The sequence below is a fragment of the Bos indicus x Bos taurus genome, chromosome 6 (genome assembly GCF_003369695.1).
Source record: "Bos indicus x Bos taurus breed Angus x Brahman F1 hybrid chromosome 6, Bos_hybrid_MaternalHap_v2.0, whole genome shotgun sequence".
NCBI lineage: Eukaryota > Metazoa > Chordata > Mammalia > Artiodactyla > Bovidae > Bos > Bos indicus x Bos taurus.
The window spans coordinates 68,529,576-69,663,001 of record NC_040081.1 but is presented as its reverse complement, the minus strand read 5'-3'; the positions used below and the strand labels follow the sequence as shown (position 1 = coordinate 69,663,001).

At 41.9% G+C, this 1,133,426-nt stretch overlaps 4 protein-coding genes, 1 non-coding gene and 1 pseudogene across 19 annotated transcripts; 3 read left to right on the top strand and 3 right to left on the bottom strand.

Annotated features, from left to right (window-relative positions):
• The first annotated feature begins 131,156 nt into the window (after positions 1 to 131,156).
• LOC113894292 lies at positions 131,157 to 132,602 on the top strand (annotated as a pseudogene). Its single transcript, XR_003511530.1, has one exon. The product of XR_003511530.1 is annotated as a ubiquitin-fold modifier 1 pseudogene (transcript).
• Positions 132,603 to 341,950: 209,348 nt separating this feature from the next.
• On the top strand, positions 341,951 to 528,312 carry LNX1 (ligand of numb-protein X 1). Of its 2 annotated transcripts, XM_027544502.1 has the most exons (12): positions 341,951 to 342,326; positions 401,235 to 401,361; positions 420,778 to 421,269; positions 491,483 to 491,721; positions 492,210 to 492,362; positions 498,750 to 498,952; positions 501,318 to 501,689; positions 514,562 to 514,696; positions 518,216 to 518,393; positions 519,388 to 519,616; positions 527,165 to 527,323; positions 527,724 to 528,312. In XM_027544502.1, the coding sequence occupies exons 3-12, from the start codon at positions 420,878 to 420,880 to the stop codon at positions 527,857 to 527,859; spliced, it is 2,196 nt and encodes a 731-aa protein (XP_027400303.1). In that variant the 5' UTR covers positions 341,951 to 342,326; positions 401,235 to 401,361; positions 420,778 to 420,877; the 3' UTR covers positions 527,860 to 528,312. The 2 variants fall into 2 exon arrangements, with proteins under 2 accessions (XP_027400303.1, XP_027400304.1); XM_027544503.1 differs by lacking the exons at positions 341,951 to 342,326; positions 401,235 to 401,361; positions 420,778 to 421,269 and adding an exon at positions 429,614 to 429,994.
• FIP1L1 (factor interacting with PAPOLA and CPSF1) lies at positions 526,215 to 594,284 on the bottom strand. 13 transcript variants are annotated; one of them, XM_027544504.1, is made up of 18 exons: positions 593,937 to 594,261; positions 592,737 to 592,781; positions 592,594 to 592,633; positions 589,331 to 589,388; positions 588,185 to 588,288; positions 583,462 to 583,526; positions 582,683 to 582,793; positions 582,116 to 582,246; positions 581,757 to 581,825; positions 574,642 to 574,751; positions 559,117 to 559,210; positions 557,214 to 557,370; positions 545,185 to 545,211; positions 543,124 to 543,178; positions 541,415 to 541,470; positions 537,681 to 537,894; positions 530,351 to 530,488; positions 526,215 to 529,577 (listed from the first exon to the last, which is right to left on the bottom strand). In XM_027544504.1, the coding sequence occupies exons 1-18, from the start codon at positions 594,019 to 594,021 to the stop codon at positions 529,430 to 529,432; spliced, it is 1,707 nt and encodes a 568-aa protein (XP_027400305.1). In that variant the 5' UTR covers positions 594,022 to 594,261; the 3' UTR covers positions 526,215 to 529,429. The 13 variants fall into 13 exon arrangements, with proteins under 13 accessions (XP_027400305.1, XP_027400306.1, XP_027400308.1 ...); XM_027544505.1 differs by having other exon boundaries at positions 582,683 to 582,790; positions 593,937 to 594,248; XM_027544507.1 differs by lacking the exon at positions 592,737 to 592,781 and having other exon boundaries at positions 593,937 to 594,284.
• A 4,765-nt stretch (positions 594,285 to 599,049) lies between these two features.
• SCFD2 (sec1 family domain containing 2) lies at positions 599,050 to 994,808 on the top strand. Its single transcript, XM_027544495.1, has 9 exons — positions 599,050 to 600,023; positions 613,601 to 613,769; positions 646,301 to 646,428; positions 668,847 to 669,022; positions 756,215 to 756,464; positions 948,180 to 948,325; positions 965,449 to 965,583; positions 982,356 to 982,475; positions 993,275 to 994,808. Exons 1-9 carry the CDS (start codon positions 599,186 to 599,188, stop codon positions 993,365 to 993,367), a joined length of 2,055 nt encoding a protein of 684 aa, XP_027400296.1. The 5' UTR covers positions 599,050 to 599,185; the 3' UTR covers positions 993,368 to 994,808.
• Positions 994,809 to 998,864: 4,056 nt separating this feature from the next.
• RASL11B (RAS like family 11 member B) lies at positions 998,865 to 1,003,347 on the bottom strand. The gene is made up of 4 exons (XM_027544496.1): positions 1,002,996 to 1,003,347; positions 1,002,334 to 1,002,390; positions 1,001,101 to 1,001,177; positions 998,865 to 1,000,320 (listed from the first exon to the last, which is right to left on the bottom strand). Exons 1-4 carry the CDS (start codon positions 1,003,135 to 1,003,137, stop codon positions 999,850 to 999,852), a joined length of 747 nt encoding a protein of 248 aa, XP_027400297.1. The 5' UTR covers positions 1,003,138 to 1,003,347; the 3' UTR covers positions 998,865 to 999,849.
• Positions 1,003,348 to 1,127,889: 124,542 nt separating this feature from the next.
• On the bottom strand, positions 1,127,890 to 1,128,011 carry LOC113894824. Its single transcript, XR_003511669.1, has one exon. It is a non-coding gene; the product is annotated as a small nucleolar RNA SNORA26 (small nucleolar RNA).
• Positions 1,128,012 to 1,133,426: the final 5,415 nt, after the last annotated feature.

Genomic DNA, 1,133,426 nt, shown 5'->3' with positions numbered 1-1,133,426 from the left:
AATGGGCGTTCATATTTCTAATGAATATATGGAAAAGAGCTGTGAATGCTTTAATATGTGACATTACCATAAGCCAGTTATGCTTTGTGCAGTTAGATTTCCATGCTTGGGTTTTCATTAGTAGCCCCCAGTGTAAGCCCTTTGGTTTACCCATTCTTGAATCATGAATTTAAGTGTCCATGTTACTGGAAGTTAGGAATGTTGGAGATGCCTGTGTTATATGAACATTAGTCCAAAGGAAATGTTTTAAATGATGATCTTTAGTTTCTGTTTTCTAACTTAAAGTTTGTGAGACATGAACCATAGTACATAATTATAAAAATGGCCAAGAAAAGGTATTATCGGCAGAAAATCTAATGTATAGATTTTACATAGGTTAAGTAAATATCTTATGATCTTCATTCATATATTACTGGCATTTTACAATTAGTCCAGCATCCCTTTGTAGAAACATTCCTTTATCAAACATTGTACTTTGCAAACCCTATTATATTTTAGGGACTTCCCTGGTGGCTCAGACGGTAAAGCGTCTGTCTACAATGCAGGAGACCGGGTTCGATCCCTGGGTTGGGAAGATTCCCTGGAGAAGGACATGACTTTTGTATACCTGAATTAAAATGTATGGTCATCCAAAATCTAATGACTGTAGTAAAACTGAAGTAACATTTAGCTCTTAAGGTAAATAGGCCCTTCTCGCACAACCTTACTTATATAAAATGGTCCTCAGATGCTCTATTATGACTCTTTAATGACTAGGTTTCATCCATTTAAAATATAAACATGTAATTTTGGCCTGAAATCAAGAAGTGTTCAACCTTGAAAACTAGTAAACAGTGATTTCCTTTCCTGACTAGAGAAGCTAGTTTTGTAATCGAATAATTTAAAATCAGGAAGAACCACAAGTTTCTCCATAGTTGTATTTTCAGTGTTACACATAGAGAGCTTCCGATTGCCTCTTTATGTTAATAGACACAGACCAACCGTATAAAATATTGACTGCATTCCATATCAATCTTTGGTTATAAAATAATGATATTAAGTAGTAACATGTACAATTGAATCCATGACTGCATCCATAGCTGCATGATTTCAAACTACACTACTTTTGTTATTGTTGTTGCTCAGTCGTTCAGCCATGTCCAACTCTTTGTGACCCCATACTTTTATTTATTAATATGTATATAGACTGTTTCAACTTTTATGGTAAGTGCTTCACTATTATAACCATTAGCTGCTTGCCTTATATGTTGCACTGTAAATATTTGCTTTGGCTCAACTCTTGTTCACTAGTACTTAATCAGAAGTACAGTGTGTTTAAAACTGTCTTTGAATTCTAGCATTTACTCCTGGACTCTCTTTCAAGCTTCTCCTATCCTATTGAAGTATTGTGGGTCCTTTTGCTGCCCTCCTGATGTCCAGAATCTTCACCCAGTTGTGGACATAGTTCAGAATTGCCTTTCTATCTTCCTTACTCAAAGCTTCCAGTAAGAATGTTAATTTTTTGGCGCTGTTAGCTAGGTGTTTAGAAAGCCAATTAAAGTGAGTCAGTGACATTAAGTGATGAATGGCTAACACTCTGAATTCTACTAAAGTGGTACTTGCATTTTTAAAAGGGAATTTCTTAACCTAAATTTTCAATTGGTTTTCCTTTTCAAAACACCCTATCAGTCTGGACTTTCCCAGGAAGGAAGTAGTAGAATGGTTGCATGTGAGGCTTCTCAAACCATTATTTCTGAAGAAAGCTGATTTGTATCTAGTAGTAGGGTAGAAAGAAAAGGCTCAAGACCAATCCCAAACCAAACTATTCGTTATCCCATATAGTTTGTATTCAGTTCAGTTCAGTTCAGTCGCTCAGTCATGTCCGACTCTTTGCAACCCCATGAATCGCAGCATGCCAGGCCTCCCTGTCCATGACCAACTCCCAGAGTTCACCCAAACCCATGTCCATCGAGTCGGTGATGCCGTCCAGCCATCTCATCCTCTGTCATCCCCTTCTCCTCCTACCCTCAATCTTTCCCAGCATCAGGGTCTTTTCAGATGAGTCAGCTCTTCGCATCAGGTGGCCAAAGTATTGGGGTTTCAGCTTCAACATCAGTCCTTCCAATGAATATTCAGGACTGATTTCCTTTAGGATGGACTGGTTGGATCTCCTTGCAGTCCAAGGGACTCTCAACAGTCTTCTCCAACACCACAGTTCAAAACCATCAGTTCTTCAGCACTCAGCTTTCTTTATAGTTCAACTCTCACATCCATACATGACCACTGGAAAAACCATAGCCTTGACTAGACGGACCTTTGTTGGCAAAGTAATGTCTCTGCTTTTTCATACGCTGTCTAGGTTGGTCATAACTTTCCTTCCAAGGAGTAAGCGTCTTTTAATTTCATGGCTGCAGTCACCATCTGCAGTGATTTTGGAGCCCAGAAAAAAAAGTCAGCCACTGTTTCCACTGTTTCCCCATCTATTTGACACGAAGTGATGGGACCAGATGCCATGATCTTAGTTTTCTAAATGTTGAGCTTTAAGCCAGCTTTCTCACTCTCCTCTTTCACTTTCATCAAGAGGTTCTTTAGTTCTTCTTCGCTTTCTGCCATTAGAGTGGTGTCATCTGCATATCTGAGGTTATTGATATTTCTCCTGGCAATCTTGATTCCAGCTTGTGCTTGCTCCAGCCCAGCATTTCTCATGATGTACTCTGCATATAGGTTAAATAAGTATGGTGACAATATACGGTCTTGACGTACTCCTTTTCCTATTTGGAACCAGTCTGTTGTTCCATGTCCAGTTCTAACTGTTGCTTCCTGACCTGCATACACGTTTCTCAAGAGGCAGGTCAGGTGGTCTGGTATTCCCATTTCTTTCAGAATTTTCCACAGTCTTCCAACAACACAAGAGAAGACTCTGCACATGGACATCACCAGGTGGTGGACACCAAAATCAGATTGATTATATTCTTTGCAGCCAAAGATGGAGAAGCTCTATACAGTCAGCAAAAACAAGACCGGGAGCTGACTGTGGCTTGGATCATGAACTCCTTATTACCAAATTCAGACTGAAATTGAAGAAAGTGGAAAAAAACCACTAGACCATTCAGGTATGACCTAAGTCAAATCCCTTATGACTATACAGTGGAAGTGAGGAATAGATTTAAGGGACTAAATCTGATAGAGTGCCTGATGAACTATGGATGGAGGTTCATGACAGTGTACAGGAGACAGGAATCAAGATCATCCCCAAGAAAGAGAAATGCAAAAAAGCAAAATGGCTGCCTGAGGAGACCTTACCAATAGCTGAGGAAAGAAGAGAAGCTAAAGGCAAAGGAGAAAAGGAAAGATATACCCATTTGAATGCGGAGTTCCAAAGAATAGCAAAGAGAGATAAGAAAGCCTTCCTCAGTGATCAGTGCAAAGAAATAGAGGAAGACAACAGAATGGGAAAGACTAGAGATCTCTTCAAGAAAATTAGAGCTGCCAAGGGAACATTTCATGCAAAGATGGGCTCGATAAAGGATGGAAATGGTATGGACCTAACAGAAGCAGAAGATATTAAGAAGAGGTGGCAAGAATACACAGAACTGTACAAAAAAGATCTTCACGACCCAGATAATCACAGTGGTGTGATCACTCACCTAGAGCCAGACATCCTGGAATGTGAAGTCAAGGGGGCCTTAGGAACCATCACTATGAACAAAGCTAGTGGAGGTGATGGAATTCCAGTGGAGCTATTTCAGATCCTGAAAGATGATGCTGTGAAAGTGCTGCATTCAATATGCCCGCAAATTTGGAAAACTCAGCAGTGGCCACAGGACTGGAAAAGGTCAGTTTTCATTCCAATCCCAAAGAAAGGCAATGCCAAAGAATGCTCAAACTACTGCACAATTGCACTCATCTCACATGCTAGTAAAGTAATGCTCAAAATTCTCCAAGCCAGGCTTCAGTAATATGTGAACCGTGAACTTCCTGATGTTCAAGCTGGTTTTAGAAAAGGCAGAGAAACCAGAGATCAAATTGCCAACATCTGTTGGATCATTGAAAGAGCAAGAGAGTTCCAGAAAAATATCTATTTCTGCTTTTCTTGCCTATGCCAAAGCCTTTGACTGTGTGGATCACAATAAACTTCAAAATTCTGGAAAAGTTCGTGTTAAGTAAACTCAGACTCTCTTTTTAAATAAAGAAACTCTTCATTTTCCATAGATATAATTGCCAACTATATATTGTTTATAGGATCAGACCTTTTGTAGAAGTTGAGGTTTGAAGGAGATTTATCTTTGAGATCTGAAGGATATCTTGAGTTACCTTGTTCTGTACTTTTATAGGCTTTTTAGATAGTTTAGCAGAAGTTTAGCTAGTGTTTACATTATTATAATTCTGTGTACTTGATTCTGCCATAGGGAGCAATACCCCCCTGCCCCCAACCCTCACCACCTCACCTTGGTAAATTAAAACAACAGAGATTGATTGTAGCTTTAATAGACAGTAATGAAAACAGAAGTTCAGATTACTAAACCTGATTTTGAATTGATTTCTCATGTCCTGCAAGATCAAGTTTACTTGGGCTCTTCGCTTTTCATTTTCATGGAAGGATACTATGACTACCTCATATTTTTTAATCATTTATTTTGCTGTTGTTTATTATGTCCTATATGGACATATAGGACATATGTCCTATAGCTAGATGTTTAATAGTAATGATTGAGTAGCTTTTTAAACTTAATGATACCAGCAGAAACTTGAGTTATTATCAAATTTTGCTTTTAAAATTGAAGAGTTATAGTCAGTACTCCTTATATATACTTATAATAATGTTTGCTTATTTAAAATGAGGTAAACATTAAATATAATATTTGAGAAAGATTTCTTTCTAATAAGACCTTTTAAAATGTAATTATATCTCTGATATTTAACCAAATTATGCCTTTGTTTTGGTGTGTTTTAACATTCTACGTCATAAACATGGTGCTCTGAATTTAAGAATTGACAACTTTTTTCACTTCATGAAAGATACATTGTATATTGATTTCTTAGCTCTTTATCTCTGAAATATTTCATTGAATTAACTATACTAATTCTCAACTTTGGCAGATAGGTATCTATTCCTTAAAAAAAAAGGAAAAGAAACAACCACAATGTCAACCAGCCTTCAAGAGAAAATGAGGAACAGGTCACTGTTTTGGCCACTCTCCTGTACTGGACCATAATGTACCCTTAAATTGCAGATATTTCTTTACTATTATTTTTCCTACTGGTTCTTAATTTAGTAGGAGTGGTTAGATTTTAAACATTTTAGAAGAAAAGTATACTCTAGTTTGGCAAGAAACCTTTTGTACTAAATAAAAGACCACCTCCTCTTTCTTCCCTTTTAATAGCAGCTTATTTAATTAGGTAATTACTCCAATCTCATTGTATTGCCATAAAGTCTTCATAAACAGAAGTTTGTTGTAACTGAAGTTATCAAAGCCCTTTTAAAGTCTCTATTTCTTTTTTACATTAATTAGAGCTAATGACATTTTGACCTCTCAGAAGAGTTAAGCGTTGTAGACTACAGGTGGAAAGCAAGGTAGATGATTGGAAAAATGTGTGCTGAATTCTACTGTTGGAGAGAAATAACTGCATTGTTATTCTACAATTTGGTTTACAAAGGGGAAAGTTATGCAATGGCCAGGAATTGCACACAGCTTTATACTTCCTTTTATATATGCTTTATGTATTACAGGGCACTGGGAAGTATTTTTTTTTTTTTTTTTAAGAAAAATATTGTTCTAAAGTTTTCCTCTTGCTATATAATGTTTTATGAGAAGATTGGAGGCTACCTTGAATACAGTATTCTTCTGTTTATCTTTTATAATTTAAGTGTGACAAACAGTTTGAAGAGTACCAAATAAAGGATTTTAGGAATTTGTTCCTATGTCCTTAATGAGCATGGAATAGTTTTCAAATAAACTAATTCATTAAAAATTTTTGATGAGTGAGCAGTTATGCAGACCCATGATCAAGGTCCCTATGAGTTATACCTTCAGTTTATTCTAATTACCCCCAGCTAAGTCTAGTAATGAAAATTATTGGTAAATTGGTAAATATGCAGTTGAATTTTAAAGATAGATATTTTTCTTTATTGAGAAATTAAAGCCATTGTCAAATGAGTATCATCTGTTTTTGTTGATGAGATTTTTCTTTTGATAAAAATTTGTTGGTTTTTATAATTGTGAAAAAAATCTGTATTTAAGGTGGCTTGGTCTTTGTTCCAGCTTGGCTGCAGAATATTTAGTCGTGTAAAATTAAGTCTTCATTGACATTGATTTTTTTCTAGTAAACAAATGGAGACCTAATTTGAGCTAGGCGTTTTTTGTTTGTTTGTTTTTTACTTGCTTACTTTGCCTAGTTGAGTTTTTATTATTCTTAAGTGAATCTGTTGTAGCACATGACTTCAAAACATGATTCTATGCTCAAAACTGAAATATGGGCTAATTCACAGCATTTGGTCCCTAAAGACTATATAACGTGTTAAATAAAAATTTAAGTCAATTTAGGTGAAGTTGGAAAAGGGAGTCTGGAATTTAGAGAGCAAATCACTTTAAAAGAAATTGACCAAAGGTAGTCATGTCTGTTGAAATGACTGTGTGAGTGAATACACACACACATGTTTTTGGGAATAAAATATTAGACATTACAAATATGAGTTTAGGAACTGTGAGCAACAAACTTTATTAAAGAAAATTGTATATTATTGTGTTCTTTATAGTTGGAAACTTGCTTTATAGTTGGAAAACAAAAGTACAGTTTTTATATTAGCTTTTTTTCCCTCCAAAGATCTTATTTAAGTTGTCCTTAAGTTTTAAAAGCCAATATAGCTATTAAAGTTTAGCATTGATATTGAAGTTTTGGGGGGAAACATATAATTCTAATCACTACTCCTGTAAATATACATATTTAGCACTTAGGTAAAGTTTGTTATACTGTATCAAGTGACTTTTTGTCATATAAGCTATTTTTTTCATTTTACTAGATTGACCCAGGTTCCAGTGCAAACCTTTAAAAAGTTCCGTATATACGGAAAAAAGTGTGTATGTGTGTGTATATACATACATAATTCTAAAATAGAATATTTATAAGTAATTATATCTCGGTTCATTAGGACATCTCTCCAGTCAGCAGTATAGATGCTTTTACACTCTATCACCTGGATTGTTGTAGTTAAAGTGCAAAATGACAATTGATTCTATTTAAAGCATTTAAAAACTAAGAGAGAAATTTTGTGCTTGTGGATTATTTTTGTTTCCTTGAATCATCTCAGTATTGTAGTTTTGAAAGAATTGATCTCTTATTTTCTGAATTTTTAGTCTTTTACTCTTTTTTCTCCATGCTAACAAGAAAAATGCAAATGTTCTCAAAAGTAAATGAAGTTTCCCTTTTCGCAGATGGAGACCTAAGCAAAAATGCCATTACTGCTTGCATTAGTTACTATCTTAGAATCCATCACAGAAAGCCCAAAAGATAGCCTAACCTTTTGTACCTATAGTCTTAGATATTGTTAGATAGCCATTCAGTTTTCTTTACATCATGTGTGAGATGAATATTTCTTTAGACTTTTTTGTTTGCTTTACTAAAGAAATCAACGAAGGGGAAAAAAAAGTCCAAAAAACAAAACAAACAAAAAACACCCTGTAACTCATGTGAAGCATGCAGGGTGTTGTAATTTCAGTTTGCAAAGTGGTGTGATACAATGTTACTGAGGCAAAAGCACACGATAGATTTAATGTAGCCAATTGTATACTTTTGAAAAAAAGAGTAACTGTTCCCTGTGAGTTAATTTTGGATTTTTTCAAAATCTCTCTTTTAGGCTTTGTGCTGGATTCTTCCAGACAAATGCGTATTCCATGTGGGCCACTGTTCTGCTAAATGCTCTCAGTTCTCCTTTTGCAATCAAGATTATGTTGCTAAGGAGATTTTGCTTTTATTGGTGCCATTGATTTGTGTTAATACGTTTTGAATACCTCTCCGTATTCTTCCATAGACAAGGCCAAAAGAAAAACTTCCCCGAGTTTCCCAATTTACATTACAAATGGAGCGGTGGTGTAATGAAGCCGATATAAAGTGGGCAGTTGAAAGGGAACTAAAGAAGGGCACTCAAGTGAGAAATGAAGAAATGTGCCGGGTGTAGTCTGTGGGCTGCCTTTGGTCCAGCTGCAGGAACTGGCTCAGGCCATAGGTAGACTGAGTGAGCACCTCCCTCTGCAAAGACCACCCACTTTTTGGAGCCCAGGCTAGCACACCGCAGATTACCTCGTTGACTGATACAGGGCCATTTAAAAAGTGAGAAACTCTTCTTCTGAAGTGGCAAAGAGATGATTCTCTCTCACCCTCAGATCTCTTTTTGAGTCCTTCCTAGAGCATGACTGAGGCTAGACTTCCTCTGCCTTATGAGTTCAAGTTGTCTTTTAATGGAAGCCTAGTGGATGATTGTGAGGACTAGCATTTTCAAGTACTGCTGGTATGTCTCCAGGTGGGAAGGATGGTAACTAGATTAAGGGTTTAGTTATATGCTCCTTCCTTTGTATCATATCCTGGACTCCAGAGATGGTCTTCTAATTAAAAAAACTCAAATATTCTGCTGTGAATGGAAGGGGAATCCAACTTGATACGTCTTAAATCAGTGATTTACTCACAACATGGTATCTGAAGGTGCCAACGAATACCTCTGTGGCACAGTCACACCCTTTTGGTTTACATTGTTCAGACAATCTGTTATTAACCCATATGGTTTTGTTTTGTTTGTTTTTTAATCAAAACGCAAATTCTGCACTGATAAAACGTGAAGAATTTTCAGACATTTTGAATTAGAAATGCAAAGAATTAGGAACTATGAAAAAAATTGCTATGTAAGTCTGAGAAAATAAACTGATCACAAAGCAATGGAACAAGCTTGAGTTATTTAGAGATGAAATATGACTGTTTCTGTCAAAATAATTTACTGATTACTTCAGCAGAATAAAAGTCTAAATTATCAGTCCTTTAATGTTGTATGTATGATCTGGGTAAAAAGCATAAATTGCAGAGGCATTCTGCTTCAAGTGGGAAATACAAAATTCCTATAAACATCTGAAAAGGAAAAATCTTATTTCCTATATTAATGGTGTCTCCTCAGTAGTTTCTTTTCCCCAAAAGATGCTTGTCAACTACTGTGTTTCATGGTTAAAATTCTAGTTTGCACACTAAATATAGTAAGAATTTTTGTCTTATGTCCCAGGATCTTTGTCTACTTGTACTTCTGGGGCATGGTTTTCCTGTAATTTTTTTTTAAGTCTTTTAAAAGTAATTAACTATAGTTTAAAGACTAAACTTGAAAAACACAGGGATGAATTTATATATTCTGCCTGGTATTTTTGGCTGTATTTCTCAATGATTTCTGTATTAGTGATACCATTCTTCCATGGTATAATCTTACAGAATTTATTATAGGTAAAAGGTAGTGAGACAAATAACACAATACTTTTGTACTATGTATTGAGAACTTTTTTCCTCCAAATTGGAATTAATCTATGGAAATGGACTTAAATTACTTTAAACTTATGCTTAGAAAGACTGACCTGAAGAAATAGGCAGATGTGTTCTATTTGTGTACATAAAGCATAAGCAATATAGTTTTACTCTGTACATCGAACATGTAACAAAAACTAATGAAGTTATTTTCCAAATATGACTAAAATTTATCAGACATATTCTAAGGTTTATGAACTTTGAAAAACCAGTTCTTCATAGTCTTCTGTTTATAATATACTATTCCTGCTGGAAGGTATTTCTGTATAAGAACGCAAGGGTAGCAAGTCAATCATTCTGCCCAGCTTGTCTGACCAATGTTTTTTCTGTCTACTACTTAGAGCAAAGATGAGTTAGATGCTCTATGAACACATAGTACATGTTTAAATACTATCAAAGCCGTCAATAATTAGGCTGCACCAGGAGAACCTTGCAGAAAGTGTCTGTCTAGAAGGGCACTATCTTCTTTTCCAGTTCTGTCAGCACTGGGTATTGGTCTTTAGCCATATAGGCCACATGCATTTTAAAAAAGAATCTCAGAGCTGGAAGAAACCCCTGTGGGTGATGTACCTTGGAATCAACTGGGATGTTTTTGTTTTTGTTTTTTCAAGTTCAGTTGGCTGTCCCGTCACTCCCACCCATTAGAATTGGGAGGAGAGGGAAGGAGAACATGTATATTTTGAAAGATTTCTCTGTTATGATGACATCGTCCCTCCCCATTGTAACCTTATAATGACCTAAGGAGTTTGTCATTTATCTATGCTCACAGATTGTTTGTGACAGAGCTTTTGTGTGGGGGGGTGGGGGGAGGGGCGGGGGGGGCGGTTTCCTGCAGTAAATGTATAATATAAATAGAATCTTCCTTTTTGCAAATTTAGCAATTTGAAAAAAATCCTAAAAGCTATTTATCATTTGAAATCAAGAAATGTTACCAAGATTTATTCTTTGCAACTAACTGAAAGACTGTCACCTAGAGTACCTAAAGGCAATTTGTTGAAGAAAAACAACCCCAAATTGTTATCTCCCTAAGTGGTGAAATTCTAGCTCTATGTACTGTCCAACCTGAAAACTGTGACTTAAACATTTAATTATTTATTGCTAGTCCATGTGAAAACATTTAGAATGGCTGGCAGCCTACCAGGCTCCGAGTTAAACATTCTACAGCCTGACTAGATTTGCTGGGTAGCCAACTTCACATCAGATTAAACACATTCTCTTCATGATGAATAGCTTGGAACCTAAAAACTTGATTTTGTTACAGGAAAACGCAAGGGGTGTGTTGTTTTCGAAATTAAAATTATTTTATGTTTTCCTACCACCATCCTATTTGTGATTGTCAAAAGTATTTTCTTTGGTGGTGGTGAGATGGAGGAGAAATGGACAATAAGGGACTTTTGGTACTAATAAAATATAAAAAGGACTCCAACAAGGTTGGACACAATGCAGCTTAGAGATGAACATTCATGAATTTTGTACAGAAAAAATTTACATTTCATTAACATTTTAAATTACAAAGGCAGGTCTACAAATACTCATTTGTGTGCTTGTGTGTTCTCATTGCATTTTCTAAGCAAATGGTGAATAATGTAATGCTAACTATATTCTGTTTCCTTACCATTAACTTCCCTTTTAATTTTAAAGTTTTAAGCTAATTGTAATGCGTAGTAACTAGTAACACTCATTTCAGTGAATCATACTTTATGGATCTATCCATATAAGCTCTATGTAATGTTCCCTTATGTAATAAATGCTTAGGGATAATGAAGGGTACTCTGAGCATCACTGCTCAGCTATGTTGTACACCAGTTCTCCACAGACTTACCATTCTAGTTCTGCATCCACATGGAGAGAAATCAATAAACTGTCTCGATAGTGAATGACAATAGGAAAATACAATATTTGATGATGAAATTCACTAGACTAGGATAGAATTCAATCGAGTTTGCTGTTCTTTCAAATATGTTACTTTGGGAAATTCTGTGAAATTACAAAGAATTTGAAAGGGTTATAGAGGAAATGGTGACTGACTCTGTAATGAGTTGAAATGTTGGAACTAAGAACTCTGCTCAAGGGAGCTGGCTGTCCAGCAGGCTGCCAGTTGAGGGTAATTGACAAGCAGGTGCCTGAAAAAACCACAGGAAGGGTCCTATTTTTAGTTATTGGCATCAATAATGACATTATGGCTTTAGGCCATGATCGAAGAAGGTATTTTCTGAGAGTAGTGTATCTTGAATTTAAAGTGTATTAACTGTTCAACTGCAGAAAGTTAACGTCTAAAAATTTTTAGTAACTGAAAGCTCTTCAACCAGAATCATTCATTTAAAAATTTATTCATGTGCAGTTTAAAATCTTAGCAGCTTAAAGAAAAATCAGCTTTAGATATTTTTTTTATAAAATGTACTTTTAAAATCACAAAATGTTTAATATTTTCATGAATGTGTTGTTTCACTTATTAAATGTTTGGAGCACTCAGAAATATACCTAGTTTTGGAGTTCTCAAGGAAGCAGCCATTAGTCAAGAATATTGGTATTGCAGACTTCAGTGAACTCTGATATTTGTCTTTTTTACACTGTCTTCTAGCAGGATGGAGTCCTTATAACTATGCTTCAAATGTGCTATGATTCCTAAATGCCGTGTTTTCAACCATGAAAGGGTAAACATGAACAATTTCTTGGTTATTTCCTTTTTTTTCTGCATTGAACTACCATGATTTACTCATCAAAATTGCATTCTTGGAATAATTTATATCAAGATCACAAATGAAATTTATCAAACCATTCAAAATCAACTGGAAATGTTTTTAATTAAGAAGATGAAGTATAGGAATTGGCAGTGTTGAAGCCTAGATTCTTAAATAGTATGTTAAAATTTGTTAAAGTATGCTTTGGGGGATAAATTTGCATAGCTTAAAAAGAATACAAGAAAAATGATTTTTGTTTTTAAATAATTCTAAGTATTGGCCAGAGATAGTCAGTGGTGATCCTACTTTGAAATAATGCTTAGCTTTCAAAATTAGAGTTTTATTTTTATTTATTCTTACAAAAAGGGTACTTTGCTTCCTTCAACAAGAGAGTGTTTAAGATTGAACTTTTTGAAACTGCTAGATGAAATTTTTTTTTAAAACAAATACTGTAGAAATAAAGAGAATATCAAATATATTTCAGACAAACTTATAACAAATCTGTTTACTCACAGAATTGCTTTTCAAAGATACCTCAAAAAACAAAAGGGAGAAACAAATTTTTAAGATTTATTGTCATTTTAGTGCCACTTAAAGCATGTTTGGGCTTCCCTGGTGGCTCAGCTGGTAAAGAATCTGCCTGCAATGCGGGAGACCTGGGTTTGATCCCTGGGTTGGGAGATTCCCTGGAGAAGGGAAAGGCTACCCACTCCAGTGTTCTTGCCTGGAGAATTTCATGGACTGTATGGTCCATGGGGTCGCAGAGTCAGACACGACTGAGTGACTTTTACTTCACTTAAGCATGTTTTTGACCCATTTTGTTCTTAATAATTTTAAAATACATGATGGTAATATTTTTTCCTGAAACAAAAAGGAATCCAGCTCAACTTTTAAAATCTACTTTTAAAAGCTGCCCTGTTAACACACTTTTCTTAATAGGATTATCCATCACATTTGAGTGGATAAATAGTTGCCTCTTAATTGTTTCACACTGTCTATATGAATTTTATTTCATTACCTCTAATAGTTAAAACTTTAGCTTTAAAGAATAGTTTTATCAGTTTTTTTTTCTTTGCATCTATTCAAAATTCAGAAGATAAAAAAGAAAAAAAGAAGGTAAAAAAGAGAGTAGTGGCTAGTTTCTATTCTCTTTAGTTTGCTTTCACAAACTGGTCCTTCTATTGTGAATTTAGTTTTATTTTTGTTATTAGTATTTATTTTCCATTGTTTTGAAAGAGATTTGTTACTGAACTATGTCCTCAAATTGTGTTAACAGTCTGTGGCCTGGAACAGCAGATGAAAACTTCCTTTAAAAGTATATTAGTAAGTTTATTTCCAAGAGAGAACACTGCTGTTCCTGGGTGAGAAAAATAACCCAGTTAATATCTTCCACAATAGATCTTAGGAAAATAGTCTGAATACCAGTTGTCCACCATCATGGCCAATGCACAGACTGAAAGTGCAAGTGTTAGATCCTCAGTCATGTCCAACTCTGTGATCCCACGGACTGTTGCCCTCCAGGCTCCTCTGTCCATGGAATTTTCCAGGCAAGAATACTGTAGTGGGTTGCCATTCTCTTCTCTAGGGGATCTTACCAACCCGGGGATCAAACCCAGGACTCCTGCATTTCAGGCAGATTCTTTACCATCTGAGCCGCCAGAAAATCTCAATTCACAGATTACTAAATCAGTAATGTCGATTTTGAGTACCAGGTAAAAGAGCTAAAAATATTAACAAAACTGGAGACACTTGACTTGTTCTTAATAGAGCCATACTTTAAATTGGTTTGGTGAGGGAAGGACTTAAAGAATGTGTGTTAAGCTTGGCCTATTCCCAGGGGCATTGTGCCAAGTGCAAAGGATATCAAGAGAAATCACATCACTCTACTGAAGACTTGAGGCTGGAGGAATAAATGTAATGTGGTATAAGTGCCAGTAATCAAGGGATTTAGTTGGTATGGTGGGGCTACAAAGAAGCAGTAAATTTTGTGTTGGGTGAGAAGGTCAATGAAGTCCTCAGAGGAGATAGTTAAGGTGATTTTGAAGGATCAGTTGAAAATGGACAGATGCAAAGGCAGAGAGGGTTATAAATATGTTGCATTCAAAGATGGGTTCTGCATGCCTGGAAAACAGGGAAAGATTATCTGGTATATAGTAATCATCTTAAATTAATGAATTATGGGGAAACATCAAGAGAGAAGGTCAGCAAAGGGAGAAAGTTCATGTGTTTCATGCTGAAATTTTGACTTGAAGCTATTGGAGGATTTTTAAGAACTCACTGTTTTAGCAATAAAACCAAATCATAGGTAAGATGGAAGAACAGAGGTGTAGAAAAACAGTTCTGATGTTTGTTAAACAGACTAGCCTTCTAACAATTCTGGATAATTATTATCTATATATAATTATATAATATTATCTGGGACATGACAAAGGCATCTCTGGAGTCAAACCTGGTCTCTAATTACAGCTCTGCCACTTTCAGGCTGTGTGACCTTGGAAATGTTAATCAACAGTTTTGTCCCTGTTTTCTCATTTGTAAAATAGGTTTATAATAGCACTTGTTTCAAGAAATAGCTGTGAGGATTAAATAATGTAATACTTATGTTCTTTTGGCAGTGCTACCCAATCTAAGATTACCAGGAACACATGAGGAGTTGAACAAAATTGGGTTTATTGTTTGTTGAAAGTAGAGCACACACAGTGGGGTTCCATGGAGCTGTTTCAATCAGAGGGTACTGAAAAGGCCTTTTAAGATACGGGTTCATGTTAAGTGATTTGAAAGAGGCCAAGGAACCAAGGGTTTGCTCTGGATTGCATTCTCTCAGGAAGTGGGATAATTTTATGACTGGGTATCTTAATGGATCTTGTTTAGAAGGTGAGAAGAAGGAAGGGAAGTTAAAACTGTAATTGGTAAAGAAGCCACAGACACCTAATATTAAGTGGGCAGGGGGATGCTTAGTATTTTGTGCTTTGCACTGTGATTTTGCATATACAAAATTATCTATGCATATACAAATTTGTGAAGAAGACTTGTCTGTCTTACTTCATCACAGTCAGAGTGACCTTGTCTGATGTTGTTGTTGTATGAGATTAGATTTTATGTTCAACTAGAGAACACTAAGACATAGCTAATAGTAACAAGTCAATTCCCAGATGCCAGAGGCTGCTTTTCCTTAATCACCACTTAGCATAATGCCTATTATAAATTTAAAGCTTATAAAATATTCCCTAAATAATTATAATATTGAAGCCACCTCTCAAATAGTTTGGTCCATTTTTGGCCTGTCCTATTGGCCCGCACCTTCTTATTCCTTTTCTATGTGAGTAGATTTTTCTTATGTTTTAGATTTTTACTTTCAGCTGCTGCTGCTGCTAAGTCGCTTCAGTCGTGTCCAACTCTGTGCGACCCCATATACGGCAGCTCAACAGGCTCCCCTGTCCCTGGGATTCTCCAGGCAAGAACACTGGAGTGGGTTGCCATTTCCTTCTCCAATGCATGAAAGTGAAAAGTGAAAGTGAAGTTGCTCAGTCGTGTTCAACTCCTAGTGACCCCATGGACTGCAGCCTCCCAGGCTCCTCCGTCCATGGGATTTTCCAGGCAGGAGTACTGGAGTGGGGGGTGCCATCGCCTATTTTTCATATGCAGAAAGGATAGAATGTTAAACCTCTAACAACAGATTCTTTGAACATTTTCATAAAGGTTTAAAATTTTTTAAATATAGCCATTCCAACGTCTCCATTTTATATAAGTTGACACTGGTCAACCTTTATACTGTTTCTCAGACTGAACTTAAATATTTACTAAGTATAGTTATTTGTCTAATATTTGTGTTCTGTTACATACCATGAGATCTGTTAGGCTTGTCTTATCGCTAGCACTAAGTGCAGTGCCTGACACACAGTAAGTGTTGAAGAAATGGTTGTTGAATAACTGAAGGAGGAAGAGAAAACTTCTGTTTGGGAAGCAGAACTGAAACTAAAATATACTGAGCGGTTACTCAATGCCAGGTACTGTTCAGTTCAGTTCAGTTGCTCAGTCGTGTCCGACTTTTTGCAGCCCCAAGAAGTGCAGCACGCCAGGCCTCCCTGTCCATCACCAACTCCCGAAGTTCACTCAGACTCACGTCCATCGAGTCAGTGATGCCATCCAGCCATCTCATCCTCTGTCGTCCCCTTCTCCTCCTGCCCCCAATCCCTCCCAGCAGCAGAGTCTTTTCCAATGAGTCAACTCTTCGCATGAGGTGGCCAAAGTACTGGAGGTTCAGCTTTAGCATCATTCCCTCCAAAGAAATCCCAGGGCTGATCTCCTTCAGAATGGACTGGTTGGATCTCCTTGCAGTCCAAGGGACTCTCAAGAGTCTTCTCCAACACCACAATTCAAAAGCATCAATTCTTCGGTGCTCAGCTTTCTTCACAGTCCAACTCTCACCTCCATACATGACCACAGGAAAAACCATAGCCTTGACTAGACAGACCTTTGTTGGCAAAGTAATGTCTCTGCTTTTTAATATGCTGTCTAGGTTGGTCATAAGTTTCCTTCCAAGGAGTAAGCGTCTTTTAATTTCATGGCTGCAGTCACCATCTGCAGTGATTTTGGAGCCCCCAAAAATAAAATCTGACATTGTTTCCACTGTTTCTCCATCTATTTCCCATGAAGTGATGGGACTGGATGCCATGATCTTCATTTTCTGAATGTTGAGCTTTAAGCCAGCTTTTTCACTCTCCACTTTCATTTTCATCAAGAGGTTAGGGATATTATAAAAGTTATAAGGAAATTCTGGACATAAAGGTTAATTTCTATTCTGCAAAGGAAACTTTGACTTAAGCTAAAGATAAGTAACTTGTTCTAGGAAATGATAAATAAAGCTTGATTCCAGACCTTTGTCATGCATCAAACATTTAATAAACACTTATCTTGTATTGCACTAGGGATTGAATTTATCAAAGCCTATCATTAGCAATTGCTGCTTTGTAATTACATCGACTCCTTCAGCTACTCTCCCTCTGTAATAGTCAGCTGGGAGTCTGAACTTGTTTTAAACACAGCTATGTTGTTACTTTGTGCTTGCATGTAAGAACTGAATGGGGCTGGAGAAAAACCTATAACCAGTGCTAATTTCATTTTCAGTTTATTATTACCACAAATGTCAAATAGCCACTACCCAAAGATTTGAACATAGTTCACAAATATACTCTCCAAAATTTGTCATATCTTCACTTCCTACTTCAAATGTTCAACACCAACCTTCACTTACTACTGGATCTTTTCATTAGCATATTAACATTCTCTTTGCCTTCCCTTTTTAATAAATAAAGCTTCCTCAGTGGCTCAGCAGTGGAGAATCCACCTGCAATGCAGGAGACCCAGGTTTGATCTCTGGGTCAGGAAGATCCTCTGGAGAAAGGAATGGCAACCCACTGCAGTATTCTTGCCTGGAGAAGCCCATGGACAGAGGAGCTTGGGGGGTTACAGTCCATAGGGTCACAAAGAGTCAGACATGACTTTAATAAATAAAATCCTCCCTGGACCTCGTATCTCCTGCCGTTTCTCAGGCCTCACAGAAGGCTTCTCAAAAGCTTCCTCACATTTCAGCTTACCTCTACTGATGCTAACTGGGTTTTGATTATCCACTCCCCTAAAGTTGCTTTTGTCAAGATTACCAAACACCTCCACTTCGCAGATCAGTACTCTGAAACAGTTACTCCATTGACCACTGCATCCTCTTCATACACCTCCTTCTCTTGGCTTCCCTGAGAGCATGTTCTCACAGTTTCTTGCTCCTTGTTCCATCCATTGGCTCCAGCTCCTCCTCTTCATCCTTGAATGTTGGAGTGCTCCAGGGCTCAAGTCTAGGACTTGATTTCAGCTCTTCTCTTTTTTTACCCAGTCTCATGTAATCCATCTATTAGTGTATGCAAATTTATAATACCAGCTCTGGCCTTTCCACTGAGCTATAAATTTAGATATCTAGATGCCAACTTAACATTTCTCTCCTTGAATAGCAAGTGGGCATTTCACACTTCTGGGTTTTCTCCCTTGTGAAAACTGTTCATTCTTCTTAACCTTGGTTATATGGTACCTCCTTTCACATAGATATTCAAGACAAGAACCCAGGAGTTGTCCTTTCTCCTCCATCTCCCCAATTCCCCACACTCTACCTTTAAAATACATCCTCAGTACATTTCTCTCTGTATCCCTTGTTTTCACTTCTGTCTCAGCTTCCATTATCTTACGTCAGTTCTTATCTGAATTATTATGAGGACTCTAACTATTTAGCTTCCTTCCCAATCTGGCTCCTGCCTTACCTTTTGACATTTGCTACCACTCAGCACCCAGTCTCACCCACTGCAATCCAGCTGGATGGTCTTATTCAAAAAGACAAAATGTAGTTCTCCTTTGGGCTCTGGTTCATTGTTGCCTCTGCCTGGAATGACTAACTACTGTCATTCAGGTTTCAGCACAAATGTCCTTTAATCAGTTGAAATCTTCCCCAGCCACCCAATCTGAATTACCATCTCCACCCAGTCAGTATCCTACTGTATGTATGTATTCTTTGGATTGCTTTTCACTGTCTGCATTGATCTTATTCATATTTTTGTCATTTGGTATTCCTTTTATTAGGGTATCAGCACTATAAATTGGGTTCTTACCACTATATTCCCAGTGTTAAGAACATTGCTTGACACATAAGTACTCAATATATTTGTTGAATAAATACATAACCATGTTTTTTTTAATATAAAGCCAATTCCAGCCTTGCAACTTTGACCCTAGGAAAATATGCCTTGTTTCTCCCATGGCTCTGTGTGATCATGGCTTCATTACCTCATTTCTTAATTTGAGAAGCTTTGTCACTCTTTTTCACTTACACCAACCGCTGAAAAGAAGGACCGTAGTATCTTTGAATAAATATCATTGAAGAAGATCATCAGTAAATTATCCATATTGTTGTTCAGTCACTCAGTCATGTCTGACTCTGCAACCCCATGGACTGCAGCACGCCAGGCTTCCCTGTCTTTGACCATTACCCAGAGTTTGCTCAAACTCATGTCCATTGAGTCGATGATTCCATCTAACCATCTAGTCCTCTGTTGTCCCCATCTCCTCCTGCCCTCAATCTTTCCCAGCATCAGGGTCTTTTCCAATGAGTCAGCTCTGGTTGCCTACTACTATTATGTGATACTGATTTGGCATACTCTGGCCATAATTTTGCTTTTATTCTAGCAAATCCAGCCCCTGTGGCACTTAATACTGCAGTTGTCAATCAGTCTACAGTAGTGACTGCCTTTAAGGCTCCTGCGGTGTGCCATGTCCAGTGTTCACTGGGCTCTGGGGGACACTGAAGCAGAGGCCATATAGGACTCTGCTGAGGGTGAATCAGCTCTCATAGCCTAGGAAGGAGAGCTTATTAGTATAGCACGGAAAGGCCTTGAACATTCTCACTTCTGATTGGATTAAGACTAAAAGGTCACAATATCAAGGCTTTTCTACAAAGAAGTGATGCACGTTGAAAGATAATACACAGCTCTGAAGAGTGAATGTGGAAGATACAGGGACCTCCCCCACCAACTTTCCACACCTTTTTCTAGTGACAAGCTTGTGGGGCATGGCTGGCTGTTAGAGAATGAAGTAGGGGAGTTATTGATTTACTTTACTTCCTTGCACTGCATGTTTTAAAAGAACGGAAGAGAACAAATGAGCCAGATGAACTTTTTTTTTAATGAGGCAGGGTATACATTATTTAAAAAAAAGAAAAATTGACCTTGAGTTCTTGCAAACAAGGAGCCAGTCAGACAAGTGCGGCAGGGGAGAATGTAATGGAAAAATGGTGACGCCTATTCCTTTTAGGGGAGCAACAAGGGCCGCTAAGAATGGCACTGGTTTTCCTGGAAATATGGACCCTATGGAGCAGGCAGTATGACTCATCCACAACTGACATGCAAGACAAAGATGAGCCAGGGAAGGCAGTGAAGCACTGAAGTGCATTTATGTAGATCCTGGACCTGTACTTGTTGCAGGGTCTGCATCCCTCTTCTCTGAAAGCCTCTGCACATTGTGAGGAGAGAGCAAAAGAGAAGGGGGAGAAAAAGCAAGAGGGCAGGGCCAGCCTTAAATATCTGGTAGTGTATTGTCCTCAGCTCACCAAGAGAATTCTGTACAATTCAGCTCCTATTAGTAAGGAGAACAAGTAGCTATTGTTGAGGCTTAAACAGCTCGAGTGTTTCTTCTAGAGATAATTAAATTAATTAAAATGGTCCCTGAAGCCAAACTGAGCTTCATATTGAGCACTACATGCATTCCTTCCAGATTCCAGCCCAGGCTATTCAGAACGAGCAAGGCATCAGCCGTGTAACTCAGCCTGGGCCCCGCAGACTAGCCTTTTCACTTCCCTTGGAATAGAGGCCCCAGGTCAGGGGCTAAGACAGGAGGAGTCTTTTCCTATGCTGAGGGGAGGGCCGTTAGTTCTTGGGCTATTAAAGAAGAGATCATCTTTTATTCTGTGTGTTTAGTTCCAAAAGTGATGGGGGCATTTTTCTTCCCTTAGGGTTCAAGTAGGAAATTTGGCTTACTGGCTGCATCCAAAGCAACAGTCCTCACTCAGTATAGTCTTAGAATGTTGGTGCTCAATAAATATACATTGAATCAGTGAGTGGATACATGAATGAAAACCAGTCCCTTTGACTTTCATCCTATTTCCTTCTGGAGTAAGAAAGTGAATGGTAGCATCTCATCTTAGATCAAAACGACAGAACTGTCATGTGTCCCAATGGACATAGTACAATGCTGTGGCGTTGTTCAGCTGCTCAGTCATGCCCAACTCTTTGCAACCCCATGGACTGCAGCACGGCGGGCTTCCCTGTCCTTCACCATCTCCGAGAGCTTGCTCAAACTCATGTCCATTAAGTCGGTGATGCCATCCAACCATCTTGTCTTCTGTCATCCCCTTCTCCTCCTGCTCTCAATCTTTCCCAGCATAAGGGTCTTCTCCAATGAGCTGGCTCTTTGCATCATGTGGACAAAGTGTTAGAGCTTCAGCTTCAGCATCAGCCCTTCTAATGAATATTTAGGGTTGATTTCCTTTAGAATTGACTGATCTGATCTCTTTGCTATCCAAGGAACTCTCAAGAGTCTTTTCCATCACCACAGTTGGAAAGCATCAATTCTTCAGCACTCAGCCTTCTTTATGGTCCAACTCTCACATCCATACATAACTACTGGAAAAACCATAGGTTTGACTATACAGACCTTTGTTGGCAATGTAATGTCTCTGCTTTTTAATACGTTCTGTAGGTTTGTCATAGCTTTTCTTCCAAGGAGCAAGTGTCTTTTAATTTCATGGCTGCAGTCACTGTCTGCTGTGATTTTGAAGCCCAAGAAAATAAAGTCTGTCGATTGTGGTTTATTTGTGGTGGATGTAACTCCATATGTTTGGAATAAACAAACAGAATTTAAAAAAACTTTTTTGGCTGTGCCACACAGCATATTGAGATCCCCCCACCAGGGATCAAACCCATGCCCCCTGCAATGGAAGCACAGAGTCTTAACCACTGAACCTCCAGGGAAGTCCCCAGAATAAAGATCTTGACTTTGTGATGCTTGTTGTCTAGCAAGAGCATGGGGATGGGAGGCAAACAAAAACCATAAACATATTAAAGTACATGCTAAGAGAATAGTCGTGCAGGGTATGAGTTACAAAGGCAGAGTTGGGGGATATGGGAAGGTGGGTGTGGCTTGCAATTTTATAGAGGGTAGACAGCATGGGTCTCTCAGAGGGTGATGGTTAAGCAAAAATTAGAGTGGTGAGGGAGTAAGCCATGTGGGTATCTAGAGGCAGAATGTTCTAGGCACCGGGAAGCCAGCACAAAGTCCAGAGGGCAGGAGTATGCCAGGCGTGTTTGAGAGCAAAGAATAAAGAAGGTAATGTGGCTTGAAGAAGGAGCAGTAACTGCATCTCTGTGGATGCACAAGGAAAGAGGCAGAGAACCTGGGTGCAGCTGCTGGTAGGTGAGTAGATGTGGGAATCTGTGGAGGTTTTTTCTGATTCTCTCAAACATCTTGGAGAAGTAGGAAGCAAAGTAATCAACTGAGACAGAGGGGAGAGAGGTAAGTATGAGCTTGTCCTCCAGGAGAACAGAGAGTGAATGGAATGGGGGAACATATTATGAATGCCAGATAGCACTGAGGTCCCACTTAATGGGTTAACAATCAAGCTCAAAATAAGGCCAGTCAGCACAGTTGAGTCTTTCAGCAAGCATATTCAGCTGTTCTGGTAGACACAGAGCTGGGTTTTGCCAGGCTGGTAGTTCTGCTAAGCAACTTTGACAAAGTGAGAAGAGGGTAAGAGATTTCAGGGGTTCTGAACTGAGTAATTACAATGATAATGACTAGAGAATTTATGCTGAGTAGATAGGACCCCACGTAAAAGGAGGGAAGGACTTTCAAATGGATTAGAAATCCCCATGATTTAGAGGGATTGGAGGAATAGGGGTATTAGAAAGAATGAACTGGAAAAAATAAGAGGTAGGGTCAGAAAATGCTTCTGTTGTAAGGACTGTGCTAAAAATGAATGGGGATTTCTCTGGTAGTACAGTGGATACCATGGTAGCTCAGATGGTAAAGAATCTGCTTGCAATGTGGTAGCCCTGGGTTCAATCTCTGGGTCAGGAAGATCCCCTGGAGAAGGAAATGGCAACCCACTTCAGTATTCTTGCCTGGAAAATCCCATGGACAGAAGAGCCTGGCGGGCTACAGTCCATGGGGCCACAAAGAGTTGGACATGACTGAGCGACTAACACATAGGGTCAGAATGGAATGTGTCCAATTAAGATTTTGAAAATGCATCTAAAATGTTAGGGTAGTAGCTGGCACAAATCAGATACTCAATAATAAATAGCTATTGTTTGGAGTTCATAATACCTGTCCGAAACCTTTGAGGCCAGATATGTTTCATAATCCAGAGTCCTTCAGATTGTAGGATGAGGTCTTGGAAAGCTTTCCATAGTCAAGTACACTTGTATTTCTTCAGTGAAATATATGAATATTATATGAATATATGAATATCCCACATTAAGTGGGATACATAGCCAAAGGTAGGCTTAGGCCAGATTTTGCTATCCAATAAGTTTTGGTACTAAACTTAAAAAGCAGACAGTTTTTGTTTTGAGGACTTCCCTGGTGGTCCTGTGCTTAAGAATCTGCCTGCCGATTCAGGGGACATGCTTTGGATCCCTGCTGGTTCAGGAAGATCCCACATGCTGCAGGGCAGCTAAGCCCGTGTGCCACAACTACTGAACCCATAAAGCTCTAAGAGTCCATGCTCCACAGCAAGAGAAGCCACTACAATGAGAAACCTGTGCACCGAATACAGAGTAGCTTCCCACTTTTCCCAACTAGAGAAGGCTGTGTGCAACAATGACCCAGCACAGCCAAAATAAATAATTAAGAGCCTTTGAGATTTAAGAATTGCAGACAAGAGAAGGTGAACCTATACTGGCATTTAGACTAAGAGTTAAGGAATTATGAGCAATCACTTAATCTCCCTAGATACTAGTTATTTCTGTATGAAAAGAGGACTTTGAAAAATTTCTTAGTTACTTTGAGCTCAACATTTTGTTTCACTGATACCCTTTGCTGGGCTTTAAAAATTTTACTCATAAACTATTTACAATTGAATAAAGAGGGTTGGCCTAAATTTTATATTAATAAATGAGCTTATTTTGATTGACTGTTACAGTCTTGGGGATTCCCTGGCAGTCCCAAGGACTCTGTGCTTCCACTGCAGGGTGCATGGGTTCCATCCCTGGTTGGGGAACTGGAATCTCATATACCTTGTGGTATGGTGGAAAGAAAAACAAAAGCACAGCAAAACAAACAAAAAACTATTATAGTCTCAGAAGAGTTTAGAACCTTTTCTTTTGCATTTTCAAGGCTAAGAACAATATAAATCAGTCACAGGCATTTGAACATCTATCAAATTTGGTGAAACCTCACAGGTCAGATAAGTTAGAAGGAGGTCAGGGTGAATTCATACAAAGTTTTAATGAAAGTACTTCTGAAATGCTGCATTATGTAATTCAATTCAAGTTTATTTTAATAATGACTGTTTCCCAGTAGATGTTAAGCCTTGACTTTCTTTGATGACTAAATGAGGCTGATTTTTAATTTAATGCATCATTTGCATATAATGTGCTTATAAAATGCTGAGGAAAAAAAATGTGTCCTTGAAGTGTATTAAATACATTGCCTGCCTTTGGTTGTTCTTTTCATTATCTTAGCAAATCCTTTCTTTGTAGGTACAGCAGCTTTGTTCAATTACCTCATATTCTCCAGGGAAGCTTTCCAATATGGAGTTCACTTTCTGTAAGTGAACACAATTCTAAAGAATGGAGCAAAACTCCAAATACTAAAGAATAGAATGTGTTGCATTTTCTATCATATTTTCTGTAAATAATGATAAGATATAACTAGTTTAAAATAAAAAGGCCCCAGGGACTTGTTCAAATCCATTTTCAGCCCAGATTGTGCTCTGAGTTTCTATCCAAATTCCCGATAGCACTGACACTTGGATTTGAGTTTGATTCAATGATTTGTTTGAACTGCCTTTACACAATCATTTTTCTCCTTCAGGTGCTTTGCTACCCTTCCCTTTCTTTTTGCTTAGCTTCACTGTTACTCATTCTTTAATATCCAGCTTTGGTGACATCTCTTTAGGAAAGTCTTTTCTGCTTGTCACCCACCCTCATTCCCAAGCCTGGGGTGGATGTCCTTCCTGAGTGCTTTCATGGTAACACTGACTGTTCCCCATGATAGTATATCTCTTTTAGTGTGCATGTGCTTGTTTTGATCTCTCACTATGTCCTTCTCACATCTTTGCTTCTTCAGGGTTTACCTGTCTTAAGCTAACTAAAGATCAAGTTTAGAGTTCCAGAAGTAGGCCTTTGCACTAAAAACCAGGGTCATGTAACCCAAAGCAAGATGTAATCCCACTAAGCTCTTCTAGAGGCCTCAAGGAAAAGAAAGGAGGTTGAGAGAGGAGAATTACAGTTCCTCACCACTCCCTATCAGAGGAAGATGGGGCTGTCCTTACATCTGACTGGTCCCTAGGGACATGATGTCCTTTATCTAGTCACAGGAAAGACAGCATTCATCTTAGGAGGCCTCAATAGGTAAGGAAAGGGGACACAAGGTAAAGATTTCATTTTCAAGGCATTCAACGAATAATACAACAACAAATATTTTCCAAGTACCTCTGCCAAACAGTGTGTGGTGGTGTCTATCTAGGGAGCCCTAGGGCATCCTCTTTTGGGAGCCTGGTCTTTCTAATGAAAGACTGAAGCAACTCAGGTCAAACAAAACAACTCTCTGGCCTTATTTCCATAGTCACCTGTGTTCATCCCTGCTTTTATTAAGAAAGGGGTTGATCTGCCCAGGCACACACTTTTAAAGACACAACATTTCAATCCATACAGATAGATAAATGATAACTACACTTATATATTTATTTCAAACACAACATTGGCTTCTAAACGCAAATTTTGCGTTTAGATGATGTAATACAACAAAATGATGCAATTTTGCTGTATTACAGTAAAATTGCATCAGCCAGCGTTACATTTAAAGCCCACAGGCTGCAACTAATTAAAGAGACTCTAATGACTAGAGAAAGAAAATGTCATTATAAAATGATGTTGGCTTAGTTAGTCCAGGTCCCCCAAAGAGGATGGGTTTCCCTATCTAGTTACTCTCATACAGTGTTTGGCATAGGTGCTTGGTAAACACTTGTACTGAATGAATGCCTTGAAAATGGAATTCTTATCTTTTATTCTTTACTCTCTTTTACATTGTTCCTGGGTTTCACTGGTGGCTCAAACAGTAAAGAATTTGCCTGCAGTGCAGGAGACCCGGGTTTGATCCGTGGGTTCAGAAGATCCCCTGGAGAAGGGAATGGCAACCTACTCCAGTATTCTTGCCTGGAGAATTCCATGGACAGAGGAGCCTGGCAGGCTACAGTCTATGGAGTCACAGAGAGTCAGACATGACAGCGACTTTCACTTTTACTGGGTTAAGCATGATGAGTTTACAGCTATACAAGACTTCAGATTTGTCTGTGTGCAGGAGTGAAGGTCATTGATAAGTGCACAGCTGAGGCTTCCTATTTGGCTGAAGAGTCTAGCCATGACCCACATCAGCTCTGATCATTATTTATGTGAATGGGGAAGCGGGGGATAATTGCTTCACAGACTAGCCTAGAGCTTGCTACCCAAAGTGTGATCCTTGGGCAAGGAACATCAGCATCCCCTGGGGGCTTATGTGGAATGCCGCCTTTCATGAAGGTTCTACCCTAGACCACCTGGACCAGAATCTGCCTTTCAACAAAACCTTCCAAAGATTTTTAAGATCACTAAAAGTTGAACACTGGCCTAGGGAGTCAAAGGAGGGCCAGAGCTTGGACCTCACATAAAGATTACCAAGAAAGTAGCTCAAAGAAGAGCAGAAAGGGCAGTCTGGAAGGGGTACTAGAACCAAAGAGAAAGAAAGGAAGGCAGTCAGCTCAAGGGTGGTGGGTGGAGGAGGCAGAGGAAAATCAGAAATGACTTGTGTGTTGTGTGTTATACTAGGCTTAGAGCTGGAACTTGGAGAGGAACAGGTAGGCCCCAAACCAGTGATGGAGCATCAAGTTAGGGTTTGCAGAGTCGTGGCTTTGGGCTCAGAAGAGGTTTAAATCGGGCATCCTTGGAATTCAAATCTGACTTAGTCCTCTGTTGTTGGCATAGCAAACCACCCTATGTTTTAGTAGCTTAAAACAGCACCTATATACTTATGAATGAATCTGTGTGCTGGCAATTTAGGCAGGGCTCCTCTGAGATGGCTCGTCTCTGGCCCATGTGGTGCTGGCTGGGCTCACTTCCGTGTCTGCAGTCAGTTGTCAGATCAGCTGGAAGGGGGCTGGTCCCAGACAGTCTCATTGTTTTCGTGTGTCTTGTTTGACTGGAACAACTGGGATTACTGGGCCTCTCTCTCCATGAAGTCTCTCATCCCCAATGAGACAAGCCTAATTTTGTTCACATGTTCACAGTGTTCCAAAAAGGCCAGAGTAAAAGCTGAAAGACTTCCTGAGGTTCAAGCTTGGAAATCACTTCTGTTACATTCTTGTAGTAGAAGTTGGTCAGAAGACCAGCCTGTGGGATGTCTTCAAAGACTGTCTGACCAGCTGTCATACTCTGTCATATACTAGCTCTTTGACTCAGGGCAAGATTCTTAACCTTCTGAACCTCAATTTCCTATTCCTTTAAAATGTAAATAATAATACCTTTTTCATAATATTATATTATGTGAGACAAATTGTCCTAGTGATTGGCATGTGATTAGCATATAATAAATGGGAATTGGAGCTTCTCCACTGGCTTAGTGGTAAAGAATCCGCCAGTGCAGGAGATGTAGGTTCAATCCCTGGGTCAGGACGATCCCCTGGAAAATGAAATGGCAACCCACTTCAGTATTCTTTCCTGGGAAATCCCATAGACAGAGGAGCCTGGTGGTCTACTGTCCACGGGGTTGCAAAGAGTTAGACACGACTGAGGGTCTTCATTTTCTTTTTTGAGCTACTAAGCACGCACAGCACAACACAAACTGCATGGCCAGGAAAAAAAAGAATCAGGCATTAATAAACTATTCTAGCCAAAAAGTGGTGAGCAAATGGGCAGGATCTGAATTGCAGACAAACTAGGTAATGATGTACCTTGAAACTGAGAGACCAAAAAAAAAAAAAAAAGAAACTGAGAGACCAACATCCTCAAAACAAGTCATTATGTTGTTCATCATTGTCATAATAAGATCTCATGCATTGGCCCCAAACCCCCAGCCAGTGTGAACACTCATTCCATTAGAGTGGTGACCTTTACTTGTTTGGGGATGGTGTAATTGTTTTCTTAATGGGGCTTTTAATCTGGTTAAGATTTAGAGTTAAATAGGTAGTGAAGTAAATCAAACCCACAGGGTTAGCATTTTTGTGTAAGTTCAGGAAGAGATTTTTATAATCTTGAGGATGATGTGTGTTGTTTGGTATTTCAAATATTTGTAAGGGAGGATTTAACCTGTTAGAGAATTGCAGTCCTAATTTAAAGAGTGTAATTTGTAATTTTTAGGTGAAACGTATATAAAGAGAACTTTAAAAAGTTTTTGATTAAGGTTCTAAACCGTTTTAGTTTAAAAGAACTGCAGATTACTCTAGTTATATTGTTCTAGAGTCATATAAGTATTTGAGAAAATTTTGCTTAGAAGCATTTGAAGGGTAAAAAAGCACCACTATATGAAACATATAATGCAGCTTGAAATTTCTCATGGAATTTAATTAATTAAGTATTTAAATGAGACTTTAGGAGAATTTAATTCCTGCCGCTTTAGTTGACAGATCTTTAATCCTCTTGAAAATGATGGTTAAAATTTGCTTGGCTTATAAATAGAATAATAAGCTTTCTACATTGAACTTTAGGTTTAAGGAAGACAGTTTTAGAATTATTTAAATTTTATTCCTTTAATACATTTCATATCCATTAAAAAAAAAAAAAAAAGGAATCTGCAAATAGTCTGCTGCTGCTGCTGCTGCCAAGTCGCTTCAGTCGTGTCCGATTCTGTGCGAGCCCATGGACTGAGCCTACAAGGCTTCTCTGTCCATGGGATTCTCCAGGAAAGAACACTGGAGTGGGTTGCTATTTCCTTCTCCAGCAAATAGTCTGCAGTATGCTCTAAAACTTCCATTAAGGGTACCAAAAACTCATGTTAACATAAATAACTTAAATTGTCACCAGTATCTGATAAGTTTAGACATTTTAAAGCCAAGGGCAAATAAATAAATAAAGCCAAGGGCATGTTTTTTGGTAAGTGTGGGATACTCTTCCTGCACTATGACTCTCAAAGCTGTAACCTTCAGGCTGACAGGTAAAATATTCCCATACACCATCTGTAGATAACTTGCCAGCAGACTGCACAAGCAGCCTTTACTGTGGTTCTCCTGCAGTGACTGCCATCACAAAGCATTGGTCTCAAGTCCCCTCCACCTCACACCCAGAAACCCATGACAGCAGAAGACAAAAGCCAGACAATGAACCAAAAGCTGAAGTTTTTCCATGATGTCTACTGATCCATGCCACTGATTAGAATCACACAGTTTTCTGACTTTCCCTTCTCAAATAGCTCAGAACTCAAGTCTGTATTACAAATTGCAAATGGTTTGGAAATTTCTGTTTTAAAAGTGATGTTTGAGACTTTCCTGGCAGCCCAGTGGTTAAGACTCTGCACTTTCACTGCAGGGGAAGAGGGTTTGATTCCTGGTTGGGTTACTAACATCCTACGTACTGTGCGGTGCAGCCAAAAAAAAAAATGGTGCTTGGCATCCTGAGGAGTGCATTTTTCTTGGGGACAAGGCTGCCTCCCTGCTGATGGTGATGTCAGGGAGCCAGCTAGGTATCCAAATTCAAGGAAGACTTGGGCTTCCGTGGACTGCCCAAAAGACCTGTCTTAGAGACCTTGATTCTGTTGGCTCCTCTGAAGACTTAAAGCGGAAAAAAAGATTTGCCCTCAACCCTTCCTACAGAAATTGCTCTGCTCCTGAGGACTTGATAAATACAGCTGGCTTAGTAAACAGAAGTCACCTTGAAACTGGTCTGCTGAAGGCCCATTGTGTGCTTGATGTTGAGAGGTCTATTCTTTTCCCCACTCTAGAAGAATTGGAGCTAAGAAGGGAAGAAGCCCTTGAAAACAGCAAGTGAAAGTGAAAGCGTTAGTCACTCAGTTGTCACCAACTCTTTGCCACCCTACGGAGCATAGCCCGCCAGGCTTCTCTGTCCATGGGATCCTCCAGGCAAGAATGCTGGAGTGGGTTGCCATTCTCTTCTCCAGAGGATCTTCCTGACCCAGGGATTGAACCCAGGTCTCCTGCATTGCAGGCAGAGTCTTTACCTTCTGAGCCACAGCATGTGTTCTTTTAATCCTATATGGTGAAAGGTGAGCTCAGAAGGCTTCTGCTTCTAAGCTGATGTGCTTGGTGCAGAATTCATCGTCATCGTTGTTGCCCCTCTGCCCCCTTCTTCCTGAAGCTTTCGCTAGGTTCTCCTTGGTTCCCTCCTCATATCACATAGCACTATAATGTGCGTTTACTTATTTATTACCCTTCCACCACAGTACCTCAGAGCAGAGCTTGCGTTTTATTCATCCTGTATTTCCTGTGACTTCTTCTGGAACAGTTCACACATCCTGAGTGTTCAAAAAGGATCTGCATAGTAAACAAGTGAAGAACTAGAATAGCCTCTAATTACAGTAGAAATGTTTACAGAGAAGTATATGAAAGGGTTGTTTTCTCAGTTTGCTTCGAGTTCTGACTTTTTCCCCCATATATATTTTTTTTCTTTTTCTTTTTTTGGATGAGCTGTGTTGCATGTAGGATCTTATGTCCCCAATCAGGGATCGAACCTACCCCTTGATAGTGGAAGCACAGAATCCTAACCACTGGACCACCAGGAAGTTCCCCCATTTGAAAATTTAAGTGTAGGTTTAACCCTAACTTCATGGCTATAGTTTATTATCAAATATGTGCATATTTTATAGGAAAGGTCTGCCTGCAGTAGTGGAGAAAAAATCATAGAACTTAACCAGACTAGGTCTCAGAGTTTATGTAGTTGGCTAAGAATAAGCACTTACTAAATGCAAGGCTTAGTGGTAAGCACTGTATATACCTTAACTCATTAAATGGTTGAAACAACCCTAAAAAGTAGGCAATATTATTAGTTCCACTTTACTGATCAAGAAAACATACTTCAAATATTTATATAATTTGCCTTGTTTAAGCAAAGATCATTCAGTTTTTTTATGTTTGACTTTTATCATAGCATATTTATCTTTCCAATACATTTTATTAATGCTAAAATGAAAATAATTTTATATTAAAAAAAAATTAGATATAGTCCCTCCCCTCAAAGAGCAAAACCTCCAACAGTGAGGGCACGTACTGATTCAGTGATACAAGGTAGAACACATTGGCCCACGAAAAGAGAACAGATGAAAAGTCAAGGTCAGGTAAGGAAACCACAGCAGAGGGAGTTGGTATGTGTCTGGGGGACCTGGGAGGGAAGCCCTGAAAGATGTGAATTCTGGTTTGGAGTCAGTGGGGCAGAGGGACAAAGGGGAGCCCTACCAAGAGAGAGAATAGCAGAAGCAAATGCAAACACAGCTTGAAACAATTAACCAGTGCTTCGGCTACTCTCTCCCTAGCCCTACTTCTTTGACCATAGAGAAAAGTAGTTTGTACCCAGAGTACAAGGCCAACAACTTCACTTGAGCACCTCTGACTCACCACCGTCTATTCCCTCTGACTACCCTCTCTCGACTGGTTCCCACCCTATACCTCATACGTGGGTTCTGGTCTTCTCCATTAAAAAGAAAAAATCCTCCATTAGTGGGCATCTCATTGTGGGTTGTTTCTTTCCTTCCTATCCCAATCTTAAAAAAACAAAAAAAGTCTCTGTTTATAGTCTCAACACTCTCAACCTCTATCCTCTCCTCATCCTAGTGTAATTCAACACTTCTACTCACTGTCTAGATTCTTTTCCACCAGCACCCTACCTCCACCTGCCGAAAGAGAGCACTGCTTGCTAGGATGTTCATGACCTCTTCATTGTCAGCTCCCATGAACACATGGTCTGTCTGGTAGGTGACATTGTTGCTAACATTCTTCTTCATGAGAACTCTATCCTCCCCTGGCTTCTGACCACTGCTCTTTTGCTGGCTTGACTTTATTTATATGGACTTCCTTTGTGGCTCAGCTGGTAAAGAATCTACCTGCAATTTGCAAGACCTGGGTTCAATATCTGGGTTGAGAAGATCCCCTGGAGAAGAGAAAGGCTACCCACTCCAGTATTTTGGCCTGGAGAATTCCAGGAACTATATAGTCCATGGGGTCGCAAAGTGTCAGGCACGACTGAGCAAATTTCACATAGCATGTGGGATCGCAGTTCTCCAACCAGAGATTGAATCCACATCCCTTGCATTGGAAGCACTGTCTTAATCACTGGACAGCCAGGAAAGTCCCTCTGTATCCATTAAGAGTGGTGTCTTAGTCCATTTGGGTTGCTTTAACAAGAATACCATAGACTAGGTAACAAACAAGAAACATTTTTCAGCTCTGGAGGCTGGGAAATGTAAGATAAAGACATTGGCAGATTTGATGTGTGGTGAGAGCCCGTTTCCTGGCTGATACACGCTGTCTTCTCACTGTGTCCTCACATGGCCAAAGGGGCAAGAGAGCTGTCTGAGGTCTCTTCTTATAAGGGCACTCATCTCATTCATAAAGGCTCCATACTCATGACTCACTCACTCCACATTCACAACCTAGTTACCTCCCAAAATTTCCAAGCATTACAACAGGAATTAGGCTTCAGCATATAAAGTTTAAGGGGACACAAACATCCAGCCCATGACAACTGGTGTCCTTTTACTCTGGTGTTCAGCCTACATTTGGTCTCACCACACATAGTCCCTGAGTGACTATATCAAGTCCAATGAATGCAGTATCTGTCTCTCTTCAGGTGAGTACAGAACAGCTCTAAGGGTAAGTACCAAGTCTATTTCCTGAGCTCCCTTTGAGCCAGGTCATGGTACCTGAATACTCAAACTCTCTACAGAAGACATCTCTAGACTAGACACCTCCACGTGGACATCCCACTGTTCAGGATCCTGAATAGTACTGATCAACTCTTCCCTTATTCATTCCCTAATCCATTTTTCCACTGAATCCCCCATCTTTATTCATGGTACCATTCTTTACCCATAAGCCCATGGACATAGTCTAGCCTCTCTTCCTTATGTCTAATTAGTTGGTAACAGGTGTCTTGCCAAACCTTTACTCTAAAGCCCTCTGGGACTGGTTTCTTCCTCCCATGCGCTCTGATATGCAGCCTCAGCGTCTCCTACTTGGAATATCCTAAGGGTTTTCCCCTCTTCAACCTCTTTTCCTTAAAGTCATGCTGTAGGAGTACAGTGGCACCCCACTCCAGTACTCTCGCCTGGAAAATCCCATGGGCGGAGGAGCCTGGTGGGCTGCAGTTCATGGGGTCGCTAAGAGTCTGACGGCTGAGCGACTTCATTTCCACTTTTCACTTTCATGCATTGGAGAAGGAAATGGCAACCCACTCCAGTATTCTTGCCTGGAGAATCCCAGGGATGGGGGAGCCTGGTGGGCTGCCGTCTATGGGGTCGCACAGAGTCGGACACGACTAAAGCGACTTAGTAGTAGTAGTAGTAATATCACCAATGCTATATTACTCTTCGCCATGACCACGCTCCTCTGTCCTCTGCTCTAACCTCCCCCCCCTCCACTCCTCTGTAGCCACCCCAAGCACTGATCCTACCCAACTTCTAGCAGGTCCCCCTTCAGGTCCTTTGTGTGCCCTTTGCATGGTTCCCTCCACCCAGAATGTCCCTGCCTCTTGCCCCGCTAGAGAACTAGCACTCCCTTGAAAACCTAAACATTCCTGAGGTCTCCCGACAGGATGACTGCTGTCAGACTGTGAGGAGTTCCTACAGGGTCCAGCTTGGTCTCATTCTTTTTATCAAGGATTGGCTGGCATGGAGAGGCCCTGTGAAAGTGAAAGTTGCTCAGTCATTTCCGACTCCTTGGACCCCATGGACTATATAGTCCATGGAATTCTCTAGGCCAGAATACTAGAGTGGGTAGCCTTTCCCTAGGAAATGCCAAAAGAGAGATGAAAACCTAACCATCTCAATTTTCCACCCTAATCTTAAGCAACAAGCCTCCATGAGGGGTTAGCTTTTTTATTAATTCAAAGGTTCATGAACACTAAAGGGTGGTTTTCACTGGAGCTGAGATTCACTTTTTCTTCCTGCTAGATTCTTCCCTGGGGCTTGTCATGAGGGAAGTGAATTCACTCTTGTGGGAACAAGCAGGCCATATGGGGCCTCTGTGTCCATCAGCAACCTCTCCGGCCTTGTGCTCAGGATCTCCTCTGCTGGCCGTTCAAGGAGCCGGCTCCCCTGCCCCACCCCCACCTCTGGCATTAGAAAGTGAAACTAAGAACCAGATTATTGACTCTATTTGAAATGTCACTTCTCTAGGTGATCTGCCACCTTGCAAAGAGATCGCTATTGTTACACAACATCATTAATGGTAGCAGCCTTCCGGAGGATTAAACTGTTATCCATCTTTCATTTTTTAAGAATGCGTTTGATTTGCAACACAGAAGAGTGAATTTACAGCATTCACTCTTCAAACCAAATAAAAGATTAGAGCAATTAAATGAAAACCGCCACCAATTAATTTAATCTAGGCTAAAAACTGCAAATTGGTTACTAACACTGATCATAATTACAATGACATTAAGATGCCTTTTTTGGGTTGTTTTTGTTTCTTTGTAAATGGGATTTAAGTAACATAGTCTATGAAGATGATAAACCTAACTGCATGACTACCAGGTGCAGGAATTCTATTTGTGTGGCGTGAACAGGACTGCTAATCCCTCCCTCGTTCCTTTCTGTTTGGCAGCTAAACACTTCCTGGTGTGCCCTGTAATAACAGGCAGCTGTCCTGTCAGCTCTGAAAAATGAGATAATAAGGCAGGCAAATGATGTCCTTTATGTCCCGAATCTACCACTTCCTGCAGTTTTCTTCTTAAATGCTTCAAGTAACAAGGATCGGTGCAATTTTCACACTTACTTCTAAAAAAGTTTGTCCGAATTCTTGGTGAATGTCATTTCCCTTTGGACATTTAGTGGAAAAAGAGGCAGCCTGCTTCATTGCACCAGGATAGAAGGCTTCCAAAAAGCCTCTGAATGGAGTTTATGAATGGAAATCCCCCCTCAAAAGCCACCGAGGTGATCGGAGCTGGAACTCCTGTCTGGAGAGACAGGGTTGGCTTTCCTAACAACAACTGCTGTGGCTTTGCCATTCTGCCCCTGGGATAGCTGGAGGTAACAGCAAGAGCAGCAATATCCTGCCACTTGAGAAAGTGGCCTCCTGGCTGGGAAAATTGTAGCTGTAAGGGTCTGTGCCTGACGACTCTCCCAGGGATCCCCAGTGGTGTAGGATATGTGAGTTTTGAGGCATCCTGGAGGCATCCGTTATCTCTCCTGTCCTTTACGAAAAAGAAAGTGGAGTCTGTAGGTCAGAGGGCAGAATTGGAGCTTGAACCCAAGCATCCTTTTGGCCAGGCTGGTAATGGTGTCTTTTCCTAAAGCAAGGATGTGTTTCTTGGCTTTATAATTCACACTGACCCAAGGCTAATAACAATTGAATTCTCCGTTTTAAATCCTATTCATAATGTAGAAGGTTAATTTCAGAGAATGCATGTTTTAGAGTATGTTTTCAGGGACTCAATTATGTCACTCATTCAACCATCCGTCTGTGTGAAGGAGTTAGAGAGACAAATAGATCAGTTGATCTTGCTGCCTGCAGTGCTGCTTCAGGAGGTGGCAATAACCAGAGAAACACATTCCAAGAATTCTAGACACATGGTTTTATATGTGTGTGTGTGTTGTGTGTGTAGTGTATATGTGTAGGCGGGAAGGCTAACAGTCCAAATGAATCCATAAACTCTTAAGCAGCCTGAGCACTTTATTCCAATTATCCAGACTGTTTTCCCCATGGAAGAGAAATCCACTTCATAGATTCATCATCTTTCCTGCCCTTTACTGGAATTAGCCTTAACACAGCCACAGGACAGAGGCTGCCCTGGGGGCTGGGAACACTGTGCCCACTGTTTGTTGGCAGTCCTGGGAGGCCTGTGCAGCCCCCTGGGCTCAGAGGCCTAGGCCACAGGGCTATGGGCAGGCACGGAGCAGGGCTTTGTCTTGCCAGGCCCTAGGAGGACTTCAAGCTGGGCAGAGGGGTGGAGCGGCCTCCACAGGGAAGGAGCAAAGAGAGGAATTTAATACCCCTTTGAAGGAGTTCACTTTTCAGATCACACTTTTTACTGACATCCCTCTATCTGGGGGCAGGTCTCAGCATGCTGAGCATAGGTGGTTTATTTGCACTGTTGACCTCCCTGTCTTTCCTGAGGGAATAAGCACCCCTTTTATTCACTCAAAAGTTCTGTACTCTAGTCTCCTCCCCTCCTCAAGTTTCTTTTCCCCTTTCCACTTGTATTCTTAGGGAAGAATGGTATACCTAGTATTGACTGAGCTCTTATTATGTGCTTTAGCACTCGTTCAACTGTTGTTGTCCAGTTGCTGAGTTGTGTCTGACTCTTTGCAACCCAATGGACTGCAGCACACCAGGCTTCCCTGTCCTTCACCATCTCCCTGAGCTTGCTCAAACTCATGTTCATTGAGTCAGTGATGCCATCTAACCATCTCATCCTCTGTCATCCCTTTCTCCTCCTGCCTCCTGCATTCACCTTTTAGAAGTATTTACTCATGGAATCCTCGTAACAACACAGTAAGGATTACTGTTACTACCCTCATTATACAGATGAGCAAATAGGCTCAGAGAGATTGAGTGATGTGTGCAAAGTCCCACAGCTGGTAAGTGGAAAGAATTGGGGTTCAAATCCAGGATGTCTGGTTTCAAAGTTTTTCCTACATATAACTCCTCTAGGAGCAAATGATGGTTCATCCTCAATTTTCTAGAAATGTGCTGTCCAGTATAGCAGCTACTGGCCACATGGAGTTATTTTATTTAGCATCAGCATGCGTGTGTGCTAGGTCACTTAGGTCGAGTCCAACTCTTTGGGACTCCATGGACTGTAGCCTGCAAGGCTCCTCTGTCCATGGAATTCTCCAGGCAAGAATACTGGAGTGGATTGCCACGTCCTCCTCCAGGGAATCTTCTTGACCCAGGGATAGAACCCGCATTTCCTGCGGCTCCTGCATTGCAGGTGGATTCTTTACTGCTAAGCCACGGGGGATGCCCCAATTTAGCATCTAAATAATTCTAATTAAGTAAAGTGAACACTCATTTCCTCAGTAGCAGCAGTGCCATTTCAAGAGTTCAGTAATCACAAGTGGCTAGTGGCCACTGTACTGGAAAATACAGAATGTTTCCATCACAACAGAAAATGCCCTAGAATAAAGTGCCTTGACTTCCTATAATTTTATTCTGTTTGATAAAGACCAAGGACAATAACACAACCATGAAAAAGTGAAAATCAAAGTTGCCCAGTCGCGTCTGACTCTTTGCGACCCCATGGACTATAGAGTCCATGGAATTCTCCAAGCTGGAATTTGGAGTGGGTAGCCGTTCCCTTCTCCAGGGGATCTTCATGACCCAGGAATCAAATCAGGGTCTCCTGCATTGCAGGCAGATCAGGGAATACATGGAGAAGGCAATGGCACCCCATTCCAGTACTCTTGCCTGGAAAATCCCATGGATGGAGGAGCCTGGAAGGCTGCAGTCCATGGGATTGCTGAGGGTCGGACACAACTGAGCGACTTCACTTTCACTTTTCACTTTCATGCATTGAAGAAGGAAATGGCAACCCACTCCGGTATTCTTGCCTGGAGAATCCCAGGGACGGGGGAACTGCCGTCTATGGGGTCGCACAGAGTCGGACATGACTGAAGCGACTTAGCAGCAGTAGCAGCAGCAGGGAACACAACTATGGTGATCTGTAAAATCTATATTAAGTGAAATTTAACTTTTGAAGATTTTTCATGTGATGTTGTTGTATGGTCACTAAGTCATGTCTGACTCTTTGTGACCCCATGGACTGACTGTGGCCTGCCAGGCATCTCTGGCCATGTGATCTCTTAGGCAAGAATACGAGTGGGTTGCCATTTCCTTCTCCAGGGGATCTTCCCAACCATGGGATCGAACCCAGGTCTCCTACATTGCAGGCAGGTACTTTACTGCTGACTCACTAAGGAAGCCCTTCACGTGATAGTAATAAACTAAAACAAGTTCTTCCTGGATAGATGTTTCTAATGCAGTGAGTGAAAAAAATCAAATGCAGCTTTCCCTATCTGAAAGTAGAGGTTCCTGTGAAACCTTTTCTTAGTTGAAATGGCCTTAAGTGAAGAAGCAGTTACCTGAGGACATGTCTTGGTAGCAGATGCACAAAATCAGTGGAAATGAAGCACAGCTGCTCACAGACACAGTTCAGCGCCATGGCGGCTGATGCTGAGTGTGTCCCCAGGAAGGAGCTTGGCGAGGCCACTCTTTTTACTGAATGTGGCTGCCTCTGTAATGACTGCTGCAAAACCCATGCAGAATGCTATTTTTGCTTTTCCTCTTTTTTCATAAAGCTGGAAATCCTCTTTGAATTTCTTTCCAGCCCATCCCCCACCTCCAAAGCTAGTCAAGAGTAAGATGCCCCAGGACAGGAATTACCCTTCCCTGCTCAGCTGAGCACCTGGCTTCACCATCACCTCCACTTACCCTCCTGCACTCTTCTTCAGCTTTTCTCTTCCACAATAAAGAAAACCCCGACCCCCCAAATACACATATACACACAGAAAAGTGAAAAAGAAAGTGTTCACACATACACACAGAAAAGTGAAAAAGAAAGTGTTAGTTGCTCAGTTGTGTCCTACTCTTTGCGACTGCATGGACTGTGACCCACCAGACTCCTCTGTCCATGGAATTCTCTAGGCAAAAGTACTGGAGTGGGTTGCCATTTCCTTCTCCAGGGGATCTTCCTGACCCAGGGATTGAACCTGTGTCTCCTGCACTGCAGGCGGATTCTTTATTGTCTGAGCCACCTGGGAAGCCCCTATACACGCAGAATGCAAATATTTTCAGAAACAATTTTAAAAGAAAAAGAATGAAGACAATCTGTGCTGTGATAAATCCTCTGAAATCTATACCTGTTGGGTCTGGGTTCAGTCCCAAGGGTGGCCACCCTCCTAGTCTCACCTGTTACTTTAGATCCATGCTAGCTCCCCTGTTTCCCCAGGGAGCAGCAGCTGGGCTTTTTGTGCAATGGAAAGAGTCGGACACTGACTCTTCTGAGCGACTTCATTCTGAGCAACTTCACTCACTGAGTGACTTCACTTTCACTTTTTACTCTCATGCCTTGGAGAAGGAAATGGCAACCCACTCCAGTGTTCTTGCCTGGAGAATCCCAGGGACAGAAGAGCCTGGTAGGCTGCCATCTCTGGGGTCGCACAGAGTCGGACATGACTGAAGCAACTTAGCAGTAGCAGCAGCAGCCACAAACCAAAGGAGACTTCTCAGACAATCTTCTTAGAAGACTTGCTATGGGAGCGAGCCGTCGGCGAGCAGGCAAGAGAGGCACGCGCTCTGGGCCAGGCTGAGGGCTGCAGCAGGCCTGCTGAGGATACAAGCCCAAGCTGATGAATCCTGACGGCTCCCTGGTGGTGGAGGGAGCTGCTCCCCTGTTCTTTTCGCACCAGCGTGGGCAGACAGCCCAAACCATCTGCTGAGGCAAGGACCAAAGAGCCAGTCCCTCACATACTTTCATCATGAAGCACATTTGTGGTTTATAGCTTCAGCTGAGGGATTGAAAGGTCTGAGGTTCAAACTCTTGGGGTCTCAAGGGAAAAGAAAAGGACTCTTGTTAAGAAAACATTTCTAGCAGCTCATCTCCAAGGCTGCATTTGTGAGGCCCCAACTCTCGACCCCTGTGTGAGAAAGCGTGTCACTAAGTAGAAAAACCGGAAGGCGTTTGACCCCAGTCCCCAGTTACAAATTCCTCCCTGGACTCAGCCACGTGCACTGCTCTGCTGGGAGATGCTGGGGCGGCTCCTGAAGGCCCTGAGGGAGGCCAGACTGCGGGGCCTCTGGGCTGGGGGAGGCTGCACTGAGAGGCCTTTCAGTTCTTTTCTGTGAGAAATGTGTGTCTGGGATGCCGAGCTCAGGATTGTGGCATTTAAGAGCCCAGGGAGCCTTGAATGGTGGGGAGGGAAGCTTCCTTTTTGTCCCATGAATTTCAATGCAAAGAAAAGAAATTAACCACAACTTAACTGAAAGAGAAATGCAAAGAGACTCTGTGTCACCTTGAAATGCCTTTCCTTCCGGGAAAGCAGATTTCAGCTAACATTTGAGCTCCGGAAATCCTCAGTGTATTTAAACAACTTTGGAAGGTGAATTACCTGGTATCATTGCTTAAAAACACACACGGGCTTCTTGTCTTAGGCTCTGTGCCCTAGGGATTAGGACGCGTAAGCAGCTTCTATATTTGCAGCGGGATCCAGGTGTCCTTTGAATTGATTCTAGAATGTCATCTGGCTTCCATTCCAATCAGGATAATTCTGGGTTAGAAGGGTCAGAAACAGTCAGACTAAGTGCCAAATAGAGATGTCCCTCTCTTGATGACTGAATCAGACCCCCTACCCTCTGCTAGAGGAGGAGTAAGGAGTCCCTTGTAAACCTCTATCCACCTGTCTCTGTCCTGGACCCAGCTTTCTACTTAGAATTTCATGTGGAATCTATGTGAACTTATTGATGAAATTATTGAAATTGTTAGTGAAAAATTAGTGAAATTATTGATCACTGAGGAGTCTCTCTCAAGAGTTTTACACTCACATCAAGAATCTGTTGGGGACTTCCCTTGGTGGCTCAGTGGATAAGAATCCACCTGTCAGTACAGGGACATGGATTCGATCCCTGGTTCAGGAAGATTCTACATGCTGCCAAGCAACTCTAATCTTGTGCACCACAACAACTGAGTCCATGTGCTCTAGGGCCCATGAAGCACAACTGTTGAAGCATGAGAGCCCTAGAGTCTGTGCTCTACAACAAGAAAAGCCGCTACAATGAGAGGCCAGTACACCGCAACTATAGAGTAGCCCCCACTGTCCACAATTAGAGAAAGCCCAAGTGCAGCAACGAAGACCCAGTGCGGTCATAAATAAATAAATAATTAAAACAAAACAGAAAACTCTGTTGAGGGAGGAGGACCCCTCAAAGCTGTAGGACAGTTTAAAAAAAAAAAGAAAATACAAGCAGAATTATTGCAGCATGTCTTTTTATGTCAGTTTCTGTAACAGTGCATCCAATCCTGAACAGGCCATTGTATTCCTGACTTGTCAATGAGACTTATAGGTCATGCCTGTGAAAAGGTTAAGATCTTGGAAAATATTTCCAAATATTTTCTTTTTTTTTGCAGCAGTTGTGCAGAAGGTCCCTGGTAATGCTGACAGGATGAAGAAGTGCTTGGAGATAGACCAAGTATAGCCCATTCTCATTATTTGCAGTAATTATGCTCCAGAAAGTCACTGTGAACCACAAATTAGCAAATTCTGAACTGTTGTTCTTGGAGAAATACAGAGTTAGCTTCTTTGGAGTCTCTGCTCACAACAAGGCTTTCATCCATCAAGCAATATATAACTTTGCTTTATGTATGTTTCCATGTAAAGACAACTTATTTAATATATACATAGATAGAGCTGATTCATTCATTTTGAACTCATGGCCAACAGCACCATAAAGCATGCCTGAAGGAAGCTTGTCTAACTTTTCTCCTTAAGGCATGTCTCAGCCTCCTGGCACTTAGAAGCACTTAAACAGCACTTCAGTAATATGTTGGGGTCTATTAAGCAGTAAAATCACCCACAAAAGCACAAGAGTGCAAAAAAACATGGAACTACATAGATCATGAAAAAACTCTTGTTTTCAGTCTGAGAGCTGAAGCAGGAAGGCAGAGCCTATTTAATGATGCTCTGGGTGGGACTCATTTTTTACCACTCTGCACATCTGTGAATGACCAAAAAATCCCTGCCAAGTATTGATTTGGGGGTGACAAGTGAATTTTAGTGGGTAGGTGAAGTCAGAAAAACAGAATCCTCGAATAAAGAGCATCTGTATATCTTTCAGGGTGAGACCTCATTATCCTGGTTCCTGATCCACAGTACTTCCCTAATGTAAATTCATCACTATTAGTTTGCTCATAAAAGGACAACAACCCCTGAGACAGGAAACAAATGATTATTTGAGTATCATATGAGCTTGTTTATCAGCTTCCTTGCTGGAAAGGACTTATCTGAGAGCAGATTTAGAGGGCAGTATTTAGAGAGTTGATATGGGCTGGAGGCGATGGAGAACGATAAACATACAGAGAGAAAATTCTGAAAGCAAACTCTAATGTTCTTCATTCTCCCTGAGGGATGGTGGGACACTAGAAGTTCACCTTTTTATGGCTCGAGTACTACCCTATCCAACTCCCTTCCCACCCTTCCCCACACCCTCAGACAATTTGCCAGGATTCAGCTGACCTCAATTCTTTGTCCTCAGTCAGCCAGAACCATTCTCCCCAAATGCAACTGATTTGCTCACTTATGAAAACACTTCCTGCTTATCACTGGGGCTGGAAGCATCTGTTCCAAGACCAGGTTTAAGTGGATCTGATGCAACAACTATTTCTGAGCTTCCACACTGTGCAAGGGCGTTGAGTTAGCTGAATTGGAACCTGAACCTCATCTTACCTGTTAACCTGAACTCTGAAATTTTTCTCTTCTCCCTTGGACCACAGCTTTATGAACTGTGGACTCTTTAGCCCTCGGGCTAGACTTCCTGGCTTCCGTCCCTGCCTTGTGACTGACCTCTGCCCTCAGAATTCTCTGTGGTCCTGTCCTAATTTTCCAGTTTCCTGACCTTTTGCTTGGCCTAATCTGTAGCAGCCCCAGGGTTTGTAACCCTCAGCTTGCCAGCTCAGCAACTTCCTAATGTAGCTTCGTCCCACTAGTGTTACACCCTCCCTGCTTCCAATGTTCTGCTCCTGTGGTTCAGGTCCCTCTTGATGGATGGCTCTGGATCCCACGTCCAGCACGGAGCATTCTGCCAAATGGGTTAAACCAAGGAAGGTCTGAGACTGGGGAAAGAATCTTGTTAGTTCCAGGTGTGTGACTGGCTTGCTGTGAACTGCAGAGCTGCAGCCTATGTCATGAGATGTGGCATATGCAAATGCTTGACTAAAAACACAAAGCACCATGAAAATAGGGCTTAAACTATTAGCAAATTAGTTAGAAATTATCTTCTCTCTCACCATTTTATAGGGAGAGAACTAAGGCCCAGAGAAGTGAGAGGATCTGTCCCAAATGAAATCATTGTTTTCAAACTAGAACTAAACTAGAACCAGTCTAATGCTCTTCCCAATGCAGTAAAAATAACCAAAACACAGGCCGTTGATGGTTGAATCTTCAGATTTTCAAAATAAGTACCAAAAAATGTAATGAGTTTCATTTTTTAAACCGCTCTGCTTTGTAAATATAAACAGATTGAAAAAAAATTCATTATTGTGAAAAAAAAAAAAGCATAATAAGTGCTCTCTCAAATAACAGCCAACACTATGAAAAGTACAATAGTAGAGATAATCCTCTGGAGAAGGCAATGGCACCCCACTCCAGTACTCTTGCCTGGAAAATCCCATGGATGGAGGAGCCTGGTAGGCTGCAGTCCATGGGGTCGCTAAGAGTTGGACACGACTGAGCGACTTCACTTTCACTTTTCACTTTCATGCATTGGAGAAGGCAAGGGCAACCCACTCCAGTGTTCTTGCCTGGAAAATCCCAGGGACGGGGGAACATGGTGGGCTGCCGTCTATGGGGTCACACAGAGTCGGACACGACTGAAGTGACTTAGCAGCAGCAGCAGCAGCAAAAATAATCCTCTTGGATCAGGAATGAGATGAGGTTCATCCTGTCATCATTAAAACTTAACATTATCCTGCAAGTCCCAGCTAACTTTTGAAAGAAGGCTAAAAAAAAAAAAAAGTATAACTGACAGTAGGGAACAGGCCAAATTATCATTATTTGCAAATCTCTAGTATTCTATATAAATATATAATTGTCTACCAAGAAAACACAAAAGAATCAATTGAAAAACTACAGTATTTTTTAATTTACTTTTTTATTGAAGGATAATTGCTTCACAAAATTTTGTTGTTTTCTGTCAAACCTCAGCATTAATCAGCCATGGGTGTACATATATCCCCTCTCTCTTGAATCTCCCTCCCGTCTTCCTCCCCATCCCACCCCTCTAGGTTGATACAGAGCTCTGGTTTGAATTTCCTGAGTCATACAGCAAATTCCCACTGTCTATCTATTTTACATATGATAATGTAAGTTTCCATGTTACTCTTTCCATACATCTCATCCTCTCCTCCCCTCTCCCCATGTCCATAAGTCTATTCTCTATGTCTGTTTGTCCATTGCTGGCCTGTAAATAAATTCTTCAGTACTATTTTTCTATATTCCGTATATGTGTGTTAGAATATGATATTATCTTTTTCTTTCTGACTCACTGCACTCTGTATAATAGGTTCTAGGTTCATCCACCTCATCAGAACTGACTCAAATACATTCCTTTTTATGGCTGAGTAATATTCCATATTGTGTATGTACCACACCTTCTTTATCCATTCATTTGTTGATGGACATCTAGGTTGCTTCTATGTTCTAGCTATTGCAAATAGTGCTGCAGCGAACAATGGGATTCATGTATCTTTTTCAATTTTGGTTTCCTCAGGGTATATGCCTAGGAGTGGGACTGCTGGGTCATAGGGTGGTTTTATTCCTAATTCCATAGTGGCTGTATCAATTTACATTCCCTCCAACAAGAGGGAATGTAAGAGCGTTCCCTTTTCTCCACACCCTCTCCAGCATTTATTGTTTGTAGACTTTTTGATGATGGCCGTTCTGACAGGTGTGATGTGATATCTCATTGTGGTTTTGATTTGCATTTCTCTAATAATGAGTGATGTTGAGTATCTTTTCATGTGTTTGTTAGCCATCTGTATGTCTTCTTTGGACAAATGTCTGTTTAGGTCTTTTCCCTACTTTTTTATTGTTTTTTTTTTTTTTCCTTGCACTGAGTTGCTTTTAGTTTGTTTTTCGGGTACGAGCTGCTTGTATATTTTGGAAATTAATCCTTTGTCAATTGTTTCATTTGCTATTATTTTCTCCCATTCTGAGGGTTGCCTTTTCACTTTGCTTATAGTTTCCTTTGCTGTGCAAAAGCTTTTAAGTTTAATCAGGTCCCACTTGTTTACTTTTGTTTTTATTTCCATTACTCTAGGAGGTGGATCATAGAGGATCTTGCTTTGATTTATATCACTGAATGTTCTGCCTATGTTTTGCTCTAAGAGTTTTATAGTTTCTGATCTTAAATTTAGGTCTTTAATCCATTTTGAGTTTATCTTTGTGTATGGTGTTAGGAAGTGTTCTAATTTCATTCTTTTACATGTAGCTGTCCAGTTTTCCCAGCACCATTTATTGAAGAGGCTGTCTTTGCCTCATTGCATATTCTTGCCTCCACTGTAAAAAATAAGGTACCCATAGGTGCATGGGTTTATTTCTGGGCTTTCTATCTTGTTCCATTGGTCTATATTTCTGATTTTGTGCCAGTACCATACTGTCTTGATGACTGTAGCTTTGTAGTGTAATCTGAAGGAAGGAAGATTGATTCCTCCAGCTCCATTCTTCTTTCTCAGGACTGCTTTGGCTATTTGGGGTCTTTGTGTTTCCATATGAATTGTGAAATTTTTTGTTTTAGTTCTGTGAAAAATGTCATTGGTAATTTGATAGGGATTGCATTGAATCTGTAGATTGCATTTGGTAGTATAGTCATTTTCACAATATTGATTCTTCCTGCCCAGGAACATGGAATATCTCTCCATCTGTTTATGTCATCTTTGATTTCTTTCATCAGTGTCTTATAATTTTCTGTGTACAGTTCTTTTGTCTCCTTAGGTAAGTTTATCCCTAGATATTTAATTCTTTTGTTTCAATGGTGAATGGGATTGTTTCCTTAATTTCTCTTTCTGATTTTTCATTGTTAGTATATAGAAATGCAAGTGATTTCTATGTATTGATTTTGTATCCTGCACCTTTTGCCAAATTTTGTATCCTGCAACTTTGCTGATTAACTCTAGTAATTTTCTGATACTATCTTTAGGGTTTTCTATGTACAATATCATGTCATCTGCAAACAGTGAGAGCTTTACTTTTTCTTTTCTGATCTGGATTCCTTTTATTTCTTTTTCTTCTCTGATTGCTTTAGCTAGGACTTCAAGAACTATGTTGAATAATAGTGCAAAAGTGGAGACCTTTGTCTTGTTCCTGATCTTAGGGGGAATGCTTTCAGTTTTTCGCCATTGAGAATAATGTTTGCTGTAGGCTTATAACTCACAGGAAACTAGTCAATCTAATAACACTAGGACCACAGCCTTGTCTAACTCAATGAAACTAAGCCATGCCAGTGGGGCAACCCAAGACGGGTGGGTCATGGTGTAGAGATCTGACAGAATGTGGTCCACTGGAGAAGGGAATGGCAAACCACTTCAGTATTCTTGCCTTGAGAACCCCATGAACAGTATGAAAAGGCAAAATGATAGGATATTGAAAGAGGAACTCCCCAGGTCAGTAGGTGCCCAATATGCTACTGGAGATCAGTGGAGAAATAACTCCAGAAAGAATGAAGGGATGGAGCCAAAGCAAAAACAATACCCAGCTGTGGATGTGACTGGTGATAGAAGCAAGGTCCAATGCTGTAAAGAGCAATATTGCATAGGAATCTGGAATGTCAGTTCCATGAATCAAGGCAAATTGGAAGTGGTCAAACAAGAGATGGCAAGAGTGAATGTCGACATTCTAGGAATCAGTGAACTAAAATGGACTGGAATGGGTGAATTTAACTCAGATGACCATTATATCTACTACTGCGGACAGGAATCCCTCAGAAGAAATGGAGTAGCCATCTTGGTCAACAAAAGAGTCTGAAATGCAGTACTTGGATGCAATCTCAAAAACGACAGAATGATCTCTGTTCATTTCCAAGGCAAACCATTCAGTATCACAGTAATCCAAGTCTTTGCCCCAACCAGCAACGCTGAAGAAGCTGAAGTTGAACAGTTCTATGAAGACCTACAAGACCTTTTAGAACTAACACCCAAAAAAGATGTCCTTTTCATTATAGGGGACTGGAATGCAAAAGTAGAAAGTCAAGAAACACTGGAGTAACAGCAAATTTGGCCTTGGAATATGGAATGAAGCAGGGCAAAGACTAATAGAGTTTTGCCAAGAAAATGCACTGGTCATAACAAACACTCTCTTCCAACAACACAAGAGAAGACTCTACACATGGACATCACCAGATGGTCAACACCACAATCAGATTGATTATGTTCTTTGCAGCCAAAGATGGAGAAGCTCTATATAGTCAACAAAAACAAGACCAGGAGCTGACTGTGGCTCAGATCACGAATTCTTTATTACCAAATTCAGACTTAAATTGAAGAAAGTAGGAAAAACCACTAGACCATTCAGGTATGACCTAAATCAAATCCCTTATGATTATACAGTGGAAATGAGAAATAGATTTAAGGGCCTAGATCTGATAGATAGAGTGCCTGATGAACTATGGAATGAGGTTCGTGACATTGTACAGGAGACAGGGATCAAGACTATCCCCATGGAAAAGAAATGCAAAAAAGCAAAATGGCTGTCTGGGGAGGCCTTACAAATAGCTGTGAAAAGAAGAGAAGCAAAAAGCAAAGGAGAAAAGGAAAGATATAAGCATCTGAATGCAGAGTTCCAAAGAATAGCAAGAAGAGATAAGAAAGCCTTCCTCAGTGATCAATGCAAAGAAATAGAGGAAAACAACAGAATGGGAAAGACTAGAGATCTCTTCAAGAAAATTAGAGATACCAAAGGAACATTTCATGCAAAGATGGGCTCGATAAAGGACAGAAATGGTATGGACCTAACACAAGCAGAAGATATTAAGAAGAGGTGGCAAGAATACACAGAAGAACTGTACAAAAAATATTTTCATGACCCAGATAATCATGATGGTGTGATCACTCACCTACAGCCAGCCATCCTGGAATGTGAAGTCAAGTGGGCCTTAGAAAGCATCACTATGAACAAAGCTAGTGGAGGTGATGGAATTCCAGTTGAGCTATTTCAAATCCTGAAAGATGATGCTGTGAAAGTGCTGCACTCAATATGCCAGCAAATTTGGAAAACTCAGCAGTGGCCACAGGACTGGAAAAGGTCAGTTTTCATTCCAATCCCAAAGAAAGGCAATGCCAAAGAATGCTTAAACTACCGCACAATTGCACTCATCTCACATGCCAGTAAAGTAATGCTCAAAATTCTCCAAGCCAGGCTTCAGCAATACGTGAACCGTGAACTTCCTGATGTTCAAGCTGGTTTTAGAAAAGGCAGAGGAACCAGAGATCAAATTGCCAACATCCATCGGATTATCGAAAAAGTAAGCGAGTTCAGGAAAAACATCTATTTCTGCTTTATTGACTATGCCAAAGCCTTTGACTGTGTGCATCACAATAAACTGGAAAATTCTGAAAGAGATGGGAATACCAGACCACCTCACCTGCCTCTTGAGAAATTTGTATGCAGGTCAGGAAGCAACAGTTAGAACTGGACATGGAACAACAGACTGGTCCAAATAGGAAAAGGAGTACATCAAGGCTGTATATTGTCACCCTGCTTATTTAACTTATATGCAGAGTACATCATGAGAAACACTGGGCTGGATGAAGCACAAGCTGGAATCAAGATTGCCGGGAGAAATATCAATAACCTCAGATATGCAGATGACACCACCCTTATGGCAGAAAGTGGAGAGGAACTCAAAAGCCTCTTGATGAAAGTGAAAGTGGAGAGTGAAAAAGTTGGCTTAAAGCTCAACATTCAGAAAACAAAGATCATGTCATCTGGTCCCATCACTTCATGGGAAATAGATGGAGAAACAGTGGAAACAGTGTCAGGCTTTATTTTTTTGAGCTCCAAAATCGCTGCAGATGATGACTGCAGCCATGAAATTAAAAGATGCTTACTCCTTGGAAGGAAAGTTATGACCAACCTAGATAGCATATTCAAAAGCAGAGACATTACTTTGCTAACAAAGGTTCATCTAGTCAAGGCTATGGTTTTTCCTGTGGTCATGTATGGATGTGAGAGTTGGACTGTGAAGAAAGCTGAGCACCGAAGAATTGATGCTTTTGAACTGTGGTGTTGGAGAAGACTCTTGAGAGTCCCTTGGACTGCAAGGAGATCCAACCAGTCCATTCTGAAGGAGATCAGCCCTGGTATTTCTTTGGAGGGAATGATGCTAAAGTTGAACCTCCAGTACTTTGGCCACCTCATGTGAAGCGTTGACTCATTGGAAAAGACTCTGATGCTGGGAGGGATGAGGGGCTGGAGGAGAAGGGGACGACAGAGGATGAGATGGCTGGATGGCATCACTGACTCGATGGACGTGAGTCTGAGTGAACTCCGGGAGTTAGTGATGGACAGGGAGGCCTGGCATGCTGTGATTCATGGGGTTGCAAAGAGTTGGACACAACTGAGCGACTGAACTGAACTGAACTGAGGCTTATAATATATGGACTTTACTATGTTGAGGTAGGTTCCTTCTATGCCCATTTTTTGAAGAGTTTTAATCATAAATGGGTGCTGAATTTTGTCAAGGCTTTTTCTGCATCTATTGATATCATCATTTGGTTTTTATCTTTCAATTTGTTAATATGATGTGTCACATTGATTGATTTGTATATATTGAAGAATCCTTGCATTCCTGGAATAAACCCAACTTGATCATGGTGTATGAGCTTTTTGATGTGTTGCTGAACTCTGTTTGCTAAAATTTTGTTGAGGATTTTTGTATCTATGTTCATCAGTTATATTGGCCTGTATTTTTCTTTTTTTGTGTTGTCTTTGTCTGGTTTTGGTATCAGCATGATGGTGGCCTCATAGAATGAGTTTGGAAGTGTTCCTTACTCTGCAATTTTTTGAAAGAGTTTTACAAGGATAGGCATTATCTCTTTAAATGTTTGATAGAATTCTCCTGTGAAGCCATCTGGTCCTGGCTTTTGGTTTTGGGGAGATTTTTGATCACAGCTTCAATTTCAGAATTTGTAATTGGATTGTTCATAATTTCTTTTTCTCCTTGGTTCAGTCTTGGAAGATTGAACTTTTCTAAGAATCTGTCCATTTCTTCTAGGTTACCATTTTATTGCCATATAGTTGTTCATAATAGTCTCTTATACTCCTTTGTATTTCTGCATTATTTGTAACCTCTGTTTTTTCATTTCTAATTTTGTTGATTTGATTCTTCTCTCATTTTTTCTTGATGAGTCTGGCTAAAGGTTTGTCAATTTTGTTTATCTTCTCAAAGAACCAGCTTTTAGTTTTATTCATCTTTACTATTGTTTCTTTCATTTCTTTTTCATTTATTTCTGCTCAGATCTTTATGATTTCTTTCCTTCTACTAATTTTGGGGGTTTTCTGTTCTTTTTCTAGTTGTTTTAAGTGTAAAGTTCGATTGTCTATTTGATGTTTTTCTTGTTTCTTGAGGTAGGATTGTATTGCTATTAACTTCCCTCTTAGAACTGCTTTTGCTGCATCCCATAGATTTTTGACTTGTTGTGTTTTCATTGTCATTTGCTTCTAGAAATTTTTTTATTTCTTTTTTTATTTCTTCAGTAACCTGTTGGTTATTTAGAAATGTGTTGTTTAATTTCCATTTGTTTGTGTTTCTTACAGTTTTTTTCTTGTAATTGATATCTAGTGTCATAGTATTGTGGTCAGAGAAGATGCTTGATATGATATTAATTTTCTTAAATTTATTGAGGTTTGATTTGTGACACAAGATGTGGTCTATCCTGGAGAATGTTCCATGTGCAGTTGAGGAGAAGGTGGATTCTTCTGCATTTGGATGGAATGTCCTAAAGATACCAATGAGATCCATCTCATCTAATGTATCATTTAAGACTTGGGTTTCCTTATTAATTTTCAGTTTTGATGATCTGTCCATTGGTGTTAGTGGGATGTTAAAGTCTCCTGGTATTATTGTTTAGTTCAGTTTAGTTGCTCAGTCGTGGCCGACTCTTTGCAACCCCATGAACAGCAGCACGCCAGGCCTCCCTGTCCATCACCAACTCCTGAAGTCCACCCAAACCCATGTCCATTGAGTCAGTGATGCCATACAACCATCTCATCCTCTGTTGTCCCCTTCTCCTCCTGCCCTCAATCTTTCCTAGCATCAGGGTCTTTTCCAATGAGTCAGCTCTTTGCATCGGGTGGCCACAGTATTGGAGTTTCAGCTTCAACATCAGTCCTTCCAACGAACACCCAGGACTGATCTCCCTTAGGATGGACTGGTTGGATCTCCTGGCAGTCCAAGGCACTCTCAAGAGTCTTCTCCAACACCACAGTTCAAAAGCATCAATTCTTTGGCACTCAGCTTTCTTTATAGTCCAACTCTCACATCCATACACGACCTTAGGAAAAACCATAACCTTGACTAGATGGACCTTTGTTGACAAAGTAATGTCTCTGCTTTTGAATATGCTATCTAGGTTGGTCATAACGTTCCTGCCAAGGAGTAAGCATCTTTTAATTTCATGGCTGCCATCACCATCTGCAGTGATTTTGGAGCCCCAAAAAATAAAGTCAGCCACTGTTTCCACTGTTTCCCCATCTATTTGCCAGGAAGTGATGGGACCAGATGCCATGATCTTCATTTTCTGAATGTTGAGCTTTAAGCCAACTTTTTCACTCTCCTCTTTCACTTTCATCAAGAGGCTCTTTAGTTCTTCTTCATGTTCTGCCATAAGCGTGATGTCATCTACATATCTGAGGTTATTGATATTTCTCCCGGCAATCTTGATTCCAGCTTGTGCTTCATCCAGCTCAGCATTTCTCATGATGTACTCTGCATATTATTGTGTTACTGTCAATTTCTCCTTTTATTTCTGTTAGTGTTTGTCTTAAGTATTGGGGTGCTCCTATGTTGGGTACATAGATATTTATAATTTTTATGTCTTCCTCCTGGATTGATCCCTTGATCATAATGTAGTGTCCTTCCTATCGCTTGTAATCTTCTTTATTTTAAGTTCTATTTTGTCTGATATGAGGATTGCTACTCCAGCTTTCTTTTGCTTCCCATTTGCATGGAATATATTTTTCTATCCTCTCACTTTCAGTCTATGTGTGTCTTGAGGTCTAAAGTGAGTTTCTTGTAGACAGCATATATATAGGTCTTGTTTTTGTATCCATTCAACCAGTCTGTGTCTTTTGGTTGGAGCATTTAATCCATTTACATGTAAAGTAATTATTGATATATATGTTCCTATTGCCATTTTCTTAATTGTTTGGGGTTGATTTTGTAGCTCTTTTTTCTTCTCTTATATTTCTTGACTATATACGTCCCTTTAACATTTGTTGTAAACCTGGTTTGATGATACTGAAGTCTCTTAACTTTTGCTTGTCTGAAAAGCTTTTTATGTCTCCATTAATTCTGAATGAGATCCTTGCCGGGTACAGTAATCTTGGTTGTAGATTTTTCCTTTCAGCACTTTACTTTAAATATATCATGTCATTCCCTTCTGACCTATAGAGTTTCTGCTGAGAGATCAGCTGTTAAGCATTTGGGGTTTCCCTTGTATGTTACTTGTTGCTTCTCCCTGCTGCTTTTAATATTCTTTCTTTGTGTTTAGTCTTTGTTAGTTTGATTAGTATGTGTCTTGGAGTGTTTCTCCTTGGGTTTATCCTGTATGGGACTTTTTGTACCTCTTGGACTTGATTGACTATTTCCTTTTCCATGTTGGGGAAATTTTCTACTATAATCTCTTCAAAAATTTTCTCATACCCTTGCTTTTTCTCTTCTTCTTCTAGGACTCTTATAATTCAAGTATTGGTGCATGTGATTTTGTCCCAGAGGTCTCTGAGATTATCCTGAGTTCTTTTCATTCTTTTTACTTTATTCTCCTCTTCATAAGTTATTTCCAACATTTTATCTTCCAGCTCACTAATTCGTTCTGCTTCAGATATTCTGCTATTGATTCCTTCTAGAGTATTTTTAATTTCAGTAATTGTGGTTTTTGTTTCTGTATGTTTATTCTTTAATTCTTCTAGGTCTTTGTTAATCGATTCTTGCATTTTCTCCATTTTGTTTTCAAAGTTTTTGATCATCTTTACTGTCATTATTCTGAATTCTTTTTCAGGTAGTTTGCCTATTTCCTCTTCATTTATTTCGACTTCTGTGTTTCTAGTTTGTTCCTTCATTTGTGTGGTATTTCTCTGCCTTTTCATTATATATTTTTTTAAATTCATTGTGTTTGAGGTCTCCTTTTCCCAGGCTTCGAGGCTGAATTCTTTCTTCCTTTTGGTTTCTGCCCTCCTAAGGTTGGCCAAGTGGTTTGTGTAAGCTTCATATAGGGTGAGATTTGTGCTGAGTGTTTGTTTATTTGTTTGTTTTTTCCTCTGATGGACAAGGCTGAGTGAAATGGTAATCCTGTATGCTGATGATTGGATTTGTATTTTTGTTTTGTTTGTTGTTTAGATGAGGCATCCTGCACAGGGTGCTACTGGTGGTTGGGTGATGCAGGGTCTTGTATTCAAGTGGTTTCCTTTGTGTGAATTCTCACTATTTGATACTCCCTAGGGTTAGTTCTGGAGAAGGCAATGGCACCCCACTCCAGTACTCTTGCCTGGAAAATCCCATGGATGGAGGAGCCTGGTAGGCTGCAGTCCATGGGGTCGCTAAGAGTCGGACACGACTGAGTGACTTCACTTTGACTTTTCACTTTCATGCATTTGGAGAAGGAAATGGCAACCCACTCCAGTGTTCTTGCCTGGAGAATCCCAGGGACGGTGGATTCGGTGGGCTGCCATCTATGGGGTCACACAGAGTCGGACACGACTGAAGTGATTTAGCAGCAGCAGGGTTAGTTCTCTGGTAGTCTAGGATCTTGGAGTCAGTGCTCCCACTCCAAAGGCTCAAGGCTTGATCTCTGGTCAGGAATGAAGATTACACAAGTGGTTTATTGTGACATTAAGAGAGATTAAAAGAAATATCCAAAAACAAGAAATCAAAGATGAACTCCAGACTAATGACAGATACAGAATCAGGCAAATAATAATTGAAATAATGGGATATACACATATACATATACACCCATGAGCAAAGTCAAAATAGTCCAACAAAAATAAAGTACAGTAGACTGACCTGGCGAACAAAGGCAAACAAAAATTATATTTACCAGTTAAGAACAAAACTAACTAAAGCACAAAGTGGAAAACAAAACAAAAGCAAGGTGTCAAGTGGGAAATAAAACAGTGAAAACAAAACTAACAAATATATTGAGAGGAAAGGAAAGAATAGATAGGCAAAGTTAAACAGAGGTAGATGAAGAAGATTTATATACATTAAAGATTAACTGCAAGGGGGGAAAGTACAGTAGGAAAGGCAAACAAAGGAATAAATGTAGAAAAAATTAAAAGTAAAAATTATTGAAAAAAGAAGAAGAAAAAAAAAAAAACTGGGGTTTGCTCCTGAAGCTGCCCTGGAGGACTGCGGTTTGCCCCTCTGAGGGCCAGTTTTGGAGGTGGTGCAGCTGCTTGGGTCACAGGGGTTCTGGCAGCACAAGGTACTCAGGGGAGTTGGTGGCTAGGGAAGCAGGAAATTTGGTGCTCTAGAAGGGTATGGCAACCAGTATTGGCCAAGATGCTCCAGTATTGCCTGGAGAACCTCCGTCCCTGACAGGGAAGCCTGGAAGGCCACAGTCTACAGGGTCACAAAGAGTTGGACAGGACTGAAGTGACCCTACACGCATAGAGGCAAGACTTTTTTTGCCTGTGGCAGCTCTGCTTCAGTGAGAGTTGAGAATGAAGGTGGTGTAGCTGCTTCGCTTTTGGGGACCCTGGTGGCACCAAGTGTGCAGGGACATGGACTACCTCTGCCACAGGCGTTATGGCCCTATCAGAGTCTTTTTTTCGAGCTTTCTTGTAGCTGGCGATCAGAAGGCCTCTTTGGCCCGTCTTTCTCCATAGCTCCACCCATTCAGGCACATAGAGGGGGCCCTCCTGGCTGGAGTCCTACTCAGTAGAGCAGCTTGTCAGGCACTTAAAGGGGCTCACTGGGTAAGGTTCTACTCTGTAGTTCAATGCTTAGGCATTCGATGGGCCATCCTCTCTATTGTTCAGCTGCTAATGCTGGTATGTGGGGGGAGAGAGGCTATGGTGATGGCTCCACCCCTTCTGTGTGACTCAGCAGCATCACCTTGCTTCCATGGCTGCCCAGCTTTACTTCACACAGACATTTCCCACCACAATCTCTTCCCTCCCATCCCCTCAGTCCATCTCTCCTCAGTCAACAGCAGCCCTCGCCCTGGGATTGATTGTTCTACGATCCCTAAACTCCAGCTCCCAGCCACTGCACCTTCCAGGAGATCTATGTCCCTGTCCCGTGTATGTATGGCTGCAGCCAGGACTATCTGATTCTCATTCCATTTAGGCTGCCACAGCTCAGCTGATTCACTCTCAGCCTTAAATGTTTCTCCTCTGACTCAGACAGTTGCCCCGATGTGGGGATCCGACCCCTGCTTCAGTTCCCCCACCTGCCGAGGGCAGGTCCAGTCCTACTAGCACTCCTGTTTTTTCCCCCTAGTTCCTTCATCCTACCGAGTTTTGCATGATTTTATATATTCTTTCCCTCTGGTCAGGTACTCCTGTCCAATCTTATCTAGTGTTCTGCATGCACTTATGTGTCTGAAGGTATATTCCTGATGTATCTGTGGAGACAGATGTACTTCACGTCCACCTACTCCTCTGCCATCTTGTTCTCCCCCAAAACTCCAGTATTAAATGTAAGAATCCAGTGATATGGCCAGTTACAAAATAAGTATTTTAAAAATAAACTGCTTTTTTTATACTAGTAAGAATAAATTAGTTATTATAATACAAAAATAAAATGCTATTTTCAATATGAACACAAACTATTACCTGCAAACATTTAGAAATGTGCTAAACTTATAAGAAAGAAAGAATAATAGTTTATAAATGGACATATCAGAGGCTTGAATAAATGAAATATATACTTTGTCCCTAGAGGGGAAAACTAATAAAGATGTCAACTCCTCTCCAAAGCAATAAATTCCTTTAATGCATCTTCAGTGAAAATCGATAAGAGGAGACTATAGGCATTGTGACAAGATGATTCTAAAATTTAACTGAGGAATTTCCTGGCAGTCAGTGGCTAGGATTCTGTGCTTCCACGGCAGGGGGCACGAGTTCGACCTGTGGTGGGGAAACTGATATCCCACATGCTCCCACATGCCACTCAGCACAGCCAAAATAATAATAGTAATAAAATAATAGTAAATAAAATTCATCTGGAAGAATAGATAAGTGAAAACCCATAAGACAATATGGCATTTTACTTATGGGTAGATGTACGTGAAATTAAATTTTTGGAACATATACTGAAAGGTTCCACATACAATTCATGTTGGTGGTTACTTCTGCAGTAGGATGAAGCTGGAGTGGGCCAGGGATTTGGAATCAATCTGTTACATTTTATATAGATACATCTTTTCCTAAGATACATGTCTGAAGCAACTATGTTACAGTATTAATATGTATTGATAAAATGTGAAATGTGAACAAATGAAAATGTCATTCAACCATGTCTGACTCTAGGTTGCTGCTGCTGCTAAGTCACTTCAGTCATGTCCGACTCTGTGTGACCCCATAGACGGCAGCCCACCAGGCTCCCCCATCACTGGGATTCTCCAGGCAAAGAACACTGGAGTGGGTTGCCATTTCCTTCTCCAATGCATGAAAGTGAAAAGTGAAAGGGAATTCGCTCAGTCCTATCCGACTCTTCGCGACCCCATGGACTGCAGCCTTCCAGGCTCCTGCATCCATGGGATTTTCCAGGCAAGAGTACTGGAGTGGGGTGCCATCGCCTTCTCCATTAGTAGGTGGTATTACATTATCCTCTGCAATTTTTGTTTTTGGCTATGCTGCATAGCATGTAGGATCTTAGTTCCCCAACCAGGGACTGAACCTGTGCCTCCTGCATTGGAAAAGCAGAGTAATAACCACTAGACCATCAGGGAAGTCCCTCTCTGCACTTTTTTGTTTTTATGTATTTTTTTCTAAAAAGAAGACTGAGGGGGATATGAAGTCTGCACTGCAAGATATTCTGAATTCTCAATAATTAATAATTAAATTTATTTGTTTTCTTGGGCTCCAAAATCACTGCAGATGGTGACTATAGCCATGAAGTTAAAAGACACTTGCTCCTTGGAAGAAAAGCTATGACCAACCTAGACAGCATATTAAAAAGCAGAGACATTATTTTGCCAACAAAGGTCTGTCTAGTCAAAGCTATGGTTTTTCCAGTAGTCATATGTGGATGTGAGAGTTGGACTATAAAGAAAGCTGAGTGCTGAAGAATGGATGCTTTTGAACTGTGTGTTGGAGAAGACTCTTGAGAGTCCCTTGGACTGCAAAGAGATCAAACCAGTCCATCCTAAAGGAAATCTGTCCTGAATATTCATTGGAAGGACTGATGCTGAAGCTGAAACTCCAACACTTTTGCCACCTGATGTGAAGAACTGACTCATTTGAAAAGATCCTGGTGCTGAGAAAGATTGAAGGTGGGAGGAGAAGGGGATGACAGAGGATGAGATGGTTGGATGGCATCACCGACTTGACGGACATGAGTTTGAGTAAGCTCCAGGAGTTGGTGATGGACAGGGAAGCCTGGCTTGCTGCAGTCTGTGGGGTTGCAAAGAGTTGGACATGACTAAGTGACTGAACTGAACCAAACTGATTACATTATCCTCTGCAAATTTTTTTTTTGGGGGGGGGCTATGCTGCCAGCATGTGGGATCTTAGTTCCCCAACCAGGGATTGAACCCGTGCCTCCTGTATTGTTAAAGCAGAGTATTAACCATTGGTCTGCCAGGAAAGTCCCTCTCTGCACTTTTTTGTTTTTATGTGATTTTTTTTTTTTTTTTCCAAAAAGAAGACTGAGAGGGATGTGGAGTCTGCACTGCAAGATATTTTGAGTTCTCAATAATTAATAATTAAAGGGGCATCATTTTGTCCACAAATAAACCAATGACACTGAAAAGAAAGCTAGAAAAGGGGGAAGGAGGTATTTCAAATCAGTGAGGAAACCAACAGAGGTTCTTAGTGATGTTCTCACCATCATGCATCAGAACTTCTTCTAGAGGTTAAAGAAAGTGAAAAATGAAACCATGAAAGAGCAAAAAGAAAATGCTATTGCCTATTCATCTGATCGCAGGGTAGAGAAGGTCAAAATCTCCTCACGAAACCTTTGCCACCCCTGGGCCTTTGCACAGGCTGTTTCCTGTCTGGAACCCTCTTTCCTCTCCTCTTCCTCCTGCATTGATTCCCCAGGAAGCCTTCCCTCTCCTCCCTCATCTACTGACTGCATAAGGCTCTCTTGGCACCATGTACCTCCTTTGTGTCATTTGTCACTTCTGTCACTTTGTATTTGGTTGTGTGATTATTTGATTAATGATCTAGAAAACCAGCTCCAAAAGACATGCTTGGGTTTCCCAGGTGTTGCTAGTGGTAAAGAACCTGCCTGCCCAATGCAGTAGATGTAAAAGATGTGAATTCAATCCTTGGGTCAGGAAGATCCCCTGGAGGAGGGCATGGCAACCCACTTCAGTATTCTTGCCTGGAGAATCCCATGGACAGAGGTACCTGGTGGGCTTCAGTCCATGCGGTTGGCAAAGAGTCGGACACAACTGAGCGACTTGGCACACTTGCATACAAGGACAGGCCTTACCTGTTTTACTTCATTCAAAAGTAACGTGCCTCGCCTACACTGTGGGATATATTGTAGGAGTTGGCTAACTACCTGTTGGCTGAATGAATGCATGAGTGGTGGCTGAAAAGAGCTGTTTCTTCCTGCTCATTTTCATATGTGGTATACATACGGGATCTCTGTAATCCAGCCATCTGAGCACCACACCTTTTACAGGTTTGGAGCATCTGTGGTCTTTGTGATTGGCATGGCTGCACGCTGGGCACATGGGGCAAATGACTTCTCAGCCTCTCATCACAGACAACAGATTCTAGAAGCGACTCCTTTTAGAGCCACTGAAAAGCCAATTTTGCCTTAGCTTCTAGAAGAAGGAACCAGCTCACGTGTGGGACCGTGAACTTGCTGCTAGATTTGTCTTCCTTTCCCCAGTGAGTTCTTTTTACCCATGGCAATTGTCCCTGGGAGATGATGGAGTTAAAGTCTCGTAGGCATAGAGGACCACAGTCTTTATCCAGATGGGTCTCCCTGGGCTTTGGGACATAGCCAGAATCACAGCTCTGGCCATTCCATCTCACAATAGTCCGTTCCTGTGGAAATAACCAGATGTCTAGTTCTCCAGTTGCTGGTGTGTGGTCTCCTTAGGATTTTTTTGTTTTTTTCCTCTAAAGATTTATTTGTTTATTTTGGGCTGTTCTGGGTCTTTGTTGCAGTGCTTGGGCTTCTCACTGAGGGGCCTTCTCTTGTTTTGGAGCATAATCTCTAGGCACACAAGCTTCAGTAGTTGTGGCATGTGGGCTCAGTACTTGTGACTCGCAGGCTCTAGATCTCTGGCTCAATAATTGTGGCACATGGGCTTAATTGCCACCTGGCATATGGGATCTTCCTGGATCAGGGATCAAACCCATGTCCCCTGCATTGGTAGGCAGATTCTCAACCACTGGACCACCAGGAAAGCCATCTTAGGTTTTTAATCTTTCTGGCAAATGCATTTAGAAATACAGTTTTGAGAATGAGATGATGTGTATTCATACTAGAGTATATATAAGAGCTGAGTAGATGACTGTTGTCTTTGGAGGGGCAGCCCCTCAAGGGGAGAGAGATGCTGAGGGAAATCTGAAGTGGGCACACATCTTCCTGGGCAGGGCTACATCGCTGGAACATAAGGATGTCAATGACATGAAGCTCCCAAAGAGGAACAGGTGGGCATTTTCTCTGACCTGCACACTTAGCCAAATCAGTGTTACCATCCCACTGGGCCTCAGACCCCTAGATGGCCCTGGAGTTAAGGTTGTGGGGTCTGGAACCCAGGTGTCCATCCAATTGTCTCTAGATGAATAAAGGCTCTGTCTCACACAACTAATGCCCCACTATTTTCAAGGTGGCTATTGCTGAAGCTAATAGAATATATTTAAAGTGTGACTGAATGTAGAGAGGCTTTTTGATCTCATGTGTGTTTTTCAATCAAGGATTTTGGAATATATAATTATTACTCATGCATACATGCTAAGTCACTTCAGTCATGTCCGACTCTATGTGACCCTGTGGGCTGTAGCCTGCCAGGTTCCTCTGTCCATGGAATTATCCCATCAAGAATACTGGAGTAGGTAGCCACGCTCTCCTCCTGGTAGGTACAACAGCAAATAACAGACTGAGGAGCCAGAGGACTTCAGCTGTATTCTCTAAATACAGCTGTCTTCTGTGGTGTAGCAGGTAATAGTACTATTTAAAACAATAGCTTTAAGAGAGCTTATTTTTGAAAACTTAACTTGGAGTGAAACCCTTCTCAAAGAATGTGCTCTGTTAGGGTTTTCCTTTTATGTAATGAAAGAACAGTAAAAGGCAGGTGGAATTATACCAGGAGAAAAAAATAGAAATTACATCTCTCAAGCAGAAGTGCTAGGATGGAGTGAAGAAAAACGATAATAACCATTACTATCTGAGGTGGTACCTATTTTAATGTACTTAAAATGCATGACTATGACTGAGTGATTATGTAAAGGCTATTTGTCATCACCAAAAAGTACAGGGAGACATTGATGTAGATGCCATGATTCAAATGAATAAAACTTCCTTCCCACTATCTGTCTAAGGAATCTATCAGAAGAAATTCCACTCTGCATTGTGAGAAACCCAGCCAAGCCTTGAGGTGTAATAACAAACAGTTGCCACCATCTATTGAATGCTTACCATGTGCCAGGCACTGTGTTGTACATAAACTACTCTATTTGATCTTCTTGACAAGGCTGGGAGGTACGATCATTCATTTCACAGGTAAAGAAGCTGCGGATGGAGTTACTTGCCCAAGGTCAAGCTGCGAGTAAGGGATGGATCTGGGATAGTGTAGCTCTAAATCTCACATTCCTAACTGCCATATTTCATCCAGTCCATGGGCACTGGGCTTGGCACCAGGCATTTCCTGGACCACAAGTGGACTTGCTGGAGCAAAGAGCATGTACCTTTTCACCTTTGACAGGAGTAGCTTGAGACCCCGGAAAAGTTAATATTCCAGTTTGAGTCTGAAGACAGGGAAAAAGCCAGTGTCCTGGTAGAAAGACAGTCAGGCAGGAAGAATTATCTCTTCCTTTCTCTTCCATTCAGGCTGTCAAGTGATTGAATCCTCATTTTGATTTCACATTAGTATTTATGATGACTGATTACCAGATATGCTGCTTTTGTCTTTTGAGCACCTGGTAAGGTTGTAATTCTTGGTTCCCTCTCCCCTCTTGGGGTTGGTTGAGACCATGTGATAAATTCAAGATCAAGCTTTTATTAATAACTGCTGTTTGGAGACCCTCCAGAGCTCTTTTTTTCATTCCACCCCCATTTCAGAGAATGGGTGTTTCCATCATCTATCTTCCAAGATAATGTATGTAATAGATATAATAATGTCTACTGTAATGGACACGCAGTACAAGCAAGAAACAGACCTCTGTCACTTTGAGCCATGAACATATAAATCTTGGGAGTTTATTTGTTATAACATTGACTATCCTGACTGCTGCCCACTCCTTGAGAAGGGTGGCTGGGGAGACTGCTTTCTAGAAAGCCTCCTTGCCCTCTATGGGAAAAGTCATTATGCTTGTCTGTAAATGCTGTATCCTGTCCCCATTCCATGTTATTTTCTGGGAGTACTTCTTAAGGTGACAGTCCACCTCTCTCTTGGGGGGACTCGGCCAATTCAGAGTCAGAATCTTGCAAACCAAGCATGCGGCCACAAGTTTTGATGACCAGTTTCCACAAAGGAAACATTGAAGACTATTCTAGAAAATCCAACCTTACCTAATCCAGAATGACACTTAGATGGCAGCTGTATTAGTTACCAAAAAAAAAAAAAAAAAATCATGAAATATTGCTGAAGAGTTATTAAATAGTCTCTAGTCCCTAATGGCGAATTCATTTTCATTTAATAGCAAGTTATTGTGAAGTATAATGAAAAATAGAGAGGCATGCAAAATAAGCTGGCCTCTGTTTCCATTGACATAGTGCCAGTTTCTTGGGTGCAGCGTTACAATATTATCCATCTTCATAAAGCACTCCTTGGACAGCATTATGAAACAGCAGGAAGGAATGGCAGATGACAGCTTCATTAGTCATGACTAGGTAATCCTGGCCAATTTCTCCTGGGAATTATTAACACATTCCTAAACACCCCTTGGTTGATGGCATCCAAAAAAGAAGAGAAAGGGATCAGTTATGAGGTCTTGGATGTTATCCAAATCTGGCTACGAGTGAGCTGCAGAAGGCCACTCAGCATCCCTTTTTCCCAGAGCTCTCTGGAAGGCCCTGGAGAATGAGACCTGCCGAGCCAGGATGGACAAGACTGCAAACGCTCGCCCATTGCTGAGCACCTAACGGAAGGAAAAGAATTGGGATGGTTCTTTTGTCTACCTCGCAGACAGATGAATCTGTATCACTTGGTAAATGGTAAATGGATGAATTAGCCCCAAATTCAGTCTTATTGCTGGCTAGAAAACAGGAACTCCAACAGGGTAAGTGTACAATAAACACCAGAAATTGAGAGGCTCCAATGAATCCTGGCAACCAGGATCTCACTTTCGCCAAAGATTACCTAATCCCCCCAGAGCTTGATCACTTAGCCTGGAGGACTGAAGGAGAAGGTGGCTACTGCCAGTCAAGATTTCCCATGTTTTTGTGACCTCTGTAGTGAAGCCGCCCTTTCAGTTTCTTGGTGAGCCAGCTGGGTGGGGTTGTGACAGGGACTGGCAGAGAAAATGGTTTATTCTGCAGGTCAACTGAGCCTGTATCTGTGGGTTAAGTTCCGTGGTGCTTTGTGGTGTTGCACAAGGACTCATGAGTTGGTGTGAGACTTGAACTCAGTCAGGTCTTTGCTCAGCTGCTTAATAGCTGTGGCAAGTTAATTAACCTTCTCAACCTTAGTTTCCTCATCAGCAAAATAGTGGTAATGGTATCTATCTCACAGAGTTTTGTGAGAATTAATTACTACAGCTAGTTAAAGCACTTGGAAGACATCCTTAGTAAAGATTTCTTCCATTATATGCATATATGTAAGCTATGTCCTGCTTAAAAAGCAAAACTGGAAATAATCGGGTTTATAGGAAAGAAAAATCAGTGTGAGTTATTTATATCATCCTCCTATTGCCCTTAACTAAATGATAAGCTCTTGTTTTCATTTACTGTTTTTTTGGTTTGTTTGAGCCAGGTGGGCCCTCAGCAGTGAAAGTGTGGAGTCTTAACCACTGGACTGACAGGGAATCCTCCCTTCATTTTCTTTTAAAGAACAGTGATGGCCAAAAACATCTGTAGGTCGTCACCAGACCCTTGTTGTGGAGAAGGCAATGGCACCCCACTCCAGTACTCTTGCCTGGAAAATCCCATGGACGGAGGAGCCTGGTGGGCTGCAGTCCATGGGGTCACTGAGGGTTGGACACGACTGAGCGACTTCACTTTCACTTTTCACTTTCATGCATTGGAGAAGGAAATGGCAACCCACTCCAGTGTTCTTGCCTGGAGAATCCCAGGGACAGGGGAGCCTGGTGGGCTGCCGTCTATGGGGTCGCACAGAGTCCGACATGACTGAAGTGAAGTAGCAGCAGCAGCAGCAGCAGACCCTTGTTGAATTTTCACATCAACTCTGTTGTTGTCCCCATTTTCCAGATGAGGAAAGTGAGACACAGAGGAGAGATAAGTTCCCCAAAGTCACACTGGCAAGTAAGCTTTGGAGCTGGGATAGGACACCAGATTGTCTGCAGATTCTGTCCTTATCCATCATAGGTATGTCCATGAATCTCTGTTAAATTGGATTGGATTGAATCTAGTAGAGAAGTCCTATTTAAACATCAAGTTTCCTAAGGGCATTTAAATGTTTATACATTGCTATCCTAGGGTGTCTCCCTGGTTCCTCTGTGCTGAGCTAAAGCCTACTCACACTCCCAGTTCTAGATCCTTCTGAAATCTCTCTGGATTTGTTCTATTTGCTCTTTCAGCAGTCCTGGCTGGCCTCAGCCCCATCACCCACTCAGAGCTCTCACATCATTCATTAGTGGCTCCTGAGAAGATGAGAGGGAATGACAGCTGCAGAGGATGCCAGAGACAGGCAGAGAGGACAGAAGCCAAAATGTAGAAAGAGTCTGGGGGAAAAGAAGATAAAAAAGAACTGTGCATATGTGCTAAGTCACTTCAGTCACATCTCTGCAACTCTAAGTTCTGTAGCCCACCAGGCTCTTCTGCCCATGGGTTTCTCCAGGTAAGAATACTGGAGTGGGTTGCCATGCCTTCCTCCAGGAGATCTTCCTGACCCAGGGATTGAACCCATGTCTCCTCTATCACCGACTCAATGGACATGAGTTTGAGTAAACTCCGGGAGCTGGTGATGGACAGGGAGGCCTGGTGTGCTGCAGTCCATGGGGTTGCAAAGAGTCAGACATGACAGAGTGATTGAACTGAACTGAACTGAACTCGTGCATTGACAGGCGAGCTCTTCACTACCAGCACCACCTGGAAAGCCCATAAGAAAGAACTAAAGGTACTTAAATCTCAAGGTGGATTTTATTTTAAGTATTCTATATTATAAAGTCTGACTAGAACTTCTTTCCCCTGCGACCTCTGACTTTTGTGAAACAGTGATGTGTTTTCACTTTAGCCATCAAGGAAGACTCTTATTTTTAGTGATTCCTGATACCAACTAGATTTTTAGCAATGATGATCATGAAAATTTTTAAAATATTTTCTTTGAAATCAATTTAAGTGTATTCTTTTGTTTCATTTTGTTTTTTGGTTTGAAGCTATTTCAGTGATTTCTTTTAAAAAATGTAAAAAAGTTTGAATCCAGTTGGAATTTAATACCAATTCTGATAATTTGGTAAATCTTTATTAAGTGCGTCCTACATGTGTGGCACTGTGCCGAGTCCCACACCAAGAATAAATAAAGATCACCTGTGACTCAGTGGTACCAAATCTGTCTGCCAAAGCAAAAAATGCAGGATTGATCTTGGGTTGGAAAGATCCCTGGAGGGGAGGGAGATGGCAGTGGTGTTCAGGATGGGGGGACACATGTGCACCCGTGGCTGATTCGCAAAAACCATCACAATATTGTAATTATCCTCCAATTGAAATAAATTAATTAATTTAAAAAAAAAAGAAAGATCCCCTGAAAAAGGAAATGGCAACTCACTCCAGTATTCTTGCCTGGGAAATCCCATGAACAGAGGAGCCTGGTGGGCTACAGTCTGTGGGTCACACAGAGTCAGACACAACTGAGCAATTCAACAACAACTACCTTGGTAGAACCTCTAGTCTAGCCGGAGCTCCTCAGGCTTGCGGGGCATCGGTCTCTTGGGAAACATGTTAGAAGTTTGCCTTCGTGGGCTCCTCGCCAGGACTGCCTGAGTCAGTAGGTGATTCTGATGCATCTAAACATTCAAGACGCACTGGTGGAGGGTAGGCACCATTTGTAGCAGTCATACACCCCAGCTTTAGAGAGATACCCAGGACTCTGAAAGCACCTTAGCTACCTACCCACTGTCTTCACGCAGCTCCTCAGAGTCCACGCAGGCTCCACCCTGAAGGGGGTGGCATGGGTGGGCTGGGGCCAGAGACCAGATCAATCTTTATGTATCATACGTGATGGAGACCTGAGTGTTCTGGTTAAAAATTCAGGAGGTCCAGAGTTCACTTTGGGTCACTGGTAAAGATCTTTTAGAATTTAAAAATCAGAAAAATTTGATTTGAAAAAACTATTTAAAAAATTATTTGTTTATATATTTTTGGGTGCACTGGATCTTCATTGCTTTGCATGGGTTTTCTCTAGTTGCGGTGAGCAGGGGCTGCCCTTCATTGTTTGCTCAGGCTTCTCCTTGCAGTGGCTTTTCTTGTTGCAGAGCGTAGGCCCTAGGCGTGCTGGCTTCAGTAGTTGCAGTGCGCAGGCCCAGTAGTTATGGCACACAAGCTCAGTTGCTCTGCGGCATGTGGGATCTTCTCAGACCAAGAATCGAACCTGTGTGCCACCAGGAAGGTCCTGGAAAAAAAAACCTTTTTGCATGTGCCTATCTTAGCTCCTGATTTGCGTGAGAGAAGCCTGTCTTCTTTAATCAAACTTGTACATCTCTGGAAATGCCAAATATAGTAAGTTCATAAGTGACTGTATAACATAGAATATATACTTGTGCTTCTAAACCACCAGAGTGCCAATGGAAAAATATTCTTGAAGTTCTAATTGTTCCCTCTTCCATGGCTACAAATTTCTATAAACTGTTTTTCTGATAATATTCCTGCCCCACCTTATTTTTTTTTTCCTCCAAACTAAAATAAAGGCAATGATTCAAATGACTGGCTCTTCATTTCTAAGTAACTTGGGTGAGGTCACCACAGTAAGTTTTACTTTACACAGTTTGAATCAGGTCAGTCTGAAAAACAAGAGCAAGATTATGTAACAGCAGAGACTCGTGTGTGTGTGTGTGTTGGGTTATTGGAACCATTTTTATAGAGTAGTGAGTAGTTTATAGAGAAGCTAGTTGGTGATACTTTTCCATCGTATTTGAACTTACTATGTCAACAAGCCATATTGAGCACTGGCTGAGGACTACCCTTATTCCAAGGACATAAATATTCTTTTCCTACATAGAATATAAGTTCCTCAAGAGAGGATCAAGATTATATCTTTTTTTCTCTCCGTATAAGAGGGGCAGGAGACATGAAAAGGGGTGAGGGGGGAAGGAGGTGGGATTTCGGTGATAAGGCTCTTGCCCTACAGGTGAAAGCAATGTGATTTTAGCACGATAAAGATGTAGGTCAGTGAAACTGACTAGAGAGCTGGACCTGGATCTAAAAATATATAATAATTAAATAAAGGGTTTTGTGAGCATCACAAAGGGAAAGAAAAAATGATTCAATAAATGGTTTTGTACTCAAAGATTAAAGTTAGGGGGAAAAGAACTTGAGATTAGTACATTAACCACATCCTGAAATGAATTTACCCTGACACTTGTTAATTGCTCCTAAACCTTCTCTTTTTCCATGTGCCGGTATTCAGAGGCCCACTCAGACCCCACACTGAACTAGTTGGTCAGCAGGGTGGCTGCTTCATTACAAGTGAACCATTACTACTGTCACAGCACTGGGGCTGACCTGGGAACGAACCCAGCTGAATTCCAGAGTGATGTGGTGCTTGGATAAAGGACACATTGCAAATTGACTAGACATCAACTCATGGAAACCTAAAGAGGGTAATCATGTTTGTGATCTGGGAGGATGGCCAGGGTGGGGAGGGGGGTGGCATTTGGAGCCTCTCAGCTACTCTGTTAATCTAGCTTCTAATAGAGTACCTGGCACACAGCAGGGGCTGAACACATGTTTGTGGACTGAGTGACACTTGTGTCTTGGTGCTTTGCTGGGTAGACCTCAGTGCTGACAGTTGTGGTTGTTGTTGCCTGAGCCCAGAGATCATTAAAGTATAAAGAGTCTTCACACTCAAGGTCCCCTGGGAGCATTTCTCTGATATTCCAGAGTGGAACCCGGGATCAAGAGAAGCAAGATCGAAGATTAAATTCAGCATATTAAAGACACAGGCAGAAGACCAGGGCCAAGATCAACGCCCAGGCTTCCAAATGCCTGGCTGGCTGCCACCTCTGGCAGGAAACATTGCCCTATCCTCTAGGGATGGAATGGCCCAGAAAATTTTGAACAGAAAGGGGAATGAGAGTTGGGTCTGGGCCTTCCTTCCCCACACTGGCTGCACAGGCGTTCAGCCGGCTTTGCTTCCTGTGTCTCAGAGGACACTGTCTCCGCCAGTTCCTCTCTCTTCCCCTCCCCCTTGCCTGGAGTGTAACCAGGCGTTCTCAGATCCCCGGGTTGGAGCGAGGCGGATGGTGAACACATGTGAGCCGATTGCCTGCAGCTTCAGTTGATCCTGGCTTGGGAGTGAGGAGAGGGGGCTGGAAAGAAAAGTCAAGTCTCATTCTTAAGTGATGTGGAAATGTATTGCCATTGGCTCTTATTAGGTAGCTCTAAGCCAGTGAGGAAAGAAATGTTTTCATTGGCGGAAGAACACATTTGACATCCACATATATGTGTGCCTACTTTTGAGCAGACTGCAGAAACGTGTGGCTTCGGTCCTTGCTGCTCCTCTGTCTAGTGAATTCTACCAGTGGGTTCAAGGTCTAGCTCAGTGCCTGCCTCAAACAGAAGGGTTTTCTTGATAAACTCAGTCTGTACTGATTTGCCCATGATCTCAGCTCTTGATGCAGTTACCATGTTCACCACAGTGAGGGCAGATTTACTGTAAAGTGAAAGAAGTTTAGGCTTTAGAACTTCTAATAATTTAGTCCTTTCTTGGGATCATATGGTCATATGCTTTTGATAAAATTGCAGATGTAAGATATTTTAAGTGCAAGGGCTAAGGATATTGTCTTCTCCCACTCAAGCTTCCCCCTCCCTCAATTTTCCCTATAGGAGTTGTGTGTTGATGGGGACCCCAGCTAAGGAGAACATGAATTGGAGATTTATTTGTTTGGGGTTCTGTGGATCTATTCAGGTGGTTCACACTTATTTCTATGTTATCAGAATCAGAATGGAATACTACCAATGTCCTCAGGACATACTCATCTGGCATCATGGGTCCTATTGCAATATCGATGTGTCCCACTGTGCCTGACACTGGAAAAGAAGAAGAGTCAAATGTGCAGAAATAGAAGCTAGTCTGAGGAATGTTCTTTTAACCCCCAGATGTACAAAATTGTTAGTGGAATATTTGGTTCTCATTGATGTCTACTCAAAACAGAAATCACCTGCAGGAAAATACTCAATAATGTGGTGTATATGATTTCAACACACCTTACTACCATGATGTTAAAATGAGAACCAATGCAAAATAGAATTGACCAGAATTATTGTGTTAGTGGGCTTCCCTGTGGCTCAGGCAGTAAAGAATCTGCCTGCAGTGTGGGAGACTTGGGTTTGATCCCTGGGTTGGGAAGATCCCCTGGAGAAGGGAATGGCAATCCATTTCAGTATTCTTTTTTTAAAAAATTCATCTATTTTTTTAATAGGAGGCTAATTACTTTACAATATTGTGGTGGTTTTGCCACACATTGGCAAAATTTGCCATACATTGCCATACATGAATCAGCCACAGATATACATGTGTCCCCCATCCTGAACCCCCCTCCCACCTTTCTCCAATCACATCAGTATTCTTGCCTGGAGAATTCCATGGACAGAGGAGCCTGGTGGGTTACAGTACATGCGGTCACAAGAGTCAGACACAACTGAGCCACTAACGTTTCCTTTCACTTTCTTGTGTTCAGTTCAGATCAGTCGCTCAGTCGTGTCCGACTCTTTGCGACCCCATGAATTGCAGCACGCCAGGCCTCCCTGTCCATCACCAACTCCTGGAGTTCACTCAGACTCACGTCCATCCAGTCAGTGATGCCATCCAGCCATCTCATCCTCTGTCGTCCCCTTCTCCTTTTGCCCCCAATCCCTCCCAGCATCAGAATCTTTTCCAGTGAGTCAACTCTTCGCATCAGGTGGCCAAAGTACTGGAGTTTCAGCTTTAGCATCATTCCTTCCAAAGAAATCCCAGGGCTGATCTCCTTCAGAATGGACTGGTTGGATCTCCTTGCAGTCCAAGGGACTCTCAAGAGTCTTCTCCAACGCCACAGTTCAAAAGCATCAATTCTTCGGCACTCAGCTTTCTTCACAGTCCAACTCTCGCATCCATACACGACCACTGGAAAAACCATAGCCTTGACTAGACAGACCTTTGTTGGCAAAGTAATGTCTCTGCTTTTGAATATGCTGTCTAGGTTGGTCATAACTTTCCTTCCAAGGAGTAAGCGTCTTTTGATTTCATGGCTGCAGTCGCCATCTGCAGTGATTTTGGAGCCCCCAAAATAAAGTCTGACACTCAGAAAACAGTAGCAATGCTATAACTTCAAGGTAGGATTTTTATGCATGCCAAATTGCATTTTTATGCCTCCCAACATGAAAACTGCGGAGGATCCCAACCAGTTCCCACTGGACTGATCTCAGCACATCCGAGGTGCCTGGTCCCGATGAGGCCTGGCAAGTTCAGAGAGAGAAAAAAATGACATTCAAAAGCCCTAAAATCACAGCAAAGCAACCTATGTGTTCCCATGACTAAACTCCTATGCGTATTCACCTATGTTAGTGTAGGTAGTTTAAAGGTAATTTGATTAAAAAATTATGTAGCTCAATCCAATATAATGGTATTTCAAAAAGCATTTGAATTGCTTTATCTTCTTTCCTTGAAAATGATATTACAGAATTATTGTCATATAAAGAGATGATCATATGGAGTATACAACCAAAAAAATAGGGAAGATATTAATAGAAATAGGCTATGTAATTTTTCCCTGTTTGGTTGTATTTGTGGTATTTGTCTCCTTCTAAATTTGTCATTTGACTTTCATCCCTAATTTTGTATTCCTGTTTTGCATTCTTTTTCTTAAAGAGACTCCCCTCCCTGGGTGACCCACATAACCTGAATCTGTCCTTGACCACAGTTGACCAATTTCTTCTTATATTATTCTTACAGCAGATATTGAATTTTATTTTGTTTTAAAATTTTTATTGAAGTATAGTTGATTCACAATGTTGTGAATCAACATTGTGAATCAGTTATACATACTGATTCACAGCAAAGTGAATCAGTTATACATACACATCTATCCACTCTTCTTTAGATTCTTTTCCCATACAGGTCATTACAAAGTATTGAATAGAGCTCCCTAGTAGTTATTGAATTTTAAAGGTAACCCATAATAGTTTCGGAGAAGGCAATGGCACCCCACTCCAGTACTCTTGCCTGGAAAATCCCATGGACGGAGGAGCCTGGGAGGCTGCAGTCCATGGGGTCGCTAAGAGTCCGGCATGACTGAGCGACTTCACTTTCACTTTTCACTTTCATACATTGGAGAAGGCAATGGCACCCCACTCCAGTGTTCTTGCCTGGAGAATCCCAGGGACGGTGGAGCCTGATGGGCTGCCGTCTGTGGGGTCGCACAGAGTCAGACATGACTGAAGCGACTTAGCAGAAGCAGCAGCAGCAGCATAATAGTTTATGTATGGGAAATAATTTTCAACAATGCAGAACTTTTGTGTAAGAAGTAAATAATGCAGTCTGCTAATACTTCTTGCTCCCTGGGCATCAGTTCAGTTGCTTAGTCGTGTCTGACTCTTTGCGACCCCATGGACTGCAGCACGCCAGGCTTCCCTGTCCATCACCAACTCTTGGAGCTTGATTTTCCTTAAGGATACCAAAGGTTAAGACTCTTGAGAGTCCCTTGGACTGCAAGGAGATCCAACCAGTCCATTCTGAAGGAGATCAGCCCTGGGATTTCTTTGGAAGGAATGATGCTAAAGCTGAAACTCCAGTACTTTGGCCACCTGATGCGAAGAGTTGACTCATTGGAAAAGACTCTGATGCTGGGAGGGATTGGGGGCAGGAGGAGAAGGGGACGACAGAGGATGAGATGGCTGGATGGCATCACTGACTGGATGGACGTGAGTCTGAGTGAACTCCAGGAGTTGGTGATGGACAGGGAGGCCTGGCGTGCTGCGATTCATGGGGTCGCAAAGAGTCGGACATGACTGAGCAACTGATCTGATCTGATCTGATCTGATCCTCAAATGACTTTTTTAAAAAAAAGTTCATGATGAGTAAGTGTGGGCTTTGGAGCTAGTTGCCTGGGCTTGACTTTAACCTCTACACCTGTCACCTTGGGAAAATTATTAAATCTCTTAGTGCTTCACCTGGAAAAGGAGGGTTTGATTGTTCAACACCTGTCTCCGGGGCTGTGACAAGAGTTTAGGGCTTAGAAGAGCGCCTGACAGGTTGTATTCATCATATGTTGGTTTTATTGGTAAATGAATATATTACAACTTCTTATCGGTTATTTTATGTGACCAAATGTATTGCTCTCCCTTCCCCCAAGACTGTAAGCTTCTTAAATTTGAGTATGAATGGAAACGTTCAAATCTCTTAATTCCTCAGCATCATGAGGATATGAGCGCCCTCTAGCTGCATTATTTGTGGCTCTGCTGGTCACCAGGCGCAGTTTGCTCATCTGACTGTTCAGGCTCAAAGAAGAGCATTCGCTTTGTCAGAGACCGGAGGGAGGCTGTGGATGTGACAGAGATTCAGAACCAACCTATCAGGAGGCACTCCTGAGAAGCTAGAGGCCAATCAGAAATAGAAGGATCTCTCTGATAAGAGGATGAGAATGTCCAGAAGAAAATAGGAGTGTTGGAAGTATACAAAGCTCCAAGGAGCACACAGTAAACACTTGTCTCTTCATTCCTTTGAAATAGCACCCAGAAATGTTGCTGAAATGCTCCTCAGTGAAGGCCTGGGGAAATGGGGAAAGGGAACTGACTTTTCCAAGATAATACAGCTCCACAGTTACTTACAAACGTAGCCCCAGGCGTTGAGGGGAAAGGAGGAAGTGGTCAAAAGATCCAGGGATAAAGAGAGTTGGGTGGGGGAAGCTTGTTTGGGTTTGTACCTTATCATCTTAAAAGATTCTCCTTAGGAAAAAAAAAGTGTTTCCTGGGGCCAGGGATTGAACCAGCACCCCCTGCAGTGGAAGCACAGGGTTGTAACCACTGGACTGCCAAGGAAGTTCTTTATCAGATATCTAAACTCCTCACCTGAAGTATAGTTTCCTGTTTTTAGCTTGAACTTGTATTTGAATCTGGCTCCGTGGGTTACAGCTGCCGTATGACCATGAAGATGAAGGGCTGCTCAGGAAAACAGCTGCCCAACAGAAACTGTCTGTGATTTCTCTCCCTGTCTTCTGATTTCTCTCACTGCAGTTCTCCTGTGGTCAGGGCAAAGACCCTCGTCCTGTATTCTGCTCGCAAAGCCCTCATGGTCTAGTGCGATAGGCTAAATTGGATAGCTGCCATGGGCTCATCAAGGGCAAATGTCTCCCACCGGGGCTGGGGGCCACTGACACATGCTCTATGGAGGGCTCGTGGGCTCCATGGAGCTGGGTTGGGGGTACGGTATGTCTGCATTGGTGGAGTCTTCAAGGTGAGCAGGACCGTGGACTTGCCTCTATTTGCCACCCTCACCTGCTGTGCTGGCCAGAAGGGCTCCTGTTGACCTGGGCCTCATGGCTCACATCTCAGGATATCCTGTCGCAACGCTGGCCTGTCCTGTGTCTCTGCCGCAAAGGCCAAGGCTGTCTTCACTGACCTCAGGTATCGCAGGTGTTTTGCTGTTTTCCTGGTTGTTTAGTTACTTTGTTCAGCTGTTTCTTACCAAAGACTCCTTGGAGACTCAGAAACCTGAGTCGAAACCCCTCTAAAATTGCTAACTCCCAGTTTCTGCCTGACTTCAGCTGATTCTAACCTCAGTCTTGGGTCAGCCAGGCCGCCACCCTGTGCCTGTCTCCTCCTTTCTGCTGATAATGGTGGTGACAAGACGGTGTAGCTGGCTCAGGGCCTGAAAACAAGAAACAGAGTCTAAGTTATGTGTTATGGGGGGGTGGGGGAGGTGCCCTCAGGAGAAGAGGGTGAGGAAGCAGGATGGGAAAGGGGAGTGTGCCCAGGGGGATTCCAGCTCGGTCTGCTCCCACAGCGGCTCTGGAGCACAGACTGCACCTTGAAGTCTGTTGGGTTGGGGTGGGCCTGTGCGGCCCACATCAGCCAGGCATTAACTGTGAGCTCTGAGGGGGCAGTTCAAGCACTGGGGAGCCAGAGGTCAACCATCTGGGTGAGGCTGAGGCTGTGGGTAGGACCATTTGCAGCCAACCTCACTGCAGTGGCTCAGCAGGTAAAGAATTCGCCTGCAATGCAGGAGCCCCAGGAGATGCAGGTTTGATTTGTGGGTTGGGAAGATTCCCTGGAGGAGGGAGTGGCAACCTGTTCCAGTATTCATGCCTGGAGAATCCCATGGACAGGGAGCCCGGTGGAAACAGTTCATGGGGTGGCAAAGTATCACTGTAAAGATAATGATAAACTCTGCCATTCACCGAGCACTTCCTGTATACCAGGACTGTTTTAAGTACCTTATATATAGTAACATTTGATGCTCACAGCCACCCTATGAACAGATGTATCATTCTATCATCTGCATTTTATTTTATTTTGTATAAGTTTATTTACTTATTGACTACTGGGTCTTCATTGCACACGCAGGCTTTCTCTAGTTGCAGCGAGTGGGAGCTCCTCTTTGTCGAGGTGCTCGGGCTTCTCACTGCGGTGGTTTTTCTAGTTGCAGAGCACAGGCTCCAGGTGTGCAGGCTAAGTAGTTGTGGTGCAAGGGCTTTAGTTGCCCAGTGGCATGTGTGATCCTCCCGAACCAGAGGTCAAACAAGTATCCACCAGGGAAGTTCCTGTATCTACATTTTACAGATGTAAAACCTGAGGCACAGAGAGCCTGAGTGACTTACGAAGGCCACACAAGTGGTAAGAAGTAGAACTGTGCTTGGAAAAATGATCTTTAATATCTTTCTGTGACCTTGTAGAAGAGTCACTTTTGTTAGCAAGTTGAGAACAGTGTCATGTATTTATTCGGCCAGTTACCCACTCATTTCACATTTATCAGGAGACCAGAAATTACAAAAGTCAATCAAGCTCATCTCCAGTCTTCCAGGAAGTTCAGGGAGGAATACTGGAGGGGACAGTGCACTAGGCCCCCAGGGGAGAGGGAAGTACAGACTTTGAAGGGAGTGCCTCAAAGGAAAGACAAGGATCTAGTCTGGTCTGGAAAGATGGCAGATATTAACATGTGAAGGAAGGAGCAGGGCTTTTCCAGTGGAGAGAACACCTCAGGCAAAGCCTGGGAGGGACTGAAGCCTGGGGGAATTGAGGGGGAGGATAGTAAGTGCTTAGAGACAGGCTAGAGGGTCTGGGGAGATGGTTCAGACAAGTGTCTACCAAACCATACCGTCTGCTAGGCTGGCCTGTGGTCTGTCTTCAACTCAAATAACCTGGTTTGGTGCAAGTGGCCAAAGATACCAGGCCTGGAACTCTCACTACCTGGAGAAAGCTCCCCTCACCCGCCACCTACCCTTGACTCAGCCTGGTGCTGCCGCCTCTCTCTTCAGTCGCTCAGTCGTGTCTGGCTCTTTGCGACCCCATGGATTGCAGCACGCCAGGCTTCTCATTCCTTCACTATCTCCCAGAGTTTGCTCAAACTCATATCTGTTGAGTTGCTGATGCCATCCAACCATCTCGTCCTCTGTCACCCACTTCTCTTGCCTTCAATTTTTCTCAGCATCAGGGTCTTCGCATCAGTTGGCCAAAGTATTGGAGCTTCAGCTTCAGTGTCAGTCCTTCCAATGAATATTTAGGATTGGTTTCCTTTAGGATTAACTGGTTTGATCTCCTTGCAGTCCAAGGGACTCTCAAGTGTCTTCTCCAGCACCCAAATTTGAAAGCATCAATTCTTTGGTGCTCAGCCTTCTTTATAGTCCAACTGTCACATCCGTACATGACTACTGGGAAAACCATAGCTTTGACTATGTGGAGCTTTGTTGGCAAAATGATGTCTCTGCTTTTAATACACTGTCTAGGTTTGTCATAGCTTTTCTTCCAAGGAGCAAGTGTCTTAATTTCGTGGCTGCAGTTAGCATCTCCAGCAATTTTGGAACCCAAGAAAATAAAATCTGTCATTTTGAATATAATTTAAATAAGCAGGGTGACAATATACAGCACTGACGTACTCCTTTCCCAATTTTGGACCAGTCTTTGTTCATGTCTGGTTCTAACTGTTGCTTCTTGACCTGCATACAGTTTTCTCAGGAGACAGGTTTTATGGTCTGGTATTCCCATCTCTTTAAGAGTTTTCCAGTTTGTTGTGATCCACACAGAGGCTTTAGTGTAGTTAATGAGACAGAAGTAGATGTTTTTCTGGAATCCCCTTGCTTTTTCTATGATTCAACAGATGTTGGCAGGCTTCCCAGCTGGTGCAGTGGTAAAGAATCCGCTGCCAATGCAGGAGGCACAAGAAATTTGGGTTCAATTCCCAGGTGGGGAAGATCCCCTAGAGAAGAAACTGGCAACCCACTTCAGTATTTTTGCCTGGGAAATCCCAGCGACAGAGGAGCCTGACAGGCGGCAGTCCAGGGGGCTGCAGAATAGGACATGGCTGAGCATGCAGGTAATGGATGTTGGCAATTTGATCTCTGGTTCCTCTGTGTTTTCTAAATCCTGCTTATAACGGTTTCTAGCTTGAAGCCTAGCTTGAAGATTTTGAGCATTACCTTGCTAGCATGTGTTGTTGTTTAGTCGCTCAGTTGTGTCTGACTCTTTGTGACCCTATTAACTGCAGCACACCAGGCTTCCCTGTCCTTCACCATCTCCCAGAGTTTGCTCAAACTCAAGTCCATCGAGTCAGTGATGCCATCCAATCATCTCATCCTTTGTCATCCTCTTCTCCTTTTGCCTTCAATATTTCCCATGCTGCTGCTGCTGCTGCTAAGTCGCTTCAGTCGTGTCCGACTCTGTGCAACCCCATAGACAGCAGCCCACAAAAGTCATTCAGTCATGTCTGACTCTTTGCGACCCCATGGACTATACAGTCCATGGTGAAATGCCTGCAATTGTACAGTAGTTTGAACATTTCTTTGGCATTGACTTTCTTTAGGCTAGCTTGATATAGATTGGAAAAGTGATGCTGAGTAAGGTCCACAGGCAGGCAGGGGTTAAATTTCAGAGATCATGGTCTCTGGAGAACATTTGGAATCGGCTCCATAAGAAAGCTGTATTTTATAATCAAGAATGGAGTTGGAGTAGAGATACCTTGCCAGGTGTTTCTCTCCAGCTATTTTGGGTACTTATCTTTAAAAAAAAAAAAAAACCAACCAACCAAACAAGGAGCACAGTGCTGGCTCTTATCTTTCTACTCATCCTGTCAAAATCTAACTGTGATCTTTGGCAGGTCTAGCACACACTCCCACCTTTATCAACGCCTTTGCTTGGGGCTAGATAAGTGCCTCTGGGGAACGTGGGAGTGGTGGCCTGACCACATGAAGTTCACAATCCACTCCCAGTTGGCTCTCTGGATATATTTATGAGGTAACCAGGATCAAGGGAAAATATTACCAAGAACTGGGACACCTTCTTTGTCTCATCATTAACGGATGATACAATTAGTTAAATTTTCAGAGGGAGTATGTGAGTCTACAATTACTAAAAACCACTAAGAAAGCAGAGGCTTAATGCTCAGTCACGTCTGATTCTTTGTGACCCCATGGACTGTAGTTCACCAGTCTGCTCTGTCCTTGGAATTTTCCAGGCAAGAATACTGGAGTGGGTTGTCAGTTCCTCCTCCAGGAGATCTTCCCGCCTCAGAGATTGAACCCAAGTCTCTTGCATCTCCTGCAATGACAGGCGGATTCTTTACTACTGTACTACCTGGGAAGCATGGAAGCTTTGTCTAATTCACCGAGATGTCTTCAGTGCCTTGCACGGTACCTGGCGAATCGTGGGTGCCTAATAAATGTTTATTACTCCTTGTGAAATATGAGCTTTTGTTTTTCCCTGTGTCTCTTTCTTTCTCATGACTATACACAGCCTGTTGATGTAGCCTATGATCTCAGGGTTTTAGACGATTGCCTGAGATTTTCAGGTCTACCTTGGGCATAAGTTTTAATGGTTAATATTGATGGAGTATTAATATTATGTGCCAGGCTCTGTGCTATAGTAATAATAATACTATATGAATAATACTATCATGAAATCATATGTAACACTTACAGAAGGTACAATTTTAAATGCTTTACCCATAGTGTTGTTGCTCAGTTGTGTCTGACTCTTTAGGACCCCATGGGCTGTAACCTGCCAGGCTCCTCTGTCCCTGTGATTCTCCAGCCATGAATACTGGAATGGATTGCCATTCCCTTCTCCAGGGGCTCTTCTTGACCCAGGGATTAAACCCTGGTCTCCTGCATTTCAGGCAGATTCTTTACCCTCCGAGCCACCAGGGAAGCAGCTCGTTTAATCCTTACAAGAACTCTGAAGTAGCTATTGCTATCCTCATTTTATCAGTGAGGAAAATGAGGCTGATGGGGTTGTGTGATCTGGCCAACGTAACTTAACCTGGGACTCCAAGCCAGGACTCCACATCTACAGTGTGGAAGAACAATGCTTAGGCTTGTTCTACACCCAGCTCACTCCCTGGGGTGGTATCGCAAGGATTCCCAGAGTCTGGTTGGAGGTCTGGCCCCTGTGACACCCTGCCCAGGGTCTTCAGGCGTGGGATGGATATGGAAGCACTCCCTGCCGCCATCTTGGTACCACTGGAACCATTACTCTGGACCTGGAAGGCAGAACTGTGCCTTGAATCATTTTCTGGGGTGGTCTGTCTATTGTCCTCAAGCCTATTTGTGTTTCCTTTTGGGGAAGACCACTTAAAAAAGCTTCCCAGTGGATTTCTGGGAGCAGCTAAGCCCAAGAGTAACAGTTCCATACCTTTCTCAGAAAAAGGAATGCTGTATCTCTGAAGCACTTGGTTTCCTTTTAGTGGTCAGATAGGGGCTTGTCTATAGATTTGAACAGTAGTGGCACCTGTGAGAGAGGTGAAGGTCTGAGATGTCAAGGGCAGGCAGCGCTCATCTGGACTCAATGATTTCTGGGAGTTTGGTCAAATAAAATCTCTTCTCCCTGCTGCTGCTGCTGCTGCTAAGGCGCTTCAGTCGTGTCCGACTCTGTGCGACCCCATAGACGGCAGCCCAGGCTCCCTCATCCCTGGGATTCCCAGGCAAGAACACTGGAGTGGGTTGCCATTTCCTTCTCCAATGCATAAAAGTGAAAAGTGAAAGTGAAGTCTCTCGGTCGTGTCCGACTCTTAACGACCCCATGGACTGCAGCCTACCAGGCTCCTCCGTCCATGGGATTTTCCAGGCAAGAGTACTGGAGTGGGGTGCCATTGCCTTCTCTGCTTCTCCTCCCTACACATTGTTATATATGGACTATAATCAACCTGAGGACAAGGAGGGAGGCAGGCTCCAGCACCCCATGCTGCCTGGTTGGACATAGAGTCACAATAAAGGTCTGGAGTCAACTGTCTCGACTTTCCTTTGGTTGGCTGTCTTTTCACGTTGTGCTGTTGGCTGTTCATTTAAAATTTCATTTATTTTAGTTTCGGCATGTTGGGTCTTCACCGCTGCTGGGGCTTTTCTCTGGTTGCAGCACGCATGGGCTGCTGTCTAGTTGTGGTGCGAGGGCGTCTCATTTCAGTGGCTTGTTGCACAGCACAGGTTCTGGGCATCCAGGCTTCAGCAGTGTGGCACGTGGGCTCAGTAGTTGTGGCACATGGGCTTAGTTTCTCTGAGGCCCATGGGACCTTCCTGGAACAGGGATCAAATCCCTGTCTCCTGCAGTGGCAGGTGGATTCTATACCACTGAGCCACCAGGGAAGCCCCCAGATGTTCATTTTAACTAAACTTTTCTTCACTTGGTGTTTTTGCAAAATCTCTCAAACACCTTTAAGTGAATTGTCCATTAGTCCTGAACTATTTGTGTGCAAGTTTACAAAGTTAGGAGACTTTCTAAGGTTCCAGTGACAGCGGGTGTTGGTGGTTGGGTGCTTGGTTATTTATCTCTCCATAATCATTCATTGATTAAATGAATGAATGGATATTTTAGTAAATTAATGGAGCCACCATGAAGGATGAAATATGAGTCAAATATCACAGAACTAATTCTTTTCCTAACAGTCACAGATAAAATTTATGCGAAAAAAAGGAATGAGGAAAAGGGACAAATCAAGGCAAACTCTTAGGTTTGGTGTCTGGGCAGATGGTGAGAGATAGTAGATAGTGCCTTTTACACAGAGGAGAAATGGATTTGGGGCACAGAAATCGAGTTCTATTTTCAGGGCTTCTCAACTTTGGCAGGGTTTGAGCCAGATAGCTCTGGGTTGTGCGTGGGGGGCAGTGCTGTCCTGTGCATTGAAGGATGCCTAACAGCCTCTCTGGCCTCTGCCCTCTGGGTGCTGGTAGCCTATCTCCTCCCTCAGGTGTGACTCCTAGAATATCTCCAGACACAGCTCCATGTCCCCAGGGTGGGGTGAGGTGGGGGCAGAACTCCCCTGGTTGAGAAGCACTGGGATGGAGTGACACCCTATGCGGTCACCATGGGGGGCGGGGTGTCAGCTTGGCAGGGAGAGGAGAGGGGGAGAGAGAGAGACACACACACACACACACATTATAGCAGATGAGATGTATAGTAGATCTTGAGAACTTTCTGGCACATGATAAGATCTTGAAATGGATTGCTTTCAGTCTCAGAAATTATAGGGAAAAGCACCAAAAGCTGGCTGGACACCCCAGGAATGCTGAGGCTGGAGCCAGATGGGTCTGGTTGGAACCAGATTCAGGCACATGGTGACACTTAGCAACTCCAGGCCCATTTCCTTGTCTGTCAAATGGGGCTAATAGCATCTGCCTCCTGGAACTGATAAGATTAGAGGCATGCATAGAAGATCCCTAGTGCAGTGGCATGAAGTAGGGCTCTCAAAAATAGTAGAAATCACTGTTACTGTTATTACTCTCAGGTTTATGTAGGCAGGCTTTCTGGGGCTTGGACACTAATAGCAGGCCATCTAAAGCCTTTTCGAGTCTATCATCTTCACTGAAATCTGTGCAGATTTTTCTGTTGCAGTTTTGGGGATGGAAATGCAATTGTCTAGAAAGCAAATATTTAGATGGTCACAGAAGAGGTTAGCACCACACTGTGGGTCTTTTTTTTTAATTAAAAAAATTTATCTATTTATTTTTATTTTTCGCTGCACCGGGTCTTCGTTGCCACATGCAGGCTTTCTCTAGTTGCAGTATGCAGGCTTCTCATTGCAGTGGCTTCTCTTGTTGCGGAGCATGGGCTCTAGAGTTTGTAGGATTCAGTGGTTGTGGCTCATGGGCTCAGCTGTCCTGTGGCATGTGGGATTTTCCCGGACCAAGGATCAAACCCATGTCTCCTGCAGTGGCAGGCTGTCTTTTAACCAAGACACTGCACAGTTCACTTGAAGGTTGAAGGGAAAACTTCTGGAGACATTAATATCTAGAGGACTATTTTCTCATTTATTATCCTCTTGTCCACACACCCTATTTTATTTTCTTACACACATACACACACACACTCACACACATCTGTTGGCATTCCATTTAATTTCAATCCTTTTCATCTTTTTCCCCTTAAGAAGTATTTTACTCTCATATTTTAATACTATATTTAAAACATCAGGCACGAGAAGACCCTTCAAAAGAAAAAAGCACAGAGAGTCTGTCTGAAGCGAATGCTTATGGAAGGGTCTTTATCTCACACAGCTGAATATAATTTCCCCCCCAGATGTGACTTTAGTAGCTTATTAATTTAATCCTTAGTGCTTCAAAACCAATGGAAACACTATCACCATCTGAGCTAGCCAAGCAGACCAGCAAACCTGGGCAGATGATGAGTTTGTAAACAGCTCCTTGGGCCTGTTTGATCTTTACCCAAACCTTTTAATTAAGCTAATTGAGGACAAGACAACTGGAGCTTTTGCATATTCAAAACTTCTAGCCTCCTCTTCCTTGGTGTGAATGAGTGGGACAGTAAGAGTGACCCCACTGACTCAGCCAGAAATATCAGGTGGGTGGGTCCTTTCCCAGGGCAAACATGGAGGTACCACTGCTGGCACTTTCAGGGGCTCTTGACTGAGTGTCTGACCAGTTGTGCTGGAGCCAGGAAGGAAGTGGGTATCACTGGGGCACATGGCTGCCTGTGCCCCATGTGGGGCTGGCTGGTGTGTATATGGAGACCTTTTGCTTCCTGTAAGGCCCATTAGCAACTTTTTTGGAGCAGAGCTTCAGGATTTTTCAAAAGGAAAAGACTCTACCCAGGCTGGCTTCCAGGAGAGGAATCCACTAGGCTCCTCTCGGGATGGATTGAATCCCTGCTGATCTCTGCTAGGACTTTGACCCTTCTGAATTCACACATCACCACTACTCGTTCTGTCCCACACATTCGTTGTTTGCTTTTTACGGGGTCGCAGAGGAAATTATGATTGAAGACTCTGTTTATGACACGAAGAAAAGGTCTACTAGGAAAAAAAGAGGATTTACAGGGGTCTTCATGTACCTTCTCTGCCCTGCTTACCCCCACCGCTATACACAAACTCACAGAGAATAATCCAGACCCTGGCTGGAGGTTAGCCCTGAGGAGCCAGGCCTCTCACTCTCCTAGGGTGGCTGAAGTGCCCCCACACCCCCCCTAAAGGAGGGCTAACAAGCTTTGATGAGAAAACAAACAGAACAAGCCCCAGGACAGAAACTGTCAAAGGGAGTATTTTAGGAGTCTCCCACTGGAGCTTGTCTCCAGGGTTCACTAAGAGCTGTTAAACTTTTTAAATGTTGAAATCATTAGCCCTATTATTGTGTCATTCTGCCACATTTACTTCCCTCCTTCCATCACTCCCCACCCACCAGCCACCCCCCCTCCCCTGATCCTCCCCACAAGCTGAATAACACCCTACTCAAATCTTCTGAGATGGAACTCCCTAAAATATGCTCTTCTTTCAAAATATGTTGATATTCAAGTCACTCAAGTGCTCTGCCGCTGAGTCAAAGACTTAAGACATTTAAAGGAGAGGAGAGAGAGATGGTTTGTGACTGTTCTCTGATGCAGGGAGTTCAGAGGAACACAGAGAAGCTGGGGAGCACAGTCAGAACAGAGCACAGAGTTAGCAGGAGCCGAAAGGTTCAAGTTTTGCTGGTTTTGCTGGTGTTGGGACACTAAAGTGACCCCAGAGCCCTTCTGCTTGGACCCTGCCTCTGGACAGTGCTTCTCTCCTTTTGAACCACCCCCAATCCCCCTCATCTCTCAGTTCTCCCAGGGTCCACACCCAACTCTGAGCCAAGGCTTTGGAGTCAACCAGACCCTGGCTTCAAGTCTAATATCTGTGTGACCTTGACCAGGTCCCTTACCCACTCTAGCCTCAGTTTTCTCATGAGAATAAATAGCATTAGTACCAAATTTGTAGGGTTTTTGTGAAGATGACATGAACAAATTTATGCCTGTGTTTTTTTTACCAAAAAACTGAGATGAAATTCACAAAGGTTAAAATTTACCATTTTAAAGTGAACAGTTCAAATGCATTTGTTACATTTACAATGTTATGCAATCCCCACCTCGGTCTATTTTGAAACAGCTCTCCTCACCCCAGATGGAGTGCCATATTCATGAAGCAGTCAGGGCTCCCAGCCTCTGCTGCTGCTGCTGCTCAGTCGCTTCTGTTGTGTCTGACTCTGTGCGACCCCGTAGATGGCAGCCCACCAGGCTCCCCCGTCCCTGGGATTCTCCAGGCAAGAACCCTGGAGTGGGTTGCCATTTCCTTCTCCAATGCATGAAAGTGAAAAGGGAAAGTGAAGTCGCTCAGTCGTGTCCGACTCTTAGCGACCCCATGGACTGCAGCCTACCAGGCTCCTCCATCCATGGGATTTTCCAGGCAAGAGTACTGGAGTGGGGTGTCGTTGTCTTCTCCCAGCCTCTGGCAACCACCGATTTGCCTTCTGTCTCTATAGATTTAGGGGCATTTCCTATCAGTAGAATCATACAATCTGTGACCTTCTGTGCCTGGTTTCTTTCATTCAGCATAATGTTTTTGAGGTTCATCCTTATTGTAGCAGGTATCAGGACTTTCTTCTGCTTTATGGCTGATGATATACAATTGCATGTACCACAGTGTATTATCCACTTATCTGTTGATGAACATTTGGGTTGTTTCTACCTTTTGGCTCTTTCAATAGTGCTGCTGTGAACATTTGTGTATATGTGTATGTTTAAAAAAAACAGTATGCTCTTTTTTCTCTCTCTCATTTTATTACAATGAAGTTTAATAGGACAGAAAAGTCACATGACCTTGGTAGGTCAGAAAGCAGTAATCTCTTAACAAATGTCAAAGAAACAAACCAAAATCCAGGGCCCTGTACTGATGACCAGAAGATTTCTGTCTCCCCAGGAACCCCCACAGAGGTTATTCACAGTTTTAATTTTCACAAGTGCTAGGGCTTTTCAAACCTGTGCTTATGTAAGGTCCAATCTTCATGCTATGGTTTTTCCAGTAGTCACGTATGGATATGAGAGTTGAACCATAAAGAAAGCTGAGAGCTGAAGAATTGATGCTTTCGAACTGTGGTGTTGGAGAAGACTCTTGAGAGTCCCTTGGACTGCAAGGATATCCAACCGGTCCATCCTAAAGGAAATCAGTCCTGAATATTCATTGGAAGGACTGATGCTGAAACTGAAGCTTCAATCCTTTGGCCACCTGCTGCGAAGAACTGACTCATTGGAAAAGACCTAGATGCTGGGAAAGATTGAAGGCAGGAGGAGAAGGGGGCGACAGAGGATGAGATGGTTAGATGGCATCACTGATCCGATGGACACGAGCAAGTTCCAGGAGTTGGTGATGGACAGGGAAGCCTGACATGCTGCAGTCCATGGGGTCGCAAAGAATTAGACATGACTGAGCAGCTGAACTGAACTGAGTCTTCTCTCACTGACATGTTACACATGGGTATGAATGTGCATAAAACATGCTGGGTCCTGCTCAGGTACACTTGTACCTCCAAGGTACACTTGGCTGGATGACTTAGCCAGGCCAGTGCACAGCTAGTCTTTCTAAGGAATTAGAAAAATTAGAATCTCACTAAGCCTCAGTTTCCTCAACTGTAAAATGAGGTGATAGTAGAAATGACCAATTGTCCTGGTTTATCTGGGAAACTAGTTATCAGCAGAGGATTGGACCTGCTCGTGGATTTCCACTTCCCTGCTCTTGTTTCGTGCTGAGGTGCTTCAGTCATGTCTGACTCTTTGCAATCCCATGGACTGTGGCCCATCAGGCTGCTCTGTCCTTGGGATTTTCCAGGTAAAGAATACTGGAGTGGGTTGCCATTTCCTCCTCCAGGGATCTTCCCAATCCAGGAATCAAACCCAGGTCTCTTCAGTCTCTTGCATTGATAGGCAGGTTCTCTACCACTAGCTCCACCTGGGAAGCCCTTCTTCTTCTTTGCTGCTGCTGCTGCTAAGTCGCTTCAGTCGTGTCCGACTCTGTGCAACCCCATAGACAGCAGCCCACCAGGCTCCTCTGTCCCTGGGATTCTCCAGGCAAGAATACTGGAGTGGGTTGCCATTTCCTTGTCCAATGCATGCATGCATGCTAAGTCGCTTCCTTCAAGTCTGACTCTGTGTGAGCCTATGGACAGCAGCCCACCAGGCTCCTCTGTCCGCAGGATTCTCTAGGCAAGAATATTAGAGTGGGTTGCCATTTCCTCTTCCCCAGTTCCTACTAAAAACAAATATATATTGAAACAATAATTCCCATATGAGAGAAAGACAACATAATGCACTTTAATTGGCTCAGCCAAATTTGAACCCCTATGATGTGCCAGGCACGATTCTTGCCTCTGGAGATACAGCAATGAACAAAGCTGACAAAATCCCTGTCTTCATAAGGTTTATTTTCACGTGGAAGGGGATGGATAAAATGGAAATAAATTAGAAAGATATTAGTATATTAGAAGGTGCTAAGAACTTTGGAGAAAATAAAGCTGGTGAGAGTGGGAGGGGGCATGTTGGACAGAGGGGAAGAGTGGAGTTCTGCAGTTTTCCAAGAGTGGTACAGCCAGGATTGATTTTCTTGAGAAAGTAACATTTAGACAATGATTTGCAGGAGGTGAAGGGGAGAGGCAGGTATCTGGAAGATGAGCAGTTCATACTGAGAGGATGGCAGGGACGCAGTCCCTGAAGAAAGAACAGAGCTGGAAGCGTGAAAGGGCAGGATAATCATCATGAGCAAGGAGGCACCCTCGTAGGGGAGGTCAGAGAGGCAGTGGGAGCCGGAGGGTGTAGGGCACGAAGTCAGGACTTTGGCTGTTGGACGGAGAGAGCTGGCAGGGCTTGGGTGAGGAGTGGCAAGCAGCCCATACTCCGGCTCACTGGGACGAAAGCCAAAATCTTTGCAATGGCTGCTAACAACTTCCATTACATAGAAATCAGGACTCATGATCCAACCCCCAGCCCAAATTTCAACCCCTAGCTCTCCTTTCCCATCTTTATCCCAGTGGGTGATGCCACCACCCACCCAGGTCTTCAAGCCAAACATTTCAAATGTCTTCTGATTATTCTCATTCTCACACACCTTTGTCCATTCTGTCAGCAAGTTTGGCCAACCCTGCTTCCCAGACAGATCCCGAATCTACCTGCTTCTTTGCCTCACTGCTGCCAGCCTCGCACAAGTCACCAGCGCTCTGGCCACACATGCTGCTGTGGCCTCTTCATACTGTTCCCACAGAGCACCTGGAAGGGTCAGTTTAAAACCTGATGAATTGATGAATCGATTGCGCCACTTCCCCTTCTTAAAGATACCCAGTGACTTCCAGCCTCAGGGAAACGTTCAAGCCTTTTACTGTGGCTGATGAGGCACACGTCTGGCCAGGCTGCCCCCTGACATCGTCTGCCTCCCCTCTCAGTCATTGCAGTCACACTGACCTTCATCCCACCCCAGGGCCTTTGTCCTCTGCTCCAAATTCTCTTCTCCCAGTTTCTGAGTCACTTTGGTCCCAGCTCACATGTCACTGGGGTTTCCAAGGCCACCCAATCTAAAGGTGGCCCCCCTTCTCAACAAACCTGCTACACTCTAGTCAGTATTCTGTTTTATGGTCTCTATGACTTCTTAGAAGTTATCTTATTTATTAGGTATGAAAAGGGTTTGTTTATAAGGCATGCAAACTACTTGAGAGCTGGGACCTTGCCTGCCTGTCCACTATTGTGCTCCTAAAATCCAGAGCTATGCTTTGCCCATAGTACATGTTCAATAAACACATGAGTAAATGGAAGTATAGGGGGCTGTAGCGATAACACAGCATCTGCACTTTCCTCTGGGGTCACACAGCCCCGTGTCTTGCCCTCATTAGAGCTCATACTACCTTATTGTGACAACTTGTATATCCTGTGTCTCTCCCTCTCGTTCTCTAAGAGAAGGGACATATTATTTTGCATCTGTCTTAGCACCTAATGTTAGCCTGGCACATGATAGATACTCAATAAATGCTCTTTGTAACAATGGATGAATGAGGATATGCCCCCAAATAAGTGGCTTAAAAAAGTTATTTCCCTCTTATGTACAAGTCTAAACTGGAGCATAAGTGCTTAAGGGCCTTATTTGCGCCTTCCTCTGCATGGCCAGGAAGGCAATGGCAACCCACTCCAGTACTCTTGCCTGGAAAATCCCATGGACAGAGGAGCCTGGTAGGCTGCAGTCCATGGGGTTGCAAAGAGTCAGACATGACTGAAGTGACTTAGCAGCTGCATGGCCAGAAATGGTTCATTTCCTTCTCTGCTTCCAAAGCTCAGGAAAGGGAAAGGGGAGGAGGGCACATCCCTCTCTGTAAGGGTAGGACCTTGAAATTGCCACATCACTTCAGCTCATATCCTATTGGCCAGAATTAAGTCACACGGCCTCTTCTAGCTGCAAGGGAGGCTGGGAAGTGTAGTCTTTTACTGGGAGGAAGTAATTGTATTAGAGTGGAAGAAGGGGAGGTTGGCTATTGAGGGAAGACTCAGTATCTCTGTTGCACATATCCATTACTTCATTGGACCCTTGCACTAGTCTTATACCAGTAGTGCATGCGTTATGACCTCCATTATACTGATGAGAGAATTGACACTTAGGTTAAGTGCCTGAGCTGGCAAAAAACAATGCGTGAGAAGCAGACTGAGAACTTGTAACCAGGCCCTTTGATGCCATGCTGGAGAGAGGACCATTTTGTTGGTTGTGTGGCCAACATCTCAGTTCAGCAACAGGAGGATGTAGCCACTGAATCATCCCAGTGTCCACTGAGCACCTACTCCATGCCAGGCTTCCTGGGGTGACACCTGGCCAGATGCACAGCTTCTCCAGGCCTAGATCCTCTCTGGGGGAAATGCCAGCCCCAAGCCTGAGCCTTGGTGAGGCAGCAAATTCCACCCCTCTTCTGCCCAGAAGCAGTGAGTGAAGACTCAAGTATACATAATCAAGTCTGATGCATGCTGGGCGTTGAGTATATCTGCAAATGTGGGATTTCCAGTGAGTTAGAAAGGTGAGGGATAAGGCAGAAAGCTTAATCATTAAAATGAATCACCATTGCAGTCTGAAAATACGTATGTGCATGGTTGAGTTAGATGTATTAAAAAATAAACATTAAAAAAAATAAAATCTCATCATTAATCCTAGACATGCAAACTAAAATCATGATGAGTTTTTAGCTCATATCCACCAGACTGGCAAAAGTTTGATAATAAACTATAAATCATTACCTCCCACGCATTGCAGAGGTAAAGAATCTGCTCGCAAATGCAGGCGATACAAGAGACATGGGTTCAATCCCTGGGTTGGGAAGAGTCCCTGGAAGAGGAAATGGCAACACATTCCAGTATTCTTGCTTGGAGAATTCCATGGACAGAAGAGCCTGGCAGGCTACAGTTCACAGGGTCGTGAAGAGTCAGACACAACTGAGTGACTGAGCTACATTAATATATATGTATTGTATATCCTGATAATTTAGCTCCTCTAAATCTATACCCTCGAAAAAATGAGTGTGCCTAGCAGGCAACTTTGTTCATAATATCAAAAGCTTCAATATCATAAATAAATAAATAGTGAATATAAAAGTATTATACATATGTAGAAATGAAAATACTATGAGTTCTCACAGTAATGTGATTGCATCAAAAAAGGAAAAAAAAAAAAAAAAAAAAAGACTAGATGGGAAGGGGCAAAGACAGAAGCAGGGAGCCAAAGTAGAGGATTTTGCAAAGGATGGTGATTTGGCTACTTGATGGCATTAGCCTCCAGGTGCCAGTCTGGAGGCGGGGAGCCTGGTCCACCACCTAGCAGTCACAGACCTGGCTGAGACTTTTCTGGAACGCTGTTGTAGCAGATTGCAGCCCCCTTGAGAAGTACAGTCTGAGAAGACTTGGCCTGTGTGGGCACATGCCTCCCTCATCCATGGAGGAGAGTGTGCCTCTGCCCTGTTATAACACTGCAAGTCACCGTTCACTGAGCATCTACTATGTGTCAAGCCCTACGGCAAGCATTTTGCACACCCATCTCTTTACACCTGGCATGAGGAATCTCAGAAGGAAGCTGTGATGGAGAGGACTCAGATACTTGCCCAGCATTGCAATGTGGTAAGTGGTAGAGCTGGGATGCAAAGCATGTTGCTCTCACCGAGGCCTGGGCCCTTCACCATCTTGTTATGCGGTATCTTCCCAGAAGGCACTGCAGGGAAGGAGGAGGGGATGGCTCAGCTCTGCTCTGAGCTGTTAGATTGCAAAGAACGAGCCTCCCCCAGCTTGATAGGAATCTCTCCCAGGCCTTTGCTTTCTTGTCTTCCAGATAAGTTAGCCAGACAGGCAGCTGATTAAGAAACCGTCCTATTTTTAAAGAAAAGAACATTCCATAATAACTCAGTTGCTTTTGGTGAACAATGACTCTTCTAATGACCTAATGGGGTGGAGCCATATCTTTTCATCTAGTGCCTAATAGGATGCTGACTCAATTAGTATTTGCCAAACAGATAAACGGAAATAATAAGGTTATCAGAGAACTTGACTGAAGATGAGCAAGCCCCGCAGAATGGACTGGCTTAGGGTGAGAAAGTGGTAAGTCTGAGACTGATCCCAATACACAATTTTCCTGCAAAACCTGACCTCTAACCTTTTGGGGGACCACAAAGGGAAGAAGAGGAATGAGCAGGACAGAGGTGGCTCCAACAGGGGAAGTCTCAATGAAAAGAGGAAACAGAGAGCCCTTTATTTTGCTTTGTCTTCATCAGATTATGTGTGGTTGTATTTTTCGAGAGTTCTGGGTTTAAGCTTCAGCTTTGTCATCAAAGGCTTGTAGTACCAAGCTAGTGCCTAACCTTTCTGAGCCTTAGTTTCCTCCCTGGGAGAGTGGGTGACCATGCACTTTTAGAATGTGTACTTGCTGTGTGGCAGGCCCTAGGGGCTTTCACAGTTATGTTCCCTAAGTTCCGTGAGAACTGATGTCTGTCCATACTACCAATAGTTCTACTTTGCAGAAGTGGTACTGAGTGACAGAGAGAGTAAGAGACTTCCCAGGGCCACATGGCTAGAGAGCAGTGGAGTGGGATGTGATCCACTCACTCTGTGCCTTGTTAGTTTCACACATGAAACTCATGAAGATACTGCACATTGTAACCTAGGATCCAGAATGGTGCTATGCAGGTTGTTAATACTTAGTGTTCAGTCAAGATTTTGAAGACTGTCTGACTCTTTCTTGGAGGCCAAGAGAATAAGGAAGGGCCCCCTCATCCGGTGCTGGAGTGTGGGAAGAAGGGTCTGGGGGTCATTTGAATTCTAAATTCCTAGAAGTAACATCTCTGGTTCAACCCAGGGATGGCTTCCCTAGTGACTCAGACAGTAAAGAATGCAGGAGACCTGGGTTTGATCCCTGGGTCAGGAAAATCCCCTGGAGAAGGGCATGGCAACCCACTCCAGTCTTCTTGCCTGGAGAATTCCATGGACAGAGGAGCCTGGAAGGCTACAGTTCATGGGTCACAAAGAGTTGGACATGACTGAGCGACTACACACTTACTCATGCCTCTGGTTCAAGTCTAAAGTACTTGTCCTCTCGTTAGGACAGGGCCTGCATTCCATTATATTGATTAAAGACAAATCAAAACCAAAAATATCTACAAGAGAGAAAAGCTCTGAAGAATCATGGCCTGGGGGAGGTGGTATGCCCTGTATAGGCTCCATAAAGATGGGAAGGAGACAGAAAGGAGACACTCATTTGGGACAAGAATGGTTTCCAACTGGACTATGCAAGGAGGCCTCAGCACTCAAGCAGCTACACTGTGCCAGGAACTGTGCAAAGCAATTTCATGTGAATTTTATTGTATAATACAATCGCTTTGGGCAAAGCACTCTATTTTCTTATGTTTGTGCTCACAAAGCTATTAATAGTAAGACATTAAGCCAGGCCTGCACCTGATTCCAGATCTTTCCATTGTACCATACTACCTCCTAAAGTCCCATCTTCATTTCCAACAGCATTGTTTCAATTTGCCCCACGAATGGAGCAGCAAGGCTGTGTGACACATTAGAATATATTTTGCTTTTAAACGAAGGTTTGCCTTGAATGCTGTGTTTAAATTGATTATATACAAGTGGGATTATATTTGAAAAATGTCTTCAAAGCCCTTTAATGGGATTTAATGATGAAACATTTAGTAATCCCTTTGTAAAGCAAATAAGAATTTCCTTCCCTCTTTCCAGGACTAATTTATGTTTCACATTAATCCTTTTGTAAACTGGGCTTTCTTAAGAGACTGCACACCAATATCAAGACAAGTAGAAACCAAAAGGGATGCAAGAATACAACATTCCCAGATCAGCAGCACCATGAGACAGGCCTGCAAACTGCCTTAGGCCACGGTTTAGGGTGGCAAGTCAGTGGAGCCTTCCAGAATGGCCATCTTCAGGCATCACCTTGGTTTACTTCAATTTGGAAAGTGCCCTACTTTGGACCTATCTCTGAGCACCCGTCCTGGTTGTCAGCCATCCCCTGGACATCTTGATATTGGTATCTTCTAGAAATCTCCAAATCAACACACCCAAGCCCAAACCCTGATCAGCTTCCCCCAAACCAGCTTCTTCACCTTCCCTTGTGCCTCCACTGAGGCCACTCTCACTCCAGCTCACCCTGTCCCACTGCCTGCAGCCCCGCCTTCCCCTCTCAGCATTTGAGCTGCTACTACTGTGCCCTTCTTTCCTTTTGCTCTGACCACCACAGCACTTCCTCCCATGTGTTCTTGCAATAACAGGGCCTTAACTGGTCTCCTTATTTCCCACTACCCTCCTTAGTTCTTTAAACATTTTTTGGCTGCACCACATGGCATGTGGAATCTTAGTTCCCCAACCAGGGATCAAACTTGTGTCCCCTGCATTGCATGGAAGAATCTTAACCACTGAAACACCAGAGAAATCTGCTGCTATCCTCCTTGAATCTGGTCTCTTCTTCATGTCAAACTGATTTTCTTAGAATTAACTCCAGTCGTGGTCCTGCTTTCCTCAAACCTCTAATGGTTACCTATTGTTGCTTCTCGGAATTAAGTCCACTGGCCTGATGCTGAAGCTCTCTGCAGTGTGGCTTTTGTGACCATTTCCAGGCTCTTCTTTTATCTCTTTTGATGGTTTAAGCGGTAAAGAAACTGCCTGCAATGCAGGAAATGCGGGTTCAATCTCCGGGTCGGGAAGATCCACTGGAGAAGGAAATGGCAACCCACTCCAGTATTCTTGCCTAGAGAATCCCATGGACAGAGGAGCCTGGTGGGCTACAGTCCACGGGATTGCAGAATTGGACACGACAGCACAGATGCACATGAACATCTACAAGTATAAACATCAGGTTGTTGGCTGCTCAGGACTGGTTCCAGCCTCTTCTGCCTCCCTGCCTTTGCTCAGGCCTGGGATTCTCTTCTCCAAACATCCATCCATCTGCCTTTGGAAACCCACTGTTTTTCAGGACTTCTTCAAAGTCTCTTTCTTTTACGATGTTTCCCTTCAGCCCCCAACTCCAGATGAATACAACCTCTCCTTTTGCTATTTGTTTGTATATTTCTTCTAGGTAAACTCCATCCTGCTTTGTTTCATGGTTCTTTTTGGCCTTGTCTGATTCTTTTTGCTTGATGGTGGTGGTTTAGTTGCTAAGTCGTGTCCGACTCTTGTGACCCCATAGACTGTAGCCTGCTAGTTTCCTCTGTCCTTGGGATTCCCCAGGCAAAAACACTGGAGTGGGTTGCCATTTCCTCCTCCAGGGCATCTTCCCCACCCAGGGATTGAACTGGTGTCTCCTGCATGGGCAGGTGGGTGCTTTTCCCACGTGGGACACCGAGTATCCTTTTCACCTTTGTGTGTCCAAGGCAGAGCCTTACACGTATCAGGAGCTCAAAAATACATATAGAAAGGAGGGAATTAATCTGAGATTAAAGAGTACTTTCTTATCAGAAGAGAAGACAGTAGATGTATAAAGCTAAAAAGAGGCAGATATGTTGAGAAAATACACATTTTTGAATGCTCAGGTTGTAATCCTTTATTAGGTAAAATGACATGTCCATGGAAACTCTTTCCTAAAATGTAAATCTAGTCAAACCCAATATGATGCCATCCGGGCAGGAGACAGGCTTCCCTTGTTAGGACCTAATTTCCTTATGCACAGGGCGGTCTTATTTTGAAAAGACTGAAAATTCTTGAAGTACCTCCGAGAGGAAACTCTGACTCCCTTTCCCCACATGCTGATAATACAATCTGAGCACAAAGAGAAGCAAATGATAAATGCACAGAGCCAGTCCTCGTCCACACAAGGAAGGACTGAGACTCAACGAGCCTTTATGAGACGTTAGAGTTGAAGATGACATCGTCCTTTATTTTCTTTGAGAGGCTGAGTCCATCTGAATAAAAAACAATACCAAAAAGCTCTCCACAGGTCAGAAGGGAAAAAAGCGACTTTTACAAATGCACTGCTTATTCTGCGGTGACTGCAGAGCCCAGTATCTAATCTACTTCCCCACTTCCTGTGTTATGAAATGCTGGGCATAGTTTTCTCTTGGCTCAGTTGCATTTCGATAAAGAGCAAAGAGTCTGAATGAAAGACACAGCGAACACTGCCCTCTTTTGTCCACCAAGGGTTTCTGCCGACTTTTTTGGATGAGTGTGTGTCAGGCAGAAGAGAGTTAAAGTGGGACTGAGTAAACCTTGGCGCTGTATTCTGTTTTAGTTGTTCTCTTCGTGACTCTGAGGTTTTAGCAGCGTGGAGCATCTTTATTTTGGTGTCACAAACATTTTAGCTTACCCAAGGCTGCTGCTTTGCACCAAAACCCATTTAATGATGGTTGTTCCATGCTGACCCCAAAAAAGTGGGTGTAAAGCAGAAAAGAGGCTCTATTCTTTGAGGTTTCCCTGTTCCATTTGGATTACCAGGGAGCTAAAGATAAAACCCAGGCAGAAAGCAACGTGTCAGCAGGAATGGAGCAAGATTCCCTCTCCTGTTGGGTAACCCCTTGCTTGGAAGATATGTTTTTGTCTGAGCAGCTTGAGAAATTCTTCTCAAATAATTGATTATGATGTTCTTGTAACTGTGTTGCAGGAGATGGGCAGGAAGAGAGTTTATAAACGAAATATACTGTCAGAGTGCTTGAACTGATGGAAGCAGTACTGGCAAGGAAGGGCATTTCTGTTTGTGGAACAGCTTATGCATTTTTCAGAGGCATATGCAGAAATTAAAAATTAATATGACCTCCTTTCTTGGTTGAATCAACCTTGACAGTTACTTCTTTCCTGTGAGAGTGCATATGAGTTTGGAGGGGCTGCAGAGCACACCAGGGGTAAAGAAGGGCCAGGGACACTGCTTAGAAAGGTGCATTGCTCAGTCCTCTGGGCTCTGTGCCCAAATGTAAACTACTTCATTCGGTTTGAAAGCTTTAAAGGTTGTATTGCTGAAGCCTCAATGCATCAATTAATCATCTACTGTGTCTGTACATATGTTGTGTACACAACGAGGCATCAAGGTGCATAGGAAAGATGTGTTCTGGTGGGGAAGGGAAGATTTAATTGCAGATTCTAGTTCAAGGAAATGGAGTTTGCAGTCCCCACCCTGTCACTTTGTTCTTAAATTTTAAGAACAGTTCCAGCAACTTTGGATCCTTCATTTCCCAAGAAGCTTCCCAGGACAGATATTCAGCTCCATTGTGCTCCTAAGGGAACTTGTGTTTTGATGGGTCATTTGGAAAACACAGTAAGATAAATTCATTATCAGTGCAAATGGAGCGGTTGGGGAATGGGTCCCAGGGAACTTTTTCCATTACTCTTTGAACGCCCTGCAAAGATGCTGTTGCCAGTTCCTGTCTCATCAAGCCAAGGATGTCACCTTAACAAAAGGAATGTCAAAAGGATGACCTCTTCTCATCCATGATACCTCTCACCAGACATAGACCTCTAAATTATCAGGGGTAAAGTATATTTAAGGGTAAGAAAATACCCATCAAAGAACAAAGTCAGGAAACAGATCTGTTTAGTTGTTTTCTTTCTGCTAAGTGTCTCTGAGGGAGCATTTGCAATGGCTTATGCCCAGGTGTCTAGAATCAGTCAGACACAAGCAGGGAATTTTTAGCCCTATGGTGGTCAGAATGCTTCATTTACACGAGTGCTTTCATTCAGATACACAGAGCTGGCATCTAGAATTCAGATCTTTAGTAACTAGTTGTATAGAGCTCCACAGCAGTCTGGTTAGGAATGGTTAATGTGTTGAAATATTTTGAAAATATTGACACCAAAAAGTTTTATTCTGAAAAATTATTATCCAATGAGGAAAAAGAAAAGGGACAAATTAAAGAGAATTCTATGGGGATTGATTATAGAGCACATCGTTCAAATGAGTGCTACTTAAGAGAAAATACTGAATTTAAAGTGCTTTCTTTAGAAAATACAAATTTTTAGTCTTTGTGTCCAAATTCTTAGTCTGTGTGTCCAAATTCTTAGTCTGTGTGTCCAAAACAGGCAGGCTAGAGGGAGGAAATCTCTGTTTATTAACAAGAAAAACTACATTTGCTTCAAAAACTACTGGATGTTTCCTTGTAATACCCTTGTGAGTTTCTTTATAATATCCTTGTAAGTTTCTTTATTGGCAATGTGAATGAAATACTGAACACGAATTTGTTTGCTTTTACATAGCACTCTACTTACTGAAGATGTTTCTCAAGGATGGGATCATTTGGCAGTAGAGATGAGCCGTGAGGGGTAAGATTAAGAAAAAGGACGGTTTACCGTGTTAATTCATGAAACAAAACGCAAACAGAAACTAAAGAGTATTCTTTTCCCTCATTTGAGTAACAAGCTGGTGTTTGGCAAACTGTCTCTGGAGATATTCAAAGAAAAGAGCAAGCATCGTGATTAAAGCCTTCTCTCTCCGCTTTTCCTCCCTACACTTCTTCTCTGACCACAGTTTGAACACATTTCAATCACCAGCAGTCGGGACTAGGGCAGGGCTGCCACGTGCTTGCTAATAGCGTCCCAAAGGCGGCAACCCAGTGGCTCTTCCCGGAAGTGCTGTCGTAGACCAGTGCGTTACCGTATTTCCCCTGCAACTGCCGCCTGCGACACTGAAGCAGCAGGACTTGGCTGCCAGCTGCTACTCTGCGCTGGCAACTAGATGTACCACTTTTCCAGGTCCTGCTTGATAGTCCAAAATAATAAAGGGCAAGCCGGCAGCTATAAAGTATAACGACTGTTTAGTTGGAATGGACTGATTTAGAGCTAGTCTAGGAATCTCTCCTGGCCCTGAGGTCCCAGTGTTCAAGGACATTTTCCACAGACCGGCTTAAGCCATTTCACGTAAAATAAATAAATGGAAGCACAAAGCTGCTCACTTCTCGGGAAGACAGCGCTTCTTCTGGGCATAGGGGAACGGAGTGAGCTGTGCACGGAGCCGCTCTGAACCATTAGCGGCCAGCTCCCCGTCTGACAAAACAGATTTGTTAGCTTGACTTTGAATTTAAGTCAACAATGACAGAAAAAGTGGGGAACTGCAGTCATTTAAAAGGAGGGCCCAGAGACTGTTTTGCAAACTGAGTAAGGCTCTTTACAAGGGTATTAGTGGTTTATTTTTCAGAGCTTTTTGTGAGACATTGCATATGAAAATATTTTGTAAACTGGGGAATCTTTCATGAGTGGCAGCTCCTATGCTGAGACATTTCTAACTCATCAGAGCGAAAGGAGTATCAGGCAAGGGTGCTCAGAAGCACAAAGAGACACTGACAAGTCCTCTCCAGGCACAAGACAGGTCTTATTAGGACACAATCTCCACCCTGGCAGAGGCTGATGCAAAATTATCAAAGACGAAGGAGAACTTAATGTTTTAGCCATTCTTGCAACAGTTCCCATTATGCTATTAAACCCTCTCTGTCCTTAGATTAACAGCTCTTCGAAATGGGGGAAATTAAAATCTTACTCAGCCAGGAGGACCTAGCAGCTTTGCTGGGTGTTGCTGTTGAGGCTTACCCGATGTTCTCTGATTTGCTCACTTGGGTTCAAGAAGCGGGCCAGGGAAGGGTGGGCCATCCCAGTCTGGGGGAGAGCTAAGCTGTGGGATCCATGACTGTCTCCCCCACTCATCAGCCATTAAGCTTGTCACCAGCTGCTGACATCTAAAGCTGAAAAGAGGGATGTTATGGTACAATAAAACGGACAAGCCCATAAACCCCTCCTTGGTGATTGGTCATGCTCTCCTGCATCCTGCCTGGCCTTTGCCCATTTTTATCACTGGGTGTATGGTAGGCCTCCACTCAGAATCTGTCCATAACAAAGGCACATTAGTTCCAGGCGGAAGCATTTCCCCTAAAATAGTCCCTACCTTCTCTTAAGCAAGAAGACCAAGGGAAAAGCAACAATAGCAGCAACAATAACAATGCAAGAATTCAAGACTGGACACTCACTAGCAATCCCTTTGACTGGGGAGACATGGTCTGGGGTGAGTTGGGTGTTGGTTCCCAGGAAGGAGTATTTTGTATCTACATCACCATTGCTGGAGAACAATGCTGAGGGTTCTTGGGGTGCCCAGGCCATGTTTGTTTATCTGTGGAGACTTAAGCCCCATGTGGAGAGAGTGCAGGACTTGGAAGGAGCAATTCAGCAGACACACTAGCCAGGCCCCAGGCTTTCTGTGGAATGTCCACATTCCTGGCTCAGGGAGATGCTGCCTGGGTCTGAGTGTTCAGTGCCAGGAGTGAGAGATCTCTGTGCTGTCATATGAGCTATTGTGGCATGTTATTGTTCATAGAGAACTTCTACCTAGACCCCCAAACCTCTTCTCAAGATGGGTCCATTTTCACTGCATATGTGACTTTAAATCATAAAGCCTTGGTTCTTGTGCCAACCCTGTCACTTTATGTAGTAGAGTTCTTAGTCGCTCAGTTGTGTCCCACTCTTTGTAACCCATGAACTGTAGCCTGCCAGGCTCCTCTGTCCATGGGTTTTCCCAGGCAAGAATACCAGAGTGGGTTGCCATTTTTCCAGGGGATCTTCCTGACCCAGGGATTGATCCCATGTTTCCTGCATTGAAGACAGATTCTTTACCATCTGAACTATAGGGAAGCTCGCTTTGTAGATATGTGCAACCGTGAGCAAAACACAGGCAAGAAAACAAAAGTTAAGTGGCTTGCTTCTTCCTGGCAGCAGAGAGGGCAAGTGCAGAGGTCCTGAGGTAAGAATGGGTGTGGCCTGATGGTCCCTATGCTAAGAATACATCTGTGTTGGTACCTGATCTGATCTCATGGCTGCTTCCTTCTCTTCATGTAAGTCTCCATAGTAAGGAGTTCTCTGATGCCCATCACGTCTCCATCCCATCCTCCTGACAGAGTTTCTTCAGCACATTTATCTCCCTCAAAAATGACCTCATTTGTTTGCTTCCCCGTTATTGCCTAGCTAGTGGGAAAGTAAACTCTGTGAGAGTGAAGACTTTGATTTTCTTCCACCCATCATGATATTCTCAGTCCCTTCAACAATGCCTGATACATACCCACGCAGAGGCACATCCCAGACCTCTTATCTGAAACCTGTGGGGTCCAAGTATTTTTGGAATTTGGAATTTTCACATTTTAGGAAGGTCATAGGATCCACTTAGGTTATGTAACACCCCCAAGACTCTGGGGCAGCCTCCTATCATCAGACACATTTGCAGGTCTGCAGGGAAAGGTGCAGAATATATGAGTGTTCACATTAAAGGAAATCGATGAAGACTTTAAGTAGCCTCATTCCTGTTTAGGTCAGGAGTCCCTGTCAAAGGAACTTACTGTCAACGTCAGAAAATCTTTTGGTTTTCAGAGTTTCTTGGACTTTGGAACTACAAATAAAGTACTGTTGACCTACATTCAATTAATATGTATCAAATGTATAAATTAACAAATATGATTGCATGCCTCCTGTGTGCCCAGGCACTGTGGTGGAGCTGGTTGCACAGCAGTTGAATAAAACAGATATGATCCCTTCCAGCTCAGACCTGCAGAGAAAATGGGTGGTTGAAAGATGAATTTCCACAGCACTTCAAATGAGATGCCTTTTACTAAGGAGAGCAAACTTGTGGTTTTTACAGGCATCACATAAAAGCTTATTGACCACCTACCTCCTCCCACACCTTGAACCTATCTCAGGGATCTAGGCAAATACAGTCATGGGAGAGAGGGAGTTTTCACCCCATATTCCAGTGTTTCTCTGTCCCTTCCCTCCCTCTTCTCTCCCCAGCAGGTCACAGCGTGAAACCATCCAGGGGCTAGTGGGAATGCAAACCCTGTGAGAACGAGGACTTTGACCTGACTCCTTTAGGGTCCATTTCTACTAATGCCAGGAAGAAATGCTGAGATGCCTACAGATATGGTGGAATGCTCCTCTGTCAAGGAAAGGCATTTGTGATGCCAGCGGGATTTCTCAAAGAGGCAGGAAGCCGATTCTCTGACTCCACAGTGCCATGGTCATCCATCTCATAAGGGGAAGGACCATTGGCCTTTCTACTCTTGATGGTCTTCAGAGAAGCCCTCCCTCCCAACCAAGCAGCCAACCAAGCAGCCAACCAGTATTCATTGAACACCTGTTCTGTGCCTGGCCCTGTCCTGGATATACTGGCAATCTGGCTAAAATTAGAGCATGTAGATTATAGGGGAAAAAACCCACCATTGATTTCATTTCCTCTCCTAAGAGACAAAACTTTTGCTGAGTTAATTTGTCTTATGGGAATTTGGGAGACTGGAAGGTGCAGCAATAAGAGGATCCAGACCTGGATTCAAACACTCGTTCTGCCTCTAACTAGCAAGTTTTGAAACTTGAAGTTACTAAGACTCAGTTTTTTCATCTGTAAAATGTGGGTTATAATCCAACTACAATGGGACTGTTATGATGATGCGACAGGAAAGATCATGAATAGGGAAATGACGAGCACAGCATCAGGCACGTAATCAATACACAGTCACCCATTCCTTGAGAGTCCACTTTGCGCCAGGCTCTCTGTTGGATGCTGAGGACACACAAATAAGTAAAACAAATCTCCCATCTTCCAGAACCTGTATGAGCCAACACTAATTAGATTTTGTAATTAGAGTAGAGTTTGAATTCAGGTAGGTAGATGTTTTCTTTTAAGAGAATAAATGTTATGATTATGATAAACGAAATCCATGCTCATCAAAGAAAAATTGGAAGGAAAGTAGAAGAAACACAGTGGTTATTCATTCATGTTCAATTCACTCAACAAATATTTAAGCGTTGAGCACCTACCATGAGCTGGCACTGTTTCAGGCACTTGGGACACAGCAGTGAAAAGCCAGACAAGACCTTTGTGCTCAGTATTTTGTGGGAAGAGAGATAATAACAAAATACATAAGATAATTCTCAGTGGTGGTAAGTGCTGTAGAGAAAGAAGGTGATATATTTAAGAGGACAGGGTGAGGTTGAGTATCAGAAAAAGGGACTCTGGGGTGGTGACAATGAAGCCAAGACCAGAATGACGAGGAATCGGCCACGTGAAGGTTTGGGAAAAGTGTTGTTAACCATTGTGAGTTTCTCCAGTGGTTTTTCTATCCAAACATCCAGCTGTTTCTCATCTACTCCCAGAGGAAAATGACGTAGAGAAAACTGTGTTGGCAAAGATTTATAATTTAACCTTCCTAGCTCTAGAGCCAGTTCTTCCAGCAGCAAAGAAACGCTCTTAACTCTTTAGTGCCTTCTGTTCATCAGAATTTGAAGATCCCTCTGAGAGAGGATCCCTTGACTGGCAGGGAGACAGTGATTTGTGCTTGTAGTAACATGACACACAAGCCTCAGGAAACGATCCGTCTCTGGGCTTGGCATCTGCCAGGCTCTTTTCCAAAGTTTTATGTTCTTGGCTGGTCTCTGGAGAGATTGGACCATAGCCAGCACAATGTGGCCACTCCATTTAAAACAGATAAAGTTGAAGGGCGTCCTCAAATATATGGAGATTTATGAAGAGGGTAACGCTGAGTGCTTCCACCGAGACGCGAGGATGAACACTCCAAGGAGGATTTGCCCAGACAGATGGTCAGTCTTTACCTTGGCTGTCCAGCACAGTTCTGATTTCATCAAAGTTAATTCTTTTCAATAAAAGCCATTTATTTATTAAAAGCATAAGTAAGTGTGATATAACTTTTATGCCTTTTTGCAAGAGTTTTCAAAAATCCTTTGTCATAAAAAGTGTTTCCATGTTAGGTTCTAAAAAGACGATTGGTGTAGTCAAAGGAAAGCGTTCTCTTGTGGATTAAACTTCGGAAATATAACACTGATGGCAGTTATTTGATGGCAACTATAAAAAATAGGATAGGAGAGCATACCCCTTTGCCTTCATGGAAGAGATGTTGTCCTGCCTTCAAGTAAGGAGACTTAGAGATGAACTCACTCTCCCTATCCCCAACATTACAGCAAAAAAAAAAAAAAAGCTAGAGGTGGCTCAGATGGTAAAGAGTCTGCCTGCAATGCAGGAGACCTGGGTTTGATCCCTGGGTTGGGAAGATCCCTTGGGGAATGGAATGGCTATAGCAAAAGCAACATTAAAAAAATAAAATTGCAGATAAGGATTACTGACAATCCTGTCACATAATCAAAACAATGTTTCATGCATCCATATTATCTTCTGTCACGTTTATCTTTCAGTTGAGTTCAGTCACTCAGTCGTGTCCAACTCTTTGTGACCCCATGGACGGCAGCACACCAGGCCTCCCTGTCCATTACTCAAACTCACATCCATTGAATTGGTGATGCCATCCATCCATCTCATCCTGTGTCATACCCTTCTCATCCTGCCTTCAGTCTTTCCCAGCATCAGGGTCTTTTCCAATGAGTCAGTTCTTCATATCAGGTGGCCAAATTATTGGTGTTTCACCTTCAGCATCAGTCCTTCCAATGAATATTCAAGACTGATTTTCTTTAGGATGGACTGGTTGAATCTCCTTGCAATCCGAGGGACTCTCAAGAGTTTTTTCCAACACCACAGTTCTCCAGGTCATAGTACTGGAGTGGGTAGCCTTTCCTTCTCCAGGGGAACTTCTCATCCCAGGGATCGAACCCAGGTCTCCCTCACTGCAGGCAGATTCTTTACCAGCTGAACCACAAGGGAAGCCCATGCTTATCTTTATGCACATATAATATATGCATCTTTGTAATAATATTATAGGTAGAGTTTTGATGGAGAAGGCAATGGCACCCCACTCCAGCACTCTTGCCTGGAAAATCCCATGGACCGAGGAGCCTGGTGGGCCGCAGTCCATGGGGTCGCTAAGAGTCAGACACGATTCAGCGACTTCACTTTCACTTTTCACTTTCATGCATTGGAGAAGGAAATGGCAACCCACTCCAGTGCTCTTGCCTGGAGAATCCCAGGGACAGGGGAGCCTGGTGGGCTGCCGTCTATGGGGTCGCACAGAGTCAGATATGACTGAAGTGACTTAGCAGCAGCAGCAGCAGAATTTTGAAATAACAAAAAACACTAATTTACTACTAGTTGTGCCAGGCTCTGTCCTAAGCTCTTTAAATACAATAATTCATTTGATTGTTACTATAACCTACTTTGCCAACAAAGCTCCGTCTAGTCAAGGCTATGGTTTTTCCAGTGGTCATGTATGGATGTGAGAGTTGGACTGTGAAGAAAGCTGAGTGCCGAAGAATTGATGCTTTTGAACTGTGGTGTTGGAGAAGACTCTTGAGAGTCCCTTGGACTGCAAGGAGATCCAACCAGTCCATCCTAAAGGAGATCAGTCCTGGGTGTTCATTGGAAGGACTGATGTCGAAGCTGAAACTCCAATACTTTGGCCACCTCATGCGAAAAGTTGACTCATTGGAAAAGACCCTGATGCTCGGAGGGATTGGGGGCAGGAGGAGAAGGGGACGACAGAGGATGAGATGGCTGGACGGCATCACCGACTCGATGGACATGAGTTTTAATGAACTCCGGGAGTTGGTGATGGACAAGGAGGCCTGGCATGCTGTGATTCACGGGGTCGCAAAGAGTCGGACACGACTGAGCGACTGAACTGAACGGAACTGATAACCCTCTGAGACAAGTACTATTACTGTATCACTTTACCTATGGGGAAATTAAGGGAGTATTTTCTATTATTTAGTCTACATTTGGCTTTAGATTATAATATTTTTCTCAAATTATTTTACCTATTTTTTCCCCTTCCATCTTCCTCTCCCTTCCTCCTCAGACTATATCTATTTTCCCCCATCTTGTTTTTCTCACCTAATAAATGCATTGTAGACATTTCTTTAAATCGATAGATATGGATCTCACTCTTTTTACATTGCTGCTTAATGCTCCATAGTATGACTGTTACACATATAACCTTATATACTGGGAAACTTTATCTCTAGCAGATAGATTTCCAGAAGTGAAAATGCTGGATGAAGGAAAATGTACGCTTTTAATTTTAAAAGATACTACCAGATTAATTTCCAAAATTGTGCAAAATTCAAGTTCCTGCCAACAAACTATGAGCATGTATGTCCTTGTATCTCTGTCACTTTCAGTTTTTGATATTCAAATGGGTGAAATGATACCAAGATGACAATTTAAACTTTCCTCCAGCTTTATTATGGGCTTCCCTGGTGGCTCAGACGGCAAAGAATCTGCCTGCAGTACAGGAGACCATGGTTCTATCCCTGGGTTGGGAAGAACCCCTGGAGAAGGAAATAGCAACCCACTCCAGTATTCTTGCCTTGAGGATCCCATGGACAGAGGAGCCTGGTGAGCTAAGGTCCATGGGGTCTCAAAGAGTTGGACACAACTGAGCGACTAACATTTTCTTTCACTTTGGAATATTATAGTTTCATAATTTTTTGTTTTATTACAGAGGTCAACTTAAATCAGATTGTTACCATGTGATATAATCACCAAGGTAACAAAAATGCAAATTATATTTGCATTTTTTGCAAATTATACAAAAAAGAGTAATTAAAAGGAGTTTTCATGACAGGTCAGTCTGGCAGACTGAAGGGACAGTGAGAGCCACTGAGATTTGACCTGGATGCTTGGGGCAGGCAAAGGAGAATTTTCTGAGTGGATAGAGTTCTGGTTCTCAGTGACCATTCATTCCCAAGCTGGCTCAGACCTTTTCTCTTACTGAGGAATCACTTTTTGTCTGAGACAACTGCCCAAATCCCGTGTAATTTTGCTTTTCTACTTCAATAAGGCAAACCATGGGATTGCTTACTCTCATTTCTCTTTAAGTTGTAATCTTCCTGGTGATGCCAATAGTATAAGACAAAACAATTGTTTCTGATGGAATGGATAGACAAATGAAATTTTTAAAAGGAAGATCCAGTAAGAAGGAAACAGGAGTTGGAGGCAGCACGGTAGTACTTTGCTTATGCCTTCAACCTGAGAAAGTTACTGAAACACTCACACTCAATGCATGGCCTTCTACCTACATTAGGTTTTGGAAAGATAGGTGGATATTAGGAACCAATAGCCTGTTGCCTGTAAAGCACTTAATTTAAAGATGGGGTGAGAAGATATTTTCACCACTCACTCAGTGGGTCATATCTTTGTTTGCATGACTATATAATACTAGCTGTAGGGTATCTCTTACGAGCATGGACACAAGAATTGGACAGACCTGGGTTCAAATCCTGCTCTGCCATTTCCGGCATGCTTTTGATGTCTGTGCACCTCAGTTTTCTCATCTGTGAATGGGGATAACACTCAGGTTTCCTCCATGATTGTTATGGAGGATTAAATGAGTTATAGAAAGAACCTAAAAATTGATACATGCTTATTTTTGATATTAATTTAATTTTCCCCAATAAGAAAAAAAAATCATGTATAACATCTATATTCTGACAGAAATAATCATAACACTGAATTTTGTAGAGAGTTACAGATTTTAAAAATTCCTTATAGCAAAGTTGGGTGGTTAAAATCTGGGCATTGGGGTCACAGTAATTTGGGTTTCAGTTCTAGTTTTCTCACTTACTTGCTGAGTACGTTGGACAAATTACTCAAGCTTTTAAAGTCTCAGTTTGTAAACTAGAATTTATGTTTCCCATCTCATTCAATTGTTTTGGCAATAAAATAAGAAAATGTCTGTAAAGGGCCTGGCACAAATTAAAAATGGTTGACAGCCCTTACTCCTTTGGTTTTGTTCACTTTGGCATCAGAATTTACACACTGATTATCAGAGAGAGTGTCCACAGCAACCATAACTATTGTTGAGGGGGTTCTTTTTCTTTACTACTATTTTTTTTAAACAAGGAAAGCTTTTTAAAATTTTATTTATTTATTTATTTTTGGCTTCCCTGGGTCTTTGTTGCTATGTAAGAGCTTTTCTGTAGCTGGGGTTGCTCCCCGCTTGCATTACGTGGGCTTCTCAGTACGGTGGCTTTTCTTGTGGAACATGAGCTCTAGGGCACGTGGGCTTAGTAGTCATGGTGCCTGGGCTCAGTTACTCTGTGGCATGTGGGATCTTCTTGAAACAGAGGTCCAACCCATGTCCCCTGCTTTGGCAGGCAGATGCATAACCACCGGACTACCAGGGAAGTCCAAGGAGGTTCTTTATTTTTTTTTATTTCAAGAACGTTATGAAGCCGACAACAGGTTTGTTGAAAATAATTGAAGTTTAGAGGAGGCATCATCTCCATGTGCCCCTCCCTAGGGAAAAAAATGGATCCTCCAAAAAATTGGCCTGGGCCAGCCTAGATTAATTTAGTTTTAGTTTCAGGGACTCGCATGTAGATAGCATTTTGTGTCAGGTCATATACACCATCAGATGGACTTCATCTAATGTCAGGGTTTTAAATACTCAATGTGGAAACTGACTTGGCTTTCTTGCGAGTCCAGTCTTCAGGTACTGAGTTGTCAGCAGTGTTTCCTTTGGAAGGCTGGGCTTGCCTCCCCATGATATGCTAAAGGCTGTCGTTTGGCCTCGCAGTTGAGTAGAAATGGCTGTGTTGCTACAGCTGTCTCTCTGCCCCGGCTGACTCACTCTGTGTCTTTGCATTCCTAGGCCTCTCACCTCTGCCAAAATAATTCTAAAATAGCATTTTTGGTGTGCTCCGGTAACGAGGTGGGGGTGTGTGGGTGGGTGGGGGCATTTCAATCTCTTTTGGGTGGAAAAATCCACTTTTTGTGGGAGTCAGAGGCCAAAATATTGCCACCCTTGAGTGGCCCCTTATACTGCCGGGAAACGCAAATATTTGCTGTAACTTTTTCCTCACACATGTAGTCCTATAGTTTGTATCTGCTTAATCACCTACTGTCTAATTTCTAACACTATGTAAGCAATTCATGCTTATTGTAGAAAACTTGAAAAAATGCATGAAAAAGGGATAAAAGAATTACTTTCCAAAGACATCTGCCACATTTTAGCATATTTCTCTCTAGTCCTTTGAGGTTTGATTTTTTTCCCCGTTTTATTATTATTTTAAAATATGAAGTAGAGAGCATATTGTTTACATAATTTCCTTATGATTCTTTTTTGCTGGACGTTACAATAAGCATTCCTTTGTGATTTCTGATGTTCTTTGTGAATATAGCCAAGCTGATCTTTACTGAGTTTTTACTTATTACAAGAGTAGAACTTTTTTTTAAATTAAATTTGAAAGCACAGATACACGTGAAAGAAAGCACTCTTTCACTTCTGGTTTCCTCAGTGTGTATGCCCAGCAGTGGGATTGCTGGATTATAAGGCAAAGTTTTTTAAGGAATCTCCATACTGTTCTCCATAGTGGCTGTACTAGTTTGCATTCCCACCAACAGTGTAAGAGGGTTCCCTTTTCTCCACATCCTCTCCAGCATTTATTGCTTGTAGACTTTGGATCGCAGCCATTCTGACTGGCGTGAAATGGTACCTCATAGTGGTTTTGATTTGCATTTCTCTGATAATGAGTGATGTTGAGCATCTTTTCGTGTGTTTGTTAGCCATCTGTATGTCTTCTTTGGAGAAATGTCTATTTAGTTCTTTGGCCCATTTTTTGATTGGGTCATTTATTTTTCTGGAGTTGAGCTGTAGGAGTTGCTTGTATATTTTTGAGATTAGTTGTTTGTCAGTTGCTTCATTTGCTATTATTTTCTCCCATTCTGAAGGCTGCCTTTTCACCTTGCTAATAGTTTCCTTTGTTGTGCAGAAGCTTTTAAGTTTAATTAGGTCCCATTTGTTTATTTTTGCTTTTATTTCCAATATTCTGGGAGGTGGGTCATAGAGGATCCTGCTGTGATGTATGTCGGAGAGTGTTTTGCCTATGTTCTCCTCTAGGAGTTTTATAGTTTCTGGTGAAAGAGACACGTGTACCCCAATGTTCATTGCAGCACTGTTTATCATAGCCAGGACATGCAAGCAACCTAGATGTCCATCAGCAGATGAATGGATAAGAAAGCTATGGTACATATACACCAGGGAGTATTACTCAGCCATTAAAAAGAATACATTTGAATCGGTTCTAATGAGGTGGATGAAACTGGAGCCTATTATACAGAGTGAAGTAAGCCAGAAAGAAAAACACCAATACAGTATACTAACACATACATATGGAATTTAGAAAGATGGTAACAATAACCCTGTGTACGAGACAGCAAAAGAGACACTGATGTATAAAGCAGTCTTATGGACTCTGTTGGAGAGGGAGAGGGTGGGAAAATTTGGGAGAATGGCATTGAAACATGTATAATATCATGTATAAAACGAGTTGACAGTCCAGGTTCGATGCACGATACTGGATGCTTGGGGCTGGTGCACTGGGACGACCCAGAGGGATGGTATGGGGAGGGAGGAGGGAGGAGGGTTCAGGATGGGGAGCACGTGTATACCTGTGGCGGATTCATTTCAATGTTTGGCAAAACTGATACAATATTGTAAAGTTTAAAAATAAAATAAAATTAAACTAAAAAAAAATGAAAGCACAGATAAACTCAAATTAGAAATCCATTAAAACCATGCATAATCCCACCACTCAAAGACAACTTCTGCTAATATTTTGTTGTATTCTTCTGTATTTAGATTACCTGTATTTTAGGCCTACATAGAGAACATGTTCTTCATTCCATTTTTAAAAACAAATTTTTTTTTTTTGGATGAGGACCATTTTTAAAGTCTTCATTGAATTTGTTACAATATTGCTTCTGTTTTATGTTTTGATTTTTTGACTACGAGTCGTGTGGAATCTTAGCTCCCTAATGAAGGATCAAACCCACACCCATCGCATTGGAAGGTGAAGGCTTAACCACTGGACCACCAGGGAAGTCCCTACATTTCATTATAAAAAGATGTTATTCACTTAAAAATACTTGAAATCATCTTTTTAATAAAACCTTACAACTGTTGTGAAGGAGGGGGGTGGACAAAACAGGTGAAGGGGGAAGAGGTACAAACTTAAATTTATAAAATAAATGAGTCCTGGGGATATAATGTACAGCATGGTGACTCTAGTTAATAAACTGTCTCATATATGCAGTTGCTAAGGGTGTAGATCTTAAAAGCATTGAAACATATACATTACCATATGCAAAATGGATAGCTAGTGGGAAGTATAACACAGGGAGCCCAGCCTGGTGCTCTGTGACAACCTAGAGAGGTGGGATGGGGTGGGGCATGGGAGAAAGTTTTAGGAGAGAGGGGACATATGTATACCCTGGCTGATTCACATTGTTATGACAGAAACCAACACAACATTGTAAGTCAACTATCATTAAAAAAAGGTTCTCACAAGAAGAAGAAATGTAACTGTGTGTGATGATGAATGTTAACTAGATTTACTGTGGTGACCATTTTGCAAGTATATACAAATATTGAGTTATTGGTTAGACATCTGAAACTAATACAATGTTTATGTAAATTGTATTTCAATTTTTTTTAAAAAAAGACCTATGATTCTACCATCTATTCTTCTATTTGCATAGAAATCCATGGAATGGGATGATTCTTTCTTTTTCGGGGGGGATGATTCTTCTATTCAAAGAATTTCTATTGTTGGACATTTAACCTTATTATATTGTTGGACTTAGTTTGACATTATTGCTTGATGGCCTAAAGTATCCTGTGGGTACCTGCTGTCTCTTCCATGAGCCTTGGGTACCTGGAGGTCAGAGAGAATTCCTAAGTCAACTCAGTCCCCAGCCTGCTGCCCAGCACCCAGCACATGATCCACATGATAAATACTGGTCAGATGAGTGAATCTTACTGAGCTTGGATGGCCTGGGAGTCACCATAGCACAGAATAGAACAGTGTGCTGGCCTTGGGGGAGCTGCTGTCCTGGGGGCCCAGCCCGGTGCTCTGTCTGGTGCTCTGTGACTAAGTCTGTCTGCCCTTCTACCCTCATTTGAATTTCCTCCAGGACCATGCAGGTTACACATGCTTATTCTTTAATTATGGGCCACTGGGTGCTATCTGCCTCTTTCTAAAGCTGAGAATCATAGTGAATTATTTGGGGGAAGCATTTTGGAAGAAGATAGAAGACCCCACAGTGGAAATAACTCTGATTTTGGAGTACAAAGACTTTGGTTTGACTCCTCGCTCACCACTCAGCTTTGCAGTCTTAGGAGTCTCACCCAACCTTCCAGACTTTCGTGTCCTTCTTTAGCAAGTGGGAAAATACAAATATATACTCTTCCTCTTTGTAAAGGCTTATTGAGAAGAGCGACCGTCCTATAGATGTGAGCTGGGCCAAGTGGGTAGAGGAATGAGGTGGGGAGAGAAGCCAACGAGGCCCTTTGGCCTCATATTCACAAATTACCTCAAATTTATATTTTTAAGGATTACACACACACAAGTATGTACATATGCTATCAACGAGATGCAATTGTGCGACGTAGCATGGCATTTGTGTATGTATGCTGAAAGTAATAATTTGCACAGGATAAATGTTTCAACTCTTCCATAATTTTTATAACTTTGTTTTTGGTCTTTTTTCCCTTTATTTTGAGTATGCTGGCAGCCTCAGTCAAAGGAAGTGGCTGAGGTCTCCTGACTTGTGGGAAACCCTGTTTGCCAAAGCACCTCATAAACGACACACCACAACACTGGAAACAAAACACAGGAAGGAGGAGTAGGCTGTTCTTTGGTAGGAACGGGCGGACGACGGAGTGAAAGCTGGAGAATGAATAGGAAGTTCTGGGGCACCAGCTCCCCTAGGGTCGTCTACCTGAGGCTATTCCAGCTGGAAGCAGAGTTGGTAAAGTGATAGCAGCAGAGAAATTCATTTTGAACACTGCCTTTTCCCCCAGAAAGACCATTACTTTTCAGTTAGCAGGAACAATGATTTTCAGAGGAAAAATTTTGTTGCAATAAAAAAAAAATAGGAGAAAATAGAAAACCCCCAAAGGCAGTTACCCACTACTCCCACAGAGTCATTTAGGACCCCTTGAAGGCACTAACTGTAATGATAACAGTGTTATTGTGGATGAACTCTGTGTCCCAGGCAGCAATCTGCAGTGGGCCCAAGGTCAACGGTTTTCCTCAAGCCATTTTACCCTAGGCTCATTTTATGCCACCATTTATTAGAAGGGACAGTTTGTATCACAAATCTCATAAAGTTTCTATCATTCCAAGTTTAATCATGCAATCAGAAAGGAAGTTACCTCACAGTTTAACAAGGTGAAAAGGAACATTTTTACCATTATCATGTGTTCTATAATTGGCTTGAGAGAACAGTTCTCCCCTTTCATTACTGAAAGTGGGCCTCGGTTGTCTCACATTTGGAAATTTCCAAGGAAGCGTCAGCCTTTGAATCCTCTGTGCTGATGGCTGTCTCACAGCCATTGGTTTATGTTAGGCCTTCACATCCTGGTCTGGTTCTGGAGATTTGATGGTGATGGCGTACCCCCTTTTGTGTGGGAAGCAGAGACCAGTTCTTCCCTCAGGCAAATGCCTATCTCTCACTAAGTCACTGTTCCCAGGATCTCAGTTCAGTTCAGTTGAGTTGCTCAGTCGTGTCCGACTCTTTGCAACCCCATGAACCGCAGCATGCCAGGCCTCCCTGCCCATCACCAACTCCCAGAGTCCACCCAAATCCATGTCCATTGAGTCGGTGATGCCATCCAACCATCTCATCCTCTGTCGTCCCCTTCTCCTTTCATCTTCAATCTTTCCCAGCATCAGGGTCTTTTCCAATGAGTCAGCTCTTCGCATCAGGTGGCCAAAGTATTGGAGTTTCAGCTTCAACATCAGTCCTTCCAATGAACACTCAGGACTGATCTCCTTTAGGATGGACTGGTTGGATCTCCTTGCAGTCCAAGGGACTCTCAAGAGTCTTCTCCAACACCACAGTTCAAAAGCATCAATTCTTCTGCACTCAGCTTTCTTTATAGTTCAACTCTCACACCCATACATGACCACAGGAAAAACCATAGCCTTGACTAGACGGACCTTTGTTGGCAAAGTAATGTCTCTGCTTTTGAATATGCTGTCTAGGTTGGTCATAACTTTCCTTCCAAGGAGTAAGCGTCTTTTAATTTCATGGCTGCAGTCACCATCTGCAGTGATTTTGGAGCCCAGAAAAATAAAGTCAGCCACTGTTTCCCCATCTATTTCCCATGAAGTGACGGGACCAGATGCCATCATCTTAGTTTTCTGAATGTTGAGCTTTAGGCCAACTTTTTCACTCTCCTCTTTCACTTTCATCAAGACGCTCTTTAGTTCCTCTTCACTTTCTGCCCTAAGGGTGGTGTCATCTGCATATCTGAGGTTATTGATATTTCTCCCGGCAATCTTGATTCCAGCTTGTGCTTCCTCCAGCCGAGTGTTTCTCATGATGTACTCTGCATATAAGTTAAATAAGCAGGGTGACTATATACAGCCTTGACGTACTCCTTTTCCTATTTGGAACCAGTCTGTTGTTCCATGTTCAGTTCTAACTGTTGCTTCCTGACCTGCCTACAGGTTTCTCAAGAGGCAGGTCAGGTGGTCTGGTATTCCCATCTCTTTCAGAATTTTCCACAGTTTATTGTGATCCACACAGTCAAAGGCTTTTGCATAGTCAATAAAGCAGAAATAGATGTTTTTCTGGAACACCCTTGCTTTCTCGATGATCCAGCGGATATTGGCAATTTGATCTCTGATTCCTCTGCCTTTTCTAAAACCAGCTTGAACATCTGGAAGTTCATGGTTCACGTACTGCTGAAGCCTGGCTTGGAGAATTTTAAGCATTACCAGGATCTCAAGCTTGTTTCAAAGGAGGAGGGCCCAGAATCCTTGGTCCTCTTTTGCAGAACTTTTGTCATAAAGTGATGATCTATTTTACACCATAACTGGAATTAGAAATGCTTTTAATGGAGTTAAACCTGACCTTCCTATGCAAGTTTTTTTTTTTAATCTAAAATAATAATAGCATATACATGGCCTTCATAATATATTAATACAAATTGTTAGAAACGTAAAAAAAATATTGGTTTATTTTTGGCTGTGCAGTTGTGGCGAGTGGGGCTACTTCTCTGGTTGTGGTGCATGGACTTCTCATTGTAGTGGATTCTCTTGTTGTGGAGCATAGGTTCTAGGGAGCATAGGCTCTAGGGTGTACAGGCTTAGTTGCCCTGAGGCATGTGGGATCTTCCCACATCAGAGATGGAACCAATGTCCCCTGCATTGCAAGGCAGATTCTTAACCACTGGACCACCAGGGAAGCCCTGTTAGAAACTCTTGACTAACTTTGAAAGGTCACCCAGGGCCTCCTCCTCAACGGCCAGATCTCTGAGCTAAGTTTCCCCAAATCAGGTGATGAGCAGCACTCGACACAGTAGCTAGCTCTCTTGCCTGACCTGCTTGCTCTCTCATCATGGCTCCCAGGACACCTCTATGCCTTGGTCCCTCCAGGCTTCAATGGCTGCCCTGGGCTGGGCAGGACGTGTCTACCTCCACCACCAGCATGGGAAGGTACTGACATGGGAACCAGTTATCTCCCTTCCTGAAAGCACATCTTGCTCTTCCCCTTGTCCCTTCCCCACTCCCCAGGCCTCTACAAAGGAGACCAGAGATGGTCCAAGCAACGCTTCTCCAGCTTTGTAGGCAGAAGGGGTCCAGATGGGTCTGGTCCCTCACTTAGCTGCTCAGATACTCAGCCTCTTCACTTCCAAGCTGGAAACACCAGTTGTTCTAGCCTTATCCTTTTGTTGTGAATATTAAATACTCTAAGTCAGTGGTTCTCAATGGGGTGTGGTTTTGCCCCTAGCAGATATTTGGCAATGTCTGGAAGTGTTTCTGGGGTCACATCACGAGTTGGGTGGGGTGGAGAGGTCAGCACTGGCATCTAGCCCAGAGAGGAAGCTGCTCTACATCCTACAAGGCACCGGCCGGCCCCGCAGCAAAGAAGGGTCTGGCCCTGAAGTCAGTAGTGCCGAGGTTGGGAAATTCTGCTATGAGGCGTGAAGAGTGCTTAGTTCAACACATAAGAAATGTCATTGTTGCTGTTGTTGCCATTATTCTTTTATGCAGCTGCTCTCTGTCAGAGCAATGGCCATGCCTTCTGGTACTTTTAAGAAGAAAATTTATTTTAACCTTTTGATCTGTGATGCAAGAATGCTAAAGTACACACATTGGTGGAGACACTGTGCTTGTGCATTTACAACATGGCTAGGTGAAACACGGAGAAAGCCAAAGGGCTGTATGCCTCAATTAAGCACTAACCAGGGAAAATTATAGATTATAAAAATAACTATACTTTTACATATTACCACTAATCCTCTCTGGAAATTAGGCATGTTATACTTCCTTTAGCGGAGAAAGCCTATACTTGGGACAGTTAATGTGATTTGTCCCCGTGATATAGGGTGATGAGGGATGAAGCCAGACTATGAACCTAGCTATTTTGAATCAGTGACTCTTCTACCTGACTGCTCTCCCCACAAGCTTCCCCTCCCCCACCAACTCTTGCCCCCAGGCCTTTGTGCTGAAATAAGATCAGATAGAGCATATCCAGATGTTCTGTTTTACAGCCTGAAAAGGACACAAGGACATCAGAAGAATCACTACCTTAAGGTGGTGAATTGATTAGTGTTTACTTGAAAATGTTTATTTTTATAAAAGCTCATAGCTGATACAGGGCTTTCCTGGTGGCTCAGATGGTAAAGAATCTGCCTGCAATACGGAAGACATGGCAGGAGCTGTGGGTTTAATTCCTGGGTTGGGATGATTCCCTGGAGAAGGAAATGGCAACCCACTCCAGTATTCCTGCCTGGAAAATCCCTTGGATGGAAGAACCTGGTGAGCTACAGTCCGTGGGGTTGCAAAAGAGTCAGACACAACTTAGTGACTAAACAACAGTTGATCTAATCATAACAAACTTTAAAAAAAGAGAGAGATGCATACATGGCCCCGTGTGACACTGACTTCCAATCCTGGTGCTCATGCAAGACTCTCAAAGTCAATATTAAAGTTAACCAAATGTGATTCAGATTTAATCAAGTAGCTGGACTGGGGATTCCTTGTTTTGTGAAAATGCTGCCAAAATATGTTTCTAATCTCCCAGCCTCCTCTCTGCCTACCAATGCCTCCCCTCCCCAAGACACACGCGCGCGCGCACACACACGCACACACACACACACAAAGGATGATGTCTTTACAATCTTTCATTCTTTCTGAGTCCATTTACTTCCTTGATATCTCTCTCTCTTCCCTCCCCTGTGAAACAGGTTAGCATCTTAATGGAGGGTAAGTGGTTCCAGCAATTCCATTAGCCTTCTGGCTGGGTAGGGTAAGCATGGAGAAAGTTTAGCAAGGAGGAAAGCCACAGTTCTGAGACGAACTAGTGTTTTACATCAAAAACAGTCTTTTTTTTTTTTTTTCTTTTAAGAGAGCAGCCGAGTGGTGAGTTACAGAAGAGGGCTCAGAGGCTGGGTCCTCCACAGTGTTTCTCTGAATGAAGACAGTCACATAAGCAGTAACATCTGGATGGGGAAAGCCCACTTTGAAATCTGAATATAGGCAGGCAGTGCTTATTTAAACATCGCCTGTGTTTGAATAATGGCAAGAGTAGAGCCCATGAGGGACTCTGGTTTTCAGGCTTTTGAAAAGGGGCAGAGAGAACTTCCAGCAGTTTGAGGCCATCTGGAGTTGAGGGTGGGGGCTCTGCAGGGATGTGGGGCAATGGCGAATTTGGGCAACTTTGTTCACAGCCTTTTTGGGTTCTGTTTAAGTTTCTCGTTTCTCCTTCATTCAGCAACTAACCGTCAAGGGCTATGAGGTCCATCCCCCACATCTCGTGGGCTTGTATGTGAGTTGAGCAGATAAGATACAGAAAGATATCTCACCAGATGAGGGAACAGCTTCGAAAACTCCCAGCGCGATTCAAAATCTCAGCCAAGTATGAGAATCAGTGTGTCAGAGAAGTGCTTCTCAAACACTAACATGCATTCATAATGTATGAGAATCTTATTAAAATACAGATATTAATACAGGGAGTCTGGGTTGGAGTCTTAAGTTTTTTTTCTTCTTTCATAATTTTTATTGTGATATGATTCACCTACTGTATGATTTGCCATTTAAAGTGCAGCATTCACTTTCACTTTTCACTTTCATGCATTGGAGAAGGAAACCCAGTCCAGTATTCTTGCCTGGAGAATCCCAGGGATGGGGGAGCCTGGTGGGCTGCCATCTATGGGGTAGCGCAGAGTCGGACATGACTGAAGCGACTTAGCAGTAGCAGCAGCATTCAGTGATTTTCAGTATATTCATAAGGTGTGCAAACATCAGTACCATCTAACTCCAGAACCTCTTCATCACCCCAAAGGAGACCTTGTACCCATTGACAGCCACTCCCTAATTCCTCTCCCTCCAGTCTCTGATGAACTCTAAACCCCTTTCTGTCTCTGTGGATTTACCTATTATGGACATTTCATACAAATGGAATGGTTCAACATGCTGCCTTTTGTGTTAGGCTTCTTTTGCTAAACATAGTGTTTTCAAGGTTGTATCATGTATCAGTACTTCATTGCTTTTGATGACTGATTCCATTGTATGGATATTCCACAATTTTGTTTATCTATCCATCAATTAATGAACAAATGGATTGTTTCCTCTTTGGGGCTATTATGAATAATGCTAATATGGAACTTTGTGTACACATTTTTGTGTGTACATATATTTTCAGTTCTGGTGGATATATAGCGAGGAGTGGAGTCTCTGGGCCACATGGCAACTCTATGTTTACCTTTCTGCGGAACTCCCAAACTAATTTGTATCGTGGATGCACATTTTACATCCCCATCAGCAGTGTGTGAGAGTTCCACTTTCTCCACATCCTTGTTAACCCTTGCTATTGTCTGAGTTTCTTTTTTTTTATGATAGTCTTCCCAGTGGGTATGAAATGGCATTTCAGTGTGGTTTTGATTTGCATTTCCCTAATAACTAATGTTGAGCATCTTTTCATGTGCTTATTTGGCTATCTGTGTATCTTCTTTAGAAAAATGTCTATTTAAATCCTTTGGACATTTAGAAAATTGGCTGTCTTTATTGTTGAGTTGTGTTTTTTATATATTCTAGATATTAGATTCTTATCAGATACATGATCTGCAAATATCTTCTCTCATTTTGGAGGTTCTGTTTTCACTTTCTTGATAATGTTCTCTGAAGGCATAAACTTGATGATATTTCCTTTTTTAAAAAAATAGAAGCACTTCTTTCCTGAATTACATCTAAACTTTATCTATCTCACATTATATTGGAATTAGTCTTTTTTAAAAAATATTAATGTATTTGTTTTTGGCTTCCCTGGGTCTTTATGGCTGCACACGGGCTTTCTCTAGCTGCGGTGAGTGGGGGCTACTCTTTGGTGCGGTGCTGGGGTTTCTGGTTGCAGTGGCTTCTTTTGTAGCAGAGCACAGGCTCTAAGGCATGTGGGCTTCAGTAGTTGTGGTTCATGGGCTTAGTTGTACCTCGGCACGTGGAATCTTCTGGATCAGTGATCGATCTCTTGTCCTTGGCATTAGCAGACAGATTCTTAACCACTGGGCCATCAGGGATGTCCTCCACTTTTCCTTTTGTAGCTTATGATGTCAGTGTTACATCTAAGAGACCATTGCCTTATTCGTGGTCACAAAGATTTTCATCTCTAAAAGTTCTCAGGTGATGCTGCTGCTGGTTGAAGATGCACAGTTTGGGTAGCAAGGGTTTTTTGTTTTTCTTTTCAATGATCTGATGGAGTAGGAACTGCTGATCTCTTTGGATGGCCTACTAATCAACTCCAGTGTAGTCTGAATCAAACTGGAGTTTTTCTTAGTCTGTCAGGGCTCTCTCATAGGGTTGCAGGTGGGGATGGAGGAAAGTGGTGGTCTGCCTTTTCTTCTTGTTAGAAACTCTGAATTTAAGAGCTTGGATGAATTCAAACTCAGGACTATAAACTCTAGGTAAAGAGTGCTTTCGCCATATTGGAATTCAGCTGTTGAAAGAATAACTTACATGAGTGAGCCCTTGTCTGCAGTTCTGATCATAGAAGTTTCCTGTTTCGGCAGCATTTGCTCTAATGAGATTTGAGATGCATCTGCAGGCAGCACTGTGTCCAGAATAAATTACAGGTTTGTATGAGCAATACACGGAGAAGACGATGGCACCCCACTCCAGTACTCTTGCCTGGAAAATCCCATGGATGGAGGAGCCTGGTGGGCTGCAGTCCATGGGGTAGCTAAGAGTCGGACACGATGGAGTGACTTCACTTTCATTTTTCACTTTCCTGCACTGGAGAAGGAAATGGCAACCCACTCCAGTGTTCTTGCCTGGAGAATCCCAGGGACGGGGAGCCTGGTGGGCTGCCGTCTATGGGGTCGCACAGAGTCGGACACGACTGAAGTGACTTAGCAGCAGCAGCAGCAGCCATGAGCAATACAATTGTGTGATTCCCTCAGATATGCCCCATTTCAGAGTGTAACATTCCCTTAAATTGTAAGCTTATTAGCAGAAAGTTTAGCTTGGATTCGTCTGCTTTGTTTTATTTTTTTCTTTAAATTTGGTTGGTGGTTTGAAACCGTCACTTTCAGATTCAAAGCTCCAAAAAGAATCCTGGGGTGTTGATGGCTCTCTAGATGACGGTCTTTCTTTTCCTGGACCATTTCTTCTCACAGACTAAGTAAAGATGACCCCCACTGTTTGCTGGGCTCCGCAGAGCCCTCCTTGGGGAGCCCTTTGGCCAAGGGCTCAGTCAGCCTGGCTGCCGAATAGGAAACACTGACCATGGACACTCTCTGGAGGCGAAGTAGGAGTTTGTGGGTGGCACTTTCCTGGCAAAGTCAGAATGTGTCCAACTCTAGGGGCTGCAGAGAAGAGGGGACCACAGTGAGTTAGGCTCGCAGGGTCCAGTCCTCTGCCTGCAGGCTAGACCCCCACCAGCCTGGCCTTCTTTCCACACTGCCACCAGGGCTGTCCCTCAAAGCCCTTTCCATCTCTGCCTTCTCTGATCTGCTTCCCTTGGAATGTTTGCGGTCTTCTCTCAGTTTGGTAAGGGGGTATGGATGAGATTCAACTGTTCATCATTCACTCATTTGCTCTTTCTTACATAATTAATGAGCCCCTACTATATGCAGGGCGCTGTGTTTGTCACTGGAGGGATTTCAGAGACTGTCTTTGCCCTCACAAAGTTTTCAGTGTGATGGAGATAACCACTCTAAGTTCAGCAAATATTTATTGAAGGCATACTATGTGCCAGGTACTGTTCTAGGAAAGTGAAAGAAAAGGTGAAAGTGTTAGTTGCTCAGTCGTGTCTGACTCTTTGTGACCCCATGGACTGTACCCACCAGGCTCTTCTGTCCATGGAATTCTCTAGGCAAGAATACTGGAGTGGTTAGCCAGTCCCTTCTCCAGGGGATCTTCCCATCCCAGAAACTGAACCTGAGTCTCCTGCATTACACGCAGATTCTTTGCTGTCTGAGCCACCAGGGAAGCCCACTCACTGTTCTAGGTGTGTGCTGGCCTGTGCTAAGTCGCTTCAGTTGTGTCCGACTCTTTGTGACCCTATGAACCATAGCTGGCCAGGCTCCTCTGTCCACTGGATTCTCTAGGCAAGAAAACTGGAGTGGGTTGCCATGCCCTTGTCCAGGGGAGTCTTCCCCACCCAGGGAATGAACCTGTGTCTCTTAAGTCTCCTGCATTGGCGGGCAGGTTCTTTATCACTAACACCACCTGGGAAGCCCTGCTGTTCTGGGGATTTTAGTTAAATCAGTGACAGAACAGGCCAGGGTTCTGCCACATGGCGGTTACAAGGGCAGCTAGTAGCTAGCTGTAGCACAGGGAGGTTCAGTTAAAATGATATTGAAATCTCGAAAGATGGTACTGTTGAACCTATCTACAGGACAGCAGTGGAGATGCAGACATACAGAACAGACTTTTGAACACAGTAGGGGAGAGAGAAGGTGGAATGATTTGAAAGAGTAGCTTTGAGACACATACATTACCGGATGTAAAATAGAGAGCCAGTGGGAATTTCCTATATGACACAGGGAGCCAAAGCCAGTGTTCTGTGACAATCTAGAGGGGTGAGATAGGGAGGGAATGTTAAGACAGAGAGGACATATGTATACCCCTGGCTGATTCATGTTGGTGTATGGCAGAAACTATCATATTATTGTAAAATAATCATCCTCCAGGTAAAAATAAAATAAAAATGTAAAAAATGCTATTGACTACACATCTGCTCTCTCCATTTATTCATGCATCCATTCATTTCAGAAGTTCTTAACTAGCTCCTACTGTACACCTGGCACCCTATTAAATTCTGAGGAGCAAGTAAGGACCAGATTCTTTATTTCTTGGTACATACAGTCTAGTGGGAATTCAGTCATGAATCAAGTAATTGTATTTGTGATCCAGTAATGACAGACAGATGAACTGTTTGAAGAGCAATTAAAACAGAGTTGCCCACACCTGACACACATCCCTGGGACTTGACTGATTCCACGGACTCCAGGAGACTTCCAAATGTCAGTATCTGCACCTCCTCTCTTGACGACACAGCAACCTTCATCCAAAGACTTTCAGGGCTTTGGGGCACTTTGTTATCATTTAACTAGTAGGGTCAGGATAGTTATCTCCCATGTAATGACTTTTCCAGCCACCTGAACCTGATCTCTATGTGTCAAAGGTTCACAGCTCCCCTCCTTTTTTTGACCTTTTTGCTAGAAATCCTCCTGAAGTATTATGTACTTTTTATGCTTTTAAATACAGTATATATATTGAGTTTAATCTTATCTTGATGAGTAGGCTAATATTTATAGAGCTGCTTTTGTCCAATATTTTACCTGGATCCATTATTAAACTGAGAGTTCATAAATAGTGGTTTTCAGATTTTGTCATTCCTTTTGTGCTTATTGGCTGGCATTCTTTTGTAAGGAAGAGAGCCCATCACATTTTCTTCCTCCTACTTCTTTCTCTCTTTTTTTGGTGTCACTGTCTCATGGATAATTTTTGTATTCTATCCAGTGCCAGTATTATTAATCTTTTAGCACAGATTATCCTAAAATTGGACAGTGGAAGCCCACATTATCAGCTCTTATACTTTTTTGACAGTTTCACTGAGATATAATTGAAACACAGTAAACATCACATGTTTAAAGTACACAGGGACTTCTCTCGCAGTGCAGTGGTTAAGACTCCACACTTCCAAAGCAGCAGGTGCAGGTTTGATCCCTGATCAGGGAACTAAGATCCCACATGCATGGCAAAAAAAATTAAAGAAAACAAAACACCTAGTATACAATTTGGTACGTTTTGGCATATGTGTGCCTCATAAAATCATCATTACAATCAAGATAATATATCCATTACCTCCCCCATGAGGTTTCGTTATGCTGCTTTGCAATCCTCTCTCCTATTTCTCCTTTCTCCTCCAGAGCCCCCATCCTCAGGCCCTCAAGGAAACATAGATCTGTTTTCTTTTACAGGAGTTTGCATATGTTTGAATGTGATAGAAAAGAAATCATACAGCATATACTCTTATTTTGTTTGGTTTCTCAGCATAATTACTTTGCAATCTATTCAAGTTGTGACGTGTGTCCGCAGTTCTTTCCATTTTATTGGTGAGGAGTATTTCATTGTGTAGGTAACCACGAGTTGTTTGTTCATTTGTTGATGGACGCTGGTTGGTTCCAGTTTGGGGGCTGTTACAAATGAAACTTCTGTGAACATTCAGGTATAATTCTTTGTGAGTGACACGTACTCATTTGTTTCTCTAGAGTGATTACCTAGGAGTGGAATAGCTACATGGTTAAAGTTTAAGAAACTGCCAGTTGTTGTGCCATTTACATGCCCTCCATCTGTGCAAGAGTGTTCTTAATCTTCTGCATCCTCACCAACACTTGATACAGTCATTTAATTTTTTTTAGCCATTCTAATGGACATGTAGTGGCATTTCATTGTGATTTTAACTTGCATTTTCCTAATAACCGGTGATGTTGGGGACATGTTTATCTGCCTTTTTGCCATATATATAGTTTGATAGATAAGAGAATCGTATGTTCAATTGTTCAGTGTTTTTGCTTTTTAAAATTGGATTATTTTCTTTGAGTTTTGTGAGTTCTTTAGTACATTGAAGAGTCTTGCCTTCAAAGTGGAAAATAATTAGTTCTATAGGGAGCATTCTCTGTCCCTGTTAACAAATCTTAAGGCAAGATTCCCCAAAGATCAAATTCTTTCCATTTGACCTAACTTTGCCTTCAAACAAGCTCAGTTTATAGGAGTATAAAAATATTCAGCATGCAACAAGGTAAAATTTATAATCACTGACGTCTAAATAAAAATTATCAGCCGTGCAAAAAACCATAAAATTATGACCCGTAATGGGGAAAGAGAAACCCGTCAACTGCAATTTACCCAGGACTGACAAAGAAGTTAGAATGAAGGGTCAAGGACATAGAGATAGTAATTATAACATACAACATATAATCAATGGTTAAAGACATGGATGGTATAAGAGACTCAAATAAACCATTTACATGAAAACTACAATATGTGATAAAAAATATATCAGGATAACAGCAGATTAGATGTTACAGAAGACAACATTTTGGAATCTGAAGACATAGAAAGAAACTATCCACAATGAAATGAAGAAAGATACAATAATTTTTAAAAATGAAATAAGCATTAGTGATCAGTGGGAAAACTTTAAGCAGCCTAAAATATTTATAATTGGAGTCCCCACAAGAAAGAGTGGGAAAAAGAAAAGATACTTGAGTAAATAATGGCTGAAAATTTCACAAATTTGATGAAAACTATTAACCCACAGATCCAAGAAGTGCAATTAACCCCAAGCACAAGAAACATGAAGAAAACTAGACCAAGTAACATCATAATCAATGTTAAAGAAAAAAACGTTGAAAACTGGAGAAGAAAGACCCCAAGGAGCTTAGGGTAAGAATGACAGCAGGTATTCTTTTTCATTTCAGTTCAATCGCTGTTGTGTCCGACTCTTTGCAACCCCATGGAATGCAGCATGCCAGGCTTCCCTGTCCATCACCAACTCCCGGAGCTTATTCAAACTCATGTCCATTGAGTCAGTGATGTCATCCAACCATCTTATCCTCTGTCATCCCCTTCTCCTCCTGCCCTCAATCTTTCCCACCATCAGGGTCTTTTCCAGTGAGTCAGTTCTTCGCATCAGATGGCCAAAGTACTGGAGTTTCAGCTTCAGCATCAATCCTTCCAACGAATATTCAAGACTGATTTCCTTTAGGATTGACTGGTTTGATCTCCTTGCAGTCCAAGGGACTGTCAAGAGTTGTCTACAACATCACAGTTAAAAGGCATCAATTCTTTGGCACTCAGCTTTCTTTATAGTCCAACTCACATCCACACATGACTACATAACTTTGACTAGACAGGCTCTTGTTGGCAAGATAATGTCTCTGCTTTTTAATATGTCATCTACATTGGCCATAGCTTTTCTTCCAAGGGGCAAGTGTCTTTTAATTTCATGGCTGCAATCACCATCTGCAGTGATTTTGGAGCCCCCCAAAATAAAGTCTCTCACTGTTTCCATTGTTTCCCCATCTATTTCCCATGAAGTGATGGGATTGGATTCATGATCTTAGTTTCTAAATGTTGAATTTTAAGCCAGCTTTTTCACTTTCCTCTTCCACTTTCTTGATGAAAGAGGCTCTTTAGTTCTTCTTCACTTTCTGCCTTAAGGGTGGTGTCATCTGCATATCTGAGGTTATTGATATTTCTCCTGGCAATCTTGATTCTAGCTTGTGCTTCATCCAGCCTAGCATTTCGCATGATGTGCTCTGCATATAAGTTAAATAAGCAGGGTGACAATATACAGCCTTGACTTACTCCTTTCCCTATCTGGAACTAATCCATTGTTCCATATCTGGTTCTAACTGTTGCTTCTTGACCTACATACAGATTTCTCAGGAGGCAGGTAAGGTGGTCTGGTATTCCCATCTCTTGAAGAATTTTCTACAGTTTGTTGTGATCTACACAGTCAAAGTTGGCATAATCATTAAAGCAGAAGTATATGTTTTTCTGATATTCTCTGGCATTTCTAATGATCCAATGGATGTTGGCAATTTGATCTCTGGTTCCTTTCCTTTTTCTAAATCGACACAGAGGGATGGTATGGGGAGGGAGGAGGGAGCAGGGTTCAGGATGGGGAACACATGTATACCTGTGGCAGATTCATTTTGATATATGGCAAAACCAATACAATATTGTAAAGTTAAATAAAATAAAATTTAAAAAAATAATAATTCCAGCTTGAACATTTGGAAGTTCATGGTTCATGTACTGTTGAAGCCTGGCTTGGAGAATTTTGAGCATTACTTTGCTAGCCTGTGAGATGAGTGCAATTGTCCAGTAGTTTGACCATTCTTTGGCATTGCCTTTCTTTGGCATTGGAATAAAAACTGACCTTTTTTAGTCCTGTGGCCACTGCTGAGTTTTCCAAATTTGCTGGAATATTGAGTGCAGCACTTTCACAGCATCATCTTTTAGGATTTGAAATAGCTCAACTGGAATTCCATCACCTCCACTAGCTTTGTTGGTAGTGATGCTTATTAAGGCCCGTTTGACTTCACATTCCAGGATGTCTGGCTCTAGGTGAGTGATCACACCATCATGATTATCTGGGTCATGAAGATCTTTTTTGTATAGTTCTTCTGTGTATTCTTGCCACCTTTTCTTAATATCATCTGCTTCTGTTAGGTCCATACCATTTCTGTCCTTTATTGTGCCCATCTTTGCATGAAATGTTCTCTTGGTGTCTCTAATTTTCTTGAAGAGACCTCTAGCCTTTCCCATTCTATTGTTTTTCTTTATTTCTTTGCACTGATGGCTGAGGAAGGCTTTCTTATCTCTTCTTCCTATTGTTTGGAATTCTGCATTCAAATGGATATATCTTTCCTTTTCTCCTTTGCCTTTCACTTCTCTTCTTTCCATAGCTATTTGTAAGGCCTCCTCAGACAACCATTTTTACCTTTTTGCATTTCTTTTTCTTGGGGATGATCTTGATCAATGTCTTCTGTATAATGTCACAAACCACCGTCCATAGTTCTTCAGGCATTCTGTCTATCAGATCTGGTCCCTTAAATCTATTTCTCACTTCTACTGTATAATCGTAAGGGATTTGATTTATGTCATATCTGAATTGTCTAGTGGTTTTCCCTACTTTCTTCAATTTAAGTCTGAATTTGGCAATAAGGAGTTCATGATCTGAGCCACAGTCAGCTCCCAGTCTTGTTTTTGCTGACTGTATAGAGCTTCTCCATCTTTGGCTGCAAAGAATAAGACCAATCTTATTTTGGAACTGACCATCTGGTGATGTCCATGTGTAGAGTCTTCTCTTGTGTTTGTGGAAGAGGGTGTTTGCTATGACCAGTGCATTCTCTTGGCAAAACTCTGTTAGCCTTTGACCTGCTTCATGCTGTACTCCAAGGACAAATTTGCCTGTTACTCCAGGTATCTCTTGACTTCCTACTTTTGCATTCCAGTCCCCTATAATGAAAAGGATATCTTTTTTGGGTGTTAGTTCTGGAAGGTCTTATAGGTCTTCATAGAACCATTCAACTTCAGCTTCTTCAGCATTACTGGTTGGGGCATAGACTTGGATTACTCTGATGTTGAATGGTTTGCTTGGAAAAGAACAGAGATCATTCTGTCATTTTTGAGACTGCACATTGTAATTGCAACTATTTATATAACATTAACATTGTATTAATGAAAGTGAAAGTGACAGTCACTTAGTCGTGCCTGACTCTTTGCTACCCTATGGACTATACAGTCCATGAAATTCCCCAGGCCAGAATACTGGAGTGGGTAGCCTTTCCCTTCTCCAGGGGATCTTTCCAACCCAGGGATCAAACCCAGGTCTCCCACATTGCAGGCAGATTCTTTACCAGCTAAGCCATCAGGGAAGCCCAAGAATACTGGATTGGGTAGCCTATCCCTTCTCCAGCGGATCTTCCTAACCCAGGAATTGAACCTGGGTCTCTGGCATTGCAGGTGGGTTCTTTACCAACTGAGATACTAGAGAAGCCTACATTGTATTAATATTAGGTATCAAAAGTAATCTAGAGATAATTTAAAGTGTGTAGGAAGGTGCACCTAAGTTATATACAAATCCTAGACACTTTATTTTTTTAAACATTTCTCTGAGAATATTTTATCAAGTGTAGAAAAAATAAGAATAGGATCATCTTGAATGATATGATTAATAATTTAAATATAATAGATTTCTGTCTGTGTTATGCGCTCAGTTGTGTCAACTCTTTGTGATCCTATGGACTGTAGCCCATCAGGTTCCTCTGTCCATGGAATTCTCCAGGCAAGAATACTGGAGTATGTAGCCATTCTCCTCTCCAGGGGATCCTCCAGACCCAGGGATTGAACCCATGTCTCCTACATTGCAAGCAGTTTCTTTACCATCTGAGCTACCAGGGAAGCCCCATAACAGATTTGTATTTATATTAATCTTATATCCTACACAAATATATTTAAAATTGCATATCTCATACATTGTTATTAGATGTCCATAGGACATTTAGAAAAACTGGAAAAAAGATAAACATTATTAAATTTCAAAAAGTAGAATTCTTTTTTTTATTGTGATTCAGTTATACATATACACATATATTATTTTTTAAATTATTTTCCATTATAGATTATTATAAGATATTGACTATAGTTCCCTGTGTTATACCAAAAGAAAAGTACTTTAAATATGAAGCACAAATAGGTCAAAAACAAAAAAAGATGGGAAAATCTATACAATCTTAATACTAAGCAAAAGAAATTTAGAATCATTATATTAATAGTAAATTTCAGAGCAAAGAATATTTCTAGAACTTCCCTGGTGGTCCAGTGGTTAAGAATCTGCCTGCCAATGCAGGGGACATGAGTGTGATCCCTGGTCTGGGAAGATCCCACGTGCCAAGGAGCAACTAAGCCCATGCACCACATCTACTGAGCCTGTGCCCCAGAGCCTGTGCTCTGCCACCACAATGAGAAGCCTGCTCATTGCATCTAGAGAAAACCTGCATGTGGCAATAAAGACCCAGCAGAGCCAAAAATGATAAAAATTAAGTGTTTTAATTTAAAAAATTAAAAATTCAAAAACTTTTAAACAAAAAAGTATTTCCAATGATAAAGTCACTTCAAAATGATAAAGAACTCAATTCATCAAGAGACTATAACAGTTTTAAATGTTTATGCACCTGGTAACATGGCCTTGAAATACATAAAGTGGGAAGCTGGAGGGAAATTCTGGAATGTTTACCTAGTTCAACTTCTTTCTTCTTTTCTTCGTTTCCTCCTAACCTTCCTTCCTGTTTACTCTCGTTTCCTGCTTCCTTTTTATTTCACCCCCCTTTTCTTTTTTCTCCTTCTCCTCCTCCTCCTTTCACAAAAGTAGGAACTGAGGCCACAGGTGAAGCGGCTGCAGAAGTACACATCAAGTGAGAAGCTGAATTAGGTCTAAGCCTCAGGCCCTCCAAATTCTTATCTAGCACACTTTCCTCCTCACTGCACTTGACTGGTCTTGAACAAACTCTGTCTTGATACACTAATAACTCTTAAAATGAGGGTATTAATGATGTAAACACTAGCAGATGGAAATCAGAGGTGTGACCTAAGCACTATTCCTCATTTGTTGATAGTTGATTGGCATCAGCTAGCACAGAAACCAAACCAAAGGTTGAAAAGAGAACTGCGAAAACTCTTGTCCTATTTCTTGAGAATTGCTCATTGAATTTCTGCTTTCGGGAGAAGTCTTTATGAGAATCCTGGGATGTGAATTCTTAGTAGTTGTTTTACCTTCCTGGCACTGGGTAGGCAATGTCCCCTTAAGTACGGGTCTTTATTTGAAGGAAACATTCTGGTGACCTGCTCTAATATGATGGGTGCCATAGGCTGCCTCCTGTCTGTGCTGTCAGTGTGCCCAATGGCCCAGTTCTGCCAGCTGGCCCATGAATTCACATGGAAATTAATTACCGACTGAGCAAGAGTTATGGGAATCTCTGAGTGCTGACCTGTGTACTGAGATGAAGGCAATCAAACACAGGGTCATCTGGGGTCAAGCCCATGGCTTTGGAGAGCCGTTTGTCACTTGGAATTGGGCAGAGAACCGTAAACAGAAGAGACAGTGAGTGAAGTTGACTAATTATACACAATTGTGGCCACAGCTTGGCCTGATCAGACAGGGCAAGACAGAGACAGTTAGAATGAAAAAGTATGTTTAAAAACACAGCCTTCTCCAGTCAGAAATGGCTCAGGCAGTGCTGGAAAGACACGAGTAGGAGTTAGAGCAGCTCAGTCTTTAGTTTGGAGACTGTGAAGTATGACCTTGGAGAGGAGTGGAGGATAATTTCAAGGCTACCTGATAGTTAAACCAATGAGAGCTGCATTGTGTCAGCCTTCAGTAACTACCATGACAGCTGAAGTCAAAACCCGAAGCTTCTAAAAAAATGCTTCTCCTCCAACTACTTGCTCTGGGATAATGTCATCCACAATTTCATGAAGAGAGGTTAGCTTGCTGGACAGTCAGTTCAGGTAAGCTTTATTTTTATAAATAGATGGGAAAAGAGAAACATATCCAACAATGGCATGAAGACTTTGGAGTTAAGCTGTTGTTCAGTTGCTCAGTCTTGTCTGACTCTTTGCAGCCCTATAGACAGCAGCATGCCATCCTTCACCATCTCCCGGAGCTTGCTCAAACTCATGTCCATCAAGTTGGTGATGCCATCCAACCATCTCATTCTCTGTTGTCCCCTTCTCCTCCTGCCTTCAGTCTTTCCCAGCATCAGGGTCTTTTCCAATGAGTCAGCTCTTCATAGCAGGTGGCCAAAGTATTTGGAGCTAAGTAGTGCTGTGCTTAGTCTTTCATTCATGTCTGACTTTTTGCAACCCTATGCACTGTAGCCTGCCAGGCCCCTCTGTCAATGGGGATTCTCCAGGCAAGAACAGGAGTGGGTTGCCGTGCCTTCCTCCAGGGGATCGTCCCAACCCAGGGATCGAATCCAGGTCTCCCGCATTGCAGGCAGATTCTTTGCCACCTGAGCCACCAGGGAAACCCAGAGCTAAGCAGATATTGGTTTAAATCTCATCTCAAGCGTTAGAAACATGTGACGAGGGTCAAATTAATCAATTGTTCTTAGTCTTAGTTCCTTCATCCATAAGAGGAGGATGATTGCATGTACCTCACAGGGTTGTTGTGAAGGTTAGGAGTAGTATATGCACGTACATGTAGCAGGAGTGAGGAAAACTGTCTTCCTCCTCTTCTTCATCATCACATCATCACTTGGATGATTTTGGGCAAGCCGCCTCCTCTCTTTGCCTTTTGTATTTGTCTCAGTGTAGAAAGATGATGAGCATAATCCTGGTCATCAGACCAAGCTGTATTATCCTAGGTGCTAAACCAAAACTGTGAGCTGAGAATGAAGATCAGGATCCTCTCTCCTCTGAGGGTCATATAACACTGCCTTCCCCACCACCAAGGTAGTAAAATGGGCTCTGACACTTGCTGTTTAGGGGTCAAATATGCCTCTGCCTCCTACACACACAGCTAGTACCTCTGGCGCTAAGTTACGTCTCTGTCCTCTGTTTGACTAGAAGAACTGAAAGTAGCCACAATTAAATGTACTTATCAAAATATCTGTCTGAAAGCAATAACATCTCAGCTAGTCAATCGCAACACATCTATTACATAATTATTACACATACATTATATTTGATTTTGTTGATGGAGTTTGGAAGCAGTGAAGGATGTCTGCAAAGGAATCCTGCCCAACAAGGATAATTTGCCCTGCCTGTAATTTCCAGTAGTGTCCTATCCTAGTCACATTACACATAAACATCAGATCAGATCAGTCGCTCAGTCGTGTCCGACTCTTTGCAACCCCATGAATCGCAGCACACCAGGCCTCCCTGTCCATCACCAACTCCTGGAGTTCACTGAGACTCACATCCATCGAGTCAGTGGTGCCATCCAGCCATCTCATCCTCTGTCGTCCCCTTCTCCTCTTGCCCCCAATCCCTCCCAGCATCAGAATCTTTTCCAATGAGTCAACTCTTCGCATGAGATGGCCAAAGTACTGGAGTTTCAGCTTTAGCATCATTCTTTCCAAAGAAATCCCAGGGCTGATCTCCTTCAGAATGGACTGGTTGGATCTCCTTGCAGTCCAAGGGACTCTCAAGAGTCTTCTCCAACACCACAATTCAAAAGCATCAATTCTTCGGCACTCAGCTTTCTTCACAGTCCAACTATCACATCCATACATGACCACAGGAAAAACCATAGCCTTGACTAGACGGACCTTTGTTGGCAAAGTAATGTCTCTGCTTTTGAATATGCTATCTAGGTTGGTCATAACTTTCCTTCCAAGGAGTAAGCATCTTTTAATTTCATGGCTGCAGTCACCATCTGTAGTGATTTTGGAGCCCAGAAAAATAAAGTCTGACACTGTTTCCACTGTTTCCCCATCTATTTCCCATGAAGTGATGGGACCAGATGCCATCATCTTCGTTTTCTGAATGTTGAGCTTTAAGCCAACTTTTTCACTCTCCATTTTCACTTTCATCAAGAGGCTTTTTAGTTCCTCTTCACTTTCTGCCATAAGGGTGGTGTCATCTGCATATCTGAGGTTATTGATATTTCTCCCAGCAATCTTGATTCCAGCTTGTGTTTCTTCCAGTCCAGCGTTTCTCATGATGTACTCTGCATATAAGTTAAATAAACAGGGTGACAATATACAGCCTTGACGTACTCCTTTTCCTATTTGGAACCAGTCTGTTGTTCCATGTTCAGTTCTAACTGTTGCTTCCTGACCTGCATACAAATTTCTCAAGAGGCAGATCAGGTGGTCTGGTATTCCCATCTCTTTCAGAATTTTCCACAGTTTATTGTGATCCACACAGTCAAAGGCTTTGGCATAGTCAATAAAGAGCCTCAAAGTCAACCCCAAACTCCAAGTAACAGACACGATTGCCACTTCTCCTACCCCTTGCTACCTTGTTTTTTTTCCCCCAAATTTCTACTGGATTAGGTAGAAACTCTTATTCTAATTCTGCCAGCTAAAATTTGGGCTGGCATTTCTTTTTTCTTTTTTTGAACATAGAATAAAAGAATAATACTGTGATTAATGCCTCATTTTTTTCCTTGAGAGAAAGAAGGAATTGCAGTTGGAAACCTTCTCCTCCACATTCTGCTTCCTGACATACAGTGTTTGCAGAAGTCCCAGAGTAGAATATGTGATGAGAGACTGAAGGCTTGAGGTAGCATATTAGTTAGGATTCTTCAGAGGAACAGAACCCAAAAGAAAGAGATTTATTACAAGGAATTGGCTCATGCAATTATGCAGGCTGACAAATCCCAAGATCAGATTCTCAGGGGCCAGAAAAAAGTGTCTTCCTTTTAAAAAGAAATTCTGATTCTAAAATATAAAAAGAAAGCTTTAAAATTGCAATTAAAATGTTTATTATTTTAGCTTGCGGAAGGAGACGTGGACCTGAGTTGGAAGAGACGCTAGGGTGCAAGTGTGAGGTTCAGCACGGGTTTGCTGCGAGGTTTCGGTCCCGAACGGCGGCACCATGTCGAAAGTTTCTTTTAAGATCACACTGACGTCGGACCCGCGGCTGCCATACCAAGTACTCAGTGTTCCCGAAAGTACACCTTTCACAGCAGTGTTAAAATTTGCAGCAGAAGAATTTAAAGTTCCTGCAGCAACAAGTGCAATTATTACCAATGATGGAATAGGAATAAATCCTGCACAGACTGCTGGAAATGTTTTTCTAAAGCACGGTTCAGAACTGCGAATAATTCTAGAGATCGTGTTGGACATTGTTAATATCTGCTGTTTGGAACATAAAACCCCCTTCCAGAGTAAATATTGGTATTGTTATTGTAAAATTGGAATCAGGCATTTGAAATCCTATGAAAATACCAGTAATTGAAGACATAATGAAAGGTGACTATCTGTCCATGCTGCTTGTTCACACTTCATGTGAGGAGAGAACGCATCCCGGCCTAGGGCCCCATGACCACAGAGGATCAGTCTTTCATTGCTGCCTCGCTGCACACACAGGTAGTTCATCAGGGGTGAATGGATCAACCATCTGTGTCTTATAACTGGAGGATGCTTCTGGTCATTCTTTCTGAGAACATCTGGAAAATTAAAATTTACTGAATCTTCCTCCTTGTCCCTGAGTTAAAAATGTAAAAAAGATTATGGATCCACACATGACGGTTGGCTTGATAGCATCTGACTCACAGACACAAACATAGTTGAATTCCTCCTTATATATCATTTATGGTAAAGGATCATATCAATGAATAACTTGTCTTATCATTTAGCTTGTTTTAAAGTTTCAGACTTCTTGAGTTCTTAATAAATTTTAATTTGATATCAAAGAGCCCCAAATTGCATTTTCCATCTAGCCCTTATGGGTAAAATTGGTTGGTATCTCACACCAAGGAGTTTTAGCGATGATCTTGCAGACTCCAGTACTTGTAATGATGAAAATTAAGAATAAAGTAGAAGCATCAGTTGTTGAACTATGCATTCCTTTATTGATCTCTTTTAAAACAACCTTTAAAATAGGAATCCTCAAGAAACCATCATCTTTTTTAAGATAATCCTAAATAGCCTTCAGGGAGAAAGTGTAAAGAAGAACATCTGAAAGTTCACAACAGAGCTCATAAAAATGCTAATTTAAATTCTGGTTAGTTATACATAATGAAGACCGAACATTTAAGGAAGCATTAAGACTATAGTTGTGGGGTGAATAAGAAGCTAGGGAAGAAAAATGGGGAAGCCCAGATGACCAGGCTTCTAGCAAGAAGGAAAGAAACAAAAGGGAAGGCAAGCAGAAACCTGTAACGAGAGTGTCACAGAAAAGGCCAGACTGGGTAGACAAAGCCACAGAGGCAATGGAAAGAACTGAAGGGAAAACAAAATACTTGACATTGTTATAAGGAGCTGAAGATGATCAGAGAAAGCACAGCATAGGCATTGTCAACATACGGTTTTTGGAATTCTCTTAGTTTAAAGAAAGATACACATAAGGGAAGATTATGGTTGCCCTTAGTGAGGGCATCAGTATCTCTGCATATCTTGAAAGGTGAAGGCTTATAGTGATTGAGAACCAGCACTTGACCTGCTGTATTCTAAATGCTGAGGTCTCTGGAGGCAGGCCTGGTTGGTTGGTATCTGTTTTGCACTTTGGAGGCCTGGAAAATGTAAGCTTCAAGATATAGGTGTTGAATTATTCATGAATAAAGTATTTCTAAAACCAATTTTTATTGAAATGTGCATAGGCCCTAGGTTCATTGGGGAAAAAAAATTATGCAACAGAATCAGTATCCGAAAGATGATATTGGTTAAGACTAAGACATGGTTCAGATATTTGACAATGACTAGCAGTCTTCAGAATTGTAAAGGGCAAAAAATTTGTGCTGAGGTAGAAAAGTATGTTAACTAATGTTCGTGGAATTTTTTATTTTTATAAGCAGATTTTTATTTTCTGATGCCTAAAGACTCCTGGTCTTTAACAACATTAAACCTCCATTAATGAGAAATTTATGAATGCCTATTTTCTGAATTTTTTGTCTTATTTAGATTTTCCCTCATTCTGTTTCTAGCACAGAATTCTGCCTGATTTGTCACACAGATAGGTTTTATGATGTCTCATAAATTTAAAATTTTTGTTCTTTGGTTGGAAAATTTTATTGCAGTCAGGTCTTAAAAATATTTCCTTGTATAGAACTAGACATGTTATTAAATATGATCTGTAACTTCTTTGTGCAAAATGTTTCAAAGTGGTGTATTTAGTTTAAAGTGCTTTATTGGTACATGATTCATATCTTGTGAAAATACATTTTCTTACACCATAAAAAAAAAAATGTTTATTTAAATGTCTATAAAAAGTAGTCATATGTCAGTCATATGCAACTCAATTCCTCTGTTATTAGATGGAAATTATATTCAATGATGGGAAGTGGATGCAGTTTAGGATGTCTTCTTTGATGTGGGGTGGAGCCTCCAGAAGTAAGAATGCTTAGGGTCTAGAAAGGTCTTAAAATAACCCCAACAAAGGCTGGGAAATGTGCATTGGCCAGGAATGGAGAGCAAATGGAAGACATTTGGAGTGAGGAATATGGGGGGAATTGGAGACTGACTGGGTGTGCAGGCCACAGCCAGTGAGGCTCATGAGTGCCAGGAGAGGGGATGGTTCTGGATACACAGTGGGAACAAAGCAGGGGGGTGGGGGTGGGGGTCATGGAAACCCTCTGATGGTTCTACGACCAGTAGTTTGACATCTAAGTCAGTGGAGAGAAAGATTCTTTGCCCAAGCAACTTTCAGCAAGTGGGTCAGGGCAAACCATCTGATGAAAAAGCAATAAGTAACTGCTGACAGGCTGAACCACAAATACTTCTAGCTAAAAGGGAACAATCAAGTGGAGGCTGATGCCAAGAGCAACTCTAGCTCTAGTAATTCATTTAACCTTTATCAGATCACCATGGATATTCCCCATATTTGTTCCCTTTCTCTGGCTTTCATGTGGCACACAACCCATCTTCGTTGAGCAGAGGTCTAAATATGCCAACAAAAAGCCACAGGGACTGAGGTGGCAGGGACTCTCCACCCACGAGTGATGGCTGGAGCATGGGATCTTTGGAAAGGAGGCAGTAACTGTGATCCAGGGAGACTCCCCCTCAGCAGGTTGCCTGGCCAGAGCTCATACTGCCACCTGTGTGCCCATCACCAAGGGCAAAAGGTACCCCACTACTGGGGGAGGCAGGAAGCGAGCGGCTGAGATGGCAAAAAGAGGGAAGGATGGTGTCCCTGGGTATGCCTTACTCTATCAGGCAGCACACAGGGTCCCCAGACCTGAGGGGGTGGGGCCGTCCTCTGTCTGTAGAGTTTTCTTTTTTTAATTTTTTTATTTTGTTATTTATTTATTTTATTATTTTGGTTGCCCTGGGTTTTCATTGCAGCGTGAATGCTTCTCTCTAGTTGCGGTGAGCAGGGGCTAGCAGTGCACAGGCTTCTCACTGCAGTGGCTTTTCTTATTGTGGAACACAGGCTTTAGGTGCAGGGGTGTCTGTAGTTGCAGCACGTGGGCTCAGGAGTTGTGGTTCAGGGCTCTAGAGTGCATGCTCAGTAGCTGTGGCACATGGGCTTAGTTGCTGCATGGCATGTGGACTCTTCCTGGACCAGGGATCCGAATCCATGTCCTCTGCATTGGCAGGTGGATTCTTATCCACTGTACCACCAGGGAAGTCCTCTGTCTGTGGTTTAAGATAGCCTGTCATTGCATGGATCGCTGGACCAAAGCCTCATTGCCCTTGGGGAAGCCTTATCCTCCTCTTCTGAAACAAAATAAATAAGGGTCAATTGACGGAATTGACCCCAAACAACCATGACACAAGGGCCCTGTTGGCTGATTTCCTTTGATCCTCTTCTTGGTGTCAAACGGCATGTGGTTAGCTAGGCAAAGTTCATATTTGTTATTGAGAGATTTTCTTGTCTTTTCCAAAAGACTTCCTTTCCAGGCTAAACCACCTCAGGTTCCCAAGTTTGTCTTAGGGGAAACATTATTTATTTTAGCAAACCCTTATACAGCCCTTGCTGTGTGCCAAGCATGATTCTAGGTACATTATAAATACCAAACTATTTTATCCTCATGACAGCCCCATGAGATAGACATAGGTACTGTTTTCATTTCCATTTTAGAGAAGTGGTGAAAATGTTGCAGAGAGGTTAACTAACTTTTCCAAGCTCACACTGCTTCTGAGAGGCAGAACATGGCTTTGGGTCCTGGTGGTCCCCTAGCCATATTCCACGCTCCCTCACTTCTCTCACTCCACGCTGCCTCAGATTCTCTTAAGGTTGTGGAACGTAAAGTTAGTCACACTGCGCTGACGACCACTGGGCATGCACTAGTTTTGAGGAAGTGGCACTGGTTTGTGTCATCTCTGTTCTTAGATTCTCGTAGCAGCTTGTCTTTAAGCCTGAGATTCACCTTATGCCTTTGTCTTTCCAACACTACCTGTTCAGTGGCCCAACAGTTTTCTCAGATTGTGTCAGAAAACTCGCAAGAACAAGCAGGGGAGGCCAAGGTGGGGAGGTCAACAAGGCATGCAAGACACCTGTCCCTACCTATGAACCCAGACCTTAGGTAGATGCCTGGATTGTTTGTATTTGCTTATTTGCTTATTAGCGGCAGAAATGGACTCTGGTTAACTTAGGGGGGAAATGAAGAAAAGAAAAAAGTAAAAGAGAAAATATTGGAAGGATTCTGGGTGCGTTGATTTATCTGACCAGTTGGGTCTCGGAAAGGACTGGCAACAAGGCAGCCTTGGAGATTTCAGTAGGAGAACTCAGGAATGGTCTTTCAGGGTGGTCCTAAGGAATATATTCGCTCCAAATATTCCTCATGCTTATGTCATTCCAGTAAAGGCTTTCTATTCTCAGCAAAGAGAATGTGGCTGGAATAGGTCCATCTGTAGGGAAAGTGCTTGGTCAGGCTGTGGACCTAGCACACAGGATGAGGGAGCAGAGGCCTCCAGGGAGGAAAGCAGGGAAGAAGGACAGGGGCTGGGTGGGCACCACAGCAGCTGTCCACTCAATACCCAGCACCCTCCTCGCTGGCCCCCAGCATCTCTGCATCCCAGGCCTGCTGAAGGCCTCAGCTACCCCTAGCCCCCATCCGTCTGTTTCTGCTCCAGCCTGTTGACCTGGTGCTGATCTGTCTGTCTCCCCTCTTGGAGATTTGGTGTTTGCACTCTGGCACGGCTGCCAATGGGTTTCCAGTGTCTTTGTAGGAGGGCCTCACACAGATTTTATTTCTAGTCCTGTGTTTGTGCCTGTTGATCATTACCAATTTTTATTCTGTAATTATTAATGTTTAAATGACATTTTCACTTCTGTCATCTCATTTAGTCTTCTCAAAACCCCTATGAAGTTGACAAAATAGATATATTTCCACCGTCTTGTAGATGCACAATCTAGCGTTTAGAGAGACGGGCCAGCTCAGTTGTCAAGTAATTAAGAAGCCAGTGATTGCACTAAAATGTAGGACTTCCAGTTTTGCAATTCTGAGTTGCTGCCCATTTCTCCTAGTGTTATGGGTTCCAGATTGCTATGCATGTCCCAAGAATAGCATCTTTGATTAATAAACATTCTCTTATTTTTGAAAAAGGAGAAAATAAACAAGAAAACGGTAGAAAGTGGAAGACAGTTTCCACTGCTGAACAATTTTTCATGGTCAGGCAAGAATGACACATGTTCATGTCTGGGTGTTTGGAGTATCCAGCGTTTTGTTCATAAGACATTCCTTTTTTAAAATCCCTTGACAAAGAACAGTTACAATTCACTCAGCAGGCAAGCAGGACCCAGCTCTCACTGTGGCCGTTCTTCAGCTGACACGCACAGCTCCATCGTATTTCCTTCGGCTGTCACAGGAGACCCCCTTGCCATCTGGACCTCTGTCAACACCCACTGAAGGACAAGCACAAATGACAAATAGGTTGTGATTATCAGTGTTGTCAAACCTCAGTCCCCATTGAGTCCGTTCACATGTGCTGATTTTCCAAAACTAGTTTAGCAGATACAGCAGGCTGTCTGGGAAGCCAGCAGCCTGGCTGCAATGGGTGTTCAATGATCTTTAATGCTACCTGGAGATTACCTCGGGGATTCCTCTAGTGCTAAGGTCTTGGGGCTGTGACCACCACTAGGCTACCTTTTAAATTAAGGTATTTAGGGAAACATCTGTGAATTTATTCATTCATTCAAAAGATATTTATTAAGGGCCAACTGTGTGCCAGACGTCGTCCTGGGGGTTGGAGGGAACAATTTAAATTCCCTGCTCTCGTTCAAAAATCGAGTGCTCATAAATGTGAGTGTGTGTATGTGTTTACACAAACGTACATGGAATGGATCTTTGACACCTTAAAGTAGGAGTCACAGACTTGAGTGATTTTAATCCAGGTATTAAGGTAGACCAGAGAGGCCTGGGGTGTGCTCTCAGCATAACAAAATACCTCAACATCAAGTGGCTTAAGACAAGGAGGATTTAACAGTAGAACTTGGTTTGGTCTCAGCTTGGTGTGTCTCCCTCTGGTTCATCCCCGTGGCTATGGTCAGCGGTGGCCCATTTGGGGCTGGATGGTCCAGCATGGCTTTCCTGTCTCGGGTATAGCCCTGGGTTACCAGCCAGTGTGCTGGGTTCACCTGCTCATGCGCCTTCTGGCAGGCCAGCTTGGTTTGTTCGCACGGTGGCCTTAGGGTTTTCAGCGAAGACGAGTCACCATGTTCGAGCACTGTTCAAGCTTCTGATTGTGCTTGCATTTGCTAGGGTCTCGTGGAGTGAGTCACATGTGTGAGCCTGGAGACATGAGAGTTTAAGATGACAATGAAAGGGTGGGGTGCCATGAGGCCCTACATTGTGGCCATAATTGCAGCAGTCTACCTAGATACCATGCCACAGGAGAAGGGGAGCATGTGAACAGTTAGACAGCACGCCTTTCCAAACACCCAGCTCCATATTCTAGAGGGATTAGAGGCCCGGTGAAGGATCTGCTGCAACGTGGGAGACCCGAGTTTGATACCTCGATTGGGAAAATCCCCTGGAGAAGGACATGACAACCCACTCCAGTATTCTTGCCTGGAAAATCCCATGGATAGAGGAGCCTGGTGGGCTTCAGTCCATGGGGTTGCAAAGAGTCGGACATGACTTAGCAACTAACATTTTTCACTTTTCACAATTCAGATCCCTGGAATTGTAAAGAAAAGCCAGAAATCCAGATTTGCACATAAATCCTTTCCTAATGTAAATATTGTCAGTTAATGTAGAATGTTAAAATACGCTGTGACCAAGCCAAAATACCTCTGTATTTGGGCTGAATTTGACTCAGGAACCCCCAGTCTGTGGACTCTGTCATTGGGGGTGGGACACCATAGTGTAAGGGGCTTTGTTTCTTAAATATTGGGAGTTTTCAAATAGCAAAACTGTAGGAGAGGACAATCAGTTCTTATTTTTACCAACTAAGGATTTTTTAAAAAAATAATTGTCATCTATTAGTTTTGATTTTATAAAAGAGCTAAACACACAAAACTAGGAATGATATGAGCTCAAAATAAATGCACAGTTCTTATGACAATCTTACACAATGTTTCTACTTTTTAAATTCTAATTCTTATGATTTAATTCTTTATCATATATAATTTTGAAATCATCACATAGCTTAATTTTTTTAATCAAAAGGTACATTACTATATACTTTCCCCTTCTGATAGGTTATTAAACAATCGTTTATTTTTATAAAAGATGATGTAAAATTAAGTAAACTATGATATTCTCATTTTGTCATGAATCAGCAAAAGCTGTGTTTTTTGTGTGGGCTGGTGTCTGAACTACTGGTGTGGCTGATGGAGCAAGGGCTATGGAATTATGGATCTGAGTGTTAACCCCGGCTTTACTCTTTACTATTCATTACGTCTTTGAGCTCCAGTTTCCTCTTCTGTAAACTGGAAATAATAATAATACGTACTTATGGATTAGGATAATATGAACTGCCTTGCAATACTGGGCACATAATCGACACTTAATACATGGTAGCTATTGTCCACTTTCTGTTCAAGTAGTCAAGGGAGTTGGTACAGCAGATGGGTTGGCTGAATTACAGATGCAGAACCCATGGATACATAGGGTTGAGGTACATTCACTTCTGTGCAGTGTAGTGGTTGACCTCAAGCCTGAAGGCAGTGGTCAGTGCTAGCTGTGTCATTTCCTAGGAGCAAGTTCAGAGGGAAGCCAAGTGTAATTCTACAGTGGAGATAGCAAATACAGAATGTCTGGGGCCCTGTGCCACCACCTCAGCAGACAAGCTGAGTGATCACATTGCCATTTGCAGCTGGGACTCACTCTTGTTCAGAGTTCATCTCAAAAGCCATTTCCACTGAGTGGAGGCCCATTTTCTGGGCCTCGGTTTCCTCATCTATAAAATGAGCTTGACAGCACTTGTCACTTAGCATGGTCATAAGGATTAAATGCGACATCATAGGATGTCATCATCATGGAAAGAGCACAACTTGATGCTGGAGGTAAAGTAGACACTTAGCTTCTGAGCAATAAGCATCTGTTCAGCTTTGGCTCTGTCCAGGGGGCATTTTAGCAGTGAGGAGTGGTGGGGAGCAATGCATACAGCTTCCTGCTCAAACAAACTTACTGTCTAGAGGGAGAAACAGACACAGACAGGGAAACAAATAAGGGAATAAAAGATGCTGGATAGTAAAATGCTCTGAAAAGAATATGTCAAGGCAAGGGGACGGGAAGGAATTGGGTAGGAAGACCAGCCACAGCCTCCCAGAGAAGGAGATGGTTGAGCCAAGATCTAGTTGACAAGAAGGAGCCAGACATGGGAGAATGTGAAAGAGGCACTTTCTGAACAGAAGAATTGGCGAGTACAAAGTCCCCATGGGCCAGCAGAGCCCAGGTGAGTGTGGGTGAGAGGCTAGTGTGGATTTAGAGAGGGTGGAAAGTAGAAGACCTGGGGGAGGCGGATGGCACTTTGGAGGCTCAGGTACTACAACGTCTCTTTCTGTCCTTCCTCCCAAATCTGGTCTCAGGCTGGTACCTTGTTATCTCCTCTGCCTTACAATTCAGCTTGGGAATCTTAGCCTGGTATCAAATTCTGACCCTGTTCCCAGTGTCTTAGTGTTAAGGACTCAAGGCTCTTCCCCATCGCCCCCCACCCCATACAACCAGATGCACAATTTATTCCCAGTTGCTAAGACTCATCTTTTGAGAAACCTGTCCTTTCTTGCTGTTGCTTGCTCCAGTCACTGCCTTGTGAAGGAAACACTGTCCCATGCTTCCAGGTTTACATGTAGGTTTTGCATATTCATAATTTCTTCTGAACACTTACACTCTTCTCTCATCTCTCCAGCTACACACAAGGTCCTTCAAACAGAACCATCACTCCTTCTCTTTCTTTGGTAACCCTTCATGACTACTACCTTGTTTAGCTACTGAGTGAATGAAAGCTCTCCTCTTTCCACTCAAGCTACAACAGGCATCACTGTTGACACCACCTTTCTATTTTATGTTCTTTATAGCACTATCCAAGTTTGTCTGGTCTGTTCATCGGCTGCCTGCCCCAATGGAAATGTCGATGCCACAAGAGCAGGGCCTCACTGTGCTGCCCCAGGAGAAGCTCAGTGAATGAATGAATCTGCACTGAAGACTTGGCCTTTAGTGGGTGTGTTGGCCAAGTTAGCCTCATTGTTCAGGTGCTCCTGACTTCATTGTGCAAAGGAGAAACTTGTTCTGGAAAGGCATTTTATGCCTTCTCCCTGACTCTACTTCTTGGAAATCAGACTCTGGGGGTCTGCCAAAGGCTTGTTGCTTTGGGTCAGTGGCAAAATTGTGCATGTCCTGTTATGTCCCTGTGGCCTCTTTCAGTACTTGATCTAGAGGTGAAAAGTTTGGGAGGGTTGGCAGCAGCTGCCCTGAGGTATACATGTTCCCTGAAACTGTGACTTCATTTGTTTAATTCATTTCAACCATCTCCTTTTTAATTGACCATTTACAATCCCCCGGGACTATAGTAATGACCTGTGGGGTTAAGAGAAAATAATGGTGTGTCAATGATGAACCTGCTCTCTGCGCCTTGACACCCACTTTGCCTCCCCCGCTGGCTCAGGGAAGATGTGGTTTATATTAGTGACCTGGAGAAAGTTCGTGCCCTCTGGGAAAAGTATGTCCATGAAATGGCAGAGTGATTAATGGTTTACTTGCAGCCCTGACATCCAGCCTGTCAGGACCCTTCAGTGGCCTTTGATGTAAAACACACTGAGAGGCCTTGGGCCGTCCTTATCTGCTCAGAGGAGAGAAATCAGAAATGAAGAATGGTGGGCTGAGGCTCTGAATGGGGGACCTCAGGGGTTTAGATGGTGAAAACAGACACCCGGGCACGGGGGTGGGCAGCACTCAGCAGGGTGCTCTAATGTCTTCTCTGGGTGCTCATTTTTTCCTTTTTCAAAATCTTGTGTCTTCTTCGTTGAGTACCCCCACATCAACTCAGATCCCTCAAGTCACACAGGGTAATGATTTCACAAATTACATAGGGGTGTTCCCAGGAGTAATGTCATGGATATTTGTACTTCTCAGGGTCCTTAGGTGGGTGGGCCGGTAATGGCTATGCCTTAATGTTGAACCATTAATGATCATTTAAAACTCTCTGGCCTGTGGAAGGAGCCATGTTTCTTTAAGAGAACAAAAGAACCCCAAATGATCCCCAGTTGCCCAGGACAGAGGACAGAGTCTGCAAACAGGCGGTCTACAAGCTGAAGCCAGCCCACAGCTGTATTTTGTTTGGCTGCAGAGAGCTGAAAAACTTTTTAATAGCTGCCAACATTTAACAATAAGATTTCAATTTCACATAACAATTTGGATTTCTGCTTTCTCTTGAAAGACTGGAGATCTGGAAAAACTGGGCTTGGGTTCCCTCACACCAAAAGGGGCTGCAGTTGAAGAGAGGTTTCTCCCCTTTAACCTGAGCAAGGTCTCTCTTCACTGATTTCCCTCAAATGGTGCTGTATGTTCATTGCCATTTATCACTGTGTTTGAACTGTTGTTTCATTTATTTCTAATCTACTTTATGCATATTTTGGGTGAGTTATTTAATCTATTTTCTTTGAAATTTCAGTGTTTTGATCAGTAAACTGAGGATACCAAAACCACCCTGAATGGTGATGTTCACAAGAGATAGCGCCAATAAAGAGGTTAGCGCAGTGCCTGGCCTATAGAACATGTTTAGCAGATGGTAGCGATTATCTTATTGTAGACATGAATTTAGGCCCTCCACTCAGTAGATTCTCTCTGGTGATTCCATCTTGGTTTTGAAGCTAAACTATTCAAATCAATGCTTTAGGAAAAGGTTCTGCCTTCATAAAGACACTCCCCCACCCCTTCCTCTTCCCTGCACTGAGATCAATAATATTTCAAAGTAGCCTGGATTTTGGAGTTTTAAAGAATTCTTTGAGGATGCTGATTGCAAATACTCCACCTTCTGAGGTGAGAATTTAGGAAGCACCATGTGCCTTATCATTTCATGGTAAATTGGTGTTGAGCTAACCAGAAATGTATCTGGCTGAGAATGAATAGATGCAAAAAGAAATAGTCCTTAAAAAAGGATGTTAGGATAGTCTCTCGGAGAAGGCAATGGCACCCCACTCCAGTACTCTTGCTTGGAGAATCCCACGGATGGAGGAGCCTGGTAGGCTGCAGTCCATGGGGTTGCTAGGAGTCGGACATGACTAAAACGACTTAGCAGCAGCAGCAGCAGCAGCAGGATAGTCTCTAGCAGTTCTCTATCCTCCTGTGGAAAAAATGAGGCAAAGGAGAGCAGCAGTTGGTCTAATGAGTCACGACCCATAACGAGACACATGTGGCCTAAAGCACTTGACTCCTAGCAGGCATTCTGTTTGCCTTCCTTACTTTGTAATTCCTCCTGTGGTTCTTCCCAGGCCTGTTACCTACAGCGTAGCAATCTGGAAGCAATGGTGTTTAGTACAATTTGATGTATGGTTTCAAATATTTCTGTCTATAGCCATGAAACCTCACTTCAATGCAAGAGGGAGGTTGGCTCATTTGGAATCAGGTCCACACAAAGGAAATGACCAACTCTTGATTCTTTTGCCCACATTATTTCCTAACTAGAAAGAGGTCTGTGCTTTTGGATGTGTGCCTCTGAGATGTTGATTTCCATCATGGCTGCTGTGCCGTGCTTAAATTGGCATGAACCAGAATGCTTTTGGCTGCAAGTGACAGGCGGATAAAGGTATTTTGTTATTTCATTCATCAAGAAGTCAAGTGTGGGTTTAATTCTTTCCTACCAGCAGGGCTCGAGCTTTTGCAGATAGTTGAGCTATGTTTCCCAGTGGCACTCATGGGAGAGTCTTAGAATAAAATTCCAGGAATAGAAAAAAAAAATTGGTCTAGTACTAAAGCTCTGTTCTATGTCACACGTAAAATTCTACATTGAGGAACAGTTGATAATTCTTAGATGAAGTCTGTTAGGGCCTTATTTAAAGATTTGTTTCTGTTGCTTGTGAGAGAAGAAAAGCCATGTTGGATTTTGTTGACAGCCATCAAAGGAGTAGAGTATCAGGCTTTCCTGGTGGTTCAGGGGTAAAGAATCTGCCTGTCAATGCAGGAGACATGGGTTCAGTCCCTGATCTGGGAAGATCCCATATGCTGTAAAGGAACTATGCCTGTGTGCCACAACTATTGAGCCTGTGCTCCAGAGCCCAGGAACCACAACTACTGAGCCAATGTGCTGCAACTGCTGAAGCCCAAGCGCCCTAGAGCCCACGCTCTGCAACAAGAAAAGCCACCGCAATGAAAAGCCTGCATACTGCAACCACAGAGTAGCCCCTAGCTTGCTGCAACTAGAGAAAAACCTGTGCAGCAATGAAGACCCAGCACAACCAAAAATAAACAAAATTTAAAAATTATAAGAAAAAGAGAAGAGTATCCACAAGCTTGTGTAATGTGGCAGACATCATCTGAAATTTCTGGCTGCAGTGGTAGTGAGATGGCAACTGGATAAGCAAGGAATGCTCTGTGTTGGGTGGTTCAGAGTGCTGGCATCTGGAGCAATAATAGCTGGTGCATGGTGAGGATATCTCCTGGGGGTGGGTTGCATCTTTTCGAAGAGAATTGAAGCCTCAAGCAGCTGACCAGCTCCTCACTTGGGACTTCTGCATAAACGGGGGGCTGTACTGGATGGGAGGCCACAGGAGGTCAAGCGCCTTTGAAAATCAGAGCAGAATTTCAGCATCTGGCAAGGCCAAGATTCATGTTCAGGACCTGCCAGGAAGACAGAGTGTGTAGAATACACCAGCCTCTCAGCTGAAAACCCCTGTCAGGGGAAAATAAGTTGTGATGTGGATGAAACTAGGGCCTCTCATGCAGAGTGGAGTAAGATGGAAAGAGAAAAACAAATATATCATATGTTAATGCATGTATATGGAATCTAGAAAAATACTACTGATGAATCTATTTGCAAGGCAGGAATAGAGACACAGATGTAGAGGATGGACTTATGGACACGGGGAGGGGGAAGGAGAGAGTGGGATGAATTGAGAGAGTATCACTGACATATATACTACCTTGTGTAAAATAGCTAGCTAGAAGGAAGCTGTCATGTAGCACAGGGAGTTCAGCTTGATGCTCATTGATGACCTGGAGAGGAAGAATGGGGGGTTTGGGAGGAAGGCTCAAGAGGGAGGGGATATATGTATACTTATGACTGATTCACATTGTTACACAGTAGAAATCAACACTTCATTGTAAAGCAATTATATTCCAATAAAAAATAAATATATTAAAATTACAAGAACTACAATAGAGCTTTCATAGAACACCACATTTATTGGCCTAGTGAAAGGTAGGGTGCACCCTCTTTGAAGGAACTTGCCATCACATGGAGCTTCTACACCCTTTAATATGCAATGTCCCTCCTTCATTCAGAAAAACTATTAGTCATGGCACAAGAGGGCATGACAAGAATAAAAATCAAGAAATAAAATAAATAATAGAAATAGTCCTACATTGGAGTAGCTAACTAGAAATTTAAAATAACTATGACTACTATATTTTAAAAAATAGGGGAAAAGGTAGAGAAAATATACGATAAAAGAATTTCACCAGAGATTTGGAATTTGTAAGAAAGAATAAAATCAAATTCTAGGAGCAAAGAACAATACCTGGAATTAAGAACCTGTTAGATAGGCTTAATGTCAGTTTAGATAAAGTGAAATATGGGAACAGGGTGATTGAAGATAACCAAACAGAAGCACAGAGAGAAAAAAAAGAATGAGACTGCAGGAAAGATGATTGAGACATGTAGGGCACATGTGATTGGAGTACTAGGAAAAGAGGAGAGAGAAATAATTGGTCAGAGAAAGAATAAGACAGAAGAATATTTGAAGACATAATATTTAAAAACATTTCCCAAGCTGATGAAAGATATTGACCCACAGATTTGGGAAGTTTTTTGAACCTCAAGCAAAATAAATATGAAAAAAAAAAACCCACATACAGATGCATCGTAGTAAGATAGTTGAACATTATAGACAAAGAGAAAAATCTCAGAAAGAGCTAGGAAAAAGTGCGTATTACCTTCAGAGGAGCAAAAATTACTCTAATAATTAACTTCAAGACAATGAAGACATTTTTAAAGGGCTGAAAGAAAAACTATCAACCCAGAATGTTATATCCAGACAAAATATTCTTCAAAAGTCAAGGGGAAAAAAGAAAAATGAGAGAATTCATTTGCCAACAAACCTCAATAAGAGAAATTCTAAACAGAGTTCTTGTGACAAAATGAAAATAATTGCAGGAAACCCCCAAATTGTAATAAAATTGAAATAAAGGTGACAGAATTGCTGTTATACAAATGTATAAATGCAGATGGTGACTGCGGCCATGAAATTAGAAGACGCTTACTCCTTAGAAGGAAAGTTATGACCAACCTAGACAGCATATTAAAAAGCAGAGATATTACTTTGTCAACAAAGGTCCATTTAGTCAAGGCTATAGTTTTTCCAGGGGTCATGTAAGGATGTGAGAGTTGGACTATAAAGAAAGCTGAGTGCAGAAGAATTGATGCTTTTGAACTGTGGTGTTGGAGAAGACTCTTGAGAGTCCCTTGGACTGCAAGGAGATCCAACCCGTCCATCCTAAAGGAGATCAGTCCTGGGTGTTCATTGGAAGGACTGATGTTGAAGCTGAAACTCCAATACTTTGGCCACCTGATGCGAAGAGCTGACTCATTGGAAAAGACCCTGATGCTGGGAAAGATTGAAGATGAAAGGAGAAGCAGACAACAGAGGATGAGATGGTTGGATGGCATCACTAACTTGATGGACATGGGTTTGGGTAGACTCAGGGAGTTGGTGATGGACAGGGAGGCCTGGCATGCTGCGGTTAATGGGGTCGCAAAGGGTTGGACATGACTGAGCGACTGAACTGAACTGAAATTTGTAATTTTAAATAAATTTTAAATAAATATTAACTCTATGCTACATATGATCATGGGGTTTCCCTTGTGGCTCAGTGGTAAAGAATCCACCTGCCAGGGCAGGAGATATGGGTTTGATCCTCAAGTTGAGAAGACCCCCCTAGAGAAGGGAAAGACTACTTCAGTATTCTTGCCTAGGAAAGCCCGTGGACAGAGGAGCCTGGCAGGCTACAGCCCATGGGGTCACGAGAGAGTCGGACATGATTTAATTACTGAACAACAACAATATATGATTATATATGATATTAATATGTATAGTATTAATCATATATATTTCTGTATATATAGAGAATTAAAGTTTAGGATAGCATTAATGCAAAAGTTGAAAATATTATAAATGTAGTTAAAGTTTTCTGAAGTTTTGGCATTGTATAGGAATTCATAAAAATAATAATTTAGATAATGGTAAGTTAAGGAAACATTTTGACATGTAAATTATCATTAAACCAGTTGTAAAATGTACATAGGAGAAAATGGAACAATAAAGATAAAAATTATGATTAATTATTAATCAAAAAAAGCAGGAAAAGAGAAAAAAATATGGGTTACATATAAAATAAATGGTACTATGGTAAATAAAAATGCCAATATATCATTAACTACACTAATATAAGTGGGCTAAATGGTCCAACTAAATCAAATGACAAAGTTTTAGTCGTCAAATGGCAGGCAGTGATATTGGAGGTTGGCATATAGTGACCCAAGTCTTACAGTGACAAACACATTTGTTAAAACTGTGCCTGAGCTCTTGTGGCAGGAAGACCATGCTACCAATTCTTTAACTTCAAGGAAAATGTTTGGAAGACAGAATGTTAAAAGTGTGTGGTTGTTGTGACTGGATGTATTATTAGAAGAAAGAAATACATTCAGACTAGGATTTGCTGATTTGAAATCATAAATAACAATGGATCTAAGGAGTCCAGATATTTGAATACTGAAAGATTAAAAAATCCATCTGCTTTTAGACTCCAAACACTAGGACATAAGATGGAGAAACCCTTTGAACTACATTGGTTTATTAAGATGCAGATTTATAGCAAAGATCAGATTATATGGCTTTTTAGATCCAAGCTGGATGGCCTGAAGTTGGTTGCCATTATGTTGAGAGAGTCATGAGAGCAAGAGAGCAAAGAAATGTATCAGACTATAGAATGAAATCTAAAAACTGATGTTTGCAACTTGTAGGAGGCAGAGAGATGGGAAACATTACTCTTTTTGAGGAAATTTTACCAAAGAAATATGAATAAAGAACCATGAAACTAGACTAAAAATGCCTTTTCCTGTTTAATGCATAAGATAACATTTGGACCTCACAATTTGAACCTGCAGGAATGTTTTCACGTCTGGGCAATCCCTAAAAGGGCATTCTTTCCAATGTCCACTTCAGATGTAGCCAAGGAGGCCATGGTGGACGTGGAAGAATGTCCCATAGGGTGGAGCCTTGAGTTATGGAGAAAAATAGACTTCTGTCTAATGTGCTCATAGCAAAATCAGGGTCTAATCAAGAAACCTGTTCTATCTTCAGGATAGAGATTTTTCTAATACCTGTCCAGCAAAATTCCATCATTGCTATGGCATAATTATGCTGAGTATTCCCCATGCTTTCTATTTGTGAATGGAAATTTCATTGTGGTTATTCTATCTCCCTCCCCACTGTATAATGGTGTGTGTGTGTGAGAGAGAGATGAGTTCATAGGTGATTGAATCATAAGGACCACATTTGGTCATGATCGATAGATAATAAGGGGGAGTCAGCATTCCTTTGGGGGTCCTGGACTTTGAAAATAATTGGATGGGACTTTGGATTGCCTCCCTTGGGGAGAAAAAGTGAAATGGATATTCAATGACTAAAGTGTTGGACAGACACTGAGAATGGTGTGTGTTCACCAAAACCTGTTTCCTCTACTTCTTGAGCCCACAGACAGACAGACCCGTTGTCCATCTTCCCTTGTAGTTACATGGGGCCAAGTGCCCAAATTCTGTAGGTAGAAGTGCGTTGTGCCACTTCCAGTCCTGGCCCATAGACACTTCATAGTATCGCCTACTTTCTGTCTTTATCCATAGGCTGACTTGACAGCAATGCCCCGGGGGACTTTGGAAGATGTATTCTGATGGTGGAAACTCAATCAACCTTTGTCCCTGAATAACTGCATGGCACCTCCCTATACGCCCACCCTGAGCCACTGGTCTTTGTGAACTTCCACTGTATTAAGTCAAAGACATCTGGAGGTTATCTATTTTAGCAGCTACCAGTATTCCCTACAAGTCATCCCCTACATTCTTTGATACCCTTTAACTTGTATTAATACCCCGATGGTTACAGAGAGCAAAGAATGAGCTTTGGCAGCTGGGTAGCCAATAGTACAGAAAGAAGTAGATTACCTTGCTGCATTTGGACATCCCAGAGAATGGAAAAGTTAAAGCATATGGTCATGGCTCCAGACATTGAGTGGAGTTATTTTACAATCCTGTTTCTGAGCCACCCCCATGACCTTAAAACTCTTTCCACAATTCCGGTCACTGAAGCGGCAGCAGGGCCTGTGAGAGAGCCACCCCTTACTACCACTGAAAACCTTTATTCTGCTGCGGATGTGCTTACAACATGTCTCTCTTAGAGCAGTTTTCTGCAATGGGGTCAACATATTTTTCCACAGAGCGTAAATTCTGGAAATGTCTGACTAACTCTAGCATCATGTCTTAAGGGGGTAAAATAGTTTTGCTATCTGGCCCCAGGAATGTAGGCCTGCTAATTTCAAGTAATTCATCTCATAGGGGTGTTTTTGTGTGTTTGCATGTTTTCCTTGGTCAACTATACAGTCATCTCATTGCAGCCAGAAGCAATTTGTTTCTCTGAAACCGTCCAGCTTACATGTTTTGCTTTCCAACCAGGAAGGGCGTTGTGGGGAACAGTTCTGTCTGACATAGACTGATTCATGATTGCATTAGGGAAATAGTTTCTTGTCATCTTATTAGAATATGAATTTGGCTGCTGAGTGAGGCTTCGGTTCAGTTTGCACAAGAACAGAAGAGAATAAGGTTGCTTTTGAGTCTGTGTGTGATTCTGTGTGCCTGTCTTTTATTATGCAATGAGACAAAAAAAATAAATAAAGTGGATTCTCAGAGCCCTAGAACATGCATGATTTGTCATGAAAACGGGAAGCAGGTTTCTGGGAAGCCATGCTTAGGCCCAATTCAAGAGTTTTGAATCTGATGATTTATTTAAGAAGTCTGATGGGAGGAAGCCTGGCCCTAACTGGCTGAGGCCAGCATAAAAAGAGCTGACAGGAGGTTGTACTTCATTTTTGTCAATAAAAGGAAGCCTCCACCGCTTGCCTCACACCTTCTGAAAGCCTGAGGAAGATAATTTCAGAGACTGTGTCTTGGATTGTATTATACCATTCATCTGAGAGATTCCTCCCTGGGGAATGAGAATTTGAGATTCGGGGATCTGGTGATAGAATTTTATGGTTACGCATGGCAGCAAAGCTGAGTTGGATCCACTGACTGATCCTTTCCTTCATCATGTATTTATTAACAGTTGCCACAGTAGAGGTCCTAAGCCAGGACCTGGGGGTACAGTGGGGAGCAACACAAAAAGCTTTAGCCCCTTTGAAATTTACAGGCCAAAGTGGGAGACAGATCAGTGCAGAGACTCAATTATAGTGAAGCATAGGGAACGCTATGAAGTGGGTAGCAGAGCTGTGAAGGGATGCCAGAGAAGGGTCAGCCCATCCAGCTTTGTGGAAGGGCCGGGGAGGGCTTCTTGGAAGAAATGATGTCTAGACTGTGACACATGAGATGAGGGGAAAGCAGCTAGGTAAAGGACTGGGGTCAGGGTCAGGGAAACTGGGTGATTGAATGGAATGGGCTGATGAGTTTTAAGAGAGGGGATCACAGAGACTGTATTGTGGGAACACAGTGCAAGTAACGAATGACTAGATTCTAACACGGGAGACAAGAAAAGTTGAAATCTGATTGAAGGCAGGAGTCGGATCTTGCTGAGCCTTGTGGAATATTTTTAAAAAGGCTGCCCTGTATTTCAAGAGAGATGAGATATATATTCTTTTTCAGATTCTTTTCCATTGCAGGTTATCACACACAAGGTATTGAAAATAGTTCCCTTTGCTACACAGTAGGTCCTTGTTGTTTATTTTATATATAGTAGTGTTTATCTGTTAATCCCAAACTCCTAATTTCATGTGTGCATTTTTCATGTAAAACAGTATTATCCAGGGGACCTCAAGTTCTTAGGTTTTCAATCAGATAATATTGAAAAAATGGGCTTCCAGGTTAAACAATTCCAGGTAGCATGAGAAGAAGTTAAATTTCTTTACTAAGAAACTGAATATGTTAATGTGTCTTGTGACTCTGAGAAAGGAACACGATCTGCAACACTCTTTAAACTTTAAGATTCTCCTAGTGTGCCTGACTACAGAAACCTTTTTAGTTTTGGGTGGAGCATCGTAAAGCATAAGGCTGATTGTAAGCCATTTAGAAAAAAGACACCATGTCTCTGAGGCTGAGCACTGCCTCTGGGGTGGGGGCATCCCAGCCCCACTCCGGCCCCCTCCCCTGGCCTGGGCTTTGCATGTGTGTCTGTGACCAGGGCACCCAGTGGCTAACACAGTAACGACTATTGGATTCCTCTCTCCAGGAGAGACAATTTGTCGGTTTGCTAAAGTCTCCGGGGATTCATTCCGAGAGTGAAGGAACAGGACTCAGAAATGCCGTTCCTTTGTCAAAACAAACACAGGCGCCCCTGCGTCAGCAAACCCCACGGAGAGTAACTTGCTCAATATTTGAAATAGAGTTTAGGGGAGGATTTGGGGTCTTAAACTTGACATTGAGGAGAAAAAAAAAATCTTTGTTAAGAAAGAGCATATGTGACACAAGCGCTGGGCAGCTGAAAATCCTGGTTAATTTTGACACCTCCAGATTTTTAATTGAAAATAAGATATAGAAAATTCTCTCTTAAAAAAACTCACCTTTCAGACAAATAAAACCTGTCATAAAAGGCAAGAAGCTCCAGGGGACATCTGCCTAAGGACGTGATGTTTTGAAAACAGCCAAAGTAGGAGAGAATTCAACATTTGTTGAAAATCTTAAAGGGCCACAACCCCATATCCAGAGGAGTTTCCTGAAATGTACTTTCTCAACATATTCTTACCAATACATATAATTTTCACCAGCTCTTTGTCTTTGGATCTTACAAATATCATTAGAAGGGTGACTCACATTAACTGAACGGATAAATTTATGATTTAAGAAAGATATTAATAGTAACAATACTCAAAGAATAGAAAGGCTCAGCGGTTTACATAATATCACCACCCCGCCACCCCCAGTCTAGTATGAATCCTTGACCAGGTTTTCAAAAACTGTAAGAAAACCTGTTAAATGCAGGCAGGTTAAAGTAAAAAGATAAAGGCTGAATCTTATCAGGAAGAGAACTCTCCCTCCCTCTACCACAGCCAACTGTGTATCGCCCCAGTCACGCCAACTGGACTATCTGCCAAGTACTTTCCACAATAACTTTTATTAATTTCATAATCCTAAGGGGCTCATATTATTCCCAATTTGCTAGTGAATAAATTGAGTTCAGAGAACTTAGGAAACTCTCTCAAGTCCTCACAGTTGAGTGTTGAATTCATATTTTAACCCATATTCTTCAATGAATGCATGATCTCTGTTCAATGTTTTTGCTTCCAAAGCCAAAGTTGTCCCCCCTAAATACATTTAAGTTGAAAGTCAAAAACAATAGATCTGGGACAAGTAAGGAAACTACTACTGTTTTTAAATCAAATAGAATCCACGGATGGAAAGAAGTGGCACTGGAAATGAAATCATTTCTGCAAATCTGTTCATTTTATTCAGCACACATTGATCTAACTCTGACCAGGCATAGGTTTAAGCACTCTGCAAATAAAGGTCCTCTTACTAGCCCTATGAAGTAGGTGTGATTACTACTACTACTAAGTCGCTTCAGTCGTGTCCAACTCTGTGCGACCCCATGGACTGCAGCCCACCAGGCTCCCCTGTCCATGGGATTTTCTAGGCAAGAGTACTGGAGTGGGGTGCCATTGCCTTCTCCGAGGTGTGATTAGCATCTCCCTTTTACAGAAAAAGAAACAGAGAGGTTAAGTAATTTGCCCAAGGTTCCCCAGCTCATAAGTTGCAGAGCAGAGTTCAGACCCAGGAAGGCAGGCTCCCAAGTCCGTGTTTTTAACCTCTCGGTTAGGTGCATCTTTGATGGACCACGCCGGGTCTCAGGAACAGCTGCATTAGAGTGCCGGGTCAGATGTTCGCCTTTACAGCGTGTCTACTTGCCTAACATAAGTTGCGCTTTAGGCCAAAGCAGATTTTCAAAGCTTTCCTGACTCCTGCTTTGTCAGGGAACAGGAGGCCTGGATGTCTATATCTGATGAGGATCTCGTAACCCCACACAACCTGACTGTGCTTTTCTCAGGGGTGGTCTATTTTCCTCAGCCATGGTGAATTAAAACCCCACCGGTTTCCCATTTGGGTGGGCAGTGGGTGGGAGGTTTGTATTGCCCAGAGGGTCAGAAGCATCTTATTGGCACAGAGTAATAAAGAGGATCACTTTGTGTTCTCCATGTTCTAGGAAAACCCGATTAAGAGTAACCCTTGCCACTGCTAACACACACACACTCACACACACAGCTGAGTCCGGATCCATATGAACAAACATCTGTGCAGAGGCCTGACAGAGCAGTATTGTGCTTGGGCTAAGGGCTGGGAGCCCTCCCAGCAATCGTTTTACCAGAGTTAAACCTACAACTGGCCCTATAAATAATTACCACATTGAAAAATAAAGGGATGTAATCATACAAGCACTTTTGAAAAGCAGCTTACTGATTGACAAAGTACTTCATGATGTTAAAACCTTCCCACTGAAGTCACTTTCCTCTATCTAGGTCAAGGCATAAACAAGCAATGTTTTTTTCCTCCCTGCTGAAAGACAAATTACACAAGCCATGAAGCAAAAGACAGCACAAGATATAAATACAATTCTCTTTAAATTGTGACATAGACACTCGCTTCAGCTCACCATTTTCTTTTATGCAAAATAATGGTAAAAAGTTCCTTTGACTTTTATTTTCCATTGGTCTTCTAACTTTAATAAAATTTCTGTTTGTTTCTTTTTCACATTTTCACTTCAGGAAGGTCTGAGACACAAGATTTAAATTGTCAAGTTTAATCGGTTTTTAAAAGACACATGAAGTATTGGTAGAAAAAGTTTTTCAAATAGCCTATTTAATCTAGGGAGTACTATGTAAAATATGTCTCCTTTGACCAGAAACTAACTGGTAGCAGATCTACGCAGCTCTGGATTTTTCCAGCCAAAGACACTGGAAAATTTCACCTTCTGGGCTGAACGTGCAAACCCATTCTGTTTTCAGAAAGTCAATTGCTGGAATGCCCTGGGCGTCTGGAAAGAAGAGTGCTTGCCTGCGAGGTATGTTGACGTTTTGCTGAAGAAGAGAATGACCGCAATGCTGAGAATCATGACTGACCCTCAGCATTTCCAGATGTGGAACCAAGTGTCAGCATAAATTTCCCCAGATTCGTTTCAGGTCCAGGCTTGGTTCCCAGTGCTGCCCGGAACACACAGGCAGAAGGCACCGAGGTAGGGACTCTTAAGCCCTGTGTCCACCCAGCATATATCTTATGTGTAAACCAGCTCTACAGAGACAAAGCAGAGACACAATGTTGGCTGTAGGTAAGATCTTCCAAATCTCCCATACCAGAGAAAGAAATTCCAAGAAAGCAAGGAGCATGGGGAACCAAGAGAGAGTCCATCCTTTGCTTACGTATCTTAAGCTTTGTTTCAAGACAAAGATATTTAACTCTCTTCCCTTGACATTTCTGTTCCTACACATTCCCATGTGTATATATGGCTATATAATCTTTACAATCATAATTTAAATTATTGATAATATTCCTTTGGGTAGCTATCTTGTAACTTAATTCATCATTTTTCTGCTCTTGAAAATTGGGCACCTTCTGATCATTTAATGAAGTAAATACTCTTAATTAGTATTTCCATGGATATGATTACCCTCAAACCATTTTGTGATGTTTCCTATTTTCAGAGTGCTTCTTTCAATGGAATTTACATGGGTCATTGGTATACATATCCTTTTAGCTCTTTAGTCACACTGTTGCTTGGAAATCCATTAACAAGCAAGTCAAAAAATAAATCTGGGAAAATGTTTAATAAAATCTGAAGGTAAATAAATCTGTTGTGAGATCTATGTAAGCCTCTAAAAATCAAAATAATTTTTTAAATGCAAAAATGGAAAAAATAGACAAAAGTTCCCACAATCTTAACCATCCTAATTAATTACACAACCACATATACCAGAATGACACTGTTGTGTTATTTTTGTCGAGCCCTTTTGCATTTGCAGAGACAAAACAGCATAGCAAACATATATTAAAACATTAAATAAAATGCTTTCTCTGTGCCAGGAATTTTTGTATAAGAGTTTTATGTGATAGTAACTTATTTAACCCTTGGGGGAAAAAAACCTATGAGGAAGCCATTACTGTTTTTCCTAATTTACAAATGAGGAAATGAGTTTCAGAGAGATTAAGTAAGCTACCCATGGTCACAGCTGGTAAGTGACAGGGCTGGGACATGAACCTAGCCAGCTTAGCTCAGTGATCTCTGCTTTTAACCACTATACTTACTGACTTTCTAGAATGCACATATAAGTCTGTATTTGGCTCTCTTCAGTAATGTTACATCATGTATATACTTCCATATGTATATGTGGTTATATAGATTTTATAACAATCATTTTAATTCTTGCATAACACCACCATAAAATTTTCCATAATAATTCAATGCACCCACTACTGAAAATTGAGTTTCTCTAATTGTTCAGTTATTAATGATCTATGATAAATTATTCCATGAATATGATTGTTCAATCCATTTTCAGAATTTCGTTGGCATAGATTCCCATAAATGGTACTTCTAGATCAAAGAGTAAACATTTAATGACTCGATACATATTTCAAGAATGATTTCCAAAAGAGTCATTCCAATTTACATCACCAACATTACCGTATGAGAACACTAGATTCTTTGAAACCTAGCCAGGATTGGATATTTGTAATAGTTGTATTTTGTAAAATTCATTATTTTCAGATGTATGGCTTTGGCAAATGTCTGTAATCATGTACCCACTACCTCAGTCAAGATATAAAATATTTTCTTCACCCTCACCCCCAAAATTCTCTTTGTAGATGATCTCCTCCCCAGATCGCCAGTCCCTGGCTTTCTCTAATGTGTCTTCTGTCCCTACGGTTTTTCTTCTTCCAGAGTGTCGTGTATATGGAATCATAAAGTGTGTATGGCTCCTTGGTGTGGTTTCTGTCACAGCATAATGATATTTGAGATTTTGCCATATTATTGCATATAGCAGCGACTGTTCCTTCTTCTAGCAGCATGGTATTCTTCTGTACGAATGCACTGCCATTTGTTTATCCATTAGCCAGTTGGGCTGTTTCCTCTTTGGACAATTATGAATCAAGTGGCTATAAATATTTGCAAACAACTTTTTAAAATCTTCTTTGAGGAATTTTTGTCCAAGTAATTTTCTTTACCAGTATCTTTGGTTTTTGTTATCTACTTATTTCAGCTCTGGGTTGAAATTTTTTCTCTTTTTCAGCCATTCCATATTTGTTTATCCTGGCCTTTAAAGTTATTTTTCACCTTTAGTTCTAAAATGTGGTGAAATCAATCAGTCTCTTCCCTTGTTAATTATTCTGTTACGTCTGTGCTTAGAATCTTACTTTGTCTTCTATACTTAGTAAATTACACCTATGTTTAGAATTTTGAAAAATATTACGTTTCCGTCATTGGTAGTTGGTTGGAATTTTTATATTGAATTTCTACTCACTTGGAATTGATTTTGATTCATGGGATAATAACTTTAATGTTTAACTATTCTATGATACTATTTGTATTGATAAATATCCTACCACAGAAGTCCACAATGACAGTAGGTAAAGCCTGTGAAAAAGACATTTTCAACCCCTTGTGTTCTTACAGGCTTCAAAACGATGGAATTAGTAAAAAACATATCCACTCTTGACTAGCTTTTAGAGGAGTTAAAAATCAAATGATGTATTCGTCAGGGTTTTCCAGAGAAAGAGAACCAATAGGAGATGTGTGTGTGTGTGTGTGTGTGTGTGCATGTGTGCTGTTTTTTATAAGAAATTTGTTCACATAACTAGGAGGCTGTGAAGTCTTAAGGTCTGCTGTCTGAAAGTTGGAGACCCGGGAAAACTGGTGCCATAGTTGTAGCCTGGGTCCAAAGCCTTGAGAACCAGGTGGAAGCCCCAGTCCCAGAGCAGACGACCAGTGCCTCAGCTCTAGGAGTCAGGCAGAGAGCACATCCTCCCTTCCTCCACCTTTTTGTTCTGCTAGTTCTAGGCTCTTAAAGGATTGGTTGGTGCCTGCCCACACCGGGGAGGGCCATCCACTTTACCTGGTCTACTGATTCAAATATTAATCTCATCTGGAAAGCTCTCACAAACATACCCAGAAACAATATTTAACCAAATATCTGGGTGCTCCCAGGACCCAGTCAAGTTGACATGTAAAACCAACCATCACAGATGTCTAGTTAAGTGGCAGGATAATTCAGGTTAAATATTTCTGTTCCTGTCAGTAGCTACAGTTGCTGTAGTCCTAGAACGTATACGAATGGAAGGTATTTGACAGCTTTGATTTCTTGTCAGATTAGGGCAATGGGACGTGAGATAGGCCCACCATCAGAAAGGAGAGATCTAAGTGTGGGTGGGTGGAGGAGACTAGGAAGCTTTCAGAGAGGAGGTGGGTTACTTGAGGGGAAAAAAAAAGAGAGAGATTGAAGCTCTCAGGCGTCATTCAGTAATTGAATGTTGTCTGTGGAATCCACTGGCCATCAATCTTGATGAGCTGCCCTCGCCAAAGGGGTCAAGCTTAAGCTCCCCCACCAGAGCTCTTCATCTGCTCTCTGGGTAGGATGCTGGGCAGCCATGGTTGCTGCTCCTGCCTGCCCATCCACTCCCTCCTACTTGTGGTAGAAGAATCTAATCCTAGGGAGGCTGGATTATATCAGCATCTAATGTCTGAAATGAATAATCCATGGCTGTCAGACTCCCACAAGAAGTGTGATAATAGATTTAGGAAAATACGGGAATATACTCACCCTTACGCGTTTGTAAAGATGGTTGCCTCACTTTAATGGGCAGATAATTCGAGGCAAAAAATATCCAGACTTGGAATATAGAGACTTGCTATTTACTTGCTGTGTGACTTGGGCATGTTGCCTATCCTCTCTGAGTCTTGGTTTTTGCTAAGGTAAAAAAGGAATTCAGTTCTCTAGAAACAAGTTCTGTGAAGTTTTCTGTCCAGGCCCTTGAGATCAGTAGCTGTGAGCCTATTATTGGTTTACTTAGCTTTACAAACTCACAATAGATGTGTCCATCGCACTGAGGTAAGTTGATTCATTTTCTAAAGAAATAGAGCAATTCACCATTTGAGTGAAACTGCTGGTAGTTCCTCTGGTTAATCCAATGGATTTTCCCTTGATTATTAATTAATTAATATAGATAGGTTGTTGTTGTTGTTGTCGTTTAGTCACTAAGTCATTTCCATTTCTTTGTGGCCCATGAAATGTAGCCCGCCAGGCTTCTCTGTCTATGGGATTTCCCAGGCAAGAATACTGGAGTGGGTTGCCATTTCCTTCTCCAGGGGATCTTCCTGATTGAACCCACATCTTCTGCATTGGCAGGAGGATTCTTGACCACTGAGCCACTCACTCCCCTATTCAGGGGAGCCTAGATAGATACATAGAAAGTAAGAAATATTTAGCCAGTAGCCTTATTTAAAATGAGAAACTATGTTGGTCAGCTAGGCAATCCTCTTCCTCCCCTGAGTAATTCTCAAAGAGGCACCACTAGACATGAGCCTCCCCCAGTGGGTCTCCCACATTTATTACCTTTGGGATAAATTTCTTGGCCATCTTCTAGGAAAACAGGAAAGGTGCCTCCAAAAGTCAGATTTGAGATTTGCATCTGTGCTTTACCTCTAGCCCCCTTCAAAGCTATTGCCATGACAACCAGCATCACTCTGGGTATCTTGTCCAGAGTATACTGACATCTAATCCAGTGTGACAGAGCATAGGACCACAGCCTTCAACTTTAGTACTGAGACTCAGTGAAAGGATGAGCCTCTGGACAGCCTGGACTAGACAGTGAGGGACCAGAAAGGAAGACCACGGTGGCTTAGGTGTGTTGACTGTAGCTGGCATATTTGTGAGCCTGCGTGAGAACGCCTTTGAAGATGCCCCCAGTGAGCTGAGGGGACTCTGAAGGGGGTGAGGACTGTTGTCTTGAAAACAAACAAGTGGGAATTCTAATTTGGCTTTAATCTTAGTGTGATCACACGGGAGTTCACAAGTTGCTGAAGCCGTAATGCGGCCTCTTTTCAATTTCCTCCCAACTAGCAGGCTCAACCCACTCCAGTATTCTTGCCTGGAGAATCCCAGGGACAGAGGAGCCTGGTGGGCTGCCATCTCTGGGGTCGCACAGAGTTGGACACGACTGAAGCAACGCAGCAGCAGCAGCAGCAGTAGGCTCCAACTTTGCCCCTGGGGTCAGGGTGCTCTTATGCCTCTTACACATCATCATCACTCTACTTCCACTCTCTGGGCCAGAGTCAGCTTTTTCTCTCAGCATCTTCGGTCCCTTGAGAAAAATATTCCCTCAATCTGGGCTCCATGCCAGCAACTGGTCAAAACTGCCCTCCTCACAGCATTTTATCCAGTAATCTAGTTTATGTCCACTGGCATCTGTACCTGGAGGCATTTTCATTTTTAATGTAGTTTTAAAAAGCAAGGATATACTGCACAGGATTTAAAGAATCAAATGTATCTACAAAGTTTCCCCAAAACATAGCAGCCTCTCCCCATCCATATACCATGTCTCCAAAGCCCTTTCAACTCCTTTGGCCTTTCTTGTGGTTCAAGACAATTCTTGATTTTTCAGTGTTAAGCATCATCTATTGACTTTCAACTATGGAAAATGAGGATTTATTTTTCTTTCCCATCCCCACCTACCTCTGCCACACAGAGACTTTTTTGGCTCCGTGTACTGTAATTTTGGTTAGACTGATGTGTAGTACTTGATGACTTTGTAAACTTCATACCTGAGTCACGTATGATTATCTTCTAGCACAAACATTTGTTGTCCTAAAGTTAATAACAGTTTTGGTTTTACATGAACTTAGTTTCCTGTGCAGTTGTCGTTACCATATTCCTAAACCGTCCCCCAATTGTTTCACTCTTTCAATGTCTTCACATATATTAGAGAGTCTATTAATTTTATATGCTGTGAAACGGTCCCTCCTGGAGTCTGCCCTGTGGGCCTCATCACAGTTGTCATCTTGGGATTGCCCTTCCTCATTTTCCTGAAGTTTTTCTTCACTTCTTCTTTTCACTGGGTCTCCTATTTTCTGCGTTCTATGTCTGTCTCTTCCTGGGTGTACTTTCTTGTTCTGGTGAACCATCTCTGAGAAAAAATGAAACGGAGGTAGACTTTTGGAGATCTTGGAGTCTAAAAATCCAAAATCCTTTAATTTTCTTTTCCCCTTCATTTATCTTGGGTAGGGCTTGCCAGGTGGCTCAGTGGTAAAGAATCCACCTGCCAATGCAGGAAACTCAGGAGCCATGGGTTTGATTCCTGGGTCTGGTAGATCCCCTGGAGGAGGAACTGGCAATCCTCTCCAGTATTCTTGCCTGTAATATTCCATGGTCAGAGGAGCCTGTTGAGTCACAGTCCATGAGGTCACGAAGAGCTGGACTCGACTGAGCACACATGCACTCGTGCACTTAACATCGTTCCACGTTGGAAATCATTTTCCTTCAGAATTTTGAAGGAACCTCTCCCTTGTCTTTCAGACTCCAAGTTTGAGAAAGCCAATGCCATTCTGCTTCTTGAGACTTCGGATAATCCTACTTTTTATCTCTGGAAGCTTTTAGAATCCTCTTTGTTTCCTATTACCTTCCGTTGGGTTTCCTGGAAACTGAGAGTGAGACAGGAGTTTGAGTGCATGTGACTAATTGAGGGATTCATCTCAGGAGATGGTACATGAGGGAAAAGAGCTAAGGATGTGGTTTTGGCTGGAAGCTAGCTTTGGCCAGTACCCAGCACTGTTCTGGTGCACAACTTGTACAAACATTGGTTCCTTTTTGGGGGCAAGGCTCTAGACCTTTCTCATCAGTCATTGGTGTGAACTCTTCTATGCAGAAGCTGGAGTGGTGGACAGATCCTTCCAGGAGACACAGCTGCCCCAGAGAAAGGGGCTATGAGCCCCGAGAGGGAAGCAGTTGAATGTGCTGGGCAGGTACAGGAGATCTGGACAAAGAACCTGCAGTGTCTTCTAAACACGTGCTCTGAAGCTTGCAGTGATTCTCTTTCACTCTGGAAACTCACATATTTCAGTTCTGAGAACTTTCCTCCCGTCATTTTGTTGATAACATCATCTTCTCTGGAACTCCTTTTATTCAGATATTGGAGATTCTGGAAAGGTTCTCTGACTTATTCTCTGTTCTCTCCTGTTTTCCTTCTTTTTTAAATTTTGTTCCCTCTTTTTCTCCCTTTGAGTTTTAAAATCTCTTCTATCTTGTTTTTAATTTCTGAGACCTCTTCTTTGTTCTGAGTATTCTTCATTTAGTCTCCCGCTTCTATTTCATGCTGCAATATCTTCTTTTCCTAAAGATAGTAATTATAGTTTTTTTTTTTCTTTTCAGCTTTTCTCTGCCTCCAAGTTATTTTCATCTGTGTATTGGTTTTGTCCCTAATATTTTATAATTGAGAATTTCCCCTAATATGTCTGGCTTGGACATACACTCATATTTAAAAGCAGGACACTCTAAAGCTGACTGGAAATTCTGAGTCAGTGGGGTTATCAACTCTGAGCTTCATGGTAGGGTGAGCCAGATGAGTCATTTTCTCAGTTCAGTTCAGTTGCTTAGTCATGTCCAACTCTTTGCGACCCCATGAACCGCAGCACGCCAGGCCTCCCTGTCCATCACCAACTCCCGGAGTTCACCCAAATCCATGTCCATCGAGTCGGTGACGCCATCTAACTATCTCATCTTCTGTCGTCTCCTTCTCCTCCTGCGTCAATCTTTCCCAGCATCAGGGTCTTTTCAAATGAGTCAGCTCTTCGCATCAGGTGGCCAAAGTATTGGAGTTTCAGTTTCAACATCAGTCCTTCCAATGAACACCCAGGACTCATCTCCTTTAGGATGGACTGGTTGGATCTCCTTGCAGTCCAAGGGACTCTCAAGAGTCTTCTCCAACACCACAGTTCAAAAGCATCAATTCTTCGGTGCTCAGCTTTCTTCACAGTCCAACTCTCACATCCATACATGACCAAATGAAAAACCATAGCCTTGACTAGATGGACCATTGTTGGCAAAGTAATATCTCTGCTTTTTAATATGATGTCTAGGATAGTCATAACTTTCCTTCCAAGGAGTAAACAACTTTTAGTTTCATGGCTGCAATCACCATCTGCAGTGCTTTTGGAGCCCAGAAAATAAAGTCAGCCACTGTTTCCACTGTTTCCGCATTTATTTCCCATGAAGTGATGGGACTGGATGCCATGATCTTAGTTTTCTGAATGTTGAGCTTTAAGCCAAATTTTTCACTCTCCTCTTTCACTTTCATCAAGAGGCTCTTTAGTTCCTCTTCACTTTCTGCATAAGGGTGGTGTCATCTGCATATCTGAAGTTATTGATATTTCTCCCGGCAATCTTGATTCCAGCTTGAGCTTCCTCTAACCCAGCATTTCTCATGATGTACTCTGCATATAAGTTAAATAAGCAGGGTGACAATATACAGCCTTGACGTACTCCTTTTCCTATTTGGAACCAGTCTGTTGTTCCATGTCCAGTTCTAACTGTTGCTTCCTGACCTGCATACAGGTTTCTCAGGAGGCAGGTTAGGTGGTCTGGTATTCCCTTCTCTTTCAGAATTTTTCACAGTTTATTGTGATCCACACACACAAAGGCTTTGGCATAGTCAATAAAGCAGAAATAGATGTTTTTCTGGAACTCTCTTGCTTTTTCCATGATCCAGCAGATGTTGGCAATTTGATCTCTGGTTCCTCTGCCTTTTATAAAATCAGCTTGAACATCTGGAAATTCACAGTTCACGTATTGCTGAAGCCTGTCTTGGAGAATTTTGAGCATTACTTTACTAGCATGTGAGATGAGTGCAATTGTGTGGTAGTTTGAGCATTCTTTGGCATTGCCTTTCTTTGGGATTGGAATGAAAACTGACCTTTTCCAGTCCTGTGGCCACTGCTGAGTTTTCCAAATTTGTTGGCATATTGAGTGCAGCACTTTCACAATGTCATCTTCCAGGATTTGAAATAGCTGAACTGGAATTCCGTCACCTGCACTAGCTTTGTTCGTAGTGATGCTTCCTAAGGCCCACTTGACTTCACATTCCAGGATATCTGGCTCTAGGTGAGTGATCACACCATTGTGATTATCTGGGTTGTGAAGATCTTTTTTGTATAGTTCTGTGTATTCTTGCCACCTCTTCTTAATGTCTTCTGCTTCTGTTAGGTCCATACCATTTCTGTCCTTTATTGAGCCCATCTTTGCATGAAATGTTCCCTTGGTATCTCTAATTTTCTTGAAGTGATCTCTAGTCTTTCCCATTCTATTGTTTTCCTCTATTTCTTTGCATTGATGGCTGAGGAAGGCTTTCTTATCTCTCCTTGCTATTCTTTGGAACTCTGCATTCAAAGGGGTGTATCTTTCCTTTCCTCCTTTGCTTTTCACTTCCCTTATTTTCACAGCTATTTGTAAGGCTTCTTCAGACAGCCATTTTGGTTTTTTTTTGCATTTCTTTTTCTTGGGGATGGTCTTGATTCCTGTCTCCTGTACAATGTCACAAACCTCCATCCATAATACTTCAGGCACTCTGTCTATCAGGTCTAGTCCCTTAAATCTATTTCTCACTTCCACTGTATAATTGTTAGGGATTTGATTTAGGTCATACCTGAATGGTCTAGTGGTTTTCTCCACTTTCAGTCCGTATTTGGCAATAAGGAGTTCATGATCCGAGCCACAGTCAGCTCCTGGTCTTGTTTTTGCTGACTGTATAGGGCTTCTCCATCTTTGGCTGCAAAGAATATAATCCATCTGATTTCAGTGTCGACCATCTGGTGATGTCCATGTATGGAGTCTTCTCTTGTTGGAAGAGGGTGTTTGCTATAGTGCGTTCTCTTGGCAGAACTCTATTAGTCTTTGCCCTACTTCATTCTGTACTCCAAGGCCAACTTTGCCTTTTATTCCAGGTAGCTCTTGACTTCCTACTTTTGCATTCCAGTCCTCTGTAATGAAAAGGACGTCTTTTTTGGGTGTTAGTTCTAGAAGGTCTTGTAGGTCTTCATAGAACTGTTCAACTTCAGCTTCTTCAGCGTTACTGGTCGGGGCATAGACTTGGATTACTGTAGTATTGAATGGTTTGCCTCAGAAAAGAACAGAGATCATTCTGTCATTTTTGAGATTGCATCCAAGTACTGCATTTTGGACTCTTTTGTTGACCATGATGGCTACTCCATTTCTTCTAAGGGATTCCTGCCCACAGTAGTAGATATGATGGTCATCTGAGTTAAATTCACCCATTCCAGTCCATTTTAGTTTGCTGATTCCTAGAATGTTGATGTTCACTCTTGTCGTCTCCTGTTTGACCACTTCCAATTTGCCTTGATTCATGGACCTAACATTCCAGGTTCCTATGCAATATTGCTGTTTACATCATCGAACCTGCTTCCATCACCAGTTCCATTCACAACTGGATGTCATTTTTGCTTTGGCTCCATCCCCTCATTCTTTCTGGAGTTATTTCTCTACTAATCTCCAGTAGCATGTTGGGCACCTACCGACCTGGGGAGTTCATCTTTCAGTATCCTATCATTTTGCCTTTTCATACTGTTCATGAGGTTCTCAAGGCAAGAATACTGAAGTGGTTTGCCATTCCCTTCTCCAGTGGACCACATTCTGTCAGACCTCTCCACCATGACACGGCCGTCCAGGGTTGACCCACAATGGCCTGGCTTAGTTTCATTGAGTTAGACAAGGCTGTGGTTCATGTGATCAGATTGGCTAGTTGTCTGTGATTGTAGTTTCAGTCTGTCTGCCCTCTGATTCCCTCTTTCAGTGTATACCATCATTTTCTAGTGAACCCTCATTATCTTTAGGTCTTTTCCTGTGAGTTGATCAGATTCCAGAGAGAAGGCTGTGTTAATGGAAGATATAAACCTGATTTCCAGTGCTTTGAGAGCCAAGTAGGGTGAGATGAATGTTTGAGTTTCAACATTAAGTAAATATTCATTTAATCATTCTGCTTTTTTTTCTTTTTTAAAAATTAATTTAATTGGAGGCTAATTACTTTACAATATTGTAGTGGTTTTTGCCATACATTGACATGAATCAGCCATGGGTGTACGTGTGTTCCCCAACCTGAACCTCCGTTCCATCTCCCTCCCCGTCCTATCCCTCAGGGTCATCCCAGTGCACTGGCCCTGAGTGCCCTGTCTCACGCATTGAACCTGGACTGGCAATCTATTTCACATATGGTAATATACATGTTTCAATGCTATTCTCTCAAATTATCCCACCCTCGCCTTCTCCCACAGAGTCCAAAAGTCTGTTCTTTACATCTGTGTCTCTTTTGCTATCTTACATATACGGTCATTGTTTCCATCTTTCTAAATTCCATATATGTGCATTAATATACTGTATTGGTATTTTTCTTTCTGACTTACTTCGCTCTGTATAATAGGCTCCAGTTTCATCCACCTCATTAGAACTGATTAAAATGCATTCTTTTTAATAGCTGAGTAATATTCCATTGTGTATATCTTATCCATTCATCTGCCGATGGACATCTAGGTTGCTTCCATGTCCTAGCTATTGTAAACAGTGCTGCAATGAACATTGGGGTACACATGTCTCTTTCAATTCTGGTTTCCTCGGTGTGTATGCCCAGCAGTGGGATTGCTGGGTCGTATGGCAGTTCCATTTCCATTTTTTAAAGGGATCTCCACACTGTTCTCCATAGTGGTGGTATTAGTTTGCATTCCCACCAACAGTGTAAAGAGGGTTCCTTTTTCTCCACACCGTCTCCAGTGTTTATTGTTTGTAGACTTTTTGATAGCAGCCATTTTGACCAGCATGAGATGGTACCTCATTGTGGTTTTGATTTGCATTTCTCTGATAATGAGTGATGTTGAGCATCTTTTCATGTGTTTGTTAGCCATCTGTATGTCTTCTTTGGAGAAATGTCTGTTTAGTTCTTTGGCCCATTTTTTGATTGGGTCATTAATTTTTCTGGAATTGAGCTCCATGAGTTGCTTGTATATTTTTGAGATTAATTCTTTGTCAGTTGCTTCATTTGTTATTATTTTCTCCCATTCTGAAGGCTGTCTTTTCACCTTGCTAATAGTTTCCTTTGATGTGCAGAAGCTTTTAATTTTAATTAGGTCTCATTTATTTATTTTTGCTTTTATTTCCATTACTCTGGGAGGTGGGTCATAGAGGATCCTGCTGTGATTTATGTCAGTGTTTTGCCTATGTTTTCCTCTAGGTGTTTTATAGTTTCTGGTCTTACATTTAGATCTTTAATCCATTTTGAGTTTATTTTTGTGTATGGTGTTAGAAAGTGTTCTAGTTTCATTCTTTTACAAGTGGTTGACCAGTTTTCCCAGCACCACATGTTAAAGAGATGGTTTTTTCTCCATTGTATATTCTTGCCTCCTTTGTCAAAGATAAGGTGTCCATAGGTGCATGGATTTATCTCTGGGCTTTCTATTTGTTTCGTTGATCTATATTTCTGTCTTTGTGCCAGTACCATACTGTCTTGATGACTGTAGCTTTGTAGTATAGCCTGAAGTCAGGCAGTGATTCCTCCAGTTACATTCTTCTTTCTCAAGATTGATTTGGCTATTTGAGGGTTTTGTATTTCCCTAAAAATTGTGAAATTATTTGTTTTAGTTCTCTGAAAAATACCGTTGGTAGCTTGATAGAGATTGCACAGAATCTATAGATTGCTTTTGGTAGTATACTCATTTTCTAATCCATGAACATGGTATACTTCTCCATCTATTTGTGTCATCTTTCTTTCATCAGTGTTTTATAGTTTTCTATATATAGGTCTTTTTTTTTATTTAGGTAGATTTATTCCTAAGTATTTTATTCTTTTCATCTCAATGGTGAATGGAATTGTTTCCTTAATTTCTCTTTCTGTTTTCTCATTGTTAGTGTATAGGAATGTGAGGGATTTCTGTGTGTTAATTTTATATCCTGCAATTTTACTGTATTCACTGATTAGTTCTAGTAATTTTCTGGTGGTGTCTTTAGGGTTTTCTATGTAGAGGATCAAGTCATCTGCAAACAGTGAGAGTTTTACTTCTTCTTTTCCAGTCTTGATTCCTTTTATTTCTTTTTCCTCTCTGATTACTGTGGCTAAAACTTCCAAAACTATGTTGAATAGTAGTGGTGAGAGTGGGCATCCTTGCCTTGTTCCTGACTTTAGGGGAAATGCTTTCAATTTTTCACCATTGAGGTCATTCTGCTTTTATTACATCATCTTCACCCTCAGCTATGACTGGTGTCCTCCAGTCCATAAACCATGGTTTATCTTTTCCAAAGACCAGTCCTCTTTCTTCTTCTCACTTTGGTAGAGCCTGTCACCTGGCTCCATAAGAGAGAAGGGATATGAAGGGTATAAGCTCTTCTTAAACAGATTTTCATTCAACACTGTTAGCCTCACCTCTTCCCCAAATTCTACAAGTGCCTCCAATTCCTCAGACTTTTGTGAGTTCTTCACTATAAATTGTGTCTCCATTTCCCTCACTTAAGATTTATCTTTCTTGAGATGATCAGTAACTATGCAGACATCTGCTTTCCAATTTCCAAAATTTCATTGCTATTGTATCCTCTCTGGAATTCTTTATTTTTATGTGTTTATGCCTTTTTTTATACTTTTATTGTTATTTGAGAGAAATTTCAGGAGGGACTAGATACTAAGGCATGGATTCAATCCAACATCTTCAGTTGAAAATTCCCCATAAAATCTTGTAATATTTCTGTCAATGGAAAGAAATTTTCCCTGAAATTTCTTTCAGCTCCTTATTATTTATTTTAATTGTGTTGAGCTTGCTTTCTTCGTGGATAAGGACTGTCCTCATAGTCCAAACTTCTTTCCTAGAATGTACTTCATCTCAGGTACATAATAATAATAATACATTTTCTGTTAAATGCTTATGCAACATTGTACACAATCCTCAAAGAGCTTATCTAGTTGAAGAAACACACACACAGTACAACAAAGGGCTGTTCTAATGTGTTAAAGAAACAATAATCTGTTCAGAGATTCTGTAGCAATAGACTTTTAAACAGCAGATTCAAAAGTCCACATTAACATTTCACTAATTCACATGCATAATCTAAATTACCTTGATTCACACACTTTACAAGAGATGGAGTTTTCATCATGTGCTTCTCAGTTGTGTTCCAATGTGGAGGAGCTGACCTGAACTGTAGCATCAGAAATGGATATGGTGGTGAAATACAAAGCTATTTCCACCTTCCCTTTCCTCACACCTGAAGGTCATGAAAAACACTAGTGCCTAGAATCAGGAGAAAGAAATGTCATAAGCTGAGTACCACAAAGACAACAGTCTAGCACATACCACTGGCACTCTTCCCAGTGACCTTAACTTTCACCTCTACACACCCAAGGCTGCTTGCTGTGAACATTGACAACTCTTTTCCTGAAAACTTTCTACCTGATTGCAGGATCAAGCTCTGTTTGTGCATAGGATGGGCTAGAAATACCAGAGTTAATATCCTTGGTAATCCTTGAATCAGTAGCAGATTCGAGATGTTATTGATGGGTAAATTCACCAGCTTCCTAAATCCTTCAGTTGAGATAACTCTGAGGCATGTTCTATACTACCATCCAGCAGAACTGAATTCCAGTTGCCCACCCTGCTGACTCTGAAATGTACCATTCACTGGCTTCTTTCCTTTTCTTATCCCTTCTTCACTTCCTGAACAGTGCTTCCCATGGTCACCCCCAAAATAAATGACTGGCACTCAAATTTTTGATTTAGTGGCACTCAGACCCAGATCAAGAGCTACCCTAAAGACTATATATTTCAGAGAGGTCATATTCTTACTTTTAACTTTACAGAAGTAGAATGAACCTAAAAAATATATCAGGAGACTGCCACTCCAGATACACATAACATTAGAGAAACTCAACAGCCAACCAATGCTTACAAGGCTAAATCTTGGAGCTGGAAAGGGTTCAAATAGTAATTTGGTACAACTTCCACTCAAGATGAGAGCTGTCTTCTAAAGATCCCTGATCAGTGATCACTTCAAGTCTTTATTCAAAATACTGCAAAACAACAGAAAACCTGAAGAAACTCAGCCTTTCATAAATAGGTTCCCACTTTGAGTTGACCTTGGTAGACCCTAATGAAGAATATAACAAAAGATGTCCACAATACATGGGTGGCTTTGAGAACAATTTGGACTGTCATCTACAAGAAAACCAGTGAAAACAGACTTTATACATATTACCAAGCCATTAAACTAAGTTATTTCTTTGGCAATGAATTTCTAAAAGATCTCCCTCTCTAGCTTCTAACCCATCCCTATTTTCCTTGGATAGAAAATTTCCTTCCCCTCTCTCTTTTTCTATCCTTTTCTGTTTGAACAAGTATGTTCTTGACAGCCACCCAGTGGACCCTGTTGACACTCAGTAGATAGTAAACAGTTTTAGCAGCACATGTCCACTCCTAGTCACATAAACCTCATTAGAGACTGCTTATCACAAAGTCTCACCCCCTGGGTAAACAAAGAAAAGCTAAGAAGTAGTGTGAATATATAAATTATTGCCAAAACCAGGAGCAGCTTAGACAAAGCACAGCAGCAAACCCAGCCTTCCATACAGTTTGCTAGAACACTGGGTGGCTTGCCATAATTCTCCTCCTTTCCCCCAACACAGAAACACTCTCAGAGCCAGTGAATATTTTCAAGGGATATTAACATGCAAACTTCTGAAACAGAAGGCAACCAACCAATCTAGGATGTACTAGAATCCAGTCACAAAAGTTTAGGAGCCTAGGACAATCAACTTCAGCAGCTGAGTGGATGTGAATGCACAGGGCAACATGATGGAAAGAGCTGTAATCTGGAAAGTGTTAAGATGTAGATTTCAATCACCAGTATGTGAGCTGAGGCACACAGTTAGGCTCTCTTAACCTCCATTTGCTTCAGTACAGTGGGAATGATACTGATGTTTAAAAGATTCTTTGGGGAGTAAACAAATGAAATATGTTTAGTAAAATATCAAATTATACGGCAAAGTATCCAGATTACTTATTACCTTTCCTTGCTGCTGTGCTGCATTTGGTGACAGCAATGCCCTATTGTTATTTGAATGATCCAATCTGAATCAGGTAGCCTTAGTTGATCCAAAGCAATTATCAATTTTAATTAAAAAAATCATTATTACCATTGTTAAGACTATGACTTACATGTCACTTCCAGCATGTTAGGGACTGTTAAGCTCTTTTCATGATCATCTCAGATTTCTTAAAATAGACCTATGAGATGAGCTATTTTTCCTGTTTTATAGCTGTGGAAACTGTGGTTCAGGGAAGTTGAATTTGTTTTATGAAAACTACAACAGACATGTGGTAGTGCCAGGGTTAAAACTCAAGTCTGTCTGACTTTAAAACCTGTGCTCTGAACCATCAGTAGATACAACCATGGTGGTTGGATTTGGTGAGAGTGGGAGCCATGGCTTCCTCAAAGGAGAGGGAGCTGGGGTGGGGATGCAGAGGAAGCCACTGGCCAGGGCAAGCAGATGGCCAAACTTTACACTGTGATGGGGCTAAGTGAAGAGTTTTGCCAAGGAACTAAGTGGGAGCCTAAGGTATCAAGTTGTTAGATGTGTTTTATCAAGGGAAAAAGCTCTTACCATGAAACATCTAGCTGCAAACAACCAAAGACTCAGCTTCATGTGGCCTAAGCAGAATGGAATTTAATCTCAGTTAATACCAAGTCCAGGGGTGGAGTGGCTCCAGGGTCACTTTGGCCATTTGACTGCATCATCAAGGATCCAGGTCTTTAACATCCTGCTGTTCTGCCATTCCCAGAATGTCTACAGCCCTCTCTCCATTCTCTGACAAGCTGTATGATGCTTGCAGTAGTTTTGATGCATCACAGAAAATCCACACTCAGCAAGTAGGTGTGTTTCTTTACACGTGTCTGCTGCTGCTGACTCGCTTCAGTCGTGTCCAACTGTCCAACCCTATGGACTACAGCCTGCCAGGCTCCTCTGTCCGTGGGATTCTCCAGGCAAAAATACTGGAGTGGGCTGCCATGCCCTTCTCCAAGGGATCTTTCCAACCCAGGAATCGAACCCAGGTCTCTCACGTCTACCTGCATCAGCAGCAAGGTTCTTTACCACTAGCGCCAACTGGGAAGCCCTTCCATGTGTCTGTCTCTTCTTATTATGGAGAAAAATCTTTCCAGAAGTCCTGAAAGGACCACCTCAACTTCCACTTGTCAGATTTGTGTTATGTGGTTGCACCCAAACCAGTACATGGCAAAAAGTTACTATGATTAAAAACTATTATAATGTGCATCTTCTGGGGCCAGGATGATGTGTTCCATCGAGAACATGGGAGGGGGGCACCTAGACAAAATCAAGGCTCTACCAACAGGGAAGAAGTATGTGTGTGTGTGTGGGTGTGGATGTGATGCATGCGTGTGCAAGTATGAGCTCTAGAAGAGGCAAACAACAGGGTCTGCCACAGCAATTTGTGTGCAGTGTGTCTCCTGAAAGTGAGAAACCTTTCCTGGAATTACATCAAGGAAAGTTAGTCTGCACTAAACTCTCTCAGCCAGAGGTCTGTTTTCTCCCTGAGCATTGTCATTTTATTATTTGTTGAACAGACCTACTTCTGCCTGGTCTGTATCTGACCTGCGTCGGACATCACTCTTCCATGACTCTGTAGCCTTTGTCACCACTTCCCATGGTTGGTCCTAGAGCCCTTATTCCCCTGATCTTTATTTCCCTAGGTTTTAAAAAAAATCTTCTTTCTATATTTTTTTAAAAGAAACATCCACTGACTCCATGGATCCCAGTTTAGGAACTGCAAAGTCTACAATTAATTCAGCAGTAAATGATTATCGAAAGGAAAGACAGAACCATAAAGGCTATCTTAGGGAAAGAGCATTTCCTCCAAAATATTCCCGTATTTTTAGTTCCTACTCCCCAAAGCTGCTCTCTGTGTCCCATTAGAGAAACAGATGCCACCACGCCACTTACCCAGCATGCATTCAGCCCCGTGGCACCCTCGTTTGCTTCCCTGGCAGGCACTGAACACGATGGTGTTCATCCTTCCTCATGCAGATGGTGGCGGGGGTGGGAAGTTTGACCTAATATTGAACAGAGCTGCAGCTAGTCCTGAAATGAGCAGTGGCCAGGAGCCCAGCATTAAAGACATAAATAAGCTGCAGGTTTTTAGAAACTTGCCAGCAACCCTCTGAAACAGGAAGAGGATACTTAGAGCTGTTCTGCTAACTCTCAGTCATGAGCCTGCCGTTAAGGTCTGAGGCTCCCTGGCTGCTGAAACCACCAACCTTGGAGCTGACTCCGAGGGCACCAGGCTGAGAGGATACCTGAGGTCCCAAGGACCGCTGATGGGGGAACCGCTAGATAATCCCTCCATTTGCAGGAGCAGAGAGGGGTTGTAAATGTCATTCCTTTTCTGGGAGGTGTAGTATCTGTCTCCATTAGACTTCCAGGAGAGTTCAAAACAAACAAACAGAAAAGGCAAGGGCTTAGGATAATGGAATAGGGTCAGTGCCGCCACTGGAGTGTCATTCCCTAATGTTCCACAGTTCCCTAAACTGACCCACGCTTGGTCTGGGACCCCAGCTTGACTGGCATTGAGAACTATGCTGCTCACATACAGATGGGCTGGAACAAGTCTTTGAAACTCTGCTGCAATCAAACAAGACTTTTGGGGGGATGTTTCTCAAGTCTGAAAGCCATTAGTTTTGTGTGAAAAGCCATCATGGATGAACACAGTAGTTAAAACAGATCCTTTGTATGAAAACAAATGATAAACAATCAAATGTAACAGATGGTCTATTTAGTCAAGCAATGGTTGATACCATAGAATTCCTATCCAATAGGAGACTGGGGATCATTCCTTAGAGTTCATGGTGCTTAGAGTCAAGCCTAGGAGATAGAACTCTAAATTTCATCATTCAATAGGAAATATTGATATTAACAAGCACTATGGCCACCTCATGTGAAGAGTTGACTCATTGGAAAAGACTCTGATGCTGGGAGGAATTGGGGGCAGGAGGAGAAGGGGACAACAGAGGATGAGATGGCTGGATGGCATCACTGACTCGATGGACGTGAGTCTGGGTGAATTCCGGGAGTTGGTGATGGACAGGGAGGCCTGGCGTGCTGCAATTCATAGGGTCGCAAAGAGTCGGACACGACTGAGTGACTGAACTGAACTGACTGATGTGCTCAAAGACACAAAAGGTGTCTCCTGTTCTTCAGAGCTCAAAATCATCACAGACACATGAAGTTAGATAATGATTTAAATAATAGGATGAGAGTACATGAGGAGTCTTAGGCGCTATCTGAGAAATTAGTATGTATGTGTTAAGACATGTATATGCTTGTCCTCTCAGTCTTGTCTCTTTGCGACCCTACAGACTGCAGCCTGCCAGTATCCTCTCTCTATGAAATTCTTCAGGCACGAGTACTAGAGCAGTTTGCCATTTCCTGCTCCAGGGGATCTTCCTGACCCAGTGATCGAACCCCCTTCTCTTGCATCTCCTGCTTTGGCTGGCAGATTCTTTACCACTGTACCACCTGGGAAACCCTAAGACATTCATAGGTGGGTTCAATTATGAGGTGGAGTGGCCTGTGAAGGCCTCTGAGAGAAGGTGGGACTTAAGGTGGGGCTTAAAAAGGAAGGGTCTGGATAGATGAAGGGGAAGAGAAAGGAGGGGCTTTAAGAAAACTGCAAGGAATAGTCATATGTGAAGTGTTTATACTGAAGTTTTCATACACCCGCATGTCCATCCACTTATCATCACCAGCCTGAAAACCATTATTATTATGGTCTTTTTGTTGCTGTTCTACAAGTGAATTATTTTCCTTTTTAACTGCTTTATTGAGATACTACTGAAATGCAATAAACTATATTCATTGAAAGTATATAGTTTGATATGTTTGTTTTTGACATATGTAATACAACTCCACGATCAACACAGTGAACCTATTCATCACCTCTACTAAAAAGTTGTAAACTTCTTTCAAATTGGAAAGCCCAATATATGGCTTCAGGACACTCATTCTACTCAGATTCCAAAAGCCAGTTCTCTCATCTCTGACATGAGGGCTTCTTTCTTCCTCTCCCACCAAAGAACACAGGTTTCATCTTTTAATGATAATCGAAGGGACTACCCTTCATTGAGGGCATTTGGCAACCTGGAATTGTGTTTATTTCTTTATTATTCCTAAGGAGAATCCATGAGAAAGGAATTAACTTTATTCCCATTTTGGAGGCAGAGAAAGCAAACCTTAGGAGGGCAGTCACTTGCCCAGGTCTGATAGACTTACAGTCAGTAAATGGCAAAGTCTGATAGACTTACAGTCAGTAAATGGCCAAGCCGCTGCTGGATCTCAAGGTTGCCTCCTTCAGGCATATACTCATACATATGTACTCTTAGACCTTTATAAACCTTTTCCAGGACAAAGGGTCCTGCCAGCCTGGCACATAGGGAAGGAGGATATCGAGGACTGAGTTTCTAAATCATTGAATCCTGACCATGGATACAACAGTAGTCAGGTTGGCTCGTTCAGCTTTCAAAAGTATCAGTTTACATTGCCTCAAGAGTGCACGTGGGTTTGCTTTTCTCCATATCCTTGCCAACATTTGTTGTCTTTGTCTTTCTGATTACAGTCATCTTAACAGATGTGAGATGATATCTCATTGTGGTTTTACTGGCATTTCCCTGATAATTAATCTACACTCCCTCGTTCAAATCAGCATTATTCACAATAGCAAAGATGTGGAAACATGGAAACAACCTAGATATCAGTGGGAAAGTGAAAGTCTCTCAGTTGGGTCCAGCTCTTTGTGACCCCATGGACTATATAGTCCATGGACTTCTCCAGGCCGGAATACTGGGGTGGGTAGCCTTTCCATTCTTCAGGGAATCTTCCCAACCCAGGGATTGAACCCAGTTCTCCCACATTGCAGGTAATTCTTTACTAGCTGAGCCACAAGGGAAGCCCAAGAATACTGGAGTGGGTAGCCTATCCCTTCTCCAGTGGATCTTCCTGACCCAGGAATCGAACCAGGGTTTCCTCCATTGCAGGCGCATTCTTTACCAACTGAGCTATCAGGGAAGCTCTAAATGTCAATAGATGAATGGATAAATATATTTGCTTTATATATACATGTATAACAGAATATTACTCAGCTTTAAAAACAAAAAGGAGGGAATCTTGCTATTTGCAACCACCTGGAGGAACCTGGAGGACATTATGCTAAATGAAATAAGCCAGATACAGAAGGCAAATACTGCCTGATTCTATTTATCAGTGAAATCTAAAATAGTCAAACTCACAGAAGCAGAGTTGACTGGTGGTTACTAGAGACTGGGAATTATCAATTGTACGTCAATAAAGCTGGAAGAAAGAAGTTAGATTATGACTTCTCCTCTTCTGTTTCCTATAAAAGAGCTTCGGTGGTCCTGAGTGGGAATAGGATGACGTCTCCTCCATCTACTGCTGTCCCTGCAAACCCACCCCATCGCTCATCCTTCCCAGAAACTCAGCCAGGATCTTTCCTAACTGCCAGAAGAAGCCCATCTCAGAAAGAAGAACAAAAATGGATGTCTAGCTCTCTAGATCTCCCCTGCTGGCCTCTAGCACACCGGGGAAGGGGGACCCAGCTCTGCTTGCTGCTGTATAAATGTCCTGTCAGGCTGTTTATACTCTCAATGCATTTTCTTGGCTTCCCCAGTTCTGTTAATTGCCCCCCGTTTAGGAATCTTTGAAGGGACGAAAGCCAGATTGCAGAAACACACCAGTGTTTATCATGAGTGACTTTCCAGGCATCACCATAACAGCAAGGGGCAGGTCCTTTTCTACAGAAGCCAAGGCTTTGCTGCCTCAAGTCTGGGCCTGACTTTGGCTCCTGCACCAGCTCTCTTTGAACAAGGGGCTTCTGGTTCACCGGAGATGGCTGATTCCTTCTCTCACTCAGAAACTTGTGTGAAGTTGCAGCTCATAATGTGAAATGCTTGTGCTGTGTAAATGGATCTTTGATTGTGCGCTTTTACATTACAATATTTCACCCTCCTAGGTCTTCTAGACAATGCGTCATTCAGCCTCCGAACACTGATCTTGCCCCTGTTCCTTCCTCCCAGCAATGTCTCACTCCTGGGCTTAGGCACTTCTTTGCTGCAGGTATTGATACTCAAGGAGGGTGTTTAAAAGTATGTATTTGCAAAATACTATATCAGAAGGATCCTTCTTTCTTCCCTTTCATTTATTTATTTATTTTTATTGACAATTGATATACAATATTATATAGATTGTGCTGTGCTGTGCTTAGTTGCTCAGTCATGTCTGACTCTTTGTGACCCCATGGACTGCAGCCTGCAAGGCTCCTTTGTCCATGGGGATTCTCCAGGCAAAAATACTGGAGTGGGTTGCCATGCCCTCCTCCAGGCATTATATAGGTAAAAAGTGTACTATTATACATCAGTTCAGTTCAGTTCAGTTTAGTCGCTCAGTCGTGTCCAACTCTTTGCAACCCCATGAATCACAGCACCCCAGGCCTCCCTGTCCTTCACCAACTCCCAGAGTTCACTCAGACTCACGTCCATCGAGTCAGTGATGCCATCCAGCCATCTCATCCTCTGTGGTCCCCTTCTCCTCCTGCCCCCAATCCCTCCCAGCATCAGAGTCTTTTCCAATGAGTCAACTCTTCGCATGAGGTGGCCAAAGTACTGGAGTTTCAGCTTCAGCATCATTCCTTATACATAGTGGTTCACAATTTTTAAAGTCTATACTCCATTTATAGTAATTATGAAATATTGGTTATATTCCCCACTATATATCCTTAATCCCCTTCCCCCTATATTGCCCCTCCTCCCTTCCTTCTTCCCATTGGTGATCACTTGTTTGTTTTCTATATCTGTGAGTCTGCTTCTTCTTTGTTATATTCCACTAGTTTTTAAATATTTTTTAGATTTCATAAAAAAGTGATATCGTACAGTATTTGTCTTCCTTTGTCTGGTTTATTTCACTTGAGCATAATGCCCTTCAAATCCATCCACGTTGCTGCAAATGGCAAAATTTCATTCTTTTTATGGCCGAGTACTATTCCATTGTGTGTGTGTGTGTGTGTGTGTGTGTGTGTGTATCACATATTCTTTATCCATTCATCTGTTGATAGACACTTAGATTGCTTCCATATCTTGGCTATTGTAAATAATGTTGCAGTGAACATTGGGGTGCATATATCTTTTCAAATTAGTGTTTAATATACCCGGGAGTACAATTGTTGGGTATATGGAAGTTCTGTTTTTAGTCTTTTGTGAAACTTCCATGCTGTTTTCACAGTGGCTGCATCAGTTTACATTCCCACCAACAGCGTATGAAGCTTCCCTTTTCTTCACTCTTTGTCAGTGTTTGTTATTTGAGTTCTTTTTGATGATGGCCATTCTGACACCACCCTTATGGCAGAAAGTGAAGAGGAACTAAAAAGCCTCTTGATGAAAGTGAAAGAGGAGAGTGAAAAAGTTGGCTTAAAGCTCAACATTCAGAAAACGAAGATCATGGCATCTGGTCCCATCACTTCATGGCAAATAGATGGGGAAACAGTGGAAACAGTGTCAGACTTTATTTTTCTGGGCTCCAAAATCACTGCAGATGGTGATTGCAGCCATGAAATTAAAAGACGCTTACTCCTTGGAAGAAAAGTTATGACCAACCTAGAGAGCATATTGAAAAGCAGAGACATTACTTTGCCAACAATGGTCCATCTAGTCAGGGCTATGGTTTTTCCAGTGGTCATGTATGGATGTGAGAGTTGGACTGTGAAGAAAGCTGAGCGCCGAAGAATTGATGCTTTTGAACTGTGGTGTTGGAGAAGACTCTTGAGAGTCCCTTGGACTGCAAGGAGATCCAACCAGTCCATCCTAAAGGAGACCAGTCCTGGGTGTTCATTGGAAGGACTGATGCTGAGGCTGAAACTCCAATACTTTGGCCACCTGATGCGAAGAGTTGACTCATTGGAAAAGACCCTGATGCTGGAAGGGATTGAGGGCAGGAGGAGAAGGGGACAACAGAGGATGAGAGGGTTGGATGGCATCACCGACTCGATGGATGTGAGTTTGGGTGAACTCTGGGAGTTGGTGATGGACAGGGAGGACTGGCATGCTGCAATTCATGGGGTTGCAGAGTCGGACACAACTGAGCGACTGAACTGAACTGATTCTGACAGGTGTGAGGTGGTATCTCATTGTGATTTTGATTTGTATTTCCCAGATGATTAGCTATGTTGAGCATCTTTTCATGTGCCTGTTGAGAAGGCCCCTTTTGTTAAGGAAAGCACTGTATGTACAAAGATAACTAGAAGATGAGAAAGTGTGACAAGTTCTTAAGAGAGTCAATGTAATATGGGTGTTCAAAGGAGGAAATGCTAGATACCTAGTTAGGGAGCAGTAGCAGAGGTGTATTAATTAAGCATATTTCAGACATCATATTATTTCACCTTCACAGGAATCCCATTAGATCAGGAAACTAAGGCTTAGAGATATGAAGTAAGTTAATCAAGGTCACACAGTAAGCAAGCTGTAGAATAGGGATTTGAACTCCAAAAGCCTGGTTCTTAACTGCACTGTCATACTGCGGAAGTAGCAGTGGAGCTGGCCCATGGAAGGTGAATGAGATCATATTTAGTAGGGTTGGGAGGGGGCATTCCTGGTTTGGAGAACAGGAGGAGAATAGTGAAAGACATGTAGTAAGAATATTGTTAAAAGCATCCCTAGGGAAATCCATCCATCCGTCTATCCACCTATTCATCTATCCACCCATCTAGCCAATAAATACTTTTTGAGAATCCACTGTGTACCAGGCACTGTGGAGGCTGATAGAAGCTATAAGGGTACGAACAAAGATCCATGTCCTCATAAGGCTTACATTCTAGAATGAAAAGACAGATAATAAAAATAAAGTATGTTGGAAGTCATAGAAATAGAAAAAATACGGCCTGGTGAGGGAGGGGTGGGCATGCAGGGGGAGGTGGAGTCAGTAACAGTTTACAACAAGGTGGTGAGAGGTCGGCCCGCCCCTCACTGCTCCCTCTGACTCTCCCTTCTCCTCCTTTCATCCATCTGCTTATCCATCTATCACACCAGACTCAGAAACCCTGAAATTCTTGAGGTGGCATCTTAGGACAAGTTCTTCCTGCTGCACTGACAACTCCAAGCTGCTGGAAGAATCTTCAAACCAGCCTGGGAGGTGTTGCAAGCTCAGATGGCTGTGATCCGGGCCCAGGGCTGAGCGTGGTCGCTGATGTTTCCTGCTCTCCAGGCCAAGCAGCGCTTGCTGCCTTCCTGTTTACCACACCCCACTCAGCCTCCTTCCATACCGGAGGGTCAGCTGCTAGGACAAGGTTGGGTGCAAGCCCTCCATGGGTCATGCAGCCAATAGTTTTGCTACCCAGTGACCCTTCCTCAGAGGAGGCATCAACGGAATGCAGAGTGTGACTCAGGGAGGGGCGTGCAGAATTCCGCTGGAGAAATACAACCCGTCCGCAGCACCCTGGCCCGGATTCTGCAGTAAACAGACAGATAGCAGCGTGCTGAGGGGATGTGTGGACAGAGACACTGTCTCAGAGCAGAGACTGTCTCTTAGGGAGTCACTGGGGAACTCAAAGTGAACCAGAGCAAAGCTTCTGCGGGGAAGGACATGGAGGAAACTCAGAGTAGGGGTCTTTTTAACTAATGACTCAGTGACGAGGGTGTGGAGTAACTTGGTTTTGGTCTAGACAGGCAGCATGTGAGTGCACAGAAGGTGAAAGCAAGAGAAGATGACGTCTTTAGTCCTTTGACACCTTGTGAGTCTCCCCCGCCCCCGCCCAATGGTGTATCACCCTCCCCTCTCCACCACACCAAACTAAAACATCTCCTTTCCTGACCTCCAACTAAGTAGTGGATCAAATCACAGACATGTATCAACACAGCATCCTTGTTGGCACCATTCTTTGCCAGTGGGCCCTGGTGACCACCCTAGTGTTTTCCAGCAAGATTTCATTATTTTCTCAGGGAAGGGGTGTAGGAGAGGGGCAAGGATGTCATGGGCTGGTTGAGACAATGTTAAGGTTGAAAACCAAGTGTTGAAAATTCACAGAAAACCCAGAAAGGGCTTTTTGTAATCAGATATTGTTTAATTTCAATGACCTGAAGACCCCTCAAACTGGTTTAAATGAAAAAAAAGGAAGGGGTGAGGTGAGGACATATCTTTGGAAGGGTAAGAAGGCATGTCACACACCTGAGATGGGGGAGAGCCAGGCTTAGACAGCACCTGATGCAGGAAGCCGTGAGCTGAACGCACTCTGAAGGCCTCTCCCTGCGCATCTGCCTCCCCCTCCCCTCTCTGCAGCTGGCTTCCTCTCTTTCCATGTCTGTGCAGACCCAGTTCTGGCATCACACAATGCCCAGGTGTTCAGGGCACTGACCAGGGTCTCTGGATTCCATTTCTAAATGCCTGTGGGGCAGAGTTGGCCCATCTTAGTTCAGCTGTTTAACCTTTCTTTAATTGGATGGAGCCAGGGAGGACTGAAGTTATTTATTACAAAAATGGTCACAGAAATTCCCAGAAAGGAGAAGCAGGGCAGAGGTGGAGGAAGGGGGAAATTTTCTGAGAAAAGAGTTTAGTTGGGCACTTGTTCCAGGAAGTGTCTATTGCAGGATCTTCACTAGAACGAAGCAAATTCAATACTATCAACTAGAACGCAGGTGTGGCTACTGTGATGCACACCGTGTTTTAAAGGTGAGTGTTTATTTAACCTCCCCTAATGATTATAGCGGAGAAGGCAGTGGCAACCCACTCCAGTACTCTTGCCTGGAAAATCCCATGGAAGGAGGAGCCTGGTGGGCTGCAGTCCATGGGGTCTCGAAGAGTTGGACACGACTGAGCAACTTCACTTTGACTTTTCATTTTCATGCATCGGAGAAGGAAATGGCAACCCACTCCGGTGTTCTTGCCTGGAGAATCCCAGGGACGGGGGAGCCTGGTGGGCTGCCATCTATGGGGTCGTACAGAGTCAGACACGACTGAAGCGACTTAGCAGCAGCAGCAGCAATGATTATAGCAGAAACAGACCAACAAGGAGAGGGCAACTTCATGGCGTCAGGACCCATGGGAGGCAGCCTCTGAAAACTCTTCCAGGGACCCTCTCCTCCTCATCCTTCATGCCCTTGTGGAAACACTTCCTCTCAAATGTAGGCTGGACCTGGAGACTTCCTTCTATTAATAGTGCACGGCAGAGGTAATGGGATGTGGCTTCTGAGAGAAGGGTATGGAAGGAATGTCTTCCATTTTGCTGGCTCTTTCCGTCTCTCTTTCACTCTCGGGGAAGCCACTGCCATGCTGTGAGCTGCCCCACGGAGAGGCCCACAGGGCGAGGAACTGATGTCCTGGGTTAACTGCCAGCTGGGACCTGACGGCTGCCAACAACCACAGGAGTGAGCTTGGACATGGGTCCCACCTCAGTGGATCTCTGAGATATAGCAGCCCTGGCCAGCACTGTGTTTGCAGACTTGAGAGAGACTCTGAGTCAGGAGATCCAGATTTCTGACCCAGAGGGAGACTATAAATGTTTGTTACTTAAGCAACTATATTTTAGAATGGCTTATTATAGAGAAATAATCATCTAATACAGGATACCAGGCTTCTTCCATCCCATTTCTCTGCCATCCTTCTCATCTACATGGTACGAGATGACTCACCAGCAGAAAGGGGGAAGAAAAAGAGCAGGGCTCGCTTCTTATTTTTCAGAGCATAATTCAGAAGGTGCACACATCACTTCCGCTCACACCCCATTGGCCAGAATTTTGTTGCTACCAAGAAGGGTGGGAGGGGTGGCCTTGTGCCCAAGTGAAAATCAAGGATTATTTTACAATGAAAGAACAGAAGGGACGCTGGAGGACAATTAGCAGGCTATGCCACAAACACCCACGCCCATGTTTGTTTGCTTTGTGTGCATGGTGAGATTTCTGGTCCACAGAAGCTGGGATACACAGAGCATCAGGAAGACTCCAAGAAGGTGGTGAAGAGAAGCCGCCTCCATAGTCCTAGCACAGAGCCCGCAGGGCAGGTGACAAATGCACGTTCATTGGAGGAATTCTTGCACCAGAAACCTGGGCTCCGTCTGTTATTTCTTCAAGGTCATGCAACCAGTCAGCAGCAGAGTCATTACATAAGCCAGGGCTTCTGTCTCCTAGCCCAGCTCTCACTGTCTCTGCTCCTAAAGGACAATTTTAAAGAACTGTTTTTGAGTTAGGACTACACGTGCAGTGTGAATACGAAGAGAGGATGACACGCAGCAGAAGGCTTCACTTGCAGTCCTGGACGTGACTTTTCCTGCCAGACCAAAATGGTTAGGTTTCCAGCACCTGGTGAACACTATGCCTGCTCTTCATATTTCCGTGAGCTCACCCAGTGCTGCATCACCGCTGGGTGTTCAAAACATTTTAATTCAACTGATGCCAGGTGAGAGGGGAATGGGTTCACCTTCACTGTGCTCTCTCTCCCACAGAGAAATGAATATATAAGGGATGATCTATCTGTGAATTTAGTTAAAATAGGTTGGGATTTTCCTTTTAAAAAAGGCATCACACTCACAAAGTCTTTTTTTCTTCGAAGTTTATCTCTGTGGCAAAATAGAGTACTGGCACACAAGAAATACCCAATAAATGTTTGTTAAGTGAAATTACAGACTGAATTCTTTTCTAATAATTACTGAGTCATAGAGGAGACTACTGTCCCCCAAGTACTTCCTGTATCCATTCTCCCACTTTTTATTTAGTAACAGAACTCCTGCATTTCACTGGGCATGTTGGTGACCAGCCACAGACTGTATTATCCAGCCTTACTTGTGGCCCTGTGACCATTTTGTGACCTTTTGACACATTTGGGCCATGGGAATGTGAAAGCAAATGACGTGAGCAGCATGGGGTCGGGGGGACGTCCCTAACCACTGAGAAATGGTGGCGGTGCCGTTGAGTAGCGTTCTTAGACTCAGCAATGGAAGCCACATGTTGATAATGGGAGAGATATCAAGCCTGGTGTGTGGATGAGCTCGTGGCTGGAAATACCTGCACCCAAGATCACCTGCTTCACTCTGGGCTTTTATACAGGGATGAGTACATTTCTATTTTCTATACTTGGGGCCATTACTTTCTACTATAATACATTACTAAGTTCACTAAGTAATGTATACTAATATTACTATTGTATACTACTAGTGTTACTATTGTGTACTAATGTACTATTAGTAACTAATGTTAGTAACTAACATATACTAATGTTAGCATTACTCTTAGTAATATATTCTAATATTGCTAAGTTTGAGACATTCTTTAATCAATATGTTTTCCTTTCTTCTAAGACAGTGTGTGCACTCAAGCATGTTTCACCTAATGTACAAACTATTTTAAGAGCTGGATGCTAACATTTCTCTAAGTTGGTCCCTGAGTGCCAAGGTGAAAGACAGATCGGCTAGTCTGCTACTGCTCCATGGATAATAACATTGATTACCATATGACACACATCTGTCTGCCTTGTCAAAATAGAGATTAGGGTTCTATGACTACACAAAATATCTACTCTGTGAAGGATAGGGTCTTTTAAGAGAAAGCGACCTCATTACATTTTATGAGTCAAGAGTGTAAGAAATTCCATGTAGGTGATGAAAATGCTTATTGTTTAAAAGACTACCCATATGTCCTGATGGTTCCAAGCACATTGTGAGTGTTCACAAAACATCCACTAAAAACCATGAAATAATTGATCCCCTGTTACAGAGATAACTGATCCCCATTACACTTGGCCCTGCATTGACCACACTGAGGTTTCAGCCTGGGTACCTATTCCTAGGTACCAGCCTCTTCCCATCATCTTCTGTATACTTGTCATGTGTTGACTTTTCAATGACAAATTCTTGGCATATGGCCATGCTCTCTCTGCAAGGGTCCAAGACATATCCTTGGCATTTGCTTCACCCTTTGCTGACCTGAATTTTTCCTACAAATATCCCATCACTCCTTTTATAATACTGTATCACCTTTCAATCACATAGTATCAATATGTCTTTTTTGGACATCCTTATACTTACAAATATATATAAAGAGAGATGTGAGTATGTGTTTAATATATGAAGATGTATGGATGAATGAATTGAATATCAAAAATTCTACCTAGAAAGCAGCATCTTTCCTTTCTTACCATTTCTCATCAGATACTCTGAAGACTTGAATTATTCTTCACTACCCATTGGGTAAAGTCTCCGGCAATCCAATAGCTTTTTTGGTCAAGTTCAAATGTTAAATGTCCAGGCCTATCCATTAAACTCTGGACTCTCATCCAACGAGAATGTTTCCTCCTTCAGCACTGACCTGCCTCAGGCAAGGAGACTGCAGTGGACAAGGATACAGTAATGCCTGTTTTTTCCTCCCTTCCTCACTAGACCTCCTTCTTTTCCAGGTTTTGTTTAGCTCTGAGGGTCAGGATAGCATGCGGTGGGAGAGGCTGGGTGAATTAGAGACAAGGGCCAAGTTGTCACTGCAGTCTCTCATTAGGACCCTCTGTGTGCTGCATGCCCCAGAGCTTATGCTTCCCTGGTTTCTTGCATCCTCAGCATTGGAGATTTCACATTTCCCACCTAAGATTCCTTTGAAGCAATGTCTGCTTTGACTGGCTGCAGTTGCCCCCTGCCCCCACCTCTCTGGCTTCTGGATGGGTCTCTGTTGGGTTCACCTCATCCCGCCTGCAGCTCCCTTCCTCAGGTCCACATTTGGCTTGGGAAACATGAATGGATCCTCTTCTTCCCTGTCCCAAAAGCAACAAGCATTGACCTTTCTCAGGCAAGCTGCTACTCTACCCCCACCTGCTTTTAGAGTTTTAGATGAAAATACCAGTCTCTACAAATTTCAGGGAACATAGTTGTGGGGTGCTTGAAGGACCCAATTGTAGAGTCCCCACCAGCCTTTTCACTTTGTGCTGAACAAGAGGGGGGCTGGGTTCACATGCTCTCTCCACATCGCCTGCTGAGAACTGTCCATCTGGTTCATTTCTTACTTGGCTCCTCACTGCAGGGGTCCCCACAACCCAGCCAAGTCCCCAAGGGCTGTCTTCCTAAAGCCCTTCTTGGTCGAGGAGGGCATCAGGTGGAATGTTGGCAGCAGCCTTGTGCCCAGCTGTGTGGTGCCAGGGGCACAGCCTGCAGGTGTGCAGGAGTGGCGCCCCAACTGCTCACTGAGCCGGGCCAGCTGTTAGCACAACCGCCAGCAGACAAGCAGCATGCCAGGCCCCAGGAGTCCTGCGTGCCAGGGCAAGGCTCACCCAGGGCTGTGGCTCCAGCTCTGGGGTGGTAAAAACATAGCCCAGGAAGGAGGCCCCACTAAGCCCTCCCAGGCTTTTTTCTGATTTATGGTTCACCGGATTCCCACCAAATTGAACACATGTGCCATTGTTGATTTAGCCACCATTTGTTGGTCAAGTTTAGTTTTGTTTTAACCTACAGCACCTTGATTATTTCATCCATAGACACTAACATCTTCTCTGGGTTGTGGCTGAGGTCCAAGCCAGGTGAAGTTCTGTGGCTCTTATTTATTTATAATTTTTCATTTTTGTTGTAGTATAGTTGACAGAATGTTGTGTTAGTTTCAGGTGTACAGCAAAGTGAATCTCTGTGCCTCCGTTTAGATCTGGTTTCTGTTGGTGGCTGAGGTCAGGGCTGGGATGGTGGGGGGACTCAAGGCGCATTTCTCTCTGAAGCCAACATCTATTTCAGGTCACATTGAAGAGGAGGTAGGGGTGGGGTTAAGGGCCCAGACTCTGGAGCCAGAGTGCCTGAGTTCGATTTTTGGCTCCATCAGTTATCAGTTGTATAAGCTGGAACAAACAAGACCAAGGCATGCGTGCACGCCAAGTTGTGTCAGTCGTGTCCAACTCCTCGCCATCCTATGGACTGTAGCCCATCAGACTCCCCTTTCCATGGGATTCTCCAGGTAAGAATTCTGGGGTGGGTTGCCATGCCCTCCTCCAGGGGATCTTCTAACCCATGGATTCAACTCAAATCTCTTACATCTCCTGTATTGGCAGGTGGGTTCTTTATCATTGTGCCGCCTGGGAAGTGCATTAACCAATATACATTCCCATTTCCTCTTCTGTTTCAGTTCAGTTCAGTCACTCAGTCATGTCCAACTCTTTGCGACCCCATGAATCGCAGCACGCCAAGCCTCCCTGTCCATCACCAACTCCTGGAGTTCACTCAGACTCACGTCCGTCCATCAAGTCCATGTGCCACCAAGCCATCTCATCCTCTGTCGTCCCCTTTTCCTCCTGCCTCCAATCCCTCCCAGCATCAGGGTCTTTTCCAATGAGTCAAATCTTCGCATAAGTTGGCCTAAGTATTGGAGTTTCAGCTTTAGCATCATTCCTTCCAAAGAACACCCAGGACGGATCTCCTTTAGAATGGACTGGTTGGATCTCCTTGCAATCCATGGGACTCTCAAGAGTCTTCTCCAACACCACAGTTCAAAAGCATCAATTCTTCAGCGCTCAGCTTTCTTCACAGTCCAACTCTCACATCCATATATGACTCCTGGAAAAACCATAGCCTTGACTAGATGGAACTTTGTTGGCAAAGTAATGTCTCTGCTTTTTAATATGCTATCTAGGTTGGTCATAATTTTCCTTCCAAGGAGTAAGCGTCTTTTAATTTTATGGCTGCAATCACCATATGCCATGATTTTGGAGCCCCAAATAATAAAGTCTGACACTGTTTCCACTGTTTCCCCATCTATTTGCCATGAAGTGATGGGACCGGATGCCATGATCTTAGTTTTCTGAATGTTGAGCTTTAAGCCAGCTTTTTCACTCTCCTCTTTCACTTTCATCAAGAGGCTCTTTAGTTCTTCACTTTCTGCCATAAGGATGGTGTCATCTACATATCTGAGGTTATTGATATTTCTCCCGGCAATCTTGATTCCAGCTTGAGCTTCTTCCAGCCCAGCATTTCTCATGATGTACTCTGCACATAAGTTAAATAAACAGGATGACAATATACAGCCTTGACGTACAGCCTTGACGTACTCCTTTTCCTATTTGGAACCAGTCTGTTGTTCCATGTCTAGTTCTAACTGTTGCTTCCTGACCTGCATATAGGTTTCTCAAGAGGCAGGTAAGGTGGTCTGGTATTCCCATTTCTTGAAGAATTTTCCATAGTTTATTGTGATCCACACAGGCAAAGGCTTTGGCATAGTCAATAAAGCAGAAATAGATGTTTTTCTGGAACTCTCTTGCTTTTTCCATGATCCAGCGGATGTTGGCAATTTGATCTCTCATTCCTCTGCCTTTTCTAAAACCAGCTCGAACATCTGGAAGTTCATGGTCACATATTGCTGAAGCCTGGCTTGGGGAATTTTGAGCATTACTTTACTAGTGTGTGAGATGAGTGCAATTGTGCGGTAGTTTGAGCGTTCTTTGGCATTGCCTTTCTTTGGGATTGGAATGAAAACTGACCTTTTCCAGTCATGTGGCCATTGCTGAATTTTCCAAATTTGCTGGCATATTGAGTGCAGCACTTTCACAGCATCATCTTTCAGGATTTGAAATAGCTCCACTGGAATTCTATCACCTCCACTAGCTTTGTTCATAGTGATGCTTTCTAAGGCCCACTTGACTTCACATTCCAGGATGTCTGGCTCTAGGTGAGTGATCACACCATCGTGATCATCTTGGTCTTGAAGATCTTTTTTGTACAGTTCTTCTGTGTATTCTTGGCACCTCTTCTTAATATCTTCTGCTTCTTTTAGGTCCATACCATTTTTGTCCTTTATCGAGCCCATCTTTGCATGGGCTCTCTTCTGTTTAGTTAGGATGATAATCCATGATGTGTTCAGAACAGGGCCTGTCACACAGGAAGTTCTCAATAAATGTCAGCTGTCATCATAAGCAGAGAATGCTTGCATACTTTAGTAATGGCCTACTTCCATTGCATCATGCTGTGTTGTAGTTCTGTATCAGCTTGCTTGGTCAACGGTGCCCAAAACTCAGCAAATGGCTGTGTGGTGCATGTCAGTCTGATACGGATGCTGACCTTGATCACATTACATCCCAGCTATGCCCCATGAAGACCTAGCAGCGTGATCTCAGTGGTCCCCATTGTCCCAGCTCAGGCTGCTATAACGAAACACCCAAACTGTATGGCTTAGAAAGATCATCCATGTAAAAGAAGTTAGAACAGTACCTGGCAAATAGAAATGTTGAATAAACTTGGTTATAAGCATTGTGGTCATTCTTAAAATGCTTATTGTTGAAAGTGAGTGGTGTGATGGTTTACTATTACTGGTTCCTGCCTTCACAGTTTCTGATTTAATAGATCTGGGGTGGTGCCTGGAATTTGCATTTCTAACCAGTTACTGCTGCTGCTGGTCTGGGGACCACACTTTGAGAACCACTTTCTTATTTCTTTCAAGGGAAATCAGGAGTACACAGAGTGGGCACTTTCACCCTGACCTTAAGCACTGGGCTGAAATTTTAAAGACAGTGATGAGTAGACGAGCCTTTGAGCTCTGTGTGGGGACAGCAGAAGCTCTCACACTGTAGGAAAAGAAGTGCCAGCTCCTAAACTTTGGGGGCAGGAGAGAGGGAGCCCCCACTATACCCTTCCTCCCACTGACAGCCACATGTTCCCAGGCAGGAACGTTTGCCCAGTTTTGCCTGGACTTCAAAGGAGGGTCTGGTCACCAAATGTCTGCACGTGCTGAGCAGTTGCTGTGGGCTGGGGGTCCCTGGGGTGGGCCAGTCTTACCTTGGCAGAGGCTGGCTCGAGCACTTCTAGGCTGTGCTGAGTCCCACGTGTGGTAGCGAAGACGCTGTGTTCCTCTTGTGCAACCTTCACAGCTGTGATCGCTCAAACCCACGGGCAAGGCAGAGTTGTATTTGAAGCACTTTGGGGGGCTCACAGACAAATATTTTTGGAATGATTGTGGTGAGAAGCCCAGCTGGGGAGGGTACTGGGATCGCAGAACAGTTCCCAGTCACTGCTGTGTCTGCTCTTGTCTTTCAGCCCCGGAGCTGGGCTGGACAGGAGGAAGCAGCTGATTTTCTCTGTGGAGCTGGCCCTCCCTTGACTTAACCACTCTACCTGATAGGTGGCTTGGAGGTGGTTGAGACAGTGACTGTTGAATGAATGTCTGGGAGTCGTCTTATGATTTCCCCCAGGATTGGACCCCTGGCTGGTGCTTCCTTTAACACAAGTATACATCAGCTATGGGGATTACCCTCCAGGTGACATAGGGGCAGCTTCCTGCCTGTGTGACACCTACACCGTCACCATGACCCCACCCCCACCCCCACTCAGAAGAGTCCACACCAGGTGCTTAATGTTCTGTGGTCACTGTCTTGAAATTCTGAGTAAATTTTGAAAGGGTCCTGAATTTTCATTTTGCACTGAGCCCTGAAAATTATATAGAAGTCCTGGGTGGCAGTGTCAACCAGAAAGTGAGAACAGAGACATGAGGAAGGAAATGGATTTCGATTAGAGCTCCTGCATCAAGTGAGCTTTCAGCTCGGCCCTGCTGAAATCCTGGGGACCACCAGTGAGGAAGGTCACTCACTCCATCCTTCCACTCAGCTCCAGGGGCTTGGAAACTTCTATGTTGAAATCTTTTTGGGAGTAAATGTTAGGGTGGTGATTAGAATCTGGGAGAATTTTTCACTTTTCATGTACGCGTGCTAAGTCTCTTCAGTGGTGCCCGACTCTTTGCAACCCCATGAACTGTAGCCCACCAGGCTCCTCTGTCCATGTGATTTCCCAGGCAAGAATACTGGAGTGAGTAGCCATTTCCTTCTCCAGGCAATCTTCCTGACCCAGGGATTGAACACACATGTCTTAAGTTTCCTGCATTGGCATAGGGAGGCAGGTTCTTTACCATTAGTTGCTGCTGCTGCTGCTAAGTCGCGTCAGTCGTGTCCGACTCTGTGCGACCCCATAAACGGCAGCCCACCAGGCTCCCCTGTCCCTGGGATTCTCCAGGCAAGAACACTGGAGTGGGTTGCCATTTCCTTCCTTCAGTGCATGAAAGTGAAAAGTGAAAGTGAAGTTGCTCAGTCATGTCTGACTCTTAGCGACCCCATGGACCGCAGCCTACCAGGCTCCTCTGTCCTTGGGATTTTCCAGGCAAGAGTACTGGAGTGGGGTGCCATTGCCTTCTCTGTTACCATTAGTACCAAGCTCTTATTCTTTAACCAGTGTGCCTTGAAGGAAATCTGGCCAGATTGAGTCGATTCAGATGGAATTCCATTTGACAGATTCCTCCCATGATGGAGCAAGGAGAAGACAGACCACAGTCCAGGCTCACAACCTGTCGGCTAATCATCTCTAGTGAGAGGAACTCATCTCTTTTCTAATAATATCAAAGAGAGTCTAGAAATTGAATTGTATTGGTCTAGCTTTATGGGTCACGTGCCCATCCTTGAACCAATTACTGTAGCCAAAGGGAATGACAGGCTCTGATTGGCTAGGTCGGACTTCTCTGTCTATATAGTGTTAGAGGGTGGTCTCAGTGCCTCCATCCCAGATTTTGTCCTGCAGTGAGATCATAGCTTTTCTAGAGCACTGACCTGACCTTATACTTCCCATAGTTTCCCCCAGCACTGGGCCTAGGGCAGGTGCCTTTAGTGTTTGCTGTTTACGATGATGGTCCTGACAATGAACACAGTTTCCCCTCATCTCTCCTGGATTCCCCAGAAGCTAGAGCCCCTTGTCAGCCAGAAAGATCCCTCCTACTGAAATTGCCACTTACTCTCCAAATTGCTTTCCTCAGTTCAGGCAGAGTCAACCCAAAACAAATTAAACCAAACCCCCAAAGATATTTACAGCCCTTGACTGTATTGCTTACCTCTGTTACTATACAATGCTGTGTAAGAAAACGCCCGAAACTCAGTGACTTAAAACAGCGATCACTTGTTCTCATGGGTCTATCACTGAGCTTGGTTGATTAAGTTTGTTGTGTCTGGGAGGCTTTGCTTCAAGCTGTAGGGTCCACTCAGACTTCTCTTGGAAGCTCTGCTCCAAATGTGTTACTTTGGGCTTGGAATGAAAGGTGGCTTGCCTCTACTCAGGGGAAATGTCTTTCAGGGATTTGGCAAAAATGGGAGAGGGCAAGTGGAGATACTGAAGGTCTCCAAAGGCCCAGATTGAGAACTGTGTATGTTACATCTGTCCACATTCCATTGAGCAAGGCAAGATATATGGGCAAACTCAAAGTCAAGGGGTGGGCAAGTATTCCCTGCCAGTATAAGGTGAAGAATTGGGGCTGATAATTCAATTTACCCCAATAATCCTATTACCTAAAGTATTTCATTTGTACTCTAGCCATAACCTGGGGTCATTTTTTCTTGTGCATATGGCATCAACAAGATGTCAACTAACCAGGTAGTGAGCAGATAGCAAGTGGAATTAAGCGAAACATAAACCCCATGGTCTAAAATCCCCAGATTTTTACCATGTAAGCCAGTTTATTAAAATTTTCCTAGTGAGTATGTGAAAATGTTGATATCCTATTCCCTGATAGCATGACAAAGAGGTCTGGGCTCCAAGATTCTGCATTTTTATAAGCACCTCAGGTGAAACAAGGCCAATATTTTTCTTTTTCTAAAGTTTGATCTATGCCTTTATTTTGGCTGCTCCGGGTCGTCGTTGGTGCGCGTGGGCTTCATCCAGTTGTGGTAAGCAGGGGCTGCTCTCTGGTTGCAGTGTGTGAGCTTCTCACCGTGCTGACTTCTCTTGTGCGGCACAGGCTCTAGGGTGAGCAGGCTCAGTAATTGTGGTGCACAGACTTAGTTGCCCCGTGGCATGTGGAATCTTCCTGGACCAGGATCAAAACGTTTCTCCTGCATTGGCAGGTGGATTCTTTACCACTGGACCACCAGGGAAGTCCAGGGCCCTGAAGTAAGTTGTCTTAATCCTTAACAATGCTATTAGGTTAATCGACACTAGGATGTTAGCAAATTTGAGCAGATCTGCTGAAATTCTTTGTGATGGGTATTTAATAAACTTCTACACAAATGAACTCTTTTTTTAATCTCTCCCATCCTCTTAATTTCTTGGTATGTCACTACCTACCAGTTTGACAGGCAGCTTCTGGTTTCTAGATGCTCATTCAGCACATCTATCTTAGTGTCATCTTTGGAATCTGAAAACAAGCTTCTTGTGTTTGTGCATAACTATAAAAAGTGTCTTAATCAGCAACTCCAGCTTTTGTGACTTCACTCAGACTTTTTTCTGGTAGTCACACCTCTCCCTCTTTCAACAAGGGAAGGCACCCAAAGTCACCATGATTATTGTGAACAGCCGTGTATCCCAGTCTCAACCAAATCTCATTCTGCAATTTTGCTGGTAGGAAAAAAAAAAAATGTCTGGAGCTGCTAGAGTTCATCTTGACCACCACAAAACTAAAACCTGCTGAAGAGTGAAGTCAGTACAAAGGAAAGGAGAGCAAAGGATTTCAGCACCAACTCTGAGCACCTGAATCCAGCTGTGCCTGAAGGCGTTCCTCCTGGACCTTTCCATTATGTAAGCCAATGCCTGGTCTGTGTTGTTTAAGCTAGTTGAGTTCGGTTTGTTTCACTTGCTACTGAAAGGGTCCTAAGGGATATATCATAGTGTGGTAGTGAGGCCAATAGGACCAAAGCAAAGGAACCGGCCAGAACTTAGCAAAGCCCAGAATTCACTTAGCTAGTCATACACAGATACAAGTTTATTCTGATAAATCAGACCAGACTTGGGACCAAAGCTTATCAGTAGTTACTGAGGTACTTTAAACCAAAATAGATTGAAAAATGAATACAACTATTAAATATATCTGTGTATTCTTAGCAAGGTCTAATTGCATTTAAAAAAACTACTCCATGGCAAAGGCATAAACTTATTTTATGAGTACTTTGCTTTGTTGCATTTTCACAAACTGTGTGTGTTTAAAACAAATTGAAGATTTGTGGTAACCCTGCATTATTAGATGATGGTTAGCTTTTTTTTAGCGATAAAATATCTTTAATAATTTTATGTACATCATATTTTTAGACATAATGCTATTGCCCATAGTATAGTATAAACACAAGTTTTATATGTACTGGGAAATGAAAAAAATCGTGTGACATACTTTATTGCAATAGTCTCTTTATTGTGGTGGTCTGGAACCGAACCCTCAATACCTCTGAGGTGTGCCTGTGTTTACAGCTGCTACAAGAGTTACAGTTTCTCTCTCCCAACTCCCATTAGTAACACAGTCAGTGGCTTCTTCCCAGGTATTGCATAGAAGGATCTCTCTGAAATCTTTTTTTTTTTTCTGCTTGGCTGTGCTAAAAGGACAGAAGCCTCACTCTGGACAGCAGGAAATAATGCATCACTTTGAACAAGTTGTCTTTTTATTATAAATATGATGATATGGCTAGGTGGGACGGCTTCAAAGAGGCAGGATGTTACCTTAAACATTTACAATGCTGTGGTTAAAACAGTCTCCTTAAATTACCGTTTCAACCCATGGATCTTGCATAAATATTTGGCTGTTGGTGACAGGCCTAATAAATCTGTTTAGGATGTCGCAGCAATATTTACTTACAAAGTAAAAGCATAAGCCCGCTTTGGCCAATAATTTTAAGACGAGATGCTACTTTTTAGCACCTTGTGTAAATATTTGCAAGACCTATAAATCCAAGATAACCTTGCCTCTTCTCTAAAGCTATTTACTATTAATACTTCCTATCATGGTCCAGCCAAATGCCACTTTTAAATGCCTTTTGATTCACTTTGCAAAGCTTGACATTTACTTGAAATATATTAGAAAACATCAACTGATTCTTGGGCAATGGAGGAATTTCTAATTGCCTGAAGTTCTTCTTTAAAAAAAATTAGTTTAATTGGAGTATAATTGATTTACAAGGTTGTGTTAGTTTCTGGTATACAGCAAAGTGAATTGGTTATATATGTATATCAGATCAGATCAGATCAGTCGCTCAGTAGTGTCCGACTCTTTGCGACCCCATGAATCGCAGCACGCCAGGCCTCCCTGTCCATCACCAACTCCTGGAGTTCACTGAGACTCATGTCCATCGAGTTGGTGATGCCATCCAGCCATCTCATCCTCTGTTGTCCCCTTCTCCTCTTGCCCCCAATCCCTCCCAGTATCAGAGTCTTTTCCAATGAGTCAACTCTTCGCATGAAGTGGCCAAAGTACTGGAGTTTCAGCTTTAGCATCATTCCTTCCAAAGAAATCTCAGGGCTGATCTCCTTCAGAATGGACTGGTTGGATCTCCTTGCAGTCCAAAGGACTCTCAAGAGTCTTCTCCAACACCACAGTTCAAAAGCATCAATTCTTCGGCACTCAGCTTCTTCATAGTCCAACTTTCACACCATACATGACCACAGGAAAAACCATAGCCTTGACTAGATGAACCTTGTTGGCAAAGTAATGTCTCTGCTTTTTAATATGCTATCTAGGTTGGTCATAACTTTCCTTCCAAGGAGTAAGCATCTTTTAATTTCATGGCTGCAGTCACCATCTGCCGTGATTTTGGAGCCCAGAAAAATAAAGTCTGACACTGTTTCCACTGTTTCCCCATCTATTTGCCATGAAGTGATGGGACCAGATGCCATGATCTTCGTTTTCTGAATGTTGAGCTTTAAGCCAACTTTTTCACTCTCCACTTTCACTTTCATCAAGAGGCTTTTGAGTTCCTCTTCACTTTCTGCCATAAGGGTGGTGTCACCTGCATATCTGAGGTTATTGATATTTCTCCCAGCAATCTTGATTCCAGCTTGTGTTTCTTCCAGTCCAGTGTTCCTCATGATGTACTCTGCATATAAGCTATATATCCACTCCTTTTTTTAGATTCTATTCCCATATAAGTCATTGGGAGTACTGAATAGAGTTTCTGTGCTATGCTGCTAAGTCACCTCAGTCATGTCCGACTCTGTGCGATCCCACAGACGGCAGCCCACCAGGCTCCCCTGGGATTCTCCAGGCAAGAACACTGGAGTTGGTTGCCATTTCCTTCTCCAGTGCAGGAAAGTGAAAAGTGAAAGTGAAGTCACTCAGTTGTGTCCGACTCTTAGAGACCCTATGGACTACAGCCTACCAGGCTCCTCCGTCCATGGGATTTTCCAGGCAAGAGTACTGGAGTGGGGTGCCATTGCCTTCTCCGTTCTGTGCTGTACAAGGGTTCTTATTATCTATTTTATGTATAGTAGTGTGTCTATGTCAATCACAATCTTCCAATTTATTCCTCCTCCCCTTCCTTTTTGGTAACAATAAGTTTGTTTTCTGTATCTGTGGCTCTACTTCTGTTTTATAAATAGGTTCATTTGTACTGTTTTTTTAGATTCCACACATAAGTGATATTATATGCTATTTATTTTTCTCTGTCTGACTTGACTTGGTATGGCAGTCTCTAGGTCCATCCATCCTTGTTGCAGCAAGTGGCATTATTTTATTCTTTTTTATGGCTGAGTAATATTGCATTGTATATATGTACCACTCCTTTATCCATCCCTCCATCGATGGACATTTAGGTTGCTTCCATGTCCTGGCTATTGTAAATAGTGCTGCAATGAACATTGGGTACAAGTATCTTTTCAAGTTATGGTTTTCTCCAGATATATGCCCAGGAGTGGGGTATCTGGATCATATGGTAGCTCTAGTTTTAGTTTTTAAAAAATATCCATAGTGTTCTGCATAATGGCTGTACCAATTTACATTCCCACCAACAGTGTAGGTGAGTTCCTTTTTTTCCACATCCTCTCCAGCATTTGTTCGTAGATTTCTTAAAGACAGCCATTTCAATTGGTGTAAGGTGATACCTTTTGGAGTTTTGATTTGCTTTTGTCTAATAATTAGTAATGTTGAGCATCTTTTCATGTGTCTCTCGGCCATCTGCAGGTCTTCTTTGGAGAGATGTCTATTTAGGCCTTCTGTGCTCTAATGGCCTAAAGTTCTGCATAATACTTCCAGACTAGGGGAAGGGGCAAACTTCCTTTGCCTCTAAAGCTTGTGAATCAAAATATGCACAGTTACGGGAAACATCTTATTATGTCTCATCAGAAACTGAAGGACACTCTCTTTATTTGATCTTCCACATTATAGGGATTGTAGAAAACATGAAACAAAAGTAGAAAGGATAGTGGCTGGTTGGGCAACTGTTTACTCTGGAAAAACTGAGATGTAACCTCAGTGTTTTGGGCAAGGCTTTTACACAAATTGGAAAGGACTCTGGTCTTTCTCAAATAGAATGAAACACCATCTGAATTCTCTCTTGGTCTTTTCAGGAGTTGAGTTTCCTCCTGATTTTAAGAGATGGCTCCCCAGGGGAAAGACACCAACAGTGGCAAACATCTCTTTATGGAGGTCAAACAGCAAAATAAACTCTTGATTGCCCAACTCGTCCCTGTGCTGGTTTTTTTTTTTCCCCCATAGTTGAGTTTTTTCAAAAACTTTAAGAGGTATTTCCTGTTTACTACATGGTAGAAAAACAGGCTGTGGACAACTCACCCCAAGCCCAGACACCAGAGAATTCCAAAGTGCTTGTCATTTGCGTGTTAGTTACATTATCAGATTTGACTTCCAGTGAGTGTTAACTCAGCAAGTGGTCACCATTTACAGGAAAACAGAATGACTGATTTAGACAAAAAAAATTTTTTTTTCCAGGTATCATGTAAAAATTACTTTTTTTCTTCAAACTCATAATGAGGCCTCCTGGTCTGAATATTTCTGAGGAAGGAGAACAAAAGAAGTTTGCTTTGGTATTTACATTATCTAGGGGTGGAAGAAAAGGCTACAACCAAGGCTTTGATGTTTCTGAGGAGGACGGGAGATGATTTGATATTTATCCCTTCTTAGTATGTGAATTTATACCAGATGGCCCATTTAAAATAGTTCCCATTGCAAACCACTTTGCATTAAGCAGGGCCAACCAGAAAGCTCTCATTTCCTCTCTGGCGATAGCTGGTGTGAGACCAGCCTCCTAGGAGTGGCAGGACTGCCACACTTGCATCTGCTGCCAGGCTGCAGGAACTTGCCTGCCCTGCCACCCACTAATGCCAGTGGCTGCCGTCGGGGTCACAGCCTCTCTCCTCTCTCTGGGAATGGTGGATGCGAACAGTACTGTCTTGATGTGTTTCATTTATTCCTGGGAGGATTGTGGACGTTGTCACAGAAGATTCAAGGAGTGGATGAGTCAGGCTGGGCTAGGTGTTATAACAAGCATCCTCAGGATACAGTGCTAGGTTATGGAGACACAAAGCAAAGAGAACAAAGTCCTTGTTCTCATAGAGCTTCCATTTCAGTGCCACTTTCAGGGTTACACTGAACCTCTAAAGTGAACAATCCTTTCCATCAAAGATCAGTTCTGGACTCTTTCTACATCAGTGTCACTCTCTGTAAGGAATGGGCCTGGATGAATGGATGCTATTTACATATAGAAACAAAGAAAGAGAAGCAGAAAATTCAAGTAATTCTGTTTCCTGCCCACTAGAAGAAATACCTTCCAGTTCCTCTCACTTGAGTCTCCTTCAAACATCTCAGCCTCTCCTGTGGTTTTCAATTCTTGCTGCACATTAAAGTCACTGTGTGTGTGAGACAGTGTGTGTGTGTGTGTGTGTGTGTACACACTCAGGCAGATCCAACCCTTTGTGACCCCATGAACTGTAGCCTGCCAGGCTCCTCTGTCCATGGAATTTTCCAGGCAAGAATACTGGAATGGGTTGCCATTTCTTCCTCCTGGGAATCTTCTAGACCCAGGGATTGAATCTATGTCTCTTGTGTCTCCTGCATTGGCAGGCAGATTAAAGCCACCTGGGAAGCCTATTGAAGTCACTCTTCCTTCTCAAGCACCACCCACCACCACCTCATCAAAACCGACTGCTCTGGGAATTTCCCTGGTGGTCCTGTGCCGTCCTGTGCTAAGTCGTTCAGGCATGTCTGACTCTGCAACCCATGGACTATAGCCCACCAGTCTCCTCTGCCCATGGAATTTTCCTGGCAAGAATATTGGAGTGGGTTGCCATTTCCTTCTCCAGGGGATCTTCCCAACTCAGGGATTGAACCCATGTTTCTTGTGTCTTCTGCATTGGCAAGTGGATTCTTTACCACTAGCGCGCCACATGGGAAGCCCTGTGGGAGGTAGGGTATACAGGAACTCCGTATTTTCCACAAAACTTTTTTATGAGCCTAAACCTGCTCTGAAAAATAAGGTCTGTGGATTTTCAAAAAGTCAATTATTTTTTTTCTTCCCAGAAAAGAATCAGTGATTCATAATTACAAGACTCATCATGGAGACTGCCTCTCAAGCAAGTTTTGCCATCTCCTCTTTTCCCTCTTGAGGATAAAAATCAAGGTTGATATTCAGGCCGCTAGATAAATAATATTTCTGGATTAAAGTATGACCCTAAGAAGTTATTTAACTAGCATTTCTTCTGAAATGTTACTCCTGGACAACTGAGAATGCTGCGCTTTTGATAGTGCTCATTGGAAAGGAGAGGCTAATTTCACAGCCCGTCTTTTAAGGACAGCCCACGGAGGGAACAACAGTGTCTGGCATGAGCGTTACAAAGAAGGCCGTGTTCCCCACATGGCATTTCCCCAGGCAGCTGGGCAGAGTCCTACGGACTTACTCTATGCTGAAAAACTGAAGTGTTTGGCATCCAAAAGTGATGTCATACGCACCTAACTTTTGGTAAATGCGGGTTTAGTTAGATTGGTTGCATTTCAAGACTAAGGGGAAAACTGGAGGATAAAGTTGTTTCCTTCTGATCACACCCTGGTACACACAGACAGAAATCAAATAGAAAAACCAGCTGTCATCAAGTAGTGAAAATATTGGGATAAAAAATAGACTGTGAGGCATTGCAAAGAAATTCTACAAGGCTGAATTAGCTGCAGTCAGCCACTGGGGGTCTGATGAATGCCTTGAGCATTTCTCTCTTCTGCTCTCTTCTGAGTATTCTTGCCCTCATTGAGGTTAACTCGGGATCAAAGAATCTTTGAATTCACCGAATGTTCAAGAACAGCCTGCTCTTGCATGGCCTGAGTGACCCCCATAGCCCCCGCACACTCAGCCACTCGGGTGTACCAACTCAGAGCCACCCTAGACTGAGAATTCTGACAACCATGCACACATACACTATATATATATATATATGTCCTCGTTTTATTCTTTAAAGTTTGAAGGTCTTAAACTTTTTGGATGTGTTTCAGAGATAGAATCTTCAAAATATAGGTACAGGTAGCAAGTACTTTAATAGTAAACCACTTAATAATTTATTAATGAGAGATAGTAAATGAATGTGTTTCCCTGGAGGCTCATATGGTAAAGAATTTTCCTGCAATGCGGGAGCCCCAAGTTTGATCCCTGGGTTGGGAAGATGCCCTGGAGAAGAGGCATCCTTCTCAAAATTCTCTAAGCCAGGCTTCAACAGTACCTGAACCATGAACTTCCAGATGTTCAAGCTGGATTTAGAAAAGGCAGAGAAACCAGAGACCAAATTGCCAACATCCACTGGATCATCCAAAAAGCAAGAGAGTTCCAGAAAAACATCTACTTCTGCTTTATTGATTGCACCAAAGCCTTTGACTGTGTGGATTACAAAAAATGGGAAAATTCTTCAAGAGATAGGAATACTAGATCACCTTACCTGCCTCCTGAGAAATCTGTATGCAGCTCAAGAAGCAACAGTTATAACTGGACATGGAACAATAGACTGGTTACAAATTGGGAAAGGAACATCTCAAGGCTGTATATTGTCACCCTGCTTATTTAACTCATATGCAGAGTACATCATGCGAAATGCCAGGCTGGATGAAGCACAAGCTGGGATCAAGATTGCCAGGAGAAATATCAATAGCCTCAGATATGCAGATGACACCACCCTTATGGAAGAAAGTGAAGAAGAACTAAAGAATCTCTTGATGAAAGTGAAAGAGGAGAGTGAAAAAGCTGGCTTAAAACTCAACATTCAAAAAAAACTAAGATCATGGCATCTGGTCCCATCACTTCATGGCAAATAGATGGGGAAATAATGGAAACAGTGACAGACTTTATTTTCTTGGGCTCCAGAATCACTGCAGATGGTGACTGCAGCCATGAAATTAAAAGACGCTTGCTCCTTGGAAGAAAAGCTATAACCAACCTAGACAGCATATGAAAAAGCAGAGACGTTACTTTGCCAATGAAGGGCCATCTAGTCAAGGCTATGGTTTTTCCATGTGTCATGTATGGATGTGAGAGTTGGACTATAAAGAAAGTTGAGCGCTGAAGAATTGATGCTTTTGAACTGTGGTGTTGGAGAAGACTCTTGAGAGTCCCTTGGACTGCAAGGAGATCCAGCCAGTCCATCCTAAAGGAAATCAGTCCTGAATATTCATTGGAAGGACTGATGCTGAAGCTGAAACTCCAATACTTTGGCCACCTGATGCGAAGGACTGACTCATTTGAAAAGACCTTGATGTTGGGAAAGATTGAAGGCAGGAGAAGGGGATGACAGAGGATAAGATGGTTGGATGGCATCACGAACTTGATGGGCAAGAGTTTGAACAAGCTCTGGGAGTTGGTGATGGACAGGGAAGCCTGGCAAGCTGCAGTCCAAGCAGACTTGGACACGACTAAGCAACTGAACTGAACTGAACCCACTCCAATATTCTTGCCTGGAGAATCCCATGGAGAGGAATAAATAAATAATATTGTTCATTTGAGGAAGCCTTAATGGCACCCCACTCCAGTACTCTTGCCTGGAAAATCCCTTGGATGGAGGAGGCTGGTAGGCTGCAGTCCATGGGGTCGCTAAGAGTCGGACACGACTAGGTGACTTCACTTTCACTTTTCACTTTCATGCATTGGAGAAGGAAATGGCAACCCACTCCAGTGTTCTTGCCTGGAGAATCCCAGGGACAGGGGAGTCTGGTAGGCTACCGTCTATGGGGTCACACAGAGTCGGACATGACTGAAGTGACTTAGCATAGCATAGCATATCAGTGCCAGCCATGGTGCTTGGTGTTGGGACAAATCAGAGATGACACAGATGCAGATCAACACGCAGAGACTTGAGGCCCAGGCGGGTAATGGGGTGTATTCCCAAGTAACAATAATGTGAGGCAGACAGTGGTAAATGCCATGAAAGAATCTCAAATGACAAACAGCAGGAGCGTGGGGCAGTGGGCCTTACTCCCAGCTGAGGGAATGGAGGAGGTAGTATTAGTGATGTTAGACGTTGGTCTGGGAGGCCAGGACTGGGTCTGCAGACAGGGAGCACCCTAGATGCCACTTTATCAAATGCTCCGGGAGAGGAAAGCCTGCTTTCAAGAGCAGGAGGGGAAGAGGGGCTAGGTGGGGGAGGAAAATCAGGACTACCCAAAGGTATTTTGCCCTGAGTGGGCACCACAGACATGGAGATAACGGGCACTTCCAGGAGGAGTTGTGGGGAACATAGGAAGGAGATGGGGAGAGTGGTGAACAGGTGATCTCTGGTCAGAAGAAGAATTTTGTTTTTTCCTTTTTTTCCCTTTATTTTCTTTCAAGTTAGAAGTGTTCAGATTTCTGGCCACATGTGCAAGATGAGGCAAAGAAATGGGAAGGGAAGGGATTAGAAACACGAGGAGAGATGGGGAAGGGTGTGAGGAATGATCAAACATTTGGACAAGAATGCTCACAGCAGCTGTATGTGAAAGAGCCCCAAACTGGAAACCCTAATGCCCATCTATGGGGGAGTGGTTAGAGAAATTGCAGCATATATTCAGACAATGGAATGCTACCCAGCAAAGGAAAAATAAAATACTGGCATTTTATGAACAACATAGATTAATCTCACAGATATGGTGCTGAGTTTGAGAAGCACAAAATTGAAATAGTACAGATGCCAAAGAGTTCCTATTGTGTGACTGCATTTACACGAAGCTCAGAATTAGGCGTAACTAGTCTATGGTGGACAGAGGTAGGATGGTGGTTACCCTTGAGGTGGATAATAGCTGGAAGGGGCCACAAAGGAGCCAGTGGGTGTGGGACTGAAAATGTTCCTTATCTTGACTCGGTGGGGGTATACATGTGTGTGCCTGTGGACAATTATGGTGAGCTACAAGTAAGGCTTGTGCACTTGATGGAGTTTATTCCTCAATAGGGAAAGAGAGACAAGAAACTGGGGCCAAAGAGGTGAATGAGATAAAGCTAGGAGACTGGGAGGGTGTAAGGACAGGGATTTTAAGGTAGAGTGAAGTCAAATTGCTCTGTGGCATCTAACTTCTTCATCCATCTAGGTATGAGCAGGTAATGCCTCACCTGCAGTGGTGGGAATGATGGAGGTGGAAAGACAGGGACAGCTTCTTCAAGGGCATGATCTACAAGAAGTGGCAGCTGAGTACAGGACTTGGAGGGCATCTGAAGAACAGGAGGGAGTCTCAGGTGCTCCCAAGGCCTAGAACCTAGATGTGTGCCCTACATCACTGTGTCTGATAGAAAGGTGTTAACCCACCTACTGGGTACTTCTCCCAGTGATGGAACATGACCATACATCTAATTCATGGGCTCCATCCTGTCCAGTATCAACCTTGATTTAGCTGGCTCTAGCTGAGTCATCAGGAGCCTTCAGAGGATAAACAAACATGTCAGGGAATACTGTTAGTTTAGTTTTAGCAGCAGCTCTCATCTTATCCTGGGTAAGACTGAGTAGGGGTGGGGCTTGGAGTTGTCCCCCAAATCTGTTAAATGCAGTCGCTTGCAATGCAGCTGATGCTGGTGTAAATTAAGGGGGCCTGAGAACGACTTCACAATGGACACACAACAGAGAGCCTGTGCCTGCCGATACCGACTGGGGAAGCCAGTTCAGAAGCCCTGGGCAGAAAGCAAAGGGAAGGAGAAGCAGTGAACCCACCGTGCGTGCAAAGCTTCCCTTCCCCTGGGCAGCATCAGAAAAACCAGGGAGGCACAGTGAGCTTGGCCCTGCTCTGCCAGTGGTCTCACGTCCTTCCTAAAGCACCTGGAATTCCATATGGATGGTGTCCTTTCTTTAGGCGACAATGAGATTCAGAAATCCCATCCACCTGGGCAAGTTTGGGAAACTGGGCCATCAGGGATGCTGAGAACCGGGGCAGAGATGTTGCCCAGCTGGCATCTCCTGGACCCTGACCCTCCCTTCTCCTCCCAGATGAGGATGTGGTTTTACTGGTGTTAAGTCCAGGTCAGATCCAGGAAAGCTTGATGCTTGTGAGTGCTGAGTGCTCAGTCGCTCTGTTGTGTCCGACACTTCGCATCCCCTTGGAATGTAGCCCACCAGGCTCCTCTGTCCATGGGATTTCCCAGGCAAGAATACTGGAGCAGGTTGCCATTTCCTTCTCCAGGCTGATGCTTGTGATCAGCCCCACAAATGCAAGTCCGTTGGTTGTTAGTGTAAGTTCTTCCTGGGGAGGGGTGAGCCTAAGGCTAACAGTGGCTGAGCAAGGCTTGGGCCCTTTCCTGAACTCTGGCAGAGCCCCATCTGCAGTGCTGCCTGTAAGAGAACTCAGGAGCAAAGAAGAAACGTCATCCAGACGGGCCACACCTGCTCCTGCCTGGGGTGACCATTTCCCTGTCCTTTTGCTCTGTATCTTGCCTAAATAAACAGGATTGTCCCACAAACATGTGCACGCAACACGCGAGAGCGTGTGAGAGCCTTTCAGGGAGCGTGTAACCCGCTGAACCAGTGCTGTCATTGTGACTGCATCACGGGCTGTGGAAAGAGGTGGGCACAAAGGGATGCGGGGGACTCAGGGAACCCAAAAAGCAGGAGATCGCCATCGACCTTCTGAAAATGCATGGCTTAAAATACGTACCGCCTGATGTGGGCCCCAAAGACAGCTCCAGGCCAAGGGGGTGGTACTGAAAAGAGGTCCAGAGAACTGATGGGGGTGAGGAGAGAGAAAGGAACACAGGAAGGGAGGAGACAGGAGAGGAGAGCTGTCAGCAAGGGCAGTCAGAGAAGGCGGACAGCGTGATAAAAGGACTCTGGATCGGGGGTCTTAGAGGAAGCAGCTTAAACTTAGGATGAGAGAGAAAGGAAAGGATTCTCCCCCCAAAAGAGTCGGTAGGTACAAAGGCGTAGGGGTGGGCAAGTGGACAGTGTTCAGGCAGAGAAGGAGCAGAACTTTGTGCTCTGGGAGTCAGCTGTGTCTGGCAGAGTCCACCTGCGGCTTCACGTGTTAGTCAGGCAACAATCAGCAGGGTAAGACAAGTGTTTTATATTCACACACCTCTCTCTATATATAATTCACATGTAATTGTATATATGAATATAGGAGGCCGTGGGCAAAGTAGAAGGTGGGAGGATTAAGAAAGTATTTTTAAAGGAATAGAAACATATAACACAGCATCAACTCAATGGACATGAGTTTGAGCAAACTCAGGGAGAAGGTGAAGGACAGCAAAGGACAGCCTGGTGTACTGAAGTCCATGGGGTTGCAAAGAGCTGGACACGACTGAACGACTGAACAACCACATACAACAGAGATGACTGCAAAGTCAGTATTGCACATCTAGTTAATGTAGCAACAAGGAAGAAAAGGCAGCTCTCAGCGGTGCTCCCACAGTAGTGCTGTGGACCTCAGCCCCCTCCTTCAGCCTCCTCAAAGTCTCAGAGCAGCCCCATTGTCATGGAGGCTGGGCTGTGCGGCAGGCATACCTGGTTCAAGCTTGGCTCTGCCACTCTCCAGCCATGGGACCGCTGGCAAATTACTTGCTCTTCCTGAGCCTCAGTTTTCTCATCTGTAAGTGGGAATACCATAATGTAATCAATCTCAGAGGGTTGTTGTCAGTTTTATTGAATCTGGAGGAAGCAAGTCCAGTGTCGGAGAGCCCTCAGCAAATGTTAGCTTCTTTTATTATCAAACATTACAAGTTAGAGGAGGTGACAGTGTTCTCTGCCTCAGCCATATGAGTGCCAAGACGTGTGGCTTACAAGGCCCCTGTGGTAGAGTAGTTGCCCACCCAATATCTAGTCTCCCCTTCTTCCTTAGTAATTGACCCTTTATTTTGTTCAACATGGATTAAACACACACACACACACATACACACACACACATACACACACACACATCTGTTTTGCTTGCTTTCCTTGCACCTATGGCCCATCCTATTCTGACCAAAGAGATGTAAGCACTAGGTGTACTCTCTATGAAGCTCTTTAAATGAGTTGACTGAGGAAACACACACCACTTTGCCCTTCCTAATCTTCCTCCTCCTTCCTACCTAGAATGTAGATGTGATGGCTGAAGCTTCAGCAGCCTGGTTGAACCATGTGGTGACTCAAGGATGGAAACCTTAAACTAAGGCTGGACAGAGAGACAAGGAGCAGAAGGGTCCCAGACAATGAAGTGTGTGTGTGTGTGTGTGTCTGTGTGTTAGTCACTCAGTCATGTCCGACTCTTTGTGACCCCATGTTCTGTAGCCCACCAGACTCCTCTGTCCATGGGATTCTCCAAGCAAAAATACTGGAATAGGTTGCCATTTCCTTCTCCCCCAGACAATGATAGAGCAGCATGATAGTTTTAAGCTGCCTATCTCTTAACTCTCATTGCATGATAAACATACCTCATACACGATAAACTTGATAAACACCTATGCTGTTTGAGTACTGTATGTATGATACTCACCACTAATGATGTTTCCCCAGTCGTGTCCAACTCTTTGCGACTCCATGGACCGTAGCCTACCAGGCTTCTCCGTCCATGGGATTTTTCAGGCAAGAGTACTGGAATGGGGTGCCATTTCCTTCTCCAGGGGATCTTCCCGACCCAGGGATCGAACTCAGCTCTCCTGCATTGTAGGCAGACGCCTTACCCTGTGAGCCACCAGGTAAGCCCTCATTGCATGATAAACATATCTCATACATCATAAACTTGATAAACACCTATACTGTTTGAGTACTGTATGTATGATACTCACCACTAATGACATTTCCCCATGACTGAAAAATGGGATTAGGGGCTGGAGCTGGCTGGAAGCTGAGATCCCTGGGTAGGCAACTGGTTTATTCCATGCCCTTGCCTCTCTCTCTTTCTCTCTCTTATACTAGTACACACCTGCAGTGGGCTGAACGTCCATGTCCCAATCTCCAGCAACTGTGAATGGTACCTTATTCAGAAAAAGAGATCTCTGCAGATGTAATTAAGTTAAAGTTCTTAAGATGAGGTGATGATCCTGGATTAACTGGATAAGACCTCAGTCCAGTGACAAGTGTCCTTATAAGAGGCACACAGAAGAGAAGACAGACGAGAACACAATGTGACCACCAAGGCAGAGATTAGAGTGATGCAGCCAGGAGTCAAGGAAAGCTGTCAGCTACCAGAAACTGCTGCTGCTGCTAAGTCACTTCAGTCGTGTCCGACTCTGTGCAACCCCATAGACGGCAGCCCACCAGGCTGCCTCGTCCCTGGGATTCTCCAGGCAAGAATACTGGAGTGGGTTGCCATTTCCTTCTCCAATGCATGAAAGTGAAAAGAGAAAGTGAAGTTGCTCAGTCGTGTCCGACTCCTAGCGACTCCATGGACTGCAGCCTACCAGGCTCCTCCGCCCATGGGATTTTCCAGGCAAGAGTACTGGAGTGGGGTGCCATTGCCTTCTCTGACCAGAAGCTGTAAGAGGCAAAAAAGACTGCTTCCTGGAGCCTCCAGAGGGAGTGTGGCCCTGCTGATGCCTTGATTCGAGGCTTCTGTGTTTCTCTCCAGAACCACAAGAGAATACATTTTTGTTGTTTTAACCAATCCAGTTCATGGTAATTTGTTATGGCAGCCACAAGAAACTCACACATACCCACGGCCCACTGCACCCAGGCTTATATTGTGTAGAGTGGGAGCCTTGAACCCTTTGCGGTTCTTCAATAAATTCTTGAACTAAATGGGCATTGGAAACATGAAAGCCTGGCTGCTCTCCCCTCCTCAGGGAGGAAGGAGCAGGCCTACAGCTCTGACATTCCCCGCATACTGTCCTGCACAGACTCTAAACAGCTGTATTCCAGTGGCAGCTGTGACCCAATGGTACACAGAAGAGGAAAACCGTTTGTACCATCTGGAGGACGCAGCCTGATCCTCTTTGCTCTGAAACATCTCTGAGTTTAGAAATCTAAACACATATTCCAGTTTGTCAAGCTTCCTGAAGGACTGGGATCTATTACATGGTTTCATAATAGAGTTAAGTGACCGCACTGCCCTGGCCTCCCTCCACCCCCACGTTGGGACCAAGGTTAGGATAGGAAGTAGGCTGGAGAAGACGGGCCAGAGGATGGGAACCAGAAGGGCAGGAAGCATGGGCAAGCACACTCAAGATTCTAGAACCTTCCAACGAGCTGTGGAAGGAAAAGCGGTTGCACTACCCACTACTTTTGTCAGAACTGGAAAGCAACATAGGCTGGTGGTGATGTGCACGGTGACTGTCTTGAATCTGAGACGAGGTTCTTCCTCTAACCTGCTGTGTATCCTGGACCAATCTGATCTGTAAGATTTGTCTTACCTGTCCATAAACTGGGGCTAGTAACTACATTTTCTTCTTGGAGTTGGTTGTGAGGATTAAGGGAGATAAAATGCATGGAAAGTGCTTTGGGCAGTACTTGGTGCTAGATAAGAATGTGTTAACAGAAACACCAAGTGTTTCAGAATCCATGATAATTAAAAATGCTAGGCTTCTCCCAGTCACAGAAGTTCATCAGCAAGGCATCCATTTCCTGTGGGTAAGCTGTTCAACCACAATTTTTCAAGGACTTCCCTTTGTATTTTTTTTGTTGTTATTGTTTGTTTTTATTTACTTATGTGTTTTTATGGCCACACTTGTACAGCAAATGGGATCTTTACTCCCTGACCAAGGATCGAATCCTCACTCCGTGCAGTGGAAATGCAGAGTCTTAACTACTGGACCGCCAGGGAAGTCCCTCTTTTTTTGTTGTTAAACAGTGCTGGCCCAAGCCTCATACCACAAAATTCCTCCACCCCCCATTCATGCCTGCAATTCCATTGCTAAAGGCTTTATTCCTATTGAATCCAGAGAGGTCAGCAAACTATTAAAAGCTAGAGAGTAAATATGCTAGGCTCTGTGGGTTACATGTGGTCTCTGTCACATATTCTTCCTTTTTTATTTTTAACTTGAGAGGACTACAGAGTCTGGATTTGGCCCAAGGGCCGTGATTTGCCAAATCCTGCTAGATGAAGATTTAAAGAGCCTCGAAGTTTTCCGATGAGGTTAGTCATCTAGATAAAGAAAGAGGTTTTCTGTCTTCTCTCCCTTTAGCAAGAGAGGAGGAGATGGCAATGGTGGCCCCCAAGGGGAAGGACTCATTGAAGGGATTAACTGACTAAAGGACATAAAGCAGACCTTGAAGACAGAGCAGATGCTGGCACTGCCTGATTTTGCCTGAGGCAGGCCTGTTTCAGAGTTTGCAGCCATCAGTGAGGAACAGGTGAGAACCAGACTAACATCTGTGCTTCAATATGGCTCACATCCCACACTAAAAAGTGCTGTCATTTCCCAGCAATCTAACCTAGTAAAATGCTCAGAAGTTAAAATGCCAAAACCTGATTTTGTAAGTAATCCACCCCTGTTGATAGGTTCTCCTCATCCTATGACCTTTCATTCGAAGTAGCAGAAGACAGGGCTACAATTTTAACTCTGACAGCAACAAAGAAACTCCCTGGATGATAGAATGAGATCACAGATGCAATCTGCAGGGCCAGAAGACTCCCATCTGCACTTGGTGGAAAACTGGCTTGTGAAGATGCTGACCACTGGGCCAGGATCTAATGGATATGACTGCACAGAAAAGAAAAGAAGAATGCTGTAGATTAAGTAAATTCAGCCTGGAAGGAATGTAGACTACTCTTTGATCAAAAGAGAAAGTAGGATAGATCAAGTTTTTCTTTATCCAAAAATGACCAAAAAAATTTATAAACATGCTCAACAAAGTTTGGAATGACAGTTCTTATTGGTTTCTGCTGAGGTGGATATTTCAAGGGATCTTTGCTTCCTACTAAAAGTTTATTCCTTACCTGAGTTTCTATGTATACCCAATGTATTAGTATGAGTCTCTGGGGGAAAAGAACCAATGATATATATTGGTTTTGTTTGGTTCTGTTTTATATATATATAAATACATACATACATACATACATACATATATATGAGAGAGATGACTTGATTGTAAGGAATTAGCTTACACAATTGTGGGGGCTGGCAAGTCTAAAATCTATAAGGTAGACCACAGGCTGGAAACACCAGAAAGAGTTCATATTGCATTGAAGTTCAAATGCAATATACAGGTAGAATTCATCCTTGGGAAACTTCAGCATTTCTCTCTTAAGGCCTTCAGCTGATTGGGTGAGGCTCATACACATTATGGAGGAAATCTACTTTATTGATTTAAATGTTCAGTTCAGTTCAGTTCAGTTCAGTCAGTTGCTCAGTCGTGTCTGACTCTTTGCAACCCAATGAATCGCAGCATGCCAGGCCTCCCTGTCCATCACCAACTCCCAGAGTTCACCCAGACTCGTCGTGTCCATCGAGTCAGTGATGCCATCCATCGATCTCATCCTCTGTCGTCCCCTTCTCCTCCTGCCCCCAATCCCTCCCAGCATCAGAGTCTTTTCCAATGAGTTAACTCTTCACATCAGGTGGCCAAAGTACTGGAGTTTCAGCTTTAGCATCATTCCTTCCAAAGAAATCCCAGGGCTGATGGTTGGCTCTCCTTGCAGTCCAAGGGACTCTCAAGAGTCTTCTCCAACACCACAGTTCAATAGCATCAATTCTTCGGCGCTCAGCCTTCTTCACAGTCCAACTCTCACATCTATACATGACCACAGGAAAAACCATAGCCTTGACTAGACAAACCTTTGTTGGCAAAGTAATGTCTCTGCTCTTGAATATGCTATCTAGGTTGGTCATAACTTTCCTTCCAAGGAGTAAGCGTCTTTTAATTTCATGGCTGCAGTCACCATCTGCAGTGATTTTGGAGCCCCCCAAAATTAAGTCTGACACTGTTTCCACTGTTTCCCCATCTATTTGCCATGAAGTGATGGGACCAGATGCCATGATCTTAGTTTTCTGAATGTTGAGCTTTAAACCAACTTTTTCATTCTTCTCTTTCACTTTCGTCAAGACGCTCTTTAGTTCTTCTTCACTTTCTGCCATAAGGGTGGTGTCATCTGCATATCTGAGGTGATTGATATTTCTCCCGGCAATCTTGATTCCAGCTTGTGTTTCTTCCAGTCCACCGTTTCTCATGATGTACTCTGCATATAAGTTAAATAAGCAGGGTGACAATATACAGCCTTGACGTACTCCTTTTCCTATTTGGAACCAGTCTGTTGTTCCATGTCCAGTTCTAACTGTTGCTTCCTGACCTGCTTACAAATTTCTCAAGAGGCAGGTCAGGTGGTCTGGTATTCCCATCTCTTTCAGAATTTTCCACAGTTTATTGTGATCCACACAGTCAAAGGCTTTGGCATAGTCAATAAAGCAGAAATAGATGTTTTTCTGGAACTCTCTTCCTTTTTCCATGATCCAGCGGATGTTGGCAATTTAATCTCTGGTTCCTCTGCCTTTTCTAAAACCAGCTTGAACATCAGGAAGTTCACAGTTCATGTATTGCTGAAGCCTGGCTTGGAGAATTTTGAGCATTACTTTACTAGTGTGTGAGATGAGTGCAATTGTGTGGTAGTTTGAGCATTCTTTGGCATTGCGTTCCTTTGGGATTGGAATGAAAACTGACCTTTTCCAGTCCTGTGGCCACTGCTGAGTTTTCCAAATTTGCTGGCATATTGAGTGCAGCACTTTCATAGCATCATCTTTCAGGACTTGAAATAGCTCAACTGGAATTCCGTCACCTCCACTAGCTTTGTTCATAGTGATGCTTTCTAAGGCCCACTTGACTTCACATTCCAGGATGTCTGGCTGTAGGTGAGTGATCACACCATCATGATTATCTGGGTCATGAAGACTTTTTTGTACAGTTCTTCTGTGTATTCTTGCCATCTCTTCTTAATATCTTCTGCTTCTGTTAGGTCCATACCATTTCTGTCCTTTATCGAGCCCATCTTTGCATGAAATGTTCCCTTGGTATCTCTAATTTTCTTGAAGAGATCTCTAGTCTTTCCCATTCTGTTTTTTTCCTCTATTTCTTTGCATTGATCACTGAGGAAGGCTTTCTTATCTCTTCTTGCTATTCTTTGGAACTCTGCATTCAGATGCTTATATCTTTCCTTTTCTCCTTTGCTTTTCACTTCTCTTCTTTTCACGGCTATTAGTAAGGCTCCCCACACAGCCACTTTGCTTTTTTGCATTTCTTTTCCATGGGGATGGTCTTGATCCCTGTCTCCTGTACAATGTCACGAACCTCCACCCATAGTTCATCAGACACTCTATCTATCAGAGCTAGGCCCTTAAATCTATTTCTCACTTCCACTGTATAATCATAAGGGATTTGATTTAGGTCATACCTGAATGGTCTAGTGGTTTTCCCTACTCTCTTCAATTTAAGTCTGAATTTGGCACTAAGGAGTTCATGATCTGAGCCACAGTCAGCTCCTGGTCTTGTTTTTGCTGACTGTATAGAGCTTCTCCATCTTTGGCTGCAAAGAATATAATCAATCTGATTTCAGTATTGACCATCTGGTGGTGTCCATGTGTAGAGTCTTCTCTTGTGTTGTTGGAAGAAGGTGTTTGCTATGATGAGTGTGTTCTCTTGGCAAAACTCTGATAGCCTGTGCCCTGCTTCATTCTGTACTCCAAGGCCAAATTTGCCTGTTACTCCAGGTATTTCTTGACTTCCTACTTGTGCATTCCAGTCCCCTATAATGAAAAGGACATCTTTTTTGGGTGTTAGTTCTAAAAGGTCTTGTAGGTCTTCATAGAACCATTCAACTTCAGCTTCTTCAGCATTACTGGTCGAGGCATAGACTTGGATTACTGTGATATTGAATGGTTTGCCTTGGAAACGAACAGAGGTCATTCTGTTGTTTTTGAGATTGCATCCAAGTACTGCATTTCGGACTCTTTTGTTATCTAAAAAATACATTCACAGCAAAATAGCTGGATGGCATGGCCTAGCCAAATTGAAAACATAGAATTAACCCTTATACCCTGAAATAGTAGCCTGGCTTTGCAATTTTCCCTTTTTTTCTTTGGAGAGAAAAGGTTTCTCAGAAACCTCCCTGGAAGTGCTGATTTGCTTCACTGGATAGGCCTCTCATGTGACCACCTTGAGCTGCAAGGGAGGCTGGAAACACTGCTGCTCCAAACAGAACTAGGTTTCTGTTAGCAAGAAAAAAGGAGATAAGACTATCAAGTGGGTAACTTATAGTATCTGCCACAAGGATAGTGTACAATTACTTTTATCTGGATTTTAAAAGATATTTCTTTTTTAAAATTAATTTTTATGAGAGTATAGTTGATTTACACTTTGTATTAGATTCTGTTGTACAGCAAAGTGAATCAGTTATACATATACATATATCCTGGGGCTGTCCCAGGTGGCACAGTGGTAAAGGATATGATTGCCAATGTAGGAGATGTAAGAGATGCAGTTTCAATCCCTGGGTCAAGAAGATCCCCTGGAGAAAGGGATGGCTACTCACTTCAGTATTCTTGTCTAAAAAATTCCGAGGACAGAGAAGCATGATGGGCTACAGTCCGTGGGGTCACAAAGAGTCAGACACAACTGAGCACGCTCACATACACACACACTCTCTCACACACACATATCTACTCTTCTTTAAGAGACTATTTCCATTTAGGTCATTACAGAGTACGGAATAGAGTTCCCTGTGCTATACAGAATGTTCTTGCTAGTTATCTATCTTCTATATAGTAGTGTGTGTATATATCAATCCCAACATACATCTGTGACTCCATCTCTGTCTTGTAAATAGGTTCATTTGTAATTTTTAGATTTCACATATAAGTGAAATCATATGATATTTCTCTTTGACTTCAGTTAGTATAAGAAGTATTTTTTAGTTTCACATTTTGCCATTTGTCTAATAAATATTATGTTTTCTATAGGATAAGTCTGTGATACCACAATGAATACTACAGTGTACTTGCTCTTAAGAAAATTAAATCTATAGTGGTTTCCAAGAATAAACCATTATTATGAGAGAGATGTGATAGAGGAGGGTACCCAATTAATTCTTTAGAAAGAAGTGGGTGGGAAACTGGGACAGTTTCAAAGAGGAGGTGACAGGAGAATAAAGTCTTAAAGGATGACTAAGAGTTGGCTTTGGGGATGAGGAGGCAAAGGAAGAGAGTAAGCAAAGGCCTGTGGTGGGAAGGCAGGTTATGTGAATAAGTCAGGGTCTCTGCAGGAGAGCAGACCTCTTCAAGTACTTACAACAGAGGAAATTTAAGGCAAGGGACTGGCTGTATGGTAGAGAGAGATGCTGAGAGCTAAACATGGGATGATGAGTCCATGCAGAAAATGGCATCAGCAAGAAGCCATTATCACCTCGAATGGTAAAGAGTCTGCCTGCAATGCATGAGACCCAGGTCCAATCCCTTGGTTGGGAAGATCCCCTGGAGAAGGGAATGGCAACCCACTCCAGTATTCTTGCCTGGAGAATCCCATGGACAGAGGAGCCTGGCAGGCTACAGTCCATGGCATCTCAAAGAGTTGGATACGACTGAGCAAGTAACAATAAACTAGAGGGAAAAGGAAGGGACCAGAAGCTGAAATCACACTGGGCCTATTTGGTAAGGGCCAGAACTACAGAAGAGACATAGTTACTGCTGTGGAAGCCACCGAGGCAGCAAGGAAAGAGATACCCTCTCCCTTCTTGCTATCCTCCCTATTTCACCAGTGCCTCCCTCTGGCCTAACCCAACCAGCTGGCCATCTGAAACAATGTGGCCTGCAAGTGTCAGCCATGGTGGATAAAAACAGAGCAAGGGGAGGGTGAGCTTGGATTCCCAGGTGAAGTGAGGGACCAGAGATGATGCATCTTTGGGAATCTACGAGTTTCACTAATGTGCAATAGTGATAGTTGACATTTATAAGCATTTACCAAATGGTAGGAAGCGTGCTAAGTGTTTTATATGTATAAACCTATTTACTTGGTATAGGTTAGGTACGTAAAGAGGAATGGCAGGAGTTGATGCTGCAATATGGAATTAACAGCAAGGGTCACACCACTAAGGGATTATATACCATATCAAGATTTTTAAATTTAGTCCTGAAGGCACTGGGGAATCAATGAAGCTTCGAAGCAGAGGAATGATATGATTTGGTTTGTATTTTTGAAAGATCACTTCATGACCATGTCTAAGTTCTGACCATCAATAATTCATCAAAGTAAATAATGGAGATGTGACTAAAGAGACTTGGGAGTGTGACCAGTTTCTCTTCCTGCTTTCTCTGTTCATCTGCTTGGAGCAGACAGCATCACTTCTGAACACTTGTGTCATCTGTTGACATGCTGGGAACTTCGTTTACTTTAGCTCAGCAAAACTGGAGCAGTAGACCTTTTAAAAGCAAAATATTTATTACTAATCTATACAATAGCTATGACAGTTAATGTATTAGTGTATTACTCACTTCATTAACACACTTCCGGAGGAATCTACATCCTAGTAATGTTCTAGAGATAGACTTTCTCTATCTACTAGTCCCTTAAAGTGTATGTGGTACTTATGATTTGGTTTTCAACTTTTAAAATAAATCAGTGTCATTTGTCATTGGGTGTAGAGGTGGCAGTTGGAGACAGAACTTCAGATTAGCTTGAAGTGTTGACACAGTGTTATCACAGAGCCAAGACTTATGGCCCTAGAAGAGACATTTAGAGTTTTTTTCTTCCAACAACCTCTTTTAGATGAGAAAAGTGAGCCCACACAAATAAAGCCCAAGCATTTTAAAGTGGTTAGTGGAGCTAGGGCCACAACCCAGACTCTCAGATCAACTCTTTTCACACTTGGTTTTATTGCTAAGGCATCCAGAGGTAGTAAGAAATTGCCATTTTCAGAAATACTGCTCAGGTGACCAGTTTCATCTCACATGGACTTGAGTGAAAAAAGAAAAAATAAATAAAAGGGTTTATTGGCTCAGGAAACAGTTTAGGGGATATTTCAATTTCAGGCATGGGTCAGTCTACAGGCTTTCTCTTGTAGTTAGGACTCAGCCACTTTCTTTTCCTTTTTAAAAAAAATTTTTATTTTGTATTGGGATAGGGCCAATTAACAAGGTTATGATAGTTTCAGTTGAGCTTCAAAGGGACTCAGCTGTACGTATTCGTGTATCCATTCTCCCCCACAAGACCCTCCCATCCAGGCTGCCACGTAACACTGAGCAGAGTTCCAGGTGCTATATAGTAGGTTCTTGTTGGTTATTTTAAATATAGCACTGTGTACATGTCCGTCCCAAACTTCCTAACTATCCCTTCCCCCCATTCTTCTCCCCAGTAACCATAAGTTTGTTTTTTAAATCTGTGAATCTGTTTCTGTTTTGTAAGTAAATTCATTTGTATCATTTATTTTTAGATTCCACATATAAGGGATGTCATCTGATATTTCTCCTTCTCTGTCTGACTGACTTCACTCAGTATGACAAACTCTAGGTCCATTCATGTTGCTGCTAATGGCATTATTTCATTCTTTTTAATAGACCCAGCCATTTTCATCTGAGTAGGTTTCATTCAGATAGGCTCTTCCCATGATGAGGCAAGAAGGAGACCAAAGTCCAGGCCTACCGCCTGTCTGCTCAGCATCCCTAGTGAAAAGAACTTGTCTCTTTCCTAATAATATCAGTGAAAGTCTTGGAACTAAATTTTATTGGTCTAGCTTGGGTCCTGTGCCCATCCCTGAACCAATCACTGTAGCCAAGGGGAATGAAATGCTCTGATTGGCTAGGTCTGACTCCTATGTCTATACCGTGTCAGGGGGTAGTCTCAGCACCTCTGTCCTGAAATTGTGTGTTTGGAGAATGAGGGCAGTTAAATTCCCTGGAGAAGATTCAAGTTTCATCAACCCAAGAAGAGAAAATAGGTGCTAGACAGGCACAAAACTGAGATGGACTCTAGACTCTTATGTTGAATAAGAGTGGATTTCTAGATATTATTGGTGAGGTTTGCCCGTTGGCTATTACCCCGTTGTGGAAAATAATCCCCTTAGGTAGAAGGAATTTCTCACATGAAAGCACATGTCCCCCCCACGGAATTCAGGGAAGTTGATTGTTTCTGCGGCTCTGAGTCTTTGGAAAGATGGTGATTCTGAATAGAGGACTCTACCCCCTATGCTGACCCTACCCTATGGATTGATCACTTTTGAGAAACACTCCGTTAACAAAGAGACTCTTGCCTTGGGCCTCCGTTAGAGGCAGTCACTCCAACAAATTTAGCAAACTGAGTGTTTAACACAGTAAGGTGCTCAGGGGTGAGAAAGAAACTTGAGGTAAGGTGAGTGTGTCTGCTCAGAACTCCCTCCAAAGAAACAAGGTTCCAAATGAATCTGAGCATTCAAGTGAAGAAGCAGCACGCCTTTGGGCATCATGGTCTATTGAGGGGCTTTACTGGATTTTTCATGTTCTGTGACAAATTAGCAAAAGCAAACCAACTCTAGTAGGAAAAAATATATAAAACTTTATTCCACTGTAATTTAAGTCTCACTGAGTCTCTTCATTGCCTCTATTCCTTTTGTCTAAAAAATGCATAAAACATAGCCCTGGAGGTTTGTTGAAGCATTGTCTAAAAGCCTCCACATCTCCTCAGAGAGCAAAATGGAGAACTTTGTAAGCATGATTCCAAGGCAGAAACCTTCTTTTTTCCTAATTAAAAAATTTTAAGTATATCAGTTCAGTTCAGTCGCTCAGTCGTGTCCAACTCTTTGTGACCCCATGGACTGCAGCATGCCAGATTTCCCTGTCCATCACCAACTCCCGGAGCTTGCTCAAATTCACATCCATCAAATCGGTAATGGCATCCAACCATCCCATCTTCTGTCATCCCCTTCTCCTCCTGTCTTCAATCTTTCCCAGCATCAGGGTCTTTTCTAATGAGTCAGCTCTTCTCATCAAGTGGCCAAAGTATTGGAGCTTCAGCTTTAGCATCAGTCCTTCCAATGAATATTCAGGACTGATTTCCTTTTAGGATTGACTGGTTTGATCTCCTTGCAGTCCAAGGGACTCTCAAGAGTCTTCTCCAACACTATAGTTCAAAAGCATCAATTTTTCAGCGCTCAGCTTTCTTTATAGTCCAACTCTCACATCCATACATGACTACTGGAAAAACCATATAGCAAAACACTATTAAAAAGTTAAAGGACAAAAGACAAACTTTAAAGAAATATGTAACATATTAAAAGCTGATAAAGAATATCTTTTACATGTAAAGGGTTCTTACGAATAAAAAGATGAAAAATGTATCACAGTCAAAAAATAAGGTAAGGGAATGCATAGCTAGTTAATAAAAAAATGGACAATACATATATGAAAAATAATTTGTTTTACTAGTAATTAAAGAAATGCAAATTAAAACAACAATTAGATGCCACTGTTGCACAATCAAATTAGCAGAAGAAAAGAGTGATGCAACCTGGAGTTAGCACAGGGAGAGTATATGGAAGTGAAGATTGATGAAACTTGACATGGAATGTGGGTGTTGGGAAAGTTGCAGTTTAGTATCAACCATTCTAAGAAGCCTCACAATATGCACAATATTGGCTTGACACCTCTAGGAATGCATCCTAAGGAAATGAGAAATTTGCACAAAGATTTAGGTTGTTTATAAGGATAAAATACTGGATATAACCAGGCTGTCCAATACAGGGGGATTAATTAAACATTATGACATGTTCATTGTAAGTGGAAGAAATGAGAAAATTATTTAAAAAAAGTTTAGTGTTATCTTCCATTTGGTTTTCTGCAGAAAGCTTTGGAAGAATATTTAAGAAAATGTTAACAGTGGTTTTCTTCTTTTTGGCCCATTTGTACTTTCTCATATATCTTAAGTGAACAGAAATGAAAATTATAATATTAAAAAACAAAGGAAAGACTGAGGAATGGTAAACTGCCTAGTTGAACAGGCACCTACCCTTAGGCAGCCCCCTCCTTGACGGGAGAGGGACAGATACTTCTGCTTCCTTTTGGGATGTCCTCACAAATCTGAAATACCCACTGCCCTGCTCAGACAGGCTTCTGATTTCATGGCATGGTGTCTATGCCCAGCTCCCCTGGGTTTTGGGGGAGCCCCTGAAGCAAGGATAAGCAAGCCTGGCTGATACCAGGGGCTTCTGATCTTTATGCCTTGACAAGCAATTCCAAGGCTTAGCAAAGTCTTGCTCACAATGCAAACACAAAGGAGAAGGGGCTTTTTACATATGCCAGGGCCATTTTTCTTTTTACTTTAAGAAATACAATGTTTCTTGGATTCCTGCTGTCACTGCACGCAGATATACATCAGCTGTTGCAAGAGAAAAAGGCAAGTGGAAAGAAAGACAAAGGGAATTCAAGTCAGTCCAATTTGTCCCCAGGTCCTATCTTGTGTATATTTTAAGTCTACTAGTTTATATCTCTTTCTGGATTCTAAAACCGCTTGATAAGATTCCCTTTGGGTATCTCTATGCTTTTCAGGGAAAGAGATTCAGAGCTAGCCAGACCCTTTCATCTCTAGCTGATAAAGCTGTGTGTTTATTTAGATTCAGTCATATTGAATCCATCTCAACAATTACGCCTTAAGCCTCCCACCCCCTGAACAATAGATGCTCCCTTTGCCCCTCCCATAGGCCTGGACTTCCAAGGAATTTGAGAGATGTGAATCAGAGCTCTGAGAGGGAATAATAGGCTTATTTCTAAGGTCCAGGAGTATACAGAACTGACATGTTTTCCAATGCTCCCATCCTTCCCAATCCCTCACTTTAACCTCATGTCCTTTGATTTCATTTGGTTTTGTTTCACTTTTCAACATAGACTCTTCATGGCTCTGATCGTGCCTCATCTGGATGGAATTGCAGGGTTACCCTCTCCCACCTGATGGATAATTTCCTGCACAGCACGTTGCAAGACAATCTGGTGAACACTCCTTCCTCCAGCCCAGCCAAAACATTTCATAATTCTTTAGCCCTTCACTAGGGGATCCAGAAGCTGCCGTGACTCAGAAGAGAATGAGCGTTTCCATTGGTTTCATCTTTTTTTTTCCCTTTTAGTTTAATTTCTAAATATATATCTTGAGCTTTATCTGAACCTGTTGGGTCTCGTGGGTTGAATTTGGCTGCAGAAATCAGGGGACAGCATCCTTGTGAGCGTCCCCTTCACTGCCGTCTTTCTAAGTGACTCCAAAAAGGTCACCGAGAGTCGATATACTTTCTTTCCCATCTGTTTACAATAAGACCTCAGAGAGCCCCATCGGGTTGGATGAGCCTAGTTTATGGAGTGCTTAGAAATCCCTGAAGGACACTTGTGCTCCAAAAGCCTTTTTCATCATTAGCAGACATGCAGCTAGCTGAAAGCAGAGCGTCTCCATAATGGGGTAATTAGTTCCTCTTAAAGTTCTGAAAGTCAGCTTTGCAATGGAGGTGTCACTCCACTCCCAGTTTCTCTGCCGAGTTTCCCTATATGTATTAAAAATCTTTGCTTATAAACCGTGTTTGTCTTTACCCTAGAAAAGTGAAACAAATTTTAGAGGAAGGGGAAAGGAATTCTGGGAGTGACTTTTATCTTATTCTTAATTGTAGTAATGATTTCACAGGTGTGTACATATGCCAAATCTTATCGAAGTTGACACTTTAAATGTGTATAGTTTATTATGTCAATTATGCCTCAATAAAGCTGTTAAAACAAGGACAAAACAAAACACTGTAACATTCCCTGCTTCCACTGCCAAGAGTCTGCTGTATTGCTCTCCATTGTTACCAATAAATAGATATTTAAGTGGAAAAAACAAATAAACAAAATGCCATAAAGAAATAGTGTTGATCTAGGCAAAACTTTCTAAAGTATTAAAATTTTATTCAATTATTATTTTGCCTACTTTGAGAATCTAAGAGTATTTAAAGCAAGATTTTGTTTTGGGGAAAAGAGATTTGAGAGTAACTTGAAATGGCAACCCACTCCAGTACTCTTGCTTGGAAAATCCCATGGACAGAGGAGCCTGGTAGGCTACAGTCCATGGGGTCGCAAAGAGTTGGACACGACTGAGTGACTTCACTAGTCACTGCCATCAGAAAGAAGGCAAAGTGATAAAGTTCCACCAGAAATTATGATCTCAAACAGATCAGATCAGATCAGATCAGTCGCTCAGTCGTGTCCAACTCTTTGCGACCCCATGAATCGCAGCACGCCAGGCCTCCCTGTCCATCACCAACTCCCAGAGTTCACCCAGACTCACGTCCATCGAGTCAGTGATGCCATCCAGCCATCTCATCCTCTGTTGTCCCCTTCTCCTCTTGCCCCCAATCCCTCCCAGCATCAGAGTCTTTTCCAATGAGTCAACTCTTTGCATGAGGTGGCCAAAGTGCTGGAGTTTCAGCTTTAGCATCATTCCTTCCAAAGAAATCCCAGGGCTGATCTCCTTCAGAATGGACTGGTTGGATCTCCTTGCAGTCCAAGGGACTCTCAAGAGTCTTCTCCAACACCACAGTTCAAAAGCATCAATTCTTTGGCACTCAGCCTTCTTCACAGTCCAACTCTCACATCCATACATGACCACAGGAAAAACCATAGCCTTGACTAGACGAACCTTTGTTGGCAAAGTAATGTCTCTGCTTTTGAATATGCTATCTAGGTTGGTCATAACTTTCCTTCCAAGGAGTAAGCATCTTTTAATTTCATGGCTGCAGTCACCATCTGTAGTGATTTTGGAGCCCAAAAAAATAAAGTCTGACACTGTTTCCACTGTTTCCCCATCTATTTCCCATGAAGTGATGGGACTGGATGCCATGATCTTCATTTTCTGAATGTTGAGCTAATTTAAGCCAACTTTTTCACTCTACTTTCACTTTCATCAAGATGCTTTTTAGTTCCTCTTCACTTTCTGCCATAAGGGTGGTGTCGTCTGCATATCTGAGGTTATTGATATTTCTCCCAGCAATCTTGATTCCAGCTTGTGTTTCTTCCAGTCCACCGTTTCTCATGATGTACTCTGCATAGAAGTTAAATAAACAGGGTCACAATATATAGCTTTGACGAACTCCTTTTCCTATTTGGAACCAGTCTGTTGTTCCATGTCCAGTTCTAACTGTTGCTTCCTGACCTGCATACAAATTTCTCAAGAGGCAGATCAGGTGGTCTGGTATTCCCATCTCTTTCAGAATTTTCCACAGTTTATTGTGATCCACACAGTCAAAGGCTTTGGCATAGTCAATAAAGCAGAAATAGATGTCTTTCTGGAACTCTCTTGCTTTTTCCATGATCCAGCAGATGTTGGCAATTTGATTTCTGGTTCCTCTGCCCTTTCTAAAACCAGCTTGAATATCAGGAAGTTCACGGTTCACATATTGCTGAAGCCTGGCTTGGAGAATTTGAGCATTACTTTACTAGCGTGTGAGATGAGTGCAATTGTGTGGTAGTTTGAGCATTCTTTGGCATTGCCTTTCTTTGGGATTGGAATGAAAACGGACCTTTTCCAGTCCTGTGGCCACTGCTGAGTTTTCCAAATTTGCTGGCATATTGAGTGCAGCACTTTCATAGCATCATCTTTCAGGATTTGGAATAGCTCAACTGGAATTCCATCACCTCCACTAGCTTTGTTCATAGTGATGCTTTCTAAGGCCCACTTGACTTCACATTCCAGGATGTCTGGCTCTAGGTGAGTGGTCACACCATCGTGATTATCTGGGTTGTGAAGATCTTTTTTGTACAGTTCTTCTGTGTATTCTTGCCATGTCTTCTTAATATCTTCTGCTTCTGTTAGGTCCATACCATTTTTGGCCTTTCTCAGGCATCACCTTAATTCTTATCATATGGCTAACTTCTCTCCAGTTCTCATGGCCTATGATTTAGGCAGTGATTATTGGTCATTTTTAAGGCTAAAATTTCCAACAGGCCTCTATGGATTGGAACAGGAAGCATATAAGCAGGGAAAAGTCGATGATCATTTAAATGGTGAAAAATTGCCTTTTTTCATTAACTACCAAAAAGCACACTGAATTTGCTCCTGTACTTAGATCAAATGTTAAAACTGCTTGTGGATGGGGAACAACCAAAGGGGTTCTTGCAGTGACTGAATATTCAGGAGTTATATGGGATAACATTCATTGGAAGGGAATCAACAGCAGGGCTTTCTTTCCCACTAGGTCCTGATTCTTTTTCCATGGTCAGGATCCAGGGATGGGGCCGGAAATTATGAAGCAAGAACATTTTCCATCTGATGATGGCCAACTTTGTCTTTCTGCAATATACTGCGGTCTATATAACTTCCCTGGTGGCTCAGACAGTAAAGAATCTGCCTGCAATGCAGGAGATCTGGGTTTGATCCCTGTGTTGGGAAGATTCCTTGGAGAAGAGAACAGCAATCCACTCCAGTATTCTTGCCTGGAAAATTTCATGGACAGAGGAGCCTGGTGGGCTGCAGTCCATGGGTCGCAAAGAGTTGGACACGACTGAGTGACTTTGGCCACCTCATATGAAGAGTTGACTCATTGGAAAAGACTCTGATGCTGGGAGGGATTGGGGGCAGGAGGAGAAGGGGATGACAGAGGATGAGATGGCTAGATGGCATCACTGACTCGATAGACATGAGTCTGGTGAAGTCCAGGAGTTGGTGATGGACAGGGAGGCCTGGCGTGCTGCGATTCATGGGGTCGCAAAGAGTTGGACACGACTGAGAGACTGAACTGAACTGATCTGAACTGAGTGACTAACACACATGCTTTAGATGGGGGGCTTCCCAGCTGGCACTAGTGGTAAAGAGCCCACCCACCAATGCAGGAGACATAAGAGATGTGGGTTCAATCTCCTGGAAGAGGGCATGGCAAGCCACTCCCGTATTCTTACCTAGAAAATCTCATAGAGGAGCCTGGAGGGTTACAGCCCATGGGGTTGCAAAGAGTCAGACACGACTGAAGTGACTTAGCACTCACACATGTCCTCTGTATGTGTTGTTTTTACCTAAATCTCACAGTTTTTTTTTTTTTTTTAAGGTGGTAAGATTTTTTGATTAGGTTATTCTTTAAAAAATTTTTTCCTTTTTCTTTATTTACATTTGACTCTGCTGGGTCTTTGTTGCTGAGTGGGTTTTGCTCTAGTTGTGGTGAGCAAGGGCTACTCTCTAGTTGCGGCGCGAATGCTTCTCGCTGTGGTGGCTTCTGTTGTTGCTGAGTGTGGGCTCTAGGGTGTGTGGGCTTCAGCAGTTACTGCTCCTGGGCTCGAGAGCACAGGTTCAGTAGTTGTGGCACATGGGCTCAGTTGCTCCTCGGCATGTGGTATCTTCTCGGATCAGGGATGGAACTGTGTCTCCTGCACTGGCAGGCAGATGCTTTACCGCTGAACCACCAAGGAAGCCCCTACACCTCACACTTTGAAAGAGGTGTACCTTTTCCATTTTCCAGAGAGGAATCTGAAGCACAGACATATGAAGCTACTTGTGCAAGGTTACATAACATGAATATTAATACTAATACTAAAAAAAAATAACACAGCATTTATTAGGAGCCAGGCAGTCTCTATATCAATGGCTTTACATATATTAACATGTTTATATTACTATGAGGTATGGAATACAGTTATTCTCACTAAAGACAAGAAAAATATGAAGGGATAGTAGCTCTTTCACTCACACATTTGATAATCAATACAGTCTGTTCTGCACTGAATAAGAAATTGTGTGTTTTTCTAGTCTATTGGAGGTGCTCTGTGGGTGTTTGTGTGTGTGTTTGTATGTGACTTTTTTGTGTGTATTATTGGGCAAATAAGTTATGGAACATAATAAATTATTTTTAGAGCCCAAATCCCCTAATTAGCTAAAATGATTAAGGTTACATTCAAGTTGATCTTTACTGCAGTTTCTGCTCTGCCAGGGCCACAGAGGAGAAGGCAATGGCACCCCACTCCAGTGTTCTTGCCTGGAGAATCCCAGGGACGGGGGAGCCTGGCGGGCTGCCGTCTATGGGGTCGCACAGAGTCAGACACGACTGAAGTGACTTAGCAGCAGCAGCAGCAGTAGCAGCAGGGCCACAGATTGGCCATATGACACTAGCCACTTTCTATTCACAGCTTTCAACTGCCTCTGGGCACTAGGCCCACTCCCTCTCCTGTGGGTTCTTCTTCCCAGAGAAGGGTAGTTAATGACAGCACTCAGCCCTTGACCACAGAAATGGTCATGTACTCTCTACCTGGCCAACCTCAAACCTGTCCGTGGCCACAGCGACTGGTCCAGGAAAAAGCATTTGACCAAGTAAGAACCAGTTAGAGTTTTTTCTTGAGTTGTTTATATATGTGCTCAGAGAGAAAACCTCTTCGTTAAGAGTAACTATGCTTTAAGCTGTATGAGGCCACGTTCCTCCTCATGGCAGAGGTTCAACCACGATGGGAGGAACTGAGGCCCAAATACCCTGAAAATCAGAGACCAGAAGGACACAGAGATGGAATGAGGGAGCAGATCCCATCATTTGAGACTTAAAGGATCCTCAGGCCCTCTTGATTTCTGAATTTCCTAATTATATGAATTCATTTCCTTTATTATTTAAGATAGCTTTATTTGAGCTTTTTTAATTTGTTAAAGAAATGAAAGGCTTAACAGTACTGACACATATAGGAAATATTCTTTTTTCTTTTTCTTAAATATTAAAATTATGCCTCCTCCAAAGTTACTTTTAATAATGATAAGCTTAAAGCTTAACATTCAGAAAACTAAGATCGTGGCATCTGGTCCCATCACTTCATGGGAAATAGATGGGGAAACAGTGGAAACAGTGTCAGAATTTATTTTTGGGGGCTCCAAAATCATGACAGATGGTGATTGCAGCCATGAAATTAAAAGATGCTTACTCCTTGGAAGGAAAGTTATGACCAACCTGGATAGCTTATTAAAAAGCAGAGACATTACTTTGCCAACAAAGGTCCGTCTAGTCAAGGCTATGGTTTTTCCAGTGGTCATGTATTGATGTGAGAGTTGGACTGTGAAGAAAGCTGAGCGCCGAAGAATTGATGCTTTTGAACTGTGGTGTTGGAGAAGACTCTTGAGAGTCCCATGGACTGCAAGGAGATCCAACCAGTCCATCCTAAAGGAGATCAGTCCTGGATGTTCTTTGGAAGGAATGATGCTAAAGCTGAAACTCCAATACTTTGGCCACCTGATGAGAAGAGTTGACTCATTGGAAAAGACTCTGATGCTTGGAGGGATTGGGGGCAGGAGGAAAAGGGGACGACAGAGGATGAGATGGCTGAATGGCATCACCGGCTCGATGGACGTGAGTTTGAGTGAACTCCGGGAGTTGGTGATGGACAGGGGGGCCTGGCGTGCTGCGATTCATGGGGTTGCAAAGAGTAGGACACGACTGAGAGACTGAACTGCACTGAACTGAACTGAAGCATTATACCTACAGCATTATGAAGGAAGGTAATTGCAATTCTTTAAATACTCATAGTGAGAATACTATTTTATTTATTTTTAGCTAAGTCCAACTATGGAATGTAGTATCATTGTTGCTGTTGTTTAGTCCCTAAGTCGTGTCCGGCTCATTTGCAACCCATAGACAGTAGCCTGCCAAGCTCCTCTGTCCATGGAATTTCCCAGGCAAGAATACTGGAGTGGGTTGCCATTTCTTTCTCCAGGGGATCTTCCTACCCCAAGGATCGAACCTACATTGGCAGATGGATTCTTTAGTCACCAGGCAAGCCATGTAGTATCATTAGAGAGGAAAATAGGATCAAAGGATCAGTATTACCCTCTCTATCCAAGTCAAAACAGAATCAGAAGAGCAGAGACATGACTTAGATACAACTAGTGAAATGCATTGGACATGAAAATAAAAACAGACTCTGTGTTGAAATGATTGCTTTAGGCAACATGAAAGATGAACTGGGATCAGTAAAAATTGGGGCCAGAGTCTAGAACTTCCCTCTAAACCAGAACGCATTTGAAAATTTTCCAACAAAATCTATTCCAGTTTCAGAGACTAGGGACTTCAGGGCAGAGAAGTTATTATAGAAAGAGACCTTTTTTAAAAATCCCCATATGTTTCTGAAAGTCCTCCTTTAGAGGGTCATCCTTTTGATTAGCATTCACTCTTTCTCTAGTTTTCCTTGAAAAAAAACTTCTTTGCAGGGTAATATTACATCACTTTCATTTTAAGACGGTAATGTTATAGTAGTTAAGTGGTTAATTTTAGCCAAAGAGCTTGGGGTCCCATCTTGGTTGCACTGTTTATTAGCTATGTGACTTTCCCTCTCTCTTTACCACTCCCACACCATACCTTATTTTACTCATCTGTAAAGTGGGGGTAATAATAATTATATATATATATAATTATTATATATATACATATACATACATATATATAATTATTATATATACATATACATACATACATATATATATATATGTAGATAGCATATTCAAAAACAGAGACGTTACTTTGCCAACAAAGATCCATCTAGTCAAGGCTATGGTTTTTCCAGTGGTCGTGTATGGATGTGAGAGTTGGACTGTGAAGAAAGCTGAGCACCGAAGAATCGATGCTTTTGAACTGTGGTGTTGGAGAAGACTTTTGAGAGTCCCTTGGACTGCAAGGAGATCCAACCAATCCATTCTAAAGGAGATCGGTCCTGGGTGTTCTTTGGAAGGAGTGATGCTAAAGCAGAAACTCCAATACTTTGGCCACCTGATGAGAAGAGTTGACTCATTGGAAAAGACTCTGACGCTGGGAGGGATTGTGGGCAGGAGGAGAAGGGGACGACAGAAGATGAGATGGCTGGATGGCATCACTGACTCGATGGATGTGAGTCTCAGTGAACTCCGGGAGTAGGTGATGGACAGGGAGGCCTGGCATGCTGCGATTCATGGCGTCGCAAAGAGTCGGACACGACTGAATGACTGAACTGAACTGACATACACATATACACTCTTGGAGCATTATGGTGGGATTAAAGAAGATACCATATGAAAAGCTCTCAGCATGGTGCCTGGCACACAGGGTGTATTTGATAAATGTTAGCTATTCTCCTGAGTGAGGCATTCTAGCTGGGTGCAAAGGGCACTGAGAAACCAGCCAGGAGCACTGATGCTAAGCCTGCATCTCCAAATACTGTTCAGGTGACTTTAACCAAGTGTATCTTGGGTTCCATTGTGCACCCCCCCCTCCCCGCCGCCCCGATGAAGGGCAATACTAATGCTTCTCATGCTAGGTTTCCAGTGGTGGCAAACCTGAAATAGGTGTTTTGAGGATAAAATGAAGTGACTGAAATGAAAGAGGTTTGGAAAGAGTAAATAGATTTTAGAAATAATTGGCGGGGGAGGGGGGGTGGGATAGTTTATTCATTCAGCTAATATTTACCAAGTGTCTACTAGGTGCAAGGACCAAAAACAGTTTTATTTTCAAGTGAATCTTACTCTGTGATGAAAGAAAGTCAGACAAGAGCATAAAAGTTAGACAAAATTAAGGGAAATGTAAGAAATGGGAGATGAGGGAAAGACCAATCTTGCCTTCTCCACACGTTTGCATCAGGTTAACTCTGCAAGGTTTTCATGAATCTTCCTCAGTGTGGCCAGCCCAGAGTCAGCTTCTTCTGCCCTGTAAGCCAGTGCAGGCAAAGTGAAGTTGGGCCTGGAAGAGAAGCTACTGCTGCACAGCATGGCCACAGCTCTAATTAATGCAACCTGTGCTCTGGGGACAGAATACATGCACATACACAGAGATTGTATATATTATATATATAATATAGAAGTATATAAATATATTTTACATATATTTATATATGTGTGTATATAGAAATACTTAATTGTAATAAAATACACAAAAATTTACCATCTTAATTATTTTAATGGCAGTTCAGTGGTATTAAATGCATTCATAATATTGTCCGACCATCACCACCTTTCATTTCTAGAACTCTTTTATTTTGTAAAACTGAAACTCTACCCGTTTAAACAACATTCCCCAACTCCTGTTTCCCCAGCCCCCCGGCAACCCGCATTCTGCTTTCTGTGTCAATAATTTGACTGTTTTCTGAGCCTCATATAAGAAGTGTCATGCAGTATTTGCCTTTTTGTGATTGGCTTATTTCACACAGAGCTCTTTTGGAAAAGGTCTGAGGTCCCTGTCCCTGGAGGTTTGGGACATGGCCACTGTCTCTTCCTGTATCTGCAGGCCCACCAGTTTATGACAAGTTCTCTCGCGAGGTTCCAACAGCAGCCAGGCTTCAGTAAGATTGGGGAAGGAGATACTCTGTGTTTCTTACAGCTTTTAACCCAAGCAGCAGTGTCTGGTTCCTCAGATTCCACCTTTTTTTTTTGCTTCTCTCCATTTTCCTTCACTTTCCACATAAACAAGGACTTGGGGGACGGGGTGGGTGGTGTGTGAGCCGTGGCCCCTCAGACACTTTTGTCCAAGGAGTTTAATGGAGGCTTCTGAAGTCTATAAAGCACAGTGAGAAACAACAGCTGCTTGTTCACCCCCAGGCTCCATTAATAATGAGATGTGCCTTTGTCGTAAAGGTAAACACACTGAAATGGGAAAGTTACCAAGAGGCCCTGAGTGAGGCTTATCAGCAGGGGGAGAGGCCAAAGGTACAGGTCACCACCGATGCAGGGCCATCAGACAGAGAAGTGATACCGCTGTTACCCTGGGAACGGGCCTCGGCACCTGAACCTTGGAAAGAACACAGGGTCTGTGTGTCCTCATCTGCTACATCTGGGCTCCCAAGCACATTCTCAGCTAAACAGATCCCACCTCCTTGTACAAATGGTATTTTAAGAAAGCCTGCTTCAGAATTTACACTCCCAAATGGAGATTGCCCTCTAAAGTCGCCACACCATGGGGATGTTACCTTGTCTACCAGGGCCTCCAGCATTCCATGTGGAATGCTGCTTTGCACAGACCTACAAGCAAAGATGAAGTCCTCTGAGCTTTCTCAATGGTGTCAAGTCAAACTTTGGCTTGGATTTTGAGACAGATGGTGAAATAAGATAGAGGAAGCATGTTATCCACACGGTTAAGTTATTTGGGGTGGAAAAACAAGGCACGAGTTCATGTAAAACAATAGGTGATATTTATTGTGACAAGCTGTTCTAAGTGTTCCGGATAGACTATTCTATTTAATTCTCATAATAACCCCATGGGTTGAATTGTGTCATCTCAATCTTACAGAGCATGAAACTGAGATACAGAGAAGAAAGTAATGTGCCCAAGGTCATAGTCACTGAGCGGTAGAGTCAGAGTTCAGGTCAGGTTCTTAACCAGTCTCTATACTCCATGATTTGCTTGAGTGAATTCCTTACTGGAATTGCTGACTTGAGAGGTTACCAAAGGGACTTCTGACTAAATCTCTTACTCTTCCCCAAGGTCCCCAAGGCCTGGAGTTTCACTATTGAGTTACTCCTCAGGCATTTGGTTTTGACAGAGGCTCCTATTAAAATGCACATGATTTGCTTTGGAGAACATTTATTCAGGTGTGTTTAATCAATTAAAAAGAGCAAAGAGACATAAATATGGAAAACAGAGCCATGCATTTTGATGGGACAAGAAGTAGTGAGAGAGCCTAATCCTGGAGTTCCTTGGGATGATAGTCTGGATACCCTGTCCATCCATCCATCCATACATTCATCCATCTATCCCTCCATCTAACAGATATTTATTGAAGGCCTGTGATGTTCTAGGAATCATGCTAAAAGCTGAGACACGATACTGAGCAAAAACAGACTGAACCCCTCTGAGAGTTTAGAGTCTGAAAAGGGAGAAGTAAAATTTGAATTGTGATAACATCTGGGAAAGAGAAATACAAGGTGCTATGCGAACAGATAACAGAGGGCTGGGATGGAATGCTCTGAGGGCACTGGGCGTTGGGAGGAGGGAGAAAGAGAGGCCAGAGAAGAGGCAGGGAGGCGCTCAGCATGGCTGATGGTGCTGAATGCTCAACTCGTGCATCTAGGTCCCCCAAGGGAACTCTGCCTAGATGTTTGGTGGTGGACAGGCACGTATGTGTGAAAACTGCTTTAATCCTGTGAAGGAAGTTATTGTGCGCATACAGAGTGTTATTTAGACAAGAAGAAATAATGACTTTGAACACACACTCAGCCTTGACTCTTTACCTCCCTAACTTTACTTCTCCATCACTTCAACATCCTCCACTGTAGTTGCCTCATGGATAAAATGGTAAAGACAGACAGACAGACAGACGTTTTCTCTAAGCTCCCTTGAGAGTCTGCATGAGGCTGTGACAGGAGCCCAGAGGACAGTCTCCACTGTCTGTCTTTGGTTGTCCTGGTGTCTCTGTGGAGCCTGAGAGACACAAGGGACATTGCAAGGCAGCATGGTAGCCGAGGCATTTGGTGCCAGGGAGTCCGAGATGCGGAGTGGCAGGGAGAGCAGAGACGATTTTCTTCCCTCTGTTCTTGGGGGGAGGTAATCAGACAAAAAAGTTTCAACACTGTATATACTATAATCTGAAAGCTGGGCTCATTTAACCGGGGCCAAACCAATTCATTTTGGAAACAAAAGACAGGGTTCGTGTGGCAAATTCATAATGTAAGAAAGAGTGCAGTCCAACCTCTTGCTAAGAGTACATGTTTCAAGCAGTCATTTAGTTATTAATAATGTTAATAATAATAATAGACAGTGTTCATTGCGCATTTACTATACACTCATGTGGGCTTCCCAGGTGGTGCTAGTGATAAAGAACTTGCCTGCCAATGCAGGAGATATAAGAGACACGGGTTCAGTCCCTGAGTTGGGAAGATCCCCTGGAGAAGGGCACGGCAACCCACTCCAGTATTCTTGCCTGGAGAATCCCATGGATAGAGGAGCCTGGTGGGCTACAGTCCATAGGGTCGCAAAGAGTTGGACACAACTGAAGCGATTTAGCATGCACACACTCATGCTCTCACATTCACTTTCTCATCCATTTCTCACATTAACTGTGACGTGAAGTAAAGTGGCTCAGTCGTGTCCGACTCTTTGCGACCCCATGGACTGTAGCCTACGATGCTCCTCCATCCATGGGATTTTCCAGGCATGAGTACTGGAGTGGGGTGCCAAAGAAACAGATTATTGTTATTTAGTCACTAAGTTGTATACAACTTTTCATGACCCCATGGACTATAGCCTGCCAGGCTCCTCTGTTCATGGGATTTTCCAGGCAAGAATACTGCAGTGGGTTGCCATTTCCTTCTCCAAGGGATCTTCTAAACTCAGGGATCAAATTCACATTTCCTGCATTGGCAGGTTCTTTACCACTGAGCCACCTGGGAAGCCCTAAGAAATAGATACTGTGCTGTTATTCAGTTCAGTTCAATCACTCAGTTGTGTCCAACTCTTTGCGACCCCATGAATCGCAGCACGCCAGGCCTCCCTGTCCATCACCAACTCCTGGAGTTTACTCAAACTCATGTCCATCGAGTCAGTGATGCCATCCAACTATCTCATCCTCTGTCATCCCCTTCTCCTCCTGCCCCCAATCCCTCCCAGCATCAGGGTCTTTTCCAATGAGTCAACTCTTCACATGAGGTGGCCAAAGTATTGGAGTTTCAGCTTTAGCATCAGTCCTTCCAATGAACACCCAGGACTGGTCTCCTTTAGGATGGACTGGTTGGATCTCCTTGCAGTCCGAGGAACTCTCAAGAGTCTTCTCCAACACCACAATTCAAAAGCATCAATTCTTCGGCGCTCAGCCTTCTTCACAGTCCAACTCTCACATCCATACATGACCACAGGAAAAACCGTAGCCTTGACTAGATGGACCTTTGTTGGCAAAGTAATGTCTCTGCTTTTGAATATGCTATCTAGGTTGGTCATAACTTTCCTTCCAAGGAGTAAGCATCTTTTAATTTCATGGCTGCAATCACCATCTGCAGTGACTTTGGAGCCCCCCCAAATAAAGTCTGACACTGTTTCCACTGTTTCCCCATCTATTTGCCATGAAGTGATAGAACCGGATGCCATGATCTTAATTTTCTGAATGTTGAGCTTTAAGCCAACTTTTCCACTCTCCTGTTTCACTTTCATCAAGAGGCTTTTTAGTTCCTCTTCACTTTCTGCCATAAGGGTGGTGTCATCTGCATATCTGAGCTTATTGATATTTCTCCTGGCAATCTTGATTCTAGTTTGTGCTTCCTCCAGCCCAGCATTTCTCATGATGTACTCTGCTGCGATTACATATTATTATACAATATTATGTATTATATTGTAATATTACCCCCATTTTACAGATGAGGACACAGTGGTCTAGAGATGTCATGTGACTTGCCCAAGGCCTTACTGCTGTAAGTGGTATACCCAAGGTTAGAATGGAGGTCTGACTGCAAAGTCCAGGATTTTAAATACTACTCTCCACTGCCTTGTGGTGAAAGCTATTGATATCCAGATATTTACCAACCTGTAACTTGTTCATTAAGAAAGGCAGGTCTCTAAAGACATTGAGGCCAACATTGTTAGATTTTACAGATGCATAAAATTTTTAAAATATTTGGGAGTCAAAGGGGTGTCAAGTTTTTGCTTTGCTAAATGAACACATTCTTCTTTTGTTAAAAAAAAAAAGCCTATTTCACCATTTTTCTTGAATAGTTTAAAAATCAAAACATTAAGAATTAAATAAACTTAGAATTTAAAAGCTGGATAAATATAACCCCATGAACAAACCACTGCACGGTTCTTGCTTTTCTCTTTTTGCTTCAAATCACTGAAAACAGAGTCCCAACCTATTGACTGGCACCAGGGTAAGAATTAATACTGGGAGTATCTATCCTTTGGCCACTTATTAACAACACTTTGATTTTGAATATAGCTTGGAAAAAAATAGGATGGTATTTCTTAGAATCATTTATAACTCAGACTTTCCACTAACTTCATCTGGTTTCTATCCTCCCCCACCATACAATTAGTCTGAATATTTGAGGTTTTCCTATTGTCTCCAGTAAGGTTCTTGGAGACAAGGTCAAACTAAGGGCAAGTCTCACAGGTCAGAGTATTGTTTTGAACCATATGAATGTTTCTCTAAATAATTTTTAAAAAATAAAATCACTGAGTAACTGAAGTTTTTTCAGTGTTCAAACCACATAGGTGACTAGGTTGGGGCCAAAACTCAAGACCATATTTTAAAGATGATCGGTGATTTAATAATGGTAATTCATCACAGCACAAATTGGCAAAGAGAATCCACTCCAGCCATGAGGAAGGCATGGATCTGATCAATGTTTGGGTGAGCCTGATTTGTTTGGGGCCAGTGACCTTTCCCTGCTCTGGTATTTTTTCAGACCTTTTTTTTGACCACAGCATCACACAGTTCTTAGTTTATGAGTCACAGGGTATCTCCAGGGCAATGCCTCTTTTTCTGGGGGTGTACATGAAATTTCAATGCTGTAAGCTGTGTGCTGTCAACTTACTTCTTTATTTGTTTGTGTCACTTTGGAAACGATCTGTTAAAAGTGTGCAAAACACCTAAACATCTTCCTTTAAAATAACAAAGCACATGAGGAAATACTACCTGGGTGAAATTTTTTAATATTAGAAATAAAATGCTGCACTTGCTATAAGAGTATCACCAATCTTAAACACAAGTCTTCATATCTTCAAGTCACCCAGATAATTTGGATGGTGCAAACATCATACTTCAGGATTTTAATCTTTCATTTTTCCCTCAGGTTTCAGAGTGATTCAGAAGACAAGTAAAAATAAAGGTAAGGGCTCTGAGGTTTTTAGGAAAAATTTTCCATCAGTATAGCCTATGCCTTTGGACTCTTGGAAATAGACATATCTGAATCCCCATGTGGGTTCTACCATTTACTTTTATTTGACCTTGGGCAATATAAGCACTTAAGTTTCAGTTTCCACATTTATAAAGACGGGATGAAGCAAAACTCTATATGTAAAGCTCTTAGCACTGTAACTAGTACATAATGAAAGTTCAAAAAAAGGACAGAGATCCTCATAGTTCAGCAAATATTCTAAGCACTCCCTTACATTTCCCAACTTCCCTTGATGTTAGTAGGAACAAAAGAAACATGAGCGTATTTTCACACTGGGTCTAGGCAATTAAAAGCTGATATGTATGCTCTTTTTCTCCCCCTGCCACAGTGATCTTGAAAGTCCCATTTTAAAAATTGATTTTTAAAAGTAAAGCACAGTCCCTGTACAATATTATATAAGTTCAGTTCAGTTCAGTTCAGTATCTCAGTTGTGTCCTACTGTTTGCTACCCCATGAATTGCAGCACGCCAGTCCTCCCTGTCCATCACCAATTCCCGGAGTTCACTCAAACTCACCTCCATTGAGTTGGTGATGCCATCCAGCCATCTCATCCTCTGTCGTCCCCTTTTCCTCCTGCCCCCAATCCCTCCCAGCATCAGAGTCTTTTCCAATGAGTCAACTCTTTGCATGAGGTGGCCAAAGTATTGGAGTTTCAGCTTTAGCATCAGTCCTTCCAATGAACACCCAGGACTGATCTCCTTTACAACGGACTGGGTGTATCTCCTTGCAGTCCAAGGGACTCTCAAGAGTCTTCTCCAGTTCAAAAGCATCAATTCTTCAGCACTCAGCTTTCTTCACAGTCCAACTCTCACATCCATACATGACCACAGGAAAAACCATAGCCTTGATTAGATGGAACTTTATTGACAAAATAATGTCTCTGCTTTTTAATATGCTGTCTAGGTTGGTCATAACTTTCCTTCCAAGGAGTAAGCGTCTTTTAATTTCATGGCTGCAATCACCATCTGCAGTGATTTTGGAGCCCAGAAAATAAAGTCAGCCACTATTTCCACTGTTTCCCCATCTATTTCCCATGAAGTGATGGGAACAGATGCCATGATCTTGGTTTTCTGAATGTTGAGCTTTAAGCCAACTTTTTCACTCTCCTCTTTCACTTTCATCAAGAGGCTCTTTAGTTCTTCTTCACTTTCTGCTATAAGGGTGGTGTCATCTGCATATCTGAGGTTATTGATATTTCTCCCGGCAATCTTAATTCCAGAGTTTTCCCATCTATTTCCCATGAAGTGATGGGACCACTGTAGTTCCTCCAGCCCAGTGTTTCTCTTGATGTACTCTGCATATAAGTTAAATAAACAGGGTGACAATATACAGCCTTGACGTACTCCTTTTCCTATTTGGAACCAGTCTGTTGTTCCATGTCCAGTTCTAACTGTTGCTTCCTGACCTGCATACAGGTTTCTCAAGAGGCAGGTCAGGTGGTCTAGTATTCCCATCTCTTTCAGAATTCTCCACAGTTTATTGTGATCCACACAGTCAAAGGCTTTGGCATAGTCAATAAAGCAGAAATAGATGTCTTTCTGGAACTCTCTTGCTTTTTCCATGATCCAGCGGATGTTGGCAATTTGATCTCTGGTTCCTCTGCCTTTTCTAAAACCAGCTTGAACATATGGAAGTTCATGGTCCACATATTGCTGAAGCCTGTCTTGGAGAATTTTGAGCATTATTTTACTAACGTGTGAGATGAGTGCAATTGTGTGGTAGTTTGAGCATTCTTTGGCATTGCCTTTCTTTGGGACTGGAATGAAAACTGACCTTTTCCAGTCCTGTAGCCACTGCTGAATTTTCCAAATTTGCTGGCTTATTGAGTGCAGCACTTTCACAGCATCATCTTTTAGGATTTGAAATAGTTCAACTGAAATTCTATCACTTCCACTAGCTTTGTTTGTAGTGATGCTTCCTAAGGCCCACTTGACGTCACATTCCAGGATGTCTGGCTCTAGGTGCGTGTGAGTGATCATTGTTATTACAAAATATTGGCTCTATTCCCCATGTTATACAGTATATAATTGCACTTTATTTTATACTTGATACTTTGTATTAATTCCCTCCATGTTGTATTGCCCCTCTTTGTTCCCTACCCGACTGGTCACCACTAGTTTCTGCTTCTTTTATGTTATATTCACTAGTTTGCTGCCACATAGAAGTGATAACATACCGTATTTGTCTTGAAAGCCTCATGTTACCATGGCAGCATCACAGGATAGAGGGATCCTTGATCCCTGAGTCACCACTTGGAGGAGAACTCCTGCTGAGCCACATCAATTTTTATTGTAAAGACTTATCAAACCTTTTCATATAAAGGCCCTAAGGCTTTGAGGATTGTCTGTGGGTTGCTATTTAGTTGCTAAGTTGTGTCTGACTTTTTCACGACCCGTTGGACTGTAACCTGCGGGTACTTCAGTCCATGAGATTTCCCAGGTAAGAATATTGGAGTGGCTTGCCATCTCCTTCTTCAGGGCATCTTCCCAACCCAGGGATTGAACTTGGTTGTTTACCATTTAGCCAACAAGGAAGCTCTGTCTGTGGATAGTTTACATTATTTACATTTATGTACAATATATTTATATTATATTAATTAACCTAGTGATTGAGATACATATGTCCTTACATCCATATGATCAAACCACATTGCATTTACCAGAACCCCATGTGCCTAGAGTTACCTCAGCTTCCTGGGGTAGGAAACTCAGAGAAGCCTCCAGCTCATGCATAACTGGTCCCCTCCTGACCTGTAAGAGGAGAAGCTCAGTTTAAGAGTATGAGTTCCAACCAGTCAGTTACCAAGTTCCTGGGAAGAATCTGCCTACCTGATGGCTATGTGTTTGCCAAGATTTCCAAATTCTCTTCTTAAATGATCTCTAAGCATATGTAACAATTAGCATATGTAACTTTTAAAGTTCCATGTATTAGTTTTTAGCCTAAGTAGTAAATTTAAGACCTGAATGAAAGTTGAGTGTTTTAGCTTCCATAAAAAAGTACCACAAATTGAGTGGCTGTTTAAACAACAGAAATTTATGTTCTGACAGTTCTGGAGGCTGGAAACCTAAGACCAGGGTGTCGCAGGAGTAGCTTCTTCTGAGGCCTCTCTCTTTGGCTTGTAGATGGCTGTCTTCTCCTTGTATCTTCACATGGTTTTCCTTCTGTACATGGCTATGTCCAGTTTTCCTTTTAATAAAGACAGTAGTCATGTACGGGTGTGAGAGTTGGACCATAAAGAAGGCTGAGCGCTGAAGAATTGACACTTTCAAACTGTGGTGTTGGAGAAGACTCTTGAGAGTGCCTTGGACTGCAAGGAGATCAAACGAGATCAAACCAGTCAGTCCTAAAGGAAATCAACCCTGAATATTCATGAGAAGAGCTGATGCTGAAGCTGAAGCTCCAATACTTTGACCACTTGATGGGAAGAGCCGACTCATTGGAAAAGACCCTAAGGCTGGGAAAGATTGAAGGCAGGAGGAGAAGGGGACAACAGAGAATGAGATGGTTGGATAGCATCACCGACTCAATGAATATGACTTTGGGCAAACTTGGGGAGACAGTGAAGGACAGGGAAGCCTGGAATGTTGTAGTCCATGGGGATGCAAAGAGATGGACATGACTTAGTGACTAAACAACAACAGCAATAAGGATAACGGTCATCTTGGATTAGGAACCACCTTAACAACCTCAGTTTAATTACCTCTTTGAAGACCATATCTCCAAATCCAGTCACATTCTGAAGTACTGGGGCTTGCTTTGATGTATGAACTTGAGGAGAACATAATTCAACCATCACACTGGGTAGCAAGGATTTCATTGAGAAATGAAGCCCAAACATGGGTGTCTCTTGGGCTTTCAGCCTCCATGTATGAATCTCAGACAAAGGACTCATATGAAAAGTAAATGTACATGTTGTGACCCAACAGTGAAATTCTTAGTCCCTATTACCAGGCAGTAGCAGCTGGTCAGAGCACAATTTTTACTTGTGCTAATTTGGGTAATCTCAAGATTGATCATTGATCCATCTAGAGCCAGTCTGAAAAGTACACACTTTTAAAACTCATTTAAGATAGAAAGAGGAGTGGACTTTTCACTTGTCTCTCTGCCGCAAATTAGTAAACAATAGCAGAGAATGAAAAGAAGCAAAGAACAGTCCATTCCCACTTTGCTCTTTAGCTTTCAGGCTTTTGTTTACTTTGTGTTAATCAGTCAGCTGGAACTGGAAAACTGGACCAGTCCATTGATTGACTTAGTCTGAGGGGCTGGTTAATGTGCCTTCCTCGGGGGCATACTTTCAATTCTGCCTAGGAGAGACTGTATTTGCATAAATAAAACTTGGTCATAATCTTTTCCAATTTGAGGAAAATATGTCCTTTTAAATGGATTTTGCTCCACTTTTTGAACATGCAAAATGCCAATTTGAGGTTTCATATATGCTTCGGCATCGTATCACTGTTTCAAACTCATGTATGAGTGCAAAGACATAAAAAGGAAGTTAAACTGAGACTCTTGGAGCAGGAAGATGTGATTCATTGCTGGCTTTTCAAGTCAAGTCACCACACAAAGCGAAGTAGTAAGTTAATAATGCCTCAGATAATGAGTTAATAAAGACAGCTTTGCCTGAGAGGCCTGGGCAGGCAGCATGTCCTGCACAGCCATTAGGATGTAAGACAATTGGAAAGAACATCCACCGTGACAGCACTCACTTTTACTGTAAGAAATGCAGCAAACAAATCTCAGATCACAGAACTCATTCAGTTTAGATTGGAAAGAAACTTTTGACCTGTACCAATTTTGGGCACCAGTTTGATGGACACAAGTTTGAGTAAGCTCCAGGAGTTGATGATGGACAGGGAAGCCTGGCGTGCTGCAGTCCATGGGGTCTCAAAGTGTCGGATACGACTGAACGACTGAACTGAACTGAACTTGGGCAGGGGGTGCCCTGACAGCTCAGTTGGTAAAGAATCTGTCTGCAATGCACGAGACCTGGTTCGATTCCTGGGTCAGGAAGATCTGGCCTGGAGAATTCCATGGACTATAGTCCATGGGGTCACAAAGAGTCAGACATCACTGAGCAACTTTCACTTCACTTCAACTTTGGGCAGGGATGGGGGGCTATTTGGTGGTGGTATCAGAGGATCTCCAACAGACACCTTAGTGATCTGGGTCAACATGCCTAGTATTTGCTGATGGCCCAGACGTCTATAAGTGGGCACTGGGAAAAATAAAGGTGATCAGTCCGTTAAGCCAGGGGGTGGGTTTGGCGGCAGGGGTCTGTGCCCCGGCCTCCAGCAGGGAGTGGGCTGGGCTGTGGTCTGCAGCACTCTCTGACAGCCACAGTCACCCAGTTCAGCCTCTTACTGGACTTATTTGAGGCAAACAGGTTCAGAGCACTGTGGGAAGAGTGCTGTGTTCAGGGTCAGGGAGGCTGGATCTTAGTCCTGACTCTCATAAATGTATCCTGTGAGTGTTAGCTAGTTCCATTGCCTCTTGTGGCCTGTGTTTCTTCATTGGTAAAATACAAGTTAGAAGATGGTTTTCAAATTTTTTTTAGCTCTCTACCATTTTCTTCAACCCAAAGTTTAAGTAGAAGCCAAAGGAACTGAGCCTGTGGTTGCAACAGGACTGAAGGTGACCCCTCCTTCCTCATGCCCACCCCACCTCAGGGATGTGCTGAGACCATGGCTTAAATCCGAAGTCTAAAGCAGTGCTCCTCAAATTTCAACCTGCGTTATCACCTAGCTCTTGTTCAAACACAGATTCTGACTCATCACTTCGGGGTTGGAGAGGGAGACGTGGGATCAGAGTTGAGATTCTGCATTTCAATCAACCCCCCACCCCTACCCCTGCCAGGGTAAGCTGATACTGCTGGTCCATGGACCCCACTTTGAGAAATGAGATCATCTTTGTTTAATTCTAAAAGCCTATGAAGTATTCTGACCCCCACCCCAGGACCCATCGCTACCCAGGGTCCCCAACAGTGATGGGAGGTACCAAGCACTGGTTCTCTGTCTCTTTCACTCTTAATGGAAATGCGTGGGAGCACTTTTGGACACCTTCAAGGTAGATATCAGAGTTTAGTAGTTTCAAGCTCAGGCAAAACTAGATGCTCTGCAAAGCACAGAACTGCCTCAGGTGGCAAAGAATTATCCCATATCCTGCATAATTTCCCTTTCTTAAACTCAATAGCCACTTCCCAGGTGGCACTAACAGTAAAGAACCCAAGACACAGATTCAATCTCTGGGTCAGACAGAGCCCCTGGAGGAGGGCATGGCAACCCACTCCTGTATTCTTGCCTGAAGAATCTGATGGACAGAGAAGCCTGGTGGGCTACAGTCCATGGGGTCACAGAGTTGGACATGACTGAAGCGACTTAGCGTGAATGCATAGCCAGCAAAAATCTTTCTCCCACATTCAACTTTTTATTTTGGAAAATACAGGTGTCCCTCAGTATCCATGGGGCATTGATTGTAGGAACCCCATGGATACCAAAATCCATGATTGCTCAAGTCCCTTATATAAAATCGTGTAGTATTTGCATATAATCTACACAATCCTCCAGTATACTTTAAATTTTCTATAATGTAATACCTGATACAATATAAATCCTAGGTAAACAGTCACTAGGGCTATGAAAATTCAAGTGTTACTTTTTTGGAAATTTTTAGAATTTTTTCCCCAATAATTTTGATCCCTGGTTTGTTGAGTTCATGGGTGTGGAACCCGTGGGCTGACTGTACTCACAGGCTTCCCAGATGGCGCTAGTGGTAAAGAATCTGCCTGACAGTGCAGGAGATGCAAGAGACGCAGTTTGATCCCTGGGTTGGGAAGTTCCCTTGTAGGAGGAAATGGCAACCCACTCCAGTACTCTTGCCTGGGAAATCCCATGGACAGAGGAGCCTGCTGGGCTACAGTCCAGGGTTGCAAACAGTTGGGCATGATTGAGCAGGCACACACACACAACTGTATGCACACCTACAGAAAAGGTGCAGGAGTAGCTCAAAAAACACTTGGGTGCCTTCCACTTATATTCTACAACTGGTAATATTTTGGCACATTTGCTTTATTATTGTTACCGTATGTATATAAGAAAATCTCTTCCTGTCTCCTTGTCTGAATCATGTGACATTTCATTGCAGATATCCTAATGTTGTCATTCATTGCTCAGTTGTGTCCAATTCTTTGTGATCCCAGGGACAGCAGCACACCAGGCTTCCCTGACATTCACCATGTCCCAGAGCTTGTTCAAACTCATGTCCGTTGATAGTGATGCCATCCAACCATTTCATTCTCTGTCGCCTCCTTCTGCTTTTGCCTTCAATCTTTCCCAGCATCAGGGTCTTTTCCAATGAGTTGGCTCTTCCCATCAGATGGCCAAAGTATAGGGGCTTCAACTTCAGCATCAGCCCTTCCAATGAATATTCAGGGTTGATTTCCTTTAGGATTGACTGGTTTGATCTTCTTGCAGTCCAAGGGACTCTCAAGAGTCTTCTCCAACACCACAGTTCAAAGGGCTTAATTCTCTGGTGCTCAGCCTTCTTTATGGTCCAACTCTCACATCTGTACATGACTACTGGAAAAAACCATAGCTTTGACTAGATGAACCTTTGTTTGTAAACTAATATCTCTGCTTATCAATATGTTGTCTAGATTTGTTATAGCTTTTCTTCCAAGGAGCAAGCATCTTTTGATTTCATGACTGCAGTCACCATCTGCAGTAATTTTGGAGCCCAAGAAAATAAAGTATGTCACCGTTTCCATTGTTTCCTCATCTATTTGCCATGACGTGATGGGACCAGATGCTATGATCTTAGTTTTTTGAATGTTGAGTTTTAAGCCAGCTTTTTCACTCTTCTTTTTCATGTTCATTAACAGGCTCTTTAGTTTCTCTTCACTTTCTGCCATAAGTGTGGTGTCATGTGTATATCTGAGGTTATTGATATTTCTCCCTGCAATCTTGATTCAGCTTGTGCTTCATCCAGCCCAACACTTTTCATGACGTGCTCTGCATATAAGTTAAATAAGCAGGGTGACAATATATAGCCTTGATATATTCCTTTTCCAATTTGGAACCAGTCAGTTGTTCGATGTCCGGTTCTAACTGTTGCTTCTTGATCTGCATACAGGTTTCTCAGAAGGCAGATAAGGTGGTCTGGTATTCTCATCTCTTTAAGAATGTTCCTGTTGGTTGTGATCCACACAGTCAAAGGCTTTAGCAAGCATAGTGAGTGAAGCAGATGTTTTTCTGGAATTTGCTAGCTTTTTCTATGATCAAACGAATGTTGGCAATTTGATCTCTGGTTCCTCTGCCTTTTCTAAATCCAGCTTGTACATTTGCAAGTTCTTGGTTCACATGCTGTTGAAGCCTAGCTTGGATTTTGAGCATGACCTTGCTAGTGTGTTAAGGGCTTCCCTGGTGGCTCAGAGGTTAAAGCATCTGTCTGCAATTCAGGAGACCTGGGTTCGATCCCCGGGTTGGGAAGTTCCCCTGGAGAAGGAAATGGCAACCCACTCCAGTATTCTTGCCTGGAGAATCCCATGGACAGAGGAGCCTGGTGGGCTACAGTCCACGGGGTCGCAAAGAGTCGGACACGACTGAGCGACTTCACTTTCTTTTTTTCTTTCTTTCTTTGCTAGCGTGACAAATGAGTGAATTTGTGTGGAAGTTTGAACAGTCTTTGGCATTGTCCTCTTTGGGATTGGAATGAAAACTGACCTTTTCCAGTCCTATGGTCACTGCTGAGTTTTACAAATTTGCTGACATATTGAGTGCAGCACTTTCACAGCATCATATTTTAGGATTTGAAATAGCTCAGCTGGAATTCTATCACCTCCAATAACTTTGTTTGGAGTGATGCTTCCTAAGGCCCACTTGACTTCACATTCCAGGATGTCTGACTTTAGGTGAGTGATCACACTATCATGGTTATCTGAGTCATTAGGATCTTTTTTGCATAGTTCTTCCGTGTGTTCTTGCCACCTCTTCTTAATATCTTCTGCTCTGTTAGGTCCATACAATTTCTGTCCTTTATTGTGCCTATCTTTGCATGAAATTGTCCCTTGGCATCTCTAATTTTCTTGAAGAGATCTCTAATCTTTCCCATTCTATTGTTCTCCTCTATTTCTTTGCACTGATCACTGAGGAAGGCTTTCTTATCTCTCCTTGCTATTCTTTGGAACTCTGCATTCAAATGGGTTTACCTTTCCTTTTCTCCTTTGCCTTTTGCTTCTCTTCTTTTCTCAGCTATTTGTAAGGCGTCCTCAGACAACCATTTTACCTTTTTGCATTTCTTTTACTTGGGGATGGTTTTCATTACTGTCTTCTGTACAGTGTTATGAACCTCTGTCCATAGATCTTCAGGCACTCTATCAGATCTAATCCCTTGAATCTATTTGTCACTTCCACCGTATAATTGTAAGGGTTTTAATTTAGGTCATACCTGAGTGGCCTAGTGGTTTTCACTACTTTCTGCAATTTAAGTCTGAATTTGGCAATAAGGAGTTCATGCTCTGAGCCACAGTGAGGTCCCAGTCTTGTTTTTGCTGACTGTATAGAGCTTTTCTATCTTTGGCTGCAAAGAATATAATCAATCTGATTTCAGTATTGACCGTCTTGTGATGTCCATGTGTAGAGTCATTTCTTGTGTTGTTGGAAGAGGGTGTTTGCTGTGATCAGTGCGTTCTCTTGTCAAAACTCTTAGCCTTTGTCTTGCTTTATTTTGCACTCTCAGGCCAAACTTGCCTTATCTCCAGGTATCTCTTGACTTCCTACTTTTGCATTCCAGTCCCCTATGATGAAAAGGACATCTTTTTTTGGTGTTAGTTCTAGAATATCTTGTAGGTTTTCATAGAACCGTTCAAATTCAGCTTCTTCAGCCTTACTGGTCAGGGCATAGACTTGGATTACTCTGTTTACTGAATGTTTTGCCTTGGAAACAAACCGAGACCATTCTGTCAATTTTGAGATTTCACCCAAGTATTGCATTTCAGACTCTGTTATTGACTGTGAGGCCTACTCCATTCCTTCTAAGGGATTCTTGCCCACAGTAGTAGATATAATGGTTATCTGAATTAAATTCGCCCATTCCCATCCATTTTAGTTCACTGATTCCTGGAATGTCGATGTTCACTCTTGCTGTCTTCTGTTTGACCACGTCCAATTTACCTTGATTCATGGACCTAACATTCCAGGTTCCCATGCAATATTGTTCTTTACAGCATCAGACTTCACTTTCAGACATCCTGATACTTTACCCCTAAATAATTCACCTTGTTTTTTCTAATTACAAGGACATTCTCTTACATAACTACAGATTATATACTCAGGCAATCTAACACTTATACAATTCCATGTCACATTAATAGTTTATAAATAGCCCATATTTATAAATTTCCCAAGTTGTACCAAAAATAGTCTCTCTAGATGTTTAAAAAAATCCATAATATAATCAAAAATTTTCTCTACAGGGCTTCCTAATACCCACTGGACATTTAGGTACATAACAAATTAAATCTCTTTGTTTCTGAGCCCAGAATCTAACTTTATAAATAAGCATAAAGAAAATTTTCCATAGTTTTAATAAATATTAAATTTTATACAAATGCATTTCCTGGGTAACAAAACAAAGAATACACTTTGTTTTGCCTGAAAGTTTAGGTAAAGTTGTCCACCATTTTGATAAATCACATCACTGATGGCATGCCACTTGTGGGGTTTGGATTGCCAAAATGACCCACCTCTATTGATCTGTATTTGTCATAGGAGGCCTCATAGGGACTCCACACGCAAGTGTGAGCATTTGACCACTTAACTATGGCTTCCAGTTTATTATGCCCACTTATTTACATACTGAAATACACATTATTTTATTAGAAATGTTCTATTTCTCTTTCACTTACAGTTAGGGCATTGTGTTGACTTTCTGTAATTATTCATTATGAATAATGTTAATGTCTCAGTCATGTCTGACTCTTTGGGATCACATGGACTGTAGCCCACAAGTCTCCTATGTCCATGGGATTTCCCGGGCAAGAATACTGGAGTGGGTAGCCATTCCCTTCTTCAGGGAATCTTCCCGACCCAGGGATTGAACCTAAGTCTCCTGCACTGCAGGCAGATTCTTTTACCATCTGAGCCACCAGGGAAGCCCCGAATATGGGTAGGTATAATAACAAATTTTATTTCTGAATAATAGAAAGGGTGTTACAAAGTATTGATTATAGAAAGGAGTTGTTGACTTCTGTGACATCAGAAAGACTGACCATATTGAGTGCTGGTGAAGATGTGGATAGTTGGGATTCTCAAACAGCACTAGTAAGAATATAAAATGATACAGCCATTGTGGGAAACAGTATGTTAGTTTCTTAAAAAGTTAAACATGCACCTACCAGATGATCAGTCATTATCTTCCTAGAGATTTCCTCAAAAGAAGTAAAAGCATTTGTTCATAAGAGGACTTCTACACAAATGTTCATAGCAGTTTTACTTGCATAGTCCAAACTAGAAATAATCCAACCAAATATCCACCAACAGATGAATGGATAAACAAATTTCAGTATATCCACACAATGGAATACTACTAAACAATAAAAGGAATGAACACGATACACACAAAAATCATGGGCAAATTTCAAAATAATTTTGCTGATTGGAAGCAACCAGGAAAAAAGAGTATACTTTGTATGATTATTGAAAACTATAGAAAATTCTAGAAAATAGGAGCTAATCTACAGGGATAGAAAATCAATTAATGGTGCCTAGGGGCAAAGGGTGGGTAGGAAGGGCCCTGAGGGAGAAAATTTGTAAGAGAAGTAGTTATGTTCGCTATGTTGCCCTTTCAAAAGTGCATACATATGTCAAACCATATCAAATTGTTATACTTCAAATATGTGAAAATGTAAATATGTCAGTTATACCAAAATACAGCTTTTAGAGAAAAACTGGGGTTGTTGTCAACATCTGCCCTATTAAATGCAGCCCATACAGCATCCTCCACAACCTGGGCCTTAATTGCCTTTGTTTAGGTAACTTCTCTTGTGTGGTGGATCCCTAGTGGTCTAGGTTTATTACGGTGTTTTTTTAAATCCCTTTGTCCCTCAAAGGGATTGAATTAGGCGTGGGAATAAATAGCCATTCTGCACAATGAAATACAAGGGACAAGGGAAAGTGTAGGGCAGAAAGAGAAGAGGGTGTCAGAGGATGAGCTATCTGGATAGCATCACTGATGCAATGGACATGAACTTGGGCAAACTTCAGGAGATGGTGAGGGCAGGAGGACTGGTGTCCTGCAGTCCATGGGGTTAAAAGAGTCGGACACAACTGGGCAGCTGAACAATGAACAACGCTGTGTAGGGCAAGGTTCTGTGAAGGATTTACCTCCTTCAGAGAAAGACCGAAAGAGGAGGACCCCTCTTTCTTCCTGGCATGGGTATATCCACATGAAATATCTGGAATTTCTGTAGCCATCTTGTGACCATGAGGGATCCTTGGTGTTTGAGAACACAGCTAACATGTTGAGGAGGGCAAAAGGGAGACATGGAAAGAATCTGAGTCCTTGACAGTCTCCAGACTCTATATTATGTGGTATAATGAGTTCCCCTATCATGTGAGGCAATTGAGTTTAGATTTGTTGTTACATGCAGCCAAAGGCAACCCAGCTAACATATTCCTTATCTTTAAAGACTCAACTCAAGCACTACCTCTTCCAGGAAGTCTTCTCTGATACCTGCTCCCTTCTACGCCTGGGCTGAGTTATATACCCCTACTCTGTGTTCTCGGGATATCCTTTTAATGGTCCTTTTAAAAAAAAAACATTGCATGTAATTATCTATTTACAATTCTCTCCTGAATTGATTGAACTGGGAGCTCCCCAGGGCAGGACTGGGTTTCATTGGTCTCCACTTCACCAGAACATAGACAGTAAGTAAAAAATAGTAGGGATGTAATAAATGCCAGAACAACTGAATTGAAACTCTCCTTTTCATGCACTAACAAATGAGAATCTCACTGCCCCTAGTCATTACAACTTAATTAAATTTTTCATATCTGAGAATTCCTTTCTTCTATTCCTCAGTATTTTGTGGTTGCTCTTGAGTATCTTTAGAAACTGGAGTTATTTTTGAGGTCTCCCTGGACTACAAAAGATCATCTTCCAGGGGTGCCCTTGCAGGCTGCAAGGGAAGGAGGAGAGGGGGGTTCCCCGTTCTCCATGTTTGGGGCACCACCTCTTCAATTTCTCCAACTGTGGTCTTGGCTCTTTGGGGGAGTGTGGCTTTTCCGTCCCAGCAGAACAGTGGACTGAAAGCCCTGTGCCTTCACCTGCCTCTCCCTGCCTCCTCCCTCAAGTCCTGACCAGGATTATTTTTTTACAGCTGTCTTGGCTCAAGTTGGCCAGGATTTCTGAATTCCCTCTATTAGATCCTTCCGTGTGTCCTGTGGGACTCTTCGTAATAGCACAACTCCAATGACACTGACAGGTAATGTTTTTTCTGTTTCCCAGATCATTACCAATGAAAAAGATGTAAACCCGGAGCTGGCCAACCCCTGGCCCCTGGGGGTCCTGCTCAACATTTTTCTTCCCTTCCTTCCTTGGAACCTCAGGCTGGAGGCAACACTATTCATCATTTCTTTGGCTGCAAATTGTGCAAGAAGATGCATTCCACTTTCAAAAAAAGAAAATGGAATAAACAGAAAATGGCATCTTCTCTCTCCTCCCCATCCCGCTCCTTTCTTACATCTGTCCCCTCTCATTCACTCCCTCCCATCCCCAGCATTTCTTCCATATCTTCCCTAGATTAGTACTTCAGTGCATAGACTCTGGAATGAGAAAACCTGGTTGTGGATCCTTGTTCCATAACTTCATAGCTCTACTGTCATCTGGATGAAGAAAGTTAAACCTCTGTACTGTGATGTCCTCATTTAGAAAGTGGTGATAATTATGCTTCTTAGGGTCATTTTAAGTATTAAAATGCAGTATGCACAGGGTTTACAAACACACCTAACAAAAATGCCAAACACACCTAATAAATGCAATATAGGTGTTCGGCATTATTGCTACTACTACCATCATTAATACTACTACTAGCCAGCATTATTGAACATATACTGTGTATTGTGTGCTCAGTGTTTACTATATTAAACTTCAAAAACATGGTCCCTTTTAATCTTCATAACAGCCCTCACAGATGGTTCCCCACACCCCACAGTTTCTGAATCCTCTGTGACTGACTCTTTGCTAAGCTCTGTACACTTATTTTATCATTTAATTTTCATAACAATCCTATCAAGTAGCTACTGTCAAGGTCCAGCTGACACAGATGGCAAAACTGAGGCTTAAATTAAAAATCTTGCCGATGTCACACTGATTATAAGTGGAAAGGCCAGGGTTTGAATTCAGGTCTGTGTAAACTTGGAATTCTCAAACATTAATATGCATCTGATCATCAGTTGGTTAGTCACTCAGTCATGTCCAACTCTTTGCAACCTCATGGACTATAACCCGCCAGGATCCTCTGTCCATGGAATTCTCCAGGCAAGAACACTGGAGTGGGTTCTCCAGGGGATTGTCCTGACTCAGGTCTCCTGCATTTCAGGCAGATTCATTATACTGTCTGAGCTACCAGAAAACCTCTAGATCCCCTGGGGGCTTGTTAAAACATATATTGCTGGGCCCCATACCCAGAGTCTCTGGTTTAATAAGTCTAGGATGGGGCCTAAGACTTTGCATTTCTAATAAGTTCCCAGGTGATGCTGAAACTGATGGATGATCTGGAGCCGTATTTTGAGATCTATTTTATTAGTGGTAGGCATTGCTTTATTCTTTGAATAGGCATAACCCTTTGGTTGATATCTTGAGTTTTGCTATAGACTCTTAACTAAGAGCTATTTCTCATCATAGGAACAAAGGGGAACATATGTTCATCATTCCACTCATGATGTTCCAGAGACCTTCTGACTTCAGTCTTATTTACAAGCTAGTAGTTTTGTGTTAGCAGTGCTATCACCTACATCTCATGCTCTGGTTTAGATTTATATTCTTTTATTCTTTCTTTTTCTACAAAGAGGCCATTTATTTCAGAAGCTTTCCTTGCAAAGGAGCCATGAATCTGATCATCAGAGATGCTGATGTTGTAGATTTCAAATGCCAAAATGTGAAGAAAATCAAGCACCAGGTTGAAGGGGTGATGGTTACTTTTATATGTCATCTTGACTGGGCCACAGTGAGTGCCCTGATTCTACATTATTTCTGGGTGTGTCTGTGAAGTTGTTTCTGGTTGAGTTAGCATTTGAACAGTTGGACTCAGTGAAGTAGATTGCCCTTCCTAATGTGGGTAGGCATCATCCAATCCACTGAGGACCTGCATAGAACAAAAGGTGGAGGAAGACGGATTCTGTTCCCTTTTCCCTATCTTATTGCTTTCCTGGGTCTCCAGCTTATGGACAATCTTGGGACTTCTCTGCCTCTATAATCCCATGAGCCAATTCCTCATAATCAATTTCTCTTTCTCTCAAGGTTTCTGTCCTGACCTCACTCAGGACAGAAACCTTGCAACGGGTGTTTCATTCTCCTAAAGACCCACCAGTTACCCCTTGATGTCATTAAAACAGTTCAGTTCAGTTCAATTGCTCAGTCATGTCCGACTCCTTGTGACCCCATGGACTGCAGCTTCCCTGTCCATCACCAACTCCTGGAGCATACTCAAACTCATGTCCATGGGGTCAGTGATGCCATCCAACCATCTCATCCTCTGTTGTCCCCTTCAATCTTTTCCAGCATCAGGGTCTTTTCCAATGAGTCAGTTCTTCACATCAAATGGCCAAAGTATTGGAGTTTCAGCTTCCACATCAGTCCCTCCAATGAATATTCAAGACTGATATCCTTTAGGATTGACTGATATGATCTCCTTGCAGTCCAAGGGACTCTCAAGAGTCTTCTCCAACACCATGCTTCAAAAGCATCAATTCTTCAGTGCTCAGCTTTCTTTATAGTCCAACTCTTACATCCATACATGACCATTGGAAAAACCATAGCCTTGACTAGATGGACCTTTGTTGGCAAAGTAATGTCTCTGCTTTTTAATATGCTATCTAGGTTGGTCATAACTCTCTGTCCAAGGAGCAAGTATCTTTTAATTCATAGATGCAGTCACCATCTGCAGTGATTTTGGAGCCAAAAAAATAAAGTCTGTCACTGTTTCCATTGTTTCCCCATCTATTTGCCATGAAGTAATGGGACCAGATGCCATGATCTTAGTTTTCTGAATGTTCAGTTTTAAGCCAACTTTTTCACTCTCCTCTTTCACTCTCATCAAGAGGCTCTTTAGTTCTTCTTTGATTTCTTCCATAAGGGTGCTGTCATCTGCATATCTGAGGTTATTAAAACAGTAACTAGGATCAAATTTCGGTATACGCAGGGGTCCAGAACCTAGGAGGAGGAAAGAACATATACACACTATAAGATTTCACTGATACCTAAACCTGAAGAATATGTATGGTAGTGGATTTTTAAAATAAAATGCTATGTCTTTTCTTTGGGACATAATCAAGAGTCTTTTTTTTTTTTTTTTAAAGAAAACAAACTTCATTTTATGGAAGAGTTATGGGGAGATTAATGTTTATAGAATACATTATAAAGCTATAGTACTTGAAAAAGAATGATACTAGTATATAAATGAACAGAATGATCAGTGAAATAAAATAGAACCCAGTGAAATGCCTAAGTATGAAAAGTAACTTGATTTATGGAAACAATGACATTTCATATAACTGATCAAAGAGCAAGCCAATCAATCAATCAATAGCATTGAGACAATTAGCTAGTGATCTGGGGGGAAAAAGGAAGAGAAAAAAAGAGACAGAAAGAGAGAAAAAGGGGGAAAGAGGAAACTGAGGCCTACATTATTGCTTGCCTAAAATAAATTCCATTTTTTGTCTGTTATTTGCAACAGAGAGAAAATCCATAAAAGATTTAGAATAGAGATCGAATTTTATTCTCTGGAACAGTGAAAATCTCTCAAAGCATGAAATAAGATGCAGGAGGTATAAAGAACAGATTTGTAAAGTTGACCATACAAATGTTTTAAATAGGAAAACAAATACACATAGCCAAGAGGCAAACAACAAATGGGAAAATATAGCTACCACCCATATACCAAAGATTCATTTATTTAATTTACAACAAAATGCTATAATCCAATAAGAAAAGGGTGAAAAACAAATGGAAAAATGGGGGTGGGGAGACAAAAACAAGCAGATCACACAAAAATAATTTTAAAAAGCTATTCACCTTACAAATGGATGTTCAATTTTGCTGAGTCAAGAATATGCATTAAAACAGCACAAGGAAAACAGCAGAAAGATGTGCTGTGCTTGGTAGTGTCCAGTTCTTTGTGACCCCGTGGACTGCAGCCGGCCAGGCTCCTCTGTCCATGGGGCTTCTCCAGGCAAGTATACTGGAGTGGGTTGCCACGTCCTTTTCCAGGGGATCTTCCCAACCCAGGAATTGACCCAGATCTCCCACATTGCAGGCAGATTCTTTACTGTCTGAGACATCAGGGAAGTCTAGGTGAGAAAAAGGGGAATTGGCCTATACTCTTGATGGAATTGGGGCTTCGCAGGTGGTGCTAGTGATAAAGAACCAGCCTGCCTAGGCTGGAGACAAAAGAGGCATGGGTTCGATCCCTGGGTCGGGAAGATCCCCTGGAAGAAGGCATGACAGCTCATTCCAGTGAGTTTGCCTGGCGAATCCCATGGACAGAGCAGCCTGGCAGCCTATAATCCATAGGATTGCAAAAAAATGGACATGACTAAAGTGACCTAGCATGCAGCACACTTGATGGATATACAAATTGATTCAGTCTTTGAAAGCACAGTTAGGCAAATCTATCAAAATTCAAAATGAGTATGTTGTTTGATCCAGTTCTAAAATATTTCTGAGAGATATGCTCACACAGGTGGATGGGGTATTTGAACAAGATGCTCATTGCTGGCTTGTTTGTATTAGTGAGAAAAATGTTGGATGCAATTAGAATGCCCATTATTAGAGAGCTCATTAAGTAAACCACCTTACACCAATAATATGACACTGTGGGGAGATTTGGGAGAATAGCATTGAAACATGTATAATACCATGTATGAAACGAGTCGCCAGTCCAGGTTCGATGCACGGTACTGGATGCTTGGGGCTGGTGAACTGGGACGACCCAGAGGGAGGGTAGGGGAGGGAGGAGGGAGGAGGGTTCAGGATGGGGAACGCAGGTATACCTGTGGCAGATTCATTTCGATATTTGGCAAAACTAATACAATATTGTAAAGTTTAAAAATAAAATAAAAGTTAAAAAAAAAAAGAAAACTAAAAAAAAAAAAAAACCAAAAAACTATGTGCTGAGCAGCTAGTGTCCAACTCTTTGTGACCCCATAGACTATAGCCCACCAGGGTCAGATTTTATCCATGGGATTTCCTAGGCAAAAATACTGGAGTGGGTTGCCATTTCCTTCTCCATAAAGCAATGAGGTAGATCCATTCAATAGAAGTAACAACATGGAATTGAATATATTATTATGTCAAAAAGTAAATTTCCTGAATGGTATTTATTTTATAATCTCATCTATGGTCAACCAAAAATATACATATTAATATGTAGAAACACTAGAGAAGGGAATGTAAACCACATCATTATTCTTGCCTTGAGAACCCCATGAACAGTATGAAAAAACAAAAAGATAGGACACTGAAAGATGAACTCCCCAGGCCAGTAGGTGCCCAATATGCTTCTGGAGAAGAGTGGAGAAATAACTCCAGAAAGAAGGAAGAGATAGAGCCAAAGCATAAACAACACCCAGTTGTGGATGTGACTGGTGGTGAAAGTAAAGTCCGATGTTGTAAGGAATATTATTGCATAGGAACCTGGAATGTTAGGTCCATGAATCAAGGCAAACTGGAAGTGGTCAAACAGGAGATGGCAAGAGTGAACGTCAACATTCTAGGAATCAGCAAACTAAAATGTACTGGAATGGGTGAATTTAACTCAGATGACCATTGTATCTACCTCTGTGAGCAAGAATGCCTTAGAAGAAATGGAGTAGCCATCATAGTCAACAATAGAATCCAAAATGCAATCTTGGATGCAATCTCAAAAACGACAGAATGATCTCTGTTCGTTTCCAAGGCAAACCATTCAATATCACAGTAATCCAAGTCTAAGCCCCAACCAGTAAGGCTGAAGAAGCTGAAGTTGAATGCTTCTATGAAGAACTACAAGATCTTCTAGAACTAACACCCAAAAAAGATGTTCTTTTCATTATAGGGGACTGGAATGCACAAGTAGGAAGTTAAGAAATACCTGGAGTAACAGGCAAATTTGGCCTTGGAGTACAGAATGAAGCAGGGCACAGGCTATCAGAGTTTTGCCAAGAGAACACACTCATCACAGCAAACACCTTCTTCCAACAACACAAGAGAAGACTCTACACATGGACACCACCAGATGGTCAATACTGAAATCAGATTGATTATATTCTTTGCAGCCAAAGACAGAGAAGCTCTATACAGTCAGCAAAAACAAGACCAAGAGCTGACTGTGGCTCAGATCATGAACTCCTTATTGCCAAATTCAGACTTAAACTGAATAAAGTAAGGAAAACCACTAGACCATTCAGCTATGACCTAAATCAAATCCCTTATGATTATACAATGGAAGTGACAAAAAGATTCAAGGGATTAGATTTGATAGACAGAGTGCCTGATGAACTATGGACAGAGGTTCATGACATTGTACATGAGGCGGTAATTAAGACCATCCCCAAGAAAAAGAAATGCAAAAAGGCAAAATAGTTGTCTGAAGAGGCCTTACAAATAGCTGTGAAAAGAAGAGAAGTGAAAGACAAAGGAGGAAAGGAAAGATATACCCATCTGAATACAGAGTTCCAAAGAATAGCAAGGAGAGATAACAGACTTCCTCATTGGTCAGTGCAAAGAAATAGAGGAAAACAATAGAATGGAAAAGACTAGAGATCTCTTCAAGAAAATTAGAGATACAAAGGGAAATTTTCATGCAAAGATGGGCACAATAAAGGAAAGAAATGGTATGGACCTACAGAAGCAGAAGATATTAAGAAGAGGTGGCAAGAATACACAGAAGAACTATACAAAAAAGTTCTTCACAACCCAGATAATTATGATAGTGTGATCACTCACCTAGAGCCAGACATCCTGGAATGCAAAGTCAAGTGGGCCTAAGAAGCATCACTACAAACAAGGCTAGTGGAGGTGATAGAATTCCAGTTGAGCTATTTCAAATCCTAAAAGATGATGCTGTGAAAGTGCTGCACCTCAATATGCCAGCAAATTTGGAAAACTCAGCAGTGGCCACAGGACTGGAAAAGGTCAGTTTTCATTCCAATCCCAAAGAAAGGCAATGCCAAAGAATGCTCAAACTACTGCATAATTGCACTCACCTCACACACCAGTAAAGTAATGCTCAAAATTCTCCAAGCCAAGCTTCAACAGTATGTGAACTATGAACTTCCAGATGTCAAGCAAGGTAGAGGAACCAGAGATCAAATTGCCAGCATCCGTCGAATCATCCAAAAAGCAAGAGAGTTCCAGAAATACATCTACTTCAGCTTTCTTGACTATGCCAAAGCCTTTGACTGTGTGGATCATAATAAACTGTGGAAAATTCTGAAAGAGATGGGAATACCAGACCACCTGATCTGCCTCTTGAGAAATCTGTATGCAGGTCAAGAAGCAACAGTTAGAACTGGACATGGAACAACAGACTGGTTCCAAGTAGGAAAAGGAGTACGTCAAGGCTGTATATTGTCATCCTGCTCATTCAACTTATATTCAGAGTACATCATGAGAAACACTGGGCTGGATGAAGCATAAGCGGGAATCAAGATTGCCGGGAGAAACATCAATAAACTCGGATAGGCAGATGACACTACACTTATGGCAGAAAGCGAAGAAGAACTAAAGAGCCTCTTGATGAAAGTAAAAGAGGAGAGTGAAAAAGTTGGCTTAAAATTCAACATTCAGAAAACTAAGATCATGGCATCTGGTCCCATCACTTCATGGCAAATAGATGGGGATACAATGGAAACAGTGACAGACTATTCTGGGGGGCTCCAAAATCACTGCAGATGGTGACTGCATGAAATTAAAAGACACTTGCTCCTTGCAAGAGAAGTTGTAACCACCCTAGACAGCATATTAGGATAAGGCAATGGCACCCCACTCCAGTACTCTTACCTGGAAAATCCCATGGATGGAGGAGCCTGGTAGGCTACAGTCTATGGGGTCGCTAGGAGTCGGACACGACTAAGCGACTTCACTTTCACTTTTCAATTTCATGCATTGGAGAAGGAAATGGCAACCCACTCCAGTATTCTTGCCTAGAGAATCCCAGGGACGGGGGAGCCTGGGGAGCTGTCGTCTATGGGGTCACACAGAGTCGGACATGACTGAAGCAACTTAGCAGCAACAGCAGGAGCAGCAGACAGCATATTAAAAAGCAGAGACATTACTTTGCCAGCAAAGGTCCATCTAGTGAAAGCTTTGGTTTTTCCAGTAGTCATGTATGGATGTGAGAGTTGGACTATAAAGAAAGCTGAGCATTGAAGAATTGATGCTTTATAACTGTGGTGTTGGAGGAGACTCTTGAGAGTCCCTTGGACTGCAAGGAGATCCAACCAGTCCATCCTAAAGGAAATCAGTCCTGAATATTCATTGGAAGGACTGATGTTGAAGCTGAAACTCCAGTACTTTGGCCACCTGATGCGAAGTACTGACTTATTTGAAAAGACCCTGATGCTGGGAAAGATTGAAGGCGGGAGGAGAAGGGGTTGACAGAGGATGAGATGGTTGGATGGCATCACTGACTCAATGGACATGAGTTTGAGTAAACTCCGGGAGTTGGTGATGGACAGGGAGGCCTGACATGCTGCAGTTCGTGGCGTCACAAAGAGTCAGAGATGATTGAGTGACTGGACTAATACATAGAAAAAGTCTGAAGGACACACTAGAACTTTACAGTTTTTACCTCGGGTGGGGGGGGGGGGGCGGGATGGGGGAGGTTGTACTTGATAAGCAGTGTGAGATTTTTACTTTTTATGTTATACAGTTGTCATTTTTGTGAGCATATATCAATTTTATATTTTAAAATGCATTCCTTTCTCTTTTTCTCACTCTTTTTTTTTTTTTTTTTTAAAGAACTTTCCAAAAAAAAAAAAAAAGAACTTTCCTTTCTCTTTCTTCTTTAGTGCTCCCTGCCTCAGAGAGACTTTCCTCTCCTCCAGCCTGGATGTTTCCCAGAGGGATCCCTCTCCAGCTCCACCTGGGTAAGAGGACCCCAGGAGACATGGAGAAGGCACTGGCAGGTTGAGAGGCAGCTTTGCCTCCCTCTAAAGAAATGATCTCGGGTAGTTTACTCGACCTCTGGGAGCCTCAGTTGGGAAATGTGGCCACCGGGAAGGTTTTCCCAGGGTTTGTGTCATATTGATGGCCCCAGGAGTGACCTACTGCAGGTCAGTAGTTTTCCAGACCCTGCCCTTGTCTCCTGGAGACCATCTCCCGCCTTATATGGGAAGCTTGCAGCACCTTTCACACTGAGGTGCTGCTGACACTGATGGGTAACAGAGCGCTTTATCCCACCTCAGGTCTGTTCTATTTCGGGGCTGCCGTCAGCCATTTCTCATCTCAGACTTGCCTCTGTTATCTAAATGGCCCCTTGGGGGAGGAGAAGCGGATGCTTCAGGCCTCAAGGAGAGCTGCTTTTGTCCAGGTTTGAAGTTGGTTTCTCTGAGTAAGCCTGTCACTCAAATGCCCTGGTGGCTCCTGAGTTGCATCTAGAGACATTGTTGGTTGAGTCACCTGTGTGTGAAGACTGTAGCCCCAGGCTTTACTGCCAGCTCTCTAAATGTGACATAAATGACTCCATAAACATGACATTGTGTGAGTGTGTGTGTGTGTGTGTGACTACCTGGTACTAAGCACTCCCTCTGTGCCCGCCAGCCTCCTTGGTGCTTTACATGGGACCATAACCTAGGGGCTATGTGTTATTAAGCACATTTCACAGATGAGGAAACCTGAGACTTAGAGACAGCGAGTAAGTTCATCTATAAGAGATCCTTTAGTTTTAAGAAGTTGAGTTAAAGAGTAGCCACAAAACTTGACTCACCTTAGTCAAGGCTGCCCCTTTCTTTTGCTTTTGGCAAGTACATAACAAGTCATCCAAAACACCCCAGTAACTACTGGAGGAGAACGAAATTCATTACTGATCTTTTCTCGACTCTTCCCCCACCCCCACTCCTCAACCGCCACCAACATTTGATTATTTCCATTTTCTTTCTTCACCAGATATTTGTTCAAAGAAATAAAAACCTTATGGTTAGCAGTATCTGCCAAGTTTTGGCGGCTGGGTGGGGGAGAAGAGGACCAGCACTGAGCAGACAGGGTACAGAGCAAATGCTTATGTGTCATTTGAAATATGGTCTGTGCCTGTGTCAGACATTTGCACAACGCTCTGAATCAATTTTGTTGATTCGGGCGCTTTTAGCAGAATAACAAGCCTATCTTGAAATACGGGGCCAGGAAACAACTTCCCTGGAGCTCATTTTCCAGTGACAAGTTCCACCTTATCTCAAGTGGCTCCACTCCTGAAATTATAAGCATATGTCCTACCGCCATTGAAAATAAATTTGTCGAGACAACAAGCTGGCATGGAGAGAGACAGTGTGCAAAACAGGAAACCACGGCAAGTGCTGCCGTACTTCTCCAGGAGACAAATTGCTTTGTAATTTTCACTCAAAACAACTTATAGAAGTTAGTACTTTATTCCCCAGTCCTGTAAAAGCCTAATTGGTGCCCATATATGAGACTAATATTTTTTCCAGCCCTTTAAACTCTGCCGCAAGATTAGAATGGGGGAAAAAGAATAATTGAGTTCTCCTTGGAATGAGATGACATCACCTGAAAAATGCCCAGATTTCACCTATAAACTGTTGGGATAGTTCCTTGATTGTTTCATGGCTCTTCTCTTAGCCTCTCTCATCTTCACCAGGAAAACTCCATGCAGCCTTTGCATATCCCTTCTCTATGATTTAAAAGCCCCACTTGCTTCTTTGTGGACCTAAAGATTATTCTCTAGCCCCTGGTGTGTTTGGTAATATTCCCAGAAGAAGGTACACATAAGCTTTTTAAGAGGTCGCAAGAAATTGCTTCATCATTCTTGAATGTGTGGACCTTTCTGGGAGAGAAGGGATTTTTGTCTGCTTTATTCAGTCTGCATGCCCATTGCCTAAGACAAGGTCAGGTACATTCTTGGTGCTCAATAACTATTTATTAAAATCAAGGAATAAATTACAGTAGACATCTGCGGTTATTGCCTGCCTGCACTCTTTCCTTTCTTCCTGGTAAGAGCACCTGGAGCTTTTCTGGGAAACCTCATCTTTCTCATTCCCAGTGTGCCTGAGTGTGAACTATAAAGGTGAATTATCCCCCGCTCCGGGGGTGGGCACATGTCCCAGGCCTGAACCATGACCCACAGTGATTGGTTCAGAGATGGGCACATGATCTACGTGAGTTCAATGAGAGTGAGCCTTGAGGATTTTATGGGAACTCTGGGGATAAGAGTTTTTGTTTTGTTTCCCCCCACCATAACTGCGATCTCTAAGGATACTGTGAGCCAGGAGTTTCAGCCTTCACCTCATAGAAAAGCCCTCCCTAGGAATCAATTTAATACAGAGAAATGCAGAGCCAAGAGAGGGAGAAAAGGATTAAGTTCTACAGTCATTGTTTAATCCTTGAATCTAACTATATCTGGGCCCCAAAATGCCCTGGAGTTTTTAATCATATGACCCAATAAATTCCCTCAAACTGGTTTCTAGAAATCTAATATTTTTAAAAATAAAGAACCATTGGAAATGTCAGAGATTTCACCATTCTGGTAACCATGGTTTCTATTAGAATGTGTCCATACTTGACTCATAGTAGCCAAGAATCAGGCTGCTATTTCTAACAGACACCAAGATGCAACAACTTAAACAAGATAACTTTTTTATTCCCCCATACTGAAATCTGGGAAGCAATCCAAGCTGGAACAGTGGCTTAGCTAGTATTCTATTTTGTTACTTTGCCATCCTCAAAATGTAGCTTTCCTTTCGTGCTCTCATGGTCTGAGATGGCTGTTTGAGCTCCTACCATCATGCGTCTTGCCACCAGTGGAAAGAGTAAAAGGAGAAAGTGCAAAACCTGTTCATCCCTTGGCACGGTGGACTTGGAGAAAGGTATAGGTGGGTGGATCAGAAGTGAAATTGAAGATAATTCCTCCCTCCTTTTTTCCTTCTCTGCTTTTTTCTTCCTTCCTCTCTCCCCACTTCCCTTCCTCCTGCTTTTCTTTCTCCCTTCCTTCCTTTCCTTCTTCCCTCCTTCTACTTTCCCTCCTTCGCCCTCTCCCTTCTTCCCATTCTCTCCTTTCCTCCAAGGATTCACTGAGGACCCACTATGTACCAGCTACTGTGATGGGTACTAGAGAGACAACATTGAATAAGGTAGAGTATTAAAAATGCCAGAGGTCCAGTTTTAGGAGGTAGCAGCTCTCTGAGTTCTGGGACTTCCTTTTTACAAGATTGAGAAAACCCTGCCACCTTCAACTTCCAAAAGCCTAGAGACTGCCAATCTACCCTGTGTCTACCAAACCAGGAAAAGATCTATTACCTCTATTTGCATTTTGAGTAGCATTATTCATGTGTATATATTACTTTTCTCCATCCCATGGATATTATAAACCTTTGATGTTTAATCATGTTGTTAAAGACTTTCTTTTCCAAGGAATTTCAGGAAGTCACAGAAAGGTGAAAAAGATATTTCTCTATAAAATGGATACAATATTGTTACCTGCTTCATAGATGTGTTGTGAAAATTAAATGAGGTAATACATATAAAGTGCTTAGCATAATAAAGATTTAATAGTTTTAAAAATGATATTTATTATATTTTCTGACCAAAGAATATTCTTTCTTTTTTTCCCCTAATTCTATTTGGGGCACTTGGTAGAGAAAATGTTTAGATTTTTTTTTGGTAATGAATATATATGACTTTTATGTTTAACAATTTAATATTGAAGAAGGATGACTATTCTGTGTTTGTAAAAATGAAACATTCTCATTGTAAAGTATTTAAGCAATGGAGAAATGTCCATGCTTTATAATAACCCCAAATGATTATCATTAAGTGAATGATATTTCACATCTTTCTAAGCAGATGAATCAATTACAATGTTTTTAGCTCCAAAAAGATGTGTATAAAATCTGATTCAAATGGGTTTAACTCATATGGAAATGTGTTGATTGCCATAATTGATGTTCAAAGACAGCAGTCTGATCCACTTCATTTTTCTGTGGCTCTACCCTCTGTGTGTGGGGGCCTCAGGCTGGCTTCATTTGTGGTAAAAATGGCTGTAGCCACTCTGGGCTTTGCACTTTTCCATACCAAGTCCAGAGGGAGAGAAGGAGCCTCCCCTGGTGAGTGTGGTGTGTGTATTGTAAAAGCTAGAATACCTCTTTTCCCAGAAGTCCCCAGCAAACCTTCCCTCAAGCTATGCTGGCCTTACTCAGCTGGGTCACAAGCCTAGATCCTGAGGGAGGACTATACCACACTCTGGTTGGCTTTGCCTGAGTTCCCTGGGTTAAGGAGAAATGGGATTATCCTGGGATGAGTCACTGCACTGCAGAGATAGAGCTGGGTTCAGAGTCCCCTGTGCGGGTTCAGTCCCTGGGTCAAGAAGATCCCCTGGAGGAGGAAATGGCAACCCACTCCAGTATTCTTACCTGGAGAATTTCACGGACAGATGAGCCTGGCAGGCTACAGTACATAGGGTCGCAGAGAGTCAGACGTGACTGAAGCGACTTAGCACACACGCATGTACGACATATATTATCTGGTGGAGATAGCTAAATGAAAATCAGGGCACTGTTTAGAGGGGAGAAGACAGGAGAGAAGAAGGTATGCTTAAAAGAGACAAGATGACACAGACCTAGAGAGGAAGAAATCTTTTTACAGAAATGTGAGAATACTACACATGCTATTTTTAATAAAATAATAGATTTAATATGACTTGAATTTAATGGAAAAGCAAAACTAAATTAAAACTGAAGGAGTTGCTGCCCTTCTGTTAAATGTATCTTCACCACAAAGGCTATTATTTCCTTAAAATTCCCTATTGGGGAAATAAGGTTAAGAAAAGAAATTATGAAAGATTTTAAGATGTTGGAATCATTACTTTTTAAGAATTGGTTTCAATTTTAGAGAGTATTGAATGACTCAGGATATGAAAGATGAGTAAACCTTTTGTCTTGCACTTCCTCCCATCTCCCCACCCCTCACCTCCCTGTGCTGACTCTGTTACTGTTTTTTACAGTATCATCATTTGTAACATTCACATTCTGTTGTGGAAACATTACTCCCATAATGGTTTCATATCATCAGTTCGGTATTCAAGAAAATGTTATGTTCATGACCCATCCTTTTTTCCCCATCCTGTCCCTTTCCAGATACTTTGTTTTGCTTCATCTCTAAACTGACTAAGTTTAATCACTGAATAATTTTTTCAAGAAAGATTATAGGTGTGTCTTCTGTGAGTCCCTTCCTATGTCCCAATATTTGTCTGAGATTTTTATGCTAGAAATCATCTTGGGTGAGTAAACAATTCTTGAGTCACTCTCCCGTAGAAGTTCTAGACGGTGCTCCATTCTATTCTGGCATTGAGTACTGATTATCACAGTTAAGTGCAGACCTAATTAAATTCCCTCACTTTTAATGTCAGTACGCCAAAGGATTTTTTTTGTTTTCCCTTCAAGTCCTTGATGTTCAATAAGTTAAAGAGGCTGTTCTCAGTGCTGAGCATTCAGTTTTTCCTTTCCTGGATCCTGCTGTGCTCTTTCAGTCTTTGCTTCATTTCATCAGGTGTCAGGGCAATTTTCTTATTTTATATCTTTGCATATTTAGTCTGTCCTATTTGTGGATTCGCTATTTTAAGAATAACAAACAGGTTTAAATTGCTTCGCGCTTTTCATATTTACTGTTTATCTCAAGCATTTTTTTCTGTCTGTAATTTTATTTTGAGCTGTGTCTATTCAGCTTTTTGCTATTTTATTTATTAGTTTCATGATAATGTTTTGGTCTTTAATTTCTTTCAATAGACCTTAAATCTCCATTTTAAAAAAAGATCATTCTCTTATTATTTTTCCCTTTGGGCCTCAGTATGTTGAATTCATATTACTATTAACCTGTTTTATAACCTCATATACTCAGCTAGTTCTCTTCTTCCCAGATGTGGAGCTTTTGATGAAAATGCTCAAGATTTTTGATAATTCAAAGCCTCTAGGCAGAGCACAGGGTTGTACACTCTTCTAAAAGTTCCCATGTCTTCCCTGTCCTCCTCTTTTTTAAGTACTTCACTTCATTTCACTTGACATTACTCCACTTCCTTGTTTGTTCCCATTTCCTTGTTTGCTTGCCGTTGCTGATTTCCTTTTCTTACTGGTTTTTATTATTTTTGTTCATATACTATATATTAAGGGAGGAGAATATTTTGTCTTCATTCTGCCTTCTTTCTTCAGAAGTTTGTATTATTTCTATTTACTGACACTTATTATAAACTCAGAAAGAAGTGATCTCCATTGCTTAAAAATAAATCAATGATGGGGCTTCCCTGGCAGTCCAGTGGCTGAGATTTCACCTTCCAGGGCAGGGGGTGCAGGTTCCATCCTGGTCTGGGAACCAGGAGCCCACATGCCTCTCAGCCGAAAGACTGAACATGAAACAGAAACAGTTTTGTACCAAAAAATAAAAATAAAATAAAACTAAATCAATGAGATCATGTGAGGTTTATTAAATACTTTGAAGTCCTATGCAAATATTATTTTTAGAAGATGAGATCATAGAATCTTAAGCTTAGAAAAGGCCTAGGATCTTGTGTTTTAATCCCACAGCCAACTCAGAAACCGTCCTGCAGCATTTCTCATGATGACTTCTCCTGCTCTCTGTGATGGGAATTCACTGTTGGGCAAAGCCAAACAAATTCAGGGAATAGACAGCTCTCAGTGTGAGTAATTACCTCTGTGTATTAAGGCAAAATGTGCTTTCCTGAACTTCAGCCTAGAGACTCTAGCTCTGCTCTGTCAGCAGGTGGCAAAACAGGCATCATTTGAAGTTGTCACAATGTGGAGACATCAGCAAACTAAAAAGAAATAAATAAGAAAGAAAGATTTAATGGGCTTGTATATGAACAAGACAGATCACAATAATTTGTGTGAACTGTTTTCTACTTGTGCCCCCAAAACACAGCAGAAAAAAAAAAGGATTTTAGCTGTAAAAATGATTAATTTTATAGCAAGTTTTTATCTGAATTTAACTGAATCCTACAAAATTTTGTTAAAGGCTCATAGATAGTTGCTCCTATAAACGTAGGCAACCTTCAAAGAAGAAAGACTGCTCCTGATATCTGGCCCTTATCACCTCTCTCTGCCTCTCAGGCTGCAGAATAAGCACTTGCTGAGTGAGAAACACATTTCCCAGTGGGTCAAGAACTTCTCAAGAGGACACAGCCTGAGGATCACTTCCTAACCTACACACCCCTGCCAGGCAGTGCCAAATAACCCATTTGGAAATAGTTTTTGAACAAATAACTGTTCCTGTAGCCAAAAGCTTTTTGAAAAATACTTCCAAAAGAATCTTTTCAACAATGCTGATTCTAATCTGTAACAGAAATGCATTTGTATTTGATGAATTTTTTTCTTTTTTTGCATCAGTTCAAATTTCCCTTGAAAATGCTTAGGAGCTTTGGGCAGTCTTTTGTTCTCCTTTTTAGAGTAAAAGTTTCCAAAAAATTTGTATGGCACTTCAGTACTGACACTTAGGCGTTAAATAAGAGACTGATGGAGGGCGATGTAGAGATCCACAGTGATACAGGTTGCTGCTGCTGCTAAGTCGCGTCAGTCGTGTCCGACTCTGTGTGACCCCATAGACGGCAGCCCAACAGGCTCCTCTGTCCCTGGGATTTTCCAGGCAAGAATACTAGAGTGGGCTGCCATTTACAGGTTAAGAGTCCCCTGAACCCCCACAGTGCCAGCCCTGCCTTCAGGAAGGTTCACGTGGTTTGTGAATTCTTTCTGCAACCTCTCTATATGAGGTTGACACCTCTGAGCTTGAGAACCACTTGAAATCCTTCTGTGGAGTTTCATTTTTATTTTTTATTTTTTAGTGAAACAGTTGATTTACAATGTTGTGTTAGTTTCTGGTGTATAGAAATCGATTCAGTATACATATATATATATGTATATATATCCCTTTTCATATTCTTTTCCATTATGGTTTATTTGAGTAAAGTTTCATGCACACACACCTTTAGGTAATCCTTACCCAAGTCTATATTTTCAAAGGGACTTTTTAAGAATCTTATTATTTATTTATTCATTTTCCTGAGGACTGGGTCAGAATCTCTTCAGTTGCAAAGGCGATGATCTCAGGGTTGTTGTTGTTGTTTTTTTTCACTCTCCTTGTTTTTACTTCGGAGAAGAGGCAGGACAATTCTGTCCCTCCGTCACTGGTCTGGGTTATGAGAGGGCTTAGAGAAGAGCCGCCCCAGTGCAGGGCCTTCTCCTGGCACTCTCACCCCGTGCCAGGCCCTTAGTGTGCACTGCTGTATCTAATGCTCTCAGCAACTCTCTGGGGTTAGTTCTATCTTATTCCTGCTTCACACGTTGGGAAACGAAGGTGCAGAGAGGTTCAATGGCTTGCCCAAGGTTACTCATCTTGGAAGCAGAAGAACCCAAATGTGAAACTCAGTCTGATTCTAGAGCTTGTACTCAGAACATTCCCACCCCCACTACTGTGCTGCTCCCCTACAACGAGGGTATCGAGTACCTACATCAGCAGCCTGGTAACTAGCTCAAATGATCATCTCCAGTGACCCTCTTGCAAGCAGCTCATGAGGTGCTATTATAGGACATAAATAAAGTGACAAAGGAAGATGTCTGCGGGTGGCACATGATGCTGGCAGATTCTTACACAGGATCTCAGGGGCCTAATGGGCTTTCTATTCCCGGCAATGTGGTGGATCGAAATACATAGAGCCCTCCTGCTATGAAGACACCTGGAAATGCGATCTAAAATAGAGCTAGCATTCCTTTAAATGTCACACTGGACTCAAAAGAGAGAAAAGGAAATCCCAGCGACCAAAAAAGAAACAAAAACTAGAAACCAGAGCACAATCTGCAAACTAAAGCTGGAGCTACCTGGGGGGATTTGATGATCTCAGAAACCGAGGAGCTTGGGGTATAGTGGTTACTCTGGGACAGAAGGAAAACTCAGTATCGCTTGTAAAGCTGTTACCCATAGTGAAAGGGTAAAGAGAATAGAAAAGACCCTCAAAAGACCAAGAGAAATGACAGGAAGGCTCACATTCCTTGGAGTGAGCTCTCAGTGGTGGAAAAGTTTGAAACTCCAGGCCTGCCCTCTCTAGCCTTGGGGTTCAACAGTGAACTCCCCATATGGTACCAGACACCCCTGGATGTTAAATTAGCATAGAAGCACTTCTTAGATGCTCCCCAAGTTCCTGACAAATGCAGAGGTGAGGCATTACTAGAGAGACATCCCCAAACCTGGAGCCTCAAGGTTCCCATGGATCAAACAGTAGATGAAATGAGTTCACAATACAAGGTCTTTAAAAAAAAAAAACCATGAAACATATGAGCCAATGCCAGCAGGCATAGCAATAGAAATATCCATCTTTCCAAAACCAGATATCAGATAGAAGCTATAAAATAAGAACAAAGAAAGTGATTAAAGGTAAGAAAGGATTAATGAGAAAAAAGAAACCATCAAAACAAAACAAAACAAAACTAAGCAGATTGCTTCGTTCAAATAGAACTTTGAACAAAGGAGCAAGGCTACATACTTAAGAGCAGCTGAAGGAAGAACCAGGGGAGCACTTGATCTAGCTCTGTCTGACATCTGAGACAGATGGAAAAATTTCCAGAACCCTGCACAGGGGAACAAGTGGTCCCGGGAAGGCAGTCTTGGGCCTTTTACTGGAAAAAACAGACAAGAGTAGCTCTTTTTGTATTGGACTGCCCTGTCATCAGCAAACTCTTTTTGTAAAGGGCCAGATAATAATTCTTTTCAGCTTTGCCAGCCACGCGTGTCACACAATTGTCTTCGCGTTTTTCTGCAACCCTTGAAAAGGCAAACATTTTCTTTCCTTAGCTCACAGGCCTCAGGTGGGTTTTGACCTGAGGGCTATCATTTGCAGACCCTGTGCTGAGCCATAGTCTGTTGTTCTCCTGGGCATTTGTCACCACCATGTGCATGGGGAGAGTCTGCCTGTGACTGGAACTGCTCGAAGGAAGGCCTTGCCAGGAAGAGGACAAAGAGAAACAGATTCCTGATGACAGGGTTTGAGTGTCTGGACCCACCACACACAAAGGTCCAACCAGGAATTCTTAGTTATGTGAATTAATAAATATTCTTTTTTTTTTTTAAAAGCCACTTTTCCTTGATTTTATGCCACTTATAAACAAAAGACCAACATGCACATTTAGCAATGCCCTTGAAGCTCATTTTAAGAGAATCTTGAAATCCTTTGTGTGTTATAGTCTGCTTGCCTTAACACTGTCTAAACAGAAATCGATTTCATTTGGAAATTATAGAAGATATAATGAATGCACCATTATTCTACAATCAGCTGCTATGTGGAGGGAAAAAGAGAAGAGAGGAAAATAGTATTTTTGTATGTGTCCAGCACCATACTGAGTGTTTTACAAGTTGTCTCATTAAAGCGTTATGATGACTTTTTCAACCCCATATTGCAAATATCCTAGATCAGGGGTCATCAAACTTTTCCTGTAAAGGGCCAGAGAGTAAATACTTTTGGCTTTGTGGTCTACATACAATCTACTGAAACGACTTGACCCTGCCATGCAGAGCAAATGTAGCCATAGACAATATGTAAATAGAACAGGTATGGCTGTGTTCCAATAAAACTTTATTTGCAAAAACAGGTGGTGGAAAGCAATCATCAATCAATAAAAATACATAAATATTAAAAAGCAGGTGGTGGGCAGGATTTGGTGTGTGGGCTGTAGATTGTTGACATTTGTACAAGACGATCATTGCCCTCCTAGCAAATGAACTTAACTATTTGAAAAGAGCACTTCCCCCTAACACTATAAAGGTTGCTTGTGCTTCATCCAATATTGCATTAAGAAATTTCTATTAAAATGTCAGCTTGGATAACCTGAATTGTTCATCTGGAACTTAGCACTCATGACCTCTTAAAAATTAGTGGTCTTCATGTTTCTGCTTGTTTGCCCTGACTTGACTGGAAGCTTTTTAAGGATATGGTTGTTTGCTCACTTATTGTCTAAAACAGGGTGAAAGTGAACATGTGAGTTGCTCAGTCCTGTCTGACTCTGTGACCCCATGGACTGTAGTCCACCAGGCTCCTCTCTCCATGGAATTCTCCAGACAAGAATACTGGAGTGGTAGTCATTTCCTTCTCCATGAGATCTTCCCAGCCCAGGGATCAAACCTGGGTCTCCTTCATTGCAGACAGATTCTTTACTGTCTGAGCCACCGGGGAAGCCCCACACAGGGTAGTCAGTAACTACCATCCTTGGGCTAAATCCTGCCCCTGAGCAAACTCTGGCCTGGGGATCAAGCCTGCCTCCCCCACTGCTTGTTTTTACAAATAAAGTTTTATTGAAGCATACTAATTCACTTTCATATTTGCTATTTTAGTGCTATAATGGCAGAATTGAGTAGTTGTGGCAGAGATCAAAGCCAAGATTATTTGCCATCTGAACCTTTGCATAAAAAGTTTCCTGGTTCATTCTCTAGACAGAAGGTGAAGTTATAATTACCTTAATTCTGGCTGAGTAGTTTCTTAAGTAGGAAGTTGTCTTTGCTTGGGAAAATAGCTTGGTGAGTGTTTGGTCTGGAGAACACCCAGCACATAGGTATTTGGAAGAGCCCAGGCAGAAAGATGTACCATTATATGTAAGAAAATGAGAAGAATGTTGGGTTTGGCTCCTAAAACAATGGAGGGGAAAAGCAGGGTGGGTGGTGGGAAAAAGATTGGAGAGAGAGGAGCTGGGAAGTTTTTGAGAGGTAGGAACATTACGTGAGGTGGTAGCCAGGCCGAAGAAAGAGCTAATGCGTGATTTTAAGTTGTTTGCTCTGCTGTATGCAATGTCACCCTTCCTGTGATCACTTGGTCTTTAGGAAAATGCCTTGTTCTCATGGTTGCTTTGTGGGTGGGGTGGGTCAGAGAAGAAGCTGTATGCTATATAGCAGCTGATGCCAGAGCAGAGTGAAGAACTAGCTACAAGACATAGAGCAAAGCAAAGTTTGGTTAAGTAAGGACATGAGAACTAATCATACAACTAACATGAGAATTAACTATAAGTCTATAAGAACTTCTCCTCGAATTTGAAGAACCCTTGGAAGTGCTTTAGGTGTCCTTAATCTATGGAATTGGGTTTGGAGCAATCTTATCTAGAATTTAAGGACCCGGGTGACCCTAGCTGATAGCTGAGTTAGACCCTTACTCGACAAGCATGAGTAAAGCATTCTCCTTGCTTCCAGGAGCTCACACTCTGTGGGAAGCAGATTTAGAAACACATGTGCAATAAGGTCTCTGACAGAAGGATGCTGTGAGTGCACGAATGGCAGAATGACCCACTTTGCCTCAGGTGTCATGGAGGAATTCCTGTAGGAAGGGATCTTTGAGCTGAATCTTGAAGGATGAGAAAGGGTTAATTGCTCAGCGAGGGAAAGGGAGGATCTCCCAGCTAGAGGGAACCAGCGGTGCCCAAATGGGAGTCAGGAAGGTTTCTGTGAGGCAAATTGAAGAGGAAGACTGCAGAGATGGGTCAGGGCCAGGTAATGTTGTTTACTTCTTTTTTTTCCTCCATAATGTTTATTATACGAGGAAGATGCTCAATAAAAGATGGGTTAGTGAAATCGCTCAGTCGTGTCCAACTCTTTGTGACCTCATGGAAGGTAGCCTACCAGGCTTCCTGGTCCATGGGATTTTCCAGGCAAGAATACTGGAGTGGGCTGCCATTTCCTTCTCCAGAGGATCTTCCCAATCCAGGGATTGAACCTGGGCCTCCTACATTGCAGACAGACGCTTTACCGTCTGAGCCTCTAGGGAAGCCAGGGTTAGGAAAAGATGGGTTAGCATCTATTATTTAATTCATCTATTATTTAATTGATGTTGGGAAATATTTAAGGCAGGAGAAGACAGGGATGACAGGATGAGATGGTTGGATGGTGTCACTGACTCATGGATGTGAGTTTGAGCAAGCTCTGGGAGTTAGTGATGGACAGGGAAGCCTGGTGTGCTGCAGTCCACGGGATCACAAAGAGTCGGACATGACTGAACGACTGACCTGAAATGATTTAATAGGACCTGGGCATTGATGAGGTGTCTCTTGGGCTTTCCAGGTGGCGCTGGTGGTAAAGAGTCCGCCTGACAATGCAGGAGACATAAGAAACCTGGGTTCCATCCCTGGGTCAGGAAGACCCCCTGGAGGAGGAAATGGCAACACACTCCAGTATTCTTGCCTGGAGAATCCTGTGGATGGAGGAGCCTGGCAGGGTACAATCCATAGGCTCACAAAGAGTCGGTCGGATACAACTGACTGACAGCCTGTGTGCACACGAGGTGTCCCTTTCTCATTGCTCTTTAGACTGTTTAATATTTGGTGGCCTTATAGCTGTTCTTACTGTGAACGCGTGTCTTGAGTGAACATCATGATCTATATCCAGGACTGGGGGATTTTAAGTGATCTTTTAAAGTTTTTTATTAATGTATAGTTGATTTATAGTATTGTGTTAGTTTTAGGTATACAGCACAGTGGTTCAGTTATACATCCATATACATTCTTTTTATATTCTTTATATTTATATTCCTTATTTATATATGTTGCTTTTCAGATTCTTTTCCCTTATAGGTTATTATAAAATATTGAGACTAGTTCCCCATGCTATGCAGTAGGTCCTTGCTGGTTATCTATTTTTTATACAGCAGTGTAGTAGTGTGTATCCTAACCTTCTAATTTATCCCTCCCACCAACCCCCTCTCCCTTTTGGTAACCATAAGTTTGTTTTCTATATCTATGAGTCTCCCTCTGTTTTTGAAATAAGTTCATTTGTATCATATTTTTAGATATCATAGATGTGATATGATCATATCATATCACATATAAGTGATATCTTATGATATTTGTCTTTCTCTCCAACCGTGTTGCTACAAATAGCATTATTTCATTCTTTTTATGGCTTAGTAGTATTCCATTGTGTACATGTACCATATCTTTATCCATTCCTCTGTTGATAGACATTTAGGTTGCTTCCATGTCTCGGCTACTGTAAACAGTGTTGCAATGAACACTGGGGTGCATGTGTCTTTCTAAATTATGATTTTCTCCAGACATGTCTAGGAGTGGGATTGCTGGATCGTATGGTTGTTGTGGTTTAGTTGCTAAGCCGTGTCCCATTCTTTGCAACCCCATGGACTGCAGTGCAGATCATAAGGTAGTTTATTTTTAATTTTTTAAGAAAGTTCCATATAGTTCTCCGTAGTAGCTATACTAACTTACCTTCCCACCAACAGTGTAGGAGGACTTCTTTTTCTCCACATCCTCTAGCATTTATTGTTTACAGACTTTTTGATGATGACCATTCTGACTGGTGTGAGGTGACACCTCATTGTAGTTTTGATCTGTATTTCTCTAATAATTAGTGATGCTGAGCATCTTTTCATGTGCTTTTTGGCAACAGGTATGTCTTCTTTGGGCTTTCTTAGCGGCTCAGTCGGAGAAGGCAATGGCACCCCACTCCAGTACTCTTGCCTGGAAAATCCCATGGGCAGAGAAACCTGGTGGGCTGCAGTCCATGGGGTTTCGAAGAGTCGGACACGACTGAGTGACTTCACTTTCACTTTTCACTTTCATGCATTGGAGAAGGAAATGGCAACCCACTCCAGTGTTCTTGCCTGGAGAATCCCAGGGATGGGGAGCCCTGTGGGCTGCTGTCTCTGTGGTCTCACGGAGTCAGACATGACTGAAGTGACTTAGCAGTAGCAGCAGTGGCTCAGTGGTAGAGAATCCACCTGCCAATGCAGGAGACGCAGGTTCTATCCCTGGGTAGGAAAGACCCCCTGAAGAAGAAAATGGCAACCCACTCCAGTATTGTTGCCTGGGAAATCCCATGGACACAGGATCCTGGCGAGCTATAGTTCACAGGGTCACAAAAGGTCAAACACAATTTAGCAACTAAACAATAAACATCTTTTTGGAGAAATATCTATTTGTAATTGATTATTTATGTTGTCAAGGGTTATGTGTTAAAAAACCAAAAAAGCTCAGGCTTGAGTTTAAAACCTGACTTTGAGCACTTCTTAATTGTAAAGTACAATTTAGTTAACCTCTCGGTTTCCCTCTCCGTGGAGGGGGGATGATGATATCTGTGTGGCAGAATTATGGAGATGAGCAAATTACGTGACATAAGTAAAACTGTCAGCCCAGTGGCTATCACATAGCTGTTGCTCCATAAATATGAGTTCCCTATTTCCAATTAAATCTCTGTATATGACTCTTTGATAGTTGTTTACAACATTCATATTTTCCAGTAGAGTAGCCACCAGCCATCTGTGGCTATTGAGCACTTGAAACATGGCTCATGAGAACTGGATGTGTCATAAATGTAAAATGCATACCACGTTTCAAAGACTTAGTATGAACTTAAGAACAGAAAATATCCTATTAATACATTTGCATATTGATTACAGGTTTAAATGATATTTTGGATATATTCAGATAAAATATATATTCTTTTAAAAAATATCTCACCTCTTTCATTTTTAAAAATTGTGTTTGTTTATGTATTTATTTTTGGCTGCACCATGCCTTTGTTGCTGTTTGCGCTTTCTCTAGTTGGGGCGAATGGGGGCTGTCCATGGTGATGCTTTGGCTTCTCATTGTGGTGGCTTCTCTTGTTGCGGAACACGGGCTCTAGAGCTCGCGGGCTTCAGTAGTTCTGGCGTAGGGTCTTAGTTGTTCTGTGGCATGTGGGATCTTCCCAGACCAGGGATTGAATCCGTGTCCCCTGCATTGACAGGCAGATTCTTAATCACTGGACCACCAGAGAAGTCTCTCACCTGTTTCCTTTTAATTTTCTAACAATAGAAAATTCCAAGTTAGATTCATGGCTCACCTAATATTGCTGGTGGACAGTTACAGAAGAGAAACTCACCTAATATTGTTGGTGGACAGAAGAGTGATGGAATTAAATTTCAAGGCTTCTCTAAAGCCCCTAGATGATCAATTAAATATTCCAATTTTTCTATAAATATCTATTGCCTTAAATTCAATGGGGTTTTGAAAGTAAAGTACTTAACCATTAGAGAATAGGCTAAATGACTTTAATAGAAAAAAACTCAGTGGTTAAACCTTTTCTTTTTTTGCATTTTTACCACCATCTGTGTCATCTGAATGCCATGTTCTCTAATGCAAGGATGAAGGTTCAAGAACTGTCTCTCTGTCTCACTTCTGATGGATGGAATCCCGAAGCCCAGCTGCACGCAGTACTCTCTGTCCCTTCTGGATTGCACAGTGAATTCGTTTTCTTTTTATGTGCGACAGTGCCTTCACTTTTTGAACTCCCCATCTTTCTTAGAAACCACACAGGGATGTCCCTGGACTATGGGGGAGATTCTTTTGAACTCTAAATCAGCAGTAGGCCTTGGGCTTGACATCAAAATCATTTAAACACACAAATGAGGAAACCCAATACAGGAGGTATGGTTTCTATCTAAAATCCAGTACACTAGCTGTCTTTGGGATGCAGAGAAAAGCTGAAGCATTTCTCCACACACTGTATCTCCTCTTCCTTGCTACCTTCTGTTGATCTTTTTGCTGGGGGAGGCAGAGGGTGAGTGAGGCTTCCATTAAACACTTAATGTGGGTGGAGGCAGAGAGACAAAGGAGAGGGAAGTCAGTTTTAATTATGCGGCCACTTCGTTTCCACAGTCTCCATTTCCTTTCCCATCCTCAATTCCTCTAACCTCTCTTCCAACCCTCATACCCTCCAACAGTGGCTGCTTCTTCCTAAGGACACCCATGACCTTTGTATCACTAAAACCCACAGACACTTTCTGTCATATCCAGGCATAACCATAAAGTCCACATCACTTATCCACTACTGGCCTGGGATACCACAGCTGTGCTCAGTCTCTCCCTATCCTCATCTCCCAACCAACACTCTCAAGTGGGCTTTCTTCTACGACGCCCAGCAGTCTTCTAAGCGGCGCCTTCAGAGGTTGCTCATGACACATGGGATGCTACATCAATGGCACCTGTCAGTTTCCATCTTTCTTAACCTCTCATCAGCCTATCACTCCTTCCACCTTGAGACCCTTTGTTCCTTGGCTTTCCAATACAATCCTTGCCTCGTTTGCTCCTAGATCTTTGGACACTACCTCTCTATGTGCTCTGTAGGCTCAGTTTTTTCTTGGCTACTAAGTGTCAGCTTCCTGATACTTGGACATGAGCCCTGTTCTCTACAATACCCCTTGTTATCCAACAATCATAACATTTCCAGAGTTTCAACAACTAATAATCCTAATATTTTTCAAATTTACATCCTCAGCCCAGAAAACTTTTCTGAGCTCCAAACCCATATACCTAACCTCTTACTTGACATTTCAGCTTGAATGTCTCAAAGAGCTTCAAAATTAACAAGGCCTAAATGAACCTCCAAGGCCTGGTTCTCCCTAACTCTTTCCTCTTTCAAGGAGTAATAGTACTATTCATTTCTTGCATGAGCCACCAATCACTTTGAAAGTCTCCCTTTCCTTTGCCTTTACTATCTCTTCCATTATATCATCTAATCCCGACACTCCTATATACCTATAGTCTCTCAGATCCATTCACTTCTTTCCATCCTCCCTGCCAACCCTGGGGCCACAGTTCCCATCATCTCTTGCTTGGATGGCTTCAGTAGCCTCCAGTCATCTTCCCATTCCTCCCCAAACACAGTAACCAAAGTCATTTGGCATACTGAGTCTCAGGCCTGTTGAGTCTTCCACAACCTGGTTTCCTTCCTGAGTGTACAAGTCCTGGGCACTTTGGGATATGTGACCTGGGAGCTCTATGATTTCTAAAAGCCTGAGGGTTTTACAGGAGTTCAGGGAAGAATAAAGTTACTTCTGGCAAGAGGTTGGGGGTCTTCACAGAGGAGGGGCTTGACTGTGAAGGATGGTTAAGTCCCAATCATGTGGATATGAGAGAAGGTCAATTTAGAGAGTGGAAACATGTGCAAAAATAGGGAAGTGGAAAATGTAAGTATTGGTTCATTGATTTATTGAACAACGAATTATTGAGCATTCATCATGAGCATGGCTGGGAAGGGCTGGGAATAGTTTGATGAACAAAACAGACATAGCCTCTGGCCTCATAAAACTGATAAGAGGTGTGGTGTGGGGAGTGTTTGGGGCACAGAGCACATAACGGCGGATCATGGAAAGTTAATGTGGAAGAGAGAACAAAGGCAAGTTAGTAGGAGAGCCTTAAAGAACAAGCAAGGATTTTTAGACTTTCAGTCAAGACTCATAACCTCAAGTCCTTACAGGAGATGCTCAGGAAATGTAAATTAGGGAGGTGGTCTGGGTGTGAAGCAATAGGACGAGTAGGTAAGGATTGGGGCAGACTGGAAATCCCAAATTCTATCCAGAGCCATGAGTGATTACTCACCGCAACTATTATTGCCATTCAGGGGTGCAGGCCCTGAGTCTCTGCTATCAAAAGAGGGAAACACAGGATTTTAGAGCGATTTTTGGTTTGTTACATTTTGATAAGTAGTTCAATTCACTTATTTTTCAAAATACATGAAGGTCAATCAAACTCTGTTGGCTGGATGCTGCTTGTGAGATGCTAGTTTGTGGGTTCTGCTCAAAGGAGATGGGAGACACTTAACACATTATTGACCAGGGGATTTTTGCAGAAACTAATGCCTGTGGCCATACAACATCTCCAGTCAGTAGTGTGTTAATATCCTGGAAGACTATTAATGTGTAAGGTGAGGTGAAGGTGGGAACCTTAGGCAGAGAGCCCACGAGAAGTGGCCTAGGAGACAAAGAACGAGAGATTGCATTAAAATTAGATAAAGAAGATGGGCCTATCCCAGAAAGATTCAGCCTCAATAACCAAACCCCATGCAGGATGCCAGTGTCCCTTCTAGCTGGGGTGTGTGGCCATGTCAATTGTTCTGGCCCATGGAATGACAGCATGTTGCTGGGTGGGGTTTCAGGAACAGTATTAAAGGAGTGTGCCTTTTTGCCGTTTCTCCTTCCTACCTTTCATCTTTCTGGAATGTGGGTGTGATAATGGCTGAAACTCCAGCAACTATCTGAAGCCAGAGTGAAAGATGATAGAGAAGAAAGATGGAAGGACCAGGGTCCACAGAGCCATCATCTCGGCCTGGGCCTGCTGCCTCAGGATTTCTACTTGGAAGAAAAATAAATTTCCTCCCTTTGACTCCTGTTCTTTATTTTCTGTTATATACAGTTCAACATAATCGTAAATGAGAAAGCACCTAACTAAATGTAGAGAGCGGGGAGGGGGAGGCGGGGTGACAGGAGCTGGTTGTGGGTAAGCGATATTGGAGAAACAGAAGTGGCAGGAAGCTTTACATATATTAGGAAGAGAGTAAAGGACACATTGAGTCCTTGCAATGTTTCAGGCATTGCTTTACACAGGCTAACTTGTTGAAGTCTAACAACTGCTCTATGAAGGCACGATTCTATAACCATTTTACAGATGGGAAAACCAAGGCACAGAGGAACTAAGTAAGTTACCCAAGATGTCCCGGGTAGTAAATGGTAGAACCATGGGTGTCCAAGTGGCATATTCCAGAACCCACACCTAAAACCTCCATGCAGTGCCACCTCGCAGGGCAGGTGGTCTGTTCCTACCATCATTCCTATAGCAGCACCTTCTCCCTCCCTCTTCCATGCTGCTTTCCACACTGCTTCATCCCTTCCTGCCTCAAATCAAAGCTTTGTCCTAGTTGAATTCTCTGCCCACAAGGCCCTTCCCTCTGATCTCTTGATTGGCACTTTTTCCTAATTTTGATCTCAGTTCAAAGAACACCTCCTCAAAGAGGAGGCTTTGTATCAGTAGTTGGAATTAATTATAAGCTGTGTCCACAGACACAGACATCTATGGTTATATTTCTGCTTTTAAGCTAAAGACAGCGATCTATTTAATGGAAAAAAAAAAAAAAAAAAAACAGAAACCTGGGACTTGAATGCCAGACAGTCGTCCATGCCCTCAAGAAATTCTCTAATGGTGAGGCACACAAGAACATCTATGTGTCTGGTGCATAATCAGTGCTCTTAGGGACATGCAGGTGAGATGCAGACCAAGGGCAGAAAGAACAGCTTCTGCAGAGGTTGCTGCAAATAATTGAGAGGGAAAGTGTCAGAGTTTACTACTTGTCCCTCAGTACTTTGCTGGGTATGCTGCTGCTAAGTCGCTTCAGTCGTGTCCGACTCTTCGACTCCATAGACGGCAGCCCACCAGGCTCCCCCGTCCCTGGGATTCTCCAGGCAAGAACACTGGAGTGGGTTGCCATTTCCTTCTCCAATGCATGAAAGTGAAAAGTGAAAGTGAAGTCACTCAGTCATGTCCGACTCTCCTCCACCCCATGGACTGCAGCCTACCAGGCTCCTCCGTCCATGGGATTTTCTAGGCAAAAGTACTGGAGTGGGGTGCCATTGCCTTCTCCGTTTGCTGGGTATATGACCTCCCTAAACAGTGACTGCATTTCCCAAATCTGTTTTGCAGCAAATGCGGCCATGTGACAATTACATGGAGCCTAAATGAAGATTACTAAGTGGCACTTCTTAGAAGGGACCATCAGGGGAGGAGTAAGACTCTCTTTGGTCCCTCTTCCTTCCTGTGGTTTAAAATGTAGGTGCAAGAGCTGGATCTCAAGCAGCCATCTTGGCCAATGATGTGGAAGCCACATGATGAAGAAAATGGAGCAGTGAAGAAGAACTTGAGTTTTGGAGACTTGATAAAACATTCTTGTCATATGAGAAGGGGGGGAAAATCAATGTTTAATAGTTTATATTACTTTTTAGTTTTCTGTTGAAAGAAAGATAGTGAAGTCACCTTGCGATCCCATGGACTGTAGCCCTCCAGCCTCCTCTGTCCATGGAATTTTCCAGGCAAGAGTCCTGGAGTAGACTGCTATTTCCTTCTCCAGGGGATCTTCCTGACCCAGGGATCGAACCTGGTCTCCTGCATTGCAGGCAGATGCTTTACCGTCTGAGCCACCAGGGAATCTCTAATCTTAAGTAAGGGAGTATTACATAGTAAATGAATCTGGAAAGATAAAACCAAAACAACAGTGTCATTTCAAGGAATATCAAGAAACTTCAACTTTATCCTGAAACAATGAAAAGAGAGTGAACTTTTTTAGTAGTAGGTAAGATAGGGTTCAGGTTTTTCAAAAAGTTACTCTTGGGAGTAAAAACATTTTTGGGAAGCATGAAAGGGAAGGGGCAAGCCTAGAGTCAGGGAGGGCAGTAAGGAGGCTGTTATAAGTAATGCAATGAAATGATAAACTGCTGAATTGTAGTCACAGACACAGAGTGGGAGAAGATGGACTGCAAGGAAATCAAGGGGGCAGGACCTCTAGAACTCTTGTTACTCTAGCCAAGGAGAAGGGAGCACCTTTACTAACTTGCAGGTTTCTGACTTGAGCAGCTCTGTCACTCACGAGTGGAAGATGTTACAAGGAGAAGCTCACCAGGCTGTAAAAGGATCTCTAAGGATACAGAATCAAAGGGTTGGAAGAGTCTGGAAACCGAGTATTGTTAATCCAGTTTCAAAATTTCAAATCTGCAGAGTCAAAAGCTTGCACCAAATAGACTGGTTCCAATTTTGGACAAACCAAGCCATGTTGCTTGATGTTAGGCCCATTTATTAACCTCCCAGATCTTCAGTTCCCTTAACTATAAAAGGGACAAGACCACAAAGACCTCACTGGTTTCTGTGAAGAATAAATGAAATTCCCAGTAGATGTCCAGACATACTAAGTGGTCAGTACATGGTAGTTATTGTTATTTGCTGCTTGCTCAATATTCAAACACAATAAGCTGTGGAAAATTCCGAAAGAGATGGGAATACCAAACAACCTGACCTGCCTCTTGAGAAACCTATATGCAGGTCAGGAAGCAACAGTTAGAACTGGACATAGAACAATAGGCAGGCTCCAAATAGGAAAAGGAGTATGTCAAGGCTGTATATTGTCACCCTGCTTATTTAACTTATATGCAGAATACATCATGAGAAACGCTGGGCTGGAAGAGGCACAAGCTGGAATCAAGATTGCCGGGAGAAATATCAATAACCTCAGATATGTAGATGACACCACCCTTATGGCAGAAAGTGAAGAGGAACTAAAAAGCCTCTTGATGAAAGTGAAAGAGGAGAGTGAAAAAGTTGGCTTAAAGCTCAACATTCAGAAAATGAAGATCATGGCATCTGGTCCCATCACTTCATGGCAAATAGATGGGGAAACAGTGGAAACAGTGTCAGACTTTATTTTTGGGGGCTCCAAAATCACTGCAGATGGTGATTGCAGCCATGAAATTAAAAGGCACTTACTCCTTGGAAGGAAAGTTATGAACAACCTAGATAGCATATTCAAAAGCAGAGACATTACTTTGCCAACAAAGGTCCATCTAGTCAAGGCTACGGTTTTTCCAGTGGTCATGTATGGATGTGAGAGTTGGACTGTGAAGAAAGCTGAGCGCCAAAGGATTGATGCTTTTGAACTGTGGTGTTGGAGAAGACTCTTGAGAGTCCCTTGGACTGCAAGGAGATCCAACCAGTCCATTCTGAAGGAGATCAGCCCTGAGATTTCTTTGGAGGGAATGATGTTGAGGCTGAAACTCCAGTACTTTGGCCACCTCATGTGAAGAGTTGACTCATTGGAAAAGACTCTGATGCTGGGAGGGATTGGGGGCAGGAGGAGAAGGGGTCGACAGAGGATGAGATGGCTGGATGGCATCACTGACTCGATGGACGTGAGTCTGAGTGAACTCTGGGAGTTGGTGATGGACAGGGAGGCCTGGTGTGCTGCAATTCATGGGGTCGCAAAGAGTCAGACATGACTGAGTGACTGAACTGACTGAACTGAAATATTCAAATCATCCATGTAGGAGTATATTTTCTCCCCCGTGCTGCGGATTGAATGTTCATGTCCCACCCCACCCCCACAAAAGTCATGCGTTGAGAGGTGATTAGGTTTAATGTGGTCACAAGGGTGGAGCCCCTCTGATGGAATTGTGTGTGTGTATATGCTCATTCAGCCATGTCCAACTCTTTGCTACCCCGTGGACTTCAGCCTGCCAGGCTTCTCTGTCCATGGGATTCTCCAGGCAAGAATACTGGAGTGGGTAGCCTTTCCCTTCTCCAGGGGATCTTCCCAATCCAGGGACTGAGCCCACTGAGTCTCCTGCATTGGCAGGCAGATTCTTTACCACTGAGCCACCAAAGAAGCCATGATGGGATTGTGAAGTGAAGTTGCTCAGTCGTGTCTGACTCTCTGCGACCCCATGGACTCTAGCCTACCAGGCTTCTCTGTCTATGGGATTCTCCAGGCAAGAATACTGGAGTGGGTTACTATTTCTTTCTCCAGGGGATCTTCCTGACCCAGGGATCGAACTTGGGTCTCCCACATTGGAGGCAGGTGCTTTAACCTCTGAGCCACTAGGGAAGCCTCTTTTATGATGGGATTAGTGCCCTTAAAAGAAGAGGAAGAGACTTGACACCTCTCTCTCTTCTTCCCTCCCCTCTCTCTGCCATATGAGGATACAGCAAGAAATCACCTGCAAACTAAAAAGAGGGCTCTCATCAGGAACATAATTGGCTGCCACCTTGAACTTGGCCTCTCCTGTCTCCAGAAATGTAACAAATCAATTTCTGTTGTTTAAGACACAGGTTTTATTATAGCATCTTGAGCTAAGATACCCTACATAGTCTCTTGAAGGTTTTTAGTACACAGCACAGCATGTAGGACCTTCAGTCTCAGCTAACTCTCAATATACAGCACATTCTCAATAAAAACACAAGGAATAAAAGAGCCCAGTGTATCCTCCCTGGTCGAAGGAGAACCTACTCGGGTTTACTCTCACCTTGATTCTCTTCCTGCCCCAAGATCTCTCTCAGCTTCTCCCAGACTGTATACTCTACCTAGAAGTTCTGGCAAAGCGTTTTTAAAACTAAATATTCCTGATAAAGATTTTGGAACATTTCTTGATATCTTAGTGTGGCAAAGAAATGATTCCTTCTCTTTTATAAATGTTTTTTTTTTTTTCCTTTGGAAGAATCTCAGTTGATATTATTGGATCCCCCCAAAAAAATCAACTTGGCATATATAATATTAACCAGCTATGAGTCTGGAAGAAATTCAAAAACCAGACAGAAGTTTTTGATTTTTAAAGCATATTTAATCATGTTTTAAAGCAAAATGAAAGACCACAAATCTATTCAGACATTCCAAACAGTGAAGGAATAATTTTTATCAAAATCTGTAGCCTTACTCACGCAGAAAGAAATTGTCCCTAAGCAGTGCTGACAACTCTGTCTGAGACATGAATCTAAAAACACTGCACATTTTTTCAATTATATTTTGGAAGCATTGAGTGTGCTCAATGAAATTCCAGAATTAATCCACTCTGGTTTTGCAATAGACACTGACTCATCCAAACTCCTCCCCTCTTTCCTTTTGGCAAAGTCTCTCTCTTCTACTACCCGCTTTAACACACACACACACACACACACATAACTTAAGCTAGAACCAATGACTGTGAAACAGCAAAATATTCAGTTAACCCAAAGACTTTCATTTCTGTTTCCTGCCATTGTTTTTCTACCCAAGATAAATGGAAAACACCTCATTTACCACCTGCAACATATCCCAGATGAGCTGAGATCCAAGGTACCCTCCCATCTAAGGGCATAGGCTGCCTCTTCCTGCCCATAAATTTTATGGAGTGACAGAGAGCTACTGATAACTACAGATGCTGAGATGGCAATGGGTTGACAGTTACTGGGCAGTCATCAGAGAACAAATGATTCACCTAGAAAGAGACACAGTCTTCCAATGAGATGGATCATTCTGATTCCAGTGCTGAAGAGGTAGAGAGTCCATGAAACAAATTAGCTTCAAAATTCATGGTTTTAGTTCATAATAGATAGCTATTTTTTTAAAAATTAACAAATTTTGAGAAATAATTTACATATATTTTAAAGTGTACAATTCAGTAGGCTTTAGTATATTCACAAATTTATATAACCATCACTATTAGCTATTTCCAGAACATTTTTATTATTCCCAAAAGAAATGCCATATCCACTGGCTGCTGCTGCTGCTAAGTCGATTCAGTCGTGTCCAACTCTGTGCGACCCCATAGACAGCAGCCCACCAGGCTTCCCCATCCCTGGGATTCTCCAGGCAAGAACACTGGAGTGGGTTGCCATTTCCTTCTCCAGTGCATGAAAGTGAAAAGTGAAAGTGAAGTCGCTCAGTTGTGTCTGACTCTTCGAGATCCCATGGACCACAGCCCACCAGGCTCCTCTATCCATGAGATTTTCCAGGCAAGAGTACTGGAGTGGGGTGCCGTTGCCTTCTCCAATATCCACTGGCACTCAATCTCAATTCCTCCAACCCTGCAGCCTTAGGCCATCACTCATTTACTTTCTATCCCTGTGTGTGTGTGTTGGTTGCTCAGTTGTGTCCGTCTCTTTATGATGCCATGGACTGTAGCCTGCCAGGCTCCTCTTGTCCAGGCAAGAATACTGGAGTGGGTTGCCATAGCCTTCTCCATAGATTTGCCTATTTTTAACACACATTTGGGAGAAGGCAATGGCACCCCACTCCAGCACTTTGCGTAGAAAATCCCATGGATGGAGGAGCCTGGTAGGCTGCAGTCCATGGGGTTGCTGAGGGTCGGACACGACTGAGCGACTTCACTTTCACGCATTGGAGAAGGAAATGACAACCCACTCCAGTGTTCTTGCCTGGAGAATCCCAGGGACGGGGGAGCCTGGTGGGCTGCTGTCTATGGGGTCACACAGAGTCGGACACGACTGAAGTGACTTAGCAGCAGCAGCAGCAACACACATTTTGTATAAATGGCTACATGTGGGCTTTGTGTCTGGCTTTTTTCATTTAATATTTTTAAGGTTCCAAATGAGATTTTTTTGATGATATGTTGAATTTCTCCTCTAACAGTCTTCCAATATTGAATGATTCTCCATCTTGAAGTGCTGTACACACATTGTCTCACATCATTCTCACAGCATGGGATGAGGCATATACAACTATATCTATTTTACAGACAAAGAATTGGGGTTTAGAGAGAAGTCAAGTAACTTGTCCAGGGTCAGACAGCTAATAAGCAACAGAGCAGGATTTCAATCCAGATCCATTTGACTCCAAAGCTGGTGACCATAACCTCCAGGCTCCAGGATTTTTAGAGATGTGTTCTGATTTGTCTGGCCTTTCCAGTCACTTCTTTTGCACAGGAAAATGTAGATTGAGAAGATTCTCAAAAGTGAAGGCAGTTCTCTGGGGCCTGGACTGGGTGCAATGAGTCTGAAATGCAGGATAGCCAGTCAGTGAACTGAGTATCAGTGAATGATGGCTGGAAGTCTAAGGCCACAGGAATCTCAGAAACTTTAAGGAGATTGACTGCAGAGCTTCCATCATGCCAGAGCAGCAAACAGCTTGGGGTGTCTGGTTGAAGCTTGGAATGCCATTAACATCCCTGTTTGGGTCTCCAATTGGTAGGCTCATAAATCAGATTATTCACCAACAGAAATGGTCTTCTTGATGAATCTTAGAGAAACATAAAAGAAGAGTCATCTTGCCCATCACATTGCTATGATCTGCAGCAAGGCTCAACTTAAGAATCTTGGGAGGAGATTCAACTTATTTTTTTCATATTTATTTTATTTTTTAATTGAGATGTAGTTGATTTACAATCAGAGTTTATTTCTGAAGACTCTCCAAACAGTGACAAAACTTCCATGCAGAGATCTATCAAAGGCCGTCAATTTTCTTGTTTCTCCCAGAAGAAATGACAAAAATTCTAACTGAAACCCACAGCTCAATCTTTAACCTTCTTTCAATTTTTGGTTCCAACTCCTCCTTTGAAATTTCAAGAACCAAGGAATGATTAGCCTCACTTCTCCTTGTTTCCACCTCCTGACTTTGAGACACCTTGACATCCTTAAACTGTGACATGGCTCAGAATAGGCTGCATTTGAGCAAATGAGAGGCTGTGAGCAATTCTCCCTTAAACACTGGCCCCTGTATGCATTTTGAATGCAGGTGCGGAGGAAACGGTCTTTCAGTGACGATAGATTATTAGGCCCATTGTTAAAGCAAAGCCAACCAAACTCAAATGCTGAATTCTTCCTCTTGGTGCAGCTTTAAGCTCGAGTTGAATCTTTTAAAAAAATTAAAAAAATTTTTTTAACTTATTTTGTATTGGAGTATAGCCAATTAACAATGTTGTGATAATTTCAGCAAAGGGATATTGATAGTGAACAGCAAAGGGACTCAGCCATATATGTACATGTATCTGTTCTCCCCTCAAACTCCTCTCCCATCCAGGCTGCCATATAACATTGAACAGAGTTCCCTGTGCTTTACAGTAGGTCCTTGTTGGTTATCCATTTTAAGTAAAGCAATGTGGAAATTTTTCTTTTTTTTATTGTAGTATAGTGGATTTACAGTATCCTGTTAGTTTCAGCTGTAGACATAGTGATTCCATACTTTAGCAGATTATAATCCCTTGGGTGCATGTTATCATTTTAGTTGTGTCTGACTCTTTGTGACCCCATGGACTGTAGCCTGCAGTCTCCTCTGTCCATGGGATTCTCCAGGCAAGAATACTGGAGTGGGTTGCCATGCCCTTCTCCAGGGGATCTTCCTGACCCAGGGATCGAAACCGTATCTCTTATATCTCCTGCATTGGCAGAAGGTTCTTTACCATTAGCGCCACCTGGGAAGCCCTCATGCTCCCTAACTACTACTAAGTCGCTTCAGTCATGTCCGACTCTGTGCGACCCCAGAAACGGCAGCCCACCAGGCTCCCCCGTCCCTGGGATTCTCCAGGCAAGAACACTGGAGTGAGTTGCCATTTCCTTCTCCAATGCATGAAAGTGAAAAGTGAAAGTGAAGTCGATCAGTCGTGTCCAACTCTTCGAGACCCCATGGACTGCAGCCCATTAGGCTCCTCCGTCCATGGGATTCTCCAGGCAAGAGAACTGGAGTGGGGTGCCATAAAACAATGGCTATAATTTCCTGTTAAATCCTTGTTGCATATCTATTTTACATATTGTAGTTCATTAATCCCACACTCCTAACTTCCCACTCGTCCTCCTTCGAAGGGAAGTGAGAGCAGTGTTTTCCCTCCACCCCAAAGGCAGGGGCAACCGGCTGCCGGGGCCCTGCTCTCCTTCCGCTGTTTCCAGCAGCAGGAGCCTTTGCCTGAAAACAAGTCCTCTGACATCACACCTGAGAGAGCTCACTCTAGCTCTGTAGTCAGTCAAGAGCACCTCGGCAATCCTACTCTGCAAATTACTTAACCTCTCTAAGCCTGTGTTTCCTCCCTGTGTTAGGAAGATTGAATGAGATCAAAGTATGTGAAGTTCTCAGCAGAGTGTCTGACATGTAGTGAGTCCAAGTAAACCCTGGCTTTTTTTTTTTTTAATAAATTTCTCAGAGCTATTTGGAAGCACGTCCCAGTGAGATGTTACACTGTCCTTATTTTGGCCTGCAGAACACACACATGATTTAGAGAGGCTGCTGCTGCCACTGCTGCTGAGTTGCTTCAGTCATGTCCGTCTCTGTTCGACCCCATAGATGGCAGCCCACCAGGCTCCATCGTCCCTGGGATTCTCCAGGCAAGAACACTGGAGTAGGTTGCCATTTCCTTCTCCAATTTAGAGAGGCTAGGAGGGAATAAAAATGTGAGCTAACCCTCCTATGTGCTTTCTGGTATGAGCACTGAATCTCAAAGGCAATGCTCAGAAATGGGAGTGTTTCTGTCACTGATCTCCTCCAGGAGGAAGGAATTAAGGAGCAAGGAGCCCAAAGAATGGAAGATTCTGAGGCAAGAGGTGAAGGCCTCGCTTCAGACAGTGAGAGTGAGGAGAGGAGGGCGCAGGCCATAAGGGTAGAGGCCGGGAGGCCTCTTGGCCACTGCTAGCCATGGGCTCCCGGGAGCCAGTTAGGGACAGGCACCCCTCCACCCAGGGCCCATGATTTGGTGAGGGGAACACAGGATGGATTCCAGTCCCCCACCCTTTCTCTTGTCTCCTCAAATAAGTCCTTTATCAGGACCCAGACTTCGCAGCCTCAAGCAGTAGCTTAGGACTGGGCATGGGTATCTGAGTTTGGATTTAAACTGAGAGTCCAGAACCATGAGGATAAGAGCAAGTAGGCTGCTATCTGTGGAGGGCAGGAGGGGAAGAAGGGAGGGTCTTAGCAAAGTGTTTCTCTATATGTAAAGGAGCAGGACCCTATCAGGCCTTTCCCAGGACAGATTCCCACCCCTCCTTCCCCACTCCATGTCCTCTGCCTGCATCTTTTTCATAGAAAAACTTTAGCCTCCTAGGCTTTCTCTGAGTTCCAAATAATAAATTTAATACAAGAAATGAGAAAACGCAGAAACAAAGGAAAACAGTCAAGAAGGCAAAATAATAATAGTTTAGCCATTAAACAAAGTCAAGGATCTTTAGTTCCTCCTCAATGGCCATAGATAGTATTCTGAGCCATGTCCTTTGAGCTGTTTTGCAGATACTGAAATCCCCACCAGGTGGGAGAAGTTAACTACATACTGATCACGATCACTGATAACTACATACTGACCCCAGGCCAGTTGGAACCAGGAGGTCAATGATGATGTTGATTCTCGATTAACTCACCACCCACCAACCAGAAGAATGTCCACGAGCTGACCACACACCCCAAAACCCCCTCCTTACCATGTCTTGGAAAACTTTTCCCTGAAAGCCATCAGGGAATCCAGGTCTCTTAGACACTAACTGCCTGAACTCCTAGCTTGATGCCCTGCAATAAACGCTGCACTTTCCTTTACCGTAACCAGTGTCGGTAGACTGGCTTTACTGTGCTTGGGCAAGTGGGCTCAAGTTTGGTTGGAATAATGTATAATTTGCCAAATGTGTGAACCACCTCATAGGTTGGGTTCTTCAGAAAATGAAGCTGAAATGAAGGTTGGAATTGTGTTGTCTCTAAGTCGTGTCTGACTCTTTTGCAACCCCATGGACTGTAGCCTGCCAGGCTCCCAGTCCATGGGATTTCCCAGGCAAGAATACTGGAGTGGGTTGCCATTTTCTTCTCCAGGGAATCTTCCTGACTCAGGGATCGAGGGTGCATCTCCTGTGTTGGCAGGTGGATTCTTTACTACTGAGCCACCAGGGAAGCCAAAAGTTTGGATATGAGATGTTTATTAAAGATAAATGTGAAGCACAGGATTGGGCCTAGAGGAGCCACCAGCTGAAAGCTGTTGACCACACCGCCTCCAGCTGGGCAACAAGGCCTTCCTAAAAGGGCGGTGTGGCGGCTGCTTTCCAAGTGAACCACAGTTACCAGTCAACAGCACTGAGTTGGCAAGTAGTGAAACGTTGCTCCTGGGGAAATACAGGGCCTAGGTTCCTGTGAGCCTCTGATCACAACATTGTCACCAATAGATCAATACGTGACCTCGTTTGATGTGAGTTTCTTTTTTAAGGCAACTTTTAGAATATATATTATTGATTCCTAGCGGTTGAACTCATGGTCAACAAGACTACAACTCAGGCCTGAGCGAAGCTTAATCTAACACACGTGTTTCCTGTTTTCTACGAAAGGCTCATTACGGCCTTCTAGTACTCAGAAACACAAGTCCAGCTTCGGAATTGAGCCTGGGGGCCATTTTAAAACAGCAAAACCACCAACGAGAAGCACAAAATATAGCACTAAATAGAGCTTGAAAAGGACACATTTGCAGGGTGTGAACTGAAAAAAGAAGTCATCAAGTCCCCTGTCCAGTCTCAGCTGAGAACTTGCGGGTCCGGCAATACAATTTTTTGCTCCTCTGCACATCTGCAAATGACTGTGGAAGCATTGTAAGTACTGGCTTTGGAGTCACAGGTACATTTCAACAAGAAGGCAAATTCACAGATTCAGAATCCATGAATAATGAGGATCAATCGTGCTTAATATTAATTGCCTCCTTAATAATTTAAAACGTTACTTTCACTGTAGGTAATATTATTGATGAAATCATGGTTTAATTGTGCAGGATATGTTTTTTCTAACATACATTAATTTGAATAAATTATTGTTAAAATTGTTCATCTTTACACCTGAATCATCTCACAAACCACCCCAGTGGTGCACAGACCTCAAGTGTCCATGGTTCTTTGAAGCTGCATTTTTGTGAGTGTCACGGATTTGATACATGGATGATTTGGTCTGACCCACTCTCAGGATATCCTTCTCTCCTCAGGTTTCTACAGGAATCATTCATTTGTTCCAGGATCTCTGGACTAAGAAGAAATTCTCTTCCACATTCCACTCAGCATAAGCTATGCTTATCCTTTACTTGCTAATAAAACAGCAGCTTGTGTTTAATGTGGATTGATTCAAATAAGAGAATTCAGCGACTTTCCAAACCCACCAACTTCTTCCTGTGTGGTTAAACGTTCCCATATTTGGTGAAAATGGAGAAAGGAAATAACAAAGGATTGGATATTATCCTAAAAGCTATTTGTTTACTTTAAAAGTCTTAATAAAAAGATTTCTCCAATTTATTTTTCATAACTTCGTAGGAAGCAAGAACAATTTCTGAGAAAGAACTGGTTTTTAGACCAAAATGTCATTTAATCTCCAAGTATACTGTATATTACTTTAAAGTGCTACCTGGGGTTTGTAATCTAAGATGTCCAGCATCGGTAACATTGCAAAGATTCTCTGATAATCATGAGGATGCAGGTTTATTTCCTTCAGTGGGGTGTCCGTTAAAAGCATACGAACTTTTTAACTGGCCTCCAGCCTCTGTGCCATGTGATCTACCTGCATTTTTCCATAATTTGTGAGCACCAGCTGAGGTTTTTTAATAGTTGAAGCTAATATTTGTTAATTCAAAGTGGAGGTGATTTAAACCAAACCAAAGATAGCATGTATATATATTTTTTAACAGTGAACCTATGTTGGGACCTTTGTTCTGTTTTCTTCTTCTTTGTGCTTTTCTTGTTTTTGTAAAAAAAAAATGTCAGCTTTATTAAGGTATAATTGACAAATTATAAGGTATATAAGTGTACATGTGATGATTTGATACATGTTATGAGAGAATTCTCCCCATCTAGTTAATTAACACATCCATCACCTCACATATTTATCCTTTTTTTTTTTTTAAAGAGAACATTTAAGTACTACACTCAGCAAAATTCAGTTATACAATACAGTGTTGTCAACTATAGTCACCATGTTTGAAGTTAGATCCTCAGACCTTGTTCATCACACATCTGAAACTTTGTACCCTTTTTATCAACATCTCTCTATTCCCCAACCCCCCAGCCTCTGGCAACCACTGTTTTACTCTGTCTAGGAGTTAGTTTTTGTGTGTGTGTGTTTTTAAGATTCCAGGTATAAGTGATACTTTGGAGTATTTGTCTTTCTCTTTCTGGCTTATTTCACTTAGCATAATACCCTCAAGATCCATTCACAAATGGCATGATTTCTTTCTTTCTGAGAGCTGGATAATATGTTACATCTCTATCCATTCATCTGTCTGGACATTTAGGTTGCTTCCATGTCTTGGCTATTGTAAATAGTGCTGCTATGAACATGGGGCTGTAGTTATCTCATTTGATACCCTGTTTTCATCCCCTTTAAATATATACTCACAGTTGGAATTACGGAATCATATGGTAATTATATTTTTAATTTTTCTGAAGAACCTCACTATTGTTTTCCACAGTGACTGAACCATTTTACATTCTTACTAACACTGCACAAGGGTTCCCTTTTCTCCACAGCCTCGCCAATACTACTATCTCTTGTCTATTTGGTGACAGCCAGTCTAACAGTTTGGAGAAGGCAGTGGCACCCCACTCCAGTACTGCCTGGAAAATCCCATGGACGGAGGAGCCTGGTAGGCTGCAGTCCATGGAGTTGCTAAGAGTTGGACGCAACTGAGCGACTTCACTTTCACTTTTCACTTTCCTGCATTGGAGAAGGAAATGGCAACCCACTCCAGCGTTCTTGCCTGGAGAATCCCAGGGACGGGGGAGCCTGGTGGGCTGCCATCTATGGGGTTGCACAGAGTCGGACACGAATGAAGTAACTTAGCAGCAATCTAACAGTTGTGAGGAGATAACTAGTTGTGGGTTTGACTTGCATTTCCTTGATTAGTGATGTTGAGCCCCGTTTCGTGTACTCATTAGCCATTTGTCTTCTTTAGGAAAGTCTCTATGTAGTTCCTCTGACCACTTTTAAATTGGATTGTTCTCATGCTACTGGGCCTTATGAGTTCCTTTCATATTTTGGCTACAAATATAACATAATTGATAGTCCAGCTTGCTAATCCTGCTCACCAGGAGGGACTCTCCCATTCTGAATGTGGCTTCCAGATAAGGGCAAAGTCTGTGGTCCCAGCACCTGAGCATCCTCAGAGCCTTCACGACAATTCTGCTTCCCCAGGTTTTTATAGTCCTGGTTCCCTTCTTGTGGGTCGTAGCCCATGATGGCAGCAGTAGGTTTTGATCATCACAGAATACACTCCTGGTGTACGTCACCTGCTTCGTTCTCTGGACCACAACTTTGCGCCCTGAGCGGCAGCTCACAACTATGTTGCAAACAGGTCGTCAGTATATGTTCCTCCTCAGCCTTCACAGTGGTCACGTGGCCCCCAGGTCGTCAGTATATGTTCCTCCTCGGCCTTCACGGTGGTCACGTGGCCCCCTGGAGAGGTTAGAGCCCTGGAACTCTCACCCCTGGCCTTGAATAGCCTCATTCGTATCTCACACATAGAACACAAATGATCATTTTCCACACGTACTGGGAGGTGAATAGGTTGGGAAGCACCTCTGAAGACTAAGATTCAGCTTGGCTTTGGGAATCTCGAAGCATCCCTCACTACCTCAGTTCTGTGTGCTAGACTCTCTCTCCAGTACCCGGTTGCCAGTTCCCAGAACAACTGGCCCATCTTCAGACTTGAGACTCACTTGCTTCATTCCCGTGGCAGAGACTGACTGGATGGTCACCCAAACCACTTCTCTCCTGGGTTTAGACACAAACTGCATCTCCAAGGCCCTTGCATCCAGGCAGGGGTGTGAGGACTAACTCTGGCTGATGGACTATAAGTGTAAATGATGTATCACTCCTGGGTTAAGACCAGTAGAGCTGTATGGTCTACACACTTTCCTTCTATCTTCTTTGTCCAAAGTGTCCTTTGCAGGTGTTGAAGATGGTTACTAGATCCCTGAATGCCTACCGTTTGTCCAGCTGCCCCACAGCCTCTAACTGAAACAAACTTGGACTTGAATGAAAATAATTATTTTTATTGTGTTAAGCCCTAAAACTTCAGGACTTATCTGCTATAATAACTAGCATTATCTACAGTAATCAGTACAATTTCTCTATCATAGACATTCATGGTGTTAGGGGATTAACGATGCCACCCTAAAATTAATGCATGGAAGTCCCAACCCCCAGTATCTCTGAGTGTCATGATAAGTTCTTTAAAGAGGCATTTAGTTAGAATGAGGACATTGGAGTGGGTTCTAATGACATGACGGTGCCCTTATAGGGAAAGACATAGACCAGAGGTGGTAGTACACAGGTGGACAACCATGGGAAGAGGCAGCGAGAGGGTGGCCACCTGTGAGCCAAGGAGGGAGACCTCTGAGGAAACCAAGCCTGCCAGTTCTTTGACTCCCCACCGCCAGAGCTGCAGGCAATAAATTTCCATTTTTTTTAAACCACCTAATCTGTGGGATTTTTGTTACAGCAGCTCCAGAAAACTAGTACACATGGTCCAGTCTCTCTGTGTATCATTTTGTTTCCTTATTTCCCAACAGATGTGTTTATTTAAAATACGATCAGTCCTCAAAGATGCTGGTTTTGCCAGCTTTCCTGTCTTTGCCATTGTTATCTTTCAAGTGTTGCAATCAATTTTGGTAATTCCTATTCTTACATAAACCCAAACATGTGCACACATATATTGCTTCTGCTTGATATTTTCCAATTTCACAATAGTCTTGCTGTTAGAGGTTTGCTCAATAAAAGTCTTTATTGAGGGCCGCCCTGGATTTGAACTTAGCCAAGTCCGAGTCTGTACAATGAGCTAATGGGTTAAGTGAATACCAGCTCCAAACATTCTGTGAGATCCTCCAATCACTGTCTTCCCTTCCCATCCACTGCCCTCAAAGGTAGTCGCTAGCAAGCTCCCTAAGTTGTAGGTTTCTCTGACATAGAATCTATCTTCAGAGACCATGAACATGAGCAGCCCTGACTGTGTGTGTGAGTGCAAGGTCAGCACAATCGCCCATTTCCCTCACTGTGCTGGAGCCAGGCCCTGCTCTGGAATCTGTGAGCCTGTCAAATTGTGGCAACTGTCACACTGAGCCAAAACCAAGTTTTGCTGATGGAAGCAAGCTGCACAATCCAGGGCAGCCCACAAACCCCAAGATACCACCTTGCAGAAGTTTTGCTCTTGCTCTGAGCTTTTGACTAGGTAACCACCTATTGATAAATGGAGCTGCCAAAATACACACAGGGACCACCTGTTTGGCTAATGTCAAGTATTTTACATTCGACTTCAGTAAATTGTTTAACACGGCTCCCTCTACTGGGCTGTTAGTGACGCTGAAGCTTTTGGTTTCAAACCTAGGGAGAAAGGTTTGAAGCCAAAACCTTTCAGCTACCACCAGTTGAGCTGACAAAATCAATGAGGAAATAGCATTGCCTGATGTGAAAATCCTAACAGGTATATGAGTGGGACCCTTCAGGGTTTTGCCAATGCTTTTTGGGTCTGCCACCTTGCATCTCGGTAACTTGTCATCTGGGAAAAGGGGGTCAGCAATCCTGATGGGCTTCCCAAGAGGTGCATGGATTAATACAGCGTTTGTTTCTAGGAACAACTGTGATTCCAAGTTTAGCTCCACAGGAAGTCAACAAGCACAAGAAACAACAGGGCAAAGGTGTTTCCAAAAAATGAGCCAAAACACATTTGCAAACGGGGGCCCTTTCAAAATAAAGGCAGACTGAAAGTAAGGCAGGCTGCTCTCCCAAGAGTCTAATCTGGGACAATCAGTGTGAGTTCCAGGTTTGAACCGAAGACCATTTGTGACCTTTTTCTGACCATTAAAGACTCTTAAAAAGGACAGTTCAGATTTGCTTCTTTCATCCTGAATCAGGAAGCTCTGTAGTAAGGGATGAGGCAAAGAGAGTCCCTGAAAATTTGTCTCCTTTGTCTACAGGGCTCAGGGTGATTCTGGTCTCATTGAGCATGTGGAGTGAAGATTTCCTTCAGCCCAGGCTAAGTGACACATCCCCCACTCTGCACCTGTCTACATGTCTGCCCAGACCTTAAGTAAGCATCATCTGTGTTGGGGATTGAGAGAATCCAATGAAGCAAATGGAGATCAAAATGACAGTGCTGATACAAGCTGGCTTGGTGAGTATGGCTTTAATTATATTAGCCAAGTGGCATTTTAATCTCTCCCTCTGTACTGAACGTTCTTCCCAGGCTCTTGCCGGGAAGATTACAAAGAGTATGTTCCCCGCAAAAGCCTGGCTCTGTAAAGTTTACGGCACAGGGGAGCAGAAGGAATGATCCCCGCCAAAGAATGACTGACTCATTCTCCCAGTTCCCTCTCCTGGACTCACAGATCAGATAAGTCATTCCTCTCCCCCTGGGGAGATGAATAAAGTGGTGGCAAGAGTCCAGGAGCTGTGCTGTGCTGGAGGTGTCCACATGGAAGGAAGCATCAAGAGACAGAAGTAAGTGTCCCCAGCAATCTCCTCTTGGAAGCCCCCATGCAACCTCACCCTACCTCCCTGTGTATGGATACAGGTGGGTGTACACACACACACACACCCCAGCACCTCCTGCACAGATCGACTCAAGGCTCCACCCTGTGCTTCGTAGCCTGTGATGATGTCTGTGTGTGTGCTAAGCCACTTCAGTCGTGTCTGACTCTTTGCCTCCCTATGGATTGTAGCCCACCAGGCTCCTCTGTCCGTGGGATTCTCCAGGCAAGAATACTGGAGAAGGTTTCCATGCCCTCCTCCATGGGATCTTCCTGACCCAGGGATTGAACCCGCGTCTCACATCTCCTGCGTTGGCAGATGGGTTCTTTACCACTAGCGCCACCTGGGAATCAGTCCCCTTAGCATTGTGCTCCACCACTGTTTCCTTTCTACCTCCTCCATCAGAACTTGAACTCCCAGAAGGGAAGATTGTATTCCATTACTTTTTTTTCTTCCAATTTTATTGGGAAATAATTGGCATATATTATTGCATAAGTTTAAGATGCAAAATGTGATGATTTGATTTCCATATATTGTGAAATGATTGCCATGATAGATATAGATGCATTTTACCATCTCATTAATATACAATTAAAAAACTTTCTTCTTGAGAGAAGATTTATCTGGACTTTTTCACTAATCATGATTTTAAGATTCTTCTATATTGTTTAACATATTAATATTTCATTTCTTTTGCTTGCTGAGTAGTATTCCATTGTATGGACATACCAGACTTTATTCTTGGGTTCAGGAGTTGATAAGATATTTTGTTCCTTTTCTTTCTTTTTCTTCTAGTTTTATTGAGAAATAATTGACATACGGCACTGTATAAGGTTAAGGTATACAGCATAATGATTTGACTTACATGTCATGAAATGATTATCACAATAAGCTTAGAGAACATTCATCATCTCACATAGACACACACAAAAAAAGAAAAAAATATCCTTGTGATGAGAACTCTTAGTATTTACTCTCTTAACTTTCATGTATAACGTACAGCAGTGTGAATTCTATTGATCATGTTGTATGGATTACTTATCTCTGTTTATCTGGAATTAGCACATAGCGGGGAGAAGGCAATGGCACCCCACTCCAGTACTCTTGCCTGGAAAATCCCATGGACAGAGGAGCCTGGTGGGCTGAAGTCCATGGGGTCACTAAGAGTCGGACACGACTGAGCAACTTCACTTTCACTTTTCACCTTCATGCATTGGAGAAGGAAATGGCAACCCACTCCAGTGTTCTTGCCTGGAGAATCCCAGGGACAGGGGAGCCTGGTGGGCTGCTGTCTATGGGGTCGCACAGAGTCGGACACGACTGAAGCGACTTAGCAGCAGCAGCAGCAGCACATAACAGATGCTCGAGAAAACTTTTCTGGGCTGGGTGGATGGATGGACGGATAGACAGATGAATAATATGAATAAAGAATAAAGCTTTGGGAACCCAGAGAGATAGGGCTTTTTTCTAGATATAAACTAAGGCTTTGACTCAGTCTTAGGGCTGCCTCAGACCTGGGGTGAGCCTAGAGCAACCCTGGAAGCAGCCAGCTGCACAGAGGCTGCCAGAGATCTGGTGTGTGTGTGTGTTAGTCGCTCAGTCGTGTCCAGCTCTGCAACCCCATGGACTGTAGCTCGTCAGGCTTCTCTGTCCATGGAATTCTCTAGGCAAGAATACTGGAGTGGATTGCCATTCCCTTCTCCAGAGGAAGTTCCCAACCCAGGATCAAACCCTCGTCTCCTGCATCACAGGCAGATTCTTTACCATTTGAGCTACAGGGAAGTAAGATCTGGATATGAACTAAATTCCTCTGAATGCCAGGGTTTCCCAGGTTATATCAGTCCCCTGCTGGACCTCCACGGCCTGGCTCTGGCCCCTTGGTCTGAGTGTGGACCTTTCCAATGTAGGGTTCCTCCTAGCTCCCCACATGCTTCCCTCCCTCTCTCCTGCAGACTGGCACACCTGCTAGTTCTTAGCCAGAGACTTGGTTTGGGGATCTTCAACCTGAGAAATGTAAGACCCTCTCACAACCGGAGTACAACTGTCAATAAAATATGAGCTAAATATTCACATACACCATGCTATTTCTTTTTGGCCTTTGTAGGCTTAAGTAGCATCTTGCCTAGAGAACATAACATGCCCAATAAATATTGGTGAAGCAAGGAATTGAACAATATAATATATTTAATTACACTGAGAATGAGTAGGGGGGCTTGGATTTTGACCAAGGAAGACTATGGAAAAGAGGTGCTATAAGCCCCTATGGACTGTTTTCTAGGACATCTGAGGCAGCGGTTAAGATGTGAAAACTAGCCCTACAGGCTTGGGTGTGTTCCACCTCTGCTGTATCATCAACACACCCTATAATACTTCTATAAATATAGGAAATTACAGTTTACTCTTCTGAAGTCTTCTGGAGATGACCATCATACCTATCTCATAGGCTTGCTCAATGAGAAATAAAATGAAACAGCATAAAATGCTTAGTATAGTATCAGGCACATAGTTTTTAACCAATATCTTTTTAAGTTGCTGATGCTGGTTTGTTATTTTGTTTTGAGTCAGGATTCTGGGGCAACACAGGGGGAAAAGATCATTATCGGTGTTCAGGGGCTGTGTGGAGGTGGTAAAGCCGAGGGCGGCATCACAGCTGTGTTACAGCTCTGTGAAGCTCCAGATGTGCACAGATGGAATGGTTTTCTGCAAAAAGAAGAAATGTAAATGGAGTCAGAGGAGCTTACAGGAGCTCAGAGGAGTTCGAAGAGGGTTCAATCACGAAGGCACATAGGAAGGCTCGAAAGGAGAAGGCACAAGGCTCAAAAGAAAGCCCTGACAAGGAAGCCTCGTGGTCTGACCTGGAGAGCTGGCTCGTGGTCTCCCACTCACACTCCATCCTGTGAAGTGGGTGGAGAGAGAGAGAGACAGAGACTCAGAGAGAGGAGCCGGCCCCTCTCACACCTGTTGCCGGCCCACCCAGCTATCCCTCAGACCTGGCTTCCTGCCTCTCTGGTGAGGGATGTGTCCCTTGGCTCAGTAGCCATCAAAGGTCTTAGAGCATAGAGGGACATCTGCCAGAGAAAACAAAGGGACCCCGCCCTCTGCTGCCGGGGAAATCTCTTGAGGATGCTCTAGAGTACTGTCTGCATATGGAGGCAAGCAGCTCATCAGCGCTGGGGACCTTGAGGGATGCTGGAGAGACTCTGCAGAGTCTAAGGGGGAAAGCCCGCGGGCTATTTTAGGCCAGGCCCAGACTGGAGTCAATGGAAGTTTTGTTTACGTAACATCTGCTGAAGGCCCTTTGGAGAGAATGACCCCGGGCTCCCCGCCGGGGCTGTAGTGAGCAGGGGTGGGATGGAAGCTTCCTGTTGTTCTTGGCCAGGCCGCCCAGCTGGTGGTGCAGCTCCCCTCCTGGAGCTCTTGGTTCTGCTCCGCCTGCTCCTTCGAATCGCCCTCACTTCAGCTTCCTTCCTCCGGCGCAGTGCAGGCAGGGTGTCCCTCAGAGCGGGTGACTCAGGCTCTGGACCCCACAGAGCTGCCCTCTTGACCCCAGGCCTCCCTGCTCATTCTATGCCTTGGATGTTCCAGGGAGTCCTTCCTGCACGGTTCCTTGGCTTCGGGTTTGCTATCAGACGCTGCAGTTAGGGAAAGGGGCGGGGTCTAAATCTAGCGCCGCCATTGGGTCCTTGCTGGTCTAGGGCAACTTGTAGGATCCCCTGAGTTTTTATTATATTCAATACTTATTTATTACATTCAAACATGTATATAAATACATCAGACAAAGCATATATGTCTGTTTCCCTCCTATCAGCCTTATTCAAAGGTATTCAGACTATTTTGGTATATTTTTTAAACACAGATTCTCTTGGTACTAAGGTATGTTTGTGTCCCTCCAAAATGTGTGTGTTGAATTCCTAACTCCCAAAGTGCTGGTATTAGGTAGTGCAGTCTTAGATCATGAGGGTGGAGCCCACATGCATGGAATATTTTAAGGGTGGAGTCCTTACAAAAGAGCCTCCTGAGAGATCCTCGATCCCTTGGCCAAGTGAGGACACCACAGGAGGTCTGTAATCCTGTGGAGAGCCCTCCACATTAATCCTGGCATTCTAATCTCAGATTTTAGCCTCCTGAACTGTGAGAAATCTACTTTTATTATTTATAAGCCCCCCAGTCTATAGTGTTTTATGACAGCAGCCTGACCTAAGACCATTGGGAAGATGATAGTAGGAAGAAGAAGGACTTTTTAAAGGTTAAGACATAAAGATGTACAAATCTGAAATGGACAGTTTGATGCAATCTGGTTATCTATATATCTACCCATGTAACCACTAGTCAGATCAAGATACAGAGTATTTCCTTCACCCTTATGTGAAAAGTTCCATTGTGTCTCTGTCTAATCAGTAACTTGTGCACACCCAATCTGCCCTTCTTATTCTGCTTAGGCTGCCATAACAAAATAGCACAGGCTGGACTGTGTAAACAACAGAGACTCATCTCTCTGAGATCTGGAGGCTGGAAGTCTGAAATCAGGGTTCCAGCTTGGTTGGGTTCTGGTGAGGGCTCTTTTTCTGGCTTTCAGATAGCCCCCTTCTCACTGTGTGTTCCCCGGACCTTTTATTTGTGCACCGAGCTCTTTGATGTCTCTTCTTATAAGCACACTGTTCCTATCAGATTAGTGTGCTTGTGTGCATGCTCAGTCATGTCTGACTCTTTGTGACCCCATTATCGGTAGCATGCCAGGCTCCCCTTGTCCATGGAATTTTTTTCAGGCAAGAATACTAGAGTGGGTTGCCATGTCCTCCTCCAGGGGATCTTCTTGACCTAGGGATCAAATTCAGGTCTCTTGCATTGGCAGGTGGATTCTTTACTACTGCGCCACCCAGCCAGGCCAGGGCCCCACCCTTATGAACTCATTTAACCTTAATGAGTTCTATAAAGGCTCTGTCTCCAAATACCATCACTTTGGAGGCTAGACCCTTAACACAGGCATTTTGGAGGAACACAGTTCAGACCTCAGCATAAATACCACTCCCTCCTCCTCCAGCCCCTGACTATAGCCAATGCTTCACTTACAATGCTTCAAATCTGAAAGCAACCCAATTGTCCATCAACACAAAAATGAATAAGAAAACATTGTTCAAGTAAAGTCACGCAAAGGAATATATGCTACTGCAATTAAAAAAAAAAAAAAAAAAAAGAATGTGTACTGATACATAGGATCCATTCTGGGTATTCCTCTGATCAAGTTATGAACAAGGCGAAGTAACACAGGCCTTTGGAACTTACATTCTAATCTCTGCCTCCTCTGCTCCAAAGGCTGGTTCATTCAGACCAAGTTAAATTATCCCCTCACATCTGAAAGCAAAATTTCAAGTCTTTTGGGACCTTGGCTAACCACTGACATTCCTCCCACCCTGGGGTCATGATGGAGACCCCTGCTCCCAGCACGAGTGAGTGGTTTTCAGTAGAGCTTTGTTAACATAAAACATAGCTTTCTTGGGGCAGAAACTGAATTTGAACTTTCTGTTGTTTTTATTAAAAAACAATAGAGTACCCCATTGGCCTAGGAAAAAGCAGTTGTTTCAAATTAGGTGTAACTTTGAATTAAGACAATATTGGCTTAACAGATTTTTACCCAAGATATTTTTCTATATATATACATCTATATACATTTTTTTTTTCCTGAGAAAAATTGTGGTAGATTTCCATGTCCATTGTTATCTGGCTTTACATTTTGTAAAGTATCAAAGTAAGTTTATTTTTAGCAATTGTGCTTTAACAGATTGGGCTAAACTGTTTGAGAAAGGGTTCTTCTGATAATCATCTCTTTTGAGGTGGAGAGTTTTAATTCACTGATATAATTGATTTTAAAGTGAAGGCAGCTAGAACTTGAGATCTGAGATAACAAGCCAGTCCAGTTCACTTGCTCAGTAGTGTCCGACTCTGTGACCCCATGGACTGCAGCATGCCAGGCTTTCCTGTCCATCACTAACTCCTGGAGCTTGCTCAAACTCATGTCCATAGAGTTGGTGATGCCATCCAACCATCTCATCCTCTGTTGTCCCCTTCTCCTCCTGCCCTCAATCTTTCCCAGCATTAGGGTCTTTTCCAATGAGTCAGTTCTTCCCATCAGGTGGCCAAAGTGTTGGAGCTTCAGCATCAGTCCTTCCAATGAATATTCAGAACTGATTTCCTTTAGGATTATCTGGTTTGATCTCCTTGAAGTCCAAGGGACTCTCAAGAGTCTTCTCCAACACCACAATTCAAAAGTATCAATTCTTCGGCACTCAGCTTTCTTTGAGGTCCAGCTCTCACATCACACATGACTACTGAGAAAACCATAGCTTTGACTATTGCAGTTGTGCAAATCACAGCATTTCCCAGGCAGTGGATTGGATATTCTACTTCCAGATGTTTCATTCTGATTTCTGTGAGTCTGGATTTTTTATCCAGAGGCCTTGCTTTCCTGAGATACCAATTTACCTTTGTTTTTTTTTGCACTAAGAAGATATTTAAAAGGCCAGAAGCAGAGAAGCTAGTGAAGTAGAGGCAGCATCTGTGTGTTCACATCAAAGACCCATGTTTTGGGTCCTGTTTATTCCCTCTGCCTGGCTATGTGATCTTAGTATCCATTATCCATATCTATCCGTATCTATAATCCATAGAATAGGGATGCTGATGCCTCCCTCTGATTTGATAAGAATTTGGAAAAAATATCTGTTGCATGCCTGGCACATGGTGGCTTATTCATTCAAAAATATTTATTAAGTGCCTATCACTTGTCAGATTCTTTAACAGTGAGGACAGAGCAATGAACAAAATGATCTCTGCCCAACGGAGCTCACAGTTGTTCAGTAAATAGCCGCTATTCCAACTGGTACATGAAAAGATGCTCAGCATAACTAATCATCAGGGAAATGCACATCAAAATCGTAATGAGATTATCTCGGGCTGTTACATTTCTTTAAGGTTGTGTTGCTAAGAATTTGGAAAAACTGGAACTCCTGTTGGTGGGGATATAAAATGAAAGAGCCACCATGCAAGACAGTGTAGAAGTTCCTCAAAACATTACAAATAGAACTGTCATCTGATCCAGCAGTTTCACTTCCAAGTAGTTATCCAGAAGAATTAAAATCATGACCTTGAAGATACATTTGCATTCCTCTGTTCATGGCAGCACTGTTGACAATAGCCAAAATGTGGAAACAATCTAAATGTCCATTGATGGATGAATGGATAAGGAAACTGTGGCATGTACATGCAATGGAATGCTATTCAGCCTCAAAAAAGAAGGAAATCCTACAACATGCAACAACATGGATGAATCTGCAGGATATTACGCTAAATGAAACAAGCCAGCCACAGAGCATGATTCCACTCAAGAGAAACAGAGAATAGAACAGGGGCTGAAGAGAGGTAGAAATGGGAAATAGCTGTTCAACAAGAATGAGGTTTCAGTTCTACAAGACGAATAGAGATCTCTGTGCAGCAGAGTGCCTGGAGGTCACAGGACTGTGCAACATATATGAAAACTGTTAAGATGGTTGATCTCATGTGAAGTGTTCCTACCACAATAAAGAAACATTCTAAATCTGGATTATGGCAATGTTTGCATAAGTGTAGATTTACTTAAATTCATCGAATTTTATGGTATGTAAATTATATCTCAATAAGGCTGCTTTTAAAAAAATCAATGGAATATTATTCAGTGCAAAAAAGATGTGAGTGAGCAAGCTGTGAAAAGACATAAGACAACCTTAAACTTATATTACTAAGTGAAAGAACCCAGTCTGAAAGGGCTACATCCTTTATGATTCCGACTATAAGACACTGGAAAAGGCAACATAAGGGAGACAGTAAAGAAGATCAGAGGTTGCCAGGGGTGGGATGGAGGAGAGGGATGAAGAGATGGGCCACAGAGGATTTTTAGGATAGTGAAACTACTCTGTACGATATAATGATAAATACATGTCATTATATGTTTGTTAAAACCTATAGAATGTACAACACCAGGAGTGAATCCTCTGCAGGGAGAGAAAGGAGATGCAGATGTAGAGAACAGACTTGCGGCCACAGTGTGGGGAGGAGATGGCGGGTCGAACTGAGAAAGGGACATTGACATATATACACTGCCACGTGTCAAATAGCTAGAGGGCAGCTGCTTTATGATGCAGGGAGCCCAGCCTGGTGCTCTGTGATGACTTAGAGGGGTGGGATGGGACAGAGGCTCAAGAGGGAGGGGAATATATATATAGTTATAATCGATTCGCATTGTTGTATGGCAGAAAGCAATACAACATTGTAAAGCAATTATCCTCCAATTTTTTAAAAAAGGGTGAACCCTAATGTGTTAACAGTGGGCTTTTGGTGATCATGATATATCGATGCTGGTTCATCCCGTGGCAAATGTACCACTCTGACGACAGATGTCCATACTGAGGAGGCTACGTGTGTGTGGGGGCAGGGGGCATATGGGAAATCTCTGTACCTTTCTCTCAGTTTTATTGTAAACCTAAAAGTGCTATAAAAAAATCAAGTCTTATAAAAATTTAACAGCTCTATCTCCTTCAAGTCTGTTCCATATCACCACTTGTCTTCCCAAAGCTTCTTTGCCTGCTCTGCTTTTGTTTCTCATGCTGCTAAGTCACTTCAGTAGTGTCCGACTCTGTGCGACCCCATAGACCATAGCCCACCAGGCTTCCCCATCCCTGGGATTCTCCAGGCAAGAACACTGGAGTGGGTTGCCATTTCCTTCTCCAATGCATGAAAGTGAACAGTGAAAGTGAAGTCGCTCAGTCGTGTCCAACTCCCAGTGACCCCATGGACTGCAGACCACCAGGCTCCTCTGTCCATGGATTTTCCAGGCAAGAGTACTGGAGTGGGGTGCCATTGCCTTCTCCGTTGTTTCTCATTGTCACCTACTATACTATATAATTTATCTTCTATAGGTAATCAGGGCTCCCCTGGTGGCTCAGACCATAAAGAATCTTCCTGCAATGCAGGAGACCTGAGTTCGATCCCTGGGTTGGGAAGATCCCCTGGAGAGGGGAATGGCTACCCACTCCAGTATTCTTACTTGGAGAATTCCAAGGACGGGAGCCTGGCAGGCTACAGTCCATGGGATTGCAAAGAGTCAGACACGATTGAGTAACTAACACTTTCACATAGGTAATCAATTCTGAGTTGCACGACATTTTACACACTTTGAAGTGAAATGAACTGCTAGTCACTCAGTTATATCCGACTCCTTGTGACCCTATGGACTACTGTAGCCTACCCTCCAGGATCCTCTGTCCATGAGGTTCTCCAGGCAAGAATACTTGGCAAGATTCTCCTGGTGGGTTGCCATTCCCTTCTCCAGGAGATCTTTCCAACCTAGGGATCGAACCCAGGTCTCCTGCATTGGAGGCAGATTTTTTACCATCTGAGCTACCAGGGAAGCTGTGAAATTAGGATTTTTAAAAATAATTGGCAGCAATCATTAGCATCAATTTCTTTTTTTCATGGCACACAGAATAATGGTATGCTTATATCATTGCCATCTTAGAGATGGTAAACTATGGCGTTATTTAATTGTTTCTTGGCCCTTTCTGCCTTCTAGAGTATCAGCTCCACAAAGGTAGGGGTCTTTACTTTGTTCCCTGCTATATTCCAAGTCCCTTGAACAGTGTCTGGTACACAGTAGGTCCTCAGTAAACACTTGTTGCATGAGTGAATGAATGATTAGATGCCATGCTTGCTGTTAATAAACTGACAATAAAGCAAAGGAACTGAAATAAAAAGACAAGATGAGTTATGAGCAGAAAAACCTACTTCCATTATTTCCTCACTGTTCTATCCCCTGGATACCAGGAAAAAAGCCTAGTTAAGAAAAATGTCAGCAACTCACCAAGACTCATCCTCCAGGGCAAGAGACCCCCAGAGACATTTGAGAGGGTTGAAAAGAAGGCTACCATACTTAGTTAGCTCAGTCCCAGAAGCTTCTGTCCATACTGTCTCCCACTGAAGTACTGATTCACAAAGCTCCCTAGAGATGATGCGAGAAGCCCTGTCCTGTAGTAAAGTGTTCGGGTTGCCCTAGGAGGTCAGTTCGTCTCTTTGCTGCACTCCCCAGTGGTCTGGGAATCACCTGTCCCCCAGAGCAGGCCCAGTCTTTTGGTTTTGTTAGCCAGTTATGGCGGTTGGCTCTCAGGAACTGAGACATGAGAACCCTGAGTTTGGTCTGGGGGTGGGTGGCTTCCTGGGCTTCTGGAGGGGCTGTGGGCATTCATTCCTGATATCCTGGAAGCACGATTTACACCAGGCCAGGGTGTGCAAAAGTTGCGTAGAGGAACCATTGCTCTAGTTCACATTAGCCCCATCTCAAGTTGCCTGTTTATTTCCCTTTAGTTTCAAGGGACAAATCTCATAATGTCCCTCCCCCGCTGGCCCTCTAGAGGGGACGGGAAGCGGGGAAAGGTGGGGAAAATCCACTTTAGGAGACGAGACCCCTTCCTCATGTAGCAGCTTCCTCATTTCTGTCTCTCCCAACCACTCACCCATCAGGCACAGTCCCTGGGGCCTGTGATGCTTTTAGAGCCCACAAAAATGTTTTCATTTCTTTTAAAATCAGAAGAAAAAGAAAAGAACTTTCAAAGGTAAAAAATGTTTTTATCTCACAGGGAAAAAAAAAAAAGAAAATTCTAGGATTTCTAATAATCAATGGCATTTTGCCCGAAATAGAAATAAAATGTTGCAGTATTTAAAGCTCTATCAAAAACTTTTAATTTTGATATTATAATGAGGAAGGGGCCACAAAAGTCACATGGTGGCCCTGCTTGTTATTAAATCAGAAAAGCGATCGTATCATTCATGGGTGGCCAGGTGGATCAAGAACACTCGGGGCTGTGGCAGATACAGGGGGCATTTAAGGGAGAAGGCAAGGGGGCTGAGCATTTCTTGAGTCCCACTCTGTGGTCAGCATGATGCGGGGTATTTTAGGTTCATTATCTCATTGAAGCCTTTCAACTCCAGGAGGCCATTTAACCACTGACTTTTATTATGATTTTAATGAACCACTCCCTTGTCTAACTCAAACTATGAGCCATGCCATGTAGGGCCACCCAAGACGGATGGGTCATGGTGGAGAGTTCTGACAAAATGTGGCCCACTGGAGAAAGGAATGGCAAACCACTTCAGTATTCTTGCCTTGAGAACCCCATGAACAGTGTGAAAAGGCAAAAAGATAAGACACTGAAAGATGAACGCCACAGGTCAGTAGGTGCCCAATATGCTACTGGAGAAGACTGGAGAAATAACTCCAGAAAGAATGAAGAGACAGAACCAAAGCAAAAGCAACACCCAGTTGTGGATGTGACTGGTGATGGAAGCAAGGTCCGATGTTGTAAAGAGCAATGTTACATAGGAACCTGGAATGTTAGGTCCATAAATCAAGGCAAATTGGAAATGGTCAAACAGGAGACGGCAAGAGTGAAGGTCGACATTCTAGCAATCAGCGAACTAAAATGGACTGGAATGGGTGAATTTAACTCAGATGACCATTATATCTACTACTGTGGGCAAGAATCCCTTAGAAGAAATGGAGTAGCCATCATAGTTAACAAAAGAGTCCGAAATGCAGTAGTTGGATGCAATCTCAAAAACAGAATGATCTCTGTTTGTTTCCAAGGCAAATTATTCAATATCACGAAAAGCAGAGACATTACTTTGCCAACAAAGGTCCGTCTAGTCAGGGCTATGGTTTTTCCAGTGGTCACGTATGGATGTGAGAATTGGACTATAAAGAAAGCTGAGTGCTGAAGAATTGAGGCTTTTGAACTGTGGTGTTGGAGAAAACTCTTGAAGTCCCTTGGACTGCAAGGAGATCCAACCAGTCCATCCTAAAGGAGATCAGTCCTGGGGGTTCATTGGAGGGACTGATGTTGAAGCTGAAACTCCAATACTTTGGCCACCTGATGCAAAGAGCTGACTCATTTGAAAAGACCCTAATGCTGGGAAAGATTGAGGGCAGGAGGAGAAGGGGATGACAGAGGATGAAATGGTTGGATGGCATCACTGACTCGATGGACATGGGTTTGGGTGGACTCCGAGAGTTGGTGATGGACAGGGAGGCCTGGTGTGCTGCAGTTCATGGGGTCGCAAAGAGTCAGAGAGGACTGGGTGACTGAACTGAATTGAACTGAATCCAAGTCTATGCCCCAACCAGTAAGGCTGAAGAAGCTGAAGTAGCTGAAGTTGAATAGTTCTATGAAGATCTACAAGACCTTCTAGAACGAACACCCCCAAAAGATGTCCTTTTCATTATAGAGGACTGGAATGCAAATGTAGAAAGTCAAGAAACACCTGGAGTAACAGGCAAATTTGGCCTTGGAATACGGAATGAAGCAGGGCAAAGGCTAATAGAGTTTTCCCAAGAGAACACACTGGTCATAGCAAGCATCCTCTTGCAACAACACAAGAGCAGACTCTACATGCACGATTGAAGGCAGGAGGAGAAGGGGACAACAGAGGATGAAGATGGTTGGATGGCATCACTGACTCGATAGGCGTGAGTTTGAGTGAACTCTGGGAGTTGGTGATGGACAGGGAGGCCTGGTGTGCTGTAGTCCATGGGGTCGCAAAGAATTGGACATGACTGAGAGACTGAACTGAACTGAACTAATGAATTATTTACTACCAAGTTCCTCCGACACCTCCCTGTGTATTTCCCTTTTCTTAGAAAAATGAATTCACAGGTTCATGAATCCTTCTCAATGATCTTATCTAAATATTATTTTGGAATCATTTTTAAAATGCATTTTCCTTTTTGATCCTTAAATTAGAACCAGAATGATGGGTTTTGATAGTCAGAAGTGAAGTGAAGTGAGATCGCTCAGTCGTGTCCGACTCTTTGCGACCCTGTGGACTGTAGCCTACCAGGCTTGCCTGACTTAAATTCCAAACAAGTTTTGTCTGTATTCTAAGATGCTCCTGGGGTCTTGGCTGGGGGGAGCTTGATTACCTAAGGCAGCCTGCCTTGAAGAAATGTGTGATTTTTTTTTACTGATCTTTTTAAGACACAAATTTCAGATGTCCGAAGGTAATTTAAAATCAATTTCACTGTCAGACTTCAGTGGTGTTGGCCCCCATGCAAACACCCACACCATCCTCAAAATGTGGCCTACAGGCCATTCAATTAGGAAAAACAGAAAATAAAGCCTACCCACTGGAAACAAAATCCTGCAGTTATCTTGTCCTAGAAAAACAAACAGTGATGACTCTAGGAGCTCTGGTTTCTTGACTGAACAACTTGATTCATTCATTTAGTCAGTGTCCTTGAGTGCCTGCTGTTATGTGTTTGGTTCCATGCTGGGGTTTCAAACATAAATGGGATTTTGTCCCAGCTCTCATGTCACTCCCAGGCTAATGGGACAGCCTTTCATCTGGACACTGGCAGAGGCCTCCTAACCAGTCTCCCTGCCTCCACCCTGGCTCTTCATCCTCCAAACATTAGACAGAGGGATCCTGTGGCAGAGGGATTCAAATGTGCGGCAGCTCATCCCCTCTAGCCACCTAGTGCTCTGTTCCTGCTCTCTGGTCTGGCTCCTGTCTCCAACTCTTGCTGACCGTGCTCCAAGAATTCTGGCCTTTTCTAGAGCAGGACAGACCCACTCCCACATTCAGAGTTCTCCACTTGCTATTCTATAGGCCAGGATGCTTCTCCAGCAGAGGTCCAGGAGGCTCACTCCTCACCTTCTTCAGGTGTCATTTCAAAGATGCCTTCCTTGACTGCCTGTTCAGTCCTGCAGTTCCCACCTCAAGCCTCTGTTTGGCTACTCCTGAATTATTTTATTCCACTGCACTTATCATCATCTAACTACCCTGGATTTATTTTGCTTATTTTCTTCCATTGTCTCCCCTTTGCTTCTTGAGAACAAATATTTTTGCCTTTTTATACCTAACCATATCCTTAGTGCCCAGAATAGAGCTTAGAATATAGCATTCACTCAGTACGAACTGATCTTTTGAATAAAGAGGTGACTGAATGGGACAGTCATGTAAAACCAAACCAGAAAATGCTATGCAGGTATGGTTTTTTGAGAGCACAGAGGTAAAAATAAAACCATCTGCTTACAGAAATCAGGAAGGCTGACTCAAAGAGGTAACTTCATGCTGAATTTCAAATGATAAGTAGCAACTAGCTAGGTGAAGAAAAGGGAAATGTACTCAAACAGAGGGAATGGTGTAAAGAACATGCCTGTTTGGGACCTACAGGTAGTTTGGATACAATAGGAGAAAAGGATGCATGAAATGAGATGGGAAATGTGAACCAATATCCGCTCATGTCCAGCTAAGGAGTTTTGATTTCCTTCTTCAGGTGAAGGGGAGATACTGAAGACTCAAGCAGAAGAGAGACATGATAGGATTGATGTTTTTAGAAGGACTCTCTGGGGAATTCCACAGTGGTCCAGTGGTTAGGACTCTGCGCTTCCTCTGCTGTCCTTGGGGAAAGAAATGTGGGGAAGCTAGGAAGACCAGCCATAGAGGTTGCTTCAGTAGAGCTGTTGAAAGATTACAAAGCCCTGCAGAATGACTGCAGCTGTGACAGAGAGGAGGGATTTACGAGACATTGGGGTAGCAGCTTCTAAAGGATTCGATGAACCATGGTGGGGGTTGGAGAGGGGACTGGCTTGAGCAGAAAGAGACAAGAATGACTCTCCCTAGTGTCTTTTGGGTAATTGAGTAAATATTTAAATTCGTCCAACAAATATTTATTGAAAACCTACTATGTAGCAGGCACTAATCTAGGCACTGGGGTTATGGCTTTACACAAAATAGGAAAAGCCCAAGTAGAAGAGGCTGCAAATAAATAAACAAAGAGATAGTGGAATTTCAGACTGTGATAAGCCTTCTGGCAAAAGATATAGCTTGCTAAAAAGTTGGAACATGATGTTTATTTTATGGAGGAGCCAAGGAATGATTCTCCAAGGAGACAATCTGAAAGCACAGAGGAGCCATGTGAAGATCTGGAAGGAAAGATATATCCAGGTGGCGGGAAGAGTGGTGTAAAGAACCTGTGACTGGAACTAGAGGTCTTGTCTGACAAACAATGAGAAGGTGAGTGTGGCTGAAGCTCAGTAAGTTATGTTTCAGGATAAAGGAGAGTAGCAAGGGAGGATACTTACAGCTTTGGCCACCATGACAATGAGTATGAATTTCATTTGAAATGTGAAGGGAAGCAACTGGATGGGGTTGGGTAAGGGAGAGACATAACCTGACTTATGTTTTTGATGTTGGTGTTAAGTTATTCTGGTTGTAGAGTATAGAATGAATTTGAGAGATGCATGAATGGAAGCAGTAGTCCAGGCAAAAGAAAATGGTGGCTGAGACTTGGGTTGTAGCACTGAGAGAGTGGAGAAGTAGGGATCCTTTTTGGTTTTTTGAGGGTAGAAAAATCAGGATTTGCTGAGGGATTGAATGTGGGAGAAAACAAAATTAAAAATCACTCATAGGTTCATCACCTGAGAAAATAGGTGAATATTAGTGCTCTTTACTGAGGTTGGAAAGTGTTGGGAAGGAATAGGTTTTAAGGCAATGGAGGAGGGAACCAAAGATTTTGTTTCAGACATATTTTACTTGGAAAGCCTGTTAAACATCCAAGGGGAAATATGGAAAAACACACAGATCTGGAGATCTTAGGAAAGGTTTGGGTGGAGATAAAAATTTGTAAGTGTTTGATGTCTTGAGACTGAAGGAGGTCACCAGGGAGCTGAACATGGATTGGAAAGAGAAGGCTGTCCAGGACTGCCCCTTGTTCACTCAAGATGGTAACTGTTGAGTGGAGAAGGAGCAGCCAGTGAAGGAGATTGAGAAGGAGATACCAGTGAAAGAAATGTGCAAGGGTGGTGTCCCAAATACCAATGAAGAAATTTATTTTCAGAAGGAAGGAGGGCGTTTCTATGCTGGATGATGCTGAGAGGTCTAGTGAAATGAGACCCGAGGATTGACCACTGGACATGGCGAGACGGACATGATTGGCAACCTTGACAAGAGCTGTTTTGGCAAAGTGGTGAAAACACAAGGATACTGGGAGCTGAGAAAGAAGAGAAGGCCTATTGATGACACTTTGAAAACGATTGGCTTTAGAAGAGTAGAGAGAGATGGAGTAGAGCTGGATGGGGATGAGAGGTCAAGGCGATTGGATCTTGCTTTGTTGTCACAGCATATTTATGTACAGATGGGAATTGTCCAGTAGAGAACAGAAAGCTAGTGATATGGGAGAAAGAGGAGCAAATCGTAGGACTAAGCAGGAGGATGGGATGCAGTGTGTAGTGGAGGGACTGGTCTTGGGAATGGGTTCTGTCCCACCTGTTTTAAGAGGAAGATTGACAGACTGTAAGTGCACAGGTGCTTGGTCTTGCCAGGAGGAGTCCTCTCTGGTTGGCTTTACTTTCTTAGAAAAATATTCAGCTGAGATTGAGGAAGTATTATAGAAGGGATGCTGGAAGTTTGAGAGGCCAGTGGTGGGTGGGTGAGGGGAGTATGAGGAGTAGCTGCAGTATTGAGAGAGCAAGTTGGATGGCAGTTATGTTAGGATTGCCAGGCAGTTGTGATGCTCACCTAAGCGATATATGATCTTTTAATGTTTTTCTAGCTGTATTGAAGTTTAACTGACATATAGCATTGTATAAGTTCAAGGTGTGCAATGTTGATTTGATACACATATATTCTGAAAAGATTACCACAGCAGCCTTAGTTAACACCTTCATCATGGTGCATAATTACTATTTCTTTTGGTGGTGAGTACTCCCTTAGCAACGTTCAAGTATACAATACAAAGTTGTTAACCTCAGTCACCAAGCTGATCCCCAGAACTTGTTCACCTTACAATTGGAAGTTTGTATCCTTAGACCAGCCTCTCCCCATTTTTGCCACCCACCAGCCACTGTCAACCACCATTCTACTCTCTCTCACTTTTCTAAATGAAAGATTTTATGATGTGACTTCAAACTGGGCAGCTCCAAATTACTTTTAAAACCTTTTATTGCCAGCATTGATGATAAATTAAGTGGATAATGCAACAGCTATAAGGACAGAGAGCTTAAAATGGATACATCTTGGTTTCCTTTTCAAAAAAGAAAGAAAAGATTATTACTCCATATTTACATAGCTCTGTGTATCTTCCTTCCTACACCCCTCCATTTCTGATCACCTTCCATGCACTGCCAAGAGTGCAAAATTAAGATCCAGGAGATACAAGTTTCAATATTCTTGCTGCCCCTGCTCTTGAGAGCTCTGCCCTATTTCTCTGAGTTTGGCATCTTTAGGTTTCACAGATGAGATTGTACAGTACTTGTCATTCTCCGACTTGTTTCACTTAGCATAGTACCTGCAGGATCCATCCATGTTCTTCCAAATGACACAATTTCTTTCTTGTGGCTAAATAATATGGTCTCAAGTAAGCTCAGTCAGGCTGATTGTGTTTAACTCCAATGTGTTTAGCCACATGGGGCTACGTGTAAAGTAGGAAGAGAAACAAAAGAGATGATGCTTTGGTGGACAGAGACATTATGTGGCGGGAAGAAAAGAACTCAGCTTGGAATATGCTGGGTTTAAAATAGCTACAGAGATGCAGGTAACGCTGTCTGGTAGACAGTTGGAAATGAGTTTATGCTATACATAGAGGTTTGCTGATTCAGCAAACATTTTACTGAATGTGTCTCAAACGTTTTACTGAATGTGTCTTGAGTGCCAGACACTGTTCTAAATTATGGGATGTAGCAGCAAACAAGAGACAGGCTCTCTGCCCTCATGTGGAGCTTGCATACTGGAGAGGAAAATCATCGTGTGTAGTTCAGAGGTTTCCAAAGAGAGAGATGTGCAGCCCAGGGATGGCCGAGATGGTCTTTTGGTATGTGGCTAGAAAATAGCTGAACTTCCACTTCTATATTTCTTATCTCCTTTAATATCTATCTTTATATGTGTTTCATTTTATAATACATTAACACAGTGGTGCATATATCATTACATAATAAATATGTGTATGTCGGGGGCTTCCCAGGTGGCACTAGTAAAGAAATTACCTGCCAGTGCAGGAGATGTAAGAGACATCTGATCCCTAGGCCAGGAAAATCCCTGGAGGATGGCATGGCAACCCACTCTAGTATTCTTGCCTAGAGAATCCTGTGGACGGAGGAGCCTGGTGGGCTACGGTCCAAAGGGTCACAAAGAGTCAGACATGACTGAGGTGACCTAGCACACACACACATACATGTGTATGTTGGGAGCTGCATGCTCAGAAATTACTTACTGAAGGAGGTGCTTCATCAAAACAAACTTGGAAAACACTAGCCATATGTGAGTAGTAAAGGAAGAAGGATTGTATCAATATATAAGTTCCTTCCAAATAATACTGTTGAGAATGTATATAAGGAATAAGATTCACTTTCTATGGGGCACAACCACTGAATTATCCCATCCTGTGTATAACATTTCTAAGTGATGAGGCTTACAGAAATGGCACAGGATGAAAACATCAAAAAGAACACTATTATGAGTGTGCTGTTGAAAAACAGGACAAGCTGCCATGTGACACAGTGGAGACTCTTCATAGCGGCAAGAAGATCATTGGTGAGGTTGGCTGTGGACAAGCCTGGTTCTTGAAGGACCCTGTTGATGTGATAGAGAAGATCTGATCACACAGCCTTCAAGTGCCTTGTAATGCTAAGCATCATTGGGGAATTATAATTCCAAAGAGTTGGATAGAGAACGGGTGAATCATAGCCTTACGTCTACAAATAGAGAGGCAACAGTCTGCCCAGATGGGAGCCCAGGGAGAGCAGGAGAGCATGTCAGCATTTCCAGCTTACTTCGTGGGAGAGGGTGCTGAGGAGCAGATGTGAACATTCTGGTTTCTGTGGTTGGTGTCTTCCTGTAGTGGAGGAGAGTGACTCATGGGGTCCCTGAAGCCTGATGATAATCAGCTCGAGGCAGTTTGGAATCATGGAAAGATGCTCCAGGTTTACAAGTAAGGAGACTGAAGCTCAGTTCAGTTCAGTTCAGTTGCTCAGTCATGTCCGACTCTTTGCGACCCCATGAACTGCAGCACACCAGGCCTCCCTGTCCATCACCAACTCCCGGAGTCCACCCAAATCCATGTCCATCGTGTCAGTGATGCCATCCAACCATCTCATCCTCTGTCGTCCCCTTCTTCTCCTGCCCTCAATATTTCCCAGCATCAGGGTCTTTCCAAATGAGTCAGCTCTTCACATGAGGTGGCCAAAGAACTGGAGTTTCGGCTTCAACATCAGTCCCTCCAATGAACACCCAGGACTAATCGCCTTTAGGATGGACTGGTTGGATCTCCTTGCAGTCCAAGGGACTCTCAAGAGTCTTCTTCAACACCACAGTTCAAAAGCATCAATTCTTCGGTGCTCAGCTTTCTTCACAGTCCAACTCTCACATCCACACATGACCATGGAAAAACCATAGCCTTGACTAGACGGACCTTTGTTGGCAAAGTAATGTCTCTGCTTTTGAATATGCTGTCTAGGTTGGTCATAACTTTCCTTCCAAGGAGCAAGCGTCTTTTAATGTCATGGCTGCAGTCACCATCTGCAGTGCTTTTGGAGCCCAGGAAAATAAAGTCAGCCACTGAAGCTCAGAGAGGGTAAATCACTATTCCACAGTCACCCAGCTGATAAGTGGTGGAGCTAGAATTCAAAGCAGGGGCTATCCAACTTAAAATCCCATGGTTTCCCTGCTATATGTAAATGGAGGATGTGTCCTAGGGAAAAAAACAGGGGCTGCGGGAGGAAGGTACAAGAATGCATTCATTTGGATGAGGTGGGCTGCTATAAAGAAGAGACCCCCAAATCATGAAAACCAAACAGTGGTTCAAACAAAATGCAATACTTCTCTCTCACACATAATGGTCCAAACATAGGCAGCCCCAGAGTGATATACCAGCTCCACTGGGTTGGAGACCAGGCTCCTTTTAGTTCCTGGCTCTGCCATCACTGTGGCATTGCCTTCAGCTGCTTGGTTGAAGATGGCATTGCATCCCACCACATCCACTGGGTCTGTATTTCATGCCGTATGAGGGACAGAAGGGGGTCCTGCATCCTCTCGGTTGTGATCATCACTGCACACTTTGCTTCTGCTTCCAGATCATTGGCCAAAACTAATCACATGGCCACACCAAGTCAGGAGAGAAGCTAGGAAACATCTTCCTTCCAGGGATCTGTCTGCCTAGTTAAGCCTCAGAACCTCTTCCTCTAGAATAAGAAAGGGAATGGATATTGACAGACAACCAGCAGCCTCAGACCCAGGAAGTTACATCTGTTAAAAGAACAAGAAGAGGTACACAGAGGAAAGATTGAGACTATTCTTGCTTAAAACGAGGGAGGGCAGTCCCGGCACTGGGAACAGCCTGGGCAAGGGCAGAAGAGACAGGCCTCTTGTAGAGAAGAGCTTGTGGTCAAGTTGGCTGAAGAGTTTAGTGGTGCACACAGGGAACATTCAGAAACAAGGCTAAAAATTTCCACCATGGGCCTTCAGTAGATTGGGGAGGAATTTGTCCCGCCTCTTGGTCAGCAAGAGATTGCAGGAGTGTAAGCAGAAAAGGTTCTGATTAGGGTTACACTTGTTAGAGATTTGTTCTCGCAGTTGTATGCAGAGTATAGATAGAGCATGGCAAGATAGGAAGCAGGGAGGGATTGTGGAAAAACACTAGATGGTGTTCAGAAGGCCTGGCTGCAAAGCCTCTGCCTCTAAGCCACTCTTGTTCAGTGGTTACGAGTCTGGCTCTGGGGCATGTCCATGTGTTCCGTCTCAGCTCCACTGCGTACTAACCACTCAGAGAACCCAGATGCTGATGGAGAGTTCTTAGCACATGCCAGCACATGGCAAATGTTAGCTTGGCTGTAACCTTGAATAAACCTCTCTCCTTAGTGAAACACAGATTCCTTAGTTAAATCTAAAGGTTCAACAAGTTGATCTCTAAAGACACTTTTAGCTTTAATACTCTCTGATTCTAAAATCGAAAATAAAGTTCCCTGATTACATGAGTATAATACAAATGTTTAACATTGGTTGAAGAAATATGAGAATAATACTTTAGAATAGTGTTCTTTCCCTTGGGTAATGTGTTAGTATTGTTAAATTCACCTCTGCGTCTTCCCCCACAACTGAACGGTGGCTCAGCGGTAAAGAATCGCCTGCAATGCAGGAGACACAGGGTGGGAAGATCCCCTGGAGAAGGGAATGGCAACCCACTCCACTGTTCTTGCCTGGGAAATACCCTAGACAGAGGAGCCTGGTGGGCTGTCACAAGAGCTGGTCACGACTTAGTGACTAAACCACCAACACCCAACTGAATTGTAATGATTTGTTGATTAGAGGAAAAGAGAATTATTTTCAAATCATATTTTACTGAATACAAAATAATGATGCTAGTCCAGGACATTGAGGAAATAGTGCCACCCAGCTGTGTGTTTCTGTCTCTTTCCTGTCTTAGAAGAGGAAGGAGGATTCCGTATAGCCCATTAGTTTCCTAAATCAAATCAGGAAGTAGTTTCTTTATCATAGTCTTTTGAGAAAGCTACTAAAGAGATCCCTAGGTCCAAATGCACTTTCTAGATAGATTTTCTACTTCCTGGAGAGTTACTGGGGACTCTTGGACCCCAAGGCTGGAAGAGCACAGTGTGCAAAGGAGCTACACCTCTGTAGCTAAAAGGGTGGATGGATAGAAGGGAAACAGGCAGCCAGTCTGATATCATTTAGTCCATAGTAAGGGTTAGATTGTGTCCCTGCTAAAGTTGTATGTTGCATCCTGACCCAGTGCCTGAGAGGGAGATAGGGTCTCTACGAGGTAATCAAGGTAAAATAAAGCCATTCGGGTGACTTGAATCCAGTTCAAGTGGTGTCCTTATAAAAAGGGGAAATTTGGAGAAGACATTCATGCAAGGAGAATGTCATGTGAAGATGAAGGCAGAGATAAGGGTAATGTTTACAAGCGAAAAAACACCAAAGATCATCAGAAAACCACCAGAAGCCAGGTGAGAGGCACAGAACAGAGTCAAAGAAGGAAGGAGCCAAACCTGACAACACCCTAGTCTCAGGCTTCCAGCTCCCTGAACTGTGAACGGTGTTGATACATTTCTATCATTCGAGCCACCTAGTCTGTGGTGCTCTGTTTCAGCAGCCCTAAGAAATGAATACAGTCCTCATCACAGAGAAGTGAAAATGACCAGCTCATGGAAAAGTGCCTGCCTGACACATAGTAAGTGTTCAATAAATACTTGTTGGCTGGATAATTAAATTCATGAGGAAACAGCTTTGAACAAACCCATGACCTGCCCTCACTTTAGGAATCTGCCCTCCGTTGTAAATGGCACACCCTGCACCCTTTCTGGAGAACACGAGAGCAGGAAGAAGAAGCAAAAACCTCCATTAAAAAAAAATTTTTTTTTCTCTCCAGGTTGCAAAGCACCAGCCTTGGCCAGCCACGCTCAGTCCAGGGAACTCACCTAGGAGGTTGACAAGTTGCCATTTATTATTATTTATTATTAGAGCTCAGAACACAGTCACCTCTATAAATTCCCTTAGTTATTAAAATCAGCAAAACAGCTTAAAATATGTTCGGAAGGTTTGCAGACCGAGGGTAACCTCTGGTGTGTATTTTCAGAGCAGTTTTCCACTTTATTGTGAAAGACATCTGAGTTTCTGAGAAAATTTAATCCATATGTTTCTGGCCCCTTTATCCTGAAAACCTTGGGAAGACTTGCTCTGTGAGCTCCATGCAAAAGAAACTCTGGAGATCTTTCAATCCATTCCCTGTGAATGAGTTGTATTTCCTGTCGCCAGCTTCACTGGCAAAGCCTTTTGATTCAGTCCTGTTTCCCAGTCTACTCTCAGAGCTCACTTGTGACTTTTCTGGTTGTTTCTTCTTCAGAGAACAGACCTATTCCTATTTCCCAGTGGGTCTGCCTCGAATGAATCTCACACATAGGTTATACAGCCCGAGACCCAGGCTTTGCTCTATTTCTTAAATAGCAGAGATTTGCTTCAATTCTCTAGCCACCTCTCCTCTGTGTATCTCTTTATGGAAGGTGGTAGATGATTTCTTGTGGACCTTTTTTGATATTAAAAAAAAAAGGCAAAGTACTAACAACCCCCCAAAATTGGACAAGAGAAGAAATTGCTCAAGTGTTAATGGAAGCAAAATATTTGTTCCATGCAGACCAGAGGAGAATCATTTCATAGTAAATTTTTATGTCTCCTGTTCAGAGAAATGTGAAGCTCTATTCCAGGAAAACTCCAGATTATATAAACCACGTGGGACTGAGCCCTTTCAGTTTAATACCTCTTACGACAGGCCTCTTTGGAATTTGTTATATTCAGTTATTCATTTCTTTGTGTAGGTAGGCAACTTCAGTCAGTTAGTTTAGTCACTCAGTCGTGTCCAACTCTTTGTGACCCCATGGACTGCAGCACGCCAGGCCTCCCTGTCCATCACCAACTCCTGGAATTTACTCAAACTCGTGTCCATTGAATTGGTGATGCCATCTAACCATCTTATCCTGTTGTCCCCTTCTCCTCCTGCCTTCAATCTTTCCCAGCATCAGGGTATTTTCAAATGAGTCAGTTTTTCACATCAGGTGGTCAAAGTATTGGAGTTTCAGCTTCAGCATCAGTCCTTCCAATGAATATCCAGAACTGATTTCCCAAGGACTAGTTGGATCTCCTTGCAGTCCAAGGGACTCTCAAGAGTCTTCTCCAACACAACATTCAAAAGCATCAATTCTTTGGTGCTCAGCTTACTTTACAGTCCAACTCTCACATCCATACATGACCACTGGAAAAACCATAGCTTTGAGTAGATGGACCTTTGTTGGCAAAATAGTGTCTCTGCATTTTAATATGCAGTCTAGGATGGTCATAACTTTTCTTCCAAGGAGTAAGTGTCTTTTAATGTCATGGCTGCAGTCACAATCTGCAGTGATTATGGAGCTCCCCAAATAAAACCTGTCACTGTTTCCATTGTTTCCCCCTCTGTTTGCCATGAAGTGATGGGACCAGATGCCATGATCTTAGTTTTCTGAATTTAAGCTTTAAGTTGAGCTTTAAGCCAACTTTTTCACTCTCCTCTTTCACTTTCATCAAGAGGCTCTTTAGTTCTTCTTTGCTTTCTGCCATAAGTGTGCTGTCATTTGCATATCTGAGGCTATTGATATTTCTCCCGGCAATCTTGATTCCAGCTTGTGCTTTATCCAGCCCAGGATTTCTCATGATGTGCTCTGCATGTAAGTTAAATAAGCAGGGTGACAATATACAGCCTCGATGTACTCCTTTCCCGATTGGAAACAGTCTGTTGTTCCATGTCCAGTTCTGACTGTTGCTTCTTGACCTGCATACAGATTTCTTAAGAGTCAGGTCAGGTCATCTGGTATTCCCAACTCTTTCAGAATTTTCCACAGTTTGTAGTGATCCACATAGTCAAAGGCTTTGGCATAGTCAGTAAAGCAGAAATAGATGTTTTTCTGGAACTCTCTTGCTTTTTCGATGATCCAATGGATGTTGGCAGTTTGATCTCTGGTTCCTCTGCCTTTTCTAAAACCAGCTTGAACATCTGGCAGTTCATGGTTCACATATTGTTGAAGCCTGGCTTGGAGAATTTTGAGCATTACGTTACTAGCATGTGAGATAAGTGCAATTGTGCAATAGTTTGAGCATTCTTTGGCATTGCTTTGGGATTGGAATGAAAACTGACCTTTTCCAGTCCTGTGGCCACTGCTGAGTTTTCCAAATTTGCTGGCATATTGAGTGCAGCACTTGCAGAGCATCATCTTTTAGGGTTTGAAACAGCTCAACTGTAATTCTATCACCTCCACTAGCTTTGTTCATAACTTCAAAACCCTCAAAAACTCCATCATCATTTTTAAGCAGCAAAAATAAATTTAAATGAGAATTCTGTATTTGAATTGAAAACATTTTACTGGTATGAGATGTGAGAGAGAGAATAACAGTGAATGCTCAGGGCAAAAAACCTGTGGGTCTTGGGACAAGCTACAGGATGTGAGTAAACCACTTGCAGAGTTGGCTGACTCAGTCAACTTGCAGATGAGAGGCATCACACCCCTGAGCAAGGCACAGAGCATCCTAGTCTAAGTCCTCTCAGGCCTAACTCCTGTATCATTTACCCAACCTGAACCTGCAGTTCCCCACTGGAGGAGTGAAATCACAGTAAACCATCTCTGATCTGATCTGTGAAAGGGAAGAACAATTTGAGTTAGCAAAATTACTGAAGTGCATTGTTTTTTTTAATCTCACATGCCTAGTGTGGAATTAGCTCACATTTCTCATTTCATGATGCATTGTTAGAATTTGTCCTTGGAAAGTCCCTTCCTTTCTTTTCCTCCTTTCCATTTTGTTTTTTCTTCCTTATTTCTTAACCTTTTAACTGTCCTCCACATCGCCATCCATTCTGGCATGTTATGTGTGTTTTTGTATGTACGTGTAGTTTGCCAACTGAGAACTATGCTTTTGTGCACATGCGCTTTCGTTTTGCACATTGTATTGTGTTACAGATCTTATGATATGCTACATCAATACTTAGTCATCCAGTGTCCCAGGGATAGATATGGAGACGGCCTTCAACAAGTCAACCCACAAATAAGCCTGCAATTAATTCATTTATTCAGCAAATACTTGTATAAGCATCTACTATGTTTCAAGTGTAATTCTAGGTACTTAGGATGTACCAAAAAACAAAACAGATAAAAATTCCTCTACTTGCAGAGTTAACAATCCAGCAGAGAGAGAGAGAAAATAAATAAAAACATAATATATAAGTCATTTACATAGTATGTTAGAAAGTGATAAAAGTGACAAAAGAAAAAAAGTTGGTCAGAGAAAGCAGGACTGGTGTTGTGGGGAGGGGGTGGGCAGTGATTTAAATACTTAGTTTATCAGGGTGGTCACTGGAGCCTAGACTTTGAAGGAGATGTGGGGATAATCATGCAGAGACCTGCGGGCAGGGAGATTCAAGGAGCAGGCCCAGCCGTTGCAAAGCCTTCAGAGTTAGAACATGACTGACCTGTTCTGAGTACAGCATGCAGGCCAAGTGTCTAGAGCAGCGTGAACAAAGTGGAGGGCAGGCCATGGAAGGCCCTGGAGGGCACCTCAAAGGACTTTGATTTTGGATGGGGATTTTTTGGGGAATATTGAGCACGAAAGTGTCATGATCTGATTTGTGTTTTAATAGGATTAGTCTGGCCAACATGTTGAGAAAAGACTGCCTGAAAAACAAGGTAAAAGCAGTGATTCTGGTCTGATTATTTTGTAATAAATTGAGCATGCGATGATGATAGATGAGATCAGAATAGAAGTGGTAAAGGTGGTTAAAGGAGGTCAGATTTGAGACAAACTTTAAATTTAAAAATGATAAATGTCTCAAAGTTCCATTGTGACTTAGGATGTAGAAAACCACAAGAATACTAATAATGAGAAAAATCTGGAACATCTATAAAATCATAACTGAAGTCCATCAGAGAGCTGAGGTCTCAAGGCAACCAAAGAGATGGAATTTTAAAAAATGAAAAGATTCTCCCAGCAGAAATGAGATACATAAACAGTTCCACTTTCAGCAAGACACAGGGAGAAGAGGTGGCTGCCATAGAAGTGAGTCAAAAGAAACAAGCTAAAATTTTAGGAAATTCCCAAAGCTCTAGAGTGACTAGTGTGCCAGTATAACTGGAAGCTATAGATACAAGGGGCACTTTCACTCTTAAGTTTTTTCTCCATGAGCCTCCAACGGGTATTCACGGGGACTGAGGGCAGGGCAGGGACCAGAGAGAGTATCCATCAGTAGCCCGCTTGTGTAGGAAATGACTAGACGCCCCTGGAAACAGGGTAAAACAACTGCATGCTCTCCCAACGTTTCTGCCATTCCAAGCAAAAGCCTTATGTTGCTGGGGGAAGCACAGAGGAACTAGCTCACCTCCAGAGCTCCTTGTTGGGAGTGGGAAGGGAAGGAAACCCCATCTCCCTTTGAGGGAAGTGTATGAAAGTCTCCTTCCTGCCCCCCAGAAACCAGGCAGAGATGCACTGCTTCTAGGGGAAGGGTAGAAGCCAAAACCATCTTCCCTAGAGAAGGGACAGGGAACTCTCTTGGTACCTGGATCTCATACCAGTACAAAGCAGAGGTCTGCTGCTGCTGGCAAAGGGACGGGAGAATCTCTCCTGTCCAGTAGTGCACACCACTGTGAGACAGAATTCTGCTGCCATGAGGGTGGGGAGGGAAAGAGCAAGAATGCTGAGAGGCTTTACTTGCACGGTCAAGTGCACAGCCTTGCCCAAGATCAAGGCTGGACCAGGACAATTGACAATCCCCTCCTGTCTGCTGATCAGAAACCAAGCACCAAGCCACAAGCAATAGCAGTGTCCACTGCAGGAGAAGGGGTCAGGGACGGGAAAGGAGCGCCCTTCTGTGGTGACTGCACAGAGACTGCTGAAATCTGAGGGTGGAGAAGGCATACAGGAAAAGTTACTCTGGTGCCCGAGGCCTCTCACCACAGAAGGTAAGACAGTGTACCTTGGAGGAACGTGAGGTAATGTACTGGAGCAACAGTGAGCCCCAATCCAGCTCAACTACCGAGCAGACTGACTGCTCCCCAGTATGAATGGCCTGACAGAAGAGGCATGCCCACTTTTGGAACTGAATACTACTTGTCCTTACTGTTCTTTAAACGTAGTGCCTGGCAGTCAATGAGAAATGATGAGATACAAAAGAGCAAGAGGAAAAAAAGACATTATTTTTTGTTTTCCCTAGTTTTATTGAGATATAGTTAAAATATAACATTGTTTAAGTTTAAGGTGATTTGATGGATGTATATATTACAAAACAATTACCACAATTAATTAACATCCATCACCTTCTATTTTTTTTTCTTGTCATGAGAGCTTCTAAGATCTTGCTTAGTAATTTCAAATATATACTACAGCATTAAAAACTATAATCACCAGGAGGTCTTTATGTTACATCCTCAGGACTTATTCATCTTAAAATTGAAAGTTTGAACCTTTTGAAGACCTTCCCCAACTTTGTAACTTTGGACCATCTTCTCCTTTCCCCCATTATTCCCTCTGCCTCTGGCAACCACTAATCTATTCTCTGTTTCTATAAGACCCATTGTTAAGAGAGAAAGCCATTAATAGAAACAACTCAGAGATGCTGGCATTATCACAAAGTGTCTTTAAGATAACTATGATAGCTATGTTAAAGGAACAAGTAAAAAGTTGAACCATGTGCATGAACAGACAGGAAATTGACCACTCACAAGCAAGAAGGATGATTCTTTGAACAATTACAGATGACTTCTTGTGACTGGTGGATTGGTGTGTGTGGGTTTCAATCTATAAGCATAAACAATTCTTCCTGTAAACTGAAAAACATCAAGGCTCTGCTAGCAAAGAAGAATGAAGAAATGATTATAATGGAGGCAACCAACAGCAACATTGCAAGAATACTTATAGGACATGAAAATCACGACTCTTTACAGGATAATTTTCAAAGACTTAAGGCAAATTCTATGTTCTTATCTTCCACTACCTTCCAGGTGTGTGTGTGTGTGAAAGTTAAGGTAATATAAGAAGGAATGTCCACAATGACACCGAAGCCACATTGTTATTGTCCCTGGACTGAGTCAGAACTCATCATACACTAGATGAAGAAGCCTTAATACACTAGGCTGGACCTAGAGGAGAAAACAGACGTGGAGGTAAAAACTCAAAAAGGAAATGAAATTAAGCAGAAGCACTGGACAGGGAAGTGATCCATATAAACAGAGCTCAGAGGAGAAACAAATGGACTTACAATGCAGTAAAGGGGAAGAAAAGGAGAAAAACCTAGACAGCACAAAACTAAAACCAACTCCAACATCATTGTGAGTTTTACCAATCAGAATTACATTACTAAGACTAACTGTAAAATTGACTATAGTGGCTTAAACAAGGAGTTATTTGGATTTTTTTCATATAATATGAACTATGCCATGCTATGCTATGCTAAGTCACTTCAGTCGTGTCCGACTCTGTGTGACTTTATAGACAGCAGCCGCCAGGCTCCCCCATATGAGCTATGGATGTTGACAATTGCTAACATAGTTTCGGCAGTTTTGTGATGTTAGGGCTGACATCTTTACCATTGCGATATGGTTGCTACAGCTCCAGCCATTACATCTGAATTTCAGGAAGGAAGATGACAGAAGAGGTTGGGGTAAGGAAAGCTGCCTCTGTCCTCTTTATCAGGAAAGCAGCCACTGTACCAGAACCAGCCCTCACCATCAATATACTTCTATTTACATTCATTGGCCAGCTGGTCACATGGTCACCTCTAGCAGCAAGGGAAAGTGGGAAAGAAAGTCCATTTCCTCTGCAAACAAAATCTAGGTTCTGTAAACAAGAAGGAAGGGAGTATATGATATTGGATAGACAATATCAACAGAGTCTGCTCTGTGAGTATTCACTGAGCCAGTGTCTGCAAAAGAAGCTAGCATAACATCTGGCATGTATAGGCACTCAATAACTTGTGTTTTTATAAAGCTGAAGAGATGGAACTTATTGGAGATGGGAGGATAGGAGACAGCCTGTACATCAGAGGTCAGGTTCCCACACTGTAAGACTGACAGATTCAAAAGTTTACACTTGATTTTGTGAATCCTTAAAAACTCAGCAAAAATAGAGCCATACACTTGAAGAGCAGTATTAACAGTTGGAGGGCGGTGGTTGTCTATATATCCTTAACGGGTGGGATGGTTATTGTAAACCGAGAGAAAGAAACAGGGCCAGATGCAGAGAAATAGCAAATGTCACAGGAAATAAGCAAATGCAGAGGTAGCCTCAGTTCTGAAGAGGACTTTTGAGAGGTGGAAGACAAATGGCACACAGAGTCTGTAAGTGTATTGTATATACACACATGTGCTCTCCATAAATATTTCACAGGCCAAGCCATTCTTCAGGATCGTGATATAGGAGAGGTTTCTATACACCAAAACAAATCATCTCAACATATCCCTTCTATCAACTTTGCAAAGTTATTACAGACTATTAACTTTGTTGCTTTTAAGAAAGTTTAAGGGATAACTTTTAGAGTCTGTGTCTACACAGTCTAAGCAGAAAGAGGAACTGAATTAAAACACTCAGCTTTTTTTTTTTTAACAGTGATAACCGAACAGCATAATGAATTTAAGCGGACCACAAAATCTCTTCCATAGTAATAAATTCTTTTTGTGACATTTCTGATGATAACAGTTATAGAGCATAATTTTCATCCCTGCTTAATTTCTTGAGGCTGCATGAGTCTACAAGTCAGAAGTATCACAGACACCATGGGTACCTGGCCTTTTTCCAGGGGGCATTCTGAATCCCCAAGGCCATCTCCTTTTCTATCAAACAGAAAATGGCAGAGCAGGGTAACTACAGAGATGCACCAGAGGTCCCTGAAAGGATAGCCGTTAAGAGAATGTATCTTTAGTTGAGATCATCCTGTTGCAAATAATTATCTTCAGTCAGTGTCCTGTTAGGGATCTTAATCAGGTGGCAAGACAAAAAAGATTGGTTTGAAAGGATTTCTTCACTATGGATGAATTATTAACTAACATTACCATACAGTTAAGTTAAACATTGTAACTAATTAGAAAAGGCAATGGCAACCCACTCCAGTACTCTTGCCTGGCAAATCCCATGGGCAGAGGAGCCTGGTAGGCTGCAGTCCATGGGGTTGCTAAGAGTCGGACACGACTGAGCGACTTCACTTTCACTTTTTACTTTCATGCATTGGAGAAGGAAATGGCAACCCACTCCAGTGTTCTTGCCTGGAGAATCCCAGGGATGGGGGAGCCTGGTGGGCTGCCATCTATGGGGTCGCACAGAGTCGGCCACGACTGAGCGACTTAGTAGCAGCAGCAACCACATAGGAATGTTTCCCTTTGACCACCAACCCTTCTTTACCTAGGATGATTGCTGTATTAGCTTGAACACAAGCTTTGATGCTTTAATAAAGACCCCCAAATAACAGTGATTTCATAGAAGTTTGTGTATAACAACTTCACCACCACCATTATCCCAGGCTCCTCCTAATCTTATTGTCCTGTTATCCTCAACATGTGACTTTTATCTCATGGTCTATATCAGCCTGCTGGGGCTGCTACAACAAAATACCACAGATTGGGGAGCACAAACAAGAGAAATGTATTTTCTTGCAGCTCTGGAGGCTGGAAGTCCCAGATCAAGGTACCACCAAGGTTGGTTTCTGGTGAGGCCTCTCTTCCTTACTTGCCAATAACCACCTTTTTGCTGTGTCTGCACATGAACTTTTTTCTGTGTGTGTGCACATCCCTGGGGTCTCTTCTTCTTTTTTCTGTTGTTTTTTTTTTAAATTGGAGCATAATTATTTTACAATGTGTGCTTAGTTTCTGTTGTACAGTGAAGTGAATCAGCTATATATAGAGATATAGATATAGATATTTCCTCCCTCTTAGATCTCCGTTCCACCGTCTCTCCAATCCCACCCCTCTATATTATCACAGAACACTAAGCTGAGCTCCCTGTGCTATACCACAGGTTCCCACTAGCTATCTCTTTTACGAATTGGGTGTTCCCTGGTGGTCTAGTGGTTAGGATTCAGTGATCTATTCCTCTTCTTATAAGGGCACCAGCTGTATTGGATTAGAGCCTCACCCTTATGACCTCATTTAACTTCAGTTACCTCCTTAAAGGCCCTATCTTCATATACAATCACATTGGGAATTAGGGCTTCAGGATATAAATTTTAGGAGGATACAGTATGGCCCAGCATAGCTGCCCTAGCTCTCACCACAATGTCCACATCCCAACCAGAAAGCAGAGAAAGAAAAAAGGGAAGGGCACAAGTCCTCTCTTTAAGGGCATAGCAAGAAATTTAAACCTATCACTTCTACTCCAATCTCATTCAGTTCAGTTCAGTCACTCAGTTATGTCTGACTCTTTGCAACCCCATGGACTGCAGTATGCCAGCCCTCCCTGTCCATCACCAACTCCTGGAGCTTACTCAAACTCATGTCCATTGAGTTGGTGATGCCATCTAACCATCTCATCCTCTGTCATCCCCTTCTCTTCCCGCCTTCAATCTCTCCCAGCATCAAGGTCTTTTCAAATGAGTCAGTTCTTCACATCAGGTGGCCAAAGTATTGGAGTTTCAGCTTCAACATTAGTCCTTCCAATGAATATTCAGGACTGATTTCCTTTAGGATGGACTGGTTGGATCTCCTTACAGTCCAAGGGACTCTCAAGAGTCTTCTCCAACACCACAGTTCAAAAGCATCAATTCTTTGGTGCTCAGCTTTCTTTATAGTCCAACTCTTACATGCATACATGACTACTGGAAAAACCATAGCTTTGACTAGATGGACCTTTGTTGGCAAAGTAATGTCTCTGCTTTTTAATATGCTGTCTAGTTTGGTCATAACTTTTCTTCCAAGGAGCAAACGTCTTTTAATTTCATGGCTGCAGTCACCATCTGCAGTGATTTTGGAGCCCAGAAAAATAAAGTCAGCCACTGTTTCCCCATCTCTTTGCCATGAAGTGATGGGACCGGGTGCCATGATCTTAGTTTTCTGAATATTGAGTTTTAAGCCAACTTTTTCCCTCTCCTCTTTCACTTTCATCAAGAGGCTCTTTAGTTCTTCTTTGCTTTCTGCCATAAGTGTGGTGTCATCTGTCTATATGAGGTTCTTGATATTTCTCCGGGCAATCTTGATTCCAGCTTGTGTTTCATCCAGCCTAGCATTTCTCATGATGTACTCTGCATATAAATTAAATAAGCAGAGAGATAGCTCCTAACCACATGGTCACGCTTAACTGCAAGGCAGGCTGGGAAATAGATTCTTTAGTGGAACTTCCATGTGCCTGGCTTAAATTTCTATTCAGAAAGGGAGAACAGATGTTATGAGATGACCAGCAGTTTCAGCCACAGTTGGAAAGATTCTATTGCCTGGAATAATCTTAACATCTCCATTTTGTCCATTCTGTTTTCATTTCCCTTTTGTACCCCTCTGTTTCCCCTCCAGAGTCTTGGTTCCATTCAGTGCAACCTGGGAGGAGCCTGTTGCATACTTAGAACTAAAGGCTTCTTTATGGCATCCATAGAAGACAAGAAAGTATTATTATACCAAAAGTTCTCTTTCCTTTCAGGGATGAAGGAGATAAAATATGGGAGGGGATGATGCAACTAGCCATGTAAGAGTAATTAGGGGAGAATGTAGGGTCAAAAAAAGATAAAGGAGATTGGCAACATTAGAGCACTTAGTCTGCTAGTAGGAGTGATAACCCTTTGTCCTATTTTTAAATCTCTGCAACAAGAACAACTTTTTGTGCTGGAGGAAACATTTAGAGCCAGTTGATTTTCTATGCTATTTCACTCTGAGCAACAACGGGCTCTTGCCTCCTGCTTCATGTCTCTTGAAAGTGGAATGTCTCCTTTCATTAGCGTTTTTAATCTGGTTCCTCCAACATTGTGCAATTTCCTGCTATTTTTTCTCCAGTAATCTAGCCAAGTTCTGCTTTGGGGGGACTCTCCCCTGTTGCTTTAAGGTCTCCCAAAAGGTCTCCGTCAGTCTCTGACTCTTCTATGCCTTTGCGGGAACACTTTGTTCTGGTACTCATAGAACAGCTGAAAGTGCATCTTGTTACCTTGGCCCCATTTCAATCAACAAGTATTTATTGAGAGCTGCCTTTGCTCCAGTGCTATTCTAGATCCTGTCAAATGTAGACGTGAAAGAGTCTTGAGGTCTGGAAAGCACCTTAGAGATAGCTGCTCATTTTCCAAATGAGGACACTGAAGGCCAAAGAATAAACAACTTGCTCCAGGGTCATGAGGCCATTTAGAAAAAGAACCTGCTGAGTTTTCTCATTTCCTACTCTCATGTATGATTTATCCTTTGATTGGGAAGATGAAAGAAAGTGTATGGAACATTATGTCACCTTTTCCAAGCCAAACTTCATGTTTTCAGTATGTTATGTAAATTGCATCATCTTCTAAATAATTTAGTAAGATTATTTACTAACCCCACCCCCCTAAAAATTAATAAAATTATGCATAATAGCTTCTCCTACCCCATGGTCCTATCTAGATGAACTCATAGTCCAAATTCTGGACATATAAAGCTAAGGGCCAGATTCTGGATCCTCCAGGTGCTGATACTTTGCAGGGACTCTTGGAGAGCAATAAGCCAGACCTCTTGGGGTCTACCTTTCTCTTGACCTTATGTAAGTTGGTAACTATATCTTCCAAACATCCCTGTGAAGTGAATATCACTATCCCCATTTCATGGATGAAAACATCCAGGCTTAAAGGGGAATTCCTACGCAGGAGACTGGGCTGATTGCCAAAAGATTATGAAGGGATTCAAGCTTTATTGATGTCTCTTCTTATCCTTAAGTCACATCTGTCTTTTCTTTGTACAGTTTCCCCAGCATGGAATAGTACAAGAGCATGGGGCAGGAGCACATAGGTGGACAGGGACTTGGCTGTCAGGACGAACTTGATGGTGAGTTCTGACCCTCACAGCTGAGCTCTGTGTGCAGCTCTAAGTCTCATGCCCCTCCCTGCACAGGAAGAAGAGCTCTTTCAGGGTGAAGCGCAATAAGCCCCTGACCCTCCAGAATGGAACTGAGGCCCCTGGAAACAAGCAGAGGCTAGAAAAGACTGTCAGAGCCATGTGGGGGTGGGGAGTAGAGGACTATAGACCAGAGAAGATGCTCAGGCCAGGTTCCCACCTGAGATGGCTCTGTTTGGCCTGAAATGAGAGTCCAGGGGAAAGGCAACATTTTGAACCATCTTCCAGAGTCATATGATTGCTCTCTGTGTGGAACTGAGTTCTGCCTCCCTAATCTTCTAGATGGTGCAGGCCTAAGAATGGAGTTTTATATTTGTGTATACATGCAGGAAAAAAATGTCTGAAATAATATCCATAAAAATATCACTGGTTATGATTAGAGTGGAAGGGTTTGGTGTTTTTTAATTTCTTCTTTCTGCCTATGCTTTCTGTGCTTTTAAAAATAATAAGCCAAAATTATTTTTTAATCAGAAAAAATGAAAATTTCTTTCATTGTTGTTTGGGAAAGAAAGAAACCACCACATGTACCCACTAGCTTCTAATGTGATTGCTGCCTTGGGGATATTTGGAAGTTTCAAAATGACTTTGTGTGTAAAGTGATATTCTCTGGCCACACAAACAATTTCAGAAGACATAGAAGAAATGTAATCTGAGAGCATGTCTAAGAGCATGTCTGTACTAAACCGGCTTTTAATCTGAGAGCATGTCTGTATTAAACCAATCATACATCCCACCTTTTCTGGTTCCCAGAATAGGCTGTCTGATGTCCCCATACATCATCACCTTCAAACTTTCCAGCTACTTGCTCACTGTCCCTTAGGGCAAAGAGAGCAATTTACAGCTAATTGTGATTAGCTAGGATCTAGTATAAGAAGCTCACAAAACAAATGGGGGACATGAGTGAGGATTTTCCAAATCGGGATCCAAGAAGAAAGATGATGACCACTCCGCAGTGAGGAACAGGAGGTAGACAAGAGTCAAAATAAATAAGAACCAAAATGCCCACTTAGTACTTTAGAGTGAGGCCAGTTAAATGTTGGCATGGAAACTGTGGCAGGCTGGGGATTTCCTTCTTTGCAGACCTCTTCTCTGTAAACATGTGAACATCCAATAAGATTTGTTTATGTGATTGTCTGCATAAAAGGCACAGAGATAGACTCCATCAATTTCCCAATGTGTGGTTACAGACAATTTGTATTTTACTGTATCTCAAGAAGAAAACAGCAATTGCAGACCTACCCGCTTCTCCCTCTCTATCCTGACTTCCAATGAGTGTGGCATTCTTAAAATTCATCATCTATTCCTAAAGGCTGTAGTTTTCAGAGTCCAAGTTATATAATGCATCAGGGCTGGATCACTGAAAAGGAAGAAGGAGGTATTACTCCCTGTATTCCTACCAGGTAGAGGGGAGCAAGGGGACAAGGGTCAGATTCCCACCATTTTTGAAGAACTGGATCTTTGTTGGAGAAAGAGTGCTTTCTTAGGCCTTGGCTGTCCCACATGTAAGCATGTGTGAGTATGTAAATTTATGTTAATTAAATTAGGTGAGAAAGTCTTGGAGACACAGACACAGAAAGAAAGTTCCTGAGCTAGGACCTCCTCCTGCTTTCATCTTTCTTACTTGTTTGAGAATTCTAACAAAAAGTATTGATTACCTCCAAAAAACTGGGCAATGAATTTTTGTTTTAAAAGAGTCTACTTTCTTTTCATGCGACAGAAAGAAGCTTAGAGGGAGGCACAGTTCAGTTCAGTTTAGTTCAGTCGCTCAGTCGTGTCCGACTCTTTGTGACCCCAAGAACCGCAGCACGCCAGGCCTCCCTGTCCATCACCAACTCCCAGAGTTCACCCAAACTCTTGTCCATTGAATTGGTGATGCCATCCAACCATCTCATCCTCTGTCATCCCTTTCTCCTCCTGCCCTCAATCTTTCCCAGCATCAGGGTCTTTTTGAATGAGTCAGCTCTTCGCATCAGGTGGCCAAAGTATTGGAGTTTCAGCTTCAACATCAGTCCTTGCAATGAGCACCCAGGAGTGATCTCCTTTAGGATGGACTGGTTGGATCTCCTTGCTGTCCAAGGGACTCTCAAGAGTCTTCTACAACACCACAGTTCAAAAGCATCGGTTCTTTGACGCTCAGCTTTCTTTATAGTCCAACTCTCACATCCACACATGACTACTGGAAAAACCATAGCCTTGACTAGAGGGTCGCTCAGGTCTCTCGCATTGCAGGCAGACTCTTTACCATCTGAGCCACCAGGGAAGTTCCTCTGACTAGAGGGAGGCACACCCAATAACTAACTATGGGACTCAGAGCGGGACAGGAGGGCCATGGGTCAGAAGGAGAATGGGGTGGGGGGAGATGCCGAGGGATTTTCACTTGTTCCCATATCTACCTCTGGGTTGTTGAGCTTTTTTTCTTTGATGAGGTTATTTTCATTTTTAGTGTGAGAAAACTATTACAGAGACTTAAAAATAAATAAGCAAGCAAACAAACACATGGATCCAAAATGCTAGCTAATCTCATTTTTATTCTCTAAGAACAAAGATTGTAAAGAATAATAAACAAACATTTGGGAGGAAATCTTGTTTGTTTCCACCCTCCATATGTTTTGCCTGGTCCAAAGCAGCTGTCATGGCATTGTTTACCCATGATGTGTGTGTGACTTGGGTTGGCTTCATGTCCTGGGCTCTGCAATTCTAAAATTAATAGGAGGCTAGCTAGGGAACTTCTCTGCCTTCAGTGCTATGGGGGGAAAGATTTGACTTCTTGGATTTGCTTGGTAAATCCTTTCTTCCATTTTAAGAGATAACTCTTTGTCTTATTTAGGGGTCAAATTCACTGAGATGCTGAGGTTGCTCTTTATCAACATGGTCATAGAGATACGTCCTATCTATCTATCTAAAGGAAATCAATCCTGGGTGTTCATTGCAAGGACTGATGTTGAAGCTGAAACTCTGGTATTTTGGCCACCTGATGCGAAGAGCTGACTCATTTGAAAAGATCCTGATGCTGGAAAAGATTGAAGGCAGGAAGAGAAGGGGACAACAGAGGATGAAATGGTTGGATTGCATCACCAACTCAATGGACAAGAGTTTGGATAAACTCTGGGAGTTGGTGATGGTCAGCGAGGCCTGGTGTGCTGTGGTTCATGGGTCACAAAGAGTCGGATATGACTGAGTGAACTGATCTACCTACCTACCTATCTTCAACCATCCAAGTCTTTTTCCTGTTAAGTAAGTTTAAAAACTTCCCAGCTAGTATATATGGAACATTGTAATTCACTAAAAGCTGAATACAAATGGAAATTGACAAATAACTGAGAAAACATCAAGCAGGAATCTCATGATTATTTATGACAGTTATGCTCTGATTCTTCTCTCAAGATTTCTTAGTTCTTTTTAAAATACAGTGTCAAAAAGAGTGGATATATGTATATGTGTAACAGGTTCACTTTGCTGTATACCTGCAACTAATACAATATTATAAATCAACTATACTCCAATAACGGATAAGGCAATGGCAACCCACTCCAGTACTCTTGCCTGGCAAATCCCATGGACAGAGGAGCCTGGTAGGCTGTAATCCATGGGGTTGCTAGGAGTCGGACACAACTGAATGACTTCACTTACACTCTTTACTTTCATGCATTGGAGAAGGAAATGGCAACCCACTCCAGTGTTCTTGCCTGGAGAATCCCAGGGATGGGGTAGCCTGGTGGGCTGCCATCTCTGGGGTCACACAGAGTCGGACACGACTGAAGCGACTTAGCAGCAGCAGCAGCAGCAGCATACTCCAATAAAATTTTTAAATGAAATCTCAAAACCCCAGGTTTTAATAATTAAATTTTCTGGGAGGCAGCATAATGTAGTAATGTTTCAGTCCAGTTGCTTTCAGTTACAAGTAACAGAATACCTCCATTAAAAGTGGTTTTAAACAGAAAGGAATTTAGTAATCTCACAAAACAATAATTTGAGAGGTAGGTGGGCAAGGACAGAGCTGAATCAGCAGATCAGCAGCATCATTAAGGATGGAAGTTCTTTTCCTCTCTCCATTCTGCCACCTTCAAGACTGGCAGCATAGCTGCAAAAATGCTGTTAACTTGCCAGGCAACACAGTTATGCCCCACAATATCTGGAAGAGAGAGATTGAAAAGATAGAGTCAGAGATTACTTGCCCAGCATCTTCTTCCATTAGGAGAGAAAGTCTTCCCCAGAAACCCCCCAGCTGATGTCTCCTGAGGTCTCATTGGCCAACACTGGGTCACATATTCTAGCTGCAAGGGAGGCAGGAAGAGAACACTACTCCAGTCCCTTCCAGGAAGGAAGAATGGCAGCCAAAAGGTCAGCCACACAGAGATTGACAGGATCAGAGCCTCTGGTACCAAACTGATGAGAATGCTGTCTCTTCCACTTAATACCACTGCAAACTTGAGCAAGTTACTCAATTACTCAGTACCTTAGTTTCTTCCTCTGCTGTGTGAAATAAATTCTACCATATATGTAAAGCCCTTTATAGTGTCTGCCATGTGCTGCCTTTTAGGCATCATGGTTATTTGCATATCTAGGATGACAGAGGGTCTCCTGGGGTTTGGAGTTCATCCAGATGCTCCCGCTGAAAATGTGACAGACAAGTTGGATTTAAGTTGCTGTGATGTTAAATTCTTATAGGACCCTAACCACAATGGCTGTCTTCAATTCTTCAGACTTAATGCTTAATATTGTCATATATTTTTAAAAGCTTTTAGCTGACAGCCTTGTCTATTAAACTTATTTCCAAAAAAAGCTCTCAGAGATAGAAAGAGTGTCTTTGGTTCCTATGGGAGGTGCCAACCTCCTCCAAGACTCCATCTCTTCCTCTCTCGCATTACTTCTGTGTCTGACTTTTTAGTCTGTTCTCATTGCAGCTTAAAGCAGGCACCAGTTTCACACAGTCCTATACCTCATCTCAGCTCTGTTTCCCAATCCCCTGGCTTCAAATGAGGGCAAATTCAGGATGAGGACAGAAAGTAGCTATTAGGAGTTTCCTTTAAAATTTGATACACTGTTAAATGGAATGGAAATTGGTACAACCTTTCTGAAGTGCAATTTGACACATGAAATATTTAAATACATAATTCCCTTGACCCAGGAATTCTACTTCTATGCATGTATGCAAGAAATAAAATTCAAAAAGCATTGCTTGCTTTAGCAAAAAAAAATTTTTAACAACCTAGATGTCCATGAATAGTAAATATGTTAAATAACTAGACCATTACCATAATATGAGATTGCTATATCGAACATTTTTTAAAACATGAGGAAGATCTTTATGTACTGACATGAAGGGGTGCCTATAGTATATTATTGAGCTTAAAAACAACAAAATACAGACTCTTGTTTACCATATTGTATCAGTTGTCTATGGTTGCATAGTAAACCATTCCAAAGTTTGAGTTGGGCTCAGCAAGAACAGCCTGTCTTTACCGTATGTGCCACTGGCTGGACTCACTCATGTATCTGAGGCCTCGGCCGGTATGTCGGGGACAAGTCCCTCCCTCTTCCTGTTCTCTCATCCTCAAGGAGGTGAGTCCAGGATGCTCTCATGGCAGCAGCACTCCAAGAGGGTGGGAGCAGCGAAAGGAAACCTGGTCGCTTGGCTCAGGACCCTGACAGCATCATTTCCCCCAGTTTCTATTGGTCAGAGCAAGTTTCAAGGTCAGACCAGAATCAAGGAGTGGAGAGAGAGACTTCACCTCTTCATGGGAGTTGCTGTCTCAAAGGCATCATCCAAAATGCCCTTCAACCATCCTCACTTCCTGAGACCCATGCCTCTGTGTAGCCCCTCCCTTATTGAACCTGGACTGTCTGTGGGACCAGCAGAATGTCTGAGTGTGTGTTGGAGTGTGACGTCAGAGGCTAGCTCACACCAGGTCTTGCACCTTCCACCTTGCTCTCTTGGTCCTCTCCCTGTGGGGGAAGTCAGATGCCATTTCATGAGGAAGTTCAGGCAGCCTGTGGAGAGGCCCGCATAGATAGGAAATGAGGCCTCCTGCCAACAGCCGGCACGAGTATGTCAGCTGTGGGAGTGAGCCACCATGGAAGCCAATCCTCCAGCCCCGGTCAGGTGTGCAGGACTGTAGCCCCAGCCAAACTGTGACTACAGCCTCAGGAGAGCCCCTAAGCCCCCCAGAACCTAGAACTACTGCTCAAGCCACTCTTGTCCATGGAAGCTGAGAGATAGTAAATGATTAGTGTTTTTTTTAAGCCACTAAATATTAGAATAGCTTGTTATACAATGTTCAAGAATGAATGGGATGCAAATAATTTGTGGCTTCTGTGTGAGTGTGTATATACATAAATATACACAAAGATAAATGTTGTCTATCTATTTAATGTTTATCCCTAGAGACCAGGAATAAGGGTGTGTGTATGTTTGTGTGTGTGTGTGTTGTTGTCTGGCACTAAGGGGCAGGCAGACATACTTATGAATTAAGGCCCTTTTTTCCTTCAGACTTGTTTGAGTTTTTTACTAAGAAAGTTTACTTCTATAATTGTTTAAACAAAAACAATTTCCCTGCTATTTCAAAGCATTTGTATATACACATGAATATGAGCACCTGGGCTAGGTACAGAAGGAGGAGGTACAGATCCATGGAGGAGTCTTTAGAGAGGCCCCCTTGCACGATTGTTCTGGACACTTCAGTTCTAGTAATGGTGCCACATGCCCCCAGAACATCAGCACAGGCTTGCTCTACGGAGATGAACACTGTCCAACCAAGCATAGCATCGAGACTGCAGTAATAAGGCAACTCCAGTGAGATTTAAGCGTCCGTTTTCTTTTTAAATGAGATTTTCCCAAAAAGACGACATCCAACCGAGTCACTGAAATGCAATTAGTACATACAGCTGGATTGAGTTTAGAACACTGAGAATCTGTTTGAAAAAAACACATGAAATGGGGTCCAGCTGTCTGAACTTTTTAGTTTTGTGAAATCCCACATTTAAAGACAAAACCCGCCTATATGTTTTCTGATCGTTTTTTCATTGCAACGTGGTTTTAAAAATCAACCAACCCGATCAATTCATCAGTGCAATTGACCAGGCCTCTTAAAAATAAGGAATCTAAAGCCTTTTGTCCCTTGAAAATAGACATAAATGTCATAGAATCCTGGGTTTTTTCCCTAAAGTCTGTGGTAACTCCATGCATTTCTGGATTGTAAGAAATCTGAATGCCTGTCACATCATTATTTCCATTCACAATATTTATTATTGCTATATTTATTTGTTATTTACCAAGTATTGACGGTATCCTCAGAGCTGGAAACAAAATTCCAGAGGAGACTATAGTTTTTGCCTAAAAGATTACAGTCTTGTCTTCTCCGTTGATTGTCCCAGAATGTACAATATTTACTCGCATGGCATTTTATATAGCCCTGAAAGAGGTAGTTTCCCCTCAAATGGATATATCTCTAACTTTTTAAAAAAGTATGTGGTAAAGAAATATATGTGTAAAGATGACATCTTCCTAACCCCTGGGAATCATAAACAGAACACTGAGAATTTCTAATATTTGTGACACAGTGGAAGAGTTCAAAGCCACGTGGTCTTTCTACTCAGGTTAAGTTTAGAAACATTTCAAAGAAAATTGGATTTTTCTTAATGTAACAACTCATTTTATTTATTTTTATTGCCCAACCTCTGCCCCCAAATCCAATTTAAGACAGTAATCTGGGGCACCTCATGTGTTTAAATATGAAAAAGAACATTTCTTCAGAGATTGCAAACAATTTTTCAAGGAACTGTTAGGAGAAATTCAGTGGTAAAGAATCTGCCTGCCAATGCAGAAGCTGCAGGAGACGTGGGTTCAATCCCTGAGTCAGGAAGATTCCCCTGGAGGAGAAAATGGCAACTCTCTCCAGTATTCTTGCCTAGAGAATCCCATGGACAGGGGAGCCTGGTAGGTTACAGTCCATGGGGTCTCAAACAGTTGGACATGACTGTGACTACACATGCATGCATGTACACACAGCCACTGCCCAGTAATTTGGGATTTCTGGTGTGCAGGTTTGAGAGCTACATATCTAATTCATGTGCCTAGCACCAGGACCTGCCGTGGTTTTGAGCAAGCCCCCTATATCCTTCTAGCCTATTCCCTTCAATGACGTGATACTTATTTGTGAGCAGAGCTTTGTAAAACTATGATTACACGGATGACAACATGTGGAGTCAGGATGCATGGCTGTGTGAATTTGTTTGGGTTAACTCAAGGGCAAAGCTGATTCATATAAAATTCCTCAGGGAGTTTTCCTGGGTTTTGTTGAAAAATCTAGGATGTAGAAAGACTTCATTTTAACCCTGATTTTGGAGGCTTAATAACTGGCAAACACTTGATGTACACACTTTATAACTCAAGTGTTAGATTTATTTTCACATATATTTTACACATAGATATAGAAAAGTTGTTTATGAGGGGCTTCCCTGGTAGTCCAGTCATTAACAGTCCACCTTGTAATGCAAGAGATGTAGGTTTGATCCCTGGTCTGAGAAGATTCCACATGTCATGGAGCAACTAAGCCTGTGCACCTCCATTACTGAGCCCTCGCTCTGGAGCCCATGAGCCACAACTAGAGAACTAAACTAAACTCACTAAAACTGAGACTCAATGCAGCCAAATAAATATATATTTTTTTAATGGACGTGATTTTTTTTTAAGTTGTTTATGAAATAAAAAAGTTAAAATACAACACAAATTACTGATTCTGGTTGAGGACAGACATCTAGAGCAAGGGGGATCTTGATACAGCGTCTGCTTTCTAAGGAGGTAGATTGAGAACGAAGGATTCCTGCCACCTTCCCTGAACTATAAGACCCACAGGAGTCTGACTCTTCCAGCCAACGAGAGGGAAGAAAATGGAAGCAAGAAAGCAGAGGCCTGTGTCCACTGGCCTGGCATCCCCACACCCCCTGCCTCTAACGGGGAGATAGGGGCTGCATAGTCACCACCTCCCTTCATCCGAGTCTTGCCAGACAAGATCCAGGAGGCAAAGGAAAAGAGGTCTTTGCTTTTCAATGCAGCAGCCAAGTACCTGGCATAGGGGGCCCAGGAAGGACCTTCTCACCCTGTCTTTCCAATCAGATTGGCCATCACTTCTCCTCTTGGGAGCAGCACCAGGAAAGCTGGTGGGAGGGTAGCTAGAAGTACGGTTCTAGATTGCTCCTTCCTGGGGAATGAGTCACAGGTTCCTTCTGAAATATGAACAGGAAAATAAATGTTTCCTGGCTGTGCCTCAACACCAGTAAATAAAATGCCTGTGAGAATAAATGATCTCATGGGCCTCCCCAATGCCATCCAACACATGCTCACCAGGACCCAAATTCAACGAGCAGTCAGGGAGGGTGTGGCTGGTGATGAGTCTCCATATTTTAGAAAATTTACAAGAAACACAAAACGCTCTCCTGCTTAGAAGTTTGGTTTTTTTATTTGGGTTTTTTGGGGGTATGTCGGTTGTTAGAGAATTTGGAACAGATTTTTCCATATAAACTGATGTTCTAAATCTAAATGGTGTTTAGCTTCCCGAAGCTGGCCCCCCAAAGTTTTTATAGTAGTACAGTCTGTGCCTTATTGTTTTCATGGGAAATTAATTACAAAATTAACACAGTCAGAAATGCATTAGTCCTGGGTCCACACCAGTCCACCCACTTCTCCCCCGACATCTCCCTGGGCCATGTGGTGGCACTCCCAGATGTAATAGCCAGTGGTCCCTCGGAAGGGAGAACGTGGTTAGATTCTCTGAGACCACAGTTCTTTGCTAATTCTCTACATCTACAAATTCTATCTGTGTCTGAATAAGAACTAGTAAGTACCGCTCAATAGCTATTTAACAAACTCTTCCTTAAGTGATCCGAATTGAGAGGAAAAGATTTTTCTCATTCAACTACTCATTCCTTCATTCAACTTAAAAAAAATTTGGAACCTGGACATGTAGTTGTGAACCAAACAGACATAGTTCCTGCTTTCCTAGTTGTAGGTGGAGGGGTGGACATAGGAGGGTAAACCATATAAGTTCTATATTAAGGAAATAGGCAAATAAATAATATACTTACAAATCACGTCAAGTACTACAAAGAAAATAGGTGTTGGGAGGATATGACTCTAGGAAATGACATTTGCGCTGAGACCTGAAAGATGAAAGAGGCAGGAAGAGAGTGAGTTTTTGTGCTGTTGGCAGAAGATCTGGGAATGGGGGTGTGAAGGTCAGTACATGCCAGCCCAAGATTAGCAAAGCTCTGAGTTGGAGAAAAGTTTGGAGTGTTCAAGAAACTGACAGTAAGCTAGTGTTGCCAAGGCAATGTTGGAGAGGTGAGTGGGGATCAAATTATGCCAAGACTAGCTGGCCAGTTCAGAGATTTTATATTTCCTCCTTATTGCACTGGAAAGCCTTGAGGCTTTTAGGTAAGTTAATGGCCTCATCTGACTTATCTTTGAAAAATCTACTCTGGCTGGAATGTGGAGCATAGATTTGGTTAGGGGGGCAACATGGGCAGCAAGAAGACCAGCTAGGAGCCAAGACAAGGGCTAAAGTTGGGGTCGGCATTTGTGGTGGTAGGAATTTTGAATAGAAAGTTGCAGTTGATATCAATTTCGGAGATGAGATTGACAGAACAGACTCATGGGTTGGGTGTGGGACTGGAGGGAGAGACTGGAGCACTTGGGTGGCTGAAAAGATCATTGACTAAGCTGGAGGCAGCAGCTGTTGCTGCTAAGTCACTTCAGTCGTGTCCGACTCTGTGTGACCCCATAGATGGCAGCCCACCAGGCTCCTGTGTCCCTGGGATTCTCCAGGCAAGAATACTGGAGTGGGTTGCCATTTTTCTTCTCCATGGAAGCAGCAGGAGGGGCAGAAAGAGGTAGAAGACTTGGCTTTGGCTGAGTGGAGTTGGAGATGGCAGTGACATTCTGAGAACATGGTTGGAAACTCAGAAGAGAGTTCTGAGCCAGAGATCCAAATATGGGAGTTGCTGGCACAGAGATGGTGTTTAAAGCCTCAGGGTGGAACTTTGCACTCCTCATGGCCTCTCCCATTTGCAGGCACAGGTGGACAAACTATCAGTGATGTGCGTGGAGGAGGATAAGGAAAGCAATCAGGCCATAATGGTCTGAGGAAACCGTTTTCTGCCTCCTATTTTGATAAATCCACGTTCACCCTGAGCATCTTGTAAGCATACAAAAGAGCCTAAAAGAAAGCTAGTTCAGGTTCTGATTTCTTGATCACAGAATACTGAAATATGGAGGGGAGAGATAAATTAGGAAGTGGGGAATAACACATACATGCTATCATGTAGAACATAGATAAATAATAAGGACCTACTGTATACCACAGGAACTATTCTCAATATTTGGTTAAAAAATCTACGTGGAAAAAGAATCTGAAAAAAAATATATATATATATATATAACTGAATCACTTTGCTGTGAAACTATCACCCGAAACGAATACAACAATGTAAATCAACTATACTTTGATAAAAAATAAAAAGAATCCTGAAATAGCTCCTCTAGCATTTTACATAATTCAGTTTTAATATTCCTCCTTCAAAATGCACCAAAAATGAGGACATTTTCTCTGCATACAAGTGGACACGTTACTTTTAGGGACACTAAGAATGGCCATATTTCCTTGCATGGCAAAGTTGTGCTTGCTTTCCCATAATAATTAAAATCCGTGAGGACTCTAATTGCATCTGGATGTCTCTGCCGAGTTGGAACCTGTCACTCATCTAGAGCATCCCACACCAAACGGAAAGGACACGCTGAAGCCATGGCATTTGAGCAGACCCAGGTCCCACATTGTGAGCTGCCAGGGAGTGAGTAATTCTGGCCTTGGAAAGGGCACATTTGTAAAGCTAAATTAATACGTCCTGTTTTTCATCTGTGACTTCTCTCTGTTTCCAGTTTTAAACAGTCAGCTGCCTTGGTTACATGACCATGCAAAAAAAAAAAAAATGGGGTGGGGGGAGGTTTGTATGTTTATTGTCAATCCCAGAATGGACTCAACTCTTGGAACCAACTCAATCAGTACTGATCCAGATGCTCAAAGGAGAGGAAGGAGAAATAAAATCCATCTACCTCATTACCTTTCTGAATTGAAACCCCCAAAGCATCTGACAGTCCCCAAGTCTGCTATCTTTATTCCCTGGTGGTGAAAAGCTGTGAAGCAGATGAGGAACATGAAAGCTTTCATTACATCAGCTCCCTTCCAACATTTTGGTTTTCATTTCATACGATAAGGTTGAAAGGCCCATTTGACTGTTATAAATTGCCTTTCCTCATCAAAGAACTCCAAGACCAGAGTCTGTAAACATATCTGGACACTGTGTTTAGTTGTAAACCACTGGGAAAGAAAAATGAAATGACATCTAAACTAAAAGCCCGGCCCCTTTCCAATCTTCTTTTTTTATTGCTATAAACCCAGTAAATAAGTCTTTAGTTTCTGTTGAGAATGAAAGCTGACCAACCTCAGACTTAAAGGCATATGTGGCCCCAGAGCAAAGTACCCCCAAGCTCCACAAAACCAAACCCAAGTGTCCCATGCACAAGCAGAGGCCCTGATGTCGCAAGTTCTATATTTACAAAAACGGACAACTTAGACGTCGCTGGGAGGCATCTCCTTTTCTCCTAATTAAAGGTTTTACTTTCCTTTGACCAGCGGCCAGTTGCCCTAGGTAACTGCGCAGGAGAGCTACATGCTAACAGAAGTAAAGATGAGGCAAAAAAAAAAAAAATGTTGCAGCAGGACCTGAGGACTGAAAATACATGTGCTGATTTCTTCTCATCAGGCAGAAGTTTCCAAGCTGGAACTTAAAATTATTCATCCCCTGGATTATTGATTAAAAGAAGCTTATAACTGTTAGGCTTCTAGAGTCAAAAAGACAAATTTGCGTGATCAGGCCATAACTGAAGCATACGCAGAGGCCAAGAGATTTACAGGGCCCTTCCTTCTGGGTCAGTCAGAATCACAGTGGAGAGCTGGGTGAAAGCAGCCAGCAGCACCCCCTTGGAGAAGAAGAGAGGGTGCACGCTAGGTGTGTCTTAGGTACGAGTCGCATAAAGGTAGCACCACTTCGTAACTCCTGGAAGAGATCATTTAACTAAACCATGAGCCATGGTTCTGTTTAGAATTCTATTCCCGGGCCTAAGAGTTTGTTTAAGCAACTCTTTGGCCATCACAGGAGCTGTCAGCCCACCAAAGTGCTTAAGCTGACTGTTGGGAAAAGCAAGACTCAGAAGAGCATCCTTCCAGAAAGGCAATTTCTACATTTTTAACCAGTGGGATCACTGTGCAGGAGTGACTTAATCTCTCTAATCCTCATTTTCTTCATCTACAAAATGGGAATGAGGATGATAGAATTATGTTGAGAATTAAATGAAACAACACAGTTTGAGGTCATTAGCACAGCACCTGGCAGACAACAAGCTCTCAATAAATGCTGGCGAAGATGCTGCCGCTGATGATGACCTTGACGTTGAAGAGCAAGTAGAGGAAAACTTTATTCAAGCAATAATCCTGTACCTTTAGAGGATGCCTTTGAAAGTCTTACCTGTGTCTTTAAAAGTCTTGGTTTGTGTCAGCCATAAACTTGCTCATTCTTTTTCTTTGGCTACAAACGTTTGCCAGTGTTTGGTTACAAGAGATGCTGCCTATGGAAAAATCTTTGAAAGATTTGGCAAGGCATTGGAGCGAGTCAGGATTGCCTGATTGGTCCAACATAGATTTCACACTTCTGATAGAAATGCACACTTCTTTGCATATTTAAAATTTTTTAAATGCCTGGGGCAATTAAAAAATGTCTGGGGCCCCTTCAGGCAGCGGCCAGCTCCTGCCTCTTTAGGAAGTGATCCCAGCGTGATGATGTCCCAGCCTGGTGATGACCTGGAGGGGTAATGACCCTGTGTTTATTTCCTTGTTGATTTCCCTTCCCTGGCTCCAAGCTCATTTTCCCATTGCCTGCAGGAAAACAACATCCAGGGGTGCGGTAGGCCTGACTTGGCAGCCCTAAAGGTGAACAAAAGGACCCTGGCTCTGGCAGAGAGCAGAAGGAAGTTGGAGGGAGCCTCAGCCCATCCAAACCAGAACAGACACGTTGATGCTCTTGAGCCGCTGCTCAGTGGGAGCCATTCTCCCTGGAAGCTCCCCAGAGGCTGCTCTCGGGTTTATGGCTCAGTTCTGTGCAGAGCCTGCAGCAGGGGCATGGCATGCACTGATTGAGTCCAAGGTGGAGTAGATCTCATGCGTGTCTGGAAGACGGGGCACGGGAAAGAGAAGGGGAATTTTCCCGGGCTACTGCTGAGTCAGAAAAACTCAGTTCCCAAATGGACTTTACCCGGAGGCCTCACACGGCTGAAAACTGATCCACAATGCAGCAAAGGTAAGAGGCCTGCCACCTCCAGAGGGCTGCGTCTCAGGCAATTGGAGAAAACTTTGTCCCTGACACTCCTAGCCCAGCCCCCACCCCACTCCTGCCGTACACCACACACACACACACACACACACACACAGGTTAAGGAGAACTTGTTAAGGAGAGCCTAGAAATATTTTCAACACTCTAGAAAGGCCTCAGGACATTTACTGTCTTTATGTTCAAGGATACCATTTCCTTGACTTTCAAAAATAAAAACTACTTTTTAATTTCATTTTTCACTGGCCAAATTGGTCAGTTAAAATGTAAGTAATCCCAGTAATGGTGACTGGGTTTCAATAACATTATTCTTTATCCAGTATTCAAAACACATTCACGTGTTTTTTCCCATTTCTGTGGTAGAAATAGGCATTTCTGTTACTATTTTACCCACAGAGGCACTTAGGTGCAGAGAAATTGTGACCTGCCCAGCAGTGTGTAGGAAAGTGACAGACAGCTCATCTTGTCTCCATTCCTGCCTCTCTTCAGTAGAATGGTGACTCTACTTTCTAAACCAAATGCCAGACGACACTGTCTGTCGCATATTCTGGCAAATGGTCTGATGAGAGGATAGAATTTTAGCAACTGGAACTCTCCTGGATAATCCAGAAATGGAGAGTCACAGCATCCAGGACAATACGCCACTGTGTCGTGTATCCTTATTCACTTCCATCCCTGGACACTGAAGCCAGTTCAACAGATATTGGTAAGTGATGGCGCCAGTGCCCAGTTCTGGGTCTCACATCAGTGCAAGGTGCAGACCCTATGCCCAGCGGGTGCTGAAGGAGGCAGAGTGGGGGCTGGGGGAGGGGGTATGAGTGAGAAAGCTCTCCGTGGGAGGGGAGCTTCACACTCGGGCTTAGCATGCTGAAGGAGAGGTTTCAGATCAGCACAGCCCCCGAGTAGGGAGGGAGTGTACATTCACAGCAAGACTACAGCAGCAGGGCAGGAGGTGAAGAGCACAGACTGAAGAATTAGACCATCCAGGGGTGAATCCTGGTTCCACCACCTACTAGCTCTGTTGTTGCTGTTGTTCATAAGTCATGTCCGACTCTCTGTGACCCGGTGGACTGCAGCACACCAGGCTTCCCTGTCCTTCACTATCTCCTGGAGTTTGCTCAGACTCAAGTGCATTGAGTCATTGATGCCATCCAACCATCTCATCCTCTGCTGCCCCCTTCTCCTCCTGTCTTTAATCTTTCCCAGCATCAGGGTCTTTTCCAATGAGTTGGCTCTTTGCATTAGGTGACCAAAGTATTGGAGCTTCAGCTTTATGTCTGGGGTAATTCAGGTAACACCTCTGACCTCAGTTTTTTGACATGTAAAATGGGAACAATTGGTGATACCTATCTTAAGGAGTTGTTGTTGTTGTTTTAATTTAAATTTATTTATTTTAATTAGAGGCTAATTAAAAAAGTATAAATGAGATAACACGTGTGAAATCTTTGCTGGCACACAAGTGTTCAATACATAGTAACTGGCTCCATGGGAGATGCCAGGGATAAAGACAAGAGGAGCCCTACCCTCAATTTGATCACAAGATCATGAGTTCCTTGTGTGCCACTATCAATATATGCAGTGTGGTAAGGGCTGTGGGATCGCAGAGGAGGGATCCACTCAGTCTGGGAGATTCTGGATGGAGGTTCTGGGCAGCCTGTTGGGGGAGGTGGGGAGAAGTGACACAGCAGAGGCCCTGTGTGTAGGAGGGTGGCAGAGAACAGGACTGCGCTGATTTGATTTGAACACCAACTTCATCCTCCCCCAGATGCCTCCACCTGTAAGGCTGCTGGGACTGCCATAACAGTACCACAGCCTGCATGGCTTAAACAACAGAAATGCATTTTGTCATAGTTCTGGAGCCCGAAGTCCAACATCAGGGTGAGGCCTTTCACCTTGGCTTGCAGACGGCCACCTTATTTCTGTGTCCTCACGTGGTCATTCCTCTTTAAGGAGAGTGTCTGTCTCTGTATGTCCACATTTCATCTTCTTAAGAGAGACGGTCATTAGTTGGATTAGAGTCTACCCTCAAGGCCTGTCTTTAATTCAGTCACCTCTCTCAGGGCCCTATCTCCAAATCCAGCCACATTCTGAGATATGGGACTTCAGCATATGAATTTGGGGGGATACAATTCACCCCATAATGCTGAGGCTGTTACTAAGACTTCCCAAGCCTTACTTCCTCATTTATAAGATGAGGACGATTTACTTAACAAGGAGAACCATTGTAATGATTATAAGAAGAATCTGTGAAGCATCTGTCCCAGTTTCTGGCCCTTAGAAGGTACACAGTAAGCAGTGGTGGTTACTATCAGCCCTTTAGGCCAAGTCTCAAAAGAACATAGGGTCCCCTGCACAATCCATGCTCCAGATGGACATCGGAGAACTGGCCTTAGGTATCCTGCAGACTTTATGACAGGGCAAGGGGGTATTCAGTGCTTCCACTTCCTTGGTTCTGGCAGAAAGCCCATCATGAGATAAGTCAAGTGGCTGGCATGTGTCCTACAGAAACTGTGTTCTCTCTGTCTAGTTATTCAAGAATCCAGATGCCCATTCTTTACTAAATGACTTGGACGAGAACGTCCATCTCTGCACCTCAGCAGAGGAACAACACTTGGCAGATACACCCTGACTCTACTCCTGGGGCAGCCACTCCAAGCTCTGTCCACCCAAGGCAGGCCCCAGGTACCTGTGTCCTGGCAAGTCTGGAAAACAGTATCATTCCAACCTACATCACTAGGTATAGATATATTATTTTGAAAAATCTCAAATTTACAGAAGAGTTGCTAGTATAATACGGTACAAAAAATTCTATAATGTATTTTTCCTGAACCCTTTGAGAATAAGCTGCCAAAGAGATTCCTCATCTTCCACAAATACTTGAGTGTGCATTTCCCATACACAGCACATCTCCCACACAACCACAAAACCAGGAGCTTAATGTTGATACATTACTATTATCTAATCCTCAGACTCTAGGAAGTTTTCATTAATTGTCATTGGATCCTCAGACCAGTTCAAGTTCTTGTTACTTGTCCCCAAAATATTCTTTATAGCAAAAAGAGTACTTTCAAATCAAGCGTTGCATTTAGTTGTCACAGGTCCTTAATCTACTTCAACATAGACCCTTTCCTCAGTATTTCCTTCACTTTCATGACCTTGACAGTTGTTTTTTTTTTTTTTTTTAATACTGGCTGGTTATTCTGTAGAATGTTCCTCTCTTGGAATTTGTCTGAGTTTTCTCACACTTAGATTCAGGTTCTACAACTTTGGCAAGAATATCACAGAAGTGATGCCATACTCTTCTCATTGCATCCTATTAGATGGCAAAAGATTTTAAATTCTTTTGAGAATTTCACTGAGGCCCCGGTCTCCAAATAGGAGATCACTGAGAGTAGGTGGTTAAAGTGATATCTTCTAGGGATCTCCACTGGAAAGTTCCTCTTCCTCCTTTTTTAAATTCATAAATGTTCTGTAGAAAAGGACCTTGAAATTATGTAAAATCTCATTCCCATAAAACTGTCAATGTGTCCTTTTGATATGTTCCCATCATTATTTGCACTTCCTTACTTCCTGTTACAATGAGATGTTCCAGCCTTATAGTCAAGGAGCTCTGGTTCCATTTAGTGGGAAATTATTTAGAATCCAAATTCTCACTGTTAGGTAGGCTCATTGCTGCATTAGGTATTGCTGTTCCCCGACTCTTTCAGTAGAAGAGCTAGGGTGTATGAGTGCGTGTGTGTGTGTGTGTGTGTGTGTGTGTGTGTGTGTGTATCTATGATTTGTATGCATTGAAAACCAGAATTTCACTCATACTTTCAATTCCAATCCAACCCCTGATGTTTCTTTCTAGCTTTCTCCCTTTCTATATTGTAAGTCCCTTCTCTCACATTACAGAGCTTGGTTTCCGTTATCTTAATATACTTGCTTGTTTGATCAATCCCCTGAATGTAACCAACCGCTATCATGACCACTGCTGTCACGACCTTCCCTACAGGTGCCCTCCTCATCCCGCTGGGATTCTGACACTCGAGCCAGGCTGTCCCTCCAGAGGAACCCCTTCCTCTGCCCATCCAGGGTCTGGCCCTTGTGCAGGGCAGCCCCTCTAGGTGGTTAATCTCCTTACTTTATCTGGGCCAGCATACCCTCTCCACCTCCCACGTGGGTGATTACCTTACCCCGTTAATGGCCTTAAGTATTATACTAAATTAGGAAGAGAAGAGAAGATGAAGAAGACATTCATTCAATTTTAACATTTTTTTTAAAACTTGGAAGTGGCTCTATGACCCATGGTATGCATTTGCATGTATGTAAGCATTGTCAGTCTCTTTGATTAGTGGGGAGCAGTCTCTGCCATATGAATCAGGCACATGTTTTCAGTACTAGCACTGAAGGCATGGGGTTCACACCACTGATTCAATTCCATTCCAGAACTCTCCAGTCTACATAGATGTGGACTTCCCACCCCACTGTCTGCTCAGGGTACCAACAACATTTCTAGGGTGAAAGCTACTATTTGGACAATCATTGCTCCATCTTCTACACCAAGTCCCAGTCTGGGCTCTGCCTCCTTTATTTCCTTAAGACCAGGTACCAAGCATTTACTACGAATCAAGTACTTAGCTAGGTTGGGACACAGAGATTTAAAACCTTGTTCTCTACCCTCAGGGAACTCTCCGTCCACCGTGAGAAACAGACAAGAGTCAGCTACAATTCCATGTAGCAAAGTGCAATGTGAGCTGTCTGAACAGCCAGCCACAGGAAGACATAGGTGTCCCCAGACAGGGAAGGCAGAGAGGGGATACCCAAGGGGAACCCTGATGGGGGATTAACAAGGTGGGACAGGCAGGAAGGAAGACACAGGGAGAGTTGTGTAGAGGGCCAGAGGTGAGGGGAGAGCTGGAAAGGCAGATGCAGGCTGGTAGAGGTGGGCACACATTCCAGGTTAATATGCCTGGATTTTAGACTTTAGGACAAGAGGCTCTGAAGCCCAGCGTTCTGGGTTCAAATCCTGGCTCTGCCACTTACTAGCTGTCTGATCTTAAGCAAGTGACTGCCCTGTGCCTCAGTTTCCTTGACTGTAAAACCAGAGATTATAGTCATGCTTATCTCATGGAATTGATATAATGATTAGTTATTTTATATAGCACACAGAAAAAAACTTAGCATATAAACAGCAAGTAATAAATATTAGGTGTTATTATCATTTCCCAATAGATGGCTCAAAAGAGATTGTGGTAGTTTAATCGCTCAGTTGTGTCTGACTCTTGCAACCCCCGTGGACTGTAGCCCACCAGGCTCATCTGCCCATGGGATTTCCCAGGCAAGAATACTGGAGTTGGTTGCCATTTCCTTCTTCAGGGGATCTTCCTGACCCAGTAATTGAACCTGGGTCTCCTGCATTGCAGGCAGATTCTTTACTGACTGAGCTACGAGAGATTGGCAAAGCCAAGGCAGCAAACATATCATTAGTTAAAAGAAAGAAGAGTTTTTAAAAATAGATACTGGCATTTCAAAAGAAACTCTATGCTGCTATTTTGGAAAAATCAGGACTTTGTTGTCTTTCTAGAAGCATATTTTGTGGTTTACTGTTGTTTTTCCTTTGCCATACTTGGAGGGATGGGGGACCACCATAATCTTTCCATTGTTGCAGGGATGGTCCCGGAGAGGTGTTACAGAGAGACCCACTGTGGAGACCTCCTCTCTCGTATTTCACTTAATATGTAGCATTCTCAAGGTTCATTCAGGTTGTGGTAGGTGTCAGAATTTCCTTCCTTTTTAAGTCTGAGTAGTATTCCATTATATGTTTATACCCTATTTTATTTATTCATTAATCTGTTCATGGATATTTGAGTTTCTTTCATCCCATGGCTATTGTGAATAATGCTTCTATAAACATGGTGTACAAATATCTGTTTGGTTTCCTGTTTTCAGTTATTTTGGACATATACTCAGAAACAGAATTGCTGGTTCAGATTGTAATTCTATTTATAAGTCTTTGAGGAGTCACCACACCAATTCCCCATTTTCCTTAAGTGTTCTTGCTCATTCCTGGAAGTGGGGTTGTCGGCAAGCTGGTTCCTTCAAGGGGATGAGGGTGGGAGTTGATAAGTGGATTGAGCTGCAGGGTTGGCTTAGGTGGTCTGCCTAACACCTTGGTGGTGCTGTGTGCAAAGATCATGTGTAGTACCCTGCTTTTGCTCCTGGCACTTCAAAAGTGGAAATTAGGTTTTAGCCTTTTTATTTTTTTTAATTTTTATTTTATATTGGAATACAGTTGATTTGCAGTGTAATGTTAGTTTTAAGTATACAGCAAAGTGACTTAGGTACATATATACTTTTATCTATTCTTTTTCAGGTTTTTTTCCCATATAGATTATTACAGAGTATTAAGTAGAGTTCCTTTTGTTATAGAGTAAGTCCTTGTTGGTTATCTCTTTTATATATAGTAGTATGTATATATTAATCCCTACTTCTAATGTATCCCTCCCCTCCCAAACTTTCCTCTTTGGTAACCATAGGTTTGTTTTCTAAGCCTGAATCTGTTTCTCTTCTGTATTATGTTCATTTCTATCATTTTCTTAGATTCCATATGTAAGTGATATCATATATGTCTTTCTCTGTCGGACTTCACTTAATACAACAATCTCTAGATCCATCCATGTTGCTGCGAATGGCATTATTTCATTCTTTTTTATGGCTGAGTAATATTCCATTGTATATATGTAGCACGTCTTCATTATCCATTCATCTACCATGGACATTTAGGTTGCTTCCATGTCTTGGCTATTGTGAATAGTGCTACAGTGAACATTGGGGTGTCTTTTTGAATTATGGTTTTCTCCTGATATGTGATCAGAAGGAGGATTGCTGGATCATATGGTGGCTCTATTTTTAGTTTTTTAAAGGAAACTTCATACTGTTCTCCATAATTTTACCAACTTACATTCCCATCAACAGTGTACAAGGGTTCCCTTCTCTCCACATCCTCTCCTGCATTTATTGTTTGTAGACTTTTTGATTATAGCCATTCTGACCAGTGTAAGGTGACACCTCATTGTAGTTTTGATTTGCATTTCTCTAATAATTAACAATGCTGAGAATATTTTCATGTGCTTTCTGAGGTTTTGGCCTTTTTATACCTATTGTTCATAATTTGCCCCAACTGTGCATGCACACAATTACTTTTAGTCCCTTAATAGTTTCTTTGTGCTCTGTTGCTTGAGGAGATATTTGTCCAGTTGCAAGCACTCCAGTAGAGGGTCCCAGGTCCTATCCTGTCTCAGCTATAGCTTGAAAATATGAGGTAGAACAATGGTCACATGCTAACATGGCCCATTTCTGGCCAGCAGAGTGTTTTTTAATTTTTTATACTTGCCACCAATATCTAAAAATCAGATTTTATATAAAAATCCAAATTCCAAACTGTTAAAATGTAGTAAAAACATAGCCACCCTGGTCCCACTGAGTCATTAATTCACTCAACAGATGTGATTGGGTGACAGTTCAGAGCCAGGCATTGCTATGGGTTCTGGGGATATAGTAGAGGTGAGAGACAGTAAACAGATAAATAAGATAATTTCAGAAAATGATGAATAAGCAGGGTTAGGGGCTAGGGATCGACAGTGGCAGGAGGTGATGCTATTAGAGTAGAATGGCCAGGAAAGACCTCTCTCCATTTGCCACAGTCTACACCATGCTCTATTACCCCCACTTACTTCAATCATTTACTGCTACTTGCCTGGCAATTAAAGGCATCTGAGATTATGAACTCTGCAATAACAATGATTGGAAATATAATCAAGAATTTAAACTGGGAACAAGGAAAATAAAAATAAGATTAGGATGACAAGACCAGAGGAATAAGAATCAAGTATGAATGCCCACTCCAGTGTTCTTGCCTGGAGAATCCCAGGGACAGGGGAGCCTGGTAGGCTGCCGTCTACAGGGTCGCACAGAGTTGGACATGACTGAAGTGACTTAGCAGCCGCAGCAGCAGCATGAATGCCAAAAGAGCCTTCATCATCAATACAGCTGGGCATCAGATTGAACCCTAAGCTTCCAGACAACTAGAGCAAAAGAGAGATATGTCCAATGACATCATCCTCATTTTCAGAAAGGAAGAAAGAGAGCCATTCCTTTATGGGTACAAAGCTTTCCTCACTTAAACTTGGAGTAGAAATTGACCATATCAGGCTTTTTATAAAGGGAACTGTGAGTGATATAGTGATCAGTATCCTCATGAACACATGCACAGAAGTATGATACATTCTACTGATTGGTCATTCATTCAAAACCCCTTTGTTGAGACACTAACATAAGCGCTATGGATGCAAAAATGCCTATTGTTTTCTATTCCCTTAGTGTCCATAGATAAGAGATGAGGGTATCTCTTATGAGAATGCTGTTGTATGAAAGGTCAAGATAATGCCATGCAGACCTCTTCTCCTGCTGATTTCAATTCACGGAGTATCAGAAGAATGCACAGAATGCCTGTCACTCAAACTCTCATCCTTCCATGAAACGACCTTCTCTCAGCTGGTTAGACAGGGGGATTAAGAGTAGAATTAGCAGTTCTACATGACTTTCCTCAGTGACAGCCACTCCTACTGCTAAAACACAATTTTTGCGGCCCTTGAAACTTCTGATTTAAGTAGATAAACCTCTTTCTTTCTCCGGACTAGCCCAGTGGGGGAAACGCCTATGGATACACATTCTGACTGCTTAATACTGAGAATAACCCTCATGAGGGAAGGAAATTCCTACATCTATTTATTCACCCCCTCCATGAGAAGTCTCTGCCACACTCCTGGGCTGGTGACCTAATACTGGGAAATCTAGTCTGTCTTCTAGAGTGCTCCTAGGAGCTCTTTCATGGCTTCAGTGTCCAAAGCTCCTTAAGGGCTCCCTTGCTAACAGAGCCCAGAGGATTCCTACATTGTATATCCCCCAAGTACAGTGCATACCCATGTTTTCAAATATATCTCCTGCCCCACAAGAAAACACACCGGCAGAAATAGAGTTAAGCAAATTTTCTACCCTTAATTTTTTGCCTGGGGGTTGCCTAGCTGAGTCCTTATCACCAGGATTATCTCTTGGCTCACTGGCAATTTTGCGGACTCACTCTCCTACACTTGGCAAGAACGAGGTATTGTCTGAAGTCCAGGGCCAAGCTTTACTTCTCCCTCACTCTTCTGAAAGCTGAGAAGAGCCTTTGGACTGTGCTGGTTGTAATCCCTACCCAGACTTCCTCCACTCCATTACCATACCTCTCTGTTACTCTGACTAAATGTCCCCTTTGAGCCAACCTCACAGAACTGGTTCTCTGGGTTTGCAACAATGACCTTCCAGAAACACCCTGAGCTCAGTCTGGCTCGAGCCTCATAGTCTCTGCTTGGCCATCTGGCAAAGAGGCCCTGCTGGTGCCAAAGTAACCGACCCCACCTGAGATCTGATCCAAGTCACCTGACATGGAATCCTGCCTCATCCTGCAATGGGACAGCCCAAGAGTTCCCAAGGATTTGCTATAAGAGTCCAGGCTAGTGCTGTGTTTCTGACAAACTTGACTGTGTAAATTTCTTTCCATGGACACTGAAAAAATATATAGGCTTAAATCTATATACATGCATAAATACCTCAATACAGACTACATTGTTTCAATTTAAATCATTTTTCATTCATTTCTTTTTATCACTAAAGTTCTAAACAGTACATCCAATGTACCCACTGAGCTTTGTTTCTAAACAGAGAGGATTAATATTATTAAGACTTTTTAGAGTAAATGCTTTGGAGACTAATAAAAAATTGTCACCAGCTGGCACTGGGGGGCTAGGAAACACCTAGAAAAGGTGCTTTAAGTTCAGCAGGTGCTTGATTCACAAAATAATGATAGTCACTTCTGAGTTCTTTTCACGTGCCAGATCCTGTCTGACTCTTCACGTGGCTTGGCTTATCTGGTTTAATTCTCATGATTCTGAAATGTACTAAGGTAATTTCCATGTTTCAGATGGAAAACTGAGGCTTAAAAAGGTTACATCACTTGCCCAAAGTCACTGAGCAGCAGGACTGGGTTTGAAGCCAAGTCTGTTACACGGCAGTTCTTAACAGGAGGGAGAAGGCAAGGCAGGGGAAGGTGGTGAGAGGGTCAGAGGTTTTGGGCAGCTCACTGCTCACGACCCCTCAAGTTCTGTGATCAACTCTCCATGTCTGTACTGTGGAGCTCGTCTGCTTAATGGACACAGAACCAGTTTTTTAGAATCTGCAGTCATATTCTCTGTCCATTCTTGTTGACAGTTGATTGAGTCATACAAATAACAATTTCCCAACCTCACCAACACTGGCATTTAGGGCTGGATAATTCTTGGATGTGGGGCGCTGTCTTGTAGAATATTTTGCAGCATCCTGGTTTCTGCTCACTAGATGTCAGTAACACCTCCCAAGTTTTGACAATCAACAAGGTTTCCAGACTTTGCCAAATGTGCCCTCGTGGAGAACCCTGCACTGGATACTATGAGAAGTGAGAGGAATTGAAAGTTTCTCAGAGGTGATGGCAAAATTCCCCAGAGGACAGGCGCTTCTGTGGGTGTTGCTGGGAGGCCTCTGGGATTTCTTCACACAAAGCTGCCCCTCTCCTAGTCACCCCGCAATCCTGACCTCAAGCTAAGTGGAAAAGGTCAAGACTCCAATCACCCAAAGGACTTCCCTGTAGCTCAAACGGTAAAGAATCTGCCTGTAATGCATGAGACCAGGGTCGATCCTTGAGTCGGGAAGATCCTCTGGAGAAGGGAATGGCAATCCACTCCAGTATTCTTGCCTGGAGAATTCCATGGACAGAGAAGCCTTGTGGGCTACAGTTCATGGGTTGCAAAGAGTCGGACATGACTGAGCGACTAATACACATGCCAATCACCCAAAGGAAGGCCAACCTCAGGCTCCATAGTCTTGCAGGTGAGTAGAGCACAGGGTCCCTCCAAAAGGCCCTGATGGCCATGATTGACCTTCCCAGTGTCACCATTCTGGTAGGAAATTTGCATTGATCTGGGAAATGGTCCTTTCTTCCATAGCCATCTCTGTAGCATTCATTTGACCCCAAGTATAAATGGCTATGGAATGACCATGCCAGATGTGACTTTAGGGTACACCAGGTATGTGAGAAGTATCCAAGCTGGCACTGGTGTTTCATGGCCCATCACAAGGTAGCCAGTGAGACACCAGAGTCCTTTGTCTCAGGCCCCACATTGGACCTCAAATTTAAAATGTTGACATCCTCTCCAATGTTACATACATGCTGAATTTTTGCATGTGGTCAAAAGCACTCATTTGTTCAACATATACATTTAAAATGCATCACCCTTTTCATATGTCTATTTTGGAATTTCTTTTATTTTAAATATCTTAAGATCCTCAAAAAGTGGGCATGACCCAGGCCTGTCAGGCATGGCCTGCTTGCATCATGATAAGACTGAGCCAGGCACATAGTGAGAGTGATCTCCAGGGGCTTGAAGGCCCTAGGCCCCCAAATCATTCCCCACATGCTCTGGTTTGTTGCTGTTGTGTATTTGCTAAGTCATGTCCAACTCTTTGCAACCCCATGGACTGTAGCACACCAGGCCCCTCTGTCCATCACTATCTCCAGGTTTGCTGAAATTTCGTGTCCATTGAGTCAGTGATGATATCTAATTATCTCATCCTCTGCTGTCCTCGTCTCCTTTTGCCTTCAATCTCACCCAGTATCAGGATTTTTTCCAACGAGAGCTCTGATTAGTTCTATCAAAATCGTCTATGCAGTGTCTTACATTCCATGATAACTCTTTAAATAAAAATATCTCTGGGAGAATGTATAATGACCTCTAGAAACTCAATCATGAGAAAATAGACAAGCCTATTTAAGAAATGGTTAAAAGATTTACACAGTCACTTTGCCAAAAGATGATTTACAGATAATAAGTAAACACATGGAAAAGATGCACAACATGATTGGTCATTAGGGAGAAGCAAATTAAAACCAGACTGAGACACCATTACATACATATTAGAATAGCTAAATCTAAAAAAGAATGACCATACCAAACGCTGCAAAGTACAGGACCAAATACAGGAACAGCGCCTACTAGTGGGGGAAAAAAATCGTACAACTACTTTGGACAAGAGTTTGGCAGTTTCTTAGAAAGTTGCACATATACCTGCCGTACGATCCAGCTATTGCACTGCTCAGAATTTACCAAGAAATGAAGGCTTATATCCACACAAAGACTTGCATACATATATTCACAGCAGCTTTATTCGTAATCACTTCAAACTAGGAACAACCCAAATGCCCATCAACAGTGAATGAATGGACAGACTATGATACATCCATACAATGGACTACTACTCAACAGTAAAAAGAAACAAACCATTAATACATACAATTGAATGAATCTCAAAAAGTATTGTGCTGAGTAGAAAAAGTCAGACAAAAAAGATCATACTGATTCCATTTATGTGGGGCTCTAGAAAATGCAAATAATCCATAGTTATAGAAAGCAGATTGATGGTTGGGGATGCAGAGTGGAGGAAAGAGTGAGAGGAGGGATTATAAAGGGGCATAAGGGAACTTTAGGGGGTGATGGACAGGTTCATTATCTGGATTGTGGTGTGGATGAAGAGAGTCACCTGTTATATCAATAAACAAAGGATGTTGCAACCATCAGGGAAGCAGCCACTGCAGCAACCCCCCACCCCCACCCCAGAATTCAGGATGGAGGAAATCAGCATCCTGGCCCTAGATATTACTAGTTAAGATGCATATCAAAGGAATGATTTTAGTGAGCCCAGACTCTTGCATCTTCCCATACATAAAAAGGCACTAAATTCATTAACTTGAGATGTCAAGTTTTCTTTAATAGTAATCTTTTGATGTTTGAGTACCTGGTTTTTGTTGCAGAACTTCTGTACATCCTGACTCCTCCCTTACCTTTGTGGAGCAGTCCCTCAGAGCTATCTGAGAGGCTGTCTTCCATGCTTATATCTTCAGTTTTGTCCACCGAATAAAACATAACCCTTAACTTTTAGGTTATGCGTTGTTTTCAGTCCACACTGGTGATTTCATGACTTATCTGGATGCCAAAATTGATCATACTGTACACATTCAGTATGTGCATCAGGATGGAGATCGGGCACTAGGGTGTTGTGAGGGGAACAGAGGCACAGACATTAATTAAATCCACCTGGGCAGTTTCTCCATCTCCCTCTCCCTGGGCTAAGCACAGAGCTGTAGCCATCACTCTTGAATGCTGCCTGGATTATGTCACTAGTCAAGTGTGAGAAACCCATAAAAAATGCAGCAGCTTCTGGGTAGGTGAAAGCCAGGCTGTGACATCCTCTTATACTACCTGAAGGGTGCCTCTTATCTGGGTAAGTTCTCTTGGGGCCAGAAGAGATTAGATCAAAATGTATTAGATTTATTAATACTTGCAGGGCTAAAAATCCCTCCTTCTTAGACAGGAGAGAAAAGAGGGTCCCTCTCCACTACACCAGAGAAAGTGGCTGAGCAGCTTGGATCCCCTCCAGATGATTCAGGCCAAAAGAACTGTGCCGTGTCCCAGTGTTCATTGAGGAAATCAAATGCACACACACACACACACACACACACGCACACACAGAGCGGCACCAGAGCCCAGCCGCCTTCAAGGCTGGGGTCTGCAGGTGCAAACTCCAATTAGAGCAGCCGGCCTTCCAATACCTTTTCATCCCAAACAAGGACTGGGTCTCAGCCCCCGCCAGGGATTGAAGAAGGGCCCGGAAGGACTGCCGACCAGACTGGAGAAAACAAAGACTGTCCAAATAAAAGCAGTTCATGTGAGTCGAACCTGAAACCCTCCCTTCATTTTTAATACTCTTGGGAGAATTAACCAATGCGCACTTAGTGGAAAATCAGTCACTGGCCACAAGGAAACAAACCGCCTTCCAAGGCGCTCCACTTCCTCCCCCAGGTTGGGGAGATTTCTTTTGCAAACCAGCGAGGCGTAGTATTTCTATAACGGCACAGTCTCCTTGGTTGTTTCTACTGGCAACAATGGTTCACCCTAAGCTGATGTTTCTTTCAGGATTACGGATGCAGTGTGGTCCCTTTGTAACTGGTGGCTCTTTATCATCAATTTCCCATCAAGGTTTAAGAGAAATAAGCCTTCCTTATGGTTAGCAAATAAGTGTGTGCTTGATATGCTTACCAACCCTCTAGCCTCAGCAGAAAAATATTAAGACCATAGACTCATTTTCTCCAGTCCTCTTCTTCTTCCTCCCTATTTTCTTTTATTGACTTTTAAAGAGAAGGCTAGAAAGATCAAGAAACTTAAATGGAGCTCGGTGCTTCCTCTATAGTCAAGCCAGCTTGTACCACAGCTAAGGAAGCACTCCAGAGGTGGGAAGACATCTCTGCAGGGGAGTCACTTCCTTCTGAGCTCTTTGGGTGCTTAGCCACCAAGGCCACCACCCCCTTTCAGCGAGTGCTTCCTCCCCTTCCTGACAATCTTGCTTGTTTTCTACTATCTAAATCTCTGAAGGAGTATCAGCAATTAGAAATATAAACAAAAGAATGTTTAAACCATTCTCGACCTTTTTAGTCTTCTCTTTAAAACTTTAAACATTTGTTTGAGGTCAGAGGTCTGCCTTTGAGTGGTGCTTCAGTCTCCATTGGCAGCCTGACCTTGAGCAAGCCGTACATTTCCTGCTCTGTAAAAGCGGAAGTCCAGAGTTCATCAATTCAAAGACACTCACCCACTCCAGTGTTCTTGCCTGGAGAATCCCAGGGACAGGGAAGCCTGGTGGGCTGCCATCTATGGGGTCGCACAGAGTCAGACACGACTGAAGTGACTCAGCAGCAGCAGCAGCAGCAGCATTCTTTCACATCTTAACATATCTGAAACTACGTGGTCTTTTTGTTTTGTTTTACAACTGATAGTGTGTCATGGTTTAACTGGCAGCATTCTGTTTTCTTTTTGGGTGGTACATAAAATAAAGGTGAATATTCCAGCCTTTGGCCTCTTAAAAGCAATGAAATATAAGAATAATGATACCCACCTCATGATATGTTGAGGACTGGGAGATGCTGCAGCTTTACAGGGTTGGTGTGAAAAAGTAAACAGAGTGTGAAAGGATATGAACAGTGCAGAGCACTTGCAAATGAGGGCATTGTTATCATGACGGGGGGTATTTTCTTGCTCCTGGAATAGACGAATCTTTTTTACTTTTGAAGTTACTCAGGAAATTTCATAAAAGCTGCACCCGTGATCCCCTATGACTATATTTTTCATGCAATGGTTGTTACAAACAAATTAGTTTAGTGGATCATGATATGTTTTTGTCATTGGAAAAAGATTCCAAAAAGCATGTGAGAACTACTGCTTTGGGAAAAGCAAAACACAAGTTTCTGGGGGCCAGAGCAGTCCTTCCTCCATGTCTATGATGTTGCAACTGTGGGGTTGTATGGGACCTGATTATTGGGATTCTATTATTTGCATTATGAGATTCGTTGCCAGTAGAAATTGGATTTCCTCTCATAAAACTGCTTTTGCATATGTTCTGTTGTTTCAGTGGAAAAAGGGATGTGAAACAATTGAGGTAATAATTCAGTCCTAAATTATTAATATACCCCAAGATTCTTTCACGTAGTTCATCCAGATTATCACCTCAATTGCCCTTTTTTGCAGAGGTTGGGGGAGATGGGATGGGGAGGGGGAGGAAGGAAGGTTACCTGGATCCTGTGTACAAGAGAAAGCTTGTAACACCTTCACTCCAAACAGATGTCTTAAACTACAGATCTTGGCCATGTTTCCTTATACATGTTTGTTTCTTCCTTGATGTAAAGGAACAGTATAAATCCAAGACATTTCTCTCAGGTCTAAATACAAATTAAGGGTGGGATCTGTTGATTGAATGTGTAGGACTGAATGTCTGCTGAGGGTTTGCTCCCTGAGAGCAAAATACAGCGGTCTGCGGTCCTATTGCCGACTTCCTATCTAAGTAAGTAAATAAATGGGAGGGCTAGAAAACCAGGATTCATCGGGCTCCTTCTGAGTGCCATTTTGTTAGGTGCTTGTGCTGTTTCAACACACTTAAACATGAGCGTTACTGTTTCCACATCTCTATGATCAAAACCTGGCACTTGAAGGTAAGATGATTTGTATTAAGGTCACAAGAGTTTCAGAACAGAATCACCCTAACATCCAGGTCCTGTCTCAGAGCTCAGCTCTTCTATTCTAAGGGGCAAGAAGGGCCAACCAGTGTCCCAAAGATGTGACAATAGCCCTGCCATCTGCTTGTCCTACCACCTTCTCTAAAGGGAATTGCAAACCTGACCACTTTATTCACATGGTTATTTTCACAGTGATATGCAGAAGCAGGTGCTTGCTACTTTTTTTGAGACCACAAAGTTTCATTTTTCTCTAAGACTGAAAGGATATATCCCTTTCATCCCATCACTTTTCCTCCCTTAAAAAAAAAAAAAGAAAAGTTAATAGAAGAGCAGTCTCAATGAGAGTCCCCTTCGGTTTCCATTCTGAAAAGCAGATATTGTCCTCAGAGGTTATTACTTTCGGAGAGCTGGCCAATAGAGATTAGTATCTCCTTTGTTTAAATGCAGTACGAGAACACAGATTTTAATTGACCTGCTCAAGGTCACACAGGAATTAGCAGTCGAGCCAGAAGTGGGGCCCAGTGCTCGAATTTCCCTTCTCTGGCCGTATCAGCCCACACTGCTGTTTTATGTACACTCAGTAAATATTTACAGCCTTCAATATCTTCCCCACTGCAGTTAGGACAAGAAGTACTTTCATATACGTGCATGTGCATGCAAAACAGATGTGAAAAATGTAAACTTGAATTATATGGACACAACGCCGCTGATAGTTAAGTACAGAGTAAAACCCAGAAAACCTAAGATTCAAGACTACAGTTTTGTCCTTTCCCACCTCTTGGTGGTTCTTCAAAGTTCTGAACCGAGAGTACACCTTTGACTAAGAGACCTAAAATCTGTGCCCACCTAGAAGAGCACTGATGAGAAAGGATGAGGAAAGCCTTCTCTGTGTTTCGACCTTGCCAAGTTCATGATGCCCTAAAACAGCCCATTATAAGATGGCTGAGTTTTGTGTTGAAAAGAATATTGATCAAATCATGCCCCACTTCCTGAGACATTTGTTATGTTAAATCACATATAACTCACACCAAGATAGTGATTCTACTTCTCTTTATATGTGTGTTAGTTGCTCAGTCATGTCCGACTCTTTGCAACCCCATGGACTGTAGCCCACCAGGCTCTTCTGTCCATGCAATTCTCCAGGTAAGAATACTGAAATGCGTAGCCATTTCCTTCTCCAGGGGGTTTTCCTGACCTGGGATCAAACCCTCTTCTTCAGGTACATTCTTCTCCAGGTGGATTCTTTACTCTCTGAGCCTTGAAATACAATTGACCTGTGAATAATGTGGGGATTAGGGCCCCAACGGTAACCAAAGTTGAAAATTGCCTATCACTGATAGTCAGCCCTTAGCATTCATGTTTCCTCTGTATACACAATTCACATCCACAGATTCAATCAATGTTCAATTGGGTAGCACTGTATTTACTATTGAAAAAAATTGCATTTTAGTGGACTTACGCTGTTCAAACCCATATTACTCAAGAGTCAACTGTAACTGATGGACGTGAGTTTGAGTGAACTCTGGAAGTTGGTGATGGACAGGGAGGCCTGGCGTGCTGCAATTCATGGGGTCACAAAGAGTTGGACATGACTGAGCGACTGAACTGAACTGAACACTAAATGGACTCATTCTAATCTAATTACATATATTCTTTAATATAAGATACTTGAAGGATCTGAATGGAAGATTATAATTTAAAATTAGATTTTTTTTTCTTTTTTTAAATTTTATTTTATTTTTAAACTTTACATAATTGTATTAGTTTTGCCAAATATCAAAATGAATCCATCACAGGTATACATAAAACATTGTAGTAAGTTATGTCGGAGAAGGCAATGGCACCCCACTCCAGTACTCTTGCCTGGAAAATCCCATGGACGAAGGAGCCTGGTGCGCTGCAGTCCATGGGGTCGCTAGGAGTCAGACACAACTGAGTGACTTCCCTTTCACTTTTCACTTTCATGCATTGGAGAAGGAAATGGCAACCCACTCCAGTGTTCTTGCCTGGAGAATCCCAGGGACGGGGGAGCCTGGTGGGCTGCCGCCTATGGGGTTGCACAGAGTCAGACACGACTGAAGCGACTTAGTAGCAGTAGTAGTAGTAGTAAGTTATGTGCTGCTGTTGCTGCTAAGTTGCTTCAGTCGTGTCTGACTCTGTGCGACCCCATAGACGGCAGCCCACCAGGCTCCCCCGTCCCTGGGATTCTCCAGGCAAGAACACTGGAGTGGGTTGCCATTTCCTTCTCCAATGTATGAAAGTGAAAAGTGAAAGTGAAGTCACTCAGTAGTGTCCGACTTTTCACCACCCCATGGACTACAGCCTACCTATAACCTCAATTCTGACTAAAGAAAAAGAGAGATTTCATTAGCTCACGTAACCAGGCAGTCCAGAGAGGAATTCTGGCTCAAGCAGTGTCAGCATTTTCTTCTCTCTCCACATCTGGCCTCTGTATTTGTAACACTTTGGTTTCTGAGTGTATTGGTAGCATTCTCTCCACCCCCACCCCTGTGACAGGAAAAATGGATGGTGGGCTTCATCCTAACAGCTTGTGTTCAAAAAGATGGGGGATACTACCCTTCTAACTCTTATTCCAAGATACTGGAGAAGGATTCTGATTCACTTGATGAGCCGGCCACCCCTTAGACCAGTGCCTGTGACCAGGGAGAAGAGGACTGCTGTCAATGGAGGCTGAGTCGCATGCCCATCCTTCCTGTAGGGGATAGGGTGAGTCAGCAGGGCAACAAGCCACCACGATCACAGCCCCACTAGGACTGGGGATTGGAGACAGAGCTCTCCAGAGGAAAAGGAATGCCACTGCCAGAAGGAGGAGAAAGAAAGGAGCTGGGCAGATACAAAATATTAATTAGCTCCAGCTGTTCCATTAAACTTATGGTAATAATTATTATAAAAATCCACTTGAGCAGCTGGTATTGGGTTAATACCAATTGAACCAAAGCTAATGTGTGACTTGCAGATTTCCCTCCCTCTTCAGCGGAGCATGTGATCGTGACAAACATGATATACTTCATGTCCCACAGAGTTGAATTGCAATGGTTTCGTAACATTATTAACAAGAATATTTGTAACAATATACATTGTTCTCAGTTGGTTTCTGCACAGGGTTCCAGTGTTTCCCTCCCAAAACATTTTATGAATTCTAGGAGGTCCCTAGTGAAGTAGCTGGCACATATTCTGCTATAGAGCCTTCCTGGTGATGGAGAAACTAGACTCCAAGGAGGTTATGTAATCTCCCCAGTCCCAAAGCTAGTTTGTGGCTGAGCCAGTAAAGTCTTGTCTCAGGTCCTGACTGTGGTGATCAGCTCCCTTCTGCTCCACTGTTTGGCCCAGAAGTTGAAGTCTGATGTTGATGAGGGTTCTTTATGTCCAGTGCTAGTGTAATTGGTTTTTAATGGCCTTATTTTCATCTCACAAGGAAAATAACATATCCTTTCCTGGCTAAACACTATCTCAGAAAGAGCCACAAATCAACCCCCTGAGTCTTGTTTACAGAACTGAACTGAACCTAATTCTGCTGAACTGGCAAAAACTGATAACTTCACTGCTGCTTCACCGGCCATGGCCCACAGAACAAGGATCTGTGTTTCTGGATATTACTGTATATCTTTGTTAGTCTGTCATGGCTGGAAGAAGTGAAAAGCACTATAAAAAAGTGAGGTGAGGAACCCTGGGGAAAGGAGATAGTAAAAGGATAATATAGAAGAGAAGAAAGAGAATGGAGGGACTAAGAAAATCATAGCGCAGGGGCACCAAAGACATCAGTGGAGAACCAAGTTTGGAGAGAGGTGGCAGGAAGGTTCTAGGAAGCAAGGGAAATTAACATTACTGGATCCCTACTATGTGCCATGGAATTTCACATCCATCCTTTTGCTGCCTTTAATATCATCACAACATCCTGGCAAGGGATGCATGGCCATCCCACATTTTATTGATAAAGAAATAGAGTATCATAGCTTCTAGGTAATTTGATGGATTCATGCAACTAAGAAGTGCTGACATTGGGGGTGAATCCAGACATATCTGACTCTGAGGTTCATATTCTTTCTGCCCCACCCTCCCCATCACCCACATACTATCTAATCATTACTTGTCCTACAAATTATCTACAGAAGTGGAGCCTGAGTCAAGGATTTTTATACAAAGGATGTCTTGAGGAAGGGCTCTCAGGAGAAGGGGAATGAGGGAAGCAGGATGGGGCAGGGAACCTGTAAGCAAGGATAGAGCCACAGTGAGTCTAGCTTTAGCCTGATCAGACAGAGCACACGGATCACCCTTCAGAATTCATCCCACCTTGAGGCAAGAGGCACCCCAGCTACTCAGTCATTGTCTGTGGACCGTCCCACCTGGCCAGAGTGGGGAACACTGGGGGGTGTAACATCTCAGGGGAGCATCTATTTAGGAGAAGGGGGCCCTGAAAAGAAGAAACCACCACACTAGTGGTCACTAAAGACCCATGCAAAGTGTTGATGTCAGTTCCAAAGGCCTGACCACTGAACAGCCAAACTGTGGGTAACAAGATTTACACTGGGGTAGTTCCTGTGATCGGAGAAGGCAATGGAAGCCCACTCCAGTACTCTTGCCTGGAAAACCCCATGGATGGAGGGACCTGGTAGGCTGCAGTCCATGGGGTCGCTAAGTCAGACATGACTGAGCAAATTCACTTTCACTTTTCACTTTCATGTATTGGAGAAGGAAATGGCAACCCCCTCCAGTGTTCTTGCCTGGAGAGTCCCAGGGACGGGGGAGCCTGGTGGGCTGCAGTCCATGGAGTTGTACAGAGTCGGACACGACTGAAAGCGACTTAGCAGCAGCAGCAGTTCCTGTGATAATGCAGCCCTAGGTCTGTTCCCCCCTCAAATCCCCTGCTCCCCTCAATGACCCACCTGCCTCCCCTCCCAGGTGACAGTTCAATGGATTAGAAGAATCAGAGGACCAGGATCTTTGAAGGTAACCAATGGCTGGTCTCACTTTCACTACATTCATATGTGTATTACTTTCAAATATTTTACCACATTCATATTTATTACCAACTCTTTCTCCACTCTCTATCTTGCTTTTCTCTAGCAGATTTTATTTCAAACATATGATTACTATGGCATCTCACTAAACCAAGGATTCTCAAGGACTTTAAAAAATATACACCAATGCCCAGGCTTTCTCTACCTTCAAGGGGGTTTTGAATTGATTCACCTGAGATTTAAGTACCAGAGTGATTCTAATGCAGCCAAGATTGAGAATCACTATATCAGACATACTTCAGTCACCTGGGGCCAGTATATTAGAATCACCAGGGCATTGAAAAAATTACCCATGCTTAGGGCCCATCCCCCAGAAATTCTGATTTGATTGATCTTAAGTGGGGGTCTGACATCAGGGTTTTTGAAAGCTCCCCAGATGCTTCAAATGTGCAGCCAAGGTGGAAAGTTGGGGGATTTTTGAATTGTGCCACAGGGAAGCATGTCAGGATAGGAGGTTTGGAACTGTGTTGGGATCAGAGTGCTAACGAAAAGAGGACTCTGAGGACAATTGCAACAGAGGTGAAAGGAGAGACACTTAATTCAACAGCCAATAGCCTGTTTGATTACATTTCCTATCAAATGCAAAGTAAAACCTGGAGAAGGAAATGGCAACCCACTCCAGTATTCTTGCCTGGAAAATTCCATGGACAGAGGAGTCTGGCAGGCTCCAGTCCAGGGGGTCACAAAGAGTCAGACACAACTGAGCCACAAATGTGTGGGCACACGCGCGCGCGCGCGCGCACACACACACACACACAGTAAAACCAGATTTTTCAGAAATCTTTATGTGTCTTCAGGTCTTGCTGGAGAGCTTTCTGGTAGTAGTTTTCTACCGGAAGTCCACAGGAGAATCCCCCCAAGTGATAGATCTTTGTGCCTGAGATCAGGCCCAGAATCAATTTACCTGATCAAGACGGCTCAGGCTCCTGTATTATCCCACCAAACTCTTGATCCTTCACCCATGAAAACCAGCCACTGGATACTGAAAATCTTTCCAAGGGTCTCCCTCCCTCACACAGCCCTCGGCCCTCCTTCCCTACCCATCTCTCTTTCTCTCCCCCTCTCTTTCACACACACACACACACACACACACACACTTCTCCATATTGACCCAATCCATAAGACTATATACTTCTATCCAGTGGAGACTTATTGCAAAGTTCTCACCTAATTCCCCTCATTGCCTTTCCTGGACTGGCTTTGCATGAACTGGCAAAAATGCACAAAACTGCACAGAAATGTAAAAAACAAAAAAAATGTAGCATTAAACAGATCACAAAAAAAACATGTTTATAGTGTGAAAGCTGATAAAAGAAGGTAACTGTGTCTGAGCACTTCTACAGATGACTGTGAAAGTGTCACAGGCACTGAATCTGGGATTACAAATACATTTTAGTAACTAGGAGAATCCACAAGTATGGAATCTACAAATAAAAAAGATTGGTGGTGTAAGCATCATGTTCTGAGTGACAAGATGTTTTAATGACTTGTGTCGCTATTAATTTAAAAGCCTCTGTTAAACACGAAGCAAGAATTCCTGAAACACTACATAGCTCAGGTCAAGAGAAAACTCACACAGTGATATTACATTTCTTTATTTTTTTTTAACCAAGAAATAATTTTTGTGGAAAAATGCTCATACTTCCAAAGATGATTGAAGGTACCCGCCCCCTGCCACCAACCAATGAAACATAATAGAAAAAATTAGAATCAGTATATTGTGTAGATTTTGGCTTTTCTCTAGGATAATGTTTTGTCCTAAGGAGAAAAACAGTCATTTAGGCTCTATTGTGGATACATGGAGAGGTTCTTCCCGCCCCCCCGCCTTGTGCAACATTGTATCATTCATTTAAAAAAAATCAAACCATAGTGTCTGTGTCATGTAAAACAAAAGGATCCCGCCAAGCCAGGGGTGTTGGTCTCAATGTTGTCCCACTGAGGTCTGCTGGAAAGAGGCACAGACTTACCACCACCACCCTGATCACCCCCAAAGACTGAGCAGATTTCAGGAGTGGGTGTCTTTTTTCCACCTCCCAGGTCTGAGCCTGTCCCTGACCTCTGGTTCAGTTCTATTACAAACGGCTTTGCCTTTGGTTCAGAGCACCCTTGAACTGGGCTGCAGCCTGTGTACAGATGGGCCATTTGGCAGGCACACGCCTTTCCAGGTCCAAGAGTGAAGCCGCACTTTGGCACTGCCTTGAAAAAAATTGTTAATCGCTCAGTCACGTCCAACTCTTTGTGATCCCCATGGACTGTAGTCCGCCAGGCTCCTCTGTCCATGGGATTTTCCAGGCAAGAATACTGGAATAGGTAGCCATTACCTTCTCCAGGGGATCTTCCTGACCCAGGATTCGAACCCAACTCTTTTGCATTGCTGGCAGATTCTTTACCGCCTGAGCCACCAGACATTGCCTTGGCCACATTTGAAAGGATGGGTCAACACAGGTCAGAAGGAGCTAGAGAGAGTTCTTAGCACTGAAACCCTGCCCCTTTGCTGGATGGTGTGATACTGGTCTGTTTCTTAGTGGCAAGAACTTTGTAGCCATCATTCTGTCTGCCCCGCCCCCGGCTCATCTAGGGGCAGCTTCCAGTCTTGTGTTTGTGGATGCACTGAGGAATGGCTGGAGACACGGGGGGTAGGGGCTTCCCTGCCCTGCCCATCTCAAGTAGCCCCCTCATCAGCCCACAAGCATTCAAGACCTGTGCACTTGTCACGTGCATTCAGCTTCAAGAAGTCTTTACTTGCCCCATCCTCACAACCAAATGGCTGCCTCCACAGTTTCCCTAATGAAAATCCTGGAGATGATTCTGTTCCCAGTGAATTTAATTTTCACTCCCACTTGAAAATGAGAAAAGGCGTTAAAGAAAAATGCCTTCAGGTTGGAGTGCTGTGAACCAACACCCACGTCTTCTCTTTTAGTTGCTTCCTAATGCAGTTTCCTTCAGAGACTTGTGAAGTTGGAATTAGGTAAATCCCAGGTCCACTTGATCCAGAGCTGAACACTCCCACTGGGCCCCCACCTGGAATCCTCCCATGGGAAGTACAAAGAAGGAGGCTAATAAGGAAGGTGCTGCTAAGTCGCTTCAGTCGTGTCCGACTCTGTGCGACCCCATAGACGGCAGCCCAACAGGCTCCCCCGTCCCTGGGATTCTCCAGGCAAGAACACTGGAGTGGGTTGCCATTTCCTTCTCCAATGCATGAAAGTGAAAAGTGAAAGTGAAATTGCTCAGTCATGTCCAACTCTTTGCGACCCCATGGACTGCAGCCTACCAGGCTCCTCCGTCCATGGGATTTTCCAGGCAAGAGTACTGGAGTGGGGTGCCACTGCCTTCTCCAAAGGAAGGTGCAGGCTCCTTAAAAACCATGTCTGGATACTTCAGAGGGCCAGCAATGGCAGTGGAGGCTTTAACAGGCTCTAGGTCGGCTCAGAGTATTACATTTTTTAAAAAATAAATTTTAATTTAAAAGTTTTTTAAATTTCTTAAATTAAAAAAAAATTATACAATTTGAAAGGTTACTTTCCATTTGTAAATTGTAAGATATTGGCTATATTCCCTGTGTTGTACAATATATCCTTGAGCCTATTAGACATGCAGTAGTTGTATCTCCAACTACTCTACCCCTCTATGCCCTCCCCAGTCCCACTGGCAACCACTAGTTTGTTCTCTGTATCTGCGAGTCTGCTTCTTTTTTGTCATAGTCACTCGTTTTGGTTGTAGCTTTTAGATTCCACAAATAAGTGATATCATATGGTGTTTGTGTTTCTCTGAATTATTTCACTTAGCCTAATGCCCTCCAAGTCCATCCATATTGCTCAGAGCAGCATCCAGGTTACATCTGAGCAGACTATGGTATCTGTCTTCCAGAGGTGTGCTAACTCAAGCCTGCTTGACCCTTTACCACATTTAAAAAAGAGCCACCAATTACTTTGCTTCCATACACTCAACAATTATTTGATTTCTTTAATATTTAAATTTTCTTTAGGTTGAGAGAATCTAGTCTGGGATTATTTCATTTTATTGGAGTCAGTGAAGTGAAAGCGACGTTGCTCAGTCGTGTCCAACCCTTTGCGACCCCATGGACTGCAGCCTGCCAGGCTCCTCTCTCCATGGGATTTTCCAGGCAATAATACTGGAGTGGGCTGCCATTTCCTTCTCCAGGGGATCTTCCCAACCCAGGGATCAAACCCAGGTCTCCCATATTGTAGGCAGATGCTTTTTACCAGGGAAGTCCCTATTGGAGTCAAAGGAACATCAATTCCAAGTTAAAAAAAAAAATCGCATTTTTTGGAATAAGTTGTTTGCAAGTGAATTCCTTTCAACATAAAAACTTGCCATAGGTAGGAATTCTCATGGAAGAGATGTGTGTCAACCCAAGTTATTTGGCAGCAAATTAAGCTTTCAACAAGATTGCTCAACTCTGTTAGAATCAGTTTAACACCCCTTGATTCAGCTTTCCTTGTAAATGTTAATGAGAACTGAGAAGGGTGATGAATACATTCTGAGGACCACATTGTACCTTCAAGGACTGTGATTAGAGAGTTGAGAGGATGGGGCAGCCCATAGGTAATCCATAACTCTAAACCAAGTCTCTTCACGCCATCTAGGAGAGTCTCATTACACTAGCTAAGTTTTCCTTCTCCCTGAAGACATAACTGGCCTAGGAGACAGAGGCTGGGCGACAGCTTGAACTGTCCTGTGACGCAGCCCCATTAAGTACCCGGGGACACATGAGGTCAAGGGGACAAGAGGGAGACATGTTGGAGCAGTTGGCGCCCCTGAGTGCTGCTCCTGTGCAAGCTGGCCTGGGGTCCTCGGCACTCATTCCATGCTGTGGTTTGTCAATAATGTGTGAGGAATAAAGGCCCAGTCCTCCAGATCTCTTGCCATATTCCCATCTCCACTTCCATTTCAGACTCTTGGCAAAGGTGGGCCTATGTCATGCTTTTTATTAGGTTTCAAAGGTAAAATTAATACTCTTTCAGTTTTATGATTATAAAGCTCTTTTCTGAAGCCCCTGAGAAACCCTGGAGCTTTTTTTTTTTTTGGATCACAAAAAGGCTAGAGAAGAGCTTATTTCCCTTCCTTGCTGTGTCTATGGTGAAAAGAGTGTAAAGAAATGCTTTTTGACTAGCATCAACACTATCAAATTTCAGAACATCTTCATCACCCCAAAATGAAATCTAGACCCAGTCACAGAGCCTCTCCATTCCCTGCTCTGCTCAGTCCCTAAAAACTTGTGATCTATTTTCTATCTCTATGGACCTGCTTATTCTGGACGTTTCTTTTAAGTGAATCATATGATATCTGTCCTTTTGAGTCAAGCTTCTGTCACTTAGTGTAATGTTTTCAAGATTCATCTGTGTTGTAGCATGTATCAGCACTTCATTCCTTTTTATTAGTGAATAATATTCTATTATATGCTTAGCAGGGCTTCCCAGGCAGTGCTAGTGGTAAAGAATCCACCTGCCAATGCAGGAGACAGAAGAGACGCAGGTTTGATCCCTGGGTCGGGAAGATACCCTGAAGGAGGAAATGGCAGCCCATGCCAGTATTCCTGCCAGAAGAATCCCACGGGCAGAGAAGCCTGGCGGGCTATAGTCCATGGGGTGGCAAAGAGTCGAGCACGACTGAGTATCTGAGTGCACATATGGATATATCCTATTTTCTGTACCCATTCATCAGTTCATGGAAGTTTGAGCTGTTTCCATTTTATGGCTATTATGAAGAACGCTGCTATGAACATTTGTGTACGTATTTTATATGGATATATATTTTAAATGTTCTTAGGGATATATATTATATAGGAGTGGAATTGCTGGATAATATGTTATCTCTGTTTAACATTTTGAGGAACTACAGAACTCAAAAGTGGCTGTACTATTTTACTATCTCGGCAGTGTATGAGGCTTCCAATTTCTCTATATCCTTATCAATGTTTTTTTTTTTTTAATTTGCTTGATTGGTTTTGCTTTGTTTTTGCCAAGTTTAAGGTGTACTGTGGCATTAAATACATTCACTTCTTGTATAACAATCACCACCATCCATCTCCAGAACTTTCTCATCTACTCAACCTGAAAATTTGTACCCATTAAACTATAACTTTCCATTCCAAGCCCCTTGCAACCACCACTTTACATTCTGTGTCTATGAATTTGAGTACTCTGGGTGCCTTATATGAGTAAAATCATACAGTATTTGGCCTTTGTGACTGGCCTGTTCCATGTAGCGGTGTGTCTTCAAGGTTTATCTATGTCATAGAATGAGTCAGAATTTCTTTCCATTTTAAGGTTGATTAATATTTCATTGTATGTACATACCACATTTTCTTTATCCATTCATCCATTGGTGGAACTTGAATTGCTTCGACTCTTCTGCTATTCTGAATAATGCTTCTCTAAACATGGGTGTAGAAATATCTGTTTGAGTCCCTGATTTAAATTCTTTTGGATATGTATCCAAAAGTGGAATTTCTGAATCATGTGGTAGTTCAATGTTTAATTTTTTTTGAGGAACTACCATACTGTTTCCCACAGTAGCTGCACAATTTCACATTCTCATCAATAATGAACAATAATGAATGGATTTCTTCACATCCTGGCCTGACTTGTTATTTTCATTCTTTCTTTTCTTTCTTTTGTTTAAATAATAACCAATCTGATGGAAAGGAAGTGATATCTCCTTGTAGGCCAATATTTGTCCTGTCTTTTTTATTTCAGATAACCCTAGTGGGTGTGAAGTGGTATCTCATGATTTTGATTTGTGTTTCACTAATTTGTGATGTTGAACATCTTTCCATGTACTTATTGACCATTTGTATGGTCAATACAAATGTCTATTTAAGTCATTTAAGAGAAATATCTATTTAAGTCATTTGCCCAGTTTTCAACTGGCCTGCTTGTCTTTTTGTTGTTGAGTTGTAAAGGTTCTTTTAAAATTGTTTCTATTTTATTGCTCAAGCACAGAAATTGAGGCAGGCCTGGAGAGTTCTTTATATTAATATATTCTGAAGACAAGTTCTTTATCTTATATATGATTTGCAAATATCTTCTTATGTTCCATGGGTTCTTTTTTTGTTTTCTTGATGGTGTCCTTTGGAGCACAAATATGTTTAATTTTGATGAAGGCCAATTTATTTCTTCTTTTGTTGTTTTTTCTTATGCTTTCTATGTTTTTTTCTTATTTCTAAGAAACCATTACTTAATTCAATCTTCAAATCATAAAGATTGACTTTTATATTTTCTTCTAAGAGTTTTAATTTTCACTCTTGCATTTAAACCAATGATCCTTTTTAAAATTTGAAATGTCATTGACATATAACATTGTATTCATTTTATATGTATCACATAATGATTTACACATATTACAAAATGACTACCATTAGGTTTAGTTAATATCTATCACCACACATAGTTACAAAAATATTTTTCTTGTAATAAGAACTTTCATAATGTACTCCATTAAGAATTATCAAATATACTGTACAGTATTGTTAACTATAGTCACCATGCTAATAATCCATTTTTAGTTAAATTTTTATATATTACATACCTATAATTTTAAAAGTACTAATCAAAAACATATAAATCTGTTTTTTAAAAATTGAATTTATTCCTTACTCTATAAAAGAGGGCTGTTACTGAAATGTTGGGCAGTTGCCTTAACTAGAATCATTTTCTTATGAATTATTGAAAAATATAGATGGATGTTTATGTATAAAAATTTTTTTCTGATCTTTAACCATATGCACATTGTATTTAAGAATTTTTAAAATCTTTGAATATATTTTTAACCAATCATTTAATAAATTTTTGTGTGTCTAATGTGCACAGACAGGATTCCAAGCAGTGGATGGTCTGCAGGGCCAGAGGCTGCAGAAAGGTCAAGGTGAAGGAGAGCCAGGGAAAGCCTCCAGGTTTGGTGGTTGAAGATCATGAGTGGCCGAGAGGACGCAGCTTCAGCAGAGTTGGCGGTGCAGGGGCGGGGGCGGGGGTGTGTTGTGAGGGCCATGAAGTCGAAGCAAAAGAGCCTACTTATTGAGGAAAGGACAGAACTAGGATAATTATTAAAAGGTACAAAAGAGTCAAGAATTATTCAGCATAAAGGTAACTGGAATATGAATGTGTTGAGAGGAGACAGCGAGTAGGAAGATGAGCCTGAAGGTTCTGAAGGAAGGAGAACAGGAGAGCCCAGTTCTTAGACGGAAGAGGAGAGGGCAGAGTTAAGAGCATAGGTTACTGAAGTAACTGGGAAATCAGGAAAACCTATATTCCTTTGATAAGTAACTATCTACAGATAGACCTTTCAATGCAAGACTGTCATTTAAACTATTATGAAAGAGGTTCAAAATGTATAACTTGTACTCCAGGTGGAAATAGAACTGGGTTTAGATTCTGGCTTGGCTACTCATTAGCTGAGCAACCATGGGAACGTTATAACGCCACAGGGCTTCAGTTTGCTTGTCTATAAAATGGGAACAAAGTAGACCTACCTCATCAGACTGTGTATGTGAGGACTCTAAGGAGGACTACACATACATGTCTGGATAATTATACATTCTCTATAGCTCTAGCAGAAATGAAACACACCCGTGTTACTTCAGTTGAGAATTCAGTGGGTTGAAATGATATTTTATTCATGTTCTATGGAGTCAGACCTCTGCCCCTTCCACCCTCTGGTGTAATGGAGATGAAGCTAGCCCTTGTTTAAGTCAAGCATTCACAGTAGCTGACCTGGACATCTTCTTGCCATATGATGTATGCAGCATTGGGTGCTCTGTCTAGAATGGTGGATCCTGAGTGGTGACGTCAGCACACCATTTTGAAATCTCTTTCAGCCCCAAGTTTGGATAAGTTATTAAAGCTTTTTAAGACTGAATACCACCATACACCATGTCCCTTAATCTCTGGCTAATGAAAGGACAAGCTCTTTCCATCTTCATTGTACAACCATATTCACTTCTAGGCAAAATTCATGAAAACTCCCCTCCCAAAGAATAATGGTTTACTTCTAAGAGAAATGAAATTGTAAAAGAAAATGCTGCTGATTTCAAGTTAAATTAGATTTTTAAAGCCCTATAACGTAGACAAGGGTGAGGGATCTTTCTGGCAACATATGTGACAGCTCCACTCGGTCACTCATTTCTCCAGCAATGCTGTTTTTTCCCCAGCAAATGCAAGAAACTGTGCTGTGCTAGAGGTATTTGGTTTTCTCAAAAATTTTTCATTTACACTTTTAAACCTTTTCCTTCTCATGAGCATCCTTCTGTGTTTTCTTTACTGTATCCTGTTGTAATAAGAGGATTTTGTTTTTATACCGACTTGGAAAACTTCCTTCCTGGCATTCAGATTCTCTCTTCAGATGTCAGGATGAGAGATAATGGTCCCTTGCCAGCCCTTGGGTGGGGGAGCAGTGGAGAGACAAGGCGAGCCCCAGTCTGCCCAGGCCAGCCAGGTTGGCGGTCTCCGTGGGTAAGAACGGCCCAGTGTGCGGCAACAGTACCTCACTGTTCCCTCCCGCAACGCCGGGCCATTAACATGCAAGGCCAGTGTTCTGAAAATTGTCAGTATTTTCCAATCGACACACTCGTTGAGGCGTCAGTCGGTTTTCTAAGGAACTTAGTCACTCAGAACAAAGTTGGGTCTATTGCAAATGCCAACTTTCTTGATCAAAATCCACTCTTCCTGGCTTGCAATATGCCTAGGTCTTTCTGAAGCAAGTTCCATTCAATAGATTCCTTTTCATGAAAAACTAAAAATACAATAAGCCGTGATTTAAGAAAACGTCTGAGGAAATAGCGAAAGCATATAACTTAGTATAACTCGCCTATGAAAGAGATTTTGAAAACTGATTACCCTCCAGAGGCCTGTTTAAATAAAACCTGCATTTCCCAAAGTTGCTTGCATTAGATGGCATTAATATCTCAGAAATATTAGAACTTAAATGTTTAAAGTGATCTATGGTGGGGTCGGGGAAGACTGAGGGGGTTTCTGAGCCCAACTCCCTCACTTATTAATGAAGGGACAGAGCCCGAGAAGAGGAAAGGAAAGGACCACAGTGATTCACCCCAGATCAACATCGTATTCAGAGCCCAGCTCTTAACCCTGTGCTCATATCCTGTCATGTCATGGCCTCTGTCTTTTGAGGTGGGATCTGGGAAATCAAAGTAGAAAGAGAACTCATAATGCGATCTTTTCAAAAGTAGGAATTGGATTAACCCCTGGCCACTACCCAGTCCCCTGTTGTTCTAACTTTCTGTCTGCACCCATTATGTCCAATGAGGCCAGTATGGCCTGAATCTCTGCAAATTACAGAGAAAAATAAAATGAGCTCCCTGATCTTGAGAAACTCTCAGACTAGTACTAAAGACAAACAGATAAATAAACAACTGCAGTCTGGTGCTGTCATAGAATGATGTCCAATTTCTCTGTGGGTCAGAAGAGCCAAAGGACGGAAGGATATTCCGGACAGAGGGCGTTACACGGGATATAATTGGACAGTTTAGGAGAATGGCTTCGGAGAAGGCAATGGTGACCCACTCCAGTACTCTTGCCTGGAAAATCTCATGGACGGAGGAGCCTAGTAGGCTGCAGTCCATGGGGTCGCTAAGAGTCAAACACGACTGAACGACTTCCCTTTCACTTTTCACTTTCACGCATTGGAGAAGGAAACGGCAACCCACTCCAGTTTTCTTCCCTGGAGAATCCCAGGGACAGGGGAGCCTGGTGGGCTGCCATCTATAGGATTGTGCAGTCAGACACGACTGAAGCGACTCAGCAGCAGCAGGAGAATGGCTTGGTCCTTTCCACTAGCTAGAGCTGTACTTTTGAAACTTTATTATACATGCAAATCACCTGAGGTTCTTGCTCAAATGCAGATTCTGATTCTGTAGTCAGGAGTGAGCTCTGAAACTCTGCATTGCTAAGGAGTTCCCAGGCGATGTCAGTATGCTCTGTGCCCCCTTTGAGTAGCAGAGGCTATAGGAGAGATGAGGTGGGAACAGAAGTAGGAGCTGGTTAGTAAAGTGTTTTAAAAGTCATGCTATAGAATTTGGATTCTCTCCTGAAAGTAACAGGAGTAACCAAAATATTTGAATAACCTCAAACTGATGGCTTTCTAAGTTTATTGGAAGCCCAATAAGGTATTTCCCCCAGGAAGCTTTCTCACTCTTCCCTGGGAGGAGCATCATGTGCATACCTTAATTTAGAACCAGCTGTACTATAAGGTAACACTGAGCTACCCTTCTATCAAATTCACTTGATTCTAAACCCTGGAAGGACAGTGATGTCTTTTTCAGTATTGAAGGCTCAGATAGAAATCATCAAACTCCTGCCACTGTATCTGACTCATAGGGGTTTATTTATAAACTGTGATCCTATGACATTCTTGCTCTGGATCAGTGATTTTCAAATATTCACATGCATCAAAATGACAGAAGGCTTGTTAAGTCAGAAATTGCTGGATCCCACCCTCAGAGTTTGTGCTGCAGTAATTCTGGACTAGAGCCCAAGAGTTTGTACTTCTCACATACTCATATGTGATGCAGACACAGTTGGTCTGGGGACCACATTTTGAGAACCACTGGTCCAGAGGAGATCATGAATTACTTCCTACAAGTTGTACTAACAAATAAGATAAAGCAAATTACTGCCTTAAAAGCATGGCCCCTAAGCCGTGGAATCTTGAGCAATTAGTTAACATCTTCAAGCTTCAGAGTACTCATCCATAAAATGAAGATGGTAATTCTAGCACCTACCCCCTAGGACCAATGTGAGGATTCATTGAGCTAATATATATGTATATAATATATAGAAAACACTCAGGAATCACAGATAATAATTGTCATTGCTAAAAGAACTCACCTCACTTGCTGATGGCTCAGAGAGAATAAAACAGCTTCTTAGCAAAGCTAAAATGTGCTTCCCTGATGGCTCAGAAGGTAAAGAATCTGACTGTAATGCAGGAGACCCAGGTTCAGTCCCTGGGTCGGGAAGATCCCCTGGAGGAGGGAATGGCAACCCACTCCAATATTCTTGCCTGGAGAATCCCCATGGACAGAGGAGCCTGGTGGGTTACAGTCCATGGGTCACAAAGAGTCGGATATGACTTAGTGACTAATACTTTCATGTTACAAGTAAACTTGGCAAATGTGAGTTTTACCCCTCTTCTTTGAAATCTGTAGAAATGCAATAGCTCCTGTTGCATTTTTGTAAGCACAGTTTTCAAATTTTTAATCTGTAAAACATTAGCTAACCCCACATTTGTTAAAAAGATTTATACTTCACACTCATCATGATGGCTATAATAAAAAAAAAAAGTGAAAATATTAGTCTCTCAGTCATGTCCGACTCTTTGCAACACATGGACTGTAGCCCACCAGGCTCCTCTGTCCATGGAATTCTCCAGGCAAGAATACTGGAGTGGGTAGCCATTCCCTTCTCCAGGGGATCTTCTGACACTGGGATCAAACTGGGTCTCCTGCACTACAGGTGGATTCTTTACCATCTGAGCTACCAGGGAAGCCCTATAATAAGAAAGTGGATAATAACACACATTGATGAAATTGGAACCTTCATACACTGCTGGTGGGAATGTAAAATGGTTCAAACACTTTGGAAAACAGTTTGGCTGTTCCTTAAATTGTTTAACACAGTGTAATGATTTGGCCCAGAAATTTCATTTCTAGGTAGAATTGACGGAGAAGGTGATGGCACCCCACTCCAGTACTCTTGCCTGGAAAATCCCATGGATGGAAGAGCCTGGTAGGCTGCAGTCCACGGGGTCACTAAGAGTCGGACACGACTGAGCGACTTCACTTTCACTTTTCTCTTTCATGCATTGGAGAAGGAAATGGCAACCCATTCCAGTGTTCTTGCCTGGAGAATCCCATGGATGGGGGAGCCTGGTGGGCTGCCGTCTATGGGGTCGCACAGAGTCGGACATGACTGAAGTGACTTAGCAGCAGCAGGTAGAATTGAAAACATATGATCTCACAAAAACTTTTACATGTTCATAATAGTATTGTTCATAGTAGCTAAAATGTGGAAAGAACCCAAAGTCCCATCTATTGATGAATATGTAATTAAAGAAAATGTAGTATATATCCATACAAGGGAAGAGCAGTCAACCTTAAAAAGGAGTGAAGTTCTGATACATGCTACAACATGGATAAAGCTTTGATAACATTATGCTAAGTGAAAGAAGTCTGATACAAAAGGCCACATATATTGTATAAATGAGTCCATTTATATAAAATGTCCAAAACAGGCAAGTCCGTGGAGACAGAATGCTTTGTTGGGGCTGGGAAAAGAGGGGAATGGGGAGTGGCTGATAATGGCATGGAAATTCTCTGGGGAATGATGAAAATGTTCTGGAATTAGTGGTGATTAAGAGTGGTAACAAACAGTCTTGTGATAATAATAAAGAGCATTGGACTGTATGCTTAAAATGATGAATTTCAGTGTGTAAATTATATCTCAATATAAAAAATTATTTAAGATGCTATAATCCTACTTGGTGAGAAAAACATTTTCATCCTAGAGGGGCACTGTCCCATAAGATAGCCACTGGTTACATGTGGCTCTTGAATACTTGAAATGTGGCTAGTCCAAAGTGAGCTGTGCTATAAGTGTGAAATGCACACTGCAATTGAAAGTACATTTTTAAAATTGAAATGATTCTATTTTGGATACATTTAGTTAAATAAAATATAATGGTAAAATTAACTTACCTGTTTGTTTTTACCTTGTAAAATGTGGCCACTAGAAAATCTAAAATTCTGTAGGTGGCTCTCGTTTGTGGCTCACATGATCCTTCGATTGGCCTGATCTGCCTCCAAGGTCCTCCTCACTGGGTTCGAGGCTTTGTCGAGACACATGAAAGTATTTGCATCTGGGGTTAGTGAATCTGAAGCTGGTCCTTTTCCTTTACATAAAGGGCTTTGTACCCAGGACTTGATTAGCTCTGTTCCATCAGCATGACTCAACACATGTAAACAGGGCAATTCAATGGATGCTTCCAGTTTTTGTTCTTTGAGTAGAAGGCCACCTGCAAAAACAGAGCCTTGTTATCTCAAAGAGCAAGGTCCTGGACCATTATTATTTTAGAAAGTACTTTTTGTGTCTCTTGCTAATGAACTACACAGCAAGTCATCTGAAAAAGAAATTTTTAAGGCATAATTTCTTTCCTCTTCACAGTTAATTTTTTTTCAAGGCTCAAGTCCTATGTCAAAGTTTTCTTAGCCTAGATATAAATTTCTAGATACCGGTGAAAATTGATCATAAGAATTCTTTGGAAAGGGAAAATTGCTTTTAAATAAACTGAAGACAAGGATTTATTTGGTAGGCAAAGTAGTTAAGAGCAAATTATTTAAATATTGCAGGAACGTCTATCAGTAAGTTAAGTAGGTTAATTGCTTTTAAAAATTGTAATTTTTTAATTATAAATGCTCTTTTGAAAACAACAATATATGCTCTTTTGAAAAATTTAAAAAACAACAAAAATCAAAGAGAAGTAAATAGCCAACACTCCTAATCATACTACCAGAGATATTCATTGTTAATATATACTAATAGATGTTTATCCTCCTGGGGACAGAAAGGTTCAAATTATCCTATATAGAGAAAACTGGCCCCAGTTCTATTAACTTTTGGTCAAAAAATAGTAAAACAGTGATTTTTCATCCAATAAAAATAATCCTATTGGCACTCTAAATTTGAGAAGATAAATCCAGTTTTTATAAGTTTGGTTATAATATTCCCGTGCTACAGTTTACTTGCTGGGCTGAATGTAATCCTTTAGCCTTTACTTCAATAAAACAAGAAAGATATTAACACACATCAAAGATGTGGGTGGGCATGTCTATACATTTTTCTCCTCTCTTCACAAACAAGGTTGTATAAAAATATTTACTGCTTCCCCATAGGCTCATGTATGTGGTGTAGTGTCCACGTCATGAGGCAGAAGGATGGATTATTCACTGGAGTTTTTATGGACCCACATTCAAGTATTTCCCCAGCTGTGTTTACAGCTTTGGGTTTCTAAGCCTCTTGAAAAGTAATCAGTTTTGATCATCTTAAATCCCAAAGTAAATTTTCTTTTCTGGAGATTATTCTAGTTGCTAACACAGGTTAGTCTGGCCTATTGAGCCATCTTTTAGTGCTGTAACATCCAAACATGAAAGCTGTGGTTTTGCTTCAAGGAAACAGGGAGCTTTGAAATATGACTCAGATTCTTCCCTACAAGAGGTGAGGTCTCAGAAATGCTTTGCTCTTTTTTAAATTGTATCTTGTCTTATTCTCTGGTCATTTCATTTTATAAGGCTGGTCACTTCAAAATAGTGTAAATACCCTTAAAGCCAAGTTCTCATATAATGCTATTTTTTGTATTAGTTTATATGTTTTAAAACTTTGTGTGTACAACTGCAGTAATGCCGTCAGTAATACTTGTTCTTGACTAATGAGAAGTACAGTGATACTTAAAACTTTGGGGATTGTCATTTATAGGTGATTTCTTGTTAGATAACTTTTATAAATTACTGTGTTTAATATTCTTTAGTTTAAACCTTTCTGCTGTAACCATTTTAGCTACAAAAAGCCAGAATGTTTGCTAAAAGCAGGAAAGCTAAGACTTTACCATGTAACTGTGCTAGCTTGAGCAGATAAATAAGTGCATCTGTGCCTCAGTTGCCTTATGGAAATAATAATGAACTAATTGACTCAATTAGCTAATTTATGTAAAGTGAATAGTGTGATGACTGATATATTGATAAGTGCCAATAAACTTTAGCTGCTGCTCCTGCCACCAGTAACTATAGTCAGAGTCATGTCCAACCCTTTGTGACCCCATGGACCATAAGCCCACCAGGCTCCTCTATCCATAGGATTTCCCAGGCAAGAATACTGGAGTGGATTGCCATTTCCTTCTCCAAGGGATCTTCCTCAACCAGGGATTGAACCTGGGTCTCCTGCATTGCAGGCAGATTCTTTACCACCTAAGCTCCCAGGGAAGCCCATAGTCAGAACGGTCTTGTCCAATGACATCAGTTCCTCCACCAAGTGGAGACGGGCTCACTTCTTCCAGACTGGCAACTGTGAGAACTTTCTATGTGGAAAAGTGAAGCGACAAGGGATCATCTGCCGGGCTGTCCAGGTAAGCCAAATCACCCGCAAGTCACCATTTGTTCAGTGACACATACAAACACTAAGAAAATGAGATGAAAGCGGCAGCAGGTGTCTCACGAGACACTTAATTTGGTCAACAAATGCTGACCATCCATGGGTCATATGGTGCTGTTCTGGGTATGGGATACTGAAGAGCAGACACGTAAGACGTACTGCCTGCCTTTAGAACCTTCTGTCTCTAAGGAACTTTTAAATGCACGGTACTTAGGAGTTATTTGTATCCATGAAGAGAATGTATTTCCCAACATTTCTAAGGAAAAATATTTAAAAGGAGCCCCATTATACACAGAACACTAGAAAAAGAGAAAGAAAAGATAGACACTCAGTTAAAATATCCAAGCGTCTATCTTCATCACTATTGCTGTTACGATAAACTGCTTCAAACTCAGTGACTAAACCAACAATCCTCTGTTATTTCTCATAATTCTGGGAGTTGGCTGAGCTCTCCCACTCTGGATTTTGCCTGAGATCACTCGTGATCCTGCCTTCAGCTTCCAGGCCTGAGATGGCCTGACTCCCACATCAGGGAGTTGGTGCTGCCCATTGGTGAGAGCCTCTGTTCTCTTCCAAAGGCCTCTCATTCACCAGTAGACTTGCCTGAGCTTCTTAACAGCATGGCCATCTCAGGGTCCCAGGAGGGTAAGAGTGGAGGCTGCCAAGCCCCTCAGTGCCTAGGCTCTGGAACTCCCACAACATCCTGAGACCTGGGCAGGTTGATTCACGGGGGTGGGGACATGGTCCCTAATTCTCATTGGGAGAAGCATATCATATTGCAAAGGGGTTGGACACAGCATCAGTTAACTGCTGCATAACAAACCACCCCAAAAGTTAAAGGCCTAAGACTAACCTCCCACAGCCCATTCACCTCTCTTTAACTTGTGTCATGTTCTCTTCAGTGGCATGTGTAATTATCCCTCCTGTTTCTGCAGTTCATCAGTTTGAAATGTCATGACAAAGTTAGGGTCAATGACTTGAGGAAAAAAGAAAACTACACTTCTTCCTCACTCTGAGAGTTCAAAAGCAGATGAATGCATTGAGGAATAGCTCCAGAAGTCAACTTGGGATAAGATGAAGAGAGGACATGTTTCATTAAGAAGAGGAGCCAGATTTGGAGGCGGGGCCACAGCCTGGGGTCCTCCCTGCACCTGGAGCTTCCTTTGAAGTGAAGGAAATTGCTCCACCAGGAGGAGGCGGAGGGAGGCGGACAGATGGGAGCACGGAATGTAAAACTAGTAAACGTTCTGTACACACCCAGGGGGCAGTCAACAGCGTAGGCTGACTAATAGTAGCTCCAGTTCCTTTTCTTGGCTTCTGGTATTTTACCTCATATTTGATGCTGAAGAAGTTCACAATTTAGACAATCTTTAAAGTTCTTGGACTTATGATCTAAAGAACAACTGGTCATTTTCCAGAACCCTCACCTTCTGCTTCTCTGTTGTGGGGAGAGAACCATGGTCTGACACTCCTAGAGAAGTAGCCCCAAATCGTGTATTTGCTTTAGTTACAAAGGTTAACCTAGGAGTCACTTCACAGAAGGAAGTACAGACAAAAAGCAACAGAAGTAGAAACCCCAAAGGATATGCATTTCCAGAAGGATGTTGGAGCCTTTCTGAGTGCTGTTTCTGAGATGAGACACTATGCCAAGAGGAGTGTGTTAGTTGCTCAGTCATGTCTGACTCTTTGTAATGCCATGGACTGTAGCCCATCAGGCTCCATTGTTCATGGGATTTTCCAGGCAAGAATACTAGAGTGGGGTGCATTTCATAAGTCTTTGGATTAAGAATGGGAATCCCAGAAGCAGAAATTCTTTCCTGAGGAATGTGTTGGTGCAGGGATACAAATGGAACAACCAGTGTTCCTAGAAAGGAAGAAGTTTTAAGGGAGACAGAATCCTTCAAACTGGCTGGCTGAGGTCTTCATGTCTGAACAGTACACACTCATGTATTTTCACAAATGCATGTATGAGATCAGTTTAAACATAGGTGTGTGGTTGTGTGGGTGGTCTTTTTGCTTGTTTTCCTTTTTATAGACTTGGTGCTTCCTCTTCTCTTACATGCATATATATCAGTTCCCAACCCACCCACCTACACAGATAACTGATATTAATAATCTAATATGTATCTTTCCTACTTTCGCTGATGACTGTATAGTCATATAAAATGTATGCCTACACACACATGCACTTTTGATAATTGTTTGACAAAAACAGAAAAATATTACCCTTATTTTTCCTGCATTGTGCTTTATTCAGTCAATAATACTTTCTGAAACTTCCTGTCAACTAGCAGAACTCTGTCCTTCTTTTTGATAGCCCTGTTGTTCAACCACAGGGCTCCCCTATAGTTTATTCAATCACTCTCCTATTGCCAGAAACATTGTAGCTTTCAGAGACAATTTGCAAAAAAGAACTAAAACAATCCTCCCCTTCCAAAAAAACACTTTATATAAATCCTTAGGTTCTAGCAACTACATCTATTGGGAGTGTTTCCCAGGAAGAATATTGCTGGCCTGTAAAGTATGTGTATTTTAAATTTTAGTAGGTATTGCGGTACCGCTTCCCCAAGAGGCTATAGCATTTCTCATTCTGACTATGAAAGTGATCTCTTTCCTACAACCCTGCCAGCAAGAAGTGCTTCAGATCTTTTAAGTTTTAGAAAATCTGGTAGGTACAAAATGATAAGTGAAAGTGAAGTTGCTCAGTCATGTCCGACTCTTTGCGACCCCATGGACTGTAGCCTACCAGGCTCCTCTGTCCATGGGATTTTCCAGGCAATAGTACTGAAGTGGATTGCCATTTCCTTCTCCAGGGGGTCTTCCTGACCCAGGGATTGAACCCAGGTCTCCCGCATTGTAGACAGACGCTTTATCATCTGAGCCACCAGGGAAGTCATCTCATCATTGATTTGCATTCCCCTCACTTTGGGTGAACTTGAACATCTTTCCGTGTTTCTTAGCCATTGGATTTGCTTTTCAACGAGTTACCCATTCATATGCTATGCCCATTTTCCTACTTGTTTGTTCTCATTCCTCTTGTCAAATTACAGTAAATATTTGTATATTATACAAGTGAAATAAACTATCTACACAATATGTATTTCTGCAAACCTACCATGGTTGATGATATTTTTACAATAGCTTTGCCTTGAAGTTATAATTTCAGAGTTAAATATGCCTGCCTCTTCTCTCATAGCATTTGACTTCTCAGTTTGGATCAGGAAACTTTTCCTGCACAATGTAGTACATATAATCTAGATTCTTCTTGCAAGAGCTTTGCTTTACCTTTCTATTTTTACTGGTGCATTTTACTCGTCTATTTGTACCTTTAGATATACAATAAAATTGGGATCAAATAAGGTACCTATCTGAATACAATGCCTGCTAGAGAGTTCTGATAACTGGTGAGGACGTCTCCGCCCCATGCTTACTTTTCTAAAATTACCTACCTTTTCTTCAGTATTTCATTTTTTTTTCTAGAAACGATAAAATCATCTTATTTAATTGCCAAAGCCTAACAAACCAAAATACCCACCTTGCTGTGAGTGTTAGTGAAATACATACACAATTTGAGGGAATATTTTTATGGCATTGAGTCTTCTCATCCAAAAATATGGCATGTCTGTCCATTTCTCCTTTTACATACATATTTTAGTATGATTTTGTTATTTCCTCTTTTTTGTTGTATCTAAGTATTCCATAGGGGTTGACTTGGAATGTTTTTTTCCATTCCTATTTTATTACTAGAGAAAAGTTAATGATTTTTGTTTTTTGCATATTTTTGGATCCGTCTACTTTACAAAATTCTCTCCTTAAATCTAGGAGATTTTTACCAGATTCCTTTGGGTTTTCTAACTTTACAATCATATCATCTGCAAAAATAGATAATCTTTCCTCTTCTTTCCCAATGTTTTCTCCAGTTTTCAAATTTGTTGCCATAAAGTTTTAAATTATATTCTCTTTTAATACTCTTGGTCATTTTAATATTTGATCTTTCTACTTTCTGATCTTTTATAATTTTGCTTTTTTTCCTTTTAAAAAATTAGATTGTTTATCAAGTGGATAGAATTTTAATATAATAAGATTTTAAATTTATTTATATACTTTATTACTTTTCTCCTTTCTATTAAGATTTTACCTTTATTCAGTTCAGTTCAGTTCAGTTCAGTTCAATCGCTCAGTTGTGTCCAACTCTTTGTGACCCCATGAATTGCAGCACGCCAGGCCTCCCTGTCCATCACCAACTCCCGGAGTTCACTCAGACTCATGTCCATTGAGTCAGTGATGCCATCCAGCCATCTCATCTTCTGTCGTCCCCTTCTCCTCCTGCCCCCAATCCCTCCCAGCATCAGAGTCTTTTCCAATGAGTCAACTCTTTGCATGAGGTGGCCAAAGTTTATTAATCATTCTTTATTGTTATTTTTCTAATTTCTTAGAATGTAGACTTAGTTGCTTTACTTCTCATCTTTATTCTTTCACAAGGAAGGCCTTTTGACTGTAAAATTTCTACAACTCTATAAAATTAAAGTAGAAAAATTGTACAGTCAAAAGGCCTTCCTAGTGAAAGAAGGTCAGTAATTTCCCTTTTGATTTCTTCAAGTCAATTGTTTTCTATTTTTTCATTTTCAAGAAGACAATTTTTGGCCATCTTTTGATAATTTTTTTTTTTACTAATTGAATTAGGATCAGATAATGTGACCTATAAAATCTTTGTTTTTTGAATTTCTGAAGCTTTTTTTTTTTTTGCCAGCTATATGATCAGTCTTTATAAATGTTCTATAGACACATAAAAAGTAATGAAAATTATCTATATTTGAAATGTAGGGTATTCTCCAGTTATTGTGTGTGGAAGCAGTATGGCACATAGATTAAAAGCAAAGAATAGAGGAAAATGTCTACTTTCAATCTCGAACTTACCATATGACCTTGACTGTGTTTGTAAGACATAAATAATAATGCTATTTACCTCATAGGGTATTTGAGAGAATTAAATTATTTAATATTCTTAAGTACTTAGAATAGAAATTAGCACATACCAAATGCTATATAATTAATTTTGTAAACAAAAAGAATTCATATATGTCAGTTCATATATGTCCTTATTTCTTCTTTTCTACAGAATTGCCCAATACAGTCCAAAGAGATATATATTGGGTTTATTTAAGTTTTTGGTGTTTTTAAGGATGGCTCTGTATCAAAACATTGTAAGTGAAAGTGAAAGTCACTCAGTCATGTCCAACTCTTTGTCACCCCATGGACTGTCCATGGAATTCTCCAGGCCAGAATACAGAAGTGGGTAACCTATCCCTTCTCCAGGGGATCTTCCCGACTCAGGAATCAAACCAGGGTCTCCTGCATTGCAGGCAGATTCTTTACCAACTGAGCTATGAGGGAAGTCCTTACCAAAACATCATTCTGATTCTATTTTAAATTTCAAATTATTAAAGTGATAGATTTTAAAACGTAATCCTTTTTTTCTTCTTTAGGTTTTCATTTTACTTCCTTGAATTTTTTCTTATCTCTATTACTTATTTTTACATTTGATGCACAATTTAAAATTTCTTTGCCCTTTAATAAACTTAGTCTCAGTCTCATTCTTCCTTAATTAGGTTGCCTTTTCTCCCAAATCATACATAAATAACCATTCTCCTTATGCTTTAGAATGCTGGATTTCCTTCAGAGCAGTTCAGGCAAATTAAGTAGCCTGTGTAATCAGATTGGATTACAGGTGTGTTCCCAAAATGACATTAAAGTGTACTGAGTTCTGTAGTCAGTTCATTCTTACAATTTCCAGTGTCCTTCATTTTTTGTGTAAGTCCAAGTTTTTGTCTCATATCATATTCCTTCTGCCTAAAGAAATCCCTTTAAAATTTCTTATAGTTCATGTCTGTTAGTAATGAATGATCTAGGTCTTTGTTTTTCTGAAAAGTCTCAATTTCCCTTCATATTTGCTATAGAATTTGGGATTGACAATTTTCCCCTTCTAGCATTTTAAAGATATTCCTCTGCAGCCTTAAGCTTTATTCCTTTCTCATGAGAAGTCTGATCTTTCTTATCTGCCTTCCATAGACCTGAACCATGAGGAAGGCTTTCTCCTACCTTCTACTCCACCATTGTCAAATCCAATCATTGAAAACAGCTTACCAACAGGGGCCATTTCCAAAGGTAAGCAGAAGGCCAGGGCAGACTCCGAGCTAGAGACAGTATGCTTTTCAGGGGCTGTATAGTCGTATTGTAGTAGTGCTCAGTCATGTCTGACTCTTTGCAACCCCATGGACTGTAGCCCCCCAGGCTCTTCTGTCCATGGGGATTCTCCAGGCAAGAACACTGGAGTGGGTTGTCGTTCCCTTCTCCAGGAGATCTTCCCAACCCAGGGATCAAACACACGAATCTTGCATCTCCTGCATTGGCAGGCAGATTCTTTGCCACTAACTCCACCTGGAAGCCCAGCGGGTGTGGGTGCAGCCATTACCATGCAGGAGAGAAGCAATGATTAGAACTCTGAGAGAAAGAGAGCTTGTGCCCTATGTCAGAAAATGCACCACTCCATTACCCTGGAAGGGGAGTTTAAATGCATGGAAGAAAACATGTTACTTCCCTCAGAATTCTATACCTCCAAAGCATCATCTTTTCAAGTTTCCTGCTTGTGCATCTCTCTTTTCTTGGAAGAAGTCACCCATGACCTGCTGTTTCCCACCGAAGCGGTCCAGGCCCATTCCAAACATGAACACAGATTTTCAGTCTCGAGGAATTAAATGAAAGAAAAATTAGTCGGTCTCTGCCTGTGGACTGATATTTATAATTCATTTCTGGTGTAAGAAATAACAAATCCAGCTAGCCTAAGTACACCTCGGATATGAAGTATGCTCACATGCCGTTTGGAGCTCTAGTTAAACTTGGCCTGAACCCCAGTACCACCTCCTACGAGAGTTCAGAGTCCTTGGTACAATCTCTGAGGGTCCTGGGTTCCTTTGTCTTACGTCTCCCTCTCTCCAGCTCCTACATCCACGTGGGCTCTGCTATTCCTGCTTAAGTCTAGACAGTTTATCAGTTTGCCCCCAAATACCCCCATTACTTCAGTATGTTGTAAGTATAAAAACTTTAACAACAGGTCACATATCATTTGGTCTCCATTTATTTTTTCTTCAAACACTCTCCAGTTTAAGGAGGATGTCCTGGGCTTATGATAAGAGAACAGAGAAGTCCACCAGCAGTAGTTGCTGGTATATTTTTAGTGGGAGGGTGAGGGAAAAGTAATATAAATTCTTTCCTAGGGAGAGTAGAGCAAAAATCAGCAGCTCATCAGAAACTTGGAATGGACATAGCCTCAAGTGATAAATAGCCCTCCACCAAATTCATAGAACAACAAATGGATTTGAGCAGCTCCCCTGACTTCAGCACTACCACCATCTGTGAGAATTGTTAATACGTGTGGAGGCCCCATGTTGCAGTGAATGGCCATCAGAAATAACTTACTTTCCATTTGTGAAAACATTGCCAAATATTCTAGGCAAATATGATTGTCCGTATAATTGGGTCGATTTTCAAAATATTTAGTAATCAGTACAGCAGAGGCATCAACCAATCTGGATAGACCTGACCAATCATTAGAGATGTTAGGAGTAAGGACCCACTACAGCCCCATGGTGTACACCAGCTGAATACCTACCCTGCCTACAACTTAATAACAACTCTGCTAATTCATATCATTTTATACCCAGATGCTTCTTTCTCCTTCCCTTTCCCAACTATATTTAACTGGCCAAAAAATTTTATGGAAAAACATTTTGGCCAACCCAATACTTTGTTCATTCATTCATCTATCCATCTATTCAATAAAGATATCATTAAGCTCCTCCACATGCTTTCCCAAATTTTCTCAGCTCCTGTCCCATTATCCCTCATACAGGTATCTTCCCTAATTAAATCCTTGTGTGCTTAGCCTCATCCTGGCATCTGTTTCTCACAAGACCCAGACTAACTCCTAATGGTGGTATCACAGTCACAGACAATAGAGTAGTTTGTTATATTTGAAACCATCCCTGTATCACTATGGAGGGTAACTTCCTCTCCATTTCTTTGGGCATGCGCATTAACAGACCTTGATTGCTGTTTCTTACTCTGTTCCTCTTCCCATCCCACCAGCAGATTTCTACAGCTTCCCAATAAGGATCTACTTTTGTTTTTTTATGCAATCTCATATGATCGCTTCCAGGGGAGGATAACAGTGCTAACAGAAGTCAGCCGTTTAAGCAGGAGTGAAGAGAGTAGGTAGTATTCGAACAGGAAGATTTGTAGGAGAGGGACTGGTGGAGCAGGGCAGGGAGAAATAATAGCAATCAGTTTAGAAAAGACTGAAACTTGGAACAGACCTCTTGGTGAACTCTGGCATGTGGTTCCTGGTTCATTTATTCTGGAGAAGATGCTACCTTAAGTAGAGGATAGACCAAAGAGTCACAGATCTTTTTCCAACGTCAAGTTCATAGGAGTTAGTGTGTGCAGTGTTCTCTTGTGGCAGAGATGAGGACAGGACATGCCCAACATAACTGCTGCCCCCTCTGCCAAAACCCTACAGCAACATGATATTGAAGAATAAGCATCCTGAGGTCCACCTGGCTTGCTGCCACACACACTCCAAAATCACAGCTGTGAGTTTATGGATGGGTGGTGCACCAAATCACTGAGAAGGACTGGCCACCCTGGGGAGACACTTTAATGAGAGTCACCCAACACGGAGGTGGGAATACACCTGTGGAAGGACTTGCCAAAGACATGCTTTCAGTCAGCCTCTGGGGCAACTCAGAGAAAATGGGAGAAAGGATTGGAAGGGCAGCCTCTCCCTTGCCAAGTAAACCATGCTGCTTCAGGGGGACAGGATGAGCTGGAAGGACCAGTCTAGCCACCCTAGGCTGATAGCCAGTACTGATATTGACAAAGCCTCAAATTACAACAGGGCAAATGGGGAACTTAGTGACCCAGGGCCTGTGGATCACTGCTTCTAGCTCTTCAGTTCAGTTCAGTTCAGCCGCTCAGTCGTGTCCGACTCTTTGCGACCCCATGAATCGCAGTACGCCAGGCCTCCTTGCCCATCACCAACTCCCGGAGTTCACTCAGACTCACGTCCATCGAGTTGGTGATGCCATCCAGCCATCTCATGCTCTGTCGTCCCCTTCTCCTCCTGCCCCCAATCCCTCCCAGCATCAGGGTCTTTTGCAATGAGTCAACTCTTCACATGAGGTGGCCAAAGTACTGGAGTTTCAGCTTTAGCATCATTCCTTCCAAAGAAATCCCAGGGTTGATCTCCTTCAGAATGGACTGGTTGGATCTCCTTGCAGTCCAAGGGACTCTCAAGAGTCTTCTCCAACACCACAGTTCAAAAGCATCAATTCTTTGATGCTGTTTTCTTCACAGTTCAACTCTCACATCCATACATGACCACAGGAAAAACCATAGCCTTGACTAGACGGACCTTTGTTGGCAAAGTAATGTCTCTGCTTTTGAATATGCTATCTAGGTTGGTCATAACTTTCCTTCTAAGGACTAAGCGTCTTTTAATTTCATGGCTGCAGTCACCATCTGCAGTAATTTTGGAGCCCCCCAAAATAAAGTCCGACACTGTTTCCACTGTTTCCCCATCTATTTCCCACGAAGTGATGGGACCGGATGCCATGATCTTCATTTTCTGAATGTTGAGTTTTAAGCCAACTTTTTCACTCTCCTCTTTCACCTTCATCAAGAGGCTTTTTAGTTCCTCTTCACTTTCTACCATAAGGGTGATGTCATCTGCATATCTGAGGTTATTGATATTTCTCCTAGCAACCTTGATTCCAGCTTGTGTTTCTTCCAGCCCAGCATTTCTCATGACGTACTCTGCATAGAAATTAAATAAGCAGGATGACAATATACAGCCTTGACGAACTCCTTTCCCTATTTGGAACCAGTCTGTTGTTCCATGTCCAGGTCTTATTGTTGCTTCTTGACCTGCATACAGATTTCTCAGGAGGCAGGTCAGGTGGTCTGGTATTCCCATCTCTTTCAGAATTTTCCAGTTTATTGTGATCCACACAGTCAAAGACTTTGGCATAGTCAATAAAGCAGAAATAGATGTTTTTCTGGAACTGTCTTGCTTTTTCTATGTTCCAGTGGATGTTGGCAATTTGAACTCTGGTTCCTCTGCCTTTTCTAAAACCAGCTTGAACAACTGGAAGTTCACGGTTCACATATTGCTGAAGCCTGGCTTGGAGAATTTTGAGCATTACTTTTCTAGCGTGTGAGATGAGTGCAATTGTGCAGTAGTTTGAGCATTCTTTGGCATTGCCTTTCTTTGGGATTGGAATAAAAACTGACCTTTTCCAGTCCTGTGGCCACTGCTGAGTTTTCCAAATTTGCTGGCATATTGAGTGCAGCACTTTCACAGCATCATCTTTCAGGATTTGAAATAGCTCAACTGGAATTCCATCACTTCCACTAGCTTTGTTCGTAGTGATGCTTTCTAAGGCCCATTTGAATGGTTGAACCCAGTTGAACGGTTCTATGAAGACCTATAAGACCTTTTAGAGCTAACACCCAAAAAAGATGTCCTTTTCATTATAGGGGACTGGAATGCAAAAGTAGGAAGTCAAGAAACACCTGGAGTAACAGACAAATTTGGCCTTTGAATATGAAATGAAGCAGGGCAAAGACTAATAGAGTTTTGCCAAGAAAATGTGCTGGTCATAGCAAATACCCTCTTCCAACAACACAAGAGAAGACTCTACATATGGACATCACCAGATGGTCAACACTGAAATCAGACTGATTATATTCTTTGCAGCCAAAGATGGAGAAGCTCTATACAGTCAACAAAAACAAGACCAGGAAGCTAACTGTGGCTCAGATCATGAACTCTTTATTGCCAAATTCAGACTGAAATTGAAGAAAATAGGGAAAACCACTAGACCATTCAGGTATGACCTAAATCAAACCCTTTCTAGCTCTTTACTCTCTATAAATATTCATGGAATTAAGCTGAATGGATTTGAAAATTAAGTAGAGGCATGTTTCAGACATTCTCATACCCTAGAGAGAATGAGTTCCTGCTGTCTCACCTGTACTTTGGCACTTGGTTGCAGTTGAGTTCAGCATTTCCAGTGCAGGATTAGATGAGCCATCCAGGGGTGGAGGACTCGAGGATAAGTCCACAGTGATAACAACTCCACATTCTCATGACTTGTAGGAGGGGAAACTATTCAGTACTCTGTGATCATCTAAACTTCAACTGGAAGTGCAGTTTCTATGCTGGCCTTGGGAAGAGCAGCAGCTCCTAGGGCCAGAGGTACCAGGACTGGCCATGGAAATGCCTTTGTCCACGTCACCCGAGCCTGTGTCCATGGCTCCACCTTGTTGTGGCTTTACGGCCACAAGGAAGTGCCCTTACTTACTCCAGACCCCTCATCATGGCTTAGCGGCAGGTGCCCAGGGAAATTCATCTCTAAGAAGAGCTGAAAAGAGAGGCAGTCATCCAGGTTCATTGTCCAAGTTGAGAAGGAAAATCTTCACCTGCTTGTGATTTGAGAAAAGCCAAATGAATTGCCCCTTGCTGAGATTCTGTTGGAAGGTTAACAGCTGTCTCTCCATTAATGGTGAGTAGTTTTCAAGATATTCTTTCTTATATTTGACTTTGGAGAACTGAAGGACTGGATTCTTGGCAGTGAACCCTGTTTTTGAGGACCTGCCCTCTCTTGGATGGAGGCAAAATTTCACTGGGAAAGAAAACACTTCTCCATCTAGACGTTGGCTTCTTCTATGCTTATAACACCCAAAGGGATCAGCAGCATGTTTTGCCTCTTGTTTTTGTCTTTTCCACGCCATCTCTTATTGGGCCATTTTGGGTGTGTATCTATGAGTCACTGTACATTATTAGTTATTGTGACATTTTAACTTTATCAGGAAGAAGTTTGAAGAAGTTGGGCTCTCAGGCCTGGACAGAGCACTCTATTAGACAACATAAAAGACAGCAAGTATAAGGAGGTTTTGTGAAGAAAATGGTCCTTTGGTCTTATTCACTGAGGACTGAATATACAGAAAGTAGAATTAAGTGGGGCTTAAATTATGCAACACTGAAAGCTTATGAAGTTTAAGGTGGGGATCTTTAATAAAGGTTTGCCAACATTGTCAATTCCACTTGAAAGAAATTTCATCTAAATAGCTACAGATGTTACTGTCACATGAGAGCACAGGTCTTTTTAAGTTCTTCCCAAGGTACCAGCCAATCCTGACTGTGAGCATGAAACTCCAAGACCACATTTGAGGCACAGTTTTTCTACCCACTCAAGATAAGCCACATCTACATTTGTGAAAGTCATTAAGGTGTAAGAGGATCCCCTGGAGAAGGAAATGGCAACCCACTCCTGTATTCTTGCCTGGAAAATCCCATGGACCGAGGTGCCTGGCAGGCTACTGTCCATGGGGTCAGAAGAGCAGGACATGACCACGTGACTAAACCACCACCACCAGGAAGACTCAGGTTCTCTGAAGCAAACCTAGAGGCCCAATGGGTCCCTGTTCTCACGGGCCCCCTTTTGGCAAAGGGCCAGGGCAACGCCATGTGGGCCTGGGAAGGTCACGGGCGCTAAAATGGACCTGCACCCCAGTGTAAGCTCTGTCATTATCAGTGGGGCGACCTTGGGCAGAAGTTTTTAACAACTTAAATCTTTTAAATGAGAAGAAACAAGCCACCCTTCCTCTTTCCTATAACTGTCTGAATACCTGGCAGTCTCCACCTTGGGCTTTAATCCTCTGTCTTTAACTCTGCTTCTTCATGGATGAGGAGTTCCTGAAAACTGAGATTCTTCTCATCCTTGACAGTGACTAGACATCAACAGTTTAATGTGTTTTTTGAATATCTGAATGAATGAATCATGGAGGTCTAGGTGGTGGCATTACTGTGAAAATTATGTGTAATAAAGGTAGTCTCCTTTCTAAAGTCCATAGACTTAGACTTCTAGGAAAAGGAAGGGATCCTCCCAGAGGTGACCTAACAATGAGGATTCCCTCATTCACCCACTTGCTTTACACTCACCTTTAGTTCTTTTGACTAATGTCTGTTGAAGGCACCGGGCTGTGTTCCTTCCAGACACTGGGCCAAGTCCTGCAGGTCTATGAGAAGTCATGTTCCCTAGCTGACTATCTAGAGAGAAGATAATTTTAAATATTATATAAATATATAAAATTATAAAATAATATTATATAATTTTAAAAATTGTAATCAGGATAATAACTGCCTGAGTAGGGCATGCAGTGAGCACAGCACAGGTGTGGATGTCTGCTTGGGAAAGTGAGGAGAGGTTCTATAAAGGAGGTGGCACTTATGCTGAGCCCTGAAGATGGAGTAGGAGTTTCCCAAACTGAGGGAGGAGAAATACCTGAGTGTCAGGTCTGCCTGTGACCCACTGGGCAATTTGGACAAGTTACTTTACCTCTAACAGACTCAGTCTCCTCACCTGTTAAGTAGAGTTAGCTCCTGGGGTTTCTTCCAGGATCCTGTAAGAGAACATTTAAAAGTGCACCACATCAATGCAGGTGATGCTAGATGAATAAGAATTGTTAGGGTGGTGTTGCATGAGTAAGAGCCTAGCAGTGAGAGACTCTGGTTGTTATGGGAATCACATTCAGGTTTTCTTGGGTATCTAAGAGGGACCCCAACAAATAGTGCTTCCCTTTCCCACCTGAGTTTGGAATAATTAGAGAAAAATTGAAGAGTAATTACTGAGGCCAAAATATCACCTTTCAAATGGTAATAGCTAAGTTGGAGAACAAGACCTGGAACAAGGTAAAAAGAGCTTGAAGGCACCCAGCCCGGGCAGATCTGGGCATGATGTCTTCTCAAATAGAAGCCTGCCCTGGGAAGACTCAGCATATGGAGCGGCAGAGGAAAACTCCCAAGACAGCCAAGGGAGGAGTGCAGCTGAGCTGGCCCGTTGTTCTTTCCTATTTTTTCACTGAAGGACTTGCAGGGGGCAGAGTGAGTGAAGGGCGATGTACGGCTGGAGTTTTCTTTGGAAACCACTTTCTTGTGGAAATGTTGGGGTGGAGAGAGGGGCAAGGGCAGACCCCTTTAACACAGTGTTACTAGGGCATGGGGGCTGGGGCACGGGCAGTATTCTGAGGGTGGAAAGGATATAGAGATGTTGCTGAGGTATGATAGGCAGGCAGGGCCCAGGGTCATGTCAAGCCTGGTGTGCCAGGCCAGGCAAATGGACTGCAGGTGGGCTGACCGCAGAGAAGAGACATGGTGGACCAGGACTGCTGAAGAGACCAACTAGAGGGGCTGGCATTGCAGATGTATGGATACAGTGGCTCCAAACCTCATGCTTATAGGAAGAGAGAAGGCTGGAGCCCTGGTTCCGCCAGGCCATTGGGAAGTTGAAGATACAGGCAAGGAAGTGGGACCTGGGTCAGACAAGCTTGAAGTGAAAACAGAAGAGAGAGATACTCTTGGGTGAGCTCTAGAAGTCAAGAACCAGGAATACAATCCATTCAGAGAGGAAAGCAAAATTTGATAGGGGAGTGGAAAATCTGAACAGTTAAAAGAATATAGAAGAGAGTAACATTCTCAGATTTTTTTGAAATGTAAGATTTTGGGATGATAAGAAAATGCAAGCGGCAGCCCTGAAAATAGGCAGTTTCAGAGGAATAGAGTGTCCTTAGAGTGGGTGGGGTCAAGGATGTAGAGGGGTCATCCACAAGGACATGGACTCCTTTAGAATGACATCAAAGTTCAAAAGGAGAGGCAACATTTTACACTTTTGACATATGGTATTGGGTCAATTGGGCTTCCCTCATGGCTCAGATGGTAAAGAATCTATCTGCAACGTAGGCTACCTGGGTTCAATCCCTGGGTCAGGAAGATCCGCTGGAGGAGGGCATGGCAACCCACTCCAGTGTTGTTGCCTGGAGAATCCCATGAACAGAGGAGCCTGGCAGGCTACAGTCCATGCAGTTGCAAAGAGTCCAACATGATTGAGTAACGCACACACACACACACACACACACACACACACACACATTGGGTTGATTTTAATAGGTATATGGGAAGATCCCCTGGAGAAGGGAATGGCAACCCACTCTAGTATTCTTGCCTAGAAAATTCCATGGACAGAGAAGCCTGGTGGTCTACAGTCCATGGAGTTGCAAAGAGCTGAACATGACTGAGCAGCTAACACACAAATGTGATGGAACCAAGAAAAACAGACACAACAACCTTCAAAATATCAACAACCATCAGCAAAAAAATTAAATAATCCACCAGGTTTATGCAAGAATGGAGTCATATAAACACAGATATTTACAGTTGTGGAATATAGGCCTTGTAACATTTATAGAAGGAGCAACAATGAAGTCTTTTTTTTTTTTCCTACTAAAGAAGAATGCACTGGCTGCAGGCCCATGGAGGAAATCTTCACCAAATATGTGCCACCTCCAATGGCTAATGTACTCCCTCTTACCTCCAAAGCACACAACCTGGAGCAGTGTCTGCCCCCAAACTGTAAATCCATCCAGTATCCTAGAAGCTCATCTGCAAACCAGACTACACATGGGCTGTGAGTTTGTGAGAGAAATGCAATCTCTTCCACATACACAGAACCAGATGGCATTTATCCCATCAGCTGATATTTGTGATTATTACTATTATTTTCTGTAATTGCCCTTCTGGGTCCTGTTTACTCATATCATGCTAAGTAATTGTAATTAACCAATGAAATATTTGGAGCTAAGCTAGTTCAAAGCTATGGTTTTTCCAGTGGTCATGTATGGATGTGAGAGTTGGACTGTGAAGAAGGCTGAGCGCCAAAGAATTGATGCTTTTGAACTGTGGTGTTGGAGAAGACTCTTGAGAGTCCCTTGGACTGCAAAGAGATCCAACCAGTCCATTCTGAAGGAGATCAGCCCTGGGTGTCCTTTGGAAGGAATGATGCTAAAGCTGAAATTCCAGTACTTTGGCCACCTCATGCAAAGAGTTGACTCATTGGAAAAGACTCTGATGCTGGGAGGGATTGGGGGCAGGAGGAAAAGGGGAAAACAGAGGATGAGATGGCTGGATGGCATCACTGACTCGATGGACGTGAGTTTGAGTGAACTCCGGGAGTTGGTGATGGACTGGGAGGCCTGGCGTGCTGCGATTCATGGGGTCGCAAAGAGTTGGACACGACTCAGCGACTGAACTGAACTGAAGCTAGTTCAAAAAAGAAACTGAGGCCAACATGATGGAATGTGTATAGCAATTCCATCTCATAATGCTATGTACTTTCAGCTAAAGTATATAGCATTTTATTAAAACCAGATGGAATTTGTTCATTTTTGTTGTGGCAGTCAGTCATCTTAGACAACCCTACAAATATGCTATGAAAAAAAAAAGGAAGCCAACAGGGGCAAAGTAATTCTAACAAATCTTGAGGTACTGTCTTAACAACAGTTCTTTTCCAGGAATGTCTTACAATAGTTTTCTGCCAGGAAGAATCCTTGAGAATGCCAACCTTCATTGTGGTGATCTAGAAGGAAAGAGCTTTGAAAAACAGACCTCCTTTCCCCCATAGATTTCCCTGTCAAGATACATAAAAGAATTCAGACTAATCAAAAAGCCCAATTGAGCTGGCTGCCTAACTAGGACAGGCCCAACCTTGAGTTCAGAGAGCTTTCTAATGCGTTCCATCCGTCTCTCCAAAGAACAAAATTTACAGGATATGTTGGCTGCTAAGGAGGCTTGCTTCTAATGAGAAAGATGATCACATAGTAGCTGAAATGGCATATCGTGGAAGTTTAACTCAACTCTGAAAATACTGTTGCTCTGAATAAATGACCCATGCCCAAGATGCTGAATTTTTTTCTCTTTCTTCTTCCCTCTTTCCCTCCTCCCTTCCTTCATTCTTTCCCTCCTTTCTTTCTCTCTTCCTTCTTCCCTTCCATCCCTCCCTTCCTCCCTTCCTCCATTCCTTTTTTTCTTTCTGCCTTTTGCTATTTAATCATCATGAAACAAGTAGCCAGAAGTCATGTGAAGACCTGAAGAGTCAGCCCTTGAGGTTCTTTATCATCTGGTCCACCTTTCCCGTGCAAACCGAGCAGAGGATGGCTCCTCTTCACCCCAGCAGGATGAACACTCTATTGTCTTGTCTTTTGCCTTGTTTCCACTCACACCTTCCTCCCCAGCACTCACAGGCTGTGATCACCCCTGTCTCCACCTGCTGTCTGCACTGGCTTTTTTTTTCTTTGTTTTCATTGCTGCACAGGCTTATCTCCAGTTTGAGAGAGAGGGAGGGGGCACTTTAGCTGTGGTACGTGGGCTTCTCACTGTGGTGGCTTCTCTTACTGCAGACATGGTCTTAGTTGCTCCAAGGCAGGTGGGATCCTCCTGGATCAGGGATCAAACTCATTTCTCCCACATTGGCAGGCGGATTCCTTACCACTGAGCCACCAAGGAAGGCCCCTGCCTGGATTTGTCTGCCCCTCTCAACTATCTCCCTATATCCTTCAAGGTCTAATTCATGTTCCATTCTCCATGAAATCTTGCCTAATGACACCAGCTAACACCAATCTTATCCTTTCCTGGTTATCCTCCCACTTACTATCAAATCAAGGATAGAAATTGTTGCTGTGCTTGGACCTCTGTCTTGAAGATTCCTAGGTTACCTCTGAGCTGAAGGCCTTCTAGCAATAATGATGAGAATGGTATAGGAGCAGTGTGTGTCTAGTACTTGCCAAACCTGGTCTAAACTGTCTAACTTGGTAGAGGTTGCGTTGGAACTTAATTTTACATCGTCTCGTATTATCCCATTATATAAAGTTCTAGGCTCTTATGGCCCTTCTGATAACATTTGCAGCTTTTAAGGGATAAACCATTAAAGTTTTAGAAAGAGATAACCATAAAAGATGTCATAGAGAGTTACAACTGATCCCTCTGGAGGGGCCCCTCAAGCTGGCTTTCCCTTCTTGGGGTTGGTTTGACAGAACCCAAAATATGATTTTGAGGATGCACTCAGGGATGATGGATTTCCTGGTGTGTTTTCTCACAAATACGTGTATAAACGTATCCATCTTCATCCTCAATATATAAACCAGATTAACAATTCTTTTGTAATTAGAGATAGTCCTTCCCAGAAACTATGCTTCCCAGGGCTACTTCTACAAGGCACTTCCTTCTAAATAGAGGATGGGTAAGAACTTTGATTAGTGCCCAGGAAGTTGCCAGGGAACATGAATCAAACCCTTTCCACATTTTTCCCCAGTGGATGAAACTGCTCTGGCCGTGTCACTTGTTGGCCGTGCTGGCCTTTAGCATGTTCTCAATATCTCTGTGCCTTTCCAGTTGTCTACACAAATAGTACGTAACTCAGTGTCGTTGTAAAAAGTGCTCACAACAGTGAGTAGCACCAGCTAAGCACTTAGTCAATGGTAGTTTTTTATGTTTATTATGTATATCTTTTCACCAGTATTTGAGACATATTTCCATAATAACACAACAGCCCTAATGGAATAGTGAAGCCCACACTGATTTTTTTGAAACTTCAAAGATTATTCTAAATCCAAGAGCACCAAGTCAAATGGCCTATTTTTCCTTTGTCTTTTGCACACTTCTCCACTCTTTTTGCTTTATTGACCGTGATCTGTACTCCTGGTTGAACTTCTTTTCTCAATTTTTATTCATCAAACCACAGGAGCAGAATGCTGTGTGTCTCTGAAGCCCTTAACCTCAAGGACTTGTCACTTCCTGAAAATGCTTTTCCCCAGAAATCTTTCTCCTCCTTTTACTATATTTTCTGTGAAAGTGTTTGCTGCTCAGTTATGACCCATTCTTTGAGACCCTATGGACTGTAGCCCGCCAGGCTCCTCTGTCCATAGGATTGCCATTTCCTTTTCCAGGGTTTCTTCCCAACCCAGGGATTGAACCCGGCTCTCCTGCATTACAGGCAGATACTTGACCCTCTGAGCCACCAGGGAAGCCTTGTGGCTTCCCCCTACCTGGTGGGACCTGCCGCCTTCAAAGGTGATTGTCACACATGGAAGGCAGCTGTAGGCGGGCCTGGATGATTCATGAGGCTGGCGGCTGGCCCTGCCCCTCCTCCTGTCTCGGGGGACACTCAAGCCAGCATAGAACCCTGTTTTGCAGGTGTTTCTTAGTTGAGTATCAAACCAGTGGACCAGTACTTATTCCTGAAACACCGGCAAATATATAAAAGACTTTGCTGCCTTATTCTTTTTATATAATCGTTGTTAATAATAAAGGAGTAGCCACACCTACCATAGTTTCTATTGGATGAAAACGTGAATGGGGAATTTTTTTTTTAAGCTTCCAGCTCTCTACGAAGTGCAGGCAGTTCCCAGGTGGGGACGGTGGTCTAGAGCTGCCAGGGACAGCTCGTGAGAGCAGCCAGGGACAGCTTGGGAGAGGACCCAGCTCTATTGCAAGAGAAATATGCAGAGCCTGCCCTGCAGGCCCGTGACTAGAATTTTTCCTCCTTCCCTCCCTGGTTGTTTTACAAGGTATCGGATGACTGGCAGCACCCAGTCAATGTGGAGAACTAGAGACTGGAGTCAACACCTTCCTCCCTTCCCCCTCCTATTTATTTTTCTTCCTCTACCCCTCCCCCTCAGTCAAAACACCAACCCACCAGCCCAATCCAAAAACCTCTGAAGAGGTAAAGTGTTAGAATGTATGAAATCAAAGGATTAACAGTATCAAGAGAAGAGGGAGTAGAGTAGAAAGGAACACAGCATTGTAGAGCAACTATACTCCAGTAAAAGTTAACTTAAAACAGAGAGAGAGGGAAGAGGGAGACAGAATAAGAGGAAAAATCAGAATTTCAACATTTTTTTCTCCTTCCAGGGAAAAAATAGAGTCTAGCTCTCTGGGCAAGTAGGCCATCTATCTGGGAGGGAGAACCCACGTTTTCCCCAGGTAGTACATTCCAGAGAGTGAATAAACTGTCAAGAGATGCTGGACTGGGGCCATAGAAATACATGACGTTAAAATGCAATGATAGAAGCTGTTGACAATCCTTCGAAAGATGCCAGAGGGTTTAAGAGGCAGACGCAATACTCGCAGGTGCTGCTGCCACACCGGCTGAGTTGTAGAGTTCCTGTCTTTTGCTGCTGGAAAAGCTGAGGCAACACAATGACTTGCCCAGGGTCACACACCATGCTTGGGACAGAAATAACCCTGACTCCCCCTTCCTGGCTCTAATCAGCTGACAACGCCACTTTATTACTGTACTATCATTCCAATCTGAATCATGTAAATTGCTCCTAATTGCAGGTCTGCGGTGAACTGTAACCTCCGTGTGACTTCTAGCTGCCAGACCATCAAGCTAGGAAGTGACTGAAGTTTCACAAACTCCTGAACATGGGATGAACTGCTGGGGCAGGGAGTCAGGGAGTGTTTGAAAACTTGACTCTGAAAGTTCTGAGAAGCATCATATTTGGATTTTTTTTTAATGAATTTGAAATGTCACCTCTCATTTATTAAATTTGAACAAAGAAGCACTTGGGATCCAAATGGATGACATTCAGAAAAGCATTCAGGAATAAATCTCAGATATTTTCCAAGCATTCAATCTTCACACAGTTCCTTTTCATGCTCATTAAGTGACTGTTTTTTTATTTAAACATCCTAGGTTATCACATGTGAAATCTAAAAGATAAATGAACAGACTAGTGATGACCAGTGGGAGAGGGAAAAGGGGAGGGGTAAGACGGGGTAGGGGAAAAGTGAAAGTCACTCAGTTGTGTCCAACCAGTCATGTCCGACTCTCTGCAACCCCATGGACTGTAGTCCCCCAGGTTCCTCTGTCCATGGAATTCTCCAGGCCAGAATACTGGAGTGGGTAGCCATTCCCTTCTCCAGGGGATCTTCCCAACCTAGGGATGGAACCCAGGTCTCCTACATTGCAAGTGGATTCTTTACCATCTGAGCCACCAAGGAAGCCCTAAGTGTAGGGGACTAAGAGGTAAAAACCAGTATATATAAAATAAATAAGAAAAAAAGATATATTGTACAGCACAGGGAAATATGGCTGTGATTTTGTAAGAACTTTAAATGGAATAAAATATAGAGACTAAAATAACATTGCAAATCAACTATACTTCAATTTTTTGAAAGCTGTCAAAATGATAAAAGTAAATAAACTTTCTTTTTAACTCTTTTATAGTCTACTATTGGAAGGGGGTGGGAGGAGGGGCCCAGGAAGCAACCAGGCATAGAAATTCAGATCTGTCCTTGGGGCTGGACACGTGCCATGCAGGAAAGAAAGTAAATTCCAGTTGGCAAATTGCTCTAACTGATTCATTTGTCCACCCAGAGACGCCACCTACCTGCTCGCAGGTATTCAGGTGAATGACAGGTGGGCGGGACCTATTGAATGTTTGAATAACTAAGGTCCCAGCAATGTTTTATCTGTCGAGGCTCCTGTGATGTCACACATTTCCTGGTTTCCACCAACCAATGCCCTCCTCCTTCCTCTAGGCACCTGTAGGACGGAGGTGGAGGCCGGTTACTGCCGGGGCAGCCCAAGGAGTTGCTGGACTCAGCCACAGGCGTGAGAACGGCTGGGGTGCTGCTGCTTTGAGAGCCCCAGGCAGCACTTGGAAAGGTGAGCTGAAACCCTGCTTGTTCCTCTCAGGACGTTTAGACTGTGGACCCCTGACGGATCTGAAGGAAGAATGTGAGTGAAAAATAGAAGCTGAATGGGTGTTTGTCCCAGAGGGAGAAGTTCTTTTTGAAAGGAAAGAGATGGCTTTGACATTTTGGATGCAGAGGAAAATTCTCCCAGGTCAGATATTTAATCCTTTTGGTTTCTCTTAATCATTAATCCAGCCTCTGCTTGTCTGGGAAGTTGAACTGATTACTATTATTTTTAAACTCTGAGGAGGAGTGGATACTTTTTTTTGAAACTTCAAGATGCAGACCTGTGTTAGGAGGGGGCTGAAATTGGAGTTGACTTATTTTCCCTTACTTTCTGCGTTCACCAGAGGCAATTTCCATCTAGACCTATGAGATGACCTTAATTATGACCCCCCCCCCCCAACACACACACCCTCTGAAAATCTGTTCCTCCAGCAGGTAAATTCTATTGCCCTTACTCAGAAGCCTGCACCCCAGGCTTCTTCCTTCTTTCTTCTCTAGAGAAGTCTCCTGTTTTCTTTGTCCTTTATTCTTTTTAAAACTACTTCACAGACTTGGATTAGAATTGTTTACATTCAGACCCTGAGTTGGTTGCCTGCTGACCTTTGGCTAAAGTAAAGATCATTTCCTCAGTGTTTACAAGAATATAGATTCAGGTCTGATGTGTAATTTTTTGGAACTCTTCCATTTTTTTTCCCCTCTCTTTTCTTTGCAAATATACCAAGGAGACTGTTCTGCCAGGCCCTTTCTTTCTTAAGTAATTTTACCTCTAGGATCCATTTTGTTTTCTTAATCCTGACCACACAGACTGCTACCACTTCTGTTCTGAATGGCCCAGTAGCCACACACACTCTCCATCCAATACTGCTGTTAGAGGAAAAGAAACCATCTCCAAACCTGGCTCCCTACTGGGATGAGCTGGAAAACTGGGAGAGAAAAGTCAACCTGTGAGGGAGGCATTTCATCCTGAATTCCTTCATGGGCTATTTTTCTGAGATTTCAGTTAGCAAGGGAATAATCTGTTAGGACTATTCCTGTTCCTATAGATATTCATATTCATCCACCCAGAAATTCAAAGTTCGTATCAGTTCTCCTAAAGTATAAACTGACACAAATTGAGAACACTTTAATCTCAGATGTTTGCTTCTCCCCCGAGACTCTGCCTCACACTTGTTGCCAGTTTCTCTTACTCCTCAGAGGCTTGTATTGCTCTTCAGGTGACCTTTGTCTGTCCTTTTCCCCTGAGCCTTGTGTTTGGATGGTGGTGGCTGCTTGTCCTTCACCAATAGCCTCACTTGATTCAGAGTTTTGTCAGCACAAGAGAGAAAAAGATCTCTTAGATCCTAAATCTTCTGGATAGAACTGTGTCCTTAAAGTCACAAACCTCTCCACCATATTTCCTTCCCCCTGTGGGCCGTGGTTCGTTAGGTCTCTGAATAGTAGGTAATGTCTGACTAAGCCAATCATTTTATCACTATATGCCAGGGCTCCTGACTATTAAATGAACAAAGCTATGGATACTATGCCCCCAGATATAAGAAAGAAAAAAAAATTACAGAGACTGGAATTCAGAGTCAGGTGATTTAGAATGCAACTGGTATCTTGGATAATGTGTACATGAGTTTTGTTCACAGGGATGAAAAGACCCCCAGTGGTTCCCTTCCTGTAGCAACTCCATCCCTTGGTTAAGTGCAAAATGGCTTGATTGAAAACTGTACAGTCTCTTCCATTTACATCTTCCTTACATTACTTCTCTGAGTCTCTGTTTCTTCATCAGTAAAACAAGAACTAATAATCCCAACAATATAAAATGGTCCTGAGAAGTACGTAGGGTAACATATATAGAGCATCTAGTGGCCAGTGCCTGGTGTTAAGTGGGTACCAAGCAAAGGCTAGATCCAGCCTCCTTGAGGGTGTTTATCTGGATTGCTGGAGGAAATAGTCTGACCTTTCTGAGATAAAAGGTCTAATGTGGTTGCACTTGTTAGGAACCCTGATAGTTCTTGTTATGGTTATTAGTTGTAAGTAATTAACGCCGATGTTCACAGTGTAGAGAAAGGAGACAGGCAGGAGGGAAGAAAATCCTTAAACTGTGTCATTAAACAGGCCAGGCAGATTGGTTCCTGCCATTCTCTCAGGCCAGCTTTAGAAGCTGCTAGCCACGCTGTTACTCCTGCCTTTTCCCTCCTCAAGACTCTCATCCCACAACAGCCCACAAAGTGTGGTCCTCTGCAGGCTTTCGGGGGAAATGGTCTGTTGGCATTTGTGCAATCTGACTTGGCAGACAGCCCTCTCTGCTTTCAGTTGTGTTATCTCCAGGGCAGACTGCTGCGTGGTCTCCTCCAGTCTTGCAGGTAAACACCCTTGGCTGCAGCCTGGTGAGCTGCAGGGCTAAGTCCCTGGGAGGAGGAGCCTGCCCTCGACTGAGGAAGGGGAACTGGGAGGTCTTGCAGACATGATCATCTCCTTAATGGACTGTCATGTGCCCTCTGATGACCTTGAGCGATTGCATGAGAGCAGGTGTGTTCCTAGTGCCCTGGGAACTTCTCCAGGTCTCACCTTATCCTGACAAGATAAGGTCATCATCAAAAAGATAATTTTCAACATCAAGAGCAAGGTAACAGCCTAGTGGATTGAGATCAGGGGTTCATAACCTTGAACTGATTACTAGCTTGCTCAGTGGAACCTGGAGATACGCCTCAACCTCGCCATCCATCAGTTTCCGTATTTACCTTTTCCCCCAAAAGGGATGTCAGTGTGTTGTGGTTCACATCCCCAGGCCCCATAACAGAAGCTGGATGGGCTGTGCACCTATGTGAGTAGGTCAGGTTGACTGCAGGGGAGTGGCCATATGCCTCATTAGGAAATATTAGTCTTATTTATTGAATTCTAGGTGGAATGGTACTACTGCATTAGAACAGTGGCCTGTTCTTTGTCATCAGTCTCCCTGAGTTAAAAAACCCAGCTCCACCTCCTACTAGCCTTGTAACCTGGGATGGGTTATTTAACCTCACTTTACCTCAGCTATAAGAAAATTGTGAAGCTGAAATGCACTGAAATGTTTAAAGTGCTTAGAATAGTATTTGGCACAATGTCAACTATTATTTTCTTGAAAGGAAGGCATAGTGGCTAGAATCAATCAGATCTGGGCCCGTTCCATCAGGTAATTATTAAACTAAATAAGTAATTGAATATCTCTTTGTCTCAGTTTCATCATCTGGAAAACAGAATACTTACCAAACCCAGTGCTATTGTGAGGAATAACTGAAATGGTTTCATATAAAGTGGCTGGTATATAGAAAGCACTCAATAAGTGTTAAATTGTGTAGTATTAAAGGAAGCAATTGTTATATTGGATACAGCTAGACTTCCTAGGTCATGCTACAGTTTGGCTATAATAATGATGGAAACAGTAGTAAATTGAGAACCAAATACTCTCTGAGCAAAACAGATTTCCCAAAAGGCCCCCAAAGGCTTAGAGGGAGAACCTGGTAACAAAGATTATTAATATCTTGTTTATCTTGGAGTTCCAGGCCAGGGGTGCTGTCAGTTGAAATGCCTGGTCCTTTGCAGAACTGTGGGTAGTAGGGTTCTATGATGTAAATAAACAGTGGGGTATCCTGGAGTGGTGATTCCTGGCTTCCAGGGACTCCTTAAAGTGGGGAAGATAAGGTCTGCTAGGATTCTAACTACTTAAAAGGCCATTCTGTATGATGCTGCCGAGAGGGGATGTATGAGAGATACTCTAAAATGTGTCCTCCCCCTTGCCTCGGCATTCATGGACTCTCTGATGTACGTAACTCGTCCTGATATTTGTGCGCTGGCACCGCATAGACTCACTTTTATGTGGGTGGCAAATTTATTGTTCTCTGACAGGGCCTCTAAATAACATGGGCTTTTCAAAACCATTTGGAAGGAAGACTACATCACTCTTTCTGGGTTAATAGGATTTAACCATCTATTATCTCCTATACAGGTTTACATGAAAGCCATACAAATTACAAAGCACAAAAACTTCATTGAGCTGAAATAAGAAACAGAAATGTTGATTCTCCTCTATAAACTTCTTCCATTCATCTTTTCCTCTTCTTTGGTTCTAAGATGAGGACAACACAGTGACCTGTTGCTTACCCACAGATGTATTTCCGATCAACATGAGGCAGAACTTTCTAAGAATTAGAGTTGTCTAAAAGTCCAGTAGACTGCCTTGCAGTGCACTGAGTTCCCTGTCTGAAGGTGGTTGTTTTTTGCTATATTTAGTACCTAGTACAATGGCATCCTACTCCAGTAGTCTTGCCTGTAAAATCCCATAGATGGAGGAACCTGGTAGACTACAGTCCATGGAGTCCGAAAGAGTCGGACACGACTGAGCAACTTCACATGTTTACTGAATGAACGAATGACAAAGAAGACTTGCATCTCTTTAGCAGCACATACCACTCATCTGTACAATAAAGATTAGATCACAGATCTCATAGGGTCATTCTAAAGATTAACTGAGAAAATACATGAAAATTATCCAACATAGTATCTTGCACTTAGTGAACTGCTCATTAACTAGTAATAATTATGTTTTTTATTTTACATTATAAAATATAATCTAAAAAGGAGGGGAGAGAAGGGATTCCTGGGATTCAAGTAGAGGATAGAAAAGATGACCCCCAAATTTGAGGTTTGTGGTTTTCTATTCCTGTTCTCTTCATCCTGCCCTTCTGTGTCTGCCTTTCCAGAAGAATACCTCATCCCCTCCCCCTCCTTCCAGTTTAGGGAGCCACACTCTTTGACATGGTGGATTGACAATACACTTCTGTCAGTGGCTAAGTTCTGCCCCAATTAACCAGAGATCTTTTATATATATATTATTAATATGTGACTTAGAATGTGTGGACTGCAGTTCCACCATTATTTTCCAGTGACTCTTGGTCGCTTCTTGTGTTTGAAGCATTTGTCACAGGGATGGAAAAGACTTCACCAATAGCAAAGAGTGGAAACTCTACAAGAATTTTCTCTAATAGCCTCTTGGCATGGAGCATGGCAGTAATACATATATGATGGTGAGGTCTAAATATGTCATTGCTATCTGTTGAGATGATTTACATAACTTGCTGATGACTGCTCTCACAGTCACGTGGCCATTTTTGACTAGTACGCTACATGTTTAGGCTCCAGCATACTCACGTTAACACATGAGTCATCTGGTGTTTTCAGATTCCTCATTAACTATTATCATTATGCTTGTCTTATGCCTCCCACAACACACGCACAAACTCAGCTATTCTACCTGTAGTTCTTTTTTCTCCCTTGGGGCCCTAGAAATTTGGTTTAATAGTCATCTCTGGAGACATCTGTGTTCTCACTTAGGTATGGATTAAAAGAAAATTAGGTTTTTATAGTAGCTCAGAACTGCTATCCAGAAGTATGTATTAATAGATGTCTAAATGGCTGCCGCTCACCATATTGTCCCTAAATCCTGTAGAGAAGCATTGGAAAAGATCATGGGGAATGTGTACCCCCTTCTGGGTATACAGAGCCCTGTATTCATTTCCTATTGCTGCGGTAATGAATTACCACACACTTGCCATCTCAAAACAACATGAATTTATTTCCTCACAATTCTGGAAGCTAGAACTGTGAAATCAAGGCATTGGCAGAGTCCTGCTTCCACTGGAAGCTCCAGAAAAGGATCCTTCTTTGCCTCTTTCAGCTTCTGTGCCTCCCGGTGTCCCAGGCTTGTGGCTGCTTCATTCCAGTCTCTGTCGCCACATCACCATCTCCTCTATGTTTTCTCTTCCTCTGTCTCTTAAAAAGACACTTGTCATTAGATTTGGGGTAAATCAGATAATCCAGGATGATCTCATTTCAAGATCTTTAACTTAATTTTATCATCAAAGACAAGACTGTTTTTCTAAGTTCACACTCTCAGGTACTAGGAGTTAGGATGTGGGCATATCTTTGGGAGGGACAATCCTACACGTAGGCCCCTCCCACTTCTTATGATGAAATTCCTTATCTACTTAGAGATTGAAATATTGGGCAAAGTACAGGCAGGGAGAAACAGAATTGGCAACCTTCACCACTACCATTATTTATTCCTATGTTCAAAGTTCAAAATACAATTGTTAAGTGCTTTATATGCTAAAGACCTGCTGAATCTTTTCACAGTCACTAGTATGATGAATCTACAAAAACAAATCAGTGAAGGTCATCTTAGATTGCTTTAACAGATAGGTGGTATTCTGGCTAAGGAAGTGATTCCTCCACTCAACCCTGAGCCCATGATTGGAGATATTTCAAACAGAAGCTGGTAGGTCATCCCCCGGCATGTCATAAAGAGGATTCTTGCTCTTGGTGAGAATCTAAGATTATCACCCAACTCAAATCCCTGTGACTTCTTAATAATTTTAGGATCTCAGACATGTGGGAACACCAGACACCAGTGGGTGGATTCCTTTTCCTTGAAGAATTTGCTCAGTTTCTTCCTTCTGCCTGGATTTCTTCCAACTTTCCCAAATTTCATTTATCTTTCATGACCCTCCCTAAGGACAATCTGTTCCAAGAAATTTCCTTGACTGTTCTGAGCCATGCCACACTGCTTTCTCACTCCTTTTCCTCCACACTTGTCCCTGGCTCCTATTTCCAAAATAGGACCATACTTATTGTGTGTTTTCTTACATTGTTTTGTTTGTTTTTTTCCTATATGAAAGCTCCATTTTCCTAATTAGAAAAACTCATTGAGGATGAAATTGAATTGCCTATGGGAACTCCCACAGAAATGCAGACAAGAGAAGGCAATGGTACCCCACTCTAGTACTCTTGCCTGGAAATCCCATGGAGGGAGGAGCCTGGTAGGCTGCAGTCCATGGGGTTGCTAGGAGTCAGACACGACTGAGCGACTTCGCTTTCACTTTTCACTTTCATGCATTGGAGAAGGAAATGGCAACCCATTCCAGTGTTCTTGCCTGGAGAATCCCAGGGACGGGGGAGCCTGGTGGGCTGCCGTCTATGGGGTTGCACAGAGTTGGTCACGACTGAAGCGACTTAGCAGCAGCAGCAGCAGCAGCAGTAGTCAGGCACGTAAGAAGTAAATACCTATAGAATTGAAACAGTAGAGATATGTTGAGCACTTAAATATCTTCCTCCACCTTGTCCTTTCTTCCTTAAACCTTGGTTATAGGTTAAAAAAAAAAAAAAAAAAGCATTTCCTAAGTATGTTTAGGCTACCCACTCCAGTATTCTTGGGCTTCCATGGTGGCTCAGATGGTTAAGAATCCACCTGCAAGGCAGGAGACCTGGGTTCAATCCCTAGGTTGGGGAAATCCCCTGGAGGATGGCATGGCAACCCACTCCTGTGTTCTTGCCTAGAGAATCCCCAGGGACAGAGGAGCCTGGTGGGCTATGGTCCATGGCGTCACAAAAGGTCAGATATGACTGAGCGACTAAGCACGGCACAGCATAAGTGTGTTTTTCAGCCTTGAGTGTAAAAAGGCCAGTCTGCTTCTTTACCATACTTATCATCTGACATCAGCCCTGCCCAGGACCCTGTGGCAACTGACTGTAAGAGCCATGAGCCATTGGTCAATGCAGAATATTCTGCTTTCATTTTGTTGTTGGCAGGGGGTCAATTCCATCTCAATATGTTGGTAGACCAGGAAGCAGAAGGACATCTTTTATGGGCCAGAGTTCTTACAAACAAACCCAAGTTTGAAAGGTGTGCCCTGACACCCCAGGGGAAAGGCAGTAAAGTCTTCTGACAAGAGAGACAAAGCTCCTTTCCAAAAGGAGCTTGTGCAAGTCCATCACTGACTTCTAAAACTTGAATTTCTTCTCATTTAACACTCCCCTTGTTTTTCCCACTTTCTGAACATCTATCTTCTCAGTTATTGACTCCAGATATATCACATGTTCTCCTTTTAGTTCAATTTTCCTTGAATTTCCTGACTATATTTCAACCTCTTTAAAGATCATTTGTATTTTTTTTTTCTGTCTTTTATAGTGTTGGCAACACTATACAGACAGGTGTCATTCACAGACTGCATTAATGAATTACTCTCTCTAGAGACTGGTGATTTAGATATTAAGTAGGAGCAGAGCTAACCCTGACCTTTGTAGCCCATACACACCTGCCCTCCCTCTGTCCTCTTTCCCCTGCAAGGCACATGGCACCCTCGTCTCCCCACCTCCACTTCAAACCCAGTTTGAAGATAGCTTTTATCCTGTGCATGACTATTTTTATTCAGATCACTAAAGTACCTGGAAATGGAAGTGTGAGTCACTTAGTCGTGTCCAGCTCTTTCAATCCCATGTACTGTAGCCTGCCAGGCTTCTCTGTACATGGAATTATCCAGCAAGAATACTGGGGTGGGTTGCCATGCCCTTCTCCATGGCATCTTTCTGACTCAGGGATTGAACCCAGGTCTCCTGCTTTACAGGCAGATTTTTTACTATCTGGGTCACCAGTGTGCTAAGTTGCTTCAGTCATGTTTCTGAGCCAACAGGGAAGCCCATTAAAGCCCCTAATTTCACCCCACTACAAATTTAAGTTAAGGTATAGCCCCCAGAGCATTTGTCTAGCCTCTTATATATCTTAATTCAAAGTTGGTATTTATAAAAAAAAATGATGGCACTTTGATACCTGCAAGTCTCATACAACTTATCCATAATTTAACATGTAACTGTAAATTTACACTGTTTAATAGAGAAAGAATGAAGCAGGGCAAAGGCTAATAGAGTTTTGCCAAGAGAACACACTGGGCATACCAAACACTCTCTTCCAACAACACAAGAGAAGACTCTACACATGGACATCACCAGATGGTCAATACTGAAATCAGATTGATTATATTCTTTGCAGCCAAAGATGGAGAAGCTCTATACAGTCAGCGAAAACAAGACTGGGAGCTGACTGTGGCTCAGATCATGAACTCCTTATTGCCAAATACAGAGTTAAATTGAAGAAAGTAGGGAAAACCACTAGACCATTCAGGTATGACCTAAATCAAATCCCTTATGATTATACAGTGGAAGTGACAAACAGATTCAAAGGATTAGATCTTATAGACAGAGTGCCTGATGGACAGGAGGCAGGTGTCAAGACCATCTGTAAGAAAAAGAAATGCAAAAAGGCAAAATGGTTGTCTTAGGAAGCCTTACAAAATAGCTGTGAAAAGAAGAGACGCGAAGGCAAAGGAAGAAAGGAAAGATATACCCATTTGAATGCAGAGTTCCAAAGAATAGCAAGGAGAGATAAGAAAGCCTTCCTCAGTGATCAATGCAAAGAAATAGAGGAAAACAATAGAATGGGAAAGTCTAGAGATCTCTTCAAGAAAATTAGAGATACCAAGGGAATATTTCATGCAAAGATGGGCTCGATAAAGGACTGAAATGGTATGGACCTAACTAACTCTCTTAATACCTAGAAGATATCAAGAAGAGATGGCAAGAATACACAGAAGAACTAGTCAAAGAAGATCTTCATGACCCAAATAATCAAGATGGTATAATCACTCACCTAGAGCCAGACATCCTGGAATGCAAAGTCTAGTGGGCCTTAGAAAGCATCACTACAGGCAAGAGTGCTGGAGTGGATTGCCATTTCCTTCTCCAGGGGATCTTCCCAACCCAGGAATCGAACCCAGGTCCCCCGCATGGCAGGCAGACGCTTTACCATCTGAGCCACCAGGGAAGCCCAATAGAATTCCAATTGAGCTATTTCAAATCCTAAAAGATGATGCTGTGAAAGGGCTACACTCAATATGCTGGCAAATTTGGAAAACTCAGCAGTGGCCACAGGACTGGAAAAGGTCAGTTTTCATTCCAAGCCCGAAGAAAGGCAATGCCAAAGACTGCTCAAACTACTGCATAATTGTACTCATCTCACACACTAGTAAAGTAATGCTCAAAATTCTCCAAGCCAGGCTTCAATAGTACGTGAACTGTGAACTTCCATATGTTCATGCTGGATTTAAAAAAGGCAGAGGAACCAGAGATCAAATTGCCAACATCTGTTGTATCATCAAAAAAGCAAGAGAGTTCCAGGAAAATCGTCTACTTCTTCTTGACTGACTATGCCAAAGGCTTTAACTGTGTGGATCACAGCAAACGGTGGAAAATTTTGAAAGAGATGGGAATACCAGACCACCTGACCTGCCTCTTGAGAAATCTGTATGGAGGTCAGGAAGCAATAGTTAGAACTGGACATGGAACAACAGACTGGTTCCAAATAGGGAAAGGAGAACATCAAGGCTCTGTATTGTCACCCTGCTTATTTCATTTATATGCAGAGTACATCATGAGAAATGCTGGGCTGGGTGAAACACAAGCTGGAATCAAGATTGTCAGGAGAAATATCAATAACCTCAGATATGCAGATGACACCACCCTATGGCAGAAAGTGAAGAACTAAAGAGCCTCTTGATGAAAGTGAAAGAGGAGAGTGAAAAAGCTGGCTTAAAACTCAACATTCAGAAAACTAAGATCATAGCATCTGGTCCCATCACTTCATGGCAAATAGATGGGGAAACAATGGAAACAGCGACAGACTTTATTTTGGGGGGCTCCCAAGAATCACTGCAGATGGTGACTGCAGCCATGAAATTAAAAGACACTTGCTCCTTGGAAGAAAAGCTATGACCAACCTAGACAGCATATTAAAAAGCAGAGACATTACTTTGCCAACAAAGGTCCATCTAGCCAAAGCTATGGTTTTTCCAGTAGTCATGTATGGATGTTAGAGTTGGACTATAAAGAAAGCTGAATACCGAAGAATTGATGCTTTTGAACTGTGGTGTTGGAGAAGACTCTTGAGAGTCCCTTGGACTGCAAAGAGATCCAACCAGTGTATCCTAAAGGAAATCAGTTCTGAATATTCATTGGAAGGAGTGATGCTGAAGCTGAAACTCCAATACTTTGGCCACCTGATGGCAAGAACTGACTCATTGGAAAAGACCCTGATGCTGGGAAAGATTGAAGGCAGGAGGAGAAGCGGACAACAGAAGATGAGATGGTTGGATGGCAAAAGTGACTCAATAAACATGAATTTGAGTAAACTCCAGGAGTTGGTGATGGACAGGGAGGTCTGGCATGCTGCAGTCCATGTGGTTGCAAAGAGTCAGACACGACTGAGCGACCGAACTGAACTGAATAGAGAAAGAAAGAGTTTGCCCTGACCTTGACAATTCCTTTCCCCCAATAATCTAATTTAGGTGTTGAAGCCAGAACCAGGGCAGTGGTTGGACTGATAATCATTGTAGAAAGGGAGACAAAGCCATTGGTGTTACAAGAATTTACTGGCATTGTTCTACCCACCCTTTTCCTCAGTGGCTGTATATCTAGTCTTCACAGTTTCAGTGTTCCTGACTGTGAGTGTGATCTGTACTGTCTCTGTACTGAGACATGGCCTCAGTGACCAGTTCGAAACCAGCCCTGCAGCCATTCTGCCCTGTGGAGCTTCATCCAAATTTTATAACATCATCAACAACAGGAAAACCTTAAGCTCAGTTTCATTTTTTTTTTAAAGGCTAATTCATTTTTAAAAAAATTTTTAAAAGTTGAAGTGTAGTTGATTCACATATCATGTTAGTTTCAGGTATATAACACAGTGATTCAGTTTTATATATACATGTATATTCTTCCTCAGGTTCTTTTACCTTATAGGTTATTAAAAATATTCAATTTAGTTCCTTGTGCTATACAGTAGGTCCTTGTTGGTTATCTATTTTATATATAGTGGGGCATAGTGTTAATCCCAACCTCCTAATTTATCTCTCCCCCAAGGAGGGCCAAGTCTCACATTATTTGTATAGCAACAGTTCATACAGTGTCCTTCCTTGAGAGAACTATTTCTATAACTTGAATGGGCTCTCTTATATACTCACAAATCAAAGCTCTTTCAGGATTCAGTTGTCTTGTGATTGTTTTGGGGACCTGGCCTTAGGTTACATTTTCTTCCTCTCATTTGAAGAAAGTTCTTCCTCCTGCCTCATGAACCCGTCAGCAGATTGCTCACCTGGTGCCTCTATCAAGCATGTATCAATACAATGGTCAGTCAGATCAGTTTAGACCTTGGTTAAATGTAGTGGTGCACCTGTGACAAGGTTGTAATTCTTTGCCTTTGCCTTTGCACCTGACTGGGAATCAGGGCAGGTGCAAGGAAAATACTGAGACGCACAGAGGTAGGTGGAAGCAGAGCTGAGTCCTAACCATGGCCTCAACACACAGCTCTACCTGAGTCTCTGAAATAACAACAGTCACAGGGCCATGAGTTGGTGAGGCAAATGCAGCACTTACCTTTGGGTGTAAATTTTAGGGGGGCCCCCAAAACCCTGGTAATCATGATAAGTACTGTTTTAATGCATTATTTTAAAAAAGCAAAACTAATGCAAAAATCCATGATGAACAAATGATTAACATTTAAATAAATACAAGGATCAGTAGCTCAAATTATCTAAAGATTATTTAAGGGTATCACTTAGTCAAAAAAGATCGTCAAACAGCAGTTTCCTCAGCTGAAAATCAGACAAAAGAATAGGTAGATTTTTGAAAATAGTATTGCTGGGCTTGCTTCCTTTAAAGCCAGGAAAGTGAAACTATGGGGGAAAATTTTTTGTTTTTATTATAAATAAAATATTTAAACTTAAAATAATGTTGTACATTTAATATATGTGTTTTTCATGTTTCCCATGTTTTTTCAATTATTTTAATGATCTAGGGGAAATTAACCATTAAAAAATACACATGTATATCAGGACTCATATCTCCTTTGGCCTTAGGCTGCAACATAGGGACTTCCTCAATGGCTCAGTGGTAAAGAATTCACTTGCAATGCAGGAGACACAAGAGACATGGGTTTGATCTCTGGGTGGGGAAGATCCCTTGGAGGTGGAAACAGCAATCCACTCCAGTATTCCTGCCTGGAAAAATACCCCATGGATAAAGGAGCCTGGCGGGCTACAGACCATGGTGTTGCAAGAGACGAACGTGACTGAGTGACTAAGCACACACTACATATTGCAATGTGGAGCACGCAGCACTGGTGGGATAAGTGTATCTGTTATTTAGGAATGTCTTCAGTGGATTTTTTCCTGTGTTTGTCATAGGCTAAGTAGGAATTTTCTATAAGCAATGCTTTCTGGCAGATAAATGTAGAAGCCTAATGTTCCAAGGTGACTGGCTAGTAAGCCTCCTTAGGTACACTTTCCTTCTCAAGCACTTGTGCATCTTCTTCTTTTTTAAAGCAGCTGGACAGGAAGAGGTACAGAGCATTTGGAGTTGCAGAATTTCTACTTTATTCCATTACCTGCCCCTTCATCAGCTGCCCTTGGCCCTATTTCCCTTTTTTCATTAATAGTGAATTTCAGTGAAAGCTCATCAATGTTTATCCTGATGGGAAAAATTATCTCAGATTTACCATTTTTTAAAGTGGTTTCCATTTCCCTTGTGTTATATATGTCAGGATATTGTAAAATACCAAGAGTTGTCAAAATAAAGGAATGCTTACAAACAAATGGGAGAGCCCCAAATTCCCCAAATACCATTCATTCTTCAGATCAGATTATATGCTGAGAATTCCAATACTGGAACTGTTTGGCCATTAAGGACTTTATTTTGTTTATAGAAATCTAGCTAATGCCAGTAAATATCATTGCATTTTCTAAACTGCTCCAAGCCCTTGCTTTTGCCTTTTAAAGCATCTACTTCTCTACTTCATTATCCTTAATTTTTTTTTCACTTCTGTGGCCAAGAATTACTAATAGCTTCCTTCAGGGCTCAGTGTAATGTCCCCTGCTCAGCCCTGGCAGGACTGCAGTAACAGCCAAGGTGTGTATTGCCACCAAGAAAGCAGATGCAGTCTTTGGATATGGGAGCAGTTGGTTACTCTCATTTCACTCTGTCTTGGAGGCTGTCCATATATTGCAGAAAGTACACTGATAAGTTTAGAGCTTGCAGAAGAGTGTGGTCAGGCTCTTGGAGTCTGGAAACCTGAAGGAATATCAGACACACCTAAGGCTGCTGAACCTATGGGAAAATTTGGGGGCTGTCTTCAAATAATTGAAATGGATTTAAGGAATTAGACATGTTCTAAATGGCACCCATGAAGGGGTTAGGTGAGTTCCAGAGAAAAAAAATTTTGGTCAATATGTAAACTTTCCCTCCTTAGTAGGTTGTTATTATTTAGTTGCTCGGTTGTGTCTGACTCTTTTGTGATCCCATGGACTGTAGCTCACCAGGCTCCTCTGTCCTCAGGATTTCCCAGGCAAGAATACTGGAACAAGTTGCCGTTTCCTTTTCCAGGGTATCTTCCTGATCTAGGGATTGAACCTGTGTCTCCTGCATTGGCAGGCAGATTCTGTACCACTGAGCCACAAGGGATGCCCACATCCCTGCTGCTGCTGCTAAGTCGATTCAGTTGTGTCCGACTCTGTGCGACCCCATAGACGGAAGCCCACCAGGCTCCCCCGTCCCTGGGATTCTCCAGGCAAGAACACTGGAGTGGGTTGCCATTTCCTTCTCCAATCCATGAAAGTGAACAGTGAAAGTGAAGTCACTCAGTCGTGTCCGACTCCCAGAGACCCCATGGACTGCAGTCCACCAGGCTCCTCCATCCATGGGATTTTCCAGGCAAGAGTACTGGAGTGGGGTGCCATTGCTTTCTCCGATCTATCCTTTAACTGGAATTCTTAATCTTTTGACTACATCTACCCACTCTAACTCTCCCCCGACTCTGGTAACTACAAATATGATCTGTTTTTTTCCAAGTTTGTTTGTTGAAGTATAACACCATGCTAGTTCCTGGTACACGTAGTGACTCAATATTTCTATGCATTACAAAATGAGCACCACAATAATCTGGTTACAATATGTTACCACATGAAGATATTATATCATTACTGAGTATATGATTTCATAAACTATGAAGCTCCTTCATTTTGCAGCTGGAAGTCTGTACCTCTTAATCGCCCTCCTGAAGGCTGCTCTTAAGGCTACTAAGTTTCCAGGCTATTGAATTTTCCAGAGCAGGTGACAGTGTGCATATGACCTCTGATGAGCCTCTTGGTCGCAGATGGTGCTGACTCACATTTGCTCTGAAACGTATCTTTGTTATCAACCACAGATGTTTAGAATTTCAAAGTTAGGTAGAAGAACTTCTGGACAGATTGCAGGCATGATGAAGTAGTGGGAAAGGAAGCAGGGATTAAGGACAAACAGAGATGGACATTGTCATTTTTCCGGGCACTTCCTGGCATGATATTGGTGGACTACACGTCTCTGCAAACGTCCCATCAGGCTTCTGTTGTCCCCAAACCAGAGAAAAGGAGGAAGGATGGTTCCTAAGTCACAAGAGTGTTGTATCAAGGCAGAGTAAGATACCCACCCCACCCCTACACATACTCAGGGAAGGGATCTACTTCCTGCTTTTTCTCCCTCCAAACTGCAAAAAAGCCATCTTGCATATCCCTTTCTCTTTACCCCAGCTAGGACCAGATTGCTGACAGCTGACATACAGACTAACGTGTATGGACAGACCCTCTTGCTCCCTCTTAGGGGACAAAATTTACCTTTTAAGCCTTAATGAGTTTCTATAATTTCTTCTCAGTTCATCAGCAAGGCACATATATGTCCAAAAACATGACACATCATACATATTTATAAGATGTAAACTGGAAATAAACATCAAGTAAATTATATTAATCATACTTTTTAAAGTCTACCTAGTTCTTTTCTTGGAACCCAAACTGCTTTTTTAGCCAATTCTCTCATAATCTGTGTCTATTCATATAGGCTTTATTTAGTCTAAAGCAAAGTTGAAAAATATATACAGCAGTGTTTACATTAATATTATATGAAGAATCTGGTTTACTCACAAGAGTTAAGTGCCAGGGAATTCAAATTGCTCTCAGATAAAAAAAGAATGAAAAGAAAAACAAATTGGTGTTGGAGCTAAATCTGCCATTTTTGCTTACTCCAATCCACTTATCCTGTCTTAGGCATTTTAGCACTCAGTAAAGTGGAAGAATCTTTTTATTCAGAGATCTTGGAAAACTCCATCTGCAATGGGGCCTACAGGGATTTTTAACCTTATAATTTCCTGGGGCTCTTATATTTGGTTCAATTCCTGGGTCGGGAAGATCTGCTGGAGAAGGAATAGTCTACCCGCTCCAGTATTCTTGGGCTTCCCTTATGGCTCAGATGGTAAAGAATCTGCCTACGGTGAGGGAGACCGGGGTTCAATCCCTGCGTTGGGAAGATCCCCTGGAGAAGGGAAAGGCTACCCACTCCAGTACTCTGGCCTAGAGAATTCCATGGACTGTATAGTCCATGGGATCTCAAAGAGTCGGACATGACTGAGTGACTTTCACTTTCCTTTTTACTTTTTTTGGATTCTGACTGGTCCTAGTCAAGATAGATGCTGGGAGAAAAGTAGCAATGTTGTGAAGAGCAGTAAGGAGTTATGAGCCCCTGCTGGTTTGTTCTTTTTTGGTGTAACTGGCAAGTTACTTACCTTCTACACCCAGTTTCCTCATCTGTTAAATTACAAACAAAATCCCTGGGGATTTGTAAGGATGAAATAACATAACTATATATATATAGGCCCCAGAAAAAAAAAAAAAAAATTCCCCAAAGCCAACCACCCTAAAATACCCCAAGAAAACATCTCTGTTATATTAGCATGGAACCATAGGACTCTGTTTCTGAAAGGGATTTCATAGTATCTAGTCCAGAGGATTTTTTTTGGTTTTTGTTTTCCTTAAGCCATGGTCCTTTGAAAAGAATCTTATGAGGAACCTCATGCTTGAGATGAAAGTGGAGCTGGGTCTGGATGGAGTGGAAAATTGGACACAGCCTACCATCCCCCTTCCCTTCCCTGGAAGAGCCTGAGGCATCTGACACACCTTCCAGAGCACAGTGAGAAAACCAAACACCTGATCCAATTCCACCTTTTCACCAACGAGGAAGCGGCCCAGAAATGTGACATTGTTGTTACAGCAGTCGGAGCAGAGCTACCACCTACATTCCTATCACCCTTCCGTTCAGCACAATGAGAAAGAATACGTGGGAGGATTTGACCCAACTCTAAGTGCTAAAGACATAGGGTTTTAGTTCAAGATATGTGAACTTTTTTTCCTGTAGCAGATGATAATCTTTTGGGTGGCCCATTTCCATTTTCATGTTTATTTTTGAACTGTTTTTCATGCTACTGAAAGCATTTCCTGTGTGGTTCCAATATCTTCTCTGAGCCTTGAGGACAAATAGCAGCTGTGTAGGTTTCTATGAACTTTGACTATAAACAGCTTCACCCCCTCCTGTATCCTCTACTTTTGCCTCCTGTGATCTCTTCTGATGCTAAATAAAAGTCTGTGATTTCTACATGCTTTCACATTTGGGGCACTTTACTTCTACCTCTTGACCAGAGTATTCTTCAAGGCTTGTTAACACAGTGCAGAAATGTAAGCTGACTCAGTACAAGTTTGAAGTCAATGTATTTTCTTTTTGAGATAAGGCTACGTTTATACAAACAACCTCAAACTTTACTTGGAAAAGAAAAAAACTGTAAAGCAGTTTATGACTTCTGTGCTGTTTCAAAACATGGCCAGTTTCCTGTTAGGTGATTCATCTGTCTTTACGTTTCTGCGGAAAACTTAAAGTCATTTTAGTTACTTTCGGAAAAGAAGAAAGTTGAGTTGAGAGCTGGGATACTACAGGATTCTTCGTTGTCATGAATGTTGACCCTGAGTCCCCTAATGCTGACCTCTGTCTGCACTGCTTACCTAGGTTTCTCATTGCTTGGTCACGTCCACATCCCCTGGGAAGGTCTGGGGACTCCAAGAGGGTAGGCATGTCCTCTTGAAGGTCTCCCGCACAGCCGATTTGCTACCTTGCTCAAGATTGGTGCTAACAAAATGCTTACTGAAATCAGATGTTTATGATTATCATTGTCACTAATCTCACACTACTGCAGCTCACTAATAAAAAATATTGAAGGCAAAGAAAAAAATGTTTATTGACTGATCAGGAGACTTTCCTAGATGTTGATCAGGCATGTTGAAATCTCCACTTTAAACTCCTATACCAAAGGAAGATTAGCTTCCCTGGTGGCTCAGATGGTATAGAATCTGCTTGCAATGTGTGTGACCCAGGTTCACAATCTCTGGGTTGGAAAGATCTCCCAGAGAAGGAAATGGCAACCCAATCCAATATTCTTGCCTGAAGAATTCCATGGACAGAGGAACCTGGCATGCTACAGTCCATAAGGTTGCAAAGAGTCAGACACAATTGAGCGACTCTCACTTTTCACCAAAGGAAAATACATAGTGTGATAATATTCTACTAGTTTGAAAATATATATATATATAATTGAATGAAAGAGAACTATGAGAACAAAGCAAAAAGACCCCTGAGAGGCACTATAGCCTTCAATTTCCAGGTCAAATGAGCTCGGCTGGAGACAGAATGACTTTAGTAACACATATATGTAAGAATAGTTAATACTTACTGGGGACTTACTGTATTTCAGGCATAATTCTAAAGTGTTTTATGCCTCATATGTCATTTACTTCTCACAACAACCCTCTGAGACAGGCCATTACAGTACTATCTCCACTTTACAGACATGGAAGTGAAAGTGAAGTCGCTCAGTCATGTCCGACTCTTTGCGACCCCGTGGACTGTAGCCTACCAGGCTCCTCCGTCCATGGGATTCTCCAGGCAAGAGTACTGGAGTGGGTTGCCATTTCCTTCTCCAGGGGATCTTCCTGACCCAGGGATCAAACCCGGGTCTCCTGCATTCCAGGCAGACGCTTAAACCTCTGAGCCACTACAGACATGGAAACAGAGACTTAAATCATTGGTGCACAGTGATGGCAAGACTGTTACAGGCAGCGTGGCTCTGGAAACACCTTTACCACGAAATGACTGAATAAATGAAATGCACGCAGAAGAAAACAATGCTTTCATCATCATCATGCTTGTTTCTTAGATGATTTAGTTGAAGACTATGAGGTGTCCTTTATTTTCTGGGTTTTAGAGAAAGGTAGTGAAGAGAGATAAGAGAAAGCCATCAGAGCATTAACTTTTTCTTCTTGTCATGATCTGACACAGAATTTTATAAATCACTGATCTGTTTTGTTAGGGCCTGTTTCTGGGCATTCTCAGATTTCACTCAGATAATTTTCTCTGCACTAATATGAGGAAATTAAAGGTAAGTATTATTCCTGCTAAGATAGGTAGTTAAACTGAGGCAATAAAGAAGCCAGGCTTCAGGTCTCATTAGTCAGTCACCAAGTGGTCACTTGGCCCAGGCCTTCCTAGTCACAGCTCAGTTCTGTCCACTGGAAGCACCGCCTAATGTCCATAACCAAGATAGATGAGCAGTCTTGTTCTCTTTCAGGTTTGTGGATGGCTCCTAGAAGATCTTGATTTACTCTGGAGGAAATACTGTTTTCTTTTCCGGGGTTGGTTTCCTGTCATCCTGCTCCACCCAGTTGACCATGAACCAGCCAGACCCCGCTGAGGACCCGGATCCCAGCCCTGAACCCCTGTGTGTGGTGTGTGGCCAAGCCCACTCCCCCGAGGAAAACCACTTCTACACCTACACGGAAGATGTGGACGATGACCTCATTTGCCACATCTGCCTGCAAGCTCTTCTGGACCCTCTGGACACTCCATGTGGCCACACCTACTGTACAGTCTGCCTCACCAACTTCCTGGTGGAGAAGGACTTCTGCCCCGTGGATCGAAAGCCTCTGGTTCTGCAGCATTGCAAGAAATCCAACATCCTGGTCAACAAGCTCCTAAACAAGCTGCTGGTGACCTGCCCGTTTACGGAGCACTGCACCGAGGTGCTGCAGCGCTGCGACCTTGAGCACCACTTTCAAACGAGGTAGGGAGGGGCTTCGCTTGTGGCTCAGCTGGTCAAGAATCCGCCTGCAGTGCGGGAGACCTGGGTTCGATCCCTGGTTTTGGAAGAGCCCCTGAAAAAGGGAAAGGCTACCCACTCTAGTATTCTGGCCTGGAGAATTCCATGGACTGTATAGTCCATGGGGTTGCGAAGAGTCGGACGCGACTTTCACTTTCACTTTCTAGGGAGGGGCTGCCCCTCGGCCAATCCTGAGAAGCCCCGCCCTCACGGCCGCTGCTGCAAGGGCCGGGTGTTCCAAGGTCCCGGTGCTCCTGGAAATGCCTGTTTCTTTACTTTCTGCTTTGCAGCCAGTGAAAGGATTCATTCAAAATAAGAAACGGTTGAGGTATTCTGGCTGTGGTTCAGTGTGAGGAAACAGCACGTGGTAGAGTTGTGGGGTGTGATTGTGTGTATGTGTGGGTGTGTGTTTATACGGTTGGAAGGTTTTCTGGTAAAATATAAATAATATAAAATTTGCCATTTTAAGCATTTTTAAGTGTGGCTCAGTGACATTAAGTTTACACTGATGTAACAATCATCACCAATAACCATTTCCAGAATTTTTTTCATCTTCCAGAACTAAAACTTCACATCCATTTAAAAAATTAAAATAAACCCTCCTCATTTCTTCCTCTCCAGCCACTGGCACCCACCATTCTGCTTTCTGTCTCCATGAATTTGACTGCTCTAGAAACCTCATATAAGAAGCACTGTTCAGTATTTGTTCTTTTGTGACTGGTTTATTTCATTTGGGTGCATCTGAAATGTGAAAGATAGTGGAGAATCTAATGAGCAGCTTTCTCATCTCATTTTGTGAGGCCTCAGGTTCCCAAAAAGATATCCTAGAGGACATTGCTTGTCTTTTTATGTAAGAAAAAAAAAATCTCTCCCAATTTGGCCCATGATTTGCTCTGTACAGGAAATACCAAAGCCCAACTATCCTTTGAGAAGACACGAGGTATTTTCAACTAAGTTTCTAAGAGGAGAGATTTACAAAACTTTTGTCCTTCTAGTGATTTGTTCTGCAAGTTTTTCAGCACAGGTGTGCACACTGGGGTGTGACTGCTCCTGCTGGTGGTCAACACCAGCCGCTCCACCATCTACCTCTTACTTCGCCCACTCACATTGTGTGTTCCTGAGCGTACTTCTTGTGGACAGCCTCAGGGGGCGGCCCTGGGTCTCAGGCCCAGGAGTTCCCCTCTTAGAGCATCTAAGGTGTTTAGTAAGACATGAACAGTAATACCAGCGTTGTTTTGTAAGAGGAAATTTGGAAACTGGTGTTTATCTTGGTTCCTGTCGTAACAAGGGCTAGAGGCAGGTGCGGGTGTTTTGTTTTTTTTTTCTAAAGGTCACATTCCTTAAGCCCTGAATCTGAGTCTTTGTCTTTGGGGACATGCAGAATCTCTAACATGGAAGTTTGCATCCAAAGCACCCGCCTGGGTGTAATGCTTCACACGTGTTTTCCATAGTAATTATGTCAGTGAACACACTTTCCCTGCCTGGATGTTGAGCCAGGTGCATCTATGTCAGATTCGTGAATTGCCTCTGACCCTCTGTGATCTCAGGTGTGTAAGCTAGGATGTGCCTCTTGTCTGGTTGCCCGGAAGGAAGGATGGCCAGAGGAGAAGGGGCAAGGGAGTCTGTGTGTGACCTTTGCTGCAAGTTTTGCCTGGGTAGGGGAGGTGTTGCCTGCAGGGGTGTGGGTCTGGGGTCAGAGATGAGGTGGATGCAGACACATGCTGACACAGGGCCAGGGCCAAGACTGCAGCCACACCAGACAAAAGAGGTGAGTAGCAAGAGGAGAAAAGGCCCTGGGAGACCTCCCTGCCCCATTCACATGTTGCCTACTTTTGCCGTTTGTATAATACATTTGTGTTTGGGAGCTGTATTCAATTCCTGCTGCTGCTGTAACAAATGATCGCAAACTTAGTGGCTTAAAACGATGCTAAGTGTGTTACCTTCCAGTTCCGAGTATTCGAAGTCCAACACAGGTCCCACTGACGTCAAGGTGTTTGGAGACTGGTTCCCTTTGGCTCTGGGGAGAGTCTCTTTCCTTGTGGCCTCCAGCTTCCAGAGGCCCCTGTATTCCTTGGCTTGTGGCCTCTTTCTCCATCTTCAAAGCCAGCAGCCTAGAATCTCTCTCTCTTCTCTCCTTCCTCTCTTCCCCTTCTCTCTCTCTGTCTCTCTCCTTTCCTTCCATCACCACATGTCTTTCTATGACTCTGATCCTCCTGACTTCCTTATGCAAGGATGCCTGTGATGACACGGGATCCACTCAGTGAATCCACCTGCATAGTTCAGGTTCCTTTCCTCATCTCAGGATTATTTAGTCGCATCTGTAAGTCCCCTTTGCCATGTGAGGTGACACATTCTCAAATTCTGAGGATGAGGAGGCAGACTGCTTTGGGGAGGGGCATGGTCAGTATTCTGCCCACTACTGGAGTTTTGCAGGAGATGGGTAGAGAGGACAGAGACAAGGAGAGAAATAGCACTCTGAAGAGAGAGAGTGAAAACACGGCAGCCCTTCCTCCTCCCCTCATCAAGCACTGACTTGGGGCCGAGAATATCCCTAAGAATTGGGATAAGATAGCACATGGAGCTGAGAGCAAGGCTGGAAAGAAGTGCTTCCGGGGGAGGTCTTCCAGGAGACTGGTGGGGTGGGGCGGGTGCGGGGGAGGTGGCTTCTAGGGTCTAGAGAGAGAGATGACTCAGGTGCACCTCAGCTGCCCACACTGGCTGCATGACCCCACACCTCCAGGAAGCCCGGGAGAAAGGTCTGCGGAATGCTCAGCGCATACCGAGATGTGCAGAGCTAATTGAATTCACATGTCTGAGCTGGGCCCTCAGAGTCTTTCACCCTCCCCTTCAGCAGCCCTCGGTGACGAGGGAACTCTCAGGGCAAGGTGTTGGGCCTCCACACTTGCTGTGACTCCACACTTCAGCTTCCTAAGTAGGTTAAAACCAACATTTCCAAAAATACGTTGAATTTGTTAGTCATCAAATGCTTAATATATACTTCCTTGCCTCCTGCTCCCTGAGCATTTTACTGGCCAGGATTCAGAAACCGGAGCTAATCTAGAACTTGACTCCAGAGCCCTCTTGGGCCCGGGGCCTGTGACCAACCAGTTCAGTAGACTACCTCTTCCTCCTCTTAGAAGAGAGGTTAAGATTAAGGCACTATTACTGCTGAGTCTCTTAAAGTAGGAAAACTCACACGTTACCAGGAAGCTGGTGTTTTCCTTGCATTCCGATACGAGGCCTCCAGGTCGGTGGCTGCTTGTATGGAAGTCTTGTCATATGTTTGTACTAGAAGACAAATTTATATTTATAAATTTTGCATTCTTCATTTCAGTATTTAAAATGTAAAGAGTTAAAAATATTTTATTTGACTGATGGTACTTTGATGAATATAAAGTAGTCAGGCTGAGAATTGACCTAAAATGGAGAACTTCACTGTAATTCTGGTTGATAACTACGGGGAGACTGACGTGGATCCACATGTCCTTCCAGGGGGTCCTAGAGAGCTAGCAACCCTGGGCTTCACGGGAAGCTCCCTATAGGCGGTTTGTCCGCCCGTGCAATGGGAATTTATTTTAGTTGACTCCTTGAATACTAAGCTCTTGGAGAAATAAATCACATTTAGAATGTTTCCATTGTCCCTTTAGTAAATAACCTGTGTTCAAGAACTATTTCTGCAGGGTCTCTGTTCACGGCCTATCTGGAGGATCATGCATGCTATGGTTATCAGGGATGCTGCCTGTTTTTCTGCAGAATTTATGTCATTTGTAAACATTGTCTTACTACTTCAGACCTTGGGTTGAATATAAATCCTAAAGTAAAGCATGTATGGGCAACTGTGGGTGTGCATGACTGGCTGGACCAGCAATGACTTGGGTGACTATTTTTAACTTCAGATTGAAGAGTTCTTCTATGGGAGTAAATCTAAGCATGTGAGCTGATGTTTGGAATCTTCTGGATAATTCTGTTGTCCTCTGCTCTTAGATGATTGCAGACTCCCATCATATGGGTCTACTATAAAGAATTCCCACGAGAGTGATGGGCTGTTGAGTGCAATGGCAGACTTCCCTACCAAGGGATATTGGCAGTGGGCGCAGTTGGGGCACAGCAGAGGGTCAATTCAGTGCACCTCTCTTGACCCAGACTGGCAGTGAGAGGGTGTGTGGAAGTGAAGCTTTTACTTCTTTGATCCTGAGTGGGCATTTTTTAAGTCTCAAGACTACATCTTTATTTTGCAGTATCATTCTGTGCATATATAATATTTATCAACAATCCACAATAGGCCAGGCCCAGAATGAAAGAAAAATCTATATAAGCCACAATTTCTGCCTCTGAGAAAATGACCTCTGAAAGGTAAAAGAGAATTTGAAAACACACACATGTTGAGTTCATGGTATAAGCCACTTTGCCCTTGAGTTTCTCTCTCATGGACGGTAATAAAAACGTGAGACAGTAAAGCTGACCCCCTTCAGTATTTACTTAGCACAAATAAAGAGCTCATTGTTCAGTGTTTTGAAAACAGTCCTGAGTGAAAATGTGATGGTATTGGCATGCCTGACTGAAGACTCTCTAGGGTTATTTTCTTGATTAAGTTTAAACCCAATGTCCTGGACATTTCTTCCCCGAAGACCTACGCTGGAACCTCTCCTGACCTTTTCTTCTATCAGGGCCCTTCTCTGTTGTTGTTGTTCAGTTGCTCAGTCACGTCTGACACTTTGTGACCCCGTGGACTGCAGTGCGCCAGGTTTCCCTGTCCTTCACCATCTCCTAGAGTTTGCTCACACTCATATCCATCAAGTTGGTGATGCCGCCCAACCATCTCGTCCTCTGTGGCCCTCTGCTCTTCCTGCCCTCAATCTTTCCCAGCCATCAGGGTCTTTTCCAATGAGTTGGCTTTTTGCATCAGGTGGCCAAAGTATTGGAGCTTTAGCCTTAGCATCAGTCATTCCAGTGAATATTCAGACCCTTCTCTGTACCATTTTCCATAAACACAGACTCAGCTAGCTGCCTACAGGGTGGGGAAGGTTTTACTGCCAGAGTAAAGGACCAGGGACTATTACCCTATGGAAAGGTGGTCAAATAACAAGTCTCGTTGGTCATTGTAGCCTGGCTTAACATCTCCACTCTGACTGTACTTAATGCATTCTTCACATGACTTTCCAACCCTGAACCCCCTTTCTCCTGGCCCTGCCTAACTGAGAGCTGTTCTTTTAGTTCTCCTGGGCACAGAAGAGATGAGGCAATTTTCTGCCTTTGTTTTTGAGAGAACCATTGAGCATCCATCAGATTATGCTCCAAGCAATTCTTTAAAGAAATCACATTCTCCTAGACACCCATTCCAAGAAATATTCCTTACCTTGGTTCCTGGGCATTTATTATCCATCCATATACATGCTCAACCCCTGCCATCACTCTCATGAAGTTTGAAGTCTATTTTTGCTAATTTGCCTGTGATCAAGAAAGACTATTCCAAGAAATGGTCTCTTTAACCGAGTTGAATTCTCTTTCATTCAACAGATATTTATTGAGCATCTACTATGTTCTAGGCGCTGTGGTGAGAATACAGTAGAAAACAGGACCAATAGAGCTCCTGCCCTCAAGGAGTTCCCTGCTTAGTGACAAGGAAAAAATACAAGAAAACTGGAGGTGATTGATGATTGGTGATGTCTGAGCTGACATTTAAGGATAAAGAGGACTCAGAGCCTGGAGGCAAGGATTAGGGTTAAGACTGTACTGTTTACAGCAATCCATGACCATTTGAAAGTAGGATTTTATTCCCCAAAGATTATATTAGATAGGACTACATCTGAGGATGGGTAATAAAAAATTCAAGTTATATTGATCTAACTATGTAGAAGTTTCCTTTTTCTCATCTAGCACAAAGTTTGGGGCTAGGAAGCTCACAACTAGTATGATGTTGCCATCAAGAATCCAAGCTCCTTCTGCTTTTCAGTTAGCATTCATCCTCATAATCATTACCTCGTGGCCTCAAAATGGCTGCTCAAGCCCCAGCATCACATCCAATTTCCAGGCAAAAAGAACCAGGCCTCAAAGGCAAAATGCAGTGTACAAACTGAGACTCCCTCCTTTAAAGAGCTTTCTAGGCTGTGTCACCCAGTAATTTCTTCTTATACATTGTTGGCCATTGTCATATTACGTGGCTGCCTGCCTGTGGGAGAGGCAAAGTGCATCACCACCATAAACAAAACACAGGTGCTCTTAAAAAGAAGAAGATGAGATTAGATATTGAATAGGAAACCAGCTGTTTTTGTAAGAGTGACAGAAACAATAAAAAACAGTACCTTCATTTTAATATTGCATTCATATCCATTAAGGCATCTTATCCTTTTGAAATGCAAGAAGTGAAAGGTAGACATCTTTCTTTTTAATAGAGACTTGGAGAAGCAATCTGACCTACCCAAGATCATCAGAAATACAATCCAGCACACTCTGAAGCCCATAGTCTATGTTATATACGATGCTACTTATGAGTTATGCTCTATACAGTAGATCCTGGACATTCAAGATGAGCATGTCCCAGGACTCTGTGAAACTCTGTATTCAGGAAAAGACTGAGCAGGAGGAAAGAAGGGCCAGGATGAGACCAGCAGAGCCTCTTGGAAATGGATACTGATCTGCCAGCCAGGCTCATCCACAATTATTAGTGGCTATTAATAACATTTACAACAACAGCTAAACACTCATGCAGTCCTTTGTTCTTACAGGCATTATTTCATTCCACCTTCATAACAACACTGTGAGTTAAGCATACTATTGTTGTCTTTACAAAGGAGGATACGGAAGTTCAGAGAGATTAAGCAACATGTCCAGTATCGCACAGCTCATTTATGGCAGAGCTAGGGTTCAGACTCAAAGCCTGTTTGATGACAGCATCTCAATTCCAAACCTAACTTCCTTTTTTATGCTCTTCACAGACTCTGACTCTCTTGCATACCAGAGAAAGGGAGTGGAATTCAAATTAGGACCTCCAAAGAATTATAGATGCCATGCTTTATCAAGGTTGTGTATCTCAGATCTAAACTGTAGAAGTGAAATCTGTACATCCTCAGGGTCTACTGTAGTTAAAGTCTTTTAGCACTGTCAAAGATGAATGCAAATCTCTCATGCCAGTTTCCTGCTTTTGTGTATATGTGTGTGTGTGTGTGTGTTTAAGTCGCTTCAGTCATGTCCAACTCTTGTGACCCCATGGACTGTAGCCCGCCAGGCTCCTCTGTCCATGGGATTCTCCAGGCAAGAATACTGGAATGGCTCGCTGTTTCCTCATCCCGGGGATCTTTCCGACCCAGAGATTGAAGCCATGTCTCTTATGTCTCCTCTTTACCACTAGCACCTGCAGTTGGTGTCATCCTGTAGATTTTCCCTAGTCTTCTTCCTGTGAAGTGGAGTTTGTTGTAATTGCCCGGTTATGGTTAATGTAACTATCTTTTTGAGCCAGTTCTGTTAAGATTTGGGTCTTTAGTTACCAAAATGGATTTTCATCTTCTTAAATATGAACTGGAAGGAGAGGAATCTGAGGCTTCTATGGTTTTCAGAGCTTAGGCATGCAAAGAAGCCCTCTTGTTAAGACAGGTAGTATGGTCTGGAATCATAGACCTCAAAGGTGGAAGAGATGCTGTGGTCCAGCCTCCACAGAACCAAGGAAATAGGCATTATTAGCTCTGTTTCAAAAATGAGATGACTGAGGCTCAGAGCTTCAGTGAAATGCCCAGAATCCTGCAGCTAGTGTCAGAGCCTAATTCAATTACTCCAGGGAGCAGGAGGAATGGAATAACATTTCTTCTTGATCAGGAGTCTGTATAAACTGTTTTTAAAGAACTTCATGTCTGTCTATTGAGGCTTTTGATTAGTCTCAGAGAGAATGGCACAACCTATTCTGTCATAGGGACAGTTTTCAAAATGAACAGGAAAGACATCACTTCCCTTACCTCTGTCTGTGTGGTCAGGACATTGACAGGTAAATTACCTTAAGTACATATTCTAAATAGACATGGAGAGGTGGAGCTGGTTCCTATTAACATTCCTGTGCAACAATATCCAAAGACTCACTTTGAGCTCAGCTCTCTAGGCTCTGTTCCAAAGATGCTGATTTCAACCTGTGTCATCCTCCAGTCAAGCTGGAGGACAGCTTCTGAGTATCTGCTTATTCACACAGTGGGCTCTGCATGTGCCATGTTCATGCCCTCTTCCAACACAGATCAGCTTCCAGCCCGTCTGCTCCCAGCCAGTGATGTAAATGTACCAGCTGCTTCCTAAGAACCAGTCGGCAGGAGGGGGCAGGTCCCTTTCCCAGGCATCAGCCTGCCTGCTCTCAGCCTAACCCTCTCGCCAGCCTTGGTGGGGCCCTTCGTTCTCACATCTCCCCATCTGAGAATCAGAGCACCTCACCGTCCTCATATGAGCCTGTGGTTTATCAACGCAGCTCCAGCTAAGGGCTCTGAGTCTGATTCTCTATGATCTGCTGATTGTGGGAACATGGCAAAGGTTGTTTAAGGGGGGGGCTGGGCTGGGCCCCTGCCACTGACAGACAGAAAGAAGGTGGCTGGTGGGGGGAGAAAAAGCTGCACCCTGATCGGAAAATGAAGGCGCTTCTGTTGCTGATCCTGCCTTGGCTCAGCCCTGCCAACTACGTTGACAATGTGGGCAATCTGCACTTCCTATACTCAGAACTGTGAGTCCCCTCTCACCGTGCCTGCCTGTGTCTGTGTGTTGGGGTGTCGGGGGTGGGACCGAGTCCATCCTTGGGCCAGCATGTCGGTTTAGAGGAATAAATTCCACATCCACTAAATGCACTTGGACAAAACATCCTGCCAGTAGTCTGAAGTCGCGTGCTTAGCGGTCTGTGACTTAACAGAGAAACATCATCTTACTGATGCAGTGCTTTCCCAGCAAGGCATTTTTTCCCTGGCATCTGTGCCAACACTGCTTTCTTCCTTTCTTTCTTTCTTTTTTTTTTTTTTTTGATACTCTGCTTTTTCTCAATAGCTGCTTCTTCACTTCCCTCCATAAATAGAACCAAAGGACCATTAAGAACAGAAGCTGCGTGTACAGACCTGAGGTCTCTATTGGACATTTCTAGTTATAAACAGATATCATCCTTTTTTGAGACAGTCGGTCTCTAATCCTGAAAACACCAAGAGTGTCAGTATGGGGGCAAGATAGCCCTATATGTAAAAAATCTACACCCTTTTTGTTTTTATTTTTGATAATTTTTATGCATCGGAAAGCAGAAAGAACCCTGCAGTGAATACCTAGATATAATCAGAAAGCAGAAAGAACCCTGCAGTGAATACCTAGATATACCACCTAGATATAATGATTAACATTTTGCCAATTTTTCCTCATTGTTTTATTTTTTATGGAAGTGGTTTGGAGTAGATTCCTGTCATCATAACATTTTACCTCTAAATATTTCATTATGCATCTCAAAAAAAAAAAAAAAGACATTTTCCTCCATGACCTATGTTCATTTTGTAAGAGGAAATGACTCACATCCCCAATCTTTACAGTGATATTTTTCAGGCTGTTACTGTTAATAAGCTTTGAAAAAGGATTGCAGACTGATGTGAACAGCTTCTAGCAATCAGATGAAAAGTGCTGCTGTGTATGTCTCAGTGTTGGGAGTATTTACAGAAATGTAGTTCTCTTTACTCACCAGACAGGTAAAAATAGCAAGAGTTGCTTCTTTATAAATTAGAGTCAGGGTAGGGGGTAATTGAAAAGAGGGACTCTAAATAGAGTCCAGACATCCCAGAATAGAAAAGCTTGACTGGTCAGATTTAAGTAGAGATGCTCACATGTTTAGATATAACCAGTGCCTCTGTTATAGTTAGGCAGACTGATCAATTTGCCCAGCGCAGTAGATGCTCAATAAATGCTCCAGAAGCAGAGAAGAGAATGAATGACCTGGGTCTATGAAGGACATTCATTTTGAGGACTCTTCATTTCAGGATTTCCTGGTCCTCCTACCTTATTGGAATGTAAACCCAGTCCACCTTGGATAAGAAGGTTCATAGAGAAAGTATCTGGCTTAAGCCTGAATAGTGAGCATCTCTGGGGTAATAATGACATTGTGGAAGCTTTTCTAGAAAAACATATGATGGCAGATTTAATTGGGATTATGGAAAAGCCCCTTCCTCTCTCATGATGGATGCTGAAGCTATCTCTCAAATCTAGTGCCAGCAAGTGTTCCTCCCAGCCCTTTCCACCTGCATCTCTCCACCCCGACCCCCCACCCCCATCTACTATCCTTGTTATTTGCTGTATTAATTTCCCAGAGCGGCTGCAACTAATTATGTACAAGACAGCACATATTTAATCTCTCACAGTTCTGGGGGCTAGGAGCTTGACATTAAGGTGGCAATAGGCACACTCTGTGAGGGCTGTGGGGGAGAATCCTTCCTCACCTCTCCCAGCTTCTGGGGGCTCCAGGCATTCCTTGGCTTGTGGCTGCATCACTTCAGTCTCTTCCTCCATCTTCACACAGCCTTCTACGGTTTGTGCTCTCCAGTTCTACATCTTCTTCCCCTCTTATAAGGATACATGTCACTGGATTTAGGACTCATCTAGATAATCCAGATGATCTTGAGAACCTTAGTCTAATTGCATCTGTAAGACTCTTTATCCAAATAGGGTCACATTCACAGGTTCTGGGTGGCATGTTTTTAGGGGCCACCATTCAACCCATGTCAAGTGCTAATGAGGAACCCTTCCATTGAGTTACTTTCCCTTTATAGCCTAATTAAAGGCAGGCTCTTACAGTTTTCTTTTCCACAAATGCATGAATCAAAGGCAACTTTTCTGAGTGAATTCAAGTTAGCCACCCAATGTGAAGCAATCCAGGAGGCATGATATGAGGAAATTAGAAATACCACGTTCCTGTACTGATTTGATAGAACTTTCTTGGAAGCTCCCAGTTCTGTGCAGCTGTTACCTGATGCTGCTAGTGATAGTGAACTAATCAGTGAATTAATGACATGTTTCAGGTACTGGGGCTTCCCTTGTGGCTAAGCTAGTAAAGAATCCACCTGCAATGTGGTTCAGGTACTGCGGCATGTACTGGAAGGAATATTTGGGCAGTAAAAAATTAGTCACAGCACCTACCCACAAGGAGTTGAGGATTTAATTGAGAAGATAAAATGTATATAGATAAGAAATATAAACAATGATCTAAGACATAAAGGGGTAAGTCTTTAGACAGTAGGTTAGGTAACCAGTTGAGAGGAGGAGGAGATTGTGTATTTCAGTGAAATTGATCAGGGAAAGCTTGGCAAGAAGATGGGGGCCAGAGCAGGAACTTTAATTAGGAAGGAATTAGGCAGAATCAGAGATGCACAGATAAATGTTTCAGGCAGAGTTTCAGAAAGGATAAGAGGTGGCTGTGGTTGTCAGCAAAGCTTAGAAAACAACTGAGAGCTGTGAGTGGCACTGCTGGGTGGATCTGCTCAGTATTCTCAGCCACAGGGTGGTGAGATGCTACTGTCGGCCGCTGGGATCTCAAAGGTGGAGTGCATTAACCAGGCTTTTTCTGACACCCTCGTCTAGGCTTTGGCGTCCAGGCCTTGGGTGAAGCTTGCCCTGTGTCCTGAGCTTCCAACCACAGAACTCCTTCTGGATTTTCCTTTCTCTCTGACACCAAGACTCCCTCAGCCTGAGTCCTCTTCCCTAGCATCCCAGCTGGAAAACTGGAGTTAATCCAGTAAGTGGATTCAAATTTAAGATGTGGTCCCCAGGGGTCTCAAACTCAAATGTCTAGAGGAACCAGGCAGGAGTTATCTAAACATGTGAATCATTCAGATCTAAGATTACAGGAAGGCCTGAGGCCTCCAATCAACTGCTGAGAAAGTAGGTGTACAAATATGTATGCATATATATGTATATATAAACATATACGAAAAGAAACAGAAAGTGAAGTCGCTCAGTCATGTCTGACTCGTTGCAAACCCATGGACTATAGCCTACCACACTCCTCCATCCATGGGATTTTCCAGGCAAGAGTACTGGGTGGGTTGTCATTTCCTTCTCCAGGGGATCTTCCTAACCCAGGGATTAAACCCGGGTCTTCTGCATTGTAGGCAGACGCTTTACCGTCTGAGCCACCAGGGAAGTCCATACACATATATATGTATATATAATGTCAGGGGAGTGTGTAATTTCCTCGGTTCTATCTCATCACAACAAAATTTGAGGTGACAGACGTTAAAGCCCTTGGACAGGCCGTGTCACAGCTCTCAGTTCTCGGACAGACTGTGTTACAGCTATTGGACAGATCAGTGGTACAGCTCCGTGTTACAGCTCAATTTTATTTAGAAAATAAAAGGAAAATACATCCTTGAGGTGTGAGGGCATGCTGACCCAAAAGACATGAAGAGAAGAGGAGAGAGAGTATGAGCCTGAGAGAGAGAGCCCCAGCCCTTTGGCTCCTCTTTTTATATGTTTTTTTCCTCCCCCTGAGCCTGCCCTGTGTAAACTGGGCTAGCCAGGAGTGCTGTTTGTCCTACCTGAGGTCCTCACTCGGGTCCTCTGAGCTTCCTTTGTTCTATTTTCACGGGCTTTTCCCTTCCTTGTCTTTTAGCCACCACCATTCTGGACTCCTTTTTCCTATTCTAACTACCGAACATATAATATACATATTATGTATACAGGTTCGATCCCTGGGTTTAGAAGATTCCCTGGAGAAGGGAAAGGCTACCAACTCCAGTATTTTGGCCTGGAGAATTCCATGGACTGTATAATCCATGATTCAGTTCAGTCACTCAGTTGGCAAAGTAATGTCTCTGCTTTTTAATATGCTGTCTCAGTTCAGTTCAGTTCAGTCACTCAGTCGTGTCCAACTCTTTGCAACCCCATGAATCACAGCACGCCAGGCCTCTCTGTCCATCACCAACTCCCGGAGTTCACTCAAACTTATGTCCATCAAGTTGGTGATGCCATCCAGCCATCTCATCCTCTGTCGTCCCCTTCTCCTCCTGCCCCCAATCCCTCCCAGCATCTAGATTGATCATAACTTTCCTTCCAAGGAGTAAGTGTCCTTTAATTTCATGGCTGCAGTCACCATCTACAGTGCTTTTGGAGCCCAGAAAAATAAAGTCAGCCGCTGTTTCCACTGTTTCCCCATCTATTTGCCATGAAGTGATGGGACCAGATGCCATGATCTTCATTTTCCGAATGTTGAGCGTTAAGCCAACCTTTTCACCCTCCTCTTTCACTTTCATCAAGAGGCTCTTTAGTTCTTCCTCACTTTCTGCCATAAGGGTGGTATCATCTGCATATCTGAGCTTATTGATATTTCTCCCAGCAATCTTGATTCTAGCTTGTGCTTCCTCCAGCCCAGCGTTTCTCATGATGTACTTTACATATAATTTAAATAAACATGGTGACAATATACAGCCTTGAAGTACTCCTTTTCCTGTTTGGAACCAGTCTTTTGTTACATGTCCAGTTCTAACTGTTGCTTCCTGACCTGCATATAGGTTTCTCAAGAGGCCAGTCAGGTGGTCTGGTATTTCCCATTTCTTTTAGAATTTTTCCACAGTTTATTGTGTCCACACAGTCAAAGGATTTGGCATAGTCAATAAAGCAGAAATAGATATTTTTCTGGAACTCTCTTGCTTTTTCCGTAATCCATCAGATGTTGGCAATTTGATCTCTGGTTCCTCTGCCTTTTCTAAAACCAGCTTGAACATCTGGAAGTTCACAGTTCATGTACTATTGAAACCTGGCTTGGAGAATTTTAAGCATTACTTTACTAGCATATGAGATGAGTGCAATTGTGCAGTAGTTTGAGCATTCTTTGGCATTGCCTTTCTTTGGGATTGGAATGAAAACTGACCTTTTCCAGTCCTGTGGCCACTGCTGAGTTTTCCAAATTTGCTGGCATATTGAGTGCAGCACTTCCATAGCATCATCTTTTAGGATTTGAAGTAGCTCCACTGGAATTCCATCACCTCCACTAGCTTTGTTCATAGTGATGCTTCCTAAGGCCCACTTGACTTTGCATTCCAGGATGTCTGGCTCTAGGTCAGTGATCACACCATCGTGATTATCTGGGTCATGAAGATCTTTTCTGTACGGTTCTTCTGTGTATTCTTGCCACCTCTTCTTAATATCTTCTGCTTCTGTTAGGTCCCTACCATTTCTGTCCTTTAGTGAGCTCATCTTTGCATGAAATGTTCCCTTGGTATCTCTAATTTTCTTGAAGAGATCTCTAGTCTTTCCCATGCTATTCTTTTCCTCTATTTCTTTGCATTGATCACTGAGGAAGGCTTTCTTATCTCTCCTTGCTATTCTTTGGAACTCTGCATTCAGATGCTTATATCTTTCCTTTTCTCCTTTACTTTTTGCTTCCCTTCTTTTCACAGCTATTTGTAAGGTTTCCTCAGACATCCATTTTGCTTTTTTGCATTTCTTTTTCTTGGGGACGGTCTTGATTCCTGTTTCCTGTACAATGTCACAAATCTCCATCCATAGTTCATAAGGCACTCTATCAGATCTAGTCCCTTAAATCTATTTCTCACTTCCACTATAGTCATAAGGGATTTGATTTAGGTCATACCTGAATGGTCTAGTGGTTTTCTCCACTTTCTTCAATTTCAGTATGAATTTGACAATAAGGAGTTCATGATCTGAGCCACAGTCAGCTCCCAGTCTTGTTTTCACTGACTATAGAGCTTCTCCATCTTTGGCTGCAAAGAATATAATCAATCTGATTACGGTGTCGACCATCTGGTGATAATTCATGGATGGGGTCACAAAAGAGTCAGACAGGACAGAGCAACTTTCACTTTCATATATATATAAACATGTATATGTATACATAATAATATACATATTATGTATAACATACATGATACATAAAGTAAACATGTATACATATATACTGGCTTGATGTTGTTTTAGTTGCTAAGTCATGTCCTATTCTTTTGTGACCCCATGGACTGTACCCCACCAGGCTCCTCTGTCCATGGGATTCTCCAGGTGAGAATACTGGAGTGGGTTGCCATTTCCTCCACCAGGGGATTATTCCCCACCCAGGGATCAAACCCATGTCTCCTGCCTTGGCAGGCAGATGCTTTACCACTAAGGGAAGTCCATAGATACTGGCTAAAAGGCATTCAATTCAACTTAACTCCAAATAAAAACACCTGTGTGCAATCCAGCAGACGCTTCTGCCTGCATGGTTTGGCCTTGAGGGCCAAGAGTTTATGACCCTAGGCAGCTCCTTCTTTAAACATTTCCATCAGCACCTGTTGACGTGACCCAGAGGAGAGTGTATTCCGTAGAAGAAGCCTAAAACCAGAGTGTTTAGTATAAAGGAGTCCCAATCAGAGATTAGGGGGCAGGGAGCTGAGGATTGCTCTTGGGGTCTACAGAAAGCCTGCCGAAAGGATCAAGGGCAGTGCTTTCTTTCATAAGCCCTCACCTCCAGACTTCCATGAACTCTCTCTGAACTTTCTAGATGCCCAGGCAAATTTAAGAAATAGACTTTGAGTTTCACACACATGAGCACGGTTCCAGCCTTATAGCCTTTCTGGGTCTATTTACAGCCTCATGCATGTCCAGACTTATAGGTGAAGTCCTTGGAGCAGCGAGGGTTCATGAGGACCACCCACATAACAACTGAGGGCTGACTTTTTTTTTTACTTTAAAATGCAGATGTTCGGGCTCTAAATCAATTCCCTAAAACAAAAGTCTTGGGTGGAGAGCATCCATTTTCATTCTCAAGTTCCCCTTGATTCTTATGAGGCCCATCCTATTTTCATTCTTAACAAAAAACTCCCCAAGTGATCCTTCTGGGCATTACAATTTAAGAACCCTCAGTTCCAGCTCAGGTGTCGACTCACCCTGACATCCTGTGGAAAGTCATCTCTCCGTCCCTCTGCGTTCCTCTGTGGTGTGTCCTCCACAGCGTTCCCATCCATTCTGCTCTGCCTGCTGAGTCCTAAGAAGGAGGGTTGGTTGAGAGTTGTTTATTTCTGTACACCCAACTTCTGCACAGTACAGGCTTAAATTGAACTAAGTGAAATGAATTCACCTCGTGTCTTGGCCAGTTCCATGACAAGTTGTCTGTATCTCAGGTTTTGCAGAAAGCAGCACTGGGCCTGAGTAACTGAAATGGCTGCTGCTGCTCAGGTTAATAAATCTGTGGCTTTTGTAATATTTCTTTAAATACTTTGTTTAGCAAAAATCCCACGGAGAAACTAGAGTTGGGGGTGGTGAAATGATGAAATGAATTTTATGATACACTCCCAACTCTCAAAAACTATTTACAGAAAATTGAAAGTTTTGTCATCTTTCCCCAGCTGTTCAAATTCTATCTCCTATAGTGTCTGAAAACAATTCTCACTTTGTGTCATATTTTGGTGGAAGCTGTGTTTATGCTTGTGGTATAGAGTCTGAGTGAATTTCCAGCAGCTGGAGCCCTATTCTTCAAAGCAGGTAACTGTCCTTTGTTTGAAAGATGAAAGTATCAATAAGGCAGCTAGGCACCGTCAGCCAATGGGGGATAACTGGTCCCTAAAACTGGTGCTGTGCTATTGCTGTGTGGCTTCTCAGGTTGCAGGAAACTCTGGCTGTCTTTCTCACTTACAGTCAAATATTCTTGGTTTGGAACCGACATCACTAGAAACAGAATCCATGCCCATATCTGGAGGGAGAAATTGCACTCTTTCCTGACCCCTGCAGAGAGAGTAGCTCTAAACAGGGACGGTTTATTCCCCCTGGAGTTTTATGCTCGGGAAATTAAAATGCATGACTCCAGTTTTGCAACCTGAATCATTTAAGGCTATGGAAGGATGTCTCTGGAGAAACTGCCAAGAACAGCAGTTCTGAGGCGGCCCTGTGTGTGTCCTTCTGGGAAGTAGGGTAGGGCCTGGGAGTTAGAGACGCAGAACACCCACCACATGTCTCAGGTCCAAGGAGCCCAGCCACCCCCTGCTCCCTTAGCAGAACTTCCTTGAACCAACTTGCAAAACACACCTCTGACAAATTGCAGTCTTCATTGGGGTTCAACAGACCAATAAGAGCCTTAAATCACACCCCACTGGGCATTCTGGGCTTTCAAGGGTTTCAAGATGGTTTGCCCTGGTCCAACTTCTCCATTTCCCCTTCTTTAGGGAAAGGTCATGTGGCAGCACTGGCCTCCTCCCTGCTGGCTTCAGCCAGATTTGGCCGTGAGCTACACAGCCCGGGGAAGCATCTTTTCCAAAGGCTTTGTACTAAGCCGAGGTCCACACAAGGCATGTCGAGACTGTTGCTGTTGGACTCTTCTTCGTGTGAATGAGGAGGAAGAGGGTTGAGGGAGAGGAGTGCAGTAGAATGACCTCAGCATCCTTTTCCTCCTCACTTCATTTGCACTGTGTTAACGACTCCCAGCACTTTCCAAGTTTAAACCAACAGAGTGAACTCCATGGGTTTGCCAGGAGATGCTTTCCAAGTTAAGTCTCAAAGAAATTATCTTTTTCATCAAAATTGAAAAGGAAACAAAACAAAACAAAACTGCCCGTCTCTGTATTTTTCTCATCCTATGTTTTGAGAATCCAAGGTCAAGTTTAGATTAGGATTTAGAAGGAAGGACGTAGCATTTACAGAGAAAATGGGGTGAGGTAGAGAAATCCTGCTCCACTAGAGAGGAGCAAGGTCCATTCTGGGGGAGTAGAGCCAGAGTCCTTTTGTGTTCAATGACTCTCAATGTCTTCCAAAGCTTTGCAGCTCAGCACATGTCTAATAGGGCATTTCCCCCTTAAATCTACAGCTTGTGTATCTGGAAGGAAATTGAAGCTGCATGTTCCCAATTCATTATACTCAACTCATCAAAATGGTGCTTTGTAATGATGCTTTGTCCAAAGAGCATAGTGATCCTGTTTAATGGTCTTATTTTTTTTCTCCTTGAGAATCAGCAAGTTCTCTTTTGCCAGTAGAAAAGCAACAGCAGTCCCAAATTATTTACTTCCTGATCTAAAATGCCAAATGCAGGGGCCTCAAGGTGCCACTCTAGAGCTCAGTAAATTGTCTGCTTTTCTTGATGTCACTTAACTATGTCAGGTAGATGAAAGACAGTGGGGATTTTTTTTTTAATAGTGGGCCTCACTGATTTCTTCATGTTTGGTTGATTTTTGTTTTAAAATTCTTAGCTTTTATAATGAAAACTTCAGTGTAAAAGTAGAGTATAAGGAATCCCCATGTACATTAACACCTATCTCCAATAATTAATAATTCATGGCTTTTTTCATCTATATCATCTTTTGAAGCAAATCCCAAACAGCATAGTTCATCTGCAGATGTCTTAGTGTTTATCTCTAAAGGATACAAGTTCTTAAGAAATGTACTATAACATTAATATCACACAAAACAACCATAATCCCTTAATATCAAAATGCAATCAGTTTAAATATGCAATCAGTTCAGCATTTCCCTGTTGACTTGGCGAACTCCAAATACCAGGTTAGTAGCTAAAAAAAAATACAGCAATTATTTAATTTACTGTAAAGTTGAGGGAAATGGAAAGAAGACAATTGTTACATCCAAAACATGGAACAATCTTATGAATTCAACCAAGACAGGTATTTTTGATGACTTCGTCACCCAGAAGCTTTATGAGGGGAAACTTAGAGTCAGTATCTTCTCCTTAAAGTGATAATCTCCCAACTTTTTTCATCACAGTGTTAGTTACTCAGCCATGTCCTACTCTTTGCAACCCCATGGACTGTAGCCCACCAGGCTCCTCTGTCCATGGGATTTCCCAGACAAGAATACTGGAGAGGGTTGCCATTCCCTTCTCCAGGGGATCTTCCCAACCCAGGAATCAAACCCAGGTCTCCTGCATTGCAGGCAGATTCTTTACTGTGTAAGCCACCAGGGAAGCCCTTTTTCCATCACAGACCCATAGCAATACATTCCAGGCAAGAATACTGGTGGGATCTTTCCCACTCAGAGGTTGAACCCAAGTCTCCTGTATTGCAGGCAGGTTCTCTACCATCTGAACTACCAGGGAAGTCCTTACCTATCCTGTGTTGTGTTGTGCTAAGTCGCTTCAGTCGTATCCAACTCTTCGTGACCCTGAAAAACCCTGACAGGCTCCTCTGTCCATGGGATTCTCCAGGCAAGAATAGTGGAGTAGGTTGCCATTTCCTTCTTCAGGGGATCTTCCTGACCCAGGAATCGAACCCACATCTTTTATATCTTCTGCATATGTATTTACAAATTATATACATGTATTAATGTGTTATATCCATTATAAGACATACAAAAATGCTGTTAAAGGATCAGAAAATTCTGCATAAGAGCTCTATTATAGTCCCCCACATTCCTCATGGGTATCATCACTTTGGCGACTACCACAGAGGAATGGCAGGCTCTCAGGACTGGTTGGCATCAGAACACAACCCCTTCATTAAAGTAAACAGGGGAAATTTCCCACTGCCAGTCTGTGGGATTGGCCTTGGAAGGAATAGGGCAGGAAATGGCCCGTTTCTGCAAGCCAACGAAAACTTGCAGACCAAACAACCAGACAACTTTTCTCCTAGTTATTTCCCCATTTTCAATCATCATTACTTCTTCTGCGTGGCCCATGTAGACCCTACTCTCTTCCAGCTTCCTCTATCCCGAACAACATCTGCTTTCATAAACATTGGGTCTGGTGGCATTGAGGGGCAGGGGTGGTCCAGGGTTGTGAAGCCTGAAGCATTTAGAGGAGTCCTCTTTAAAAAAGAAACAGAATCATGAATTCATACTGGCTAGGTCCCTGGTGAGGACTTGGAAGGACTCATGCATGCCTTGAGCTGGAATCATCAGTCTTAACAGTAACACTGCCTCCCGCTCCCGTGCGTGAGCACTGAAATACCAGCTGTGTGTCTGTGTCCCCTTTCCCTCCCCACTTCTCACTGTCTTTTAGTTATGGAACAAGCTCTGGGAATTCTGGTGCCCCTCTAAGCCCACTCCTCCTGTGTTTTAACTCCCACATATCCAGAGCTAGCACAGTCTTCCTGACTGTTCTGTGGGCCAAGGGAGTACTTGTGGCCCTTTTCTACCATCTTCCTTCATTATCAGTTCTACCCAGAAGAGTCAGGGAGAGGCCTGGGCCCCAAGGCCTTTGTCACCCTGAGAACCATAATGAAGTGGCCCACCACTGAAAAGTTGGAAGTGAGATAACTTGGTGATTAAGGGCACACACTCTGCAGTCAGGTTGACTCAGCTTCCTATTCAGTCTCTGCCAGCTGGGCAAACTTAGACAAGTTACGTAGCCTCTCTGAGCTTTTCTCCTCTATAAATGAGGGTAGTGACACCTATCTCACAGATCGCGAATATTGAATGCAATTATATAAAGCATTTAGTACAGTTCCTGGTACCTAGCAAACCCTTATGGAGAAGGAAATGGCAACCCACTCCAGTACTCTTGCCTGGAAAATCCTATGGATGGAGGAGCCTGGTAGGCTGCAGTCCATGGGGTCGAGAAGAGTTGGACCCGACTGAGCGACTTCACTTTCTCTTTTCACTTTCATGCATTGGAGAAGGAAATGGCAACCCACTCCAGTGTTCTTGCCTGGAGAATCCCAGGGACAGTGGAGCCTGGTGGGCTGTCATCTCTGGGGTCACACAGAGTCAGACACGACTGAAGTAACTTAGCAGCAGCAGCAAACCATTAAGTTATGGATTTTATTAGTAGTAATAACAGTAGTTATAAGAATTTCTCATCAATTCTAAGATAATTCTTAATGTAAGAGCCACCCTTATCTTCTAATGGCACTGTACAAAGATAATGGGTAATGCTTTTTTTCTATTTCTGTAAAATAATGGTGCACCTACAACAGATGAAATATTTAATGAAATTTGATAATAGCTAAACTTCATCCAGGATGAGCAGGGATGGGCTGAGATCAAGAAAGTGGAATTACTGAAAGTGTACTTTCCCTCCTTTCTTCCCTCCCTCCCTCTCTGAAGACTTAGCTCAGACAGGGATGACTAGTGTCTCGGAAAACCTGGGGAAACGCCGAAGCCGTTTGTCAGTGGACAAGGGGCCTGCCTCCCACACAGCTCTGTAGGTCCTTGTCTCTGAACTGACTCCCGTGCTTCCTCCTCCCCAGATTCATTCCTCCCCACTTAGCTACTTGTCTTATAACTTTGACATTGCAGCTCCTACTTCTCCTTTCCTCTTTCCTACCCTTCTTCCCCCTTTCCTAATTTGCAGAGGAAGACTGGATCCAGCATGGTTCTTGGCTGAGGAGTCTGTGACCCAGAGTCATATTTTTTTTTCTAGCCAAACAGGGCTGTGGAAATGATCCAACCCAATCTGCCCACTTTGTAGAACATAAGGTATAGGAATTCACCCAGATAACTCAGCCCTACCAGTAACAAGCTATGTGACCTCAAACGTGATGTTTTGGGGAAACAATGTTAATGCATTCATTATTTTAATTTTTCCTCAGGAAACAGTAAAACTGGAGTTAGTTATCAAAATTTAACTGACAGTTTTGGACAAAACAATGGCATAGATGTGGTAAAAATGATACACGTGACATCACCTTTAAGGAGTGAGTGACTTCTGAGGGTATATCACCACCCAGGTGTGCTCAGCATTGTTGGGGGACTTCCTTGATCAGTTTTGTACAAATGCAACCTGAGGTCCTTAGAAAGATAAAGCTTCACATTGGAATATGGCATTCCAAGGATTTTCATATAATCCCAAGGGTCTCATATACAGGGGATGGCAGCAGAGAGACAGGGTGGAGCCCAATCACGAAGCAGTCACAAGCTTCAGCTTGTAGTGATTAAAACCATGGCTTCAGAAGGTACTCAAATCTGAATTCAGGTTCTGGCCTGTCACTTACCAGCTGTGTAACCTTGGATAGATTACTTAACCTCAGCTAGGCCCCAAGTTTCTCATCCTTAAATCAGAGTTTTTAATGATAAGTACCTAACCCCTGGGTTAAAAATTAAATATATGCATGAAGCACTTAGTAGATGCTTGGAGCATTCCAAGGACACTATAAACATTTGCCATGGTTATGATAACCTAGCTCATTTGAACCTCATAGCAAATGTAGTGACTCCCCATCTTATTGATGAGAAAACTAAGCTTCATTGAGCTTAAGGAGGTTCCCCTAGAATACAGGCATCCTGATTCAAGGACCAAGGCTGCTTTTCTACTGCATCTCCCTTTGTTGCCATGGAGATGGCATTGCTGAAATGCATCTTGGGTTGCTCCAGGCCTTTACAATTCGTTAGCACCAGGTTGGGGAACTGAGATGGATTCAGAACCCCAAAAGTCAATTGCTTTGTAGATGACACCTTTCCAAGTGAGATATTTGGGTAGTTTCTCTGGCCAGTCATGCTGAAGACAGAGCTTTCCAGCATGCACAACCATTTTTGCCACTGGAGTAGGCATAAGAGGGCAGACTACAAGTGGTCCCAAAGACTTTATTTAAAATGGTCAGCCAAAAATGGTTTTTGGCCCCATAAGTTAATTGATGATAGATTAAAGAAGATCAAAGGGATTCTGTTGCAAATGCATCTGGAATAACCCTTCCCTCCAAGATGCTGCTGCAGTTTTTGTAGAAAAACATCTGGGCACCATCAAAAGTAGAAGTCCCCCCCATCCTCTCTCCCTCTATGAGACAAACCCTGTGCAGGTCGTATAGCATTATGGTCATGAGCGTGGGCTCCAGAAAGCCAAACCGACCCTGGTCCTGTCATTCACTATATGTGGAGGCTTCAGGCAGCTACCCTAACCTCCAAGATCACTCTTCTGGAGTGAGTGGGGACTACAGCCCCGGCAATATGCCTGCCACGTGAGCATTCACAACCAATGTTAGCTCTTACGCTTGGGGCTTTGCTACTCTACAATGCAACTTCCTATGTGCATTTTTTCTCTTTTCAAAAGAGGAGTGGTGTTGGTGTCTGATTACTGAAGGCTCCTTGCTGACGAGGTACCCCTCTTATGGTCGCGTTGGATGCTAGTCAGGACAGCAGCCCAACCCCATCAGGGACTTATATTTCCTTTACCATCGTGAAAGAATGACTCAACCCCTGAGAAGTACTGATTCTCCAAGAAAAGCCCCCAGACACTTATAGTCAGCTTCCAAGAATTAAACAGTCCAAATGGCAACTAGACAGAAATGGTGTCTAGGGTTCAAATACAGGACTGGGGAGGGTAAAGGAGAGGAAGAGAAAGTGTTCTCTTTAACTCAGCATCATTTCCTTACAAAAGAACCAACAACTTAGATTATTCTGCAGAAAAAGAGTCAGTTTGTTTGTTTGTTTAATCCCTCTTCAATTCCTTAGCATCAGTAAAGAAAGCATCAGGGCAATGAATTGACTTTTTTCACCTCAATTTTCTTGGTTTCTCTGCACATCCATCTATCCCCTCCTACTTTCTTGGTGTGGTTGACAGAGTTGGATCAAGGCATGTGGACATCCAAGGAGTCCAGTGGTTTGGTTCTCCTTCAAATTCTTTTAACATTTAACATTTAACAAAGGCAGGGAATTTCTATTAATAAAAACAGTACCTTACAGAAACTGTCTGCTTGGTCCAGTAGACATAAATTAATATTCTGGATAAGTCTAACAAGACATTTCCTATTCCTCTGTTCAGCATTTTGTTTTTAAGTGTGATTTTTTCCAAACTAGGCACCTTTAATAGATGAATTAGTGTGCATTTAGGCAATAAAAGGAAAGTGTTCCTGAGAAGAGTATAATTTAGTAACAAAATTTATTGAGTACCTGTGAAGTATCAGACATGTTTGAGACTAGAGATTCTGTAGTAAACATATATTCCAGCGAGAGGGCAGAAAGCAAGCAAATATATAGCATATCAAATAGAAATAAGTGGTATGAAATAAAGCAGCATCTCCATACCCTATTTGATTGATATAAGAAGGTCTTTCTTACATAAAAAAACATAGCACTTGAGCAGAAATCAGAAGGTGGAGGTGGGGCAAGGTGTGAGGGTGTCTGATGTTGGGATGAGCATGGGTTTTGGAGTCGAGCTGTGCTGTTTGCAAACCCCTAGATCTGACACTGTCTAGCTTTACATCTCCGTATATGGCCTTAACCTCTTTGTCCTCAGTTGTCTTATCTGTGAAATGGGAGTGGAGAGACCTGCAGCACAGGATTCTTGTGCTGACTACTGACTGACTACTCAGGCATGGAAATCCATGGAGACCCATGGAAAAGGAACTGGCATCTGGGTGGGCTGGGGGAATGTGACTTCCTGTTGCTGCCACTTTACCTTTTCTGGATTATTCTTCAATGAGGGTTGGTGGAGGACAGTTACCTGGTTAAAGCTTGCTCTGAGTCCTCTGAATATAATTTTCAGTGGAATCTCAAATACCAGCAACCTCCCTCTCCACACACATTTTTCTTTTTTAGATTACTTTTTGAAATCACATACATGTTTAATTAAGAAACTAATAATGCAATAATACTCAAATAAAAAGGAAGCATATGTTCAGTTATCATGTTCCATATTTCAGAGAAGAGGCATTAAGGATTTATGCCAAACCTATCTAGGATGCTGAAATTAAGAGTTTTATCCTTTTTTTTTTTTTTTTAAAGAGATTGCACCTCTTAACATACTCCTCTTCATATCTGTCTCATGGATTATTTTTTAAGCAGTTGATGTCTTACTATAACTGGAGGAGGCCATGGCAACCCATTCCAGGATTCTTGCCTGGAGAATCTCCATGGATAGAGGAGCCTGGAGGGCTACAGTCTATGCAGTCACAAAGAGTCAGACACAATTAAGCGATGTAGCGGGCAGCAGCAGACAGGTATTACTATAAAGGAAGGTGGAGCAAATCCAGACCCAAAAAAACAGTCATCATAGCTAGTAGCCTCCACTTGTTTTCCACTGAAAATAGTATATTCGTCCCTGGACCCTCCTCACAGTGGCTCCTCAGAGGCTGTGAACCTCTGAATGCCCTGTACCAACGTAGCACTGTTAGAAGCTCTGCGAAAGATGCGACTGAAGGCGGAAGAAACAGTGGCTGCAAACCAAGCGCTCCTTTACTCACCACCTTGTTTCCCCTTAACTTTTTTTTTTTTTTTTTACCATTTAACTTTTTATTTTGTATTGGAATATAGCCAATTAACAATGCTGTGATAGTTTAGGTGGATAGGAAAGGGACTCAACCATACAAATACATGGACCCATTCTCCTGAAAACTCTTCCTCCATCCAGGCTGCCACATAACACTGAGCAGAGTTCTCTGCTATATGGTAGGACCTTGTCACATCCCCATTCTTAATCAGTGTGAATTCGTGTTTAATATTCTCATCCCTAAACTGTGTTGTTCTCTAAATTTATCCAGCCTGTTTGTATCTGTTTCCAGTGGATTCTCTCTTTGCAGATGTATCTATGTCTAACCTAGTTTATTTTTTTTTCTTGCTCCTCTTTCATATTTTCCATGGCTCTCCCCACCAGAGTATCATCCATAAATTTTGTGACACCCCTTCCTGGGTCATCTGTCAGGGTACTAACTGAGACTGATGTGGTGGCAGATTGTTAAGACGTCTTCTGAAACATGTCCCTATGACTGGGCTTAATACCATGTTTGTTTGAGATTCCTGTCCATTTTCAGCCTCCCTTCTGAATCTTTAGTCTCATGGTGAAATCTTAACTGAGACACTGCATGTTTATGCACCTTAATGTCCCCCTCCTCATCCCTTTACATTCTTAACTACAAGAATGTGTCAAAGTTGTCAAGATAATCTCAAGTTCATCTGCAGTTATCTAAATGCAGACATTGTTTTATTCATCTCTACTATTCTGAACCTCCCTAAATTTTACCTCCCTAATGTTTATTCTGGCCTTCCCAGGCGACTCAGTGGTAAAGAATCTGCCAGCAACGCATGAGACCCAGGTTCAATCCCTGGGTCGGGAAGATCCCCTGGAGAAGGGGATCCCACTCCGATATTCTTGCCTGGGAAATCCCAGGGAAAGAGTAGCCTGGAGGGCTACAGTCCATGGGGTCACAAAGAGTCAGACATGACTTAGTGACTAAACAACAGCAACGTTTATTCCACAGCTTTTAAAACCAGCAATTGCATATATCATACGCTAATTTTTCACTACCCTTTCCTTCTGTTTTCTTTCTACATTACTGCCACATGTTGTTGGTCTTTTTCCAAGCTTCTGACATTCCCCCTGTGTGCAAGGTAATTTTTCAGAAATAATTATTCATCTTTACTGCACCATTGTTCAGTAAGCATATTAGTCAAATTCTTTTATTCCCTGGGGCTGTGTGTCATCTGGAGCAGCTGATTTATGTGTGTGTGTGTGTGTCTGTGTTTGCCAAATATTCCTTTACCTAATTTTTTCTTGTCCAAACTACTCTGCCTAAGTTTAATTATTCAAATTTTTATTTATACTTATTTGTACTTATAAAGATATCTTTAAGGAGTTTAGCATTTCATGTGTTAACATTTTCATTTCAGCGTTTGCCTCTTTTAAAAACTTAGATCTGTGTTCTTTCAAGCTTCTTGGCCTATTTTTTTATCACTCAGGGTGAGCTTACAGATTTTAAAGCTATTGCTAAGTATTAAATCCTCCTGTTTAAACTCATGTGTATTCTTCTCTGAGTTTAACAAAGTCCGTTGTCTGGGCATTTTACTGTTCTTAAGTATTGAAAACTGTTTAGTGATTCTAAGAGTTTCTGACATAGGACTGAATAGATGTCCTCTTTTTCCATTTGATATAAATAGTTAGAGACTGGAGTTAAAGAATTATGAACTGTGGATTTCTTTCAGAAAATAAGGCAATGGAATATGCTGATCAGCTTCTTAGAACCCACCAAGTCTCATCTTCCTAAAGAGCAGAATTTTCCACTATGCGAATAGTTTGGCACTAATTATTCACTCTTTCCCTCCGAGAAATCATTTTATTCAACCCAGCCTCTTTTTTTAACATGACCTTGCCAAGTCATCATGCTGTTACAGAGCATTTTGCTGAAGTTTATTCTGTGTCCTGACTTGGTTGATACCTCCACCCACCCACTGGAGAATCCTCAAGTCATAGAACACATTCCTGCCAGTTATTTTTAGAGGCTAGTCTAACGCCCTTATTTTACTAAAGACAAATGTTTGACCCCAATAGGCGAGGACACAAATCTGTAAGGACTCTTTGCCAGTGATGACTCCAACAGAAAACTCTGTTTCTGATGCAATAACCCTTCTTAATGAGCTTTGCCAGCTGGTGTGGCACTTGCCTTGGAGGCTGTGTTGGAGAGCAGTTAAGTGAGGCCCATTGTCATTTGAAGCGGTTGGCAATAAAAGTGGCTGTGCAGTTTTATTGTATTCAAATGCATTCGATTTGGTATTGATTAGTAGCCTGAGCAAAAAAGAATTGGATCAAACCCAAATACTAAATTTCCAGTTTTAACTGTGCAGCCAAATCAAAACCTTTGTCATGGATGACAATTGCAAGGACTGCAGAAATTATTACTAACTACTGCTAGTGGTGGAAGAGGAAGCAGCCTGGTCATGATGAGTCCCCTACAAGCAGCTCTTGTCACTGTCCTCAGGAAGCAAACTTTTCATCTTAAAACAAGCAGTAAACAATGTCTTTGGTAGTATCAATTTTATATAGATAACAGAAGTCCTGGTGTTTGGAGACTTATGTATATATACACGCAAAAGGGATCAGAGCAGGGGTTAAAGCAAACAGGTTGGAGCTGAATTACTCTCTAAAAATTAAAGACTTTGTGTGAATCATGATCCTGCTACTAGAAGGAAAATGTCAGTTCTAAAATATTACCGAACCCAGAACTAACCACCCCCACACCCCAGGGCCACTTTCACCTGAGACGGTCTGCATTCTGCCTATGGAATGTGTACCTCTCTAAATAAACTTGCTTTCACTTAAAAATTTTCTTTCTTTTAATAAAATATTACCTACCAAAGTTCTAAAATCTTATGCTTAGGTGAGTCATTTTAAAAGGGGGAACTAAGGACCATGTGAGCATTTATCAGCCCAGACATAACTCAGTGGGTGAATATCTATGTAAGTCTTATGGACGGGAGGTAAAATAACGTTCCCTCTTCTTGAGACTCTGATTAGAGCACCAGAAGGGTAGGAAATATTGCTGGGGACCTTCTGGGAAGGAGGTAGCGGACGTTCTCTAGCTCAGATCTAGCCTTGGGCAGCTTCACTTGGCGGAGGGCCCTTGTGGTCCCATTCCTGCCAGAGAGAGCCCTTAACCCATGTGGGCTCCTTTGAGAAGTGGGATATGGCTGATCCAGTTTTAGTGAGGAAATCTACCTTATTTAAAGTAGAAAAAAAATGCAAACAGATTAAGCCCTTGGAACTGACCCCATTTTCAGTGGAACCGAGTTGATTTCATGCTCTTTCTGGAGCCCCTTCGGCCAGGCAGCTCTCCAGGAGTCCGTCAAGTAAACGTGCAGAAGTGTCAGTCAGCTGTTTGGCTTACTCCCTCTGATTGCTTCCAGAAGGGGTAGAACATGTTGTCCCTATTGAGGGTCTTCTGTTACCCCCGCTCCCTCCCTCCCTCTCTCTCTCTCTCTTTCCCCCTTCCCCCAAAAGGGCCCTTGTTCCAGTGTGTTCATGTTCGGCCTTTCCTGACCACATGAAAATCATGAGACTTGGTTGCTAATGACACCTGCATTTTGACTCTTGTGTCATGTCCCTAGTGACCTGTACATCTGTAAATTTGAAGGTTCTTTCAATCACAGCTTTTGAATCACAGATGAATTCAGCAAGAATCAGAAAAAGAGCTTTCTACACGCAGAAAGCTTTTAACCAAACAAATGCCATGACACTGGGCTTACAACATCTGGCAGAGCAAGCGGATTGACTGACTCTTTTAACAGTCTTATGGACTCTGTGGGAGAGGGAGAGGGTGGGAAGATTTGGGAGAATGGCAATGAAACATGTAAAATATCATATAGGAAACGAGTTGCCAGTCCAGGTTCGATGCATGATGCTGGATGCTTGGGGCTGGTGCACTGGGACGGCCCAGAGGGATGGTATGGGGAGGGAGGAGGGAGGAGGGTTCGGGATGGGGAACACATGTATACCTGTGGCGGATTCATTTTGATATTTGGCAAAACTAATACAATTATGTAAAGTTTAAAAATAAAATAAAATTGGAAGAATAAAAATAAATAAATAAATAAATTGCAATGCCAAAAAAAAAAAAAAAAAAATGTAAGAATTAACTCAGATTAATTGGACCAGAACTGTAATTTAGTTGTTTTCCAGAGGTAAACCCTAATCCATTCAGAAAAGAAGTGTAGGGGTTCTTCTATCCTACCGCACCTCCATTTATGCATGTGTCTCTTCCCTGCATTTCACCTGGAGTTATAAGCCACAAATGCAGCAAGACTGTAAGGAAAAGCTGTTCTAAATAGCAAACGATAGTGCTGCCAAAGGTGCTTTTCTGTCACTGCTGATCCTGGCTCTTAGGCTTAAAGATGAGGTCCCACTCAATACAGAGGTTATATGGCCAGGCTAGTAGAAAGAGATGCAGATAAAGCCCAGACACTGTAGTGTCCCAGCCCTAGGTACCATCCAGACACCCACACTTAGGGCTCTGTGTGTGACTCACTGTCCCTTCCTCTGTGTTCTTGGCTTCGGAGAGGATTTTGTGATTGTTTGTGGGTTTTGTTTTTTTTTTTAACGAGACATTCATATTTAGCCATTGGCTGTTTGAAACCAATTGCCATGCAATTTATTTTTATTTTGGGGGGCTCCAAAATCACTGAAGATGGTGACTGCAGCCATGGCGGATTCATGTTGATGTATTGCAAAACCAATACAATATTGTAAAGTAATTAGCCTCTAATTAAAATAAATAAATTTAAATTAAAAAAAAAAGACACTTGCTCCTTGAAAGAAAAGCTATGACCAACCTAGACAGCATATTAAAAAGCAGAGACATTACTTTGCCAACAAAGGTCTGTCTAGTCAAACCTATGGTTTTTCCAGTAGTCATGTATGGATGTGAGAGTTGGACTATAAAGAAAGCTGAGTGCTGAAGAATTGATGCTTTTGAACTGTAGTGTTGGAGAAGACTCTTGAGAGTCCCTTGGATTGCAAGGAGATCCAACCAGTCCATCCTAAAGGAAATCAGTCCTGAATATTCATTGGAAGGACTGATGGTGAAGCTGAAACTCCAATGCTTTGGCTACCTGATGAGAAGAACCGACTCATTGGAAAAGACCCTGATGCTGGGAAAGACTGAAGGCGGGAGGAGAAGTGGACAACAGGATGAGATGGCTGGATGGCATCACCAACTTGATGCACATGAGTTTGAGTAAACTCTGGGAGTTGGTGATGGACAGGGAGGCCTGGCATGCTGCAGTCCATGGGGTCACAAAGGGCTGGACATGACTGAGCAACTGAACTGAAGTGCCGTGCAAATACAATTCTTTACATACTTTGGGTCCCCTAATATTTCACCTTCTGAATGAGAAGCGAGAAGCAGTTGCTGACAGTAGCCGAGCCTCACCCAGCTTGAAGATACCGTCTCAGGTCAACCAGCTAACTGACTTCCCTGTATCATAACCTGAAAGGAAGAATCTGGCTGGACCAGATTGTGCATTTTTATGAGGAAGGAGTACTACTCTCCGAAAGCACTTTCTATTTTCAGTGACCGAGACCTTCTCTTCCTTGGCTCTGTGGTGGAGTGTGGTTTGCTGGGACTCCTATCCAATGGGGAGGCAACGCAAAGGAAGGTGCCCAGGGCCGCCCACCTCTGTGGAGCTTGGGCATCCCCGCGTCTCACAAGGCTGACAGCAGAGCCTGGTGCTGCGTGCAAAGCTGAGTTAGAGAGAATGGAGAAGGTGAGAGGATACTAATGGAGCCTGAAAAGTGGCCACATCCCAGTCCTTTGTAACTTTTCAGGGTGTGTGCACATGCACACGAGTGCATGCAGTCCTGTAAAAGGAATAAAACTATTGAATGCTTTCCAAAGAGCCAGCATCTGGCTCCCTACTGATAGAAAAATAACAGCCTCCCTCCCTTCTCCACCAGGAATAGAACTGGACATAGCATTAGAAATTGACCCTCAGTCTAAAGATTCATTCAGTTGAGAAAAGGTAGACCTAAGGCTGTTGTGTACATAGGCTTTCAGGGCTGTTGTTTACCATTTCAAAGCATTTATAGGCATGCTCTTAATTCCTTTATGATTGGCTGGATGTTTGCATAAAAGTGCCAGGTGTTCATGCAAGTTGGATGCCTTTAAATATATCTTTTTCACTTAGTTTAAGGCAAATTACATTTCACAGGAAAATCAGTGTACCTTTCCTGGTACCAGCCTAAAATGCAAAGGGAAGTGACCTTGTGGTGAATCTTTTCACTAGTGGCATGCTAATGACCAGCTTAGACTAGAAATAAAGCAATAAACAAAAAGGTAAATTTTCCTAAGTAATCAGGAAGTGATTGCTGCTAAAACCATGTTAGTGATACTTAGAATTTACTGCAAGCAGAGAAAACAACAGTCCTGGGACTGGAGTAGAAATTCCATCCTGATGCTAATATTTGCATCATAGTGTGATAAACACTATCTCCTACATCTTTAGCGTTGTTGTTCAGCTGGGTCAATGCATCCTTAGGTGGGGAATCAAGAAGAGGAAGAGAACCAGCTAATTATAGAAAAACAAAGGGGTGATTTCTCAAGAACATTTTGTGCTTCCTCAGTGCAATCAGGGGCTCTTGAGAGGCACTGAGAGCATTCAAGGAAACTGTCGCTTTGGTATCTAAAACTCTGAAGAAGTGACGTGGGAACAGAAGCACTAGGTTAGGGACGTGGTGGCCTGAGATCTAATCTGGAGTTCGTACATCAGGACTGCTGAACCAGTTTTGATAGAGCATAATTGCAGAACACACTGAGTTCTAGGACAAAGGTGGAGGAGAAAGGGGAAATCTTTTTAGGTCAGGAGTTGCTTGTGGTCTAGGCACCATTCCATTCAAGAACATTTCTAGGTACTTTGCTGTGACCATTTTATACTTGTCTTCCAAAGTAACAGTTCCTCAGGGGACAACCTCAGTAGCTGTACCTTTTGTGTTAAGATCATCTTTCAAAGAAGGAGTACAGTGAGAATCTCCTCTTCTCTGGGTGATGAGTATCTTCAGTTAATGGAGAAAATCCTGCTAGGCATTTCCCATGAAAGTCTGACTTGAACTTGAGACTTGTTGTTCAGTCACTTAGTTGTGTTCTACTCTTTGCAAACCTATGGACAGCAGCACACCAGGCAGGCTCCTCTGTCCTTCACTATCTCCCAGGGTTTGCGTAAGTTCATGTCCACTGAGTCAGTGATGCTATCTAACCCTCTATAGGAGACTAGAGACTATCAGAGGTGTATTCACAGATAGAGGGCTTTGTACTTACATAGAGATGGCCTTGCGTGTATGCTCAGTCCTGTCTGACTCTTTGCATCCCTATGGACTATAGATCTCCAGACTCCTCTGTCCACAGGGTTCTCCAGGCAAGAATACTGGAGTGGGTTGCCTTGTTCTGCTCCAGGGATCTTCCTGACCCAGAGATTGAACCTACATCTCTTAAGTCTCCTGAGTTGGCAGGTGGGTTTTTTTTTGTTTTTTTTTTTTTTTTAACCACTAGTGCCACCTGAGAAGCCCCAGAGATGGCCTTATTCTCTACCTATTTGCTCATGGTTAAATGAGGAAACCACATTACCATGTTATGTGGAATAACTAACTAAACAAGGGTAAGACAGTTACTTACTAAAAGCAGGCTAAAAGACTTCAGGTCAGGGTCAAGTGATTAACCCACAAGGCTTACACTGGTGCTGTCCCTGAAAAGTTCTCAGCTGTACTGGCCTGGATTAAGTTTAATAACTCCAATATTTGAGGTTACCCTTCTGCAAAATGGGGGTGATGGTACCTTTGTCAATGGTTATCAGATGCTATATCAAATGTAGGAGTAAAGATAGTCCCAGCCCCGTTGCTCAAGAACTGAGCCAATAGATGAATGAAAAATAATAAAGGAAATAAGAGAGATGTAACAGGAAGTGGGGACTGACTGTGCAGTACTTGGCATCCATATGGGGCTAGGGAGCTGAAGCAGGGATGTGAGGCTGATCATTGAGTCAACTCATGTTTCCCTGGCTTTTCTCATTCCTCATTTCATTCCAGTCTATATCAGGGGGTTACTGTGTTTTGTTTTGTTTTATAACTGATAATGTTTACCTTTGAGAAGATTAATGTGCTGTTTAAAAATATTCACTAATAGAATAGAAATATCTATTGATTAAAATAACTTTAATAAAATGTTAATAAAATTAACATTAGTTTATATGGTTTCATTAATGGTCAGTTTCATTACAATGTGTTACTAATGAGCCAATCTGTTTTACTGGATTGACTTCTCATGTGCCCTTGCAGGTAAACAGAGTAAAATAGTTTGCTCTTCTGGATGGAAGGGAAATATTTCATTTGTGGCCCCATCAAGAGGCAGATTTTGTGTCATAGAAACATTTCAGGGGGAAGACAATAACTGAAGTAGAATTTGCAAAAGGAGAAAAAGAATCATGCCTTAAGCATTCAAAACAACAAAGCCTGTTCTCTGTTGTTTATGGGGTCTACTGAGCCTAATTAAACAGGCTTAGCTTGTAATGGAAATAGTAAAGTTGGTGGGTCCCATATGATCTTGGTTATATTCTTTGTGTTCCTTAAAAAAAAAAAAAAAAAAAAGTCTAAACCTTTAAGTAATGATGCAAAAAGAAAAGTCTGCTATTCTGCTTTTCTTTCTCTTCTGATTCTTTATAGCCATAAAAAATCATAATTATTCAAAGAAAAATATAAACACCTTCCCTCCGCCCCATGACTTAATAGAAAAACATTTCTATTTACAACAGGTTGCCACTACTGGTTTCTTTCCTTTCACCTACAAACACAATCACCTCTTTCCATTTAAATTTTTTAAAAGCACGTTGCTAAGACCTCTCAATGATCCTTCAGCAGTTCAGTGAGTTAGGTCAGGCATTATCATGGGCGAGGACACCAGGGCCTCCAGAGACAGCAGCTTGGCCAAAGTGTATGGCTGCTAAGGGGAAAGAGAGAAAGTAGAGCAGAAATCATTTGACTCTCTATATGGAACTCTTGAACACTAGAAGATGGTGGAGAAGTTTCTCCTTAACTTTTGCATCTTTCCCCAAAGAAAAGATGTGCCAAAGTACTGTGGCACACCCAGTAACCAAAATATAAGCCCTAGAAATAACTCCTGTTCTCCCCGTGATCCACTTATGACGCTTAAGGTTGAAGATAGGGCCCTACTACTCAGAAGCACAGTGCACTGGCAAAGAAGACTTGCAAACTCTCTTGAGTCAATCAAGCCAGCAAAGTTATAACAATGGGGAAAGTGGCAGTGAAGCTGACATTTCAGAGGCACAGCTGCTCAGCATTCCCTTGCTTTTCTGCTTGGGGATAACTGGACCCTATGGTTACTCATCCCCATGGTCCCATAATAAGTCCTATTAAAGTCTCCCATGGGTCTTGCGTGGAGTAAATTATGTTTGTTGTGACTGTCTTTAGTGTTACTTACCTGGTGTGTTCCCTGTCTGCCTTGACCCACCCTCACTGCCCTGGCAACCTGATGTCATCAGCTGGTTGACAACACGGGTAGAAATTCTCAAACCTCAGAGTGCATTGGAATCACATGCAGAGTTTATTTAAAAACAGAGGTACTTGGGACTGCTCTAACCCAAAGAGCAAGGTTTCTCAGCCTTGGGATGTTGACATTTAGACCAGGTGACTCTTTGCTGTGGGGGCCATCTGTGCATCACAGGATATTCAGCAGTAACCCTGGCCCCAACCCACTGGATGCCAGTAGCCCCTTCCCTAGTCATGATGACCAAAAGTGTCTTTAGACATTGTCTCCTGGGGAGTATAACAGTCCCTGGCTAAGAACTACTGTCCTAGGGATTCTAAGTCCTAAGGGAAGAGTAGCCAGGATTCTCTTTTTAACGTGCTTCCCTTCTTCCCTTTCAACACGCCATGTCCTTCAGCCCCTGTTTCCAAGGCCACCTAGCGGATGACTGCTGTCTTAGTAGAAGTAAAAGGTAAAGCCCAGTTCTCCTCTTCCTCACTGCAGGTGAGGCCAACTGTGCTGCCCAGAAGGCAATTAACTAAACAAACAAAATCCTGCTCTGTGCTATTGAATGGCCCACTCTGCATCCAGGGAGCATATGTGCTTAATACCAGAGCACTTTTGGAGGGAATGTCCCTGCTGTGGTTATATAAGCCAAGAAAACAATAAATAGGCTCCCCTGATGGGATCTTTGGACCCAAAAGGGAGAAAGCAAAATTGGTATGGCTGGCTCCCAGAGGGGGAAATATTTAGAGCAGACGATGCTTGGTAGCAACTCCCGGGGCAGCATGGAGCCTTCCCTGGGGAGGCTGGACCTGAATTCATGGGCAGGTGAGGCAGCCTCAGCAGAGACCATCAGCCTGCAGCCCAGCACAAGCTGGGCACCAGCAAAGCCGAATCTGATGCCTTTGTTGTAGTGTGAATGGCTTGGATGCGTTCAGGAATTCCACTGTTTAGTCTGTCTCCTGTGGTTGGAACTTCCTCTCCAAACAGTCATACTGGGGATGTTATTTTCCAACTGGCACGAGGAGAATTTCCTATGGTAACTCTAAGTGCTGTGCTCTGGCCGAGCTGGTCCATTCAAGGCGAGAAGGCCTTCTGCGGGGATCTTTCCTGAAAGCAGACCTTTTGTTCAAAATAAACCTGGTCGTGCTCTGGGAACACAAGGGTTTCTGGTCTGTGGGTTTCCTTGTTCTCAGCTCTTGTAGCTGGTGGCCTGGTGTCAACAGGTGCACCCTCGAAGAGGACACTGAGTATATTGTTGGCATTGTGTCCTTGAGCCACCTTTTCTGAAGAACTTAAGCCGCAAACGTACTTTGAAATAAGTACATATGTTGCCTTGATTGGTTTCTCACTGGAAAATCAGAGTAGATGTTTGGGGGTCAGCTCACGGCTTGGATATTTCTTAAACTACACCAGAGGTCTTTAGTTCCTTTACAGAAAAAAAAAAAAAAAAAAGAGTAACTGAGGCAAAGGGTGATGTTCAATCCTCAAAGAGGCCACCCTGTGTCTCCTAGGCATCCCTGAAGAGACAGAGATAATTATATCACCGGGATGATGATGTGATGGGACAAGTCCCGAGCACTTCATCCTAAGATCCTTCTTAGAACTCCAAGCCTTCGTTATGGTCCCATGTCAAAAAAAATGAAGTGCGAACATCACAGTTTACCAGCAGCTTGGTCTGAATGTATTGCAAACACGGGCCATTTCAGTCTCATGTTTAACCCTCGTTCACAGTTTACATGGTGATCACAAGTTCATTCACCTCCCTTTTTATTCTCCCCAAGCTTATATGTTTACATGGTGGGGAAGCATCCGAGCAGGCAAAAGCAAGCAGGCAGCTTCAAGCTAAGATAATTTATACTAAAAACATTTTGAAACTAAATATTGTCCTAACCACTGTCTTTTTCTATGTGCCTCATCCAGGAAGCTGTGGGTGTGTAGTAGGAGACAGACTCCTGTCTGAGCCAGGACTAGCCGTAGGATGTTAAGATTATTCTGGGCAAGAGAGGTTATCCAAGTCAATCCTGTGCTTTACAGATGAATAGACTGAGGCTTTGGAAAATTAAGTGGCTTGCTTCCGAGAACACAGCAAGCTGGTGCAGAGAACGGACAGTGGCATGTCTTAATTTCTGACCCAGTCTTCTACAAATCACAGAATTCTGTTGCCCGTAAAGTGTCCTTTCTCTACCTCACATCCACAGCACTTTATCATTACATAAAAGTAGAGAAAAATCCTCCATCAATGCCAGTTGAACTTAACTTACTAGAAGAAAGAGAAGGCTGAAGTTGTATATATCAATAGTACGTCTGAGTTGGCTCAGGCTGCCATAACAAAGTGTCACAGGCTGGCAGAGAGGTGGGGTGGGCTGAAACAGCAAGAGTCTAGTTGCTCACAGTTCTGGGGGTAGGCATCTGTGATCAGAGTATCAGCAGGGTTAGCTTCTTCTGAGGGCCAAGAGGGAAGGGTCATGTTCCAGGCTTTTTCCTTGGCTTGTAGATGGCTGTCTGCTCCAGGTGGTTTCTTGTGTTCCTCCCTTTCTACCCTTCTATGTCCTAATTTTCCATAAGGACACCAGTCAAATGAGAGCCTACTCTAAAGGCCTCATTTAACCTCAATTACCTATTTAAAGACCCATACCTGCAAATAGTGTCATATTGAGGTACTGGGGCTTAGGGCTTTACCATAAGTTTGTAGGGACACAACTCAGTCCATGCAGCACATGTACATGCATTCATTGCTGTTCTTTAGTCACTAAGTCATGTCCAGCTCTTTTGCAACCCCATGGACTATATATAGCCCACCAGGCTCCTCTGTACATGGGATCCTCCAGGCCAGAAGACTGCAGTGGGGTGCCATGCCCTCCCCCAGGAGATCTTCCCAACCCAGGGATTGAACCCTTGTCTCTTTCAATCTCTTGGCAGGTAGATTCTTTACCACTGAGCCCTAGGTACATGCATGTTTTGTGCAAAAGAGAGAAAATGGAAGAGAGTAACAGAAAATAAGGACAGGAACAAGAGGTCCCTTGGAGGCCTGTCCAGGAGGCATAATCATTTCACGCCAGGACCTTGGCAGGAGACCGAGGGAGAAAGAAGAAGGAAGAAATAAGAAAGGAAGGGAAGTGGGGCTTCTACCTGGGCAAGTCCGTGGACCCTCAAGATTCCTTACCATTGTCCAACAGGGCCAGGTACACTTGAACTTACTGTGTTAGTCTTCCAAGAGAACAGGCTAGAGGTTAGAGCATCATACCTCTGACTGATTTATTTGGTGTGCAAACACGTTACCCAGGAGTCAGTACGAAGTCAGAGGGGCTTACAAGGACTGGCTCTGTACTGCTGTTACAGTAGCCACAAGCCTCACGTGTGGCTCTTGGTCCTGAAAATGTGGCACTTCCAAGTCCAGATAAGCTGCAAACATAAAACAGTTGATTTCTAGAACTTGGTATGGAAAAAATGTAAATTGTTTCAACATTTTTTAATTGATGTTGAAATAGCAATATTATACACTAGGCTAAAGTATATTAAAACTTAGCTTATTTTTTAAAATCTTACTTTATATAATATGATAATTAGAAAATTTTAAATTACCTATGTGACTTTCATTAATTTTCAGTTGGACAGTTCAATGCTCTAAACTGCATGAAAAAAACATGACTTGAATGAAATTAAGCTTATGTTATATATTTTAAATATATATTCATATGGTTTCTAATCTTTTAAAATATATAGTATATATAGATGTATATATAAGCAATTTTCTATCTTGCATTTCTTATTTTATATTGTAATTAATAATATTTAATATTCATAATAATTGAGTCATGTTTCCATTTTACTTACTATTCTTTACAAATATGATTTTTAAGTTTATAGGGTAGAGTTTTTCAAACATAAATAAAGTAGAATAGTTTAAGGAACTCCTGTATGTACATCTCCCAGGCTCAGCAATTATCAACATTTTGCAACTTTATTTCATAGCCTGCCCACCAGTTTTTTTTATTGTTTTTTTTAACTGGAATATTTTAAAACAAATTCCAGACATATATGTAATTTTACCCAGAAATACCTCAACAAAATGTTTTTCACTTGCTTCTTGGTATTCTATCTTTTAGCATGTCATAATTGATTGTCCCTATGTCTAGAGAATAGACATATTTAAATTTTCAGATTCTAACCCTAAGTAATCTGTGATGAACACCTTTTGTGTGTGTGTTTGATTTTTTTAAATTTATTTCTAATTGAAGGATAATTGCTTTACAATGTTGTGCTGGTTTCTGCCATACATAAACATGAATCAGCCATGGTATACATATGTCCCCTCCCTCTTGAACTTCCCTCCCATGCTATCCCTCCCCTCTAGGTTGTCATAGAGCACCAGGTTGAGCTCCCTGTTTTATACAAATATTTCCCATTAGCTATCTACTTTACATATGGTAGTATATATATATTTCAATGCTACTCTCTCAATTCATCCCACCCTCTCCTGCCTTTGTGGAGAATATTAGTCTGTTCTCTGTGTCTGAGTCTGTGTTCCTGCCCTGCAAATAGGTGTGATGAACATCCTTTAATATAAACCCCTATTTTTTTAGACTGAAGTCTTAGTAGAATTACTTATTCAAAGTAGGAGACTTTAAAAATATGATACATATGCTAGGTTGCTTTCTAAAAATTTAAGTTCCTACTATAAGCATTTATCAAAGTGCTTCACCTTAAACACTTTGACCAGCAGTGGATATTATCAATGCCAATTTGATAGATGAAATACTATCTCAGTGTTGCTTCTTTAATGTTGTACTTCTTTAATTACAATGAGATCAATGTTTTTTTTTCTTCTGCTTCACTGGCTATGTACATGTCGCCCCTTCTCCCTTTGACCTTTATTCTCTTGTTTCCTGGGAATTTCGGTCTCCACATGAATGTAGAAATAAGTGAATGTAGTAGCTTGGTTGCCTGAAAAAATCAGCGCTCATACTATGCTCTTTTTCAGTTGGATTAACCTTTCTTGGTCTCTGCATCAGGGAGAAGACAGGTGTGGAAGAAAGCATCTCTTCCTCACCAAACCTGAGCAGATTCCGTTCTGTTTCATGAGTCAGTGCGTATGGGGCAAGGCAGCTACTGGCTTTCTCAATCCAGTTCCAGCACCCCATCTCCTAGATTGTGTCAGTTCATTGTCTTAAGTCTTTTCATTCTCTCTCCCCATCCACTTCTCCTGCCTTGATCACGTTGTGTTGACCTGTGTTCTCGTGTGTGTCGGTCAGGACTCTGTGGCTGCAGTTGTCAAACCAGCAAAAACAGGACGGCTCATACAGAAAACCCCAGGCGTCGCTGGATGTTGGGTATCCATGTCTCCATCAGTATGATTCTCTCTCACCACTTCATAGTCTGTTTTCCCCTCTAATGGCTTCTTTCAGAGACAGCCTCTTCCCACCAACTGAAATGCAGAGTTCCAAATTGGATTCATCAGATGGGAGTCACATGCCCATCCTGGACCCAATCCCTTTAGCTGTGGATGCTCTGATTGCTAAGACAGATCACCTGCCTCACCCTTCTCGCCTCCAAGGAAGATGGTGCCAGGGGAGGTATAGTCCACTAGTTCATAAGGCTGGCTTTGATTCATATTGTTCAATTATTTATTCTTGCTGGTTGCTATGTAGGCTGTTCTTGCTTTTTATTTATTTTTTTAAATAAAGATATAATTGACATATAACATTATATTAGTTTAGGTACATAGCATTATGATTCGATGTTCATATATACTGCAAAATGATCACCACAATAAATCTAGTTAACATCTGACTCCCTGCACAATTATAAAATTTTTTTCTTGTGATGAGAAATTTTAAGGTTTATTCTATTGGCTTTCAAATAGTATGATCTATAGTCACCATGCTGTACGTTACATCCCCATGATTTATTTATTTTATAACTGGAAGTTTGTACATTTTGATCCCCCTTCACTCATTTTGCCCACATGTTCTATACCACCCACCCCACCTCTGCCTCTAGCAACTACCAATCTGTTCTCTGTATCTGTGAGCTTAGTTTTTTACTTACTCAATGAGATCATATGATATGTGTCTTTTACTGTAACTTATTTCCCTTAGCATAATGCCTGTAAGAGCTATTCATTTGTCACAAATGGCAAGATTTCCTTCTTTTTCGTGGCTGAATAATATTCCATTGTATATATACACATTTTATTCATTCATCTATTAATGGACACATAGGCTGTATTCATACCTTGACTCATACCTTGGCTATTGTAAATAGTGCTGCAATGAACACAGAAGTGCATGTATCTTTTCAACTTAGTATTCATTTTCTTCCGACAAACACTTAGAATTGTTGATTGTGTGGTAGTTTTAATTTTAGTTCTTTGAGGAACCTCCATACCATTTATCATAGTGACTGTACAAATGTACATTCCCACCACCAATACACAAGGGTTTCCTGTTCTCCACATCCTTGCCAACACTTGTTATGTCTTGTCTTTCTGATGATAGCTATTCTAACAGGTGTGAGGTGATATCTCATTGTGGTTTTGATTTGCATTTACCTGACAAAGTGATACTGAACATTTTTTCGTGTACATACTGGACATCTGTGTGTCTTTGGAAGAATGTCTATTCAGATCTTGTGCATATTGCTATCTCTTGCTCCCTTTAGGTTTGTTAATGCTTACTTTCTATATTTGGGTGCTCTCATTTTGGGTCATAGATACTACAAATGTTATATCTCTTGTTGGGTTGACTCCTTTATCGTTGTGTAGCACCCTTCTTTGTCGCTTTTTACAGTCTTTGTTTTAAAGTATACTTTCTCTGTTACAAGTATAGCTTCACTCAGCTTTCCATTGATTTCCATTTGTGTGGAAACCATGTAGAAGCATGTAGAAGGGTCTTGTTTTTTTTATCCATTCAACCACAGTTTTTTGATTGGAACATTTAGTCACTTTACATTTAGAGTAATTGGAGAAGGAAATGGCAACCCACTCCAGTACTCTTGCCTGGAAAATTCCATGGATGAAGGAGCCTTACAGTCCATGGGGTCACAAAGACTCGGAGACGACTGAGCGACTTCACTTTCTTTCTTTCTATAGTTCCTTTTGGAGAAGGAAATGGCAACCCACTACAGGATTCTTGCCTGGAGAATCCTGTGGACAGAGGGGCTTGGTGGGCTCAGTCTATGGGGTTACAGAGAGCCGGAAGTGACTAAGCAACTAACACACACACATATTTAGGGTTATTATTCATTGTTGTTGTTGTTAAGTTGCTAAATCAGGTTTGATTCTTTGTGACCCCATGGACTACAGCCCACCAGGCTCCTCTGTCCTTGGGATTTCCCAGGCAAGAATACTGGAGTGAGTTGCCAACCCAGGGATCAAACCCATGTCTCCTACATTGGCAGGTGGATTCTTTACCACTGAGCCACCAGGGAAGATAGGTATATACTAACTGCCATTTTGTGATTGTTTTCTACTGTTTTGTAGTTACTCTTACTCTCTTCCTTTGTGGTTTAATCACTTTCTTTAGCGTTACACTTGGATTTCTTTCCCATTATCTTTTGCGTATCTACTATAGGATTTTACTTTGTGGTTACCATGAGACTTACATATAACAACTTTTACTTATTATAAGTTCTTATAATAAATATATTTTATGTTAAGTTGATAACAAGTTCTGAGCACATTCTAGAGCTCTGCATTTTAGTTGTCCCGTCCCTTCACATTTTATGATTTTGCTGTCACATCTTATATCTTTTTGTCTTGTGAATTCTTTAATAACTGTAGTTATTATTTTCACTACTTTTTGTGGCTAACCTTTATGTAGCTCCACAAGTGATTAATCTACTATCTATAACAAATATTTACCTTTACCAATGAGATTTATACTTTCATATGTTTCCTGTTACTAATTAGCACATTTTCTTTTCAACTTAAAGAAATCTCTTTAACATCTCCTGTAAGGCCGTGTAGTGATGATCTCCTTTAGCTTTTGCTTGTTTGGAAAGCATCAGTTTTTCAGTTCTGAACTTTGCTGGGTAGAGTATTCTGGGAATTTTTTTCTTTTAGCATTTTGACTATATTGTGTCCCTCTATTCTGGCTAGCTGAGTTTCTGCTGAAAAATCTCCAGAGAGTCTTATGAGGGTTTCCTTGTATGTGACAAGTTGTTTTTTCTCTTGTTGCTTTTAAGATTCCCTCCTTGTCTTTAAATTTTGACATTTTAATTATAAGAAGCCTTGGTGTGGATCTCTGTGGTTCTTCTCATTTGGAACTCTCTGGGCTTCCTGGATCTGAATGTCAGTTTCCTTCCCCAGGTTAGAGAAGCTTTCAGCCATTATGTCTTCAAATAACTTTCTGCTCCTTTCCCACTCTCTTCTCCTTCTGGTACCCCTGTATATAGAAAATGTTAGGCTGCTTGATGTTCTCCCATAAGTCGATATTGTTATTTTATCTTCACCTCTAATTGGTATTTTCTTATATTTTCTATCTCTTTGTTGAAATTCTCACTGTGTTCATCTGTTTTTCTCCCAAATTCAATGAGCATCTTTATGATCATTACTTTGAACTCCTTTCATTAAAGATTTTTCCAGAGATTTTATCTTATTCTTTCCTTGTAACATATTCCTGTTTCTTATGTTTGACCCTCTGTGTTGGTTTCTAAGATTATATTAAATAGCCACATCTCCCAGTCTTGAGGAGGAGATGAATCTCATCATTCAACCCTGCCTTAGCTCTTGGCTGTCTCTCAAACCTTTGTGATTATCCAAGCAACTGATTTTATTTTTAATAGCTCCCCATAGTTGAGGGTGTGCCAAGGCCTGTCAGTGTCTCAAAGGGAAGCATTTTAGCAGCTAGATTCAGGCTGATTGGAAGCCAGACCCTAAGGCAGCAACTGTTAAGGTATGCAAACAGACACAGTCCTGCTGACCGCCACAGCCAAGCGATCCCGAGGTGTCCCTGGGTGCAGTTGCAGAAAGTGAGGTTCCAGATGTGTGTCTAAGCTCCGTTCTGTAAGATACAGAAATATTTTCTTGGGTTCCAAAATCACTGCAGATGGTGACTGCAGCCATGAAATTAAAAGACACTTGCTTCTTGAAAGAAAAGCTATTACCAACCTAGACAGTGTATTAAAAAGCAGAGACATCATTTTGCCAAAAAAGATCTGTCTAGTCAAAGCCATAGCTTTTCCAGTAGTCATGTATGGATGTGAGAGTTGGACTATAAAGAAAGTTGAGTGCCGAAGAATTTATGCTTTTGAACTGTGGTGTTGGAGAAGACTCTAGTGTCCCTTGGACTGCAAGGAGATCCAACCAGTCAATCCTAAAGGATATCAGTCCTGAATATTCATTGGAAGGACTGATGCTGAAGCTGAAACTCCAATACTTTGGCCACCTGATGTGAAGAAATTACTCGTTGGAAAAGACCCTGATGCTGGGAAAGATTGAAGGCAGGAGGAGAAGGGAACAACAGAGGATGAGATGGTTGGATGGCATCAATAACACAATGGACATGGGTTTGAGCAAGCTCTGAGAGTTGGTGATGGATAGGAAAGCCTTGCGTGCTACAGTCCATGGGGTTGCAAAGAGTCGGATACAGCTGGGAAACTGAACTGAACAGTGAGGCAGAGGGAGAATGCAAAGAAAGTGTCCCCCAGCCTATTTTCCCTGAGAGTACCTCTGGAGGCTCATAAGTGTGCACCCTGAACCTGAAGCTTGCCCCCAGGCTGAAGCTCCAGGACTAGCAAATTTTACTCTTTAACAGAAAGGTCAAAGCTGTCTGCATAGTGCTCTGGGGGTGGTAGCCTGCCAAAAGCTATCTCTGGTTGTTACTGTCCCATGGGTCCCAGGACTGCAAGGCCTTCTACCTACTAGAACCAGATGATCAATGGATATTCCCTGGGGGCCAGTCACAAAAATCAGGGCAGCAGATGTAAAAACTGAGGCACTAGACCTGTTAGAAATCCCCTCCAAGTGATACTGGCACTCTGGAGAGCATGAGGACAGTGCCTGTCCTCCCTGGTCTCAGGAAAGCATTACAGTCAGCCTTTATTGTTGTTTAGCTGCCAAGTCATTTCCTACTCTTTTGCAACCCCACGGGCTATATAGCCCACCAGGCTCCTCTGTCCATGGGATTTCCCAAGCAAGAATACTGGAGTGGGCTGCCATTTCCTTCTCCAGGTGATCTTCCTGACCTGGGGATCTTCCCGATCCAGGGATCTAGCCTACATCTCTTGCATCTCCTGCATTGACAGGAGGATTCTTTACCACTCAGCCAGTGGGGAGGCCCATAGTCAGCCTTTAGATGTGTTTAATTAGATGTCTGCCCCTCGGGCTGCAGCCAGGATAATAAGCTGATAGGTTCGGAAAGAATGATCTTACCACCTGAGGGTGGTAGCTGTTTAAGGACTTTTTCTCCATTGGTTACTGTTCTGTGGGACCTGCAAGCATAAGCCTCTTGGGTCACCAGACCCAGGAGATATAGAGGTGTCCCTTGGTAGTAGCCACAAAATTCAAGGAGCCCAACTGGGATATAAATGCTTCCCTAGGATATCGATATGGAGAAGGCAATGGCACCCCACTCCAGTACTCTTGCCTGGAAAATCCCATGGACGGAGGAGCCTGGTAGGCTGCAGTCCATGGGGTCGTGAAGCGTGGGACACGACTGAGCGACTTCACTTTCACTTTTCACTTTCACGCATTGGAGAAGGAAATGGCAAACCACTCCAGTGTTCTTGCCTGGAGAATCCCAGGGACAGCGGAGCCTGGTGGGCTGCTGTCTATGGGGTTGCACAGAGTCGGACACGACTGAAGCGACTTAGCAGTAGCAGGATATCAATGAGCTGGAGCCATGTAGATGGAGAGCGCAAAGGCTGCATCCCCCGGCCTCCATTCCCCGAGAGCACCTGTGTAGCTCCTAGAAACGGGCCAGACCAGAGGCTGCATTGAGGCAAAGCTCCTGGGCAAGCAAATAGGCTCCTTTCTCAGAAAAAATGGGGATGTTTTGGTCTGCTCTGTGCAGTGTCCTGGGGGGTGATCTGCCAAGAACTGTCTCTCTGAATGTTACAATCCCATGGGACACAGGAAGGCAAGCTGCCCTGGCCTTCAGAGCCAGCCAATCAAGGGACGTCCCCTGGGCAGCGGCCACCAAAACCTGGGCATCAGGCGCATATGTAGAAGCTCCCCTGCAGGTGATACAGGCACTGGAGTGTGGCTAATGGAGCGGGTAAAAATACCACCCCCCCAGAAAACAGTGGCACCTGCAGGCTTTAGCAAGGCAGAGGGACAGTGTGAGCATGGCGCTCACCAGCCTCCATCCCCGGAGAATATCCCAGCAAGCCCCTGCCCCTCAGGCTGATGCTCTATTAGCAAATGAACATCTTTCCCATAAGTCTAGGTACTTTCCAAATGGCTGCTTCTGTGCTGTATCCCAGCGGGTGCATGAGTCACAGGCTTGGAGCCCTTACAGAGCGATTTCTCAGTTTGGTGCAGTTTTGTGGGTCTCGTGCACATGGGCCCTGCTGGTTTTCAAAGCCAGGCGTTTGCGAGGACTCATCTTGGAGTGCAGGTCTTAAAAGATAGGGTGCTTGGTATGGGGTTTTCAGGAAGACACTTCAAGTTTTGCGTTCCCTCCTGGTTGTGGGTCGCTGTGTCGGGGAAGGGGCTTGTGGTGAACTTGTGTCTCAGCCTCTCCTTCCTGCTTTAGTGTGTTTCCCTCTCACTTGTTCAAGATGCAGAAGTCACTCAGCTAGTTCTTAGTCTTTTTATTCCATAGAAAGTGTTGCAAACCGTAGCTATAGACTCAGTGTGTCTGTGGGAGGAAGTGGGCTTAGGATCTTCCAGAACCTCACACTAGCTTTTTATTTATTTTGGATATCTTCTCTGGGCAAGCGTACACGATTGGTTGATTGAAGTCACATGGAGGAGCCAATCTCAAAGGGGAACATGGACACAAGGGAAAATAGGCCCAAAGGGTTAAGCAACAACATTTGTGGTGTCATAGGGCATCAGGGCGGGGGTGGGGTGCTTTCCTGGTGGCTCAAGTGGTAAAGAATCTGCCTGCAGTGTGGGAGACCTGGTTTCAATCCCTGGGTCAGGAAGATCCCCTGGAGAAGGGAATGGCAACCCACTCCAGTATTCTTGCCTGGGAAATCCCATGGACAGAGGAGCCTGGACAGCTATAGTTCGTTGAGTCTCAAAGACACGACTGAGTGACTAACGCTTTGACACTTTAAGGGCATCTTAGAAGACAGATTAGAAAAACAATGGAACATGGGTGGGAAGTTTAGGTAATCTTCAAAAACATAAAACTTTATTCCCAGGACCTGGCATATAGTAGGCTCAGCTTTATATTTTGACAGGGTAAATGAATGAATGGAAGAAAAAGGGGACTCTATCAGACCACAGTGATCATCTGGTTGCTGGAGGCATTTTGGCCGTGTAATGGGATTAGAATCCATCCGATTGCTCTTTGATTATTGGGGAAGATCTGAATCTGTCACGCAGAGGGTGGTTTCACGAGGTCTTTGTCTTCAGATACACTAGCTGTCAGCCCCAGTGCTCCAGTTCCCTGGTGCAGCCCCCTGTTGCACTCGACACCCTCTGTGGTGGATCTGTGGATGTGGGCATTACCGCTGATCCAGTGAGGAGTCAGAATTCAGGCTTGGCTGAGTGATGAAGACAGAAGGTAAAGACACAGGAAATGTACAGAGGCTTCAAAGCATTTCCTAGACTCAGTGAACGGTTTGAGAGGGGACTAGGGCATGCCCACAAGATGGAGCCAGGGGATGCCCTGGGACTGAGGACCTTTATAACATCAGAGCCCGCACCAGGCGTGTGGAAACTGATTCTGGTTATGGGGAGTCATGCAGATCCCTTCCCAAGGATTTTGAAGCCATCAGAGAGTGAGTACCACATCAAATTAGGAAAACATTTAGGTGGATAAATTCTTAAAATGGAAAATTAGTTACAATGGTAACTAATTAGTTACAACCCTTGACTTAAATAGCATGTTTGTACTGTGAACCTGGGAATCAGCTAATTCATTGACTATATAGAAATAGAATTTCAGTAAATGGATATAGTTTTATTTCAGGTGTAGTAAAGAAGTTGACCTTGGTACTGAGAATATAGAACTGAATTTCTTTTTAAAATTATTATTAATGGATTTATTAAAGACATTAAAAAATAAAAATAGCTGGCAATCCATAATTTTGGATTTAAGCTTATGATTTCAGTTATGTACATAACATTAAGTGTTGTGTGTAATGCGTAGTATTTTATAAAAATGGGATGACATTGTACATTCTGTATTTAACATGCTTTTCTTTTCACATAGCACTGCACTCTGAGTACCTTTCTATCCCACTGAATATTCTTCTCTACCTTTAGTCTTTTTTTTAAAGAACTGAATTTTCTAAATTCCTAGCCATATATTTTAGTTGCAACTACTGTGTATAAACACAAGCTCAGGTTGTTTTTTTTGTTTTTGTTTTTCCTGGGGTTTGGGGGGAGTTGGGGTGGGAAGGTTCTGAAAGGAACCTGAAATTTTATTTGACCCAGCATATCTTTGGGCTCTAATTCAAGCATTCCCTACACCTCGTTTAGGTTTCGTTTTCTATTATTTGGGGCTTCCCTGATAGCTCAGTTGGTAAAGAATCCGCCTGCAATGCAGGAGACCCTGGTTCGATTCCTGGGTTGGGAAGATCCGCTGGAGAAGGGACAAGCTACCCACTCTAGTATTCTTGTGCTTCCCCTGTGGCTCAGCAGGTGAAGAAACTGCCTGCAATGCGGGAGGCCTGGGTTTGATCACTGGGTTGGGAAGATCCCCTGCAGAAGGGAAAGGCTACCTACTCCAGTATTCTGGCCTGGAGAATTCCATGGACTATATAGTCCATGGGATCACAAAGAGTCTGACACGACTGAGCGACTTTCACTTCTATTATTTTAAAATGAGTGTATACCTTACAAAAAGGAATTTACTCTGTATTTTGATTCATTCTGTAACCTTGTGAGCCTTCCATGGAGCCAACTACTGAGATTATGAAGATTTTAATATGCCTCTCTACAATTAAGATAAGGTTTCGCTGAAGAGACTGAGGAATTCACAACTAATAATTGCCAAAGGTAACGAAGTTTCAAAAGAATAATTTTACCCTGAGAACCCTAGGAGAGGTTAAGCAAGCAGAGACTAGAGCACATGGAAAGGCGCTGAGATGGTGGCCATTTGGCTGCTGCTGCTGCTGCTGCTGCTGCTGCTGCTGCTGCTAAGTCACTTCAGTCGTGTCCGACTCTGTGCGACCCCATAGACGGCAGCCCACCAGGCTCCCCCGTCCCTGGGATTCTCCAGGCAAGAACACTGGAGTGGGTTGCCATTTCCTTCTCCAATGCATGAAAGTGAAAAGTGAAAGTGAAGTCGCTCAGTCGTGTCTGACTCCTAGCGACCCCATGGACTGCAGCCTACCAGGCTTCTCCGTCCATGGGATTTTCCAGGCAAGAGTACTGGAGTGGGGTGCCATTGCCTTCTCTGATTTGGCTGCTGGAGGGAGAAATCTCTCAACATTATGACTGAAAGAATGTGCATTCTGCATCTTTATCAGCTGCTTGGCCAACAGTTTTCCTTGGTCTTTAAGACTTCTTCCAAACATTGTCATTCTAATAAGAAGTTACACTTGATTTCCCCATCAGGTGCCAAGTTACTCGTTGGTTGACTGGTTGGTAATTCAGACATGAGAATTCCAGATAATGGGAAAAGTTCAGAAGTAGCTGATGTGTTTCATTTACATAGTAACCAGTCCTCATCATTTTACATCAACATGTATAAATTCCCCAAACTGAAATTCTGATGAAAACACAGGGATGAACACTTAGGAATGTGGCCAGTGATTTTTTGTTGTTGTTCATATCATTATTGATTAGAAGAGTTTTCTTGTTGAATGTGACTTAAGTTATCTTGGAATTTTTATTACTTTTTTTTCTTTCTGCTGCTACTGCTAAGTCACGTCAGTCGTGTCCAACTCTGTGCGACCCCATACACAGCAGCCCACCAGGCTCCCCCGTCCCTGGGATTCTCCAGGCAAGAACACTGGAGTGGGTTGCCATTTCCTTCTCCAATGCATGAAAGTGAAAAGTGAAAGTGAAGTCGCTGAGTCTTGTCCGACTCTTAGCGACCCCATGAACTTCGGCCCACCAGGTTCCTCCGTCCATGGGATTTTCCAGGCAAGAGTGCTGGAATGGGGTGCCATTGCCTTCTCCGTTTTTTTTTCTTTCTTTCTAAAACATTCCAAAACATGCTATGATGCTTTCTTTTAAGCAGCTTCTAAACAAATTGCCAGCATTTTTTAAAAATTGAATACCCATAACCAAGTGATTATTTTGATTAAAGAATAATTACATACTGACAATTTGCAAAGTCCATTTTGCAAATTACCCCTTTGCCCGTTTTTTATAACATGACAGGGTGCATGCCAACACCAATCAGGTGGTATTTCCTAAAAATGTGACTGAGCTAACAAAGAACCTCATTATCTTAACTATCAACTCAGCTTGCCAGCACCTCCCCACAGGCACACCTCTTCCTGGCCTTCCAGTACTCTCCCTGAAAGGGCGGGGCTGCTCTAGCCACTGGATAATAGCATTCACTACCAGGTTTTTTTTTTTTTTTTTTTAATTGAAGTATAGTTGGTTACAATGTTGTATTAATTTCTGCTGCAGAGCAAAGTTATACATGTATATTCTTTTCATCATAGCTTATCACAGGGTATTGAATATAGTTCTTTGTGCTATACCAAAGGGTCTTACTGTTTATCCAATCTATTTAATGTGTGTAATAGTCTGTGTCTTCTAATCCTAGACTCCTAATCCTTCCCTCCCCACCACCTCCCTTCCCACTTGGCAGCCACATATCTGTTTACTATGTCTGTGAGTTGGCTTTTGTTTCATAGATATGATCATTTGTGTTGTATTTTGGATTCTACATATAAATTATATGGTCTTTGTCTTTGTCTGACTTACTTCACTTAGTACAATAATCTCTAGGTGTATCCATGTTGCTGCAAATGACACTGTTTCCTTCTTTCTCAAGGCTAGTGGTATTCCATCGTGTATATGTACCACATCTTCTTTATCCATTCCTCTGTCAAGGGACATCTAGGTTGCTTCCATGTCTTGGCTATTGTAGATAGTGCTGTGATGAACCCTGGGGGCATGTATCATTTCACATTATAGCTTTGGCTGGGTATATGCCCAGAAATGGAGTTGCTGTATCGTAGAGGAATTCTAGTTTGTTGAGCAACCTCCATGCTGTTTTCCATAATGGCTGCACCAACACTACTGTGTCTTTGATTCAAGAACCTTCTGTTGAAGGTTGACTCCTGCTGAGTCTCTCTCTACCCTTTAGAAATCTTAAATACTTGAGCTATTTCCAGTCACCAGGTTGACTGATAGCTTTTTCCTTATGGTAGTGATGGCCAACCAACTTTGAAGACTAAAGGATAGACATATTTCTGAGATTCGCTGAGATCAAAATAGAGCTGGAATTGCAGATTAGAAACCAAGCATCATTATGTGTGGTTAACTAGATAAGCTGGGCAGAGCATAGAACTGAAAAAACTGGAAGGAAGGAGGTGGGAAAAGACATGTTTTTATCCTCTTGGTTTACCAACTCTCTGACTTTGCACAAATGGTAGACCTTTTAATTAGTTCTTCAAATCTGTAACAAGCCGTGCTCATGGCCTACCTCAAGTGGCTCTGAGAGCTTTAAATGAGAGTGAAAGAAGACCATGTGAAGTATATGAAGGTCCTGTGGCTTCAGAGGCTACAAAATGGAGCTGACTACTGTCTGTGCTACACATGAGAGCTTTCTGGAAGCTTCCAAATCAATCACAAATTCTCACCTGTACACTCAAAGATTCCTTCCACACTAGACCACCTTTAGATCATAGGTAAATTAGAATAAAGCAGTCCCTTAGCAAATGGACAGAGACTTTTTTTTTTTTTTTTTAAAGAAAGGGCCCCTTCCTCCTGGCAGGTGAAATCTCTACTGGCATTTGACTTGGAAGGCAGAGCACTAGCTGGATGCTGGCCCTCAAACCCTCACTTGGGCACCTTTGTGCAGGATCCAAACTGCCCAGTTGTGCTTATTTCTCCTAAACCTGACTAGTAGTCTCCTCAGAAATGCAATAAACTTCCCAGGAATTGGATTCATTCTGAAGATGACATTTACTGGTAGAAAAATATGGACTTGAAGTCATATAGACCCATTTTTCTTTCCTTGATCTGCCATCTACCAGTTGTTAGCATTGAATGACTTCCAGGAAAATCATCTTGGTCTTCTTGTGTGATCTTGAGTGAATGACTTAGTTTTCTCTGACTGTTTCCCCATCTGTAAAATGGAGACCCAGTAGTGTGTAGGCCACCCAGTAAATGTGAAAGATATCACGTATGAAAGAGTAGCAGAAGGCTCAACAAATGTCTGCCACTACAACCTGGATCATGGGTTATTACTGGGACAAGAGGCCTCACTCTCCATCACTAGTTCTTCAAATCACCACAAAATATCAACAGAATGATGAATAAAGTGCTGTCAAGGCCTAATGAAAAAGCCTTGCTAACTATAATTTTAAAACAGAGGCTGTGGGGGAGAACCCACTTTAATTTAAACATAGGACTGTTTTTTTTTTTTTTTGGCTCTGCTGCTTGACATGTAGGACTTTAGTTCTCCAACCAAGGATCAAACTCATGGCCTCTGCAGTGGGAGCACAGAGTCTCAACCACTGCCAGGGAAGTCCACCTGCACTGCTTCTTATCAAACCATATCTTCCCCAAATACACTGATGCTATTAACATTAAGAGAGCAGATGTTAGCCAAATCTCCTGGTTTTCTGGGAGAACAAAAACTTATCTAAAATGTCAGTTTTATGTACTCCAATTGATGATCAATTTAAGAATAGGCTGACCAGCCGGATGACAATTAATAGAAAAAGTTGTCTTCTGAAGAGCAGTTCTCAGTATTGAATTAACAGAATCCTCTACTGTAATTGGGCTTCCCTGGTGGCTCAGACGGTAAAGTGTCTGCCTGCAATGCGGGAGACCCAGGTTTGATTCCTGGGTCGGGAAGATCCCCTGGAGAAGGAAATGGCAATCCACTCCAGCACTCTTGCCTGGAAAATCCCATGGACAGAGGAGCCTGGTAGGCTACAGTCCATGGGGTCACAAAGAGTCAGACACGAATTACCCAAATGTAATTACCTACTGTAATTACCCGAATCCTCTGCCACTGACAGGCAAGCGGGGGGTGGGGGTGGGGGGGACAGTGTAAATGGAGCCCCCAGAGGGTATCTTAGGACAATCGACAGAGTGTCTGAGACCACCTGAGTGATTTCTGCAATATCCGAGCCTGTCTTCATATGAAGAGGCCAAAATTATACTTTCAAGTCCTCATACAAATCAGAAAATCTGTCTGATTTTGCATGAGATGTGCATATTCATACTTAAACTCATTATACAGCTTGAGGTAATCATTTTCAAAAATCAGAGTATAACATTCTTTCTCTCTAATGATCCTTTACTTAGTCAAGAACAGAAACCCATGCCTAGGTTGATCTTCCCTTCGAAGATTTCTAGAGGGTCCTATTATTTAATCTAGCTGGAGGTATGTGCAATTTTTATCTTATGATAAACAACTTATAGCAGATGAAAGGCCTATCATCTAAATAAAACTTTAAAATATGTAAGAGTTCAAATCTAAAGGCTGTTTGCATCAAAATTCCATCCTTTAGAGACGTAAGTCATCCACTGTTTGTGATAATACTCTGCAGCTTTACTTCCCACTCTCCGGTTCCCAGTGTGGGCAGATGGGTAAAAGCTTGCTTGAACAACTTGGAAGTCCACGTTTCTCTGATAAATCTGGGGGCTGTGTTTACTCCCTCTGGAATAATTGGACAGATTAAACTGTTTGACCTCCACTGATTTCAGTGCAGTTCTCTGATGATAGATTTTAGTCATGAGCAGCTTGAGTGATAAATGAGATGGTTGGCAAACAGCCAACATTTAGGTTTCCCTTATATTCTTTTTCCACTCCCTTTCCATGCTATCCCTTCCCTAGGGATTGTTGAATTCCTAGAAAAGAAAAAGGAAACTGAATCAAATGGATTGAAACCAAAAAGGCAACCTCCAAGCTCACAGCGGTAGAAAGTCGGGGCTAAAGCCATGTTGAGGATTCAGTCAGGGTCACAGGGGTCAAAACCAAACACTGAGTGTTGAAGGGTCACGGTACAGACAGAGCCTCTAACAGGATGCAAACCCTAAACTCTGCTTGTTGAAAGTCATTAAGAACACATGCTGGGTAAGTGGTACCTTAAGACATTTACCCACTTCAAGGATTTTATAAGCTGTGTGTGTGTGTGAGACAGAGAGAAAGTGAGAAGAGAGAGTAGGGGAGAGAGGGCGTGAAAATAGCTTTACTATCAGTGTATCAGTGCATCCCCTTCCAGTTTCTTAACCTTGGATGAACAGTAGGATCACCTGAGAAGGTTTAAAAACAAGAGTGTGGAAATAAATGGGATGATGAGAAAGTTAGGGGTATTGTTAAAGTTATTTCGATTTTAAATGAGACTGTCAAACCAGGAATCGGGTGACACTTCTACATAGGTTGTTGGAATCAAGAATCTAATTATTAAAATATGCTTGTATCAACACTTAACATGTGTTCATTGACAGCCTGTCATATATTAAGCACTCAGCCTAGCTCCCAATAGGGATTCATTATTTTAAGCTTATAGAAGCTAGAGCTGAAAGAGAACCCAATAGGTTCTATTAAAAGGTTTAACCATCTAGGATAATGGGAAAGACCTTCATATAAAAATCTATCATTGTGTTTACTGAGGTGGGCTTTCAATTTACCCTTTGTAATCATAATGGCCATCCTTTGATGTGTTGTTGCCCCGATTATATCTTAACTATACCATGCAAATAAAACTGTAAGAATTCAGCTAATTGCTTTTTAGATAAAACACTGATTTGTGCTGCACACTGTAGCCCCTCACACACCCACACCCACACCCCTCCCCCGCCACGCACTGTGGAGGGTCAGGGTTAAGTGACCGCTTTCCCATGGAGGAGATGACGGTGAGTCATAATCCTTTTCCAAGTCCAGACTCGATAGCAGGGAAACACTATCCCACCTCCCTCCCTGCGGGAGCTGCACACCTAGTTCTCACCACCCCAGACTATCTCCACGGATGGTTCCCAGCACAGCCTTCAAGGAGGAACGAGGGAAATACTTCAGCAGTACCCTGGAAGCCAGCACGCCTGGTCGCTCAGAATCAACAGTGAAAAATGCATGATTTCAAGGAGTCACACAGCAGTGATTGGCTGATGAGCATTCAGTTCTAAGCAAATTCTATAACTCAATCAACTAAAATAATCAGTGAGATGGAAAAGATTGGGCTGGTCGTTCTCAACCAGGCTACACATTATGATCACCTGGAGAGCTTTACAAAAACATGGATGCATGGTAGACCCACCCCAGAGATGCTCATTTAAGTACCTGAGAGGCTGGATTTTTAAAAATCTTCCAAGGTGATTCTATTGTTCATAAGGTTAAGAACCACTGGGTAGGGGAACAAGCATGTTGATGTGCTAGTAAATAACTATTATCAATGTATCTCAAATGCCTTTAAAACGTGCATCTCATTTGGTCCAGTTATGGGAAAAAAATAAGTATAAACAGATGGATATGTGTATCTATACATTTAAAGAGATTAGAGGAATAAAAATAACAGATTAGCAAAAATAAAGATTAGCAAGACTTCTTTGTGGGATCATTATGGGATTTTTATTTTCCTTTTTCTATATTTTCAAAATTGTCTTCTCTGAACCTCTATTGCTTTTGAAATTTAAAAAGGGGACTATTTTAATTTGATTCTAATAAACCTAAGTATTTTATGAATATCCAGCATGCTCGCAATCCTGTTCGCATGGTGAAGGATGCAAAAGATGTGGTCTTAGGGGCTTTGCTAGCTAGTCCAAGAGATGTAAGCAGTGTCCGTCGATATGGAGTGAAACATTGTCCTGGAGCTAAGAGCGTGTGGTTCAGACCAATCTTGTTTCTGTGCTAGATCACTAGCTAGTAAAGGGCAGAGCCTTAGGAACACCTAGCCCTGGGTTTGGTAGCCACTCAGACCTTTGTGGAAGGGAGGAATGAGTTCAGAGAGCAGAGCCATTCCCCTGAAGCATCAGTGGAGAAAATGGGATTAGTGTTATCGCTGGAGAATGAGTTGGCATGGCCACCGTTCAAACAGATCCAGGGAAGAGGCCCATGGTGGAGTCGTGTGTGTGAGGAGCTCAGCTTGCAGATGTACTGGACTGCAGAAGTCTTGTTGAGGGCACTGACTGTGCCACACCAAACACATGGGGCTAAGCCGCAGCCAAAGGGCAGGCCTGGCAAGACAGGGGGAGAAAGAAGTGTTCGATTATCTGAGAAAAAGAAATAAGAGCCAGCATTTCCTGCAAGTGCTCCCTCCCCCATTTGCATAATGTAATTTGGGGGAAATGAAATATGACTTACAGGAGTCAGGGAATATAGTGAGAAGGAAGAAGCAGTTCACTTAGCAAACAGAAGCTGGCTGGGAAAATAGGGTTTTTGTTTCAGGCAAAAAGATTTGGCACAAAAGAGCAAAGTATCTTCACAAGGCATATTCTCAAGCACAGAGCAAGACAGAACCCACTTTCTCTATACCTGAGAGTCCTGTAAAGTCCATCTAGGAGGGCTCTAGACACCCAGCCCAGAAAGAGCTTGGAAAAACTGGGGCGTTTTGAGTTAGCCCTGAGGGCACTGGGAGGAAAGAAGGAGATGCTTTAAAGTAGCATCTGGGAATGATTTCCACTGGAGGGTCCTGATACCTTCTCCCACCCCTCCCCCTTCCCCATGCTAAACCATCACCTCTGAGCAGCCCTTGGGGTTGTGCAGATTTCACAGAAATTGAGGCTCTCAAAACCTCATCCGAGGTGGCTAGAAGCCTAGGCTGCTTTCAGAGCCCATCAGAAAACCTCACTGGGCAGTCAGTTCCAATATTTAGAAAACCTCACCACCGTGAAACCCACCCTTTCCCATTCCCCTAAACACAGTTCCTAGACAACCCTGAAATAGAAAGCGCCATTGACCCATAGCCCAATTTCCCAAAAATGAGATGCTGAACCTTGGTCATTTCTAAGCATTTTAAAAGTAAAGATGACAAGTCTAAACGGAGCCAAGAATTGCAGGGACCTAAATGTTAGCCTCCCAAAAACGATGACCCTCCCCCCGACACACACACACTGTAATCCATGGAACGCTGACGGAAGACTCCAATCATTTGTGCCTCGGGAACTATCTGCTCTCCCTTCCCCCAAAACATCCAGGAAAACAACTTCATGACCCCAAAGATGCCAGAGACTCACAGAATGGATAAACCACTGTGACATCTCTGTGAGGAATTGACCTGGCATGTGGACTGTGCCTGAGCCCTCAACTGTCGCTCATTAAGAACTGTCAACTTCACATCTGGTTTGGGCTTTGGAATTCTTAGACGTCACCCCAGGGAGCAGCCTGGTATTCATCAGGCCCTCCTTGCTATCAGCGAGGGTCTTCCTCACTAACAAATGAAGCTGATTCTTCCAGTTGTGGGAAAGCCCTGGAATTGCATGTGTTTCGTACCTGCCGGGGCAGCTGTGAAGCTGAACTAAAGCAGCAGTGTAGGGAGGTGGTCTTCTGAAGGCCCTGCTAAGAGGGTGTCATCTGAGCACACGCTGGGAGGCACCGAAACCATGAAAGCCCCCACCTCAGTCGCTTCTGCTTCTGTGAAATCTTGGAGCAAAATATATGAAAAAGGAAAAAATGCCATAGTGTATCATAGAAAAGGGGCTTCCCTGGTGTCTCAGGCAGTAAAGAATCTGCCCACAATGTGAGAGACCCTAGTTTGATCCCTGGGTTGGGAAGATCCCCTGGAGAAGGGAATGGCAACTTCTTGCCTGAAGAATCCCATGGACAGAAGAGCCTGGCAGGCTACAGTCCAAGTGGTGGCAAAGAGTCGGACATGACTGAGTGACTAACACACACATACCATAGTAAAGAGCATGTTATTTGGAGTCGTGACTCTGACTTAAACTCTGTTTCTGCCTTTTACCAGGTGACTAGCTTGTCCTCGTGTGCCTGGGACTGGCCTGGGTTTAAAACTGAAAATCCTACATCCCAAGAACCCAGTCAGTCCAAAGGCAAGCTGGGATGGCCTGTCACCCTGGGTGCTGTGTGACCCTAGGCAAGTGAACCTCTGTATTATGTTTCTACATGTGCAACGTGGGCATGATAATTATATCTACCTCATTAGGCGGTGGTAAGGACTAAGTGAACAGAGGGGAAAGTGCTTTGAAGCCCCTGACCCACATTAAGGACTAAGATAACTTGATAATTGTGTGCTCATGCTAAGTCACTTCAGTCATGTCCAACTCTGCGACCCTATGGGCTGTCGTCCACCAGGCTCCTCTGTCCATGGGGATTCACCAGGCAAGAATACTGAAGTGGGTTGCCATGCTCTCCTCCGGGGGATCTTCCCAACTCCGGGATCAAACCTGTGTCTCTTATGTCTCCTGCATTGGCAGGCAGGTTCCTTACCACCGGTGTCATTTGGGAAGCCCATTACACATTGTTTAAATCAGCAACAAAATCCCAGACAGAGCTATGTTCAACTTTCAGCTCCTTTGCCTTAGTGCTGTGTCATTTTGGATAAACTACTTAACTCTCTAAGCCTCACTTTCCCCGTCTGTAAAATGAGGATAATATAAGCTGGGGCTAACACTGCTGGGGCAGTGTTTGCTAGCCTAAGCCCCACTTCTGTGTCTGGTGATAAAGACCAAGCTTGGAACAAGTGAACAAGTGACAGCTCAGGTGGTTACTGATATGACTCGTTATTAATAGGGCAGAAGATGATGCACTCCTTGCTGGTATGGGATGGAGATGTCTGCCTCTTTTCCCCTAATAAGTTGTTTTCCACCACAAATGTGGTGTATTTGAGTATCTAAATGCCTGGACTAAAGCGCTCCCTCTAGAGGAAGAATAAATAAATCACAAGTTACCCACTCACCCAGCCCAGATTGTTTTAAGCCGCTGCCTCTTAAGAGGTTTGAAGTGAAGAGAGCAGGAAGACAGCGAGCCTGCGGGCACATGGGGACCGCTGCAGTTGCCTCACTCTACCAGCAACCCACCACGTGAGCTCCACTGACAAATGGCCCTGCTGACGGGGCAGAAACGGAGGTGCGGGCAGCTCGAAGCTCGCCGCTCATGTCTGTCAACTGCAAGCCTGAAGATGCCAACTTGATTAGAACAGGCCACCCTTCCAGCTCATGCCGTTTGTATTTCTTATAGCAGCCACACCGTAGCTGGCAGCAAACAGTAGCTGTAGTACAGAGTATGCTGTTATAAAGGACCTTCTCATACTTCTTGCCTTTTCCCTGCCTCCTACATTGCAGTCCCCTCCAAACTGTCAGCCACCAAAGTTCATGGCATGTTACAATCATGAGGTGCACACCTCAACTAAAATCCTGTCTGCTTTGGGTTCAGATCCTAGCCCCTCCACTTGCCTTCTGTGTGACGTTGGGAAAGTTATTTAACCTCTCTGTGCCTTAGTTGCTTATTAGCAAAGTGGCTAACTGGGATGATGTGAAAACCAATGAATTAATATGCATAAAGCATATTATGCATAATAGTGCTTAGTCCATATAAGTGTACTGTAAGTGTTGGCCATAATTCTAAATTATTATTAATATATGAGTTGAGATTTGAAGGATAAAAAGATGAAGTCACAGGTTGTCTGAAAGACCTAATCCTGCAGACTAACAGAAAACATAGAAAAGGAGCCTTTAGCATTAGGTAAAAGAATATCTGCCTTTCCCTGCCTAAATAAAAATAGACGCTGTGCAGAGAAGGGCAGCTGTTTCTCATACCTGCACAGCACCAGGTCATCAGTCTCACAGGAACACATCAGCATCTTTGGTAAACTGAGTCACGTATGCTGGCTTCATTGTCATTAGACCATTTGTTTGTGGAGCCAATTTCACTTTAAGACATCCTGCCCCTCACCCCACCTCACCAGCCCCAGGTGACTGGGGTTCCTGTTGCCCAAAGCTTGGCCTGTGTTTCCAAGTCACTCTCCAGTTTGTTTTAAATCTCCTTTCCTGGGATTCATTAACAAGGGAGGCAAGGGTGGTTGGAATCGCTGAGGATATTCTCCCCTGTGGTTTGGAGGCAGAAGAAAGAAGCTAATGAGAAGAAGAAGTGTGTGGTCAGTGGTGATGTTAAGAAATCCCTTGGCCCCGTGGGGTGAGGGCCTTTCAGCCTCAAGTTCATACCCAGGGTCTAAGCTGACTCCCAGATGGTAGGCTTGTCCAGCTGATGACCTCCTTCACTTATTAACCGATGTTGGTTTCACCCATGAGTACACAACAGTGCTAATGACTTTTCTATGTATGGTTTCTGGTAGCTTCATGAGTGACCATGTAATTCAACCCCAGGGAACATGCATTTTAACCTAGAGGAGAAAAAGTAATCCAAACAAAATGACTTTGCCTAATATACTTAAACCAGAGATTAGTTAAAAAGCTGCAGGTATAATAAGTGAAATACAGAATTATCCAATCGAACTCAGAAAATGCTCCAAAAAGTTGCAGTGCTTAAGATCTATCTGCTGAAAAACTAGAGGAGTCATATTAATAGAAGTTATACTATTGTTACTTGAGTCTTTTCCAAGTGATCAGGACTTAATTAGCAAGGGTGGGTTCTGTTAGAGGGTGGGCTCAGGGAACCTAAGTGGGTCTGATTTAGAAAAAGATGACTGATGTGTTTATTTTTATCCTAAACATAATAAAGATTTCCAGTGTCTTGCATTTTAAAAGTTATTAAATATTATCACATATTTTTAAAACATAGCCTGTCTTCCTCCAAAAAAAAAGAAGGCAGCCTGCAACAATGGAAACATATCTGGGTCAGCATGATTAAAAGTATAAACAGAAAGCGTCTAATAAAAGGAGCAGAAAAATATATAGCATAGGGAATTAAACTTAGAGAAATAAGTCAGAGAAAGGCATACCATATGGGTCTATGTGTGGAAACTTAAAAAGCAAAACAAGACTCAGATATGGAGAATCAATCAGCGGTTGCCAGAGGCAGGGGGTAAAGGCTAGGCAAAACGGGTGAAGGGTGTCAAAAGCTACAAACTTCAAAGTTATAAAATAAGTCAAGAGGATGTAGTATACAGAATGGTATGTATAATCTGCATTGCATATTTGAAAGTTGTTAAGAAAGTATTGGATTGGCCAAAAAGTTCGTTTGCGTTTTTCTGTAAGAAGGTATGGAAAAACTCAAATTAACTTTTTGGCAAACCCAATAGACCTTAGCGGCTTCCCAGGTGGCGCTAGTGGTAAAGAATCGGCCTGCAATGCAGGAGACCCTGGTTTGATCCCTGGATCAGGAAAATCCCGTGCAGGAGGAAATGGCAACCCACTCCAGTATTCTTGCCTGGAGAATCCCATGGACAGAGGAACTTAGTGGGCTACAGTCCATAGAGTCTCAAAGAGTCAGACACAACTGAGCACGCACACAATAGATCTTTAAAGTGCTCATCAAAAGAGAAAAAAAGTTAACTATGACCGTTAGGTAGACTTATTGTGGTGCTGATTTTACAGTATAAAAATATCAAATCCTTATGTTGTGTACCTGAAACTTATTATAATATGTCGATTGTACCTCCATAAAATCAATAAAAACATATCTAGGTCAATATAATTGAAAGTATAAACAGAAAGCATCTACTAAAGGGAGTAAGAAAGAAACATAGCTGTTCCCAGAATGTCTCAGACTGCTCTGACACATGGCTGACCCCATGTCTCGAGCGCTGTGTGGTGTGTTGAGGATTTAGTGGTGAGCAAGACATGCTGGACTCTTACTTTTGGGGAGAGACAGTGATTTAAAAGGGAAGCAAGTAAACATACAAAATCATTTTCAAAGATGTTAAGTCCTGGGAATTGAAAGCAGGTGCTGGGGGGAGAGAAGATCCACTTCAAACAGAGGGTAAGGGAGCCTCTGTGAGGGGGTGACTTTGAGCCTTCCATTGTCACCTTCATCACCCTCCTGTGTTGGCATCAGACTTCTCAATGCCCTAGTCTCCTGTGCCCACAGGCATGGCTTTAGCCCTGCTAAACTCCAGAGGTGGCGACAAACGAGTAGTCAAGTACCCTGGGCTTTTCTCCTCAACACCACTGCCAGCATTTGTCTTCCTCTTTGGCCTCACTTCAGTTCTGTTTTTCTCCATCAATGTCTCAAGGGGATAAGATCTGCACCAAACACAGTAATAAGCCATGCACTTGCATCCTTGGGGTCTTTAAATGTGGCGTTCACACCTAGTCTTCCATCACAATGTCACTCACTTTCCTAGACTCAGCTCAGATATCACCTCTTCTGGGACACCTTCCCTGATTACCCCTTGATAATGAGCTACCCGCAGAGAGTGAGTGGCCCCCTTCTCTGAGTTCTTCCAACACTTGGCTCGTACCTCCATCTCTCTCTGATAACCCGGCAGTTTTCTGTTTTCATACCAGTCTCCTCGCAGGCATATACTGTATAATATGTTTCTTTGCAACCATAGGACCTAACATTATGCTTGACATACAATAATCATGCTGATTACTGCTTATTGAATTGCTAGTATATTCCAGGCACTGTTAGGGGCTTGGCATGGATCTGTAAATCTTACTATAAATAAACACTGAGCCCATTTCACATCTGGGAAAGTGAAAAATGAAAGTGTTAGTCGGTCAGTTGTGTCTGACTCTTTGCGACCCCATGGACTATAGCCCACCAGGCTCATCTTTCCATGGAATTCTCCAGGCAAGAATACTGGAGTGGGTTGCCATTCCCTTCTCCAGAGGATCTTCCCAACCCAGCATTCAAACCTGGGTCTCCTGCATTGTAGGCAAATTCTTTACCAACATCTGGGAAAGGCTGAACGAAGTCACGGAACTTGTCCACAGTCACAGAGCTGGTGATGCAGACCTAGGATTCATACCCAGATTTTTTTTTTTTTTTTTTTTTAGTAGTAGTAGTCTCCAAAGACATAATTACAAGTGTATTGTTTAATATGTTTTTTTTTTTTCAGTTTTGAGTTTATTTATTTTTTTTAACTTTACAATATTGTATTGGTTTTGCCATATATCAAAATGAATCTGCCACAGGTATACATGTATTCCCCATCCTGAACCCTCCTCCCTCCTCCCTCCCCATACCATCCCTCTGGGTTGTCCCAGTGCACCAGCCCCAAGCATCCAGTATCGTGCATCGGACCTGGACTGGCGATGTTTTAAACATGAAAGCCTGAGCTTTTTCCACATCGCTCTGCCCTCTTTTTCAGAAGGTCCTCCATAAGTGCCCACTGAATGAAAAAACAAAGTATTAGTATTCAAAATCACTCATCCCATTGTAGCAGCATAACCGACCAAAAGAAGGTATATGGCAACTGTTTATTCCTCCTATGTACAGAATGGTTTTAAAACCCAGATCCAATAGAGTCCTTTTAGAGTTACCAGGGAAGTATGTGAAAGAAAGAATGTTAAAAATCTCACTTTTTCCTCTTCCTTCTCACTTCTCATCTCACATTAGAGCACAGGGAAATCATGAGTTTGCTCTGAGGGGAAAAGGCAGCCTGGCAGAGGCATCACAACCAACCACAATTACATGTTAGCAGGACCGTGTGGGTGGATCATCAATCCCCAGTCGGGTAATTTCAATAGAACACCCAAAGGGAGACTTCAGTCTAATTCAACACATTTGCCAAGTGCCTGCCTGAGGAAATCTACTGACCATGTGGACTCCCTGAAAGTCACCAGGTGGGCAAGGCTTTGTTCTTCCCTCCGTTCCCTTTGGGCTCCATGGAGCAGACATGCCCAAAGCTCACCAGGCAGCTGACACAGAGCTGGTGTGTCTGGACTGTCAGCCAGGAGGGACATGGGAATCCCTGAGCTCACTCTTTCCCAAGAACCGATACGATGAAGCCCTTTTGATCCTAGAGGGATAAAGTTTTCAAAGTTTGGTTCAATTGGTTAACTATGGAACTAAACTCCCTCTCCCCCCAACTTTGGAACTTTTACTCCAAAATAAGCAGAAAAGAGAGAAGTAGGGAAGAAAAATAAGAAGAGTTAGAATGTTCCAGGAAAAAAGCTGCTGCTTGAAAAAGGACACTCAGGGAAGGTGGGCTTCAATCACAGACCCAACGGGGCTGAGGGAGCAGACCAGGCGGGAATCTGGGGGCACGTGTTCCAGACAGAGAGCAGGAACAGAAATGCAAGGTCCGGGAGGCAGGAGCGTGCTGGGCCAGGGTGAGAACCAATAGGAGGCCGGATGAGCAGGAGATGGAGATGAGGACAAAAGTAACACAGAGAGAATACAGGGCCCACTGGGCTATTCTGAGGGCCTTGTGTTTTAGTGGCATGGAGAGCTGTTTTAAAGGGATGACACTGCTGCTCTGTTGAGAATAAACAGGGGAGGGGAATGAGTGTAGAAGTAGAAAGACCTCTCAGGAGCCTGTTGTAATAATCCAGGCTTTGATGATGGCAGCACAGACTAGGGCCATGGTGGTAGAAGTGATGAAAAGCATTTGGATTCTGGATAAATCTGGCTCGATTATATTTGTGGGGTTGAGAAAAAGAAAGGAATCAGGGCTGACTCAGGAGTTTGGGTTCTGAGAAGGATGTAAGGTAAAACAGAGAAGAGGCGGGAAGAGCTGGTTTGGCAGGGAAGCTTGGGGCGTTTGGATGTGTTAGGTTTCAGATGCCTATTGAGAGTGAAAATGTGGCATGAGCAGTCAGGAATCTGACTACACATCAGGAGTCTGGAGTGTAGGGTAAGCTCCAGGCTGGAGGCCAGGCCACAGGAGGGGAGAAAGCATGGACCCCACAACTTGGATATAAGCCCCAGCTTCACTCTGACAGCTAGAAGGGAAGAAAGCTTTATCCAAGTTTTCATATCCTCATCTGCAGAGTGGAGGTGGTTTAACTGACTTGACAGCCAGAGGCACTGCGAGGGTTTAACAGGTTTTTAGCCGAGCCTAAGACCACATTTGTGAAATGTAACGTACAGTGAACAGTAGTCCAGTAGATGTTAGCTCTTCTCAGCTCCTTTCTGGGTTGCCAGACCCTATCATGAGGCCATGATCAACACGGCTCAGAGATCAGTTCAGTTCAGTCACTCAGGCATGTCCGACTCTCTGCAACCCCACGGACTGCAGCACACCAGGCTTTCCTATCCATCACCAACTCCCAGAGCTTACTCAAACTCATGTGCGTTGAGTCAGTGATGCCATCCAACCATCTCATCCTCTGTCGTCCCCTTCTCCTCCTGCCTCAATCTTTCCCAGCATCAGGGTCTTTTCAAATGAGTCAGTTCTTCCCCTCAGGTGGCCAAAGTATTGGAGTTTCAGCTTCAGCATTAGTCCTTCCAATGAATATTCAGGACTGATTTCCTTTAGGATAGACTGGTTGGTCCCTTGCAGTCCAAGGGACTCTCAAGAGTCTTCTCCAACACCACAGTTCAAAAGCATCAATTCTTCAACGCTCAGCTTTCTTTATAGTCCAACTCTCACACCCATACTTGACTACTGGAAAAACCATAGCTTTGACTAGATGGACCTTTGTTGGCAAAATAATGTCTCTGCTTTTTAATATGCTGTCTAAGTTGGTCATAACTTTTCTTCCAAGAAGCAAACGTCTTTTAATTTCATGGCTGCAGTCATCATCTGCAGTGATTTTGGAGCCCCCAAAGTTAAAGTCTGTCACTGTTTCCGTTGTTTCCCCATCTATTTGCCATGAAGTGATGGGACTGGATGCCATGATCTTAGTTTTCTGAATGCTGAGTTTTAAGCCAACTTTTTCACTCTCCTCTTTCACTTTCATCAAGAGGCTCTTTAGTTCTTCATTTTCTGCCCTAAGTGTGGTATCATCTGCATATCTGAGGTTATTGATATTTCTCCCAGCAGTCTTGATTCCAGCTTGTGCTTCATCCAGCCCAGCATTTAGCATTATGTACTCTGCATATAAGTTAAGTAAGCAGGGTGACAATATACAGCCTTCATGTACTCATTTCCCGATTTGGAACCAGTCTGTTGTTCCATGTCCAGTTCTAACTGTTGCTTCCTGACCTGCAAACAGATTTCTCAAGAGGCAGGTCAGGTGGTCTGGTATTCCCATCTCTTGAAGAATTTTCCACAGTTTGTTGTGATCCACACAGTCAAAGGCTTTGGCATGGTCAATAAAGCAGAAGTAGATGTTTTTCTGGAACTCTTGCTTTTTCGTTCAGGAAAATTGTAGCGAGGTTTTTTGGTTTTTTGTTTTGTTTTGTTTTGTTTTGTTTTGTTTTTCGAGTCTTTGAAGGTTTCTATATATAATATGGCATTACAAACAGTGACAGTTTCCCTTTTCCTTTCCAATCTGGCAACTTGCATTTCTTGACTAAGTGCTCTTAGGCTGGTGTTCTTGAGGCAACACTCAGGAGGTCTGTAGGGTTGCCTGCTGCACTTTTGAAATGGAATAGCACTGTTCACCACGACCACCGCCTGCCTCTCCCCCCACCCCCCCGGCCTGATTAGCGTATGAGTTTGCAAGCCCTGGTTTAAAGTATGAGCAGACTGAGCAATTAATGAACTCAATTTGAGGGCAGATTCAGTGTTTACCTAATTCAGAAGTGAACTGAGAAAGAATGTGAGGGAAGTTGAAGCATCAAAGAGGGGTGGTATAGTTACCCAGACTGTTACAGTGAGTGTATTGAGGCTTGATTTCTCAAGGACCTCTTTTATTCTATCATCAGAAAGGAGCCCTCCCCTGCAAACCAACTTGTGCTGAGCTCTGATCCCATCAGAACCTCTGTAAAGTACATCAGGGGTCCAACCTGCTTCCAGTCAACCCCCATTAGCAGTGAACTCACTGCTTGGACTCAGGAATTTTTGCAAGAAGAGGTTCATTTTCTCTTCTTACTTTCGCCTCTCCCTTGCAGAAAAGACAAAAATTCCATGGCACATGCCCCCAGTGTCAGCATTTTTATATTAAGACAGATTTGCCTCCGCTCACTTTGATATAGGAGCTCAGGATCTCAACTCTGTTATTAACAAAACGGATCTTCAGAGCTACTTTAAACAGATGGCATATCCAAAGTGGTTGAAAAATGGTTTACCACGTTCCTTGTGTTCATCCTTCAAGTTCATGGCTGTCACCCATCACCACCTGAGAGTACTTAATGCTCAGGATAACTAAAGGGAGAATAAATCCTGTTTGCTTTGAACACAACCCAGGGTTCAGCATATGTTCCTGTATTGGCCAAGGCTAATCAGCTCTTCCCCCCTCCTCCCCTCACTTGTGCCTGTAAATCAAGAGGCCCCAGGATCAGTCAACACAAAAGAGATAATTAGTAAGTACAAGCTGCTACCTTCATAGATCACCCTGTGCCTCAGATCCAAGCTCATCCAAGAAGCTGAAACAAGCAAAATTACACAAGTATTAGTCACTTTAGCAGAACCTTTTTCACACAAAGCTTATGAGTCTGAATGTTTAAATCTACTCTCCCTGGCTATCGTAAGGATAGCTGAGGTACGAGGCCAGTGGGGAGTGATCTTAGCCATTTTATGATGTTTTCCTTTCCTGGACTAAAATGTGTCTTTGGAACCCCAAGGATCTGAAACAGAAATGGTTTCTTAATGGCATGGTCTTGGCATCAGAGATCTTTAAATACCTTACCCTTCCTCACAGATGTGGCAGCAGCACAAGATGCTACTTTTTTCCACTGGGATGTGCTCCATCCCCTCAGAAGGCCATGGCTTATGCCTTCACTGGTCATTTGTCCAATTGGAAGATTCATTTCCTGCTCTGGCAGGGCACATGGTGAAGAGCATTGCTGCCCCAAGAAAAGAAAGCCTGTTTCTAGTCCAACAAAATAGCCTAGGAACTTCCTTCCCATGTGTTGCTAGTCTGAGACTGCTGGCTTACAGAGAAGTGTTCCGCTCGTGTGTTTATGACTTTGGAGCTGCTCAACTGCATGCTGGCTTTTATTTTTTCCATCACACAATGTTTCTTCCAATTTTTGAGCTTCTCATATCAACCACTTTGCTATTTTTAAGCAGAACGATTCAAAGCCAAAGTAGCTCATCAGAACAGTAAAATCTCACCAGTTCAAGCAAGAAGCTTATACTGTTTAAGGGAGGGAAAGACTAGTATGAGAAGCTAGAGGCCCATTTCATCTTTTGTAAGGTAAAGATGTAGGTAGGGTTGTATAATCAGAGTCCCTTTCTACTCATATTAAAACCACACAAAATCATCATCATTGATTATAAGAAGCATCATGTTTTATGTACCAACAAGAAAATTTTAAAAACTATCACTGGTTAAATCATTCCAAAACACTGTTAAAGATATCCTTGCAATGCATGAGTTGGTTAGATCAGACTTCAAAATCCATTCAGACAAATTCCATTCAGACCTCTCCTGCCCTCTAGTTGTATTGTTTGGCATGAAAGAGCCCCATTCTTTTGGATGATTTTAGTAGCAAAATGTGACACCACTTTTCATCTCCTTGGTGGTATCTTTCTTTCTAAGCAAATAAAGTGTCTGCTTGTCTCTTCACAAGAAAATCGGAAATTGCTGTCCTTCTAATGACAAATATTTACTTCGCCAATGTCAAATTTACATGACACCGCTCTGTTTTTGAGAGTTTCTATTTATACAGTTACTTTTCATTTCAATGCTTAATTGTAATGTAATCTTTTCTAAGACAATGAACAGCATTTAAACTTGACCTAGTACCAAGAGTGGATAAGCTGGACACCTTTGACCATGTTTGCCATGCTCGGACAATGGCATTTGCATCATGACTGCAGCTTGGCAACTGAAGTTTTGGGACCCCATCCATCCCCCATGCACCCTAATCTCAAAGAAGTTAATGTGATAAAACAGGCAACTTAGATGGTTCAATTATGGAAGTGGCTACAATCTGTTGAGAATTTTCCATATATCTGGCAAGATACTAAACTCTTGCCAAGACCTAACATCTAGCAGACTTCACAGCAACCCAAGATGTATGTGCACATTAACAAATTTTGCCAGATGACACAGCTAGGCAAATTTCAGAGCAAAGATTTCCATCCAGACAGAGGCCCTTCTATCCACCAGCTCTATGGTTCTCTCAGGCCGTATCAGTCATGGGCACATCAACTGCAGGCTGCTTTTGATTCTATTCAGAAACATCACTCCAAATAGGCTCTCAAAGTGTTATCTAAAATAGCTCAACCATATCCAGTTTTCTGTAATGAGTTGAAAATAATTTAGAAATTAACATCCATTATATGCAAATAGCTGCTTCTTAAAGGGACTCGCCCATTCAATTTCTGCCTTCATACCACTGGAGAAGGCAATGGCACCCCACTCCAGTACTCTTGCCTGGAAAATCCCATGGACGGAGGAGGCTGGTGGGCTGCAGTCCATGCGGTCACGAAGAGTCGGACACGACTGAGTGACTTCACTTTCACTTTTCACTTTTATGCACTGGAGAAGGAAATGGAAACCCACTCCAGTGTTCTTGCCTGGAGAATCCCAGGGACGGGGGAGCCTGGTGGGCTGCCATCTATGGGGTTGCACAAAGTCGAACATGACTGGAGTGACTTAGCAGCAACCACTGGGAAGCTGGTGTGGCTGTCTATGGCTACATCCTCACCACAGCAATGAAAGAGTGAAATCATCAGCATTTTCTGATGGAAACCTACCTAAGAGCTGAGATGACTTGCCTAATAAATATGGACTTAGATAACTCAAACCTTGGTCTCCCGGCTCTTAGGCTTGTTCTTTAACGTGGAGGGTGAATGGATATAGACCTATTCTTTTTAAAGACTGTGAATGTTGTTTTACTCTCCCAATGTTAGGAGACAAGCACATTTTTAGTGCATGGGAGCCCCTAGTCCCTAGTCCCTCAGAGGTCCTGGCCACTCTGAGACCAGCCCCAAGGCAGGGGACTGGAAGCCAGCAAGCCAGCCTCCAGAGAACCGTGGTGCTGAACAAACTCCTGTGGCTTTGTAATGCAGGCGATTCTATTTCCATGGACAGTTAAATATGGAATCTGGGAGGAGTTTTGTATTTATGTTCAGTGGTTTGGGAAACTAAACCCCAAAGAAAGGACTGAGAGGGTGACTAAGGGTTTTCATGGTCAAGATAAACACCAGCAAGAAGGAATTACCACATTCAAATAGTTGAAGATTGCCAGCCTCAAGCCCTAGTCTTTGTGACCCCATGGCAACTCTCACAGTTTGCATTTCAGGCACCAGGATAGAGAGTGTTTTAATAAAATGCAATAAACAAATTTTAAAAGCTGTTCTCTCAAGTCATTCATTTGTTTGATTGGCAAGTGTATATTGACTTACCTCCATGTGAAAAGAGAGGGGAACCAGGGGCAAGCAAATCAATTTCCGAGGGCAGCAAGCACGTGCACTGGAAGAGCTCCAGCTGAGCGATGTGCAAAGCCTTCTCTGACCTCCTTCTGGCTTTGTTACAGCTGCAAAGGTGCCTCCCACTACGGCCTCACTAAAGACAGGAAGAGGCGCTCTCAGGATGGCTGTCCAGATGGCAGCACCAGCCTCACAGCAACATCACTATCCCCAGAGATTTCCACAGTTCCCACCGTCTCCTTAATGACAGATGAGCCTGGCCTAGACAACCCTGCCTACGTGTCCACAGCAGAGGATGGTCAGCCAAATAGCCCCCTGGACTCTGGCCGGAGCAACCGAACAAGGGGTGAGTCAAATAGGTGGTTGTCCGGGAATGGGCTTCTCTGCCTTGGGACTGCCCTCTGTGAAACGGTCACTGTGGAAAGTCCTAGAAATGTTTTGTTTAAGAGGAAATTGTTCTGGTAGTTTTGGCCACAACCCAACGTCCAGTTCTCCAAAGTGAAATGAAACCACGAGGACTTGAGATCATTAGAAACGTGTGTAATCTGACTTGGTGAAAGGAGTTGAAGTTAGACCTAGTGATTCATCACTCCCGCAGCGTCCATACCTTCCCGCCCAGGAAACCCGAGAAAAGTGCTGTTATATTCCATCCAGCCTAGGAAAAAAAGACAAGCAGATTTTAAATAAACCGTCCATATTTCATTGTAGAAACTGAGAACATACAGATAAGCAAATTGTATCATCCCACCACCTCGAAGTAATCCCCGTTTGCGTTCCGTTGTGTGTCTTACTGGCCGTGTCCATAAAAGAGACCTTCTTCTCTCTTGTCTTCAGCACGGCCCTTTGAGCGATCCACCATCAGAAGCAGATCCTTTAAAAAAATAAACCAAGCCTTGAGTGTTCTTCGAAGGACAAAGAGTGGAAGTACCGTTGTCAGCCAAGCTGACCAGGGACGAGAGGATTCTGAAAATACCACTGTCCTTGATGGTAAGTTGCTCCCCCGTGAGGCTGGGTGTGGCCTGGGCTTCCAGAATGACTCCAGGGGTGATGACAACGGGACTAGCCCTCACTTTCTACAACACCTCTCTTCCTAAGGGCATAAATATTTTTTACCTAGATCACCCTACTTCTTATAAAAGTAACCAAAGGCAAAAATTACTTTTCCCTTTTTTTTTTTCTGGCTACATTGAGTACTTGTTGCAGCTCACTGGCTTCTCTAGTTCGGCATGGGCTTAGTTACTCCACCACACATGGGATCTTAGTTCCCGAACCAGGGCTCAAACCCATATCCCCTGCATTGGAAGGCAGATTCCCAATGACTGGACCATTAGGAAAGTCCCTATTGTTCTCTTTTTACACAGATTGAAGGAAAAGATTTCGGAACCCTTACCTTCAGAATATAAAGAATAATGTAGTTAAGTGAAGAGCAGTTAGAACAGTGCCTGGCACATAGGAAACGCTATATGAGGATTTATTTTTATCACCACCTTGTGTGATGTGTGATTGTGAGGGTTTTCTATGTATTAATTCATGTACTCCTCAACAACTCTATGAGGGAGCTACAATTATCATCCCTGTTTTATAGATGAGGAAACTGAGGTACCAGGCAATTATTTAGTTTGCCCCTTCTGAATTTGGAATCCGAGTAATGTGGCTCTAAAATTCACACAAAGAAAGTTTCTGGATCTTAGATTCTGTGTCTTTTTTTCAATATAAATGGAGCTGAGAAAACACTGTCCTGTTCTTTTATTTTCATCTTACATTAGAACTTCACAGCCGTCATAATAATAACTAAAAGAATTCTTTTGAGCTTTCCTGGGTGCCAGGTAGTGCTCAGGTCGCAATGATAAGAGATGGGGATTGTGATTCTCAGTTTACAGAAGAAACCAAGGTTTAGAGAGACTGGGTAACTAGCCCGAAGTCACTCAGCTGGAAAATGGCAGTCCTGGGGTGTCCACTGGCTCCAGAGCCCATTCGTTTACTCACTGGATTAAAGTGCCCTCTGCTCCTTCAAGGTTGGGGAGTGAAAGAAAGTGAAAGTGTTAGTTGCTCAGTCATGTCGGACTCTTTGAGACCCCATGGACTGTAGCCCACCAGGCTCCTCTGTCCATGGAATTCTCCAGGCAGGAATACTGGAGTGGGTTGCCATTCCCTTCTCTATGGGATCTTCCCAATCCAGGGATCGAACCCAGGTCTCCTGCACTGCAGGCAGATTCTTTTCCATCTGAGCCACCAGGGAAGCCCCCTCGAGGTTGGGGGGTAAACCCCAAACCTCTGTCTTTATCATGCTCTCAGAGAACTTTGAGCAGTTGTGTAAGCCCCGTTCTTACCTCTCTCACCCTGAACATACACTACACGCTCTCACTACTCTCACCGCCATCGTGTAAATACTGTGTCTTTCTCTCACTTCCATGTTGTTGTCCAACTGCACTCTCACTTGCCATCAGCTGGCATCCTAATTTCTCTTTAGGCTTTGCCTCCTCCTGGGAGCCCTCCTTGACTCCCCCAGTCCTCTCTCCTTTGTGTTCTCAAAGCACCTGTATCTCTGTTATAGCAATGTCACCTTTTATTGTAACTCTACCAGTGGGGGCAGGGGTAAGTCTTTGTGTTCTCAAGGCCAAGCACAGTATCTAGTACATAATAGTTTTCACCTAATGTTTCTGCAATGAATAAAAGGATCATAACTTCCTTTCTGCCAGTCTTCCCCCTTATTAAAGGCTCCTTAATTCCATTCCACATAAAGTTTTCTCTTGCCTGAATAAGACTGATTTGCATGTTAATGCAGAAACTTTTAAAAATAAGAGATTACTATGTGTAGGACATTGGCCTAAGCTTTGTGCTTTTTTAAAATTGAAGTATAATTGATTTACAATATCGTATTAGTTTCAGATGTACAACATAGAGAGTCATTATTTTTACAGATTATACTCCATTTAAAGTTATTATAAAATAGTGGCTCTATTCACTGTGCTGTACAATATTTCCTTATAGCTTTATTATTTTGCATAAGCAGTTTATACCTTTTCCCCTGTTGTGTCCCTCTCCCTTTCCCTTTCCCCACTGGGTACCTACTAGTTTGATCTCTATATATGTGAATCTGTTTTTTCATTTGTTTTTATTTTCTAGATTCCACACAGAAGTGATAACATAAAGTATTTGTATTTTTCTATCTGACTTATTTTACTTAGCATAAAATGCTCAGAGAAGTTCATTCTTGTTTATGGCTGAGTAGTATTCCACTGTATACATACCACATCTTCTTTATTCATCTTGATGAACGGACATCAAGTGTCCATTGGACATCAAGTGTCCAATGTTGATGGACACTTAGGTTGCTTCCACCTCTTGGTTATGAACATTGGAGTCCATGTATCTTTTCAGATTAATGTTCCTGTTTTCTTTGGATGTATACCCAGACATGGAATTGCTGGATCATATGATAGTTCTATTTGTAGTTGTTTGAAAGCCTCCATACTGTTTTCTATAGTGGCTGCATCAGTTTACATTCCCACCAACTGTTCCCTTTTCTCTTCATCCTCACCAACATTTGTTATTTGAAGAATTTTTGATGATAGCCATTTGGACAGGTGTGAGGTGATTAACAATGTTGAGCATCTTTTCATATGCCTGTTGGCCAGCTGTATGTCTTCTTGAAAAAAATACCATTTGTATCTTTTCCCCTTTTTAAAGCAGGTTATTTGGTTTTTTTGATAGAATTACATGAGCTGTTTATATATTTAGGCTTAGTGATTTTATATAAGAAACTGCCTGCCAATGCAAGCGACACAGGAAATACAGCTTCAGTCCCTAGGTCAGGAAGATCCCCTGGAGAAGGAAATGGCAACCCACTCTGGTATTGTTGCCTAGGGAATCCCATGGACAGAGGTGCCTGGCAGGCTACAGTCCATAGGTTCACAAAGAGTCGGACACAATTGAAGCAACTTAGGACACACAGAGGACTTTTATATAAAGATTATAAAATCTAGTTCCTGGCTCCAAGGGGTTCATTCAAGACTAAAAGAAAAGAAAATACCATGAAGAGTGAGATATAAATAAATGAAAATGGGGGCCACGAGGAGAGACACACCACTTCCCAATGGGACAGTATAGTCCGTGTAAGAGACACTTATGACCTGGATGGGCACTGGGATCTTGACTGTGTGTTGGGAAGTGGGGGAAGATGAGGTTAAAGCCGGATTAGAAGAGTCCTGGTGGCCATTTAGGAGTCTTGACTTGGGGGCAGTGAACACACCTGAATGCTTTTGCATCAAGTTATAGCAGAATCGAAACTTTATTTCATGAAGGTGAAGATTGCAGCTACATTATGTGTACAGGGGCTTTGCATGGGAGAGAATGAAATTTCCTTTTCTGCTACAGGACCTATTACTTCACAATGGGGGAGGGATTAAGACTCAGTGAGGCTGGTACAGGATTTGTGAGGTAACAGAGATTTCAAAAATGACCTTAGAGTCTCTCTTCAGTAACCCATGGTTAGTGTGGTGAACTTCCATGGTTTGTCCATCCTTTTCATATCAGTAAAGAGATTGGCTTTAATATTTATCAGCCATATGACTTGGATGGTTTACTTGACTCCTCTAAGCTTTAGCTAAAAAAACAGGGATAAAAATAACCTAGTTCCAATCTTGATCTATTGTGAGGACTAAACAAACAAAAATATCATGCAAATTGCTTAGCTGAATGGTCAGCATATAATAAACACTTGGTAAATGATACTATATTTCTTGGTCCTTAAGCAAGGACAAAATATTGGACAACTATTTCTTTTCAGACCAGCACCAAGTGGGAATTAAAAATTTCATTAACTCTTGAAGGTCTCATTATCGTGGCTGTAATTAACATTTTCAGCTGTGACTGAGTATGTCCTTTCAGACTATCAAAACAAACAGCCTTGACTGGTTTAGATTTGGGGGCATGGTTTTTGTAACTCTGTTGGGAGAAAGCATAGAAAGGGAGGGGGAGAAGAGCAAAAATCAGCAGCTTTGATGATTATTTCCAAATCTTTCTTAGCTCAAAATGATTTTTTTAAAGAACTTCCATTCCCTTGTCACCAGGCCTGTTCCAACAAATACTTGTGGATAGCGCCTACTTAAGGTAATCAAAGCAGTTTAAACATTAATTGAACTTGATCACTCAAGCACTGTTAGCACCAGGAGCTGACAGATGAAGACTGCTGCCCACAGCCTTACAACAAAGCCCAATTGCTTACATTAAATCAAATCCCGACGGCAGTCAAGGGCCCATATTGACAACGTCTCTGGCTTCCTCTGGCCACTAAATTTCTTTGTTTATCATGTTCTATAATACTTAGAAATAATTTTAATTCTTTCTGTATCGTTCCTAGAGAGTTGAGTACTTGTTAATGAACTTGGAGTTCATTAGGGAAAATGGACTAAGGTCATGGGTTTTGAAAATAGTCACAAAGAGTGTTTTATGTAGAACCAGGCCTGCAGTTTTGATCTTTCCCAGTGATATAATTAAGGGAGAATTTTAGGGCAACGGCTGCTGTCAGCAGCTACAGGAGACAAAAGTAACCCCATCTTCAATGTCCAGACTCGAGCCTCCAGCATCTGGTGAAGAGCTGCGGCTCCTGCCATGCTAGGTGTTATGTGGCCAGCTGGTGTTGCCTGTACCCTTCTATTCCACCGAGGTGGAGAACCACGCCAGTTGGTACTGCTGGCTCAATAGAGTGTGTGTCTATAGAGCAAGTCCCCTGTGGGCCTGTTGCCAGCTGTGAAGGAGGGAGCCTAACAAGAGCCCCAGGTTCTGACCCGGTTCTGGGGGCCACCACTGAACTACCACCTCTAGCCGTTCATGTCACTTCCGTTCTCCCAGCTCACGCATCCTCACTTGTGAAATAAAGGCTTGACTGTGGCTGACTTTATTTTGGGGGGCTCCAAAATCACTGCAGATGGTGATTGCAGCCATGAAATTAAAAGACACTTCTTGGAAGGAAAGTTATGACCAACCTAGACAGCATATTAAAAAGCAGAGACATTACTTTGTCAACAAAGTTCTGTCTAGTCAAGGCTATGGTTTTTCCAGTGGTCATGTATGGATGTAAGAGTTGGACTATAAAGAAAGCTGAGCACTGAAGAATTGATGCTTTTGAACTGTGGTGTTGAAGAATACTCTTGAGAGTCCCTTGGACTGAGAGGAGATCCAACCAGTCCATCCTAAAGATCAGTCTTGGGTGTTCATTGGAAGGACTGATGTTGAAGCTGAAATTCCAATACTTTGGCCACCTGATGCAGAGAGCTGACTCATTGGAAAAGACCCTGATGCTGGGAAAGATTGAGGGCAGAAGGAAAAGGAGACGACAGAGGATGAGATAGTTGGATGGCATCACTGACTCAATGGACATGGGTTTGGGTGGACTCCGGGAGTTGGTGATGGACAGGGAGGCCTGGCGTGCTGCAGTTCATGGGGTCGCAAAGAGTCAGACACGACTGAGCGACTGGACTGAACTGAACTGATGGTTGTCAAACTGCACAGCCTGAAATGATCTTCTGTGTGTGGGCTCAGGGGATGGGGGCAGGGTAACCTGTGAAAGACTTTCCAGGGTAAGGGTCCTCACTGAAAATGTAAGGTTTGGAAACCCCAGCCTAGATCTCTGAATCTCCTTCTGGCTCTGAATTCAGCAATGCAAGCGGATCAGGGACGAACACCTTGACACCACCAGCTGGGCCCGGGGGGTTCCTGATTGTGAATTAGGCCGTTTGACTTCCCTTCCCTGACAGCAGGGGTGGGGAGAGAGCCTGCTTTTCAGTGAGACTGAAAGACAGGGCCTCCCAGGAGGAAACCTTCAAAATAATCAGAAAGAGCAGAACAGGTTTGTTCTGTTTTTTCGCCTCGGTAAGTAAGTGAGCAAACTGTGGTTCATTCCATAATGACTGTTCATTCATTCCTCTTTACTCAATAAACATGGGACAAAGTCTCCTGTGTACAGAGGTCTGTGCACAGACCTAAGAAACAAGGATCTTAGAGTCCAATGGTGGGTATAAGAAATGGCCATGAGTAATAATAATAGTAATAGAAGGCTCAGTGCCCTGAGAAATACAGCTTTGTGGGAAATAGGAAGTTGAGAGAAAGTGGGGGAGGAGGGAGGAGGGCAGAATTTAATTGGAAGGGATCATTTCATGCAGGCCTTGAAGGAAAAATTGGGTTTAGGCCTAGGATGGAAAACATTCCAGGCAGAGAAACTTATGCTGGCTCAGAGGCAGGAAGATGGAAAACATGTACAAAGAATGATGAATAGTTTAGTTTGGCTGGAACCAAAAGCCTGGCAAGAAGAGAAGTGGTTGGAAATGGCCGTTGGTGGGTGTCTTAAATAAACACTGTCTTTGTCCATTTTAGTCTTTCCAAGGTTGTATCACCTGATTCCAGATGGTGAAATTACCAGCATCAAGATCAATCGAACGGATCCCAATGAAAACCTCTCCATTAGGCTTGTGGGAGGCAGTGAAACCCCTCTGGTCCATATCATTGTCCAGCACATTTATCGTGATGGGGTGATAGCCAGAGATGGCCGGCTCCTGCCAGGAGACATCATCCTAAAGGTAGAAACTATGGCTGTGGAGCCATGATAATGGGCTTAATAAGAGTCACTTCTGAGCAAATCATTGGCTGCATGGGTTAGGGTTATGATGGGTGAGTGGTTGGACAAATAAGTAAAACACTAACATAAATGTGGAACAGTCACTTTCCATAGTTATTAGGTTGATATGACTCTTCATACAAGATTAGTAATTTGCAGTAGGTCCCTAACCCTTCTGTCTGTCTTGTGCTTCTGACCTCTTTCTCTCTCTCTATAAATACTATCTCTATATCATTTTGTCTCTGTTCTCCTCCTTCCTCTTCTCCTGTCTTCCCCCTCCCCTAACTTTCTCTACCTCTTCAGTCTTCTTTTCCTTCTTCTCCCTCCTCATTCTTCCTCTCCTATCCCTTTCTCCTACTTTAAGTAACAATAACATCAAACAATATAAAACTGTAGCATATTAAGTTGTTTTTAGAACAGATTACTGGAACATTTTGTATTTTATCTAATCACTCACATTCACACACTCCCCTAAAGTAAATTTCCTATAGCTTAATGACCCTTCAGCAAAGAAAAAAAATCCCTAAGCTATTCAGCCAACCCACAGACATTCCAGGGGAGACAGGTGGTGGAACAGAACGCCTTAGGCATTACTGTCCTCTGTGGCTTGGCCGAGGGTAAGGATGCTCGGGAAGAATTTTCAGATGAAGAGAAAGGACAAAGGAAGAGTTGTTCATCAGACAGAAGTCTAACATGTGCCAAAAGTGATAAGGAAGAATCCCTCCCTTGGTCATATATTTCCTGTCTGACCCTCAGATGACAGTTTCATCCTATCCTTTCTGGGTTGCTGACAGGCCAGCTCCTAACACATTATGTGCTATTTCTCTGGCAAAGAAATTCTTATTTTTTGGAATAAGAGGAGAAAGAATTTGAAGCAGTTATTGTAGAAACACTGATATTCCCACTGGCCTCCAAGATGGAGTACGAGGCAGGGCCCGTCAACCTCAGGGGATGATTGGCCATGCAATTAGCAACACTCTATATGGCTTTCCTCCAGTTCTATGGAAGCTATGCTGCCTGGGAGGGTTGCATAAGGAAAACATTTTGATTCTTGTGGCCTTCAGCTGGCACTTGCAAGCAAAAAAGCTGCCAGGACTGTTCAGCAGGCGACCCTGACTTTCTCTTGGCCTGGGTGTGATGGGGAAAGCTGGACATGGGATAAGGTGACAGAGCAGAGCAAGGCCTTTGAGCTCACCTGCGCTTGAACAAAGGTTCTGAGCCTTGTCCACGTGCAAAGGAGCCTCCGTGCATCCCTGGAGATGCAGCAGAGGACGGGCAATTGCACGCGCAGGCAGGCCCGGGAAAATCTCACTCCGCGACTCTTCTAACAGTTGGCTGCCAAGTGCGAGAAATCTTCCCAAACCATAGAAATTCAAGAAGGTTGTTTCTCTTCTGTGGGGCCTCCTTCCTTAAGAACAGTGCAGTGCTGCTGTGAAATTATTTTCTTCCCAAGCAGTGATCACCACTGGGGGCCGAAGCCTTGAGGCTGGGTCTGCCTAGAGTAATTAAAACCAGAAAGCCCCACACAGCCTCAGTCCCACAGATTATTAGTAAGGCACAAATGAGTGGGCCGAGCTGGAGGACATTTGAGCAGTTTAATAAAGGGACCCAGCCTTTCAGTAAAAGAGCCTAGAAGCTTCCATTTACATCAGTTCATTTGAAATAGTACAGAGATTTTTTTCTCTTTTGTTGAGAATATGTGTCACACACATTCACACACTTGCCAAAACACAAATACATGTATGTACACATACATTCTCTGTGTCACACACACACACACACACACCAATGAAGCCTAGAAATTCCACTACAGGTTACCTAGGGAGAAAAATTCATTTGGAGATGTTTGGAAAGAAAATGTCAACTCAGTTTGATTTATTTTTTTTATTTTTTTTTCTCAGTTTGATTTAAATAGCACTTTAACATAATCATTAATCAAAAATTTTCTTTTCTTCTTTGGCCTTCTCCCACTTTTTCTTCCTTTTCCTTCCTCCCTCAGCCAAAAAACAAGTTTAGCAAGCAACAGAAATGAGGGTTAGGACCATCTAAATAAACTTGAGGGCCTATGTAAGGACAGGGCTGAGAAAAGATTCTGTCTGCTGAGACAGAGAGTTGAAAAGGTGTGCAGGTAACAGTGGAGGAAAGCTGGGTTACAAGTCCTATTGAAAGATGGGGTATTTGGGCATTTGGACAGAGAAGAAGGGGACAGAGCAGGTGGTCTTTTAGGAAGGGCCTTGGGGGGTCTGTAGGCAGGGCCTTTTAGGCAGGATTGTGGCAGGTGGAGCTGATGGTTCGGTGGCTCCAGATTCGAGGTCGCCTTCCTCTAGGTCAACGGGATGGACATCAGCAATGTCCGGCACAACTACGCCCTGCGCCTCCTGCGGCAGCCATGCCAGGTGCTGCGGTTGACCGTGCTCCGGGAGCAGAAGTTCCGGAGCAGGACAGACGGACAGCCCCTGGATACCTACGGGCCCCGGGATGACAGTTTCCACGTGATCCTCAACAAAAGCAGCCCGGAGGAACAGCTTGGAATAAAACTGGTGCGCAAGATGGATGAACCTGGGGTGTTTATTTTCAACGTGCTGGACGGTGGCGTGGCAGACAGACACGGCCAGCTGGAGGAGAATGACCGTGTGTTAGCCATCAACGGGCATGACCTTCGGTACGGCAGCCCAGAAAGCGCAGCTCATCTGATTCAGGTAGGTCACAGAGGCTTACAAGATCCTGGTCAGAAACTGCCAGCATGAGCAGGAATGCTCATCATCTTGATCCACCTACCCTGTCTCTACCCCGGGTAACGCACAGTGCCTCCTTTTCAGAGTCAAGAGTGAAGGGCCAGGTAAGAACATTGCTCCAGCAAATGACGTCTCAGGGTCATGGGCATTCTGTTGCCAGCCATCCAGTCTAACTGCAGGTAGACACATTGGGCTCTGTTGCAGCCTCACCAGGTTAAGATCACTCAGGGTCAGCAGGGTTGCATCATCCTTGTACCCAGTATGGTAGTCACAGACCTTCAGTTCAGTTCAGTTCAGTTCAGTTCAGTCGCTCAGTCATGTCTGACTCTTTGCGGCCCCATGAATTGCAGCACACCAGGCCTCCCTGTCCATCACCAACTCCCGGAGTTCACTCAGACTCACGTCCATCGAGTCAGTGATGCCATCCAGCCATCTCATCCTCTGTCGTCCCCTTCTCCTCCTGCCCCCAGTCCCTCCCAGCATCAGAGTCTTTTCCAATGAGTCAACTCCCTGCATGAGGTGGCCAAAGTGCTGGAGTTTCAGCTTTAACATCATTCCTTCCAAAGAACACCCAGGGCTTGGGGTCATGCAAATACACTCTGAGAACATCCACATAGAAGCTGGGCCATGTGCCCTTCAGTGATCTTGTGGACCAGAAACCATGGTAGGATTGGCTAAAGTTGAGCCCCTCTCCATGGCTAAGTCCAGCCCCCTTCAAAAGCCCATGGGAACTCAAATATTAGCCTAAGGAAGCCCTCTGTAAGAGAGGCGTATAAATTATTATTACTCAGGCAAATAGAGCTCATGACAGCCTGACATTGGTTCAAACTAGTTCATGCTCCTGACAGGCATGATGCCACCAAGCCCCAGCATGCATCTTATTAACTTCAGCTGGATGACCTTGAGTTTTTGTTGTTGGTTTTCTTTTTAAATTGAAGTATAGTAGATTTACAATGTTGTGTTAGTTTCAGGTGTACAGCAAAATGATTCAGTTTTACATGTATATATGTACATGTTCAGTTCAGTCACTCAATCGTGTCCAACTCTTTACGACCCCATGGACTGCATGCGTACCTATATAATATATTTTATATATGTATAAAATCTATTCTTTTTCAGATTCTTTTCCCTTACAGGTTATTACAAAATATTGAGTATAGTTCCCTGTGCTGTACAGTAGGTCCTTGTGATTTAATATATATTTATATATATATTTATATTTATTTTATAATATTTTATAATATTTATATTATATATATATTTATATATATATAGTGGTTATATATGTTAATCCCAAACTCTTAATTTATCCCTCCCCTCTCCTTTGGTAACAATAAGTCAGTGGATTTATTTGTTTTGTAAATAAGTTCATTAATATCTTTTTTTAGATTCTACATATTAGCAAAATCGTATGATATTTGTATTTTTCTGTCTGACCTCACTTAGTATGATAATCTCTAGGTCCATCCATATTGCTGCAAATGGCATTTTTAAATTCTTGGTTGTGTGAAAAAAGTAATATTTTTCACTTTACTTAGTGGGGTCTAGAAATTCTTCACAGAGAAGGAAAATCTTGAACTGGGGTTTTGAGGGATCAGAAGGGGTTCTCTAGGTGGCTGAGGCAGGGAGGGTCATTCTAAGGAGATACAACACAAAAGAATGTTTCCCCAAAAGCCAGGTAGGGAAATGGTTAACACCTGGAGTGTGGTATTCAATTTTAAAAGCAACAGTAGATAAGGCAGTAGTGGTAGGGAAGGGCCAGATCATTTAGAGTTTAATAAGTCATGCTAAGAAGTTCAGACTTTACCTCTAAGGCCATGAGGTATCGTTGGAAGGGTTTAAGAAAGAAAGTGATGTGATTTTCTAGAAAGATCTCCTTAGAGGCAGTGGAAAGCTCATAGGAGAGGGACAGGAATGGAGGCCTTAAGATGTGTTTGCGGTTATCCATATATCATGTCAGCTTCCCCTTGGTGGCTTAGAATGAAGAAGTATTCATTCTTCAAGTATAGATAGAGAGTCAGCAGCAGTAGTTGAATGGACCTTGTATCAAAGTTCCACAGAGGATGACAGTCAGAAGACAGAGCCTCCCCTCAAGGACTTGATCATCTCAGTACAAAACAAACCAACGGAGTTCCTCCAGGTGTTGGCGACTCTTTTCACTATCATGTGTGTAGTATCTTATCTCTGTGTTTTTTTTTTTTTTTTGAGGAGAACCATGTAGTGGATGAAATTATTGTCATTTTAGATGTGGAAAGCCTGAGGCAGAGGGTGCAAGGGGACTTCCCCTGCTTCTTCTATCCATAGGACAGGAAGGCTGCATGGTGCTTTGGCCCCTGATCTGGGGTTTTTGATGGTGTCTCAGTTCCAAGGTCATTCTCAATCTGGTGGATGCCCATCTGCCCTAAGGGGCCTGAGGTCAGGCCCTGTGGAGCGGATGAAGAATAAACCAGAGTTACAAAAGGCATTTCCTTCTGGAGTTTATGTCATCCATTCCCAAGTTCACATGCCCAGTCCCGACTTTTCTGAACACCACACTTAGGTGGCCAATTGCCTACTTGGTATCTCTATGTGAATGTCTGAAAGGCATCTCCAATTTAATATTCAAAAGTGAAACCTTGGCCTCTCCACTCTCCACCCCTTGCCAAACCTGCTCTTCCCCTCAGTCTTTCCTTAACTCTAGAAATGACAACGTCATTTACTCAGTTACTTAGAGCAAAAAGTGTCTTGACTCTCTTCCACATCCCTTGCCTGTAATATATCTCACCACCTCCATGGCTTCCATCAGCCAGGCTGCCATCATGTTTAGTCTGGGCTGCTGCAAGAACTTCTTAACTGGTCTCCTTGCTTCCATCTCCACTCTCATACAGCATTTAGAATGACCACTTTACAGAGTTAATCCCACTATATCACTTTCCTGCCCTCAGCCATCCAGTGCTTCCTAAGACACTTAGATTCAAATACCAAATCCTTACAGTGGCCAGCAGAGCCATGTAATCTGGTCTTTAGTAGTCTCTCCAACCTCATATCTTAAGCAAATGGGAGGATTTCTGGTATTCTCCGCCTTGTTTAACCATGCTCTTCTTAACATTGCCTTCTTGCTATTGCTACTCCTCAAGCATTTTAGGAACTTTCTCAACCCAAGGCTGATGATCTTGCTGACCCTCTGAAAGACTCTTCCAGATATCTGTATACTCCTGCATTTCACTCAGGTCTCTCTTCAAATGTTACCTCAGAGACACCCTCACTGATCATCCTGCTTAAAGTAGCATCTGCTGCTGCTGCTAAGTCGCTTCAGTCATGTCTGACTCTGTGCGACCCCATAGACGGCAGCCCACCAGGCTCCCCCGTCCCTGGGATTCTCCAGGCAAGAACACTGGAGTGGGTTGCCATTTCCTTCTCCAGTGCATGAAAGTGAAAAGTGAAAGTGAAGTTGCATCCTTCCCCTCAATTCTATATCCTCTAATCTTATGTTCTGCTAACAAATTATTTGATTAATACCTGCCAATCTAGCATAGTATATAGTACAGTATTCTACCTCAAGCAATTAGAGAAATGTCTGGCAGTAAGAGACACTCAATAAATATTTGAATGAATAAATTTAGCAGGTTATGTTGTTGTTCAGTGGCTAAGTTGTGTCCAAACCTTTGCAATCTCATGAACTGCAGCACACCAGGCTTCCCTCTCCTTCACTATCTCCTGGAGTTTGCTATATAATTCACACATTAATTTCATCTCATAGGGATATTTTTTGTCAAACCGTTTACTGAAGAAAAAGCACCAAATCCACTTTTACATTATTTTCCCCCAAAGTAGAAGTCTTTTTGTCCCCTTGAATTTGTTCAGTTATTATTGGTTGAGCACCTTCTAAATGTCAAGAGGTGTGTAGGACAACGGTGAACAAGACTGACACAGTCCTGGCCTCGTAGAGCTTAAACTACATTCCCATCTCTCCCCAAATACAGTCAAGTCAGCACTGAGCAGGCAGTCTAGCCTGTATGTGCCAATGGGTGAGAACAGGAAATAGACATTGTTTATGAAAATATTAATCCATGGAAAATTAAGAGCCCTGCTTTTTTTCTTTATTAAGAAACTGCACTCTCAGCATGCCTTTTCTCTTTAAAAAGCAGACTCTTGGGTGATCATCAGTTTTTTCCCTGTTAATGCTTGTCAACTCCCTCTGCAGGTCAGTTTGTGCAGCTCACAGTCTAGAGATTACCTGCCAACTATCCTTCACAATAGACAAAAGAAAAACTCCCTTACTCATGTCACTTGGAAAAATCTTGATTACACATGGCATTCTACTTTTGTAGATTAGTAACAGAAGAGGAAAAAATTTTTTCCCTGAGAATGTTAACTTATGAAATAAAATCTTGCTTAACAGTGGGATTTCCTAAAAGATTCTTCTGCTTACCAAACAAAGCCAATGTGCTTTGTAGGCAGGGGAAGAAGAAGGGGGAAAAAAAATTGGGCCATATGAGTTAGAAATGGAAAAAGTAGAATGCTGAGCAAACTCAGTTAAGCGACCTCAAGTGTGGATTTTATTCATGAGATACTTGTAACACACACCCAGCTGGGGGGATTAAACCAAATGCCCTTCAAAAGTTGAGAGTCAAATTTCCAACCAATCCTTGGCTGCACTGGCCTGGTGTGTCCACTCCATGAATCATGTTTGTCTTGCAAAGAAATTCCCAGACAACATGCCCTTTTGGTCATGTTTTCGCCCACAGTCCCACACATTCTACCTTTTTCTACATTATTTCAGGGAAAAGTTATTACAGAGAAGCCACAACTGTTTTGAATTTGACCAACTTTACATATGTAGAGCTCTAACATTGGCTTACTCAGCAGAAGCCCTAAGTACCAGACCCTAGAGTTAGGCTGAAAGTCGAATGCCTCTTGGAGAGAAACCCAGTGGAGATGGAAGCTTCAAATATGGGGCACTTGACTTATTTAGAAACTAGTACAACTTTATTTTTCTCTGTTGTCAATTGTAGCTTTTTGAGCACCATGACTAGAATCTCTGCATGAAAGGGACAACTGTCTGGTGTCATACCTAAAATAATAGAACAAAGAAATATGGCCAGAGATTTCAGACCCTGGGACATCTCAGCATCCCAAACCTGGAAGGTTCCACATATATCTATCCAATATTCAATGTGAGAATGATTTCTGCTGAGAGTTATACCTGCTTTGAGATGCTCTCATCTACCTGCAATTCTGAATCCATGAATATATATCTAGGAGTTCAAGTGTATATAGTTAATAAATGAAGAAAGCAATGATGGATTTTAAATTCGAGTATCTCCTTTGTGCCCTTTTTTCTTAGCCAACTTACCATACTTGATGCAGAAGCTGAAATAATTCAAAACCATTTGCAGAGGTTGTGATAAGATGAGCTCTCATTAATATAGGTTTATGTGATTTTCTTTCCCTTTCACATGAATTAATGTTTAAGTGAGAAGTTATTTCACTAAAGAGCAACTGACAACCAGGTTCTTCAGACTTTCTAGAAAGATATAATAGGCTTTTAAACAGATTCAGAAATTTAATAATAATGGACTACTCACATTACCTACACTTGTTCTAAATAGGTGGTTCCAGTTCATAAGCTCAGGGGCAGAACTTTTGTCCTCTGGAGCCAGTAAGATTTGCCAATGAAGTAAGAGTTCTGTGTGTGTATATGTGTTTTACAGATTAGTGCAGCTAATATAATCTCTATTTAAACAAATTTTCTTAATGTGGTATGGTAGTCATTTTAAAGCACATAAGACTAAACAGTACGTAGATTTTGAAAACATTCTTCTTGAGCTGAATTCTTAGAGTCCAAATGGCTTTTAACACAAAGCTCCAGATTCCATGCATTCATGGTTCAAGCATGACTTGAAAAACTGTTCAGTTTTTCAACTCAGAATTTTATGAGTGAATCTCCTGCTCAGCTACACTGCAAATATTAGGGGATCTCGAAACTTCACTATCCTTCCCCAACTTTCACTACCCTTCCCCACCTCTCATGTCTCCACACATGATTTTGTTTTGTTTTTTATTATTATGGAATGAAATCAATCAGAGTAATTTCCGGTTGCCATAAAAGAAATGGCGTTTGAGGACTTAGGTCATTCTGCTGAGGTTCAGGACCTAAATTCTTATTTTGACCTTGTCACTGACATCTGTTTGACCCTGTATAAGTCAGACTGTCGTTGTTAATTTCTTAGCACTTGAAAATACACTTCTGGGAACATAAAGATGTACATGCAGCTAAAGTCTAGTGGGAAAAATAGATCAAATTGCTGTCTCAAATCTCCTTTTCTACCCTCATCAAACCCTAAGGTCCTATTCATCACTTTTCCTCAAAGCCTCCTTAATTTCCTTTCTTCTTGGCCCAACTCTGGTCACCCTTAGCTCAAGTTGGCTGCTGCCTGTCTAAAAGACATTCACAATTCTCTTTAGACTGTGCCAGGAGCTAAAGTCTCAATGGTGAATTAGTTGACATACCGGATTTGCCTTCACCAAGCTCATTTTATAGAGACCAGCAATTAACATTGCCCTATTAGCTCAACCTGGAGTTGTAATTCTGGAGCCCCCAACTTACTGCCCAGTGAGAGAGATTTCTTTTAACTTTTTTATTCAAGCATGGTTAATGTGCAATGCAGTTTTAATTCCTGCTATATAGTAAAGTGATTCCAAACTTCCAAACCCATCCCTTGGCAACCGCAGGTGTGTTTTCTGAGTCTGTCTCTGTTTCTTAGATAAGTTTATTTGTGTCATTTGAGACTCCACATGTAAATGATATCATGTGATATTTGTCTTTCTCTGTCTGACTTCACTTAGTATGATCATCTCTAGTGCATCCATGTTGCTACAAATGGTCTTTTTCAATTTTTATGGCCAAGTAATATTCCACTGTATATACATAACATCCTCTTTATCCATTCATCTTGTCAGTGGACCCTTAGGTTGCTTCCATGTCTTGGCTGTTGTGAATAGTGCGGTTATGAACACAGGCAGGCATGTATCTTTTGAATTATAGTTTTGTCTGGATATAAGTCCAGGAGTAGGACTACTGGATCATCAGTTCAGTTCAGTTGCTCAGTCATGTCTGACTCTTTGCGACCCCATGAATTGCAGCATGCCACGCCTCCCTGTCCATCACCAACTTCCGGAGTTTACTCAAACTCATGTCCATTGAGTCGGTGATGCCATCCAGCCATCTCATCCTCTGTCATCTCCTTCTCCTCCTGCCCCCAATCCCTCCCAGCATCAGTCTTTTCCAATGAGTCAATTCTTCGCATGAGGCAGCCAAAGTATTGGAGTTTCAGCTTTAGCATCAGTCCTTCCAATGAACACCCAGGGCTGATCTCCTTTACGATGGACTGGTTGGATCTCCTTGCAGTCCAAGGGACTCTCAAGAGTCTTCTCCAACACCACAGTTCAAAAGCATCAATTCTTTGGTGCTCAGCTTTCTTCACAGTCCAACTCTCACATCCATACATGACCACTGGAAAAACCATAGCCTTGACTAGACGAACCTTTGTTGGCAAAGTAATAGGTAGCTCTATTTTTAGTTTTTTGAGGAACTGCAGTACTGTTTTCCATAGTGGCTGCACCAGTTTACATCCCCAGCAACAGTGTAGGAGGGTTTCCTTGTAGGGAGACATGTTTCTGTTTCTCAGCTCTTCTCTTGCTCACTGGCAGAACCTTTGGGCAAGGACTTTGTTTCTGTACCTCACTGTGCAGTATGTTGCTCTGTCAGCAGGAACAGCTGACAACTTTGTTACTTTGCTAGCATATCAGGGGTAACCCTGTTCGGATGCCTCCTATTGCCTGCATGGCTGTGTGTGGTCTGTGTGCCACACGTGATCTCAGAGGCAGGCTGCACTGCTGTGATGTGTTCACAGCAGCATCTTGGGAACCTCCCTGTCATCTTTCAATTAAGCAGCAATAACCAAGACAGACACCTATGGAGGTCTTGGCCCCATGGAACAGAGACAGTCTTTATGCATATGTGAATTGACAAAATGGGAACTCCATAAATAAAGTACTGGGTGCAGCTGGTCCATCCAAAAACACTTTATTCTGCTGGTCAGACCAGGATATATCTTCTAGGTCTAATTCTCATACACACACCCAACTCAACTTTATCAGAGTGAGTTCAGAGTTCATGTTTTTGAGGTGACTTGTTAAATATGAAAGAAACTAGAAATCCTTGACCTGGAAATGAGAGGAGCTAAGGGAGGGCCATGAGAGTTATTTTCAAATAGGCTTGTCACATGGGAATTGATTGGGGTTGCCTGAGAGGACATGGCTAGAACCAATGGACAAGCAAGAGAAAGACAAATTTAAACTCAACCTAAGGGCTAACTTGCTAATTAGTGCTGTCTAAAAATGGCCTGCACCACCGTGGGACACCGTGACTTCACTGTCATTGGATGCACTGAAGCACACACTGGGTTACAACACGGCAAGGAGTTGGAGGGGAACTGAAGCAGGCTGCCCATCAGTCAGTTCAGAGTCCCCTGTGTCAGGCTTTTGTATAGAATGATACTCTGCAGCACTGAGGGGGCAGGAGTGTGGTAACTCCTAACTTGAGATTTTTTGAAGCTAATATGTCAATGCAATGACCAAACCCACACAAATTACAGTTTACAAAATGTTTTACTTAAGCATATATATACATATGCTAAAATATGGGCTTCCCTGGTGCAGCGGTGAAGAATCTACTGCAATGCAGGAGTCATAGGAGATGCAGATTTGATCCCTGGGTCGGGAAGATCTCCTGGAGGAGGGCATGGCAACCCACTCCAGTATTCTTGCCTGGAGAATCCCATGGACAGAGGAGTCTGGCAACCTACAGTCTATAGGTCACAAAGAGTCAAACAAGACTGAAGCGACTTAGCATGCATGCATGCACACATGTATGCTTAAATATATGTGTTTATGTATAAATATATATATATATATATATATACATATATACATGTGTGTGTATATATGTGTATACACACACACACACACATATAAAGCAGCAAATGCTAGTGTGCATTTGGTCTAACTCCAGTGTTTTGGACATGAATAGGTAGAGAATTTGGCTTGGTCACCACACTTTGAAGTACAGGTAGTCTATCAACTCTTGCTCTGCCCTAACTAGCCTCCATATAGACCATGACACAGTGGGTCAGTACAGAGTCCTACTCTGCTCCAGGGCACAGCTCTGCAGAACATCTGTCCTGGCCTCTGGTGCAGTGGCATCTTTGATTTCCACTTCTCTACTCTGAAATGCCTGGTCCTTGTTGCATCCTGACAATCAACTGCAGTGGGTTTTGTAGAGAAAAGAACCATTTCCAAGCTGAACACAAAGGAAGATGCTCGCCCTGGAAAACATCAGTGTAGCACTCTCAGACTCTTCTTCCTTCCAGCTATGAGGGATGGCATTGTATTATTTTAAAATGGGCTAAATATAAGTGAGGCTGCTGGACTATGCTTGTCATTTGTGACCTCTGCTTACTCTCATCATATAAAAATGATTGGCAGCTTTGAGTCAAATCTCAAAAGAGCAGAGAAATCATTAAATGAAACAAAAGCAAACAAGCTTTTCCATGAGAAATGCTATTCAGTTTTAACCTTCTGGTTTTCTCTGAATATGAGATTTGTCCTGTTTTTTCAGCTAGGAGTAATTGGTCCCACTTCAGGAGGCTTTTATGTGTGTTACTCATGTCTCCTTGGCATCTGCTTCAGACTTTTCCTGAAGTAGGACAACCCCCTGAGGGCAGAAGCCTTGTCCCCGAGGCTCTTAGAGGCTAGTCTAGCAGACACCTGTCAACCGCAGGGACAGAATGTTTGTAGAGAGGCCTGCCAGCAAGTGGAGGTCCACAGGGGAGAAGGTGGAGGCCATTAGAATCCCTTCCCCTTAAACAAGGAAGGGAGAAGAGGAATTTAAGGCTTGGGTGCTTAGAATAGAAAAAATATGGTACTGCAGTCAGACTGTGCAGCTTGTAACCTCTATGTCCAGAATTTGTCTGGATTGAAATTTAGAATGTTTAAGGGAGAGAAGAGAGGAGAGGAAAATTACCTCTAGCTTGGTCTGTTACTTCAGTTGCAATTGTTAAACAGTTCTTTTGCCCAAATTACAGCATCCCAAGATATGCCAGAAAGAAGTGGGGCCCCCTCTTCTTTTGAGAGTTAAACAACAGGTCTGCTGCCCCCCTTCCTCCTGGCACAGATTATGTGGGTATGAAATAAGCGAGTTCTTGCCATTCCCTCCTTCATTCAGTCTTTCTATGATTCCCCCCCTCCTTCTCATACTCATCCCACATTCACACTACATTCAACCAGTGGAAAGAAAGGCTATCTGGTGCTAAGGGCTATTTCTCAGCCCTAAATCCAGCTGCTCCTGAGAGTTAAAGCCAGGATAAACACATTAGCCCATTTTCCACCTTCAACTTCAAATACTTGGAAAGAAAGAGCATCAAATAGCATCTCTCTGAGAGCAATTTATAAGGTGGCTGGTAAGAGCCCGGGATCTAGCCTTGCAGGGAATTTATTTCCAAGTAAATTGATACCAGGGTTATTTATTGGAGTGTTATTTCTGCCAGAGCCAGCATTTGAAAATCCAGTGAGAAATTCATGCTGGAAAATGTGAATTAAATAGCTCTTACAGGCTACTCCTTGGCATTTGGGATATTGCCTAGCGAGTTGATTCAATCTGTCTCTGATTCTCTCAGTTCTTATTAGGTGCTTAGGCCTGCAGCTGCTGCTAGTCCAAATTGAATACGGCACAGCACGTGGGCCTAGATACAAACCTACCACTGAGATCTTTCAAAACGTTGGAGTTTCCCTGAAGATAAAGAGCATATTTGGACTCAGCAGCTGAAGTTTTGACTTGAATGTTTGCCACTTCTTATCTTTTAGTGACTTTTGCTTCAAAAAGTTCCCAGAGATAACCTCATTTGGATAAGTGGGGCTTACAGTATAAAGAAAAAGCTATTACAAAATCCTCTTCCAAGAATTGAGTTTAGTTGCTAGTACCATAGTTCTTCATGTCAGCTTACTTCGCTGTTGTTTCCTGGGCTTGTTATTTTTATCCTGGTCTGACACAAGCTTTATATATGATGAGAAACATCAGGGAATTCGAGATAGGCAAATGAGCAGGGGAGACAACTCTGTAAGTGATGACTGGGCAGAGCAACAGAAGTGATGATCAAGCTTGATATGAAGGAGAGGAAGTAAAGGACTTAAACTTTCTTTGTAGGGTTTTCTACATGTATGTGAAATGAATCATGCTGGCCCACCATCCACCATGATGTTTACAACAGGCACTGTACTTTAGCAGCTGTTTTTAAACATTCATCTATATTATAACCACCCAGCTGATGACACCTACGTTTCTAAAGAGTCCTGAGATATTAATAGAAGAATGTAAAGCCACAAAGTTTGGGCTAGGCAACTGTAGGGATCTGATTTCATTGGTGGCGTTCTCATTGCTTAAGATTTTAAAACAAGATCCTAGTTCCTGAGAGTGACTTTCAGGCCACGGGAAAGAAGAGGCAGAGAGGCAGGAAGTGAACAACTCCACTCCCATTGTCTGAGCTCATGGAGAAGAACATGGACTTTCCGTGGCCTCTTTTCATGACCTGACTTGTCCATGGTCTGAGAACCGTGCCAGTGAAGGAAGAGGGCAGGTAGGCCGCCATCCACCTGTGCTGTGATGCTGGTGGCTAGGGGAGGGGATGTAGAGGGAAAATGCCTAGAACTTAGTCTTCTCTTCTCCACCTCCCTGGTCCCCAAGCCTCTTTCCTGGTTTCCAGTCAAATCCAGCCATGCCTCAGCCACAGTCAGCTTTTATTCAAGTGACAGGGAGGTGAGCAGGCTCCTTCAGCCTGGGCCATCAGGGAGCCTTGTTAGGTATGTTTCACAGGTCCAAGGTTTCGTCTATCTGGCCTGCAGGTCTGGAACCTCTGTAGTCAGTTGTTCTAGAATAATGACCCCATGTGTTCTCAAACACAAGTGAAACTCCTCAGTGGCAGAGAGCCAATTGGTAGGTTCATGGTGTGGAATCAACCTTCCTAATAAGCAGTGCAGCTTCTCTTTGTCAGGGTACATAGCAGAGAGGACTGGTCAACACAATTAGTGACTGTCACATTTAAAAAAAAGATCAGGAAAGGCCTTCAAATCAGGTTGTGTTAGAGCCTGCTGTCATCCTCAGATTTCTGAAATGCTCATCTTTTCCAATACTCAGAAGCTTGAAACTGTCACTCACAGGATTCGTATTCCTGCAGTGGGAGTGTTGCCGTCACCAACTCCATTTCTTTTCTTTACTCTTTGCCTTTGGTCTTAGACCTTGGGTCTGGGATTTGGACTAGGCTGCAACTTTACACAGTACACTGTTCAAGCTGGAAAGTCCTTCAGTCGTGGCTTGTGTGCAGTTCATTAAAAATAAGTTAGCAATGCCCAACAGTGTCTTTTCAAAGACTGTTGAATGAGTCAAATGTTCCTTAGTTTCTCCCTTTGAAGTGATGTTCGTTACCTAAAGTATAGGGATAAAGGAAATAACTCAAGTTCTTGCCAAATTACAAAGTGGGTATAATCATGGAGAATGTGGGAAATCATTTTTTTCCATAAAAAAGGTAAAACCTCGGGGGAAAATGGATACAGGCATACGTTGACCGAGTCCCTTTGCTGCTCACCTGAAACTATCACAACACTGTTTATCGGCTATACCCCAACACAAAATAAAAAGTTAAAAAGAAAAGTAAAACCAGACTGACATCTCGCTAAGTCATTGGTGCTGGATGTTTAGGATGGAAGCTCCAAGTGGCTAACACCTGTGTCTCATCACGCAGGCCAGTGAAAGGCGTGTTCACCTCGTCGTATCCCGCCAGGTTCGGCGGCACAGTCCTGACATCTTTCAGGAAGCCAGCTGGAACAGCAACGGCAGCCAGTCCCCGGAGTCAGGGGACAGGAGCAACACTCCCAAGGTGAGGCCCAGCCGGGATATGTCCACTGGTCCTGCAGGGAGCTCTTTCTTGGGAAACCTGCACACTTGAACATTTCTAAGTGTCATCTCTGGACTTCATCACTTAAACACTGTTTGACTTGTCTTGTAAAACAAAAGCCCCAAATCCCATCTTCGCGACATGGTGAGATAACAGGTGTCTCCTTTCCACGGAGGAGAGGGAAAGGTACAGGAGTGTTTTGAAACTCAATCGTGAAAACCAGACCTCATATGGGACCTAATTTCTAGTCTAAGCCAAATAGATGTCTTATTTTTAAAACAGGCGATTTGTTTAAGGACGGTTCCTATTCACGTTGAAATGAGGAAGGTGGCTTGGTTTCTGGCTTTTGAAGTACCCAATCTGCCTGAAAATGAATGATTCTCTGCTATCTTTTTTTTTTTTTTTGGCTGCACGACAAGTCATGCAGGATTTTAGTTTCCCAACCAGGGATCAAACCCATGCCCTCTGCAGTGGGAGCATGAGTGTTAACTACTGGACCACCAGGGTTGTTTCCCCTTCTATTTTTAGTGTGTTTGTTTTTGCAAGAATACCCAGGAAGATAATAAAAACATTCAAGTTGATGTAATATTAGGGAGTGGTGGGGATTGGGACAAATTACAGAGCGTATGTCCTTATGGTTTTCAATTCCAGAAAAATTTTAAAACACTGTGGATGAAGCAGAATGCATCACTAGGCAGACTGCCTCCTTCAGGTCAGCAATTTGTAGCGTCTTTTAAGTGAGGTGACTCAGGCCAATGTGTACTTTTGTCTGTGGCTTTTATTAGAGGCAGTATTGTACCCTCCCCATTTGGATGGGTATCCAAGTAACACAAACCTTGCTTAGTCCTATGCCTTGGCTTGGCATCCTACTGTGATGGCAATGAGTTTCTAGCTGTCATTTCTCCTGAGACCTGGTTTCATTAAATCACTTGTCACTAAACTCTTATAGGTAGCCCATTCTTCCTGCAACAGATATTAGGAATGCCTACCTTCTATATCAGGCTGTGTTTCAGTTTGGAACAACTCACAAGTTTGAGTTTTTGAGCAATGGATACAGATTTTTTATTTTGGAATATCTCTGCTTTGTATACTGTTAACTACATAGCCTGCAAGGCTACACCACCTCGCCTTCCTCCAGCCAGCCAGCCATACCCCATAAATCCATAAATTTTAGGTTTGTTTACAATAAGCAATCTAGAAAAACCAAGTACCTCCTGCTAAAACCTTTTATGGATAATGACTACCTGGTGTCTTTTTGATAATAAATACCATTAGTGTTTAAATTAAACCAATGGTATCTGTTAATGGAAAACTGGCTTATTAGCTCAATTATTTAAAGTTTCAGTGTGAGTTAACTAGACCATATTATATTCTGGTTCATTAAAGCACTAAGAATGCGGCTTCCACCAGCACTGTGGCTTTATGATCCCTTCCACCTAACCATCATGAATCATGGAAATAGGGTAATCTGATCAAATTTTTGCTGCAACCTTCTGTCATGTGTCCAGTTCCTGGAAAACCTACATAACAGACTGGCCTAGTGGGAAATTGTAATTATTTTTATTTTAATTTATAGTTCTATCTGCCCTCTGGAGTGTCCTCTCTCTCTCGCTCTCTCTCACACACACACACACAGTGCTGTATTTAAAATTAAAACATATAGACGTGATGATTTAGTTTTTCATCACCCTACTCAAGTTTTGTTTAGGAAGTAATATGGCTTTTTTAAAGTAGGCACTTAATGATTCAAAGAAATACCGAAAGAAGGCAAACCAAGATTTGTGAGACAGAGAAGTTTTTAGCCAATTGAAAAGCTGAAGAACGATTGAGTGTGGCTACATCACCTGCACAACCCATCTCTACACGGCACTTCAAAGTTCTAAGGTTTATTTAAACACACCCCTGATGTTAGGAGTACTAACTGCAGCATATACCTTGCTATAATTATTAATTTCCAATTTATTATTCTATTACTATCAAAAACAAGGTGTGGCAACTTGCAGTTTATCCATCCATTTATTCAACAGATGTGTACTTATTGTCATCAATGTGTTAAATGCTATTCTCAGTGCTAGGGATACACTCACATGGCATTACTGTATATAATAAAACCATTACAAGAGACATGGGTTATTTAAAACCATAGGAAATCATGAGGTAATAAATGCTCAAAAATCCTAGGTTTATCTTGCTTCACAATGAAGCATTAAAAATTGATTCTGTGCATGCAAGCATTAGTTCTGTATTATGAAAACCATCAAATTTACAGAAGTTTGATTACAGCCCATTTGGTTTACTGAATACATAATATATTCACAGAGTTCAAAAGATGGAAAGCATAGTTTCTCACCCATATCTGCCCTGCCCAGTACTCACCTCCTTTTTCTTTCAGAGCTCCTTTATGAATATGCAAAAACTAATACAAGTTCTTATTTCAGAAGCACGCTTACATTTTGTTCTGTGACATGATTATTTTTGTCAAATTAAAATTTTTTTTCTTTCTTTAGATAGAACTATCAGCTATGTTTTGAACCATAAACCTCCTTGAGGTTTGATCAGGTGTTATAACTATTTATTTGCAGTGCACATGCTGACTTAATCTGCTTGGTCACTGCCCAAGCAGGAAAGAGAATAACTTTTTAGAAAAATATATATTGATGTATATTCACTGATATATATTCCTTGACTCACTCTTAATGCTTTCAAGATAATGTTGCATATGGCTTTGATGTTTTTAGTCTTGTGCTGTTGAATCAAAATCACAATTCTAATACAATTATGTAAAGTTTAAAAATAAAATAAAATTTAAAAAAATCACAATTCTCTTAATTTTAGAAGTTATTCTATTAATACAATGTGTATATTTTATGTAATAAAATTAAAGGGTATAACTGCACATTATTTAGAACGATAAAGTAAGAATAAAGTTGTCAGCTGGGGAAAACCCAGATATTGGTGAGTTTTTAGAGGATAATATCTATGAAGTTCATTATTTTTCTTTGTGGATTTCTGTGATTACCTGAATAAATTAAACTGGGACCATTTACTTTAAATATGGTTACTCTTTTAACTTAGAAAAAAGTGCTGATATTCATGAGTGACAAATTTCATGAAATGTTGACTCACTATATCAGGAATAAATGAGTCACATGAAAAATCTCAGGTGCAGTTCACTTTGTACACTTAATATTTCTCCAGTGGTCTTCACCCTATTCCTCTTTCCATTTTTTTCATCTCCATTTGAAATGTAAATGTTCCGTGTCAGCCAATGGCATTTGGGATAATGTAACTCTGTAGTGAGGACCAAGTGAGTTCTCTGCATCTGTCTCCCCCCAACTCTTCCCCCCTCCCCGCCCTTCCTCTAAGAACCTCCATCACATGTTTATGCAATTTTGGTAGTTTTTGTATATAAGCAACTCAAACCCACTTGTGAACAAATGTGCTATATATATATATATATGTATGTATGTATTTTTTTTTTTTTTCCGTCTGTGCCTTTAGCCCCTCCATCCTGTGGTCACTTGTCATGAGAAAGTAGTAAGTGTCCGAAAAGACCCTGGTGAATCACTCGGCATGACCGTTGCAGGGGGCGCATCACACACAGAGTGGGATTTGCCCATCTATGTCATCAGTGTTGAGCCCGGAGGAGTCATAAGCAGAGATGGAAGAATAAAAACAGGTAAAAAGTAAAGAGACTTAAGGAACTAGGGCAGCAGAGTGTTAAAAGGAATTAGTGTGGCTTCCTGGATTAGGTAACTGTTTCCAGAATTAACAAGAGAATGTGAGGGTGATCTGGCCAGGACATCTCTTACTTATTGACCATGATTGGTATGAATATAGTTGCTGGACTGGGTTTCACCCCTTTTGGTTCATGTGGTTTGACGGTGGGCCACGTTGCTTGCTGGGAAAGTGAGTACCTGCCAAGGATGCCAAGCATTAATTTAGGAAAGAACTGCAATTATGAGCAAGCTGCCTCTATTAAGTGGAGTAATTTGGTTCTGTTCATTCTAAGTGATTCTTTGCTGGAATGACCAGTGATGAAACTGTTTGTGAACTGTATTTATGGGTTGGATAGGCAAAATGATTTGATTCAATGAATATTAAGTGAAAATACCACGCCAGATACTTTCTCATTGGTGAAAAGTTTCACTACTTTAATGTGATCCAGGGTACTCTAAGGAAAGAGATGCCTAATCTCATGGGAAGCTTATTTACTCAATCTGTATTTATTGGGTGCCTACTACATGCCAGGCTCTGTGTAAGCTTTTGCCACCTTGCTCTGCCTTTGTGCTAAAAATAGGGGGTGGGGGAGAGAAGGGGGAAAAAAAGTAGGTTTTCTCTGATTAAATAGTGAATATGGCTATTCTGTCTTCCTCTCATCCTCCCGCTCCCTTCCTTCCCCCCATTTTAAAGGCAAGAGCCAAATACCAACATGTACGTTTAGAAACCCCTGACCCCGCGCCCCCCCCCACCCCCCGCCAACACACAATTTTTCAACACTTTGCAACATGCACGCTGCTCACAATTTGCTATGTGAGAACGAACCTCACGTCACAAGGGTGTCCTTTGCCCTCACTTTTCCACATCCTGGTCAGCGCCGCCCCTTATCCTCTCCAGCAGAAGTTCCCATTTGCAGCCTCACTAAGAATGGCTTCTGCTTCTCTGGCCCCTAGGTGACATTTTGTTGAATGTGAATGGGATTGAACTGACTGAAGTCAGCCGGAGTGAGGCAGTTGGTTTATTGAAAAGCACGTCCTCCTCAGTGGTACTGAAAGCTTTGGAAGTCAAAGAGTATGAGCCCCAGGAAGATGACAGCAGCCTGGCAGCCCTGGACTCTGACCAAGACACAGCCCCACCCAGCGACTGGTTCCCCTCTTGGGTCATGTGGCTGGAATTACCGCGGTGAGTTCCAATGTGACATCCTTGGGGAGGTGTGGGAGGAAACAATTATAGTTCGTAGACCACTGTTTCACTCTCTCGGGCTGATTCTGGGCACTAACAATCTTAATGAGACCCATGTGTGATTGTGGGTCTATTTGAAATAATTCGCCTTCCCTTTTGTAACTGAAAACACAGTAATCCTCAGGCAGGAATGAAAGCCTGAATATGGGCACTCCTGTTGAGGAGCTTACAGGGCTGCCATGTATGGTGGTGTGGGTCATACATGCAGCAGGAAGCCCAGCGGACAGGGAGAAGGGGCTTGTGTTCACACACCCTGGAGCCACGGGAAGGTCCCGTTTTCCAAATTGGCTAGCAGCAGCACTGGGAACCTGCAGAGGCAAAACTTCCGTGGCTTCCCCTCTCTTCCCCTCTTCACCCAGCTTTTGGGTGGCCCTGGCTAGACACAAAGCGACACAGCAGCACATTTTCCTTTCGCGCAGATGCTGGGGCATGTGTGATTGAGGGTCTGGCTCAGATCACCTCTCCTTAGTTCCTACTCTTGTAAAGTTCTTGTGTAAGCCTTCAGGAAGTGGCTGGGTTGTCATTCTAGTGAGACGTAACTAGAGCCTTATAGGGAAGCCAGTTAAGTGTTTTAGAAGTTCAGGAAAAGATTTGGGAGCAACCTTGCTCAGGGCTAGATACAGAAATCAAATATTCACAGGACAGATAAACTTGAGGTTTGCTCACCTGCATCAGAGTGTGAACTCTTGGCCTATGAAGGAGCGCCTTAAAAATCCCAAATGTGTGATTTCAATGTTAAACATGGGCATTGCTGATGACAACATGCTGGCAAAGGATTAAATGAATCAAAGTACGATGTTTGGTTTGAGTACATTTGGCAGGTGGGAATAGGTTGGCCTCTAATTTTTAAATGAGGTTTTAAAAAACAACCTTACCTTAAATACAAACCGGGATTCCTTTTTGAGCCTTCACTTGATAAAATGTTTTTAAAAATGAGTACATTTTAGGTTGAAAATTGAGCATTGAGTTTAAAAGTCTTTAACAATTTTAAAACTGAGCCTAAGTGGAAGAGAGTATTAAAGTTATATTAAAAAAATCTAAGCCTGCAGTCTGTTAAAATAGATCATTTTGAAGTATGTTTGAACTTGAAAGCTATGTGTCATACAATGAAGTTCCTTGTTCATTCATGTAAAGCAGAGCAAATGTGAGATGTTTTTTCAGTCCAAATACAACCAAGTGAATGGCTTTCTCTCCCTCTACCTTTTGCCCTTGACCTTGGCACAGCACTTCCCTACTTGTTTTTTTGTTGGCACTGCTTTCAGGAGCTTAGTTCCTCCACCAGGAATCGAACGCACCTCACTTGCAGTGGAACTGCAGAGTTTTGATCACTGGACAACCAGGAAGGTCGCTTCCCTGCTCTTGCCAGAAGTCTAACGTGAATTTTGCTCATTTCCTTTAAGAATAGAAAGCATGAAATGACAACACTGGTTTGCTGTCACCCTGGCAATTCTTATTTTCCTTCATCCACTTATCTCCTTGCAGTCATGTAATAAGCAAAGTGAACATGCAGAGGCACCAAAGGGTAACAGAGTGACCCTCTGAAAGTGACTCTCTCAGCCCTTGCCCTTCAGATCTGCTCAACAGAGGTCACGGTTACCAGTTCTTTGTGTAATATTTCAGGGAGTGTCAGTGTCAGAGGTTGGTAAACTTTTTCTGAAAAGGGCCACAGAGTGTAGGTTTGGAGGGTCTTTCTGTCTCTGTTGCCACTATTCATTTCTGCTGTTGTGCAAAAGAAGCCATAAACAGTAAATGCTCAACACATAAATGAATAGGTATGGCTGCTTATTTATAGAATTGGGTGTTGGGCTGGGCTGTAGTTTGCTGACCCCTGGTCTAGGTACAGATGCACACACACATACAATGGTAACACACAATGTGCTATACCATACTTTTTAAAATCTACAAATATACACTGGTATCATTTCACATCAGGACACATCCGCTTGCCTCTTCCTCTCCACGGCTGAGAGTATTCTCCTGTATCAGATCAGATCAGTCGCTCAGTCGTGTCCGACTCTTTGCGACCCCGTGAATCACAGCATGCCAGGCCTCCCTGTCCATCACGAACTCCCGGAGTTCACTCAGACTCATGTCCATCGAGTCAGTGATGCCATCCAGCCATCTCATCCTCTGTCGTCCCCTTCTCCTCCTGCCCCCAATCCCTCCTAGCATCAGAGTCTTTTCCAATGAGTCAACTCTTCGCATGAGGTGCTATATTGATTCAGCCAGTCCTATTGGTAGTGGACACTGGGTTGTTTCCCTCTTAGCTTTCACAAGCAATGCTGAGAAAAGAATTCATAAGGTACAGTGATACTCACTGTAGTACTGTCATGCCCACTACTGGTAAGAACTGGTTAAAGAAATCATGCTGCATCTGTACAGCCCTGTGACAGGTTACTTGGTTATGAAACAATCTCATCATCTCTTTTTGGACTTTGTAGGTGATGTATCACTGTTGACTAGCACTGAGTGGTGATGTGGAGAAATGAGATCCGTCTCATTTCTTTCCTTCGCCATGTGGCTTGCTCTTTGCATCTAACATTCGAGATAAATGTTCTCTGTTATTTGGGTTCTTCTTTCCAGGGAGTTCAGACATGTATTTGTTATCTTTTTGTTTTGTGTCTTTTCTCTTGAATCATTTTCATCTGTTCACTTTCATTTTTGTTTGACTGCCTCTTCATACTCCAAAGTTTTCAGTCATTCATCTTTGCCTTTGTAGGCACTTATATATTTCTGTTTTTTCTCTTCCACTTCTTTCTTCTCAACCCTTTTCCTCTTGTCTTTTATTGCCCCTTGGAATCTTGGGTCTCTGCCTTTATCTCTTATAGAGCTGCTGTTTCAGGAATATTTTAAATTCATAGTAAAAGGGCTGGTGTTATAAATTTCCTTGTCTATAGCAGCAGTTCCTTTCTGTGGCAGCATTCTTCTGGTGAGTTGTTTTTTGTCTGTTACTGTTTTTACTGCTAACTTTCCATCTTTTATCATGTGTCTCTACTGGTTCATTCTTTCGAGCTAAATTTTTCCTGGAGTGGCTATTTGCTGGAACTGTATAATCAAAGGAGGGAATCAGGACCATCTTCCAGGTGGTAGAAACATCTCTTTATGATAGAGTTGTGTGTTTTACTTCTCTCAAGCCAATTAAGATCTGCCTTGCAGGGCCACTCACAGTACACATCCTTCTCCCACCCTACCACCAGGACAGGCTGCAACTTCGGACAGGCTGCTAATTCTTGCATTTCCAGGCATGCGTCCTGTGTAGGTTATCTGTTTGGGTTTTCACTGCCTCACTCATGCCCTTCTTCTTGGCCAAACTGGGTCTGGTGCTGTCTGCAGAATGGCATTCGGCACATCAGGGGGCACTCACCATGGGCTCAGGGCTCTGAGGGCTTAGTTTGCAAGTCCCTAGTGTAGGCAGCCTCACTTCCATCTACAATCTGACTTTCACTGCCTTTGGTGGCTCTCCTTCAGTTTTAACATGGAGTTCACATTTGTTTGCATGATCCCCAGTTGGCGTTCTAGTAATTTTCGAAAGCAAAAGGGGTAACAGTCTACACTCTGACTTTTAGAGGTGTGGTTCTTTTTAGGAAGTCCTTAAAATTGTCATGCTCTTTCAAGTCTTCTCCAGTACAATTAAAAAGCATCAGTTCTTCAGTGCTCAGCCTTCTTCATGCCTTCATATCCATACATGACTACTGGAGAAGCTACAGCTTTGACTATATGGACCTTTGTCAGAAAAGTGATGTCTCTGCTTTCTAATATGCTGTCTAGGTTTGTCATAGCTTTCCTTCTGAGGAGCAAACACCTTTTAATTTCATGGCTGCGGTCAGTGCAGTGATTTTGGAGCCCAAGAAAATAAAATCTTGTCACTGTTTCCATTGTTTCCCCATCTATTTGCCATAAAGTGAAGGGACAGGATGCCATGAATTTCGTTTTTAAATGTTGAGTTTTAAGCCAGCTTTTTCACTCTACTCTTTCACTCTTTAGTTCTTCTTTGCTTTCTGCCATTAGGGTGGTGTCATTTGCATATCTGAGGTTACTGGTATTTCTTTTAGCAATCTTTTTTTTAAATTTTAATTGGAGGCTAATTACTTTACAGTATTGTGGTGGTTTTTGTTCTTTTGGCAATCTTGATTTCTACTTGTGCTTCATCCAGCTTGGCATTTCACATGACATACTCTACATATAAGTTAAATAAGTAGGGTGACAATATACAGCCTTGATGTACTTCCTTTCCCAACTTTGAACCCGTCCATTGTTTCATGTCTGGTTCTAAGTGTTGCTTCTTGTCCTGCGTATAGGTTTCTCAGGAGGCAGGTAAGGTGGTCTGATATTCCCAACTGTTTAAGAATTTTCCACTTTGTTGTGATCCACACAGTCAAAGGCTTTAGCGCAGTCAATGAAGCAGATTTTTTGGAATTCCCTTGCTTTTTCAATGATCCAAAAGATGTTGGCAATCTGATCTCTGGTTCCTCCGTCTTTTCTAAATTCAGCTTGTACCTCTGCAAGTTCGTGGTTCACAAACTGCTGAAGTCTAGCTTGAAGGATTTTGAGCATTACGTTGCTAGCATGTGAAATGAGCGCAATTATACGGTAGTCTGAACATTCTTTGGCATTGTTTTTCTTTGCCATTGGAATGAAAACTGACCTTTTCAGTCCTGTGGCCACTGCTGAGTTTTCCAAACTTGCTGGCATATTGAGTGTAGAACTTCATCAGTATCATCTTTAAGATTTTAAATAGCTCAGCTGGGATTCCATCACCTCCATAGCTTTGTTCGAAGTAATGCTTCCTAAGGCCTACCTGACTTCACACTCTAGGATGTCTGGCTCTAGGTGAGTGACCATACCATTGTGGTTATCTAGGTCATTAAGGCCTTTTGTATAGTTCTTCTGTGTATTCTTGCCACCTGTTCTTAATCTCTTCTGCTAGATCCTTGCAGTTTCTGGTCCTTTACTGTGCACATCTTTGCATGAAATGTTCCCTTGGTATCTCCAATTTTCTTGGGGAGATCTCTAGTCTTTCCCATCCTATTGTTTTCCTCTATTTCTTTTCATTTTTCACTTAAGAAGGGTTTCTTATCTCTCCCTGCTATTCTCAGGAACTCTGCATTCAGTTGGGTATGTATCTTTCTCTTTCACCTTTCACTTCTCTTCTTTTTTCAGCTATTTTCAAGGCCTCATCTGACAACCACTTTGCCTTCTTGTGTTTTTCTTGGGGATGGTTTTGGTCACCACCTTCTGTACGGCGTTATGAATCTCTGACCATAGTTCTTCAGGCATTCTGTTACCAGATCTAATCACTATTCTGTGCACTATGCTAAATCTTCACCAGTGAAGTAGCTCAGTCATGTCCAACTCTTTGTGATACCATGGACTGTAGCCTACCAGGCTCCTCCATCCATGGAATTTTCCAGGCAAGAGTACTGAAGTGGGTTGCCATTACCTTCTCCACAAATCTTCACAACTAAGCCTAAATTTGGAGAACCGAGAATAGGAAAAAAGCTCACATTTAAATTTAGATTTTAAATTAATTTCTCAAGGGTATATCCTCAACATTGATCAAGACAGCCGCCACATTTCCCAGTAGAGAGTGAAGTAATTCAACTTAAGAAAAAAATGCCCTAAAACTTAGTCCCAACTGAACAAGATCTGACTCTGAGAATTTAACATAGTGAGTTCTCACTGCTATAATGAAATAAATGCTTAACTGAAGGAAAGCACTTAATGAAGTTAAATTAGTTAACACTGAAATTCTCTTGAATAAAGCTACACAGGGCAGGGGTTTCACCTGTTTTGTTCACTGATATATACCAAGTGCTTAGAGCATGGTATACTTGTATCAAAACAAGAGTCTAAGAAAAAAGACACACTTATGACAATGTTATGCTGAAAATTTTCTATTGGCACATAAAAATTTTAGATGGTTATTTGTATAGCTTGTCCACATGGGATAAAATATTCAGTAAGAGAGTCAAGGTGATACTTAATGAAAAGACAGTCAAAAGGATGAGAAATACTTAAGTTTTTGAGTACTGCTCTTTGTACCCGTTCATATATTTTAAAGAATAGAGAGATATATTTGGTCATAACCTTGGATAAGAAGCACCCACATGCTTTCCCCCAAGTATTGGCATAGGTGAGGACATTAGTGCTCTGGGGTTTGGGGAACAATTACCTGCTATGAACACGAGCTGTTAGGGTGCCACTGTGTAAAACTCCACGACTCCTGTAAGGTGAACTTACTAACATCAAGTCCTACTGTGAAATACAGCAGATAAACATTTTACAGTAAAAATATGGTTGTTTCATGTAATGAAATCAATACTTTTCAGCTGTCATTTCAGTGAAACTGATTACTGTAAATGCTCTATGATGACAGATACTAAACAAAAAAACTGAGTTGAATTTTAGTACTACATTTTAAAATTACCCACCATCAAACCCAAATCTTATTTTACTTCAAATGGGAGTCAAAATGCCAAGAAAAAGTTACATTGATTAGCAAGGTCGATAACAATAACCAATTTTATCACTAAAAAAATTTCACAAGAGATTTTTATTGGTTTCTCAAAAATCAGTTAATATTTTAATGTACAGTTTATAAACAAAATCACTGTATCTTGATTTTTACCAACATGAAAATGCTAATTTCCTTTCAAAACGCTGGCCTGGGGATTCTGGAGTCCAATCTAGCTCCTGACATACCTGTCATAATTGTAACACAGTTTTGTACTTAGCTTGCATCTATGTTAACACTGATCTAATTGCCACTGAATAATAAAGGACCAGCTTCCTCAATCTAATTTTCTATTTTAGCTGAAGGTTCTACCCATTTACAGAAGACCTGTGGTCATTCTCCTATTTCTAATTCAGTTTATCGCTGATTTTTTCCCCCTTGGATATGAATCATTATTATCTTTAAATGTACCTCAATCTCCACTCACTATATTATGTGGCCTGAATGCTTCTCTATAACCTATCAAATATGTAGAACTATGTATAAACTGGTAAGTCAAAATAATACTTCAGACAATGCATTAATTAGGGTTATGTTTAAATTTTTTCAGATTAACCATTTATTCAAAGAATTTCCTTCATTAAAAATTATTTATATCTATAATAAAAATATGGTACTGTAAGTATGCTCGAACGTGGTTCATCAGTAAAGATTTAGGTATAACTAACTTTTTAATATAAATTGAGGGGTTAAATCTTCAAGCAGAAAATGAATCTTTCCTAGTAGACATATAAACAGAATGTAATAAATAGATGGCCTCATTTTTTAAAGGGTGTTTAGAAAAGATAAGTTCAATTAGAAAAAGCCAGCTTTTTTAGCACAAAGGTTACTGGGCTATGACAATTTTGAGTGAGACCCATCCTGTGCTATTAACCCTAATAATACCAATAAAGGGAATGGAAGATGAACCACAGTAATTAATTACTATGAGTTCAAATTAACTGTGCATTTACATTGATTTTGTTCTATTTAAGGTACCTGTATAACTGTAAAGATGTTATATTACGAAGAAATACAGCTGGAAGTCTAGGCTTCTGCATCGTAGGAGGTTATGAAGAATACAATGGGAACAAACCTTTTTTTATCAAATCCATTGTTGAAGGAACACCAGCATACAATGATGGGAGAATCAGGTAATAATAATGACTGCTTAACAAAAAACTTATATTCAAAGATTGTGTTTTTTATGTGCAAAAGCTTGGCCCCATTTGAAATAAGGCATATATTTACTATGCCTTTTTTTATTGGTCATAAATTTGAAACATTTATGTTGCATTCCATTCCCAAGAAATCCAAAATTAAGTTATTCTTGATCCCATACAGCAACTTCTGATACTTTTAGAATTCTTTCTAAAACAAGCTGAATAATAGAATTTGACAGAATTTAAGTGATGGGTGTGGGGAGAATCTTAATTAGAATATAATCAAAACTGAGAAGCGTAGCAAAAACTAGGACCACCATAAAAATTGCATTAACTTCAGCTATGGCTCAAAATGTTAATCATATACCTTGTTCATTTATTTACTTTTTAGATGTGGTGATATTCTTCTGGCTGTCAATGGTAGAAGTACAACAGGAATGATCCATGCTTGCTTGGCAAGGATGCTAAAAGAACTTAAAGGAAAAATAACTCTCACCATTGCTTCTTGGCCTGGCACTTTTTTATAGAATGAATGATGGGTTATAGAAAAATAGGAAATCACAAGTAAGCTAAGTTGAAACAATGTATTTATCTTGTCAAATTTTTTTTTTATTTGAAGGCTATACTGTAAAAATATTAAACTGTAACATCAGGAAAAGTAGGATCTAATGAAAGCCAATTACACCTCAGAAAATGTAATTCTCAAAACATAAACATTACTAATTTTTATGCAGTGTGGAACATTTCTCATTACTCCACAGCTAAAATTTTCTATTCACTATAAAGCTCTTCAACAGCTGATATGGTTTGTATGCTCCCACTGAATTTAAATCATACAGTTTAATTAAAATTTGGTATGTGCTGAGGTCTGTAAAGCATTCATTATGGGCATTTTAAAAACAATTTCCAGACACAGGATTATAAAAGTGCACTGCTGACAAGTGTTCATCAAATGAGAAATAAATATTTTTCAAAAATTATATAGCTGTCCTTTAGTATGTGATACTAAGTGCATTTCTACCATCACTATTTAAAAGTTCCTAGTAATTCATTCTTTTAAAGCCATGTTGTTACCTTCACTGACAAACACCTCCTACGGGTTATCCCTAAAAATGTTCACAGAATTTTGTAAACTTGTATTTTCTTAAATGTTACAGAAAATTACTAAAGCTCTTGTCATTTATTTTAATTCACAATATAGCTAGTAACTGTAAAAACCCAACATGCTGCTCAACCAATAAGCCTTGAAAAAGCATCAAGAAAAGGCCAAACCACCTTGACCCTGGTTTGGCTCATGGAAGATGGCAGTGAGGCAGTTCAAATTTTTGTCAGTGATGAGTATCTGTCCATATGCCTGCTCTCTAGAAACTACAAGTTATTTTAGAGGCAACCCAAATGCCATTAGATTTTATTACTGTGGATATAAAAATTCCCTACTTAGTTTCACCATAAACCCAAATTTAGAACACTGAAAACCTGCTATAAAAAAGCTGTGATATCAAAATTGTATACGAGTTTTTTAATATGCAAAACCACAGTGCCACAACAGTGATGAGAAAAGACTAGTTTTAATCTCAATACGCAGAGGTACCTTTTGATGCCTTTTGCAGTGCAACCTCATAAGAGACTGGTATTTGATTAAGTCAAGAAAACCGGCCAAGACCTCTTCTGTGGGGGCTGACCCACTCTCTTGCCCCGAAAGTGTACTGCTTGCCCGATAAATCTTGCCTGCTTGAGCTGTAAAAAAAAAAAAAAAGAAAGAAAGAAAGAAAACTGGCCAAGAGGGAACCTTGACTTTTATCAGATATTGTGTATGTACACAGCTAAACATAGCTCTTTAAATTCTCTGCTGAGTAACTCATTCATATTACTTTCTTCCATACAAAGTCATTACTGCCTTTTTATTTTTTAAATATTACAAGACAAAAATTTTAACTTAACATGAAAAATTCACTCTTTTATTTTGGAAGAGAAAATTAAATTTTCATACTAACAGAACAAGATGAAAGGCAAGTTTCTTAAACATTATCCAGAAAAATAACAAGATTTACAGTATCTACTTCTGGCATTACTATACACAAAAGGCCATGACCACGCCTATTCTGCAGGTGTAGCTTCGGTGCTCTCCTGTTCAGGGGCAGGCTCACTGCCAGCTTCTTTTCCTTCTTTGCTTCTTTTAGATTTTTTGTGCTTGTGTCTCCTATGACTGTCTCCTTCTTCACTTTCATGGCGACGTCTACTATTGCTGAAGAAAAAAAGAAAGGCATATTTTTCTTAATGTTTAACTACATAAGTAGTGACAAATCAACCCATTTTAGGTAAATTCTTGGTATAGCAATGGGTTTTAAATAACCTGATACTTTTTTTCTCAAATACATTTTGGAGAGTAATCACATTTTATGTGACTTCTATGCTGGGATTATACTTACATTTAATGCTCACCTTCACTGTTGTTATACTAGAACAGTAAGGCCCACATACTTTAGATTATGAGACTGACAAAACGCCCACTGTGCCGAGAGGGCCAGTAGGGACCATATACTTTATTCTAAAAGACTAATTACAAATTAGAAACTAAAATACTAAATCACAACAGGAAATACTTTCTAGAGTTGATTTTAGGCAATACACATTAAAATGTAATACTTTTTTTTGGGACTACAGGGCCCTGAATGTTCTTTGATTAAACTGAACATTGCTTTGTTTAATAATATTTACTACTAAAAATTGATTCATGACAAATTCCCTCCTGCTCAAGATAATGTAGTAAGTATAATTTTCATATATTTTTCATTTCATGCTAATTTTGGCTTATGGGTATTAAACATAATCTTGTTAGATTTCAAGGTCTTTGTTGAAATCTATAAAAGAACCAACTACTTTAACAGATTACTCTTGATCTTCTAATTAGGAACACATATATGCTCTAGTGGTTACTGGCAATGTTTGCTTCTACTTCCTGAAGTCAAATCAATTTCCCTGGCTTCAAACTGATTCACTATTTATTAAAGAACAAACCTTCGAGAGGACTTGTGTCTGGTTTCCTCTTTCTCTCTGTGTCGTCTTTCTCTGTGTCGTTCTTCTTTCTCCCGACTTGCTCTGTGGCGCTCATAGCCTCTTTCTGCATACTCCCTGTATCTGTATCGTTCTTCATCACTGAAACAGAATAGAAACAAGTACTCTTGACAGCTGGACTGTTGATTCTGAACGACTTCAAACTACAAAAGAGGTGACCTGAGTCCAGAAGTCCCCATGTTAGCACCTTAAACAGAACAAGTGCAAAGTATGTGTCTACTGAACTGAGAGGAAAACAATGCTGCTCCCAAATTAGTACTAGATCTAATACAATACAAAATATACAATAATTACACAGGATCAAGTTTTTTCTATGCTTTCAGTTGTTACAGGGAAGAAATCTTATAAAAACAATGCTGTTTTTCTTCAGAAATTGGGAGCTGAAACTGATTTAAATTTTAATTCGCAGCTTCCCTTGTGGCTCAGCTGGTAAAGAAACTGCCTGCAATGCTGGAGACCTGGGTTTGATCCCTGGGTTGGGAAGATCCCCTGGAGAAGGGAACGGCTACCCACTCCAGTATTCTGGCCTGGAGAACTCCATGGACTGTAGTTTATGGGGTTGCAAAGAGACGGACACGACTGAGTGACTTTCACTTTACTTTTTATAATTAAAAGCATGTTTGCTTATCTCAGATTTCCAACCAAAATTCTTATATTTATAAAATCATAGGTAGACATTTAAAATTCTAAAAACATATTAAAACTATTTGGCTTTCAAATACAGATAAGGTTCTTAAGTTTTTGAATCACATAGAGTATATTCATCTAAAGAAGCAGTATAAACATTAAGAACAGTGTGACACCAAAACAACTTCCACAATATCCACACACAATGTGGGCTGAAAATTGGCTGTGTACACACTTGAATTCTGACATCCCAATAACTTAATACTACTGTGTGTGTGTCACTGGGGGTGGGATGGAGACGTGGCCATGGGAATAACTTCAAATCCGTATTAAGCTGCACCTCCATTTTCTGATCTTGGAGAAAATGGACTAGTGAAACTGGGACTGATGGCTAGTGTTACAAGCATAATCATCTTTACCTTCTGAGACTTCTCTTCAGGTCCTTTTGTGAAAATTGAGATATACTTCTGTTTTTTCTTAATCCTTCAAGTCTTTTTATTTAGCATACAAGCCAACATTCTCTACAGCCTAATATCAGTAAACTCTTTTAGAATGAATAAAAATATCTTTTGGAACACTGTTGCTAAAGAGCTATGGTTTCTATAAATATTATGTGTAATACAAATTATTAAATTAGTAATTTGTACACAGCATCAAGATGCTAAGGAATCTTAGAGAATAACAGGAAACAGAATCAGGTGGAAGTATAAGCCATATAAAAACCAATCAACCTAACAGTGGTCTCTTAGCAAAAGTGATAATTCAGGAGTGTTATACCTAATGCCAAGTCATATTGCTGACCAAGTTATTATTGCCTGTGATACATTTTTATTTTTAAAAGTATTCATATATGCAGACATATATATATATATATATATATATGCACACACGCACATACACATGAAATAATTTTTTTCTAATCATAAATATGTACTTGGTATTGGGAAAATGGAAATGTGCCACCAGAAAGGTAATGCACTATGTCCGGCAGTGGGAAGTAGCAAGAGCAGTCTGGGCAGAGCAGGCCCAGGGGCATCCTGACTCTGCTATGGTCCAGGGTAAGTAACTTAACCTCTCTACTCAGTTTCCTCACCTGTAAAACTGGCAACAGTCTTTTCAGGGTTGTTGCAGAACTGACAATAGTATTTATAAACTGTGTCTGGAACAAGAGTAGGCAGGCCCTCAACAAACGGCCACTAACATGCAGGTTCATCATCTTCATTAAATTTAATGCTAAAGTTTTCAGAAATGGAACCCTTTTTGTAAAGGTAACTAATAAAGCTTCTAAAAGGAGAATAAACTCGCACCTACCTACCATGACAAATATTAACATTAATGTTACCCTCTTTAAAAATGAGGTTCTTGGGACTTTCTTGATGGTCCGGTGATTAAGAATCCACCTTGCAATGCAGGGTACATGCGTTCAGTTCCTGGTCCAGGAAGATCTCACCTGCCGCAGGGCAACTAAGCCCCCGCGCTCTAAAGCCTGTGCTCCACACCAAGAGAAGCCACTGCAACAAGAGGCCCACGCGCCAACTGCCGGTGCACAGCAACAAAGAGCCCGTGCACCACAAGGAGGACCCAGCGCAGCCAAAAATAATTTTTTTCAAAATAAGCTCTTTGTAATGATTCCAACTGGATTTACATAAAAATAACTAAAGTCAATTATCTCACAATTTGTCATTTGTAACCTCTTTCCCTCTCACCCTGCCACCAATTTTTATTAGATTTGAGGCCTTTAAGATTCTGAAAGCAAGCCATCTGATGGGACCATTCCCACAGATGGTGGAAGATTTGGTCTCATACTCAAAATATAAAGACCCCTTCTCCGATAAGCAGCTGCAGCACAAAGGTTTTTCTGGGCCTGGAAATCATTAGAGCTCATTTCGAACATCCTAGAATGACCAGCCTTCCCTCTGGCCCACAATTAAGCAGCCTAAAAAACACATTGAAATTTGTCTGTAATTTTCAAAACAATGACTCTGTAATTTGTAACACAACACATACTACATGCCATATTGCTAAAATGTCAGTCTTGAGGAAAAACAGCCTTTACTTATACTTCACTTGGATTTTCCAGAGAACACTATTTCTGGGATAATTCAGAACAACACAAAATTCTTCCACCTCTTTTCCCCTCTCTGGCCTTGAACTTTTAGTCAGATTTAGGTAAACATTACTTCTGATGCCCTACAGCTAGCAACCTGAAAATCAAATGTGGTTTAACGATTAACACTTTTTAGCACCAATAAAAATTGAGTGGAATCTGTGCATGGGTGTGTCTGAAATTAAACTCAAAGTATTTTATAAACACTGTATTATTCATGCAAAGTAAACCTTTATGAGCTCTAGCAAAGCAATTCATTTTAGGCTTCTTTCCTATTAAGTTTTGCATTACATTCCTTACCTTGTGAACATGTGCATTCAAGAGATAACAGTACTATCTCAAATATATTACTTTTAACTACATTAGAAACAATTCAACTTTCTGGAAAGTAGTGCCCTTGAATTTAACAGAATTTGTGCACTTTTTTTGACTAAAGTTAACAGCACATTTCCCACCACACAAACTTGAAACATATACTACACACACAGATACGAACATATGTATGGACCATGCTGCTACTGCTAAGTCACTTCAGTCGTGTCCGACTCTGTGTGACCCCATAGACCGCAGCCCACCAGGCTCCTCCGTCTCCGGGATTCTCCAGGCAAGAACACTGGAGTGGGTTGCCATTTCCTTCTCCAATGCATAAAAGTGAAAAGTGAAAGTGAAGTCGCTCAGTCGTGTACGACTCTAAGCGACCCCATGGACTGCAGCCTACCAGGCTCCTCCAACCATGGGATTTTCCAGGCAAGAGTACTGGACTGGGGTGCCATGCTGCTGCTGCTGCTAAGTCGCTTCAGTCGTGTCCGACTCTGTGTGACCCCATAGACGGCAGCCCACCAGGCTCCCCCGTCCCTGAGATTCTCCAGGCAAGAACACTGGAGTGGGTTGCCATTTCCTTCTCCAATGCATGAAAGTGAAAAGTGAAAGGGAAGTCACTTAGTCGTGTCCAACTCTTAGCGACCCCATAGACTGCAGCCTACCAGGCTCCTCCATCCATGGGATTTTCCAGGCAAGAGTACTGGAGTGGGGTGCCATTGTACCTTCACTTATTTAGTCAATAAAATTTTACCAGGTGCCTACAATGTATAAGTCATATTATTAGGAGCTATTAGAGAAAAAAGATTAATAAATCTTACTGAGTTTCTTTCTGCACTTTTTTTACACAAAACTTTAAACTTCCAACCACAGTGCTAGTTAAGGTGACAGTTATTATATGGTTAATCTGTAATGATAGTATGAGTAATTCTGTATCCTCAGCACACAACTTTGTCCCTGGCACATAACGGGGATTCAAAGAATGTCAGTTAATGAATGAAAGAATTAATCCGATTCCCCACGACCTCTAAAAGACGAAAGAAAAAACAAAAATCAAGTACAGAAAAATAAGGAAAACAAAGGCAATAGAATTTTTAAACTACCTAATTCCAAGACTAGAAATGATTTTAAGTAATATCTCAACCATATTTCCACTAGATACCATACTGTTGGTTTAATTTCTCTATGCTTCCATTCTCTCACCTGACAAGTTAAAATTTAGACTGGATAATCCTCAAGAACCTTTTTGGATTAAGAAGTATATGATTACATGATCACATCTAACAAAACAAATGTCTGAATCAAGCATATGCTCACATCCTGAACTAATACATTGCTTCATCTCACCAAGCAAAATCGGAAAACTGTGTACCTGTGTATCTTATGCATAAAAATAGCTGATAAAGCAAGAAAAAGTTATCTTAAACATATTTCATTCTACATTGTAAAGGTACCTCAATGGATATGTTAATTAGAAAGATGTTCATATCAATGTCTTGATAGTGATAAAGGGTGATTTTTAACCATTTCAAAACCTATCTAGCTAGCACAGTTTCACCAAGAGTTTTCAAGATCATTTTTTCTCTATTGTATTCACCCTCCTCCCGATATGTGTACGTCATTTTATTCACCGACATAGTCATTATGTGCCAGGCGTAAATGGACAAAGGGCTGAGAACAGAGAGATGAAAAATGGTAGTCAATGCCCTGAAAGAGGCTTACTAAGACAGACATGCTCTAAAGAAAATACATAAAGTGCTTAGGAAGTATGTGAAGGAATAATTACATTCTTTCTTTCAGGTTCAGAGAAGCTCACGGAAGACAAATGTGAGCAGAACCTTGAAGAATCAGTAAAAATTTGTGAGGCAGTAAAGGATAGGAATAACATGAAGGAAGGAGGTATTAAAACTGTGAGGATTTCCAGATGTACAACTAGTTCACTATAGACAGAGCATGCAGTATATTGGCTTGGGAGAGAATTGGGGTTAAAATACAGAAGGGTGCACTGGACTTGTGACTTATGGGTCACAAAAAGAATTTTGAATTCCTTCTTTTGGCTAGCAATAAGTGAGTTCTTTCCAATGGCACAAAGTTTTAGGGAATCAATTTCCATATCCTGAACTTCCATATTTATTCTTTCCTAAATGTGCTTAGTCATTTAGTCGTGTCCAACTCTTTGCAACCCCATGGACTGTAGCCTGCCAGGTTCCTCTCCATGGGATTCTCCAGGCAAGAATACTGGAGTGAGTAGCCACTGCCATCTCTAATTCCTTCCTAAATATGGAGTGCCTAATGATACACCAGCAGGTAAAACATCACACCATTTCTCCAGTTAATCTCTTCTCCATCATGTTCCTGATCTTTTACAAAAGAAAGGCATTCTTTTCAACAATTTTACTACAGTACATTATTGGCTCAGGGTATAAAAACCATCATGGCATCTAAGTTAAAATATTAGTGTCAGTAAGATCAATTTTATTCCAGGAACCATAAAGTTTTTACAGGGCTTTAGGCCTTTATCTCTTATATATTCTTCTGTTACAAAGTATGAAGTAAGAAATGGAATATTTTGGCCTGTGTCTTGAGACATTCTAACTTCAGATATACTGTAGAGGAGTATGGTGGGAGTCCTAAGAATTTTCCCTGAACTAGTAAAAAAAAAAAAACAAAACCTAAAATTCCTTCTGAAGGAAAGCAAAACAAAGTGTTGGGGAGGCAGCACCTTATTTTGAGTTCTGTGACTATTTTATCTTAGACAAGGGATATGGATTAACTCATTTAACAGAACAAGAAAAATGAAGTTAGACTTTCCCCCCACAGAAATTGGGTCTGTCATGTGGCTGGCTGGCTTGCCAATAAAGAGGAGCTATATTTCATGAATTATTTGCTAGCTATTTTCCATAAATGGAATGGGGGAGTAAATTTCTATTGTTCTAAGCTACAAGTCTGTGGTACTTTTATTGTTATACTGAGTAACAATTGGTGATTTCTTTGCTTTTAAGAAAACTGAGCCATGAGCTTATGGATCCTTAAAAGGAACTTCTGATGATATGTTAATTGTATAATTTTGACATATCACTAAATCTTAAAGTGCTCAAATAACTGTGACAGAGCCACAGCAAAATTCCATTAATTCTTATTTACGTATTTCATGTGAACAAGGTTTGTCAGGGCTTACATATATACAATAAAGAAAGAAAGAAATATAATAACAGCAAAGCCTTTCTTCCCCCTAACAACAGTAACATTCATTTATGGATACAAACGTTAATTAAGAGATGGGCAGAAACTCTTTCATCACATAAAGGAATGTAGCTCCAGTAAATTATTTTTAGAATTTGCATTATATTTATATATAGAAATAAATCATGATGACCAAAATCAGAAAAAAATTTTAAATACTTAATAGTATGGTCATTACATTTTTAATACATTAACTTACATAGGTATGTTGCAGGGTAAATAGGATGGATAATTAAAAATACTTTTTCATAATAAAAATACTTTACATTAGAATAAAATTCTTTCGGGACATGGTTCAGAAATGAGAATTTAGGCATAAAAAGAAATGCAGAGTTTCCAACTGTTAAAGAGAGCTTGCTTATACATTTTAAAAAGATGGATAATGATGTTTAACAAATCACTGTAGTATCCTTAATCCACTGGATATGTTCAAAAGAGTAACGATAACTTTCAAAATTATGATACTTATAACAGACTGGAAATTTTATCTATCTGGTTGGTTGGTTGGTTTAGTTGCTAAGTTGACCCCATGGACTGTAGCCTGCCTGGCTCCTCTGTTCATGGAATTCTCCAGGCAAGACTACTGGAGTGGGTTGTCATTTCCTTCTCCAGGGGACCTTCCCGACTTGAAGCAAACCCGGGTCTCTTGCACTGCAGGCAGATTCTTTACCAATTAGCCAAATGTTTATACTTAAAATGAAAAATTTTATGTGGCAAGATAAAAATACATGAAGGGGTATGACATTTTCAAAACTGTTTTAAGGAAGAAACGAACAAACAAATTTGGACACTGTTGCTTTAGATAGTGGGAAGTCCTTATGAATTACACGACAGCCTTGATGCTTTTAAAATGGCTATCCTCACTACTCTTCAAACAATCCTTTCCAAGTTGAATTGTATTTTCCATTCTGGCACTGAATAAAAATTCTGAAGTGCATATAAAATACATGTGTATAAATTCCTGAGCACTGAACATACCTGTTGAAGACGCTCGGTGTGGGACTGTGATCACGCTCCCTTTCCCTCTCTCTGGTGCGTTCTCTTTCTCTGTCTCGATCACGATCTCGCTCTCGGTCTCTGTCTCTGTCTCTATCTCGGTCTTTCTCTCTTCTTGAGTAATAGTCCCATTGCTTGCTGGTGTCCACAAGACTAGGCCATGAAGGAGTAGAACCGGGAAGGTGGGGAAAGGCAACTAAAGAGAAAGAATAATAATCAAAAATAAAAGTTATGGTACTTAAAAAACAAAAGAGAAAGATGAGGAAAAAAAGGTAAAAATCCCACAAAAATGCTTCATTAGATTAAAAAGAAAATTATTTAGTATGTAGAAAAGAGAATACATGGTGAATACCCACAGTCTGGGGACATGGCCAGAAACAAATCTTAAAGATTTGACCCTTCATTTGAAAGGTGGACAGCAAACCAGAATTAGATACATCACCAACTTCCCAATATAGCAAAAATATAAACCAGAATACATTAGGATATCTTCAGAGTGCTGAGACAAAGTAACGGTCAACCCAGAAATGTGTACTCAAAATTATATTTGAAGAATAAAACAAAAGACATTTAGAAACAAAAAATAAGCAAAAGTTATAAACAGAGTTCACACACAAAAATAACTTCTATTAGATATATGCATAATGCATTTCAAGAGTAACCACTAAAAAAAAAATAGAGATAAATATATTATTTCAGAACAATGTAGGGAAAAAGAATATTTTAAAAAATCACCTGAAAATTTCAGTCACTTCACAACAGAAAGAATGGGGATATGCAAGACAAGTTTGAATGGCTCAAAAATCACAGTAATACAAAGAGGATGGAATTAATCACTTAAGTGACAGAAACTGTTGATTTGTATTTTTTAAAATTCTACCTATATTCTGAACATTAAACATAAAAACACAAGATGGTTCAAAGTGAAAGGATGGGAGAAAAAATGGAAAACACTTATATCCCCTAATTTCCATATGAGTAACTGTATAAGTGGCAAAGCATTCTCATACAAAGGATCACCCGAGGAAGAATGACTACGTGAAGATAGAGGATGCAACTCACTAAGAACACAGAACAAATTAAACTTCCAAATATCTAACAACATAGCCTTACTTTCTAAAATAAAAATTAATAAAAATAATACAGGTAGAAACAGAAAAATCAACCACGATCATTGGGGACTAACGTAATTTTTCAATTATCGACACTTTAAGCAAACAAAAAAAAATCACTACAGATATATAAGGACTGAGCAAAACACTGTTAATAGAGTTGATTTAATGAACATAACATGGAAATCTGCCAGGCAGGTAAAGAATACTCATTCTCTTCACCCATATGAAACATTTATGAAAATATATTATGTTCTTTCAAAGCATAATAGACATCATGTTTTCTGACCACCACACAATTTAAATTAGAAGTAAAAATGAAAAGTTATGGGAAAATAATCTCCATTTATTTCAAATTTAAAACACATTTCTGATAACTCAGGGGTGAGTCAAAAATGTCATAAATTTAAAATCATTTAAAAACTGAACACAAAGAAAAGTACAATATGTCATAAGTCTAGAGATGAAAACTGTTCTGAAGGAAATTATTCTTAAAAAAACCTGCATTACAAAAGATGGAACGTGAATGAATTAAACTTTCAACTTATGAGCTTAGAAAAAAGTAGTATAATCCAACAGAAGGGAGACAAGAAATCATGTCAGCAGAAAACTAGCATGTAGTAAACAAAGGCAGAAGTTGGCTTTTAAAGACTAGATGAATAAAACATAATAATCTCCTGACAAGATTAGGAAAAGAGACCTTATAAAAAAATATCAGAACCAGTAAGGGACTACGACTACAGATGTTACAGGGATACAGAGAGTATTACATATTTTAGACCAACACATTAAGTAATTCAAAGAAATCTTGACTAGTCCTGTAATTATTAAAGACATTAAATCAGCAATTTAAAACCTTCCCACAAGACCAGATGGCTTTTACAGGTGACTTTTACTCATTTATAAGGTACAGACCAGTTGAATAATACAAAAACTTTCAGAGAATGGGAAAAAAGATTATCCCCTTAACTTATCCCATGTGGCTTGTATAACCTTAATACTAAAACCAGTTAAGGACAATAGAAATAAAGGAAAATCACGGAACAGTATTACATATAAACTTATTATATGTGGACTTGGATGTCAAAATTCTAAGTAAGTCTGTATTTATTTTAAAAAAGTAATCAGTTGTGACCAAATTAGGTTTATGTCAGCAAATAAACAGTGGTTTAATATTAGAAAAACTTAGAAATCTGCCACATTAACAGAGAAAGAAAACAATACGATCAACTCAGAAAGCATCTGATGAAACTCAATATCCATTCAGTTTAAAAGCCCTTGGAAAACTAGAAGAGATTTTCCTTATTCTGACAGAGGGTTCTATCAAAAATCTGAGAGTAAAAATTTCATAGTATAAATATAAAAGCATTTCCTTAAAAAAAATTTTTTTAAAAAGGGTAGGTGGGGTGGTTCCAGACAAGAACTCCACTTGCAGTACTTCAACATGATACAGAGGTCCTAGTCAGAACAGTAAGACCAAAAAATGAGGGGGATGGGGTGTGACGAATAAATACCTGAAAAGGAAAGAAGGGCAGATGATACTGCCTGAGTTCTACAGGTAACAGCTACGAAGTATATATTGATATACCTGTTATACATATAAATAAAACAAAACCCAATTCTATTTCTAAATACAAGCAAATACAAACAGAACATGTAGCTTAAATGAAGATACTATTTATAAGGACAATAAAAACATCAGGTACCTATGACTAAATCTAACTAAAAATGTCTAAGAAGTGTATGGAGAGGTACAGCACTCAATTGGAACACATTAAAGAATCTCTCCATAAATGGAGAGAATGCTTGTTCAGACGTTAACTCAATGTTGTAAGGTATGAATTCCTACAAACTGATCTAGAGCATCAAGATGATAAAATATAGTAAGAGAAAGGACTCTGGCGACAGGCTGCATGGTTTCAAATTCTGACCTGACTATGCCACTTACTGTGTGACATTGGGCAAATTACCTAATCTGGCTGTTCTTAAATTCCCTAGTCCATAAAACAATGATCATAACAGTATGCCTGCTTTATAAGGCTGTCAGGATTACTTGAATCAATAGTTTGTCATATTGTAAACATAATATGAGTTAGTCATTAATAAAAATCTCAATAGTTTTCAATGACACTTGAAAAGTTGATTCTAAAATAGATATATAAGAACAATGGCCCAAAATCACTTCTGAAGCAGAGTAAGATAGCTTTTGCTAAAACAGATATCAGATTTACTATAAAACTCAAAATTAAAGAGTTTTATAGTAAGTGTGGCACTATTAGCATAGGGATAATTAAAAACTAACCAAATGAATAGTCTTGAAAGCTAAGAAATAGATACATGCGTGCAGGGAACTTGATACACAAATGGAGATGACACTATAGCTACCTAAGGAAGGAGGGACAATTACATCCTTACTAAAGAAATGAAAAATATTCTGTTAAGTAACCTGGAATATATGTAAGATTAATTATTTCTAGAGTAAGTATTTTTTAATTCCTTTTAAGATAGTACTTTAAACCATGGGAGCATGGTTCTACTATTTTAAAGTATTTAAGTACTTTACTGGTTTAAATTGAATCCGAGCAATTAAAAAATAACACTTACCATTGCCATATGGAAAAGCACGTGCAGAACGACTATCATAACCAGAGGAATGTCCACTGTCAAAGAAAAATGTATTTTTACGTGTTGCAAGTTCTGAATTTTAGCTTGGTGCAAATGCAAAACATAAGGTAGAATTATGACTTTTACTTAACCACCATATAATTTGTTCTGTTTGTTTTTGTTTGTTCTTAGTTGCTCAGTTGTGTCCGACTCTTTGCAACCCCATGGACTGTAGCCCGCCAGGCTCCTCTGTCCATGTAGTGTTAGGTTTAACACTGTTAAATAGCCTGTGTTTTCAGTACTAAAAAATTAAGTTATTATGGAATCACAACCACCATATAATGGTAGCTGCAATTCCATAATAACTTTATTTTTTAATACTGAAAACACAGACTATTAACAGCATTAAGCCTAACACTAAATGTAAAGAAGATACAGCTTGTTATTATTTAACATGAATAGTCCAATCAATTCAGCCTGACACAAGAGAGAACAGAAACTTTGAGGCTGACAGAGTACTTCAGACATAGTTAAAATTTAGCCTTAAAAAACTAACACAGGTATACCTGTGGCGGATTCATTTTGATATTTGGCAAAACTAATACAATATTGTAAAGTTTAAAAAAAAAAACAAAAAACTAATTTTAATGAATAAAAATCAGAAATTCCACCCTACTGACAGACTCAACAAATACTACTTCTTAACATTTTGAATGAGAAAACAAATATATGTTTAACAGGGATTTAAAATTAAATGCTTATGGTCTCACAAGTCACACTTTGCTGAGTTTTATCATTTCTTCTGAAAATCATATGCAGTTTGATGCTACTGATTTAAAGTTCCCATGATTCTTCTTTAGTCTGAATCACTTTCTCAGAAATACAGTAATTTTTTTAAATAGAGTTTTTTGCCACTTAAGAGGAAATAATAATAGCTACCATTTATTGGTTAGTTCTGTCTGCCAAGAATGGTGCTGATGCTTTATATTCACCTGAGTTGTTTTAATCTTCATAATTCTATCAACCCCATTTGGCAAAAGAGGAACCTGAGTCTCAATGAGTTATTATGCACCCTGCCTTGCCACAAAGCTGGGAAATTTTGAAGCCAAATTTGAACCAGGTTTGTGTGATTCCAAAGCATATGCTGTTAAACATGGTATTGCCATCCATGAGGTAAATGTTCTTTACCACAGCATTCCAAATAACATGAACTATAAATACAGGGTATAAAAAATCAGGTAACTGCCAGGCAAAAGGGATCCGTTCTTCCTCTGTGGAAGCCAAGTTGCATTGGGTAGCAAGGAATAAGGCAGCTTTTCTTTACTGTGGTCCCTGATAACAGCTGTCCTTACTTAATCCTAAAACACACATGCATTATTCATAATTTCTAGTCATCTGTTTGTATATCCCACAAAACTTGACTATAGGCAAGTTTTTACCAATCTAGCGGTTTCTTTAATAAGAGTACCATAAATCAAAGCAATATATTTCAAAATACTATTCATTTCGTTTTCTTTGTCCTCTTCTGTAATTAAGTATAGGTCCAATATCTTATCTGAGAGTAAATAATACAGATCTAGACTTATGAATTAAAAGGCAGGTACTACTGTTTACAAAATGAAATCTTTGAAAATATTACCAAGATACATATGATTCTTCTGTCAAAAGCCTATGAATGATAAAAAATTTACAGTGTCCATACTGATTACCTTTCTATTGTTGGTATAAGAGATGGAGGTGGAGCACCTGGTGGAGGAGGAAAACCTGAAACATTCAATCATAAGATAAAAAGAAGTTAGAATGTAACACAATGTCGACTTAAAAGTTGTGTGTCACTATATTTCTCTGGGACTATAACGTGCTTCTCTATGTTATAATGGACAGGAAAAAAATGGAGCTTAAATTTATAAACAGATTTTTGGATCAATATTAACTTTGAATGAACAGTCTGGTCTAATACACAGAGCACAAACTGGGAGTCAGGACACTCGGTCTTATTTTCAGCACCACACACAGCCCATTTTCTGAGTATAAGAAAGTTAATCTCAATGCCTTACCTTTTCCATATATTAAACAGTAGTAGGATTGCCACCAGATACATTTAAAGTATTTTAGAAGAAAAGCAAATAAAATAACATTTACCTCTTTCAAAAATATTTTGAGAGTTTAGATGTATAGAAATGGCCTTAAAATGCATAATTTTTAAATAAAATCTTACCAGTAAATATATAATGCTTAAGGCTGAGAATATCCATCATAAAATGTGTTTTAAATAGCACAACCCTAAAGAACTAATTCACAAAGAAAAGCACATAATGTAGTTTTTAAATTAGTTTAGAAAGGAAATAATGTGCAGCTTTATATCATGAGGTCTGCATTCTGAATAATTCACAAAACCTAGATGAAATACCACAGAATACGGCTACCAGGGACCTTAACAGTTAATCTACTCTGCACTTTCAAATTCAGTCAGGCAATGAAGCATCTCAACAAGGCTTGAAAAGTCTACAACTTACAATACCAATTCTTTATGACATCAATTTCTGCCAGGTTTTAAGGACCCTGACTATTAGGAAGTACATTAAATTATGTAATTTAAATCTCTCATACTACAATTCACATACTGATCTTAATGAGGACAAGAAGCAATCCAACAAAATACATGTTTGGAAACACTTCCACTAAGCCTTTTTAGTATTCTATGTAAAAATGAATCTCAGTTCTCCTACCCCTTTTCAAATGTCCATTTAAATCAATTTTTAGCCTTGTTTCAAGCTGTTTTAAATCCACCATGCTCATTTTCACTGTCGAGTTTTAGGTTCTCCTCTATTAAATATCTTAGCAGTGTAAAACTTAGCAATTACTACTTAGTCCTAGAGTCCACAATCCTATTTTAGACAATCTTACAATCACATTTTTCTTAACCTATAAAGACAGACCAATGACTCCTTTAAGACTTCTCCTGATAGGTCTTTTTCAGCCACACTCATACACAATCAGTGACTCTCTATCTGACAACTAAATACGTATACTATCCTAAGCTATTTAAACTCCACTATTTATCAAGGTCATTTTGAATTCAGACCCACCCTTCCAAGCACTGTCACCTCTCATCTCTTTACATTTCATGTCTTTTAATACTGAACTTCATAAACACACTTGCTATCATATCTGCATCACACTACAAAAGAAAAAAAAAATCACCCTGAAAAACTATTAAAAAAAAAACCACACTGGGCCACATGTAACACTCCTGTTGATCATATTCTTACAAGAGTGAACAATTAAATCACTGCTCTATGAACAATCATCTGACCAGCTGTCAATCTACCAGTGTGGTTCAGAACATATTTTCTCACAATATTAAGTTATGTCAGGAGGGTAAAAACAATCAGAAACCATGATAAAATCAAGATAAAGGGAACTTTCTCTTCTCTTGCAGTCACTTCATCATATAAAAAATTCTTTGGTTTGAAAAAACAATTTTTGATAAAAATTTTCTTTTTAATCCTATACTGTTTTCAATAAATTGATATGGTAAGAATTTTTTCAGAATCTCTATTTCTACAGAAATGGGTAAGACAGGTATAAGAAAACTAAATATCTTAATCAAAACTGGAATGAAGCAAAGGCAGAGCTGAAAATAGGACCTTGAAATCCCAATAACCTATTTTATATTCTAACCACATCAACACTGTCCCTCCTGTAACTATAAGCTTGAAATTTCATGTTTATTAACAATGATGGAGAAAACATGAAAAAAGTTTTACCTGGAGGTGGTACAGTTATTGGAATACCTAAAAAACAAGTGATGAAATTTAATATAGTAACTGGATTTCAAAACCTGTTATGTACTTATGCCATCACGAAAGAAAACTTTGAAATAAAACCCCTCGCCTCATCGTCCTGGCTTATTCACTCAAAAGCAGCATTCTGTTTTCTTGCACAGGACCAACAATTCGAGTATAATATCAGACTTCCTGATGAAAACCCAGTCTAACAACTTGATAACAAGATTTCCCCACTAATTGTAACCATGAACAAAGTGAGACGTTAGTTAAAAAAAGCACCTTTGTGCACACACAAATATCAAACTCCATGAAATTAACACTAAGCTTGATAATCAACATCTGATTTTGTTATTTTAACAGTATAATAGGCAAAGTGATAAGGGGCTCTTAAATACTGCAGGTAGTACAAGGTAACTCGGAAGATGATGGATATTCACTTTAGTAAAGCTATGAGGGATGTTCAAATATGGACATGAATTGTTTTTATTGGTGATAGGAGTGTGGAAAGGTTATTATTTCCCTTGACTTGTGGGAGTACAGACAAGGGATATAGCCAATTCATATATTTACATCCCTAGGGCACGCTAAGATGAATGTAGTGGTTTACTTCAACAGAAGTCAGTAAATACTAATTTGAGTGACTCTCACTCGCACACATTATAATCTTTAAAGGAATAAACTACATATAAACATTCTCAATTTACATTGGTCAAGAAAGTGAAAGTGTTACTCGCTCAGTCGTGTACGACTCTTTGCGACCCCATGGACTGCAGCCCACCAAGCTCCTCTGTCCATGGAATTCTCCAGGCAAGAATACTGGAATGGGTAGTGATTCCCTTTTCCAAGGGTTCTTCCTGACCCAGGGTTAGAACCTGGGTCTCCTGCATTGCAAGCAGATTCTTTATCATCTGAGCCACCAGGGACTCTTCAAATGCGCCCTTAAATCCTAATTTAAAATTTACATGTCATGCAAATTATAATTTTCTTGTTTGAAGAAAAATGACATTTCTAAGTAGAAAAACTTCCAATATGAAAAATTTTTTCAAGAAAAACATTAAATCACAAAGAACTTCAACAAAGTCAGAATGCTTTACTAAATCCTATCTTTAAAAACTACATCAAAACTATTCCCAAAGAGGAAAAGTAACCTAAATTCATTAAGTACATAGGAAAAAATAATGAAAAAAATTGCTTTCAAATGTTTGCTTGTCAATGGAAACATCTGCTAATAATTTAAAAATTTTCTACGTGTTTTACCAGATTAAGAGGTTTTATTCAAACAGAACTTAAGGAAATAAGTAGGCCTTAAAATGGAGAATGAAGCACCTTACTTAACCACCCATGCAATAAAAGGATATGGTAAACTCAAACCAACAAGACGAAAAAGATAAATAATGCAGCAGTCATGTTTCAAAAATCATTAGGCATCCACAAGTCTACTAAAATGAGCTACACTCCATGGTAATTCTCATACCTCAAGCTACCTCCCTGCTTCCTACATTACTAAACTAAAAGAATCCAGCAAAGAATACAAACTAACAAAAGTTCCAGACACCACACTAACTGGGAAATTAAGGAAGGCACAGTATATTAAATGCTCTTAATAGCTGCTATTACTTGATCTTCATTAGAAGATTACAGATTTTTTTAGAGAGTACTACTGAGCTTCACTATATGTCCCAGTTTTCACGTTTAAATACGTGACTATTTAATTCATGACCACTGTCCTAGGTATGGTAAGGTAACCATGCCGATTTCAGCAACCCACACTGTAATCCTAATAACTTTACCCAAGTAAATACATGAACAACATACATCACTTAAGCTAACTACAGTGTGAACTCATATAAAATAACTAAGAGAATACTATTCAGCTCTCTCAACATTCAGTCTTCAAAAACATTTAAGTTACTAAACTTCCACAAAACATAAAAATAAAAGAATATAACCAAACTATTAAGTGTGCTATGAAGACAGTTAAAATTACAAACATTCTGCTTTTAATTTTTCTTACTACAGTAGTACCATAAGACAGATTCTTTTTAAAAATCAACTGAAAGGAATTAAGTACACAAAACTTATGCTACATAGATAGATATGGATGTCTTTCCAAACAATATCTACACATCAGAAAGTTGGCATAAGAACTAGAGAAGACCTTTTGCGTGAAACACATATCTCATCTAAGATAGCGTGAGACGTATATCTCACCTAAGATAATTAAAATCTTAATTTTGAATTAAAGTTCACTGAAACAGGACTTTAAAGTTGATGAAACACTGTACGATCCATTCTTTTGACAATTAGTAAATTTATTTAAAAAAATGCTACGTAAAAAGTTTAATCTGTAATATAATGTTAGACCAACACAATTCTCATCTAGAAAATCACTATTTAGTATTTGACTTTTGTTAACAAGAGAGAACAGTAAAATGAAGGACAAAATTCACCTCAAAATTCCCTGTCCTGTTTCTCCTGGCACTCCCAACTTTCCTGGTCAACACATGTGCTGCCCAGCCAACAGATTTGAAGTACACAAATTACGCATTGTGTTTCTGTATCCTTTATCTTTAAAATGAGTAGCAAATTACAGTAGTAAAAGGAAGATTTCTATTACTGGACAAAAGCTTTTGGAAAAGTTATATTCAAGTTCTAAAGGGAATGAATAGATGGGGTTTTGACACTTTAGCGACCATCAGAATTACTTCAAGAATTTGTTAAAATACAGATTGCTGGGCCCCTCCCCTGGAACTTCTGATTCAGTAGGTCTGGCATGAGGGAGAGAATCTGCATTCCAAACAAGGAGATAATGATGTTGCTAACCAGAGACCGTATTTTGAGAATCACTGGATTTACATTCAAACTTCCCTGCAAATTGCACTGTGGAGCTACTCAAAATGTATAAATTCCATTTCAAATTTTTATTAAACAAAGCATGTGCCACTGTGATATAAAACAGTACAGCTATATGACAGCTTATACTGTCTGGCACCCTCAAAAGAAAGAAAATAGGATTTAACTTTTCCAGTATGTAATATGAACTTTTAAATGTAAAGAAGTGTAAGGGTGGGTGGGGGGACTGTCAGGGGGTTGAAGGAACTGGTACAAAGAAACAGAAAGGCAACATGCCAGTAAAACATCACGTCAAAAGGAATTCAACTATAAATTCATTATTTTTAAAATTCTCACACAAAAGTAATAGCTCTGTATTCAAGTTAAAAAATGGAATAAAAATTATCTCTGAACTCATTCTTAATGTATCCTATCATTATTTTACACAACTTAGGCAAAGAAAGAGTTCCATGATAGGAGGCCTCCAACTTGGCTTCCAATGATTCCTGCCTCCTGGTATGCATGTCTTTTTATACCTCTGATATTCATATCCTCTCCTTGAAGGTGGGCTAGATAATGATTTATTTCCAACAAATGAAATACAGCAAAAATGATGGAATGTTATTTCGATGACTAGGTTACAAAAGAGACTGACTTCTATTTTGCTGGTTTCTTCTGTTGTGTTCTCAGCATTCATGCTATGATGAAGCAAACTACCATGGTGGAGAGGAAGTGAATCTTTTTAACAAAGAAGTCAGTGAATCTGAACATGAATCTTTTCTTAGGAAGTCTTTGAGATGACCATCTCAAAGTCTGTGAAAGACCTTGAAGCAGAAGACCAGTTAAGCCGTCCCCACACTGCTAATCCACAATCACTGTTCAACAATAAACGTATGTTGTCTTAAACCATTGTGCTCTACAAAAGTAATCTGTCGTCGTGGATCAAGAGCTAACTAATATAGTAACCAGCTATCAACTACCTACTATTTCTGTATTCAGTTCAAATGAAAGAAAGAAGCACACCAGAACAATGTAAACTATGCTTTCTATTTCTCACTTGGAAATTATAATCTTCATCAATACTAGTATGTTACAAACACCAAAAAGCCTAATCACTTGCCTTAAGTCTCACCAATTACTACTTTCAAGTCATCAAGCTCATAGGTAAATTCTGCACACACCAAAAAACTGAGTACAAAACATCAAGGTTTATAAAAATCTTTAAATATGACCTTCCACCACATGCTTTTCTATGTACCAGTGTTTTAAAGATTACATACACATACACATCATCTACAATCTACACTTAAAAAATATATGACGTAGAATACTTATAAACTTATAAAGTAAAACAATTAATTACAAGGTGCAACAAGGAACAGGAGTAATTTGAAAGAAAAAATTGTGTTAAAAGGCACTATGAACACTTAAAGCATCAGAAATAGTTATCAGCATACTCTACACCTAAAAAGTAAAAAAGATAATTTTATATTAACTATAAAATTGGTGAATTATTTTATCTTTATTACAATCTCTCACTCTTTCAATTATAAAATAACCTAAAAGCCTACGGAAAACAAAAATTTTGTTAGACAAAAACATCTCAGATTAGAACTATCAATATTTTTACTTGTAAAGGAATTAAACTCTAAAGGCAAAATAACTAGAAGAGTAGCACGAATGAAAGCAAATATTAAGTCATAATTAAATTCTACAATATACAGCATCTATGCTTGTGAAGAAGACTCCTGAGAGTCCCTTGGACTGCAAGGAGATCAAACCAGTCAATCCTAAAGGAAATCAATGAATATTAAGGACTGCTGCTGAAGCTACAGTTCCAATACTCTGGCAACCTGGTGCCAAGAGCTGACTCACTGGAAAAGATTTTGATGCTGACAAAGATTGAAGGCAGAAAGGGAAGCAGAGGACAAGATAGCTGGGTGGCATCACCGACTCAGTGGTCATGAGTCTGAGCAAACTCTGGGAGATGGTGAAGGACAGGGAAGCCTGGTGTGCTGCAGTCCATGGGGTCGCAAAGAGGTGAACATGACTGAGCAACTGAACAACAAACACTGTATTAAAAATATAACTATTATAAAGGCAGCATCCACAGGGAGAAAAAGACATTCAAAAACCAACATCTTAAAGAAGCTTGTAATAGCTACTACTACTACTACTACTAAGTCACTTCAGTCGTGTCCAACTCTGTGCAACCCCATAGATGGCAGCCCACCAGGCTCCTCCGTCTCTGGGATTCTCCAGGCAAGAACACTGGAGTCGGTTGCCATTTCCTTCTCCAATGCATGAAAGTGAAAAGTGAAAGGGAAAGGGAAGTCGCTCAGTTGTGCCCGACTCTTAGCGACCCCATGGACTGCAGCCTACCAGGCTCCTCTGTCCATGGGATTTTCCAGGCAAGAGTGCTGGAGTGGGGTGCCATTGCCTTCTCCATTTTAATAGCTATTAAACTTAAATTGTGCTCATTACAATTAGCATTATACCCTATTTTGAGTTTACTGAAAACACTATAGACTATTGTATTTTTTTAATATAGACAATTATAACAAAACAGAAAATGAGTACTTCTTTAAAAATTCAAGAAGTTATTTTTCAAAAGGTACTTCTGGAAACTACATTTTTAGTGCTTACATTTTTGGCAAATAGCATAGATTAACCTGCAGATTTGCTGCGTAAGACCAAAAATCTTGATGAAACTGTAAATCAGCTTAATGTTATACTTACAAAATAATTTCTCAAATAAAGGGACAAAATTATACTTCCTCAAGGGTGCAGATAATATTCACTGAATATAAGCCAAGCTTCTGCAAAGTAGCAGTTCCCAAAGTATTATCTGGAGCTTCCCTGGGGTGTCCCTAAGGCTCTTCTAAGAATTTGAAAGGTCAAAACTCCTTTCATAAAAACACTAGGATGTTATTTGCCATCCTCGTGTTCATTCTCTTACAAATGTACAATGAATTTTTCCAGAGGCTACATGACATGTGCAATCACAATTGATTTAATGCAAAAGCAAACAGGAGAATCCAGTTTTTTTGTATTATGCCACATGAGCAAAGAGATTTACAAGGTATAAAAGAAGGCCACTCTTTGCACTAAAATTTGTCATTCTGGAAGAATAATTTTTCATTAAAATGTTATCTTAGTGTGTAATTGGATTAGATATACATTAAAAATAATATTTAAATAAAATATCTTAATTTCTTGGGTTTAATTTCTAATAAAAAAATGAATATGTCACACATAAAGAAAAGCTCTTTGGGGTCTGCAGTAATTTTTAAGAGTATAAAGGGATCTGTGACCAAAAAGCTTAACAGCCACTGCACTAGAAACCAGACTGCTAACAGGAAAATAATCTAAAGATAATGAAAATCCTGAGGAAATACTGAAAACTTCGGAAGTAAACTGCTTTCAGCCCCATGTGTCATCACTAACTCAAATTCAAAATATTTAAGGAACAAATAAGATTTTTAGGTTCATATAATTTGTAGTACTAGATGACTACTATGGAGAAGGAAATGGCAACCCACTCCAGTTCTTGCCTGGAGAATCCCAGGGACGGGGGAGCCTCGTGGCTGCCGTCTACGGGGTCACACAGAGTCTCAGACACAACTGAAGTGACTTAGCAGCAGATGACTACTAAGATGCTAATTGTCTTACCTACCTAACAAAAGTCTTCTAGGAAAAAAAATACTTTGCTCTAAAATGCAGAATTTTATACATTTTGAAATCTAGATAAAGAGCCTAAACCCTATGCATGCATGCATATATGCTAAGTTGCTTCAGTCATGTCTGACTGTGTGTGACCCTATGGACTATAGCCTGCCAGGCTCCTCTGTCCATGGAATTCTCCAGGCAAGAATACTGCAGTCAGTTGCCAGTCCCTTCTTCAGGGGATCTTCCCAACCCAGGGAACGAACCTGGGTCTCCTGCACTGCAGATTCTTTACTGTCTGAGCCTCTAGGGAAGCCCATTAAATTCTATATCCAACTTTAAAAGCAGAGATGGCTTATCTATGGTCTGGGCTCCATCTCCGTAAAGCAAAGAGACTTATTCAACTTAGTAGAATTCTACTCATGTGCTAGATTTCAATTGTTTCCAAGACTTAACAATATTCACATGAGCCTTAACACTGATTAAGGTAACAAGACAGGAGTTAAACTGACTCTCCCTTCTCTTGTTCAACAAACTAAATTATATAAAAATGAACATAAAATATGACACTAAAAGTAAATTAACATTTAAAATCTAAATTAAAAATCTATCATAAAACATAATACTGTTTGATCAAAGTTTAAAAAACAGCCTATTTACAACTGTGCATTAAAACGTTATTAAAAAATAATAATATAAACCAGACACGGACAAATACTGTACGACTCCACTTATATAAGGCACCAAGAGTAGGCAAATTCAGAGAGACAGAAAGAAGCCACCAGAAGCTACAGTAGGGAGGAAGGTATTATGTTTAATGAATATATAGGCTTTGTTATGAATGATGGAAAAGTTTTTGGTATAGATAGGGGTGATGGTTATACAACACTGTGAATGTACTTAATGCCACTGAACTGTACAATTACAAATGGGTAAGATGATCAATATTATGTCATGTTATCACAAACACACACACCCACACAAAATCAACTGCTCTATATTATCAATCCTTCCAATTCTACAATTTTTCTTCCAACACACACGTATTTAAAAACTGGTTTAATCAGTAAACAGACTTCTTAACACAAATCAGGCAAACAGTAAAACCTCAATTACTGTCGCTGATTGGTCACTAGGTCGTGTCTGACTCTTTTCAACCCCATGGACTATAGCCTGCTAGGCTCACTCCATGGGGTTTCTGAGGCAAGAACAGTGGAGTGGACTGACATTTCCTTCTCCAGGGATCTTCTCGATCCAGGAACTGAAGCTGAATCTCCTGAATTGGCGGGCGGACTCTACTACTGAGCCACCTAGGAAGCCCAAAACTTCAATTAATTGAATTAAAGTCTGATTCCTACTTTTCACTCCCGAACTTCCTTAATCACAAATATATATGCATGCACTTTCAAAACAAGAAAAATTTTTTAAAGAGCTTTTAGGCCATGTTACCAGGGTGAATACAGATAGGTAATGATTAACTTCTTCATTTCAATGTAGTTGAATGAAACAGGCATTCAAGCAAAATTGCCTATGTTAGAATTCTGGTTCTGCTACTTTCTAGCTATTATGATTCCAGTTTTCTCATCTGTAAAACCAGAATAGTATCTACTTCAGATGGTGTTGAGAATCAAATTGAACTAAAACATGATATGTGTTCAGAACAGTGCTTTCAACAGTAGCATTCAATAAACATTAACTTTTATTTCTATTATTACTCAGTGAAAGTATGAAAGCACACTAATAATGTGTGTCTGAAAAAACTCATACAATAGAAAGTATTTTCTGGATTACTAAAAATAATAGATTTTCTGAAAATTAAGGAAGATCTTGAATAAGTTACAGTGTTTGTTTTCAAGCTACTATCAGTATGGTAGCAAGGAACCATATTACTTTTCCATTTAGAAAAGCTAATCCAGAAGTCATTAATTTAGGACCCAATGTCCCTTACATGTTTATTGTACTCGCCAATACAAAACCTCCTTTACTCTTTAGACAAATCTACTGTGGCCAGAAATATGACTTTGTCTGTTATAACAAGACTTCACATACGCTGTAGATGTGTGTTTGAGGGGGAGAGGAAACAACACATCTCTTTTCTGTTAACTATTTTACAGTGAAAGCTTCTTGAATGAAGCAGCTTCCCTGGTACCTCAGTGGGTAAAGAATTTGACTGTAATGCAAGATACCAGGATTCGATCCCTGGATCAGGGAGATCCCTTGGAGAAGAAAATGGCAACCCACTCCAGTATTCTTGCCTAGAAAATCCCGTGGACAGAGGAGCTTGGAAGGCTTCAGTCCATGAAAGTGAAAGTGACGGTGCTCAGTCATGTCCAACTCTTTCCGACCCCACGGACTGTAGCCCGCTAGGCTCCTCTGTCCATGGGATTTTCCAGGCAAGAATACTGGAGTGGGTTGCCATTTCCTTCTCCAGGAGATATTCCCAACCCAGGGATTGCACCCGGGTCTCACACATTGTAGGCAGACGCTTTACCGTCTGAGCCACCAGGGAAGTCCTGGGGTTGCAAGAATTGGATACAATTTAGCAACTAAGCCACCACCCCAAGTGTCTACTCATGCAATAAGCCACATCTGTAAACCTCCAAGAGTTGATCATAAATGTTACCCTCCACACCAGGGCATTTCTGAGTGAATAACAACAATTAAGCTGGGACAATAGGTTTAATAGGACTATTCCAGACAAATCTGGATTAACACCCCAAATTAAGGGCATAATACAACATTACTATATTTGTTCCACATCATATACAGCTCTACAGTCTTAAAAACTTAAAACATTTGAAAGCTGATGTTAACAAAGCCAACATTAGAATGTTTAAATTAATTCTCCAAAGATTTATTCCATTTTTTCTTTCAGTATTTCTGAAGGAGGCAAAAAGAAAACCCAAGGTTTCTCTAAGACAGAGTACTTTTAAAAGCAATACTTACGAAAAGACTGCTTGAGCCACAGCTTTCTTTCATTAGCCGCTTATGATTCTTAAGATGATCTAAATTATAGCAAACTCTACAGAATATGCTGTAATCATATGACTCTGTGGTAAATGGTAACTGCAAATGTGGCTTTAATCACTGCCTATATTCATCTGGTATATATATTAATGCAGCCATACTGTTGTTTAAAGCCAGTGCCCACTCTGACTGATAAGAGCCTGTGTGACTGTACCAATTGTCAATCTGAAAATTTCTTTGGTGTTACGGATACATAAATATGTTGCTAACTCAATTAGCTAACACATGTAGGGAATGTCAGGTATACACAGGATCTCTGTGATTGGCACTGCGAGGAAACACAGATGGAAATGGAGTGCTTATGCTCTCTCCAACAGCTCACAAGGAGTAATCCAGATAGCCTCAACTTAACAAATATTTGGTTTTAACATGAACTAGTATCTTTCCCTCACCATCACCCCTAGCAAATATACCAGTTAGACTATGACCACATGCACTGATCATCTTTTAGTCTCATTATTTCCATATTTTATCTTTCTCATTGGACAAAAGACCCATTATGAATCATTAAGTCTTCATTATTTTCTCTTTTTATTTAGTTAATTCTCACTATATCAAAGATCCCAACCAATATATACTGCTTAAATCAGCATTAGAATTCATCTGAATTTGTATTCCTTAAATGCTGACAGGATGACACGGAAAGGTAATATAAGGATAAGCATCAAAAGAAATCTGTACAGGTGTTAAAAATATGGAAAGCATGCAATTGCAAATTAACATTAAACAGCTTAAACAACAAAAAAATAATCAGTGGTACTCTACAGTATAATTCCATAGCTAATCTAAACATTTTAATAATAGATTTGTTATCCTTATAAACAGAGATTATATGGCAAAGAAATGAAATGATTTTTACCATTTTGAAAAAGTACACACATCCAGATAATGCCACTGCCTATCAATATCCTACAGAGCTTCTAAATATTCTTACACCAGTGAGGTATTTATTCCTTTGTTATTAATTTGTACCACTATTTTCTCTCACTTACTTTAATAACAAGTGTTGAAGAATACCTGGGGATATACTATATTAGGTAGTAAATAAGAAAATTCTTTTAAATCAACTTTAGTAATTAAATAAGATTACAAAGCAATTTAAAGACTATGACCATATGCACTGATCATCTTTTAGTCTCATTATTTCTACATTTTATCTTTCTCATAGGACAAAAGATCCATTTATGAATCACTAAGTCCTCATTACTTTCTCTTATCATTAGTTAATTCTCACCACATCAAAAATCTAATAACCACAGATTGACTCTTAACTTCTGAATGGTTTCAGTTTCAGAACAAGCAATTTATTGTCAGAACAAGAAATTCACTGAACTTGAGAAATAATGCAGTCTGGAGTAAGCAAGTCATACCTATCTAATCTTCTCTTTCTACTTTTTGAGACAACAGATTCCCTAAAGCCAAAGTCATGTTTCATAATTTTCTTATCCTTTTTGGAAAGCAGAATCTCAGAAGGAAATCAAAGGTGCTGTGGTTGTGGGGCTGGTGCAATAGCTGAATTTTAGAGGAAAAGGATGAATATTACAAAGGATTATTCAGATCCCTTAAATGCCTCTGTACTCTAATCAGAACTGCCAACTCTTAAAGACAACTCTCTGGTAAAAGCAACGTGAGTGAGTGAACGTGGCTCTCTAGTATAAACTGATTTTATTAATAAAAAGCAACTTTTTACATATGTGGCACATGTAGTTCTGGTTAGGACCAGCAGCTAATTTTTAACCCTTATTACTGGAGCTCTCCCTAGGAAGAAAATAATTATCTCAATCTGGTTAGTTTCATTAAAAACCGGCTAAGGGTTATAAATATTAAAAGCCTATTGTGAATAAAATAACGAAGGCTATCAGACAAAAGTTGAAAGTATACAATTAGGGAATTATTTGTAAATTTTTTCCTACTACCACTGATCTAGCTTTTAATAAATAACCAAAAGTGGCTAAGAATATTATAAAAACTGACATTAATTTTCTGTCATGCTTAATAGGCCCCTGGCACCCAGAAACAGTCTCCAAAAAGGAAACCAGTATACAAAGAAAGACGACAACTGGACTTGAGATTTTCATTTCATTCTCTTCATAATTTTTTTTAACCTATGCAATTCTAAAAGTATCGTTAATTTTTTTTTTTTTTTCAAAACAAGGTAACATGACTCAATGTGAGTTTATACATACACAATCAGCAACTTTAATTTGGGGAATCACTATCATATTTTTAGAACACAGTTTTAGTCCACTTGTCTTTATTTTAGTACACTGCCTCTTTGCTTTGCTGAAATTGTTAAGACACATATACATCTGATTCAGTGTGAATCTATTGAAGATTGAGCATAAATTTCTTATTCTACTACTTTTAATGTAATGCAGTGAAGATTCTGTTTTCAAATATATACTTTAATTGTTAAGTTCAAAATTTCAAAACACTCATAGGCTATTTTTCTTTCAGAATCAAATGTCTTATTTACTATTTACCTGGTGGTGGAATCAGAGGTGGAGCAGTGCTGACAGTTGGAGGAGGTGGAAGAAATGGAGGAGGTGGAAGGTGAGTTGGAGGAGCTCCTGGAGGGAAAAATGGAGGTGGTTTGCTAAAATTGTTGTCTACTTCAGTAGCAGATCTTTCAGAAAGGACCTAAAATTATAGAGCACAGTTAAGTAAAAAGGTGAATAAATATTCTTATCTAAGAGTAAACGCAGTAAATGAATCTCATCTAATCTAAGAAATAAGTTTTATTCACATACACGTATTTTGGAGAAGTAGGACTAACTGTTCTATGCATGGGGTATGAGTGAACATTACACATATGTGAGTATACACTCAAACACACTTTTAAAAATGTTCATAGTCAAAGCCTAGGAAAAAGTGAATCATTACAAGTAAAATTCTTATGGAATAACTAAGAGATTTAATAACGTTGTAAGCAAGAGACAATTAAGTATTTCACAAATAAAATGTAATGAGTATTATCTTTGTTACTCAACCAAAGTTAAAGTATTCAAATTAAGGCATTATAATCATTAGTCACAGATATCAGAATTAAGAAACTAAGACGGCAGCAGAACCAGATATGCATTATACCAAAGCCTGTCATCTCAGGTTGCAAAGTAAGAGGTTGTACGGCATGCATCAAATAGGGTGCAAGTAACAGGCACTGGATATATAAAAAGCTTCTTCATCCGAGCCTTGGAACTTTAAGAACAAGGGTTTATACTCAATAGGCAAAAGTATTTACAAAATACCAATCTTTGTGAATAGGTAAGGGACAAGCATCAAACCTACAGGAGAGTGGCACCTAGAAATATGAATTTTTTACAAGATCCCTGACAGACTCTAATGTGCAAATGTGTTTGGGAAAAACAGAAAAAGCAGGCAACATAATGTTATATATTTATACTTTTGAAATCCTTGCTGGCTAAAGCATATCATTTGAACAGATAATCCTTCCTTTCATTAACTTTTCCTACATTTAAGTACAGTAATTTTTGTAAGGCTTATGTTGAAAAGCTATTTTTTAAAGTAGAAAGCAGAGTTATTTTAAGAATAAGCATGGCCTTTTAATTGTGGGGGAAAGAAAGAGGATTATCTTCCAGTTTAGGAATAATTTACCTTTAAAGGTGCTAAAAAGAACATTCATATGATTAATTTATTAAAAGTAATAAGAATCAGAACACTTTGGATATTTTTTAAAGTACTTAGAGAAAGAAAATTAATAATGAAAAAGTGTGGTCAATTAACAGCTGAAAAGCTTAAGTTACTCAAGTTCAAACTTGAGTTATCCAAGCTACTAATAACTCATCTCCTTTCATCCTTTTAACTGAAAAGCATGAGATCTATTTCTCTCAGAAATGTCACATTAAATAAATTATGGTACAGCCACAGAATAAATCTATCAAGAGGAGATTTTAAATCAAATTGTTAAGAATATAGAAAAATGCAAATGATAATTTTAAATGGGAAAAAATGGATACACAAAAATATAATTGTAGTTGTATCTGTCCCAATCTGACTTAGTGATGAGGAAAAGGTGTATCAAAATGTTAAGAGTAGTTGTCTTTAAATGGCAGAACTATGGATGATTTTATTTTCTTTAAACTTTTCCCATACCTTCCTTTTTTAGTCCAATGAGTCTATATATCACACTCATAGCAAGGAAAAGAAATTTTACTGAAAAATATCCAAAGGTTATACATTTTAAATAGAACAGTTTTATAATAACATAGTGATTATGTTGCAGTGATTAATTCACATTTTAAATCCCCTTTGTATTAAAAGCACCAAAAGTACCTAACACATAGGAGAGTGCTATGACTGAATAAATTAAACCAGAACATAGATATAATCTTTCATTTAAAGATAATAATTCATAAAATACTAAACCTGTATATTGCTGTTTTCATTTGCCCGTCGCCTTCCTTCTACTCGGCTGATAGTTATAGTCTGACCAATAACATCAATTGCCCCAGGTAATCTCCTGTAACGTAAAAAGTGAATCATTTCAGTTTCACCTAACTAGATGTTTGGACAGTATATACATATTAGGTAAGAAATAAAGCCCCCCCCCCCCAAAAAAAAGAAATAAAGCCCCAAACCCTTTGCAATGTAATTTAAAACAAAACTATCACAACACACTTTGGAAGAAACTTCATTTAGGTAAAAAGTTTTATTAATGAGCTAAGACTAGCACATCTAACAATAATCATAATGCTAATTTTTAAGTATACTTGAAGGTTTTCTTTAAAGTTTATTATTTTTTAGTACTCTCCAACTGAATTTACCTTTGTGGAAATGAAACAGGTAGGAAATGCTAAACAAATGGAAATAAAATTTATTGGCCACTATAATTGTAATACATACCACAGTTATATTACAGATTAAAAAATTCTTCAAAAGGGCCTGAAAATATATAATGCTCATTCTGAGACACAAAGAATATTTTTCTTAGTAATTTATTTTGAGCATCAGAAAACAATAAAAAGGGAACCAGTTCTGCATTGCCATTAGAAAGCTTCAAATATTTAAATACCAGGCCCACCTCCAACTGTATTTACAACTATTAAAGTTTGTAAGTAGATGGAAAAAAGTCTATCACAAAATAATGCTGCAAATTTAATAGGAAAATCTAACAAGTTAAATTTAAAAAATAAAATAACATTAAAAGCCATTTATACATGTAATTAAGGACTTTATAAAAATGCATATGGTTAATAAAATACAAAAGTCACTTGTAGGCATTGGCAATGAAAAATGGACACAAATTAGATGAATTTCTCTTTATCTGTGCTTCAGTTCTGAACAACTGTGCTTTTAAAATTTTAGAACAATCAAAATACAATAAATCCTTCCACAGTCATCAAGTTAGGTTCCTTAAAATGACTAGTAACAACAGCTACTATTTGTTGAACAATTACATTCTATACCTAAACCTCACCATAACCCTTAAAGAAAATTAACATATACCAGTCAGATGATAAAGCTAGAGCTAGAGTGATATCACTGACCTCAGTAATAACTAAATGGCAAAACTAATTTACACATCTGAGTCTTTCTGATTTCAAAGCCTCAGATTCCTTCCCTTGAGCCATGCTGCCTTCCAGCAAGATACAGCAGCCCTTGAAAAACTTAGGACTTTTGGAAAGCAAGAATTGGTGGAAATATGTCTCAAGTAAACCTTGAAATGACCAATAAATAATCTTATGCTCAGAAAAAGAGAGCCCTATAAAAAGCCTATAATATCATTTAAAATGTCTTTAACTACTGATCCTGCCCATGTAAGATTTCTATCAATATATTTTTTTAAATGTTCAAGCCTTACTGATTTTATGCCTGGGTCACTGACCTCCCCAAGTTTCCTCATGATCTCAAAGATCAAAAGTGATTTTCCTTCACTCGTATCCTTTAGTGTAGCTGGGAAACTATCCTAACATTCACAGATTAGGAAAATTCATATACTTCTGACAAAACAAATACTGCTGTAATTTTTTCCTAAAATTTAGAATACTTATAAAGCTATGACCACTATAATTTCACATGAAATGCACATGCCACCCGTTCTCCCATATAAAAACATATCTCAGATTTTAACGTCTCAGCAGATAAAGGTATATATTTTCTGAGGTCTGGACTTCTCTCACCATTTATTGTACCTAGACTTCACTGTAAAAATCCTTATTTCTACTCTGTTTTCTTTTCCATTCTCTTCTGTTCTCAATCACCGAATTCTCCCCACTCCACTCTTTTTAAATTTATTCCTGTCAAGAATAAATTCTAACAAAGTTGTTTGGGTTTGCAATCTGCATTACAAATCCTCCAAATTGTTAAAAGTAACAAAAGGGAAAGATTCTATAACTTTGACCATGGATTTCTAAGCATTTGTGCTTTCAGAAATTCTGGGCCATATGGGAGTACTCATTTAACAAAATTTGATCTTCAGTGTAGAGAAGTCTGATTATCTTTTTCAGCTTTAAATGAATTTCTCTATCACTAAAAGGGCTTCCCCATGGCTCAGTGGTAAAGAATCTGCCCGCATGAAATACAGGAGCTGCAGGAGACATGTGTCTTATCCTTTGGTGGGCAAGATCCCGGGGAGGAGGGCATGGCAGCCACTCCAGCATTTTTGCCTGGAGAATCCCATGGACAGAGGAGCCTGGTGGGATATGGTCCATACGGTTACAAAGAGTCAGACATGACTGCAGTGACTTAGCAGGCTATCACTAAAGATTCAAAATGTCAAATACTATGTTTCTAAAAACATACAAATGAGAAATTAGTTTTAACAAACACATATGGCTAGAGGGAGTCTAAAAAATTGCAATTCCTTATATTTCCATAATAGTAACATCTCCTTGCCCAAGCACTGTTACCATACAAATTGATTTAACTGAATCAAAAATTTTATTAGGAATTAGAAATTGATTAGAAATTTTGTTATTTTAGAAAAGATACATATGTATCACAGTAACATTTACCTTGACAATATTTAATATTAACACAGAATAATTAAGTATCAATTTTGATGCCACATTATGGAGAACAATATTGAACCATATTATTTTTAAAGTTTCTCATGCACCACTTTCTATTTCAATGTATAAAAAGATTTAGAAGAGCTTCACCATGAAGATCTACTATAACTTGGATTTCTACAAAGCACAGATTTAATTGGACTTAAAATCTTGTTCAGTAAGGCAGACAACAGTTAATGGAGTATCAAGATTCTCTTCTCTATATTAGACTCAATCACATAGTAAAAAGTGAAAAGACAGCAACTAACCATGGTGGCAGCTACTGTTTCATCAACTAGTTTAATACAGGCAGTAAATATTCACAAGAACCTCTACCTCTCCTCCTAACACAGATGAATATGAAAACAACTCTGAAATTTTAATGGAATCAAATTAAATGCCATATTTTGAGAACTCTGATGTTCCAGAAAGGGTATGAGAGCTGCTTACATAGATACAACAGAAAACCTAAAGTAATGAACTCGGGACCAAGGGAAGATGGACAAAAGGTTAGTTATTAATCTTTGGCCACAAATTTATCTCTTGGTTTATTTTTTGACAGCCAAAATAAAGGACATTCTTAATAACAAAAGTCTCTAGTGTGCATTTAAGATAAAAAAAAAACACCAGCACTGAAGATTACTTTTCTTGGTAATTATGATAGCTAGCATTCACTGAACACCTACTATGGTGCTAGGAAAGCACTGTTCTAAGCATTTTACATATATTTATACCTCATAACAATCCTATGAGGTAGCATTTTACCTCTCCCATTTTATAGATAGTAAAAAGACAAGAAGTTTCTCCTTTGATTATATCTTAAAAGAAAGTATGATAGACTGCAGTACTTTTTAAGCTTTTAAACCACAAAACAGTTATTTAGGAAATATATTTTACACAGGAATCCAGCATATACATTATATAAAAAACAAAAACAGAAGTTTCATAAAACAGTACTAACACTGTAAAGGAAAATGGTAACATTAAAATCAAATATGCCTTTATTAATATTTACATATAATACAGGGGAAAAAAACTAAAATCAATTAATATTTGGTGGCTCAGACCACCAAACTGATCTAATACCCCACTAATGGATGGCAATCTAATGCTTTGAAAAACAATGAAATAGTGACAAAGTCTCCAATATTACTATAGCCAAAACAGAAGTGAATTTCACATCCTGTTTCTCAAGTTTCCTCCATACTGGGTGAAGCATAACAATGTACTAGTCAATAAAAGCAATTTAATCGGGGGAGCAAAACAATGTGGTTTGAGAACACTGCCCTCTTGATGGTCAGGCTTGCCCTAAGGATTTAATTGTACTTCTGAGCAAGAGTTCTTAACTAGCATGCACGGGATACAGAGAAATCAAGAAGTCTCTGAACCTAAATATGTGCATAAATATACATGTATTTTCTAGGCAAGAGTCCACTGTTTGCAGCAAATTTTCAAAGGGCTTACTGCTTCAAAGAAAGTTGAGAACCTCTATTCTAAAAAAAAAAACAAAAGGAATGGAACACATATCCTTGCAGAAATCTATGAATGTAGTTTTCTCACAACAGAGATTCTAATAAGAACAAAGCAGAAGATATTTTAAGACTGAAATCTCTAGGAAAACACGTACAATGTGACTATTTTATATTTCCAAATTAAAGACAGATGTACTTGGTGGTATGATTATCTAACTCAGGTCATAAACTGAATAGACGGCTGTAACAATTCTGCATGAAAACTGATCTTACATTTTTTTAAGTTACTTAGGAAAAAGCCTTAGAAGACATGTAGAATGGATTTAGCCATATCAGATGGGAAGGAAGGACATTTTAGATCGAGAGGAGAACAAGAGTGGAGTAAATATTATACACTGGATTCCAAATATACTATCTACCAATCTGTTTGCAACAGGAACAGCAGGATCCACTTTTGGTAGAGATTACCATATTTTAAGCTCAGTTGCATTTTTTAAGTGTATCACTGATAGGAAAAGACATGCTTCTACAGGTAATTTAAAAAAATAAAGACCTTCATATGTGCAATCACATAAAATCTTACAAGCCACACAATATAGCAATATGCATTCAGAGTGCTCAAATGCTTTGAAGAACAGGTACATTTTTTCAGTATACAAATCTCATTTTTTTCAGTATACAAATTAAGATAGAACAGTAAGTAGTGCAAGAACAAACGAGGAAGTCAATTTTAGATTTAATGCTCATTTAACATCCACATCAAAAGTCTTAGGTTTGTCTATTATAAGAAACCCAAGCAGGTTTAAATATTTTAGTAATTCTACACTGTAATAGAATTTTATTATTCCTCTCAAAAGAGTTTGAATTGGTTTAAAAGAATTATGACATTGGAAAAAAGCTTAAAAAAAGAACTTCAGTTCAGTCGCTCAGTCATGTCCAACTCTTTGCGACCCCAAGAACCGCAGCATGCCAGGCCTCCCTGTCCATCACCAACTCCTGGAGTCCACCAAACCCGTGTCCCTTGAGTCGGTGATGCCATCCAACCATCTCATCCTCTGTCATCCCCTTCTCCTCCTGCCCTCAATCTTTCCTAGCATCAGGGTCTTTTCAAATGAGTCAGCTCTTTGCATCTGGTGGCCAAAGTATTGGGAGTTTCAGCTTCAACATCAGTCCTTCCAATGAACACCCAGGACTGATCTCATTTAGGATGGACTGGTTGGATCTCCTTGCAGTCCAAGGTACTCTCTCAAGAGTCTTCTCCAACACTACGGTTCAGAAGCATCAATTTTTCGGCGCTCAGCTTTCTTTATAGTCCAACTCTCACATCCATACATGACCACTGGAAAAACCGTAACCTTGACTAGATGGACCTTTGTAGACAAAGTAATGTCTCTGCTTTTTAATATGCTAAGTTGGTCATAACTTTCCTTCCAAGGAGTAAGTGTCCTTTAATTTCATGGCTGCAATCCCTTAGAAGAAATGGAGTAGCCATTATAGTCAACAAGACTCCGAAATGCAGTACTTGGATGCAATCTCAAAAATGACAGAATGATCTCTGTTCGTTTCCAAGGCAAACCATTCAATATCACGGTAATCCAAGTCTGTGCCCCGACCAGTAACGCTGAAGAAGCTGAAGTTGAACGGTTCTGTGAAGACCTACAAGGCCTTCTAGAACAAACACCCCCAAAAGATGTCCTTTTCATTATAGGGGACTGGAATGCAAAAGTAGGAAGTCAAGACACACCTGGAGTAACAGGCAAATTTGGCCTTGGAGTATAGAATGAAGCAGGGCAAAGGCTAACAGAGTTCTGCCAAGAGAACGCACTGGTCATTGCAAACACCCTCTTCCAACAACCCAAGAGAAGACTCTACACATGGACATCCCCAGATGGTCAACACCAAAATCAGACTGATTATGTTCTTTGCAGGCAAAGATGGAAAAGCTCTATACAGTCAGCAAAAACAAGACCGGGAGCTGACTGTGGCTCAGATCATGAACTGCTTATTGCCAAATTCAGACTTAAACTGAAGAAAGTAGGGAATACCACTAGACCATTCAGGTATGACCTAAATCAAATCCCTTACGACTACACAGTGGAAGTGAGAGATAGATTTAAGGGACAAGATCTGATAGACAGAGTGCCTGATGAACTATGGACGGAGGTTCATGAACACCGTACAAGAGACAGGAATTAAGACCATTCCCAAGGAAAAGAAATGCAAAAAAGCAAAATGGGTGTCTGAGGAGGCCTTACAAACAGCTGTGAAAAGAAGGGAAGCAAAAAGCAAAGGAAAAAAGGAAAGATATACCCATTTGAATGCAGAATTCCAAAGAATAGCAAGGAGAGATAAGAAAGCCTTCCTCAGTGATCAATGCAAAGAAATAGAGGAAAACAATAGAATGGGAAAGACTAGAGATCTCTTCAAGAAGATTAGACATACCAAGGGAACACTTCAAGCAAAGATGAGTTCGATAAAGGACAGAAATCGTATGGACTCAACAGAAGCAGAAGATATTAAGACGAGGTGGCAAGAATACACAGAAGAACTGTACAAAAAAGATCTTCATGACCCAGATAATCACGATGGTGTGATCACTCACGCTCACCTAGAGCCAGACATCCTGGAATGTGAAGTCAAGTGGGCCTCATGAAGCATCACTACGAACAAAGCTAGTGGAGGTGATGGAATTCCAGTTGAGCTATTTCAAATCCTGAAAGATGATGCTGTGAAAGTGCTGCACTCAATATGTCAGCAAATTTGGGAAACTCAGCAGTGGCCACAGGACTGGAAAAGGTCAGTTTTCATTCCAATCCCAAAGAAAGGCAATGCCAAAGAATGCTCAAACTACCACACAATTGCACTCATCTCACACACTAGTAAAGTAATGCTCAAAATTCTCCAAGCCAGGCTTCATCGATACGAGAACCGTTAACTTCCTGATGTTCAAGCTGGTTTTAGAAAAGGCAGAGGAACCAGAGATCAAATTGCCAACATCTGCTGGATCATCGAAAAAGCAAGAGAGTTTCAGAAAAACATCTAGTTCTGCTTTATTGACCATGCCAAAGCCTTTGACTGTGTGGATCACAATAAACTGTGGAAAATTCTGAAAGAGATGGGAATACCAGACCACCTGACCTGCCTCTTCAGAAACCTGTATGCAGGTCAGGAAGCAACAGTTAGAACTGGACATGGAACAACAGACTGGTTCCAAATAGGAAAAGGAGTACATCAAGGCTGTATATTGTCACCCTGCTTATTTAACTTATATGCAGAGTACATCATGAGAAATGCTGGGCTGGAGGAAGGACAAGTGGAAATGAAGATTGCAGGGAGAAATATCAATAACCTCAGATATGCAGATGACACCACCCTTATGGTAGAAAGTGAAGAGGAACTAAAGAGCCTCTTGATGAAAGCGAAAGAGCAGAGTGAAAAAGTTGGCTTAAAGCTTAACGTTTAGAAAACTAAGATCATGGCATCTGGTCCCATCACTTCAAGGCAAACAGATGGGGAAACAACGTAGAATTTGCAACTAATAAACTAAAAGGAGCACAGTTTAAAATTTAAAATGGAAACAAAATACAGAAATAAACTGAACACTTGGATAAGATTATAGCAATCATCTGTAACGCCAATTCCAATTTTCTGTGTTCATTAAAACTACTTCATTCTTCTCATTAACTGGCTTTAGAAGAGTAACAAATCTGAATGAACAAAACAAACTAGACTCTATACTAGACTGTATTATTCTTTACAGTTAGCTTCAAGAGTTAAAAAAAAAAAAAGCAAAAACACAGTACTATATAAATTAAGAGTAACATGGTGAGAAAAGTCTGTGTCTCCAAATACAGTAATTTATGAAATGGATTTCAACCATTGTACAACTCTTCTTATATACACTTAAGGAATGCTTCAAAAATAACTCCTCATTTCTCAGTTACATTCATTATAAGAGCTGGAATCTCATTTTCTATCTTCTGCTCAAAAAAGTGTGTGCAGCTTTCAGCTACAGTTTTTACTTTTAGTTTTCAAAAGCACAAAATACTCATTGAAAATACAGTGCCAAAATTCCTAATAAATACCCCCGACATTAATCACAAAATCAGAATAGGAGTTTTCTAAGTTACTGAAACCATTTTTTTTGGTGGGGGGGGGGGCGTGGGGAAGGAGAAGGCGAAGTGTGGGGAGAGTTATACAGTCTAAGTACTGAGATGTATCACTTTCAGATTAAAGAACTAATATCTTCCTTATAAAATGGCCAATTTATTTCAAGAAATAAACTTACATCAAAAGAAAAACTAAGTTAAAAATTGTAAGTCAAATGACTTACATAAAAGAAACTTAAGATGCTAAAACAGTAGCAGTAAAAGCAACAAATATGAAGTTTAAAGTTACATTAAAATAAATGATTTTAAGTATCCCTGTGGCTTTGCTTATGAAAGTCAACTTTCCTGACCTGCAGCATTTGAAGGTGAAGAGGCTTTGCCTCTTACTTAGCCATGAATCTAGGCAAATTCCCTAATTTCTCAAATCTCCTCTTCCATGTAAACCAGGGACTAGCCAGAAAATAAATAATTCAGGATTAGAAGTGCTTTTTCAGATAAAATAGTCCAGCCCCATCGTTTTACAATCATGGAAACAGAGGCCTAGACATTTAAGGAAACTATCCTAAATTAACATAAGTGCAAACCCAAATATAATATCCAAATCCAATGTCCATGTCATGAAACTGCTCTAAGTTTAAGAAAGTAGTCATTCTCTTTCTACCAATATGGCTACTGGTTCATTATCAATAGTAGAATGACGAACACAACACTCTATTGTCTGGCCCTTTGGGGATCATTAAATAGGCTCTCCATGTCGCTGGCCAGGTTAAATATAAATCCAAGTGTTTCTTCATACACTATAATAACAAAGTTAATTGTTATTTAGAAATTATATTAGTAACACTGCTATTAAATTTTGAGTTCCACAGAAATATTAAAAGTTGAAGACTCAAACACCACTCCACACCTGTCACATCTAATTTTTCTTTATTCAAAACAACTCAAAATTTTCTATTGGTTCTTCAAGGGGAATTGCAGCTTTAAAAACTAAGATCCCTGGTTCCCATGGTTAAGAACCTACCTGCCAATGCAGAGGACATGGGTTTGATCCCTGGTCCAGGAAGATTCCACATGCCCTGGGGCAACTAACCACATGAGCCACAACTACTGAAGCCTGCTTGCTTTAGAGCCCATACTCCACAAGAGAAGCCAACACAATGAGAAGCTCACGCACCACAACTAGAGATTACCCCTGCTACCCACGACTAGAGACAAGCTTTGCACAGCAACAAAGATCCAGAGCAGACAAAAATAAAAAAATATATTAATTAATTTTAAAACTAAGATCAACATTATATAACACATCTGCAAAAATATCAATGAGGATACCTTTAAAGTAACAGTCATATATGCAAATTATCATTCCATAGCTTATTAAAATAATATATGCAACTTGAGACTATTCTAAGGCTATAAATAATATATTTTGGTCTGCATCAATTATCATTTGGATATTTACTGAAAAGTCAGAATATTTTTGACTTTCAGATGAATACCCTTTTGAGAATGAGTAAGTTTATTTTCTCTTAAGAAATTTTATCAAAGCAAGTTGACGAGAAAATTCTTACTTCCCACAGGGAATATATAATGGAAATCCCCAAAGAAAAGAAATCGAAGAAATAAAATTTAGACATGTTTCCTCCTTTTACTTTTCTTTTAGGTGCTGTGACCAAAACATCTGATCATAATTTATATATTTAAGTCTGTAACTGAAAGTAATTAAAAGCACACTAATACAGCATCAAGTTGCCCAGGAAAAAAGCTTTAAATTCTTTAACAATAAAGACACACAAGATACACCCCCATATACTATCACCTTGTTTAAAACTTCAAATGATAAATTAGGAAGGTTCTTAGTTTGTATTACTCATCAAACAAAGTATAATTGCTTAGATTGATGAGTGTTGGCAATGTACTTTCATACCCTAACATACTTGCTTCTCATTACATCCCTTAGTCTAGAAATTATTATTCCCGTTTTACAGACTCAAGAGTTTACAATATCCATCCAAGGTTGTATGCTTTGTAAATTTAAGATTTTGAACACAAACCAAAATTCTAGGGAGAATGGATATGAGAAGCATAGAAACAATAGGGAGATAATATTTCCAAAGACACCTGGTTGACCTACCTAAAAGAAAGGCGGGTTTATGCACTGTAGTTGGAAATAAAGATTGAAAAGATTCAGTGGTGTCCAATTTTATAAAGGTCCTAAAGACTAAAAAGGTCAATTTTCATTCCAATCCAAAGAGGGGCAATGCCAAAGAATGTTCAAACAACTGCACTCATTTCATATGCCAGCAAGGTAATGTGCAATATCCTTCAAGTTAGGCTTCAGCAGTATAAGAACAGAGAACTTCCAGTAGTACAAGCTGTGTTTAAAAAAGACAGAGGTACCAGAGGCCAAATTGCCAAAATCTGTTGAATCATAGGGAAAGCAAGGGAATTCCAAAAACACATCTACTTCTGCTTCACTGACTACACTACAGTCGTTGTCTGTATGGATCACAATAAACTGTGGAAAATTCTAAAAGATGGGAATTCCAGACCACCTTACCTGTCCCCTGAGGAAGCTCTATGCAGGACAAGAAGCTACAGTTAGAACTGGACAGAGAAGAATGGACTAGTTCAAAATTGGGAAAGGAGTACATCAAAGCTGTATGTTGTCACCCTGTTCCATACAGAGCACATCATACAAAATGCTGGGCTGGATGAATCACAAGCTGGAATCAAGACTGTCCAGAGAAATATCAACAACCTCAGCCATGCAGATGATACCATCCTAACGGCAGAAAGCGAAGAGGAACTAAAGAGCCTCTTGATGAGGGTAAAACAGTGAAAGCTGGCTTAAAACTCAACATTCAAAAAACTAAGAGCATGGCATCTGGTGTCATCACTTCATGGCAAATATAAGGTGAAAAAGTGCAAACAGTAATAGATTTTATTTTCCTGGGCTCCAGAATCATTGCAGATGGTGACTGCAGCCATGAAATTCAAAGACACTTGCTCCTTGGAAGGAAAGCTATGACAAACCTAGAAAGTGTATTAAAAAGCAGAGACATCACTTTGCCAACATAGGTCTGTATAGCCAAAGCTGTGGTTTTTCCAGTAGTCATGTACCGATGTGAGAGTCAGACTATAAAGAAAGCTGAATGCTGAATAATTGATACTTTCAAATTGTGGTACTGGGAAGACTCTTTTGAGAGTTCCTTGGATTGCAAGGAAACCAAACCAGTCAATCCTAAAGGAAATCAGTCCTGAATATTCATTGGAAGGACTGATGCTGAAGCTCCAATACTCTGGCCACCTGATGCAAAGAGCTGACTTATTGGGAAAGACTCTGATGCTGGGAAAAATTGAGGGCAGGAGGAGAAGGTGATGACAGAGGATGAGATAGTTGGATGGCATCACTGACTCAATGGACATGAGTTTGAGCAAACTCCAGGAGATAGTGAAGGACAGGAAAGTCTGGTGCACTGCAGTCCATGGGGGTGCAAAGTGCCAGCCACAACTTAGTGACTGAACAACAACAAAGACTGACTCAGAGGGCTAAATTTTATTTCAGGTAGTGAAAAGCACCCAGAGTTTTTTGAAAAATAATTATAGTTGTTCAAAGTAAAATTCTAAAGAAAGCTAATTTTATCTTGTGTGTTTAACTACTTCATTCTTGCTGACCCTTTAAAAAATTAATAAGATACTCTTTTAAAGCAACAGGAAAAATATATATTTGTATTTATACATCTGCTTATTTATATTAAAAAAACAGGAAGTACAAAAAGAACTATATGAAATGAAACTTTTTATTGACAGAAATGAAAAAAACTGCAAAGAGTAACTAATTTAAGTATACTTTTAGATGGCCTTGCCTGTGGAACTATGTTAAATGTTCTGAACATGTAGAAAAAAATTAGTAAGTGTGGAGAAAAAACGCTAATACTGAACAGCAACAAACAATGGATCAAATTATCTTTTAAATGATTAATAAGAAGATGCAATATGAAATAAGGGAAGAGGAGTAGAATCTGTGGTTTCAAACTGGAAGTAAATGAAACATGACTGTGTGACTAAAATTTTATAAAAATAATGTACATATGGCAATTTCATATCAAAACTGCTTAATTTTTCCTAGCTCTGAGTGCTGAATAAGACTGCTGCTGCTGCTGCTGCTGCTCCTAAGTCGCTTCAGTCTTGTCCGACTCTGTGCGACCCCATAGACGGCAGCCCACCAGGCTCCTCCGTCCCTGGGATTTTCCAGGCAAGAGTACTGGAGTGGGGTGCCATTGCCTTCTCTGGATGAAAAGGACTAGAAAGACTAAAACACCTCAAAAGCAATGAGATAAGTAGTGCCAAGATTGTGGTTTCTAACTACCATTTCCAACTAAAAAGCATCGGGATCCCTTCAAGATTTGGTTGCTTCTATGGAAGGGGCAGGGAAAGTATAAGACAAGACTAAAACATCTAGGAGTACCAGAAAATATCAGTTCAGTTCAGTAGCTCAGTTGTGTCTGACTCTTTGCGACCCCATGAACTGCAGTACACCAGGCCTCCTTGTCCATCACCAACTCTCAGAGTTCACTCAAACTCACGTTCATCGAGTTGGTGATGCCATCCAGCCATCTCATCCTCTGTCATCCCCTTCTCCTCCTGCCCCTAATCCCTCCCATCAGAGACTTTTCCAATGAGTCAACTCTTCACACGAGGTGGCCAAAGTATTGGAGTTTCAGCTTTAGCATCAGTCCTTCCAAAGAACACCCAGGACTGATCTCCTTTAGAATGGACTGGTTGGATCTCCTTGCAGTCCAAGGGACTCTCAAGAGTCTTCTCCAACACCACAGTTCAAAAGCATCAATTCTTCGGCGCTCAGCTTAGAAAATATAGAAATCATCAAAAAAAGAGATGGTAGGCACATGTCAAAAGGTCATAGGAGCCGGTTTAAAGAAGTTCCCACAGACTAAATTTGGAATAATTTGAGAATCAGTATGAATTACAGTGTGTGTGTGGTATCCACACAAACTAATAAGCCATATTAATGTCACACATACTCTCTTAAGCATATAAAATAAAAACTGCATCTAATAATAAATAAGTGAGGGAGGTGGGAAAACCCATTTTTAAAGTAGAATGCCAACTAAAATATAAGAGGAATAACAGACGATAACCATTTTGAAGTAATAACTGATTAAATAAAAATCATAACTGAACATTGAAATTCTTGGGAAAGTCCAAAGACAGAATATTGATGCAGTCTCCTCAAATTACTTATTTATACAATAACTTTGCAGAAACCCAAAGGACACCACCACAACTAAGTAATTAAGTTATCATCACTAATAATGAGACAAACTGACATGACGCCCTATAGACTAACTCAATGAGAATACAGCATTCATTACCTAGGTAGTAGTCCTGTCCAAAAAGCAAAACCTAAACCTAATAATACAGAAATATCAGACAAAACCAGATTGAAGGATGATTTACAAAATAACCAGATAGAACTCTTCCAAGAGTTAATGTCAACAAACCCAAAGAATGCTCATACTGTCCTAGATCAAAGAAGAATAGAGACAAAAGAATTAATTGTAATGAATAATATTAGACCGAACCCTAAACCCAGGAGGAAAGAAAAGAATTATCAGATATTATTGAAATATAATAATCAGCAAAATTTACTGGTTATATACTAAAGTACTGATTCATTATTAGATGTTCTGGCTTTGATAACTGTTCTCTGTAATTATGGAACACAATGTCCTTGTTCTTAGGAATATACATTGAAGTAGTCAAGGAAAAAGGGCACAATGTCTATAATTAGCATTCAAATGGTTCAGGAAAAAATATTTCTGAGAAATTATAAAGCAAACATGGCAAAAAGTTAATAATTAGTGAATCTGAGTGAACTGTGTATAATACTTTTCCTGCACCTCTTCATAAGTCTAAATTTTTGTCAATACTAAAAAATGAAAACAATAAATGAGGGGGCACAACAGGGGCTTCTGGTAGTAATGGTAATATTCTGTTTCCTGTTCCATATGAAAACTTTTAAAACTAAGCAAAACATTCTGATATGTTCAATATTAACATTTTATTTAATTATGTCAATTTGCTGGGCAGTACATAAAGTCAGAAATCCAACATTTCTACTGATCAAGTACAAAGAACCATTAAAAAATAATTTCTATGTAAACATTCTATCAGTCACCTATACGTTAATAAAATAATCTAAGATTAAAAAAAAAAAATAGTGACTACATCAGTAGTACACCTCATTACTGCTAAATACTTGCTATGCAGTGTCTATTATGACTTAAAAGACATTCACTGTCTTCTCCCTAAAGTCAATACAAGCTTACTTTCAAAAACATCTAATTTCCCTAAGTACAGAGAATAAAACAGATACACTTTGTACATATATAAGAATAAGAAACAAATATTTAGAGGAATACTTCACAGTGGCTGAAAAGTATCCTTTTGATCAAGTGAAGATGAATCCTGAAAACAAATTTTTCTAATGAGCAATGAATACTGTTCTCTGTATTTCAAAGTGCCAGACTGACATGTTGGGTTTGTTTCTACAAGCTGTGGTGGTAGTTGCCCATTCTTTTCAGCAGTAGTGATGAGTCAGCTAACTCTTCCAGTCATTTTTTTACATCCTTTGCACTGTGTCATATCCACCAGTGTCCCTTTATCACTCCTTGGAGCCATGGTTCATCATTATAATCATGCTCTTAAGCACACTCTCACCCTCCTTGCCCTCTCTATATCCCTTTGTCATACATGTCTGGTAAAACTTCAACTCCTGCTAAATCCAACTCCAGCTACTCTTCATGAACACATGAACACCTGACAATGGCAAGGGGAACACACCCAAACAAGTTGACTGGTCTCATTTCAACTTATGGCCATCAACCTGAAGAATAGTTTGGAATGTACAGTCTCTCTTCCCGTGTCACCAATTTTTCAATCTTCTAACTCATTCCTATCAGCATATAAAAGTGCTGTGATTTCTCCCATCTGGGGGGCGGGCGGGGGGGAAGCCCTCACTTGACCCCACATTTCCCTCCAGGTAACTGCCTAGCAACCCTACTCCTTTTCCCTAGTTTACTCATACACACTCTAAATAACTATTTCATATCATCTCCTCTCCTCTCAAATATTCAATACTCCCTTCCATTATTCTCACAAAGAATTCGTTTTATACTAAAAACCAAATAGAAGGTTCCAGTTTTTTGATGTATCATTCAGAGATTTCATACTTGACATAGCACTCAAGGTGAAGAAACCAATGCCTTCAATAAACTAAATCATCAGTGTCTTACTAACCTGCTTGGTGGGAGTCCAGTCTTGAACAAAGAAGGAGGAGAAGTAAACTCCGCTTTTGTAGATGGAAGCACTGTTTCCTTCTCTGCATTTCCAGTTCTTCCCTGCTGTACCTTAAAAAAAAGGGTTATTAGCTTGTTTAATGAAACACGGAAAGAAAATACCATAAAGATATTTTATTTCAAATTTATGAAGAATGTTTTGTTGCCAAATATATAATAAATTAAACCTATTTTAGAATAGCATTAAGTGGAAGGCACCAAACATGGATCGTGGGATCAAAATGTTTCCAACTACTAAAAAGTTCAAATTAATGTCACTTAAAGTCTAATAAACTGTAACTCTTAAGGACTTTCATAAACTCCCTCAGATCACTCACTATAAATACATCCAGATACTTGTTTAATACTCCATGTTTCAGAGTTCATGAAAGGCCTTGAAGAATTCAGTACACTTAGAAGCTTGAAGTCAGTCATCTGCTTCCTTAATCTTTCTTCTTACTCTTTACATTCAGTTATAAACCAGTAATCTACTTAACTCCATAATCTCTCCCATAGTTGCCCATCCTTTGTGCTCCTATCAGATCCTTGAGTATGGTGCAATCATACTCCTTTAGATTGGTGAAAATCTTTATGCTCTTTTGCTTTCATACTCATCTTCCTATCTTAAAATCATCATTAATTTATTAAATTTAAAGTTCAAGCTGACCTATACTTAAAAACATCTCTACTTTCTTAGGCCCTATTTAAATTCTACTACCCCTGTTCAGTCTAAATTCAGCATCACTCTCCCTCCCCATGAGGCAAAGGCCAAGAGAACTCAAGACACCTTGACTCTGCTATATTCAAACCACTGATTCAAGTCCAGAAACCATCTATCTCTCAAATAAACATTATGTGGAACTCATTTTCAAATAAAATATTAATGCTAAATCCTAATTATATAAGAGATGATGAAGATCAGCACCTAGACAATGAAGATAGAAAGACAGAAATAGATTTGATAGACATGTGACAGGTAAAATTCAGAATGTAGTGACAGGGAAAATAAACATGATTTACTCGTCAAACATTTATTAAGTATCTACCATGTACCAGAAGCTGGGACCACAGAGAGAAATACAACAAAATCCCATACTGTGGGAAAATACGGACACACAAATCATCAGAGCAATGTAACTGTTATGAAAAAAATAACTGGGATAAAAAGATCCTATGAGAACACATCCTGGGGATGTGAAGAATACTCAAAAATGACACTAAGGTCTCAAGAGCACTCCTGAGCACCTAGCTTCTTACCATGTCTAACAAGCATCTCAAACTCATATGGACAAAACAAAGCTACTGACTTCCCTCTATCCGCCAATCTGATTCTTTCCAAGTCTTCCTCCTATGAGTAAATGGCACCATCATCTACCGAGTTGCTTAGTAAAAACAAAAAGAAAAACAAAACCTTAGCAATTACCCAATACATATGCACATCCAATATCAACTTTACCTTGACAATATATACTAAATTCAACCACTTATCATTATGTTCACTACTAAAATTCAGGTCAAACCCATCACCATATCTCAACTGTTCTGCTACATTACCTGGACTCTTTCCTTTGATCTTACCTCTCTAAAACCCATCCTCTGTACACAGTCAAAGCAATCTTTGGTATGGACCCTGCCTATCTCCCCAACTTATTTTGACAACACCAATCACAATGGCCTTTTTTTCTTGTTCTTTTTAACAGGTAAGTTCCTCCTTAATGTTGCTTCTGCACTAGATGGTCTTTTTGCTTTATAAGATCATCATGACAACCTCCTTGTAATCATTCAAGTACTGTTTAAATATTTCCTTGAAATGGCCAATCCCAGTCTCCATCATGTCATCTCTATCACATTACTATTTTGTATTTTCTTCATAGAATTTCTCACTAGTATCATTATCTAAAGTCCTCTTATTTATGTTTACTGTCTGCCTGCTGCCACTATAACACAGGATCTTGGAAAACATGGATGTCATCCAGTTCAAGACTATATCCTAAGAGCCTAAACATATTGCCTGGCGTGCAGTTAGTGCTCAAATATATTTGCTATTTGACTGGCTTTAGGACTCAGCTTAAATGTCACTAAGGGAAGCCCACTTGGAGTTTGTAACAACATAATTTTTGCCATGATTTTCTAGTTATCTTTCCCATTAAGTCAGATAATCTCTAAGACCACAAAATCTATGTCTATAAATAGATTTCCCCTTTTCACTCGAACCTAAGAAACTTCCTCGCACAGACAATGCTCAATTAAAAATTGGGAAGGAGGGAAAAAAAAAAACTGGGAAGGAGGAAGGGAGAAGGGTTGGAAAGAAGTAGGGGTGGTGGGAAGAGAGTAAAAATTAGAGTATTTATAATACGGGAAAGAGTGAGAGAAGGTAACAGGAAGGCATGGTACATTTTTAAACATGTAAAAATTGCTGTTTCCTAACTTAGTTTTCTTTTCTTGTTAATTTCTTCATAATATACTCAAACAATTCTGAAAATCTTCACCATTTTAGCAACCCTCCTAATCAAGTTGCAATAGCACTATCACCTAATCTTCAAATGTTGCATTCAGCATTAATAGACTCTAAACTTGTTTAGTCAGAACATAATGAGATTACTTTTTCCACATGATCTAATATTTTAAGAAAAGACTATATAAAAAAAGAAATAACTCTAAGACATTGTGACTGATTTTATTTAAAAAATGGTCAGATTTTATGTATTCAAAGAAAAGTTGACTATAGTCTATAACCTTAAGAAGCTATTTACTCAAATTATCAAATTATGCCAAAACTTATTTTGTAAAATTTCCTTCAACTGTCCTTTATAGCATTATTTACAAGCTTAATATTTCAAAATAATATCTAAAAATAAATTGTGAAACACCCAAATAAAGGACTATGCAACTATTTATAAAGTGTTATTTATCAAAAAACTTTATTAACCTAGGAAAACAGCTTAGGTTAAGGTGAAAAAAGAAAAGTAGAAAACCAAATAAATTATTACAATTTTGTTTCAACTCACAAGAACAAAAATATTGCAAAGACAACAAAAGTCAGGACTTTGAAAGCCGATGAAAAAAAAGTAACTGAGCAAACCAAAGAATCTGAATCCTAAGTCAGCAATGAGAAAGAAAAAGACATTGATTTTCACAGCAAGACCTGCAAAGATTCAGGAACTAACTCTAGCTCCCAAAACATTTCAACCAGTCAAGTATAAACATAAGCCCTCAGACAGGAGACTAATGTCTTCTCTGAAAACTCAGATTTCAAAAACAAAAACCCAAAAAAGCAAAAAGATAAAGATACTGACCATCAGAGACTGAAAAATGCTTAACCACAGTCAAGTATACAATCAGCAGGTTCTACCCATAAGCACAGACCTCTGAATTGTCTTTTCAGTGGCCCACACTCTCATGAATTAATAATGGCCAGGGATCAACAAATATTTGAGAAGTCAAAGGCAAAAGACAAAAACAACAAACTTAAAAGATCAACTTGGAGAAAATAGACTATGCACAAAAAGAAAGCCTATCAATCAATCTACCATTAATATTAAGATATTTTGAGAGACAGAGGGAGAAAAAAACACTGCATCACTACATGAATAAGAATAGGATGCTAGGGGCATCCCAAGTGGTTCAGGGGTTGAGAATCCGCCTTGCAATGCAAGGGAAACCGGTTTCATCCCTGGTCTGAGAAGATCCCACATGCCACTGAGTTATTAAGCCCATGAGCCTAGAGCCTGTGCTCTGCAACAAAAGAAGCCACCGCACTAATGGAAGAGCAGCCCCCGCTCGCTGCAACTAAAGAAAGCCCACACGCAACAACAAAGATGTTTCAACCACAGGTCAAAAATAAAAATAAATCTTTTTGAAAATTTTTTTTAAAGAAAAGACTCGATACTACAGTTAAATACTGAAGAAAAGCCTTCTTATATATTCAAAAACGTAACAGTAGAAATAAAAAAGTGAATAGAAGAACTCTGAAGCCGAAGAAATCTCCAGATAATGGAAAACAAAGAGATAGGAAAAGAAAAAGGAATCAGCATAAGGAGATCCAATTTTTGAATAAGAGGTCCAAAAGGCACATGAAGACAAAGTAAAAAAAAAAAAAAAAAACAAGAAAATACCCCAGAAATGAAGGATTTATACTTCCAGATTAAGAAGGTACAAATAAATGCTTGGTACAATGGATAACAGACCGACACATCTTAAGAAATTCACAATGGTGACAAAGCTCATAAATGCTTCCACAGAGCTGGGGGCAGGGCGGGTGGGAAACCTATGCAGGTATGCACACACAAACTTTAATATTTTGAGAGAAGGCTGTGGTCAATTTTTCTTATACATATCACCCATTCTTACTAGTCACTTCTTTCTTGCCTTCACTCTCAGTTATATAATTGTACAATTGTTTTCATACTCAATTGACTTTATACTGAAGTGTACAAAAAGACTTTAAGAATGTTAAAACATTAATAAATCACTTGAGACACTATAATAAACACATGCTGGTTCATTTGTGCAGTGAAATGGTAACCCACTCCAGAGAGTCCCAGAGAGTCTACAGACTTAGTGACCAAACAAAAACAACAAATCTACTTGTTAGTATGTTTGAAAATTTAACTTAATAAAAACTTTAAAAGTTATTTTAAAGATGCTGATTGGCTGTCCCTCAGATAACTAAGGATAAAAAAAAATCTTTGTATTAGATATAAAAATAACTTAAAAAACCTGTTCTTCTGTCCATTCCCCAGTATCAGTCTGAGTCCTTGATCATTTTGTGCCCATAGTACTCCAACAGTTTCCTATCTGGACTCTGACTCACATTCCCACCCTTTATACTCTGTGGCCCACCCTGGTTACCAACTGTTTTTTCTGAAAACCAGATTTGCTTATGCTATTCTTATACCCAAGAATTTTCAAATGGCTTCCTATTACCTATCCATACATCTGTAGGGTACTTGCACATTAGTCTTTCACATCATTTCTACCATTTCCAGGCTTCTCTCCTCTATCTTTCATCGATTCTCAACACTTCTTTCACACTATCTGGTTTTGTTCACATTGTTTTCTCTGCCTACAATCTTCTCCACTCTCCTCTCTCCTAGTAATGCAAACTTAATTCATTTTTTATCACATCCCATTTGAATCCTTCTAGACTCTGCAATGTAGGATAACCCACTCTCCCCTCTGAACTCCTTACTGTATTTTGTTAATATACGAATATAAGACTTTCACAATACAATATGGTTATCAGTTTGTATGTACACATCACTCAGATCATGAGCTCCCTGAACACAAAGACTGTTTTACTGTAGCACAGGGCTGGGCACAATGAAGGCATTCAGATATATTAATAAAGTTGGGCGAGCTTTTTTCCTTCTATCTCCTTCTCACCAATCCTAATAATTACAGTTCCAAATGGTAGAGAAGTGGACAAGAGCTTGGACTTTATTCAACTACACCATACACTGCCACCAAAACAGTATTACTTGTAACTCACTGTCCTAATCACGAACAGGCAGTAATTCCTCCAACTCATCTTCCTGGTTTCTAGGCTTTCTAAAATTAAACTACACCCTACAAAGCCATGTCTTCTATTCTCCAAAAAGAACTAACTCTCTGATTCAATAAGGCTGATTTCTTAAATAATTTGACTACAGCTATCAAATTCAAGTCCTTATTCCTTCAGAAGTAAATCAGAATGGAACAATCAATCTCCTCTCACATGATCAAAAGAAACTTCAAAATAATTTTTTGATAGATTGTATGTATAACTTATTCACTATGGCTATCTTCAATAAAAGACCAGACCCTAGCAGTTTCTTCTTATTCTTTGCTTTTAGAAGTTTACTGCAAGAAAACACAAAATATACAAAAACTGGAAGTTTAAAAAGGCAGTTCTCATTTCTGTCGGAAGAAAATGAAAAGCACCATTGCCAACAAACTATTTCCTCATCAAGATAACTTCTCTAACTATTCATTCCAATTGTAAAAGACAGTATATTCAATGTCTAAATAAGTAGGTATCATCAAAAATAACTTGATGACCATTTAAAATAAGAGAGACATCAAACACTTTCAAAATATTTACAGCAGAACAAGAACCAAATACTTACCCAAAGTAGGATGTAAATTAAAATTAAATTCTCTATACAGAACTGTGTCCAGCAGAGCGGCTACATCTGCGGATATAGCACATGCATTGCATAAGGCAGTATTTTGGAGGACAGGGCTATAAGCCCCAAAAGGGACACAGAAAAGTTCCTGACTATAAAAATTCCCTGAGTGTATAGCTCCAACTAAAAATCACTCCCAGTCACTGACATCCCAGTGTCACTCCACACAAGAATCAAGAATTAAGACTTAAGATAAAGGAAGAAGAGTTTATAATCAGGTTTTGAGAAAGTTTGTGGGATGTTGTGTATCACACAAGTATGAAAATATATTATTATTCTTTGGAATGATCATATGGAATAGAGAAGCAAAAAGTCAGACCTGATACCCAAGTGGTATCAACCTACAAGTTCCTCACTAACATGCTCCTTTTAAATATCATTTAAAAAATCAATGACTTTATCCTAATTTTGTTGAGTCTTTCTTGGCGACTCTCAAAGAATACCTAAGATTCTTGAGACACCTTAAACTGTAAGAGACATCACATCAATGATTTCAGTGTCACACAGATAATACAGGGTATGCCATCTACCTTACCATTTTTTAACAGAAAATCAGGAAAAATAAGTCTCCAATTCTGATAAAAATTACAGCAGGATCTACAATGAGTGCTTAGCCTGTTGGCATGAACTTTTATATCCTACAAACAAACATACACTTGACTCAAAATAAAATCACAACATATAGCAAGAATAGTTTTACTTTGCATTTGTTAGTATAATAGGCTATAATTCACATGCTTGCAAAAGTGGAGATAAAACAACAATCAGCAAATTTGTAAGTCACCAGGAAGCTGAAGATTTGGAAAAAAGGTAGCTATTTCCATTTTAATCTTGTCCCTCGAGTAGTGGTATGGGAGCAGACTCAAGAACAAAAAATGAGAGCAACCAAGGATAATTTACTAAAATTCACCTTAAAAAGATTGAATCTGCCATCTTGGATCTCTGCACCTGGTGTAACTTCCATAGTACAGTCTTCGGCCTAAGTTAAATAACATATTCCCCATTAAGATACCACATAATTTTTAATTGACAGGCCACATAAAGACAAACCAGCTGTGGCTAGTCTGCAACATGAAACTAAAAACATCAGATAATCATTAATATGAAACTCTGGAAGGGAAGGAGGGGAAAAAAACAAACACGGTAAAATGGAATTTTTAAACTATCATATAGCATTTAACCACCTTTATAGGGAAAAACTGATGTATTTAGGGAATAAAATTGGGACAGTAGAAAAGGCTGGGGTATTTTGGAATATTTACTAATTACCGTAATTTTATTTGTAGTAGAGGTAACTGGTATAACTTCAAGCCCCATTCGTATCCTCTTCTGTTTTTCACAGTAAGCCTTCCAGGTGTCTTCATTAAACCCGTAATTAAAATAATCAGAAAGATCAGCACCTGAAGATAAAACACACTTTCAGTGTACAAATGATTTCAATTCTATTTTTATGTAGTACATAAAATATAATAAACTGTAAAAATATAGAGTTCTATTAAGTCTTATCACCTCTTCTAATTTTACCAATTCTCCCAATTAACACCATAAAGCAACAGAACTATACAAAGTTTTGACCAAAATGATTTCCTCTAGAATTGGCATTATAATAAAAACAATGAGTCTACTTTTATATAATGCTAGGTCACCTGTAAGATTTAATAATATAAGTCATTATTACTTGTGTGCTTAAGACAATAAAAATTACATTTAAAAAATAATATTCTATACTGAAAAAACTTTTCTAATGATTGTTCATACTGATGCTGAAAAAAACTTTGCTAATGATTATTTATACTAAAAATTTTTTTAAACTGATATAATCCACAATAATCTTACCAGGTTTACGCCATGGTTTATCTTCAAAAGAATCCAAATCTACCTCCAAGAGTGGAACTCCATTAATGCTTCCAGGTGCATCAAGATCTACTCCTTTGACTTTCGTTCCTACTTTAGAAAATTACAAAACGGTAAAGGAACCATAGTAGTGAGAGATACCACAGACAAACAGAAAACAATGACACCTTTTTACTACTGCTAATGCTAGCACTAATTCTGGCAAGATTTCACACTAAGTAGTAACGTTTCCACAAATAAAAAGTGAGGTCAAAGTTTATGGTGTAGTTATAAGATAAAACAGAGATTAGAGACTTCTTGTTTATAATAAGGGATTCCTGTACCAAGAAACTTCCCTGTTTTAAATCATTATCTTCATACATTCTGTGAGCTAAGAAAGATTTCTACCCTTTAAAAAAGCTGTAGAACAAACAAACAACAACAAAAACATACACATGACAGGACCCCTATGTGACCCACACAGCCTGAAGTATTTATTAGTCAGCCATTTACAGGAAAGTGCCCACTGCTGCTGCGGCTAAGTCACTTCAGTCAGGTCCAACTCTGTGCGACCCCATGGACTGCAGCCTACCAGGCTCCTCCATCCATGGGATTTTCCAGGCAAGAGTACTGGAGTGGGGTGCCATTGCCTTCTCCAAGTGCCCACTATATATGGTCAAAACGGTTCTTTTTAACTGAGCTGTAATAACTAACATCTATTCATGACTTATTCAGATATATGCCCTATTTTCCTACTGATGCAAGTACAAATATAAATTTACCAGCAGTTCCATAAACTCTTCCTCCTGTCTTGATGTTAAGATTTACAGGTGCTGTACCGTAACTCCTAAAAGCAAAATAATAAAAATTATCGTGAAATGCTGAAATGAAAACAGCAAAATATTCAGTATGTACATATAAATTATATAACCACATATTAACTGGATAGACAGACACTAAACTCAAACATTTTAGAAAATGTTTTAAATTTTAAAAGTCTGTCACTTGCTTAATAAAAGATAAAAACAATTTTATTTAAAAGTATGATTAATTTTCCATCTTAAAAACCTACCTGTAAATAATTCAATATTCCACTATTACAAACTAATCAGAAATTTGGCTGGAAAGGAAAGAATAGTTTACATGCCTAGTTTTTACTTCCTCATCTCCTACTCATTCATTTGGACTTGCAAAAACTCACTGCTTCTTGCCTGCCTAATAATGTTCATCTTTTGTCTCCAATGTGTTAATTGTGACACCTAGGTTATTCTGCCTAAAAAAAAGTAAGGCTATATTCAATAAAATACTCAAATATTTGTATAAAGCTCCACTGCTATAAATGTAAGAAATATAAGGTAGCCCAAACAAAACTGTTACTATCAAGGAGGACCATCATTACCAACTTGAAGGTTTTATCATCTCACTGACTAATTAATTCATCTAATAAATACTTCTGCCCATGGCTTAACAGTAAAGAACCTGCCTGCAACGCAGGAGAGCAGCAGGAGCCATGGGTTCCATTCCTGGGTCGGGAAGATTCCCTGCATAAAGAAATGGCAACCCATTCCAGTATTCTTGCTTGGGAAATCCCATGGACAGGGAAACCTGACAGAGGAGTCAATGGGGTCGAAAGTGTCGGACACAACAATAAATGCTTGAGTACCAACAATGTATCACATATAGTTCTAAGTTAAGCAGAGAGAAAGAGAAACTGGACAAATATGGTTCCTACCTCTTAATACTTACATTTCAACAATCAAGTTCAGCACAGCAAAAGCACTCTGAGGTATCTATATAAGATATACAAAAGTCCCAGCTATTTGAAAGTCAAAGTACAAAAACCAAGGACTGTCTCCAAATGGTCCTCTTACAGAACTGCTAAAGGATAAATCAAAACAGTATTTATGGCTTACCATAGTTCATTACATGAAGTTCTTTACTTTCCACCCAGCTACTTTCCCTTCCCCACTGTGCCTTTTAAAATGTTACTTTTCTTTTTTAATGCCACCGAGCCTTTGCATTCATTGTGAGTAAAAAGGCTTAGCTGTCTGGAAAACTGTATTCAAGTAAATCTGACACCAATCAATAGCTACCCCGCCACCATGAGATGTCAGGCTTCTCTAGGGGCTAGATCCTATGTACCTGGCTGTCTAAAGGAACTTCAAATTAAATATACCAAGAAATTTTATTTTAACCCGCTCCTCCCACCTTACCCGTATATGGTAATACACTGCTATGTACACAATGAACTAATCTAGAAATCTCCAGGTCAATGAGTCCTTTATCTCCCTTTCCATCTATAACCAACCATTACCCACGTTATTTCCATTTATTCTTTACTCATATATATCAAATTATTTCATCTATCACTATATTACTGATGCTGGCTTAGTTTTATCACCCCATGTAGATGATTACTTCAAATCTACTAAATAATTTCTGTCTAGCACATCTCAACTACATCTGCTGGAGTTTTATTTCAAATGTGACCGACCTAATAACCTTTACCATGATTACATGGCAAAAATGTACTAACTTCCCTCTTCTGTGGTTTAAAGAAGCAACCTTCCTCATCTACCTTATTCTCCAGCATTCTGGTTCCTCTAAGTCATGCTTCCACTGTATCTAAGTAGCTTCCTCTGCCAAAAACCATCAGTCCATTTCCTTCTGTCTCAAGAATTACTGAAACAAATTCAAATACTACCTCCTCTAGAATTTTCTCTTCAACACACGTAGACTTTTAGCAACCGTCCTCTCAAAATTTTTAAATCACTGTACATGTTTCTAGCTAAGCACTTACACTGCTTAGCTAGAAAGTGTTTGCTCACGTCTGTCTTCCTCACTACTTTTGATAAACAAGAATAGTTTATATTCCCATCATCAATTAACAGAATGCCAGACAAGCTGTCTTTAAAAAGTATTTAATGAATGAGCAGATGAATTTCAAAGACATAGCTGAGAAGCCACTCTTCTACACAAGGTAAATTATTCCTACCCTAAGATCTGCTTTTCTTCCTACCTTACTTATAGATACAATAAACTCGGTAACAAAAAGTATGTTACCTACAACAATTCTAGTTGTTACTTTCTAGCAGCTTACAATAAACCAATTTAGCATTGTTCCTTAAAAACAATTTGCTCTTTAAATTTGCTTCTGAAAACACTGCACAAAGTAAATATTCATTAAATTTTATTTCCTCCTTGGCTTTCTTTCAGTTTTCAATGGCTATATCTTGAGATAACAAGGTTAAAAAAGCTTTATACTCTCTAGAAAGATCTGTAACCTAGTTTGAAATGCATTAAAAATTACAAAAGAAAAGATGGACTGATGAGTGGGTGGAGGCATGGAGGTAGGTAGTAGACAGACAGGTGATGCAGCAAACACAGCAAAACATAAATTATATAATCCAGCTGATGAGTAAACAAGTGTCCACATCAATTCCTTAAACTTCTTTGAATGTTTGAAAATTCTCATGGTCAAATGTTGAGGGAAGAAAAAAGTTCAAAGACAACTGTGTTTTTTAATATGCAGTCTATTTACTAAATAAACACCTACTAAATACCATACGTAGGACACTGTAAAAAATAGGAAAATTCATAAACCATGGTTTCTACTCAAAGATTTCAGAGTCTAACTGTGATAAACGTGCAAACATAATTACAATCCATGAAACTGCTATAAGAAATAAAGTTCAGATAAAGTACTATGGGAGTCTATGTGTATTTAATATTTGTATGAAAGTCTTATCCCAAAATTGGTCATATTAGTAAAAAAATAATCACCATTTCCTTTAATTCTTCTATACTTGCAAATATAAATAATTTTAGAGGACAATACTTCCTAAAAATGCAATGAATACTATGGTATTATCTTAAAGTGTTCCTTCTGCGTAGTGCAAATGAAAAAGGAAGTCAAGATGTTAGTCACTCAATTGTGTCCAACTCTTTGTGACCCCATGGACTGCAGTCTGCCAGCAGGACTGTAGCTCCTCCAGTTTATGGGATTCTCCAGTCAAGAATACTGGAGGGGGTAGACATTCCCTTCTCCAGGGGATGTTCCCAACCCAGGGATTGAACCCGGGTCATCTCCTGCACTGTAGGTAGATTCTTTACCATCTGAGCCACCAGGGAAGCCCAGATGACAAAGGCCTATTACCATAAGGGTTTACTAATATCACAAGCTCAACACTAATCATTTACTTTAAGTGGAGATGAGGAGAACATCAAGCATTACCCTAACATGAATCATTTAAATCCTGCCCCTCCAAAAGTTGCTAGGGTCTTAAAATTCCACAAGCAGTCATTACTATAATGCAAAACTGATAATGACAACTGAATTACCTTTAAGCTTCCTGAAATAACTTCAAAAAATTTCTCTACTAGATTAAATATTCAAAAGCATTTATGCATATGTTGTTCCATTTCAGATAAGACTGCCTAATAAATGATAGTGCAATTAACGAAACGTTTGTTTTCAATGTACTAGTACCACAGTATACATCCAAATTGAAAAGCACAGAAACAATGTCAACTCTTATTCTACCACCATAACATAATCCCAATCCGTACTTTATTCCTCAGTAGTCCATTTGCTTGATCCAGCTTTACAGACTATAAACCTGAGACAACATATTGGCATAAACAGCCCTCAGGATTATTAACCACTTGAAAAATACACTATAAAAAGCAAAAATAAGTACTTTGGTTATTGTTTTTATTGAACAAAAAAATTAAAGAACCTAAACTCAGGTCTGGAAAAGTAATAAAATGTTAAAAACAATATAGATGCAAACAACAATTTAAGGTTTTCTAATTCTAATTAAAGAATCTGTGGCACTCAATGAATTTGTAAAAACACTTCAATTTCAAGAATAAAAAACTGCTACTTCCACACAAGTTTACCTAACTTTATATTTAGGAAAAAAAATTTCATTCTGAAATCCCTTTACATCATGATATGCAACTAGATGCACGCATGTATGCCGAGTCGCTTCAGTTGTATCTTGACTCTTTTCCACCCTATGGACCACAGCCCTCCAGGCTCCTGCTTCCATGGGATTCTCCAGGCAAGAATACTTGAATGCCATGCCCTCCTCCAGGGGATCTTCCCGACCCAAGGATCAAACCTGTGTCCTGTCCCTTATGTCTCCTGCACTGGCAGGCGGGTTCTTTACCACTCTTGCCACCTGGGAAGCCCTATAACTGACATAGAATACTGTATTAACTTTCGATTTACAACAGAATGATTTGATATATGTATAAATTGTCAAAATGATTACGGTAAGTTTAGTTAACATCCATCACCACAGATAGTTACAAATATTTTTTTTCCTTGTGACAAGAACTTGTACTTACTGTCTTAGCAATTTATCAGATGAAATTTTAATAAGAATTCATATCATGGTCAGATGGAAAATTGTAAAAGCAATGGAATCAATCACTAATCGTCTGATACAGGCACACTGCCTTTGATTTAAGCACATACAACTGTTACTTATAACTCACCCATACTGTGGTGCTCCCGTTTTAATGTCTCCTATAGTGACGTGAACATCGTCCTCATCATCATCACTGTCGCTATCACTATCGTCTTCAGTCTCAGTCACTTTCTACACCAAAAAAATAACCACAAAATGCACTCATTAATCCATTTCAACCTTTGATTTGAGATGAGTAACTGAAAAGGTAACTGTTTTGCATTTTTTGAGCTCCTTGTAAAGGAAAAAGTTATAGTGCTGCTGCCTATTTCAACTCATTTACAACTCGGAAGTTGTACATGACAAAAGGATAACGATGTTAAGTAAAACTGTTTTTCATTGTCTTTTTGTAAATAACACTGTATGTATTTTTCCTATTAAGAACTGCTCCTCTTAAAAGTAAGATCTAAGGCAACATACTAAAATATCTAGAAGATAAACTTAAAAAAATTTGAGGAATTCTTAACACAAAGAACATGAAGGTAAAAGGAAAACAATTTTTAAGGGTCACAGAGTCATGGTTAAACATCATCAAACAGTTAAAAAAACAGTTCACTTACTCCTGACAATCATTTACACACAGTAGAGGCCCTGCAAATGACTGAGGGACTACTTTGTTTCTATGAGTAAAAGTTGGGCCATACACAAAGGTTTTATTTTGACTCTAAAAGGCTGTTTTATGCTTAGTCACATAAGAGCAAAATTAAAAAAAGTAGAACTCGTAGGCTAAATAGTTTTTTGTATACAAGTTCGAGCTTGCAGAATACAAGTTCTTTTTTACAGGATTAAAACATGTTAAAATATTCCTAAGAACAATGATTTGTTTACCTGCAAAACATTACTTTTAATAGGCATGATGTCAGACTGTCACATATATATATATATATATATAAATAAAATATAGATATATCTGCTAAAACAACTGACAAACTTGGGTTGCGAGACTCAATGCTTGCTTTGAAAAAACTAGGCTATTATTATTAATAATAAACTGCTCTTTTATTAAAGCAATAAACATTAAGCCTTGGTAAATGCTCCATTTCATCTAGAGTTTCCTCCCACTAATTCTCATGCGAAATACTGCAAGTAATGCTAAATTTTGGTTTTTTCCCCACGTGAACGGGAAACTACCGATAAAGATTTTGAACAGAGAAGTAACCAGATCTTGTGTTACCGGTTTAGGTACGCCATTTTCAGGAGTTTCGTCTTCAATTCCAGATGGAGGATTGGCACTACAAGCGACAAAAACAAGCACATGCTTTGTATTACTTTTCTGAAGTAAGGATGGAACATTGTAGCATTTTTAAGCTACGTTTGAGTTTCTTGAAATTACTGTCTGTTGCATAAGAAAAAAGATGGTAAAAACGGCCTGTCTTACTTTGCTATTCCTAATGCCTACACAAAACATGTACATTCAACACTGGAAGTAAAATGGAATTGCACCCACAGTTTGTTAATGATGCCAAATTTGCAGTTTGATGGTGGGATACAATTTGAGTTTTTTACATTTTTAAAATATGCATCATACTTAATCTTATTTACCCTAAAACTACCTTGAACATTGAGGTACTGTAGGAACTGCCAAGGGCTATGTAACAGTTTCCTCTTTTCTTCCTCATTTTATAGTTTCATCTTATTGGATATATGTCCTTTGTCAAATAAAAAACACATTTTAAGATTTTTTAAAAAGTTAATTTTCATTTAAGACTGCCTTCCAGTTTGGCAGTGAAGAGCTCCAGATCTAATTTTCACACGACATACTTTTTTAAGGCTAGTTATTAATTTGAATTTGCCCTGTTATAACAAAATTGCTATATAATAATAAACTCTTATTCTCACGAGACTTAGCATATGGCCATTATCCATGAAGTCAAATTTCCAGTACTGTAGTGCAATTGGTTTTTTATATTTTTAACAACTACAATTTTTATAGTGGAAATTAACCATTAACCTCATTTTATAGATAAATAAACTCAAGTACAAGGCAGCTCACAATTATTTAGGTAAAGCATTTCCAGGAAAAATGTCCAGATGTTGATACAGTTCAAAGCTCTTTTCACTGAATTTCTGCTAATCTCTTCTAAACTTCACTTTTTGTCAAACAGTTTCTATAGGAATCAATTTAATCTCCAGTGTTTTTTTTTTTTGGTAATACAATTTCCAAATAAACCAAAATAAAGGGCAAAACCTAAAAATTTATCTGTTAAATTTTCATTGTTCTACACTAGCCCAAGGAAAAAAACATGCAACTATGATTATTCAGTACATTTCTCAGAAACCAGCTGGGCTTGTTCTTTTATGTCACAAAACAGTATATTTAACCAAACCTTGGATCAATGAAACATGACAATTAGAGATAGCACAATGCAATGGTTAATAACAGTTTCAAGGATGGGTTAGTCACTTTTTTAGTCACAAAGAATCTGGGGAAAACTAATAGCAAGAGCTCAGATCATTTAGGGCAATGTAATATGTACCATTCTGAGTACCAGAACACAGGTTTGGCAGGGTGCTCGTGCCCTACAGACTTGTTCTCTATCACCACTAAAATGCTAGAAATGTGGTAAAATTATAAGCTTTTTATAGAAAAATAAAATTTTAAAGATAGATCTTTTCCTTTGGATGAAATAAACTGCTTTCCAAATAAAGTGCTAATAAGGAACATGAAGACATTTTGACAGTGACAAGGGAGGGAGAGGGCTTCCTCTCCAATCAATTTAATCAGGTTGTGTACTGAGGAAGTAAGAAATCAGAAAATAAGCTTCAAGAATTGTAGCCAAGAACTCATATTAAGAAAATAAAATAAAAATTAGTTCACAAAATCCTGTTATTATCATTAATTTCTAGACCAACTGAAAAACAGGATAGGAAGTAATATTACTTTCATCACTATAGATTACACAAATCCTAACTTTGTGATTAACTGAGATCAGGGTTAGGAACTGGTTTGGATATATCCATTTCAAAATTAAATAACAAGATTTCAGATGGTACAGTACTGAGTTAATAATTTAAAAAAAAAAAGTCCAAAACAGGGGTATTTTAAACAGAGAATAAATTCAACACCCTGTCAGCTGTTTCCATTTCTCACTTCTTCCCTTCACTTTTTAAAAAATAGCAGCGGAGATACAATTCATATACCATACAATCTACTCATTGAAGCATACAACCAGAAGATGGTTAAGTATGAAGACAGAATACTGTATCTATCTAATTATAGTACACTTCCATCATCCCAAAAAGAAATCTTACAGGTATGTAGTTGGTCTCCATTTTTCCCTACCCTGGTAACTACTACTTTCTGTCTCTTTGGATTTACCTATTGTGTACACTTAATAATTAGAAACGCAATACACAGTCCTTTGTGACTGGCTTCATTCAGCAAGTATAATGTTTTCAAGGTTCAACTGTGTTCTAACACGTTAGTACTTCATTTCTCTTTACTGCCAAACAGTATTTCAACTTATGAATGTATCACTTTTCTAAATCTGTTCATTCATCATTTAATGGACACGGGTTACTTTCATATTTGGCTATTATGAATAATGCTGCTATGAACATTCACATAAAACTTTTTGTGATGTGTGTTTTAATTTCTCTAAAGAATGTATCTAGGAGTAGGATTCCTGGATCATGTGCATATGGCAGCTCTATGTTTTAACCTTTAGAGAAACTGTTAGACAGTTTTCCATAGTAGTTGAACCATTTTACAATTCCACCATCAGAGTTACAATTTCTCTGTATTTTCAGGAGCACCTGTTACTACCTGTCTTGATTACAGTCATCCTAGTGGGTGTGACGTGGCATTTCCTCCTCTTTTTAAACCCAAATATCTTTAAAACTCCTTTTTGCAATCATGCCTCCCTCATTATAAGACACTAAGGAATCTGGTCAGAGTAATGTCAGCATGTATCCATCCATGTACTTGTATCCATGAGCTATTATTAATTTAGGATAAGTTTCTAGCTCCTTAATATGTTCAATAAATGACACACCTTTCTGATAATCTAACACTTTCAGTCTTATAACAAATTCATTCATTCCACTTTTCATTTTAAATTTGAAATACTTAAGTTGTTAAGTTGTAAAAGTAGTTAGTTATAAAAGTAGTTACCCAAATAATTATTTTTTAAAAATTTAAACCTTTTTTCCTTAGTAGTGTAATGGTTATACTGTATACTCCACTACTGAGCTCACTTAAGGTTATGAAGTTACTTAATATGAAAAATATTCAAACCCTTACCTCAAAACTTTTTTGTCCCCTAGGCTATTAGCAAACAATTGGTTTAAGAGTACATCCTGAAATAGTAATAAAGGACTCAGTGTCTTCCAATCTCATTCAAGCCAATGATGATCACCAAATAATGCTGACAGTCTGTTGACAGGATCACTGTACCACACAATATTTGTTAAGTATCAATAAGAAATTTCACTAACCTGGCATTTTCTTCTTCTGGCCTTTCAACTTCATTTTCATCTACCAAAAAAAATACATACATAAATAAATAAAATTAACAAACAAATCACTCTTAAAGAAACTATTATTATGAAAATCTGAAGTGATCATCACAAGCACTAACCTAGGTCCTTTGCCAAATCAGTGTGCACATGCACGTCCCATGGGCCTATAAGCACATCCAAAGTTAGATCACCTTATAATGACTTAACAAGATTATGTTTTTAATGAAAAATAAAATTAATAAAAACCAACGTTTAAGTATTCAAGATTTCTAGATCTTTGTAAAAGAAACCCTACACAGTTACATTTCAAAGAGTACTAACTAATGATAAATCTTGCACCAAAGGTAATGTATTTCACAAGTTTACCAAAATTAAATTTGTCAAAGTCACGTCAAGGAGCAAGGTGCCCAAACATGCGCTTTTACTACTCTAAACACGATCGAGAATATGCCTTTTAGGCACGAAACAAACATTAACTTTCAAATTTAGCACTGGTAACAGACAAAAAGGGACTGTGACTTCATGGAAGTTAAAAAACAAATGTCAAACAACTCTCTTTCAACGGGTAAGTAAAAGATGCAGTAAATTCATTTTGTGTAAAAGATAGATACACGAGATGATACTGAAAACCATAAGCCTAAGGGACATGAGGTACTTCTATGTGGGTTAAAGCCAAGTCTCTTAAAAAAGAAAAATTTCACCTTAATACAGGAGACATTCGGGGTTTTCTTTATGGGCCATAATGTATTCCATCTCTTTCTCTCACTCTTTTAATTAATTATTTTTAAAGCACGACTTTCAGACAAGGAGGTACCCTTGCAGGTGCATTCCACACAAACTGACCATCAAGAAACAAGACGTTAGTTTTACAGCATCAACTTTATTTAGCTATTATTACAGAATGACTGTTTGTGGGACAAGAAGGGCATCCTACAGTCAAAGGGCAACAAGAAACACGCCAACAAAGCTCAGAACCGATACAAGAAAACAAGTGAAAGAGTGCTGAGGCGAGGCGGCCGAGAAGGGCGGGCGGGGAGGAGGGCGAGGCTGGGTTCCGACCCCGCGCCCCCGGCCCAGCCCGGCCCAGCAGCCGTGGGGGGGGGGGGGGGTCGTTGCGCGTTGGGGGCGTGGGCTGGGCGGGAGGAGGCGGAGGGGGGCGGGGAACGCGCACGCCGCGCTCGGCCTAAGGCAGGCCCGAGAAAGCTCCGCACGAAAGGCCGCAGGCGGCGGCGTGAGGGACCCGGGACGCCGGCAGTTTGCGGGTCGGGAGGGGAAGCCTGAGAGAACCCGGGAAAGAGAAGGGACAGGAAGTTCCGTACCGCCATAAAGCCACTCTTCCTCCTCATCCCCTCCGGTCCCGCCGCTCAGCTCCGACACTAGGCGCTCGACCTCGCCGGCCGACATGGCCGCTCCGAGCACAACTTAAGCGCGGTGATCAACAGCCCCCTCCAACCCCTTCCCCTGCCTCGCTGACCAGGGGCTCGAGAGGGGCGCGAACCCGCCGACGAGCGGACGAAGGAAGCACGAGACTGAAATCCAGGGCAGACAGCCGCGGAGGCGGCAAAGCAGACGACTCCGGCGCCCTCCGCCCGCGCACGCGCAGCAGCGCCAAAACGGCGCGGCGTCTCTAGGTGGCTTCACTTCCGCGGCGGCGGCCACCTGAGTCTGCGCATGAGCATCGTGTCAGGCCCCGCCCCCCACGGGATTCCCCTCGGCCTTTTAGCATGGCTTTCTCTCCTGACGTTCTACGTTGGCTAGAATTCTCCTCCCCCAAAGTCGACTCTCATCGCTTGTGTTTCTACTGCTGAAGAGTACACCATTGTCTTTCTGGCTTTGATGCCTGCATTCTGTTCTCTACCTGTTTTGTTTTTCTAAATCTTCTGAAAAGCGTTTCATTTTTCACTTGTTATCAGAAGTGATATAAAATCGTTATCCTATCAGTCCCTGTTTCTCATTAGAGAAGAAATCTAATCATGCTCACTTTCTTGAAAAATTAGTTTTAACAGCAAACAAAAGTCAAAAAAAATCAAGAATGCGTTTTCCTTGTCAAAAAGAACTCATCCACTACCCTGGTTTCCAGAAGTAGGTATTGTTTTTCTGTTTGAGGTGCAGCATTATGAAATTTTAAATTCCAATAGTTGCTTCAAATATATCGTTGTGGAAGAACCTGAGATTAATGAGCCTTAAAGTGTACAACATTCAGAAACATTTCAACATTCAGAAAACTAAGATCATGGCATCAGGTCCCATCACTTCATGGCAAATAGATAGGTAAACAGTGGAAACAGTGGCTGACTTTCTTTTTGGGGTCTCCAAAATCACTACGGGTGGTGATTGCAACCATGAAATTAAAAAATGCTTGCTCCTTGGAAGGAAAGTTATGACCAACCTCAGTTCAGTCACTCAGTCGTGTCGGACTCTTTGCAACCCCATGAATAGCAGCATGCCAGGCCTCCCTGTCCATCACCAACTCCCGGAGTTCACTTAAACTCACGTCCATCGAGTCAGTGATGCCATCCAGCCATCTCATCTTCTGTCATCCCCTTCTCCTCCTGCCCCTCAATCCCTCCCAGCATCAGAGTCTTTTCCAATGAGTCAACTCTACTCATGAGGTGGCCAAAGTATTGGAGTTTCAGCTTTAGCATCAGTCCTTCCAATGAACACCCAGGACTGATCTGCTTTAGGATGGACTGGTTGGATCTCCTTGCAGTCCAAGGGACTCTCAAGAGTCTTCTCCAACACCACAGTTCAAAAGCATCAATTCCTCGGTGCTCAGCTTTCTTCACAGTCCAACTCTCACATCCATACATGACTACTGAAAAAACCATAGCTTTGACTAGATGGGCCTTTGTTGGCAAAGTAATGTCTCTGCTTTTTAATATGCAATCTAGGTTGGTCATAGCTTTTCTTCCAAGGAGCAAGCGTCTCAATTTCATGGCTGCAGTCACCATCTGCAGTGATTTTGGAACCCAAGAAAATAAAGTCTCTCATTGTTTCCATTGTTTCCCCATCTATTTGTATGAGCAGTATGAAAAGACAGGGGGATATTATTTAGCCTAAAAAAAAAAAAAAGGAAATTCTGGCACATGTTATAACATGGAGAAACTTTAAGGATATTACTAAGTGAAACAAGTCAGTCACAAAAAGATAAATATTATATAATTCAGTTTATATAAGGGACCTAGAATAGTCAACTCATAGAAACAGAAAGTAGAATGGTGGTTGCTGGGGTAGGGGGGACTAGAGAATTGTTAGTAGAGTTCCACTTTCAGCAGACAAAAACGTTCTCAATATTGGTTGGAAAACTCTGAAAATACTGAACTGTGCACTTAAAAATGGTTAAGATGGTAAATTTCATATATTTTGCCACGGTTAAAAAAACAGAAACAAAAACATGTCCCAATCAAATTCAGTATATTTATTCTCCAATCTGCTTTTCCACATCTCAGTTACTGCCACTTACTAGTGACCCACATAGAAAGCTGGCCATTAATCTGTGATTTTCTCTCTGCCTCTTCCTTTGTCAATCTAGTTACCTGAATTGTGTCTCTATCTTAAAATTTCTTCATAAATCCCAGACTATCTACTCCCTTTATTAGTAGTATTCTCATGTACTGTTTTCCATAGGTATTGCTGTTACCTTTTTCTAGCTGCCCTTCCTGCCCTAAATCTTACTCCATTCAAATTATTTTCCATTTAGAATATTTTTTCCCCTAAACTGAAGGTGTGAATAAATGTTTCTGCTCCTAAAAAAACATTCAGGTCCTCCATATTGGTGGGTTCCACATCCATGGATTCAACCAACTTTGGATAGAAAATATTTGAAAAAATCAGAAAGTTTCAAAAAGCAAAACCTGTATTTGCTGTGTACCAGCAGCTATTGACTTAGCTTGTACATCATATTTACATTTACATAGCACTTACATTGTATTAGACATTTCAAGTAATCTAAACCTGATTTAAAGTGCACAGTGCATAGATTATATGCAAATATTACAGCATTTTATATAAGAGATGAGCATATGGTATTTTGTTATTTGTAAGATGTCGGGGCAGGGGCTGTACTGGAACCAAACTTCCAGCATAGGGTTACCAAGAGAAGATTGTACTTTAATAGCTCCCCATTGGCCGCTACTATTTAGAATACGGAAATAAGACTTACTCTAATATAGTCCATTATTTTCTATGTCCTAGCTCCTATTTCTTCATGGGCCTCTCTTTAAAGAAGACACTCAAGCCACAGTAAACCATTGTAGCTCCAAAGAACATATTGTAAGGTTTCATAATTCTGTACCTTTGTTTACGCTTCACTCTTTGCTTGGGCTGCCAGGAATGCCTTTCCTCATCCTGTACACCTGGTTAACACCTGGTTTTCTTTGAAGACAAATAAAAACTTATGTCCTATATGAAACTTCTTCTGACCACTTCCCTTTTTCCTTTGCTTAGAGTTTATTTTTCCCACTTTATAGCTCAAACTTAAAAAAAAAAAAAGAAAAAGCTTCTGTAATGTTTTATTGCATTTGCTTGCTTTACTTGTGTGTGTTAGGGAAATTAAGTCTTGTTCAGGCTTCAGAAAGTAGGACAAAAGGCCTCTGACCAACTTTTAACCTGCCTGCACCTTGTCTGAACTATGAACCTGCCTGCAAGCACACCAACTGTTACCAGCAAGTCAAGCAGCTCCTTAGATAAGAAAGGGAGTGGGTCTTAGACTTTCTTGAGCCCCTGGGGGCTTAACTAGTGCCCGCAAGTGACGATGATATTAGTTTTCAGCCTGGGATTATAAATGGGAGCCCGCCTCCACCCCTCAAACTGTAATCTGAAGTCTCACCCATAGAGTGGACGCACCGCCCAGGACCCTTTTCCAAAATGGGACTCCAGATTGCTGTTACTCAGGACTTCCCAGTGCTGTTCAAGTCGGGATGTAGGTTTTGACCCAACTCGGTGATGTTTATGCCGTTACTCTCTCTATTGTTTCTATTTCTTTTCTTTTAATGATTGTATATTGAAATTAAGTTAAATATTAACTCTTAAATTAAAAATTGTTTATTTTGTGTTTAATAAGTGGTTTCTTTTGTTAATGAATCCTTTGCACCTAAAACGAAAGTAAAACTTTCGCCAAAACAGTGTGAGTCCTTTTACTTCAGGTTATTTTGAAGGCAAGGCTGTGGATCACTTCTATCTAAATCTTCAGTGCCCAACACAATGTATGGAATATTGTACACATGCATTAAAAAGTTGGTTGAGTATATTATCTATTATACTGATATGAATTCAACAAACATTTATTTAACATTTATTTAATACCTGTTATTTTCTAGTGCTGGGGAAGCCAAGCTTCTAGTGCCCCATCTAGTAGAACAGATACGTTAAGGAAAACAAGTATGTTAAAACTTACTCCATGATATGGCAAGTATTTAGCCGAGGTATATATTTTTCATGGATTATGTAATATATCTTATTAACTACTGTTTTGGAGCTTAGCTCAGTGATCACAATAAGTGCTTAATAAATAGTGATTGAACAAACTGAACCTATGATGCAATCTGGGCTTAATCTTGTTGACTTCATTGTGCAGGTATTTAATGTTCTAAGCTAGGAGTGGCTGGAGAGAAATTGAAAATTTGTGAAGGTTTTTAGTGCCATTATAATGCGTTGGCTGGATCTGTAGGCAGTTGGGCTAGGAGAGGTTTTAAGCAGAAAAATGGCTGAACAAACTTAGTTTACTAGGAAGAAAAGTGAATCAAAGGGTGAAGAGGTGGAAAACTGGAAAACGATAGGAGAGGGGTGGTCACTGCTATTGTCCAGTTGAGTGACGACGGTGGATTAAGGCAGTGAGAACAAAGATGGATGAGGAGAAAGGACTGGATTCTCGAATTTTGAAGCAGGTCAAGATTTAGTGCCAATGAGAGGAGGGAAGGAAGATAGAGAAAGTGAAAGCAAAACTGGTAGGTGTATTACAGGTTTGTGACCAATACTGTATGGGATAGTAATCTATAAACAACAAAACCTCACAGTAGTTTGAGTGAACTCCGGGAGTTGGTGATGGACAGGGAGGCCTGGCGTGCTGCAATTCATGGGGTCGCAGAGTCGGACACGACTGAGCGACTGAACTGAACTGAACTGGCCGCTCTTAATTTGGGAAAAGTGGCTGTACATTTAAAGACATGTGTTCAGATCCGTGAAAAACATCATATTTCAAATTACATTTTATCACTCCTCAGATTTCTCAAGGAGTAGCGAAGGATAATCTGAGCAGAGAGGGAGAGGAGGACAAAATTCCTTAGGTATTTCTTCAGCTCCTTCCCACTTCCACGAACCCACCGTGGCTTCCTGGAGGCTCGGAGCCCCGCCCATTTCGTCTGAGCCCTAAACAATTCTTCCGCGACGGATTTCCTCACTAGCCAATCATGCTCCGGAGCGTCATTACTCTGCGCCACACTGGACAAGTCAGAGGCCGCCCCACGTGTCTGTGTTGACTGTCAATATCTCTTGGAGCCCAGTTCCCGGAAGCTGTGAGTTCTGCGAGAAATTCCTGCACTCGGTGCCCCGAGTCTGCGAATTCCCAACAATGAACACTCCAGGCGTGCTGTCTTTTACCCAGCAAGCCTGGGAGCAGGTGCTGACCAAAGCGAAACGGGCCGTGGTCTACCTGGACGCCGCCTGCGCCGAGAGCCTGCACTGGGGCTGCGGGTCCTCGAGGCTGCTGGAGGCGGTGGGGAGCCCTGCGTGTTACCTGCGCGAGTTCGAGCCTGCCGCAGTTGGTGGCGGAGTCGAGCAGCCCAAGGCAGTGTTTGTGTTGAGCTCCCTGCTGAAAGGCCGGATCGTGGAGACCCTGCGGGACATCATCTGCCGAAGTCACTTCCAGTACTGTGTGGTGGTCACGGCTGTGAACCACGCAGTGCATCTTACGGCTAATCATGTGCCGGCGGCGGCAGCAGCCGAGTTGGAAGGGCAGCAGCCAGTGTTCGAGCAACTGGAGGAGAAGCTGTGTGAGTGGATGGGCAACATGAACTACACAGCTGAGGTGCTGCATATACCATTGTTACTCGCCCCTGTAGCTCCCCACCTTGCCCTGACTCCAGCTTTTGCTTCCCTTTTCCCACTGTTACCCCAGGATGTGCATATCCTCAACAGTGCCCGACCTGACAGGAGGAGGCTGGGAAGCCTGGCTGAGGTGGATGCCACTGCCCTGACCCCTGAGCTGCTGCTGCAGATTAGGTGCCTGGTGTCAGGGCTCAGTTCCCTGTGTGAGCATTTAGGGGTACGAGAGGAGTGCTTTGCTGTAGGTGCCCTCAGTCGGATCATCGCTGCAGATCTGGCCAATTTTGCTCCTGCCAAGAACAGGAGGAAGACTGCTACAGGCCGGGCATCAGTGGTCTTTGTGGACAGAACGCTGGATCTCACAGGTAAGTTGGCAGTTGTTGTGGGGGGCTTCATAACTACTCTCCAAAGTGATTCAACCTATAATTAATATACCTCTTTCTATGTGTCAGCCACTTCCCCGGTGGCTCAGACGGTAAAGAATCCGCCTGCAGTACTGGAGAGCAAGAGTTTGACCCCTGAGTTGGGAAGATCCCCTGGAGAAGGAAATGGCTACCCACTCCAATATTCTTGTCTGGAGAATCCCTGGAGAGGAGCCTGGCAGGCTACAGTCCATGGTGTCCCAAAGAGTTAGAAATGACTGAGGGACTGACATTTTGACTATGTGTCAGGTTAAGGAGACAAAGAAGAACTAAATAGACACAGTCCCTGATCTCACAGTTTATGGTCTAGAGGGGGTTATGCTATGCTATGCTAAGTCACTTCAGTCGTGTCCGACTCTGTGTGACCCCAGAGACGGCAGCCACCAGGCTCCCCCGTCCCTGGGATTCTCCAGGCAAGAACACTGGAGTGGGTTGCCATTTCCTTCTCCAATGCATGGAAGTGAAAAGTGAAAGCAAAGTTGCTCAGTCGTGTCCAACTCTTAGCGACCCCATGGACTGCAGCCTACCAGGCTCCTCCATCCATAGCATTTTCCAGGCAAACAAGTAGCAATTAAAATCAACTTATTAAATGCTGTAATGGATAAATACATCCTTAAGGTGTACTATCCTGTTAAACAAAAACAACTGCATCTAGCTCAAATATTGAAAAACTGGACTTATGCTGACATGGAGGAGAACTGTCCACCTGGGAACCTTTGGAAATGTGCAGATATGAGTATTCACAGCAATCCTTCATAAGAAGGATTTAAGTTGTTGGAGAACTGTTAACAGATGACCAAATTGAGGGAAGCTGTACAACAAAACACGAAAATAACTGAAATACTACAGACAGTTGACTTTCAAGTTTGAAAGGGGCATTGTTCAAAGGGAGCAAATAGAAAAGTTTCTCTGGGTAGATTCAAGGCAACAAACAGGTAAAAAGAGAAAGAAAAATCAATCTACTTTGTCCAGGGCTTATGAGGATCCGTGAAAGTATTAGTTTCAATAGCGCGCTGAGAGAAATATACAGTGTGATGACAGAGCAATGAGAGTGAACCTCCAGAAAGTTTCTTCAGATATTTCCCAAGTACATTTAAAATGATAAGGACTCTGTTTCCTTCCTGAAGAGTTCATTTGAAAAGCACCAGGTGGGGCTCAGCCAGGTAGTGTCCATACATCGAGGAAAGCACTCCCAGGCCTGGTTAAGGGAGCTCAAGTTAGGTGAGATCTCCTGGATGGGAGAGGTCACCTGCCTGGGGTAGCAGGTGACAGGAGCAATGCCCTGGTGGGAGAGGGGGTCAAGGGAAGCCAGAATGAGTGGCATAACAGTGTCCTTGGGGCCCAGCATATTTACCTCTCTAATGGGGCATAGAACCAAGTTTGAAACCTATCGACTTTGGCATACTGTAGCCAAGAAAGTTTCACTGATCTACATCCCATTTTTAAATTATGACAGTGCTCTCCTTCAGAAGGGATCAAATTATTGCTGGCTAATAGAGGGTAAATTTTGGAGGAGAGATTCTCAGTTCAGTTCAGTCGCTCCGTTGTGTCCGACTTTTTGTGACTCCATGAATCGCAGCATGCCAGGCCTCCCTGTCCATCACCAACTCCCAGAGTTCACTCAGACTCAAGTCCATCATGTCAGTCATGCCATCCAGCCATCTCGTCCTCTGTTGTCCCTTTCTCCTCCTGCCCCCGATCCCTCCCAGCATCAGGGTCTTTTCCAATGAGTCAACTCTTCTCATGAGGTGGCCAAAGTACTGGAGTTTCAGCTTTAGCATCATTCCTTCCAAAGAACACCCAGGACCGATCTCCTTTAGAATGGACTGGTTGGATCTCCTTGTAGTCCAAGGGACTCTCAAGAGTCTTCTCCAACACCACAGTTCAAAAGCATCGGTTCTTCGGTGCTCAGCTTTCTTCACAGTCCAACTCTCACATCCATACATGACCACTGGAAAAACCATCGCCTTGACTAGACGGACCTTTGTTGGCAAAGTAATGTCTCTGCTTTTGAATATGCTATCTAGGTTGGTCATAACTTTTCTTCCAAGGAGTAAGCGTCTTTTAATTTCATAGCTGCAGTCACCATCTGTAGTGATTTTGGAGCCCCCCAAAATAAAGTCCGACACTGTTTCCACTGTTTCCCCATCTATTTCCCATGAAGCTTGGATAGAGGGTAGATTTTGGAGGAGAGATTCTAATTTGAACAAATTTGTTACTGTAGTCCTAATAACTTATAAATTAAAGTCTTCTTAATGGACGTGTTTGTGGTAATCATCCAAACTGTCTTCCAAATAATCAGTTTATTCATTCATTTATGTCAAAAATGTTTCAAGATAGTGTTGCAATTTCATACTGATAATTCTTAGGACTGATTTTCAGCTGGTATACAGTTGTGTTGTCAAACTTATTTTTTAAAGACTGAAATATGTCTGTGCATGTGTTCAGTCACTTCAGTCTTTGCGAATCCATAGACTGTAGCCCTCCAGGCCCTTCTGTCCATAAGATTCTCCAGGCAAGAATACTGGAGTGGGTTGCTGTGCCCTCCTCCAGGGAATCTTCTCAGACCAGGAATTGAACCCACATCTCTTGCCTCTCCTGCAGTGGCAGGTGGGTTCTTTACCACTGAACCACCTGGGAAACCCAAATATGTTTGTACTAACATACAAAATATAAGTAAAGAGAATGTAAGTAAAGAGAAATTCTCTACTTGGTGAGACCACAACTCACCTAATACTGTTGCTTGGTAGAGACAAGTGATAGGGCCTAAGAAAGTGGAGGTGCTGAGGGTACTGAGGCTGCAGAAGGAATTCATGCTGGTAGTGATGATTGTAGAGAAGCAACACGTGTCCTTTGCTGTACAGTGGCCCAAAACTGGCTGGGGTGGTAAGGTAAGTGGAGTTGGTAGCATTACTTTTGGCCCAGGTGCTTTCCAACCTTGATCTAGGCTCTGACATCCAGGAACACACCCGATCACCATGCTTAGTTTTTTTTTTTTTTTTTTTTTAATTGATCTGTCCTGGCTACAGCAAGCATAGGGAACTGGGGAGCTCATGACTTGTTACTAAGAATTTCTTGTGAACTTCCCTATCTGTCCAGTTGCTGGGATTCTGAGTTCCTAGTGCAGGGTTTGATCTCTGGTCAGGGAAGTGGATCCCACATGCCACCTGGGGCAGCCAAATAAGTAAATAATAAATATTACAAAAAAAAGAATTTGTTGTGACAAGAATTTTGATGTAGTTTCTTACATCAAATTGCAGCTTAGATTGGGGCATTGTTTAGCTAAGGATAGCTGCAGCATGTAGAAGATTGCACCAACAATTTCTAAAAATCAAAAGGTAACTGGAAATCATCAGAATGATTTGAATCTGATATGAATTTCAATTTAAATTACATATGACAGCGGTTTTCATATAGTGACCAAAAGAAAATCCATTTTCAGTTGTTGGTTTAAATGTTAATTTATATACATAGTGTATTAAAATGTTATTTGTTGTGGAATATTTTGGGTGCTATTCTTGACACTTTACCATTAGAAGATACATATGCGTATGTATATATTCTTCTTAGATATAAAATTGATGCTACCCAAAATAACACAAGTAACCTCCAATAGTTCATAAATAATCCACAGTGTTAATGTCATGCTTACAAATATAGAGAAGCTTCTCATCTTTTTGTCATCATCTTTGCTGAAAGTAATGTCACTTTGTCTAGTAGTTCGTTTTTTTTTTTTCAGTAAATGTTTATTGAGTGCCTGCTATGTGCCAGCTTTTGTTCAGGCCTAGGGGAGCACTGGTGAACAACATAGACACATTCCTTGATCCCCTGAAGCAGTCCATAAGCTCTCAGGGCTGAAAAATAGAGTAAATTTGTTGCAATTGTTTGAGAAGTTATTGTAATTGTTTGAGAAGGCCCCCAGTGTCTGTTGCTATGATTTGGTATACCTTTACCACATCTAGACCACACAGAAGCTTGTCTGCAGTATTCTTCAGACATCTTTGCATAGGGGATTTCAAGACAAACTTCTATGGACCATTCTGGCTTCTGATTTTGTTTCAAGGTACAATTAAAAAGGTAGACATAATTTATGAATATCAGAGAGATTTGAGTCTGGTTTTTTTTTTTTCCTACTATTTTCTGGCTCTTCAGATGGGCTAGAGTGCTTTGTTGATTATTTACAGGTTCAAGATCAAAAGATAAGAGGGAGTAGTAACTCTGGGAATTAAATTTCCTTTCTTGGTTCAATTCTTTTGAATTTTAGTTTCATGTAAACTTTTAAATTAAATCCATCCAGTTAAAGATTAACTCCCAATCCAGTGGTGGTTTAGTCACTAAGTTGTGTCCAACTCTTGTGATTCCATGGACTGTAGCCTGCCAGTGGGTGGTTCTTAATCCTTGGATTAGGATTTATTAGTTCATTCAAGATGTGGTTGTATATTGTTTTATTAAGGTCTTAAAATTTGAGACTATTCATAATTGCTAACCTTTGGGATCATACTACTTTTCTGAGCACTGTACATATATGTTTTTATTCGGTTGCTAAGTCGTGTCCGACTCTTTGGGACCCCATGGACTGCAGCATGCCAGGCTTCCCTGTCCTTCCCTATTCCTCAGACTTTGCTCAAACTCATGTCCATTGAGTCAGTGATGCCATCCAACCATCTCATCCTTGCTGTACAAGGGATAAATTCATTTAATTTTTATGACAATTCTTCTATAATTATCCCCGTTTTACAGATGAGGAAACAGAGACATGGAAGAGTTAAGGAACTCATCCAAGATCATACAGCTAGTAAGTGGAAGAGTTGGGGTTTGAACCTTGGCAACTTGCCCCAGAGCCTGTGCTCATAATCTCTCTCACGTGAAAGGCTATTCTTATCCTGGATAGGAGAGACGACATTGATGTGGTCTCTAGAAGCTAGCAGCCTCAGAGACTCAGCACAGTTGTTGGACTCTGGTGCTGCCTTAGTGTTCAGAAAAGTTACTTATATTTTCCCCCCACATCTGGTTTTCCACAAAATGCCAAATAACCAACCAATATCTTTATGTTGGAGAGGGAAATGGCAACCCACTCCAGTATTCTTGCCTGGAGAATACCATGAACAGAGGAGCCTGGCAGGCTACAGTCCATGGAATCACAAGAGTTGGACACGACTTAGTGACTAAACCACCACCACCATCTTTTTTTTTAGGGTTCAGAGGATATTGTTTAAAATTAGCATAGGTAATGAGAACAATTGAGAAGCCATGTAAGGCTCCGACTAGGTTGTGAGTGTCAGATCTAGACTGGTATAATAAATTCAAGGCTTAGCTTAGTGACTTACCTGCTGTTTGGTTCTAATTGAGCTTTTTGAGGGATTTTTCATTTGTAAACAGGGAAAATTATGACCATAAAGTGCTGTTGGAAAAATATAAAATCATCCATCCATTTACTTATTTAATATATAACTAATACAGTAGATAAGAGATTAAAAAGGGATAGTGTTTCTATTTTAGGTAGCATAGCTAGGGAAGACCTCTCTCAGGATGTGACTTTTGAGCAGAGAATGACAGGAGAGGGGAAATAAGATGTATGACAGCCTTGGTATAGAACGTGTAAGACTCAGGTACAGAACACGAAAGACCAGGCTATCAAATACGTAACACCCAGGGAATGGCAAGTGCAAAGGACCTGAGGTGGGAAGATGCTGACGTGTTTGAGGAGTCCAGTGTGGCTTCCTTCAGCTTGCCCTGCAAGCAAGGAGGGCAGTGAGGTGAGATGAAATTGGAGAGATAGGCAGAAGGAAAGCATTGTAGGGCAAACTAGAGACTTAGAGTAAAAACCTGAATATGACAGGAAAGTTGGAGGGTTTTGAGCTGTGATGTGACATGCTCACATTTACATTACACAGGATCACATATGTAAGGAGCGAGGGGATTGAGGCAGATCCTCAATATTACACTCTCTAGCGTGTGTAATAGGCATACGTGGCAGTCATAGTGGCCTTAGCTCTGCCCTTCCTAGTCATAAGTCTTTGGGCGAGTTTCAACTTAAAAGTCTCAGTTTCTTGATCTGTGAATTGAGAATAACAGGGTAAAATAAGTTAACAGGTCCAGCTCCTAGAATAGTGTCTGGTGCATGATGGGGAAAATGTTAGTTATTACCATTATTAATTAATGACATGCCTTTAAAATGATTTAATATCTTTGAAATGTATGTTTTCCCCTTTAATATAAGACTAAGACTGTAAGTATAAGAATAATTTGCCATACATATAACCCAGAAGAATTCTACTACCTAACCTATTATCTGCCACTAAAGTAAATGAATGTTAAAGAATTGATGCTTTTGAATTATGGTGCTGGAGAAGACTCTTAAGAGTTCCTTGGACAGCAAGGAGATCAAACTAGTCAATCCTAAAGGAAATGAACCCTGAATATTCATTGGAAAGACTGATGCTGAAGCTCTAGTACCTTGGCCACCTGATGTGAAGAGCCAACTTATTGGAAAAGACCAGGATGCTGGGAAAGATTGAGGGCAAGAGGAGAAGGAGGTGACAGAGGATGAGATGGTTGAATGGCATTATTAACTCAGTGGATGAGTTTGAGCAAGGTCTGGGAGATGGTGAAGGACAGGGAAGCCTGGCATGCTGCCGTCCATGGGATTGTAAATAGTCGGCCACGACTGAGTGACTGAAAAACAACAACAAAGTAAATGAGAGTTGGTTAGAATTAGCCATTTGTCAGGAACTATATTCTATGCTATTTTGGGTGTTGCTGCTAAGTCGCTTCAGTCGTGTCGGACTCTGTGTGACCCCATAGACGGCAGACCACGAGGCTGCCCGTCCCTGGGATTCTCCAGGCAAGAACACTGGAGTGGGTTGCCATTTCCTTCTCCAATGCATGAAAGTGAAAAGTCAAAGTGAAGTCGCTCAGTCGTGTCTGACTGTTAGCGACCCCATGGACTGCGGCCCACCAGGCTCCTCCATCCATGGGATTTTCCAGGCAAGAGTGCTGGAGTGGGGTGCCATTGCCTTCTCCGATTTTGGGTGTTAGTATATAATATTTTAAGGATGTAAATAATACTTTGGTTCTGTAAAAACAGCTATTAGCTACTGAACCTTAAGGAAAATTAAGTATCTTGACTTCTCATGTTGAAGAGTTTCTAGAGTAGTTTCCAGATTTGATGAGAGTTTTTGTTTTAATTTGCTGAGAGTGTAAGGAATTGAGGCTTGCTAAAGTCCCCTGTGCTTGCATAGGGAGGAGGAGTATCAGCTAGACTGTAGGCACTAAAGAAGTTAAGAAAGAAAGGCACATAGACAACTTGTTTGTGCCATGTGTCTAAGAATGGCAAATGACAGATGAGAATAACTTAGGGGCAAGACTCCGAATTTGGGCACTGAGTTCAAAGAAAAGTTATTGTGCTGATGAGGAGAAGTTTTTAAATTATTGAGAAGGTTACTAGTGGAAAGTGAAATTCATGATGCTGTAGGGTAATCTAGTATCTCCATTCCAGGGTTAAAGATAGGATTCACTTAGAGACTTTCGACTCTTCTGTGGGTCTCAGGGCCACTAATAGTCACTAGGCATTCATTCAGCAAGTATTTAATGAGTAAGTTATAGTCTGAGTGCTGGGGAGACAACCATAAACCATAGAAAACATAAATAAGATATGGTTCCTTCCAGCCCTGATAAGTGAATATTTTTCTGGTGGAATAATAACTCTTTTCTTTAACAGCAGAAGTCCCCTTAAAAGCACTCATACTGGTTCTGTTGTGAGTCACTTTTATGGCTCGTTTTTTTTTTTTTAAATAGAGTGTGGTTATCTGCCTCCTGTGTTTGAGTTCTTTCTCTGTAATTTACAGCATATATAATTTCGAGCAAGTGACTTAAACTGAATTCTCTGCTGTGTCATTGAGCATAATAATACCTGTGTATTAGAGTTGTTTTAATAATTAAGTGGATAATAAATGTATAGTACGGGAGTTAACATCTGGTACATCATCAGGTCTCAATCAGCTCAATTCAGTCACTCAGTCGTGTCCGACTCTCTGAACCCCATGAACCATAGCACGCCAGGCCTCCCTATCCATCACCAACTGCTGGAGTCCACCCAAACCGATGTCCATTGAGTCGGTGATGCCATCCAACCATCTCATCCTCTGTTGTCCCCTTCTCCTCCTGCCTTCAATCTTTCCCAGAATCAGGGTCTTTTCTAATGAGTCAGCTCTTCTCATCCGGTGGCCAAAGTACTGGAGTTTCAGCTTCAACATCAGTCCTTCCAATGAACACCCAGGACTGATCTCCTTTAGGATGGACTGATTGGATCTCCTTGCAGTCCAAGGGACTCTCGAGAGTCTTCTCCAACACAACAGTTCAAAAGCATCAGTTCTTTTTTTTTTTTTTCATGAAAATTATGTCAAGACTGGGATTCCCAGTCTTCCCCAGAATGTGCATCTTAGATTTATATCATGATATTATCTTTTTTCCCTTCCCTACTTTTTGTACCACCTAACTCATTTTTGGCTCTGGATTCAGTGAATTTCTACCCTGTAGACTCCTCAAAACTCTTTGATCCGTCCTTGGCTGGTCTCTGGATAAGCATCAGTTCTTCAGTGCTCAGCTTTCTTTATAGTACAACTCCCACATCCATACATGACTACTGGAAAAACCATGGCCTTGACTAGACGGACATTTGTTGACAAAGTAATGTCTCTGCTTTTTCATATGCTGTCTAGATTGGTCATAACTTTCCTTCCAAGGAGTAAGTGTCTTTTAATTTCATGGCTGCAATCACCACCCGCAGTAATTTTGGAGCCCCCAAAAATAAAGTCAGCCACTGTTTCCACTGTTTCCCCATCTATTTGCCATGAAGTGATGGGACCAGATGTCATGATCTTCGTTTTCTGAATGTTGAGCTTTAAGCCAACTTTTTCACTTTCTTCTTTCACTTTCATCAAGAGGGTCTTTAGTTTTTCACTTTCTGCCATAAGGGTGGTGTCATCAGCATATCTGAGGTTATTGATATTTCTCCCGGCAATCTTGATTCCAACTTGTGCTTCCTCCAGCCCAGCATTTCTCATGTACTTTGCATATAAGTTAGATAAGCAGGGTGACAATATACAGCCTTGACATAATCATTTTCCTATTTGGAACCAGTCTGTTGTTCCACGTCCAGTTCTAACTATTGCTTCTTGACCTGCATACAGGTTTCTCAAGAGGCAGGTTAGGTGGTCTGGTATTCCCATCTCCTTCAGAATTTTTCACAGTTTATTGTGATCCACATAGTCAAAGGCTTTGGCATAGTCAATAAAGCAGAAATAAATGTTTTTCTGGAACTTTCTTGCTTTTTCGATGATCCAGCAGATGTTGACAATTTGATCTCTGGTTCCTCTGCCTTTTCTAAAACCAGCTTGAACATCTGGAAGTTCATGGTTCACGTATTGCTGAAGCCTGGCTTGGAGAATTTTGAGCTTTACTAAGTGTGTGAGATGAGTGTAATTGTGTGGTAGTTTGAGGAACTCAAAAGCCTCTTGATGAAAGTGAAATGGAGAGTGAAAAAGTTGGCATAAAGCTTAACATTCAGAAAATGAAGATCATGGCATCCGGTCCCACCACTTCATGGGAAGTAGATGGGGAAACAGTGGAAACAGTGTCAGACTTTATTTTTCTGGGCTCCAAAATCACCACAGATGGTGACTGCAGCCATGGAATTAAAAGACACTTACTCCTTGGAAGGAAAGTTATGACCAACCTAGATAGCATATTCAAAAGCAGAGACATTACTTTGCCAACAAAGGTCCGTCTAGTCAAGGCTATGGTTTTTCCAGTGGTCATGTATGGATGTGAGAGTTGGACTGTGAAGAAGGCTGAGTGCCGAAGAATTGATGCTTTTGAACTGTGGTGTTGGAGAAGACTCTTGAGAGTCCTTGGACTGCAAGGAGATCCAACCAGTCCATTCTGAAGAAGATCAGCCCTGGGATTTCTTTGGAAGGAATGATGCTAAAGCTGAAACTCCGTACTTTGGCCACCTCATGCGAAGAGTTGACTCATTGAAAAAGACTCTGATGCTGGGAGGGATTGGGGGCAGGAGGAGAAGGAAAGGACAGAGGATGAGATGGCTGGATGGCATCACTGACTCGATGGACGTGAGTCTGAGTGAACTCTGGGAGTTGGTGATGGACAGGGAGGCCTGGCCTGCTGCGATTTATGGGGTCGCAAAGAGTCGGACATGACTGAGCGACTGATCTGATCTGATCTGATCTGATCTTGAGCATTCTTTGGCATTGCCTTTCTTTGGGATTGGAATGAAAACTGACCTTTTCCAGTCCTGTGGCCACTGCTGAGTTTTCCAAATTTGCTGGCATATTGAGTGCAGCACTTTCACAGCATCATCTTTCAGGATTTGAAATAGCTCAACTGGAATTCCATAACCTCCACTAGACTTGTTCATAGTGATGCTTCCTAAGGCCTACTTGACTTCACATTCCAGGATGTCTGGCGCTAGGTGAGTGTGAGTGATCACACCATCATGATTATCTGGGTCATGTAGATCTTTTTTGTACAGTTCCTCTGTGTATTCTTGCTACCTCTTCTTAATATCTTCTGCTTCTGTTAAGTCCATACCATTTCTGTCCTTTATTGAACCCATCTTTGCATTAAATGTTCCCTTGGTATCTCTAATTTTCTTGAAGAGATCTCTAGTCTTTCTCTTCTATTGTTTTCCTTTATTTCTTTGCATTGCTTGCTGAGGAAGGCTTTCTTATCTCTCCTTGCTATTCTTTGGAACTCTGCATTCAAATGGGTATATCTTTCCTTTTCTCCTTTGCTTTTCACTTCTCTTTTGTTCACAGCTATTTGTAAGGCCTCCTCAGACAGCCATTTTGCTTTTTTGCATTTCTTTTTCTTGGCGATAGTCTTGATTCCTGTCTCCTGTACAATGTAATGAACCTCCGTCCATAGTTCACCAGGCACTCTGTCTATCAGATCTGGTCCCTTAAATCTATTTCTCACTTCCATTGTATAGTCATAAGGGATTTGATTTAGATCATACCTGGATGGTCTAGTGGTTTTCCCCACTTTCTTCAGTTTAAGTCTGAATTTGGCAATAAGGGGTTCATGATCCAAGCCACAGTCAGCTCCTGGTCTTTTTGCTGACTGTATAGAGCTTCTCCGTCTTTGGCTGCAAAGAATATAATCAATCTGATTTCGGTGTTGACCATCTGGGGATGTCCATGTGTAGAGTCTTCTCTTGTGTTGTTGGAAGAGGGTGTTTGCAATGACCAGTGTGTTCTCTTGGCAGAATTCTGTTAGCCTTTCCCCTGCTTCATTCTGTGCTCCGAGGCCAAATTTGCCTGTTACTCCAGATGTTTCTTGACTTCCTACTTTTGCATTCCAGTCCCCTATAACGAAAAGGACATCTTTTGGGGGTGTTTATTCTAGAAGGTCTTGTAGGTCTTCATAGAACCGTTTAACTTCAGCTCCTTCAGCATTACTGGTCGGGGCATAGACTTGGATTACCATGATATTGAATGATTTGCCTTCGAAATGAACAGAGATCATTCTGTCATTTTTGAGATTGCATCCAGGTACTGCATTTCGGACTCTTTTGTTGACTATGGTGGCTACTCCATTTCTCCTCAGGGACTCTTGCCCACAGTAGTAGACATAATGGTCATCTGAGTTAAATTCACCCATTCCACTCCATTTTATTTTGCTGATTCCTGGAATGTCAATGTTCACTCTTTCCATATCCTGTTTGACCACTTCCATCTCCTGTTTGACCAGGTCTCAATAAATATTAGCTATTCTGATGAAGATGATGAAGGTGGTGATAGTGATTCCTTGCATTTCTGGTGTAGTCTTTTCTACCTAGTTCTTCTACCCAATTAATATGACATGGCAAATACAATAAAGAGATATAGATAGAAAGACATTAGGAAATCAAGTGTTAATTGATTTGAAGTGAGTGAGATCAAAACAAGCTGATTTGGCCAGTCACATCCATTGTTGCCACTCTAATGGCAGAAAGTGAAGAGAAACCAAAGAGCTTCTTGATGAGGGTGAAAGAAGAGAATGAAAAAGCTTCCTTAAAACTCAACTTTCAAAAAAATAAGATCATGGCATCCGGTCTCATCATTTTATGGCAAACAGAAAGATTGGAAGATTGGGAAAGATTGGAAGCAGTGGCAAATTTTATTTTCTAAGGCTCCAAAATCACTGCAGGTGTTGACTGCAGCCATGAAATTAAAAGATGCTTGCTCCTTGAAAGAAAAGCTATGACAAAGTTAGCATTTCAAAAAGCAGTGACATCACTTTGCCGATACAGGTCCATATAGTAAAAGCTATGGTTTTTCCAGTAGTCACGTACAGAAGTGAGAGTTGGCCCGTAAAGAAAGCTGATTGCCGAAGAATTGATACTTTTGAACTGTGGTGCTGGAAAAGACTCTTGAGAGTTCCTTGGGCTGTAAGGAGATCAAAGCAGTCAATCCTAAAGGAAAGCATCCCTGAATATTCATTGGAAGAACTGATGCTGAAGCTGAAACTCCAGTACTTTGGCCACCTGATGCAAATAGCCATCTCATTGGAAAAGACCCTAATGCTGGGAAGGGTTGAACGCAAAAGGAGAAGGAGGCAACAGAGGACGAGATGGTTGGATGGCATCACTGACACAATGGATATGAGTTTGAGCAAACTCCAGGAGATAGTAAAGGACAGGGAAGTCTGTTTTGCTGCAGTCCATGGGGTCACAAGAGTTGGGCATGACAGCAACTGAACAACAACAACAGCTGGTTGTTGAAATGGTATCTTTCAAGCATTGATAACTTTTGGAAAGATAACTTGGCCTTATGGAAAAGCATTAAGCTTTGTAATTGGTCTTGATTTTAATTTGAGCTTGTTAATTCATTTGTTATTAAAGGAGTTAATATATGTAAAGCACCTAGAGCAATGCCTGGTAAATAGAAAATGCTCTATAAATCCTTCTATCAATACAAATTTTTCCATTCATTCATTTGTTATTTTCTTCATCTAACAAATAATTAGTAAACCTACCAGCTGCCAAGTTGCCTTTATGTAGAGAATGGACTAGGTAAATTGCCATTATGAAGATAAGCTACTAGCAAAGGGGAGATCTGCTATTCTTGGTCAGGTCACTAAGCCCTTCTAAGTCTTAAAGTCTTCATCAGTAAAATTAAGAAAATCTTTTTGGCTCGAAAGTTTCAAGATAGTGTCATCTTATGACACCATCTACCTGACCTACCAAATGTTGACTGTTTGTTTATTCACTAAATACCTGTTGATGCCTTCCATGTGTAGGCACTATGCCAAGTCCTGGAAATATGGCAGTAACCAGAGCAGACATAGTGCCTGCCCTCAGGGACAATTAAGTCCAACACACAAGACATACATTGTCTAGGTAATTGTGAACCTGGTTAGTGTTACCAACGGCAAAATGTTAGGATTGTGTTACTGATTTCTGTAACAGCTTCTTTTTCCTCCTATTTTGCGAGTTCATATTTTCTTGTCTGTTTAAATAGGGGCTGTAGGACATCATGGAGATAACTTGGTGGAGAAGATCCTTGCAGTGCTTCCCCAGCTTCCAGGCCACACCAATGATGTGATGGTTAACATGGTGGAGCTCACTGCACTCCAAGATGAGGAGGAAAATCAGAATGTGGTTGTACCTGGCTGTCTTGCACAATCCAAGTAAGATGTGTGGTTTTTTTCCCTCTTTTCCTTTTCTTTCTCTTCTGGAGTGTTCCTGTAGAAAGGAAACAATGAAGAGTTCAGTTGAGTTTAGTTCAGTCGCTCAGTCGTGTCCGACTCTTTGGGACCCCGTGAATTGCAGCATGCCAGGCCTCCCTGTCCATCACCAACTCCCGGAGATCACTCAGACTCATGTCCATCGAGTCAGTGATGCCATCCAGCCATCTCATCCTCTGTTGTCCCCTTCTCCTCCTGCCCCCAATCCCTCCCAGCATCAGAGTCTTTTCCAATGAGTCAGCTCTTCGCATGAGGTGGCCAAAGTACTGGAGTTTCAGCTTTAGCATCATTCCTTCCAAAGAAATCCCAGGGCTGATCTCCTTCAGAATGGATTGGTTAGTCTGGTTGAAAAATTTATAGTGGATAACATTTAGAAAAAATAATTTTTCTAAACTTTGAAATAATCATGTTTGTTAAACAATGTAAGCCAAGAAGTAAAGAATTTTGAAAAGGTGTTATTTACATGTAATAAAAGTTTGTTCCCAGGGTCAGCTAAGTGAGTCAATTTATACATCTCCATTCCTCAGACAGTTTCACATGGAGTTGAGGCTAGGCTTACTCAACTTCTCTTTCCTAGCTGACTCTTCCACATGACGAAAATACTGCCCACAAAGCTCTGAAACAGTGCCATCTTATTATGTAAATAATATACTCTTGGGCATCAGTGGGAAAAGTTTTTATTTCTGTGTATACTTTTGCACATGGTTAGAGAAATCAGAGAAAGAAGGTGGGGTATTTTGTATTATGCAGAGTTCCCAAAAAAAAAAAAAAAAAAATCACTCCAGAAACATGACAATGAAAAGAAACAGGAATTACCTTTCCTACTTCTTCCTTCATCAGCAGTTTTTATGAGAAAAAATATATATTTCAAGAGAAAAAAGTGTTTGAGTAGCTATTTCCCTCACCTCCCAAGTTTTAAAGTTTTAAACAAAGCAGGACCTTTCAGCTGTATAGTTTCCAGTGTTAATAGTAATAGATGTGTTTGGAATTTCCTGTCATAGTTGGGATTAATCTTCAGCTCCTGAGATTTTCAGCTTTTTTGTAGACAGTTAATAACATTTATTGGATGCCTAGTGTGTATGGGCAAGTGTATGAAGAAAACAGAACGTTCGGTCCCTGTCTTTTTGTGTGCTCTTACACACAATAAAAACAACGGCTTGTGCTTGGCAGCATATATGCTAAAATGTCGGCCTGATGGCTTGAAGCTATACAAACTCAGAAGTAATTATTATTGGAAATATTTTTAGCTTCTCAGAGGGCAATTTAAAACTTTATTATTAAGGGCTTACTTTGAGCATTACTCTGGACTAAGTAATATGGAGGACATAAAGTAATATGAAATGTCATTCTTGCCTTCAAGGAACACTTTCTTGTTGGGTAGCCATGATTTACACACAGATACAATTAAAAAATAATAGAATGATACAGAATTAAGACTCATGTGTCTGCTATAGATTATGACTCCTATAAGTGAAGTATCAAGTTAATGTGGCCTTTGTAGATCAGTGTGGGCATTGTGGAAGTGGTGATGCTTACTTTAGTTATGTCTTGAAGAATTCAGAAAAGGAGAGAGGGCCAGCATGAAGATGGGTATGGAAATAAGGACAGTCAGGGCCTAATGTGATGGGTTGTGAGAAATAAAGACAGTCACAGGACCATCACTGGACCTTCACTGCATCAGCTTAATTAGCATTTTTCAGGACTTACTATTATACATGCCAGGCATTGGGGAAGTCATTTAAGTTTCACAATGACCCAATGAGGTAGATGTTTTTATTCTGTATAAGGAAACTAAGACAAAGAGACATTAAGTAACTAGTAGGACATAGGATTAGAATTTGAGCCCAGAATATTTGACTTCGAGGCACTGTGTTAATTTATGTACTATGTATGCAGGGGCCAGAGAAAATCTAGCCTCATGAATAGCTATAAATAAACAATGAGAGAGAAAAACACAAAGCTATTTCATGATTTAATTTGGGGAAGCCTATGTGTTCAACATAATGGTTACATGAACAACAGGAATCAGTTTTGACTAATTTCAGCAAAAAGGGAATTTATTAAAGGGGATTGGAAAGCTAACAGAATCAAAGGAAGAATGGTTAATCAGATTTTGGAATGGATTAGTACAGTTCCTGAAGCAGAAACTCCAATACTTTGGCCACCTGATGCGAAGAACTGACTCATTGAAACAGACCTGGAAAAGATTGAAGGCAGGAGGAGAAGGAAACGACAGAGGATGAGATGGTTGGATGGCATCACCGACTTGATGGACATGAGTTTGAACAAGCTCCAGGAGTTGGTGATGGACAGGAAGGCCTGGTGTGCTGCAGTCCATGGGGGTCACAAGGAGTTGGACATGACAGGGACTGAACTGAACTGAACTCAAGAGCCAAGAGCTCTTGAGCCAAGAGCTGGGACCAAGAGCTCAGGAAAAGCTCTTCCAGTCATTGACACAAGAGAGACTGAATTTCAACTGTTTTCTGTCTTGAGTCACTCTACCTAAGATTCAGATTCCAGGGGAAAAAGTAAGATTGGCCTAACTCGGGGCCAGTAGGGGTTGGGAGCAGTTTATGCTGACTGAGATTTGTGCCAGGATCATATGCCATGGCAGAGGGATAGTTCTTCAAAGGAAAACTGGAATGTTTATCAAAAGGAGGGAGAGAGATCCTGAGCATATGTCTTTTCCACTCCTGGTCTGTGTTTTTAATGGGTGCCTTTTCCTCTCTTTAGACTATGAGTGAGTATTGCATAGAATATCAGTTTTCAGTGCCACTCAAGTATCAGAGTGCAGTCATAAATATCCAAGGCAGTGGTGAATTCTAGAAAGATCTAAAGAAAACTTTAAGGAGAGCAAGTTTGGTGACATAGTGAGACCAGAAGGCAGGTCGCAGATGATAAAGAGAAAAATAGAACTATTGTAGACTTACAGAAAATTTGAACAGATAAAACAGAGCATTCCCATAAAAAAATAGTGAGAAAATTATAACCAAATAAAAATATAAAACAATAATTAGGAGAAAATATGGTATTTTCTTTATAGTTGCTTTGAAGACTGAAGGAATCATGCTGATTAATTTCTTTGTAAAGAGATATTGAAATCAATTACAGCCAACCTAGTGTCTACTATACTTCCATCAGAATAATGACAGTCACTACTATCTCCAGTGCCACCCCCAAGAAAGTTCTTAGTGAAATGAGTGTGAGGATTAAAAAGTCAGTACTAAAAGGCAAAACAGATGGCTGTTTGGCGATAAATAATGTGACTGCAGTGGAATAATCTTTTAAAACCAAGTCTCTCACTAGGATATAAACCTTAACAGGCAAACTTGATTGCTAAAATAATTTTTATAAAAGGTTTTTTATAATTACAGCAATTAAAATTATGACCTATGCAGATGAAAATTTGATAACTTAGATGCATTATAACATGGCCTTCCAGTTCCTGTCCACTGGTCACTGGGTTATGTGGAATATATTGTTCAAGAAAGAGGCAGGATCTTTTCTGTTCTCATGTTTACCTTTGGTTGAAGTGGGTTTCTATCCTCTGCCCCAGCTCCAGTCTCCTAACCTACACTCTTTCAGTTCCTGAAGAACGCTTTCCCTCATGCCCTACCTGCGTTGACTGTGTCTGTTCTTGGTGCCCCTGCCTTGGTTCAGCCCCACACCCCCAGTGCAGCTGGTTGCACTCTGTCCAGTGCCCACTTTTCCTCCCATAGCACCACGTGTGCCTGCCTCATCTTTCATTCTCTCCTCCTTCCTCGCTTCTTACAGCTACGCTTGCTTCCTTTCTCTTCCTCCAGTAGGGCACTCACTTTCCTGCCACAGGACTTTCCTCTTGGTTTCCTAGATCATTCTGCCTGTAGATATAAACCTGCCCTGATTTCCTGTCTTCCTTCCTTCTCAGACCTTCATATTTCCTTTCTCTCTCTAGCTAGTTTTCCTCCTCAGCCCAGATAACTTTCTAATGAACTTGCTGATGTTGTGTATTTTTCTGTCCCTTTCCTAGAGACCTACAGAGTGAACTACTAGAGAGTCCTATGGAAGGAGGGATATTTGTCTGTTTTCTTTGCAGCTATACCCCCTACCTGTAAAAGGCAATGGCACCCCACTCCAGTACTCTTGCCTGGAAAATCCCATGGATGGAGGAGCCTGGAAGGCTGCAGTCCATGGGGTTGCTGAGGGTCGGGCACGACTGAGTGACTTCACTTTCACTTTTCACTTTCATGCACTGGAGAAGGAAATGGCAACCCACCCCAGTGTTCTTGCCTGGAGAATCCCAGGGACAGTGGAGCCCAGTGGGCTGCTGTCTATGGGGTCGCACAGAGTCGGACACGACTGAAGCGACTTAGCAGTAGCAGCAGCAGCAGACCCCCTACCTAGAACAATACCTGGCACTCAAGAGATTGCTTTTGTTTTTTTGTTTTGTTTTGTTTGTTGATTGGTTTTTTGGTTTATTTGTTTTTGGCCATGCTGTGCAGCTTGGGGAATCTTAGTTCCCTGACCAGGGAGTGAACATGAGCCCTCAGGAGTGAAAGCATGGAGTCCTAACTACTGGACTGCCAGGGAATTCTCATCAAGAGAGTTTGTTTGATGGTGATGGTGCTGCTAGGGCAAGATCTGTGAGACAGAGAAGCTGAAGACTAAGAGAGGTGACGTCAATCCAGAGCATAGGAGAGGTTAGTATGGGGATGTCAAGATTCTAGTCATTTATTTGGCTGCATTGAGTCCTAGTTGTGGTGCATGGGCATAGTTGCCCCCTAGCTTGTGGGGTTCTCAGTTCCCTAACCAGGGATCCAACCCACATCTTCTGCATTGCAAGGTGGACTCCTAACCACTGTACTGCTAGGAAAGTCCCTAGACTCTAATTATTGAATATTTAAAACAGTCACATCGTGTTAGCTAAATATAGCAAAATTGGCCCAGAAATTCTGCTTTTAAGACCTTATTTCTTAGATGTATTTTGTACACATGTAGAATGATATATTACATTAATTTGTCATAGCAGCATTTTTAATAATAAGACTGGAAATAATTTTCATATCTTATCAGTTCAGTAGATTGTGGTATATTCATACTATAAAATAATATATAGCTATTGAAATAGGATGAAGATTGAATAATCCATTTATATATTAATAAGCAATGAGCTCAACGACATACTTCAAATGAAATTAGCAAGGTATAGCACACCCATTTGTTAGAAAGGGGGAGATATGTATTCACATTTGCTTGTGATACATTAAATATGCCTGGAAAGTGCACAAGGAACTGATGATATTGGCTGCCTTTGTAGAGGGGTACTAGATGGCCAGAGCTTGCTGAGAAGTTGGTGAAATGAATGAAGGTGGAGGATGGTAGAAGATGTCTTATTACATATATTATATACTTGTGTGTTTTGTATTTTCAATCATGTGAATGAATCTTCCTGTTAAAAACATAGAAATTATTCAACATCACTCGTTATTAGAGAAATGCAAATCAAAAGTACAATGAAGTATCACCTCACACCAGCCAGAGTGGCCATCATCAAAAAAATCTGCAAACAGTAAATGCTAGAGAGAATATGGAGAAAAGGGACCCATCTTCCACTATTGATGGGAATGTAAGTTGATACAGTCCCTTATGGATATTGCTTTAAAAACTATGAATAAAACTACCATATGACCCAGCAATCTTACTACTGGGTATAAGTAAGTAAGTGTTAGTCGCTCACTCATGCCCAACTGTTTTTGACCCCATGGACTGCAGCCCACCAGGCTCCTCTGTCCATGAGATTTTCCAGGCAAGGATACTGGAGTAGATTGCCATTTCCTTCTCCAGGGGATGTTCCCAACCCAGGGATTGAACCCGGGTCTTCTGCACTGGAGGAAGATTCTTTACCGACTGACCTACTACTGAGTATATACACTGAGAAAACCATAATTGAAAAAGACACATGTACCCTGTGTTCATTGTAGCAGTATTTGCAATAGCCAGGAAATGGAAGCAACCTAGACGTCCATTGAGAGACGAATGGATAAAGAAGATGTAGTACATATATACAATGGAATATTACTCAGCCATAAAGAGAAACAAATTTGAGTAGTTCTAGTGAGGTGAGTGAACCTAGAACCTGTTATACAGAGTGAAGTAAGTCAAAAAGAGAAAAACAAATATCGTATATTAATGCATATATATATGGAATCTAGGGGCTTCCCTGGTAGCTCAGCTGGTAAAGAATTGGCCTGCAGTGTGGGAGACTTGGGTTTGATCCCTGGGTTGGGAAGATAACATGGAGAAGGGCATGGCAACCCACTCCAGTATTCATGGTGAATCTCCATGGACAGAGGAGCCGGGCAGGCTGTAGTCCATGGGGCCACAAAGAGTCAGACAGGACTGAGTGACTAAGCATAACACATGGAATCTAGGAAAATGGTACTGATGAACGTTTTTGCAGGGCAGGAATAGAGATGCAGACATAGAGGCATAGAGTATAGACTTGTGGACCAGTGGGAGAAGGAGAGGGTGGGACAAATTGAGAGAGTAGCGTTGAAACATACACATTACCATATGTAAAATAGATAGCTAAAGGGAAGTTGCTGTTTAACACAGGGAGCCAACCTGGTACTCTGTGACAACCTAGAGAGTTGGGCTGGGGTGGGATATGGGAGGGAGGTCAGAGAGGGAGGGGAAATACGTATACTTACGGCTGATTCATGTCCTTGTGTGGCAGAAACCAGCACAACGTTGTAAAGCCATTATCCTCCAATTGAAAATAAATTTAGAAAACAAATTAGATTTAAATAAAAACACTACTCCCTTATTAAGCTAGCTTAAGGTAGGATTCTGTGCTCTTAGGAAGGAAAACTGCTGTCTCTCACTTTGGAACCTCTACAGAGCTTCTTGTCTTCCATTCCCAATGAACCATACTTTTCTTTTAATATTTCTATCAAAATGCCAAAACATTATACCCCAGTAATTTGTGTGTGTCCATTTCCCCTGTGCTGTGCTCAATTGCTTCAGTCCTGTCCAGCTCTTTGCACTATTGACTGTAGCCCTCCAGGCTCCTCTGTCCATGGGATTCTCCAGGCAAGAATGCTGGAGTGGGTTGCTGTGCCCTCCTCCAGGGGATCTTCCTGACCCAAGAATCGAAACCATATCTCTGGTGTCTTCTGCATTGCAAGCAGGTTCTTTACCCACTGAGGCACCTGGGAAGCCCCGTCCATTTCCCCTACTATACTGTAAATTCCTTAAAAGTAGTAGTGCACCAGGCACTTCAAAAGTGCTAATAAATTGCATAAAGAAAGAATGAATAAATTTTATTAGATTTGAGGCCAAGTATAAAAATGATGACATAAATCCCTGAAGAGCCTTAACTGTTTCATTTTAGCACTTAGGTCATTATCTAACATTGATATGTTTTAATTTCTTCTGTAAGTTCCTATAGAGTAGGCATTTTCTATGTACTTTTCACCAAATGCACCTATTGTCTAGGTCAGTGAGAAGGAAGGATGGTAACAATGAGTGCCTAAATTTTTTCAAACGTTGTACTCAATATTTAAAATGTATTATTTCATTTAACTCTGAAAACAACTGTTTGTTGTTGTTGTTCAGTCGCTCAGTCATGTCTGACTCTTTGTGACCCCATGGACTGCAGCATGCCAGGCTTCCCTGTCTTCATCTCCTGGAGCTTGCTCAAACTCACAGCCATTACGTCGGTGATGCCATCCAACTATCTCCTCCTCTGTCACCCCCTTCTCCTTCTGCCTTCAGTCTTTGCCAGCATCAGGGTCTTTTCTAATGAGTTGGCTCTTTGCATCAGGTGGCCAAAGTATTGGAGCTTCAGCTTCAGCGTCAGTTCTTCCAATGAATATTCAGGCTTGATTTCCTTTAGGTTTGATTGATTTGATCTCTTTGCAGTCCGAGGGACTCTCAAGAGTCCTCTCCAACACCACAGTTCAAGTTAAGAGAAAGAGACTGAGTAACTTGCCTTAAGCCAAACTTCCCCTAATTGATTGAATCAGGTCATTGAAAATATCTTTTTGATGTTTCTTTAAAAAAATTGAGAAATAATTGGCATACAGCATTATTTTAGTTTTAGGTGTAGACCATAATGATTTGACATTTGATTGTATTAGCAAATCATCACCACAACAAATCTAATAGACATTCATCACCAGATTTTTTTCTTGTGATAAGAATTTTAAAAGTTTACTCTCTTAGGTGACTTTCAAATATGCAGTACAGTATTATTAACTGTGGTAACCAGGCTGCACATTACATCTGCAGGACTTATTGACTTTATAACTGTAAGTTTGCACCTTTCGACTCTATTTACCCATTCTGGTACCTTGCCGTCTGCCTTTGGCAACCACCAATCTGTTCTCTTGGAGACGGCAATGGCAACCCACTCCATGGACGGAGGAGCCTGGTAGGCTGCAGTCCATGGGGTCGCTAGGAGTTGGACACAACTGAGCGGCTTCACTTTCACTTTTCACTTTCATGCATTGGAGAAGAAAATGGCAACCCACTCCAGTGTTCTTGCCTGGAGAATCCCAGGGACAGGGGAGCCTGGTGGGCTGCCGTCTATGGGGTCGCAAGAGTCGGACACGACTGAAGCGACTTAGCAGCAATCTGTTCTCTGTATCAATGAGCTTTGTTTAAAAAAATTATTATTTTTTAATTCCAAGGCACATTTATTTTCTACTATACCATACCAACCTCTGATACATGCTTAGTTAATGAATGTATAAATAGACCAATGAATTCAGAAATTATGGGTACTCTGGTTTATTATAGTTTTAAATAAATTAAGACCAGGGCACTGTGCTCCAAGGTCTTTTTAAAATTACATACTTAGTTAATTTGTTTATTAATTATTTATTTTTGGCTGCGTGGAGTCTTTGTTGCTGCAAGTGGGTTTTCTGTAGATGTGGCGAGCAGTAGCTACTTTCTGCTTGCTGTACTTGAGCTTCTCATTGCAGTGGCTTCTTCTTCTTGTGGAGCTCAGGCTTACTTGCCTCATTACATGTGGAATCTTCCCAAACCAGGGGCTTAACCCGTGTCCCCTGCATTGGCAGGAGGATTCTTAACAACTGAACTACCAGGGACGTCCACAAAGTGATATCTTAAGTCCAATTTTCTTGTTAGTTTTTATGTTGAAGGTGGGATTTTTTTTTCTTAGACTATAGAACAATGGAATAATAGAGTAGATCTTACAGTGAGAGACAAATGCAACAGTGGTTTCACCCAAACCACTGATGAGCTAATTTTTTGTTCAGTTCAGTTCAGTTGCTCAGTCATGTCCAGCTCTTTGTGACCCCATGAATTGCAGCATGCCAGGCCTCCCTGTCCATCACCAACTCCCGGAGTTCACTCAGACTCACATCCATCGAGTCAGTGATGCCATCCAGCCATCTCATCCTCTGTCGTCCCCTTCTCCTCCTGCCCCCAATCCCTCCCAGCATCAGAGTCTTTTCCAATGAGTCAACTCTTTGCATGAGGTGGCCAAAGTATGGAGTTTCAGCTTCAGCATCATTCCCTCCAAAGAAATCCCAGGGCTGATCTCCTTCAGAATGGACTGGTTGGATCTCCTTGCAGTCCAAGGGACTCTCAAGAGTCTTCTCCAACACCACAGTTCAAAAGCCTCAATTCTTCAGTGCTCAGCCTTCTTCACATCCAACTCTCACATCCATACATGACCACAGGAAAAACCATAGCCTTGACTAGACGGACCTTTGTTGGCAAAGTAATGTCTTTTCTCTTCAATATGCTATCTAGGTTGGTCATAACTTTCCTTCCAAGGAGTAAGCGTCTTTAATTTCATGGCTGCAGTCACCATCTGCAGTGATTTTGGAGCCCAACAAAATAAAATCTGACACTGTTTCCACTGTTTCCCCATCTATTTCCCATGAAGTGATGGGATCAGATGTTATGATCTTTGTTTTCTGAATGTTGAGTTTTAAGCCAATTTTTTCACTCTCCTCTTTCACTTTCATCAAGAGGCCTTTTAGTTCCTCTTCACTTTCTGCCATAAGGGTGGTGACATCTGCATATCTGAGGTTATTGATATTTCTCCCAGCAATCTTGATTCCAGCTTGTGCTTCTTCCAGTCCAGCGCTTCTCATGATGTACTCTGCATGTAAGTTAAATAAACAGGGTGACAATATACAGCCTTGACGTACTCCTTTTCCTATTTGGAAGCAGTCTGTTGTTCCATGTCCAGTTCTAACTGTTGCTTCCTGACCTGCATGTAGGTTTCTCAAGAGGCAGGTCAGGCGGTCTGGTATTCCCATCTCTTTCAGAATCTTCCACAGTTTATTGTGATCCACACAGTCAAAGGCTTTGGCATAGTCAATAAAGCAGAAATAGATGTTTTTCTGGAACTCTCTTGCTTTTTTGATGATCCAGTGGATGTTGGCAATTTGGTCTCTGGTTCCTCTGTCTTTTCTAAAACCAGCTTGAACATCTGGAAGTTCACAGTTCACGTATTGCTAAAGCCTGGCTTGGAGAATTTTGAGCATTACTTTACTAGTGTGTGAGATGAGTGCAATTGTGCGGTAGTTTGAGCATTCTTTGGCATTGCCTTTCTCTCGGATTGGAATGAAAACTGACCTTTTCCAGTCCTGTGGCCACTGCTGAGCTTTCCAAATTTGCTGGCATATTGAGTGCAACACTTTCACAGCATCATCTTTCAGGATTTGAAATAGCTGAACTGGAATTCCATCACCTGCACTAGCTTTGTTCGTAGTGATGCTTTCTAAGGCCCACTTGACTTCACATTCCAGGATGTCTGGCTCTAGCTGAGTGATCACACCATCGTGATTATCTGGGTCGTGAAGATCTTTTTTGTACAGTTCTTCTGTGTATTCTTGGCACCTCTTTTTAATATCTTCTGCTTCTGTTAGGTCCATACCATTTCTGTCCTTTATTGAGCCCATCTTTGCATGAAATGTTCCCTTGGTATCTCTAATTTTCTTGAAGAGATCTCTAGTCTTTCCCGTTCTGTCGTTTTCCTCTATTTCTTTGCATTGATCACTGAGGAAGGCTTTCTTATCTCTTCTTGCTATTCTTTGGAACTCTGCTTTCAGATGCTTATATCTTTCCTTTTCTCCTTTGCTATAATTATAATAATTATATTATATAATTATAATTAATTTTTTGTTAACTTTCACATTATTAAGTAACGTGTTAGTGGTGTATATTAAATCACTAACTCAATGTCAAAAACTGTTAAATTACCTTTTAATAGTGGTAATTTTTTATCTTCTTTCCTTGGTTCCAAATACCAATTAAATATTACTGTTCAAGAGACTAACATTAGGATTTCCCTGGTGATCCAGTAGTTAAGACTCCATGCTTCCACTTTGGGGAACTTGGGTTTGATCCCTGGTGGAGGAACCAAGATCCTGCTTGCTGCATGATGCAGCCAGAAAAAAAAAAAAAAGAAAGAAAGAAAGACTAACATTTTCAGAGGGAAGAAAAATAATTTTTATTAGAGCAAAATCAGAGATAGTACTTTGATTTTACATTTCCTTGCGGATAGAGTTACTGAACTCTATACAGCATTGACTTTGAGTGACCTGGCTGTTGGTACAGGCTGTGGGTATCTTCTTTTCCCCGCTTGGACCTCCCTGCAAAAATGGCATTTTGTTTATGTTTTTACTTCTAAATAAACATTACAAATTGAGCAGGAGAAAGACTTACCTTTTCTCAGCATACAGCTGCTATATTTAACTTTCTTTTTTTTGTTTTGTTTGGAGGAATTCTATAAGCCAGGTTCTTTTCTACAAATGAAGCAGTGAGTGTGTCTACTAAGAAATAGCTAAATAATTTGGTATGCCAGAGACATTTAACTTTTATTTCTTGATAAAGCATTATGTTTAATGGTTATATATTTCTGAATTTTTTTAAATGCACGCTAAGAAAATAAAATTTGAAGGTAGAAATTCTTATTCTATAATCGCTTACATATTACAACTCTGTCATGGTATTTGTTTGTTAAGAAACGTGCAGGCAATCCCCAGAATCTTGCTCATCTGAAAAATTTTCAATGATTTGTGGTCTATGTGTTGTGAGAAGACTGAATTCTGGGTCACTGTGGCTTTGGGATCCATAATTTAAATGAAAACTATGAGTCCTTTAAATAAAGCCAGGAATGCTCTGAAGTTAGCTAAAATGGGAAAGGAGGAATGGAAAGACTTACTACACTTGAATGACAAGTTCTTAATTAGTTTGATGTTCACTGCCAAGCAAAAATCAACAAGTTCAAAAATATCTTGCTGAATAAGCCAACCACAGTCTTTATTGGGTTGACTTCTCAGTCTTGTGTTATATAGACCAAGGTGTATTCAACAGCATGCCAAGAACGTACCAAAGCTCTGGCTACAGCTTCTCTCGTCTAACACCTGCTGGTATTCTTGCTCGAGGGTCTTTTTCCTTTCTTTTTTCACTCTGTCTTCTATTACAGTGTCACACTGGTTGGTGATGGGGTGGCGGGAATCAACAGGGTTGGGGTAAGTGTCCTTCTAGCAAAGCTGGAAGGAGGATTAAGTAAGAACTAAGAACAAGGCAATGGCTTTAGCATTTAGAGAAGGCTTTTAGGGCACAGCAGGCAGATGAGGTCGGAAATCCAGGAAATTTGAGTAAAACTTCATGAGTGGAAATATGAAAACACATCCTCTGAATGTGTTGTAGTTTATTTATCCAAAATATTTGTTGACTACTCTGTGCCAGACACTTGATGAAGACAAGATCTCTGGCCACTTATTCTATTAATAAGTGGGGACACAGACAGCAAACAGATGAACAAGTGACTGTATAATGTCAGCTGGGAATAAGTGCCATGAAGGAAATAAAGCAAGGAAGTCAAGAGTAAATAGGGACTTGGGGTGGTGAGGAGATGTATGGATAGGGGAGAAAAGGCCTTTTTAAGGAGGTATCTTTCAAGCAAAGACCTCAGTGAAGTAAATTGTAAGCCTCATGGGTATCTGAGACTAGAACACTGCAACCCAGTGGAAAGACTAGGTATTTAGAGATTACTTGTGTTGATTTGCTTTCCCCTAATGGCTCATGATGTTGAACATCTTTTCCTGTACTTATTTTCTATTTGCATATCCTCTTAGATAAAATGTCTCCACATCTTTTGCCCACTTTCTAATTGGACTTTTTTTTTTAATATTGAAGTTCCTTATCACAATTTATTGGTGGTGTTATTTTACCTGTTTAAGTGAAATATAGAAAGCTTACCATGCATTACTTCCCTTTACCTTCCCACACTTATAATCATCTTAATATTTCCTCTACATACATTTAGGACTGCAGTTCATTTTAGTTCAGTCACTCAGTTGTGTCTGACTCTTTGCAACCCCATGAATCGCAGCACACCAGGCCTCCCTGTCCATCACCAATTCCTGGAGTTCACCCAAACTCATGTGCATCGAGTCGATGGTGCCATCCAGCCATCTCATCCTCTGTCATCCCCTTCTCCTCCTGCCCTCAATCCCTCCTAGCCTCAGGTTCTTTTCCAATGAGTCAACTCTTTGCATCAGGTGGCCAAAGTATTGGAGTTTCAGCCTCAGCATCAGTCCTTCCAATGAACACCCAGGACTGATCTGCTTTAGGATGGACTGGTTGGATCTCCTTGCATTCCAAGGGACTCTCAAGAGTCTTCTCCAACACCACAGTTCAAAAGCCTCAATTCTTCGGTGCTCAGCCTTCTTCACAGTCCAACTCTCACATCCATACATGACCACAGGAAAAACCATAGCCTTGACTAAACGGACCTTTGTTGGCAAAGTAATGTCTCTGCTTTTGAATATGCTATCTAGGTTGGTCATAACTTTCCTTCCAACACAGTGTTAACATTTTTGCTTCTACTACCAAACATAGTTTAGAAAACTTAGGAGAAGAAGGAATGCTTATTGTATTTACACACAGACACACACACACATATATTTAAGCTGGTTTTTAAAAAATTAATTAATTACTTTTAATTTTTGGTTGTGCTGGATCTTTGTTGCTGCATGGGCTTTCCTCTAGCTGTGGTGAGCGGGAGCTACTCTCTAGTTGCCATGTGCAGGCTTCTCATGGTGGTGGCTTCTCTTGTTGCAGAGCACAAGCTCTAGGGTGTGGAGGCTTGGGTAGTGGCCGCACTTGGGCTCGATAACTGCGGCTTCCGGGCTCTAGAGCACAGGCTCAATAGTTGTGTTGCATGGGCTTAGTTGCTCTGTGGCATGTGGGATCTTCTGAGACCAGGGATGGAACCATGAGTCCGGCATTCGCAGGTGGATTCTTTTCCACTGAGTCACCCAGGAAGCCCTTCCTATATTTTTGCTGACTGTTTTCTTTCTTCATTATGTTTTAAGATTTCCTATTTTTACTTTTCCATTTTAGAGATTTTCTCCAGCCATTCTTTTAGGATAGGTTTGCTGGTGACAGAATCTCCTAGTTTTCATTAATCTGAGAATACTGAGAATATTTTTTTTCTTCTCATCTTTCTTTTTTCTTTTGGCTGAGGTGAGTCTATTGTGGCTCGTAGGCTTCTCCTTGGGGCTCTCAGACTTTCTCTAGTTGTGATGCAAGGGCTTCTCCTGTTGCAGAGCATAGGCTCAGTTGCAATGAGTGGCCTTAATTGCCCTGCGGCGTGTAGTATCTTAGTTCCTCAACCAGGGATTGAACCTGAATCCCCCGCATCGTACGTGCAGAGGCTTAGCTACTGGATCACCAGGGAAGTCCCGCAACAGTATCTTATGGTTTTTTGAGTACAGGTCTTTTGCCTCCTTAGTTAGATTTTTTTCCTTAGGTGTTTTTTCTGTTGGATGTGACGGTAAATGAGATTGTTTTCTTAATTTCTCTTGCTGATAGTTCACTGTTAGTTTATGGTAATGAGACAGATGTCTCTGTGTTAATTTTGTATCCTGAGACTTACCAAATTCATTGATTAGCTCTAGTAGTTTTCTGGAGGCATCTTTAGGATTTTCTATGTATAGTATCATATCACCTGCAAGCAGCGACAGTTTTACTTCTTCTTTTCCAGTTTGGATTCCTTTTTTTTTTCCTTCTCTGAATGCTGTGTCTAGGACTTCCAAAACTGTGTTGAATATAAGTGGTGAAAATAAATACCCTTGTCTTGTTCCTGATCTTAGAGGAAATGCTTTCAGCTTTTCACTGGTGAATATGTTAGCTGTAGGTTTGCCCTGTTTGGCTTTTATTATGTTGAGATATGATTCCTTCGTAGCTCAGTTGGTAAAGAATCTTCCTGCAGTGTAGGAGACCTGGGTTCCATTGCTGGGTCAGGAAGATCCCCTGGAGAAGAAAAGGGCAACCCACTTCAGTGTTCTTGCCTGGAGAATCCCACTGACAGAGGAGCCTGGTGGGTCACAGTCCATGCGGTCACGAAGAGTTGGAAATGGTTCAGTGACTAAACCACCATCACCATGTCATCTCTGTGACCACTTTCTGCAGAGTTTGTATCATAAATTGGTATGGAATTCTGTCCAAAGCTTTTTCTGCATCTATTGAGATCATCATGTGATGTTTATTCTTCAATCTATTAATGTGGTGTATTACGCTGATTGGTTTGTGGAAAAATCCTTGCATCTCTGAGATAAATCCCACTTTTTCATGGTGTATGGTCCTTTTAATGTATAGTTGAATTTGGATTGCTAGTATTTTTCTCTTTTCTGTGTTCAGCCTTAGTGATTTCCATGACTCTGTCTTCTAGCCCCCTAATCTAGTCCTCTTTTTTATTTAGTCTATGGTGGCTCCTTCCAGTGTATTTTTCTTTCAGTTATTGCATTCTTCATTTCTGTTTGATTGTTTTTATATGTTTTTTAACTCTTTTTAAAACACTTCTAACTGTTCAGTCTGTGCATCCATTTTTCTCCTGAGTTCTTTGGTCATTTTTACCATCATTACTTTGCACTCTGTTTCAGGTAGATTGCCTACCTCCACTTCACTTAGTAGTTCTTTTGGGGTTTTATCTTGTTCTTTCATTTGGAACATGCTCCTCTGTCCCGTTGTCCTGCCTAACTTGTTTTTATTTCTATGTTTCTGGTATGTTGATTATATTTCCTGGCCTTGGAGCAATGGCCTTTTGCAGAAGACTTCCCATGTGTCCCAACAGCAGACTTCCCTCTCCTCACCAGAGCTGTATGCTCTCATTGGTGCCCTCATTTTGGGCTCTGTGGATCCTTCTCTTGTATCGTGCTGACTGCTCTTGGTGGTCTGGTAGGCATAGTGGGCCCTGGTCCTGTTGGTTGCCAGGCCCTGCCTGGTGCTGAGGCTACTGGCCACTGGTTGTTGGGGCTGGGTCATGAGATGGCTGGCCATGGAAAGCCAGGGGATCCCTGGGGTGCTGATGGCTTGTTGGTGTATGTGCCAGGGCCTGCCATGGCAGACGGCATGACTGTGGTGGTCCTGGAGCTGGTGTCTGCCCACTGGTGGCTGTGGCCTGGGCCCACTGGGCCCTGAGGGTGGTGCCTGCCCTTCGGTGTGTGAAGTTTGTCTCCAGGCTAGTTCCTGTCCTCTGGTGGGGCTGGTGCCATCTCACTGATAGGTGGAGCTGCGTCACAGAGTCTCTGGTTACAAGGCCCTGGGGGTCCCGGAGGTGGTGTGTTGACCCACTTGTGGGTGGACCTTGGACCCAGGGGATTCTGTGGTGTGTCTGAATGAGGCTGGTCCTGAAGCTAGTGCTCTCGAGGCTTTCTGGTGGGTGGGGCCAGACCCCAGTGCTAAAAAGCTCGAGGGAGAATTCAAAAATGTCGCTTGCCAGGACCAGTGTCCATATGGTAGAATGATCACTCCAAAATGGCTGCCTCCAGTGTCTGTATCCCCAGGGTGAGCTCTGTTTGCCTCCTGTCTTCTCTGGGAGACTGCTCAGGATCAGCACCTGGTTCCTTTCAAGTTACTGCTTCTTCCCTGGGTCCCAGAGAGTGTGAGATTTTGTGTACACCCTTTAACAGTGGAGTCTCTATTTCCCTTTAAGAGTGGAGTTTCTGTTTCCCTTTAAGAGTGGAGTCTCTATTTCCCACAGCCCTCCCTGCTAACCTTCAAAACCAAATGGTCTGATGGCTTGTCTGATGCTGGACCCCTAGGCTGTGGCACCTGATATGGGGAGCCCGTTGTGTGGAGGAAGGAGCCTCTTGCTTCTTGGGGTGAGACTCTACAATTGTAATTATCTTAATTATCACCTACCCAGGGGTGTAGGTATTGACTATACTATATGTCTCCGCCTCACCTTTCTCATTGTGGTTCCTTCTTTACATCTTTAGTTGTAAAAAATATATATATATATATATATATTTTAAACTAGATTCTAGTCTTTCTCATCAGTGCATGCTCTGTAAACAGTTATAATTTTGGTGTGCCCATACAGAAGGTGATCTCAGAGTCTTACCACTTTTATCACCTTGGTTAAGCTCCCAGCATAATTTTTAACTTAGGAAGGGTTGTGAGCATTTAGGTGTTTGGTATTACTGAGTTTTTTCCTTGGCTTTACTTAGAACAGTGTTCCCAAACTTTGTTAATTGAAGAATACCTTATTCATATACTGACCTTCCAAAGCTATTTGATATTTTTCTTTGAATTGATTGATGCCATAAAAGTTTTTTTCACATATTTTTTAACATGTAAAAAAGTGGCAAGAATAGTACAAGAAACTTTTTTTTTCCCTTTGAAGCATTTGAGAATAATTTGCCTGTGCCCATCACTCCCAAAGACTTTAGTGTGTATCTGTCCCAAAGGGATATTCTCCACTGTAATCTCAGTCATGGAATCAACACTGTTAAACTAGTACCATCCAACCCACACATTTTGCCACTTATCTCAATAATATTCTTTATCGAAACAAAAGGCTATAATAGGTCAAAATCACACATTGGCTTTGGTTGTCACATCTCCTTAGTGCCCTTTATCATGAGTCTTTCCTTGACATTCATGACCTTCACATTGCTGAAGAGCATAGGCCAGTTATTTTGTAGAATATCCCTTAGTTTAGGTTTGCCTCATGTTTCCTCATGAATAGATTTCAATTATGCGTTTTTGGCAAGAATATCACCTAAGCAATGCTGTGTTCTTTTGATTACTTTCTGTCAGTGGCACAGAGTTTAACTTTGTCCATTCGTAGTGACAACTTTGATCACTTGATTAAAGGAGACATTTTGAGATTATGTAAATATGCTTTTCCTCATCTAACTTTAACCCAGTGGTTTAGCATCTATTAGTACTTCTTGGCTGAATTATTTCCATCGTGGCTGTTTTTAATCGGAGTTGTTTCAGACATGTGTACTTATAATCCCTTCATTTTGGGTTTTTACTTTGAATTACTTTTACTAACAGAATAATTTTAACTACAAAAATCTAGAAGAAAGCCTGAAGATTTCTTTTTACTCCCTTCCTTATGGTTGGAGCTCTGTGAAGGGGTTCTCAGATGTTCAGATTTCAAGGAGCAGAGAAATTCAACAACAATGTAAAGCTCCTGACTTTTATTAGTCAAGTAAAGTCCTCCAGTTTTTCCATACAACACAGACACTAAAGATTCTTTATCTTACAGTATTGAAAACACTTTAATTCAAATAATTTAGCTTTGTGAGAAACTCTACCTTATCCTCACTGTAATTAACATAGTATGCTTGCTGTGCAAATATAACTTCAAAAATAAGTTCTCTTTTCTGGCCTCTAAACGTATGGCCACCCCCCAACCACCCTTATAGAAAAATCTGTTATATATTCTTCTCTCTTCAGATTTGCATCCATAGTAACACTTCAACAAAGTTTCATATCTCTAAGGTGCCAAGGGACATGTACAAAATGCCTTAACAAAATATTAAAATGTGGGTGTTAAGATGATATAAATAATATGAGCAACATAAATTCATATTCCACCTGAATTAATGACTGTAATAATTTCAACAAATCAAGTTTTCTTGATTTAGTAGCTTTGAAAACTTACTCTTAATGTGTGTATAGGTACAGCGGTGTCAACCAGGGTGAGTAGAGTGTTAGATTCTGGACTCACCGTGTGGTAGTAGAATATTAATAGGTGTGCTGATTTTGACTTTCCATCTTCCTCATAGAGTGGAGTGATTGAAGGTGTGAAGTGAACAGGTTGAATTTGTCTCTAAGAGCCTCTATAAAACTGTCACTAACTCTTTATCTTATAGTTTCTCTACACATGAACCAGTCCTCAACTTTCCAAATCTCGAGTTCAAGCCAAAACACACAGATGTAATCCACCACAGAGGAGAGTTCCCCAGTGGAACAGATGCTGACCTTTGGAATGGGTCATGGAACTCAAAGCATAGCCTTCAGAGTCAGAAAAATGTTCATAGAAGGGACATGTATTTGGTTTTTTAAGTAATTTAGTTGTGTTAGTAATTTTAAAGTCTTCATACTGAGTTAATCTGTTTATGCATTAGAAATCCATGAGAAAACCCCTATTCTTTGTTTATGAATAAGTTTGTATCGATTATGGTTACAATCATTAATGAGCTGGTAGAGAGTAGGAATAAGAAATGTTTATCTGTACTGAGATGAAGTTCAGCTTCCCACAGTTATTTTATATGATTGTCAAACAGTTTATATGTTGCATTCTGGTCCATTTTTTAAGAAGTTTCATAGGCCTATTGCTATGCTGAATGAAAGCATCATATTGAAGGAAGAAATGATGAGAGAAAACTTTGATTATATATCAAGTGGAGATTATTCTTTTATTATTCTGAACATTATAAAGCTTGTGTGGAGCTGTTTATCCTGGATTTAAACAATGTTTTATCCTGAACTTTATTTAGTTCGCTTAACACATGGTTGTGGTTTCTGCACTGTTAAAGTCATTCCAGTGCATTTATAATGTGGAACCAGTCACACCAAGAGATTTCTATTAGCTGTAGATTGATAGAGAAGGCACATGCATTTTTTAGGACATTTAAAGTTTTTGAATACCAAACTGAAAGTATAGTTCACAAGATTATTGTGCTAATTAAAAGTTGATAACAGACAATACACTTATTTATGCTTTTAAAATGACAGCTCTTTCCCTAGGTAGACTAATGCAGAGTAAATTGGTGTGGTGGTTTATTCTTAAGTGAATATCCTGAGCAAATAATGAAAATTACTTCCCTATAGTATAAGAGATACAGAGTATCAGTGAGAGTTGGGGGTTTGGTACCAGTGACCTGATCATAGTAGGAGCAGCATCATGGATCCTGCTTTTTCCATTCTCCTCTGCTTCTTCCCTGAAGTGTACTTCAGTGCCATAGTGAGTTTAACATATTTGAAGTGACCTTATCTTTTTCAGCAATATAGTTGATAGTTATGGGAACATTCTTTAACAAATAGGACAGTGGCTATAAAACGTCCTTAAAGCAATCCCTTCCTTTCAGTTGAACCAGAGAGGATGTGTTGATGTGGCTTTTTTTTGTTTGTTTTTTTGGTGTCTTTGAACAGTTTCTGTGCAGTTTTTGTTTTCTAATCATTATTGTAGTGTAGTGGCTTTTCCACCAAAACTTTGTGACCTTGAGCAAGATACTTAATTTCTCATAGTCACAGTTTCCTTTTCTGTAAAAGAAAAGTTCAGTGAGTGATTTCTAAGGGAACTTTGGTTCAGATTCCTTTTACGTTGTGATTTTCATGTGCTGTGCTTGAAAAATAAGCTCTACACTTGAATTAGCAGTACATGAGGGGAGTGATTTTATGTCTCTTTTGTTCACTAAAATATTCCCAGTCCCAAGAACAGGGCCTGGTGCAAAGTAAGCACTCATATTTGTTGGAAAAAATGAATAAAACCCAACAGAAGAATCTTCAATAGGAAGAAATAAATGATTATATTTTAAAATTAAATTTTATCGGCAGACTTTGAATACATTATAATTTTAATATTCATCTTGAGTTATTTTTATAAGACTGGCTATTTATACATACATTTAACTGTACAAATAATAATAAATCTTATTCTTACCTCATCCCAGTAAAATCCTTTGGTGGCTCTCCATTGCCCTTTACGTAAAGACTAAAACTTCCACTTGTTTTAGAATGCCTTCTTGGATCTGTACCATGCTTATTTCTTCGCCTTCATCTCTTCCGTGTTTTCCTGCCACTTCCTTCTCTTCCCTCCCGCGTGCTCACACTCTTGGCTGCAGCTACACTAAACTTCTTTCAGGACTTTAGCACCTGCTCTCCCACCTTCTGGCCATCCCACATGTTACTCTTTTCCTTTCCTCATCTTTTATTTCTTCCAATAGTTCATAGTGCATTAGCTTATTAGACGACTAGTTTAGTATCTATTCTCCCCAACTAGACTTTGGAGCCTTTCTGAGCCTTTCTGAGGGGTTTGTGCCTGACTTGTTCACTCTTGTGCCCTGTTACACCTCCGGTGCCTGGCACAGTCCATGGTCATGGGTCATTGATGGCCTCAGTACACTGCCCATCATGGACCCAGGATGCTGACATTCTGCTCAAGCTAGAATATCTCTGTGCTCAGTGCCCTGAAAACAGTTCCCTCTCGATTTATTAAAATAAATTCTATTTAACAGCTTGTAATTTGAGTTAATGACAAATGTTATAGATAAAATAGGACAAGTGGGATTTGAAATAGGAAGCACCACATTAGCTAGCATGATCAAGAAGGGCAGCCTTGAGCAGTGCCTGCAACAGAACTGACACTTGGTCGGTGCTCAGTGAGTATTTGTTGAATGAACGAGTTAAATGGACATCTGGAGGAAAAGGGTTCTAGGCAAAGGGAATAGCAAATACGAAAGCCCTGAGAACATACTTTGACCCATTCAAGGGGCTGAAATCAGACCAGTGTGGCTGGGTCCTAATGGGTAAAAGTGAGACATGAAGATGTAAAATATAGGAATGCACTGAAGTATATAAGCTTGTTGGCCAAAATAAGGAAATTAAATTTCAGTGTGATAGTAGTAAGAAGCTTAGAAGGGTTTTGAGCAGGAAAATGATATGATCTGGTAGCTTTAGGAAATCACTGTAGTCCAAGCTTTAAGTTCTTGCCTGTACTGAGCAGCAACCTCTTTCCCAGTCCTTAGATCCATTCTGAACAATGGGGCCAGAGTGGTCTTTTAATAATGCAGATCTGATTAGGTTAGTCTGTTGCTGAAGACCCTTCAGTTGCCCTTGAAAAAATGTCTACAATCTCTAATGTGGATTACCAAGCCTTAGATAATTTGACATAAGCTGAAGGCAGTATCAGACTAGATCTTCATGCTCCATTCATATTAGTTTTCATTTCCTTGAGAAGGTCTCAAGTTCTCTTCTCAGAACCCCATCCTGTGATGCTGCTCTTACTTAGACTGATCTTACTTCGTTTTTTAACTAGCGAGCTCCTGCTCAATTTTCCGGTCTCACTGTCACATCCTTACCTACTCCCTGTCCTCTGCGCTCACACCCAGACCAGTGTTCTACTCTCCCTGGGCTCCTATATCCTCTTTTGTCGCCTAGTCCCTAGGCGTCTGCTCAGTTCCAGCCTCCCTGCCAGCTTGCTAGCTCCCTGAGGACCGGGCACTGGAGGCTGCTCACCAGCTGTGATGAGCACCTGGCTCACAGGACGTGCCCATATTCTGAGAGAGAGAAGCAGTGCAGAACTGCTTTCCAATGCCAGGGGTCTATTTCAGTATCCTTCTGTGCTTAGCTGTTTTCTGTTCTGTTGAGATGAAGGTTAACGGATTATTTTGTTTAAGATGAGGTAATTGTTTTCAAAAGTAGTCAAGAGGGAAGATGACTATTGAAAGCTCTGTGAATAATTCAGTTAACAAACCTACCTTCATAGCTCATTAAGCTTACCACTGATGGAAGCCATCATTCCCTGCTGTGAAAAACTATGACTCAGATGGCCCTCTGTTTAAAATTAGTTGAAAATGCTTCTTTGGTTGTTTTTTTTGTTGTATCATTGTATTTCTGGTGCAATACTGTAACTGTTACTGCAAACTGTGTGAGTCAGCTTAGCTTCCCGTGCCTGCTATGGAGAAACCATTTCTCTGAGTTTAGTCATAAGATAATAGTGTGCATTCATGTTTTACCCTCGGTCTCTTAATTGCAAGCCTTTCATCTGATTAAGTACAACCATGATTCAGTTTTTAGCCACCTTTAAAAAATTAGTGCTGTCTTTTTTATATTTTATTTGATGATGAATATTTCCTGTTCCTGACATTTTATACATGCCAAACCAATACAGCTTCTAAGATTTCATTCATAGTTGAGGAATTCTGGTGAATAAGATGTCAAGAATTATCTGGAAAGACCATATCTTCCTGTATAGAAGTCTCCTGAGACTTAAACCTAATTCTAGAAGGTTATTATTATGTATATTGCTGGTCTGTAGTCTTCAAACACAACAGTTTGATTTTTAAGGATACAAGATAATCAGTTTATCAAAAAAGAGCATAAATTTAGTATGCATTTGGTTACAATGACAGTATAGAAACAAATTCTGTATAATTCATAGTAATAAAATGGATCTTTTTATAGGACAAATATTCTACTTTTATATTACATATTTCAAGGAATCTGTTGAAGCAAATAAAATTGTATTCTAGTAACTACAGGGAAATAAAGTTTGTCTCATTGGCAAATGACTTTAAAAACAGAGGAAAAGGTAGAAAATAATTTAATATATTTTGTAAGCCGTCAGGAATATTCTTTTGTTAGCTCTTTTTGTCACTGGGCTTGTGAGGAAGAAAAAAGGTTTTAATAAAAGTAACAGCAGGGGATATTCACCCACCTTTCACTGTGTTACACATGTAATCAAATTCATACATGTGAACTCGGAGTACCAAGGCCTAAGGAAAACCATGTGGATATGGCTTGTTAGAGATCCTGGGAATCTCAGTAGTATTCTTGTTTGAGCATTTTGTTTTACAGAATAGTGTAGAACTATGGTAAAATAGTAAGATTTTGGAGTTCACAGGGACCTGGGTACAAATCCTCATTTATTGGCTGTGTGATTTGGGTACATAATTTTATTAAGACTCAGCTTTCTCACTTGTAACGTGGCAGTGATTCTTACCCTTGAGAGTTGTTGATCAATAAGATAATATAGTAATATTAGTGATTTTTCAATAAATGAAAATGATCACAATAATAGATTAATAATATTTATAAAATATAAAGGTATTTATATTTTATATTTACTTTACCAAAGGTATATTTACTTTACCAAAAAGGTAAAGTAAATTATTCAAGATCACAGAAACATCTCATTGGTGCTTTGAGTGTTAGTTCCTCTATCTAAATATTCCTTCCTTTATTGTCAACAATGGGATATTAGATAGGTGGCTTCATTTTGTCTCCATTTTTATCAGTGATAAAATAGCTGGAGGCCATTTCTTCTTTCTTTCCCAAAGATATAATGAACATCAAATAAGAGCTAATAATATCTTAGGGCAATTTAGACTTTAATTTTTTTGTCAGTTCAGTTACATAGATGTTATATATATGTTGACTTAAAATTCAGCAAGTCTTCTTAGAAACATTTAAAGAAGAGAGTTGTCTAAAAGTGGGACATGATGGTCATTGTGTCACAAGGACTATCAGTGACTAATGGTGACCTACAAGGGGAGTAGTATGATATTGTTTAAAATAAAAAGTGCAAAATCCTGAGAGCAAACTTCACCTGCTTCATGAGTGAATGTGGATCTACTTCATTCTTCTCTAAGGCAGAGAATAGAGGGTATATTAAGAATTGGAAAAGAAAGCTGACATGTAAAGTTTAAAGTAGTTGCTATTATGAGTAATGAATTCTCCCTGGTGATTTGTGTAGTGCAACACGACACGGCATAGTAGAAAGATTACTGGATCAGAGCCAGTAACTTGGGTATGAGACCTGGTTTTGCCAGATGCTGATTGAGTCATTACAGAAGTCAGTTGGCTTCTCTGAGGCTCTTTAAACTGGGGCAGTGATAATGGCTTAGCTCATGAGGTGAGGATTGTGTGGGACATAACTTGTTTTTTAAATTCTGAAATGTTTCTAAAATGGAATGTAGTGATGGCGTTTTTTACTCATCTTTTATTTACCTTTAAAAACTCTTCCTTAAGTTACCCATGAAAAAAATTGTTTTTGGCTGGGCTCAATTATTAAAAAGATGTTGTCATGATCCAAAAGGATGCACGCACCTTGCAGTGCATGTGTTCATTGCAGCACTATTTACGATAGCCGGGACAGGGAAGCAACCTAAGTGTCCATCAGCAGAGGGATGGAGAAGGAAGATGTGGTACGTATATACACTGGACTATTACTAAAACCATTGCAGATGGTGATTGCAGCCATGAAATTAAAAGATGCTTACTCCTTGAAAGGAAAGTTATGACCAACCTAGACAGCATATGAAAAAGCAGAGACATTACTTTGCCAACAAAGGTCTGTCTAGTCAAGGCTAGTACAAGGTTTTCCCAGTAGTCATGTATGGATGTGAGAGTTGGACTGTGAAGAAAGCTGAGCGCCAAAGAATTGATGCTTTTGAACTGTGGTGTTGGAGAAGACTCTTGGGAGTCCCTTGGACTGCAAGGAGATCCAACCTGTCCATCCTAAAGCAGATCAGTCCTGAATATTCATTGGAAGGACTGATGCTGAAGCTGAAACTCCAATACTTTGGCCACCTGATGCAAAGAGCTGACTCGTTTGAAAAGATCCTGATGCTGGGAAAGATTGAGTGCAGGAGGAGAAGTGGACGACAGAGGATGAGATGATTGAATGGCATCACCGACTCAATGGACATGGGTTTGGGTGGACTCCAGCAGTTGGTGATGGATAGGGAGGCCTGGTGTGCTGTGGTTCATGGGGTTCAAATAGTCGGACACAACTGAGCAACTGAACTGAACTGAATAAGAATGAAATAATGCCATTTGCAGCAACATGGATGAACCTAGAGATTGTCATACTGAGTGAAGTAAGTCAGAGAAGGAGAAATATTATATGACATCCCTTAAATGTGAAATCTAAAAAGACATTATATAAATGGACTTAACAAAACAGAGACTCTCAGTCTTAAAGAACAAACTTACGGTTTCTAGGGAGAAAGATGTGGGGAGGGGATAGTTAGGGGGTTTGGGATGGACTTGTACACAGTGCTGTGTTTAAAATGGATAACCAACGAGGGGCCTACTGTATAAACACGTGGAATTCTGCTCAATGTTATGTGGCAGCTGGGATGGGAGGGGAGTTTAAGGGAGAATGGATACATGTATATGTATGGCTGAGTCCCTTCTCTTTTCACCTGAAACTATCACAATGTTGTTAATTGGCTATAACCCAATAGAAAATATGAAGATTTTTTAAAAAAGATGTTGTCCAGCTGTTCCTTAATTTAAAAGATAAAGCATGATGGAGTTGGTTTACAGTAGAGCACAAAGGATTTAGATTTGGTATAAAGAGTATCTAATAACGGTTTGATTTGTTTGAAGCTGTAGTGTTTTTCTCATAAAGTTTTCTTTAGATGCCTTCAAAAACTAATGATAGATTTATATCTGCTTGTGTTGGGTTAAGTAGCATCCTGCAGAAGATGTAGAGTTGGTTAGCATTATTTCTGATGTTCACTTCTACCCCTGAAGTTGTACATCCACTTTATAAGTCAGTCTGGAAGTATTTATAGAACCTGAACTCCTTGTAAAAGTAAAAATTGTAGTCTTAAAATGTCTTTTTGTGTGCAATCTACAGGATTTCAGTATTGTTAAATTGATGAGTACCAAAGTCATTGCTTAAAAAGTTTGTACAGAAAACGCTAATTCCCTAAAACTGGGTCTCTATCTTTAGTAAAGTTTCTTATCTTATTCCTGAAAATCAAAATTCATCAAAGTGTCTTATGTAGGGAGATTGGTTAGGTTGGTCTTAATATGTTTCATTATGAATTTTGTATTATATATTGTTGATCTTTTCATATTAGAAAATGAACCTACTGAGAGTGGTTATCCATATGTATATATAATTTTGTAGAAGAAATGAAAGTACTTCTAAAACAGGCTTCCTTCTATATATCTTATGAGAAGATCCTGACCACTGATTTTTTTTTTAATTTGTTAAAATATAGTTGATTTTAGCTTCCTGGTGGCTCAGATGGTAATGAGTCCACCTGCCAGTGCAAGAGACTCAGGCGACATGGGTTTGATCCCTGGGTCAGGAACATCCCCCTAGAGAAGGAAATGGCAACCCACTCCAGTATTCTTGCCTGGGAAATGCCATGAACAGAGGAGCCTGGTGGGCTACAGTCAGCGGGGTCACAGAGAGTTGACACAACTGAGCGACTGAGCAACAACAACAGTTGATTTGCAATGTTATATTAATTTCTGCTGTACAATAAAGTGACTCAATTATACGTGTATATTCTTTTCCTTTATGATTTATCATACAATATTGAGTATAGTTCTCTGTGCTATGAATACAGTAAGGCCTTGTTGTTTATCCATTTAGTATATAATAGTTTGCATCTGCTAATCCCAAACCCCCAGTCTGCACTCTCATCTTGGCAACCACAACTCTGTTCTTCATGTCTGTTGACTGATTTTTTTTTTTTTTTATTAGTACTACTGCTGCTGCTGCTACTGCTGTGTTTTGGGGGGCACGTACTGTGTGCCAAGCATTGTCCTAAGTCTTTAGATATACTAGCACATTCATTTCTCATAACAACCCACTGAATATGTACTATTACCGTCCCCAGACAACAGAGGAAGAAACATGCATTTAAGTAACGCTGCCAGGGATGTAGAAGCCTTCGTGTTTGGGATCCAGATCCTGTGCTCCTGCCCATCTACAGCGCTGCTAGCACCCGTGCGCCCGCCACACTGGCCCTGCTGTGATTGCCCTCTGTGTAGTGCTTTTTCCCTCATTGGGAAAACAGAGAGCTTGTACACTCAGAGAGGACAGAGAATTATTTAAAACATACTATCATGATTATAATGTGAATTTCAGTGAACTTTCCTTGACATGAAATTGGACATCAGGAATTGATTTCATGTGTGAAATGTCTATTGAATGTCTATTCAATCAACTTTTGTGAACACATCAGAGGACACATTTTGTGAACACATTCAGCTCCGATGCTGATATATGCTTACACATTCAGTATGTGTGTAAGCCACCAAGTGGCAGCAAGTGTGACCTGGTGAAGAAGTGGTTGCAGGACACAGTAGAGCTGCCGGCAAGTCTGATCTTCTTCAGCTCTGATTTTTCAGAGAACCAGAGCTAGTTCATGAATGTTAACTTGGTAAGCTTGATGATGACCATGTTCAATGTGGGGGGTATGATATGTTTAGAAAACTGTTTTGGACAGAAAGTAGACATTAGCAACTGTAGTATCTAGAGAGTTTGAATCATTCATATCAACAAAACAGTTTTCATGACCCAGCTCCACATCAGTGTTAGAGACTGTATAAACTGTATATTTCTCTTAGTGTTTTAATAGAAAAGAGCCTGAGAGTACAAGACCCCAGTGGCTTCAGTACAGATGAACAAATCGTGATTGTATGTAAAACATACTCAGTGTAATTAAGTAGATTCATTTAATATATCACAAACCCTTAAGCATATTGAATTTTAAGACAATACCTTTTATAGCAATAGTAATAACAACCACAACAACCACAGAAATGCATTTACTGTAAATCAAGAGAGTGCTCTACATGCATTATCTTAGTTAACCCTTCAACTACCTTCTGAGGTAGTCACTATGTTGCTTCCATCTCACAGACGAGGAAATGGAGAATAAGAGAGCATTAGTTACATGCATGAGGTTACGCAACTAGCAAGCACTGTTTGTTCATTCACTGTTTGTTCAGTGTTAACTACCACAGCCTGGCACTGTTCTAGGTAATGGGGAATTAGCAATGAGTATAAAAGAACCTCTGCCTTCATAGAAGGACCTTACCTTCAATGAGGGAGCTAGACAACAAAGAGAAACATGGAAACCTAGAATGAGTCAATGGTAATATGGATTACGCAGGCTAAAAAACCCCATAGGTGGAAGGGGTGCTGGGAAAAGGTGCTGCGATGGATTCTCGTCACTCTTCTGCACTGGTGGTAAGGAGGGACTTCTCTGAAATGGTGACATCTCAGCTGACACTTGAAGAGAGAGAGGAACGTTTGTAAGAAGAAAATGCCTGGCAAAGGAGCGAAAGAGGTCCCTGTGCTTGGAGTGCCTGAGGAGGCTCACGGAGGCCATGTAATTGCTGTGGGTGAAGGGAGGATGGTTGGGGTTGGAACCCAGATTTATCTGACCCCAGAACTCATATTTTAACCATTATGGTAGTCTGATGGGACAGCCACAGCATTGCTCAACCTGTTGTGATCTTAGAGACACTATTATTCTCATGGAAAAGAAAGCAAGAGCATTAGTTGCTCAATCCTGTCTTTGCAACCCCATGAACTCTTTGTGACCCCATGAACTATAGCCTGTCAGGCTATCTTGTCCATGGGATTTCCCAGGCACTGGAGTTGGTTGCCATTTCTTTCTCCAGGAGATCTTCCCAACCCAGAGATTGAACCCATGTACCCCACATCTCCTGAATTGCAAGTAAATTCTTTACTGCTGAGCCACCAGGAAAGCCCCATGGAAAAGAAGAGGGCAGTCAATTTCTACTCTAGAGGTTCTGTGCATAGAGTTGAGAGTATAGGAGAAATCTCTATGGTTTAGGAGCTTTGAAAAATAAAAGTAGGAAGTGATTGATTCAGTTCAGTTCAGTTCAGTCGTTCAGTCGTGTCAGATTCTTTGCGACCCCATGAACCACAGCACGCCAGGCCTCCCTATCCATCACTAACTCCCAGAGTCCACTCAAACCCACATCCATTGAGTTGGTGACACCATTCAACCATCTCATCCTCTGTCGTCCCCTTTTCCTCCTGCCCTCAATCTTTCCCAGCATCAGGGTCTTTTCAAATGAGTCAGCTCTTTGCATCAGGTGGCCAGAGTATTGGAGTTTCAGCTTCAACATCAGTCCTTCCAATGAACACCCAGGACTGATCTGCTTTAGGATGAATTGGTTTGATCTCTTGCAGTCCAAGGGACTCTCAAGAGTCTTCTCCAACACCACAGTTCAAAAGCATCAATTCTTCGGTACTCAGCTTTCTTTATAGTCCAACTCTCACATCCATACATGACCACTGGAATAACCATAGCCTTGACTAGACGGACCTTTGTTGGCAAAGTAATGTCTTAGCTTTTTAATATGCTGTCTATAGACCATAAATTTTGGTAACTGGGAGGTGTGTATCTTCCTTTTTCAAAATTCCTCAGTGGTTCTCCATTGCCTTCAGAGCTTTAAAGAAATTAAGTAACTTTCCCAAAGCCCCACAGCAAATAGATCTAGTTAAAACTATTATTTTTAAATTGTAGTGTAGTTGATTTACAATATTGTGTTAGTTTCAAGTGTAAAACAAAGTAATTCAATTATATATTCAGATTATTTTCCATTATAGGTTATTAGAAGGTATTGAATATTGTTCCCTGTGCTACACAGTAAATCCTTGTTGTTTATCTATTTTATGTATAGTAGTGTGTATCTGTTAATGCTATACTCCTGATTTATCCTTCCCCCTCTTCCCTTTGCCCTTTGGTGACCATAAATTTGTTTTCTATATCTGTCTGTTTCTGCTTTGTAAATAAATTCACTTGTATTATTTTTTAGGTTCCATGTCTAGATGTAGTCCTAGTTTTGAATGATGATGAAAACTTTGTTCATGACTGCTGAACTATGTTACTCTTTCAGGAAGTGAAATCAGTCACCTGATCCTTGCCTTCTTGTAACTTGCAGCTGAAGTCAGTGAACCCTGGGAAGGGATGCAGGGCACCCCCCAGAGTAGCTCCCACCATCTCTTTCACACTTACATCTGCTGCCCCTCCCCTTCCACCTTAGCATGAAACAAGCCAGTGCTTCTTAGAGTCATTTAAGACCTAGACTTTGAACGCTCTGAAATGTCCTTCCTCTTGTTTTGTGGCTAAGATTTTTATCTTTCTTGAAGATTGAGATATAATTTCCAGTTTTGAGTTATAATTTCTTCTGTTGGCTGCTTTTGTATCTGTGTACTTGCTCATCATTTCTGGTAGAGATCATTGTCTTAATCCTTGCCCTCCTATTGAGGATTGGAGCCCCTCTGTGCTGCCACAGAAATCTATGTCAGCGTTGGCTATGCCTCTTACCATGCTCTTTTGGGGGGTTAATTTCTTTGCTCATATGTCTGCCTATTCTTCCAGTCAATAAATCACTAAAAGCTTGTGCCCTGGCTTTTTTTTTTTTTTTGTCTATGTTCCAACCATGGAGAATAGGGCTTGGCATGCAGTTTACCTGCTCCTTTAAATTAAACAGAATATTAATTTTAATATTAATGATGACAGTTTTGGTCAGATCAAAACAAATGGAATATATTGAGCAGCAATGTTAGTTCACTGAGGAAAAAATAAATGATAATAAAAGCAACTGCTTTTAATGAAAGGTTATTATGTGCCAGACTCTAAACTCAGCCTGAAATACATCATTCCATTATTCCAAATCACATTCAAACGTGAAAGTTATACCTTATTAGGTATAATTTTAAAGCTAAGTTAATATCTTATTAGATATAACTTTTAAGATGAAACTTTTAAAAATGTATCAGTGTTTGAACTATGGCTAACTGAATAGTAGGAGGTATTTCTGGGGCTTGAAGTAGAGGGAAATGTCCTTAGGAAGGGACAGAAGTAACCTTTGTTTCTTTATACTCAGTTTTTCAAACGTTACTACAAATGTGTATACTTGGCTCCATGCAGCGATCTTCCGGAAAGAACACTGTACTCATTTATAATTGGGACATGGCATGTTGGGAGAGACAGAGGGCTGTTGGAGAAGTGAGGCCAGATGAGACCCTGCACAGTGCAGCGCTTCGTGCGCTTATCAACGGTTAATTGTAAGGGCTTCGTCAGCGCCGTCCTTGCAGCCCAAGGCCCCTACGTGGGCTACTTGCATGGTTTCTTAACCTAATTCCTGATTGCCATTCACTTGGAAATCTACTCATTAGGGATTCTGTTGAGTAATTTTTGTAATTTTTGAATAGGAGAAATTGAATCATTGAATCATTACTGATTGCTTTCTGTTTCTCAGACAAGTGTATTCTCTGAAATCAATATGCTTATAATCACATCAGTTTTGGACATGCATTTAATTTTGGTTCACATAACATTTATATCTTATCTAGCAGTGTTCAGTTTTACTCTGAAATACTTTTAAATGTAAATTCTCAGGATATCACACAATTTCCCTACACTTCTCATAGTATAGTATGATTCCCTCCCACTTTGAGGGTGCTTGATTTTACTGTCTTCTTAATTTTTCAGTATTTTGTGCTGCTTAGAATGGATCAGATATTCTTTATTTAATCCTAATATTTTTAATACTTAGAGTCCATCAGTTAGAAGGACGACATTGATACTCAAAAAAGACACTTAAGAAATTATTTTGCTTGCTACCCTTTCCATTACTCAGTAGAAATTTACTTTAAAGCTCTTTTTGTGGTTTTATTGCAGTGACCCGGCAGCCAAAGCCCTGTGGGAAGCCTTATTGAACACCAAGCACAAAGAAGCAGTGATGGAAGTCCGGAGACACCTAGTGGAGGCAGCAAGCAGAGAAAACCTGCCAATCAAGATGAGTGTGGGTAAGTCACCAGCTTCCCCAACAGACCATGACCGCCTGCTCTGAGGAAGTTCCTTTAAGCCTGCTCTGATCTGTGGGCCAACCTAGTCATCATGGCATCTAGGTAAAAGTATTGAAGACATCTTTAAACTGTTGAAAGAGTAGGAAAGGATGCCCCCCGGGGCTCAACCATGAGCCCTTTCCTTAGACTCAGCTTTGGGAAGCCCAGGCAAGTCCTTGCCCACAAAGGGTCATGCTGTTAGTTGTTTCATCTAGAATGATTAAAATCAGTCTGAACTCCTCCTTCATTCTGCCCACTGCCCCCTACTCCCCACTTGCTGTGGTTAAATGATCTTTTATTGGATTTGAATTGATGAATGAATGATGATGCTGAGAAATCAGTTGAGCAAATGGACATATTCTGTTCCGGCTCCTCACTCTTAGACTGGTCTGCTGATTGTCTGGTCACAACCCTCTTACCCCTTCTTCACCATGGTGTTTTATAACTTACTCTTCTCATTTCTCTCTCTCTCTCTTTTTAACATGCAGTTTTGTCTTTAGTATTAGAAGAATGGGGCTACAGTGAAATTTAAGTTTTAAATTGCTGTTTTCTTTTGATTTAAAAAAATCAGAGAGCTAATGTTTTGAGAAAAATAAACTTTGCTTTACATTTTTTGAAATAAATACTTATTAATATGGAAATATTTAAATATGGATATTGAATCTGGTTAAAAGGTAGAATTTATTTCTGGAAACTTGCAAAGGTTTATTTCTCTATTTTAAAAACAAGGTTTCTTTTATAATCTGATCTTAAGTATCTGATAAATATTAATGCATTTTACTAGATGGGTAAATTTTTCTTATTGAGATTTCTCACCCAAATTCTTGATTACTGATGAGTTAAAAAAAAAAAAAAATCAAACTGTCAAGTTGAAATAGAAGAGCAGACTTTTGGAAATAAAAAAATACAGATGAATCCAGAAGAAAAAAAAAAATTTAAAGGCCATAATATGAAAAAAAACTGTAACTCTCAGTGTGTTAAGTGATTACATATGAAGGTTTTAAGTAACATGAAGGATGATAAGAAAAGTGAAAGTAACTGACATTTATTGAGCACTTACAATGTACCGGGTCTTATTCTAACTCTTTACATGTGTTATTTAAAATTCACAGTAATTCTATGAGACTGATACCGTGAGTATCCCATTTTTCAGATAAAGGACCTAAAATAGAGAAAAATATGTACCCAGGGCCCATACATCTGATAAAGAGTAGGACTGGAATTTAAATCTAGACATTGTAATGTGAAAGAGTGTGTTTTTTGTTCGTAAGATTATCCTAGCTCCATACAACCAACGCCAGAGTCCTATATGTTGTTTTGGAGTAGAAATAAAGTTGTTTCTTTGAGGTCATCCTGGTATTTGACTGTAATTCTGTTTTTTTTTTCACTCTTTCCTCCCTGCCTCCCCTCTTTCTTTCTTTCTCCCTCTCTGCTTCTCTCCCTTCTTCCTTCCTTCCTTCTACCCACAGTTAGAGGTATCCATTAATAAGGTATGTTTACCTAGTATAGTTCTTTATCTATGCATATGCTGAAATAAGAACTAATTCACATTGTGAAGAGAGAAAAGTAGGAATGCGCAGAAGGTCTGCGTGAAAGGTTAATTTATATTGTGTTTCAGTGATAAAATCTTATGATGCTATCCCAGAGCATAAATCAGCTTTTATTGCTCAATCAGTGCAGAACTCTTAAAAGTTCAAAACACTTTACGTTTCTAAAGCTCTGTATCTTTTAAAAATAATCAGAGTCAGGGAAAAAAAAAAAGCGGGTAAGCCCGTAAGGAATTCAGTTTAAATATTTGAGTTTTCTGTCGACAAAAAAAAAAATTTAGATAAGATGGTTTGATTTATCCCCAACCTCCAGACATGGGGGAGGGGCTGGGGGTTGGGGAGAAGGAAAGAATCAGACAATTGTTAACAACCTTTGTTGTAAGAAGGACCAAAAAGATTGATCCAAATCATGTTCTATCTATGTGTCAACTGTAATTTAGGAAAAGATAACACATTACAGCTATGCATGTCTGCTTCATATCACTGGTCAGAATTTCTGGTGTGTCTCATTTCCATTTACAAATAGATACATAACCATGAACAGCAAGGGAAAAGGCTGGAATTTAAACAAAATGAAATGTTGATATTTAAAAACTGCTTATCATAAAAGAAAAAAGAAATCATGTTCTGATATCCTAGATAGTTGAAATCCTTTTTCTAGCAGCATTAAAAAATGTGAAATTCAAACTATGCACTGTTCAACCCCTGCTGTAAATTCTACTGAGGTATACATTCTTCTGACTGTGATAGAGGCTTCTAGTATTTTGGGGACATTAAACAGATATTTTAATTCTAGGTTGAAGATTTTTCTTATATTGAAATTCACAGGGAGGGATCCCATGATTGAAACCTCAGCTCTAAATATAAAATTTCCCAGTAAAAGGTAAGTTCGTATTAAAACATCATGAGCATAAAGAGAAATAAACATCATTCTCTTAGGAAAAAAAGTTTAATTGCTAAAAGAAAGAAAAAATTCATTTTGTCATTTCACATATAAACATATGCCTTCTTTCCAAGAGCTTGTTATTAAATTGTCAGTTAACTAAGCATATATGTTCCAGAAAAGTGCTTTTAATTTTTTTTTTAAACATTGCAAACTGAATTGTGTTTTTCCCACTGGGCTTTCATTATGGAAAATGTATTCTGAGAGTAAAAAACAAACAGACTCTAAGAAACCCATTTGTTTGGACCCAAAATGTTCACTCACAGAGGAAATGAGAAGAAGCTGCCCGTGTTAGTGTCTCTGTTTACAGAGAATCTGTTTCTCTGGACTGACACTGTGGTTGGTGCATCTTCTCTGGTTTATCCCATAACTCTCTGCAGAGTGGCTACATTTAATGGCTGGTAGAAAGATCCTATTACGGCTGAAGTGAAACAGATCTCTTTATGACACTGTCCTTTGTTTCCCAGCCAGATTTCTTGAAAGAGTGTCCTATGCTTGATGCCTCTGTTTCTTTATAATTTTCTTGCTTATTAGTTCAGTGTAGTCTGGCTTCTGGTACTTTTTTGCAGAGAAAGTGAAGATTATGATTATCAAGCAAACTGGAATTGGTGTGCTGCAGTTGTGTTCTGTCTATGGGATAGATATCCAGGGGGGATCCCCTGGAGAGGGAAATAACAACCTACTCCAGTGTTCTTGGCTGGGATGTCCCATGGACAGAGGAGCCTGGCAGGCTGCAGCTCAGAGAGTTGCAAAAGAGTCAGACACGACTTAACCACTAAACAACAAACAACAAAATGTGGAAATCTACATGGAAAACCATATTATAAAAGGGTTGTTTAATGAGAGTAAAATAAAAACAGATCAAGTTCAATGATTTTCTCCTTTCTTTCTTGGAAATGTACCAATTTATTCTTTCCACTTAATTTGTCTTTTTTCTAGTCTTTATGCTGAGTATTCCCCTTTTGATACCACATTCTTTCTTTGAGCAGAATTCTAAATAGTTTTTCCATTTTCAGCTTAGTTATGATTATGTTCTGTTACCTCTTCCCTGACTTTGTTCACCCTCAAATCACCTTGGCTATATTTGGGATTCCCAGACCTCTGTGGTCACACTTTTACCGGAAGCTCTCTTGAGCTGTGTTTCCAGATAATAATCAGATCCATTGTGTTGTGAAGCTTCATGATTACTCTGTTCATTTTGGGGCACAGGAGTGTCAGCTCCATGTAATCACCATCAGTTTCTCTTTTGCAAATTAAATGTGATGAGTTCATCCAACCATTTGTGAAAAGACTAGCCTTTAACCATTACAGTTTTTTCTAGTTCTGAGCCACTGACAAAGCTCTAGTTTGTTAATGTTTGGCCTAAAATGTGATGTTCAGAGCTGAATAAAGACATCTTGTTCTTTGCCTCTTTTTGGACGCCGTACTTCTCTTAATGAAGCCCCAGATGAAATTAGTGATTTTTGCTTTTCACCAATGACACACATACCTATCATTTCCTGCTTTCATAATTTAGCAATACTGGCTTTGAAAAATAGCAATAAATCAACACACTCTAAAATTTTATTCAATATGTACTTTTTCAGCATCACTGAGAGTACTCTGATTCCTAGTATTGGTACTTGAGTTCATCCTATTTTGTGTTTTGATCACATTTATATCTTTTGCCTTCATTATGGAGAGTTTTTTTTTGTTTGTTTGTTTTGGGATTAAAAGAAACATGTATGCATATACATCTGTGTGTGTGATTGTGAAGTGGGTGTGGAGATTGTCACACTTTGCCAAATGTATAGGTTAAAACCTAATAAGGCCAATTTCACATATGGTAACTGATAAGAGATGAGAAAATCTGGATGTCTCATAGGCACATACACTGAGTGTTAACTCTCATACATGCTTGTCTTCATGTTAGTTGTTGCCACAGTTTGGAGAATGGGGAAGGGAATTTTATGGGATAGCTACTTTTTTCAGGTACTATAGCAAGTTTTGGAAAACTCAGCAGTGGCCACAGGACTGGAAAAGGTCAGTTTTCATTCCAATCCCAAAGAAAGGCAATGCCAAAGAATGCTCAAACTACCACACAATTGCACTCATCTCACAAGCTAGTAAAGTAATGCCCAAAATTCTCCAAGCCAGGCTTCAGCAATACATGAACCTTGAACTTCCAAATGTTCAAGCTGGTTTTAGAAAAGGCAGAGGAACCAGAGGAACCAAATTGCCAACATCCTCTGGATCATGGCAAAAGCAAGAGAGTTCCAGAAAAACATCTATTTCTGCTTTATTGACTATGCCAAAGCCTTTGACTGTGTGGATCACAATAAACTGTGGAAAATTCTTCAAGAGATGGGAATACCAGACCACCTGACCTGCCTCTTGAGAAACCTACATGCAGGTCAGGAAGCAGCAGTTGAACTGGACATGGAACAACAGACTGGTTCCAAATAGGAAAAGGAGTATGTCAAGGCTGTATATTGTCACCCTGCTTATTTAACTTATATGCAGAGTACATCATGAGAAACGCTGGGCTGGAAGAAGCACAAGCTGGAATCAAGATTTCCAGGAGAAATCTCAATAACCTCAGATATGCAGATGACACCACCCTTATGGCAGAAAGTGAAGAGAAACTAAAAAGCCTCTTGATGAAAGTGAAAGCGGAGAGTGAAAAAGTTGGCTTAAAGCTCAACATTCAGAAAACGAAGATCATGGCATCTGGTCCCATCACTTCATGGGAAATAGATGGGGAAAGAGTGGAAACAGTGTCAGACTTTATTTTTTGGGGCTCCAAAATCATTGCAGATGGTGATTGCAGCCATGAAATTAAAAGACGCTTACTCCTTGGAAGGAAAGTTATGACCAACCTAGATAGCATAAAGTTCTTGTCTGTTGGGCAGAAAAATAAACATACCAATTGTACCTTAAAAAAAAAAAAAAAATAAAAACAGAGACGTTACTTTGCCAACAAAGGTCCGTCTAGTCAAGGCTATGGTTTTTCCAGTGGTCATGTATGGATGTGAGAGTTGGACTGTGAAGAAGGCTGAGCGCTGAAGAATGGATGCTTTTGAACTGCGGTGTTGGAGAAGACTCTTGAGAGTCCCTTGGACTGCAAGGAGATCCAACCAGTCCATTGTGAAGGAGTTCAGTCCTGGGATTTCTTTGGAAGGACTGATGCTGAAGCTGAAACTCCAATACTTTGGCCACCTAATGCGAAGAGTTGACTTATTGGAAAAGACTCTGATGCTAGGAGGGATTGGGGGCAGGAGGAGAAGGGGACGACAGAGGATGAGATGGCTGGATGGCGTCACTGACTCGATGGACATGAGTTTGAGTGAACTTCGACAGATGATGATAGACAGGGAGGCCTGGCATGCTGCGATTCATGGAGTTGCAAAGAGTCGGACATGACTGAGCTACTGAACTGAACTGATAGCAAGTTTTATATAGCTGGTACTCCCCCCGCCATCCCCATTTCACAGACAAGGAAAACTGAGACTCAGAAAGGTTGAATTTTTTCCAGAATTACTGTGCTAGTTGTTTAAGTTCCTGTCTTGCAGATCTCACCCAACCCTTTTCCTCTGTGCTGCTGGGGCTGGGGCTCTGCAGTCCACATTCTGTTCCACCCTCTGGCTCCCTGGTGGGCTATGCTGGTGGGGGGTGCCAGGGGGAAACAGCAAGGTTGAAAGGGGAAAAAGCAGCTTGCTCCTTCCCATCTGCCCCCCCGTGGAGTCCGCTTCTACTTGTGAGTGTCATGGCATCAAAACTTTCTTCACCCTGGCAGTGGCAAGTCCTTCCTGTGGGAGCAGCTGAATCCAGTTTGCAGTTCTTCCAATTCTTGCAGAACCAGCTCCATGGCACCCTTTCCTCAGAGGTACCAACCCAGCTGAGTAATGCTCGGTTCTCAGAGGGGTAATTCCAGGCCTTCTGTTTGTGTTTTCTTCCACCCTCCTGGCGGGTAGCTGCTTCCAACAGCTGTTGCCTGCATGATACCTTGGAGTTCTCTTTTTACCTTTCAGCTACCCAGTTAACAATTCTGTATGCTAAATTTTCTCTACTCAGATAACTAGTGTGTTTTCTACCTTCTGCCTGGGCCCTGACTGATACAGTCTTACAGCAAGTAAGCCAGAATGTGGCCTGGTCTGTGTGACTTTTGTATCAGGAATCAAACTTCTGGCAGGAGCAGCTATAGAGGCTCAAACACAGATATGGTTGTGCCAGTCCTCTGTCTAAACCCTCTAATGGTTCCTCATTGCCTTAGGACAGTATACCAACTCCTTAGCCTGCTGTTTCTGTAAATCTCTCTGACTTCTAGCCCCATGCTTCATCCACCACTCATGTTACTTTTCCTCCCTGCTCCCTACTCCCCAGCAGGAACGTCTGTAGATCCAGGTCTTTGTTATTTTTGCCTGAAATATTCTCATTTGGTGTCCCTTTAGATCCCCTTCACTCTTCTCTTGCTGTGCTTCTAGGGGCTCACTGTTATGGACTGCCTCAGCAGGCTTTTCTGCCCTTGGCCTCTCAGTTGAGTTTGGCTATTGGGAGGCCTGAGCGGGAGATTTAGAGGGTGAGAGGCAGTTATGGTTACAGGTATTGATTGCCTCACTCCGTCCCTGCCAGGATGCGGTTGGTTGCTTCTCTCTACCCTTCCCTTGTTGGATTCCTTTCACACTCCTGATTGTCCTTAGCCTCACTTCTTAGAAAGTCATGTTGTTAAGGTCACCTTATTTTCTGTTTGTGTGTGCCATCTTTTTCCTGCTGGGACCTTGATTTATATAACCACATACTTTGCAATGCACACACACACACACACACACACACACACATGTTCCTATGAAACCCATCTTAGTTTTCATGATCTCATACAAATGTCACTTTCTCTGTGGAACCATATTTAATTCCCCTTTACCCTTCTTCCTTCCCCTCCTCAGCAGTCTTCGTTGACTGTTCTGCCTTCTAAGGACCCACAGCTCTTTCTCTTTTTGCTGTCTTAGCACTTACCACGGTGAAAAATAGTTAAGTGTGTGTGGATCCAAAACTTTATACTAGACAGTGTCCATGTCATATATTCTCTGTTGGCTGTTTGGCTTGGTACATAGTGGGTGGCTTGGTATTTGCTGCTTGGATGGATGATTGCCTAATGAGTATGGATGAATAGTAGATTCATGATGGGTATTTCTGCTTTCAGTTACGTGCATTACTATTTTTTTTTAATTTATTTTTTATTAAAGGATAATTGCTTTACAGACCTTTGTTGTTTTCTGTCAAACCTATGAATTAGCCATAGATATACATATATCCCCTCCCTTCTGAACCTCCCTCCCACCTCCCTTCCTATCCCACCCCTCTAGGTTGGTACAGTACTATTTTCTGTTTACAACTCTGCTTTCTACTCTTTCTTGTTCCTCTTGATATCCTGTAGCATCTGATTGTGTCTTCTTTCTTGATTCTTTTCCCTTGGTCTTCACGTCACTCTGCTTTTCTGATGATCTTCTTCTCTCTGATAACTGCTTCATGCTTTCTCTTCCTTCTAGCTTCCTCTAGAAGCTTCCTTACTTCTAGCTTCCTCTAGAATGTAGCTCTATTTGTATCCCTTGTTGTGCTTTGTATGTACTCAGTTAATGGTAAACAATCTGCCTGCAGTGAGGGAGACCTGGGTTCAATCCCTGTGTTGGGAAGATCCGCTGGAGAAGGGAATTGCAACCCACTCCAGTATTCTTGCCTGGAGAATCCCATGGACGGAGGAGCCTAGCAGGCTACAGTCCACGAGGTCACAAAGAATCGGACATGACTGAGCGACTTCACTTTCATTTTCTTTCACTCGGTTAATAATTGCTACTGATCTTAAAGCCTTATCCTACTCTATTCACTCTCCAGAAAAAATGCTCATTTTAGCCTCCTGTATTTTAAAATTCTCCTCCAACATTTTTTCCATGCTATCTCTTATCCCTTATCATCCTTTCTGAAAGGTGACATCTTGTATTCCTATCAGTACTGTTTTTGTTCATACTTCTGTTACAGCAGTTACCACCAGACCCTGAGTAGTTGGGGCTGAGAATTCTTATCTGTACTTCCTAGTATTCTCCGCACCTAACCCAAGACCTTGAAATTCCTATATAGTCATTAAGTTTTTATGGAATGAATAAATAAATTCTTAATACTGTCAGTTGGTATTCATTATGTAGCTAATGGATTACTTTTTCTCTCTCTCTCCTATGGAATCCAAGAGGGACACTGGTTTAGACAGTCCTCAAACTTTTCTTAGAACCCCTTTACATTGTTAAAAGCTGTTGATGTTCACAACAACCTATGAATGGAAAAAAACAGAACTACTGAGGACACCATGAGCTTTTGTTATGTGGGGTTTATCTATTAATATATGTGAGACTGATAGATAGGAAGAAAACATCACATTAGGAATTTAAGCAGGGAAAATTTTTTTAAATATTTAGGAAGAAAACATCACATTAGTGATTCAAGTAGGGAAAACTTTTAAAATATTAGTTAATGTAAAAATATTATAATAAACCTATTGCATGTTAATATAACATGTTTTTGTGAAAATAACTATTTTCTCAAATAAAATCATGTGGGGAAGAGAGTGGCACCATTTTACCTTTTTGTACATCTCTAAAAGCAGAGACATTACTTTGCCAACAAAGGTGCGTCTAGTCAAGGCTATGGTTTTTCCAGTGGTCACGTATGGATGTGAGAGTTGGACTGTGAAGAAAGCTGAGCACCAAAGAATTGATGCTTTTGAACTGTGGTGTTGGAGAAGACTCTTGAGAGTCCCTTGGACTGCAAGGAGATCCAACCAGTCCATTCTGAAGGAGATCAGTCCTGGGTGTTCATTGGAAGGACTGATGTTGAAGCTGAAACTCCAATACTTTGGCCACCTCATGCGAAGAGTTGACTCATTGGAAAAGACTCTGATGCTGGGAGGGATTGGGGGCGGGAGGAGAAGGGGACGACAGAGGATGAGATGGCTGGATGGCATCACTGACTCGATGGACGTGAGTCTGAGTGAACTCCGGGAGTTGGTGATGGACAGGGAGGCCTGGCGTGCTGTGATTCATGGGGTCGCAAAGAGTCGGACACGACTGAGCGACTCAACTGAACTGAACTGAACGTCTGGTTTAATAGAAGGCAGCTCTATTCTCATATCTGCTTCTTTATAGAATCTGTTGTGATAGAAAGAAAAGCTGGCCTTACAAAGATATGTAGTTGAAAAGGGGAAGATTTTTTTAAATAATTTTCAGAAAATTGTGGATATTCTAGAATTGCAGATATACTATACCAAATTTACAAGAGGTAATTCCTTACAGGTAATTGCAGTGTGGAATATGAAACCATATCATTGAATTTTCCACACTCTGGTACATTAAAGACCATTGATTTCTCTTGCACTTTGGCTCTTTTACACACACATTATTTTATAGCATTTTACCTTAGTCACTTGGACAATAAAGGTTCTCTGAATTATGCAGATTTTCCAAATGTTGACACGTATTATACAATATAACAGACCACAGTTGTTGATATCCCCACTGTTAATCACTAGAAAATCTTTACGTATTAGGATATAAAGCTATAGAGGCAGATACAAGCTTTCCAAAATTATGATTTCACATGAAAACTTGAGTTTTTATTTTGACAAAACAAATAGCTGTTTTCCTTGAAGTGATAGACTCACTTTATTCTTTTTCTTTTGGAAAGAATGTATGAAGAACAATATGCTTTCAGTTATCTTTCCAGTAAAAGTCATACCATTGCATATGAAGAGTATTCTACCCAATCTAGGGGTGGGATTACATTGTCTGTAGCATTTTTCCCTGATCACCTTAGTTGGGTGACATGTGGCTAGAGTAGTGATTTCCAGAAGTAAAAGTGGAGACTGGAGATTTAGTTACCTAGTCATTATGTTAGAGCCTAAGTAGTGAATTTCTAAGGAAATATAAGAGTGATCATCCAGGAAAAGAATATAGAATGAGTGAGAAGAGGCTTGAAGGCAGAGCTGTAAAGAACACATCCATTTAGGGATATGAAGAAGTAGAGAATCTAGAGAAAGGGCTGGAAGAGTTTTTATTGAATTAATAATTAATAATGCCCCAAAGCCTTAAGGTCAGCAAACAGATATTTCCTTCTTATACTTCATCACCTAAAACAAAACCTGAATTGCCTCTGCTACTGTATTTCCTTGTCCACAAATGGTCATCTGAATTTCTAATACCCTTTCTTCAAGCATCTGTCCTCTGACTCTATATTTTTAACTTTAATTGGTGCATCTTTTTTTTTTCATCCTCCTCCTCCTCATGTTAATTTTTATGTTTTCTCAACAGAAGAAATCCTCAGCATATGAGAATATGGGCTAGGAGTTTAAAACCCCCCAAGGAAAGATCCATGGCTGTGGGGTGGGAGTTGCTTTATTTGGAAGAATAGCCTTCCAAGTCAGGGTGGACTTACCGAGGAATGGCTCCTTCCCTGGCAGGCTGGAAATCTGCCTTGTGGAAAACAAGAGTAGTCTATCAGTGTCTTTCCGTGTGCTCAGCTGAGTTTGTAAACATTGATGCAGTGATTTAAGTTAGCCTCAGGAAGGCTGCATTTCCAAAGAAAGCCAAACCATAAATGTTTCTGGTGGTTTTATATTTCATGTTTTTTGTATAAATCTCAGGGAGAGCTGTTTATTTTCTATTTGTGACCTCTGGTCCTGCAGCAGTTATGCTTTATTCCATACTCTCCTGAAATCGTATCTTGCAATAGATTTCTCAATTTTGGATCCATTTGATTGAATTGATTCATATAATTAAAATGCTCTTTTCACATTGCTTTCTTATTCTATCTTTGTAATACTGTAGAGCTCAAAAATTTGTTTAACAAGAAACATACTATTTAAAGGAAATCTCAGGAAAACCTTCTTCAGTATTTATAGTGTTATAAAAGTAGACATCGATTCCCAGCTGGTTTTTATCCAAGTTTCACTATACAGATGGCTGTATATACTGCCCTTCAAATCCCTACGGGAGAAGATTTATAATGTCTTCCCTCTTCCTCCTTTAATATCTGGTTTCAATGTCTAATAGTCATCACGAATGTGGAATTTTTTTCTCAGGTCTGACTTAAATCTCCCCACCTGCATGTTAACCATATTTCTTTGTCCTTTGACCTCAATAGAGGTGGGGAACTAGCAGTAATTATTACTCTTATATTTCTTTTTCTCTTGAAAGACAATGCTTCATCCCTTGTACAAACCAGTGATAGTAATAGATTCAAATTTCCCAGAGAAAAATGCTTGTCTATTAATTCCACATGAAATAGATATTATTTTATTTCAGAACCAAGAGACCATTTAAAAAGTAATATAGCACGTTTCTAGAAAATTCATATTGTACCATTAGTAGAATAAAAAGTAATTGTCTATCCACCCCCCGCCGCCCCCGCCATCAACTTACTCTTCAGTGTAACCTTTGTTCCTAAATTAGAATCTTGACTTCCAGGCCTTTTTCTGTGTAATTAGGTAAGAAAGTAAGTAAATAAGCTAGTAAACCAACAATGAGCAAAACAAAGGAGTGTCCTAAGAGCATGACAATGTGGTTTCGATTGTGACTTCCTTTCTGTCTCTCTTATTAGAGTTTTGGCTACCCGGCATAAAATACCATGAAGGAAACTTAGTTATACAGTTGTGCCAGGTTTTAAACATTATATGTATACTTTAAAATTTATGTTAAATTAGGTTAAATTTGATCACGTTTAAAGTGTGTGGATATATTGATACAACCATGGAAAACCGGCCGTATTAACTTAAGTATACCCATCTGATCCACTGGTTTCACAACTGGACATGTAGCCAATGGAAGCGAGTCTACCAAAAGGCATGTAGTAGACCGTTCACAGTCTCATTATTTATAATGGCCCTAAATATCCTTCAAAGTAGAATGGACAGAGAAGCAGTTAGAGTGGTATAGAACAATAAAATAGAGGAAGGGAAAAAAAAGATTGAGATTTTGGACGATGTTGAACTAAAGAAGCTAGACACAAAATAGTGTATCTGTGTATATGACATTCAAAAGCAAACGAAAAATTAGCTGTAGTGAGAGAGTTAAAAATGATGGTTTGCTGTTGTAGGATTATTGATTAGGTACGTATCAAGGGAATATTCTAGAGCGTTGGGTATATTCCATACCTTGATCTGCATGGTGGTTATGTGGATAGATGTATGTGTAAAAAGTAACTGAACTACATACCTAAGATGTGTATGCTTTATTTTATGTTATACTCCTCACTTTCCTCCTCCATTATATCTGAGGCCTCTGAATCTGGAACTGGTTATATCTTCTGGGTAAGTGACCCCTCTTTGTTGCAATGCCTTGTCACATATTCAAGGCAAAGTCTTTGTAGGAGGGGAGGAAATTTATTTTTATTGCTTGTTTTGCTTTGTGATATAGTAAGTATTTTTCTAGTCCTATATTACCTTCCAGGAATTTATACTTCAATTAAAAAAATTTTTTTAGTGCATCACCATAGTATTATTACATATAAAAAAGCCAGAATTCTATTATAGCTATAATTACCTGAATATTCTCCCTTCTGTTATTTCTGTTTCCTGGTTTAACTAAGTACAGTTATATCTCCCAAATGGAAATTTTATTTGGGCTATATTCTAATATGTATGGATTTATATAGCTTTATATCTTTTTCATAACTGGGGAAATTTGAGTACAGGCTTTCTTCTTGGGATAATGAGAATGTTCTGAAATTATATAGTGGTGATGATTACATAACTCTGAGTGTACTAAAAACCACTGGATTGTACATTTTAAGGGTGAATTTTATGATATGTGAGTTATATCTCTATAAAGCTCATGTTAAAAAAGAAGCTCTTAGGGACTTCCCTGTGGTCCAGTGGCCAAGACTCCATGTTCCCAAGGCAGGGGGTCCTGGTTTGATCCCTGGTCAGGGAACTAGATCCCACAGGCTGCAACTAAGAGTTCTCATGCTGCTGTGACGATTCAGTATGCTGAGTGCTGCAGCTGTGACCTGGTGCAGCCAAATAAATAAACAAAATGATTAAAAAAAATAAGCTCTTAGTAATAAAGGTATTATGGTTTAAAAAAAAAAAAAAAATTCAGGACTTCCCTGTAGCTTGAATGGTAAAGAATCTGCCTGCAATGCAGGAGACTCAGGTTCAGTCCCTGGTTTGGGAAGATCCTCTGGAGAAGGGAATTGCAATCCACTCCAGTATTCTTGCCTGGAGAATCCCATGCACAGAGAAGCCTGGCGGGCTACAGACCATGGGGTCGCAAAGAGTCAGCAATTCAACCAAAGTTTAAAGATAAATCAAGAAAATCTCCTAAAATGTAGAAAGAACAGGGCATTGAAAATATGATACAAAAAGCAAAATATATAGAGAACCAATTCAGGAAACCCAAGAACTATTGAAAGTTTTAGAAAGAGAGAAAAAGCGGAGGACAGGAAATTAGTAAGGAAAGAATGTGAGACTTCCTAGATGTGAAGAAAGACATATCAAATAGTAGAACAGGCTTAACTGAAAAGCAAGTGTAAAGAATAAAAACTCTCTAAACTAGACATCATCACCATGACTCCTCAGAGTACAAGAGAATGAGAAGATCCTATGAACCTCTAGATGGAAAAAAGGAAGCTCCTCTACAAAGGAACAAAAATAGGACTAGCACAGGTTTCTTATAAGCAATGCTCAGCCAGAAGATAATGAAGCAATGCATTATTTTCAACCTTGAATTATAGATCTGGATAAACTATTATTAAACTTGGAGGGCAAGAAAAAACGTTTTTAAAGATAAAAAGAAGTTTGCTTTCCACACACCTTTTCTGAGGAAGTTACTTGAGATTGTCCAGCGAAACAAGGCAGCATAGCAGGAAAGAAATATCAGAAATTTAACCAAAGAGTGTTCCAATAGAGGAAAGCAACAGACTCAGTTCCAGGCTGCTGACTACACAGAAGGGCCTGGAGAACAGTCCGCCCATGATGGGACTGGAGAATGAAGGGGTTTGGTTGTAAAGTATTCAGGGAGGGGAAAAAGCAAAACAAAAAACCCCACAGCTCAGCTATACCTCAGTTAAAAACAACAACTACAACATAACCCAGACTTCAAAGATGAGACAGTGTATTTGAAATTAGGAGACTTCACAGCTTCGATTAAGGCAGGGAATGCAACTCCCCCATCCCCTTAGAAAAAGCCCATAAACGTTCTAGGGCCAAAGTATATGCATAAGGAAATGCAATCATAGTTTGTACCTTGGGTCTGTCATTAATAGTTATATAGTTCATTATCATGAAGACACAATTGACTGATTTTGAACTGTTTGAATCAAGCTATACAAAAAGCACGTAAGGTCTTCCCTGGTGGCTCAGTGGTAAAGAATCTGCCTGCCAGTGCAGGAGACATGAGTTCAATCCCTGGTCTGGGAAGATTCCACACGCTGCAGAACAACCAAGCCCGTGGGCCTGGTTCTAGAGCCTGGGAACTGCAACTACTGAGCCCATGCACTCTAGAGCCCATGCTCTGCAACAAGAGAAGCCACGGGAAGAGAAGTCTGCACATTGCAACTGGAGAGTAGCCCCCACTCACCGCAACTACAGAAAGCCCTCACAGCAACAAAGACCCAGCACAGCCAAAAATAAATAAATAAAATTATTTTTTAAAAAGGCACGTAAGGCTACATTATGGTCATAAAATATAAGTGCTATCCATCTTGATGAAAATAAAAGTACAGATGATTTGAAAGATGAAAGGGGAAGATACAAAGTAGAGGGAGGGGCAAAGAGGGATTAATATCCTCTGCTTAGAGACGAAAAGCCATAGGATACCATCTGTAATTGACAGAACAAAGAAGAAAGTTTAAGAATGTAATGTAAATTACGAAGATAACCAACAAATGGGGAGGAATAGTGCTCGAAGCCTCTGCCAGCTTAGAGACTATCTCACGATCTCTTTGTTGTGTATTCCTTTCCCTTTGTAATTCCTTTTTGTCTTTCTGATGAAATGAGATGAGGATGTAAACCCGTGTGTCAGTCTACCCTCTGAACCTTTTGTACATTATTTACAGAACTCCGAAAGCATCTTTTGTACACAAGAGCTTTCTAATGTCAACTGTAGAATTAACATTGGAAATTTCCCGTAACCATGCTGCCTACCAATCAATAGTTTTGTTTTAGTAGCATCGCCACCTTTGTCTACATGTTAGTATGAGCGCTCTTGCTATAATTTACATGCATTCCTGGAAAATTTGTTTTGCAAAATCACATACTGGTTATCAGGGCTCATGATAAAAAATATCATTAGCAGAAGCCCATTTAAAAATCTATACAAATTTATAGTTAGAGCACTGACAACAAAAAAAAACAATAAAAATCTTGATTAAAATACTAGCACAGTTAAAAGGTATGCCAGTTTCCTATAGATAAAAGAAATGTTACAGTATATTTGGGACTTCATGTGAACAAAAGAGTTGAAAGTAGCTCACTGGAAGGGAAAGTAAAGAGAAGTTGACGCTGTTTGTTTATGCAGGCAAAGGCAAAATGCACTGAAGATCAGGGAGGACCAAACAGGAAGCACTTCCGAGACAGGGCATATGGTCAAGCAGAGCTAAGAGGAAGAACTAGGAGTGCAGTCAGGACTCAGTTTCTCTTATGGCTTGTAGCGTTCAGCTATGTTTGTTTACTTTGTGTTCAGCTGCTCTTATTTGGTGGCACAGGATGTTAAAATAATGAGAAAAGTGACAAATGAGTAGGTGTGACTTTTTGTGTAATATTAAAAGTATTCCTGTTTGCCAGTTGTGTGTAGGTTAATAAACCAGAGTTTTAGCAGAACATGTTATATTTAATTATTTTAATATGCTTTGCCTTTATTATATTAGAAAAGTAATTAAAAAGGAGACAAATGAAATGCTGATATTTGAATTCTGGGAATACATGTCTTAAGACATAACTTTGTTTATTCAGATTTCACATACTGGGTTTTCATTCACAGTTTCAAGACAATGATGAATAAAAAACATGCATGACGGTGTTATTATTTCTTATAGAACTTTTTTTTTTTTTAAGAAAACATTTAGTAGCTAAATATACTATTTTAGACAAAATTTCTGATGGTTGCTTTCTACCATTAAGACACACTTTGAGGATTAAGTCAAACCTAGCACTGACAGAATGCTCTTTTTTGTTGTTGTTAAGAAAATCAACAAAAAATCATATATGTGTAAATATTTTAAATATATCTTACCAAGCCACAAAACAGATTCAGAAAGTTCAGTTCAGTTCAGTCACTCAGTCATGACCCCATGGACTGCAGCACGCCAGGCCTCCCTGTCCATTACCAACTCCCGGAGTCCACCCAAACTCACGTCCATTGAGTCGGAGATGCCATCCAACCATCTCATCCTCTGTCGTTCCCTTCTCCTCCTGCCCTCACTCTTTCCCAGCATCAGGGTCTTTTCAAATGAGTCAGCTCTTCACATCAGGTGGCCAGAGTATTGGAGTTTCAGCTTCAACATCAGTCCTTCCAATGAACACCCAGGACTGATCTCCTTTAGGATGGACTGGTTGGATCTCCTTGCATTCCAAGGGACTCTCAAGAGTCTTCTCCAACACCACAGTTCAAAAGCATCAATTCTTCAGCACTCAGCTTTCTTTACAGTCCAACTCTCACATCCATACATGACCACTGGAAAAACCATAGCCTTGACTAGATGGACCTTTGTTGGCAAAGTAATGTCTCTGCTTTTTAATATGCTGTCTAGGTTGGTCATAACTTTCCTTCCAAGGAGTAAGCGTCTTTTAATTTCATGGCTGCAGTCTAGTTTATCAAATGTATGTAGTAAATAGAAAGATAATTTCCATAATTCATTTGAATACAATGGAATTAAATATTATAAGGATCATAGACAATATTAAAATATTAAATCATTTTATTTTCTAAATCTGTCCCCTTTCTCCCAAGCAATAATTCTATTTTGCTGTTTCAAAATATACATAGAATTAATGGTTGTTAAAGTTTTCTGTTTTTTTCTTAACTAAAAATCAAAAGTCTGTTTCACTTTCTTAAAAACTGTATATATAAAAAAAGCCTAATAGATTTTCTTACTTGAAAACTCGTTTTCAAATTTCAAAATTGTCCCTTTTCACAGAGTTGCTATATATTATGTCTTGATAATATATAATATATAAAACCCTTGTTTTATGACTGGAAAAAAAATGTGTTGGCAGGCCTTCTTGGGTTGACATTTTAAAATCACTGTCTAAATCTACCTGAGAAGTTTTATTTTTTTTTTTTTGGTAATATGAGGTATGAATAAATGTTCTATTACTTTTTCAACACCTGGTCCTGGTTGCTTGCAGTTTTAGTTGAGATGAACTGGGAAGTTTTCTCAAGTTATTAGTCTTATTGTATAACATTTTTAATACTCAGTTAATTTTGACTTGTTTTATGTAAGATTCTGATTAAACTTATATTTAAAAATGTCACTAGTCTGTATTTTAAAGCATTTGTGTAAAGTACTCTTTTAATAAATTTAAATTACCATGTTTTGGATTTTTACCAAAAACCCCCTGCTTTCATGACATGTATAAGAAGTGTTAGTGGCTTGTGTATGTAAGAAAAAGATACACAGAGGGGAAGAGACTAGAGCAGCAAGGGTGGATAATCGCTAATTCACAATGTAGTATTCTGTTGGCATTTCCTGTTATGAAATATAGCCATTTGTTCTTTGGATCTCATGCTTTATGTTGGAAGGTAGTGTTATGTAAATATGGTTGTTGAGTCCAAGTCTGAGATTGGAAGATGCTAACTGAATAAAGTTTAACTATATTTTTGAATTGAAGACATTCTTATCTTTAAGTTGAACATATGGTTATTGCAACTGAAATCTAAACAGACCTGATGACTTTCTCTGATGATTTCCATTTTTTTAGGTCTCTCTAAAAATGGGAAATAGATGGGGAAACAGTGGAAGCAGTGTCAGACTTTATTATTTTGGGCTCCAAAATCACTGCAGGTGGTGATTGCAGCCATGAAATTAAAAGACGCTTACTCCTTGGAAGGAAAGTTATGACCAAGATAGCATATTCAAAAGCAGAGACATTACTTTGCCAACAAAGGTGCGTCTAGTCAAGGCTATGGTTTTTCCAGTGGTCATGTATGGATGTGAGAGTTGGACTGTGAAGAAAGCTGAGTGCCAAAGAATTGATGCTTTTAAACTGTGGTGTTGGATAAGACTCTTGAGAGTCCCTTGGACTGCAAGGAGATCCAACCAGTCCATTCTAAAGGAGATCAGCCCTGGGTGTTCTCTGGAAGGAATGATGCTAAAGCTGAAACTCCAATACTTTGGCTACATCATGCGAAGAGTTGACTCATTGGAAAAGACTCTGCTGCTGGGAGGGATTGGGGGCAGGAGGAAAAGGGGATGACAGAAGATGAGATGGCTGGATGGCATCACTGACTCGATGGACGTGAGTTTGAGTGAACTCCAGGAGATTAACAATTAGTAATTAACAATTGGGTGATGGACAGGGAAGCCTGGCGTGCTGTGATTCATGGGGTCGCAAAGAGTCGGACACGACTGAGCGACTGAACTGAACTGAACTGAAAGGGCAGTTATGTTATGAATAGATTGTGTGTATTCTGAGCCTTTTAAATTTCTTCTCCTTCAGGTCCTGGAGATAGGGTTGGAGAGGTAGGCAGTTACGTACCACATAGACCCTTTCAGGGTTTCAAGACTTTTTAGTTGTTGCCTTAGCAGTACTTGTCACAATAATGATTAAGTAATTGTTCATGTAATTGTTCTATGACTATCTCTCTTGGTCAACAAAGCTCTGTGTGTCCAGAGACTATACTGCCATCAACTGCAGCACAGTGTTTAAAGAAATAAATGGAGCTCACTGCAGTGTTAGATCTGAATCCATTTCATGTGAAAATTTGTTTTCATATATTTAATGTGTCAGAAATGTTCTTGTGTAAAAATGTTCATCCTCTGCACAAAAGATCCCATCCCCTAAGAGAGTGACATGTAATGAGCTGGATTAATTAGGAGAGCATTCTGGGAGTCATTTGTCTTCTTTATTTGTTGGCCGTGAGGACAGACTTTTTTCTGATTTGTTCATGGGCTTGTGCTTAGCAGTAAGAACAGTCCCTAGCACAAAAACATGTGTTGAACCAATGGATTAATAAAAGTTAATGACACTCTTAACTCAATAATAAGAAAGCAAACACCTTAATAAAAATGAGCAAAGGATTTGAACAGACACTTCACCAAAAAAAGATATAGGGTGGCAAATAGGCACATGAAAAGATGAACAACATTATTAGTCATTAAAAAATCCAAATTAAAACCCCAGTAAGATGTTGCTAGATAACCTATTAGACTGGCTAAAACCAAAATACTTGGCAATACCGAGGCTATTGAGGATGTGAGGGAATAGAACTCTCATTTGTCACTAGTAGGACAGCTGACTTTGGAAATTAGTTTGTCAGTTTCTTATAAAGTTAAGCATACATTTAGCATATGACCCAGCAACCCTAGAAATTTACTTATGAAAAAACTGAAATCATTATGTCCACAGACACGTATGCACATAAAATACTATATGAAGATGTTTGTGAAGTTTTTATTCATCATTTCTAAAAATTGGAAACAACCCAAATGATCATGAACTGGTGAATGGATAAGTCTAAACAAACTATGGTTCATACAATGGATTACTACTCAACAAGAAAATAGAGCAAACTACTGATACAAGCAACAACATGAATGAACACCAAATACCTTATGCTCAAGTAAAAAGAAGCTAGACTCAAAAGGCTATGTGCTATATAATTCCAATTATAGAACATTCTGGAAAGGAATAACTATGGGACAGAAACACAGACAAGTGTTCACCAAGGACTTGGGATGGGAAAAGAGAATTGACTACAAAAGGGGAGCTTTGGGGAGTAAAGGAAATAATCTATCTTGATTGTGACTGTGTTTTTGTCAAAATTCATAGAATTATTTTGAGAACACCCTGAACCAGAAAAAAGTGAATTTTACTGTATGTAAATTATACCTTAATCAAGCCAACTTAAAATCAAGCAAAGAAGGGATTAATGAGGCTCTTCTCTGTTAGTACTTAAGCTAGCAAATTGTTAGCTTGCTGCTGAGAATCAGGAATGAACTATGCTTTACCAAGGGACCAAAGAAACTAGTGAGACTCAGCTCTGTGCTATGCATTTCCACTGTTCTTGCCCCTCGCTGCAACCCACCAACTGTTGTTGTTTGAAAATGAAAGTTGCTCAGTTATGTCTGACTCTTTGTGACCTCATGGACTATACAAGTCCATGGAATTCTCCAGGCCAGAATACTGGAGTGGGTAGCCTTTCCCTTCTCCAGGGGATCTTCCCAACCCAGGGATCAAACCCAGGTCTCCCTCATTAAAGGTTAATTCTTCACCAGCTGAGCCACAAGGAGTGGGTGGCCTGTCCCTTCTCCAGTGGACCTTCCCAATCCAGGAATTGAACCAGGGTCTCCTGCATCGCAGGTGGATTCTCTACCAACTGAGCATCAGGGAAGCCCCATATAAGTGGGCAAAAAGGCACTTTAGAATCCTTAATCTCTTCAAAATATGCACTAAACAGGTAGAATATATTACAGGCTTGGAAGTTTCTTGTGACAAGGTCTTTATTTTTTGTGTATTATAATCTGTAGCAAAACCACTAATTGACAAGTGCCATTTAGCACCGTGTAAGACACTGAACTCTCACTTGTTTGCTACCCCATAGAGTTGCTGTGAAAATCAGAAGAGGGCATGTGCTAAATAAATACGGGTAGTTTTATTGCCAGATATTAACCAACGTAGGCATAGCAAACAAACCTGGATTTTAGGCATCAGAGGGTAAACCAGGAAGACAGTGTGGCTGAAATGTACAGGAAGGATTTACTGGCCTTGCATTTGTGTTTGGCTCCATTGCACTCTTCTTGCCCAGTGAGGAGAAACTGTGGTGTTCTGGGGTTCTGCCCATTGCATTGATGAATGGCAGGAATGAGATCTGACATAATAGAATGGGAAGTGACTAAATGGAAGGAGTGCTATTTAGGAAAAGGTTGGACTTAGAGGTCTGAAAGACTGAATCTTCAACAGGGTTTGTTTGCGTTTTTGGTACTCCAGTCTTTAATGAGGTGAGAGTCTTCTTCTAGATCTAGGTGACAATGGTAGTAAATGTGCTGTCATCCATACGAAACCCTTTCTTTTGATATCTCATCTTCCAGGGTTTTTTCCACTTTGGTTCTCTATACGTTTTTGTTCCAACACCAGTCTGCTTTTATGCTCAAGGATGTTGTCATAAACCCATTGATATCAGTGATAAAGTTTTAGCTATAGTCCTAACAGATTTCTCTTTTGCTTTATATACATAACACACACAATTGGAAACCTTGACTTTTTGGCTCTTAGATTGCTATATCATATGTCTTGCAGAGGTACTCCACGTTGAGCTCAAGAAATATTTATTCATAAGACCTTATTTGAAAACTCATTTATGGGGTATTGCAGAGTTATGAAATGAATCCTAATAACAATATGGCTTTGGCAAGAGCACTTAACATCTGTTTTTTTGCTTGCAAAATGCAGTTGGTAGTTTCAACTTTGCTGTTGTCACCATGTTGTTTTAAGAGTCACAAAAGCTTAGGAAAGCTTGCAGTTGACTCTGAAGTTTTGTGCTGATGGGAGATAGTGAGGAACAGGGAAGCCTGGCGTGCTGTAGTCTGTGGGTCACAAAGAGTCGGACACGACTGAGCAACTGAACAAGGCAGTAGTATTATTAATGGCACGCTCCTCTTTATTTTTACCGCTCCCAGAAGAGGGTACGCTGATGAATTGTATGTTTTTCCAGGGAGAGTCACTCCGGGGCAGCTCATGTCCTATATTCAGCTCTTCAAGAACAACCTCAAATCTCTAGGGAATCACTGTGGGCTCCTACAGCTTGGGCTGGCCACTGTCCAAACTCTGAAACACCCACAGACTGCCAAGTGGGACAACTTTCTGGCTTTTGAAAGACTCCTTCTCCAGGTATGTTGCTCTGGGGGCTTCTTGGGGTATTAATAATTAAAGTTTTTACTTCCAGGGAAAAATTTAATATTTATTATAATCTGAGTAATAAATCATATTGTTGACATGTGCCCTATATCATATTCTGTAAGTGCCCCCAATTTAAAATGCAAGTAGCAGCTTTTTCTATTTTTTTAGTTTTTCTACTTTTTTTTTCTCTTGACAATAATGTCTTTGGCTTCTCACTCAATACTTAGATAAATGTCTTTTTGAGTATTTAACTAAACTTTGAAAACCTCTTCTCGATTTTATGCCATTTGGACCTTTCTTAATCTTCATGGCATCTTTATTCAATCCTTGCTACTTTTCCTGTAGAATATGCTACTTTTGATACTTTTTCTGACAATAGTTTCTAATCCTTACAACATATGATAACATGTGGCTTAAAATGATGTTTAGTAACAGATGAAAGGGAGGCAAACTCCCTTTGTAGTTTTATAAAGAGATATGTACATGGGGTATGGCCTTTTCATTATTGTTTAAATATTTGCATGGGATACTTTAAAAAACATGTGTTTTTTAAATTATAAGGTATTTTGAAACACAAAATATTATGACTAGATATTTATGTATTTTACACATAGATTCAATATAATTTAGTAATTTTTTATATTTATATGCTTTTCCATTAAAGAAATAAAACTAGAGGTAAAGTTGAAGCATCTCTGATACTTAACCCTTTCCGTGCTCTGATTCTCCTTTTTCCTTTCCCGTGGTAATCAGAAGCTTGATTCCTTGTTTCTATATATTTATTAAAAACTCATTTTTCTATAAATAATACAGAGTATTGTGCTATGGGTTTTACTTTTTATGTAAGTGATGTCATATTGTAAATATCCCTAAACAACCTGCTTTTCCCTCTCAGCATTCTGTTTTTAAGATAACCCAAATTGACATATACAGATTTAATTGTATGAATATTCAACAGTTTATCCAATCCATATTGATGTATAGCTAGACTGTCCCATATTTGTGTGTGTGTGTGTGTGTGGTTAGAAAGAATGAGATGAATATCCTGGAGCTTGTCTTCTGGTTTACATGTGAGAGAGTGTCTCTAGGGCACATACATTGGAGAGGATTGTTAAATTTGTTGACCATGCATATTGATGAGTTTAAAAAATATCTGTGACCAAACTGACCACTAGATTTTTCATGAGTATTTTAATGATTCTAATACCATATGTAAGTTGAATTTTCTAAGTGCTAACTGGTATATTGGAGTACTCCTGACTTTTGATTGGTGATCACACGTCCAATAGCCTTGCATTTTGCATTTATATTTGTTATCCACTTTTTAAAAAAAAATGTTCATTGGAGGATAATTGCTTTACAATGTTATGTCAGTTTCTGCCATACAACGATGCGAATCAGTAATGATATACATATGTTCCCCTCCTCTTGAATCTTCCTCCAGCTTCCCACCTCCCACCCCATCCTACCCCTCTAGGTTGTTACAGAGCACTGGATTGAGCTTGTTTTCCTTTTTCTTTCTGTTTCATTGGTTCTCCTGTATTTCCTCTGCAGGCAGTAATATCTGTAAATAATAACAGTTTTATTTCTTCCTTTCCACATGTGATAGCACTTTATTTTTTAAAAAAAATTTAATTGGAGGCTAATTACTTTACAGTATTGTAGTGGTTTTTGCCATACATTGACATGAATCAGCCATGAGTGTACACATGTTCCCCATCCTGAAACCCCCTCCCACTTCCCTACCCATCCTATCCCTCTGGGTCATTCCCAGTGTGATAGCACTTTCTTAGTGCACTGACCAGGCATACTAAAACTTGCAGTGAAAGTAGGTGTTTTCATCTTATTCCTGACTATAAAGAAAATGTTCTAAAGTTTTACTGTTAAATATTATTTTTTTGTTTTTAAGTTTCTTCTTAATTATATTTTGCTGAGTAATTGTTATTGCTATTTTTGTCATGCATAAGTATTGAATTTCACTTAATGGAGAGTCTAAATTTTTAGATGTATATATATATGGGCTTCCCAGGTGGCACTAGTGGTAAAGAACCCGCTTGCCAATTCAGGAGACAGAAGAGATACAGGTTTGATCCCTGGGTTGGGAAGATCCCCTGGCTGAGGGCATGGCATCCAACTCCAGTATTCTTGCCTGGAGAATCCCCATGGACCGAGGTGCCTGGTAGGCTGCAGAGTCAAACATGACTGCACGCAGACACACGTGCAGCTGGGTTTACTATGGTAAACCCTATGAAGAATTCATAACCTATAAAGAATTCTTTTGGTAGCCTATGAAGAATTATTTTTTTATATTCTAGCAAGAAAGTTTGATTTAGCTTCCTCAATTAAATGGGAATAAAGTACCTACATCACAGTGTTATCATCAGGATTGAATGAGATTGCATATGTGTATCACTAAGTTATACTGCTTAACATATAGTAAATGCTTAGTAAGTCTTAGTCATTATTCTTTTAGCTGAGCCAGAAATATTGCCAATGCTTGCCAGTTTACTTTATGTAAATAATGGTTTTAATATATTCTCACCTAGATTTTATTTTCTAAATTAAAATTTATTAAGGAATAATGAGACTGTTACATTGAAATATATTACCATCTTTTTTACTTAATATTTGATAATGTTTAACAGTATTTTTCTTTAAATCCAGATTTAAATGCCATTGTTTCTACACTGTATATCTGATGTTATGCTAATCGTTTCAAAGAAAAAGTTTTATTGATCATAACTTAATGGTTATGAAACAATCACAAACTGTATAGCAGAGGAAGCATCTGTGTTTATGCTTTCTGAAAAGCATACTTTATAAATATGTATGTAATATCTATCTCCAGTTATTTTTTAGGTAACAATTAACATTTCTAAATAAAAAAAAAATCCAATTTGGAAAATGGCTTTTAAATAAAATGTAAATGATTTATAGAGCCACTCAAGATTTCCCAGGTAAACGTTGCTTTAGTTTTAAACGTTTTCATCTTTGTAGTGAGAAGTAGACCTGGCGTCTTGTCAGTTGCCAAAGTAGTTTTTAATAGGTAGAATTAGTTTTCTTTATGAGATACTAAATTTTAGAGTATCTGTTCTGTAACAGATCAAGTTTAACTAAACTAAATGACAGTATGTCTGCTTCAGTTCAGTTCAGTTCAGTCGCCCAGTCGTGTCCGACTCTTTGCGACCCCGTGAATCGCAGTACGCCAGGCCTCCCTGTCCATCACCAACTCCCGGAGTTCACCCAAACTCATGCTTGTCCTGTAGCAAATTGATGAGTTTTACCTTCTCAGTCTTCTAGTGCTTCTGTTAGGTCCCCCAGCCAGATGGCTAGGCTTGGAAATGTAATGGCTCATTTTAGGTCTGTTCCTGACTTCGTCAACACCCTGGGAGGTCCTGACTTGCAAAGTGCTGGCAATATTATTTCCATAAAGAGTGAGGGAGGAAGCAGAAAATGGTGATCCCTAAAGTCAGGCCAGAGTGTTGTTGACATTTATGGAGATTTTTCATTGGATTTTTCCTGAGAAGAAAAATTGTGGAGCATGCTTAAAAGAAAACCTCTTGTTTCTTTACTTTCTACTCTTAACACTTCTGATACCAAATGTGTAGGAGTTTTTCCCATGCCAGGCAATCCTCCAACTCACTCCTGGGTGTCACACCCACTGGAGGGTGTCCTGTAATTCAATTATGACTGATTAAATGGAGTAGCACAGACCCCACAGGTTATGGGCTCAGTCCCACAAGACTGCTCCCCACTGTAGACATCAATTTCAAGTCTGGGCCTCGGATACTTCTGACCAACCCACTATCAATCAGGGTTCCCATGCCCCATCCCCACCCCTTCCTCCTTGGGTTCCATAATTTGTTATAATGGCTCACAAAACTCAAGGAAACATTTATTTAAGTTAACTGGGTCATTAGAGCTCAGGTAAGGTCCAAAAGGATCCTGAGAGCAGGAGCTTCTGTTCCCATGGAGTTGGGGTATCCCATCCTCCCAGCCCATGGTGTGTTTACCAACCCAAAAGCTCTGTGAATTCTATACTCTAGGGATTTTTATGGAGGCTTCATCTTGTAGGCATGATTAATAAGTCAGTCTCTAGCTCTTCTCCCCTCCCTGGAGGATGGGGGATGGGTATGTAACTGAAAGTCCGAGATTCTACTCTTGGCTTGGCCTTTCTGGTGATGGCCCCCATCCAGGAGCTACCCAGGAGCCCACCAGTAATCCCCTCATTAGAACAAAAGATGCTCCTATCACCCAGGAAATTCCTGGAGATTTAGGAGTTCTGTGTGCCAGGAATCAGGGTCCAAGACCAAATATTGGAAACAAAGATGTTCCTGGCACCCCTGTTGATCAGGAAATTACAAGGGCTTATGTGCCCGGAACTTTGGGCAGAAACCAAATATGTGTTTTTAACTGCGAAGGCAAGTTATTAGGAGGAAACACCGCACGCCCCCACAGATTTCCACAAGGAGAGGTTCTTCCTAGGCGTGCTCTTGGTCTGTTTCTGACCCTTTATTCCCTCCTTTCTTAGGGAGAGGGAGTTTTATCCAGTTAGCAAGTTCAGGACAAGTGAATGGGCTCAGCTCTTTTCTCCTCTTCGGAGGTGTCCTGCCTGCAGAGGGCAGTGTGAGGCTCAGCTCTTTCAGAGTCAGAATCTGCCCTCATTGACTGGCAGCCTCTTCTTTTTCTACCCTTCTTATTCTTTATTCTGGTAGCTTGGTTTGACATTTTGAATGAAATGTCAAATATTTGGGAGAAAAGGTTAAATGGGGATTTATCAGTTGTATCTTTGGAGTTGTACACAAAGAGAGGAAGGGATGAACATAGTACAGAAGAAAACTTTTTTATGACTGAGCTGAAAATAGCGAAAGTCATTTTCCATGCTGAAAAGAAAAGGGGCACATTTGGCTTGAAGAATACTACCATTTCTATTGATTCTAAGACATCCTTTGTTTCACATTTCTGAAATTGGGATGCATCTTGGAATCAGTGGCATTTCTCAGTTTAAGTGCAGTATTTTTTCCCCCCTTGCTGCTGCTGCTAAGTCGCTTCAGTCGTGTCCGACTCTGTGCAACCCCATAGACGGCAGCCCACCAGGCTCCCCTGTCCCTGGGATTCTCCAGGCAAGAACACTGGAGTGGGTTGCCATTTCCTTCTCCAATGCAGGAAAGTGAAAAGTGAAAGTGAAGTCGCTCAGTTGTGTCCAACTCTTAGTGACCCCATGGACTGCAGCCCACCAGGCTCCTCCGTCCATAGGATTTTCCAGGCAAGAGTACTGGAGTGGGGTGCCATTGCCTTCTCCGTCCCCCCTTGCTAGGGTACATCAAATAGTGCTGTGTGTTACAGTCAGTTGTGTCTTAGAGTCAACGAACTTGGGTTTTGAAGGTAGAAGTCAATGAAAATTTCCCCAGACCTTGGGTCTGACTTGGTACCTTTCTTACTGCTCTTTTGGCAAAGTCTTGGTGTTAAAATTGTGACATTTGAGTGGCAGCTTGCCTTCACTGGTCATGAAAAGTGAAAGAAAGTAAAAGTTGCTCAGTCGTGTCCAACTCTTTGTGACCCCATGGACTATACAGTCCATGGAATTCTCCAGGCCAGAATACTGGAGTGGGTAGCCTTCCCATCCCCAGGGGTTCTTCCCAGCCCAGGGATCAAACCCAGGTCTTCCGCCTTGCAGGCAGATTCGTTACCAGCTGAGCCACAAGGGAAGCTCAGGAATACTGGAGGGGTAGCCTGTCCCTTCTCCAGTGGATCTTCCTGACCCATGAATTGAACTGGGGTCTCCTGCATTGCAGGTGGATTCTTTACCAGCTGAGCTATCAGGGAAGCCCGATCATGAGTATGATAGAAAGATTTGTCCCTTGGAGTAGTTATCTCACTGTAGTACCTTTCATAAGTTAAGTTGGTCTTTCTTTTATTCAAATTTTTGACTATTAGACAATGCTGTGAATACATTATGATAGTTGAAGCAGTACTGAACTTTCTCCTAAACTTCTCTCAGACCAAGGAATAGATGCTTTGAGAAAGATCTCTTGGCTAGTGCTACCAAATCCTTAGGTTAAGATTTTTATGAGTGGATTCCCGATAGCTTAAGAATGTGACTTAGGTTGGATCCCTAAATATAAGTTGTGTGATATTTGAGATATATATTAATTTATGGTACTAACGTACAAATATTTGATTATTAAATTTTCTTATTTTTAACCTGTTTTGTGTATGTTGTTGTGCAGTTGTTAAGTCGTATCTGACTCTTTGCGACCCCATGGACTGCAGCACGCCAGGCTTACCTGTTCTTCAATATCTCCTGGAGTTTGTTCAAACTCATGTCCATTGAGTCAGTGATGCCATCCAACCATCTCATCCTCTGTTGCCCCCTTCGCCTCCTGCCCCCAGTCTTTCCCAGCATCAGGATCTTTTCCAATGAGTTAACTCTTTGCATCAGGTGGCCAAAGTATTGGAGCTTCAACTTCAGCCTCAGTCCTTCCAATGAATATTCAGGGTTGGTTTCCTTTAGGATTGACTGGTTTGATCTCCCTGTGGGCCTAGGGATTCTCAAGACTCTTCTCCAGCACCACAATTTGAAATCATCAGTTCTTTGGTGCTCAGCCTTCTCATTTTAATTAAAATAAAATGTGTAAGACATTTTATTTACAGCTGCCAATTTCTCATTGGGAGCTAAAAGTTAGTTAGAACAATATACCTGAAATTAGTTAACTTTATTTAAGAAATATATGCACCCAGAAACACTATTTAGAACAAGTGAAAACAAAAAAATTCTTTTAAATAAAAAGGCTATGCTATCTCTCAACTTCTGTAACCATTTGTTTTGTTTTTCATCTCTTCTCTGTATGGCCCCAGGCTCTCTTTCTTCCTGGTTTTGGAGTTTTCCACATTATTACTAGATGTTAAATATTAATCCTAGGAGTAGAATCATAGATCTCTTCTTCCTAAGCGTGAACACATGCATGCCTACACACACACACACACACACACAAACACACACATGTTCTTTCATCCTGTCCCGTATATAGTAGGCCTAAATAAAGAAAACTAGAGCTAAAGCAACTTGATTCTGACAAATAGGGAGCCTTTGGGCCTTAACAATTGTTAATCTGTCTTATTAGAATGTTCTTTTCCAGCTCTTCTCATGGCTGGTCAGATTAAAACTGAAATGCCATTTCCTCAGGGAAGCCTTCCCTGGATAGCTTTTCCCTGAGAAGCCTTCCCTGAGAAGCTCCAAAACTTTGGAGCTTCAGCATCAGTCCTTCCAATGAGTATTCAGGGTTGACTTCCTTTAAGATTGACTGGTGTGATCTCCTTGCTGTCCAAGGACTCTCAAGAGTCTTCTCCAGCACTATGATTCAAAAGCATCGTTTCTTTGATGCTCAACCTTCTTCATGGTCCAACTCTCACATCTGTACATAACTACTGGAAAAACCATTGCTTTGACTATATGGACCTTTGTCACCAAAGTGATGTTTCTTCTTTTTAATATGCTTCTTGGTTTGTCGTATCTTTCCTTCCAAGGAGCAAGCATCTTAATTTCATGGCTGCAGTCACCATCTGCAATGATTTTGGAGCCCAAGAAAAGAAATTCTGTCACTGTTTCCATTTTCCCCCATCTATTTGCCATGAAGTGATGAGATCAGATGCCATGATCTTAGTTTTTTGAATGTTGAGTTTTAAGCCAGCTTTTTCACTCTCCTCTATCACCCTCATCAAGAAGCTCTTTAGTTCCTCTTCACTTTCTGCCATTAGAGTGGTATCATCTGCATCTCTGAGGTTGTTGATATTTCTCCTGGCAATTTTGTTTCCAGCTTGTGATTCATCCAGCTTGGCATTTCACATGATGTACTCTGCATATAAATTAAATAAGCAAGGAGACAGTATACAGCCTTGATGTACTCCTTTCCCAGTTTTGAACCAGTCCACTTCTCCATGTCTGGTTCTAATTGTTGCTTCTTGACCTGCATATAGATTTCTCTGGAGACAGGTAAGGTGATCTGGTATTCCCATTTCTTGATTGGCTTGCAGTAAATGGATAAAGATTTGAGTGGTTTACCTGAGTCTTAAATGATATCTTGCCCTATGGCCTTTAGGACAGAGGCTTCTTAATGTTCCCACCACCTAGTGTCACCTTTTTACATATATATTATGTGATCACCCAAAATAATGACAGTGATTTGCAGTTAGCCTACCAGCTTAATGCAATCAAGTTCTCCTGAGTGAGAAATGAGTAGGATTATGTGGGCCACTTTCAGACTGTGCAGGGAAAGGACGGGTGTGTGCTTTTCCTACACTTTCTTTGTGTTGAAATGTAAGAATAGGATGTGGCTGACTTGAATTACGAGAGGACGCTGCTGTGTTGAAGATATTTAATAGAAAGATGGAAGAACCATAACTGGTTCGCTGAAGATGGTGTAAACACCATACCAGCCCTGGACTCCTGACCTGGTCTTCATGTGAGTGAGAAATATATTCCTATTTTGTTTAAGCCACTGCAGTTTTGAGTTTCAGTGATAGTGGCCAAGCATTCTAATTAACATGGCCATCTTTCACTATAATTTTCATCACAGAAGTCTGTGCTGTGAGTCTTGTAATTCTGATCGTTTATGATCTCATGGGAAAGTGATCACCATAATGGAGTGTCTTAATATTTTTACTCTTAAACATCCCTAGATTCTGAGTTATTTGGAAATAATATAGGAGATTTAACTTATTTTTATGAAACACTAAATAGAGTTTAAAATTTTTTCCACAGAAATTTATGGGTAAATTTCCAGATGAAAGACATTTGTAATTAAAGAGATCTGAGTAGCCTAAGATGTTGGTTCTTTAGGGGCTCATGTAATTAGACTCTTGTATTAACTCAAAAGACCTCTATTCTTCTTTCTCCTCACAGTTCAGAACACCTGGGGAGACACTGCCTCATCCGTAGGTAGAATACACTTTACTGGTCCTCAGAAATATAAATCATCTCTTCATCACTTTCTGCCTCCTCCAGGGAAGCTCTGCCATCTAGTTCCTTGCCAAGAGAGGTGTCACTTCCAGATGGTGGAGAGAAAAACTCAAACGCATTTTCCAAAAGAAAATATTCTTTTCCATTTCATATAATAACAATCTATTGAACACACACTGTTTGCCAGATAGTGAAGTTATAAAACCAAAGCATAAACGGTTTCTTGGATGAGTGTTCAGTTTATTCTGTAATGTGGATTAGCTGTCAGTGCTTAGTACCATCTGTGCTATTTTCAGGGATACAGGACCAAGTAGGATTTCCTGGCCTGGTCTGAGTACCCGAGTACTGCATTTATAGTATTTTAAAAACAAATTTCTTGAACTGCTGATTTAACTTTGAGGATTGTATAGCAGAGGTTGGGACAAGTTATGAATTTGACCACGGTCCTACCAATAGAGTCAGAACCAGGTTAAAACCCAGATATGTCTGATACTGAAGCCATGCCCTTCGCTGCTCTGTAGTGCTGGAATATTTATCCTGCGGCAAGGCATCAAGTGACTATTGGCCACTTTCTTCTCATACTCCACTCACGCTTGTTCTCAGGCATTAGTATAAAAAAGTTTTCAAAACACAATAAGGTCTACATAATTCATTAATTAAGATTTCAGTTTATATCATTTAAATTGATAACTTTCTCTGTGAACACTGAGATCATTTAAATGTGTTTTTTCACTAATTTGTTTGTTATTGATACATATATAAATTTGGCATCCAGGTTAGAATTTCATCTTGAGCTTTGCTCCTCAGCAAGCCTTTTTTTTGAAACCGCATGAGACTTACACATCTCTCTGTAAGCATACAATGTCTCTATTTCACTTTTATCCCACAGAATATTTTATTTTAATCTGGTTCTTCTCTTCTATCACATTAAGGTATTATGTTTTTGAATAATAAAAGAGAAAGACACATGGAAAATAGAAAAATACCCATGAACTTTTTGTTCCTTTGCCCAGGGAGGGCACATTGCCAGGTTTTGGAGTTGGGTGAATTCGTGCCAAGCATCTGATTAGAAAGTGAGAGTTGAATATATAGGCTAAGTAAACTGTTTTAAACTGGGTTTGCCTTAGAAGCAATGATATCATATGTTATTCCAGCTGGAAGCTAGAGCTAGTAATCAGGCAAAGTAAGTTCAAGACTAGCAATTTTGGTTCTAGCGTTTTGTGGGTCTACCAAAAAAGTTTCAAATACAGACTTTATGCCAGTGGCCAAAGGTACATCTGGGTGGGGCTTCGTTTTGTGAAAAACAAGAAGGGTACAGCCATTCTGGTTTGCTTGACCAAAAGGGAAATAATAATGGTTCGTGCTTCCCTGCATGGACTGAATCTTCTAAGGCTCTCCCTCCAGCTGTTTGTACTATGCTGGCCACTCCAATGCTGGGGTTCTCTTTTCCTATTTAAACATCCGTGTTTTTAAGAACGGAAGGCAATAATACTGTCTAATTGATGTTTTCTTTTTATAGTGTTCGTCAGTCTTGGAGAAACCAAGTCTTGCTTATGCCCCTTCACAGGATGTCTTGGGTGCAACCTTATGGCAGGTCTTTCTGAAGGAAGCCTGTGTCTACCTGCATACGAGTCACTCAGTCCAGTCAGATTCTTTTCGACCCCATGGATGGTAGCCTGCCAGGCTCCTCTATCCATGGGATTTTTCAGACAGGAGTGCCAGAGGTGTGTTGCCATTTCCTCCTCCAAGGGATCTTCCTGACCCAGGGATTGAACCTGCATCTCCAGCGTCCCCTGCATTGCAGGTGGATTCTTTATCTCCTGAGCCATTGGGGGATTCAGCCTATGCCTAGGCTGGCTGAATGTCTCAAGGACCCCAGTGCTTCACTTCTGACGTAGAATACCTAAGGTGCCAGAGACTTGCTTAACATCACTAACGAGCACCTGAGACTAGATGTAGGCTTGGGCCTGGGTGTGGAGAAATCTAAAAAGCTTTCTGTTTTTCACCACTCTCAAAGAGTTGCTGCTGCTGCTGCTGCTAAGTCACTTCAGTTGTGTCCAACTCTGTGTGACCCCATAGACGGCAGCCCACCAGGCTCCCCCATCCCTGGGATTCTCCAGGCAAGAACACTGGAGTGGGTTTCCATTTCCTTCTCCAATGCATGAAAGTGAAAAGTGAAAGTGAAGTCACTCAGTCGTGTCCGACCCTCAGCGACCCCATGGACTGCAGCCCACCAGACCCCTCCGTCCATGGGATTTTCCAGGCAAGAGTACTGGAGTGGGGTACCATTGCCTTCTCTGCAAAGTGTTACATAAATGAATTATTTATTGAGGATTTTTTTTTTTTTTAATGGACGACAACAGTGCTACTGATCTTCAAAAGTAGGAGAAATGTTTGTTCAGGATCTCAAGTTTCTTTCTGGTGAGGGGCATACTCGGTTTGGCCATGCCTGGTTTACCTTAGCACCTTGACCAAATGTGTGTGCCTTGGTGGCCCCCTTGCTACTTCCATCTTTGCTTCTAAGGTGAGGGTCTCAAAGCAGAAGAGCAAGAAGACTGAGTGGAAGCTGACCAGTCTGTCCCCTTTTCTCCAGAAAGTGTTGGCCTTGAAGAACAGAACATCGAATGATCCGAATCTCCTAAAGCAGACATCCCTTACGAGGGGTATTGTACGTGGCACTTCTGCGCCCTCTTTCAAGGAGCAGTGTTAGCTTATAACTTGCAGGATACTGTTGCAGTGTCACTTTACAAACATTATGGAAATAGTTCTTCTAGTAATTGATGGGATTTCATATCTGCACAGAAAAAAAAAAAAAATCCACAACTGGGCGATTCCATGTTGGTTGTACTGTATGTCTGTAACAGGAATTTTCCCTACTACAGTATGCAGGAACACTGTTCTTACTTTTCTTTTAATCTCCTGATTTTGAGCTCTTAAAAAAAGTAACAGATAAGCAAAACAGTTGCCAATATGCCTATTCCTAGGGACAAAATGTGTTAAAAATTGATAGATTACCATGCTGCCACATGGAGCTATTTCTGTTATTATTATTATATATTTTTAAATCTATTGCAGTTTGACAAAAAGAGTACAAAAGATTCCTTTTTACTTAGTCCACGTAGAGTTGATATAGTCCTTTTTCTTTTTAAGTGAGTTGTTTTGTTCAGTATTTCTGTTTTGTTTGATGTATTAGTAAGCGTTGTTTTCTTTGCAACGTTTTGGATTTGTAATGTTAAATGGAAAAAAATAAGGAGATGAAATTGGAAAAACATTATTTTTAAGGTAATTTTGTTTGATGGGTTTCTTTTTTCTTTTGCTCCCATAGAATTTTGTTTTAAAGATTATAGTCTAAATTAGAAGAGAAAAGAAAAAGATACATTGCCAATAATCCCATAAATATATCTCTTTAGAGGAAAGCTGCCTGTTTAAATAGGATAAAATACAATAGCCAAGGCATGAGTTACCAGCACTCAACTGACAAGAATAGTTTCTAATGACACCTACCTGATTGAAATTCTCTTTATGAATAATTACTATACTGATTGTGAAAAGGACTAATTCACGGTGTTCTTGCTTAACATGATAAAAGAATAGAGGAAAAAAAGGAAAATATAGATCAAATTTTAGAAGCAAAGGCATTTCACGTTTGTACTGGTGAAATTACCTCCAAATGAAGATTACTTCTTATGTACCCAGAATATAAAATCTGTCTGCTTAACCAACAGATATTTATTGGGCACCTACTAGACACCAGACGGAGAAGGCAATGGCACCCGACTCCAGTACTCTTGCCTGGAAAATCCCATGGATGGAGGACCCTGGTGGGCCACAGTCCATGGGGTCGCTAAGAGTCAGACACGACTGAGCGACTTCACTTTCACTTTTCACTTTCATGCATTGGAGAAGGAAATGGCAACCCACTCCAGTGTTCTTGCCTGGAGAATCCCAGGGACGGGGGAGCCTGGTGGGCTGCCGTCTCGGGTCGCACAGAGTCGGACACGACTGAAGTGACTTAGCAGCAGCAGCAGCAGCAGCAGCAACTAGACACCAGACACCATCTTGGCACTGAGGCTGCATCAGTAAACAAGTAAAACAAGGTCTCTGCTATTGTGGAGCTTACATCATATAATGAGTAAAGTCAAGCAACAGACAGTTAAATAATGAGCCTGCAATCAGCACAGATTTTGAGCATCTTGGGACTTCCCTGGTGGTCCAGTGGTTACAACTCCACCTTGCAATGCAGGGGACCTGGGTGTGATCCTTGGTTGGGGAACTAAGATCCCACATGTAGAGGAGCAACTAGGCCCATGCACCACAGCTACTGAGCCCACTTGTTCCCAAGCCCATACACCACAGCTAGCGAGTCTGCATGCCACAGAGGAAGATCCCACATGATGCGAGGAAGATACCGCGTGCCACAACTAAGACCTGAGACAGTCAAATAAATAAATATTTTTTTAAAGTTCGTTGTGAAGCATCCTGTTAGAAGTTAAGGGTTTTTAAAAAATTAGTTTTCAATTGATAAAAGATGCATGTTTGAACTCATGAGTGATTCCTTTTGGGTATGCCATAGCCCACTTCACATGCATCCGTAATATGCATGTTAGTTATAACATGAGTGATGGTTGCTTGCATCCAGCTCCATCTGTCATAGCCACACCAACACTGACAGACTGGCATCTTAGGACTTATTTATCCATCCTTCCCCTTCACTTGGAGCTTGCTTACGTGATATATGAGGCTCGTGGTGTATATTAGTTCACTGAATATAGTTCTTCACAGTTAGACATTTTCATCTGATTTTTCTCTCAAATTGATTTTCACCAAACCCATGTAAGTGAGGTGATTTAATGGCTGAAGCAACAGAAGATGAAAGAATTTCAGTGACTACCTATGGTCACATGGGATGGCTCAGACGGTAAGGCGTCTGTCTACAATGCAGGAGACCTGGGTTCAATCCCTGGATTGGGAAGATCCCTTGGAGAAGGAAATGGCAATCCACTCCAGTACTATTGCCTGGAAAATCCCATGAACAGAGGCGCCTGGTAGGCTACAGTCCTTGGGGTCACAAAGAGTCGGACACGACTGAGCGACTTCACCTATGGTCACATGGAAAATATGTATATTTTTATGCCCATATGAAGGAATCATGGGTCATAGACAAGCCAACTTTAAGAATACTACTTTCCCATTTTTGTTGTGAAAGGTCTTTGAGAATGGTGTAGCTGATCATGTCTAATGTAACTTGGTCAAATTTTGTCAGATTTACAAATCTTACCAAAAATTCATCTTTCTTTTGTCAAACCACTCTCATTTTTACCTTACACTTTGTGAAATCATTCTGAAGCTTGTAGAAGATGTTTGTACTGAAGTTACAAGATGATCAATCCTCAATACCACCATCCTTGAGCTTTTACTAAGTGCAGGAACCAGACTTAAGTACTTTATATGCACTGTTTTATTCAAACCTTACCATTCTCTGGGTTGGGAAGGCCCCCTGCAGAAGGAAATGTCAGTCCACTCTGGTGTTTGTGCCTGGGAAATTTCATGGACAGAGGAGCCTGCTGGGCTACAGTTAATGGGGTCGAAAAGAGTCAGAAATGAATCAGTGACTAAACATCAACATACCGTTCCAGCAGCTGTTTGACGGATGAGGAACTAGAAGGTTAGAGAAGTGCCAGCCTAAGGTTACATGTTGGTGGTAGAGGCTAGATTCTATCCTGACTCCACCCAATCCCAAAGTTTGTGCTTTCGGCAATTATACTACACTACTTCAGAAGGCTTTCTTGAAAATGTGAGCTCAATAATGTTGTCAAGCTACATGTCTAGTACAGAACATGAAAATCTGCCTATTTATGAAATAATCACCTGTATATAAATTTACCAGAAAATATAAAGTCAGTCTCACTTATTTTTTTATTTTTTGTATAAATAAAAGGTTCTTGTAGTTTTTTCAAGGAACCAGCCCCTTCACTATGTCAAATTCATGTTATTTGCTGCTTTTCAGCTATACATCATGAACGATGAGCAGTGCATAAGGAGTAGAGAGGGTTTAGGCTCCATAGTTCGAGGTCCAAAACTTGGATGTTCAAGTATAGTGAAGTTAATCCAAACAGACACAGCTTTTGAGTTTTTGAAAAGACTTTGAACTGTTGTCTTCATTTATTTCAGCACTCTCAGCTGTATTGGATTGTACCATCCATAGACGCTCTTTGCTGGGAAGTACTTTAGTGGTCATCTATGTAAGAATCCCTCTATGGCATCTTCTCTATGGACAGCTTGTGTGAGTCTATTTAAAGTCTAGATTTCTTTCTAAATATTGCACGCACAGATTTTACTCTTAACTTTGAGGGGGTAGCATAATTGAGGCAATAGATTATTTGCTTTTAAAAAAAAAAAAAAAAAACTTCTTTATTTAAAAATTTATGTTGGTATCTCTTATATACTGGCTTCCCCCAATGGCTCAGCAGTAAAGAATCTACCTGCAACGCAGGAGATGTAGATGTGAGTTCCATCCCTGGGTCAGGAAGATCCCCTCAAGTAGGAAATGGCAACCCACTCCAGTATTCTTGCCTGGAAATCCCACGGACAGAGGACCCTGGTGGGCTACAAAGAGTCGGACACAACTTAGCGACTGAGCACAGAGATGCAGTCTTATATACAATGCTCTTTTCTCAAACTACTTCATTTTGTCATCTTTCCATGGCTGAAATTACACTTGGTGCTCTTTTTTTACAAGATTATTGAATGGCAATAGGGAGGATCTTTATTATTGAAGGACAATGGATACTCAAACTCACCCAAGAGGCCAGAAGAGATGCTCGAAGGGGCCACCCCTGCCAGCTACCTTTCTGTTCTGGCAGCCGCATGCTCCATCTTTTCCCTCCGGAAGACAGAATGGTAAGAAGACATGAGATAATCCAAGACATCCTTAACAGCTAGATCTCCCAAGTATATCTCTCTGGGGGCTTCCGTTTTTCCCTTGGGGTTAAATAATCCATAGCAAATGTAATCATCTGACCACTGTGCAAAAAGTGTGTTAAAAATAATTGTGTTGGTGATAGAGGGGTTTTTATAGGGCAGTTGGTTTGTGGTGTAGCGGTGAGTGTTCTAAGGAGATTCTCAGCCACAGTGATCTTAATGTACACATCCAGTCATTTCATTGTCCTCTGTGTCTTCACACATGCTGTTTGCTTTTACTACATCATTTTCTCTGCTTATCTAGAATACCCTCCCCCCTCCTTCAAGTTCAAATTACCTGCCTTTCCTTGGATGCTTCCCGTCAATTTTGCTGATCACCCTGTCTTCTTATTGCCTAGTTTATTTCTATCTACTAAGCTGTCTGTGGGTGGGGATCCTGTATGTTTTGTTTATTGCTGTTTTTCCATATAGTAGCTGTTCAATAAAGATTTCCTCTTAACTTGTGAATTTAATGCAATGCCATTCTGAATTCCAGTGAATGATTTTTTTTTAATTTGATTCAACTATTCTTAAAAATAACCAATAAAGATATGAAAAACAGTAATGCTGATTGAAACACTTGTCCATTTTAGCCTGTGTTATGATACTACCGATATATGTATCAATAATACTTTTTAAGGTTTTCTAGTATTTTTTGTTTTTGTTCTTGTATTGCCCATTTTAATTCAGTAATAATCACTACTTTTCCCTGCTATAAAATAGTTCAGAAATAAATGCTGTAGTATTTTAGTGTATTTATAAATTTTGTTTATTTAATGAAAGCAGTACCATAAGCCCTGGAAAAACAAAGAATAATAAATGGGCAAAAGCAATTGGTACCTTTTTATTACTGTGTAAAAATGGTATATTAAAAACCAAAACCAAAATAAGTCTACTATAAAATATTGGTAAGCATATGTTTTATCTAGGAATAATATGTTTTATCTAGGGAAAGTGTTAGGGCTTCCCTGGTGGCTCAGCTGGTAAAGAATCTGCCTGCAATGTAGGAGACCCAGGTTTGATCCCTGGGTTGGGAAGATTCCCTGGAGAAGGGAAAGGCTACCCACTCTAGTATTCTGGCCTGGAGAATTCCTTGGACTGTATACTCCATGGGGTCACAGTTGGACACGACTGAGTGAGTTTCACTTTCTTTTTCTTTCACTATAGCTTAGTGTGTAAGAGAAAGGACTTTAAAATCAGTTGATCCATCTGAATTTTGATCTGAATATTGCCTTTGTCACCTAGCAAGTGAACTTACAGCAAATTATTACCTCATTAAGCCTCAGTTTCTTCATCTATAAATTGTAAGGGCTGATAATAATAGCAAACTCATTAAATCTTTAGAATACAAAAATTTACCTAAAATACCCTTTGCCAATCACATGAAAAGTGCAAAAAAATTTCACCATTATCACTACCCTTAAAATTTTTATATAGGATGTTGGTAAATTAAAAATCCCATAAAAGGCAAGCAAAATGGGAAAAATACTGCCATAAAGATGAAGATTGATATACATGACATGGGGCTTCCCAGGTGGCTCAGTGGTGAAGAGTATCCCTGCTTATGCAGGAGACACAGGAGACGCAGTTTCAGTCCCTGGGTCAGGAAGATTCCCTGGAAAAGGAAATGAAAACCCACTCCAGTATTCTTGCCTGGGAAATCCCATGGATAGAGAAGCCTGTCAGACTACAGTCCATGGGGTCACAAAGGGTTGGACATGACTTAGCGGACACAACTTAGGGACTAAACAACAGCAACACATGACATGAAACTAATCCACTCATAGATAAGAGAAACATAACAGTTCAGTGGAGGAAACAATGGTTTAACAATGTGACCAACCATTATCCAGATGAAGAAATAACTGTGGCTAGTGAGCAAGAAAAAATATTCACCATTCCTAGTTAAAAAAAAAGCTAAACTCAAGCTACACTGAAAAGCAATTTACCACTTCAAATTAACAAAGATTAACAATTGATAATTTAGTGATCAATGTCATGATCAAGAAACATTACTCTTGGGAAGATGAATTTTGTCAAAGCACTTTGACAATGTATGGTGAGACTCTTAAGATTTATACCTTTCCTGGTAATTTCACTTCTGGTAATTAATCTTAAGGACATAATCAGAGATGCTGTTATGATTCACTTTGATATGTATTCGTTGCAGTTTTATTTATAATGATGAAGAATTAGGAACAGCCTAACTATCCCAGGTGGCACAGTGGTAAAGAATCTGCCTGCAGATGCAGGAGATGCAAGAGATGTGGATTTGACTCCTGGGTCAGGAAGATCCCTTGGAGTAGGAAATGGTAACCCACTCCAGTATTCTTGCCTGAAAGATTCCAAGGACAGAGGAAGCTGGTGGGCTACAGTTCATGGGGTCACAAAGAGTCAATGCTGAGTGACTCAGCACACACACACATAAATATTCTACAGTACAATGGTAGAATGCAGTATGTAGTCATTAAAAATCAAGTTATTGAAAAATATTTTTGATGAGGTGAGAAAATGTTAATCATGTAATGCAAATGGAATAACAGTTTAATCAAGGATATGAAAAACAAAACTGTGTATAGTATGAATCCAACTCTTTTTTTTTTTCTTTTTTTTTCATTTTATTCTATTTTTAAACTTTACATAATTGTATTAGTTTTGCCAAATATAAAAATGAATCCGTCACCGGTATACATGTGTTCCCCATCCTGAACCCTCCTCCCTCCTCCCTCCCCATACCATCCCTCTGGGTCGTCCCAGTGTTCTAGCCCCAAGCATCCAGTATCGTGCATCGAACCTGGACTGGCATCTTGTTTCATACATGATATTTTACATATTTCAATGCCATTCTCCCAAATCTTCCCACCCTCTCCCTCTCCCACAGAGTCCATAAGACTGTTCTATACATCAGTGTCTCTTTGGCTGTCTCGTACACAGGGTTATTGTTACCATCTTTCTAAATTCCATATATATGCGTTAGTATACTGTATTGGTGTTTTTCCTTCTGGCTTACTTCACTCTGTATAATAGGTTCCAGTTTCATCCACGTCATTAGAACTGATTCAAATGAATTCTTTTTAATGGCTGAGTAATACTCCACTGTGTATATGTACCATAGCTTTCTTATCCATTCATCTGCTGATGGACATCTAGGTTGCTTCTATGTCCTGGCTATTATAAACAGTGCTGCGATGAACATTGGGGTACACGTGTCTCTTTCCCTTCTGGTTTCCTCAGTGTGTATGCCCAGCAGTGGGATTGCTGGATCATAAGGCAGTTCTATTTCCAGTTTTTTAAGGAATCTCCACACTGTTCTCCATAGTGGCTGTACTAGTTTGCATTCCCACCAACAGTGTAAGAGGGTTCCCTTTTCTCCACACCCTCTCCAGCATTTATTATTTGTAGACTTTTGGATCACAGCCATTCTGACTGGTGTGAAATGGTACCTCATAGTGGTTTTGATTTGCATTTCTCTGATAATGAGTGATGTTGAGCATCTTTTCATGTGTTTGTCAGCCATCTGTATGTCTTCTTTGGAGAAATGTCTATTTAGTTCTTTGGCCCATTTTTTGATTGGGTCATTTATTTTTCTGGAGTTGAGCTGTAGGAGTTGCTTGTATATTTTTGAGATTAGTTGTTTGTCAGTTGCTTCATTTGCTATTATTTTCTCCCATTCTGAAGGCTGTCTTTTCACCTTGCTAATAGTTTCCTTTGATGTGCAGAAGCTTTTAAGGTTAATTAGGTCCCATTTGTTTATTTTTGCTTTTATTTCCGATATTCTGGGAGGTGGGTCATAGAGGATCCTGCTGTGATGTATGTCCGAGAGTGTTTTGCCTATGTTCTCCTCTAGGAGTTTTATAGTTTCTGGTCTTATGTTTAGATCTTTAATCCATTTTGAGTTTATTTTTGTGTATGGTGTTAGAAAGTGTTCTAGTTTCATTCTTTTACAAGTGGTTGACCAGTTTTCCCAGCACCACTTGTTAAAGAGATTGTCTTTAACCCATTGTATATTCTTGCCTCCTTTGTCAAAGATAAGGTGTCCATATGTGTGTGGATTTATCTCTGGGCTTTCTATTTTGTTCCATTGATCTATATTTCTGTCTTTGTGCCAGTACCATACTGTCTTGATGACTGTGGCTTTGTAGTAGAGCCTGAAGTCAGGTAGGTTGATTCCTCCAGTTCCATTCTTCTTTCTCAAGATCGCTTTGGCTATTCGAGGTTTTTTGTATTTCCATACAAATTGTGAAATTATTTGTTCTAGCTCTGTGAAGAATACTGTTGGTAGCTTGATAGGGATTGCATTGAATCTATAAATTGCTTTGGGTAGTATACTCATTTTCACTATATTGATTCTTCCAATCCATGAACATGGTATATTTCTCCATCTATTAGTGTCCTCTTTGATTTCTTTCACCAGTGTTTTATAGTTTCCTGTATATAGGTCTTTAGTTTCTTTAGGTAGATATATTCCTAAGTATTTTATTCTTTCTGTTGCAATGGTGAATGGAATTGTTTCCTTAATTTCTCTTTCTGTTTTCTCATTACTAGTGTATAGGAATGCAAGGGATTTCTGTGTGTTGATTTTATATCCTGCAACTTTACTATAATCATTGATTAGTTCTAGTAATTTTCTGGTGGAGTCTTTAGCGTTTTCTATGTAAAGGATCATGTCATCTGCAAATAGTGAGAGTTTTACTTCTTCTTTTCCAATTTGGATTCCTTTTATTTCTTTTTCTGCTCTGATTGCTGTGGCCAAAACTTCCAAAACTATGTTGGATAGTAATGGTGAAAGTGGGCACCCTTGTCTTGTTCCTGACTTTAGAGGGAATGCTTTCAATTTTTCACCATTGAGGATAATGTTTGCTGTGGGTTTGTCATAAATAGCTTTTATTATGTTGAGGTATGTTCCTTCTATTCCTGCTTTCTGGAGAGTTTTTATCATAAATGGGTGTTGAATTTTGTCAAAGGCTTTCTCTGCATCTATTGAGATAATCATAGGGTTTTTATTTTTCAATTTGTTAATGTGGTGTATTACATTGATTGATTTGCGGATATTGAAGAATCCTTGCATCCCTGGGATAAAGCCCACTTGGTCATGGTGTATGATCTTTTTAATGTGTTGTTGGATTCTGATTGCTAGAATTTTGTTAAGGATTTTTGCATCTATGTTCATCAGTGATACTGGCCTGTAGTTTTCTTTTTTTGTGGGATCTTTGTCAGGTTTTGGTATTAGGGTGATGGTGGCCTCATAGAATGAGTTTGGAAGTTTACCTTCCTCTGCAATGTTCTGGAAGAGTTTGAGCAGGATAGGTGTTAGCTCTTCTCTAAATTTTTGGTAGAATTCAGCTGTGAAGCCGTCTGGACCTGGGCTTTTGTTTGCTGGAAGATTTTTGATTACAGTTTCAATTTCCGTGCTTGTGATGGGTCTGTTAAGATTTTCTATTTCTTCCTGGTCCAGTTTTGGAAAGTTGTACTTTTCTAAGAATTTGTCCATTTCTTCCTCGTTATCCATTTTATTGGCATATAATTGTTGATAGTAGTCTCTTATGATCCTTTGTATTTATGTGTTGTCTCTTGTGATCTCTCCGTTTTCGTTTCTAATTTTATTGATTTGATTTTTCTCCCTTTGTTTCTTGATGAGTCTGGCTAATGGTTTGTCAATTTTATTTATCCTTTCAAAGAACCAGCTTTTGGTTTTGTTGATTTTTGCTACAGTCTCTTTTGTTTCTTTTGCATTTATTTCTGCTCTAATTTTTCTTAACTAACAACAAGGATGAAGAAAGTAAAGAACATTAGGCACATAGACAAAATTAGAAGAAACAATGGAAAAAATACATGGGAATGATTATCATAGTTTTCAGTTTGTAGTGGGCTTTCCAGTTACCTATCATTGCAGCAGCAAAACTACCCCAAAATTTAGTGTCTTAAAACAAGCATTTTATTATAGCTCACAGTTATTTTTTATGGCAGGATTTTAAGCAGTAATCAGCTGGACAGTTCTCTGACTGTTTGCGACCCCATGGACCGCAGCCTTGCAGGCGCCTCTGTGGAATTTTCCAAGCAAGAATACTGGAGTGGGTACCCATTCCCTTCTCCAGGGATCTTCTCAACCAGGGATCGAACCTGGGTCTCCTGCATTGCAGATAGATTCTTTCCCATCTGAGCCATCAGGGAAGCCCAGCTTTCAGCTGGGCAGTTCTTCAGCCCCATGTAGCAGCTAATGAGGTGGCTTGGTGGTCGTGGTATTCAGCTGGGAGGGAGGCTGAAATAGCGGGTGCTAGGCACTGTCAGTCACATGTCTGGGCCTGAAGGGAACAGCTGAGAGGATGAGCTCAGCTGCAATTCCTACACATGACCTCTTCACATGGCAGTCTCAGAGGGCTCAGACTTCTTATGGGGTAGGCTCAGGTCTTCCTGGGAAGGTGTTCCAGGGAAACTGGTGGAAGCTGCTGGGCTTCTAATTCTAATCTAGCCTTGGAAGTCCTAGAACATTGTTTCTATTAACCAGCCCAGGATCAAGGAGATGAAACTGAACTTCAGAAGGGGAGGAGAAGCAAAGGATTTGTGACCATCTTTAGTGTACCTCAATTGAATTGAGTGATTTTTATTTCCTTGTTTCTGTAAAGTCTATAATGAATGTATTTTTGTATACATTTATAAGAGCTCCTTATATATTAAGTTTATAAGTTTGAGTGAAATAGTTCCCATAAAATACTTAACAGTGTATCTGGCACAAATAAGATGCCATCTGCCATCAGTATTATCTTTATTCCTTTCTCATTAGAATAGAAATGTATTTGTGGGTTTATTCACTAATTGAAAAAGGCTTTACAAAGAAAAGGCATGATTTTGCTTGGGCAAGCCAAATAAGATTTCATGAGCAGCTGATTCTTAAATAATGTTTTGAAGGACCAAAGGGAATTCACCAGTTTGGGAAAGGCACTCAGGGTAGTAGGAGCTATGTATTCAGACATGGACTCCAGGTAGTGTGTGGGCGCTGGAGAATCTTTTAGTGTGCAGCATTCGAATATGAGATGCACATTTGGGGAGAAAAGGGCAGAGAATAGGATTAAATTCAAAAGGCAATCCAGAATCAGAATATATAGGTTTTAGTGACTGATTAGCTCTAACAATTCCTTGAGAGTTATAGCAAATACAATGTATCTGTTCGCTAGTTAAAGCTTTGGTATCTGTTCCTGATTCAGTTTTCTTTCAACTTCAGCATGAATTGTATGTGAAAAGGACAGAATTCAGAGCTAGTTATAAACTACACATGGATAAATTTCCTTTCAAACCAAAAAATAAAGAGTTGGGAAAAACGACTGGCTAAGCTGTATTTCTTGGTTTAAAAGTAAAATGATTAATATATACATGTATTTTTCAGAAAGTCAGCAACCGAAGACTTGTCCATCATCTCAGAGTGGCTTTTCCAGCCTTTTGAGCTTATTAGCGCCGTTCTTTTGTCCCAGGTCTCATATTCATGTGCCATATGGCTTCCACATCTGGTGACCAGTCCATGGTCTTTTAGGGGCGAAAAACAAAATTTCCTTTGAGGTACTACATAAATACATTTCTGTAGAATCTGCTACTGCCCATGTCTGCAAATATCTGGGTCCCAAATTAAATGCATAAAGCTGAAATTGTATTACTTTTCAAAGATAACAGTGATTAAATAAGACACGATACAAATTAGGGCTTTAAACTTTTTGGCACTAGTTCTTTTCTTCCAACTTATTACTCGTGATGATAGCCCTTTGATGTTTTGACATCTTTCTGAAATCGTGATTAAATATAGTAACCAAAGCTAGTACTGGCTTATTGTACTGGCAGGTAATTCAGAATCAATATTATAGGGAAAAAAATGCTTTGTGGAAAAGTTCTTCTAAATTTAATGAATTTAATTTTTATCTTTTTTTCCTCCTTAACTGTCATTAATGTAGTTATCAAAAGTTATTAAACCAAATAAAAACTTCAGATAAGTTAGTTCAAGATATCATTAACAAATATTTATCACTTAATATTTTTAAAATTTATCATAGATATCCACTGTCCCATGGATAAAAATGACAGTTAAGCTTTTCGGCAACCGCTTGTACTGGTATGCTCTGCAGTCATTTAAAAATAATTTCTTTGACCAAAGCTTTGAGAAGAATGCTGAAATACACATATGTTCAAGACTGTGCTGGTAACACAATCAGAGTTCTGTGTTTCAACACCAGGGTTTTTATTCTCTTCTTAATTCACTGAGTCACTGTTGCTTCTCTCACTGTTTTAGAACATGATTAAAATTTGTACCATTTTTCCTGTGTTAAAGAAACAAAGTGGGGAAAAGCTAGAAAGACATAATCCAGATAAGATGGTTGTATTGAAACAGATTTTTCCAAAGTGTTAACTGATGTTGTAAAAAGCTGTTTTAGTAATAAGCCAAATGGGAAAACAATGTGGTCAGGAAACTTGGTGATACTGAAATTTGACTCTTTCAGAGTCATGTCAGGTACCAGGAACAAAGGGGCATGATGAGCAGAATCAGTCCCATGTGTTGGGAAAATAGGTTTTTTTGTTTTGCTTTTTTTTTTTTTCCTTTGCTGCCTCTTCTTGTAGCCTCCCATGGTGTTGATGGGGGGGGTCAAGGCCTGGCTCTGGTAGAACTTCTGGTTTCTCCCCATTCTTAAGCTCCTCATCACCATCTTCCAGCAATGTTAATCTTGTTTCACCTTCCTCTAACTTGCCCCCCTGGTGATGCCATTTTGGTGTTAGCTTGTTTTGTTTTGTTTTTTTTTTTTTCCTATTACAATTGTCTTGATTTGACATTCATTTAAGTAATAAGTAAAAAAGTAAGCAAGCAATCAGTGCAATCACATTCTAAAAGTTACATGTAAAATCTGGAAATACCTGTTGGATGGGGATTCATATAAATCACCACTGAAGGAGTTAGAGATGGGGAGGCATAAACACCCCAAACTGTTGTAATATCCTTAAGAGTAAATAGCTACTCTTAACAAGGGTTTTAATGTTACCTTTTTGTTTTGTTCCAAGGCAGAGTCTTGACAAAATTAAGAATGCATGGGAGTTTTTTGGTTTTTTTTTTTAGTCTCAACAGACAAAGACTCTTGTGGATGGGAGTCAGGAGACCTGATTTTCAGTCTTTAAACCCTTTGCTTTTTCGTTTCTTCATCAAACACAAACATTTTCTTTCCTTCTTTCCTCGTGGAAATACTCTAATGATCAATATTATGTGACTTTCAAGTCTCCAAGAAGAGTTACTTTATCTTTCTAATCCTACCCCCCCATTTCTCAGTTGTTTATTGGGCTGACTTTGGGGTGGTCCTGGGCATTAGGAATAATGTATGCACTGCATTAGGCATGGTGCTGCTAGGTCATGGTTCCTCAAAAGAGAGATTTGACCATTGCAGTTACTGCTGTTGCGCCTGCTATTACTCTGTTGCTGTTACAAGTGCTATCATTACCTCCTTATTTCCTAGGACTTTGTCAATACTAGTTCTTTTCGTGATTAAAATAAGCATCGTGATATGGCTGAGATTCATTTGCACCACTTCCTGCAAAGGAAGTTTTGTTCATTTTATTGAAAAGGAAAGAGAAGATAACATTTCAAATACCCCTACGTATAATTTGAAAGTGAAAGTGAAGTTGCTCAGTCGTGTCCGACTCTTTGCAACCCACAAACTATAGCCCACCAAGCTCCTCCGTCCATGGGATTCTCCAGGCACGAATACTGGAGCGGGTTGCAATTTCCTTCTCCAGGGGATCTTCCCGACCCAGGGCTCGAACCCAGGTCTCCCACAATGCAGGCAAACGCTTTAACCTCTGCGCTTAGCATTTCAAATTTTTTTATTTAGGTAAGGCATGTTTATTTTCTTAGAGACAGTCCCCCTCCTCTAGACTCTCAGCAGTAGAATCAGTCAGTATTGGCTAAGTCTTTGGGACTCTTGTTCTATATGTGAAGCCTTGAAGTTGACCTCTGAATCAGCAAAGATACTGATTTATGGTTAGTAAGGTGTTATTATTAACTGCTTTATTGTATCTAATGCTATAAAATTCTGCATGTGTGTACTTGCATATGATGTTTAAATAACTCAATACCCAACTATATTTCATATAACAATATTCTTTATATTTCTGATAACTTGTTAGAATATATTAATATATAGACACACAGAAACTACTCAGTTATTCATTTCAGCAAATACTTATTGAGTGCCTACTTTGTTTCTAGTACTCACGTTCCATCTGGTAGGACTAGAACAGTGAATATTACAAAATCCCTTCTCTGATAGAATGCACATTCTAGTTAAGGAAACAGACAATGAACAAACATATAAAGCATATATGATACTGAGCTTATAAACTGATCGGGTTATCTATAGCTCTATGCCATTGTTTGCTGCCTCTGCTCTACTGGCTTTGAATACTTTGCTGCTAAGTAGCTTCAGTCGTGTCCGACTCTGTGCAACCCCAAAGATAGCAGCCCAGCAGGCTCCCCCGCCCCTGGGATTCTCCAGGCAAGAACATTGGAGTGGGTTGCCATTTCCTTCTCCATGAATACTTTGAGTAACGCTATTTGTGCTAAGTGCTCTGATGAAAAATGAATCTGGGTCATGGGGATAATAAATACCGGGGGCTGGGGAAGCTGTCGTATATCATGTGGTGAAGGCTGGACATTTCTGAAGTGACCTCTGAGTGGAAAGCTGAATGAAGAGAGGGAGTGAGCCATGAGGCCATCTAAGGAAAGAGTGTTCCAGGTAGAGGCGGCAGGAAGGGCCAAAACCCTGGTGCAGATTGGAGGCCATAACTGGGGAGTGAGTGTTAGGTAGTGGGGGTGAGCTCAGGTGTGGTCGGGGGGCAGATTTTGCAACCCTGTAGGCTCTAGTGCTAGTGGTGGTGGTAGTAACTATTATTATCAATTGTTATTATTAATAATTATTATTGGTATTTTGATCTTGAAAGTGAAAGTGAAGTCGCTCAGTCATGTCCAACTCTTTGTGACCACATGGACTGTAGCCCACCAGGCTCCTCCGTCCGTGGGATTCTCCAGGCAAGAATACTGGAGTGGGCTGCCATTTCCTTCTCCAGGAGATCTTCCCAACCCAGGGATGGAACCCGGGTCTCCCGCATTGCAGGCAGACGCTTTACCATCTGAGCCAACAGGGAAGCTCTATTTTGATCTTAGTAGATTTTAAATAATGTTAAACACTGGGGGGAAACACACATGGCATTATTAATTGAATGAATGAAAAAAATTTAAGAACTCTTTGAAGAAGAATTCCACTGGTACTCTTATATCCTATGCCATTTGCTTGTGCATCTTAATTGTTAAATTTTCTTTTAGTTTGAAGTAGCATGAAGTTTTTATGTATGAGCTCTTAAGAGTTGTGACAGAAAACTTTTTTACAGAACCTAACTAAAGGCAGGTGGACTTCGCAGGCCCCACTCACTCTGGTTTGAATTTCAGCCCTCTCTTTGTAACAAAAGTCAGGTCCCTGAAGAGAAGTGAATTAAGTCAGAGGTGTTGTTTTTTCTAATTCTATTCCAAAGAAGGTTTGTTTTTTTTTTTTGGAGTTTTTGTTTTGGCACTGTGCATCTCCAAGAGGAATTTTTTCCCCATACACCTGCAGCAATAAAGAGTAAAAGGGTTGTAAACTTGAGTTCTATCTTAACTCATCATCTCTTCATGCTTATGCTAGAGACAATTGCATCTAAATGCTTTTGTGCAGTTGGGTTGTTTTTGGACGGTAAGCTTTGTAAAAAGGTAGTACTTTTAATTCTAAACCTGCTAAATAATTCTAGTATCATCACCACTGTTAGAAACTATTTATGTGTACCACATGTGCTTAAACATACTTCATTTATCATTATTACAGAAGTGTTTTAATATTTTAACAGTCAAAACAGCCATAATGAATACATTCAAGCTGAATATTTTTCTTGGCCTGCTGTCTACCAGCACCTAATTATGTGTGGATTTTTTTTTAATCAACTATATTTGCTAACAAGATAGAAAAAGGAGAATGTGCTGGTTAAAATATATATATATTGATGTAATCATTGCAAATGAGTTAAGGTTCACTTGTAAAGCAGAATTTGAATGATTCAATCGGTTTCCTTTAAAAAACTGCCATCATTTCAAAAGAACAAATGACTCCATGTAGCCATTGTATAAAAATAACTAAACTCCATGTCTAAAGTGAGCAGTTTTCTTTGTATTTTAATGAATATTAGTCATTTGTCTTTAATTCCTTATCTCTTTCCTCTCCATCCCAATTTCCTATCTCCTTAATACTTTATTGTGCTGTTCTCTGTTCACGTGCAAATAGCCTTTGCTTTCCTTTGGTTTGGATGCTCTCTTCAGCCTGTTCTGGACTGTGATGTTGGTTTGGAAAGTGAGATGGGCAGATTCTTCCTGACAAGCTAATTGCTTTCATCATGGTTGTGTCAATAGGTGCACTGAGCACACCACGCTAAACATTTACCATTCAGTCGCTAAGTTATGTCTGACTCTTTTGCGACCCCATGAACTGTAACCCGCCAGGCTTCTCTGTCCATGGAATTTCCCAGACAAGAATGCTGGAGTGGGTTGTCATTTCCTTCTCCAGGGGATCTTCCCGACCAAGGGATCAAACCTGCGTCTGCTGCTTTGGCAGGTGGATTCTTTACTCCTGAGCCACCTAGGAAGCCCCAAGCCAATCACACTTCCCACATTTTGTATTGTTTTGACCCTTTCAAATCCTTTTAAAGCTATATGATACATGGTTAACTTTACCAATTTCAGGGAAGGAGAAGAGCATTTGGTTTTGAGGGGAGGAGAATGTTTTCCCAACAGTGAATTCCGCTAAGTGCTAGAATTTTCTTTCTTTTTCCCCAGCAGAAGGAATACAAGTGTCATGCCTGAATAATTTAAAATTCAGCTGGAGGAAGTTCAGCTTGGGCATATACCACCCATCTGATATTATAAGACAACCAAACAATGGAAGGAAAAGTGAAGGTGAAGTAGTAAAATAGAAAGTAGAAAATAGCTTCATTCAGCCTAAAGTTCAGTCTCCTTAGTTGACAGTTTTGACCTTTCAGTTGATAGTTTAAACTTGTGGATCTCAAACTTTTTGATCATGAACTTCTTTTAATTCTTAAACATTATTATGGACCCCAAAGAGCTTTTGTTTATATGGGTTCTGTTGATTATTAGGCATCTTAGAAATTTTTTAAAAATTCATTAAAAGCAACAATAATACATGCATTGCATGTTAATATAAATAGTACGTTTTTCATGGAAAATAACTTTTTCAAAAAAACATTTAGTGAGAAGAGTGGCAGTGTTTTACATTTTACGAATCTCTTTAAAATGTCTGGCTTAATAGAAGACAGCTGGATTCTCGTATCTGCTTCTGCATTCAATCTGTTGTCATATCACATGTTACATAGCTTCTGGAAAACTTCACCCTATGCTCCTGAGAGTATGAGTGAAAAAAAGGCAAATAATGTCTTAGTATTATTATGAAAATAATTTTGACCTTGTGGACCACCTGAAAAGGTTCCCTGGCATCCCCTAACCACAGTTTGAGAACAGTTGGCCTTGACAAATTTTTCTAGTCACACTCTTGTGTCAGCTCCCCATGCAGCCTCTTAGTATTAACATGTCAGCCTGTTCTTCTCCCCACTTCCACCCACCTTTGCCCCAGCTGCCCACAGTTTGGAGACCGGAATTTTAAGCATTAGAGTCAAATGAAATCTACCCAGGACTTGTGTCTATCATGGAAGGGTTCACCTCCAGATATTATGAAAGTAACAATAGAATGAATTGAGAATGAATGAATCCACTTTCTGAAGTTAAAGCTTATAGTTGAAGTCTTATCCATGGTGATCAGGGCCAGAAGATGACTGTTTAATTTAAAAAGCAGTTCAAAAGAGAGAAACATAAAGATTCATCCACATATCAGCATTTAAAAACTCATATAAAGCATATCTGTTCATTTACCAATCTTTTCATGTAATGTCCGGTCTTCTCTTTAAGTAAGGATTTGCTAATTGGAGTTCTCCACCCTATTTTTTGCATAAACCACATTCAAAATGCATCATCTACTGTTTCTAGTTTTGCGATTTTAGAATGTGGAGTAAGATCTTAAAGTCATTCACAAAACAAGCCAAGGGCTCTACAAACACTGGTCTGTCATTTCTCTATGATGCAGTTTCTTGACGACAGAGACCATTCTTTGTCATCTTTTTCCTAGTCTTAACACAGTGTCTGACAACCACAGATACTCCTCACAATATTGATCGAGTCTATAGTGTGGGCATACATCCATGAATGAATGAAGCAGAGGTTGTATAATGAAATTCATTATAAATTCTTTCTGACTCCACTGTTAGCAATACAGAGAGGAACAGATAAGTGGACATTCTTGTATTCAAAGAGGAACAGACTATTAATTTTGTGCTTCCGCTACATCTTCATCCTGAATTTTTAGTGAAAGGACTGATGCTAAAGCTGAAGCTCCAGTATTTTGGCCACCTGGTGTGAAGACCCGATTCACTAGACAAGACCCTGATGCTGAAAAAGGTTGAGGGCAGGAGGAGAAGGGGGCAACAGAGGATGAGATGGTTGGATGGCATCACTGACTCAATGGACATGAGTTTGAGCAAACTCCAGGAGAAGGACAGGGAAGCCTGGTGTGCTGCAGTTCATGGGGTTGCAAAGAGTCAGGCATGACTGAGTGACTGAACAACATCAACTTCATCTTTAAAGAGAATTACCACATTTTCCCATGTCAGCTTCCAGTTTTTGAGGGGTACAGGGATTAACCAAAGTCAGACTTTATTCAAAGGGGCAGGCTTGCTGGCTGCTATGCCCTCATCTAGAGTATCTTCTTGTCTACCTTGATCAACGATATGGGAGGACGCATTAAGGTCTAAGCTTTTGAATTGTTGATATTGTGTTAGTATCTCCATAGACTTTGTTTGATTGGGGCATGTGTACCCCCTGATGTTATGCAACGTCCTTTGGATGATAATCTCACCCAGTGTACTGTACCTGAGACTTCCCCTGGTTTACCACTGAGTGTACTAAGTCTGGAGATTTCCCTCAGATCCTCGCCAGCTGTCACAAACAACCCCAGCTTCAAGGCAACTGGAAATGCAGCTGTGGGGTGAGAGGTCAGGGATGGAAAGTTAGAGGAAGAACGTGGCAGTTGCCGTCCCAGGGACTGAGCAAGTCTGAACCACAGAATCCCTTCAAGTCCACAGAAAACAGTGCCCATTTGTCTCATGATGGCATACAAGGCATGTGTGCCATCACCCTACCAGCCATGGTGCAGTGTGGAACATGTGGCTGGGAGTCAGAAGACTGGGTTTGCACACTGGCTCTGCCACAAACCCAGGTTTGGGGACCTTGGATAGGTGACCTAGCTTTGCTGAGCCTTGCTTTCTTTTTCTGTAAAATGGGATCAATGATAATAGCAATGTCACAGATTATTTTGATTATTATTAAGAGGGACAACTTGTCGGAAAGTATATGATACACACTGAATTCTTCAATAAATGTTTGTAGAGCGATTGCTGATATAGCTTAAGTACCCACTTGTTGCTTCACAGATAAAACTATTGTTTCCAATGTCAAGTTTTACTTGGAGAACATAATCGGTGTAAAATGTGATTATTTGTTGATATGACTACTTAACACTTTCTATTACTGACTTTTCAAATTACTCAGCCACATTTTTGTTTGTTCATGATCTACTTCTGTTATTTAAGTTTGGCCTTTTTGAACATTAGAGATTATTGATTTTGTCAACCCAGTAATTTTAAAAATGTGAAGTATGAACATTCTTTTTTTTAAAAAATCCTCCCCACCTCCTTTCCTACTTTTTTATTTTCACTTTTTGCAAAAATGTATCAAGTTCCCAGGTTTGCCATCTTTAGGCCTAGGCACTAGACACACATGGGTTAACGTTGGTTCCTGCTTTTTTGGAACTTCCAAACTTTATGTCCTTCATTTTATCTATTAGAAGTTTTCTCCATATTTCCAGCTAGGTTCAAAAACTTGAAGGATTGCAAAGAGAGTGGATTAAGAACCAAAGAAATAAAGGTGTTTAAAGGCAAATGATGTGGAAAGAGCATGGCTTCGTGTACTTTGCACTTTATAGCTGTATGATTCTAGACAAGTTACTTCCATGAGACTTTTTTTTTTTCTTTTCCAGTTTTGGAGAAAGGAATTGCACCCATATCACAGTTTTTTGAAGCAAAAATAAGATAGTGTGTACAACAGCACTTGGCTTATAAATAACACAGTCATGTTTAGCATGCACTAAGGACTGTTCTTTGATTCTTGAAACTTTCCTCATTGATCTCCCTCTCTTACTCATACAGCAGTTTTAGTTTTCATGTCTTTGTTAAATTTAATTTTTAGCAGAGTAATACGTGAGTATAATTTTTATAAATCAGATACAGTCATCACTTTGAACAGTAGCAAAAATCATTGTACAAAGTGGCTGAAGCTGTGCAAAGCAACTTTAACAGTCAATGAGAAAAGTTACAGTTGTCCCATGACCTTTAACATTTTTTTTTTTTTTGTCAAAACCGACAACTCATCTACTTTTGCTTATATAAGGGTAAATTAATATTTATTTCCTGCATTGTAGTTTGAAATATTAGAAACATTGAGAATTGTGGGATTTTTTTGGCTAAAAAATCTTTCAAGAGTAGTTGGAACATTGCTTGTTGTCTTGTATAACTTGCCGTGTAGAGCAAGCATCTTTTCTGTGCCTTGGTGAATATCATACTCCTTTCTGAGTTTGGAGCAGCTTCCGACATTTTATCCTCTGTACTTTCAGTGTCATGACTGCCTCTGAGAGTTCCTTTAATGTGAAGTTTTTTGCATGTGTCACTCCCTCTGGACCATCTTTGTCCCCCTTGTGACCACGTCCCTCACTTATGTGGTGAAGTTTACCTTCTGCTGGCTGCATATGTGGAATTTCTTGAATGGCAGCAGTATCAACATTCTCCAAGTCAGCTCTTCTTTCTGTAATTACATCAGCACTCTATTTGAACTTCGTTTCTAGTGTTATCCTGTTTTATTTGCTGCACTTTCATCTTCTTGGACTCATTTCTACTTTCAGACATCCATTTTTGTAAAATGTCGGGTGAATTCGTCACTCGCAGACAAGGAGGTAACACCACTGCATACTTGGCTGTCTGCGTGTGAGCCGAGTAACAGGTGTGCAGCAAACTTTGAAAGAACTGATGTGACTGGTCACTGACCGTGATGCACATGTGTTATTTGTGTAGTGTTTGTGGACTAATGAACTCACAATGAAGTGTCTACAGTTATTCATGGTAATACACTGAAATTTGAGTTGTGTTTTGGGGAACTGAGGCTATTAATTAGTGTTAATAACACCTAGACAAATAATGTACACAGCTGAGCCTTGTAATATACTGTGATTATGTTTACCTTTTTACTTTCTGCTTTTCTAGAGTTAAGAAATAATTTGTTGTTTGATTTGTACCAATTAACTTTGTACATGTTTCAAAAAAAGTTTTTTTTTTTTAGTCCTGTAGTTATAATTATCCATAAGATTAATCACATCAGAGTCAGGGTTTCAATCTTTTTTTTGTTGTTGTTTTTGTTTTAAACCTCCATTCTCAAGAGTTCTTTGTGAATGTGTCTGTATATGGGTGTATATGTATTCTGTATAATTATTTTTTGAATATCATTTTCTCTTTGTTTTATAGCTACATTATCTTCTTTCTGCATAGTTTTTCCACATTGCCTTTTTTCCCTATAATTTGTTTTTTCCTCCACCTTCCATATCAAAAGTTTTCCTCAGATGTTGGATAATTCCTGATAGAAAAGGTTAAGAATAGATGTCCAGCCAGCTGATTGGACATGCTGAACCTATGGTTGGTTTGCAAATTTGCAGTTTACTCTAAGTGGTCAGGTGAGTTGTTTGTTGATAAACCATCTGGATTAGCAGTAGATCTTTGCTAGAAGTATTCCCCCACGGGTGCTCTTCCAGTTTCCTTCATGGAATGGGAAAGGTCTGTCTATTTCTTCTGAGAGTCACTTAGAAGAAAGGGAGGTATCTTAGTCCATTCAGACTGCTATAGCTAAATGCCACTGACTGGGTAGCTTTTCCACAGTTTTGGAGGCTGAGGGGTGTAAGATCATAGTGCCTGCATGGTTACCTTTTGGTGAAGTCTGTCTTTTTGGTTTATAACCAGCATCTTCTTGCTATGTCCTCACATGGTGGAAGGGGTGAGGGATCTCTCGGGAGCACTAATCCCATTCAGGAGGGCTACACCCTCATGACTTAAGTACCTCCCATAGGTCCCACCTCCTGATACCATCATCTTTGGAAGTTAGACTTCCAACATATGAATTATGTTGACCCAAACATCAGACCATACCAGGTAGGTAGCGTCAGCATCCAGCTTTTGGTGTGCAATCAATTTTTTTTTAAATTTTATTTTATTTTTAAACTTTACATAATTGTATTAGTTTTGCCAAATATCAAAATGAATCCATCACAGGTATACATGTGCTCCCCATCCTGAACCCTCCTCCCTCCTCCCTCCCCATACCATCCCTCTGGGTCGTCCCAGTGCACTAGCCCCAAGCATCCAGTATCGTGCATGGAACCTGGACTGGCATCTCGTTTCATACATGATATTTTACATGTTTCAATGCCATTCTCCCAAATCTTCCCACCCTCTCCCTCTCCCACAGAGTCCATAAGACTGTTCCATACATCAGTGTCTCTTTTGCTGTCTCGTACACAGGGTTATTGTTATCATCTTTCTAAATTCCATATATATGTGTTAGTATACTGTATTGGTGTTTTTCCTTCTGGCTTACTTCACTCTGTATAATAGGTTCCAGTTTCATCCACCTCATTAGAACTGATTCAAATGAATTCTTTTTAATGGCTGAGTAATACTCCATTGTGTATATGTACCACAGCTTTCTTATCCATTCATCTGCTGATGGACATCTAGGTTGCTTCCATGTCCTGGCTATTATAAACAGTGCTGCGATGAACATTGGGGTACACGTGTCTCTTTCCCTTCTGGTTTCCTCAGTGTGTATGCCCAGCAATGGGATTGCTGGATCATAAGGCAGTTCTATTTCCAGTTTTTTAAGGAATCTCCACACTGTTCTCCATAGTGGCTGTGTGCAATCAATTAATTCCTATGTCTTTGTCAGCCAATCTGTAGACCAAAGCCCTCTGCTTCACTCTCTCTAGAGAATAAACCTCTCGTCTGCTGCCAGCCTGAGGGAGGGGCAGCTGCCAAGTGATGTAGAGTGTTAGAGGGGACTCAGTTTTATCACACCTAGTTTTATCACACCTATTACTAATGTACTCTAGTTCCCTCCTGGTTGCTGGAGAACCTCTTGCTGCCATTTGCTGAGCCTTTTGTGGATTCTGCAATGTTAAGTAGGTTTGCTTCTTATAATAGTTTTGCCACTAGGTAGGGCCTGGCTTTTCTTTTGTTTTTTTGCCACTCTTTCTGGCATGTGGAATTGTAGTTCCTCAAACAAGGATGGAACTCTCATCTCCTACATTAGAAGAATGAAGTCTTAACCACTGGACCGTCGGGGAAATCCCAGGGCTTGGCTTCCTTGGTTCTCCCAAATTGTTTAACACTTATGCATTGACTTTCAAGCTTCCAACATTTTGTTGCTGTTGTTTCCTCGGTGGCTTTTTCATTGTATATGTGGGTTTATTTATTAAAAATACAAAACCTTTCTTTTTCTGTTACCTTTCTTGGGTAGTTTCAGTAGAGCTTTAGTGGGTAGCATACTTAGAGATAAATGTTTAATCCACCATCTGAACCCTGAATTCCTGTGATCTTTCTAAAATTGAAAATCTGACTTACGAATCTTCAGTTATATTCCATGATCTCACTAGAGTCAAATACAAACTAAAAGGAAGTATGTGTCTTGTCAGGATGCTTTTTGACTAGGTAAATGAGAAATGTCTTAAATAATAAGGAAAATATATTATTATTAGAAGGAAAATGCTGCTCCATTCTCTTGTCACAAATGACAGCATTTATAGATGAAATGATGCTTGCCTTTGGAGAACTGAGTGGTTATATCAGGTTTTGCTACAGAACAGAACCTTAGCTCCTGTATCCTACTTAAAACGACTTTGGCAATGATATTTTGGCTGGTGAGAAACTAATTAGAAGATGAGACAATTTTACATACACTTCAAATGACCCAGAGTTTCAAACAGATGTTTCAAGGAAATGCATACCTGTTTAGCCAATTACTTTGTTGCAACTGTCACAGGCTCTTTTGTACAATAATTATGAAGAATTATGTCCCAGCTGGCAACAGAAATGTACATTGTTTAGCTCAATTTGGAGGAAGTTTGGTGGTAATTAGAGACCCAGTTTTTCTGTTAAGCCTTGAAAAAGGAAACTCTCATAGTTGAGAAGACCTTGATGAAAGGCATAGGGGCAGATCACATTCTTCAAGAGGCGTACACAGTAGAGTCTTGAAGGATCATAAACACACACATGTATACTTGCAGTCAAAAATGCTCTAACTCCAAAACAACTTAAACAGAAGTGGAGAAGTAGAGAAAGAGTAAGGAATAACCTCTACCATAACTTAAAGCACTGAAATTTAAATTTAAACATATCAATAATCGCATGAATTCTTGCTGGCTTCTCCTGATGTCTCAATAATTTTTTTTAGGATCCCTTTATGAACCTTAAAAATATTACTTTATATCTCTGTAAAGGAATAGTTTTAATATTGAATTTTTCAGTAGAATTATTAGGTTGGTGGGAAAAATGCTTGTTTGAATCTATAATATTTTGCTCTCTTAAAGCAAGTAAGCAAACAAATCTTTGAGTCAAAATTAGAGATAAAGATACACATAAACACTTAAGACTGTATAAAGCTTGATTCTCTTAAGGTCAAATAATTAGTTATTGTTTTGCTTAGTGACCTTAAGGCTTTGTGTAAATTTATGTCCAGTCACTCAAATATACAGAATTTAGAGAAAGCCATATGGATTATCATTATGTATGATAAAAAATTTTCCATTATGTATCTATAGGTTTTATTCTTAGTACCTGGCCAAGAATTTGCTATTTTCCTCTACTAACTCCCAAAGCATAGTAAGTCATTGGAAGCCAAGCATTCAGTGCAAACAGTTTCCGTTTCCATATTTCCTTGCAGGCCAGCCAAGAGCCATCCTAGGCAAGTGCAAAGAAATTGATTTCTAGAAAATATGAATACATTCTTTTAAATATTTTCCTACCCCATATTTTTGAAATTAACATCAATTAACTGGGTCACATTGACTTGTGTTTACAAACCAGCTCTGCATTTCATTTTAGACCAAAATGAAATATTCATTCTATTTTTTTTTTTTACCAGCTCCCAATGTAATATTTACAATAAAGAACATCTGGATATTTGCAACTGGAGAAGTATTCATGCTTTTGAAATATGACATTTAATAAATAGTTCTCCTTCCACTGCTAAGTAACTGTCAGCATGTCTCCAATATTTAGGTGTTCTTTTTCATAAAAGCATTTCTTTTTTGTATTATTTAAGACATCTTAATATTGTAGGTAGGTGGTAAAAAAGCAAGTTGGACATCAAGAGGAAAAAGTCTAAAATTTGTAATAAATTAGGATAATTATGCCAACATGATTAAATCTTAATGAAGAATAATGGTTCTTTTTCCTCCCTTGGTCAGGCCTTGTTTCTAGCGTGAGCATGATGTTACAATACTGCCCCCTACTGTATAACTTTACTGGGCCCTTTCAAAGGAACATCAAGAAAAAAACAGGAGAAACTAACTGATGATGGGGGCAAATATATCTTATTACGTTTGGCATTTTAAAAGCATACTCTGATGAATGGCCTAGGCCCTTTAAATGCAGAAATCTGAAATAATAAAATATATACTTTTGTTTCTCATTTTGTCTTCTTTTGAATTAATGTCTTTGCTGCTCTGTTCCTTTTGTTAAAAAGAGGAAACTTTCCTCCCCTGATATACTTTGACAGGATTGATCTTACTAGGGGTTTTGTGAATGTGTTTTTGTTTTAATTTGTGTTGGTTTCGAGGAATTTTGCATCTTTGAAAAAAAGCACACAGGGTATCTTTGAGGCTGGATAAAGAATGATGCTTTTGTCTAACTTCGGTGTGGCTTTGGTATTTTGAATAATGGGAATGAGTCTTGGAGTAAAATATATCAACTCAACCAATCATATCTTGGAATTTATCCAATCTTAAACTGTCTGTAAACAACTTTGTATTCTTTTACGTTGAGTAAAGCTACAGATACATGTGAACAAGCCTTTGGTATGAATACAATTTAGGCTGCCTTTTTGTTTTATTTTTTGAAAAGTTGAAAAAAATTTTCCTTTTTTATGGATACCGCTTTAACAAAATGATTCTGATGACATTTCTTTTGCCAATGCTTATTTTCTGACATTAAAAAACAAATCAAAAGCCACTTATCATATGAATCATTGTTAAAGTCAGCAGTAATCCACTGCGTAAAATCTCCCTGTGAAGACGCAGGGGCTGGGGGCTTCAACCTGGAGCACATTAAATTAGTTCCAGTCCCTCACGAATGGGCTTCGCCTGGCTTGCTTAGGCAGGCAGAACGGAAACAGGCAGTTTATAACGCAAGGTCGGCTTGAAAAACCAGGGGGGTTCATTGGAGGAAGATTTATATCCCCCACTTATATAAACATTACAGATGTGGACTGCAAGTAGGAGGGAAACCTTTATCGAAATCTCTTCAAGAGCTTTTTCACTGTGAGTAAAATGGACAGCTCGCACTGTTGTTTGAAGATACGCCAGGAGTTCGACAATCATCTTTTTCACTGCTTCGCCTGATTAAAATGTAGCATTGTGAAGACTAACCAGACCACCTACTTTTAATTTATTTTCCTGATGATACTATGTTGGCATCAAAAATGGAGGAAAAAACCTCTGTGCCAAAGGAAAAAATAGTCATTCCAGGATTTTTTTTTTTTTAAAGACAGTATATTTATATGAAGACTTGGGGAAAAGGGAATCTGGATGTCCGTTTATATCACCTCCTAATTGAATATGATTTTTATATATAAACACTATCCTAGATTTCATGTTGTCTTTAGGATTGTAATAGAACACAGATGAGGCTTGAAATATTTGGCCCAATAAAATGAGAAAGGCTGCAAGGAAAGATTACCAGTTGAGATTAGAGTTGCTATTTATTTGATATTTTGCATATGGTGACTTTGCGTCCATGAGCTAAATTTCTGTTTTTCTCTCATTTGTGTTTATCTTAAAAATAGCTTTAAGATCTTTAAAATTTCCATAAAAGTGTACTTTCCTTTGCCCCAAACTTGTTGAACAGGGCCCTAAGACCAAGTTATCTTTTTTCCTTAGGCTTCCTAGCAGTAGCTTCATGGCAAATAGCATCACTTCATGGCAAATAGAAGGGGAAACAATGGAAACAGTGAGGGACTTTATTTTCTTGGGCTCCAAAATCACTGCAGATGGTGACTGCAGCCATGAAATTAAAAGACACTTGCTCTTTGGAAGAAAAGCTATGACAAACCAAGACAGCACATTAAAAAGCAGAGACACTACTTTGCTGACAAAGGTCTGTCTAGTCAAAGCTATGGTTTTTCCAGTAATGTACGGATGTGAGAGTTGGACCATAAAGAAGACTGAGCACTGAAGAATTGATGCTTTTGAACTGTGGTGCTGAAGAAGACTCTTGAGAGTCCCTTGGACTGCATGGAGATCAAGCCAGTCAATCCTAAAGGAAATGAGTCCTGACTATTCATTGGAAAGACTGATGCTCAAGCCGAAGCTCCAATACTTTGGCCACCTGATGCGAATAACTGACTCCTTAGAAAAGACCCTGATGGTGGGAAAGATTGAAGGTAGGAGGAGAAGGGGACAACAGAGGATGAGATGGTTAGATGGTATCACCGACTTGATGGACATGAGTTTGAGCAAGCTCCAGGAGTTGGTGATGGACAGGGAAGCCTGACGTGCTGCAGTCCATGAGGTCACAAAGAGTCAGACACAACTGAGAGACTGAACTGAACTGTTAGCAGTAGCTACCATTTGATGGGCTTTAGCCACAATCCAGGTAGTGCTGAATCAGTTTTTCTTAGGATTTCTTCGTTCTTTCTGAAAGATAGCACATCTGTTTTTAGCATTGTTAGCTGGTTCCAAACATAATGTTATTCTTATACCTTAAAAATCTTAAAACCTTAAACCAATAATCTAAACCTAAAACCATAAACCTAAAAACTTTAAAAATCAGGGCTGACTATAAGAAGCAACATGGTGAAAGTATTTGAAGGACATGACATGAAACCCGGACTTACAGGAATTGGGGGGTTAGCATCTCAGGAGCTCAGCCCAGAAGGGCCAGCTTGGCTATTTGCCCACCAGGCCTATTAGCTGTGACTGCCATTAGAGGTAAAGGCAGATTTTTGAAAGGGAAGGACAGTGCAGATGTAGAAACTGTACTTAGATTCAGTGTAAAAAAATTTTTTTAAAGGCACAAAGCTCTCTAGCCAATAACATAATAATAGAGATAATAATGATCATTTTGTGTGTGTGCAGCTCAGTCATGTCCAACTCTTTGTGACCCCATGGACTGTAGCCCACCAGGCTCCTCTGTCCATGGGATTCTCCAGGCAAGAATACTGGAGTGGGTTGGTGTTTCCTTCTCCAGGGGATCTTCCCAACCCAGGGATCAAACTCACGTTTCTTGTGTTTCTGGCATTGGCAGGTGTGTTCTTTCCCACTGGCACCACCTGGGAAGCCTAATGATCATTTTAGTGAGTCTCATTTGTTAAGCTCTGATTATATGCCATGTACCACGTACTTCACACGTATCATTATTTTTCATCTTTGCAACGACTCATTTTCTTAAGTGAGGAACCCAGGGTACAGTGGTGCTCAGGTCACACCACTGGTAGTGAAAGAGCTGGTCATTGAAACTGGGAATTCTGACTGCAGAGCTGTGCTCTTAGTTTCCTTAACCATGGCATGACACATATTGATTTTTTCTGTTTTGACTTTGAATCCTGTTATTGCCAAATGCTGTCCAGTTTAAATCCATGGACTTTTTTTTTTTATCAGCAGCTCTATCTGCCCCTACAGCCATGATACTCAGATGAGTGGCCCTGAGCATGATAATGAATGGCTTTGTGTTGTGAACTGGGATGGAGGCAGAAGGGATATAGGGAGACTGTTCAGAGGTTGTCAGGTAGTGATGGAAGGAACTCTTTGTACAGAAGGACTAAGATAAAGGATGATTCTTGTTAATCTGCAGTTAGCCTGTGATCTGTCTTTCCAAACAATTAAGTTATCCTAAATCCATACTGTCTTCCAATGAGGGTTAGAGTTTTACTCAGGAAGACCTCCAGTTTCAAAGATAAGCTGACCTCTACTCAAAGGCAGCAGAACTATTAATCACTTATAACTATGACTTCATTGGTTGAGTAAAACTTTGTTCTTTGAGAAATTTGATTTATATTCACCTGTGACGTAACAAACAGAATGTGTATGTTATTAAAATGGATTTTTTATAATGAATAGCAGTCTGTCCTCAAAAATAAGGCACAAAAAAAGAAAAACAAAAGTAAGGCATAAATACATCACCAGAAATAACATATAATTTTAGGCTTTAAAGAGGTTGTGATCGATGATAGTGAATTTCTTCTTTACTTCACATAACTGGACAACCCCCATCCCCCATAAAAAAGGAAACCCAAAAGGTGGAAGCTTACAGTGATAGTAATGATAAGAGGAAGAAGAGAAGAAAATGGAGAAAACCCTACTAACTACTAGTGTTGATCTGTGAAATAAGATGTGTGGTCTAAAGTGGGTGGAAGAAGAAACAAAGATGGACCTATCGCACTTAGAGTAATTAAAGTGAAGGAGGTGATCAGTAGAGAAACCAGAGTTGTAATACAAATGACTGATATCTGGATATGTGTGGTTATATTTTGGGAGAATGGGGTAGGGACGCAAATAAGCTAAATTCTAGTCTTTCATGGTAGAAAGTCAATGTAATATAGGAAAAAGGTGATCTATAAAAGAAGTAGTATGAATATAACATGTTATTTAATGTTTTGATGGTGATCTCCAGAGAAACCAAAACCAAAAATCAGCCAAAAGTGGTTTCCTTTAACAAGTAGGAGTGGACTTGGGAAGCAGTGAGCAGGAGGCTGTTCTTTTCCATTACAACCCCTTGAACTATTTGAATCAAATCTTATGAACCATATTCATGTTTTACTTTGATAAGAATAATTCTCTTAAGAGAACTCTGATTAAGGGACTTCCCTGGTTAGGATTTCTGGTTGTTAAGATTTTGCTTCCTCTGCAGGGGGCCTGGGTTCCATCCCTGGTCAGGGAACTGCTGTCCCACATGCCACACAGCCAAAAAAACAAAAACAAACCAAAAACAAACCAAAAACCCCCACTTGATTAAAAACAAAAGAACACTCAAGACTCTACTTTTTTAAAAAAGAAAGAACAAAATATTCCTTCATGTACTCCATTACACTTTTCTTTGTCCCCTTAAGCAGGGGTATGAAAAATTAACTACCCTTACTTAGTTTTGTTTAGTCTCAGAAGTTCTCTTTGTTGGTAAGGTGAAGGTTTCCAGAAAAGACATTTTTCATAATCTGGTTAATTAGGCCAATATTGTTGATGACTAAATAAACCTGACCAATGACCTGTAGACCATTTTGATTAATTTTCAATCCCAAATTACTGAGACCCATAGATTTAAGTGATGGATATAGTGACATGCTGCCTCAAGGACTTTCTTAGATTATGTTTGCCTTTTCATTACTGCTACTGGAATATATTAGTATTCTGGAGATCTGTTTCTCTGTCACAGATAATCACAGCAACCTTGACTGTCTGGAATCTTAAAGCTGGTTAACCACTTATAAAACCCTGTTATGCTCTCATTGGAGGTTGATAATCTTAGCTCATTACATGCCTTTTAATACCAGCATTTGTCTTTTCTTCACAGACTAATTTTGCTCATGTTTTATATCATCATTCCTAGATAAACTTTTTTGGTCATGTGTATAGTTCCTGAAAATGTTTTTTGGCTGACCTGATTTGACCTTAAACTTATCTTTAGTTCTCAGGAAATTTATTTCTTTCCCAGTTTAGCAATCTGACAAGTTTAATGTTATTTATGCTTATAAAGTTCCTTAAAAGGAGATATTTTCAGTATATATAAATATATATTTGCATTTCCTGAATTTGTAGTCTTTACGCCTACTAATTTCTTTTGTGTCATTAATCATGACTAGAAGATCAAGCTTTCTCTGTGTACCAACCTCAAACATTCATGTAAGATGTTGTTGTTTTATAATATTTTCAAAATGTGCCTATCCTAATCAAGGATTCATGTTCGCTATGTGGTGACATCACTTCTCCGTCGAGCACTTTTATACTCTTGTTCCATTTGCTCATCACAACAACCCTGTGAGGAAGGCAGGGGAGGAGTCGTCATCCCCATGTCATAGATGAGAATGAGGGAAGATGAACGATTTGTATACAGTCACATAGTCAATGTCAAAGAACAACTCAGTGCTCTGGCCTTGACTTCATGGTACTCTGCAGCAGGATTTAAATCTAGGGTTTGTGCTTAAGTCATCAAGGGGATGTGTTGGACTTGGGGGCCAGGCAGGTGATGTAAACAAGGTGGAAGACAATAGGGGCTGTGGGGACAGTAGTGACCCAACGAGGAGATGCCCAGCCTCGAGGGGACAGTGACTCTTTATAGATTCTCCTTTTATTCAGTGGTTGCACCTCAGTGTTGCTTGAACTTGTGGATTTTTAAGAGAAGTTGGAAGTTTGAATATTTGGGGGGAAATTTCCTGATTTTCAAATACCCTTCTTGCTAAATAAAACATTTGATTTCCGGGGCCTGTAGCTTGGGACCCCTGACATAAATATTGCTCTTCTGTCTACGCATTTAGGAGCAGCCAGAACTGAGGCCACCCCTGGGACTGAACTCATCTTTCCACACATCATGGGTGATGGACTGGAAAGGAGACCATGAGAGAGGTGTTCTTAGAATAGGGATGAAGAAAGGAATGGCAACCCACTCCCGTATTCTTGCCTGGAGAATTCCATGGACAGAGGAACCTGATGGGCCACAGTCCATGGGGTTGCACAGAGTCAGACATGACTGAACGACTAACACTTTGGGACAAGGAAAGTTATGGGCAGAGGGCGTGGGACCTTAGGGCATCTAGGAAACCCCTTCCCAATGGACATTTTTCTATTTTCCTATAGTAACCCCTTTCCGGAATTTCAAAGTACATCTCTGTTGCTTTCTATGACCATGCCTTACCTATTTCTGTTAAGAAGCCAAATAATCATGCCTGTGTTTGATGTATGTAGGAAAAAATGATTCATGAATATTTTCAAACTTGATTTTTCTGCTAGCAAATAAATATTGCTCAACTTTTATATTTAATACTGTTCTAGATCTAAAGCAAAGTAAATGTATATTTGTGATGACATATTTTGGTTCTCAAATAATTTTATATATTTTAATTTCTATAATGTCAGGGACCTTTATATTTGCAACTCTGGTTTTAAAAATATTTAAGCAACTCTCTGGTTTCAACTTCTGGAAGAGGTCACATATATACGTGCTATAGTTTATTGGATTGGAAACTACTCATATTTAATTTAATTTGAATCAGAGCATTTAATAACCCAGTTGTGGTTTTATTGTTTCATATTTTCATTCATTTATCTAGCATCGATTATTTCCCTGACAGTGGGGATTCAAGAGAGAACAAAAACCATGTGAAATCTTTGCTCTCATAGAGTTTATCTTCTAGTATGGAGAAAATGAAAAAGAATAAAGAATATAAATAGGTACATTATGTAGTGTATTAAAAGGTGATAAATGCTATGGAATAGGAAGTTTTAATTGGAAATAGAGTGGTCAGGAAGCCCTCACTGAGGTGATATTTGGGCAAAGACCTAAAGAGAGATAAGCCAGTAAGCCATGTAGATCCTGTGCAGACAGCAGTTACAGAGAAGCAAAGTCCTGAGGTGAGAGGTGCCAGATGTTTTCAGAGAAGACCTAGCAGCCCTGTGTGGCTAGAAAAGAGCAGGCACGGGAAGGATGTAAGGTCCCACAGACCCCGTAGGACCTTGTAGACTGTGGTCTAACACACCACACACACACACACACTCTCAAGGATCTGTCTCCACTAAAATTTCAGAACTGGTTCCCCATTTAATTAAATAGAAAAGGCCATTGACTGGGGATGATTTTCCATGATTAAAGTGTTTTGTGCCAGTTGAATGTCAGGCTAAAGAGAAGATGAAGAATAGGTTGATTGATTAAGTGTTGGATTGCAAAGCCAGAATCTCTAGTTTCCCTTATGGTGTTAGGCACCTCCTGTGTATCTTTATATATGTCATTCATTTTTCAGCAGATACTTATTAAGTCATGTTATGTGCCAGGCACTGGACAAAACTTTGGAGTAAGCAGTGTTATGTATTTAAGGGTAGAACCAGCATCCTAGTGATGGTTTCTAGTACAATGAAGGTTACACACACGTGCTGGGCAGTAGCATAGTCTAACCTTATCCGATCTATTTATGTGTATGTGTAAAGGTGGTTTAGGTAGCATTATGGACTGAATGCTTGTGTCCACTCACAGTTCACTTGTAGACAGTAAAGAATCTGCCTCCAGTGCAGGAGACCAGGATTCGATCCCTGAGATGGGAAGATCCCCTGGAGAAGGGAATGGCAACCCACTCCAGTATTCTTGCCTGGGAAATCCCATGGACAGAGGAGGCTGGCAGGCTATAGTTCGTGGGATTGCAAAGAGTTGAACATGACTGACTAACACACACACACACACACACACACACACACCCTTGGTATGATAACATTGACAGGTGGGGCCTTTTGGAGGTGATTTGGTTTAGATGAGGTCACGAGGCTGAGATCCTCTTTGTGGGATTAATGCCTGTACTAGGAGAGGTCAGAAAGCTTATGCTCTCTCCACCATCTGAGGACACAGCCAGAAGGCAGCAAAGTCTGAAAGCCAGGGAGAGGACCCTCCCTAGAACCTGAGCGTGCAGCACCCTTCAGAGGTCAAGGCTTCAGAACTGTGTGAAATGTCTGTTCTTTAAGCCATCCAGTCCATGGTATTGTGTGAAAGAAGTCCCATTTGCTCTACTCCTGAAACTAACACAACATTGTTTAACAACTGTACTCCAATTAAAAAAGCTGCCCCTCCCTGCTGAGATAGGTAGATCTATTGGGGAGGGAGACATGACTGTCTAACCTCCCTTTCCCTGTATTTGTTGTCTCCTTTTGATTTCATTTGACAGAAATCCAAATCAAGTGATATGAATGGCTTCAGGCATGGTTTGACCCAACTTTTAAAAATAGTTTGTTACAAGTCTGTTTCTCTCTATTTCATGGATCTATTCCCTTCTTTATTTCTTAGGTGGACTGCAAAGGAATGACAAAGATGTCCTCAGCAATAAGTTTATATTCTTTGCATGGAAGCTAGGGAGGAAAGAATATGCTTCTTTCCCAGGAGCTTAAAGAATTCTTATTCTTTAAGAATTCTTGATTCCTTTTCTTATTCTTAATTCTTGCCCCAAATGGTCCTCACTTAGGCCTGTGGCTGCTGAATATTCATCCTGTCTAGGGGAATCAATTATATCACATGACCATTCCTGGGTTACTCATTAGTTCCTGAAGTTAGGAGATGAGGTCAACCCCACCATATGAGCCAAAATATGAGAAGTAGTCCTCCAGAGGAAACCTGGGTGCTCTTAACCAGAGAAGGGGCAGTGAATACTGGGCAGAAAAAACAAGTGACCAGCCTACCTGGGATAGACAGTGGATAGCAATTTAAATAGTTATTTACTTAGTCTTTCTCTCTTTTTTTTTTTTAACATTTTGTGTTCAAGATTTATTTTGCTAGATGAAATTAAGAATCTTCAATTGATCTGTTCTTTCATTACTTTTAAAAAGGCACAAGTGAATACCGTAGGACTACTCTGAATTCTTGAGACTTTTGTTCAGTATTAGATGTAAGAATGAATCAATGTCCAACCTAGTTACACAATCTGTGCCTGCTCCCTCCCTTCCATGCGGGGTGGTGGGGGTTAAATGTATTTGTATTCACACTCGCTTCATTCTGAGTAAGGCCTTTCTTAGATTTATTATGAAGTTGGAAAGCCACACTAAACACACACACACACACACACACACAAAGATATGCCCCATTTTTGAAGCATGAGGACCTTCTTTTGCCTATTTCTAAAATGATTGAACTGATTTTTTTCCCCTTAGTTGTGACCAAGCATTTGACCTGTCAGCCGAGAGGTCCCTTTAAATTTGCAGAAAGCAATGAGTTATAGCATAGATAAACACTCACTGAAGTGTTTCTAGAATTATAACCATACAGATCACTAAATCTTTCATAATTAATGTTTGTTTTTATTTTTTTCCCTTTGCTGCTGAGTAAGCATGAGATTAAGGTTTTAACTTTATCCAGTACTGCTTAGTGCTGTTTTGTTTTGTTTTATCCTAATGCCATTTAACCATTAAGCACGTGATGGTCCCTTGAGTTATTTTGGTATTTAATTGAACTTTTGCATTGAATTACTTGAATTGCTTATATACCCATAGAACCTATAGGCTGATTTTCATTCTTGTATGCCCATTTCAAGGAACACAGGGCAGCCACTATTGATTGGTGGTGATGAATACCATCTAACATGAAGGGTCTCTGATAGGACTGGACTGTCCCCTAATGGTAAATTTTTTTCTTTTGAAAGAGACAGTTTTCATTTTCTTGATTGTAAAAATACAGTCATTATAAAAAATTTAAAATATGTTATAGCTTTCCAAAGGCACCTCAAATTTCATTATCTAGAGATATTTGACATTAACCTCTTGGTATATTTCCTTTCAAACCTTTTTTTGTGTCTGTATACACATGCACACATACATACACACACATGTTCTTTCATGGTTTCTGTTTAATTAAAATAGAATCATGTAGTAGTGCTGTCATAGCATTTTTTTTCATGAATGGTATTAAATATCTTCCATGAGATCACATTATTCAGTGTTGTACAGGCATTGTAATTTACTATTCTCATCCAGTTTTCACTCTTACAAGCAAGCATTTAGTTTATGTATTTGATGATTTCTTTATTAAAAATACCTGGTTTCCATGGTCAAAACATGCATACATTTTAAGACTTTTGATGCTCTTTGGCAAAACAGTCTATAGAAATGTGCAAATTTAAACTCTTCACAGAGCTCTGTGAGCATGCCCATTGCTTCATACCATCATCAGTATTGCTGACTTAATAAGCAAAACTTATATCTCGTTTTAACTGATGACCTTCAATTACTTAATTAAGGTGGATATTTTTTCATGTTTGGTCATTTTACTGTTGTTGTTCAGTCGCACAGTTGTGTCTGACTCTGTGACACCATGGACTACAGCACGCCAGGTTTCCCTGTCCTTCACATCTCCTGGAGTTTGCTCAAACTCATGTCCATTGGGTCCATGATACCATCCAACCGTCTCATCCTCTGTTGCCCCCTTCTCCTCCTGCCTTCAATCTTTCCCAGTATCCAGGTCTTTTCTAAGGAGTCAGTTCTTTGCATCAGCTGGCCAAAGTATTGGAGCTTCAGCATCCGTATAATGAATAGTCAGGGTTGATTTCCTTTAGGATTGACTGGTTGGATCTCCTTGCAGTCCAAAGGACTCTCAAGAGTCTTCTCCAACACCACAGTTCAAAAGCATCAATTCTTTGGCACTCAGCCTTCTTTATGGTCCAACTCTCACATCCGTATGTTACTGCTGAGAAAACCATAGCTTTGACTATATATTTCATTGTATTTATTCATATTTTGTGAAATGCTCAATTCAGCTTTCCTAATTTTTTTTTCTATTAGGGTTTTACTCTCCTTGTTAATTTGTTAAAGTTCTTCATATATTTGGAGAAAGAAATGGCAACCCACTTCAGTATTCTTGCCTGAAAAAATCCCACGGACAGAGGAGCCTGGCAGGCTACAGTCTAAGGATCAAGAAGAGTCCGACTTAACCGAGCTACAAGCGCACAGGCTTTCCTACTTTTTTTCTATTAGGGTTTTACTCTACTTGTTAATTTGTTAAAGCTCTTCATATATTTAGGATATCCATCCTTTTTCATCTTGTGTATTATTTAATATTCATTTATTTGTGAGTACTCTTTCTTTAGACTACAAAGGCTATTTTCATGCAGCCACATCTGTGTCTTTTCCTCTGTTGATTTGCTTTTAAACATGTACGGAAGACACTGTGTCAGACATGTGGTATGAACTTTACAGTCATTATCTTATTAATTCCACCTTGTGAACTGTATGAGATTGCTATTATTATCATCCTATTTTATAGTGAAGAAATTGACTCTACAAATGGCATATTGGGAACTGAGTCTGCAGCCTGACACAGAGCTGGCCATCTTGACCATTTACTTCATTCCTCTTTTGCTTGCTTTTGTTTTTTTGGTGTCATGTTTAGAAACATGCCTTCCACCTCTTAAGATTATGTAAACGTTCCGTGATTTCTTTCAGTGTAATTATGGTTATATGTTTACCTTTTATTTAATTAAATGCTTTATCCCATAATATCTGGATCTCTTCTGTTCTCTCCTCGGCAGACACAGAGAATAATTGCTAGTTGCTCTGTATTCATGACTCTTTGTTTCTAAATTTGCTGCTAAATTCTTTCCTTCTTTCTTCTCCTATTAATACTAATGCTAGTTCCATCAGCATTTGCTGGGCATGTACTTTGTGCAAGAAGTCTCCATTAGTCACCATAGGTATACAGCAATGAATGAGAAAAAGTCTGTCTCTCCGACAATTTGTAACGTAATGGCGAGAAAAAGAGCCATACATAAAGAACTCTTGAGGTGATCTATGGTAAATCTTACAAAAGAGAGGCAAATAAAATAGTGGAGAGGGGGAGGTAGACAAAATTTGACTTGGTGAGCGAGGTAGGCATAATTAAAGAAGAACTTGTGAGCAACTGAAATTTAAATCAGACCTCAAAGGATAAGAAAGTCTCAGACTATAAAATGAGGATGATAATAGAACCATTTCATAGATCAGTTTTAAAGATCAAACAAATAACATGCAAAGAGTGTGGGACAGTGCCTGGTATGTTGTTAAGAGCTGGGTCATTGTTAAGCATTGTCTTCTTGATCACAACTTGAGCAAAATCTTGGAAAAAAAAAAAGTGCTGATTCTAGAATAAGTCCAACCTTGTAGATTTGTATTTGTACATTAGAATATCCCTCTTTATTTTTCTCTGTTAGTAGTTGACGATTTGTATGTGTCATGATTTTCTACCTTGCTTTCACAAGGCTATTCATGTTGCATTTGGAGGGGAGCAAATAAATTTGAAGGAAAATAAATATAATTAACATGGAGCCAGTTTTATTAACTTTTATGTACCATGCTTTTATTTTGAAAAATATTTATTCATTACAAATTAACCTTAGACTTCTGTTTAATTAAGAGATTCTGATGGTCTCACTCAAAGATTGTAATCACAGTTAAACTGAAGTATTTTCAGTTATGTGCCTGTATGCAAGCACGCACAGTTTAACTTACTCTTAGTAACTAAAGCAGTAGTTTAATGTATTGGAATAATTCAAGTTTAATGTAGACAATGAATAGAGTTAAAAACCATGTTTGATACCTTTTCCTTTGGGCGACTTAGGTGTCTGGAGGACTCTCCCAGTTGGAGGTAGGCCCCTGCCAGGGAACAATAATCAGCAACAGAAACCAGAAAGCAGGAAATTTGAAACCCAGAATGGGAACTTGAGAGCAGTACTGTATAGCAGTCTGAAGCCTGGGGCCAGGACTACGTCAAATGATGATGACTGTGAGACCTTTCTCATCTTACCTTGAGAATAGAAGCCAGTTCCAAGCCTTGAGAACAGGCTACAGGCAGGATCAGTGTAGATGGACTGAAGGCTGGGCTCAGCTGTTGATGATCTTTAATGTTTATGGAACACTTGCATGGGACACGGTGAGAAACCAGACCATCTGCCTTACTCTTCTCTCCATTCGTACAGATCATCAGAACTATCTCTTCCTTCCCCATTAGGACCAGTTGTCTTTGTACATGTATGGAGTTGGAGAGAAAAATGGAACTACCACTAGTTCAGATGGTACCTTAATAAGAGTAAGAAAAGGCCTTTTTTTTTTTTTTTTTTCTGCTTTTTCAAAAAGATTTATTTTTTCATTGATAGTTAATTGCTTTACAGAATTTTGTTGTCTTCTGTCAGACATCAACATGAATCAGTCATAGGTATACATATGTTTCCTTAAGACATTCCACTGCTTCTGATGGAAAATTTTTATAATCAGTACACAAGTTTATGATGTCTATAATGTTAATTGTGTAAGTATACAGTAAATGTGCATGTAATCTAAATGTACAATATACAGCCATGTGGTACTGCCCTGGGAAGTGAAGACTGTAGATTGGGAGAGAAGAGAGAAAAATTATAGGCCATTCTGAAGACACTTTCACCCTTGTAGTCTTTTATCCTACCACATAACTTCACCCATTCTGTCCTCCACGAAAGATGTAGTTGGCATTTTGGATTTGGTTGTGCAATTCTGCCATGGGCACTGAACAATGTTCAGTGCCCCTGTCCCCTCTTTCCACCTTCACACTAAAACTGTAGTGCTCCCCAGGTATACTGCCAGCCCACTCCCCTGCTCCCATTTCTAGATGCCCCTGAGATGGACAATGTCATTCAGGTTGGGAACCTCTATTCTGGTTTCATGGTACTAATCCTCCATTCCCAAAGATTTCAAAGTTGCCATGCATAAAGGCTCATCCTTCATGTGACCTCCTCTGTGAATATTTCGGGTCTTCTCTCTGGGTATAATTGACCCCTCCTATGTGCCCCCACACTGCACCTTATGTTGCCACTTGTTAGGGCAAATGCTAGTCTGCATGTGGTTAGATTTGAGGATTCGTCTTTCTATCTCCCCCTCCCCATTAGACTTTGATCTATTTGAGATAAGGGATAATGTTGACTTCCTGGAATCCATAAAGTCTAGCACAGCCCCTGTGTCTCCCTGGGAGGTTTTTCTCTCCCTTCTCTACCAAGTCAACTTAAATTTTTAAACTTTAATTTGTGAAAGCATTTTGCATAACAAAGAGCTACTTGAAATCAAATAAGAATATTGTGTATTATAATTCAAAGCAGATTAAAAATTGGAAATTGCTTCTATAATTTATCTAAAATGTTAGTTTCCTATTCAGACCAGTATTTTTAAGGATACCAGTCTGCTGGTTTGCTAGTGCCAAATATTGTTCTAGGTTAAATTGCCATGATTCTCCTACATAAGGGAGAAGAATCATGGCAATTTTGACCTGAAGCAATATTATATTAGCAAACCAACAGACCGGTAAGGGAGTACGATGGGAAAAGGAAATGGCAACACACTCTAGTGTTCTTGCCTGGGAAATCCCATGGACTCAGAGCCTACTACAGTCCATGGAGTCACAAAGAACTGGACATGACTTAGTGACTAACAACAACAGGGGAGTAAGATAAGATGTTTTGTAATATGGTTCTTATTCTTAAACTTAATATTGCAAAGGATTATTTTCAGAGATATTTCATTATTGTTCATACTTCCCTTTGGATTATGTGTCTCACTGATTCAGCCCTAAGTCAACCGCTGTGACCTGAGATAACACACTCTGTGAGTCAGTTAGCAGTTAGTAATGTTCTCTGGCTTCTATTTGGGGAGGGCATTTTTATATTTCATTTAGTTTGTTTTAAAAGTGTTTTCTCCCCCTGATAAGAGATGAGTCAAAACCATCTCAATAAAACAACCTAAAAGAGAATGCTTGCTCATCAGGAAAGCTAATCTCCTGTAGCTACTAGAAAGACTGTTTCATGGGCGGCCTGCGTATATTAGAGCAAGAAAAAGCTTCTGCGTGAACTCATGATAACAAATGAAGGTTGTTCTTTCTGCTTAGCACCGTTGCCATTTGACATGAAGCAAATAGTGAGTACAAAAATGAGGTGTTGGTGAGTTGAGTTCCCTGTTGCCAAATATTTGCTTCAGGGCAGTGCACCAGCCATCTGGAAAGGCCTTTGGACTCACAAGGCAGATGATGGTTCACTTCATTAGGATACATATTAAGCAACTATCATAAACAGACTCTAAAATATGGTAGACAGAAGCAAGATAGAAATATCATTGTCTCTCACGTAAAATTCTCCATCAGTGGTCTAGGGCTAGTAAGACAGCTCCTTGGTGCTGGGGGCCCAGCTATTTTCCATTTGGATGTTTTGCTGTGCACACTTCCATTCTGTGATTCCAAATGGCTGCTGCTCTCACTTTCACAAGCATTTCCTTATCCTATAGATAAAAAATAGGCACCGAAAGGTAGTGGTGGGTACAGCAAGTTCCCTTTAAGGTCATGACCCAGAATTTGTACCTGTCACCACAGTTCACCATCCCACACCCCTCCACCCCTTAGTTACAGGGCAATACCTAGTTGCAAGGGAAGCTGGAAAATGTTTTTTCTTTCTAGGTGGCTATGCACTGAGCTAAAGGGGTGGTTTTATTACCAGCTAAAGTGCTAAGTCTCTTCAGTCGTGTCTGACTCTGCAACCCCATTGACTGTAGCCCACCAGGCTCCTCTGTCCAAGGGATTCTCTAGGCAAGAATACTGTAGTGGGTTGCCATTTCCTTCTCCAGGGGATCTTTCTGACCCAGCGATTGAACCCATGTCTCCTGTGGCTCCTGCATTGAAGGCAGATTCTTTACTGTTAAGACAAGTAAAGAGGCAATATCAATGTGGTAGGAGTGGGGGCATTTCTGTGTTGGCTGAAAGGTCTGCTGGTCAAGGTAATAGTCACATTTTCTGTCTAAGGTATCTCAGTGGTTCATTCCCAAAGAGCTCCAAGGAGAGCTCTAAGGAGTTTTTGAGCAATGTATTTCAACTGTATTTTTATATTTCATCAGTTCATGGAAATAAATTTCCTTTCAGCATTATCTGTATTTTCAGATTACTAATTTAAAAGCATATATTTTTCGACTTGACAAAATGTATTCTACTTATGCTTTAAGGTGCAGACTTCTGAAAGACTTTTTTGGAGCTAGGACATGTTTTTAGTTTACTCTTATTTAATTTAAACCTGAGTATTCAATGAAACATTTTTATTGTGGTGCGTTCAATTATTGTCTTTAACATTGAAAGGTCTTTCCCAATTGAAAGTGCCTGTTCTGTAAAATATTCTATTGAATAAATAGAAATAGTTGAAAATGGGCTATTGTGTGGAGGGTAGAGAGATATAAAGAATGGAGCTGGCAAAACAACGTCACTATGGTTATAATTCACAGCCATGGTGATAGATTTTTAGTGAATAATTAAGGAAGCCAGGAACTTGGGAGGTATAAAGATTCTGTAAGCATCATGAGATTGCTAAGATGGAACCAGAAACCTTTGAAATCCACTTATGTAGTGATCCCATTTTGTAGATAAGAACAGTGCCCAAGTATATGTCCAAAGTCACAGGGTGGGGCAGTTGTCTTCAGTTCAGTTCAGTTGCTCAGTCATGTCCAGCTCTTTGCGACCCCATGGACTGTAGCACGCCGGGCCTCCCTGACCATCACCAACTCCCGGAGTTTACTCAAAAACTCATGTCCATCGAGTCAGTGATGCCATCCAACCATCTCATCCTCTGTCGTCCCCTTCTTCTCCTGCCTTCAATCTTTCCCAGCATCAGGGTCTTTTCAAAAGAGTCAGCTCTTCGCATCAGGTGGCCAAAGTATTAGAGTTTCAGCTTCAGCGTCAGTCCTTCCAATGAACACTCAGGACTGATTTCGTAAGTGCTCTTTAGTTTCTAAAACTGTCGTAGCCTGTAGTCTGCTAAAATATTCCATGGAGGCAAATTTTCAAAGATACCAAAGTTTCTAAATAAAAGACTTTTTTCACTTTAAGTCTTTTTTTGGGGACAGGGGAGCAGGGAGAGACAGGGCATAAATAAACTAACTGTAAATATAAATCTGATTCATGGCAATATTTCAGTTAACTTAGGAGTTAATTTTGGTGTACAATAAATGCTGAAAAATGGAAAGATTTCAGAAGAACATAATTATCATATGAACTCATTAAATTACTTGCAGATTAAACCAATTATTTAGTTTCACTCCATGTGCAAATGAAAATTTAAATTTAGATGGATTTTGAAGCATTTATATTTGGATAATTTGGAAAATATTACAGTTTTGTCTCCAGTGAATTTGTACATCCAATTTCCTAGTCTCTTAAAGAGGAAATTAAAAAATTCAAATGAAGCTATAATATATTAGCTTACACTGCTTTTGTTTTAAGAAATAAAATTTATTTCTGTACTCATAATATTTTCTTTTTACTTAACTGGAAAATTACTAACTCTAAAATGGTTTGAAGTGTTTTCTATTTGTTAGGTACCTTATGCATTCCTGAATTTCAATTCAAATTCCTGTGGAATTCTATGGGGATGACTAAATATATGCAGCCCTTGTTGGGGAAGAAAGCTTGGTGTGCAGTCAGCAGAATCTGAAACCCCACAGTAAACTGAAGTTGGAGCTGAGTCAGACTTTCTCTAGTCAGTGTGGTACAGTGGTCTGTCACAAACGTGTGTAACGGCCGTCAGCGCTCACAGCACAGGCAGCAACATTTACATGGACGATATGGATCTTTATTATAAGCAGAAACATTCCATGCCAACTATACTGAATAAAAGGCATTTCTCTTGACGGAGATCAAGAGTGATAGGGTATAGGGACTGTTTCTTATTAACAGATATTTTTCACTGTGTGGTGAATTTATTGTTCCCTTCTCCTGCCCTAAGACTCTAACAAAATGAGGAAATAAGCCAATTTCAGATTTTACAAATCTCAGTTTAGTCTTCCTAGTGGGTAATTTAATCACTTAATTGGTGTATAGAAGAATAGAGTTGATTTATTCAACCATTGTTCTCTGAACAGTTTAGGGTATGCTTGGCAATATAATGGGCTTCCCTTGTCGCTGAGCTGGTAAAGAATCTGCCTGCAATACGGGAGACCTGGGTTCAGTCCCTGAATTGGAAGATCCCCTGGAGGAGGGAAGGGGTACCCACTCCAGTATTCTGGCCTGGAGAATTCCATGGACTGTATAGTCCAGGGGGTCACAAAGAGTCAGACATGACTGAGTGACTTTCACTTCACTTGACTTCACTTCGGCAATTTAATAGGAGCTTGTGCACAGAGATGACTGGTACTCAGGACTTTGAGAATGTTATTTATCCCTTGTATATCCAGACTTTGTTATTGCTGTTGAGACATCTGTAGTCTCTGTAATGTCAATTCCTTTGACTGTAATCCATTTTCCTTTGACTTTTCAGATTTGTGAGTTGTTCTTTTTTTATTTTTTTTTACAATTTTATCATACTGTTACAATGTCTGATTATGGCTCTCTTTCATTTGCCCTGCTTGGTATATGTTGTATTCCTTAGGTCTGTGGGTTTGTGCTTTTCTAAACGATTTTAATGTATTATCTCTTCCAATATTATGTGTCTTGTCTTTTTTTTTTTATCACTCTGGGATTCTAATTAAACCTATTTTAGACCTTCTTATTCAACTGTCTTTTCATATTTTTGTCTTTTGTTTCTTTGCCATATTTATGGTAATATCTTCATATTTATCCTCTATTTGATTATTTCTCTCTTCAGTATTTGGAGTTGACATTTAAGTTTTATATTTTAAATAATACGTTTTTCTCTTTAAAAAAACTTTTATTCTAATAGTCCCAACTTTAAAAATTTTTCATCTTTTCTTTGAACATTTTATATATTATCAGTTTATATTCTTTATTTGATAATTTCATCCTGAAGTCACTGGGATCTGAATCTGCTGAACAGTGTGTCTGCTGACTCATCCATGGTTTGCTTTTTGTATGTTTTATAGTTCTTGGTTCTGCGATCATTTCTGGTTGAATAACCTTTGGTAATTCTGCAAGACTAAATCAGAAGTGTGTTGCTTCAGAGATGATTTGTTTAGGCACTGCCCTTGAAGCTAAGGGTCTCTAGGGACACCTACCAATCTGCAAGTGCTGTAGCCCACATTGTTGTTGTTTACTCTCTAAGTTCTGTCCAACTCTTTTGAGATCCCATGGACTGACGTCTGCCAGGCTCCTCTGTCCGTAGGATTTTCCAAGGAAAGAACACTAGAACAGGTTGCATTTCCTTCTCCAGGGGATCTTCCTGACCCAGGGATGGAACCCATGTCTTCTGCACAGCAGATGGATTCTTTATCACTGAGCCACTGAGGAAGCCTGCTGTAGCCCACATAAGTGCCCTAATTAATGTAACATATGCAGATTCAGCTCTCTCACCTTGAGGGGATCCAAAGTCAAATTTCTAGATTTCTGTGTAGAATCCAGTAGTTTCCCCAAGACAGCACCAGCTTTCTGGTACTCATTATCCTAAGTTGGGTTTCAGCTCACTGGTTGACTGTTTACCTGCATAGGTTTTCTTTACTTTCTTACAAGTCAGCAGTGAAGTGAAAAGTTTATTATTATTTATGATTGTATTGTATGTGTGCAAGATAACTTTATTTTAGCAAGGGAACTCATCATAGCATCTAGCACAGTAATACTCCAGAACACTTTGGTCCCCCTTTAATAATAGACCACCAGTAATCTGGGTTGTTAAGAAAATAAAACATATGACATTATTAATCTTGAGAAGTTTGCATAATGAAGTCTTTAAATGGGGTAAACATTTCAAGTTACAGAGATTAGTCCTATATGAAAAACGAAAACTTCCTTTATCCTCCTGATTTTGGTAGACAGTTTAATTAATGCAAAATCTTAGCACTTGGCACTATTTTTAATCTTAAGTTACCAGGTATTTTTACATGATTTGTAAACAAAATTAAAACCTAAATCAAGGGTCTCGATTCACTTGCCGGGTTACAAGTAGCATTTGGAAATGCAGAGAACAACTGGCCAGGTGGACATCTCAAAATGCGACTGTTTCAGGGTTGGAACTTTTTGACCTATTATATATACTTTGGTCACATCAGTGTTGCTGCAAAATATTCAGTTGATTCTTCATAAGTTAGTTTTGCTTCCCTGTCATTGTTTAAGTCTAGCAGGATCAGTTTCTAGGGGATGGTAACCTAAAAATAATCGAAATGTGTGCCTTGGACATGGTGGTAAAATGGGAAAGTCATGTAAGCAAATAATCATAGTTCAATAGGCCAAGATCTAGAAGAGAATACACAGTATATCATGAGGGTATCTAGGAGAGAACTCTATCAGATCTAGTCCCTTAAATCTATTTCTCACTTCCACTGTATAATCATAAGGGATTTTATTTAGGTCATACCTGAATGGTCTAATGGTTTTCCCTACTTTCTTCAATTTAAGCCTGAATTTGGCAATAAGAAGTTCATGATCTGAGCCACAGTCAGCTCCTGGTCTTGTTTTTGTTGACTGTATAGAGCTTCTCCATCTTTGGCTGCAAAGAATGTAATCAAAGTCCATGTGTAGAGTCTTCTCTTGTGTTGTTGGAAGAGGGTGTTTGCTGTGACCAGTGCATTTTCTTGGCAAAACTGTATTAGTCTTTGCCCTGCTTCATTCTGTATTCCAAGGCCAAATTTGCCTGTTACTCCAGGTGTTTCTTGGCTTCCTACTTTTGCATTCGAGTCCTCTATAATGAAAAGGACATCTTTTTTGGGTGCTAGTTCTATAAGGTCTTGTAGGTCTTCATAGAACCATTCAGCTTCAGCTTCTTCAGCGTTACTGGTTGGGGCATAGACTTGGATTACTGTGATATTGAATGGTGTGCCTTGGAAACAGAGATCATTCTGTCGTTTTTGAGACTGCATCCAAGTACTGCATTTCAGACTCTTCTGTTGACCATGATGGCTACTCCATTTCTTCTAAGGGATTCCTGTCCACAGTAGATATAATGGTCATCTGAGTTAAATTCACCGATTCCAGTCCATTTTAGTTCGCTGATTCCTAGAATGTCCACGTTCACTTGTTTGACCACTTCCAATTTGCCTTGATTCATGGACCTGACATTCCAGATTCCTATGCAATATTGCTGTTTACAGCATCGGACCTTGCTTCTATCACCAGTCACATCCACAACTGGGTATTTTTGCTTTGGCTCCATCCCTTCATTCTTTCTGGAGTTATTTCTCCACTGATCTCCAGTAGCATATTGGACACCTACTGACCTGAGGAGTTCCTCTTTCAGTATCCTATCATTTTGCCTTTTCATACTGTTCATGGGGTTCTCAAGGCAAGAATACTGAAGTGGTTTGCCTTTCCCTTCTCCAGTGGACCACATTCTGTCAGACCTCTCCACCAGGACCCGCCCATCTTGGATGGCCCCACGGTCATGGTTTAGTTTCATTGAGTTAGACAATGAACCATTGTCGTTCACTGGGATCAAGACCATCCCCATGGAAAAGAAATGCAAAAAAAGCAAAATGGCTGTCTGGGGAGGCCTTACAAATAGCTGTGAAAAGAAGAGAAGTGAAAAGCAAAGGAGAAAAGGAAAGATATAAGCATCTGAATGCAGAGTTCCAAAGAATAGCAAGAAGAGATAAGAAAGCCTTCCTCAGAGATCAATGCAAAGAAATATAGGAAAACAACAGAATGGGAAAGACTAGAGATCTTTTCAAGAAAATTAGAGATACCAAGGGAACATTTCATGCAAAGATGGGCTCGATAAAGGACAGAAATGGTATGGACCTAATAGAAGCAGAAGATATTAAGAAGAGGTGGCAAGAATACACAGAAGAACTGCACAAAAAAGATCTTCAAGACCAAGATAATCATGATGGTGTGATCACTCACCTAGAGCCAGACATCCTGGAATGTGAAGTCAAATGGGCCTTAGAAAGCATCACTATGAACAAAGCTAGTGGAGGTGATGGAATTCCAGTTGAGCTATTTCAAATCCTGAAAGATGATGCTGTGAAAGTGCTGCACTCAATATGCCAGCACATTTGGAAAACTCAGCAGTGGCCACAGGACTGGAAAAGGTCAGTTTTCCTTCCAATCCCAGAGGAAGGCAATGCCAAAGAATGCTCAAACTACCGCACAACTGCACTCATCTCACATGCTAGTAAAGTAATGCTCAAAATTCTCCAAGCCAGGCTTTAGCAATATGTGAACCGTGAAATTCCAGATGTTCAAGCTGGTTTTAGAAAAGGCAGAGGAACCAGAGATCAAATTGCCAATATCTGCTGGATCATGGAAAAAGCAAGAGAGTTCTAGAAAAACATCTATTTCTGCTTTCTTGACTATGCCAAAGCCTTTGACTGTGTGGATCACAATAAACTGTGGAAAATTCTGAAAGAGATGGGAATATCAGACCACCTGACCTGCTTCTTGAGAAACCTACATGCAGGTCAGGAAGCAGCAGTTAGAACTGGACATGGAACAACAGACTGGTTCCAAATAGGAAAAGGAGTACATCAAGGCTGTATATTGTCACCCTGCTTATTTAACTTATATGCAGAGTACATCATGAGAAATGCTGGGCTGGAAGAAGCACAAGCTGGAATCAAGATTGCCGGGAGAAATCTCAATAACCTCAGATATGCAGATGACACCACTCTCTTATGGCAGAAAGTGAAGAGGAACTCAAAAGCCTCTTAATGAAAGTAAAAGTGGAGAGTGAAAAAGTTGGCTTAAAGCTCAACATTCAGAAAACGAAGATCATGGCATCTAGTCCCATCACTTCATGGGAAATAGATGGGGAAAGAGTGGAAACAGTGTCAGACTTTATTTTTCTGGGCTCCAAAATCACTACAGATGGTGATTGCAGCCATGAAATTAAAAGATACTTACTCCTTGGAAGAAAAGTTATGACCAACCTAGATAGCATATTGAAAAGCAGAGACATTACTTTGCCAACAAAGGTCCATCTAGTCAAGGCTATGGTTTTTCCAGTGGTCATGTATGGATGTGAGAGTTGGACTATGAAGAAAGCTGAGCACCGAAGAATTGATGCTTTTGAACTGTGGTGTTGGAGAAGATTCTTGAGAGTCCCTTGGAATGCAAGGAGATCCAACCAGTGCATGCTGAAGGAATCAGCCCTGGGATTCCTTTGGTAGGAATGATGCTACAGCTGAAACTCCAGTACTTTGGCCACCTCATGTGAAGAGTTGACTCATTGGAAAAGACTCTGATGCTGGGAGGGATCGGGGGCAGGAGGAGAAGGGGACGACAGAGGATGAGATGGCTCAATGGCATCACTGACTCGATGGACGTGAGTCTGAGTGGACTCTGGGAGTTGGTGATGGACAGGGAGGCCTGGTGTGCTATGATTCATGGGGTTGCAAAGAGTCGGACACAACTGAGCGACTGAACTGAACTGAACTGAGGAGAGAACATCCATACGTACAATAATCTCATCAGTCTGAGATGGGTGGCTTCCCTGGTGACTCAGATGGTGAATAATCCACCTGCAATGCAGGAGACCTGGGCATCAATCCCTGGGTTGGGAAGATCCCCTGGAGGAGGGCATGACAATCCACTCCAGTATTCCCTCCTGGAGGATCCCCATGGGTAGAGGAGCCTGGGAGGCTACAGTCCATGGGGTCACAAAGAGTCAGACATGACTGAGCAATTAAGCACAGCCATCAGTCTGAGAAGACTTCTCAGAGGAGGGGGGCCATGTGAATTTGATGTTATAGAATAAGTAGGAATTACCAGGTAGAGAAGGAGGCTGAAGGATTCCAAGCAAAGGGGTTATTATTAGATGGAGCAGTTTAGAAAGGATTTTCAGAGGAAGAGATGAATAGTAACATAACACATTCATTTTCTTATAAGGGGTCAAAGCTATAAAGTTAGTGTTATACAAAATCACAAGTTTTCTATTTCTTCCATTCACCCTCACATCCCCCCCCCTTTCTCAAGTACCACTAAATGTTTCATCTTTGTTAGCATCTTTGATATGATGGCAACTTCTGATCCTCAGGATATGATTTCTGGTTCTTCTAGGATCTTCAAGCCAAGTCTTGATTACTGGTGGCCTCGATTGTGAATGGGCTCCGCCTTGCTTCCTGTGTCTATATATCAACATTTATGGCAGGAGTAGGGAAAGTACTTGATATTACTTTAGGTTGCTATAACCCTTTTTTCTTATTTTCTGAAACTTTTTTCAAGCTAGAGAGTTGCTTTTTGTTTGTCTTGGACACTTTTTTTCTCATGTAATTTCAAAATTTCACTTTCTATTATGTCTTCCAACCTTCCTATCTCTCTGTTGAACCTTTCCCTAGAGTAAGCCTATTTCACAAGCATGAAGGAAAAATGTTTTAGATATTACCAATTCAGAGGTAATGATTTCTTCAAATAGCTAGGTTGCTTCACAGATTTTTTTTTTTCTTTTTGCCACAAAGGCAAAGAAAAGACATTGGTATGTTGGCATAGCTTGGATATCTTGACTTCTAAGGCTTTGTTCTGTTTTTTTTTTTTTTTTCTATGAAAAGTGCATTTGATACACCAGTATTCATAACATCATTATTCCCAACAGCCAAAAGATAGAAACAACCCAAATGTCTACCAACAGATAAATAGATTAAAAAGGCTATATACACACAATGGAATATTATTCACCCTCAGAAAGGAAATTCTGATACTTGCTACAATATGGATGAACATTGAAAACCTTATAATTGAAATAAGCCTGACACAAAAGGATACATATTTTATTATTTTACTTAAGTGAGATATATAGAATAGACAGAAAGTAGGGTTATGGTTTCTGGGGACTGAGGGAGGGGAGCTTTGGGGAGTTAGTGTTTAATTGGGCATAGAATTTCAGTTCGGGGAGATGATCAACTTCTGAAGATGTGTGGTGGTGATGGCTGAACAATAATGTGAATGTACCGAATGCCACTGGCTGTACATTTAATAATGGCAAATTTTATGCTACATATTTTTTTTTACCATAATTTAAAAGGTACACCTGAGAAAAGATGACTTGGAGAAAATTACGTGGTGCCTAGGGTCATTCTGAGCCACAAGGGAAGCCCAAGAATACTGGAGTAGGTAGCATATCCCTTCTCTAGCGTATCTTCCTGACCCAGGAATCGAACCAGGATCTCCTGCATTGCAGGTGGATTCTTTACCAACTGAGCTATCAGAGAAGCCCATCATTATTTAAGACACTTAATTTATTCAGTCATCCATTCATTCAACAAATATTGAGTTTCTACTATGTATCATATATGTTTTAGACACTAGAGACATGGTAATGAACAAAACAGACGATAATACTAGGCTCACTGAACAGTTTAGTAAGGTGAGACAGATAATAAAGTAAATGAATAAAACATGTAGTAAGTAGATGGTGAAAATTCTCTGTGTGTTAGTCATTCAGTCTTGTCCGACTCTTTGCTGCCCATGGACTGTAGCCTGCCAGGCTCCTCTGTCCATGGAATTCTCATGCACAGTGGAGTGGGTAGCCATTCCCTTCTCTAGGGGTCTTCTTCATCTAGGGATCAAACTACGGGTCTCCTGCATTGCAGGCAGATTCTTTAATAAAGCAGAAAAGGAGGATGGAGTAAATTGGAATTAGGTGAGGACTGTTGTAACTTGTCAGGTTACTCCCTGAGAAGTGGCACTTAAGTAAGACCTGAGGAAATGAGGGGGCAGCCACACAGATGTCTGTGGGAAGGGTTCCAGGAAGACAAAGTAGCAAGGGTCAAGGCCTTGAGACAGACTGATGGTAATAATGATAGATTTCACTTACTAAGCACTGGCTTCAGATTCTATATTATTTTTATCTTTTTTCCTCAGTTTTATTAAGATATAATTGACATAAGCACTGTGTAAATTTAAGGTATGCACCCTAATGGCTTGACTTAACGTATATTGTGAAATGATTACCATACTCAGTTTAGTTAATATCCACCATCTCTCTCACACACACATATACATGCTTTGTTATTTATCTCTAAAATAATTCAAGTAACTCTTATTTTCTAGATGTAGCTGTTGAAACTCTTGGAAGTCACCATAGCAAAGCAGGAATTTATAACCATGTCTGTCTGGCTAAATGTCTTTGTTTTTCTGCTTTTCCATGTGGCTGTCTATGGCACAAAAGTAACATTAATGGGGTAGCCCCAAAGAATGAGTTGCTCAGCATTTAAAAGTGTTTCCTTCAAATGTCATGTGGTCCCTTTTAAATGATCTTGTTTATATTCAGGATAATAAAAATCTCATAAACAGACTACTCTGTTTCTAGCTCTACAACTTAGAACTTGCCACTCCAGCCGAACAAGCAAGAGGCTAAACAAACTAAAAATTCAGTAATTCTCATTGGATCACAAGAGGGAAGGGCAAGCTGCTGCCCCTGAGATTGGAGAGACTGACAAACACATGGAGTTGCCACTTCCCAGAGCAGAGATTCACAAACAGAAACTACCACAAGGACCCATGCTGGGTAAGGAAACCCAGACTGTGATTGATGAATTGCTGGAGGCTCAGTTGCAGCGAACTAACTGAGAGTTAAAAGCTCCAGGGAAATCCAGTCATAGGACAGCCCTCACATGTTATGATATTTACCTCCTAGAACTTGACCGTACTTATACAATAAATATAAGAGAAAAATCCCCTTGGGCTTTCGAAAGGAACAAGGAAAATATGCCAGAGCACTCTGTTCTCAACAAGGCCTGCCCTCGGGAAGCCAGTTAACCAGAGCCTAACTGGCCTGGGAAAGGGAGATACCCAGGTCCAGTCCACTCTAGCCATCCTGTTCCACCCTGGGGTGGTGGGGGGGCGGGGGGCGGGGGAGTGAGAAAAAACTGAAAAATACTTCTCAAGTTCACAGTCCAGAGGCATAGGCTTGGTAAAACTCTGAGTTCTAAGCATAAAGCAATAGAATTCTTCTCCGAACCCTACACCACACTACCACATTACTAAAGTTCTGTGTAAAGCAATTCCTCTTACCTGGAACATCGTATCCAGCTGCCACAAAAAATTATGAATACAAGGCATACCAAAAGGCAAAAAACGCAATTTGAAGAGACTGAGCAAGTGTCAGAACTAGACATGGCAGGGATGTTGGAATTATCAGTTTGGGAACTTAAAACAACTATGATTCATATGCTAAGGGCTGAAATGTATAAAGTGGAATGCAAGAACAGATGGGCAGTATAAGCAGAGGGATGGAAATTCTAGTAGAGAATAAAAAAGAAACACTAAAGATTAAAAAAAAAAGTGCTGCAGCAGAAATGAAGAATACCTTTGGTGGTCTTATATTTAAGTCTAAGGAAAGAATCCTGAGCTAGGAATATATCAATGGAATTCTCAAAAACTGAAAAGCAAAGAGAAAAAAAAAAGCAGGACAGAATATCATGGACTGTGGGGTAACTATAAAAGGTATAACCTAAGTACAGTGGGAATATCAAAAGAAGAAAACGGGAAAGGAATAGAAGCCATATCAGAAACAGTATTGACTGGAATTTCCCCAAGTTAATGTTTAGACAGTCACAGATCTAGGAAGCTCAGAGAACACCAGGCATATCAGATAAATGCCAAAAATTAATGCTTAGGAATATTATTTTCAAATTATAAAAAATCATAGATAAAATTCTGAAAGAAGTCAGAGGAGAAAGTATTTTATCTCTAGAAAAACAAAGGTAAGAATTGTATCCAGCTTCTCCTCAGAAACTATGCTATCAGGAAGAATGGAGTGAAATATTTGAAGTGTTGATAGAAAAACACTCACCAACCTAGAATCCTATATTCTGCAAAATAATCCTTCAAAAGTGAAGGAGAAATAGACATTTCAGACAAACAAAAGGGAATTTATTGCTAATAGATCTGCCTTGCAAGAAATGATAAAAGTGTTTTAGAGAAGGGGAAAGTAATATAGGTCAAAAAGTCACATCTTCATAAAGAAAAGAAGAACATCAAAGAAGAAATGTCAAAGTAAAGAACTTTTATTTTTCTTATTATTTTTAAGTTTTATCTTGGAGTTTAGTTGATTAATAATGTATTTGTTTCAGGTGTACAACAAAATGATTCAGTTACACACATACATATATCTGGCTTTTTCAAATTCTTTTTCCATTTAGGTTGTTACAGAGTACTGTGTAGAGGTCCCTGAGCTATACAGTAGATCCTACGTTATAAATATAGGAATGTTTACACATTAGTCCCAGCCTCTTAAGTCTATGAGTCTGTTCATTTGTATCATTTTTTTCAGATTCCACATATAAGCAATATATTATTTGTCTTTCTCTGTCTGACTTGCTTAACTTCGTATGATACTTTCCAGGTCCATCCATGTTGCTGCAAATGGCATTATATCATTCTTTTTAATGGCTGAGTAGTATTCATATACATTTATGTATATGTACACACATACACACATACCACATCTTCTTTACCCGTTCATCTGTCAATGGTTGCTTCCATGTCTTGACTGTTGTAAACAATGCTGCAGAGAACATTGGGGTGCATGAATCCTTTTGAACCATGTTTTTCTCCAGATACATGCCCAGGAGTGGGATTGCTGGATCATATGGTAACTCTTATTTTAACCTTTTAAGGACCCTCCATACTGTTCCTCCATAGTCACTGTATCAGTGTACATTTCCACCAATAGTGTAGGCGAGTTCCTTTTTCTACACATCCTCTCTAGCATTTGCTGTTTATAGACTTTTTGATGATGGCCATTCTGACTGGTATGAGGTGATATCTCATTGTAATTTGGAGGAGAAGGGGACGACAGAGGATGAGATGGCTGGATGGCATCACTGACTTGATGGACGTGAGTCTCAGTGAACTCCGGGAGATGGGATGGACAGGGAGGCCTGGCGTGCTGCGATTCATGGGGTCCCAAAGAGTCGGACACGACTGAGCGACTGAACTGAACTGAATAATTAGTGATGTTGACCTTGTTTCATGTGCCTTTTGGCCATCTGTATGTCTTCTTTGGAGAAATGTCCATTTATTTAGGTTGACATTGTTAACCTAATTTTTGGTTGAGTTGGTTGTTTTTTTGATATTGAGCTTCATGAGATGTTTGTATATTTTGGAGATTAATCTCTTGTCAGTCTCATTGTTTGCAAATATTTTCTCCCATTCTGTGGATTTTCTTTTCAGATTTTTTTTTTTTATGGTCTCCTTTGCTGTGCAATAGTTCTGGAGCTTAATTAGGTCCCATTTGTTTATTTTTGTTTTTATGTCCATTACTCTAGGAGAATGAATTGAAAAAGATATTGCTATAATTCATATCAAAGAGTGTTTTACCTATATTTTCCTTTAAGAGTTTGGTCTTATATTTCCTCTATATTGTCTTACATGTAGATCTTTAATCCATTTTGAGTTTATTTTTGTGTATGGTGTTAAAGAATGTTCTAATTTCAGTTTTTTTTACTTGAGGCTGTCCAGTTTTCCTGGTACCACTTATTGAAGAGACTGTCTTTTCTCCATTGTATAGTCATAACTCCTTTGTCATAGTTAATTGACCATAGGTGTGTGGGTTTATTTTTGGGCTCTCTATCCTGTTCTACCAATCTATATTTCTGTTTTTGTGCCAGTACCATACCATTTTTTAAAAATTGATTTATAATTGAAGGATAATTGCTTTACAGTGTTGTGTTGGTTTCTACCATACACGAACATGAATCAGCCATAGGTATATATATGTCCCCTCCATCTTGATCCTCCCTCCTACCTCCCACCCCATCCCACACCTCTAGGTTGTCACAGAGCCCCGGTTTGAGCTCCCTGTGTTATGCACCAAATTCCCACTGGCTATCTATTTTACATAGATAGTGTATATGTTTTCACGCTACATAGACATAGAGAACAGATTTGTAGACATTGGGTGCGGGAGAAGAGGGTGGGATGAATGGATAGAGTACCATACTGTTCTAATGACTGGAGTTTTGTAGTATAGTCTGAAGTCAGGGAGCTCGATTCCTGTTTTTCTTTCTCAAGATTGCTTTGGCTATTCAGAGTCTTTTGTATCTCCAAATAAATTTATTTTTCTTAATTGATCTAATAGATAACGGTTCAAGATAGTAGTAGCAACAATATGTTAAACTAGTGCATTTATCCATATATCATATATATGCATATGACACACACACACACACACACACACACACACACACCCCTAGGTATATGTGAAATGAATGACAACAGTGATACAAGGAATGGAAGCAAAAGGTATTAGGATTATTTTATCATTATAAGGTACTCACACTACCTGTGATGTGGTGTAATGATATTTGAAAGTAGACCTGGATTAGTTGCAATTGTATCAATATATCACAAACTCTAGGGCAACCACTTTCTTTAAAATAGGCCCTTAACTGATATACTAGAAAAGGAGAGAAAACTGAGTCATAGAAAATGCTCAGTTAAAAGCACAAAAGCAAAAACAGATCGGAAGACAAAACTAAGAACAAAGATAAAAGGCACCAAATAGAAAACAGTAATAAATATGGTATATATTAATCCAGCCTTATCAGTAATCACTTGCAATGTCAATGGTCTAAATGCACCAGTTAAAAGAGATTGTAAAAGGAGATTTAAAAACACATGACCCAACTATATGCTTATAAGAAACCCACTTTAAATGTAAAGACCCATGTAGATTAAAAGTAAATGTTTGGAGAAAAATACATTATGCTAACACTAATTAAAATAAACTACAGATAGCTATGGGCTTCCTTGGTGGCTTTGATAGTAAAGAATTCACCTTCAGTGGAGGAGACCCAAGTTTGATCCCTGGGTCCAGAAGATTCCCCTGGAGAAGGGCATGGCAACTCACTCCAGTATTCTTGTCTGGACAGAGAAGCCAGGAGAGCTATAGTCCATGGGGTCACAAAAAGTTAGACACGACTTAGTGACTATCACTATCACAGGTAGCTATATTAATTTCAGACAGAGCATAATTCAGAGGTAGGAAATTTATCAGGTATTAAGTCATTATATAATGATAAGAGGTCTATTCTCTATGAAAACATAATTCTTCACACTGCTAAGTTGCTTCAGTCCTGTCCGACTCTGTGCGACCCCATAGACAGCAGCCCACCAGGCTCCCCCGTCCCTGGGATTCTCCAGGCAAGAACACTGGAGTGGGTTGCCATTTCCTTCTCCAATGCATGAAAGTGAAAAGTGAAAGTGAAGTCGCTCAGTCATGTCCAACTCTGCGACCCCATGGACTGCAGCCTACCAGGCTCCTCTGTCCATGGGGTTTTCCAGGCAAGAGTACTGGAGTGGGGTGCCATCACCTTCTCCAATTCTTCACACATATGTACCTAAAATCAGAGTGTTAAACTTTATGAGGCAAGAACTGCAAGGAGAAATAAATGAATTTCTATCCTAGTTGAAGAGTTCAAACCCCTCTCTCAGAGGTGGCAGATCCAGCAGGCAAGAAATCAGGAAGGACATAGTTGAACTCTACAATACCATCAGTCAATTGCATATACTTGACATCTGTAGCAAGCTGCGGTAGCATACCAGGTAGAGTCAGGCAGGCAGGCAGGCAGGTCCGTAGGCCAGGAGTTTGAATCCCAGGCAGGATCAGGAGCATAGGGTTAGGGTTAGGAGGTAGGCGCTAGGGCTAGGGGTAGGATAGGGACCCCCTAGCGGTAGGGGATAGGAACACCCTCTTTAAAACTGAGTGAACTCCGGGAGTTGGTGATGGACAGGGAGGCCTGGCGTGCTGTGATTCATGGGGTTGCGAAGAGTCAGACACGACTGAGCGACTGAACTGAACTGACATCTGTAGACTACTTCATCCAGGAACAGCAGAATACAGATTTCAATTGTGAATAAATCATATTCACATTTGTTGTTTCATTATTCATTATTCATTCATTATTGTTGTTTCTTAACTACTAGCCCTGGACCATGGCTGCAATCCAGAATGCTCACCAGGTTCCAAATGCCTGACTCTACATTAGTAATTGTCTTCTGTGTTAGTTTCCTATTCCTGCTGTAGCAAATTAGCACACAGATAGTGGCTTAAAACAGCACAAATGTATTATCTTACAGTTCTGGAGGTGAGAATTTGAAATTGGTCTTCCAGAGCTAAAGTTAAGGTTTTGACAGAGCTGTATGCTTCCTGAAGGCTCCAGGAAAGAAAACATTGCCCTACCTTTCCAGCTTCTAGAGGCTGCCTGCTTTCCTTACTCCTTCAAAGTACATTACTCCAACTTCTGCTTCTGCACATATTTTTTTCTCTAACTTTGACCCTTTTGCTTCCTTACTATAGAGCCCTTGTGATTACATTGGGTCTATATGAATAATCCAGGGTAATCTTCCCCATCTAAAACTTATTTTGCCATTTAAGGTAACATAGTCATAGGTTCTAGGGATTAGGATCTTGGCATCTTTGAGAATCCATCATTCTGTGGTCTAGGTAGTCTGTGTGCTTGATTTTTTATTCAGGGCAATTTACTCCATTTCTAAATCTTAGCTTTCTCACCAGTAGAATAAAGATCTCACTTTTAGGCATTAAAATTAAATGTGAAGATATATACTATATCTAACTCAATAAATTTTGAATACCTAGTGCTAGTTTTGAACTTGGAGGTTGGTGAAAGTATTAGACTCTAGAGCAGCACTGTCTCGTAGAAATATAATGTGAGATACAACATAAGCCACGTATATAATTTCAAATCTTTAATAGCTACATTAAAAGATAAAAGGAAACAGGTACAATGATGTTAAAAAATATATTTTATTTAACCAAATATGTTCAAAAATATTATCTCAATAAGATAAAATAAAAAATTATTAATGAGATTTATTACCTTTCTACTCTAAGTCTTCAAAAATATATATAATAAAATAGTGTATATGTATACAATACAGCTCAATTTGGACTTAACTGCATGTCAAAAATTTACCAGCTAATGTGATTAATTTCTACTGTATTGGGCAGGGCAGGTTCAAAATAATCACTGTAATTTCCTTGTGTAACATGTAATTCACAGCGCTTACCCAACCAAGTTTTCTATTCAAAATGTTTACAGATCTGACTCCTGAAAGGTCAAAGTAAGGGATTTATTTATATACCCCACAAATACATACTACGTTTGCAATTAATTAAAAATATTTCAGATAGTAATAAAGGCTATGAAGATAAGAGAATAGCTTAAAGAGTGATTAGGACTAGCAGTGGGATAGAAGGCAGGCTACCTTAGATGGCAGAGAAGAGCTCTGACAAGTGGACAGCTGAGCTGAAAACTGGATGATGAGACAGCCTTTTCACCAATCAGTGAATTTCCACTGATAAAACCTGGAAAAGAGCATTCCAAGCAGAGGGAGCAAGTGCAAAGGCACCATTATGGAGACAGCCTGGAGGAATGGAGGAACTGAATGGTGGTAACCAGCATGAGCAGAGCAGACTGAAGGAAGGAGGGAAGAGAAGGCTGGGGGGAGCAATGGTGCTAGGTACAAGTAAGAAGTGGGGCAGGCCTGATTCTGGAGGGTTGTACGGGTCAGTGCAAGAAGTGCAGATTTCATTGCATTCCAAAGCTTCCCCAGACTAAAGCTCCATCAGCCTTAAAGTAACAATAGATCCTTTTCTTCATCACACTGGTTAGTGTTTATTTTTCACTGATTACATAAACACAAGCAGAGAGTTCCCCTTTCCTCAAGGACTTTTCCAAAAATTTTATAAGTATACACTTGTGACCACAACATACACACACTTTCTTTCTCTCTTTCTTTCTCTCTCTCATATAGTTGAGCAATATCAAGCCCCTAGGGTTGCCTATTTCACCTTTGTGGCCTCTTTAATTATCTTTTGTCTTGTTTTTCTAGGATATAGACTCAGAGGCAACATTTATATGAAGATGCTTTAAAAGGGGAAGGAGGTAGAATCCTAGACCAGCAAAAGAGTGAGGGAAAAAGAGAAATGAGTCAAGGAAGGAAGTAAAGCAGATACAAGACGGCTGAGCTGGCCATTGCCTCCCTAGAAACACAGCTCGTTGTAGCTGTGTGTGGCTCTCCTGGTACTTAAAATTGTTTGTAGGGGAGGAGCTAGGTTAAGACTCTATGCCACTTCTTTCCAGTCCCCCTGCCTTTCATTGGTCTTAAAGTTTATTATGTGTGCATGCTCAATCACTTGGTCGTGTCCGACTCTTTGTGACCCCATGGACTGTAGCCTGCCAGACTCTTCTGTCCATGGGATTATCCTGGCAAGGATACTGGAACGAGTTTCCATTTCCTCCTGCAGGGGATCTTCCCGACCCAGGGATTGAACTAGTGTCTCCTGCATTGGCAGGTGGATTCTTTACCACTGAGCCGCCAAGGAAGCCCAAAATTTATTATAAGAAGTGTTAACTCCTCTTTCTTTTAGGTAGTCTTCTCTTTTAGGCTCTGGCCATGAGGGAGGTCAGAGCCTCCACAGGACTTGTTGGATTGGGCATGGACGTGTTGCCGATATGGCTTTCACTTGGTGGGGATGAGAGAGCCAAGTCAAGCTGTGCCCAGGAAGTCTGAGGGCATTGGTGGTGGGGAGATGAGGCCGTGGAGCAGTGGCCCAGCCACTCCCTTCAACAGGGGCCAAGTCCAGACACTGAACGGCAATGTGCAGCTGAGTCTTTGGGGGTGCATAAATACTTCTGAGACACCAGATCTCTGAACAGAAGCATGGCTTTGGTAAAGAAGGTGGTAAAGTAGTAATAAATGTAGTAATGCTTTATAGTTTATAAAGTGCTCATTTCACTGATATTCCTTGAAAGTCTGACTCTAAGCTAAAAGTCTGAGGTGAGGGATGTGGTATTATCGTCCTTTTTACCGAGACCTTGAAGCCTTGAGATGTTAAATGCCTTTTCAGTAGTAGAGTGGGACTTAAATTGCACCCCTTCATACTGTCTCTTTAAGGAAATGAGATGTTTACATTCTGAATCTATACAAAAGATTGTATAGAGTAGGAAAAAGATAGTAAGTATGCTTTAGTTAATTTCTGTAAAATGTGACTTTGAGGAGCTCTAGAAAGACTTTCTGTGACATGTGGTTGCTGCCCAGCTACCAATGAACCAGAAATTTTATCATGGAATAGTCGTCTCACTTTTAGATTCTGTCTCTCTTCTCTTGTTTTAAAACACAGAAGTCCAGCCATCAGTCATTCATTTCTTAGAGGAAGAATGGCTCATTCACTGGTGCTAGGAGGAAGTCAGTGAGTTCTGCATACTTGGTAGGGAAAGGGAGGAGCAAAGTCACAGCAAGAACAGTGGAGACCACTCAAGTCAAGTTGACCGCCTTCACCACTGTGCCTCTGGGTGCCCAGTCTGGCACTACGGCGTCTTCTGGAGTCTATCCAAACTTCTCTTCTGGAGCAGAGAGTATTCCAGAGTTTTTTCTGAATAAGATGACGCAGCCTGCTGAGATTCCAGCCGGGGTGCTTTTGGGAGAAGAAGCTTGTCCCGGCTCCACCCAGCTCATAGGTTTCTGCAGGCCCGTCATGGATATGAGGAAGTATTCTGTTACTGAGTAGAATTTCCTTGTTGCTGGTCATTTTCCTAAGGGGGCTCGAGGCCTTACAGTACATTTTCCTTCTTACTTCCCGTCAAGTGATACAGAACATTTTGAACTAATACTTAGAATAACTGTTCTGGTTTACACAGACAGCCTTTCTGCTGGTCTTTTTTACTGGAGCCTCCACTGCATTTTTCTTCCTCCTCCCCATTCAGTAGTCTTTGCTTTGCTCTGTAGATCCTGGAATTCAAATTCTCTCACAGGCTGGGAAGTGCAGTATCACATTCTCCATTAAGATAGCTACAATTTATATTTCCATCTTCTCATATATCCTTTAATTTACCAAAATGTAACTCCTTTTCTGGAGTCAGCAAAATGACTTCATTTCAGTGGCCTGCTAGTTGTGAAATTGTTGCTTAGCTAGATTAAAAAACAAGCAAGCACAGAGGGGAAATATTGGTTTTTAGTTAATGTATACAGCCTATGGGATATTTTGTTATTAAAGACGAAATTTACTGAGAACTCAAGCAAAGAGTGGACATGTTGAGTTGGCACTGATTGGAGGAGTGTGAATATTTTTTATATAGGCTTCAGAAAGCCCAAGGCTGACCTGTTTTTATTATTTTTATTGGCTCCCTTGATGACAGACAAACTGGTCTAACCTGGGGCCAACAGAACCAGCAGGAAATTTAGGTCACGGATAGTTGCATTTTAAAAACTCTGGTTTTTTAGATGCTGCTCAATCATAATTGATTGATGATAACATGGCAGAGAGGGCTCTTAAATCACAAAAGGTGGCCAGATAAAGACAAATGGCTGGAGATTTCACTGGATGCCTGGTCCCCAGCTCCCTGTGGTGTTCTGTTCTGCTCTCTGAAGGAGCTGCTTGTCCCTCCTTTCATGCAACTTACGGCCCAGCTGGCCTGTGTACAGAAAAGGGCCTCTTAAACTTGGCAGTTCTGTTTGAAGTAACATCATTTCTCAAGAGATGGGGGGAAAAAATTACAAAAAAAGTTTCTATCCCCCCTAAAACATATGTGTGTTTTAAAATGAATAGCCTTTAAAAGTTGTTCTTTCCAGCCTCTCTGAAATGAAGGCCCTAACCTTTACTGGTAGCCGAAGTTAAGTGTAGTCAAATGAGATAATTTGATAACTCCTATAAGCTTCTTATATGGTCCTGCTCTGGCTTTGGGTAAATGCTAATTTGTAATAAGAACTCTAAGTAGATAGCTCTGTTCTTCCCAGGATGCAGGAAATGTGGCCTGGTATAATGGCATTTTAAAGAGTTTTTATTGAAGTAAAATATAATATTGTAGGAAAGTACAACTCAATGAATTTTTACTAACTGAAAACATCTGTGTAATCAGCACCTAGGTCAAGAAATAAAATATGAGCAGCAACTCTGGAAGTCCTGCTTTTTCTTCCTCCCTGAATTCTAAAAACAGATAGTTTTCCCTGGCTTTTATATTTTACATAAATAGGATCGTATAATATGTTCTTTGTTACAGATTCTTTCATTCAACGTTTTATTTGTGAGATTCATCTGTATTGTTGTTTTATGAAACTGGAGGTCATTCTCATTGCTGTGTACTATTTCATTGTGTGGCTCTCGCACAGGTTTTCTCTCCTGAGCATTTTCAGTAGGAGAGAAAGTTTGTAGAGTCTGTCTGCACCTTCCCTGAGGCGTTCACCATTTTCCATACCCAAGAATCCTGTGCTCTGCAGACGTAGAGTGCCAGTAAGTTCCAAGGGCCCCTTAGAGGGATAAATTCTAGGAAATGCTTTCATACTTTGAGATCAGCCTCTCATTGCTCCTTTGCTGCTGCTGCTGCTGCTAAGTCGCTTCAGTTGTGTCCGACTCTGCGACCCCATAGACGGCAGCCCACCAGGCTCCCCCGTCCCTGGGATTCTCCAGGCAAGAACACTGGAGTGGGTTGCCATTGCCTTCTCCAATGCATGAAAGTGAAAAGTGAAAGTGAATTCGCTCAGTCGTGTCCGACTCTTAGCGACCCCATGGACTGTAGCACATCTGCTTATTTTATTAGGTCTTCTTGATACCTTCTTCCAACTTTCTTGTCTATGATAGTATTTTGCTCACTCCAGAATCCTTCCATTCATTTTTGTCTCTTTCTCCCAGTCCTAAGCTCAGACATCCCCCCTTTCTGAAATATTTTTTTCTGTCCTGTGCTTACATATCACTCCAATTCTGCCTTCTCTGTTCTCTACTTTGAACCACATCCTCCTACTCTGAACTTCCATTCAAAAACCTTGCAATAATTCTAGATTCTTCTGTTTCTCTCATACTTGATATTCAATCCATTAGTAAACTATGCCAGCTTTAGCTTCAGAATATTTCCAAATGTAACTAATTCACATCACCTCCAATGTGTCTACCTCAGTCCAAGACACATTTCTTCTTACTGGGATTATTGAGATTGTTTCCTACCTGTCTCTCTGCTTCCCTTGCTCTTCTGAAGTCTGTTCTCTTCATCAGAGCCTGAGTAATAACCTTTTTAAAACATTTTTTTACGTTTTTATTCTATATGGAGGTATAACCGATTAACAAACAACATTGTGATAGTTTCAGGTGAACAGTGAGGGGACTCAACCATGCATATACATGTATCCATTCTCCCCTAAACTCCCCTCCCATCCACGCTGCCACTTAACATGGAGCAGAGTTCCATGTGCTATACAGTAGGTTCTTGTTGGTTATCCATTTTAAATATAACAGTGTATATGTGTCTACCCCAAACTCCCTAACTGTTCCTTCCCCCCATCCTTCCCCGTGGCAGCTGTAAGTTCATTCTCTAAGTCTGTGAGCCTGTTTCTGTTTTGTAAGTAAGTTCATTTGCATCATTTCTTTTTAGATTTCACACATAAAGGATGTCATATGATATTTCTCCTTCTCTGTCTGACTTACTTCGCTCAGAATGACAGTCTCTAGGTCCATCCGTGTTGCTACAAATGGCATTATTTCAGTCTTTTTAATGGCTGAGTCATACTCCTTTGTACATATGTACCACATCTTCCTCATCCATTTCTCTGTTGATGGACATTTAGGTGGCTTCCACGTCTTGGCAATTGTAAACGATAGTAATAGCCTTTTCTTTTTAATAGTTGATTTACAATATTGTATTAGTTTTGAGTGTACAGCAAAGTATAAATACATGAATCAATATACATACACGCACTCTTTTTAGATTCTTTTCCCATATAGGGCATTACAGAGTACTGACTAGAGTTCCCTGTGCTATACAGTAGGTCCTTAGTAGGTATCTATTTTATGCACAGTAGTGTTTACGTCAATCCCAATCTCTCAATTTATCCCTCGTCCTACCAAGCCTCATAAAACAGATCATACCATTCCTCTGTTTGAAAGTTCGTTTATCTCAGAAGAAAAGCAAAGGTTCTAACAATGGGCTATATGGTCCTGAATGATCTTTGCCCTTGTCCGTCTTGTGTCTTATCCTCTTCCCATTCTCTTGCTAAGGGAACTGAGCCTGCTTAAACAACTTCTACACCATTGATCTACCACTTCCTCCTGCTGCTTCTCCTCTGAAGCCCAGACCATGGTTCCAGTCTACCATCTTTAAATCAACTGCTCCTGGAGACCATTTCCACCCTCTTTGATGACTTCAGGATCTGATTCCTTTTTGTGCATATCTCTTCAGTGTGTCCCATCTTTTTTTTTTTTTTTTTTAAACATAGTTGTAGATATACATAGAAAAGTATGCTGTTTGTAAAGGACACACTGGGTTGACAGCTACACAGAACTGGAGGCCACTGCCGTGTGGCATTGGCTGACCTGAGCCTCAGCCAGCTGTCCCTTGGGCTTAGGGATGGAAGGTAAATATGGCATGGAAACACTCTGAATGAAAAATTCTTTCTTAACTTTGTCATTGTGACTACATATCCTTCCACCAGAGGTTTTTAACCTTGAGTGAGGTTCTGGGGCCAATCATCTACCTTACTGGGGGGCTCTAAAGAGCTGCAAGTCTGTAGATCTCCTCTGACATGCTGAGTTGGTCTACTGCTGCTCTTGCTTTGTGTGATTTATCTCACTTACTGGGTTCCCTTGGTGATTTGTCCCAGTCAGAATCCTGGCTTCAGAGTCTGTTTCAAGGGTCTGAAATCCCCTTCCCTGACAAACTCAGATTTTCCTCTGACCGGGAAGCTCTAGAGAGGAAATGTGTAGTGGATCAGTTCTCGGTTTTAGAGAAAGACAGCCTTAAGTGGATCCCAGCTGAACTATTCACCAGCTGATGTCCTTGACAAGTCATCTTTCTCAACCTTAATTTCTTCCTCTGAAATAACAATGCCCATTTATAGGGTAATCAGGAGGATTAAATTAAATAATCTATAATAATAATATTTTTGTAGATGTTTGTTTCTCTTTTTCAGATGTCAGCTACTTTGCTATAGAGATGAGTATACTTTTGATCCTTTATTCAAAGGACTGAGCTAGATGCTGGAGATGCCATTAGGAATAAGATGTGTTTCTTGCCATGAAGAATTTTTCAGTCTTAGAAGGGAACTAGACATGAATAATGGAGAAGGCAATGGCACCCCACTCCAGTACTCTTGCCTGGAAAATCCCATGGACGGAGGAGCCTGGAAGGCTGCAGTCCATGGGGTCACGGAGGGTCGGGCACGACTGAGTGACTTCATTTTCACTTTTCACTTTCAAGCACTGGAGAAGGAAATGGCAACCCACTCCAGTGTTCTTGCCTGGAGAATCCCAGGGGCGGGGGAGCCTGGTGGGCTACCATCTGTGGGGTCGCGCAGAGTCGGACACGACTGAAGTGACTTAGCAGCAGCAGACATGAATAAACAATTATGAAGTTCAAGGTGGTAAGAACCATAGTAGAGGAAAATAGAGGCTTGTCAGGGATTATAGAATAGGTAAACTTGCTGCTGCTGCTAAGTTACTTCAGTCGTATCCGATTCTGTGCAACCCCAGAGACGACAGCCCACCAGGCTCCCCCATCCCTGGGATTCTCCAGGCAAGAACACTGGAGTGGGTTGCCATTTCCTTCTCCAATGCATGAAACTGAAAAGTGAAAGTGAAGTCGCTGAGTCCTGTCCGACTCTTCACGACCCCATGGACTGCAGCCTACCAGGCTCCTCCGTCCATGGGATTTTCCAGGCAAGAGTACTGGAGTGGGGTGCCATTGCCTTCTCCATAGGTACACTTAACACAGGGAAAATCAGGGGAGATAATTGTGCAACCAGGTGGAAAATATGAGGAGGGGGCGGGGAATCCATCCTGGACAGCAATAGAAGCCTGTATAGAAGCACAGAGGCAAATGCAAGTAGTTTATCTAAACTACAATGTAGCCTGGAAGGAAAGGGTTCATGATGGATAAGGCTGAATGGTCAATTAGAGCCAAAGAGGCAAAAGAAATGTGTGTGTCATGTAAAAGCTTTATCTTGAAGACAATGGAAACCATGAAATATCTTGAAGGATATCAGATTTTTGGTTCAGAATGAGATGTCATGATTAGATCTGTTTATTAGTCCTTGCAGCCTAGGTGGTAGAGGAAGGAATAGAGGAGATGGATATATAAAATCATCAGGCCTTGGTGGCTGATTTGATGTGGCAGGGACAAGGAAAACCCAAGTAGACCGCAAGTTTCAGTCTTGTTCAACTGGAATAGTGATGGTACCACACAGTCAGTATGGGTATAGACTGTATAGACTGCAGAACAGAATCCAGGGTAAAAATCTTCATTTCCGTTTTAGACAAGTTGAATTAAATTTACTAATAGATATATGAGAAGTTCATTTGTTGGCTGTATAGATAGGGAGCAAAGGAAAGAAATTTGGCTGAAGATGTAGATTTATGAGTTATATAAGTATTCTGATTAAGGTGACATATCAAGGAAATTCACAAATACAGTGACTCAGACAAAATTGTTTATTTCACATATACCCTGCAGTCTAGAAATTGTTGAATAGTCCAGTCCAGATGCCACTCAAAATGTGGTCCACTGGCCAGCAGCATTATTATCACCTGACAATTCATTAGATGCGCAGAATCTTCAAGCCCTGTCCCCAAACCTAGTGAATTCGCATCTGCATTTAACAAAAGCCCCAGGTAAGCCACATCCACATAATTTTGAGAAGCTCTGGTTTAAGGGATCGATGGTATATGAGAAGGGGAAAAGAGCACACAAAATTACAAATTTTTTTTTTTAGATGTGACGTCTTTAAACCAGTAGATATTAATTTTCACTATAGTAGAAATTAAAACTGAGAAAAGTTTAAAATGTTTATTTATCAATTCCTTTAAAAATAATAACAAACCTGTTACAAGTTAACATAAATGACGTATTTTATGAAAAATAGCAGTATTTACAAACCAAAAAAAAGTGAAAATGGCATTGGTTTATATTTTTGCAAATCTCTTAAATGTCTCCCTGAAGAGAAAAACAGCTGGATTCTTATATTTGCCTCCTCATTCAATATGCTGCCATATGTTGTTTTGGTTGAAGCATTTGAAGAAAATCCAGCTTCATGCAGATACATAGTTGAAAAAGGCAGGAACATTTTGATTTCCTTTTCAGATGTTTGCAGATACTATGTTTTGATACCATACCTTGACACTGCAAGTAGTAATTTCTTAAAGGTATGCTGTAATACGGGATTGGAAATCATATCAATGAGCTTTCTGTACTCTTTTACGTTAGAACCCACTCATCTATCCTGCATTGTGGATCAATCTTTTGCCTATGCCTGATTTTCTTATATCATGCATGGGTCATTTGGAAAATACTGACTCACTGAGGTATGCAGATCTTTCCAAATGTTGACACATTTCATCATTCAATTCAAAGAAAAAAGTCACATTTTTAATGTCATACTAGATCTCATAAAAAAGGTCTTTAAGTACTTAGAATCTGACAGTGAGAGATACAAGTTTTCCAAAAAAAAAATATATATATATATATATATATTTTTTTTTTTTTTTAACTTAAAAGCCAGAATTTTATCATTGGCAATAAATATGTCAGTTGTTTTCCTGGAAGAAACAGGCTCAGTTTGTTCATTTTTGAGAAAAAGTTTGTCAAGTACCCAAATTTTAATTATAATTTCTCTATCTGAAATTTTTTTCAAGTAATGATGGTATTCATGAGAGAAACAGTTAATTTGGCTTACGATTCAAACACTTGCACAAATGGTTTTCCTCAGAATAGCCATGACATGAAAAGATGCTTGTTCCTTGGAAGAAAAGGTATGACAAACTTAGTGTATTAAAAAGCAGAAACATCTCTGTGCCAGCAAAGCCCTGTATAGTCAAAGCTATAGTTTTTCCAGCAGTCATGTATGGATGTGAGAGTTGGACCATAAAGAAGGCTGAATGCCATAGAGTTGATACTTTTGAAGTATGGTGCTAGATAGGACTCTTGAGAGTCCCTTGGACAGCCAGGAGATCAAACCAGTCAATCTTAAAGGAAATCAACCCTGAATATTCATTGGAAGGACTGATGCTAAAGGTGAAGTGCCAATACTTCAGCCACTTGATGCAAAGAGCCAACTCATTGGAAAAGACCCTGGTGTTGGGAAAGGTTGAAGGCAGGAGAAGGGGTTAATGATGGTTGGATGGCATCATCAACGCAGTGGACATGAGTTTGAGCAAACTCCAAGAGATAGTGAAGGACAGGGAAGTCTGGTGTGCTGTGGTCCGTGGGGTCGCAAAGAGTCAGACAGGACTGAGCGACTGAACAACAACAAAATAATGTAGGTTAATCTCCTCATCTCAAGGTCTATAACCTTAATCACATCTACGAAGTCCCTTTTGTCATATAACGTAACATGTATGGTTCTGGGGACAAGAGTGTGGGTCTCTTTGGGGAGGTGCATTATTTTGCCTACCACGCACTAGTGTGTATTAAATATTTGTTGAAGGGATGAACAAAGGATCCTAACCCATCACTCATTTCTCAGAGCTTTGCTCTGCCATGATATTAGGTGTTGATTGTTTAAGACTCAGTTGAGGTACCACCTCTTCAAAGATGTAGGTGTTCCTCGGCTCTATTTCCGGAGTGAATGAATCCCTCTGCTAAAGCAGCAGCAGCATGACTGTTTACTCCTGTCCTCACTCTCCTGTAAGCTCCTTGTGTCTTGCTTTGTTCCTTGCATGCCTAGAGTAGAGCACAGTGTAGGGCACATAACATGTATACAATAAATATTTGTTGATGAATGCACAAGGGCAGCAATTAGTTCTCCTTGTACACACCAAGTTACACTTTTGCGTTTTCCCTGGAGCATATAAAGCTTATCCCCTCCCCCCAAAAGCAGAGTGGCTTTAGTTATGGGGATTTAAGGCCTTGTGGCAAGTATTAATGCAAGAACGGCAAAGGCCATTAATACATATGGTATTTGGGGTCAGAAGGGCCTCACATACTCCCTCAGGCCCCACACTGGCAGCATCTCTTGAGCCTGCACCCACTAACTGAGCGGAAGTTGCAGGAATTGCAGACGAGTTCTCAGCAGAGCAGCAGTTTAGATGGCTTAGTCCCCCTGCGAGTCCTCAGACTCACGGCCGGAGGGGCAGGTGTGGAATCAGTGGTCTGCTCTGTAGCCATACCACACGTGGCCCGTTTGTACCTCACGCCTGCAGAGCTAGCCAGCAGAGACTGACTGACTTTGCAGAGGGACTTTAATTCAGCCCCCAGCTTGGCTTTTCTAAAGACAACATACATTTTACAGAGGACCTTTTGTATAGAGTTACTGGGGACTCATTCAAGAATAACAGAAGTCCCAGTCTGCAGAACTTAAAAAAAAGAAAAAATTTTTTTTTGGTCATTCCAGACACAGCTCCAGTCTTCCACCTCCCACCAGTAAGACCATTTATATAAAAATGAGTGAGAAATTTAATCCCTGGTACTTTATAAATAATCCATTTCCCCCCCTTTCTTTGTGGTTTACTCTGTATGTGCTTTTTTAATGGCAGCGTTTAATAATGTTTATATTGCCTTTAACCTTTGACTAATTTTGCAGTTAGGTTCCAAAATCTGGTTTCACATCCAGTGTGTGTAGGCTGCTGCTCCTTCCTTTGAGACTACTGGCTTCTTATTCCTGGAAGGTATTTCATTCCCTTCCCAAGCATCTTAATCACTTCTGCTGGGTAAAAAGGGTGTCCATGGGGTAGTAGGCAATAGTAGTAGTATTGGGACCTCTGTAGTCTGGTAGGCAGGCTAAGTCGCTTCAGTTGTGTCTGACTTTTTGCAACACTATGCACTGTATTCTGCCAGGCTCCTCTGTCCATGGGATTCTCCAGGCAGGAATACTGGAGTGGGTTGCCATGCTCTCCTCCAGGGGATCTTCCTCACACAGAGATTGAACCCGTGTCTCTTATGCCTCCTGCATTGGCAGGCAGGTTCTTTACCACCAGCACCACCTGGGAAGCCCTCTTCCTTATACAACGCTGAAATCAGTCTTCCTGGAATTTTCAGTCTGATAGAAAGAAGATCAGAATGTACCTGTCTTTGTCTCTTACTGTCCTTCCCTTCCCCTGTCTCCTCCCTCTCCCCTTCCTCTTCCCTTTCCAATAAATGTTTTCAGAATGGTTTTAGATTTATAGAAAAATTGCCAAGATAATATAGAGAATTTCTGTATACCCCTCACTTTACAGTATTGTGTATCCACAACCATTCATCAAAATTCAGAAACCAACATTGGTACATTACTCTTAATTATAAATTCCAGACTTGGTCTGATTTCACTAGTTTTTCTCTAATGTCCCTTTTCTGTTCCAGCATCCTATCCAGGACATCACATTACATTTAGTCATTATGTTTCCTTTGTTTCATGTAGTGTGTGATAGTTTTTTTTTTTGTTCTAATTTTTCATGCCTTGACAGTTTTGAGGGAGTACTGGTCAGGCATTTTGTAGAATGTCCCTCAGCATCTATCTGATGTTTTTGTCATGGGTTTATGGGTTTGGGAGAAGAATACTGCAAAAAATGAAGTGCTGTTCTTATCACATCATGTTAGGGACACATGATATCACTATGACATCACTGGTGACATTAACCTTGATCCTCTAAGATAAAGTCGCTCTTCCCTCCCTTTTCCATACATAATTTTTTAGAAGCAAGTCACTAAACATAGTGACTTAAGAGGTAGGGCAATTAAGTTCTACCTCTTGGAGGGGAAGTATCCTATATAGGTAAGTAATCTGGAATTATTTTGTTAAGGAAGGTTTGTGTCTTGTCCTGCATTTATTAATGCAGTCATTTATTCATATCAGTTTGGAGTGATGCATATTTACTTTATACTTTGGGTTATAATCCATTGCTACTTTAATTATTCTCTTGCTCAACTTGTTCCAGCTTTGGCCACTGGGAGGGCTTCCAGTTTTCTCTTGTGTCCTCTTCATGTGTCCCCATTTGTGTGTTTTCTGAGGATTTCCTTACTTTGTGGCACTATAAGATATTCCAGGTTCTCCCAGCCCCAGCCATTCCAAGGATCTCTGGTTCCTATTATTGGAGAGTGAAATTAGAAACTAAGATCTGACCACTGGGGTGCCCATTGCTGCTGGGGTGTCACTACTTCCAGATCTTCTCGGTAGACAAAGTGAAATACATGCGTGTATATCGGCCCATGTTACACATGTATGTGTACTATTTCTGCATCTACATTTCTTCCTATAGTAAAGATTTTCTATTTTGAGTATTTATATTTTGTTGTGTAGCAAACAATGAGAATATGATTCACTCTATTTTACCATCACTGGTAATTTTTTTAAAGGAGTAAGAAGAAAGTAGAAATGTAGATCTTAGCATAACTATGACTTAAGAACTCAGTCATCCTCCTTTATCATTTCAGAGATAAAGACTTCCTAAGAAGTTTCAGATCAGATCAGATCAGTCGCTCAGTCATGTCCGACTCTTTGCGACCCCATGAATCGCAGCACGCCAGGCCTCCCAGTCCATCACCAACTCCCGGAGTTCACTGAGACTCATGTCCATCGAGTCAGTGATGCCATCCAGCCATCTCATCCTCTGTCGTCCCCTTCCCCTCCTTCCCCCAATCCCTCCCAGCATCAGAGTCTTTTCCAATGAGTCAACTCTTCGCATGAGGTGGCCAAAGTACTGGAGTTTCAGCTTTAGCATCATTCCCTTCAAAGAAATCCCAGGGCTGATCTCCTTCAGAATGGACTGGTTGGATCTCCTTTAGGTCCAAAAAAGTTAAGAGACTAGTTAGTGGAATAGTCAGAAGTAGATTCTGGATATTTGAAATGAAATCTCTTTATTTCCACCATATCTAATGCCTCTGTAAGACTGATTAGTATTCTTAGCTTTGTTTTCAACTCAGTTATTAACTACTTGGAATGCATTAATAAACATTTTAGAGTTGGTGTGCACAAGCATGACCAGGCAATCCGAAGTCCACCACAGTATCACTGAGGAGGGATTGTGCTCTCCAGTGGCAGGTGTGTGTGTGTGTGTATTCAGTTGCTTAGTCATGTCCAACTCTTTGTGACCCCGTGGACTGTAGCCCACCAGGCTCCTCTGTCCATGGGATTTCCCAGGCAAGAATACTGGAGTGGGTTGCCATTTCCTCCTGCAGGGTATCTTCCCAACCCAGGGATCAGACCCACCTCTGCTGTGTCTCCTGCATTGCAGGCGGATTCTTTACCACTGAGCCACAGGGGCATATCTTAGATCAATGACTCGAAAATGATGCTATGATGGCTGGATGTTAGTGAGTGAATCTTTTCAAATCATTATGATGATTACCCTGCCCTATTTTACTTTTTATAACTATCTCCAAAAAAGTCTTTTTTTGCTCTGGGAAGAGAATCACAGGGCTCCTACAGGACAGATACTTGATGTGCACACCTGCTTTTTAGAAGTGAGTCATAAAGCGATAAAGGAATCTGCTTAATGACATCCAGGAGTTGGTGATAAGGTAAAAAGTAAGAAACGAGAACTGTAGCCCCCACAGCCCCTCTTTTAACACTCAGCTCCTTTCTTCTAAATTGCTTTTGACAACATGTAAAGCAAAGGACAAACTCTTGAAAGTTCCTCTCAAGAGATTCCCAAGGCTATAGGACAGCCCTAGGATGCCTTCAAACCTTTCAGCCATGTCCTTTGAGATGTGGCTATGTTTATACTTGGTAAACCACGTCTTGTTACCATGTAACAGTAAAAGCTCCATTCTGTTCTTTTCCAGTTGTGCTTTTATCCATTTCATTTTGGTTTTGGTACATTGTGAACATCCAGGATTTTTAGTGGAAATAAAAACAGCTGTTTCTCATGTACCAAAGAATTTAATTGTGAACTTTAACCTTGAGATAATATATCCAAATTTTCCCAGGTGTAGGAATGACTTGACTAGAAAAGCTCATTTTGGGTAGTCATTCCAATAACAACCAAATTCAGCTGCTTACTGTCAACTTCATTAAGAGATAGAGAGTTTCTATAGGTCTTTCTTTATTTCAATACTCCCTTCTTAACATGGCTTTTCCTCTTTAAAATAGTGCATATTTACCTACATAAACAAACACACCCTGAAGTCCCATCTTTCATTCCGGCTTTATTTTTCTCCATAGCTCTTACCAACATTCAATATGCTATATATTTTACTTCTTTAGCTTTTTGTCCGTTTTCCCCCACTAAAATGTAAACTCTGTGAGAACAGAGGATTTGTTTTGTTCGCTGCTATATTCCCCAGACCCAGAGTAGTACTTGGAACATAGTAGATGCTCAGGGAATGCTTCAAAATGAATCATGTGAAAGTTGCAAGTTCTGATTATTTAGCTCCTGATTTTAATATAAATGCAAATAGTTGAACTTTATTTTATAGGGTTATTTTACATTGTAAGTAAAATTAAATCACCATGTAAGTTGGGGATTTGTCTATTCACCAAAAACCTCAGAATTTGTACAAGCAGTGTGCATAGTGCCTTGGAAATTATGCAACTCGCTCAGTACTACGATGCTATCATCACTTGAAAGGAATTTTGAAATTCTCTGCTAAATATCACTCAGGAACTTGAAATATCTAAAAGCACAGTTTTTTTTTTTAAGTTTAAAGGTGAATCAATTCAGTTCAGTCACTCAGCCATGTCCAATTCTTTGTGACCCCATGGACTGCAGCATGCCAGGCCTCCCTGTCCATCATCATACCTTCAGACTAACCCCAAAATATCTTGAGGTGTCATTACCCACTTTGACCAGATTTAGCAGAAAATGACTTTTCATTGTTATTAAAAAAAAATCTATTCTGACTCATATTTGCCAACTTAAAGAATATTAAAAAGAATATGCTATAAAATCCAAAGTAATTCCTCTGAAGGAGTGTCAGCATTCATTTGTATACATAGGTGCTGGCATGTTTTTATTTTTAATCATATTACTTTACAGATATTTACATTTTCCAGTGTCTGAAGTACTTACACTTTTATTTTTAGAATACATGGGCTCTTATTTGTTTAAGAAATATGTAAGATAATACAAAAGGGTATGCAACTTGACCAGCCTTTTGATGAACTAGATCTTTCAAAAACATAGCTCTAACGCCAAATTTCCTGCAGTATTCTCTCCAGGACAAGAAACAAATAAAAAACCCATCTAGTCAGTGACCATCACAGACTTGTTTGCATGCTATCCTCGGACTCATGTAGTGCATAAATTACACCTTTGTACAGATTGACGTATGTCCTATTCCCCCCTTTTATTTCAGAACATTGGGGAATCGACAATGTCTGTTGTGTTAAATCAGCTGCTGCCCATGATTAAGCCTTTGAACCAGAGGACCAGTGATGACTACAGCCCCGAAGAGCTGCTGGTCCTCCTGCTATATATTTATTCTGTCGGTGGAGAGTTCTCAGTGGACAAAGACCTGGGTGAAGGTGAAGAAAAAGTGAAGAAAGCATTGGCTCAGGTCTTTTGTGAGGAGTCTGAATTGTCACCTTTGCTGAGGAAAATCACAGGTAAGTGTTTAACAAAAATAGAGGACGTATGCATCACTGATACAGAAAGCAGGTTTTAAAATAAAGGCATTTTGGAAAGAGGGTGAACTATCTTCATTGGAGTTGTTTAGGATTTCATGAGGCCTGATGAATTCTAGTCGGCTTTTAGGATTAGAAGTTTTTATTGCAGTAAATTTTTTTTCCAACTGTGGTAGTAAAATGGCCTTCTAGTTGCTTTTTTAGAATTCATAGTCTTAGAACCTAAGTCTTGTTAAAACAGCAAAATTCTCACAAGATGTAATATCTTTAAGAAAAAATAAAATATGGTACATCCTATTCAAAAGGTTTCTGATGACGTATTCTCTTTGAGATTGTCTTTGCAAACTTTAGAAAAAGCAAACCCGTTTCCCTAAGATACTATACAATGTTATAGGATGAAAATTGACATTTTCAAGAATAGTTTTATATTTTGACTTCCATTTTTCATTTTAAATCTGAGTTAATTGATAGTATCCAAAATAATACCCAAATATCCCAGTGAAGTAGGCTGTGCTGATTTGGGGAAAATATTTAATTAAAAGTCATAAAATCTAACCATTTTCATTTCTAATAAGAACTGTGATATAACTTATGAAAGCCCAACTTAAGGAGGTAATCAGTTGTATTGTTTCATATCAAATTCAATGTTATTTATATTTTGTGTAAAACTTATTGCCAGTAGTATGGATTGAGCCTAAGTCTGTTTGAGAGTGAGAAGTTATTAAAGCTTACATGTGAAACTTAAATACTTTATAAAAACAGACCAAGTTGCCATTCATTCTTGAGTATATGTGCGTGGGGGTGTGTTTAGACCTTTCCACTGGGGAAGGCTCAACTAGGTAGGTCACTAAGGTATCTCCCGACCTTTCCCCTGTCCCCTGTCTTGCCTCCCTGGCTGGGGAGCTTGCTCAGAAGTAAGCTGTGTTGCTGTCCACCTGGATGTCCTGTGCATATGTGCTTTCCTTTGTGCCCCACTGCTGGCCTTTCCTATGTCTGGTCCTGGAAAATGAAACCCTGATGAGATGGAAACTGAATGAGGTTCCCATAGAAGTGAAGCATTTCCTTGCTCAGTACAGAACCTGCTTGCCAACATAAAATCTACATAAGGAAAATGTGTGGGAGCTGTTCCCATTTCATTAAGGTACAGCGCTGTGTGGGATTCCATGTGTGTGTGTGGTTATAAATGAATATTGACTTAGAAAGGCTTCATACGGTTTGTATAAAGCTTAGAACAGTGATTTGATTCAAAGTCGATTTGAATGCTAGGAGAGTGTAATTTGATGTTATTCTTAACACACACAGTTCCAGAAACAGACAACAAGCATGGTATGTTTTAGTGAGGGTGTTTGGCTAGCTTTTCTGCAGCACTAGTGAGTTACTGTATTATTTTGGGAATTAAGGTCAAGCAGTCAGAGTGTTCATTTGATATTTGCTCAAGGTGTTTATTGACCCAGAATTTCATTCTTTATTAGTTTCTCTGTTTTTGATTGCTCAGGATATTGCATTTTCTTGCTTATAAATGTGATTTCATGATTAAAAACACTTCTGTACATTTGTATTTATATATCAGGAAAATTTGTAAGCTTAGCAGTTGAAGGTGAAAAAAAGAATCTATGAAAGTTTTAGTGCAGTTTTAAACTTTTGAGACATCTTTTTTTTTTAATTAATTTATTTTAATTGGAGGCTAATTACTTTACAATATTGTGGTGGTTCTTGCTATACATTGACATGAATCAGCCATGGGTGTACATGTGACATCTTGTTTTATAATACAAAGTATACATTCCTACCCAGATTAACTTTGGATGTGCAATTTAAATAGATGAATAAGATGTGCTGTTTAAACTTGATGTAAGTTAACTTGCCAGTGGAACATGCGTGCCTTGGTCAACTTCTGTGGACACAAAAAGGACTTGCTTTCTGAAGATAGACTTTTACTTGGCCAGTATAGATATGCCTCTTATTAAGTATGTTGAAATGGCACATGGCCTGAGGAGTCGGGTTTATGTTTACACTTAGCTGCTGAAGAGAATGTTTAACCTACATCTCAAGATAAGGAGTAATGGGATGGTGTTGAGGCAGGGGTGACTCAGTCTTGAATCAGTACAAGGCATGCCCAGTATGTACCGGAAGAACTGAATTGTCTTCCAAATGTGCTTAGCCTATCATGGAACTAGGTTAGTCTGGCCCACAGTGTTGCACTTAACATTATTCCAACTTTTAGTCTTGACTTACTTGTTACTGGGTGGCAGAAATTATTTTATGTCTTCTGCACATTTGTGGTTGATGAGATTTAGAAGTATTATTGAAAATAAGCATGTAATCAATATAAGAATTGTGCTTTTCATATAATGTTGTAATTTTACTAATCTTAACTATTGATAGAATCAAGAAAGCAATACTTTCTAAAGTAAAGTTCAATACTGGACTAAAGACGAATCATGTTATCATCACACAACTGCTAAGTGATAAAACCAGGACTTGAGCCCAGGTGTTCTGAGTCTGGAGCCCATGTCTTTAATCATGAGACCTAAAGCTGACACAAATTCATTTCCATAACCGTTGAATATTGTATTCTATAACTTATGCTTGCTTACATTTATTGCTTTATGCCATGCATGCTCATTTTCTGAACAGTGAATAATATTTGGTTGATATTGTAGATATTACTTGTGTTTTTGAATCTATCTGTAAAGATCCTTTCTCCAGGGGATCTTCCCAACCCAGGGATCAAACCCAGGTCTCCCACATTATAAGTGGAGTCTTTACCAGCTGAGCCACAAGGGAAGCCCACGAATACTGTAGTGGGTAGCCTATCCCTCCTCCAGCTTATCTTCCCGACCCAGGAATCGAACCAGGGCCTCCTGCATTGCAGGCGGTTTCTTTACCAACTGAGCTATCAGGGAAGCCCAATAGCGACTTACAGATGTTTCCTTGTACTGTCCTGTTTTGGTGCATGTATCCTCTTTGTTTCTGCATTGCTATAAAGAAATTAAAATATTTTTTCTAGTCATTGAAATCTGTTGGTTGTCTAGCTTTCTAAAACAGGAGTAGCAAAGTTAAATTCTTTTTGTTTCAGTAGTATCTCTTGACAATAATTGTGCTGTGTTTAAAATGCATATTTCCTTTTATATGTTAAAAATGTAATTTACTTTTGACAGTGTCTTTTATCTCTATTCTTCCCTTTTATGGAAAGGGCAATGAGAAATTGTGATTGGAAAAACAAAACAAAATTTAAGATGGTCAACGGCAGCTATTATTTTCTTTTTAATAGGTACTCTTGGGGAAAATGGTGGGCAAAAACTCTTTTCTATTCACACAAAATAACAAGGGTTGACTCTTGGGTGTCAGGGATGGGAGCTGTAAAAAGAAAATTGATATGGCCTAAATGTGTCATTTAGTGTTGTGCTTTCTCAGTCTTGCTAAGTTCAAAGAAAATATCGGTTTCTATATATGTTAGTGTTTGCATGGCAGTCACAAGAGAAAACAAAGGAAAACCATTTGAACTTTCTTCAGAGTATGAAATCAAAAGACTGATTTTAAAGATCTGTGCAAACTTGGACTATCCTCATACAGGGAGGTATATCAGAAAAGTGTAGACTTAGAACAGAAATCCTTAACTCAGAAGTCCTGGCTGTGTCATTTCCTCTCAGTGTGTGTTAGTGGGCAAATCAATGTCTCTGAACTTTGATAATAAATACAAGCACTCTATTGACCACTCATGGTTTTGCTGAGAATAAAACGATGTTATGTGTATGAGCTAATTTTTGATCCATTTACTATTGTAATAGGTAATTTTTTCCCATTGCTGTTATTATTTTGCGAGCATCTAGCTATCATATAGGACAGTGCTTCTCAGCCTTTTCACATTGAGATGCATTCAAACAATGAGAATACTTGCGTAGCCTCCCATGGTGAGTGGACAGGCTATTGTGGTGGGAGGAAACCAGCAGCAGGGGCTCTGATCACTTCCGGCCCTACCCTATTGACCTGTGACCTGAAGTGAAGGAGCAGCTTGTCACACCTGTAAACTATTAAGGGCAAATCAATGCACTAAGGTGTGTTGGTCAGAAGGCTCTGGAGTCAGGAAACAAAGAAAAACAAAACTTGCATATATAGTTTTTGACACCAGAACTCTTGGAAAAAAATTTTTTTTGGTAAGCAATTTTTATATTAATCAATTTATTTTCCTGAATTTTTATATTTCCTGTCTTTAATTTTTCCATGTCTTTAAAGGGGCTAGATCTATTTATTAAGGTTCAGTGTAATGCTAGGGAATGAAAGATTCAAAATATCTAAAAACTGTGCTTCCAGAGAGAAGCATGATAATACCATGGAAACTGTGACTTACATTTATTTCTTAGATTCTTATTTTAGTTCCTGTTGATAATTTGGGATTATCAATTTCTGTATTCTTGTATTAGGATTGTACCTGGTTATATGTGATGGAAAATTTACCAGATTAGCTTAAATAGTAAATAAAAATAAACAGGTTTTTTTTTTCCACAGCAGGAAGTCAGAAACAGGCAGCAGAACTCACACTCTTTTTGGCTTCCTTCTCCTTTTTTTCTGTCATCATGGTCATGAGGTGGATACTCCTCTTCCATATGTTATATCCATGCTTCGGGCAAGGAGGGAGGAAGGATGAAAGGAAAAGGAATATGCTAGTGAAATCTGCCCTTTTTTCTTCGTACAGGAAAACCACAACTTTCTGGAAGTCCTACCAGAAGACTTGTAATCATTTGCCTATGAAGTTGGCTCATTTTCTAAAACGCTGCATGAGTCAAGGGATCTTACTGAGAGGCAGGATTCAGCCTGTAGGCTTACAGGTTGCAGTCTTTATATATATATATATTTTTGGATTTTAGTATCCAGTATGCAGGTTGCGATCTTTAGACTAAGTATTACTTAAGGTATTGACTATTATAGAGAAAAGCTTTTGAATCTCTAATACTAGAAATCTGAAAGATCTCTAGGCAGTGAAATTATACACTACAGATCTCATGAACTCCTTTTTTGACTTTTTTTTTTTAACTAAAAGAAAAATCACATTCGTTTACATTTTAATCTGCCGTGAGTTCACCAGTGAAGTAGCATAGGTTTTCCTTCCAAATCCATACTGTAAAGATACCATCTAAGTGGAAGTCGACCTCCCACAGAACTCTGACTATTGGATGGAAAATGCAAGGAAGCAATTTGGGGCTTAATATTAGGAAGACATCAAGAAAATAAAGCCAGCCAGAAAGTCTGACTCACTCCCATGAGAAGAGCTTCCCAGCACAAAAGGCTGACACCAGAACTTGAGCATCAGTAGGAATTTTACCAAGACATTTTAGGACTTGAAAATGTTATGAAAAGTCATTTTTGTGGAAGGGATGGTGCCTAAGTTGTCCTCAATTTCTGGGAAGATGATACTTTTCCTAGCAAGGTCTTTAGTCATGCTACCTTTCCTATGTAGTTCCCCAAACCTCGATATAAAATAATGGCAGGATTCCTGTTACTCTCACTGGAATAATCAGAACTTCACACTGATTGGAATAAAATGTGTAAATTACCTTCGTGATGGACCATGATTTTTTAAATCATCTTCAACTTTTTTAAGAGATCTTGTTTCCTGAGTTTTTTTCTTCTCTGTTCGTCCTCACTTGCCTATTGTCCCATTTAAGATTAACCATGGATGACAGATGAGGAAAGGCTGAAGGTAAGAACAGTCTAGAGAGCTCTCATCCGGCATCCACTTGTGTTCTCTAATGGGAATCTAAGAGAGGACTTCGAATGAGGAAGGAGCTGAGGATTTGTTTTCAGTGGGTTGTAGAAGGCAGCTTTCTTTCAGGTCTGCTTGCCAATGGAAAGCATATATATGCTCCTGTCCTTAGCAAAACAAAGCCGCATTCTACAACCAAAAGTGAAAATCTATTTGCAATGATTTGTATATGACAGCTTTTCTCTTTTGAAAAAGTTCAGGTAAACATAGACCATATAAAATTATTATTGCCATTCATGGCTGATACTTTATTATGAAAACTTTCATCTCCATCAGCATAAGACATAGACATTTTATTATGTTAATAGAGGTATATCTTTCAAACAAGGCATTTTTCATCATTGGTCAAGTACTTTTCCCAGCCTTGTAGAAAGTCAGTCTTTGTAAAATACGAAGTACTTCCCAGCAGAGGACTGTAAAAGACGAGGTAATGAGAACTTCTCTGCTTTTGTGCTTCCTTTCCCTATCACGGCTGCATTCTTTCCTCGTTTCACAGCTTCCCCTCAGTAATTCATCAAATTTCAAAATATACCTTTCTGCAGATTTCTACTCTTAAGGGCACTATTTCAACTGAAAAACAGTTTTCAAGATTTCAGATATCTTTCCCTTGAAAAGTTGTTCCTTGGACCTTGAGCATTGCAATGATAAGGATGTTGCCATGGTAACTAGCAGAGTGATCCTGAAAGTTCATTGCCAGCTTAAATGTTACCCACAGTTGAATGAAAACTTGAGCTCATTACAGTAGGTGACAGTTTACAAAACCATGACTGCAGAATCCACTACTCACTCAGCTGAAAGACTTCAGGATAGGGAAAATTCATTTCAGAAAAGATTCTGCTTCATCTCTTGCTTCTAATTTATGGAGTCTCAGTTATTGTGGCATTCCGGCATTAGACTTTTCATCAAGGCATGTACCTTCATTTCTAGTGTTTCAGATTTCTTGTTTCAGGGCACCAAAACAAAACAAAACAGCTTTTTAAGACTGTTGTTTTCCATTATGATTTGTAACACTGTTTGGTATAATAGGGTCTATTTTTCCTCTTGATTTCTAAGATTTCTGCTGGAAACTCTGATGAAGAACATATGTCTGCCCTAAATCACTCCCATGAGAAAGGTTGGAACTGTTACATTTAGTTTTACTGTCCAACATATTAAAATAGTTAACTGCAGCACATATTACAAAATGGCTATATCAACTGAAGTTTACAATGTTTAGTTCATATTTAAAATACATCACAAGCTGTGTAGAAAAATATTTAGAGCTGCCTATTAAGGTAGCTAACTAGTTAAGTAATTTTGCAAAGATATTAAGGGATCACTACAAATTACTTTCTCAAGTACTTAATTTTTTCATGCCAGATCATAAAAAATGATCATTCTTAATTAAGACAATGGAACAGATCTTCTTGCAGTGGTATTTATATACGCACAAAGGCATGAGACAGACTGTCTAAATCATTAATTTTTATGTCTGCTCATGATGCCAATAGTAATAATTGTGTGTGTGACAGAGAGGTTAATAATTGCTGATTCTTATTAATTGCACATTAGATTATAAATTTCTTAGTCATGAAAGAGAACAAATGGAATGCATGGAATACAGTGTAGTTTTCTTAAACACATAGCTGTGGATCAGATGGGAGTGATTTGAGTGTTGTGGTCGAAAAGAGCACAGAGGAGAAGGGGACTAATGGTCATTCCTGAAAATCGTCATAGGTGTGTAACCTGAAAATAAGTCACTTAGCTTCCTCGTTGTAAAGTGAGAGTCTTATTAGGTGCGTCTTAGGTCTCTTCTTTCGCTGCCACTCTGGGGATCTAGCTTCATTTGTTTTTTATTTTTATCAGAGTCAGTGTACTCTAAACCAACCCCTCCTCAGTACCGTTGTCTTTGTCAGGCTATCACTGTCATCTCAGGAGGGAAGCAGTGGAGTCATTGACTCAACCTCCGCTCCGAGAGCTGTGGGCTCTCCCTGCGGCCGTGTCTGCTTCCTTTGAGATGGCCTTCTCTGTTCACAGTTCTCCAGCAATGCTCACTGCGCTCCAGGCACACAGTGGCCCAAGGCCACTCCACCCCTGCCCACCCACTCATTCAGCTTGCTGATAACCAGGTTAACATTCTTAAGTTTAATTTTATATTTTAATATCTTTAAGGTTTTCCCTCCACTAGAAGAAAGTAGTCACCACTAGAAAGTAGTCATACTTTCTCTTTGTAGAAAACTTGGAAATGTAAAGAACAATGTAGAAGGCACATATAAATTTCATTTCATTGAATATTGATGAAAAACAGGTATTTGCCATTTGTATTTCATCTGTGAATTGTCTGCTCATGGTCTTCTCCTTTTTTTCGGACTGAGTTATTAATTCTATTCTTGATGATTTTAAATCAGAGCACCTGTAGTATTAAGGTTATTAGTGCTCAGTCATATGTTTTGTTAACATGTCTTCCTGGTTGGTATTTGCCTTTCATGTTTGCTCAAACGGCAGGTCTGGGGATGGAGCTGTATTTAGGAATGAGGGTGCAGGGACTCTAGAGGCATGATCGGGACGCTCTGCATCTTCCAAACTTCTCTTCCTCCTGAGTATTGGCCTCATTCTTTCCTGTCACACCTGCCTCCATGTGACCCCCTCATCCCTCTAAGGCATTCCTGGCCTCTGTCATTTCAGAACAGCAACTCAGGAAAAAGAGTTTTTGTTTTCAACCCTAAGACATGAAACTGACTGACTTCCAGTCTCCATTGCCAGGGGAATAGGGTTGTCTGTGGCCAGGATGAGTCTTGAGTTCATCACTGCGTTGGGGAGTAGGCAGGAGAGACGGGGGCAGGATTTGGAGAACTGGCAGTGGTCTGTGATCAACAGCCCAGCATGACCACTTACTGATAGAAGAGGGACTGGAGTGGTTCCGCAAAGGAGGGGACACTGATGTACAAATGCTAGGCATGGCCATTGTGAAAACATTCACAAATAAACCAGTTTTCTTTCTTTATATCTAAAAAACGTATCTTATCTTCTCCCTCTTGAGTTTGGTACTTTGCCTGTAAATGGATGAAGATGTCACTGGCACCAGAATAATTGCTTCGGAGTAGGTGTTTATATGCCTAAAAATCATTGTCTGGAATTTTCACTAATGTTTTAGAAAACAGCATCAGAACAACTGGGGAAATTCTTAGACCTCAAACTGCTTTCACCATATAATTGCTGTCAACACTCAAGTAGCCATAATTGTGCCTGTCGTGTATGGCTGTGTAATTAAATGTGATTCTTTGAATATAAGTATTAGCAGGGCAGTGATTATCATTTGGATGAATTTTAAAACTCCATTCATGTTTATACATTTCTTAAAATATTTATAATTGGATTTTTTCCCTGATTACAGAAATATACTTGTTCATTGTAGAGTATTTGGACTATCTTTTACTCTTTAATAAACACAGAATAAAATTTAAAGTTACCTATGAACCCACTACTGAGAGAAAACTACTGTTAGTATTTTGATATGTACTTGGTGACCTATTGGTAAGTAGAAATTCAGATCCCATATAAGCTTCCCAAGTAAAAGTGGCAGGTGAGATTTTTGTTTTAAATTTGTTTTGTAGTTTATCTGTCAAGGTCAGAGTGCCTAAAATAAAGGGGATCAGGAATAATGTCATATATGGCTTTTGAAACTAACATTGGCAAGGTAATTGTTGAGAATGTTGGTACTGAATTAATGTCCCGAGTTCTAGGAGACATTATCCCTCTAAAGTCAAATTACCCTTAATCAGAACATAAAGGAGAATAGGGGCTTCTCTGTCCACAGGATTTCCCAGGCAAGCAAACTGCTGTGGGTTGCCATTTCCTTCTGCAGGGATCATCCCAACCCAGGGACTGAACCCAGGTCTCCTGCATTGTAGGTGGATTCTTTACCATCTGAGCCACCAGGAAATGCATACAAAGGAGAATTCTCTCAGCCAAAAAGGAGGACCATTATGACCTTGGGTAGGAGAGAAAACACTTAGGTACAAATAGTTCAGCCTAGAATTTCAGCAAAAGAAAATTAAAAAGAGACACAACAGGCTCTAGACACTGATATTATTTTATTATGTGAGGAGAAAAGATTAATATTTTAAAAAACAGAAGGAGAACATATGTGTACGACCATGGTGATATTCATTTGTATTTTGAAATTTAGTTGTAAATGTAACCAAGAATGTAATTCCCATGGAAACCTGACTTTTTCTGCCTTCATATGTTGCCTGTTTATTCTGTTCTTAGCACCTGGAGTGAATTGGTCCCAAATGGAATGGTAATTTTCACTGAAGTGTTTATAAAATGAAGCTCCCTTCTGCTTTTTTTCCTTTCATTTTAAACACAAGACATATGCCTGCACCTCTTCGGCAGGCTCTTGAGTTGTTGCCAGCCTGACAGAGGGCCATCTGGAACAGGAAACTGATAGGGTGCAGTGTTCATTAACAATTAACATTTTCCAACGTGTAAAATGCATTAGGGTTTTAATTTTAAATGCTGTGGTTTTGTCCAAACTATACTCTGAAATAATTGTATTCTTTGTTTGCTTATTTTTGTTGTTGTGGTTAAGAAAAACAGTTAAATCTGATTTTTTTTTTTTTTTTTTTGCATACAGTGATATAGAATTGAGTTTCTTTTGTGTACAAATCACCACCTTGCAAAGAATTCAATCTTTGGCCAAAAAAGTTTCCTTCATAGTTAAAATGTGGTTGGATACTTCCTCACTGGAAATGCACACCCTTTCTGTCAAAGTGTAGAAACAATTCACTGTGTAAACAAGCACTTTTGAGTTACAGTTTCCAGTATTCAGAGCGTCTCTTTGATGTACAAGAAGTGAAGCACATGTCTTCATCTGTTTAAAAAAAAAGCAGAATGCTTTAAATTTTGTTCCCGGATTTTTCTATGACTTTTCCTTTGTTATTTTTTTAAACTTGAACCTCTTGCTTACCATCCCTCTTCTCCCTTTCTCCCTCCTAATCTCACCTAATCTCACACTTCTACCAGAGAAATCGGAAAACTGGTCACCTGGGGAGTTTGCACACTGTACTCTTGATTATTTCAAGTTGTTCTCCTGGAGAATGCAGAAGCCCAGACAACATGACATCATCTGAGATGAGTACAGCCTTTTATTATAGAAATCGGTATTTAATGGCTTTTGAATGTAGAGCAACTGTAGCATTTCAGAGCAATAGCCCTTCCAGATATTCGACTGGAAGTGCTGACACCATTCTGTGTCAGGGCCACTATGCACAGAGTTTAAAATAGAGCAAAACCACCAGAGTCTATTTGTTGGAATTTCTTGGTAGGGTATGTGCAAATAACAATCAAAATATCAGATCTCTAATTACATCCTTATTGTTTTTATCTTTGCAGTTCTCTCTTGAGCCAAGTTATGCCTTATCATTTATTTAAAATGCAGATTCAACATGTGAAAAATCCAGGAAAAAGCTCTGGGAACATAGATATGTTGGCTTTTTGATTGGCCCTTTTAAGGACATGGCTCTTGTTTTGCAATTTGGCAGTGAAAAAAATATCAGTGTTTTGCTTAAAATAATAGAAGAGCAAAAATGAACATGATCAGGCTCAAAAAAAATCTGGGTCATTACTCTCCAGGGTAGGGAGGAGCTAGAAATGGTTACTAAATAGTGTGCTCCACCCACGATGTCCTCCCTGTCTGGACCAAAGGGACACACCCTCTGCACTGGACTCTTGAGAGCAGTAGAATGACATTTTTCCACAATCACCTTCTCACTCTGGAGGTTTTGTGTTCTTTCATACCCTTTGTTCTAGCCACAGGCTTTTCAGTTCCTTAAATCCACTACACACCCTCCACTAACTCCCCACCTCAATCCAGTTAACCTCTTTGGGGCACGGCTCAGAAAGACCACATGTCCTGGGCTCAGCCTTGTGCCCCTGCCTGCTAGCTCAGAGCCTCCACCCTCACCATGTGTCTAGTGAACAGTTTATTATATATTTTTGTGGTAAATTGATTAGTGTCTGCCTTCCCTCTGCCCCAGACCATAAACTCCATCAGTTTGGTTCACCATTGTATCTCAAACACCAGCTATACTCAGGAGCAACATGGAAGGCTTTTCGTAAGTACAGTATTTATTGAATGAAGGAGGGAATGAGAAAGCGGACCTGGCTCAGCTCCAGTGTTTCATCTGACACTGCAGCGCTGCAAATAGGTTACAGCTTTACCAGAGGAGAGAAGAGAATAGAACATTAAAGGAAGCCATTGCTCCACCAATGAGAGTTTAAAATCCCATTGTTTGCAATATAGTGAAGAAAATGTTTCATGCAGTGAAAACAAAGACTATCAGCCAGTGATGAAACGGTTATTTTGTGCTAAATACTAAATCTGGCAGTCTCTTTGTGCTGCCAGATTTTGAATTCTGGAGGTTTTTGGTTAAATTCACTGTTTTTCCATTACTCCTTTTTTTTTTTTTTCCATCTTTATTTCTTTGTCCGTCTTCTCTTTTGTCCCCTCATCTTGTTTCCTGGCCAGGTAGTGAGGCTGCTATTCAGCCACACCTGGAAGGCAAAACATTTTTTGACTTAACTTTTAAACCTCAGGCCTACTGACAGTTCTTCTCCCACCTGAATGTATCAATGTAACAGAACATCCGTGGACAGAATCACCTGGGCAGGAGAGCTTTCCTCCTGAATGCCTGTCAGCAGTATCCAGCTATAGCCTCCTGACTAACATCTCTGAGCTGATCTGTCCTCAGCCAGCTTCTGTAGCCCTTTCTGGCTGCTCTCCCAAACTCTCCCCCTCCCACCCTAAACAGAACCATTTCTCCAGAAATGTTTTCTAAAATAACTCTTTTTTTTTTTGCACCACATCTGCTGCTCCCACCCTCTTCACCCCGCACCTCCACACCTAATTATTAGACCTGAACCATGGGAGTTCAGTCATGAAACTAGCATTCCTAACTTACAGTATTCTATTAGGTACTCAGTGATAAGGAAACGACTTGGCTTTCATAATATCATACAAAGTGGAGGAGGGAGTTTGCCCCCTGTCCCATGTATCTCTTGTCTGCTCATGTGTAACCTGAGGTCCCATCATCGGGCATGTGTGCCCATTGATAGGAACATGAGCCTGCATACTGGCTCTGAAGTTTTGCTTCTCAAGGCAGGAGCTGACTAGCCTGAGCACCTTTTGCTTTTCATACATATAGAAGAATCTGTGATCATTTCTTATTGCTGTGGCAAATAGGAAAGTTGCAAGATGCTAGTGAAGGAGAATGAGAATGAGAAAAGCTTTAGATCCAGATACATGTAATAGTGTGTTTAAGAACCTCAAGTGCTCTCTTCTTAGGATTTAAACAGTTTTATTTTCAACTCTTCAATAAAGTATTTTCCAATTGTGCTATATTTCAATAACATTTCTTATGCCTAAAATACATCCCCTGCCTCTCCATTCTTACCTGTAAAACTCCCACTTATTCAAAATGCAACTACAATAGCATTGCCTTTCTTATTCCTTCTCTAATCATTCCAGCCCAAAGTGACCCTGCGCCTCAGTATTGATTTGTGGCATCTCTAGAGTATTTATATTTGTGTCACCTCACATGGTTGATACTTGTACACGTGTGTGCTTCCTACCTGGTGATCTTGGACAAGTTACTTATTCTCTCTTCACTAGTCTATCTTTAAAATGAATGTACATGAGTTTGAGCAAACTCCGAGAGATGGTGAAAGACAGGGAAACCTGGCGTGCTGCAGTCCATTGGGTTGCAAAGAGTCAGACACGACTCAGCGACTGAACAACAAATAATACCACATGTCTTGTTGGACTACTGTATACACTTAACAGTATACAGCTACTGTGGTTGTTTGGTTTCTGTTACCTTAAGTTCCTTGAGGGCAGCAGCCATTTATTATTCACCCTTGTATTCTCAGTCCCCATTTTTAAATTGTGGTGCTGAGTGAAGGAAGAGATAAAGACTGGGGTGTGTATTTTCATGCTGCCCTTCACTTTTCTCTATTCCTAGACTTGTTTCAGATGGAATGGAGGCTAGACTGACAGCTCAGCCTTTGGGGTCTAGAACTGGTTCTGAGATGTTATATGGTGAGAGAAATATTCGATAATGAGTATAGAGGAGCCTGGTGGGCTACACTCCATTGAGTCACAAAGAGTTGGACATGACTAAGCACACACACATTGTTTTTTGCAAAATATTGCTTTATAAACCTGCTGTATTACAGAAAACTTTTCCGCCTATTCCCGATAAGCCAAACACTGTAAACAGTATATCATCTTCTTGAGAGTAGATCTAGATATTCTTCTCCTCCAAAGTTACTTTACTCATCTAGGCATTGACTCTCACATTTTTCTTTCACACATACATATTTGGAACCAATAAGATTTCTTTTAACTTTATAAGAAAAGGAAATTTAACCCATGTGTAGTTGAAAGAACTTACTTTCTTCTTCTACTTCCTTTCTCTGAAGAAAATCTTGCAGGTTGGGTATAATCTCCTGACCCTCAGCTTTCACTGGTCCAACTCTGTGGAGTTACCAGACGCCAATGAATTTGCCTATATGAGAAGAAGGGCAGTAAGAGAGCTGGTCTTTCTCTTCCTCAAATATTGGTTTCATGCTCCTAGCATGTCTGTCAGCACTAATAAGAATTAATATTTATGGCACACCAAAAATGTCCAGACGTGGCACCAGAACCGTCTCGTGGGATGATCTAGCTCACTGAGCTCATCGTCTGAATGATACAGTGAGATGTCAGAGCTCTCGCAGGACAAAGCCCCGCCCCAGCAGCACTCTGTTCCAATAGGCTTATCACCAGAGCACACAGAGCCTTTGTTCTCTGGCTGCGCCGGGTGGGAATTCTTAGACCCTTGTTACCACAGACGTGCCTGTGAAGATCCATTTGAATTCTTCCCCAGAGTGGTTCCCAAGCACTGTTCTACAAACCGGCTGTGTCAGAATCCCTAGAGAGAGTTGTTCACCAAACAGAGTTATAGACCCTACCCGAGCCCTACTCTATCAGAGAGTTGAGGGGTCAGGTCTGGGGATCCGGGTAGAAAAGGAGCAGTGTGTTCTATCTGGAGCTTCCTGGACCAGGCACAAGACAGGGCTTTCCCTTGAGAAACACCCCCGCTGGAGGTATGTGGACTGCACCCTCTCTTCTGGGGCACTTAAGGTGCCAGGTTATTGAACAGGGTAGATGTTGTCTACTCGGAGTAGGTCAGCAGGCAGTCTGAGGTATCAATGGGCATCTTACAGGTACTGACCTGGCGACTGGCTGGCCATGTCTGTAAGTGCCTGTCACACAGCTCTTAAGTGAAGGCGCTAGAAGTCAAACCTAGTCCTGTCTGGGGCCAGTGTCGGAGGTCTCTGTCTCTGCACTGTGTTGCCTGCTAATTCCCAACTAAGCGCCTCCAGCCACTCCTTCCCACCTGTTTACTGTGTTGGTTTCTCCTTGTTTATTGTGACACAGCTGTTGCATTTGGTGACTGAAGCTCTTGCCAGGGCAGTGTTTATGCTGGGACTCTTCCTTCCCTTTCATGGTGAGTGAGCTGGAGTTTGTTAGCCGGCCAGTGTTCAGAAATCAGGGTCCAGGAGTTATTTCCCTTTAGAATTTTTTATAACTTGCTATCAAAGTGATTGAGTCTTGGGAAGTTGTTCCTCAGGTGATCCCATTAGGCCAGAACCTGGTTTAAATGGATAACAGGAGGCAATGATGACAGCTGAAACGTTTAAAGTAACAACACATTTTGGGATAGAAGACCAGAAAAATGAGAGCGTTCCCGGTAACTGCTTATATTAGTATTCTTGATTAATGTCTGCTTTTTAAAACATCAAATTGCTGATGCATCTCTGATCACTGCAGCAATCATAACCAATTAGTTGTGTTTATGTAATATTTAAGAGTGCATGGGCAGGGCTGGCCGAAATGTCACTTTCTTCCATGGAGGGAGTCAAGATTGCATGCCTCGCTGCTTCTCCAGGCCTGGTCTCTGCAAAACACGCTTCCCAGCATGAGCAGCTCACAGCCCCACACTGAGGCAGCTCTCCGGGCGACTCAGAGTCGATTCAGCTGTGGACTCGAAAGGGCCCCCAAGAAACTGCCCATGACAGCCTTCTCTGAAGCCAGGCTGCCTCTTTCCTTCCACACCTCAGAAGCAAAGCGGATTGCAGGCTCATACCCAGCAAGCCTCAGCTGTTCTGTAGGCCTGTTGTGTTTGGCCTCTGCAGTGTTTGTGAAAACCTTCACTTGGAAGCCAGATTGGAAAAGAGCAGCTTTAAATAAAGAACTGGGTTTTTGTAGCTGTTGTTATTTGGTTTCTCTGAAAAATGTAAAGAACGGCAGGAATTGATTGAGGCTAAGTCGTGGCTTCTCTCTGGACATCCCAGGTGGCTCAGTGGATAAAGAATCCACCTGTCAATGTAGGAGATGCAAGAGATGCAGTTTCCATCCCTGTGTCGGGAAGATCCTCTGGAAGAGGAAATGGCTCCACTCCAGTATTTTTGCCTGGAAAATACCATGGGCAGAGATGCCTGGCGGGCTGTGCAGTCCATGGGGCTGCAGAGTCAGACACGAATGAGCACGCACGCCCATGCAGCTGTTCTCCAGCTGGCTGGGGCATCCGTCCCTGACCTCCTTCTCCTATAGTATCTGTGGCCCGCCTGCTGCAGGGAGTGTGTGGCTGTACTTTCCTATCACCACCATGTTATCCCTCCACCTGCCTGTTAGCAGATGGACGAGCTGGACAAGCGGCCATTCTGACCAATTGGAAAGGGTTCACTTATCATTGCATCACTATTTTGTAAACAGGAACTTGAGATCCATGCATTCCTGAGTGTTTTTAGAGAAATGTATCAAGCACAAGCTATGGCATGTAGTGGCCACTTGGCAAACATCTGCTGACTGACTGAATCTTTGACTAGAGGCCCAGGGGTTTGGGGACCCAGGGTCCTGTGTTTGGCTGGAAAAAGAGACATCAGGGGCAGTTTGGGAATATTACTGGTACTCTGTAGACATATGCAGAGCAGGGAAGCCAGCTAGCGATTTTTCACTTTCCATGAAATACAGGACTTGATCTTGTGTTGGGACACTTTGACCACTTTATACTGAAGCCTATTTGAAGACATTAAACTTTAGTGACTTTGTAAAATTTCAGTAAATTTTCTTCTCAACTAAGCAAAAAGCCCTTTTGGGTTTAGTTGGGTGTGACTGTCTCTCTCACCTGACACTGTCTGTTTCTCCCAGTGGGGCTGTGAAACAGGACTGCCTCCCATGTCTCTGCTGCCTCTGTGCCCCAGAGCCCTTTGATGTCAACCATGAACCCTCATTTTGTTCCTCGCACCTGGGCTCTGCCCTACCAGACCCAAAACAAGTTCTCAATGGTCCTATCACAGTGGTTTGGGACTAAGGTTTCACAAATTGCCTGGATTGAAATCCTGATTCATCCTGTGGCCCTGCAAGTTATCTATCATTTCTCTATCTTAATTTTCTCATCTGCAAAAGGGGTATGGTAGCATTGTCAGAACTGTGCTGGGCACATTGGGAGTGCTCGGTGAGTGACAGCTGCTGTCTTGGTGGTGGCAGTGACAGCAGCAATCGTGTCTGTCTGAAATTTTGAGAACGTAGCCACTAAGAACTTTTTTGTGATTTAGTTTCATCTTACCCGCATTGACTCCTTGGAGCATTGCGGAGTGCTTTTGTCACCAGATTATAAGAGTTTTGTATGCTTTTTTTTCCCCCTTAATGTGCGGTCAAGTTTGATTTGATAAAACAAGATAAACATACAAGGGGTCTATTACTTCCTGGGTTATAAAAGGCAGACGAGGCCTATGTGAGGGAAGGTCATTATCTTCCCATAGTAATTACTATGCTATAAAGCTCAACACACTCTCACACCTTTTACTGAGGGAAAACAAGACTGGTTTCTGTGTAAAGCTCCTTGTGGTAAAGGCTAGCTTTGGAATGTGCTGTGATGTCACTGCTGATTGGCCCGGAGGTCTGGGTTTCATTTGTGTTATTAGAATACCTCAATTTATCTGTGTTCCACAGGGGATCATAGCACTTTTCAGGGCTTTGGAAAGTTCTGAAATGAAAGCACACTTCAGGGCTAAGACATGACTGTCCCAAACACTGGCAGTTCTCACAAGGCTAACAGTGTCTGTTGACCTTAAGGAATGATTTTTTTTTCCTTAGCTATCAAGCCACAGGATTTTTAAACTGGTTTTATGACCAACTCTCCCTCTAGTCCACCCCCTTACTTACTTTGGACAGAAACTCGATTTCAGGGACAGAGTTGTAAAGTAAATGTTTGTGTTGGGGCCTTTTCTTTCCAATTCCTCACAGATTCCTTTCAGGTCTGCAAGAGAAAGCAAATTCTGTCGGTTATATTTGATTCCCAAAGTGGCTTTTGAACCCCAAGTCATATGTGTCCTACTGAAACAAAAGACTTCCATTAAAAAAAAAAAAAAAAAAAACAGTAGATGCCTTGCAGATTATAAGAGGAATGTCCTATGGAGGATAAAAGAGATGGGAGGGAGGTATGGAAGGAAGTCTTTGAGAATCAGAATTGAAGGTGTCCCTGCCAATTAGGTCCATGACCTTGACTCGTTCTTAGCTGTTGGTGTCTTCCTCTGTGAAGCTGAGAATCACAAGTACACCCTCACACAGTGCAGGAGGACCAGTGCTGGGCCTGCCCATAGTTTTTTAAGCACTCAGTAAGTAATATGTTACCACGATTACCATTACTATTACCATGCCTTGCTCTAGACTGAACTCCACTTATTCAATTATGAGATCTCATGTCACCAAAACATTTTGTAAATACTTTTTTTTTTCCCTGGTAGAAATATTTGGATGAGCCCTCTCTTTGTTTATTGATCACCAAACCTCTTGATCTAATCACCATCTGCTTACATGTGGAGAAACGCAGTCATCAACATGACTGATACTATATGTTTTTAACTCCTGGTAGACCATCAGTCACATGTTTACTGAGTGCCTACTCTGTGCCAGGTAGAAGTGGGTTCTGGGGATATAAGAGAAAGCTTCTGCCCTGAAAGAGCTTGTATTGTTGTGGTAACATTACTTGTATTTATGCCACATTCATTCTACATAGTACCTGGCATACAGGAAGTACTCAATAAATGTTGGTGGCAGGGAGTGGGTGGGTGGTGAATTGAGTGCAACTTACTGAAATGTAAATCCGGTTTAACAATCTTCATCCATCTGGTTGGGTGGAAAAATAGGTCTTGCTGATTACTATCTTCTGTCTGGCTGTTTGAAGAAACTCTTCACTGTGATACGTATAGGTCTTTACGTGTGCTGCTTGTATATGTAAAGAAATGTGTAAAAGGAGAATTAGCAGAAATACAAACCAAGGTTGGCATACTTGTTCTTGAACCTGACCAGAGTTTGCAAGTTTGTCAAGAGCTCTTCCTTTAATGGACACAGAACCCCCAGTCTGCCTGCACACCAGCAGCCTCCCCTTGTACACCTGCAAATCAAGAAGAAAGAGAGCAGGTGAAGGGGGTGGGAAGGACGCAGCAGGCCAAGACCTGTTAGTGCTTGGCCTTGTATAGAATGCTTCACCTTTTTAGAATCACCTTTTATCTCTGAAGTAGATGCTGTTCACCACTGCACTCCACCTCCAGTTGGTCTTGTAGCAAGGCGATGTAAAAGTCAAAGTTGAAAATCATATGCAAATGCTTCCATTTAAATTAATTTATGAAGCTTGATGTTTTAGGGTTGGTTAAGGTACCTTAGAGATTTTAATGCATCCTGATTCCTCTCTTCCCCTCTCCCTCCCTCTCTGTGTTCCCTTTTTCTTTCATCCATTCACTTTGGACATCACTTTTGTCATTTTTTGAGTGATGTTTTGTTGCAGGGCAGTATAACAAAGTGATTCATAATGTAGACTCCCAGGTCCTTCCATAGGGACTTCCCTAATGGTCCTGTAGTTAAAAATTCACCTTCCACTGCAAGGGACGCAAGTTCAGTCCCTGGAGAGGAAAGTGAGATCCCACATGCTGAACAGCAACTAAGCCCATGCGATACAGCTAGAGAAATCTGGTGCGCCACAGTGAAAACCTAGCACAGCCAATACAAAATCCTTCTGTAAATGCTTCCCCATACCTTCTACTGACATCAGAATTTTGGGTCTAGCACAATATCCACCGGTGTACCAAGCCTTTTCTACTTCTGCCAATCAGTTCTGAATGATTTTCACTGTGGTTATTTCTTGTTTTGTTTTGTTTTGTGATTATATTTATAACCAAATCATATAAACCATCAACAAAAGAGAACATTCAAGTATTTTAGAAGACAGTAAATTCAGGCTTAAAGTACTCCATTGACCTCAGTACAGTGTTCAAGGTTTATACAAAATGACACATAACCCATTCTACTATGTTGGAGCAGAGTTATTTAAATACAGTTTATCTTAGGCTAACCTCCTATCTCTCGCTGTAGCCTGTTCTCCTAGAGAATGGGGAACTCATTCTTTAGACTTCTTTCACTTTCCAGAATGTATTCATCATGATGTAAAGTAGCAGTTACTTCTTAATATACTCAAGAATAGAGCAGTGATGTCTTATCTTAATCTTTATATGGCATAGATTTTTGAACATGAAAGTGCAAGTGTTAGTCGCTCTGTCGTGTTTGACTCTTTACAACCACATGGACTGTAGCCCACCAGGCTCCTCTGTCTGTGGAATTCTCCAGGCAAGAATACTGGAGTGGATTGCCATTTCCTTCTCTAGGGCATCTTCCCAACCCAGGGATCGAACCTGGGTCTCCCACATTGCAGGCAGATTCTTTACTGTCTGAGCCACCAGGGAAGCCGTGATAGGCTGTGAAATACAAGTGATCTTGATATATAATCACTCATAAAATTTCATAAAGCTCAAATTAATATATTCAAATATGGAAATTTTTAAACAGTAAAATTAGCAGTGTTTCCCAATGTTCTTTTTCTGTTCCAAGAACCTCTAGGATATCATCTTACATTTAGTCATTGTATCTCTTTAACTTTTTCCTGCCTATGATGGTTTCTGAGACTTTCAGTATTTTTGATGATATAGATATTCTTAAGGAGTACTGCTCAGCTATTTTGTAGGATGTTCCTCAGCTGAGATTTTTCTGAGGTTTTTCTTATCATTAGAATCAAGTTATGGGTTTTCTTTTTATTTCTTGCCTCAGTCCTAGAATCAGCTATTTCTACAAGGAACCCCGGTTCCTTTCACTGGAGAATGGTATTAGAAATCAAGATCTGGTGTTAAGTATGCTCACTGCAGTTGGGATATTATTCTTCTAGACCTTCACAACTAACAAACAACAAATTACAGTATGTATATAAACCCATGTAAATATACACATTTATAAATATTTCCATTACAAAGCCATCTGTATTCAGGTTAAAGTAAACATGAGTTTATATTATTAGAGTCTCCAACTCTAATCCATTACCATGTGGCTCATTGTAGCCTCATCCCCTTGTTTTCGGTATACTTCCATACCAATAATATTTCATAGAAACCTGGCTTCCTCTATCCTCCATCCACTTATTTAATGTGTTAGATTCAGTTTATGCGCCCCTTTCCTCCATCAGAATACTACGCATGTGAAATTGTAGATGTCTTAGGGTCGCCTATTCCTCTTCAGTTGTGATGTTAATTTTGGTCACCTGATCAAGGCATTGTTGGGGTTCTTCTTATAATGTATTTAATGTGTTCTCTTTTGCAACTAATAACCAATTTATGATCATTTATTTTGATATAATACAAATATCTTGCTCCACATAAAGCTGTCACCCGCTGATTCTCACTCTTACAGATCTTACAATTATGGTTACAAAAAAATGATTTTAACTCCACCATATCTCTGCTCATTAGTTGACATTCTGCTAGAAGAAAAAGCTCTCTTCCCCGCTAGATGTCAGTGTATATTTTTATCTATTTGTTATCAGTATGGATTCCTATTTCACGTATTACAATTTACTAATTTTGGGGCCAGTCAGTCAGTTCAGTCGCTCAGTTGTGTCCAGCTCTTTGCAATCCCATAGACTGCAGCAAGCCAGGCTTCCCTGTCCATCACCAACTCCTGGAGCTTGTTCAAACTCATGTCCATTGAGTCAGTGATGCCATCCAACTATCTCATCCTCTGTCATCCCCTTCTCCTCCTGCCTTCAATCTTTCCCAGCATCAGGGTCTTTTCTAATGAGTCAGTTCTTCGCATCAGGTGGCCAAAGTATTGGAGTTTCAGCTTCATCATCAGTGCTTCCAATGAATATTCAGGACTGATTTCCTTTAGGGTTGACTTGTTTGATCTCCTTGCAGTGCAAGGGACTCTAAAGAGTCTTCTCCAACACCACAGTTCAAAAGCATCCATTCTTCAGCATTCAGCTTTCTTTGTAGCCCAACTCTCACATCCATACATGACTACTGGAAAAACCATAGCTTTGATTAGATGGACCTTTGTTGGCAAAGTAATATCTCTGCTTTTTAATATGCTGTCTAGGCTGGTCATAGCTTTTCTTCCAAGGAGCAAGTGTCTTTTAATTTCATGGCTGCAGGCACCATCTGCAGTGATTTTGGAGCCCCAAAAATAAAGTCTGTCACTGTTTCCCCATCTATTTGGCATGAAGTGATGGAACCAGATGCCATGATCTTAGTTTTCTTAATGTTGAGCTTTAAGCCAACTTTTTCAGTCTCATCTTTCACTTTAAACAAGAGGCTATTTAGTTCTTCTTCCCTTTCTGCCATAAGGGTGGTGTCATCTGCATATCTGAGGTTATTGGTACTTCTCCTGGTAACCTTGCTTCCAGCTTGTGCTTCATCCAGCCTAGCATTTCTCATGATGTACGAATTGAACTCTGTGTGTAAGTTAAATAAGCAAGGTGACAATATACAGCCTGATGTACTCCTTTCCCAATTTGGAACCAGTCTGTTGTTCCATGTCCACTTCTAATTGTTGCTTCCTGACCTGCATACAGATTTCTCAAGAGGCAGGTCAGGTGGTCTGGTATTCCCTTTCAGAATCTCCTATTCAGAATTTTCCTATCTGTTTCAGAATTTTTGAGAGTTTGTTGTGGTCCACACAGTCAAAGGCTTTGACATAGTCAAGAAAGTAGAAGTAGATGTATTTATGGAATTCTCTTGCTTTTTTGATGATCCAGCGGATGTTGGCAATTTGATCTCTGGTTCCTCTGCCTTTTCTAAAACCAGCTTGAACATTTGGAAGTTCACGGTTCACATATTGCTGAAGCCTGGCTTGGAGAATTTTGAGCATGCTTTACTAGCATGTGAGATGAGTGCAATTGTGCGGTAGTTGAGCATTCTTTGGCATTGCCTTTCTTTGGGATTGGAATGAAAACTGACCTTTTCCAGTCCTGTGGCCACTGGTGAGTTTTCCAAATTTGCTGGCATATTGAGTGCAGCACTTTCACAGCATCATCAGGATTTGAAATAGCTCAACTGGAATTCCATCACCTCCAATAGCTTTGTTCGTAGTGATGCTTTCTAAGGCCCACTTGACTTCACATTCCAGGATGTCTGGCTCTAGGTGAGTGATCATAGCATTGTGATTATCTTGGTCTTGAAGATCTTTTTTGTGCAGTTCTTCTGTGTATTCTTGCCACCTCTTCTTAATATCTTCTGCTTCTATTAGGTCCATACCATTTCTGTCCTTTATCGAGCCCATCTTTGCATGAAATGTTCCCTTGGTATCTCTAATTTTCTTGAAAAGATCTCTAGTCTTTCCCATTCTGTTGTTTTCCTATATTTCTTTGCATTGATCTCTGAGGAAGGCTTTCTTATCTCTTCTTGCTATTCTTTGGAACTCTGCATTCAGATGCTTATATCTTTCCTTTTCTCCTTTGCTTTTCGCTTCTCTTCTTTTCACAGCTATTTGTAAGGCCTCCCCAGACAGCCATTTTGCTTTTTTGCATTTCTTTTCCACGGGGATGGTCTTGATCCCTGTCTCCTGTACAGTGTCATGAACCTCCGTCCATAGTTCATCAGGCACTCTCTCTATCAGATCTAGTCCCTTAAATCTATTTCTCACTTCCACTGTATAATCATAAGGGATTTGATTTAGGTCATACCTGAATGGTCTAGTGGTTTTCCCTACTTTCTTCAATTTAAGTCTGAATTTGGCAATAAGGAGCTCATGATCTGAGCCACAGTCAGCTCCCGGTCTTGTTTTGCTGACCGTATAGAGCTTCTCCATCTTTGGCTGCAAAGAATATAATCAGTCTGATTTTGGTGTTGACCATCTGGTGATGTCCATGTGTACAGTCTTCTCTTGTGTTGTTGGAAGAGGGTGTTTGCTATGACCAGTGCATTTTCTTGGCAAAACTCTGTTAGCCTTTGCCCTGCTTCATTCCGTATTCCAAGGCCAAATTTGCCTGTCACTCCAGGTGTTTCTTGACTTCCTACTTTTGCATTCCAGTCCCCTATAATGAAAAGGACATCTTTTTGGGTGTTAGTTCTAAAAGGTCTTGTAGGTCTTCATAGAACCGTTCAACTTCAGCTTCTTCAGCATTACTGGTTGGGGCATAGACTTGGATTACTGTGATATTGAATAGTTTGCCTTGGAAATGAACAGAGATCATTCTGTCATTTTTGAGATTGCATCCAAGTACTGTAATCGATTGGTTACTTCCACTATATAATTGATTATACAAAATTGCTATGTAATCATAATTTTGGTGCCAGTTTTCTCAGATCTGACAAGGCTCTTAAAGCTGGTCCCTATGTGCATTTGATATGCCTCATTATTTGGGGGCATTTCCTTAATTTCTGGCACAGCAAAAATATTCTGGGCTCATGCTTTTCTTCCTATATCCCTGAAATCATCCATTAAAAAAAAAAAATTCCCTGGTTCCTTTTACTAGGGAGTAGTATATAGAAAACAAGACCTAGGTATACTCATTGTTACTGATGTATCATAGCCTCCAGTCCCATCAGCAGATGAAGCTATGGGAAAAAAAAGTTTTTTAAAACATATGTATGAATTAAAGCATATATACATACAAATTCATATCAGAAGCATATGTATATATTAGAAAATGTTTGTATATAGTTATATCATTAGTTATGTAGTCGCATAATTGTATATATCTGTCTAGTTGATACATATACCTGCCATTCTACCCCAGCTCCCAAGATTCTTCCTTGCTTTTGCCTCATCCCATGTTTGCATTCCACTTTCTCACAATGAGAGCCCTGGCTTTCAGCAGTGTCAATACATTTGCTCCATTTGTTCAATCCTACAATGCACAAACAAACAAAGTAGTCCCAGAATTGCTATACTCATAGTGCTATGAAAAAGAGGCCTACTAAAAATAGTTCAAGATGTATGTACATTTCTTTTTTGCACAGACTGAGGGTATGTATCAAAGCATTGTGTTCTGAAGTTACTTGGATCAGTTCTGTCCTAGTTTGGCCCCTTGCCACAGCATAGTTCTATTTCACAGTTGGGATCATATGCTATTTCTGTTTTCTTTCAATTTTAGAATTTTTCTGAAGCTTATTGATTTAATTGTATTGATACTTTTGAACATGTGCAGCATTAACATTTTTCCACATTTAATATTAAACGAGATATATTCAGAAATGTCACTCACTCCTCCATTGCTTTTAATTTGTGTTCTACCCTCCTCATTCATTCCTTTTGTAGGTCGCCAGTTTCATTGTTTTCTAATTTATTCTTCCTGAATTTCCTTTTGCAAAAATAAGCAGGGAACTTTATGCTTTCTTACTTCCCCCCCTTTTCTTACACAAAGGCAGCATATACTATATATACTGTGATGTACTGTGCTTTTTTTTACCTAAAAATATATCCTGCAAATTATTCCCTATCAGTTCATAGAGCACTTTCTTGTTCTTTAGTACATTCATCTAGTATTTCATTGTGTGAGTGCACCATACTTTATTCAACGATGTACTGTTTAGGTCATTTCTATAGTTCATGATTACAAATGATAGTACAATGGATAACCCTATGTGTATGTGTTGGAGATAGTATGATCAGGATAAATTGTAGTCATGGTATTGCTGGGTCAAGAGTAAGTGATTTAGTTTTATTCAGTTCAGTTCAGTTCAGTCGCTCAGTCGTGTCCAACTCTTTGCAGCCCCATGAATAGCAAGCACGCCAGGCCTCCTTGTCCATCAGCAGCTCCCGGAGTTCACCCAGACTCACGTCCATCGAATCAGTGATGCCATCCAGCCATCTCATCCTCTGCCGTCCCCTTCTCCTCCTGCCCCCAATCCCTCCCAGCATCAGAGTCTTTTCCAATGAGTCAACTCTTCGCATGAGGTGGCCAAAGTACTGGAGTTTCAGCTTTAGCATCATTCCTTCCAAAGAAATACCGGGGCTGATCTCCTTCAGAATGGACTGGTTGGATCTCCTTGCAGTCCAAGGGACTCTCAAGAGTCTTCTCCAACACCACAGTTCAAAGGCATCAATTCTTCGGCGCTCAGCCTTCTTCACAGTCCAACTCTCACATCCATACATGACCACAGGAAAAACCATAGCCTTGACTAGACGAACCTTTGTTGGCAAAGTAATGTCTCTGCTTTTCAATATGCTATCTAGGTTGGTCATAACTTTCCTTCCAAGGAGTAAGCATATTTTAATTTCATGGCTGCAGTCACCATCTGCAGTGATTTTGGAGCCCAGAAAAATAAAGTCTGACACTGTTTCCACTGTTTCCCCATCTATTTCCCATGAAGTGATGGGACCAGATGCCATGATCTTCGTTTTCTGAATGTTGAGCTTTAAGCCAACTTTTTCACTCTCCACTTTCACTTTCATCAAGAGGCTTTTTAGTTCCTCTTCACTTTCTGCCATAAGGGTGGTGTCATCTGCATATCTGAGGTTATTGATATTTCTCCCAGCAATCTTGATTCCAGCTTGTGTTTCTTCCAGGCCAGCATTTCTCATGATGTACTCTGCATATAAGTTAAATAAGCAGGGTGACAATATACAGCCTTGACATACTCTTTTTCCTATTTGAAACCAGTCTGTTGTTTCATGTCCAGTTCTAACTGTTCCTTCCTGACCTGCATACAGGTTTCTGAAGAGGCAGATCAGGTGGTCTGGTATTACCATCTCTTTCAGAATTTTCCACAGTTTATTGTGATCCACACAGTCAAAGGCTTTGGCATAGTCAATAAAGCAGAAATAGATGCTTTTCTGGAACTCTCTTGCTTTTTCCATGATCCAGCGGATGTTGGCAATTTGATCTCTGGTTCCTCTGCCTTTTCTAAAACCAGCTTGAACATCAGGAAGTTCACGGCTCACATATTGCTGAAGCCTGGCTTGGAGAATTTTGAGCATTATTTTACTAGCGTGTGAGATGAGTGCAATTGTGCGGTAGTTTGATCATTCTTTGGCATTGCCTTTCTTTGGGATTGGAATGAAAACTGACCTTTTCCAGTCCTGTGACCACTCCTGAGTTTTCCAAATTTGCTGGCATATTGAGTGCAGCACTTTCACAGCACCATTAGATACTGTCAAATCCCCTGGCCCCAAATAGGGGTTGTACTCTTTTCCCTTCCCGTCAACTGTGTAGAAGAGGGCCTATTTCCCTTTAGCCTCACCACTGTCTGGCTTTTGATTTTTTTGCCAGTCTGATGGCTGAGGTGTATCAATATTGTTTTAACATGATTCCTTTTTTAAGTGAATTTTAACACCTTGTCATATTTTAGTGTCATATCTTTCATGGGATTTATAAATTGACTTAGAGAACCCAGGCTTTTGATTTTTTTAAAAAACCATGCTTAGATGTTCTAACCAAGAACTAGTGATGTCTTTCTATTTGTTCAAATATACCATTGTGTTTTAGAGGAGGGTTTTAAAACAGTGTTTTTCATATAAGTTTTAAGCTTTTCAAGTTTAAGTTCTTTTTAAGTTTACCTCTTTCATTGTTACTGTAAATGGAGTTTTTTCTACCATAATATCTTTTAACTTCTACTGGTGTTTTTAACATTTCTATCTAAAAGCAATGCTTAGCACATTTTTTTTCTTTTCAAACAACTATCTCAGCACAGCCAGACTGTGTGCAGTGCATCAAAGATAATTTTTCCATGAGTAACTTCCTTAAGTCAGCAGATGCTTTAAGCTTCACACATGTACTGTGGATTAGAATCCACTGGAACCTTCACCACCCAGATTTCAGAAGATCAGCTGTTGTTAAAAGGAGAATATCATTGTAGAAGCTCCTTGAGTTGCTGTTTGGACTAGTGCAACATGAATATTGTAACTATGATCAAGGAAAAGAACAGGACCAGAGATCACAGTGGGTCTTATTGGAACAGCAGCCATTTGAACGTGCAGCTCTTCAAGCTGGGTTTTTCTGCAGAACATGGGAGTGACTTGTGCAGCCCCATAAAGTCACTCATCCCGAGTTTCTGCAAGCTGATCCTTTTTACAGTGCATGAGGGGTGAAGTGTGTTAAGTAGTTTACCATACAGAATGCTCTGGTAGTTTCTTTCCGGTCCCTGGGAGCTGCAGTGCTTCAGTGTAAACTTTGGGTTTGACATTTCTCTGTCTCTGATGAGGCATTTGAAGTTGTGCCAGAGTGGAGATCTGTGTTTTCTGTACTTCATCTCACAGCTGTGGGTTTGCGTGTTTCATTCGGCAACACAGTTCGGGGGAGTGATGAGTATTTATGCTAAAACTCTGAGCGTTTGCATAATTGTGAGATTTTAATGGAAACTTACAAACTGCTTTTTACAAATTACTTCCAACATTGGTGTACTTTACACTCACTAGAAAGGATAAATACTAGAAAATGCTAAAAAAGAAAAGGAAATAAAGCAGAAATTAAATCAGAAGTTCAATTTCTATTACCTCTTGATACTTGCTGAGGTCATATGTGATTCCATAGGGAACCTTGTGTGTTTGTTCATCTCCAGCCATTTGTCATTCATTCAAGTCTTATTCTCAATGAGTATTTTGTTAGAATACCTATTAAAGCAAATTTCTGATAATAGGAATTTGTAATGTAGTCCTAATGACCTTTGACACCTAGTTTAATGAAGGTAATTAAATTTTGCTAACGAGACTGGATAGAAAATTGGTTTTATGACTAATTAAATAACCAGATTAAGAAACCATTCCTGTTTCTCTTTGCACATATACTTGCCTGCATGTGCACAAATTTCTTTGTTTGTATAACTTATTTAGTCTCTTAGAACTGTGATGTTTCTAATTCTTAATAATGGGCCATCACTGGGAATGCTAATACTTTTAGAATGTAGTAAATAATAATAATAGATAATATTTATTATACACAGCTATACCAGGCACTATTCCAAATGATGTACTTATCCTTCATAGGAGCCCTGTTAAGTGGTTGCTATTATTATCCTGTATTGAACAAATGAAGAAACTGAGGCAAGTTAGATAACTTACCCAAGCTCACTCAGGTAATAACTATTGGTAATATAGTCCCTAGGCTCTTAACCACTTAGCAGAAATGAGGCTAAGAACTGTGGTTACTAACTAACATGACAGGTAAGAGTCCTGTTATTTCCATTTTCTCCACCAGTTCCCTGATACCCACTCTGGCTTCCTTTTAATTGACACATACTATCATTTGTTGGTATTTCGTGTGCTTCTACACTAGTTTTTCCTTTATACTTCCATTTTCACAGAACTGGGATGAGGTTCATGGAGTGTTTTGTAAACATTCACGTATCTCTTATCCATAAATAATTTTTTTTTAAAGAAACAAAAGCTTCCAGTGCATTAACACCTACTTGGGGACATTTAACAAGGGGATTGTTAGTAATTATGTGTTCAGTAGGCACAAAGGAGGAGGAATGTAATGATAATTTTACTCTTTTCTATTTCGATTCTCAACTTTGTGAAATTTTGCAATCCCATGTGGACAAGAGAGATTGATGAAACAGTTCTATGAGTAATACCAGTGACTTGGAAAACTGGGAAAGACTTGTACTTGTTAACTACTTTTGTATTTCTAACATTCATGGTCATTGTAGAAATGGTAGAAGCGATATCCAGGTCCTCCTGCCAGCCACCCTTTTATCTTTCCTGGAGACAGCTAAAAGAAGCACAACAGCGTGTGTGTGTGTGTGTGTGTGCATACACGTGCGCACATGCATGCTCAGTAGTGTCTGACTCTGCAACCCTGTGGACTGTAGCCTACCAGGTTCCTTTGTCCATGCAATTTTCCAGGCAAGAATACTGGAGTGGGTTTCCATTTCCCACTCCACAGGATCTTCCTGGAGATCAAACCCACCTCTCTTGCATCTCCTGTGTTGACACTTGGATTCTTTACCACTGTGCCACCTGGGAAGCATATTTATATATATATATGTATGTGTGTGTGTGTGTGTATATATATATATATATGTATGTGTATATGTATTATATATATATATAAAGTATATAATATATATGTTATGCTATGCTAAGTCACTTCAGTTGTGTCCGACTCTGTGTGACCCCATAGACGGCAGCCCACCAGGCTCCCCCGTCCCTGGGATTCTCCAGGCAAGAACACCAGAGTGGGTTGCCATTTCCTTCTCCAATGCATGAAAGTGAAAAGAGAAAGTGAAGTTGCTCAGTCGTGTCCGACTCTTAGCGACCCCATGGACTGCAGCCTACCAGACTCCTCCGTCCGTGGGATTTTCCAGGCAAGAGTACTGGAGTGGGGTGCCATTGCCTTCTCCTAACATATATGGGTATATATATAAATTCATAGGACTTCTCTGGTGGCTCAGATGGTAAAAATTCTGCCTGTAATGCATGTGATCCAAGTTAGATCCCTGGGTCAGGAAGATCCCCTGGAGAAGGGAATGCCTACCCACTCTACTATTTTTGCCTAGAGAATTCCATGGATAGAGCAGCCTGTTGGGCTACAGTCCATGGCATCTCCAAGAGTTGGACATGCCTAAGTAGCTAACACATATATAAATTAATACATATTTTCTTCTTTATTCTCCCCTTTTTATACAAATGATAGCATTGGACTCTTCTTTGCTTTTTTCACTGATTTATATTAGTCAATATTACAAAGTGTATTATTCTGTATTTTTTAGATAAATTGTAACGTAAATTTATCAGAGGCTGAGAATGTGCCATTCTGTCTCTATGTGCTTGTAATACAAAGCCTGGCATACTGTACTATGTAAATATTGGTTAAACGAAATGAAGCACAAATCTGGGCTGCAATTTGCACAATACATCATGTGGCAGTTTCTAATTTAGCTATGAATCACTGGGACTATTTTGCATGTATAACATTCTGCTGTCATTTTAATATCTCCTTTTTTGCCACACTTGACTAAAAATCTGCAATGGTGTTGATTTTGACCCTGGAAGATTTGTATTTCTTTAATTACTGAATCACTGCATCTTTTGAGAGTTTTGATATCCCAGCAGAATAAAATCTAGAAGAATTACTATTTAAGAGGAAAAATCTATAAATTATTGTAATTAGAAAAAAGCATGACCTACTTTATCTTAATAGTGAAGATGTGATATTGCTAAAACAGATTATAAAGTACCATATACTTCAGAGAGTATCTTTTCTCCCAGAAATCCTCAGTCTGCCTGTGTTATGTCACAGGCCACCTAAGCCGTTTTTATGAAAGTTGTAGCCACAGGACTCAGGAGGGACTTTGGTATTCTAAATTTGAACTGAAGGTTGAAATAAGTTGACATTTTATGAAGCAATACCCATAATTAACTTTTATATAGCAATCATATTTTTGTAGATATTCCTGGAGGATTATGATAATATAAGGTATTTTCAAGAGTCTGAATTACCGAAAAACCATCAGAGATAATATATACTCTAGTGTCTTTAGTTTTTGGTTTTTTTTTGCGTTATCTATCTCCTGTTAATAATCACTTTGGGATTTACACACCCCTCTAGCACAGAGTTTGCCAGATTTCCTCTTTTACCTATTTTCTTCTTTTTTTAGGTGCCAAGAGTCATTTCTTTATTTCTATTGGGAGATAGTGCTTTTCCATCTTAGAATAACTCATAGCATTATTTCTTCCCACATGAATATCTCTTTTAACTTTGTATCTCCTCTCTCCTTTCAACAATAATCAGACAGACATGCCATCACATAGTCACGTATTTAAACTTTACAAATCTTGAGGCTTTTTCTCTCATCTATAAATGACTACATGCTGTGTGCCAAGTCATTTCAGTTGTGTCTGACTCTGTGCAACCCCTTGGACTGTAACCCTCCAGGCACATCTGTCCATGGAATTCTCCAGGCAAGAATCCTGGAGTGGGTAAGCATTCCCTGCTGCAGGAGATCTTCCTGACCCAGGGATTGAACCCAGGTCTCCTACATTGCAGTCAGACTCTTTACACTCTGATCCACTAGGGAAGCCCATAAATGACTGTACTGCTATAATATAGGAAAAAATGGTATAACAGTCATTTGTATAATTGTCATCCAAAATTAAACAACATGATAGCAGCTGTAAGATCATGGTCTTAGAATCACATAGTGAATCTCTGATGGAGTATGCAGCTGTGAAGACTAGAGTTTCAGTGGTTGGGCAGACCTGTGTGTGAGTCACTGATACCTGTACCTAGGCAAATCCCTTAACCTAAACTTCAGTTGTCCCACCTGTAAGGTAGAAATAATAGCAGTTTATCCATAGGATTGGAGTGAAGATCAAAGAAGCTGTCACATATGAAGATCTGAATACAGCTGTTGTTCAGTTGCTCAGTCTTGTCCAACTGAATACAATGGTTGGCACAAATCAATGCTCCATGAACATTAGTTTTTAATTGTATGTGCTATGAAGGCAAGGTTTTCATTCTTTTTGTTTCGAGTTGTTTGTCACCAGCACCTAAGATAGTACCCATGGTAAGTGCTCTACAAATGTTTGCTGAATAAGTGATGAACGGCTGTTAAAGACTTCATCTAGAATGCCACTTCCACTGTAGAATATACTACTTCCACAGTCACTATTCTTTCCTCATCTGAAATCACGTGCTGTAGGTATTTTCATTCAGGCTCATTTATTTTCTCTACAAATCACATGATCCTTTTCTATAGCTTCTCCTAACATATTTAGCCAGACCTTAGGTTCTAAGAAGGCAGAGGTCTCTGCCTCCAGGAGCTTCTGTCTTAGGAGGAAACACAACTAAACAGACAAATGCCTCCTGAAGAGGAGGTCCCCTCCTGGTTTTCTTGCAGTCTTCACTCTGTCTCTCTTGGCATTTTCAGGGAGTTTAGCTTGTACATTTTCAAAAAATTCTTACCATGTATGATTTGAATCCAACAGAAAATCTGTTTGTGGGGAGATGTTTGTTTTGGGTTTCTTATTTTTTATTTTGTTGCCAAAATAGTTTTCACTTGTTATCCTCTTTTTGACTGGCTTCCAGTAGAATTGCAGATACAAAGCAACAGATGGCTGGGAGTAGGGCTTTGCAATGTCCCTTGAGCCCAGTGAGATCCCACTTGCCACCCAGACGTTGCAGTTTCTGACAAACCTTCAAAGCTTCTCCAGCTTGTTTTCCATTTGAAAACTGTACAGTGCTTGGAAGTCACTATAGCGTATTTTATTCATACCAAAGTGAAGTTCTGGCTGTTGTAGCTCTCTACACAAGAAGCAAATACACATATTGGCACAGATGTCTTTTAAATTAATTTTTTTCTAATGATTGAGCATGTTTTGAAATGTCACAGGGGAAATATGCTTGTATAACTTCACATCTTTAGAAATGATGCCAAGCAAAGATGTTCTGTGAACTAATAATATTAGCATTTAGTCAAGATACAGATTCCAAAATATTTAAAAATAAGGAAATTCTATAAGCAGATAGGCTGTCTAGATATGGTCCTAACTTTTATCCATTGTCAAAGAAATTGCACAGATTTACTTTAATGTCCTATTAAGCAATTTTGCCCTAACTTGTACAGAAAAACATTCTTTTATTATAAATGTCTCATGACAAAATTAATATGCATTCTTTAATTTTTCTACTTCATAGATGTTGTGTCTTTCATAACTTTAGAATTAAACAGAAATAATTTAAAACAGAAACGTGGTTGTTGGCATATCTCTAATTGTATACCTCAGCATAATTGGACTTGATCAAAATTTAAAACATTTTTTTGCTTTGAAGAATACTATCTAGAAAGTCAAAAAACAATTCATAGAATTGGAGAAAGCACTTGCAAATCCATATTTGACAACAGTCTCATATTCAGAATATATAAAGAACTCTTACAATTCAACAATTAAAAGACAAATAACCCAACTGAAAAACTGGCAAAGGATTTTAATAGACTTTTATGCAAAGATGATGACCAATGAGCATATGAAAAGATACTCAGCTTCATGAGCCATAAGGGAAATATAAATCAAAGCTACAATGAGATAACACTTTACACTCACTCACTCATGAGAACGACTATATGTTTTAAAAAGTAAAATAATAAATGTTGGTGAGGATGTGGAAAAACCTTCATACATTAATGGTTGGAATGTAAAATGATGCAGCCACTTTAGAAAATAGCAGTTCCTCAGAAAGTTAAACGTAAAGCTATCATATGACCCAGAAATTCTACTCTTGTACCCAGGAGAACTGAGGACATGTGTTTACACAAAATCTTGTACATGAGTGGTCACAGTAATATTCATAAAATCCCCAAAGTTTAGAAGCAACCCAAATGTTCTTTAGCTGATGAATGGTTTTTACAAAATGTGGTATATCTATACAATGGAATATTATTCAGTCATAAAAGTAGATGACGTATTCTCATATGCTACAACCTGCGTAAACCTCAAAGACCTTATGCTAAATGAAAGAAGGCAGACACAAGAAGCTTGGGTTATATGATTCCATTTTTGTGAAATATTTGGAATAATTTACTATAGAGACCACAAGTAAATTAATGGTTTCCAGGGGCTAGTGGAGTGGGGAAGAGGGAGTAGAAATAACTGCTAAGGGGCCTGGGCTTCTTTATGGGGTGATGAAAATGTTCTGGAATTAGATAGTAGGGATGGTTGCGCACTAAAATTCAATGAATTGCATACTTTAAAATGGTGTATTTTATGGTATGTGAACTACAACTTTACTTTAAAAAATCAACATAGAAAATCTATTTAAAAATCAATTAACAAATTAAGAATCACCTTGATATCATTCAGTTGTGATTTTTCTCCTTGAGGTCTTATTAGAAAGTGGTTTGAGCAATTATCCCTCCCAGGATATAACAGATAAATTATACAGAAATCACCTAGACTTTGTTAACCCACACACTAAGATAATTGCCTGAAATGCTGGGTGGTCAAGTATAGATTTAACCATATGTTGCATTTAAGGGGCTTTAGGAGGTAGATTGTAATTTGCAATTCTAACTGAAATACTGTAGTGGATCACCCCCAAAGCTGGAATTATCACATACTCACTGTAGTTATCTACTCTAAGTTGCACATTTTTTTCTAAATTTTAGCATCTTTGGGATGTATCTTACAATTGATAGTGTCTTGGATTAGATGAAATATGGCAATTTTGTACTCTGTGTGTTTGCTTTTAATGCCTTTCTAGAGTAGTTATACAAAATTAACTTTGCTGTCTCCTAAAGGGCTATTTATATTAAAATATCATTGCCAGTGCACCCACGTGGTGTGTTTATTTTGAGGCTTGGAAACCCGGTTATTGAAATATATCCTAGTTACATAAAAATAGTTCTCAGAGGTTAAAGGAAGGTTCCCACGTTTCCCATCCATTTCTCTCTGGACTGAAAAGAAAAAGGCCTCTCAAGTTGTCCACCTTCTTATTCTTTTCTGTCATGTTGGGTCATTTGAAGGACTAAATGGAAACTTGAAATAATCAGGCATTAAAAAAATTTCCTGTCTCTATATATGATATTTTGATTTGAAGCTTTGAGAATTAAGTCTTTAAAGTATCTATGACAGACCATAATTTTATAATTTTTGAAAAAATTGCTCTAATATATTTTAAGTATACCATAAACTCCTGCCATATGATTAAGTTTTGCCCAAGTATCTTCTCTAAGGCCTTTGGAAGCAGAAGGTTTTGGATTTCTGAGTGGAGATTGAGGAGGATATTGTTAATCCATGGTTTACAAGATGTTTGTTTTACCCCTAAACACAGAGAGAACCTGGTTATTACAAATGGCAATACTTCTTAAAAATATAAACATAAAATGAAACCTCAGGGCATCCATAGGCTAAGAAGCAGTTGTCAAGGAGAGTAGAGAGGGAGGGAGTATTTTCACTATTACAACACTTGTTTCTGTATGATAGTGACCTTTTACAAAGGTAAAATTTTGCTGGCATTGCCTTTAACAAATGTATAACCCCAGCCATATGTCCATATGTGTTATACAACAAGAATACCTAACTATTCCCATAGTGAGGAAAAGAATGTTTTCATGTATATATTAAAATGTGTATTTATACATATATATCTTCTTATATATGTTTTCTACGTAGCACAGATATGTTTCTGTATATGCCATATGGCCATCAAGCATTCCCTAAGGTCTTTGCTCAATGGTAATTCATAATGGAGCAAGTGACTTTCTCATGCTCTTGGTTGAGAACTTAAAATTGGATAGTAAGTCCAAGTTATAAAACAGACTGTGAGGGGAGGGGATGCATTAGTAAGAGCCTAATAATAGCTGTGCCAGGAAACAAATAATGATAATTATTAGGTGCTTTGAATACTCTTTCCAATTTGGATTCTTACTGTTGTTAAAAAATACTTCAGGTTCTTGGATGTGCACATGATATGGACAATGTCTCCTCTCCCACTTTCTTTCCAGCACTGTTCAGGCCGCTCCTGGTGAAAGGGGACTAGCTCTTAGAGGACAGGGAAAACCCTGAATCGCTGAACTCTCAGCTCTGTCTGCCTTGTTGTTGTTCAGTCACTAAGTTGTGTATGACTCTGCGATCCAGTAGACTACAGCATGCAAGGCTTCCCTGTCCTTCACTATCTCCCAGAGCTTGCTCAAACTCATGTCCATTGAGTCGGCGATGCCATCCAACCATCTCATCCTCTGTTGCCCCCTTTTCCTCCTGCCTTCAATCTTTCCCAGCATCAGAGTCCTTTCTAATGAGTCAGCTCTTCGCATCAGGTGGCCAAAGTATTGGAGCTTCATCTTCAGAATCAGTCCTTCCAATGAATATTCAGGGTTGATTTCCTTTAGAATAGACTGGTTTGATCTCCTTGCAGCCCAAGGGACTCTCAAGAGTCTTCTCCAGCACCATAATGCTGAAGCATCTATTCTTCAGTGCTCAGCCTTCTTAATGGTCCAACCTTCACATCTCTATATGACTACTGGAAAAAGCATAGCTTTGACTATACAGGCCTTTGTCAGCAAAATGATGTGTCTGCCTAGCTGGGCATTATAGCCAGTTATGGCACACAGTGTCTAGACTCAGGATAACCCATGAAAAACTCATTTCAGACCCAAGATAACACAATGTGTTCTTACTTGACTTACACCTCATTCTATATTCCATCTTAAGGCAATGAGCATGAGTAAAAGAACTGATTATAGCCATTTGGCAGGTTGTTTTATTATATTGGCTAATACGGTATTGTGGATAAGGTCATGGATAGTGGAATCAGATTATGTGGGTTCATATTCTGATCCCATTGTTTGACTTTGGGCAGGTTATTTGACCTGTCTGTACCTTAAGATTCTTATTTGTAATGTAGGGCTAGCAACAACATGTGCCACATAGCCGTATCATTATCATGAAGTGAACCTCTTAGAACATTACCAGCATATAGAGTAACTGCCCAAGGATGCCTCTTGATTTGCTGTAGAAAGCAAGCAATAGGAAAAAACTACCTTTGGAGCTGGGGAAGGGCCTGAGCTGGCAAAGTAGCCTTGAACAGTGAAAGCCATCATGTGAACTTTGATGTAGAATCCTAATGTCATTTGTCAGAGGAGCAGAGGAGCAGTCCCAAAAGAAAGAAAGAAAGAAAGGAGGGGGAGAGGGAAGTAGAAGAGGGAAGGGAGAAGAAAGGAGGAAGGACTTCAAATTTGGACCCTATTATTTAGAGAAGCATACAAGGCACAGAATGAAAATTGAAACCTTGGGAATATTTTCTCACTCAAAAACATTTAAATAACTTAAAATTATGAATTGTCTTTTTGTCAAAACCTTTAATGTTGGGCTTTGCCACCAATTATTCATTAATTACTTGATTATGACAATTTTTTCCATTTGTAGAACTAAAATAAATTTCTGGCCTAAGAATACTTTGATAATTTAAATTATTTGCTATAAAAAAAAGGGTAAGTTGCGACTAAAAGCAATTTAGTGTCGTAGAAAAAATATGAAGATTAGTGATATAATGACCTGATTGTGAGATTCCATTCTGCCACTTACTGCATTGTGATCCTAGGCAAGAACTTAACTTCTCTGAGCCTCAGATTCTTCTATAGAAAATGAAACTAAAAAGGCATTCAACCTATCATAGTTCAAGGAAATGGCTGTGCTCAAAAAATGGTTCCAATAACTAATTCCTATTAACCATGGAAAGGGTTACATGAATCATGTAAAAAGTCTAATGTGATAGTTCCAGTGGTGCCGACCTTGATCTTACAATGCTCCTAACCACGCTGGAACTTCACAGTGATAACAATACACCTGGCTGAACGTGATGCAAAGCTCACATGCAGAATTTTGGCCTGAAAATGGAGACTTAAAGAAATAGCGGTATATATTTTAGATGTAAAATCCAAGAAGCTAATAATGACAGCTAATTATGGGATCTTGTGCAAGTTTTATGCCAAGTTCTTGACGTGTGACATTGGACTACATGACTTTTCAGAAATAAATATTCATGAACCCAGAAAAGCTCGAATAAGCTTTGAATACCATAGAGACAACTGAGCCTTTGTCAAACAAGGATGTAAATATTCCTGGAGTCTGCCATGATTTGTTCAGAAAACTTGTGGATTTGAGAAAGGAAGGAGTGAAAATTAGATTTTAAGGCTGAAATATAACCTGTTAAACAGTCAAGCATTTAAAGAGATCATCTTCATAAAGCTTTGAAAAGCACTCATCTAATATTGAATTAACTACATGTGGAAAACTTATATTTTTGTGTCCTTATTTTTACTGTCATACTGTGGGATCTTAAAGTTAAAAGTGACCACACTTAGGCTGATTACCTACATATGTATCCCCCAGTGCTAGACTTTTCTCAGAGCAAAGAATGATACTGTTGGATACTAGAACAATATTCATCTGATAGCTGAATGGTGTTCCTAAGACCTTTCCTTGGCCAAGTTTGAATAATATATGAAATCTCTTCCAGTGCATTTAAATCAGAGTAATTACCAAGCCTATTGTTTCCAGATTCTCCTCTGCTGCTGAATGAAGAAATAACTTATCTTTAAAGAAAACGAAGCCCCGCTGGATAAACCCAAGTGTGCTGGGCGTCGACTCTGGCCAGTGAAAAGAAATTCTGCTGAGGGGCCCCTGTTTGTCACCTTTTAAGGGTCCATCAACTTTGAAGGAGAATTATACTTAAATGCTTAGAACTGGCAGGTCCGTCTTTCCTCACAGCTTTTTAAATGACTTCTTTTGCCACTGATTGGTCTGGCCACCTCATTTTGCTCTTAATATTTCACTAGCACCTCTGTTACTGACAGTTATGAGGACTCAACGCCAGCCAGATATCAGCAGGCCTGCCCAGCCCAGTGGCAGCTTAGCGAGGAGTCTGACCAGAGGTGGGAAGCAGAGGCTTTTCATAAATAACGGTGTGTTCTTGTCAGTGGTTTTGGCCCTCGCAAGATGGTAACATGTTTCCATAGCAGATGGGTCAGCTCTTGCTTGCCGTTCTGTCTTTTGAACTTCCTGTGCGAGAGTATGGTTTTCATCAACCTTGATGCTGTAGAGAACACCTCCTTTATAAGACTGGATTTTTTTTTTTAGCCAAAAGAAAATAACTGAATGTTTTTATATATTAAATGTTTCTTTGGCAAAGATTAAAAGGGGGTGGAGTAGCCAGCCCAGATGTCCAAGTGAAAAATTGTAACTGTGATAGAAGCTTTTCCTAGTAATGCATGAAAACTAAGACCGAGGAGAACAACTCTTTCTAGGCTCAGATTTCATTAAATGTCATCAAGAAATTATACCTTTTGCTATAAAACTGCTTTCCCTTATTATTATTATTATATTTTTTGTAAACAATCCCTGCACATAGATGTCATTTTGCCTGCTTATGTCTACAGATCTTTTGGCAGGAAAGCTAATGTCTCCTACCTTTTCCTTTCAGCATCTTGATCTCATTTTCAGAAGGACAGTCCAAATGTAGTGCTTATAGGGTGAACAGAGTTTGGAATGCTGGATATGCTGGCCTCATTCCGATGGTATTTACTGCTGGAGGCTAACCATGGCTCAGGTAAATTGTAAGGACTCTATCAACCCTCTTGGACCCATAAATTTAGCTTGACCCAAGTAGTAGAAAGTAATTTTTCAAAGCTCTGAACATTTCCAGAGGAAAAAATAACACATATGTTACTGTCGTGTCTGTGTAGTAGAAACACAAGTATGTCCTAGTTCAAGAAGCTCTAATATGTAAAAACGGAAACATTAAAAGCCCATAAACTAGGTGGTGACTAGATACGCTCCTACATTTATATTCAGATTATGATTACTTGATGATGAGAGTAAGTGGCAAACTGTTAGAGTCTATAGAGGCAATTCCATTTACAAATGTTTAAGAAATGATTGCATGGTACAGTAAGAATGCATAACACAGCCAGAAAGAAATGTCTGATGTTGTGGTTTTTGCCAACAAAAATCTCAGAGATTTGAAGACCAAATAAATCTGAGGGAAAACATAACCCCATTAGTTAAAATATGATTGACATGTAATTTTTGAAACAAAGAAGTATCCCCTTTACTGTAGTCTTTGGATAATCCCCGGAAAATTCAACATGATCTACCATGCCTGACTGATTGGCCAGAACGGACCCCATGGTACCAATCTGCCTGCGAAACCATTATGGAAGGCCACAGTAGTCACCTCATAGGTAAATTCTGATTGCTTTTGTAGATGAATGTTTAGCCAAAGGGATGAGAAGTGTTAAGTCCTGATTAGGCATTCACTTGTATTAGGACATGTCTTGTATTGCACACACTGTGCTAGGTGTATGTACTAGGGTACAAAACAGTGGTGGTAACTGTGGTACAAATACTACTAGTAGTAAGAAAGAGTTGGTGGCAAGAAGCCAAAACCCATATGAACTAGACAAGTGAAAAGGTGCCTGATTATAGGGAAAAATGGAAAGTGTTATGGGATCCAGTTGCAGGAAGTTAAACAGCCAAGTTTAACAGGAACTAAAACATCTTTGAGTGTTCAGTATGATTCAGAAGGTCTCGATCTCAAGACTGTCTCCTATGTTGCTTCTCTGTGCACATCTGGGTGCCCTCCTAGTTGGCCAGCATCTTGTGCTCCTCCCTTGATTTCTGCTTCTCCATAAGCTTAGTCAACAAAGAACTTTGATGTGCCATGAAGGACTCCCTGGCTATATTCTATATAATTTTATGCTTCATTTCCTCACAGCTAACTAACTCAATCTTTGTGCCCAGTTTTAAATTCCCAAGAAAGAGATCTTATTAAGCCAAGCCTATTGATTAAGTTGTCCTTAGATCCCCCTAACACAAAAAGAATCACCATGTTTTTTTCTCTGAGCCAGGTCCTGCATTAAACACTGTATGTGCTTTATGTGGTTCGGTTGCTCAGTCATGTCCAACTCTTTACGACCCCATGGATGCAGCATGCCGGGCTTCCCTGTCCTTCACCATCTCCTGGAGCTTGCTCAAACTCATGTCCATTGAGTTGGTGATGCCATCCAACCGTCTCGTCCTTTGTTGTCTCATTCTCCTGCCTTCAGTCTTTCCCAGCATCAGGGTCTTTTCCAGTTAGTTGGCTCTTCACATCAGGTGGCCAAAGTATTGCAGGTTTAGTATCAGTCCTTCCAATGAATATTCAGTGTTGAGTTCCTTTAGGATTGACTGGTTGGATCTCCTTGCTGTCCAAGGGACTCTCAAGAGTCTTCTCCAGCACCACAGTTCAAAAACATCCATTCTTCAGTGCTCAGCCTTCTTTATGATCCAGCTCTCACATCTGTACATGACAACTAGAGAAACCATAGCTTTGACTATATGGACTTTTGTTGGCAAAGTGATGTTTCTGCTTTTTAATACATTGTCTGGGTTTGTCATAGCTTTTCTTCCAAGGGGCAAGCATCTTTTAATTTCATGGCTGCCATCTCATGTAATTATCAAGCATTTGATCTGCAACATCTCATTTAGTTCTTCAAAAATATTATGAACTTCATGTGGTCCTTGAGGGGATAAAATGAGATAACGTATGACCAAACAGCATGTTTCACAGAACCTAGCCTTCATTAATAAGCCATTAATAAGGGCTTCATTAATATTAACTCATAATCAAAATGGTTTCAATGAATGAAGACTTATAGGTTAAAGCTCCGAGGACCTAAAGATCTTATTACGGTTTTTGTCAGCAACAAGTCTCTAACCACCATTAGTTTCCACTTCATCAGATTAAATGAAATTATTATTAATTTTTTAGGTATGATAGTATTATTATGGTTGTGTTTTTAAAAGTCCTTATCTTTAAGGATATGTACTGAAATATTTGTGGATAAAATTACATGATATCTGGGATTGACTTCAAAATAATTTGAAGAGGGGGTGTGATGGAGATTAAAAAGATTGGCCATGAGTTATAATTGTTGAAGTTGTGTCAAGGATTTTATTGTAGTACTATTCTTTCTACTTTTGTGTAGGTTTCAGATTTCCCATAGGAAAAAAAAAAGTTAAAAAAAAGATTGGAATAAGATCACAGAAGTCTTTTCAACTCTGTTTTGTGTTTTGTATTTTTTTTTTTATTCTGCCATTTGGAACAGCATAAGTCTTAGCCAGTGTTTACTCTGAATATTTAAGTTCTATGACTAGTCTTTGAGTTTTATACAGTTGGTATTTTTTTAATCACAAAGTAATGTGAGTTAATTATGATGAGTTTGGCCTCTGCCATCCCCTTTTCCCAATTCCTATTGCTTCTGTAGTAATCAGAGTGTCCACACTTTTCTTTCTGCAATCATAAGAATATTTTTATATATGCATATATAGGCTTTGGTGAATTTTTTTTTTTTTTTACAAAATTTGTGCATTTATTCATCACTTGATTATCATGTATATCAAGGACACCCCCCAATAAATAGACATGGATCTAACTTATCCTCATGGTCCAGGATGCTCACTAGTATTTCACATTCTAGCCAGTTAGAAGGGGGACAGGGGCAGGAGAACATATGAACCATCCCTTCAATGGCACAACCAGAAGTTCTAAACATTGCTTTATTCTCCCATGTCCCAGATTTAGTCACATGACCACAGTCTTCTTGCTGACAGAAGCTCAAGTTATTCCCATTTGTTTTTTGCCATTACAAACAATGCTATATTAGCATTCCTATACATAGGTCCTATGTATTTTCACTGTTATTTCTATAGGATAGTTCCCCAAAAGTGGAATTGCTGTAAATATGCATTTTTATATGTTATGAACTGAAACACTTAAATTTTTGTAGTTGGATTCATATGTTAGTTGGTTAAGATCTCTACCTTTTTTAAAATTAGTTTTTATAGAAGTATAGTTGATTTACAATGTTCTATTGGTTTCTGCTGTACTGCAAAGTGATTCAGTTATACATGTCTACTCTTTTTTAAATTCTGTTCTCAAATAGGTCATTACAGAGTATTGAGTAGAGTTCTCTGTGCTATATGGTAGAATGTTACTGTTGTTGTTCAGTTGCTAAGTTGTGTCTAGCACTTTGCGACTCCAGAGCTTGCTCAAACTCATGTCCTTTGAGTCAGTGATGCCATGCAACCATCTCATCCATCCTCTGTCGCTCCCTTCTCCTCCTGCCCTCAGTCTTTCCCCAAATCATGGTCTTTTCCAGTGAGTTGGCCCTTCACATCAGGTGACCAAAGTATTAGAGCTTCAACTTCAGCATCAGTCCTTCCAGTGAATATTCAGGGTTGATTTCCTTTAGGATTGATTGGTTTGATCTCCTTGGTGTCCAAGAGACTCACAGGAGTCTTCTCCACTACCACAGTTCAAAAGCATTGATTCTTCGACACTCAACCTTCTTTATGGTCCAACTCTCACATTCATAGTTATCTGTTTTGTATACAATAGTGTGTATATGTCAATCCCAATTTCCCAATTTATTCGTCTCCCCATTTCCCCCTTGTGTTAGTCACTCAGTCATGTCTGACTCTTTGCGACCTCCTGGACTGTAGCCCACCAGACTCCTTTGTCCATGGGATTCTCCAGGCAAGAATACTGGAGTGGGTTGCCATTCCCTTCTCCAGAGGATCTTCCCAACCAGGGCTCAAACCCAGATCTCCTGCACTGTAGCAGATTCTTTACCATCTGAGCTACCAGGGAAGCTTTTATCCCCCCTTGATAACCATAAATTTGTTTTCTACCTCTGCGATGCTTTCTGTTTTGTATTCATTTGTACCTTTTATAACATTTCTTTAGATTCCACATGTAGGCAATATCATATGATATCTGTCTCTGACTTCCATCACTCACTGTGACACTCTCTAGGTCTATCCATGTCACTAAAATGGGGCTTCTTGTTTTGTTCTTTTTTATGGCTGAATAATGCTCCATTATATGCATGCACCACATCTTCTTTATTCACTCCTCTGTCGGTGGGCATTTAGGTTGCATTCATGTCCTGGCTATTGTGAATAGTGCTTCAATGAACATTGGGGTACATGTATCTTCAAATTATGGTTTTCTCCAGATATATGCCAAGATCTCTAACTCTTGATGCCATTGTCTCATAGTGAGCAACCAGTCTTGAAAATGTCATCATATTTATATAATGATGTTTTGACAATTATATAACTACTTTATTGTATTTCATACTTATCTATAAAAATTAATGAGCAATGGAAAAATGAAAGTTTTGCTATTAGTGAGACTTCCACTATAATTTAATAAAATCCTTGAGAACAGAAGATTTGGGCTCTTTTCTTCCCTGCTTTATTCCTGGCACCTAAAAGAATATGATACATAAAAGGCTTTCAATTGACATACTTGTTGAATAGATATCAGAAATCAGTGAATGAATTTTTAGTACTGAAAATCAGAAATTATAAGGAGCATTAAAAGCAGTGAATCTTTAGGCTCAATTAGACACTATGTTTAAATTGATCACTTGTATTTTTCTTTGTGAAAAAAAAAAAAAAGCTAAGTAAAATATACAAAATGCTAGAAAGATGCCACCGAAGATGCAGTGATACAGTGATTGGGAGGGCTCTAAAAGTATAGACAGAATTATCCCTTTGCTGTTTTAAATGCTAAAGAAGTTCAGAGAATGTTGATTGGGGATCTGGCTTGTTCTAGAATCTTTGCCAAGAAAAGAAGATGATCAGCATTTTGTGACAAAATTTTTGAGATGGTTAACTAGATTTGAACTGCACAATTTCCATCAGCAAATCCCAAGTCTCCATGTTAAAGTCATTCTTTTGTTAGTTACTTCAGTACAGTTCAGTAACTCAGTTGTGTCAAATTCTTTTCAACCCCATGGACTGCAGCACCCCAGGCTTCCCTGTCCATCACCAACTCCTGGAGCTTACTCAAACTCATATCCATTGATTTGGTGATGCCATCCAACCATCTCATCCTCTGTCGTCCCCTTCTCCTCCTGCCTTCAACCTTTCCCAGCATCGGGATCTTTTCCAATGAGTCTGTTCCTTGCATCAGGTGGCCAAAGTATTGGAGCTTCAGCTTCAACATCAGTTCTTCCAATGAGTATTTAGGACTGATTTCCTTTAGGATTGACAGGTTTGATCTCCTTTCAGTCCAATGGACTCTCAAGAGTCTTCTCCAACACCACAGTTCAAAAGCTGTTATTACTTATTTTGTGCCTGTTTCATCCATGAGGAGACTAGTCCAATCAAAGTCTACAGAATCCAGGGAAGCCTGGACATCTCAGGGGCTAAAACTAGCAGGACTCTCTTTCCACCTCTGTCTCTTGTCTCCCCCTCTTTTTATGTGTGTGTGATGATCGTTTATTGCACGTGAGATTTTCTTTAAGTATCTGCATTGCGAGGCCCATATTCTAATAATCATCCAGCAGAGAAGAAATTTTGTCCCACCAGCTCCCTTTATAAAATTGTTAGAGGAGCACTGAATTGTCCTATCTTGGGTTATACACCACTGAGGAAAAGATGTACAGCATTGCACATTAAACAACATTGCACATTAAACAAATATTTCTCTTTTGCTTTTTATATTTTAAATAATCATAGGCAAATTGTAATACTATCTGTTGCTAAAAGTAAAACTAGAAGCAGTTTTAATTAATGAAGAACTTTGTAATGTCAAAAATTTTGTTCAGTTAAATGAAAATAGAATCCCCCTGTTAGAACATAACTCTTACTTTTAAGTTTTATACACATCTAACTTTCTTAGATGTTTTAAGAATGATTTTTTACAGAAGTTAGGAAAGCCTATACAGGCCTTCCCTGATGGCTCAGCCAGGAAAGAATCAGCCTGCAATGCAGGAGACACACGAGACACAGGTTGAATTGATGGGTTGGAAAGATTTGCTGGAGAAGGAAATGGCAACCCTCTCCAGTATTCTTGCCTGAAAAATCCCACGACAGATGAGCCTGGCAGGATATAGTCCATGGGGTCTCAGAGAGTCAGACACGACTAAGCAACAGTGTGTGCGCGCGCGCGCGCGCGCGCGCGCACACACACACACACATATGTACTACAGTCATTGGCACAGTGATAAGGGCATGGGCATCCCCCTTGGTTACAGTTTTCTGTTATTAACTTTGAGCAAGAGATATATCCTGAGATTCAGTTTTGTGTCTGTTTTTGTTTTTAAATCAATTTTGTGGCGTTTTGTTTGCTTTTTAATCTAAAAACTGATGGGATTAAAAGCAATTTTTATGTCACAGATTGTGAAGATCAAGAGAGATAATGGATGTAAAAAATTTTGTTAACTACAGAGTACAAAATTTAAGTAGTTATCATTGTATCCTGTTTCTAAAGTAATATTCTGAATTTGGGATCTATGAACATCCCTCCTCCTGCCCCCAAATTATATGCAAACTTGAATGTTTTTATACCTATATCAGTTAATAATAGGTTCAGCTATGAGTGACAGAACACGAGGTAGCTGTGGTCTAACAAAATGTTAAGTCCACTTCCCTCCCAAACTATACAAACTCCAGAGATAAGCCATCCAGGACAAGTACGGCAGTTCTACGATCACCAGTGGTCCAAGCTCCTTCCATCTTGTTTTGCTTTACTGAGCCTCTAGTTTTTAACCTCATGGTCCAGAATGACAGACAGCTTAAACACTCAGTCAACAATAAAGGAGTGGGAAAGACATGCTGCCTTTAAGAACACTTCCTGGAAGTTGAACATGACACTTAAACTATTTTATCTCACTGAATTTAGTCACATGGCCACACCTCACTTAAGAGCAACTAAGAAATTAGTCTTTTTTCTAGGGCATCCATTGCTAAGCAAGGCCCTGGAGAAGGAAATGGCAACCCACTCCAATATCCTTGCCTGGACAGTCCCATGGACAAGAGGAGCCTAACGGGCTAAAGTCAATGGGGGTCACAAGAGTTGGACACAGCTGAGCCACTGAGCATATTACTAAGCAGGAAGGGAGAATACCTAAAGGGAGAATCTTCTGTGTCTGCAATAAAATGGGTATATATTTTAAACAGAATAGAGGGGAGATATATTTCAAATAGTGCTTTCATCAGAATCTTAAAGAGGTCTATTAAAATTTATAAATAGAAAAAAAAACCCCACTGTTTCAAAACAGAATCAGCTATTTTACTATGTAAATATATAGATTAGGGGTATCTTTCTAGATTATCACCTGTCTGTGCTGTGAGCAGGAGAGTAGGAAGTAAGAAGCAGAGGTTCAGTGCTGTCATAGATATATAGTATCAATACCATTTGATAATAATGGCTTATTATTCTAATTTACTCTCTTAAATCAATCACTTTACATAAGTTAGTGACCTTTTTCATGCACTCTACTGATGATGTATTACTTAAAAGATTTTTAAGCAATTTAAAATTGTATCTATTCACTCTTCTTCTTTCATCATTTTGGATTCTAATCTCAATTCTTTTTGAGAATTAGTTGAGTTTTGCTTTTCATAATTAATTTCAAATTAATAAAGCCTAGTAAACATCTTTTGTAGCTTAATTGAATTTTTCTTTTAAAGCTTTGCTTTGTACAAATCATCTGATCTTATTGTTTATACCCCATTTTAAGTAACACATGTTAAGCAACACATAAAATGTCAAAAATTCTAACTTAATTCATTTCGAAAGTAAACAACTGATAAAACCAACTCAAAAAAAGTAAATAGTGTTTAGACATTTTAATGGCTTAATTTTTGTTTTTATTGCGCATAGTCTTTTCTTATGCAAAAATTTGTAGCTATAAATGGTTAGATTATTTATTTTAATTAATGTCCACTAAGAAGTTTCCCTCTTTAGAAACAAGCCAGATGTCAACATTAAACACATGACCCCCAAAAAAAGAAAGAAAAAGTTTTTACTAATGTAGTTGTCAAAGTAAAAATGCGTCAGGATTTTTTTAAGTATTAAAAATAGTTAATTATGCAGCCATTTAAAAAACTTGATTGACAAAGAAAGATGTATATTCATATTGTTAAAGTGGAAAGGAAGGTTACAAAGTAAGTATGTCTAATGTATTTTTTTCAATATTTAAGTGTCAGAAGGAAAACAGTCTAACAATATACACCAGCTCTCCAACCATTTAATATCATCTGTCTGTGAATGATGGGATTAAAGGTGATTTTTACTTTCTAGAGTATTCCTTCCATATTGTATGGATTTTTATAGTGTCATGTTGCATTACTTTTATTACCAGGCTCCCCCCCCCAAAAAAAACTAGCAAGTTTTTCCCATTTTGAAGAAAAGTTAATTATAATAAAATATACAAAAAAAGGTAGCATTTTGGGATTTTTTTTCCCCACTGCAGAGCTCTATCTTTAAAAATAAAGTCAACAGTGCTTACTTTGGCAGCACATATGCTTAAAAAAAGAAAGAAAGAAATTAAAAAGTCATTTAGAAGGTAGGTAGAATTATATACCCATAACTGACTACTGCAATTTTAAAGCGTAGCATTTAGGAAATTTCACAGGAGACTTGATACATTGCTGCTTTTGTTGAAGAAACTCCTTTTCTTTGCCTTGTCTGTGCAGGGCTGATAGCTACACTGAATTGCAATGAGATGTGAAAGTAGAGTAAGTCAGTGTGAATTAGAAATTCAGTCTCCTGCATCTCCTTCCCTTCAGAGTCACTGACGCAGTGTTAATGAGGATGTGTGTGTGTTACTTATCTCAAGGTGTGAGGTCAGCAAATGACTGCGGGGCACATCAATAAAGCTTTTGTGCTCTGTGGAAGCAAGAATAAACCAGCTATTTTCACCCAAGCCCAGGCATTCCCTTCTCTGGATTCCCCAGCGGTTCCTTCAGCTGAATTTAAGCCTTCAAATAAAGCCACTTTCTGTGCTCCTCTGTGCATGCTGAGAATCCTGCCAAAGCCTTCTCTGAGGTATCTGTGAGTTTCTCCTGGGAGAACACCACACAGTGTCCTTGGCTTCCTGCTCTAAATGATCCACCCCAATGACACACTGTAATCCTACTCAAGGTAGGGAGAATGAGCTGCCAAAACCTATTTATCACTTTGCTGGCCTTGAACCGTGCACATCTGTCTAAAGTTAAACAAGGGTCATAGGAAGAGCTTTTCTTCTTTCCCGTCTTGCCAACACTAGAATCTTGTATAAAGATTAAAATAAATTGTCTAGTGTTTCACTGCATTGGTTTTCCCACCCTTCAAAGTGCCATTCTTTAAAGTTGTATAAAAGAGTGAATTTGGTAAAATAGATGCTTGCAGTTGCACAAATAAATATTGAATATCCAGAACTAGGAGAAATTGGTTAAATAGATGATGCTTGCCATTAAAATGGAATATTATGCTACCATTAAAAATAATATTGAAGAGTATTTAATAAAGTGTCAAATGGCCAGGATATTATCAATGGATAACTATCACCTGTTTAACCAAAATAGTATGTAGAATATGATCCCAGTTTTGTTTTTAAAAGTTAAAAATATATACATAGAAAGATATGTACCAATAAACTTTTTGTAGTTACCTTTGAATGAAAGAATTATGTTTGAATTTTCCTTTCTTTCTTCCCTTTCTTTCTTTCATCAGTATTTATTAACTTTTCTACTTCTGAAATAACTTAGAAAGTCATTTAAAATAGGTTGATTTGTGTTCATCCTTACGTAAAATAGAAAATTTGCTAATTAATATGAAACATAAGGGGAAGATTTTAGAGCATTTTATTTCAGGCAGTTAAGTTTATATTTTTTAAAGACACTATGGAGTGTCTTTATATTTTTTAAAGACACTTTAGAAACTGTGGAGAGGGAGCAGAGGGTAATACAGGAACTCTCTGTACCTCAATTTTCCTCTAAACCTAAAACTTCTCTAAAAATAAAATCTATTAATTAAAATTTTAGAAGCCCTTCTACACTTGTTCTACTTGGCCATCTTTTATTTTTTTCTCCATCACAAATTATGTCACTAATCACATGTTACATGAATACTTAAGTTTTAACAAGCCACAGGACAGTGTTTACCAGCTTCCCAGGTGGCTCTAGTGGTAAAGAACCCACCCGCCAATGCAGGAGATGTAAGAGACACCAGTTCAAATCCCTGGGTCAGAAAGATCCCCTGGAGAAGGAAATGGCAACCCACTCCACTGTTCTTGCCTGGAGAATTCCATGGACAGAGGAGCCTGGTGGGCTATGCTCCATAGGATTACAAAGGGTCAGACATGACTGAATTGACTTAGCATGCATGCCGGGAGTGTTTAAGAGCAAGATGGCTGTGGCTATAGTTTGGAAAACAGTAAGGGCTTGCTGAATACTCTGTTCTGTTAGGATCCCATATTCTGAGTTTCTCCCTCTGACTGACTCCCCCTGGCTTCCTGAACTTCAAACACTATCAGCCCCCTTCCCCTCCTAGCAACAGAACAAAACAGACTGTGTACCCCCTGGAATCCTGTAGGCGTTAGCGATAACCCCTATTCTCAGGGGCCTGTCATCAGCGGCACTGCTGTGGAATCAATTCAATGCGTGTAACTGCTCTGAAAGTTTGAGGCCGTACCATTACAGCCACTCTTTTGGGTAAGACTGACCTCCAGGTGGCACTAGTGGTAAAGAGCTTGCCTGCCAACACAGGAGACTTAAGAGACGTTGGTTCAATCCCTGGGTCAGGAAGATCCCCTGAAGAAGGGCAGGGCGACCCACTCCAGGATTCCTGCCTGGAGAATCGCCAGGACAGAGAAGCCTGGCAGGCTATGGCCCATAAGCTTGCAAAAAGTCAGACACAACTGAAGTGACTCAGCACACACCAGAAAGCTCTCACTGAAATTTGAGTATGAATGAATACTGACCGTATGACCATAAAGAAGGTGTGAGGTCCGGGATGAATAAAGCATGTAAGGATGAGTGAGGGCACTAGAAGGCCATGATACAGGGTACTGAGATCTCCTCCTAATCCTGTATATCTTGCCCCATGTTCTCAGTAGCATGGGGCTTCAGGAAGAAGGTAGAAGGGAACCCAGTAAGATAGAGGCAAGGGGGTCCACTATCCTATGCTTGGCTTGGGGTAGATCTAGTCATCATTTTTACCCAGTGCTAACTGTTTTAAACCTAATAACAGTAATTACTTCTTTCCTTCTTTTTCATCATCCCATTAACACGCATTAGACATCTATTCTGTGCTCAACTCTGTGCTGGGTTCTGAGGTTGTAAGGTGAGAACAAGCAGCCATGTCCCCTTTCCTTCATGAGGTATATAGTCTAATGGGAAGGAGCTGATCAAAAAACAACACATAAAAATGTAAAATTGTAGCTATGCCAAGTGCCATGGAAGAGAGGCACACTGGTATAATATCAGAGTCAAAAATCAAAGTGTTAGTCGCTCAGTCGTGTCTGACTATGATCCCACGGACTCTAGCCTGCCAGGCTCCTCTGCCCATGGGATTTCCCAGGCAAGAATACTGGAGTGGGTTGCCATTCCCTTCTCCAGGGGATCTTCCTGACCCAGGGATCGAATCCAGGTCTCCCACATTGCACGCAGATTCTTTACCTCCTGAGCCACCAGGAAACTGTATAGGAGGGCTGAATCTGGGAAGTCAGTCTAGACACCACAAGGAAGTGACGCTTCAGCTGAACTCTGAAGAAGAAGTCAAGTGAATGAGGCAGGGAACACGAAGGGTTTTCCAGACAGAAGGAAGAGCATGTGCTGAAGCTTGGAAGGGGGCTACTAGAGCACTGAGAAAAACTTTGGTTTTAAACGTTCTGACTCTCAGACACCCCAAAGGATTCATCCAGATGCAAGCAAAGGTTCCCTTGAACCTGTGATATTCATCTTTTGTGTTTTGCTTCAGCTATAAAATTTGTTTTTACAGCTGCACTTTCTGGTACAGAATTTGAATACGAATCATAAAACGATCACAGGGAAAGACTGCATATATTGATTGTTCTGATTTTGATTGCTAAATGGCCGATGTCGTCCAGCAGTTACTTTGTCACCCTGATAAAGTAACATGAGCATCAAAGGTCAGGCTCTCAAATTTAGGTTGTCTTCATAACATGATTCTCATACACTTTTTAAATTTTGTTTAACATTGCGGCTTTGATTTTGGATGCAAGCCAAATTAGATTGCGCTTTGCCCGCAAGTTGTTTTCTTTGTAATTTTTTGATAAGGAAAAGAGTTTTGTCAAGCACTGTTTTTAATGCTTGAATTTAAAGAACTTCAAAGACAATTAGTCCTGGTTAGACCATTCATCTGTGATTATTTTCATGGTGAAATGGTAGTATTAAATCTCCTGATGTTAAGGAATAATTTGACTTCAAAGCATAGTTCCAGAATATTCTGTCCGGTCTTGCCACAAGTTCCTGTTCCTTAAGGTTTTATTCTTAGAAGAGCTGTTCAATGAGTACAGTAGCAAGAAAATGGATGAAAAACATACGGTGTTCTTATTTAAAGGTTCAGTTGATCATTTTCAAACTTTCAGTTATCCACCTTATTCATTTCTCCAGTGTATTGGGCTATACTGTGCAGACGTTGGCCCTTGCCAGGTGGCACTAGTGGTAAAGAACTCGCCTGCCAGTGCAGGAGACAGAAGAGACACAGGTTTGATCCCTGGGTCAGGAAGATCCCCTGGAGAAGGAAATGGCAACCCACTCCACTATTCTTGCCTGGAGAATTCCATGGACAGAGGAGTCTGGTGGGCTACAGTCCATGGGGTCACACAGAGTCGGAGGGAGGTGCATATGTTCAAATTGTTGAAAATGACAAAATGTGAACTGTGATAGTGGAATGCAACAGGAAGCATTATGTGTATTTAAATTTTTTTTTTTAAACCAAACTCTTTTGATAAGACACACTAACAGAAACCAACTGGAAAGACTAAATTATTTTTCTAAGATAAAAATTTTGAAATAGAGTGTCAATGTTTTTGACCTAAAAGATACTATGACATACTTTGAAGTGTGATATTATTACTGTAAAAGCAGGATAATCGTTAATATCTTTAAATATGACTAACTATAGTTTAAGAAAAATAATAAAATCTATTAGATGAACCAGAGAATTATTGAAGGTTTGCTGGGATAGTTTCTCAGCAGGATTGCAGAGATCTTCCATGCTTTCTCCTAATATAACATCGACTTCTTATTTGTATCATGTGTTCTTCAGTAGAAGTATTCATTTTCTTTCCATATTTCCCTTTTATATTTAGACTAAAGTTTATCTGTGTTAGCTATCCTTTTCCCCAGGTTACTTCCCTGGTCTGTATCTTTGAATTAAGTTATATATGGTATAAGTAGTCTTAACTCATAAGAGCCATATTGAATTTACTGTGCTAAGTGGTGTAAGCAGTCTATGCTGTTATTGTTCAGTTGCTCAGTCATGTCCAGCTCTTTGCAACCCCATGGACTGCAGCATGCCAGGCTTTGCTGTCCTTCACTATCTCCTGGAGTTTGCTCAGATTCATGTCCATTGAATCGATGATGCTATCTAACCATCTCATCCTCTGCCACCCTCTTCTCCTTTTGCCTTCAATCTTTCCCAGCATCAGGGTCTTTTCCAACAAGTTGGCTCTTTGCATAAGGTGGCTGAAGTTTTGGAAATTCAGCTTCAGCAACAGTCCTTCCAGTGAATATTCAGGGTTGATTTCCTTTAGGATTGACTGCTTTGATCTCCTTGCAGTCCTACGGACTCTCAAGAGTCTTCTCCAGCACCACAGTTCAAAGCAATCTATGGCCATTGCTAATTACATGCTTGTCTTTTGTGTAACAATTATTCTACTGAAATTTTCTTCCACTGAAAGTTTCCCTGCCACTCTCAAGACATCTAGTGCCATGACTAGAGTTCTCTCCCCTCCCTTCCTATTTTTTGATTGCTCCTCACCCCACCCCCTTTTTCTTGCCTCCTGTAACTATAGAAGCTTATATAAGCAAACTTCTAGAAGCACTCATCTTACTAGAAAATGATAGATGACCCAAATAAAATATCAATAATATTTTAATTATAAACAGTGATTTATTGAGCATTTTTTTTATGTGCCAGGCAGTAGACTAACTACTTTATATGAATTATCTCATTGAACCCTGTGAAATCTGTACCTATTTTTTAATGCTTATTTTTCAAGCAAAGAAATTGAAGTTCAGGAAAGTCAAGAAAAGTTTGTTCAAGATCTTTTCAATATTAACTGGTGGGGCTAGAATTGAAACTGCTAGAAAAGAACTGTGGTTGTTTCTTTTTCCACATAAATAATGTCACACTTTGTTGCATTAGGGCATCTCCTGAAAGTTGAATTTGTTCAATAATGAAGTCTTCACCTCTAACCACTGCACCTTACTGTCTCAAGTCTGCTTTCAAGAACCTTCCGTGATATAGAAAGTAAATGATGTTGCTTCTAGTTTTGAAAATGAGGCATAAGTGAACTCAATTATGTCTTTAGAACAGCTGCCCAAGTAATAAATCCCTTCCTCTGTTTATAGTTTCCATACGTTCATTTGCATAATCAGGATGTTGTTGGAAGGTTCTCTAATAGCACCTTTCCCACTGTTTGAAGAATTTGATCCAAAAGAGATATGTTGGGAGCCGTTGCTGAAAGAGTGAACATAAACTTGAGATAATACTGATATTTTTATGTAAAGAAGAAACTTGTTAAGGATGAACAGAAAAGGGAGTATGAAACTGTCATTTGCCTTGAAATTAGCCACAAATGATAGAAAAGAGTCTGTTGTTTAATCGCTAAGTCGTGTCCAACTGTTTGTGATCCTATGGACTGTAGCCCACCAGACTCCTCTGTCCATGGGATTTCCCAGGCAAGAATACTGGAGTGGGTTACCGTTTCCTTCTCCAGAGGATCTTCCCGACCCAGGAATCAAGCCCAGGGTTTCCTACATTGTCAGGTGGATTCTTTACCACTGAGCCACTAGGAAACCCTGCCTAGAGTTTAGCTAAAATAAAATTATGATAAACATTGAATTTACCACAGGAGTCTGTTTTTAAGACCTGTTATATTCACCTGGGATAGGTCTGGAGGGTTAATTTAATCACATGGATCTAATTTTAGTGTTAAGAAAGTCACTTGGGCTGAAGATCCCTTGAATGAATTGAGTACCTTCATCAAGTAACAGTGAATCTTATTCAGGTTATGCAGTTGTTTTCCACTTTTCTCAGTTAATGAGAGAGAAGCAGTATTGTCCTTGTGCTAAGTGCTAAGTCACTCAGTCGTGTCCAACTCTTTGTGACCCTATGGACTGCAGCCTGCCAGGCTCCTCTGCCCGTGGGATTCCCAGGTAGGAATACTGGAGTAGGTTGCTATTTCCTCTTCCGGGAGTATTGCCCTAGAGCTAGACAAATTTGAGTTTGAATCCTAACTTCCCTGTTTATCAGGTTGGAGACTTTGGGTAAATTTCACCTCTCTGATCTTCACTCTCCTTATCTGTTAAAGGGGCTAATAGTATCAATATTTACTCCTAAGGATCATTAGATAAATTTGTGAAAGTGAAATCAGACCCCTCCCTCTCTTTCCTTCCCTTTTTATCTTTTTATGAAATGGGAAATATCATTTAAATGTATTGTATGATACCTTTTCTTTAAGGAACTATACTCCTCTTAGTTGCTTTGAGAATTGTTACATAAGGGGATAAGTTGCATACAGAATAATTGCTCTGGGTTCTAATATAAGGGCTTCCCAGGTGGCGCAGTGGTAAAGAATATGCCTGCCAATGCTGGAGACACAAGAGACACGGGTTCGATCCCTGGATTACAAAGATCCCCTGGAGGAGGAATTGACAACCCATTCCAGTATTCATGCCTGGAAAATCCCATGGACAGCAGAGCGTGGCAGGCTACAGTCCATGAGGTCACAAAGATTGGGACATGACTGAGCACACGATCATGCCTTTTCTAATATAAAGATTTATTGTATATTGTTTTGTCCATTTAAGTTGAAAGTCATAAAATCAGTATTCACAAATAAATTATGAAAGAAGTCAAGCAAAACATTATTCCAAACATTCTTTGAAGAAGAAGATAAAACTGTTAAATTAATCCTCACCCTGTTAAGCTCTTGTTGTTATTATGTACAGGACTTGCACATAATAAGTAGGAATCTTAAGTAGGAACATATAATTTTATGTGAAGATTCCATTTTTTTCATCTCATTGTGAAAGGAACTCAAGAAGTTACTAGATGAATTTGCTTTTGGTAGGCCAAGCTTATTACACATTTTAATAGTATTTTCATATTAAACAGTTTCATATTAAGCATAGTGTACATCTATTAAATTATATGGGTTCCGTGTAGTGATGTCAGTCTTGTTGCTCAAGAGACTGAATCCCTGGAGGGTACTCAAAAAGCAAATTTTCTTGTGACTCGTCACATATGTGATATTGCATCACCTCTCACTTGAAATGAAAGTACTTCCTTTTCCTGTGTCACAGTTGAATAATTTTTTTCCTGCTATTACATTTATATTATGGTGGCATAAAAGTTGTAAAATTTGAGTAAATTTTAGAAAGCACAGGAAGAGCTCCTGATTTTGGTTATTAGTCAGAATACCACTCTCCGCTCTTGAGTTCCCCAATTGTCTAGAAATAATATTTTTGCTGTTAGGTATGCATGTTAAGATGCCTAAGGAAAGAAGACCTATAATTCTTTGCTCCATTCTAGGAGCATTAGGATTAGAATCCATTCTAGGATAATTAGGATTAGAATGAGCAGAAATGCAGAGGAAATTTTCCAAATCACCTATTGTCTTTACAGAAGTAAGGAGCCAGATAGATAGCTACTCTTCCATGAAAGACTGCTGCTACTCGTGACGGTGATGATGGTGATGTTATATATTGTGTTTTATAATTACAACAATAATGGTGTATATTTTAAAGTCACCGATAAGACAGTCACCCAGACTAAAGGCTCTGCGGCATCTGAATGTAATAACATCAGGCAAGCAGGCTCTGTCACCACTCTGTCCAAATGTGGGCTCAGGAAGGGTGACCTATTGTTTCTCTTGTATCATCATTTACTAGTATCACATTACCTTTTAACGTCCTAAAGAAGGGCTGAGTGAGGCAATTGTATTTGCACCATGGAAATAGGGGACATACTGCCTTTATGAGAATTTCTTGTGAAACACCTCCCCAAGGAAAAAAAAATTTCGTAAAAACTACCATCTGATGGCCCAGCCCTGAAGCACTTCACACATAGGGTGTTATTTTCCAAATGAATAAATAATGCAGCTGCAGTAAGGACAACTCTGCCCTAAAGGAACCCACGATGTAAAGGCAACAGAAGGCGGAACCATGGATTCTCATCTACATCCCTTAAGTCATACACTTAAGAGGTTTTCTGATTTGTATTTCCCATTTCCTCATTTGCAATTAAAATGCCTTCTGCTCTGGCAAGAAGGAGAGGAAGGTTTCTAAAACAGGGGTGGACTAGGTAAGTCACAGTGGTCCACACAGTAGTTTGGAGTAGAGACTCTGGAGACAGACAGGTCTGAATCCTGGCTCTCCCACTTACTGGAAGAGGAGCTTGGACAAGCCCATCCTCTTGTATTTTGAGGACTCAGTGGAAAACACTTAGGAACAGGCCAGGCACAGAGTAGGAGCTCACTAAATACTTGCCATTGGTGTTGGCAGTGTCAAACCTGAGTTCAATTTCATATTTTCTTCACTATTGGATGTTCAGAATTCAAGAAAACTCTAATGTTTTTAAGCTCTTAGCACATTTAAAGGAGAGAAATGTCAAGACAGGCTTACAAACATTATGCTATGTTTTAAATATTTACATTTTCATTATTGATATTTCTAGTATATGCTATTTATGGAAAAGCACTTCATTTTATGCATTTAACCAAAAATACGATGCAGTTTATTTTTGCTGCTCACAAATAATTGCAGAATAACTTCTAATCTGTAGCTCACTCTAGGTGTTATGACCCAACAAGGTAGTGGACCTTGAACTTTGTGCTCTTGGGGACGTCTTTATATTCTTATAAATAATTCAGAAACCCCAGAGAACTTTTGTTTATATGTTTTATCTGTTACTCTTTATCTGTTAGAAATGAAACCAGGCAATAATAAACCCATTATATGTCAACATAGTAACTTATAAAAAACTGTGTAAACAGAGAAAGTAAATATATCTTCATAAAAAATAACTGTAGTTTCAAAAACAAAAAAAAGCATAGGTAGTGAGTGGTATTGTTTTAAATTTTTGCAAGTTTCCCTAATATCTTTGTCAACAAAAGACAGATGGGTTCTCCTATCTATCTTTTGTATTTAATCTGTTGTGATATCACATGACACATAGCCACTGTGTACTCAGGAGAGAAAGAGAATGGAAAATACAAATGACATTTCATGCCACATATCCACACTGGAAGGCCTGTCATAGATCAGAACCTGGCCTTCCCTAGTAGCCCTGTGATAACTTTGGAATAATACAGAGCGTAATATCTTTTTGAAAATAGGAAATCCATGGAAGGGAAGTGGAATTAACTGCTCCTCTAGTTCCTTAGCACTCTAACCTAATTCCATAATGTTTATTTCTTTTTTAAAACCCCTGTGTGTTCCTCATTCATTTCACATCCAGTGAGCAGGGCATATTGTCCTGGTCTAAGTATTATGGAAAAAGTTTTTGGCTCCTTTGAAAGAATCATTTTTCCGGACCTTGGTGTCCCCTTGTGTAAATGAGAAAATTGAATCAGATGAGTCCAAGAATCCTTTGGTATGAGATTCTATTCTTCTCACTTAAAGTGGAAAGATTGTCATTAAAAAAGAAGAAAGCAGAATTTGCTTTACGTATCTAGTTACTATAGACCTAGGGATTGCTTAATACATGCAATTACAGATTGCACAATTGTGAGGAGCACTAAGTTTGTTCTGAGAAGAACTGAAGTCATCTCAGTCAACCTCCTGCCACGTTAGAATCTCCAGTTGGGTTACACTGGTTTCAATTAGTTTTTGAAACTTGACTAAATGGAAGGAGAGCCCTACAGATTACCCCTTCCCAGACACAGTCAGGAAAAAGAAAAGGAGATTTTATCAGAAGGCATTTGCAAATTGGAGATTAGTAAATTGGGCTCTGCTTATGTTTTAAGTTAATGTTTAAGTGATCGGGCAGGCTCTGAAGTCAGGTATAACACACCTCTGCAACTTGGTCCTTACAGATCCTCAGGATAGTTCATCTCTCTGAACCTCCGTTTCCTCCTCTCTAAAATGTCTGCTTTATAGGGTCGCTTTGAAGATTGGATGAAACAAGATGTTATCATGCCAGATCAATGGTAGTTCCAAATGTTGGCTCTGTCCTTTACTACTAGGTTTCTTCACCTGTAAAATGGAACTAATGACACCTCCTTTTCACAGTTGGGGGAGGATTTAATGTACAAGTCCTAGCATGTAATTCTGAACTTTGCAAATAGGAATCAATTGAGGCTTTTATTATTATTTTTTAATATAAATGTATTTATTTTAATTGGAAGCTAATTACTTTGTAATATTGTATTGGTTTTGCCGTACTTTGAATTGTGGTGTTGGAGAAGACTCTTGAGAGTCCCTTGGACAGCAAGGAGATCAAACCAGTCAATCCTAAAGGAAATCAACCCTGAATATTCATTGGAAGGACTGATGCTGAAGCTGAAACTGAAGAACTGACTCATTTGAAAAGACCCTGATGCTGGGAATGATTGAAGGCGGGAGGAGAAGGGGACAACAGAGGATGAGATGGTTGGATGGCATCACCGACTCGATGGACATGACTTTGAGTAAGTTCCGGGAGTTGGTGATGGACAGGAAAGCCTGGCATACCGCAGTCCATGGGGTCGCAGAGTCGGACACAACTGAGTGACTAACTGAACTGAACTGAGGTTTTAAAATTCCTGACTCCTAATTTCACCTACAGACATTCCCGAGTGAGGCCTGGGAATAACAATTTTTAAAGTTCTCCAGGTGATTCCAGTATGTAGCCAGTCCACTGAAATCCTGCATATATATAAAACAGCCATTTTCCCCAGAACATTGTAATTGAACTGAAGACACAGTCAGTTCTCTATGTGGTTGTCTGACTGGCTTGTATATCAAAAACATATATTATTTTTGTTTCACTAAATATAACATCAGTATAGATCTTTTCTTAAAGCTGACAAATCTCCTTCTCTCTGCCACACAATTACATGGAAACATTCCAGTGAAGTATTACTTATAAATGAAATAGGAGTCTCATTTAAATAATCTATCTAATAGCATGGAATATTTAAATTGCCCTCTGTGTCTTAGCATTGTTACTTATAGTAGACTGTGAAAATTCGTCATATTTGGAATTAGATTTGTAATGAGCTGAGTCAGTGATAAATTCAGCTGCGTGCTGAATGTTTAGATTTTGTCTGCTAGCCTTAGTTAGGCTGGGAAACGAAGTGCTGACAATGAGGGGGACTCGTGGTGCTTGCATTCTGGAGATGGCTCAGGCTGGTGTTCTACCCTCGAAGCTGTCGCCCTTCTGGAAAGGGAGGTAGTTTCTGCTGGTCTCTGCTTTGCCCTCTAACTGCTCAGCAGTGGTGTTGATAACTTTACTTTTTGGCTCCTAACGCAGCACAAGGTATATATGACTTCATTTTTATGCTCAACCACCTTGGAAAACCAATAAGAGCTTCCTAGTCACCCTCCCTCTAGCCTGGCGTGTACTTTCTCCCCGAGTTGATGAACAAGTGCCCCATCCCTGATATTTTTGACTTTATCAGCTGTACTCAAGCGTCCTCCTTTTCTCGGCATCTCCTCCCACATCCTCGTTACTTCTCTTTTTCCTCCATCCTTTAGTCTGCCCACTCAGCACCCTGATTCTTCTTCCCTCTCATCATGGTGTTCTGATACATACAAGAATCAACCCAGAGGACATGGAAGAAAGTATAGCAACAAATTACTAGTGATTAAAAGTGGTTTATTACTAGAGAAGCTAACAGAAAGAAACACACAATATATCTTGGAAAATCCTGTCTCTGGGAGGGAGTTGGGATAGTTCACACTATTTGTTATTATTATTCAAGTTGTAGTTCATGTACAGTTCTGCCATTTAATTGAATAATACTTGGGAAAAAATATTAGGTGTAAGTCTTTGTTGTGAATAAAACAGAATCAGCACTTTCCTATAAGTCAACTATTTTTCCTTTCCTTAAGTCCAGGAGCTGTCATTTTTTGGGGGCCAAAACATACATTTCACAGTAACATTTTAGAGACGCTGGTGGAGCTCAATTACTGTGGCCGAAGCTGCGTGGTCGAGATTTGCTGTAAGAATGGACATCCCCTGAGTCCTCACCTGAGGTCATTAAATTGATTTAGTCTGGATCCACTGGCTGTATTTTAATGCATCTTAGCTGTAAAAATACAAGGCCCCATTGTGTAATACAGGCAGTGTATTGTGATTTTTCTAGGCCTGTCAATGTAAAAAATGTGTCTGTTTGCCTTCCCCTATGACCTGAAAAAAAAATTTTTTTTTTTTTTTTTTAGCTATATTACAGAGTAGCAGGACACACTGGAAATGTTGGTTTTGGAAGATACCTTGAGGAATAACATAGAAATATCTGGCAATGTAATTTGTTAAAGGTGCCAGGGATATATACATGTTCATCTGAGGGTACTTTATTACCCTCCCTTTTCAATTAAGTACCAGGCCTAGGAATGAACCACATTAAGAGTCTCCAAGAAGTTGGTGGTTCTTCCAGTGTTGGTCTGCTGTGGCCAGAGAGGTCATTTTCACTGCAACCAGTCAGGAGAGAGGCCAAGCAGATGGGCACATGCTCCAATACCCAGAGCCCTAGGAAACCACACTAAATATACTGTGTCTAAAATTTGCCCAAAATAAACCAGGTGGCATTCAACTTGCCAGTGCCTTTAGTATAATGTGTATTGTGGGTTGTTGCAGGACCCATGTGTCTATCATAAGATTCTGTTGAATCCGGGTGTTTTCTTTTCTCTCTCCATTTTTTTTTGCTCTCTGGCATGCGGTTGTTGGTAACCATTTCTTCAGATGTATCTTCTTGTGGGTCCCTCGAGGGTGGTTCTGCTTTATTGTAGTAGGTGCTGGGTTGACCTTACAGGAAATTGCCACACAGCTTCATAATGCGGTTTTGTATTGGGCCCATTTTTAGACTCTTTTCCATACCTTTGGGACTCCTGGGTGTTCTTTCCCAAGGATAAATCTCCAGCTATGGATGTTTAAATACTGCCCATAAACATGGGAGAGAGGCTGTGCCACTTTTCTGCCTGTTCCCCGCCATGATGTGGGCTTCTGAGATGCTCATTTGAGAGGGTCTTTGGTAAAAGTCTCACTGCCACAGACTCTAGAGCCCCTTAGGCCTGGGTTAGAATCTGAACGCTGCCACAGCCTGTCTCCAGCAGGCTCCTTACCTTCCTAGAGCATCGGTTACCTAATACGTAAAAATGGAGGTTAAGAGCAGACCTTCAAGGAGTTTCTTCGAAGATTAAATCAGATAATGAATCCAAATTGCCTGGTAGATAGTAAGCATTCAATAAATGTCAGGTATTGCAATTAAGTATTATTACTGCTATTACTGTGAATATCCTGACCTAATTCAGGCCCTATACCCATAAACACAGTCCCCTAAATTATCATCATGGTTGCTTCTCTTCCCTTAAACTGTTTAACATTTTAAACTTGGACTTAAAAAAAGACCTCATTTTTGAAGACTAAGCTATTCATTTTGTTTCTTTATGTCACCTATCTCTGTCTCCTTATGCGCTGAAAGGTTTTTGTTTCTTTAAACTACCATTGGTCAACGTGTCCTTGTTCTGTGCTAACAGTTATATGCTTTACTGTGCATTTTTCCCACTCCAGTATTCTGGCCTGGAGAAGTCCATGGACTATACAGTCCATGGAGTCACAAAGAGTTGGACACGACTGAGCGACTTGCACTTGTGCATTTTTCAGTTCAAGTTCAACCAGTGTTTGTCAGGCACCTTCTGTCTGATAAGCACCATGGGCACAGCAGATGCAGAAGCATGGAGGTGAGCAATGCAATGGTCCGTCTAAGAATTCAGGGGGAACCACATGCCTGGAGCATCCTGTGCACATGTGGAGCGCTGGATGTTGAGATGAGAGCGTCTCTGGAAGGGGCTAGATTACAAAGAGCTTTTTGGCCTTCCTGAGGAATTTAGACGTTATCCTGTAGACTGTGATAGGGCCATTGCAAGGGGTTTCAGAAGTAGAGTCCCCGTTTTCTTTTTCATTAAAGTACCACTTACCTACAGTGAGGCGTGCAAATCCGAAGTCCACAGCCTAATGAATTTTTCATACGTATGCACCTACAGTCGCTCAGTCGTGTCCGACTCATGTGTGAACAGCATTTCCAGCAACTCACTAGTATCTCTTCCCACCAGCTCCCCCAGAGGTGACCACCGTTCTCACTACTTCACCCTACGTTAGTTTGCCAGTTTTCAGCTTCGTATAACTGGATTCGTACAGCATGTGCTCCTTTGTGTCTGGCTTCCTTCATTCCACGTTTTGTGTGTGAGAATCACCCATGCTGTTGAGTACAGCCGTAGCCTGTTCCTGTTTGAATGCTGTGTCGCCTTGCCTTGTATTAAAAATGCCTCTGCAGGTATTTGTGACTACTGTTTTCTTTTCATTTATTCACCTAAAATTACCTAAAAGTGGACCAAGAATGGACTCCTTCTCCACTTTCATTTTTGTGCCCCTTACAAAGTGCTCACCGTACAAGGGCCATCTGAAGGACCAAGGATCTGTCAATACCTGGAACATTTAAGATCCCAAGGGAAGATGGCTCAAGGGTGTTCTAGTTTATAATGTAAGGTCTTTATTTTCCTGTTATTCTTTACTGCCTCCCATGACCTTCCACCTCATCAATTAACAAATGATTATTGAGAACTGACAAGGTGCCAGACACTGGGACATGCAACAAGAAGTCTGTAATACACAGTCAATCAAGAGTCTCTCCTAATCTGGAGGGTTGGGGAACTTTCTTAAAGGATAACAGTTGATCTGTGAACTGAAGGATGAGCAGCAGTTAGCTAGGGAGGAAGAATAGCAGTCACAGAGGCCCTTAGGTGGGAGGAAATCCCCAAAGCTTCAGAAACTACAAGAAGGTATATCTGGAATGAAAAGGAAGAGGGGGAGAGTGGCAGAGCTGGAACTGGAGACAGTGACCCAGTCAAGTGAGAGCTCGTGTTCCCTTAAGGATCTTGGACTTTATTGTAAAGGCAGCGTAAAGCCTTTGAGCAGAAAGGGAGTAATATGATCTGTTTTGCATTTTTTAAATACTTAGATTCCCCGGTGATGCATGTTTATTATAAGAAAGGGGCCTATTGCTGAATATCTGACCTATTGGTTTGGGACCCGTAGGACAATTAGCCCTAGTTAAGGGACCAGTCATTATTCTTTGATGGCTTCATCTCATTTTTAACATTTTCAGGTCTTTTCTGTATATTTGCTCTTCCTTGCATCCTAGATTTTCAGAACTTCCTTCCCTTTGACTGAATGTAAGGGGAAGTACTCTTCAGAACTAAGTTAAAATCCTAACTTTCTTCTTTAAATTGAACTCTTCATTTAATGGTGGTAAATCTCAGGATTTAAACTTCAAAGGGGTTACCACGTTGATACATCACTAGTCTACTTCAGTGTCATTAGTTTTACTGTGTATCCAGACTGAGAACAATTTATTAAGAGTAACATAAGCACTTGTATTAATTAGCCCTAACCACTGTACTTAAAAAAAAAATCAAAGTGACAACCTAACGTTTCATGTTTTCACTCCTGCCCAGTATGATGGAGGTGGCAGTCTTCCAAGAGGCAACTCAGGAACCTGGGCTCCTGTCCGCAGGTGCTTCCATCATCTCAGAGTCTTTAGCTTTCAATGGCACTGCTGGGGAAAGAATGGCATAGAAGACTGTGTTGGGCATTCTGCCACAAGTCCTGGAAGAGATGAGTCTCACTTCTGCACACATTCTGTTGACCAGAGCACAGTCTCATGTCCCCAGAATTCAGCTGTAAGGGAGACAGGATGATAAATGACCTCCTGAGTGCCAGGAAGATTTAAGGAGTCAGCATCCTGCCCTCCAGCCAGTCTGACACAGTGATAGAAAATGTGCTCAAACTTTTGTTGCTTTTTTGCAGATTACATTTATTCATCTTTCCATTCGCTAAGGGTTCTAAGTACCAGCCCTGTGCCAGACCCTAGGAGTACAATGGAAAGCAAGACAGACATGGTTTCTGCAGTTCAGCCAAGAGAGGGACAGAAATAACACAGTCACAGGAACAGCTGTTTAATGGGGTAGCATTGTAGTAAGGGTTATGAGGGAAATTAGCGTGAGTTCAGGGAGAGCACCCCTGAGGAAGAGGCGGTTTAAGCTGTCTCCTGACAGATGACAGGGAGCAGAGAGACAGAAGAAGTGGGCAGTTTTCAGAGGGAGCAAGAAGGGGCACTGGAAGTTTAAGGGGCTGAAGAAAGTGTGGTGAAGCCTCGGGGGGATGGGGAGACAGGAGCCAGATGATCCAGGGCCTTGGTGGACCACGAGAAGCAAACACTGGGGGACATAAAGCAGTGTGAAGCCAGTGAAGGATGTTCAACCCGGGAGTACATGATCATAAACATGTTTTGTAAAACACTGCCCTCAACATGGAAGATAGATTGGAATAAGGCCAGGGACGGTGGCGGCAACCCAGGTGTTTTATCTGTATGGCTTCTTTCTGGTCTCTGTTCTTCCTTCATAGCCTCCCACCACTGTACATAAAACTGATAGGCTCCAGTGGAAGTGCTGGAATTTTTAGTTCCAGACATGGAGATGTTATCTGTATTATTGAGGTAGAATAATCTCATCCAATTCTGAGCTCTGTGTCATCTTGAAATATTCCTCATGGCCTCTGCTGTCTGTCTTGACTCAGTTAATCACATCAGCTGTGTGGCCAGACCCTTGTTGGTGAGGTTTGCCGCCACTTAATCTGGAGCTGGTATTGTATTAATAGAAAGCAGTGCCCATGACTGCCCTGTCTGCCATTTTGAAAAAGTCTAATCAACACCTCATTCATCCAGCATTATTGGGTGATAAGCTGTCTCCTATAAGATCTTGTTTCTCTTAAGTACTCAGAGGTATTTTAAAGACTTTTTAAATTTTTCTGATTTCTAAAATGGACATAGAACAATATTAAAGATGGAGTTTTAAAGGGAAAAAATCCTTAACTCCATTAGACAACAACGTTTACTTTTGCATATCACATTAGAATATTTTTAGACTTGTGTCCATATATCAAAATATCTTCCATTGTTTTTTCCTTTTTTTTTCAATATAGTATCTTGTCTATAGCAGAAATAAATAAATATGTCGGATGTGTTAGTGAACATATGAAGGAATGTGTGTTAATAAAAGAAATTTTTAAATGTTGAAAAGCCAAAAGAAGAAAATTTAAATGACCTAAAATAATTTTTAACAATAACAAAAAAAGACCTGTGATTGCTCCACTGGAAGACAAATTTTACCTGTACATTTTAACATAGTTTTAATCAGCATTTTGTATCCTGCTTTTCTGGACGAAAAAAAAAAATTATGGCCTTTTTTCTAAAATATCAAATGTAATTTTCTGACACGAGGTAGTCACGGAGAAGATAACATTATCAGACATTTTTATACAGAAATAAACTCAGACTCAGATTAGATGGCTGGGTGCAGGGAGCTGGGCCAGAAAAGGTCCCATGCTTCCTTCCAACTGACGAATTTCTTTCATTCATCACACTGCACTGCACCTCTGCTCACTCTTATTTGTCATTCTGTCATTTGGGAACAAAATGAGGAGGAGGGGGGAGTTAACAGTGGTGACATATGTGCTTTAGAGTACAAGGAAGCCAGGCTGCCTGGATCTGAGTCCCAGTCCCTCCGTGTGAGTTTGTTAAAGTAACTAAACCTCTATAGACCTACCACACATGTGTATCATTGATATATATGTGTGACTGTATAGGTAAGGTGATAAGGAACAGATAGTTAAGGGGTCAAGAGGAAACATAACCTATAAAGAAAATGCCTGGAAGAGAACTATGTTTTTCTCTTGGAGAAGAGCTCAGGAGAGGTGTAATGATACATTCATACTGGGTGGATCTTATGTTGCAAAAAGCACTTCCATCAGAGGAAGAAATGTGTTTTTTGGTTTTTTTTTTTCATTTGCTCTCCTTAAGTCCTAGAACAATTCTTGAAATATACTAAGCATTCAGAAAACATTTGTTGAATATAAAAAACGAAATCAAAACTTGGGGAAATAATTACCATGCATTATCATTGCAAGAAATGTAGCGTTGTTAAAGTGGGGCTATGTATGAGGTACCATTAAAATTAGAACTTTCTAGTTCCTTTTGAAACATTATTTTCTGAAACTTGTTTTTTATTTTAAGAGCTTCTAGTTATCACAGAAAATGTATATGCCTTTTTTTTTAAACTATGCTCTTTGAAAAATATTATAGAGTCATTCATGCTATTGCTAACTCTATGATTACAAGCACTGAAGATTTGTTCTGAAAACATTTTTCAGTATGGATATGAAAAGGATTTCTATTCAGAGTGAAGTAGAAATAAAAATTGCATTGGAAATCTAGAGAGATGGATTCTGGTCCTACTTCTGCCCCTTAGTAGCTGTGTGACCTTGGATAACTAAACGACCTCCCTGATCTTTAGTGTCCTCATCTTTAAAATGGAGTTTTCAGCTAAATGACCTGTGGGAGACTTTGCAGCTCTTCAAAGCTATGATTTTTTTTTAATTCCATGGACATTTAGTAAACTTTTATATTTTAAGAAGCTAGATTATAAGAGAATTTATTTATGAAGAACATTTCAAGGGATATTAAAGCTCTTCTTAGTTAATAGGAATGAGTACCAAGGTAGTCATAGACTTTCTTATTTTCTAAAATATGTAAATAATTAGTAGATAAATTCATTCACTCATTAAATAAGTGTTTTACACTCCGTAAGTGTACCTGCTATACATGCATCAGGTATTGTGTGTTAATCCCACAAAGAAAAATACCTTATTTGGCAGAATATAAGGTTTGTTGTGCAATCACTTCGTTGTGTCCAACTGTTTGCAACCCCACGGACTGTAGCAAACCAGGCTCTTCTGTCCTTCACTATCTCCTGGAGTTTGCTCAAACTCATGTCCATTGAATCGGTGATGCCATCCAACCATTTCATCCTCTGTCATCCTCAATCTTTCTCAGCACTGGGATCTTTTCCAATGAGTCGGCTCTTTGCATCAGATGGCCAAAGTGTTGGAGCTTCAGGTTCAGCATCAGTCCTTCCAATGAATATTCAGGGTTGATTTCCTTCAGAACTGACACTGGTCTGATCTCCTTTCTTTCCAAGGGACTGTCAAGAGTCGTCTCCAGCACCACAGTTCAAAGTCATCAGTTCTTCAGTGCTCAGCCTTTACGGTTCAACTCTCACATTCTTACACAACTACTGGAAAAACCATAGCTTTGACTAGGTGGATGTTTGTTGGCAAAGTGGTGTCTCTGCTTTTTAATGCATTGTCTGTGTTTGTCATAGCTTTTAATTTCAAGGCTTCAGTCATCATCCACAGTGATTTTGAAGCCCAAGAAAAGAAGATCTGTCACTGTTTCCCCTTTTTCTCTATTTACCATGAAATGATGGGATCAGATACCATGATCTTAGTTTTTTGAATATTGAGTTTTAAGCCAGCTTATCCACTCTCCTCTTTCATCCTCATCATGAGGCCCTTTAGTTCCTCTTCACTTTCTCCATTATAGTGGTATTATCTGCATATCTGAGGTTGTTAATATAAAAATATAAGATATGAGTGTTGTGGATATAAGAGAAGCCATTAGAATGGAATCATCTTCATATCTGAGGTTGCTGATATAAGAATATAAAATATGTAGATATAAAAAGTCAAAAAAGATTGACGGCAAGAGGAGAAGAGGACAACAGAGGATGAGATGGGATGGCATTATTGACTCAATGGACATGAGTTTGAGCAAACTCCAGGAGATAGTGAAGGACAAGAAAGCCTGGCATGCTGTAGTTCATGGGGTTGCAAAGGGTCGGACATGACTTAGCGACTGAACAACAAGTCAATCTAATTTCATAAGGAAATTTGGGGGAAAATAAAATTTTAAATATGTTTTATTATATGGAGAGTGAAAAAAGATATTTTTTATATATATATATATATATATTTATATATATATATATGAGTGTGTGTGTATTTGTAGAGTGTATGAAAACCCAAACTCCGGATGTATGGTAACAGTTATCCTCAAAAGTACATTTTTAGAGATAGATTACATATCTAATAAGAAACACATTGGCCATGGAATACTAGTGCATAGCAGGCAACAGAGCATTAATTGATTTGGTAAATGAAGTGACTGTACTCTCATGGGGTTAGGAAAGCGAATAGAAGTACTAAATGTCATTGAATACTCATAGATAAAAAGCCCTCTTCAAAAAACAAATGAGTTCCAGTAGGATACGTGCAGTCAAAGCAATAACATTAATAAAATCTAGTACAAGGGAAAAGTAAAATGCTATAAATGTGCTTGAATTCTTCTCCAGATAACCTAGGTATTTGTGAAACTCACGCTTTGGCCCCAGGAACTGTGTGGCTATCGTCCTGTTACTGTCCACGGAATACAAACAACAAACTCTTCAGCTGAATTTCCCGTTGCAGTAGTTTTGTTTATTTATAATCTGTACTAAATGGACTATAATAAGCTCACACAGCTCATTCCAAAACCAAGACAGGCTTTCTTTTATGGGTGAGTAGAGGTGGGAGTTGGGGTGGAGAGATAGATGGATTCACTTAGGTGCTGGCAGAAAGGTGAAAAAAAAAAATGACAGTAAAGAGAAATACTCTTGCCTCTTGTTGGACTCAGGGTCTGGGATGGTGACAGAGCTGTAAACGTGCAGTGTGATCACTAGTCATTCTAATCCTGGCCGCATTGCATCATGAGGGAGCTTTGTAACATTGAAAAGGAGGGGGGAGGGAGAAATAAATAAGTCTAAGACCTAGTAGAGCATAGTCTCTGTGGTTAGAGTCTTTTGAACAACTTTTCTACTGTAGCTAGATAATAGGATACAAGAGAGCAAACGGCGGTGCCCAATCCAAACAGCCAAGCAAGGCTACTTCCCAAATGACCTTGTGTGACCGGCTGCACAGAGTCACCTTATTCCTTAAGGAGTGAGGAGTCGTGAAAGCCGAGGACCATTGTGTTCATGTTTGGGTCTTGAAAAAAATTATTGTTCTGTAGACCAGCACTGGAAAAAAATCCCGCTGTTAGGAGGTTACTGCCCTAGTCCAGGCCAGTGACAGTTGAGCCATGGCGGTGGGGCGGAGAAGAGCTGATGGTTTCTGAGGGTCCTTGAGGAGGAGAGTCAGCAGGGTCTGGTGTGAGTTGTAAGAGAAGGTTTCTAGACTGGGCAGCTAGGACTTAAGCAGTGCTGTTGTTGAAGAGGGGAAGAGTAGGAAACAGAAACATGTCTGGGGAGGACACCGTGGATTCCGGTAGTTTGGAATGACTGTGGAACAGGCATAATTGTATTCTCTCCAAACTGGTCTCTCTGCTCCTGTCTTTGCTCCCCCATGATCTTATCATGGCAGCCAAAATCGGCTTTTACAAACATAATTCAAACCATGTCATTTCTCTGCTGAGTAGCCTCTCAGCTCACTCAGTGAAAGCTGTAGTCTCTTCAGTGGCCCACAAGCCTCACCTGCCATGTTGCCTCGGACCTCGCCTCCTACTGTCCTTCCCTTAGTCACTTCACGTCAGCTACACAGGCCTCCACACTGTCCCTCAGACAGGCCGAGGCCGCTCCCGCCTCAGGACCTTTGTCCTCGCGGTAGCCCCTGCCTCGGGTAGGGGTTTTGTTGCTTCTGTTGGTTCTGCTGGTATTGGATGGTGTTCAAGCCAAGAACAGGGTCCAGGACCTTAGTAAGCAAAAGAGGAGTTCCCTTTGTCACAAGTTGCAGGTCCTTGCTGGAATGTTTCCTCCTCTATTAAAATGATAAATGCCACCTCCCCTCTCCTATGCCCTTTTCAAAGTCCTCATATTTAAAACCCCTTTCTGAAGGATAGTTCCATATTTAGAATTACTGTTCAATCAACAAATATTTATTAAGTACCTATCAGGTGTAGGCCACAGTTTTAAGCACTGTAGACACAACAATGAACAAAACAGACAAATATCCGTCCCTTCATGGAGCTACATTCCTGCTGGGGGACAGAGTTGACAAATAAGCACAATATACTATTATTGCATGGTACTTTTCATGCTGTGCTGTGCGTAGTCTTTCAGTCATACCTGACTCTCTGTGATCCTATGGACTGTAGCCCCCCAGGCTCCTCTGTCCATGGGGATTCTCCAGGAAAGAATAGTGGAGTGGGTTGCCATGCCCTCCTCAAGGGTGTCTTCCTGACTCAGGGATTGAACCCAGGTCTCCCACATTGCAGGTGGCTTTTCACACTACTTGCTCAGAAAACCTGATGTAGAACAGGAGAATAGGAGTTTGACTCGCGTTCGGGTTTAGCAGGAGAAAGTAGTGACAGGATCAACAGTTCTTGAATGACAAGATGTGGGCTGGAGAGAGAAGAAAGCAAGTTCCAGAAACTACAGAAAAGTTTAAAGAGGAAAGAAAAATAGATCATATTTCTTTTGCCCACACATTTAAATATTTTCATTTACTTACTATCCTTAAAATTCATAATTGCTTATTAATTGATTCAATTCAGAAAATATTTATTGAGTCCATATTATAGGCCAGACACTGTCTATAGTCTCTGGAAAAATAATGTTAGGCATATTATTGAATTATTGAGTTGGGAGAATCCTTAGAAATAAATTAGGCTAAAATCTCCACATTTTATAAATCATAAAACCAAGCCCCAGGAAAGTGATGTGGCTTGCCCAATGACGCATAACCAGTTAATGGCAAAGCTGGAATTTGTAACTGGGTCTCCAGACTCAAAATCAGTGCCTAATCCAAGCTGCATTTCTTCGGATCAAACCATTAAAGGTCTAAACTTGACATTTTATGATGGAAATCACTGGGGGAAATGATATTTTCTTTATGGATGCTTTCTTTTCAGCTTGCCTTTCAGGAATCTCCATAAAACAAAGTCCAGTGCATGAGTATACTAGAAGCGAGAGATAGAGTCATTGAATATATTAGCTAAGAATTGTGTTTACAAGTGAGAGAAGTTTAATTGAGCTAGCATGCACATCATAAAGGAGAAACTGGCGTAAACAGTGAGCTCCTACTGTACATCACAGAGAACGATATGCAGTATCCTGTGATAAACCATCATGGAAAAGAATATGAAGAGTACATATATGTGTGCAGCCTCACTGGGGGCTCAGACAGTAAAGAATCTGCCTGCAGTGTGAGAGACCCGGTTCAATTCCTGGGTTGGGCAGATCCCCTAAAGAAGGGAATGGCGACCCACTCCAGTATTCCTGCCTGGAGAATTCCATGGACAGAGGAAGCTGGCGGACTACAATCCAGAGGGTCGCAAAGAGTCAGGCATGACTGAGCTACTAACACACGTGTATATGTATAACTGAGTCATTTTGCTATACAGCAGAAATTAATGCATCATTGTATATCAATATACTTCAATAAAATTTTTATTTAAAAAGGTGGGGAAACTGGGGAAGTATTTATCAGCTCCAAGAGTAATTGGTGTAGCCTGAGTTATGTGCCTTCTTCCTCCATGGCCAATATTGTCACGACAAAGCCAAACGATAAAACCAAAGCTGGGCAAGAGATTATGGAGTGAGGATGGAAAGAGGCATTCTCAGAAAAAAAAAAAAAAGAAGAGTCCTTGTAAAGTGTGTTGCTGCTGCTGCTAAGTCGTGTCACTCATGTCCAACTCTGTGCGATGCCATAGACGGCAGCCCAACAGGCTCCTCTGTCCCTGGGGTTCTCCAGGCAAGAATACTGGAGTGGGTTGCCATTTCCTTCTCCAATGTAGGAAAGTGAAAAGTGAAAGTGAAGTCGCTCAGTCGTGTCCGACTCTTAGCGACCCCATGGACTGTAGCCTTCCAGGCTCCTCTGTCCATGGGATTCTCCAGGCAAGAGTACTGGAGTGGGGTGCCATTGCCTTCTCCTGTAAAGTGTGTAACACCCCCCAAAAGATGCCTGTGTTGGCTGAGCCCTCCAACAAGCAGGTGCTGAGACAGGGTTATAGGGTAGCTGGTAATGACTTTGAAAGGTAAGAGGGGGAGGGAGTGGGACTCAGCAGGGAAAGCCTTTGGCTAACAGGTAGGTCTGACAACCATGAAAGGGGAGAAGGGGGAGGCAGGACCAGGGAAGGAGAGGCTCAAGTCTGGATGCAGATCTGACAGAGAGGTGACCAAACCAAGGGGGATTTGAGAGCAGAGACTGTCTGTCAGGGGAGATTCCTCGGAGGTAGTGGCAGGCCCTTGATGACTGTGCCTTCACCATCCTCAGTCACTGGCTGGTCCATCCGGAAGTGTGCCCTTGGCCTTGGCTTAGAAGCAGAGGAGGATGCCAGTGGGTGATGGCTGACAGCTGTCCACTAATTACACTCCTCCCAGCTCAAAGGAAGGGAGATGGCTGCCACAACACCTAACATGAACTGTGAATGTTCTGCTGACAAAATGCAGGAAGCATATCAATGCCAAAAAATATCAATAAGAGAGTTTATTTTGGGGGGAAATTTTCTATTAATGTTTTTATTTAAAAATGATTTTTTAAGAGTTTTTTTTTTAAACAAATACATAAAAGCTGAAATGTTCCCTCAGTTACCACTTCAAAAATCTGGTGTGTTTCCTAGCAAAACTTTTTCTGTGTCATATATGTTTACATACTTTGTATATAGAAAAGTAGAACAATATTAAGAGCAATACTGCCTTGTAAGTTGCCTTTTTTATCCCATAAGATAGATAACCTCTAGCATACATTAACATTTTTCCCTGTTCTAACACCCCCTGTTTTGTTATAATTATTTTTCATTTTATACTTCTTCAATTTAATTAATCTTCGTTTACAAATGCATGGACTGTCACAGCAACGTGGTCAATGGTTATTGTGAGTTAAGTATGACTGAGTTCTTTTCTCAACATGCTTCTTACACGTCAGGTCTCCCTAATTCATTTATATTTGTTAGTTGACAGCACCTAAGAGCTCCAACCTAATCAGATGCTTTAATTCTGCTGCCATATGTCTCCTGAGTGCTTCCATCCTGAGGCTCTGCTGACTTATACTTGAAGAGGCAGATGAGGTGGAGGGAGTGGGGAGGAAGGGAGAGAGGAAGGAGCATGTGCACCTAACTGTAGAGCCTGGAGATTACATAAGGGTGTTCACTCACATTGCTCAGAGTCAATCATGTGGCCAGCCTAACACAAAGCACTCTGGGAAATAGGAAGAAGCACATCCACATTGTTGAGCGTCAGCAATTGCAAAATACTATCAAAACACTAATACATGCAGGTAAGTAAATGGTGGTGGTGGTTGTTATTTTGAATACCGGAATACTCTTTAACTAAATAGTAGGATTAACTCCCATATCTATGTGGCACATATTGGTGCTTTTGGTAAACTCCAGTTGATACATAACATATATAAATATGCACTGAGGTTTTTCTGGGCTTTGTTATTTTTTTTTTTAATGATGCAAATCAGACACTTATGGGCTCCTTGGAAACTGAGGCCTAGAAATGAGATGAAAGGAGCCAAGACAAGATCTTGGTTCTTTTTCCAGTCTCAGTGCTTCTTCATGTGTTCTGTCCCCACCAACTTTTAAACACATTCATGCCTTCAATGGTGTTCTAAAATTAGTCATATACCTTGATAAAAGCCAAGATGGATTTATACAAATACAGGAAGCCTAAGACTATTAACGGCCTTGTGCAATGGCTCTTCCCCTACAGAAACAGCAAACTCAAATGCTTACAAGAACCAGGAAAGGATGATAAGGAGACCTGGGTTATACCACAGGAAAGGGGCACACTTGCTCAGTTCTATTATGACCATGTGGGAATCAGAGCCTAGTGTTCTCAGATCTTGGGGGTTTGTTTGTTTGTTTTAGGAGAAACCATCTACTGCCTACATAGAAACAAATGTTTGTAATATCATGTTATTGAAATCAGAGCAGTGATTTTGTACTCTTCCAGAGTTGGGTTGGTATCTGGTAGCAATTCCATCTTCATCGCATATAGAGGAGAGAAAATTGTACATCAGTCCAGCCAAGACCAGCTCTGTAAACCACATTAGGGTTATCAGTTACCAAAGGGCCCAGAAGTCGGTGGAAGCACTATCCAGTTCTGCCTTAATGAGACTTGTTAGCCACGGTCTTGGCTCTAGTATATTTGAGATGTTCCATCTTTTGGACACAGCCTATTTATCCCTTAGCTTATCTTAACAAAGAGGAGTGGGTTTTGCTTCAGGTTCTTGCATTGAAGAGAGGGCAGATATAGAAATAAGGAAACTCCTGGGGGCAGCAGATGATGGAAGTAAAGAGCTGGGAAAGGCCTGGGAAACAGAGCTGTGCTGAGGAGTACTCAACAAGAATAAAACTTATTCTCACACCACCAATTTCAAGTAATTGTATTACCATCAACATAGCGAAGCACAGTTTTTAAAGCAATAATATGTGCATTTCTTAAGAGCTACGTCAAACCAACCATAAACCACACGTACAAAGGGACCACTTCCATGGTCAAAGCCAGAGACAGTAAGGCTCATTCTCTTTGTTCCTCTCATCTTCACCCAAAACTTACTCTTGCAAAACTAAATTCTTACACATCCCAAAGTGCCAGACTGGATGCACAAGTTACTCACTCTCATAGGACATCTCATCTCCTGACGTAAATGCTGTTTTACTACGCACAAGTGTTATAAAAGGGCAGTGTAATGTGATGTTGATATACTCTCCATAGAACTGTCATTAGGGCAACCTGACTCTGTCGAAACTTGTTAAGTCTACCAAGTTATAGGCCTTGATTTCACTTCCCTATTAAGTTCTTATGAATCCACAAGGTTCAATAACACGTTTGTTATCATCATCATCATCGGTAAGAATGTTTCAGGCACCAATAAAACGGAAACCACAGATGCAGCACCACTGAGGGATCTAGAAACAAGCCTCTGCTATTGGGGATCCCACAGATGGTTGCATAAACCCCTTTAATTAACATATTATTGACTAAATAATAGCTTCTTCTCAGAGATGTGTTTTCTATTCCAGTCCACCCAGCTGGCATGAATATGCTGCTTAAAGACTACATAATAAAATTCTATAAAAATACTCACAGAACGTGTCTGGTAGCAGATTTATAGACTAAATAATCCCTGTGGTTTTCTCTCTCTCTCCACCAAATAAGAGAAATGAATAAACACCCAGAACCTGAATAATTATTTAGGTTCAGCAAAGTTTTGTTTTATCTTATTCATAAAAGACTATATCAATAAATATAAAACTTTTTAACCCCCACTTTCAAAACTAGTTATCATTTTCACTCTTGGTAAAGATCCTTTACAAATTCATCAGTAAGGTATGAGTCATTAGAAAACCAGTGCTTTTTGACAGTACTGGAATTCCACAGTGAACCTGTTCTAAGAGGTAATGAATAAGAAGTGTCCACTGGAAGAACTTAATGTGACTGTGGTTTGCAAAAAAGATAGAGAACCCGAAGAATAGAGATACAGAGATATTTATCATTGCAGTTCGTGTGTGCTGCGTACGTATGCTTAGTTGCTCAGTCATGTCCAGCTCTTTGCAACCCCATAGACTATAGCCCACTAGGCTCCTCTGTCCATGGGGATTCTCCAGGCAAGAATACTGCAGTAGGTTGCCATGCCCTCCTCCAGGGGATCTTCCTAGTCCAGGGATTGAACCCAGGTGTCCTGCATTGCAGGCAGATTCTTTACCATCTGAACCACCAGAGAAGTCCTTGCACAAATTAAAAAAGGAGAAGGGGACAACAGAGGATGAGATGGTTGGATGGCATCACCAATGCAATGGACATGAGTTTGAGTAAGCTCCGGGAGTTAGTGATGGAAAGGGAAGCCTGGCATGCTGCAGTCCATGGGGTCGCAAAGAGTTGGACATGACTGAAAGACTGAACTGAAAAGAAATTTTCAGCCAAAGTAGTCAGAGAGAAATATCTATTAAACACAGCTACCTGCTTTCCAATTTTCATGCTAATAAGCTTCCATAATAAAACGTTATAGAATCTCAAACTGTTGTATTTTTATTGCATTGGAGAAAATTAAATTTTTGGTTTAAATGAATCCTGCTGTATGGAATTGAGGTATGCTTAGAGAAAAAGTATCAAATTCCGACGTAGATTGTTTATAAAGCTCCTTCATCAGATGATTTACTTAACTCTATTGAAGATTTCATTCATGCCAGACAACTGATACTGCAGTCAGGCTCACCTCCTTCTTCATATCCTGTATGAGTTACACCATCATGTATGGGGTGTAATTATATGGGCTAAAGATACAAAGATATGCTCTTCATATGATAACCTTAGCTCCACAAACAGTGCAGTGCTATTGACAGAAATAAGAGGCCAAGGGGAGAACCGAGTTCGAAAGGAACACATATGTAGGCTTTCAGGCCACGCTCACGTGCTGTGTATTTGCTGTGTCCACGGCACCATGCTAGAGGCTGACGGAGGTGATTTCTCAGTACGTGTGAAGTCGCTGCCCTCTAACAATCACATTGGGAAAGAAAGCACAAGTGAACCGTGTAACCAGCCATTCAAAACAGAGTGAGATTAAGTGTCAACTAAGTGATAACAAGGGCTTCTCTGGTGGCTTAGATGGTAAAGAATCTGCCTGCAATGCAGGAGACCTGGGTCTGATCCCTGGGTTGGGAAGATCCCCCAGAGGAGAGTATGGCAACCCACTCCAGTATTCTTGCCTGGAGAATCCTCATGGACAGAGGAGCCTGGCAGGCTACAGTCCATGGTAGCAAAAAGTTGCACATGACTGAGTAAGCACAGCACAGCACAAGTGATGCCAAAGAGAAATCCGGGCAAGGTTCAGAGCAGAAGAGATGGTGTGAAAGCAGCATAGAACCAGGAAAGAGCAGTGACTGTGGGATCAGGGAGCCTTAGGATAAACTCTCATTTTCACCCTTCTCTAAGAGCAGCATGATCTTAAATCAGTGTCATGCTGTGCATGCTAAGTTGCTTCAGTCATGTCCTACTCTTTGTGACTCCATGAGCTATAGCCCGCCAGGCTCCTCTTTCCATGGGATTCTCCAGGTAAGAACACTGGAATGGGTTGCCATGCCTTCGTCTTCCCAACTCAGGGATCAAACCCATGTCACTTAGGTCTCCTGAATGGGCAGGTGGGTTCTTTATCACTAGCACCACCTGGGAAGCCCAAAGTCAATGTCACCATGCTCCAATTCCCTTATCTGTAAAACAGGGATCAGAACACCTTCTTTACAAGTTGTTTCCATGATGAAATGAGATACTGTAATGGGAAATGCATGATGTGAGTTCAGTTCAGTTCAGTCACTCAGTCGTGTCCAACTCTTTGCGACCCCATTAACCGCAGCACGCCAGGCCTCCCTGTCCATCACCAACTCCTGGAGTCCACCCAAACCCATGTCCATTGAGTCAGTGATGCCATCCAACCATCTCATCCTCTGTCATCCCCTTCTTCTCCTGCCTTCAATCTTTCCCAGCATCAGGGTCTTTTCAAATGAGTCAGCTCTTGGCATCAGATGGCCAAAGTATTGGAGTTTCAGCTTCAACATCAGTCCTACCAATGAACACCCAGGACTGATCTCCTTTAGGATGGACTGGTTGGATCTCCTTGCAGTCCAAGGGACGTGAAGGAGGCACTAATTATTTGGCAGGTGTTCCTGTGGCTGTTGTGATCCAGTAGAGCAGGACTGGGGCAGTCAGATCTCATGCAAAGATGTACTTGAAGTTGAGGACAATGAAAGATTTGCTTGGGGCTTGCCATTTAAAAACACGAATCAGTGACAAAACTGATCCACTAGAAATTTGTCTTTAAAATGTGGTAGAGAAGCTTGAAGTAATTGAAGTCAGATTACAGAGGGCCTTGATTGCTGGGAAGAGATGTTCAGATTACATTCTGTGGGCAGTTAGGAGCCACTGGAAAATTTTGAGCAGGGAAGTTACCTGATGAAATCGGTGTTTTAAGGCTCTTGTTTTGATAGATCTGATAATCAGATATGCAACCTGGATAGCAAATGAGAGAGTCAAGAGTGAAGAGTGAGAAAGGGAGAATGAACATTTATTGAACAGCAGTGGTTTATGTTTTAGGTCATGTCCTGAAAGCCAGTCTCTGATTCCAAATGGGGCTCCCCCTAAAGAAGAATCAATTTTCTTTAATGGAATGGAAAGTGAAAGTACAGAAGAGCTTTTCAGAATTCTGAAGGGAATAAACTAGAGCACAGAGATTACTGTTGATGGTAGATTGAGGGAATCTTTGGTGCTGGTAGAAGGAAATCTCAGAATGCAAATTCTTAATATAAACATATATTCTTTTTCTGTTAGGTGTCTTCTTTCCTGTGTTATTTCCCTCATCCTTTTGTACTTAAGAGTAAAACTCATAATAGGGAAAACTCAGAGGCCTTAGACATAAGCTATAATTGCTATATAAAACTCTCCACTCAAGCTCATTTTCATTAAAACCAGACAGTTTTAAAATGAAAGCTATTTTAAACAAGCTCGTCTGTGAACATTTGAATATCCATAAGGAAATGTACAAGAGCCCAATTATCAATCTGAAAAGTTGTATTAAAAAAAAAAATGCAATATCCCTTACAGTTGAGGATGGACCAAAGAAAGGTGACTTCATTTTGGCAGACTCCCTGGTCTGTGGAACCCTCTTCAGACTCATGAAAAGATTTGCCAACCCCAGGGATTTGCAACCTCATCCACAGAGTTCTCTTACTGGACTCCAGTAAATGCCAGTAAATAGCTCAGTAAATCAGAAAATAGAAATTTTTCTAGACTTGTATTCATTTTTCTTTCCAGAAGTATCTTCAACATGTTGTTCTTGTTAAGGAAAATCTTGGGAACTGTGTGACTCTCGAAGAGTGAATTTGTGTTTCCAGTTAATTTTTTTTTTAATGTTACACTCAAACCCTAACATTGGCCAACACTTTCATTAAAACTATAGCACCACCATTTTATTTTCACTGAATGCAATCTTAAAAACTTTATATTCTGGCTTACAGGGAAGAAGAAGATTCCAAGAAAATATTCAAGATCTACATTTCCCAGGGTTTGGTTGAACTGTGACATTATGTTCATTGTTGGATTGTTTGCATGTTTATCACAGATTTTCTCGCCTTGTTTGGCCAAGTGGCATTCTCTGGCCTATAAAGGATATATGTGGTTTTAGAAAGATAAGACATTCTACTGTGAAAAAACAACTTCAGATCTTAGAGAACATAAGTGTTTAAAAAGCATTCTTAAGGTTTGGAAGCTACTTAAAAAAAAAAAAAAAACTTTGCTTTTGATGCACCTGTGCTTATAATCTATAGGCTATGTCCCAGGTTTGATTTGCCTTTTTCATTGATTATATAAAACGTTCTTTTAAATGTGTCAGGCACTTGCTGATGGGAAAATTCAGATTTTCCTTATGGATATTCAAATGAGAGAGTATGCTTTTCTCTCTTAGACATATTTTATGGCTATTGAATCTAAACCTGAAAGTTTCTCCGTTACGCCTGACTCTTTGCTACCCCATGGACTATGTAGCCCATGAGGCTCCTCTGTCCATGGAAGTCTCTAGGCAAGAATACTGGAGTGCGTTGCCATACCCTTCTCCAGGAGATATTCCCAACCCAGGGATCGAACCCAGGTCTCTTGCATTGGAGGCAGATTCTTTACCATCTGAGCTACCAGCTTATTCTTTTTTGAAAGGAGTATTTTATCTTTTTGTGAAGTGGCCCATAATTTATTTGGACAGTTCTCTGTTGATGGATAGCAACTTCCCGGGTGGCTCAGATGGTAGAGTGCCTACAATGCAGGAGACCTGGGTTCAATCCTTGGGTTGGGAGGATCCTCTGGAGAAGGAAATGGCAACCCACTCCAGTACTCTTGCCTGGAAAATCCCAGAAACGGAGGAGCATGGTAGGCTACAGTCCATGGAGTTGCAAAGAGTCGGACATGACTGAGCGACTTCACTTTCTTTCTTTCTGTTGATGGATAGTATTTACATGAGATAGTAATTGTTTATCCAGTTTTTGGTTCATGTACAGAAAATTTTACTGTTTTTGGTGTGATGTTTTGTGAGTTTTAATGAACAAATATAGTCATGTAACCACCACCACAATTAAGATACAGAACTGTTTCATTGCTCTTAAAGTTTCCCTTTGTGGCCAACCCTTTTCTCTACCATCTGCCCCTGCCAATCTGTTTTTTCTTCCTATAATCTTTGCTGTTTCCAGAATATCATAAAAATGGAATTATGCAGGATGTGGCTTATTTCACTGAGCATAGTGTTCCTGAGATCTACCAATGTTACTGTCTGTATCAGTTCATTATTTTTATTGTTGGGTGTTCTTCACTGTGTGGAGGTGCCAGCTTGTTTGTCTGTTCTCCTACTGAGGGACATTTAGATTGCTTCTAGTTTTTGAAATTATGAATTAAGCCACTATAAATATTCATGTGTAGGGTTTTGTGTTCATGTAAGCTTTAATTTCCTTTGGGTAAATACTCAGGAGTGAGATGACTGAGTCACATACGTGTATGTTTAACTTTATAAAAAACTGCCAGATTGTGTCCAAAGTGCCTATGCAAGTCTGCACTCCCACCAGCAATGTGTGAGGATTCCAATTGTGTGTTTTCACTAGCGCTTAGCATTATCAGTTTCTTGTTTTTTGAACCATTCTGATAGTGGTATCACATTGTGGTTTTAATTTGCATTTTTGTTGTGACTAATGATGTTGAGTATCTTTTCACATCCTTAATTGCCATTTATATGCTTTCTTAAGAACTTCACTGGTAGCTCAGTGGTAAAGAATCCACCTGCCAATGCAGGAGACCAGGGATTAATCCCAGGGTCAGGAAGATCCCCTGGAGAAGCAAATGGCAACCCACTCCAGTATTCATACCTGGGAAATCCCATGGACAGAGGAGCCTGGTGGGCTACACTCCATGGGATCGCAAGGAGTTAGACATGACTCAGCAACTAAATAACAACAATATACTTTCTTATGTAAAGTGTCTGTTCAGATCTCTTCCCACTTTTTTTTACTGGGTTGTTTTCTTATTAGTGAGTTTTGAGAGTTCTTTGTATTTTCTGGATACACATTCTTTAGGAGATGATATTCTGCAAGTAGTTCTTCCAGACTGTGTCTTTTCAAACTGCATCATTTACATGTCAGAAATTTTACATTTTGATGATTTTCAATTTATCATTCTTACATGTCATATTTAAATTCTACCCTAACCTGAGACTTCAGTGATTTTCTCTTGTGTTTTCCTCTAGAAGTATAATAGTTTTAACTCTTACATTCAGACCTATAATCCAGTTAGAGTTAATTTTCTTGGTTAAGGTTCATGTTTTGTTTATGAATGTCCAATCAGTTCAGTGCCATTCACTGAAAAGAATATCCTTTGTCCATGGAGTTCAGTTAAGTTCAGTTGCTCAGTCATATCTGACTCTTTGCGACCCCGTGAATTGCAGCACGCCAGGCCTCCCTGTCCATCACCAACTCCCGGAATTCACTCATGTCCATCAAGTTGGTGATGTCATCCAGCCATCTCATCCTCTGTCATCCCCTTCTCCTCCTGCCTCCAGTCCATCCCAGCATCAGAGTCTTTTCCAATGAGTCAACTCTTTGCATGAGGTGGCCAAAGTATTGGAGTTTCAGCTTCAGCATCATTCCTTCCAAAGAAATCCCAGGGCTGATCTCCTTCAGAATGGACTGGTTGAATCTCCTTGCAGTCCAAGGGACTCTCAAGAGTCTTCTCCAACACCACAGTTCAAAAGCATCAATTCTTCGGCACTCAGCCTTCTTCACAGTCCAACTCTCACATCCATACATGACCACAGGAAAAATCATAGCCTTGACTAGACGGACCTTTGTTGGCAAAGTAATATCTCTGCTTTTGAATATGCTATCTAGGTTGGTCATAACTTTCCTTCCAAGGAGTAAGCGTCTTTTAATTTCATGGCTGCAGTCACCATCTGCAGTGATTTTGGAGCCCAGAAAAATAAAGTCTGACACTGTTTCCACTGTTTCCCCATCTATTTCCCATGAAGTGGTGGGACCGGATGTCATGATCTTCGTTTTCTGAATCAAAGTTGAGCTTTAAGCCAACTTTTTCACTCTCCTCTTTCACCTTCATCAAGAGGCTTTTTAGTTCCTCTTCACTTTCTGCCATAAGGGTGGTGTCATCTGCCTGTCTAAGGTTATTGATATTACTCCCAGCAATCTTGATTCCAGCTTGTGCTTCTTCCAGCCCAGCGTTTCTCATGATGTACTCTGCATAGAAGTTAAATAAGCAGGGTGACAATATACAGCCTTGACGTACTCCTTTTCCTATTTGGAACCAGTCTGTTGTTCCATGTCCACTTCTAACTGTTGCTTCCTGACCTGCATATAGGTTTCTCAAGAGGAAGGTCAGGTGGTATGGTATTCCCATCTCTTTCAGAATTTTCCACAGTTTATTGTGATCACCCAGTCAAAGGCTTTGGCATAGTTAATAAAGCAGAAATAGATGTTTTTCTGGAACTATCTTCCTTTTTCTATAATATAGCAGATGTTGGCAATTTGGTCTCTGATTCCTCTGCCTTTTCTAAAACCAGCTTGAACATCTGAAAGTTCATGGTTCACGTATTGCTAAAGCCTGGCTTGGAGAATTTTGAGCATTACTTTACTAGTGTGTGAGATGAGTGCAATTGTGCGGTAGTTTGAGCATTCTTTGGCATTGCCTTTCTTTGGGACTGGAAAGAAAACTGACCTTTTCCAGTCCTGTGGCCACTGCTGAGTTTTCCAAATGTGCTGGCATATTGAGTGCAGCACTTTCACAGCATCATCTTTTAGGATTTGAAATAGCTCAACTGGAATTCCATCACCTCCAATAGCTTTGTTCGTAGTGATGCTTTCTAAGGCCCACTTGACTTTACATTCCAGGATGTCTGGCTCTAGGTGAGTGATCACACCATCGTGATTATCTTGGTTGTGAAGATCTCTTTTGTACAGTTCTTCTGTGTATTCTTGGCACCTCTTCTTAATATCTTCTGCTTCTGTTAGGTCCATACCATTTCTGTCCTTTATCAAGCCCATCTTTGCATGAAATGTTCCCTTGGTATCTCTAATTTTCTTGAAGAGATCTCTAGTTTTTCCCATTCTGTTGTTTTCCTCTATTTCTTTGCATTGATCGCTGAGGAAGGTTTTCTTATCTCTCCTTGCTATTCTTTAGGAACTCTGCATTCAGTTGCTTATATCTTTCCTTTTCTCCTTTGCTGTTCGCTTCTCTTCTTTTCACAGATATTTGTAAGGCTTCCCCAGACAGCCATTTTGCTTTTTTGCATTTCTTTTCCATGGGGATGGTCTTGATCCCTGTCTCCTGTACAATGTCACAAACCTCTGTCCATAGTTCATTAGGCACTCTATCTATCAGATCTAGTCCCTTAAATCTATCTCTCACTTCCACTGTATAATCATAAGGGATTTTATTTAGGTCATACCTGAATGGTCTAGTGGTTTTCCCTACTTTCTGCAATTTAAGTCTCAATTTGGCAATAAGGAGTTCATGATCTGAGCCACAGTCAGCTCCTGGTCTTGTTTTTGTTGACTGTATAGAGCTTCTCCATCTTTGGCTGCAAAGAATATAATCAATCTGATTTCGGTGTTGACCATCTGGTGATGTCCATGTGTAGAGTCTTCTCTTGTGTTGTTGGAAGAGGGTGTTTGCTATGACCAGTGCATTCTCTTGGCAAAACTCTATTAGCCTTTGCCTTGCTTCATTCCATATTCCAAGGCCAAATTTGCCTGTTACTCCAGGTGTTTCTTGACTTCCTACTTTTGCATTCCAGTCCCCTATAATGAAAAGGACATCTTTTTGGGGTGTTAGTTCTAAAAGTCCTTATAGGTCTTCATAGAACTGTTCAACTTCAGCTTCTTCAGCATTACTGGTTGGGGCATAGGCTTGGATTACTGTGATATTGAATGGTTTGCCTTGGAAACAAACAGAGATCATTCTGTCGTTTTTGAGATTGCATCCAAGTACTGCATTTTGGACTCTTTTGTTGACCATGGTGTCTACTCCATTTCTTCTAAGGGATTCCTGCCCACAGTAGTAGATATAATGGTCATCTGAGTTAAATTCACCTATTCCAGTCCGTTTTAGTTCGCTGATTGCTAGAATGTCGACGTTCATAGTTCGCTGACTGCTAGAATGTCGACGTTCACTCTTGGCATCTCCTGTTTGACCACTTCCAATTTGCCTTGATTCATGGACCTAAAATTCCAGGTTCCTATGCAATATTGCTCTTTACAGCATTGGACCTTGCTTCTATCACCAGTCATATCCACAACTGGGTATTGTTTTTGCTTTGGCTCCATTCCTTCATTCTTTCTGGAGTTACTTCTCCACTGATCTCCCGTAGCATATTCAGTCATGTCCAACTCTTTGCAGCCCTATGGACTGTAGCCCACTAGGGTCCTCTGTCCATGGGATTTTCCAGGCAAAAATACTGGAGTGGGTTGCCATGCCCTTCTCTAGGGGATCTTTCTGACCCAGGGATAGAACCTAGGTCTTCTGCATTGCCGACAGATTCTTTACTGTCTGAGCCACCAGGGAAGCCCCCCTACCCTGTTATGTTGGTGTATATTAATTCTGATAGGTTACCAGGGTGACAATTACTATACCACTCTTTTATAAGAATAAGGCATGCACATCTCATTTAGTCAGAGAAATTTTAACTTCACATTTTTACTAGTAGGGAAAAGCTGGAAGAGTTTAGTAACCATTTTCAACTTTGAAATTTGTCATTCTCCATTCCTTCCTTTTTTCTTTAAAATTTTTGTTTGTTTGTTTGTTTTATTTTAAATGGTTTAAGTTTGAAAATTTGCATTTCATGAAGCTCCTTCTAGTGCCCTGGACCACAGCTTGTTCCAGTGACCTTGAAGACGCAGTTGCTACTACTCTGGTTGTGTGGAAGCTATAGAGAGGTTCAGATATCCACAAGGATCAGGCTCCTGGAGTGACTGCCTGAAAATGTGAGGTTAGGAAATAGCAGTACATGATTCTAGTATGCCAGGATCATCTGTAGGTTTCTCACTGTAACTTCATCCTGGTATCCACAGCTGGCAAGAGGTAACTCAGCCCTGGAGATGCCCACTCCAAGCATGTGGTCTGACGTCCCTATTTTCCAATTAGGGTATCACTGCAAGACTGGTCTTATGGCTTGGCCATAGTGCTGTAGAAAGAGTGGACAGGGAACTCAGAGACAGCATTTTCAGCTCCTAGTAAGTCATTTGTTTATCCAACAAATATCTATTGAATATCTACTGTGTACCAGGCATTCTGCTAGATAGACATTGAAAATCTAATGTTAGTTCCTGCCCTTGTGGAGCTTTGCTTTTGCCTCTAATTAGCACCGGAATCTGGGCAGGTTTTCCTTTCCTGTAAATGAAAGATCTTGGAAAGTCCTTTCCAACTAGAATATTCTATTCCTGAAAGCAGAGAGTTCCCAGTGTCTCCAAGGGGAACAGAGAGTTAATTTAAGAACCAGTATGGAAAAAAAGTTCCTAGTATAACAACAATTTAACACAAGAATTTGGTGGGGGGGAGTTGTTGTTGTTGTTTAGGTGGTGGGTGATAGCTTGCTTTTTTGGAAAATGTTATGGACTTTTCCTAAGAATGGGAAAGAAGAAAATGAAACACTTGAGTCATTTATATCATCCATGATAACCCTAGTAGATTTTAAGAACATAATTCAGTCCAAGTTAAAAGATTTCTTGAAATGTTTAATATATGAAACTGTCCTTGTGCAAATCAAGTTAGTTTTATTTAACAATTAGTATTTAACAAAGGTTGGGTCTTGACAGACTTTTACTTCAAAATTAAACCCATGAACTCAGTAATATGACTCCAGTTAGTAAATTTTTGTATCTTCTGTTGGGCTCAGCAGCAGGCCACGTGGCCATCAAAAGTGAATAAGATGACTTAGTCTTGTCTTTAAGGAGCTCACAGTGTGGTAGTTTCTCCTTCATGAACTGAGTAACTTTTTGAAATTCTTTAAAAAATAAAAAACAAAACTTGATTCTTTAGCATTTATAGTAGAAATATGATGCCCTTAAGTAACTGGGGGATGGAGTGGGGGCTGGAGGTGTGATACCACAATAGAATCCACTGAGAAGGCTTTAGAAGTGAATGCTGGAGCTTGGAGAGGAGCTGTCTTCCTCCTGCAGGGGTGATCTCTAAATTGTACTTACTGGGCATTCTCTATTAGTAGCCCAGAGAATATTTGGTTTTCTTTGATATATTGCTTGGTTTGGAAGTATCAATGCTATTTGGCATCAAGTAAACTAAAAAATGTTTTGTGGATTAACAGCAATGTTTGCTTTAGCGTTGATTTTATAATTTTGTTGTACAACGGATATCTCCATCTGTGTTTCATCCAGGACAACATGGAAATAAAGATAGTTTTGAATGTGTAAATGTGATTGGAGAATTTGAAAAACTTAGAGTGGTATTTATATGAGCGAGTATAGATTTCTATTTAGGAGATGGCCACCCAGAAGGGCTGAGCCACCCCTACCCCCCACTTCTTTTCATTCCATTCCTTGTATTCCTAACTATAAGAATAGAGGCTTGCAGCAGAGCAACACAGCAGGGCTGTGGAGATGCTTGGAGGTTGAATCAATCATAACACTCCTCAACCATGAATAGATAAGGTACAGTATAACCAGTGGGTAGATGTAACAGATGCTCACAGTCCAAGCTGATGCTCTGGGGGTGGGGAAGATTCACAATTTTAGAAGCTGTTTTAATGCCTCTAGGTTACCAAGGACTGGCTTCTTCAAACTGCTCATGCCTGGAATAATCTGGGCCAACGTGTGATTACTGAAGTGTTAGTTGCTTCATCGAGTCCAACTCTTTGTGACCTCATGGACTGTAGCCAGCCAGGCTCCTCTGTCCATGGGATTCTCCAGGAAAGAATACTGGCTGCTGCTGCTGCTGCTAAGTCACTTCAGTCGTGTCCAACTCTGTGCGACCCCATAGACGGCAGCCCACCAGGCTCCCCCATCCCTGGGATTCTCCAGGCAAGAATACTGGAGTGGATTGCCATTTCCTTCTCCAATACATGAAAGTGAAAAGTGAAAGTGAAGTTGCTCAGTCGTGTCCTACTCTTAGTGACCCCATGGACTGCAGACTACCAGGCTCCTCCGTCCATGGGATTTTCCAGGCAAGAGTACTGGAGTGGGTTGCCAAGAATACTGGAGTGGGTTGCAATTTTCTTACTGCATTGGTAATAAAACAGAAGCAGAGACACCTGAACCCTTTAGCAGTAACATCCTTCTGTGGATCAGCTAAGAACCAACTTGGAGTAGCTGAAGGCAAAGGAAATGGATGTAGACATTAAAAATAACCTTTCGATTAAAATACTATTAAAGGGGAAAAATGGAATTTTTTTGGTTATTTTTATTTATTAAGACTTTAGATAGCCAGTCTTCAAAACAGGCCAAATGAAGGGTTTATAAAGAACTGATAGTGTCTTAGCCTACCAGTTTATTCATTCCACCATTTATTCATCAAATACTTATTATCTGGTTACTTGATACCACTTTTCTTCAAATTTCCACCCCTCCCCCATCTTTTGTATGAATATATTCCTCCAAGTCAATCATGCCATTTTTAAACAGGGCTTTAAATTCTGTTAAATTCATCACCTAGAACTTGCTGGATAAAAAAGCCTTCAGTTCCCAATGTTTATTAGCCTGTTTGAGTTGAATAAGAGAAGAATTGAGCCAGCCATCACCTCTTTAGAGGACTTTTCTGGAGCCAGAATGTATGTAGCCCAGAAACCTTCACACTGGTGAGGTAAGCGAATCTTCAAGTCTTCAGGTTTCCTTGTGATGACCAGGACTTGCCATAAGGCTTTTAGAAACACAGCCACAAATAGTTAATGAAAGCAAACATCTTGCAAACAGCAGGTTTCCACTGGGTAGTTGTTTCCAGATGCCCGAGAACAGAGCTGCTGCTGACTCTGGAGTTTAGGTTCCAAGTCGGAGCAGATTCATTTGAATGACAGTGTCTCTGGAGCTCTGACTTGTCACCAGCAGGGTCCCCCCGCCGCCACCACCACCCATGATCTCCCACCCAAACAGAGAGGTGTTCTCAGTGTTAGGGATGAAGTTTTCTCTTGGATGATTAACTTCACATGGTGAGACCTGCCCCAGCCAGTGAGCTAAGAGCTCACACACGACAGGTTTCACTCCATATTCAGGTTTCACTTGGGAAACCTCCCAGACTGGCACTTGGAGTTGCATTTATTGATATTAAGCCAAAAGATATCCAAAGTAATTTCCAGAGAAACACACTGTAAAAACTGTGATAATGCCGGAGCAAAAAGAGAAGAGTAGAAAATAAAATGAAACTAAAGGTAAGATAATCTCTCATGTAATTCTAAGACATAAGATAAAAGCCATAGGGTTCTGTATTGTTGGGATTGGTCTAGATTTGGCACCCAGATTCTTGACAGCCAAGGAGAAGAGAGAACTAAGATTAGGTTAGAATTTGGGAGAGGGGACTGATGTCATAGCATTCTGTCCAGGCAGACTCCACCTTCTAAGTTTGGACTGAGTCTCCCAGGTTCCTGGAAACTCCAGCAGCCACACCAGTATTTTTAGGGCCGGGGTCATGTAGGTCTGTGATTCCTTTTCCCAAACCATGCCTTGGGAAGCTGGTGTCCCAGTTTTCTCAAGTGTGCTGTTGCAGACACACAGTTCATTGAATTGGAGACACGGATGCAGATTTCAACTCATCTCAGCAATACTCATCTTTGAGGGAGCAAATTCAAATCAGAAGGAAGGGCATGAGAAGTGAATTAAGAGTCTAAAATAAGATGTAGTGTCATAGGAAAGGATTTTCCTCCCTGGAGTCTAGTTGTGCGTTCAGACCCATGTCCCCATGAGTCTAAATATTTATTGGACACACTATGCACTAAGTTCTCAAGAAGACACAAGTACCTGTGTGTACCATAAATCAAGTCAGTTGCCTGTGATGCACTGAAGAGGTCTATTGTGCCTTTCTTTTAGCCTTTTGGATACTTTTCAGGAAGCCTGTAGGAGTACTGCTTATTTACCTCACCTCATTCATTCATTTATATAATAGATAATTCTCACACTCCACATTCATGCCAGACTTTGTGGGGATAAAGCAATGAATAAAAATTTCCAAATCTCTGTACACATACAGCTTATAATTATTATTTCGCTGTTGCTACTTAATGTTAAGAAAAATTCAGCCCTCCTTGCATTTTTTTCTAGCTGACCAATCAGTCTCTGAGGTATTATCCCATGTCTATTCTGATCTCTAAATTACCCTGTGAGGTAGTTTGGCAGGGATTAATCCCTTCTTTAGAGATCAGGAAAAAGTATAGACTTGCCAAGGTCACACAGAGCTAGGATTCAAAACCAGGTCTCTTAACTCGAAGGCCTAACCTTTCTCTGTTATTCCATTTTCCCAGTTTAGTGCCTTTACTTTATTTTCTGACCTCCAGTTTGCTAGATAGATGGAGATAAGCAGTTCTTTGCGACACTGTAGATTACAACAAATTTCTCAGAAAACCTAACAGGTAGCAAGGAATCAGAAGTTTTTTCTTAGACCTACTGCCTGATTTAATGTTGGCCTCCAGTGGCCTCGGGGGCCCTGACTGTGTTGGTTCCAGCTCATTTCCAGGGCTACCTTATGGGTAGAGAAGACAGACGGATACTGTGTTCTTATTCCTTGTCACTATCATTTTTAAAAATCCAGGCCCCTTTAAGGAAAATAACATCCTTCCACGTTTGTTCCTCTTAATAGTTAACTTGCATTTGACTTCCTTCTGTAACCCAACCTCCTTCTCCTAACCCACCAGAGACAGTGTTTTTCCTACCCCCCAAAGCTTAAAGAATAAAAAACTATAGAGGGAGGAGGGTTTCCGCCCACAGCCCAGTCACTTGACAGCACCCCCAGTGGCATTAACCGTCGTGCTCTATGATGCGTGGACCTGTGGCCCCTCCTGTTTTTCAAACAGGGGTGCTGGCATCCAGGCACTGGAGTAGAGCTGGGCCTGTAATGTTTTCCATCTGCAGGCTTGGCACCAGTCATCACAGAGTGTCACCTGGGTTCTGTCTTCTGGTCTCTAGGGCCAAGGCTGGAGGCACTACAGAAGAACAATTACCTTATTCATCTGTCAGCACTGTTTACTTTATGTGAACAAAACAAGATTTTTCTGAAGTATATAAAAGAAATTTACTGGGGGGAAAAAAAAAGGCTCGGCACCATCTCTCTTCCTTTCCTCTCCCCTACATCTTCAAATTCTGACGGACCTCAAATGTCACCTTCTCCCAGGAGCTTTTCCCAACACCCTCACCTTCCTTGTCCCCCTGGAGAACTCTTTTCATTTTGCATTATGTCACCGTTGTTTATTTGTATTTCTCTCTTGTCCACTAGACTGTAAACTCTTCAAAGGAAAACATGCACTGTATCTTTTAAAGTTCATACCATTCAGTATGTTTCTGTTCAGGGAATGATTTGCAAGTTTAGAAAAAAAAAATGGTTATTCCTGTTAGCTTTAAACTAAATCAATGGGAATAAACTATGTTGAAATTTGCCATTCTGAAAAATAAATTAGTTAATGCTGTTTTCCCTTTTATAAAAGTTAGCAATAGAAAGTTCAGTGTTCGGGTTGTACAATATCCTTTTAAAGACAATTTTTAAAACAGTTGAACTTATTGTTGAAAACCAACAGAATACTTGAAGCTACTCCGTATCATTTAAAACAGATCTAAGACATTTGACGGCACTATCATTAATTAAATGGCCCAGTAAGTTCATGCTTGTGGTTCTAAAGTAGTGGGTTTCTGTTCTAATGAAAATTTTCACATTATTAGTATTTCATCACAAGTGAAGTACATGCAAAGCATAGTAGAAATTATTCCTAAAAGAATGTAAGATTTTTTTTTTTTTAATGTGTCACATTAATGCTGGCTTAGTCAAGTCAGCGAGAGTCGATGAAGTGGCTACAGGAGCAATTCTGGAAGGAGGAATGTCTGGGACAAAAATATAACTCAAAAAACCAAAACAAAAAACCATCTACCATGGCATTAAGGCCCTCCACACAAATTTTCATCAAGAGCAGAGACTGGTATTTATGATCAGTTCTCATCTGAGCAGTAACCTCAATGCCAGGCTCCATCATCTTCAGTGCATGGTTCCTATGACCACATTGGGGTAGGCTTTATGGGCCAGACATGGTGATGGCGCAGAGCGTCATGTGGACCCTGCAGTCAGTCCCATGGCACTTCCTGCCTGCAGGGAAGGCCAGGGAACACAGGCTGGCTGTCTGTCTGGGAGGAAGGGGAAAGCACTGTGGGGAACAGCCATCTAGTCCCTGAGATCTGAACTCATCTCTTAGGAAACCCAGTTCCAGGCACAGAGTAGTGTGTGGCCTGGAAGATACAAATCCCAGAGCTCTTCAGATGGGAATCATCAGGATTTAGGGACTGACTGGATGGGGAAGTAGAAACACAAGAAGAGCATTGACAGTTTCCTAACCTCTCCCTGGGTCTGTCCTTATTTAGTTCAGTTCAGTCGATCAGTCGTGTCTGCCTCTTTGCGACCCCATGAATCGCAGCACGCCAGGCCTCCCTGTCCATCACCAACTCCCGGAGTTCACTCAGACTCATGTCCATAAAGTCAGTGATGCCATCCAGCCATCTCATCCTCTGTCGTCCCCTTCTCCTCCTGTCCCCAATCCCTCCCAGAATCAGAGTCTTTTCCAATGAGTCAACTCTTCACATGAAGTGGCCGAAGTACTGGAGTTTTGCTTTAGCATCATTCAGAATGGACTGGTTGGATCTCCTTGCAGTCCAAGGGACTCTCAAGAGTCTTCTCCAACACCACAGTTCAAAAGCATCAATTTTTCGGCTTATTCTGTCCTTATTAGGCTCTCTGAAAATGATTTCTGAAAAGCAGCTGGGAAAGGCTCTCAGACATTTGTCTGTCACAAAGTTGTTCTCACACAGTGGCCCGTTCTCTCGTAAGCTATGTATAAACCCACTTTTCACACCCCCTCAAGACCAGATGAATTTTTACAGGAACCACAGTGTGATTAGAAAGAGAATATCATTTAATTAACGTGAACTAACGTAAGCAAGTACAGTTTTGTTACCAGGACATTAATAAAGGCCTGAAATGGCATGCTAATTTAGTGTGTGGGCACAGGAAGAGCCATTCTGTACTCAAAAATAGTTGTCAGAGAAAAGAATCAACCAAGACGAGCTGGCTGCTAATAGTTTTGGCGTGGGAGGAAAAACTGCTCTGCAGTTCTTGGCTCTGAGGTGGGGTCAGGAAGGTCAGCAGCCCAGTGCTGACCCTTGTGTTTGGAATCTTTCTTACTGACTCACCAGACTCTTGTAATTTGGGGAGCCGACAAACAGAAGTGTAGATGGTGGTCTCTGGGCCTCGACTTTAAACTCCTGAGACGCTTGTCTTTTACAATAATAATTAGCACTGCCTGGAATCCAAAGCAGGATAGCCAGCGAAGACCGACCATATTAATCTAAATTAAATCAATGAGTGACCACCGGAGAACCCGCTGGGGAGCTGGGAGCGGGCAGCAGAGTAGCGCCGTTGCCTGACCATTGGGAAGTCTGTCTAGAGGTGATTTTTACAAGAGTAATAGGTCTGAGAGGCTGAGAGAATGTCAGCCACACTGATGTGATCACATGCTCCCCTAGTGTTGAGGTTCTCTGGTCCCTTTAAATCTAAATGGAACTTTTATTCCTTACTTCTTCTCCTAATGATGAAGTAGTAAATTGTCATTTTATAATCAGGTCAACGGTATTTTAAAAAATTAAGTAATATGTGTTTATGGTAGAAAGCTATGAAGCTAAAGATTTTAAATCAGATTTAATCCCATCACCTACAGATGACCAGTATAAATATTTTGGGAAGTTTCTTTCAGCTCATAGGCATGTGTATGTATAAGTGTACATATACCTTTATAAATAAGGCTTAAGTATATAACCTTGATATCAGGATTACTTCCCAAGTTTTTTTTTTGTTTTTTTAATTTACCTTTGTTGTGTTGTTTAGTTGCTCAGTTGTGTCCGACTCTTTGTGGCCCCACGGACTGTAGCTCTCCAGGCTTCTCTGTACATGGAGTTTTCCAGGCAAGAATATTGGAGTGGGTTACCATTACCTTCTCTAGGGGATCTTCCTGACCCAGGGATCAAATCCAAGTCTTCTCCATTGGCAAGCTGGTTCTTTACCACTGAGCCACCAGGGAACAAATTTACCTCTAATAGTTGCCTAATGTTCTAAGATCTACTATTATTTACCTAAGTATTTCCTATTTTTGAACATTTCCGTTTTTTCTAGATTTTTAATATCCTTGTGCATAAGTCTTTGTCCTTATCTTTGACTACTTCCTTAGGATAAAGTCATAGAAATGGAATTACTAGGTCAAAGTTTGCAGTCTTTTTTAAGACTCCTAATGAATGTAAGTCACATGGTAACCTAGGAAATGTCCTGCTGTTTACTCCTGTCATCTGTGTATGAGACAGCCTGACTGATCAGAAGTCCTTTCAGCATTGAGTATGATTCTTTACTTATCAAGTGAGAGTTGGCGCATTCAACTGGGCTATCACTTCAATAGTTTTACAGGCTGCTCTGCTTCATAACTGGCTGTCTCGAGTACATACTGTGTGGAAGGCTGCCACAAAAAACCTCATTACAGCCGCCCTTAGTCTAAAGTAAGATGGACACAGACAATCTGAGATGTGTCCACCGTATGTGCATCAGATAGTTCTTAGTGAGCAGAGTCAGACTGGTATGAGTTTTGCTTCTGATACATGTCCCGAGCATCCTCTGGGAGGGTTGTATTTGGTTTCCAGAGTTGATATGCTGAGTCTCTTCCCCAGAAATGTCTTGTCAAGCAATAAAGGAAACTCCAAGCGTGAAAACTGCACATCGTGAGCCGGGTGGAGTTTTCCTGCTGACAGAGAATTGATTGACTGAATATAAATCACTCTGACTTGAGTGATTGTGTCCACTCAGGATGAATTGGGGAGAAATCACCAGAAGGAAATTGGCCTCTGAAGTGTGAGCACATTGGATTATTGCAGTCAGGGGCAATGCTTGTCAGGAGCATTGTGTTTTTGCCTTATTTTGGATCTCGTGTTATTTGGAGCAGTGTTGGAGTGCTGTAGGATTTTTCTGTGGGTGTAACGTTCTAGGTTTTTGTTTTTTCCTTTGTTGCCGTTTTAGTAATCTAGGAACAATGGATTATAATATTTTATTACAGTTTACAATGCTTGGCTCATTCTGTAACATTATCAAGATTCCACTGGCTTTTTCTTAAATGCTTAACAGTGTCCCAGAAATCTATTAAATCATTCCATGAGTGTATCTGGTCATATCCCATGCCCTGGGAGTAGAACTGTGAGTAAATCCAGTGAATCCATGCCATCGTAGAGCTTACATTCTGGCGTGGGAAGACAATAAACAGATATGAAGTATGTCACGTGCTGATAACAGCTTTGGAGGAAAATAGAGCAGGAGAAGGGGGCAGGGTGGGTACAGAGGGGATACGGGAATGGGATTTTATATGGAATGATCAGGAGAGGCCCCTCTGGCAGACCTCTGAAGCGACTTAGCAGCAGCAGCAGCAGCAGCAGCAGAAGTGAACAAGGCCCCGGGCCTTTTGGACATTTTGGGGAATGGCATGCCAGGCAGAGGAAAGAACACATGCAGAGGCCCCAAAGAAAGCAGCAGCTTGCATGGCCTCTTCCAGAACAGCAGCAGGAGGGTGGAATGAACGGGTGGGGTGGAAGGCGAGGCGGCAGGGCTTAGAGCTGGTAGGGCCTAGTTGGCCTTCATGGAGGCTTTGGCTTTGGCTCTGTGTGAGGAGAGGGTCGTGGAGGTTTTGAGCAGAGAAGTGACATGATTTGATTTCAGTTTTTGTTGGCAGCAGAGGTGGTTTATCCACTGAAACAGGAGGGAAGTCGGAGTCCCTTAAAAGGTGGGCGGTGGGAACTTGTGAAAGGCCTGATTCAATGCCTTTCGCTTCTTGGTGAAGGAGGAAGCCAGGCCGCCAGCCAGCAGGGAGGTGGGGCAGGAGGCACTGGAAGGTTGAGGAGAAGAGAAGGTTTGAAGTAAATGGTCTGGGAGGGTGGAAGACTGAGTGGAGAAGGGTAGGAGGAATGAGAATTACTATGGCCACGAGTGCCATGATTATCAGTAACTTGAGTGAAGGACCAGTTGTATAAAATTGTTTCTGAAATCATTTTCAGATTTTCCTTTGGCTGGCGGCTTCTTCAGCCTTCAGTAGCCCTTGGCTGATTTTCTTTGCCAGTCTTGGTACATTTTGACTCTAGGGGTTTGGGTCTAAGGACCAAAATCCTCATATACAAGGACTGATAGAGCCGGAAAGAGCTCAGAACTCATGTGGTCCACCCCCCTTCATTTTACAGACAAAGCCCACCAGGGAGTTTGACTGACCTGCCTGGGGCAGAGAACTTGTGGTCATAGAGCTGACCTCAAATCCTGTCTCCTGGTTCCCTACCCAGGACTCCTCATACTACAACAAATTATTCTCTTTTTTTCCCCCCCAGAAATTAATTAAAAAAAAAACTAATCTTGGATATTTTTAAATCCCTAACCTAATGTCATCTAGCTGGTTTAACTTTAGAATATAAAAGAAAATTGAGGAAAATAATTTTTGACAACTTTATTGAGATTTGTAAAATCCATAAAACACTTCCTTTTTCATCTTTCATGTTAAATATAGAGACAGATCAGCATTATCAGCAGCAAAAATTTGGGCGAGTGAGTTCCCTATTTCACATGTTTTTATTTCAGTGTGTTTTTTATGTAACTAGTTTTTGTTCATCTTTTCTCTCCTTGGTTTCTTTCGTTTGTTTGTTTGTTTTAAATATGTGATTGAAATGTTTTCCACGTTTATTTTCAGTGGGTGAAGTGTGGTCCATGTGGTCTATTGCATAATAACCCCTACCCCTGGATAATTACCCTCCTTATTTTTAGAAAGCAGAAAACAGCCTATTGTGTTATAATTAGGCAATGATGCCCACCCAAACATAAGTATTAGACAAGAATTTTTGCTTCTTCTCTCTTTTAGGGAAAGGAATGGGGATGGAAACAGGAGGGAGAATAAGATTTTGATCGTTTTGTATATCCTGAATACCATCTTGGGAAAGGTTCATGTTTTCTCAGGTTCCCTAAGAGACTTTTTAAAAAAAATCCATTAAACTTAATTTTAAAATTAAATGTTCCTCAAAGTAACAAGTATATGTTTTCTTTCACCCATCTTCTAAGTAGAACCGCGTACCCATTTCTAAGTTGATTCATTTATTTTGTCTCATACGAAGAAGATTTAGAATACTCACTGATGGCTAAAGAGCTCAGGAGTTTTAGCTAGAAAATAAATTTGTACATTAATAAAAAGAGCAATAAAAAATAGAAACCTCAGCAGTAGCTTATAAAAAACAGATACTTAAATTAAAAAAATTTGTACTTTTTTTGAAAATCTATGTAAAGATCTTGAAGACTTTTTAAAGATTAATGTCATAACAGTTTTGAAGTTTGTATGATAGTTCTAACTAGTTTGAGCCCTAACAAGTGAAAATGTTAGCACACAGCAGGTATGATTTTCTTGCTTTCTGCTTCTGTATGATCCAGGATAATAACCAAAAGATTATTTTGTGACATCAGATTTCTTCCCATGGCAACTGACTGTAATGTTACAAACATTGGATTATTGACTGGTCCAGGATGAAGGTTAAGGAAGATTCCTATTTGCACAGGATCATACAAACCAACGCCCAGGGGAATACTGTCATAGACGTGTCCAAGGAGTTAGTCCCTTTCAAAAACGTTCTCATTATTTTGAGAGCATTGTTTTATTTTGTGAGAGTTTTCATTGTTTGTTGTTGTTTAATGTTTTAATTTTGTTTTCTTGCTTTACTTATTTATTCCCTCCTCCCCTAGAGGTGATGGGCAAAACGGTTATTTTTAGTAATAGAAGCCCCCTTTCATAAGAAACAGTCTCCACCTTCATGTAATTCTTCCTTCATAAATAAGATTTATTTTGGAACTTCAGTCAAAAACATCTGTACTTTGTGCTGGACAAACATCTGCTTTCCTACATGAGCTGCTGGCCTTCCTGATATTAGATAAACCCATTTTGTTCTCTGAAAGCCCCTTGATAGAGCAAAGAAAAAAATGAAGGATGGGAAAGAGAAGCCCACTCATTCTTTAATCCAGAGCGCCTCTGTGTGGCCTGAGCAAGTTACTACAAGAGGAGGATGAAGACAGCCAAACTGCTCTCTCTTCCCCACCCCCAAACTGCATACATTTTTAAAGGCAAAATATATTTTTATAAACATATTTGATGGTGTGGTATGAATACAAAGAGAGAACATGGAGCTATTGACCGTCTCGGAAGATAAGCCAGTGTTAACCAGCGTTCTACTTGAGATATTTTTCTACTAGTGATGGGAGACGTGATGAGCGATTTTGAAAGCCTCATCTGAACCACCCAATGATTGACAGCATGCCTTTGAGAGATTCTGTTTCTCTTGGGAATCCTGCCCTCTCTCTCATACTGCTTCCCCCAAAGGTTAGATGAGTTGTAATCTGTTTAAACTTACTTTTCTGTATCCCTTACTAGGTTATCAATTCCTTACAGGAGAGCTGTTGTGTTCCTCACCTCTGTATTCCCAAGGCATAGCATACTGCTTGGCACATAGTAGGTCCTCCAAAAACGCTGGATAAATGATAGGTATTTAAGGAACAACAGTGGTGGGTCAGAGACATGAAATCCATAATCTTGACCTGTGTCTTGACCGCCAATTGTGTATGGTTAGTCTTTATTACTGTGTTTTTCTGTACTTACTCTTTGAAAATCGCCTTAAATACAGTGAACTTTGCTTAATGAGAAACCGAGGTAGTAAATAGTGGACCCTATAATAAAGTTGGACATTTTGACTTCATTCTCCTTCTCCCTCCTGACTTGCTGGCTTTTGGTTTGTTTTGCTAAATCATTAGTTTGTAATGTCTACTTTTTATTCAAAACATCTGCCGCCCAGTACTACACCAGTACAATCTTCTAGTGGATACAATAAGCTTGGAGAAGAAAATAGTACCATTGCCCTAATAGCAGGGAATGCTGAGTTATGCTGCTTTTCAGAGAACAGAGACACCCCTCCAAAAAAAACTTTTTTTTTTTTTACTGTTCACTTACCATTTACATTGAAACATACTATGTAGAAAACACTTTTTTTAAAGGTGAATTTAAGTATATTTTGGGAATTGAACTATGTCCCACCAATCACGTGGGTCATTCAACAGTCATTTACTGACCCCTTTATGTGGCTGGCGTTGTGCTAAGGTTACAGAAGTGGGTGAGACAGTCCTCCCTGGACTTCATGGCGAGGCTGAGGGGGCCCTAATATAGGTGATCTGTACACACAGGGCTGAAATAGTGAAGAGAGTAGTGCCTCTGAGATGCTTAATAAGTGCTCCAGGAATTGAATTTAAGGTCGGCGGAAGCACCTTTGTGTATTGCAAAGCCAGACTGAGAACAGTGTCTTGGATTACAGGGGAGAATAGTCAGGCAAATAACGTTCCATACCACACTTAAAAATGTTTTAATTTAGACAAAGCGAATAAGAAATGTATGGATTTTAGGTGTGACTAGTTGAAGTCGGGGACTCTGACTATAGTCCCTTTCTTATGTTCCCCCCACTGTGGACCAGTGATACTGATTTATCAAAAAGCCCGAAACTTTCTTTTCCAGACTTTTACAAAAGTTGTTCATTCTGCCTAGAACAGTCACAGCAACTCTGTCTGCAGACCATCTTCTCCTTTCAGCCTGGAGGGGTCTCCTCGCTCACAGGGCTCTGTGCTGCCCCCCCATAGCACCTGCCATGCCATCACAGAAACAGGTTCACCTGCTTACCTGCCCGGCTCCCTGCACGACCTGAAGCCACGTGGAAAAGGGTGTGTTCTCTTTCCTCCAGGGCCCAGCGCTGGCTTGGCACCTCCAGTAGTAAGAAAGATGTGTTGATCAAATTAGCTAATTAATTTCCAATAGCTCTCTGGTGTTGTGTCTCTCTATGTGACCTTGGAAACCAAAAATATTTTAGTTGCCCTATTTTATTTTATGCTGGGAGAAGAGACAAGCTCTTATATAGATATGGGGAATATAAACCCTTCACTGCATAGAATCCAAGCAGTGTCCTTTCCTTCTGTGGTAAACATAGGAAGTTTCTTGGAGTACAGGAAAGTTTGTTTTTCTTAATAAAAAAGATACACAGTCTATTATCTTTGCCTGTTTGAAAGTCAAAGTGAAGTCACTCAGTTGTGTCCAACTCTTTGCGACCCCATGGGCTGTAGTCTACCAGGCTCCTCAGTCCATGGGATTTTCCAGGCAAGGATACTGGAGTGGGGTGCCATTGCCTTCTCTTATCTGTAAACAAGGGCTTGGGCCTGGTTGATCTGAGTACCTTCCAGCAAAAGTGGTTCTAGGAAGCCACACCATAAATACTATAAAACCTTCTTATACTGCCAAGATTCCACGTAATGTTTGTTAAGATTTTGTAAAATACTCCTGTGAATTTAGAGGAGATGATAAAAGAGACTGTCGCTCCAGTAGCTTCTAGCACACAAAACCTAAATGATTTTTGTTTACAAGATGAATGAGAAAAAACAGATGAGATAGAGGGGAACCTAGTAGTTAAGTGAGAAATACGTGTACCATTGATGGGATTTTCAAGAAAGGGAGAATTGTCTGCAAGGGCCAAAGTGGACATTTATTGTGAAAACGTGTTCCTTAAACAGTTACATTTTTTATTTACTTGGGAAATGGCCTGTGGATCTATGGCACAAAACTTTATAAGAGAAATAGACCTCGAAACTAGTGTAGCTGTACTTAGGGATCAGTGCTTGAAAATGCCATGAACTAATGAAGTGACCAAGTGTCTTTTTGAAATTTAGAAACAAGGAGCCCCAGGAAAGTAAGGAAGGTGAGAAGAATAGCCTGTCCTAGAAATAATGCCATCTGCAGCAATATGGATGGATCTAGAGATTGTCATACTGAGTAAAGTAAGTCAGACAGAGAAGGAGAAATACCATATGACATCCCGTTTACGTGGAATCCAAAAAGACATGATACAGGTGAACTTAACTTACAAAACGGAAAGAGACTCGGAGAACAAACTTATGGTTGCTGGGGCAAAGGGGATAATTAGGGGGTTGGGATGGACATGTACACACTGCTATATTTAAAATGGATAACCAACAAGGACCTGCTGTATAGCCCGGGCACTCTGCTCAGTGTTAGGTGGCAGCCTGGATGGGAAGGGAGTTTGGGGTAGAATCAATACATGTATATGTATGGCTGAGTCCCTTGGCTGTTGACCTGAAACTGTCACAACAGCGTTAATTGTCTATACCCCAATACAAAATAAAAAGCTAAAACAATTAGCCTGTTCTAGACAGATTTCTTTCCTTGCCTCTCTCAGGTGGCTGTCTTGGGCAGGGGGGGCTTCTAACAGTTTTCAAGCACAGACTGCAAACGGTTTGCTGTCAGTGAGGCGGCCAGTGGACTTGGTGCCGGAGCCCTGCAGCTTCTTGTCTCTGGAACAGTCTAAGTGTGGTGGCGTTCAGTCTAGCTGGGGCCCCTTCCTGTCATAAATAAGATTACTTTCATTTCACTTGTGGAGTGTGCTATTCCTCAGAGTAATGAATTTCCTCTGTGCCTTTGAGCACATAAACATGGTTTTCATTAGCTTTCTCTCTTTAAAAAAAGAGAGAGAGAGAGAGAGAGAGACAGGGAGGTGGGAAGGAGGAGAGAGAATCTGAGTAAAATTAATAGATGTCAATTAACTCCATAAATGCAGATGAATTTTTTTTCTTTCTTTTTTTTTTTTTTTTTTTTTTGCCTGCTGGCTGAAACAGGCTTGTGAGCAGTTCCAGAAAAGCATTAGATAGTTCGTCTCTTCTGAAAAGCTGCAAAAATTCAGTGGGGCAGAAAGGGGTGCCGATTTTAACCTACATGAACAGAGAAACAAAGAAAAAGAGAGGGGAAGGGAGAGAGAGTATTCTGTTTTTAACTTTGTTGTAAGAACTGTGTCCAAAAAAAGTCCATCAGAGTGGTGCCCAGGCCAGACAACTAGCCCTGGGTTCCTCGGGAATTAGGGAGCCCATCTCAGAGGGCCACCTAACGTGACCAGGATCACAGCGCATTCTCTGCATCCACTTCCCCCTTTGCCTTCACTGTGTGAGTATGTGTGATTTTATGCCAATAAGATATCTCAGCCTTTCTCAATTTCAAACTTACCCTGTTGAGATTTGTGCTAACTATGCGGTTGTTCAGTTTTATGGGCTGGAATCTCTTGTCAAGGGGTGACTCATTATAACACGGCTGGACTTTACTCGTTGACATTGTATAATTGAGCCTGAAAGCTATTTAGGAGCCATTGACCCTTTGACTTCTGCCAGGATCTTTTTTGCTGTTGTTTTTGGAAATTTGGGCCCAGAGAGTGGAGGCATGGGGCGTTTGTAAATGGTGTCCCAGTGCGAAGGAGTCAAGCCATTTTTTTTTTTTAAAGCCTGAAACTTGTTTTCAAAATTACTTATTCTCAATGGAAAATCCCCAGATTTGTCTTTCCAGAGTCTTTTTCTCTCTCCCCCCAAATCAAGGTCTATTACAGCCTCCAGTTCATAATATATTGTGTGTTTATGTCTGCCTCCTGAGAGGAAGAAATGATAATGCTCTGAAAGCATCACTGAACTGAATTCCGGGTCGCAGGTTGTCACTGACAAGTCACCGCAGACAAACTTTAACCCAGATAAAGAAGCCTGATGCATTTTCCAGTGAGGTGCCTTCAGTCCAGCTCTGACCTTGTGGATAGGTGTTCTCGTTACAGTTTAAACATACAGCTGGTTTCCATTTGAAATGAGGAGGGAGCTATTTAAGGAGCCAGTGCTTCTCCTAGGTGAAGGCTGCTTTGCTGAAATGCATACAGCATACAGCAAGGAGCCTTAGAAACGAGCTTCCATTTCAGTTCGCTGTAGCTCAGGAAATTGTTTCTGGCTTGTTGTTGTTGTGAACAAAGAGAGTGTTGCATATTAAAAGTTCCCCGTAGTTGTTTAATATTTACTGGGTAGCGCTAGTCCCCAATCAAGGCCTTCTCCTCAGTAAATCATGTCAACTCTGTCACTGTTTTGATTGGAAGCATGAATTGTAACGTTGAAAATCTCCCAGGACAGTAAACCTCTGCAGCTGTGGAAGGCTGCAGCTATTTACTGGGGTTATTAAATGAACCTGCGTGACTTCTTTAGGGGAGGAGAAGCTAAGATGGAGTGAAATTCATGAGGCCTACAGGGATTTAAAATGAAGGTTCTGTTATGAGCACAGTCCCACAACCATATCCTCATAGAAATGGATACAGTATAATAACAGTTGTTTCTTGAATATTCTGCTGTCTTTTTACTTTAGAGGAAAACAATAGAGTCCAAATGTGGACACTAAAATAGACATATTTAGTGCTTTAGAACAGTGTTTGAACTGAATGGTTTTCAAAGCACTGTGGAAACAAATGTCACCTTTATTTCCTAAAGGCCTTTTGGAAGGATCTGCCATTAATGTTTTTATGGCCTTAACTCTCTTTAGAACAAAAGAAGTGGAGAAACTTTTTATTATCTAAAGACATGACTAACTAGCCTGCCTCCTGCTATTTGGGGCCCCAGGAATGTCCTCAGAGCACACAGGATATGTTGGAGGATCAGGAGCCCAAGGGGTGGAAAAGAGAATGCAGGGAAATGAAAACTCTGGCTAGGGAGCAGAGACCAACACCTTACCTGAGATGTATCTTTTCCCGAATGTTTCTTTGCTCATCTGTTCATTCCTTTATTCAATCATGTATTCTTTTAAGCAGTGTTTATTGAGCATCTACTCTGAGCCCAGAACTATGCCAGGTCCTGGGAGGTCTAATTTAAAGGCAGCTTGCCCCCAAGGACAGGCTTTTCTGGCAAGAATGTTCTGTTTTCAGTGCTGTAGTGCAAGGAGCAACTGGATGCCCCAGTTCAGCCTTGACATTCAGCAGAACTCAGCGTGTCTGCTTCTGAAAGCACAAACCTGTTTGCTTGGCTGCTGTTCTTTTAATTGCTGGCATCTTTGCTATTGTGTGAAAGCCATTATTCATTTTAAAGGCAACCTTCTAATTGGACGTAAATCTCTGTTGTATCTAGAAGAAGCTGCTGCTGCTGCTGCTGCTAAGTCGCTTCAGTCACGTCCGACTCTGTGCGACCCCATAGACGGCAGCCCACCAGGCTCCCCCATCCCTGGCATTCTCCAGGCAAGAACACTGGAGTGGATTGCCATTTCCTTTAATGCATGAAAGTGAAAAGTGAAAGTGAAGTCGCTCAGTCGTGTCCGACTTTTAGCGACCCCATGGACGGCAGCCTACCAGGCTCCTCCGTCCATGGGATTTTCCAGGCAAGGGTAATGGAGTGGGGTGCCATTGCCTTCTCCTGTCTAGAAGAAGCAGTACAAGGCCCTAAGAAACAGTTTATAGAAAATAGTTTTTGAGTCATTTAAAGAAAGTAACTGTAAATTTGGCATAATTCCAAAGTTCGCTGTCAAGGGTAAACATCAAGAACATCTGGCACGTCTGTAGAAAAGCAATGAATGTATTTTCTTTGGGGCAAAAGCTGGATAATCAGGGATGAAATTTCGAAAATATTAACTCAGCAAAGCAAATGCAGAACTTTTGGAGACTCAGCCCTCAAGTTGGGGACTGGACACTGTGGGAGACATGACAGAGGATAGATTGTCCCCAGCCTAACTGAGGGCAGGAAATGAAGCTTAAGCCCTTGACCTAGAAGACCATGTGCTCCAAGCTATCAGTGCAGCCACAGAAAGTACAGGGAGCGCTGGCTCCTGTGGCCGGAGGGCCAATGAAACGCTGGGACCTTGGGAAGGTTACAAGAAGCCAGACTGAAAACATGTCCAGAGCTATCCGGTGTTCCTACCTGGAATGTATATGCTGTTCCTGGCCTTGTTCCTTGAGAAAAAGAGTTTGGAATTGGACAAGGTTCAGAGAAATGCAATTAAAATGATAAAGAGGAGCAAAGGGTGATGGTGAGAGAGGACACAGGCCATATTAGGAAAAATCAAAAAGGTTGAGATTCTTCAGTCTGCCAAAATGGAGGTTGAGACTAGTTGTGTCTATGAAAGAAGGTTGCACACAAGGTCAGTGCTAAATCTCAGCATTACTAGAAGCAGGAGGAGGGAGCCGTGTCACTTGCAAAGCCTTGAGCAAGATGTTTCTTTTCTTGGAGTCCAAGTTTCTTCCTTTGTAACCCACATTCCAAAGTGTCATTAGCAGCACACCTGTCCTGCAAAATGCTTGCAGGGAAAAAAGATACTCTTTAGCCAAATACATTTGAAAATCTCTCTGCAGCACAGGTTCGAACAGGAGATTCACCATTTGCATTTGATATTAAAAGCTCTCAGAAGTTCATTCTTAAGGGAAATCTATTTAACTTTTGTGAATCTCAATTAGTATTTCCCCAAACTCATTTGACCATGTGGAATCTTTTGTTCACATAGTGTCTATGAGGACTTTTGAAAATGCTTTTGGGAAGACTGGAGTCCAAGATCTTTCAGATCAGATCAATCGCTCAGTCATGTCCGACTCTTTGCGACCCCATGAATCGCAGCACGCCAGGCCTCCCTGTCCAACACCAACTCCCGGAGTTCACTGAGACTCACGTCCATCGAGTCAGTGATGCTATCCAGGCATCTCATCCTCTGTCATCCCCCTCTCCTCCTGCTCCCAATCCCTCCCAGCATCAGAGTCTTTTCCAATGAGTCAAGTCTTCGCATGAGGTGGCCAAAGTATTGGAGTTTCAGCTTTAGCATCATTCCTTCCAAAGAAATCCGAGGGCTGATCTCCTTCAGATGGACTGGTTGAATCTCCTTGCAGTCCAAGGGACTCTCAAGAGTCTTCTCCAACACCAGAGTTCAAAAGCATCAATTCTTTGGTGCTCAGCCTTCTTCACAGTCCAACTCTCACATCCATACATGACCACAGGAAAAACCATAGCCTTGACTAGACGGACCTTTGTTGGCAAAGTAATGTCTCTGCTTTTGAATATGCTCTCTAGGTTGGTCATAACTTTCCTTCCAAGGAGTAAACGTCTTTTAATTTCATGGCTGCAGTCACCATCTGCAGTGATTTTGGAGCCCAGAAAAATAAAGTCTGACACTGTTTCCACTGTTTCCCCATCTATTTCCCATGAAGTGATGGGACTGGATGCCATGATCTTCATTTTCTGAATGTTGAGCTTTAAGCCAACTTTTTCACCCTCCACCTTCACTTTCATCAAGAGGCTTTTTAGTTCCCCTTCACTTTCTGCCATAAGGGTGGTGTCATCTGCATATCTGAGGTTATTGATATTTCTCCCCTGAACGTTCATCCGAGACAAAGAAAGTGCTTCCTGACCATGTGAAACTTACTACTTCTAGAGCTGATATAGGAAGAAAACCATACTTTGCAAGGAGTAGAAATTATAGCCACTTAAAGAGTCAGACACAACTGAGCAGCTAACACACACACATATGGACGGTGGCAGGTTTGTCAAAGGTAACTGAGAAGTGTAGGTTCACAATATGAAGGAAAGTTGTTAGAGTCCACACAGTGCTTTGGGGAGCTACTGTTGAGACCCACAGGCTTCCCTAGTGGCTCAATGGGAAAGAACCCACCTGCCAAGCAGGAGATGTAGGTTCGATCCCTGGGTCAGGAAGATCCCTTGGAGAAGGAAATGGCAACCTGCTCCAGTATTCTTGCCTGGGAAATCCCATGGACAGAGGAGCCTGGCGGGCTATAGTGTATGGGGTCGCCAAAGAGTTGGACATGACTTAGCGGCTAAACAACAACAACAAATTTCAACCCAGGCCCCTGGATTTAGATTGTTGTATCAGGACATGACAGGCACCATCAAAAGAGAAAGTACATAGAGACAGCTCATTTAAATTTTGGCTGAAGCAAGCAGAGGCCTGCAACATAATGAAATTACAGACAGTTGGAAAACACTTCTCCTGGACCTTCTGACCTGTCACATTCCATTATTTAAGATTCGCGTTCGTGTCCTTTAAGACCCTATCAGTTGTTTTCTATAGCTTGTCTCCAAAAACCTGGCTAAAGATTCAGGTTCAACAGTATTGTTCCTGGTGTGCTTGTGTTGTTTTTCCCTGGAAACCTTTTGCTATTTTGGAAAACAGTTTTATGCATGCAGCTCTCCACCCGTGGAGCCACTGGTTGACTCTCCCTCCTTTCTCTCACTTCCCTACCTCACTGAGCATGTGTATGTAGCCACGGTGTCCTTCCAACATTGTAAAATGTTTTCCTGTTATTTATGGAACTTTAGGGAGAACAAAGATACACGGTAGATTGAAAGACTAAGGCTGAGAGTAACTTTCTTGCTTTCCAGCATGTTTTTGGCCTCTCTTCCTTTTGCTTCCTCCATCCCTTTGGGCTGGACCTTCTCCACTGCCCACTCCTCGCCACTGTGCATTGTGTGGGGGCGGGGAGGAAAAGGTTAACCTGTATGGACTGCACCAGTGGGCTCCCTTGCCCTGTGGCTTCTGGTCGGGATTCGTTGATGGAGAGGCACCAGCTGGAGATTTGTAGGAGGAGACTGAGGTTTGGGTGTCTGTCCACCACCGCCTCCATAGAGCTTGTTTCTCACGTTCTGGACACAGCTTCCTTCCCTTGTGTTTCAGACCTGCACGAGCCTCTGGCATTACTAGCCCTCTAGTGCTGTACTTCTACTTGTTAGTTTCCATAAGCCCTGCCCACATCCTTGTGAATAGCCCTTTTCTTAAATTCTCCACACCTGGAGAAGGAAATGACAACCCATACCAGTATTCTTGCCTGGAGAATCCCATGGACGGAGGAGCCTGGTGGGCTACAGTCCACGGGGTCGCCAAGAGTTGGACACGACTGAGCGACTTCACTTTCACTTTAAACTCTCTGCATCTTACCCAGTTTGACTGTGTTGCCTCTTTCCTGCAGAGACTCTGACTCACATACCCACCTGCCTGTAACTTCTTCTGTCTATTTTGCCGTCTAATGAATAGCACCATTCAGTAGAGCCTGGCACAGACTCACCTTCTTCAGGAACTATCTCCATTCCACACGAATCTCTTCTTGAGATCTGCTAGCCGTTATACTCTGTCCCACTCATCAGTGCCTAAAAATGCCATCTTGTATACCAACTTAACTGCACTAAGACTGGTGCTGTACACGTGTGTGGCTGCTGTCTCGTGGATGTGCAGGAAAGAAGGCTAATGAGTGGAGGTTGCCAGTTGGCAACCTGACTGGCCACTATTGGCCAGTTACCATACTTTTATAGAATGCTTCCAGGCACTGTTAAGCAGAGTATAGAGTTAACAGGTAGCACAATTATTATCTTCCTTTTATAAATACAGATGCTGACCCAGAGAAGTTAGGTAGCTTGTCCTGGGACACACCAATAGTAAATTCTGGAACTAGGATGTAAACCTAGCCTGCCTAGCTCTAGAATCTATGCCCTTAACACTATACTAAGTTACCTCTCACAGTGTTTTTTTAAGTTTTTGAATCACCAGTTATCACTTAAAATTCATATGTCACTTTAGAATCTGTGTTTCTATGTCTCTTGAAAAAATAAATCATCTGGTTATTGGGGCCCATAGGCCATGGCCACAGTTGGCCCAAGGTCAGTAGGAGCTACCCCGTTGAGGTGGGGATGTGTTCTCCAGCTCACAAGGTGGGCTGGGGGATCTCTGCTCAGTTTGGTCCTACATGAATGCTCTTTCCCATCCTCAGGAGCATTGGGTCTGGGACCCTTGAATAAGAGTGATTCTGATGTGCGGCCTTTTAGAAAGCATTCACATGCCTTTGGTCATTTCCCATGTGAACACCTGTTTCTCCAGCTAGATAAGGTTTGAGCAGCATCACTACTGCTTCCAACTAAAGGAGAATCCACATCCCCTGTAGGCCCAGTGCTGTGAAGTTCGTAGGAGAGAAAGCAGCCACTGCTTGAGAGGGTGGTGGGAAGGGGGAGAGCCTACTCTTTGGAAGAGCAGCAAGGTGAAGCAGTGTTTCAAAACAGAAATTGAGAATACAGAGGCTCTTGCTGCTGAATGACATAGGTTCTAGAAGGCACAGGGATTTGGAAGTTGGGCAGGAAAAGGAAATGGAGGCAGAGTGGGGGTGTGCAGGGCCATATTGAAAACAGGCGAGATAAGGGATAACTGGGAGCCTTGGGTGACAGATATAAAAAGGGGTGCTGGATATGTTGGAGTTAGTCCTACTGGTCTTCAAAGCAGTTGCAGTAGTGGAAACCTGAGTCTTGAAGGTGGGGCAGGGATGGAGGAAGGGAAAGGTTCTGGCAGGAACACACAGAGCTGGGGGCCCCTTCTTCTTCCTCTTTTCTCCTGGAGTGTAGAGCATGGCAGGCAGGAGTGCTTCCTCTAAGGCAGGTGCACGTCAGAATGCCCTGTTGGGGATGATGCCTTTTGGTTTTGCAGATGCGCTTAGAATGTGGGCCATCTCAGTAGAATCTGCATGTTACCATAAAGTACAGCTAAGAAGCTTGCTTCATCATGTTAAGGGCACATAAATCTTTTTTTTTTTTTTTGGCTTGATATTCTTTGCATCTCTTTGATTGCAGGTTTTATTAATTCATCTTATTACAGTTTGACTCTTCTTTATGGGACAAAAACGATTTCAAGAGATAGATGCCAGTTTAGGAAAATGAATCATCTTTCCTTAGCCAGGGTCTGGTGTATTTGTAAGGCTGTAATCGGCATGCCTACTGATTACAGGCTAAAGGAAGACGAAGTGTCGGTGGCACCTGCAGCCCTCTCAGTTTAATGTGCAAGGCAGGCACATGAACTCCCCCTCATGAGTTGGAAGCACCATCAGTGGCTGGGGCTGCAGCACTGGCCAAGAGTTGGAGCTCTTGGTCCTGGCTGAGCAGAATCAGATGCCAGACCTCCATCAGGCAAGCCAGGGGCTTTCCCGCCAGCAGAGATCAGCTGTGATGGGTCACTCTTGCTCATACCCCTTGGGACTTCATGGAAAAGTACAGAATTTGCAGATCTCATCAGCATCTGTTGCCTTGGCCTCCATGGATTCAGGGAGTGCAGTCTTGACCAAAGCGGAGTAGAAATCCCCATCTCTGCCGAGAGCACTGAGATTTTAGGAGGCAAAAAAGGATATATCAGACTTAAAAATCGGGTGATGAGTGATTTTCCTAACTCCACCTTCCTCATTCCTGGTGGTGTGTCACCTGTCCTGAGGGATTTGGGCAGGAGAACCACCATAGAAAGTTCTTAGGATGCCCCCACCAGTGTAAGCAAGGGTGGAACCTTCCCACCATTCTTCCCTCTTTGACCTGTCTCTCCCCAACCACACTTGGCATATGATCAATGCTTTCAGATTCCAGCTCTCAGTTCAGTTCAGTTCAGTCGCTCAGTCACGTCTGACTCTCTGCAACCCCGTGGACGGAAGCCTTCCAGGCTTCCCTGTCCATCACCAACTCCTGGGGCTCGCTCTACCACTTGCCAATTAGTTGTGTGACCTTGGGCAAGTCACTTCGCCTCTCTGTACCTCAGTTCCTTCGTCTGTCAAGAGGAGTCATAAGGGTACCCATTTCGTAGGGTTGTTGTAGGAACTAAACGAGTTCAATGACGCCTGGCATGTGGTACAGGCTAAAGAAGTGTTAGTGATAGGCGGTGGGTGTCTGGTCGGCCGCCTGGTCACCTTTACACAAGGTCCAGCCAGGTTGTCTTCATGCTTTTCTGGTCAGCAGACATTGGTAACTGAAGTCAGCCTGACCCGGCCTGTATGCGCTGCTTGTTTATGTCTTTCTTCTATACCTCCCAGCCGTCTGGCTCTCCTGTAGCTGAGACACTCACGGAATCAGACGGCTCTAGATGAGTGTGATCTGAACGAGACCCTAGAGGTCTCCATCACTGACCGCATGTCGTGTGTATGTTGTCATTCAGTTTCCTTCGTGGCTAAGGAGTGGACACCTAAGTACTGCTTCTTTTTATGGAAGGCTCTGACTAGCATATTTGCTGATTAAAAGGGAGGCCTCGTAGAGCGTTCATTTAGAGGCATATAGTGATACTTAAAAACCAGCACTATTCCAGGCATTTACTGCAAACTGTCTATTTCCTAAAATAGGGAGGCCATGCTTTTGTTTACTTCCTCCTAATGAGAATTCCTCAGGAGTTTGAAAGCTGTTATTGTGGCCTTTTCCTCTTCCCCTGCATTTTGCAGCCTACCCCATCCAAGGAGCAGCTGAACAGTGCACCATTAAAATGGTCATTCAACCTTGAAAGGAATCCCCTTCCACTTTCCCCTTAGAATTGTAGGAAGCTGCCTTTGTCAACCAAAGGTATATAAAAACTTTTTAACATATTTCAAATCCTATCACCAGTTCCTCTCTCCTCTGGAGGATATTCCCTGACCCCCATCCTATTATGTAAAATATTTCATTCTCTGATATTTGTGTACTGGGACATATCTTTATTGTTGTACTTCTCACACTGCCTAACATGTAGCAGCTGTTAATAGTACCTACTGTGTGCCCAGCACAGTGCGAGACTCCAAAGACCTAATCACAACTAAGACTCCAGGCACCGCGGCCTGATGGAACTGTGGGTGACCGTGGACATGTTCTGCATCGACACTGCCCACTCGGGAAGTCCCCAGTCCCCTGTGCCCAAGGAACACTTGACGTGTGGCTAGTGCAACTGAGGAAATAAATGTACAATTCCATTCATTTAAATTTACATTCAAATAGTTACATGTGGCTGATGACTACTGTATTAAACAGCTCAGGAACGTATGCCTCAGAAGGCCAGAGATTCTTTTGTTTACTGCTGTACTTCTAGCACCAAGAACAATGCCTGCCAGGTGATGTGAAGAAGAGAAAGAAGGGGTGGCAGAGGGAGGGAAGAAGGTCTCTGTCCTTGTAGGACCTAGTATTTATGTTATTTGTTTACAGGTGTTCAAGTCCAGAAGCAGGGATTGTCTTTGCATTGTCTGTACCCTTAGACCCATAATCAAAGCCGTAGGAGATGCTCAAGAAATGTAAGTGGGATTGATGCTGATGAAGGAGTATGCACTAGGAAAGCTAAGATAGCTCTTTTGAGACGAATATTCCCTTTCATTTTCATCAATATGCATTTGAGAATGAAAGTCTCTTATCATGAGCCACCTTCAAAAGCTATGTATGGTGCCAACAGTGGCAACTTCAAGTGGGCTCAGAGGGACACAGTCTTAAACATAACATAGCCAGTGCTGTAGCAGGGGGGGTCCTTGGTTTGGGGAAAGAAGGTCACAGTCCCCTGAGCCGAACCTAGTCCATAGCTGACCTGAAGTCACGCGTGCCCCTGAAGCCAGGTACAGGTTAGACATCTGAAATGTGCCTGGTGACGCTGCCGTCCTGAGTGTCTTAGAAGCCCAAATGCAGCCGAGTGCTCAGCCTGGGTTTTGAAGAGTAACCCGATTGTGCCTCCAGTGAATGGCTTTTCTGGTAGAAGCCCTGGAATGCAGCCTTATCTCCTCCTTCTCTTGGGCTGATCCTTTGTCCTGGCTGCTGACCTTTCTCCTTCCTCACACAAGGAGGTTTGCTTGATTGGGAAGAGTAACAGATGCAGACAGCTTCATTTGTGCTTGGCAGGCACCGCAATCTGCATTGCTGTGGAGGTCAGGAGAATCATAAATAATTCACGGGGTTCTGGTTTTCTGGGATGAAATGGGCCAAATTAGTCATAATTTCATTGCGTTCTCCCTCTTCTCACCCCAAACCCCATACACCCCATAGCCGCTTAGCCCCTAAGCCAGCACCTTCCCTTTGATGCCTTAGAAGGAGGGGACGGCAGGCTCTCTGCGTGAAGATGAAACACATGGAGTCGGTATGTGAAGACGCTGTGATGCAGAAACTAGGACATCTTGAAAGCTGAAACATAAAACAGCATTTTTAAAAGGGAAAATAACCCCAATGTGTCTCCAATATGCTGCGTGCAGGAAACGGGACAGAGGCTGGAGTGAGGCCGAGGGGAGTCGTCTCCAGCTGGAGGGCTTTTATCGCTGCCCTGTTACCATCTATGCATCAGAGCCCCAAGATCTTTTTACTCCCGCTCCAGGAGACAGTGGATACTCAAGGCTAGAGAGCTTGGCATGTCAGCATGACCTCGCAGGCCCTTCTGTCTCCTTCAACATTTAAAAATTCAAATAATAAGCCTGCTCCCTATCTGACTCAGAGTGGTGAACGTGTGAGCAAGCGTCTGGGCAATCCACAGTGACCTTTTGTTTGGGACTTACTCACTTTTAACCAAAGGTGGGGGAAGAAAGCAACTCAAAGGCAGGCCCAGGGCTTCTGTGTAATGTTGTTTAGCCATAGGTGGTTTAGTTGCTCAGTCATGTCCGACTCTTTGTGACTCCATGGACTGTAGCCTGCTAGGCTCCTCTCTGTCCATGGGGATTCTCCAGGCAAGAATACTGAAGTAGCTTGCCATGCCCTCCTCCAGGAGATCTTCCCAACCCAGGGATCGAACCCGGGTCTCCTGAATTGCAGGCAGATTCTTTACCAACCGAGACACCAGGAAAAAGTCTTTTTAGCCTCTACTGCTACTGCTGCTAAGTCACTTCAGTCGTGTCCGACTCTGTGCAACCCCATAGACGGCAGCCCACGCCGCTCTGGCTAGATCCGGGGTAGAGAGAGACCTCAGCTCAGTGTCTGGACTGCCATCAGCAGGACCTGTCCTGCTTTCAGCTCTGAGTGCCCTGCCTCGCTGGGTTCTAGAGCCAGGGGCACGGGGCAGCCTCCGAAGGCTGTGTAGGGGGCGGCACTGCTTTGCACTGGCACTGCGCGGGGAAGACCACAGTGATCTGCTTACACCCACCCTCCTCACTGCAGACCTGGCGTACTTCAGACCCCTCCCCTCTATCCTTCTCTCGCTGCCGCGCTCGCTCTCTTTGCCCCTTTCCTTGGAGGTGAATCCAGAGAGCTGTTAGTTCCTCAAAGCAGACAGGGCTTTGTTGGAAAAGGTGTGAAGGAGATCAAAGTTTTGTTTTTTTTCTGTTTTACGGAGACCAGTCATGGTGCTAATTAAATAAGTGCTGCCCAAACAGCAGTCCATGCAGTCCTTGCCTTTAAGAAGCTGAATCTAGAAGAGGAAACACAAGTAAACACAATAGTTACTTATGGTACCAGTTTGCTTCCTTTTTTTTACAACTGACATTATTAGAGGTCAATAAAAAGAATTTTAAGCTCTAGTCAATATCCTGTTCTTCCCTAGTAACAGATGGTGGTGGTATCATAAACATAGTAGGTGTTAGAAAAGTTTTTTTTTATGTTTATGTTGGTCATGATTATGGTAAATATGCTTCATCATATTAGTGGGTGCCTTTGCATTGTCAACACTTAGGGCAGAAATGACGTGAGTGTCTGTGGTTCTATGGAGTCTCACAGGCAGACAGGACTTCACCTGATGACAGTGTGGCTGGGTGTAGAGTGGGGAGGAGGAGGCGGGAGGGCTCAGGAGACAGAGCGCAGGCCCCAGCACCCGGGATTCCAGGGGAGCACAGGCTGTGTGATGCTTTGGCTTCCTCCCTGCTCAGTTCCACATGTCAAATGGGCTAGATGAGCTCCAGGCTCTTCGCTGCACCGGGGCTTGCATCCATCCTCTGTCTTTGAGAGATAAGGACACTGATGCCAAAGGGTTTAATGAACCTACCTGAGGTCAGTGGTAGCAGAGCCCGAAGTAGAATCCAGTTCTCTGGATCCAAGTCTCTGGTCCTTTCCTCTTCCCCTGTCATAATTTCAGGGTGGTCAGAGGCAGTGTAAGATATTAGTGAAGTGTTGGGGCTCTGCAGAAATGTCTAGTAACACAGCAGCAAGACAGAAAAATAGGGATCCTCTCTGTTTGGTCATGGTCCATCCAAGACGTGTCCAGAATACCTGGGCTTCCTCAGGTACCCCCACTGGGATCCACAGCCCTGGGGTATTTGTCATCCTTACCCCCAGCCATTCAGGGGAGCCACTGGCTTGAGAGTGCTGCCTGATCCAAACCCAGTTGTTGAGAGCAGGGCCAGCCTCCGGACAAGGAGGCCAGACAGGGGCCGGGGGCGCGGGGGCGGCAGAAGGCTCGTCTGCATCCTCGGCCCCTCACCACAGCACTGCCAGCAGACCCACAGTTTGGGCCACTGGCTATCTATCTGACAGCCCCAAGAATTTCCCACACTCCTCCTATCTCCAGCTCTTCTCCTGACAGTGTTTGCTGTCAAGGACAAAGCACTCTAAATAATTTCAGTGTCCAAACAGAAGTACCTGTCCTAGAGAGTTTAAATGATTTCCATTGATTTTATGGCTTTTTTTATAATTTTATTAATTTATTTATTTATGACTGCACTGGGTCTCCATTGCTGCACATGGACTTTCTCCAGTTGGAGCGAGCTGAGGCTACTCTTCATTGTGGTGCTTGAGCTTCTCATTGCAGTGGCTTCTCTGGGAGCACAGGCTCTAGGTACTCAGGCTTTAAAGTTGCAGCTCCCAAGCTCTAGAGCACAGGCTCAATAGTTGTGATGCACAGGCTTAGTTGCTCTGTGGCATGTGGGATCTTCCTGGATCAGGGATCAAACCTGTGTCCCCTGCCTTGGCAGGTGGATTCTTTACCACTGAGCCACCATGGAAGCCCCTTATAGCCATTTATTATGATTGTAGTTTGGAGACTTGGGGGTGCAAATCTAGCGATATTGTCTACACTTCCCCAGCCTGTGCAGCATGGCATTTTGTTTTGACTAAACACCCTGTGTGTGCCAGCCCCTTGCCACTGTCTCTGTGTCTTCAGTTTTCTTGAAGCAGTCATTTTGAGGAGAGAGACAACATATGTAAAAACTTATAAGCCTATGAACATAGTTGAAGCCAAAACACAGAGCTACTTTCAGACATGCACCGTAGTGAATATTTTGATGATTTAGTTGCAGCACATAAATAAATGATCCAATTAAAGAAAAAAGTACTTAAGAAAAATGCACATACTTTTTAAGGCTGCTTGGGGAAATGTATCTACTGTACAGACACGTACATTTGTTAAGTTCATAGCCTGCCTCATTCCAGAAGGACTTGAGAGAGCTTCGGGACAAATACTGGCAGAGAACCATCTGAACTCAACATTTTCAGGCCCGAATGACTTCCTGCCGGCACAGGACTACACGGCAACAACTCCACTCCAGTTTCCAGAACCAGAGAGAATCAAAGGCACTTCCCTCACTTGGCAGTTGGGTGGGGCCAAGCCAAGTAACCTTGAGGCTGGTTCTGCTCAGAAGTGCAGAAGTAATAACCAGACTCCCCATCTGCCTTTGGTGATCAACTCCTCTCCCTGACCTTAACCCAAGTTAAGGGTGCCAGTCTTGTTCCCCAAGGCTGAGGTCATCCTCAAAAGTCTGTGTGATTTTTCCTGGTCCTCCAACTCAGAAACCTTCCCTTCTAGTCTTTTTTATGGCAGAAACTCTCCCCTTGAACCCTGATCCCAAAGGGTCTCCGCTTGAACCCCAGCCTCTCCTCCTAAAGTGAAGAGGAAGCATATCAACTTGGAAATCAGCAGATCTGGGAATGAATCCAGAGTCAATCTGCCTTTCACCGACCATAAAACCCTGACCGCTTGCTTAGCTTCAGTTTCCTCAGCTTGAAATGGGACGAATAGTAGTATTGATCACAGAGGTTCTGCTGCAGATGAAATAACACCTCTAGTAGGCAGGGCCTGACGCAAGAGTATCTAAGGCGTGGTCGCCACTATTACTGAACTTGCCTCTCCCTAAGCACATGGGACAGCGGCAGTGTATCTCCCGAGTCTCCCTGTATCACCTGTAAACAGGCTTTCCTGTCGCCAGCTCTACTCAGCCTCCGGGGTACTCCCGAATACTCCTTACTGGACCTCCCTCCTTCCTCCAGCCCACTTTCCACCCTCATCACCATGATGTCCTGATTCTGCATATCAGAGGCCTGCCTTGCATTGCTCCCCCGCAGCCACATCTATTCCAAGTTCAAGTGTAGGTGTCCACACCCTCCCACACTCTCCCTGGTCACCTCAGCCCTGTTCTGACGTAAAGAGAGAACTAATGCTTAAGAGTTCAAACAGTGAGATCTTACAGTTAAGATCATTGTATGTCTCTTTTGTTGGAAAAATCAACCCTTCTGGTGTTTCATGACTTTTACCCTTTATTTTTTCATTCATTCCAAAAATAATAGCTACAGGGATGAACAAGATGGACCGAGTGCCTGTCTTCAATTTGCTTACTGTTTAGTAAGGGACTAGTATACAGCATGATAGGTTATATAATTGTTAAAATGTATTAAAGGCCCCGTTTTAACTTTGTAATTTACATGGTTCTTCCATTTTGGAGCAAATTACTTAACTCATCTGTGCGTCATCTTCTTCATCTAAAAAATGGAATAACAGTAGCTTTTACCTACAGTTCGACAAGCAGCCTCAATTCTCCTCTCTGCTGGACTCCTGAGCACAGTAACAGACTGCTCGGCTGTGTTAAGAGCCCTGAACTTGCTCATTCACTTTTAATAGAACAGAGCTGATGCCTTGTAAGTACACAATAATAAGTTATTATTAATTGCAGTGATAAAATTAAGGAAACACCTTGGGCATACAGAGATTGCTGTCATTCGGTTTTGCAGCAACTTTGTCTTTTTGGAAACATTTGCAGTCACCCTTGGAAGCAGGAAGACAGCTTTCTAACTAACTATCACTCGCTCTCCCTTCAGGAGCTGCTGAATCAGGCAGGATGTCTCTTTCACTTCTGACCCCCTGCTTCAGCGCTTCTCCAAAGAGGATAATAAATGAGCAGGATAAGTTTGCCCGTCGCAGTTCACTACTGTCTGTGAGATGTGGCAGGAGATTATCTGAGCATGTTTGGATAAATGATAGATCACTTGGAGGCAATTTATAAGTGCAGCATTAATGAAGAAAAGTTGAAGGAGGCATGAAGGATGAGAGGGAGGGAATCAATGCCAGAATGTTAACTGTGAAGACAGAGGAGGCAAGTCAGGGAAGGAAAACATAAAGGGAGGTGAGCAACTGGGCTGAAAACACGTAAGCAGAGAGGGCAGGAAGTGGGCATCAGAAGGCGAGGGGAAAGAGGATACAGAGAGAGAGATGGCATTGTCCGCCAACGAGGAGGCTGAATTTTGAGTAAGCAGAATACATCAGGCACATTAGGAAAAAAGTGGAATAAACAAAATGGAAACAGAAAGTTGAGAAGAATATTTCAGTGCATAAACGGAGAACACATATTAGATTATGGCTATTTTTTATAAACCAAGGAGTAACTGTTTTGCCTGATACAGATTACTGAGCTCCTCTAAAGTCACTACCATAAGCATTCCACGACTGTTTTATTCTTTTTTTTTTTTTTTCTACAATATATTTGAAATAGACAAACTAGAGAAATTTATGGAGTACCTTTACAATAAATTGAACTCCTAAGTTGTGGCATTTCAAATGCTGAAATAATTTGATATGATATAATGTAATATAATAGTATAAAGGAAATTATAGTATGAGTAGAGAAAAACTGGAGTTACACTGTTAATAAAACTGTTTGCATCATCTCTCTTTAGCCTGCTTTGTTAGCAGTGGTATATCTGACTCATGATATCCCTTTAAGATATATTTACAGATAAGATATAGCATGGTTTTTGTTTCACCATGTGCTGTGCTTAGCCACTCAGTCATGTTTGACTCTGCAACCCCATGGACACGTCCTGCCAGGCTTCTCTGTCCGTAGGATTCTCCAGGCAAGAATACTAGAGTGGTTAGCCATTCCCTTCTCTCAGGGATCTTCCAGGAATCAAACCCAGGTCTGCATTGCCAGTGGATTCTTTACCATCTGAGCCACCAGAAGAGATTAAAAGACTAGTCAAATAATCCATAGTCATTCATGGAATAGAAGCATCATCAAGTTTTCTGTTCCATTCTTACAACACCCAACTCTGTTCATCTTCCATAAACAAATGAGCCTGGGCAGTGGACATACTCGGGTGAGAGTCCAGGCTCCCTGATGTGTAACTTTATAAACTAGAATGGCTAACTTGGCCTGTCTGAAATTTCATTTCCTCCCTCTGTAAAACGGGGATACTGCCACTCCCTGCCCCCTGCCCCCGGAGATCATTATACCTATTAGAGATAAAAATACAGTAAAGCATTTGGAACAAGTAGATGGTCAATGAATTTTAGCTATTATTATTTTCATGCAACAGAAACTAGTGATATACATCTTTATAGTCAAGTAAAAGCATCATTGCATCAACAAGGAAAGGAGAGAAGAGAGTGGCAAGATTAAATCAAGGAGGAAAAGGGAAATAATCACATGAGAAACCATGCTTGTTGTTGTTGTTCAGTGACTAAGTCATGCCTGACTCTTTGTGACCCTGTGGACTAACACACCAGTCTCCTCTGTCCTTCACTATCTCCCAGAGTTTGCTCAGATTCATGTCCATTGAGTCGGTGATGCTATCTAACCATCTCATCCTCTGCTGCCCCCTTCTTCTTTTGCCTTCAATCTTTCCCATCATCAGGGTCTTTTCCAATGAGTTGGCTCTTCAAGTCAAGTGGCCAAAGTATTGGTAGAGCTTCAGCTTTAGCATCATTCCTTCCAATGAATATTCAGGGTTGATTTCCTTTAGGATTGACTGTCCAGGAGACTTTCAAGAGTCTTCTCCAGCACCACAATTCAAAAGCATCAATTCTTTGGCATTCAGCCTTCTTTATGGTCCAATTCTCAGATCTGTACATGACTACTGGAGAAACCGTAGCTTTGACTATATGGACCTTTGCCAGCAAAGTGATGTCTCTGCTTTTTAATATGCTGCCTAGCTTTGTCATAGCTTTCCTTCCAAGGAGCAAGCATCATTTAATTTCATGGTTGTAGTCACCGTCTGCAGTGATTTTGGAGCCCAAGGAAATGAAATCTGTCACTCCTGAGAAAGCATACTGGGATTAGTGTGTCACAAACGAAAGGGAAATGTATTCGTATAGTGCCCTGGATTAATGTACCTAAATGAGAAATCAATACAGAAAGGAAGTCAGTTCAGCCACAGACATAAGGAAATGCTATTAAAGTGGAGGTTTGCCATCCCTCAGAAGATGTCTTAATCTATACCTTAAGATTAAGGTAAAGAGATAAGTGGAAATGACACTATAAAAACAAGTGTTACAGAGGTTGAAGCTTGATTTTTTGTTACTGGAAATCCTAAACAATAACAGTAACCATTTCCTCCTGGTCTTGATGATTCGCACTTGTATCCTCGCTAGGCCCCCAGGTTGTATAGGCCCCCTAAATCGTGTAACTAATATGTTGAATAATCATGGCTCACAAGGGAGGTCAGATCATAAAGCAATCTTATTTTGTTTCTCCGTGTTACTTTCAGTTTTTCAGTGAGGTCTAGTTCTTTCCCTATCTTTGGATGAATATTGAGCAAGTCCATAAATTTTATGGTCACCCTTAGGAAATATAAATGGTCTCAATTTAGTAATTTATGTGTCTAATCCCATGGAATAGTCAAAACTTCAAACTTGATTTAAAGTTCAGGCATTCTTTCTGTCCCAGTTTCTGCCTCCTGCAGTTGAAGAAGGGAGGTATGGCTGGTTGCCTCTCTCTTCCCTCCTCTAAGCTTCCTCCTCCTCCTCCCATAGCTGAAAAACCACACTGTCCAGCACCTGCAAGGTTCTGAGAGACAGGGGAGGGGCAAGGTGTAGGGAAACTCTTACCTCGCCGACACAGTGATGAGTAGATCTGACACTATCTGGTTCTTGGCAGCTGCATCAACCTGCCCTTTTTCTCATGTGCACTTTGGTAGGGGCTTTTGAGGCCCCTGTATCTCTGGAGATCACCTGTGGTTCCTTCGGTGTGGAGAAGTGCTGTGCTATGTTGGTCAGCGGTTAAGAGGCAACTGCATCGCAGTGTTTTGTTTCTTTTTTCTGCCTCTCTTTTAGGGATAGGAGTTGTGTGTGCCACCACCTAGGCAGTTAATAGTGCGAAAAGCATGGAGAATAATTCAAATACATGAAAAGATGGAGATCGGTGAATTTGAGCAGAAATGCAATAGCTTAGAGTTAGTACAGCCAAGAATTATCAATTATTCTAATTTACAAGAGGCTTAATGATATTGGGGCTTCTTAGGTCATCAATGGTAAAGAATCCATCTGCCCATGCAGGAGACACAGGTTCGATCCCTAGCTCAAGACGATCCCGTGGAGGAGGAAATGGCAACCCCCTCCAGTATTCTTGCCTGAAAAAACCCATGAACAAAGGGGCCTGGTGGGCTATAGTCCATAGGGTTGCAAAGAGTCAGATATTGGCAGATTGCCAATCCCCAGTTTTTGAAAGGTTCCCCTCCTCAGATGAAATGGCTCATCTTTCCATAGGCTCTGTTGAAAGAGAAACTCTACAGAAACCTGTGCCCTGGAGATTTCAAAAGGGGGTACGGGGAATGGGGTAGGGTAGGCAGAGTAGAGCAGATTCTTGCAGTGCTGTCTTGAGGAGGAAGGGGTGGCCATTTTACAATGAATTTGCTCATCCGTGTTTTAGAAAAACAAATAATGAACCAATGAAGGGAGAGGGGGGTGATACATAAGGGTTCATTTTAAAATCCTTTCAAACAATTGTGAGTTTGCAACTAAGTTACAAAGCATTATGTATCAAGCTCTAAATTCTCACAAAGTATTGTTAAGCCATGGAAATTCTGATTTTTTTAGACTAGAAGAATGTTCAAATGTTAGCAATTTCATTAGCCTAAGACTTTTTTCACTCCCTCTCGTCACTAATACTAAATTCCACCTTGTAGTTTGGAAATTTTAAAACGTAAATGAGGTACTTTTATCATCCCACACATATCTCTAAACTTCCTGAGATGAGAAATGGTGATTATGTATCTTTGCAATCCCTGCAGTACCCAGCACACAGTGGTTACTGACAGAATACTTATTAACTTGTATCACAAACTCAGAGTCAGGCTGGAACTCATTATTAGCCACAAAATGGCAGAGTTCAATTCTAATCAGCAAACTTTACCTTGATATAGAAAGTAAAAAGTGCAAGAAGTTGAAAAACCTTACTTATGACCTGCAACTGAAAACTCTACTTTTTTCCCTTTTAAATGGCCTAGAGAAAGAAGAAGAGGAGGCAAAGATGGTACCTCTCCAAGATGCAAAGAGGAGCAGCTGTAGAGGGAGGATTTGGGGTCCAGCCTCCACCCTCAGACACCCTCAGACACCCCCGGAATCTGGGGGAGGTGGCTAGACCAAGCCGGCTTCCCTGTGCTCCTCCCAGATGTCAGGCAGAGACCAGAGCAAAAGCCAGATCTTGAGAGGAATTGTGCACCCCTTCTGCCAACTCATTGTCTAAGGAGAAATTGTTTTCTGGCAATCGCTTCGCATTTGAAAAATTCCCAACCCCAACCCGCTCTCTCTGGTGTTTGTCTGATCTGATTGGAAATTTCCCAAGTGTGTTTAGGGCTTTGCTCTAGAATGGGTGAATATAGTTGAAATTGCAGAGTATCATCTGTTACATATTTGGAGAAACTTTTTAAAACCTAACTCGACACTAACCTGCTAACTCTAACCCAGAATTCCAGACAGATACGTGGGTCTTCTAAAATCATAAACATTTGATGTTTGTGTTCCTGATCTATTTGTTTTTTTAACACAAAACTATTTGCATCTGGCATTTTGAAACCTTCTAAAGGAAGTTTTCCAGACACCTTTGAGGGGGTGATCTCTTAATCAGATAAAACTACCTTCATTTTTTTTAAAAGTTTGCTAGACTTTTCACTAGACACCACTCTAAAACATCCTAAAAATTATCAATACCAAAATCCCCAGTCACAAAGATGATATTAGCATTTTATCATAAATGCATTTGGAATCATCAGTAACTTGAAAGGCTTCTATTAGGATAAAACATAAGGCTAATTAAGAAAATATGAAGCTAAGCTCCATGCCAAATGAAATAGATATTTATTGGAAATAATCAAAATGACTTTGCTTCCGTGGAAAGATCCTAAATCTGTGCTCTGTGGAATAAGGCTGAATGTGTTCATATGTTTTCACAAACACATCCTGAATATTATGTCCAGCTCTTCAGAACTGGGTAGAAATTGGGTGTGAGTTTACCCCTACTACCAGGGAGCAGTCATACAGTTGAACAATATTAGAGAAGGATTTTAAGGTCAATACTCTTAAAACCCCAATAGAAACTTTAAAAATGAAATTGTTTGCGATTTAGCAATATGGCTCCCAATTAAATGAATGAGTTGTGTCTTTAAATGCCTATGCCCTGCTGAAAATTCGCCATAGCTTTTTAAATTATTTATTTATTTAGGCCACACTGTGCGGCATGTGGGATCTTAGTTCCCCAAGAATTGAACCCACGCCTCCCTGCAGTGCAAGCACGTCATCTTAGCCACTGGATTGCCAGGGAAGTCCCTCTCCATAACTGTTTTAAAAAGCTGTAAATGTGTTACTGGTGACAGAATTCAGCTTAATAAGTTTCCAAAGGTCTTGATAGTTCCTTTCACACTTTAACTCATAAAAAGTGTAGGCAAGTAAGTGGAATCCTTTTTCCCATCTTCTACATGATTAGGAAAGGTACAAACCCCAGTACATTCCATTAGAGCAATTTGGGGAAGCCTGAGACGGCTCATGAGAAGGGGACACTCCGGGTGAGTCCTTGGCACCTGAGGTGACACATTGCATGTGGCTCGGTTCGCCCTTCTCCTGTTCTTTTCAGGAGATAGACAGTCTCAGACCTCTGCTGACCTGAGGGTTTGTCACTGTTGATTCAAACAGAAGAACTATTAATACTTAGACCCATTTAGGATTCACAGCTTACAAGCAATTTCCCATTCTTCCTATCATATAATGGTTACTCTTAGGTCATAGATGACCCCAAAGGACCTTAGTTTCAGAGCAACTTAATTCTTTGTAAGTTGCAGACTCTGGTATAAGTCTAGTCCCATTGGAGAGCGTCTGATTTCAGTGTCTATCACTTTTTGGCTCTTTTGTTTCCCTAATAAGAATTAAAAGTATAGAACAGTCTTATGGACTCTGTGGGAGAGGGAGAGGGTGGGAAGATTTGGGAGAATGGCATTGAAACATGTAAAATGTCATGTATGAAACGAGATGCCAGTCCAGGTTCGATGCATGATACTGGATGCTTGGGGCTGGTGCACTGGGACGACCCAGAGGGATGGTATGGGGAGGGAGGAGGGAGGAGGGTTCAGGATGGGGAACACATGTATACCTGTGGCGGATTCATTTTGATATTTGGCAAAACTAATACAATTATGTAAAGTTTAAAAATAAAATAAAATTAATTAAAAAAAAAAGAATTAAAAGTGAGTTGGATCCTCACAGTGAGTTTGCAGGACACCCTGGACAATGGTGGCTTTGTGATAGTGTTCAGGTCATCATCGTACAGAGCAGCACAAAAAGGTGCTCCAGAGACAAACCAGCACTCAAAACTCTCCAACTTGTTATGTCAGTGATTTTGACATTATACATGTTCCTCCCTTTCCTTTCAATATGAATGCATCTAACCCAGCCCCTTCCTCTTCCAAAGTTAGAGTTTTAGAAAAAGTGCCTTTGGCATAAGTTTCCAACTGGTGTCATAATTACAACCTGCTCCACTGTCTTCCTGTTTGGGAACCCGGGAAAAGCAACCATGAGCAGACTTCGAACATGCTGTGTGAAAAGTCCATGACTCTGTTGATGCAGTCCTTCATGACACAAGTCACTACTACCACTCTACAGAGAAGAGGCAAACCGATAACCCTAGGAACTTAGTCAAAAAGCTGTGTGGAGTCATGATTTGGAGAGAACTTTCTCTTAGGAAAATAGATACTCACCAAATAGCCTAAATTTAAATTCTTCATGGTAGATGAGAGCAGATAGAGCATCCATCATAGAGAGCGCCTGTTTACTGGCAGGCTAGGATGTGAATGTTTCCTTTTCCATGCTCCAGGTAGTGGGATCAAGCCAAAGGAAAGGAGAGGTTCCTCTTGATTTTCCCAGCAGAGGTCACCATTTTCATGATCTGAATGGATTTTATGCTTAAAATCCACACATTGAAAGGATCATGGTTACTGAGCCCTCAGTTCCTGGAACTGAGGACAGACCATCTACAGGCCACTTTATTCTGTGCATAAAGAAAAATAGCAATGATCTAGAAACTGTAGATTGTTCAAGCAGTTTAAGTTAGATCTTGGTATTTAAAATGTCTCGACTAAGCTGAAGACATCTCCTTTGAACATTTGCACACACATGCACATGTGTGTTGTACCCACACAACTATCGTTTTTAAATTATTTGAGCTGCCTTATAATATAGTTTTTGATCCCTCCGCCCCCCCGTAGAATATTTAGCCCAAAAGAAGAGTCATAAATATTACTTATTGCAAATTTCTGCTGCACTGTGACTTTAGTTATATATACCTTTTAAAACCAATTCTATAGGTATGAAAAATGACAGATGTACATATTGAGCACTGGAATTTGGTTTTATGGGCTCTGGTGCCCTTAGGCGGCTAGGCAGTCATCATGCCCTTTTGTCCTTTTACTTATGAACTTCCATAGACTCTTGTCTAGCAAGCATCCAGGTTTTATGTTAAAGGCATCAAACCATTACATTGTCTAAAGCAAGGGATCAAATAGTTCACACTAGAACTCAATAAAAACACCTTCTTTAAGAGTGAGTAGGGAATGGTGATCATAAATAGCACCCAGTGGAAATCTTTGAAAATAGATTTGCTTTAAAATATTTGTTACACCTCATGAATCATTATTTTGAATATTTCTGTCATGTGAATCTCCCTAAAATAAATTAAGATGAAATAGCAGGTAGAGTTGCTACTTCCCTAGTGGATTGCTCAGAGAAGGCAATGGCACCCCACTCCAGTACTCTTTCCTGGAAAATCCCGTGGACAGATGAGCCTGGTAGGCAGCAGTACATGGGGTTGCACAGAGTCGGACACGACTGAAGTGACTTAGCAGCAGCAGTAGCAGTGGATTGCTATGTGTGCAAGCTTAGCTGGCTGCTGAATAATTTTGAACAGTAGAGAGCAGTAGAAGAGTGTCAGAGCACATAGCTGGCCAAAAATCAAGAGGCTGTAAAACAAAATCAAGGCATATTCTCTTAAAATGATCTTGAGTTTCTACTGACAATGAAAGACACTTTTGAACTATATTGTAAATGTATCCACTTTTAAAGAATGGCTAAGTAACATCCAAACAATAAGTTATCAAATAAGGATGCCAGTATTTATTACTGAATAGCTGTTTATTTATTAAAATTAAGACTATTCCCTTTGGAGGCGTGGAAACATTCAGTAAAAACTTCTGTACAAGCTCCATCATCATTAATAGCAGCAGCGGCATTGTAATCTAAAGCAGGCCACAGACTAATCGTATAGGAGAGTCATCAGAACTGATCATCATTTCTGTGAATGCCGACTTAAATGGAACATTCAAGACATGTGCATCAATTCCCACCAAATGTTTTTGCCACTCTCTCTGTAGTCAAACCAGCCTTTGTAGAAACTACACCATAATTCTGATGTTTCCCTTTGGCCTTGGTAACCCCACTGGGGTGGTAGTGAATACACCAGTGGTTTAAAAAAGAAACAAACAAAACACCAACCAAAAAGCCAACAACATCACTGCCACCATGCTTACTCCTGCCAGATGTGGGGCAGTCCACATCTATTGTACTGTTCCGTCTCAAGCCTCACTTGACCACCTGGCCAGCAGTGGATTCTTGGTTCCTCGCCCTTATTTTTTTTCCCCATCTCACAAATAGTCCCTGCATCCACATAAGCCCAGAAACATAAGAATCATCCTTGACTGCCTTCTTCCTGACCACCCACAATAGCAAGTCCTCTAGATTCTAATTCTAAAAATGCCTCCAATTCTAAAAACCTCAAATCCGTCCGCTTCTTTTTCACTCCATCGTCACACCGGCACCTGGGCCGCCATCATCTCACACCTGTGGACTGCCAGAGCCTCTAAGTGGCCTTTCTCCTCCGGGCAGCAACATGGTCTTTATGTTTGAAAACATGGGTCAGATCCTGGCATGCTCCTGAGTAAAACCCTTCAGCTGCTGCCCACTAAGCTGGGAATGCAATGTCAATCCCTGGCGCCGGCCCACCAAGCCCTCGCCAGCTTTCCTGCCTCCCCTGCACCCTCTCCAAATTCTTTTGGGCTCGGGACCTTCCACATGATGCTGCCTGTGCCTGGAGGCTGTGTGATTTGGGGACGTCACTCAGTCTCCTGGGCCTTGGTTTTCTCCTCTGAGAGGCGGGAGCTTGGTTCTTTTCCAGCAATGTTCCTCCTATTTCCTTTGATAAGACAGGAGTTGTCTTGAATGTATCATTTAATAACCTTCTACAAAGCACTGATCCTGAGATAGCAGAAGAGGCTAGCCACACGTGCATCAGAACATATTTTCCAAGGATAGTGCAGGAATAAAAAGTGCTTTGAAACTGAGATGTATATGTTAACCAGCACTGTTTTCAATTAATAGAGGGATGTTTATACCATATGAGAAGCCTAAAAGCCTCAAATTACAGCAGGGCAGGAGACTTAATCCTTACAAAGTAAATTTACTGCTCTCTCCCTAGGCTCTATTTGAACACACCAGTTACATGTGGGTACCTATCTAAATTGGCATTCCAACCATCCTGTATTAAAAGTGCATTTTCAAGGTTTATCCTCTTCTCATCAACAGGACAGTGTTGTCAGGTTTTCAGTTTCAGATTGTCAGACACCCAAGCCAGAATTTTGAGCCGTTTTCTTTCTTCCACCGCCTATATTCCTAAACCAGTCTACCACACACAATGAAGGTGAATTCTTAAAACATGTTTATTAACTGAGCCAACCTTACACCAATTCAGTCCAGTTACGCAAACTTTGTTGAGTATCTGCTGGATGCCAGACACCGACCAAGTACCAGGCTACAATGAGTAGGTCCTGGGCTCAGCTCTCAAAGGGCGCACAGTCCAGCAGGCAGACCCAGATGCAAACAAATCATGTAAAAGTCCAGTGTGTGCTCAGTCGTGTCCGACTCTTTGCGACCCTTTGGACTATAGCCCGCCAGGCTCCTCTGTCCGTAGGATTTCCCAGGCAAAACTACTGGAGTAGGTTGCCATTTCCTCCTGTAGGGGATCTTCCTGACCCAGGAATCGAACCTGCATCTCCCGCACCTTCTGCATTGCAGGCAGATTCTTTACCTGCTGAGCCATCGGGAAAGCCCATCATGTAAAAGAGTTGGTGAAAAAATAAAGGAAGATGCTGTGGGCTCTGGGACAACTGTCTCAGCATGGAGGGATCAGGCAAAGTGTGATGCATGAATAGTATTTACCTGTCAGAGAAGAAAACAGCATTTCAAGAAAGAAAATCAGGTATACAGACAAACAGGAGTGCAATAGCTGTGTCCTTTGGGGGTTCCAGAGGGTCTGTGGCCAGATAAAGCTGGAAAGAGAGGAAGAAACCTTGTTATGAAGGGTCTGGTATGACCCACATGCTGTCCATCAAGTTTGATTGGGTCCTGAAATACTACTCACTAACTACTGCTGCTTCTGCTGCTAAGTCGCTTCAGTCGTGTCCGACTCTGTGCGACCCCATAGATGGCAGCCCACCAGGCTCCCCCGTCCCTGGGGTTCCCCAGGCAAGAACACTGGAGTGGGCTGCCATTTCCTTCTCCAGTGCGTGAAAGTGAAAAGTGAAAGTGAAGTTGCTCAGTCGTGTCTGACTTAGCGACCCCATGGACTGCAGCCTACCAGGCTCCTCCGTCCATGGGGTTTTCCAGGCAAGAGTACTGGAGTGGGGTGCCATTGCCTTCTCCGACTCACTAACTACTACTTTCCATGAAATGACTCCTGTAATCCTGAGAAGCTGAGACTCCAGGCCGCATCTGCCGTCTCTTCAGCCCTGCTATGTTGTTGTTGTTGTTCAGTCGCTCAGTCATATTCGACTCTTGGTGACCCCGTGGACTGCAGCACACCAGGCTTCCCTGTCCTTCACCATCTCCTGGAGTGTGCTCAAACTCATGTCCCTTGAGTTGGTGATGCCATATCACCCTCTGTTGCCCCCTTCTCCCACCCTCAATCTTTCCCAGCGTCAGGGTCTTTTCTAAGGAGTCAGTTCTTCGCATCAGGTAGCCAAAGTATTAGAGCTTCAGCATCAGTATAATGAATAGTCAGGATTGATTTCCTTTAGGATTGACTGAATTGATCTCCTAGGAGTCCAAGGACTCTCAAGTCTCCAAGGGACTCTCAAGAGTCTTCTCCAACACCACAGTGCAAAAGCATCAATTCTTCAGCGCTCAGCTTTCTTTGTGGTCCAGCTCTACACATCCGTACATTAGCCCTGCTATGAAGCACTGTTACTGTGCCTCCCCGATAAAAGGAGACATTAAAACTCTGTGATCCTAGGCAAGTTATCCAACACCTCTGAACCTCACCACATCCTCTGTAAAATGGGAATAACTTGTGCAAGGAGAATAATTGAGTTTTTGTAAGAACTAAGGTTAAAACATGAAATATTTAGTAGTATGCCTTGTACATGGTATGTACCTGCCATTTTTAGCATCTTAAACATCATCATTATAATTCTTTTTTTTTCTTTTTTTATTATTTTTTTAATTTTATTTTTAAACTTTACAATATTGTATTAGTTTTGCCAAATATCAAAATGAATCCGTCACCGGTATACATGTGTTCCCCATCCTGAACCCTCCTCCCTCCTCCCTCCCCATACCATCCCTCTGGGTCGTCCCAGTGCACCAGCCCCAAGCATCCAGTATCGTGCATCGAACCTGGACTGGCGACTCGTTTCATACATGATAGTATACATGTTTCAATGCCATTCTCCCAAATCTTCCCACCCTCTCCCTCTCCCACAGAGTCCAAAAGACTGTTCTATACATCAGTGTCTCTTTTGCTGTCTCATACACAGGGTTATTGTTACCATCTTTCTAAATTCCATATATATGCGTTAGTATACTGTATTGGTGTTTTTCTTTCTGGCTTACTTCACTCTGTATAATAGGCTCCAGTTTCATCCACCTCATTAGAACTGATTCAAATATATTCTTTTTAATGGCTGAGTAATACTCCATTGTGTATATGTACCATAGCTTTCTTATCCATTCATCTGCTGATGGCCATCTAGGTTGCTTCCATGTCCTGGCTATTATAAACAGTGCTGCGATGAACATTGGGGTACACGTGTCTCTTTTTATGCCCAGCAGTGGGATTGCTGGATCATAAGGCAGTTCTATTTCCAGTTTTTTAAGGAATCTCCACACTGTTCTCCATAGTGGCTGTACTAGTTTGCATTCCCACCAACAGTGTAAGAGGGTTCCCTTTTCTCCACACCCTCTCCAGCATTTATTGCTTGTAGACTTTTGGATCGCAGCCATTCTGACTGGCGTGAAATGGTACCTCATAGTGGTTTGGATTTGCATTTCTCTGATAATGAGTGATATTGAGCATCTTTTCATGTGTTTGTTAGCCATCTGTATGTCTTCTTTGGAGAAATGTCTATTTAGTTCTTTGGCCCATTTTTTGATTGGGTCATTTATTTTTCTGGAATTGAGCTGTAGGAGTTGCTTGTATATTTTTGAGATTAGTTGTTTGTCTGTTGCTTCATTTGCTATTATTTTCTCCCATTCTGAAGGCTGCTTTTTCACCTGGCTAATAGTTTCCTTTGATGTGCAGAAGCTTTTAATTTTAATTAGGTCCCATTTATTTTTGCTTTAATTTCCAATATTCTGGGAGGTGGGTCATAGAGGATCCTATCATTCATTTTTAAGATTTGAAGAAATGGAGCAGCATAACCTTACTTGCAGGTTGACAGATGTCTATTAAGAGAGTAGGGTGAAGGAAGGCTAGGGGCAGGACTGCCGTGCATGTGGACAACTCCAGGTGGGCATCATTCACTTTGTAATCAGTGTGCAAGTGCCCCTTGAACCCAGGCCCTGGGTGAGGCTCTAAGCTGAGAGCTTTACATGTATGACTCAGCCCTCTAGCAACCTTCAAAGTAGGCACTATTATTGTTCCTATTTTTTGAGAAGAGAAAGCTAAAGTAGAGAGGTTAAGTTACTCTCCCAAGATGACCCAGCTAGTAAGAAGTGGAATGAGGATTCAGATCAAGGCTGCCTGTCCGCAGAGTCATTGCCAGCATTTCTGTTCTGACCTCTCTCAACACCGAAGCAAAGGATGCTCAGACGATGCAGCTGTGACGAGCTGCAGGCGCTGGTGGCCGTCTGGGCTCACTCTCTGTGAGTGGAGCCACCACACCTGCCTTTGGCCCAGGTCGGGCTTATCCATGCCTCAGGATCAGAGTGGCAGCTTGTCACAGGTGTTTGGGTCCTTAGAATGTGAGCTCTTCCGATGCCAGGGTCTGGGAGCATTCTGCCTACACTGAACCCACATTCTCTGTAGTTCATCAAGGTTTGTTCAGCGTCCCTTCCCCCCAACCAGACTTTTCAGTATCTCAGGAGAAGGTAAAACCCTAGGAGAGAGATCTCTATTTGGAAATGACACTGCTGATCAAAGAGCAAGCTGCAGGGAGGGGAGCACCAATTTCCTATGACTTTGAATTAATTTTCTATTTGACTCTAGAAGACCCCAGAAATGCCTCCCTGGCAGATTTTGTTTATTAAAGCTGCTAGGTATGCATTGCTTCATTTAAATACAATAATGCCCTTTGGCAGAATATTCCCAGTGCTTTCTTTAATAAAGCCTTCTGCTCCACATTTATACAAGAAGAGAATCTTAGGATCAGTTGATAGTTTTTCATGTTCTTTGAGCTTTCTAGCCTTTTAAACTATTTTTGTAAGTGAAAAAAATGACGATATTAAAGAAAACTGTGCTTTTTAGAAAAGTTAACAGTGATTTTCATTTTTGCATGATGTATTCCAGTCCAGGCTCCATCTAATAATGTTTTCCATAATGTACTTGCAGCTCATATTAGTCAGTAGAGTAACTCTAGTAACACGACTCCCAGACCTCAGGAGTTTAACACAAGTCAAATTCGCATCTCACTCACTCTGCATCTCTCACTCAGGCCAGCAAGAGCTCTGCTGGTCACAGTCACAGAGGCACAGACCCGAGGGATGGGGCCCCATTGTGACGCACACCTCACTGAGGCAGGACAAGGAGAAACAGGAGATTATAGGCAGGTCCTTAAACCTCTGCCTGGAAGTAACACCCATTACCTCAGCTCCTTTCCACCGGCCAGAGTGAGTCACACAGCCAAGCCAACTTCAGGGGAGATGGGGTTGGACGTTTACTATGTACCTGGAACAACAAGAGATGGAATATTTGAAAACATCCCTTTACTGTTCCATAACTGTGTTATATTCTACCGCAAGTCATAATTTATTGAATTATTTTCATACTGGTGAGTATTAATACCAAAAGCAAGGAGTTTATATAGGATTTTAGAGTTTATATTTGAATGCGTTTTATGGTACCGTCACCAAGCAACATTTGCCTGCTCCTGCTGTATGAAATCTCTCTCTATATATCTCTCTCTCATACACACACACACTCACACTCCCACACCTACGCACACACACACATATACCCACACAGTCACACACATGCACACACACTCTCACACACATACTCACACTCACACACACACACTTCTGGTCATCTGTTTGCCCTCTGGCCACAGACTTGAAGATCAGACGCTGACGAAGCCCGGCTCAGCAGTACAGTCCAGCGTGCTAGCGTGCTCTAGTTTGCTCCCGTTTCAACTCTGGTTGCTGTTTTAAGCATCTCACTCCTGCAGCCCTGACTTTGGGCCTTTTGCTAAGAATGCCTTTTGTGCCCAACCTCTAAAACATCCAGCATCAGCCCCCTCCGCACAGTCAAACAACAGCAGGCAGGCCCTCAGCCCAAGCTCATTGGTCACGTCCAAATGAGACAGAAACGACTCTAGCGATGAAGTGAAGGTGCATTGAAGTCGTACTGTCTCTGTGAAGGCAGTGACCTTTCCCAGTTATAAAATTGATTCTATTAATCCAGGTCAAAGACCTACCATGGCCTTTGAATTGAATTATGTTTACAGCCAGTCTTCCAGATTATAAAGTAAAATGTTAGTGGGACACCAGGGCCACCTGGCCTGTAGTGGAATAATTACACCGAACTGAAACATTCATGACTGACAGAACCTGCCTGAAGTTCTGTTGAAACTGGCAAGCAACTCAGCATCCAGGAGGGTGACATGAGGAAGGTGAAGGGACAGAATCACAGAACAGGGCGTGAGACGTAGGCTCCAGAACCCAGGTGGTCGACAGAGCAGCCAGCAGAGGGCCTCGGAAACTCAGACCAGGCTCAGGGCAAACACGGTACCACCAGGCCCAAACTAGCTGACGGGACAGTGGAGAGAGAGTCCAAGAGGAATCAGCAACATTTGTAGTTTAATGAGAAAATGTGTCCATTTGTGGGCATATGAAAAGTTCAGAGAACTAAACTTCCTCCCCTATGGAAGGAAAGCCAAGCCTTGCAGAAACTAAGAGACATTACAGGACATATGGGGCTGCCTAGCTTCCAGTTCAGGAGCTGCCACTTGTCAACAGTATTCCTTTGGCATGTTGCTTAATCTCCCTATGCTTGAGTTTCCTAATCTGTAAAACGAGATTAATAATAGGACCTATAGTATGTGTATCTTGTTATTATATGTATTATATATGTGTGTTACATGTATTTAATATTACACATATTATATATATATTGTTTAGAACAGGAGCCACATAGTAAGTACTTTTAATATGTAAGTTCCTATGAGGGATTCTTGGATCCCAGATACTAAAGGGCATTTAGGACAGAGTCCCAGAAATAGAGGCAATCTAGAGCTCACCGTAGTGTAGGACCAACTCTATAGTTCAATTCAGTTCAGTTCAGTCGCTCAGTCGTGTCTGACTCTGTGACCCCATGAATCGCAGCACACCAGGCCTCCCTGTCCATCACCAACTCCTGGAGTTCACTCAGACTCACGTCCATCGAGTCAGTGATGCCATCCAGCCATCTCATCCTCTGTCATCCCCCTCTCCTCCTGCCCCCAATCCCTCCCAGCATCAGAGTCTTTTCCAATGAGTCAACTCTTCGCATGAGGTGGCCAAAGTACTGGAGTTTCAGCTTTAGCATCATTCCTTCCAAAGAAATCCCAGGGCTGATCTCCTTTAGAATGGACTGATTGGATCTCCTTGCAGTCCAAGGGACTCTCAGGAGTCTTCTCCAACACCACAGTTCAAAAGCATCAATTCTTTGGCGCTCAGCCTTCTTCACAGTCCAACTCTCACATCCATACATGACCTCAGGAAAAACCATAGCCTTGACTAGATGGACCTTTGTTGGCAAAGTAATGTCTCTGCTTTTCAAATCTATAGTAGAGAATAAGAAAGTAGAGTGAAGATTCAGAATGTGCAAAATCATACCGTTTTGAAGTCGGTTGAAGATTCAGAAGATGGACAACACAGACAAACCTGAAAGACATTATGCTGAGTGAAGTAACGCAGTCGCTAAAGGGCAAGTACTGGATGACTCCACTTACTTGGCGTGCCCAGACCAGTCAGCCTCATTGACGCAGAAAGTAAAATGGCGGTTGCTAGGGGCTGTGGGGAGGGGAGAATGGTGATTTATTGTTTCACGGGCACAGAGTTTCAGCTTTGCAAGATGAAGGAGTTCTGGAGATGGATGATTGTGATGTTCATACAATAATGTGAATAGACTTATTGTCACTAAACTATACACTGAAAAATGGTTAAAATAATGTTATATTTCTTTGATCACATTTTAAAAAAACTAAGGAAGTCTGTATAAAATATGAACTTTAGTCACAATAATGGGTCAATTTTGGTTCATTGATAGTAACAAATGAATATGCTGATCTGGGCTCCCCTTGTAGCTCAGCTGGTAAAGAATCTACCTTCAATGCAGGATACCTGGGTTCAATTCCTGGGTTGGGAAGATCTCCTGGCGAAGGAAATGGCAGTGGGGAAGCTAGGTTCAAGGGTATATGAGAAATATCTGTACTATCTTCATAATTTTTTTTGTAAATCTAGAACTGTTCTACAAAATAAAGTTGAGTTTTTAGAAACAACCCCAGAAGATGGGGAGAACCAGATGAAGAGCTGCTCTGGCTCGAGTGAGGGACAGTTGAGCTAGCTGGAGGGATCATGAATCTGAAAACAGAGGTTCCCCCTGTGGTTTCAGAGGTCATGTGTAAAGAAGAAAGAGACTTAAGGAATCAGAAAGTTGGTCTCAGCAGCAGGAGGGGACAGATGACCAGTGACACTGACTGGGAAAGGATCAGGTCATCAAAGTGGACCCACAGTCAACCCAGTCCGACACTGCATGTGTGTAGGAGAAAAATCATAAAAACACACATACCATCCACTGAGGCTGTTTCAAATTCCACATAAGTAAGGTTAGTAGACCTGAATCCTTGGGCACTTCCTTAAAGCCAAACAAAAAGCAGACAATTAGGAGTAGGCAGAAAGAGGATTGAGCAGGGCAGGTGATGTTGGCCCCAGAGCCCCAGTAGTCTGGTGGGTCTAAGTACATCTAAGCACCTAAGCTTGTCAAGACTGAACAGTACAGCGTCAATGCTGTAAATTCAGATGTCATTTTACAATAAGATTTACCGTTTTAAATCCTCATCCCTGAATGTCCCTAGGAAGTCTTTATGAGTCAGATGTAAGTTCAGCACATTTTTAGCACCTATGGGGTTCTGTATTTGGCATGTTTGCTCATACTGTTTTAATTCTCATAATAGCTAGTCATCGTATTGCCATAGAATATTAGGTGAAAAAACTAGAATCGCATTATTTGAGTAACCAGTGATAAAGGAAGGAATCAAGCTATGATCTTCTAACCATATAAATGAATCATGAGTTTCTAAGCTCCTTCTATAACAACTGTTAAAGCAAATAAAATCAAATCATTTACGGTGGTGAGGAGTTTGCCTAAAGGCCTGATCAAGCCAGACGTGCTGGCTACAGAGGAGATCCTAGGCGAGGCACTGGAGAGCAGATGTGGCCATAGCACAGCCCTTTTTAGAGGACGTGTGCCCTGCCCCACTCCCGCTGGGTACCATAATGTCAGCAGGGTGGGCATCGTTTTGAACATCTGTGCAGTGCTGTGAAAATTGGGCATGCACAGATTCTGACCAATCACCACAGGAAGAGAGTGAGGCAGCTGTGGGGGATGCAGGAACACATGTGACGGTGTGGGCAGAAGGAGGGGAAATGATGAGGTGGAATAAAGGGATGTGCACTTAGCAACTGGAAGAAAGTGGGCATTAGGTTGGGGCTGCAAGAGGGAACAGAGCCCTGGGCTGAGGCAGGAAATCAGCAAATCTGTGCCATAAGTGAAGAAATCTTTAAACATTAGTAATATGCTATGAGAAACATCAACACTAGGCTCCTCATATTTTTTTTTCAGATTATTAATTTTATTTTATTTTTAAACTTTACATAATTGTATTAGTTTTGCCAAATATCAAAATGAATCCGCCACAGGTATACATGTGTTCCCCATCCTGAACCCTCCTCCCTCCCCATACCATCCCTCTGGGTCGTCCCAGTGCACCAGCCCCAAGCACCCCGGCTCCTCATATTTTTGAGCTTTCATAATCTACTTCACTTACTGGGATACAGTGCAGCTCCCAGAAAAGGAAAGGCATATACTGGGGTGCACAAATGGTATGGAAAGATTAGCGTGAAACCTAATATCCTCCAGCTCAGCCTCCAGCGGCCATGGTGGTGCTGTGCATAGTAGGTGCTCAAGAAATGCTTTTTGAATGAATGGTTACAACATGGAGTAAGTGACATCAGCAGGTGCGCAGGTGTGTGTGTCTGTGCAGTTTGGGTTACTATATGAGGCTTTTTGTTTTTTTAATGTATCTATTTTTGACTATATATTCTTGCCTTTGAGGTCAGGAATCATGTAGTTTAGCATCTTTGTAACTATTCACAGCTTCTGTGAGGTGTTTTTTTTTTTTTATCCCCTGTAGAATGGAATCTATAGTGATACAGTTTTCTAAATTCCAGACTGAGTTAACATGGTGATATTTTATTTGAAATGCTTATCTCAGCCCATCCTATTTCGTGCTGGCCCATACTTAGAAGCACTCAGGTAACGGCTGGACAAACAACTACATTGAATGGGAATTGGGATTAAAAGATTCAAGGATCCTTTCTGACTTTGAGTCCATTTTTCTGTGGACCGCCCCCCCCCCCCAACAAGTCCCCCAAGGTCAGTATTCTCTTTATAATCTTATTGCAAATCCACTCATAGGTGGATTTAGTTGAGTGTATTGTCTTCACATTGCTAACCAGTGTTATTTAGCCATCCATTCAATGAAAGGAAAACTCAAACTGCTGAGTTGCAACTCTCATAGAACATGCCTGGAAACCTGGATGGAGGAACCAAGAAGCTTCAGGGGACACTGGAAATGACATTGGTTTTAGAAAAGGGCGAGGCTCCTCTGATTATAGTAAAATCTCTCTCTTTAATATTTTGAAAACTTTAGGCCTGTTGGCTAAAGCAGTTCGTAGTCAGTACTAATGACTTTTTGGCCTTTTATACATTTCATGAGGTTCTAATGACATTGTTGGATCAGGTCTGACCTGGTGACACAATACAGCTTTACCCTTTGCTAAACTCTTATGCCTTCAACTGGTCCAGACCTTAAACAACTAACAATAGGCAGAAAACATTCCTGACCTAGTTTTTGAATCTTTACATGATGCAGAGATAAAAATAAGTTCTCTGCACTAATTAACTGAGAAGTCTTGGAACACTACAGCTTGGAATCTTTCCATTTCTAAAACTGGTGCCCAGAATATTGCTGAGTGGTTTGCTTTAGGGAACGATGTGTTGGATTTCATTAATCTAGTGTTGAGCTTTTCAGTGGAAAGAATTCAGTAAAATCTTTGTATTACTTTTTCTCCCAATTAATAACAAGCATATAATGTACTTTGGGAAGGACAAATGTATGATTAAGCCTTCACTCCTGTGTCTAATTTTTCTTATGCATCTTTTTGTGTTCCATGTATTTGTTTAACCATTCAGGTAACTACATAACAGAAGCTTAAAGTTCTGTCGTTATAGATTCTTGTCTTGTCCAACTTAGGAAACCAGAGAGCAACTTTTTCTCCTCCCATCACCTCTGTTTTTGTCGGTCACATGACTTGTGGAGAGAGGAACTAAGACCGACTGAGAAACATGGACACTGCCCCTCAGGCTGATGAAAAGACTCCTGTCTCAGAGAAGTTCTTTTCCCCTCTTCCTGAGAGAACCAAATAATCATGGCTAGAAAAGAAAGAATTTGAGTTCATTTGATAGAGACTCTTTTGAACACAGTTGAGTTTATACCTTTATCCTTGAAACTTATATCTGAAGTAGTTTGACCCTAAGGTCAATAATTTTGGGGGAGGAAATCACAAAGACAAAATGTCAAGTCAAGGTCATGGGTACCCTCAGAAATATAGCGTGCCTTGTAGAACCTGGCTTCAAAAAATAAGAAGGCAGTTCAAGGACCTTCCAGCAAATTCTTAGTGCAGAAGAATTAAGTATATGTAAACATTTTTTATAGCAGTGTGGTGAGTAACCCCAAATATTCCTGCTGTTCCTCTGACCTTGTATTGCATCAGAAGAAAATAACAGCAAAAATAAAGATAAAGAAAAATAGGTTCTTTGGCTAAAAAAAAAAAGGTTCTTTGGCTGTTTCCTGTTCATCAGAAAACAGATGAACCCATATGACCCCAATAGTAATCCCACTTGTAATTTTTTTTTTATTAGTAACTAGGGCATTTCTGATAATAATTTGCAAGCTTAGGACAATACATTTGTTCTTTTTATAATAATAGAAGGTAGTTAAAATGCTTTAGTAGCCAGTGAGGATTTAAACTTGGTCCAACACTTGTTTGTTTAGTGACTTCTTGATTTCAGCAAAACCAGTATGTGTGTGTGTGAAGACAGAAATCAACGAGCTAGTATATAAACAAGTCCCTTTTATGTGAATTTGAGGCCTTGGCTCTTCTCTTAGTCTCTCTCCTTTGGGGATCTCATCCAAGCTCAGAATTTTAGCTACATCATCTGTGGAGATAATTAATTTGGAAAAGAAAGGTTCACAATGACCATGAGAGTAAAATATTGGATAGGCTGTTCTGGGTAAAAGGGATTAGACTTCATTTCAGAGACAGCCAAATTCCATCATCTGGAAGCCAGCCTGGGGATGAGGCAAGTTTCTACCCACTGATTAGAGGAAGGGGAGGAGGGGCCAAGAATATACAGCTTCCATTTACTTGCTTACCGTAGCTTGTGGTCATTTTATTTTCCCTAAACTGTTTATATCATAGTCTTAACACGGCTGTCATTTGAATGTGTTGCTTAAAAAAATAGGTGAGAATACTGCCACTTCTTTTTTTTTTTTTCCCAACTACAATTTTATTTTATTTTTAAACTTTACAAAATTGTATTAGTTTTGCCAAATATCAAAATGAATCCCCTACAGGTATACCTGTGTTCCCCATCCTGAACCCTCCTCCCTCCTCCTTCCCCATACCATCCCTCTGGGTCGTCCCAGTGCACCAGCCCCAAGCATCCAGTATCGTGCATCGAACCTGGACTGGCAACTCGTTTCATACATATTTTACATGTTTCAATGCCATTCTCCCAAATCTTCCCACCCTCTCCCTCTCCCACAGAGTCCATAAGACTGTTCTATACATCAGTGTCTCTTTTGCTGTCTCGTACACAGGGTTATTGTTACCATCTTTCTAAATTCCATATGTATGCGTTAGTATACTGTATTGGTGTTTTTCTTTCTGGCTTACTTCACTCTGTATAATAGGCTCCAGTTTCATCCACCTCATTAGAACTGATTCAAATGTTTTCTTTTTAATGGCTGAGTAATACTCCATTGTGTATATGTACCACAGCTTTCTTATCCATTCATCTGCTGATGGCCATCTAGGTTGCTTCCATGTCCTGGCTATTATAAACAGTGTTGCGATGAACATTGGCGTACACGTGTCTCTTTCCCTTCTGGTTTCCTCAGTGTGCATGCCCAGCAGTGGGATTGCTGGATCATAAGGCAGTACAGATGGCTAACAAACACATGAAAAGATGCTCAACATCACTCATTATCAGAGAAATGCAAATCAAAACCACTATGAGGTACCATTTCACACCAGTCAGAATGGCTGCGATCCAAAAGTCTACAAGTAATAAATGCTGGAGAGGGTGTGGAGAAAAGGGAACCCTCTTACACTGTTGGTGGGAAAGCAAACTAGTACAGCCACTATGGAGAACAGTGTGGAGATTCCTTAAAAAACTGGAAATAGAACTGCCACTTCTTGAGAGTGTGGCCAAGGAGAGTTGCCTCTGGCATCCCACTCTGCAGCCCAGCTATGCTCTTCCTAACTGAGTCACTTTCAAGAGGAACTGCTACTACAATCTGTGGGTTGAGTTTACAGGGAAATCCATTTCAGCTCAGCGAAAGGAATCACTTTGTGTTAAAGCTACCTGGTGACAAACTCTTGATGGCCTTAGGAATTTGTGAGGTGCCAGGAGTAAAGAAGGGTTGAAGGGCCATCTGTCAGCATTTCTGGAAAGGGGAGTTCTGTCTTCGGTTGGAGCTTATGCTTCGGTTGGAACCTCTGAGGTCACTAAGAACTGTGAGTTCCCCCTCACTACCAAATCTGCATTTGCAACCCCAGCCTCACTCCTGGAATCAGGGAGCTGTAGAATTGGCCATGACCTCAGAGACCATCTTATTCAACCCTGTAGAGATGGGCTAAGGGACTAGCTATGGTCCCCTTTGAGCTCCAGTCCCTCTCCTCCCAGTGCTACCCTTTAAGTCTGAGGCAGGAGAAGTCCTCCCCACTTTCAAACCAGCCCCACATCTACTTTCCATCAGTGGAACTGGCATCCTCCCAACTCAGGAGCAGACCCTCCACATCACCTGCCTCCTCTTTCCCTTGCCTCCCCCAGCTGGTCATCAAAGTGCTTTTACAATGCCGTTCTGAGTCTCCCCTCCTCATTCCTATCACCACTACAGTATTGCCTCTAGCCTGTCAATAATGGCCTGAGAATATCCCGGATTCCGGTCCTACCCCCTCTAAGCCATGATGCAGACTATCACCAGTGACTGCCATCTACCGCACAGTCTCAAGATTGGAAGAAACCAGAGAATTCATCTTGTTCCACCTTCTATCCCATGCCTGACCCCTGACTAAAACATTTCCTCTTTCATCAGTATTCCATTTCTCAGAACTCACCATGGCTTCTCTTGCTTATAGGCTGCTGCTGCTGCTAAGTCGCTTCAGTCGTGTCCGACTCTGTGCGACCCCATATTCCCTCGCTTTGTAATCATGCCTCCCTCCCACCTCCTGCCAAGTTTGGCCCCAGTTTATTCTTCCAGCTGTCCTTTCAACATCAACCAATGAGACTCATCTTCCCACTCTTCCGTTAACAGTCTTACACATTTACGCCTATAGCAACAAAAAGTTAATCAGCCAAACTAGCTTTAAAAAACAAAAACACAGCCTGCTCACATGATGTAAATCGTCCAGGTATAGAGCTGGTTTCCTCAGTCTTCATCCTCGGGACAAAGACCTCTGTTGGCCCTGCTTCCATCTGTGATGGCTTCGCTCTCAGGCCACCCCCCTCCATGTAGTAGTAAAATGGCCACAGTGGCCCCAGGATTACATTCTCTTAGCAGACAGCCATGAAGAAAGGAGAGATTCTCTTGATCCATGGTTCCTGCAAAGGTCTTGGGATCCAGTCTCATTGGACTGGTCTGGAGCATGTACTCAATCCTGAACCCTTATAGTGGCCAAAGGGATAGGGTTTTGATGAGCAAGGTCAAGTTCAGGCACACCTGAATCACAGGGCTAAGGGTGAGTTTAAGGAAGACCAGGGCACTGTTACCAGAAGAAGTGGGAATGAAGACTGCAGTCATCCCCTCTACTCCAAGTACTCTGCCAGCTCTCAGCTTCTCCAAGGCCCAGGTCCCTCTTTCCCCGGAAGCTGTTTGGTAACCAGCCTACTGACTGTGACCTCTGAACTCCCACCATGCTTGCTTTCTGGAGCATATCTATAACTAGGTGCTGAGGTCCTTGAAGGGAGAGACCACGTCTAATGCAGCTTCTCGTTTTTTTCTCATTGTGCCTAGGACTGTGCTTTGCACAACTGATACATAATAAATTTTTGTTGTGGTAGTGACATTGGCTAATATTAGCATTCGTGTGTGTCTGTCAGAAAGAGGGATGAGGTGCATGGAAAAAGCAGATGTGCGTCTCCGTGGAAACATAGCAGCGGGCAGCCCCTGAGCCTGGTGGCTGCATGATTGATGTGGGCATTTGGCCATCTTGGTCAGCCAGGGGTGAGACCTCGGTTGAGGGGGTCTTGCATCCTTCCATGCTGGGCAGTAAGATGATGACATTACAAGGTGTGCTGAGTGTGGGCTTTCTTGTCACTCTGACCTCGATGCCAGCAGGAAAGGACAAAAATAAAGAAACCAAAAGGCAAGCTAGAGGGAAGAATGAAAACAAAAGGTAAGAGGGCATTTTTAGGGGAAATAAGGAAATAAATTAGGAGGAAAAGTCAAGACCATGGCTGATGGTAACATGTTTTCAGTGAAAAAAGGCCTATTTGCTCTCACACTCTTCCCTCACAGCCCAGTGTTACCTGTGTCTTCTATGTGTATGATTGGAGTGTGTGTGTTTGTGTGTGTGTGTGTTTTGATTTAGAAATACCTTCTCTCCTCCCACCCCCTTTCTCTGAGAAATGAGAGAGATCATTGTCGATGTTCTCTTGTCCAGTGACTCTTCTCAGTAACTACTTCCATATGTGTGTTGACTTCTACTTGTAAAATACCTTTAAGAAAATTCTTTTGGCTAAGGTCATGTCATCTTGTTTTTGCATTCCTTCTAAATGGGAGGGATTTGTTTCGTATGGTTTAAACATCTTAGAGAATAAAGAATTTGCTTGTGTCTTATATGAAACAAGATCACATGTTGTATAAAGCTGATCTAAAGAAAATGTGTGGGATATTTAAGGGTTAATTCCGGGTGGGATGGAAGAGGAACGCTTGCATTCTTGAAGAGTCTCTAACAAAAGGAAAGCACAGGCCATCATAGTAGAGCTGGGTGAAATTTGGGGATTATATACCTGGGGGTTCTCAGACCTTAATATGCTTAAGAATCACCTGGGGTTCTTGTTGGATTCCTGGGCCTCATCCCCAGGGATTTCTATCTGGGGTGGAGCCAGGAGTCTGCAGGTCAATAAGCACCCCTGGTGACTCCACTGGGATAATAAGCACCACTGGGAGAGTGGTCCACATACCACATTTTGGGAAATACTGACCCCCAGCCAACCTCCCGCTTTTAGGCAGGAAGAAACTTCAGTCAGTAGTTGTAAACATCAGCCAATAGTGTGGGCATCACACAGCCATATAGGCTTTACTTCTGTAGGCCTCAGTTCTTATTCAGTAAAGCAGGAGTGACAGCGTTGTCTATTCCCAAGGGTTTTGGGGAGGATTACGTTTGATAGTACACGTAGAGCACTTTGCATCATGCCTAATAGTAATATGTAATAGGTTCTGGTTAATGTATTATTATCAGCTTATTGTTACCGTTTTAGGTGTATTATTTCCCTGTTTGAACTCTAGTTATCTGTAGAGCTTGCCTAAAGGTACCAGGGTCATTCGGGATGGACTGACAACGTGTCCCTGGGGAGGAAAAGAAGTACTCCAGAGCTGGGCAGAGCCCCTCTTCCTCAGCTCCGGCCACAAGCTTCCATTCTGCAATTCCGACATGGGTGACTGACATGAGACTCCACTGTCCCCCAAGTTAAGGCTGCCCATATGGGAGCTTTTCCTTTGGCCTGTGGTGGCTGTGAATGAGGCAGTCTGTCACAGACATGAAGATGTTGGCTCAGACGGTAAGCAGACAAAAGTCAATTGTTGGCATTGGGGGTGAAACACCAAGAAAGGTCAGTAACGAGAACCTCTCCAGCACATGAACAAAGTCGCCACGTCATAGAAGGTTAGTCCCGAAAGGCACAGCAGCAGAGTCCTTGTCCAGTGGCCCCTCCCTCAGTCAATAGTGAGAGAAGTACTTGGTCCAAGACAGCTGGGGTAAGAACCCAGTTAATTTCCTTCCTGAACAGAAATAAACAGATTCGTGGTACTTTCCTTACAGTATCAACAAGGGCCTCAGAGCCCAGGCAGATTTTAATATGTGAACACAAGTTCGTAACCTTGTCATGCAGACCGGGATCAAATGTTTATGCAGGGGTGTATTTTTTCACTGCACTCAGAGTGTCGTTGTTTTTCCTTCTCACCTTGGGGAGCAGAATAGCCCCTTTCAGTTTAAAGGAACACTTTAGATGCAGTAGGAGAAAATGAACCTTTTCTCCTTTGTGTCTGACTTTATTTCTCATGTACAAAGAGCTTGTGTTCCGAGGAGAGCCTGGAGATGGCAACCGGAGTCCTAACAATCCCGTTTACTGTTTGACTGCACAAGGGGGCCGTCTGTCGGGTTTAACGGCCCTCTCTCTTAAAAACAGCAGTGACCAGCCAGTTAATAAGAAACAGCCCCGGCTGAGTCCTGCTCGGTCTGGTTAACTTAGATTTGTATTAACATGTGAAGATATAAGCATCACCTTGGTCTGACGTGAGCACATGACCCCACTGGGTTTGGGGTTTCATCTAAACCAGCACTAAGAGCCGCACGTGCAAGCTCATCTCTGTGGATAAAATCAAACGATGAGCAGGTCAGAGGAGTCAGGCACGAGGAAAATCCTTCTGCTGAGATCTCCACGAGCCGCCACCTCCCTTTCTTTCTTGCAGTGGGACCTGGTGTGCGCTGGCCATTGTGAGGCTGCAGAAGAGATGGGAACAAAAGCTCCTAAATGTGCTTGATGAGCGATGGCCATTGGAGCCACTCGGTTTGTGGACCCCTGCCTTTGTGAGGGGTCAGCCGGGATTTGTGAGAGTCCATAAACTGCCATGTCAGGAGGATCGCTGCTGTTCTCAGCAGCGGAGAGCTGGCAGCTGCTGCCAACACTTTTTTTTTTAAACTCGGACCCCATACTGCTCCTGTCCTGCTGATCCTTTCAGTGTTCCTCTCCGAGTGGCAGATGGTGACATTTTTCCAGATGTTGCAGCTTTCATGTTCATCTGATGTGTACACGGCGCACCAGGGTTATTCGTGTCAATAGACTTGCACACGGATCCAGGTGCGTGCTTCTTACACTGGCTGTCATGGTGGCCTCTGCATTGCCCAGGTGGAGGTGCTGAGCCCACCTTGGGCCCCTCCCACCCGCCAACCCTCCTGGCCTAGGATGGCTGAGTCTCGTTCCTCTGGAAGTGCAGCGTTTGCATTTGAAGCTTAGAGTTGTTTCTGGAATTGTGGGCTGTCTGTAGTCCACTTGCCCTCTTTCCGCTATGTGACTTCAGTCTCCCAGGCTGTGTGAGTTCCCCAAAGCATCGAAGACTGGAGTATGAAGGAGGGTTTCATGCTGTCCTCCAGCCCATGTTTGCTAGGATTTCAGCAACTCCGTCCCCTTTATTGTTTCCCCCTGGTCACCCTGGGGCAACACCCCACGGGACTGCAGACACCTGATGGTCTAAGACTGCAAGATCCTTTTGCGGCCATCTGTGGTTTTGCCTGGCCCACACTAGTCCTCCTATCGGGAAACTTAAGTGAGCAATTGCTCATCCTCGTCCTCTGTTTGATTTTACTGGGGCTGTCTATCACAATACCTGCCTTGTTGGCCACAGAAGTGGGCCAGTTGGATTTCTCGTCTCGGACGTTACTAATTGAAATGAAGAGCGTCCCCTCCTAGCTGAGAAGATGGGCTCATGACAGCTGCTGGCAGCCACATTTCATGCTTCATGGAAGATTCCAGTCTTCAGGAGAGTCCAGCTGATCATCAGAGAGAAGAGAAATGAGCCATTGAGGGAAGAGTGGGCTCTGATTTCACTACCCCAGGACCCAGCTAGCCACCTGGCCCTTCCTTCGGCTTAGTTACTTGAGCCAATAAATTCCCTTGTTTGCCTTTAGATACTTTGAGTTGGGTTTCTGTCACTTGTGATCAAGAGTCCTAGCTCATGCAGTCACGTTGACCTCTGTCATGAAGTCACTCCACTCTCCTCTGGCCCCTTGGCGGCCTCTCCCCAGATGGTCTCCAAGAGAAAGGAGGTTTTCCTTCCACACATGATGGGTGATTGTGACGTGCTGTTGGGGAGACAGCCACTGCTTCCAGGAATGGGGGTTCTTTGAGCGCCTAAAGGTAGTCTTGGGCTTCTTCCAGATATTAAACTCAGGCTGTGGAGAAATTTATATCAAGGCCTGTCATGTGATACTTCAGAGACCCGAAAGCCAGAAGGAAAATTGGGACCCCGTATCACCTTCACTTGACCAGCACATCTGAAGTCCCCGTGGTGTCACTGACCTCAGCAATAGGTATCTCAACCTGCTGTGGGACACTGGCTTAACACAATCGGTCACCTGTCCTTGGGAGGTGTTTCCTCCATCAAGTAGCTGCCTTTACGTGAATTCAGCATTCAATTTCAGGCAATACAAGGACTGCTTTTCTCGGTCCTGAATCATCGTGGTCGCCCACTGCCTTTGTCCTGGAATACCGTCACAGAAAATGATGTTTTTCTACTTTCGTGTATGTTAAGTATGTTTTCTGTTCCCAATCCCGAGGCAGAGTTTGCTGCCAGAATTTTCTGATGAATGTCCTACAAGGTTATAGCAAAATGAGACCAATTTTTGGTGATATTTAGAGTAAGGCTAAGAGCAGCGGCTGCAGAGTTCAGCTGCCTGGTTGAGCTCTCAGCTTTGTCACCTACCAATGGTGGCTCCTGAAGCCAGTCACTTACCCCTTCTGTAAGGGGTTCCCATGTATGACAAATGGGGATAACCATACCACCTGTTATAAGGACCTTTGTGAAGAGTGGATATTCTAAAAGATATACAGGGCTTACCATAGGTTCTATCACATTAGTGTCATTTAGTAAATATTTAGGAGAAGGCAATGGCACCCCACTCCAGGACTTTTGCCTGGAAAATCCCATGGACAGAGGAGCCTAGTAGGCTGCAGTCTATGGGGTTGCTAAGAGTTGGACACAACTGAGCAACTTCACTTTCACTTTTCACTTTCATGCATTGGAGAATGAAATGCCAACCCACTCCAGTATTCTTGCCTGAAGAATCCCAGGGACGGGGGAGCCTGGTGGGCTGCCGTCGTCTATGGTGTCGCACAGAGTCGGACAGGACTGAAGCAACTCAGCAGCAGCAGCAGTAAATATTTAGTAAATAATTTAGAAAATATTACCAATAATAATATTAGTTCTTTCACCTGGAGCCTCTGGGATCTGGTTTCTTATGTTTGGTCAGATATTTTGCTGCTAGGAAATGGGACTTGGAAAATTTGACAGAATGAAGAGCAGTGGGATAAAGGAAGAAAAAGATGCTGGCATGACCTCTTGCCGGTGCTAAAACCCACTGCCCTATGCCCTCCTGCCTAGTACAAGTGCAAAGGGAGAATCCTTGAAGCCTGGCCACGTATCTGCTCTCTGCTTCCTCCCCAACAGGCTGCCTTAGTCAGAGAGAGGGGATGGAAGGTGAGCCTTGAAGGGTGGGAGGAGAGTCGCCGCCGACAGATGGAGTAAGGAGAGGGTACAGCGTGGGAGGAGGCTTGACGTCAGGAGCAGGAGGGGTGGGTGAAGAGGGTGGGTTGAGATTCTCCTTTGTGGATCAAAAGGAGCAGAAAAGAAAAGCGGCACATGAAAGAGGCGTGTGCGGCCGTGCACATAGGAACGAGCTCCCTGGCTCCCTGGCTCCCTTCCGTGTCTCTTTTATGGCCTTAAAGAAAGGCCTCCTCTTCCCACTTCTTAGTCACACATGTACATCTGCACACCCACCAGCCCCTTGAGCTAATGTTTGTGCTTAAGGGACATGATTAGATCCTGCACTTAGTTTATACATTTCTTTGATACTGATGCAGCTGTGTCAGCCGTGGTTATTTTGTTTACATTTCACCTGACTCTCCCTTTCTGATTTTTGCTAGACTGCTTGTTCCTTTTTCTGCCCTGCTTTTCCAAGCTTTGCCTCTGTTTGTTTATGTGTGTTAGGTTGAAGAATATGAAATTGGGGATTTCCCCCGTATTTGACCTACCAAAAGAGCCATTTCTTAGGGTACAAGTGAATTTTTTCACATTTAGGTTATAACCATAACTTTCCAGAGCCCCCTGCCCTGAGGACATGCCACTGAGGCTTGATGGTGACAGAAAGCTGGTTAACCATCAGGAGCAGACAAAGGACATGTGAACAGCTCTCACTTTGCCCGCGGTGCTCTGTGCCAGGCACTGCTCCTGGTTCTTGCTCACGATCCTCACACCAGCCCTATGACACGGATACTTGCGGGGTTCCCCTCTGTGATGAGGGGACAGACACACAAAGAGATCAGGGAGCTCGCCCACTGTTACACAGCCAGCAAGTGGCAGAACTGGGATTCAAACACAGACAGCTTAGCTCAGGAGTCAGTGGTCTTAACCACTACACTACAGAATGTTTGACCAAATACATGTAATGTAATAATTTTTTGTTGTTTCAGTTGCTAAGCTGTATCCGACTCTTTTTGCAACCCCATGGACTGTAGCCCACCAGGATCCTCTGTCCATGGGATTTCCCAGGCAAAAATACTGGAGTGGTTTACCATTTCCTTCTCCAGGGGATCTTCCTGACTCAGGGATCAAACCCACATCTCCTGCATTGGTAGGAGGATGCTTTATCACTGAGCCACCAAGGAAGCCCATAATGAAATAAGTCTCAGCCATTAAAAAAAAAAGAATGAAATAATGCCATTTGCAGCAACATGAATGAACCCTAGAGACTATCATACAGAGTGAAGTAAGTCAGACGGAGAGAGACAAATACCATATGATACCACTTATATGTGGAGTCTAAAAAAGAAAACCATACAAATGAATTTATTAACAAGACAAAAATAGATCCATAGGCATAGAAAACAGATTTATGGTTACCAAAGGGGAATGGGCATGGGGGAGGGATAAATTAGGAGTTTGAAGTTAGCAGATACACACTACTATGTATAAACTAAACAACAGGGACCTAATAGCACAGGGAGCTCTACTCAATATCTTATAACCTATAATGGAAAAGAATCTGAAAAAGAATGTATATATATATGTATGTGTGTGTGTGTGTGTATATATATATTTGAATCACTTTGCTATACATTTGAAACTCACACATTATAAATCAACTATACTTCAATTTTTTTAAAAAAGAATATAAATTTTTAAAAATGCAAATAAGACAAAGAAAAAAAGGCTGACCTAACAGTGGAGAGGTCAGCAGTGCCCATAGGTCCATTGCTGCAGACTGTACTGTTATCACTCATCAAACACTCCTGCCCCGCCTGCCCAGCTCTTGTTGGCTTGGATGAAACTGCATTTCTGGATAAGTTCTAATATAAATTCATTAGTAATTACCTGCTTGAGGATTTTATTTGTATTTGGCGTTTTGCCACCACCTTCCACTTCTTTCATCTCACACATATGCAGCGTCTGAGACTTACAAAGCCTTTCACCATCATCTTCTCATTCATCCCTCACAAACCCTGTCTCTTGCTTGAGGGAACCAGCGCGCTGAGAGTAGAAAGGACTTTCCCAGCTCACACTTGTGACTCCCGTCAGGCAGGCACTGACCGTGACTCCACGGGAGGTTCACCCCAGGACTCACTTGGTACACTGAAGATATGCATGACCCACTCCACACTTCGGGTGTGTGGCTTTGGTGAGGCCATCTGCCCTCCCCCAGCTTCCGTGTCTTTTAATAAGTTTATTTATTTTTGGCTTTGCTTCGTCGCTGTGTGGGTTTTTCTCTAGTTGTAACAAGTGGGAGCTGATCCCTAGTTGGGTTGCACGGGCTTCTCACTGCTGGAGCTGTTGTTTTTGTGGAGCACGGGCTCCAGAGTGCGTGGGCTTCAGTACTTGCGGCTCCCGGGCTCTAGAGCACAGGCTCAGAAGTTGAGGCACGTGGGTTTAGTTGCTCTGCAGCATGTGGGATCTTCCTGGGCCAAGGATCGAACCCCTGTCTCCTGCTTTGGCAGGCAGATTCTTTATCACTGAGCCACCAAGGAAGCCCTGTGTCTTTATTTTTTGAAGGGAGGTATTCATACCTGCTGGATTGGTATTCATCACTGTCATGAACTTCTTTAGGTAGTAGACACACTAGGAGTCTCCTTCCTTCCTATCTGTTCTACCCAAGGCTGACTGTGCTGAGAGATTCCACGTCACAGCTATTGGCATAGACTGACACCAGGTCTCGAGGGTATAAAACAGACTCAGCTGGACACACATTCTTCACCACTCTCTGGCTGTAAAGTAATGTTGTGAAATGACTGCTTTTAGAGTTTTCATTTGCCGGGTGGGGGTAGTAGTAGTAATAATAATAACCCCCTTGAGAGCTGTCTGTGAGATTTGGAGGTGATGGGTGGAGCTCAGGGCCTGGCGCTTTACAAGATCTCAGACTGATGTAGCTGTTGCTGTAGTTGTTGTTGTTTGTGGTGTTGTTACTTGTCCAACAGGCCCTTATGTTCAACCAAACCAGCGGAGGAGCTTGCCAGCCCTGTGGGACATTATAAAACTGTGAGCACTTTGCTACTGTTCTACAGTTACTAAAAAAATACTTATGCTAGATTTCAGGATGCCAGCTGTCACTTTATCATCCATTCCCTGCTACTTGGTGACTTTCCCAGGGAACGCATGAAGATTTCTATTTTTATCTGGGAAAAAGCCAGGGAGAATCTGAGTAACATTTAGGGGCACGAAAGGATTATCATTTTTCTAATGGACCTGTTTCCAACATGGGTCCCCTTATCACTAGCAGATTGTAAAGCTGTAAACCCTCCTGTTCCACACTAAATCATGAGTCATGTATCAGGAAAGAAAAAAAATGCCTTCAGCAGTCTGTGAAGCAGCTCCCTGACACTCGCTTCACCTACATGTTACCCATATGTGGTTCCTACTTATTTCAAAAGATATTTTTAAATTAACTGCTGCAGTAATAATGGAAATATCTTAAAGTCTATGTTTAGTATGGGAGTGGGGAAAAGAAACCTTATTCCAGGGTGAAATTACACTGGCCTTGTTCAGTTTGTTTGCTTTGCTTCTCTCTCAGGAGTTACTACCCTTTCAAAGGTGTCAGCTCTTAAGCTATTCATTCCCTCTCAGTAGACATTAGGGGGCTGCAGAGAAAGGCGCAACTACCCTCAGACTGTCCCCCGAGAGGTCCCTGACGGGGGTGCCTTACTGTCTGGGCCCTGCGTGGGACCGTCTTGGGTAGACGGGTGGGAGAGGCTGGGGTAGGGAATGGTTTTGACTGTTACATAGACAGACAGAGAACTCAGAAGTGTGGCTTTCCTGCCTCCCTCTTATCTTCTGCCCCCTCTTGTCTTCTGTTCAGGCTTCTCTTTACCAGCTTAACGTCTGAACCTATATCCGGGTACCAGCTCTAAATGAAGAGATCACACTGCTTACTGTCTGTCACTTTCATCTCTTTCAGATTATTCTTAAAAGACTGGTCACTTAGGAACAAAGCCCCTTTTCCTCTGAACAATATTGGAGTGCATTTCAATAACCCAACTCCCCTTTTAATGCATCATCATTCTTACTATTGGTCGGGATATTCTAAGTTTTGCTGCAGTAACAAAATAACTCCAAAAGTTAAGGGACTTAAGACTTATTTCTTGCTCATATTACATGTTGATTGTGGCTCAATGGAGACTCTTTTCCACACATTTTCTTAAAGATTCAGGATGATGAAGGCTCAGACATCTTAAAGCCACACCACCTGGAATAAGAAGGCTCCACAGGCACCATGGTAGGGACAGAGGAAAGCTGAGCTGGGTGGTCTCAGGAGTCCCCCTTGTTGTAGCCTGTTGGCAAGAATTAGTCACATGGCCTCTGCTAACCGCAAGGGAGGCTGAAAAATGTGGTGGGTCCCCATGGATAGCCAGTATGCAGACGATGTCTCTGCCACAGCTCAGCCTCAGATTGTCCATGTGACTGAGTGGATGACAGCTTAAGGTAGCTTTCCTAAGGGTACTGGTTGGATAGAAGGGCGTTATCAGTTTTCCGAGACTTCCGAATCTCAGACTAGCAAGCTCTTCTCTGTGCTCCTAGACCACATTGTGTGCACTTTCATCACAGTCCTTACCAAATTGTGTTAGATTTAGTTGTCAGTGTCTCTATTTGTGCATCCCCCTACCTCTCCCCCTCTTAACTAAATTAATAAATCTGAGGGCGGAAAACACATATTTGAAGTCTGTTTGTTTGTTTGTTTGTTTGTTTAAAAGCATTGCTCAGGACTTCCCTGGTAGTCCAGTGGCTAAGACTCTGTGCACCCAATGCAGGGGACACAGGTTTGATTCCTGGTCAAGGAACTAGATCCCACATTCTGCAACGAAGAGCACGATGCAACTAAAATCTCACGTGCCCTAACAAAGATCAAAGATTCTGCTTGCTGCAACTAAAACCAGGCACAGCTAGCTAAAGAATGAATCAGTCAATGAGTAGAGAAATAAATAAGCAAGCAAGCAAGACTTGTTAGTCCTCAGCAGAGTACCTGTCTGTTTGGTAGGTCAGAGAGGAAGCAAAGAAGGGAAGGAATGAGTCAGTCAGTCAGTCAATTAATCAGTCAAACAAATAAAACCACCTCTTGGGGTGGGTTAGTCATAAATTAGACTCATCCATAATGGGTTGATTTTTACCAGTGTACACATTTGGGTATCTAACAAATTCAGGCTTAGTTGTTGTTTTTTTTTTTCTCCGCTCTCTTCATGTGCTCCTATTGCTCTGCGTGGTGGAAATTTCTGTCTGGCAATTCCACATCTTTCCACCTTTCTCCCAGGACATATCTCAGGCTGGTGCCTGTGCTCCACATGCTGTCTGTCCCTGAAGGCACCCCTGTAGCATCCTTGTTCCACAGGATCACTGCTGTCAGTCCACAAGGCCCCGATGGGTAGCTGTTTGCAAGGCTTCTCTGACCAAGCTCTCTATCTCTCCGAGTCTCTTTGAACTTCCTTAGGCCAAGAGAAGCTTTCCGCTGCCCTTGACCAAGGAGGCTCTTGTGAGTCTGTTCAGGGCTTCATCGACCGCCAGGTCCCTCTGGGCCACATGCAGTTTGGGGCCATGGGAAGCTCTGTGACCTCCTCTGATGTCTGAAACAGCCCTGGGGCTTCTGCTCCCCTGGGCTCCACTTAAGAGGTGAAGCATAGACGCCCTTTGTTCTATAACCTACAGACGTATCCAAGGGTTCTCTCCTTCTCCCCGGACGTCCCCACCCCAGGGGCCTTTCTCTAGTCAAGAGGACTGGACACCTGCCTCTGCTGCTGCCTCTTTCAATCTCTTGAGAATCCTCAGAGTTTACCTTTTGACACTCTACACCTGGAAGAAGATGGGTTTTAGGGTCAAAAGAAATGTGATTCTGTGCATGTATGTGAAACTCATTAATGCTTTAAATTCTTATCTTGCCTCCCTAGTACTGCTCTCAGAGTCACCAGCTTCTTCTTAGGTCCCAGATTTGGTCTAGGGACAGCTTCATCTGTCTCATACCCTGTCCTTCAGGGTCTGCTGTCCTGCTGGGCGCACCGGTGCCTCAGTCCACCACCTCTGTCCAGAGCAGAGGCTCGGTCAGCTTTCCACAGCACGTGTGCACTGCTGGCTACAGTGCCCAGGAGGAACCCCACCTCCCCACCCCGCCTCCTCCCCTGCCCCCGGAGCTGGACGTCCCCCTGCTCTGGACTCTGCACCAAGCTTCAAAGACACCCTGCCCATTCTGACATTTTGGTGGTGCCGGCCTGGTGTATTTAGGCCCTAAATCAAAGGATAAGAAATCTGTACTTTCCTTGTTTCCAGGGAGCATTTAGGCCTGGCCTTTGTGGTTCACCCATGTATCGCTGCATCTTCCAAGAAACGGAAAAGATCGAGGCTTCAGGGTGGTCACAACAGGCAGCTGCTCCAACAGTGGAGCCAGTGGGCCAGGCCTCTCAGTAATCTTGTGGGAAGAACTCTGTCTACCCAGGACACCGAGGGAAGACAGCCCAAGAGGCAGAGAGAACAAGAACACCTGTTTGTTCAGTTAAAAATTTAGCGCACTGGGACGACCCAGAGGGATGGTATGGGGAGGGAGGAGGGAGGAGGGTTCAGGATGGGGAGCACATGTATACCTGTGATGGATTCATTTTGATATTTGGCAAAACTAATACAATTATGTAAAGTTTAAAAATAAAATAAAATTTAAAAAATAATTTAAAAAAAAAATTAAAGTAATTGGCCTTCAGACATCCAAAGGGAAGGTGGCCGCTTTCGGAAGCAGCTGAAGCCACACATGGTTACTGGGGACAAATACTACCCACCTCTGAAGAGCAGCCCTGTTCAATCTCCAGGCCCCTTGCGTCTGAACCTTGAACCAGATTTTCATAATGTACATCTTGGAAAAGATCCTACTCTTAAAATATAACCAAATAAATATAAGTATTAAATATAAAAAATAAACCCATGTGTGTATATAGTAAACTGGTGCTCTGAGGGTATTTTAATGCCCTGTAAAAACTTACGATGAGAACATGGAGCCCCCAAGAGGTCATGTGGCTTTGCCTGGGTCCCACAGAGAGTGGATGGCTCCACAGCATCTATCAAAGCCAGTCTCTTCTGGCTGCTTGTCCTATTTCTCTCCTCCAGAAGCCTTTATGCTCAGCATTTTATCTCAGCGTGATGATGCAAGAGAGTCTTTTTAAGCCATATCTTAAGATGCCTGCTTTTCATTAATTGGTATTGAAAGTGCCTGTGTAAAGAGAAGAAAAATAGAAGGCAGGATGTGGGAGAGAGAGAATATACATTACAATCCTGGAAATAACACAGAAAGAACCAACCCACCCATTGTTTTAAATCTAGCCTGTCCACCCCCATGAAGGTTCAATTCCGTTCAGTTCAGTCGCTCAGTAGTGGCTAACTCTTTGCAACCTCATAGACTGCATCACACCAGGCTTTCCTGTCCATCACCAACTCCCAGAGCTTGCTCAAACTCATGCCCATCGAGCCGGTGATGCCATCCAACCATCTCATCCTCTGTCATCCCCTTCTCCTCCTGCCTTCAATCTTTCCCAGCATCAGGGTCTTTTCCAGTGAGTCAGTTCTTTGCATCAGGTGGCCAAAGTATTGGGGTTTCAGCTTCAGGGTCAGTCCTTCCGCTGAGTATTCAGTTTTGATTTCCTTTAGGATTGACTGATTTGATCTCTTTGCAGTCCAAGGGACTCTCAAGAATCTTTCCGACACCACAATTCAAAACCATCAATTCTTTGGTGCTCAGCTTTCTTTATAGTCCAGCTCTCACATTCATACACAATTGCTGGAAAAAACATAGCTTTGACTAGATGGACCTTTGTTGGGAAAGTAATGTTGGCAAAGCTTTTCTTCCAAGGAGCAAGCGTCTTTGAATTTCATGGCTGCATTCACCATCTGCAGTGATTTTGGAGCCCCCGAAAATAAAGTCTCTCACTGTTTCCTTTGTATCCCCATCATTTTGCCATGAAGTGATGGGACTGGATGCCATGATCTTCAGTTTTTGAATGTTGAGTTTTAAGCTAGCTTTTTCACACTCCTCTTTTACTTTCATCAAGAGGATTTTTAATTCCTCTTCGCTTTCTGCCATAAAGGTAGTGTCATCTACATATCTGAGGTTATTGACATTTCTCCTGGCAATCTTGATTCCAACCTGTGCTTCATCCAGTTAAGCATTTCACATGATGTACTCTGAATATAAGTTAAATAAGCATGACAATATATAGCCTTAATGAACTCCTTTCCCAATTTGGAACCAGTCTGTTGTTCCATGTCCAGTTCTAACTGTTGCTTCTTGACCTGCATACAGATTTGTCAGGAGGCAGGTCAGGTGGTCTGGTATTCCCATCTCTTGAAGAATTTTCCACAGTTATGATCCACCCAGTCAAAGGCTTTAGCATAGTCAGTGAAGCAAAAGTAGATGTTTTTCTGGAATTCTCTTGCTTTTTCTATGATCCAGTGGATGTTAGCAATTTGATCTCTGGTTCCTCTGCCTTTTCTAAATCCAGCTTGAACATCTGGAAGTTCTCGGTCCACATATTATTGAAGCCTGGCTTTGAGAATTTTGAGCATCACTTTGCTAGTGTGTGAGATGAGTGCCATTGTGTGGTAGTTTGAACATTCTCTGGCATTGCCTTTCTTTGGGATTAGAATGAAAATTGACTTTTTCCAGTTCTGTGGGCACTGCTGAGTTTTCCAAATTTGCTGGCATATTGAGTGCAGCACTTTCACAGCATCATCTTTCAGGATTTGAAATAGCTCAACTGGAATTCCATCACCTCCACTAGCTTTGTTTGTAATGATGCTTCCTAAGGCCCACTGACTTCACATTCCAGGATGTCTGGCTCTAGGTGAGTGATGACACCATCGTGATTATCTGGGTCATGAAGATCTTTTTTGTATAGTTCTTCTGTGTATTCTTGGCACCTCTTCTTAATATCTTCTGCTTCTGTTAGGTCCATACCATTTCTGTCCTTTATTGTGCCCATCTTTGCATGAAATGGGCCACAGACCACAGGACTGGAAAAGGTCAGTTTTCATTCCAACCCCAAAGAAAGGCAATGCCAAAGAATGCTCAAACTACGGCACAATTGCACTCATCTCACACGCTAGTAAAGTAATGCTCAAACTCCAGCCAGGCTTCAGCAATACATGAACCGTGAACTTCCAGATGTTCAAGCTGGTTTTGGAAAAGGCAGAGGAACCAGAGATCAAATTGCCAACATCCGCTGGATCATGGAAAAAGCAAGAGAGTTCCAGAAAAACATCTATTTCTGCTTTATTGACTATGCCAAAGCCTTTGACTGTGTGAATCACAACAAACTGTGGGAAATTCTGAAAGAGATGGGAATACCAGAGCACCTGACCTGCCTCTTGAGAAACCTATATGCAGTCAGGAAGCAACAGTTAGAACTGGACATGGAACAACAGATGGGTTCCAAATAGGAAAAGGAGTATGTCAAGGCTGTATATTGTCACCCTGCTTATTTAACTTCTGTGCAGAGTACATCATGAGAAATGCTGAGCTGGAGAAAGCACAAGCTGGAATCAAGATTGCCAGGAGAAATATCAATAACCTCAGATATGTAGATGACACCACCCTTATGGCAGAAAGTGAAGAGGAACTAAAAAGCCTCTTGATGAAAGTGAAAGAGGAGAGTGAAAAAGTTGGCTTAAAGCTCAACATTCAGAAAACGAAGATCATGGCATCTGGTCCTGTCACTTCATGGGAAATAGATGGGGAAACAGTGGAAACAGTGTCAGACTTTATTTTCGGGGGTTCCAAAATCACTGCAGATGGTGACTGCAGCCATGAAATTAAAATACGCTTACTCCTTGGAAGAAAAGTTATGACCAACCTAGATAGTATATTGAAAAGCAGAGACATTGCCAACAAACGTCCATCTAGTCAAGGCTATGGTTTTTCCAGTGGTCATGTATGGATGTGAGAGTTGGACTGTGAAGAGGGCTGAGCACCAAAGAATTGATGCTTTTGAACTGTGGTGTTGGAGAAGACTCTTGAGAGTCCCTTGGACTGCAAGGAGATCCAACCAGTCCATTCTAAAGGAGATGAGCCCTGGGTGTTATTTGAAAGGAATGATGCTAAAGCTGAAAGTCCAGTACTTTGGCCACCTAATGCGAAGAGTTGACTTATTGGAAAAGACTCTGATGCTGGGAGGGATTGGGGGTAGGAGGAGAAGGGGACGACAGAGGATGAGCTGGCTGGATGGCATCACTGACTCGATGGACGTGAGTCTGAGTGAACTCCGGGAGTTGGTGTTGGACAGGGAGGCCTGGCATGATGCAATTCATGGGGTCGCAAAGAGTCAGACACAACTGAGCGACTGAACTGAACTGAACTTGCATGAAATGTTCCCTTGGTATCTCTAATTTTCTTGAAGAGATCTCTAGTCTTTCCCATTCTGTTGTTTTCCTCTATTTCTTTGCACTGATCACTGAGGAAGGCATTCTTATCTCTCCTTGCTAGTCTTTGGAACTCTGCATTCAGATGGGTTGCCTTACTTTTCTCCTTTGCCTTTAGCTTCTCTTCTTTTCTCAGCTATTTGTAAGACCTCCTCAGACAACCATTTTTCCTTTTTGCATTTCTTCTTCTTGGGGACGGTTTTGATCACCACCTCCTGTACAATGTCATGAACCTCTATCCATGATTCTTCAGGTGCTCTATCTATCAGATTGAATCCCTTGAATCTATTTGTCACTTCCACTGCATAATGGTAAGGGATTTGATTTGGGTCATACCTGAATGGTCTAGTGGTTACACACTGATCAGAAAAAAAATGGGTCCAGCATGATCTAGCATGTGCTCCTGTTGGGTGCTGATGCTGGTGGCTGCATCCTTCAGGGTCATCACTGCATATGTATAAGCAAGAGTTGGAAAGAATGCCACCTGTGAACCATTGGCAGCGAAGAGAGTCGGCATGTGACCGCTAGCAGCGGCTTATCAGCGCCAATACATCTGTGTAGTGGGTACAGTTTAAGTTGTACCTTTACCAGCTCACTGGCATCTTCAAGGTCCCATTGAGGTCACTGTAGTTCTGTCACTTTGTAGAAGAGGAAATGGGATACCAAGTTAAAGCATGTATCCTAAGTCCACAGTAAGTCCAGATTCTCTGACTCAGAACCCCTCATTTCTTCTGTGACCCTTCAGTTGCCTCAGTTGTGACTTCGTTTTTTAGGGGCACCAGGCCTTGGGAGAGAGTTGGCCAAGCTGTGGCTCTGCCAATTCAGAACCAGGCTCCAGTGAAATAGAAAAGGGAAGAGGGCACATCTGAGGAGCACGGCACATCTGCCGACACTCAGAGCCTGCATCTCTGTGTTACAGCCCAGCCCTCTCTCACCCAAGGCTCCCTGCCTCTGCCACATCCCCAAAGCCCCTGCGTAGTACCAGACTCTCATGTCTGTGTCATTCTCATTCCCTGACTGCTGTGGAAAGATGCATGTATGAACATATTTTTAACCAGTCACGTGATTTTTTTTCTCTGTGATTTGCCTCTTTATATTCTTTGCCTGTTTTTCTAGTTGGTTGTCTTTTTTCTACAGATTTTCTTACTGATTTATTCCTTTGACTAATAGTTTGTTGATTTTGTATATTACAAGTGCCTTATACTCATTGAAGGCTTCTTTTTTCACTTTGTCTGTGGTATTTCTCGGGCTTCCGTGGTGGCTCAGCAGTAAAGAACCTGCCTGCCAATGCAGGAGTTACAGGAGATGCAGGTTCAGTCCTTGGGTCAGGAAGATCCAGAATTCGAATTCTTGGCTGGAGAATCCCATGGACAGAGGAGCCTGGCGGGCAGCAGTCCACAGGGTTGCAAAGAGTCAGACACGACTGAAGCAGCTTAGCACACACACACGCATGCATGGTATCTCTCCTTTTTTTCTAAAAGATTTTCAAATTTTGTTTTTTCACATTTGGGTCTTTAATATCTCTGAATTTTTGCATATAATAAATGGTATAGAAATCAAGCTTTATACTGATTATGTCCAAATACAACTTGTTGATTAGTTCATCCTCTCCACACTGAATTTCAGCATCATCTTGGTTGTATATCAAGTTTCCATGATATGCCTGACAGTTCACATGCTCTCTGCTTTCATTTCATTCTTTGGTTTCTCCCTGTGCCAATACCACACTGTCTTCATTACTAAATCTGTATAATGAACCTTGTCCAGCTTCAGCTTTTTGCTGGTTTCTCTTAACTCTTTGCTCTCCCACAGAAGTTTTAGAGTCAAATTGTTAAATTTTACACATGCATACACACACACACCCCTCACTTTCTTGATTTGCACTGAAGGTATACTGAGTTAATAGATTTGTCTGGAGAGAACTGATATAGTTACAGTCTTAATCCCTAAGGGGACTTGAGTTTGTCACAGGTGCATGAAGGCCAGCGCTCGCTCTGAATAATGAAGGGACACCTGGCTTCTGTCTGGTGGTTTCCCTGTAAATGGAGAGCTTTTTCCAAATGGCCATCCTTGACTGAACTTTGGGTGCATATTACAACAGCTCCTTCTCTGCATGGTGAGCCAAGGTGGGAAATGATTATTATAGTGCAATTTGCCAAGATTTTTTTCTAGCTGAGTGATCAAATATATGTAGTTAAGAAGAGAAGAGCCTGTAAGAATAGTGCAAAGGCCACCACAGGTCTGGCAGCTGGATTCCCATGCTGCCCAGTACGAGAACACTCATAAACATCAGGACCCAGTGAGTAGTTTTCATAGGCTGGACACTCTGCCAGTGAGACAAGATTCAAAATAGAATAATGAGAAAACAAGAAGGGTGTCTTCAAACCTGCTGAGCATGACATGTCTAGCCAATTTCATCCTGAAGATTATTACCCTTCTCCTCTGATGAGTATTTTCCTGTTCCTCCCAGCTCTCCTACCGTAAATACCTGAGAGTCAAAGAAAAACAGTCCCTGCATTCTGAAGAGTAATAATGCTGATCCTTTACTCTGGAAGGCTCTGATACATATTAAATGAAGATTTTTAAAGGATGGGAGCCTGTTTCTTTTAATTCTTAAGATTTTCAAGAAAATAAAATAAGCATCTGTATTATATTAAACTACAGACACATATGTAATATTTTTGAGTTGAGGGATGAAAACTGTAGTGACTGCTCATGACTTTAATCATAGGCACTGTCGTGGTAAGTCATTTGTAGTTCCAATTATCATGAGAATGATAATACTCCTTTCTCTTTGTTCAAGAAGGAATAATGAATTTGAGGTTTATACATCAAATGTTTTTCTAAGGGACAGATATTCCCGACCTTTTTAGAATTGAAATACCCTAGCTTTTAGTAATTTTGAAACACAGCCTCCCTAATCTTGTAAAAGTACTCAATTGAATATATTTATTTGAAAGTGAAAAAAATTTTAATATTTTCCTATGAGACTTGAGAATATCTTTAAAATTCTTCTAAGATAAACCTATGATATCCATGGGTGATAATCAGTCATTTGAGGTTGAATTTTACACCAAGATGGGACCTGGCTATGACCATCATAACCAACTATGGCAGTAAAAGTTCAAATCCCTAAGTCCCACTCCAGGAGATTCCAGAACTTCCCTGGTGATTGACAGTCTGCCCTTCCAATGCAGGGGGTGCATGTTTGATCTCTGGTTGGGGAACTAAGATCCCACATGCCACACAGTGTGGCCAAAAACAAGAGAGATTCTGTGTTAGCTGCCTGAGACAATTTTCTATGCTTTTGAAACAAGCATGCATCCTATTTTCAACTTTTTACAAGTAACATATTCTACTTTTCCACTATAATTAATCATTCTAAATTTATGGGCTTTATTTTCTCCTTAAACTATAAGATCTAGAAGATGATTTTAAAAGGATGCCACATTTGGCTCACGGGGACTGTCCTCAGGCATCCTCCACCACCACTCTGCCAAATTTAAAAAAAAAAAAAAAAAAAAGGAAGGATGCAGCATTTGCTTTTAAAACCTGGTTAACTTAATAATTTAAGAGAAGAATAAGACAAGATGTTTGATGTAGAAATCCCAAGCTCATGATTCCTTCTTGGAAAAAAAGGAAAGAGTATTACAGTTCTCATGGGTCTCTCTATAAGTGGAAGTTTGGAGAAAGAAAAAGAGAGTTAAATTTAAAGTCAGTAAAAGAATCGTTCCGTTTGAAACTTGTGCCCTTTTACATTTCTTGGAAAGAATGTCCAGAAATATCTGATAACTGAAGCCTGTGAGAAAGCCGTGACCTAGTGGAAGCACAGCTTTCTGTCGATAAGGAATTCTGTCCCCTTGGTTTTATTTATTAGTAGTGGTATTTTTTTGGATTTGCGTTTTTTCCCCCTGGGCTTTAGCAGAAACACAACTCATTTCTCCATGGATTAACACCAAGAACTGATGCAAAAAGGAAACATTTATGAAAAGGTTAGTGTTACACCCTCATGTTTGTCTCCACGACAAGGATGTGATAGGATTGTCAGTTCCAAATTGTGTGGGTTGGGGGAAGAGGATTTGAGGGAAGAAAATCTTTAGTGGAGTCTCGAGCTATAGAAATAAAGAAGCAAGTAGATTTGGGGCTAGGCCTCTAGTTCCCTAAAGAAAGGTAAGTTAAATGTAAAATTCAGTTTATAACACTGGTGATATATGAATATAGCCTACTGAACAAAATTTAACCAGTACAGGTAAAAACATGAGTTCCTCTTGATGTCTCCCCTTCTCTAATTCCACTCCTCTTTCCATAAGTAACCTTGGTCATCAGTTTGAATATAATCATCCACATTATTTTCTAAGTTTTCACATCCAGATGTATGTGCAATGATATACCAAGATGTATACAGGGCTTTTTAAAGTAGATATGATATCATAGTCTACATATTATTCTGCAACTTGTTTTTTCCACTAAATATGTCTTAGAGTTCTTTCCAGGGGACCACGTATAGATCTACACCTTCCTGTTTTTAACGGCTGCATAATATTCTATGTTAATTTAATCCTTATTCATTGGTGCACATATTAAACAGTTATTTCTAATCATTCTTTGTTGTAAGTCGGGCATAGTGACCACCTTTCGACATGCTTCTTTGTACCCAAATAAGATTATTTCTAGGGTAGGTTGCTAAAAGCAGAGCTGTTAGGTCAAAGGGCCTGCATATTTGTAATTTTCATAGAAGCCACCCTGTGCGTGTGTGTGCTTAGTCACTTCAGTCATGTCTGACTGTGCAACCCCATGGACTGTAGCCCGGCAGGCTCCTCTGTCCTTGGAATTCTCTAGGCGAGAATACTGGAGTGGGTTGCCATCCTCCAAATGATTTCACCAATACACATCTCCACCAACTGTATATCACCACCATGCTTGATGTAGTCAAATGCTTTAAAATGCTTGCAATTAATTATATTTTGATTTAATTAGATTTAATATTTAATGCCTTTTGAGAACTGTCATATTAATAAATTCATATACACAGAGAGGAACCTTTTGTCTGCCCATATCCTCATGTTTAGCTTCACTGTAAACATGCCTTGTTATAGCCTCTAGTCAGTACTTCCTCTAGAGCCCAAATTGAAGACAGACTAGGTGGCTACTATGGCAACCAGCTTTATGCTAGATCCTGGGGGAAAAGGAGTGACTATTACATGAGGAGAGGTGAGATAGACAGTAGTTTCTGGAAAATATCCTTCCTGCTGGTGTAAATCAAAGCCTGGAAATTTCTTTCAGAAAACAAATCCCTTTAGATGAAGCACTGACCATTGGCATGGAAAGGAGTTCGTCTGTAATATGAGAGTACTGCATGGCCTCAATAGCCTTTTCAGCTTGATGTTCTATAACTCCTCTATGAAACTAGCTATTATAGTTGACAGGAATAAACAAGGGCTTGAGAGAGTGGAATTCAGGAGGGAGGAGGTAGTCCAGAAGTCAGGGTTTCCCTGGTGGCTCAATGGTAAAGAATCCTCCTGTCAATGTAGGAGACTTAAGAGATGGGGGTTCAATCCCTGGAGAAGGAAATGGCAACCCACTCCAGTATTCTTGCCTGGGAAATTCCATGGACAGAGGAGCCTGGCAGGCTACAGTCCACAGGATTGCAGAGTTGGACACGACTGAGGGACTAAGCAATGGCACCCCACTCCAGTACTCTTGCCTGGAAAATCCCAGGGACGGCGGGGCCTGGTGGGCTGCTGTCTATGGGGTCGCACAGAGTCGGACACGACTAAAGCGACTTAGCAGCAAGAGCAGCAGAGGGACTAAAACAAAAACAGCAACAAAAGGGCAGGTACAAGATTTGATTACCTCTGGGGAGCTCGAAGACATTGACTGCAGGAGGAACATGGATGGGAGGTCACCTTCCTCACCCACCCACTGACCTGGCCGTCACCTCACCTGCCTGTAGCTCTGCTCAGAGGGATATGTCTATTCAGACATTAGGCAGTAGCTCCCAGCTAATCAACTGAAAATGTTTTTAAAACCAGATTAGAAAGTTGAAATAGTTCCTCTATGACGTTCTTTAAGTAAGACACATGAGAAGAGAGGTCAGCCAATTATGTCATTGAGAGCAAAGTTTGGATGATAAATGTATCATTAGAACAACAGATACAGGCAATTCAATTTTCTTTTATAGAAGAGTCATAACATCTGTTTCTTTATAGGGTTGCTTCGTTCTCTGGCATGGATTCCGAAGGATTAGAATAATTTGTTGTTCAGACGCTAAGTCGTGTCTGACTCTTTGTGATCCCATGGACTGGAACATGCCAGGCTTTCCTGTCCTTCACTATCTCCTAGAATTTGCTCAAACTCATGTCCTTTGAGTTGGTGATGCAATCTAACCATTTTATCCTCTGTTGACCCCTTCTACTCCTACCCTCAATCTTTCCCAGCATCAGTGTCTTTTCCAATGAGTTAGCTCTTCCCATCAGGTGACCGAAGTATTGGAGCTTCAGCTTCAGCATCAGTCCTTCGAATGAATATTCAGGATTGATTTTCTTTAGGATTGACTGGTTTGATCTCCTTACTGTCCAAAGGACTCTCAAGAGTCTTCTCCTGCACAATCAATTCTTTAGCGCTCAGCCTTCTTTATGGTCCAACTTTCACATCTGTACATGAATACTGGAAAAATCATGGCTTTGATTATACAGACCCTTATCGGCAAAGTGATGTCTCTGCTTTTTAATATGCTGTTTAGGTTGGTCATAGCTTTTCTTCCAAGAAGCAAGCATCTTTTAATTTCATGGCTGCATTCACTGTTGGCAGTGGTTTTAGAGTCCAAGAAACTAAAATCTGCCACTGTTTCCACCTTTTCTTTTTCCCCATCTATTGAATTGATGGGACTGGATACCATGATCTTAGTTTTTTGAATGTTGAGTTTTAAGCCAACTTTTTTGCTCTCTTTTTTTACCCTCATCAAGAGGCTCTTTAGTTCCTCTTCACTTTCTGCCATTAGAGCGGTATCATCTGCACATCTGAGGTTGTTGATATTGCTCCTGGCAATCTTGATTCCAACTTGTGATTCATCCAGTCCAGCATTTTGCATGAATAGAAGAATAATATAGGTTGATATTCTTTTTTGCCTGATAGTTTCTTCCTTTAGTGCTTAACCCTATTTGCTGAGGTTCTACTCTTATGTCCCAGACATTTGGGTATGAGAGGGAGCTTAACATTTCCAGGACATAGTTGTTACAAAGCAGTATCATCTCCAGTGTCCTCCCCGCCATGGACCTTCTGGGTGATGAGTTCTATAATATTGCTGCAGCATGGAAATCTTTTTAAAAATGAGATAATACATTATTTGAATGAATAAAGGAACAAAAGAATCCTCAGTCTTAGTCTCAATTGACATAAGTATTGAGAGGTCTTATGCTTAATTATATTATTCTAGACACAACTAAAAGGGACAGAATATGTCTAAAATTACAAGTTTTATCTATCGCACAATAAAGTTCATTGACAATATTTTTAGCGCATATTATCCTTGTCAATTTCAAAAGACTTATCTGCTGAGTAATTGTCTATGCCACTGACATTTTGACATCCTGGAGATTTTATGTTTAGGCTCTCATTTCATTATATAGTTTGGTAAATAAAATGTTCTCAGTGTGCTAAAAATAAAGGTGTACCTTGTGTCTGAATTCACCCCTTCCTTGTGGTTCTATTTAGACATCCTGAAGGGTTGGGAAAGAACGGGCGAGTTGAAATGGACCATACAAAGCCATTGCGGTGTAAGTCAGGGTCTCTCTTTGTGTCAGTCCTGTTATGCTAGGTTTTCGTGTACATAATGGATAAGTGCCTATCTTTTACAGGGATTTTTTTTTCAACTAACATTTTAAAATGAGATTTAAAAATACCATATTCCTACTCTGGTCACAAGAGCCAGCAAAGCTGGAATCTGCCCCTTGTCTTCTTGAGTTAGGCACACCACCTTGAATCATTGGCTTATTCTCACACCTTTGTTTTAATTATTTTTTACAATGTTAAAAGATTTTCTTTAGTAGCAGCAGGGTCATATCATATTCGAAAGTGAAAAAAGTGTTCATCACTCAGTTGTGTCTAACTCTTTGCAACACCATGGACTATAGCCTGCCAAGCTCCTCTGTCCATGGAATTCTCCAGGCAAGAATATAGGAGTGGGTTGCCATCCCCTTATCCAGGGGATCTTCCCAACCCAGCGACTGAACCCGGGTCTCCCACATTGCAGGCAGATTCTTTACTGTCTGAGCCACCAGGGAAGCCCAGTATCATATTTAAATAATGCCAAATTCCCTTCTGCCTAATGCTTTTTTTTTTTTTTTTTTTTCTTTAACCCTTTTTTGGGCCTTTCCCTTCCATAATAGATTTATATAGATCAGATACCCAGCTATCTTAAGCTATGTTATATAGGCATATCTCATTTTGATGAGGAATATTATCATATCAAAATGCTCAAGACATCTAAAGTATTTCCAAGGCCAACCCAATGGCCCACTTGTTTTAAGAGGTACTCATTAAAGTGCTTTCTCCTTGGACCTCAGCCGCTCTCCCTCCAAACCCCTCACCCTGAAATGCTGCTCACTCAGTGCTACCTAAAAGTGAAAGTGAAGTCGCTCAGTCGTGTCGGACTCTTCGTGACCCCATGGACTGTAGCCTACCGGGCTCCTCCGTCCATGGGGTTTTCCCGGCAAAGGTACTGGAGTGGGTTGCCATTTCCTTCTCCAGAGGATCTTCCTGACACAGGGATCGAACCCAGGTCTACCTGCCTTGCAGGCAGACGCTTTATACCTAAAGATAACATTAATAATAGTTAACTTTCAAGAACTATGTATTCACTCGTGTATTTCCCCTCCCCACTAAAACCTGTATTAATGAAGCCGAGAGAAGTTAGGTGATTCATCCAGGCTCACACAGCCTGTGCTTGGCAATATCACACCTGTCTGCCTGGCCTGGGAGCCAGTTCTCCTAACAGCCACCTGACTCTGCATTTCTTGAGTCAGTGCCTCTAACCAAGATGGCGGTACCTCCACACATCTGCTCCCAGCTCCTCTCGGGGAATATCGACACTGGAATCAGAACATTCAGCTTCTTTCAAACTAACACTCAGTTTCCTGCTTTCTCCAACATGGCCCACCTCCTTCTTGTCCCTCAGCGAGTTAGCTCAAAAGTCAGTCTTTTTGCCAGATCTTCTGCGGCGGCTCAGATGGTAAAGCATTTGCCTATAATGCAGGAGACCCGGGTTCCATCCCTGGGTCGGGAAGATCCTCTGGAGAAGGAAATGGCAACCCACTCCAGTACTCTTGCCTGGAAAATCCCATGGACGGAGGAGCCTGGTAGGCTACAGTCCATGGAGTCACAAAGCGTCAGACATGACTGAGCTACTTCACTCACTCTGCAGCCTCTGCTCTAACTTTCCTCTTCCTTTAGCTGTTACCTTTCTACCATCTAGATTCAGTATTTTCACCCCGCCCCCAACTCTTTTTCTGTCAATTCTAGTTCCTCCATGCATAGATACTAGAGAAATATTTCTTAGCACTCACCATTTTCATCAAACTCCTGCCGCTGCTAAAGAACAAGCAATAGGTTCTCTTTCACTGAAAATACAGTATTCCTGGGGCCTCCTAGCATTCACCATCCAATGGGTAACTTGTCCCCATGTCCTCACTCTCTGAATTTCTCTCATCTCTACCAGACAGATCTTGTGTTTAGGCAAGGTAGTCTGTTTTAGATGGAGCCACTCACTCAACAGTATTTGGTATGTGCCTTCAATGTGCCAGGCTACTGAACCAGTGTAAGTGCCTGACTTCCAGAGGCTGCTTGTCCAATGATGGAACCAGGCTCAACACAATGGGAGGATGCCCCAGTACAGTATCTCTGGGGTCTTTGATTCTACTGCAAGGGAACTTCTGAGCTCCTGGGCAAGACTCTAAGAAGTGGAGCATTTAGTTTTCTGGCATCTGCTGTACAGAAAGACCCACCAAAGGCAGCAGAAAGAGATCTCAGGAAAGCCATTTACCCTGTCTGCCCTGTGCTGCTTTGTTCTCTTCGTGTCATTTATATTCAAACATTTCCTTTTGTATCTATTTGGGTACTGTCTGTCTCCTCCGCCAAAATATAAGAGCCACGAAGCAGGAATGTTGTGCTTGTTCACAGATGCATCTTCTAGAAACTATACCTAGCGCACAGACTCACGTCCATCGAGTCAGTGATGCCATCCAGCCATCTCATCCTCTGTCATCCCCTTCTCCTCCTGCCCCCAATCCCTACCAGCATCAGAGTCTTTTCAAATGAGTCAGCTCTTCCCATCAGGTGGCCAAAGTATTGGAGTTTCAGCTTCAACATCAGTCCTTCCAATGAACACTCAGGATTGATCTCCTTTAGGATGGACTGGTTGGATTTCCTTGCAGTCCAGGGGACTCTCAAGAGTCTTCTCCAACACCACAGTTCAAAAGGATCAATTCTTCTGTGCTCAGCTTTCTTCACAGTCCAACTCTCACATCCATACATGACTACTGGAAAAACCATAGCCTTGACTATATGGACCTTTGTTGGCAGAGTAATGTCTCTGTTTTTTAATATGTTGTCTAGGTTGGTCATGACTTTCCTTCCAAGGAGCAAGCATCTTTTAATTTCATGGCTGCACTCACCATCTGCAGTGATTTTGGAGCCCCCAAAAATAAAGTCTGTCACTGTTTCCACAGTTTCCCCATCTATTTGCCATGAAGTGAAGGGACTGGATGCCATGATCTTAGTTTTCTAAATGTTGAGGTTTAAGCCAACTTTTTCACTCTCCTCTTTCACTTTCATCAAGAGGCTCTTTAGTTCTTCTTCACTTTCTGCCATAAGGGTGGTGTCATCTGCATATCCAGAGAAGGCAATGGCACCCCACTCCAGTACTCTTGCCTGGAAAATCCCATGGACGGAGGGCCTGGTGGGCTGTAGTCCATGGGGTTGCTAAGAGTCGGACACGACTGAGCAACTGCAATTTCACTTTTCACTTTCATGCATTGGAAAAGGAAATGGCAACCCACTCCAGTATTCTTGCCTGGAGAATCCCAGAGACAAGGGAGCCTTGTGGGCTGCCGTCTATGGGGTCGCACAGAGTCAGACATGACTGAAGTGACTTAGCAGCAGCATCTGCATATCTGAGGTTATTGATATTTCTCCCAGCAATCTTGATTCCAGCTTGTGCTTCCTCCAGCCCAGCATTTCTCATGATGTACTCTGCATAGAAATTAAATAAGCAGGGTGACAATGTACAGCCTTGATGTACTCCTTTTCCTATTTGGAACCAGTCTGTTGTTCCATGTCCAGTTCTAACTGTTGCTTCCTGACCTGCATACAGATTTCTCAAGAGGCAGGTCAGGTGGTCTGGTATTCCCATCTCTTTCAGAATTTTCAAGAGTTTGTGTGGTCCACATAGTCAAAAGCTTTGGCATAGTCAATTAAGCAGAAGTAGATGTTTTTCTGGAATTCTCTTGCTTTTTTGATGATCCAACGGATGTTGGCAATTTGATCTCTGGCTCCTCTGCTTTTTCTGAAAGCAGCTTGAACCTATGGAAGTTCACGGTTCACGTATTACTGAAGCCTGGCTTGGAGAATTTTGAGCATTACTTTACTAGCATGTGAGATGAGTGCAACTGTGCGGTAGTTTGAGCATTCTTTGGCATTGCCTTTCTTTGGGATTGGAATGAAAACTGACCTTTTCCAGTCCTGTGGCCACTGCTGAGTTTTTCAAATTTGCTGGTATATTGAGTGCAGCACTTTTACAGCATCATCTTTTAGGATTTGAAATAGCTGAACTGGAATTCCATCACCTCCACTTGCTTTGTTTGTAGTGATGCTTTCTAAGGCCCACTTGATTTCACATTCCAGGATGTCTGGCTTTAGGTGAGTGATCACACCATTGTGATTATCTGGGTCGTGAAGATCTTTTTTGTAAAGTTCTGTGTATTCTTGGCACCTCTTCTTAATATCTTCTGCTTCTGTTAGGTCCATACCATTTCTGTCCTTTATTGTACCCAACTTTGCATGAAATGTTCCCTTGTTATCTCTAATTTTCTTAAAGAGATCTCTAGTCTTTCCCATTCTATTGTTTTCCTCTATTTCTTTGCATTGATCACTGAAGAAGGCTTTCTTATCTCTCCTTGCTATTCTTTGGAACTCTGCATTCAAATGGATATATCTTTCCTTTTCTCCTTTGCTTCTCATTTCTCTTCTTTTCACAGCTATTTGTAAGGTCTCCTCAATCAGCCATTTTGCTTTTTTGCTTTTTTTCTTGGAGATGGTCTTGATCCCTGCCTCCTGTACAGTGTCACAAACCTCTATCCATAGTTCATCAGGCACTCTGTCTATGAGATCTAGTCCCTTAAATCTGTTTCTCACTTCCACTGTATAATCATTAGGGATTTGATTTAGGTCATACCTGAATGGTCTAGAGGTTTTCTCCATTTTCTTCAATTTCAGTCTGAATTTGGCAATAAAGAGTTCATGATCTGAGCCACAGTCAGCTCCCAATCTTGTTTTTGCTGACTGTATAGAGCTTATCCATCTTTGGCTGCAAAGAATATAATCAGTCTGATTTCGGTGTTGGCCATCTGGTGATGTCCATGTGTACAGTCTTCTCCTGTGTTGTTGGAAGAGAGTGTTTGCTCTGATCAGTGTGTTCTCTTGGCAAAGTAGGTACTCAATAAATATGTGTGTGATTAATTCAGTCACCTGGAAGTAGCTTTCTGGAACTGTACTAAGAAGGGGTGTGAGGCTGCCTCCCACTTCTACAGGGAAAAGTGCCAGGACTTAGCAGTGCCCTTCTTGGGCCTGGGAGAGGGTCTCACCCCCTAGGCTACAAAACTACCATCCAGAGCCTGAGGGGGCACAAAGGGGACTGCACAGGGAAAGGTGACATCCACGCGGGTAAAGCAAAGAAAAGGCGAGTTTACCAAGCACAGAGTCCAGACAGATGTTTCTGAGGGAAGAGCATGCCTGAGGGGCCTGACCGCTGCTGTCCGTAGAACCTACCCATTCCTACTCCACCCTCACGGAGGGGCGTGTGCTCCTTACACCCTTGCAACGCCATTCGCTCCCCAACTTTCTATCAGTTTATGTCTTTTGCTTCTTAATTCTTTGTCCCACAACAAGAAGCCCCTTACCCTTTGCCTAAGACAGAACAGACTGCCTCCTCTCCGAGCTCTCAGAGATCATGTGGCTTGGGGATGCCGAGGTCCCCTTTTGAAATTTGAACTCACAGAAGCAGTGTTTCATGTTTCCTATTGTTCCACCCACGTGCCTCTTTCCAGCTGCAATTGGAATCTCCAGGTTTCAAGACTTCTCTCAGATCATCTTCTAATCTCCTATGTGATGTGTTAACCCTTCTAGCCTTAAATCGACAAAAACAGAGACTCTAACATTAACTTCCAAAGCAGGTTGTGTTTCTCTCCCCAGACTCTCTGACCCCAGATGTGGCCTAGCAGCCCCTACCCTAAGACAGGTATTTCTTCATTCCCAAGTGGGAGAGGTCTCCTTCTGAAGCTCAGACCTGCATGCGTTAGTTTGTGCATACTAAGTTGCTTCAGTCGAGTCTGACTCTTTGCAACCAATGGACTGTAGCCTGCCAGGCTCCTCTGTCCATGGGATTCTCCAGTCATGAATACTGGAATGGGTTTGCCATGCCCTCTTCCAGGGAATCTTCCCGACTCAGGGATCAGACTCGTGTCTCTTACATCTTCTGCATTGGCAGGCGGGTAGTTTACTTCTAGCGCCATCTGGGAAGCTCTTGGTCCTGCATAGCTGAGTATTATCGGAAGAAGCCTGAGCTGTTCTAGGATATATTCCAGTCCCCACAAACCTCAGACCTGTGGGTGCTCAACAGCCCCTGAGCTTCCTTAGACACGTTTCCACCTCCACAGCTCCTGTTCATGCCCTGCACTTCACCAGTCAGCACTGACTGGGCAGCTGTCTCATATCAGGCCCCGTATGAGGTCTGGTGAATATTACAGAAAATAACAGATGAGCAGGGAAGACCAGCAAGCAGATTGTCATCAGCCCTCTTGACTTGGGGTGCCAGCCACCAGGGAAGGCACACTCCTGCTTGGGTTTGAGTTCCTGAGCCGGCTGGGCAGGGGGCTGCTGTTCCCAGCAGGTGGAGCTGCCTCTCTTGGCTTCTGTGGGTGTCTTGATGTCATCAGTCAGTGGCAGCATGCCACCATAGTTGTATGTGCCAGGGTGAAGCATATGGCATATTCTTACCAAAAGTGTGCAGATCTGAGAAGGAAGAGAATTCCATTAAGGGCCCGTCTTTTTTTGACCATCATCTCTTATTTGCATTCCTAGGTTTCCCTTCTCTGCTGTGTGTGGGTTTGGGAAGGTGCTTTTCTCCTATTTTTCCCTTCCGTGACTTTGAGTATACTCCTAAGCTGTACCCAATCCTTGCCCTAGCCAAACATATAGCTCATAGACCGTATTGAAATTGCAACTTCTCTCATCTGTAGCCGACTCTGGTCTGTCAGTTCCTCAGGGCAGGAGCCATAGCCATGTTAGTCACTGGAGGAGCCCACTACAGTGCCCGATGCAGAGTAAGCGTGCTGTACATGTTTGGTCAATGACTGGTTGACTGACTGTCTTTCCCACCAAGGGGTCCTAAGTCTGGCCTTTAGAGGAATCTAGCTGCATATGTTTCTATTGACAGCATTGCATAATCACACAATTCAGACAAACTTGAATTTCAAACTTGCTTCTGTCATTTACTAGCTATATAATCTTGGCTAAGTCCCATTCCCTTTCTGAACTTCAGTTCCTGTGTCTGTAGAGTGGAGGTCATACCTACTTCTCAGTGTTGCTAAGAGGATTAGGTATGATAATATGTTAATACCGAAAATATAGTAATGGTCAAGGTTTATTTTCCTTTGCCTTCTAATTGGCTCTATAGATTATTTATTCATCTCTCTTTGCACCAAGAATTTAGAGGGTTGGTGTTTGTAGTAGTTAAGATGGGCTAAACACAAACAACCCCAGAATCTTAGTGATTTAAAACAGCCATGGTAGTTTCTTCTCTGTAGTCCATGTGCACCTCAGGCCTACAGGGACTCTGCCAGATGCCAAGGACCTGCTCTTGCTATGGCCTCTATGATCGCTGATGCAGGGGGAAGGGATGGGGGGAACTGAACCATGGCTTTTAAAGGCTTCCCCCTAGAAGTGGCACATATCACTGCCACTTCTATTTTACAGGCCAAAGTAAACGCCATGGTCCTACCTCACTCAGGGACACATGTAATCCTACCGCACACCAGAAAGAGGAGACAAAGGTGCTAAAAGCTGAACATCAGTGACCACCCAGGAATATTTAAAATGAGTTGATTTTAAAGTACAGTGAAACCATAATTTACTTTGGCTTAGATTGGGCATGAGGACTGTTGAGCAAATGAGTAAAATTAATGAGATTGTAATGATGAGTGGATATTCTTCCCAAGAGAACAGATAGTTTTTAAGGATATTGCTAAGTCGCTTCAGTCGTGTCCGACTCTGTGCGACCCCATAGATGGCAGCCCACCAGGCTCCCCCGTCCCTGGGATTCTCCAGGAAAGAACACTGGAGTGGGTTGCCATTTCCTTCTCCAATGCATGAAAGTGAAAAGTGAAAGGGAAGTCGCTCAGTCGTGTCCGACTCTTCGCGACCCCATGGACTGCAGCCCACCAGGCTCCTCCGTCCATGGGATTTTCCAGGCAAGAGTTATTAGCTATGGACACTTGAGTTGCAGTCTTAAATATTCGTCCGAACAGGCAGCAGAGTCCTCTGCTTGTTAGTATATTGTTGTTTTTTTTGTTCAGTCGCTAAGTTGTATGTGACTCTTGACCACCCTATGGACTGTTCGCATTGACTCATTGGAAAAGACCCTTATACTGGGAAAGATTGAAGGCCAGAGGAGAACGGGACAACAAAAGATGAGATGGTTGGATGGCATCACCAACTCGATGAGCATGAGTTTGAGCAAGCTCTGGGAGTTGGTGATGGACAAGGAGGCCTGGTGTGCTGCAGTCCATGGGGTCACAAAGAGTTGGACAAGACTGAGTGACTGAACTGAACTGAACTGGACTGTAGCCCACCAGTCTCCCCTGTCCTTCACCATCTCCTGGAATTTGCTCAGATTCTTGTCTGTTGAGTCGGTGATGCCATCTAACCATCTCGTCCTCTGCCACCCTCTTCTCCTTTTGCCTTCGATCTTTCCTAGCATCAGCATTTTCCTATGTTAATAGATTGTGTGTGTACACGCATGTGTGTGCTCAGTTGCTTTAATCATGTGCAGCTCTGTGCAGCCCTGTGGACTATCACCTGCCAGGTTCCTCTGTCCATGGGATTTTCCAGGCAAGAATACTGCAGTGGTTTGTCGTGTTAGTAGATTGCTGCTGCTGCTGCTGCTGCTGCTGCTAAGTCGCTTCAGTCGTGTCCGACTCTGTGCGACCCCATAGACAGCAGCCCATCAGGATTCCCCATCCCTGGAATTCTCCAGGCAAGAACACTGGAGTGGGTTGCCATTTCCTTCTCCAGTTAGTAGATCACCGTCACTAAATTAACCCTAGTCTCAGTATGCACTTGCAGGTAGTAACAATATAGTTTGTTCCAAATAACCTAGAATTTAAATTTGTCATAATGTAATCCAACCAGTCCATTCTGAAGGAGATCAGCCCTGGGATTTCTTTGGAAGGAATGATGCTAAAGCTGAAACTCCAGTACTTTGGCCACCTCAGGCAAAGAGTTGACTCATTGGAAAAGACTCTGATGCTGGGAGGGATTGGGGGCAGGAGGAGAAGGGGACGACAGAGGATGAGATGGCTGGGTGGCATCACTGACTAGATGGACATGAGTCTGAGTGAACTCTGGGAGTTGGCAATGGACAGGGAGGCCTGGCGTGCTGCGATTCATGGGGTCGCAAAGAGTTGGACACGACTGAGCGACTGAACTGAGCTAAACTGAAACTGACCCTTCTCCTATCTCTTTGCTTAAATTTGGGCTGGTTTACCGTGTTTTTGCTATACTTTTTTTAATCATAATAATTTAGTTAATAAGTTGTTTATTGATTTCTGTGGTGAAAGAGTCTGGATTCTGGGTCCTAACTGCCTGGGTTCAAATTATAGTTCTGTCATTAATTGGCTGTGAGACCTTGGGCAAGTTACTCAGCCTCTCTGTGCCCCATTTTTCTCAGCTGTGAATTGGAGGTGATGATAGCATCTACCTATAGGATAGTACTGAGGATTAAATAAATTATTACTAATACATATAAAATACTTAGAATAGTACTTGGCACATGGTAAGTCCTCAATATATATCCTTTGGCTCAGAAGTCCTCAATAAATGTTAACTATTATCATCATGTTAAAGTTGGACCATAAAGAAAGCTGAGCACCAAAGAATTGTTGCTTTTGAACTGTGGTGTTGGAGAAGACTCTTGAGAATCCCTTAGACTGCAAAGAGATCAAACCAGTCAATCATAAAGGAAAGTAGTCCTGAATATTCATTGGAAGCACTGATGCTGAAGCTGAAGCTCCAATAATTTGGCCACCCAATGCGCAGAACTGACTTATTGGAAAAGACCCTGACACTGAGAAAGATTGAAGGCAGGAGGAGAAGGGGATGACAGAGGATGAGATGGTTGGATGGCACCACCAACTCAATGGACATGAGTTTGAATGAACTCCAGGAGTTGGTGATGGACAGGGAGGCCTGGAGTGCTGCAGTCCATGGGGTCACAAAGAGTCGGATATAACTGAGTGACTGAACTGAACTGATTATCATTGTTTTTAGGCAAAGGGGGAAAGTACAAAGGAAACCTGATGCAGGAAGAAATTTTTACGTTTTATTTGCTGTTGCTTAGAACAGTGCCTCACGTTGGGCACTCAGTAAATATTTGTTGAGTGAATCAATGAATAGGTTCCACCCTGGTGAAATTGAAATCCAGCCTAACCCTCAATTCCTTCCTTAAAATAATAAGAGAACTTCCTTCTCTCAAATCTACTGTAGGGAAGATTTGGGATTTGAAAGACCAGGGATTTTCATTTTCTCTTAGCTTGCCAACTCAGTCTCTTAACACATTCTAGCAGCCATGCCAGTCTTGGGCTTCACAGGCTGCCCTTCTCTTTGCACCCTCTGTGGGTGACCCTGGCATGATAGCTTTGAGCTCTCACGGCAGGGGCTGGTAGCCATGAAGCAACACTAACATGCCAGTTTCCTCCTGTGGCAATTTGGGTGGTTGTCATGTTATTTGATGTGGCTTTCTGTCCCACTAAGTTCCATTGTGTTCTTACCATCAGTCAGAGGTGGGGAGACACTGAAAATATTTGTGCATGTGGATTCAAAGCCTATATGCTCTCTGCTGCCAGCCAGCAGCCCCTTCCAGATGGCCTGCTTCTCTCCCAGGCTCACACATTCCACTAAAACCCACTCATCGGCACAGCAGTGGATGTGCGTTCCTTTCCCGTCTTCTTCCTCCACATGTGTGCTCTTTCTGCCTCCATCCACCATAGACTCCATACAAGGTCCCCCCACTTCCATGACCTGGCTCTGCCTGTCTCCCTGACCTTCCCTTTCCCCCACTTGCTTTGCCTCCGTTCTCCCCTTGCTGCTCACTTCAGCTGCTCTATCTCCTTGCTTTCCCGAAGCCCTTTCTGCCTCAGGGCCTTTGCACCTCCTGCCCTTGTGCCTAGAAAGGTCTTTCCTGGGTGTCTGCAGTGCTTGCCTCATCACTCCATAAGGTCTCTGCTAAAATGCCCCCTCCTCCAAGAAGCCCTTCTTTACCATGTCTAAAACAGCCCCTGCCTCTATTTTTCCTGAGCACTTATCTCTAAGGACACATTATGACTTGTTTACTTGCCTATTTATTTCTATATTGTCTTCTTCCCCCCACTGAAGTGTAGGCTTCTGATAGCAGACACTGTCTTCAGTGCCCAGCAAGTGGCTCAGTAAATGTGTAATGATGGGACAGAAGGAAGGAAAGAGAGAAGGGAGGGAGGGAGAAAAAACAAGAAAAGGAAACACATTTCTATGTATTTATAAATGTTGATAAAGTACTTTAGGGCTTCCCAGATGGCACTAGTGGTAAAGAACTTACCTGCCAGTGCAGGACACAAGAGATTTTGATCCCTGTATCAGGAAGATCCCCTGGAGAAAGAAATGGCAACCCACTCCAGTATCCTTGCCTGGAGAATCCCATGGGCAGAGGAGCCTGGTGGGCTACAGTCCATAGGGTAGCAAAGAGTCAGACACGACTGAGGCAACTTAGCATGCACACACCAAGTATTATACTTTAAGAAAGACAACTGAGATGGTGAAGAAGTGAAGTGTTAGTTGCTCAGTCTTGTCTGACTCTTTGCAACCCCATGGACTGTAGCCCACCAGGCTTCTCTGCCCATGGAGTTCTCCAGGCCAGAATACTGGAGTCGGTTACCATTCCCTTTCCCAGGGGATCTTCCAAACCCAGGAATTGAACCCAGGTCTCCTGCATTGCAGGCAGATTCTTTACCATCTGAGCCACCAAAGGCGTCTTTGAGGAGATGTCCTAAGCTGATACTTAATATATATGGTAATGGTCAAAACAGGTAGAGGGGAAAAAAGTGCAAAGATCCTAAGCTTGACATCTACTGGGGAACAAGAGGAGGCCAGAGCAGCTGGAACTCTGAGGGCAAGGAGAAAGGGATGGTGGGACTGGATCACAGATATATAGCAAGGGGACTCCCCTGATGAGGCTAGACTGGCACCAAGCAGGTCGGAACAAAGGCAGATTCTGGGGTTGCATGGTCATAAAGAAGGCCTGGGAGAGCAGAGCTGTACTGCAGAAGAGATGTCTTCCTCCCTGAACTCCTGACTCTGCAAGGCTGTTTTCTTTTTAAAGTAGTTGCTTAGTCATTAAGCCAGCCTTCCTGGAGCCGTTGCAGGATCCATGCCTTCATGTGAAAAATGAGCAGAACAGCACCTGCTCTGAGCGGTCACCATCAGTGTAGTTCCCAGCGCCCGGGAGCCACCTCCTGACAGTTGGCTGACTCTCAGTTTCCCACACGCAGCGTGGTACTGGGGCCATGGCAGGGATGAAGGGAGAGGGGACCCTGCCTCTGAGAAGCAGATGAGCTTCTTAGGAAAAGACATGTGGTCCTGGCATTGCACAAGAAGAGCATCCATCACACACCCATGAGTGCACACCAGTCCTTAGGGTGGTCTTCAAGAGGAGTTGAGGGGAGGGTGCCAATGAATATTTTCTGTTTTCAGTTATATTTTTTCTGATGCATGTTAAAATAGTAAATATTAGCACATCAGGTCAACTCACATTGAACAATAAATAAGTTGAATCAGTATCATGTAGAACTAATAAATGAGTTGATTTCAAGCTAACTTAAAGAAACAGGCAGAGTCAATCTTGGAAGCAGGCAGTGCCTAGAAGTGGCAGAAGTGAAGGGGATCAGTGAACGGCTGAAGTTTAGGAAGCAGGGATCTGGCATCTGTGACCTGAAGGAGGCAGAGTAGACTGGTCTTGAGTCAGTTTCTAGAGTCACACTGTGAAGAGGAACAGGTAGGACATGAGTCAGAGGGGCCAGCCAGCAAGAAGCCAGATGGTGGCATTCATCAAGGCTCGTGAAGAGGGCGGAGTGGGTGCTGGCGGGACATGGAGAAGCAGACGGCCTAGACTGCGCCAGGGGTGGAGAAGAGGTATTTGGGGGTCTTATTCTAAGACACACGCTGACTTAGGAAGGTTGTCAGGACTCTAATTGACCCTGTACATAACAGAGAACACCGTGCCTGACCCCACATTTAATGGCAGGGACAGTCTTTCTGTCAGATTTTCTTCCCCACTAGAAATACAGACTCTCTGCTGACCTCATTTAGGGAAATGGAAGCCATGAAGGCCTTGTTGAAGGAAGAAAATGAAATTGAGAGTATGATATCTACTATGAATCAGGAGCAAGGAGGCAAGGTGAAGCAGGTGGAACTGGCACCCAGCAGTGTTCATCTGGGAGAAATTGGTCCAGGTGGCCAAGAATAAACACACCACCACTCAGGGGCCAGCCTTCCCCTCCAGTCAAAGAGAGCGGTACTTAGAGCAGTTAAGAAAAAGAAAAGGATGCGATTGGTGTGCACTGTACTTTGGAATTGGAATATCTTTATTGTTTTGCTAATTTAAAATGTATATACTTATTTAAAAGTCAGAATGACACAGAAGTACATCAATTAGAAAGTCTCCCATAATTCCATAGGTAACAACCTTTAACAGGCAGTGGTTTATTTCATTCGACAGCTGTTTATTGAGTGCCTACCATCTATAAGGCACAAACACTATTTAGGAGATTCAGATACATCTGTAATTAAAACAGAAGTCTTAGTCCTCACTAGGCTTAAATTCTTGAGCTGTGCTCTCCAATATAGTAGCCACTAGCCATGTGTGGCAATTAAATTAAAATTTAATGTGACTTAAAACTGAGATTCCCCTAGTCACATTTCAGGTGCTCAGGAGTAGGCAGTGGCTGCCATATTGGACAAAACATGTACAACATTTCCATCATTGCAGACAGTTCTTTTGGGCAGTGATATGCCTGCCTTCAGGTCCCAGAGTTGGCTAGAGCTCGGTGATTTCACCCCTCCCCTTACCCAGCCTTTTGGGGAAAGAGCTCTGAACCCAGGGCCCCCTTGCTCACCCTCCCTGACATGTGATGGACATAGAGTGACTGTGAAAACAGCTGTGGGCTTAAGAAAGTCCCTGCCCAGAAGCAAGTGAAAGCCTAGAACGCTAAGCCTTTGTGATAGTTCATTTTTGTCGACAGAGTTGAAATCACTTGGTAGACATGCAGTTCGTCTGAGCCACCTCCATCAGAGGCTGGAGTTGGTGGGTGATAGCCCACCTGAGACCGGACTGGGGTTGGAACGGGTAAAAGTGTCCAGAAGCCCACAGACAGCAGCCTGCAGCCTGCTCCACCCAAACAGGAAGCCTGGCTCTGTACTCAGGGTTAGGGAGGCAGGGAGAACAGCTGCCCACCACCCCCCAACCCCCCGGACCTGAACTCTGAGTGGCAGGAGGCAGGCCTCGGGCTGTACGCTTTCCAGAGTTCTCTGCATTTGCTTCTGGGGTCCACCCTCAAGGCTCCTTCTGCCCCCAGAAGAGACAAGAGCAATGGTGGTGTTTCTCCCCTTCCCCTCCAGGCCAGGGGCCACTGGCAAGCCTCCCTGGACTGTGTCCCATCTCTGCATCAGGAACTGCTGACCCACAATTAAGCCACGCTGCCTCCGAAAGAAAATACAGAAAAGTGATAGATAAGAGGCCTCATTTAGTGGGAGCTTAAATTTCAGGCATAGCGATGCTGGCTCGGTTCAATGGAGATTTACAACAACAGGTGCGGGGGAACCTTAGATTGAGGCTGAGAGTGATTTTTGTGTGTGTTGGGGGAAGGGTGAGGTGGGGTCTCATTTGATCTGGCTGCTACTTAGAAGAAAAATAAACTCCATTTGCTCTTCCATTCTTTTAAGAAACAAAAGGGATGAAAGAAACCTTAGGCCAATAAGCTTCCCTTTCATTCTTTCCTTTTTCTCAGATCAGAAAATGATCCCGTATCATTAACCACCTAGCCTTTCCCAAAAATATAAATAGAGAGACACTACTTTCCCTCCATACTTATAAGTCTCACGATAACAAGCGCAGTGATCTCCAGAAACATAGTAGAAAAGAAAAGACTTAGATTTTGTTTTAAAGCTCCTCTAAATGACAGTGAGAACAAGAGGCTGGGGAGGGCCAGACAGTCATTTGACAGGCTTTGAAATGTGCCATGATTTGGACTTTTGATTTCATCCTTTTCTACACGCGATTAGCTATAGCACAGGTTTGTGTAATCAGCAGACAAACCAAAGCCTGAGGAATTTACTCACTGGGACTCAGGTAAGAAAGCCTTGCCCAGTGACATGTCATAGCCAGAAGCGACACTATATTACTCCCACCTTCTAAATTTTATTGAAATTTTAGAATAAAGTACAACCTTATCTCTTAAGAATCCTTTGTGGGCAATGGACCTTTGGTACTGTTTGTAAAACCAGGAGCAAGACTGGGCCTGGAATAAGATTCAGGATGGAGCAGAAAGTGTGCACCTTGATGGGGTCCTTCACATCTGCCTTCTTCTGCTCCTCTGGGAAGCCTTCCAAGAGGTCTCCTTTTTTTTTTTTTTTTTTTTGGCCATGTGGCATGAGGATCTTAGTTCCCCAACCAGGGATGGAACCCGTACCCCCTGCAGTGGAGGTACAAAGTCTTACCCACTGGACAGCCAGGGAAGTCCCCAGCTGGTTTTCTTGGGGGAGCTCTAGGCCTCTGCTGCAGCTGTGTCAGGTGGAACCACCCCACGCCCTACACACACATCTCTGCATGGGAAAACAGGGAGGGACGGAGCGCAGGAGGTGAAGAGGAACAGGGCTGGTAGCAGGTGGTGACGCCTCAGGCTCACCTTCTGCAGGACAGGTGGGATCAGCCTCCGCAGGTCTCAGAAGGAGCCTCTAGGCTTCCTTTTCCCTCTCTCTGAAATGCCCAACTGCCTCATTGGTTCTGAAACTGTGCCCTGGGGGAGTACTATTCATGGATAAAATCAAACGATGGCACGCTTTACTCAATTCAGAGAAAAATACAGTAAGCACATCAGATTTCCCCCAACATAAATTTGTATCTATCCTGTGTTTCCTTCCCTTTGTTATTATGTCAGCTTTGGTAGCACCCAAAAATGAACAGACGAAAAGCGAGCAAATGTTAACAGAAGAACTGCCAGCTGTGCTCAGCGCACGGCTATGCTCAGGGGTTGCCTTTATGTGCATGTAGCACAGCCTTCGGTGCTTCCCTGGTGGCTCAGTTGGTAAAGAATCTGCCTGCAGTGCAGGAGACCTGGGTTCGATCCCTGGGTTGGGAAGATCCCCTGGAGGAGGGCATGGCAACCCCCTCCAGTATTCTTGCCTGGAGAATCCCATGGACAGAGGAGCCTGGCGGGCTGCAGTCCATGGGTCGCAAAGAGTCAGATGGGACTGAGCGACTAAAGCACAGCTCAGCACAGCCTTGCTTTCTCCTAGTTTAGAAAACAAGATCAACAGCAATCATTGTCACAGGGGTCTCTGAGGCTCGCAGGTGCTCTGCCACCTGACAGCTTGTGAAAACAACCAGAGGCAGATTATCTCTCAAGTTGGCTCCAAGAGGCCAGCACTCCATGTTGAGCTAGTCAGAACCATCAGAAATGTCAGCATGCTTTGAAAGGGGACTTAGGGTGTCAGTGGCAAGTTAGTAAATCAGTAGAATTAACTCAACAGAATAAAAACAATCAGCCCTATTAGGAAGCACTCAGCATGCGATGGGGGTTTGAGACCGTCTCCGTGATTACTGTTAGCAGCCTCTGTGCCAGCCTGCTTGGGACTGGGCAGGTTTATGAGTGCAGGTTTCAGTGGTTATGTGGGCATCTCCACTGGTGGCAGGTTTTGTTCCTGGAAAGGGGGCCCAAAGTTGAAATGATATGAGAGAAATCTGATTTTTCCAATGGTGATAGCCCCAATAATAGGAGATTGGGTAACTGATCAAAAACCAGTGTCTATCTTTTGAAAGAAATAGCCTCAAACATGGTATTTCACTTTCTCTGAATGCTGAACATCCCTTTGTCTACAGTGATTTGGATTGATTTAATAGGATAACACAATAACTGATATATGAAGTTGTACTATTTAATATGATGTAGTTTCACAAGAGTTTTTACACTTCATCCTTGATTAATCACATGAAATCTTAGGATAAAGAAACTCTGCGTATAGTTTCGGTAGTCAAAAAAGCTGCTTTGGAGAGGTTTTTTCAGCAGCGTCTCGGAGGGAATGTTTTGAAATAGCTGAGGCTGTCTCCTTATTTGTGCAGTGATCTAGGATTGTCTGTCTTGCTGCCTCCTGGGTTCTTCCTGAAGCGGCACAGATGTCAGGATCCCGAGGCTGCTTGTCTCTGTGTCTCCATTCTGCTCCCTGGGCCTCACTGACAGCTTGACCTTGTTCCTTGCCTTCATTAAAGGTGCAAGTTCCAAAGCATATTCCTAACAATGTCCCTTCTTTCAGATTCCCCCAGCACAGATTTTCTCATAAGAAGCCTCAGACCTTGGGCTAGAATTCTGGGCAGTGACATTCTCTCTTGATTGTACAAGCCTTTCCACATCCACCACACACCCCAAACCTGCCTAATAATAAAGCATTTCAGCTGTCATTTCTTCCTTTCTCCAACTGTTATAAAAAAGCCAAATTTGCTGGAGGCTTCAAGCGCACGGCGGTCTGGATCTCCCTGGATGTGATAGTCGAGTGCTTGTTGTAATGTGCCAGGCGCAATGCCTCGCCAGCGATGCACTCGAAAATGTCGTTGACGAAGGAGTTCATGATTCCCATGGCCTTGGACGAGATGCCGGTGTCAGTACTCTTGCCTGGAAAATCCCATGGACGGAGGGCCTGGTGGGCTGTAGTCCATGGGGTCGCTAAGAGTCGGACATGACTGAGCGACTTCACTTTCACTTTCACTTAAGAAAGTAGTGTGACTGGTTTTTTGTTTCATTATAATTTTTAAGATTGTGTCCAACTCTTTGCAACCCCGTGGACTGTAGCCTGCAAGGCTCTTCTGTCCATGGAATTTTCCAGGCAAGGATTACTGGAGTGGGTTGCCATTTCCTACTCCAGGGGATCTTCCCAACCCAGGGATTGAACCCCCATCTCTTGTGTCTCCTGCATTGCTAAGCTGATTCTCTACCATTGCACCACCTGGGAAGCCCAAGATGGTAGGGGATACATTTAAAAGATTATATGATATATATGCGATAAATCATACTTACATAAGAAACACTCATGAACCCATCACCCCCTCCCAAAGGGTTGCTTACCCACCCACCTCCTCCCCTAGGGGTAACCACTTTCTGAAGCTTGTATTTATCATTTTCTTTCCTTTTAAAACAGTTTTATCTCATATGCACGAATACCCAAACCATGTAAGTTTAGTTTTGCTTGCTAAAGAGACAAAATGAATTTATGCGGCCAATTGAGGTTATTCTTCTAAAGTAGCCTTCCTGGGACATGATCCACTTATGCGTGGAGGCTGCACTTGCTCAAACCCATCTGGGAGCCCTTTGTTTGAAATTTTCTGCAGAGACATTTTTATCAGCTCCTCAAGAATCATTGCTGTCGCTTTATGGCATGTTTGGTCTGATTAAGCTTTTTCCCATCACCTATTTTGCTCATTCATTTATTTGAATGAGAAATATTTCATGAGTTCTTCTATGAACAAAGACTCTGTGTTGGAGACCAGTGGAGAACCAGGTAAAGCCCTGGCTTCCCTGGAGCTTGTCCTCACTCCTCCCCTACTGCCCTCCTCTGTCATTTGAACAATAACTAGAGGCCTCAGGCTAGGAGACTCCAGGACCCTGAGCAGGATCCAGTACACCACGGGGCCATGGGATCAGTGTGGGCTAAGAGCCTGAGGGGAGATCTGAAGGGACTTCTGAAGGTGGTCCAGTCTCCGTGAGCCGTCTCCAGCCCGTTGTGGCCTCATCTGAGTATTTCTGACCCTGATTTTCTTAGTTAGGTCAGGCACACTAATACTTTCATCCAAGCATGTTTATGTCGGCACCTGCTGAGGAGCCCCTGCCGTGTGGTGTAGATCAAGAATCCTACAAGGAAAGAAATCAGCCCAGTAAGATCTAAAGGCTTAAAACCCAGATTTTGGCTGTTTTATGTTAGAAGAACTTAAAAGCCACCCTAGATCATTATATAAATATTAGATTGATGACATAAATACATTGCCTGTGTAATATAAATATGAGACCTTAGAAATATGTATGTATATATATGTTTCATTTACTGTATATGCAATATAATATAAATTCAATGAATATAAATAATATGTACATCTAATTCATGTGTTCTCAACCAGCCTCCACATGACCCATTCACCCAAATAACTTACATCCTGCAATCCATCTGTGAAACAAACAGAACGACTCCCGCAGAACTGTGACCCCTGCAGAGCTCGAAGCAGCCTGCCTGTGCCTGGCATCTCCGCTCTTCCTGGTTTAGGCGTGTGGTTCCCAGGAGCCAGTTGTGTTTGTTCCCAAACCTGCCTTTGCTAATTGTACTTTTTATTAAGTTGCAAACTCTAATTAAATGTCCTCTGAGGAAATATGAATTCAAAAAAACTTGTTTCAATGAAAACCAAATTGAATGCTTTCGAAAAGCATTTAAAGATGAGTCATTTTAAACATGCTTTTGAATTAGGTCTGAACTAGGTGATTGTGAAAGATTGAAGGAAAAAGCAAGATTAAAATCTAGAAGAATTCTGCTTTCAGATTGTGCTTCAGGTGTCTTCAACTTCTTGTTCCATTTTTAATGGACTAAAATTAGAAATTATACCTGGTATGTAATGGTTTAAAAGAAGAAAAAAGAACTCTAATCAGCAGACAGTACTCAAAGAAAAGACCTTGGCCTTTTCTTGAAAGATTAGTGAATAAATAGACACTTAACATTTTTTTAAATTTATCTGTAATTGAAGGATAATTGTTTTAAAATGTTGTGTTGGTTTGTGCTATACAACGTGAATCAGCCATAAGTATACATATGTCCCCTCCCTCTGAACCTCCGTCCCTCCCCTCTAGGTTGTCACAGAGCCCAGGTTGAGCTCCTTGCATGCACAGCAAATTTCCACTGAATATCTGTTTGACGTATGGTAACGTGTGTATTTCAGCGCTCCTGTCTCAATCCAACCCACCCTCCCCTTCTCCCACTGCGCTCACAAGTCTGTTCTCTTTTGTCTGTGTTGCCACTGCTGCCCTGCAAATAGGTTCATAGTTTATGTTTTAATTTTAAACAAAACTATACATACACACAAATACACATATATGTCTATGTGTATACATACATGTGTGTATGCATGGAAGAGAGATCAATTTTTCATGATCCCTCCCCTGTGTTAAATGACTCCTAACACCTACTGGTCCCAAGCACATTTGAAAAGGAGGGCTTCTACTGTAAATATTACCAGGACTGCCCTACACAGGAGTGGTTTTACACAGTCTCCCTAAGAGATTTCAGATGTGACACCACTCGCTAAGGTTTATTTGGGTTTTTTATTATGTTTTGTTTTATTTTCATTTACCAACCTTTTATTGAGAGCCATGAAAAAATGACTCCATCTTTAAAACAATGGTTTGAAAAGAGAGAAAAGGCAACGTCAGACAGCCAGATGGATGAGGAAGGTCATGACCTCCCAGCGCTCTGTCCTTTCTGGCCATCTTGCCCTCCCAAGCCAACCCTTTCTCTAACTTCCTGGGGATCCCACAGAGGTGGGTCCCCTGCTGCCAAGGGTTTGCTGAGAGGCAGGAGGGCGGGATGCAAATTGGAAAAATGGGCCTGACGTTCTCAATCTTGGGCTGGAAGAAGGATGAGGAGGCCATCTTTGGATAATTTGGGTACAAATAAGAAAACAGCCTCTTGACCAGGCTCCAGTGATACTCTTTGACCCTAGCTTTTCCTAGTCGGATGTGAGGGAACTTTACAGCTGTGAAGAGAGTAATATCTCTAAATAGGGAGGCATTTCAAGTCCTATTCCAACCATGCTCCCCAGCTTATTCAACCACACAGGTTCCGTGTGTGTGTATGTGTGTGTGTGTGTGTGTTGGAAGACCTTAGGTGAGGTGAAAGTGAAGGCTCTCAGTCATGTCCGACTCTTTGCAACCCTATGGACTGTAGCCCACCAGGCTCCTCCATCCATGGGATTCTCCAGGCAAGAATACTGGAGTGGATTGTCATTTCCTTCTCCAGGGGAATCTTCCCGACCCAGGGATCGAACCCAGGTCTCCCGCATTGCAGGTAGACTCTTTAACCTCTGAGCCACTAGGGAAGCTCCTTAGGTGAGGTGCTACATCTCTAATCCAAACTGAAGCTTTGGATAAGGCAGCCTCCTGTTGCAAAATGCTTTATTTTCCTGAATACCTAAGAAATAAAACCCAAAGTCTGGAAGCCAGGCTCTTTTGAAAAAAGTTCCCCATGCCCCAGAAAGTTTAAAATCTGCTCCATGCAAGAACCAAACAGAAGGAGTAGGCAGACTGGAGAGAGGGGTTCAGCTTCATTTCAGCCCTCCCAAAAGGATCGCTCAGCTACTCAGCTTGCTGTCCACTTTAACCTTGTTGTTGCCTGAACTGTGGGTCCCTGCAGCACTCACAGCCATGGAAACTGCTCTCCTCTCTCTGCCCAAGGAAAGCCACTTCAGTAAGTGGAGACGGGTGAGAGGGGCCTGGCGAGGGCAGACATGGACACGGGAGCCCTATTTGGTTGCTTGGAGAAGTAACTGGACCCCTGCCTGAGATCGCCAAGCCCTCCAGAGAAAGGAATTGCAGGAGCATGAGTCATACCCCATTTTAGACAAACTCAAGGGTGCCCTGGAGGTTGGGGGCCTCCCTTATCAAGAAGCAGGCAACTGAAGTACACAGATTGTGCTTGGCCAAAGCCTAGGATCAGCTTCTGCTTTATTATCTATTAAACTAAGTGGATTAAATGAGAATTGACTGGAATTGTACACTTAGCGTTCCCTTACAAAACACCGTTATCTCATAAGCTGGCTTAGTGGAACAGGCTGTCAGGGGCTTCTAAGAAGTAACTGAATATAGCGCCTTACAGGACAGAGATCCGATGGAGGGTGTGCAGCAGCCCTGGGAGATCCCAAGATCCCACACCTTGTGTGGATGCAGAAGACAGGCCAGGGTGTACCTGCAAACCACACTGTTAGCATCTACCCCCAGGGATGGGCCCAAGTCTTCCCAAGAAAGGCATCTGCCACTCACTCCATTTTAAAAGCACTTCTAATGTTGGGAAAGATTGAGGGCAGGAGGAGAAGGGGACCACAGAGGATGAGATGGTTGGATGGCATCACCGACTCAATGGACATGAGTTTGAGCAAGCTCCCAGAGATGGTGAAGGACAGGGAAGCCTGGCGTGCTGCAGTCCTTGGGGTTACAAAAGACACAACTGGGTGGCTGAATAACAAAAAGTGCTTTACTAACCTTTTATGTATGTGGCCTCCAGCACATATGAAGACAGTAGAGTGGAGTGGCTAATACGACTGTCTTGGGAGTTAGACCACAGGCTTTGCATCATAGCTTTACTGCTTTCATTGAGTGACCATGTGTTACTTCTCATGGCTCAGTTTCCCCATCTGCAGAATGGGAGTAATAATAGTAGTACTTACTTCATTGGGTTTCTGTGGAGATTAAATGAGCTGATATCTACTCCTTAGAATAGCGCCTGATGTAAGTGGTTATTTAGGTGAGCTTTAAGTGATTATAGCTTTTACACAGAAAAAGAATTCATCCCATTTCATAACTTTTGCACCCACATCTCCTTTAACTATTATTAGTTGCAGCATGAGTGTTGAATGAGCTGCATTCACAGAGGAGATATTCTGAAAGGCAGGAGGCAGTGTACATGGAGGAGGTCAGGCCTGTGATCAGAGGAACATTTTGCTGGAGATGGTGATGTGCTTTTGCACATCATTTGTCTCCTTTGATCCACATTTCTCGTGTGTGTGTTTGTGTGAATGACTTTTCATTATAGGGTTTGGGTAACTGAATGTAAACCCTGCTTTTGGTGAAGATTGATAAAGTTATGAAAATGCTCAGAGATGATAAAAATGAGACCCCTTTGGCCTGGTGTCCCAGAAGCATATCCATTGTAGAGCACTTGCTAATTGAGGATAATAGACACATCAGAACGAGATGATGGTTTGGAAGAAGTTGCCGTTGTGCAGTTGATTTGAACAGTGGAGAATATTAACTGTTTTTCAGGGAAATTTTAGTTTATTTGTAAATTTAGGACTTTTTTCCCAACAATTTCTTTGACAGTTTTATTTTTCTGTTGGGTTTCTTTGAGTTCAGTTTACTTGTAAACATTTCTATCAACAACCTGCTCCACAGTCAACCTGCCTCTTTGGAATTACACAGCCTTTGCTTAATCTAATTCTAATGTATAATCCACAACTTCCACATGTACTTTATTATTTTCAGTACTCTACAATCCAGGATATGGTTTTATCCCTCTCAGCCTAATGGAAGAACATTATCGTCCTCATTTTTCAAAAAAATTGAAAGAGACCAAATGAAAAATTATATAAACTGTTGTTGTTCTTGATGTTTAGTCACTAAGTCATGTCCAACTCTTTTGTGACCCCAGGGACTGTAGCCCACCAGGCTCTTCAGTCCTTGGGATTTCCCAGGCAAGAATACTGGAGTGGGTTGCCATTTCCTACTCCAGGGAATCTTCCCGATCCAGGAATCGAACCTGTGTCTCTAGCCCCTCCTGCATTGGTGGGCAGATTCTTTACCACCGCACTATCTGGGAAGGTCTAGGCTGCCTGTGTTCAGATCACCCTGGAAGCTCTGGTTTCCTGAGATAAGGGTTTGAGTGCAAGCACTATATTTGAGAAGATGTCCCAGGCAGTGTGGTCAGGAAGTAGGGAAGTGAGACAGGGGAGGAAAGAAAGCTCAGTAGTGAAGGCATTCACGAGTGAGTTACTGCTGTGGGCAACTGGGACTCAGCCCTACCACCCCCTCCCCGTCAGGCTATGGAGACCACAATTCAGAATCGTTCCACCTGTCCCCAGCTGTTACTATTCCCCCAACAACAATTGTGGTGTTGTTTCTGAGTGCTGACTTCCATGCTTCTAACCAGAAGAAGCCCTCAGACAGGAAGAGAGACACAGAAACAGACAGATAAAGAGAAAGACGTGCAGGTACTTGAGGAAGGACACAGAGGCCACAAGATCTGCTCTCCAGACCTACACACGACCCGCAGTGACTGAGCCAGCGTGGGCCGAGCATTGTCAGCGTGCTAGCGGGAGTGCTCCTTAACCTCTCTGGATCTCAGCTCTCTTATCCTCAAAATAGGAGAAAGAATAGCTCCTGCCTCATAAGGGTGATATGGGGATTGATGAATTCCTATATCTGCAGTATTTCAACACTCAAAAATTCTCATCTCAAGTCTTTCTCTATTTTTTGAACTTCTAACTTACCGTAATCATTCCTCTTCTGAATAGGCTTCTAACAAGATAGAAGATAAATCCATCTATTATAAGTTTCAAAAGGAAATAGAACCATTTCCGAGAACAGTCTCCATATAAGGCCCCCTTTGTGTTTGATCAGCTTTGAATGGTTGCCTTTTCAAATACGCTGTATGCTTTGTTAGCACATTAGATGTCCAGCCCAGCAAGTTCTGTTATTGGAGCAGCTCTATGAGCTTTCTCGTTCTGGCTGTTCTATTTTATGGAAACCGTTGGTGGGATTCAAGTGTGAGCGGCTCATCACAGTCCTCTGTTGTAGTTTCCTCTGTGTCTCCTCCTCTTTTCTCAGAGCTATTTTCTAAGGATAGCAGACCCTAGGGAGCTTTCTTTTTGTGAAACTTCTACAGTCTAGGGGTTGAAGCCAGTGGCTGCAATCCCAGGCAATTCTGAGTTCTAATTCTGTCAAAGGCATTTATACTCAAGTGTGTTTCGTTGCTCAGGGATGATTGAAACAGCCCAATTGGTGAACAGCCAGGGGGAAATAGGGTTAAAAAAAAAAAGAGGAACTCAGCAATGTTACATGGAGCTCAGCCTGTCATGATTAAAACTCAGTTTAAAGATTTGTTCACTCGAGAAAATATCTCTGGACTGTTTCAGGCTGTGACTCTTCAATTAACCTGACATTTCACAAATCCAAAAGTGCTGTGGATGAACTCTTCACTTTGCTTCGGGATATTGCTGGAGCTCGGAACCTCATGAAACAGTTCAAGTCTGTATATGTTCCTGGAAATCATACCCACCAGGCAAGTACATATGTTTTAAAGTAACCAGCTAATCTGTGCTGTGTTTTTAGGATTCAGAGACTAAAAGAAAAGTTTCCATGTTAAGCTGTTTAAAATGAAGGATTTGTTCAAGATCAAACCTAAGGTTCTTCTAGTCCAGAGTTCTGGATTCCCCTGAATCTGAAAGCTTCCTGATTTATTTGTACCAAGGCTTAATGCAGTGAGATGAGCAATGGACTGGGGGTCAGCTCTGCTTTGTCAGTGGCCCAGACCTGTCCTGTCACCTTAGGCAAGTCCGTAAGTGCTAGATGAGGGGCTGGCTTTAGACAGTGCCCAGGTTTCTGGATCTAAGAATAAGAGAATTACTGAATAATATTATGCAAAGAAAATAAAAGTTGATGACAGCAAAAACAGTTGTTATTTAAAATGCCCCCATCACTTTATGGGCTTCCCTTGTGGTTCAGCTGTTAAGGAATCTGCGTGCAATGCGGGAGACCTGGGTTCAATCTCTGGGTTGGGAAGATCCCCTGAAGAAGGGAAAGGATACCCACTCCAGTATTCTGGCCTGGAGAATTCCATGGACTGTATAGTCCATGGGGTCACAAAGAGTCAGACACGACTGAGCGACTTTCGCTTTCACCACTTTATAAGGAGAGTGGGAGAACCTTACAAGGATGTTTTGAACAGGGAGTTGGAAAATGGTAAGAAAATCCAAGATGAATGGGGTAATTACTGTACCACAACTTGATGCAAAAGGGAAGAGTGGGGTCGTAGAGTGAAGCACAGAAAAACCCAATGGGAAGATAAAGGGTAAAGAAAGGCTAGAGCCATCGAGGCTGGGTAGTCTCTGTTAGACAAGGAGGAAAGCGATCAGGTTGCTGGTGGCCAAAGATGAGCTTTCAAGGAAGAATAGATGTTTCTGACAGAAAAGCTCATTAGGTTTTGGTGTGGAGTGGATGAAGGAATCTTCTCTCCCATCTTCCTAGGAAATATTCCACAGAATTCACTCTATTTGCTAAGGCTTTCTTGGAGAGTTGAATGTGCTGTTAGTGGGGACTATGATCCAGTGAGGGGTTCAGCTTCAGGGTGCTGACTCTCCAAGGTGGGCATGTAGACAGGAGCTAAGGTTACCCACGATCACCTAGCGACATGCAGGTTCTTCCTCCCATTTATTCAGATAGTAGCTGATACTTGAAGAGTCCCCTGCATTTGGTTTCCCTTTGATCCTCATGCAAGTAAGCCAGAGAGGTATTATTATCAGAGACCTAGGAAGGCCGCAGTGACTTGCCACAGGCACACAGGTGGCCAAGACCTGACCATGTGTTTGCTGCCAACACAAAACTTCCAGTCACTGCACCATGGTTCTCATGGAGGTTCTAGAAATACTAACTGATGGTGCTGTGGGTACATGAAGTCACCCACCAAGACACCGAAGACCTTAGAAACTGGCACTCAACTTAGTAATGTAAGTTCCCATCCTTTGTTCAATGATCTAAAAAAGTACTGATAAAATCACTCAGATAATTGATCAGCTGTAGTTTTGTCATTTAAAAAATTACCAGTCTTAAATATGGCAGTGTAGACTGGTTCTACAAGATGTGATTGAACTGAAGATGCATGATGAAATTTAGACCAAAGACTGTTGAGAGGTAAGTGGCTGTTGTCATTAACAAAGGGAAAGTAACCACTAAATTACTAAGGTCTTTTCAGTTTCTTTTTTTTGATCATCATGGTTGGCTGATTTGGCCAACTTCACATAAATATGTTATCTATAAATCTTGAGCATGACAAAGACAATGATCAGTTTCCTAGACTTTACCTCCCTGCCACCAACTCAGTCATTTCTCCAGACCTCAGAACCCTGTCTGAGCAGCCTTTGCCTTTGGAAAATGAACTCTCCCTTGTTGCATACACTTCCTGTATAGTGAGTCAGTAATATTATCAACTCATTCAACAAAACTCCTAAAGGTCCGTGAGTGGAAGTGGGGCAAGGCAGAGAGTATATGTGTATCTTGAGGGGATTTAATAATATTAATCCAGACACCAAGTGAAATGCTATACAACCAAAAAGTGAGATCTCTACATACTCAGCAAGGACTGTATTTGGATCCTTAGGTTCTACTTGGAGAACTCAAACAGTGGTTCGTGGTCTGTTGGGTGAAAAGTGTTGTAGATTATTCTGTAAAGTGTTATCCTAATTTTCTTTTAAAAAACAATAAAATAAAAAGTATGCGGGTATGTATACTTAATAAGTATTTAAAATTTTAGGAAAAGTGTATAATGGTTACTTATGGGGAATAGGAAGGGTCGAATGGACAAGGAGGAACTCTGGCTTCTTGCTTTATATATGTAGAGAAAGAATTTTTGATGGGATTACAGATCATTTTTACCTGTTTGGGTTTTTCAGCGTCTTTTAGAGGTAAGGAAGTACTAAGTCACAGGTGTAAGCCCTGTGAGGACAGGGATTTGATCTGGTGCTGTAGTGGTATCATGCACATAATGGGTGCCTGATAAATGTTTTGGGGTACATCTTGAATGCACTACATATATTTTTATCATATATTGGAAGAGTCATTGGGACAAAAATATATACAGATAGAAAATCACAGGTGTCCAGACTAGAAGCAGAGTCCAGCTCCATCTAGCTTTGAAGATGGACCTTGGCTAGACAATTTTCCGTCCATCTCTTCTCCCAGTTCGGTCCTCAGCTCTAGGAAAAATTAGTGCTTTCTATCTAGCTCCATGCTGTTTCTACACATCGTCTAGTTGGCATGTCCTGGGCTTCCTGGGGCACTCAGAGAAGACACAGACCTGGTCTGGCGAGGGATTCCTGCCTCGGCTCAGCCCAGTGCTGTGTATCTGGGCTCTCTCCCCTGGATCTTGGGGCCCTACTCAGCCCCAGGCTTCCTCCCAGAGTACTTTTCTCCTGCTCTGATGCAAATGAGTTGACTCTTAGAGCCACTCCTCTTTACTCTATTAGCTAGAGGCACTTCTTATTTAACCTTCATCCTTTAACCCTTTAGGTAAATGTTTTGGTCACAGCTCAGATGTAGAAAGCAGACACCACTCTCATCATTTTAAAGAAAATGTGATTTCATATAAGGAATTAAGTACCTATAGTATCTGAAAGAGCTGGAGGAGTGGGATCTAGACCAGGTATGTAGAAATGAGCCCCAAACATCACTACACACCTGGTTCCAAGAGAACCAGTACCTCTGCCACAGCCAGGGGAGTGGGCATGGTGTCCACCACGAGGCTGCCATTGAAGCTCTTGGCTTGAAGAACACGCCAGCAAAGCTGGAGACAGCTTCTGTGTTTTCTCATCCTGGTAAATACAGAGCCCAGCTCAGTGCTTGCCACCTGAGGGTAAAGGGGTAGGTGGATGGATGGATGGATCCTGGACTCTGGGTCTTATTCAGAATGGTATTTCTTACGTTCTTAATTCTAAGTGAGAGGGAGGTTAGCATGTAGGTGAACATCAGCCTTTGGGTTCATAACCCAGCTCTGCTCCTTACTAACTGTGTGACCTTAGGGAAATTACTTTACTTCTCTGAGCTTAGTTCCTCTTAGCCACTATTATTAGCTCCTTCATAAAAGTGCTGTGATGATTAGGTGAGTTGATACATATAAGGCTTTTTAGGACACAAGCCAACACAGACAGTGCTATGTAAGTACTGGCTGTAACAGTTGTGTAAAGGACGAAATAGACCTTCTCTTTGTTCTCTTTTGTAGAGTTTCATTGTTTCCTTTGTTAGGAGATGGGCTACACAGAAAGGAGGTCATTCTCAAGTTGACTTTCCCGTTAGCTGTGGCATATGGTCAGAATTTACTACTCATACCCCTTTGTTTGGAAAAGTCATGTTTGTCTGTAGACTCTGTTAACCAGAAACCTAAGCCCCAGTTTTGCCTTTATAACAAGCCTTCTTCTGCTTTCGTTTCTTACTACAAATGTTCCAGTTTAATGGGAGGCTTAACCCTCTTCCTGAATGTCAGCGTTTGATGTGCTGCTGTTCCTCAGATGACTCAGGGCAAGGAGCTTATGAGCCCTGTCAGACAAAATACTGTATGACTCTTGCTTGAGTGGCTTTGGCAAAATTCTCAAAGTGCTGTGCTGTGTTGGAGGAAATGTCCCACAGATGGGTACCATCTTCTGTGCCTCTGGCGTGTTGAACAAGAGCCTTTAGAACCTGCAGGGCCCAAGGAGGCTCAATTCATCTTGTGCCTGGTGAAATAGGGCCTCTGAACAGTCTGTAGGCCCAGTCTCTTCATCAGCAATCCCCAGCCCTGGCCACCAGCTGTCCTTTTCCAAGTGCTAAGCTCTGTTCTTCCTCCTAATTCTATCTACCTAACTCTAGACCTGCTGACATCCTTTTTGAAAGCATCTACATGAAATAGCATAAACCGGGGGCCAGGGAGCTTGACTCTCTCCTGCAGCCTAGCTTCTAACTGCCTGTGTGTGAATTCAAGCAAGTTGATTAATAGCTTTGGGCTTTGATTTCCTTATATTGAAATTAAAGGGACTAGGCTTAAAACAAACTTTGTAAAAGTCATCTGCTTGTGGTTTGAGGGATGGATAGATGGATGAATGGATGGATGAACAGATAGACGAATAAACTACTTTTTAATCTCCAGAGCAAACCATTATCCTTAAGAAGATGAAAGGAGGAAAACAATCAGTCATAGTATATAGCAAAAGATAAAAATAAATAAGCCATGGAGTAGTCAAAGCCCAAAGCCAAGACCAGTTTTGAACAAAAGTTTTTTCCGTGTGATCTTGGATTGAAACAAAGTAAATATCCTCTGTACAAGTCTAGTTCTCCTGGGAAGTTGGTTGTTTAGAGTCCGTTTTTCAGAAAAGAAGCATTTGCAGCAGGAGGACTAAGAGAGGCCCTGGCTGCACCAGTACCAACCAGCAAGGCCAGGGTCAGCAGCACGACCGAGGGGATATGGTTGTGGCAACAACAGTTTTCTTCAAAACTGATCTCCTTGGCCATCTTCAGGTGGCCAAATTTAAGAAGATGTTGGAGTTGGTTTTTCAGAATTGTCTCTGACTTATGTGTAATGTCAGAAACTGTTGCTGTGCTCAGAACCTTTCTTCAAGGGTTGGAATCAGGTCAGTATGGACCTTCTGGACTGAATCATACATTATCTCCACCATGAAAAGGAACCAAAGACATAGAAACAAGTATTTTATTTTTCATATTCTGATTAACTATGGGATATTAAAAGTCCAGTTTGTTCTGGAACAGATACTGACCATTTAATGACAAAAAGAGAGTTTCTGTTTTTTTTGAAACCTCATCTATTTTACGTGTAACACCCATGGAGGTCTCGTTAGGTTCTGCCAAACCTTCAAGCTAGCCTCATGAGACTGTCATACAGGCCCACATTGCAATCTCCACGGCCCTAAGCATGTTTGCCTTCATGGCTCATGGCTCTCTTCCTATATTAATATATATATATATATATATATATATATATATATATATATATATTTATGTGAATAAATATTTATTAAGTATTATGTGGGGCTTCCTTGGTGGCTCAGATGGTAAAGAATCTGCCTGCAATGCAGCTTCAATCCCTGGATTGGGAAGATCCCCTGGAGAAGGACATGACACTCCAATATTCTCGTGTGTAGAGATCCCTTGGACAGAGGAGTCTGGCGGGCTGCAGTCCATGGGTCACAGAGGGTCGGACACAACTGAGTGACTAATACTGAGACTAAAGTATTATGTAATAAAATTTATAAATATATTCATTTGAATATATATGTTGAGTATATAATTCATGTGTTTATATGAATATTCTTATATTTGCATATGTTCAATTGTGTACATGTAATTATACAGTTACATTGGTATAGAGACAAATCTATTTATACTATATATCAAAACATTATCTTTCATCTAAAAGTTCATATTTTTCTTCTGATTTTAAAAGAAATTACATTTTCATGGACTGCAAACAGTCTCATGGGCCCTAGGCATCATGCATTCTGCACCTCCTGCTTGAGTCATCTCTGTGGTCATAGCCCCCACTGGCACCAGTCGGCCCAGGATAGGAACATAGCTCACTCATAGGCAGCAGCAGGCATTTTTCTCCTCTGGAGTAACCATTGTGACCATCCATGATGCAGTCCATGCAGCTACCCAGGAGCTGTTTGGTTTGGTCCCAAAGTGACAGCTGAGGAGTGAAGGAATTAGACTCACAAGGAAGGAAGGGTGGGGGCAGGAGTCTCCTGGCTTAAAGCTCTCATATCCTATAGGAGCCACTTTCTCTGAACCAGCTCCACAGACATGATTCTAGCATTCCTCCAAGGGACATGCCAATTATACAAAAGTCATTGTACTCAGAGAAGCCCAAAGCCCTGACTTTCTGTCCAATATTTATAGTTCTCCCCATCTAATGCAATTTACTAAGCGGGGGTCATTTTTATCATAAGCAATCTTGCTTGGCTAGCGTTTGACATTCTTCCCTTATCAGGTTTCCAGGGAAACAGAGCTCAAAAGTTAACCAAAGGTCAAATTCTTATGCAGAAGGGAAAAGAGGTTTAATAATCCTTTGCCTACCACAAGCAACCTGCCAGTTATTAAGGAAATAACTAATATTTCAATTCAGATTTGCAGTATGTCTGTGGTAGAGACAGGCTATGTGGGTTCCCCAAACTCTATTTCTGTTTCCTCCTGGCATGCTTAGACCACATTTTCCAAGTTCCCTTGCCGGTAGATGTAGGTTTGTGATGAATTCTGACCAATGAACAATGGGTAGGCGTGATACAGATCACCTTCAGCCCATAAAAACCTCCCTGGAAATCCTCCACACTATCTCTCTTTCATCCCCTCCACACTATCTCTTTCATCCTCAGTTGATGAGATGCAAAGGCTTCCATGTGGGATTCCAGAGCCCTAGGGGGTGGCGGGGGCTGCTCAACAGCAGGAACACGGATGTCTGTCTGAATGATTGTGTAGAGCATAGACCCCCTACTGCAGGGACACACTGAATGTGGCAGAAGCAAGAAATAGGGATGAATCTGTCTGCGTTTTTAATCCCTCTCCTTCTCCCCTGAAAGATGAACTGCCAGTGAATGTTTGATTAGGAAAATTAAATTATTCTCGTTAACATCTCATGAAGTCAAACTACACGACTGATCTCCCCTCTATTCCTCTCTAACACATGAGGAAAACTGAACAGGGCCCTAGGGAAAGACATCTGTCTTCCCATCACCCCCTTCTGTGGGCCTTTGCTGAGAAGTAAGTAGCTTCTGGCTGAATAGAAAATTCCATAACAGTTAGAGGAGTCTCATTTAAGAAGCTACTGCCAGGGCTTCCCTGGTGGCTCAGTGGTAAAGAGTCCACCCAGCGATGCAGTAGACATAGGTTTGATTCCTGGTCCAGGTATTGAGCCTGTGCTCCGCAACAGAGAAGCCACTGCAATGCGAAGCCCCCACACAGCAGCTGGAGAGTAGACCCCGCTCACCACAGCTAGAGAAAAGCCTGCACAGCCAAGAATACCCAGCACAGGAAAAAATAAATTAAAAAAAAAGACTCAAAGTCTTAAAATATATAAAAAAAGAAGCTACTGCCAAAGCCATTCATTCTAGTCAGATTTCAGCGACGTGATTTGAGGCAGAAAAAAATCCAAAGTAAGTAAGGAAGAAGCCAAAAGTTCTCATGATTAAAACCCTGATTGGGGAAACTAAGAAATGTGTTTGCTAATGAATCATGAGACAAGTATTGCTTTGAACCTGAGAAAGTCTTTTCCTAAATCGAGCTCTTTAAATGAACAATGTTATTTAGTTGTTCTGTGCTTAGTTGTTTTAAAGAAGAATTTAGAAATCTCCTTCTATATAATATTTAAGTGGCAAAACGTCTTTTTTTTTTTTTTTCTTGACTGTGCTGTGCAGCTTGTGGGATCTCAGTTCCCTGACTAGGGATTGAACTCGGGCCCCAGCAGTAAAAGCACCAAGTCCTAATTACTGGACCATAAATCACTGTAAATTCTCTCTCTCTCTCTCTTTTTTAAATTGAAGTAGAGTTGTTTGCAATATTGTTAGTTCAGGTATATAGTACAGTGATTCAGTTATATGTATATATATTCTTTTTCAGATTATTTTCCCTTATGGGTTATTACAAAATATCAAGTATAGTTCCCCGTGTTATACAATAGGTCCTTGTTGATTATCTGTTTTATATATAATAGTGTATATATGTTAATCCCAACTTTCCAATTTATCCCTCCCTGCCCCTTTCCCTTTTGATAACCATAAGTTTGTTTTCCATGTCTGTGGGTCTATTTCTGTTTTGTAAATAAGTTCATTTGTATCATTTTTTTAGATTCCACATATAAGTGATACATATTTGTCTTTCTCTGGCTTCCTTCACTTAGTATGATAATCTTTAGGTCCATCCATGTTGCTGCAAATAGCCTTATTCTTTCTTATGGCTGAGTAATACTCTGTGTGTGTGTGTGTGTATGTGCGTGTGTGTGTACACCACATAGCCTTATTCTTTCTTATGGCTGAGTAATACTGTGTGTGTGTGTGTGTGTGTGTGTGTATGCCACATAGCCTTATTCTTTCTTATGGCTAAGTAATTGTGTGTATGTGTGTGTGTGTGTGTGTGTGTGTGTGTACAGCACATAGCCTTATTCTTTCTTATGGCTGAGTAATTGTGTGTATGTGTGTGTGTGTTGTGTGTACAGCACATAGCCTTATTCTTTCTTATGGCTGAGTAATACTCTGTGTGTGTGTGTGTGTGTGTGTGTGTGTGTGTGTGTATGTATGCCACATAGCCTTATTCTTTCTTACGGCTGAGTAATACTCTGTGTGTGTGTACACCACACCTTCTTTATCCATTCCTCTGTCAATGGACATTTAGGTTGTTTCCATGTCCTGGCTATTGTAAATAGTGCTGCAGTGAACATTGGGGTGCATGTATCTTTAAATTAACCATACTTATATCATTTAATGAGTTTTTGGTTACCAGTGAAAATAGAAAAAAGAAAAAAGCTGAAAGCAGTTTAAACAAGAAAGGTAATGTATGATTTAAAAGACCAGAGAAGGGGCAGCTTCAAGTGGTAAGGAGCCATTGCTGGGGTGATGCTAACAGAAATAACAAAGAGGGGCAGGTTCCCGCTTGCTTTCCCTGCCTTCCAGTGTCCTTCCTGGGCTCCTGTGGGCAGAGTCAAACGGATCTAGATGGCAAAGCACAAATACGGTTTGCAGGACAGCCTCCCAGAACTGAGCATGGAAGAGAAGATTTGGGCTCGAGAGAAAACAGCTTAATAACCACCACATCTAATTATGAAAAATGATATTTCAAAATTGCCATCATGGGGCTTCGCTCCCCACCCCCAGAGTTGGACCATAAAAAAATCTGAGCACTGAAGAATTGATGCTTTTGAACTGTGGTGTTGGAGAAGACTCTTGAGAGTCCCTTGGACTGCAAGGAGATCCAACCAGTCTACCCTAAAGGAGACCAGTCCTGAGTGTTCATTGGAAGGACTGATGTTGAAGCTGAAACTCCAATACTTTGGCCACCTGATGCGAAGAGCTGACTCATTAGAAAAGACCCTGATGCTGGGAAAGATTGAGGGCAGGAGAAGGGGATGACACAGGATGAGATGGTTGGATGGCATCACTGACTCAGTGGACATGAGTTTGAGTAAACTCTGGGAGTTGGTGATGGACAGGGAAGCCTGGCATGCTGCAGTCCATGGGGTTGCAGAGTCGGACACGACTGAGCAACTGAACTGAACTGAACTGGGGCTTCCCTGGTGGCTCAGCGGTAGAGAATCAACCTGTGGTAGAGAAACATGGGTAGAGATCCCTGGGCTGGGAAGATCCCACATGCTGCAGAGCAGCTAAAGCCCATGTGCCATAACTATTGAGCCTGCTCTCTAGAGATTGGGAGCCACAACTACTGAAGTCCACGTGCCCTGGAGCCCATGCTGTGCAGCAAGGGAAACCACTGCAGTGAGAAGCCCAAGCATCACACCTAGGGAGTAACCCCACCTCACTGCAACTAGAAAAGCCCATGCAACAGTGAAGGCCCAACACAGCCAACATTAAAAATAAAATTATTTTTAAAAATTGCTATCATGAGAAGACAGTCGTGAGAATGTCATGTGAATGTCATAGGAGAGAGTTCAGTCAAGAGAAAAAATAAGTATTACAGAGGTATGAGAGGCAGTTCATTAAGAAAAGCACTTTGATTATTTCTCTGGATTATGTGATGTGTCTGTTATCTGTGACTTTTCCATACTTAATTTGTGGCTGCTTTTCTCAATCTAAAAAATGTTACCTACATATCTTAAAAAATAATAAAACGTGTTTACAGCCCTGCCAAGTAACATTCCATGATCACAAAGTCCCAAGAATGAAGGTGTTAAGGGAATAGGACTTCCAAATCTTTGCTCATCCTTAAGGGGAGGCTGACTCAAAGGGCCTTTCTCCCTAGAGCTGCATTCCCCAGGGCTGAGCTGAAAGTGGAGCAAGGGAGAAAGGGGATGTCTAAGCCTCCATGCTTCCTTCTTTCCCTGTCTCCAGTCTACACAGGGGCTTCTGGGGCCCTGAGCACAGTCCTGTCACCCTGGTACCCCGTGCCTTGCACAGAGGGGGCCCCAACATAATGTTTTTGCTGGACAACAGGTCCGCCTTTTTCCTATGCCTGAGCTTTTCTTGGGGTCACTACTCATCCTACTTACTGAAGGTGCGTCCTATGGCGAGCAACAGCCTTCTTTTGGTTTTTGTAGGTTGAGGGGTATACTCCCTCCTGTCTTAAATGTGACAGCCTATGTGTATCTCTGGTTCTGCCCCATGTTAGTCTGTATAACTATATGTAGACTAATAAAAGAAATAACTGTAAGCTCCAGGAAAGAAGCAGTGGGCTTTTTATTTACCTTCCCTTTGTGCTTTGTAACAGAATTTTATTAAGTTGCAAGTAGTATCGGACACGACTGAGCGACTTCACTTTCACTTTTCACTTTCATGCATTGGAGAAGGAAATGGCAACCCACTGCAGTGTTCTTGCCTGGAGAATCCCAGGGGCGGGGGAGCCTGGTGGGCTGCCGTCTATGGGGTCGCACAGAGTCGGACACGACTGAAGCGACTTAGCAGCAGCAGAGATCTGAAACATAACGGCTTAAACATGCAAGGTTTGTCTTGTCACATATGTAGGTTCTGATTCAGTCCATCTGTGTTGTGGTACTGCCACGAGTCTCCACTGACCCAGATTTCTTCCAGCCCTCTGCTCTAGCATCTCCAAGAAATGGTTCAGTTTTCCACAGTGGCTGCTGGGGCTGCCGCCATCACTTTCATATTCCAGGCAGCAGAAAAGAGAAAGGGGAGGAAAGCTTCTAGAAGTCCTACTCCCCTTCTCCTTGCATATCATTCTCCAAAACTTCCAGACTCAGCAGCAAGAAAGGCTGCAGAATGGAGTTTTCAGCCAATTGATCATGTTCCTGGCCAAAAACTGGTTCTATTTCTAAGGAAGCAGTTGATGAATATTTGGTAAGTTAGCGGAATATTGGCCAAAGGACTTCTCCATGGAGAGCAGTTTAGAGAGATTAAAGTTTAAGAGATTAAATATCCAGAAAGGCTGAGATGGTAGAAAATTTCTCAAGACAGTTTACTCGGGGAGGAGGGTTTGGAAAATTCAGAGGCCATTCTGTGAACTTTTTTTTTTAACATTGAAAATACATATTGGATTGTTTTAATTCCAGAAATATACCTGTTAATTTCTGAAGTTTTGGAAAAAGAAGAAAATAGAGTCCCCTACTCGCAGAACCTAGCATTAGCCCTCGTTTACATTTTCGTGTGCTTTATTCCAACCTCTTCCGGACATAAATAACATTAATTTTTAACAAGTGAAGAAAAAAAGACCGTTCTTGATCTGTGGGAGTGTGTGCGGGTGTAGGTGTGTGTGTGGTGGTGTTTTAACTGTGCTTTTAAAAAAGGAATACAGTGAAAAGACTTCCTCCCACCTTTGCCTCTTGTCCAGTCCCCCACGTCGTGATCACTGCTCATGGTGGTTCTGTATATCACACCTGAGTTTATTTTTTGCATGTTCCAGCAAGTGCAAACTTTCATATTCCCTTTGGCACATTTTACACAAAAGCCCATTATTCATACTGTTCCTCATCTTGCTTTCTCCACTCACAGTTTATTCTCACCTTGCTTTTTCCTATCAGCACAGAGTTCCCCTCTTCACTTCCATGGCATTCCTTCATGTGGATGGATTCCATTTATTAAACAGCTCCCTATTGATGGACACATGAGTTTCCAATCTTTTGCTGTAACAGACTTTTATGGATCTCATTTGCATACAGTAGCATATTTGTAGGATTAAGTTTTAGATGTGGGATTGCTAGGTCAGATGCATTCATAACTTTGATAGGTATCCCCAGATTACTCTCTGTGCTGATTGTAACAATTTACACTCCCACTAGCAGTATATGAGCATGTCTGTTTCCCTATGACCTTGTCAAAAGAGTGTATTTTCAAACCTCTGTATTTTTGCCTGTATGATAAATTTTAAAAAACGAACTTGGTGTTACAGCACTATGATGAGGATGTTGACTCATAGTTTTGTTTGTTTTTAAAGTTCTGTGTCTCTGCGCAGTGCTATCCCTTTTGTGAGCATCTGCATATGAGATCTCTGGGCATGCCATGGTCTGTTTGATTAATAAACAGAGGAGAGCTGCAGCTTCAATTCGACAGTTGCCATTTCTCCCTGCATCTTATCCCTGTTAAATGCACTAGTTGCCTTCTAGCTAAGTGATTATTTATGATTGTGAGGATTTATACCCTGATTTCTTTCTAAGATATTTCAAGTAAGAAAGTTGGAATAAGGGAAAACTCAGAGTAAAACATGACTGTAGGGAAAGCAGGACGAGGCCAGGGATGAAGTCAGCGCCCCAGAAGTCCTCAACACTGGCTAGAGGTTGGTCACAGATCTGGCCAGTACAAAGAGACACACAGTTCACCGCATCTCTACAGTGCTGGCTTTCCTGAGTCTGTGATAGATGCAGTAGAGTGCTTTGAGGGTAGACACTCCTCTTCCTTCCCCCTTCATGTCCCACTGGGGTGCCATACAGAACTGGAGTGCAAAAGCAGCAACATGACTGGGAGTAAAGCTGTCCAGCTGATGGGAAGGGAAGGAGAGAGGAAAAGCTTGGTAGTAAAGAGACCCAAGGAAAGGAGGAAGGGAATTTGCTTAGAATACACATTGGTCAGAGGCAGCTGCCTCCAAATATTACCTAAACCTGGATAGATGTAGCACCATTTGCCAAACTGTAGGTATTGTAAATCCACATCAACTTAATTCTACTGAAATTCTTTTTTTTAATTTATTCATTTATTTAACTGTGCCAGGTCTTAGCTGTGACATGTGGAATCTTTAGTTGCAGCATGTGGGATCTAGTGCCCTGATCAGGGATTGAACCCGGCCCCCTGTGTTGGGAGTGTGGAGTCTTAGCCACTGGAGCACCAGGGAAGTCCCCTACTGAAACTCTTATTGTTCACAGGGCATCCTTTCTCTGAGTCCTGACCTTGGTCAGATTTCTTTGCGGTATCTTGGCTTCTTTTTCTGGCCAAGTTGTACTTGGAGTTGACTTCTCTAGAAAAAAGAGATTGCTTTGGGCTTGGTTAGTGACGATACATTGTAAGAAAACATTTGGGATCCTAAAGGAAGGGAGCATAATTCTAAGAATGTTTAGGAAAGACCTGAGAGCATCTTCATGTCTATCTAAGTTGACAGTATTTTACTTTTCAGCATACTTCATGCTGAAGGGAATGGCAAACCACTTCAGTATTCTTGCTTTGAGAACCCCATGAAGAGTATGAAAAGGCAAAAAGATATGACACTGAAAGATGAACTCCCCAGATCAGTAGGTGCCCAATATGCTACTGGAGAATAGTGGAGAAATAGCTCCAGAAAGAATTAAGAGGCTAAATCAAAGTAAAAACAGCGCCCAATTGTGGATGTGACTGGTGATGGAAGTGAAGTCCAAAGCATAGAAACCTGGAATGTGAGGTCCATGAATCAAGGTAAATTGGAAGTGGTCAAACAGGAGATGGCAAGAATGAATATCAACATTTTAGGAATCAGTAAGCTAAAATGGACCGGAGTGGGCAAATTTAATTCAGATGACCATTATAACTACTATTGTGGGCAAGAATCCCTTAGAAAAAATGGAGTAGCCCTCAGTATCAACAAAAGAGTCCAAAATGCAGTACTTGAGTGCAGTCTCAAAAAACGACAAAATGATCTCTGTTTATTTCCAAGGCAAACCATTCAGTATCACAGTAATCCAAGTCTATGCCCCAACCACTAATGCCAAAGAAGCTGAACAGTTCTATGAAGACCTACAAGACCTTCTAGAACTAACATCAAAAAAAAAAAAAAAAGTGTCCTTTTCATCATAGAGAACTGGAATGCAAAAATAGGAAGTCAAGGGATACCTAGAGTAACAGGCAAGTTTGACCTTGGAGTACAAAATGAAACAGGGCAAAGGCTAACAGAGTTTTGCCAAGAGAATGCAACAGTTATAACAAACATCCTCTCCCAACAACACAAGAGATGACTCTACACATGTACTTCACCAGATGATCAACACCAAAATCAGATTGATTATATTCTTTGCAGTCGAAGATGGAGAAGTTCTATACAGTCAGCAAAAACAAGACCAGGAGCTGACTGTGGCCCAGATCATGAACTCCTTATTGCCAAATTCAGACTTAAATTGAAGAAAGTAAGGAAAACCTCTAGGCCATTCAGGTACGACCTAAATCTAATCCCATGTGATTATATAGTGGAAGTGACAGATAGATTCAAAGGATTATATCTGATAGACAGAGTGCCTGAAAAACTATGGACAGAGTTTCCTAACACTGTACAGGAGACAGGGATCAAGACCACCCCCAAGAAAAAGAAGTGCAAAAAGGCAAAATGGTTGTCTGAGAAGGCCTTACAGATAGCTGAGAAAAGAAGAAAAGCTAAAGGAAAAGGAGAAAAGGAAAGATATATCCATCTGAATGCAGAGATAAGAAAGCCTTCCTAAATGATCAATGCAAAGAAATAGAGGAAAATAATAGAATGGGAAAGACTAGAGATCTCTTCAAGAAAATCAGAGATACCAAGGGAACATTTCATGCAAAGATGGGTACAATAAAGTACAGGAATGGTATGTACCTAAAAGAAGCAGAAGATAGGTGGCAAGAATTCATAGGAGAACTATACAGAAAAGATCTTAATGACCCAGATAACCATGACGGTGGGACCACTCACCTAGAGCCAGACATCCTGGAATGTGAAGTCAAGTGGGCCTTAGGAAGCATCTCTACGAACAAAGCAGGTGGAGGTGATGGAATTCCAGCTGAGCTGTTTCAAATTCTAAAAGATGATGCTGTGAAAGTGCGGCACTCAACATGCCAGCAAATTTGGAAAACTCATCAGTGGCCACAGGATTGGAAAAGGTCAGTTTTCATTCTAATCACAAAGAAAGACAATGCCAAAGAATGTTCAGAATACTGAATAATTGTACTCATCTCATACGCTGCCAAAGTAATGCTCAAAATTCTCCAAGCTAGGTTTCAACAGTACGTGAACCAAGAACCTCCAGATATTAAAGCTTGTTTTAGAAAAGGCAGAGGAACCAGAAATCAAATTGCCAACATCTGTTGGATCATAGAGAACGCAAGAGAATTCCAGAAAAAGTCTACTGCTGCTTCATTGACTATGCTAAAGCCTTTGGGTGGATCACAACAAACTGTGGGAAATTCTTCAAGAGATGGGAATACCAGACCACCTTACCTGTCTCCTGAGAAACCTGTATGCAGATCAAGAAGCAACAGTTAGCACTGGACATGGAACATCAGACTGGTTCCAAATTGGGAAAGGAATACGTCAAGGCTGTATATTGTCACCCTGCTTATTTAACTTCTATGCAGAGTACATTATGTGAAATGCCAGGCTGGAGGAATCACAAGCGGGAATCAAGATTGCTGGGAGAAATATCAATAACCTCAGATATGCAGGTGACACCACCCTTGTGGCAGAAAATGAAGAAAAACTAAAGAGCCTCTTGATGAAAGTGAAAGAGGAGAGTGAAAAACCTGGCTTAAAACTCAACATTCAAAAAACAAAGATCATGGCAACCAGTCCCATCTCTTCATGGCAAAAAGATGGGGAAACAATGGAAACAGTGAGAGACTTTATTTTGGGGGCTCCAAAATCACGGCAGATGGTGACTGCAGCTATGAAATTAAAAGACACTTTTTCCTTGGAAGAAAAGCTATGACCAACCTAGACAGCATGTTAAAAAGCAGAAACATTACTTTGCCAGCAAATGTCCATCTAGTCAAAGCTATGGTTTTTCCAGTAGTCATGAATGGATGTAGGAATTGGACCATAAAGAAAGCTGAGCACCAAAGAATTGATGCTTTTGAACTGTGGTATTGGAGAAGACTTGAGAGTCCCTTGGACTGCAAGGAGATCAAACCAGTCAATCCTAAAGGAAATCAAACCTGAATATTCATTGGAAGGACTGATGCTGAAGCTGTAGTTCCAATACACTGGCCACCTGATGCAAAAAGCTGGCTCATTAGAAAAGACCTGGATGTTGGAAAAGATTGAAGGCAGGAGGAGAAGGGGACGACAGAGATGAGATGGTTGGATGGCATCACTGAGTTGATGGACATGAGTTTGAGCAAGCTTCAGGGGTTGGTGATGGACAGGGGAAGGTTGGTGATGGACATGCTAGGGAAGCCTAGCATGCTGCAGTCTTTTGGGTTGCAAAGAGTCGGACATGACTCAGTGACTGAACTGAACTTATACTTGATACATTACATTGTCACTTTAAATCTAGATTGAAAAATTAGCCATCCTATAACTATAGCTCTGGTAAGAGTTGTTTGCTTGTGGAAGGGAGTATAAGAAACAAAAAATAGTGCTAGTGTAATGGAATAATTCCCAAAAAATCAATGTTGCTATATTGTCTTTTCACACACACACAAAACCATAGCCATTGCTCAGGATCGAAAATAAACTTGTTTTGCTTTGTTTGGTACAGATAAAGCTATCCTCTCTCCAGACAAACCAAACAAACCCTTTTACTTACAGCACAATATTTTGTCTTTCCAGGCATCCTATAAACCACTGTTGAAGCAGGTTGTGGAGGAAATATTTAATCCCGAGAGACCAGATCCAGTTGACATTGAACATATGTCTTCAGGCCTCACTGATCTCCTTAAAACTGGATTCAGCATGTTCATGAAGGTAAAGTCACCATGACAAGGTAATCCTAAGTGTAATGCTATCTTTGCTGGGCTTGAAAATGCTCATACCTCCTTAACCCTGGTGAGTATCACAGAAGAGAATGTCTGGGCTTTCTGAAATCAGGTACAATCTTCACATAACTTTTGCTTATAAGCAGCCTGACCCTCTAGCTTCCCTTGACCTAAGTATTATGATCTTTTCTGATCAGTGGGTAAGGACACAGCCCTCCAGGGTAGCACTACTGAAAACATCCCTCCTGGTTCACATTTTCACTTAACACAAATCCACATACGGATCTTAGTGGTAATCTTGCGCCCTTAATTCTAGAGCGTACTGTGCAGGATAACAAGTAACTCTCCTCAGTCATATAACCAGCATCATCCCAAAATCCATTTGAAAATCACTTTTATTTTGGCTTAGCAGACTCCCGGGTGACAAGTACCAGAATTTCTGTAGCTAATATCAAGGCTAAGTCAAAACTACCAAACTGCCTTTGCAGTAGAGATGAAAGGAGGAAAAGTACACAAATGTGATCTATTTTTAACCCACTGTAAAGTTTCTAAATTTAAAAAGATCTAAATGAGATTACAGGCTGACCTCCTCATCTATGCCAGGATTTCGGTTGTAATAACTCTTGGAAATAACAGAATGTTTTGCCAGTTTCAAAGCGTCTTTGAAATCATGAATTAATCTTCATAGACGATCTGCCCTTTCAGAGTTCAATAAATGCATATGCCAGGAAAACTGGTCCGCTCCAAAAGCCAGAGGGCGGAAGCCAGTCAGACTCTAAACCAAGCAGTGAGCAGCTGGAATGGATGCTAGGTCTCCTCCCCAGTACTCCCAGTCATCATCAGCTTCTGATGCAACATGTGGCTGGGGCATTTTCCCTCTATCTGTTTTTTGTTTTTTGTTTTTTGTTTTAAATAATACAGCACAGATCAGCTTCTCAAAAGTGTTCAAGGGCTCCTGTGTAGATGTGAGCCAGGGTTGTCTAGCAGCTCTTCATACTGGCTGGTTTTTACAGATGCTTCCCAGCTAGACGTGCTCTCTGAATTTCTCTGCCTGAGCACTCTATTGCTTCATTCATAAGCTTGGACTTAACCTTGAAGAGAAACTGAAATAAGAAGTGTGGACTTCCCTGCCCTGGTCGGTCAGATCTGAGGACAGCCCACCGTGACCTTCTGCAGTCGGCCTGCTGCACCCATAGTCTGGCCAAGGGCCCAAGTGGAGGCTCGAACCCGCCCGCGCTCTGCTCACTGCGGGAGTTTGTGATTTGCAAAGAGGCACGGTGTCAGTGAGAGGAGGCCCTAACTTGCCCGAACATAACTTGCCAGTGTTGTTCCACAAAAGAACAGTTTCCTGGAAAAGGGTTCTGTGACAAAATATGTTCGGAAAACCCTCGGTTAAACAGAAAATTAAACCAAAAGTCTTTGCTGTCATATGTCACAGTGCCTTTAATACACCAACGGACTTAGCAACTCTCCGACGGCCGACAGAGACCGTCTGTTGTAGGAGGACTGTCCACTTGCATTTTCCATCGCTGTTTCATGAACCGTGAGACATCACATCTTTAAATTACCCTTTTAAACTCTACAGTGTGTTTTTTGTAGCTCTCCTTGCAGTGGGAAGCTTCACTGTCCTAAGACGGGCTTTGCCTGGGGGGATGTTTAGAACTGTCCTGGGCCATCATTGGGCTGCCATGTTTCTCTCCATTCAAATCCCTGGAGTTAGGGCTCATGCAGAGATGCTCCTGCCCCCAGAGATGGATCCCAAAGGGAGGTTTCCATTTAATGGATTTAGGAAAAAGAATCATGCATTCTCCCAGCAGCTGCCAAGACCCACTCTTCAGCCCCCAGCTGCTGGGCCTCTGCACTCACTTACCAGGGGTGTCTCATTTGTCTGCAGGTGGTGGGAGAGTCTTGGTGAGCTAGGCAAAACCCTCCCCACCCCAGCACCCCAAGGGAGAATCATTTTATTTTGTTTGTACCTGGGCCTCTATGGCTGGCTCTTCTCATCATTCCAGAGAACTTGGCAAGGAAAATTCCTGGCAGCCCATGTGTCAGGGTTTGAACAAACCTGCAGTAAATGAAAAGAGGAACACTAGGGCTTTGAGGAACCACCTTTGCTTTCCTGTAGAGCTCTGTCTTTGACATGGGGGTGCGCCATCGGGAGAGGGTGTCTTCTACTTTGGTTTAAGGCCGATGGAAAGAAGAGGATGTGGAGGGAGGAGGCAGAGGCTCTCATGGCCATGGCCATTCACCAGTCTCCCTGGTCCTGTTCTCTGAGGCTTCTCACTACCAAAGTCAGGCAGCTAAGCTGTGGTCACCTGTACCCGGGGATCAGCCACTCTCACATTCAAACCTCACGATGACCCTTCAATTATCCCTGCTTTACCCATGGGGAAACTGAAGCCCAGAAGGGGTAGGCAGCAGATATGAACTTTCAGAAGGCTGAACAGCACACAGGAAGTGGGATGCCAGGATTCATCCCCAGATCCATCTTATTCCAAAGTCCACGCTCTTACGCACAACATTTCTTGGCACCAGGATGTTACCAAGTATTCTCTTGCAAGTTCAGTATTCATGTATCATAAATTCTTTTCTTCCTGATGATTCATTAGCACAGATGCTTTCCCTCTCCAGTATCTATGCAGTGCCTCAATCAGCTCCCGGGCCGGAGTGATCCGGAGTGCCAGGTGAGGGCACTCTCCCAGGGTCATCTGCTGGTACTGCTTCTCTGGGACTCAGTCCAGGGACTCATGGGCCGTACAGCCCCAGGAGGAGAAATGTGCGCAGTGGTGTTGGGTTGCCTCCACACTCTGCAGCTTCATTCTGTATCAGCGGCCAACAGCCATTGCTTTCCTGCCACTCTCTGCCCTACTCTTTGCTTCTGGGACCTGTTTCCCCCTCTTCTCACTCAGAACCAACTGAAGCTGAGCCTGAAAGGAGCAAACAGACAGAACCTGATGAAATAAAGGTGTCCATGTGGCCTCCTTCTCGGCTTGGTGTGCTGCTCATCCAAACGGGAGAGCCGTGGTGCTGGAAAGGGAGCTGAGCTGCTCGCCTGTCTCTGGACTCACATGGTTTCACAGATGACATTAGCTTAGAGTCATCAGAGGGAGGACCTGTAGCCTAGGCAGGAGGTGAGAAGCCGGGGAGAGATGTGCTAGTAAGTAGACCAGTAGATGTTCCCACACGGTGTGCTGTGGGCCCCACAGCAGTGATAGGAAGACCATAGGAGAGGGGTTTCCAGGCCCCAGGGTATCGTCAGGGCTCCATACCTTCTGCACACACCTCTGCGGCTGCACATAGTCCTTGCTTTATCATTCTACATCTTTATCATTACACATTGAAGTGAAGTGAAGATCGCTCAGTCATGTCCAACTCTTTGTGGACTATAAATTGAGGATGATAATAGTAGCCATTTTATAGGGCTGTTGTGAGAATAAAGTGAGTTCGTACATACAGGGTATTTACAACGGTGCCCGTCCTACAGTAAGTGCTAAGTACGTATTTGCTATTTTTATTTTTACAAGTTCATGGTCCTGGTCAGAGTGTGGTTCCCAAGAGCCACCTTGAGAATCTTTGTATCCCTGTGCGGAGCCAACCAGAGAAGGCAGTGGCACCCCACTCCAGTACTCTTGCCTGGAAAATCCCATGGACGGAGGAGCCTGGTAGGCTGCAGTCCATGGGGTCGCTAGGAGTCGGACACGACTGAGCGACTTCCCTTTCACTTTTCACTTTCCTGCATTGGAGAAGGAAGTGGCAACCCACTCCAGTGTTCTTGCCTGGAGAATCCCAGGGACAGAGGAGCCTGGTGGGCTTCCGTCTATGGGGTCGCACAGAGTCGGACACGACTGAAGCGATTTAGCAGCAGCAGCAGCGGAGCCAACATGCGGGCATTTGATGCATACAGATCGACTGCTGAGTGAACACGTGAATCACATAGGAGAGAATAGACACCTCCCCACAAAGCCACGAGCATGTCCTCTCTCACTCCTGACTTGTTCTTTCTAAGAGACATGGAGTCTCAGTGCCTGTGGGAAGCTGTGTTTGTACAACTGCGCTGTGGTTTTCCAGACCCTTTTGTTCTCCCCCGTGAGTCCAACCTTGGTGTCCTCAGTCTCAGGGGACACAGACCGTCCCGCCTGGGGCAAGCTGTTGAGCCTGTGAGATTCCATACATGTGCTGTGATGAGATGGTTCAAAGGAGGCCAGCTGGGCTAGACCCTGACCACCTAAATGGAGGCAGAAGCCCACAACAACTCGGGCCCCTAACTCCACCAGGAGCCCTACAGAAGCTCTGTCTCCACATCCTGGGAGAGGGCATATGCTCCACCCCACAAGTGCCCCTCAGACAGCCTCTGTGCTGTAGGGAAATGAGACTTCCATCCCAGATGCTCCACAGTGGCTCACAGCATTCAGTCTCACTGATGTACGTCTGCAGATGGTGAAAGTTAGGGGATACCCCCATGTGTCCAGGATTCTCTGCATCAAACTAATCCTCTGTGAGAGGGAAGTCAAGGCGGCTGGGTTCTGCCCTTAGTACAGTCAGAACCTCATGTACTGATATCAGACTGCAACTTGTTAAAGTCACTTTCCTTCCATTGCTTTAGCACGCTTTCCTGCATAAATCAGACTCTCCAGACAAGTCTCTCATCTCCACTTGTCCCAGATATCAATCGGTGCATCAGAAGCCATGTTGAAACACTGGCTTTAAATATCATTGATCATTTATTTTGTTCATGAATGTGCTGTCTGAGCAGAGCTCAGCAGAGAAGAATTCGCCTCCAAGGTTATGCTGACCATCAACTGGTAGCTCAGCCCGGCCTGTGAGCTGAAGGCCTCAGTTCCTCTCCACACAGGCTTCTCCACGTGGCCTGAGCTTCCTCACAGCAAGGCAGCCGCATCCCAAGGACAAGCATCCTGAGAGAGCACCAGGTGGGAACCTCAGAAGCCGCAGAGCATCACTCCCACAGTGCTCTGTTGGTTGAGGCAGTCACAAATGCCTTCCTGGGTTCAAGGGGAGGGACCTGCTCTCTTCCTGTTAAAAAGGGAACCAGAGCATGAGGAGCAGAAAATATCATCGAGGCCACTTTGGAAAAATACCATCTGCCCTCCACCTAAGTGTAGGATTGGCTGTCCAGCCCAGCAAGAATGGTGTTTGAATTCTACAAGTTTCCCTTCAATCTAGAAGACAGAAAATTCACTCACTCATGCTTCTGATCTGGTTTCAAAATAAGTGAGCCTGGAAAGACTCTGATAGCAAAAGGCATGCTTGCTGTTTGCCTAAATCATTTTAAATAATATAATCTTTTTAAAAAATTAACAAAAAATTAAAAAAGCCTTCCTGAAGGATGAGACGCTGAGCTGTAGAACTTTGCTCTCTCAAATTCTCACCATCAGGCCTGTCAAGGAAAGAGACAGGCCAGGGAGCAGAGCTGGGCACCCTCGAGGTCATTCTGCCTGTGGTTCTAAGAAAGTGTTTGGAGTCAACTCAGCATACTCCTCCACTGGAGGCTAGACTTGTGGTTAGCCGCACAGAACTGTCGGCTTCAAAGGGCAGTGTCCTGGATGGAGGGGAGTATCAAAGTCCAAAGAAACCGCTTTGGCAGAACCTAACTTTTTTTAAACAGTCAAGTAAGTCTTCTCTCCCAATGCCTGTGCGTGAAGCACCTTGATCTCTATAGAAAAAAACTTGATAGTGATCTAATAAATAAGTTGAACCATACCTTCCCACTCTCACAACAGCGTTAATTTAATTTAAAATGAGCATGTCTAATAGGCAGCACTTTGAAAATGCGTTTCTGGAATTTGTGGTTTGGATTTCAGTCTCCTGAAAATAATAAATTTTATATCTGCTCCATGTGTTTGGACTCCAACTTGTTTTGACTAAAGGACATGATTTGTCAAGATGTTTTCCCTGCTGGAATTGGCATGAGGAGGGCGGGTTGTATCTGATGAAATTGCACGAGGCCCTTTCACCTCCTTTTACGAGCGTTGTTAAACTGCGTGTTGTTGTCGTTCCCTTTCTTATGGCCGTGCCTAACTGGAAAAAAAAGATTTATGAAAAACACTCACAGAAGACTCAGTGCTTGCCTCTGGGCCCTCAGTAGAAGTTCCTGTGCGTGTTCCATGGCCTGGGCCCGCAGGGTAGAGGGGGCAGCTGCTCAGGCCCACCCGGAAACGCTGGAGCTGAGATACGTTGTTGGCAATTAACCAAGTGGCACTAACTTCATCAAGGAAAGCCCTCATCAGGAGGACCGAGTGTCTCCAAGAACTCAAGGGCAGCCATGCAGTGAGCCTCAGGAAAGATTGGGCCCATGAACTGGAAAGCCATCAGGAAACCAGACAGTTCTTGAAGACAGGCTGTGGGCTGCAGAAGATGCCAAGAGCCGTCCCAGCTCAGGGTCCACGCTCAGTGAACAAGAGTCAAGTGAGCGGCTGGGAGCTGTGCCACAGGTGCTGCTGCTCCGTAGGAGCTGTGACTGGGCCCCGTCTGTCTTGGTCAAGTCTCCATTCCCAGGGGAGGGTCTCACATGGGGCCTGGGCCAGGGGCCCATTCCTGTACCATTCAGTCGAGGTCGGAGGAGGGCAGGACCACACTGTAACTACACAGCTGCCAGGAGCCCACCCCGTGGCCATGCAGATGGCGGGGACTGTTCATGTGTGAGCTGGACAGACATCTACAGAAGCAACTACAGTGGGGTGAAGGAGGCTGTAAGGATAAAGGGCAAAAATGATGAGCTTCAGGTGCAATTTGATGTCAGATCCCTGGACTGAGGATGGTCATCAAGTCCAGCTCCTCATCATTTACATAAGAAAAACACAACTCAGAGATGAACTGTTGGCTTAGGCCCATTATACTTAATAGTATTTCTGATGAGAGGAAAACATCTCAGCATTTGGTGTCTGTTGATTAAATCAGCACAAGTCTTGGAATTTGTTTGCAATACTATTTATAACTATTGTTTATATTTTCTCCTTCTCAATTATGCTCCGTACTGTGGTTTGATTTTTGTGTAACATTTGCTAAATAAGATCCATAAGTTCTAGTGAGTTAGATCTTGGAAGGAATCATTAAACACAAACTTGGTTTTGGCCGGCTACAAACTTTGCCTGCCTGTGAACAATTACTGAGAGCCTCTTGCATGCTAGTCACTGCTGTGGGTAAGGAAGATGCAGACAGGCTAGCTGTCCTTCCTGTCACAGCACATCTCACATCGGAGAGCTTACAGTTGGTTAGGGAGAAGGACAGGAACCTTGAGAGTGGGGGGTACAAGAGAGAAGTGGTGTCTGGGCGGGCTGTGAGAGTACGGGGAAGGGGGAGCTTAATCAGGGAGTCAGAGGAGTTGAATGTGTCTGACCAGTAGGAGTGAGATACAAAGTGAAGGAAGTTCTGGGCTAAGTCGAAGGGATTCCAGGTAGCTCCAAATGGCGGGAGCTCAGAGCAGCCTGTGAGGAGTGGAAGAAGATAAGACAGAGAGAGAAGCAGAAGGCAGGTCACGAAGGGCTGGAGGCTTGACATTTGACCAGAAATGATGAGGTTTTATACCATGTTTTTTAGGAATATAGAACCAGTGTATTGGAGAAGGAAATGGCAACCTGCTCCAGTATTCTTGCCTGGGAAATCCCACGGACAGAGGAGCCTGGCAGGCTATAGTCTATGGGGTCACGAGAATTGGACATGACTTAGCAACTAAATCACCAAAACAACCAGTGTGTATTTTATAAAGATCACCTGGCAGCAGTGAGCGAGCAGGGAAGGAGGCCAGACTGGCACCAGATTAGGGAGAGAAGGTAAGAAGAGTCGGGGTCAGGTAGGGGCTGAGGGAATGAAGTCAAGGATGCAGCCCTGGTGGGTCCCACTGGACTGGGCGTTGATGGGATGTGGAAGTAAATGAGGGCATTATCCAGGGCCCCTCGTCCAGTCGGGGATGATTCGATGGCAGGTGTTTACATTCTCTCTGACTCAGAAGAAGAAATGGAGAAGAAAATAACTTGTGTTTTAGAGTTTAGGTGCCTGTGATACAGCTTTGCAGCTCAGCAGAGCCTGGGCCTGCAGTAGCGACCTGGGGACACAGGCCCTCTGAGGCCTGGACCGTGGGCAGGACAGGGCCACCCAAGGAGGGTGTTTGGGAGAAGAGGCCCCAGCAGTCAGGAACACAGTGTGTGATGGGACAGGTCAAGCAAGAGGAGAGCCCAGGAGGCAGGAAAGACACCGAGAGGGCTTGGAAAACAGAGAAGGGTTGGGGTGGGGGTGGGAGTCTCCAGAATGGGGACGCCGTCCACGGCAGCAAATGCAGCAGGGAGGTCGAGCTAATGACAGAGTGCCCCTGGCAGCATGGCAGCCTTTGCACTGAGATGAAATAAGTCCCACGAGGAAACTGGTCATTGGCTGACATTGCCGAAGAACTAAAAGTACAGAGTTTTAAGAGATGAGAGCTAGTAAAAATGCTTTCAGTTGGAAGAATCTGTTTATAAATTAGGGCGTGTGGAATGTATCCCACTCTTCTCTGAGGCAGACCTGGATTTCTGTCTCAGCCCTATAGCTTACGAATTGGAAAACGTGGGACAAGTCACTTCACCTCTGTAAGCCTCACTGTCTCTGTCTGTAAAATGGAGCTTCTACCTACTTCACAGATTCTAAGATTGTGCAAAGTAATCCTTGCCCTGTGCGTGCGTGCCAAGTCACTTCAGTTGTGTCCGACTCCATGCAGCCCTATGGATTATAGCCCACTAGGCTCCTCTGGCCATGGGTTTCTCCAGGCAAGAATGCTGGAATGGGTTGCCTATTTCCTTCTCCAGGGGAATCTTCCCTACTCAGGGATCAAACCCATGTCTCTTACTTCTCCTATGTTGGCAGGCGGGTTCTTTACCACTAGTACCACATGGGAACCCCAACCCTGCTTTATTTCCTCCATAGCACTTACTGCTTTCCTCACTTATCAATTTACTTCTGTATTTTGTCATTTTCCCCAACAAAAATATAAATTCTTTGATGGCAGAGATTCTTCTTGGTTCATTCACCGCTGAGTTACCAGTGCCTACAGCAGTGCCTGGCCCATAGAACTTGCTCAATAGGTATTTGTGGAATGGATGAATAAATGAATAAAAAGCGGAGCTGAACGTGAAGTGTTCGGTGGCGGCAGCAGTGCCGTTACTGACTTTTGGGGACAAGAGCCATTACGAGGCCACCTTCAAAGTCAGCACAGCTGCTCTCTAACCCTTTGGGCCAATGCTCCCATTATGCTGTCTCCCTCCTACGAGGCCCGCCCACTGTTGGAGAATGGAGGACCTGACCGTTGCGTGTGCTGGGGACAAATGAGTCAGTCATGAAGAGAAACAGAGTGGAGAGGAATCAGCAGCTGGGTTCCCGGAATGCCCAGAGAACTCCAGGGAACCAGGAGCAGAGGAAACACTTCCCATAGAAACCAGTCAGGACATCAAAGAGTGCTCTTGGGGCCACAGCTGCAGAGAAGGTGTCGGCATCCTTGGCTTCAAAGGCTGGGTAAATGGTGGGGAGAAATTGTCTTCTCTGATCAGAACTGATGTCTTAAAATCACAGCCAATGAAGGTTTGGAAATGTCTTAAAGTCACAGCCAGTGAAGGTTTAGAAAATGAAAGAAAGGGCAGTGAGCCCGACTTGCTTTATTAATCTGTGTGTTTATGATGGCAGTAATGACGTTTACATCTTGGAACTTCAAAGTGCCCTACACCGTGAACTCACATACAAATGAGACTCAGCCGAGTGTGGCTGATTATAAGGAATGTGTTATTCTGATGGAAAAGACTGGAAAGACTCCACTTCCCAATAGTCTGCCAACTTGATGTGTTCTATAAAGGAAGCTGTATCAAAACATAAATCTAAACAGAAACCAAAATAGCAAACAGCAACATGCATTAATGGCACCCATTAATTTGTACCAAAATCAACATTCTCTCAACTCCTTGGCCCAGGGGTATTGATCCCTGTTGCTGTTTCTTTTTTCCTTTTCATCTTTCAATGCATCCTTCCAAGATTCTTGCAATGTACTTCAGAGTCCGGACTCTCTTATGGAAAGCATATGTCTTTGAGAACATGCTGTACCAATGTGAAGTTCTGAAGCCAGTTGTATTTCTGTCCCAGGAATAAGTGAGAAACAATTGTTTGTGGGTTGGAAGGAACTTCAGGTTGTTACTCAGCCAGGAAAACCATGCATAGAATGGAGTGTCTAAAAGATCTCTCTCTTAGAGAGAGAGCTAAGGAAAGAAAGACCTCTCCAGTTAACCTGTGGACCTCATCCATTCATTCATTCTTTTTATTCACGCAACACTTGTTGAAAGTTTACCATGAGCTAGCTCTATGCTCAGAGCCCAAATTACCAAGATAAATACAATCAGTCCCTACCCTCTAGTAGCTTACAGTCTAGAAGAGGAGATAGGCAGGCCTATCGAGGTTGCAGCCCGTGTGACAAGGCCAGGGCAGAGGTGTCTATCAGATTCGGGTCATGGGGCAGGAGTTGAGAGGTGGTTAGAGAGAGATTTTTAGAGGCGAGGATGGCTTTTAAAGACAGAAGGAAGGAGATAAAGAAGAGCAGACAAATATGCAACAAGCAGCAAAGGTTTACTGTATAGCACAGGGAACTATAGTCAATATCTTATAATAACCTATAATGGAAAATACTTTCAAAAATAATGTATGTGTATTTATATAACTGAATCACCTTGCTATGTACCTGAAATGTAAGTCAACTGTACTTCAATAAAACATATATTAAGATAAAAAGGAGAGCCAAGGGCACTTTACACAGAGGAAACTGTCCATGCCACATAACATAAGACAATGCAGATGGTGCTCAAAGTGTTTAATAACTGGAATGTGATGGGCACAGACAGAGGCCACTGGTGTGGCTAGGCCAACCCACCAGTGTGGTCCCAACCAATTCCTGTGGGCCCCAGATCTTTCCCACTAATACAGAAAAACCCTCAGGGTATATCATTGAGCAAGAAAAGCAAAGCCCAGTATTGAGCAGCTAGAAGTCAAGATAGCAGTTGCCCCTTGGCGAGGTAGTGACGTGAAGGGGGCATGAAGGGATCCAGAGTGCCAGCTTTCTGTTTCTGATCTAAGTACTGGTCACAGGGGTTTGGTTTATGAAAATAAATTGAACACTTGTGATAAATGCTCTTTTCAGAGCAAGTGTTCAGTAAGATGTTGCATGTTTAGCAAAATGTTTTTTTTTAAATACCATGCATTCATGGATGGTTCAGGTCTTTGACTGACTCCAGCAAACAGTGTATATGGAGGAGATGAAAATGGAGACAAAAAGCAAAGCCATGTGAGAAAAACCTTATATACTGAATTGAGGAGTCTGAACTTTATCCTTCCTGGCTCTGAGCATGTGAGGAGGTGACCGGTGTTTAAGAGTGTAACCTCTGCGGTTTGGCCCCTGCCTCCACAATTTAGTCACTATGTGTAAACTTCAGTCTCTTCATCTGCATCATATACCAATGATTGTATTTGCCTCCTAAGGATTTTTGAGAATGAGATAAGATAATGCACAAAGATTCAATAATAAATATTTACACTTTAGAAAGTTCACTTAAGCAGGAATGAGAAGAATGGATGGGGGTGGCCAGATGAGGGACAGGAAGACAAGTTAGAAGAATCTAGCAATAATCTAGTAAAGAAGAAATGAGGGACTTCCCTGGTGGCCCAGTGACTAAGACTCTGAGCTCCCATTGCAGGGGGCCAGGGTTCAATCCCTGGTCAGGGAGCTAGATCCCACATGCCACAACAAAGAGTTTGCATGCTGCAGCTAAGACCTATCACAGCCAAAATAAATAATAAATATAAAGATTAAAAAGAAGAAGAAATGAAAGCCAACCAGAACAGGGAGAGTGGGAATCAAAGAGAGATCAGTAAATTGGAGGGGGCAGAATTAATAGACTTACCTAGGAGATCAAAAAGATAGCAAGTCCAAGATGACTTCTAGGTATCTGGCCCAGGTGACTGTGAAGGTGATGATGCTTATCAAAAGTTCAGAGAAGGAATAGACTTGGCAGGAGGTGGGGAGTGGTTAAAATCATGCACCAAATTTGAAATCTGTTGAGTTTAGGAATGCCAGGAGGCATCCAGGTGGAGATGGCCACTGGAACTAAATAGAGATGCTGAAGACATAGATTTGGGAAGAATTGAAAGATTATTGGAGGCATATAAGTAGATGAGGTCCTCAAGTGAGAGTATCACAGTTCAGTTCAGTTCAGTCACTCAGTCATGTCCGACTTTTTGTGACCCCATGGACTACAGCACGCCAGGCCTCCCTGTCCATCACCAACTCCCAGAGTTTACTCAAACTCATCTCCATTGAGTCGGTGATGCCATCCAACCATCTCATCCTCTGTCATCCCCTTCTCTTCCTGCCTTCAGTCTTTCCCAGCATCAGGGTTTTTTCCAATGAGTCAGTTTTTCACATCAGGTGGTGAAAGTATTGGAGCTTCAGCTTCAGCATCCTTCCAATGAATAGTTAGGACTGATTTCCTTTAGGATGGACTGGTTGGATCTCCTTGCAGTCCAGGGGACTCTCAAGAGTCTTCTCCAACACCACAGTTCAAAAGCATCCATTCTTTAGTGCTCAGCTTTCTCACATCCATACATGACTACTGGAAAAACCATAGCTTTGACTACATTGACCTTTGTTGACAAAGTAATGTCTCTGCTTTTTAATATGCTGTCTAGGTTGGTCATAACTTTTCTTCCAAGGAGTAAGCGTCTTTTACTTTCATGGCTGCAGTCACCATCTGCAGTGATTTTGGAACCCAGAAAAATAAAGTCTGACACTGTTTCCACTGTTTCCCCATCTATTTCCCATGAAGTGATGGGACCAGATGCCATGATCTTCGTTTTCTGAATGTTGTGTTTTAAGCCAACTTTTTCACTCTCCTCTTTCACTTTCATCAAGAGGCTTTTTAGTTCCTCTTCACTTTCTGCCATAAGGGTGGTGTCATCTGCATATCTGAGATTATTGATATTTCTCCTGGCAATCTTGATTCCAGCTTGTGCTTCATCCAGCCCAGGGTTTCTCCTGATGTACTCTGCATATAAGTTAAATAAGCAGGGTGACAATATACAGCCTTGACATATTCCTTTCCCAATTTGGAACCAATCTGTTGTTCCATGTCCAGTTCTAACTGTTGCTGTCCTGACCTGCATACAGATTTCTCAAGAGGCAAGTCAAGTGATCTGGTATTCCCATCTCTTGAAGAATTTTCTACAGTTTGTTGTGATCCACCCAGTCAAAGGCTTTAGCATATTAATAAAGCAGAAATAGATGTTTTTGTGGAACTCTGTTGCCTTTTTGATGATCCAACGGATGTTGGCAATTTGATCTCTGGTTCTTTTGCCTTTTCTAAATCCAGCTTGAATATCTGGAAGTTCACGGTTCACGTATTGCTGAAGCCTGGCTTGGAGAATTTTGAGCATTACTTTACTAGCGTGTGAGATGAGTGCAATTGTGCAGTAGTTTGAGCATTCTTTGGCATTGCCTTTTTTGGGATTGGAATAAAAACTGACCTTTTCCAGTCCTGTGGCCACTGCTGAGTTTTCCAAATTTGCTGGTCTATTGAATGCAGCACTTTCATAACATCATCTTTCAGGATTTGAAATAGCTCAACTGGAATTCCATCACCTCCACTAGCTTTGTTCGTAGTGATGCTTCCTAAGGCCCATTTGACTTCACATTCCAGGATGTCTGGCTCTAGGTGAGTGATCACACCATCGTGATTATCTGGGTCATGAAGATCTTTTCTGTATAGTTCTCCTGTGTATTCTTGCCATCTCTTCTTAATTTCTTCTGCTTCTGTTAGGACCATACTATTTCTGTCCTTTATTGTGCCCGTCTTTGCATGAAATTGTCCCTTGGTATCTCTAATTTTCTTGAAGAGATCTCTAGTCTTTCCCATTCTATTATTTCCCTCTATTTCTTTGCACTGATCACTGAGGAAGGCTTTCCTTGCTATTCTTTGGAACTCTGCATTCAGATGCTTATATCTTTCCTTTTCTCCTCTGCTTTTCATGTGTCTTCTTTTCACAGCTATTTGTAAGGCCTCCTCAGACGGTCATTTTGGTTCTTTGCATTTCTTTTTCTTAGGGATGGTCTTGATCCCTGTCTCCTCTACAATGTCACAAACCTCCATCCATAGTTCTTCAGGCACTCTGTCTATCAGATCTAGTCCCTTAAATCTATCTCTCACTTCCACTGTATAATCATATGGGATTTGATTTAGGTCATACCTGAATGGTCTAGTGGTTTTCCCTACTTTCTTCAATTTAAGTCTGAATTTGGCAATAAGGAGTTCATGATCTGAGCCACAGTCAGCTCCTGGTGTGTTTTTGCTGACTGTATAGAGCTTCTCCATCTTTGGCTGCAAAGAATATAATCAATCTGATTTCAGTGTTGTCTACCTGGTGATGTTCATGTATAGAGTCTTCTCTTGTGTTGTTGGAAAAGGGTATTTGCTATGACCAGTGCATTCTCTTGGCAAAACTCTATTAGCCTTTGCCCTGCTTCATTCTGTACTCCAAGGCCAAATTTGCCTGTTACTCCAGGTGTTTCTTGACTTCCTACTTTTGCATTCCAGTCCCCTATGATGAAAAGAGTATCTTTTTAGGGTGTTAGTCCTAGAAGGTCTTATAGGTTTTCATAGAACTGTTCAACTTCAGCTTCTTCAGCATTACTGGTCAGGGCATAGCCTTGGATTACTGTGATGGTGAATGGTTTGCCTTGGAAATGAACAGAGAACATTCTGTTGTTTTTGAGATTGCATCCAAGTACTACATTTCAGACTCTTGCGTTGACTATGATGGCTACTCTATTTCTTCTAAGGGATTCTTGCCCACAGTAGTAGGTATAATAGTCATCTGAGTTAAATTCACCCATTCCAGTCCCATTTTAGGTCACTGATTCCTAGCACAGGGTCAAAGATAAAGCCCAAGGAGTATCGACAATTGAGCAGACCAAGAAAAGGAACCTATGAAGAAATGTGAGAAGAAGCCATGGGAAAGGTAGAAGGAAGACCCCAGAGAGAGTGCTATTGTGGTAGCCAAGAAGGATGTCATCAGCTGGGACACATGCCACAGAAATGTCCAGATAATGAAGACAAATGTCTGTCGACCCCTATCTGTGACAGCCGTTGGTGACTATAGTGAGAGCTATTACAGGGGACAGCAGGACAGAAGCAGCACAGCTGTGCATGTGTGGTACCTGGGCTGGAGGACAGCCGTCAACAAATGCAGTCAAGGGAAGGAACCTCAGGGCAGAAAGCTGGGGGGTGGGGCGGGGAGTCTAGAGCCTGTTTCTGAAGATCCAAGAGTTCTGTAACTTTGTCCGGTATTCACCACTGCCCATTTGGAAGAAGTTTAGACCCACTTTTCCTTCTTTCTTCCTGCCTTTTGTTTTTCCCTTCCCTCCCCCGATTTCTCCCCATCCTTCCCTCCCTCCCTCTTCACTCTGAGTTTCCTCTCCAGAAGCCAAGGAATGACTTATGTAACTGGAAGCACTTAATGTATTACCTTCCTAAGTGTTTTAAAATAAGATACTGAAAAGTTATATTTAGGCAAGGGAGTCAGAAGAACCAAGATGAAAAAAGAGTTGAAGCCAGGGTAAGAGAAGGGCTGGCTCTCTTCCTCTCAACCTGCTGCCCACCCTGCCACCCATGGGGACCATCCTTTGGCCCAAAGATGGCTTGTGTGTTAGTGAGTGTGGTGAGTGCAGACACTTCCCTACTTTGTCTACCCTCTTCTGGCTGGAGACCAGCCTGCTTCTCCCACCTCTGGCTTCACTGGTCATGCAGGCAGCTGGCAGCATCCTTCCTATAATGACTCCATGCAGCTGTCCTGCTCACTTTCCCCAGCTGGTGACCTCTTGCCTGCAGAACTTGGCTCATACCACTTGTACCCACTCCTCCCCGAACCATCCTGAACTTGCAGGTAGGACTCGAACACACTGTCTTCAGGAACCCCCTCTTGTCCCCTTCAGTTAGTCACCAGGTCTACATGTTGGCATTGTGCATTTCCTGAGATGGTACTGAGGGATGCTCTCATCTTAGTTGTTTATACTGTGCCTCGCTGGTGAGACCTTGAGGCCCCGGCAGGGATTCTCCACGACATTCAGTGCAGCATCGCAGGCAGGTGCAATCCTCAGCTGAGGTTGGTTTGCAGAAGGTAAGGGCATGAAGTCTGCCCCCAAAGGTGGGCACGGGGCTCTTGCATCTTTGTCCACCCTTCACCTCCTCCTCCCTAGGGATGTGACCATCTTTCAATGCCACAGGCATTTATTGAGCACCTACTCTGAAACGGCACCAAGTACTCTGGGACTTCAACAGTGAACCAGGCAGACAAGATCGCTGCCTCCTCAGTTTGTGTTCCATTAACGGAGACAGCCATCAAAGAAACATGTGTAAGCAGAGACGATGACTCCAGGCTGTGGCTATCGCTTGGAAGGAACTGCACAGGCTCTGTAAGGCAGGAGCACATTTGTGTTGAGACCTGTAGACTGAAAAGGAAGGGAAAGTTGCCCTCAGTCTTCTCTGTTATTTAATAGCTCCTGCTCCTTTAACTTCTCTTTCAATAAAATATTTATGTAAAGGGCTGTAGGAAGGCGACGTGCTGGGCATGCTCCTGGTCAATGGGCTCGCACCCCCTAACACACTGTACCCCTAACGAATTATAATCTCTCGAGTGGCTGTTCACCGCACCTGAAGACGCCTCTAACGCTAGGCGCATTTTGTGTTGCAGGTAAGCCGGCCTCATCCCAGCGACCACCCTCTCCTCATCCTCTTCGTGGTGGGCGGAGTCACAGTCTCTGAAGCCAAAATGATCAAAGACCTAGTGCTGTCCCTGAAGCCGGGAACACAGGTACTGAGTCCTCGGTGACGCTTGGTGACATGATCTGAATGGGAAGCCTGGACAGGGGGAAGGGTGGGCCTCCGTTAGGCTTCCCAGCCGTCTGCGTCACCATCCTGCAGCCTCCTCTCCCCTGCTCCTTCTACCTGTCCCAGGCCTGAGACCTCTCCTACCCTGGGCTGCAGTGCTGTTCCCCCGATTCCTAAAAGGCATGTCTTCTCTGATGTCCAAGCAGTGCTTAATTACTCTAGCGGTTTCACCTCTTACCAGGCTCTAGATAATTGAGGGTGGCTCCCAGGGACCCTCTCCACCCTGTGGAGAGGACAGAAAGGCACCTCGTCTGGACAGTGACAAGTGCAGTGTCTTTCTTCTCCTGCCTCCTGCCAGGCTCCGTCTCCCTCCCCACAAAATGCCCATGGTGGTTAAGGCACAGCCCTCCTCCATCTGCCTTTTACTAGCCAGGTGATCCAAGTGAGAAAAGCCTTCAGTTTTCTCATTGAAGCGACAGGGTGGGGTGACTGTGAATCTTAACTGAGAGATGGGAGAGAATGTGCTTCTTAGTGCAGTGCCCAGCACACAGCCCTCGATACAGGTGGCCAAGGTTATTATCAAAAACCACTTCTGAGCAGTTGCCACCCTACCCTGCAGCAGGAGCTCAGGGAGAGGGACTTGAGGAACAGGCAAGGACTTCCCTGTCTCTGGAAGCTCTCAGCTGGCTGGGGCAGCAGAGCCTGTAACTCAGTAAGACTAAAAAATCCTTGCCTTAGTAGGTTCCCAAAGCAGCCTGAAACAGGAGGCTGCAAGCAGACTTTACATGGGAGGGGATCCCAAGAAGCAGAAGGGAGAGAACTGGGAGAGAGACAGTGGAGGGAGAAAAGCCAGTATAGAGTGCGTGGCTGGGCTGCTTGCTGCTGTGGGTACCCCAGGCTCTGTCCTCCCGGGGCCAAGGACTGTCCTCCAAACTGTCCTGCTAGGGGATGGAGTGCCTGGGACTTCACCCTGAGGTTGAGGCTTGTCTCCTGGGGCCTGTCTTCAGCTTTGTGCTGGGTCTGTATGCTGCCAGCAGCCTTCTGTGACTTGGAGACAGCAGAACAGAGATGCCAGTGCAGTGCTTCGGGTAGGATGCCGGCTCAGAAGAGAACTGTCCACCATAACCGCACAGAATCCTGGTGGTATTCCAACCATGCCTGGCTGCCCGCCCCCCGCCCTGGGGGAGAGGTACAGATGTCTCCTACTTCCACCCACTCAGCCAGCCAAGGAGCTCCTATCCCCGCTGGCATCCCAGACAGCTCACTGATGGATCCCCATTGCTGACCTAGCCTCCTGAAGCAAACGTGCTTTCCTTGAGGACAAAGACTGGGCCTTCCCAGGCCTGTGCACAGGACAGGAGCTCTGTCACCTTGAGGTCTGGTGGTGTGATGTTGTTGAGATGGCCAGCCCACCTGGTGGTATAGAAAAGGCCAGATCTCTGTGGGTCTCCAAACACCCAACTTAGGAAAGGGACCCAGGTGTGCAGGGAGCCATGGCATGTTTTTGAGCAAAGGAGTGACCCGTCATTGGCTATGGCCACTTCTGCTGTTACTAACACCTGTCTTGGTCGTAGCTGGTGGGATTTCTGATAAAGTGGTAAATTCAGCCTCACCTCACACCTACTCCATCAGCAGTGTTCAGGGTCTGTTTAGTGAGCAGTTGCCTTTTTGAGCAAGACATTCTTTTTTTATCAGCAAGCATGCTTCTCACTGCCCCTAACATGGTGAACCGAATTCTTAGCTGCTGCATTGTTAACTGGCTGACAGACGTGTTAATCTCCCCTCTAAAAGGATGAAATGCACACTTTTTCAAAGCCATGTGACCTGAGTTTGACAACAGAGACCCGGAATCTGCAGTGGCTCAGTGGCTGGGCTGCAACTGACCGACCTTGTGCTCAGTCATCTGCAGAGAGAGCGGCTCAAAGAATTGGGGGCTTAAGGGGCAGGCGTGCCTGCTGCTTGTCCTTTGTGCAGAAAGCTCCCCCTGAAGAGTTAACAGGGCCTAAGAAGATTCCAGAGAGGAGTTATTTACCAGCATGGCCTTCATTCCAAGTCCTGAAAGGAGGTGGATTACCTGCCTGTTTGCTGGAGCGACACCTGCGGAGGCGGGTCTCCCAGTATTAGACCTCCACAGACCGGCAGCTAAGTCAGCCCAGATCTGAGATGTAACCAGCTCCGGCTTCAGAGGTGCATTCAGAGGGATGAGGGCTGGATGCTCTGGCTGTACACGGAAAGGCCTGCTAATCTGTCGCCCTCTTAGGTCTCTGCTGGGGCGCACATGGGAACAACTGAAGGGGGGCAGGTCTGGCAACCAAGAGAGTGACTCTAACCTGACCGATGATTTAAACATACGTATCTAATACTGCTCTCTAATACATATTCTAATCCAGCCTACATGTAAAGGTCCCTAGGGATGAGGATTTACCCCCTTGCCCATAGCCTACCCGAGTCCTGGAGGCCTTGGCCCTTAGGACTGTTTGCTCTGCCGAGTCTACCTCCACTCCCTCTGAGGTCTCACTCAGCAGTTTCTGCCTGTAGCTCCTGGGCCCCACAGAATCTCCAAACAGATCAGGCTCACCCCTCCTCCACAGGTCCTCTTCCAGGCTGCTCTTCTCCAAACTGAGTGTCTTCTGTCCCTCCAGCCACCTCACTGCAGCCCGTGCTGTGAACCTGGGTATCCCAGTTCCCAGACGGCTCTCCTGGGACCCTGGTCTCTCTTTTCAGGCTCACTTACACCTGAGCTCCTCCCTTGCCAGGGGCTGAGCAGTGCAGAGGCGCTGAGGCCACCTCCTCCTCCCACCACGGCCCCTACCTGCCTCTGGGCCTTCTTTTCCTACCCGCTTCTGCTGGCCTCTCTTCCCTAGCCTCAGGACTTTGCACTTATTTTAATTCCAGCACCTCAGAAAGGATCTGGCACTGGGTGTCATGATTACTCATTGAACATTGAACACTAGAGGACTTCCCAGGTGGCTCAGTCGGTGAAGAAGCCCCTGGAGAATGAAATGGTATCCAGTAGTCTTGCTTGGCAAATCCCATGGACAGAGGGGCCTGGGGGACTACAGTTCATGGGGTTGCTAGAATTGGACGTGACTTAGTGGCTAAACCATCACCACAGAACACTAGAAATTCTACTTGCATTATTGAAGTACTGTAAGATAAAAGCAGTTTTTCTGGAGACTACACCAGCCTGTTATTGATTCTGAGATTATGAACAACTAAGACCACCCTGTCTTTTGCATCAGTTGCTGTAATTCATATCTATTCCATACCACATAGATGCTTTTTGGACCCAGGAATAGGAACTTAACAGCCTCTTAATTGGAGTAGTTGATTATTCAGTAAACATTTATTGAGCATCTCCTCTGTGCCAAGCACTGTTCTTTGTGCTGAGGATAGAGCAGTGACCAAGCCAGACGTGTACCTTCTTTCCTGGAACTTACACTCTAATAGTGAGTGACTGACATCAAACACAGAAGCTCCAGCCAGACGTGAGTGTTCTAGAACAGAGGCAGGTGCTCTGATGGGAATACCTGCAGGAAAGGGGTGGAGGCGGGAGGGTCCTTCAGATGGCATCGGCTTCTCCTGAAGGAGAGGGTTGATGAGCTGAGATGTGCAAGGCATTCAGGGATCCACTCATCAAAGGAAACTGCCAATAGAAGCCACGTAAGGCCCGCACTTCTTGGAGAGAAAAAAGCTTCGTCTAAATTATTTCATCTGATTGATGACTGTCATTTATAACTTTATTGCTACTTCTGTCTTGGGTATTCCTTTGGAAAAGGTGTATGGGTTCATTACATATTCTAATGTGTTGTCTATAGATTATAAGATAAAGTCAAGCATGTACCTGCTGATACTTTTTAAGTTGACCTGTCTTTATACTTAGAGTGTGTTGTGTGTTAGTTGCTCAGTCGTGCCCGACTCTTTGTGACTCCATTGACTGCAGCCCACCAGGCTCCTCTGTCCATGAGATTTTCCAGGCAAGGATACTGGAGTGGGTTGCCATTTCCTTCTCCAGGGGATCTTCCCAGCCCAGGGATCAAACCCATGTCTCCTGCACTGCAGGCAGGTTCTTTATCGACTGAGCTAGAAATGTCTCTTAATAGTAGGCTTCCCTGGTGGCTCAAATGGTAAAGACTCTCCTGCAATGTAAGATCCCTGGGTTGGAAGATCCCCTGGAGAAGGAAATGGCAACCCACTCCAGTAATCTTGCCTGGAGAATTCCATGGACAGAGGAGCCTGGCAGGCTATAGTCCATGGGGTTGCAAAGAGTCAGGCATGACTGAGCAACTGTCACTCACTCAAGGCACATCCAGAAATAAATTCCCTTCTACAGAGGGTGATAAGGATCTCAGGAAACAGTGGCATTCAGAAACCACGTTAGCACCTGCTAGTCCCAGAGGATGGCTGTCCTGCACTACAGTGGGTGTGTTTTCTCTGCTCTCCTCCCCTGGTTGTTGCTAAACGTGCTGATGAGAGAAAGTGGGCAGCTAGAGAAAGCCCTCTTCCCTGACTACAAAAAAAGGGATCAAACAGGCAGCCTCTCAGCCCCACCCCAAACAGCCGCAGCCACAAGCAGCTGACTTTGCAGGCTTGCCCTGGCTCTGGAACGCGTGTGCCCAGCACTGGCCTCTTCTCACTGCAGACAGCTCTGCAGGCTGAACCCTGGAGCTGGGAGGTGGCCAAGATGCCAGCCGAAGTCTGGGATTGTGGGAGGAAAATAACAGGGAGGGACCCTCCCAGAAAGTATAGGGAAAGGCCAGCTCAGGAAACAGAGAGAGACAAAGTGGGCCTGACCTTCCGCCACGGCTCTTCACGGTACACGTTGCCCAACCACGCTTTCATGTGCGTCTGCATTTCTGGAACCAAATGTTCAGTGAGACTGTAATAGAAAAAAAAAAAGTAGACCCAGAAATATGCTCGTACGCTTACAATTTTGTGCCACTGTAGACATTCGAGGATAACTAAATCCTAACTCTAAACCCTGGCTCCAGGTTATTCTAAAATTTAATGCAAGCCCTCAAGGAGAGAAGTCAGGCAACTTCTTTTTTTTTCCTTCTGGTCTGCATTTAATTTGTTTTGAAGTTTCCTACTCTAAGGAAAATGTCAGTGAGATTTACAATTTTTCTTCTTTACCTTATAATTTGAAATATTAGACAGCATCACACATGTTCATATTATTCTTATTAATATTGCCCTTTATTCCTATGTACTTCATGTATCTTTGATATTTGATGCAATCCTCTTAGCAATGCTGAAGTCATTTGCAATAGAAGTTTCTTGTTGTTTTCCCTCAAGTAACTTCCTTTTAAACAACCATCGGAAGGGACAAAAATGGAGACATCTGAAATCTCAGGGCATTCTTTAGAAGAGCCTAAACACAACACACTCACCCCACCAGCAACACAAAGGCAATGAGTTTTCCAGAAAGCTTGATCATGTCTGTTTCAATCCACTATCCCAGTGGTTTAACAAGACACACCTTTTATGTTTAACACATGTGGCACCTATACAAATGAGGGCAAATAGTGCCTTGAATATGATATGTGCTCAAGAGCCAGTTCATCAGCTGGATGAATATGCATGTTGGTGCCTGTGCATGTGAGTTGCTTGTACTGGAAAGCATCTCCCAAGTTTAAAAGAAAAATAGAGAAAAAAAACATTTTTGTCCCCTGCTCCTTTCAATTCACAGTGTTGGAAATCAAGGGATATGAGTCTAAATCCTGGGCTGCCCTGCTTCCTCTCTTTCAGCAGAAATAGAACAGGAAGATGCTGGCACCTCCAAATTATAGCAATGGCCCAAAAAAGCGAAAAGTGGAGAGAAAGCAGGTGCACTGGGCCACCCCTGCAGGAACTAGGGCAGACTGAGCACAGAGACAAGCGGTTCTTTCGGCTGGAGGAGAACCTGCATGCAGCCCCAAAGGCTGCTGCTTTTTAGGGGCTTGGTTCCCAGGTGCCCTTGGGCCCTCTGGCCCTGCCTCACAGATGGAGATTTTCATCCTTGCCCTCGGCTGCTTGAGAAAAAGCCAGTCCTCTGAAAGGAAGTCTCTAGTGCTTGATTTGCCTCATATCGCACGTTTGATGATTATGTTTATAAAATTTAAATTTCATATCCAGCAGGCTGATATAGGATTGCTTTAAGCATTTTCTTTTTCATTTTAGAGTGTCCTTCCGCTCCCCGCCCCCCCCCCCCATTTAGCTAAGATTTTTATAATTTTAAGGACTGTTTTAGTCAAATAATGCAAAAATACCTTCACTTGAATAGGCTAGAAAACTGAAAATGAACAAAAGATGCCTGAGATGTGAAAATACTTAAGGACCATCAGCTATTATACTGTAAAGGAAATGTTAGCCATGTGATCCTGCTTGCTCTTCAAAATAGGAATTTTAGACAAATGGGTTTTCAGTTAAACCAATTTGAAACAAATTTACACAGAGCCATTATATTTGAGCTACCAGAGCCTCTTGGTGTGAAAAAGTCACTGCTGAACATGGCTAAACCCACTTCCTCCTTCCTAGTCTTGTTTTTGTTTATTCAATTAATCAATCATTGGCTAACTTATTGTATCAGGGATCTGCGAGGTATCAGGCACTGTGCTAGCAAACAACAAAGAAACTCAAGGAAACAAGGAATACAGTGTAATAGCAACAGCCATGGGAACATCCTCAGTCTTCAGGGAGAGGTGGTCTGGGAAGGCTTCCTGGAGGTGGTGATGCCTGAGCAGATTGTTGAAGGATGACTAAAAGATCTTCAGGCAAAGAGTTGGTAACTCTCATTCTAGGTGAAGAAACACCCCCAAAGTTCCATTTGTGAAACTGCAAATAGTTTAGAGTGTCTAGAATGTGGAACTGGTAATGAGGGGGATGCTGTGGCCAGGGGCTGGGGTGTGGAGTGCTGAGCAGCCATCAGACTCCAAAGTCTTGCGATGCTCTCTAAGAGGATCAGGCTTATAGATTTTTGGTTTGTGGTTACCATAAGTTTTTGATATAGCAATTTATCTACATACAAGACTGGTCTCTTAATTTCAAATGCATGTCCAATAGCCTGCATTTGTACTCTCCTCTTCTCACAGTTGCTGGTTTTGAATTCGTATTTGTGTGGGGTGATTTCCTACCTTTACTGTACATTTGCCTTTACCAGTGAGCTTCCCCACTCATAATTTTCTTACTTCTAGTTGTGGCCTCTTCTTTTCCATCTAGAAAAGTTCCTTTAATATTTGTTGTACAGCTAGTTTGGTGGTGCTGAATGCTCTTAGCTTGTGCTTATCTAGAAAGCTTTTGATTTCCCTATCGGGTCTGAACAAGCCTTTGGGTAAAGTATTCTTGATTGTAGGTTTTTCCCTTTCATCACTTTAAATATACTGTGCCACTCCCTCCAGCCTGCAGAGTTTCTGCTGAAAAATGAGCTGATAACCTTACAGGGATTCTCTTGTATGTTATTTGTTGCTGTTCCCTTGTTGCTTTTAATATTTTTCTCTTTGTCTTTAAGTTTTGCCAGTTTGATTAATATGTGTCTTGGTATGTTCTTCCTTCAGTTCATCCTGTATGGGACTCTCTGTGGTTCTTGGACTTCAGTTACTATTTCCTTTCCCATATTAGGGCAGCTTTTGGCTATGATCTTTTAAGATATTTTCTCAGGCCCTTTCTCTCTCTCTCTCTCCTTCTGGGACCCCTATAATGTGAATGCTGATGCCTTTAATGTTGTCCCAGAGGTCCAGTAGACTGTCCTCAGTTCTCTCATTCTTTGTTTATTCTGCAGCAGTGGGTCAAGCTTAGAAAGGGTGGAGGAAGGCAGTCAGGATTTGCAGCCTGTGAGTAAATGCTATCAGGCTTACACGTGAGGAAGACATCTCTGGCACATCCTCCTCCCCTGTATCAGCCCAGTGACTGCTCTGCGCTGAGTAGAGGGAGCGCAGCAGAGGATGGGACTAGTGGAGGTGGTGGTGCTAATGAAGATGAAACCAGCAGGCACCATTTTAAGCCCCTCCAGAGCCTGTCATTGTGCTGAGTATTTTATATCTATGTTCGCATTTGATCCTTATGATAATCATGTGAGGTGGGTGTCATTATTTCCACTTCACAGACGAAGAACTTGAGGCTCAGAGTGATCCAGCAAATTCTCCAGGGTCTGTCGTCTGACAGGTGGCCAACTGAGGCCCCACTCACATTGGACACTCCTAAGGCCTCTGTACCATCTGGCGGGAGTCCTTGGTCTCAACGTCCTTCCCTCCTAATGACACTGACACCTCTCATTTACTTCACAGACTGCCTTTGTTTTCCATTGTTTCTTTCCTACCCTCCAGAACACACACCCAAGACATCCTCTGGTTCAGCCCTTATGCCAAATACCCACTCGTCTAGTTGTGACAGGGTCCCGCTCCTTAGTGCCAGCTCAGTGCAGGTGACTGGGCCAACGTCCATCAGCCACGATTGAAAGCCCAGCCCACACCCTGAGAGTGATGGATTCTTTGGGCTTAGTTGTCACTGCCCTGGAAGTCTGCACATCAACCGAGTCTACAGCCTTTCCCTCCCAGCTCCTCTACCGTGTTCACGAGACGTACGCATCCTCAGAGACTCACCCTAGCCGTTATACTTGCCCTCACCTGAGCCAGAGAGGAATCTGCCGTCTTGGCTTTGGAACTAAGACCCCAGGGGTTAGCATGGTCTAACCATGGTGGTTAGCCCCATCTGACCCAGGTGGTGGGGTCTGGCAAGCACAGGGCAAGGGAGGGGCCTGTGGCCTAGCTACCTGTCCTCCTGTACTTCACGAGAGTCTACTCTCATGCAAAGGATTCTTGTCTTTATGTGTGGTCTTTTAAAAATATCTGAATAAGGGTCTTTTAACTTGTTATCTGGGGTTCCCTGGTGGCTCAGATGGTAAAGAATCCTCCTGCAATGTGGGAGACCTGGGTTCAGTCCCTGGGTTGGGAAGATCCCCTGGAGGATGGCATGGCTCCGCATTCCAGTATCCTTGCCTGAAGAATCCCCATGGACAGAGGAGCCTGGCGGGCTCTAGTTCAAGGGGTCACAAAGATTCAGACATGGCTGAGCGACTAAGCACAGCACAACCTGTGGTCTACGAATCCTAGTTAGCCACAAACCTCACCTGAAACTATATTCAAAATCTTGTATAGATGAACATACATGTATTTTTCTAGAAAGTTCTTAGCTTTCATAATATTCAAAAGGAGGCCTGGGCTTCCCTGGTGGCTCAATAGGTAAACAGTCTGCCTGCAATGCAGGAGACCCAGGTTCAATCCTTTGGTCAAGACGATTCCCTGGAGAAGGCAATGGCTACCCACTCCAGTATTCTTGCCTGAAGAATCACATGGACAGAGGAGCCTGATGGGCTACAGTCCATGGCGTCTCAAGAGTTGGACACGACTTAGTGACTAAACCAACATGACCCAATCACAATAAAACAGCAGCTCAGAATTGCTGAGCACCTTGTATGCATTACAGTCTTCACCTTGGGTAATCCTTGCCATAATTCTACAAGCTTTTATTTTTCTCCTGGGACGGATAAAGTGAGGCCACAAGCGGAATAACCTTCCCCAGTGTACATAGCCAATCAGCCATGGTGCCGGGCTCTGCTAGCATCTGATGAGCCTGCTGGTCTGGGTACCACCATTCTCTACTATCTGTTGGACTTGGTCTCGAAGACCCTGAGGCGTGAGCACAGGCCCTCTCCAGAGCCGCGTATTCCAGTGGTATCTATACCATGTGATAAGAGGGTGCTAGTGTTCACTCTCTGCCCTCAAACTCTCTCATCACATGGCTTTCAAGGAAAAACGTGAGCACAGACTGCAGTATACTTCTGCCAAAAATATGACTTGACTGATATTAACCATATATTTTCAAGGATAATTCTCTTTCAAAATAAAAAGTAATCATTAACCAGTCCAAGTTCGATGCATGAAATGGGGCACTCAAAGCCGGTCACTGGGACCCAGAGAGATGGGATGGGGGAGAGGTGAGAGGGGGTTTCGGGACAGGGGGGACACATGTACACCCATGGCTGATTCATGTGGCAAAAACCACCACAATACTGTAAAGTAATTAGCCTCCAATTAAAATAATTAATTAAAAAAAGATGAGGTCATTAGGGTAAGCTCTAATCCTATACAACTGTGTCCTTATCAAGGGGGAAAGAGAGACCCAGAGACAGACACGCAGAGGGAAGACAGGGTGAAGACATGAGGGAACTTGAGGGGGAAGGTTCGCCCTCGCAACCCGTAGATGGAACCAACCTGCCAACACCTGCATCTGGGACTTCTGACCTCCCGAGCTGTGAGATGATGACTTTCTGTCATGGAAACTGGGTACTAGGAGATAGATACAGTCATCATCATCATCATCACCCACAGCAACATGCTGCTCTTGAGTATGCCTTCTCTCTTTCCCGGAAGGAACAAAGCCTCCCTGGAGGAGAGAGGGACCTCTTTGTGGAGTTCAGATTACCAGATTACAAAGCAAAGGTCTGATTTAGTACAACTAAGCAGCGAGGTGGTGGCTAGGCTTGGCCCTGCCCAGTGCCCACTGGTTAAAGGCTCAGCAGACGCAGCCCCGCTGTCCTCAAGCCACCCTTCCCAGCCTGCGTTCCCCTCCTTCCACCTGGGACTCGAGAACCCACTGATTCCAGCAGCTGCCTTCTGCCTTTTCCTCCACAGTATCCACTCTATGCCTTCCCCTCAAAGAAGGGTGTTGCATTTTATTTCTTGTTATCGAATAAGCTGGGTTGGCTCTCCTAATTGTCTGCAATGTGTTTGCCCCTCCCATTGTTAGGTAATTGTGCTGTCCACACGACTCCTGAAGCCACTTAACATCCCTGAGCTGTTGTTTGCGACTGACCGGCTGCATCCAGACCTTGGCTTCTAAGCATCTCCTAAGAAGATGAGCCCTACCTGAGCTGGAAATCCCAATACTGTTATCTGTTAAAATCCAATGCCTCCCAAACCAATGTCCCTGTTACTAATCATGGTTATGACTGAATGTTGCCCAAAGGATCTTCATAACCACACAGTGAAGTATTGCTGAGATTTTTTTTTAAATCATTTTTCTAAAGGCATCAAACTGCCTTTCAGCTGGCCTAATTCATGATAATGCCCATTTATCCTTACCCCTCTCTCTGTGATCTTTCTGATTCCACCTGCAAGTTCATTCATTCTAAACAAGTGCCTGTCAGTGAGTGTTGGTAGATTACAAACCGTTTGATCTGCAGATGCTCCAGGAGAAGTTAGACATGCTTTAGAATCATGAGTGTCAGGAAAGTTTGGTTTTCAAGATAATGTAGCTGAGGAGGGAACACTGCGAATGGGATCTGAGGCTTTGTTTCTCTTTTGAGCTGAGACATTTCTGAACAGGGGAGGAAAGGAGGGGGTCGGCTAGGGCAGTGCCGATCGTCTGCCTCTGTTGTAAATCTCCTGCCTTTACAAAGAGCTGCATTGTTCCTGTCTGCTTACTGGGCAGGGCTGCCAGCCTGCCTGGAACAGGAGTGGGAGAGAGGTTGATTGGAGCACTGTGACAGCCCAAGAAAGGTTTCCTGTCCTTCCAAAGGAAGGCCCCAGTAAAGATATCTGGTCCAGGAGGTCTAGGTTGGAACCCTACCCCTATGACTTATGATTTCACATTTCTACTGATTACACATTTCTACTTTCTTTTCTGTAAATCTTAGCCTTCCTTCTAGCCATAACAGAAAAACCTAGACCCACAGAGTGGAATTATATAAGAACTCCAGCAGACAGGAACTTCTTGGAACCCATACATTTGTAGGTGTATAGTTGATGGAAATTTCTAGTGTCTCTAAAAGATGTTTACAATAAAGAGGGAAAGCTGAAAACAATGACTAGTGTGAATTAAACAGGTAGAAGAAATAAAATGTAAACCAAAATGTGTCTCTACTTTTAGTTCTCTGCAAAACACTACCATTTTATGAGAAAACTGTGAAGTTGGAAATCATTTTGAGATGTCATCAAGGCAGGCTTTCTTGACCCCAAGATTCTTTATTTTGTCCAAGTATGTTTTCCACCTAACACTGGTTCTTTCATGGTGCTGAAATAGTGGAGGCCCCAGATGCTTCATTCATTCTACTCAGAAGTTTGAATTTGAGTAAGGGAGAAAATGGCAGATAGCCCCAAAGAAATGATCATTAAAGCAAAGATCACTCTTTTTTAAAATGAATAAATAACCTCTTGAATTCCCTGGCGGTCCAGTGGTTAGAACTTAACATTTTTCTGCAGTTCCTTGAGTTCCCTGACCAGGGAACTAAGCATGGCCAATAAATTAATTCATTCATTAATAAAGTAAATAAGTAACCTGTTGTGGGTCTCCAATCTGTATTCATTTGATCACTCATTCATTCCCAACTCCCCAGTGGCACGTGCCAGACAGTCCCCAGCGTTCCAGGCCAGTGGGGAAGGAGGCTCATCCTGGACCCCATGTCTCTCACAGAATGCCCATCTGGTGCTTTTCCTGAAGCTTGGGCCCTGTGAGAGGATCTGCTCAAGGTTAAGTTTTAAACCATATGTCTATATGCAAAGGAAACTTTCAGAAAATACAAACCTCAAACTGCTAACAAGCGGTTCCCTCTGGGAAGGAGTCTATTATAGAACTTCACTCACTCTCAATATATTTGTGTCATTTGAATATTTTCACAGTAGATGTATTGATATATTACTCTTGGGCCTTTAATGTATTTTTACAAGTTGATTTCCTCTTGTATAAAAAGAATATTCCAAAGCTTCTAATCTGAAGTGGTAAACAAAGGACGTTTCTAATTGTAAATGTTACCCATCATCAGTTACTGTGTTCCCCAAAGGCTCACAATACTAAATTAAATATAGCCAAAGGCAGTCTCTGAGTGGTGGGGGAAACATCAAAAGTTTAGTTTATAATCATCTTTTTCCATCTCTGTGGTCACTGGTTGTAGAAACTGAGCTAGGCAGACAATCAGATAGCAGAAGGCTTTGCAGGAAAGGTGAGCTGAAAGAAGATCGTGGTGACCAGAGTTTGCTTTGAATAAAAAGGTCGGAGGCACAGGACAGGGTGCTGCTCTTGAATGAAAAGCAGGAGTAAAATGAAGACTTGGTGTACATCCTGCAAAGGGCCTTCAGCAGACAAGGAAAAAGCAGGGACTCCAGAAGGAGCACATCTGGCCCTGGGTGGAGGATGGGGTGGGGGGTGCAGGGAACAGTTGTGCTCTTGGCATCTTGTGAAGCAGCAGTGGTTAGAACAGAGCTCCACAGTCTTGTCTGGGATTGAGTCTCAGCTCGCCACTGCCAGCAGTGTGATCTCCAGACCTCAGCGCCTCCATCTATAAACTCCAGGGAATAATAATGATTGGTCCCCACCTTGTGAGAGGGCTGCTGTAGAAGGATCCCATCCCTAACACAGCTAGCCTGTGGCACTGAGCAAGGTGGGTTTTCACTCCTGGTTTATTTATTGTAACAGATAAAGCTCTGTAATTCCTAGTGGCCTTTTCCAAGCACCATCTTGACTTACCAGCAGAGACTCAGCGGGGCAACCCCACACCACCACCCCACATCGGAGTTACCCAAGGTCTCATTCCTAAGGGATTTCACCACAAGCTTGAGCAACAGCTTTATCCTCCACAGGGTATAAAGTGAATGTTGAAATCTCATTTTTCACCAGCACGAGGGGCTCACTGCAAGCAGGCCCACAGCTCTGGAACCTGGGATTCGGGCAGGGTGATGGCCAGGTGCTGACAGGGAGCCCCAGGCCGGGAGCAGTCAGCCACCTCAGCCCACGACTCAGTGCCAGGCTGGCTGTAGAGTGTTCGGATGGTTTTGATTTGCAGCAGGGAGGAAACCTGAAAGCCAGACATCTCTACAGACGAGAATCTGGTGCTGAGGCAGACGGGCTGTGGGCCGTGCTGGCCCCTGTTCCAGCCTGGACGTCTTTATTACTGAACTGGGACTGGAGGCTAGTGAGCAGCTGGCTGATGGCAAGAGCAGATGTGGCCTTGGCAGCCAGGCAGGCCTGGGCCAGGGAGGAGCCACAAGCCCAGGGTAGCAGCAAGGGAAGCCTAAGGGAAGCCTGATGAAGAACACGGGGCCAAGACAGGGAGGGCCCGCATCTGCAAGCCAGAGGAACAGAGAAGCGATGGTGGCTTGCAAAGTCGTGAGCTGGCAAAGTCATGAGCTGGCTGCCTGGCGTCTGGGCATCAGGCAGACCTGGGTGGAGTCTTGAATCTGAATCTGCCACTTAGGAGCTCGTTTTTCTGAGCCTCCCTTCTCTGCATCTGTAGAAGGGACTAAAGATGGATTGTGGGGTTGGTGTGGAGAATGAAAGTTATTTCAAATCCCCCTCCAGTGCTGGAGTTTTCAGTCAATAGAAACAATGACTGCCTGTGTGATCCCAGCTTTCATCTGTCCGAATCTCAGTTTTCTCATCTTTAAACTGGAAGTGCTATCATTACCTTCCTTGCAGGATTCTTCAAAAGATTAAAGGAGATGGATTATAGTCTGGCATACTGTAAATGCTCAGTAATTCTGATTCCTTTCTTCACTCCCCTGAACACACACACACACCTTTCCCTTCTTCTACCCAGGTGGTAGGGAGGCCATCCCCTACCTAGGTAGGAGGGGACCGTCCTCAGTGCCATGTGATTGCAGATACTAAAAACAAACAAGGGATTCAGAGATATAATGAAAGAGAGGAACAAAGGTAATGAAATAGGAAGATAAATTCGTGAGAAGAAAACATGGTGTACTCTAGAACTATAAATAGTCAGCCTGAGACAGTGGACAGGAGTGGAACTCAGGTGGTTTCTAGCCAGGGGTCAATTTCTCTCTTCCAGAGTGGCCTCCAGCGAAGCATTATCCCCAGGATGGATGAGAACCCTGAGACTCTTTCAGCTCGAATTTCTGAAAGGAAGTTTAAGAGACCGAGTCCAGTATGGTGGGGAAGTGAGAGGCAATGGAGAAGTGCCAGGAGGTCAGGAAGGACAGCTCACGAGGGAGGAGGAGAGGTCTGCCTGAGCTCTGCAGATTCCTGGAGCAGGTGGAATGGAGAGGCAGCCAGGGACCCCTTATAAACAGAGGATGTCCAGCACTGCTCAGCACCACTGCAAGGTAAAGCCCCGGGGAACACTCATCTTCACTTCCAGAACATGGGTAGAAGACCATTGTGAAGTATATAAAGATGAACCGCTCAATCAGTGGACATTACTAATATAGCCATGTAGGATGAATAAAACCAAACATGAGCAGAATCTAATTGGAGATCCTTGTCACTGCCTTTGAAAGGAGATGTTTTTAGAATCTCCTGTGAGCACCATTCCCTCCCTGCACCCAATACCTTCTCAGAGGTTAGGTTAGGCTTGAAGTGTAGAAAATTGCCCTCTACCTAAGGAAGGTGTAGGGCATAACCAGAAGCCCTGTCAGGAGCAGGCAGGACATTTACCCTGTGAGAAAACAGATTTGAACATCTGGCATTGTGCCATAGTAGACCCTCAACTCTTCATTATGGCTGCTTCCCTCAGTCCCAAGGCCCCATACATGCAGCAGTGGCCCGTATATGAAATGCTGTGAAGGAGTAAGAACATTGAATATAGTCAGAAGACATTGATTCATGCCCTATCTGTGAACTCAAGGACATCACTCTAAACTCAGAGCCTGTTTCTCTCACCTGTAGAAACAGTGGTATTTCCTCCTCTGCCCTCCCCACAGAGTTATCCTGAGGGTTACATGAGATCAGATATGTGAAAGCACTCTCAGACAAATACAAGGTGTAATTATTTGCCCGTAAAGGTGGTGACTCACCTGGCTTGTATGAAAGCTCTCCCTGGCCTGGATGGAAGCAGATGAGAGTTTTAGCACATCACCTGGGGCAGGTGCCACAAGGGAGGGGTTCCTGAACCACCCGCATCAATGGCTATGAGCTTCTACAACATGAGAAAAACGTGCACTTTTCGAAAGTGGCATACCCAATGAAGGCTCGCCAAATAGGGCAAATAATAAGCAGTGATCTTGTGTAGGAGCATGATCTTCCTTGGCTTAGCCAGGACATCTCTTATCAGCTTAAAATATAGACCCAGACATCTGTCTTAGGTTTCCCTGGAGGATCAGGAAGGAAATGAATAGATACGTTACTCTCAACTAGAGAGCAGCAAACCAGAATTTACAAGCTCAAAGGCCGGGGCTTTTGACAAGTTATCTAACTTGTTTTCAAGTTTGTTTCCTCATCTGTAAAACAGGGATGAGAATAGAATGCACCTTGGTGGTTTGTTGGGAGACTCCAGGGCTCACCCCAGGAAGGCAGAATGCCCACTCGACGTGCCAGAGAAACACCAGGTGCTGAGACATACAGTTTGAACGACAAAAGACGAACATTTTGATCAAGACCAAGTCAGATGTCTGCCCTTTTAAAATGAGCTTTATTGTACATAAAATAAATTACAGTTTAAGCCAAAGCATGAGTGGCTTTTTAAAGTGCATCTGTGTAGGGGATTCGGCAGTCACCCCTGCATCTGTTCACTTGCTGTAAAATAGTGTTTCCACAGTTAAGCCACAACTCGGCCAGGTCTGGAAACAACCCAGCGTCATTGCTGTGTTTACACAAATCACACCAAAATCAGTTGGACACATTTTGTTTTTCTGTACCTGATGCAATGATCTGAAAAAAAAAAAAAAAAAACTTATACAGCCTCACAATTATTCAAAAGTTTGGGGCTAAAGAGTTTGTGCTCTCAACCAGCCAACACGTTCCCAACTCAGCACCCTCATACTGTGTCTGAGCCCAGAAGTTTACACACATCTGCATATATAACATTCGGCCCATAAACTCCACTCTTTCTAGTCAGGTGGAGGTAGCATTTTCTTCTTTTTCTTAAAAAAAAAAAAAAAAGAAATCTGAGTATCCTTCAGGTTTGAAAGTCATTCTATAAGGAAGAGTATTCGAGAGACACAAACTTGTATAAGAAAAATCAATCCTTTCTCTTGGGGGGAGAAAAAGAAGGAAAAAAAAAAAGAAAAGTCTGTGAATGCTTAATCTGTTCTTTCATTCCCACTGTAAATCACATCAATATACTGGGTGAATCTACAACTGACTGTCATTTACAAGGTAGTTAACAAAATCCCAAGCCATCACCCAATCCCTCCCCACTACAGAGGGAAAGTCGTGGAGGCTGTTTGGCATCATCAGAGGTGACTCGTTCACACCACATCAGTTCTGTTCCCCTGCTCAGGACAACACTTCCTCTCCTGAAGCGGTTCAACAGGCCCTCCTGGCCTCTCTGCTCCAGCCCTTCCTGGAACCACAAGTAACCGCCAGCATCCAACGTTCCTGCATCACCCCGGACCCCTTCCCGGGAAGACCGAACCCCCTCGAGTACCCCTGCTTCAGACGGAGGTGACAGTCCTGACTTTGGCCGAGAGGGCTTGCTTGAACCTCCTCTTCAGGTCCTGCATGTTGGGGGACTTGGGCCGAGGGATGAGGGAGGTCCGTCGCTTCTCTGGCGTGCCACTGGGCTGCTGTTTGTGACTCACTTCTTTGCACAGCACGTGGAAAGCGTTGTAGACGTCATTGTCATTCTCGCTGACGGACACCTCATAGAAGGAGCAGCCCAGCATGCTGGCCAGCTGCAGTCCAAGCTGAGGGTCCACCTGCTTGATGTGTAGCAGGTCGGCCTTGTTGGCCACGACCACCACGGGCAGCCGGGTGCCCAGGTGCAGCTGCTGCACGTGCTGGTGAAGCTGGCTGGTGAGCTCATAGCTCTTGTAGTCAGTGATGGAGAAGACAATCACCACGGCGTCTGCCCAGCGGATGCACCTGTTTAGCTGCTCAGTGCAGCTCAGGCCATTCTCGTGGACCTGAAAGAGAAGGGGTGACAGCAAGGTGAAGGGCAAGGGCCAGAGAGAGCCCTGGCTCAGCTACAGAGAGAATTCAAAAGAGCCCTGAGCAAGAACACCAGGTTGCAGGCCATCAACAAGTTCTATTCCCCCACACTTTAGCTTTCTCGACAATATGTTGATCCAGCTGCATGGAGCTGGAATAAATAACAGAGCTGCTCACCACACTCAAGTGGAAAATTGACCTGCAGAGAACTCCATGCAGAGAGACTTTGTAGTTGCACAAAATGGGAAATTAACTGGCTAGACAGTAAGTCTGGGGAAGTAAAGATAGGAGCTGGAAGCATTTAAACCTGGATAACTGCCCAGTTCAAGAGGGAAAACACACACACACACATGCTAGCATGGCTCTTTGTCTATAGAGTAACTTTCCACAGTGTAAGAGTGATTCTGAGGATTTGGAGACGATACCTAGATGTTTGATTTTTAATGCCAAAAACACAAATGTAAAAACTGACCTTTTAAACCCTAGTACGGGCATTCTGCCAAATCCAAGTGTGTTTGGTTTGGTCTTTCCTGCTGAGTAAAATCGTCCTAAAAGATTTCTGCCCCTTTAGCCAAGTCTCCCATCTAGGCTAAGACTGATCAACAGCCAGATACAACTGAAGTGTCAAGCAATATATAAAAGCCTAGACTTGACTCCCCAGGTTTCTTTCCTTCTTCGGTACTTTGAAAACAGGAGAACAACTCTGTGGCCAAGCAGACTCCCTTTAGACTTAATCACATATATCAGACACTCACCTGAATACCTGGAGTGTCTTGAACCTGAATAGCCAGGGTTTCACCTTCTATTTGGACTTGTCTGGTATAGAGATTACCTATAAAGAGGGGAAAAAAAAGATTATGTCCTTCCTTCTTGTACAACTTTTAAAACACTGTAGGGAGGAAAAAAAAAACATCATAGGATAATTTTTACTTAGAAATTATAACCTGAACCAACGCACAAAATAAGCTATAGTCTATTCTATTTAATGGATTTATTTCAGATGTTTTTTTAAAACAACTGCAGTTTCAACCCTGCATAGGCACGTTTATTAAAACTAGGACAAAGCTTTTTACATTTTTGGAAACTTAATTGTCTAATTTTAAACAAAACTTACATTTTTAGAGAATTTCCTTGAAAAAAAATGTTCTTGGTCTATTTTCGTACTTATTGCTCTTTGGCACCAATTTGTTTTTTAGCCATTAGATATAAAGGCTTAGTGGGCAGATATTGTTAGTAAATTTACAGCCAACATCATCAATTGGAATAAAATTGTAACATAACATAGCTGACTCTACATCAAAGCAGAAGGCTGCCTTGCCTTATCAGGGGATGGTTTATATAGTACATTTGAAGTAATCCCCTGTAGGTACTTCATATGGTCTAAGGAATTAAGCAATTTGCTAACACAGCATAGGTAGAAAGCCCTTAAGCCTCCCCAGTGGATATCCTTAATCACAGGGATTGAAAGGGTGTCCAATCATTTATTCAGGAACTCTCCTCCTAAAATTTTACCATGTAGTTATTTTTCTTTGTTAAGAAAAGAGAACTTTAGGTTTACAACTGTGCTCCTTTGGCCTCTGCTTTAAAAGGTCACCTCTGAAAGGCAGCCAACAGAGAAGGCCAGGGGTGGGGGTAGGCGCTGGCCATCTTTTTTTTTTTTTTTTTTTATGACTTTTGCAGGAGTGTTTTGAAGGGAGAGGCTCTTGAGTACAAAGGGTGCTTCCAACTGGGGTCCCTATAGTTAAAACATACCAAGGAGAATACTTTCAGGCACTTGATAAAATGATGAATGGGCTTGGAATGGAATGAGGCCAGATGGCAGTTATGGGAAGGGGGGGCACTCAGGAGGGGGCTAGGAAAGTTGGAAGTGGCAGGATCCCGGTGCTCTGGCCGTCACTCTGAAGGAACCTGCCTGGTAGACACTTAAAAAATGGGAACAGCAGTACTGGTGCAGGCTGACAGCACTTTCTTCAAATACATTTCCTCACCTGCATTTCTTTCATAGTCGCCGATGAATCGTTTGGTGAGGAACCTGACCACGAGAGCTGCAGGTCAGAAAAGAGAAAGGAAAGGGGGTTAGTCTTGGCACAAGAAGTTAGATTGGTCTCCCCCCTTCAACCCCCACCCTAAAAAACAACTCTCAGGCAAAGCCAGCCACCAAATGAAATTCCTACCCTGCAGCTCCCTGACCCTACTTCCAGACACAACGGCGAGGGGGCTAGGAGGCATTGTGAATTATGGCTCTGTCCAGCTGGAAGGGTCATTTGGCCCACCCCCATTCTCCGAGCCCGGCCGAGCCACACCTAAGCCTGCCCGCACACAAACGTCTTTCCTAACCTTAAAGAGCTCCAGGAAGGGTTACGTTCACTGACTCCCCTTTCTGTGCCAGATACTGCCAGGGGCTCAAGAACCCAAAACTTCGAATCCCAGTTGTGTCGGTTGTGCAGAGGGCCGTCAAGCCATTTAGGATCAGTTTGTTTCCCTCATCTGATGAAGGAAGGGGGAGTGGAAACGAAGCTGGCTAAGGTCCTTCCCCAGGGACCGTGGATCAACCTCTACCCCAAGCCGGGTTTAGTCGAAACTGCCAGCGGGGGCCGCCGAACTCTGGACCGAGAGTTAAGCGGGTTCTCGCCGGAGCGCGAGGACTCACCAGTCTTGCCCACGCCACTGGCGCCCACTACGGCGATCTTGACCAGGCGGCGGCCCGCGGCCCCCAGGCAGCAATCGGCTGCGGCTGCGCTGCCCGGGGCGGGGTACTCGGCGATGGTGCACATGTTCTGAATAAGGCGCATCGCCGCTTCGGCCGGGGCTTCACCGCGGGGGACGGGACCTGCAGGGCAGGAAGAGGATCGCGCTGTGCGACAGCGGCGGGAGGACCAAGCAGAGGACTCCGCGGTTGAAAAGAAGAAAAGAAAAAGAAATGGGGGGAAAAAATGCACCGGAGAGGACGCGGAGGCCAACTAGTGCAGGCTCAGGCTCCGGGCTGGGACTGCAGCCGGGTTGCGCGCGCGCTGTTTTCTCCGCGACCGGCCCCACCCCTTGCTTCCCGCGGCCAATCCCGGGGCGCCCTACGCGAGGCCCCGCCCACGGCGCCGCTCCGCGCGCGCCGCGCCCCTGGGGTCTCTTGGAGCCAGTGCGGGGCCCCGTGAGGCGTGGGGGAAATGGGACAGGCAGCCTGGGAGGGGGCAACGGGGAGGGGGTTGGAGGCGACCGCGCAGCCAATGGCGGGCGCCGGGGACAACAGCGCCGGGCGCGGGCCTAGGTCCTGCTGCGCCGGCACGGGGCAGATGCTGTGGCTGTGGGGTTGGGAGCGCCTTGATTCCGGGAAGCGGGGCTGGGTCTGGGGTCGGCGGTGGGAGATGTCTGCACCCTGTCTGCCTGCCTACCCACAAGAGCGCCGCCCCGGTCCCTCGTGAGCTCTCACAGGCATCTTCACCCGCCTGGATAACCAGCCCGCCCGCCTACTCCCTTCAGCCTGCGGACCTCTGGGCCCAGCCCCGCCCACCCTCCGGGAACCTGCGCCCAGGAGGCCGGGGCCTTTACGGTGTGAGCACTCGGGGTCTGTCGTCTGGCTGTCCAGCTGCGTGCTTGTCTCCTAAATTTGGGAGACATTGACTCGGGTGCATCCGGTGTGGCATATCCCGAATCACAGATTTGACTACAATGGCAATCTATTAAAAGACCCGGTACCCACTCCCACTTTGACGTTGACTTTGGCGGGTGGGGGGAGGGGGCGGGAAATAAAGCCACCCTTCTTGTTCTGCCTCTTGTTGGCCGAGTGACAAGCTCACGTGAACACACATATGGTCGGGTGCGTGTGCAGCACACCCAGAGGCAAATCTAGAAGTAATTATAGAACAAGCTTTCTAGCGCCTCACACATATCACACCTCGTCCAGGAGCTGTGAAAAGGAAAGAAACGGTTGCCCCAGCTGTCTCGGGGACCAGATTGGGAGGCAAAAAGCATTTGAACTTAGTCTCTGGTTATGAGGAATGGCAAAGTCAATTAAGTGATTTGATGCCAGTTTGCACTCATAAAATCCCAAGCTCCAATCCCTCACATCCTCACCAAGGAAAGGCATCTGAATTCCCCATGCAAGCAACGTTCTGTAGCTGGAACTGCTGCACAATGTCACCAGACACTCAGGCTGACCGCTTACCCAACCCCCCATCTCACCCCTTATCCTCACCACCCCCCTAACCTTGCCGGCCCCCAGATCTTCCAGAGGCTTTTATCCTAGAGGTATATGAGAGCAAACACCGTGGCACTGTGTCCACACCCACATTAAAGGATAAAATGTAAAAGTAAAGTAAACCAATTCCCTTATCTACACATCAGGCATCTAGTTCAACTCCCCCTTCCAACCTTGACTTCACTGACCAGGTATGTGACAGAATTTATGATGCTGACCCATTTCAGACGCTGAGATGAACTCTCTAGCCTGTCACGGTTTAGGTGTTTGCAGGAACTCAAGGACAAAATAGGAGAGTAATCTCAAGTTTCTTGGCAGCAAGTCTGCTAGAAAAGGCAACATAATTAGCAAGACACACAACCTTAGCCATAAACACAAGGAAAGATTGGCTTCTAGGGAGGTCTCAAGAATGACTGAAATTCAGCCATTTGAGTCCAAAGGGAAAAGATATATCCAAAATGCACTATGTTTTTCTGTATAGTTTAACTCAAACTTGAATTTTGCTGTTCATAGACACTCCAAAGAAATGTGCTGTGTTTTTCTTTTTGCCAGCCACAAAATCAAACTTAAGAAGACTGTAATTACAGGTAACCATGTACTTTTCAATCCACCTCCCCTCCCAAAAAAAGGTGGTAATTCTATCATGCTTACATGGTAAAATAATTGTGTACTCTATAAAGTTTTTGTTTAACTGTTTTTTTATACACACACACAGACATACAAAAGTTGTCAAGGGGAAATTTGCTTTGAATCATTTTAGCTTCTGGAGCTTGATTTTTCAGTACCATGAGCCTGTACCAAGCCTATGATTTTTCTGTCTGAAACACAAAGGCTGAATTTGGTATTCTTATTTTAGGTCTAAACCATCTGACTGTGCTTTAAAGAACACAGGAAAGAAAGAAAGAAGAAAAAGATGGGCAAAAGCTCTTCAGATTCCAAATATCAAGCAAAGAACCTACCTACCTCCACCCCACCCTGCCTCAGACCATGACACTGAGAGTTACCCCTTCTCAGAAATACATAGAATTAGTATAAAGGAAGAGGAAGGAGCAGGAGAATTGATGTACATTGAAGGCTTGTTTTATTCCAGGCTGCAGGTTAGGGATTTAACAAGCAAAAATCTCCTTTTTCCTTCGTGACAGTCCTAAAAGGTAGATGCCGTCATTACTTCCCATTGCAGTTTTCTGCTGCTGCTCAGTAAACCACCCCAGCCTTCACGTCTCACAGTTCTGTGGGTTGACTGTGCTCAGCTGGGTGGTTCTCCCTTGGGGTCTCTCGTGTTGTTGCAGTCAGACAGCAGCTGGGCTGGAGTCATCTGAAGCCTCAATCTGGGCTGGACATCTGAGATGGCTTCTTCACTGACATCCCTGCATGTCAGCTGGAATGGCTGAAACAGCTGGGGACTGGCCAGTATCTCTCTCTCTCTCTCTCTCTCTCTCTCTCTCTCTCTCTCTCTCTCTCTCTCTCCTCTCTCTCTCTTTCGCCTCTAAGTGTGGTTAGCTCAGGCTCCCTCACAGCATGGCAAGTGGCTTCCTTTAGGAGTATTCTAAGAAAGGAAACAGAAGCTGTCAATCTCTTAAGGCCTGTGCACAGCAGCTGGCACAGCATCACTTCAGCTATATTGGTCAGTCCCAGAACTGACCCAGATTAAGGGACAAGGGGAATAGATCCTCCTTCCTGAAAAGCAGACATTGGCACCCTCACCAGCTTTCCAAACCCTGATCCATTGCTCCTAAGCCTTCCATGGTATCTGGAAAGGACTAAATGACTGAATAAGAGAAAAGGAAAGGTGCTTTCCTAAAGGAACAAGAAAAACCCACCAGAGGCGAGTCTCCTGCATCTTCACTGAGGATGACTTGTAATAGTGTTTCAATCATTCTGTTTTAAAAGTTAAGAAGAACCATGGCTCAGAAGCAGCATCTGGATGAAAGAGGGGAAAGAATTCATTTCGAGCTGCTCATTTTCTAAGAGCTTTCTGAGTGTGGCAATAGCACCAGATGGAAGTAAGTGTGATAGAGGGTTTTCACCCAGTGGCTCTGTGCGCTGCGTGTTGAATGTCTTGCAGCTCTGTGCATTCCACTGCAGAGAGTCATGCCTGGTACACAGTGGGGGCACAGTGATTTTTTTAAATTGTCAACCTTCTCTTTAGCAGAGGCTGGACTGAAAGAATAACTAAGCTCAAGAGACAAAGGAGGGAAGGCAGATTGGAAATCAAATAAAAAGGATACATGCGCACACATACACATACCTCTTGCCATTAGAAAGATTACCTATTGACAAGAACAATTTAACTTTGAAAAAAGTTAAGATCTTTAAGTTCCTCAAATGGGCCTTCCCTCCCCTCTACATACCTTGGTTGGTTTCTATGGTAGCGAATGACCCACACTCCCCACCCCCCTTTCCACACTCAGAGAGAAAGAAGAACTAGTGTTCTACAATTATAATCCCTTGCTGCTCTACCAGATTTTATCTTTCTTATTCTGGAAGGTTTCCTCCACTCTCTTTCTCTACTTGAATGTAATACATAAAGTGAAGGTAAAAGAAAAAGTGGAGATAATCCTCCTAGTCCTTTAGGGCAAAATTGGAGATTTTCTTCTCCTCTCAATGATTTATATCTTAAAGCCTAAGTTGTTTTTTTCTGGCAACATAGAAGACCTATTTGATAAGTAATCGATGACAGTGGGGCTTCCCAGGTGGCATTAGTGGTAAGGAACCTGCCTGCCAAGGCAGGAGACATAAGAGATGCAGATTCAATCTCTGGGTTGGGAAGATCCCCTGGAGAAGGGAATGGCAACCCACTTCAATATTCTTGCCTGGAGAATCCCATGAACAGAGGAGCCTGGCGGGCTACAGTCCATAGGGTTGCAAAGAGTCAAACATGACTGAAGCAACTTAGCACACACACACTGATGACAATACTCAGAATATATTCAAGGTTTAAACATTACTTGCAGCAGCTAGTGAATTTCCACTGTGTTTTCATGGAAAGTAAGAAAACTCACAGGGTGCATTTTCCCGAAGCCTTTTAAAACATTGAGCATTAGGAACTGACTGCATTAGTTCCTAATTATTAGGACTGCATATTATTAGTTCCAGGACTGCATTATTAATAAAGCCATGATTCAGGTTCCCTTAGTTAAATGAAAAGTCTTACAATATCAGCACTAAACAGTGTTAATTTTCTCTGAGATCGTTTTCATCTTCTTTTCTCCAGTGCAAATAATCCTGCAAGCATACAAGGATCCTGCCCCTTCTCTCTCCAACCCATCATTTGCCCAGAAGACTAAGGAGCCAAGAGGAATAAGAATTGGTCCTGCAGGAGTGATGCTCTTGGGATATTGACAGGATTCTGGGATCAGGTGATAAACATAAGAAGAAACGGTTCAGAAAGAATCAGACAATTGAGCCAATTGTTTAGTAGAATCATTGGTTCCAAGTTCCTAAGCAGATTGGACACACCTAATATTTACCCTCTAACTTTTCTTAGGGTGCTTAAAAGGTCACCTCAGAACACTTCAGTCATCCTTATTTGTCTTTGCAGAGAAGGCAAAGCCTCTCCCCACAGCCTCAGCTTCTAAGCATAAGGTGAGAAGCTAAAAGGAAATTAAAACTTCATAAATATCCAGCCATGTTATGAGAGAACAAACTTCTGCTTCCCTTCATTCCAAAATTACCTGGATGGCGGAATTAACAGGACCGAAGTCTTGTTTGGGGCCAAAGCTACTGATTCTCACTGCTTTAATTAGCTCTCAAAATCACAGGAACCATCAAATGCTTTCTAAGCCCTAATTAGCATCTCTGGCTCAGGCCATTCAGGAGTGTCTAAAATATCACAGGTCATACTGTGAATTATAGAAATGGCCCCCAGGTTAGTCAATAACCAAGTTATTTGGTTCATGAAATATAAATCGTGATGTGATCATTTCTTAAACAAGCATGAAATTCAGTCACTGCCAAAAAATAAGAAAACATTTTCATTACAACAGAACTCTATGAGAGTTTAGAATTTGCACCAAGATATTTGCATTGTTAATGCATCTCCCTTCTGATTAAAAAAAAATGAATAGCAGATGAGAAAAACGTGATGCGATCGCTTTTAGGAAATGCACAAATGACTCATGTACTCACTTGATTTGACAAGGGTACTGGTTTCTATATAAAGAAACAACCTAGTCCCAAAATAGAGCTTCACACAGCAGAATGTAGCTCAGAGAGGAGTTACACATTCCAAGCCTGAGGAACATGAAGCTTGGTATGCTGGGCCATCTCTGCCGGGAATGTTGTGTGAAGTCCATTATTAATTCATGTGGAATGTAAAGCTAGCCGCTCCATGACCTTAGCATTTGTCAAGCTAGGAAAACTGCAGTGTAGCTTGAGACAGTTCTTACCTTGCTCTAAAAGCAAACAACAATGACTTATTTTTTTTTTCTTTTGCAGAGAATATGTGGTAGTGGTTTAGTCACTAAGTTGTGTTTGACGCTTTGCAACCCTATGAACTGTAGCCCACCAGGCTCCTCTGTCCATAGGACTCTCCAGACAAGGATACTGGAGTGGGTTGCCATGCCCTCCTCCAGGGGCTCTTCCAGGCCCAGGAATTGAACCTGGATCTCTTGCAATGCAGGCAGATTCTTTACCTACTGAGCCACCAGGGAAGCACCTAAAGAATGTATACTACCATATTAACTAAAAAAATATGTTTAGCTCAATAGTAAATAAATTATAACAGTTTTTGTGCTATATATATGTTGAATATCCATTAAGATTAAGCATATGAAAGTGCTCTGTAAATTATCAAGGTTTAATACTTTTAGATCTTCATTATGAGACTGAAGCAGAGTAATGTTCCAGCCTGGATCATCCCATAATCAGTTGTTGGGAAGTATTCCATTGACAACAGGCATGCCAGGTAGTGCTAGTGGTAAAGAATCCACCTTCCAATAAAGGAGACATAAGAGATGCAGTCTCTATCCCTGAGTCAAGAAGACATCTGGGAGGAGGGCATGGCAACACGCTCCAGTATTCTTGTCTGGAGAATCCCATGGATAGAGGAACCTGGCGGGCTACAGTCCATGGTGTTGCAAAAAGTCAGACAGGACTGAAGTGACTTAGCACACACAAGTCTATTTACATTTCAGTCAAATCCTCCCTCAAATCCCTCTTTACCTGGGCCTAAATGTGGAAACAGTCTGCAAAGAGCAAGGCTGAATAAAGCCTTTCTTGTGTTTATTTGTCAAAACATCCAGCCAAGGCATTCCTCTCTCCCTATCTGCAGGCAAGAGGTGGAATCATGTCTTTTGGACCGGCCAGTGTACTGCTTATCAAGCAGACCCACTCTGATTCGAGGGCAGAACGCGGCCGGCTCCCTGAGGTCATGGCGCACACCCAGCCCAAGAACACGTGGAGAACAATTTCCAGGCAGTTGTGCTGTACAGCAGCCGACACAGGGAATTCCTCAAATTGCCCAAGCAGCATCTTAAAGGAGCCCTAAGCAGCTTCTCCCTCATTATAATGAAACAGCCCTGACCTACAGGAGGCCCTTCTGTGGCATGACCTGTCCTGTTCCTCCAGCCTTCCTTCCCAGTTCACCCACCAGGCCCAGGGCCACTGGAATATGCTGCAGTGTGCTGTATCCTTCACCCTTCATGCTACACTATTTGCTTGTTTATTGTCCAACTCTCCACACTGGAGTATAAGCTCCATGCAGTAGAGATGTGCTGCTCTTTGTTGCTTCATCTCCAGAACCCAGAAGCATGCGCATAGCACATACTCTCACTTACTCATGTTCGTGCTCAGCTGCTCAGTCATGTCCGCCTCTTTCCAGTCCCATGGACTGTGGCCCACCAGGCTCCTCTGTCCAGGGGGTTCTCCAGGCAAGAACACTGGAATGAGCTGCAATGCCCTCCTCTGGGGGATCTTCCCAGCCCAGGGATTGAACCTGGGTTTCCTGCATTGCAGGTGGATTCTTTACCATCTGAAGCACCAGGGAAGCCCACTAACACTTATAGGTATTGTGAAAAGTGAACAGATGAAAGAATCTGTGCATTTTCTAGGGACTGAGAAAGGAGGTGGTGAAGAGAGCCTAGGAAGCTAGAACTGTAGATGGGAATGGTGGGGGAGTCAGGACGAGAGTGGGCACAGGGAGGAGAGTGGGGAGGAGAACGCAGATGGAGAAGGGCTTCAGAAGTGAAGCAGGCTCCCAGGCTGCTCCAGGCTCTGACTCAGCCTTGGCTCACTGTTTCCACTGATGCCAGGAGACGGACTAAGAGGGTGGCTTTGCGGTCAGAGGTTATGGTCAGGTGGAGAAGGTGGAGAGGGTGCTACTGCCGGCTGACTGGGGGCTGGGGAAGCAGAATTAAGACCAATGGCCCAGACTCAGGGAGAGGACAAGGAAATGACAGGTGGTGGTGAGGATAGCTCAAGAAGAACATAACAGGCAAGTCAAATCCACTGAAATGCTTCAGAAACTAAAGGACTGGCTAAAAACAGAATAGGAATATGGGGAGTGTAGCTCAAGCAACAACATTCCATGCAGGTAAGCAGAAGCAGAGAAAGGGGTATGGCATCTCAGGGAGCTAAGGGACTAAGGGAGTGAGTGTATCTGGGATTTGGATAGGCAGGTGATTTTTGAATCTACATGGGCAGGTTGTCCGTGAGGAGGAAGAGAGTAATGGTGAGTGACTCTCGGACCTTCCCGGCGGCCAGTCCCTGTGCTACACAGCCAGCCTCCAGTCTGTGCAGAGACAGGCAGGCTGGACCATAAGCTTACAGTGGGCTAGGACTGTATTCTCTGTGCCTGGCAAGTGTCAGGCACATACTGGTGGTGGTTTAGTCACTAAGTCGTGTCTGACTCTTTTGTGACCCCATGGACTGTAAACCACCAGTCTCCTCTATCCATAGGATTTCCCAGGCAAAAATACTGGAGTGGGTTGCCATTTCTTTCTCCAGGGGATCTTCCCAACCCAGCAATCAAACCTGGGTCTCTTGCATTGCAGGCAGAGTCTTTATCAACTGAGCCACTGGGGAAGCAGGTCTCGGTAAATAGTGGTTGATTAAAATTAATGGCTAGAGGAGATTTTGTGCAGGAACAGGTCCGATGTGGCTTTCTATCATTTATTGTCTCGTGTGGGTCTTCGCTTGGTCCTGAGGGGACTCATGTGCCTTCCCTGACAATGATAATTAATACTGATTAGGCATAGGCCACATGACAGGCACTGTTCCAAGTGCTCCATACGTATTGAGTCAGTTAATTGTCGCCACAAACCCATAAGACAAGGCTAATACTGTTGTCTCCTTGTTTAACGACAAGCCCAGAAAAGCTCAGCACTTTGCTCAAGATGATATAGGTGAAAAGTGGGAAAGGCAATGTCTGAACCCAGACAGTCTGGCTCCAGAGCCCTGCCACCCACAACCTATTGCCCCCTTCTCAGTACTGTCCCACCTCCCTGGAGCCAAGTCCCCTCTATCCTCAGCCTTCATCTTGCTTGTTGATCTTTTGTGCAACTTGCAGGTGGAGAGGCTTTGTATTTGGAAAAGAATATGTGAAATGCAATGATGAAGAGGGCAGCTGACTGGGGAAAGACTGGAGTCCCAAGTTCTGTGTGTGTGTGTTTGGTGTGTGGTGTAGCAGGAGTTGCGGCTGTTAAAAATGACTTCTCATATGTATTTAAAAGTGGCTTCTCATATAATCCACCAGGGTAAGAGCATTTCCCAGCCACAACTACAGGGCTGGGATGTGACCAGGGTGTTACTGGTCAATTTAGGATCAGAGCCCAAAAGTGGAGGATTGTTTCATCAGAAAAGAAGCGACAAAACAAAGACTTTTAGCTTATTCCCAAGGTGGGAAGAGGAAAGAGTATCACTTCTTGAATTTAACTTAAGCATTCAGTTCAACTACCTCTTCATTTTGCCCAGAAGTCTCGAGGTCTGAAAAAGAGACTATAGCCAGCCCTCCACAGCTATGGGTGCAAAACCCACAGAAACGGAGGGAAGACTGAGCATCTGTAGATTTGGGCCACTGAGGGGCCTGCTGGAACCAATGCCCCACCTGTACTGGGGGACTGGGTACTTAGAAATGAATGGGTCTATGGAGTGAAATTCCATTTAACTCCAACTGTATGCCTGGTACTCTGCAAGGTACTTTAAAAAAGGAAAAGTGGCATTCGTCTATTTCTCTTTCCACCTCCTGTCCTCCTATTATATAACATCAGCCCTATTCAGAGCAGAGATAATGCCTCACAATAGGCCTGGTGCTCAGTGACCAGAAGCACATTTGCTGAACACTGGTGGCTGTTGACAAATGCCGCAGTCCCACTTGAGCATTGAGTCATTCATAGACCCTCTGATTGCTTCGTATGTTCTTCCCATGTGACCATTATGTACAGGTAACAGGCTTCAGCAGGGGTTCAGAGGAGAGTATTCTAGTTTGTTCTGCATCCCTGGCAAACATATGTTCAATTGTCCTCATCAACGTGATGCTGAAAGTTTGAAAAAACTGGTGCTTTTTCAAATGTTAACAGAAGAAGATACATCAGACATACTAGGTATTTAAATATGAAGTAGGATCTGTTTACTTGTTTAAACTGTCATGTACGGGGGGCCATGTGAAGGTCACTGAAATAATTTGGCATGATTCCTGCTCCCAGGGAATGTGTAGTCTGGTTAGGAAGGCAAGATTTACGGAGGGAAGAATGATATATTGTGATGCATACAAAGAGTGTCAAGTTGTACATAAGGAGAAAGAGGAAGATCAATAGGGCTGGAGTGGCCAGGGGAGGCTTCTTAGAAGCACTAGAAGTGGAGCTGGACGTTGAGGGGTGAGTGAAATTTGGATAAGAGAGTGCATTTAAAGGGGAGGAATGAATGTGGCATCGTAGAGAGGGGTAGAAGAGGCTGCCCTGATGAAGGAATTGTGCCAGGATGGAGTGGGAACTTGGCTTGGGTGAGTAAGATGTAGCCAGAAGATGAAAGCATTTGGAAGCTGGCAGGCAGGACATTTACACTGTGCCCAAACCCAACAGGGAACCCCAAGGTCCCGCAAGGCAGAAGGTGCTAGCACAGTAGGGTTTAAGGAAGCAAAGGAAATGAGAGAAGAAACATGAGACCCTAGTTAGTGTAAAAAATGGACCACAGTAATGATAACCTACTGTATAGCGCAGGGTCTCCACTCAGTGCTCTGTGGTGACCTAAATGGGAAGGAAATCCAAAAAAGAGGAGCTATATGCACACATACAACGGATTCACTTTGCTGTACACCTGAAACCAACACGCACTGCACAAAACTGTACTCCAATAAATATTAGTAAAACAAAAAAGAGTATCACCTTAACAAAAAAATAAAGAACAACATTAGCAGAAAAAAAGTGACCATGGTTTAATGGCTAACTTGAATTATGGTCCATTTATGACATTTATTTTTCCATAAGAAATAAAGAAGTTAAACCACTGATACTGGTGCCTTGACAGTCCAGGAGCAAAAGTCCACATGCAGGATCAAGCAGGAATAAAAGAGAGATGGGGAGAGGGGTACAGGCCAGGAACCCTGAAGAGTTCGCTGCTAGAGTGGAACTTGTCCAGAAGTTAAAACAAACAATCACATTTCTTAAATGGAAAGCAGCTAGGCATGGGAACAGGATTAATCTAGAGGCTGATGCCATCCAGTCAATATTTATGAATAGAATTTTAGTGAAAAGGAGAACCTTGGGTATTAAAGGAGAGAAGCCAAAGCACGACCAACCAAGATTTCTTTCATTCATTCGTCTATTCATCAGCAAAATATATTGAATGCTGTCGCTGAGTTGCCTGATTCCAGGGAGCCCATTCACATTGTTTTCCATATAAATGGCACCACTGCAGCACCATGTGGAATAAATATAAATTGGGCCTTTGGAGTCCTGCATCAAGGTAGCCTGGATTGCATGGCTACTATGTGTCAGGCACTGTCCTGGTGCAGAAGAGTTAGGTTCTGGGTCACATCTAAGGATATTTTGTTTTGTTTGTTTTTTCTTTTTGGCTGCATCACACAGCATGTGGGATCTTAGTTCCCCAACCAGGGATCAAACCCGTGTCTCTTGCATTGGAAGCTCAGAGTCTTTACCACTGGACTGTTAGGGAAGTCTCCTGGGGTCAAACACAAGAATAGAAACAGCCAAGGCTGACAGTTGAAAGGGCATCGAAAAGAGAGTAAGACATGCATGTGTGTGTTGTGCTTAGTCGTTAGTCATGTCTGACTTTTTGCGACTGTAACCCGCCAAGCTCCTCTGTCCATGGAATTCTCCAGGCAGGAATACTGGAGTGGGTTGCCATTCCCTTCTCCAGGGGATATTCCCAACCCAGGGATCAAACCCAGGTCTCCTGCATTGCAGGCAGGTTCTTTACTGTCTCATCTGCCAGGGAAGCCCTATATATAAGCATGTACACATCCCCAAAGCAAATCCTGCCAGATCCCAGGGATCAGCTCTTGTTTGTGCCCACTCATTCCTGTCTGCCCATTAGAATAGATGCGAGGAAAACTGCAGGCAGAGAGGTGCTGAAGAGGGAGAGGTAAGAATTAAAGCACATTTATAGACAAATGCTAGATTAAAAAGTTGCCTCTGCTAAGCCCCCAGGGGGTTGCCTTCCTTCGGTGATGAAAGGTCAGTATGAGCGCAAACAGATCCAGCCCCTCTGGAGACAGATCAGACACCTGAAATGACTTGATTCTCTAGTCTGTGCTGTGGAACAAATGGTTTTACTCCCTCTGGAAGGCCTCTGACAAAGAATAACAACAAACCTGTTATGATACCTTTCTCTCTACCTCATTAAACACTTACTTGAGTGAGAAAATTGAAGTCAGTAAAAATTTGTGGACTTCTCTGCCCTCAGTTCTGCAAAACTTCAACTTTTCCTTCTCATCAGCTGCATGAGTTCTTGAACATGAGCTAGCAGTCACATATAGGTACTGGGGGGGCACAGGATGCTTTGAGGAAGTGGATAGTAGTGCCCCACTGATGGTTTATATAGTAGGAAACTGGCTTAATATCACAGCGGATGTCTGATTGCTTACAATGACGAAGAGTGATTTCCATAGAAAGCTTGAGTCAGCAAAGCAATGGAAAAGCTGAATCTTTTCCATGGAAAGCCTCTGCTCACAGCTGTCTCCCACTCAAACCGAAATCCCTCAGTCCTGAGGTCATTGTTGGAGATGGGGTCATCACGGTGTCAGTCTGTGATGCTGAAGAATAATCCATGATGTTTAGCTGAGAGAGCAGGGCTGGTCTCAGCTACAGAGCAAAGGAACAAGGCTAGTGGAATGGTTTTCATCTTGTCTAGGGACGATAGGAGAAGAAGCTTTCTTTTCAAAGTAGTCAGGATACTTTCTACAGGGAAAAAAAATGACAGAAACTCCATTTAAACTGGCTTAAGGATCAATATCGGAGAAGGCAATGGCACCCCACTCCAGTACTCTTGCCTGGAAAATCCCATGGATGGAGGAGCCTGGTGGGCTGCAGTCCATGGGGTCGCTAAGAGTCGGACATGAGTGAGCGACTTCCCTTTCACTTTTCACTTTCATGCATTGGAGAAGGAAATGGAAACCCACTCCAGTGTTCTTGCCTGGAGAATCCCAGGGACGGTGGAGCCTGGTGGGCTGCCGTCTCTGGGGTCACACAGAGTCAGACACAACTGAGCGACTTAGCAGCAGCAAGGATCAATATGAAATTTCTAAGCTTGTGTAACTGCTCAGAATATCCAAAGGTAGACTTGGCGGGGGTTTAAGTATGGCTGAACATATGGGTTCATAGGCTCTAACAGTGTTCATAAGTCCACAGGTCCCAGGCCGGCTTCTCCTCTCTTGCCTGTTTTCTTTTCCAGGCAGGCTCTAGCCAGGTGACTTTCCTTGGAAGCTCCAGGCTGAGCTCAGCCACACAGCGTGCAACTCTCAGCTCAAAGAGACAACCTCTCTCCCAGTATCTCCAGAGAAAGTTCCAGGACTGAGTCTCATTAGCCTGGCTTGGGTTATATTTTCAACCCAAAGGCAATCATCTCGACCAAGAGGATAGAAAATGATGATTGATGAGGTGTGGATCATATGCCCAGCCCTGGAGCAGTGCAGGTGAGGTCTGGATTCCCCACTGGATTGCTGGGACCAGGAGTGAAAACAGGCTGCTTATAATTAGGAAATGAATGCCAGGCAGGTCAAAGAGCAGATCTCCAGCTCATGCCCCCCCCCCCCATGCGTAAATGAACAGTCTCTTCTGGGGTCTTATTTGACTCATATGGGTCCTGGACTGTGACATTGAAATAGAACAGGGCCTTCCTGGGCCCGGGTACACTGTCTTAGACTCCTTGAGAGCTTTGTACTTCCCTTGTTTCCTTTTAGTGTGTCTCTCTGGAAGACAGAAAAATGGGATTTAGATGGCATTTATGAAAGGGCCTTTATCTCCAGTGACTGGCCCACGTGCACTGGACAATCAGAACATCATGGGGAAGGTTGAGGGGAGGGCAGAGATGTTTGTATTCCCAGGTCTAAGTTCCAGCTGTACCACCTGCTTCCCATGTGCTCTTGGACACGTTAATCAAAGGAATTACTCCCTACCTCAAAGACTGGTGAGGATGTGAACGCTTGAAATTATGAGAAAGTACTTGATAGACTATTAGTAGTTACAGTAATAGCCGTGTGTCAGTAATACATTATATTTCTTGCTTTTAAAATTTTCATTTATTTATTTGGCCATGCTTTTAGTATATAAATTATAAATATACAAATGATAAGTTATTTATTTATATAATTAATATATAAATATTTATTTATTGGGGTCTTTGTTGTACATGGGCTCTTCTCTAGTTAAGGCAAGCAGGGGCTACTCTCTGATTGCGGTGCATGGGCTTCTCATTGTGATGGCTTCTCTGGTTGCAGAGCACAGCCTCAGTAGTTGTGGTACTGGACTTAGCTGCTTCAGGGCCTGCGGATCTTCCCAGGCCAGGGATTGAACCCATGTCTCCTGAATGACAGGCAGATTCTTTACCACTGAGCCACCAGCGAATGCCTATTTCTTGCATTTTAAAGTAAAGAGAAATGAGTCCTAGAGAGGCTAAGGAACTTAGTCACAGCTACCCAGTTGGTAAACAGTAGAGCTAAGATTTGAATCCCGGTCTTTTTCACCCCAAAGCCTACATTTCCTCCACCATGCAGATAGTGGCAGACACCCCAGGTTGCCTCCAGAAACCATCTCTTTCCCTCATCATTCTTTCTTCCTCACCAACAAGACCCTATTTTGCTGTGGGTAGAAATGGGCCTAGCTCTTCATCATGCCTCATGATTAGTCTAAGCTAACCCTAACTCTCCCATTTCCCTCTATGGGATATTTACTTCCCCAGGCTCCTTTGCCACAAGAAGTGACCAGTGAGATATAAAGGGGAGTCTTCTGAGGGAGGTTTTGGGAATCACCTTCCACCTAGTTAAAAAGAAACATAGTTTCTTCCTTCCCCATTCTCTTCTGCTTGGACCACTTGTCTGAAGACATATGCCTGGAGCCGTTGCAACCATCTTGTGATCATAAGGTAGCAAGCACAAGGGTAAAAAGCCAACTTGATGGCAACGCAGAAGCCTAGCTCTTTATGATACCTTTGAGTTAGTGAACAAAATGAGTGAAATCACCTCCCTCCAGACTTTCTGTAAGTAAATAGTAATAAACGTTCTTTCATTGTAAGTGATCACTGCCAAATGAGATTTAAACTGGTATAGCCTCTAGTTTTAATTTGAACAGAAGAGTAAGGTAATTCTCTCTGCACTTCATTTTTCCCTTCTATAAAATAAGGTTGTTGGACTAGAACACATCTAAGGTCTCTTCTTCACTCTGCTGCTGCAGCTGCTAAGTCACTTCAGTCGTGTCCGACTCTGTGTGACCCCATAGACGGCAGCCCACCAGGCTCCCCCGTCCCTGGGATTCTCCAGGCAAGAACACTGGAGTGGGTTGCCATTTCCTTCTCCAATGCATGAAAGTGAAAAGTGAAAGTGAAGTAACTCAGTCGTGTCCGACTCTTAGCAACCCCATGGACCGCAGCCCACCAGACTCCTCCGTCCATGGGATTTTCCAGACAAGAGTACTGGAGTGGGGTGCCATTGCCTTCTCCGCTTCTCTACTCTAGTGGAGATGGAAATGGCAACCCACTCCAGTAATCTTGCCTGGATATTATCCCATGGACAGAGGAGCCTGGCAGGCTACAGTCCATGGGTTTGCAAAGAGTCCGACACAACTGAGAACGCATACTCATGACTCTAAGATTCCCGCATTTTGTGACTACCTCTGAACCAGGGCTGTTAGGGGACCCTATAAGCCATTCAGTCCAATTAAAGAAAAAGGCCCCAAAGGAGTAGCATGTGGGGGTATTTTGGAGGCCTTGGCCTGAAGGGACATATTGTACAACTTGGCTTAGAGGGCCTAGTACTGCTTTGGCTGAGTTCACAGACCTGCTTTATTGAGGCGTGACACTGGAAATACTTATCAATCTTATAGCACAAAATCTGACCTCAAAGGGACCCAGGCTGCACAGTGCACGTGGGATGGTCGTCAGCCAAGACTGAAGTGCAGCTGCCCTTTCGCTTTCCTGCTTTCCACCCCTGCCAGGGCTTATCCCAGCAGTGATTACTGTCTGTGCCCACTGGAGCTCCTACCACCGTCTGGAGCCACCAGAGACACCTTGGTCTTGTGGTTTGCCAGAAGAGTGACTTCCGCCACCATTAGAGCCAAGGTTTCTGCCTCTGACATCTTGGTCCTTTCCTGAAACAAAATTTGAAGATTAATTGTAATTGACCAAGGAAGGGCATTGTGGGTTCTGCCACCTCCCTCATCCCCACATCATTTACCTTCTCCACCAGGACTGTCACCAAGACCACCATAACCACTAAAGTTTTTGCCCATCAATAAAGTGGATTCTATCACAATATCACTCAACTTTATTATTTACTTCCATACTGTTCAACTAACCTCTTGAGAGGAGTTCTTCAGTGTCTAACTTAGCCAGGTTGGCAGGCTTTCAAGAACCTTCTCTTGAGAAAAGCTTGTTTGGCTCGCCTTGAAATTTTCTTGTCCATCCACCTTCAGTGGCCTTGCATGCATGGCTGCTTCTACTTCTTCCACGGGGGCCTGCTGACAAATGCAATGTCTTTGGAGTGATTGGTGCCTGCCTCTTCCAACACCTCGAAGTTGGTCAAAATTCCCCATTGTTCACAAAGCTCCTCAGGCTCCCATAGTTCATCTCCAAGTTCAAGGCCCCAGTGAGGAGCCTCTGTAGCCATGGGACTTCAACATGGTAGTTGTTACAGCAGACACTGCCACCACCTTCCTCAGAGATATCCACAACAGAAAGAAGCTGGTCCAGACCAGACCCCAGAATTTCTTGTTTTCTGAACTGAGTCAGGCTGGTGAGACACACTTTCATTCTTTCTCTTCAAAAGCAGACATTACTTTGCCAACAAAGATCCGTCTAGTCAAAGCTATGGTTTTTACAGTAGTCATGTATGCATGTGAGAGTTGGACCATAAAGAAAGCTGAGCACTGAAGAACTGATGCTTTTGCACTGTGGTGTTGGAGAAGACTCTTGAGAGTCCCTTGGACTGCAAGGAGATCCAACCAGTCCATCCTAAAGGAGGTCAGTCCTGGGTGTTCATTGGAAGGACTGATGCTGAAGCTGAAGGTCCAATACTTTGGCCACCTGATTCGAAGAACTGACTCATTGGGAAAGACCCTGATGCTGGGACAGACTGAAGGCGGGAGGAGAAGGGGACAACAGAGGATGAGATGGTTGATGGTTGGATGGCATCACTGACTCGATGGGCATGAGTTTGAGCAAGCTCCAGGAAATGGTGATGGAAAGGGAAGCCTGGTGTGCCACAGTCCATGCGGTCGCAAAGAGTAGGACATGACTGAGCGACTGAACTGAATTAACATACAGCACTGTATAATTTTAAGGTATACAGCATAATGACTTGACTTACATACATCATGAAATGACCACAATAAGTTTAGTGACCATCCATCATTTCATATAGATACAATACTAAGGAAGTTTGTAAAAGTTTTTCCTTGTGATGGGAACTCTTAGGATTTACTCTCTTAACAACTTTTCATACAGAACATACAGCAATTAAATATGTATCATGTTGTACACTATATTCTTAGTACATAGAAACTGGAATCAAGATTGCCGGGAGAAATATCAATAACCTCAGATACGCAGATGACACCACCCTTATGGCAGAAAGTGAAGAGGAACTCAAAAGCCTCTTGATGAAAGTGAAAGTGGAGAGTGAAAAAGTTGGCTTAAAGCTCAACATTCAGAAAACGAAGATCATGGCATCCGGTCCCGCCACTTCATGGGAAATAGATGGGGAAAGAGTGGAAACAGTGTCAGACTTTATTTTTCTGGGCTCTAAAATCACCACAGATGGTGACTGCAGCCATGAAATTAAAAGACGCTTACTCCTTGGAAGGAAAGTTATGACCAACCTAGATAGCATATTCAAAAGCAGAGACATTACTTTGCCAACAAAGGTTCATCTAGTCAAGGCTATGGTTTTTCCTGTGGTCATGTATGGATGTGAGAGTTGGACTGTGAAGAAGGCTGAGCGCCGAAGAATGGATGCTTTTGAACTGTGGTGTTGGAGAAGACTCTTGAGAGTCCCTTGGACTGCAAGGAGATCCAACCAGTCCATTCTGAAGGAGATCAGCCCTGGGATTTCTTTGGAGGGAATGATGCTAAAGCTGAAACTCCAGTACTTTGGCCACCTCATGCGAAGAGTTGACTCATTGGAAAAGACTCTGATGCTGGGAGGGATAGGGGGCAGGAGGAGAAGGGGACGGCAGAGGATGAGATGGCTGGATGGCATCACTGACTCGATGGACGTGAGTCTGAGTGAACTCCGGGAGTTGGTGATGGACAGGGAGGCCTGGCGTGCTGCGATTCATGGGGTCGAGAAGAGTCAGACACGACTGAGCAACTGATCTGATCTGAATTTGCCTTATAGCTGGGAGTTTGTACATTTTGACTCTCTTCATCCACTTTCTTCTCCTCACCCTGACACCCTTTTGCTCTTTAGTGGCTACTGTACACTATTACACTGCCCAGGAAGCTCAGGCCTGAGGTTTACCCTTAACTGGATGCATGTTCCTTATCCTGAACACCCTGGTGTAACTATTCTGCACCTTCATCGATAAGCCTTCATTGTTTTCATTGGTTTAGAGTTTTGTTGTATCTTTGCCTTTTTTTATAAAACAGTCTCAATCCCCAACATAAATACATGGTTGAGAGAATATGAAGAAATACCTGCCAATCACCAAGAAAGAAACATAAGCAAAACAGAACCTCCAGCTCCGTTTAGGTTGTAGGGACTGTGTCAAACAGATTGAATAAGGTTCTTGCCTGGAGAATCCCAGGGATGGTGGAGCCTGGTGGGCTGCCATCTATGGAGTCGCACAGAGTCAGACACGACTGAAGTGACTTGGCAGTAGCAGCGTGTTGATTAAGGTCTAGAGGGAGATAGGAAGTCAAAAAGCTCAGAAGAGCTGTTCCCTTCCTTTTAGCCTAGCTGAGAACTCTCCTCCTCCTGGAACAGTGTCCATGAGCTCCCCTCCCCCACCCACTTTGAGGAGGGAAGGACCCTCCAGGAGAACATCATATAATCCAGGAAACTAATTTGCTGCCGTGAATGAGACTCAGGGAATGAGACTGTATTTGTGGCAGACACTCCAATGCCAGTCACAACCCCCTGGCCCTTGCTGCTTTTGCTACAGAAGCAGAAGAGACAACCTTTCCTTTCTCAGTCTCCTTTACAGCAAGGAGGATGAAGCATGGTTCCGGCCAATGAAAGAAGAAGTGGAGGTTTATTGAGTTGCAAGAAAACCTTTGGCTTTGATGCAGCTGGCCCTGGCCTCTCTCCTAACGGGCAGAGGCAGGTCAGTGTATGGGAGCAAGCAGGCTAGTTGGGGGTTGAGGGGGGTGGGGGGAGTGGGACAGAGGGCACATGGGAGTCTCTTCCCATCATTCCCTTCTCACAGTGAAGCAGACAGCAAGACTGTCAACTTCAAGTGAGGACGAGTAAGGAGACGTGGAGACACATACTAAGATCAGTGGCCAGGTCCAGGACTGACCTGAGGTTAGTGGTCGAGGTTGTAGAGTAAGACCAGACAGCATGGGTGAGTGTTTCCCTCCAATCTTGTTCATCGGCCTGTGTGCAGCTGGGGACTAGGATTTAAGTAGAGTTCATGTTTTATCAAAAAAAAGTTCAACGAAAAGAGACAGGGCAAGGGGTTGAGGGTTCTTGCAAGGAAGTGACTACAGATGTGGACCATGGGCTCTAAACTGGGGCTGGAGGCAACTGAAGAAGGGAAGTGGGGGAGGTACACTGCCTGTAGGCTTTAGGGAGCCTTCTGCCCAATGAGGCTGAGAATGGTGCAAGATGAGCTACAGGGAAAAGAAGCTGAAAACGTGGGAAGTGGTGTCAGAGAGATGCTTGAAACTGAGCTGAAGAAGACGGTGGAGTTGTTGGTCACAACAGATGATAAAGATGCAGTGTCCAGAGTGGAAGACAAGGGCAGAAGAGATTATGCTCCATCTTTCCTTGAAGTTAGATATGCAGACCCAAGCCCTGAAACCTCAGAAGTACAGCCTTCCGTTTCCACCAAACTGACCTGCTAGAGCCAGTAATTGGAAGCTTTGCTCCAGTAGCAGAGCTTCATAAGCTCGCGCCTTCCCTCCATATCCCTATTAGCAAACTCCCAGCTAGCACCCAGTTCAGGGGACCCCCAGCACCAGACAGGCAGTGAGATGGGTCAGAAGGATCCTAGGGGTCCAGGGTGGTCGTGGTGGAAATGGCAACTTCGTCTCAGAAGAAGGCAGGGACTCGGGAATCAGAAAAGATTGTAAGAGTGGGTGGAGCCAGGCACTCCTGAACTGAGGGGCTGTTCTCCAGGGCTGGGAAGACCTCTCTTTCCTTATTCAGGAGAAGCCTGAGGTGGAGGAGAAAGCAGAGGAGTGGGTAAAGCTCTACATGGGTTCTAAAGGTTAGAAAGTGAAGGGCTGCAAGGCAAGCTAGACATTGTGTTCATAGTCAGGACTCCAGAATGGGAAGAGATCTTGGAGAGCATTAAAGTTAGATGAGCTGTATGTAACAGAAGTCTTAGGGTGGGCCTTGGGGTCATCCATGGTGGATGGACATGATCACTCCACAACTGTCAGGGTCTTGGCTTCATTTTTTGGCCCACCACCCAACCAGTAGCTTCCATTCTGGTGATAATATTTGGGGAAAGTTGCCCTATTTTTCTAAGCCTCAGTTTCTTCAGCTGAAGAATGGGGCTAACTTTACTTTCTGCTTCATGAGGTTAAGGAGCAGGCTAGTTAAGATGGCATATGAAAAGCGACTTGCACTCATGCCCACACAATAGACCTTGTTCAGTACTAGTCCAGCGCCGGGTATATAGCTGGGGCTCAATAAATATGGAGCTCGGACTTCCCTCATGGTCCAGTGGTTAAGAATTCACCTGCCAATTCAAAGGACACAGGTTCTATCCGTGATCTGGGGAGATTTCACATGACCCACGCAGAGCAACTAAGCACATGCTGCCAGAATTAGGGAGCCTGCATGCTGCAACTACTGAAACCCCTGTGCCTAGAGCCTGTGCTCCCTAGAGCCTGTGCTCCCCGACAAGGGAAGCCACTGCAATGAGAAGCCTGTGCACAGCAACTAGAGAGCAAGCCCAGCTCACTGCAGCGACAGAAAGCCTTGCACACAGCAATGGAGAACCAGTGGAGCCACAAGCAAATAGATAAATAGAAGTAAATAAATATGGAGCTCAGCATATATGGCTTGAATTGATGATAATTAGTACAGATGTGGCTTCACACAGCACTTGCAAGCTATATCCAGACCCGCTCCACTACTCTGCACAGAAAGGGCCTGATTTCCTTGATCCATTTTTATTTCTGGATGACCAGTTGCTGGTACTGGAACCGACCAGAGGACCAACTGTTGAAGAGCATCTGAGGGAGGGTGCAGCCCACGGATAGCCCAGCAGAGCCCAAGGCCCGCCTCCGCCAGACCAGACGCTGCTCATGGCTTTTGTTCACTGCCAAATTCCCTAGGCTGTCCTCCTCTGGGAAGAAAGAGCAGACATGGCTGAGTCGTTGCAAGGCCGACACAGGCTAGAGGCTGGGAGCCTGGGAAGGAGAGGGGCGGGTGGGGATCGTCACTGCAGGGGGCCCTTCTAGGGGCTTCTGCACAGGCCTGGGAGGTGTTTTCCTTCCCTGTACCCTCAGTGAGTCTGTGTGCACAGCCCTCACTCAGGATGGCCTCACTTCCTCTCTCCCAGAGTCGTGAAGGGATTGTGGCGAGAAAGCTCAAGCAAGTCAAAACAAGCCTGGTGATGTGAAAACCATATAGGGACCTGGTGGGCCCCCAGGTCAGCCTAATGGGTCTCCCAGCATCCCCGAGCCCTCAGACACTGGCCCTATGTGAGGTGGGGGGCCCTGGCTGCCTCACTCAGATTCAACAGAAACAAAATTTAAAAGGAAAGAAAGATGAGGAAGGCTGCTAGTCTCATCCTCTCTGTGCTTCCAAGGGCTGAGCAGTACAGTGACATCAGGCCCGTAAAGTGAGGCACAGTTCCTGAGCACGCGCTACCTGCTGGGCTCATCCGCAGGACCTCATTTCTCCTCTCATCCCTCTCACTGATCTCAGGGGTTACCTGATTCCTGTGTCAAAGCTCAGGTCTCCAAGGTTTATGGAGGGCAAGTCACCAAGGTGACTGGCTAATATGTGGTGAACAGCCCGGGGCTGGGGAGGAGCTTCAAATGCAGGCCCATCTGGCTGAAAACCTTGATACTTGATAATCACAGAGCTGCCTCCCTGATGACCTTTGGATATTTCAAACAAATTTACCAACTTTCAAAATTGTACCATGGTGTAGCTTTCAGAAGATGTTCCCTGTCCTAGAGAGAAGTAGAGACATATTTTTTCTTCCAGTCATATTAGCTAATCTTTGGACAATACTCTAACATGGCAATTGTTATTTATGCCTGAAGTTATTGTGTTGGAAAGCCTGTCAGGATGGAAGGGAGACTATTTTCCAGAGCTATCATTATTGTGATGCTAAAATTAAATATTCTCTTAGAGCAACTGAAAAAAAAAAAAAACTATTCAGAAAGTGAGATAAATGGCTGTGCACATATAATGGCTTGTTCCTAGGGTTCCCAAGGACCAGAAAAACAAGTTTGATGTGCAAATATATAAATACATATGCAGACTTTCACCTGTCTGTGATCTGCAATTATGTATACATCCAACATCTATCTTCTTGGAATGGTTTCTTGAAAATCATTCAAACCCATTTTAAAACTCAACAAACTTTTGGAAGTCTGACCAGACTCAGGTGTTCTGAATTTTTTTAATTGAAGTATACTTGATTTACAGTGTCATGTTAGTTTTAGGTATACTGCATAGTGAGTCAGTTATATGTATATGTATGTATGTATGTATATATATGTATATGTTGGAGAAGATTCTCAAGAGAGTCCCTTGGACTGCAAGAAGATCCAACCAGTCCATTCTGAAGGAGATCAGCCCTGGGATTTCTTGGGAGGAAATGATGCTAAAGCTGAAACTCCAGTACTTTGGCCACCTCATGCGAAGAGTTGACTCATTGGAAAAGACTCTGATGCTGGGAGGGATTGGGGGCAGGAGGAGAAGGGGACGACAGAGGATGAGATGGCTGGATGGCATCCCTGACCCAATGGACATGAGTCTGAGTGAACTCCAGGAGTTGGTGATGGACAGGGAGGCCTGGCGTGCTGTGATTCATGGGGTCACAAAGAGTCGGACATGACTGAGCGACTGATCTGAACTGAATTGATTCTTTTTCACATTCTTTTCCATAGGTTATTACTAGCTATTGAATATAGTTCTCTGTGCTATATATTAATAGTAGGTCCTTGTTGTTTATCTACTTTGTATATAGTAGCATGTATATGTTAACCCCAAATGCCTAACTTGTCCCTCCCACCTCCTTTTCCCTTTGGTAACCATGTTTGTTTTCAATATCTGTGAATTTCTTTCTCACGGACTGTGGTCAACCACCTGGAGATGGAGCTGCTTCCAGAAGCTGCCTGGCTCACATCTGGAGTCAGTATGAGGCCTGATTATTTCAGGAGAAGCAAGGGCCTGCTTACAATATCACTGATGAACATAGATGCAAAAATCCTTAACAAAATTCTAGCAATCAGAATCCAACAACACATTAAAAAGATCATACACCATGACCAAGTGGGCTTTATCCCAGGGATGCAAGGATTCTTCAATATCCGCAAATCAATCAATGTAATACAGCACATTAACAAATTGAAAAATAAAAACCATATGATTATCTCAACAGATGCAGAGAAAGCCTTTGACAAAATTCAACATCCATTTATGATAAAAACTCTCCAGAAAGCAGGAATAGAAGGAACATACCTCAACATAATAAAAGCTATATATGACAAACCCACAGCAAACATTATCCTCAATGCTGAAAAATTGAAAGCATTTCCTCTAAAGTCAGGAACAAGACAAGGGTGCCCACTTTCACCATTACTATTCAACATAGTTTTGGAAGTTTTGGCCACAGCAATCAGAGCAGAAAAAGAAATAAAAGGAATCCAAATTGGAAAAGAAGAAGTAAAACTCTCACTGTTTGCAGATGACATGATCCTCTACATAGAAGACCCTAAAGACTCCACCAGAAAATTACTAGAACTAATCAATGATTATAGTAAAGTTGCAGGATATAAAATCAACACACAGAAATCCCTTGCATTCCTATACACTAATAATGAGAAAACAGAAAGAGAAATTGAGGAAACAATTCCATTCACCATTGCAACAGAAAGAATAAAATACTTAGGAATTTATCTACCTAAAGAAACTAAAGACCTATATGAAAACTATAAAACACTGGTGAAAGAAATCAAAGAGGACACTAATAGATGGAGAAATATACCATGTTCATGGATTGGAAGAATCAATATAGTGAAAATGAGTATACTACCCAAAGCAATTTATAGATTCAATGCAATCCCTATCAAGCTACCAGCGGTATTCTTCACAGAGCTAGAACAAATAATTTCACAATTTGTATGGAAATACAAAAAACCTCGAATAGCCAAAGCGATCTTGAGAAAGAAGAATGGAACTGGAGGAATCAACCTACCTGACTTCAGGCTCTACTACAAAGCCACAGTCATCAAGACAGTATGGTACTGGCACAAAGACAGAAATATAGATCAATGGAACAAAATAGAAAGCCCAGAGATAAATCCACGCACATATGGACACCTTATCTTTGACAAAGGAGGCAAGAATATACAATGGATTAAAGACAATCTCTTTAACAAGTGGTGCTGGGAAAACTGGTCAACCACTTGTAAAAGAATGAAACTAGAGCACTTTCTAACACCATACACAAAAATAAACTCAAAATGGATTAAAGATCTAAATGTAAGACCAGAAACTATAAAACTCCTAGAGGAGAACATAGGCAAAACACTATCCGACATACATCACAGCAGGATCCTCTATGACCCACCTCCCAGAATATTGGAAATTAAAGCAAAAATAAACAAATGGGACCTAATTAAACTTAAAAGCTTCTGCACAACAAAGGAAACTATAAGCAAGGTGAAAAGACAGCCTTCAGAATGGAAGAAATTAATAGCAAATGAAGCAACTGAAAAACAACTAATCTCAAAAATATACAAGCAACTCCTACAGCTCAATTCCAGAAAAATAAATGACCCAATCAAAAAATGGGCCAAAGAACTAAATAGACATTTCTCCAAAGAAGATATACAGATGGCTAACAAACACATGAAAAGATGCTCAACATCACTCATTATCAGAGAAATGCAAATCAAAACCACTATGAGGTACCATTTCACACCAGTCAGAATGGCTGCAATCCAAAAGTCTACAAGCAATAAATGCTGGAGAGTGTGTGGAGAAAAGGGAACCCTCTTACACTGTTGGTGGGAATGCAAACTAGTACAGCCACTATGGAGAACAGTGTGGAGATTCCTTAAAAAAACTGGAAATAGAACTGCCTTATGATCCAGCAATCCCACTGCTGGGCATACACACTGAAGAAACCAGAATTGAAAGAGACACGTGTACCCCAATGTTCATTGCAGCACTGTTTATAATAGCCAGGACATGGAAGCAACCTAGATGTCCATCAGCAGATGAATGGATAAGAAAGCTGTGGTACATATACACAATGGAGTATTACTCAGCCATTAAAAAGAATACATTTGAATCAGTTCTAATGAGGTGGATGAAACTGGAGCCTATTATACAGAGTGAAGCAAGCCAGAAAGAAAAACACCAATACAGTATACTAATGCATATATATGGAATTTAGAAAGATGGTAACAATAACCCTGTATACGAGACAGCAGAAGAGACACTGATGTATAGAACAGTCTTTTGGACTCTGTGGGAGAGGGAGAGGGTGGGATGATTTGGGAGAATGACATTGAAATACGTATAATATCATATATGAAACGAGTTGCCAGTCCAGGTTTGATGCACAATACTGGATGCTGGGGGCTTGTGCACTGGGATGACCCAGAGGGATGGTATGGGGAGGGAGGAGGGAGGAGGGTTCAGTATAGGGAACACATGTATACCTGTGGCGGATTCATTTCGATATTTGGCAAAACCAATAGAATATTGTAAAGTTTAAAAATAAAATAAAATTTAAATATATATATATATATATATATATATATATATATATATATATAAAGAAGCGAGGGCCTGCTTCAGATTCCTCATGAAAAGACTCAGGTAGGGTCCTCCCACTTAACTGATGTGAGGGAAGGCAAAGAGCAGCGTGTAGGAGCGAAAGCAATGCAGGCAAAGGGGGAGAAACAACCCAAATGTCCAAAGGCTGGTTAAAGGGTCCCTGCATATCCAGACAGGGGCTCATGCAGCTGCTGAGAATGAGCTGGATCTGTAGGGATTCATAAGGAACAACTTGTTTTCTGATTTACAACAAATATTTTTTTGTACTTAAAATTTAAAAGTACAGATCATTGTATAATCTGTTTTATTTTATTTAAGTTGGGAGCTATCTGTATCTATAGCTTTCTCTCTCTCCATCATGTGTAGTGCAGTTGCATGAGTGCTCAGTCTTTGCAACGCCATGGACTGTAACCCGCCACAGTCCTCTGTCCATGGACTTTTCCAGGGAAGAATATTGAAGTAGGTTGCCACTTCCTACTCCAGGGAATCTTCCTGACCCAAGGATAGAACCCGAGTCTCTTTCATCTAGGCAAATTCTTTACCACTTTGCGATCTGAGAAGCCTCTCTGTTATGTGTATATCTGTATAAATAACTATATTTGTACACAAATATGCTTTAAATAGCTCTTGGCTGACAGCTGGTTAACTTGTAACAGTGGTTGTTTCTGGAGAGGAAAACTAAGAGCTTTCAAATCAAGCTCAAAGGAACATTTACTTTTCATTCCATCCCCATCTATAATATTTGAATTTTAGAACCTTTTTTAAAGTGTTGTTACCATCACGAACACTGATTCGGCACTTTGCTGTTGTTCATTGTTCCTCAGTCATGCCCGACTCTCTGTGACCCATGAATTGCTGCACACCAGGCTTCCCTGTCTTTCACTGTGTCCTGGAGTTTGCTCAAACTTATGTCCATTGAGTCAATGATGCCATTCGACTATTTCATCCTCTGTCGCCCCCTTCTCCTCTTGCCCTCAGTCTTTCCCAGCATCAGGGTCTTTTCCACTATTTCACACTATCATATACCAAGTACTGTTATAAGCACTTAACATGTTTAAATTCACTTAAAATTGTCACCATGCCCTAAGATGTAGGAACTCTTATTATGACCATTTTACAGATGAGAAAAGTGTAGTACAGAGTGTGTACACCTCTAGTAAGTGGCAGAGCAGCCATTTGATTGCAAATAGAGAGGCTCCAAATGCCGCATGCATGAACTGTTTTCGAAGAAAAACAAAGACACTGTTTTTTTCTTGTCAAGGGGGTTTGTTGCAGCTGTCTCTGATCTTGAGAGTTATGCCATCCCTGTGCCCAGCTCTGAGAGTAAAGGGCGGGCTGGGTGGTGTCTAGAGGGAGGTGGGGGTGATAAGGACCATGAGCCCAGGGCCCAGGTTCCCCAGCTTCTCTAGTAAGAAGCTGAGGTTTATTTTCTAGCCGGCCTATTGCTACTATTCTATTGCTAATTTTAGAATATATAAATAGATCCTGCTTTCAGCCTTCATTATGTTAGCATACCAAGGGAGAGGAATTAACTGAGAGCCTCTGCTGGTCTCCAGTGGATGGATGGAAATTGAAACCCCTCTCCCCACCGTTTTCCTCACCGCCTTAAAGAAACTCATTGTGTTGTCTGAACCGGTCAGGGCCACGGTGAGAACGGCACCCTGTCCAGAGTCGCAGTAACCCTGAAACAAGTTCAACCTGTGGGCCATCTGGCCTTGAACCCTGCAGTCCTCTAACTTACGCTGAGAGTACTAATTGCCTGGCTAACAGACCTGTCTCAAGAGAATGAAACTTAAGCAGAGGCGTATCAGAGCATGACGTCCAGGGAAGTGAGCGGATCCAGAAACTAACAGTCTTTCCAGCAGCCCAGTCGCAGAAGGCCCGCAGAGCAAATAAAAGAGCATTTTAATGGTATTGTCAGGGGGGATATGACTTGTCAAGGCAGATTTGCAAACCGGAAAGGGGGCAGGGGCCGTTCTTGTCTAGACATCTGATTAGGGGAAACCATAGGATTATGAGGAGTGTGGGTTTTTCTGGCTGCCTCTTCTGAGGAGGGCAGGCTTTCGCACACAGGGCTGGATGAGAGAAACATTTGTCCCCTGTGGAAATCACTGGCTGTTTCTCATCCTCCTTCGGGCTCCAGCAGCCAGTTCAGGACCAAGAAACTATACTGTGTGTGTGTGTTCATGCATGCTTAGTCATGTCCCACTCTTTGCGACCCTATGGACTGTAGCCCACCAGGCTCCTCTGTCTGTGGGATTTCCCATGCAAGAATACTGGAGTGGGTTGCCACTTCCTCCTCAAGGGGATCTTCCTGACCCAGGGATCAAACCCGTGTTCCTTATGTCTCCTGTTTTAGCTGGCGGGTTCTTTACCACCAGCACCACCTGGGAAGCCCAAGAGATTGTCTTAGTGGGTTTTAACCTGCTACTGCTCCAACTGACGGAGAAGGCAATGGCACCCCACTCCAGTACTCTTGCCTGGAAAATCCCATGGATGGAGGAGCCTGGTAGGCTGCAGTCCATGGGGTCGCTAGGAGTCAGACACGACTGAGTGACTTCACTTTCACTTTTCACTTTCATGCATTGGAGAAGGAAATGGCAACCCACTCCAGTGTTCTTGCCTGGAGAATCCCAGGGACGGGGGAGCCTGGTGGGCTGCCGTCTCTGGGGTTGCACAGAGTCGGACACGACTGAAGCGACTTAGCAGCAGCAGCAGCTCCAACTGATGGGCACTCACCTGGGAAAGTCTGGGGCTTGAAGACAAGGGAATCACCGCCTTGCTTTTTACCTCTTCCTGCCCTTCCATCAGCAATCCTAGCTTGCTCCCTGATCACACTGCGGGCTGATCCCCTGGACTTGAGACCTCTGTCCTGCTTAAAATGACAGTCCAACTTTTGCCCCTTCACCTCAGCACGCTATGGAAACAACAGCACTTTCAGGTGGGGATTGTGGGTTCTGGGCTCAGACAAATTCTCGCTTGGGTAGTAATGAAGTCAGGTGAACCTGAGGTGCATGTAGGAAGGACCACAGGGTAATGGGTGGGACCCTACAGGTGACAGGTGGGTTCCTCAAGGAAATGGACTGGGAATCAGGAAATGTGAGATTCTAGAACAAGTTCCTCACCCCCCAAGTGAGGAAATTATTTTTTAATATTTCTTGATTGATTGATTTGGCTGCATGGGTCTTAGCTGTAGTGCACAGGCTGTCCATTGCAGTGCTTGGGCTTCTCTCTAGCTGCGGTGCGTGGGCTCCGTAGTTGCTTTGTGTGGGCTTAGTTTCCCCTGTGGCATGTGGTATCTTAATTCCCCAACCAGGGATCGAACCTGCATCCCCTGCATTGGAAGTAGATTCTTAACCACAAGGGAAGTCCCCCAAGTGTGGAGATTGTATCACAATCCCTGTCTCTGTCCCCCCGAGTGCTTGCTGCTCAGTGCTGTCGGCCATCCCTGGGGCTGAAAAAGTCACAGCCCAGCTCCACGTTGGCAGCAGGCACTAGAGCACATGTCACAGTCGGGGCTGAAGCTGCAAAGAGTCATCCCATCAGTCTGAGTCCAATGAGGCCAAGAAAAACCACTGTGGCTTTCAAACAAGGAATGCATTCCAAGGACTTTGTTACAGGAGTGATGGGAGAGCTGAGAAGCCCAATGAGGGATGGTGAGACAGTCCTGAAATTGACAATATCAGGAAGTAGCTACCTCCCAAAGGCTGGGGAGGCTGAGAGAGGAGATGGGAGAACCAGAGCTGAGGCAGGAGATCCCTGACAGAAGCCATAACCAAAGCAGGCCTGTCTGGTCGGAATTAGGATCTCCCAGGCAGGGAGGGAAAGGAGACAAAATATCTTCGATTTTCTCCCTTCGACCTGCCCTCCAGCCTCCTCCTGGCACGCGGCTTTCAGGGGTCCGGCCCTTGTGGGAAAAGCAGAACAAGGCAGTGCAGTCTGAAGCAGATGCACTGGGCCAGACATTCTGTGCAGCAGTCTCCTCACCTCCTGTACTCTTTCCTCTGCAACAACTGGAGTCAAATCACAGAATTAAATATTTGCACAATTATTGGTTTAATATTTTCTTTTTGCCTCCACCACATCCCCAGCACTGCAAACCCTGAGTTCCATGAAGGCAGGGTTGGAGTCAGCTCTATTAGCTGTTGTAACTGAGCACCCACCACGGTCAGTAATTCCTAGCTGATTCTTTAGTGTAGTTGTTAAGAATAATTGAATGAGTTGATATGTGCTGCCCATCGTGTGAGAAACTAGGATTTTAAATCTGAAAACAGTAGCAGTTACACTCACCACGTGCTTGTGTGTGCTAAGTTGCTTCAGCCATGTCCGACTCTTTACAACCCTATGGACCATCACCCGCCTGTCTCCTCTGTCCATGGGATTCTCCAGGCAAGAATACTGGAATGGGTTGCCATTTCCTACTCCAGGGGATATTCTCGACCTAGGGATCAAACCCACGTCTCTCACGTCTCCTTCATTGGTAGGCAGGTGTTTTTTTTTTTACCACTAGCGACTCCTAGGAAGCCCACACACTCCATAAAGTCCAGGAGATCACCCAGCCCCTAGGGTTGGTCTTCTGAGAACTCAATTTCACATGGTTGTGGATTTTAGAATTTAAACAGATTTTAGCGTGTTACTAGGACAGGATTTCTCCCCATGATAAATATGAATTTATTTTGTGAACCACCAAATGATGCAGTTCTCTCAGAGAGCATAGTAAATGCATAGTGTATTGCATTTTGCACAAGTAAGCCCTGCTTCTGTCTCTCCTGAGAGTGGCAGGGGAGGGGTTTAGGGTTCCTCCTTTCTATGACCTGTAAATATCTGGCACAGACAGAAATTCCAGGGGACAATTCAAAGTGAGTCACAGGAAGAAAGGATAAAGGGGAAGATGTCACTGGGACTGACGTTGCCTCCTCCTGGAACTCCCCTCCCTCCTGCACCCTCCCCACCTTGCCCACAACCAGCTCCCTCACCTCCTTCAGGTACTTTCTCAGCGAGCGCTCCCTGACCAGCCTATCTAGGGTTTACCTTCCACTGGCACTTTATTCCCCTCCCTCAAGGTAGACGCTGTTGTCATCACACCCAGATTCTTTTCTGGGCCAGTGCACCCAACCCCAGCTGCTGTGAGTGGGGTCGCCAGTAGCTCTGAGATGCCCTGCTTTCCAGAGAACTGCCCATGACCAACAGGCTCTGCCTTGGCTGGGACATCATAGCCCCTTTCTCCCCTACCTCAGGGCTTGTGCAGCTCACAGCAAAGAAGTGCCCCCGTGGAAAGTAGTGTTGAGCATTTGCTGTTATTGAAACCAAAGAACACACACTGCCCAGAAGCCAAGCCCAGGGAGGAAACAAGGTCACTAACAAGTCAACAGTGCAGAACCCTCAAGATCTGAGCCCCACCTGACTGTCTGACTCCATGTGTCCAGTCCCTTAGTCACTCCTGGCTGGCAGCCGTGCAGCCTTGCTGGAACGCAGCCGTTTTATGTGTGTGCCAGGTTGCCTCAGTCATGTGTGACTCTGTGCAACCCCGTGGACTGTAGCCCGCCAGGCTCCTCTGTCCGTGGGATTCTCCAGGCGAGAATCCTGGGGTGGGTTGCCATGCCCTCCTCCAGGGGATCTTTCCAACCAGGGATCAAACCTGCATCTCTTAGGTCTCTTGCATTGGCAGTTAGGTTCTTTACTACTAGGGCCACCTGGGAAGCCCAGACACATCCATGAAATGTGCCAGAATTAACCTCTAGAATGAGTTAGGCAGTGGTCCTCAGCTGGCTTGGGCAGAGCTCCAGCCCAGGAAAATAGAAGTCTTTCCCCTGCCCCTGGCCATTCCTGCCTGGGTCACGTATTCTGATCGCTCATCCCAAGGAGGAATCACAGCCTTACCTGGATGCCTTCTACTGCGCATCTTTCCTCATCCACGTAGTTTTCAGATCACATCGGGGATGATGAACAGATTTCTCTTGTTTACTTATCATTTGACTGAGACCTGAGTGAGCAAGACTGTGGGAGGCAGGGAGTCCCAAGAGAAGCTGACAGATGCTCTTGGACAAATAAGCAAGCGAGCCGGGTTACTGGCAGAGCATCCAAGACAGAGAGGAAAAGTCCCCTGGGGTCAGAAGCCAGCTTCCATAGGCTGAAGAAAATAGATGAGAATGTGGCCTGAGGTTGTGGGCAACAGTGTTAACAGTTTAAGACTCCTGGCTTGTTGACCAAGGTCACGATTTGTGCAAGTCCTGGGGTGCATGGAGATGCGGGGACTCAGTCGTTCCTTCAACACACGTTTGCTGAGCACCTACTATATGCCACGTGCTGTTTTAGCTCCTGAGGATGCAGCAGGGGACAAAGGAGATAATGACTGCCCTCTTAGGCGGACAGTTTAGTGAAAGATGGACAAAGTTAAATCTGTCGATATGTTATGTCAAGTGAGAGCTAAGAAAGAAAAAACAAAGGAAATGTCTTAGGTTGGATTCCCTAGAAGCAGAGTCTGAGACAGGGATTTCATGCAGGTGGGTTTGTTTTTATTAGTTTGTTTGGTTTTGTTTTTGAGGAAGAGTTCTTAGATGAAAGGGAGTGAAATAAGCAGATAATGAATGGGAGAAAGTCAAGTAAGAATGTGGGCTTAGGTCTGATCCATGGGAGACTCTAGAGTTTTCATATAACTCTTAGGGAACTGTCTCCACCTTGAAGCATGGCAGCCAGCGTCTTGTGCCCCTTTACCCTTCAGTCACTGGCTCTGAGCTGCCCTTAGGTGGGTGAGGAAGGGCTGCAACATCCCAGCCAAGGCAGAGCCTCTTAATTGAGGGCAGTTCTCCAGAAAAACAGAGCATCTCAGCGCCACTGGCAGCCACACTCATACGGCTGGGGGTGGGTGCACTGGCCTAGAAAAGAATCTGGGTAGGGTGACAGAAGTGTCTACCTTGGAGGGAAGGGGGAATAAAGTGCCAATGGAAGGTAAAATCCTCAATAGGCTGGGATGGGGAGTTCCAGAAAGAGGCAGGGTCAGCACCAGTGATCAGATGTGGTCGTGGTCCCAGAACTGAAGACAGAGGAATGAGGCTGGAGCAGAGCAGTGTCGGGAGTAGGAGCAGAAGAGGAGGTCTGCGACGGGATGGAGAGGGAGGGGGCCAAATCAAAGGGCAGGCGGGGGGTCTAGCAAGAACTGTGACTTCCTCCTGGGAGTTAAGAAGCCATTGGAAGTTTCCGAGCGGAGGGTTGACATGGTCTTACTTTCATTTTAATCAGTTTGTCCTGGCTGCCGTGGTGAGAGTAGACGGAAGAGGCCAAGAGTGGAAGATGGAAGACAGATCAGGAGGCCACTGCAATAATCCAAGTGAGAGAAGAGAGTGGCTTGGACCAGGGGGTAAGAGGGAGGGTGGTGAGAGTGGTCAGATTCTGGAAATATTTTGAAAACCATATCAATGGGATTTTCTGAGAATCTGAATGTCAGGTATGAAAGAGAAAGAAGGTCAAGTTTGGCTCCAAGGCTTTTGGCCTGAAATCTTGAAAGATGGTTTCCATTAACTGACATGGGGGAGCTGTGGGTGAGGCATACTCCTTTTTGTGTTCAGAGGGAGCTCTGTTTGGACATATTGGTGTGTGATGTCTACTGGACATCCATGTGGAGATGTTGATGAGTAGGTTGTTGGGAACTGTGGGTGAAAAGATGTTCCTTAAGCTATGAGATCATACAGGGAATGAGTCAAGATGCAAAAGAAAAGGGGTCCAGGAAAGTTTGTCAAACAAAGCATGCTGACCATAAGCCACCCCACTGGACGTATGGGTGTCTCCCAAACAGCCTAGGCCAGATCCACATTTACATTACAGGAATGTCACTAATCCCCAGGACTAGTGGGGATTAGTGTTCCCCACCCCCGCTTGGAGATTGTGTTTCAGAATCATAAATACAGAGATATTCAGATTTCAACAATCCTTATATCAAAACCCTACATTTTTAAGAGAAATAAAACGGAGGGTGGGTAGTAACTGATAACAGGCCATGTGAATGGGTCCCCACAGAGCTTCTCTCAGCCAAGTTTTTTGGGCATTTCACACACAGCCTTTTTGGGCATTTCAAACAGGATTGTCTGTAAAAATAAGGCATCAGCTTTTTTATCGGCTCATCTGTTGTTCAAAGGGCCTCTGGTCCCCAGGTGGAGATACTCAAAGGTCATCAGCATATACCACCCTGTGGGAACATTATCTGCCAAGCTGCCCATCCAGGCCCTCTGTGCCCAGAGAGGACAAGGGCAGAGCAGGCATGGAGGAGACAAAGCTTGCTGTTCCCCAGCACCTGCTGTGAGTCCAGCCTGTAGGTGAAGTCTGTTGCTCCAGGTCACATGCAGATGGAGGCAGCCATCACAGAAAGACCCTAAAAGATTTTGCCTTTTCAAAAATGACCCCAGCGTAGAGACCTTTTTTTAAGTGCTTGTGCTAGGGTGAAGATCCCCTGTAGTAGGAAATGGCAATCCACTCCAGTATTCTTGCCTGGAAAATTGCACAGACAGAGGATCCTGGCAGGCTACAGTCCATTGGGTCGCAAAATGTCGGACACGACTAAGTGAGCACACACACTCACACGTGCTGGGGTAGAAGGAACTCTGGAGGGAGGGGCCCTCTGTCTGGGTTCTGCCAGGAACCAGCGGGTTGGCTTTGGGAGCATGTTTTACCTATCTGTGCCTAAGTGTCCTCATCTGTGAAATGGGAATCTTAGCATCCCATGAGGTCATTCTGAGGATTAAAGAAGTTGAAATGGGTCAGGTGCACAGAAGAATGTCTGTCACCAATTAAGGTATTGTCATATTTTATGTTTTGTTAGTAATAATATAGCTCTTGGTTGCTTTTATTATTATTGTTGTTGTTGAATTGACTCTTCGAATGGTCTTGGTGATCTTGGGCAAGTAGGTTCACGTCTCAAGGCCCGCAGAGGTGCTCTCACAGGAATCCATGGACAGCCCTCCCTCCCAGGCTGAGACTGAGCAAAACTCCACAACCACATTCTAAAGGCCTGGCAACTGCTGAGGCCTTTACAGGAAGCAAAGCGGCACCGTCAGGAGGAGGCGATGACCGCACGGGAGGCGAGGGGGCCACGAACTGGCCAGGCTGCCTTCGCTCCCCTCGCTGTCTCCCTGTCTCCCTGTCCCACTAGAACAAGGGTGTCTTCCCCAGTCCCCTGAGTTCTCCCTGGCACCCTGGTCCTGGGAGGAGCGCTACAGAGTGTTCTGAACAGCCTACCGTAGTGGTGTTCTTTGTCTACAATTTCAGGAGAAAAAAATCACATGTCAGCTGTTTATTCCAGGCAACAGGTTGCAAAGTGAATGAGAAGCGCCAAACTTCCGAGAAAGCCTCTCTGTTTACAGTATTTGTAGAATCTTGCTCAAGTTTGTGTTTCCCCGGCTGATCACTGTTTTGGCACTCCATCTCCTGCTGCACACTCATGCACTACCTCAGCGGGGTGCACCTTGCCAAGTTGGAGGGGAACTGTTTATAAGCAGCCTGCAAGAATCGTTGGGTTCCTGGGCCTGTGAGGGAAGTAAAGAAGGAAAAAGGAAGAAGGCTCTGGGCTAAGAACCAGGGCAGACCCAATGGAGGCATATAGCACCCCAGGCAACTTGACTCCTGACTCACGTAGAAATAGCGTTAATTATTTGTATTAGCTATCTAATTGTGGTACCTTCAAGAAGAGGTTTATTCCTCTCTTAAAGAAGTCTGGAGGACTTCTGTAGTAGCTCCTCAAACTCCTTAGCTTTCTGCTCCACCATCCTGGTTCATTGCTTTCATCCTTCAAGTTTGCTTCATGATCCAGCGTGGCTGCCAGCTCTAGCCATTACATCTATATTCCAGACAACAGGAAGGAGGAACCAAGGAAGGGTAAAAGGAGTATTCACACCCTCTGCCTTTTACAGAGCCTTCCCAGAAATCCCATAGAGCAACTCTGCCTAAATCTCAGCGGCCAGAGCTCAGCCACACACCTGTTCCTGACCGCAGAAGAGGCTGTGTTACATATGAGACACTGAGAGTGGCTTGAGGGAAAGCGGAGAATGAAGCCTGTTAGCAGTAGCACAGCCTCCAGCTTTCTGTCCTGAGCAATTCTGCTCTGGATCCAAATTTGCACACCCACCTAGCAATAAAGTGATTCCTAAAGCATCGTGTTTACTTGTAACTCAAGTATCCCCCTGGAGAATGTTAAGATTTCTCCCATCTGTCTATGTTATACTATACTCTCTTACAGAAGAATTCTAGTAAATAGAGTTTGTTCCACATCAGAACATGACTAAGGATGGTTTAACTTAACAACAATATTTTAAACTCCCCTCAACTCTTGGTCTGAAAAGTTACCTGGCTCTGACAAGAGACCTAGGTCCTAGTCTTAGCAATCCAGCACCATCAGTCTGGATTCTTTATTCATTCAACAAATATTTGACACCTGACCTGCCCAAGATACTGTGCTAAGTACTGTGGACCCAGGAACCCACACGCGCAGTGTCAATTGGTTCTCATGTACTCACCTATAGGAAATCCATAGGCAGTGGTAATGCATGGTGGGAGGTGCTGGGGGCCAGAGGTGAGGCTCCCTGGTGGTTCCTTGGCAGGTTTCCTTTGATCCTGTCCAGGAAATCCCATGGACAGAGGAGCCTGGTGGGCTACAGCCCATGGGGTGGCAAAGAGGCAGATACGACTTACTGACTAAACAACAACAGGACAGGTGGGAGGTCACAGGGGTGACCTCCAAGTTGAGAGCTGAAGGTCAAGCAGAGGTTATTCAGATTGTAAATAACAAAGAAGTCACAAGATCAAAGGATGAAAGATCCTGGTGGCCACAGTACAGAGGATGAATTGGAGAGGGGCCCGTGTGGAGGTGAGGAACCCGGCGATGAGGCTGTTGCTCTGTCCAGAGGAGCCGGGGGGGCAGAGGCAGCTTGGATGGTGAGAAGGGGAAGCATACAGAGTCATGCCAGTGGTGACATCAGAGAATGTGGTGAGGAGTATCTGAATTGGGACGGGAGAAGGGATTCAAATGTGATGGCGGGTTTCCAGCTCAGGGTTTCTAGCTTTGGACACTAGCTGGTGATGTGTCCTAGGACTGGATAATGCAGGGGAACAGGCCAGGACTTGTGGCTGAGGCCTGCCCTGTACCTGCCTCCTGAGAAGTCAGGCAAGTAGACACACTGGCCCATATAGCCTGGCTCCCCTGACACCCTTTCCCACAGAAATGGCTCCTCCTGAAGCAGAAAGCGTCGTCTGGGGGCTGATCTGGGGCCAGAGGCCAGCGCAAACTCTGGGAGAAGCTCAGAACTATTTGGTTGGGGAATGCTGAGGCCTGGGAACATAAGATTGTTGAGGGGTTGGCATGTGCTCTGGGTGGCCATGTCCCTGTCGCAAGGGGCAGAGGCAAAAGTCAGCAGGAGGCAAGGGGGCCTCCAAGTGCCCTGGGGCAGAGGTCCCAGGACCCAGGTGTAAGGGCAGTGCTGCCAGGAGAAAGCAGGGTGCAAGGAGATGCTGACTTTAGTTCTGGGCAGCTTGTGTTTGAAGGGGCTTCCCGGGTGGCGCTAGTGGTAAAGAACCTGCTTACCAATGCAGGAGATGTAATAAGGGACCCAGGTTCAATCCCTGGGGCCAGGAAGATCCCCTGAAGAAGGGCATGGCAACCCACTCCAGGACTTTTGCCTGGAGAAGCCCATGCAGAGAGGATCCCGGCGGGCTATAGACCATAGGGTAGCAAACAGTTGGATACAACTGAAGCGATTTAGCACGCGTGCATGTGGAGATAATCAGGAGGTAGCCAGAGCTGTCATTCTGGGACACAGAAAGAAGATTTTGAAGTCGCACTTCTCACACTGGCTCCCCTCAGCATCATTTATAAGACAGGGCTCTGCAGGGCTGTGTGACTGGGTCCTCGAGGCTCCTTTCTCCTCTAGCATTCTCTGGACTGTAAACCAGCCTCCTCACCCCACTGCCCCACCCCAGGGCTGCTTGGCCTCCGTGGAGGCAGAGACTGAGGAAGCCTGTCCAAGGGGCCCAACCTCGCCTGATTCACCAAATTCTTGTAATCAGTTTAGTTACACGACAGAGTTCGGATCAGAGTGAGGATTAGCAGAGGAAGTTTGTGAACGGTGCTTTGAACTTCACAGATGAAAGCCCCCTCCCCCGTTCTCACAAAGAAAGTCCAGGGAATGAACGCATGGCCCCCACCCCCTCCAGCCTCACCACCTCCCGCTGCAGCGGGCTGGTGAGCCCTTGGCATCCCAAATGGCCTTCCCCCACCATGGCATTCCACCCAGGTCTCCCAGAGCGGGGAAATAGATTCTGTCCTCAGCCCGCTGCTCCTGGAATTGCAGGCATTCGGTGAGCCAGTCCCCAGCCCTGCCTTCTCCAGGACTCCCACGTGTAGCCAGGAGTAACAGGGACATTTATGTCCCCACCAGCTCCCCCACCCCAATCGGAGTCCACATCCCACAGCGACACAGGGAGGGAAAGAAGAGGACAGAGCTGGGGGAAGAGCAGCCCTCCCTGAGGCTCAGCCTGCCGCGGATGGGTTATTGTTCCCAGATGGAGACTGTCAAACCCTGTCAGCCTCAGATACACAGTGGGCGCTACATCCGCATTCCTGGGATATGTAACTGCCCGGCTTCACCTTCTGTGGCCCTCGATTCAATAACATGTCAAGTTCCTTCAATCTCACCCGGGGCTAAAACCCTCTCACCCACTCCCAGCCTCTGCATTTGGAACACATATTTGCTGTGGCTGTCTAAATATTTAAGCTGGGCCAAGGGGAGGGCCATGCAGTTGGATTGATTACACTGAGTTGTCCAAGCTGATGGGGGGGTCTCACCTGTTAGTGCTGGTTTTATGATGAGCTTTGGAAGCCAAGAGTCATGGGCTGTGCTCACTGGGCTCTGGGGCTGATGATCCTGGATGCTGTCCCCAGTTAGCAGTCCTGGGTACCTGAGGGAATGGTAGTGGTTTAGTCCCTCAGTCGTGTCTGACTCTTTGAGACCCTCATGGAGTATAGCCCACCAGGCTCCTCTCTCCATGGGAATTCCCAGGCAAGAGTACTGGAGTGGGTAGTCAGTTCCTTCTCCAGGGAATCTTCCCCACCCAGGGATTGAACCTGGGCCTCCTGCATTGTAGGCAGATTCTTTATCCAGAGAGATACCAGGGAAGCCTGGGGGAGGAGCATGGCAATTATGCTGATGACTTAAGTTGAGGGCCTGGCTGCAGGAAGGATCCTGGGTCCTCGATCCCCACTCGAGGTACCCAACCTGCCATGCTAGGAAGCGCATTCCACAGCCCACTCCGTCCCTTCCTCTGAGGGTCTGCCTCTCAGAGTCATGATGTGGCTCCCACCCTGGCAGACCCTTTCCACAGTGAGTCCATTTTCTTTAACTAATTTGCAATAAATTAGGCTCTCGTTTGGATTTCCTGGGTGGCGCTAGTGGTAAAGAAACCACCTTGCAAATATAGGAGACATGAGAGATGCAGTTTCCCTCCTGGGAAGATCCCCAGGAGGAGGGCATGGCAACCCACTCCAGTATTCTTGCCTGGAGAATCCCATGGACAGAGGAGCCTGGTGGACTACAGTCCACAGGTTGGCAGAGTTGGACACGACTGAAGTGACTCAGTACACACGCAGGCTCTCACTCAAGCTGCATTGTATCTGTGGGCCACAAGGGTAACTGTGGGGACAGATGAGGGCACCTGGGACCCAGAGATGGTAAATGACTTGCTCAGGATCACAGAGCAGCTGGTAATGAAGCTGGATCTTCTATCCTAGAACTTTGACTTTCTATCTGTCATGGGTTGAATTGTATCCCCCGCAAGATTTGCTGTGGTCCTAACTTCTGCTGCCTGTGAATGTGACCTTGTTTGGAAACAGAATCTTGGCAGATGGAATCAAGTCGAGGTGAGGTCCCTGAGGGGACCCTGATCCAATATGGTGATTTCCCTTTTTTTCTCTCTGCACCCAGACTTTTTATTTTTTATATAAATTTATTTATTTTAATTGGAAGCTAATTACTCTCCAATATTGTAGTGGTTTTGCCATACATTGAGATGAATCCACCACAGGTGTACATGTGTTCCCCATCCTGAAGCCCCCTACCACCTCCCTCCCCATCCCATCTCTCTGGGTCATCCCAGTGCACCAGCCCCGAGTACCCTGTCTCATGCATCAAACCTGGACTGGTGATCCATTTCACATGTGATAATTTAAATGTTTCAATGCCATTCTCCCAAATCATCCCACCCTTGCCCTCTCCCACAGAGTCCAAAAGACTGTTCTATACATCTGTGTCTCTTTTGCGGTCTTGCATGTAGGGTTATCGCTACCATCTTTCTACAATATGGTGGTTTCCTATCGGAAGAGGGGAGTGTAGACAGAGGCCCCCTCATAGAGGAAAGTCAGTCTCCTGAAGAGGAGGCAGGGATGAGGGTTATACAGCCACAGTCCAGGGAGCAGTGGGATGACACCACCAAAGCCGAAAGAGCACAGAAGTGTCCTCCTCTAGGGCTTGGAGGGAGCATGGCCCTGCCCCACACCTGGATTCCAAACTTTGAACTTCCAGAACAGTGAGAGAGTACACTTCGGTTGTTCTAAGTAGTCCAGTCTGTGCACTTTGTACAGCAGCCCTGAGAAACTATACATCATCCAAAAGCATTTCTGATACAAGATGTAAGTGAATTCTGGATGAAAATGCAGCTCCTTAGAAGCGATGAGAGGTTATGGGTCTGGACCCCTGGCTACTGACCAGATCACGTTTACTGTGCAAGTCACCTCTGTGCCGCCTCCTATCCTGAGATGTGCCCTCCCATGAGGCCCATTGATATGGGCTCCTTCTCAATTTCTCAGCTTTAATTTATGAGTTGATGTCAAACCAGGAGACTTATCCCCTGAATCTGTCTCAGGCTGCCCAACATAATTCTGATCATTTGCTCTTGAATGGCCTTCCCCTCTAAGGAATTTCAAGGCGCTTAAACCCAATTCTGTGACCCATGGGAGTGGCTGCGGGGGTTAGGAATTCCTGGTTTACATCTAGCCTCTGACCTCTCCCTGTCCCTATGACTTCATTAAACTGAGTCCTTTTGTTGAGCAGGCTTTAGGAAAGAGGTTAAGAGCTGGTGTAGAAAATACCATGGCTCAGGCTTGGCCTGACAGTGGGCCAGGGGTTTGGTCAAATAGATGCTTTGCAATTAATCTTAATGTTTATCTTCAATCTCAAGAGCTGGCAATTTTCCAGAATCCATTGGCTTGCTCCTGAGTCTGTGGGATTTCTTGCAAGGCAGTCACTTGGTGGTTTACATCCAGGGGTGGCTGTGTTCATACCCTAAAACCCAGCAATTCTGGCCCGCAGGAGCTCTAAGCCCACTGCCTTCTGTCAGCCTCACACATTGGCCAAGGTTGATTGACCAAATCCTAGATCTGGTTGCATAACTTTGGGAGTAACCGTTCTAAAAGACGTGTTCTATTTTCTTGCCTCACTGCTCTTCCCTGAAGCTTCTTGTTTACTGTGGAATTTCTAAGAATCTAAACACATCCAGGGACAATGCTCCCAGTCCCACAGCCATGAGTTGAACTAAATGGAACCATACCTTTGCTTTCCTCCCAAACCAATGGGTGGAACCAATGTAAAACCTCAGGATCATACACTGCGTGTGCAGAGACTCCCCTGTGTGTTTTTATGTTCCTCCCGAGAAGGATGTGTGTTCTTGCCTGTGTTTTATCTACCAAATACAGGCATTGCATTCCAAAGGTGACAGGTCTGAACAACCGGTCATTGCTAACACCAATTGTGGTACAGCCATACAATGCACCCCTATATAGCCACAGAATGTCAGGCTTTGGAAGCAAATTTAATGACATGGGGAAATGTTTGTGGTCTGCTATTAAGTGAAAAGAGCTGCTTACAAAACAGAATTTACAGTATGAAAATAATTATGCAAAAATTAGGTAGATAGCCATTGAAAATCTGGAAGGCTATAATCCAAAATATAAACATCGATGAAATACTCTAGGTCACAAACACACAATGGAGAGTCTGTGCACCCCTCAAGGGCATCTATTTGAGAGAACAGAAGTGGCTGACACCTTGGCACAGAACAGACCCTGTTAGGAAGGGCCATCTTTTTCTGAACATACTTGGCACCATGGAGACTGGCGTTAGCTCTGGGACTGTACTTGCTACTGCTATGCTGTGCTCAGTCATGTCTGACTCTTGATACCCCATGGACTGTAGCCTCCCAGGCTCCTCTGTCCATGGGATTCTCCAGGCAAGAATACTGGAATGGGTTACCATTTCCTCCTCCAGGGGATCTTCGTGACCCAGGAATCCAACCCATGTCTTCTGCATCTCCTCCATTGCAGGCATATTCTTTACTCCAGAACCATCAGGGAAGCCCTCTAGGATTGTGGGTGAGTCAAAATTGTCTTCTGTAAGTTTTTCCATACTTCCCCAGAGTTGTTCTGTGATTATGTGCTACTTTTGTGTCAACTAAAGATGTATAATATAATCAATCTTAAAAATATAAACAGGTGGAAATTTGAACACTGATAGAATATTCAATGATATTAAGGAAGTGTCTTTAAGTATACTAATGATATTGTGGTTATATTTTTTAATGACTTATTAGCTTTTAGAGATGCATACTGACATGTTTGTAGATGAAATGATATGTCTTCTAGAATTTGCTTCAAAAGAATATGGGAAGGGAATTCTCTGGCTGTCCAGTGGTTAGAATTTGGCCCTCTTACTGTCAGGGGCCCCAGGTTCAATCTCTGGTCAGGGAACTAAGATCCCACAAGCCAAGCAGTGCAGCAAAAAAAAAAAAAAAAAATTGAATGGAAATATAAAGTGTTGCCTGCAAAAAAAGGAAAAAAATGCAAAGATGGATAACCATCAATTCCTTCACTCTACTGAGGCAAAATAAAAAGGAAAGGATTAATTTACAAGATTGAGAAATTTGATTTAGCTTATGGAAAAAATAAATTATTACAAGTATTGGAATGTTAAATACCACAGTATTATTGTATCAGCTAGGACTGATACAAGTAACTAAAGTAACTGATACAAGTAACTGAAGCAAGGAACTAAAAAAAAATCTTGGACTTCCCTCATGGTCCAGTGGTTAGAAATCTGTTTGCCAGTGCAGGGGACACAGGTTTGATCCCTGGTCTGGGAAGATTCCACATGCCATGGAGCAACTAAATCTGTGTGCCACAACTACTGAGCCTGAGCTCTAGAGCCTGCGAGCCTCAACTACGGAAGCCATGCGCCCTGGAGCCTGTGTTCCTCAACAAGAGAAGCCACTGCAATAAGAACCCCACGCACCACAGCTAGAGAATAGCCCCTGCCTGCTGCAGCTAGAGAAAGCCTGCATGCACCAATGAAGACCTAGTGCAAAAAAAAAAGCAAGAAAAAGAAAATCTTACAGTGATTTAAGCCCTAAGTAGGCAATGGCACCCCACTCCAGTACTCTTGCCTGGAAAATCCCATGGACAGAGGAGCCTGGTAGGCTGCAGTCCATGGGGTCGCTAAGAGTCGGACATGACTGAGCGACTTCATTTTCACATTTCACTTTCATGCATTGGAGAAGGAAATGGCAACCCACTCCAGTGTTCTTGCCTGGAGAATCCCAGGGATGGGGGAGCCTGGTGGGCTGCCGTCTATGGGGTTGCACAGAGCCGGACACAAGTGAAGCGACTTAGCAGCAGCAGCAGCATATCTGTCAGTTAATGTGGAGAAAACAGGTAGAAAATCCCAGGGTTATTCAGCAACTAAAGGTGACATCAAGATACTGAGAAGTCAGGTGTTTTCCATCCTTCTGTTGTTGTTGTTTTAACTGTAGACTTACTGCCACATAGTTAGAAGATGCGTGCATGAGCTCCAGACTACCCAGTCTTAAGTAAAAATACCCAAAGGCAGGAAGCAGAGGGAGGAGAGTGAGAGAAAATTCTCGTATGTAGCTCTTTTTCTCCTCTTTTCCCAGGAAGGAAAACTCTTGCCCCAGACCCCTTTGGTAATCTTGCCTTTGTGTCTTACTGGATGATACTTGGTTGCCTGGTCCAACTGCAAGGGAGACTAGGAAAATGAATATCTAGCTGTTTAAGGCCCTACAAGAAGGAGGAAAAGCATTAGGAGTGGCTGTCGTAATTATAGAAGAGAGCTATGGCATATCCGTCCTCTTTTTTCAAGGAATTTTTGCTAATTCTAGGAAGATTGAAAAATGCAGGTAGTTAGCTATTTCTGCATCCAAAGAAATCCGTTAATAACATTTTGGTGTCAGAGGAGTAGCTTTTAACAAAGTTAGATCTTCTTTATTGGGTACATGAAGACAAGGGAAGACAGAGCAGGTCAACCCACGCCTTCCAGGTTTTCTACAGATTTGTGAGTCAAAGTAAAAGGCTCTACCTTGATTTCTAACACTCTTTAGGAATAGAAAAAGAGTATTTGGGTAGAGTTTATCAGTTGTGCATCACTGTATAACAAACCACCAAAACTTAATGGTTTACAACAACAAGCATTCATTATTTTTTAATAATTATTTATTATATATTTTTTATTTACTTTTACTTACTTGGCCACTTGGGTCTTAGTTGTGGCACGTGGGAACTCTGATCTTGGTTAACGGCATGTAGAATCTAGTTCCCTGAACAGGGGTTGAACTCGGGTCCCCTGCATTGGGAGTACAGAGTCTTAGCCATTGGACCACAGGGAAGTCCTCAACCATTTATTACCATTCATGTCTCTCTGGGTCAGGAATTTGGGCTGGGCTCAGTATGAAGACACTTTTATGTGGCATTGGCTCCTTCACTCCAGCAACAGCATTCAGCTGACCCATCAGCGGAGCTGGAAGATCCGAGATGCTTCCCCCATCTGTCTGCAGCCTCTCTGGATTCATTCTGCCTGGTCCTCCAGTGCCTTTCTCTCCAGGTGTCTTCTCCCTTTAGCAGGATAGCCCCAAGTTCTCCCCATGGCAGCTGCTTTCCCCAAGTGAAGTGTGTTTGTCAGTCAGTTGTTTCTGACTCTTTGCAATCCCATAGACTGTAGCCCACCAGACTTCTCTGTCCATGGAATTCCCCAGGCAAGGGTACTGGAGCGGGGTGCCTTTTCCTTCTCCAGGGGGTCTTCCTGACCCAGGGATCAGACCCGGGTCTCCTGCATTGCAGGCAGTTTTTTTTTAACCATCTGAGCCAAAAGCAGAAGCTAAATTTTAAGGCATGCCTGAAGTTCCATAATAGCATTTCCACCATCCTCTAACTGGTTGGAGCAAAAGGCACAAAGGGCAGTCCAGATCCAAGGGAAGGAAAATAGATTCTGTTTTTTTTTTTTTTTTTTTCCTTTGTAGAAAGGTTTTTCGGAGAAGGCAATGGCACCCCGCTCCAGTACTCTTGCCTGGAAAATCCCATGGACAGAGGAGCCTGGTAGGCTGCAGTCCATGGGGTCGATAAGAGTCGGACACGACTGAGCGACTTCACTTTCACTTTTCACTTTCATGCATTGGAGAAGGAAATGGAAACCCACTCCAGTGTTCTTGCCTGGAGAATCCCAGGGACGGGGGAGCCTGGTGGGCTGCAGTCCATGGGGTTGCACAGAGTCGGACACGACTGAAGCGACTTAGCAGCAGCAGCAGAAACGTTTTTAATTACAAATTCAAATTATTTAATAGATACAGATCTGTTCAGTTCTATATGCCTCCTTAAACGGACTTTGGTAGTTTGTATCTTTCAAGGAATTTGTTCCTTTCATTGAAGATTTTTAAATAATGGATGTAAGATTATTAAAACATTTCCTTATTATTCCCTTGATTTCTATGTAATTTTTAGTGATAATCCCTTCTTTTATTCTTTTTTCAGTTCAGTTCAGTTCAGTCACTCAGTCATGTCCGACTCCCTGTGACCCCATGAACTGCAGCACGCCAGGCCTCCCTGTCCATCACCAACTCCTGGAGTCCACCCAAACTCATGTCCATTGAGTTAGTGATGCCATCCAACCATCTCATCCCCTGTCATCCCTTCCTGCTCCTGCCCTCAGTCTTTCCCAGCATCAGGGTCTTTTCCAATGAGTCAGCTCTTCTCATCAGGTGACCAAAGTATTGGAGTTTCAGCTTCAACATCAGTCCTTCCAATGAACACCCAGAATTGCTCTCCTTTAGGATGGACTAGTTGGATCTCCTTGCAGTCCAAGGGACTCTCAAGAGTCTTCTCCAACACCACAGTTCAAAAGCATCAATTCTTCAGAGCTCAGCTTTCTTTATAGTCCAACTCTCACATCCATACATGACCACTGGAAAAACCACAGCCTTGACTAGATGGACTTTGTGGCAAAGTAATGTCTCTGCTTTTAAATATGCTGTCCAGGTTGATCATAACTTTCCTTCCAAGGAGTAAGCGTCTTTTAATTTCATGGCTGCAGTCACCATCTGCAGTGATTTTGGAGCCCAGAAAAATAAATTAGCCACTGTTTCCATTGTTTCCCCATCTATTTGCCATGAAGTGATGGGACCGGATGCCATGATCTTAGTTTTCTGAATGTTGAGCTTTAAGCCAACTTTTTCACTCTTTTTTAATGAAATATAATTGATTTACAGTATTAGTTTCTGTTGTACAGCAAAGTGATTCAATTAGACATACAGATGTGTGTGTATATATATATATATGTATTACATATGTGCATATATATGTACATATATATATTCATTTTCATATTCTCTTCCTTGAAGGAGAGGCAAAGGGTGTGTTGGATAGGAGATATTGTTGTAATCATCTTGGAAACATTCTGCTCCATATGGCAACAGATCTGCTCAGGGTTAGAGAAGTTAAAACACAAACACATGCAAATGCAGTAAAATTCAAACCAAAAACCCTTTTGCCTCTGGCAGCTATATGCCATGTGTGTATGTATGTATGGATACAAGTGTGTATACATCAACTGTGATCCTCTATAATTCTTTTCAAATGAGAGCTTTCAGGTTTGTTGAGGAACCTCTGTCAACTATTGGTGAGAGTGTAGTACCTAATACCACTAACCTCAGGGCCAGAATGCCCAGATTCAAATCCAGCAGCACATCTTCTTCAGAATGAATTAGCATTTGAATCAGCAGAATGAGTAAAGCAGATGACCCTTCCCAACAGGAGCCCGCATCACCCACTGAGCTGTCAAGAGCCCAAATGGAACAAAAAAGTGAAGGAAGGGCACCTTTGCTTTCTCTCTCCTGGAGCTAAGACATCCACCATCTCCTGCCCTAGGACTCTGGCGCTCCTGGTTTGGATGAGGTCTTAACAACATCAGCTCCCTGATTCTTGGGCCTTCAGGCTCAGACTGAATTATATCATCGTCTTTCCTGGTTCTGCAGCTTGCAGACAGCAGATCATGGAACTTCTTGGCCTCCATAGCTGTGTAAGCCTTTAATAAACTGTGTAATTCCTATAATAAATCTCTTCTAATCTACATCTATCTATCTCGATCTATATATCTATATCTATCCTGTTGGTTCTATATCTCTCTAGAGAACCTAATAGAAGACCCTTAGTTGAATTACATTGGCAAAAACCCTTTTCGCAAGTATGGTCACTTTCACAGGTTCCAGGCGTTAGGATTGAGACATCTTTTTTGGGGGGCCATTATTCAACCCACTACACCACTCTATATAGTAACTGCAAAATTATAAACGTGTGCATGCATGCACACATACTTACACACAGATACACACACCAGGTCTTCCTGACACCCTTACCCTGCTACTATTTTCTTATTTTTCCATAGTACTTGCCACCTTCTAGTGTACTATGCCAATTGTATAAGGTTTATGGTTATTAAATCCTTTATATAAGGTTTATAGTTATTCTCCCCTCCCACTGGAATGTCAACTCACCAGATTTATGTCTGTTTTGTTCATTGATGTAACACAAGAATCTAGACATACAGCAATGTTTGACACATAACAGATGCTAACTTCTTACAGAATGAATGAATGAATGAATGTCACATGTTACAGGGAACCAGTCACCCAAACAACTCCAGGCATACAAGCAGGAGTCAATAAATGCCTGTTGAATAAGATGAGATGAAACAGTCTGGAGCCTGCCCTTAGGAGAATCCTGGGAGACCTTATTACAAAGGCAAAAATACTCCCTTTCCAAGCTAGTTTTTCAAGTTGTTGTTTTTTTTTCCTCATCAGATTTGCAAATACTAAGCTGCCCACTTCAGGAGCAGTGATTCTCCATTGGTGATTCAGTGTTATATGGTCCTGAAGCTGCCTGAGCTGAAAATTACTTCCTGTAAATTAGAAAAGGTTACATTTCCAGAGAATATATCTTGGTCTCTAAATAAGGTATAATTAATCACACCAGCAAGCATAATGACCAAAATAGTTTCCAAAGAGCAACTTAGAGCTGGATAATTACAAATCAGAGAGTGTGATGAGTCCAGGATGCTGCTACACGGGGCCCTGATGGCTCAAGCTAAGCAAACCGAAAATGCCATGGAAAAATACAGACCAGGGCATGCTCTCTACCTGTTTCTCAGACCGCTCTCCCCCTTCACACCCCACTCTGATGTTCACTCTTGTTTGTCCTTTATAAGCTACACTCAGTTCAGTTCAGTCACTCAGTCGTGTCCTACTCTTTGTGATCCCATGGACTGTAGCAAGGCTTCCCTGCCCATCACCAACTCCCACAGCTTACTTAAACTCTTGTCGATCGAGTCAGTGATCCCATCCAACCATCTCATCCTCTGTTGTCTCCTCCTCCCACTTTCAGTCTTTCCCAGCATCAGGGTCTTTTCCAATGAACCAGTTCTTTGCATCGGGTGGCCAAATTGTTGGAGTTTCAGCTTCAGCATCAGTCCTTCCAATGAATAGTCAGGACTGATTTCCTTTAGGACTGACAGGTTTGATCTCCTTGCAGTCCAAGAGACTCTCAAGAGTCTTTTCCAATACCACAATTCAAAAGCATCAATTCTTCAATGCTCAACTTTCTTTATAGCCCAACTCTCACATCCATACGACAGTGGAAAAACCATAGCTTTGACTAGACACCTTTGCTAGCAAAGTAATGTCTCTGCTTTTTAATATGCTGTCTGGGTTGTCATAGCTTTTCTTCCAAGGAGAAAGTGTCTTTTAATTTCATGGCTGCAGTCACCATCTGCAGTGATTTTGAAGCCCCCCAAAATAAGGTCTGCCACTGTTTACATTATTTCCACATCTATTTGCCATGAAGTGATGGGACCAGATGCCATCATCTTCATTTTCTGAATGTTGAGTTTTAAGCCAACTTTTTCACTCTCCTCTTTCACTTTCATCAACAGGCTCTTTAGTTTCTCTTCATTTTCTGCCATAAGGGTGGTGTCATCTGCATATCTGAGGCTATTGATACCTTTCCCAGCAATCTCGACTCCAGCTTATGCTTCATCCGGCCTGGTATTTCACATGTTGTACTCTGCCAACTTTTTAATAGAAGTCAAACAAGCAGGGTGACAATATACAGCCTTGACCTACTCCTTTCCTGATTTGGAACCAGTCTGTTGTTCCATGTGTCTGGTTCTAACTGTTACTTCCTGACCTGCATACAGATTCCTCAGGAGGCAGGTAAGGTGGTCCAGTATTCCCATCTCTTTAAGAATTTTCCAGCTTGTTGTGGTCTACACAGTCAAAGGATTTGACGTAGTCAATAATGCAGAAATAGATGTTTTTCTGGAACTCTCTTGCTTTTTCTATGATCCAATAGATGTTGGCAATTTAATCTCTGGTTGCTCTGCCTTCTCTAAAACCAGCTTGAACATCAGGAAGTTCACGGTTCATGTATTGCTGAAGCCTGGCTTGGAGGATTTTGAGCATTACTTTGCTACCATGTGAGATGAGTGCAATTGTGCAGTAGTTTGAACATTCTTTGGCATTGCCTTTCTTTGGGATTGGGATGAAAACTGCCCATTTCCAGTCCTGTGGCCACTGCTGAGTTTCCAAATGTGCTGGCATATTGAGTGCAGCACTTTCACAGCATCATCTTTCAGGATTTGAAATAGCTCAACTGGAATTCCATCACCTCCACTAGTTTTGTTCGTAGTGATGCTTCTTAAGGCCCACTTGACTTCACACTCCAGGATGTCTGGTTCTAGGTGAGTGATCACACCATCATGGTTATCTGGGTCATAGGATATGTCTATTTCTTTATTTCCTCAAATAATGGCCTTTAAAACTGAAAACAAAAATCATTTGGCTGCTGAGAAAGAAGTTTTGGAGCCTGAGTTTTGGTTGGTTGTTTTCTCCTTCTGCAAAGTTCAGGGCACAAACAAAGTCTTTAAATACAAATGTATTTCTTATTTTTAGTAAAACAGCAAGGCATGTTTTGAAGGGTATTTAGGAGATGCAGACGAGCAGAAGGAAGAAAGCATTTGAAACGGCCTATACGCCCCCCACCCAGAGACAGCCGTGGCCGTTGTCCACGTTGACTCTCACTTTCACCTTTTTGCATCTCATGAACTTCCTCACTTCCCGCCCATCTCACTCCTGTTTAGATGTTTTAGGTGTGTTTCTGGTGGTTTAAAGATGGCATTTGCTGCAATAAGCCAGGGAGCCAGTGCTAGCCAGCAGACACCCCCAGTCTTTTCTCTCACGTGTGTCCTCAATTCCTGGACCCACTCCTGCAGGGGAAGTCCATCTTCTTTTTGCATTAATCTTAAGGATTAAACCACAGGCCTGCAGTAAGGATTCTGTGGCCCGGGGCCAGAGGTCCCCCCCTGGAGGACACACCAGTTCTAGGTCTGTCTCACATTACTGTGGCCCTATAGCTTCCAGCTATCAAAGAACAAAAAGAGGGAAATCCATCCATCATTCATTTGATCAGGGACCTACTCTGTGCCCGGGGTTCACGTTATCTATTGCTGACTAACAAACCACCCAGAAATAAAATGGCTTTACACAACTATTTACTATTACTTCTTATGAATTTGTCCTCTGACTAGGCTCAGCTCGGGGGTCCTAGCTTTAGGTCTCATGTGGTTGTCATCAGGTTGCAGCTGGGCCTGGAGTTACCCAAAGGGCCCTCTGGGCAGGATGACCAGGGTGGCTCCCTCACCAGCGGGTGCCCCATGGACTCTCTCCCCTCACATAGTGTTTCAGTCTCCAGGCCTTCTCCACCTGGTGTGAGCTTCACATAGCATGGTAGCTTCAAGGTACCTGCATGTCTTACATGGCAACTGGCTTCCAAGGGTGGAAAGCAGAATCTGCCAGCCCAATTAAGGGCCCCCCAGCACAGGTAGTGTCACTTTTGCCATAGTCGATGAGTCAAAGCTGTCACAGGGTCTATCCAGATTGAAGGAGGTGGGGAAATAGATGCTACTCCTTGACGGGAGAGTGGAAAGTCACCCTGCAGTAGCATACGTTGGGTAGGAAATATTGTTGCCAGATTCTTTGGAAACTGATCTGCCACAAGCTGGATCTGTGTACAGCCAGGTGGTACAGTTGTTGAGAGCTCCCCAGTCCTTAGAGCTAACATCTAGTAATCAAGATAGACATTAACCAACCATGCAATAAAATGTATATTTCCACATTGTAAAGCTAGGTGCTAAAAAGGAAAAGTTGACTCATTGGAAAAGACTCTGATGCTGGGAGGGATTGGGGGCGAGAGGAGAAGGGAACGACAGAGGATAAGATGGCTGGATGGCATCACTGACTCGATGGACATGAGTCTGAGTGAACTCCGGGAGTTGGTGATGGACAGGGAGGCCTGGCGTGGTGCGATTCATGGGGTCGCAAAGAGTCGGACACGACTGAGCGACTAATCTGATCTGATCTGATCTGAAAAAGGAAAAGAACAATGGGAAAGGAAAAGCATAAAAGAAACTTGGTCAAGGAATGCCTCTCTGAATATGGGGTGCATAGACTGAGACCCCGATGGTGAGCAAGAGTTATCCAGGTGAATAGCACTCCACAGAGAAGGAACAGCATGTGAGAAAGGAGAGTGGAGTTAAACTGTAGGGACCAAGAGATGGATATAAGACAATACTGAAAAAGTAAGTAGGATAGTGTCATGCAGGACATGGCAGCCCTCGTTGAGTACCTAGGATTTTTTTCCTCAGTACAATAGAAAAGCACTCATTTTGTTAGGTTAGGTCCAGCTGCACGTGAACTGGGTCATGCAGGACATGGCAGCCCTCATTGAGTACTTAAGATTTTTTTTTCTCAGTACAATAGAAAACCACTCATTTTGTTAGGTCAGGTCCAGCTGCAAGTGACAGAAACTCCAAATAACAATCTATTAAACAATTAAACTTTTCCCCACATGAACTAAGGTTTGCATAATCCATCAGAAGCTACACAGTTATCAGGGACTAGCACCTTCAGTCTTCCATCTGCCGTCCTCAGAACACAGTTCACCCCTACCTCATGGTTCAGAATGGCTGCCTGAGTGCCAGCTATCACATCCACATGGCAGTCAGCAGGAGGGAGGATATGCTTTCTCCCTCTTGTGATACACATCATTTTCACATCTGCCTGTGAGGGAGCCGGGGGAATAGTCTTTCTCCCATTACCCATGTGCCTAGTTAAGAATTGAATGTTGTACTACTAAGGAAGCAGGAGAGAAAATGGATAAACAGCAGTCTCTCCTATAGTACTGGAAGACTTTAAGGAAGGGAATATTTCTAACATTGCCAAAACATCTTATAAAACAGGAAATTGGTTTCTTTGTCAAGAGTCCTGAATTCTACAGTGCCCTTCCCTCACCCCACTACTGTTCTCAAGGTGACTTTGTGAATTCCTTTAACTTCTCTGGGACTTTGATTTCTCATCCACAAAAGGGAGGCTGGCCTGCCCACCGCATAAACATGTTATGTGAGCTGGTAAGATCATAATAACTAAAAGGCTTAGCAGGGGGTGGGAGTGAGTAATCACATTTAGGGAGGATGTTAATTTTGAGAAATTCCCAATCTGTGAAGTATTTGGAGATTTGGAGGCACTCAGGAAGCAAACACAGAGAAGGCAATGGCACCCCACTCCAGTACTCTTGCCTGGAAAATCCCCTGGGCGGAGGAGCCTGGTAGGCTGCAGTCCATGGGGTCGCAAAGAGTCACACACGACTGAGCGACTTCACTTTCACTTTTCACTTTCATGCATTGGAGAAGGAAATGGCGACCCACTCCAGTGTTCTTGCCTGGAGAATCCCAGGGACGGGGGAGCCTGGTGGGCTGCCGTCTATGGGGTCGCATGGAGTCGGACACTACTGAAGTGACTTAGCAGCAGCAGCGGCAGGAAGCAAACAACACTCTGTCTTTCTGATGTTCTTCCTGTAACCCAGCAACCAGCAAGAAGTCCTTACGAGCACAGAAGTGGGATAATGTCCACTGTCCTTAAGTGGACAGAATGAGGCTGATATCATCAGCTTCCTTGGAAATGCCAAAGGTAAACTGACTTGCTGCCTAAGCAGTCATGAGCCTTCGTCACAGAGCACAGACTGTTGAGATAGGGACTAGAACGTTGCTTCCAGGAAAGCTGAAGCTGTTCACACCCCACACAGAGATAGATTTTGGATGAGCTGGTCTCTAAAACCTGGATTAAAGGCCAAGTAGGGACAGAACTAGGGTTCACTTGTTCTCGTGCTGAAAGTTTCACTCACCTAACAATACAGCAAGATTAGCTGTTGTTTATGGACTGCCTACTAAGCCAAGTGGCAGAGTCTGGGCTAAGCTCCTGAAATAATTACCTCATTCAATGTTCAATAGTCCAAAGAGGCAGGTCCCAATCATACCCCCAAGTGAAAATGTGAGGAAATTGGGCTCCAAGAATCCACAGTTACTACAGGCTAATAGCATGGCTTATTCCTAGAAGTCTGGCTCCAGAGCCATTCAGTGTAAACCACTGTGTCCAGCCCCTTAAAATCCGAAGATGCCTCACTTCTGAGCACACAGGTCTTGAAGGCCTACTATGTGCCAGGTCCTGGAGTAGGTGTTAGTATCATAAAAACAAAAGCCAGGCCTGGGCCACAAGAAGTTCACAGCTGGTGGAAAAGTACACTAGTTAAATGTGCTGCTAGGTATTCTGAGCGGTTGCTTTGTATACGGGAGGAAGGCCTAACCCACCCTTATAGATTGTGCTGGGAACAGTCTGGGAAGGCTTCCTGGAGGAAGCAATGCAAGAGTCAAATCTGACGTCTCTGATTCAAACACACTTGAATGCGTCTGAAAGGCTTCACGCACACAACCACACAACTATTACTGCTTTATACTATGCTTTTTTGACCCAGCAGGCTGATCCTCCTAATTTACTTATAAACAGAGCTCCAGGGACCATTGGTAAAGACAGCAGGATAGGCTCTCCTGAAACTCAGCTCCCCCTGTTTTATTGGTCAGCCCATTTATTTTATCATGTCTCATCTTAGGTTCCAGCAGGTCTGGAGTGAAAGGTAGCTTCACATGAGCATCCAGAGGAGGACAGAGGTGGGCAGCAGTGGCCTCACCTCTAGAGAGCCTGGGCCCTGGGTGTGAACCAGGTCATTCTTTCTTCCACTCACACTTCTTCACCACAAGCTTGTTATGACCTTTATCCTTATCTTTTATTCCAATAATTGTTTCAGTGGAGAACATTTTCTTCTCTTGGAAAACACAAGGCTTGAAACTGAAAAAAATGAAAATGTGTGGACAATTTTCAGTTGCTTTTCTAGGAGGGGTGGTCCTCACATGGAAGGGCTCATGTCCTACACCCACCTATCTGAGCATTCTTTCTCTTTTTGTTCAACAGGGATAAGAAAAATGAGAAACCTGGGTTTTCAGCCCATTGCAAGAAAGATCCAGAAAGTGCACAGCAGGAATAGTGGGGTAGCCTGGATGACTGGCCTTGCTTCCTGAGAATCACATGTGTGTGTGTGCTCAGTCATGTCTGACTCTTTGTATCATCACAAACTGTAGCCTGCTGGCCTCTGTCCATGGGATTATCCCACCAAGAATACTGGAGAGGGTTTGCCACTTCCTCCTCCGGGGATCTTCCCGACCCAGGGATGGAACTTGTGTCTCCCGTGTCTCCTGCATTGGCAGGCAGATTTTTTACCTTTTGTGCCCCCTGAGAGGCACAGTATCCCAGATACGTTGATCATCTATCACAGGTGCACAGGAACATGGGCCTGCGCGGAACTTCTACAAAGACAGGATTGTGGGGCCAGGCTGATAGCGGGGGTTTGGGGAGGGGGCTGGCTCTGAGGCCGTACTACATATATGATGCAAAAAACATCCGTTGTTTCCATATCAGAGATGGAATGCTGGATATTAAGAGGTGGGGCTTAAAACTGCTCCTTCAGATTAGAAAAAAGAAAAGATAAAGGGAGAGAGAAGACTGGATGGAGGAGAGGGGGGATAATGAATGGACAGAAGTAAAGTGAATGTTACTCAGCCATGTCTGACTCTTTGCAACTAAATGGTATATACAGTCCATGGGATTCTCCAGGCCAGAATACTGGAGTGGGTAGCCTTTCCCTTCTCCAGGGGATCTACCCAACCCAGGGATCAAACCGGGGTCTCCTGCATTGTCGGCGGATTCTTTACCAGCTGAGCTACCAGGGAAGCCCCAGACAGAAGCTGGGAAAGGAGAAAATATTTAATCAGAATTTCTAAAACCAGATTCCAACAGAAATTCTTGCCACCATTTGTTAAAGATTTACCATTAGGGCTAGAACTCATTGGCATTATGGGGTGATTAAAAACATCTGAGTTTTAGAGGGAAGCAGGACTGATTTTAAATCCTGTTGCTGCTGCTTCTCAGCTGAGTGAGCAAGGAAAGCCCTCCTTTCCTCATGAGTAAAAAAGTCTGTGATAATACCTAGTGAAGAGTCCCCAGCAACGTCGGCTGCAGGCGGAGGCTTGGAGAGGACACAGTGGGAACTTCTTCCTCTTGTGGGACTAGGAAATCTGACAGCCTGGTCTGATGCTCCCTACTGCTCCCAGGGGAGAGGAGGATCGGACGGGGGCCTGAGGTGAGAAGGACCATCGCCCTGACAGCACCTGAAAAGGTGAGATTGTGCTGAGGGTGTGTGAGTAAGAAGAGTTGGGGGCAGTGGGCGGCCACCAGGCTGGTCCAGCCCTGGCCAGGCCTTTGCTGAAAACCACTGGACCACTAGGTTCTCATATGTGAACTACTTTTCTTCTCTTGTTTCTGCTTATAGCCCTGCCCTGGGACACTCTGGCAGCTAGTCACCTCTTCATTCACTCGCAGCCTCTATTCCAGATGTGGAATTCAGGCCTGAAGCCACCGTCTTCTGTTTCAAGGTTGATGGCATGTCTGTTCTTTCATGGTCTCTGTCCCCTTCTCTTGGGCTCCTTTGACTGTGCTGAACACCCTCTTGGGAACAGGCATTTGGCTCATGTTCAGTTCTTAGAAGTGAGGACAGTTTGCGGCAGGGGCCATGTGAACAGTGGGGTGTGTACTTGCATGCACATGTGTGTGCCTATCTGTGATGCGTGTTCTTCTCCAGTGTAACCCCTCCTGTCAACTTTCAGCTCTTCCACTCTCTTCGCAGCCTGTCTTTAAACAAATTCATTCCAATCCTTTGAAACATTTCATCTTTAAACCCACAAGAATGTTCAGATTCTATCTGGGCTTCAGGAATTAGCTAGTTTCAAAGTCACTTCCAATTGCATGACCATTCATGTAGAAACATTAACCTTTTTGAATCTTTCAAGTTGTTCCATTAGCAGATCTAAATGCGTCCTTTTCCTTCTTCGTTTAGTAAGTCAACTAATCATTCTGGCATTGCCCTCATTTTTGATGTTAAGGAATCCCACAATACCCCTCACACTATATAGGTTTCTGACTGCTCTTAAAATGGCTTGTGATCAGGAAAAAAGCAAAAACCAAAAAACCCGCAAGTGACGTTTTCCAATACAGGCTTTAAACAAGATTATTCTCCAGGAGTGGAGTTAAAAGAGAAAAATTATATAAGTAATTGCTTAAGAATGTGCCTTAATACTGTAATTTCTTAATATGATGACACAGTTTAAACGTGCTATCTGAGATGTTCTTGAAACAATTCGAGGTCCTTTGTGCTGTGGAATGAGATACTTTTCTCCAATTAAGAGATGCAAGTGCTCCAAAGAGAAACAGAATGTAATGCCTGTTAGGGAGCAGGGTGGGGGTGGGGATTTCTCCAAAAGAAAGAAAAAGAAAAACTAAACTTTATTAAAACTTTGAAAATCCAGTGGGCGTAAATGAAATGGCTGATTACAGTTCACCTAGATAGGGATGTTGTCATACAATTAAATTATTTTAATCGGCCAAATAAAACACAGTTGTAACAACCTAACTTCTTAGAATCCTTGGGTATTTCACAAGGATCTAGTCTTACCTTTCAGCTATTCCCGTATGCTGAATTTTTTCCATAACATTTATTAGGGTAGAATATAAATAGGAAAGCATATTTTAATATTGAGGTAGCAGTTCCTCTTAAAAATGTTTTATTATTATAAAAAGTTACACCGAAATTTACAAAGAAAATAAAAATCACCCATAATCATATCATTAGGGAAAACCATTATTAATGTTTTGATGTATTTCTTCTAAACATTTTGTGTATGTGTTATAAATAATGTGCATAAATAATGTAATTTTTCAAAATTGGGGAATTGTGATGTGGATACAGTGTTATAGTTTATCATCTTTGTTATTTATACTTAATATATGCTGGGGAGGTTTCTCCATGTCATTATACATTCTTTTATACCATCATTAGTACTGGCTATGTAGTTTTCCATTGTGTGAATGTACCATGATTTTTTAAAAAATCAGTTCCCTCCTATGCATCACTTGGGTTCTCTCCTGGGGTTTTGTTTGCCATTACAAACAATGGTGTAGATATGTCTCCGTGTGTATCCATGATTAGTTCTCTGAAACAAAGGGTGGGAACATTCATAAAGCCATTCATACAAAGGCTTAATTACCCTCCAGAAGAGCAACACCAATTAATACTCACTCCAGGAATGAAGAAGGATAGTGAGGAAGTGGAACATGCAGACTGGGCTTGAACCTCTGCCACCCTCCAATCATGCAATCTCAGGCAGATGATAGAAATGCTCTGCGCTGCAGACTTTTTATCTGAAAAATGGGAGAAATCAGTGCATTTATGTCACGTGGCTATTTTGAGGATTAAATGAGAGAAAGTGCTTGGACCTGACATGCTGGTCCATCAGGAGAATCTTACAACCAGATTCTTCCACCTATCGATTCAATTCACTTAACAAATCTTCAGTGAGTGCCCATCCACCGTGTGCCAGGCTCTGCTCTTGGCACTTGGGGAGCATCCGTGAGCAGAACAGTTGAAGATCCTGGCCTGAATGGGAGCTGCCATTCTAGTGGTGGGGGAGGAGGAGACAGACAATAAATAATAGAGCTGAAGAAGTTAGTGTACAGTATCTTAGAAGGTAATGAGCGTGCTATGGAGAAAGACAAGGCAGAGCAGTGTAAGGATTTTCAGGAATTTGGGGTTTCAGTTTGGAATTTTAAGAAGGGTAATCAGAAGAGGCGCCAGTGAAAAAGTGACAGTTGAGCAAAGACTTGGAGAGGGTGGGAGAGCAGACAAGCAGATAACAGGAGAAAGGCTGGGAGCAGGAGTGTGCTGGAGCCTCAGAGGCAGGCAAGAGGCAGTGTGGTGGGAACAAAAGCCGTGAGGCGGGTGGCAGGGGAAGGTGATGAGAGAGAGGTGTCGGGGCAGACCACATGGAGCCTTATAAGACCTCTTCCTCTGTGTGGATGGAGGAACTACTGCAGACTTCTGAGCAGGGGAGTAACAGGGTGGGGCTTCCATGCTGTAAAATCACTGCCTGCTGTGTTGGAATAGACTGTAAGGGTCGAGGGTAGAAACAGGGAGTCTGTTAAGGGTGACAATGACAGGTGACAGGTTATGATGACTCTGATCAAGTGGAAAGAGTGAAAGTGGCCAGCATAGGCAGAGTCTGGACGTGTTGTGAAGGGAGCACCAGTAGGGTTTCCCATAGGTGTGAACTGGATGTGGGGTGTGAGAGGAACAGAAGTCAAGGATTTATTCCATGGCTTCTGACCTGAGCACTTAGAATAATGGAGTTGCCTTTCACTGAGCTAGAAGATCAGCCATGGAGTTTGGAAAATGCTAAGTTTGAGGAGTCAATCAGATATCCAAGTGGAGATACGGAGAAGGCAGTTAGAAAGATGACCATCTGGACAGGGCTCCCTGGTGGTTCAGTGGTTAAGACTCTGAGCTGCCGATGCAGGGGATGCAGGTTTGATCCCTGGTTGGGGAACTAAGATACCACATGCCTTGCTGCGTGACCAAATAATTAAAACTTGGGACTTCCCTAGTGGGTCAGAAGGTAAAGAATCTACCTGCAATGTGGGAGACCCAGCTTCAACCCCTGAATCGGGAGGATTCCTCTGGAGAAGGGAATGGCTACCCACACTAGTATTTTTGCCTGGAGAATTCCATGGACAGAGGAGTCTGGCCAGCTACAGTCCATGAGATCACAAAGAGTCATACACAACTGAGCGACTAACACAAGAGTCATAGGTATATGAGAGATAATTTTAAGACTATAAGCTTAAATAAAATCTCCTAGAAAATATATTTGCATAGAAAAGAGAAAAGGGGTAATGACTGAACTATGATGGTGCCCCAACTTTATAAGATTGGAGAAAGAGGAAAAAGCATTGCAGGAGAGTGATAAGAGCCAGTATCAAGGCAGGAAGAAAACTAGAGAGTCCGATGTCCCGGAACCAGTGAAGAGAAAGGATCAAGGAAGAAGGAATGATCAAGTGGTTCAAATGCTACAGAGAGATCAAGTTAATCTGAGGGTGGAGGACTGATGGGTTCTTGTGGATTCTGCAGCCTCACCAGATGAGAGCAGATGTGATGGAGTGGGCAGAACAAAAAGCTTGATGAGAGTAGGCTGAGGAAAAACGAGAGAAGGCTTGGAGACAGTGAGTACAGACACATCTTTGAGGAATTTTACTCTAAAATAAAGGTGACAGGGGCTAGCTGAGGAAGTATAATCAAAAGAAGTTACAGTGTGTGCATTTGTGTGTATATGTGTGCATGCTAAGTTGCTTCAGTCATGTCCAATTTTTTGCAACCCTATGGACTATAGCCAGCCAGGCTCCTCTGTCCATGAGACTCTCCAGGCAAGAATATTGGAGTGGGTTGCCATGCCTCCTCCAGGGAATCTTCCCAATCCAGGTATAGAAACCACATCTCTTGTATCTCCAGCATTGACAGGCAGGTTCTTTTACCACTAGCGCCACCTGGGAAGCCCCATTGTGTGTACACGTGTGTTTAAATAATAGCAGGTGTATATGTTTAGGAAGAATCCTGAAGAGAGAAGACTTTCTGACTGTAGGAGAGATAACTGTTGGAATAATGTTGTGAGTAGGCAAGAGCAAATGGGCTCTGGTGCAAAGTGAAAGAACTGACTTTAGACGGGAGCATAGGAAATTCGTCTGTATTAAGATATGGCCCCAGAAGTCACCAGTGGGTAGATGTGGTCAAAGGAGGCTGGAAACTTCACTTCCGATTGCCACATTTTCTCATGTACTTACTGAGTGTCTCCTGCATGTCCACCCCTTGGCTCTTCATCCAGTCTTTTTGCCAGGTTCCCCACATCTTTGACATGCCTTCTCCTCTCTGAAATAACTCAGGAATGTTTCAAGGACTTATTAGGTTTCAAGTGACAGCAGAAGTGGTACCCAAAGAAGCCTGGAGGGATGAGCACCTTTCCAAATGCCTCCCTGAATACCTGGGCTCTTCCTGGGGTCAAGAATTTGAAGCAGTTACTCTATCACCCATTACTAAACATTGATAGAAACTCAGGCTAAAAATAGTTGTGCTAAAAATAAAAAGTCCCCGCACTTATCTGAATTTCGTCAATGAAACTGCCAACATCTACATATTTGGAAACATCTGTGCAAACACTTGGATGTTTGGAAACATCAGGAACCTTGGCATCGCCTGGCATTTTTAAAGTTTTATACTCCTTATCCTGATATTTTGGTTTCGTGTAGACATAGCCAGGTGGTGTGAAGGATCTATTTAAATTTGAGTCCCTGCCTACAAAGGTCTGTTTCCTTCCTCATTCAGATACCAAAGGAGAGAACATAGTCATCATGGAACTCTAAGAAACCAATGTCATTGCCATTTTATCTGATCTTGTCCATGAAAATAAATATTCTCTTACATTTAGAGCTAAACCCTCTCACAATTCTCATTCTAAACAGTCAAACTAATTTTGATGTTTTTTCTTACCTCAAGCAATTACAAGCATTTCCTTCATCTTTTCTTTTCTAATGTTTGATGAAATCTTAAACCTATTAAAACCCTTCCAATGTGTACTCCTCATGGTTCGTATCAAGTCTCATGGGTAAGTCAGCTTTGTTCTTTATTGCCTTTGGATTATGTTACTGCAATCCACTATGAGTTATTGGATAAGATGCTGTAGCACAATTGGAAATAAAATCCAAGGTACCCCCCAGCTTTTCAAAAGCTTGTGATTTCTTGCAGTCAATGAGGTACTAAATTCAGCTTCCTTTATTTAATACAAGGTTTCATGATAAAGGGTAGGCAAATCTTTTTTTTTTTTTTTTGTCACACAGTATGTGGGATCTTATGTTCTCTGACCAGGGATCCAACCCGCATCGCCTGCAGTGGAAGCATGGAGTCTTAACAACTGAACCACCAGAGAACTTTCCGCAAATTTTTTATCCGTTCTTTGTAACTGAAGAGTACTTTGCAAACTGATGTTCTTTGCTTATACAAACTTATTTTCCACTCAACGCAAGGAAAAGCAAAATTTGCAGTATCTGTTTCCAGTGTCTTTGACACCTTTTTGTCCCTTTGGAGTAGTAATAGCTTGAGGATTTTTAGATGACTTTCTTTTCAAGATCAGATTCTATATTAAAAGAAAGGGACAGAAAGGATCATACTGCCAGTTTTTTACTCCTCCTTCTATAGCTCTCTCCAGTATCTTTTAGATGATGTGAATTTTGAGAATTAAAAACCAGTGAGGATGCTCATTGCTATAAGTAGAGCTCTGAAACCCACAAATATTATTTATATGTTTTTAATTACACATGTATGAAAAGAAGAAAATAAAGATTGTAATTACTGATCAGTCAGTATAACTTGTATTAGACAGGGTAGCACCATTACTTGTATTAGGTAGTGTGCCATAACAAACTCCAAATTCCCATAACACAGCACAACAGAAGCTTGTTTATTGCTCACATAACTGTAAGTGTTCTTGCCTAGCCTGTGGCTGTTCCTCACTTCAGTTCAGTTCATTTGCTCAGTCATGTCCGACTCTTTGTGACCCCATGGACTGCAGCATGCCAGGCTTCCCTATCCATCACCAACTCTCGGAGCTTGCTCAAACTCATGTCCTTCTAGTCGGTGATGCCATCCAACCATCTCATCCTTTGTTATCCCCTTCTCCTTCTGCCTTCAATCTTTCCCAGCATCAGGGTCTTTTCTAATGAGTCAGCCCCTCGCAACAGGTGGCCAAACTATTGGAGCTTCAGCTTTCAATGAATAGTCAGGACTGATTTCCTTTAGGATTGACAGGTTGGATCTCCTTGCACTCCAAGGGACTCTCAAGAGTCTTCTCCAACACTACAATTCAAAAGCATCAATTTTTTGGCACTCAGCTTTCTTTATGGTCCAATTCTCACATGCATACATGACTACTGGAAAAACCATAGCTTTGGCTAGATGGACATTTGTTGGCAAGGTAATGTCTCTGCTTTTTAATATGCTGTCTAGGTAGGTCATAGCTTTTCTTCTAAGGAGCAAGCATCTTTTAATTTTGTGGTTGCAGTCACCATCTGCAGTGATTATGGAGCCCAAAAAAATAAAGTCTCTTACTGTTTCTATTGTTTCCCCATCTACTTGCCATGAAGTGATGGGACCAGGTGCCATCATCTTCATTTTTGAATGTTGAGTTTTAAGCCAAGTTTTTTCACTCTCCTCTTTCACATTCATCAAGAGGCTCTATAGTTCCTCTTCGCTTTCTGCCATAAGGGTGGTGTCATCTGCATATCTGAGGTTATTGATATTTCTTCCTGCAATCTTGATTCCAGCTTGTGCTTCATCCAGTCTGGCATTTTGCATGATATACTCTGCACAAAAGCAAGGTGATAATATATATACAGCCTTGATGTACTCCTTTCCCAATTTGGAACCAGTCTGTTGTTCCACGTCTGGTTCTAACTGTTGCTTCTTGACCTGCACACAGATTTCTCAGGAGACAGGTCAGGTGGTCTGGTATTCCCATCTCTTGAAGAGTTTTCTACAGTTTGTTGTAATCCACCCAGTCAAAGGCTTTAACATAGTCAATGAAGCAGAAGATGCTTTTCTGGAATTCTTTTGCTTTTTCTGTGATCCAGAGGATGTTGGCAATTTGATCACTGGATCCTCTACCTTTTCTAATTCCAGCTTGCACATCTGGAAGTTCTTGGTTCACATACTCTTGAAGCCTAGCTTGGAGAATTTTGAGCATTGCTTTACTAGCGTGTGAGATGAGTGCAATTGTGCGGGGGTTAGAACATTTTTTGGCATTGCCTTTCTTTTGGGATTGGAATGTGAACTGACTGTAGCAACTGCTCAGTTTTCCAATTTTGCTGGTATATTGAGTGCAAGACAGAGGAGAAAAGGAAAGATATATCCATCTGAATGCAGAGCTCCTGGAGTGGCTGTACCCGCACTTGGTCATTCAGGGACCTAGGGTCCTTCCACACAGTGAGCCCAATAGCCCGCTTCCTTGGAGTCCTCTGCATCTGGCTGCCAGGAAGCAGGGAGGGGAGCAGGAAAAAAGGCATAGCCCACTACTTAAAACACAAACCAGAAGTGACACAGCACCTCTGTTCACATCCCATGGTTAAGAACTAGCCATACGTCCTGTTCTGGATGCAAAGGAGGCTCAGATATGTAGTCCCTAGTTAGGCAGCTGTGTCTGAGTAACAACTCTGAGTTAAAGGTTAGCCAGCCATCCCTGACACACTGTGTAACGTAATTACATTTTTAAAATATATTCTGCAATGCCTCCTACTGTTAACATTTGGAATATAGCTAACAAATGGGATCATACTACATATATTAATGTTGTTGTTCAGTCGCTAATCGGTGTCTGACTCTTTGGGACCCCGTGGACTATAGCAAGTCAAACTTCCCAGAACTTTACTATCTCCCTGGAGTTTGCTCAGATTCATGCCCCGTGAGTCTGTGATGCTATCTATCTCATCCTCTGCCACCCTCTTCTCCTTTTTCCCTTCTGACAAAATGTGGTCCACTGGAGGAGGGAATAGCAAACCACTCCAGTATTCTTGCTGTGATAGCCCCATGAACAGTATGAAAAGGCAAAAAGATATATATTAATACTTACTGCTTTATTACAGTAAAGATGATCTTTCTTCATTAGCAATAAATCAAATCACACATCTGTCACATGTATTGTACGTCATTGCTGTGAACAGAACATGGTTGTAAGTAGCAGCCAGGCATTTTTCTGGTGTGTCTGTTTGGTAGCCAGTATCACAAAGACAGAGAACAGCATGAGACTATGCAGCGTAATGAAGGGGGCTTTGGGGTCAAGCATATCTGGGCTCAAGTCTCAGTCCTTGCATTCACCAACTTGTAATGATAAGGAAGGCTTTTGTTTAACCCATGAAATGGGAATAGGAGACTTCTTTTATTAAGTTTTTGTGAGGGGTAGTGAAATAATTTATGCAAAGAACTCAAATACCAGGATGAGTGATAACCTTATTTTTTAAACTTTATAAGTGACTTTAAAATTTATAAGTTTTATAAGAAAAGCTTTATATTTTGGCATTTTGTGGCCTAGTGAGATAGAGGAACATGTAAAGCAAGACTCCATACAAGTCACCTGGGGATGTTAATACTGATTTGGTAGGTCACAGTTTGGGCCCATGAAACTGAATTTCTAGCAGATTCCCGAGCTGACTCTGATGGATGTTGTCCTTGGGACCTAAATAGAGAAACACTGATATAAAAGCTCCATCTAGGCATTCAAAAGGGGACCAGCAGATGGCAAAAAGTCGGAAAGCAGAAATCAAGAGAAAGGAATAAATGACCCAGAGTCACAAGAGAGGTAAAAAGTAAGAGGAACATCTAGCACAGTATCTCAAGAGGCACTTTGGGTAAAATGGATTTTCTTTATTGGGATCATGCCAAGCACTGTGGACGTTTGGCATGCCTGCCCGCTCAGTGAGTGCCAGCCGTGTCTCCACACTTACTGTAATAATGAAAAATGCCCCATATTTCCCCAGATACCTCTTATGGGAGCGGAACCACCCATGGCTGAGGACCACTGATCTAGTCCAACAGCCTCGCCTCTTCAGATGAGGAAGGTGAGTTTCAGAGAGGTGAAGTGACTTGCTTATGGTCACACAGCCTACATATATAGGTGGCAAAGCTGGGAATAGAACCAAATGTTCTGCTCCAGCCAGGGGTTTATTTCCACCATGTGGCCATTTTATTTTACATGTTACTGTGATCATAGAAAACCCAATTTTATCTGCCCTCAATAACAGGGAAGTTGATTGACTCGTTTCACTGGAAGGTCAGAGGTAGAACCCACTTCAAGATGATACAGATCCAACGGCTGTAATTCCATAGGTCTGTGACATAACTGGCTTTGCCGTCTGTGTCGGCTTCATCGTCAAGCTGATAAGATGATTACAGTAACACCAGGCCTTGCATCTGGACAGCAATATCCAGGGAAAGTGAGAGAAGGTAGCTTTCAGAAACTCCCCAAGAAAATGAGAAGGAACTTCCCCAGGAGCTCCTGGATCTGCTTTCTGTATCCCAGCAGCCCAACTTGGGTCATAGAGCCATTCCTGAACCAAATTCTGAGCAGAAATCTGGGATAATGCTTAGTTCACCAGGCTGTCCACAGAGTAGAGATGAGGTTGTCTTATCCCAGGCTGTGTTGAACAGAAGTAAGTAGGTATCTGAAAAAAATTAAGTTTCTATTAGAATGGACTCTCCTGCTGGTTAGACCACCATCAGCATTAATGATAATAACGTTGGCTCCTTTGCATCTTATACTTTTAAGTAGTTACCCCATTATTCAGTCTACAACTATGATGTCATGTTCTTTGGGGTTCTCAGAATGTGCATTAAAAAAATAAATAGTAATATTTTCACACATCAAATAATATACAGTTAGATGTCTGGCACATGTATCATTTCAGACTAGCTTTGGCTGTGTGTGACAAAAGACTGAAATAACAGTGACTTAAAAGACATGGTAGTTCTCTTCTTACACATGTAAATACTCCACAGGGTAGCAGGCCAGGCTAATAGGGTGGCTCCACAGTCATCAAGGATCCAGATGTCTATCTTGTTTATCCTTCATCCTAAATCTGAGGCTCTGAGCTTCGTGGTCCGGGTTGGCTGCTTGACTCCAATCACTGTGTCCACACTTCAACCAGCAGAAAGACAGGAAGGCCTGAAGAAGGGTTTGCTCTCCTTTTAAAGACATTTCCTAGAAGGATAATATAAACTTCCACTCAGAGTCCTTGGCCACCCCTAGCTGCAAGGAAGTTTGGGCAATGTGGTCCTTATCCTGGAAGCTAAAACATTTGGAATTTTATTATTAAGGAAAAAAAGGAAAAGGCTACCAAGGATAATTAGGAATCGATGCTACATATACATAATTAAAAAAGAATGAGGGCTTTTCTGGTAGTTCAGTGGTAAAGAATCTGCCTGCCAATGCAGAAGACATGGGTTCGATCCCTGGTCTGAAAGGATCCCACATGCCATGGAACGTATAAGCCCAAGCATCACAACTACTCACCTGTGTTCCAGAACCCAGGAGTCACAACTCCTGAAGCCCGCACACTCTAGAGTCCATGCTCCACAACAAGGGAAGCCATCACAAAGATAAGTCCATGAACAGAAAATAGAGAGCAGCCCCCACTCTCCGCAACTAGAGGAAAGTGCACACAGCAATGAAGACCAAGCACGGCCGAAAATAAAACAGATAAATAAAGTTATTTTTAAAAATAAATTCTGAATATTCCCATGACACCAATAAAATACATTTTGAGAATTACTCAATAATACTCAACTATAGTATTTAGAATTCTTTTTTATTTAATTAATTTATTTATTTGGCTGCGCTAGGTTTTCGTTGCAGTATGTGGGACCTTTAGTTGCAGCGTGTGGGATCTAGTTCCCTGACTAGGGATCAAACCCAGGGCCTCTGCATTGGGAGTGTGCAGTCAGCCACTGAACCACCAGAAAGTTCCTAGTATTTAGAAATCTTCAGCCTCACTGGAAAGTCCAGCCAAATAAAAATTAAGAAGTAAGTAATTAAGAAGCCAGCCAAGTAAGGAAGAGCCAGTTTACTCTCAGCTCCTTAAAGATGCTTCCCTACTCCTAATACCAGGCATTTCTCCCTGGGTGACAGGGAGAATCAGCTTAACCAGCCACAGATAAGAGTCAACAACCCAAGCAAACAAAGGGGGTGGTTATCCAACTGTAGCCCGGAGGTAAGGTGGGGCTCATATTGCCAAATTAAACATTAAGCACCTTTGAAGGAAAATACCTGAAAACCAGAAATAGCTAAAAAGTAACTCTAGTTATTCATCGTATTTTCCAAGATCGGTAAAGGAACCTGAGTCATATGCCACAGCCACACCTCCTTGTCATTTCTGGGATCTTACTTGCTCACACTCTGACACTGCTTCAGCATCTTGATGCTTCGCTGTTTCTTGAAAGCTATATTCTCTTTCCTCTTTCCTCCCTCCTCTCCTGCCCTATCACCCATACACATTCTCTCTGTGTAGGATCCCCAATACCCAGGAAACAGCAAATCAAGACAGGACTGTCCTCAATGTGGGGGAGGGAGAAACTGAGCCGGCAAAGCAAGACCAGGGCAGAAGGGGACACAGAGGGAGGGGACAATCCCACCGTGCTAATCCTGTGTGCAAACCACTCCTGAACCGTATGATCATAAGGTCAGTCCTCTACCTGGACACCCTCGTCTCCTCCCAGAGTGGATCTCGGCAGGCCTCTCTCAGGGTAGATGGAGATGCTGCTCAGAGGCACTGCCTCCCTCTGAAATGACCACCTCTGTCTGGAGGGTAATTGTATGGCAGCTGGGGATAAAGATGATGTTGTGCTGTGCTCAGCTGCTCAATCGTGTCTGACTCTTTGCAATCCCATGGGCTATAGCCCGCCAGGCTCCTCTGTCCATGGGATTTCCCAGGCAAGAATACTGGAGTGGGTAGCCATTCCCTTCTCCAGGGGATCTTCCTGACCCCGGGATCGAAACTGTTTCTCTTGTATCTCCTGCATTGGGAAGCAGATTCTTTACCACTAGCGCCACCTCGGAAGGCCAAAGATGCTGCTGCTGCTGCTGCTGCTGAGTTGCTTCAGTCGTGTCCGACTCTGTGTGACCCCATAGACGGCAGCCCACCAGGCTCCGCAGTCCTTGGGATTCTCCAGGCAAGAACACTAGAGTGGGTTGCCATTTCCTTCTCCAGTGCATGAAAGTGAAGAGTGAAAGTGAAGTCACTCAGTCGTGTCTGACTCTTAGTGACCCCATGGACTGCAGCCTACCAGGCTCCTCCGTCCATGGGATTTTCCAGGCAAGAGTACTAACCACCACTTACTCTCTCTGCTCTTCAGGACTAAGTCAGAAATAATTTTTATGAAGTTAATTCTTAAAAATGAGAGCACAGGTGAGAATTTAAAGTATTAGCAACACACATACACAAAAGGATGACTTCTAGTTGACATGATGGACAAAAACAGAATCCTGATGTACTTTAAATACATAGAAATGATGGACTAAATGTCTTTTGAAATATATTTTAAAATATGTATTCATCAAGACTTCCCTGATAGCCCCAGTGGTTAAGACTCTTGAGCTGCCAATGCAGGGGGCATGGGTTTGATCCTTGGTCAGGGAACTAAGATCCCACATGCTGCGTGGTATGGCCAAAAAATTAAAAAACAAAACAAAACACACATGTTCACACTCAAAAGTAAGAAAAGGGTATCTCCAGGAGCTAAACATGAAGCAGTAACTCACAGCCCCAGAATTATGCAGAGATTAAATCAATATAGCCTGCAGAGAGAGAGACTGGATTAGTGGTTTCAGAGCTGAGCTTCTAATGCCCAGGGCCGAGAATTAAAGCAGTGGGCCCTGCACAGGGCAGAGAGCTGGAACTGGGCTCCCTGCGAGAATTGAGAAGCCAGAAATCTGCTAACTCCTTTATCCATCAACAGATACTAGGAAAGATCTGGGAGCTATTGTATAGTTATAACAGGAAGCAAGGCAAGAAATTCACAGAAGACAAACAGGAGAGATTATAAAACCCAAAATTTGTTTCCTGAAAAGACAAGTGAAAGCAGTGGATCTCTGGGGGTGTTCCCTGGTGGCCTAGTGTTAGGATTCCAGGATTTCATGGCCTTGGTCTAGGTTCTGTCCCTGATCAGGAAACTGAGATCCCGGTAAGGCATGTGTCATGGCCAAAAAAAAACCCAAATGGACCTACGGCTACACTGATCTTTTTTGAAGCATAAACAAGCCAATATTAGGGCAGAAAATAAAATAATAACCATAGGTACACTAGAGAGGGAAATAGAGTATTCTATGAATGAAGAATATTCTGGGCCAATAAAATTGAAAACTTAAATGGGATAATTTTCTGAAAAATATGAAATACTAAAAATTATTCAATATGAAAAAGATCTGAAGAGAAGATTTAGTTATGGTTCCTATGGTCAAGCAACAAAATAATTTTGCCTTGTTTTAAAAAAGTGAAAAAGGATAGTGCAAGAAAAGTTACCAGCCAATGTCTCTTATGACTATGCCAGCAAATACCCAAAATAAAATATTAATTCACTGACTGCAGCAATGAATTTTAAAAAAGAGGATCCAAAGGTAAATCATGCCGTAATTGAAAAGGATATCATGATACCACTAAGCATTGTTCTTAAACATTTGATGCTGTTTTTCATACCATTGCCACATGCAAAAAAAAAAAAAAGCCCAACTCTCTTGAATGTCCCTGATTCTTTGCTAATTGGCTCCGGACTTAAAATCCTGGGTACCATGAGCTGAGCCAAAAACATAGTTCCAGGTCCTAGATGCTAGAGCACAGAGAAAAGTATGTGTTAATCGTTTCAACTCTTACAATGAATACAGGTTGGGAATTCCCCAACAGGAAGGTATTTCAGATACTGGATGGCAATAAATAAATTAATTAAATAAAAAATTTAAATCCACAAATACTAAAGAAATTTTAAAAACTTTTTCCTCTTCCCAAAAGACAGCATGTTCAAATGATTTTTATGGGCAACTTCTGTCAAATCATCAATTATAAAATTATTCCAAATATTTCTATTTTTCCACATTAAGCTATACATTCACTGCAATCCCAATCCAATTTCCATTTAGATATTTCTGGGGAAATTGAAAAACTGATTCTAATGTTTAATTGAAAAAATAAATGTTTGAGAAGAGTCAAGAAACTCTGAGATAGATGAGAGAATTACTCTTCAGAATGTGAAGATGCATTATGAACCTATAATAGTAAGTATTAGACAAAATATCCATGGAAAGAGAAGAAAGCTCCTGAAGAGACCCATGCTTTTGTAGGAACCTGAAGTATGATAGAGAGGGTGTCTTCTTCTAATCACTCTGAGAAGCCTTCCTGAAGGTGATAGAGGAGGCATTTGGTAATTATGGGGAATTAAAAGTAATGAGGAAACTGGACATGTTTTCTACAATTTCCAGTTCAAAAATCACCATGAGGATTTCCCTAAATCTTTATTTCAAATTCTTTCTTTAGAATATAGATAGATGGATGATAGAAATGTAGATATTTTAAAAAATAATTATTTTGGAGTTCCCTTTAAATAGCTATAGTTTTATGCTGTGCTAGAGACTAGAAAATAATGAATATATTTAAATAGACTCTACCACATTGCAAAATGCAAAGTACCTAAGCAAAATGAATAGTGATCAAATAAAATCCTTGGTAGAACTCACAGATACATTGATTTATTATTTCACCAGAAGAACACACTAAGTACTTGGGGGCTTTTTATTTGTATCATTTTAGAGTAAAGGGAATTAACTACTACAGATGCAACAAGGATACCAAAGGAAATATGAGAGTCAAGTTCTTAAAATCTAGAGAAGAAGCACAGTATGTAGATCAGAGCCATGATATTAGCAGGAACACATCTAGCGACTGTATGCTGCTGCTGCTGCTAAGTTGCTTCAGTCATGTCTGACTCTGTGTGACCCCATAGACTGCAGCCCAGTGACTGTATAGGAAAACCCTATTGAAGGAAAGATTGACTTCCGAAGCTGTTGAGTAAATGATAGTCATTGTTTCATGGAGAGAGTGGAACCAAGCTTATCACACCACACAAAAGGCATTTCTTAGCTTTGATCAGTCAAAGCTAAGTCACTCAGTCAGTCAGTCATGTCTGATTCTTTGCCACCCCATGAACCACAGCATGCCAGGCCTCCCTGTCCATCACCAACTCTTGGAGTCTACCCAAACTCATGTCCATTGAGTCAGTGATGCCATCCAACCATCTCATCCTCTGTCGTCCCCTTCTCCTCCTGCCCTCAATCTTTCCCAGCATCAGGGTCTTTTCCAGTGAGTCAGCCCTTCACATCAGGTGGCCAGAGTATTGGAGTTTCAGCCTCAGCATCAGTCATTCCAATGAATATTCAGGACTGATTTCCTTTAGGATTAACAGGTTGGATCTCCTTGCAGTCCAAGGGACTCTCAAGAATCTTCTCCAGCACCACAGTTCAAAAGCATCAATTCTTCAGCGCTCAGCTTTCTTTATAGTCCAACTCTCACATCCATACATGACTACTGGAAAAACCATAGCTTTGCCCAATCTGATTACAGAGGTCAGTCATCCCTTCTTATACCTTGTCATTTTGATTGTCTAAAATTATATTTTACTAAGCCATCCCTTGCTTAAAAAAATAAATAAAAGTTCAACAAAGTCAATAAAGATGTGTATCTAAAATTATCAAACAAACATTGATATTCTGAAGTTAGTTGGGGATAATAAACCTATGGAAATCTTATTCCCAACAGTGCTTAGTTCTTAGCCTCTGCATCCCCCTATTAAACCAACAGTATTCACTGGCTTCTGGAAAAGGCAAAACCCAAGCTAGAACAGAAGAGACATTCTTAGCTTTTTTCTTCAAATGAGATTTTTTTTAACTTAACAATTGGATAATAATTTTGCAAGGGTTTGATATAATATATCTAAGAGAGGTACTTCTGATAACATATTACTAATAAAAAATGTACTCGCTGATACCCAGTTCCATACCCTGTTCCAAGTGCTTCAGACATTTAATCTTTACCAGAAATTTCTCATTTTTTTCCTCCCATTTTAAAAATGAGGAAACAGAGACCCAGAGAGGTGCAGTAACTTGTCCTGGGTCATGCAGCTAGTATCTAGTGGAGCTAGAGTTAGAGCCCAGACAATCTGACTCCTGAGCTAATGCAGTGGGTGGTTTACTCATTCAGTCGTGTCCACATCTGGTGATCCCAAGGACGGTAGCCCACCAGGCTCCTCTGTCCATGGGATTTCCCAGGCAAGAATACTGGAGTGGGTTGCCATTTCCTTCTCCATGGGATATTCCTGACCCAGGGATGAAACCCAGGTCTCCTGAGTTGTAGGAGGATTCTTTTTCTTTGAGTCACTAGGGAAGCCCATGAGCTAATGCAGACCCCACTCCAAATACATAGTGGATAAACATAAAAAGAGCACTTTAAATGGCCATCCTTCAAAGAAAGTTCCAGAAACAGAGAGACTTGGAGCCTGAACAGTGACTACAGCTTTGCCTGTTACTTCAGCCATGCATTTAACTGACTTGGTACAACCCATCAGGAGCCTTTGACTTTAACCCTGCTTCTACATCTAGGTGTGCGATTAGTGGACACATCTCGGTGAACAGGGTCTGGCTCATCAAGAGCTATCAGATTTCTGTCACCAGGGCGGGGAGTGGGGGTAGGGGGGTGGGGTGAGTACCAGGCATGTGCAGTGGGACCATAGGACAATATGTGACATTTTAAGGTCAGTTCATCAAGGGTAACACAAATGTGTATAAAAAGTCAGAGACAATATAAGCCTTTATTTATTCTTTTATTTTTCATCAAACCTGTTTTTTGATATATGTTATTAACTGAATCAGAGAATTGAAATCTGTATTTTTTTAAAACATTAAACCTTATTGATAAATGATAAACAAGTTTTTCTGGGCTTTCTTGTCAAGAAATGATACCACTCTTTCAAACCCACTGGTAGTGGGCAACCAAATGATGATGATGGAAATGATTCTGAAGAAGTAAACACCGTACTACGTAACCAGTGAGAGAAACTGAGGAAAAGGTACACAAGACTTCTCTGTAGTATCTGTGCAACTTCCGACAACCTATAATCATTTCAAATTAAAAAAAAAATTTTTTTTTTAAAAAGCTTGAGTCCAGACAAGAGACTAAGAGACTATAATTTCTGTCTCTCTCTCTTTCCATATATTAAAGGTAAAATACACTAATCATCACTGAACAGCTTGCTAAAATTTTAACATATGTATATATCCTTGTAAACATCACTCAGACCACAATATAGAGCATTTCCATAAGTAGAAAGAAATCTTCATGTCCCTCCGAGTCCATGGCCTTCTTCCAAAGACATTATGTCCCAATTTCTATCACCATAGACCACTTTTCTCTGATTTGAACCTCATACAGGTAGAATCATACAATATGTTCTCTTTGTTTTTTGGTTTATTTCACTTAGCATTTGTCTGTTACATTCATCCGTGTTGTTGAGGGTGTTGGTAATTCTTTTTGTTGCTAAGTAGCATCTCATTCTATGAATAAAATATACAGAATTTGCCCTTCCTACTGTTGATGGCTACTTGAACTATTTTTGGTTTGAGGCTATCACAAATAAAGCTGCTAAAAAATTCTCATTTTATAAAGAGAAGAAAAAAAAGGAAATGAACACCAAAGAAATAAGTTTATTTCAGCTTTGAGATGATATATTTGTCAGGGTAGCAAAGCCGCTGTGGGTGTTATGGAATATGGTAGGGTTTAGATCTGAATGACTGGACAGAGTCTGTCTATAAGGTGAAGTTAATGGATCAGAGAAAAAGTCACTGACAGTTTCTCTGTGCACTGGTGTAGGCAGATAAGTCTGTGATTCTTGAGAAGCTAAGCATGGCCAGCTATTGAAATGGGATCATAAAGAAGGAGGCTATGGACTGTTCTGTGGCAGGCTGCTACCTTGAAGTAGAGCATATCCTTTGATAGTCCCTTTGAGAGTCCACCACCCAGCATTTGCAGTGAGTCTGGGGGCTACTGCCGGCTAGCAGGGTTAGCACTTAAGAGCTAGAGACATACAGATGAACTTATTTATGAAAAGAAATAGATTCACAGACATAGAAAACAAACTTATGGTTACCAAAGAGGAGAGTGGGGGATAAGTTAGGAGTCTGGGATTAACAGATACACATGTTATATGTAAAATAGGCAAACAACAAGAACCTACTGTATAGCTCAGAGAACTATACCCAATATCTTGTAATAATCCATAATGGAAAAGAATCTGAAAAAGAAAGGATAGATAGATATCGGTATATATGCGAATCACTTTGCTGTACACTTGAAACTAACACAGTATTATAAATCAACTATGTTTCCATTAAAAAAAAACTGAAACAAACTATAAACAGAGCAATGGAGGTCAAGGGCCAGCTGGAATCTGTGGGCAAACTCTATTTGTCACAAACTCTATTTGTCACTGTATCTGACTGTAAAGACTAACATGAATGTCCATAGCAGCTTTATTTACGATGGGCAAAAAACCGAAAACAACCCAAAGATCCATTGGTGGGTGAGTGGATAAACAAATGATGCTATATACATACAATGAAATGCAGCTCAGCAATCGAAAGGAATGAACACTGAGGGGATTCCCTGGTGGTCCGGTGCTTAGGTCTCTTTGCTTCCCCTGCAAGATCCCTGGTCAGGGAACTCAGATCCTGCAAGCCACTTAGCATGGCCAAAAAAAAAAAAAAAAGGAATGATCACGGAGAGGTAAGGGAGGGATACAGGAAGAATTGGCCTGCATGGATACTGATATGCCATAAATTAGGGTAGAAGTGGAGAAGGCAATGGCACCCCACTCCAGTACTCTTGCCTGAAAATCCCATGGATGGAGGGGCCTGGTGGGATGCAGTCCATGGGGTAGCTAGGAGTCGAATACGACTGAGCAACTTCACTTTATTTTTTCACTTTCATGCATTGGAGAAGGAAATGGCAACCCACTCTAGTGTTCTTGCCTGGAGAATGCCAGGGACGGGGGAGCCTGGTGGGCTGCCGTCTATGGGGTCGCACAGAGTCGGACACGACTGAAGCAACTTAGCAGCAGCAGCAGCAGCAGTAGGGTAGAAGTAGTGTTGAAGAGAATATCAAGGAAGCAGGAGTGAAAATAATTTTTGAATAAAGGGGAATAACCTATGAATCAGTAGATTACTCCAACCACAAAGGGCAGAAGGGCAGTAAAATCTGGGGAAAACGCAGAGAGAGTTGCAGTGAGGAGCAAAGACGATATTCAAACACATCAGAGCAAGAGAGTTGGCGGAGACTCATATTCAAGATTAAGCAATACCAAGACATCACTTAATACCCATTATGCATGTGTGTATGCTCAGACGCTTTGGTCATGTCTGACTCTGCGACCTTATGGACTGTAGCCTGCCAAGCTCCTTTGTCCACAGGATTCTCCAGGCAAGAATACTGGAGTCGGTTGCCATTTCCCTCTCCAAGGGATACTCCTGACCCAGGGATCAAACCTGGGTCTCCTGCATTGCAGTTGGGTTTTTTACCAACTGAGCCACCAGGGAAGCCCAATACCCATCATGCTGACAAGAATTTTAAAGAGCAGTGATGTATAATAATCATGGGATTTGGAGGAAGGGACTTGAATAAGGTCAGGATTCAAGTGAATAAAAGAGGCATCACTTTAGCTGTTTGAATTAGAAAGAAACTTAATACCAGAATTTATTGAAAAAGCTAGGACAGTTGGCTCTATGCTAGACCTCCAGTAATGATTCCCAGAAGACTCTGCTGAACATACCACCAGAGGCACTGCTTTCTTTTTTTTTTTTATGTGGAAGTGAATATAATGAAATAGCATTTCTATAAAATAACAAGATTATGTGTGTGTACATGTGTGTGTATAAATGTATACCTGATTATGTGAGCTTCAGAAAAAATATGGAAAGATGGCTTACCAACATAAGTGAAGGCATGGAAATGGGGTAAAGGATTTGAAATTGTATGCATAAAAAAGAGTAAGAAAGGGAATGAGGAGGTTAGCTGTAAGAAATGAACAAAAAAGAAAAACACCTGAAAAATGTCCACTGTTTTCAGCATGGTTCATTCAAAGTCACCCTCTCAAAACCTATAATTTAAAAAGTCTGTGTCCAAACATTCACCTGTAAAAGACACTACCATTCAGCCAAATATGGCATTATGATTGATATGCATGACAGCAAACACTGAGCTAAACTATTTTTAAATTTTCTAGATATTCTAGAGTGGAATCTTTTCTATTCTGGAAGGCAATTTAGCAAAAACCATAAAACTTTCATATGCATTTATCCAGAAACTACACTTCTAGAAATCTAAGGGGAAATCCTAAGGAGATTTGGGTGCAATTTTTGGTTTAAAGATGTTATTTTAGTATTAATTGAAAGCAAAAAAATAAGGGAAATAAGAACAGTCTAAATGTTTTGCAAAAATTAATAGATCTATAGACTGGGACATCAAGCAACTACTATAAGTCATATCTTTAATAATTTAATAGCATAGAAATTGCTCATGATATAATGTTAAGCAAATAATAAAACAAGAGACTTAAAATTATGTATTGTATATTTCACTGTTGTTATACACATACAAACACAGAAGACTTTAAGTAAATACACCAAAACGTTAATGGTGATTAGTGTTAGTCGCTCAGTTGTGTCCGACGCTTTGAGACCCTATGGACTGTAGCCTGCCAGGCTCCTCTGTCCTTGGAACTCTCCAGGCAAGAATACTGGAGTAGGTAGCCATTCCCTTCTCCCGGGAATCTTCCCAACCCAGGGATCAAACCTGAGTCTCTCGCATTGCAGGCAGATTCTTTACTGTCTGAACCACCAAGGAGGTCCCTAATAGTGATTAGTTCTAGGAAATATTAAAAATGATCATCATTTTCTTTATTTGTATATTTTCTAAATTTTCTAGATTAAGTAATTATTTAGGATGGAATGCTCTTATTTCGCTCTGATGTGAGGACAAACTGGCTGGCAAATCAGCCGCCCCAGTGATTCATAGATTACAAAGTCTATGAGGGTAGTTGTCTGCTTAACATTATGTCCCCACTGCTTAGAACAGTGGTAGATGGATAGACGGATGGATGCCACGCGCATGGATGAAAGCTGGATGGATGTTTGGATGAATTTGGTTGTTCTGTGGGGCCAGGCAGCAGTTTCCTTCTTTAAGGCACAGTAGTGTTCTTGCCTGAAGAATCCCAGGGATGGCGGAGCCTGGTGGGCTGCCGTCTCTCGGGTCGCACAGAGTCGGACATGACTGCAGCGACTTAGCAGCAGCAGCAGCAGGATAATCAGAGATTAGAGGACCATTCTGCTGATTAAAGCACTGCTTCTTCCTATGTGTTGTTGTTATTGTTTAGTCAGCAAGTTGTATCCAGCTCTTTTGCAACCCCATGGACTGTAGCCCACCAGGCTTCTCTGTCCATGGCATTTCCCAGGCAAGAATACTGGAGTGGGTTACCATGTCCTACTCCAGGGGATCTTCCTGACTCAGAAATCAAACCTGCATCTCCTGCATCAACAGGTGGATTCTTTACCACTGAGCCACCAGGGAAGTGCCTACCTTTATATATCAGGTTATAAACTAAGGAGAGGATAATATTTGTAAGAGAAAGCCAGAAATAATCAGAAATCATTGAGGCTTATGTTAATACAGTATATAGGATAATTACAATCATTATGTGTGTGAACAAATTGGTCCTCTACCAGGTTCCCTACCAGGTTTCATCCATATTATTCCATGAGTCCTGTCTGACATTTTCAGCCTTCCATGGCAATGATGAAACACATTAGCCAGTATCATACCACGAAGTGCTGGCAAGGTAGGGTATATGGGGCATTTAGTGCATTTAAAATTCATACCCATGGCTGATTCATGTCAATGTATGGCCAAAACCACTACAATATTGTATAGTAATTAGACTCCAATTAAAATAAATAAATTTAAGAAAAATGAAAAAAAAAATAAAATTCATACCATAACTGTAAATGCATTTAGTGCACTTAAAATTCATATCAAAGGATACCATATCCTTTGAGGCTTCAGTTAAAATTTTGTGAAATGACTAGTTTGCTCGAGATCAATATATCTACCATTTTGAGCATGTACTTATGTATTAGTCGTCTTAACTATGCAACTATTCATTTGCAGTCAGTTAAACCAGTTTTTTATATAGACTGTTAGTGGATGTTAATGCTTCTATTCTAGAACTAGCTTTCCCTTCAGGGTGCCCAAGAACATTTCACAGTCACACTGAGCAGTAACAAATTATATTTTCCTTAACAAACGTCTCACCTAATCATAAAGTGATATGGATGTTGCCACTGAATATTGGTGTTTACATCCTGCCTGTGAGCATTAGTGCAGGAAAACATCAAAGTTTTGTGGGAGACAAAGAATCACCTCTGATCTTCACTTCAATGACAGCCAAACAAAAAACCCTTCCCATCAACACCTTTGGGATTATCGTCAATTAAACTTTTTTCCCTCAACTTGTCTATACTAGTATGCAAGTTATAATGAGTGAAGCTTGTTAGGAAACCATCAGTTCAGTTCAGTTCAGTCACTCAGTCGTGTCCGACTCTTTGCGAACCCATGAATCTCAGCACGCCAGGCCTCCCTGTCCATCACCAACTCCCTGAGTTCACTCAGACTCACGTCCATCGAGTCAGTGATGCCATCCAGCCATCTCATCCTCTGTCGCCCCTTCTCCTCCTGCCCCCAATCCCTCCCAGCATCAGAGTCATAAACGTCCCCTAAAATGGCAGTAAAATACTACAGCACACACACACAATTTTCCCTGATGTATTATAAGAGAATTTTAGTAAATGGGTCCTTGTTACCCTTGTCCCTGATTCTCTAACCCCAGTTTTTCAAAGGTGCCAATAAGGCCCCATCAAAAAGAGGGAAGAGTACTGATTCTAAGCACCCATATCTAAACTAACGTTTTCTATAATGTCTATGGAACTTTCCTTTCCTTCTCCAGAGCCCACGTCTAACTGTTCCTCTTTATCTGACCACAGACTCAGCTTCATAAAGCCTTCTGTTGTGGATCTGGGACTTGTTCAAAATTCTCAATTCTCAAGTCAGAATGGCCATCACCAAAAAGTCTACAAACAAAAAATGCCGGAGAGGGTATGAAGAAAAGTGAAGCTGTTGTAGCCACGCGTTCTGGGAAACAAACTCACTCAGAAGGACAGTGCAGATAGTGGAGTGCAGCTTATTACACCGGCAGGCCCAAGGCAGAGTCTCCTCTTAGCCAAGGACCCCGACCAGTTTTCTGAAAACCTTATATACCCTAAGTGTACATGCCAAATTCCCTGAAACTAGTCTGAACAGAGGAAAAGAAAGATACAATCAAAGTTAACCCGTGATTCATATGCCTTAAGCCTACGTAGTTAACAGGGGACAATTATCAATAGGGCTGTGGTCATACTCCAATAAGCATAATAGAATTTATGATTCTATTCAGTTACACAGATAATTAAGATATTCTTTTAGGCAACAGAGAGTCTAGGTACGAGCCCTGGGGCTCTTCTGTCCAGGGGGCCTGGTTTTCCAGTTGGTATATCATTTCCATAGATACTGGGCATATAGCTCAAAGTCCACAGTCCGGCCCAAGATGTCCTGCTTTCAAGATGGAGCCTGTTCTGTCTGTTTTCTCCTTCAAAGCCTCCAACACTATTGGTGGGAATATAAATTGGTACAGCAACTATGGAGAATAGTATGGAGATTCCTTAAGGAAACTAAAAATAGAGCTACCATATGATCCAACAGTCCTACTCCTGGGCATACATCTGGATAAAGACATGGTTCGAAAGGATACATGCACCCCAGTGTTCACTGTAGCATTGTCTACGATAGTCAAGACATGGAAGCAAACTCAATGTCCATTGACAGATGAATGGATAAAGAAGATGTATATATATATATACACACACATATATTTAGTGGAATATTATCCACTAAAAAGAATGGAATAATACCATTTGCAGCAATATGCACGGGCCTGGAGATTATCAGACTAAGTGAAATAAGTTAGAGAAAGACAAATATTATATGATATCTCTTATAATAATGCAAATGGAGTTATTACCAAACAGAAACAGACTCATAGAGAATGAACTTATGGTCACCAGTGGGGAAGGGTTGGGAGGAGGGATAGATTGGGAGTTTGGGACTGACATGCACAAACTGCTATATTTATTAATAAAATAGACAACCAACAAACACCTATTATAAAAAAATTAAAAATTTAAAACAAAATCTCAATTCTACCTCCACCTAAGTCTCTTCTGGGACATGGCAACCTAAGGAAGGCGGTCTTGCACCTGGAACTCTTCTAGGTCTGGCTCAGTGTTTCATTTCTGTCTCCATAGTGCCTGGTGCTAACTCGACCACATCACTTACTGTCCAGTCATTACCTGTGAGCACTGGGAGAGCTAGAATTAGGTGTAGATCATCTTTGTATCCCAGGCACATAGCCCAGTGCTCAACACACTTGGTGCTCCATTAGTGTTACTCAATTAAGTGCATTAATGAAATTGAGACCACTCCACCCATGAGGCTGAAAATGGAGTCTGGGAAAGGAGAGCAAGAATCCCTAAAGGTGTGTCATCTGGAGCAAGGACAGGCAATTGGAGTTTGTGATGTGGAAAGGTCCAGGGAGTCAGAGGAAGTACACTTGGTAAGTAGACAGGGGCTCATTAGGCACAGGCCGAGGGTGAGGTGGACATTGAATGACAGCTATTGCTGGGCACAGGCTAAAGCTTCAGGCCCCAAAAGGCTGATATTTTCCTTGTAACTAGTGTCCATGATAGATGCTTCCCATCTGAAAGTGTTTGTCTGGGATTCTGTATTTCTGTAGTATATATTTATGTAGATCTCTCTCTCTCTGTGTACGTGTGTGTGTATGCTTAATCATGTCTGACTCTGTGACCCCATGGACTATAGCACGCCAGGTTCCTCTGTCCATGGGATTCTCCAGGCAAGAATACTGAAGTAGGTTGCCATGCCCTCTGCCAGAGGATCTTCCTGACCCAGGAATCGAATTTGTATCTCCTGCATTGCACATGGATTTTTTTTATGGCTTGAACCACTGTTCTGGGGTGGGGAGTGAGATGGGGAGTCTGTATGCTAATTGGTAGTTGCCCCTTTGTGTGATAAATGCTTTTAAAACCTCCTCATTTCTGCATACCCATGACCTTTGTGATGGGATGCCCCAAAAGAAGCTTGGTAAGACCCCCAGGCTCGATCCAATAACCTGTAAGTAATTATGGAATTTGATTAAGGGCATTATGAAATATCTTAGAATGTTTTTTAAACATTTTCAATGAAAATGTTCTGAATTTAATAATTCATTTAGTCAGTAAATAAGATTGAGCTTCAAATATGTGTTAGCTGCTATGTTAGACCTAAGGAGATGGCCTTGTATAACCCAGTCTTTGTTAAAATTAAAGTAGGAAAAGTAAATGTAAAAATGTTGCATTTTCTCCATTCCCTCTGCATTTCTACAGCCACTACTGTGGAGAATATGAAGAAGGTGAACAGGAGTAAAAGACAGAATATCCATTATTTTCCATTTTATCTGGATCCCAGGATATATAAAAGGGTGATTTCTCCTCTGAGTTACTGAAATGAGTCTTGATTGAGGGGAATTTTATGAATATGCATGAACTGTCTTCATTATGCAAAATTCATCCCAGAGTCCAGATAATGAACATTAATAATAACATGGACAGAAGCATGAAGTAAATATGTTACATGGACTCAGTGGCAGTAAACAGAAATCACATCAACTCCTGCGGCTCAGCTGCTCTCAGGGCCCCGGAGGTGGGGAGAAGCTGCCCAGCTCCTTCTCCAACTCATCCAGGAGAGAAGCCCCTCCTTCCCCAGGGGAAGAGGAAGGAATCAGACAACCAAGCGTGTTATTTTACTTGAAATACTTCCACCTGGAACCTATAGATTAGTGAATTAAGCACTTTCCACTAACCAGCTCCATATTTTGGGAGTAGTTGATTTCATTCCTTGTGATTCTGACCTAAATTGTGTCTTTCAAAAACAAGTAAATCATAATGTGTATCTAACTCAATCACCGAAATAAGGACTGCATTCTCCCATGGTGCTATAGACCAGTAACAGTTGCCTAGGATGAAAAAAGAATCTCCTGACTAGCTGGAGCTCTGCAAAAGCACCACGTTTGAGAATGTTTTCTTCCTTTGTGAACCATCAGTCCCAGGCCCACAGCATCAGTATCGGGATTGATAGAAAGATTTCAGTAGTCAACAATCATTCTAAATTAGCACATTATCACAAACTTCTCAACTGGCTTAACATGTAAACACACTAATACCACATCCTGACATGCCAACTTTTGGCATGATTTCTTCCAGCAAGTCAGCCTCATTCACCATGGCTTTACTAACATAAATATTTCAGACACTCTTACTAATCTTACTGAAAATCATAGTTTTTGAAAAACAGACTTCAATTTATAAGGCAACCCATATACTTCCTTCCTACTGTTTTGATTATCACTTGAAAGATTTATCTTATTCTCCTTTTGTTTAAATTTGGAAACTGGAATTTTTAAAAACAACCGATAAAGTACATGTTCCAGACTTTAAAGTTTTAGCCTAATATTGACTCATTAAAAAAAAAAAAAACTAGCAGATTTTCATTTTTCATGAATATTTGGCAATAAAAAGACATTTGCAGTTACAAAACAGGTCAAGGTCATTTGTGGCTCTCATTAATCCTGTGCCTCTGTAAAAAAGGCTAAAAGCATTGCCTACATTTTGCAGGTGGAAAAAAGTAACAGGTTCCATCTTGCTCTGGGTATAACAGCAAAGCCTGTGGTAGAACCAGAAATAGAAGCTGGAGGGATTTGTGTTTCTTTTCTGATGTAGAGCAAGACTCATCTGAAGCACTCTCATTAAAATTGTGCCACAGAAGAAGCAGGGTCTAGCTCTTCACCCCATTATATTTAATGGAATTAAATAGTCCATTTAGACTGTACTTTCAATTGGATACCTTATGCTAATTAGTTTAGCTGACCAACCAAATATAATTTATATAGTACTTTTATAGAGTACACTGGATGTTAAGCATAATGGATAGAAACTAAAAATACATAATTCACAACCTGAAAGTTGAGAGTTATGTTTTTAGGGTTTTTTAAGGCAATGGCACCCCACTCTGGTACTCTTGCCTGGAAAATCCCATGGGCAGAGGAGTCTGGTAGGCTTCAGTCCTTGGAGTCGCTAAGAGTCGGACACAACTGAGAGACTTCACTTTCACTTTTCACTTTCATGCATTGGAGAAGGAAATGGCAACCCACTCCAGTGTTCTTGCCTGGAGAATCCCAGGGACGGGGGAGCCTGGTGGGCTTGGGAGCCTGGTGGGCTTCTGTCTATGGGGTCGTACAGAGTCGGACACAACTGAAGTGACTTAGCAGCAAAGATTTATTTATTTGTCTTTGGCTGCACTGGCTCTTCATTGCTGCACACAGGCTTTCGCTAGTTGCGGTGAGCAGGGGCTACTTTTTACTGTGGGCTTCTCGTTGCAGTAGCTTCTCTTGTTGTGGAACACAGGCGGTAGGGTGCTTGGGCTTTAGTAGTTACAGCACTTGGGCCCAGTAGTTGTGGTGCATGGGCTTAGTTACTCCAATGCCTGTTAAATCTTCCCAGACCAGGGATCAAACCCACGTCCCCTGCATTGGCAGGTGGACTCGAAACCACTGAACTACCAGGGAAGTCCAGGAGTTGCATTTTATTTGGTGGAAATTTTTAGGACTTCAAGCCTAGAAGGCAGCATCTCAAGTAACCCTGAGAGAACTGAGTGGGGAGCCAGGATATTATATAAAGTTTTCCAACAGAAGGGCAGGTAGTCTGAATGTCAAGAGATTATTGTTATTTAAGGAAAATCAGATTTGTCAAGGAATTTAACACTTTTCTATGAATGAGAAAGGGCTTCCCAGGTGTCACTAGTGGTAAAGAACCCACCTGACAATGCAGGAGACATAAGAGAAGGGGGTTTGATTGGGTTGGGAAGATCCCCCGGAGCAGAGCATGGCAACCCACTTCAGTATTCTTGCCTAGAGAGGCCCATAGACAGAGGAGCCTGGTGGGCTACAGTCCATATGATCACAAAGAGTTGGACACAACTGTAGTGACTTAGCATGCATGCATGCATGTATAGGAAAATGCAGGAGTCTGGGCTCATTGAAGTCATTCCTTTGATATGCACCGCAGCTAGCAGGGCCAGTATCCTGTGTCTTCACACCTTGAATTTCCTCAGGGCTCACTGTAGGGAGTGGCTACAGTCTGAGACCTGCTAGATGGTAGTTCCTCTTTTCCTTCCTAAGTTCCCTCAGGGCTCACTAGCTCTCTGTCATCAGTAGCTGCAATGGCTGGTGACCGTGACATCCTTTGTTTATTGACATGGCAGGAAATATTCCATTTCTCATGAATAACATGTAATCAAATTAAAGAGTGCTCTTTTTTTTTTTTTTTTTTAAAGAAAAAGCAGTCTTTGGGAATACCCTGGTGGTCCAGCAGTCAGGACTCTGTGCTGTCAGTGCCAAGGGCCTGGTTTCAATCCCTGTTTGGGGAACTAAGATCCCACAAGCTGTGTTGTATGGCCAAAAATAGAAAGAAAAGGCAATATTTAAAATCCAATATAATCAAATGCTATATGATGTAGCTCAGTTGGTAAAAAATCTGCCTGCAATGCAGGAGACTCCAGTTTGATTCCTGGGTCGGGAAGATCCCCTGGAGAAGGAAAGGGCAACCCACTCCAGTATTCTTGCCTGGGAAATCCCATGGACGGAGGAATCTTGCAGGCTACAATCGATGGGGTCTCAAGAGTTGGACATGACTTAGCAAATAAACCACCACTACCACCAGTGCTGTTTAGGTTCAGCTGATCAGCGTGCCACTTCTAATATGGCCATCAACATACTTCTGGGTCTTTTCAGTGTTCTAATTTAAATTCCACAATAATTTTTAGAGAAATGCACCTTCAAAGCTACAGAAATTGAGAATTCCATGCTGCCATCCTGTGCCTACCAGCTGGCCATTGCAGCTATGATTTCAGTTTTCTTCCCTAAGTTTGTGTTTGTGTACACATTTCACAAAGGAACTTGACCCACTAGATGCTACACTGGACGTGCTTATAATTCCTTATATGTTTGAAGTAAAGAGAAGTGAAAGTTGCTCAATTATGTCCGACTTTGCGACCTCATGGACTGTAGCCTGCCAGGCTCCTCTGTCCATGGAATTCTCCAAGCAAAAATACTGGAGCGAGTACCCATTCCCTTCTCCAGGGGATCTTCCTAACCCAGGGATCAAACCCAGGTCTCCCGAGTTGCAGGCGGATTCTTTACCAGCTGAGCCACAAGGGAAGCCCTCCAATTTTTTTTATGGTCAAAGGGCATGTGAGATCTTAGTGTCCTGACCAGGGATTGAACTTGCATCCCCTGCATTGGAAGCACAGTCTTAACCACTGGACTGCCAAGAAGTCCCTTTATATGTTGCCAGAAGGAAATGGCAACCCATTCTGGTGTTCTTGCCTGGAGAATCCCAGGGACGGGGGAGTCTGGTGGGCTGCCGTCTATGGGGTTGCACAGAGTCAGACACAACTGAAGCGACTTAGCAGCAGCAGCAGCAATCTGTTAAAGTGACAAGGGAACAGCTCTCAGAAAATATTAGAAATATGTGGATCCTCTGGTACAAAATGAGAAATTTTATACCCAGTAAATAGCTGAAAGGAGTACATAAGATAATATGTGTAGAACACTTAAAGGAATGTTAATGGCGAGTCCATGTGCTCAACATACAAGTGAGGCCAAACAAACTGAAATGTCAGAATTTGGAAAAGAGAAAAGGTTTGTTGCAAAGCCAAGTAAGGAAACAAGCCAGCTCATACCCTGAAAAGCCTCCAGCTCGCCAAAGGGTTTTGCAAAGTATTTTTTCTTTATTTAAATGTATTTATCTTAATTGGAGGCTAATTACTTTACAATATTGTATTGGTTTTGCCATACATCAACATGAATCTGCCACAGGTGTACACGTGTTCCCCATCCCGAACCCCCCTCCCACCTCCCTCCCTGTACCATCCCTCTGGGTCATCCCAGTGCACCAGCCCCAAGCATCCTGTATCCTGCATCGAACCTGGACTGGCAATTTGTTTCTTATATGATATTATACATGTTTCAATGCCATTTTCCCAAATCATCCCACCCCCTCCCTCTCCCACAGACTTCAAAAGACTGTTCTATACACTGTGTCTCTTTTGCTGTCTCGCATACAGGGTTATCATTACCATCTTTATAAATTCCATATATATGCATTAGTATACTGTATTGGCAAATAAGGCAATGGCACCCCACTCCAGTACTCTTGCCTGGAAAATCCCATGGATGGAGGAGCCTGGTAAGCTTCAGTCCATGGGGTCGCTGAGAGTCAGACAAGCCTGAGCGACTTCACTTTCACTTTTCACTTTCATGCATTGGAGAAGGAAATGGCAACCCACTCCAGCGTTCTTGCCTGGAGAATCTCAGGGACGGGGGAGCCTGATGGGCTGCCGTCTCTGGGGTCGCACAGAGTTGGACATGACTGAAGAGACTTAGCAGCAGCAGCAGCATACTATATTGGTGTTTTTCTTTCTGGTTTACTTCACTCTGTATAATAGGCTCCAGTTTCATCCATCGCATTAGAACTGATTCAATTGTATTCTTTTTAATGGCTGAGTAATACTCCATTGTGTATATGTACCACAGCTTTCTTATCCATTTTTAAAGGGCAGGTGGAGGGGAGGGGCATCAGAGGTCAGCAGTGTACCTGACCAGTTTTTTGCACAATTCTCTGACTGGCTGATGGTGAGGAAGAAGGGTGGTATCACAGGGGTTAACTTTATCAGTGCTTAGGCTCCAGACAACATGCTTATGCTCATCAAGAGGTTCCTTCACTTGGTGAGGGTGGGGGGCAGTGGCATTTCATATCTACAAAACGACTCAGGAAATGTGCATCAAATACTATTATCTATTAATAGGTACTTTAGAGAGGAGCTGAAGCAGAGGGTTTGGGGTAAGGCATGTCCCAGGAAGGCCCCATAGGGGCGTGCTCGATTACAGAAGCATGTGGTAAGTGTGCAGTAAAGGCTAGCACTTATTATCTTTGACATGCTGGCCTGAACACATGCCAGGCTTGCAAACAAATTTGTACTAACATGCATATATACAACACATTATAATCCCCACCCCTAACCTCACCCCAGCCCCCACCCCCACAGCCCAGTTTACATCATGCCTTATCCTGCAGCTCCATCCTCATCCTTTGGTTTTCAGTGCAGAAGTCACAACAGCCTTCCTCCATCTCCATGAATGCACTGAGCTCCTTTCTGGAGTTCACACTCCACGTGTACATGCTCTTCCCTCTTCATAGAAGCCCCTGTACTTGGCCTCATAAACTCATCGTCAATTTTCTGCTTAAAAATCCCTTCCTCAGCCTCACAGCTGAGTCTCTGACCTCCAATGTGATTCTTGTATTAATGTGTTTTACTCACTAGACTAAAAGTTCCACACGGCAAGGTCCGTGTTTTGTTCCATTTTTTTCTTCGGTCTGTTTATCTCCAGGTCTAGCACAGGACTTGGCATATGGTAGTTCTCAATACAAATGGGTTCTATAAATGAATAAACACATCCCAACATGAGGCAATTGCTTCCAAAGACTGAACATTTGTTTGTCTCTTTCCACTTTATTTCACCACCACTGTTCTTCTCATCCCCAACTTTACTCAATTACACTGTAAAAACAGACATATTTTAGAAGGTAGAAATAGCTTGGGGAAAACAAAATGTAATTTAATTTAAAAGGGAGAGGGAGGAAAGGAGACATCAATGAAATAAAGATAGTTACAAATGAGGTGGTCCATCAGCATAAGCAAAGGGCAGTTTGGATAGTGGTTACACTCATTTCTGGAGCCAGACTGAAGAGCAAAAAGAGCAGGCACTGAAGAGGCAAGAGACAAAAAATAAATAGCCTGGGGAGGGCTGAAGAGACTAATGGGACTGGAGCCCAGCCTGGAACAGTGGGATTGCTGCTGCTCTTTGGAAGGGTTCCCCTGAGCTATTGGAACACTGGAAAGGATAACACTGCAGGCCTATTCAGGGCTGGGAGAGGAGGACTAGGAATATGAAAGGTTTGAAGACCACTATCCCAGCCCCATGACAGTTAGCCTTCTTCCTGAGCATCCTTTAACTAGTGACTGCCCCCAGGACTGTGGACCACGTGTCCCAAAACTCAGGGCCATTGTTATTGTCCATCTCAGTCTCCTCTGTGTGACCAAATACAGATCCAAGTAGGACCTTACTTGGGTGTGCAGGGCGCCACCCAGCTATCACTCCTGGTAAAAACCTTCTATCACATTTAATCATTTCTGCAGTGAAATATGTTTTTCTGCTTTCCTTAAAGCAGCGCAGTAACACCAATCATGATGAGTTTTGCTTCTTTGTTTCTCACTGTCAGAAGAGGCATTTGTTCACAGAAAATACTATTTTCTATCTTTAGTCTTCCAAGTAGTAATAAATACTTAGTTTTTTCTTATTAAGACATTATATATTTACATCTTGATTTTTTTGTTGTTGTTCTCCACTAGAATGTCAAAGGCTTCTGTTTTGTCCTTTGAAGGATTAGAAGGGTGCATGACACAAAGGAGACATGCAAAATAAATGGAAACAGAGCAAAGGAGCAAGCAACTCAGGATTCTAGGGGGTTGTGTAACCGGAAGCCCTGGACCAGGTGCAGACCTGAAGAGAGGATAAAGGCGAAGGCCTTGTTAGGAGAGTTCTTGTAGAGGGACCATTGGTGGGAAAAATCAGATCCATGAGGACCAAGGCCTAGGAAGGCACCAGATAAACCCAGCTCCTATTCGCGGGCTCCTTAAGCCATAAGGAAGAGCCATTCCACCCACTTTATGACCATCTAGATGGTTTCTAAGCCACAAGAAAAACTTTAGTGCATCCTTTCGCAAACCGTATGTGTTCTTTTCTATGATGGCTCTTGTAATAAAATTTTCAAGGAAGCTGACTATCCCACAGAAAACACTTGCTGCATGCTGCCTACTAGAAAGGGCTTCCCAAGTAGCTCAGTGTAAAGAGTCCACTGCCAATGCAGGAGACTCAGGAGATGCAGGTTCAATCCCTGAGTCAGGAATATCCCCTGGGGAAGGAAATGGCAACCCACTTCAGTGTTCTTGCCTGGGAAATCCCATGGACAGAGGAGCCTGCAGGGCTATAGTCCATGGGGTTGCAAAGAGTCAGACCCAACTGAGCGACTAAGCGTGCATGCCCACTAGAAACTCTGCCCAAGCAGCAAAACTCCTAACTCTTTCGAGGGCTGATACATTGGCAGAAGGGGAAGCTACAACCCTTTACAGAACTAGATGAGCCTCTGGAGTCTGTCATGCTGTGAGCATACTTTGGCAGCGCCGTAGTTTCTTGACCTCTGCAGGTACTTTCTGCACATTGTATCCCAGTGCGCCACCTATAATAATCTTACCAAGTTTCCAGAGGTAACTAGTGTACCCCAGGGAGACCTCCAAGACCCCAGACTGTCCTTTATGGCACTCCAGGTGGACTTTATCAATTTACCTTCAGCCTTTGACTCTTTTTCACTGTTTGGCTATTGTCTGTACATTTAGTGGATGGTCTGTGCTCTCCAGTTAGACATACTGATGTCACAGTGATTGTGACCAACAACTCCAACTATTTCTTGTTTTGGCACTCCTTTTTGAACTGAATCTGACCAAGGAACTCTCTCTTTTTTTATAATATTTAAATTTTTCATACAATTAATAAAGCTTACACTCCCTATACAGTTACTACAAAATATTAGCTGCATTCCCCGTGTGGTACAGTACATCATTGTAGCCTATTGTACACCCAATAGTTTGTCCCTTCCACTCCTCCACCTCTATATTGCCTCTCCCCACCCTTGCATTGGTAACCAGTAGCTTGTCCAAGGAACTCACTTTACAGCAAAAGCAAATCACTTGCTCACAAAGACCTGTGAGAGGATATTCATTAAAATTTCATATTCTCTACCATCCCTGATCCTCAAGGGAAGGAAGACATCAAAGTGTAAACATAAAAAAGAATGTTAAGGGGAAAAAGATTTATCTAGAAATTAGTCTTACATGGAAAAGGTCAGTTTTCATTCCAATTCCAAAGAAAGGCAATGCTGAAGAATTTTCAAACTACCACACTATTGCACTCATCTCACATGCTACCAAAGTAATGCTCAAAATTCTCCAAGCCAGGCTACAACAGTACATGAATTGTGAACTTCTAGATGTTCAAGCTGGATTTAGAAAAGGCAGAGGAACCAGAGATCAACTTGCCAACATCCACTGGATCATTGAAAAAGGAAGAGAGTTCCAGAAAAACATCTACTTTTGCTTTATTGACTACACCAAAGTCTTTGACTGTGTGGATCACAACAAACTGTGGAAAATTCTTCAAGAGATGGGGATACCAGACTATCTGACCTGCCTCTTGAGAAATCTGTATGCAGGTCAAGAAGCAATAGTTAGAACCAGACATGGAACAACAGACTGTTTCCAGACTGGGAAAGGAGTACGTCAAGGCTGTATATTCTCACCTTGCTTATTTAACTTCTATGCAGAGTACATCATGCGAAATGCCAGGCTGGATGAGCACAAGTTGGAATCAAGATTGCAGGGAGAAATATCAATAACCTCAGACATGCAGATGACACCACCATTATGGCAGAAAGCTAAGAGGAACTAAAGAGCCTCTTGATGAAAGTGAAAGAGGAGAGTGAAAAAGTTGGCTTAAAGATCAACATTCAGGAAACTAAGATCGTGGCACCCGGTCCCATTACTTCATTGCAAACTGATGGAGAAACAGTAGAAACAGTGAGAGACTTTATTTTGGCGGGCTCTAAAATCACTGCAGATGGTGACTGCAGCCATGAAATTAAAAGACACTTGCTCTTTGGAGAAAAAGTTATGACCAACCTAGACAGCATATTAAAAAGCAGAGACATTACTTTGCCAACAAAGGTCTGTCTAATCAAAGCTATGGTTTTTCCAGTAGTCATGTATGGATGTGAGAGTTGGACTATAAAGAAAGCTGAGCACTGAAGAATTGATGCTTTTGAACAGTGGTATTGAAGGATACTCTTGAGAGTCCCTTGGACTGCAAGGAGATCCAACCAGTCAATCCTAAAGGAAATCAGTCCTGACTATTCATTGGAAGGACTGATGCTGAAGCTGAAACTCCAATACTTTGGTTACCTGATGCGAAGAACCAACTCATTGGAAAAGACCCTCATGCTGGGAAAGATTGAAGGCAGGACCAGAAGGGGATTACAGAGGATGAGATGGTTGGATGGCATCACTGACACAATGGACATGAGTTTGAGCAAGTTCTGGGAGTCGGTGATGGACAAGGAAGCCTGGCATACTGCAGTCCATGGGGTGGCAAAGAGTCGGACACGACTGAGGGACTGAACTGAACTGAACTGAGACTTACATGGATAGAAGTATTAGCCCTGACCCTTATGCAGATCCAGATGACTCAAAATGAACCTCTTTTGAACCTCTTTGGAAACCTTCCATTCCTGGATTGGGCTAGCATCTTGGGGATTTGAGTGAACAGTTTCAGTATTCTGACTAGTTCTATACTTGGTGTATATCATCAAGTGAAAAAAAGCAAGGTCTTCACTGACAGGCCATGCTTTCCCTTTCTTCCAGGAGGTGAGTATACATCAACATTTTTAGAAGAAAACATACACCATCAACCTGCCAGGGTAGGCCTTAGGAAGTACGGCTATGTGCACTGTCATCAGAATAAAAGTCCTCCTGGATTTACATGAAATAGCAAGCTGCATCCAGACATCACCCTCCCGAACGATTAGAAGGCCATTCCTATGAGCGACCTCAAACTGAGGATTTCCAGAGCTCTCTAGAGTTCCAGAAGCAGACAACACCACAAATAGATGGCTCTTTCCAAGATCTCAGATCAAGAATTTCTCCATTTATCTTCCCTTGAAACCTCTCCTCTGCCTGACCTGAAAAATTCTCTGACCTACAAATTTAAAACAAAACCCTTCCTCTTTCAGTTAGTGAAAGATTAACTGGAGGTTGCTTGTCTTAACCTATCCCCGCTCTATTCCTTTACTGTGCGCTCCCTTTGAGGCTATGTCTTGCTTCAACTAACTCTTACTGCTTTTTCAACAATTTTAACATGGCCCCAACACCCACTCACACTAATCTTCCAGACCCTAGCTACCTTATGGAGAAGACAATGGCACCCCACTCCAGTACTCTTGCCTGGAAAATCCCATGGATGGAAGAGCCTGGTAGGCTGCAGTCCATGGGGTCGCTAAGAGTCGGACACAACCGAGTGACTTCACTTTCACTTTTCACTTTCATGCATTGGAGAAGGAAATGGCAACCCACTCCAGTGTTCTTGCCTGGAGAATCCCAGGGACGAGGGAGCCTGGTGGGCTGCCATCTATGGGGTCGCACAGTCGGACACGACTGAAGCAACTTAGCAGCAGCAGCAACAGCCACCTTAACTAATCAGTGTAATTGCTGGTTATGTCAACATCTAAATACTGCCCAAGAACCTGAATTAGGTTTCGTTCCTGCCAGTGCAAACATCTGGTGGACCCATTCTGGACAGTGGATGTATGGAAGACACCCTACTTCCTCCTATGGCAGGGCACTTGGGGATCCCCCATGGAAACTCAGGGTCTGTCCTTCACTCAGGTGAGGCTATTGGAGGGAAAAATTTCTCTTTGCATTGAAAATAAAAATGTCCCTGGACTCTTCTTAGGTGACATACCAAAGCAGTAGTGTAATCAAGTACTAAGGTTGCATTCCATGGATGGATGGCACCTCAAACCCTCCATAGGTGTTACAAATGAGTTCAAGACTGATTATAATGATACAAATGTTTGCCTAGTCAACTGGGAAGTATTCCTGGTCTGCAGCCCACACAAATGGGACCTGGAACAGCTCAGCTGTTTCCCTGGTTGATCTGCCCCATGCCCCAGGCTACAAAGGGGCCAACCAGAATTCTGGAATGATCTGGGCAGGTAATGACACCTATCTCTACAGCTGCCGAAACTGGACTAAAGGTCTTCACCACCATGTTTCACAATCCATTCTGCTCTGACAACCTCACAGAGGCATGTGGGGAAATGGAGATGTACAGATGCCACGATAACTAATGACGGAAGCCACTGTGGACACCAGGCTCCAACCTGGTGGGTCACAGGTTCCACTCTGACCTTGTCTGTGAACACCTCTGGTCTGCTTATTTTAGGTGGCCATAAAGTATATAAAGGGTTCCCATATAAATGGTCAGGGCGACGTGGTCTTGGCTACTTGGGACCTTCCTCACTAGGTGCATGCGTGTGTGCCAAGTCACTTCAGTTGTGTCCAACTCCATGACCCTATGAACCCACCAGGCTCCTCTGTCCATGGGTATTTCCAGGCAAGAATACTGGAGTGGGTTGCCATGACCTCCTCCAGGGGATCTTCCCAACTTGGGATTGAACCGGCATCTCTTAGGTCTCCAGCACCGGCAGGACGGGTCCTTTACCATTGGCATCACCTGGGAAGTCCCCCTCACTAGGCATCCCACTTTAAATGCTAACCAGATACAAGCCCGGGTCCTTCAGGCATAAAGTAGCACCACATAGACGCATCCAACCAGACATCGTAGGCAAGTACTCATGTATCACAATACTGATTCAGTAAGGATGCTTTTTCAAGTTTGAGAACTTCTGATCCAGAAGAAGCAATTCTGAACACTTCCAGAGTCATGGAACCAGGATTCACTGCCTCCCCACACACCTTGAAAGTATGTCTACCGGGGGTTGGCAGCTTTGCCTCTGTGCTCCAAAATCACCATCTCTTGGCCCCATGGGCTGCCCGACAAGGGTCACAGTATACCATCATTGGCAGGCAGTGCTGCTTGTATGGAAGCAGGTCAGAAGAAATACAGAAGGATGTGAGCCAGCTACTAAACCAGGCTGACATCCTACAGAAGATGAGGGAAGCACGGATTAATTGGACTGACCTGTTCTCGAGGATAAGAGACTGGTTCAGTGAAAGATGGGGCTACATGTTGGGATTTGCTGTTTTAGGCATATTCATCCTTGTATCTGTGCTTTTGTTTGCAGGTCTCTTACCTCCCGGCTCTCCACAGCAATCTCCACAGCTCCTTGCCAGTGAAACTTCATGACAACTTATAACAGGGAAATGAAGGGGCTAACCCCACCAAAATGGCATGATGACTATTTTAAACTGAGAACATCTGAACAAACAGCAGCTGAAGGGGGTAAAAAAAAAAAAAAAAAAAAAAAAAACAAACAACTTCCCTTTGATATGTATAGCAAGTCTTTCTAAGAATTCAGCTGCTATAACCCAGGTGGCACTAATGGTATAGAATCTGCCTGCCCATGCAAGAGATACAAGAGATGTGGGTTTGATCCCTGGGTCAGGAAAATCACCTGGAGAAGGAAATGGCAACCCATTCCAGTATTCTAGCCTGGAAAATCCCACTGAGCCTGGTGGGCTACAGTCTATGAGGGTGCAGAGTCGGCCACGACTGAGCGCACATACACTTAACCCCTCTCCCAGAGAGCTTTCTCTAAGGGAGGAGCCTGACTCCACAGCAGGACATCTAGGTTGCTTCCATGTCCTAGCCATTGTAAACAGTGCTGCGATGAACACTGGGGTACATGTGTTTCTTTCAGTTCTGGTTTCCTTGTTGTGTATGCCCAGCAATAGGATTGCTCAGTTGTATGGCAATTCTATTTCCAGTTTTTTAAGGAATCTCCACACTGTTCTCCATAGTGGCTATACTAGTTTGCATTCCCACCAACAGTATAAGAGGGTTCCCTTTTCTCCACACCCTCTCCAGCATCTATTGTTTGTAGACTTTTAATGGCAAGCATTCTGACCAGTATGAGATGGTACCTCATTGTGGTCAAGGGTCACTTTTAAAGAGGTTTGAGATAGATTCAGTCAGTTCAGTCACTCAGTCGTGTCCAACTCTTTGCGACCACATGGACTGCAGCACACCAGGCTTTCCTGTCCATCACCAACTCCCAGAGCTTGCTCAAACTCATTTCCATAGAATCAGTGATGCCATCAGTGATGAGACAGACTAGATTTACTAATTTGTATACCAATTGTCTATTCCCTGGTAGAATGTAAGCTTCACAAGGACAGGCATGTCTTTTAAAACATGATGAAGAGGGTTTTTGATGATGATGAACATTAAGTAATGCATGTAAACCTGACCTTAGGCATTGCTTAACTAAATGTACGTGAACTCAGTTGGACTTCCCTGGTGTCTTAGTGATAAAGAACTTGCCTGCCAATATAGGAGACTCAGGAGACATGATTTCAATCCCTGGGTTGGGAAGATATCCTGGAGAAGGAAATGGCAACCTACTCCGGTATTCTTGTCTGGGAAATCCCATGCACAGAGGAGCCTGGCAGGCTACAGTCCATGGGATCACGAAAGAGTCTGACACAAGTTAGCAACTCAACAGCAACAGCCAATATGATCAGCAGGTTTGAAATTCAGCGTTGGCTATTGTCAGATGCAAATTTCTAAAAACTTATGAATAAAGTTGATTATACCATTTTAGAGTTCTGATCATGGCTCACTTTGGTTCCCTTTTCAAATATTCAGGTATGTTAGAAACCTCACATGAATATGCAGATGTGTTTATTCAGCCCTTATTTCACTGTGTGCGCTGTCTGTTCAGTCATATTTGACTCTTTGTGACCCCATGGGCTGTAGCTCACCAGGCTCCTCTGTCCAAGGAATTTTCCAGACAAGAATACTAGAGTGGGTTGCTAGGAGATCTTCCCGACCTAGGGGTTGAACCCACATCTCTTATGTCTCCTGTATTGGCATGCAGATTCTTTAAAACTGCACCACAACTATTCAGCCTTTATTTCACACTGTTGAGTTCTAACAAAGTTAGGAACAGTTGTGAAATAAGAGTGCAGTGATTGGAATGTTAGAAAATGTCTGTTGGAAGGATAAGGTCTTTTTTTTTTTGAAGGATAAAGTCTTATTCTGTCAACTGGTATGAGTGATTTCAAGGTGTGTTTAGCAACATAATACTAGGTTAAAGAATATGAATCTTTTATGCTTCTTTATGTAAAAATAGTTTCAAAATTATTAATAATGAACACATGTTTTTTGATATTTCCATCTTAAATTATTTGTGGGACAGAATCCCTCTTTCCATCATTTTGTAACAGATGGAGCACAAGATACATTGATTGGCAAAAGAATTTATCTATTAGCCAACTCAAAAGGCTTCTCAGATGTTTTAGCAATTAATTGAATTATTTATCAACATTTACCAAGACTCAGTGAAAGATGCCAGAAAATAAGGGCCGCTGTAATCAATTCTGTTAGAGTTAAGAGTGATATTTGTTACAATGATAAAGGATTTGAACACCTGAACTCAGAATTAAGACAGCTCTCTAAAAGGCATTGTTTTTAAGTGCTTTGTTCACAAATTGATACCATTTTAGAAATTTTAGTTTAATGAATGAAACCACCAAAATTGAAGTGTTGTTATGCAAATATCCTGTTTCTTATTAAAGTGTAACTCACAGAATTTTGCTATTCTACAGTGGATCTTGCCTATTTCAGTTATTACTGTGGTGATTTACTACTTCTCTATTTATTAATGGAAATTCTACTGTAAGAAAGATTTGTCATCTCAGTCATTTTTATCAGTATGGACTTATGGATATATACATTATTCTTTGGTTGTAATCCAAGTCTACTGTTTCTACTATTGTTCAGACTGTCCCAGCTTTGGCCTCAGAACTCTGAAGCTGGCTTCTACGTCCTTTTGACACACTCCCATCCGTCTTTGGTTTTGAACACTTCCTTACTCTTTTTGTATTGCTTCAGCTTCATCTTGTAGTTTTCCTGTGCAATCCTAGGACCTGTCATTTTTCTAAGTAACCATGACTCCTTTTACTGATAATGTTATTTAGAAACCAAGATCTAGGCACACACTGTGCTCATTGTTACTGTTACGAGGGTGTCAGTGCCTAGGTCCCCTTGGTGGACAAAGCTAGGAAATACATCTGTATATTAACCTATGGAGACACAGGCTCCTACAGTTCTGTATCCAGACATAATAAATAAAAGAGTTCATACTGATGTCTGCCACCCTCAGCACCACAGGGTGCATTCTAACCCAACCGCCTCCCTTACTTATTCGTGACTTCTGTCTCTAATAATGGGAAGTCTGTTGTCATTTGTTAAACTTATTTGTTAAACTCTATCCTGTGTGTAAATTTGTTGCATAAAATTACAGAATTGCTGACCTGTACCGCTACCAGTCTCAGGTTTCCCAGTTAGAATACAGCTTTGGTCTGTCTTGAGCTTTACAAGTACTTTACAAGTACTGTTGTAATCCAATCAAAGTACTGTTTTCAAAAGTTAAGTCTGCTCCCAGATATTTTTTTTGTCAGAAAGATATCTGTAAGGATTGGCATTTTAAAATTTTTAATTCATGTTTCAGTGATCTTTTCAGGAAAAAATATATATGTGTTTTTCTGAAACAACGAAATACTATCATGTGTGTATATGATATAAAACTATTTAAAAATTGATCCATCATTGGAATCTAGATTATCTAGGTAAAAATGAAATTGAGCAAGAAAACCACTTAAAGGAAATGGCATGTATTCCTCACTCAATTCTAATGTTGCATAGATGATCTACTGGAAAAAACACTTTGTATTCTAATGGTTATATTGGGACTTTACAGAAGATAAAGTATTTAAAGGTAGCTGTCAATAAATAGTATGACTGCAAAGGAATATTTCAGGGGGAACCTCTGTACCTGAGCATTGCTGTGATTTAATGTACCTGTTGAGAAACCTATATGCAGGTCAGGAAGCAACAGTTAGAACTGGACATGGAACAACAGACTGGTTCCAAATAGGAAAAGGAGTACGTCAAGGCTGTATATTGTCACCCTGCTTATTTAACTTATATGCAGAGTACATCATGAGAAATGCTGGGCTGGAAGAAGTACAAGCTGGAATCAAGATTGCTGGGAGAAATATCGATAACCTCAGATATGCAGATGACACCACCCTTATGGCAGAAAGTGAAGAGGAACTCAAAAGCCTCTTGATGAAAGTGAAAGTGGAGAGTGAAAAGGTTGGCTTAAAGTTCAACATTCAGAAAACGAAGATCATGGCATCTGGTCCCATCACTTCATGGGAAATAGATGGGGAAAGAGTGGAAACAGTGTCAGACTTTATTTTTCTGGGCTCCAAAATCACTGCAGATGGTGACTGCAGCCATGAAATTAAAAGACGCTTACTCCTTAGAAGGAAAGTTATGACCAACCTAGATAGCATATTCAAAAGCAGAGACATTACTTTGCCAACAAAGGTCTGTCTAGTCAAGGCTATGGTTTTTCCAATGGTCATGTATGGATGTGAGAGCTGGACTGTGAAGAAGGCTGAGCGCCAAAGAATTGATGCTTTTGAACTGTGGTGTTGGAGAAGACTCTTGAGAGTCCCTTGGACTGCAAGGAGATCCAACCAGTCCATTCTAAAGGAGATCAGCCCTGGGTGTTCTTTGGAAGGAATGATGCTAAAGCTGAAACTCCAGTACTTTGGCCACCTCATGCGAAGAGTTGACTCATTGGAAAAGACTCTGATGCTGGGAGGGACTGGGGGCAGGAGAAGAAGGGGACGACAGAGGATGAGATGGCTGGATGGCATCACCGACTCGACGGACATGAATTTGAGTGAACTCCAGGAGTTGGTGATGGACAGGGAGGCCTAGCATACTGCAATTCATGGGGTCGCGAAGAGTTGGACACAACTGAGCGACAGGACTGAACTGAATGAAAATTTGAGAAATGGAGACCTGATTGAAATAAAAAAGATGTTTATTGAGGGTTTGTTAGGACTGAAGCTCAGAAAGCCTCAAGAAGCACTTGAATTGCATTCCTCCAGACTACAAAATGGGAGAGGTTTATCAAGGTAAAAACTGCAAGGTTACAGTTGTTACATAACTTGTTTGTCAAGAATTATAATTGGAGCTGGCAGGAAGTAAGGATACTTGTTAAACAAGGATTGACTGGGGTCTGAAATGGTTACATAGTTACAAGGGGGAACAGCCTTGCAATAAGCTTGCAGCTAGCAGATGTTTTAAAAATGGTTGGTGTCCTTGGTTAGGTATAGTTTATAGAAAGTTCAAGTTCTCAGGGGTGAGACGAGGTCCTCAGTGAACACTGGGCTCCATTTTTATATGCCTGTACAATGATTATTTTGTTATTGTTTCAATTTGTCATGATACCTAAATGTGCTGCCAGGTCTCACTTTAAGTTCACAATCACAGAACCAGAACTGGCACTTAGCACTGCCTGACAATTCTATAATCTCTGTTCTCTTTAATGACTGCCATACTTTGTCATCTTTTCCCTCAGAATAGTCTTATACTCTCATCCCCCAAGCACATTTTCATCTGATGACCTTGCCTCGTAATTCATTGAGAAGTAGAAGCAATTAGACAAGCAGTCTATCATTCACCTTCTCACCAACCAGCCTCTATTGGTACCTGCACTCTGCCTTCCCTTTGTTCTGATGAAGTGCCCTTGAACCTACTAATGTCTGCATCTCACATTCTTGCATGAAGCTTGTATCCACCAACCTGGTTGTTTTCATTGAGGACTTCAATTATGTCCATCTTGCCAAATCAGTGGTCCTAACTAGGTTCTTAACAATCTCTCAATACCATTCTTTTTCATATTTAAAAACTTTTTTAAATTTTTATACAATTTTGTATGGTTACTTTTGTACATTTACCGTTATTACAAAATACTGATTTCTTTGTTTTTTATTTTTTATTTTTTTGGTAGATGGAATTTTATTTAAAACTGTAAAATATAATGCCTTAATATTTACCCATAATTATGAGACTATCTAATATTCTTTTTATCCTTTAAGAAGTTTCATATATGACAGGTCCCTAAAACAGTGAAACCTTCCAGTAACTTACTAGAAAAAAGTTTCATTATATTATTTTGCTTGTAGAATTACTTATCTAACATTAAAAAACATAACCCTTGGCAAAAACAAACTTTGTATTGAAATATAGTTGATTTACAATGTTGTGTTAATTTCTGCTATACAGCAAAGTGATTCAGTTAGAGATTCTTTTTCATATTCTTTTCCATTATGGTTTATCACAGGATATTGAATAAGTTTCTGTGCTATACCATAGAATCTTATTTTTTATCCATCCTATCTATAATAGTTTGTAGTTGTTAATCCCAGTAATCCCAAACTCCCAATTTGTCCCTCCCCCTTGACAACCACCAGTCTGTTCTGTACGTCTGTGAGTCTGCTTCTTTCACCAGTGAACCAGTGAAGTCGCTCAGTCGTGTCCGACTCTGTGACCCCATGGACTATAGCCTACCAGGCTCCTCCATCCACGGAATTTTCCAGGCAAGGTACCGGAGTGGGCTGCCATTTTCTTCTCCAGGGGATCTTCCCGATCCAGGGATTGAACCCAGGTCTCCTGCACTGCAGGCAGACGCTTCGCGGTCTGAGCCACTGATATGTTCATTTGTGTCATGTCTTGAAACCCACATATAAGTGAGATCATATGGTATTAATATTTGTCTTTCTCTGTCTGACTTACTTCCCTTATGATAATCTCTAGGTGCATCCATGTTGCTGCAAATGGCATTATTTCATTCCTTCTGTGGTTATCAGATCAGATCAGTCACTCAGTCATGTCTGACTCTTTGTGACCCCATGAATCGCAGCATGCCAGGCCTCCCTGTCCATCACCAACTCCCGGAGTTCACTCAGACTCAGGTCCAACGCGTCGGTGATGCCATCCAGCCATCTCATCCTCTGTCGTCCCCTTCTCCTCCTGCTCCCAATCCCTCCCAGCATCAGAGTCTTTTCCAATGAGTCAACTCTTCACATGAGGTGGCCAAAGTACTGGAGTTTCAGCTTTAGCATCATTCCTTCCAAAGAACACCCAGGGCTGATCTCCTTTAGAATGGACTGGTTGGATCTCCTTGCAGTCCAAGGGACTCTCAAGAGTCTTCTCCAACACACAGTTCAAAAGCGTCAATTCTTTGGCGCTCAGCCTTCTTCACAGTCCAACTCTCACATCCATACATGACCACAGGAAAAACCATAGCCTTGACTAGACGAACCTTTGTTGGCAAAGTAATGTCTCTGCTTTTGAATATGCTATCTAGGTTGGTCATAACTTTCCTTCCAAGGAGTAAGCGTCTTTTAATTTCATGGCTGCAGTCACCATCTGCAGTGATTTTGGAGCCCAGAAAAATAAAGTCTGACACTGTTTCCACTGTTTCCCCATCTATTTCCCATGAAGTGATGGGACTGGATGCCATGATCTTCGTTTTCTGAATGTTGAACTTTAAGCCAACTTTTTCACTCTCCACTTTCACTTTCATCAAGAGGCTTTTTATTCGTCTTTACTTTCTGCCATAAGGGTGGTGTCATCTGCATATCTGAGGTTATTGATATTTCTCCCGGCAATCTTGATTCCAGCTTGTGTTTCTTCCAGTCCAGCGTTTCTCATGATGTACTCTGCATATAAGTTAAATAAGCAGGGTGACAATATACAGCCTTGACGTACTCCTTTTCCTATTTGGAACCAGTCTGTTGTTCCATGTCCAGTTCTAACTGTTGCTTCCTAACCTGCATACAAATTTCTCAAGAGGCAGATCAGGTGGTCTGGTATTCCCATCTGTTTCAGAATTTTCCACAGTTTATTGTGATCCACACAGTCAAAGGCTTTGGCTAAGTATTCTATTATATACACTTGTAGTACCATTCTTTTTTTTTTTTTCACTTTCACATGGTGATATTATTTTTAAAAAAATGTGGTAACAGATCTAGAACCTTTGGCAAGCTAATGAATGAGTAATATAAATATGAATAATCAACTTTGTCCTTCATGGTGATTACCGTCTGGTATTTGCTTTGAGAGCAGTTGAGCTCCTCATTGTTAAAGAGAAATAATCCTTTCCTCTCTGAAACATTTGTGAACCATTCAGTTGGGTGTGGTGAATAAAATACTTAAGGATCTAATACATAAAAATGCAATAGGCAAAGCACATTATTTTTTCGCTCCCTTTCTCAAAGCACGGAATATTTTGTATTTGCCCTGATTTTATGTCTTGATTTCATGTACCATTGTATAGTGACATTTTTAGTTGAAATACAGTAGGACTAAAAATATTGATATAATACTAATAAATCATGTTGGTATGTGTGGTTGTCACATAGGATTCACAGGAGATTTAAATTCACAGTTGTGATGTAAAGGATTCATGCTATTTAGCTTCTTCATGAATCTATACCATGAAGGAAGAGCTTTTCGCAACATATTTCACTGAGGGAACTACAAGGATGATAGGTGTAATACTATGTGTCAACTCATGGATTTCTAAGCATCGCTCACAATACAGATCTGATTTTCAACATCAGGGTTCTTTCAGTGTCCTTGAACAGCATTTGTTTTTCTGTTCAGTTCAGTTCAGTCGCTCGGTCGTGTCCGACTCTTTGCGACCCCATGGACTGCAGCACACCATTCTTCCCTGTCCATCACCAACTCCCAGAGTTTATCCAAACTCGTGTCCATTGAGTCGCTGATGCCATCTAACCATCTCATCCGCTGTCGTCCCCTTCTCCTCCTGTCTTCAATCTTTCCCAACATCAGGGTCTTTTCAAATGAGTCAGCTCTCCAAAAACTGGAGTTTCAGCTTCAACATCAGTCCTTCCGATGAACACCCAGAACGGATTTCCTTTAGGATGGACTGGTTGGATTTCCTTGCAGTCCAAGGGACTCTCAAGAGTCTTCTCCAACACCACAGTTCAAAAGCATCCATTCTTCTGCGCTCAGCTTTCTTTATAGTTCACCTATATATTCCAGACGAAGTTCAAGGGAAGCTGTGATGCGCCACTGCCCTTGAAGGAGTCCACATGGAATGAAGAAGTACTGTGGGAAGTCTCTTAGTAACCGCCATGCCTTGGGTCTGTGGTCCGCACCCCTCCGCTCCGCTCACTGGATGCCAATCCATGGGGACCCAGGAGCGCACGAAATGGGCGTTCCCAGCCGCAATGGCGACCCTGGAGAGCACAACTGGGAACCACCCCCTCCACCCCCGCCACTACCCGACCCCCACCCCGCACGTCCTGGGTTTGCCCCGCCCCTGGCGCGCTCCTGGTGCATTCCCAGCTGCAAAGGCGACCGCCGAGAGCACAACTAGGACCCCACCCCCACCCCGCCCCGACCCGCGCCGCCCATGTTTGCCCCGCCCCTGGCCTGTAGTACCATTCTTAATAACTGACCACTTCCTCTTTCCAAATACCTCCTTCCTTCCTTCCATGTCAGCTTGAATTGGCCATGGGGTGCCCAGATATTTGGTCAAATGTTCTAGCTGTTTCTGTGAGGGTGTTTTGGATAAGATTAACATTTAAATGGGTAGTCTCAGAGCAGATTTCTCTCTCTAATGTAGATGGGCTTTATCTCATCAGTTGAAGGGCTAAACAGACCAAAAAGAATGCCTCTCCCATGAATAAGAGAATTCCTTCTTCCCGACTGCCTTCAAACTAGGACATCAGCATTTTTCTTGCCTTTGAACTTGAACTAAAACACCAGCTCTTCTTGGGTCATGAGCCTGCTGGCCCTCAGTAGGAGCTGCACTCAGTCCTCCTGGTTCTCAGGCCTGTGGGCTCAGACTGGAACTAAAGCGTCAGCTCTCCTGCACCTCCAGTTTGCTTACTTACCCTGCAGATCTTGAGGCTTGCCAGGCTTGTAATCATATGAGCCAATTTTTAAAAATAAATCTCTGTGTGCACTCCCCTGGCTTTTCTCCTACTGTACAAGGTGCTCCCCTTGGCCAACCCCTCTCTGTTCCATCTCTAAATGTTGGCATGTTCTGGGACTGGGGCTGGATTCCCTACTACTTGTGCAATGGCAATGTGCACGCTCAGTCGCTCAGCTGTGTCTGACTCTCTATGATCCCACGGACTGTAGCCAACTAGGCTCCTCTATCCATGGAATTTTCCAGGCAAGAATACTGGAGTGGGTGGCCTCTTCCTACTCCAGGGGATCTTCCTGACTCAGGGATTGAACCCATGTTTCCTGCAGCTCCAGCATTGGTGGGTAGATTCTTTACCACTGAGCTACCTGGGAAACCCCTACTACTCTCTATCTGCATAGTATTCCGTACCAGTCTCTATAAACAGTATCTTTGTGTCAATGATTCGCAAATCTATCTCCAAAGCTGATTCCTTGTCTCACCTCTAAATTAATACATTCTTACGTATTTGTTGTGACCACTGGAATGTTTCATGTCCACCTCTACTTAATCATGGTCAAAACTTTACTCTTGATTCCCTCCCAAACCTGCTCCCTCTTCAGTTTTCCTGGGCTCAGTGAATGATGACACTGTGCACTCAAGTTGCTCATCCCTGAATCAGATGGTTTCCACTATTCCTTTGTCCTTTTCCCCAGCTGCCCACAAATGCAATTTGCCAGCCCATCAGCAAATTCTTTCAACTCATTTCTATCCACATCACCCTATTCAAATAACTTCTAGCTAGACTGCTACTGTGCTGTGCTGTGCTGTGCTGTGCTGTGCTGAGTTGCTCAGTCATGTCCGACTCTTTGCGACCCCAGGGACTGTAGCCCGCCAGGTTCCTCTATCCATGGGGATTCTCCAAGCAAGAATACTGGAATGGGTTGCCATGCTCTCCTCCAGGGGATCTTCACCCACTACTAACTCTTCTAACAGAATCCAATCTTGTCCTCCTGAAATTTATTCTTTATTTATTTACAAGAAATAAAAATGTATTCTTTATTCTTTTAAAAGGAGACTTTTAAAAGCGAACAATATCACAGAATTTCTGACATGTCAAGGGCTTCCCATAATAACTAGAATAAGATCCAAAGCCCTTACATGGCCTGTAAGGCCTTAGTAATCAGAGCCTTCTCTCCCCCACGTTTGCTCTTGAGACCATTGTTCTAGCTCTGCCCACAGTGCTCACCCTGGCCCCATCTTCAATAACTGGAGCTCTTGCCACTCAGGTCTCAGTTTAAATACTACCTTTCAGAGGCTTCGTTTACCTGAGCACCACATCTCAAGAAGCACCTGCATCCCTCACTTTGTGACACATTTACTTCCCAGTAATTTTTTTCCCTTCTAGAATAAATGAGGGATAGTGCGGGCTACACCCATCAGAATGTAGGTGGTTTTGAATGAGAATAAAAGTGAACTTTTTGGGACTTCCCTGGTAGTCCAGTGATTAAAACTCTGAGCTTCCAAAGCATGGGGCGTGGAAGGGGCGTGGTGGGGGGGGCAAGTTAGATCTCTGGTTGAGGAACTAAGATCTCACAAGTGGCCAAAAAAATTAAAAATTCAAATTAGGTCTTTAAATAAAAATAAAACAACCAAAAAAAATGAAATAATTTTTTTAAAGTGAACCTTTGGTTCTCCTGGAGCAGGAAATGGCAACCCACTCCAGTACTCTTGCCTTGAAAATCCCATGGATGGAGGAGCTTGGTGCAGTCTACAATCCATGGGGTCACAAAGAGTCGCGCACAACTGAACGACTTCACTTGGTTCTCCTGGTCTTTTTTTTTTAATCTAGTTTATTTCGTAATTATTCACTTATTTACTCATCCATTCATTCAACATTCAAGAAACATTAGTTGAGAAAAAAATAAACATTGCTTGATTATTTCCCATGTGCCTGCCCTTGTTTTAGGTGCTGGACAGACAGCAAGACAGACAGGTTTACATTCTACCAAGAGGAGAAAACAATGCACAAGCAAAATCACACTTTGAAAGGTATGACTGTGACATGTAGGAGCTGGCAGGCTATCTTATAAGCAGCAGAGCACTTAACCAAAGTCTCTGATAAGCTACTTTCTTGCAGTGTATTGAGATTTTTACATATCTTTGCTGGGAGTCAGTTCCCTTACTATAAAATGGAAAGGATAATAATAGAATGTGTCTCATTGGGTTCTTGTGAGAGTTTTGGATTATTGAAAATAAAGTGTCAGAAAGTGCCTTGACACTTCATAAATGTTAATTTTTATTATTACTTTAAACTGGGGACTCATTTAAGTTTCCGGGAGGAAGAAATATTTAAGCTGAGACCTAAAAGACATAAGAGACCCAGCGTTGTGAAGATGGGCTAGGGAGAACATCCCAGTCAGAGGAAACAGGTGACACACGACTCAGGCGGGGCCCTTCAAGGCCAGAGACTGAGCGGGGGTGGGGTGAATCTACACGGGGCTACATGAGCTTGACCAAGGGTTTAAATTTTAGGAGCCATGCAAAAGCAAGGGAGAGTGTTGAGTGTGAGAGATGACCCAGTCTTAACTAAAATCTTTAAAAAGGATCCCTCAGTTCATCATGCAGAGAATGGATTTTTAGCAAAGCAAGGGTGGAAGTAGACGGACAAGTTGGAGAATCTGTTTCGGAGGTTAAGGTACGGAAGGCTGTAGGCAGGACGGTAGCTGTGGAGACTGGGAGAAGTGATGGTTTAACTGTGTCGTACTTGATTTTTAAACTTCCAATTCTGATATTGTGCTTTTGTTTTTCATTTTACAAATATTTAAAGTTATAATATATATTCCAATGTCTTTTTCTATTGAGTTCTTCCAAACAGAGAGAAATTGACTTTTCTTTCATTGATGTGTCTCAAAAATCATTCCCTGGTAAGTCTCCATAAAGTTAAGCTTTTATGTTTAAATTTTTATCAATGAATTTATCTTTTAGGTTTCTATTCAGTTATCAAAATATATTCATTAGTTTCCTTTATCTCTTTGATTTTGAATGCTCTTAACACAGTCAGATTTTCTGTTTTCCCTTTCTTCCTTCTTTAAACTTGGGGTTTCTTCTTTAAACTTGTGTCTGTTTCTGGATTCTTTTACATTGAAGTAGAATTCCATTATATCACTACTAGTCTGTAATTGCTGCAAAAGAGGATGTAAAAACTGATAACAGCCTTTCCCTTTCAGATATTCCTTTATAGTTGAATCCATGTACTTTTCCATTTTAAAAATTATTTTTTATTTAAATTTAGTATTTTCTATGTTTAATTGGAATTGCATTAAAATCAAATGTTATAATTTAAATATTTATGCAATTATAAATAAGGAACACATACATATAAAAACTTAGTTTCAAATTTCAGAATTTCTTACGTACCCAATGTTTCATTGTTTATTTTCTATCTCCCTCTGTCCTTTATGCCTATAAATTCACACTATTTGAGAATATGCTATAATTCTCCACCTCTCTTTATTCCTTTTCCAAAAATCTCCCATTTTACAGATGGATAAACTAAGACTCAGAGAGGTTAAATAATTTCCCAATTTCCCACAGCTGCTAACAGTGAAAGCCAAGATGGGCAGCAAACAGCCCACTCCATAAGGTGCCCTCTGAAGCACTATCTTGTATGGTTGATAACTAAACCAATAAAACAAAAGAAAATAAAGTATATATCTAAGTGTTGTATATTTTTAAGTTTGATCTCTTATTTTCAGCTGGTTATATGAGGATCCTATTAATTTTCATCTTTTTCTCACCATTAACCTATTTTTATATCTCTAGAATTTTTCTTTAAAACATAATTACTCTGGATTTTCTAAGACTATCAGTTGCATTACCAGCAAATAATAGTGCTTTTCTCTTTTCATGTATAATTACATTAGCATACAATTTTCAAAGAAATCTTAAATAGTTGTGTAAGCGGGAGCTAATTTTTAGACCTGAAATTAAAGAAAATATTCTAGTTTATTAGATCTAATTGCATGAAAGTTTTTTTTTTTTTTTTATTCTTAAATGTGTTCACTTTGTCTCTGATAGGAACAAAGATTTCTATAATAATGGAAGGTAGAGTTGAGACTTCCTCTCAACCACCCCCCTTCCAAACCTAGATTATAGGTTTAAGTGCTCTGACTGTGTGCGTGCTAAGTCATTTCAGTCGTGTCTGACTCTGCAACTCCATGGACTGTAGCTCACCAGGCTTCACTGTCCATGGGGATTCTCCAGGCAAGGATACTGGAGTGGGTTGCCATGCCCTCCCGCAGGGAATCTTCCCGATCCAGGGATCAAACCATGTCTCCTGCATTGTAGGCAGATTCTTTACCACTGAGCCACCAGGGAAGCCCCAAATACTCTGACTAGAAGATCTTAAAATTATAAAGATGAATTCAGTTAAACTGGATTTGAAAGTATGGGAAATTTAAGTGTAATTTAGATATTGTGGGGAAAGAAAAAATACTTTAAATGAAACGGTGTTCCTAGTCCACTGTTTGTTTAGAGCACTAGTTCTCAAACCGGGCTGCACATTGGGATCAACTGGTAACATTTACAAAATACACTGATGCCTGTGCTCCACTACCAGTAATCTGATCTAATTGGTCTGGAGTGCAACATGAGCACTGGAAGCTTTTAAAAACACCCCAGAAAGTTCTAATATATGGCCAAGTTTTACAATCACTAGTTTAGGGAAGACTCTAAACCTGTTTCTCACCCTGTACAAATTCTGGTTAAAAAGGTCTGTATAACCTAGTAGTAAAATATGCCACTGTGTACACCAACATTCATAGTAGCCAAAAAAAATGGAAATAATCCAATACCCATTGATGGATGTGAATAAACAAAGTGCATATCCATACAATGGAGTATTATTTAGCCTTAAGACGGAATGAAATTCTGTTAGATGCTGCAACATGCATGGATGCTGAAAACATCATGCTGAGTGAAATAAGCCAGATCTTGCATGATTCCCCTGAATCTGAAGTTTCTAGAAGGGTCAAATTTGTAGAGACAGAGTGGAATAGAGGTTACCAGGGTCTTGGAGATTTACTGTTTAAGAGGTATAGTTTCAGTTTAGGGATGACAAAAATTTTCTGGAAATGGATAGTGGTGTTGATTGCACAACATTGTGAATATTCTTAATGCCACTTAATTGTACATTAAAAAATGGTTAAAATGGTAAATTTTATGTTATATATATTTTAGAACAATAAAAAAGTGTTAAGCATAAAGGTTGCCAGTGGTGGGCTAATGAGCCACCTTTCCCAGCTAGTTTTAGAGTGTTGATGGTAAGGACTATGAAACAGAGTAATTTAGTAATGGTCTTAACAGAGTTTGGTGGTGATTTTCTCTCCACATCGTTCTCAAAGAAAGCAGTTCTTTTTATTTTTACTTTATTTTTAAATGTTTGGTTGTGCTGGGTCTTTTGGCTGTGCTGGGTCTTCCTTTGAGTGCATGGGCTTTCTGTAGTTGTGGCACCACTTCTCACTGAGGAGCATGGTCTTCCCACGTTGTAGAGCATGGGCTCTAGAGCTCACTGGCTTCTCTAGTTGCGGTGTGTGGGCTCAGTTGCCCCAAGGCATCTGGGATCTTAGTTCCCCGACCAGGGATAAAACCCACGTCCCCACATTGGAAGGTGGATTCTTAACCACCTGACCAGACAACAGTTAACTGTTATAAAACCTTTGCATGTGTGCAGACAGGTAGAGACCGTAAAGCTGAAATCTGCAATGCAATGCTGTAAAAACTACTGTGTGAGGATCCTTTTGAAGCAAAGTTCAAAAGTGAGTCTCTTTGACCCTCACATCTTTGATGCACTCCCTCCTGGACTGTACGTCTACACAGCAAACAAAACCGGGACATCTAGATCACTATTTCTGTGAGACATTTAGCGAGAGAAGTATAATTTGTATCTGACGTGATGCTATTTCTGGTGTTCCAAAGAGAAAGATAAAGTGAAATAAGTCTCGTTGGTATCAAATTTTCATGACAGAAATGAGGCTATTTATAAGCTGTCTTAACCGAAGTAAATGGATCACAATGTCAAAGGGCTTGATTTACCAGTCTGGATAATCTGCTTGAGCAGAAGACAGGTGAGCTCTTGGAGCTTGGTTTTCCTATGCAAAATAATTGTATCATAAATTCATACTGGCTGCAAGGAACATATTAACATTCAGAGTTTCTAAATTCTAGAAGATTTCCAGGAGATACTCTTCCTCCTTAAGCAGAAGATTCTGGAACTGTACTGTCTAGAAGTGTGCTCTTGAAATGAGGCTAGTGCTACTGAGTATATTAATTCACTATGGCTGCTGTAACAAATGTCACAAACTTGTTGGCTTAAAGTACACATTTATGATCTTACAGTTCTGGGGGTCAGAGTTGGAAGTTAGTTTCCCTGGGCCAACATCAGGGTGTCTGTAGGGCCATGCTCCTCTTGAAGTTTCCAGGGAATAGTTTGTTTCTTTGCCTCTTCTAGCTGTAGAGCTCTACTCTGAGCATTGATTGGCTCAAGGCCCCCCCTCCACCTTCAAAGCCTGCAGTGTAGCATCTTGCCTCCGCTGTCACATTGTCTTTTTCTTCTGTTCTGCAGTCAGATCTCTCTGTCCCCTTCTTATAAGACACCTGTAATTACATTTAGGGCCCATTCGAATAATCCAGGATAATTTCTCCACCTCAAGATCTATAATCTAGAGGGGAGGAGAGGGTGAGATGTATGGATAGAGTAACATGGAAACTTACATTACCATATGTAAAATAGATATCCAACAGGAATTTACTGTATGGCTCGGGAAACTCAAACAGAGGCTCTGTGTCAACCTAGAGGGGTGGGATGGGGAGAGAGATGGGAGGGAGGTTCAGAAGGGAGGGATTATATGAAACCTATGGGGCTTCTCTGGTGGCTCAGATGGTAAAGAGTCTGCCTGCAGTGTGGGAGACCCGGGTTCGATCCCTGGGTAAGGAAGATCCCCTGGACAAGGAAATGGCAACCCACTCCAGTATTCTTGCCTGGAAAATCCCACGGATGGAGGAGCCTGGCAGGCTACAGTCCATGGGGTCACAAAGAATCGGACACGACTGAGCAACTTCACTTTTCTTTCTTATGGCTGATTCATGTTGAGGTTTGACAGAAAACAACAAAATTCTGTAAAGCAATTATCCTTCAATAAAAAAATAGATTTAAAAAAAGATCTTTAGTCTAACCATATCCATATAGTCTCTTTTGTTACATAAGGTACAACTAATAGGTGCTGGATATTAGGAGGTGGATCTGTTTGGAGGCCATTATTCAACCCACCATACTGAGGACTGAATTTCTCATTTAATTAAATGTAAATATCCATGTGGCTAGTGGCCACCCTAGTGGACAGTACAAACATAGGACGTTTCGTCTTCACAGGAAGTTCTATAGAAACAGTGCTGCTTTAGGAGACATCTAGCAGCCAATGTAGGCTTCCCTGATAGCTCAGTTGGTAACAAATCTACCTGCAATGCAGGAGACCCCAGTTCAATTTCTGGGTTCAGAAAATCCGCTGGAGAAGGGACAGGCTACCCACTCCAGTATTCTTGGGCTTCCCTGGTAGCTCAGTTGGTAAAGAACCCGCCTACAATGTAGGAGACCTGGGCTCAATCCCTGGGTTGGGAAGATCCCCTGGAGAAGGGAAAGGTTACTCACTCCAGTTTTCTGACCTGGAGAATTCCAAGGACTGTATAGTCCATGGGGTCACAAAGAGTTGGACACGACTGAGTGATTTTCACTTTCAGTAGCCAATTCTAGATAGTTCATTTCATAGTTACAGGCCATCTTAAGTTATTATTGGGCTGCTCTTCAAAAGAAAAAAAAACTATATAATTTTTTTAAAGAAATTCAGAACACCTCTTCCCATAGATGGCCAAGGAAAACCCCTAGTGATCCTTCATCACTGAGTAATGAGGTAATGAGTATTTATGATGGGCCAGGCACTGAACTCTAAAAGAAGTTCACAATCTACAACATAATTAATAAACATCGTGATAGCAGGAGACACTGGGAGCATGAGATCAGAAACCAGTCCTGATGAGGTCAGGAAAGGAATTCTGGAGAATCAAAAAGCCTAAGGGGTTGCCAGGCTAAGAAGGGTGAGAAAGAACACAGGCAGAGGGTAAGAAAGATGTTACTGGCACAGCGGAAAGAGATTAAGAGAGAGGTTGGGAGTAAAGTGGTGCCATGTGACTGAATATGCGGGCTCCAAAGGGAGAAGGCAGAAAATAAGGCAGGGGACATCTTAACTGGGTCTAGTATGTTATCATAAGGAGTTTGAGCTTTTCCCTTACTATCAGGATTGGTTTTCATGCAAATAACAGAGGCCCGGTGATAGTGTCCAAGGTTCTGATCACTAATTAAGATGTGTGGGAATTTGCCACACACATCAGCTTTATTCTGACACTATCTACCTGGAGATAGCATCAGATCCCACAGATCAAGGGCTCAGTCCCCACACCCCCTCCCGGCTCAAACATCCAATGCCAATTGTGAGTCTAGGTTGTTACCTGTGGTTTTGACAACTGACTTAGATCAGATGTCCCCACAACTCTAGACTTGGGTTCAACTATAGTAATTAGAATGACTCACAAACCTCAGAGAAACATTTTATTTACTAAATTATCAGTTTATTATAAAAAGGCATAACTCAGGAACAGCCAGATGGAAGAGATGCAGAGGGCAACATATTAAAAAGGGGAGCAGAGTTTACATGCCCACTTTGAGGGTACCATTCTCCCAGAATCTCCATGGGTTCACCAACCCAGAGTTCTTTTTGGTGTTTTGTAGAGGCTCCTCACTAAGGTGTGACTGATTAAATCAGTGGCTATTAGTGACTGAGTCAGCCTCCAGCCCTCTTCCTTCCCTGGTGTTGGGTAGGGGGAAGACAGGAGGGACTAAAACTTCCAATCCTCGAACCACAGGGTTGGGTCCTCTGGCAACCGGCCCCTATCCTGTACTTTCCAAAAGTCATGTCATTAGCATAACAAAAGACACTTTTTATTGTACTCATCAAGAGTTTTAGGCGTTCTGTGCCAGAAACAGGGCCACAGTAACAGGACCTTGAACAAGGCAGATGTTCATCAGGACCAAAGCTGATGTAGAAGTTGTGCTCCATACAGTTCTCAGGGGCTCAGATTCTTCCTAACTCATTTCTCTGCCATCTTTAGTGTTAGCTTCCAAGGGCTGCCATAACAAAGGACCACAAACTGGGTGGCTTAAAAAACAGAAAAGCAGCGTCTCCCAGTTCTGGAGGTTGGACATCTGAGAAGGAGCTTTCTAGAGGCTGGAGGGATGAATCTGGTCCAGGTCTATCTCCTGGTTTCTGGTGGTTTCCTGGGAACCTTGGGCACTCCTTGGCTTGTAGAATCATCTCTTCCTTCATCTTTCTATTCATATAGCATCCTTCCTGAGAGTGTGTTTCTGTGCCCATGTCTCTCCTTTTCATAAGGACACCCGTCATACTGGATTAGGTGCTGTCTACTTTAATACGACCTTCTTATCTAATTACATCTGCAATGATCCTACAATATCACATTTCAAATAAAGTCATGTCTAAGGGGGAGGGGTAGGACTTGGACACATGAATTTAGGGGAGACACAATCCAACCCATCTCATCTAGGAGATGGTCAAAGACGGCAGCTAGAGATGCAACCATCACAGCCACATTGAAGGTCTTCTTAAAGGGCCCATCCTTATTCTAGAGGGTTTCTCAAAGCAGCCTAGCATGAACAGATTCTGGTTTTGAGGTGAGAGTCATTGGAGAGTCATTCTTTAAAGAGGGTACTGACCACTTGTTAGCAATGCTCCTCTTCAGAAGTGAGATCAGAGATAAGCCTGGCTGAGGATTGAGAAGAGAACAGGGAAACTTGTTCCTTCTCCTCGGATCATCCCAAAAGGAGAAAGGATTAGGAGTCATCTACAAGACCAAGCTGCTAAGGACATCTGACTCATTTCCCACAGACTAGTTTCAACTATGGTGTGCTGCAGACCTGCTGCCAGGACTCATGGCCAGTTGCCATTTCTTCTGTGCTTTCACCCCCTTTTCTTTTTGTAATATCTTTTCTGCTGGGGGGTTGTGGTTATTGTGAGTTTGCCTCCACTATGAGACCATAGGTTCCTCAAGAGGAAACAAAGTACCTTTTAAATCTGATAACTCTCATAGAGGTGGCGGTGGTGGGATTTACAGCTTTAATCTCAGCTCCAGCACTGATAAGCCATCTGAAAAAAAAAAAAGTAGTAACAGTATATATCTTACAATGTTGTTAGGATTAAAAATAACAAATGCAAGTGCTTGGGGTATAGTATTTAGTAGATGCTCAATGGTAACTATTATTGGTTATTTGTCAGAGTTTATCCTAGGGGCCAGCACAGGGCATCTCACAGAGTAAGCCCTCTGCTATCCTCATGTGTGGAAACTGATGATAATTAAAACAGCCATCACAGTAACTATAAGACACAAGACATTGGAAAAGAAACAGTCATTAAATGCAATCAAGCATTGTGGGGAGAAATAAATACATGTAACATAAAAAGTAACACTGGAAGGACATAATAAGTACATATGTATCATTTAAAAGTCAAAAGACTCCAATGATACCATGGAATAAATAGGACAGTATGGTTTAAGGAATCCCTTACACATAGGAGCCAGATTTGACTCAGACCTTTGATTACAAGTCTGAGGGCAAACTCTCAGACACAGCTAGTAACAGCCCAGGAAAGCCCTCTGACAGAGAATTGTGTGACCTTGGATGACAGCAGACAGTAAACGACAGGTGACGGCAGTATAGCAGCAAACTTTCCCTGTGATTTGGGGCTACATATTTTATGGTGTCTGATCACAGGAAATGTCTCCTAAAACATTAAACTTTCCCAAACCTGAAATAATATTTTCGTTGCTAAAAGTACAAGGTCAAAACAGCTGGATGTCTTACCTATCTTTGGGAAGATGCATTTTTAATTTCTTTTTAAAAAGATACTACACAGATATTTTTGAAGAGCAGCCCAGCCATAAACTCAAGATGGCCTGTGGCTGTGAAATGAAGTATCTGGTATTGGCCTCTAGGTGTCTTCTAAAGCAGTGCTGTCAACAGAACTTCCTATGAGGATTTTCTATATCTGCTCTACCAATATGGTAGCCACTAGCCCCATAGCTATTTAAATTAAATTTTAAAAATCAGTTCACTGGTGCACTATCAAGGCTAATTATAAAGCTATAGTAATGAAGACTATGTGGTATTGGTACAAAGATAGACAAAATCAACCTGTTAAATAGGACAGAGTGGGAAATAGGTCTACACGTATGTGGTCACCTGATTTGTGACAACTGCAAATGTGGGCAAGTGATCGATTAAATAACCATGCTGGATTCATTGGATAGCCATATAGAAAAACAGATGTCTGGATCTACCTTTATATCTGATCACTCACAACAATCAGTTTAAAATGGATTACTATTCTAAATGGGCAAATTAAAACAGTAAAACTTTTGGAGGAAAATAGAGAAGGAATCTTCATAACCTGGAGTAGGCAGAGATTTCTTAAAACCAGTCACCATCAAAAATTGATACATTGGAGTATTAAAACTAAGAACGTGGGCTTTGCTGGTGTCTCCGTTGTAAAGAATCTGCCTGCCAACACAGGGGACACGGGTTCAGTCCCTGGTCCAGGAAGACCCCAGAAACTGGGGAGCAACTAAACCCATGTGCCACTACTACTGAGCCTGTGCTCTAGAGCCCAGAAGTCACAACTACGGAAACCCTCATGCCTGGAGCCTGTGCTCTGCAACAAGAAAAGATGCACCAATGAGAAACCCATGGACCATAACTACAGACAAGACCCCCTCACTGCAACTAGAGAAAAAGCCCATATAGCAATGAAGACCCCAGCCCAGCCAATAAATAAATAATAAGAACTCTCCCTCTCAACGGGCATCGCTAGAAGAATGAGAAGGAACTCAGAATTGAAAGAGATATTTGAAACACATACACTTCACAAAGGAGGCATATTTTACAAGTCCTCTTACTACGGATAAACTAGTATATTTACCCAATGGAATTCTACTCAGCAATAAAAAGAAATGAATTATTGACACATGCAACGACATGAAGGAATCTAAAGTACAGTAGGCTGAGTGAAAGAAGTCACAAAATAGCAGATATTTATGATTCTAGTTATATGAAATTCTGAAGCAGGTAAAGCTAATCCATTGTAGGGAAAAAATAAATCAGAACTATGGTTTCCATCAGGAAAGTGGAAATGGAGATTGACTGGAAGGTGGCATTGAACTTGAAACTCCTTTGCTCAAAACTCAGCCAATCTACACTGAAGATTTGTGCATTTAAGTTTTATATCAAAAGAAGAAACCTTAAATACTGAATTATATATATGCTGAAGTTAGAAGACACATATTGCTATCTGCAATCAATTTTGAAATGCAACAACATGAAGATGGATAAAGGGAAGGATAGAAATATAATAAAACAAGTTGTATAAAAAATGGGAGATCAAAGCAGTCAATCCTAAAGGAAATCAACCCTGAATATTCACTGGAAGGACTGATGCTGAAGCTGAAGCTCCAATACTTTGGTCACTTTATGTGTGCTATGCTGTACTTAGTCACTTAGTTGTGTCCAACTCTTTGCAACCCCATGGACTGGTGCTCGCCAGGCCCCTCTGTCCATGGGGATTCTCCAGGAAAGAATACTGGAGTGAGTTGCCATGCCCTCCTCCAGGGGATCTTCCCAACCCAGGGATCAAAACCAGGTCTCCTGCATTGCAGCCAGATTCTTTACCATCTGAGCCACCAGGGAAGCCCTTAGTCACTTGATGCAAAGAGCCAACTCATTGGAAAAGACCCTGATGTGGGGAAAGATTGAAGGCAGGAGGAGAAGTGGGTGACAGAGGATGAGATGGTTGGATGGTATCACCGACTCAACAGACATGAGTTTGAGCAAATGCCAGAAGATAGTGAAGGACAGGGAAGCCTGGGATGCTGCAGTCCATGGGGTCCCAACGAGTCGGACATGACTTAGCAATTGAACAACAACAGAATCTGTGTGGCAGGTTTACCTGTGTTTACTGTAAAATTCCTTAAACTTTGCTATTTGAACATTTTTATAATCAAGTATTAGGAAAAAAAATTAAAAACTCAGGAAAATGGGCAAAAAATTTAACAGAAACTTCATAAAGTTATTTCTAAATAACCAATAACCATATGACAAAGTGCTCAACTTCATTAATCCAGTTCAAGTTCAGTCCAGTCCAGTCCAGTTCGTGTCCGACTCTTTGCGACCCCATGAATCACAGCACGCCAGGCCTCCCTGTCCATCACCAGCTCCCAGAGTCTACCCAAACCCATGTCCATTAAGTCGGTGATGCCATCCAACTATCCCCTTCTCCTCCTGCTCTCAATCTTCCCCAGAATCAGGGTCTTTTCAAATGAGTCAGCTCTTCGCATCAGGTGGCCAAAGAATTTCAGCTTCAACATCTGTCCTTCCAATGAACACCCAGGATTGCTTTCTTTTAGGATGGACTGGCTGGATCTTCTTGCAGTCCAAGCGACTCTCAAGAGTCTTCACCAACACCACAGTTCAAAAGCATCAATTCTTTGGTGCTCAGCTTTCTTTATAGTCCAACTCTCACATCCATACATGACCACTGGAAAAACCATAGCCTTGACTAGACAGACCTTTGTTGACAAAGTAATGTCTCTGCTTTTTAATATGCTGTCTAGGTTGGTCATAACTTTCCTTCCAAGGAATGTCTTTTAATTTCATGGCTGTAATCACCATCTGCAGTGATTTGGAAGCCCCAAAATATAAAGTCAGCTACTGTTTCCACTGTTTCCCTATCTATTTGCCATGAAGTGATGGGACTGGATGCCATGATCTTAATTTTCTGAATGTTGAGCTTTAAGCCAACTTTTTCACTTTCCTCTTTTACTTTCATCAAGAGGCTCTTTAGTTCTTCACTTTCTGCCATAAGGCTGGTGTCATTTGCATATTTGAGGTTATTGATATTTCTCCCAGCAATCTTGATTCCAGCTTGTGCTTCCTCCAGCCCAGCGTTTCTCATGATGTACTTCATTAATCAGGGAGATGAAAATTAAAATCACAGAAAACATAATCATCACCCACCAAAATGGCCAAAATGAAAAAAGATGGGACATACTTGGCACTGACAAATATGTGGAATGACTGGAACTCTCATATGTTGCTGATCAGGGTGTAAATTTGTGCAAACACTCTGGAAAACTGCTTTAAAATGTCTACTAAATTTGAACATGGCACAACTCTGATCCAACAGTTCCGTTTCTGGTTATACACCCAACATGGCTTGTGTACTTAACTGCAGATGCGAATATTTCAATAAATAGCACTGTGTGCCAGAGAGTGGCAATAAGGAACCACAGAAGGATTTGAGATTTCTGAGACCTGAGAAGGATTTGAGAGAGACGATCAGATTTGCCTTAGGAAGATTAATCCTTGGATTTGTAGAGGATGGCAAGGAGAGGAGTTAAGTTGTTTCTAGAGGTAATCCAGCAATTACGAAGTCCCGGATTAAAATAAGAGACAGGGATGAAAAGGACAGAGTATAGTGCATACTTGCAGAGCAAACACAGAACTTGGGCAGGTGACTTAAGTTCTCTGTGCTTCTGGTTTCTTCACTTGAAAAACCATTGACAGTACCTACTTCACTGATGATTATTTTGATGATTTAATTAATTAAGGCACGCGGGGCAGGGAGTGGTGGTTAATGATTGTTAAAAAAAAATTTAATTCTCAGTGCATGCTATGCAGAGCAAGACGTAGGTTTGGAGATCAGAAAGCTTTTAAAGAAATACCTTAATTTGGCAAGGTCTATGGAAGCCTGTTTTCTCCCAAGCACGGGTAAAAACAGCTCCCTGCCCAGGACAAGGTCAGTTTGGGGACACAGGTTAGAAAACTGAGGTTAGGAACGAGACAAGACATGCTAGAATCTGGGCAAGAAATGATTCTAAAATGCCACGGATGAAGAGGTGGGATTCTACTCGGGCAGCCCAAGCTCTCGCACTAGGAACTCGGGGCAAGCGTAGGCGTTTCCTCTCCTGCTCTCCATCTCCTCAGCTGAGAAGCAGTGCCGGAGAGTGGGACGAGGGTTCAGACGGAGAAGGGTAAGTTGGCTCCGGAAAACATGCCAATGGGACGCGAACCTTCCCGTGCTTAGCCAATTGGGTGCGCGCGGAACCGCCTCCATGTGGTGATTGGCAGGCTGCGTCCCCCGGGGTTCTCGCGGCCGGTAGCAGCGCGTCAGAACTCTCGCGAGGGGGCAGGTCTTCCACCGGGTTTGGAACACTTGGTCTCATTGCCAGTGGGTGGAGGGTGCGGTGTCTTTGCCTACTCGGATGCTTCGGCCCTTGGTAGCGTCCATTCGCTCGCTATCCCGAGCCGCGGGGCTTTGAGGGGCAGTGGGCGTGGTCAGGGAGTTTGACGAGCCGCAGGCAAAGAGCTGCCTGTCTCGAACCCCGGACCCGTGGTGCCCGAGGCGGAGGTGAGGCTGGGCCTGGGCCGTGGGGTCGCTTAGCCGCCGGGTCTCGGGTTTTCCCTCTCGGTTCCCTGCCTCCCCTCCGCGGGGCGGAGATTCGCTGTTGGCGCGGCTCTGCTGCCGCTTGGCGGGAGGAACCCAAGCTAGTAAAGCGCGACCTGATTGGGCCCTGCCGGGCACTGACGCTCACTCCGTCTACTGAACGGTTTGCGGCCTCAGAAGGGATATTTGCCTTCAAAATAGTGGAAGAGTTTGTGGCTTTCTGGTTACCGCGCTTGAGTGTTCGCAGGACGGTGAGATAGAATGCTTAGAGGAATGAACCGCCTCGCTTAAATGGTCGGTTCATGTTCTAGCCTGTTTCTAGCTCGTGATTATTCGGCTCCTGTACAGATAGTTAAGTGAGGATAAAGTCACATCTACATTTTGAGGGTCGTTTCTAATGGAAACACCTGCAGTAATGCAGATTCCTCCAGTAATGGGGAGTGTCAATATGTATTGAATTCTTGCACTTGGCAAACACAGTTATCTTCAAGTATTTTACACTTAATACTAAAAGTCTTGTGGCTGAGTCTGTTTTCACTGCAGAAAAAGCACGGCCAAGAAGGGGGTAAAAGGTAAATGGGGACCTCGACTACTGAGCCCTGTACATAACTGAATATTCACGTACTGTTGTGGAAAGTGGTAGAAAATAGCAAATGTTGAGGTTCGGCATCCTGGTATATACTCAAAAGTACTATTTTGAGTAGTAGATTGTAGACAACAGCATCCATTCTCTTGTTATGTATTTGGCCTATTAATACAACACGTTTCAGCTGACCACACTGCTTTCTAGGTTGCCAGCTAATTTTGTGAGTAGATGACAATTTGTTTTTCAACCATAAAAACGAATGATCATTATTTAGAGCAAAAATTTCGTATTAAGCTTTGTATAAAGCCAAGTGTAAATCTGCGACACCCTTGAAATGTTAAAATATAATTTATGGTGAAGAAGTACTGTCAAGAGCAAGCCTCTGACTAGCATAAAAGGCTTGAAGGCGGAGATGACACCCAGGACGATGCAAGCATATTGCAGTTATCCATATTACACATGAACAGTTGAGGGTCAGGCATTTTGCTGAAAGCCAATTAACTAAGAAAAAAAAATGAGTAAGAAGCTGAATTAATAGATTCATTCTGAAAGGAAGCGTGCACCTGAGGGAAGTTCCTAGCAAACTCTGTTGTGGGCAATGATCCTGTAGAAGTCTAACCAAAATAGGGCTGCACCAGAACCTGCCACTTGGGTGCATGTTTAGGGAATGCCAAGTTGCTTGTCGCGTTCAACTCTGTGCTACCCCATGGACTGTAGCCTGCCTGGCTCCTGTCCTTGGGGACTCTCCAGGCAATACTGGAGTGGGTTGCCAAGCCCTCCTCCAGATCTTCCCAACCCAGGGATCTAACTGACATCTCCTGCATTGCAGATGGATCCATTACCTTCTGAGCCTCCAGGGAACCAGGGAGTTAAGCCAGAGATAATGGGAATATCTCAAAAGAAGAGTGGCCACTTTTAGGCAGAAATATTCAGACTTGTAATAATGAAACTTTTTTGCTGTGGAAGGTATTAACAATAGGTATTCAAATTTGTCAGCAAGAAAGGAATGGTGGGGAGTTTTTTATACTTTCACTCTATTCAGGTCTACAATTTGCTATGGTGAGTTTTGATCCTAACTTCTTTGAAAGGAATGCGATTCAAAAGGCATTACTGTGAATGGCAACATGTAAACAACACACAATCTTTTCAATGTTTTATTTATTGACTGTGATAGCCCCACAAGAATACTGAAATTCAGTAAGTTTTTTATTCAGAAACTTGGGTCTGTCCATCTACTTACCAATCTCTAGCATGAAGCTGCCATTATTCGGTATCAGTATTTGTTGCAACCTGTGTGCTGTGCTTAGTCACTCAGTTGTGTTTGACTCTTTGCAACCCCATGGACTGTAGCCTGCACGGACTGTAATCCCATGGATGTAGAATTTTAAATAACAAATTCCTGGTTATTTAAAAAATTTTTGGAAAATCAACATATGAACAGGACTGTACCGGTTGCAGTTGCTTCCTGGGAGAGGGGGAAATCTGTGGCAGACCCAAGGTTTCCACCTGTCTGCCCAGCCCAAGTGACTCCTCAAGGGACAGAGAACCACCAGCAGGGCTCAGTGGAGTGACGCTTCTTGTGCAACCAGTGGTTACCCTTGGAAACTTTGCTAGCGCCCTCAGACTTTCATCTAGGCCTTTAGTCTACCAAATACTTCTCCACCAAAATGCTAACTAGTCACAGGCCTTTACACCGGAGGCCTTTGTCAAAGACCAGTTGCAATTACATACTCTGATCTGCTTTGTTCACAATACCCAGAATAGGTCTTGGCCCATAGCAGGTACTCTATTATTTTTTTTAACGAACATTAAAGCCAGGATCTTAGTAGCATATAAATATCAAGTATCAGTATTTTCATTCTGATCTAAATTACAGTGACCATACAGTATTATCAAAATGATCCTATAGCACTACTAAGTGCCTACTACTCACCAGGGAGTTAGATGTACTGTGTATAAACCCCAGTAACTATCATCAACTTAAGAGTTAGACTCAACATAGCGACTAAGCCACCACCGAAGATAAAGAAATTGAAGTTAAGAACTGGTCAGAGATCATTTAGGATGGGGATTTGAATCTAGGCTCTTACTAACTAGGCTCCACTCCTAAGTAAGCCACTTACTTCAGTGTGATTTATAAGACAATTCAACACAACTAACAATAGTATTATAAATGATACTGCTCCTTGTACTATAGTCACCATGGTTTTAGGACTATTTGAGAACTTATAATATGCCAGGTATTTGGTCAGACCCAAGGAATATGGTAGAAACCAAGATGGATTTTATTGGCAAGCTCACAAGAAACCACAAAATGTGCTTCCAAGTATAAGGGCATTACAAGGTGCTATAGAAATCCAGAATAAGAGCACCGGGGAGGGAAGATAGCACTTAATAGAAACGTGGGAAAGTATATGGATGGCAGGGGGCATTGTAGGTTAAGTGGTAGCATTCCAAGGTCTGACAGGCCAGAAAGCAAGCTGCCATCTTAGAATGGTCTCAAATACCCACCCTAGCCCTGCACACACACTTAAGGCCACTTCTCTGCAGCTTCACCTTGCTTTCCCCACAAACCTTTAAACATATCCCTCCCCAGGGCCTTTGCACTTGCTTTCCCTCTACCTGAAATCCTCTTCATCCAAATATTTACAGTTGACCTTTGTATAATAAAGGAGTTAATCTGAATAATTTATAGATGGCCCTCCACATCCACAAATTCAACCATGTAGTATCTACTACTGAAAATACCTATGAATAAGGGGACCTATTAAGTTCAAATCCATGTTACTCAAAGGTTGACTGTAACAACCATGTTACCCTCTGCAGCCCTTTCAGGTCTTCTGTAGTCAGTCTCAGCCAGCTCTATCTGAAATTATGTCCTCCACTCAGAGTGCATACACACGCCTTTCCTATTTTCCTTGTCTTTTCCCTCTAGCAATTATTCTTTTACAACATATTTGTTGAATTTCCTATATTAGGCTAGATTTTACAGAATTTGGAATATTAAAAAAATGAAGTTTACACAGAGGCTAAAACAATGTTTTGAAATAAGCATTAAGAGTGAATCCTAGGCTTAAGATTTAAGATTTCTGGAAAATGAGGTATTTGCAAGCATTCAGTGCTGATAACAGAAAGAATTCCTAGCTCCTACTGGACTATTAATTTTGCTACACTGACATTTCTTCCTATATGAAAACTTTCCCATCACCTCCAATACTTCCAGAATTCTAACAATCTAGCATCATTGTGTCCTTTAAATTCCTTCTTACAGCTCACTGTGCTACATTCAGCAGCATTTAACATGCTGAAGAATGGTCCCTTTGTGCCAAATTTCAACATATATACTAAGTCTCTAATCCTAACTCCCTCCCCAAATGGCCTAATCTCTACTTGAATACTTCTACTGTTACACGAGGACACTAAATCCCGAGAGATACATGACTTTCCATAGTTTACATAGCCAGAAAGGTACATATGAGGTTACTTGTTTAGGGCTATGCATGTGATAGAATATTAATTCACTACCTGAAATATTGCTTCATCTATAATTTTACACTACCCACTTCATAAAGCTGGGAGAATTAAACCACCAGCATTATCCCACTGACCCAACTCCTATGCCAGTGCAGATCCATAGCTGCTACAAGTTATGTGAGAATAGCTGGCCTCATTAGACTCACTTGTGTGTTGTACACTGCAGAGCAATATAGTTGGTGTAGGTCAGTTAAAATACCAGCATCAGAGAGCATCCTGGCTTCAATGGCTTGTACCTGTAGTTTTCAACCTAAAAAAATAAATGTTTTAAAATTACCTTTTTGAATAGAAAATTTGTACATGTGTTCCATCATCTAGATATTTTTCCACCATCAGAAGCGACCAAAGTACCCAAACTGTCTTGTATTTTTGAATACACTAGATGGGACCCGCAGAGGAATCTAAAAATCAGGCCTGAAAGTATTGTCAAACCGAAGGTCAAGTTTAAATTTAATGACCTTGGTATTAACTATACACATACTAGTAAGTGCTAAGACTTAAAATCTTCTGGTTCAGTTGTGACTCCAGACAGGATCCAGAGAGGAGTTCTAAAATCTCTTCTCTGGGTTTTATGGAGACTTTCTTTACCCTCCTGTGTTAGCCTCTTAAGGCACTGTGTCAACCTTAAAAGGGCACTGGAAAGGGTGATCTGGGTTTCTCACAGGGTTCTCTACCATTTCCTGCACTCCTCTTCATAATATCATGGACATCAGCAGTTTCTTTAGCCGAGTCCGAAAACCCACTTAGAAGCAGCTGGTCTGCTGGGTGAAGCCAGTAAACATCCATTTCTTTTAACATTAAGGAAGAGCCTGATCCAAGCCTTTGCATGGAGCTTGGGAACTCTCCAGTCACCATTAGCCACACGCTCGGGCCTGGGTCATCTTACTTTCACTCAAGGACAGGGTTGTAAGGAATAGGCCGGGCGTTTTGGGTAATCTTTACCTGAGATGGCATTTGTAGTTGAGCAGGGGGTGGAAAGTTCCAGGCTGATGCAATCTGCCTGGAGTACTGGAGTGGGGCAAAGTTCACTTTTATTTTCCCTGAAGTCAGGTGGTCCAGCAAGGGCCCTTGAGGTAGTTATCTTCTTTTTCTAGGCCTGAGGACTCCTTCATTACAGACCCTGAAGTCATAAAAGGATGGGAAAAGGGTGCCGTATCTCTCTGGCTACTTCCTCCTGGATAGGGGCGACGGTTTTGGGGTCTGGAACAGAGGATCTTTCTAGGGCCCAGGGTTTCCTTTTTCTGAAGTTAAGGTGAGGCTCTCAAGAAGAATGGTCTTTGACTTGGTCTTGAGAGATGGCCCAAATCCGGTCTTGGAGAAACCTTTGAAAGAGACTGAAGAAACAGGGGCCAAATAAGAGGAGTCAGATAATAAGTACTAATGGTTCCAAGAAAGGGAGCAACCAAGGGCAGGCCAGTTGGAACAGGCTTCGGGGAGTGGAAAGCTTTTGTAACTCTTTTTTGTGGCCTTTGATTCTGTCTCTAAGTTCTCTGACCCTACCCTGGACTATGCCTGTTTCGTTAACAAAAGAGCAGTAGTCTTCTCCCAGGAAAAGGCAGGTTCGTCCCTTTCTGTGGTGAGAAGGTCCAGGGCTCGTCTATTTTGTAGGGCTACAGAAGCCAATGAGTTAATTTGCCTTTGGACTGCAACAAAGGACTCCACCACCTGTTCCATATTATCCTTAAGTTCCTGGGACAGTTTGTAGTAGAAATGGGCTGAGGTCGAGATGCCCCCAATCCCAGTGCCCAGAGCTGCCGCTATGCCAGTCCCAATCAGGAGGGGGGCCATGACAGCCTGTTTTTTTCCTGTGGGAATGTTTCACCTGGGGATCTGCTACTTGTTCTATCTCTTTATCTTCTAGGATGGTAAGACCTGGGGTCAGAAAGACCAAGATGCAAGGTCCAGGGGGTTGGGGGGAAGACATGAGTAGGCATAGGTCCCTCAGAGAATGAAGATTCCTGGGCTGGTGCAATTACTTGTGCTGTCCCAGAGAACCAAAGTGGAACAGAAGAGAGTGGAGTTTGTGAGCCTGGTGTAGTTGGGACTAGAGTAGTTGACACAGGTTAGGTTTGAAGGGGCTGAAAGGAGGATATTGTCAGAGACTGGCCCAATGAGTTGTGTAGTGTTTTGTTGGGGAGGGGAGGTACAGTTGCCCTGTGACAACCAAGTGGAGAGTAAAGGGATTGCTATGTGTAGTGATGGAGACAGCGACATGCATATCCAGCACTGGGATGTGTAGTGTGTGTTCTAGAAGAACTGGAATGAGTTAAGGAGGATAAGGTGTCAGTTGTCAGAGGGAGGATTTAGGAGGGGCCGTAATTGGGAAAGGTGGTCTGAGCATCTATAGGACTCAGGGGTTGCCTGTAACTGGGAGATTAGGTTTCTTATAACCTGTTCTTGATTCTTTTTACACTGTTGATCTTGTGCCCCTCCCCCGTCTGAGTACCCCCAGCGGGTAGTGGGATAGAAACATGTGTTTTCCATTTGGCTTATAGCAGCTGCTCACGGCACTCCCTGTCTTCTGTACTTTAACAGTGAGTAGGGATTTGGACTTTCCTGCCCCGATGTTCATAGTGCATGGTTTAGGGGCCGTGTTAAAACATGAGGAATGGACATAGAAATGAATTTCATCACAGGGGCAGGAACTAGCCAGAAGGCCGGGGAGCGTAGCAAGGATAAGGAAAAGGCGAGTCATGGGTCTGGTAGTTAGACAACGTGAAGGAAATAGAATCCTAGGAGTAAAACACAGCTGACAGCATAGGTGGCACTGACGAAGAGATGGAAGATGGGTGACCAGTCTAGAGGAGACAGTTGTTAGGTCTATAGCAAGGGCTAAGGTTAAGGGTGATGTGGACTGGGGTATGTTTGGCTATGGATGGGTGACCAGTACCCCAGACTCGGGGGTCTATGGCAGGTAGGTCCAGGGAAGGTCAGGAGTAGGGGATACGGATGGTCCAGGTGCCATCTGCATGTAGGACAGAGACCACATTGAGAGGGGGTATGGTAACAGAGACCCCTAATTTGGATAACAAATCTCTCCCCAGGAGCACCACGGCGCACTGAGGCATTATGAGAAATGAGTGTTCAAGGGTCAAGTTTCCAAATTGACCGAGTAACGGGAGGCTGATTCTTGGGCTCAGGGGGACTCCAGAGACCCCCTTGATTGTGAGCTCTCAGTTTTGGGTTGGGCCAGAGTAGGAGGTCGAAAGAAGGCAGCTCCAGTGTCTACTATGAAGGAGACCTTTCTCTCAGCCACTATCCCGTCTACCCTGAGTTCTGAGCTCGTGTCCAGGACACAGGCCGGGGGGGTGCTGGAACCTGGTTTCCATCATTGGACCAACTCTCACAGGGTCGGGCTGGAGTTTTGGGGAGAGGTGGGGACCTCCCCAGGGGTGCCAGGGCGTTCCTGGGGGCAGTCCACCTTCCAGTGTTCCCACTGGCCTCAGTTCAGGTACGCCTTGGTGTGGGTCAGTGGGTTTGGGCATGCCTTTGACCAGTGTCCCAACTGGTTGCAGGGTCCGGGCCAGGGGGGTTAGGGAGGGGGGCGGTTTGAGCCCCAGTCTGGGATGACTTGGGCTGGGCTGATCTCTTCCCTTAATTGCTGCTGCCAAAAGGTATATTTAGCCTTTCTCTCAGTCTTTTTCTCTTTTAGCCTCCTTCTATTATTGAACACCTCCAGCTACTCCTAGAAGGTCCCTTTGGGGAGCTCTTGGGGCCCTTCTCTAGTTATCGAAGTTTGCGTCTAATGTCAGGGGCGGACTGATATTGAGGTTGTTATACTTTTGGACTGCCTCTGTGAGGCACACCAAGAACAAGGCTGGATTTTCGTCCGCCCCTTGGGTGATTAATCATAACTGACATGGATATGAGTATTTTTCTGCATGCCCTCTAGGAGGCAGGTGACCATATGGTTGAGTATCCTGATGCCTGGGTCACTGGGCTGGTATGTCCAGTGAGGTTCTAGTTGAGGCACCACCTCCTCAGCAGCTGGGCTGGCCCAGTCTTGGTTGTGACTGGCATGGGCTTCCGCCGCTTGCCAGATACGGTCTTTTTCATCTGGATTGAGAGTGGCATTTAGGATATAATATATGTCACTCCATGTGAAGGTTATAGGTCTCGGTAAGCCTCAGGAACTCTTTTCTGTACCTGGTAGAGTTTTCAGAAAATGATCCTAACTTTTCTTCTATCTGGCTCATGTCTGACAATGAAAATGGCACGTGGACTCGGGTGGGGCCTTCTGGTCCTGCCACTCTCAGGAGAAACGTGTTGGGTACGTGATTGCATGGCAGGGGGGTTGGGAAGCAGGGAGGAGGGACTGGGGTCACGGGGTTGAGAAAGGCTCAGGAGAGGTTTCAGAGTCACTAGGTGAGTTCGGTGAGGGGGAAGGAGGGGGTTGATGGTGTGGCTGGTAGGGAGGGGGCTCGTCCACAGGGTTGAACTTTGGGGGTGCAGAAGGTCGTGCGTGGCTGGTTAAAGCAGAAGGGTCCTTTTGTTTGGGAGGCAAGGTGCACAGAAGGACCTCATGCAACAGGACTTGCATAGGGAGGGCCTGCTCCGAAAGGCCCAAAAGGCTTGGGCATATGGGACCTCGGACCACTTGCCATTCCATTTTAAGAAGTTGGTAAGATCTTGAAGAATGTATAAGTCAAATGTGCCAAATTCAGGCCAGTGGTTTTGATTGTCTAATTAGTACTGAGGCCAGATCTGCATACAGAGCTGCTCTAAGCAGCTCGCCTTGAATTCAGTAAGAGTAGTTTGGGATTTTTGAGGACGCAGGACGAGGGGAATCTTTTGGGATAGACTGGCCAGACCCCATGATTGGGAGGCAAGCAGAGGCTCCTTCTGTGAGTCTCGGTCGTCACCCGTAGTCACAATAGGAGTTATGAGAAGAGAGCTCATTATCAAGGCGGAGCAGCCCTCACTGTCGCTTACAGAGTGGCCTTAGGCCAGGGGACCCCGGGACCAGAGAGGACAGTATACTAGGGTACCTCTAGAACACTATCCGGATCTTACCTTAATATGGGGGCCGGAGTGAGTGGAATATTGGATGCAGAGCCGTCGAATGGCAAGAGTTCCCTGTTCCAGAGGTCGTCAGAGAGAGAGAGGAAAGAGGAGAGAGAGGAGAGAGGAGAGCGAGACACGAGTGCCTCGCCCATTCCGGGGTTTCAGCACCAAAAAAATGAAAGCAATAGTTCTGCTGCTGCTGCTAAGTCGCTTCAGTCGTGTCCACTCTGTGCGACCCCAGAGACGGCAGCCCACCAGGCTCCCCCGTCCCTGGGATTCTCCAGGCAACAACACTGGAGTGGGTTGCCATTTCCTTCTTCAATGCACGAAAATGAAAAGTGAAAGTGAAGTCGCTCAGTCGTGTCTGACTCGTAGTGACCCCATGAACTGCAGCCTACCAGGCTCCTCCATCCATGGGATTTTCCAGGCAAGAGTACTAGAGTGGGGTTCCATTGCCTTCTCCAAGCAATAGTTCGGGATGAGGCAAAGAAAGGAAAACGACCTCAAAGAAGACAGGTTACCTTTAGTCAGGCAAGGAGTAGGGGACAAGCGGCCTGACGACCAGGCTGAGCGCGCGAAGGATCAGGGAGGCTGCGTATTTGGGTGAGGGGGTGGGTTGCGGAAGTGATACGAGAAGCTTTAGTCAGGCGGGGCGTTTTGGGTGATCTTTAGCTGTGATGCCATTTGCGATTGAGCAGGGGGCGGGAAGGTCCGGACAGCGGGGGGAAGTCCCGGGCTCATCCCATTATCTTCTTTTTCTAGGCCCGAGGTCATACCTGCGCTTAGTACTCAGGCCGCTGCAGCCGGCAGTAGCTGGAGATAAATTCCCCAGGCCCACGGTTGGTTCAAGATCCGCTGTAACCGCCTCAGTCTGGGTGGGGCCCGACCCCGCTACAAAGTAGCCGCGGCTGAACCCTGGGGAAGCAAAGCGCAAGCTTGTTACCGCGCCCGCAAGCTTGTTACTACAGCCCGGGTAGGCCAGCATGGAAGCCTCCGGGCGACTCGGCGCGGCGCAGTGTGCCTCGAGCGGCCCCGGGACGGGCACCG

Coding starts and splice junctions, on each gene's coding strand:
- LNX1 (XM_027544502.1), top strand. CDS start 420,878: ATGAACCAGCCAGACCCCGCTGAGGACCCGGATCCCAGCCCTGAACCC. Junction 421,270..491,482: donor GAGCACCACTTTCAAACGAG/GTAGGGAGGGGC, acceptor GCTTTGTTACAG/CTGCAAAGGTGCCTCCCACT. Junction 501,690..514,561: donor GCGCAGCTCATCTGATTCAG/GTAGGTCACAGA, acceptor CTCATCACGCAG/GCCAGTGAAAGGCGTGTTCA.
- SCFD2 (XM_027544495.1), top strand. CDS start 599,186: ATGAACACTCCAGGCGTGCTGTCTTTTACCCAGCAAGCCTGGGAGCAG. Junction 613,770..646,300: donor GGCTGTCTTGCACAATCCAA/GTAAGATGTGTG, acceptor GTTTTATTGCAG/TGACCCGGCAGCCAAAGCCC. Junction 756,465..948,179: donor TTTGCTGAGGAAAATCACAG/GTAAGTGTTTAA, acceptor GGACTGTTTCAG/GCTGTGACTCTTCAATTAAC.
- FIP1L1 (XM_027544504.1), bottom strand. CDS start 594,021: ATGTCGGCCGGCGAGGTCGAGCGCCTAGTGTCGGAGCTGAGCGGCGGG. Junction 592,782..593,936: donor GGAAGAGTGGCTTTATGGCG/GTACGGAACTTC, acceptor ATGTGCTTATAG/GCCCATGGGACGTGCATGTG. Junction 545,212..557,213: donor ACCTCTGATTCCACCACCAG/GTAAATAGTAAA, acceptor CTTGTTTTTTAG/GTATTCCAATAACTGTACCA.
- RASL11B (XM_027544496.1), bottom strand. CDS start 1,003,137: ATGCGCCTTATTCAGAACATGTGCACCATCGCCGAGTACCCCGCCCCG. Junction 1,001,178..1,002,333: donor CGACTATGAAAGAAATGCAG/GTGAGGAAATGT, acceptor CCCTCTTTATAG/GTAATCTCTATACCAGACAA. Junction 1,000,321..1,001,100: donor AAGACACTCCAGGTATTCAG/GTGAGTGTCTGA, acceptor CTTCTCTTTCAG/GTCCACGAGAATGGCCTGAG.